General features: G+C 46.9%; 36 protein-coding genes, 4 long non-coding RNA genes, 8 other non-coding genes and 6 pseudogenes across 196 annotated transcripts; 25 read left to right on the top strand and 29 right to left on the bottom strand.

The window, feature by feature from the left end:
- Positions 1-23,649: 23,649 nt before the first annotated feature.
- On the bottom strand, positions 23,650-85,445 carry LOC101137046 (protein S100-A7). 2 transcript variants are annotated; one of them, XM_063695030.1, is made up of 3 exons: positions 85,353-85,445; positions 26,622-26,779; positions 23,650-25,721 (listed from the first exon to the last, which is right to left on the bottom strand). In XM_063695030.1, the coding sequence occupies exons 2-3, from the start codon at positions 26,760-26,762 to the stop codon at positions 25,557-25,559; spliced, it is 306 nt and encodes a 101-aa protein (XP_063551100.1). In that variant the 5' UTR covers positions 26,763-26,779; positions 85,353-85,445; the 3' UTR covers positions 23,650-25,556. The 2 variants fall into 2 exon arrangements, with proteins under 2 accessions (XP_063551100.1, XP_004026778.1); XM_004026729.5 differs by lacking the exon at positions 85,353-85,445 and adding an exon at positions 28,359-28,434.
- A 14,287-nt stretch (positions 85,446-99,732) lies between these two features.
- S100A6 (S100 calcium binding protein A6) lies at positions 99,733-101,411 on the bottom strand. 2 transcript variants are annotated; one of them, XM_004026740.4, is made up of 3 exons: positions 101,095-101,411; positions 100,348-100,506; positions 99,733-99,964 (listed from the first exon to the last, which is right to left on the bottom strand). In XM_004026740.4, the coding sequence occupies exons 2-3, from the start codon at positions 100,483-100,485 to the stop codon at positions 99,830-99,832; spliced, it is 273 nt and encodes a 90-aa protein (XP_004026789.1). In that variant the 5' UTR covers positions 100,486-100,506; positions 101,095-101,411; the 3' UTR covers positions 99,733-99,829. The 2 variants fall into 2 exon arrangements, with proteins under 2 accessions (XP_004026789.1, XP_055215730.1); XM_055359755.2 differs by having other exon boundaries at positions 100,348-100,521; positions 101,095-101,183.
- An 884-nt stretch (positions 101,412-102,295) lies between these two features.
- On the bottom strand, positions 102,296-108,073 carry S100A5 (S100 calcium binding protein A5). 2 transcript variants are annotated; one of them, XM_063695016.1, is made up of 3 exons: positions 108,009-108,073; positions 105,177-105,328; positions 102,296-102,585 (listed from the first exon to the last, which is right to left on the bottom strand). In XM_063695016.1, the coding sequence occupies exons 1-3, from the start codon at positions 108,016-108,018 to the stop codon at positions 102,445-102,447; spliced, it is 303 nt and encodes a 100-aa protein (XP_063551086.1). In that variant the 5' UTR covers positions 108,019-108,073; the 3' UTR covers positions 102,296-102,444. The 2 variants fall into 2 exon arrangements, with proteins under 2 accessions (XP_063551086.1, XP_004026788.1); XM_004026739.4 differs by lacking the exon at positions 108,009-108,073 and adding an exon at positions 106,507-106,753.
- A 669-nt stretch (positions 108,074-108,742) lies between these two features.
- Positions 108,743-111,046, bottom strand: S100A4 (S100 calcium binding protein A4). Of its 4 annotated transcripts, none has more exons than XM_004026732.4 (3): positions 110,892-111,046; positions 109,777-109,932; positions 108,743-109,046 (listed from the first exon to the last, which is right to left on the bottom strand). In XM_004026732.4, the coding sequence occupies exons 2-3, from the start codon at positions 109,915-109,917 to the stop codon at positions 108,882-108,884; spliced, it is 306 nt and encodes a 101-aa protein (XP_004026781.1). In that variant the 5' UTR covers positions 109,918-109,932; positions 110,892-111,046; the 3' UTR covers positions 108,743-108,881. The 4 variants fall into 4 exon arrangements, with proteins under 4 accessions (XP_004026781.1, XP_063551078.1, XP_055215747.1 ...); XM_063695008.1 differs by having other exon boundaries at positions 110,435-110,945; XM_055359772.2 differs by having other exon boundaries at positions 110,593-110,945.
- LOC109026036 (uncharacterized) lies at positions 110,862-116,963 on the top strand. The gene is made up of 3 exons (XR_010129629.1): positions 110,862-111,048; positions 113,434-114,260; positions 116,385-116,963. It is a non-coding gene; the product is annotated as an uncharacterized lncRNA (long non-coding RNA).
- On the bottom strand, positions 112,479-115,377 carry S100A3 (S100 calcium binding protein A3). Its single transcript, XM_004026735.4, has 3 exons — positions 115,209-115,377; positions 113,490-113,635; positions 112,479-112,990 (listed from the first exon to the last, which is right to left on the bottom strand). Exons 2-3 carry the CDS (start codon positions 113,628-113,630, stop codon positions 112,826-112,828), a joined length of 306 nt encoding a protein of 101 aa, XP_004026784.1. The 5' UTR covers positions 113,631-113,635; positions 115,209-115,377; the 3' UTR covers positions 112,479-112,825.
- Positions 116,964-126,489: 9,526 nt separating the features above from the next.
- S100A2 (S100 calcium binding protein A2) lies at positions 126,490-131,103 on the bottom strand. Of its 2 annotated transcripts, none has more exons than XM_004026742.5 (3): positions 130,659-131,103; positions 128,892-129,045; positions 126,490-126,741 (listed from the first exon to the last, which is right to left on the bottom strand). In XM_004026742.5, exons 2-3 carry the CDS (start codon positions 129,033-129,035, stop codon positions 126,589-126,591), a joined length of 297 nt encoding a protein of 98 aa, XP_004026791.1. In that variant the 5' UTR covers positions 129,036-129,045; positions 130,659-131,103; the 3' UTR covers positions 126,490-126,588. The 2 variants fall into 2 exon arrangements, with proteins under 2 accessions (XP_004026791.1, XP_055215763.1); XM_055359788.2 differs by lacking the exon at positions 130,659-131,103 and adding an exon at positions 130,157-130,279.
- A 39,259-nt stretch (positions 131,104-170,362) lies between these two features.
- S100A16 (S100 calcium binding protein A16) lies at positions 170,363-176,593 on the bottom strand. Of its 2 annotated transcripts, none has more exons than XM_004026755.5 (3): positions 176,428-176,593; positions 171,467-171,645; positions 170,363-171,160 (listed from the first exon to the last, which is right to left on the bottom strand). In XM_004026755.5, exons 2-3 carry the CDS (start codon positions 171,617-171,619, stop codon positions 171,002-171,004), a joined length of 312 nt encoding a protein of 103 aa, XP_004026804.1. In that variant the 5' UTR covers positions 171,620-171,645; positions 176,428-176,593; the 3' UTR covers positions 170,363-171,001. The 2 variants fall into 2 exon arrangements, with proteins under 2 accessions (XP_004026804.1, XP_004026805.1); XM_004026756.4 differs by lacking the exon at positions 176,428-176,593 and adding an exon at positions 172,354-172,809.
- Positions 176,594-178,271: 1,678 nt separating this feature from the next.
- On the bottom strand, positions 178,272-180,403 carry S100A14 (S100 calcium binding protein A14). Its single transcript, XM_055359797.2, has 5 exons — positions 180,317-180,403; positions 179,757-179,817; positions 179,291-179,398; positions 178,696-178,842; positions 178,272-178,484 (listed from the first exon to the last, which is right to left on the bottom strand). Exons 3-5 carry the CDS (start codon positions 179,318-179,320, stop codon positions 178,347-178,349), a joined length of 315 nt encoding a protein of 104 aa, XP_055215772.1. The 5' UTR covers positions 179,321-179,398; positions 179,757-179,817; positions 180,317-180,403; the 3' UTR covers positions 178,272-178,346.
- Positions 180,404-182,279: 1,876 nt separating this feature from the next.
- Positions 182,280-196,879, bottom strand: S100A13 (S100 calcium binding protein A13). Of its 7 annotated transcripts, XM_055359816.2 has the most exons (6): positions 195,688-195,889; positions 194,665-194,765; positions 191,780-191,896; positions 191,142-191,257; positions 189,979-190,192; positions 182,280-182,520 (listed from the first exon to the last, which is right to left on the bottom strand). In XM_055359816.2, exons 5-6 carry the CDS (start codon positions 190,129-190,131, stop codon positions 182,377-182,379), a joined length of 297 nt encoding a protein of 98 aa, XP_055215791.1. In that variant the 5' UTR covers positions 190,132-190,192; positions 191,142-191,257; positions 191,780-191,896; positions 194,665-194,765; positions 195,688-195,889; the 3' UTR covers positions 182,280-182,376. The 7 variants fall into 7 exon arrangements, with proteins under 7 accessions (XP_055215791.1, XP_055215815.1, XP_018878450.1 ...); XM_055359840.2 differs by lacking the exon at positions 195,688-195,889 and having other exon boundaries at positions 190,371-191,257; positions 194,665-194,760; XM_019022887.4 differs by lacking the exons at positions 182,280-182,520; positions 189,979-190,192 and having other exon boundaries at positions 191,143-191,257; positions 194,665-194,732; positions 195,688-196,879.
- Positions 192,041-195,691, top strand: S100A1 (S100 calcium binding protein A1). Its single transcript, XM_019022918.2, has 3 exons — positions 192,041-192,155; positions 194,163-194,316; positions 195,352-195,691. The coding sequence occupies exons 2-3, from the start codon at positions 194,176-194,178 to the stop codon at positions 195,493-195,495; spliced, it is 285 nt and encodes a 94-aa protein (XP_018878463.1). The 5' UTR covers positions 192,041-192,155; positions 194,163-194,175; the 3' UTR covers positions 195,496-195,691.
- Positions 196,880-196,931: 52 nt separating the features above from the next.
- CHTOP (chromatin target of PRMT1) lies at positions 196,932-209,992 on the top strand. 4 transcript variants are annotated; one of them, XM_019022924.3, is made up of 6 exons: positions 196,932-197,994; positions 200,226-200,307; positions 201,966-202,119; positions 205,926-206,109; positions 206,906-207,043; positions 208,746-209,992. In XM_019022924.3, the coding sequence occupies exons 2-6, from the start codon at positions 200,243-200,245 to the stop codon at positions 208,949-208,951; spliced, it is 747 nt and encodes a 248-aa protein (XP_018878469.1). In that variant the 5' UTR covers positions 196,932-197,994; positions 200,226-200,242; the 3' UTR covers positions 208,952-209,992. The 4 variants fall into 4 exon arrangements, with proteins under 4 accessions (XP_018878469.1, XP_004026795.1, XP_055215787.1 ...); XM_004026746.4 differs by having other exon boundaries at positions 197,174-197,994; positions 205,923-206,109; XM_055359812.2 differs by lacking the exon at positions 206,906-207,043 and having other exon boundaries at positions 197,302-197,994.
- Positions 209,993-222,260: 12,268 nt separating this feature from the next.
- SNAPIN (SNAP associated protein) lies at positions 222,261-227,477 on the top strand. Its single transcript, XM_019022928.3, has 4 exons — positions 222,261-222,463; positions 222,713-222,759; positions 223,023-223,141; positions 224,759-227,477. Exons 1-4 carry the CDS (start codon positions 222,321-222,323, stop codon positions 224,858-224,860), a joined length of 411 nt encoding a protein of 136 aa, XP_018878473.1. The 5' UTR covers positions 222,261-222,320; the 3' UTR covers positions 224,861-227,477.
- Positions 225,590-235,168, bottom strand: ILF2 (interleukin enhancer binding factor 2). Of its 2 annotated transcripts, none has more exons than XM_019022926.4 (14): positions 235,014-235,168; positions 234,262-234,321; positions 233,927-233,969; positions 232,591-232,695; positions 232,138-232,215; positions 231,693-231,795; positions 229,800-229,865; positions 229,357-229,473; positions 227,937-228,015; positions 227,584-227,671; positions 226,771-226,832; positions 226,575-226,689; positions 226,261-226,351; positions 225,590-226,112 (listed from the first exon to the last, which is right to left on the bottom strand). In XM_019022926.4, the coding sequence occupies exons 1-14, from the start codon at positions 235,016-235,018 to the stop codon at positions 225,952-225,954; spliced, it is 1,173 nt and encodes a 390-aa protein (XP_018878471.1). In that variant the 5' UTR covers positions 235,019-235,168; the 3' UTR covers positions 225,590-225,951. The 2 variants fall into 2 exon arrangements, with proteins under 2 accessions (XP_018878471.1, XP_055215850.1); XM_055359875.2 differs by having other exon boundaries at positions 234,630-235,028.
- A 177-nt stretch (positions 235,169-235,345) lies between these two features.
- Positions 235,346-235,417, top strand: TRNAM-CAU (transfer RNA methionine (anticodon CAU)). The gene has a single exon. It is a non-coding gene; the product is annotated as a tRNA-Met (tRNA).
- Positions 235,418-243,117: 7,700 nt separating this feature from the next.
- NPR1 (natriuretic peptide receptor 1) lies at positions 243,118-258,503 on the top strand. Of its 2 annotated transcripts, XM_031010368.3 has the most exons (22): positions 243,119-244,387; positions 245,061-245,260; positions 245,740-245,853; positions 246,264-246,399; positions 247,060-247,151; positions 247,939-248,074; positions 248,303-248,387; positions 249,517-249,637; positions 250,355-250,429; positions 250,672-250,749; positions 251,195-251,299; positions 251,565-251,636; positions 251,749-251,905; positions 252,182-252,337; positions 252,599-252,767; positions 253,500-253,646; positions 253,737-253,860; positions 254,015-254,083; positions 254,369-254,543; positions 254,809-254,907; positions 257,617-257,708; positions 257,863-258,503. In XM_031010368.3, the coding sequence occupies exons 1-22, from the start codon at positions 243,667-243,669 to the stop codon at positions 257,923-257,925; spliced, it is 3,186 nt and encodes a 1,061-aa protein (XP_030866228.2). In that variant the 5' UTR covers positions 243,119-243,666; the 3' UTR covers positions 257,926-258,503. The 2 variants fall into 2 exon arrangements, with proteins under 2 accessions (XP_055215875.1, XP_030866228.2); XM_055359900.2 differs by lacking the exon at positions 250,672-250,749 and having other exon boundaries at positions 243,118-244,387.
- Positions 258,504-262,162: 3,659 nt separating this feature from the next.
- Positions 262,163-280,651, bottom strand: LOC109028629 (gem-associated protein 2-like; annotated as a pseudogene).
- A 9,459-nt stretch (positions 280,652-290,110) lies between these two features.
- Positions 290,111-335,141, top strand: INTS3 (integrator complex subunit 3). 2 transcript variants are annotated; one of them, XM_004026758.5, is made up of 30 exons: positions 290,111-291,133; positions 301,710-301,793; positions 302,344-302,427; positions 308,008-308,121; positions 308,330-308,414; positions 309,741-309,807; positions 312,161-312,305; positions 313,347-313,476; positions 315,718-315,815; positions 318,648-318,839; positions 320,606-320,693; positions 321,377-321,456; positions 321,893-321,984; positions 322,636-322,742; positions 323,800-323,919; positions 324,305-324,434; positions 324,904-324,958; positions 325,190-325,293; positions 325,762-325,806; positions 326,016-326,135; positions 328,745-328,898; positions 329,964-330,032; positions 330,846-330,921; positions 331,278-331,391; positions 331,765-331,813; positions 332,882-333,049; positions 333,424-333,524; positions 333,723-333,795; positions 334,004-334,160; positions 334,272-335,141. In XM_004026758.5, the coding sequence occupies exons 1-30, from the start codon at positions 290,984-290,986 to the stop codon at positions 334,347-334,349; spliced, it is 3,129 nt and encodes a 1,042-aa protein (XP_004026807.1). In that variant the 5' UTR covers positions 290,111-290,983; the 3' UTR covers positions 334,350-335,141. The 2 variants fall into 2 exon arrangements, with proteins under 2 accessions (XP_004026807.1, XP_018878480.1); XM_019022935.4 differs by having other exon boundaries at positions 290,299-291,133; positions 333,424-333,795.
- LOC115932413 (small nucleolar RNA U13) lies at positions 315,200-315,303 on the bottom strand. The gene has a single exon (XR_004068697.1). It is a non-coding gene; the product is annotated as a small nucleolar RNA U13 (small nucleolar RNA).
- A 721-nt stretch (positions 335,142-335,862) lies between the features above and the next one.
- SLC27A3 (solute carrier family 27 member 3) lies at positions 335,863-341,228 on the top strand. Of its 2 annotated transcripts, XM_019022941.3 has the most exons (10): positions 335,863-337,225; positions 337,579-337,788; positions 338,123-338,281; positions 338,826-338,950; positions 339,226-339,420; positions 339,528-339,618; positions 339,752-339,950; positions 340,180-340,277; positions 340,409-340,539; positions 340,892-341,228. In XM_019022941.3, exons 1-10 carry the CDS (start codon positions 336,175-336,177, stop codon positions 341,066-341,068), a joined length of 2,436 nt encoding a protein of 811 aa, XP_018878486.1. In that variant the 5' UTR covers positions 335,863-336,174; the 3' UTR covers positions 341,069-341,228. The 2 variants fall into 2 exon arrangements, with proteins under 2 accessions (XP_018878486.1, XP_018878487.1); XM_019022942.4 differs by lacking the exon at positions 340,892-341,228 and having other exon boundaries at positions 340,180-340,327; positions 340,409-340,540.
- Positions 341,229-367,570: 26,342 nt separating this feature from the next.
- GATAD2B (GATA zinc finger domain containing 2B) lies at positions 367,571-483,252 on the bottom strand. 9 transcript variants are annotated; one of them, XM_063694873.1, is made up of 14 exons: positions 482,901-483,107; positions 461,379-461,497; positions 459,939-460,065; positions 454,407-454,540; positions 389,454-389,789; positions 381,083-381,212; positions 380,268-380,399; positions 379,525-379,656; positions 378,853-379,023; positions 377,766-378,081; positions 374,748-374,950; positions 373,523-373,633; positions 373,232-373,349; positions 367,571-371,810 (listed from the first exon to the last, which is right to left on the bottom strand). In XM_063694873.1, exons 5-14 carry the CDS (start codon positions 389,786-389,788, stop codon positions 371,677-371,679), a joined length of 1,782 nt encoding a protein of 593 aa, XP_063550943.1. In that variant the 5' UTR covers position 389,789; positions 454,407-454,540; positions 459,939-460,065; positions 461,379-461,497; positions 482,901-483,107; the 3' UTR covers positions 367,571-371,676. The 9 variants fall into 9 exon arrangements, with proteins under 9 accessions (XP_063550943.1, XP_063550961.1, XP_055215966.1 ...); XM_063694891.1 differs by lacking the exon at positions 459,939-460,065 and having other exon boundaries at positions 482,901-483,123; XM_055359991.2 differs by lacking the exon at positions 454,407-454,540.
- On the bottom strand, positions 406,244-420,210 carry LOC129526299 (perilipin-2-like; annotated as a pseudogene).
- Positions 483,253-483,502: 250 nt separating the features above from the next.
- On the top strand, positions 483,503-495,052 carry LOC109026112 (uncharacterized). Of its 2 annotated transcripts, none has more exons than XR_008670976.2 (3): positions 483,503-484,135; positions 488,800-488,935; positions 494,895-495,039. It is a non-coding gene; the product is annotated as an uncharacterized lncRNA (long non-coding RNA). The 2 variants fall into 2 exon arrangements; XR_002005078.4 differs by having other exon boundaries at positions 483,511-484,135; positions 494,908-495,052.
- Positions 489,664-506,584, bottom strand: DENND4B (DENN domain containing 4B). 7 transcript variants are annotated; one of them, XM_055359942.1, is made up of 29 exons: positions 506,449-506,554; positions 505,284-505,432; positions 504,207-504,546; positions 503,035-503,287; positions 502,713-502,782; positions 502,344-502,513; positions 502,026-502,270; positions 501,531-501,597; positions 501,388-501,446; positions 501,061-501,205; positions 500,588-500,763; positions 500,313-500,413; positions 499,746-499,961; positions 499,057-499,202; positions 497,878-498,017; positions 497,642-497,768; positions 496,688-496,894; positions 496,206-496,334; positions 494,919-495,111; positions 494,302-494,469; positions 493,650-494,038; positions 493,364-493,486; positions 493,028-493,197; positions 492,809-492,944; positions 492,371-492,607; positions 491,110-491,227; positions 490,855-491,020; positions 490,702-490,766; positions 489,664-490,605 (listed from the first exon to the last, which is right to left on the bottom strand). In XM_055359942.1, exons 2-29 carry the CDS (start codon positions 505,291-505,293, stop codon positions 490,460-490,462), a joined length of 4,512 nt encoding a protein of 1,503 aa, XP_055215917.1. In that variant the 5' UTR covers positions 505,294-505,432; positions 506,449-506,554; the 3' UTR covers positions 489,664-490,459. The 7 variants fall into 7 exon arrangements, with proteins under 7 accessions (XP_055215917.1, XP_018878513.1, XP_018878510.1 ...); XM_019022968.4 differs by lacking the exon at positions 505,284-505,432 and having other exon boundaries at positions 506,449-506,584; XM_019022965.3 differs by lacking the exon at positions 506,449-506,554 and having other exon boundaries at positions 505,284-506,295.
- A 1,246-nt stretch (positions 506,585-507,830) lies between these two features.
- SLC39A1 (solute carrier family 39 member 1) lies at positions 507,831-529,110 on the bottom strand. Of its 14 annotated transcripts, none has more exons than XM_063694801.1 (16): positions 529,015-529,110; positions 522,986-523,204; positions 522,677-522,807; positions 515,230-515,331; positions 515,041-515,154; positions 514,419-514,483; positions 513,702-513,770; positions 513,430-513,533; positions 512,969-512,998; positions 512,735-512,814; positions 512,561-512,610; positions 512,182-512,426; positions 511,424-511,830; positions 509,270-509,539; positions 508,613-508,799; positions 507,831-508,484 (listed from the first exon to the last, which is right to left on the bottom strand). In XM_063694801.1, exons 2-16 carry the CDS (start codon positions 523,170-523,172, stop codon positions 508,264-508,266), a joined length of 2,262 nt encoding a protein of 753 aa, XP_063550871.1. In that variant the 5' UTR covers positions 523,173-523,204; positions 529,015-529,110; the 3' UTR covers positions 507,831-508,263. The 14 variants fall into 14 exon arrangements, with proteins under 14 accessions (XP_063550871.1, XP_063550877.1, XP_063550860.1 ...); XM_063694807.1 differs by lacking the exon at positions 529,015-529,110 and adding an exon at positions 527,848-527,869; XM_063694790.1 differs by lacking the exon at positions 529,015-529,110 and adding an exon at positions 523,952-524,087.
- CREB3L4 (cAMP responsive element binding protein 3 like 4) lies at positions 527,923-534,833 on the top strand. 11 transcript variants are annotated; one of them, XM_055360062.2, is made up of 11 exons: positions 527,923-528,345; positions 528,473-528,625; positions 528,990-529,107; positions 529,405-529,651; positions 529,809-529,930; positions 533,213-533,305; positions 533,440-533,546; positions 533,663-533,731; positions 533,848-533,932; positions 534,089-534,185; positions 534,341-534,833. In XM_055360062.2, the coding sequence occupies exons 3-11, from the start codon at positions 528,994-528,996 to the stop codon at positions 534,532-534,534; spliced, it is 1,128 nt and encodes a 375-aa protein (XP_055216037.1). In that variant the 5' UTR covers positions 527,923-528,345; positions 528,473-528,625; positions 528,990-528,993; the 3' UTR covers positions 534,535-534,833. The 11 variants fall into 11 exon arrangements, with proteins under 11 accessions (XP_055216037.1, XP_055216034.1, XP_055216005.1 ...); XM_055360030.2 differs by having other exon boundaries at positions 527,944-528,345; positions 528,990-529,167; XM_055360059.2 differs by having other exon boundaries at positions 527,923-528,645.
- Positions 534,834-534,980: 147 nt separating this feature from the next.
- On the bottom strand, positions 534,981-539,378 carry JTB (jumping translocation breakpoint). Its single transcript, XM_004026786.5, has 5 exons — positions 537,650-539,378; positions 537,456-537,493; positions 537,173-537,255; positions 536,298-536,377; positions 534,981-535,304 (listed from the first exon to the last, which is right to left on the bottom strand). Exons 1-5 carry the CDS (start codon positions 537,730-537,732, stop codon positions 535,148-535,150), a joined length of 441 nt encoding a protein of 146 aa, XP_004026836.1. The 5' UTR covers positions 537,733-539,378; the 3' UTR covers positions 534,981-535,147.
- A 2,784-nt stretch (positions 539,379-542,162) lies between these two features.
- RAB13 (RAB13, member RAS oncogene family) lies at positions 542,163-547,400 on the bottom strand. 3 transcript variants are annotated; one of them, XM_004026808.3, is made up of 8 exons: positions 546,662-547,400; positions 545,268-545,328; positions 544,040-544,100; positions 543,738-543,815; positions 543,238-543,327; positions 543,051-543,116; positions 542,907-542,960; positions 542,163-542,688 (listed from the first exon to the last, which is right to left on the bottom strand). In XM_004026808.3, the coding sequence occupies exons 1-8, from the start codon at positions 546,783-546,785 to the stop codon at positions 542,611-542,613; spliced, it is 612 nt and encodes a 203-aa protein (XP_004026857.1). In that variant the 5' UTR covers positions 546,786-547,400; the 3' UTR covers positions 542,163-542,610. The 3 variants fall into 3 exon arrangements, with proteins under 3 accessions (XP_004026857.1, XP_055216071.1, XP_063550855.1); XM_055360096.2 differs by having other exon boundaries at positions 546,566-546,671; XM_063694785.1 differs by lacking the exon at positions 546,662-547,400 and adding an exon at positions 545,531-545,549.
- A 3,892-nt stretch (positions 547,401-551,292) lies between these two features.
- Positions 551,293-552,705, top strand: RPS27 (ribosomal protein S27). Its single transcript, XM_004026806.5, has 4 exons — positions 551,293-551,362; positions 551,675-551,783; positions 552,128-552,238; positions 552,620-552,705. The coding sequence occupies exons 1-4, from the start codon at positions 551,357-551,359 to the stop codon at positions 552,646-552,648; spliced, it is 255 nt and encodes an 84-aa protein (XP_004026855.1). The 5' UTR covers positions 551,293-551,356; the 3' UTR covers positions 552,649-552,705.
- Positions 552,706-553,263: 558 nt separating this feature from the next.
- Positions 553,264-719,411, bottom strand: NUP210L (nucleoporin 210 like). 5 transcript variants are annotated; one of them, XM_031010422.3, is made up of 40 exons: positions 719,026-719,410; positions 716,921-717,057; positions 707,632-707,763; positions 705,607-705,700; positions 703,974-704,124; positions 702,276-702,408; positions 699,952-700,110; positions 692,308-692,376; positions 690,334-690,440; positions 689,350-689,490; positions 682,934-683,071; positions 681,986-682,141; positions 668,126-668,324; positions 664,411-664,556; positions 659,344-659,565; positions 653,849-654,022; positions 631,966-632,158; positions 624,532-624,620; positions 623,879-623,983; positions 623,477-623,578; positions 621,497-621,625; positions 621,020-621,147; positions 619,752-619,884; positions 617,733-617,795; positions 617,181-617,360; positions 609,239-609,319; positions 609,019-609,150; positions 592,914-593,072; positions 590,532-590,623; positions 588,571-588,745; positions 586,145-586,320; positions 584,840-585,057; positions 581,666-581,802; positions 574,958-575,084; positions 572,709-572,858; positions 562,315-562,565; positions 561,431-561,635; positions 555,647-555,751; positions 553,589-553,663; positions 553,264-553,509 (listed from the first exon to the last, which is right to left on the bottom strand). In XM_031010422.3, the coding sequence occupies exons 1-40, from the start codon at positions 719,226-719,228 to the stop codon at positions 553,409-553,411; spliced, it is 5,667 nt and encodes a 1,888-aa protein (XP_030866282.1). In that variant the 5' UTR covers positions 719,229-719,410; the 3' UTR covers positions 553,264-553,408. The 5 variants fall into 5 exon arrangements, with proteins under 5 accessions (XP_030866282.1, XP_055216102.1, XP_055216088.1 ...); XM_055360127.2 differs by lacking the exon at positions 617,181-617,360 and having other exon boundaries at positions 719,026-719,411; XM_055360113.2 differs by lacking the exon at positions 617,733-617,795 and having other exon boundaries at positions 719,026-719,411.
- LOC134756639 (large ribosomal subunit protein eL34-like) lies at positions 556,153-556,543 on the top strand (annotated as a pseudogene).
- On the bottom strand, positions 558,644-558,721 carry LOC115932069 (uncharacterized; annotated as a pseudogene).
- On the bottom strand, positions 602,864-602,970 carry LOC115932150 (U6 spliceosomal RNA). Its single transcript, XR_004068473.1, has one exon. It is a non-coding gene; the product is annotated as a U6 spliceosomal RNA (small nuclear RNA).
- A 1,138-nt stretch (positions 719,412-720,549) lies between the features above and the next one.
- Positions 720,550-756,533, bottom strand: TPM3 (tropomyosin 3). Of its 19 annotated transcripts, none has more exons than XM_055360166.2 (10): positions 756,334-756,462; positions 755,608-755,733; positions 740,582-740,715; positions 737,559-737,676; positions 737,384-737,454; positions 736,506-736,581; positions 735,125-735,187; positions 734,876-734,945; positions 733,782-733,860; positions 720,550-721,909 (listed from the first exon to the last, which is right to left on the bottom strand). In XM_055360166.2, the coding sequence occupies exons 1-10, from the start codon at positions 756,448-756,450 to the stop codon at positions 721,906-721,908; spliced, it is 858 nt and encodes a 285-aa protein (XP_055216141.1). In that variant the 5' UTR covers positions 756,451-756,462; the 3' UTR covers positions 720,550-721,905. The 19 variants fall into 19 exon arrangements, with proteins under 19 accessions (XP_055216141.1, XP_004026819.1, XP_030866307.1 ...); XM_004026772.4 differs by lacking the exon at positions 720,550-721,909 and adding an exon at positions 721,918-723,238; XM_004026771.4 differs by lacking the exons at positions 720,550-721,909; positions 736,506-736,581 and adding exons at positions 721,918-723,238; positions 735,891-735,966.
- A 1,541-nt stretch (positions 756,534-758,074) lies between these two features.
- Positions 758,075-758,186, bottom strand: MIR190B (microRNA mir-190b). The gene has a single exon (NR_106483.1). It is a non-coding gene; the product is annotated as a microRNA mir-190b (primary transcript).
- Positions 758,187-763,512: 5,326 nt separating this feature from the next.
- On the bottom strand, positions 763,513-771,029 carry CFAP141 (cilia and flagella associated protein 141). The gene is made up of 4 exons (XM_004026812.4): positions 770,661-771,029; positions 769,988-770,028; positions 764,884-765,013; positions 763,513-763,956 (listed from the first exon to the last, which is right to left on the bottom strand). The coding sequence occupies exons 1-4, from the start codon at positions 770,676-770,678 to the stop codon at positions 763,855-763,857; spliced, it is 291 nt and encodes a 96-aa protein (XP_004026861.1). The 5' UTR covers positions 770,679-771,029; the 3' UTR covers positions 763,513-763,854.
- Positions 771,030-771,109: 80 nt separating this feature from the next.
- C1H1orf43 (chromosome 1 C1orf43 homolog) lies at positions 771,110-784,906 on the bottom strand. Of its 9 annotated transcripts, none has more exons than XM_004026779.3 (7): positions 784,446-784,906; positions 783,939-784,040; positions 778,860-778,977; positions 778,295-778,348; positions 776,857-777,023; positions 776,719-776,777; positions 771,110-772,042 (listed from the first exon to the last, which is right to left on the bottom strand). In XM_004026779.3, exons 1-7 carry the CDS (start codon positions 784,509-784,511, stop codon positions 771,847-771,849), a joined length of 762 nt encoding a protein of 253 aa, XP_004026828.1. In that variant the 5' UTR covers positions 784,512-784,906; the 3' UTR covers positions 771,110-771,846. The 9 variants fall into 9 exon arrangements, with proteins under 9 accessions (XP_004026828.1, XP_063550791.1, XP_063550797.1 ...); XM_063694721.1 differs by lacking the exon at positions 778,860-778,977 and adding an exon at positions 782,813-782,882 and having other exon boundaries at positions 784,446-784,843; XM_063694727.1 differs by having other exon boundaries at positions 784,523-784,825.
- UBAP2L (ubiquitin associated protein 2 like) lies at positions 784,248-835,558 on the top strand. 50 transcript variants are annotated; one of them, XM_063694680.1, is made up of 28 exons: positions 784,248-784,348; positions 789,172-789,301; positions 791,361-791,438; positions 792,718-792,828; positions 798,695-798,863; positions 799,300-799,395; positions 800,671-800,716; positions 801,133-801,245; positions 805,622-805,674; positions 807,322-807,407; positions 810,319-810,490; positions 813,360-813,558; positions 815,158-815,435; positions 815,598-815,770; positions 818,030-818,219; positions 818,972-819,026; positions 819,284-819,458; positions 819,815-819,887; positions 821,194-821,389; positions 821,477-821,565; positions 823,110-823,163; positions 823,983-824,064; positions 824,936-825,153; positions 825,636-825,741; positions 830,544-830,611; positions 832,802-832,999; positions 833,407-833,457; positions 834,245-834,898. In XM_063694680.1, the coding sequence occupies exons 2-28, from the start codon at positions 789,212-789,214 to the stop codon at positions 834,338-834,340; spliced, it is 3,315 nt and encodes a 1,104-aa protein (XP_063550750.1). In that variant the 5' UTR covers positions 784,248-784,348; positions 789,172-789,211; the 3' UTR covers positions 834,341-834,898. The 50 variants fall into 50 exon arrangements, with proteins under 50 accessions (XP_063550750.1, XP_063550764.1, XP_018878681.1 ...); XM_063694694.1 differs by lacking the exon at positions 834,245-834,898 and adding an exon at positions 834,932-835,558 and having other exon boundaries at positions 784,272-784,348; XM_019023140.4 differs by lacking the exons at positions 784,248-784,348; positions 834,245-834,898 and adding exons at positions 784,945-785,079; positions 834,932-835,558.
- LOC115932355 (small nucleolar RNA SNORA58) lies at positions 823,762-823,897 on the top strand. The gene has a single exon (XR_004068643.1). It is a non-coding gene; the product is annotated as a small nucleolar RNA SNORA58 (small nucleolar RNA).
- Positions 835,559-836,473: 915 nt separating the features above from the next.
- On the top strand, positions 836,474-839,908 carry HAX1 (HCLS1 associated protein X-1). 2 transcript variants are annotated; one of them, XM_004026783.4, is made up of 7 exons: positions 836,474-836,812; positions 837,368-837,630; positions 837,806-837,993; positions 838,980-839,031; positions 839,184-839,290; positions 839,423-839,513; positions 839,646-839,908. In XM_004026783.4, the coding sequence occupies exons 1-7, from the start codon at positions 836,760-836,762 to the stop codon at positions 839,729-839,731; spliced, it is 840 nt and encodes a 279-aa protein (XP_004026832.1). In that variant the 5' UTR covers positions 836,474-836,759; the 3' UTR covers positions 839,732-839,908. The 2 variants fall into 2 exon arrangements, with proteins under 2 accessions (XP_004026832.1, XP_055216422.1); XM_055360447.2 differs by having other exon boundaries at positions 836,650-836,812; positions 837,512-837,630.
- Positions 839,909-850,900: 10,992 nt separating this feature from the next.
- Positions 850,901-850,971, top strand: LOC115932331 (small nucleolar RNA SNORD59). The gene has a single exon (XR_004068620.1). It is a non-coding gene; the product is annotated as a small nucleolar RNA SNORD59 (small nucleolar RNA).
- Positions 850,972-858,069: 7,098 nt separating this feature from the next.
- On the top strand, positions 858,070-858,168 carry LOC115932217 (uncharacterized; annotated as a pseudogene).
- Positions 858,169-860,186: 2,018 nt separating this feature from the next.
- Positions 860,187-860,297, top strand: LOC115932224 (U6 spliceosomal RNA). Its single transcript, XR_004068542.1, has one exon. It is a non-coding gene; the product is annotated as a U6 spliceosomal RNA (small nuclear RNA).
- Positions 860,298-885,206: 24,909 nt separating this feature from the next.
- On the top strand, positions 885,207-889,455 carry AQP10 (aquaporin 10). The gene is made up of 6 exons (XM_031002374.2): positions 885,207-885,374; positions 886,047-886,173; positions 887,098-887,235; positions 887,357-887,475; positions 887,705-887,922; positions 888,398-889,455. Exons 1-6 carry the CDS (start codon positions 885,270-885,272, stop codon positions 888,594-888,596), a joined length of 906 nt encoding a protein of 301 aa, XP_030858234.1. The 5' UTR covers positions 885,207-885,269; the 3' UTR covers positions 888,597-889,455.
- A 213-nt stretch (positions 889,456-889,668) lies between these two features.
- LOC101129100 (phospholipid-transporting ATPase ID) lies at positions 889,669-906,596 on the top strand. Of its 2 annotated transcripts, XM_063694674.1 has the most exons (13): positions 892,885-893,207; positions 894,527-894,585; positions 894,946-895,059; positions 895,179-895,277; positions 895,575-895,636; positions 895,737-895,809; positions 896,085-896,155; positions 896,749-896,828; positions 898,223-898,381; positions 898,619-898,707; positions 901,454-901,650; positions 904,967-905,175; positions 906,018-906,596. In XM_063694674.1, the coding sequence occupies exons 1-13, from the start codon at positions 893,120-893,122 to the stop codon at positions 906,263-906,265; spliced, it is 1,548 nt and encodes a 515-aa protein (XP_063550744.1). In that variant the 5' UTR covers positions 892,885-893,119; the 3' UTR covers positions 906,266-906,596. The 2 variants fall into 2 exon arrangements, with proteins under 2 accessions (XP_018878702.2, XP_063550744.1); XM_019023157.4 differs by lacking the exons at positions 892,885-893,207; positions 904,967-905,175; positions 906,018-906,596 and adding exons at positions 889,669-889,833; positions 892,237-892,304 and having other exon boundaries at positions 901,454-904,960.
- On the top strand, positions 902,859-902,918 carry LOC115932270 (U7 small nuclear RNA). The gene has a single exon (XR_004068569.1). It is a non-coding gene; the product is annotated as a U7 small nuclear RNA (small nuclear RNA).
- Positions 906,597-908,303: 1,707 nt separating the features above from the next.
- Positions 908,304-915,439, top strand: LOC134756611 (phospholipid-transporting ATPase ID). The gene is made up of 10 exons (XM_063694675.1): positions 908,304-908,406; positions 908,525-908,652; positions 908,793-908,937; positions 909,125-909,308; positions 909,476-909,699; positions 909,958-910,041; positions 910,389-910,634; positions 910,778-910,916; positions 912,580-912,710; positions 912,972-915,439. The coding sequence occupies exons 2-10, from the start codon at positions 908,579-908,581 to the stop codon at positions 913,248-913,250; spliced, it is 1,506 nt and encodes a 501-aa protein (XP_063550745.1). The 5' UTR covers positions 908,304-908,406; positions 908,525-908,578; the 3' UTR covers positions 913,251-915,439.
- A 26,971-nt stretch (positions 915,440-942,410) lies between these two features.
- Positions 942,411-943,368, bottom strand: LOC101130686 (small ribosomal subunit protein uS2-like). Its single transcript, XM_004026819.5, has one exon. It carries the CDS (start codon positions 943,306-943,308, stop codon positions 942,421-942,423), a length of 888 nt encoding a protein of 295 aa, XP_004026868.1. The 5' UTR covers positions 943,309-943,368; the 3' UTR covers positions 942,411-942,420.
- A 22,968-nt stretch (positions 943,369-966,336) lies between these two features.
- Positions 966,337-970,613, bottom strand: LOC109026194 (uncharacterized). The gene is made up of 2 exons (XR_002005156.3): positions 970,488-970,613; positions 966,337-967,978 (listed from the first exon to the last, which is right to left on the bottom strand). It is a non-coding gene; the product is annotated as an uncharacterized lncRNA (long non-coding RNA).
- IL6R (interleukin 6 receptor) lies at positions 969,372-1,045,136 on the top strand. 5 transcript variants are annotated; one of them, XM_055360574.2, is made up of 11 exons: positions 969,372-969,763; positions 993,189-993,437; positions 994,484-994,607; positions 998,525-998,706; positions 998,995-999,161; positions 999,983-1,000,124; positions 1,012,164-1,012,210; positions 1,013,626-1,013,695; positions 1,017,770-1,017,868; positions 1,018,192-1,018,285; positions 1,028,784-1,033,102. In XM_055360574.2, the coding sequence occupies exons 1-11, from the start codon at positions 969,679-969,681 to the stop codon at positions 1,029,028-1,029,030; spliced, it is 1,506 nt and encodes a 501-aa protein (XP_055216549.2). In that variant the 5' UTR covers positions 969,372-969,678; the 3' UTR covers positions 1,029,031-1,033,102. The 5 variants fall into 5 exon arrangements, with proteins under 5 accessions (XP_055216549.2, XP_004026867.4, XP_063550742.1 ...); XM_004026818.5 differs by lacking the exon at positions 1,017,770-1,017,868 and having other exon boundaries at positions 969,373-969,763; XM_063694672.1 differs by lacking the exons at positions 1,017,770-1,017,868; positions 1,028,784-1,033,102 and adding an exon at positions 1,044,500-1,045,136 and having other exon boundaries at positions 969,374-969,763.
- On the bottom strand, positions 978,457-979,315 carry LOC109028213 (26S proteasome non-ATPase regulatory subunit 8-like; annotated as a pseudogene).
- On the bottom strand, positions 1,033,298-1,065,934 carry SHE (Src homology 2 domain containing E). 2 transcript variants are annotated; one of them, XM_055360587.2, is made up of 6 exons: positions 1,065,215-1,065,934; positions 1,062,890-1,063,016; positions 1,052,830-1,053,135; positions 1,050,299-1,050,455; positions 1,049,715-1,049,834; positions 1,033,298-1,034,014 (listed from the first exon to the last, which is right to left on the bottom strand). In XM_055360587.2, exons 1-6 carry the CDS (start codon positions 1,065,803-1,065,805, stop codon positions 1,033,993-1,033,995), a joined length of 1,323 nt encoding a protein of 440 aa, XP_055216562.1. In that variant the 5' UTR covers positions 1,065,806-1,065,934; the 3' UTR covers positions 1,033,298-1,033,992. The 2 variants fall into 2 exon arrangements, with proteins under 2 accessions (XP_055216562.1, XP_004026866.1); XM_004026817.5 differs by lacking the exon at positions 1,033,298-1,034,014 and adding an exon at positions 1,043,105-1,048,113.
- Positions 1,065,935-1,066,303: 369 nt separating this feature from the next.
- Positions 1,066,304-1,112,356, top strand: TDRD10 (tudor domain containing 10). Of its 2 annotated transcripts, XM_019023178.4 has the most exons (13): positions 1,066,304-1,066,810; positions 1,070,660-1,070,688; positions 1,071,026-1,071,105; positions 1,072,207-1,072,265; positions 1,084,103-1,084,173; positions 1,085,125-1,085,281; positions 1,105,898-1,105,940; positions 1,106,605-1,106,695; positions 1,107,812-1,107,959; positions 1,108,221-1,108,366; positions 1,108,643-1,108,797; positions 1,111,618-1,111,688; positions 1,111,887-1,112,356. In XM_019023178.4, the coding sequence occupies exons 1-13, from the start codon at positions 1,066,304-1,066,306 to the stop codon at positions 1,111,917-1,111,919; spliced, it is 1,590 nt and encodes a 529-aa protein (XP_018878723.2). In that variant the 3' UTR covers positions 1,111,920-1,112,356. The 2 variants fall into 2 exon arrangements, with proteins under 2 accessions (XP_018878723.2, XP_018878719.2); XM_019023174.4 differs by having other exon boundaries at positions 1,111,618-1,112,356.
- LOC129526422 (uncharacterized) lies at positions 1,096,974-1,105,864 on the top strand. The gene is made up of 4 exons (XR_008671103.2): positions 1,096,974-1,097,021; positions 1,098,249-1,098,375; positions 1,103,631-1,103,860; positions 1,105,724-1,105,864. It is a non-coding gene; the product is annotated as an uncharacterized lncRNA (long non-coding RNA).
- Positions 1,112,357-1,112,884: the final 528 nt, after the last annotated feature.

Here is a 1,112,884-nt window from a genome sequence, read left to right as displayed (position 1 = left end):
ACTCTTGCTGCATGATCTCAGGGCCCCACCAGGTTCCTGGACACACCGAGACAGCCATGGTCCATCCCCAACAGAAACCTCAGGGGCAGGGACAAGTCCTGCCAACTCACTGGGCTTACCATTGGCCTACTGTGTAATGCAAATTATTCCCCACTGGGAGAGGGGAGCCCGGATTACTCAGTGGACATCCACTCAGGTACCCTGGTGCTCCTCAAGGCTGCTTCTCATGCCTCCTTTGAATAGGGCCTGTTCTTGGAGCCCTTCATATTCCCCCTACACTGCTCCTCATGCTCCCAGGGTCTGTCAGGAGCACCAGTGGCCTTCCTGACATCAGGGCTCCCTGGCTCTGCTATTCTCTCGATTGCCCCTCATCACATGTGTGCACACATGCACACACACTTGCATCTGTGCACACGCACACACACACGTGCATCTGCACACACAAACACACACACGTGCACCTGTGCACATGCACACACAAGAACACGTGCATCTGCGCACACACACATGAACATCTGCATCTGTGCACACACACACAAACACGTGCATCTGCGCACACACACACACACGAACACGTGCATCTGTGCACACATGCCCACACACAAACACGTGCATCTGCGCACACACACACACACGTTGGCACTGAATACATCTGCACTGGTGCCTTGGAACTGTATCCTCTGCACAGCTTCCCATCCACCCTCCTCCAGCCAGGCCCTCTTTCTGCAGAGTTTTCAAATGTGTTTATTCCAAGATATTTTCAGGAATCAGAGATGTCAAACTGTAAAAAAGCACAAGAGCTTAGGGAAGGGATGGAGGTGAGGCTGTAGTCCCAAATCACCTCCAAAGCTTTCCGGTTAAAAGCACAGGTTCCAGACACAGGCTGCCATACAACTTATTATCTCTGTGTGTCAGTGTCCTCATCAGTAAAAGTGGTGACAAAGATAGTAGATTCCTCCTAGGTTGTTGTGAAAATTAAACGAGTTAATATATGTGAAGGACTTGAGAGGGTAATCAACAAGTGGTATTTGCTAAATATACTTACTATTATTATTATTCTGTCTATATTCAAGAAAGCAGCATAATGAGGTATTATTTGCACTACCTTTCCCCAGGGCAGGTGCAGGAGGGGGTACTTGGAAGATGGTTTCATCTTGAGCAGAAAGGGCAGAACCTCGCTGCTTGTCTCAGAAATGCCAAGTTTTCTACCATCACCTGAGGGTCCCAGAATGAAACTGTGTGTGCAGAAGACAGATCTGAGGATTAGCCAGCCTCTCTAGTGCTACCTATCCAGGTGTGACTCCCTTCAGTTAGTATGCAGAGCTGAGACCTTACCTGAGGCATAAGTACAATGCTTGCCCAACTAGTGGGGTTGGTTCCAGCCTGATCCCTGCAGGGAGTCTGTCTAAGATGGTGGTTTGCACAGTGTGCCATAGGGGCCCCCTTGGAAGAACACATGATGAAATGAAGCAACTGGGGCTCAGGCACCAGCCCAGGAGTTAGGAGCACTGAATTCTTGTCTGGGTGGCCGCGGGTGAGGCCCTTACCTCCTTCTGTAGAGTTGTCTCATCTACTGAAGGATGAAAAGAACTCATTGCACAGAATTCTCCTGAGGTTCACAAGAGATAATGGGGACAATGGTAATATATAAATATAAGGAGATGGCAGTTTTGTTTTTGTTGGGTTTTTTTTTTGGTAAACAATAGTGATTTTCTTTTCTTTTTTAATTTAATTTTTTGGTTTTTTTTAAGTTCCGGGATACATGCATAGGATGTGCAGGTTTGTTAGTTACATAGGTAAACATGTACCATGGTGGTTTGCTGCACCTATCAACCCATCACCTAGGTATTAAGCCCCACTTGCATTAACTATGTATCCTGATGCTCTTCCTCCCCCCGCCAAAGTGACAGGTCCCAGTGTGTGTTGTTCCCCTCCCTGTGTCCATGTATTCTCATTGTTCAGCTTCCACTTATAAGTGAGAACGTGCAGTGCTTGGGTTTCTGTTCCTGTGTTAGTTTGCTGATGATAATGGCTTCCGGAGATGGCAGTTTTGAGAGACTTAGGGCCGATGGGGTTAATTGGAGCCACGTCAGGTGGGGCAGCAAATTAAAACCAGCAAGAGAAAGTCCAACAAGGGGGTGACAGGTGCATCGAAATGAGAATCAGGCAACTTGCTCCTAACAAACCATGGGGCCAGCAGCGGGCACACCTCAGGCCTCTCTTTCTTCATCCATAAAATCGTATGAAATCCTGTGTCATGAGGGAGTGCTCCCATATCAGCAACACACTCCCCCACCACCATTATAATGCACTCTCCTTGATCCAGCACCCTCCAGGATCCCTTCTGAGACATACTCTCCTGGTTCTTCCTGCATCCTTTGAAGGCAGGGGTTGGCCATTGGAGATGCTGATACCGAACTAAGTACCCTGGCTTAAATGAGAGTGACTGGATCCTACAGCAGTAGAGGCAGGTGACAGAACTTAACCATTAGAAGCAAGGTGGCCTCACAACATACCAGGCAGCAAGATTAGGCTGGCCGCAGGGGAGTGTGTCCCGCAGGGATCTACAGAGTTGGCTAAAGAGCATGGTGCTGATAGGAACAAGATATACAGGCGTCTGTGTCAGAAGGAATTCAGCCTTGCCAACAGAGAGGCCTGGCCTCTGCCCTGGGATTCTGGAGGTCATGTCTAAGCCCTGGAAATATCATCCCCAAGAAGCATGTCCTTGTTTTCCTGGAAATTAGAACCACTCCAGAAAGCCTAACAATGTGATTGATGGTGGAGGCTTTGAGTCATGTCTTATCAGCTCAACTTCAGGAGGGCTGGAGACTGAGGTCAGTCACACATGCAGTGCACCAAACAGTCCTCATAAAAACCCTGGTCACCAAAGCTCAGATAAGGTTCCCTGGTTGGCAAAGCCACAAGCTGTTGCCAGGAGCAGCATTGCCCATGACTGCACAGGAAGAGGATGACTGGACGCTCCTGCTTGGAGCTTTCCTGGACTCTGCCCCATGTGTCTCTTTCTTACATATTATAGTCTGTATCTTCTCCCTATAATCAACCACAACTATGAGTATAACCACTTTCAGTGAATGCTGCAAGTTCTTCTGGAAAATTATCAAAACACAGGGTACTGCTAGAGACCCCTGAGCTTGTAATTGGTGTCAACAGTGAGGGCTGTCTTGTGGACTGTGCTCCCTCCAACTCTAAAACAGCCAACAGGGTACAGCTTAATATAATCAATAAAAAGAAACCAAGAATGGATGAGCAGAAGGCTGAGATCAGTCACCAGATAGAAAAGTATTATCCTTTGTCAGGTCTCCGCACCTGAGCCAGTTCTCAGACCCCAAACCCATCAATAGAAAGAGAAGCCAGGTCCCCATAGAGAGACCTTGTAATATCACAGCAAGTGCATATAACAGCGATTTCTTCACCTTCATCTAAGGTGCCTATGGCCAATTCCTCTGCTTGATCAGTTAGGCTCCTCGTGCCAGGACCCCAATTGCCCCCAAAAAGGTGTAACTTCACAGGAAGAGTAATTGATTCTGATCACCATGTAGGACTGCTCCTACATAATGGGGTAAGGAGCATATTTCTGGGACTCAGGTGATCCCCTGGGGTATCAATTATTATCCCTACATATAGTTTTAACAGTAAATGGGTAAGTACAGCAACCAAGGTCTGATAAGGGCATAGGAACCAGGAGCATGCAACCCTCAGTGATGAGAGTCTGCGTCACCCCACCAGGTAAGCCGCCTAGACCAGCAGAGGTGCCAGCCACCAGGAGGGAAATCTATAATAAATCATAGAGGGGGGAGAGAATGTGCATCAGTTGTGACCTCTAAAACAACTGCAGCAGGACAGCCTATAGTAGCCCCCAACCCTTCTTTTGTAAAATTACCCAGAAATCAAAACCAGCTAGAATTGGAGAAGCAATCGCTGTATGGAATGAATCTGATGTGAGAAGCAAATAGATCTGAGTGGGCATAAGGTGTGGACTGCAGTAGATACTGTGATGCCCACCCTCATCCTTGTTACCTGATCCGTGTGCCCGTCTCCAGCTTCTGTTAATGTTGGCCACTAATAGGGCACAACAGCACCCTTCTCCTAAGAGCAGCCCCTGATCCAATGGAGCTCCCAGCCCGGAAATGCCTAAAAGGCTCTGCCTCTCCCTGGGGGTGGCCTATAGCCAGTGACAAATGGTGCAGGGATACACAAGGTGGGCCTCTTTGCCTCCAGGTGGGGTAACTCCATTCAGGCTGCAGAGCTCCCTGTGGGATGAGAACAAAGCTAGACTGAAGCTGAGCCCCTGTCTCCAATGAGCTTTTTCCCCATCCATGCTGTCACCCCAATGTCCTCCCAGGTTTCCCCTGAGAGCACTCCCTGATAAACCATATCACTTGCAGGGGAATCCCCATCTTAGTCTCTACTTCTAGGAAATCTTACTGTGAACTTACCCCAAATAAGTTCTCCTGGTAAAATAGAAAGGGTAATGTCAGCCAAGTATTATCTGGTGGTGGGGCAGTATCAAGAGTGAGGAGAATGCAAGAATCCAATAAGAAAGGAGGATAAGCCAGGCAAGGTCGCGCGCCCTGTGGTCCCAGTTACTCGGGAGGATGAGGCCAGAGGATCGAGTCCACAGTGAGCTGTGATCACACCACTGCATTCCAGTCTGGGTGGCAGAGAAAGACCTCATCTACTTAAAAAAAATTTTTAATGGAGGGGGCCAAGCATGGTGGTTCTCATCTGTAATCCCAGCACTTTGGGAGGCTGAGGCAGGATTGCTTAAAGCCAGGAGTTTGAGACCAGCCTGGGCAACCCAGCAAGACCCATCTCTATAAAAATGAAAAATTTTAAAAATAGCCAGATGTAGTGTCCTGCACCTCTAGTCCTAGCTATTAGGAAGGCTGAGCCAAGAGGATCTCTTGAGCTCAGGAAGTTGAGGCTGCAATGATCTATGATGGCACCACTGCATTCTATCCTGGGAGACAGAGCAAGACCCTGTCTCAAAAAAAAAAAAAAAAAAGGAGGATAGGCCGGGCGCAGTGGCTCATGCCTGTAATCCCAGCACTTTGGGAGGTCAAGGTGGCAGATCACTTGAGGCCAGGAGTTCGAGACCAGCCTGGCCAACATGATGAAACCCCGCCTCTACTCAAAATACAAAACTTAGCCGGACGTGGTGGCTCACAGCTGTAATCCCAACTACTTGGGAGGCTGAAGCATGAGAATGGCTTGAACCAGGGAGGTGGAGGTTGCAGCAAGCTAAGGTTGAGCCACTGCACTCCAGCCTGGGTGACAGAGGGAGACTCCAAAAAAAAAAAAAAAAGAAGGAGGATAATCCTATGACATGAGGCTCAAAGATGGAGGAATTTACAGAGGTGTAAGGAATAATAGGGAAATTGGGGAAATGGTCTGAACATGGCCCTGGTGATTAAAATGAATGCTGATCCTACTGCCTGGCCCAAAGGGTTTGAAGGGCTTAAAACTGGGAAGAATTAGCAACACCCAGTGGAGAGGCCACAAGAAGATGGGCCCCTTGTGGGGAGGAACAGCCATTGCATCATTTTTATTTCTGCATCTTCATTGTCTGGCAGAGTACCAGGCTCAGAGATAAGCATCACTGTCTCCTCCCTGCCCTTCATCTGATGCTCCTTATCCAACAACGACCACCCCAAAAGCATGGACCTGAATCAGCTGGACTTGTAGCCAGTTTCATGTGTTTTGGAAAGATTCCCCCACTGGCCCAAAACTGACTGTCTTGCCTTTGCATCCCCAGTGCCCAGCTGGATGCTGGCATTCAGCAAACCACATTTCGTAGGAAGACAACAATATCCACTCACACTGATCCCAACAAGCAGACACAGGAGCAAGGCCAGAGCTGCAGGGGCCAGGCCAGAGGACAGGGGTCTAGTGCTCACTGCTGCTCCTTTCTACTCATGAGAGTGGTGCAGAGAGCAAGTGCCTATCTGGCCTCTGGCAAGGCCCCAGGCAAGGGTTCCAGTTTACACCCTGATCAAGGCTCACCAAGCTAGGTAGGTAGGATGCGTCCTCCCAGGTGTGTGAGCACAGGTGAATCTCAAAGCCCAACAACCAAAAAAGAAGAGTGACCAAATCAGGATTCAGGACACTGTGGGGAGCACTCTGGAAGCAGATATTTGCTGGGGAGCACTTCTGCACCTAGTGGAGCATCTACAAAGCAGTTAACCAACAACTTCCTGTTCTGTCTAAGATACACATGGACAAGGAAAAGGAGGAAGTATCTTGTGGGAGTAGATGCTTTATTGTTCATGGGGGTCTCCAGAGGCCCCTGGGTGGGGTGGGATCACTGGCTTCCCCCGGAACAGGGTGCCACTCCATGCATTATCTTGTGGTGGTCTATGGTTATATCCCCCAGCAAGGAAAGAAACTCAGAATAGTTAACCTTCTTATCCTTATTATCACCTTTTTTCTCAAGGGCATTGGACAAGTAATCCGTGTCGCTTTTTTCCTGCATGGAGAGAAACACGCAAGAAAGAAAAATGATATTTGAATTGGAAAAAGAGGAAAGAGGTATCCTGTGGTGTGAACATGACAAGTGGGTAAGTGGGACAGGAGTGGGTGGAAGAGAGAGAGAGGCATTGCTGGGTTGTTCCTGAGGAGTTCTCCATTGAGTGACTCCATGAGGAAAACACAGAGATTGGTGTCAGGCTCCGCCAGGAACCACACTGGTAAGGAGTGAGGGGCCTTCATTGGCCACAGACCCACAGACCCACCCACCTACCCACCTGTACAGGCGCTGTCTCCTTTCTCCCCAGGGGCCCAGCACAGGCTGACCACCTTCCTTCTCTTACATGTTGACTCTTCTCCCATTCCATTTCTTTCCCATTCAAACTGTTAAGTGCCAGGTTCCCTTTCTTTAGGACCCAGTGCTCTATTCTCTCTTGTTATATTTTACTAATAAGAGTGATGCATTCTAACAGCGAAATAAAACCCAGTATATGAATGAGCTCTGCCAAACGTAAAGGGTGGTGCTCATGTTATCAATATTCTTATTTCCATTGAGTTCCATCTTGACAAGGCTCCACTTGAACCTAGAGGAGTGACTCTCACAGAGGGACAAGGTTACGTTGGGCAGAAGAAATGAATGGCCAGAGCGTGTGTGTAACCTCTCCAGGTCACGCGGCAGGGGGCCCAGTGGCGGGACAGGAGCCCAGCATGTCTGATTCTCAGCTCCAGTCTCCATCTCTTGAATGGTTAGTCTCTCCACGGGGCTGGTCCTGCCTAAGGCTGGGACAGATGGATCAGTGAGGCATACCAGGCTCAGAATTACCCAATAAAAATAGTGAATTCAGCTCCCAGACATGAGTCCTCAGACATGTCACAATGCACAAGACCTGTCCAAGAATCACTACTCCATTGCCCCGCACAAATATAAAAGCTCTCCCAGCCAAGGGCGGGCAGAGTCCCCACTCACACAGCCACTGAGGAAGTTGGGGAAGTTCTCCTTCATCAAGTTCACCAGACCTGGCATGTCCATCCTACCATCATCTCCACTGTATTGGTGAAACATCGCAACTATGTCCAACATGACTTTCTCACCTAGAGGGATATTCATCTTTGCTTTCAAAAAGCCTTCAGGAAATAAAAACAATGATTGTTTTCCTTCTCTAGTGAATGACTGATATTAAGAAGATGAGAAGGGATTGAGGAGCAAATGAGGACGAGGCTAAGGTGGACCAGAGAAACCTGTGTTTCTCTGTGTGGTGGGATAAATTGCTTCCAAAGAGGAGGGTAGGGCCATACCTGGGATCTGGGCTCACACAGGCCGGGGTGCAACAGGAGAAGAGGAGACAAGCAGAAGCCCAGCTATGGGCCGTGCTTGTGAGAGGGAGAAGCAGGGAGAGATGGGGGCCAACAACACATGGAAGAACTAAACCCTGAGCAGGGACCCCCAGCCACAGTCAGCACATGGCAGACTCCACTCCTCAAACAGCACCAAATCCATCTCCTCCAGCTTCACAGTCGGGGTGACAGTCATGGGGGCAGGACAATGGCCTTGATGATCCGGTGTCTGACCCTCCTCGGCTGCTTCAGGAACAAGACACCGTGGGCCCCACCTTGACTCAAGTGCAAGCCCTGCATGACACGGTGCGTGCAGGCTCCAGGTGCACATGTGAACGTGGACATGAGTGTTAGCAGGAAACACAGCCCTGTCCTGAGCACAGGGGGCCCTTCCTAGACCCTCACAGGAATGTGAAAGAGGCACAGGTGACCATAGCTAGCCTCTGTTAAAAAGAACAGAAATAACTCTCTGGTTCTTAAGCTGCTGGATGGGGTGGGATTGAGGTGGGGGTCCCTTCATGTCTGCTCTTGGGAATTATCTGCGCCCTTTGAATCACCAAGGCTGGATGTTATTTAAATAAAAAGTTCTGACTTCCCAAAGCAGATCCTCCAGCCAATACTCAGTCTGGGCTGGCATGCACCCCAAGCCAGAAAAATAGGACAGTGCAGTTCCCACTTCCCACACTTTCCAAAGAACCAGAAAATGACATTTGCTCATGCCTGTGGGCATCTGACAATAAACCCCTATCACCTCCCAAAGGAGGAGAAAGCTCTGTGCTGGCAACTCACTAAAAGGAGCCATCTAAAGCCTTTTTGAGTCTGAGGCCAAGGCCAGGGGCTGAGCCCTGTGCCCAGAGGGTGACTGAGAGTTTGCAAGTTGTAGTAGGGAGTGAGGGAGCTTTGGTTGCTCAATACCTTACCCAGTTAGGGGCAGATCATCTCACCAGGGCTATGCTGTGTGGAGGTCCTAGGCCTGGGGTTCAGCAAGCCTCCAAAGTATTCTTAGGGGACTCTTAGCCCTCTGTAGGGGCAGACTTGGGGAAGGGATTCAGTACCCCAGACCCAAACAGGAGGATGAATCCAGGAAGAAGAAAGGGAGGGTCCTGTGCTCAGGTCCCACTGGGGACATTTCCACAGGAGTTGTCTCAGGAGATCCCAAAGGAGCAATGGACGGGTCTGGTTCAGCCACCTGGTTGTACAGATGTGGGCTCTCGGGCTCGAGTGAAGGTCACTCAGCCCGGCTGGTGGCAGAGCCGGGCCTAGACCTGGGCTCCTGAGTCATCATCCACAGCCCTCTTTCCTCCTATAGGAGAAAGTGAATGGCAGACCAGACACTGGGCACTGCTAGAAAAGGCAAAGAGGTAGGTGAGACTTACCGGAGCTGGGAAGCATCACGAGAAGAAGGATGAGTGAGATGTGTGTGTTTGGACAAAGAGCAGTCCCTTTATAAGGCTCAGCCTGGCTCTTCCCAGGGGCTGGAAGGCCTAGAGCCACCTCTCCCATCTGTTTTTTGGAGCTTTGTCCCACATCAGATGGGTGGGACACACCCAGGAGGCTGTGCTCAGGATCTGGCCAGAATCCCAGGTCACCTGGTCCTACACCAACCCCAGAGATCTCACCTGGAGCCTTCTCTGTTCCAACCTAATCCTGGTCTGGGGCAGCCAGTGGATGTGTCAGATTAGGACAAGGAATGGGGGAGAGAACACTGGGACTCTGGATCAAAAGAGGATGGGATTTCAGACTCTAGAAGGAAGCACGGTCTCTGTTCATACATTCAGTTCTTTTACCTTTGAGCTACCTAGAACTCTCACCACCACTTACCCAGCATTTTGATCTCCCCAGCCTCGAGATCCCTGCTGTACATGAGTTTCTCTTTAGTCCTCACAACCCTCTGAGGTAGGTGCTGCTATCCCCAATTAAGGAAAGAGGGAATTGAGATGTTAAGATTAAAGAAACATCCCAAGTTTACTCAGCTAGGTTCCCTCAGCCATCCTGAGCTGAGACATGGACCCATTCACAATGAAGAGTAAAGCACTCACTTTGCTTTATGTTGAAGATATAACACTACATTTTTTTAAAAAGGGGTGGGGGACTCAGCTCACCTCAGGATGCTCACACTTTAGAAGAAAAGAAGAAACAGAGGCTGAGCAGGGTGACTCATGACTGTGGTCCCAGCTACTTGTGAGGCTGAGGCAGGAGGATCACTTGAGCCAGGAGTTTAAGGCTACTGTGAGCTATAATCATGCCACTGCACTCCAGCCTCAAGGAAAGAATGACAACCTGTCTCAAAAAAAAAAGAAAGAAAGAAAAGAAAAAAGAAAGAAAAGAAAGAAAGAAAGAAAGAAAGAAAGAAAGAAAGAAAGAAAGAAAAAGAAAACATAGAAAAAGAATAAAATAGAATCTATAGCTGCTAAAAATGTACAGTGAGGCTGTGTTGACCCCAAGAAGAGAGCAGCAACTCTGGGGAGGAGAGGTGGACAGAGGAAAATCCAGCTGGAGGTGGTGCCTGAGTGTAGGCTGACACCTCCTGATCATCAGCCAAAGGAAGTGAAAACCAACCCAGATCCCAGCCATGAACAAACGCTCAAGGGCAGAAAAACACATAATGTCAGGACTGAGACAACTGTAACTAAAAAAGAAAAGAAAATCATAAAAATTTAAAACCCATATTTCGTGCCTGGGTATGAGGAGAAGGATGCGTGGGGCTGGCATTAATAATGTGGCCAACTCAGTACCCAGACCCTTTTCAGAGCTCAATGCTCCCCAGTTTTGCTTCAGTGTTTATAATGCCCAGGGCCAGGAGGTGAGTCCCACATGGTCAGAGCCACTCCTGACAGTCCTGTTCCTGCTCTGTCTGCCTCCCTGGCAACTAAGACTGATCGTGTGTCCCACTCAGTTCCAGCCAAGGAAACTAAGTTCTGCTGGGTAGGGCACCTGGGAACTCTGTTTTCCTGGCTGAAGGGGACTGGGGCAGTTGGGGACAGGGACAGCTGGCCTAGCCCTGTGCTCCTCCCCTGCCCCCTTGGCAGGGACCCCGGTGCTGGGCACAGAGCAGTCTATCAGATATTATTAGCTCTGATCAAGTCCCTGTGCAAGCCCTGCATGTCACACGTGCTCGCCCTGCATGTCACATGAGCCCTCCTCTGGCTCCTAGCCAAGAACAATAGCGTTCATCTGGCCTTCACCCTGTCCTCTGCTCTGTCACCTGCTCCATGCAAGGATTCTTATGGTCCCCCAGCCTGATGGCTCCTACCTCAGCTTTGGTGTGGAGCATCATTCTCCTGTCCCAGAACTGAGCAGGAGGCCAGGAACTAAGAGGTGCTCAGGCCATGAGAGGAGAAAACGAAGCCAAGGGAGAGGAACCCAATCGCGAGGGAGGGCCTGACCTGCCCTCCACCTCATCAGGACACAGCTCCAGGGACTGCCCCATAGTACGGAGGGGTGGTTCTCTCTTAACCTCTCACTTTCTAGGAGGACAAACAGCACAGGTGACCCTCAAATCCAGGGCACGTGTCTGACACCCTCTGGGTGGCCACACCTCGGTATAAAGAACCATCCTATGGTAGAAGAGTCCTAGATCACTTCTCCCATGGCCTGTGGAGACACTTGAGTGGGTCAAGTACAGCAGGAAGCTGCTGGGTCTCTGGTCCTCACTTCTCTTCGGTAATAAGCACTTTCCTGGAGATGGGAGAAGAAAGCACCTGCAGGTTACCCTTCCTCTCCAGGGGAAGGAGGATGGTGCAGCGGCCCATCCTCTGCATGTGGGCTGGAGAGTAGTGGTGGATCCCAAGTGTCAGCAGGGTACCTGGGTCATAGAAGCTCAGGACCTCAAGGAAGCCTCGATAGGAGGGAACGCAGATGGGCTAACCCCAGGCAGAGCAAATTGGCAAGGGAGCAAACCAAGAACTGGCTCTTCTCTTAAAGCTCACCTAACAGTTAAAAGGAGAGAGATTCCTGCAGTGAGCAGTGCTCTGACGTCCCAGAGCCCTGTGGCTCTGTCTATGGTTCCCCCCAGAGACATTGCCACCCATATGTCCCCAGTCTGCAGACTCAGAGAGTCTTCAAAATTCAGAGCTAAATGTGATGGGAGATCATCCAATCCTGACCCTCATTGTACACGTGGAGATGCTGAGGCCCAGAGAGGGGTGTGTCTCGTCCAAGGTGACACAGCTTAGGGTGGCACAGCTTGGTCTAGACCTGATTCCCAGCCCGTGACTGTTCCTCCTGCATGAGTGGGCAGTACAGCAGGCTGGACAGTGAGCACTACCCAGGAGGAAGTGAAGGCATGGACCCCAAATCGCTAGCCTGACTCAGAGCCGTGGAGGAGGCAGAGGAAGACCTGTGTAAAGAGTAGATCTGGGCAAAGGAACAGGACCTCCAGTGAGTCTCAGACCTGGCTAGGAGCCTCAGGCTGTGAAGCCTGGCCGTGTTCCACCACCCTCCCAGAGCATGGTGGCCCTGCCCAGCAATTCCCACCAGATCCCCAGGGCCTGAAGGATCTCCCCCACCCAGACAACTCATCTGAACCTTCTGTCCCATCGCCAGCCACATGAGGCTGTGCGGTAAAAGTGATAGGACCAGGGGTTAAAATTTCCCTTACAATTTCCACGACTTCCCCTCCTTCTCCTCAAACATTTATTCCCTCCTCTGGATTTCACCTGGACTGAAGGATTATCAGATTCCTTCTGCTCCATCTCAGGGCTGCCTCTCACCTTCCCTGAAGCCCCGGCCCTCACTCCATTCCCTTCCTATCCTGTCTCCTCTCATCCCTGTTCCCCATAGTCTCAGACGTTAGAAAGCAAGCCAGGTGACCAGCATCCTTTCCTGCAGCTTACTGGACACGGGAGCTGAGGAGCTGCTGAAGGGCTTGCTCAACCTATGACACAAATAAACCCGAGATTCAGATGCCATGGGCAGATCTGGCTGTCCAACATCATGCATTTCCCCCACCTTCCTATCGGCCTGTGTGAGCAGGGACCCAGCGGCTGGGTGGGAGTGAGGCAGGAGTGCACGGTACCCATGGCCCTGACTGGCCTGAGAACCAGCTCATGGAGAGGCACCAATGTGGCAGGCTGGCGAGCATCTCACACCTCCCCCCAGCCGCCTGCACCTCTACTCCTGAATGGAAGGTGTGCAGTAGACAGAGTCCAGGATGGGGTGAGAAGACCCAATTTCCTGCACAGCCCCTGCTGTTTACTTATTTTTCTGTTACAAATATGTAAACACCAACTCAGGGAGCTTTAGTTACCTTAGATGTAAAAATGAGGACAATGTCACTTATTTCCTGGGATTGTTATGAACATTTAAATGAGGTAAAACACATGCGATGCTTTGTAAGATGGGAAGAGGGATAGTGGTGTTAACGATTGTTATTAGGCAGTCAGCAGGCTGTGTGACTTGTGGGTCGGGAGAAGGTCTCCTGGCTTAAAGTATCTCTCTTCTGTCTGTAAAAAAATTTCCCCCTTTAGATTCAACTCTTTGGGTTCATCTGCTCCTTCTGGAAGCTTCTTTTCATGTACCCCTGGGAGCAGCAGTGACACCACAGAATCATAATGCCAAGTGAAATGAGGCAGCCCTAAAACCCTGGAGAGTTTTTGATTCCCACTCACTATAACATCTAACTTCACCATTAAACCATTAGCACCCACTGACCTCACTGGCACAAGTAATGCAACAGATTGAATCACAGAGAGTGAGCTCTGACAAGGAGGGGATTCAGAATTGGTGTATTTTGATGGAATGATAAGGAGAGGAGTGGAGGTAGTTTTTTTGTTTGTTTGTTTGTTTGTTTGTTTGCTTGCTTGCTTGCTTGCTTGCTTTTTTTAGATGGAGTCTCGCTCTGTCTCCCAGGCTGGAGTGTAAGGGTGCAATCTCAGCTCACTGCAACCTCTGCCTCCCAGGCTCAAGCAATTCGCCTGCCTCAGCCTCCCAAGTAGCTGGAATTAGAGGCACGTGCCACCACACCTAGCTAATTTTTGTATTTTTAGTAGTGATGGGGTTTCACCATGTTGGCCAGGCTGGTCTTGAATTCCTGACCTCAGGTGATCCACCTGCCTCGGCTTCCCAAAGTGCTGGGATTATAGGCGTGAGCCACCACACCCAGCCAAGTGGAGGTAGTTTTGAGACTGGGGTCCAAAGGGTGCTGGCCCATGTAGAATGAATATTGGGCATTTCAAGGAGCACAGGCAGACCCGGCCTCAGAATTTTGAGATCTCTTATGCATGCTCTCATTTGAGCCAAGAGTCACCAGTTAAAATGCCAGGGTCAGGGCTCCCCATCCAATCCATTATGGCTGTCCCAACCCCACCCTCCTGCAACCCCCACCTTACCCCCTACATATTTCCCCTTAGCCTCTGCCATCCCCTTCTCATCTTCCTAGTCCAGCCCCAGGTTGTAACCTTCCTTTTGTTTGATATCTTCTACTCAGAGGAAAAAAAAAAAGAGCCCGATTTCTTAGAAAAGTTGTTTAAGAAGGACAGGAATCATGATGAGGAGATCAGTTTTTTTGAGTTTCTCTTCAGTGTTGCTGCAGTTGCTAAGGAGTTACTCTATTAGTTCCATGGCCAGAAGCCTTGTTCTGAGGGTTACAGATGACCAAGCTCAAGCCCAGCCCAGCCCAGCCCATGGGCTCTCCACCCAGACCCCAGCATAGCAGACACCAAGAGCCAGTAAACTGGTCCCTTGCTCTGGTTGCTGTGTTATTTTCCTCTTTCTCTTTGGTCATGCATGTTGGCACTACAGTAGATTCTTGATTAGCTACTTTGTTTTATCTTTTTTTTCTTTTTTTTTTTTTTTTTTAGACAGTCTTACTCTGTCGCCCAGGCTGGAGTGCAGTGGCAGGATCTCAGCTCACTGTAACCTCTCCTTCCCGGGTTCAAGCAATTCTCCCGCCTCAGCCTCCTGAGTAGCTGAAATTACTTGTATGGTATGGTGCCCGCCACCATACCCGGCTAATTTTTGTATTTTTAGTAGAGGCAAGATTTCACTATGTTGACCAGGCTGGTCTCGAACTTCTGACCTCAAGTGATCCACCCACCTCAGCCTCCCAAAGTGCTGGGATTATAGGGGTGAACCATACTTATTTTTTTATGTGGTTTTTCCCCTCTTTTATAGGTTTGGACACACACGCACAAACGCACACACATAAGCACTCAATTTTTGTGGTTACCTTTGAAATTTTAACTTGCTTGCAACATAAACTAGACTAGAGTTAATCAATATCTCTTCTCTACACCTGAACAATCTAAATAATTCATTTCAAATTTAGAGACTTCCGTTCTGGCTTACATGCTATTTTTTTTTCAGCCTTTTAACGCTCCTTAAAAATTACATCCATGTGGTGTCAATTAACAGATTCCTCAGCCTCTCTCTTCCCTTTGTAACTCAGTAGATCTAGAGCCTTAAGCATATTCAGGGTTCAGGTTTTTTAAAGCAGATTACTTCAAATGCGGGGTTGTCTACTATCAAGAGTGCATGTCTGGATGTCTTTTTCTTATGTATCAGCTATGAATGATCATTGTCCCTTCTTTAGGAATGATTATTATTTGAGACAGTGTCTTGCTCTGTTCCTCAGGCTGGAGTGCTGTGGCAGGATCATGGCTCAATGCAGCCTTGACCTTCCTAGCTCAAGTAATCCTTCTGACTCACCCTCTTAAGTAGCTGGGATTGCTGGTGTGTGTTAGCATGCCTTGCTAATTTTTTATTTTTTGTAGAGATGGGCATCTCACTGTTGCCCTGGTTAGTCTGGAAGTCCTGGGTTCAAGGGATCCTTCCACCTTGGCATCCCAAAGTGCTGGGATTAGACATGTGAGCCACTGTGCAGGGCCAGGAATTATTATTTTTGATTTACACAAATATTTAACTATGATTACTCACTTGTTTGCTATTTCCATTATTTATCATTCTTTGTGCATTAGGGTAGTTTTCCCTTTACTTGCGGTACTGTACTTGCTTTTGAGGTTTCTTTAGTAAGGGTGTGGTGGGGGTTAAGTCGTCTTAGTTTTGTATATCTGAAAATGTCTTTATTTCATCCTTTTAAATTTTTTTAAATTATGAAGTAATTTTTCAGACACATTAAGAATAGAGAGAATAGTGTGATAACTCCATATGTATTCATTGCCCACTTTGATGATGGTCAATACATACCATCTTGTTCCACTTATAGTACCATCCACTCCTATCCTTCGTTTTTGTTGGGCAAATTCCAAACTTCATATAATTTCATCTCTAACCATTTCAATTTGTATTTCTAAAAGATAAGGACAACCTAAGAAGCCCATAATCACAATGTTACTATCATAACTAAAAATAATTAATAATATTTCTTTAATATAATCAAATATCCTGTCAATATTCACATTTTTCCAGTTGTGATGGATTTTTTTTAAGTTTACTTAACCAGAGATTAAATAAATTACATACGGTATATCTGATTGATACGGCTCTAAAACCTTTTCGTTGTTGTTTTCTTTCTTTTTTCTTTTTTTTTTTTTTTGGCTTTTTGTTTTTTGTCTTTTCTGGGTTTTTTTTTGTTTGTTTGTTTGTTTTTGTTGTTTTTCTTGTTTTTGTCGTTGTTGTCATTGCAAGACAGAGTTTTGCTTTGTTGCCCAGGGTGGAATGCAGTGGTGCAATCTTCGTTCGCTGCAACCTCCACCTCCCAGGTTCAAGTGATTCTCTTGCCTCAGCTTCTTGAGTAGCTGAGATTACAGGCATGTACCACCACACCCGGCTAATTTTTGTATCTTTAGTAGAAATGGTTTTTCATCATATTGCCCAGGCTGGTCTCAAACTCCTGGCCTCAAGTGATCTGCCCGCCCCGGTCTCCAAAAGTGTTGGGATTAGAGGCATGAGCCACAGCACCCGGCCAAGGCTTTTTAAATGTGCAGCTTCACTCTCAATTTCTTCTTTTTCTCCTCTCATTTTGTTGTTGTTGTTGTAGAAAGTGGGTCATTTTTCCTGCAGAATTTCCTACAGACTGGAGTTCCTGATTGCATCCATGTGGTGTCAATTAACAGATTACTCAGCCTCTCTCTTCCCTTTGTAACTCGGTAGATCTAGAGCCTTAAGTATATTCAGGGTTCAGGTTTTTTAAAGCAGATTGCTTCAAATGTGGGGTTGTCTACTATCAAGAGTACATGTCTGGGTGTCTTTTTCTTATGTATCAGCTATGAATGATCATTGCCAACACCGGGTAAATCCAACTCTGCCTACACTTCTGCAGATAAACCAGTCTGGATAAAAAATGTGCTTACCTTGTTGACTGGTCACACTTCAGATTCATGACCACTAATCCAACTGCATATTCAATACAAATAAGAGAGTATTTGCATATTTCAATGACCCCATCTACCTTCTTATCAGAATCAGTGGCCATACACTCTGCCTTCCCCCAACTACCATGAACTTTTTATGTTCCCAGCAGAGGTCCATCCGTCCTCTTTCACTACATCCCATTCCCCTTGCTTTTTTCACTCACTACAGAAATTCTCCTCTTTTTCTTATGCACCATCATTTTTTCTGTTTTCTGGTCTTTTCATTCTGTGCAAGTATACGGTTATTTGTCTGACCTTAAAGAATTATTTTGACTTCATTCTCCTCTGCGATCTTCTCAATTCTCTGCTTCCATTTACAGCAAACTTTTTTAAGAAAAGAATTTTTATGGATATAAAATATTTGTACGTACTTATGGGGTACATGTGTGACATTTCTATCACCTCAAGTATTTATCATTTTTATGTGGTGGGAATATTTGAAGTCCTCTCTTCTAGCTATTTTGAAATATACAATACACTGTTGTTAACTATAGTTGCCCTACTCTGCTATCAAACATTAGATCTTATTTCTTCTATACCGCTGTATGTTTCTCCCCATTTAGATAAAACAGAAGCAACAAATGGTGAGTCGATCACTCTAATTTTCTCCTTTTGAGGCATGCGTCTTTTCACAAGTTGTACAGGACAAGAGGTACAGCCCATCAGAATATTTTTGTTCAAAACCTAAATAGCTAATCAGAGCCTTTAGGAGATAAAAATCAGAGCTCAGAGTATTTCCAAGGTAGAGGTACCTTCTAAACATTCCAGGATTTCAGTTAGAACCCCTAAAGTGCTACTCCTAGGAATAAGTATATGGGTCCCTTCACCCCACCCACCCACTTTCCCAGCCTCTAGTAACCGTCATTATACTCTCTACCTCCATGAGATCAAATTTCTTAGCTCCCACAGATGAGTGAGAACATGTGATATTTATCTTTCTGTGCCTAGCTTATCATCTCTGGGTTTGTTATATCTTCTATTTTTCTCTTCTCTTTTTACCATTTTCTTTCTTTTTTTTTTTTTTTTTTTGTGCAGTGGTGAGATCTTGGCTCACTGCAACCTCTGCCTCCCAGGTTCAAGCGATTCTCCCACCTCAACCTCCCAAGTAGCTGGGATTACAGGCGCATGCCACCATGCCCAGCTAATATTTGTATTTTTTTTTTTTTTTTTGGTAGAGACAGGGTTTCACCATGTTGGCCAGGCTGGTCTTGAACTCCTAGCCTCAAGTGATCCACCTGCCTGGGCCTCCCAAATTGCTGGGATTACAGGAGGGAGCCACTGCACCCAGCTGATTTTCTATTTTTATCTTCTCTCATGGTGTACTTGAATATTTTGAATGCTAACACTGAAAATGAAAATTTTTCATTTCAGGATACGGATGATTTTCTCTCCCTCCAGAGAATTTTCTTTAGCTTCTGGAAAGCAATTAGAGTAGCAGATGATTTAAATCCAATCTGGGATAGAGTTAATTCAAAACTGAATTTTAGGATTTATATTTCTGGCCCATATACTTATTCCTAGGAGTAGCGCTTTAGGGGTTCTAACTGAAATCCTGGAATGTTTAGAAGGTACCTCTACCTTGGAAATACTCTGAGCTCTGATTTTTATCTCCTAAAGGCTCTGATTAGCTATTTAGGTTTTGAACAAAAATATTCTGATGGGCTGTACCTCTTGTCCTGTACAACTTGTGAAAAGACGAATGCCGCAAAAGGAGAAAATTAGAGTGATCGACTCATCATTTGTTGCTTCTCTTTTATCTAAATTCTTGGCTTTTCAAGTTCTGGCTGTGTTGGAAGTCCTCAACACTAGTTTTAATCTCACCAGCCCTGAATGACTATTAAAGTCGCAAACAATCTTCTTTGTCTCTTAGAAGTTACTTTCTGTTTGGTTTTTAACTTCTTTGTTCAAACTACTTGACAACTGATAAATTTCTCAGGAAGAGAAGCAGCTTTAATGTTCAGTGCATTGATCGAGTGTTCTTTCTCTTGGATAACCAGAGCCTTCAAGTCCTGGTTACTTTGGTAGCTTTCTGTTGCTTCGAAGCAGATAATTTTCTGATTTTTATTCATATTTTTATATGTTTTATTGGGATAATTAGTCTGCAACAAAAATATTCCAAAGCCAGAAACAGACATATTGGCAGTAATGCTGAGCTATAGGAGCTCTTGTTACTGTTGGTAAGAAAACAATAGTCAAGCCAAGAACACATAGAATCTGTGTCCCAGGTAGCCTATTTTTTTGGAATATATATATACTCCAAAAAATATTCACACAGATACATAAGGAAATATATATAATGACGTTCCTTATAGTATTGTTTGTGATGGTAAGGAGTGGGAGGCAATATGAGGGTCGGGAAGGTGTCCGTGGTGGAGTGGATAGGCAAAATACCGTGGCAGCACATTATAGAGTAAATGCAGCTCAGATGTTATAATTCTAACTGTGCATAGAGCAATGTGGATATGAGTTGGAGTTCCACTGTAAATTTCTTTAAAGTTACATTGTTGGATTGCATGAAATAAAGGCTCTCATGCTCTTCTATGTAATTCCCAAAGAAGCTGGTTGGTTCACATAAACTGCTTTAATTTAGTTTGAAACATGGTAAAGAATAATAAAAGATTTGAAAAATACTTAAATAGAAAAATGAACCTAAGAAACCAAAGACTCCACTAGAAATTAAGTTTTAATATAAAATTGAAAATAATGGTAAATAAATGATGCTCCTAGTGAAAAGCAGTAATTATTTAATCCAGTAATATTGAGGCCAAAGAAAGGAGAGCACTGAAGCTTATCTGGTGCTGGTCAGAACTCTTGTAAAATACAAGTTACAAAAACAATAAAATATTACCTCACACTTAGTTAAATATATAGACATATGTATTCTCTATGATGCATCAACCCCTTTTCTGGGCGTGAATACCAAAGAAACTACCTCACAGATCCATAAGGGGACATATACGAGTCTGCTGTCATGGTGTGGTTATAGTGACAACGTGGAAACAGTCTAGTTGTTTATCAAACACATGGTCTTCTATGATTTTCTGCTCCTTTTCACATTGTTCCCTTTGCCCTCTTTTCTTCCTGGAAAGTTAAGATCACTCTTCAGGAGCCTACTGAAAAACCACCTGCATGTGGGGGAATATAAGAGATTCCTGCAGAGAAGGTTGAATAAATGTCAGTCAGAAGAAAGCAACGAGAGGCAGGAGTAACGGCACAGTGAACTCAGCACCACGGACAGCTCACAACACTCTGGGTATATTTATGCAATGTACACAAGTTACTGGACCAGCCTGCCCAACATGGTGAAACTCTGTCTCTACTAAAAATACAAAAAAATTAGCCAGGCGTGGTGGCAGACGCCTGTAGTCCCAGCTACTCGGGAGGCTGAGGCAGGAGAATGGCGTGAACCCGGGAGGCGGAGATTGCAGTGAGCCAAGATCGTGCTACTGCACTCCAGCCTGGGCAAGAGAGCAAGAGTCCGTCTCCAAAAATAAATAAATAAATAAATAACAAAAAAATTCAAAAAGTAGTCGGATGTGGTGGCGCACATCTGTAATCCCAACTACTCGGGAGGCTGAGGCAAGAGAATTGCTTGAACCCGGGAGGCAGAAGTTGCCGTGAGCCAAAATTGCTCTATTGCACTACAGCCTGGGCGACAGTCAGACTTCGTCTGAAAAAAAAAAAATTATTGGAATGTTTTAATATCAGAATTTCTTGGGACCATTTGGAATTCCAGAATCTCTTTCACATCAGCTGTCATGTGAGTGTGGGCATACAGCTGTCAATTATTCTTTCTCTTTAGTACCAATATAACGTACAGTAGCTACTAATCACCCTAAATCAAGTAAATTCTTGCTCTAGTATGTGTTAGAACAAAGGTTGAATTTTTCTTTTTTTTATGCTTTAAGTTTTAGGGTACTTGTTCACAACGTGCAGGTTTGTTATATATCTATACATGTGCCATGTTGGTGTGCTGCACCCATTAACTCGTCATTTAACATTAGGTATATCACCTAATACTATCCCTCCCCCCTCCCCCCACCCCACAACAGGCCCCAGTGTGTGATGTTCCCCTTCCTGTGTCCATGTGTTCTCATTGTTCAATTCCCATCTATGAGTGAGAACACGCGGTGTTTGGTTTTTTGTCCTTGCGATAGTTTGCTGAAAATGATGATTTCCAGCTTCATCCATGTCCCTACAAAGGACATGAACTCATCCTTTTTTATGTCTGCATAGTATTCCATGGTGTATATGTGCCACATTTTCTCAATCCAGTCTATCATTGTTGGACAGTTGGATTCGTTCCAAGTCTTTGCTATTGTGAATAGTGCTGCAATAAATGTACGTGTGCATGTGTCTTTATAGCAGCATGTTTTATAATCCTTTGGGTATATACCCAGTAATGGGATGGCTGGGACAAATGGTATTTCTAGTTCTAGATCCCTGAGGAATCGCCACACTGACTTCCACAATGGTTGAACTAGTTTACAGTCCCACCAACAGTGTAAAAGTGTTCCTATTTCTCCACATCCTCTCCAGCACCTGTTGTTTCCAGACTTTTTAATGATCACCATTCTAACTGGTGTGAAATGGTATCTCATTGTGGTTTTGATTTGCATTTCTCTGATGGCCAGTGATGATGAGCATTTTTTCATGTGTCTGTTCACTGCATAAATGTCGTCTTTTGAGAAGTGTCTGTTCATATCCTTTGCCCACTTTTTGATGGGGTTGTTTGTTTTTTTCTTGTAAATTTGTTTGAGTTCATTGTAGATTCTTGATATTAGCCCTTTGTCAGATGAGTAGATTGCAAAAATTTTCTCCCATTCTGTAGGCTGCCTGGTCAGTCTGATGGTAGTTTCTTTTGTTGTGCAGAAGCTCTTTAGTTTAATTAGATCCCATTTGTCAATTTTGGCTTTTGTTGCCATTGCTTTTGCTGTTTTAGACATGAAGTCCTTGCCCACGCCTATGTCCTGAATGGTATTGCCTAGGTTTCCTTCTAGGGTTTTTATGGTTTTAGGTCTAACATTTAAGTCTTTAATCCATCTTGAATTAATTTTTGTATAAGGTGTAAGGAAGGGATCCAGCTTCAGCTTTCTACATATGGCTAGCCAGTTTTCCCAGCACCATTTATTAAATAGGGAATCCTTTCCCCATTTCTTGTTTTTGTCAGGTTTGTCAAAGATCAGATAGTTGTAGATATGCGGCATTATTTCTGAGGGCTCTGTTCTGTTCCATTGGTCTATATCTGTGTTTTGGTACCAGTACCATGCTGTTTTGGTCACTGTAGCCTTGTAGTATAGTTTGAAGTCAGGTAGTGTGATGCCTCCAACTTTGTTCTTTTGGCTTAGGAACAAAGGTTGAATTCTGATCAATATGACACTAATACCTGTGCCTTTAGGCCTTGCTCTAAAATGTCCTCCTTCCAATGCAGAATGACACATTGCCCCCACCCTATTCCTTGACACTCTTTCGAAGGAATATTGGATGAAATCAAATCAATTTTCTATCTGGTGATTGGAGCTCTGGGCTGTGGTTGTGGAGATGGCCTGGCCCCCTCTCCTCTTTATATCCATCTGCTTCTGTTCTATAAGCCACCTTGGTGAGTTTGGAATAACACAGTTCTCTTGACGACCTGCCACAGCAAATCAGCAATATCTCAGGATTTGGGATCTTAACTAGGAACTGTATGCCACACATGTGTCCCTGCTCTGTGATCACCTCTCTGGGATGACATGGGTGTGCAAACAGAATATCCAAATAGATGTGATGAGTCCTGCATTGACATAAGCATGGAGAGTGTGAAATAGTCTCAGGAACATTAGACAAGGCCCCCTTGAGAAGGTGATTTCTAATCCTAGACAAGAAGATGAAGAAGTATTTGTCCACACACTCCATCCTAATTTTTATGTGCCATTGCCATTGGACGGAATATTATCAGGTGAAATAAGAACTGGAAAAATAAAGGGAGAGCAGGCCCACATTAGGAGTGGCCAGTTGCCTTCTGGACTGTAGCGATGGATTGAAGGTCCAGCAACCCCACCCCAGGGAGACCCTGTCTTCTTTTGGGAGATCAGGACTTGAGTCAAGCTCTTCAGTCATTTGCATTATTCTTTTTGGCCTAGTTCCAGATTCTGGTTTCCAGAATCTCTCCTAAGCTTCACAACCTGCCTCCCAAACTGAAGTTTTTAGATTTTCCACTGCTGTTTACATGAGGTGGTATTGACCAGAATTTGCACAAGTGCATTTTATAATAAAAAATTATATAGAGTACTCATTATGAGCTGGGATCCAGTACTGCTATGTGCTGGGTAACCAGGAGATCTGAGTTAACAGTGTTTTCCTTCCATGATTCCAAGTCTGGATGGAAAGACATCAAAGAAATTTCAGGTAATGTAGCCACGACAGTAGGAGTGCGCTCAGGGTGAGGGACGTGCAAATGAGGCAGAGATCATTTCTTTGGGGTGAAGGGATAGTGGTTCACCATCTAAATGTCTAAGAGAAGTTGACATTAAAGCTCTGTCTTGAAATGTAATTTAATGAGACAGATGAATTATTAAATGACATCCAGCAGAGGCAGCATTTGAAAGACTGGTATTGAGGCACGAAATACTGAGATATATTGATGGGAGGAGGTGTTGCGCATTCTTGGAATAACAGCAGCTGGGTGAACAGGAGGGATTCAGAGAGTGCTGCGCAGAGAGGAAGTCAGGCACCCACACTTGGGACCCTGGCATGATGGTTCTGAGCAGTGACTAGCAGTCCTGATGGAGGAGAGAGGAGGACAACTGGGGAAGATGGTTCTGGTTTGGAGATCTGCAGGGAAGGTGTGGCCCAAAGAAAGTGGGCAACAGAGCTAAGAGAGGAAAGAGAGCAGTTCTGGGGTGGATGATGGGGACAGGCTACATAGAGAAGGCAGCAGGGGGCTGGTAAGAAAAAACGAAAGCCCAGGGACTGCAGGCCTCTGTGAGTTCCAAGAACAGGTGGAATGAGAATGAGAAAGGGAGAGAAGGAGAGAGAAGAAAACTAATGGTCAGACATTGGGATTTGGAGGTGAAAACTGCAGATCAGTCCTGAAGGCTGACAAGGTGCAGAATATATTCAGGAAGGAAGATTCTTGATGAGGAGAGGAGATGCTGGTCTGTGAATAGAGGTGTGAGTGTGGAGTGGAACAGTCATTCACAAGAACAAATAACTCATCCTACACATTTCTGCTGGGGGAATGGAATGAGAATTTTTGAGATGGTTGCCTGATTCCTCTAAGAAGAATGTTTGCCTGATTGAGAGGTTAGCTGGAGATTGACCAGGGTGGTAAGAATGATAGGGACAGATGATGTGAGCCTCTAGGGAGAATACTAAGAGCAGTTGCACAGAACATGGCCTGGAAGTGACACCAGGTGAACACTGACCCTGTGTTGTGGCCTGCATGGAGAGACCCGCCAGTGCTCTGCTAGGACAGCACTGTGCCCTGCTTGTTTCTGCATCCTCAGCCCATAGCACACTGCCTGGCCTGGAGTAGACTACCGATAACAAACTACTCCATTACCTGCCAGAGAGAGGTGCTGCAATTTCTCATCACAGTCAGCATGAGCTCTCTGTGTCAGTCCTTAGGGCATTTCCGTGGTGCTGCCTTATTCCGGCTAGACTCCTTATTTGGACCCCTGGACTACTTTGAGCTCCTCAAAATCTGGAATATTCATTCATCACCAGAAACCCAGTCCTGGCATTTAGCAAACCATCGAGGACAGCTCAGCTTCAAGATGACTCCCTCTCACTTCCACAGGGTCACCCACTTAGGCACATGCACACAAGTGCACAGCACAGAGAGAGGACACAGCCCCTGGAGCCCAGGCCACAGGACAAGGGAGCTCATCCTCAGGGAACTGCTGAGCATCCCATTCATAGCCACAAGGGCCCTGAGCCTGAAGCCATCCAGGAATCCCTATGTGAGTGGTTTCTGTTTCCCCAAGCCCTGGAGAACAGCTGGGGCAGGAGCGGGAGGGCAGGAGCACACTGAGAGATGCCAGCTCCTTCTCAGTGTGGTATCTGAATGTGTCTGAATGACCCTCTTCCATGCCTTGACAAGGAGGAGCATTGCTGTGATCTGGCAGGAGCTTTCCACTGACTTCCACCTGGAACCTGCCATGGTGGCTGCATTTAGGGAGCGGGGCAGAAGCAGACACCAGGACCTGTGTGAGAGGCAGCTCAGCTCTGCTGGAGGCCATAGGGGGAACGTTGTTGGAGGGACATTACTCCTGGGTGACCCACTGGATGGGGGTGGGGGAAGTTCTCCAACAAAGTTAACCTGGAATTGGTAGTTTTGACAACATAGGTCACCAAAGAGAAGAAGGAAATAAGACAAGTGTCTGGTGGGAGAAGACAGTTTTTTGTTCCTGGGGTCTCTGGAGGCCCCTTGGTGGGGATGGGTCACTGGCTTCCCCCGGAACATGGCGCCGCTCCATGGCTCTGCTTGTGGTAGTCTGTGGCTATGTCTCCCAGCAAGGACAGAAACTCAGAAAAATCAATCTTCTTATCCTCATTCTTGTCCTTTTTCTCAAAGACATTGGCGAGGTAATTTGTGCCCTTTTTGTCCTGTGAAGAGAAAAACATACAAAATAGAAAAATTCAATCACAAACAAGTTTTGGGCTGGGAGGGAGAGGAGGAGGCAGAGATACAGACAAGTACCTAGATCTGCACAGGCATGGTGGTGGGGCTGAGAGCACAGGGTGAGTGGGTGAAGTTGGGGTGAGGACGTGAGTGTTATCCCTGGAGTTCTCTAGGGAGACTTTTTGTCTCACACCTCAGGATGGGAGGCAGGTCCTGTCCCGAGGCGCTCTGTTAAGTGACCTTGGGGAGAGCAGTCCCCTGCCCCAGCCTCACTGTTTCCTGTCCCCAGCCTTTAAGGGCACTGCCTACCTTAGTTCTACCCCAGGACCTCAAAATTGGCCCTCATTCTTTGTTCTCTTCTTTCTCTGACCTCCTCTCGTTTCTTCTCCTTTTCCACCAAACTCATCTTCTGGGTATCCTCCTCTTGGTCATCTAGACCCTTTGGTACCTAGTAGCCCACAGTTTTTTTCAGATTTGCTAATGAGTCTTGTTTATTGCAAAGAGGGCTATTGATTTCTACTAACAATGGAACTTCTAGTGCTTTCCCAGTAATCTCAGGGATGTTGATGTGGGGCCTTTGGGAAGCAGGACCTGAGCATGTGAGTTTCAATCTCACAGAGAGAGGGTCACTGAGTGCTGGGAGGGGACTGTGCACTGCCCTCAAGCTGCATACTTTGCTGACCATCTAATAACCTCCTTTATATCTGTATAACTCTTTCCCATTTTCATACTTTTTCGCCTACCATCCTTAGATTCACATATGATCCAAGTAATAAAGCCCTATTTGCAAATGGGAAATTTTTAATCAGAGGGTGAGGGTGATCTGTCCAAGGCCACATAGCAAAATGTGTCCTCCAACATTGAGAAGCTAGACACCGACTCACACAGGCACTAAGGAAGTTGGGGAAGTTCTCCTTCATCATCGTCAGCAGGCTTGGCTTGTCAATCTTGTCATCACGTCTGGTGTATTTGTGAAACATGTCGATCATGCCTATTATGGACCTCTCAGCTTGAGTGTTGCTCATCTTTGCTTTCAAAAAGCCTTCAGGAAATAAAGACAATCATTTTTTTTCCCTTCATTTAAGTTAGGGTCTCTATTTGGGAGTGTTGGAAGGAGGGCTGAGGACAGAGTAAAAACACAGATAAGGTGTAGCAGAACGAACTCAATTTTTTTTTAATGTGATGGGATAAGTTGCTCAAAAATGAGAGGGTAGGACCAAGTCTGAGACCCGGCCCATCCTGGCCAGGGCCAAGAGGAGATGCAGGTGGATGGCGGAAGTCCATCTGTGGACAGTGCTTCAGAGAGGGAGAAGCGGGGAGAGTCGGGGGCCAGCAACACATGGAAGAACTAAGCTGGGACACCCCAGCCTCAGCCAGCACATGGCAGACCCCACTCTTGAAACAGCACCAAATCCATCTCCTCCAGCTTCACAGTCGGGGTGACAGTCATGGGGGCAGGACAATGGCCTTGGTGATCTGGTGTCTGACTCTCCTCGGCTGCTTCAGGAACCAGACACCGTGGGCCCCACCTTGACTCAAGTGCAAGCCCTGCATGACACGGTGTGTGCAGGCTCCAGGTGCACATGTGAGCGTGGACGTGAGTGTTAGCAGGAAACACAGTCCTGTCCCGAGCACAGGGGGCCCTTCTTGCATTCCCTTGGGAATGAGAAACAGGAACGGCCTCTGTTACAAGCAACAGAAATAACCCTCTGGTTCTTAAGCTGCTGGATGGGGTGGGAGTGAGGTGGGAGTCACTTCATGTCTGCTCTTGGGAATTATCTGCACCCTCTGAATTACCAAGGCTTGACTGTTTAAAAAAAAATGTCTGACTTCCCAAAGCAGATATTTCAGCCAGTAGTCAGTCTGGGCTGGCCTGCACCCCAAGCCTGAAAAATAGGACAATGCAGTTCTCACTTCCCACACTTTCCAAAGAACAAGGAAAGGACCTTGGCTTAACGCATATGGGTGTCTGACAATAAACCCCCAACACCTCTCAATGCAGGAGAAAGCTCCATGCCAGCAACTGACTAAGAGAAGCCACCCAAAGCTTTTTTGAATCTGAGGCCAAGGCCAGAGGGCAAGCCCTGTGCCCAGAGGGTGACTGAAAATTTGCAGGTTGTGGTAGAGAGTGACGGAGCGTTGGTTTCTCAATACCTTACCCAGATAGGGGCAAGCCATCTGGCCAGGGCTATGCTGTGTCAGGGTCCCAGGCCTGGGGGTTTGGAGAGCCTCCAAAGCATTCAGAGGGGACCTTTAGCCCTCCACCCTCTGTGGAGCGGGAGCTGGGGAGGGGATTTAGCAACCGGGACCCCAACAGGAGGATGAATCCAGGGAGGAAGAAGACAGGGAGGGTCCTGTGCTCAGGTCCCACTGGGGACATTTCCACAGGAGTTGCCTCAGGAGATCCCAAAGGAGCAATGGACAGGTCTGGTTCAGCCACCTGGTTGTACAGATGTGGGCTTTTGGGGTCAAGTGAAGGTCACACAGCCCAGCTAATGGCAGAGCTGGCCTAGAACCAGGCTTCTGAGTCTTTGTCCATAGCCCTTTCGCCTCCTGCAGGCAGCATGGCAGGCCGGGCACTGGGCACTTCTAGAAAATGCAAAGAGGCAGGTGAGACTTACCAGAGCTGGGAAGTGTCACGAGGAGAAGGATGAGTGAGATGTGTGTGTTTGGACAAAGAGCAGTCCTTTATAAGGCTCAGCCTGGCTCTTCCCACGGGCTGGGAGGCCTGGGGCCACCTCTGTCATCTGTTTCTTGGAGGCTTGCCCCACATCAGGTGGGTGGGACACACCCAGGAGGCTGTGCTCAGGATTTCTGGCCAGGGTCCCAGGTCACCAGGTCCCACCCCACCCCAGAGACCTCACCTGGAGTCTTCTCTGGCTCAACCTTGGTTTGAGGGTAAGGCAGTGGTACATGTGTAGTAGCAGGTCAGAAAATGGGAGAAAAGAGCACTGGGCCTCTGGACCCAAAGAGGATGGAGTTTCAGACTCCTGAAGGCAGCATGGTCTTGTTTGTTCCCTCCCCTTATCCTTCCACACATTTGTTATGACAGCCTGTTCTATGACCCCCACCGCTGACTGAGCATTTTAATGTCTAGATATCAAGATACCTGCTGCTCCTGCATCCTCCTCAACCCTCATAGTCCTAAGAGGTGCTGCAATCTCTATTTTAGGAAAGGAGAAGTTGAGATGTTCCCAAGTTTACTCAGCTAGTAAACACAACAAATCATCATATGGACTCAGAAAAGCCTGAATCAAATCCTTACCCTTATCCCCTGTGCTATAGGTCTTGGGTCACATCAGGGTCTGCCCTATGGGAACTCAAAGTCCAGGGAGGGAAACAGGGTTACTTCATTGCTAACCGTTGGTCAGCCCCTCACAGAAGCCCTGGATTTAGGTGGGGGGACTGGGGTCAGGGGCCTCACTATCTAGGTTGAGTGGTGGAGTGACCCCCCCATGGAATGAGCCTGGAGGCAGGGAGTGGGAAAAGTTCTTTCCTGCCCCATGGCACTAACTTCCCAGAAAGTCTTCAGTGTTTTTCCTCCTCCTATGCAAAACAGCCTGTGTAGGAGATGGGAGTTGTGCCCTTGGCTATAATGTGCCCTAACCTGCTCTGGAAAGGCTGACCCAGGTAGGGGCAAGACGGTTCGGAAGGCATGGGAATCCCTGGGGCATGGTGAGGAAAGGGAGATGATGAATCACTGAAACGGACTTTTTCTGCTACCCCCTTGCAATGTTCCTTTTAGGGTGCAAGAGAGTTCCAGGTTAATTTAGTGCCAGCCCTTTAAGCACTCTGGGGCTCCATAGAGCTGATGTGATGTCTTCCTAGGTGGGACCTATTTTCTCCACCCATCATCTTTCTTCAACTTCCTTCTCTGTCAGTTCTTACGTAACCAGGGGGACCTGTTTCTCCCTCTCCCAGTTCCCCATATGATGGCAATATTACTTTTAACGGCAAAAGATACACACACACACACAGTGGAATGCTACTCAGCTATAAAAAAAGAATGAAATCACGCTTTTTGCGGCAACATGGATGGAACTGGAGGCTATTATCTTAAGTGAAATTACTCAGAAAGTCAAATACTGTGCACCCTCATGTGTAAGTGGGAGCTACATCATGCATACAGATGGAGGTAGAGAGTAGAATCATAGACACTGGAGACTGTGAAGGGCAGGAGGTGAGGTGGTGGGTGAAGGAGGAGACATTTCTTAGTGGGTACAATGCATGCTATTTAGGATGGCTGCATTAAAAGCCCAGACTTCACCACTGTGCAATATATTCATATATATGTGTATGCAGGTTTTTGTGTGGACATAAGCTTTCAGTTCTTTTGGGTAAATCCCAAGGAGTGTGATTTCTGGATCCTATGGTAAGAATATGTTTAGTTTTTTAAGAAAGCACTAAACTGTCTTCCCAAGTGGCTGTACTATTTTGTGTTCCTGCCATCAGTGAATGAGAGTTCCTGTTGCTCCACATCCTTCCTCAGCATTTGCTGTTGTCCAGTGTTCCAGATTTTGGGCATTCTCATAAGTGTGTACTGGTATCTCATTGTTGTTTTAATTTGCATTTCCTTGAGGACATATGATGTGGAGTATCTTCTGATATGCTTATTTGTCACCTTCTGTATCTTCTTTGATGAGATGTCTGTTAAGGTCTTTGGCCCATTTTCTAATTGTTTGGTTTGTGTTCTTATCGTTGAGTTTTAAGAGTTCTTTGTTGTTTTGGATAACATACAAAGTCTGATATGTCTTTTGTAAACATTTTCTCCCAGTCTATGGCTTATCTTTTCATTCTCTTGACAATATCTTTCACAAGGCAGAAATGTTTAATTTTAAAGAAGTCCAGCTTATGAATTCTTTCTTTCATGGATTGTGCCTTGGTGTTGCATCTAAAAAGTCATCACCAAAACCAAGATGATCAAATTTCCTCTTATGCTACCATCTAGGAGTTTTGTAACATTGTGTTTTGCATGTAGGTCTATGATTCATTTTGAGTTATGTATCATCACTGTTTAGAAAAAAGGAACAGAGGAAAAGCAATACAAAAGGAATCAGGGACAACAATATTAATACAAGACAACAAAGAATTCTAAGAAAAGGGATTAAATGAAAAAGAAGAATATTTCTTATTGATTAGTGTGCAAGTCACCAAGATGCAGTAGTCTTATTCTTTTTTTTCTTTTTCTTTTTTTTGAGACAGAATTTCGCTCTTGTTACCCAGGTTAGAGTGCAGTGGTGTCATCTTGGCTCACTGCAGCCTCCTCCTCCTGGGTTCAAGCGATTCTCCTGCCTCAGCCTCCAGAGTAGCTGGGATTACAGGTGGACGCCACCACATCCAGCTAATTTTTGTATTTTTAGTAAAGATGGGGTTTCATCATGTTGGCCAGGATGGTCTTGAAGTCCTGACCTCAGGTAATCCACCCACCTCGGCCTCCCAAAGTGCTGGGATTACAGGTGTGAGCCACCAGGCCCAGCAATAATAGTCCTATCCTTATACACATAAGAACATAATTTTGAATTATATAAAGCAAACACTGAAAGAAATTAATGGAAACTGACAAACTTATATCACTTGGCAGGTTTTGGCAGAGTCTGCCCAGGAACTTCACAGAGTCATCAGATAACAAAACACCAATAATGGAACAGAGCAGGGCAGGCAGATGCTGCCACAGCCCAGAAGCAGCCCCAGACACAAGGCCCCGTGAATGATGACGGCTGTGTCCAATAAACACTAACCTCCAGAAACAGGTGGCCAGCTGGATTTGGCTTAAAGACCATAATTTGCTGATTCCTGATATAAACTATTTGAAGGACACACTTAAATTTATTTATACACACATACATTCATAAATTCATGCCCAACCATAGAGAATACACATAAATTTCAAACATATTTGAGACATCCAAAAAATTGATCATTTGTTTTTGCTAAAATGAAAATCTCAGCAAATTAGCTTTAATAGGGGCCTTATCTTTTGCACTTGCTGATCAGGTTGAACCCTGTGAGCCCTTCCCCTGTGTCATGTCTGGAACAAACACTTTCCATAAACCCACCCCACTCCATCACACATCCAACCTCTCAGCCACTGCTGATCCCCCAGGAGAGCTCACAACAGGCTGGTCGTGAACAGGAATTTGGCTGGTTGATATCTTCATCTCCTCCATCATTTTGGGGAGCTCGCCTCTCCCCAGTCTGAGGTAGAAGCAACATACTCCTGGGTCTCTAGAAGATCTCAAGTTGCTGGGGGAAGAGGACAGAAAGCAATTTGTTCTTTTTGCTGTATTTTATCCATTCATTTATGCTGTGAGTGCTGACTCTGTTCTGGGTGTGCAGGTGTCAGGGTGGCAGGGAGATGGAGTGGATGTGGACCGTGCTTTGAGCAATGCTCTGGCCCCAGGAGAGAACTCCAATGAGCCACTGGGTGGTAAGAGAGTGGAGTCGGGCAGAGCCCAGAAGCCCCCAGGTCCCCAGGCAGTTCAGTGGTCACTTTCTCTGTGAAGCCTTCTCCAGGCAGAGCCGTAATCCCAATGTCCCTGCGTGTCTCAGTGGCAGCCCTGGCCACACATATGCTATGTTTGCTGCCACCCAGCCATGTCTTATATTGTGCCCCCAGCCTCCAGTGCAGAGAACTCCATAAACATTGGCCAAACTAGCAAGTGAGGCAGGTGTCTTCAGAAAGGTTCAGATAAAGTGTGTGAGAATTTGGAAGAGGAGAAATCACTTTTCAGATGGGGGAACCAGGGGAAGCTTTGTAGGGGCGTCCTTTCAATAGGCCATAGAGCACTTCCAGGAGCCACGGTGAGAGGGACAGGGCAGAGGGAGCCACGGGAATGTTCCGAGACAGCCAGCTGTTCTGTTTGGGGTCCTTCTGGGTGGTGTTGGCCAGCTGCATCTCTGGACTCTTGCAGCAGTTGGGGGAGCGGGACAGAGAGACAGAGAGAGTTCCACAGCATTCACAAGAGATTATTAGGACTCAGTTCTGCTGTGAGCCATCCACACTGGAGGATGAGAACACCCAGCTGCAGCCCAGAGCCTGCGGTCCCACTGTTAGGTTTTGAAGGGAAGGCAAGGGTTAAAGAAAGACACAGAGAGAGTCAGTGGCTCTATGGAAATGCAGGTTTTATGTCCAGCACAAGACCTGAGGAGGTGGGGGACAAGCTTAATGCCAGAGCCCCCTGCTGCTTACAGGCTGGGGTAATTTATAGGTCTAGGTGGGGGTCTGGACAGTATGGCTAGCTCGCCGGGAGGATATTGATAAGATGTTCCTGTGATCAGGTGGTTTGGACCTTTTTCCAGTGGGATGTGATAGGCTGTTTCTTGGACCTTTGCCCCGCAGGATATGATGGGGATGTTCCTTCAGTTGCGCCTTTGCCCAGCAGGGTATGATAAGGATGCTCTTGTGCCTTGCGGTCAGGTGGTTAGGCAGGATGTTTCTCATGGCCTGAATCCACATGGAATGTTTCACTCTGACCAGGGTCTGCAAAATGGCAGGGGGCTTACAAAATGGTGCAGTTTGGACTAACACCCACCATCCTGTCGAATGGGTTTGCTGGGAGGATTTACTGTCAATTCTGTTAGCCTGATAAGGGAGGTTGCTTTCTCGGAGGCCACATACACAGACAGTGTTGGGAAGTGACCCATGCGTACCCTGAGAAATGTATCTGTTCAACCAAATTTCAAGTTGGCAATGATCATTCTTCGTCTCGCCCAATTTCAGGAGGAGGCTGGGCCCTGTAGGTTAAAACTGGAAAGCTGGAGAAAGCAGTGGAGGCCACTCCAGGAAGGCTCCCTGGCCAAGGAGGACTGTAGGATTCTGACTTACAGTCAGGGCTGTTTCCGTTACAGTTGGCCCCAGTCAGAGACCCAGGATGAAACTCTGGCCCTGAGCGCGGAGAATAGGTTTTCTGTTTCCCAAGCTTCCACACGGTGGCGCCACCGAGCACCCACCTCGCCAGAGTTGCGAGGCGGTTTCACGTGGCTGGGCGGTCCTTGCCGGTTCTCGCCCTTATTTAGGTTGTGTGTCCCACTTCGGGCAGCAGTCTTGCAGCTTTTTAAAAAAGAGATCTTCACCGAAAGCTCCTGAAGGGCAGAGGGCTTTTCTTATTTAATTTGCATTCTTCTCTCTCTGCAATGCCTACCAGAGGGCGCTGCACAAAATCATGTTTTGGGGATGCAATTGTTAATCGAGTTGGTAGAAACAAGAACAAATTAAAATAATTAAATTTTTAGTAATGGTGGGTTACGTAAATCTTGATGCCTATACACATGGAATCCCTGTGATGATACGAAATGGACATTTGGTCTTTGTCCCTGTTCCTGACACCGAGCGTCTGAAATCCTTGGAATCTCCTGAATGACAGGGGAGAGGGAGCACAATCGCCTTCCAGCCATACTGAGTGTGTGCTAATGAGGTGACTCTTGGTGAACCCCTAAATAGCTTCAGGATGGGGCTGGTTGCCAGAGGAAGCAACCATGTGATTAGAGGGCTGGAGCTTTCAGCCCCAGGCTGGGCCTCCAGGGAGCGGCTGGGGAAGGACTTCAATCACCAGTGGCCAATTATTTAATCAACCATGCCTAAATGAAGTGAATGCCATAGAAACCCCAAACGATGGGGCTCAGAGAGCTGTCGGGCTGCTGAGCGGGTGGGGTGCCAGAAGGGTGGGCTCCTGGGGTGAGCCTGGAAGCTCCGTGCTGCCCCTCATACATGGCCCTGTGTGTCTCTTCCACGTGGCTTTTCCTGAGTTGCATTCTTTGTAATAAACCAGTAATCATGAGTAAAGTGCCTCCCTGAGTCCCGTGAATTCTTGTAGCAGATTATCTAACCTGAGGAGGGGGTTTGTAGGAATCTCCAATTTTAGCCAGTCAGTCAGAAGTATGGGCAGTCAGGTGCTGCGACTGGCATCTGAAGTGGGAGCAGTGTTGTGGGGCTGAGCCTTCACCTTGTGGGGTCTGTGCTAACTCTGGGTAGTTAGGATCAGAACGGAATTGCATGATACCCGGATAGTGTTCAGACAGTTGGAGAACTGGTTGGTGTGGGGATTTTTAAAAAAGGAAATATAACCCCCACACATTTGGCATCAGAAGTGTTGTGAGTCAGAATGGTTCAGGAATTCCATATAATGTAGCTATCTAGAATCAAGCACTCAGAAAATATTTAAGAACTGGGGAAATGTTTTAAAAATAGTCTTAATTGAAAAAGCAGATGATAAAGCATCCGGGAAAGGGCAAGGCCATGCCACAGGGTGGATGTGGAGGGGGTTAATGGGACATGATTGCTCCACATGAGACAAGGCCCCAGAACTCAGGAAACAAAGCTTGTTTTGAGCAAGAGTCATGTCAGATTTTGGCAGGAGGCAGAGCAGAGAGAAGATGTCTTTACATAGGTGAAGCTAACAGTTCGTGATAAAGTGTTCTCAGCCTTCACATTCACAGTCAATTGATTTTCAACAAGCCCACCAAGCCAATTCAATGGAGAAAGAATAGTCTTTCCAACAAATGATGCTGGAACAAGTGGACAGCCACATGCAAAATAATGAAGCTGGACCCCTTCCTTCCTTCATACACACAAATTAACTCAGAATACATCACAGCCCTACACATAAGAGCTAAAACAAACTCTTAGAAGAAAATATAGAAGTAAATCTTCAAGACTGAGGTCTTGAATATCTTTGCATATGCTACTGAGGCTTTATGACTTTACTTTCCCCAGTTAGACCTATAATCCACTTGGAATTGTCATTTTGTCTACTTGTGAGGTCTAGTTTCATTCTCATTTTATGAGAATAAACTTCCAGTTGATCCAGTAAAATGTATTGAAAAGCTTGTGCTCAGCAGTGCCACTTTTGTCACAGAATAAATATACCATATGTGTGTGTCTTTTTCTCAGGCCTCTATTTAGTTCTGTTGATCTATGTGACTGTCATTGAACCAGCCCGGCAGTATCTGTTACCAGAGCTATTGTGATAAATCTTAACATCTAGTACTGTAGATCCTTCCATCTTTTTCATAATTGTCTTGGGTATTATTGGCCTTTCCATATATTTTTTAGAGTTAACTTGTCAATTTCTACAAAAATTCCAGAAGGACTTTGGGATTGGGATTGCACTGAATCTACAGGTTGTGTTTGGGAGAACTGACAGCTTTACAATAGCAGAGTGTTCCAGTCCATGAACGTGGTATATCCCTTACTAAAAACCTTTCAGTCATTTCCCATCCTGCTTAAAGTTCAAATTTTGCAAAGTCCTCATTGGCTTCTCCTCTGCCTGCCCCTCAGACCTCATTTCCTGTCTCTCTGAACTCCATTTACACCACTTCAGCCCTTCGTTCTGCCCCTCCATCAGCCCAGGCTGGCTCCTACCTGAGCACCTCTGTTCCAGCTCTTTCCTCTAACCATCAAGCCCTTCTCCTGCTCTCCCCAAGGTTGGATCCCCTGTTATTTATTCTGAGCCAAATATAAGTGACCGTGGCCCATGACACAGGCCGAGGAGGGTAGATCACCTGAGGTCAGGAGTTCGAGACCAGCCTGGCCAACATGGCAAAACCCCATCTCTTCTAAAAATACAAAAATTAGCCAGGTGTGGTGGTGGGTGCCTGTATTCCCAGCTACTCGGGAGGCTGAAGCAGGAGAATCACTTGAACCCAGGAGGCAGAGGTTACAGTGAGCCGAGATCGCACCACTGCACTCCAGCCAGGGAGATAGAGCGAGACTCGGTCTCAAAAAAAAAAAAGAAAGAAAGAAAGATTTAAAAGGTCTGTAAAGAAGAAAGTATAAATAGGCTAGTGAGAACTGGCAAAAATCCCAAAAGGAGCCTCAATATTTAATCAGTATAACCTGATTCATTGTCTTGAGTACTGTACTACATTTCTTTAATTTTTAAGATAATTGCTTTATCCTCTCCACCCCAACTCCACTGCCATCTTAGCCAGCAATTGAATATTATCCTTCTTGAGGTCTTTCTAATCCTTGAGTTGTCTAAAACCCTGGGTGGGAGCGGGCTTGGGGTCAGGGGTGCTTAAGGGTCAATTGTGGGTAAACTTCTGAAGACTAAATTATGATTTTTTTTTATCTTGCCCAAATTCCTATCTAAGGAATCTGAGGAGTCAACCCCTACAAACCATAAATTCTCATCAGATGGGTTTTATTTAACCCTATATATCATGACTTACTTTCCATCCTGACTCTGGTATAACATTACAAGGCAAGGAAGAAAATCAAAATATTTTACCCCAAAAACATGTTTCTTTGTCACAAGTTGAAATGGCCCTGCAAGCTTTGTCCTTTGTAGGGGAAAATTCACATCTGTAAAAAATCTCTATTAACATAGCTAGACCTTTTTCTTCCAGGCCCCTCCAATTCTGAATAGATTAACTAAGAGTCTAGCACCTTTTAAAGGGTCTGAATACTAAACATTTTGCCAACTATTGTTTCTAAGGGCAACCACTATGAGACTTCAAAAGATCATTGTTCTCCACAATCTTTTATCTTAACCTGAACATTTTCTTTCTATTTATCCCAGGTCCTTCCTCTCCATTAGCCTGCCCAGCATACCTGGAGACCCTGCAGATGGCAAGCTATGGGATGTAAAAGCTAGAAAGCATATCCTCTTCCCTAAAGGCAAGCACTTGCTAATCACAGGTCTTACCTGAGGGAAGGGAATGAGAAGTCTTGTCTTTGAATGAAGATTGAAGTGTCTTGAACAGCACAAAGGATATAACTGGAATGGCTGTGAGAGGCCATTCATGAGAGGCAAAGCAGGTGGGAGTTGGTAGTGGTGGGCCAGGACTTTGGGCAATTTATCTTAGCAATCACTTGACTCCAATGACACCAGGCATGGAAAAGCCAATGCTGAATAGAATAACACTGGAAAATGAGAGTGAGTGGTTCACTGTGGCCCCAATCCAAAAGAAATAGTCTAATAGGGGAATTTCAGTAACAAGCTGGAGGTGAGATACTTCGAGGTATAGGACCTTTTTCTTGTCCCTCAAATCCCCGTTTTTGACCAAATAATGGCAAATAAATATATATATATATATATATATATATATATATATATATATATATATATATATATATGCCACTTTGGGTTAGTTTGGATCCTCCAAGAAGAGGCCAAGACAAGATTAGGCATGCAAAAATGTTATTAGAGGAAACACCTGTGAAGGATGACTAGGGAGGAAGAAGACAGCAAGAGAAGGAAGGGAAAGCCTTCAGACTTCAATGCAAACCTGAAACCTGAGAAGGGACCCGGGAGGAAGGAGAATTGGGTAAGAAGAGTCTCAGACTACAGCATAGTTCCAAGAAAGGGTTGGCCATGCGTGTTGGGAGTCCCCAAGCCAGTCATCCATGGAGAACCCCCACATCTTTCAGTAACAGGCCCACCTTGGTATTCCTGCCATGCTCAGTCATTGCCTGAGAGAAGCCCCACAGGAAGTGTGGCCCAAGTGCAAAAGTTTTGGTGGACTTAGAGGGGCAGCTGCTGAGATTGTCAAGCCACTATGCTACCTCTAGCAGGAGAGCCCTGTAACAGGCATATTTTTATAACCTCTGTAGTCCACTTCTTGTCCATCACAGATCTGCTTTTCCACATTGGCTAGGGAAGAGCTCCTCCATGGTTACCATGGGCCTCTTTCCCCAAAGCATAACTCAAAAGACAGAGACTAGTGAGTGAATTACCACCCATCATTGTAGCTGGTCTCTGGGATGCAGCTGGTACTCCTCTCCCTCCTCTTCTATGCACTCTAAATTCCCCTCACCCTTCACTATCACCTTGGCAGATCTTAATGATTTTCCTAATGGTATAACCCAAACCTTTATTTCTGAAGAGGCTGAGTCCTTGACCATCATCTGATTCTCAGACCAGAGTTTCTGCACTTATCTATTCACAGTTACAACAGGGCAAGGGAGTAACAGGAAGTGGCCAAGTGAATCACTTGGGTTCTGCACATATTCCTCCCTGCCTCCATTGTGTAACAGCAGCCCTATCTCCTGTGAATCAACATCAATTATTCCTGCCCCAAGATTGACTCATCTTCTGCCCTGTTGATCCCCTCTCCCCAGTTGGTCTCCTTTTGACCTCCTCTACCCTGTTGGTGCCCTGGTAGCAGCTGTAGCTTGTAGTTCAATGTGGCCTTGTTGTGTCCCCTGGCAAGAATGTGCCTCATCTGGGGACAAAGGTCTTCAACCTTTCAGAACCAAGAGTTGTGGGGATAAAAAGTACAAACTCCCCAGATGGGTCCCTGAAGTGATTGTAAGTGGGGCCAACCATGAGTCTTCAGGAAGGAAAGGAAATAGTTAATGTATCTACTGCTTCCTGAAGGATAGAACCTCAGCCTTGCAAAGTGTTGCCTCTGAGCAGGTGCTTCAGCTGTGCCTTTTGAGGCAGTTCCAGGGCTCTGTGAGGCCAGCTCCTTCTGGGGGATGTGGTGTGTGATACCACCATGATCTGGATCCATCCCACACCCACTTCCCTATAAAACTGAGTCCCCTGGGTGCATTCCATGCCTGTGGATAGGCATTCTGTAAGCCCCTAGATAGTGGTGCTGGCCAAGGCTATGCAGACAGGAAGGGAAAATCCACACCTGTGAGAACAAACCATTGGCCCTTTCTGTATAAAAGGTGCCCAGTGTAGTACATTTGGCTCCAAGTGGCTGGTTGATCTCAGTGAGAAATAGTTCCATAGCTGGAGCTCAGCATTGGTCTCTGCTGCTGACAGGTTGGATATTCAGAGGCGACAGCTGTTGCAGGAAGTCAGGGACACCGAATGGAGGGACCAGCTGGAGCCACGGCAGAGGAACATAAATTGTGAAGATTTCGTGGACACTTACCAGTTCCCAAATAATACTGTCATAATTTCTTACATCTGTCTTACTTTAATCTCTTAATCCTGTTAGCTTCGTAAGCTGAGGATGTATGTCACCTCAGGGCCACTATGATAATTGTGTTAACTGTACAAATTGATCGTAAAACATGTAAATATTGACTGAACAATATGAAATCAGTGCACCTTGAAAAAGAACAGAATAACAGCAATTTTAGGGAACAAGGGAAGATAACCATAAGGTCTGACTGACTGTGGGGTCGGACAAAAAAAGCCATATTTTTCTTCTTGCAGAGAGCCTATAAATGGACGTGCAAGTAGGGAAGATTTCACTAAATTCTATTCCCAGCAAGGAATATTAATAATTAATACCCTGGGGAAGGAATGCATTCCTGGGGGGAGGTCTATAAACGGCCGCTCTGGGAGTGTCTGTCTTATGCAGTTGAGATAAGGACTGAAATAAGCCCTGGTCTCCTGCAGTACCCTCAGGCTTATTAGGATGGGGAAAAAACTTCTCCCTGGTAAATTTGAGGTCAGACTGGTCCTCTGCTCTCGAACCCTGTTTTCTATTGTTTGAGATGTTTATCAAGACGATACGTGCACCACTGAACATAGAACCTTATCAGTAATTTTGCTTTTGCCCTTTGCCTTGTGATCTTTGCTTTTGCCCTTTGCATTGTGATCTTTGTTGGACCCTTATCAGTAGTTCTCTTTTGCCTTTTGTCCTGTTTCCTCAGAAGCCTGTGATCTTTGTTCTCCTTTTTGCCCTTTGAAGTATGTGATCTTGTGACTTACTCCCTGTTCTTGCACCCCCTCCCCTTTTGAAATCCTTAATAAAGCTCGCTGGTTTTGCGGCTCAGGTGGGCATCACAGTCCTACCGATATGTGATGTCACCCCCGGAGGCCCAGCTGTAAAATTCCTCTCTTGGTACTCTTTCTCTTTATTTCTTAGCTGGCTGACACTTATGGAAAATTGAAAGAACCTATGTTGAAATATTGGGGGGGTTCCCCTGATAGACAGCAGCTAGGTCAGCCTTGGTAAAGGGAAGTCCATGTTCTTGGATTCACTTGTAACTTCCATGTCTGCCATTATGGCACTCCATTAGAGCACTCCAGTCATGCGCCCATTGAGCCAGTTCTGGGGTGGCCAATGACAAAGCTATCTAATGTCAACTGGCCAAATTGTCTGCTTGACTGTTCAGTGCCTCTCCCTTATGCTTTACGGTGGGTGATAAACTCTAACAAAAAAGATCTTCATGCTCTGTCCCCACCCCCATATGTTCAACCACATGCCTCTACCCCAACCTCCCTGTCTCTTATCTTCTGATCCTTTTCCACTCAGCCCTCTGACTACATGGCCAGGCCATTGGCTGCTGCAAAGAATCTGTATATATTCTCACCTCAGGCCAGTTCTTCTTCCAAAGTGGATGACAAGGTCCCTTGCTCACATGTGTTCCCATTCCCATGTACCTACATGTGAGCAAGGTACCTCTGACTGTCTTCAAAGTCACATTTAAACGTGGCTGTAATCCAGCTGCTGTCCACTTCTGGCTTTCACTCATGTACCAAGTTGACCATTCACAGACCAAGCTCAGGCCTTCTTCTGTTCCTTCAGCCTATCACATGAGAAATCACACATAGCTATAGGCTTGGGTTGGGGAAGAGACATGATGGAAACCTGGCAGATGACATGGTGTTCTAGGCTGCATCCCCTTGCAGCTTACTCATGCCCTCCAGCTGTGCTCAGGCTCAACTCCAAAGATGCCATTTCTATTTTATGACAGCCTGCTGTTGGGCCTATTTTATAACTCAGTAGGTCCAACAGAGGCCAGCTCACAGTGGACAGTTTCAGACGCATGATCACTTGATGCCCCAGGATCAAAGCAGGGTCCAATAATATGCCAGGGCCTGTTTCCTAAAAAATCATATACTTCCCTGCTGTGGATGGCATGGCCTTGCTCCAGAATCCCAGGGACCTGCATTGTAATTCTCCCAGTGGGGCTTTCCATAAACTCCTTAGTATATTTTTACCACCATCGACCCCTCCAACATCATAGGGTATACCAAATCATATGACCCAACTGGATGGCTCTGTGCACTATGATCTGGACCTGCTGAAGAGCCCTTTCCCACTCCTGGCCCCACCAGACCTGGCATCCTTCTATGCTACCCAGTTCATGCACCGAGCAGTATTCCTAGGTGTGGAACACGTTGCCTCCAGAATGCTGTGAGATCCATGTGCTTCCTTCTTCATGATAGGGCATGCAAGATGCAGCAATTTGTCTTTTATTCTGGGTGGGCTATTCCAGGCCACCTCTGACCAGAAACCTCACTGATGTAGTAGAGTCCCTGAATTTTCAAAGTATACATGCCTTACCAAGATCTCTAGAGTAGCAATCACCCCTTGCTCATCCTATCTGATCAACATGATACCACTCTGAGGGAGGTTAATGATAGAGGGAGGACCAAGTCCAGGATCAGCCCACCAGAGCCCTTCTGGCAGAACCTCTCATCTTACCTGGATTTTCAGCCACACCAGGGCCCAAGGATTCTTCCTCTCCTGACACCTCTCCCAGCCTCAGACCCAACAAGACCTCCACTCACAAAACCCACACAGATTGTAGGGAATTCTCCTTCATCACCTTTGACAGACCTGACTTATCTAGTGTATCATCTTCTTGGATGTTATTGTGAAATAGATCAATCATGGCATCATAGACTTCTCGGCATGGATATTACTCATCTTTGTTTTCAAAGGGCTGCTGGAAAAAAATAATAAGTGGTGTGTTTTGTTAGAAGGTCTGTGACAAAACAGACCTTGTGTATGGGTCTGTCCGGGAAGAAGGAAGCTGATGGATGATAAGATGTGTTGGAAAGGCTCTAAGGGAAGGAGGGTGTAATACGTGTGAGGGCTGTGCTAAAATAGAACTGGATTGTGATGATGCACAGAGACGGGAGAGAACTGAGCTTCCATGTGTGGTACAGGAGCCTGCCTGGCCCTGGGGGTCTGCTGGTTATCGGAAGATCCTGTGATGAACAACAAAGGAGCACCATATTTGTTGCAAGACTCCCCAGCCAAACACTGCATGTCTTCTCTGCCTCAACTCCAAGACTTAGCAGCAAACTCTTCCCAACAGCCTGGAGGGTCAGGGCTGGAGTCTGATGTCTTTGGCAGGACAACCATCCTAAAGAATATAACTGATTCACTCTGGACAGGCCCCCTCAGAGTACTGGACCTTCTCTCCTACACACATATGCATATGCACACACACACACACACACACACATGTGCACACAAAACAGCATGATGGCTCATGCTGTCCATAGATCACACTCTGGTGCAGCCTCCACTTTAACAAAACCAGCACTCACCACCTCTTGCTGATGAGTGTAAGTGTAAACAGGAATAAATATCCCAGGAACATAAAAAATATATATATATAGTAAGCAGTAAGCAAGTAAGCAGAGGTTGTAGCCCCCAGTTACTTCCAGGCTATAAATCAGAAGAAATGCATGCCAAACTTGATCTGATGGAGGGGTCAGAAGGTCCTCAGATTAGCCACAGTTGTGAGTTGTCTACTCCTGCTCCCTCTCAATCAACCAAATCAAAGACTTTAACTTTAAAAAAAAAAAAAAAAAAAGATTGGGTCTAGGATGTGCAACTGACCAGAGAAGGAAGGACACTGGGGCACAGAGAATGACTCATCCCAAGGTCACATAGTCTAGTTGGTGGCCGAGCTGGTGAACTGGATCAGGCTGATAACCGTTAAAGGCAGTTTCTCCTGCTCTTCAGGAATAGCACATGGGCTGTATACTTGTGTGCACCACCACGCTCAGCTATTTTTAAAATACTTTGTAGAGATGGGGTCTTGCTATGTTACCCAGGCTGGCCTCAAACTCCTGGCCTCAAGTGATCCTTTCGCATTGGCCTCCCAAGCCCTGGGATTACAGGTGTGAGCCACCACACCTGGAATCACAGAGGCTGACCTGAACCCTGTAGTGATTCACTGAAGAGAAGGACATGTTGGTAAGGAAGAGGTGCTTCTCTGGGACCAAGAACTGGCCCAGCACCAGTGTTCCACCAACCTCCAGGCCCAGTGCCCATGCTCAGCTACTTCCAGCACGGCCCCAGAGCTTATTAATGCACCAGAACCCTGTGCCTTCTGAGCCTTCTGATCCGCCCCAATCCCCAAGGCTGAGGCAGCGTAACAGGATATATTGGGTTGGAACAATGAAGAGAAGTTTGCTGAGCCCCACAAAAACTCCACTGTGCATCTGGGGATGGAAATATGGTCTCCACTGGTTCCCTTTCCAGTAATTCAAAGATAATAGCTATTAACAACTACCAATTGTTCAACACTCTGTGCCAGGCAAATACAATGTGTGATTTACACATATCCCTTTATTTAATCTGCAGGAAAATCGTGTTAGGTAAATACATCGTTCCATCATACAGGTAAAGAAACTGAGACTTAAAATGTTTACATTGCCGGGTGCGGTGGCTCACACCTGTAATCCCAGCACTTTGGAAGGCCAAGGCGGGCGGATCACGAGGTCAGGAGATCGAGACCATCCTGGCTAACACAGTGAGACACAGTCTCTACAAAAAATTAGCCGGGCGTGGTGGCAGGCACCTGGGAGGAAGAGGTTGCGGTGAGCCGAGATCACGCCACTGCACTCCAGCCTGGGCGACAGAGCAAAACTCCGTCTCAAAAGAAAAAAAAATGTTTACATAACATAGACAGGTCACCCAGTGGGTAGATGCACAACCAAAATTCAAACCCAGGCCAGCATGACTACTAAACCTGGCTCTTAACCCCTCTGCTATCCTAAGGAGTCCCTGCTTTGTCACACCAGGGCCTGCTACAGAGGAGCCCACTGTCCAGAGAGCAGACAGGCATGTACTTTCAGAGCAGAGTCTGCTGGGGTCTGACAGGCACAAGCCCAGAGACCTCAACCCAGGCAGTTGTGTGGACTTCAGGGCCCAGGGCAGCAGTGAGTGGAACCTCGGCAGGCTGCAGAGCCCTGGACCTCATATTCTTTCAGTCCACAGGCCACTCTGGAAAGAATTTGCTCTCCTAGAGTTTAACATCAAGATATAGCATCTTGGCCAGGTGTGGTGGCTCACACGTGGAATCCCAGGGCTTTGGGAGGCCAAGGTGAAAGAATCACTTGAGGCCTCGAGTTTGAGACCAGCCTGGGTAACATAGCAAGACCCCATCTCTACAAAGTATTTTAAAATTAGCTGAGCATGGTGGCACACACCTGTAGTCCCAGCTACTTGGGAAGCAGAGACAGGAGGATCAGTTAAGCCCAGGCATTTGAAGTTGCAGTGAGCTGTGATCTCACCACTGCACTCCAGCCTGGATGACAGAGTGATACCATGTCTCCAAATAAACTTTTAAAAATAAAAAGAAGTAAATTTCAAACCGAAATAATAATGATTCTCTTGGATTATGGAGGAAGTCACTGCCAGAGGCCCATTCACAGTAAACCAATATAGAACATCTTCAATTTTAAACTATTTAAGATTAAGTTTTGGCCAGGTGCAGTGGCACAAGCCTGTAATCCCAGCACTGTGGGAGGCCAAGGTGGACAGATCACTTGAGCCCAGGAGTTTAAGACCACCCTGGGCAACACGGTGAAACCCCATGTCTACTAAAAATACAAAAAAAAATAGCCAAGTGTGGTGGCACACACCTGAGGTCCCAGCTACTCAGGAGGCTGAGGTGGGAGGATCCCTGGAGCCCAGTGAGTCAAGGCTGCAGTGAGCCATGATCACACCCCCACCTGGGCAACAGAGTGAGACCCTATCTCAAAAAAGCAAAAAAGATTAAGTTTTATAAAAACTTGAGATGCCCTGAAATCTTATGGCTCATATGTGGAAAAAAAAAAAAAAAACTTGATAGAGGTTTTCCCAAGTTGGCCAATAATCCTAAAAATTTACATAGCATTATGTATAAAGATGTGAAGCTAAAAACAAAAACCTCTCTAAATTATCAGTAGGAATTCAATCAATAATATGAAAGACTGAATTGTCTTTCTAGTCTCATGTAAAAAAGGATTTTCCAAAATGGTAATCACGTGAAGCAAAAGCATAGAGCCAGGAAAGCATAGAAAAATAAAAACTATAGCTGTATCACCCAATTAATAAAAATATTGTCATTTTCTTAGCTTTGGCAATGTTTGTGGTATTTCTCAACTTTCTGAAATTTATAATTTGCTATAACTCTTTTCTCATTCTAAATGAATATTCACTTTCATGTTTAGTTTTGTACTGCTGATTTTTAATTATTTTTCTGAAAGGAAGTCCCCCCAAAAAGTGTCAGGGCCCACAACCCCTTTTTCCAGTCCTCAAACTCTTGCTGATTTTGTCCATGGTTTTGACTACACCACACCCTCGGTCTGGCATCCCCTTTCATATCTTCTCTGCCTAGAAAATTCCTAACCCTTCTTCAAGACCCTACTCAAAAGTCACCTCCTCTGTGAAGCCTTCCTTGACTAGCTCAAGAAAGTAGAATCTCCCTCCACTCCAGAACACCACAGCACTTTGTTAGCTCTCTCTCCTTGGCATCTCATGGCCCTGGAATCATGCCCTGCAGAAGCCTCCCCCACCAGCTAGGCAGCACGCTCCCAGGGCAGCCACAGCAGGAGCTCACGGAGAACATGTTTGCGAGGTGCAGTAAAGGCCCTGGGCATGGAGGGGTGGGACTGGGGCTAACACAAGGCCCCCGAGCCAAGAGTGCAAGGTTCTAACTCTCTTTGTGACCCTGGGCAAAACCTGTATTTCCTTTGTCTGAGAAGTCTGTGTCTTCTCATCTGTCAGAGGAGAAAGGAATTACTATTTCACAGAGATAACAGATGTGAAAGCCCGGGGAGAGGTAGAAAGTGCTATATCAATGTAGGGGGATTTGTATTATGATTGTTGGCAGATTCAGGTTTGCTGGCAGGAGACACTGAGTTAAATCCTGCGACTTAGAAGCCCAAATCTCTCACCAGGCACACCTCAGTTTATAAAAGTGGGTGGTGGCACTGCAGTTTCAGCTTCACAGGGTGTGACAGCCACCAGATTAAAAGATGAATGTCAACTGCACAGTGGGAAGGAGGCACCCTGACTCCCAAATGTCCCTGAGGCGAGAGCTCAGCCTTCAGGTGAACTCGACTTCCCAGATGGTTCTCAGCAGAGGGTACATGGAGTCCCTGGCTCAAGTCTGAGCCCCTTCCTCCTCCCTAGTCTCCAGCCCACTCATCAGCATGAACTCCAGGCATTAAGCTCAAACCTTAAAGCAGCTGGGGGCAAAAACAATAAAAATAATAAGTTATGCTTGTCTCCACACCAAACTCCACCCTGGAAATACTGCTGACATCAACATCTGCCATTGACTTCTTGCCCTCATCCAAAAAGACAAACTTTTATCAATACAAATCTTGCCTAAGATTGGCTTTTTTTGTCTTAAATGCATATGCTCATTTCCCCCAGCGCTGTGGAGGAGCAGGACCAAAGGTCAGTGTTTGATTTGTAGCAAGAGGTGTGTGCACATCTGTGTCTCCCTGCTATGGATCCAGGCCCCCAGAGACTCTAGAGTGACCAGCTGACGGGCCCAGCAATTCCCCCTCCCTGCCCAGCCATTCTCACTTTGCTTCCACCAGTTAGTGGACAGGCCCTCTCCCTGATGCAAGCCATGGCAGGGCAGAGTCTGTGCCTGGTTTGTCTTTAGAAACTCCCCCCATTCTCCTTTTTGGGAAGGAGAGTGAGCTTGCAAAAGCAGCATAGCATGGTGGTCAAGAGAGCCTTCACCCTGGAGCCCAAGTGTCCCAGTTCAGCTCCAGCCACGTGTTTATTAGCTGTGTGATCTTGAGAAAGTTACTTACCCTCTCTGTGACTCTGTTTCATCATCTGTAAATCAGGAAAAGTAATAGTATCTTCCCATCATGTTGTGCAGATTAAGCGAGTTAATATCATAATGTGTTTTGGAACAATGTCAAATGTGTGTATGTGCCTAGTTAATTCTCAGCTTCTTCCTTGAAAACATAACGCCACATGGGCAGGAATTTCTACCTGTTTTGTCATTGCTTTATCCTCAATCTCTGGAACGGTTCCTGGAACATAGTAAGTTTTAAATAAAATACTACTTAATGAATAGATCTCCTCTCTAAGCAAATCTTTATTCAGACAGAGAAGACAAGGGTATCCCAGTCTAACTGGAGAGGACTTCTGCAGCATCTGTGAGGATGCAATCATTTGTTCATTTACCCAACAAATATTTACTAAGCACCTATTATGTGGCAAGAACAGTTCTAGACCCCTCCTGATACATTTATGTGAGTGATTTTTAGGTTGGCTAGTGTGATCCGAAGCTCCCCACTCCCCACTCCCTCCTCCTGCACTTCTTGTATATCCTCTAGCTCCAGCCCAGTTCCCAGCCCCAGCCCTGCCACTCCAAACTTAGTCCCACCCCACTCCTCTCCTGTCTCCTAAGTTTTTCCCAGACCCATGGGTCCCTCCAGAATTGATTTTAATCAAGTCATATATGTACATAATTTTAAAGTCAAACAGTTCTCCAAGGTTAATTAGTGCTCCCCACGTGAGTCCTCCCCACCCTCAAGTCCCCACCCCTGAGGCAACCACTTTCCTCCCCTTTATGCATTTCTTCCTGTATTTACCTCTGTATTTCTAAATAATCGATTTGTATTGCTATTTGATTTTTTTTCTGTTTTTTATACTAGCTGTTAATGACATCCTACAACAACATCCTACAATGGAAAACAAAAATTTGGTTCTTTGGCAATACATATACACACAAATATGCACATACTTCCCCTCCCTGCAAAATTCCTCCAGTATAGTTACATGACTGTTTTTAGTTAGAACAGAATTAGGGTACAGAGTATTATGATCATGTAAGTACTATTCACAGATTAACAATGCAGTCTGCTTTGAGTGTATTTTCTTTCTTGTGCAACTTTTAAATTTTCTAAGAAGTTAATAATTGATCTTTTTTTCATTTGTTTAGTTTTCTCTTTTCCTGTCATTAACCCTCCCCAAACTCCCCACCACATAGTAAATTTCCTTTCAATTCAGTTAAACACGTTAGATGATCTATAACCTTTTTGTTACTTGGAGATGTCTCTCCTGGAGTTCCCCGTGATTCTACTCCAATTTGGACTGATTTATCTCTAGATCGGCCACAGGACCATCTTCTTGGCTCTTAACTGCTCCCTCATCCTAGGATTTCCTTTTGCCTTTCTCCCATGTGGCATCATCTATTGCCTGGACCTTATGCCTTCCTCTTTCTTGGCTTAATCCCCTGTTTTGGAAGAGCACATTCTCCAATAACTTCCTGAGAAAGGGTTCTTAGGAAGTAACGTTAAGACCTTGCATGTCTGGAAATATTTTTGCTGCTCTTATAATTGACAATTTGTCTGGGTATAGAAACCTAGACTGTAAATGGACATAGAAATCTAGATTACAAATTACCTTCCTTCAGAAGTTTAGAGACATCACATGATTTTCTTCTAGTTTCTAGAACTGTATTCTGTTTCATCCAGCTGGAAAGAATCTGTTTTTTGTCAGGATGTTCTAAAATTTCATAATTACATGCCTTGCTAAGAATCTTTGTTTTTAGCCATTGTGCTGGGCAATAAAGGGATTCTTTTACATGAAAACGTAGTTTTCTTTTACCATGCCTTTGATAATTTCTTTGTCTCCATTGTCTTGGTTCACTCTTCACTCCTGGACTTGATTCTCTAACATTCATTTCTTTTCTGTCCTATTTTCCATATTTTTTTTTTTAGGCGGAGTCTCCCTCTGTCACTGAGGCTGGAGAGCAGTGACACAATCTCGGCTCACTGCAAACTCTGCCTCCAGGTTCAAATGATTCTCCTGCCTCAGCCTCCCAAGTAGCTGGGATTACGGGTATGTGCCACCACACCCAGCTAATTTTTATATTTTTAGTAGAGATGGGGTTTCACCATGCTGGTCAGGCTGGTCTCAAACTTCTGATTTCAAGTGATTCGACCTCCTCAGCCTCCCAAAGTGCTGGGATTACAGGCTTGAGCCACTATGCCCAGCCTCCATATTTTTTTAATTGTGCTTTCTGTTCAACTTTATCTTTTAACACTTACATTGAATGTTTATTTCTGCCAACAATGGGGGGAAACACAGAAGCAAATCTATTTTATAATTTCAAAGATCTTTTTCTTTTCTGAAAATTCCTTTTAAAATTTCTTCCTGGCCAGGCACAGTGGCTCACACCTGTAATCCCAGCACTTTGGGAGGCCAAGGTGGGCAGATCACCTGAGGTCAGGAGTTCGAGACCAGCCTGGCCAACATGGTGAAACCCCGTCTCTACTAAAAACACAAAAATTAGCTGGGCGTGGTGGTGGGTGTCTGTAATCCCAGCTACTCAGGAGGCTAAGGCAGGAGAATCGCTTAAACCCGGGAGGCGGAGGTTGCAGTGAGCCGAGATCGCACCACTGCACTCCAGCTGGGCAACAAGAGTGAAACTCCGTCTCAAAAAAAAAAAAAAAAAAAAAAAAAGTCTTCCGGTTTCATAGATTCAATATATTCTCTTAGTTCTCTGAAGATATTGATCTTTTACATTTTTTTCTATTACCCGCATTGACTCTATTTTTTCCAAGTTCCTTTTATCTATTTATGGTCGGGGGAGTTCTTAGTCTCTCCTATATAAGGTCTTCCTTAAATATCTGGTGATTCTTGGCTTATCCGCTCCATTTTTTAAATGTTTCTTTTTTTAATTATAGAGATGGGGTCTCACTATATTACCCAGGCTGGAATGCAATGGCTATTCCTCCCACCTCAGACTCCTGAGTAGCTGAGTGGCGCATGCCACTGCACATAGCCTATCTGCTCCTTTTAAGAATGAGGCATTAAAAATTATCAAGAAGCTCTGTCTAAAAGGACAAGATTTGTCTACCCGTGATCTTCATTCCAGTGTAATCTCGCTGAGTTGTTTCATGGAGGCCTTACCGAGATGGTCAATTTTCCCAGAAAGGAATCTTCCGATCTCCTACTGGAGATGTAATAAACCTGGCTGGTAGTGTTCTTGAAAGTGAGTGGAGGAAGGGCTAAGATCCTTTCACAATTCAGTATGCAGACTTTTATCTAATTCTCTTGTTTAAGTGTAGCGTCTCTGCTCCTGGCTCCTTTTGGGGACCTCATTTAGAGTCAGCTCGGGTCACAAAATAAGAGTCACCTGTCTGCAGGGTGGGAAAGGAGACATGGAGTCTACCTGCTTTTTATACAGACTTTCCAACAGTCTTCTCTTCATCCACACAGACACAACAAACTCCCATGGCAGTTCAGTGTGGGGTCCAGCACCAAAGTCAGATTTCCAGGTTCAAATCCTGCTTTACCATTCATGAGATGTTTGACCCTTAAACAAATTATGTCACCTCTCTAAGCCTTTCCCCATTTGAAAAAAATTAAAATTAAAATAGTATGTAGGCCAGGCGTGGTGGCTTATGCCTGTAATCCCAGCACTCTGGGAGGCCAAGGCACGTGAATCACTTGAAGCTACGAGTTCAAGACCAGCCTGGCCAACATGGTGAAACCCCATCTCTACAAAAAAAAAATACAAAAATTAGCTGGGTATGGTGGCAGGTGCCTGTAATCCCAGCTACTCAGGAGGCTGAGGTGGGAGGATCACTTGAACCTGGGAGGCAGAGGCTGCAGTGAGCCAAGCTCGTGCCACTGCACTCCAGCCTGGGTGAGAGAGCAAGACTCCATCTCAAAAAAAAAAAAAAAAATAGTATCTAGTGTGGCATTGTTTTGGAGATTAAATAGAATAATGAATGTGAAGCATCTAGAATAGTGGCTGGTACATAGTAAACTTTCAATAAATATTAGATCATATTATTATTTGTACTACTTCTCTTTCCCAGCCTCCTAAATGTACTCCCTTATCCTCTCTTCCCCTTTCCAATCCCAGTATACATTCTTCCCTCAGAATGACCTTTTTAAAACATTAATCTAATCAATCAAGTCCATCTTTTTGCTTGGGACTAAGGGGTTTCCCAGACACAGGACTTTAGTGCTAAAACCTTCAGGTCAAACGTTCCAAGCAAACCGGGACTAGCTGGTCATCCTGCCAGTCCCCTATGTAAAAAAGCAGGTGAGGCTTCCCCTTTCTGTCTGAGTAAAGTACAAATCCCCTGCCACTCAAAGCCCGGGGCATCTGGCCCCTGCCTGCCGGGCTCCAGCCTCTCCTCCCTGCCCACTGCTCCACCTGCTCTGGCTGGTTCCGGCTCCGCCCTCACAGCCCCATGCTGTTCCACACACCCGTTTGCCTTCCCTTCTCCCCAGCTAACTTGTGCTTTAGGTATCTGGCAGGAAGACCTTTTCTGAACCCCCAGATACGGCCATGGGCCCTGCAATAAGGACTCCTCAAGAGAACCAAATGGAAGGGGTGTCTGTAAAAGAGTCTCTCCTGTTTCTTCACAGCTGCATACCTGGCAGCCAGCACAAGGCCTGCCCCACAGGAAGATCCAAGTGGCTTTCTGCTGAATGAATTACATCATTAAAATGTGAACAGCCCTTTATTATCTGGTGGCACTTGGTGGTGATCAGTTGGCACCCTGCTGGGAGAAAGGCGCTAGGAAAGATACACCAGATTTAGAAAGAATTTTCGAAGGGGGATGCCTTGCCTCTTCCTCAGCTCTGCTATACCTATACGGAAGGAAGCCTCCAGGGGAACCACCACCAGGCCTAGGCATTTCTTAAAACCCTCCTCACTCTGGGAATTAGGAACCTTGCCCTCCACGCCCCCGCTGTGAGCCCAGGGACTTGGCTACACCTGCCTTGCCATAGGCACAGCCCTAATTGGGATGGGTTCCAGCGAAGGGTTAGCACATGGACGCTGGCACCAACAGAAAGCAAATTTTGTGATCTTACTGCTTAAATTCACCTTGGAGCAATCTGCCACTGTGCAGCTCCGTCTCAGCCTCTCTCCCCTCTGCATTCCTTCTCCCACTCAGGCCTTGCTCAAGCCATCTCCATCTTGTTGATCCCCCCTCTCCCCATCCCAAACTCTGCCCCCTTGGGGAGCTCTTCCCCTGACTCAACTCCCACACCACTCCCATCTCAGAGAGCTGCTGCCTCGAGCAACACCCTAGATCTGCTGGCCAGGTTGTTTCCATGGGGTTCCATTCAAAGAGATTCTATTCAAAGGGGTTGCATCTTGCCCTGCATGGAGTGTCTGGTGAAAGAGATTTCAACAGCTATATCTGAATTTCTAAAGGGTTAAATCAGAAGTGGGGAGCAGGAGGTAAGGAAAAGAGAAAATAAATTTTAAAAAGAATTAAACCATCTCTTAGAAAATGGGGGTACTCGGTGACAATCTCTTAACTTGTGACTCCCCAGCCGGCAACCACATCACTCTGACCTTTACTTCTGCCATCACACTCCCGTATCTGGCTCTTCCTGCTCCCTCTTTCCCTGTCAGGGACCTCTGTAGCTCTCTTAGGTCCATCCCAATAATCCAGGGTGATCTTTCCATCTCAAAATCCTTAACTTCCTTTTCAGCAGAGGCTGTGTTTTCCTCACTGAGACTAGATCCCCTCTGAGGGCCAGAGCTTTCTCCCCTCACCTGGGTGGTCCTTAGAAGAAGGACTGTGTCCCTGCTCAGCTGGCAGCTTATTCAAGGCCGAGCCTCAGTCTCCCTGTGAAGGCTAGGGACCCCATGAGGGCCTCCCCACCTCTTTCCAGCCCAGGGGGTCTTGAGCATGCAGAGGGAAGGAGACCATGGTGTACCTCCATCCTAGCCCCTCAGGGATTGAAGGTTGGAAAGCAGGGCACAGCTTTAAAATGCTGCCAAGCTGGAAATTAAAAGGGGTTCCACTTGGCTTCTGATGTGGGGTTGGAACTGAGTTCCAACTCCCAAGGCTCTGGTGGAACCAAGAGCAGCCGTGGCCTCAGTGAGATCTGCTGTGGGTCCAGAGCTATCATGCCTGCCACAGCAAGCCTCCTCCAAAGCCATCCTTCTGGTTTCCTCTGCAGTGGCTCTCAAGGAAGCACAAGGGAGAAAATAGGAATTATTATATGTTTAGGGCTTCCTGCATGCTGGCCTTGCATCACTGCCTCACATTACCCAAATATTTACAGGCTACTTCTGGATATTCTGAAATGGTCTGGAAAGGAAGAGGTAAGCCAGCTCCCCATTTTCCAAGCCAAGGTCTAACAAACCCTGTCCACTAAGTGCAGCTCCCTCCGGGACTGTCTCTGGCAACCGCCCAAGAGCTAATGTGGATGTGATCATCCAATCAACAATTACTGGTGAGCTACTCAGTGCCACGTCTAATCCAATTAACATACTGGGACTCTCCCCTCCACCACCCTGCCACCTCACCTCATCAACTTGGCTTAGATTTGTGTGTAGTCACAGTCAAAGGATTCACAAATCTGACTACAGAGGTAGCTATAGGTTTTTTTAAAGGACTCAACCACAGGATTTAACCAAAGCACTGTACGGAAATCTTCCCAGAAATTTTCACCAGAGACATTTCCTCTCCCTAAACCCCCTGCCTCAACGCAAAAATCTCTCCAGCTCTCTCAACCAGTTCCCTTTCCAGTTCTCTCACTGCTACATCATTCTCCCTGTCCTCTTTGTCTTTCCTCGCATTGCCATTCCTAGCCAAAAGTAGCCACTCAGACATCCGTTCCTCCAGCCGTTGCCTTGCCACCTCAGAGAGCAGAGGCACTTAGCAGCTCCATGATCTGCCTCCTTCAAACTCAGCAGACGCAAGCGTGGCACCTGCAATGTTTAGGTCTACACAAGTCAGTTGTAGTCCTGTATACTAGCAACAGTTAGTAAAAAAGTTAACAATGCCATTTGTTGTAGAACAAACCATTGAAATATCTAGAAATCAACCCAGCAAGATACACCAGTTTTGAAATGTATCTGGAAGAGCCTAGATAATTTTGAAGTTGAACGAGATGGTGGATGTGGCCTACCAGAGAGAAGACTTATGTAAAGCAGTGATCACCAAGACATGAAAGTGAAGGCATAGAGATAGAAAAGCAGAACAAAGCAGACATCCTAGGATTAGGCCCGTACATAAATGGAAACATGATCTGTGAGACAGGTGGGCATTGCATGAGGCACTGAGGCACGGGGTGGGGAGATTGCAAATCAGTGGGAAATGACAGCCAAGTCAGTAAGTGACACTGGGATAATTAAGTATCCATATACAGAAAAAACAGATTTAGATTTCATTCTACATCACATAATATGCAAAAAAAAAAAAAAAGAGTTAAAAACTTAATTAAAAAAAAAAAAAACTTTAGGCCAGGCATGGTGGCTCATGCCTGTAATCCCAGCACTTTGGGAGGCCAACGCAGGCAGACCACCTGAGGTCAGGAGTTCAAGACCAGACTGGCCAACATGATGAAACCCCCTCTCTACTAAAAATACAAAAACTAGCCTGGCATAGTGGCGCATGCCTTTAATCCCAGCTACTCAGGAGGCTGAGATGGGAGAATAGCTTGAAACCCAGCAGGCGGATGTTGCAGTGAACCGAGAGCACACCATTGCACACCAGCCTGGGTGACAAGAGCGAAACTCCATCTCAAAAAAAAAGAAAAAAAAAAAAACTTAAAAATGGGCCAGGCATCCTAGCATTTTGAGAAGCTGAGCCAGGAGGATCGCTTAAGCCCAGGAGTTTGAAACCAGCCTGGGCAACATAGTGAGACTCCATCTCTACAAAAAAAAATAAATATATTTAGCCAGGTGTGGTGGTGTGCACCTGTGGTCCCAGTTGCTTGGGAAGCTGAGGTGGGAGGATCACCTGAGCCCAGGAGTTTGAAGCTATGGTGAGCCATGATCCTGCCACTGCACTCCAGCCTGGGCAGCAGAGTGGGACCCTGTTTCTGTTTCTTTTTCTCTTTTTTTTTTTTTTTTTTTTTGCAGTGGTGGGATCTCAGCTCACTGCAACCTCTGCCTACCAGGTTCGAGCAATCCTCCCACCATTATCCAAGAACTCATCGCCAAATCTAACATTGTTAAGCTTTTCCCCTGTTTTTAAAGAGTTTTATAGTTTTCGCTCTTACATTTAGGTCTTTGGTGATGGTTTCTATCTTAAGCTGGTGGGTAATCAAGCATTCCTTGTGTTATTTGTTACATTGCAGGGGATGTGGGGGAGTGTGGGTTCTCTTTTGCTGTGCCTGCTTTTCTTGCATTGCATGAAACACAAGTCCAGTCAAGTTCTCTCTGCCATGGTCACTAGTATTACTGCCTAGAAGATCATCTTGTGTATATCTTACTGAGGCCATTGTCTTCTTCTCTGTCTCTGAAATGGAGCAAGAAGCAAGTAAATCTCATCTAAAGAATGGGAGTCTTACCAGAGGCTGGGAAGGGAAGAGGGAGAGGGGAATAAAAAGAAATTGAACGGGAATTCAATTGCTGGGAAGGGGAGAAGGAGAGGGGAATGAAAAGAAATATATAAAGGGTTATCTAGAAGTAATACAGAATACAGTTATATAGAAGGAATAAGTTCTAGTATTTGATAAGTTCTAGATACTAAGTTCTAGTATTTGATAGTACTAGATAATACAATAGGGAAATTACAATAATTTATTGTAAATGTGAAAATAGCTAGAAAAGAAGAATTGTACTGTTTCTAACACAAAAGATAAGTATTTGAGGTTATGAATATTCCAATTACCCTGATTGGATCATTACATACTATATACATGTATCAAAATATTACATGTACCCCAAAAATATGTACAACTAGGATATATCAATCTTTTTTAATTCTTTGGTGAGCTGGTAGTGTTAGACAGCAATCTTTAACGACCAGTACTGCTCCTTGCAGAGCAGGGCTAACTCATAGGCAGCATGCCCAGAGTCAGCCACGATATATCCACTTTTTTAATACAAAAAAAAAAAAAGGATCTTTGCCCTTATCCAACTGCTAACCACCCAGAACACCAAAAGCTCTGAGCTAATGACTGGGAATGAGAGACCAAGCCGACATCTGTCTGGGTAGATGGCACTGCCCTCCAGCACCCTCCTCCCTGAGTCTCCTGCACTACTGCTTGCCCTGGAGTCACTAGGAAGGAAATCCTGATAGGGCTGGCTTCCTCATACAAGGGCTTGAACACAGTATGAAAAACACAAATTAGAAAGCTCTGGAAAGTGGGTACACCCTGGAAGGAAGCCCAGACATACCAGAGTCTTTATCACATTAAAATCACATGTGCCAAGTGCCAGGCTCACAAGGCAAGGCCTGTGTGTGCTGGAAAGATGTGTGAGACACTGCCCTTGTGCTAAAAAAAAACAATGCAGTTGTGGAGGCTGCAGTGTATAAACCCATAGTGAAGAGCACTAGCCTTGGGGGCCAAAAATCACAGGTTTGAACCTGGTTCCTCTGCTTCCTAGCTATGTGGATGTGACAAGTTACATCTCTGAGCCTCAGTTTCTCTGCCTGTAAAATGGAATAAAAAATATTCAGGTCAGGCGCGATGGCTCATGCCTGTAATCCCAGCACTTTGGGAGGCTGAGGTGGCGGATCACCTGAGGTCAGGAGTTCGAGACCAGCCTGGCCAACATGGTGAAACCCCATCTCTACTAAAAATACAAAAATTAGCCAGGCACAGTGGCGGGCGCCTGTAATTCCAGCTACTCGGAAGCCTGAGGCAGGAGAATCGCTTGAACCCGGGAGGCAGAGGTTGCAGTGAGCCAAGATCGCACCACTGCACTCCAGCCTGGGCAATAGAGTGAGACTCCATCTCAAAAAAAGGCTTTACATCTATGAATGTATTTAATCATTACAACACATTTAAGAGGTAGGAGCTATTATTATCACCCCCACTTTACAGATGTGAAAGCTGAGGCACTGTAGGATTATGTAATTTGCCCAAGATCACACAGGCAGTAAATGGTCACACCTGGATTTGAACTCAGGCAGTCTGGCTCTAGAATCCTTGCCCTTAATTGCTGGACTCTGACACCTAGTTTAAACCTGTTTATTTTTAGCTCTCGTGCTACCCACCTTGTGAGTTGTGACTCTACAATAGCAGAAGTGACGGTGGTAATGGCAGTGGAGTGGCAGTGGTAGTGGCGGTGGAGTGGCAGTGGTAGTGGCAGTGGAGTGGTGGGGACAACAGTGCGAATCACAATCAGGGAATTCAAGGGCACAAATGGGAACATTCAACCACTGCCATGAAACTGCAAAACTTGAAGGCTCTAACACTGAACCTTCAAATTTATTAAAGTTCTATCTTAATCCTAAAATTAAAGCCATATAGTGGCCTTTTCCTCCTGAACCCCAAGGTGGGGTGGTGCAGAACACTCCTGGACAAGTGGGATTGTCCGAGTTCACTGCAAAAGGAGGGATGAAAGTGGCTTTCCCGAATTCCTCACCCACCATCATTCCTCCCGTCTCAAACAGGAGGACGAGAGAGTCAAATACTGAGCAGGGTAAATGGAATCGCCACTTTGGGAACTCTGGATGCATGCCACTTCCTTTCCCCGGGAGGAAAGGCCCCTCCAGGCCTACCTGGTCCTGGAGCTGGACAGGGCCGATCCAAGAGTCCCACCCTGAGGGCGGGAGCCGCCACCTGTTGTCAAGTCTGAAAAGCCACCATCTGGGCTTCCTTCCCAGGGATTGATTCATCCTTACGTCTGTCCTGGCAGCCTTCGCAGATTACAAAACCCTCTTTATCCCATTTAGTTTTTATGACAGCAGTCAGAATGGTGACTTCATCTGAGCCCCAGCCAACCTCACAGTGTAATGTGAATCCCTCCTAATGACGAAACGAGACATTATCCCTTTTGCTTTGATTTTTCACTGTTGCTGCTGCTGCTTTTAGGCCCTGCACCTGGCAAAAGTAAGTGCAATACTCATCTGGAAGTGAGTGATTGAAAACTCTAGACAAAAACTCTGCAAGCAAACCAAAGAGGTTAATTTGTCTGAAGACACAGAGCTAACAGAGGCTAACAGAGGCTGAGCTGTGATTCACACAGCAGTCAATCTGACCCCACAGTGCTGCTGTTTCATAGATGACGAAAACAAGACTGGGAGAGGTGAAGTGGCTTGCCCAAGCCGCAGGGCTGGTGAAGAACTGAAGGAGACTTAACTCAGAGCTCCAGATCCCTAAGACAGGCACTCATGCTTTCTTTGAAGAAATGGGGGACTCCACTGACTTCTGAGAGAGGAAACACCTATGCAATCTGCTGACAGTCTTGGTTGGCAAGCCACAGAGTGTGACACACAAGATAGAAGAGGGAGGCACTGAAGCCTCCTCAGTTCTCTTGGGGTGGGAGGTCCAGGAAACGCCACCATCACCCCTCAGCATGTTTGAAGAACCCCATCTCCAGCCCAGGACCCCGTAAGCCTTTCACCGAATCCCTTCCCAGCCCCTCCCTGCCCCCCACTCAGCACTCATGATCCCTCCCCTCTGCCAAGCATCCCCACCCACAAAGCCCCTCACAGTCAGCCTCTGACTTCCAGCCTAGCCTGGTCAGAGCACTGCCCCTCACAAAGACAGGAACTCCCCAGCTGGGGCTGCTTCTTCCCCATCAGGCAGACATCTGCCGTTGCCCTTCTGCACCCCTCTCCTCCCACTGCTAAAGGCAGGGAGTTCAGACCTGGAAGTTCAAGAGAAAGAGATGAGTTCTTGTCTCTACCCCTCCCCAGGTCTTCATTTCTACCCACTCCCAGGAGTGTCTGGCCTCTGGGGAGTTTTTCCTCATAGACGAGGGAGGAATATGTTGCCCAGGAGACAATGCCAGCCTCCACTCTGTGAATTCAAGGTGAATCCTCGTGGTTGAAACTACAGGAGGAAAAACAGAGACTGAGGTGGCTTTGGTCTCGCCGTCTAAGTAAACTCTAGCACAGGTGCCGTGGGGTGTCCCTCACACAAAGCCAAAGCGCTCAATCTACAGTGCACCTTGAACCCACCACACAGGTATTCTTAAACACAAGAGTTTGCCTCCTCTTTCCCTGCAAACCCCAAGGACTTGGTCTTCTTGCCTCCCCTCTGCAGTAATTCTGCCACTCCTCTGTTCCTTGGGTTTGCAGTAGTCACTGCTGGTCACCAACCATCCACCAGTCCCCTCTCCTTCCTTCTTGCTGGCAGACCACACCTTCCACAACAAAGGCCAACAATGCCAAAGACTTGGTCTCCAAGCCTCCTGTGCCTCTAGAAGTGGCCTAGATGGGACCTAGTTCTGGCTGGTGATATGAAGGAGATGTCTTCTGGAGAGTTTATGAGAAAGATTTTCTGCCTTTCTCCAAAAAAAACAAAAAAAAAGTTTTGGGAGAAAAAAAAAGTTCGCTGCACTCCCTATTTACTTTGTTTTTGTTTTTGTTTTGGTTTGGTTTGGTTTGGTTTTTTTTGAGACAGAGTCTTGCTCTGTTGCCCAGGCTGGAGTGCAGTGGCGCCATCTTGGCTCACTGCAACCTCCTCCCCCCAAGTTCAAGCAATTCTTCTGCCTCAGCCCCCTGAGTAACTAGGACTACAGACATGCATCACCATGCCCAGCTAATTTTTTGTATTTTTAGTAGAGACAGGGTCTCACCCTGTTAGTCAGGCTGGTCTCGAACTCCTGATCTCAAGCAATCCACCCGGCTTGGCCTCCCAAAGTACTGGGATTACAGGCATGAACCACTGCACCCACCCCTATTTACTTTGGATGTTGTCATGGAAGGAGCTGTGCTTATTGCTTCTCAAGAAGAGAGAAAAGAATTACAGTGAAACTGGAATGGTTGAGCCGCAGGGATCTCTTATCTCTAGATTTCTTATTATATGAGATAATAAACATATTTATAATCCACTTTAAACCAGTTATTTTATTTGTTTACAACTGGAAGGATCTCAAATGGTACAAATTTCCTTTTCCAAAACTATTCCTATTCCAAGAATAATATTCTTGGAATTCCTATTCCAATATTCTTGGAATTTCCTATTCCAAGAATAATGAAGGGACACTCAATCTCCAGCCACCCTCTTTGTTGCCACCCAGAAATTGGACATAATCCGTAAGTCCCAACCAGACACTCTCTGGCCAAGGGGTCCACTTGGGCTGAACTCCTGCCTCCTGCCTGTATCACTAGGAAAAGAAGGGATTGAGCAAATATATGGAAAATGGAAGATGGAATCAGATAATGAAACCCCCATGAGAAGTTTGGGGGTGAGAAAAATGATGCTTGAGTTATTCCACTTGGCTTTTTCCACTGATGCAGCTTGGTGTGACACCTCTACTATTTTCTCTCTTTTTTTTTTTTCTTTTGAAATGGAGTTTTGCTATGTCGCCCAGGCTGGAGTGCAGTGGTGCAATCTCGGGTCACTGCAACTTCTGCTCCCCAGGTTCAAGCAATTCTCCTGCCTCAGCCTTCCCAGCAGCTGGGACTACAGGCACAGGCCACCACGCCCAGCTAATTTTTGTATTTTTAGTAGAGACAGGGTTTCATCACGTTGTTCAGGCTTCTCTGGAACTCCTGACCTCAGGTGATCTGCCCATCTTGGCCTAAAGTGCCGGGATTACAGGCGGGAGCCACCACGCCCAGCCCCCTCTAATATTTTCTAAATATCCAGGTATGTGACTTCTTCCTTCTGTGACTTCCTCCTCTTTATTAAATCAGCATACCAATTCTAACCCCTCCAGCCCTTGCGTGTGAGGCCCTCCACAGCCCATCCCAGGCCTGTTCCTCCCCAGGAGCTGTAGCACAGTCTGCTCCAGTCTGACAGGTCTCACGGTGGCCACCTTCCGAGCCCAGATCAAGTCCTGTCAAGTCCTGCTTGCTCTGTGAAGCCTCCCTAACCTCAACAACCCTTCTGCCCTCTTCCTTCCACAAATGCTTGAGATTGTATTTCCTCCATCACTTTATCCAGTCTTGTAATTACACAATCATCATCATTTGGCTACCATAAATGTTTGTTTCGTGTAACGAAAACCAGGACCCTACTCTTGAGGTCATGGCCCCAGAGCAAATAGCTGGTAAGGCCACCCTGGCTTGCAAATTTTCAGCCAATGGGAGCAGGCTCTGCCTGCCTCAATTCTGAATCAAAGAAGGACATGTTCACAAAGACTTTATTTGTGAACAACATGTTTTCCATTACCATGCCAACACAGGCCTAATCTTCCATCATCCAAAGCAGCACATCTCATAAACCACAGCTAACATCTTTAACAAACAAAGCGCAGCTTTTTGTGACTGCTTTCACAGGTCTTAGGGTATCATCTCTGCTATCTGCACCACAAACACTATCTCTGTCCACTTCAAGCTTTTCTACATCTACCTCCAAAATATAAATCTTTATATAGTCTTCTCTACTAGAATCTATAAATTAAAAATTCTGAACTGCATTTGATGCCTACATGTCAGCAGGGGCCTCTCTGTTCATAACTACCACCACCCTGCCCTGATTCCACCCTGCACCCCCCGAATATGTCCAAAGCCCTCGCCAAGATTCCCACAAATTACAGGAGTCTGTATATTCTGGTGCTCATTTCTGCCTATGGAACCTGTATTCATGCATGAAATATCTGGCCTATACCTTGAGCCACATGCAAAATTCAACCCTTACCTCAATTTCCACCCAACACAAAACAACACAGATGAAAAACATCAACACATTCATGAATGTAGATGATGTTGTTAAATATCAGGATGGGAGATTCTCAGTGAAGCATCATTTCCATCTAAAAAGGAAAGCCACTAGATTTTCCTGAGGTTAGAGAAAATTCAGAATGCAGCAGAGGAGGAGAGTCTTCCTCAAAACCAAGTGCCACTAAGGGGCATGGAGGCAAAGGAAAAGTCAACCCCCCCACCCCTAGGCAGGTAAGGTGAGGCTGAGCTTCTGGTGAGCAGAACCTTGGCATGGATGATGTCTGATTTCAGCAACAAAGAGGGGAGCTGGAGATTGAGTGTCCCTCCCTAATTAGTCTTGGAAAAGGAAATTTGCAACAGTTGGGAGCCTTTTGATTGCAAAAAAAAATGCATTAATTGATTTAAAGTGGATTATAAATAGAGGATTATTATTTCATATAATGAGAACCTAGACATAAGAGGTCCCTGGCTTGGTAAATTCTGCAGCTCAACCATTCCAGTATCTCTGTAATTATTTTCTCTCTCCTCAAGAAGACCATGTAGACCTCCCCTGCCAAAGCCAAGGTATGAAGCAGGATGGCACCTTCCCAGCTCCCACCAAGCCCCTCCCCACCTTCCTTCTGAGAGCCCTTTCCATCAGACCATCTCCTCCCTTTTCCCTCCTTCCTCTGCCTGCCCTCTCCTGCTAAGGTCTACTCCGCCCCCTGCTGGCCAACCTTGGCAATGGCCTAGGTCTACCCCGAGACCCTTCCCCTGGTCCCACCCACTTTCTAAATTAAGAGTACTGATGTCACCCCTCACCCAACCACTGCTCCCAGGAGGCCAGGGGACACATCATTGACTTCTTGCCATCAGACTGGAGGCGAAAGAGGGGGGATCAGTTTTGGGGTCACTCTGACCCACGCAGGGAGAAGCTATGTGATGCCCTATCCTTACCGTGAGACTAGGAGCTCCTGTGGTCATGAGTGGTCTTCCCCTGAAATGGGAGCTCCCTAGAGGTCACTCTGTGGTTAGGGCCACAGGCTCTCGTTCTGAGTCCCTCGGGCCAGCTGAGGGAAAGCTACTGGAGCAAAGCAACAACAAGCAAGGGCGAGCATGGTAGGTGAACACCCAACTGGGGAGGACAGGCTGGCCCCAGGGGACATTTGCTTGGGATCACACCTGCTCTGAACTGCCCTGAGACAAAGAGGATCCACTCCCAAAGTATGTTGGATTTTTCCCAGAGATTAATCCCATCCTTAAAATGCAGAACACATAAGGTTCTCTTTGCCTGCTGGCCTGGCTTCCCCACCCGCCTCTCAGAACAGCAGGCTGTGACCTCATCCCTCCCCAGGACCCATGGCAGGTATTACCCCAGTGGCCCGTGCCTCACCCCACGCCCACCCTATCACCTCATCCTACAACCTCTGGGCTCCCCAGACAACAGCAGGGGTGACAACACAGGCCAAGGCAGATGTGAACACTAGGAAACTTAGCAAGAACTAAGGCCCCAAACCCAGCTCAGACGATCCTTGGATCGTCGTCCAGAGCACTCTGGAGCGGGGAAGCTCTGAGAGGCCACCAGGGAAGGGGCAACACTCCAGTCAACTCAGATGAGGTGAAGCCCATCTCTGCCTCCCTTGCCCCCAAATGCTTCTCTCCCAGGGTCTATCTTCCTGCATTCAATCCACTTAGCACCTGCTGGGGCCAGGCTTCCCTGGGCACTGGAAAAACAAAGATAAGACAGACAGGATTCTTGCCCTGTTAGAGCTGATGGTCTGAGAATTAAGAAGTCGTTGTTAATTTTTCTTTTTCTTATCTTATTTTCATTTATTAATGATAAAAAGTAAACCATCCTCATTACAGAAAATGCGGACTATACAAAAGCATGTAAATTAGAAAATAAGAACTATCCATTATGTTCCAAATTATTTTGTTTTTTATGTTATAATGCATCTTCCATTATTTTTATATTTTTATCTAATTAATGCATGTACATAGCTTTTTTAAAGTCAAATAGTTCAAAAAAATTTATAATAAAAAATTGGTATTCCCACTATGCAGGCATAAAAAAGAATGAGTTCATGTCTTTGCAGGGACATGGATGAAGCTGGAAGCCATCAATCTCAGCAAGCTAACACAGGAATGGAAAACCAAACACTGCATGTTTTCACTCATAAATGGGAGTCAAACAATGAGAACACATGGACACAGGGAGGGGAACATCACACACCCGGGCCAGTCAGAGGGTAGAGGACAAGGGCAGGGAGAGCATTAGGACAAATACCTAATAGCATGTGGGGCTTAAAACCTAGATGACAGGTTGATAGGTGCAGCAAACCACCATGGCACATGTACACCTATGTAACAAACCTGCACACTCTGCACAGGTATCCCAGAACTTAAAGTAAAATAAAAAAATAAAAATAATAAATAATAATAATAACAATTTAAAAATAAAAATAATAAAATTAGTATTCCCTGCCCTACCTGCAGTCCCTCTCCTCAAAAGGAATCAATCGTTTTAACAATTTCTCATTCACTTATTGAGTGTACTCCCATTATTCTAATAACGTGGCTTACATTTCTATTACTTAATGCATTGCCTTTAGACATTATCTGTGGAATGCCTACAATGAAAGATAGGGATATAACTCTCTTTTGTTCTACTTCCCAACTCTTCTCTATTCTCGTCTCCAGTTTTGATAGTTATATTATAATTTTAGTTCTTCTCTTGACTACCTTTGTAACTTTTAATAATAAGCCTAAGCCTCCCTTTGTTTTCAGACAGTGCCTCTGAACTCCCCACACTAGAAGAGGATATGTGTGTCTCCCCGCTTCCCTCCAACCTCCCTCCTCACCTTCCTCCTCCCACCTTCTGTCAGTTACAACTTTACTTGTCATGTAAACACTGTCATGTAAAACACTGACATTCTGTTCTGGAATCATAATTAAGTCTTTGGGCTTTGTTTATAGATCTGTTAAAAATAATCAAAAACCAGAAAATAGTGTTTACATTATTATGGCAACATTATTATTGTTTATTACAAAGCTAAGATGACACTTCTTTCTGTAATGATCCAGAGTTACAACCTCTTGTCTCTTACAGAATAATATTCCTAGCATGTCAATAAAATTCTTTTTTTCTTTTTGCTATAGACTGAATGTTTGTGCCCCCAATATTCATATATGGAAACCTAATCCCCAATATGATAGCATTTGTAGGTGCGGTCTCTGGGAGGTGATTAGTTCATGAAGGTGAAGCCCTCATGAATGGGATTGGTGTCCATAAAAAGACATTGCAGAGAGCCCCTTTACTCCTTCCACTTTGAGGACACAGTGAAAAGACTGCTATCTATGAACCAGGAAGCCGACTCTCACCAGACACTGAATCTGCTGGCACCTTGATCTTGGACTTGGAGCATCAGGAGCTGTGAGAAGTACATTTCTGTTGTTAAGCTACCTAGCTTATGGTATTTTTTTATAGCAGCCCGAATGGACTAAAAGTGCTAAGACACTTTAACTGTCAATTGCTCAGTATCATGCCACACTTTTTTTTTTTTTTTTTTTTTGAGATGAGGTCTTGCTCTGTTGCCCAGGCTGGAGTGCAGTGGTGCAATCACAGCTCACCGCAGCCTCGACCTCCCAGACTCAAGTGATTCTCCCACCTCAGCCTAAAGTAGCTGGGACTACAGGCACATGCCACCACACCTGGCTAATATTTTTTATTTGTAGAGATGAGGTCTTGCTACATTGCCCAGGCTGCATGCCGTATTTTAGAGCGCTTTCTTCCTGAACCATTTTTTCTTTCATCTGAGGTCTCTAATTGCTTTGGGTTTTTTTTTCTTTTGTAAAAAAAGAAATCTATACTTTTGCGTTATATTACTAATGTCTTCTAGTTTCTTATTCTGTTACATGAATTCTATTACAAAGTCATTTTTCTGGAAACCCCCTTATTGAATCTCTTTGAAGATGCAGTTTTCTAGTCCTGCGTTTCTCCTTTTCTTCCAGGGCTATTGCTTATTCTGAATGTTATTTTGTCTTTTCTCTTTTGTGCTGGGAGTATTCTTCATATTTTGGTGATTCTACATCCTTAAGAATAAAAGGTTAAGTTAGTTTTTCTAAATAGCTCTTACATTGATGCAGGGTTTACTGTGCTATTGTGAATGTATATCTATTTTCCCAACTGGTTTCTCCTCTGCATAAGAAGGTTGCTTAGAAGTACCACTTATGGGACAGTCACGGTGGCTCAAATCTGTAATTCCAGCATTTTGGGAGGCCAAGGCAGCAGGATTGCTTGAGGCTGGGAGTTCAAGACCAGTCTGGGCAACATAGCAAGACCCCATCTCTACAAAATATTTTTTTTAATTGGCCAGGTGTGCTAGCACATGTCTGTAGTCCCAACTACTTGGGAAGCTAAGACAGGAGGATTGCTTGAACCCAGGAGCTTGAGGCTACAGTGGGCTATGATCACACCACTGCACTCTAGCCTGGGTGACAGTGAGATTCCGTCTTAAAAAAAAAAAAAAGACACCATTTATGGCCTGGCAAGCTTCACTTGAAGGTGAATTGACAGGAACCAGCTGTTTATGCTGGAACTGAGAAGGCTTTATTCTAGGAGGCCAAGGCAAACGAGCCAGAGTATGTGTTAATTTTTTTAAAGAAGAGCAGGACCTAGGCAGCTATTGCTCTGCAAGCAGATAAGAAAGAGAGGAAAAGGGTTTGACCGCCCTAGCTGGTGCCTGGACAGACTTTCAGTCAACCCTAGCATTGCCTGTCCCTTCTCATTTCCACCCTACATGGTCAACTCATCCCTAAGTCTCTCTGGGGCTCCAAAGTATAGGTCAGCCCCACCTCCTCCCCAGTCCTTTGCAGGCATCATATTCTGTTCTGAGGCTTCCTCCACTCTGTTTTATCCATCAGCACACCTCCTTTGCCTTTCCAGCTTGGGGAAATGTTTAAATCTCCTACCCACTGTCTGATCCACCTTATATCATCTCTGCTGTGATGGGTTTATAGTCGCCCTTTAATGGGATCTCTGAAGTGAGACACAAACACAAGTCCTCAACCCATTATTTGGAATAAAATATCCTTTATGCTTCATTTGTTGTATTTCCTCCCAGACTTTTTTATAGCCATAAGTTTATGTTTCGCACCATACTAATTTCACAGGAGATTCATAAGTTTTCAGAAAAGAAAAGGGAAAAAGTACAGACAAATAACTTTGGAAAATTTCTCCCTTTTAGAAATTCACAGTACACATTAGCATAATAATGCGTCAGTCAATATTCAGAAATGCGAGCAGCAGAAACTGCCTCAAAGTGATTTGAGCAGAACAAAATTTTACTTAAATAACACTAAATTCTAGTATTCTCAAAAAACTGAAATAATTCTAGATTCAAGAAGACTAGAGAACTAGGGTTTAGAAGGTGGGCAAGAACAAAGGAAAGTTACACAAAGAGAAATGCCAAAATCAAACCACCAAAACAGCCTGGTGAGGACCTTGGCATAGTCACTCTGAACACTGAATGGCATGGGCACTGAGGAATGTGGCTGGCCCCTGCCAGGAAGGGTTCCCCAGCACCCCTGCTTCCGGGGGTAACCAGCCCAGCTCCAACTCCCAGACAGGTGTATCTATCCGACTGGTGAAGCCACCAGGGAAGAGAAAAGGTAAGGAACTGGGATCATCCGCTTCTGCTGTAGGAGATGGACACTGCCTGATGAGACAAGAAAGTCCACACATGGAAGATGAGGGTCCAGGAGTTGGGTGGCCAAAAAGAAAAAATATCCAATAAGGCACTGAGAAGACTTGCCAAAATGAAATGGTTTTACATGGTTTTGCTTAGATTTTCCTAGCCTTGTTTTACCAGATCCCTTTTTCTGGAACAATTGTTCACAAACATCTCATAGAAAGTAGTGTTCTACAGAAAGCAATATGAGAAATGCTGTCATATAAGTTTAGAGAAATAGTTACCACTTTTACACAAAATTGGAATTACACTGTACATACAATTTTGCATCATTTAATGTGTAACAGCATATAACTTACCTGTATATCAGTTAACAGAGCATAGTTAATTTTCTTTTCTCTTTTTTTCCTTTTTTTTAAGAGACCAGGTCTTGGTCTATTGCCCAGGCTAGAGTGCAGTAGCTATTCACAGGAGTGATCCCAATACTGATCAGCACAGGAGTTTTGACCTGCTGCATTTCCGACCTGGGCCAGTTCACCCTCCTTAGGCAACCTGGTTGTCCCCTGCTCCCAGGAGGTCACCATATTGATGTCAAACTTAACGTGGACACCCAATTAATTGGCATAGTGCACTGCAGCCCAGGACTCATGGGCTCAAGAGATCCTCCTGCTTCAGTCTCCTGAGTAGCTGGAACTATAGGCACGCACCAGCACACCCAGCTAATTTTTTATTTTTTGTACAGACGGGGGTCTCCCTATGTTGGCCAGGCTGGTCTTGAACTCCTGGCCTCAAGCGACCCTCCCGCCTTGGCCTCCCAAAGTGCTGGGATTACAGGTGTGAGCCACTACACCCAGCCTGTTTTTCTTTTTAATACTTCCTCACCCTTTCCTTTGCTTTCTGCTTTCATTTTATGTGTCCTGTTTTGTTTTATCAGATGCTCTGGTTATTTGGAAAACACATTTTGCTCTCCATTTTCCTGCATGTACTTTAAAGATTTTCAAAAACATTTTTACAAATATTATTCTAATCTTGAAAATTAAGAATAAATGTATATCCTTTTATTCTCCTCATGTAAAATGAGGAAATTAATACACTTTTACTCTTTCTTAATCTACTTGCTGCTTACTGGTGTCCAGCAATATGGCTTGTGACTTAAACTCTGATTCTTGCTAATTCTTTTTTCTTTTTTGAGAGGGAGTCTTGCTCTGTCGCCCAGGCTGAAATGCAGTGGCACAATATCGGCTCACTGCAACCTCCACCTCCCAGGTTCAAGCGATTCTCCTGCCTCCGCCTCCCGAGTAGCTGGAATTACAGGTGCCCACCACCACACCCAGCTGATTTTTGTATTTTAGTAGAGACGCGGTTTCACCATGTTGGCCAGACTGGTCTCGAACTCCTGACCTCAGGTGATCCTACCACCTCGGCCTCCCAAAGTTCTGGGATTACAGGTGTGAGCCACAGGGCCCAGCCTGATTGTTGCTAATTAATTGTATTTTCATTTTATTTTTTCTTGAAATAATTATTTTTTAAGCTTACAGTAAATTTTATTATTATATTTCAATTATTTAGATCTAACAGTATGTTTAACTGGTTTTATTGGTTTACCATCAAGAATTCTAAGTCACCACTCCAGAATTCTTAAAATTTTTATTCATCTTTTAGGCAGTCTTGAAGTAATTTACTTCAAGAAGAGAACATGATTCTTTACTTCAAGAAGAGAATATTAGGGACCTTTGTATATCTAGGGATATTTTTCTGGTGTCCTCACAGATGGCTAGCTGCTTAATTATGTTTATGCAATTCTGAGGCACAACCTTTTCTTTCCTCAAAAACTGAAGATTTTGCTCATTTGTAACTTCTAAGAAATATGAGATTCACTTGAATTGCTCTTTTATAGGCAATCTTTTTATTTTCCTTTGAGCAATACTTTTGCCTGAGAGTGTCTAGGCATATCTGTGTTTTTATACATTTTGCCTGGGTTGCAGAGAGCCCTTTTGGTCTACACAAAATCTATGTGGTAGATGCTACAGCTCTAGAGAAAGTTGGGATTTGTTGTGGCTATTTACCTGTTGTCCATGCCTGTTGTGACTGACATCCAGCAATGCTGATGGACACTGTCAGGAGCTACTCTTATTGTAACAATGAGGGTGCCATGCACCACTCCCAGTATTCTCTTTCTTCTCTCTTATGTCTACTTTCCGCCCAACGATCCTTTATTCTCTTGTTAGATACAGAAATATTGGGAAGACCAAGGAAGAGCTCAGGGCTCTGGCTGCCTTATAGTGATAGGCAGATAGGAAGGCAAACACTAACATTAAATTAAATTAAATTAAATTAAATTAAATTAAATTAAATTATAAAATAAAATAAGCCCTACAAGGAGTTGTCTGTTTGGTAGTAACCCTATGTAGCCAGGAAGCTCCATCTTGCCCAAGTTGGGGCAGGGGATGGAAGACTACCCCTTCCATGCACCACCACCTCCCTCGGTTTCCAGGCCCCACCACCCGTGTGGGCCTTTGGTGGGTGGGATGGGAGGCTCAGTGAAGTGTCCAGGCCCTATGTTCCTCCTGCTGGCACTGATCAGTGCTGGGAGGGCCATCTCAGGGCTAGAACTGTTCTGCGAGCTCAGTGCTCTCAGCTCCTGCCCCCACCAGTCGTCCCATATGGATTGGCTGGGGTCACGGTAGGAAGCTTAGGGAACACTTACATATGCTTCCAAATCTTTATTATCTTGCACTTCTACCCTGGCTTTTTAAAATGCAAGCACCAGGACGGGCGCAGTGGCTCACATCTGTAATCTCAGCACTTTGGGAGGCTGAGGCAGGTGGATCATGAGGTCAGGAGTTCGAGACCAGACTGGCTAACATGGTGAAACCCCGTCTCTACTAAAAATACAAAAATTAGCTGGGCGTGGTGGTGCGCACCTGCAATCCCAGCTACTCAGGAGGTTGAGGAGAAGAATCGCTTGAAGCTGGGAAGCAGAGGTTGCAGTGAGCCGAGATCATGCCACTGAACACCAGCCTGGATGACAGAGTGAGACTCCATCTCAAAAATTTAAAAAAAAAAAAAAATTCAGGCACCAAAAGTGTGACACCTGTTTTTTCTGGTTCTTCACTAACCGCATTCACTAAAGCTGCCAGTGACGCTGGTCCAGCTGCCTGGATGCAGGACGGGCTCCAGAAACCATTCAGTGAAGCCTGGTTGGGAGAGAAAACACAAAGGGATCCCCACACCCTGTCTCTGGGCCCTCCCAGGGGCAGACCCTGTAGGACAGCAGTTCTCAAAATGTGGTCCCCAGAACAGCAGCAACAACGGCACCTGGGATCTTACTAGAAATACAGAGTCTCAGGCCACCACAGACCTGCTTGTGTTAGGACCTCTGGGATAGGGGCCCAGAGATCTGTGTTCTAACAAGCCCTCCAGTGATCCCAGTGCCCACTCAAGTGTGGAAATTACTGCGCAGTTACCAGGTGTCCTCCCACACTTTCACAGGCTATAGAAACTAGTCTAACAGAGAACGGAGCGCAGAGCACTGACCCAGGGTCTTTGTATTTCCTTGTGCTTGCTGTTTGTTGGGCTGGGTAGTGTAGACATTTTGCCTTACTCCCTACCTTCAGGAGCCATTTCACAAGAATATGATGGTGTCACGGTCTGTGGGCCAGGTGCCTTTTAAATTGAAAGCTCTCTTTTAAGACTCAAGACAGCTTTATAAGATAGATAATTGTATCCCATTGCTATGGCTTGAATATTTGGCCTCTCTAAAACTCACGGTGAATTTTAATCTTCAGTGTGGCAGTAATGAGGCCTGTAAAAGGTGATTGGGTCATGAGGTCCCTAGCCCCACGAATCCACTAATCCATTCATTCATGGATAAATGGATTAACGGATTAATGGGTGATCATGGGAGTGGGATTGGTGGCTTTATAAGAGGAGGAAGAGAGACCTGAGCCAGCGCACTCAGCCCCAGCACCACTTGATGCTCTGTGCTGCCTCAGAACTCTGCAGGGAGTCCCCGCCAGCAAGAAGACCCTCACCAGATGCAGCCCCTTGACCCTGGACTTCTCAGTCTCCAAAACTGTAAGAAATAAATTCCTTTTCTTTATAAATTACCCAGTTTCAGATATTCTGAAGAAACAAAAAACAGACTAAAACACTAGTTTTTCAGCTGATGAAACTAAGTCTCACAGAAGTTAGCTGCTCTTTCTAAGTCAAAGTCTAACTCCCTGCTGCCTTCTGCAATGCAATACTGCCTCACAGTGGCACTGCTATCTCAGCCTGGCACCAGATCACCTGGGTTTGCATCTCAGCCCTGGCACCAGCCCTGAGGCATGGGCACAGCTCTTCACTTCCCTGAGCCTCTGTTTCCTTACCTGAAAAATAGGGGTAAACCCAACCTACCCAACCCACCTACCTCCCAGAGTCATTTGCAGGGCCAAGTGGGAAAGATGATCTTAATACAGTATTAATCTTTCCATTTCCCCAGTTGTGTGTGTGTTGGTGGAAAGCGGTGGTACACGTGTGGGCAGAGGACAGTGACTCGAACAGTGAGGCAGGGGAGAGTCACCAAGGGTACATGTTGCTATGACATAGTGTCAACGTGGGGGCTTCTGAAGGGATGTCTTAGTATTTTAGATATTTTGAGAGGAAAAACTCCTCTACTAAGACTCACTTCGGAGAAAAAGAGAAGCTGACCAGGTGTGGTGGCTCACACCTGTAATCCCAGCACTTTGGGAGGCCGAGGTGGGTGGACATCACCTGAGGTCAGGACTTCAAGACCAGCCTGGCCAATATGGTGAAACCCCATCTCTACTAAAAATACAAAAATTAGCCAGGCGTGGTGGTGTGAGCCTGTAATCCCAGCTATTCAGGAGGCTGAGACAGGAGAATCATTTGAACCCAGGAGGCAGAGGTTGCAGTGAGCCAAGATTGCACCACTACAATCCAGCCTGGACGACAGAGTGAGACTCCATCCAAAAAAAAAAAAGAAAGAAAGAAAGAGAGAGAGAGGGAAGAGACAGAGAGGGAGAGAGAGAGGTAAGGAAGGAAGGAAGGAGAAAAAAGGAAAGAAAGGAAGAAAGAAAAAGAAAGAAAGGAAGAAAGGAAGAAAGAAAGAGAGAGAAAGAGAGAGAGAAAGAAAGAAAGAAGAAAGAGAGAGAGAAAGAAAGAAAGAAGAAAGAAAGAAAAGAAAGAGAAAGAGAGAGAAGCTGGGTGCAGTGATGCACACCTATAGTCCCAGCTTCTCAGGAGGCTGAGCTGGGAGGATCACCTGAGCATAAGAGTTCAAGACTGTATTGTGCTATGATCTCACCTATGGCTAGGCACTATACTTCAGCCTAGACAATACAGCAAGACCCTGTCCCTAAAAAAGAAAAATAAAATAAGAGAAAAGAGTTCACAGCACTGGATCATACAGGGGTAAATGCCAAGACTCATATAATGTCCCCTGGCCTCTAGATGCCATTGATGTTCCATCTCTCTTTCTTGGGAGATCTTGCACTCTCTTGCATGCTAGGAGGACTTCCGTGTGAGACACAACTTTGGTCATTCACTGGTAGCAATCCAAAGGAGAGAGGACATTCTTTCCCTCACATCCTTCCCCCAGGAAGGGGCCCTGATTGGCCTAATTTAGTGTAGTGCCCACCTCTTCAATAATCATTGTGGCCAGAGTGACATCATCACAAGAGCTAGATTTGAGGCTTGGAAAAAAGAGCCCTCTGATGCATCATTTGTGTAAAGTTGGTACTTGTTGCAAAAGACCCAGAGAATGCCATTTCCTCAGAACATTCCAGAGGATGTCAGCTTGGGGGATGTTTGCTGAACAGGCCCCCCAGTTTCCCCTCACGTTCTCAACTTTGTCTTATTGAAACTCCAGCATAGCTACCTGACATGGTGTATTAGTCCGTTTTCATGCTGCTGACAAAGACATACCCAAGACTGGTAAGAAAAAGAGGTTTAATTGGACTTACAGTTCCACATGGCTGGGGAGGCCTCAGAATCATGGTAGGAGGCCTAAGGCACTTCTTACATGGCAGCAGCAAGAGAAAAATGAGGAAGAAACGAAAGTGGAAACCCCTAATAAACCTATCAGATCTCGTGAGACTTATTCACTATCATGAGAATACCATGGGAAAGACCGGCCCCCACGATTCAATTACCTCCCCCTGGGTCCCTCCCACAACACATGGGAATTCTGGGAGATACAATTCAAGTTGAGATTTGGGTGGGTGCACAGACAAACCATATCACATGGTCTCTAAACTGTCTTTAGGAAACCACATCACCTGGATCCAACCTCTGAGTTCCAAATTCAATTTCTTCTCAGCTACAAAATCCTTCTTGTTACATCACCCCTGTATGCACAGCCACATGGCACCCAGGTCCACATGGGCAGTGAGCCACCACCTCTCATCTGCTTCCTCTGTCACAGGACTACAAGGGGCTGAGGAGGGTAGGCATGGTCAGGGTGCCAGGCATCAAGGGACAGGGCTGTCGGATCAGCCAGGCCTGTGCTGTGACAGGTAGGAGTGAGGCAGTATGATTGGGAGCACCACCAGAACCACTAAAAATGGGGAGAGAAAGTTCCGCTAGGAATGAGGTTATCAGAAATGGGAAGAGATGGTGGTCAGACCTGTGTGGGTGAAAATGAATGCAGGAATGACACCAAAGACCGGCTAGCTTCCACAGCCCTTTGCAGGATGCTCTGAACTTGCTGAGCCCTTTCACACTCACCACCTGGTCCCAGTTGACCCACCAGCTGTATGCAGCTGACTATCTTCACCAGCTCCTTGAACAAGAATTTCCATTTCCAAGGCCAGGGTAGGGGAGGCTGCAACATTTTTTGCCAGAGAATCCAAAGAGCACATGAGTCAGCTGCCTGGGTCAAAGCCCAGATCCCTGTGGTGGGTCAGCCAGAGAGCAGGAGCTGGCCCTGAAGAGGGGAAGGGGGAAGAAAGAAACCCAGAGGGCTCAGAGAGCACAGGACCCTGCCCACGAGGGCCACTCTGCAGAGGCCAGGCCCAAGGCTGAGTTGGGCCTCCCACACAGACATGGAATGAGAAGGCTGTCAGTGCAGGACAGAGTGAGGACACACTCAGTGGGCACGGCTTTCTCCCCTAACAGCCACTCCACCCGGGGCCAGAAACTGACTTCACCTCTGCACTGAATTCCTCCCCCCAAGTCTCCCTCCTCCCACCCAACCTCCTCCTGGTGCTTCCAGCAGAGCCAAGAAGGCTTCGCCCCACCTACTCCCCTCCTGCTGACACAGACCCCCCACACACACACCCAAGGAACAGGAATACCAAAAATGATACTACCAGAGTGAAGCATGTCCTGCAGACATTATCTCTTTAATCCTAACTATAATAGTCCCTATTTCAGAGATGAGGTAAATGTGAGAGAACAAGTAACTTTCCGAAGAACACACAACCAAGAAAAAAGAAAGCCAAGATTCAAGTGCAAGTCTGCCTGGGGGTCTGGAGCCGGCTCCCCTGCTACCCACTGCCATCCCTCCCTTCCACTCCCACAGCCCCATTTCCCACCCAGAAGCCCTCCTGGAAGCAACCCTCACCCCCAGGCCCCGTTATTCTAAGTCCAGTTGTTCACAATTCATTCTACAAGCCCTTAGGTAACGGAATGCTAAAATAGAACTTTGTCACCGGCTCCTTTGTTATGGTGGTCTCAAAGCTGAGGACAAAGGGCATTAAGTTTCTATATATTCTTAAGAGAGGCTTTTGACCAACTATGGTGGGAGGTGGGAGGTGAACCAAAAACACAGTTCAATGACTTTATCTACCCCTCACCTCAAGGAAAGGAAAGGCTGGGGACTGCTCAGAGAGGGCGGGGTGAGGGCGCCATGTGCTGCCCACCCTCACCTCCATGGAGGAGGGCAAGTTTCCTCCTTCCCCCTTCAACCAAGTGAGAGGAGCTGTAAGAGAACCCCTCAGAGAGCGTGAGCTGTGTCCTGTAGAATTGGGGGATACAGGAAATTCTTCCTGACTCACACCTATAAAAGTCCAAAGGCAAGAGGCTGCCTACCCCAAAGCAGATGAGGAGGGGCGTCTGTGAGAGGCGTGAAGCTGAAGCCGATTGATGTTGGAGCAACACTGGGGTCCTGTGGCCAGACAGGGATCCCCACAAAGGGAGCCTGCCTACAGGACAGGGCCACCCCGCCAGGAGTCTGTGTGGAGACTTCTCCTGGAAGCCAGGGGCAGGGGCCGGGAGGCCACCTGAAGAAGGCAGCACCTACATCAGGAGATCATGAGTTGGGGAGCCCACCCCAGGGGTCAGCATTCAAGCATCCACCACCCAAGGAGGCCACCAAGGCCAGATTGTAAACATGCCAGTGAGAGGACCTTTGTGACCGCTGCCTCTCCTCCTGCTTCCCCCGCTTAGAAGAGCCAGAGGACACATGGTGTGGGGAAGGAGAGCTGAAAGGACAGAGGGGAGACAGTGAAGAAGCTACCCACATGCCCTTCCCCGCTGCAGGGCAAAAGCCAGTCCAGGCAAGAGTGGGCCTTTGAAAACACAAGATTGAACTTCAGGCTGGACTTTTCACAGCCTGAAAATTGAGGCCTGGCCCGGCGCGGTGGCTCACGCCTGTAATCCCAGCACTTTGGGAGGCAGAGGGGGTTGGATCACTAGGTCAGAAGATCGAGACCATCCTGGCTAACACAGTGAAACCCCGTCTCTACTAAAAATACAAAAAAGAAAAAATGAGCCAGGTATGGTGGCACGCGCCTGTAGTCCCAGCTACTCGGGAGGCTAAGGCACAAGAATCACTTGAACTCGGGAGGCAGAGGTTGCAGTGAGCCAAGATCGTGCCACTGCACTCCAGCCTGGGCGACAGAGTAAGACTCTGTCTCAAAAAAAAAGAAAAGAAAAGAAAAAGAAAAGAAAATTGAGGCCTAAGATTGACTAGAAAGGCTATGGGACCTGTCAAGATTGCATCCAGGAATAAAAAAAAAATAAGAATGTGAGTTTATTGGCATGCATTTGAAGAGAATCGAGTTTTGTTTCCAATTGCACATCACCATGTCCTGAGCACTCAACAAGCCGGTAGTGATTACTAAGCACCTGCTGTCCTCCAGGCATGGAGCTGGGTGTGAGGGACACAGCAGCGAACCAGCACCCTGGCTTCCTCATCAGGACTGAGCCCTCATTGCCTTCCTGAGATCATGACTGGTGGACACCCTCTGCCCAGCACCTGCAGTCTGAGACCTGTCTGTTGGGCCTGATCTCAAGTATTCAATCCACCTCCTTGCCTCAGAGCTGAACTCATCTTCCAAGATTTGTGTGGGTCAGAATACAACGTAAAAACAGCTTGCACAGGAACTCTCTCCCCTGCCCTTATTCCACAACCCTCCACAATATGAAAGTATGTTCATCCATCCCGCAAAGATTTACTGAGTACCCACCATGTGGCAGGTCCTGTGCTAAATGAAGACGAGATGACACGGTCCCTCACACTGAATAGCCTTTGGTCTAGATAACAGGAGTGGGGTGAGTAGAAGAAAGGCGAAGTGGAGGGGGACAGGCTTGTACACTGATCCTTTCACTAGGGTGTGCTAAGGGCAACTGTAGAGGACTATATTGGGTACAATAGGAGAGAAGAACAGGGACCTGAGATGTCACCAAGGAGGTCCCATTTGAGCTAGGTATGGAAGGCTGGGGGCGGAGGAGGATACAAAGAGACAGAATAAATTGCATGAACAGATCATGGAGGTGCAAAAGGGCATGGCAAGATCAGGAGACCAGGCAAGTGTCTGGCATGTGTGCCATGCTCCCTCTTTCTGCCAGCAGGGGGTGTCCTTAGCAAACTGCAGGGAGGCCGGTGCATTTGGCGCCATAGAAATGGGGCTAGTGGATGTTTTATCCCCACTTTGGTGCTTGGCAAACAACACTCACCACAATAATCAGTATTTCTACACAAAGGAAGCACATCCCCCTATTAATACAACTTCAACATCCTCTTTGTAAAATATTAATACTGGCTTTATTATGCTTTGGTGCATTTTGTTTGTTTCCACTTTAATCTTTCAAACATCATAATCTGTTATTCCTCTGCCTGAGCCATCAGGCCAAATAACACCTTGTACTCACATGTTGTTATAACCCCAAACTTCTCTACGCATAACTGGAGCAAAGGTTTCTTTTGTCTCTAAAAATATCTCTGCCCAGGGCACAGATCCAGGCCTAGGGAAGGGGGCAAATTGATGAAAAAATAAACAGAAGAAAAGACTGAGGCAAAATTGAGAAGGGCCTTGGGTGCAAGCCTGAGGAGTTAGATCTTGTTCTATGGGTATTATAGGAAGTCAATATAGGATTTTAAGCTACAGACCAGTTTTATTAGCAAAAAAGGCAAATGTTTTCTTTTTGTTGTTTTTGTTGTTCGGTTGATTGGTGCTATTTGAGAGTGAGTCTCACTCTGTCGCCCAGGCTGGAGTGCAATGGTGCAATCTTGGCTCACTGCAACCTCCACCTCCCAGGTTCAAGCAATTCTTCCGCCTCAGCCTCCAGAGTAGCTGGGATTACAGGCATGCATCACTACACCCGGCTAATTTTTGTATTTTTAGAAGAGACAGGGTTTTGCCATGTTGGCCAGGCTGGTCTCGAACTCCCAACCTCAAGTGATCCACCCTCTTCAGCCTCCCAAAGTGCTGGGATTACACGTGTGAACCACCGCACCCAGCCCAAAGAGCCAAATGTAACAGCAATGTGGAAGACAAATTGGGACTGAGAAGTCTAGCTCAGTCTTTTCCTTACACGGCAGGGCTGCCCATCACTGGGGCAATGTGACTTGAGATTTGACCCTAAAGAAGAGCAGAGGGGTCTGGCTTCTGCTCCAGCCAGCTGTTGTTCAAACATCTGGCCAACAGTTTCTCCCTTGGCAATCCCAGCACTCTGCTAGACCCCGCAGGCCTCTCCGCAGGCAAGACCACGACGATTGGAGACTGGATGGTCGGCAGGGGGAGCCAAAGGACCGGTAGTGGCAGCCCAAGGCTGGCCCGGTCTCCTGCCACGTGGAGGAAAAGGTAGATGGCAGTGTCCAGGGCCCGGGGCAGCTGACCCTGTGGGCTCCATCATTCCCAGGCCCAAGCCCTGACCTCAAATGGGAGAACCAAAAAAAAAGGTGGGGGGAAAGTCTCATTTTTATTCCCAAATTTGAGGCAGGAGGCTGGGGAGATTGACACCCACACCCATAGATTTTTTTTTTTTTTTTTAAGGTTCTCAGTTTCTTGGAAAGTTTTTTTGTCTGTTTGTTGTTGTTTGAGGCAGAGTCTTGCTCTGTATTTTTTAATGGTGCTTTTTGATTAACACAAATTTTTCATTTAAATGCAGTAAAGCGTTTTCTGGGCTATGTTCTTTTTCTTCTTGCTTAAGGAAACCTTCACCACCCCAAGGTCATAACGATCTTTTTCTATATTTTCTTCTAAACATTTTAAAGTTGTTTCTTGTTTGTTTTGTTTGTTTTGTCTTGTTTTGTTTTGTTTTTTAGAAACAGGGTATCACTCTGTCACCCAGGCTGGAGTGCAGTCTCATGAACACGGCTCACTGCAACCTCGACCTCTGGGACTCAAGTGATCCTCTCATCTCAGCCTCCTTACTTGCTGGGACCACAGGAGCAACCTCACCAGGCTAATTTTTTTTTTTATTTTTTGTAGAGACAAAGTCTCACTATATTGCCCAAGCTGGTCTCAAACTCCTGGGCCCAAGTGATCCTCCCGCCTCAGCCTCCCAAAGTACTAGGATTCCAGGTGTGAGCCACAGTGCCTGGCCTCTGAGAGAGTTGTTACTCACCAAATTCAACAGTTTCCTGATCATTCATTGCATATGGTAGATTTGTATGTTCCTAAACTAACACTGTGGCTCTGAGCTGCACACAAAGGGCACCAGTCAAAACATAAAACATAGTCCAGCGCTGAGCTCCAGCCACAGAACAATCCGTAATAACTCACACTCTCAATAACTTCACAGCTAAAAGCGGTATTTATTAACATATTTGCACAAGCAATCTGTAAGTAGGGGGAGGAAAGGACACCCAGAATGTCAAGAAGTAAGGGACATTAGCAAAAGTTGAACATCAGCAGGAAGGATCTGTGTGTTGTCATCAAAATGGTAATTATGCCTTCATAGGAAAATTTGGTAGGAAAATAGTAATGCCTGTTTTGGGGGGAAAGGGAGGTGTGCACTAAAAGGAGTTTGGACCCATTCCTGGGAGTGGTTTCCTCAGGGCAGACTATTAGTAAGTCTCTTCCCTCACCTAAGAGACGAAGAGCAGGCACATGGGGCTTTTTGCTTGGCTGGAGATTTGAAATTTTTGTGTTTTATTTGATGTTTTGCAGTGTTTTTCTAATTTTTTTCAAAATATATTAAATACATAGTTCCAGTGTTTTTTAATGCAATAAATTCTGAAAACATTTACATATAAAACAGGTATTCACCCCAGTATTTTATTAATGCAGGAAACAAATACCAAGATACAGGTATTGACATTTTGCTCCCATAAAACAACCGCTAAGAATGAGCCCTCCTAATCTCAACCAGTTTTTCTGTTGCTACGAGGTTTTTTGTGTGTTTACTTTCCACTTTTATTTGAGATTCAGAGGGTACATGTGCAGGTTTGTTACAAGGGTATATTGTGTGATGCTGATATTTGGAGTATGCTAATTGTCCTATCACCCAGGTAGTGAGCAACCACTAAAGTTAACCAACTTTAACCAAAACAGCATGGTGTTTGTGCAAAAACAGACACATACACAAATGTTGCTATAATCGAAGCTGCAGTTAGGACAGGGCTTCTGGAGTGGAGGGATGAAAGCAGCGGGGTCGGAAGGGGGTGTATCCTGGGGGAGCCAGGAAAGTACAGAAGGAAAGGGGAGTCTGCAGTGGAGGACATGGGGCAAGCCAGACTTGGAGAATTGCCAGAGCATGGCATTTGTTGTCGGGTGTGCTGGCAACAGGGCAAGAGCAAGAGAAGGAACCAAGGCCTTGGTGGGTTCCCAGGAGACAGGGTAGAACTAGCCCTCATGGCTGACCCTTCAGCCTTCTCACCATCAGGACCTGAGGTCCCAGCTGGTCCCTGCTCAGGGCTTCCTGTGAATAGAAACTTGCTTCTCTGCTCCAAGCACCCACCAGCTGCCAGCCCAGTGAGCAGTGCCATCCAGTGGCAGTCAACACCCTAATACAGACAACACGTGCACACTAGGAGAAGTTTTCCATTGCATCCCTAGGATAACTATACAACCAAAGGGCACCCCGGACACCTAGTGGGGTGGTGGAGAGGACCTGCCTCTGATGCATATGGTGGAAGGGGCAGATTCATGCCATTGGGTCAAACAAAAGCAGTAGAATGACAAACGGTACACTCTCCATGAGTATAACAATGCAAAAGCCAGACACAAGGGAAGATAACATGAAAACCCAACTGGAAATCACCGTTAGGATGGTAGAATTTTGAATTTTTTGTGTTTTTATTTTTGTATCTGTCATGGCGTCTTTTCAAATTTTCTAAGTTTATTGCCCCACACAATAGATTTCCCTTCTCTCAAGAAAGGCCAAGCTGACTGCCCACCACAGAGGGCAAATCTGCTTGCACCCCAACCACCAGCCCCTTGTCCAGGAACACTCACGTCCTCCCCCAGGCGGCAGGCTTCACCGGGCGCCTTTCACTCCATGCCCGCCCTCCCAAACCCCACCCAGCTCCATCACTTCTCCCTCTGCCCAGATCCTCCTAGAAGTGTCCCAGGCAGCCTCTCTCCCTGACTGTTCCCTCGTCCCCAGGTGTTCAAGATGAACAGATGGTCCAAGGAGCAATGGATTCATTTCTCCACTATGCTGGGCTCAGCCGGCTCGACTCTATTGTTTTTCTTATTGTTTTCTTCAAAATAATAACCACACATGGTGACAAACTGAATTTTACATTCTCTTGTTCCACCCCTCCCTACCCACAGTCCCTGTGGCAAATTTTTTTTCTTTTTTTTCCATTGTTGAGGTCAGGTTTTAGGATACCACAGTGACAAGACTGACGGGGCCCTGCCCTTGCAAAGTCCACAGTCTAGATGGAATCTTTGTTGTTTTGTTGGTTTTTTGGTTTTGGGGGTTTTGTTTGTTTGTTTGTTTGTTTGTTTGTTTTTGTTTTTGTTTTGAGACAGGGTCTCTCTGTCACCCCGGCTGGAGTGCAGTGGTGCAATCACGACTCACTGCAGTCCCTAACTTGTGGGCCAAGCAATCTTCCCACCTCAGCCTCTGGAGTAGCTGGGACCACAGTTGCGTGCCACCACACCCAGCTAATATTTTTTATTTTTTGTAGAGGCGGGATCTTACTATGTTCCCTAGGCTGATCTTGAACTCCTGGGCTCAAGCAATCCTCCCAACTCAGCCTCCCAAAGTGCTGAGATTTACAGGTGTGAGTCACCAAGCCCAGCCAGTGTATCTTCACTTAAAGATGACAAAATTAAGGATCAGAGTGGTTAAGTAGCTTGCCCATGGTCATGTCTCTAGCAATGGCACAGGGAGGATTTGAACCTGGTTCCACCTTATTCCAAAATCTGAGCTCTAACCATTACGCTCTACTGCACCCCTAATACTGAGCCTGTGTGGATCACTGTGCCAGGGGAGGTTCCCATGCAGACAGACAGGTTCACATGCAGACAGACAGGTAAACAGGTGGTTATGATCAGGTGCTGTTGTAGAAGTATGACAACATGCCACATGCACAGTGAGCTATGTTCTAGATCCTGGCCCAGCTGACTGGACAGCTGGGTTTTCCAGGACAGCAACAGGTAAGTGAGATCTCCTCTACCCTTCTTTGCTCAGGGAGAGAGATGTGGGGATTGGAAAGAAGCTATTTGGAGCTTGAATCAAATAATTCAATGCTTCAAACAGAACTGCACAGAGCTAATGGAGTGACCCTTGTAAAGAAGCTCAGAGGCAGTTAAGAGCCACAGTAATGCCAGGATTGCTGGCATTGAGACAGGGTCTGTCTCTGTCACCTCCCTCCCAGGAGGAGGGAGGAATGAGAAGTGGGTGATAATGTGTAATAGGTTTCTTTGGGAGTGATAAAAATATGCTGACAGTAGATAGTGACGATGGTTATACAATTCTGGATACATTTAAAAACACTAAACTGTACACTTCCAAAGGGCCAGTTTTATGGTATGTGAATTATATCTCAATAAAACATTTTTTAAAAAGAAAGAAAGTCTGGGCTATTTTTCCTTAAGAAGAAACACCTCAGGCTAGGTGCGGTGGCTCACACCTGTAATCCCAGCACTTTGGGAGGCCGAGGCGGGCAGATCACGAGGTCAAGAGATGGAGACCATCCTGGCTAACAAGGTGAAACCCCGTCTCTACTAAAAATACAAAAATTAGCCGGGCGTGGTAGCGTGCACCTGTATTCCCAGCTACTCAGGAGGCTGAGGCAGGAGAATCGCTTGAACCAGGGAGGCGGAAGTTGCAGGGAGGCGGAAGTTGCAGGGAGGCGGAAGTTGCAGTGAGCCGAGATTGCACCACTGCACCCCAGCCTGGTGACAGAGCGAGACTCCATCTAAAAAAAAAGAACCACCTCCACCTCCTTCCCTCTGCACCCATCTGCCCTGTGGGGTGTGCCGGCCTCCAGGCAGGGTGGGCACCCATTGGGCACTGGAGGCGTAGCCCTGAGGGCCCAACAAAATGATTAATTTTTGTTTCTTTTACAAGCAGAGAAATTTGAACATAATCATAATGAATCTATCATAGTGAATTCATCTTGGCTTGTATTTGTCTTTATACCAATGCAGTCATGGCATGTTATTTTTAATATTTTTCTATGAAGGAAAACGCCCACAGAGCCAAAAGTGCTGGGGCCTGTGGAAGTCATAAGGCCCTAGGTAACCCATGAGGAACTCAGTCTCAGGCTTTGCATGCTGCAGAGAATGATCAGAATTGGAGGGCCCATCCCTCCCTTCTCCTGGGTGTAGGACTGTGCCACCACCTGAAGCCTTCAGAGCCACGCAGCCTGGCTCAGGAAAGCTGCATCTGCACTCTTCAGTGCCAGGGAACTAAAGGCTGGGGCTTCCTTTGCAAGGTGCAGAGCTCCCAGAGGAGCAGGCACACAGACCATGACAGGAGGCGGGGGAAGAGGCATTCATTGAGAGGGGCATCTGTGTAGGATTCTTCCTAGCTGAAAACCCTAAACTGAGCCTGGAGGCAGGAGAGGGGCTTTCTGATGCTGTGGCTCTTCCTTCCTGCGGAGGAGGACTGGAAAGGGGTCCCTTGGGGCCCTACCCAGCCTCCCTCATTCTTCTGGACAGAGGGCTGGGCTGCTGTCCCCTGGACTTGGGGAGGACACAGGCAGGGAAGATGGGTGCTCAGAGGACAGAGAAAAGATCTCCTTGGACAGCCCACTGAGCAATGGCCAGTGGCTCGCCAGGTTTCTCCTTCTCTGCTCCCTGCTCTCTTGCCACACCCTTCCTGGTATGAAGCAAGACAAGCTCCGGTAGTGAGCCCCTCCCTGACTCCCTCCCCCTAGGCACTGCCTATAATGGGGTGGGGCAAAACAGCTCCCCTCTCCCAGCTTCCTCTTCAGGCTCCACTGGGTCTGTCCCTGCTCACCACCTGGACTAGGTCCCTAGGTGTCAGGACAGCTGGAGCTGTCTCCAGGTGTGTCATCATCACTGGCATCCTGGCCACCCAGGAGCCATACCTAGGCATCCTAGACCCCCTCTCTAGGCTCCATCCTACCTCCTCCCACCCTGTTACCCTATAGCCAACAAACCCTGCGTGTTCATCCTTGGGCACACGTCTGCCCTCTTCCTGCTACCCCACTCCACCCCAGGTCACATCCTCATTCTTTCACCGACCCAGGGCACCAGCCTCCTGGCAGGGTGCTCTGCCTCCACTCCAGGACCCCTTCTCCAGGCTCCAGGTCTCCTTGAAGTCCAGGTTTTCATCACATCACCACTCTGTTCAACCTTCACCTACTTCACGGCTTAGAGATGAGGCTTTCAAACATCTGTTTATTCCTAGAACCTTTCTTTAAAATAAAAACTTATGAGGAAGCCTGATATATGAAAAATACAGGGCTCTGGCTAAAATGGGGTAAGGGACCAGGAGTCTCACCCACATGAGCCACCACCCCCTCATGAGGAAGCCCTTAAGTTGCCTCTGAAGATCCACTAGAGCTCTTGAAGTTCCTATTAGTATCCTATTATTAGTGGGGAAAAAACTAAAGTGATAGTGCCTGAGGCTGTTAGGGATGCCAGGAAAGGCTGCTCTCATTTACTACTAATGTGAAGTGTGAATTGCTATTGCTGTTTTGGAAAACAATGTAGCAATAGCTATTTAAATTAAATATACATATGCCCTGCAACCCAGCAGTTTCACTCCTGGGAATCTGTGCCATAGAAATAAAAGCATCAGGCCAGGCGCAGTGGCTCACCCCTGTAATCCCAGCACTTTAGGAGGCTCAGGGGGGCGGAACACAAGGTCAGCAGTTTGAGACCAGCCTGACCAACATGGTGAAACCCCGTCTCTACTAAAAATACAAAAATTAGCTAGGCGTGGTGGCACGCACCTGTAATCCCAGCTACTGGGGAAGCTGAGACAGGAGAATTGCTTGAACCCGGGAGGCAGAGGTTGCAGTGAGCTGAGATCGTGCCACGGCACTCCAGCCTGAAAAAAAAAAGAAAGAAAGAAAGTTTATTTTGCCAAGATTGAGGACACAGCCTCAGGAGGCACCCGTGACACAGCCTCATGACAGGTCCTGATGACATGTGCCCAAGGTGGTCAGGGCACAGCTTGGTTTTATACATTTTAGGGAGACATGCGACATCAATCAATATATTTAAAATGAACATTGGTTAGGTCCGGAAAGGTGGGACAGCTTGAAGCAAGAAGGGGGCTTCCAGGTCACAGGTAGATGAGAGACAAAGGTTGCATTCTTTTGAGTTTCTGATTAGCCTCTCCAAAGGAGGCAATCAGATATGCATTTATCTCAGTGAGCAGAGGGGTGACTTTGAGTAGAATGGGAGGCAGGTTTGCCCTGAGCAGTTCCTAGCTTGATTCTTCCTTTTAGCTTAGTGATCTGTGTCCAAGATATATTCCTCTCACTGAAAAAACCACACATATAATAGGTAAAAGTGAGTGTCCAAGCCAAAAGAGTCTAGGAAGAGGCCCCAGAGCCCTGGCCATAGGCATGCCCCTTACTCTGTTAGCTAAGTAACATCCCTGGGCCTGTTAAATCTACATGCTGCCTTTGTACAAATGAGAAAAAGGTGTCTCATCCTCTAGGCAGAGGTAGCCAGGCACCGAGGTGGTGGCTTAGAAAGCTCAGCACAGGCTGAATTTCAGCCCTCACTGATTCCTCTAGCATGAGCTTTTTGAGCGGGACACAGATTGGAGGGCTGTTCTCAGCAGCTCTGCCTAGGGTAACTCCAGGGAGCACAGCCTTAACACTATAGACTAGACCGTCTCTAACATCCCACCCAGCTCTGGTTTATCAGACTTCTTCAATTCCACAGCCTCACTCCTGAACAAAGCAGTTGGGCTATGTATTTTTGTGAGATACCTATCGCAGCTATTAAATCCATTAAAACCAAGTATCTTAAGTAAACTGAAATGACTTCTGAATTGCTGTGGTCAGGCAGTTCCCTCAGGGCGAAGCATGGATCTCAACCATCAGGGCAGCCCCAGCAATAAGGATAGCTCCTGCCACACAGAAGGCACTCTCTGAGTACACATGTATTGAATAAAACAATAAATAATGACAGGATAGGTATCTTGGCCAACCAGAAACATCTCAAAATGCAACATAAAATATGAAAACCTTTTTAAAGTGCATCAGGGAAACAATTTGGTAAGAAATATTCAGAGGCCAAATATAAACAAAAACAGAAATCCAGGAAAATTAGAATAGCTTTGAAGCTGGGTTTTGCTTTGAGGGCATTTGCCAATCTTGGTAAATTGAGTTTCTATTGTCATAGTGAGAGGTGACAGCGTGCTGGCAGTCCTCACAGCCCTGGCTGGGTCTCGGCGCCTCCTCTGCCTGGGCTCCCACTTTGGTGGCACTTGAGGAGCCCTTCAGCCCACCGCTGCACTGTGGGAGCCCCTTTCTGGGCTGGCCAAGGCCGGAGCCGGCTCCCTCAGCTTGCAGGGAGGTATGGAGGGAGAGGCGCAAGCGGGAACTGGGGCTGCGCGCGGCGCTTGCGGGCCAGCTGGAGTTCCGGTTGGGTGTGGGTTTGGCGGGCCCCGCACTCGGAGCAGCCGGCAGGCCCTGCCGGCCCCGGGCAATGAGGGACTTAGCACCAGGGCCAGCGGCTGCGGAAGGTGTACTGGGTCCCCCAACAGTGCCGGCCCACCAGCGCTGCGCTCCATTTCTCGCCGGGTCTCGCCGCCCCGCAGGGCTCGGGACCTGCAGCCCGCCATGCCTGAGCCTCCCACCCCCTCCGTGGGCTCCTGTGCGGCCGAGCCTCCCCGACGAGCGCCGCCCCCTGCTCCACGGCGCCCAGTCCCATTGACCACCCAAGGGCTGAGGAGTGCGGGCGCAAGGCGCAAGACTGGCAGGCAGCTCCACCTGCAGCCCTGGTGCAGGATCCACTGGGTGAAGCCAGCTGGGCTCCTGAGTCTGGTGGGGAGGTGGAGAACCTTTATGACTAGCTCAGGGATTGTAAATACACCAATCAGCACCCTGTGTCTAGCTCAGGGTTTGTGAATGCACCACTCGACACTCTGTATCTAGCTACTCTGGTGGGGACGTGGAGAACCTTTGTGTCTGGCTCAGGGATTGTAAATGCACCAATCAGCACCCTGTCAAAACAGACCACTCCCGTCTACCAATCAGCAGGATGTGGGTGGGGCCAGATAAGAGAATAAAAGCAGGCTGCCCTAGCCAGCAGCGGCAACCCGCTCGGGTCTCCTTCCACACTGTGGGAGCTTTGTTCTTTTGCTTTTTACAATAAATCTTGCTGCTGCTCACTCTTTGGGTCCACACTGCCTTTATGAGCTGTACCACTCACCGCAAAGGTCTGCAGCTTCACTCCTGAAGCCAATGAGACCAGGAACCCACCAGGGAGGAGGAACAAAGAACTCCAGATGCGCCACATTAAGAGCTGTAACACTCACCGCAAAGGTCTGCAGTTTCACTCCTGAGGCAACAAGACCACGAACCCCACCAAAAGGAAGAAACTCCGAGAACACATCCGAACATCAGAAGGAACAAACTCCAGACATGCCGCCTTTAAGAACTGTAACACTCACCGCGAGGGTCTGCGGCTTCATTCTTGAAGGCAGTGAGACCAAGAACCCACCAATTCCAGACACAATAGCCTCCCAGGCTGGGTGTGGTGGCTCACAGTTTGTAATCCCAGCACTTTGGGAGGCCAAGGCAGGTGGATCAGCTGAGGTCTGGAGTTCAAGATCAGCCTGGCCAACATGATGAAACCCCATCTCTACTAAAAATACAAAAATTAGCCAGGCATGGTTGTGGGAGCCTGTACTCCCAGGTACTGGGGAGGCTGAGGCAGGAGAATCACTTGAATCCGAAAGGTGGAGGTTGTGGTGAGCTGAGATCACACCACTGCACTCCAGCTTGGGCAATAGAGTGAAACTCTGTCTCAAAAAAATATATATATAATATAATATATACAGAGCATTATTAGAGAAAAATAATCACTATGTATTACTACAAATATTTCAGAAGACATTACAATTCTGAACTTGTTTGTATCTTTTAGTATAGCCTCAAAAAATATAAAGAAAATGACTGAATTGCTAAAATAAATTTATAAAATCACAGTCTTAGTGGGATATTTCAACATGCTTCTTTCAGTAATTGAGAGATCAAGCAGACAAAAAAAGAACCTCAATAGGAAAAAAAGAAAACACGACTACAGAACACGCATTCTTCTGAAGCACCCACACAACTTTTATGAAAATTGACTACATGCTAGAGCAAAACAAGTCTGAACATATTTTGTAAAATTATACAATAAATCCCCTGCTATCAAAACACAATGTAATTAAAAATCAGTAACAAAAGGATAACTAGAAAAAAAGTACATGTATGAAAGTTTAAAAATATACTTCTAAGAAATATTCATGGGAAGATAAGAAATCATAATGAAAATTTGAAAAACGACACTTTGGCCAATCAATAAAGAAAAGGAAACCTTAAAAATGTGGAAAAATCAGCCAGGTGAGGTGGCTCACACCTGTAATCCCAGCACTTTGGGAGGCCGAGGCGGGCAGATCACTTGAGGTCAAGAATTCAAGACCACTCTGGCCAACATAGTGAAACCCCGTCTCTACTAAAAGTACAAAAATTAGCAGGATGTGGTGGCAGCTACTGTAGTAATCCCAGCTACTGGGGAGGCTGAGGTGGAAGAATCACTAGAACCTGAGAGGTGGAGGTTGCAGTGAGCCGAGATCGCACCACTGCACTCCAGCCTGGGCAACAGAGCAAGACCCTGTCTCAAAAAAAAAAAAAAAACAAGAACACAAAATAGATGGTAGGAATAAGAACAAATATATCAGTAACATCAATACATATGAATGAATTAATTGTTCCAGTTAGAAAAGAGAAATCAACTGGTCAGATTTTTTAAATCCATATGTGCTATTTACATAAAAACAAATCTAAAGCAAAAGAATACAAAAGATTAACAGGAGAAGAATGAAAAAATATATAACATGTAAATATAACCAAACAAAAGCTGGTTAATATAACGTGTAGAACTAACCAATATATACATTGTTTAGGCTGGGCGTGGTGGCTCACACCTGTAATCCCAGCACTTTGGGATGCCAAGGCAGGTGGATCACCTGAGGTCAGGAGTTCGAGACTAGCCTGACCAACATGGCAAAACCCCATCTCTACTAAAAATACAAAAATTATTTGGGTGTAGTGGCGCGTGCCTGTAGTCCCAGCTACTCAGGAGGCTGAGACCAAAGAATAGCTTGAACCCAGGAGAAGGAGGTTGCAGTGAGCCAAGATCATGCCACTGCACTCTAGCCTGGGTGACAAAGCGAGACTCTGTCTCAAAGAAAAAAAAAATATATATATATATATATATGTAGAGAGAGAGAGAGTTTAGTAACTCCAGCTGGTTACATATTATGTACATTTATAAGACAATATAAAACTTATTGGGTAGCTAAAATAGTACTTAGATGAAGTGTATAGCCTTAAAGTTATATATTAGAAAAGACAAAAGTCTAAAAATAAATGAATCGGGCCAGGCGTAGTGGCTCACACCTGTAATTCCAGCACTTTGGGAGGCTGAGGCGGGAGGATCACTTGAGGTCAGGAGTTCTAGACCAGTGTGACCAACATGGCAAAACCTGGTCTCTACTAAAAATACAAAAATTAGCCAGGTGTGGTGGCGCATGCCTGTATTCTCAGCTACTCAGGAGGCTGAAGTAGGAGAAGCTCAAACCTGGGAGGTGGAGGCTGCAGTGAGCAGAGATCGTGCCACTGCACTCCAGCCTAGGGACAGAGTAAGACTGTCTCAAAAAAAAAAAAAAAAAGAAGAGAGAGTGACAGAGAGAGAGAGAAAGATCAGCCTGGGCAACATGGCAAAACCTTGTCTCTATTTAAAAAAAAGAAAAAGAAAGAAGGAAAGAAAGAAAGAGAGAGAGAGAAAGAAAGGAAGGAAGGAAGAAAGAAGAAAGAAAGAAAAGAAAAGAAAGAAAGTTTGTTCTCCCTATTCTTGGTTTTCTGAGATTTTTTCCCCCCAGCACAGCACAGCAGTTCTACAGAGAGGCCACCAGACTGCTTATTCATATGGACCTCTAGTCACCCCTGGCAGTGTTTTCCAGCCAGCAAAGGTTTCAAACCTCCCTGGATGGAGCTCAGAGAGGAAGGGATGAGCCACCATCTGTGCTGTTTGGCTGCTTTAGCCACTCTTGCCTTTGGGCTTTGAGGAGTCTGAGGCAACTGGGGGCTGGAGCGGACCCGCAGCATACCACAGCTGCTCTACAAAAACATAGCCAGACTGCTTTTTTAAGCAGGTCTCTGATCCTATTCCTCCTTGCTGGGCAGGAGGTTAATAAGCTGTTCTGCAGCTACCTCTGCCATTGTTTTCCAGCAGGCAGCAGTTCCAAACTTCCTTCAACCTGCCCAGGTCATTGTGCACAAGGGGTCGAAGGATGGAGCTGTCAGAGGTGTGGAGTCCTAATAGGAAAAAGGAGTCAGGCTGGTGGGACCAGGGAAAAGCAAAAAGAGAAAACAGATCAGCTATAAGTGGGCCTTTCTTCATGATCCAGGACTCATAGCACTCATGTACAAATAACTCACAATCTTCCTGTGCCCAACTGATAGAGGATTTTGCTCCTTAACTCAGCTAAATCCAGGTTCTTGTGTTACAACCAGGAAACATTAGGCATATGGATGCATTGAAGGATGAGGAGGGTGAAATTTATTGAGCAAAAGAGGGGTCCCCTCTCAGCAAATAGAGGGGTCCTGCAAACAAGTTTCCACCTCATAATTGAATACCAGGGCTCCCACATACGCACTGAAGAGTCAGGCTCCTTCCCTTGCATAAGGTGTGAATTCCTGGTGGCTCCACCCCGACCTTTCGGTGTGCATGGGGGCCCTTAGTCTGAGCCACTCCACATTGATTTATTTCCCTTACTGTGCATGTGTTAAGGGATGGAATTTTTCACCGTGCACATGTTTAGGCAAGCCCCTGTGCACAATGACCTGGGCGGGTTGGAAGTTCTCCAAGGACACTTCCCTATCTGCCTAGGCATTTGGCTGTCTGTTGCGTCTCTCACAACTATCACCAGACCCTCAGCTGATAGAAATTGGAAGTTAGCTCACTGCAACCTTGGCATTATCGGTACTGCTGTGCCGATGTAACCATCCGTACACAGAAAAGAGCTATCCTATAAAATCCCCAGCAAGCCTTTGTTTCTTTGCAGTCAGCTCCTCTCTTGCTGACTCTGCCAGTTGCTCTTTTGCAACATATTCATATTTTCTCTAATAAATCTGCCTATCTTTATCTACAACTATCTTGGTAAATTATTTTACCGTCCACACAATACCAGCCCCAGAGAGTTGCTGCTCACCTGTGACATTTTAGTTGCCCGTAGGGGAACTCTCTCTTCTTATGGGGAACTCTCTCACCTCTCTCTTTCTCTTTCCCAACTGGGGACCCTTGGTGGACAGCATCTAAGCATAAAAACAACTATAGGTCTCTGGCTGGAGCTACACTTTGGTGGAACTAAACGGTGTCCATGTGGAACTGTCTTACGGCTACCACCCATTTGGGTGAGAGGCCTAAGTTTATGTTATCTTTTCAGTCTCCCAGCAGCTGGCTTCTAGTATCCCTCTGGCAATTGACAGCAACTAGCCCAGGCCACTCTCCAGTGTTACCTGAAGGCCAGAGGGTGAATGGGGCTGGCCACCTTGCCCAGAAGAGAAGAAGGCTCTCTCCTGTATTTTCTGGTTGGAAGTCCGTAATCCCTATGCATGCAACTGGCCATGGATGCTCATTCAGAGCAAATTCACACACGTTTTGGGTGACTCAGACCCTCTCTTTCTTACTCTAAATTCTCCTGTGGAGTCAGCCAGGCATCCTGTCCCAGATGTTGCTAAATCAGGTGATCTCAGACAGCCTCGGAACAATGAGTCTTCCCCTACCTGCCCCCTCCGCTGGGCTAGCACAGGCAGTGCTCTCCCTTCACCTGTTTTCCTTGTACCTGGATTGGCCTTATGCGGGATGGCCAATGCAGGTACAAGGAAGCAGCCAAGTGGTCTTTTCTAATAGGTGGGACCCCCCTTTAGAAAGTGCACCCCCAAGTCCCTCAGCAGACACAGTGGAACCCTTTTTCATCTTGGAGGGACACCTCGAGAGAAAGTGTGGTTCATGCTCCAAAAAGAGTCCCGCCCCCAAGCACATGGTTCCCAGGCCCACCATGGGACAAACCCCGTCTGTTCCTTCAGACTCACCTCTAGGCTGCATCCTAAAGTATTGGGGCAAATTCAACCCCCAAACTCTCAAAAAAGAAGCATCTGGGTTTTCTTGTGTAATACAGCATGGCCGCTATGCAGGAAATCCTCAAATTAACCTCCTCAGTCTTTTATAATTGAGAGCAGAATAAGGATAACAGGACTAAAAAGAGAAAGAAAAATGCAGAGACAGGAGGCAGACTCAACTGTTGGCTGCTTCACAAGCCCTCAGCTCCCTCCAGGTTTCCCTAAAAGCACTCATCCAAGTAATTGCCATCAGTGCAGAAGGCCAGACCGATAAAAGACAAAGTGCCCTGATAAAATAAATGGGAAAAAGCCCTGTATGGCTTAGCACCTCTGCCACAAGCTCAGCCAGTGGAAACAGGACTGCCCTGGAAACCAAAGGGCCCCGGGGAAGGAATCCTAACCCCTGATGGCCGTGAGCTAAAGGGGCTCTCTTCTCCAGCTGAAAAGATCTCACCTTAACTGGTGAGTTGTGAAAGGGGATGAATTTGTCCCAAACTGTGTAGGTCTGGGGTGCTAAGGCTCTCCCTAATGGGAAATAAACAAGGGTGGTAGGGTGCTGCCACCACTCCGTGCAGTGGCTAGAAGGCTCACGCCTGTAATCCCAACATTTTGGGAGGCCAAGGCGGGCAGATCACTTGAGATCAGAAATTTAAGACCAGCCTGGCCAACATGGCGAAACCCTGTCTCTACTAAAAATACAAAAATTAGCCAGGTGACTAATTTTTGGTGACGGGCGCCTGTAATCCCAGCTACTTGGGAGGCTGAGGCAGGAGAATCACTTGAACCTAGGAGGTTGGAGGTTGTGGTGAGCTGAGATCAGGCCACTGTACTCCAGCCTGGGTGACAAAGTGAGAATCCATCTAAAATATATATATAGATATATAGATATAGATATATACCTCAATAAAATTGTTTTAAATTTTTTAAAGACATACAAATGGCCAAGAAGTATATGAAAAAATGTTCAGCATCACTAATCATCAGGAAAATGCAAATCAAAACCATAATGAGATATCTCATCTCAGTTAAAATAGGGTATCAATAAAATATCTATTATCAAAAAGACAGAAAATAACAGATGCTGGCAAGGATGTGCAGAAGGGAGAACACTAGTCTATTCTTTGTGGGAATGTAAATTAGTACAGTCACAATGGAGAACAGTATGGCGGTTCCTCAATAAAGTGAAAATAGATCTGTCATATGATTCAGCAATCCCACCGCTGGTAATATATCAAAAGGAAAGAAAATCAGTATATCAAAGGGATATCTACATCCTCATGTTTATTACAGCACTATTTATAATAGTCAAGATATGGAATCAGCCTAAGTGTCCATTAATGGATGAATGAATAAAGGAAATGCAGTATATATACACAATGGGATACTAGTCATTCACAAAAAAAGAATGAAATCCTTTCACTTGCAGCACGATACAGAAATACAAACATCAAATGTTCTCACTCATATATGGGAGATAAAAAAGTAAATCTCATAAAGTCAGAGAGTAGGATGGTGATTCCCACAGGCTGGGAAGGGTAGAGGAGGGGGGAGGATGAAGAGAAGTTGGTTAATAGGTACAAAAATACAGTTAAACAGAATGAACAAGTTCCAGTGTTCCATAACACAGCAAGGGAACTTTAGTTAACAAGAATGTATAGCAAATTTCAGAACAGCTAGAAAAAAAGATATGGAATGTTCCCAACACAAAGAAATGGTAAATGTTTGAGGTGATGGATACCCAATTACCCTGATTTGATCATTACATATGGTATGCTTGTATCAAAATATCACACGTACCCTATAAATATGTATAGCTATTATGCATCAATAAAAAATCATGTTGCACATGAAAAAAATAGAAGAGATTAGCTGAGAGTCTAGCACCTTTTAAACATCTGAATAGGAAATATTTGCCATCTATTGCCTCTAAGGGTGGCCGCCTATGAGACTTCATCTACATAATAAGAACTTTAGTCTCCACAATCCTTTATCTTAACCCAGACCTTCCTTTCTATTGATTCCGGGTCTTCAGGTAATAATTTAACTCTTTCAATCAATTGCCAATCAGAAATTATTTTAATTCACCTATGACGTGTAAGTGTTCACTTTGAGATGTCCCATCTTTCCAGACCAAATCAATGTATACCTTAATGTGTTGATGTTTGCCTGTAACTTCTGTCACCCTAAAATGTATAAAATCAAGCTATAACCCAACCACCTTGGTCACATGGTCTCAGGACCTCCTGAGGCTGTGTCATGGGTCATGGTCTTCACATGTGGCTCAGAATAAATATCTTTAAATATTTTATAAGCCAGGCATGGTGGCTCATGCCTGTAATCCCAGCACTTTGGGAGGCTGAGGTGGAAGGATTGCTTGAGCCCAAGAGTTCAAGACTAGCCTGGACAACACAGTGAGACCTCATCTCTTTTTAAAAATAATAATAATTAAAAATAAAATACAAAAAATATATACATATATGTTACAGAGGTTGGCTTTTTCATAAACAAAAATATGGCATTTGCAACAATGTCAGTAAATTGTACAATTAAGTATATACATGGTAAAAATGATAACATGTTATTCAAAGACATTTAAAAAATCCAAGTGGGGCAGGGTGGCTCACACCTGCAAGCTCAAAACTTTGGGAGGTTGAGATGTGAGGATCATTTGAGCCCAGGATTTTGAGACCAGCCTGGGCAACATAGTAAGACCTCATCTCTACAAAAAAATTTAAAAAAAATTAGGCAGGCATGGTGACATACACCTATAGTCCCAGCAACTCAGGAGGCTGAGGTGGGAGGATTGCTTGACCCTGGGAGGTGGAGGTTGCAGTGAGCCAAGATTGCACCACTGCATTCCAGCCTGGGCAACAGAGCAAGACCCTGTCTCAAAAAAAAAAAAAAAGAAAAAGAAAAAGAAAAAAAGCAAATTAATACCTTCTTAATTTTCAATCCTTAAAAGAGTGCAAAAACAAGCCACAAACTAGATGACATTTGCAACATATATAAGGACAAGAGCAAAAGTCTTGACCAGAAACTTCACAGAAAGAGAAACTTATGGCCAATAAACATATGAAAAAGTGCTTGGCCGGGCACAGTGGCTCACGCCTGTAATCCCAGCACTTTGGGAAGCCAAGGAGGGCGGATCATGAGGTCAGGAGATTGAGACCATGCTGGCTAAGACGGTGAAACCCTGTCTATACTTAAAAAAAAAAAAAAGAAAAAGAAAAGAAAAGATGCTCAGAATCATCAGTAATCCTGGAAATACAAATTTTAAAAATCAGTTAACGTTTCATACTGGGCACCAAAAAGCTTAGCCCAACAAAAAATAAGGATGTGGAATAAATGGAACATGCAAAGCTGTTATGAGTACAAATTAGTACAATAACCTTGAAAAACAAGGTGGCATTTTCTAGTAAAAATGAAAGTGAGTACTCTACACACCAGCAATTCCACTCATAGGTACAAACCTCCAACAACTCTGGTACGTATCCTAGGAGATATCTACAGGAATGGTCACAGAAGCACTGTTTGTAATGGGGAAAATAGAAATAACCCAAAATGATAATTAGCAATAGCCAGGATAAATAATGTTATAGTCATATGATGAACTCTTACATAGCAGTGAAAACTAGCAAACTAGAGCAACTTGGATAAATCGCAAACATAATGTTGAGTGAAAAACAGCCAGTAACAGAAGAATGCACATGGCACTATTCCATTTACATAAAACTCACAATAATGTAAACCCATATATTGTTTAGAGATGAAAATACATGTAGTAAAAATTATTAAGAAAGGAAATGACAAATAGTATTACCAGACAGCGGTCCCACTGAGAGGGAAGAAAATGGGATGGGGAAGACAAGTTAGGGAATTAGAAGGTGATGGTAATGTTCACTTGTTATACTGGGTGGATTTTGTGTCATTGTTCTTGTATCTTAGATTTAGTCTATAAACAGTTTTATATATTCCCAATATCTAATTAAAACATTTAAGAGAAAAAGATAAGGAAGAAATGGTCAAAGAATGTCATGAGACAGGCACTAATGAGCTGGCCTGGAATCAGGAGAACTCAGCTCTGCTCGCAGCTCCCTCTTAACTTACAGTCTGACCTGGGTAGAGGCAATGGCTTCCCTGTAGCTCCCTCTTGTCACTTGTCCAGTGGGGTTAATCATATATACTACACAGGCTGAGCACAGCGGCTCACATGGCTCACACCTTAATCCCAGCACTTTGGGAGGCCAAGTGGGGAGGATCACTTGAGGTCAGGAATTCAAGCCCAGCTTGAGCAAAACAGCAAGACCTCATCTCTACAAAAAACAAATTAGCCAGACATGTTGGTGTACACCTGTAGTCCTAGCTACTCGGGAGGCTGAGGTGAGAGGATCACTTGAGCCCAGGAGGTGGAGGCTGCAGTGAACTATGATAGTGTCACTGCACTCTATCCTGGGCAACAGAGAGAGACAGTCTCTAAAAAATTAAAATAAAATAATACATACTACACACAAATCTTCTAAGATGACAAGAGGCAATGGCTATGATAGGTGCCTCACAAAAATGAAGCTGCTGTAAAAACGTAGTCCTATACAAAGGTGGTGGCATTATTCTTGACAATTTCCTTTTTGCTTGGCAAAAAACAGAGAGCTACTTCCTGTGACTCAGTCCTAAACCCCCTCGCCTGGGGCCCGCCCCAGTTTACAGAGATGGTCTGTGGTGCTGCTGTTGCAGCTTCACCAGTGTTAGGGTGATTAGATTGTAGGATTAATGTCAGTAATGGGAGGACCTCAACTGAAGGAAGTGGAGAGACTAGAGCCACTCCCACTGCTCAACCTTCAGAGAAGCAAAGTGACCTCTCATGAAGCCCTCAGCTCACATCCTAACTTTTCCCCATCCTGTAAGCCCACACCATACTCAACAGTGATCTGAAAGGATTCAATTCCAACTTTAAATTGGTTGGAGCAATAAAACGTCCAGTCTATGCACCTCTCCACACCCAATTCCACCATTTGACTGCTGCACCTACCATATTCCATTGTAAATGTTGCTTCCCTCCCCTACCCTGCGAGAAAAAAAAAAAAAACCTACAAAATTATACCCTTAAAGATTTGCTGTTTGTTTTGTTTTTTGTTTTATTCTTGAAATTCATGTTCCCTTTCCCCTCCACCACTGTGGAGAAGCAGAAACGAAAGGACACGCCTGTTTACTTAGCAGATGGACTGTGCACCTGTGTTGATTCTCCTGCACCGGTGGCCTGCCCACCCACCAGAGCTCCCCAGGAACGCCCGGCAGACGGCCTTGCCTGAGCATCCCCTCCCCGCAGCAGCGGGCTTCCTGTCACTGAAACTCCTCTTCCCTCTCCTCAGGCAGCATTGATTTGTACGAAGGTCTTCTAGCCCTGCAGGTTGGGGAGGGGAGGCGCAGGGTTCCGATTCCATTTGTCTTTACAAAGGGACCGCCTTTCCCTCATGGACTTGCTTATGGTAGGTGTGTCAATTGTGAAGCTGAGTTGCTTAATTCTAGGGCTGATTGCCGGGAGCTAAAGGATCCCCCTACCCTAACATTCCCGGGGCGCCCTATTCTGTCTTCCTCTTCCTAAGGACTCCCCTGACTGCCAGGCCACAGCCCCACAGCGGGCCCCTGCCAGAGGCTCAAGAAAACCAACCCGACTGTCCCCGCAGCGCCCTGCTCTCTGCCCACAGGAGGGCGCTCGCTCCGAACCCCAAGTTGTCAGCCACTGGAAGGCGGGCGGAGAGGGACTGGAAGAAAGGGGGAGGAAAGGGGTGTAGGGCGGGAACCTAGAGGGGCGCGGGAGGGGTTGGGGAGCGCGTACTTTTCCAGAGGGAGCTGAATAGAGCCAAGGCTTGGGCACGGCTGTGCAGAGAGGGAATTCGGCCCCCGGTCTCTTGCAACCAACAGCGCGACTTCTCCCTGCAAGGCAGGGGAGGCAACAGAGAAGGAGGGCCTCCAAGAAGGTGCAGCTCCCAGCTGTACTGGGACAGAAGACAACTTAATTCCACAAAGTTGGACCCCCAAGGGAAGTGGGGAGGTGAGAGGGAAAGAAGGATGTGGTCTCCATCTAAAGTCAAGATCTCTTCCCCAGAAGCTAGAGGTAGACTTGCCCAGCTCGGACTAGGCCTAGAGAGGCTGAATGATGTGGCATCACCCGGAAACAGCGTTTACCCTCCTTATCCTCTTCCCTTCTGCCTGAAAACACTAATCCAGATGATGGACAATGATTCAATTAGTCATCTTCTCTGATGGGGGCTGAGATCCAGGCTGGGATCCCGTGGAAGTGCCGGGTGAGTCATTACGCTGAGGCTGCAGGGATACCCCGCCCCATTACTGAACACCCCGTGGTTCACGTGTTGGTGCAGCTGCCAGCTCCTCAGACCACCGTTCCAACAAAAAGCCCTCACCCTGAATGCGGGGACACACTCCTAGAGTGTGCCTCCCCCACTCCACCTGGGACCTGGGCAGCCACAGTAGACTCAGTCACACAGCGTCCTCACTGGTGTGGGAAACTCCCTGAGCCAAGCCTCAGGCATCTCAGATGTGCCCTATCTAACCCCTGCGCTGTGGTGAGAAAGGGGACTTGCCCCACCCCAGGGCCCCTCTTGCCACACCCAGAGCAAAACACATCTGGGAGCCTCCGGGACTATCTCTGCCCCACTTCCAGGCCCCCAAACCCCATCACATCCCGGCCCAGGGACCATTTCCATCTCCAAGCTCATCCCAGGACTCTCTCTACTGGAAACCACTTGAGCCTTTCCTTAGGATGGCGTTGCCAAGAGGGGCATCTCTCCTCATTCACATAAAGGCACCTTATGTGCTAGAGGCAGCCTTGTCAGGGTGGGTCCTCTGGCCTGGCGAGTCAATGAGTCATTTTCAGAGGTTGACCGTGAGCAAATCTTCCAATGGCTGGTGTCCCACTAAGCCAAGGAGGAACAGAAATCATTCGGAAGCCAGGACGCAAGGGTAAATTTGACCAAAAAAAATTTATTGTACAATTACCCACCACTGGATTTGACTCAGAGAGGACCCCCAGAGGGTGTCTCCATCTTCCCTATTTATTTTCAGCCCTTGAGGGCTTCATTGTAGATCAAAGCCAAGGCCCCCAGGAAGGTGACATACTCCTGGAAGTTCACCTCCTGGTCCTTGTTCCGATCCAAGTCTTCCATCAGCCTTGCAATTTCAGCATCCTGCAGCTTCTAATGTGTTAGAATGTGAAATCCATACTCAGTGGTGATGACAACCCTGGATTCTTCCCCTTCCCCCTCCCAGGCAACCCTCTCTGCATGTGGCTCTGTGCTCCCTCATCACCAAGGACCCATGTCCACCTTGGGTTTCACTTTGGCATTGCTTCTCCTCAGCTACTTCTCAGTTACTGGTCCTCATTTGGAGAGATGGATATCCGGCTGGGAGCATCCCCTACCCGCTGGGAGAGTGGGTCCACAGCTCAGTAAGACATGTGGACCAGGGCCTCAGAATGTGGGTAAATGTGAGTCAGATGCACCTGGCACCTCTCTCTCCCCTAATCCTGCTTCCAAAGGACAAGGGTGGGAAAAGGGGTCCTGGGGAGGAGGCCACTCACCGAGCCAATGGTGAGCTCCTTCTGGATCAGCTCCTTCAGCTCCTTCTTGCTCAGGGTGTGCTTGTCACCCTCCCTGCCGGAGTACTTGTGGAAGATGGCCACGAGGAGGCCAATGGCCTGATCCAGGGGGCATGCCATGGCTGAGGGCTGGGCTTGGAGCTGGCAGCAGAGGGCCTAGTCAGTGCCATGGGAGCAAGGACTTCTCACCCACACACCCCAATAATGCTGCCTGCACTAGCCCCGCCTCCTTTGGAACCACCCAGTCTCAGGCCACACACAATGGCATCAGGAGACAGCCCAGGGCTTGAAGGGGAAGGAGAGAGCAGACTAGGGCCAAGGCAAGAGAGGTGGCTTAAGGATTCTAAGAAGCATATAGGAACAGTAGCTTTGAGCACAGCTGAGAACTGTCCTTCAGGGGATCCAGAAGTTGAGGAGTATGGCTGGGCAGGGGAGGGGAATGGAGGCTGCAAAGGCAGCTTAAACACAGCTTCACAGGGCCACACATGGTGGCAATGACACACCCAGGGCACTCCCTTCCGCACCCCAAAAGAGCACACCCCATTGCGATCCCTTAGCCCAAGGCCTGCCTGGCACAGCACTGCTGCTCCTGACTATCCCTCCAGCGGGGGAGCGCCACAGACGGCCCCAGTCTGGATCCAGCGGCTGAACTGGGCAGGGGATGGCTGGACCCCCAGCGTGAGGGCAGCTGGCCCTGGAAAGTACCCAGGGCTCCTGGAGAGAACTCACCGGTAGGGAGGCGGCCAAATGCGACGCGAGCGGTCGAGGGGATGGGCTGTGTCGCAGTCCGACTGGCCTTATAGCGGTCGGTGCCCCGGAGGCCGGCTCGGCCAAGCCCACCCCGCCCGCCCAAGTCCCGCCCGCGCCCCACCCTGCGCCGTGGCTTACACAACGCACATTCGAGGTTTACCCGCTCGACTTTCCACGCCTCCTGCCCGGGGCTGTTCCGGGTTAGGACGGGATGGGGGAGCCCAGCAGTGCCCACTGCACGCCTGGTGACAACGAGTCTCCCCTCATCTGCGCAGCTCAGTTTGCTCAGTTTGCTCTTCGTGACACGTGACTCGGCAAGGGGAGAAGGAGGAGGACTGCGGCGGTCACCCCTGCTTCCTCTGCCAGACCGTGAATGTGACCCTCGAGCCAGCGCAGCGTCAATGTGGGCAAGGAGGGCGCCTCACAGGATGCCGGTGTCCCACAGAGGATACTCAGGGTCACCCCAGAGGAGATAGGGGGAGTAGCCAGTGGTGTAAAGGATATCTGTGGCACCCATCCCCCACCAGCAACAAGTTCTTACCAACACCTCCACGCCTTCCCCTCAGTGCCCCAAATTCCATTCACTACAGCACCTTTGGTGTTAACGTGCATGCACGTGGGAGCCCAGCCCTGTAAGCACCATTCGTTATTTACGGGGGAGTGAAGGCCTTTTCAGACCCTCCCCTGAGAAAAGATTTTGATGGAGGAGGCAGGGAGAGAAGAAAGCACTGTCCCCCATAGATGATGAGAGTGGTGCTATTGAAGGGGAAATGGTGAAGAGGGAGGGGGCTGGTGTGGAGGCCAGACATGCCCTTCCTACAGGTGCTGCCAAGGTGGCCTCCGGTGAGCTGTGGACAAGTCAGGCCTGCCTGCCTATCACCGCCCTCAGGAGCCACTCCCAACCCCTCCCAGTGTCCTCCTCTCAAAGCAACTTTCCCTCTTAACTTCCTCTGCATCCTTGCAGAGTTCCCGCCTGGCCTAACTTCCCCATTTTCCAGGCAGGCAAAACTAAGCCATGACAAAACCAATGACGTCCACACCAAAGAAGGAGAGGAATGCAGTGGGAGCCCAGGACCCTAACCCCCAGAGGCAGAAGCTGTCTCAACCCACCCAAGGAGAGACCCCTCCTGTGCTCCCCTCTCCCCAGGCCAAGGTAGACAAGACAGCTTCAAAACCAGACTCCCAGCACCTGCGATGGAAACTTTATTTCCTCCCATGGAAGGGTCCATCTGGGAGGGAGAGGAGGGCAGGGGGCCAAAGAGGGTCTGTGAGAGGAGCAGCCGAGGTCAGCAGCAAGGGGTGGAGGGTGAGGGTGGAGGGCAGCCCTGGTCACTTGTTGTCCTCTAGAAAGAAGTCATTGTAGGCCATGCACAGCGTGGTCAGGAACACCGAGTACTCCTTGAAGTCGATCTCCTGGTCGCTGTTCTTGTCCAGGCTCTTCATCAAGTCATCGATGCGGCTCTCCTTCATCTTTTGTGGACCCAGGTGGAGAGACAGCTCAGACCCCACTCCCAGCCCTGCCCTCGCACCACTGCATGGTGTCATCCCCACCCCAAAACTTCAGGGTGAGCCCCAGCTGAGTCAGTGACACTGTCAGCATCTCGACCCCCAGAGTCTGCCCACTGCCCACACCTAGGGAAGGGCCTGGCACGAGGTAGGGGGTCAGGGACCTGACTCCTGAATGGAAATAAATGACAGCAGGAATGCTAGCCTAGCCTGCCTTCCCGGCAATACTGTCCCCCAGCCAAAGAAACAATCATCTAGGTTTTATACCAACACCTGATAAAAACAGCTTGCTGGGTCAGGCGTGGTGGCTCACACCTGTAATCCTAGCACTTTGGGAGGCCGAGGCGGGTGGATCACCTGACATCAGGAGTTCGAGACTAGCCTGACCAACGTGGTGAAACCCTGTCTCTACTGAAAATACAAAATTAGCCAGGCATAGTGGTACATCCCTGTAATCCCAGCTATTTGGAAGGCTGAGGCAGGAGAATCGCTTGAACTTGAGAGGCGGAGGTTGCAGTAAGCAAGATCATGCCATTGCACTCCAGCCTGGGCAACAAGAATGAAACTCCTTCTCAAAAAAAAAAAGAACACCTTGCTGATTATGTGGCATTGAGTGTTATCCAAGTCTCTGAGTGACTCTCTCCCCATTCTAAGGACTAGGTGAGAATAAGCCCGGACAAAATGTCTCAATGAGAGCAGTGCACTGGGGCTGTGAAGCCACTGCATCCCTCCCCTGCTAGGAGAGCTGTGCAAGAGGCCTGCCTGGAGCCTGGTTGTGCACTGCTGTTCGGTCCCCTGATGTCCCAGCCTGGCTCCATTAGGACGATGGAGTCAGGGTCCTCTGGGTGGAACAGGAAGAAAATATAGACAAGCAGACCCTGATGTCTCCTCATCATTGCCGTCAGCTACAGGTTTTCACAGGAGACATTGGGACTTACAAAGGCGGAAACTGCTTGTCTGTCACGTGATCCTAGTCCCCAGCCTGGGCTCCTGTTATTGCCAGGCCCTCCTCTGGGCATCTCTCCTTCTGTAATTAATCCCTGCTGGACCTGTGGCCCCTCCCTCTGCCCTCATTAACTCCAGGATGCAGGCAGCCTGGCAGAAGGCCAGAGATCAGGCCTGGGGACGCCCATACCTGCTTCTGTCCCCTGCCCACGTGGCACACTGTGGACCTTCTTTCTGGGAGGGCCTACCAGGGCTCAAGGTGTGATAGATGGAGAGGCACCCAGGCTAAATTTTAAAGGAAACAGGGAGGATGATTCACAGGCCTCGCCCAGAACTCCAGCTCAGCCTCCCACTAGCGGATTGTCCTTAGGCAAGTTATTTGATGTATTTGAGCATTGATTTTTTTTAACTGTAAAAATAATAAGACTAGGCACAGTGGCTCATGCCTGTAATTTCAGCACTTTGGGAGGCTGAGGCGATAGGATCATTTGAGGCCAGGAGTTCAAGAACAGCCTGGGTAAAATAGTGAGACCCCATCTCTACAAAAAATTTTAAAAATTGTCTAAGCGTGGTGGTATTCGCTTGTAGTCCTAGCTTCTCAGGAGGCTGAGGTAAGAGGATCACTTGAGCCTGAAAGTTCAAGGCTACAGTGAGCCATGATCGCACCACTGCACTCAAACCTGGGTGACAGAGTGAGACTCTGTCTCAAAAATATTTATCCTTGGCCAGGCGCAGTGGATCACGCCTGTAATCCCAACACTTTGGGAGTCCGAGGCAGATGGATCACGAGGTCAGGTGTTCGAGACCAGCCTGACCAACATGGTGAAACCCCATCTCTACTAAAAATACAAAAATTAGCTGGGCGTGATGGTGCGTGCCTGTAATCCCAGCTACTCAAGAGGCTGAGGCAAGAGAATCGCTTGAACCTGAGAGGCGGAGGTTGCAGTGAGCCAAGATCATGTCACCGCATTCCAGCCTGGGTGACAGAGCGAGACTGTCTCAAAAAAAAATATATATATATATATATATTTATTTATTTATTTATTTATCCTCAGGGATATTGTATTATAATAACCTCATGGGCCTTCCCTTCTGTCAGTCACCTCCCTCCCACCACCTCCATCTGGTGAGAACCAGTTCTGTCTCCTCACTACCCTATGTTTACAAGTTAACCTTTCAGTTTGAGTGCCAGCACCATCGGAGAGCCCTGGCCATGCTGTGCACACAGAGAAGAATCAGGCAGAGTCCCTACACTTGAGTTGTACACAGCTGGACCTGGACACCCTGCATCCCTTCACCACCCATGACCCCTAGCACAGGTTCTGCCACTGCTGCGAGAGCCTGGCCCCACCATCGAAGGCTCCTCAATCTCCTTCTCTAAACCCTCCAGACTCAGCCCTTCCTCCTTCTCAGTGAAACCCTGACCCATCCTCCTTCACAGAGGGCTAGAGTTTTGCTGGCCCGAAATCCCCACCATCTTCCTTTGTCTCTGTCTGTAGCCCTTGGCCACCCTGCCCCTGGCTTAGGCTGGAGGATCCTGAGGGTAGGTATGTGTCCCCCAGAGGGAGTACTCAGACTTTGGGGTGGAGGATGAGGGAACAATCACCTACCTCCCCAAGACACAGCTCTTTCTTGACCAGCTCCTTGAGTTCCTTCCTACTCAGGGTCAGTTTGCTACCCTCTCTCCCTGAATATTTGTGAAACGTGGTCACCATAGTGGTCAGGGCCTTTTCCAGAGGGGTCTCCATCACAGTGTGCAGCTCTGTAGAGGGAGAGGGGAAGATCCCATTCCTCAGGAAGTCACCACCAGCAGCACTAGCCTACCTCTGAGGCCCCTCCCTCAAAGAACAAGAGACTGGAACCCAGGATGAGACTGAAATCCACTAACAAGAGCGCCCATCTATATCAGTACAGGTTACAATGAGACCCACAGCAAACTCTGGAGCAGCTGGTACAAGGAGAACAGCAAGCCCCCAAAGGAGACCGCAGACTCTCCTGCTGGGGAGTTGTTGAAAAGGAGGCCTGAGGCAGAAAGATGAGAAGACGACCTCCTCAAAAGGCCCTGGTGGCAGATGGTGGAGCAGATCAAAGGTCACGATTTTCTCTCTGCTCCTTCCAGCTTAGGAACTGGTTTTCCACAGGCAGTTCACCAGCCTTTTCCCCAGTGCCTGAATCACCTATATCAAGGAGAGTCCCATTATTAAAGTCGGGGACAGGGCAAAGAGAGAGTCCAGGGCTGAGAGGGGGCTGGGCTGGAACTGGGCGATGAGGTCTCAACAAGGAGCAGCAGGGAGGTGAGCTGAGCTGGCCCAGCTGGTCTCCAGACTCTGGCCCAGAGCAGTGCACACAGAGACGGGTCAGCGGGCAGGGAGGGCAGGGGGCCTCTTGAAATCTCCAGGATCATTCCAAAACCTGGATCCAGAGGCTACGCTTGAATAAGGGCCTGGATTCCAATAGCACAGCCACCCTCAGCCAAGGGAAGAGACAGATGGAGCTCAAGTGACTCAGACTCAAAAACCACTTCCCCCTCAGGGAGGAAGGAGGCAACACCCACAGAACTTGGGGGCTGCAGGTTAAATCTGTGGAGAGTCTTCACCTCCAGCCCAAAGCCCTCCCTGCCATTCTTGAACCAGACCCATCATTCCTCTCCCACCACAAAAACCTCAGCCTCTCCCACCTCAAGGAGACTCAGCTGGGACCACAGTTGAAGGCAAGGGCCTCTGTGCACCTGCAGGAGCATCCTGGCTAGTCCAGACCCCCACCTCCATCCCAGAGCCATTTCTCAAGAAATTCCAAAGGCTCTGCCCTCTCCTCCCTGAGCGCATGCCCGCTTGTGGGGCCAGGCCTCCTTGGTGGAGGTCACCACCACTTGTCACCTTCATCATCCAGCGTGACCCACCAGATATCAGATGAACAGAGACATAGGAAGGAAGGACTTACCACTGTGGGAGTGAGCCCAGAGAATCCAAGCAGCAGGCACAGCCTCCCTCTCACTGCCTTCTGCCTTTATTTCCCTGATCTCTGTCCCTAGGAAACCAGGGGAGAGAAAGGGCCCATGGGAAGTGGTTGGGGACTTGAGGATGCCCACGTCAGAGCCTCCCGGGATGGAGCTGGGGAGAAACCCCTTCTGCCAATCTCACCTTCCTTGTTTACAAACAAGGGCTGGGGACACACTGAGTTCCCATAGCACACACGTCCCCAATCCCAGAAACTTTATTCTTCTGACCAAAAATCAGAACTCAAAATCTGAAATCTGATGGAACAATAAGCCAAAGAAGGGAAACCAGGCTGTCCTGGAAAGAAAACCTCAGAAGTGTGGGCCAAACACAGGGCACCATCTCCCCGTGTCCTAGGAAGCTCTCCACATCGGGCCCCTCCCACCCATCCTGCCACCCACTCCAGGAGCAGAGAAGACAGCCCTTGAGATGGGGATCAGTGGAGGAAGATATTTTCTGCGAAGGATATGGTCAAGGTCATGAGCTAATATGGACCCAGAGGTTTTTAAAGGGCTTTTAAATGAACGATTTCTTCTAGGCCTCAGTGGTCTTCACAGGAAAGGCTCGTCAGAGACTCTTGGCACGGAGGACTGAGAATCAGGAATAGGGAAGGTGTCCAGCGAAGGGCTAAGGCCCAGCACTGGGGTGGAGGTTGTGGATTGGGGAGGGGGGTTCAGGTTCAGGATGCAGTCAAGGAGGAAGTAGGGGCCAGGGAGAGTTTCCTGTATCCCAGGAGACACTCAGACATCGTTCTACCACAGTAGAACAACGTACTTCTACCACCAGTCCAAGAACAGACCTGGGCTCAGGGTGTAGTACCTATCACTGCTGCAGTCCCACCCGAGCCTGGGGGGCCTCCCCACTGCTCCCCACTCCACCCCACCCCCAGTTGGCAAGGTTAGAGAGGCAGCAGGGATTGGTTGTTATGCAGTAGGCATCTCTGAAGGAGAGCGTGACCTGGGTGGAGGCCCCAGGGAGGGTGCTCCCAGGGTGGGTGGATGGAGAGAGCAGCGGAAGGCAGCAGACTTTCTCCTGAACGGAAATTCCTCCCAAGTCTCTGTAGTCAAACCCTGCGGGAACATCTGAGTCACCTGCCCCACTCCTCTGAAACCTGAGAGAAAAGCCCCATGTGATGAGAGGACAGAGGACCCTCAAGAGGAGGTCAGTGGGACAAAGCCCTCCAGCCTCTGCACCTGACCTCCACGCACCTCTTCCTAAAAGATCCCTGTGTCTCCCAGACATGGCCTTGAAGTCTAACCTCAACCCACCACTGCACCCTGGAGCCACTGGCCTTGAACCTACCTAAGGGGAAGCAATATCATGCCTCATATTTTCTGGGGGAAAATTAATCTCAATTTCATTTGTCAGATCATATATGTGGAATTTTGTCTCCAAAACTATGGTCACCTTCCCACCATTTGCCTCACTCCCACTCCAGCCACTGACCCCCACTCATCTCTTCTGAGGTCCCCTGTCCTTCTCTGAAGGAGCTTGATTCCTGACTGATAACAGATCTCATCCAGGGACCTTTGTGGCAGAGATGGTGGATTCGAGAATGCCTATATTCTCATGCTGCTGCAAACAGCGGGTCTCCCTCCACATTGCCCTCCCTGATCCTACCACGCACAGGAAAGGATTAATCCATCCCTGTGGTTTGAAGCCAATGATCTGGAAGTGGGTGGCAGGACAGGGCCTGGACTGTCAACGTCAGCACTGAGTGCCAGCCCTCCTCCCCATCCCACTCTCGCCTAAATACTTCCTCCCTGCAACTCAGCCTTATTCTTTTCCCTCCGACTTACTCCCAGGACACCCAAACTCCATTCCAGACCCCAACCAGGAACAGATATGACCTTCAATTCCAGCCTCGGTTCAAGATCCTGCCAGAGGCAAGGTTAGAGAGAGGGGGGAAGGGTAAGTGGGCTGGCTGAGATCCCACAGCTGGGACCTTCCAAACCTTGGCAGGGGGGTGGTGAGTGGTCCCCTTCTCGACTTTGACCACACCGAGTGAACTCTATTGCCTGTGCACACACACTGTTAGTCACCATGCATCCCTCCCCTAACTTCACTGGACTGCTGTCCATAAAACTTCAGCTCAACTCCCAGCTCTCCCCACCACCACCCTACAACATATCCCTCAGTCCCCAACCCACGCCTCCAGAGTCTCTCAAACCATCAGCCTCAAAACTTCCAAGAATCTTTATTGAACTTGCTCAGCATCAAGCACGTGTCTGAAGGAGCCAGGGTGGAAAAAAAAAATGTGCCCACTGGCGACAGGGAAGGCCCCAGCTGGCAGACCCCCCAACCACATCAGAGGAGTTTTCATTTCTTCCTGGGCTGCTTATCTGGGAAGCCTTCAAAGAATTCGTTACACATCATGGCGATGCAGGACAGGAAGACACAGTACTCTTGGAAGTCCACCTCGTTGTCCCTGTTGCTGTCCAAGTTGCTCATCAGCTTCTGGAAAGCAGCTTCATCTGTCCTTTTCTGGAGGGAGAAGAGGCTACAGATAGAAAACAGAAGCCCAGTGGGTGGAGCCAGGACCAGACCCAGTTTCTACTCCCAGACCAGAGTTCAGGGAGGCTCCTTTGGGAGGTCCAGTTTGGAACTCCAACCCTCAAGGCTAAGCTAGGGTAGAGAAGGTGCTCGTTGGATAAGGAAGTCTGAGTACCCGGTGCAATGGAAAAATGATGGGACCACTACATTTTCACCCAAGGTTATTCTAATAATCCCATGAGGTAGTAATAGTCATGAAAACAATATATAAACTGTGTTATGTTTGATACAAATATACATTGTTATTGTTTGAAGGGAACATCTGCAGGCCTGTGATCATCTCCACATCTGTGTCTTCACATCTACAAGCCAAATAGAAACTCAAACAGTGTCCACTGTTGGAGTGATGGCAAGAGTCAGACAGTCCCAGTCCGGATGGCAGTTGTGTACACTGACCACCTTGGGAAGTTACTTAGCACTCTGAGCTTAGTCTTCCCTTCAGTTAAGTTGTGCAAAGCACCTGGCGGTGTCTGACCCATTCATTCTCAGCCCTCTTTCAGCATGGGGTCAGGCAGTGAGTGGTGGTGTTCAATGTGTTTCCACCCCAGGCAGCCACCCCACTGATAGATGCCCTCTGTAGCTAATGCTCTAGAGCAAGACTGCTGCCCTCCTCTGTGGGAAATGCCTCACGTGGGGACACACTCAGGCACTACCCACTCACCCCCAAGAAGCTGGGCAGCTCCCGGGTCAGCAGCTCCTTTAGCTCTGACTTGTTGAGCTTGAACTTGTCACCCTCTTTGCCCGAGTACTTGTGGAAGGTGGACACCATCACATCCAGGGCCTTCTCCAGAGGGCACGCCATGACAGCAGTCAGGATCTGGGAGCAGGAGGCACAGAGACCATCTTATTTATCCCACCCCTCAGAGACGTGTTCAGAATGCCAGGCTTCACTCCCATCCCTCCAAGAGCACTTGGCAAGACTCTGCTCCCTCCCTGGAGGAGCCCTGAGCAGTGGGCCCCCGCTCCTGGCTGGGATGGTGTGCACAGTGGGGAACACATGCTCTGGGCAGTGAACATTTGCAGGATCCGCTGCGCAAGCTCTGGAGATTCAGGCAGCAAGCTCCCAGGGCCTCCCAGGCCTTGCCTCAACAACAGCATTTTTTCCACCCCTCACTCAGTCTATCCACTCCCACAGCTCAGCCACAAAGGCCCCGCCCTTGCCATTCTTCTCCCTCCCAGAACTGGGTGCGGCTGCTGGAGGCCTGCCCAGGGGCCTGCAGCGGAAAAAACCAGCACAGCCGCTTAGCTCTCAGCATGGGGAGGGGCAAAGTGAGGTGGCAGAGGCAAGGGTTGGAAGAGAAGCTGCAGAGGCCACGCACCTTCTCCAGCTGGGCTGCTGCGTGCAGGGCAGAGGCTCATGGGGCACACCACCAGACAAAGGCCCACAGTTGCCTTCTGCCTTTCCTTTGCTTCCTGCTCCCGAGTGCGCAACCCAGCAAACATGAGCCAGTGCAGATACCCACAGGCACATACATACCAACACGTACTATAGCAACAGCATGTGCAAGCCCACATCTCAGAAGCACCTGGAGAGCTCAAATCCAGTCACTTGCTCGCTTTTCTGTTTGTTTTTTCCTCCCTCTTACATGCATGTGTGTGTGTGCCATGCACACCCACGCACATGCACACCCACGCACACAATCTACCCAGAGTTCCACATCAGAATCTCACATCTGGATCTCTTTAGCATATCTGGCCCCCACCAGCCTCCCCTTCTCCTTCTCCAGCCCTGGCCTCTGACACCCCTTGCATGCCAGTCAGGCCAACACAACTCACCAAACCAAGAAAGAAGAAGCGCTGAGGAGAGAGGGTTGTAGAGAGGGGAAGAATGGGGACGGCCCAGAGGTCTGACCTATTTATACCCCAGCCAGGCCCTGCCCATAGCAGGGGACAGGGGAGAGCGGATACTGCCTTCCTGCTGTGGGCTGATGCGGTAAGTGCCACAGCACCCTCCACCAGCCCAGCCGTGGAACCAAGCCTCCTGTTCCCAGGTGGGCACCCGTGGGTAACGGGTAAGCCCTAGTGGTTACCAGCAGGGGACTGGATGAGATGGGCACCACCCAGTGTACATAGCTCAGCCTGAGTTTTAGAGAGGTGGAGGAAGGGGCACCCTGTGCCTGGAGCATGGGGGACAGGGAGGGAGTAGTCCCCATGGGGAGCTAGGAAAGGAGATGCAGGGGGTGGTGGGTGACAGGTGGGAGATTGCCCTGGAAATGTGGTGACACAAAAGCTAGTGGGGAGATGGGAGGATCGCCTGAGGCCAGGAGTTCAAGACCAGCCTAGGCAACACAGAGAGACTTCTGTCTCTATAAAAAGGAAAAACAATTTTTTTTTTAATTAGCTGGACAGCATGGCTGTAGCCTGTAGTCCCAGCTAGTCAGGAAGCTGAGACAGGAGGATCATTTGAGCCCAGGAGTTCAAGACTGCAGTTGGCTATGCTCAAGCCACTGCTCTCCAGCCTGAGCAACACAGAGGACCTTGTCTCCTAAAAAAATAAAGATTCAAAAACAAAAACTGGGGTGGGGATCCCCATGCCCGGTACTGTCTGCCATGCCAAGTAAGGCTCAGGGTCGGGGCGGGGGGATCTGGAGGGGAACAGGCTCACACCCAAAGGAGGCTCTGGGACCACCTCAGGAACGTCAGTGGGAAAGGTCCTGGGTGAGGTAGTGATGGAGTGGAGTGGCAGTGAGGCGTGGGGGCTCACGGATAGATCTCGGGTTCGGAGAGGGTATCAGGAGGGGCCATTTAAAGTTGGGATGAGTGTCAGGAATGAAGAATCCAGGTTGGGGTGGAGAGTTAGAGGTGAAATGGCATGAAATAGGGGAGTTATAATTCGGGTCAACCTCTCAGGGTGGGCTACAAACTCAGTGAGGGTTAGAAGTAGGGGGTTAAGGCCCTCAGGGGGTTGCGGCTTCAGGGATAGGGGCTAGCTCAAGTTATTCCCTTACCCCTCCATACAGAGCACCCCTTCCTGGCTGGGAGAAACACCTCAGACACCCTAATCCCATTAGTGCTGCTCTCTGGGCTCCCACAGCCCGAGGCAGGGAACAAACACCCCCACTGCACCCACAGCCCCACCCTCCTCCAACCATGAGCACTGAGTCCCAGGGGAAACTCAGGCAGTCCTCTCTCAAAGATCCCAAAGAAAGAGAGAGAGGAAGGGAGGACAGGGGTCCTTGTATTGTCCCCACGCCCTCCTGCTGGACCCTGGAGGCCACTGCATTTCTGCAGGGTCTGCAACTTCCCTCAGGGAGCACCCTGCCCCTGCCCTCAGCTGCCTTCCCGCAGTGGAAAAGGCCAGAGAGGAGCAAAAGAGCTCAGGAGACGCGTCCTCAGAGAAGAACCAAACAAAACCAAGCTGACGCCAGTTTTTTATTAGGAGTTAAATAGGCCCTTTCCCATCGTGGTCTCATTGGTGCACGCTCTGCTGAGCCTCGAGGGCCTCAGAGCAGATCCCGCCTCCTCCCATCCACAAGGGAGGCCACAGGGGTGCAGCAGGCAGGCTGGGCCCCAGAGTGGCTCTACCCCTCATTCGCTGGGCATCCTGATGAAGGTGTCATCACATCTCTGGGCCTCCTAGGTAAAATGGGTTAACTGATCGCAGAAGACCTGGGCAAGTCCAGATTGAAAGGGGTACAGGAGAGAGGGTAGGAGGGGGTGTGGGAGACATGCCCAGCCCCCGACAGCCAGCGTACCCCCTGGAGCAGAGGCTACTGGGAGCAGGGGGGCTCTGAGGGGCAGTCCTTGAAGTACTCGTGGCAGTAGAGACAGAGGCAGGCAAGTGAGCGCACATACTCCACAAAGTCCACCTCGCAGTCCTTGTTGGTGTCCAGAACACTCATGAATTTGTTGTAGTCACATTCCCGAAACTCAGTCTGTGCAAGGGAAGGGTTGGGAGAGGTAAGGGAGTAGGATGAGGAGGGCAGAACAGCTTCACACGCCACCTCCCTCCCTCCTCTCCCAAGTGGACCCACCCCACCCCAAACTACACCCTTCTGAGGGCCGACTTCAACCTCCCTGCTCTGATAATGCACTCGTTGCAATCCCCTCCCAAATCTGTCCTCTCAGATTATTAATCGAGCACCTACTATTTGCTACTGAGTGCCTACCAAGTGTTAGGCATTCTTCATGGTGCTCTCACTCAGTCCTCTCAACAGCTCTGCAAGGCAGCAGGGATGATTGTCATCCCATTTTACAGATGAGGAAGCTGAGGTTTCTGCTGTGTCAGTTCTCCCCCTCCCACTCCCTCCTCACAATCCAGCCCCCTCCCCTTGCTGTCCTGTGCTCATGCTTGTTGTCCCCACGTCTCTCTTTGCAGAGTCTAGGCAGTGCCTCCCACCGGACGAGGAGGGGACGGACACTCTGACTGCTCACCGGGGTCCAGGTGGCCAGCTCCTTCTGCAGCAGCTCCTTGAGCTCCGCCTGGCAGAGCTTGTATTTGTCCCCACAGCGCCCTGCATATTCCTGGAAGGTGCACACGATGGCAGCTACCGCCTGCTCCAGAGGCCTGGCCATCCTCACTGTCACAGAACAAGGGTGTGACTCACAGTAGAGTTCCAGGCCAGCCCCCCCGCTCACCTCTGCCCTCTGTGTTTCTCAGAGACTGTTCCCAGACCCATCTTAACCTCCATCAGGCTTCAGGCCCCGCAGTCTCCCCCTCCTCTGAGCAGCCCTCCCAGACCACACCAGCCCCTCCTAATTTATCCCCCTGCTGTCCTGTTGTTATTTCCCCATGTAGAGGTCTCATTGCCCCAACATCGCTGTAAACTCCTCAGAGAGACAGCATCCTACCCCACCACCCACACACCCCACTGTGGGGCTCCTTAAGCACTCTCAGATTATCTGCCACCTCTTCTTATCCCCAACACCCAGGGGTGGCTCGGTCCCAGTCTGCCCCAGCCCATGAGATGCCCTAGAAGCCTCCCTCCCTGCAGGAACTTGCACAAAGAGAACCTGGCCCTGTGCTTCTCTGCCCTCAGCCCTCGGAGAAGCTAGGCCTTAGCAGGGAGGGGCAGGTCTGAGAGGCGCCCCCACAGCCTCACCACCACCCCCCTAACCCTGCCTCCTGCCCTGAACTCAAGGAAGCTGCACCCAGAAGAAAAACTTGTGAGATCCTCTCTGCCTGTCGCCAGCTGTGCAACCTTGGTGAGCCATTTGTCTCTCTGGGTCTCGGGGGCGGGGCCTGATCTGTAAGTTGGGGTTCATCCCACCTCGCTGGCCTAGTCAGGAACCTGAACCAGATGGTCTCTTGAGAGTTGACCAGTTCGGGTGTTTACCAATCTGAGACTGGCCTCCCCTGAGGTTACCCTCCCGACCCCTGGGGGTTTTGAGCAGGGAGGTTCTGTATAGGGATACCCTGTTCTATTGGAGGGGAAGCCCTTCCTGGAATTGCTCACCTCCCCCCACTTCCACTGTCCCCTTCCACCGCCCTTCTGGGATGATGCCTCCAGCCTGGGAAAACCCGAAGGCGGCCAGGAAGGCAGAGTTTTTTCCATGCTAGCCCAGTGACTCACTCCTGATTCCCCCACGGGACAAGAGTCCTGCAGCACAGGGCGGCCAGGGCCAAGACTCTCCCTGAAGATTTGCCCACTGCTGGGCCCCCTGCTGGGAGCAAATGGCTGGCATGGTTGTGGCTGGCAGGAAAGTAGGGGAAGGGGAGTGGGGAGTGCCAAGCACTGCCAGGATTTAATTCATTGTAAACACCCCAGGATTAGAGCAAGGTGTCCAGGTTCCCAGGAGAGGAAAAGGCCATGATCCTCGGAAATGAGGAGACTCAGAGGTGAAGCAAGGAGGCAAGGAGCAGGTGAGGGGCCTGATCAAGGGAAAGACCAGAGCCTTGAGCCCAGTGCTCCCACCCCAAGGCAGACCTTAGCTCTACACACCTCCCTGCCCAAACTTCCCCGACAGCCCCTCGCTGTGCAAGGAAACCTCTGCGTCCTCTATATCTGACTTCCCTCCCCCTGTCAGGCCCGCCTGTGGTCATCTCTCTGCTTCCAATGCCAGACCCTGGGTCAAGAGTCAGGCTGGCTACTGGGGGTCCCCAAACTGCCCTGACACTCAACCCAGGGCAGGACCCAAGCAGCTGGCACTCACCACTGGTGCTGGCGTTTCAGCTGTAGGAGCTTAGAGACAGGGCGTCACTATTTGTAGCCTCCCAAGAAAGGAAGGAAGCAATTATGGAGGACACAAGTAGGTCAACACTGAGGATGCCCTCAGGGATCCCTCAGCAGCCCCATTACAGGCCCCACCTGCCCACCTATCCACGCACACATCAAAGGCCAGTCTGGGCTCAGACACCACTCCCCTTTCGTTCCCCATCTGCCCTCCCCCAGAGTTGGGAACTGGGACAGTCTCTTGCCAAGTCCTTCCAGCTCAGTAGGAGGAGACAGTCTGGCTTATCCATCACATCACAGCCCCATCTCTTCACTCTGCAGAGGCCCCCAGAATACCAAGTGGGGACGCACTTCTGCCTCGCTCAGGTTGCACCCCTACAAATCTCTATTCCGGGGAGAACTTGGAGAGCACGTGGCTAAGCCTCCCCTTTACAGACGAGAAGTCTGAACTTGCCTGACCAGATCCCAGCTTTTGGCTGTGAACTGCTTGCTTCCCAGGGGGGAAATCATCAGGTGGGATGTCTTTGAGGCACAGGAAGGAGGTGTGTTCCTCCCAGGGGCACTTCCAGAGTCTAAGCTTGAGTTTTCTGGCCCTTCCACCCCAGGTGATGGGAATGAATTTGGGCTAGAGTCACATGAAGGCTGGCCAGTGGCTGGAGCTCCTTAAGGGCTGTTTTCCTTCTTCTCCTGCTCTGCTCAGCACCAAAACAACTTTCCTTGAAGTCTTGTGGGTGGCAGGATGGGATTTCCTCTGGCTTTTAGCTTGAGTGTGTAGCCTTTTGGTGTCTCAGCATCATGGGAGGGTCATCCATTTGTGTCCCCTCTTGGGGTGAGCACTGGGCTTCCACTTCTGTCTTCCTCACTCCTCAAACCATCAGGATCAAAGCTCAGGTTCGGCTTGGCTTGGCCAATGACCTCAGGGCACCGGGGGCCCCAGTACAGATTCTGCTTTGACTTAGATTTTGACCTACTCATTTCTTACTGCCTGGTGGGCTCTTCAATGCTTTGAAAAGATTTAATTCTATGCAGCATTTTTTGTTGTTTTTAGCTGAAGTGGGCACAGACCACCATATTACCAGAAACAGACATACTTTCATGTAACTTCTCTATTCTCTCCCTCACACCAGAGCCTGAGAAACTCTTCCCTGTTTTATAGGAAGAGAACCCAAAACCTAGAAGAGCGTGAGAGGGAAAAGAGGAAGGAGATTGACTCCCAGGCCGGCAAAGAAGCCTTCCTGCCCATGCAGGCAGCCAGAGAGCCAGTGACACCTTCGACCTCGCCCTCGGCCCCCAGCACCCAAGCCTTGCCTGTGCCGTCCTCTCCTTGGAGACTCAGCCCTGTTGGAGAGGGGAGTGAGCAATAGAGGAGGGAAGGAAAAGAGGAGCTGTGATTAGCCCTGTTTTATAATGGGCTATATAGCCCTGTTTTATATGGGCTTTTTAATGGAAGTATGGGGAGCAGGGGGCAGAGAACAAGAGACAGTCACGCAGCAGAAGTGGGGGCCAGAGTGCACCAGCAATTAATTCAGCTCTAGGTCGAGCTTAATTATTCCCACCTATGATATCCCAGCTCTGCCCCCAGCCACCTCCCTTAAGCAGCCTACCTCTGCTCTCGGGGCTTCATTTTACTCATCTGTCAGTGATGGAGGGTGATAATAGTAACTACCTCATAGGTTTGTGCGGGGTTTAAATAAGCTAATACATATAAAGTTCATAGAATAAATAGTGACCAGCACATGGCAAGGGCTTGATAAATGTTAATCAAGAGATGGGTGAGGCCAGGTGTGGTGGCTCACGCCTATAATACCAGCAATTTGGGAGGCCAAGGCGAGCAGATCACCTGAGGTCAGGAGTTCGAGACCAGCCTGGCCAACATGGTGAAACCCCGTCTCTACTAAAAATACAAAAATTAGCTGGGCATGTTGGCACGTACCTGTAATCCCAGCTACTCAGGAGGCTGAGGCAGGAGAATTGCTTGAACCCAGGAGACGAAGGTTGCAGTGAGTTGAGATTGTGCCACTGCACTCCAGCCTGGGCAACAGAGCAAGACACTGTCTCAAAAAAAAAAAAAAAAAAAAGAGAGAGAGAGAGATGGGTAACTTGCCCAGGGTCACGTAATAGTGAGTGGCAGGCCTAGCAGGCATTCATTTTTCGTATAAATATTTAGATGCATTGGGGGTATAGCCATAAACAAAACAAAAGTCCCTGCTCTGTGGAGATGACAGTCTCTTGGGGAAAACAGACAATAACAAAATAGGTGCTTAACAGATTGCTGATATAAATACTATGAGGAAAAATAAAGCAGAGCTGGGAGAAAGAAGATGATGGTAGGGAGCGATGCACTTTATTAATATATGGGTGGTCAGGGAAGAGCCCAGCAGCCTGGCTCCTTGCCCTTGTCCTCATCCACCAGCCCCTGGCGTTTCTCAGCTTGGCAGACCTCTCCGGGTTGCAGCACCTTGGTTAGTCCACTGGGAGAGGACTGGGAGAGACTCAGACTGAGACTGCGGGGAGGGCGGGAGCTCATTCTGGGAGGTGAGGCCTGAGGGGTGGGGTAGGGGGACAGAGTGGTCAAGGTACAGGACTTTGGGGCTGGCGGACTGTCAGGGAAAGAACCTCTAGGCTCTACCTTCCTCTTGCCACCTGCCCTCAAGCATGTTACATTCTTTACCTTGTTAGAGCCTTAATTTCCTTACCTCCAAAATGGGTTTGGAAGATTCCTACTTTAAGAATCCAACATGAAAGCACTTTCTATCACTCGCTGTCACTGTGGACAATGTCAGGGCAGAGGCCTCTGAGTCCAATTCAACAAACATGCACTGAGTCACCTCAGTGGGGCTGCAGGGAGGGCGGGAGGGGAGGGAGAGAACCAGCCTCTCCCCAGCAGTTCACTTGGTCCTGCCTCCTCCATGCAGGTGGAGCGGAGAACTGTAACTTCCCTTCCCTTGCTTTCACAAACCCTTCTTGGGGTGATTGGACTCTCTGCCCTGCTGGAAGTTCTTCCCCAGCATCTCCCCTGAATCTCCCTTTCTGCAGTGGTTCCGAATGCATCCCACATGAACCACCCCTCCAAGGCCTGGAGAGGGACCGTCCTCCTCCCACACCCCGTCCAGTGTCCACACACTCAATTGTTCATGCTCGGGCTGAGCCCAGGACCCTTGCTGCTCACCTTCCAGAGCGCCCCCCTCTCCCCACTGCAGATGTGGAGCTGACCGCTGAGAAATGCACCATATTTGGAGGGCAAGGAGCTCTCTCCCCGTAGTGGCAGTGCGTGTGGGTGCATGAAGGGTGAGAGCTGACACTATCTGATCTGGCAGGACTTATTATAGCACTGACTCTCTCTCCCCTGCACCCATTCTCCCTGGCTCTGTCGCCCCAAGATCACCACTATCACCATACGCCCTTGGAAACTGCACCGCCTCCCTGAAGGTCAGTGTCTGGTTCTGAACCTCGGGGAAGAACAAGATAAATTGTCCTGAGCATCTGGATATTCCACATGCTTGTGCCAAAAGGGCCTGGGCCCAAGGGAGGGTGAACCCACCCCAATCCCATAGCCCCATGGGACCAATGAACCTTGTCAAAATGATTAGTTTCCTTTCTCATCATCTGAGCCAAATATAGGGAAGGTGTAGGAAGGGGTATTTGATGCCTGGGACTGGTGTGGAGCCAGGAAGGCCTTTGCTACAGAATTGGGGACTGGGCCTGGGGAGATGGGAAGATGATCTGAACTGAGATCAAAGAGGCCTGTGGACCTACTACTTAGACCTACTACTTCTTTTGACTGCCAAGTCAGTGACTGATTGTGACCAATTCATAGATGAGAGCAGTGAGTCAGTGGAGAGATCAAGTGACCTAAAGACAAGGGCATGGGGGCCCTATTTCAGCCAGTCCCTTGTCTCAGAGCCCAGCTTTGCCTTCATTCTGTCCTTTCTTGGAGGGTTAATAGGCTGCCAGGGATTAATGCGAAAAAGCAAATGCCAAAGTGACAGTAGGGCAGGATGCAGGGCGAGGTATGTGTTCCTGAGGCTCTCCTCCGGCAGCAGCTCTAGGAGGAAGTGGGAGACAACCGGCCCAACAAACTTTTGAACAGAGCTATTTCTAGACTCTCCTCCTCTGTGCCTCTGCACAGAGATTTGGGGAGAGGAAAGGGGATAAGGGAAGATTGCCGGAACCATCTGGGAAAGTGGTGTTTGTTAGTTTGTCAAACACCCAGAAGGAAAGGAAATCAGCCTCTTTCAGAACCTGCCCAGCTCCAAGGGCAACCAGCTGAGGCTAGTCTCCACCAGCCAAAACAGCCCCAGAACCTGAGCCAAGAGAAGCCAGGAATTGTTGTGAGCCTAAGGCCCAAAAGAAACCAGACTGCACTAATCCACCAGGAGCAAGTGGGCCTGCTTCCCCCGGTGACTCAGGATAGGGACACTGAGAGTCTGGATGCTGCTCATCCAGGTCCCCTTCACCTTACACAAAGCCCCAGGCTTTGGAGATGGCTGTGGGAAGGGGAGGAAGGCCCAGACTGCCACCCCAGTGTCCACAGGGATGAGGACCTTTCTTAAGACATGGGTCAAGTCCTGACGCTACTCCTTATTTAACCTCTCCCAGCCTCTGTTTCCTTGCCTATGACGTGCAGAAACTAATAGCATAGCTCTGCTCTCACCCAATTGCCCCAAGGATTAAATGAGATGACGCTTGAATAGGCCAGCAGAGTGCCTAGCTGGAGGGAGTGCTCCACGAATGACAGATGCTGCTCCCTCTCAGTTTCCTCATCTGTAAAAACGGCCTAATGATAGCTCCTCTCGGAGTTACCATGAGGCTGAAATGACAGTGTGCATGAAAGGAACTCTGAGAACTGCTACAGAAATGTTAATTACCATCATCATGATTCCCTGACCTATAGTTACTGGCTCCCTTTCCTACAGGATATTAGGAAGGTGGGCTTCTCTCTTTTTACTGCTATGAAAAGAGACCATGTATCATTGAGGGCCTGCTCCGCCTTGCCTCGCCAGCCCCAGATGTGCAGTCAAAGCAGAATCATAAGTGAGAACAAGCAATTGTCCCAGCGCCTTCTCACTTGGCCTTTTCTGTCTCTGGGGACCCTATCTGAGCTACTCTGGAAGTGGTTCTCAAAGATCGGTTTCCCAAGTAAGTAAAAAAACAATTCAGGCCAGGTATGGGGGGCTCATGCCTGTAATCCTAGCACTTTGGGAGGCCGAGGCGGGCGGATCACGAGGCCAGGAGATCGAGACCATCCTGTCTAACACGGTGAAGCCCCGTCTCTACTAAAATACAAAAAATTAGCCGGGCATGGTGGCGGGCGCCTGTAGTCCCAGCTACTCGGGAGGCTGAGGCAGGAGAATGGCATGAACCCTGGAGGCAGAGCTTGCAGTGAGCTGAGATCGCACCACTGCACTCCAGCCTGGGTGACAGAATAAGACTCCATCTCAGAAAAAAAAAAATTCAGGAAAACACTGTGCATTACTCATCCACTATCCATCCCCTCTTTCTTCATTATTAAGACCCATTTTTTTTCTTCTAAGATGTCAATGTGGTCAGCTAAAAACACTTGGTTACAGCTAAGACTAGCCAAATTACACAGTTAAGGCCAAAGATGTAAGTGGAAGTCTCTGGGGGAGGGCACTTCTATCATAATAAAAAGGCAAAGGCTCCTGTGGAAAAGGCATTTTGCACCTCACCCTTATTCTGTCTTCCAGCCTGCAACATGGACAGTGAGGCCTGGAGGTATAGCAGCCATAGTGTGATCACGAAACAACAAGCCATGAGGAAAATAGTAGATGTCCTATATATTAAAGGGCCAAAAAATGAAAAGACACTGGATCTCAGATGGCATCTCCAGAACCCTGAATCAGACCTGAACATCCTACTCCAGACTTCTTGTATTAAGACAATTGAAGCCGCTAGCATTAGTCAGGTTTTCTGTAACTTATAGTTGAAAAAAAACCCTAACTAGTAGAGAATTTGATATCTTAAAGTGGAATCCTCAAGTAAAAGAATCTAAAATGTGGGGACCAGGCGCGGTGGCTCATACCTGTCATCCCAGTACTTTGGGAGGCCGAGGTGGGTGGATCACGAGGTCAGGAGTTTGAGACCAGCCTGACCAACATGGTGAAACCCCATCTCTACTAAAAATACAAAAATTAGCCAGGCGTGGTGGCGGGTGCCTGTAATCCCAGCTACTCAGGAGGCTGAGGCATGAGAATCGCTTGAACCCAGGAGGTGGAGGTTGCAGTGAGCCAAGATCGCACCCCTGCACTCCAGCCTGGGCGACACAATGAGACACTGTCTCAAAAAAAAAAAAAAAAAAAAAAAAAGAATCTAAAATGTGAACTTGGCTAAGTAGAGGGAGGAAAGTAGTGAGATATGATGACCCAATATGTCAGGCTGGAAAGTCAGGACCTTTGTCGTGAAATGACAAAATATTTGGTCAGATCCTGGCATATCTTGGAACATGGACCAAATAGAAACCTAGGTATAGTGATAGAGGAAGTGGCAGAAAAAGTTTAGAAAGTTAGCATGAGCTTGTTCCTTGCATATTTCATCAAAGACCTACAAGAGTAGGGTGCTGCTATTACAAAAAAACTGAAACAGGTGTCATTGGCTTTGGGAGCAGGCAATGGGTGAAAGCCGGAAGGGTCTCTAGAAGATTATTAGTAATGATTTGAAGGACAGTGAGGAAATTGTTACTGGAGTCTAGAAAAGAGAGATCCTATTAGGTAATGCCAGGATGTCTGGCAACACTGTTGTCTGTGGTTACATGGAAAACAGAAAGGTACCTAATCAGTTTATGGATATGGGTAAGGAGATTTTTATGCAGAATACGAAAGTACCAATTGGCTTCTTCTGGCTGCCTATGATAAAATATGAGGCTAGAAAGTTGAACTAGGCCAGGTGCGGTAGCTCATGTCTGTAATTCCAGCACTTTGGGAGGCCAAGGTGTGCAGACCACAAGGTCAGGAGATCGAGACCATCCTGGCCAACATGGGGAAACTCCGTCTCTACTGAAAATACAAAAAATCAGCTGAGCATTGTGGTGCATGCCTGTAGTCCTAGCTACTAGGAAGGCTGAGGCAGGAGAACCACTTGAACCCCAGAGGCAGCGGTTGCAGTGAGTCAAGATCATGCCACTGCACTCCAGCCTGGCAACAGAGCGAGACTCCGTCTCAAAAAAAAATGTTGAACTAAAGAAGGAACTACTCACCAGGGAGGCAGAGGTTGCAGTGGGCCAAGATTGTGCCACTGCACAGCCTGGGCAACAGAGTGAGACTCCATTAAAAAAAAAAAAAAAACAGAAGGAACGAACTATTCAGCTTCTTAAAGAATTATAGAGGGCCCAGCACAGTCTTTCCACCAGCAAATGACTCTCAAACTAATAAATGGCCTTGGGGCAAACACCAAATCCAGATCCTTAATAGTAAAAAGGAACTCAGGATAAAGATGAAGTAAGTCAAAGGTAAGACATTGTAATGAGACCTCAAAAAGATTTAAGGGCAAGCTTCCTAGATCTTCTCAGATAAATAATACAATGTCTAATAATTCTAGAAGTGTGCCTCTTAGGCTCTTTCAGACTAGAAGGCTTTTAGGAATCTCAAGGGCATTTACTCCCAGCACCCTGACTCTCAGTCCAAGCTGGAGAGAGACCAATCTTAAAAAGATTTGTAGGTATGGCTTTGTCTATTAAGTGAATTATAAATTGATGCACACTGAGGCCACATTTTTACAGGAATTATATCATTTTAGACTAAAAGGGACCGAGATGGCTTAAAACCAAAAGAAGTTTCTGAGTCTTCAACTTCAAATGGGCAAGAACTAGGCTGAGAAAGCTACTTAGCTATCAACACAGTTACTTCTTTTGGAAAATAGAGAGTTAACTCAGAAAATGGAGTCAAGAACCTAGAGGCCAAGAGCCAAGAAGAACCACTTATAGAGAGCAGAACTGGGCCCTAGTCAAGATTCTGGTGACATATGTCTGGCTCAATTTCGGAATTGCTATGGACCAATGCACCAATTTGTGCCTCCAGTACACCACCACACCCTTAAGAATAGGAGTGTTTGTGGCAGTTATCTTTTAAAAAAAAAAAAAAAATAGAGTCTTACTCTGTCACCCAGGCTGGAGTGCAGTGGTATGATCTCAGCTCAGTGCAATCTCCACCTCCCAGGTTCAAGCGATCTTCCTGCCTCAGCCTCCCGAGTAGCTGGGATTACAGGTGCATGCCACCATACCAAGCTAATCTTTGTATTTTTAGCAGAGACTGGGTTTTGCCACTTTGGCCAGGCTGGTCTCAAACTCCTGAGCTCAAGTGATCTACCCACCTCAGCCTCCCAAAGCGCTGAGATTACAGGCGTGAGCCAACAAGCCTGGATGGCAGTTATCTAACTTTATCTCACCTGTGAACATCGACTATGTTCTTCACAGGACTTCAGGCCAAGAGGAACCACTTTTGAGGAGCCGTCCTGGAGGAACTGCACATGAGAAGCCTTGTTCATATCTCTGGGCCTGTCTCAGATAATAAGATCAGAGACATCAAATTGATGCCTTAAAGAGATGAGACTTTGTGGGTCTTGGGAAGGAGATTAATGTATTTTGCATATGGGAGGGATGTGAATTACGGTTGCTAGAAGACAGACTATGGTATTTAGTCTCCAAAGATGGTCACTGTCAATTTTATGCACGCTGCTCTTTACATTAAAAGATGTCTAGCCAGGCACGGTGGCTCACGCCTGTCATCCCAGGGCTTTGGGAGGCCGAGGCAGGCAGATCACGAGGTCAGGGGTTCAAGACCAGCCTGACCAGCATGGTGAAACCCTGTCTCTATTGAAAATACAAAAATTACCCGGGCGTGGTGGCGCATGCCTGTAATCCCAGCTACTCAGGAGGCTGAGGCAGGAGAATCACTTGAACCCAGGAAGTGGAGGTTGCAGTAAGCCAAGATCACACCTCTGCACTCCAGCCTGGGTGGTAGAGCAAGACTCCATCTCAAAAAAAAAAAGAGAGAGAAGTCTAATTCTCCTCCTCCCCTTAATCTGAGCCAGACTTAATGATTTTTTTTATCATTAGAATATAGCAGAAATGATGTCCTGGGATTTCTGAAATAAATCTTAAGAAATACCAGGCACAGTGTCTCATATCTGTATTCCCAGCACTTTGGGAGACCAAGGCAGGTGGGATCCTTGAGTCCAGGAATTTGAGACCAGCCTGGGCAACATGGTGAAACACTGTCTCTACAAAAAATGCAAAAATTAACCAGGTATGGTGGCGTGTACCTGTAGTCCCAGCCACTTGGGAGGCTGAGGCAGGAGGATTGCTTGACCCTGGGAGGTGGAGGCTGCAGTGAGCCATTATTGCACCACTGCACCCGGGCCTGGGTGACAGAATGAAACCTTGTCTCAAAAATAAATTAATTAATTTAATTAAAATTAAAATTAATAAATCTTAAGCCTACCAGCTTCCACATAGGCCTCATGCAATGCTCACTTTGGGATTTGTCCTCTCAGGACCCTACTGCCATGCTCTAAGAAGCCCAAGCCACATCGAGAGGCCATGGTAAGCACTCCGGCTGGCAGTCCTAGCTGAGGTCCCAGCTCACATTCAGTATCAATTGCCACGCATGTTAAGCAAGCTACCGTAGAAGTTGAGTTTGTTCAAACATTCAGATTACTCTAGCTCCGATTTCCACCTACATGGAAGACCCCACGTGAGAACCATCAACTAAGCCCAGTCTACCTGCAGAACCATAAGAGATAATAAATTTTTGCTCTTGGCTGGGCGTGATGGCTCACATCTGTAATCCCAGCACTTTAGAACCCGAGGCGGGCAGATCACCTGAGGTTAGGAGTTCAAGACCAGCCTGACCAGCATGGAGAAACCCGTCTCTACTAAAAATACAAAATTAGCTGGGCGTAGTGGCACATGCCTGTAATCCCAGCTACTCAGGAGGCTGAGATAGGAGAATCACTTGAACCCGGGAGGTGGAGGTTGGAGTGAGCAGAGATTATGACACCACTTCACTCCAGCCTGGGTGACAGAGCGAGACCCTGTCTCAAAAAAAAAAAAAAAAAAAAAAAAGAATGTACAATATAATATAGAATGTGTTGTATAGAATACAATACACTTGTTTTCTGAAAACAGGTGTACTGCCTGTCTTGGTCCATTTTGTATTGCTACAACAGAATACCACAGACTGGTATTCAAAACAAAACAGATATTTATTGGCTCACAATTCTGGAGGCCAGGAAGTCTAAGCTGGAGGGGGTAACACCTGGAGAAGGCCTTCTTGCTGCATCATCTCCTGGTGGAAGAGCAAAGAGAGGGAGAGAAATAAAAGGTGGGGGGGACAAATTCATCCTTCTATAAGGAACCCGCTCCTGTGATAACAGCACGAATCCATTCATTACAGCAGAGCCCTCATGGCCTAATCACCTGTTAATTACTGTTGCTTTGGAGATAAAGTTTCCAACACATGAACTTTGGGGAACACATTCAAACCATAGCACTGCCTATGGCCTGTATTCTTTTTTTTTTTTTTTTTTTTTTTTTGAGACACAGTCTTGCTCTGTTGCCCAGGCTGGAGTCCAGTGGCCCAATCTCAGCTCACTACAACCTCCATCTCCCAGGTTCAAGCAATTCTCCCGCGTCAGCCTCCCGAGTAGCTGGGAATACAGGCATGCACCACCACACCCAGCTAAATTTTTTGTATTTTTTGGTAGAGACGGGGTTTCACCATGTTGACCAGGCTGGTCTCGAACTCCTGGCCTCAAGGGATCTGCCTGCCTTGGCCTCCCAAAGTGCTGGAATTACAGGCATGAGCCACCGTGCTCGGTCTAACAAGGAATCCTTTAAATAAAGCTTTGCGGGGTCAATATGACTAATTCATATCTCTTGAGCAGATCCTGGTACAACTCATTACTTGCAGTATTGAATGTTAAGGTCTGTCCTTTATTCTGAAATTATACCTTTCCTCCTTTATTGGAATTGAAATTTTATCTTTTTATGAAATGATAGTGATGGTAGATGGTATTTGCCTTTTTTAATATCTTTATTTGACAAAATAAAAGTCAGCAACCTATCTCGATTTCCAATTTTTTGCTGGTGTTTGAAATTCCAAAATTGAGACCTAAAGCATAGCTCTGGCCTTGGAGAGATTTCCAGGAGAGTCAGAGCCCAGAAGGGAGCAGGATCCAGGAGGCCCTCATCTCCCAGCACTCCAGCTGAGCCAGCCAGGTTATGGAACATCACTGAGCAATTAAAATATTATCAACAGACAAAAAAAGTTTATTGAATACAAAACTCAAAGGCATTGAGAGTCCTGGGCCCAAGAGATCCATGGCAGGGAGTCAAGAGTTCTGCTTCAGGGTCGGTTTGGGCAGCCCTGGAAGAAGTCATTGCACATGACAGTGATGAGCGCCAGGAAAACAGCATACTCCTGGAAGTCCACCTGCTGGTCACTGTTCTCATCCAGGTTGCCCATCAGCTTCTTCAGCCCCTCCTCATCCACTTTCTCCTGAAAGTGACAGGAAATACACTCATCACCAAGCCAGCCCCAACCCCAGCTCCACCAAACACCCAGACCCTCACACATTCAGGTTGGTTCCCAGCTCTCCCTCCCCACTGGGCAGCTGGGTATAAGGTGGGCAGGAGGCCCTGGGAGCTACCAAGAGGGCCCAGTGAGTAAGGAGAGAGACAGATACTCATTGGTGAGCATCTCCAGTGTGCCCTCCTCCTGGACACAGGGAGGACACTGGATGCTCCTCTGAGCACGCATCAGCTCGAATCCCACAGGAGCCCAGTGAGGTGGGTATCATCACCCCATTCTACTGATGAGGAAACCGAAGGTTGCTGCTCCCCAACACCAGCCAGGTAGATTCAGAAAAGAACACTTTTTATTTTTTAAGACAAGGTCTTGCTCTGTTGCCCAGGCTGGAGTGCAGTGGCACAATCACAACTCACTGCAGCCTCAACCTCCTGGGCTCGAGCAATCCTCCCACCTCAGCCTCCCAAGTAGCTGGGACCACAGGCTCATGCCACCACACCCAGCTAATTGTTTATTTTTAGTAGAGACAAGGCCTTGCTATGTTGCCTAGGCTGGTCTTGGCAACCAGAGTGATCTCACTTTGTCACCCAGGCTGTATCATAGCTCACTGTAACCTTGAACTCCTGGGCTTAAGCAATCCACCCAAGTAGCTGGGACTACAAGCATATGCCACCATGCCTGGCCAATTTTTATTTTTATTTTTGTAGAGATGGAGTCTTGCTATGTTGCCCAGGCTGGTCGAACTCCTGGGCTTAAGAGATCCTCCTGCCTTAGCCTCCCACACTGTGGGGATTACAGGCATGGGCCACTGCACCCAGCGGAAAAACACTTTTTTAATACTAGCCAAAATAATCAGAAAAATTTAACCAGCCACAAAAACAAAATTAAAAAAAGGAAAGAAGGACCTGCCTCATGTGTTCAAAGCCTGACACCTAACTTTGGGAATTACCAATGAGTCAGTATAGGGAGGGTGAGGGACAAATTGAAGGTTGATGCATTTCTCCACAAAATGTCCCAGACTATATATCTTAGCTGGGCTTTTCTACCCCTACATACTTTCTTAGTTTGGCATATAAAAATGGAAAGAGGTCAAGCACAGTGCCTCACATCTGTAATTCCAATACTTTGGGAGGCCGAGGTGGGAGGATTGCTTGAACCCAGGAGTTCAAGCCCAGCCTGGACAACATATCAAGACTCCATCTCTACAAAAATAAAAATTGGCCAGGCATGGTAGCAATACTCCTGTAGTTCCAACTACTTGGGAGGATTGCTTGAGCCCAGGAGTTCGAGATTACAGTGAGCTATGATCCAGCCTGGGTGACAGAGTGAGATCTTGTCCCCCCAGCACAAAAAAAAAAAAAAAAAAAAAGGAGTCCGGGCACGGTGGCTCGCTCACGCCTGTAAGCCCAGCACTTTAGGAGGCCGAGGAGGGCAGATCACCTGAGGTCAGGAGTTCGAGACCAGCCTGTCCAATATGATGAAACCCCATCTCTACTAAAAATACAAAAATCACTTTGGGAAGCCGAGCAGGTAGATCACGAGGTCAGGAGTTCGAGACCAGCCTGGCCAATATGGTGAAACCCTGTCTCTACTAAAAATACAAAAATTAGCTGGGCGTAGTGGGATGCGCCTGTAGTCCCAGCTACTCAGGAGGCTGAGACAGGAGAATTGCTTGACCCCTGGAGGCAGAGGTTGCAGTTAGCCGAGATCGTGCCATTGCACTCCAGCCTGGGCAACAAGAGGCAAACTCCATCTCAAAAAAAAAAAAAAAAAGAAAAGAAAAGAGAGAGAGAGAACGTGCCAGTGCTGTGTGATCTTGGGACAATCACTTTTCCCTTCTGGGCTCTGGTTTCTCAAGTCTCCAATGACAGGATTAAACAGATGGACTCGGAAGGCCCTCACAGCACATGGTTCTCTGGAATGCTGCAGGAAACAGCCATTAATAAAGCACTCCCACTCGGGCCTCATTTCCACTCCAGTGGAGCCATGAAGCGAAAGTGGGGAGAGGGCTGGGCCCCACCCTGGCACCTGCATCGACAGGCACCCGGAACTGGGGGAGAGATTTAACCTGCACCCCCACACTCACACCAGGACTTCCCCCACAGGCCTGTGCCACTCACCCCCACAAAGCTGGGCAGCTCCTTGTGCAGAAGTTCCTTCATTTCCCCCTTACTCAGCTTGAACTTGTCGCCCTCTTGGCAGGAGTACTTGTGGAAGGTAGTGACCAGCACAGCCAGCGCCTGCTCCAGGGAACTGCACATCATGGATCTGTGGCTGCAGAGGTGCCAGGTGATGGGTACACTGCTGAGGCTCTTGGGACCTTAGCTCAGCCTGTAGGATCCACTTCTGCCCTATGCCCCCAAGCCACCTCACAAAACCCCTCTCTGAATGGGAAGGCAGGGGCTGCATCTCCCCCTCAGACTGTGGTTCCCTGAGGCCGGAGGCGATACCTCCACCTCACCCTGAGGGCAGATGCTAAAGCTTCCCTTGTGTCTGGGAGTCACCAAGCCTCCTCTGATGGCACTTGGGACACTCCCCTGAGGGCAGGGCTCCCCACTTTAGTGTCTGCCAGAAGGGAAATGACAGGGTGACCAGAGTCCCATTTTGATGGCAGCTGCGCAGGCTCTGGGGAGCAGGGCCACATGCACCGGCTGGCAGATGGGGGCTCCTGTGCAGTCTGGCAGGAGCCATGGCTACAGCCTAGGAGCAGGAAGCTCCCTGAAGGAGTCGTTTCCCTCCTTAGACTCGGGACTCCTGAAGCCAGAGGCGTCTCTCTCTGCCATCTAACTGGAAGCTCCCTTGGGCAGGAGTGTTTCCTCTCTCAGACTAGGAGCTCCCAGAGGGTGGGGAATGTGACTCCCCTCACCCTGAAGGCCCCTGAGCCTCTAGGCAGACAGGGGCATGGATAGGGTGGGGGCAACTTAACATTCTCTCCACCAGGAAGGATCCTGTTGGAATTAGAATTAAAGATATGAAATGTTCATTGCCTTGGGATCAGGATGGGACAGACCTCAGCGGCAAGGCCTCTGAGAATACTCAGACCAGCCTGGAAAGGTTAGGCAGGTTTCAGGGTGAGGCCAGAGGAGCTATGCCAGAGGCAGGGCATGCCCTGGGCCCATCATGCCAGCCCTGCCTTCACCGAGGCAGGGGGCAGAGCTTTGCTGCTTGGGGCTATGACCCAGGCAGAGTCTTGAGACCCCTGCCTCTTGCACCTTAGTCCTGCTAGAATCCAGGACTTTGCAAAAAAAAAAAAATCTCAGGATTCTTTTTGCAGCACCGCCCACATGCACACCTCCTGCTCCTAGGCCTAGACCCCCAAAGAAGGGCTCCTAGACTGAGATATCCAGGGGAGGGCCTCAGAGCAACCCCTGCACTGAGATCTCACAGAGGAACTGGAGAAAAACCCTTCAGTCGGCCGGGCGCGGTGGCTTACTCCTGTAATCCCAGCACTTTGGGAGGCCGAGACGGGTGGATCACGAGATCAGGAGATCGAGACCATCCTGGCTAACATGGTGAAACCCCATCTCTACTAAAAATACAAAAAAATTAGCCAGGCATGGTGGTGGGCGCCTGCAGTCCCAGCTACTCGGGAGGCTGAGGCAGGAGAATGGCGTGAACCTGGGAGGCGGAGTTTGCAGTGAGCTGAGATCGCACCACTGTACTCCAGCCTGGGCGACAGAGCGAGACTCCATCTCAAAAAAAAAAAAAAAAAAAAAACCCTTCAGTCAACACTTCAGCACTTCACAGAGAGTTCTTCCAAGGCGGAAGGCCCAGAGAGGCCCAGGTTGATCCCACCAGGGAAGCCGGAATGAGAGAACTGTGGAGACAAAGACAGAGACCCACGGGGATCCTCCCCACCCTGCCCTCAGCAGGACAGAGGTACTCACCAGACCAGGTGGCAGAGACAGACCCAGGAAGGAGAGCAAGGCAGCCAGGCTCCCAGGGTGAGGATTTATATGTGGGCCCCACTGGCCCCCAACTTGGCATTTTAAGGAAACCAAACCTGCCTCAACCTGATCCCACCAAACCCTGGCCTCTTGCCATTCCCACTCATTCCCTCCCAGCCCCCTCCCTCCCAGAGAGTGCCAGCTCCACCACCAGCTGGGGGAGGGCTCTAGGCCAGGTCAAGGGCAGCCCCTGAGCCCACCCAGGCCACAGTGGGAAGTGGGAGGTGTCATGGGGACTGGGCATCCTGGACCGGGGTGAGGGGAGGCAACCCCTGCTCTGGGGCCTGGCGACTGGTGCCAGGCCTCATTCTCATGACATGCCTGTGAGTCACAGCCCACTCCTGTGTGAGAGGCTGTGAGCACACGCTGAGACTTCATGGTCCAGTGCTCTTGTACATACATGCGCCTGTGTGTGTGAGAGAGAAGCAACCTGGGGCCACCCTCAGGAAGCTGGGGGCCAGAGGAGGCAGCTGGGGGACATCAGGAGAAGAAGGACAGGACTGACTTCAGGGCATGGATGAAGTGGAGTGACTTTTAATGGCCAGCACCGGAATACCTCTTAATGAGGTAATGAAGTAACTAAGTGTGCTTAGAAATACCTCGGAAGGTCCCTCTGTGTAGGAAGGTGTCTGGAAGGATGGGGAAGCAGTGAGAAATGGGGTTGCTCTACACACAGCCTCAGTTGGGCTGGGCAACAGTCTGTGGGGAGTGTAAGGAAGTCCCGAGTAGTTAAAGGGTGAACAGGAAAACTTTGGCCTCCTCTTCTCCAGCTTGAGGGCTGGGTGGGTGGGTAGAGGTACATCCCTACACAAGGCTGAAAACACCAGCTGGACAGCTTCCCAAGCCAGAGTCCAGGCCCGAAGCACAGCCCTCAGCCACAGCCCTCTCTCACTGCCCCCCACACACGTGTCCTCCCCAGACCCGGAGAAAGGCAAACACTGTGGCCATTCAGAGCCCAGCCCAAGGGAGGGCTGCCCCCTCCCAGGGCCCCTTCCTCTTTGGCCCTTTGTCTATCCCAGCCCGTCTGGGCATCAGGGCACCGCCCTTCCTGTGGCCCAGCTCCCCTCCTTGCTCCAGATGTCGAGCAGCTTCTTCCCCTCCCCCAGCCCCTCTACCTCAGCCCTACGTGACTCACTCGAGGTTCCAGGCCCAGATGCCCAGGCAGTGACTCAGCGGCACACCCTCCTCCCCCAGGGCCAGGGCAGCAGCAGTCCCAGAGCAGTAGGTGGAAGCCCCAGCCCAGCCTGGCAGGGAAAGCACTGGCACAGAGACCCCAAACAGGCCCTGCCAGGAGGAGCTTTGGATAATGACACGGCAGGAGGATCAGACTGAGAACAGGCTGGTCCCTTCCTGGCGGTCACCGTGTGACTTAGGGGCCAGCCTGAGCAGTGTACATGAAGTCAGGCCTTGGGGCCCCCAGTGTCCTCTTCTACACCTTGGCACAGCCACCGAGTGTCCCTTGCTCCCTTCAGTACTTGAACCCCTCATGCTACTTGTCTTCCCATCGAAGCCTACTTCAAGTAGAACTCGGAATAAAAACCCTTCACACTGAGGGTGAGGGACAAGGGAGCGCAATGCATCGATTTTCACAGCCATTCTTTCCTTTTAACTAAGGGCCTCCACAGGGCCTTCCCTGCTCAGAAACTGCAGTGCATCCCCATGGCTGTCCCTTAAAGCCAGGCGGTATGTTCTCACTCATAAGTGGGAGTTGAACAATGAGAACACATGGACACAGGGAAGGGAACACCATATACCAGGGCCTGTGGGCAGTTGCGGGGAGAAGGATGGGGGCAAGGGGAGGGAGAGCATTAGGACTAATACCTAATGCATGCGGGGCTTAAAACCTAGATGATGGGTTGATAGGTGCAGCAAACCACCACGGCACATGTATACCTATGTAACAAACCACATTCTGCACATGTATGCCAGAACTTAAAGTTCTGGCATAATAAAATTAAATTAAATTAAAATTAAAAAATTTTAAAAAGCCTGGCAGTGAGGCGCTCCAGACTCGGCCTGCTGCTGCGTGTCCCTTAAACACACCGGCACATGCAACTAGTGCGGCCAAGACCCTCAGCTCGCGCTGACCCCTCTGTTCAGAACGTGCCCACACATGCCCATGCCCTCTATCCTGCTGAAATCCAACCCACCCTTCAAAGGCCACTGCAGGGAGCCTTCCCAGGGCCCAACCGGCTTCAGTGTCTACCTGTTCTGTCCTGTACAAAGCGCCTCTTTTGCCCTTTTCGTGTGTACTTAGAGCATTCTGATTTTGACTGAATCACTTGTGTACTTATTTTCTCTCAGCCTCACCCCTACATGGTGAGCTCACCGGTCTTACTCATTTCTGCATGAGGTAAGGGTCTCGCCCACACCAGGTGCCAACCAGTGCTTACGGCTACCACATGGCAACAGGGGTCACTCACTGGAGGAGTGCTTAGGAGCAAGGGAGTCTTTCTCACCCCGTGAAATCACACCACTGACTATGCTACGAAATAATCACCTCTCCTCTGGATCCCAAGAGTGGAACCGAGACAACGGGTCAGAAAAGAGCTTCAGAGAGCTACAAATCCCTGAGGAGTGACAGCAGGAAACTGCGGCTCCCAGGACCCAGTGAGGGAGTTGAGCAAACCCCCCAGCGGGCAGAGACGGAGACAGGCAGGCAGACAAAGAAGACAAAGAGTCAGTCAGATGGAAAAGCCAGGGAGAAAAACAGAGACAGCAGCAGAGCCGCGGGTCACTAGGGTCAGCTCCTGAAGGCCTGTCCTTAAATCAGGTGTCTCTGTCTCAGGAACTGAGGCTGCGACTGCACCCATCAAATGGCCATATACCTGAGACTGGTGATAATCGTATTCATTTGCCACTAACTTGCTGCGTAACCTTGGGCAACTCCCTCCCCCACAGCAGGGCAGGAGAGTTGTACGCAATGGCCCCTAGAGTCCGATCCCAATCCCACTCTCACATTCTCCAGCTGTCTACAAAGGCAGAGTAGTCAAGACACAAGCAGGCCCTGCGGACATCCAAAGCAGTGACTCTGCCCCGGCCCAGCCTCAGGAAGCTGGGTCCTCACATTCCGTCCACCCCACCTCCGGGCTCCAGGTGCCAGAAATTTTCCACCAGCGGCCCCGCGGGATTTTGCCCAGCTGCTTCGTGCCCTCTGGTGGCTAAGGCGTGTCATTGCAGTGCCGGCCTCCTGTCATCCTCCCTTTCTTGTCCGCCAGACCCTCTGGCGCCCTGCTTACGACTCAAACAGGAGACAGTGCTGATTCATTTCCAAGCGGCCTTCCTACACCCACACCTGCTTCACATAGATGAGGTTTCCCGGACAGTCCCTGCCGAGAAGCCCAGGTGGATGTCTGAGACGGCAGCCAGATACCTGGAAGCCATTTTAAAAGCCTAGGGATATGGGTACTCGGGAGATAGGAGGCGGAAAGACCACTTGAGCCTAGGAGTTTGAGGCTGCAGTGAGCCATGATCGTGCCACTGCACTCCAGCCTGGACGACAGAGCAGACCCTGTCTCAATCAATCAATCAATGCAAGCCTAGAGATAAGGGCAGGAGAAAACCAGGGGACAGAAGTGAGGGATTGGCCACTGCCAAGTTCTGCCCACCCACCCCTTTCCTCAGGCCGTTCAGGGGAAAGAGAAATGGCCTCACTGTGGGGGCCACAGGTGTAGTTTAAGTCCTGACATTGCCTCTGGCTTACTGTGTGACTGTCGACCTTGGTTGAGTGGTGCCACGAACCTGAGCTTAAACGTTTTCAGCAGAAGGACCCCCTTTATTATGCCCCGCCCCACAAAATAAGTTCTGAGGTATTCTGTCTTAGCAAAATGCATTAAATAATTTATTTCCCCTGTTGTACTAATTGGATCCATAAGTGTCTCCCGGCAGCATGACCAGCATGCGAGGACCCACGTTATCACATTGGGTTCAGGTCATCCTGGATTTGTCACTCACAATGGGCATGTGCATATCCTTTGCTGGGGGGTGCAGACTGAAATTTTGAAGCACTCGCTGTGCGTCAGGTGCTCTCCGTACATTACCCCATTTAATTCACACAACAATCCCAGGAGTTGGAATAAGATGACCCCACTTCACAGAGGAGAACGCTGAGACTCAAAGTCTGCCAAATTCACACAATTAGTAAGGGGTGGGGAGGCATGACGAACACAGGTGGTCACAACGTTAAACCTTTTCTAGAAGCTCCAATTATCCCCCGATAACCCTGAGAGCCCTAACATTTCATTTCCATTCAGACCAGCCTCAGTCTCTCTGCCCATCCTCTCTCCACCCCACACTCAGCCTATCTGTCTCATTTCTCAACCTCAGCAGGCGCCAGAAGCCCATCTTTTCCCCATCTCTGATTCTGGCATCTTTTCCTCTTGCCTTCAAATGCCCTGTGGACTGGATTCTTTTTAATTTTTGTTTACTTACTTATTTGAGACATAGTCTCACTGTCGCCAAGGCTGGAGTACAGTGGCACCATCACAGCTCACTGCAGCCTCATGTGATCCTCCCACATTAACCTCCTCAGTAGCTGGGGCTATAGGTGTGCGCCACTGTGCGCATCTTTTTGCATCTTTTGTGGTGATGGAGTTTTTCGCTGTGCACCTATTTTTTGCATCTTTTGTGGTGATAGAGTTTTGCCATCTTGCCCAGACTGGTCTTGAACTCTTGAGCTCAAGCAATCCTCCTGCCTCGGCCTCCCAAAGTGCTGGGATACCAACGTGAGCCACCATGCCCAGCCTAGCCTGGATTAAATATAAATATAAAAGAGACTGAGCATGGTGGCTCACACCTGTAATCCCAGCACTTTGGGAGGCTGAGGCAGGCAGATCACCTGAAGCCAAGAGTTCGAGACCAGCCTGCCAGACATGGCAAAACCCCATCTCTACTAAAAATACAAAAATTAGCTGCGTGTGGTGGCGCACACCTGTAATCCCACCTACTCAGGAGGCTGAAGCACGAGAATCGCTTGAACCCGGGAGATGGAGGTTGCAGTGAGCTGAGTGACAGAGTGAGACCCTGTCTCAAAAAAATAATAATACAATCAAATAAGCTTAAAAGAACCATTTCTCATTGTCCCACCTCCTCTTGGCTTCCCCTTTGCCACAAATAACAACACCATCCACCCAATCACCCAAACCAGAAATGTGGCTGTCCTCCTGTCCTCTAGCCTCCTGCTTCCCCCGCTCTGCCTTCCAGATGTCGGTCAGTCAACCTATTGTTTCCACCTTCTAAATACCACCCAGCTTTCTCCACACTGCCTTAGGTCCCTCAGCATCATCTTGCTCCTGGACTACTGCAAACACATCCCAACTCCCCTCCCACCTCCATCCTCGCCCCCCAACTCTAACCCCTTCTCAGCTCTCCCACCAGAGTAATAACCTTTCTAAAATTCAAATCTGAGCATGTCAGCCCAGATTCAAATGCTTAGTGAACCCCCATAACTTTCAGAAGAGATGGCATGCCTTTGCTGGCACAGCAACTACACTGATGTGCATGCCACGCCCTTCTGTGCTTCCAAGCACTTCCCTATGCCTCACATTCTCTTGAAAAGCCTTTCCTCAGGGGGTCCGTCTGTCAATCCTAATCACCCTTTAAACTCAGCTCAAAGGTCATTGCCTCCATGCAGCATCCCAGAATCTACTTCCCAGCCTCACACCTGCTAGAGCAGAAGAGTGTGCACACACACATGCACACACACATGCACACACACAGCTAGTGTTCCTCCTGCAGCCGCTTGCCCATCGCTCTATCCCTTTTTTTCTTTTTTCTTTTTTCTTTTTTTTGAGATGGAGTCTTGCTCTGTCACCCAGGCTGGAGTGCAGTGGCATGATCTCGGCTCACTACAACCTCCGCCTCCCGGGTTCAAGTGATTCTCCTGCCTCAGCCTCCCGAGTAGCTAGGATTACAGGCAGGCACCACCACGCCCAGCTAATTTTGTATTTTTAGTAGAGGTGGGGTTTCTCCATGTTGGTCAGGCTGGTCTCGAACCCCGAACCTCAGGTGATGGGCCCGCCTCGGCCTCCCAAAGTCCTGGGATTACAGGCGTGAGCCACCACACCCAGCCCCCATTATTTCTTATGTTTAATTGTGACTATATATGTGTCCCTCCCACTAGACTGGGCTCCTAAGAAACAGGCACTGAGTATTGTCAATGCTCCATATCCCCAGTGCCTGACACAGAGGCACAAGTGCTGTCCGTCGTAACCACCATCCTCTCTCCTCCCTTCAACACCACTTCTCCAGATATGCTCTAAATCCTCCACCTCCACCCCCAGAACCTCCTGAAAACCGACTTGCTACCATTCTACGGAACCAGCTTTCTCCTACGTCACCAGAAACTCTTCTTGCCAATGCCAGTGTTTTGGGGAGGGAGCAATCTAACACCCTACTCTCAAAAGAGTTCTTCAGCAGGGAGGAGCCACCCACTTCTCTCTCCACCACTCTCTCCTTCTCCCAAAGGAAGAGGTGCGACTGGGGGATAGGCTCTGAGCAGGCTCAGCTCTGCCCTTCTCACTGCAGCTTCCTCTTCCCAGTCAGTCTGCCCCTCGGAAAGACGTGCCCTGCATCCTGTGCTCCCCACCTGCACTGATGACCCCACCGCCGCAAGGGTCGGCAGCTGGGCAGTTGCTATCTAGAATGAGCTACAAGGAAGGTCTGTTCAAGAAGCAGTGGGAGAGGAATAGAAAGATCTTTCCGGCCTCAGCTCCAAATTACATTCACTGGTCCACAGATAAGACTTGGAGCCCTGCTTGAGTACTTTTTCCCAGAACTCAAAAGAAAGAAGGATGTGGCCGGGCATTGTAGCTCACACCTGTAATCCCAGCATTTTGGGAGGCCAAGGTAGGTGGATCACCTGAGGTTGGGAGTTCAAGACCAGCCTGACCAATATGGAGAAACCCCATCTCTATTAAAAATACAAAATTAGCCAGGTGTGGTGGCGCATGCCTGTAATCCCAGCACTAGAAAGCTGAAGCAGGAGAATTGCTTGAGGCCAAGTGTGAGACCAGCCTGGTCAACAGAGTGAGCTAAACAAAATAATAATGATAATAATGTCAGTGTATCATAGTTCCTGAGTTCTCACGCCTGACACCTGGCTCGAGAACACAGGATATTTCCACCCTGGCCTGCCAGCTCCTCGTGGTTTCCCACAGCTAGAGGCCGCTGCTGTCCTGGCAAGGGCATAGGCCTGGGTATAAGGCAGGCTTGAGTCTGAAGCCAAGCTCCACTATTTGCCAGCATAGAGGGCCAAGAAGGAACAATGTCACTTGGTAAAACTGAAACTGGTGCTAACAGGGATCAACATAAATCAGGGTGATTCACAGTCTTCCCAGAAACACCCAACTTGAGAGATGCATTCTGTGTTCTGATAAATCCAAGTTACTTTCTAAATCTTAGAAAGGGACTAAGGGCAGCTTCAGAAAAAGAAAAGTGACTCAGGAGAGTGGGTGGTGATTTGTAATATTATAGTGTGTTGCTCATGAGGAAGTGGTTTAAAGAAAGACATTTTTGGAGATCAATATGTAATACTAGGAAATGGTTATTGCCAAGGAATTAAGACTTTGGATTCTGGATTTGAATCTTGACTCCACCATATTCTAATTCTGTCAATCAAGATCTTTCAGCTGAAAGAGACAGAAGTTTAATTCAAGCTCACCAAAGTAAAAAGGTGGTGTATTGTGTTACATCGCATTAAGGTCACTGTGATAATTCACAGGATCAGTAAACCACAGCCATGGGGACCAGAATGAGGAACTCAACACCATCCATCCATCCATTCTTCTCTCATGCTGTTTGTGTCTTTTTGCATGTGGGCATCACCCTTAGTATAGCATAGCAGAGCCTCTCCAAATAATGAGGAATGTGGCCACAGACTGCTCCAGCTTTGTAAACCCATTATCTATATATTAATCCAGAGAAGAGCGCTGATTGGCCCTGCTTGTCTCATATACTTAGCCATGGGCCAATTTCTGTTGCCAGGGAGACGGAGTGCTATGATTTGCCAGTGTGGTCAAGGGTCTTTTACTAAAAATAGGAAGCAAGTTACCACAGTTACTACACTCACCATGTAACCTTACAAACGTTACTTAACCTTTTCCTGAGCATCAGTTTCCTCTTCTGTAACATGGGAATTCTATTGCCCACTTCACCTATCAAATGAGATAACACATTTGTATGTATGTAAAGTATAGGGAGGACTCAGTGAGTGTTATTACATGTATCAATAGAAGAAGAAACTGTGGGCCGGGCGTGGTGGCTCACGCCTGTAATCCCAGCACTTTGGGAGGCCGAGGCGGGTGGATCACAAGGTCAGGAGTTTGAGACTAGTCTGGCCAACATGGTGAAACCCCAACTCTACTAAAAATACAAAAATTAGCCGGCATGGTAGCACACGCCTGCAATCCCAGCTACTCAGGAGGCTGAGGCAGAAGAATCACTTGAACCCAGGAGACGGAGGTTGCAGTGAGCAGAGATCATGCCACTGCACTCCAGCCTGGATGACAGAGCAAGACTCTGTCTTGGAAAAAAATGAAACTAACATATACTTAAAGCCAGTGTCATGGCCAAGATGGGGCCATCTGATGTATCAGCAACATAGAACCATGACCAAACCCCACATCCACTAAAATACAGGAATCATGATCTACTCCTGGTTTCCCTGTCAATATTTATTTATCCTTTGGGCCCACTTTTTGTCATCTGAAAGTATCAGGTGTTAGTTTAAGAAAAATAGTAAAGAAAACCTTAAAATTGAGAATAATCTGTTAATTTGCTACATTATTTCTCCTAGTTTGGAAATGCCCATATTTTTCTCATTATAATTGGTAAAACATCTAAGTCTAGCTTCAAAAGTAATGGACTTTGATGACAGCTTGCTTGATCCAGTTCAATGCTTCTCCCCATTTCAAAATAAGAAACTGGCTCTCCCCCTCCCCCTCCCCCTCCTTCTCCCTCTCCCCTTTCCACGGTCTCCCTCTGATGCCCAGCGGAAGCTGGACTGTACTGCCGCCATCTCTGCTCACTGCAACCTCCCTGCCTGATTCTCCTGCCTCAATCTGCCGAGTGCCTGCGATTGCAGGCGCGCGCTGCCACGCCTGACTGGTTTTCGTATTTTCTTGGTGGAGACGGGGTTTCGCTGTGTTGGCCGGGCTGGTCTCCAGCTCCTAACCGGGAGTGATCTGCCAGCCTCGGCTTCCCGAGGTGCCGGGATTGCAGATGGAGTCTCATTCACTCAGTACTCAATGTTGCCCAGGCTGGAGTGCAGTGGCATGATCTCGGCTCGCTACAACCTCCACCTCCCAGCCGCCTGCCTTGGCCTCCCAAAGTGCCCAGATTGCAGCCTCTGCCGGGCTGCCACCCCGTCTGGGAAGTGAGGAGCGTCTCTGCCCGGCTGCCCAGTCTGGGAAGTGAGGAGTTCCTCTTCCCGGCCGCCATCCCGCCTAGGAAGTGAGGAGCATCTCTGCCCGGCCGCCCATCGTCTGAGATGTGGGGAGCGCCACTGCCCCGCCGCCCCGTTTGGGATGTGAGGAGCGCCTCTGCCCGGCCGCCACCCCATCTGGGAGGTGAGGAGCGTCTCTCTCTGCCCGGCCGCCCAGTCTGAGAAGTGAGGAGACCCTCCGCCCAGCAGCCACCCCATCTGGGAAGTGAGGAGCGTCTCCGCCCGGCAGCCGCCCCGTCCGGGAGGTGGGGGGGCAGCCCCCGCCCGGCCAGCCGCCCCGTCCAGGAGGTGGGGGGTGCCTCTGCCCGGCCGCCCCTTCTGGGAAGTGAGGAGCCCCGCTGCCCGGCCGCCACCCCGTCTGGGAGGTGTACCCAACAGCTCATTGATGACGATGACGGTTTTGTCGAATAGAAAAGGGGGAAATGTGGGGAAAAGATAGAGAAATCAGATTGTTGCTGTGTCTGTGTAGAAAGAAGCAGACATAGGAGACTCCATTTTGTTCTGTACTAAGAAAAATTCTTCTGCCTTGGGATGCTGTTGATCTATGACCTTACCCCCAACCCCGTGCTCTCTGAAACATGTGCTGTGTCCACTCAGGGTTAAATGGATTAAGGGCTGCTCAAGATGTGCTTTGTTAAACAGATGCTTGAAGGCAGCATGCTCGTTAAGAGTCATCACCACTCCCTAATCTCAAGTACCCAGGGACACAAACACTGCAAGAAGGCCCCAGGGTCCTCTGCCTAGGAAAACCAGAGACCTTTGTTCACTTGTTTATCTGCTGACCTTCCCTCCACTATTGTCCTATGACCCTGCCAAATCCCCCTCTGCGAGAAACACCCAAGAATGATCAATAAAAAATTAAATAAAAATAAAAACAAAAAACAAAATAAGAAACTGGCTCCCTACAGGATGATAGACACACACATCATCAACCAGGCTTACTCAAGCAATCCTTTAAGCTCATCCACCTCCAGGCTCTCCATTCACCAACCAGCCTCTGGTTTGCATTTGGATTCTCAAAGGGACTTTACTTCTGGGAAGAAATTGAGCTAATTCCTGGAATGTTTGTGTTTATGTTGTGGTCATAAAGATGCACAATAATTAATCTCTCAGAACAAAAGCATCCCTCAGTGAAGTGATAAAGAATGACCTTCTGAACCTGCCCAGCTTCTGGCTAGATAAACATCTGTTCCTAAGAAGGAAAGAAGAGGCCAGGAGCAGAGGTGCACACCTGTAATCTTAGCACTTTGGGAGGTCGAAGCAGGAGGATTGCTTGAAGCTAGGAATTCCAGACCAGCCTGGACAACATAGCAAGAGCCCATCTCTATGTATAAAAATGAAAATTAAAATTTAGTAAACTGTATCTATATATAAAAATTAGCTGGGCATGGTGGCTCATGTCCATAGTCCCAGCTACTCAGGAAGCTGCATCGGGAGGATCACTTGAACCCAAGAAATCAAGGCTGCAGTGAGCCATAATTGCACCAATGCTCCCCAGCCTAGGCAACAGAAAAAGACCCTGTCAAAAAAAGAAAGAAAAGAAGACAGGAAAGAGGGAGGGAGGGAGGGAAGGAGGGAGAAAGAGAGAGAAAGAAGGAAAGAAGGAAAAGAAGGGAGGAAGGAAGGAAGGAAGGAAGGAAGGAAGGAAGGAAGGAAGGAAGGAAGGAAAGAAAGAAAGAAAAAAAGAAAGAAAGAAAGAAAGAAAGAAAGAAAGAAAGAAAGAAAGAAAGAAAGAAAGAAAGAAAGAAAGAAAGGCGGGCAGGCGGGCAGGTGCGGTGGCTCATGCCTATAATCCAAACATTTTGGGAGGCTAATGCAGGCAGATTGCTTGAGCCCAGGAGTTCAATACCATCCTGGGCAACAAAGTGAAACCCTATCTCCATAAAAAACACAGTTTACCCAGGCATGGTAGTATGCATCTGTGGTTCCAGCTACTCAGGAGGCTGAGGTGGAGGATCGCTTGAGCCCAGGGAGCAGAGGTTGCAGTGAGCCAAGATCACACCACTGCACTCCAGCCTGGGTGACACAGGGAGACCCTACCTCAAAAAAAAATAAAAAAGAAAAGAAGAAGGGAAAAAGAGAAGGCAAACAGGCAGGTAGGCAGGAAGAAACTAAAATTTGCTGAGTGCTTATACTGTGTAGGCATTACACTAAGTACTGTACATTTACTATCTAATTTACTCCTCTCAACCATTCTATAATGTGGGCAATGTCTGTGATTAATAGACCAGGAAACAGAAGCTCAGGGGATTAAGTGTAGAGCTGGGATTTGAACTCGGATTGGCATGACTGCAGAGTACCGCTCCACAATCACCCTGGCTCTGCCACTCCTTCACCCAGAGTTTCTTCTCCAGCCCCTTCCCCAGGTCCTCTTCCTCCCTCTACCCCAGCTGGTGGAGCTAACGTTGGTCCTCTAAGCTTTTCTCTCTTGCTCGCTTCCCTCTGTCTCCTTTCTCTTTCTTCCTCTTTCTCACAGCATCATCACCCCTCAGTTTATTTATTTATTTTAATAGAGATGGTTCTTGCTATGTTGCGCAGGCTGGTCTTGAATTCCTGGGCTCAAGTGATCCTCCCACCCCAACTCCCCCCAGTCCTCCACCCACCCACAATAGCTAAGACTATAGGCACTCACCACCACGCCTGGCCACACCCCTCGGTTTACACAGCTCCTAAAAGGCGTTTGAATCTCCACTCCACCAGCTCCGCCCTTCCAAGCCCAGGCTCTGCCTGTGAGCTCACTGCTCCCCCGTACCCCAGCTCCATCCCATCATCCAAGCCCCAATGTGTATCATCTCTGTCTTGCTCTGTAGAAACCCAGATCCAGCCAAGCAGCCACTGAGCACACACCAAGTGCTGCTGGGTTTTCCTTGGAAGCTCACCTGGCCGACCCGTTCTCTCTGTCCCCCGAGCTACTGCCTCACGCCAGCCTGTCCTGGGACAGCAACCTCCTGGCAACCTCCTGGCTAGCTTCTCCTTGGACTCCAGTCTCTCCCTTCTTCATCCATTGTGATTATAGCTCTTTGTTCTGTCACTCACTTGCTCAAAAACCTTTTGGGTCTCTCCACAGACCACCACATCGTTTAAACTCTTCAACACGGCTCTCAAGGATAAAACTCTCTAATTCATCCTCTGTTCATGTACCTGATAAATGGTTATTAAGAACTGACATTGGACTAGATAGAGCCTGCAGAGAGATTGGTGAATAAAACAGACATATTTCCTGCCCTGGTGGAGCATATAATCAACCGGGAGAAGAAAGGGGGAAAATATATAATTACAAGTAGTAGTAAGTACTATTAATACAAATAGGTGTGATGATGGAGAACCATGGGGGGCCCCATGCACCCACCTGGGTACAGTCAGGAAAGGGGCTTGCTAAGGAGGAGGGCTTTCATTTGAGACTGAAGGATGAGGAGTTACTCACTCAGGGAGCAGAGCCCATGAGCATTCCAGGCAGTGGCCCCGGGATGGTAAAGAGTTCGGTACATAAAGAAAGTAAAAGAAGGCCAGTGTGGCTGGAGCATGGATGGAAAGAGATAGAGAATGGCACAGGGTGGAACTGGAGAGATGAGCAGGGGTCAGATCATGCAGAGCCTTGTAGGCCGATGTAAGGAATTTAGGTTTTGTCCTAACTCCAACAAGAGGCCAGTGGAATGTCATTCCATTCAAACGATGGAATGACATTATCTGATTTAGGACTTAAAGATGACTCTAGGGAACTCCCAACAAAGGATGGAAGATTAGATTCTTTCTTCAACCTTGGGACATCGCTAAGAATAATCAAACAAAACAAATAGAGAAAGGGTAAAAAGCCATGTTTAATGAAACTGATACAACCCCAAGCTACAAATCACAAAAGGCATCTGCGGAATGTATCTCTGCAGGGAGCTAAGCAAGGACATTCAATGAGAGCAGAACATGCCACCCAAGCCCTTGGTGGAGCGCCCCGTGAAAGGAACCTACCTATTTGAGGTTGAGAAGAGGCTAAGGGAGAGGTCTCCCTGAGGAGACCGACTTTGACACCTCAAGACAGCAGGGAAGGGGGAGCTTAAGAAGAAACAATGCTGGCATGACATTCCTATTGCCTTGTCAGGGACACCACCAGAGATGAACTGGGATAAAGCAGGAGAGGAGACAGAGAGTGTCAGACCACATTCCACCAAGCTTTGCTGTGATTCAACCTGGGGAAGCTGATTGGAAAAAAAAGAAAAAAAAGTTTTGCTGTGAAGCAACCCTGTCTGCCAAAAACCAAAAATGAAGAAAAGATGTATTCCCCACCCTCTACCGCCAAGTACCATGAAAGCCCACTACACTTCACTCCACTCTACCACAACACCCTTCAGCAGATAACTATCCCCACTCCAAGTAAATAATAATCAGAAAGGAATTAACTTGGGAACTTTGCTTTTAAATGCTCTTTTAAAAATGAGAGAAATGGGGCAGGTGCGGTGGCTCACGCCTGTAATCCCAGCACTTTGGGAGGCCAAGGCAGGAGGATGGCTGGAGCCCAAGAGGTCGAGGATGCAGGGAGCCTTGACTGTACCACCGCATTCCAGCCTGGGCCACAGAGCAAGACCCTGTCTTAAAAAAAATAAGAGAGAGATAAATGGAGGAAAGAAACATAAGCAGCAAAAAATGAAGTATAATTATCAATATATCCAAATAAACTCAGGAAGAATTCTGATAAATACTTCTAAAGGAAAAAAAAAACTCATATAACATGACCTCTTCTTTAAAAAATAATTTTTAAAATAAACTCCTAGCCTTGAGCAATCCTCCCTTCTCGGCCACCAAAAGTACTGCGATTACAGGCATGAGCCACTGCACCCAGCCTTAAAAATAATTTTTAAAATGAGATACAAAATTTCAGAGAAAAGATTATATAGCAAAAGAAGGTGAAGAAGAGAAAATTAGCAGATTTTAGAAAATAAATAAAAGGGAAAAAGTAAAACATTTCAAAGTTGAAGTCCATATTATTTTCTTTTTTCTATTTTCTGGCTTCTATAACTAAGAAGGTCACTTTTTTATTTTTTTGAGACGGAGTCTCGCTCTGTCACCCAGGCTGGAGTGCAGGGGCATGATCTCGGCTCACGGCAACCTCCACCTGCCCAGTTCAAGCAATTCTCCTGCCTCAGCTTCCCACGTAGCTGGGACTACAGGCATGCACCACCACACCCACCTAATTTTTGTATTTTTAGTAGAGTCGGCGTTTCACCATGTTGGCCAGGCTGGTCTCGAACTCCTGACATCAGGTGATCTACCAGCGTCAGCCTCCCAAAGTGCTAGGATTACAGGCGTGAGCCACCGAGCCTGTCCAAGAAGGCCATATTTTAAAATAGAATAAAGGCAATGGAAAAAAAAGACTATAATGGATAAATTTCTGAAAATCATAAAAATGAAATGGAAGAACACAACAATGAAAATAGCATTATAGGAAGAATGAGAAATGTGGAAAACAGAAAAATCCAAATGATTTATAATTGATATTTTTGAAAAAGAGAACAAAGCATACGGTAATGAATAAAATAATCTAAAATAAATACTTTCAAACATAAAATAAATAAAATAAAATAAATACTTGACTCCAGATCTAATGGACACACCCACCTTTTTTTTTTTTTTTTTTTTTTTTTTGAGATGACCTCACTCTGTTGCCCAGGCTGGAGTGCAGTGGCACAATCATGGTTCACTGCAGCCTCGACCTCCCTGGGCTCAGGTGATCCTCTCACCTCAGCCTCCAAGTAGCTGGGACTACAGGTGTGCACTACCATGGCTGGCTAATTTTTTTTTTTTTTTAAGACTGAGTCTCACTCTGTTGCCCTAGTTGGAGTGCAGTGGCGCCATATCGGCTCACTGCAACCTCCGCCTACCGGGTTCAAGCGATTCTCCTGCCTCAGCTTCCCAAGTAGCTGGGATTATAGGCACAAGCCACCACGTCCAGCTAATTTTTTATTTTTAGTAGAGATGGGGTTTCACCATGTTGGCCAGGCTGGTCTCAAACTCCTGACCTCAGGTAATCCGCCTGCCTCGGCCTCCCAAAGTGCTGGGATTACAGGATTGAGCCACCACGCCCGGCTAATATTTTTTTGTAGAGACAGGGTTTCGTCATGTTGCCCAGACTGGTCTTGAACTCCAGGCTCAAGTGCACCACTGACCTTGGCCTCTCAAAGTGCTGGGATTACAGGTGTGAGCCACTGTTCCCAGCCAGGCACATCATGTTCTAAGAAAAGAAAATGATCCAGACTTATCAAAGCCAAGACATATTCTGATAAAGTTATTGCGTTAAGGAGAAATAGCTAGACTTCCATTTCTATCGATTATTTTTCTTTTCTTTCTTTTTTTCTTTTGTTTGTTTGGTTTTTTTTTTATTTTCAACAGGGGCTTCTGCAATAGAATCTATCTGGTTCAAACATGACAGTGATACTTTTTTATTTCACAGCTAAGTTCACATTAAAGTAAAGAAAACCCTTCTAGGCCCAAAGCGAAGGGGAAACTAAAAACCAATTAGGCGTGAGTTAATGCTACAGCTGTTCTTGGGAAGGGACGGTTTCTAGTCTCAGAAAACAAGGGGCTTCAGTTTTCAAGGACCAATCGTGAAGAGATGGGTCCTTATAACTGCAAGTGTCTGGGAATCTGAAAGCCACCTTACATGAAGCAAGGTGCCCCAAGTACCACTTTCTTGGTGAAAGAATGGGCTGAAAGAAAAAAACCTCTCATGAGCAAAATGAGATTTCGAGGAAGCTTGTACGTCTTCGCCTGGGCTCTGGATGGAGAAAGTTTTCTTAGAGAAATTTTAACTTTGGGCCTGTCTTCATGCAGATTTGGGATTTTAGTTTACATGGCTGGCATGGTTCAGAAAACCCCCAAGCCAAGAAATCAACATAAAAAGTAATACTAAACTGGTTTTGGCCTTGGGGCACTTGGGAAAAGCAAAACAAAATTACTTTGAAGACTTATACTCTTAAACCAGATTAACCAGGATTCCCCCAGTTAAAGCTGAGGTTGACATTTTTTAAATTAGATAAAATAGGCAGCTTTGCAGGAAAAAAAAATTATATATATGTAAATTTTATATATATGTAAGTTATTTATATGTAAAACTGACCAACATTGACTAAGAAGGAGAAAATCTGAAGAACTATAATCATTAAAGAAATTGATTAGTAGTATAAATCTACCTAACAAAGATAAAATTGATGGTTTTCATAGACAAGTTTACCAAATAAGAAAAAAAAACATACAAACTTAAATTTCCAGAAAATAGAAAAAGGAAATACTGCCCATATGTGGCATGTATAAAATAACCTTTATGGTAGAGACTGCTAATTGTCCTATTACCTATTCTCCCCTTGTCTTTCACAGCAAAAGAATCTTTGCTTTTAAGTTCAAATAAAGGCCACACTTCCCAGCCTTCCTTACAGCTGGGTGTAGCCATATGACTAAGTTCTGGCCAAGAGAAGTAGAAACGGTGTATGCAACTTTTGATTCATGCTCAAAAGTCAGAGACATGCCGTTTCTTCACCCTGCCATTTAGAAAGTAGATGAGCTATTTGGACCATACGAACTAGGGGTGGTTAAGCAGAACCACCAAACCAGCCCTGGACCACCAACCTCCAGACAATACAGGACAGAAAAAAAAAATTCCCTCTCATTCACGTCACCACTATTTTTGGTATCCGTTACATACAGCCAAACCCATGTACCAAGCAGATCATCCTACATACCAACACCAGAAATGTATCATATGAGAAAGGAAAATTGAGACCCAATCTCACTTATGATTATAGATGCAAAATCCTAAATAAACTGTTAGCAAATGGAATCAAGTATTATACTTAAGAAAAATTATGACTAAGTTGGGTTTATGCCATGATTGCAGGGATGACTTTAACATTAGAAAATACATTAATGTAAGTCTCCACATTAAGAGATTAAAAATTAAAACCATATGATGATGCCAGAATAAATTCAATACCCATTTATAATAATAACGCTTAATAATCTAGGAATAGAAAGGAACATCTTGACCAACAAGCAAAAACCTACTGCAATCTTATTTTTTTTTTTTTTTTAGTGGGGTTTCACCACGTTGCCCTCACTGGTCTCAAACTCCTGACCTCAAAGGATTCACCTACCTCGGCCTCCCAAAGTGCTGGAATTACAGGCATGAGCCACCACACCCAGCCTGCAATCTTATTCTTAACGTTAAATTATTCTTAACAGTAAATGAATGAACAGTAAATGCTTTAAAATTGTTCCTGTTAAAGTCAAACACAAGGAAAGGATTCTTGCTATTATCACTTTATTCAACATTAATTTGAAGGTTCTGACCATTACACTAAGGAAAACATTTTTTCAAGGTCTAAGGATTGGAAAAAAACAAGGATATGATACAATTGCCTCCAGAGAAGAAACAAGCAGGGCAAAACACAAGGCCTATCAGGATAAAAAGCTGATGCAAGTAAGTCGGGGGCTGATCTGAGGCAACAAGCTTCCTCCCACTGCAAATCCACAGAGCTGGAGGTTTAAATCCAGGGAGACTGCCTTTTCCCAGAGCTGCTTTTTATTTTTTTATTTTTTTTCCGCATGTATGAGTGAATATTTTATTTTTTTATTTTATATATACATAGATAGATTTTTATTATACTTTAAGTTCTAGGGTACATGTGCACAACATAAAGCTTAAAGGCAAATTCCCATCCAGGATGTTGCCCAGCGGAATGACCACAAACAAAATGGTGACACTAGTTCTCCGGTGCCTTTGGCTGTCCACACTGAGGATTTCCCCCAATACCTCCAGATGCAGTAGCTGAGAACAACCCCCACTCCAGCCCAGGAAACACAGGCTCACAAGCCAAAATCACCAGAACCTGAGATGTACAGAAATTGTAACAAAATACCCCCCAAAAAGACCAACATGAACCATTTGAAGCATAGTTATTGAAATTGGTAGATGAAAAAGTTAAATTAAGGTAATAAATATCCTCAAAAAGATAAAGGAGAGATTAGTGATAGAAATAAAAACAAGAAGTCATAAAAAAAGAACTGTCCAGGCTCAGTGGCTCATGCCTGTAATCCCTGCACTTTGGGAGGCAGAGGCGGGCAGATCACAAGGTCAAGAGATCAAGACCATTCTAGCCAACATGGTGAAACCCCGTCTCTACTAAAAATGCAAAAATTAGCCGGGTGTGGTGGTGTGCACCTGTAATCCCAGCTACTCAGGAGGCTGAGGCAGGAGAATTGCTTGAACCCAGGAGGCAGAGGTTGCAATGCACCAAGATCGTGCCACTGCACTCCAGCCTGGGTGACGGAGTGTCAAAAAAATAATAATAAAATAAAATAAAGAGCATAATAATTGGGAAAAATAAAAGATGGCTACAACTGGAGAATAAATGGATGAGCTAAATGATCAGACTGAGAAATTCTCCCAGAAGGCAGAAGTAGAGAATAAAGAGAATATTTTTAAAGGAGCTAAGTGCTATGGAGAATAGAAGTAGAGTGCTCATATCAGGATAACAGGATTCCCCAGACAGGGAATTAAAAAAAAAAAACAGAGAAGAGGAAATAATGAAGTAATAACATGGAAACACTTCTGAGAATTAGAGAAAAAGATTTCAGATAGAAAGGGCTCATAGAATGCTAAATAGGGTAACTGAGGAAAAAAACACATTTAGACTCATATTGAAGTGGAAGAAGATCAAATTCAATTAAAACTCTGAACATTTCCAAAAGCAATAGATTGCCTACAAAGAAATTGAGTTGGTCTGTTGTGCACTGGTTTCAACCTGTCTGAGTCAAGTTAAACAGACACACACATACACACTCAAGTTACATGAAGCAGGTTTATTACTTACAGATTGAAAGCAGGGGACAGGAATTGAGAAGTAGGTCATGTTACATGAAGCAGGTTTATTACTTACAGATTGAAAGCAGGGGACAACAGAAGCCTCAGATTCATGGCAGGCTGGTACCCCAAGGCTCAGAAAAGCTGCCCAGGAACTACCAGTCATACTGGATTAGAAAAAGAAGAAAAAAAGAAAAAAGAAAAGCTGCCCAGGGCAGATGGAGTCTCAGTTACATGTGCCCCACTTGCATCTCAGCTGAGGGACTCCAAAAAGCATCCTAAGGCTGGGCACGGTGGCTCACGCCTGTAATCCCAGCATTTTAAGAAGCTGAGGCAGGAGGATTGCTTGAGGCCAGCAGTTTGAGACCAGCCTGGGGAATATAATGAGACTCCATCTCTAGAAAATAAAAAACAGGCCAGGCGCGGTGGCTTATGCCTGTAATCCCTGTAATCCAACACTTTGGGAGGCCAAGGCAGGCGGATCACATGAAGTCAGGAGTTTGAGACCAGCCTGGCCAACATGGTGATACTCCCATCTCTATTAAAAATACAAAAAAATTAGCTCGATGTGGTGGTGGGCACCTGTAATCCCAGCTACTTGGGAGGCTGAGGCACAAGAATCGCTTGAACACGGGAGACAGAGGTTTTAGTGAGCAGAGATCGGGCCACTGCACTCCAGCCTGGGCAACAGAGTGAGACTCCGTCTCAAAAAAAAAAAGAAAAGAAAAAAGAAAAAAATCAGCTGGGCATGGTGGCACACACCTGTACCCCCAGCTACTTGGGGGGCTGAGGAGAGCAGATTTCTTGAGCCCAGGAGTTCAAGGCTGCATGAGCTGTGATTATGCCACTGCACTCCAGCCTGGACCACAGAGTGAGACCCTGTCTCAAAAAACAAAACAAAAAAAGCAGCATGCCCTGGATTTACACCCCTGGGGCAATGTGACATGCTTGGCTAATGAGTTGAAGGACATCCTGTTTCTAGGGGTTACTGGAACGGGGCCCAGGCTGTTCACCAGTCCCTCTTTATCTTGGGATGTTGTATCTCAGCACATTCTACAGTTATTCCTGAGAGCTCCAAGTGATAAAGGGGAGATACCTGCATAAGGCCAAGGCCATGGGGAGAACTGTCCTGCAGGAACATGAATCAAATTGACATCAGACTTTTCAATAGAAACACTGAATACAAGAAAGTGGCAAGGTTTGTAAGTATTGAAAGAAATTTTAGGCTAGGTGCAGTGGCTCACCCAGTTAATCCCAGCACTTTGGGAGGCTGAGGTGGGAGGTTCACCTGAGGTCCAGACCAGCCTAGCCAACACGTTGAAACCCCATCTGTACTAAAAATACAAAAATTAGCCGGGCGTGATGACATGCCCCTGTAATCCCTAACTACTCAGGAGGCTGAGGCACAAGAATTGCTTGAGCCTAGGAGCCTAAGGTTGCAGTGAGCCAAAATTGCGCCATTGCACTCCAGCCTGCAAGACTCTATCTCAAAAAAAAAAAAAAAGAGAGAGAGAGAGAGAAAGAAAGAAAAAAAAAATTCTGTGTAGCCAAATAGTCATTCGAATTTGAAAATATAATAAAAAATATTCTCGGCCAGGCGTGGTGGCTCATGCCTGTAATCTCAGCACTTTCAGAAGCCGAGGCAGGTGGATCACCTGAGGTCAGGAGTTACAGACTAGCCAGACTAGCCTGGCCAACATGATGAAACCCCGTCTCTACTAAAAATACAAAAATTAGTCGGGCATGGTGGCGCGTGCCTGTGGTCCCAGCTACTCAGAAGGCTGAGGCAGGAGAGTTGCTTGAACCCAGGGAGGCAGAGGCTGCAGTGAGCTGAGATTGTGCCACTGCATTCCAGCCTGGGTGACAGAGCAAGATTCTGTCTCAAAAAAAAAAAAAAAAAAAAAAATTATCACATTACAAAAGCCTCAGAATGTTTGTCACACAAAGACCTACATTTACAATTCTCAAAGTATCCAAATGAGAAGAGAAATAAGTTCAAGAGGATAGGATGATGCCTGCAATATAGGAAATAAACATGATTAAATGACATAATAAAATTGAATATCAACAAAAGCTAAAAGGGGGAGAGAGTCTGAGAAAGAAGAGGTGGAGGAGAGTGAGAGATAATCAGAATGGAATGATTGGTTGGAGAGTAGAGTCTCTAGTTACTGTGTCATATATTTGCAGCTGGACTCCATCCCATAGATGAGCTGAAGCAAAAGGACCTTCACACAGAACTTTTATCATCAGCCTGAGGAAAAAGTACTCGAAGGACAAGGCCATTGGTTGGGAACTTACACCAAAAAAAAAAAAAAAAAAAAAAACCTGAATTATAGGTACTATGAATATGATGAAAATAAGCAGAAGGGACCGGGTGCAGTGGCTCACGCCTCTAATCCCAGCACTTTGGGAGGCCGAGGCAGACAGATCACCCAAGGTCAGGAGTTCGAGACCAGCCTGGCCAACCATGGCCAATATGGTGAAACCCCGTCTCTACTAAAAATACAAAAATTAGCCAAGCACAGTGGCGCACACCTGTAATTGCAGCTACTCGAGAAGCTGAGACAGAATTGCTTGAACCCAGGAGGCAGAGGTTGCAATGAGCCAAGATCACACCACTGCACTTCAGCCTGGGAGACAGTGCAAGACCCCATCTCAAAAAAAAAAAAGAGGAAGGAAAAGACAAGACTGACGGGATAGGAGGGTGTGAAAGGAACTTTATTATTAGGAAGAATATAAATAATTAAAAATTATTCAATGAAGTAGCATAAAGTCAAATTAAAGCAACTACATTAACAAGAAAATAGAATGTATAGTTTTCAAAACGTGAGAAGAATGTTGGCTCTATGTAATGGAAAGTAACAAAGGTGGGGAAAGAAACAACAAAGAAGGCACGGTACATGAAAAATATAAAATTAAATGGCAGAATAAGTCCTAATATTATAGTAATTGTAATAAAGATGGGTAAAGTAAACACACTTCTTAAAAGACAAACATTCCTGGGTCGAGTTTCTTTCTTAAGTTTCAGCAATATGTTGCATACAAGAGAAACACTGAAAATAAAAAACTTTATCATGGGCTGGGCGCAGTGGCTTACGCCTATAATCCCACCACTTTGGGAAGCCAAGGCAGGCGGTTCACCTGAGGTCAGGAGTTCGAGACCAGCCTGACCAACATGAAGAAACCCCATTTCTACTAAAAATACAAAAAACTTAGCCAGGCATGGTAGCACTTGCCTATAATCCCAGCTGCTCGGGAGGCTGAGGCAGGAGAATCGCTTGAATCCGGTAGGCGGAGGTTGGAGTGAGCCAAGATCACACCATTGCACTCCAGCCTGGGCAACAAGAGTGAAACTCCATCTGAAAAAAAATAAAAATAAAAAAACTATTTCAAATATTTAAACAAGAGAATAGAAGGAATAAACAAAAGGAAGAAAATACATGAAGCAAATATGAACCAACAAAAAATCAGGGAAGTAATTTTAATATTTGACAAAAGAGGATACAAGAGGAAAAATATAAAAGACAAAGAATGAGGTAATACAAGAAAATACAAACACCAGGAACATAAAAGCACCTACTCATATAGCCTCAAAATATATAAAACAACAACTGATAAAATTTCTGAGGCTGGGTGTGGTGGCTCATGCCTATAATCCCAGCATTTAGAGAGGCCAGGGTGGGAGGACTGCTTGAGCCCAGGAGTTCCAAGACCAGCCTGGGCAGAATAGTGGGACCTCATCACTATTAAAAAATAATAATAATAAATTAAAAATTAAAAAGAAAAAATGTTTTTTGGAAGAAATAGATTAATTATGGTTAGAGATTTTTTACACACCTTTCTCTGAAACTGGTTGATCAAGGAGACAAAAATAAGCAGAGGTATAAAATAGCTGTATAATATCATTGGTAAATTCAAGCTATTGGGCTGGCCATGGTGGCTCACTCCTGTAATCCCAGAACTTTGGAGGGCCAAGATGGGTGGATCACCTGAGGTCAGGAGTTCCAGACCAGCCTGGCCAACATGGCAAAACCCCATCTCAACTAAAAATACAAAAATTAGTTGGGCATGGTGGTGGGCACCTGTAGTCCCAGCTACTAGGGAGTCTGAGGCAGGAGGATCACTTGAACCCAGGAGGCAGAGGTTGCAGTGAGCCGAGATCACACCACCACACTCCAGCCTGGGCAACAGAGCGAGACTCCACCTCAACAACAACAAAAAAAAATTTAAGCTATTGGTGTATGTAGAATTTCACACCCAACAAAGAGAAAATACATAATCTTTTCTAGCATGTATGTATCACGTAATATTGAATATGTTGGATGCTATAAAGAAAGCCTTGAAAAATTTCAGAGACTCACTATTATCAGATTAAGGCCAGATGTGTTGGCTCACACCTATAATCCCAGCACTTTGGGAAGCTGAAGCAGGAGGATCGCTTGAGCCCAGGAATTCGAGGCTGCAGTGAGTTATGATTGTGCCATTGCACTCCAGCCTGGGCAACAGAGCAAAAAAAAGGGGGGCCACCTGTAATCCCAGCACTTTGGGAGCCCAAGGAGGGCAGATCACAAGGTCAGGAGATCAAGACCATCCTGGCTAACACGGTGAAACCCTGTCTCTACTAAAATTAGCTGGGTGTGGTGGCAGGCGCCTGTAGTCCCACCTACTCAGGAGGCTGAGGCAGGAGAATGGCATAAACCTGGGAGGTGGAGCTTGCAGTGAGCTGAGATCACGCCACTGCATTCCAGCCTAGGCGACAGAGCGAGACTCCGTCTCAAAAAAAAAAAAAAAAGTTTGCAATATTATACAGATTATGTTTTTCTGACTGCAATGCAACAAAATTTTTAAATTAATAGATAATAACGGCCAGGTGTGGTGGCTCACGCCTGTAATCTCAGCACTTTGATAGGCCGAGGCTGGCAGATCACCTGAGGTCAGAAGTTCAAGACCAGCCTGGCCAACACGGTGAAACCCTGTCTCTACTAAATATACAAAAAATCAGCTGGGCATGGTGGTGAGCGCCAGCAATCCCAGCTACTCAGGAGGCTGAGGCAAGAGAATCGCTTGAACCTGGGAGGCAGAGGTAGCAGTGAGCCAAGATCGAGCCATTGCACTCCAGCCTGGGCAACAGGGCAAGAGTCCGTCTCAAACAAACAAAAATAGATAATAAAATAGTTTTAAAATAAATCACCCAAAAAAACTGAAAACAGCCCAATGTCCATCAATAGGACTATAGATAAATAGGGTATTTTCATACAATGAAATATGATAGAGTAATAAAAATGAATGAACTCCATCAATATAAATCTTAAAATAAATCTCTTATTTTATCTGGGCACGGTGGCTGACGCCTGTAATCCCAGCACTTTGGGAGGCCAAGGTGGGTGGATCACCTGAGGTCAGGAGTTCAAGACCAGCCTAACCAACATGGAGAAACCCCGTCTCTACTAAAAATACAAAATTAGCTGGGCGTGGTGGTGCAGGCCTGTAATCCCAGCTACTCAGGAGGCTTAGGCAGGAGAATCGCTTGAACCTAGGAGGCAGAGGTTGCAGTGAGCCAAGATCGAGCCATTGCACTCCAGCCTAGGCAACGAGAGTGAAACTCCATCTCAAATAAATAAATAAATAAATAAATAAAATCTTATTTTAAACAAGAGAGGAAGTTGCAGAAGAATTTATATGCTATGATACCATTTATGTAAAGTGCAAAAACGTGCAATACTAAATAAAATATTGTTTAAAAATTAGCTGGGCGTGGTGGCAGGCGCCTGTAATCCCAGCTACTTGGGAGGCTAAGGCAGGAGAATCACTTCAACCTGGGAGGCAGAGGTTACAGTGAGCCGAGATTGTGCCATTGCACTCCAGCCTGGGCAACACAACAAGACTCCATCTCAAAAATAATAATAATAATATATTGTTTAGAAATTTGTACACATGTGATCAAAAAATTTTTCAATCAAGGGGATCATAAATACACAGTTCAGGATAGTGACTACAGCTGTGGAAAGTGCAAGTACAATACGGAAGTGTACACAGAGGCCTTTAACTGGATCTGTAAGTTTTAGTTATTTATTTAAAGCAATCTAACACAAATATAGAAAAATGTCCAAATTCAACAAAGCTTATGATTAGATATTGTGTTATTTTCTGTACTTTTCTGCACCTTTGAAATACTTCATCATTAGAACAATAGGAAAAGAAAAAGAATCTTTAAAAAGGAAGAGCATCCATGAACAGAAAGCAAGCTGTGTATCAGGGAGGAGAGTCCAGTTCCCCTGAGATTTTCCCATGAAACACACAATGTCAGCAAACGGTAGAGCGAAGGTTACAGGGCTCAGAGAGAAAGAGTGACCCAAGAATTGTATTCCCTGCCAAGCTGCAACAGACTCGAGTTGAAAGAAACAACTCAGGGAATACATAAAACAAGGGCCCTTTGAAATTCAACCAACCGAATAATAAATCACATTAAGGATGCAGGAATTAAGAAACCAAGCTAAACGCTCTGTCCGTGAGCATCGCATTCAAAGAACTGAAGCTAAACTTACATGGAAATCATGGTTACAAGACAGAATGTAAATACTGTATACATAATATAACTGTCAGATAGTGCTACACTGGGGTACGGGAAATGGAAGTGTAAACGTATTATTTTCCTCATCCCCCTGGAAGAATTCATAAGTCACTGTCTAAAATGAAAACCTGTAGTAAGGGCCGGGCAAAGTGGCTCATGCCTGTAATCCCAGCACTTTGGGAGGCCGAGGTGAGCAGATCACCTGAGCTCAGGAGTTTGAGACCAGCCTGGCCAACATGGTGAAATCCTGTCTCTACTAAAAGTATTTTTAAAAAATTAGCTGGGCATGTATTAGCTGGGCATGTATTAGCAGACACGTGTAATCCCAGCTACTCAGGAGGCTGAGGCAAGAGGATTGCTTGAACCTGGGAGGCAGAGGTTGCAGTGAGCCGAGATCGGGCCACTGCACTCCAGCCTGAGCGACAGACTCCGTCTCAAAAAAAAAAAAATTACCTGAAGTTCAATATTTTGTTCATTTTCCCTTTGGCTAACTACAAGTAAAATAATTTAAATTGTACTTTTTTGATAAATAACATTTATTATGATCTACTTTCATAACTTTTTTTTTCCAGGATGGAGTCTTGCTCTGTCACCCAGGCTGGAGTGCAGTGGCATGATCTCGGCTCACTGCAACCTCCGCCTCCCAGGTTCAAGCAATTCTCCTGCCTCAGCCTCCAGAGTAGCTGGAATTACAGGCATGCCCACCACACCCAGCTAATTTTTGTTTTTGTAGAGACGGGATTTCACCATGTTGGCCAAGCTGGTCTTGAACTCCTGACCTCAAGTGATCCATCCACCTCGGCCTCCCTAAGTGCTGTGATTACAGTCGTAAGCCACTGCACCCAGCCTGAAGCACCTTTTTAAAGAATGATTCTGGCTGCTATATGAGTATATAAGGTGAGTATGTTCCTATAAAGGAACAAGGGGAGATGCTTGGAATGTCTAAGTAAGAGACAACCATGATTCTGATCAATATGGTAGCAGTAGAAGTGGAAAGAGGGATTAATTCTGGATATGTTTTGAAGGTGGAACTAGCAGGATTTCAAAACAGACAAGATGTGGGATGCGAAATATAGAAAGGAACAATGAATGGCTCCATGCTGAGAACAGAGCTGCCAGCGAACCAGAGCAGGAAGAGCAGGTTGAGGACAAAAGGGGCATATGGAGTCTGCATTTGGACGTGCCTTTTGGACAGACCCTCTTCTCACTCCATGCTTGCCATGGGCAAGCTCATCCGTGCCCAGTACTTAGGTTACCATCTAAATGTTTCTGACTCCCAAATTGCCAATCCAGCCCTCCCCCGTGAACTCTAGATGTGGATATCCAACTATCCTTCTTTTTTATTTTTTGAGATGGAGTCTCACTCTGTCATCCAGGCTGGAGTGCAGTGGCGTGATCTCAGCTCACTACAACCTCTGCCTCCTGGGTTCAAGCAATTTTCCCACCCCAACCTCCCGAGTAGCTGGGATTACTGGTGCATGCTTAGTAGAGATGTGGTTTCACCATGTTGCCAAGGCTGGTTTCGAACTCCTGGCCTCAAGTGATCCACCTGCCTCAGCCTCTCAAAGTGCTGGGATTACAGGCATGAGCCACCGCACCTGCCGTGCACCCCCCAACTACCATTTTGTCATCACCACATCACTATCCCAAAGGGATGTCTGAAACTAAACTTGCAGTGTCCACATGTCCTCCTTCCCCACTCACTCTGAAAAAGGGTTCTGGGCCTCTCCCAGCATTGCCTGTATCAATGAATGGCACTACCATTCTGGCTGCACAAGCCAGATATATGGAAGTTGCCTGGACACCTTCCTCTCTCTGGTCCATCAGATTCAGTTCATAATCAAGGCCTGACTTTTTTACCCCTTACATTTCTCCCAAATCCATCCCATTGTTACATCTCTCCACCAGCCCCATTCCTCAGGACTCACTGTCCTCTTTCTTGCTTTGTTTTTCTCCATATGCCATATGATTTTCTTGTCTGCTTACTGATTGTATATCTCCACCTGAGTGGACTGAGTTCTGTGACGGCAGAGACAGAACAGTGCCTGAGGCTGGGAGTGGTGGCCCATGCCTGTAGTCCCAGCACTTTGGGAGACCGAGGTGGGCAGATCGCTTGAGCCCAGGAGTTCAACACCAGCCTGGGAAACATGGCAAAACCCTGTCTCTACAAAAAAATAGTAAAAAATAAAAATTAGCCGGGTGTGGTGGCAGCACGCCTGTAGTCCCAGCTACTCAGGAGGCTGAGGTGGGAGGATCACCTGAATCTGAGAAGTTGAGACCTCAGTGAGCTGTAATTGGGCCACTGTACTACAGCCTGGTTTACAAAGAAAGACTCTGTCTTAAAAAAAAAAAAAAAAAAAAAGCTGGGCACGGTGGCTCACAACTGTAATCCCAGCACTTTGGGAGGCCAAGGTGGGTGGATCATCTGAGGTCAGGTGTTCAAGACAAGCCCGGTCAACATGGCGAGACACTGTCTCTACTAAAAATGTAAAAATTAGCCGAGCATGGTGGCAGGTGCCTGTAATCTCAGCTACTCCGGAGGCTGAGGCAGGAGAATCGCTTGAACCCAGGAGGCAGAGGTTGCAGTGAGCCAAGATCACGCCACTGCACTCCAGCCTGGGCAACAGAGTGAGAATCTGCCTCATAAAACAAAAAATAAAAAATAGAACAGTGCCTGGCACATAGTGACCACTGCATAAGTACATGTTGATTGAATGCATGATACATGAGTCCTCACTGTCGCCACCCTAGTGCTCAGGAGACAATCACAGTTAAGAACAGAAGCTCTGAAATCAGAGCGTCTGGGTTCCACCACTTATCAGTTCTATGATCTCCAGCAACTTATGTAACTTTTCTGCACCTTGGTTTCCTCATCTGTAAAATGAAAATAATGGAAGTCCTTACTTCATAAGATCATAAGGATTAGGGAGTTAATACATGCAAAATACTCAGAATAGCACTTGGTATAAAGTACTCAACAAATATTAGGTGTTATTTTTTGCCTCCTAGCTGGTCCTCCTGCATCTATTCTGCCCCTCTTGATCTTTTCCGTATTGCAGACTGAGTGAAATTTTCCAAAAGGCAAATCTATGTCACATGCACAAGCACACACACACACACACACACACACACACACACACACATTCTCACATCACTAGAAAAACCATTCCTTGGTTTTTGTGTCCCCCAAGGCCTTGCCTACTTCTCCAGCCTTGCCTACTTCTCCATCCTTGCCTGGTACCTCTCTCCTCCTTGCTCTTGAGCTTCAGCCATGCCTGCTCTCTCTCAGTTACAAACTCATCATGCTCCCTCCTGCCATAGGGCCTTTGCCCATGATGGACCCTCTATCTGGAAAGTCCTTTTCCTCCTCAACTCCACTCTCACCTGCTCCCTTTGCATGGATAACTTACGCTCATCTTTCAGATCTCAGCTCAAGTGTCCCTTCCACAAGGATCTTCCCACACAAACGCTAAGTCAAGTTTCTTTGTTAAAAATTCCTACAAATGTGATCCTTTAGAAGTTATCTCAATTTGTAATTATCCACTTGTTTATGTGACCATGTGGCTGTCTGCTGACTCTTCCTCCAAATTGTAAGCCCCATAAAATCAGAAAGCATGTCTGTTTCTACTCTTTTTGCTATAGCATCTACTGTGTCTGGCATGTACAAGGTACGTTATTCTTTTTGTTTCGTTTTTTTGTTTTTTTGAGATGGAGTCTCGCTCTGTCGCCCAGGCTGGAGTGCGGTGGGGCGATCTTGGCTCACTGCAGCCTCCGCCTCCTGGGTTCAAATGATTCTCCCACCTCAGCCTCCCAAGTAGCTGGGATTACAGGCGTGCACCACCACGCCTGGCTAATTTTTGGGGTTTTTTTTGTTTTTTGGTTTTTTTTAGTAGAGACGGCATTTCTCCATGTTGGCCAGGCTGGTCTCAAACTCCTGCCCTCATGGTTTGCCCACCTCTGCCTCCCAAAGTGCCAGGATTACAGGTGTGAGCCACCACGCCCGGCCTTAAAATACTCTATTCTTATTGAATAAATAAATGAGTCTGCAGCAGAAACAACACAGCCACTATACAGGGCCTCTGGGGGACACTCTTAGTCCTCCATAATTATTGGGGCCAAAACCGGACAAGAACCTCTGCCCTTTGGGCAGTCCACACAGAGTTAGTAAAAGATGGGGTCTGAGTCACAAGTCTCCTGATCATCAACAGTGAGTCCTTGGCTGAGTCACATCACCTCTCTGAACCTTGACATCTTCATGTGTAAAATGTGGGTCATGATTCTTATCTCACTGCAGTTGTCAAGAGGAACAAAAAAACCTTGAATGTGAAAGTGCTCATTAAAACTTTTGCCAGGCAGGGCGTGGTGGCTTACGTCTGTAATCCCAGCACTTTGGGAGGCCGAGGCGGGCAGCTCACAAGGTCAGGAGTTTGAGACCAGCCTGACCAATAATGGTAAAGTCCCATCTCTACTAAACAAAAACATCAGCCGGGCATGGTGGCAGGTACCTGTAATCCCAGCTACTCTGGAGGCTGAGGCAGGAGAATTGCTTGAACCCGGGAGGCGTAGATTGCAGTGAGCCAAGATTGCACCACTGCACTCCAGCCTGAGCCATAGAGAGAGACTCTGTCTCAAAAAAACTTGCCAGGTGCAGTGGCTCACACCTGTAATCCCAGCACTTTGGGAGGCTGAAGCAGGAGGATCGTTTGAACCAGGGAGTTTGAAGCTGCAGTGAGCTAGGATCATGCCACTGCACTGCAGCCTGGGTGAAAGAGTGAGACCTTGTCTCTAAAAAAAAAGAAAAGAAAGAAATCCACTGTGTGTGTGTGTGTGTGTGTGTGTGTGTGTGTGTGTGTAGTCTCACTGTGTTTTTCAGGCTGGTCTGGAACTCTTGGGCTCAAACAATCCTCCCTCCTCAGCCTCCCAAAGTGCTGGGATGGGAGCTCACAAGTGTGAGCCTCCATGCCGAGCCAAAAACAACACTTTTAACACTGGACAAAGAAAGTATGTTTAGTTTTTCAAAAGGGACTTTACTAGGAATCTAAATGTAAAATAAAACCAAATTTACAGAAAATACAAAAGTTGACACAGATAGTTTCAGGTTTCTTACCCTATGTGACAAAATGAGCTAGGCTCTCACCCTAAAGAATGATAGATCTGAGGCCAGGTGCGGTAGCTCACACCTATAATCCCAGCACTTCGGGAGGCCAAGGTGGGAAGATCACTTGAGCCCAGGAGTTCAAGACCAGCCTGGCCAACATAAAGAGACATCATCTCTACAGAAAACTTTTGAAAATTAGCCAGGCATGGTGACCCTGCACCTGTAGTCCTAGCCATTCAGGAGGCTGAGGTAGGAGGATTGCTTGAACTGGGGAGGTCGAGGCTGCAGTGAGCCGTAATCACACCCCTACTCCAGCCTGGGCAACAGAGCAAGACCCTGTCTCAAAAATAAAAAACAATGACAGGTCTGCTACAGATGGGTTTGACAGGCACAACTTATTGGGCACCCACCACTTCAGTCCCAAGAGGGTCAGACACTGGGCCAGGCCAGCGCTGGACCCCAGACAGAGGAAAGGCCTTCTCAGCTCCACTGTGAGGCCCCACAGAGACCTGCTTCTGGCTCTTCTCTCTCCTGATATGCTCAGGGAGGCACCTGGTTCACAGCTCCTGGGTAAGGGAGGCATGCCCTTCTCTTGCCCCAGCAGTCCCGAGGGAGGCCACAGGCTGAGCCCACTGACCCTCCAGTGGCTGCTTTTCCTCCTTTTGGATCTCTCTGGCTCCAGGCTCTGAAGCCAAAGCTCTGCCTGCTGTTACAGTCCTCTGACCTCCTCTGAAGTTCGGCTTCCTCCCCAGAGCCCTTAAACCCCCTAGCAACAGACTTCTAATTAGCATCACACACATACTCATTTCCTGCCAGCTGTCCTACAGTCTTGGTAGGGTGGAAGGGCTGGTTTCATCCAAGTACTGCAGGCAGTGAGGGGAGCAAAGCCCATCTTCTCTCAAGGAAGCAGAAGTGGTCCTGGGGACAGAGATGGGGCTGGCCCAAACAGCCTGCAGCTGTTCCCTCACCCCTCCTAAGAGAGTCTCTCTCTTGTCTCTGATACAGAGATAATATTGCCCTCTCTCCCCAGTTTCCAACTCCTTTTATTTATTATTTATTTATTTATTTATTTATTTATCGCCCAGGCTGGAGTGCAGTAGTGCAATCTTGGCTCACTGCAACCTCCAACTCCCAGGTTCAAGCGATTCTCCTGTCTTGGCCTCCTGAGTAGCTAGGACTACAGGTGTGCACCACCACGCCCAGCTAATTTTTTGTATTTTTATTAGAGACGGGGTTTCAACATCTTGGCCAGACTGATCTTGAACTCCTGACAACCTGCCTGCAATCTGCCTGCGTCGGCCTTCCAAAGTGCTGGAATTACAGGCGTGAGCAACCACATCTGGCCCCTTCTCCCTTTGGAAGGAAAGATGGGAATGCTGAGTGGGGTGAGAGGGAACAGGCACAGTATTGAGGACTGGAAAATGAGAGAGGAGGCAGGAAAGGCAGCTCTATCCTGAATTGCCTCCAGGATTTTCCAGGAGATTCCCCCATCCCCTGGGCTTCGAGGATCCAACTCCTTCACCACCACAAGGCCTTGGCACCATCATCCTTGCTCTGTCTTCTAGAAGGCTCTTTGCCTTTTTCCTCCTCACCCCCTCCAGGCCTGCCCCTCTCCTGCCTTCTGTTCCAGCCAGCTCATGCCTCCTCTAGGAAGCCTTCCTAGGTAGCACCTACTCTGCATTGCTGGTGACCCTGCTGTTCCCTAAAGCAGTAGTCTGTCTTCACAAGGTTTGTTTCTGTGCTCCCTAAAGGAATTGTTCTTTTCTTGAGCCCTAAAGGAATTTCGTAAACTATGTACTGGCTTGCACATTTTTCAGGTTGACAGCTAAGATTTTTCATCATGCTTAAATCATTGCCAAGTGTGCAGTTTCTGAAGTGTTTTACATATTGCAACGTTTTAGAATATAACTGCTAAGATTCTGTTCTAAATATATGTTCAATTAAATCTAAATATCAGGCCGGGCGCGGTGGCTCACGCCTGTAATCCCAGCACTTTGCGAGGCCGAGGTGGGCGGATCACGAGGTCAGGAGATCGAGACCATCCTGGCTAACACGGTGAAACCCCGTCTCTACTAAAAATACAAAAAATTAGCTGGGCGTGGTGGTGGATGCCTGTAATCCCAGCTACTTGGGAGGCTGGGGCAGAGAATTGCTTGAACCCAGGAGGCAGAGGTTGCAGTGAGCCGAGACCGTGCCACTGCACTCCAGCCTGGCAACAGAGTGAGACTCTGTCTTAAAATAAATAAATAAATTAATTAATTAATTAATCTAAATATTACAATGACTTGATACCCTCCACCATCCATTTATTTATTTAATTATTCATTTATTTTTTGAGACACAGTCTCACTCTTTTGCCCAGGCTGGAGTGCAGTGGCATGATCGCGGCTCACTACAACCTCTGCCTTCCAGGTTCAAGTGATTCTCATGTCTCAGCCTCCTGAGTAGCTGGAATTACAGGCATGTGCCACCACATCCAGCTAATATTTGTATTTTTTAGCAGAGACGGGGTTTCAACATGCTGGCCAGTCTGGTCTCAAACTCCTGACCTCAGGTGATCTGCCCACCTCAGCTTCCCAAAGTGCTGGGATTACAAGCATGAGCCACTGCACCCGGCCTCCATCATCCATTTAAAATATGTATGTATGATAGAACAACCATACAGGAGATCAATAAGGAAACAGAGAACCTAAACAACATTATAGACCAATTGTCCCTAAGAGTATATATAGAATACTCCACCTGATGGCCGGGCGTGATGGTTCACGCCTGTAATCCCAACACTCTGGGAGGCCGAGGCGGGTGGATCATGAGCTCAGGAGATCAAGACCATCCTGGCTAACACGGTGAAACCCTATCTCTACTAAGAAAAATACAAAAAAATTAGCCGGGCATGGTGGCGGGTGCTACTCAGGAGGCTGAGGCAGGAAAATGGCGTGAACCCAGGAGGCGGAGGTTGCAGTGAGCCGAGATCGCACCACTGCACTCCAAGCCTGGGTAACAGAGCGAGTCTCCATCTCAAAAAAAAGAAAAAAAGAAAAAAAAAGAATACTCCACCTGATAGCATCCGAATACACATTCTTCCTAAACACACACTGAATATTTTCCAGGAGAGAGCACATGTTAGGTCACACAGTAAACCTTAAATTTAAGAAGATTGAAATCATGCCAAGTATTTTTTATGATCACAATGAAATCAAACTAGAAATCAATAGCAGTAGGAAAACTAGAAAACTCACAAATATGTGGAAATTGCACAACACACTTTTGAACAACCAGTGGGTCAAAGAAGAAACCACAAGGGAAATTATAAAGTATCTTGAGAAAGGCCGGGCATGGTGGCTCATGCCTGTAATCCCAGCGCTTTGGGAGGCCGAGGCAGGTGGATCACGAGGTCAGGAGATCGAGACCATCCTGGCTAACACGGTGAAACCCCGTCTCTACTAAAAAAAAAATACAAAAAAATTAGCCGGGCGTGGTGGCGGGCACCTGTAGTCCCAGCTACTCGGAAGGCTGAGGCAGGAGAATGGTGTGAACCCGGAAGGCCCAGCTCGCAGTGAGCCGAGATCGCACCACTGCACTCCAGGCTGGGAGACGGAGCAAGACTCCATCTCAAAAAAAAAAAAAAAATTGAGAAAATAAAAGCAAAAACACAACATACCAACACTTATGAGATGCAGCAAAAGTAGTATAAAGAGGGAAGTTTATAGTGGTAATTGCTAAATTTAAATAAAAGAAAGATGGCCAGGTACAGTGGCTCACACCTATAATCCCAGCACTCTGGGAGGCTGAGTGGGCGGATCACCTGAGGTCAGGAGACCAGACTGGCAACATGGTAAAACCTTGTCTCTACTAAAAATACAAAAACTTAGCTGGGCCTTGTGGCATGTGCCTGTAATCCCAGCTACTCGGGAGGCTGAGGCACGAGAATTGCTTGAACCTGGGAGGCGGAGGTTGCAGTGAGCTGAGATCGTGCCACTGTTGTCCAACCTAGGCGACAGAGCAAGACTCCATCTCAAAAAACAAAACAAAAGAAAAAGAAAAAGAAGAAAGATCTCAAATTGACAACCTAACTTTACACTTTGAGGAACTAGAAAAAGAATAAACTAATCTCAAAGTTAGCAGAAGAAAGGAAATAATAAAGTTTAGAGCAGAAATAAGTAAAAGAGAATAGCTGGGCACGGTGGCTCACACCTGTAATCCCAACACTTTGGGAGGCCAAGACAGATGTATCACTTGAGGTCAGGAGTTCCAGACCAGGCTGGCCAACATGGTAAAACCCTATCCCTACTAAAAATACAAAAATCAGCTGGGCGTGGTGGCATACACCTATAGTCCCAGCTACTCGCGAGGCTAAGGCAGGAGGATCACTGGAACAAGGGAGGTCGAGATTGCAGTGAGCCAAGATTGTGCCACTGCGCTCCAGCCTGGGTGACAGAGCAAGATCTGCCTCAAAAAAAAAAAAAGAAAGAAAAAAGAAAGAAAAGAAAAGAAACAGAAAGTAACATTATATTCACTGTGGGGAGGGAGAAACAGTTGTTGTTCAAAGGGTATAGGGTTACAGTCGTGCAAGATGAAAAAGTTCTAGAGATCTGTTGTACAATGTATATACAGTTAAAAATACTGTAATGCACACTAAAAAAAGAGAGTAAATTTGTGTCTTTTTTACCAGTTGACAGATAGCAATAGATAGATAGATGATAGATAGATAGATAGATAGATAGATAGATAGATAGATAGACAGATAGATAGATAGATAGATAGATGATAGCAGATAGGTAGATAGGTAGGTAGATAAATAGATGATAGATTGATAGATACATAGATGGATGGATGGATAGATAGATAGATAGATAGATAGAACCACCCCCCTCCCCCCTGCCAACAAGACATGTTAACTCATTCTTTATCATTCTGTCAAGGTAGCATAGTAGGCCGGGCACGGCAGCTCATGCCTGTAATCCCAGCACTTTGGTAGGCTGAGGCAGGTGGATCTCTTGAAGCCAGGAGTTCGAGACCAGCCTGCCCAACATAGTGAAACCCCTTCTCTACTAAAAATTCAAAAATTAGCTGAGTGTGGTGGCGCCAGCCTATAATCCCAGCTACTGGGGGTGGGAAAGGAGGAACAGTACAACACCTTGAGTGCCACCCTGTTCCAGGGCAGATCAATTTTAGAAGGCTGAGGATCTGTAAGTGGATGCCAATAAAACTATTGTGCCTGTGCATCTTTTTGGAAAGTCTTAAGCTGTTCCCATTTAAAAACTGCTGATGCCCAGTTCTGCACGGTGGGTTTCCTACTGGGATCTCCCTCAGTGCAAGAGCAGGGGAGAAACCAAGGAACTGGCAATGTCCCCTCCAGCAGCTGCAAGTCATGGCTTCCATTCCACCTGGCCTCCCACACTCCTTCTTCCTTGCACCTCTACTTCTCCATCCCACAACTTCTCTCTGTATCGGGATAGTCTACTAATGAGAATTCAGAGCCTCAGTGCCACTCATGGCTCAAGACTAAGGGTCATGGGGGTTCCCTCTCTTGGCTTTGGAGCCCCCCTCCCTCTGTCTCTGTATAGGGGAGCTTCTTCCTTCTCCCTTCCTTCTTGTCCCTCTTGCCTATTAAACTCTCCGCTCCTTAAAACCACTCCACGTATGTCCATGTCGTTTTATCTAAACTGGCATGAGCACCAAGAACCCTGGTGTTCCTCCACTCATCAGAGCCGTATCATTTTAGTGCGTTGGCCAGGAAAGGAAATTCGTTCATGAGACTGAGTCAAGGAAACTTATTTTAAGCTATTTAGGGCCTTTAATAATTGAGTAAGGTGTACTCCTATGAACAAAATTTGGAGCATGTTTATTTCTCTGCCTAGTTCCTCTAGAATTTGGAAACTATCTGAATCAAGCTTGACAAGCAGAGCCAATAAAAGCTGCTTTGGGAGAACTGGCCTCATACCTTGTCTACACAGTCTCTGGACAGGGTTCCTAACCTGTGGTCAGTAAAGAATGTCATTTTTTAACATGTCTGGGAGCTCCGAGTTTATCTTGGGACCTCAAGAGGAGAGGATCACCCAACTAACAGGTATTTGAGGTTTGTATCCTCAAATACAAACTTTAGGCTTTAATAGTCTTATCTGAAATTCCTTGTGAAACAGAGTTTCATCAAAGCCAATCAAAAGGCCTGTGTACAAATAACCATTCTTGCTGCACTTTATGCAAATAATCAGGGCAAGTATAAGACTACAGTTTATTCATAATTTGTTTTTACCAAGAATGAGGACTAGAGAGAAAAATTGTGCTCCAAAGCTTATTATACATTTGTCATTAAGTCCTAGTCTCATTGTTTTCAAGCTTTTTGCCTACATTTTCGACTAACCCTGCTTATTCCTGTGAATCAAGCAGTGATCTCCTGCAGCTTGGAAGAAAAATTAAGGGATGGGTAATATAAAATCTGAATCAATATATTAGTTCTGGGCAATTATTCTGCAAATTCTACCAGGTAATAAAAGTGAGTAGGGTGCCCATAACCCAGAGGTTTCTTCGTTTAGGAAAATAAAACCAAGGAACTTCATAGACCCCCAAAGGGGAATTCTATATCTTGACAGGTAAAAGTTTAGATGGAAATTATCTACCAATAGAGTGAGTATCTAGCTATACTCACTCTATTATTTGCAATAGGATTATACATGGTAGCACCTTCTAACTGAAATATTAAACAGAGAGTTTCCATTGCTGTCATATTTTGCTTAATCATTATCCTTATAGCAGGGATAATAGTTACTAATGAAAAGGAAGCATAAAAGTTTTACTACCACTGAATCTGCTAGGACTTTTTATTGGGTTTAGTGATGCAGTTTTCAATGAAACATGCTGCTTTCGGATTAACGCCTCTAGTTAAAGTAAAGGAAAATCTACAAGTACTTAAAAATCAAATCAAAATTATTGATTCCTGAGTGGCTACAATCCCTCTTTAATAAATTCCAGTCTTCTTTATGGAATTGGTTAACCCCTTTATTAAGCCCTCTCTTGCTTATGTGTCTTGTATTGATATTTGGACCCTGTATACACAATACTATAACTCAGATTGTTTCTTCTCATCTAGAAGCAATCAAACTCCAAATGGTGCTGTAAACAGAACCACACGTGGACACACCATTCTTCTGAGGACCCTTAGATTGACCCCAGGAGGAGCCCTAGCTGCTCTTCCCCATTCGACGCCCTTTTGCAACAGGAAGTAGCCAGAAGGAGTCGTCGCCCAAAACTCCCTAACAGCAGTTAGTGTGGCATCTCTACAGGGGGGAATGTTGTAGGAGTTATTAAGAAATTATTTTAGGCAGATAGAGAGGAAAATGGGTCCTTGGGTCCTTGGGAAGTTTTTTGTTTTTGGTTTTTTTTTTCTTTTTTTTTTGAGACGGAGTTTTGCTCTTGTCGCCCAGGCTGGAGTGCAATGGTGCGATCTTGGCTCACCACAACCTCCGCCTTCTGGGTTCAAGCGATTCTCTGGCCTGAGCCTCCCGAGTAGCTGGGATTACAGGCATGCGCCACCACGCCCGGCTAATTTTGTATTTTTAGTAGAGACGGGGTTTCTCCATGTTGGTCAGGCTGGAGTTTTCATTTTTTTGAAGCATCTCCAGAAAAGTTTCTTGTAAAGCCCCGGCTCTTAGAGCCAGGTTGGCAACCTTTGATATGCAAATGCAAGCCCTTAGAAACTGGGTCCACCCAAACATGGTGATTCCCCCGGCCTTCTTGCCCTTTCCCCACATGTTCCTGGCAATGTGGCTACCCTCACATATCCGCAGGTGTGTAGACCTTCATTTGCATATTAAAAGGCTAGGGTGGGGCAAGGTGCGGTGGCTCACGCCTGTAATCCCAACATTTTGGGAGGCCGAGGCGGGCGGATCACCTGAGGTCAGGAGTTCCAGACCAGCCTGATCAACATGGAGAAACCCCGTCTCTACTAAAAATACAAAAAAAAAAATAGCGGGATATTGTGGCACATGCCTGTATTCTCAACTACTCGGGAGGCTGAGGCAGGAGAATTGCTTGTACCCAGGAGGCGGAGCTTGTGGTGAGCCGAGATTGCACGCCATTGCACTCCAGCCTGGGCAACAAGAGTGAAACTCCATCTCAAAAAAAAAAAAGGCTAGGGTGTGAGGGCCAGCTTTGTCAGAGGGCTACGTGAATGACACACATAGTCAAACCAATCCCCTGAGCCCTATACAAATCAGACTCCTCCTCCTCCAGCCTCTGTATATATACCTAGATGGTATCTGTGGCAGGTGGGGTTCCCTCTCTCAGCTTTGGGGCCTCCCTCCCTCTGTCTCTGTACAGGGGAGCTTCTTCCTTCTCCCTTCCTTCTTGCTCCTTCTTGCCTATTAAACTCTCTGCTCCAAAAAAAAAAAAAAAAAGACTAAGGGTCATGGTCCCTCTCTCGTAGAATTGCAGTGAGGACTAAACGGGACTTATAGTGTGCCTGGAAGTTGAATTTGAGTCTGAATCTGGGCTAAAAGGGCCCAGAGATGGTGACCTAAGGCCTTTGGCCCTTCATGGAGGAGGATGGAGGGAGCTGCTGGCCCACAGCTGACAGTGCCTGTTGGAATTCAGGAGTTCTGGCTCCTTTCTTGCTCTGCCTTTGAGGTTCTTCTGTGAGATTCTCTCTTGTCACAGGGCCCAAGGGCTAAGACCACCAAAGCATAAAATGTTTCCAAGGAGTGGGAAGGTTTTAATGAGCATTCCAGAGGGACCAGGGGATACAAACTCCAAATCCAGCCTTTATATCATCATTATTTCAAGCAACAGGAGGAGGCTCAGCCTTGCTTAGCTCATTCCCAGATGAAGAGGCAGCTGGAGGGAAGTCCCTGAAAGTGCCTCTCTACCCAGCAGAGGGGCTAAGGGAAAGTGGAGAGATCTCTGCTGCTGCTGCTGCTGCTGTTGCTGCTACCACTGCCACCAAGAGCAGGGAGACCTCAAGCACCAAGCTAACCTCTGGAGGTCAGGACGGACCCAGAATCAGGCAGGAATTTGGCAGGAACATCAGACGTTGGAAGGTTAGATGAGACTGAACAGGTGAGAAAACTCTTAGGGTCCCCAGACAGCATTGAGATCTCACAGAGGGGCCCCAAGGGCCTGCGACTCCAGGAGCTGAGACCCCCCAGGGAGGGAGGTACCCCTAGACTGAGACACTCACAAAGGGACCCCAGTTCAGCAAGGGTCAGAGGAAGATCTGGAGGGAGAAGAGAGTAAAGGGCCCTGGGTGGGCAGGAGGCTGAGGAGGGAGCCTGAGGAGAGCACCAGGGCGGAGCATCAGGCCCGTGCCTGGAAGGTGTGGCCAAAGGGGTCTCTAGCTGCTGCTCTGCTGCTCCTGCTCACGGATGAGTTTGGCGATGGGGCCGGTGATGCCGCCTATCAAGGTCCAGTACTCATCGAAGCTGATGCGCCCATCATGATTGGCATCCAGGTTCTGGATGAGCTTATCCGCAGCCTTCCGGTTCCCTGTGTCCTGGGGAGGAAGCAGGGGTCAGCAATGCTGATGGTGGAAGCCCCAGAGAGACTCCAGGCAGGACCCTAGGCAGAGACCCAGGATCTGGCCTGGACAGCTGCTTCCCTTGGGAAATGCAAATATAGCCCTCACTGGCTAGGCCTAAGCATCCTGAGAAGACAGAGGCCTGGGGGTGTAGGAGACCCTGGAGTTAGGGGGGCACTGGAAGGATAGAGGCCTCAGCAGGGAAAGACACCCTCAGAGGCCAGAGGCTTGCAGGGGAGGGAAGGGGAGAGGGAGGCAAGGCCCTTGGGTGAGAGGCCTTACCGACAGCATGTGGTTCAGCTCTTTCTGGAGCATCTCGCGGAAGCTGCTCTTGCTGATCTTGTTCTTGACCAGGCTGTACTTAGACACATATTTGTAGAAGTTTTCCACCAGGACAATGACTGCCTTCTCCAGCTCCGTGTAGCAGTCTGACATCTCCCTGCTTCGCCTGCTGGCGGGGCCTGGACACCAGGAGGAGGGGAGATGAGAAGAGACACCCACAGGCCATACCTCCTCCTCCACGCCCACCCTAGGCCCTGGGTCCCTCCTCCTCCCTTGCTTCTGGTCCCTGGAGAAGAAGGTGGCAGGAAAAGGGGAACAGAGTGGGTGGGGGAGAGTGAGCCCTGGAATGAGAACTATGCGGCTCCTCTAATCCAGGTGCTCCCCAGCTCAACCACCTCAACAGGTTCTCCAGGCCCTGCCCCAGCCCCAGGCACCAGGTTCCAGCCCTAGGGAGCAAGATCCCTAGTGTCAGAGCCCTACGGGGCAAGAGGCTCTCATGGGAAGAGAAGAATCCACCTGTTCTCCCACCCTGCTCCACAGCTGGCCCACCTCTCCCAGGGCCAAGCATGGCTGGGACAGCTGGGATGAGCCATGGAGGTTAGGGGCAGAGGCTACTGCCTCCCACTCTCAGGACTGGCTGAGACCCCAGCCCCAGGCAACAAAGCAGAAAGGAAGATGTAGGCCTTCCCCAATCCCTTGCCGGGCTCCAGGACAGTGAGTCCCGGATCTCAGAACCTGGCTGCCCCTTATGGGAAAGGACAAGGTCCAGATCAATTGGATCAGATTTTGTGCAGCTCTCCCAACACACCCCGCTAGCCTCTCCTCCCTTATTCCTATCCCTAAATACACAGCAGGACCCAAGAACACCCCCACCCACACCTCGTTACCTAAGGCAGGGCCAAGCCCAGTTACAGCCCAGCTGGAGTCGGACTCTGGACACAGCAGCAGACTGCCAGAGGGCACATGCGTCACCCTCTCACCCCAGGACAAAAGACACTTTCTAAGCGGATACAGCCTTCTGAATAACAGGATATGAGGGGAGCAGGCGGATCTGGATCTACTCTGTGAGTCACGGCCATGCCCAAAGCCCCCCCACATCAACCCCAGGCAAATCAGACTCCCTTCCCACCCCCAAGCCCAGGAATGTGCTCCAGTCACCCTCACCCGGCGGGTCCTGGTGAAAGGAGATGGACAAAACAGGGTCACAGCCACCATAGGGGCCTGAGCAAGCCACAGTCAGATTTGGAAGGAAAGGCTGCTTGGTCAGGCCCCACCACAGCCTCCTGTCCTGCCACCTGCTTTCCGTTGGCCACTTGTGGCCATTCCTACTCCCATGCCGGCTGCCCTGCCCTCTCCAGCCAGCCTGCCAATCACTCTCACCCCGCCCAAGCCACGCCTCCGAAGAAAGCCTGCCTTGACCCCTGCACTGGGTGCCATCCTCCCTGACTCCCACAGACATGTCTGTCATCACCACTCAGCTAGCACTGGCTGGGGCCCACTAACTGGTGAGGCCACAGTGTCTTTCTGGGTCCTGTCTTGCTCCTTGAGACAAGCATAGTTTTTCTTACACATGGCCAATGTATTTTCTGAACCAAGCGGCGGGACTCAGACTTTAGGACAGTTTTTTAAATCCTGGATATACACCACCCCCTGCTTTTAATCTCTGCATCTCTCCAGCCCACATTGCCTGGTCCAGTGCCTTGCTCAAGGTACACATTCTATAAATATTCCACCTCCTTCCAGCCCTGATAACAGGTATTGCACGTCCCTGACCACCTTTTAAGCTTTTTCTTTCATGAAGCCTCTTCTGAAGGAAGGGAGAGACCAGGAGGGAACAGGCCAGGAAGCAAGAAGGAAGGAGAGTTGAGAGGAAGAGTCAGGCTGCGGCTTCTCTGAAGGGAAATCCTGCCCTTGTCTCCCCTCCTCCGCCTGCCCAAACCCTCTGGTCCTTGGCTGGGAGGATGGAGCAGAGTACCAGGATGGCAGGAAGCCACACGCTTTTCCATATTCTTTTATTTAAGTGTGTAACTGCGTGGTTCCCTGTCTATACCGCTGTAAGACTTTCATACGAACACTTTAACATTTACAGTTGAAGAGGAAGACCATTGTTCAACCTGTGGTCTGTCTGCTGTGCTGCCCTTGGGTTGGAGGTGGCTCAGGTTCATGACCAGTATTCCAGGTGATTCTGAAAACCGTGCCCATTTCTGGAGGGACTGTGCCAAGTCCACTCCCAACCAAGACTTGGAAGTGGGAAGATAATTCAGAGAAACTCCCCACACTTAACCATCCCAATGCTTGTTCCCTAAATGAGGGATCTTGTGGGAAACGGTCAGGGAGAGGAAGAGGGAAGGAAATGGGTGGTGCACCTCCCTCTGCCACTCTCCCCACAAGCTAGCCCACCTCTCCCACCACCTGCCTCCTTGGAGTCATTTCTCTGAGCTGTCTCCTCCTGGCCTTCCTCAATACCATGACTCAACCCCTGCTTGGCCTCTGGCAGCAGCCAAGTGGCCAAGACACAGATGAGCCCCAGAGATGACTCTGCCACCTGCTCCCAGGAGTACTGGGAGACCCAGAGCGGGAGCTCCAGCGCCTCAGGGCTTCAGCTCCCAACCCCTCCTCCCAGGAATCCACCCGCTCCCCACCTTCGGTAAAATGGACAGTGCTGGAGATAACCATCTGACAAGCGCTTTTCTGGAGCTTTTTCTGAAGGAAGGATAGGGTAGCGGGCAGGCAGGGATCGTTATCCTCCTCTGCCTCCCTCCCCTGGAGGCCAGGAGACAGGATCTGCCACCCCACCCACCCCACAGGCCACCTGCTTCTCCCGCCTGCCCCATTCCCCCACCAGCCAGGCCCCAGGTCTCCTGGTTCAGGGGTGGGGCAGATGTTCTATCCCATCAGCCGCTTCCTAGAAAGGTCAAGCAGGAGGTCGTTCCTGCATTGGCCCTGCCACAGGTAGATCCTGGCCTGAGTGGACAGTGTACACAGGAGCCTTCCAGAAATGTGGGAATGGGAGGACCACGTGTCCTCCAATGGGCCCTCTCACCTCAGGCCTCCAGCCCTACCCCAGTGTTCTCATTGTCTTCCGCTTGGCTGATTCATCATTGAGCAACAAGCAGTCTCCCACCCCCACCCCACCCACCTCAGCCCAGCTTGCTGACTTCTCCAAAAGCCCAAATTGCCCTGACACCATGCCCCTGGATCCCAGCCACTCCAGCCCCACCCTCCCACCCCCAGGTTCTGGGCTCCACGCCCTCCAAATGCCTCCTAACCACCCCTAGCATCCCCAGGCTCCTTCCATCTAGAGCTCCAAACATCCACCACACCGTCCTAAGTCCACCTTCTCTTCTCACCCCACACACACCTCTGGAGTCTTCAGTTTTTTCCAAGTGTTGGGATGTGTCCCTAGACTCCTGTCCCTCCTGGTCACTGTTCTCTCCAGAGCCTAGCCCACTGTCAAGACTAAGTATGGATTCTCTGTGTCCCTTCCATCTACCTGGAATTCATTTGCTCACTTAGGCACCATGAGTTTGCTTACTCATTCATTTATTGGCTCATTTATTCACTCTCATTCATTCACTTGCTCATTCAATAATGCATTCACTCTCTTGCACATTCATTCATTCATTCCCTTTTTCATTTACTCATTTGTCCTCTCTAACTTCAATATATAGGGAAGGTGCCATCTGAACTGGGCTGACAATGCCACCTCTATCAGCAAGGCTGTTTCAAATGAAATCTCTCCAGCCTCAGCTGTTCCATTCTCTGCTCCTTCCTGTGTTCTTTCTCCAATTCCACAAGGCCCTCTCCAGGAACAGCTCCCAGAGCATAGTGGGGCCTGCTTGGGTTGTGAGGTAACCCCCCTGCCTCACCCCTCACCATCCTCACAGGGCTCTGCGTCTAACTCTCTCTCTCTCTCTCTCTCTCTCTCACACACACACACACACACACATACACACACACACGGAGCAAGGACCTCGGCCATTCCTGATGCCCTCTGCTTGGGTAACCCATCACCCTTCCACTCACTTCAGCTCTTGGAGCAAGAAACCAGCCTCTGAAATTTTTCCAGGCAAGTGAAGTTGGAGGAGTTCAGCGTGGATCTTGCCCCCGCCTCCCCCAACACACACACAGCTGCCCCAGCCTCACCAACACTTACTAGAATGTGGGGAAAGGCAGAGCCAGCTCCCCAGCACCCCTGCCCTCACCACCATCCCCACTGGGCTGGGCAGGGGAAGGCTCCCATAGTGCAGGTGGCTCTGCCAAGAAAAGCAGCTCAAGCCGGGGCCTGCCTGGGTCCTGAGGTGGAGAAGCTGCCGAGGTTCAGCCCCCCTCTCTCCATCTTTCCCTCTCCCAGGGAGCTCGCAGGCTCCCCACAGCCTCACTCGGGTTCCTCCCAGATCTCATCATCCCTCTCAAGGAACAGCTCCTGGAACACAGTGGGGCCTGCTTGGGTCGTGAGGTAGAGGGGACGCCACCTCAGCCCCCGCCTCCTCATCTCGGAATCTCAGGCTACCTGGAACCTGCCTGGTTCCCTCTGGACCCCATCACCTCCCCTAGGACACAGCTCCCAGAACCCAGCAAGGCCTGTGTCCAAGCTCTGACCACCCCCAACCCAGACCAACACGCATTTGTCCTCTCCTTTTGGGGAGGATCGAGTAGCTGTGGTCAAAGCTTCCAAATGCTCTGCCCCTGGAGAGGAGCTCCGTCAGCTGCTGCGGCAGGGAGGGGGTCTCACCACCCCATCCATCCCTCTAAAGGCCTCACCCAGCCCCCAACCCCCCAGGACTCCCCATTCCCAAACTGGCCTGTGGGAGAAAGTTAATAATTACCAAAATCTTCCTGCCTGGTCTCTGGCAGGCCCCTCTCCCCAGGCCCCCTTCACTTTCCCTTCTCCTGGCCTCCCAATACTGTGGGGCCCTCCGGCAGCCGCAGACCTCCCAGGCCGGGCCCAGGGTGCTCACCTGCTGCCTCAGGCTGCCTCCTCTCCAGCAGGGCTCTGGGGCCTGGGCTCTGGCACTGCCAAGCAGCTCCCTGCGCTCAGCCCAGCCGGGACTCCTCCCCGCTGCACTCCCAGAATCTGTCCCACTCCCTCCCAGCCCTGCCCGCTGAGCTGGCTCGGTGGGGAGATAGTGGCTGAGCTCCTTCTTGACTTGGCCCTGGGGTTGGGCCCTTGTTAAAGGGATACACACCTTTTTTCACACCCCTCTACCCCCATCCCAGAGGGAGTGGTGAAAACTGGCACTCCCCCAACCCCACCCTCCCAGCCCCGCAGGAGCTGAGCAGAACCTGACAGGGTAGAGAAAGGAAGGGAAGGACTATCACCTGCCTTTCTCACCTGGGTCACTGGGATCCCAGTTTCAGGGGCTCCCAACAGACAAGTTCAGTTAACATTCCAGGCCAGCCTAACTGGCCACAGAAACCTCCTTGCCACTGGGGTTTCAGGAGTAACGCCCGACTTCTGTGCTCCAATCAGAAGGCAGATGCCAGGGACCTGTCTGGCTCCCTGGTCTTCTGTCTCTAGTCTGACCCGTCAGCTCTCCTGAGACCCAGCCCTAAGATACCTCATGTACACCAGAAGACTCCTCTGGAAACTCCCCACACCCCACCGTTTCCCTAAGATACCCAAGGAAACTGGCCAGCTCGACCTCCCTACACTAGGGCAGCAGCTGAAACCAAAGAGGGGCCCACTTGCCCACTCCAGCGGGAATGATATTGGGTCACTGGGCACTCGCCATGTGATAAGTGCTTTACATGATGTGTGGCATTGTCCTCCTGGCAATCCTGTGGAAGTAATATTCATATCCCCCATTTTACAGATGAGGAAACTGATACTAAGAGCATGCCCAAAATTCCAATGATAAGTGGCAGATCTGAGATTCAAACTCAGGCCAGTAAGCCTGTTTCTAACCGCCCCCCACCCCCACCCACCCCATTTCCCTGGTTGTGTCAGCCAGGGCTCAGAACACCTGGACTAATATCCTTTTCCCCGTGTGCACACATACCCTCCTCTCCTATAAGAGGGCCCGCCCATTGGCAAAGAGGAGCCTGTCCCTCAGAGAGGACCATGTTGCCCTTTTGGACCTGGTACCACCCTCAACCCAAACCCATAGGGAAAAGTGAGTCCCCATTCACTTCCACAGCCAACCACTCCAGCCCCACGTGCCCCACCCTACCAATGACTTTGCCATTCACCCCCAAGCTCCTCTCACCCGTGGACCCTCAGGGAGTGGGTGTCCAGTCAAGACAACATGTTTCACTTTTTTCATTTTTTTTTATTAATCAAATGGTACAAAACAACCATCATTCTGTCAATGCCCAAGCACCCAGCTGGTCCTCTCCCCACATGTCACACCCTCCTCAGCCTCTCCCCCAACCCTGCTCTCCCTCCTCCCCTGCCCTAGCCCAGGGACAGAGTCTAGGAGGAGCCTGGGCAGAGCTGGAGGCAGGAAGAGAGCACTGGACAGACAGCTATGGTTTGGATTGGGGAAGAGATTAGGAAGTAGGTTCTTAAAGACCCTTTTTTAGTACCAGATATCCAGCCATATTCCCAGCTCCATTATTCAAATCATTTCCCATAGCCCAGCTCCTCTCTGTTCTCCCCCTACTACCAATTCTTTGGCTCTTACACAATTTTTATCCCTCAAATATTCATCCCTGGCCCAACCAGTCCCCTGAGCCTCCCTCTGGTGGAGACTCCTCCACCCATGAGCTCCACAGAGCATCCAAGACAGAGTGCACAGAGACCTGGGGAAGGAAGCTGAACTTTGCAGAGATGAGGAGAGGTGCAGGCTAGGGTACAGGGTGGTGGTAGAGGAGAGGAGTTTTATTTCCAGGCCCACAGTCTCTCCCCAACACCCCCCAAGAATTCCAGAGGGAGTTCTCAGCGCCCCCGGACAGGCCTCTCCAGCTTCACACTCTTGGCCGCTTCTCCAATCAGCTCCCAGAAACTCCTGAACTCCAGTTTAGAGTCATTGCAGCTGCCCAGGTTGGCAATTTTCTCTTCCAGGCCACAGTTGCTCTGAGGGGAGTGAAGAAACCATGGCTCAGGGATGCAGCACCTTCCAATCTTCCCACCCCACCCTGCCCATGGGCAGACAGCAGGAGCAGAGCCTACCTAGCACTGGCAAGGGGGAAGAGCTGGGGTTGCAAGTGCCAGTGTGGGTGGGGTCCCGGAGCACTTGCTTGGGAAGTCAGGGTACTGGCTGAGGTGGGGTGTGCTCCGTCCATACCGGCATGAGGTGGGGCAGCTGCTGGGTGACCAGGTCCCGTAGCTCAGAAGGGGTCAGCGTCTCCTTCCCACCCTCCACAGAGTACTGGTGGAAGTTCTTGATGAGGGTCTCAATGGCCCTCTCCACATCACTGAATTCCTGAGCATCCTGAGGGCAGGGGACATCACAAACATCAGTGAAGCTCCATGCACCCCAACTCCCTGCTTCTCCAGGAGCCTAGCAAAGCCCCCAGGGCAGAAGGCAGCTGGAAGGCACACAGCTCCCACCCACTCCAGAGCCCAGAATCTAGCCCCTCTCCCCCACCCCCTGCTCGGCCTCCAGGCCACAGCAGCTACAGGTTGGGGAAGGCTTCCCTCCCCACACCCCCCAGCTGCAGGCAGAGCAGGTCCCAGCATGCACCCAGGCATCCTATTCCCAGGAGGACTCCATCTGCATCACCCTGTGTGGGCCTCAGAAGAGGGTTCACATCTCACTCACAGGGTCTGGGGTGCAGGGCAAGGCCAAGGTGAAGGGCAGAAGTCAGTGGGGGGACATAGACCCTCAGGGTGAAGGAGAGGAGTGTGGGAGCAGAAAGGCCAGGAGTGAATGAGCCCACCTCTGCGTTGGCTGAGCGACACTGTCCCATGGTGCCCACTGTGTCTGGTCCTTTGGTGAGAGTTCTGTTGTCCTACAGCTGGCCCCAGAGGAGCTGATGGCTCATGATCTGCTTAGAGGAGGGGGTAGGCCTGAGCTGAGGGGAGAGTCTAGCATTTCTTTCTCAGCTGCCCCCTTTGGCTCCACCTCAGATATTCTGTGCCTCACCAGGGGTTCAAAACCAACACCACACAGGCCCAGGCCCCGCCTGGGCTTCAGGAGCCAAGGTCATATCCCCCAGGCCAACGCATCTAGGAGGAATCCCTTGGGACTCACCTTAGCTTAATTCTTTCCACCTCCTCCAACCACCCACCTCTGCTTGAAACACACACACCAACCTCCAGGATCTGATCCCCCAGCCCTTACCCTAAGTGTGCCCTCTGGACAGCAGGCAGTATATTTGGGTGAAAAGCCTTGGGTTTCCTTACCTGTTGGCAGCCGCTGAGACAAGACAGGAGGAGCCAGCTCACCTGAGCTCAGCTCTTATACCTGGGGGAAGGGAGGGGAGGCAGGGGGCTGGGCCTAAGCCACCCCTGCTATTGCAGCAGCCTGGGCTATGAGCCAGCTTTATGGGCCCCACCCTCCACTGGCCAGAGTTCCAGAGCCTACCATGACCCTGCCATGAGGAGGGAGCCACAGAGGGCTGGGGCTGGGAAACCCCTGGCCTCAGATCAGCATGCAGAGTCACAGAGAAAGAGAAGCGAGAAGGCTGGGGAGACAGAGAGGACTTGGAGACCTCATGGGGTCACCCTAGGAAGTGGAAGGGCCCTGGCGAACTGCAGGGCAGGGAAGGAGAGGGGGTCTGAATCTGTGACCAGGAAGGAGAAGCAGGAGCCTCTGTACCCTCCATGTGTGTCTGTCTGTCTCTCTCTCTCTCTCTCTCTCACACACACACACACACACACACACACACACACACTTCTCCCAGCCAGGCCCAGCTTGGATACTGACACTCAAGCCTGCCTGGATCCCAGAGCCCAGCCTTTACCAGTCCTGGAGGCAGAGAGATGAATGTAGAGAACTTGGATCAGGAGGAAGAAGCCAGAGAAGGGCAGCCTGGTGGAGGGAGGCAGATTGAGTGAGTGTTTGCCTGACCTCCCTTCAGCTCCCCTCAGTGGCCCAGAGTGCACAAATGCAAGGCCCACTTGAGCTGCTTGGCAGCTAACACCCACTCCAAACTGGTCGGGCCACGTGTTTCTCTCTCCCTCCCTCAGAGCCCCATGCCTTCCCTAAGCCAGCTGCAGAGCAACACCCCCCCATCCAGGACCCAGAATGACATCCCAGAGAGCCCAACCCCAGTGGCCCTCCTCACCTGCCCAGGCCCAGACACCTAGAACCTGAAGTCACTGGGAGGGGGTAGGAAGAAGGGCAGAGCAGTAGGCATGAGTCAGGGCAAGGATGGGGTGCGGCCCAGAGCCAAAGTTCCCAGGATCCTTTCCTAAACGCTGAGATCAGAGCACACCCCACTACATCCCTCCTCATGTCACCTTCTTAACCCGGGGCCCTGTGTGTCTCAATGGAGAGGACCTTCCAACAATGTCTCATTCTGAGAGTTCCTCTGAAGGGCTTCAACCTGCAGGTCCCTCTGAGGGTCTCTCAGCCTGTGGGTTCCTCTGAGAGTGACTTAGCCTGGGTTCCTCAGGAGGAGGCTCAGGCTAGGGGGTTCCTCACAGGGCTTCTCACGGTAAGGGAGCCCTTCAGTGCAGGAGCCCCTCTTGAATGTCTCTGCCAATGGCCCTTTGGATTCCCAGTCTGGGGGTCCCTCTGAGGTCTCAGTCTGGGACCCTCTCACAGAGGGTCAGGGAGCTCCCTCAGCCTAAAGGTTCCTCTGGACTCATAGCTGCCCTGCATGGATGCCTGCCAGTGAGGCAGTGACAGCCCTGGGAGGCTGGTCACCGAGATGCCCGCCCCTGCTCCCTCTGGTGGTGGCCGTGTACACCATATGCCCCTCAAGCCAGGAAGGCAAGGCAAGTTCTGCCTCCGGTGGCACCACCACACCCTCACCCCACAGTCCTTGAGCAGAACATCGGGCCCCTCCTTCTGGCTTCCCCACTGCTCCAGAGGGTAAGGGGAGGAGGCCCTAGTGTTCCTGAGCACCCAGCCAGAGAGGATCCTGGTTAATCAGAGCTCTGAAATCCACCTATTCTTGTCTTTATGACTTTAACTAAGATCTGTGTCCTGATCTTTAATACAGGAGTTAAAAATAGTGCCTTCCTCAAAGGACTGTGAGAATTAACTAAGACAATACAGACAAAATGTTTAGCACTGCACCTGGTACTTAGTAAGCCCTCCATACCTGTTCACCACTATCACTGTCATCCAACAGACAAACTCCAAGAAAAAAGAAGCAGAGCAGGACCATGCAGCTGAGCCCGAGTCACCTCTCCTGCCCCACATCTCTGCCTCTACTTTTCTTTTTTCTTTTTTCTTTTTTTTGTTTTGTTTTGTTTTGTTTTTGTTTTTGAGATGGAGTTTCGCTCCTATCCCCCAGGCTGGAGTGCAATGGTGCGATCTCGGCTCACTGCAAACTCCTCCTCCTGGGTTCAAGTGATTCTCCTGCCTCAGCCTCCTGAGTAGCTGGGATTACAGGCACCAGCCCAGCTAATTTTTGTATTTTTAGTAGAGATGAGGTTTCGCCATGTTGGCCAGGCTGGTCTCGAACTCCTGACCTCAAGTGATCCACCCACCTCAGCCTCCCAAAGTGCTAGGATTACAGGCGTGAGCCACTGTGCCCAGCCCTCTGCCTCTACTTTTCATATATTCATTCAACCATTTATTGGGCACCTGCTCTGTACGAGACCTGGTGCTAGATGCTGCGGAATTCAAAGATGAATAACATTCCCTGTCCTCAAGGGGCTCATAATTTTCAGATCCATCCTCAGGTCAAGAGAGAGCTTTACCACTCTCTGGTCTCAAGAAAAGAAATCAGGATGGGGTGTAAGTAAGAAACATTTGTGTTTCAAGGAGGAAGCTTTATTTGGGAAGAGTGCGGTTCTGCTCGGCCCTGACCAGCCCTGCCCTGCCCACCCCCATCTCAGCCAGGCGGCTTTACTTCTTCCTGATCTTCAGGTCTTTCTTCTTCCTGATTTCCTTGGCCAGCTCCCCAATCAATCTCCAGTACTCATTGAACTTGAGCTCCGAGTCCTGATTCACATCCAAGCTCTTCATCTTCTCATCAAGAGAGCCCACATCCTGAGGAGACACCAAAGGGAAGGGTAGAGTTAGAAACTGGGGTTCTTGAGAAAGTAGGGAGGGAAGAACTGTCAGCTGCTATTCTCTCAAGGCCCTTCCCTCAGAGAGCAGTGGCACCTGCCCCTTCTCTAAAGAATGAGGCTGCAGCCCCAAAACTGCACTGCCACGGGGTGCCTCTCCAAGGAGCACCAGCAGAGAAAGGTGGGGGGGGTCTGAGTCCTAGTGCTTGCCGTTGTGTAAATACTTCCACGATGGCCGCTTACAAACCACAAACAGGTTGTCGCTGAATACAAAGCTGGAAAGAAATCCACACAATCTTCTCTCACCAGCACACCACTGCAGCTGCTATGGGATCGGCCCAAGGAATGCCAGCATCTCAGGGAGATGCTGCAGGGTTGGACCCAGTCAGAGCCTTCTGGGGCCACCCTCCTCTTTCTCAGAAAGCTGGAGAAGCTCCCAGTACTTAGCTGCTCATTTGCACAACCCTTGTGTCTTTTCATTTATCCAGCTGGGTCACTAGATCAGGGGAATGGCAAGGACATGGAGTATCTGGGTTTTTAGAGGCCCTTGACAGGGTCTCTCTCATAGGCCTGTGAAATCAATGGCAACAGTAAACTGGATGTCCTGATCGAAGGACCTGTTGCCAGATAAACAAGCACAACCAAAAAGTTGACTGTTGAACAATAGTTCAACATCAAACCAGAGAAGGGTGCCTCAGGCAGGGTGTGATGCTCAAGGTTTGAACCAACATTTGGATGCAGACAGAGAAGACTCACTGAATCTCTAAAGGGAACAAAGCTGATTCACAGAAGAACTAAAAAAGACTTTTTTTTTTAAGTTACAACCACGTTTAATTATAAAATACTATAAGCACTGCCAGTGGAAGGCAAGGATGGCTACTGTAACATTATATTGGGGGTGCATTCAATTAGTAAAGAGAAATAAATAAGTATTAAGAAGGAAGAAGCAGGAAGGGTGCGGTGGCTTACGCCTGTAATCTCAATGCTTTGGGAGGCTGAGGCGGGAGGATCACTTGAGGTCAGGAGTTTGAGACCAGTCTGGCCAACAAAGCGAAACCCTGTCTCTACTAAAAATATAAAAATTAGGCAAGCTGGGCGTGGTGGCTCACGCCTGTAATCCCAGCACTTTGAGAGGCCGAGGCGGGCTGATAACCTGAGGTCAGGAGTTCAAGACCAGCCTGGCCAACATGGTGAAACCCTGCCTCTACTAAAAATACAAAAATTAGCCAGACATGGTGGTGGGAGCCTGTAATCCCAGCTACTCGGTAGGCTGAGACAGGAGAATTGCTTGAACCTGGGAGGCGGAGGTTGTGGTGAGCAGAGATCGCGCCATTGCACTCAAGTCTGGGCTACAGAGTGGGACTCTGTCTCAAAAAAAGAAAAAAATAAATACAAAAATTAGCTGGGTGTGATAGTGCACACCTGTAGTCCCAACTACTTGGGAGGCTGAATCAGAAGAATCGCTTGAGCGTGGGAGGCAGAGGCTGTAGTGAGCCGAGATCAAGCCACTGCCCTCCAGCCTGGGTGACAGAGCGAGACTATCTAAAAAAAAAAAAAAAAGAGCTGTGACAGAAACAAAACAAAGGCCAAATACCAAATACCATATCAGTATCAGTGGGTTCCACAGCCCTGGATTCAACCAACCTAGAACCAAAAATATTTGAAGAAAAAAATCCACGAAGTTCCAAAAAGCAAAACTTAAATTTTGCCCCATGCTAAGTACTAAGTTGAATCCATGTGAATGAAGTGATGAGTAGGCATTGCATTATGTATTACAAGTAACTCTAGGTTATGTAATACATACAAGTAACCTAGAGTTACTTGTAATTTAAAGTATACAGGAGGATGTGCATAGGTTATATGCAAGTACTATCTGATTTTATATAAGGGATTTGAGGCCAGGCATGGTGGCTCACACCTGTAATCTCAGCACTTTGGGGAGGCCAAGGTGAGAGGATCGCTTGAGCCCAGGAGTTCAAGACCAGCCAGGGCAACATTGTGAGACCCCCATCTCTACAAGAAAAGGACAAAAAAAGGTAACTGAGCATCCATGGATTTTGGCATCCAAGGGGGTCCTGGGAACAATTCCCATGGATACAAAATGACAACTATATATTTCATATTATACCACAGGGATATTAAAAAAAAAACTTGAATAAATAGAAAATGGAATAAACATATATTTTTCTTAAAGAGAAAGGCTCAATCAGCTAAAAATGTTGATTTTCCCTAAAATATATCTTTTATATGATCCCAATTAAACTATCTACAGGATTTTTTTTTTTTTTTTTTTTGAGATGGAGTCTCACTCTGTTGCCCAGGCTGGCATGCAGTAGTATGATCTCAGCTCACTGCAACCCCCACCTTCTGGGTTCAAGCAATTCTCCTGCCTCAGCCTCCCGAGGAGCTGGGATTATAGGCACCCACCACCACGCCTTGCTAATTTTTCTATTTTTAGTAGAGATGGGGTTTCACCATGTTTGCCAGGCTAGTCTCAAACTCCTGACCTCAGGTGATCCACCCACCTCAGCCTCCAAAAGGTCTGGGATTACAGGCATGAGCCACCACGCCCGGCCTACAGGATTCTTTTTAACATTATAAAATGTTACTGGCTGGGCATGGTGGCTCATGCCTGTAATCCCACAACTTTGGGAGGCCAAGGCGGGTGGATAACTCGAGGTCAGGCATTCAAGACCAGCCTGGCCAACATGATGAAACCCCATCTCGGGCAACCCGCTTGGGTCTCTCACACTGTGGAAGCTTTGTTCTTTCGCTCTTTGCAATAAATCTTGCTGCTGCTCAAAAAAAAAAAAAAAAGAAAGAAAGAAAGAAACCCCATCTCTACTAAAAATGCAAAAATTAGCCAGGCATGGTGATGCACGGTTCGAGAATTGCTCGAACCCAAGAGGTGGAGGTTGCAGTGAGCCGAGATCACACCACTGCACTCCAGCCCAGCCTGGGTGACACAGTGAGACCTCGTCTCAAAAAAATTTAAAAAAAAAAAAATTTAAGTTCCACTTCACTCAGAATTATATAAGCGTAAATCAGAAAAAGATACCATTTTCACGTCATAGATTAGCAAAAAGTAAAAGCTCAGTAACACCCAGTTTGGACAAGTACACAGGCATCGCATGAAGTATGGGTAGCCATATAAACTGGTACAACTTTTTTAGGAGGCAAATTGGTAATATTCACAAAAATTAAAAATGAAAGCTGGTCTCGGTGGCTCACCCCTGTAATCCCAGCACTTTGGGTGGCCGAGGCGGGCAGATCATCTGAAGTCAGGAGTTCGAGACCAGCCTGGCCAACACGGCGAAACCTCGTCTCCACTAAAAATACAAAAATTAGCCAGGCATGGTGGCACGAGCCTGTAGTCCCAGCTACTCAGGGAGGCTGAGCCAGGAAAATCGCTCGAACCTGGGAGGCAGAGGTTGCAGTGACCCGAGATCATGCCACTGCACTCCAGCCTGGGTGAAAGAGCAAGATCCTTTCTCAAAAAAAAAATTAAAAATGAACATGCCACTTAACCTAATATTTCTACTGCCAAACATTTACCTTATGTTGTTATTTTTCCACCAGTATGTAGGTATACAAACAGATATTTGCAACAAGGAAGAAATGGACATAAGAAAAATTTCCATCAATAAAGGATTGGGCTGGGCATAGTGGCTCATGCCTGTAATCCCAACACTTTGGGAGGCCAGGGCAGGAGGATCACTTAAGCCTAGGAGTTCAAGACCAGCATGGGCAATATAATGAGGCCCTGCCTCTACAAAAACATTTAAAAATTAGGCCTCAGTTTCCATATATGTGAAGTGAGGAATGCGGACTGTGTTTTCTCTTGGCCTCCTTCCAGCTGTGATGGTCTGTGAATCTCCTGGAAGCCAGCTCTGGGTCCAGTCCTGTCTTGGGGAAATTAGACCAGAAAAGCACAGAGCATACACAAGAACCCAACAGCATCATCTGATACAAGCCCATACTCCCACTGGCACACAGTATCTTTGCTTACCTAATTACATGCACGCACACATACAGAGGCCCTGTCTCTACAAAAAAATTAAAAAATTAGCCGGACATGGTGGCACATGCCTGTAGTCCCAGCTACTCAGAAGGCTGAGGTGGAAGGATCACTTGAGCATGGGAGGTAGAGGCTGCAGTGAACTGTAATCACGCCATTGCACTCTAGCCTGGGCAACAAAGTGAGACTCTGTCTCAGAAAAAAAAAGAGGTATCAGTTGTAAGCTGGTAAGAACAATACAGTGGAGAAGGAAAATTTGAGGACACAAGAAAGAGAGGAGTAATTTCAAGAGGAAAGTCTTTTTTTTTTGAGACGGAGTCTCGCTCTGTCGGTCACCCAGGCTGGAGTGCAGTGGGTGAGAGGGGATGGGATCCAGGGTACCACTGAAGTGTTGGCCTTAGGGGCAGCAACGTATCATTTGCATAACAGAAGACTGCTGATTTCGGGGAGGGAGCAAGTACAAGTTTCCTGATTGCTCCTATTTTCTTTTCCTTTTTTTTCCCCCTTTGAGACAGAGTCTCCCTCTGTTGCCCAGGCTGGAGTGCAGTGGTGCAATCTCGGCTCCCTGCAACCTCTGCCTCCCGGGTTCAAGCAATTTTCCTGCTTCAGCCTCCCAAGTAGCTGGGATTACAGGCACACACAACCATGACCAGCTAATTTTTTAAATATATTTTTAGTAGAGATGGGGTTTCATTATGTTGGCCAGCCTGGTCTCGAACTCCTGAACTTCTCAGTGAGTAAACTTCTCAGGAAAAGGGAGAACGTGGAAAGATGTATTGAGCTTTGAGGAGAGAAGACAAATTGTGAAATAATCATCTGAAAGAACTGGTAAATGAATCAACCAGGGAAACACAGAACCGCCAGGCACTGCCAAGGGTCCCTTTTGGGGTCTGTGGTTATAGATTTAAAGTGAGACAAGTCAACAAAGCTGTGCATTTTTCTCCAGCCAGATTCAGCTATCCAAGTGCAGGTGCAGAACAGTGGATTTAACTGGCAAATTACTATAGGTAAAATGGTGGATTAACTGGGTTGAGAACAGAGAGAGACAGAATCAATGGGGTTAAGGCAGTGATTACAATGAGAAGCCTTAGAACCTGAGGTGAGGAAGAAGGGCAATGAGGACCCGAGGGATGTTGATGGAAGATGCAAAAGTGAGAGGGTCGAGAGACTGAAGGTACCTGAGGAGTCAGGGAAGTGCTGAAGTGGAGAAGCTAGAGAGGGGAACAGAACTGGAATGACAGGAGGAGGTCAGCAGATAAAGGGAAACTTGAAATCAAGATTTTGGAAGTTGTGCGTTATTTTGTTAATGACACAGTCTAAAGCATGAACAGAGGAGTGGGATGCTGAGATGTAAGAAGACAAATCTTTTTGGAAATGAGGAGTTGAGAAAATTGAAAGGCCCAGATGTTGGATGAATTGTCTGTGCGGATGCTGAAGCCACTGAGAATAACAACAGAAGCAGTGATGAGAAGAAAACAGTGAGCCAGGAGCTGAAGAGCTGCAAGGAGTGCAATAAGAAGAATGGCAGGTGGCAGATGATCTTCCAAGGTGCTGGGAAGTCTTAGAAAGAAGAAGAAACTAAAATCTAGAGATAATGAAAAGCAGAGAGGTCACTTCCTCCATTTCCAGGCCCAGAGGAAGTTGAATTTAGGAGAAAAAAAAAAAAACCACAATCACTGCTTGACAAGGATATAAGGAATGCTGTCCCTTCAGGAGAGAACCTAAAGCTTCCAGTAAAAAGATGAAAGGAAACGTCTGGCTGGGCACAGTGGCTCACGACTGTAATCCCAACACTTTGGAAGGCCAATGCAGGAGGATCACTTGAGGCCTGGAGTTTGAGACCAGCTTGGGAAACACAGAGAGACCACATCTCTACAAATAACTTAAAAATTAGGCCAGGCGCGGTGGCTCACACCTGTAATTCCAGCACTTTGAGAGGCCGAGGTGGGCGGATCACCTGAGATCAGGAGTTCGAAACCAGCCTGGCCAACATAGTGAAACCCCGTCTCTACTAAAAATACAAAAATTATCCAGGCATGGTAGCGGTTACCTGTAATCCCAGCTACTCATGAGGCTGAGGTAAGAGAACCACTTGAACCCAGGAGGCAGAGGTTGCAGTGAGCCAAGATCACACCATTGCACTCCAGCCTCAGTGAGAGAGTGAGACTCTGTCACAAAAAAAGAAAAAATTAGCCAGGCAGTGTGGCATGCGCCTGTAGTCCCAGCTACTTGTGAGGCTGGGGCAGGAGGATAGCCTGAGCCCGGAAGGTCAAGGATGCATGAGCTGTGATCGCACAGTGGCCTGGGCAACAGAGTGAGAAACCCTGTCTCAAAAAAAAGTCTGAGAAGTTGGAAGTTGTAGGGGATTTTGCAGATGAAAGACCATGAGTTTCAGAGACTCATTGTGTTCAAGGAGTCCATATTCACACACTTCAATGTATCTGTGGATTTTCAGAAAGGATGTAAAACAAACTGTCAACAGCCAGAATGACCAGGCCTCTTCGAGGCCAGAGTCAATGAAATTTAAGACCTGACTCCAGCCTGTGAGTGGGAGAGAAGGAATGACTCTTACACCCTAGTAAGGGGATGCCCATAGCGGGTAGGGAGTCTACACAGATGCACCCACAGACCCCCTACACTGAGGTCTATGACTCCATGAATTTGGCTGTGTTTTCATTTTTGATAAGCCCCTTTCCACTGCTAGGCCTCAGTTTCCATATATGTGAAGTGAGGAATGCAGACTGTGTTTTCTCTTGGCCTCCTTCCAGCTGTGATGGTCTGTGAATCTCCTGGAAGCCATCCCTGGGTCCAGTCCTGTCTTGGGGAAATTAGACCAGAAAGGCACAGAGCATACACAAGAACCCAACAGCATCTTCTGACACAAGACCATACTCCCACTGGCACATAGTATCTTTGCTTACCTAATTATATGCATGGACACACAAACACACACACGTACATGCCAGGCAAGAAAACCCACAACTGGGTCAGGCACAGTGGCTTGCGCCTGTAACCCCAGCACTTTGGGAGGCCGAGGTGGGTGGATCACCTGAGGTCAGGAGTTCGAGACCAGCCTGGCCAACCTGGTGAAACCCTGTCTCTACTAAAAAATACAGAAGTAGGCTCGGCGTGGTGGCACACACCTGTAATCCCAGCTACTCAGGAGGCTAAGGCAGGAGAATCACTTGAACCCCGGAGATGGAGGTTGCAGTGAGCCAAGATCACACCACTACACTCCAGCCTGGGCAACAGAGTAAGACTTTGTCTCGAAAAAACAAAAGAAAACCTGCAACCATTGACACATGCAGCCACCCACACCCTTTCTTGTGGTCACATCACCGTACTCGGCACCATCACATCCTAAACACAGTGTCCCATAATCACCATCTCACAAAATCTCAGTCCCAGACTTCTGCCTACCTTGAGCAGATGGGGCAACTGCTGGGTAACCAGCTCTTTGAACTCATTGACGCTGAGGCTATCCTTCCGGCCCTCCTGCCTTGCAAAGGTGAAGAAGGTGGTGACCACGGTCTCAATGGACTCCTCTAGCTCTGTCAGTGGTTCTGCTGCCATTAGGACCCTGAGGCCAAAGCTGATGTCCTCAAGGGGCTAGCTGACCTTTGTCAGGGCTGACCTGTGGAACAGAGAAGGAGCAGAGAGGGAGAGTCAGGGAGCCCCAAGATGCAGGAATGGTTCAGAAGGTCCCTGCCTTGGTGTTACCACATCAGTCTCAGCCTGGAGGGGGCATATGGGGAAAGAGGGAGAGGACAGGGGTTGAGCTTGGGGCAGCAGACCAGGCAACGGCATCTCACTTTTGGTGGGGGCAGGAGATTCAGCTCCAGAAACCCCCTCTTCTGTAGGTCTCACAATCTGGGGTCCTTTTTAAATGTCTGTGGCTTAGGGACCCCTCTGTGGTGATCCCTCGATCTGGAGACCCCTCTACTTGAGAGGAGGTCTTCAGTTGAGGGTCCTTCTTGGAGTCCTTCGAGTCTGGTGGCCCCTCTGTGGCGTGTCTGTCTCAAGAATCCCTTCTTGTCTCACCCAGCCTCACAGGTCATAAGGTTGTTTGTCTCCAAAGCTTGTTTATGTTGGGCCCTGGTCTCTGGCCACTCGTATCCGCCCACACACACTCTAACCGCTCCTCCCAGCAGAGAAGCACAGGGTCTGGCAAATGTCCCCTTTGGTCAGAGCTGGCTCCGTCTGAACAGACCCATTTTCTCTGTCCCGCTCCACCCTTACCTCTCCTCAGCGGCAGCAGGGCAGAGTGCTGAACCCAGGACCCCACAGATCCTCCCCGCTCCTGTCTCCCGGTGACAAGGGTCCTGGAACGGGGCGTCTCTGACTCCCTGCTCCAGGACGGGTTTAGTACAGGCACTCACAACCCCCTGGGGTGCAGCGGGTGGGGCTGGAAGAGGCATTCTCTTTTCTGTCCACCCCGTCACGCACTCCTGCACGCACTGTTGCTCGATCATCCAAAGCTGCTTCCTGAATTCCTGTCTGAGCTGGCTCTGGGGGAGGGACCTAGGAGCCCAGGAAGAAAAAATGATCTCCAGCCTCCCTCCAGGGTCAGCCATGAGACTCACCAGGCAAGGAGATGGGGCAGAGTGAGCTGGAGCCTCAGGGCTGAGGTTTATAAGCAGCGGGGAAGGAGGAGAGAGCTGCTTCCAAGCCCGGAGGTGTCAAATTTCCGTGGTCGATTCTGAAGACCAGAGACAGCCCAATCAGGCCACTCGCCCTGAGCCCTCAGGCCTGGACCCGGGCTCCCTGCCAGCCACACGAGCGCCCCCACTTGGTCAGGGAGAGGAGCTGCCTGGACAGATCTCATTCGGCAGGGGTCCCAGGGTCCTAGTCCTCTCAATACTGGGGGCTGCTGCCACCATACCCATGTCTAATCAGGAGTGTGTATGCTGAGGGGGGAAGAGGGAGGCAACCAATCGAGGGAGCTCAACACTGAGAGGCCCAATCTGAGACACACACAGAGGCCCCTTGGAATGAGATCCCACAAAGGATGCTACAGACCTAGATCCCTCAGACAACCCCAGGCTGAGGCCCCACACACAGAGGGGGATCCAGGTTGAGACCCCCAGAGAAGAGTCCTGGATTGAAATGCCTCTGTGGGTTCTCAGACTCCCAAGACTAAGTTTCTCACTGAGGGTCCTCTCAGTGAGGCCCCATGGAGGAGCCACAGACTAAGACCCCCTCAGCAGAATTCCCCCCTTACCCGGCTCAACCAGCACAGCCAGCCACAGGTACTGCAAGGCCCAGCTTGGGGTAAGACATCCAGCGTCCCTCCCAGGACCTCCTTCCCACCTCTTTCCCCTGCACCATCCACTGCTGCCTGGAGAGAAAGGAACGGGGCAAGCAAGGCTGGGAAAGAGACAAGGGCCGCCTGTTCCAGCCCAGGAGACAGAGGGCGCCTCTGTCTGCTCCTGGCCCCTTGCCCCACAGGGTGTTCGTCTGTGAAGGGGTGGAGTCGGTGGGGGGGTCAGCGGGGGAGGGACTGTTGAAGACAGGTCTCCACACACAGCTCCAGCAGCCACATTTGCAGCCTTGGCCATCTGTCCAGAACCTGCTCCCACCTCAGGCCCAGGCCAACCGTGAGTACCCTGCCCCACTGGGCTAGTCCCTGGCCTGCCAGCTTCAGGGAGAGGGGTCTTCAGAAGGGCTCCAAGAGGCTGGGGACCATAGCACTGTGGAGCACTGAGGATCTGGGAGGAGTCAGTCAGGGTGAGGGCAGTTTGGGATTTGGGGGAGACAGGGTTTGGAAGGTGGTGATGAGAGACAAATGAACTGAAGGTCGGAGAGAGAGCTGGCAGCTCAGCAAAGGAGGAAGCCAGTGGGGAACCCACCATGAGCTTCCTGGCCGCCTGGCCCTCCCACAGGGAGCCCTCAAGTCCCTGCCAAGGCCCCCTCTGTCTCCCAGGTGTTGGGAAGGGCCCCAGCCCTCCCCTGCCTCACCTCCTGTGGGGTAAGAAGAGAGCAGATACAACAGCTGTTTCTGCCCCCACCTCTCCTGCCAGCCTTAGTCTCTGCCACCCCCACCCTGCCTTGCCAAGAGCTCAGGTCCCAGGGGAGTCCGGGGGTGGCAGGGCGAAGCTCCCATGATATGGGGAAGCAGAGATGTAGGGTGCTGTGCCCCTTCCCAACTCGACCTCCACAGGACCTCCCCTTTCTCCTTCTCCCCTTTTTGGCCCAGACCTCTTGACTCCTCTTTCCCCCCATTCTTACCTCTGTTTTCCCATCTCCCCTGCCCCCAAGTCCTCTCAGAACTGCCACCACGTAAAATCCCAGGCTGCTTTAGGGCTCCAGGTGACCTCCAGCTGCCCCTCTGGCATGGAGCAGGTAATCAAGCTACCAGCATCCCTCCCTCAAGCACCCCTTATCCCCTCATCAGCCACGGCTTGGGTTCCATCTCCCCCATGTCTCTGTGACAACTGCTTCTCAGGTCTGGAGTTCGGATGACACTCACAAGGGCCCCATTGAAGAACTGGGATGTCATTCGATCAGGGGCCATTGTCCAGCCCCCTAGGCCTGGGGAAGGATGGGGACATCTGATCCGAGACACCTGAGCTGCCCCCCCGGGGTTGTGGAAGGCCAGACTGTCCCAGGGCCAAGGGAAAGAGGCCCCCCGGCTTGGCAGTCTTCTCTCTCAACAGACCACTCCTTTCTCCTTTCTTCTCCTACTCTCTCCCAGCCCCTTGAACTCAAAGGACCACATGCTTTCAGCCCTTTATCTCCCCCAACACACAGCAGCCCCATTCCCCTTGCTCCCACTATCCCCGAATCAACCAGGAGTGAGCAGTCGCAGGGACAACGCCTGCAGGTCTCCTCTCCCACTCCCTGGGAACTCTGGCTCCAAGGAAAAGGCTCAGACATTCCTCTCTCCCTTCTGCCACCCACCAGATGGAAGGGATAATTTTGCAGAGGCAATGGGAGCATATCCCAAAGAAGCCAAAATGACATGTTCAGGAGAGAACAGAGTTGAAGGACCAAAAGGGGCCCCCAGCTGCTGACAGGAAACTCAGAGTCAGTGAGACCTCCCTCCCCCAGAAGGCTTAGGCCACCCACTGGGCTGCCATCGCCTCTACCAGGCTGACCGAGGGTACCAGACTGACTCCTTGCTAGGGGTGGGCAGCAGAAGGAAGGCTGTAGTGGACACCCCAGCCCACCACCCTCAACAGCAGAGCTTGGCTATGCTAGACAGGCAAGGTCCAGGGTAAAAATAGAGCCAGAGGAAGCATGGCCCAGTCCTGTGACCACCCCTGCCTGCCCCACCCTCCTCAATCCCTGCCTGGGCAGCCACTGCAGACATCTACCAAAGGCCTCTGGAGCCAGCCCAGCTCCAACTGCTCTCTCTCCATGCCCCAACCCTGATTCCCTCTGGCTGGGGTACAGACTGAGGGACACAGAGAACACGCCTGCACTTAGGTCTCTTGGGGTTTCCCTCACACTGTAAAATCTCAGGCAAAGATCAATTGCAGTAGGGCTCTAATCCCACAGCTATTTGAGCTGTCAGTCAGGGCCAGGCCTGAGGGTTCCCCTCACCTAGACCCCAGGTACTCCGGGCCTGGTCCTCAGCTCACTTCCATGATGGGGGTGGGTAGGTGCACTGCTGCAATGGGGTCTGAGCTGGAGACGGCGATGGAGACCCTCATCAACGTGTTCCACGCCCACTCGGGCAAAGAGGGGGACAAGTACAAGCTAAGCAAGAAGGAGCTGAAAGAGCTGCTGCAGACGGAGCTCTCTGGCTTCCTGGATGTGAGCATAGAGTGGTGGAGTGGGAGTGGAGTGGGTGAAGGTTGGGGGAATGGGGTGGGCACCCCCTTGCTATCTCCCCACCCCACCTCCAGCTCAGCCTAGCCTCTTTCTTTCCTTTCCCAGGCTTCTCTCCTGGGTTTTTCCAGGCTCCCCTACTCCTCCTGGGTCAAGTCAAAATGCCCTGGTTTATTGATCACCTGTTAAGTGTTAGGCCCTGTGTAGATTCATCAATAATAAGACTCACAGACTTAGAAGGGAAAGATTGACACTTAAAAGTAAACCATGAACTCCAGGAAGTACACAGAGCCTTAACAGATGTACCAGAAAGGGTTATGAGAGATTATTAACCTGATTGAAGTCAGATGGCTTTCCTGAAGAGGTGGCACTTGAACCATGGATTTCCATTGGAAGATTATCTGGGTAAATGCAGACATTTTAGGAGGAGGTAACTGAATGAACAAAAGCATGGGAGAAAGAAGAATGTGGAGCATGTCAGTAGTTTCATTCAACTGGCATGAAGGATGTAGAAAACTAGGCTGCAAAGGCTAACCAGGGCCCCAAAGTAAAGAAGCCTCAGGATACGGTAGAAAGTGCACCGGTTTTGAGGTTTTATTGGACTGGGTTCAAATTCCAGCCCTGCTACTTCCTAGCTGTGGGACTTTGGGCATATTTATTTAACCACCGATTACCAATTTGTTTCTTCTCTAGAATGGAAATAATGAAACATACCTCACATTATTTGTATTAGAATTAAATTAGACAGTGCTTGTAAAGCTCCTAGTGTAGTGCTTGCTTTATTATAGGCACTGAACATACGGTAACTGGTGTCATTATTATTCATTCTGCCAGGTGAAAGAGCTTATGCTGTAGGCAACAGGAGCCCTCAAGAGTTTTGAGGAGGCCTAGAAGAGTCCCATAATTCAATGCAGTTCCTCTCGCTCATCTTTGCCTCCTGCTCCTCAACCACCCCCTTGCCTCTGACTCAGTGCTGTACCCTTCCTTATACACCTCCCTCTTCCTCTCCTCCCACCACAGGCCCAGAAGGATGTGGATGCTGTGGACAAGGTGATGAAGGAGCTAGACGAGAATGGAGACGGGGAGGTGGACTTCCAGGAGTATGTGGTGCTTGTGGCTGCTCTCACAGTGGCCTGTAACAATTTCTTCTGGGAGAACAGTTGAGCAGACAGCCACATTGGGCAGCGCCCTTCCTCTCCACCCTCCTAGACCTGCCTCTTCCCCCTGCTTCCACCTCACCCCACTTATCCCTCTCCATAACCCCACCCCTGCCCACCCCACCTCCACACACACCAAGGGCGCAAGAGTAGAGGTCCAAGCCTGCAACTCATCTTTCATTAAAGGCTTCTCTCTCACCAGCCATCCGATGTCTGTCTCCTCTGGGATCTGGAAGTGGGTGGAGACGTGAAGACTGTTCACTCTCAACTCCCCTTATTTGGGGAAGTGTCTTATTTAGAAAGAGGTCAAGGTGCATTACATCTTCCTACTTGAGGAATGCTCAAGGTCCAGAAATGTGGGGGTTCAAGGTTCCAGTTGGAAGTCGAGGAGACATCAGCTTCTCAGCTATAAAACCAGAGGAAGAAATAATCTCCTTTTTTTTTTTTTTTTTTTTTGGAGACACAGTCTGGTTCTCTCACCCAGGCTGGAGGGCAGTGGCACGATCTCGGCTCACTGCAACCTCCGCCTCCCAGGTTCAAGCGATTCTCCTGCCTCAGCCTCCCGAGCAGCTGGGACTACAGGCGCCTGCCACCACGCCCGGCTAATTTTTTGTATTTTTAGTACAGACGGAAGTTTCACCATGTTGGCCAGGATGGTCTCGATCTCCTGACCTCGTGATCCCCCCGCCTCGGCCTCCCAAAGTGCTGAGATTACAGGCATGAGCCACCGCGCTAGGCCGAAAGAATCTTCTTTCAATCAACGAACATTTACTTAAGTGGTACTATGTGTAAACACTGTAGAAACTGAGGCTCCAGCATTAAGCAAAATAACCACGATCCTTACCCTCACATGGGTAAGGATGCTGGGCCATTACTTACACACAGACACACACAAACACATACACGCACACGCCCAAGTGCCAGGAAGGAAAATGAAAGGGTCTTGACGTGCCAGTGGAGCAGAGGAAGGGTTGCAGATGTGTCATTCTCTCATTCCTCAAACATATGTACACTGTATTGTGCACATAGTCATTAGAAAAATCCCTTATTGAGGCCGGGCACAGTGGCTCACGACTGTAGTCCCAGCACTTTGGGAGACAGAGGCGGGCAGATCACTTGAGGTCAGGAGTTGGAGACCAGCCTGGTGAAACCCCATCTCTACTAAAAATACAAAAATTAGCGGGGCATGGTGGTACGCGCCTGTAATTCCAGCTACTCAGGAGGCTGAGGCAGGAGAATCGCTTGAACCTGGGAGGCGGAGGTTGCAGTGAGCCGAGATGGTACCACTGCACTCCAGTCTGGGTGACACAGCAAGACTCCATCTGCAAAAAGAAAAAAAAAGAAAGAGAGAAAAATCCCTTATTGAGCAGCAAACATAGCTTATGCCCATAATCCTAGGAGTCGGGAGGCTGAGGTGAGAGGATCACCTGAGCCCAGGAGGTCAAGGCTGCAGTGATCCGTGATTCATTGCGCCACTGACTCCAGCCTGGACAACAGAGCCAGATCCCGTCTCAAAATAACGACAACAAATCAGAGAGAGAAAAGAGAAATCCCTATGTAGGTCTGCAACAAAATAAACACGGATGGCAGGTGTGGAGGGAGGACATGGAAACGCAATCGAGGACGCAAAGGTGCCCCACCCCAAGAAGGAGTAAACAGTATCTAGGCCAAGTTGGGGAGGGGAGGAAGTGAGGAGGAAAACATGGACGGGCGGTGGTGTTGGCCGGTGCAGGATGGGAGAGGAATTTGCTCCCAATACTGGCCTCCTGGGCCTTGGCTGGAGCATTTACGGCACTTCACAACTCTCAGACTGGGCGAGTGGCCATGAGGGGAAAACCAGTGCAAATTCCCCAGGCCCAACTGTCCGGAAGGAGACGAGGCAAGTCCGCGTAAAGATTTTTAGACGGTGTACCTTGGCTAGGGAACGGAGGGGCGAGGGAATTCGGGACCCAAATCCCCTCTAAGACCCACATTAATAACTACCCCAAGAGGTTGCAGCGCAACCACTACTGGAACGTAAAGTCCCCGGCACGCCCCAGCAACAGGACCATTGGCCACGCCCCTAGGGGCGGGGCACTGCATGGAAAGCCCCGCCTTCGCACTAAGGCTCCGCCTCTGATCTCTGCGCAGGCGTAGCTCAAATCTTTCCCGCCCTCTAGTCGTGCGCGGATCTGGCGCCTGACGTAATTGCGTAGACGCCATTTTAGCCGGTCAGACAAGCACTGGACGTGGCGGCCATTTTGTTTTGGACACCGAGCAGGAGCTGGCGGCTGCTGCAGACGAAAGGCAGGAAAGGGCAGGCCGGGTGAGCAGACGGATCGGCCGACTAGACAGCCAACCAGCAACAACGAACTGAGCTCGCATACTACCGCTTACGCATCTAACCAACCGCCCATCTAGCTAACCCGAGCCCCTCCACCGTCAACTCAGGTTCGGCCGGTCCCCGGCCCGCCTGCCGGAGCCGTGGTGGCAGCCCCGGGAGGAGCACTGGCGTCTGTTTCCTTCGGTGAGTTTCGGTAGTGAGAAGGAGCCGGGGGGGTGCGGTCTTGGGGAGCGGAAGGGGCCGGCAGACGCGGAAAGGGGGTGGTGGCATGTGGACATAGCTACGGTGTTGGAGCGTGGAGGCCCCGGGGAGGAGGCGGAGCCCCTGCGAAGGGGCGGGGGAGGGGCTGAACTGGAACCTGGTGGCGGGATTGATGGAGGTTGGGTTTTGATAGGATAAAAAGGAAACTTGGCGGGTAGAGCAGAAGTGGAAGTCTTGACAGGGCTTTGAGGATGGTAGGGAGATTAAGAAGTACAAGACTTTGAGGAATGTTGGAAATTAATGGCGGCTTTAGGGTTAAGTTTTGTGGAGGGCTCTTTGCGAGCTAATTCCCAGGTGAATTTAGAAAACCTTTCCTACTCCCCCAGATCGTCAGTTTCTTGTTAAAGTCCCTACTTGATTCTGGAGTTGAAAACCACTTTTGAAACTAGGCATGCCCATATATATATAGATAGATAGATAGATAGATGTATTTTTTTGGGGGGGGGGGACGGAGTTTCGCTCTTGTTGCCCAGGCTGGAGTGCAATGGCACGATCTCAGCTCACTACAACTTCCGCCTCCCGGGTTCAAGCGATTCTCCTGCCTCAGCCTCCGGAGTAGCTGGGATTACAGCCATGCGCCACCACGCCCGGCTAATTTTGTATTTTTAGTAGAGACATTTCTCCATGATGGTCAAGCTGGTCTCGAACTCCCAACCTCAGGTGATCCGCCCGCCTCGGCCTCCCAAAGTGCTGGGAAAACAGGCGTGAGCCACCGCGCCCGGCCCTGCCTGTATTTTCACTGTAGATCAGTGGTTCTCAACTTTAGCTGCACATTAGAAGCACCTAGGTAGCTTTCCCCCGACCCCACAATTGGTTCATTTTCAAACCTCGTTACCAGAGATTGTGGTTTAATTGATCTAGGCCCAGATGTCTGTATTTTCTATTTTTTTAATTAATTTATATTTTTATAGAAACGGGGTCTTATCATGTTGCCCAGGCTGGTCTCGAACTCCAGGGCTCAAGCATTCCTCCCGCCTTGGCCTCCCAAAGTGCTGAGATTACAGGCGTGAACCACCGCGCCCGGCCTGTCCGGCCCTATGTTTTAAAAGCTCCTTGGATAGGTCATATCTAGTCAAGGATGAAAATGACTGCTCTAGAGTAAAAGCCAAACTCGGCCCGGCGCGGTGGCTCACGCCTGTAATCCCAGCACTTTGGGAGGCCCAGGTGGGTGGATCAGGTGAGGTCAGGAGTTCAAGACCACCCTGGCCAACGTGAAGAAACCCCGTCTCTACTAAAAATAAAAAAAAATTAGCCGGGCATGGTGGCACGTGCCTGTAGTCCTAGCTACTCAGGAGGCTGAGGCAGGAGAATGGCTTGAACGGGGAGGCAGAGGTTGCAGTGAACCGAGACCGCGCCTCTGCACTCCAGCCTGGGCGACAGAGCCAGACTCTGTCTCAAAAAAAAAAAAAAAAAAGCCAGACTCCATACTTTGATTGCTAGATTGGCTTCTGCCGTTTTTGAGAAATTCCCGGGTATTTTGTGGGCCTTGAAGTTTGTTTGTTTGTTTGGGGTTGTTTGTTTGTTTTAAAGCGATGAGGTCTCAGGCCGGAGTGCAGTGGCGTGATCACGGCTCTTTGCAGCCTCCAACCCCTGGGCTGTAGCGATTCTCCCACCTCAGCTTCCCTGAGTAGCTAGGACAACAGGTGCTGGCCACCATGCACTGCTAATTTTTTTTTTTTTTTTTTCTTAGTAGAGACTGGGTCTCGCTTTGTTACCCAGGCTGGTCTCTAACTCCTGGCTTCAAACCATCCTGTGCCCTTGCCCTCCCAAAGTGTTAGGGTTACAGGCAGTGAACCACCGTACCCAGCCACCTTGAAGTTATAATAATCTGAGGTAATTGCCATAGAAACTTAAGAACTTTTGCTGGGCGTTGGGTCCCAGTGATCCCAACACTGGGAGGCCAAGGTGGGAAAATCCTTTGAGGCCAGGAGATTACGGCTGCAGTGGCCACTGCATTCCAGCCTGAGTGACAGAGCGAGACCCTGTCTCAAAAAAAAAAAAAAAAAAGAAATTTAAGCACTTGAAATGTGCCCTCGTGTGATCTTTAGTCATCAGTGATAAGGCCTTTTTATTTATTGTTGGCTTGGGCCTTGCCACTTATAGAAATGATGTCACTATTGTGATTTGTTCATTTTACGTATTGTCCTTTGTAGATTCTCGGGATTTGAAGATGGCTGCACAGTCAGCGCCGAAAGTTGTGCTAAAAAGCACCACCAAGATGTCTCTAAATGAGCGGTGAGGCAGCCAACAGCAACTTCAACTCCTTCCTAAGAAAACATTACTTAACTTGGCCCGGGGGTCCAATGCACAAAGCCAATTTTAAGCTAAATACCAACAGAAGGCTACAGACCTCTGTTCTTAGTTGCATCTCATGTGGTACACAAAACAAATTGGGCGGTTGTTTCAAAACCCCTTATCAGTAGACTTTTATGTTAAGCTGTCTGAAGTATTTATTTGGTGGGATGTATTTTAAAAGACTCCTAACACTCTTCCTTTTCACATTTTTTTACGTTGATACTGGGGTCGTGCAGCACGGTAGCATGGTACCCTGGCTACAGTAGGCTTGCTGCCCAGTCCAAGGCCAGCAGTGTTGTGTCTGGCCTGTAAGAGGCAGGTAGCAAGCCATGAATATGTCCAAAGGCCCTTGAATGTCATTCTTGGGCCTTGTAAGAGGCACTCGCTTTGCTCCATTTCACTTTCTTTCCATTCTGCTTTTAGTTTGGTTTTGTTTTGGATTCTTCTACAGTTAAGTGTTCTTCTCTTCCATTCCATTATACTTCCTTGACAGAAATAATGAGTCTCTTCACAGGCTCATAAATGATCAAACTGATCTAACTTTGAAAAGTAACTACTTGGAGTCAGAAAAAGTGATGATTCGAGACTAAGAAAAGTAAAGATATTTAAAGGCGGTTTCTATCTCTGACAACTTTGTTCATTAAGAGTGCCTTTGGTTAGGCGCGGTGGCTCATGCCTGTAATCCCAGCACTTTGGGAGGCCGAGGCGGGCGGATCACGAGGTCAGGAGTTCGAGATCAGCCTGCCCAACATGGTGAAACCCTGTCTCTCCTAAAAATAGAAAAATTAGCTGGGCATGGTGGCATGTGCCTGTAATCCCAGCTACTCGGGAGGCTGAGGTAGGAGAATCACTTGAACCCGTGAGGCGGAGGTTGCAGTGAGCCAAGATCCCGCCACTGCACTCCAGCCAGGGCAACAGAGGACAGAGTGAGGCTCTGTTTCAAAAAAAAGAATGCCTTTGGTCAGTGATTTCATTAAGTTGACTTTCGACCACTGAAATTTACTTAATGTCTATTTTTGCCTCTTCTGAGGCATATGTGCTTCTCTCCTTATCTCTTTGGCTATGATAAGCTAATTATTTATGTTTGCATAATATATATGTTTGCATAATATTTATGTTTGCATGTTAGTGACATATATTTTAAAATGTGATACACTCCTGTAATTTATGAGAATATGTTCATTGCTGTGAGCTTTGAAGGTGCTCTAATCCTTCCTCATATTTGGCCTTAGAATGCACCTCGGATCCCCCAAGGTTTAGGCTTTCTTCATTTGTCTTTGAAACTATAACTTCTGTCTCTTGTCATATCTGCTTACTGCGTGTTTTTCATACCTTCCACCTCTCTAAAAGCCGTTACCTGAGCCCTCGTTATCACTTTTGGTTGAATGTGCTGCACTTAGCTGCATTTCTAAGTTTCTGATTCTTGCAAGTTTGTGGAAACAGAGGAGTCTTTAACCCACATCAGCCTTGATCTAAGTGTACCACTTTACTTAAAAGTTCGTGGGATCTGGAGCTCCTGGTCTAGCAAGCCATGAAAATGCCAATAAATGTTTGTAATAAAGCTTTTATTTAAACATCCATTTTGTTCGACCTTGAAGCTTTACTAATATGCTGAAGAACAAACAGCCGACGCCAGTGAATATTCGGGCTTCGATGCAGCAACAACAGCAGCTAGCCAGTGCCAGAAACAGAAGACTGGCCCAGCAGATGGAGAATAGACCCTCTGTCCAGGCAGCATTAAAACTTAAGCAGGTGAGAGAATGGGTCTTAATGCTCCAGAAGCAGCTGGTGATCTCTGTGAGGCAGTCCACTGAGGCTGTCAGGACGTGATGGATGATTGCAAAGTGGCTCAGGGCAAAAAGCTGAAACTTCTCTGGAAGAAAGAGAAGTTCAGAGAATTCCAATTTTGGCAGGTACCAATAAGTAACTTTTTACTGTCTTTCTCTTTTAGGGAGTTTGCCATCTATGTGGCCTGTTTCTGTTACCAATGAGTATTAATCTTTTGTTTTCTGATCCGTAACCCTTAACATAGATTAATGGCTTATTCCACAAAGAAACCTTATTTCAGCTTTAGATAATCTCACAGCATCCTTTACTCTCTGTTAGATGATTTACCCAACAGGGAAATAATTTTATTCTTTTTCCCATAGTGCAGGGAGTTTGCATGGCCTTAGTCAAAGGTTTTCTTTTTTTTTTTTTTTTTTTTTTTTTTAAGACGGAGTCTTGCTCTGTCGCCCAGGCTGGAGTGCAGTGGCACGATCTCGGCTCACTGCAAGCTCCGCCTCCCGGGTTCATACCATTCTCCTGCCTCAGCCTCCCGAACAGCTGGGACTAAAGGTGCCCGCCACCACACCCGGCTAATTTTTTTGTATATTTAATAGAGACAGGGTTTCACCGTACTAGCCAGGATGGTCTCGATCGCCTGACCTCGTGATCCGCCCGCCTTGGCCTCCCAAAGTGCTGGGATTACAGGCTTGAGCCACCATGCCCGGCAGTCAAAGGTTTTCAATGCTAAAATATACAGAGTAGAGTGACCCTCATTTCCACAGCACCTAAAGTTTTACCAGTAAAGTAGAGCAAGAGTACTGAGTCATTTGAGTTAGGGGTTCTCTTTTTCAAATTTACAGTGAGAGATAATCCTATTCAGACCTGAAATAAAACCTGCTCTTTATTATTCATAGAATTTATATGCAAGTCCGGACAGTGGCTGTGGAAGGATATGTCCAAGCTGTGGCTGGGCGTCTGGAGGGCAGTGCCATGCAACTGTAAGGGCTTTGGTAGCATTGCATGGCTGTGCATAAATTCAGCAGTTAAATATAACACCCTTACACCCCCACCCTGAACCATTGGGCTCACTGACCAAAAATAAACAAGGCTGTCTGCTTCGGCTACCTTAAGCCTTGGAGTGACTGGATTCCTCCCTGACTCAGGAAAGCAGCAAAAGGCACCACCATTTTCCAAGAGTAAATGGAAATTGCTGAAGATGAATCTCTGACAGATCATTCCAAAGGACCTTTCAACAAGAAGCTTTAAGTATAGGCTCTGCAGGAAGTAGTCCCTATCCAGAGTAGTACTATTAAATAGAATTTTTTTGTGTTTTTGGTTTGGTTTGGTTTGGTTTGAGACAGAGTCTCGCTCTGTCACCCAGGCTGTAGTGCAGTGGCGCTCAATCTCAACTCACTGCAGCCTCCGCCTCCCAGGTTCAAGCGATTCTCCTGTCTCAGCTACAGGCGCCCGCCACCACGCCCGGCTAATTTTTGTATTTTTAGCAGAGACGGAGTTTTGTCATGTTGGCCAGACTGGTCTTGAACTCCTGACCTCAAGTGATCTGCCTGCCTCAGTATCCCAAAGTATTCAGATTACAGGCATGAGCTACCGTGCCCAGCCAGAACTTTCTACAATGATGGAAATGTTCTGTATTTGCTATCCGGTACAGTAGCCACTAGCCACATGTGGCTATTGAAAACTTTAAATGTGACTAGTGCAATTAAGGAGCTTAATTTTTTTTAATTTAATTTTAGGCCAGGCGTGTAATCCCAGCACTCTGGGAGGCCAAGGCGGGCGGATCACTTGAGGTCAGGAGTTCGAGACTAGCCTGGCCAATGTGGCAAAACCCCATCTCTACTAAAAAAAAAAAAAAGCCGGGCATGGTGGCGCGTACCTATAATCCCAGCTACTCGAGAGGCTGAGGAGAATCTCTTGAACCCAGGAAGTGGAGGTTGCAGTGAGTGGAGTTGGCACCACTGCATTCCAGCTTGGTTGACAGTGAGACTCCGTCTCAAGAAAATAAGTAAAATTTGCTTTTAATTTAGGCTGGGTATGGTGGCTCACACTTGTAATCCCAGCACTTTGGGAGGCCTGGGCAGGTGGATCACCTGAGGTCAGGAGTTCAAGACCAGCCTGGCCAACATGACAAGACCCCATCTCTACCAAAAATAAGCCAGGCGTGATGACAGCTCCTGTAATCCCAGCTACTCGGGAGGCTGAGGCAGGAGAATTGCTTGAACCTGGGAGACGAAGGTTGCAGTGAGCCAAGATCGTGTCACTGCGCTCCAGCCTGGGCAACAGAGCGAGACTGTATCACAAAATAAAAATAATTGAAATAGCCACATGTAGCTATAGAGGCTGCCTTACACAGCACAACTCTAGAAGGGAAACTAAGTGGTATAGTTGACATCCTTAACTTTCCTGTTAATATTAAAGGCTGGTATTGGTGGCACTTAAGGATTGGAATGGGTAAAGAACTTCCCAGCACTGTACAGTTCTCCTTTTAAAGCACAAAGCTTGGGAGAATTAATATATGCAGGATAACTGAACGCAAGAGACTTGTGGAATGCAGTTCTAACCTCATAATTGTGTGTTAATCAGGGGAGTAACAGGACAGGCCGTTACGGTTGGTTACACCTACTTATGCTAGATGCATAATGTTTGGAGCCTTCCCCACTGATGAGAAGCAATTTATGATCTTGTGCTAGAAAGTTAATAATAATGCTTCACAGCATCTTTTTGAGAGATTGATTAGAAAACACACACATACACATTGGTAGTCACTTGTGGGTGAAGCCTGAAGGGGCTATAGAATTTATTTTCTTTCATATTGACTGATGGCTTTATGGACAGCCAGGCTTGCTAGGACCTTGGTTGTGTTTAGGGCTATTGCTGTCCCTTTTTCCTTTGAAGGAATTCAGTTCTCTGAGATGTAGTCTTAATGGTTTTCTTTTGAGAACAGATTCTTAAAAATACTCTATCTCTGTAGTGTGTCCTTGTTCTTATATATGGCCCTGAGTTTTGTGATCACCTGAATAATTCTAACATACGTTTGGCTGGCTGACTGGAGATACATTTGAGTTACATGTTTATTTTTAATTTAAGGTCATCATATTGTTTTAAAGGAGCTGTTTGCAAGTGCAGGCATGGAATTAGGGATTTTTAAGAAATGTAAGGAAAGGAGATTTGACTTTCTTGTGTTTATTTACATCTTAAGGTAAAAAGTGGACCGTCTGGAAATAGATTCTCAGAGGAAAAATGGAGCACACGGGCCTTTCTGAGAAATCAATCTTGTTCTTAAGTCACAAGAACTCAAGTGAACTTGTAATTTAAGTTTTGCCCAGAGTGTGATGAACTTCCTATGGTGTTTGAGTAAGCCTTTGAAGACAGTGGTAGTCCATGGGCAGGTATGAATCAAGTCATATAATTGTCAACCTGTAGTTCAAAAGCAGTACAATCCAGGATTGAACTATAGAATGTTCTTACGAAAACTTAAGTTTCAACTGGCAGCGTATGACTTCTGTAGTGAGGTAATTTGTGGAGATGCCCATTTCATGGGACCACACTTGAGCTTCTTGGAGTTTCTGCTCTGGATCAAAATTCTGCTGCTTGTATAACATGTTCTGAGGCAAAGGCTTGCTTCTGGTTTGGGATCCTTTTGACACCCACAACAGGTTTATCTCCCTTCACACCAGCATCTCACCTGCTGCTTTTTCTCTGCACTTTGAGTTGCCAAATCCTGTTGGATTGCTTTTTTGATCTCAATCCCCTAACACCTTTTCTTCCAGAAGAGCTTAAAGCAGCGCCTGGGTAAGAGTAACATCCAGGCACGGTTAGGCCGACCCATAGGGGCCCTGGCCAGGGGAGCAATCGGAGGACGAGGCCTACCCATAATCCAGAGAGGCTTGCCCAGAGGAGGACTACGTGGGGGACGTGCCACCAGAACCCTACTTAGGGGCGGGATGTCGCTCCGAGGTCAGTGCTGTGTACCCTGATAATTGTCGGGCCCTACTCCCTTCCCTTTTCTCTTGGGCTGCTTATGGACACGTTTGTTTAACATCTTTAAGCCTGAATTTGTATTAATATAATAACTTCTGAAATCACATATTTTTAATAGTGCTGCATGTCTTTTATCAATACCATTCCTTTTCTGATAATGTGCAATGGTGAGAGGCTATGACCTGCGTAACAACAGGTAATTCATGTCATCTCCATTCCATTTTAAAACACCCTGCTGCTGCTTGAATCAAAGCACATTCAAGTTCTAGAAATAAGTCAAACATAAGAAATTTATAGGTCTTTTGGCCTATATCTCTTTGTTCCTGGTGCTAGTAAAACACTGATACAGCTGGAAAAAGAGGACAAGTTGACCCACAGCACTTACCTATATATGTTCATTTGGGGCACTCTTACTCTGTTCCCTGTATAGTTCTTGTTGCCTAGAAGAATCTGTTGAGATCAGGAACCATCGCATTTATTTTTAAATTTACCATAATGCTAGGCATCTATCTGATTATTCAGTAGATATGTATTAAATGTATGTACTTACTAATTGAATTAACTCCCAACTTCAAAAATGGATTTGTGGTCAGACTTGTTGAATTGATTGAATAAAGAGTAGCTTAATCTATTCACAGTATGCAGCTTGCCCCAGCCAACCTAAAAACTAACTGAATTACCCTCATTTAACCCTCACCGCCTTCCTTTGGTTAGAATCTACTTTGTGTTTCTTGGATTTACCTGCATATACATTGTATGCCTCCTCTCTAAGGTCAAAACCTGCTCCGAGGTGGACGAGCCGTAGCTCCCCGAATGGGCTTAAGAAGAGGTGGTGTTCGAGGTCGTGGAGGTCCTGGGAGAGGGGGCCTAGGGCGTGGAGCTATGGGTCGTGGCGGAATCGGTGGTAGAGGTTAGTCAGCTACCAACTTCAGAGAGTAGCTCCCCCTTACTTTCCTCCCTTAAAAACTCAGAGCCACCTTTCTGCACAGCTTCAAGTCATAGGCAGGCTTCTTTGTTTGTCTTGTTTTGTTATTTGAAACTGGCTTATTTTTCAAATTACCATGCTGGTAGTGCAAAAGTCTCATGATTTATCGAAGAATCAATCAAGTGCATATTATAGAGCCAGATTATATGCCATCTTCCTTCAAGCTCTTGCAAATTTAAATTGTATAGTTGAAAATACCCCCCAAAATGGTCAGTTTAGGGTTTTGCCTTTCTCTGCCCCTGCCCCACCACCATCACCACCACATACCACCCTGTAGCTCCAAATCCTGGTTTGAGTCACATGAGAATATAGAAAAGAGAGAGAGATACAAAGATGAAGTAGAGTTAAGAGGATGGTGAGACTTGGAGCTGGGCATTGGCTCTGAAACCAAATAAATTCAATGTCACATTTGGTGCCTGTGGAGAACCAGAGATGACTTTTTTTGCTCAAGGTAGAGAGCAAGATGGAATTATTATCAGTTAACTAACTGGCTCTTATTGATAATCTTGCCTTTGAAATTTATTGATGTTTGTCTTGTGACCTCATGACCCAGATTGGGAAAGAGTTTAATGATGTTGCTGCTGTTAATACTAAATCTCATGGGAGCCTTCTGGTTTAGAGCTTAGTGGAAAACTCCCAACAACACCTGTCCAGAAAAAAAACACTATTGAAGCCCCTGTGTATATTTGCTTTGGTTCTCTTAAAAGGTGTCTTGGGTCTTCCATAACTTACGACCTTGAAGTTGCCAAGGAATAATAACTTAGGAAAGAAAAGTTGATAACCAAGGGCTTGTTTTCTTCTCTCCCATTATATGATACTGAGTGAAGTGCAAGGTAGTTTGGGTTTCAGGATGAAATAACATGTTTCCAAATTATCTTGACTTGGATCCTGAGAGAGAGACATCACGAGGGTGGGAGAGACTAAAATAGCTTTTCAAAAAGCTGAGTTTGTTTTGTTAACTGAATTCAAACTGCTTCTCAGGTAACCACAATTGTCAGTTGTCATAAGGTAACTAGAATTAAAGGTAGAAATAGCTAGGACAACTCAAAATATTTTTTCAAATCTCCCCTACATTGTTCCTGTGTCAGAAAAACTCGGTGTCCTGACACATGAGGTCAACTAGCTCATTAGACTTGATAAGTTTAAGGAAAGATGAGATGACTTTCCAGAAGGGTCTCCAATAAACTTAATTTGAAAACTGTCTTATCTTCACACCCCTGATTCTCTGTGCTCTTGTTACCACCTCCCTATCTTACTAAATGGGGTTATCTATCATGTATTTTAATTATGAACTTAGTGAATCTCAAATGTTAGGTAATTTTATCTTAGGATTGATTAAGGTTTTTTAAAATTATAGTTGCCAGTTAATTATTTTCCTTTATTGATAGAATAAAATTTGTTAAAATAGCATTTAGAGATGATCATGTGATAGAGGATTCATTATGTGTGCTTTCCATGTGTTGCTTTCTACCCAGTGTGTTTCCTTTTTTTCCAGATTTCTCCTCTTTGCCCTGCCCTTCAGCTTTTCTCAGCTAGGCCCCACTGCTTTAAGGGGCATTTACTACAGCACCTATTAAACTTACTTGTAACTGTCTCTTTTTTTTTTTTTTCCCCCCCTTTGGGCCAGGTCGGGGTATGATAGGTCGGGGAAGAGGGGGCTTTGGAGGCCGAGGCCGAGGCCGTGGACGAGGGAGAGGTGCCCTTGCTCGCCCTGTATTGACCAAGGAGCAGCTGGACAACCAATTGGATGCATATATGTCGAAAACAAAAGGACACCTGGATGCTGAGTTGGATGCCTACATGGCGCAGACAGATCCCGAAACCAATGATTGAAGCCTGCCCACCCTCCCATGAGAGACTCTTGTTAGTCAGCACATCTGTAAATAACCTTGAGATAACAGATGAGAAGAAATCTGATTGATGCTGGATGGACCTATCACAATAGGCTGTGGACTTACTTGCCACCAGCTTGTGCATTTAGTGTGTTCCTTTTACTTTTTGATACTGTGTTGTATGAAACCCTTTTGTCCTTTGATTTGGTTTTTTGTTTTTGTTTTTTTAGGGGGGAGGGGGGGTTTCCCCTCCTTTGCCCAGACTTCTCTTTGAACACAAATGCATTAGCCTTGTGGCTAGAACACCCTCTTCCTACCTCTGTCTCCCCTCACTTGTCATATGCTCTGACACGCTAACATTTCTTTTGTTCATCTCTGTTGCCCCCACAGAAACATCCCAGAAAAACCGGTCAGTGTTCCTTCCTTCCTGATCCTTAGGTTTCTGAAATAGGGTTCTGTTACATCCTCTTCGATAGCCTGTTTAAAATGTTTAGAAGGTCTGGAACTCAAAAATGCATTCTTCCACATTGATAATTGAGTAAACTGAGAACATTGACATCACTGCAGGGCAGCATAAGAGGTTGCTTACATGTGGTAGCAGCTCTGGTTTGATTCAAGTTGCTACCATGTACATTGACACCACATATACCATAACCAGCGTGCTGGGTTGAATTGCACTTTCTACCCTTGTATGAGATTTACAGACTTAACTCCTGGGTTTGTATCATGACCAGAGGGGTACTATAGGGTTGGTTTATACTGCAGTATAGAGGATCAGAAGCCATTTGATTTGGTAGGTGTGTCAGAAGGGAGAATGATGGCAGACAAACTGCTGGAAGAGGTCAGAAGATACCCATGCTAAAATGCAATTATATCCTCATGTTTATCCCAAACTAATCTTGGACTTTTCCACTCATTAGCTTTGTTTTGCCCTTATTTCCCTTGAAGGTTTAATTAAGTTCAACCATATTCTGTCAACTGTTCAGTTTCAGTGGAATCTTGTATTTCTGGTTCATTATAACAAATTGTTCGCTTAAATCCACCCAGGACTCTCTTTATTTGAGGTGCCTCAAAATGCCATGGCTACTTTAATGATGTCTTTTTTTTCTTTCTTTCTTTCTTTTTTTTTTTTTTTCTTGTGACCAAGTCTCGCTCCTGTCGCCAGGCTGGAGTGCAGTGGCGCGATCTTGGCTCTGCAACCTCCAACTCTCTGGTTCAAGCGATTCTCCTGCCTCAGCCTCCCGAGTGGCTGTGACTACAGACACGCGCCACCACACCCAGCTAATTTTTGTATTTTTAGTAGGATGGGGTTTCACCATGTTGGCCAGGATGGTCTTGATCTCTTGACTTGGTGATCCACCTGCTTCAGCCTCCCAAAGTGCAGGGATTACAGGCGTGACCCACTGCACCCAGCCACGTTAATGATGTCTTGATATACCCCTTGTATGGTTGAGAGTTTCTTCCTACTTGTGTTAAAATTCTGGAGAGGCTGTGGCTTTGAACAGAAAGTGAAGAATTCCTCTGAGCTCTGCAGAAATAATACCATGCCCACAAAAACTCAAGGAAGATTGTCTTGGGCAACATTCTGGGCCCTTGGGCCCTGGCACATATTTCCCTTTTTCCCTATGTTGAGAGCTGAAGAGAAAAGAACCTGGTAGCGCCCAGCCAAGCCAGTTGTTATTGGGCTGCCTTTTCACCCTAAACTGCCAGGAGGTTGTACTTACTGGGGGCTGGGAAGGAAGTTTCGGTCAGGACAACCCAAACTTGAATCCTGTGATGTGGGGTGTCTGTAGGTCCCAAGGGAGATGGGCAGTGGGGGTCTAGCAGAAGGCTACAGGTTGGACGGTGACTGCAGAACTGAATTCCCAGTTCAGCTCCTTCTGCCTTTTCCAGTGCTAAAGCATGAGGACTTCGCTCCCAGCCAACCTCCCCGACAACCCAAACAAGTGCAAAATGCCAGGCTCCCTCCTACCCCAGAGGAGACTGATACTTAAGAGTTCTCTATAAAGGAGGTGACTGCCGTAGCCTAGGCTTCCTTCCTTCTACCTCCTCTATGTCCTTCCCACCTCATTGAAAGAATTTATCCCCAAATCCCTTATGTGGGGCACAGGGAACTCTCCTATCAGCCAAGGGTCCTCCAGCCCCACCTACTGCTCACTACAGTTCCCAGGGTCTCCTGAGGCCTGTGTCCCTGTCATCCTCAGTCACTGGTCGTGTGGGACAAGGTGAGTAAACCTGACCACCTCTGGGTCAGCCTTTCATTCAGCTGCCATGTGCTGAGGGCTTGCCATACCAACACAAGGCATCCTTTGTAAGGGTGACATTAGGAGCATAGGGAAGAGGTTGATGAGCTGGATCTTGTAAGACAAGGGAAAGTAGAGAAAATACACCAAGCAGAGGGAACCAAGTGTAAAGGTACACTGCTAAAAGAACACCTGAGGCTGGGCGCGGTGGCTTACGCCTGTAATCCCAGCACTTTGGGAGGCCGAGGCGGGCAGATCACCTGAGGTCGGGAGTTTGAGACCAGCCTGACCAATATGGAGAAACCCCGTATCTACTAAAAATACGAAATAAGCTGGGCGTGGTGGCACATGCCTGTAATCCCAGCTACTCGGGAGGCTGAGACAGAAGAACCACTTGAACCCGGGAGGAGGAGGTTGCAGTGAGCCGAGATGGCGCCATTGCACTCCAGCCTGGGCAACAAGAGCGAAACTCCATCTCAAGAAAAAAAAAAAGGTGGTCCTGCTGCTATGAATAGATAGCTCCATGGACCCAGCAGGGGTTAGGGTAGAGGCTCCCACTTATGCCTCGGTGGGCTCTCCCACCTGCATCACACCCTGGCTAGTGACCCAGTCAGACATGCTGGGGACCCTGGCTGACCACCTGTACCAGGGGCAAGGAAGGAAGGAGAGGGGAACATTGTGAAGCAGGGCAGGATGTCTCCTGAAGGTGGAGACTGAGGCCCTGGACAGCTCTGGGACCCTTAATGGTGGCAGCAGCCCCCAGTCATAGGCCTCATTGTGTGGGCAACCTGGGACAGCTAAGATCCCCATGAGGTCTCTTTAAAGGATTCACTAAATGCTCCATTTAGTCTTGGTTTGTTTTTTTGTTTTGTTTTTTGAGATGGAGTCTCGCTCTGTCACCCGGCTGGAATGCAGTGGTGCAGTCTTGGCTCACTGCAAACTCCAACTCCCTGGTTCAAGCAATTCTGCCTCAGCCTCCTGAGTAGCTGGGATTACAGGCATGCGCCACCACACCCAGCTAATTTTTGTATTTTTAGTAGAGATGAGGTTTCACCATGTTGGCCAGGATGGTATCGATCTCCTGACCTCGTGATCCATCTGCCTTGGCCTCCCAAAGTGCCGGGATTACAGGCGTGAGCCACCACGCCTGGCGATTTGGTTTCTTACCGTTTAGTGTAAGGTGATTATCAGCTGAAGATTTAAACACATCCATGAGGAGATGGGGGAAGGGGTTCCTTCAGAAAGTCCTAAAGCTTTCCTCTGGAATTTTTTTTTTTTTTGGAACAGAGTTTCACTCTTATTCCCCAGGCTGGAGTGCAATGGCACGATCTGGGCTCACCACAACCTCCACCTCCCAGGTTCAAGCGATTCTTCTGCCTCAGCCTCCCGAGTAGCTGGGATTACAGGCATGCACCACCACGCCCGGCTAATTTTGTATTTTTAGTAGTGATAGGGTTTCTCCATGTTGGTCAGGCTCGTCTCGAACTCCTGACCTCAGGTGATCTGCCCGCCTCGGCCTCCCAAAGTGCTGGGATTACAGGCATGAGCCACCGCACCCAACCTCCCCTTTGGATTTTAATTCAAAGCACATACTCTCAGGAGTTTAATTTCAAGAGGAAAGCCAGTTCAGATAACAGAGAAGAGAAAGGAGGTGGGGGAAAGGTAGACGGGAAAGATAAAAGAAGAAAGGCCCCTAATGTTTTCCTCAGCACTGCCAAGGCAGGACCTCACCCTCAGCCTCTGACCCCTTTGTGATAAGCAGGAGTCCTGGGGCCTGGCCAGATAATTTACCCATGGGGGATGTGGACAGATGGCAGCTCTCCAGAAGCACCAGTTAAGATAGCTTGAACCACAGACCTGACTACCTGCCCTAACCCCTCCCAGCTCCCACCTCTACTGCTGCCCCTCCAGTTCCTCCACTGAAGCATCATAAGGCTCCCCAAACAGAGGTTTGGCCTCCCAGAAAGCAGGATGAACCAGGAATATCCTCATCCCTATCCTTTGGAGCTCACAGAGGCCCAAAGAAGTCTGACTCTCAGGTCTTCCTCCCCAGTTAAAGGCATTACCAGACACCATTCTGTGAACCCTCTCTCCCACAAGAAAGGCCTTCTTCTAAGCCCCACCCAGGCTCTACAGAGGGTGCAGGTTGCAGGTGGCCTCCAGGCAGAGTGCACTATGTGTGCTGCCTGAGAGTATAGCGTGTTCCGGCAGAGCTTCCACATGGGCCTACCCCAGAACCCACCTTGAGGTAGCCAGCAAGGAGAAGGCAGTTCAACCTAAGCATGGGGAGAACAGAGTCAGAAGAGTCTGAGAGGCAGGGAAGAGCCAGTGCTTCCAGGAGATGAGAAGAGACCTAAAGTCTAGAACAGAAAGGCTTGCAGGCACTGAAATCTCAAAAGCACCCAACTCATCACCCCAAGAAAACAAGCTGCTCCAGGATTCTGGCAGGGATGAGGATTGGCAATGTGGACACAGCTGGGTTGGCAGTGTATCCTGACCACCAGCTTCCTGCCAAGTGTGTGTCTGTGCCAGTCAGCCTGTGGCAGACACAGCAGCAGGTGGCCCCAGTACATGCGCAGTGGCCATGGGGAGTGAGATCCCTAGGTCTGACTCTTTGGGGGACATTAGCCCTGCCATGGGTGAGTGGGGAGGAAGTCAATAGACTAAGATTATTGGGGGAATGTAGGGGCACCCAATCCCATGCAGCCCATAAAACTAGAGGGGTACAGGACGTGAGTATTATGAAGTTTTTCCTAGTGGAGATATGGGAGGGAGCAGGGAGACAGACTGGAAGTGGCCTAGGTAGGAAGTCTGACCTAGGTGATTCTTGAGTTGAAGACAGGGAGAAAGTGAGTTGTTATTTCCTAGCCATTACTAACCAGTAGTGGCCAGACACAGTGGCTCACACCTGTAATCCTACCACTTTGGGAGGCCAAGGTGGGAGGATCACTTGAGCCCAGGAGTTTGAGACCAACCTGGTCAACATGGTCAAACCCCATCTCTACAAAAAATACAAAAAAAAAAAAGTCAGTTGCTGTGGCTCACACCTATAATCCCAACACTTTGGGAGGCCAAGGCAGGAGGATCACCTGCAGTCAGGAGTTCAAGACCAGCCTGGTCAACATGGTGAAACTTCATCTCTATTTTAAAAATACAAAAATTAGCCGGGAGCAGTGGAGGGCACCTATAATCCCAGCTACTGGGGAGGCTGAGGCACAGGAGAACTGCTTGAACCCGGAAGGTGGAGGTTGCAGTGAGCAAAAATTGCGCCATTGCACTCCAGCAGGGCAACAGAGGGAGACTCCATCTCAAAAAAAAGAGATTTTGGCCAGGTGCGGTGGCTCACACCTGTAATTCCAGCATTTTGGGAGGCCAAGGCGAGTGGATCACTTGCGGCCAGGAATTCGAGACCAGCCTGGCCAACATGGTGAAACACTGTTTCTACTAAAAATACAAAAATTAGCCGGGCATGGGGGCAGGGGGCCTGTAATCCCAGCTACTCGGGAGGCTGAGGCAGGAGAATTGCTTGAACCCAGGAGGCGGAGGTTGCAGTGAGCCGAGATCACACCATTGCACTCCAGCCTGGGCAACAAGGGAAAAACTCCATCTCAAAACAAACAGATATATATATAGATATATATATATATAGAAGCTGGGTGTGGTGGCATGTACCTGTAGTCCCAGCTACTTGAGAGGCTGAAGTGGGAGGGTCACTGGAGCCCAAGAGGTCAAGGCTACAAGGCTACATTGAGCTGTGATCACACCACTGCAGTCCGACCTGGGTGACAGAGTGAGACTCTGTCTCAAACAACAACAACAAGCTGGGCGCGGTGGCTCATTCTTGTAATCCCAGCACTTTGGGAGGCCGAGGCAGGTGGATCACTTGAGGCCAGGAGTTTGAGACCAGCCTGGCCAACATGGTGAAACCCTGTCTCTACTAAAAATACAAAAATTAGCCGGGCATGGGGGCAGGGGGCCTGTAATCCCAGCTACTCAGTAGGCTGAGGCAGGAGAATCGCTTGAAACAGGGAGGCGGAGGTTGCAGTGAGCTGAGATTGCACCACTGCACTCCAGCCTGGGCGACAGAGCAAGACTCCGTCTCAAAAAAAACAAAAGAAACAAAAACACCCCAAAACAAACTAACCAGTAGAAAGCGAGATGTTTAGAGAGATGGTGGAAAGCTGTATAATACATCAAACTCAACCTGAGCTCCGTTTTCTCTGCCCACCCAGGGCTTGCAGAGGTTGCAGGCATTGTGATGGATGCCAGGCAGTAAATACCTATACATCTGCTGCCTAAGTTTTGTAATGGCTGGCAGCCAGACTAACTGCACCAGATCATCATCCACACCTCCTGCTGAATGGAGATGCAGCTGCACCAGGCACCACAGCTGCTGAATCCAGGTGCTATACACCATACCCAAGCTCAGCTGGGTCCCCAGCCCTAGCTGACCAGGCTGTGTGGCTGCAGGTCAGGGTGCCCCACCAAGCATCAGTCTGCTCAACTGTAAGTATCAAATGAGAGTTCAGACATAAAAATGCTTGTAAAATATAAGTCCACTATCAGCTGGGCATGGTGGCTCATGCCCATATCCCAGCATTTTGGGAGGCCAAGGCAGATGGATCACTTGAGGTCAGGAGTTCGAAACCAGCCTAGCCAACATGGTGAAACCCCATCTCTACTAAAAATACAAAAATTAACCAGGTGTGGTGGCATGCGACTGCAGTCCCAGCTACCTGGGAGGCTGAGGCAGGAGAATCACTTGAACCTGGGAGACAAGAGGTTGCAGTGAGCTGAGATCATGCAACTACACGCTGCACTCCAGCCTGGGTAACAGAGAGAAATTCTGTCTCAAAAAAAAATTATATATATATAATTTTTTACATACATAATTATATATATATAATTTTTATATATATAATACATATACATATATATACACACACACACACATATATGTATATAAGTCCCATATAAATAGCTGTAAATCCCCTATGCTGGACTACTGTGGGGAAGATAGAAACCCAACAGGCTCTCTGAGGCAGTCTGCAGAAAGTGGGCTTTGCTTGTGGAGAACCATAGGAGGCTGCTGGAATACAGGAGGATCATGGTCTCTGAATTTTCCTGCACAACGTCTCACTAATTCTGCCCCTCCCTGTCCTCTCCTCCTCCCTTTCTCCTCATATCTCGGTAGGTACCCTCTGCCCTTTTATTGCTCATACTTTTCCTTTATGATACAATTCCTCCTAAGAAAACCAAATACTTGGAACAGCAATGGGGAGGTTGGAAAACAAGACTCATTAGAGAAGCCTTCTGGGTGGTGGTCAGGCGTTGGAGGTGGGAACACCAACATTTCCCTGGGACTTGTGCCCAAGTGAATAAAATCGTACTTTAGATCTAGAGCTTCCTGTAGAGCAGACAAGTGAATTTTCCAGCTGTTGCACAACAGGAAGAACCTTGAAGCTCTAAATTAATCCTTTTTGCCAGCTCTGTGAAAATGATTCTGAATCCTTTAAATATTTTTCCTTTGCCAGCTGGCACAATGTTTGTCAATAGAGGACACTGGAGGAACATTTCAGGAGGAACCATTACTTCCTTGTTCTGGTGGGTCCCGGAACATGACTTCAGGACTCATCTCCGGCAGTGCATGGCAGCCAGTAGTACCCAGTGGGCAGCAGCTTCAGGCTGTTTCATAAGGGAATGCCTCCTGTGAGCCACCTCCCATACACAGCTTTCCCAGGCACTCTAGAGGGTAGAATTCCTGTAAGTTCTGGAAGGCAGATTTCTGGCACATTCCACCAACATGCCATCACAGCAACTTCTGAGTCATTCAGTGAGCCACAGCCATGCCCTTTTCTTTTTTTCTTTTTTTTTGAGACGGGGTCTCCTCTGTTACCTAGACTGGAGTGCCATGGCTTGGTCTCGGCTCACTGCAACCTCCACCTCCCAGGTTCAAGAGATTCTCCTGCCTCAGCCTCCCAAGTAGCTGGGCTTACAGGTGCTCACCACCACACTTGGCTAATTTTTGTATTTTTAGTAGAGACAGGGTTTCACCAAGTTGGCCAGGCTGGTCTCGAACTCCTCACCTCAAGTGATCCACCCGCTTTAGCCTCCTAAAGTGCTGGGATTACAGGCATGAGCCACCACACCCGGCCTTTTTGTGTGTGTGTGAAGCAGAGTCTCGCTCTGTCACTCAGGCTGAAGTGCAGTGGTGCCATCTTGGCTCAGTGCAACTTCCACCTCCTGGGTTCAAGCGATTCTCCTGCCTTAGCCTCCTGAGTAGCTGGGATTACAGGCGTGTGCCACCACACCCGTATTTTTAGTAGAGACAGGATATTGCCATGTTGGCCAGGCTGGTCTCAAACTCCTGACTTCAAGTGATCCACCTGCCTCAGCCTCCCAAAGTGCTGGGATTACAAGCATGAGCCACTGCACCCGGCCAAGCCATGCCCTTTTCAACAATGTCTGGATCTCAGACCTGGTGGCTAGAGCTCTTCCCTGTGTGCTCTAACTCTAGGAGTAACAGCTGCTCCTAACATCTGCTCTTCCTATGTGCTTTAGAGTTCTCTCTGCTTATTAGCCAATTCCTCATTACTCCAATCCCCCATCATCAAATAGAGTTGATAAATCTTTACAGTAAACTATCCCTGTTGATATTGTGTCATTTCTCTCTCTTCATTGGACCCTGACACACAAACAGCATGATGGTTGTATGTGCAGTAGTTGGATGGGAAGGGGCGTTCTTAGGACCTGCATTTTCAGTCTCTCTGGAAAAGCCAAGGCCTGGAGGAGGGCCACAGCTATATGATACAGGTGAAGGCAGGGAGGAAGGGGCTTTTGTGCTGAATACCTTGGGCCTAAAGTGTGATAAATGTTTAGAGAATGAAAAATTACACTAGCACTGGCCTTCAACCTATTATCAAACTTCAGGGATTCTTCAAGACCCTTGTCCAGTTTTCCTCACAAGTGTCCCAGGAACAAAGGACAGAGTCTAAAATTCCTTTCAGCACTACTTTTCTCTAAGCAGGGGTATTATGAAATCTGACTGGTATTTTAGAATGCAGACTGACCTGGAATATAGAGACTACAGGCAAGATCAGTCAGGAGGCCTTTGCAATAGACCCCATGAGAAATAAAGTTCAAGAAAAAGGAAAGCATAAAAACAAAACACATGCTTTTCCTCAGAGAACCAGCCTTTGAAGTCAGATTACTAGATAGATAACCATACTAAAAAATTATTTGTTGTTGCTGGGCACGGTGGCTTATGCTTGTAATCCCATCACTTTGGGAGGCCAAGGCGGGTGGATCACCTGAGGTCAGGAGTTTGAGACCAGCCTGGCCAACATGGTGAAACTCCGTCTCTACTAAAAATACAAAAATTAGCCAGGCGTGGTGGCAGGCACCTGTAAGCCCAGCTACTCAGGAGGCTGAGGCAGGAGAATTGCTTGAACTCGGGAGGCAGAGGTTGCAGTGAGCCGAGATCGCACGACTGCACTCCAGCCTGGGCAACAAGAGTGAAACTCCATCTAAAAAAAAAAAAAAAAAAAAAAAAAAAAGCCAGGCACGGTGGCGGGCGCATGTAATCCCACCTACTCGGGAAGTTGAGGCTGGATAATTGCTTGAACCCGGAGGTGGAGGTTGCAGTGAGCTGAGATCGTACCCCTGCACTTCAGCCCAGGCAACAAAGCAAGACTCTATCTCAAAAAAAAAAAAAAAAACTGTTGTTTATCTGAAATTCAAATTTACCTGGTGTCCCAAGTGTTTTGTTTATTCTGTTTGCTAAATCTGGCAATAGGGAGTATTTAATCTAAACAATTGAAGAGGCACCTGAAAGGACAGTGGCCTAACACACAAGGGCTTCTTGTGCAAACAGTGGGCCATCAACCTCCAAGGCCCTTTCCCGGCCCAGGTCAACACCTGTTCTCTCTTTGCAGTACAAGCCTCAGAGATTTCAACACTTTTCCATTCCTCTTCAACACTGTCACTACTTTCTCCCCTGGGCTTCTTTTTCCCAAGGCCTGACTGTGAAGCAGGTTGCAGTTGCCTTGCCACTTACTCCCAAAATCAGCTCCTAGCCTCTCGCAAGAGCTTTACCTCTAACCACCAGAGAGGAAGATACAGGGACACAAACGTAATCAACAACAAAAAGTGTATAAGGTGGGTTTTGGTGTGTGTGTGTGTGTGTGTTTGAGACAGAGTCTTGCTCTTTCACCCAGGCTGGAGTGCAGGGGTGTGATCACAGCTCACTGCAACCTCTACCTCCCAGGCTCAAGTGATCCTCCCACCTCAGCCTCTGGAGTAGCTGGAACTACAGGTGTGTGCCACCATTCCCAGTTATTTTTTTTAATTAATTTTTTTGTAGAGATAGGAGTCTCCCTATGTTGCACAGGCTGGTCTTGAACTCCTGGCTTCAAGCAATCCTCCCGCCTCAGCCTCCCAAAGTGCTGGGATTACAGGCATGAGCCACCCCACCCAGTGTAAGTGTATAAGGTTTTAAAAGTTATCACAGTTGGGGCTGGGCTTGGTGGCTCACGCCTGTAATCCCAGCACTTTGGGAGGCCGAGGTGGGAGGACTGCTTGATGCAGGAGTTCAAGACCAGCCTGGGCAACATAGGGAGGCCTCGTCTCTACAAAAAAATAATAATAATAAAAAAGTTATCACAGTTGGGGTCTTAGGTTTAGAGCTGCTGACCACCAAATCTCACAGTGATTCAAATGCCTTATCTTCCTTTATTACTGAAGATGAAGCTCAAAGCTGAACGTTCTGGTGCCCATTTATCACTATGGATGCCTTTGCCTGTCCTCCAGGAGCATTTCTGCTCATATATCCTTCCCCATGGCCTAGGGAATTGGGAGCCACGGGAACACATTAGAGCCTAGGAGACAGATGTAAATTATCTGGAAAGCCATGAAAAACCAAACTGAACTAAACTAAGGAAGGAATCATTGTCTTCATAATTCTCAGGGAAAAAGAAAACCATGGAAGGGTGTCTTGAGGCCAGGAGTTCGAGAACAGCCTGGGCAACATAGGGAGACCCTGCCTGTACCAAAAAAATTTACAAAATTAGCCAGGCATGGGGGCAGGTGACTGTAGTCCCAGTTACTTAGGAGGCTGAGGCAGGAGGATGGCTCGAGCCCAGAAGTTTGAGGTTACAGCGAGCTATGATAACATCACTGCACTTCAGCCTCAGCAACAGAGTGAGACCTTGTCTCTAAAAATGAAAGGAAAAATAAGTGAACTAAGGAAACTTTAAAATTTATTTTTACAGCCGGGCGCGGTGGCTCATGCCTGTAATCCTAGCACTTTGGAAGGCCGAGGCGGGTGGATCACGAGGTCAGGAGATCGAGACCATCCCGGCTAACGTGGTGAAACCGCGTCTCTACTAAAAATACAAAAAATTAGCCGGGCGTGGTGGTGGGCGCCTGTAGTCCCAGCTACTCGGGAGGCTGAGGCAGGAGAATGGGGTGAACCCGGGAGGCGGAGCTTGCAGTGAGCGAGATTGCACCACTGCACTCCAGCCTGGGTGACAGAGCAAGACTCGGTCTCAAAAAAAAATTTTTATTTTTATTTTTTGAGACAGGGTCTCGCCCTGTCACCCAGGCTGAAGTGCATGCAGTGCCCCGATCTTGGCTCACTGTAGCCTCAACTTCCTAGGCTCAAGGTCCTACTTCAGCCTCCCAAGTAGCGGGGACCACAGCTGTGAGCCACCATGCCTAATTTTTTTTTTTGAGATGGAGTCTCGCTCTGTCGCCCAGGCTGGAGTGCAGTGGCGCGATCAGGGCTCACTGCAAGCTCTGCCTCCCGGGTTCACGCCATTCTCCTGCCTCAGCCTCCCGAGTAGCTGGGACTACAGGAGTCCGCCACTGCGCCCGGCTAATTGTTTGTATTTTTAGTAGAGATGGGGTTTCACCATGGTCTCGATCTCCTGACCTCGTGATCCACCCGCCTCGGCCTCCCAAAGTGCTGGGATTACAGGCGTGAGCCACCGCGCCTGGCCGCCTGGCTAATTTTTTATTTCCTGTAGAGACAGAGTCTCACTAGGTTTGTTGCCCAGACTGATCTCGAACTCCTGGGCTCAGGTGATCCTCCCGCCTCAGCCTTCCGAAGTGCTGGGATTATAGGAGTGAGCCACCATGCCCTGCCTGCATGTTTATATTATTCAGCCTTAAAAAGGAATGAAATTCGGATACATGCAGTTTTTTACATATTTAATGCCATTAAAAATATACTCTTTAGAAATAGACCAGGCGTGGTGGCTCACGTCTGTAATCCCAGCACTTTAGGAGGCTGAGGTGGGAGGATCACCTGAGCCCAGGAGTTCGAGACCAGTCTGGGCAACAAACATAGTGGGACCTCTTCTCTACAGAAAATGAAAAATTAGTCAGGCATGGTGGCTAACACCTGTGGTCCCTGCTACTTGGGAGACTGAAGCAGGAGGACCTCTTGACCCCAGGAGGTGAAGGCTACAGTGAGCCAAGATGGTGGCACTGCACTCCAGCCTAGGCGACAGAGAGAGACCTTGTCTTAAAAACAACCAACCACAATAAACTCTTTAGAAATAGAAAACGATACTATGAATATAATGTGGCTATCTCATAAAGTGTTTTTGTATTTGGTTTGTTTTTGTTTGGTCTGGGTTGCTTTTTTTTTTTTTTTTTTTTTTGAGGCGGAGTCTCTCTGTTGCCCAGACTGGAGTGCAGTGGCGCGATCTCGGCTCACTGCAACCTCCGCCTCCCGGGTTCAAGCGGTTTTCCTGCCTCAGTCTCCCGAATAGCTGGGTGCCCGCCACCATGCCCGGCTACCTCATAAAGTTAACATGGGATGGCTATGGACAACTGCAGTATTCGCGTTTATTTTCACCTTTAGAGAAAACGAAAAGTATCCACTCCAAAAACTGGTTCCTTTCTACAACCTGAACTTTGGAGATTTTCAAGACCAGCCACAAGGCCTCTACTCCTACGGCCTGGCCCTCCTCCCCGCCCGGCTCGCTCTAGACTCCATTTCCCAGAAACCCCGCTGTCTTGGTGGAGACAGCATTTCCCGGGCGCCCCCTCACGGGGCAGTGCGGCGCGGCTCCGGTTCCCGGCGGCCCTCGCGGCAGGTTCCGGGCGTCAGGACAATTCGTGATGGCGGGGGCTGGTTCCGCCGCTGTATCGGGGGCAGGGACCCCGGTGGCGGGGCCCACAGGCCGCGACCTTTTCGCCGAAGGGCTGCTGGAGTTCCTGCGACCCGCTGTGCAGCAGCTCGACTCTCACGTACACGCCGTCAGGTGCCCTGGAGGGAATTTGGGGGCGGGGCCTGTCGCTCTGCCTTGTAGGGGCGGGGCCAAGAAAGTGTTCTGGCTGGGAGTGGGCATAAATTTAGGAAACTGATTCGAGGCGGGGAGGACAGGCGGAAGGCCGCAGGTGGAGGGTTCAGCGGAGGCCGGCTTCTCTCAGTACTTGGTAAATACGTAGGGGAGTTCGTTTCCTGAGCTCCGGTAACTGCCTGACCTTGTAGGCCTTGTACCTCTTTGCAGAGAGAGCCAGGTAGAGCTCCGGGAACAAATTGACAACCTAGCCACAGGTGAGTGAGCATCCCTGTGTACCCGGAATCCTTCAGCCCACTTTCAGGACATTAGGTTTTTGCCAACCCCTGGGCTGAGTTTCTGTCACTTGGTTCCAGGGCATCAGGGCTGCCAAAGGACTCCTCCTTTCAGGGATGTCTTAAATCTCTAATGGCTGTGGCCCGTTTGGGTGCAAGTGTTTTCCATCCCATTACCAGCCTGCTTTCCCTCAGAACAAGAGATGAGCCGTTAGATCTTAGCTGCACCTTACTTCCATCCCCAGAACTGTGCCGCATAAATGAGGATCAGAAGGTGGCCCTGGATCTTGACCCCTATGTTAAGAAGCTACTTAATGCCCGGCGACGCGTTGTCTTGGTTAACAACATTCTACAGAATGCTCAGGTAAAAGAATATCTTACCAACAGTTATTCTTTGCCCTTTTTTGTAAGTCCTCAACACAGTGAAAGCCACTGTAATTTTAAAACTCTTTGGGGAAAGGGAAATTCACTTCTCCCAGTACTTGAAAAATACCTAGGAGAATTCGTCTCATTCTCAGTATTCAGTTGCTGCCATTTACATTAGTGTGTGTGTGTGTGTGACAGTCTCCCTCTGTCACCCAGGCTGGAGTGCGGTGGCTCAGTCTCAGCTCACTGCAACCTCCGCCCCCTGGGCTCAAGCAATTCTGCCTCCGCCTCCCGAGTAACTAGGACTACAAGCGTGCACAACGCCCAGCTAATTTTTGTATTTTTTTCTAGAAGTAGGGTTTCGCCATGTTGCCCAGGCTGGTCTGGAACTCCTGGGCTCAAGTGAGCTTCCCACCTTGGCCACCCGAAGTGCTGGGACTACAGAAGTGAGCCACCACACCTGGCTATTTATTTTTATGATACAAGGTCTATCACCCAGGATGGAGTGCAGTGGCATGATAAAGGCTCACTGCAGCCTCTACCTCCCAGGCTCAAGCGATCCATCCACCTCAGCCTCCCGAGTAGCTGGGACTACAGGCATGCACCACCATGTCCAGCTAATTTTTGTATTTTTTCTAGAGACAGGGTTTCACCATGTTACCCAGGCTGGTCCCAAACTCCTGCATGCGAGTGATCCACCTGCCTGGGCCTCCCAAAACTCTGGGATTACAGGCGTGAGCCACTGCACCCGGCCTGCCTGGCCTTTTTTTCTTTTTCTAAATAAAAAGACAGGATCGGTTGGGCGAGGTGGCTCTTGCCTGTAATCCCAGCTGTTTGGGAGGCCGAGGCTGGCGGGTCACCTGAGGTTGGGAGTTGGAGACCAGCCTGACCAACATAGAGAAACCCGTCTCTACTAAAAATACAAAATTAGCTGGGCGTGGTAGCGCATGCCTGTAATCCCAGCTACTTGGGAGGCTGAGACAGAAGAATCACTTGAGCCCGGGGGACAGAGGTTGCGGTGAGCTGAGATCGCACCATTGCACTTCAGCCTGGGCAACAAGAGCGAAACTCCGTCTCAGGAAAAAAAAAAAAAAAAGGCTATCACTATGGTGCCCAGGCTGGTCTCAAATTGGGCTCAAGTGATCTTCCTGCCACTTCCTCCTAAATGGTGCTGGGATAGGCATGAGCACCATGCCTGGCCTACATTTTTTTTTTTTGAGATGGAGTTCTCCCTCTGTCACCCAGGCTAGAGTGCAGTGGCGCGATCTCATTTCATTGCAACTTCCACCTCCCGGTTTCAAGCGATTCTCCTGCCTCAGATTACAAGCGCCTGCCACCATGCCCAGCTAATTTTTTTGTATTTTTTAGTAGAGACGGGTTTTACCATGTTGGTCAGGCTGGTCTTGAACTCCTGACCTCAGGTAATCCACCCACCTCAGCCTCCCAAAGTGCTGGGATTACAAGTGTGAGCCACCACGCCCGGCCTACATTCTTGTATATACTTTAGAAGACTGACTTTGAGGTAGATCAAGCCCGGTATTTTTCAGCACCTAGTTCACTTACACTCTAAAGCCTTTCACAGTGGTTAAGATTCCAAACCTTCCTTGTCTTGTAGGAACGACTGAGACGGCTAAACCACAGTGTTGCCAAGGAAACAGCCCGCAGGAGAGCAATGCTGGATTCGGGAATTTACCCCCCTGGCTCCCCAGGCAAATAACAGATGAGCCTATGGACTCAGTAGCACAAGTACTGTTCCCCAGCTGCCTTGTTTCAACAGACATGCAAAGATCCTAGGAGACAGTCCCCATAGACCTTCAGACGTTAAAAAGGGAGCCGTACGGTTTGTTTGAAGCACTTCGTCTTACCCATTTATGTAGGGGCCCCAGGAAACCTACACACAGCCAGAATGAGGTTCCCAAAGGACTTACCTTAATTATGGCTCTTGCTTCCTTTCACAAATGAGCTGAGGCCTCTTTGTTTTTTTAAGCTGCATACTTGAGGCTTACCTTCTTCAGGACTAGTTAACCAGAGGGGCTTCCTTTGTATGTTACATGCCTGGTTACATGGGCCTGGACAGCATGTCCTCTACCTGTGACTTCTCATTTTCCTGTTTACACTGGGGATTTGGAGGGGGCAGGCAAAGTCAAAGTGAATGACCTGTCCACCCACTTTTTTATTGCACTGGCTTGAATACAGTAGCAGTGTTGATAGAATCATTTTATTCAATAAATACTTAAAATGATATTCTAGTTTACTCTGGTATATGGAAAGGTTCCAGGAGTTTGTCCTTTAATTCAAAGACAGCTTCAAATTGTGATCTGAGTATTTATAATTAAATGACTCAAGTATCATTTTCAACGAAAGAGTACACAAAGCAAAAAGCAAAAAAGGTTGCCACATGCAAAAAAAAAAAACAAACAAAAAACACCAACCAGAAAGACCAAGAGCCCTACTAGGAAGTACTTTAATAGTTTTTCTTAGAAAAAAAAATTTCCAGACACTTAACATTTCACAACATTTCAACAGCAAAGTATTAGTTGAGAGAGGGGTTTTCAGGAGTTGGAGATTATAGAATATTAGGAAGAAATGTTGGTATCCTCCATTATAGATGGATGGCATAGGTCACAAATGGGAGACTGGCAGCTAAGCCAATACCAAAACCCAGTGGAATGACACTTCTATGGAGTTTACTTTTCTTCCTGCTATCTTCCCTATCCCACGGAAATGTCTGTCACCATGTAAAGCCCAGTAGCAGGCAGCTTAGGCTCCAGTCTTCCCCCTTGGGTAGGAAAAGGAGTGAAGGGAATGTCACTCCTGAGTTTCCATGCTTTCTTCTTCCTCTCCTTGAGGTGGTTCTTCTGTATTCTCCTCTTCTTCCTCTCCTTCCTTCTTCTCTGGTGGCTTCTCATAAGCCTTTTCTGAAGGTGTTACTATCACTCCATCCCAGGTAGATATTTCAGAAGCAAGATCTAGGAAAGAGAAAAAGGTGATTTAGACGAGTAGCCCAGCATAAAAGTCATTACTTACACTGTGGAAATATTAAAGACATTTAAGTAGCGTACAGCTTCTCTGTACCAGATTACAATACAAAACCCCTGACCCACAGTGGTCACTCACAGCTGGCATCACCCTCCTGGCCAAGGATCTTCCTAAAGCCACCATGTGAGAGGATTCGGACGAGAGTCTGAGCTGTATAGCAGACCATGTCCTGAAGGAAAGCAAAGTGAGAGTAAGCAAGGAAAATCAAAGGACCTTATTTGAGTAATACCCTTGTGAAAACAGAGATTAAGACAGCTTTTTAAATCTCAGGACCAAAGTCTTTCAGAATCCCCAAATTCCTGACCCGTAAAGACCATATTCCACTTTGCCTGCTGAGCAGCAGTATTCAAAAGAGTGGGGCAAAACAACTCAGTTCATATCTGTCCCAATACCTGCTGTTCTAGGGTCATGACTGTGTGTACTCTGAAGTTGCCACTCTCACAGGGGTCAGTGATACCCACTGAACCTGGCAGGAACAGTCCTGCAGCCAGAATCTGCAAGCAGCGCCTAGAACACAGGGAGGTATGAGGTATTAAAGGAATGCACAAAATAGTTTACAACCAACCCTAAACCCAAAGCATGCTGTACCTGTATGCAACGTTGAGGGCCAAAGGCTGTCTGGTGGGGTTGTTCATCACAGCATAATGGCCCTGAAAAATAATAAATCCAGTAGGTGTGCCATCAAAATGGCACTTCTGATAACTAGAACTTTATTTTTTAGAGACAGGGCCTCACTTTGTCACCCAGACTGGAGTGCAGTGGCGCAATCATAGTTCACTGTAACCGCGAACTCCTGGGCTCAAGCAACCCTCCTGCCTCAGCCTCCTGAGAAGCTAGGACTGTAAGTTCAAGCCACTACAACTGGCTAATTTTTTTTTTCTCTTGTAGAGACAGAGTCTCGCTATTTTGCCCAGGCTGGTCTCAAACTCCTGGCTTCAAGTGATCCTCTGGCCTCAGCCTCCCAAAGTGCTGGGATTACAGGCATCAAACTAAAACCTTAAATGATCACGAGGAAAACTCGTCATTAAGGTCTAAGTCTAGCCAAAATTTTCATGTTCAGAAGCAATTCTGAAATGGCTGCTCACTCATTTCTCTCTACTACCATGATTAAATGGTAGCAGTCATGAGAAGAAAACGGGACACTATAACTCAGTAACTACTCATTTCATTGAATATACAAAAAAAAAAAACTTTGAATTTTTTTTTTTTTAAACAAATGTCTCTGAGTCATGTAAATGTTGAATTTTTATTGGATTACTTGTCTACCAATAAAATTTCTTTTAAGCTTCACCAAATTTCAGACTCTGGTGAATTTCAGAGTTACTACTACTACTACTACTACTACTACTACTACTAGTAAATAAGGATGATGAGGAACTCCAATTGCCCATCTTTACTTACTAGTAGGTCAAGGATCCAGGGTGTGAGGGGCTCAAAGCCAGGAAAACGAATCCTCAAGTCCTTCAGTAGTCTGATGAGAACTTTAACTCTGAAAGTAATAGTGACCCAAACATTAAAATCAATACGATCATGTATTTCCATGCCTAAGGTAGAATTGAAGCTGACTATGCTATTTCCAGAACTATACGTTCTCTGCTTTCTCTAAATCTTAATTTGCTTACTTAAGGTAAAAATAAAAATCCAGACAAGAGGTCACAGGCAAAATAGTTCTGTCAGAGGAAGTATGGGGGTATCCTGCTATTCACTGCAGTTAAAAAGTTTATCTTAATCCAAATGGTCAGGGAGGGACTCACGTGGACTGAGAAGCATTTTCCTCGAACCAGCGGGCATGTCGGATGGCTGCTAAGGCACTCTGCAATACTTTGATATCCACTAAAAAGACAAGCATGACATGCCAGGATGAAACATTTTCATTAAACAAGCTACTCATTACCACTGCTAGTCTAAAAACTTGGAAGGAGGGCAGGATAGACGGAGTCTCGCTCTGTTGTCCAGGCTGGATCGCGTACAGTGGCGCAATCTCAGCTCACTGCAACCTCCGCCTCCAGGGTTCAAGCAATTCTCCTGCCTCAGCCTCCTGAGTAGCTGGGATTACAGGTAACCGCCATCATGCTCCACTAATTTTTTATTTTAGTAGAGACGGGGTTTCATCATGTTGGCCAGGATGGTCTCCAACTCCTGACCTCAGGGGATCTGCCTGCCTCGGCCTCCCAAAGTGCTGGGATTACAGGCGTGAGCCACCGCACCCGACCAACTCTGCAATTCTTTTTTTTTTTTATTGATCATTCTTGGGTGTTTCTCGCAGAGGGGGATTTGGCAGGGTTACAGGACAATAGTGGAGGGAAGGTCAGCAGAAAAACAAGTGAACAAAGTTCTCTGGTTTTCCTAGGCAGAGGACCCTGCGGCCTTCCGCAGTGTTTGTGTCCCTGGGTACTTGAGATTAGGGAGTGGTGTGGTGATGGCTCTTAAAGAGCATGCTGCCTACAAGCATCTGTTTAACAAAGCACATCTTGCACCGCCCTTAATCCATTCAACCCTGAGTGGATACAGCACATGTTTCAGAGAGCACAGGGTTGGGGGTAAGGTCACAGATCAACAGGATCCCAAGGCAGGAGAATTTTTTCTTAGTACAGAACAAAATGAAAAGTCTCCCATGTCTACCTCTTTCTACACAGACACGGCAACCATCCGATTTCTCACTCTTTTCCCCACCTTTCCCCCCTTTCTATTCCACAAAACCGCCATTGTCATCATGGCCCGTTCTCAATGAGCTGTTGGGTATACCTCCCAGACGGGGTGGTGGCCGGGCAGAGGGGCTCCTCACTTCCCAGTAGGGGCGGCTGGGCAGAACTCTGCAATTCTTTAAGCCACCCCGTGTTTCTCATATCAGCAAATCACTTGTCTAAAAATCACTAGAAGCATGCAAGATCTGTTTTCTTCAAAAGCCTATCCCCCTCCATAAATATTTTCTCAGTCCCTTTTAAGTCCTCCAAATGCTTTCTTGGTCACCCCATCTGAAAATTCCACTAGCAAGCTGATAAAAAAACTATTTCCAAATTACAGAGGGAGAGAGCAAAGTTCAGAATAAACCTAAGTTCTTCAATTCCCAGAAAGCTGCATGTGGAATAGCAACAAGCTAAGTAAACTAAACAGCAACAATACCATGTTTTGAATATCCCCTAAATTTTCCAGCAATGGAAAAAAAGAACTAACAATGGAGTTCTGGATCCAGTTTTCGAAGATTGGGTGGCACTGTTGTAATGAGAATCTTCACTGTAGCATCAGAAGAACTGATTTCAAAGCCAGTTTCGTTGGTCAGCATGGTTAAAACTGAAAAAACAGAATAAACAAAAACTATAACTCACATTTCCATTAGATGACCAAAGTTAAATCCAGGGTGGGGGGGAACAGGTGGATTTTTTAAAACAGCACAAAGTCCAGAATGAGAATTTAGAATACAGAGCTTTAGAAGGGAGATCAAACAGATCTCCCTTGAACACCTTGAACACCTGAAGCCCCTGCCAAAAACTCCCACAACATAAAACTCTGCATTTACTCCTCCATCTGGTCTGACCTGATTTTGTTGAAAGTGTACTTACAATTACAAGACCTGGTTCCTATGGCTACTAAATACAGAATCAGCAACAAATGCAAACCTTCAGAAGGATCCTGTGCTCTTAGGCTTTCCACGACTTTGTTCCCCAGGGCAGCAACAGCTTCCACTAATTGACAGAAAATGACATAATGTTATAATAATTTATTTACTTAGACTTTCTATGTATCTCTAAGCTACTTTGCACTCTCATTTCTGTCCCATATCCAAGGCTGAAGCAAGGGTAAGTAATAGAATATATACTTTTATAAGAGAAAGCCAAGGCCTGGGCAGAAAAATTGGAAGACTCAGGGAACAGGACCCCTCCTGCACTCATATCCTCTTTCTACAGCAGGGTTTTTCAGGTCAGTGGCAGTTAATAACATTTTGGGCTAGACAAATCTTTGGGGTGATGGGGATGTAGGATGTTTAACAGCATCCATGGCCTCTATCCTTTTTCTTTTTTTGAGAAAGGGTCTCACTCTTGTCACCCAGGCTGCAGTGCAGTGGCACAATCACAGCTCACTGCAGCCTCAGCCTCCCGGGCTCAAGCAATCCTCTCACCTCAGGCTGCTGCTTTTTTTTTCTTTTTTTCTTATTTTTGAGACAGGGCCTCACTCTGTCACCCAAGCTGAAGTGCACTGGCACGATCTCTGCTAACTCCAACCTCTGCCTCCCAGGTTCAAGCAACTCTCCTGCCTCAGCCTCCCAAGTAGCGGGGATTACAGACGCCCACCACCACGCCTGGCTAATTTTTATATTTTTGGTAGAGACTGGGTTTTGCCACGTTGGCCAGGCTGGTCTTGAACTCCAGGCCTTGGCCTCCCTAAGTGTTGGGATTACAGGCGTGAGCCACTGCACCCGGCCCCACCTCAGGCTTCTGAGTAGCTGGGACCAAAGCATGCACCACCATGCCCAGCTAATTTTTTTCTTTTTGTAGGTACAGGGTCTCTCTATGTTATACAGGCTGGTCAAACTCCTGGGGTCAAGTGATCCTCTTGCCTCAGCCTCCCAAAGTGCTGGGAATACAGCCACCACACCTGGCTTCTACCCTTTTTTGATGCCAGTAGCACCCCCTTGTTTTAACAATCAAAAGTACCGCCAGATACTGCCAGATATCCCCTGGGTGGCAAAATTACCTCCAGTTGAGAAACATGGCCGTACAGTAACCTGCTATACATTCTTTCAGACACACACACTCCAGCGTTTGTCCCTTATCACTTATTAAAAAACATTTGTCAGGCAGGGTGCAGTGGCTCACGCCTGTAATCCCAACACTTTGGGAGGCCAAGGCGGGCGGATCACCTGAGGTCAGGAGTTTTGAGACCAGACTAGCTAACATGGTGAAACCCTGTCTCTACTAAAAATAGAAAAATTAGCCTGGCATGGTGGCACTTGCCTGTAATCCCAGCTACTTGGGAGGCCAAGGCAGGAAAACAGCTAGAACCCAGGAGGTGGAGGTTGCAGTGAACTGAGATCACGCCATTACACTCCAGCCAGGGCAACAGAGTGAGATCCGTCTCAAAAACAAAAACTAGAAACATTTGTCTTACAAACATCCTTTCTCACAAGAAATTTGAGCTTTCAAGATCCCTAAGGGCTGGGCACAGTGGCTCACGCCTGTAATCCCAGCACTTTGGGAGGCTGAGGTGGGCAGATTGCTTGAGCTCAGGAGTTTGAGACCAGCCCGAGCAACACGGTGAAACCCTGTATCTACAAAAAATACAAAAATTAGCTGGGTGTGGTGGCACACATCTGTAGTCCCAGCTACTTGGGAGGCTAAGGCGGGAAGAACACTTGCTGTAGTGGAGGTCAAGGCTGCAGTGAGCTACAATGGTACCAATGCACTCCAGCCTGGCCAACGGAGGGAGAATTTGTCTCAAAACAAAAAAAGATACCTAAACCCCTAATCCAAGTGCTATGTTCTGTTCCTATGACCAGAAACAGGCACACTCACACGTTGGCAGAATCTTGAGTATCACCACCAGGTCAGCCACATTGTGTCCTGTAGTCATTGTCCCCTTTTTATAGGATCCCACCTGTCGAACTTCTTCAATTTGCTGTTGGAAAAAGGATTTCGGGGAAAAACAGTTTAGAAGAAAAAAAGGTGCCTAGGTCCTCCCAGAACTGTTACAACACAGCTACCTGTTACCCAAATTAAGAAGTAGCAGAGGTGAAATCACCCCCAAAACCACCACATGAAAGCCTGATACATCACAGCTAGCATAACAATGATACAAGTCTTGTCCCCAAGATCAGTACTACAAAGAAATTCCACTGTACTTTCTCATTTTAGGCTTGGCTTTGGATAATAGACAACTGAAAATTAAAAGTCAAGAGCCAAGGCAATTTCCACACTACCAAAGGTGCCCTTTCCTAAAACTAAATCATCAAAAACTCACCACTTCAAATGTCCCTGGAGCCACAATCAGATTATCAATCACATTGTTTATTTTTGTCACCAGAGAAAGGATAGACGCCTGAAAAACAGTATGAAACAATACTTGAGGATGAAAAATTATAAGCAATTTCTTAGAATTTGAATATTTTCTCCTAATCCCTTCCATACAAGCTGACTCAATACTGACATAGGGCTTTAAAAACACTTCATTCTGGCCTTGAATATATGGGAAGAGAACAACTCTTTGTCCCCAGTAAAAATAAGAATGCGTATGTAATTTGTTTATATATCCACCTGGCTATCTCCACCCACAATGAGAAATAAGGAGAACAATTAAACCCTTTGTGGATTTCAGGCTCTGTTAACACCATTCTTAACCTTACCAACAGTTACTCTTTACCAATACTTTTAACTGCTTTAGAGACATTTCTGGAAGACAGCCAAAAGAACATACCTGTTCAGCAGAATTGGGAGCCAGGTCCTGATTCCTCTTCAGCAAGGCCTCACTGAAGGAAGTTTCATCAGGTGCTGGCTTGACCCGGGGAAAGGCCATTTCACACTAAACCAGAAGTAAACAACTACATTCTATTTGCCGAAGATAATATACAGGAGAGATTGTTTTTTCTATTACTACGACAGAAAAAGGTTAAAAACAGAAAATTCTACACTTGTTTCTACTGCTTAATTTGTTCAATTAGCTGGGCGTGGTGCCTCACGCCTGTAATCCCAGCTACTTGGGAGGCTGAGGTGAGAGAATCCCTTGAACACAGGAAGCGAGGTTGCAGTGAGCCAAGATCGTGCCATTGCAACTCCAGCCTGGGCAACAGAGTGAGGCCCTGCCTCAAAAAAAAAAATTTATTCAAAGGCCAGGCACAGTGGGTCACGCACACCTGTAATCCCAGCACCTTGGGAGGCTGAGGTGGGCAGATCACTTGAGGTCAGGAGTTCAAGATCAGCCTGGGCAACATGGTGAAACCCCGTCTCTACTAAACAGACATACAAAAATTAGCTGGGCATGGTGGCAGGTGCCTGTAATCCCAACTACTCAGGAGGCTGAGGCAGGAGAATCGTTTGAACCCTGGAGGCAGAGGTCCTGATTCCTCTGCCTCCCAGGTTCAGTGCAGTGAGCCAAGACTGCACCACTGCACTCCAGCCTGGGTGACAGAGTGAGACTCTGTCTCAAAAAAAAAAAAAAAAAAAAAGTTCAAACAAGGATAAAAGCTGGAATAGCCATAATTTAAGCTATCACTATCTTTATAGTAACAGATATACCATAAATACAATTACTTGTTCAGAACAAAGATTATAATCATGTTTAATGCCAACAGTAGCCAAGGAATTATTCTCCCCACCATGCTTACACTGTTTCTGTATGTAAAGCAACACACAGTTGACTCAAAACCCCAAATCTTTTCACAAATCACTTTCCCTCCCTATTTCAACCATCTTTTTTTTTTTGTAGTGGTGCCATCTTGGTTCACTGCAACCTCCGCTTCCCGGGTTCAAGCAATTCTCCTGCTTCAGCCTCCCAAGTAGCTGGGATTAGACACATGCCCAGCCAACTTTTTTATTTTTAGTAGAGATGGGGTTTCACCATATTGGCCAGGCTGGTCTCAAACTCCTGACCCTCAGGTAATCCGTCTGCCTCAGCCTCCCAAAGTGCTGAGATTACAGGCGTGAGGCACTGTGTCTGCCCTCTTCAACCACCATCTAACTTCATTAACTGGGAGATATTGGGCTCCATTTCAACAGTGACCAGAAAATGTGTATCATTAACCCAAGGTACTCACCAAATAGAAGTCAAATGGGATATGTGGTACAAAGGGCCTGAACCTAAAACATGAAAAACAGCCAAATTATTCCCTAGGTAGGAATCAAGCGAGATGTAAATAACACGCCAACAATTTTGAAAACATGTCAGTCCTCAGAATGAGTGGCAAAGTCTCCGGGGAGGGAAAGAATCATTCTTAGCATAGTGGGGCCAAATTCATTTAACAGGAGTGCAGGAAAAGACCACAGTTGGCTCTCGCAAAACCAAGTGACATTAGTCTACTCCAAAACTCCTATTTAGATGACAAGCAGAAACTAACAACCAAGTGCAGAGATGCTAAAAGCTGGTACTCACCCTCCTCCTGGGCCTCCTCTGGAACCAAAGCGCCCACCACGACCACGGCCTCTGTCACCCCTAGAAATGCAGATTTTATTTTGACCTCATTGAAGGAATACCCACCGGCCATATCATTTTAGGTTGGCTACTTTCATCCCTCGGAACCTCCCAACGGTAGGCAAGAGACCCCACTCACACTTACACTTCTCCCCATTCCAAATGGTGCCCAGTTACACCCCCATAACCTCCTCTAAGTTAATCACAACCCCCATCAAGTAATGATGGGGCTCAGACAGTGAGCCCTACACGAAATAACCCATAATCCTGGGCCACACGAATCCTAATACTTCGGAGGCTAAAGATTGCTCATTTCTTCATTAACGTACACATTTATCGGGCGTGTCCTATATGTCAAGGCCTTCGCACTGAGGATGAATGCGGCTCGCTCCAGCATTCTCAGCCCGGATGACGGGGGAGGTGAAAGGTGGAGAGTTCCTCCAGGGGCTTGAGGACACCCCCCTCATCGCAACCCTTCAGAGACAGAGGTGTCGAACCCGCCTCCCCACTCCTGGGCCCGAACCCCATCCCGGGCCCAAGTTTCCCCGCCTCTACCGGCCTCCATCTCTCCCACTATCCTAGACCAGGAGTTCTCAGGTTTTTGGCCACCCCCGGATACATGGCCCTTTCTGATACTCCGACTTCTTTCGGCCCACGTTCACAAAGTTTTCCGTCGAATACGTGAAACCTTTCGACCGCTTCGACCCACTTACCTCATGGCGCCTTAAAACACGAACAATGGAGGCCGCACCAACCGCCCCTTCCTCTGAGTAGCAGACAACTGAAGAGGCGTCTTGCCGGCGTGTCCCAATAAAACCCGGCACGATTGGCTCCCGCCTTACCCCATCGTTTATGCCTATTGGCTTACTTTGTCAAACCGGGCTTATGAACCAATAAAAAACGCCTACTGTGTCAGGAACTAGCCAATAAGAACTGGTTCTATAGTAATGACGAATTTTTGATCAGACATTAGGTGGCACTAAAGAAGTCAGGACAACGACTACGTAGTGTTCTATAACAATCATGAGAAAGTGTAGGTCCAGATAGCAGAGTGGCGCAGCGGAAGCGTGCTGGGCCCATAACCCAGAGGTCGATGGATCGAAACCATCCTCTGCTATCGACGTTTTTTTCATTGCCTTGTACGGCATACATAAACTACGTTTCTTTAGTGAAGGAAAATATCTTGCCAATTTTCCTACCTCAAAAATGCAACCAATATCAGCTATTTTTGCCACTAGCAGTTGAAGTTGATGGGGAAAAGGGAGTTTAGGCAACTATGAACACTGTACGTCTACAAACTCGAAGCAGAAGAAACAGGTTTTAGATAGGAGAGGAGTATATTGATTGAATTAGTGTGGAAAACATGGTTTTCCACGTCCATGGAAACAGGTGATCCACCCGCCTCAGCCTCCGAAAGTGTTGGGATTACCGGCGTGAGCCACAAGAGCCCAGCTTGGTTACATAAATTCTTTAGTGGTGATTTGTGAGATTTTGGTGCACTCATCACCCGAGCAGTATACGCTGAACCCAACTTGTAGACTTTTATCCCTCACCTACCTCCCTTCCATAAGTACTTTTTCGATATTTAATTTACTACAGCAGAACGTAAACATCTTAACTCTAAACGTATTCTGTCCACGAAACCACCATCCAGATTAAAATAAATATTATTAATTTTTAAAAAACAAGCAAACAAAAAGCGGACCGAGTGCGGTGGCTTGTGGCCACCCAGCACTGTGGGAGGCCGAGACGGGTGGATCACCCGAGGTCAGGAGTTCGAGATCAGCCTGGCCAACATGGTGAAACCCCGTCTCTACTAAAAATACAAAAATTAGCCGGCGTGCTGGCGGGCGCCTGTAATTCCAGTTACTCAGGAGGCTGAGGCAGGAGAATCTCTTGAATCCGGGAGGCGGAGGTTGCAGTGAGCTGAGATGGCGCCACTGCACCCCAGCCTGGGCGATAGATGGAGACTCCGTTTAAAAAAAAAAAAAATCTTGCTTGAGGTTTGTTGAGCTTCTTGAATCAATGGCTTGAGGTTTGTCGTCCATTTATTAAATTTATCAGCTATTATCTCTTCAAGTATTAGTTTTACCTATTATTTCCCTCCTTCCTGAACTCCAAATAAAGACGGGTTAGACTTTCCCCCCAGTAATCTCTTTGTCTCTTACCCTCTTTTCTATTATTTCATTTTATTTAGACACAGGGTCTCACTCTGTTGCCCAGGCTGGAGTGCAGTGGTGCACCATCATAGCTCACTGCAGCCTCAACCTCCTGGCCTCAAGAGATTCTCCCATTTCGGCCTCCCTAGTAGTTGGGACTACTCAAAGGCACAGGCCACACCACTCCGAGCTAATTTTTTTTTTTGAGATGGAGTCTCCCAGGCTGCAGTGCAGTGGCGCTATTTCAGCTCACTGCAACCTCCGCCTCCCCGGTTCAAGCGATTCTCCTGCCTCAGCCTCCCGAGTAGTTGGGACTACAGGCGCCCGCCACCATGCCCGGCTAATTTTTTTTTTTTTTTTTTGTATTTTTAGTAGAGACGGGGTTTCGCAGTGTTAGCGAGGATGGTCTCGATCTCTTGATCTTGTGATCTGCCCGCCTCGGCCTCCCAAAGTGCTGGGATTACAGGCGTGAGCCACCACGCCCGGCCCTGCCCAGCTAATTTTTGTATTTTTAGTAGACATGGGGTTTCACCATGTTGGCCAGACTGGTCTCGAACTCCTGACCTCAGGTGATCCTCCTGCCTCTGTCTCCCAAAGTGCTGGGATTACAGGTGTGAGCCACCTCCCTTGGCCCCGGGCTTACTTATTTATTTATTTTTGTAGAGATGGGGTACTTCATATGTTGTCAAGGCTAGTCTTTGTTTTTTTGTGTGTTTTTTGTTTTTTTTTGTTTTTGTTTTTTTTTGAGACAGAGTTTCGCTCTTGTTGCCCAGGCTGGAGTGCAATGCGCGATCTCAGCTCACAAACTCTGTCTCCCAGGTTCAAGTGATTCTCCTGCCTCAGCCTCCCGAGTAGCTGGGATTACAGGCATGCACCACCATGCCTGGATAATTTTGTATTTTTAGTAGAGACATTTCTCCATGATGGTCAGGCTAGTTTCGAACTCCCAACCTCAGGTGATCCACCCACCTCGGCCTCCCAAAGTGCTGGGATTACAGGCATGAGCCACTGCAAAGGCCTTTTACCCTCTCTTTTTATGTTTTTCATTCCTTTTTATCCATTCTTCATTTTAGGTAGTTTCTGCTGTCCTTTCTTCCAATTTATTACTTGCTCCTCAGTTTAGTTTAACATAGTATTAAATCTATCATTTGGTTCTTAATTTTGGTCTTTTAATATTTTGGGTCTGTATTATTATTATTTTTGAGACAGGGTCTCACTCCTGTTGCCCAGGCTGGAGTTCAGTGGCATAAACACAGCTCACTGAAGCCTCAACCTCTTGGGCTCAAGCAATCCTCCTGTGTCAACCTCCAGAGTAGCTCGGACTACAGGCATATGTCACCACACCCAACTAATTTTTTAATTTTTGGTAGAGATAAGGTCTCACTATGTTGCCTAAGCTGGTCTCCAACTCCTAGGCTCTAGTGATCCTCACCTCAGCCTCCCAAAGTTCTGGGATTACAGATGTGAGGCACCAAGAAGGACCTTAGATTTTCTATTTATTCTACTCCCAGGTTGCCCCTAGGAGTGCAGCCTTTTGAGATCCTAGCCCAAAACATGAAGGTGGTTTACCAAGGTTATCACCTTTGGGAACATTTGGACTCCTTTTTTTTTTTTTTTGAGAGTGAGTTTCCCCCTATTGCCCAGGCTGGAGTGCAGTGGCGCAATCTCAGCTCACTACAACCTCTGCCTCCTGGGTTCAAGTGATTCTCCTGCCTCAGCCTCCCAAGTAGCTGGGCTTACAGGCATGCACCACCACGCCTGGCTAATGTTTGTATTTTTCGTAGAGATGGGGGGTCTCACCATCTTGTGCAGGCTGGACTTGAACTCCTGATCTCATGATCCATCCATCTCGGCCTCCCAAAGTGCTGGGGTTACAGGCATGAGCGACAGTGCCTGGCCCTTTTTCTTTTTTTTTAATTTAAAAAAATTGAAATGGGGTCTCGCCCTGTTGCCCAGGCTGGTCTGAAACTCCTAAGCTCAAGCCATCCTCCCGCCTTGGCCTCCTAAAGTGCTGGGATTACAGGTGTGAGCCACCACACCCGGCCTGGACTTCATCAGCCCCACACAACCTATTTTCTGCCACTAATTCCGAATCAGCAAATGACCCCAGGGTAAAATCAGCCCTACTGCTGGGCTTACTTCTCTACTTTCCTGTACTTTCATGCTGTCACACCAATAATTTCTCACTATCTTATTTTTTTAATTATTATTATTTTTTGAGACGAAGTTTTGCTCGAAATGGAGTGAAATGGTACGATCTCAGCTCATTGCAACCTCTGCCCCCTGGGTTCAAGCAATTCTGCCTCCGCCTCCCAAGTAGCTGGGATTACAGGCACCTGCCACCACGCCCGGCTAATTTTTGTATTTTTAGTAGAGACGGGGTTTTGCCACGTTGGCCAGGCTGGTCTCGAAATCCTGACCTTAGGTGATCCACCTGCCTTGGCCTCCCAACGTGCTAGGACTATAGGCGTCAGCCACTGTGCCTGGCCTCACTATCTTATTAGTTCTTTTATTATTATTCATTTATTTATTTATTTATTTATTGTTTTTTTTGAGACAGGGTCTTGCTCTGTTGCCCAGGCTGGAGTGCAGTGGCGTGATCTCGGCTCACTGCAACCTCTGCCTCTGGGTTCAAATGATTCTTGTGCCTCAGCCTCCCGAGTAACTGGGATTACGGGTGTGCACCACCAAGCCCGGCTAATTTTTTTTTTTTTTTTTTTTTTGAGACAGAGTTTCACTCTTGTTGCCCAGGCTGGAGTGCAGTGGTGCGATCTCGGCTCACTGCAACCTCCACCCCCTGGGTTCAAGCAATTCTGCCTCAGCCTCCCGAGTAGCTGGGATTACAGGCACCTGCCACCACGCTTGGCTAAGTTTTTTTTTTTTTTTTTTTTTTTTTTGAAGAGACGGAGTCTTGCTCTGTCACCCAGGCTGGAGTGCAGTGGCGCGATCTCGGCTCACTGCAAGCTCCGCCTCCCAGGTTCACGCCATTCTCCTGCCTCAGTCTCTCGAGTAGCTGGGACTACAGGCACCCGCCACCACGCCCGGCTAATTTTTGTATTTTTAGTAGAGACGGGGTTTCACTGTGTTAGCCAGGATGGTCTCTATCTCCTGACCTCATGATCCGCCCACCTCGGCCTCCCAAAGTGCTGGGATTACAGGCGTGAGCCACCGCGCCCAGCCTTATTTTTGTATTTTTAGTAGAGACGGGGGTTTCACCATGTTGGCCAGGCTGATCTCGAACTCCTGACTTCAGGTGATCCACCTGCCTCGGCCTCCCAACGTGTTAGGATTACAGGCGTGAGCTGCTGTGCCTGGCCTCACTATCTTATTGGTTCTTTTTTTTTTTTTTTTGAGATGGAGTCTCGCTCTGTCGCCCAGGCTGGAGTGCAGTGGCGCGATCTCGGCTCACTGCAAGCTCCGCCTCCCGGGTTCACGTCATTCTCCTGCCTCAGCCTCCTGAGTAGCTGGGGCTACAGGCGCCCGCCACTGTGCCCAGCTAATTTTTTTGTATTTTTAGTAGAGACAGGGTTTCACCATGTTAGCCAGGATGGTCTCAATCTCCTGACCTTGTGATCCGCCCGTCTGGGCCTCCCAAAATGCTGGGATTACAGGCTTGAGCCACTGCGCCCGGCCCGGTTCTTTTATTTTTATTTTTATTTATTTATTATTTTTTGAAACAGGGTCTTGCTCTGCTGTCCAGGCTGGAATGCAGGTGCGCAATCTTGGCTCACTGAAACCTCTGCCTCCTGGGTTCAAGTGATTCTTGTGCCTCAGCCTCCCTAGTACCTGGGATTACAGGCATGCACCAGCAAGCCTGGCTAATTTTTTTTTTTCTTTGAGACAGAGTTTCACTCTTGTTGCCCAGGCTGGAGTGCAACGGCACGATCTCGGCTCACCGCAACCTCTGCCTCCCAGGTTCAAGCAATTCTCCTGCCTCAGCCTCCTGAGTAGCTGGGATTACAGGCATGCGCCACCATGCCCGGCTAATTTTTGTATTTTTAGTACAGACAGGGTTTCTCCGTGTTGGTCAGGCTAGTCTCGAATTCTCAACCTAAGGTGATCCACCCGCCTCAGCCTCCCAAAGTGCTAGGATTACAGGCATGAGCCACCGCACCTGGCCTACACCCAGCTAATTTTTGTATTTTTAGTAGAGACGGGGTTTCATCATGAAGGCCAGACTGGTCTTGAACTCCTGGCCTCAAGTGATCAGTCCACTTCCACCTCCCAAAGTGCTGGGACTACAGGTATGAGCCACCATGCCCAGCCAGTTCTTTGATTTTTAAAAAAGTATTTCACCCAACACTTTTAGTTGTCTGTAGCTTTAGGGCTAGTTCACCATTATTGAAAGGAGCTCAATTACTAAACTATATTTCTAGTCCAGTCATTTCTTCTGAGCTCCAGCTCCACTAGTCCGAGGCCTATCAGACACTTCCACTTGATTATCTATAGGCACCTCACATCCAATAAACTAAAAGTATCATCCTTCCAAAACCTTCTTCTTCAGCTTCTCAACTAATGGGGTCAACATCATCTAGATCTGTTATTTGCATAATGTCCTCACTTCCCAAAGTTCAACTGATTCTACTTACAAAACATCTCCCCATCTCCATCTGCTGTCTACCTCTACAATCTCTGGAATCCGCCATCTCCATTACAGGACAAGAACATTATGCCTGTCACACAAAAGCTTCATAATCTTCCCTCCACTGCCCTCTTCCCTGTCTCTCTTCCTCAGTCATCCTACATGCACACACCTTACATCCTAGATCAGGGCTGAAAACACAAACTCCTACTACAGCCAGGCAGGTAATGCACCTGAGTGAAGCAGGGTGCCTAGGAACCATAATGAACTAGACTCATTTCAAGGAGATAATGGATACTTGCTCTGGTTGATTGCTCATGGAGGGATGCAGGACAATATATTGCCAGGTCTTCCAATATTTTAAGGAAAGTCAGAAATCCAGGTTGGGCCTGGTGGCTCACACATGTTATCCAGGAATTTTGGGAGGCCAATGCAGGAGGATCGCTTGAGCCTAGGAGTTCAAGACCAGCCTGGGCAACATAGGGAGACCTCCATCTTTGAAGAAAAAAAAAAAAAAAGTCAGAAATCCAAATATTCATGTACCGTCTTTTTTTTTTTTTTTTTTTTTGGAGACAGAGTCTTGCTCTGTTGCCCAGGCTGGAGTGCAGTGGCGCAATCTCGGCTCATTGCAACCTCTGTCTCCCGGGTTCAAGCAATTCTCTACCTCAGCCTCCCAAGTAGCTGGGATTACAGGTGGCCGCCACCATGTCTGGCTAATTTTTGTATTTTTAGTAGAGACGGGGTTTCACCATCTTGGCCAGGCTGATCTTGAACTCCTGACCTCATGATCCACCCACCCTGACCTCCCAAAGTGCTGGGATTAGAGGCTTGAGCCACCTTGCCTGGCCCCATCTTATGATATTTAAGTGTGGGGAATTAAATACAATATACATAGACAGAATGCAAGCCAAAGCATGCCTGCCATCTCAAGTTGGCCTATCGACCACAATTTGCTCTAGATAATAAGAATATTCAAGTCTCCTAAAATTCCATATATAGGAAATATACTTCAACATTCTGCTCTGTCTACACAGAATACCTTTCTCATCCTTCTATCCTCTTGGATTATTTCTTTTTTGGAGATTTTCTGGCCCCAATCCAAGCAGAATGAATAGCCCTCATCTGAGTCCTTTAGCAATTTATCCATGTCTCCCCTGTAGTGCTTAATGCATGTTGCATTATGGTTATTTGTCCCAAATGGAGCTCCTCAAAGGCACGGACTATATATATTCATCTTTACGCCCTCGGCACCTAGTGGGTGCTTAACGCACCGAAGGTTCTCTGGAAATGTTTGCTGACCTGAAGTTTGGTGATCTTATGTCCTGCTTAGGCGCAGCGTTGGAGAGGTTGGCGCTGCAATGCCGTCAATGACCCCCGATGACCATTAGAGGGCACACTGATTCCACAGCAGTCTGCACCGGGGGCCCAGCTGTCAAGTGCTCCAAAACCCACTCCCCAATTTACGCCTCCAGTGGTCATCTCCCACAGCCTTCATTTTAACAACCCTCAACACAAAACAGTCATTTTCTTGGGGCGTCCCTGAGGTGTGAACCTCCTCCCTCCCAGACACCCACCCACTCTCCCCATCTTCCTACAATTTGGGCGCTAAAGATTTAATTCCGCCCTGACACCAGATCATTTTTCACAGCTAATCTGCACAGTCTGGAAGGTGGCAGGGAGGGAAAGAAAGGGAGATCATAGAAGGAATGGGTAACAAGCACTCTGGGCTCGCGTTCAACTTTAACGGACTTTCCAGAAACCCGTCACCTTCCACCCCACTCCCAAACACACACATCCACGCACTCACTCAGTTTCCTGCCAGGATCCCAAACCAGCACACCTTTCCCTCTTACCCCGAGGAGACCAGGTAGGAGGCGAGGGAAAAGGTGGGGCGCAAGTGGGCCCCGGTTGCTTCCACACACACCCTCCATTCAGCCGTCCTTTCCATCCCGGCGAGGGCGCACCTTCAGAGGGTCCTGTCCTCCAAAGAGGTAGGCGTGGGGCGGCCGAGACCGGGGAAGATGGTCCACGGGGAAGCGCGCGGGCTGGGCGGCGGGGAGGAAGGAGTTAAAGATCCAGGATTGGCTCTTCTGTCACTGAGTCTGGGAGGGGAAGCGGCTGGGAGGGAGGGTTCGGAGCTTGGCTCGGGTCCTCCACGGTTCCCTCCGGATAGCCGGAGACTTGGGCCGGCCGGACGCCCCTTCTGGCACACTCCCTGGGGCAGGCGCTCACGCACGCTACAAACACACACTCCTCTTTCCTCCCTCGCTCGCCCTCTCTCATCCTTCTTCACGAAGCGCTCACTCGCACCCTTTCTCGCTCTCTCTCTCTCTAACACGCACGCACACTCCCAGTTGTTCACACTCGGGTCCTCTCCAGCCCGACGTTCTCCTGGCACCCACCTGCTCCGCGGCGCCCTGCGCGCCCCCCTCGGTCGCGCCCCTTGCGCTCTCGGCCCAGACCGTCGCAGCTACAGGGGGCCTCGAGCCCCGGGGTGAGCGTCCCCGTCCCGCTCCTGCTCCTTCCCATAGGGACGCGCCTGATGCCTGGGACCGGCCGCTGAGCCCAAGGGGACCAAGGAGGCCATGGTAGGAGCGCTCGCCTGCTGCGGTGCCCGCTGAGGCCATGCCGGGGCCCCGGCGCCCCGCTGGCTCCCGCCTGCGCCTGCTCCTGCTCCTGCTGCTGCCGCCGCTGCTGCTGCTGCTCCGGGGCAGCCACGCGGGCAACCTGACGGTAGCCGTGGTACTGCCGCTGGCCAATACCTCGTACCCGTGGTCGTGGGCGCGCGTGGGACCCGCCGTGGAGCTGGCCCTGGCCCAGGTGAAGGCGCGCCCCGACTTGCTGCCTGGCTGGACGGTCCGCACGGTGCTGGGCAGCAGCGAAAACGCGCTGGGCGTCTGCTCCGACACCGCAGCGCCCCTGGCCGCGGTGGACCTCAAGTGGGAGCACAACCCCGCTGTGTTCCTGGGCCCCGGCTGCGTGTACGCCGCCGCCCCAGTGGGGCGCTTCACCGCGCACTGGCGGGTCCCGCTGCTGACCGCCGGCGCCCCGGCGCTGGGCTTCGGTGTGAAGGACGAGTATGCGCTGACCACCCGCGCGGGGCCCAGCTACGCCAAGCTGGGGGACTTCGTGGCGGCGCTGCACCGACGGCTGGGCTGGGAGCGCCAAGCGCTCATGCTCTACGCCTACCGGCCGGGTGACGAACAGCACTGCTTCTTCCTCGTGGAGGGGCTGTTCATGCGGGTCCGCGACCGCCTCAATATTACGGTGGACCACCTGGAGTTCGCCGAGGACGACCTCAGCCACTACACCAGGCTGCTGCGGACCATGCCGCGCAAAGGCCGAGGTGAGACGCTGGCACACCCCGTCCCGCCGCTTAGCCGCAGGGCCTCCCCTCTGACCTGCGGGAGGCATCGGGACTTCCTCTCTCGTCTGGGGGCACTCTTCTTTCTCCTCGCCGTTCTTCATTCTACTTTCAGCTCTCCGGCCCTTTCTACAGCTGAGTTTCTATTTCCCTCTCTTCTTCCGCCACCCCCACCACGTCTCTATCCTCTCACCTCCCCGACCCCCACTCATTCCCTCCCACCCTAGCACAGCTCGGTTCCGGTCCCTTTTTCCCTCCCACATTTTCTCTCTTCCCTATAGCCTTCTCCCCTCTTTCATCCTCTCCTCTCATTGCGCCTCATCCCCTCTCTTCTCCCCCTCCCTCTCGCTCCTCTCTCCCTCCTGGCCCCATCCTTCTCCACCTTCAGCTCCACTATCCCCCTCTCCCTACCTGTTCCTTCCTCCCTTCCGCCTCCCCCTTCCTCCTCCCCCCCCACCGCCTCGCACCCGCCCCGTTCCACCCTTCGTCTTTCTCCTGCTGTGGCCTAGGCTGAGCCGGGAGTTACCACTTAACTCTCACTGGGTCTCTCCTGCACCCTATCTCTAAACTTCCTCCCTTGGGTGCCCCAGCTTTCCTACTCCTGTCTCTCCCGCAGTACCTAGGCTTCTCTCTCTGACTCCCCGTCTTTCTCCAGTTATCTACATCTGCAGCTCCCCTGATGCCTTCAGAACCCTCATGCTCCTGGCCCTGGAAGCTGGCTTGTGTGGGGAGGACTACGTTTTCTTCCACCTGGATATCTTTGGGCAAAGCCTGCAAGGTGGACAGGGCTCTGCTCCCCGCAGGCCCTGGGAGAGAGGGGATGGGCAGGATGTCAGTGCCCGCCAGGCCTTTCAGGTGAGTACCTAGGTTTGAAGCCCAGGCTGTCTCAGCTTGTGGCACATCATTTCTGGGCACTGTGTCCCTCAGCGTCTGAAAGAATTCCAGAAAAGAGGTTTTTGTCTGTTTGTTTCTTTATGCACTCCTGGTAACTCACAGAACAGAAAAGAGGTTGGTGATGCTCACTGGGAATTAGGCAATGAAGGGCAGGGGACTGCCCAGGGGCGCTTCGCCACCAGCAGGCTAAAAAGATAAGAAAATGGGCTTGAGGCGGCAGGAGGATAGAGTCCCACAGCCTGGACAGGACTTGGAGAAGGCATCCCATTGGATCCCCTGCTTTGGAGTGGGCATCACTTCATGCAGGGCATAGGGTCCAGTTTGACCTTGAGCTAAGCAGAGATGCAGCTCTGGGAGGTGGGCTCCCAACTGTTGGGGCCCCACAGTACTAGGGAATAGTCAGCTCCCAACTCTCTGCTCTCCACTGACCCCTTTCTCAGGCTGCCAAAATCATTACGTATAAAGACCCAGATAATCCCGAGTACTTGGAATTCCTGAAGCAGTTAAAACACCTGGCCCATGAGCAGTTCAACTTCACCATGGAGGATGGCCTGGTAAGAAGGGGTCCCGGGACCCTCCAGCGTGGACCTCCAGCCCCCACTCCATGACCCTCTGCCAGCCTCCATCCTTCCCTATTCCCAGTTCTCCCCTTCCTTCCCTCCCTTCCCATTGTTCCATGTTTCTCGTGATGATGGAGGAGGACACTGGCAAGTTCAGCCTCTGAAACTCAGGTCATCATCAGTAATATGGAGACGATACATCCTGCCCTGTCTACCTAGTAGGATTCAGGAAGTGATGCTAATCCAAAGGCATCGTTTAAATAGTAAAATCTCCCTGTGATATAGGGGTGTTATTTTCTCCCATCCTCTTCCAAAATCCCAGTGCCTCTTGTTCCCTTCCCCACAGCTCCCACCTCCATGCCCTTCATATGCCCACCCCAGCCGACCTCTGTTTGCCCCTACAGGTGAACACCATCCCAGCATCCTTCCACGACGGGCTCCTGCTGTATATCCAGGCAGTGACGGAGACTCTGGCACATGGGGGAACTGTCACTGATGGGGAGAACATCACTCAGCGGATGTGGAACCGAAGCTTTCAAGGTCAGGGCCTGGAGGTGGCTGGAATGGGCTGCCTTGGGGGATGAATCCCAGGTGCCCAGTGTCAAGCCATGAGAAGCCTATTGTCCTGCAGCAGTTACCTATGCACACCAGCCTTTTCCTCCACAGCTTTTTTCGGGCCCATCCCTCAGAAGTCCTATGAAGTGTCCAATCTCAATCATCCCTGCTGGGCACTGAGTTCTTTTACCTTTCTTTTTCTTTTTTTTTTTTTTTTTGAGAAGGAGTCTCGCTCTGTCCCCAAGACTGGAGTGCAGTGGCGCCATCTCGGCTCACTTCAACCTCCGCCTCCCAGGTTCAAGCAATTCTCCTGCCTCAGCCTCCTGAGTAGCTGGGATTACAGGTGCCCTCCACCAACACTTGGCTAATTTTTTGTATTTTTTTTTTAGTAGAGACAGGGTTTCACCACGTTGGTCAGGCTGGTCTTGAACTCCTGACGTCAGGTGATCTGCCCGCCTCAGCCTCCCAAAGTGCTGGGATTACAAGCATGAGCCACAGTGCCCGGCTGTTTTACCATTTACTATCATTCTGTACACATGTATGTTTGGAAGGCAAGGCAAAAAAGATTAGAGGATGAAGAGATGAAGTGGGGCACCCCTGAACTTCTATTCTCTCAAACATAGTCATCTTCCCCCATGTCCTCAGGTGTGACAGGATACCTGAAAATTGATAGCAGTGGCGATCGGGAAACAGACTTCTCCCTCTGGGATATGGATCCCGAGAATGGTGACTTCAGGGTAAGTTTGTGCACCCAGAAAACAGTGCCAATTCCGAATGACATCTCACCCTCCTACTTCCCCCCCACAGCCCTGCCAGGGCACCTGTTTATCCTGTAGCCATTTCACCATGCCTGGACACTTACAACAGCCCTGGATAAAACTGACCCAGCTCCAGTCTGGGGAAGCCACCAGAACAATAGGGACTCACAGGCATCACACTTGGGGAGCCCCATGCCTGAGGAGGAAGCACAACCCTGCCCTCGGGGAGCTCCGAAGGGAGGCAGGCAGGACTGCCTCTCAGCAGAGACAGGGCCGTGAAAGACGGACATTACACAGCTCTGCAAGCGAGCAGGGACAGGAAGGCGCTGAGGCCAATGGCCACAAGGGACAGGTCCTCCAGACAAGGCTTCCTGGAAGAGGGGCACATGGACTGGGCCTGGGAATGTAGGCTAAGGTGAACATTACCGTCTCCTGTTTTCTACCAAGAAAATAAGTAGAGAAAAATCAATGCTTGGTTGGTACTTCAACCAAGATTATAAGCTCCCTGAGTGTAGAGATCGGGTTCTAAATGGAGTTTTCTTTATAAACCCCTTGATAGTTTTCAGGTGTTTCCACTTGAGTACTATGTGTGTGGTATGAGGTCCTGTATCCAGTTGCAGTGGGGGCTTGGTAAGCAGGTGACAACCCAGATATATATGTAGGCTCTGGAAGCAGAGCTGGGGTAGGTGGGAGGTGAGACTGCTGCACTGCACAGCATGCCTTCCCCGCAGGCCCTGGCCTAGCCACCAGTCCTGCTCTCCCTTAGATTGTACTGAACTACAATGGGACTTCCCAAGAGCTGGTGGCTGTGTCGGGGCGCAAACTGAACTGGCCCCTGGGGTACCCTCCTCCTGACATCCCCAAATGTGGCTTTGACAACGAAGACCCAGCATGCAACCAAGGTGACTGCCCCTTGCCTTCCAGGCCTCCATCCCAGAGATGCTGCATCCTTCCCCTAAGCACAGTCGAGTAGGTGCTCCTGTCCCATGCTGAGGGCTTTCTGGAGAATGACTCCTGCCTTTTTCTTCCCTTCATCCATCATCCCAGTTCACTGATGGACTATTAGAAAGTTCTTCCTCCTGCTGTCTAACCCAAATCTCTCTTGCTGCAATATGGACTCTCTCCTGCAGATCACCTTTCCACCCTGGAGGTGCTGGCTTTGGTGGGCAGCCTCTCCTTGCTCGGCATTCTGATTGTCTCCTTCTTCATATACAGGTGAGCTGTGATGTGGGGGGTTGAGTGAGGCTGGGGGACCCGGAGAACCAATAGCAGAGGAGGCGGTGGGGACCCAGAGGGAAGAGGGCAGGGGTGAAGGGGCAGCAGGGGAAAACCAAGGGAGATGAGGAACAAAGGAGGCTTAAAAGCCAGAGGAGAAAGAAAGAGAAGGGAATGGCAGGGCAAGGGGAGGAGACAAGGATAGGAATGGCCAAGGAGAGTCAGAAAGATCCAAGAAGCAGAGAAGTTGATGGGTGACATCATAGGGGCGTGGACTGGTTTTCCTTGCTACTCTTGCAGGCCAGATAGGAAGCAATTTTCTGAACCTTTGCAATCATGCCCATGTTAGTTGAGGAGGGTGAGCCCTGGTGTGTGCCAGGTGCCCAACCTAGAATGGAGAAGGGAGCTGAATGAGCCTTGTTCCTGCCATCCAGTGGAGGCTAAAATGAAGTACAAGAGGAGTTAATGATATACAAAAGCAAGGAGGGAGGGGAGAAAAATCACTGCTGGTTGAGCATATAATGTGTGCCAGGCACTTCCACGTACACTATTTCTTTCTTTCTTTTTTTTTTTTTTGAGACGGAGTCTCGCTCTGTTGCCAGACTGGAGTGCAGTGGCATGATCTCGGCTCACTGCAACCTCCGCCTCCCAGTTTCAAGCGATTCTCCTGCCTCAGCCTCCCATGTAGCTGGGACTACAGGCACATGCCACCACGCTCAGCTAATTTTTGTATTTTTAGTAGAGACAGGGTTTCACCATGTTGGCCAGGATGGTCTCGATCTCTTGACCTCATGATTCACCCGCCTTGGCCTCCCAAAGTGCTGGGATTACAGGCATGAGCCACTGTGCCTGGCCTCATGTACACTATTTCTTTTCATTCTTATAATAGTTAAGAATGAAATAGATATTGCGGCCTCATTCCCAAATAAGGACATTGAGGTGATTCCCCCAACGTCCCCAGTAAGGCAGAATTTCCCCCAGCCATCCTGATTCTCAGTCCAGAGAATAGAATTCCCCCTCCATCTCTGAGTGCATGGTGTGGTCCCACGGCTCTGAGGAGGGGCTGCTGAGCACCCTGCCCTGGGTCAGCGGCTCAGCCACAGGCTCAGCTGCAGCCTTCGTATCCCAGGAAGATGCAGCTGGAGAAGGAACTGGCCTCGGAGCTGTGGCGGGTGCGCTGGGAGGACGTTGAGCCCAGTAGCCTTGAGAGGCACCTGCGGAGTGCAGGCAGCCGGCTGACCCTGAGCGGGGTAAGAACGCTGGTGTTTGTGTTGGGGGGCAATAAAGGAGAGGTGGGTACAAGGGGCAGTGCCTGAGGGGTAGGGAAGGGAGCAGGATTCTAGTCCCAGCTCTGCTTTCACTTGCTGTGTGACGTTGAGCGACTCATAGTCCCTCTCCGAGACTGTCTCAGATGATGATTACAGCAGCAGAGCCTCCCTCACAGGGCTCTTTTAAAGGTCAGAGGAGATAGTACCTGTGAAAACATTAAAAAAAAAAAAGTAAATGAGGAGGAAATTTTATGATGTGGAACATAAAGCAGGGTAGGCCAGGCACAGTGGCTCACATCTGCAATCCCAGCACTTTGGGAGACCGAGGCAGGAGGATTGCTTGTGCCTGGGAGTTCAAGACCAGCCTGGGCAACAGAGCAAGACATCGTCTCTACAAAGAATACAAAGATTAGCAGGGCATGGTGGCGCATACCTGTAGTCCCAGCTACTCTGGAGGCTGAGGTGAAAGGATCATCTGAGCCCAGGAGTCTGAGGCGGCAGTGACCCAGGATAGCACCGCTGCACTCCAGCCTGGACGACACAATGATACTACATCTCAAAAAAAACCCAACAACAAAAAGGAAGGGCGACACAGAGATAAGGCAGGATAAGGCAGGGAAATAAAGACCAGAGCACAAGCAATCAGGATGCAGACTGGGCCCACCGGCTGACCATTCCTCCTGCTCTCCCTCCTTTCAGAGAGGCTCCAATTACGGCTCCCTGCTAACCACAGAGGGCCAGTTCCAAGTCTTTGCCAAGACAGCATATTATAAGGTAGGCCTGGGGAAACATCACTGGGCCTTGGGACTGGGGCAGGAGTGTACTCTAATGGAGGACTGGTGGGGGGTTCTGAGGGAAGGAGTAAGCTGGTGGGGAGCAGCAGATGGGGGCCCTGGGGGTGGGCTATTGGGAACAAGTGAGGGTCCTGAGGGCCGGGATGGGCTGTCGGGAGCAGCTGGAATTCCCAGGACATGGGACCATGCTCTTCACAGTGACAGTCTCCATTCCATGCCCAGGGCAACCTCGTGGCTGTGAAACGTGTGAACCGTAAACGCATTGAGCTGACACGAAAAGTCCTGTTTGAACTGAAGCATGTAATGTGGGGAGTGAGGCAGTGGCATGGAGAAGGGGCCCTCGGGGACGCAAGGGAGACTGGCCAACAGAACTAGTTATGGAGGGACCTCACGGTACCCCAAGAAAGGGGCAGGGACTGGAGCCCTGGGATGGACCTTCATCTTGTGGGTGGGAGTGGGGATATCCTAAGCTAGGAGAAGAGACCACTGGAGATAACCTGGAGGAATCTTGAGGGGCCATATGTGATGTCCCTGGGGGAGAGAGGGCTTAGGAGGCAGAGGGAGTAGGAGCAGACTCTGGGGAGGGTGGGCTAAAGGACATGGGTGGGAATCACCAGGGAAGATCTTAGTGATGGTTGCAGAAAATGAATAAGGAGTTAAGAAGAGTGAGGGTCCCTGAAGCTAGTGAGCAGCTTGGTGAGGAGCGAGGTCTCTGTCAAGCTCCTGATGCTGGTCCCACTTGCAGATGAGGGATGTGCAGAATGAACACCTGACCAGGTTTGTGGGAGCCTGCACCGACCCTCCCAATATCTGCATCCTCACAGAGTACTGTCCCCGTGGGAGCCTGCAGGTAAGGGGGACAAGGGGTGTCAAGAAACCTGGGTTCTAGCCCTGGCTCTGCCCCTGACTGGCCATAAGACCCCAGGCATGCCTCGCCCTCTTTCTGACCTTTCTGGCCCCATCTGTAAAAATGGGAGTTGGGGAAGGGCAGTGGCACTAGAGTCAATCCAAAGTTTTGTCCTGTTTTACCAGTTCACATCAGTAGGACCCTGCACCCTCCTCCAACTCCCAGGGGGATCTGCAGGGGATTGGTCTGACTCTTATTGCCCCAGCAGGACATTCTGGAGAATGAGAGCATCACCCTGGACTGGATGTTCCGGTACTCACTCACCAATGACATCGTCAAGGTATGCCCCTAAGCACCTATTGGATGTGTAGGGGAGGGGCCAGGCATGCTTCTCCTGGCCACGGGTGTAGGTCCCACTCCTGGCCAATACCTCTGCCCACTCACATTTCCAGGGCATGCTGTTTCTACACAATGGGGCTATCTGTTCCCATGGGAACCTCAAGTCATCCAACTGCGTGGTAGATGGGCGCTTTGTGCTCAAGATCACCGACTATGGGCTGGAGAGCTTCAGGGACCTGGACCCAGAGCAAGGACACACCGTTTATGCCAGTGAGCCTTGACTCTTGAACCTAACACCTGCCCCCAGCACCACCCAGTAGGGAGACTGATGCAAGGCCTCTGATGGGCTTGGGCATGCTTGTCCTGACTCCAGCCTCAATTCATTCACCCATGAAAAAGGGAAGGCCAGACGAAGTGGTTTCTAAGGCCTCCTCTAGCTCTAACACTCTGTGATACATCCAGATCAGTCTCGGCCACACCCTTGTTTCCCCTCACCCCTTAGCTTTGGGCTCCCTCACTCGGTGACTACCGACCTCTGACCCACAGAAAAGCTGTGGACGGCCCCTGAGCTCCTGCGAATGGCTTCACCCCCTGCGCGGGGCTCCCAGGCTGGTGACGTATACAGCTTTGGGATCATCCTTCAGGAGATTGCCCTGAGGAGTGGGGTCTTCCACGTGGAAGGTTTGGACCTGAGCCCCAAAGGTGAGAGGAGCACGCCTTCCTTAAACCCAGCCACAGTCTCAACGAACCCCAGCCCCAGGGAGAGGGTCCCCTGGCAGCACCACCACACCTTCCTTCTGTAATGGGCTCAGTCACCACCCTTTGACCCATTGCTGCCAGTGACCAGTCCCCCGCCCCCACGCCTTGGTCTTGGACTTCCCCTGCCATCTCAGCTGGTTGCCCCAGTCTCTCACTAGGCCCTTGGCTAGCCCCACCCCTCAGCTCCTCTACCCCCCAATACAGAGATCGTCGAGCGGGTGACTCGGGGTGAGCAGCCCCCCTTCCGGCCCTCCCTGGCCCTGCAGAGTCACCTGGAGGAGTTGGGGCTGCTGATGCAGCGGTGCTGGGCTGAGGACCCACAGGAGAGGCCACCATTCCAGCAGATCCGCCTGACGTTGCGCAAGTTTAACAGGTCCCTGGTGTTTGTCATGGATCCCCCAGGCCCTTCCTCCACAGCCACCATTTACCTAATGCTTCTGGCTCCGGCTTATCCCAGCAGTGGCAGAGGGAGACCACTCACCTCCTCTCTGTACATAGTCAGCTCCAGCCCAGCACAGCCTCACGACCCTCTTCGCAAATACAGCATGACTTAGCTGTCCCCACAGTCCCCTGCCATTCATGCCCCTTCCCTCCACCATCGACACCCCACACCCTTCCTGCCCACTCCCCTTGCTGGCCTCTAGACTTCTCAGCAGTGTGTAGAGTAGATGGGCCTCCCGCCTCCTGCCCTGTAGGCTCTTGGCCCTCCACAGGAGCTCCTGCCCCACCCCTTGATTTCCCTTCCCCAGCGTGCCCACCAGGCCCAGTTCCTCCAGACACACCCTCCTGTGGACATCACTTTGTCTGCAATTGACCCTTGTTATTCTCCACCTCCTTTACCTCCTTCTAACTCACTGGGTTCAATAAAGATGAACAAAATGTCCATATGTCTGAAGCTTCATACTTGACCTTGGGGTCTCAGAAAGGAATTGAACTTTCTTCCTTCTGTTTTCCCCTGCTCCCCGGTATCCTGCTATGCCCTCAACCCTGAGCGTCTCTAGAGACCTCACTGCAGCCTGGAGGGGGAAGTGCCTAGGGGCGGGCGCTCACGGGTAGGCTGTGCTGCTCCTCTCTCACCACCCCCACCGCCACCCTCTGCCCCCAGGGAGAACAGCAGCAACATCCTGGACAACCTGCTGTCCCGCATGGAGCAGTACGCGAACAATCTGGAGGAACTGGTGGAGGAGCGGACTCAGGCATACCTGGAGGAGAAGCGCAAGGCCGAGGCCCTGCTCTACCAGATCCTGCCTCAGTGAGTGCCTGAGTCTGGGGACCCCCCCTCCAACACAAAGCCCCTGTCCCGACCCCCCACTCTGATCCTGCACCTGCCCTGACCCGTTAGCTCAGTGGCTGAGCAGCTGAAGCGTGGGGAGACGGTGCAGGCCGAAGCCTTTGACAGCGTTACCATCTACTTCAGTGACATTGTGGGTTTCACAGCGCTGTCGGCGGAGAGCACACCCATGCAGGTAGGCCAGGGTTCAGCCGCAGGTGCCAGGCAAGCAGGCTGGCCTGGCTCAGCATCTGGATCCCACCAGACCTGCCTTCTGGTTCTGCTTTACCCACCTGACCCCAGGTGGGGTCCCCTATTTCCTGTCTCTCTTAGCTTCTCTTCCCTTCCAGGTGGTGACCCTGCTCAATGACCTGTACACTTGCTTTGATGCTGTCATAGACAACTTTGATGTGTACAAGGTGAGGGTGGGAGTGGGGATGGGAAGGGACAGACAGACATGGACAAGGTCAGAAAAAGATGAAGGGTAGGCAGAATGACGTGGAGTCTTAAGAGAGGAGATCAGGGGACACGGGCAGAGATAGTGACACAGGGAGACCCGGGAACAGGCAGAGAACCCATGTGGGATGGGGGATGAGCAAAGACAGATGAAGGTACAGAATGACAGACGCTGCACCCGGTGTGACGGTGTGGCAGGCCGCACAGTTGCAGCCGTCAAGTCCTGCACCCCCTCGCCTCTCCCACAGGTGGAGACAATTGGCGATGCCTACATGGTGGTGTCGGGGCTCCCTGTGCGGAACGGGCGGCTGCACGCCTGCGAGGTAGCCCGCATGGCCCTGGCACTGCTGGATGCTGTGCGCTCCTTCCGAATCCGCCACCGGCCCCAGGAGCAGCTGCGCTTGCGCATTGGCATCCACACAGGTAAGGCCCCTGAAGGTGCAGGCGGGCATCCAGAGGCCAAGGCTTCGCAAGGGAAACTTGTCCCCTGGCGCAGCCCCTCGCTTTTTCATCTCTCTCTCTCTCTCTCTCTCTCTCTCACACACACACACACACACACACACACACACACAGAGCTGGGACCTCAGATCCTGCCTCCTGCCTCTCTTGGATTGTCCACCTACCTCCCTTAACACCCCTCCCTCCCTCACTCGCTGATGGGCTCTGCTCCTTCCCTTGTTCCTCCCAGGACCTGTGTGTGCTGGAGTGGTGGGACTGAAGATGCCCCGTTACTGTCTCTTTGGGGATACAGTCAACACAGCCTCAAGAATGGAGTCTAATGGGGAAGGTACAGCGCCCCCTCCTAGAGGGAATGGGGAGGGCAGGGTGGCTGAAGGAAATGCCATCCTGGGGCAGCCTGTGCCTGCACAGCCCGTTTCAGCTCCTAGCCCTTTCGCCTCCCAAGTTCCCCTTCTCATAATATTAATAGCTCAACCTGGGCTCATCACCTTGACTGTAATCAGAGACTCAGGTTCCTGCTGCCCCTCTTGTCAAACGATGTAAAAGTATTTCCGGGCCAGTGCTGGAGAGTTCCCAGCTGGAATCCGATTTTAAGACCCTCTGTGGGCGGGGCGTGGTGACTCACACCTGTAATCCCAGCACTTTGGGAAGCTGAGGCAGGCGGATCACCTGAGGTCAGGGGTTCGAAACCAGCCTGACCAACATGATGAAATCCCGTCTCTACTAAAAATACAAAAAACTAGCCAGGTGTGGTGGCGGGCTCCTGTAATCCCAGCTACTCGGGAGGCTGAGGCAGGAGAATTGCTTGAACCCGGGAGGCAGAGGTTGCGGTGAGCCAAGATTAAGCCATGCACCCCAGCTTGGGCAATAAGAGTTAAACTCTGTCTCAAAAAAAAAAAAAAAAAAGACCCTCTGCTCCACCTTTGATGTGGTAAAGATGGCTTCAGAGCCAGCATACTTGGCTGTGAATCTCAGCTCCACAGCTGGCTGTGTGTCAGTTTGCTATACCTCTCTGAGCCATGGTTTTCCTCATCTGTAAAAAGAGAGAAAAAATCTACCTCACAGGGATTATGTGAGAAACCCATTAAAAATGTCTACCACATAATTGTCATTTAACTTTTCCGAGCCTTAGTGGATTATCTGTAAAATGATGTCTATCTCAGGATTGCAAGAAGCCTAGCACAAACCCTGGTACCCAGCAGGCACCTAATAAATTCTTGCTCCCACCTGCCCCTTGCTCTTGCCTCCTGTTTATCTTCTATCCTTCTGCTGTATTTGACACAATTCAATGCAGTAAACATTTATTGAGTGACTACTGAGTGCCAGGCCCTGGGATAGTAACATGGCCCAGATCCAGAATTAGCTGAGAAATTCATGTGGACCCCATCTAAACCTTATGGTGAAAGAAAGGCTGCTTGGGAGCCAGTCCTGGGAGCCCAGAGGGATCTAGTTTGGCAAATATTCCCTGGGCACTATTTTGGGGGCTGTCAGAGTACAGCCCCTTGTTGAGGGTCCAGTCCTCAAGGAGCACATTCCCAGAAATTGTTCAACATTCTGGGCGCTGGGGGTGCTTGTAATCCCAGCACTTTGGGAGGCCGAGGTGGGCAGATCACTTGAGGCCAGGAGTTGGAGACTAGCCTGGCCAACATGGTGAACCTCCTGTCTCTACTAAAAATACAAAAAATTAGCTGGGCGTGGTGGCACGTGCCCATAATCCCAGCTACTCAGGAGGCTGAGACATGAAAATCACTTGAACCCGGGAGGTGGATGTTGCAGTGAGCCGAGATTGCACCCCTGGGCAACAGAGCGAGACTCTGTCTCAAAAAAAAAAAGAGAGAAAGAAAGAAAAGAAAAGAAAGAAACTGTTAAACACAACAAGGCCACTGTGATTGATGCAAACCCCAGAAGTAGGGACATGAGTTCAGACAGTGGTCAAAGAGAGGGTGTGGCAATATTGGGCCCCACTCCATCACTGACCTCCTCAGCCACTTGGGCAGATCACCCTGGGCCTCAGTTCCTCGGCCACAAAATGAGGGTATAGCATGAAATCATGAAAGCAACAATTTACATAGTGCTTCCTAGGTAGCGCATTCCGTTTGAATACTTTATGGATGTTAAATTTAATCCTCACAACAAGGTTTTGAGATGGGTACTGACACTATCAGCATTTTACAGATTAGGAAAATGAAGCAGAGAGAATTTATTTTACATACCTAAGCAAGTATCCAAGCTGAGGTTCGTACTGAGGCAGTGCAGGATCCAAAGTGCCAGCTCCTAACCACCATGCTGTGTAGAGCCGGGTGACACTCCAGAGAGTGCTGTCCAACAGGATGTTCCATAGTCATGAAAATGTTCTGTATTCTGTGCTGTCCAATACAGTAGCCTCTAGGCACATGTGGCTACTTATCACTGGAAATGTGACGGGTGCAACTGAGGCCCTGATTTTTTTTTTTTTTTGGAGACAGAGTCTCACTCTGTTGCCCAGCCTGGATGGAGTGCAGTGGTGCAATCTCGGCTCACTGCAACCTCCGCCTCCCAGGTTCAAGCGATTCTCCTGCCTCAGCCTCCCAAGTAGCTGGAATTACAGGTGAGTGCCACCACACACAGCTAATTTTTGTATTTTTAGTAGAGACGGGGTTTCGCCATATTGACCAGGATGGTCTCGAACTCCTGGCCTCAAGTGATCCTCCTGCCTCAGCCTCTCAAAGTGCTGGGATTACAGGTGTGAGCCACAGCACCCAGCCTGAATTTTTAACTGTATTTAGTTTAAATTAATTTAAGTTGAAACAGGCACATGTGATTAGTGGCTACTGTATTGGATTACACAGCTCCAGAGTTCTAAATGAGAGGCTAATGTGGTCACGCACTACATTCAGGGGGTGGGGCCTCTCTGAGCTAGAGGGCTTCCCGGCCCAAAAGAGGGAGAGAGGGTACCTGTCCACCTGTCCACCCCCACAGTCCCTGGTCTCTTTTGCCTCTACTTTCCTGCTCTCCTCTCTCACATTGCTCACCTTCTCTTCTCCCCTGTCCTACCCAGCCCTGAAGATCCACTTGTCTTCTGAGACCAAGGCTGTCCTGGAGGAGTTTGGTGGTTTCGAGCTGGAGCTTCGAGGGGATGTAGAAATGAAGGTAGAGGGAGAAGCCTCTGCCCTCCCCACCTTTTGGGGTCCTAGAGGGAGTTACCCTTCTCAAGCAGCCAATGCCACTCCCATCCCTAAGGCTCTCATCTGACTGGGGAAAGGGCATGTGCCACTCCCCAGCCCATCCTCTTTTTTCCCTCCAGGGCAAAGGCAAGGTTCGGACCTACTGGCTCCTTGGGGAGCGGGGGAGTAGCACCCGAGGCTGACCTGCCTCCTCTCCTATCCCTCCACACCTCCCTACCCTGTGCCAGAAGCAACAGAGGTGCCAGGCCTCAGCCTCACCCACAGCAGCCCCATCACCAAAGGATGGAAGTAGTTTGAATAGCTCAGGTGTGCTGACCCCAGTGAAGACACCAGATAGGACCTCTGAGAGGGGACTGGCATGGGGGGATCTCAGAGCTTACAGGCTGAGCCAAGCCCACGGCCATGCACAGGGACACTCACACAGGCACACACACCTGCTCTCCACCTGGACTCAGGCCAGGCTGGGCTGTGGATTCCTGATCCCCTCCCCTCCCCATGCTCTCCTCCCTCAGCCTTGCTACCCTGTGACTTACCGGGAGGAGAAAGAGTCACCTGAAGGGGAACATGAAAAGAGACTAGGTGAAGAGAGGGCAGGGGAGCCCACATCTGGGCCTGACCCACAATACCTGCTCCCCCTACCCCCTCCACCCAGCAGTAGACACAGTGCACAGGGGAGAAGAGGGGTGGCGCAGAAGGGTTGGGGGCCTGTATGCCTTGCTTCTACCGTGAGCAGAGACAATTAAAATCTTTATTCCAGTGACAGTGTCTCTTCTTGAGGGAGAGAGGGTTGCCAGAAAACAGTCAGTTCTCCACTCTCTACTTCAAATAAGACTCACTTCTTGTTCTACAAGGGTCTAGAAGGAGAAGTAAAAAAAAAGACTCTCAATTCTTAAGCTGGGAATGCAGGCTCTGAGAGTAGTAACAGCCTATGAATTGCCCAGCAGTGCTGAAACTGGTTTAAGGACCCATTTACATCCTTAAGAATTATTATTATTGGCCGGGCACAGGGGCTCATGCCTGTAATCCCAGCACTTTGGGAGGCTGAGGTGGATGGATCACCTGAGGTCAAGAGTTCGAAACCAGCCTGGCCAACATGGTGAAACCCAGTCTCTACTAAAAATACAAAAATTAGCTGGGTATGGTGGCACGCGCCTGTAATCCCAGCTACTCAGGAGACTGAGGCAGGAGAATCTCTTTTTTTTTTTTTTGAGACGGAGTCTCGCTCCTTCGCCCAGGCTGGAGTGCAGTGGCGCCATCTCGGCTCACTGCAAACTCTGCCTCCCAGGTTCACCCCATTCTCCTGCCTCAGCCTCCAGAGTAGCTGGGACAGGCGCCCGCCACCTCGCCCGGCTAATTTTTTGTATTTTTAGTAGAGACGGGGTTTCACCATGTTAGCCAGGATGGTCTCGATCTCCCAACCTCATGATCCGCCCGCCTCGGCCTCCCAAAGTGCTGGGATTACAGGCGTAAGCCACCACACCCGGCTGAGAATCTCTTGAACCCAGGAGGCGGAGGTTGCAGTGAGCCGAGATGGCGCCACTGCACTCCAGCCTGGGCAACAGAGGGAGACTCTGTCTCAAAAAAAAAAAACCAGGCACACTCCTGTAATCTCAGTCCTTTGGGAGGCTGAGGTGGGCGAATCACATGAGATGAGGAGTTCGAGACCAGCCTGACCAACATGGAGAAACCCAGTCTCTACTAAAAATACAAAATTAGTTGCCAGACGTGGTGGCTCACACCTGTAATCCCAGCACTTTGAGAGGCTGAGGCAGGTGGATCATGAGGTCAGGAGTTCGAGACCATCCTGACCAATATAGGGAAACCCCGTCTTTACTAAAAACAGAAAAATTAGCCAGATATGGTGGCGCATGCCTGTAGTCCCAGCTACTCAGGAGGCTGAGGGAGGAGAATCGCTTGAACCTGGGAGGCAGAAGTTGTGGTGAGCTGAGATTGCACCACTGTACTCCAGCCTGGGCAACAAAGTGAGACTCTGTCTCAAAAAAAAAAAAAAAAAAAAATACAGAATTAGCCGGGCATAGCGATGCATACCTGTAATCCCAGCTACTCAGGTGACTGAGGCAGGAGAATTGCTTGAACTCAGGAGGTGGAGGCTTCAGTGAGCCAAGATCTCACCACTGCACTCCAGCCTGGGCCACAGAGCGAGACTATCTTAAAAAAAAAAAAAAAAAAAAAAAAGGCTAGGTATAGTGGCTCAACCCTGTAATCCCAGCAGCTTGGGAGGCCGAGGTGGGTGGATCACAAGGTCAGGAGTTTGAGATCAGCGTGGCCTACATGGTGAAACCCCATCTCTACTAAAAATACAATAATTAGCCAGGCACGGTGGCTCATGTCTGTAATCCCAGCACTTTGGGAGGCTGAGGCGGGTGGATCACCTAAGGTCAGGAGTTCGAGACCAGCCTGACCAACATGGAGAAACCCCATGTCTACTAAAAATACAAAATTAGCCGGGTGTGGTGGCACATGCCTGTAATCCTAGCTACTAGGGAGGCTGAGGCAGGAGAATCACTTGAACCTGGGAGGCAGAGGTTGCGGTGAGCCGAGATTGCGCCATTGCACTCCAGCCTGGGCAACAAGAGTGAAACTCCATCTCAAAAAAAAAAAGTACAATAATTAGCTGGGCGTGGTGGTGGGTGCCTGTAATCCCAGCTACTCAGGAGGCTGAGGCAGGAGAATTGCTTGAACCTGAGAGGCAGAAGTTGCAGTGAGCCGAGATCGTGCCATTGCACTCCAGTCTGGGCAACAAGAGCGAAACTCAATCACACACACAAAAAAGTATTAGGGACCTAAAGAGCTTTTGTTTATGTGGATATCTATTGATATTTACCATAGTAGATATTAAAACAAATCCTTATTTATTTATTTTTTAATTTTTTTTTTTGAGACAGAGTCTTGCTCTGTCACCCAGGCTGGAGAGCAGTGGCGCGATCTCGGCTCACTGCAAGCTCCACCTCCTGGGTTCACCCCATTCTCCTGCCTCAGCCTCCCGAGTAGCTGGGACTACAGGCGCCCGCCACCGTGCCCGGCTAATTTTTTTGTATTTTTAGTTGAGACGGAGTTTCACCATGTTAGCTAGGATGGTCTTGATCTCCTGACCTCGTGATCCGCCCATCTCAGCCTCCCAAAGTGCTGGGATTACAGGCGTGAGCCACCGCGCCCAGCCACAAATCCTTATTTATTAACTCATGTAAGATAACAATAATAAGCCTATTACATGTTAATAATTGTTGACTGCTTTATCAAGAACATTCTTATGTGAAACCAGCCTTTTCAGTGTGCAGTGGTGAAGAATGCATGCAATACTAATTGGGTGCCACTGCCTTGATTTATGTAAAGCCACAGCAGTTTTACCCCCATTGCTTTTGCACTTCGATGCAATGTGTCAACTCTGTCAAAAAGGCAAATAACGTATTAGAATTATTATGAAAATCGTTTGACCTCATCTATGCCCTGAAAAAATATTTGGGACTCCCAGGATTTGCGGACCACACCTTGAGAACTGTTATGTTACTCAATGGCTGGCATACAGTAGGAATCAGATAATTAGTATGGACTGAATGGAGAGGCCTGGGAGCTGGGGAGGAAGTGGGGGTCGGGTGGGAACATATGGATGCCTTTCAACCCAGGTGAAATTTGGGGATTGTCCACCTGCTCCTCCATTCCCCATGTCAGTGTAGACAAATGTTGAGTCATAGTTTGCAAAATGCCTCTCAGCTGAGCCAGGAGCCCTGGTTTCCCTGCTGGACCCACCGCTCACCCCTCCTTCCCAGGCAGGCAGGCAGGCAGGCAGGCAGGCAGGCAGGAATGCGGGGGAGAGGTGGCTGCAGCTCTACCGCCCTCATGGGGGAGGAAAGTGCCAGACATTTCTTCAGGACCATCCATCAAGTGCAGGCAGGCCTCTCCCCTGACCTCCCAGGCCTCTTCCTGGAGTCCACCCTGTAGGACCTGGACGTAGGGTGGCCACTGGGAGCTTGGAGGTCTGGCGTGGCACTGCTCCCTGGTACACGGCTGGCAGTTTGGGATAAAGAAAGGATAAATTGCTCCCCTCCTGTCCAGTGACTCTTCTTGTTTTGTGCTTCCCGCCCACCCTTTTTGGCACCAGTCAGGCTCAATTTATTGGGAGAGGGAGCAGACATGGTCCAGTCCTCTCACCAGTCAAGCCGGGGATGAACAGCACTGGGAAGGCCTAACCAAGAGTGGTTGTCCTGTCAACCACAGCTACTGAACTTCCTGATGGGCCCTGGTGGCCCTGTAGCCTCCCATGCCCCAGTTCCTCCCCACAAGGGTAGCAGACAGCCCCTGAAGAGACTGGCTATGATAAAGAGAGCTGTGAGGCCTAGGAAGTTAGATCAGGGTGGAGCTGGGACAGCTACGGGGACTTGGGCTCTGGGGAGAGGAGCCTTAAATGAGGTGGGGAAGAGGGGCAGGGAGTGGACGACTGAGGAGCTCCAGAAGCACAATTCTAGGAAATTGCCGGTCAGATCCTTCCGAGGCAGCCTGGCTCCACTGCGGGCACCGGGAGGGGAAGGGGCTGTGCGGCGGAGGTGAGGAGGGGCCTAAGGAGTCGATGATTTCAGCGGCCCGAGAACTTTCACTGGAACTAAGGAGATTTCCTTCCGGAGGAAGGCCCCTGAAGCCAGAAAGAACTGGGAAAGCCATTCCTAAGGGGGCACCAGGAGGGTAGCAATAAAGCCCTCCCCACAGGCTGGGGAGACCGTCTTGTGCCAGGAACCTCCGCCCACGTGGGAGGGGCAGTCTAGCCTCTCAGTTTCCCGGGCTGTCCCGCCTAGTACGTTTGGGAGGGGTGGGGGCCGCAGGGTTTCCCCAGAGTATGGTAAGAATAACAATAATAATTGGCATTCAATTGTGCCTTGCAGTTGACAAAGGCTTTCACATACATTATCTCATCAGCCCACGTGACGCCCCTGGAAGAGTGGGGCGGGCTGAGAAGGCAGCTCAGCAGGCGGGTGGAAGGGCCAGCTGGAGGCTGTGCAGAGGGAACCCCCGCCCAGCCAGCCCCGAACAAGGCCACGGCCTGGAACAAAAATGGAGCTGACAGAAACAGACAAATAACCTCCTCCCTCACCCGCTCTTTTCTCTACGTCAAAGGGTTTGAGTAATTTATTTATCATAGCAGTATATTTAGTAATAATTATTTTTAAAAAAGATTTATACCTTTCAGGACAGATCCGTGGAATCTAATTAAGCAGAGCCCAGTTTTGCAGACTGAAAGTCAATTTTTTAATTAAATTGCAGGAGCTATAAAAATAAATAAATTAACCATTAAAAAAAAAAAAGAAGAATGCTGTCCAGGAAGATTTAATCTCTTTGGGTTGGAACGCAAGTAAGATTCCAGGCGAGGTGTTTACCACCAAGATGAAGGGTCGGGATGCAGATGAATTTGGTGTTGCACAAAGACAGGAGAGGACGCTCTGGAGGAAGATGAGACCACGTCCCGTGCCTGCTCCCAGACTGCATTCTACCAGGAACAGGGGAGGTGGTGGCAAAAACCTGCTTGACTGTACCTCAAACCATGGTTAGAGAAGCAGTGAGAGAGTCCAGATAGGAAAAGACCCCAGCCATCCACTTTCATACCGCATACACTGGCACCAGTGAGTCAGAGGATAGGCTGGTTGCCCTTTAAGAACCTTTCCAAAGGGAAGATTCCATAATCAGGCACATCTGCTCATGACAGTGGCACCCTGTCTGAACTTGATGCAATCATCCCAGTATGACTATCTGTCTTTGGCTTCCAAATGTGGACTACATATGGTATGCCTTGGCTATTGCATGTCCGATGATCAGGTCAGCCCACTAAACTTCAGGCAGGGAAAAGCTAGGCCAAAATACCATGCAGATCTCAGTGTTCAAAACTGGCACAATTACACTCCTCTATCAAATGAGAGGCAGTGCAAAGTTGGGTAAGAGGCTGGACTCTGGAGATAGCCTGCCTGGATTTAGATCCCAGCTCTGTCACTCATAATCAATGTAACCTTATGCAAACTACTCAGCTTCTCTCTGCCCTGAGTTTTCTATTCTGTAACTCAGGAATGATCTTAAAACCTACTTCATAGGTTTGTTATGAGAATTACATGACTTAATAATTCCTGTTACATGCTCAGAACACTGGCAGGTAATAACAATTAGGTAAGTGTTTGTTGGTATGATTAAGAGTCAACATTATACAAATCATAACGCTAGATTTTTTTTTTTTTTAAATTGAGACAGAGTTTCACTTTGTCTCCTAGGCTGAGCAAGAGTGCAGTGGAGCAATTATAGCTCACTGCAACCTGGAACTCCTGGGGTGAAGTGATCCACCTACCTCAGCCTCCCGAGCAGCTAGGCCTACAGGAGCACACCACCCCCACCAGCTAATTCTTTTTTTTCTTTTTTGGAGATGAAGTCTCACTCCGTCGCCCACGCTGGAGTGCAATGGCATTATCTCAGCTCACTGCAGCCTCCACCTTCCAAGTTCAAGCGATTCTCCTGCCTCAGCCTCGCTGGGATTACAGGTGCCTGCCACCAAGCCTGGCTACTTTTTGTATTTTTAATTAATTAGTTTATTATTATTATTATTATTATTATTGAGACGGAGTCTCGTTCTGTCACCCAGGCTGGAGTGCAGTGGTGCAATCTCAGCTCACTGCAACCTCCACTTTCTGGGTTCAAGTGACTCTCCTACCTCAGCCTCCCCAATAGCTGTGATTACAGCACCTGCCCCCATGCCTGGCTAATTTTTGTATTTTTAGCAGAGATAGGGTTTCAGGCTGGTCTCGAACTCCTGACCTCAGGTGATCTGCCCACCTCTGCCTCCCAAAGTGCTGGTATTACAGGTATGAGCCACCAGGCCCAGCCAGGAAGGCACATCTTGTTGGATGGGAGATCCTTTGTTTTGTTGAGCTTGGAGATGAGTTTTTATATACGTCGTGAAAATCAGGATAAACTTAATCCACTTGTGTAATAATTGAGAGAAGAAGCAACGGTAGAGGTATTTCAGTAGCTGAATTAGAACTTTGGAGACCACATGTATCTAAAAGAGGTTTTTGTTTTTTTGTTTTTGTTTTTTTTTCTAAGACAGAGTCCCACTCTGTCACCCAGGCTGGAGTGCAGTGGCATGATCTCAGCTCACTGCAACCTCCGACTCCCGAGTTCAAGTGATTCTCTTGCCTCAGGCTCCTGAGCAGCTGGGATTACAGGCACACCACCGTGCCTGGCTAAATTTTTGGTATTTTTAGTAGAGACGGGGTTTTGCCACGTTGGTCAGGGTGGTCTTAAACTCCTGACCTCAGGTAATCTGCCCACCTCAGCCTCCCAAAGTGCTGGGATTACAGGTGTGAGCCACTGCGCCTGGTCGAGTTTTTTTTGTTTTTTTGTTTGTTTGTTTGAGATGGAGTCTCGCTCTGTTGCCCAGGCTGGAGTGCAGTGGCACAGTCTTGGCTTACTGCAACCTCCGCCTCCTGGTAAGCAATTCTCCTGCCTCAGCCTCCTGAGTAGCTGGGACTACAGGCTCGTGTCACCACACCTGGCTAATTTTTGTATTCTTAGTAGAGATGGGGTTTCGTCATGATGGCCAGGCTGGTCTCAAACTCTTGACCTCATGATCTGCCCGCCTTGGCCTCCCAAAGTGCTGGGATTACAGGCATGAGCCACCAGGCCCAGCCTCTTTTTTTTTTTTTTTTTTTAAGATTAATGACCTTGGGCAGGGTGAGGTGGCTCTCACCTGTAATCCTAGCACTTTGGGAGGCTGAGGTGGGTGGATCACGAGATCAAGAGCTCGAGACCAGCCTGGCCAACATGGCAAAACCCCGTCTCTACTAAGAATACAAAAATTAGCCAGGCATGGTGGCACGAGCCTGTAGTCCCAGCTACTCGGGAGGCTGAGGCAGGAGAATCGCTTGAACCCTGGAGGCAGAGGTTCCAGTGAGCCTAGATTGTGCCAATGCACTCCAGCCTATGCAACAGAGCAAGACCCCGTCTCAAAAAATAAAAAAAGATTAATGACCTTATTATTTCTAGAAATAACATACATTTAGAAAAAGAATTACAGAGAAGAAATAAAGAATCACCTAAGAGGCCAGGCATAGTGGCTCACACCCATAATCTCAACACTTTGAAGGCCCAGGCAAGAGGATCAATTGAGGACAGGAGTTCAAGACCAACCTGGTCAATATAACAAGACCTCATCTCTACAAAAGAAAAAAAAAAATTAGCCAGGTGTGGTGGCACATGCCTGTAGTCCTAGCTATTCAATAGGCTGAGGCAGGAGGATCCCTTGAACCCAGGAGTTCAAGGTTACAGTGAGCCGTGATGGTGCCACTGCACTCCAGCCTGAGTACAGAGTGAGATGCAGACTTACAAAAAAAAAAAAAATCACCTAAGATTCTGACATCAAAATAGTCATTATTGGCAGCGCATGGTGGCTTACATCTATAATCCCAGCTTGTTGGGAGGCCAAGGCAGGAGGATCACTTGAAGCCCAGGAGTTTGAGACGAGCCTAAGCAACATAGCAAGACCCTATCTCTACAATTATAAATATAGTATTTGTTAATATTTGGCCAGGCATGGTAGTACATGCCTGTAGGCCCAGCTACTTGGAGAGTGGAGGCAGGAGGATCACTTGAGGGCCGAAGTTCTGGGCTGTAGTGCACTATGCAATCAGGTGTCCCCACCACATTGGGCATAAATCTGGTGATTTCCTGGGAGCAGGAGACCACCAGGTTGCCTTACAAGGGGTAAACTGGCCCACATCGAAAACAGAGTAGGTCAACATTTCCATGCTAATCAGTAATGGGATCCAGCCTATGAATAACCACTACACTCCAGCTCGGGCAATACAGCAAGACCCTGAAATTTTTTTTTTTTTTTTTTTTTTTTTTTTTTTTTGAGACAGTCTTGCTCTGTGGCCCAGGATGGAGTGCAATGGTGTGATCTCAGATCACTACAACCTCCGCCTCTGGGATTCAAGCGATTCTTCTGCTTCAGCCTCCCAAGTAGCTGGGATTACAGGTGGGCACCACCACACCTGGCCGTACCCACATTTTTTAAAAATTAAAAAAATAAAAATAAGGCCAGGCACGGTGGCTCACCCTTGTAATCCCAGCACTTTGGGAGGCCAAGGTGGGCAGATCACCTGAGGTCAAAAGTTCGAGACCAGCCTGGCCAACATGGCAAAACCCCATCTCTAATAAAAATACAAAAATTAGCCAGGCGTGGTGGCGGGCACCTGTAATCCCAGCTACTCAGGAGGCTGAGACAGGAGAATTGCTTGAACCCAGGAACTGGAGGTTTCAGTGAGCCAAGATCGTGCCATTGCACTCCAGCCTGGGCAACAAGAGTGAAGCTCCATCTCAAAAAAAAAAAAAAAAAAATTTAGCCTGGCGTGGTGGCACGTGCCTGTAGTCCCAGCTACCAGGGAGTTTGGGGTTGGAGGATTGCTTGAGCCCGAGAAGCAGAGGTTGCAGTGAGCTGAGATCCTACCACCACACTCCAGCCTGGGCTACAGAGTGAGACTCTGTCTCAAAAAAATAAAAAATAAAAATAAAATGTAAAAAAATCTGATGAACATCATTCCAATGTGAATTATAAATTGTTTGATGTTAGGTATTTATTTATTTTATTTATTTTTTATTTTTATTTATTTATTTATTTATTTTGAGATGGAGTTTCACTCGTTGCCCAGGCTAGAGTGCAATGGTGCGATGTCAGCTCACCGCAACCTCCACCTCCCATGTTCAAGTGATTCTCCTGCCTCGGCCTCCTGAGTAGCTGGGATTACAGGCATGCGCCACCACGCCCAGCTAATTTTGTACTTTTAGTAGAGACGTGGTTTCTCCATGTTGGTCAGGCTGGTCTGGTTGGTCTCAAACTCCTGACCTCAAGTGATCCACCCGCCTTGGCCTCCCAAAGTGCTGGGATTACAGGTGTGAGCCACCACGCCTGGCCTATGTTAGGTATTTAGTATAAATGCCTTTCATATTTATAGAAAAGCCATTCCGGCTCCCCACCTCTTCCAATTGTCCTAGAGAGGTAGGGGGCAGGACTCAACTCAGGAGGTGGGGCTCAGAAATAGGACCAAGTTGACGACTAGCTAAAACAGGGACTGAAGAGAAGCAGCTTTCCATGACATGCCCAACAGTGTGCCCTGTCAGTTCACCATTGCCATGGCAACACTGGGATGTTTCCGCCCCTTTCCATTGCAACAACCTGATGGCCTGGAAATTACCAACCTTTTCCTAGAAATTTCTGCATAGCCCGCTTCTTAATTTGCATGTAATTAAAAGTGAGTTATAGGCTGGGCGAGTTGGCTCACGCCTGTAATCCCGGCACTTTGGGAGGCCGAGACAGGCGGATCACTTGAGGTCAGGAGTTCCAGACCAGCCTGGCCAACATGGTAAAACCCCATCTCTACGAAAAATATAAAAATTACCCAGGAGTGGTGGTGCACGCCTGTAATCCCAGCTACTCCAGAGGCTGAGTCAGGAGAATCGCTTGAACCCAGGAGGCAGTGAGCTAAGATCTCATCACTGCACTCCAGCCTAGGTGACAGAGCAAGACTCCATCTCAAAAAACAAAAACAACAACAACAACAACAAAAGTGAGTTATAAATATGACTGCAGGCTGGGCATGGTGGCTGATGCCTGTAATCCCAGCACTTTGGGAGGCCAAGGTGGGTGGATCATGAGGTCAGGAGATCAAGAGCATCCTGACTAACATGGTGAAGCCCCGTCTCTACTAAAAATACAAAAAATTAGCCAGGCATGGTGGCGGGTGGCTGTAGTCCCAGCTACTCGGGAGGCTGAGGCAGGAGAATGGCATGAACCCGGGAGGCGGAGCTTGCAGTGAGATCGCGCCACTGCACTCCAGCCTGGAGAGACAGCGAGACTCTGTCTCGAAAAAATAAAATAAAATAAAATAAAATAAAATAAAATAAAATAAAATAAAAATGACTGCAAATGGCCTTTGAGCTGCTACTCTGGGTACACTGCCGATGGGGTAGCTGTGCTCCCCAGAGAGCGGCACCTGTGCTGCTGCTGTACCCTGCTGCTTCAATTAAAAGTTGCAGTTTAACACCGCTGGCTCACTATTGAATTCTTTCCTGGGGGAGACCAAGAACACTCCCAGGCTAAGTGGGGCCCACCTGCCCTGCATAGCACTGGCTTTTTTTTTTTTTTTTTTTTTGAGACAGGGTTTCCTTCTGTCACTCAGGTGGGAGTGCAGTGGCTGGAGTGCAGGGATGACTTCTTGGCTCACTGCGACCTCCACTTCCTGGGCTCAAGTGATCCTCCCACCTCAGCCTCCCAAGTAGTTGAAACTACAGGCCCACACCACCACACCTGGCTAATTTTTGTGTTTTTTGTAGAGATAGGGTTTTGCCATGTTGGCCAGGCTGGTCTCCAACTACTGGGCTCAAGCTATTTGCTCACCTTGACCACCCAAAGTCCTGGGATTACAGGCATGAGCCACTGAGCCAGGCCCAGCGTTGTCTTTTCTAAGTAGGCAGAGGTCCCTTGTCTCTTCTAACAACGGTGCCCACCTCCTCCCACCCCTCCATTTGGAGTCTCAGCAGTACGACATCACTACAGATGCTCTTTGACTTATGGGGGATGGAGTTACATCCCAATATGTCCATCCTAAATTGAAAGTATTATAAATTGAAAATACATTTAATACAACTAGCAAGTATCCATAATAATTAAAAATTAAATATTAGCCAGGCACGGTTGCTCACACCTGTAATCACAGCACTTTGGGAGGCTGAGGTGGGCAGATCACGTGAGGTCGGGAATTCAAGACCAGCCTGACCAACATGGAGAAACCCCGTCTCTACTAAAAATACAAAATTAGCTAGGCGTGGTGGTGCATGCCTGTAATCCCAACTACTCGGGAGGCTGAGGCAGGAGAATCACTTGAACCGGGGAGGCAGAGGTTGTGGTGAGCTGAGATCGTGCCATTGCACTCCAGCCTGGGGAACAAGAGTGAAACTCCATCTCAAAAAAAAAAAAAAAAAGAAAAATAGTAAGTCAAAGACCATCTGTAGTTTCTTGAGACGCTTCTCCAAGATCTTGGCTAGGCATGTGGTTCAAACCTATAATCCCAGCACTTTGGGAAGCCAAGGCAGGAGGATTCCTTAAAGCCAATAGTTCAAGATCAGCCTGGGAAATATAGAGACTCTATCAAAAAAAAAAAAAAAAGAGAGAAAGAGGAAGGAAGGAAGAGAGGAAGGGAGGAAGGAAGGAAAGAAGGGAGGAAGGGAGGGAGGGAGGGAGGGAAAAGAAAAGAGAAATAAAGAAAAAGAAAGAAAGAAGAAAGAGAGAAAGAAAGAAGAAAGAGAAAGGGAGGGAGGGAAACAAAAGAAAAGGAAGGAAGGAAAGAAGGAAGGAAGAAGGAAGGAAGGAAGGAAGAAAAAGAAAGAAGGAAAGAAAAAGAAAGAAAGAAAAGAAAGAGAAAAAGAAAGAAAGAGAAAGAAAGAAAGAAAGAAAGAAAGAAAGAAAGAAAGAAAGAAAGAAAGAAAGAAAGAAAGAAAGAAAGAAAGAAAGAAAGAAAGAAAGAAAGAAAGAAAGAAAGAAAAAGAAAAAGAGAGAGAAAGAAATCTCCAGGCTCTGACTCCAAACTCTTTATCACTCTGGATGAGTGCCTGTGGGTTTGCCCTAGTCTTTCCATGTCCCTTTGACAACCTGCCTCCTTATCTGGGGCAGAATCTTCCAGGTGCAGCCTGAGGAGTGCAGACAGCAGGCAATTGTCACCTCCATACCTATTATGGAACTTGTGGCCACACATACACTCCTCCCTCTACCCCCACAGAATTTCTCACATTGCTCCTGCTAATCCAAGTCTCTTCCACCTGGTTCTGTTAAATTTTAAAGTTAAAAAATAGCTATTTTGCTAAAGATTTCATACAGGATTTGGGGGAAAGGAGGGATATGTCACATAGAGACCAGTTTTTGTTTTTGTTTTGTTTTATTTAAAAACTCCAGTGGACAGTTTTGCTGTCTCCTCAAAGTCCCTCTGCAGCTGGCCCAAGCCAGGGTGGATCCAGGTTTTGTGGGACCTGGAGTTTACACAGTTTGGTGGGTCCCCTTTAAAAAAAAGAATACAGGCCAGGTGCGGTGGCTCATGCCTGCAATCCCAGCACTTTGGGAGGCCGAGGCAGGCGGATCACGAGGTCAGGAGATTGAGACCATCCTGACCATCATGGTGAAACCCCGTCTCTACTAAAAATACAAAAATTATCTGGGTGTGGTGATGTGTGCCTGTGACCCTAGCTACTCGGGAGGCTGAGACACGAGAATCGCTTGAACACAGGAGATCGCGTCACTACATTCCAGCCTGGTGACAGAGCAAGAGTCTATCTCAAAAAAAAAAAAAAAAAAAAGGTTATGAAATAAATATTTAATTAGAAAGTGAAAAGAAATTACAAATTTCAAAAACCTGACAGAAATCAAAACATCTCACAATCTAGAAGGATATCTTTATTAGTAACTACCCATCTCACTTCTATAATATTAACTACTACTTTTCTCTTTTTTCCTTTTTAAAAAAATTTTTTTAAGTTTTTGTATTTTCTTTTTTTTTTTTTTTTTTTGAGACAGAGTCTCGCTCTGTTGCCCAGGCTGGAGTGCAGTGGCGTGATCTCAGCTCACTGCAACCTCCACCTCCCGGGTTCACGCCATTCTCCTGACTCCACCTCCCGAGTAGCTGGGACTACAGGCGCCTGCTACCACGCCCGGCTAATTTTTTTGTATTTTTAGTAGAGACGGGATTTCGCCGTGTTAAGCAGGGTGGTCTCGATCTCCTGACCTCATAATCCGCCTGTCTCGGCCTCCCAAAATGCTAGGATTACAGGCGTGAGCCACCGCGCCCGGCCTAAAGTTTTTTTATTTTCTGTCAGACACTCTATAGCTCAAACTCCTACTTTTCTCACTGCATACTCTGATTGTTATTTCATATAACAATGATTTTGTAATACTTCTTTCTTTTTCAGACACGATCTTGCTGTGTCACCCAGGCTGGAGTCCAGTGGCATAATCATAGCTCGCTGCAACCTCAATCACTCAGGCTCAAGCGATCTTCCCACCTCAGCCTCCTGAGTAGCTGGGACTGCAGGCACACACCCTGTCTAATTTTTAGAATTTTTTTTTTTTTGAGACGGGGTCTCACTCTGTCACCCAAGTTGGAGTGCGGTGGCGCGCTCTCGGCTCACTGCAACCTCTATCTCCCGGATTCAAGCGATTCTTCTGCCTCAGCCTCCAGAGTAGCTGGGATTACAGGCACCCACCACCACGCCCAGCTAATTTTTTTGTATTTTTAGTAGAGATGGGGTTTTTTCATGTTGCCCAGGCTGGTCTCAAACTCCTGGGCTCAAGTGATCTGCCCGCCTCAGCCTCCCAAAGTTCTGGGATTACAGGCATAAGCCACTGTGCCCAGCCCATGATATCATTTTTTTATGGAGGAAAAAGAAAGATAGTTCAATCTTTTCTCTAGCAAAATCAAATGAAGTTTGTTTATTGATTGATTGATTGATTGATTTTTATTTATTTATTTTGAGACGGAGTCTTGCTCTATTGCCCAGGCTGGAGTGCAGTGGTGCGATCTCGGCTCACTGCAAGCTCAGCCTCCCGGGTTCATGCCATTCTTCTGTCTCAGCCTCCCTAGTAGCAGGGACTACAGGCGCCTGCCACCACGCCCAGCTAATTTTTTTGTATTTTTAGTAGAGACAGGGTTTCACTGTGTTAGCCAGGATGGTCTCCATCTCCTGACCTCGTGATCCGCCTACCTCGGCCTCCCAAAGTGCTGGGATTACAGGTGTGAGCCACCGTGCCTGGCCCAAATGAAGTTTATTTTTATTTATTTTATTTCTTTTTCTTTTGAGACAGGTCTCACTCTGTCATCCAGGCTGAAGTGCAGTGGCATGATTACAGCACACTACAGCCTTGAACTTCTGGGCTCAAGAGGTCCTCCTGCCTCAGACTCCCAAGTAGCTGGGACTACAGGCATGTACCACCATGCCTGGCTAATTTTTTAATTTTTTTGTAGAGGCACTGTCTCATTATTTTGCCCAGGCTGGTCTTGAACTCCTGGCCTCAATCAATCCTCCTGCCTTGGCTTCCCAAAGTGCTGGGATTACAGGCGTGAGCCACTGTGCCTAGCCCATTTATATATTTTTAATCTTTCACTATTATAAATGCTATGTCTAATCCCATACCTATACCTAATGTGTTATCTCATATCTATGTTTCATTCAATATATCTGTAAGATAAACTCCTAGAAATGGGATTAGTGAGTCAAAAGATATAATATGCATTTGCAACTTTTATATCTATTCGAAATTGACCCTATATAGGGTTTAACAACTTGCACACCCGCCAGCAATGCATGATAGTGATGAATTCCCCAAAACTTTGACAACAGTATCAAACTAAAGTGGCTTCGTTGCCTGGGGTAAATATCCGAGGTTCGTCGTCTGGTACCAAGAAAATTTAGGACACATACACACAGGAGGAGTTTCGTGGTACCTCAGTTCAGCTTTATTTGGACTTGCAACCCGGGAGGCGGAGGTTGCAGAAAGAAAAAGGAGAACAGTTTTCTCTCTGGTGAGAAAGAGGGGCTTCCCAAAGGAAAAGACTGGCCGGCAGCAGAGTTCGCCGGATTTTATAGGCAGGCTTGAGAAGGCGATGTCTGATTTACGTAGGTAAATCAAATTGGTTCAATCAGGTGTGACGTTTATATAGCTTGAGGGGAAGGCTGACCACCCCACCCTAATCTTATTATGCAAATGAACTCTCCCCTTGCCAGGCGCCATATTATCTGCTCCTTACTGTACACTGTGGCTGACAAAGAGAAGGAAAGATGGAACTGCCATTTTGAACATGATTGGCACAACTGCTGGCATCTATGTCTGCAGCTCGATTTCACAGGCTGCTCTTTGTTAGAAAGAAAAATGATCTGGGGTTGCTTTTCATTAAAAGGAGAACCTCCTGGTGGCTCATGCCGGTAATCCCAGCACTTTGGGAGGCCGAGGCAGGTGCATCACGAGGTCAAGAGTTTGAGACCAGCCTGTCCAACATGGTGAAACCCCGTCTCTATTAAGAATACAAAAATTAGCTGGGTGTGATGGCACGTGCCTGTAACCCCAGCTACTCTGGAGGCTGAGGCAGGAGAATCACTTGAATCCGGGAGGCGGAGGTTTCAGTGAGCCGAGATCCTGCCACTGCACTCCAGCCTGGGTGACAGAGCAAGACTCCGTCTCGAAAATAAATAAATAGGCCGGGTGCGGTGGCTCACGCCTGTAATCCCAGCACTTTGGGAGGCCGAGGCAGGTGGATCACTTGAGGTCAGGAGTTCAAGACCAGCCCGACCAAAATGGTGAAACCCCGTCTCTACTAAAAATACAAAAATTAGCTGGGCTTGGTGGGGCACGCCTGTAACCCCAGCTACTCAGGAGGCTGAGGCAGGAGAATCACTTGAATCCAGAGGCAGAGGTTGCAGTGAGCCCAGATCGTCCACTGCACTCCAGCCTCAGCGAGAGAGAGAGATTCCATCTCAATAATAATAATAATGGCCAGGTGCAGTGACTCACACCTGTAATCTCAGCACTTTGGGAGGCCAAGGAGGGCAGATCACCTGAGGTCAGGAGTTTGAGACCAGCCTGACCAATATGATGAAACCCTGTCCGTATTAAAAAAATATAAAAATTAGCTGAGCGTGGTGGCATTCACCTGTAATCCCAGCTACTTGGGAGGCTGAGACAGGAAAATTGCTTGAACCCAGGAGGCGGAGGTTGCAGTGAGCTGAGATCGCACCATTGCACTCCAGCCTGGGCAACAAGAGTGAAACTCCATCTGAAAATAATAATCAATCAATCAATCAATAAAAATAAAAGGAGAACCTTACTAAGGACTCCCATATCCTATCTGCCTAAGTAGATTCTTTTTTTGTTTGTTTAATTTTAAGACAGAATCTTGCTCTGTTGCCAAGGCTGGAGTGCAGTAGCACAATCTCAGCTCACTGCAGCCTCCGCCTCCCAGCTTCCAGCGATTCTCCTGCCTCAGCCTCCCGGGTAGCTGGGATTACAGGCACGTGCCACCAGGCCCAGCTAATTTTTGTATTTTTAATAGAGATGGGGTTTCACCATGTTGGCCAGGCTAGTCTCAAACTCCTGACCTCAGATGATCCACCCACCTTGGTCTCCCAAAGTGCTGGGATTACAGGCGTGAGTCACTGCACCCTGCCATCTTCTTAACTCCTATATCAAAACTGGGATTTTTGTCAACCTGACAGATAAAAAGTGGTACCTCAGTTTAGCTTTATTTGCTCCATTTTAAAAAATTGAGGTAAGTCTGGTGCAGTGGCTCACGCCTGTAATCCCAGCACTTTGGGAGGCTGAGGCGGGTGGATCATCTGAGGTCAGGAGTTCAAGACTAGCCTGGCCAACATGGTGAAACCCCATCTCTACTAAAAATACAAAAATTAGCTGGGTGTGATGGCACATGCCCGTAATCCGAGCTACTTGGGAGGCTGAGACAGGAAAATCACTTGTACCTGGGAGGCGGAGGTTACAGTGAGCCGAAATCACACCATTGCACTCCAGCCTAGGCAACAAGAGTGAAACTCCACCTCAACAAAACAAAAACAAAAACGAAGCAACAAGCTGGGCACGGTGGCTCACGCCTGTAATCCCAGCACTTTGGGAGGCTGAGGCAGGCAAATCACAAGGTCAGGAGTTCGAGACCAGCCTGGCCAACATGGTGAACCCCGTCTCTACTAAAAATACAAAAAATTAGCTGGGCATAGTGGTGGGCACCTGTAATCTCAGCTACTCGTGAGGCTGAGGCAGGAGAATAGCTTGAACCTGGGATGCAGAGGTTGCAGTTAGCAGAGATCACGCCACTGCACTCCAGTCTGGGCAACAGAGCGAGACTCCATCTCAAAACACACACACACACACACACACACACACACACAAAATACATATAGTAAAGTGTACAGCTCAATAAAGTTTTACATGTGTATACATTGTGTATACATGTATACATGTGTATACATAACCATCACCCAGAAAAAGATAGGATTGTTCCCAGCACCTCAGAGGTTCTTTCTTGTCCCTCCTAATCAATACCTCCCCTGACCCTCAACCCCTTAGATGCAATCATTATTCTTACTTTTTTTTTTTAGATGGAGTCTCGCTCTGCCACCCGGCTGGAGTGCAGTGGCATGATCGCGGCTCACTGCAACCTCCGCCTCCCAGGTTCAAATGATTCTCCTGCCTCTGCCTCCCAAGTAGGTGGGACTACAGGCGTGTGCCACCACGCCCAGCTAATTTTTGTATTTTTAGTAGAGACGGGGTTTCACCATGTTGGCCAGGATTGTCTCGATCTCTTGACCTCGTGATCTGCCCACCTTGGCCTCCCAAAGTGCTGGGATTACAGGGTGAGCCACTGCGCCTGGCTTATTCTTACTTTTATTGACATAGATAACTTGTGTGTTTGTTTGTTTGTTTTTTAGAGAGATGGTGTCTGGCTATTGTCATTCCCCAGTTGGTTCTTCTGGCCACTGAACACACGAAACCAATCCACTGAGACCCTGTTATTGCAATAAAGAGTTCAATCAATGCAAGGCCAGCTGTGTAGTACAACTAGAGTTATCACTCAAATCAGCCTCTCTGAAGGCTAGAAGGTTAGGGTCTTTCTTTTTCTTCTTCTTTTTTTTTTTTTTTGATGGAGTTTCACTCTTGTCGCCCAGGCTGGAGTACAGTAGCGCAATCTCGACTCAGTGCAACCTCTGCCTCCCGGGTTCAAGTGATTCTCCTGCCTCAGCCTCCTGAGTAGCTGGGATTACAGGTGTTAGCCACCACGCCTGGCTAATTTTTGTACTTTTAGTAGAGACGGAGTTTCACCATGTTTGTCAGGCTGGTCTTGAACTCCTGACTTCAGGTGATCCGCCTGCCTCGGCCTCCCAAAGTGCTGGGATTACAGGCGTGAGCCACCATGCCCGGCTCCCTCCCTCCCTCCCTCCTTTCCTTCCTTTCTCTTTCTCTCTTTCTTTCTCCCTTCCCTTCTTTTTTCTTTCTCCCTTCCCTTCCTTTTTTCTTTCTCTTTCTTTCTCTTTCTTTCTTTTCTTTTCTTTCTTTCTTCTTTCTTTCTTTCTCTCTCTCTCTTTTTTTTTTCTTTTTGAGACTCTTTATGTCACTCAGGCTGGACTGCAGTGAAGCAATCTCGGCTCACTGCAACCTCCACCTCCTCGGTTTAAGCAATTCTCATGCCTCAGCATCCTGAGTAACTGGGACTAGAAGCTCATGCCACCACGCCCGATTAATTTTTTGTGTTTTTAGTAAAGATGGGGTTTTGCCATGTTGGTTAGGCTGGTCTCAAACTCCTGGCCTCAAGTGATCATCAAAGTTAGGGTTTTTCAAAGATAGTTTGGTAGGCAGGGAACTAGGGAATGCGTGCTGCTGTTTTGTTGGGGATATAATCATAGGGGTGTGGAAAAATGTCCTTGTGTGCTGAGTCGGCCTCTGGGTGGTGAGGGGCAGGCACAAGACCATTTGGTTATATCATGAGTCACAAGTCTGGGTAAGGTCAGTAAGTTGCCAGAATGTATTAGGTTGGTGCAAGAGTAATTGCAGTTTTGACTATTTCTTTTGCACCACCCTAATAGAAGTCTGACTTTTTTTTTTTTTTTTTTTTGAGACAGTCTTGCTCTTGTGGCCCAGGCTGAAGTACAGTGGTGCGATCTCAGCTCACTGCAACCTCCGCCTCCCGGGTTCAAATGATTCTTCTGTTTCAGCCTCCTGAGGAGCTGGGATTACAGGCATGCACCACCACACTCAGCTAATTTTTGTATTTTTAGTAGAGATGGGGTTTCACCATGTGGGCCAGGCTGGTCTCGAACTCCCGACCTCAGGTGATCTGCCCACCTAAGCCTCCTAAAGTATTGGAATTACAGGCGTGAGCCACCTCACCCACCCTGAAAAACATTTTAAAATACCAGTCTTAGGTTCTACAATACTGATGTTATCTGTAGGAGCAATTGGGGAAGTCACAAATCTTGAGACCACCGGCCACATGACTCCTGAGCAGTAAGGGATTATAGAAACTATGCCTATATTTTAGTAGAATTCACGTCCCTCCCATAATCCTAATCCTGTGGCCTTTCATTAGTCTTATAAAGGCAGTTTTCACTCCCTGAGCAAGAAGCGGGTTACTTTTAGGAAGGCACTATTATCATCCTTGCTTTTAAATTAAGCTATGCACTAAATTCCTCCTATGGGTAGCTTGGCCTATGCCTAGGAATAAGAGAAGATAGCTAGCCTGTGAGGCTAGAAGCAAGATAGAGTCAGCCATGCTAGATTTCTCTAAACGGGCATAATCTTTGCAAAGGCAGTTAAACTATGTTGTCCAGACTGGTCTCAAACTCCCGGCCTCAAGTAATCCTCCCGCCTCAGCCTCCCAAAGTGCTGGGATTACAGGTAGGAACCACCACACCCAGCCATTCTTATACATGCTTTTTATAGCCACAGGTACTCATTTCTCTCAGCTATATACTTATAAATGCTGTATCATGGGATAGGCAATTGTTTGGCTTTGGTAGATACAGCTCAACAATTTACCAACGTAGTGTTGGGGTTCAAAAAGTAATACCCCAAAGACTGGTGCTTTGACATGCTGTGGCCTTAAATGTGCTTTGATCCTCTGCAGGTGGATCACAAGGTCAGGAGTTAGAGGCCAGCCTGGCCAACATGGTCAAACCCCGTCTCTACTAAAAATACAAAATTAGCTGGGTGTGGTGGCACACACCTGTAGTCCCAGCTACTCAGGAGGCTGTGGTAGGAGAGTCATTTTACCTGGGAGGCGGGGGTTGCCATGAGCTGAGATCATGCCACTGCACTCCAGCCTGGACGACAGAGGGAGACTCTATCTAAAAAAAAAAAAAAAAGTCCAGGCTTGGTGACTCATACACATACTCGCCAACACTTAGTACTGTCAGTCTTTTCAATTGTAGCTCTTCTAGAAAGTGTTTAGTGATATCTCATAAGTTGCTTTTTGAAATTTTAAAAGTGTGTGCCAGACATGGTGGCTCATGCCTGTAATCCCAGCAATTTGAGAGGCCAAGGAGGGCACATCACCTGAGGCCAGGAGTTCGAGATCAGCCTGGCCTAATTTTTTTTGTTTAAGAGTTGGGGTGGCCAGGTGCAGTGGCTCATGCCTATAATCCCAACACTTCGGGAGGCCGAGGTGGGCAGATCACAAGGTCAGGAGTTTGAGACCAGCCTGGCCAACATGGTGAAACCCCGTCTCTACTAAAAGTACAAAAATTAGCTGGGCGTGGTGGCGAGTGCTTGTAATCCCAGCTACCGGGAAGCTGAGGCAGGAGAATCGCTTGAACCCAGGAGGTGGAGATTGCAGTGAGCTGAGATCACACCACTGCACTCCAGCCTGGGTAACAGAGAGAGACTCCGTCTCAAAAAAAAAAAAGAAAAGAAAGAGTTGGGGTGGCTGGGCATGGTGACTCACGCCTGTAATCCCAGCACTTTGGGAGGCTGAGGTGGGTGGATCACCTAAGGTCAGGAGTTTGAGACCAGCCTGGTCAACATGGTGAAACCCCATCTCTATTAAAAATTCAAAAATTAACCAGGGGTGGTGGTGCTTGCCTATAATCCCAGCTACTCGGGAGGCTGAGGCAAGAGAAAAACTTGAACCCAGAAGGCGGAGGTTGTGGTGTGCCAAGATTGCGCCATTGCACTCCAGCCTGGGCAACAAGAGCGAAACTCCGTCTCAAAAAAATAAAAAAATAAAATAAATAAATAAATAAATACATAAATACATAAATTCAAAGCAGGAACCCTCTCATCATCTTTGCTATCCATTAAGAGCCTCACACTTCAGAGCACCTTCTTGCAAGCTGCTGAATCAGTGAATGAACCTCATGTAATAAAGGTTTTTCAAGGCAAGCCAATAAGACATAAAGCCATCTTCTCAAATCCAAAGTAAAGTCTCTTTCTCCAAACCAATTACTCAGATATTCCAAGACAGTAGCTACTGTTGTCTGATTCATTCTGCTAGCAATACTAACCAAGGGAGGAAAACCAATTTGAACATAATTAATTCTAGGACTTTCATTTGTAGCTGTCAGTGACCACACCAGCATATAAACTTTCACTCAGACAAAATTTCTTCTAGCCTTCTTCATCTTTAGATTTTGGCATAGTCACATTACTATCCAACTGTCGTGGTTTCCAGTGACTTCTATGTTTGTGCACATTCTGTCTTACGTTGAAAACGGTGCCACTTTCTATTGCCACTGAAGTATTGGGGAATAACCTTCAGGGGCAGGTTGGCATCCTAAAAGAGAAACATTCACACCTTGCTTCCTTTTCAACTTCATTTTTTTTTTTTTTTTTTGAGATGGAGTTTTGCTCTTGTCGCCCAGGCTGGAGTGCAGTGGTGCGATATCAGCTCACTGCAACCTCCGCCTCCTGGGTTCAAGTGATTCTCCTGCCTCAGCCTCCCAAGTAGCTGGGATTACAGGCGCCTGCTACCACGCCCAGCTAATTATTGTATTCTTAGTAGAGATGGGGTTTCACTATGTTGCCTAGGCTGGTTTTGAACTCCTCACCTCAGGTGATCCACCCGCTTCGGCCTCCCAAAGTGTTGGGATTACAGGCGTGAGCCACCGTGCCCGTCCTTCCTTTTCAACTTATTTGGGTCAGTTTGAGGTACCACAGCATCTGGACGTTGAGCTGCTTTGGTATGGACATTCCTCAGGTATTCCTGAGGCATCCTCTGGGATAACGAGGGATTGAAACCTTCTGTCTGGTGGCAGAGGGCCAGGCATCAACTCCTCTTCCACTGCAGACTCTGCTGGTACCCATGCCATGATTTTCAACCCAGCCAGTTCCCCACAGAATCTTTTTCTACTCCCTTTCTCTTCCCAACTTCTGTATCCATTTAGTTTTATCTATATTTTTATTCCTTCTAATTGAAACAAACTTTAAGTAACTTGTAAAATAGACAAAATTATTTTTTCTCAATGCTTTTACATGCTTTTACAACTTTCCTTGCCAAAAATATATCTTGCTTTTATTTATACACTTTGTATACAGAATTGTTTCTTTTATATCTAGTAGGTTTTTTGTTTGTTTGTTTGTTTGTTTGTTTGTCTATTTTGAGATGGAGTCTCTGTCACCCAGGCTGGAGTGCAGTGGTGCCATCTCGGCTCACTGCAACCTCGGCCTGCCAAAGTGCTGGGATTACAGGCATGAGCCACCACACCTGGCCATATCTAGTAGTTTTAATTACATATACTAACTATAATTTTTTTTTTTTTTTGAGATGGAGTCTAGCTCTGTCACCAGGCTGAAGTTCAGTGGAGCAATCTTGGCTCACTGCAACCTCCACCTCCCAGATTCAAGCGGTTCTCCTGCCTCAGCCTCTCGAGTAGCTGGGATTGCAGGCATGCACCGCCACGCCCAGCTAATTTTTGTATTTTTAGTAGAGATGAGGTTTCACCTTTGTTGGCCAGGATGGTCTCGATCTCCTGACCTTGTGATCTGCCCACCTCGGCCTCTCAAAGTGCTGGGATTACAGGCGTGAGCTATCGTGCCCAGCCTATACTAACTATAATCTTAATTCTTAGTAATCCTAATTTCTAGTGAAAACCTAGGAAGTAAGCAATTTTTTTTAAGAGATAGGGTTTCGCTCTGTCACCCAAGCTGGAGTGCAGTGGCACAATCATAGCTCACTGCAGCCTCGACCTCCCAGGCTCAAATGACTCTCCCACCTCAGCCTCCAGAGTAGCTGGGACTAGAGACATGCACCACCACGCCTGGCTAATTTTTTTTAGTTTTGTTGTAGTGATAAGGTTGCACCATGTTGCCCAGGCTGGTTGAACTCCTGGGCTCCAGTTATTCACTTGCATTAGCCTCACAAAATTACAGGCGTGAGTCACCACAATCAGCCCAATTTTTGTTTATTAAAAGATCTATCTAAATATATTTAGGTTTTCTATATTGTATATAAATAAGATGCCACAGTATAAAACTTATGTTTAATAATTAATGTTTCAGTATTTTAACTTACTTATAAATGACTCAGACATTTTGTGATTATCTGTTACTTAATTTAACATAATACGACATAAGAATTTATTTTATTTTATTTTGTTTTATTTTATTTTGGCCAGGCACGGTGGCTCACGCCTATAATCCCACCACTTTGGGAGGCTGAGGCAAGCGGATCACTTGAGGTCGGGAGTTCAAGACCAGCCTGAACAACATAGAGAAACCCTGTCTCTACTAAAAATACAAAATTAGCCGAGTGTGGTGGTGCGTGCCTATAATCCCAGCTACTCGGGAGGCTGAGGCAGGAGAATTGCTTGAATCCATGAGGCGGAGGTTGCGGTGAGCCGAGATCACACCATTGCACTCCAGCCTGGGCAACAAGAGTGAAACTGCGTCTCAAAAAAAAAAAAAATCTCACTATGTTGCCCAGGCTGGTCTTAAACACCCGGACTCAAGTGATCCTCCTGCCTCAGCTTCCAAAAGTACTGGGATTACAGGATTACAGGCATGAGACACCACACACAGCCTTTATTTTACTAACAAATTTAAAGCTAGTTTTATTTATCAAAAATTGTCACATACACATAGCACATATAGGTATATAGACACACAAACAGAAGTACATCTTATAGCTTTCATTAAAAATTATAATTCGCTGGCTTTCAAATAGTTTTTTTTTGCCATGTGTGATGGTGCATGCCTGTAATCCCAGCTACACAGGAGACTGAGGTGACAGCATTTAAGCCCAGGACTTTGAGACCATTCTGGACAACATAGTGAGGTACTGCCTCAACAACAAAAAACATAAAACAAAAAACAAAAATAGACTGGGTACAGTGGCTCATGCCTGTAATCCCAGCACTTTGGGAGGCTGAGGCAGGCAGATCATTTGAGGTCAGGAGTTCAAGACCAGCCTGGCCACCACAGTGAAACCCCATCTCTACTAAAAATACAAAAATTAGCCGGGCATGATGGTGCAAACCTATAGTCCTAGCTACTCAGGTGGCTGAGGCAGGAGGCGGAGTTCGCCTGAACCCAGGAGGAGGAGATTGCAGTGAGCCAAGATTACGTCATTGCACTCCAGCCTGGGCGACAGAGCAAGACTCCATCTCAAAAAATAACAAAAATAAAATAAATAAATAAATAGTTTTTCTTCTTGCCATTCAGACTATCAATCTTCTAATTACCTGTTTTATTACCCTAAGCAACTGTTAGCTAGGCAGTCCTAAATTTGCATGTCTAAAGGGATGAATCTTAGGTAAAACAAGGTAGAAAATTTAGATCTCAAAGGCACAGAGCTTAAACCAGGCCCACATATTGTACCATCATTTGCCCAAACCGAGGAAGAGTGGGTAAAAGCCCAGTTAAGACAAGATGCCAACCTTGGCAACAGAATGAAACTCTGTCTCAAAAGAAAAAAAAAGACATGATGCCAAGGAAAAGCACCTTAAACAAAGTTATAACTTGTTATGTAATTCTTTTCTTTTTTTTTTTTTTTTTTTTTCACCTATAGTTCTAGCTACTTGGGAGGCTGAGGCAGGATCACTTCAGCCCAAGAGTTCAAGGCTGCAGTGATCTATGATTGCAGCACTAAACACCAGCCTGGGCAACAGAGTGAGACTCCAACTCTTCATTTTTCCATAAAATCCAGATCCTGCACAACACCAACTGTTTTGTTTTTTGTTTTTTTTTTCTGAGACACGGTCTTGTTCTGTCACCCAGGCTGGAGTGCAGTGGTATGATCATGGCTCACTGCAGCCTCGACATCACATTCTCCCACCTCAGCCTCCGAAGTAGCTGGGACTAAAGGCATGTACCACCATGCCAGGCCAATTTTTGTATTTTTTGTAGAGATAGGGTTTCACAATGGTGCCGACTCCTGGGCTCAAGTGATCTGCGCAACTTGGCCTCCCGAAGTGCTGGGATTACAGGTGTGACCCACCACACCTGGCCAACCCCAACCCCCCACCGCCTTTTTTTTTTTGAGACAGAATTTCGCTCTTTGATCCAGGCTGGTGGGAAGTGGCACGATCTTGGCTTACTGCAACCTCTGCCCCCTAAGTTCAAATGATTCTCCTGTCTCAGACTCCAGAGTAGCTGGGAGTAGCTAGGATTATAGGTGCCCGCCACCAGGCCTGGCTAATTTTTGTGTTTTTAGTAGAGATGGGATTTTGTCATGTTGCCAGGCTGGTCTTGAACTCCTTATCTCAAGTGATCCACCCACCTCGGCCTCTCAAAGTGCTAGGATTATGATGTGAGCCACTGCACCCAGCCAAACCCCAACTTTTTTTTTTTTTTTGAGACCGAGTTTCACTCTTGTTGCCCAGGCTGCAGTACAGTGGCACGATCTCTGCTCACTGCAACCTCTGCCTCCTGGGTTCAAGCAATTCTCCTGCCTCAGCCTCCCGAGCAGCTGGGATTATAGGCAAGCACCACCACACCTGGTTAATTTTTGAATTTTTAAAGAGATAGGGTTTCACCATGTTGACCAGGCTGGTCTCAAACTCCTGACCTTAGGTGATCCACCCACCTCGGCCTCCAAAAGTGCTGGGATTACAGGCGTGAGCCACCATGCTCGGCCACCCCAATTCTTTCTTTCTTTTTTTTTTTTTTTTGAGATGGAGTCTCTATCTGTTACCCAGGCTGGAGTGCAGTGGTGTGATCTCGGCTCACTGCAACCTCCACCTCCCGGGTTCAAGCGATTCTCCTGCCTCAGCTTCCCGGTAGCTGGGATTACAAGCACTCGCCACCACGCCCAGCTAATTTTTGTACTTTTAGTAGAGACGGGGTTTCACCATGTTGGCCAGGCTGGTCTCAAACTCCTGACCTTGTGATCTGCCCACCTCGGCCTCCTGAAGTTTTGGGATTATAGGCGTGAGCCACTGCACCTGGCCACCCCAACTCTTAAACAAAAAAAGTTAGTCCAGGCTGATCTCGAACTCCTGGCCTCAGGTGATGTGCCCCCCTTGGCCTCTCAAATTGCTGGGATTACAGGCATGAGCCACCATGCCTGGCCCACACGTTTAAAATTTAAAAAAGCGGCCGAGCCAGGCGGATCACCTGAGGTCAGGAGTTCAAGACCAGCCTGACCAACATGGAGAAACCCTGTCTCTACTAAAAATACAAAGTTAGCTGGGCATGGTGGCGCATGCCTGTAATCCCAGCTACTCTGGAGGCTGAGGCAGGAGAATGGCTTGAACCCGGGAGGCAGAGGTTGCTGTGAGCCGAGATCACGCCATTGCACTCCAGCCTGGGCAACAAGAGCGAAACTCCATCTCAAACAAACAAAAAATTTCAAAAAGCAACCTATGAAATATCAGTAAACACTTTCCAGAATAGCTACAATTCAAAAGACTGACTAAGTGTTGGCGAGTACGTGTAGTGACTGGAATGCTCAGGTTTTGCTGGACCTAGTGAAAATTTGTCTAAGTACTGTAGAGGTCAAGGGTATACTTTCCCTTCCCCCTCTGAAGGCACACTGAAAATCAACTGACAGTAGGACAGATTATTATTATTATTACTATTTTGAGACAAAGTCTCACTCTCTCACTCAGGCTGAAGTGCATTGGCATGATCTCAGCTCACTGCAACCTCCACCTCCCGGGTTCAAGCGATTCTCCCACCTCAGCCTCTCAAATAGCTAGGACTACAGGCGCCCACCACCACACTCAGCTAATTTTTGTATTTTTAGTAGAGACAGAGTTTCTCCATGTTGGTCAGGCTGGTCTTGAACTCCCGACCTCAGGTGATCCACCTGCCTCAGCCTCCCAAAGTGTTGGGATTACAGGTGTGAGCCACCATGCCTGGCCTGAATTTATTTATCTGCTTGGTTAGCAGGTATTTTGACCAACGTGATTTAGCTGATGAGCTATCTTGATGTAGCTGATCTCTCAGGGATAGAAGATATTTCTCAAAAAGGCAGCCTAACTATGAGGAAACACAATGTCAATTCAGGTACAGATTGCATCACATCCTTAATACTATGTGAAGGGTTCTCATCTTAACCTGTGCAACTCAAATTGATACTCAGAATATAGATTGTATTGATTAGATGTTTGAAATATCAATGGAAAATCCCACCCACTTTTTGATGAACAGTATGAACAGTTTTTTGTAATCACATGCATTTAAAACAAGTTGAGTGTCATTTATTGGTGAAGCAGCCTGCGCAGAAACTGCATGATGAACAGCTGGGCACAGTGGGTCACGCCTGTAATCCCTGCACTTTGAGAGGCTGAGGTCAACAGATCACTTTAGGCCAGGAGTTTGAGACCAGCTTGGTCAACATGGCAAAACCCCATCTTTACAAAAAATACAAAAATTAGCTGGGTGTGGTGGTGCACACCTGTGGTCCCAGGTACTTGGGAGGCTGAAGTATGAGAATCATTTGAACCCAGGAGGCCGAGGTTGCAGTGAGTGGAGATCATGTCACTGTATTCCAGACTGGGCAACACAGCAAGACCCTGTTTCTACTGCAAAATAGAAAAATCAGCCAGGTGTGGTGGTATGTACCTGTAGTTCCAGCTATTCTGTAGGCTGAGGTGGGAGGATCAACCGAGCGCAGGAGGTGGAGGCTGCAATGAGCTGAGATCATGCCGCTACACTCCAGCCTGGGTGACAGAGTGAGACCCTGTCTCAAAAAACAAACAAACAAAACAACTTACTTTGGGATGTTATAGAGGGCCCCTGTGGCATCCAAAAGAGAGATAATAAACAAGTTTTCTGATATGTTAAATTACATATCAGGTATTGTCAAAAAAGAAATTTCTGAGTAAGAAATGATGTTTAGGCCGGTCGCAGTGGCTCACGCCTGTAATCCCAGCACTTTGGGAGGCCGAGGCAGGTGGATCTTAAGGTCAGGAGATTGAGACCATCCTGGCTAACACGGTGAAACCCCGTCTCTACTAAAAATAGAGAAATATAGCTGGGCGCGGTGGCGGGCGCCTGTAGTCCCAGCTACTCGGGAGGCTGAGGCAGGAGAATGGCATGAACCCGGGAGGCAGAGCTTGCAGTGAGCCGAGATCACACCACTGCACTCCAGCCTGGGCAACAGAGCAAGACTTCATCTCAAAAAAAAACAAAGAAAAAGAAAAAGAAATGTTGTTTAACCAAGTTATATTTTTATGGATATGTTATTAATATGTATTCCAAAACTGTATGAGATTCCTAAAATTCTGATATATCTTGGTATGTTATTAGTTATATTTATGGTTATTATGTTAAATTATTGTAGAACACAGAAATAACCAAATTTTCTTGCCAATTTTGACTTTTGATTTTAACTTTTGACTTTATGATTTTAAGTGATTTTTTTTTTGAGATAGGGTCTTGCTCTGTTGCCCAGGCTGGACAGCAGTGATGCAATCTCAGCTCACTGCAGCCTCCACCTCCTGGGTTCAAGTAATTCTGGTGCTCAGCCTCCTGAGTAGCTGGGATGACAGGCATGCGCCACCACCCCCGGCTAATTTTGTATTTTTAGTAGAGACGGAGTTTCTCCATGTTGCTCAGGCTGTTCTCGAACTCCTGACCTCAAGTGATCTGCCTGCCTCAGCCTCCCAACGTGCTGGGATTACAGGCGTGAGCCACTGCACCTGGCCCAACTGTCATTTTATTAATACGTATATAAGAAGAACTATAGTTTATGCCCTGATAAATGTATATCCTACTAAAGAAGGGGAATTAAGCTTCTCTCTCTCTCTCTCTCTATATATATATGTATGTATATAGATGTATGTGTGTATATATATATGTGTGTGTGTGTGTATCAGAGACAGGGCCTCACTCTGTCACCTAGGCTGGTGTGCAGTGGTATGATCATAGCTCACTACAGCTTTGAACTCCTAAGCTGAAGTGATCCTCCTGACTCAGCCTCCTGAGTAGCTGGGACTACAGGTGCATGACACCTCACCCTGCCAATGTTTTTATTTTTTGTAGAGACAAGGTCTCACTTTGTTGCACAGGCTAGTCTGAAACTTCTGGCTTCAAGTGATCTTCCTGCCTCTGCCTCTTAAAGTGCGGGATTACAGTCTTGAGCCACTGCACCAGGCTCCCAGCTCCTACTGTAAAAAACCCACAAACAAATGGAAGCATAAAGTACAGTGTTCTACCCTTTACTCTTCTTTTTTCACCTATGTATTTCCAATTACATATATATGTATTTCCAATGACACACAGTAATGTTATTGTAATAACTTGAGTTTGCATTCTTTTAAAAAAAATTTTTTTTTGTAGAGACGGGGTCTTGCTATGTTGCCCAAGCTGGTCTCCAACTCCTGGGCTCAAGTGATCCCCCTGCCTTGTCCTCCCAAAGTGCTGGGATTACAGGCGTGAGCCACTGCACCCAAAGAGTTTGCATTCTTCAGCGGCTATGCAGTGTTTTGCACCTAGAAGAAATCCAAGGTATCCTCAATAGAACTATAGACTTTCAGTGCTAGAAAGGTATTTAGAGATCAGCAAGTCCACCTCTTATTTTACAGATAATTAATGTACAGAAAGTCAAAATGACTTCCCTAAGGTCTTACACCTACTAATAAAGAAAGGAATGAGTGAGCCAACTTAAAGGAACATTCACATACAGAGTTAAAATGTTAAGCCATTACAAGTGTAAAAGTAAATAGGATTGCCTGTAGTGGTAACTAGTATCTGTACAGTGTATTCCAGTTTAAAATGTGATCTCACATCCATTAGGTCACATAATGTTCCCAAAGCTCACAGGCAACCTTTGTCTCCATTTTACTGGAAGTAAAACAAGCAGGAATGTGGATTTTTTTTTAAAGGCTACCCAAGTTAAGCAGTGGGAGTGGAGAAGGAACAAAGAAATCTAACTGGTTGTGATCAATGAGTTGTAAACACTACTGCACTAGGACAAGCCTGTGGATTTTTTTTTTTTTTTTTTAAAGCAGGCTTTAAAAATAGCGAAATTTGGCTGGGCGCGGTGGCTTACGCCTGTAATCCCAGCACTTTGGGAATCCCCGGACGGGCGTATCACGAGGTCAAGAGATCGAGACCATCCTGGCTAACACGGTGAAACCTCGTCTCTACTAAAAATAGAAAAAAATTAGCCAGGCGTGGTGGCGGGTGCCTGTAGTCCCAGCTATTCGGGAGGCTGAGGCAGGAGAATAGCATGATCCCAGGCGGCTGAGCTTGCAGTGAGCTGAGATCGCGCCACTGCACTCCAGCATAGTCGACAGAGGGAGACTCCGTCTCAAAAGGAAAAACAAAACAAAACAAAACAAAACAAAATTAACCGGGCGTGGTGGTGGGTGTCTGTAATCCCAGCTACTCGGGAGGCTGAGGCAGGAGAATCGCTTGAACCCGGGAGGTGGAGGTTGCAGTGAGCCGAGATCACGCCATTGCACTCCAGCCTGGGCGAAAACAGTGAGACTCCGTCTCAGGAAAAAAAAAAAAAAAAAAGCGAAATTTGATCTGTCTTTGGGCCTGTGAAAGATAATCCTAAAGTGCTCTTGAAAAAAAAAATGCCACTGAGACACACAGATGGAAAACCAAGAAATACAAATGGACTTACAAAACAATCAAGGCCACATTGCATTCGTAACGCATCACAACACTGCATTGGGTGAAAGTACAGTGACTTCAGTGACATGGGTCAGTCCCAGATACTCAAAACAAAAATGAAGTTGGTTCTATCATTTGGAACATTTTTGCTGGAGGTAGTGCTGGCACGATTCGAACGACTTGTTTTGCACAAGTGGGTCAATGCACTTTTTTTTTTTGAGACGGAGTTTTTGCTCTTGTCGCCCAGGCTGGAGTGCAGTGGCGCGATCTCGGCTCACTGCAACCTCCGCCTCCCGGGTGCAAGCGATTCTTCTGCCTCAGCCTCCCATGTAGCTGGGACTACAGGCGCCCGCCACCACGCCTGGCTAATTTTTGTATTTTTAGTAGAGACGGGGTTTCACCACGTTGGCCAGGATCGTCCCAATCTCCTGACCTCGTGATCCGCCCGCCTCGGCCTCCCAAAGTGCTGGGATTACAGGCGTCAGCCATCGGACCCGGCCTAAGGGGCAATGCACTTTTTTTGCAAAGTCTGGTAATTGCACTTGTGTGAGTGCATACACGTGCCTGTGTGATGCACTCTTAGCTCTGGGAGCTGGCTTCATACCATCCGACGGCATTTGCTCTGTGACTGCCTACGGGTTGGGGTACCGTTCCCTCCCCCGCCCTGCCACTTCGTGGCAGGCTTCGTGTCTCTCAAAGCCACGCAGGGACATTGCCCAGGTTCCTGCACCCACCCAAATTCTAGGAGGAAGAGGGCGGAGGCTGACACCGCGCATGCGCCTCAGCGCACGCCGGCGCAGCCTCTCTCCTTCCTGATCGCCTCGCGCTCCCACCCCACCCGAGAGCAAAGGAGGGAAGCGATTGGGCACGCTAGTTGTCCATCAGACCAGGCTCTCTTCTCCCTCAACACAATTGGCAGACGGAGAAAAGGCCAGTCCGCCGAGGTCTTCCTACCCCTTGGAGACTCAGCGCCACCGCGGAAGCAGCTATTGGCGGAGGCCAGGGGCCGCGACCGCTCACTTCCGGCGCGGGCCTAGACGATTTCTCCCCCTCCCCCGCCCTCCGCCTTCCCACCCCCCGCTCTTCCACTATGGCCGCTTCTGTGTGGTGTGGGGAGACGCTGGTCCTCCCTGTCCTCCCATAGCGCTTATTGCCTCACCCTCATTCCCTAGGGGCCGGATCCAAAGGCGCTGCACTCCCCAAGCCTTGGGACATCAGCCAGGAAGGTTTCCTACCTCCTACTTCAGGGGCAGGACTCCTCTTTTCCCCCCACGGGGAAAAGAGGCAGAAACTTAGGGGTTTCCCTCCTTTCTTAGGGTCAGACGCTCTTAGGGTCCACTTCTTCAGGGGCGGAAGCCTCTCCTACCCTTCCCATAGGGGCACAGGCCTTTACCCCACTGTACTTCGGAGCCAACGCCTTTCCCTCAGCACTGCCATCCCAGAGTCAGGACCCAGAGGACTGTGCCTTCGCCCCCAACGCAGGCGCGGCCTTTTGGAGAGGAGGGAGGAGTGGAGCGGACAGGGGCCCTTGCTCTCCCCTCCCCAACTTGTTCCTCTTGCCCCCCAGTCCCTGGCAATCCAGAGATCCCGATATCTAGGACTGTCCATCCATCCACTCCCTGACCTTTTCCCGTCTCCTGGCTGCAGCCATGGAGTTGCAGAAGGGAAAAGGGGCGGCAGCAGCAGCAGCTGCTTCGGGAGCAGCGGGAGGTGGAGGAGGAGGAGCGGGAGCAGGAGCCCCAGGAGGGGGGAGGCTGCTACTTTCAACCAGTTTGGATGCCAAGGATGAGTTAGAGGAGGTAGGTGTGGGGGGAGGGAAGGGAGTTAAGAAATTGGGTTTTGGAGGGATACTGGAGCGGATACCGGGTGGGAGGACGAGGGGTGGGGGCGGGGGTGGAGGCTTTCAAGTTTTTTCTGAAGTAACACAAACACTGCTCCAGCTTCCTGCTCCTGAGGGAAGAAATGTGGGCCAACTTCCTGGACAGGTTGTCATAGTAACAGCAGCCACTAGTATGAAAATGGGTGGGGGGTGTTGGCGAAGGAAGGGATACAACATCCAGGTTTACCGAATTTATTTTTGACATTCCTTTCCACATACACACCCCAGCTATTTTTACTATCAACCCTGTTTCAGACTTAGGTCAATATATTGAGTTGAGATGTAATGTATGTCTGTGTAGATGTTTGGGGGCTGGTAAGAGCTGGCAGTAGACCTTGGACCCTCCTGTTAGATGCTATCATTGACTTCGTGTAGACACAACCAATTGCCAGTAATGTTAACTGGGCATCTATAATGAGTGAAGACTTAAGAAAAGTGAGTAGTGTTTAGTTTGGTGGCATCAGCCACTGTAGTGGGGTGAATGGTACCTAGGGGATTCTCCTTCAGAACCAGATAGCACACACAGAGGAGAGAACACATCGCTTCTGAAAAAGAAGGTGGAGCGAAGAAATGGAATGGACCTGAATGAGGACTTCAGGGGACCTGACAGTTGCCCCTCCTGTCCTCTTACCCAGCTTTCTCATTCTGCCATCTCAGAGTTGATCACGTATACCTTTCCACTCCTACAAACGAGAATATGTACTTAAGAATATGAGATCTAGGCTGGGTGCGGTGGCTCACGCCTGTAATCCCAGCACTTTGAGAGACCGAGGCAGGCGGATCACAAGGTCAAGAGATCGAGACCATCCTGGCCAACATGGTGAAACCCCGTCTCTACTAAAAATGCAAAAATTAGCTGGGCATGGTGGCTTTTGCCTGTAATCCCAGCTACTTGGGAGGCTGAGGCAGGAGAATCGCTTGAACCCATGGGCAGAAGTTGCAGTGAGCCAAGATTGCGCCACTGCACTCCAGCCTGACGACAGAGCGAGAGACCCCATCTCAAAAAAAAAAAAAAAAAGAATATGAGATCCAGAACTGAGACGTGATTGCTTAACTGTTTGTAAGGCCTAATATTCAACTCGGTGGTTATCCAGGGACAGGATGAGTACATTAACAGGCCTTGGCTCTTCACTGGCTGTTTCCCAGCTTCTAACTTTATCAGCTATTAGAGGGTGGGCAGGCAGACAGGTGAAATTCAGAATTTAGATTTGAAAAAATGGGTCAGATACAAGATGGTAGAACATACATGCCAAAATGAACTTTGTGAATCAAGAAGTGGCTGGATAGTAACTTTGTGGATTATCCACCAGCAAATGTCTACTTGCAGTCTGCCTTCCCATCATGCTTTTCCCTCATAATTCTGTGGGCATTCAGGTAAATCAGTTTGTTTTCTGCTGTCTGTAGTTATCAGCTAAGGTAGATATAATTATGAATATAAACAATGTATTCCCAAAACAGGTGAGAATGACTTTAGGACTGCCTGGCAATTGGAATTATCTACTTTTTAAGAAATGGCCACTGTCATTGTCAAAACATTTCTTGATCCCTGTGTACTAACACTGGAGCTCTAGAAGTATAGAAAGTCAATAATGGACTGCCTTTGATCCCTCCATCAGTTTGAGTGGAGGGCAAAAGACCCAGGGGTTGGAATCCCCACCCTGATTCTTAGAGGCGTCATTGTGTCTCTGCTTTAATTCAATTCACTGAATAGTACAGCATCCTGTTCTTCTGAGCAGTGACGTGTTTGCTACTAAATGAAATGATGCGGCAGGAGGGGACCATCGAAGAGGGGAAGCATGCATTTTCTGGCTTTTTTAATACTGAGAGTGAACTTCCAACTGTTTCCAGGGAAAAGGGGGAGGGAGGGTCTTTCTTTTTTTCTGATCTCCATAATGTGGATGTTTCCCAGTATGTCTCAAGCTCCCCCTTCTTTGCCCTTTGTGCTTTGCATTTGAATTTTCTAGCAAGACTTGCCACACTATTTTTTTCCCAATGTGTGTGGTTCGGTTATCCCCACTAGACCAGAGGGTCTCTAAGGGCAAGACTTACTGGCTTCTTCCTCTGGGTCTCCCCACAGATCTCTGCACACAGAAGTTATGAAAACTTGGTGTTGATCGACTGACCTCTGCTTGTTCTGGCTTGGTTATTTTCCCATCACAGACCTACCTATTGCCCAGGAACACAGAGGTAGTTTCCTGACCATATATGCTTACTCTGTGCTAGGTCTGATAGGAAAACAGGATGGAGGACATCCAAGGTCTGCCTTCCAAAGCTTATCATCTAATGGCTTGATTTAACACACCCACAAGAAGGTAAAAGAAACAAAAACAATAAAAGAAACTGGTTAGAGTAGTGAAGAGACAGGTCATTATAATTGGGTGTGATTAGGAAAGACCTTTAGAGATTTGGAGTAGGAAGCACTGGTCAAGAGCATCCCAGGCAGGAACTCTTAACTCTTCTACCCTAGGGAACATTTGGTGTATCCTTTCTTCTCTTTGGCCCTGTTTTTCCCTTTGAAGGCGGAAGTCTTCTTGCCCATTCCCATCCCAATTTGGGGAGGGAATGAGATAAAAATAGTGCCAGAGATTGAAGGAGTTTAGAACATGTAGTTCCTGATCTCATGAGCCTTGGTAGCTCCTGGTTTTTCTTCTTCCAAAGAGGGACCAATCACTTTTAAATCAGGCTGAAAGCGGGAGGCCCAAGAGCGTCCTCTTTTTTTTTTTTTTTTTTTTTTGAGATGGTGTCTCGCTCTGTCGCCCAGGCTGGAGTGGTGCAGTGGTGGGATCTTGGCTCACTGCAAGCTCTGCCTCCCGGGTTCACACCATTCTCCTGCCTCAACCTTCCGAGTAGCTGGGACTACAGGCGCCCGCCACCACGCCCGGCTAATTTTTTGCATTTTTAGTAGAGACGGGGTTTCACCATGTTAGCCAGGATGGTCTCTATCTCCTGACCTCATGATCCGCCCACCTCGGCCTCCCAAAGTGCTGGGATTACAGACTTGAGCCACCGCTCCTGGCCCCGCGTCTTTTTTTAACTTTTTTTTTTTTTTTTTTTTTTTTTTTTTTGAGACAGAGTCTCCCTCTGTCGCCCAGGCTGGAGTGCAGTGGCGCGATCTTGGCTCACTGCAACCTCCGCCCCCTGGGTTCAAGCGATTCTCCTGCCTCAGCCTCCCAAGTAGCTGGGACTGCAGGTGTGCACCACCACGCCCAGCTAATTTTTGTATTTTAGTAGAGATGGGGTTTCACCATATTGTCCAGGCTGCTCTCGAAGTCGTGACCTCGTGATCTTCCTGCCTCGGCTTCCCAAAGTGCTGGGATTACAGGTGTGAGCCACCGCACCCAGCTGTCCTTGGGGATTTTATGAGTTAGATTGTATCTTCCTTTTCTGAAGATGGGGAATTTGGTGTTTAAGGCCACTTCCCATAGGGAGCAGTATTTACTGTATGCTTTTTTTGGGGGGGAGATGGAATCTCGCTCCATCACCCAGGCTGGAGTGCAGCGGCGCGACAGCTCCCTGCAACCTTCGCCTCCTGGGTTCAAGCAATTCTCCTGCCTCAGCCTCCCGAGTAGCTGGGACTACAGGTGTGCGCCACCACACCCGGCTGATTCTTGTATTTTTAGTAGAGATGGGGTTTCACCATGTTGGCCAGGCTGCTCTCGATCTCCTAACCTCGTGATTCGCCCCCCTCAGCCTCCCAGAGTGTTGGGACTACAGGCGTGAGCCACCACACCCAGCCACTGTATGCTTTTTACCAGACTCTATATCCACCTGGCTGAGGGAGGGGAAATGGAAAGGTTAGAGGGGTTCCTCCAGCTTGAGTCTCCAGCTTTGGGTATATACTGGGAAAGAGAAAGGCCTTCCCCTCCCCCTCTTTCTCCCCCATTTCATCTGCTGCTGCTCTCATGGAAACCATGGTCAGGTAGTCTTAGTATTAGAAAAATTAGTTCAGGAGCTCCTAGAGATTGTAAATATTTACTCAGCTCTCTAAGGTACTGTCATGGAGGGCTTACTCTGAACAGAGCCATTCTGCCCGCAGTTGTTGGCATCTGAACCTATGATTCGATCTTTACTAAGAGCCTCTGGAGACTAGAGGAAAAGGGTTGCTATTACTTGATTGTAGGGATCTGGCTTCCTGTGGCTTTCTTTGAAGGGACATGGTCCTTTGTCACCCTGAATGATTTGTAATCAATTTTCCCATCCCTGTTTGGAAAAGTAATTTCTATAGTCCAGGAAGAGTAAAGTATCCTTTATACTTCTTGTTGCCTGTGAACAGAAAGGACTGGGCCTCTCATTTTTTCCTCATTGCAGTTATCCACCCATCCAAATTCTGGACTCTCACTTTCTACAACCTTAGCTGAGCCTCTCTGTTCCAAGAGGCCACTTTGCTCCTTCACTGAGCAGTGACCCATAGAATTGACTCAGGCCTCTGAGCAGAGCTCACGGGAGCTAGGGAAGGGGCCTAGAGAAACTGTTCAACCCAAGGTCTCTCAGCAATAGATCATTGCTGGAGGCTCAGCTAGCCCTTTGTGTAGCCAGCTTTGCAGGATCTGGTACAGGGTACATCATTCAGGCTCCTCCCTCTCCCCTACCTTTTCCTCTTGTCTCCTAGAAGGCAAAAGTTTACAGAGAGTAGATAGGAGAGGAAGCTTTTTAGCCTGGTCAGGAATTTATTCATGTCCTGTGGTAGGAGTTTTCAGGAATCTTTAAGGCCATCCCATTAGAATAGAAGTAGTGTCTGGGAGTGGAGAGGTTTTAGTTCTCTAAATTTAGTTGTGCAATTGCTGAGCTTCCCGCAAATTGAATAGTTTTTGTTTTGTTTTGTTTGAGACAAGGTCTTGCTCTATCACTCAGGCTGGAGTGCAGTGGCGTGATCATGGCACACTGCATCCTCAACCTCCTGGGCTCAAATGATCCACCCACTTCAGCCTCCCAAGTAGCTGGGACTATAGGCACGCCACCACACCCAGCTAATTTTTAACATTTTTTTTTGTAGAGACAGCGGCTTCACTATGTTGCCTAGGCTGGTTTTGAACTCCTGTCCTCAAGTGATTCTTCCCCACCTTGGCCTCCCAAAGCGCTGAGATTATAGGCATGAGCCACCATGCCTGGCCACAGATTGAATAGATTCTAATTTAAGTGAGGCTGTATGCTAGGTGCTTTCACATATGTCATTTTGTTTAATCCTTACAGCAACGTTGTGATAGAGGCATTATCTCTGTTTTGAGGGGTTTTGAGTGGCTAAATTACCCAAGATTAGCCTAAGGCTGGCAAGTGTGGAGGGTTCTTTCTATGTTATGCTTCCTGTCAGTTTGCTTATTAGCTAGCTGCTGTTTGATTTTGCTTGCCTTTCCTCTCCATTGATTCAGCAGAGATTTTTCCCTTTGGTAGGAAGGAATATCTAGAATTTTAGAATGCTGTGCCACTCCTTGTTCACCATCTCCTTCTCTGAAACCGTTAACCTAGGCTGTGTACAGGACTTCCCCCAGATCTCCTAGTAAGAGCAATCTGAACCTAGCAGCTGGATGTAATTGATTCCCCAGTCCGTGATAATTGTCTTGGGTAGAGAGGGATGATTTTTGAGACAGGGCCTTGCTTTGTCACCCAGGCTGGAGTACAGTGGTGCAATCACGGTTTATTGCAGCCTACAGCTCTTGGGCTCAAGTGATCCTCCTGCCTCAGCCTCCCAAGTACATGGGACTACAGGTGCACACGACCATGCCTGGCTGATTTATTTAGTTTTTGTAGAGATGGGGTTGGGGGGAGGGGGTCTCTTTCTGTTCCCCAGGCTAGTCTTGAACTCCTGGCCTCAAGTGATCTACCTGCCTCGACCTCCCAAAGTACTGGGATTACAGGCGTGAGCCACTGTGCCCGGCAAGTGGGATAAGATTTAAAAACAGAGGAAGCCCAGCTGGAGGGTTTTCCTTCCCTCCCCTTATCATATAGGAGGTGGACTAGGTAATACTGGATCTCAGAGCCTGTGGGAGAGGTGGGCTGTGAGAGTCATAGCTCAGCCTTCACGTGACCTCACGGCTCCTTTTCACAAGTACCCAGGTGCTTTTTATTCAGGCTGAGCTGCCAATCTGACCTAATTTGGAGCATAGTCAGACCTGATATTAAGTTGTAATAAGTGGCTTGGGGCTTATCTTAGCTTGAAGTTTTATAGCTATGGGAGCTACAAACACTTGCCTTGCCTTAACACTCAGTTCTACTCTGTGCCACCTTATGTTCTTACACAGGATAGACATAGGCAACCTGAGGATAACGGTAAAGGAGAAGCATGATTGTCTTTCATTCTTTTTTTTTTTTGAGATGGAGTCTTGCTTTGTCACCCAGGCTGGAGTGCAGTGGTGCAATCTTGGCTCACTGCAACCTCTGCCTCCCAGATTCAAGCAATTCTCCTGCCTCAGCCTCCCAAGTAGCTGGGATTACAGGCGCATGCCACCACACCCAGCTAATTTTTGTATTTTTAGTAGAGACGGGGTTTCACCATGTTGGTCAGGCTGGTCTCGAACTCCTAACCTCATAATCCACCCACCCTCTGCCTCCCAAAGTGCTGAGATTACAGGCGTGAGCCACCGCGCCCAGTCCAATTGTCTTTCATTCCTTTTTTTTTTTTTTTTTTTTTTTTTTTTTGAGACGGGGTCTCCCTCTGTTGCCCAGGCTGGAGTGCAGTGGCACAATCTCGGCTCACTGCAAGCTTCGCCGACCGGGTTCACGCCATTCTCCTGCCTCAGCTTCCTGAGTAGCTGGGACTACAGGCGCCTGCCACCATGCCCAGCTAGTTTTTTGTTTTTTTTTTAAGTAGAGGCGGGGTTTGACCGTGTTAGCCAGGATGGTCTCTATCTCCTGACCTCATAATCCGCCTACCTCGGCCTCCCAAAGTGCTGGGATTGCAGGCGTGAGCCACTGCGCCCGGCCGTCTTTCATTCTTAAACCTCTATTCTATTATCCATATTTGTCAGTTCTTCAAAATGCTGTGATAGAACCACTTCTCAATAAGATGTGTGGTGATGACCTCTAAGATCAGGTAGAAGTAAACCAGCCTTCCTTTGTCCTTCTTTTGCCAGAATCATTATCACTGGAAATTGGTTTTTCTTAAACAGTTTTTGGGTTAATCCTCAAGATAAAGTTTTAAAAGGACTCAGGAAATAGTTTAGGTGGTGATAATGGAGAGGTTCATTGACTTATGAGACACATTTTGTCAGTATCTTACCAATATTGCTTCTTCTGAACAGGGACCAGTGACTAAGGTTCCCTTAGAATGTTGAACACATGACATGGTGGAGTTGAAACCAGAATGACTGTTGGGTAGGCTTTAATGCAGCTATTTTCATCCTTGTTTAACTAGGGACCCTGGTACTTTTTTTTTGGACAGAGTCTCATTCTGTAGCCCAGGCTGGAGTGCAGAGGCACAATCTTGGCTCACTGCAACCTCTGACTCCCAGGTTCAAGCGATTCTTCTGCCTCAGCCTTCCAAGAGGCTAGGACTACAGGTGCGCACCACCACACCTGGCTAGTTTTTGTATTTTTAGTAGAGACGGGGTTTTGCCATGTTGGCCAGGCTGGTCTCAAACTCCTGACCTCAAGTGATCCTCCCGCCTCAGCCTCCAAAAGTGCTGGGATTACAGACGTGAGCCACTGCACCGGACCCCTGGTAGGTTTTCATTTGGCCTTTGGTGCTCTATTTTTCTTTCCTCACACTCTCATTGTTTTTAAAGTTTGTTTTTAACATTTTGGGGGGACATTTCAAATAAAAAAGTAGAATAGTAAAATCTTCATGTAGCCATCACTCTGCTTCAGTACTTAACAGTAGATAGCAATCTTGTTTTATCTTCTTTCAGCTACCTCTGTATTACTTTGAAGCAAATCCAAGATATGCAATTTTATCTGTAAACATTTTATATAAAGTCTATAAGAAAAGGACTTTTAAAAAACATAATCATAATATTTATATCATAACTAAAAACATTAACAATAATGTTCTGTTGCCCAGGCTGGAGTGTAGTGGTAGCATCATAGCTCACTATAGCCTTGCCCTCCTGGGCTCAAGTGATCGTCCCACCTCAGCCTCCTGAGTAACTGGGACCACAGGCATGCACAACCATGCTCAGCTAATTTTTTTGTTATTTATAGAGATGGGGTCTCCCTATATTGCCCAGGCTGGTCTCGAGCTCCTGGGCTCAAGCAGTCCTCTCGCCTCCCAAAGTGCTGGGATTACAGGTGTGAGCTACCGTGCCCAGCCCTTAAGCATTTTTGACAGGCCATTTGTTTTGTAGAGTATCCTTCAGTTTGGGTTGTCTGAAATTTCTTCATAATTGGACTGAGTTTATGCATTTTTGGCAAGAAAACCATAAAAGTGATGTTATATCCTCTCAGTGCATCCTGTTAGAGGCACAGAGTGTTAACATGTCTCATTATTTAGTGATATTAACTTTGATCACTTGGTTAAGGTAGTGTCCTCCAGGCTCTCCTACAGTGATTATTATATTCCTTTTGTAATTAATAAGTATTTTGAATCTATGTAAATATCTTCTTTCTCTGAAAAGTTTCACCTACTAGTTTTACCATCCATTGATGATGATATTTGCCTGAATCAGTTATTACTTTCACCATTTCATCTACATTTATTAGTTGGCATTGTACTGTAAGGAAGAGCTTTCCTTTCCTGTTTATTATATACGTATCTATCAAAATGGACTGATGGATTCTCATTTTATTCGATAGATGATAATATTAAGTGTCTTTTTTTTTTTTTTTTGAGACAGTGTCTCGCTCTTGTCATCCAGACTGGAGTGCAATGATGCCAACTCAGCTCACTGCAAACTCTGCCTCCCAGGTTCAAGCGATTCTCTTGCCTCAGCCTCCTGAGAAGCTGGGATTATAGGCGCCTGCCACCACGCCTGGCTAATTTTTTTTTCTTGTTTTTTTTGAGACGGAGTCTCACTCTGTCGCCCAGGCTGGAGTGAAGTGGCATGATCCCGGTTCACGGCAACCTCCACTTGCCGGGTTCAAGTGATTCTCCTGCCTCAGCCTCTCGAGTAGCTGGGACTACAGGCGTGTGCCACAATGCCCAGCTAATTTTTGTATTTTTAGTAGAGACAGGGTTTTTTCACCATGTTGGCTAGGATAGTCTTGATCTCTTGACCTCGTGATCCACCCGCCTCGACCTCCCAAAGTGCTGGGATTACAGGCGTGAGCCACCACGCCTAGCCGGAGTTTTGCTGTTGTTGCCCAGGCTGGAGGCAATGATGCAATCTCGGCTCACGTCGACCTCTGCCTCCCGGGTTTAAGCAATTCTCCTGCCTCAGCCTCCCGAGTAGCTGGAATTACAGGCATGTGCCACCATGCCAGGCTAATTTTTGTAGAGACGGGGTTTCTCCATGTTGGTCAGGCTGGTCTCGAACTCCCCACCTCTGGTGATCCAACCCCCTCGGCCTCTCAAAGTGCTGGGATTACAGGTGTGAACCACCACACCCGGCTAATTTTTGTATTTTTAGTAGAGACAGGGTTTCACCATGTTGGCCAGGCTGGTCTCGAACTCCTGACCTCGGGTGATCCGCCCACCTCAGCCTCCCAAAGTGCTGGGATTACAGGCGTGAGCCACTGCATCTGGCCTAAGTCCCTTTTATTTTATTTTCTTTATTAAAGTATATTTTTTTGAGACAGAGTCTCGCTCTGTCGCCCAGGCTGGAGTGCAGTGGCATGATGTCTGCTCACTGCAACCTCTGCCTCCCGGGTTCAAGCAATTCTCCTGCCTCAGCCTCCTCTTCCTGAGTAGCTGGGATTACAGGCGCACACCACCACGCCCGGCTAATTTTTTGTATTTTTAGTAGAGACGGAGTTTCACATGTTGTTCAGGCTGGTCTCGAACTCCTGACCTTGTGATCCGCCTGCCTCGGCCTCCCAAAGTGCTGGGATTACAGGTGTGAGCCATCGTGCCCGCCCTATTTTATTTTATTTTTTTGAGACAGGGTCTCGCTCTGTCACCCAGGCTGGAGTGCAATGGCGCGATCTCTGCTCACTGCTGCCTCTGCCTCCCGGGTTCCAGAGATTCTCCTGCCTCAGCCTCCCAGGTAGCTGGGATTACAGGTATGTGCCACTGCGCCTGGCTAATTTTTGTATTTTCTGTAGAGACGGGGTTTCACCATGTTGGCCAGGCTGGTCTTGAACTCCTGACCTCAGGTGATCTGCCCACCTCGGCCTCCTAAAGTGCTAGGATTAGAGGCATGAGCCACCACGCCTGGCCCTAAGTCTCTTAATATATGGGTTTCCCTCACTTTTTTCTTGCGATTTATGTGTTAAAGAAATCAGGTCACCTGTTTATGGTTTCCACATTTTAGATTTTGCTGGTTATACCCTCATGGTGACTTTATAAGTAAACTGGCAGTTAGATCAATGGGCATGATCAGGTTTGAATTGTTAAACTTTTAGGGGCCCAGAAGTATTTCCTAAGTGGTGTTATGACACACTGTTCATTTTTTCTCACCCCCTCCCAGAGATTGGAAAGGTGTATGAGCATTGTGACATCGATGACTGCTGGTGTCTCCGAGAGAGAAGCCAATGATGCCCTCAATGCGTATGTAAGTAGAATGCTGTCCCTGCAGCCACTGCTGCCGCTGTGAAAGTCTTGAAACATGGTCAAAAAGATGGAAAGACGAAGTGGTTGGGGGTAGGGGACTGAAATTCATCAAGTCTTGGCTCCCTGAATCAAATTTCTCAATTCTTCTCTCTTACTGTGGGAGCCTATCTCTTGGAGCCTTGGGCATCTTTCAGTACAGCTTTTTATTTTTATAGCAATGTGGTCTCGCTATGTTGCCCAGGCTGGAATGCAGTGATTGTTCACAGGCATGATTATAGTGCACTATAGCCTTGAACTTCTGGGCTCAAGCAATCCTTCTGCTTCAGCCTCTGGAGTAGTTGGGACTACAGGTGTGCACCACCACACCTGTCGTCCTTATTTCTCTTCTTTTTTTAAAAATCTCTTTTAAGAGAAGGAAATCATCAGATTTAAAAGTCGATTATTCTCCTTTGCATCTTCCTTAGGAGTCCCATGTTTTCTGGGAGAAACTGAGTTTGAGAACTTACTGCCTGTGAGTGACAACTAGTTTGTTTTCCTTTCTCACATTCCAGGTGTGCAAAGGCCTCCCCCAGCATGAAGAAATCTGCCTGGGCCTGTTTACTCTCATCCTCACTGAACCTGCCCAAGCCCAGAAGGTAAGGCACCCTGCTCTGGACCCATAAACCCTCCTCATATATGATCTGGGATATGGTGGAACTTACAGTTTAACTGGGGTAGTATGAGTCTTTCGACCAGAGCTGGATCACCTTGTTCTCCAAATATAGTTACAAGTCCCTTTTTACTCAGTGAATTGGTCATCCTCTGACTAAAGTCCTTTCTCTATCTCCAGATTCTGAAGCTAAATGGCAGTCATGAAAGTGAAAAAACAGAGTTTTAAATTTTAAATTTATGAGGCAAGGCTAAAAGGGTTGGGATTAAATCCAGGGAATAGAAGAGAACAATTGTAACCAAGTCCATGAGAGTTCTTATCCAGAAGAGCATGGCCTGTAGTTTGCAGATTCTGCCATTGGCAGGTGAATAGAAAGCAGGCTTAAAATTTTAGTAGGTAGGATTTAGATGAGGCAGCTTAATGTTACATGATTGATGCAGTAAATAATGTAGTGATTAGGAGAACACTGGAGTATACTGGAGTCAGACTTCCTGAGGAATATTGTATGAAAACTTGTCTGGGGTTCTTCACAAACTGAAGAGTCCCCTTTATGTGGAATGGTTCAAGTAGGTTCCCTCCTTGAGGTGAGGGACTAGGCAGGGTGATCTCTTTGAATTCTGTGAGATAACTTGGATGTCAGAGATGGTGTCATTTGTTCAAGGGGAACCAAAGGAAAATGATTTCCGGGGATAAGAACAGGATGCTCATGGTTCCTTGGCATAGCTGCTTGAATTAACCTCAAGGGAAGGATTTATGGGCATGGGAAACTGATCTGTTTGTACTTCTGATGCCAGCTGGAATAGGGTCTGGGGTGAGGATAGGCAGTGAGGCAGCAAGTATTCACAAATTCTTGGTTTCCCAGGAAAGCCAAGCCCATTCTGGGCTGGGACCTTGTCGAGTTAAATTGCTGTTTCATTTTTATACTGAATTTATCATCAAGATCCTTGAAGACAAATCAATGTTTCCAGTTGGGTGGTTTTAAAGAGTGATATGATCCAGTCCAGCACATCCATTTTAAAGAAATTGTTGGCAAAGATGAGAGTGGATGGGATGGAGTTAAAGTTTAACTTCCTCTTGTGTGGGTTTTTTAATCTTTGTGTGTGTGTGTGTGTGTGTGTGTGTGCGCGTGCCCATCATTGGCTGTGTGTGGGTTTTTATAAATACCATTCAAATTCCATTTAGTCATCTCAGTGCAAATTAGTCTTGCCTGCTGGGAAGTTTTGTTTGTTTGTTTCAGGTGATCTGAACCAACCTGGGTAAATCAGTAAACCTAAGTGAAGGGGGCAGAGTATGTGTGGTATTTCTAGCTCTTTGCCTGGCCTATCAGTAAGAGGCCACTGGGTTCTGCAGTGTAAATGCTTATTATGTCATGAATTTGGCCATCCAGACACAACAAGAGACTAGAGTATCTCCTCTTCTTTTTGCCCTATAACAGCCCCATGTGGGAGGCCCAGGCCCTCTGGGGAAGTGAAGCATTTGCCTCGGGTCTCATAGCTGGTTGACACCTTTGCTAGCATTCATGTTCACATGCTAAAAGTTTCCAAGTAAATCCCCTACCTGTGAGCCTTCCTGGGCCGAGCCTCCAGGTCAGGCCTCTTCAGACAAAGGCAGTAAAGACAGAATTAGGAGGACACAGTTTCAGGCGGGTGAGGAACTGTCAAGTAGTGACTCATTCAGAGACCTTGAGCCAGGTCAGAGCATGGTGGAAGAATTAGTGACGTATCTCCCTAGAGCTTTGCTCCTTCTCCCTAAAAAGGTGATTATTTTGTAAAAATACTTCTGTCCTACAGAAGTTTTAGGTGGGAGTTACTGATGAGGACTGATTGTAATGCATCATTTTAGGCTTCAGCTTAAAGCAATGGGACTGTTTTCTAAGGATTTGTATTTGGGGTTAATTCTGCCTTTGGAACAGAAACCTCAGGATGTATTTGAGATTTAGTTGTTCTTGAATCTCCATGGGCTGAGATGGGAAGTGGATATGGTGGAGAAGTGTGGAAACTGAGTCTTGAACAAATAGAATACTGCTATAAGGAAGGTTGAGCTGAGGAGCCTCTGTTAGTACTGGCAGGCAGGTTCAAGGAGTTAGGGCCAACTCTCTGGGACTTAGTGGGTGGGATTAGGATGGATTGAACAGGTGAACAAGAGAATTCAGTTAAGGAGAAAGCAGGTCAGTATTGGGAAAGAGTAGAGGATGCATGGGGTGGATTTTGTCTCACTTGTACCTTCTTGATTTGCATCAGCCCTCTTGGCAGCTCTTAGGAATGTTTATATCCTTTGAGTTTATTTATTTTCTATTTGGTGTCTGAACTAAACAGCTGGGAGCAGGCCTGGCTGGGGAACTGTGGCAAGGAGGGAGGCTAAGGTAGAGTCCTAAGCTGTGCAGGTGCTGGCAGTCAATAGATAAAGGTAATGGGAAAGGGTCTAATGTCAAGGTCTGTCTTCATCAAAGGGTCAAGGACTCAGGCCCAGGCAGCTCTTGGTCTAGGTATTTCTCCCAGCAGGCAGCTCTAGAAAGAAGCTTGGGGGCTCTGGGGCCTAGGCTGACACATCACTGCTCTTGACACATTCAGGATAGATGCCATCCAGTCACCAGTCACTTTTACTTTTCTTTGAGACTCTCCACTTCTCTTTTCCTCACTGAGGGTGTGCATGTGTGTGTGTGTGTGTGTGTGTGTGTGTGTGTGTGTGTGTGTGTTTCATCTGCTGCTTTTCCAAGCTGGTCAGCAAACCGACACAGAGGTCGGTAACACAACTGGCAGCCTTAGGTGTATGAAACTCTCGGTTCTCATTTGTTACCAGCAGTTGTGGTTAGTAAAGATCCCAGATGGAACATGGAACTAGGCAGACAGTATCTGCTGTCTTCATCTGACCCTGTATCTCCTGAGAGAACTTGTCCTGCTTCCCTGTCCTGAGTCTGTTCTGCATTCATTTGAACAACAAGGTTCTTCTCTAGTTAGTAATGTCTGTCTTTGGCCTGACACAGATTTTCCCTCTGCCTCTACTTGCTTTGTCCTCTGCCCATTCTGTGACTTATCTCCAGGGGAGGGTCCAGGACTTAACTATCAATATTTGACAGTAATTCACTGGGACGCTTCATCTCTTTCTTGTTTCCTTATTTGTTTTTTTGGTCTCCCAACCATCAACCATCCCCCAGAGGGAGTCCTTCTCTTTTGGGGATGAAGTTTATGGCACATGGAGGATCTCTAACTGTGGGTATTTTCATCATCAGTTGGTTTGACTTAACGACAATAGAGGCAGAAGGAAGTGACAATAGCTAATCTGTTAGGAGTCTCTCAAGGCCAGAGAGCAGATGGTACTGAGGGGTACATCTCTTTTGAATGCATAGGATGAAAGAGTTTAGAAATGTTGCTGCACGGAGTGGCTCATGCCTGTAATCCCAGTGTTTTGGGAGGTCAAGACAGGAGAAAGGTAGAGTCTCAAAACTATTACAAACTCATACCGCTATTCCCAGCAGCCTCTTCTGGTTATTTCTAACGTTGATACAAGAGGTGGTTAAGCATGTTATTATAGAATTGGAGTGCCTGGATTTGAATCCTGGTTCTTCCTCTAATCTCTTATGTCATCTGGGGCAAATAACTTTTAAGCTCTCCATGCCTATTTCCTCATCTGTAAAAATAATAATTATAATAAGTAGTACTATTTTAAAAGGTTATGTATATCAAATGTAGTAATATATATATATAATTGTTGTTGATGCCATCCTTGCTGTATTATTGCTTGCTATAGTATAACAACATCCTTGCTGTACTTTTTTTTTTTTTTTTGAGACAGGGTCTGTCTGTCACCCAGGCTGGAGTGCAGTGGTACGATCTTGGCTAACTGCAACCTCCACCTCCTGGGTTCAAGTGATCCTCCCGCCTCAGCCTCCGTTGTAGTTGGGACTACAGGCATGTGCCACCACACCTAGCTAATTTTTGTATTTTTAGTAGAGATGGAGTTTCACCATGTTGGCCAGGGTGGTCTCGAACTCCTGACCTCAGGTGATCCACCCACCTCGGCCTCCCAAATAGTGCTGGGATTACAAGCATGAGCCACCATACCCGGCCCTTGCTATACTATATGATTATTATTGTTGATGCCATCCTTGCTACTGGTCTTCAGAGGTTGTGGGAAGCTACCTGCCTAGTTTCTACTCTTTCTGATGAGATCCTGACAGGATAGAACTCAGCAGGCTAAGGAAGTTGCTAATGAGGCCCCCTAAGGTATTCCTCCCGGAGTCTGGTCTCACAATAGAGACAGAGTGAAAAAAAAAAAAAAAACTAAGGGGGGAAGGGAAGCAATAATCTCACAGAAGAAATTAGCATGCCCTCCCTTACCTCCCCCAGGATTTGGTATGCTGAAGCACCTTTCCTTTTTCAATAAGTGGCAGAAGGAAAGGGCATCGCAGATAAAAGAATAAAGATATTTAGTTCAACTGGGTATGGTGGCTCGTGCCTGTAATTCCAGCTACTGAGGAGGCCGAGGTGGGAGAATCACTTGAGGCCAAGAGTTTCAGCCTAGGGAACATAGTGAGACCTTGTCTCTAGAAAAAACTGTTTTAAAAATTATCTGGGCGTGGTGGTGCATGCCTGTAGTACCAGCTACTCAGAGGTTCGAAGCTGCAGTGAGCTATGATCATGCCACTGCACTCCAGCCCAGGCAACAGAGTAAGACCCCAAGTATAAAAAAACTAAAAATTCAAAAAAATTTCAGTTTTGGTTCTGTCCTTAACTGTCTAGGGCCCTGCCCTGGATCTTCTTCCCTTACTACTCCCTTTGCTGTATCTGACTGGGTCAGTACTGGTCTAAAAACCTCTTTGGGATCCTTTTTGGCTTGTTCAACCAAACCCATTTTGCAGTGACCTTTTACTGACTGGCAGATGAAAAGCAGATGGCCTCCACCTGGTTTTGCTCAGCCTGTGGCATCAAACAGTATGACAGTTCCTAAGAGGGGAAGTGGGGGGGACAGGGATAGTACTAGGAGCCTTGCCCAGCAGGCTTTTCTCTCCCCTGCCCCCGAGACAGAGTTTCGCTCTGTCGCCCAGGCTAGACACAGGCTAGAGTGCAGTGGCGCAATCTCCACTCACTGCAAACTCTGCCTCCCGGGCTCACGCCATTCTCCTGCCTCAGCCTCCCGAGCAGCAGGGACTACAGGTGCCCGCCACCGCGCCCGGCTAATTTTTTTGTATTTTTAGTAGAGACAGGGTTTCACCGTGTTAGCCAGGATGGTCTCGATCTCCTGACCTCGTGATCCACCCGCCTTGGCCTCCCAAAGTGCTGGGATTACAGGCGTGAGCCACTGCACCTGGCTGCCCAGCAGGCTTTTCTGCCTCATTAAAGGATAACCAGTATCTTTTCCCCACTCTGTGTAACAGAACAAGGGATAGGTTGGGAATGCAGGACCCCTGTGGAAAGAAAGTGTCCAGAATGAAAAGTATTTCATTGCTACTCGGTGTCTTATTGGTGTTATTTAAGTTTAAGGGATTAGAGGGCAAGGGGTCCACTGTGGGTGGGGTGAGGACCTTATCCTCGGCTTGCTGGCTGATCACAAACTTTACTTCTCACAGTGTTACCGGGACTTAGCTCTGGTGAGTCGTGATGGCATGAATATTGTCCTGAATAAAATCAACCAGATACTTATGGAGAAGTACCTGAAGCTGCAGGATACCTGCCGTACTCAGGTAAGGCCAGAAGGAAAAGACAAGATCCAGCTCAAAGACAGAGGATGGATCTTCTCTCTGTCAGGAATGGGAAAGAGGAATCAGGGCTAACACACCCCTATCATTGTGTGTCTAAATTGTAATGTGCTCCTTTCAGTTGTAATTGAATTAGCTCCCTTCTCAAACTCACAGTTCCTGCTCTTCATCTGTTTTTCCCTCTTTCCTTTAGTTGGTGTGGTTGGTACGGGAACTGGTGAAGAGTGGGGTTCTGGGAGCCGATGGTGTTTGTATGACGTTTATGAAGCAGATTGCAGGTGAGTTTGATGGCAGGAGCATAAAGAAGAAAGGAGGAGAGCCCAGAGACTAAATAGAGACAATGGAGAATGATTTAAGTGCCAAAGGGATGGAATTCTTGGATTGCTTAGACTGTTTCCTTCTGATACAGACATCTTCTGGCCACATATGTTGTAGAAATAAATTGATTGAAAAATCATGGGGGGCCTTTTAAAGCAGTAAGTCTTGCCTCATTTTCTTTCCTGCTAAACCCAGGGCTTGACAGAATATTTGGCCTATTTTAGCCAGTCCTCACTCTGAGATTTTATAGCATTTCAGAGCAGGAAGAAATGGGGAGAGAAGTGAGGGCAAATAATTTGTTCCCAAGTCCCTGTGCTTTCAGAAACCTAGACATCTTTCCTGGCTCCACCCCCATTATCTGAACGCTTGCTCCCTAATAATTAAGCCCTTTACTGGGGCCAGAATGAGGGACAAACTATGTCACAGAACAGACCCTGACATTTAGGTTTTATTCTCATCTTGGCATCGGTGACATCTGTCTGAGCCATCGCATATTCAAGCGGCTACTCCCAAGATTGCATGTGTTTGTTTAAAAGTGACCTGCTACTACCTCACCATTAGCCCACTGGGACTTGCTTCCTCTTTAAAATTTTATGTAACACTGATGCTCCTGTTTTGATGTGTATGAACCTTAATCTATGTGATATGTGACTTTGTGAACATTGAATTTTTTAATTGAGACCCGGGGCAAGGCATAGTTGTGGCTATTTTTATCCTCTTTCCTGGCACTTCTTCCCTGTTTGGCACTTCCAGCCCCTGCTTCTTATCCCAAGACTGGTATGGCATTGCTGTGTGTTAATTCTGCCCCACAAAGTTTCATAGCAAGCACTGAAGACTGTTACCTGGAAATAAGAAACTCTTGGCCTGTTGGGGGCCTCAGTGCAGGACTCAGGACATCCAGTTGCTAGACTGCAGCTGTTGTCAGCCACCTGTACTTCTCAGGCTCTATCTGAGATATCATCCTTTCTTTCCAACTGTGGGCTTCTTATATCTACTTCTCAGACGTTCATTTTCAAGGGCCAAAATGTTCCCACTCCAACTCACAATCTGTGGGAAAGTAGCAGCTCTGGTTTCTAGAAAAATTCAGAACCTTCCCTTTCCTTCTTTCTGGAGGCAAAGGGTGAAACTTTAAAGCCTGACAGAACAGAAGGCAGTTTATCTCAGCAGTGAAGGGATGGCAGTAATGGGATGGCAGTCAGGGTGGACCAGCAGAATGGGTGAAGAGATGTATTGGACTGGCTGACTTGCTAATCGGAGCTATTCTTTTTTTCCCCTTTTGAAATCAGGTGGAGATGTTACAGCCAAAAATATCTGGTTGGCAGAAAGTGTTCTGGATATCCTGACAGAGCAAAGGTAGCATCCACCACGAAGGGTGGGGTATAGGCCAGATAATGGCCATTAGGAGTGTGGGTGTGGGAAATGGGGATGAAAGGATTGTGTGGCCCAAGAACACCTTAAGTTAGAGAGGGGGAGGCAAGGAGAGGGAGAGACAAGTGTATTGTTGGCAAGTGAAGAAATTAATGCCCAAGGAATGAAGGAATGGGAAAGAGGTCTTTGCCAAAATATCGCATAGCCCAGAAAAACTGGCTTCATCTGATAAGGGTTTATTTTTTGATCCAGACCTCCTTGGAATGTTTATCTTAGGGGGAAGCTGGGGAGGAATGAGCTCAGTAGAATTGGGCCAGCCAAACAACCACGCCTGGCAGGTATCCTTTTCTCCCCTGCAAGCTTCTCCATCCAACCCATGCTCTTTTTGAAGTGGCACAGGGGCCAGTTGGGGTGGAGCAGGTAATAGAGATTAGTGAATCCTGCTGGAGTTTGCATATAGGGTTTGGAGGTTCCAGTGGTAGAGGGTGCATCAGGGGGTACATATTGGGCTTTCTGGCTGATTCTTTCCCTTATCCATCAAAATAAAGGGCCAGAAATTTTATGAGGGCTATTCCACATCTGAACTTGTTTGGAGGTGAGGCTTTCCCCTTGGTTTCAGTCTTCCTCTTGCTTGACTTCTAAGTCTCTTTTCTGATTGAGGACACCATAGTAGTCAAATGATTGAGAGGGCTAATAGTGTCCATACTATCTGTAGTTCAGAAGAATGGACCTCCTCCCACTGTTCACACTTGTGGAAGAGATGGCTGTGTGCTGTGCTCTGCCCAGGTCTGAGAGCCCTGCCCTGTCTGCTGTGCAGTGCCACCTAGTGCTCTGGGCACGGATGTGCAGCCACATCTGGGCCTGGAGCCACTTCTGTTATTGGTGTCATTGCACTAACACGTGGGATCCTAACAGTCTCTTCTTACCAGTTCTCTGCTTTTCCTAGGTCTTTGTTCCTTTTTACTGTCCTGGGTCAGGGGGCCTTTCAACTCTTTTTTTCTCTTTATTATGCCATTCCAGGATTCAGGTAATTTCGTTACCTTTGCTAGCAATCTTTCTAAAAAGTGATTTTTCTTATTTTATTCGTGGTACCAAATACGTCCTGTCCCCATACCTTAAAGCTGAATTTCCTGTACAGGCATCAGATAACAGCCAGATAACTGCCCTGTTTTCTACCCTCCAAAAAACTTACATCTTTAGGTGAAAGTCAATACCTAGAAATTTAAAACTGTGTCCTCTCCTACACCCTCCTTCTCACTCCCTTCCAAATGTTTCTAGGGCTGTGGAGTTAAAAGGTAGCAGGTAGGGGAGGAAATGTTCCCCAGTAACCTTGGCTAGTGTATCCATTCTGTGAAAAGAAAAGGCCACAGAGTCTTTTAATTAGGTGGCTTGAGTAGTTTTCCGGAATCAGGATGTGGCCTGCTTGGACTAATTAAACACCATGTCATCTTCCTGCAGTTCCCTGCCTTCCAACAGGGGTGCCAAAGCCATTACAAATTGTTTGCTGGGAGGAGACAGCGTCTCAATTTTGTCACTTAGAGACAGGATTAGAGTTTTAGGAATATCCCCACTGTGTCTTTCTCTCTACTCCTTTTAAAGCAACTGGGAACAAATCTTTCATTACCCCCTTTTTCCTCAGGGATATTCTGAAACTCATGGGAAAAGGAGTTTGCCACCCAAAATGGGGTTCTTTTTTTCAGGTTGTGATTTAGTTCAGGTGACTCATTGTGTGGGAGTGGGGACTTGTTGTGTATCAGTGACTAGATAGAGCCAGGGAAAGGTCTGTGGCATGGTGAGCTGCTAATGATAAGCAGACTGAGCTAGCACAGTATGTTCTCAAAACTCCAGGTCCTGAAAGGGTCTTGGCAGTCCCCACATGTTCTTGCACCACACTTAAGAACCGCTGACTTAGGGACACTTACCCAGCTTTTCCCCATAGTCTGACCTGGGTAGATACTGTGGTTAATTCTGTCCCTAGTACCTCACATGTTGCTTGGCACATGATAGGCACTCAGTAAATGTTTGAATGAATGAGTCAACAAAGAGAGTTATTTTCTTGGAAGCTAAGTAGTTAGGTGGTAAAAAGAGATTGCTTTCATTTGGCACTTATCTTTATAGGCACTTGGAAGAGAAAATTAGGATGTTGTCCGTAGCTTAGCCAGTTGATAGTCCAAGATAGATACTAGCATGAGTGAGCAAGCAAAAAATCAAAGCATCTACTCCCAGTGTCAAATCATCAATTATTTCTGAGGCACTGTAGCCAAGCCCAAGAAGGGTGAATTGGGAGGGTGAATAGTTCTAGGCAGAGCATAGGAGCCAGTGTGTTTCCTCCCTGCAGGGAGTGGGTCCTGAAGAGCAGCATCCTCATTGCCATGGCTGTTTACACGTACCTCCGCCTCATCGTGGACCACCATGGGACTGCCCAGCTCCAGGCCCTGCGACAGAAGGAAGTAGACTTCTGCATCTCACTGCTTCGGGAACGGGTGAGGGAACAGGACAAAAATAATGTGGGGAAGTGAGACTCAGGCTAAGATACCTCTGGAGGTTTATGCAGTGGAGTCAGAAATACCTTGTTAGAGATGAAGGTGCGTCAAGATCTGGTGTTTTCCATCATTCATCAACAGATGGGGGTAGAAAGGAGGGGGAGTTAGTGTAAAATAGCCCTAATTCCTAGAAATGCTACCTGTTAAGCTGGCATCTTTGGGATTTCCCTGGTCAGCTTCAAGGATACTGTTGTACACCACAGACATAAGCTGTCCTTGTGTGCCTACCATGACACAGTCCCCCACCTACTCTCCTGGGTAATTCCCATGGTCTAGTGGGATTATGAATTGTCCTCTATCAGACCTCCCATGTGGCAATTAAAATTTTTTTTTACTTTTTATTTTTGTAGATACTGGGCCTTGCTTTGTTGCACAGGCTGATCTCAAACTCCTGGCCTCAAGTGATCCTCCCACCTCAGTCTCCCAAAGTGTTGGGATTATAGGCGTGAGCCACTCTGCCCAGCCTAAAATTAATGTTAGATAAAAAGTTAAAATTCACTTCTCTAGTTGCATTAGCTACACGTTGCTAATGGGTTTCGTTTAGACTACACAGATACAGACATTTCTACCACAGAATCGGACCCACAGAATTAGATACTGCAGAATTTTGTTAGACAAAATGAGTTTGAGGTTAGGGTTTCTGGGGCTCAACTTGCCAGTCCCATCCTTTTGAAACTTTAATCTTCCTTGAACTGGACTGAAACAGTTCTGAGTGGAGAGGGAGGTAGATTAATGTGAAAGCCAGCAGGGCTTCAGCACTTCCCACTAACCTCTCATCCTTGATATCAGTCCCCAGCTTCCAGCTCTCTTCCCCCGAACAGCTAGGAGCCAATCCTTTGGTTCCAGAAGAAATCATATAGTTTCTTCAACCCTCTTTCCTTCCCTCCCTAGAACATGTTGTTCCTTTGTCCTCCCTCCAGCAGGTAAACAATCCATGTTTTTATTCTCTTTCCTGTCCCCCACTTCCTCTTCCCTGTCAAGTTCATGGAATGTCTGATGATTGGTCGGGATCTCGTAAGACTACTTCAGAATGTTGCTAGGATACCAGAATTTGAACTGCTTTGGAAAGATATTATCCATAATCCTCAGGCCTTGAGTCCTCAGTTCACAGGTAAGTAGGGTCTTAGGCATCCTGTCCTTGAGAGCTGGGAGTTCAATGTGTATGTCTTGCTTGAATCAAGAAGGTAGAGGTTGGTGGGTAGGAGAGTCTTTGGTGGTCAGATTTAGGAAGCTTGGGACAGGGCAAGCTTTGCCAAGTACAACTGCGAATGGCAGAGGTACAGAACAATTCATGTAGTTCCTAGACAGCCCCTACTTGGCAGACTCCAGCTGCCACATTACTACTAAGAAAAAAGTAAGACAGAGAACTGTAGTCCTCCTCCCCTCTTCCTGGCAGCTCCTTGGCTCAGGAGGTGAGCCAGTGGCCAGTGTTCAGCTTCACGGAGTCTAGCAGGGGAGTCAGAGGTCAACTCGTGAGACTGAGTCAGTAGAGGGCTGGAATTAGTCCTGTAAGAGAAGGCCCCTCCCTGGGAACAGTCTTGCCTTGAATTCCAAGGATCCAGCTTGGGCAAAATCCACTTTGGAGGAGGGAGTCTCCGTGTGCCTCCCCCCGACAAGGTCCTTTTTATATCCCTTTCCCCTTCCCAGGGTCCTGCTATGTTCTGAACAATAACTGTACAGCTTTGCTCCCCACCCCACCTCAACACACACGTGCTTGTGATCGTGCATGCACCCCCTCCCCTCCTACACACACACACACACACACACACACACACACACACACACTCACTCTGAAGGCAGTTGTCCAGGACCTGGGAAGTCAGGAAAGAAGAAAGTGCTGGAAATTGTAGTACTCTTATATTGAACATCTATTTCATTGCTTTAAGTGCCTCCACTGTGTTAGACAAACATGTGTTACCTCATTTAATCTTCTGGACAGCCCTATGAGTATTTTAGTTTCTACATTTATACATAAAGAAACTGAGGTTTGAGGCCAGGCGCGATGGCTCACACCTGTAATCCCAGCACTTTGGGAGGCCGAGGCGGGCGGATCACGGGGTCAAGAGATCAAGACCATCCTGGGCAACATGGTGAAACCCTGTCTATACTAAAAATGCAAAAATTAGCTGGGCATGGTGGCACGTGCCTGTATTCCCAGCTATTCGGGAGGCTGAGGCAAGAGAATCGCTTGAACCCAGGAGGTGGAGTTTGCAGTAAGCCGAGATCGTGCCACTGCACTCCACCCTGGCGACAGAGTAAGACTCTGTCCCAAAAAAAAAAAAAAAGAAAAGAAAAGAAACTGAGGTTTAAGGAGATGAAGTAATTTGCCCAAGGCTGTACAACTGGTAGGTTAGGTGACAGAGGCAGGTCTCTTTTTTTTTTTTTGAGACGGAGTCTTGCTGTGTCCCTCAGGCTGGAGTGCAATGGCGTGATCTCAGCTCACTGCAACCTCCGCCTCCTGGGTTCAAGCGGTTCTCCCGCCTCAGCCTCCCAGGTAGCTGGGATTACAGGCACCCGCCATCATGCCCAGGTAAATGTTGTATTTTTGTAGAGATGGAGTTTCACCATGTTGGCCAGGCTGGTCTTGAACTCCTGACCTCAAGCAATCCACCTGCCTTGGCCTCCCAAAGTGCTGAGATTACAGGCGTGAGCCACCGCACCTGGCCTCTTTTTTTTTTTTTTTTTCTGTTTTTTAAGATGGGGTGTCACCATGTTGCCAAGGCTGGTCTCGAACTCGTAGGCTCAAGGGAGCCACCTGCCTCGGCCTCCCAAGGTGCTAGGATTACAGGTGTGAGCCACCATGCCTGGTCTTTTAAATTATTTTTGTTCTCTCATGTCAGGCAGGTAATGTGGGGACATGGTAACAAGGTTTGAGGGAGGCACATCTCACGCATGAGTGTGAAAAACCAATAATCATGCTTATGAGCTACAATAGGATCTGGATCCACATGTTTCTGACTCCAGGGCTCATGCTCATGCCACAAATAACATTGATTCCAGGACCCAAGGATGGGATCATCAGGAGCAGGAAATGCAGCCAGGGTTTCCCATATTTTTCCCTTAACTTTCCCATCTGTTACCAGTGGGAATCATGTGAGTAGGAGGCTCTGGAAGACCAGCAGAAGACAGGAAATAATATAGCTGGGTCCTGGGGATAGTGGTTGTTTGGAGCAGAACACGTAAGTGCTGGCTGGAATCCCCACCTGTGCTTGACCTCCCTTGGTCTTGTCTTGGAATTTCTCCGTGAGCAAGACTACTGGCCATCAGTACCTGGCCCAGGTTCCCAACATGCCTTTCATTCTTTCTGGTCCTCAGGCTTCCTCTTTTCTCTTCCCTTCCACATTTGATTCAGGTATCCTACAGCTTCTTCAGTCAAGAACATCCCGAAAATTCCTAGCATGTCGTCTAACCCCGGACATGGAGACTAAACTCCTCTTCATGACATCCCGGGTAAGCTAAGGTGTTGCAGCAAGAGAAGAGGTCACACGCTGGCTGGGCTTCTTGCTTCGGTCTGTGGAGCTGTTACCATTGTTTACTAACCAGTAGAATGGTGGCTAAATGATCGTACCTGATCTACCTGGCTACTGGCTTCTTTGTCCTTTATTCATTCTGTGCCTACATATTGAGCATGGTGCTAAGGATTGGGGGTACACTGTCGAATAAGAGAGATACAGTTCCAGCTGTTGTGAAGCTTTTAGTTTATCGAAAGTAGTCACTAAACCAATAATTATATAGAAATACTAGTATCATTTACAAGTGTGAAATATTCTATAAAGGGGAGAGTGAAAGTGTTCACGCTAAGAAACCCACGATTGCTCCAGGAGAACCATGAGGTCTCAGGAAGAAAGCTATGTATGTTTCCAGACTTGACTGAATAATGGCAGAATTACTTGAGCATGTTTAAGATGCAGCTTCCTGGATCCCACTCTCCTAGATAATTTGATTGAGGAATTTGTGGGGTTTTTTTTTTGGTTTTGTTTGTTTGTATTTTGAGATGGAGTTTCGTTCTTGTTGCCCAGGCTAGAGTGCAGTGGCGCGATCTCGGCTCTCCGCAGCCTCCGCCTGTTGGGTTCAAGTGATTCTCCTGCCTCAACCTCCCGAGTAGCTAGGATTACAGGCATGCACCACACCTGGCAAATTTTGTATTTTTAATAGAGACGGGATTTTTCCATGTTGGTCAGGCTGGTCTCGAACTTCCGACCTCAGGTGATCCACCTGCCTCAGCCTCCCAAAGTGCTGGGATTACAGGCGTGAGCCACTGCACCCAGCCAGAATCTGTTTTTAGCAGACTTCCCAGGCCATTCCTCTGCGGCCAGTCTGGCTGTCAAGAACTGCTTTCCTAATCAGCTTTCCCAAGTCACCCAGAATAATTGTCCAGGTCTGTGTTCTACTGTGTGGTAGCCACCAGCCATGTGTTGCCATTTAAATGTAAGTTAGTCTGCAGGACTAGGTATGATAAAAATTCTTGGCCGGGCGCAGTGGCTTATGCCTGTAATCCCAGCACTTTGGGAGGCCAAGGTGGGCAGATCACTTGAGATCAGGAGTTTGGGACCAGCCTGGCCAACGTGGTGAAACCCCTTCTCTACTAAAAATACAAACATTTCACTGGGCGTGGTGGCACACGCCTGTAATCCCAGCTACTTGGGAGGCTGAGGCAGGAGAATCACTTGAACCCAGGAGGCAGAGGTTGCGGTAAGCCAAGATCGCGCCACTGCACTCCAGCCTGGGCAACAGAGTGAAACGCTGTCTCAAAAAATATATATATATTAAGTTAGTTAAAATGAGTTAAAATTAAAAATTCACAGCTGGGCGCTGTGGCTCACATCTACAATCCCAGCACTTTGGGAGGCTGAGGCTGGTGGGAACACTTGAGGTCAGGAGTTCAAGACTAGCTGGGCAACATGATGAAACCGTGTCTCTACAAAAAATACAAAAATTAGCTGGGTGTGGTGGTAGCTACTCAGGAGGCTGAGGCAGGAGAATCACTTGAACCCAGACGCAGGAGGCAGAGGTTACAGTGAGCTGAGATCGTGCCACTGCACTCCAGCCTGGGCAACAGAATGAGATTCCATCTCAAACAACAACAAAAAAATTCAGAGCCTGGTGCAGTGGCATGTGCCTGTAATCCCAGCTTCTCAGGAGGGTGTGGTGGGAGGATTGCTTGAACCCAGGAGTTAGAGACCAGCCTGGGCTCAAGCAATCCTCCCATCAATGAGACCCTGTCTCTTAAAAAATAATAATTGGGGCCAAGTGCGGTGGCTCACGCCTGTAATCTCAGTACTTTGGGAGGCCAAGGCGGGTGGATCACTTGAGAGCAGGAGTTCGAGACCAGCCTGACCAACATGGTGAAACCCCGTCTCTACTAAAAATACAAAAATTAGCCAGGCATGGTGGCATGTGCCTGTAATCCCAACTACTTGGGAGGCTGAGGCAGGAGAATCGCTTGAACCTGGGAGACAGAGGTCGTAGTGAACTGAGATTGCACCATTGCACTCCAGCCTGGGCAACAAGAGTGAAACTCTGTCTCAAAAAAAATAAAATAAATAATAACTCGATATCTCAGTTACAATAGCTGCATTTCACATGCATAATAGCAACCATCATTGCCGAAAGTTCTGTTGGATGGTGTTGGTCTGGAAGTATCTTTTTGTTTGTTTTTTTACCTTTTTGCTTTATCTTGGTTGATTTCTTCTGACAGTTGGGGGAATATAAGAAGAGGGAAACCAGATCCTTTTCCTTATTTAGTGTTACTATTTGTGATCACTTAGGGTCTGTTTGAGGAAAAACTTTCCACAAGAAGGTTTGGAGAGTCTAGGCTTTGGATAATGGTCCTGCTAGGTCAGCACCAGGAAATTCTCAGTTGATGTTGAGTGGTGAACAGACCCAGCTCTTACTCTTGAAGAACATTTCTTGCTGTTCACAAGTGGCTCAAGAAAATGAGAAAAGGTTATACTTCTGACTGGAGAGTCAGTGACCAGTACAAGGAGTAAAGAGCCAAAAACTGGACTGAAGTTGCAGTTGGGGGTAAATGTAGCCTGAGGTCAGTGGCAAGAATGACTGTAACATTAGAATGCAGGGCAAGCTAGAAATTTTCAGCATTTTTTTTTTAATCAAGAAGTTCTCCTAAAGGAGGGGAGACTTACGAGACAGTATGAGCTAATGAATGAATTGTGGAGAAATAGAGGTCTAGGGCAAACCTAGAGTTAAGTGGTGCTCGTTTTCCTCTGGCCAAGGACCCCACACTGTCTTCTAAGTTCTTTTTGTTGCTTCCCCTTTCCCCAGGTGCGATTTGGTCAACAAAAGCGATACCAAGATTGGTTCCAGCGCCAGTACCTGTCAACTCCAGATAGTCAGTCTCTGCGCTGTGACCTCATTCGCTACATCTGTGGGGTAGTCCACCCTTCTAATGAAGTACTGAGTTCAGATATCTTGCCCCGGTGGGCCATCATTGGTTGGCTCCTGACAACGTGCACGGTGAGGGCAAAAGATACTGGGTGGTGAGGGGTGCCTCTTCCATGGTGTTCCCATATTTCCATTCTTCTTCCTGACTCCAGGGCCACTTGACCCCTAAGGGCCCTTCTTTCACTCTGGTCTTCCAGAGTGTCTCAGCCTTCACTTCCCTTTGTGTCTCTAGAAATTTACTTACACTCATTATTTTCCATCTGGGTTTGAGATTTAACAGGTTCATCTCCCCCATTACTGCCAACCCCCAAAAGCCTGGGTTTCTGGAGCGTCCCTGCCTTTTTCATTTTTGCTTCCAGAAACCATATACAGCTATTCCTCTGAACTGTTTCTTTCTCAGATTCAGAGCTTGCACTCTTTAGACCCTCACCACCATGCCTTTTTGGCATCAGCTTTGTCTACTTCCCTTCTGTAAATGCAGCGAATCTGCAGTGGAGGCATTTCCTTTCAAATGTTTTCCTCTCTGTGCCTAGGGTGGGAAACTATCCATTCTCTGGCATCTGGCTGCCCCCTGACCTCTTCCAACAGGGTTCCTCCTCCCCCATTTGACTGGGTCCTTGGAATGTGCTGATTCAGATATGACAACAGGCTATTCCTGGAGGGGTGGGGGTCTCTTCTTCAGAAATGTGCCTGGAGAGCCCAGAAAGGCAGCCAAGGGGTGCTAGTCTGACTGTTGCCTCAGCTCAGGGGTGATGAGTGCACTTCTGAGTCCAAGCATTGTCCCCTATGGGAATCAGAGATATGAACTGCTGGATGTATCAAGAACCCAGGCCTGCCGAGCATGGTGGCTCACACCTGTAATCCCAGCACTTTGGGAGGTTGAGGTGGGCAGATTGCTTGAGCTCAGGAGTTTGAGACCAGCCTGGGCAACATGGCAAGACCCCCATCTCTACAAAAAAATACAAAAATTAGCCAAGTGTGTTGGTGTGCGGCTGTAGTCCCAGGCTGAGGTGATAGGACCGCTTGAGCCTGGGAGGTAGAGGTTGCAGTGAGCTGAGATCCTGCCACTGCACTCCAGCCTGGGTGACAGAGTCAGACCCTGTCTCAACAACAAAAAGAAAAGAACCCAGGCCTGGCCAGGCATGGTGGCTCTCACCTATAATCCCAACACTTTGGGAGGCTGAGGCGGGAGGATCACTTGAGCCCAGGAGTTCAAGACCAGCCTGGGCAATATGGCAAAACCCATCTCTACCAAAACAAAACAAAACAAAACATAAAGCCAGGCATGGTGGTGTGCTCCTGTAGTCCCAGCTACCCAGGAGGCTGAGGTTGGGAGGATCACCCGAGCCTAAGAGGTCAAGGCTGCAGTAAGCCGTGATCATGCCACTGTGCTCCAGCCTGGGTGATATGGCAAGACCCTCATCTCTACAAAAAAATAGAAAAATGAGCCAGGTGAGGTGGTGCGTGCCTGTAGTCCCAGGCTGAGGTGAGAGGATCTCTTGAGCCTGGGCGGTGGAGGTTGCAGTGAGCTGAGATCATGCCACTGCACTACAGCCTGGGCAACAGAGCAAGACCCTGTCTGGGAAAAAAAAAAAAGGTTGGAGGGGTACCTGGCCCAATCCCTGTCCTCTGTCCTCTGTCCTCTTGGTTAAGACCATAAGACCACAGAGTATTCACTCATACACAACACAAGGGGGTGAGCATTTCACCGTGTTTCACTAGGAACTGAATTTCATAGATGAAACAGCCAAGTGGGGCCTGGAATCTGTCTTGGGACTCTGAAATGGAGGGGGGTGATTGATGAAACTAGCCCTCTGTTTCTCCCCTCTCTTTTCCAGTCAAATGTCGCTGCCTCCAATGCCAAGCTGGCTCTGTTTTATGACTGGCTGTTCTTTAGTCCAGACAAGGATAGCATTATGAACATAGGTATGTGACCAAGACCAGGCGGCTCCACTTCCCCACCCCCCTAAGCCCCCACTGCCTTCCTTAGTGATAGCAGTCATAAATCTCAGGGTACCGTGGAGTGGAGGCAGTTTATCTGGGAACAGCTCTGTTGTTCCTCATCAGTTTTCCCTTGACCTAGAAAGAAAATTGCTTTGATAAGGCTAAGCCATCACTGTACCTCCTCCCCACAGTCTGATGCATGGTCTTCAGGAGGGGAGGGCATGGGCAAAGGAAAAGGCTGTACCATGTCCTGCTTCTCCTCACCTATTACTTCCCTTCTCCAAGCTGAATGCTGGGAACAAGAAGGGAAATGAGGGCTACAAGCTGTTTCGGGGCCTGTCTGCTCTTGGGTCTGCTCAGTGGAAATGGGAATAGACATAGCACTTCCCAGAGCCATTCATGTATATTGACATCCCCATTTTATGGAGATAGAAACAGACTGACTTTAGCCTGGCGTGGTGGCACACACCTGTAATTCCAGCTGCTGGGGAGGTTGAGGCATGAGATTCGCTTGAACCTGGGAGGCGGAGGCTTCAGTGAGCTGAGATCGTACCACTTGCACTCCAGCCTGGGTGACAGAGCAAGACTCTGTCTCAAAAAAAAAAAAAAAAAAAAGAGAGAGAGACTGACTGATGTGAGGGGCTCTTTAATTTCACATCCTCCAGAACCAGCCATCCTGGTCATGCACCACTCCATGAAGCCCCACCCAGCCATCACTGCCACACTCCTGGACTTCATGTGCCGCGTAAGTGTTAGAGCTCTCTTTTCTCCCCATGCCTGGATGAGCAGAATTCAGTGTATCTCCCCTAATCTCCCAGTGAATGGGTCTTCTCGGTATGCCTTGACTGAGAGCAGAAATGGTCATGGGTCCTATCCCCCAAGTTAATAAATGCTTCCCTTCCATATTCCACTGTCTGCACTTGGATCTTCCCATTTTCTGTGGGGTTTCTCAGTCACAAGGATGGTGACTCAAGGTAGAATCTGGTTTCCTTGGGGAGCAGCCAGGTCCAGTAAGAATTTCTCATTTGAGTGGCCTGGAGTGGTCAGGAAGTCCAGTTCTCTCTGCAGCCATACTCCCCAGTGTCCCCTGATCAAAACCAAAGCAGCTTTTCAGATCTAATTCAGCGGAAGCCTCTGGATGGAGTCCTGTGCTCATTTTTCCCCTCCTTCTTCACTTCCAGATCATCCCCAACTTCTATCCACCATTGGAGGGCCACGTGCGGCAGGGTGTCTTTTCCTCCCTCAACCACATTGTGGAGAAACGGGTCTTGGCGTAAGGAATTTGGTGGGGGAAGGAGGTTGTTTTCCCATTTTTAATTAGGTCCAGGTATATCCAAATGTTGCCATAGCACTGCTGGCCCTTTTCTCTGACAGGTGTAAAAAGTATTGGCTCTACCTCAGACTGCTGGGCATATGTCTTCTTGGCTCTTAGAGGAATTTCTCTCCTGCCATCGTATTACAAAGGTCTTCAAATGCCTTCATGTTCCCTGTTGACCCCCTTCAGGGATCTGAGTATGGTCCAGTTAGACTGATTGTGCTTAGACCTATCTCAACTCCATGTTGAGTTAGAAATGAGAAGCTCTGGCCAGACACAGTGGCTCATGCCTGTAATCCCAGCACTTTGGGAGGCCAAGGTGGGCAGATCACCTGAGGTTAGGAATTTGAGACCTGCCTGGCCAACATGGCAAAACCCGTGTCTACTAAAAATACAAAAATTAGCCAGGTGTGATGGTGCACACCTGTAATCCTAGCTACTTGAGAGGCTGAGGCACAAGAATCACTTGAATCCGGGAGGTGGAGGTTGCAGTGAGCCGAGATTGTGCCACTGCACTCCAGCCTAGGTGATGAGAGTGACACTCTGTCTCAAAAAAAAATAAAAATAAGAGAAGCTCTGATATTGACCTTCATCATGTTCCCCATTTAGACACCTAGCTCCCCTGTTTGACAACCCTAAGTTGGATAAGGAGCTGCGGGCAATGCTGAGGGAGAAGTTTCCTGAGTTCTGCAGCTCACCCTCCCCACCTGTGGAAGGTATGAGGCCCGCCCATTCCATCACCTGTGTCAAAAGAGGGGCAAGACAACCAGGCCTTCAGGCCAGAGCCCCTTTCAGGATGTCCCACACAGTTCTCCACTTCCGTGACACTGTCCATCACAGTTTTTCCTTCCTCAGTTTATCTTTTTTATTCATTTTTGTGTTGTCTGTCTTGATTCTCTTGCTTTATCTAATCTTATTTGACTTGCTCATCTTTCTTGTTCTCTTAACTCTTTTCTCCTAGTAACTCCTGCTCAGTAGTTAGAAGGCTTTCATGTAATATTTACAATATTTATCTCACTTTAACTTGCCCATCTCTTCTCTCTTCCTAGCTCTAGGCCCTGGCCTCTGATGACAGTTTGTCATGTTGGGCCTCAAACCTTACTGTCAATACAACTGCCATCTCCTTACCACACATACACACTTTGTTTTGGGATAAGGGTCTAAGTCAAGTAGTATTTTCCAACTTGGTTTTAAATTAAAGAGCACTTGGAGGCTGGGCATGGTGGCTCATGCCTGTAATCCCAGTACTTTGGGAGGCTGAGGCGGGTGGATCACTTGAGGTCAGGAGTTCAAGACCAGCCTGGCCAACATCATGAAACTCCGTCTCTACTAAAATACAAAAAAAATTTGTATTTGGCGGGCACCTGTAGTCCCAGCTACTCAGAAGGCTGAGACATGAGAATTACGTGAACCTGGGAGGGGGAGGTTGCAGTGAGCCAAGATGGCGCCACTGCACTCCAGCCTAGGCGACAAGAGTGAGACTAGCACTTCGGACTGTCCCTGATCTTACTCTAGTTACCAATCCTAATGAGCTGAGCATAGAGGAGTCATGTCCTGTGTTCCTCTTATTCCTGGCAACATCCCTCTGCAGGTCATGGAGGGTTGTGAGGACAAGAGGTTTGTCAAGAGGTTTGTCCTCCCAGGGTCAGTATTCCATTTAGATGATAAACTCCTTATTCTCTCACTTGCCCTCCATTCTCCCTTCCTAGAAGCATGGGGTATGTTAGAGGACCCAGGAGGCCATTAAATGCCTTATCTTTTTTTACTCCCAAGTCAAAATTGAGGAGCCAGTTTCCATGGAGATGGACAACCATATGTCGGATAAGGATGAGAGTTGCTATGACAATGCAGAGGCAGCCTTCAGTGACGATGAAGAGGATCTCAACAGCAAAGGTGAGGCCATCAGCAAGGGCTAGTTCAGGGTTGTGTCAGCCCTGAGAGGACCAGTTCCCAGAAGCAGCCTCTCTGTACTCTTCCTGTCACCCTTATTCCTGTGAGTTAAAGTTTTGTTCACAGGGTGTCTGGATGAGACTCCAGAATGCAGAGCCCTGTACTTAACACTCAAGGCAGGAAGGAAAAAAGAAGTGGTTCCTGCCCTTGTTTGCTTGTAAGAGCTAGTACATGTGCACAGTCAGGGAGATGCTTCAGGCACTCACACAGCATTGAGGAAACAGGTGCACACTTAGGGCATGTGAGGAAGAGGATAAGTCGTTGAGGGGACTGTCTCTGTTGCTGGCATCTGGGCAAACTGACTTCTTTCCCAAATCACTCCCTTTAGGAAAGAAGAGGGAGTTTCGCTTCCACCCTATCAAGGAGACAGTTGTGGAGGAGCCAGTTGATATCACCCCTTACCTTGACCAGTTGGATGAGTCCCTGAGGGACAAAGTACTCCAGCTACAGAAGGGGAGGTGGGTACAGACCTTGTTCTCAACTTCAGGAGGTTCAGCCCCAGGCTCTCTACCTGGTGCATAATGGGTATAGCAGGAGATGGGGGTTGGAGGCAAACATGATAGGAGTGTGTGGAGAGGTAGCTGAAGCTTCATGAGGGAGTTCTTCTGCAATTTACGTTAGGGAGTATGAGCTGGGAGTGGGGCAGCCTCATTCCGTAACACCTTGAGTTCCCATTCTGCAGATTCTTGGGAGAAGAACCTCTGAGAACCAAGGCAGGATTGGTGGGGATTTTCCTTTTCTTTGGGCCTCTGCCCAGAGAGCAGCCAATTCTGCCCTAAAGCCTCCCCATCCAAGCTGGGATTTTACACAGAGCTCCTTTGTTTTGTCTCTGTGCATGTGAGTGTGCTTGTGCACTGTTCTGGGTGTGTGTCCTGCCCTCTGCTATCATTTATGTCCCTGGGATTTCCTCTCATTTCTGTCCTGCAGTGATACGGAGGCCCAGTGTGAGGTCATGCAGGAAATTGTGGACCAGGTCCTGGAGGTGAGGAGGAACCCAACCCCTTAGGGAGGAAGCAGCCTAGCCTGCTTAGCTTACACGTCTCCCAGGGAAGACAACTCACTTTTTCCCTCCCCTAGATGAGTCCCTCTTATAGTGGGGAGGGGAGCTTGCTGATCCTGGAGGTGGAAGCAGATGAGTTCCAAGACTGGGATCGTGGGGGCAGGAGGGCTTGGGTGTAGGTAGTGACTCTCCCTCCCTTGTCTCATCACCCAGGAAGACTTTGACTCGGAGCAGCTGTCTGTCCTTGCTTCCTGCCTACAGGAGCTCTTCAAGGCCCACTTTCGAGGGGAGGTCCTGCCTGAGGAGATTACTGAGGAGTAAGGCTGATTTTCCCTCACTCCAGAGCCTCAGCAGCCAGAGGGTGCTCTTACAGCCTGAGTCCAAGAGACCCCTTACTGTAGACTTGAGAAAAATCTGTTCACTTGGTGTTTTTATTCTCACATGTACCAACTCATTTAAACAAGAGCTTATTTTTACCTGCTGAACACCGTGAGTACTGGGGAGGTTGACACCTCCTCATGCTTCCAGCCCTTGCTGCTGGGCCCAGTAACTCTAATCTGCTGAATTAGGTGTGATTGGACCTTGGCCTGGAGCCTGTCTCCAAAGGGCAAGAGCGTGGTCCCATGTTAGGAACCTGTTTTCTCTGTTACCAAGCCTGCGGAGCAGCAGGAAGTTTGCCTTTTGGGTAGGGAAGGAGCAGGCTGGCGTCTAGCCTCCAGCTGGTCCTCCATATGTGCCAGCAGCCCCCCTCACATGGATTCTCAAATATAACCCTCTTCTTGTAGGTCCCTGGAGGAGTCTGTAGGAAAGCCTCTGTACCTAATATTTAGGTAAGCACGCAGCTATAGGAGATACTGTTCTACCCTCCATCCTCCCTGACAGCACACACATGTGCTCCTGTCCTGGGGTAATGGGACTCGCTTTCCAGGGAGGAGGACATATGCTGTGGGCACAGACAGCCCATGCCACCTGAGAAACTCCATGGGAGAGTCTGCCCTGGGTAAAGTTCTGTTCCTCTCCTCCCATGCCCCACCTCCAGGAACCTATGTCAGATGCAGGAAGACAACAGCAGCTTCTCTCTACTTCTAGACCTTCTCTCCGAGCTATATCAGAAGCAGCCCAAGATTGGCTACCACCTGCTCTACTACCTGAGGGCCAGGTGGGTATGGTCCCCATGTTTCAAATGGTGTCAGGACACATCCTGGAGAGCCTCTCTTCCACACACTGACTCCCCAACCCTGGACTGTCATCACCAGGGCCTTCTTTGTGGGTCTGTTTGGTTGAGTTGGTTTGTTTTTAAGAGACAGCATCTCACTCTGTCACCTGATGACACTGCGGCTCAGTGCATGTCACTCACTGCAGCTTCAAACTCCTGGGCTCAAGCCATCCTCCCCGCTCAGCATCCTGAGTAGCTGGGACTACACAGGCATGCACTACCATGCCCAGATAATTTTTTAAAATTTTTTTGTAGAGACAGGGTCTTACTTTGTTGCCCAGGATGGTCTCAAACTCCTGGGCTCAAGTGATGGTCCTGCTTCAGCCTCCTGAGTAGCTAGGATTACATACAGGCATGCGCCACCACGCCCAGTTATTGGTTTTGGGTTTTTTTTTTCCCCCTACTCTCAAGCCTTGTGTACTCCTAAGGCTTTTTTTTAATTTAAATTTTTTTTTATTTATTTTTTGAGACAGGGTCTCACTCAGTCACCCAGGCTGGAGTACAGTGGTACAATCTCAGCTCACTGCAACTTCCACCTCCTGGGTTCAAGCAATTCTCCCACCTCAGCTTCCCAAGTAGCTAGGACTACAGGCACCCACCACCACGCCCAGCTAAGTTTTGTATTTTTAGTAGAGACAGGGTTTCTCTGTGTTGGTCAGGCTGGTCTCGAACTCCCGACCTCAGGTGATCCACCCACCTTGGCCTCCCAAAGTGCTGGGATTACAGGTGTGAGCCACTGTGCCCGGCCTCAATAATTTTTTAGTATATTCACAAAGTTATACAACTATAACTACTGTCTGATTTAGAAAGAACATTTTTATCACCCCAAAAAGAAATCTCATACTCATTAGCAATCACTTTGCCATTTTCTCCCCTTCACTCAGCTCTTGGCAACCACTGATCTGCTTTCTGCCTCTATGGATTATTTTGGACATTTTCAGATAAATGGAATCAAACCGTATGTGATCTTTTGTGACTTGCTTTTTTCTTTTTCTTTTTTTTTTTTTTTTTTTTGAGACAGAGTCTCGCTGTGTCGCCCAGGCTGGAGTACAGTGGTGCGATCTTGGCTCACTGCAACCTCCGCTTCCCAGGTTCAAGCGATTCTCCTGCCTCAGCCTCCCGAGTAGCTGGGATTACAGGCACAGATCTTCACACCCAGCTAATTTTTGTTTTGTTTATTTGTTTGTTTTGAGATGGATTCTTGCTCTGGCACCCAGGCTGGAGTACAGTGGTATGATCGCAGCTCATTGCAACCTCCGCCTCCTGGGTTCAAGCAATTCTCCTGCCTTAGCCTCCCGAGTAGCTGGGACTACAGGTGCACGCCACCACATCCAGTTAATTTTTGTATTTTTTTGTAGAGATGGGGTTTCACTGTGTTGGCCAGGCTGGTCTCGAACTCCTGACCTCAGGTGATCTGCCCACCTCGGCCTCTCAAAGTGCTGGGATTATAGACGTGAGCCACTGGGCCCAGCCATTTGTATATTTTCTTTGGAGAAATATCTATTCAAAAATTTTCCTATTTTTAATTGAGTTATTTGTCTTTTTATTATTGACTTTTAAGATTTTTTTTTTTTTTTTTTTTTTTTGAGGCAGAGTCTTGCTCTGCTGCCCAGACTGGAGTGCAGTGGCGCGAGCTCCACTCACTGCAACCTCCGCATACTAGGTTCCAGCGATTCTCCTGCCTCAGCCTGCTGAGTAGCTGAAATTACAGGCACACACCACCATGCCCGGCTAACTTTTTGTGTGTGTATTTTTAGTAGAGACAGGGTTTCACCCTGTTGGTCAGGCTGGTTGGCCAGGCTGGTCTTGAACTTCTGACCTCAGGTGATCCACCCTTCTCTGCCTCCCAAAGCGCTGGGATTACAGGCATGAGCCACCATACCCGGCCAACTTTTAAGAATCTTTTTAAGATTTTGTTGCATACCAAAAGTGTTCTTTATATATTCTGGATGCAAGTCTCAGACATAATGATTTGCAAATATTTTTTCTTCCATTCTGCGAGTTTTAACTTTTTTGATAGCATCTTTTGAACAAAAAGTGCTAACTTTTTATGAAGCTAAATTTGTCTGTTTTTTTCTTTTACCACTTGTGTTTTTGTTGTCATGAAGATTTACTCCTGTTTTCTCTTCTACAAGTTGTGTGGCTTTAATTGTTACATTTAGGCCTACAAGCCATTTTGAGCTAAGTTTGTATATGCTGTGAGGTGTCACTGCCCTCATGGTTAGAGCCCAGAAAGCAAGAGAGAAAGCCTTCTCCAGCCTGACCTGAGCCTTCCCTCTTCTGTTCCTGACTCTCATCCGGCAGTAGCTTCACTCACTGATCGTGGTTGGAGCCCTTTTGAGCTCTGGGGAAGGATGGACAGAAAGAAGAGTATCCCCTGGTTCCCCTGAGTTATCAAGCCCCTGTGGGAGGCAGTTGGGAGGGACATGAGGCAGATTAGCACAGGGCATCTGGAGCCAGCAAAGCAGTTTTAGAGCGGGAGCCTGCTTCGGGGATGCTTGAAGGTGGGCACTGGGGTCAGGCTGCTGGCTCAGGCCCAGCTGGTCTTGCAGCAAAGCCGCCGCAGGGAAAATGAACCTGTACGAGTCATTTGCCCAGGCTACCCAGCTGGGCGATCTGCACACCTGCCTGATGATGGACATGAAGGCCTGCCAGGAGGACGATGTGCGGCTCCTGTGCCACCTCACGCCCTCCATCTACACAGAGGTCAGTGCCTGCATCTGTATCTGTGCCGGGGGGCTCACAGGAACACACCTCAGTGAACACTCTGAGTACACACAACCCTGAACCCTCTTTTGTTCATCCCCACTAACCTAGGTGGGCCATTGCTTCCCACACTCCCAGCTGTCCCCTCCTTCCACTTCTCTTTATTAGTGGTTGAAACATTTCTAAAACTCCCTGAATTCCTATACTTCGGTGTAACTGATGTGCGTTGGGGTCTGAGCCTATATACTTGGCTTCTCAGATTGGGCCCCATCATCTGGACCCAGGACAGATCCCACAAACCAGATCCATGTTCATATGTCCCAGGCCCTCTTGTCCTCTGATGGCTCACCCTTGCTTGGATTCTCTCTGATAGTTCCTGATGACCAGGGCTTCTGTAGTGGAGACTCACTTTCATTTCCCCTGGTTCACTCACACTCTAGGAACTGGGACATAACAGGTATCGGCCCTTTCTCCTCTTGGTAGAAGTTCCCAGGAAGAGGGAAATGAGGACCCAGGGCATGACAGGAGGAACTGTGATCTCAGCCGAGTACTGGAGGGAGGAGGGGTGCAGATGCTGGACACAGGGTACTTTCCTCCCCCTTCTCTAGATGAGGCCCTGCCTACCCCACACACCTCCAGACATAAACTCTCTACACCACTTCTTTGGCCAAAGGTCAGCACAGGTTGGACTTCTTTGCTGACAGGGATGCAAATATTTATTCTACCACTGCTCCCACACAGAATCAGCCACCATGGCCAGTCCTCTCAGCTCTGGCTTTATCTCTAGTAGTTCCCCATTCCTTTCTGTACACACATGCTTTGGGAAGTATCAGAGAAAACCCACACCCCTGATGGTGTGCACACATAAATAACAAAACTTGGGGGCTTCAAGTTCTTGAAGTCTTCCAGCATCATAGCTGTTGGATCTCTGTTTAGGGGTTTATTTTAGGGCCTGTGTCTGGCTGACCCAGTCAAACCTTGAGATGTAATAAGGAAGGAGAGTGGGCTATGGGATGAAAGCTGAGGAGCCCACCCAGGACTTTTCCCCTCTCTTTTTCCATTTAGTTTCCAGATGAAACCTTGAGGAGCGGAGAGCTGCTGAACATGATCGTGGCTGTTATTGACTCTGCACAGGTGAACATTGAGCTCTGACCTCCCCAGAAGATCTGGGAGGCAGCATTAGGGACATAGGGCCACTGCTCTCCCTCCAGGCCTGCAGACAGGGAGCCCATGCCTCCCAGGCACCCTCCCTCCTGGCTACAGTGGTGTGCACTTTCAGCCATGGGGCCTGGGAAGGAAAAGTGGAACACAAGCAAGGCAGGCTGAGGTTAGGCCAATCCTGCCTGGAGTTCCCCTTATTCTCCATATTCTTTGGGCACTCCTGTTCCACAGCAAAAGCTGAGGGGGTTATGATTTTAGCTCTCAACTGTCCTTTCCTTTGGCTCGGAATGAAAATGGTCAGACCATTTCTACTTGACCTTTTTACCATGCATAGGTCCCCAAGAGGCTGTGTAGCTTTGCTCGGGTCCTTCTGAGGCCTGCACTGGGATCCCATTTCTCCTCCTCTCCACTTAGTTCTCATTCATAAAAGAGGAAGCTTAGCACCCAAGAATCCTCCTTCCTTTGTCTTTACCCTGCCCAACCTACATCCAGAACCCAGCCTCTCAGGGTCCTTTCCTCCTCAGGCTTAGACCAAGGCTGTAACTATTTTTGCCCAAAATAGTCCTAAGGTTCCCACTCAGGCCTGTGGCTACTTTATCAGCCCCTTCATCCTTCAGAGATGGCAGCATTCGTTGTGTGCCATCTCCTTCCCATTCCTTTAAACTGGGCCTTCACTTCCTCTAATTTTTTTTTTTCCCTTACGAGCCCTCCTGCGTCCCCCTCCATACTAGCTTCCTGGCCCCTTTCAGAGCTGATGGGTTCTGCCTCCTTCCTCCACCTCCTTAGCTCCAGGAGCTGGTCTGCCACGTGATGATGGGTAACCTGGTTATGTTTCGAAAAGACTCAGTTCTCAACATACTCAGTAAGTGATCAAATCTTTACGTGCCTGGGAGAGGAGAGGAGGGCAGGGTGTCAGTCCTGTGTATTTTACACTATCAGGAAAGCTGGTTCTGGGGCTGGGAAGTTAAGGGGAGAGAACTGTACTCCACCCTGGTGCGGTCTGGGGCAGTGTCTTTCTGGATCTGTCCTACCTCTGTAACATCCCTGCTTGGGGTGCTGGTAGTCAGTGGATTGGGGGGTGTGTGTGTGTGTGTGTGTGCACGCGCTGGTAGTCAGTGGACTGGTGTGTGTGTGTGTGTGTGTGTGTGTGTGTGTGTGTGTGTGTGTGTGTGTGTGTTCGTTCGTTCTTGAGAGAGATGTTTCTTTTGTCTCTTCCAGTTCAGAGCCTAGACTGGGAGACCTTTGAGCAGTATTGTGCCTGGCAGCTCTTTCTGGCCCACAATATTCCCCTGGAGACCATAATCCCCATCCTGCAGCACCTCAAATACAAGGGTGAGTAGGCTTTTGGGTAGGGAGCACATCAGATATGACACTTCCTATACAGTTAGGGCAAGGCTAAGGCCTCTAGGCTTCTAGGATGAGCCCAGATCCATTGTCCTCCTTCCCACCAAAGTGCACAAGGGCAGGCTCTCTGTCAGCCACTTTTGTTCTTTAGGTGAGTCCTGTGGGCCCACCATGAGCCAGGCTCTGGGCTGGGGCTCAGGTCGCTCAGGGACTGATAGGAGTGGGGTAGGGGATTCTTCCTGGCTCCTCATCAAAGACTGTCCTTATTCCCTCCAGTGGCTGTTGGGGGATGAGAGAGGTCCCCAGATTCCATCCTGGAATCATACCTTCCCCCTGAACAGCCTCTGCCCTTCCCTCACAGAGCACCCAGAGGCCCTGTCCTGCCTACTGCTTCAACTCCGAAGAGAAAAGTGAGTTCCACCTCTGGGGCTCTTTAGCCCTCAGTTTTAACATCCCAAGAGCTGCTGTGGTCTAAAGGGCTTCTGTCCTGCTCCTTATTGCCATATTTTTTCCTGTCGTTAACATCTGCTTATTCTGCCCTTCCCCCAACGTGACTTACAAATGAGCAGTTCCCCTGGGATCTGGGCTTCCTCTCGACTTTACCCCCCTGCCCACCAGGAGCTGCCCTCGGAGGTGGGGAGGTGGGGACCGGACATCCCTGTTTCCTGCTGCCACAGCAGTTCTAATCCCTGGTGGCTCCTGCTCCCCGCTGCGCCCCCCCCACCGCCCCCACCACCCCATGCTCCTGCTGGCCACCGCACAGCTAATCCAAGAGGAGGGAGGGTCAGGGTAGAGGGGTCACGCACCATCCTCTCCCTCACCCTGTGCAGAGCAGAGCCAGCTGGACCTACTGTGCCTTGACAGGGTGGGGCAGAGAGGGAGAGGGTGGCAGCCCCCTCTTCCCACAAAGCCCTTTAGCAACATCCCCCGATAAATGGGACAGCAGCTGTGTATCTTATCCTTCCTACCTTTCTGCCTTCCTTCCACCCTTTCTGCTCTCTTGCCTGAGAGACTATAAATGGTACAGAGTGTCCTAGAGGAAGTGGGAAGCTTGGAGGCTGTATGGGGCTGTGACTTCACAACACTCTCCTGCCCCCTTCCTCCAGCTGGAAGCCAGGTTGGCCCACAGCTTTAGCAGGGTAGGGGTAGGGGAGCATCCGCATGCCACATGCTTGTGCTTCTGCCTCCCAGGCCCACTCCCTGACTGTTCTAAGGGAGGAGGAGGAGAACTGAGGGTCCTCCTTCCCGACACACACACGCACACGCCTTCTCCTACCACAGCAAGTGAAGAATCTCACTTCTCTCCTGGCTTCCACAGAGGATGAAACCAGGCATTCCTTGGCCTAAGGAGAAGAGGGAGAGGGATGTGAGAGTAGTGGGTGGGTGGGGAGGCCAGGGCTTGGGAAATAAGTGGGAGAGACCCAGCATGCCCTGCGGCCACTGTGCAAGCAGCACCCAGTGCCCCCTTCCTCCCCCAGGCCCAGCGAGGAGATGGTGAAGATGGTGCTGAGCCGGCCCTGCCATCCTGACGACCAGTTCACCACCAGCATCCTGCGGCACTGGTGCATGAAACATGACGAGCTGCTGGCCGAGCACATCAAGTCCCTGCTCATCAAGAACAACAGCCTGCCTCGCAAGAGACAGAGGTGGGACACGGTCCCTGTCTACCCTCCAGGCCATGGCGGTCTGCAGTGATTGCTGTCCGGTGGTGGTGGTGGTGGTGGTGGTGGTGATGGGGGCCAGTGCTGTCCCAGCCTGGTTTGTGGGCGACATCTAGTGGTCCGAAGCCACATGGCATGCGAGACCACCGTGGCCCTTTCTCCCCATCTTCCAGTGCCCCTGTGGCCAGGATCCCCTGTTCTAGGCACACCTTTCTCACCCAACCCCAGCCCTCCCAGGCTGCCTATCCTGTTCCCCATGTAGGCTGCCTCTGTCTTAAAGGGGCCCTGGCGGGTGGAGGGTGTCTCGCACTCTGGAACCCTCCCACACTCAGACTCTGGCTCTGGTGATTCCTGCACAGCCTGAGGAGCTCTAGCAGCAAGCTGGCCCAGCTGACTCTGGAGCAGATCCTGGAGCACTTGGACAACCTGCGGCTCAACCTGACCAACACCAAGCAGAACTGTATGCCTTCCACCCTCAGCGTCCAGTGTAGACGGTGCTGCCCTGGCCTAGACTACGCCTGGAGCCAGGCTGGGGGCAGGGGCAGGACACCCGGGGCCACAACCCACATTCGGGATAAAACAACCTGTGGGTGCTGTTTAATAAGCTCCCAGACATCTGATTGTTTTTCCTTCCCTGCTCTCCCTTTTCTTTCTCTAGTTTTTAGCCAGACCCCAATTCTCCAGGCGCTGCAGCATGTCCAAGCGAGCTGTGACGAAGCCCACAAGATGAAGTGAGGCTCCTGCCACTTTGGGCCTTGGAAAGTAGTAGGGGAAAAGCCTAAGGGAGAGGAAGCCTGCTAGGGACATAAACGTAATGGCCAGCAAGACCTTAGGGTCCAGGGTTGAAGAAAGAGGCCTAGGCCTGGGGGCAGAGAAGAGGATGGAAGGTGCCGTAGGAGCAGCAGGCTCCCACTCAGAGCTACCGCTCCTTTTCCTTAGATTCAGTGATCTCTTCTCCCTGGCGGAGGAATATGAGGACTCTTCCACCAAGCCACCCAAGAGCCGGCGAAAAGCAGCTCTGTCCAGCCCTCGAAGTCGAAAGAATGCCACACAGCCCCCCAATGCCGAAGAAGAGTCAGGCTCCAGCAGTGCTTCAGTGAGAACCCAGCCAGTGCACAGGGGGAAAAGGAGCACTGGGTGCAGGTGGAGTCGGCACCAGCAGCTGCCCAGGCTGTTAACTTCCCATTTCCCCTCCCATCTCTTCCAGGAAGAGGAAGACACGAAACCGAAGCCTACCAAGCGGAAACGAAAAGGGTCCTCTGCAGTGGGCTCTGACAGTGACTGAGGCCCCTGCATTCCCCATCCCACCCCCGGCTGGACTGCCCTCTCCTTCTTGGTGATTCAAAGGTTAATAGAGGCTGAGGAGATTGCAGGGGAAACACCCTTGCTGCATCCCCAAGCTCCCCCGGTGGAAGGAGGAGCTTTCTCCTCTAGCTGAGTTTGAGAAGCTGCCATGCAGCCCCTAGCGCCTTCCCTCCTCCTGGGGCCTCCAGCCCCTCACACTGCTGTTCCCAGTGATATTTGGGATCTGACTGAAGCCAGAGGCTCTGTAAAATCAGACTATAGTGGAAGTCCTCAACCCCCTGGCCCCTTCCCCAATCTCCTCCCCCAGTCTCCCAAAGAGCCATTTCAACAGAGAAGGGAAATGACACAGGGGCAGCTGGCCAGATAAGCTAGGATGAGAGCAGAGACTCAGTGTGTGGGTGTCCCTTCCCGCTTCCCCTTCAGGTCTTGGTTTGTTCTGAAGGGACGTTTTATAGTCACTATCCACATGCCAGTGTGAAATGGGCATCTATGACGTGGTCAGGGTGTCCATTCCTAATCATGGGGCAGATGCCACAAGCATTCAGAATGGAGTCTGAAAGGGTGGCCACAGCCCCACGTGGTGTGCCCTGGAGGCTTAGGTTGGTCTGAGGTTGGCACCTCAATCTACATCACAGCCCAGGGAGTCCCAGAGGCAAGTTTCACAGAATTGTCAAATGATCCCATTTCCTTGAGTCTGTTTTTTTTTTTTTTGGCAGAGATAATCGTGTCTTAAAAGTTGTTTTTAAATGACAATAAAACAAGCCAGAATGTCTTTTGTGCTAGAGTGTCTGCTGGCATTTGCCCCGTGCATGTATAGCTTGGTCTTGATTTGATTGGCACCCCTACTTGTAACCGCAGAACATCCCCCTTTCCCTTCCTGTTCTGCCCCCACTTTTGTCTAGAGCAGAAGGGACTTGGCTTTGGCCGCTACCCATCCTTCCTGCTGCCACTGGAGGTGGGAGCCAGGCACTGATCTGTCTATGCAGAACCATCCCCCGTAGGATGAGGCCTGTCCTTACTCATTTCTCAAGAAACAAGATGCTTCCAAAAGGTCTGTCATCCTCCAGTTGAAGTGTGTGTGCCTACCAAGAATGGCCGGAGGACTCGCTGCTTGACAGGGGAGGGATGCTCCAGCTTGGTCTCCAGGGACAACTGTACCTGGAGATAAAGTCTGGATACCAGGGAGGGACAGAGATGCTCTTCCTTCCACAGTGTGGCCACTTGCTGGGCCATGTGAACGCAGAGGAGAGTTCCTTGGCTATGCTATTGTTCCCCCGCTGTCCAGGGAGAATGGAGGTGGACTGAGGAGTGAAGTTTGGGCGAACTGCACAGAGCTGCTCCTCTTCACCCCGAAAATTTGTCTTTTTACAGAATCCAGGTTCTCCCCTCCCTCATCACTGCTGTTGCTTCCTTTGAAAGTCTAAACCACTGGAGGCCTCTTTTTCCTTCCTCTCTCCTTCCCCAGTTTCCTCTGTCCCAATTAAAACCAGGATGGAGAGCATTTGCTGGCTGGCCCCAATTATTGTACCCTTGCCCAAAGGGAGGGGCCTCTGCGTGACCCCTCAGAAATCTAGCAGTCTGGGTTTCCACCTTTCCCCTATTTAACTCTCAGCCCCCACCCATCCCCTGGGGTTGCGGCCGGCAGGCCGGGACTTGCAGAACCAAATGGGCCAGGGGCCAAGTTCATTCTTTTGGGAGAGAGCAATGGTACCTTCCCTTAACGGGAAAACGAGAAATATTGAGGGGAAGATGGACTGCGATCCAAACGCCCTGGCTCTCAGGCCTGGACTCTAGGGCTTAGCCAGATGCCTAAACCGCCCAAGCCGAGAAAGAACTTAGAAGACAGACATAACCCTGGGATTGAGGGAAGGCGCGAGCACCGCCCAGGACCTGGTAGGGTGCGAGCCGCGAGCAGTCCGGGAGGGAGCGCGCCTAGGGCGGAGCGTAGGCTGTGGGGGGAGGGCTGGGAGTCCGGGGCCGCCCCACACCCGCACTCCTCCCGGGTTTCTGCTCTCCGCCCGTGTGGAGTGGTGGGGGCCTGGGTGGGAATGGGCGTGTGCCAGCGCACGCGCGCTCCCTGGAAGGAGAGGTCTCAGCTAGAACGAGCGGCCCTAGGTTTTCGGAAGGGAGGATCAGGGATGTTTGCGAGCGGCTGGAACCAGACGGTGCCGAGGGAGGAAGCGGGCTCCATGGCTGCCCTCCTGCTGCTGCCCCTGCTGCTGTTGCTACCGCTGCTGCTGCTGAAGCTACACCTCTGGCCGCAGTTGCGCTGGCTCCCGGCGGACTTGGCCTTTGCGGTGCGAGCCCTGTGCTGCAAAAGGGCTCTTCGAGCTCGCGCCCTGGCCGCGGCTGCCGCCGACCCGGAAGGTCCCGAGGGGGGCTGCAGCCTGGCCTGGCGCCTCGCGGAACTGGCCCAGCAGCGCCCCGCGCACACCTTTCTCATTCACGGCTCGCGGCGCTTTAGCTACTCGGAGGCGGAGCGCGAGAGTAACAGGGCTGCACGCGCCTTCCTACGTGCGCTAGGCTGGGACTGGGGACCCGACGGCGGCGACAGCGGCGAGGGGAGCGCTGGAGAAGGCGAGCGGGCAGCGCCGGGAGCCGGAGATGCAGCGGCCGGAAGCGGCGCGGAGTTTGCCGGAGGGGACGGTGCCGCCAGAGGTGGAGGAGCCGCCGCCCCTCTGTCACCTGGAGCAACTGTGGCGCTGCTCCTCCCCGCTGGCCCAGAGTTTCTGTGGCTCTGGTTCGGGCTGGCCAAGGCCGGCCTGCGCACGGCCTTTGTGCCCACCGCCCTGCGCCGGGGCCCCCTGCTGCACTGCCTCCGCAGCTGCGGCGCGCGCGCGCTGGTGCTGGCGCCAGGTAAGGCTGGAGCTCCGAACTGACTAAGGCGGGGCCAGCCACAGAAGGGGGCGTGTCGGGGACCACAGAAAGGCTTGGTCTCATCCCTGGGCCTGGGAAGAAGCCGACTATCCCTTGGGGTTCAAAAGTGAGTGGAGATAGGAGTCTCCGGGTTTGAGAAGGGATGAGGCTGAATCTTTGGTGCCCCAAGGATCCCCAAGGAGTCGAGTTCCAGGCCTCAGACCCAAGATGGAATGTCCATACCCTTCACCCTCATCCAAGAGCAGTGTGGGCTGGGATGGGGATGGGACATGGGTCATAGGCTCTTCTAGGTAGAGCCAGGGCCCCGGCGTTGTGCTTTCCCACCCTTCTAGAGTTTCTGGAGTCCCTGGAGCCGGACCTGCCCGCCCTGAGAGCCATGGGGCTCCACCTGTGGGCTGCAGGCCCAGGAACCCACCCTGCTGGAATTAGCGATTTGCTGGCTGAAGTGTCCGCTGAAGTGGATGGACCAGTGCCAGGATACCTCTCTTCCCCCCAGAGCATAACAGACACGTGCCTGTACATCTTCACCTCTGGCACCACGGGTGAGGGCCGGGCACCATACTTAGCTCCCCAAAACTAAGGCAGAGGAAGGCAGGGGTCTGCTCCCAGACCACGCCTTCAAAGCCCCCAGAGAGGATGCTGATTTCATTGGCACATCCTTTCTCTCCCCATCATTTCACTCCCCAGTCTCCTCACCTCCTACTCATTTCTCCACCTCCCCCAGACCACCCATATTTCCAGGACAGCCTGGTCTCGGTCCTCAGCTTCTGTCCTGCCTCTGCCTCTTTCTGTGGGAAACCCAGCAGGGTTGCAAACAGATAGGTAGAGCTTGGAGTTTGCCCTTCCCCTGATCGTCCCATAACTGCCACCCCACAGGCCTCCCCAAGGCTGCCCGGATCAGTCATCTGAAGATCCTGCAATGCCAGGGCTTCTATCAGCTGTGTGGTGTCCACCAGGAAGATGTGATCTACCTCGCCCTCCCACTCTACCACATGTCCGGCTCCCTGCTGGGCATTGTGGGCTGCATGGGCATTGGTCAGTCTCCCCAACCCCACCTTCATTAATTCATGCAGCAGACATTTATTAAGCACGTACTATGGTGTGAGTCCTCCAGGGTAGATAACCTAGAGGACGGATGAGGCAGAGCCCTACTCACCAGGAGCTCTGTACAACAGGGCAATGTCACCTGCCTAGACCTACAGACTGAGGAACGGTGAGGGGGGGCCATACAGCCACATAACTCCAGGCTGCAGGGTCAAAGGCAGGGAAGGACTGTGTCAGTCCAGGAACAGGCAAATCAGAGAAGAGGGACAGAGAGACAAGGAGGTGAGAGTGTGGAGGATGAGATCTTTGGGGCTGGGAAGTAGGGAAAGGGCATTCACCTCTTCTAAGGCTGGGGACAGGGGCCGGGGGAGGGGAAGGAAGGCCAGCACAGCTTCCTGACGGTGTGACTCCCACAGTGGGCCCTTCCCAGGGAAAGAGTACAGTGATGGCTGGGGTCTGGAAAGAGGGGCTTGGGCTCCCCACTCTGCTCCTAATCTTACCTCCTTCCTTCTTCCCCCCTGCCCACTTCTGGCAGGGGCCACAGTGGTGCTGAAGTCCAAGTTCTCGGCTGGTCAGTTCTGGGAAGATTGCCAGCAGCACAGGGTGACGGTGTTCCAGTACATTGGGGAGTTGTGCCGATACCTTGTCAACCAGCCCCCGGTGCGTGGGCACAGATCCTGGGCAGAGCTGCTGACACAGGGCTAGCTCACGGGGAGCAGGACAGTTGACAGGAGACAGGGAGTTGGAGGGAAAAGCAGCAAGAAGAAAATGGCAGTGTAAGATAAGGAGCCAGAGATGGCCTAGGCCATCTGATGCTTACGGCCTCTGAAGGAGGTCACAGTAGGAGGGGGTTCTGGGGAATGGGGAACAGGAATTCACTTCCGGGAGCGGGCATCTTGGTGCTGAAGCTCCGGCCCCTCTCCCACTCATCTCAGAGCAAGGCAGAACGTGGCCATAAGGTCCGGCTGGCAGTGGGCAGCGGGCTGCGCCCAGATACCTGGGAGCGTTTTGTGCGGCGCTTCGGGCCCCTGCAGGTGCTGGAGACATATGGACTGACAGAGGGCAACGTGGCCACCATCAACTACACAGGACAGCGGGGCGCTGTGGGGCGTGCTTCCTGGCTTTACAAGGTGAGGGGCAGAGAGGAAACTGAAAACCCATGGAACAGCAGAGGGCTGGCAGGAGAGGGGGCTCATGTGACTGCAATGATCCAGTACCCAGGTCTCCCTTTCCCCAGCATATCTTCCCCTTCTCCTTGATTCGCTATGATGTCACCACAGGAGAGCCAATTCGGGACCCCCAGGGGCACTGTATGGCCACATCTCCAGGTTGGTGGTGTTCTGGTGGGGTGGGCAGGGTGCTGAAGCTGACACAGGAGGACTGGAATTGGAGACTGGGGTGGATGGGGACAGGAAGCTCTGGGAAAGGTGACAGCACTCCTGACCCTGGTGACTCTGCCAGGTGAGCCAGGGCTGCTGGTGGCCCCCGTAAGCCAGCAGTCCCCATTCCTTGGCTATGCTGGCGGGCCAGAGCTGGCCCAGGGGAAGTTGCTAAAGGATGTCTTCCGGCCTGGGGATGTTTTCTTCAACACTGGGGACCTGCTGGTCTGCGATGACCAAGGTTTTCTTCGCTTCCATGATCGTACTGGAGACACCTTCAGGTATCTGTCCATAACTGGTTTTTCATCCTGGACATCTGATCTCTGTGATCCAAAGCTTCTGAACCTCAACTCTCTAATCTGCCACCTCAACCTGGATCCTCAGCTAATCTCTCATTCTCAGATCTCACCATTTCATCCCTGTGACACTGACCTCTGACCTCATCTCCCCACCAAGCCCATAAAGGCCCTGACCCCTGACTCCCAGTTTCAGATCTCTGCTCTCTGACAGGTGGAAGGGGGAGAATGTGGCCACAACCGAGGTGGCAGAGGTCTTTGAGGCCCTGGATTTTCTTCAGGAGGTGAACGTCTATGGAGTCACTGTGCCAGGTGCCTAGGCATGGAAGGTGGGGGAGGCACCCAGCCACCACCCCGAATTGGTAATACTTGGGCGCAGGGAGCACGAGGCCTTCGTGGTGGTCAGCCATGGAGGGGCTTACTCTGTCTCCCATACCCACCAGGGCATGAAGGCAGGGCTGGAATGGCAGCCCTAGTTCTGCGTCCCCCCCACTCTTTGGACCTTATGCAGCTCTACACCCACGTGTCTGAGAACTTGCCACCTTATGCCCGGCCCCGATTCCTCAGGCTCCAGGTAACCAGCCACTTCCCCCGCCGGCCCCTCACCCCATATATCTTCACCCCACATATCCACCCCGTGTATCAACTTGGGAGTTTGATGGCTCCCAAACTCCACAAAGGGACCCCCAACGTAATACACTCCGTGAAGAGAAAAAACACGGAGACACATGCTCTTCACCCCACTTCTTTCCTTATCCCTGCCTTCTTCTGGCCTGGCTCTTTCTCCTCCCTGTCACCTCCTCCCCTAAACCTTGACCTCACACTCCCTTTCCCAAGACTTGCTCCTTAACAAAATTCAGGCAACTCCCCTGAACCACGTGGGCAGAGTCCCCTTCCCTCCAAATCCCTGACCCTCCTGTCCCCAGGAGTCTTTGGCCACCACAGAGACCTTCAAACAGCAGAAAGTTCGGATGGCAAATGAGGGCTTCGACCCCAGCACGCTGTCTGACCCACTGTACGTTCTGGACCAGGCTGTAGGTGCCTACCTGCCCCTCACAACTGCCCGGTACAGCGCCCTCCTGGCAGGAAACCTTCGAATCTGAGAACTTCCACACCTGAGGCACCTGAGGGAGGGACTCTGTGGGGTAGGGGCCATTGCAGGTGTACTGGGCTGTCAGGGATCTTGTCTATACCAGAACTGCGGTCAGTGTTGTTTTCTAATAAATGTGGCTGGAGCTGATCCAGCTGTCTTTCTGACCTACAGTATCTGTCATTATCTCTCTGTGGAACTGCTTTTTCCTTGAGAGCTTTCTCCTGGCATGGAGCCACCGGCCCCACATTCCTGCCCTGACTGGCTGTGGGCCACAGCCCCGTATCTGGACCTTGGTGTTTTCCTCTCAGGAGACCCTGTGTGACCTTTGTCCTTGGAGAACCTCTGGTGACTGATGTTTGTCTGTGCTCCTGTGTAGCTCGCCCCAGTTTTACTCTCCAAGTGCCAGGCTCCCACTGCTCTGTCTTGGGAACTGGAGGACCCGAGGGGTCGGCTCAAAGGGCAGAGGTGGACAGAAGCACACAGAGATGCCGCCTCCGGCAGCCAGCCCAAACTGCTACTCCAGAATCAGGTGTGGCCGGGCCTGGGGAAGAGTCTTAACCAGCCCAAACAAGTGTTTGACTGTCGGGGAAAGGTTGCTCAAGATATCCCTCTGCCTCGCAGCTGTCTCTGAGAAGCCAATCTTTGAGGGGGAAGAGTGGGGTGCCCCTGCCTCCAGATGTTCCTACTCCTACCTGGTGACTGTCAGACATTCCCAGAAAGAGCAGTCCCCAGGGGGGACCCTCCGGTACTGCAGGAGAGTTTGACGGAAGCCCCTCCATGGAGTGAGGCTCAGAGTGCATGTGGTGGCAGGAGGGATGGTGGGAATCAAAAGGACAAAGGCCTCTCGATCTCCAAATGAGGTGTCCAGAAAGTTCATCATCTAAAAGCTTGAAATGATGAAGCTCCTGCTTCTCGGGTTTTTTTTTTTTTTTTTTTTTTTTTTTTTTTTTGAGATGGAGTCTCGCACTGTCACCCAGGCTAGAGCTCAGTGGCACGATCTCCGCTCATTGCAAGCTCTGCCTCCCGGGTTCACACCATTCTCCTGCCTCAGCCTCCCGAGTAGCTGGGACTACAGGCGCCTGCCACCACGCCCGGCTAATTTTTTTCTATTTTTAGTAGAGACGGGGTTTCACCATGTTAGCCAGGATAGTCTCGATCTCCTGACCTCATGATCCGCCCATCTCGGCCTCCCAAAGTGCTGGGATTACAGGCGTGAGCCACCGCGCCCGGCCAGAAGCTCCTGCTTCTCCTAGAAACTACAGTCCCCCTCTGTTTTGAGCTGTGGGTCCTTGAAATTTTATGCTACTTTGCCTTTCCCCTTCCAGCCCCTCTCCCCAACATGAGAGGTCAGGGGACATGCCCTACTGGCACACTTGGGTCTCTATTGCCGGCCCTCCTGTTCCAAAACTTTACAACTTGCCCCCTTCCACCAGCAAGCCCGGTGCAGCCTCATTGACAGACTAGGTAAGGCACACGCTAAGGTGCAGGGGAAAACTTCATGCGTAGGCCAATAAATGTGGAACTTAACTCATTCTGTGCACCTCTCCAATCTGCCCCAGGAGGAGTACAATAGTTTGGGTGTGCCTGGGGGTAGGGCGGGTAGGCAGCCTGTGTTGGCTGGCAGTGGGGCACCTCCTGCAGCTGCTCTCCCACACCTTAACTCAGCCCAGATTTCCCAGACCTGTGAGCTGAGTGGCCACCTCCCCCATCGCAGAACCTCACACCAAGCTTTTTTTTTTTTTTGGAGACGGAGCCTCGCCCTGTAGCCCAGGCTGGAGTGCAATGGTGCAATCTCAGCTCACTGCAACCTCTACCTCCCAGGTTTAAGCAATTCTCCTGCCTCAGCCTCCTGAGTAGCTGGGATTGCAGGCACACGCCACCACATCCGGCTAATTTTTTTTCTATCTTTAGTAGAGACCGGGTTTCACCATGTTGGCCAGGCTGGTCTCGAACTCCTGACCTCATGATCTGCCCGCCTCAGCCTCTCAAAGTACTGGGATTACAGGTGCCCGGCCTATTTTTGCTTTTTAAAGTGTAGCTACTAGACTATTTAGAATTACATGTGGCTCAGGTTATATTTCTTTTTTCTTTTTTTTTTTTTTGGAGATGGAGTCTCGCTGTGTTGCCCAGGCTGGAGTGCAGTGGTGCGATCTCTGCTCACTGCAAGCTCCACCTCCCGGGTTCACGCTATTCTCCTGCCTCAGCCTCCCGAGTAGCTAGGACTACACGCGCCCGCCACCACGCCTGGCTAATTTTTTGTATTTGTAGTAGAGACGGGGTTTCATCGTGTTAGCCAGGATGGTCTCAATCTCCTGACCTCATGATCTTCCCGCCTCGGCTTCCCAAAGTGCTGGGATTACAGGCGTGAGCCACCGCGCCCGGCCGGCTCAGGTTATATTTCTACTGAATAGTGCTGGCCTAAATCCTGACCCCACACTTCACTCTGCAAACCCACAAATGCCAAGTGTAACATGTCAGTTGCACCTGTGCCACTCCTCTCTTGAGTATCTGCACTTTAGCAAGGTAAGCTGGGAGAAGGGGAATTCTGGTAAAGTGGGCTGAGCCAGTCGCTGGGACGCTGGGACAGCATTCTGTCTTCTACTCCTATGTTGAGCTCACGGCTCGGCTCTTTGAACCAGCTTTGTCACAGAGGCTGTAATTAGTGATAGAAATGGAAAGCTGCAAGAAGGCCAACTTTTGATTCAAACGCATCAGGTTTTCTATTTGCTATAATAAAAATAAAATAAATTTTAAAAGAATTAGGTTTGACACCAGCCTGGGCAACATGGCCAGGCATGGTAGTGCGCATCTGCAATCCCAGCTACCAGGGCAGAGGGGTGATGCTGAGGTGGGAAGATCCCTTGAGTCTGGGAGGTCGGGGCTGCAGTGAGCAGTGATGGTGCTAACTGCACTACAGCCTGGGCGACAGAGTGAGACCCTGTCTCAAAAGAAAAAAAAAAATTAGGTTGCCCCACAAAAAGTTAATTGAAATAAAATTAAATGAGATTATGAGATAGTTTGCAAAGATGAACCAGGGGCCAGGCGCGGTGGCTCACGTCTGTAATTCCAGCACTTTGGGAGGCTGAGGTGGGAGGATCACTTGAGCCCAGGAGTTCAAGACCAGCCTGGGCAACATGGCGAAACCCCATCTCTACAAAAAACAAAAATTAGCCGGGCGTGGTGGTGCACACCTGTAGTCCCAGCTACTTGGGAGGCTGAGGTGGGAGGATCGCTTGTGCCCAGGAGGCCGAGATTGCACCACTGCAATCCAGCCTAGGCAACAGAGTGAGACCCTGTCTCAAAAACAAAAACAAAAAAACAGATGAACTAGGGTGGTCCTCAGGTGGTGAGTGCCCTTTCTCATCAGGTTGGATAGAGGAGGATGGTGGATGCAGAGAACCTAGTCCACAAATCGTAGCAATACTCTCAGCCTCGTTGTGTCTGCGGAACCTTCCCTTGGGGTAAAGGGGCCCCCTTCCCAAACCTGCCTCAAAGGCAGGAGTCAGCAAACTATGCTGCCTGTTTTTGTTACATACAGCACACTGAAAAATCGTTTTTATATTTTTACGTGGTTGAAAAAAAAAGACTATTTCATAACATGTAAAAATTACACGGGTTCAAATTTCAGTGTCCATAAATAGTTCTGCTGGCACACAGCCGCGCTCGTTCGTTATGATTGTCTATGTCCGCTCTCCTGCCACAACAGCAGGGCCGAGTGTTTATGAGACCCGATGGCCTGCAAAGCAGAAACTACTTCTCGTGCGGCCCTGGACTGAAAGAGTTTGCCGGCGCCTCTGTCTGCCCCATCCCTCCTGCGCCGCTGGGCTGCGGCTGCTTCCGTGAGCCCCGGGAAGGGGAGGGGAAGTGGAAGGAAGCCCGCGAGCTGCGAGGCACCCGGGGCGGCCGCGCGCGAACCCACAAGCGGGGAGATGGCTTGGCAGGGAGAGTCGGGAGGCACCCCTCGCCCGGAGACCCCCGTGGGGCTTGGCAAAAAAAAAAACAAACCCATCTCGGGCGCTGCTGGGGGCGGAAAGGCGTCAGGCGCATGGAGCCAACATACTCCCTGGCAGCCTCCGCCCGGCGGGCCCCTGCAGGGCGGTGCTTCGCGCCTACGAAAACCCGGCCTCGCTGCGCAAGCGCAAATCGGTGCCCCCCCCCCACCCCCCGGTCCCGGCGCGCGAGAGGGGCGGGGCAGGCTGGGGAGGCGGGCGGAGCCATTCTTATGGCGGTGCAGAAGCTCCTGACTTCCAGCCAAAAAGACAAACGGAGGGGCGAGGCCGGAGTACCTGGAGTTTTCCTCCCAGAGCCTCTTTAAAACTCACCCGTTTAAAGTGTAAAATTTAGTTTTTTTGGTATATTCGCAAAGTTGTGCATCCATGGCCACCACCTAATTTAGAACACTTTTGTCACCTCACAAGGAAATCCCTACTCATTAGCAGTCACTGTCCACTCACCCCTCACCCTAGGCCCTGGCAACCGCTAATCCTAGACATTTCATGTAAGTGGAAGTATAGAATATGTTCTTTTTTTTTTTTTTTTTGAGACGAAATCTCACTCTGTCGCCCAGGCTGGAGTGCAGTGGCCTGATCTCGGTTTACTACAACCTCCGCCTCCTGGGTTCAAGCGATTCTCCTGCCTCAGCCTCCTGAGTAGCTGGGACTACAGGCACATGCCACCATGCCTGGCTAATTTTTTGTATTTTTAGTAGAGACGGAGTTTCACTTGTTAGCCAGGATGGTCTCAACCTCCTGACCTCGTCATCCGCCCGCCTCAGCCTCCCAAAGTGCTGGGATTACAGGCGTGAGCCACCGCGCCCGGCCATATGTTCCCTTTTTGTAACCGGGCACCTTAACTTTAAAATGCATTTAAAATTTTTTTTCTACCTCCTGGGTTCAAGTGATCCTCCCACCTCAGCCTCCCCAGTAGCAGGGACCAAAGATGGGCACCACCACACCCGGCTAATTTTTGTATTTTTTGTACAGACGGGGTTTCACCATGTTGCCCAGGCTGGTCTCAAACTCCTGGACTTGAGTGATCCGCCAACTTCTCAGCCTTCCAAAGTGCTGGGATTAAGGTGTGAGCAACCGCGCCTGGCCTTGAACTTTTTTTTTTTTTTTTTTTTGAGACAGAGTCTCGCTCTTGTCACCCAGGATGAAGTGCAATGGCACGATCTCGGCTCACTGCAACCTCTGCCCCCTGGGTTCAAACAGTTATCCTCCCTCAGCCTCCCAAGTAGCTGGGATTACAGGCACCCGCTACCACGCCCGGCTAATTTTTATATTTTTAGTAAAGATGGGTTTCACCATTTTGGCCAGGCTAGTCTTGAACTCCTGACCTCAGGTGATCTACCTGCCTTGGTCTCCCAAAGTGGTGGGATTACAGGCGTGAGCCACCGCGCCCGGCCTTTTTTTTTAAAGTTAATTTATTATTATTATTATTTTTTTTTAAGACAGAGTTTCACTCTTGTTGCCCAGACTGGAGTGCAATGGCACGATCTCAGCTCACAGCAACCTCTGCCTCCTGCATTCAAGCGATTCTTCTGCCTCAGCCTCCTGTAAACTTTTTTTTTTCTCTTGGGTTTTAAGGTATAATCTTGAGAACTGCAGAAGCCTTCTGTCTTAGCCTTAAAATAGACTCCGCATCCCTCCCTTTCCTACGGTATATATTCCCTTCACATTTATCTAACTATATGCTAGTGTCTAATTATGTGCCTTCTTAGAGGTTCCAGGGGCTAATCTTGAGATAGATGAACCAAGTCTGGAGACCCAGCTGCAAAATTCCAGAGATTACTTCAAGGTTGCTAGTTAACAACCCAGCCATTGTTGAGATGACACCAGCCTGAGATCCAGGTGGACTGGGACCCGAGCTAGCCACCAGAACAAGACACAGCTCAATTCTTGCATGCCTTATCAATTTTTTTTTCTTTTTTCTTTCTTTCTTTCTTTTTTTTTTTTTTTTTAATCCCTGCCTTCCCCGCAAAAATCAAAGTGGTTGCTTTGGATGGGAATCCGGCCACTTCCCCTTTACTAGTTTTGGTTAATAAAATCATTTTCTTTAAAAAAAAATTTTTTTTTAAGACTAGTCAAATGAAGCAGTGGGAGTGGAGAAGGAACAAAGAAATCTGTAACTGGTTGTGATCAATGAGTTGTAAACACCACTGCACTCGGACCAGCCTAAAATCACTTTCTTTCTACCAGACCTTCCTCTTGTTTATTGGACTCTGCAAGCAGCAAGCATCCAGAGCCATATTCAGTTGCATTTTGTGTCTGTCTTCTTTTGCTTAGCAGAATGTTTTCTTTCTCTTTCTTTTTTTTTTTTTTAAGACAGGGTCTCACTCTGTCACCCAGGCTGGAGTGCAGTGACACAATATCAGCTCACTGCAACCTGCGCCTCCCAGGTTCAAGCAATCCTTCCACCTCAGCCTCCCCAGTAGCTGGTACTACAGGCGTGTGCCACCATGCCCAGCTAATTTTCTTTTTAATTTTTTGTAGAGATGGAGGTTCGCCATGTTGTTCAGGCTGATCAGAAACTCCTGAGCTCAAGTGATTCACCAGCCTTAGCCTCCCAAAGTGCTAGGATTACAGGTGTGAGCTACCACACCTGGCTTCATTCCTTTTTTATGGCTGTATAATATTCCAATGTATGGATCTATCACATTTTGTTAATCCATTCATCTGTTGATGGACACTGGGGCTATTTATGCCTTCTGGTTATTTAAATAATATGGCTATCAACATTCATGTACAAATTTTTGTGTGGACATATACATTCAATATTCTTGGGTAGATATCTAGGAATGGAATTGCTAGGTCAAACAGTAACTCTATGTTTAACTTTTTGAAGGAACTGCCAAACTGTTTTCCACAGTAGCTGCACCATTCTACATTCCCACCAGCAGTCTATAAGGGGTTCCAGTTTTTCCACATCCCCACCACTTGTTATTATCTGTCTTTTTTTACTATAGCCATCCTACTGGGTGCGATGTGGTATCTCATTGTGGCTTTGATTTGCATTTTCCCATGGCCAATGAAGTTGAGTTTCTTTTCATGTGTTTACTGGCCATTTGCATATCTTCTTTGGAGAGATGTTTATTCGTATTTTTTGCTCACTTTGTAACTGGGTTATTTGCCTTTTAATTATTGAGTTGTACAAGTTTTTCTTTTAATCTGGACATAAGTTTCCTATCAGATGTATAGTTTGCAAATATTTGATTCTGTTGTCTTTTCACTTTCTTGTCAAAAGCATCCTTTGAAGCACAAAGGTTTTAATTTTTTTTTCTTTTTTTGAGACAGGGTCTCACTCTGTCACCCAGGCTGAAATGCAGTAGCACAATCTTGGCTCACTGCAACCGCCACCTCCAGGGTTCAAGCGATCCTCCTGTCTCAGCCTCCCAAGTAGCTGGGATTATAGGTGTGTACCACCATGCCCAGCTAAATTTTTTTTTTTTTTTTTTTGAGACGGAGCCTCCCTCTGTCACCGAGGCTGGAGTGCAGTGGAGCGATCTCAGCTCACTGCAACCTCCATCTCCCGGGCTTTACCAATTCTCCTGCCTCAGCCTCCCGAGTAGCTGGGACTATAGGCACACGCTGCCATGCCCGGCTAATTTTGTTGTTGTTGTTGTTACCCAGGCTGGTCTCGAACTCCTGAGCTCAGGCAATCCACCTGCCTCAGCCACCTAAAGTGCTAGGATTACAAGCGTGAGCCACTGCGCCTGGCCGATTTTGTATATTTAGTAGAGACAGGGCTTTACCATGTTGGCTAGGCTGGTCTGGAACTCTAGAGCTCAGATGATCTGCCCGCCTTGGCCACCCAAGGTGCTGGGATTATAGGCGTGAGCCATCACGCCTGGCCCAGGCTTTACATTTTGATGAAGAACAGTTTATCTTTGTTTTTGTTTGTTTGTTTGTTTGTTTGTTTTGTACAGTGAGAATTTTGTAATACTTAGTTTTTCCCCAAGGAAAAATAAAGATATCTTATACTTCATTTGGTAATGTACTTGTTAAAGGTAATATGGGTGTTATTACTTGAAACTATTTAATGGCATATTGTATAACAGTGCACATATTAGGGGTCAATATTTCCAGAGAAAAAGTATTTTAGTATAAATAAAACTAATTGAATAAAAATCCTGTCACCCTTAGAGGAATGGTTGATCTCAGGTCTGGGGGAGAAAATACTCTGAATGAGCCTGGGGCAGATGGTTCCAGAAAGCAAAGATAACAAAGAACGGGGGAACAGCAAATGGACACTGAACTCCCACTGGCCTGAGATAGAGACAAATTGAACTTCAGAGAGATTGCAGCAGAAACATTGAATTAAAAAAAAAGTATCAGTGCAAACTCCCACTAAAGGGACTTCTACTAAAGGGAAGATGGATAAAGGGAGAGAGAAAAAGAAACACATTGGACAGAGTACCAACTCCTTACTCTGAAAATTGGCAAACAAAGGAAAAAACTAAGCACTCTCCCTTCTTTCCCATGTGAACTGAATTTCAGGGTTACCAAATTGTCCTAGTTGATGAGGGGACTTTCTTTACAGAAGAATTTCAGTTAATAAATGAGAAAGGAATGACAGAACTGGAAAATCAGCATTTTGCAACCCCTAATGAAATAACTGTCAGGCAATTATTACCAATAGCTATGACTATTGGATAAAAGGTTGATGAGGCTGGGTGTGGTAGCACATGCCTGTAGTCCCAGCCACTTGGAAGGCTGCAGAGGGAGAACATTTGAGCCCAGTGGTTTGAAGCTGCAGAGAACTATGATTGTGCCTGTGAATAGCCACTGCACTCCAACCTGGGCAACACAGGGAGACCTCATCTCTTAAAAAAAAGAAAGAAAGAAAAAAGGTTGATGAGGGGCCAGACATGGTGGCTCACGCCTGTGATCCCAGCACTTTGGAAGGCCAAGGCAGGCGGATCACCCGAGGTCAGGAGTTTGAGACCAGCCTGGCCAACACGGTGAAACCCCGTCTCTACTAAAAATACAAAATTAGCTGGGCGTGGTGGTATGCACCTGTAATCCCAGCTACTCAGGAGGCTGAGGCAGGAGAATCACTTGAACCCAGGAGGCCGGGGTTGCAGTGAGTTGAGATCGCACCATTGCACTCCAGCCTTGGCAAGAAGAGTGAAACTCCATCTCGAAGAAAAAAATTAAAAAAAGAAAAGATTGACAAGGAATCTTGGAGAGATCAGGTTATCAGCACCTGTAGCCCCTAATCAATTTTAGAATCACTAACAGTAAGACAACCAGATATTGTGCATCTCCTGAATGCAGTGTGCAGCATAAAATACCAACAATAAAGTCTTCTTGCCTAAAAGTGGAACCTGAATAAACCAAGCCTCTGAGCCAACATCCATTTATAGAGGAACGTATTCAATAGCACACACACACACACACAAATCAGACAGATCCAGAACATGCAAAATTTTACTGGAAAATTTACCCAGTCTCTTCAACAATTTAATGACATATAAGGGTGAGGGATGGGGGTGTTTGCCTTTGATAAGATCATTAAGAGACACAATAATCAAATGCAGTGTATAAACCTTGTTCTTGATTCAAAACAGAAAAACAGTAGAAAGACATTTTTCAGACAATCAGGGATATTTGGTTAAGGACTAAGTATTAGATGATATTAAGGAATTATTAAGGAATTTTGTCATATATGATAATGGCATTGTGGTTATGAAGAAAACGTTTGTAATTTTTTTTTTCTTTATTGAGACAAGGTCCTCACTCTGTCACCCAGGCTGGAGTGCAGGGCGCTTTCTTGGCTCACTGGAACCTCTGCCTCCCAGGCTCAAATGAACCTCCTGTCGCAGCCTCCCGAGTAGCTGGAACTACAGGTGCCCGGCTAATTTTTTGTAGAGATGGGGTTTTGCCCTGTTGCCCAGGCTGACCTCAAGTGATCACGTGCTGGGATTACAGGCGCGAGCCACCACGCCCGGCACCTCCTCCCCTTAACAAACATTAACTGAGAGCCCATCCTGTGCCAGACTCTGCTCTGGGCACATAGCTGGGACCACCACAAAGTCCCCGCCCTCCTGGAGCTCGCTCTGGGGTAGACCCGCATGAAAGCCGGTGTGAAATGCAGCGCCCTGGATTGAACAGCAGAGACGGAGCCCACAGGAGTCGTGCGTTTCCTGCGGGGGCTGTAACAGATTACCATAGACATAAGGGCTTCAAACATGAATGTCTGATCTGATAGCTTTACAGTCAGACGCCTGACAGGGCTTTCTGGCCTAAAATTAGCGTTGGAAGGCTACGTTTCCTTCTGGAGGCTCTAGGGGAGCACGAGCTTCCTCACCTTTTCCGGTTTCTAGAGGCCCGGCATCCTCGGCTGTGGCCCCTTCCTCCTGCACATCGCGTCTCTGGCTCTCCTCAGCGGCCACATCTCTCTCTCTCTCCTCTCCACCTTCCTCTTCCGCTTTTAAGGACCCTCATGATGACATTGGGCCCACCTGTATAATCCCGGAGCACCTCTTTAAGATCAGCTGTAGCAACCTTAATTCCTCCCCGCCAGGTAACTTAGCACATTCATAGGTTCCGGGGATGAGGACTTGGATCCCTCTAGGGCCCTATTCTGCGGACCACAGATGGGAAGGCCAATGGAGATGGACAGAGAAGGGAAGAGGCAGAAAAAGGCTCGGAGAGAGGCAGAGGACCAGGCTGACAGGAGAGAGGAGGTGGCTGAGAAAGGAGACAGTATCCTGGGAGTGCTTGGGGACTTTTCGGGGGATTCTGTCTGCCAGCTGAGACTTTCCAGGGACGTTATTCCAGGAAAGCCTGGGCAGCTGTGAAAACTCAAATGACGCCAGAGGACTGTTCGGAGTTGAGCCAATAGGCAATTGTTGGAAAGGGAGGGAAGGAGGGCAGCTCTCAGCAAGTCCATGTTGGCGGCATTTCCTGAGCTCCAAGGCTATTCCGGGCTCCATCCCTGGGATGGAGCTTCCTAGCCTGCGTCAGGACGGCGTTTGCCAGCGTTCCAGGGAGTGTGGGTCTATCCCCTTGGTGGCAGGGGGGAGGCTTTAATCAAATTCTCAAGGGGGCCTGGGACCAATAAAAGTTAACTCCTATCCTGAGTGTTATAAAAAGAAGTGCTTGGAACGTAAAAGGCTGCAGTCACTGTGGAAGACAGTTTGGCGGTTCCTCAAAATACAGTTACCATGTGACCCAGCAACTCCATTCCTAGGCGCATGCCCAGGAGAACAGAAGATGTCCGTCCACACAAAAACATTTCCACGGATGTTTGTAGCAGCATTGCTCATAATAGCCAAAAAGTGGAAACAACCCAAATGTCAGTCTCCTGATGAGCAGATAAACACAATGTAGTCTATCCGTGCAATGGAATCTTATTCAGGGATTAAAAAGGATGAAGTGCTGAGACAGGCTACAAGATGGATGAAACTTGAAGACATTACGCTAAGTGAAATAAGCCAGACACAAAAGGACAAATATCATATGATTCCACTGTATATGAGGTACCCAGAGTAGCCATATTCATAGAAACAGAAAGTAGAATGGTGATTGGCAGGGGCTGAGAGAGGGCAGATGGGGAGTGAATGTTAGTGGGTACTAAGTTTCTTTTCGGGGTGATGAAATGTTTTAAAATAGATTGTGGTAATGGTTGTGCAACTCTGAAAATATACAGAAAGCCACTGAATTCTTTAAATGGGTGATGGGTGAAATTTCTGCTATGTAAATTATATCTCAGTAAAGCTGTTCCTAGAAAAAAGAGGAAGTGGGCCAGGCACGGAAGCTCACGCCTATAATCCCAGCACTTTGGGAGGCTGAAGTGGGGAGATCACTTGAGTCCGGGAGTTCAAGACCAGCCTGGGCAATATAGTGAGACCCTATCTCTACATACCTACGAAAAATTTTTTAAAATAGCCTGGCATGGTAACACACACCTGCAGTCCCAGCTACTCGGGAGGCTGAGGTGGGAGAATCACTTGAGCCCAGGAGGTGGAGATTGCAGTGAGCTGTGATCTTGCCACTGCACTCCAGCTTGGGCAGCAGAGTAAGACCCTGTCTCAAGAAATAAATTTATCTCTTCTAAAAAAAGAGGAAGTGCTTGGCCCTTAGCACCACATTTCACTTCGTCCTTGCAACTGTGAAAGGCAGGCCTTGACCTTCTCCCCTCTTACAGGTGAGCAGATGGCAGAGAGGCGAGGATCACTAGGCTAAGATGGGATGGCTGTTTAGTGACAGGCCTTGGACCAGGTCTCCTGTATGGTTCATTCTTTGTCCTGCGAGCCATGCTGAGTGTGGATTTGGAGGCGACAGGCGAGTGGCGCAGTCAATGATGCATCTTCTCAGTAGCTGTTGGAGAGTGGGCAGTTCTGACAGCAGCGGGGGAAGCTGGCCGGGAGATGGGGCGTCTGAGTCAGCTCGGGCTGCCACAACACCAGACACTACATGGCTTAAACAACAGGACTTTATTTCTCACAGTACTGCAGGCTGGAAAGTCCAAGCTTGAAGGTGCTGGCCAATCCCGTTCCCGGCGATTGGGCCCCTCCCTGGCTTGCAGAGGCCTGAGTTCCCGTGGAGTCACCACGCGCCTTTCCTTGGTATGTGCACGTGGAGAGATCTCTCCTCCTCTTATAAGGTCACTAATCCAGCCGGGCATGGTGGCTCATGCCTGTAATCCCAGCACTTTGGGAGGCCAAGGTGGGCGGATCACCTGAAGTCAGGAGTTTAAGACCAGCCTGGCCAACATGGAGAAACCCCGCCTCTAATAAAAATACAAAACATTAGCCGGGCATGGTGGCGGGCACCTGTAATCCCAGCTAGTCGGGGGACTGAGACAGGAGAATCACTTGAACCCAGAGGCGGAGGTTGCAGTGAGCTGAGATCACGCCACTGCACTCCATCCCGGGCGACAGTGTGAGACTCTGTCTCAAAAAAAAAAAAGAAAAGAAAAAGAAAAAAAGAAAGGTAAATTTGCCTATGCAAGGACACGCAGCTAGTGATTTGTTCCACATCTGACCCCAGGGCCTATGCGCCTTTCCCTACCCAGGCCACCGCCATGACTCAGGAGGCCCCTCTGGGGAAGCAGCGGGAACCCTCATAGGAGGATCCGGGACAGAGAGATGCAGGGCTGGGACGAGGAGGCCCCAGGGGGAGGCTGCTCGCTCTCCTGTCGCATGGAGGTCTCTGCTAGGGGTAGCCCCGTCCTGGGACACAGACACCAAGGACTGCTGTCTGAGAGGAGGAGGCTGAGTTGGGAGGGACAATGGCCTGAGTTGATTCTGAAGCCTGTGAGCAAGGTGGGACAAGCCGGAGAGGCAGCTGAGCAAGCGGGGGCGAAGACTGAGGGTGAGAGTTTGTGCTGAAGAGGCAAGGGGCAGCCTCAAGTGGGCAGGGCAAGACCAGATGCAGAGGCTGACAGGAGCGGGCAAGGGGACCGGGATTCAGGGGGAGACTGAGTCAGGGGCCAGACAGGCTGGAGCTCCTAGGGTTGGAAGCTGGGTGATGGGGCCTCATTCTCTGCCACACGAGACTCCCCCAGCCCAGCCTTCCCTCTTATTGTCTCTCACAGATACTCCCATACATCCCTGGTACCCCTGTCATCTTTCCTAAGCTATGCTCTTTTTCAGGAGGGTGGCGTTTAGGGGAGGGTATCCTCCAGAAATAGCAAGTCTCAAAGTCAGCTCTTGCCTGAGTCCCAGGCTCCTTTGGTGGAAGGGTAGTCCCTCTTTTTGCATGTTTTAAGTGGTCAGCCTGGCAAGGGGCGGGAGGCCTGGGTTTCTTTCTTCTCTTTAGGATGGGGCTGGTCCTCCACCTCCCACTGGCTGGCAGCCTCCTGGCCCCTGGTGGCCCCAATCCATTGTCCCAATAAGAATAGAGAAAACAGCTTTGGAAATTGACACTATGAATGGTGCTGGGGCTGCTGGGGCTGGGACTGAACTAATGGGATGAGGTCCCCCAATTCAGGCCCAGGCTCAGCACCTGGGACGGTGACTCTACTAGGAGAGTGGGGGCTCTGCACCCCTCCCCAGGACCCCCAAATTAGACTTCAAGCCACCCCTGTCCAGGACGTGGATCCCCAGGGATGGGCTTGGGGGACCAGATGCCCCAACTCCTCCTAGAACTTCACTCTCATTCAGTCAAAGTTTGAGAGGGAGTAAGGGGTGGGTGATGGGCTGGGAGAGATTTCTGGAAGCTGAGAAAGGGGCGGGTCTGACTCCCCAACTTTGCCCCGTTCTCATTGGCCCTCGCCCCCTTTCCCCACCCCAATTGTCTCGGTGTCTGGGTCCTGGCCCTGGGAGGAGGGGACAGTGGGGATAGGAGTGGGGAGGGGGCTCAGGCTGAAAGCAGAGAGAGACCCAGCTCCAGGAACACGAAGGCAAGGACAGTAGCCTTCAGTCTTGACCCCAGAGCTTGGCACCCCAGAACCTGGGCTCCCCAAAGCAAGACCAGGGCCCCCACATTGTGCGCCAAAGTGCGGGGTGGAGAACGCCCACAGCCCAAGGGCCCCCAGGCTGAAGGCAGGAGACTGGGGCTGCTGGAGAAGTTGCCCAGGCTGAGGGGCCGGGCCTGGCAGGGACATGGGGCTGCAGCTGCTGCTGCTGCTGCTGCTCCCAGGCTGGGGTAAGAGGCTGAGCCATGGGGGCCACAGGGAAAGCCAGGGCAGAGGGACGGGGAAGAAAAAGAGGCAGGCATAGGGGTGGGAGAGTTGGGGGGCAAGGTTGGGGGAGCAGGGGGATGGAGGTGGCCGGAGTGGAGGTGGAGAAACCCTGAGGACAGCAGAGGAGAGGGGTGAGCAGGAGGGGCAGGCAGGGCTGCGGGAGAGCTGTGGGGGGTGCTCTAGGAGCCCAGGCTTTGGGGCACAGTGGCTAGAAGGGGACCTGGGGGCCACGTGAGGCAAGTGGCTGAGCAGACTGCGGGGCATGCAGAGGCAGGGCCCCAGAGGCTTCCCCACAGATGTCCCTGAGCCAACTGAGGCTGGCTGAGCCCCCTGCCCATGTGCCCCTCGGAGGCTCTGTCTGCCCGCCCATCCACCCCATCTGCTGGGGGTCCTGGCTCAGCCTTACAGGCTGAGTTATTGTATTTATGGGGGTGTGTGGGAAGGGAGGCTGTGGGTTCACAGCTCTGCTCATGCATTTCTGGGCCTGTGCTGTTAGTGTCTGTGGCCCTGTGCTTATGTATTTGTGACTTTTGAGTCTGTAGGGACATCTATGTGTGACCTGTGTTTGGGGCCTCCTTGAGTGTGTGTCTGGGATGGAATCTGTCTGTGTCTAGAAGACCTGGTGGCCAGTGAGGTTGTGATTTTTAATCCAAGTGTGTGTGTGTCCGTGAATGAGTGTGTGTGAGTGTAAGTGTGTTCCTTCCCTATTCAGAGGCCAGGGTCCTGGTGGCGGGAGGGGGAAGGGGGAGAGCCAGGAGTCCTGGAAAGCTGACCCTGCAGGCAGACAGGCAGATGGGCCGGTGGGGGAGGGAGGGGGCGATCCCATTGTCCCCTGGGGAGCACAATGCCCACGCCTCAGCCCCTGACCTCACCATTGTGCCCGCCCCGCCCCCTCCCCGTTGCCAGGGCCCAGCTGAAAGAGGCCATCAATCACAGCCGGCCCGCCAGGCCCACACTGCACCCGCCAGCCAGACAGTGGCCCACCCTGCTCCTCAGATGGCCAGGCCCTGCCCTCTCTTCCCTGTTCCTCCTTTGCTGACCCAAAGTCTCCCTAAAGTCAAGTCCTGTTCCTTGCCCCTTGCCAAGGCTGGGAGGGAATCAAAGCCGTGGGGGAGGTGGTGGACAGAGGGTGGGCCTCAGGGGGCCGCCATGTTCAGGCTGTGCTGGCTGTCCCTACAGGCCGTGCTGCAGGCTCCGAGCTGGCCTTTGTGCAGGAGCTGGGGGACACAGTGGCTGTGCGGTAGCACCCGCTGGTGCTGCCCTGCCAGGTGGAGGGTGAGCCGCCTGTGTCCATTTCCTGGCAGCGGGATGGGCTGGCCTTAGCCAATGAGAGTGGTGTCACCCTGATGCCAGATGGCTCCCTGCACCTGGCCGCCCTGCCTTCCCGCCGGAGCCTCCCTTCCCGTGCCCACGAGTACCACTGCGTGGCCCAGAACCGCTACGGGCGGCTGGTGAGCCGACGGGCCCGGGTACAGCTGGCAAATAAGTGACAGGGCTGCTCCTGGGATTGGGGGATGAGAGTTGGTGGGGCACCCACAGAAGGCACCCATGGGGCCCAGAGTCGCTGAGAGTGGGCCTGAGCAGGGCCAGCCCAGCCATTAGACACAGTGTACACACTGGTAGAGCCTCTGATTCTTTTAGGGGCCCACAAAAATGTTTTAACTTCTTCAAAACCAGAAGAAAAAAATGAATATAATAATAAATATGTAAAAATGAGTCCAGACTGGATTATATTTGTCTATATTCCAATGCCATTGTAAACTATGATTTAAAATTTTTGTAATGGAGGAAGGCAAAGTGCTTATAGCCCACAGAAGTCCTAGACATGAGGCTGCAGGGCTCTATACTGAAGAGGATGTGGCAGATGTGGGCATAGAGGTGGGGCCCAGCCCTGGGACTTGGTTGTGGGGGGATAGCCCAGGGCCAGCTTTGCAGGTGCCCAAGTGGCCCCCCCATCCTCTAGGTCTGTCCCGCTTCCACCAACATCCAGAATCCATTGAGGTGGAGCGGGGTGGAGCTGCTCGCTTCCAGTGCCTGATCCAGGGTGTGCCTGAGCTATCCATTTCCTGGGAGCACAATGGCACAGCCCTGAATACTGCCAACCACCGGTGAGCACCTGCCAGGAGTGCAATGGGACGGCGGGCTGTGGGCCAGGGCACAGGCCATGGAGCCCTGACCTCTGCATCCTCAGGGTCACACTGCTGCCTAGTGGCATCCTCCACATCACCAGTGTGAGCCAGACTGACGTGGGAACTTACCGCTGCGTGGCACGGAATGTGGCCAGTACCCGCCACAGCCAGGATACCCAGCTGACCCTGAGTGGTAAGCCAGGCCCAGTGTGGGCACTGGGCAGAGAGGAGGGTATGGTTGCTGTGGTTGTACATGGGACAGGCAGGCATTTTGAGCACCTATGACATGTTAAGCACTGTGCCAGGTGTGGGAGGGCAGCAGGCTTGAGCCATCCCTGGCTTCCTGGAGCTCACAACCGGAGAGAGAAGGTGGTGCTGCGGGAACCCAGGGTTGGGCTGTGGGCAAGGATTGTCAGGGGCTTCTGGAGTAAGCTACCCCAAGCTGGGTGTTGAAGGGTGAGTGGAGAGAGGCAAGCCAAGGTCAGGAGGGAAGGGCGGGGGCATTTCCTTGGACAAATGCACAAGGGTGAGGACAACAAAGTTCACACAGGCAGTTCTGTGTTGCTGGACCACAGAATGGGCAGAATTCAGGGTAGCAAAGTTAATGTTGGCGAGTAGGCAAGGCATACCATGAAAGGAGTTTGGACTTGATCCAGAGGGTAGTGGGAGCTCTGGAGGGTCTAGCGTTGGGGCTGAGTCAGCCTGTGTTTTGAACACGTGGCCCCCATACACATGGCGTGTAGATGTGCATGTGTTCGTGTATGTGTCTGTGCTTGCATGTACATGTGCATGTGTGCATGGACACTTGCACGTCTCCTTCTTGGGTTGAGGATGAAAATAGCTTTGTACCTGAGAAGAAACACCCAGGATGACCCCACTTGCAGGCCAAATGGGGTGGGAGAGTTTTGTGCCCAAAGTGAAGGCCACAGCAGAGCCTATGAGGAGCTGGTGCCTAGCAGGAGAGGCAGGTTAGACCCTGCCTAAACCAGAGATGCCGCAGTGTTTGTGAGGGAAAGTCATGCCTGAATCAGCCACTAGGGGGCTCCAGGGTATAAATAAGCAAGTGTACCACGGGACACCACTGCCGCACCTGGGCGAACTTTCAAAACATCTCTGACAAAATTTCACCGAAGGCTATATCTATTTTTTTGTTTTTAGACGGGGTCTCGCTCTGTCGCCAGGCTGGAGTGCAGTGGCGCCATCTCGGCTCACTGCAACCTCCGCCTCCCGGGTTCAAGCGATTCTTTTGCCTCAGCCTCCCGCGTAGCTGGGACTACAGGCGCCCGCCACCGCACCCGGCTAATTTTTGTATTTTTAGTAGAGATGGGGTTTCACCATGTTGGCTAGGATGGTCTCCATCTTTCGACCTCGTGATCTGCCCGCCTCAGCCTCCCAAAGTGCTGAGATTACAGGCGTGAGCCACTGCGCCCGGCCGGTATATAATTTTTAAACTTAAGACTGGCAGGGGAAGGGGGAACGGTTGTGTTTCTGATCTGTAACTGACTTAGAAACTCAAAGCGAGGGTGAGGGTCAGCGGCTCCTCTGCAGGAGCAGAGAGGAGCCCGGTGGGGTCCCTCTGGCCTGTGGCTTTCCGTTCCTATCCACAGTCTGGGGCAGGAGGGCAGGGCAGGAGGCTATGTCTCTCAAGGCTATCGAGCAGACATAGGATTCTGCTGCCCGCGGAGCAGGGAGACGAATGGCCAGAGAGCGACAGGAGGTTAGCAGGAGGAGCAGGCGCCTGTTGGGGGCAGAGGACCAACCAGAAACCGAAGGCTCAAGGGTTGCCTAAAGGAGCTGATGTCAAGAGTAGTCTTCCCCAGGGGCAGGAGCTGGGGACCAAGGCCCCAAGCCATTCACCCCTAATGCACTCAACTGCACACACCTGGACAGGCACTTACCCTGGGCGTGCACCAGGGTGAGACAGAATTTCCCAGACTTCAAGGAGCTCACAGCAGCTAAAGAGGGGATCCTCTTTGTCAGCTGTTCAGTGCTACCAAGATCCAGGGAGTCCCCCAGTTCTGCCAGTGCCTCTGTCATTGGGCAAGTTACTTAACCTCTCTGATCCTTGATCTTCTCATGTAAATGGGGGAAATAACAGTACTCCGCACACAGGCTGTGGTGAGGGCAAAATGGGACAATCTGTGGGGGCTCGCAGCCAATGTCTGGCATGGGGAAGGGGTCGGCCCGGGTGGCCCAGCCTCCCCTCACTGAACTGTCTGGCCAGGCAGGACACAGCCTCTTTGAATGAGGCCAGGAGATTCCAGGGCAGCCCACAGCCTGTACTGCAGCTTGCAAGAGGCAAATGGAGAAGGGCTGGGCCCAAAGTAGGCCTTCAATCTATAGTTGCTGAATAAATGAATGAACAAAACACAATCCTACACCTTGAAGGATAAAGATGTGTAAGACTTTAGACCAGCCCTTGAGAAACTTTCATTTTAGAAACATTTTATCTGAGACATTCTTAATAAAGGGCATTTATGAAAGGAAAGACACGTTAAGTTCTCACATGACACAAGGTAGTAAAGAAAATGAGGATGATGGCCTACGGGAAAGCAGAGCTCTGTTTCACACGATGTTGTTCACAACTGTGCTCCCAGTGTGAGGGTGCTGCCTGGCACATGGGAGCCCCCAGTGATGACCTGTTGAATAAACTAATGAAACGGGGGAGCATGGCATAAAATGAAGATGTGATTTAGACCCAAAACAAGAGTTACTTTGGGAAAACACATCCTTCCTAAGCAGCTAAGCAGGCTGAGGTCTTAGAAGGCTGGTCATGCTTTCTGAGGGAGCGCCTCCTACTAACTTTGTGGGTGCCTCTACCTGCCCCTCAGGGTGAGGCGCCCAGGGAAGGTGGGGCCACCCACAGGGTTTGTAGGAGGAGAATGCTCACTCTCCTCTCTCTCCGCACCCCCAGTCTACCAGACCTTCAGCCTGATAGCTACTCCCATGGGACTTTGGGCAGGTCGTTTTTAAAATCTGTAAATTGGGGATGGAATAGCAGCTGCAAAGCACACCTCTGAGGTCTGGTGACATTTGTGGGCTGGAAGAGTGTGCTTGGAGTAGAAGTTGAGTATTGGAAGGAGGTTCTCCTTTCCTGATCCAATTTGCTTGTTTCCACCACACAGTGGGACCCCTGAGGCTGCTGCAGGAGCCAGAGAACCTGTCTGGGCCTCAGAACCTGAACCTCACAGTGCACCAGACGGCAGTGCTGGAGTGCATTGCCACCAGTCACCCTTGGCCGCTTGTCTCCTGGAGCTGCCTGGGTGCGCAGCCGCCCACCACCCCCCCCCCCCCCGCCGCTGTCTCTCAGAGCCCTGTGCCCTCGTCCTATCCCAGCCTGACCCCCCAACGCCTTCTTGCAGATGGCCGCTCCATCGGCGTAGAGGGCATCCAAGTTCTGGGCACAGGGAATCTCATGATCTCCGACGTCTCAGTCCAGCACTCAGGTGTCTATGTCTGCGCCGCCAATCGGCCAGGCACCCGTGTCCGGCGCACAGCGCAGGGCGTCCTGCTCGTGCAGGGTGAGCCCCAAGGGCCCAACTGGGTGGGGAGAGTGCTGGAGCACCCCAGCTCCCTGACAGGAGCCTGGATCTGGAGAGGGTCCAGGGCAGGAGGCAAGAGGCTGGGTCTCACGGCGCCTTCCTCCATGCTATTGCCTGCCCAGCTCCCCGAGTTTGTCCAGTGGCCACAGTCCTTGTCCAAGCCTCCGGGCAGCAGTGCCATCTTCACCTGCGTGGCCCAGGGCGTCCCTGAGCCCCGTCTGGTCTGGCTGAAGAATGGGAAGATGTTGAGTCCTGGGAATAACATCAGGCTGACTCACAACAATAGGTACTCGTGTCTCACCACTCCCCACTGCCCACTGGCAATGGTAGGTCCCCCTACCCACCCTGGGCGTCCACCCCCACCTACATGCAACACTCACTACCTAAATCTCAAAAATCCACACCCATCCACAAACCCCCAGAAAGTTACATTCTACTTCCAGCAATTCCCCCCTCCCCCAGGAGGCTTTGCCCTGACTGCTCCATTACAGGTAATGTCCCCACACAGCCTCCTCCTCTAGGGCCACTCCACTAAGGCTTGGTGGGAAAGGGGGGCTCCCAGTAGCTGAGTTTGTCTTTCTCTAGTACGTTGATGCTGGCAGGGGTTTCAGTTGAGGATGAGGCCATCTATCAATGCGTGGCAGAGAACAGCAAGGGCACCAACCAGGCCAGTGCCCGCCTGGTTGTGACAGGGGGCCCAGAGCCACCCCGTCCCCAGGGGCCTGCATGCCATGGCTCTCTCTACTTCTGCCATTCGAGTGTCCTGGGAGCCACCCCCCCCCCCCCCCCCAGCAGGGACATCATTGGCTACGTGCTGCACCTCCAGCCTGTGGGAGGTGGGTGTGGGTGGGTGGAGAGGGCTTTGAGCTCAGAGCAGGGCCAGGGGCCAGGAGTCCCTGGCACCAGCCCACCTCTGCTCCTGACTGCTGATGTCCTGGGTGAGTCCCTCTCACTCTCTGAGCCCCAGTCTCCTCCATGACCCCAGACCCTTCTGGATTCTTCCCAGGCCTCTGGGCCTGTGGTTCTCTGGGCTGGCTGCCTCTGTACATGGTCTTTTGGTGCTTCCTTACTGCTTTTCAGCTTGACTCTAGGCCCTTTCCTCATCCTCATCCTCATCCTTTCTCAGCTTAGCTCCAACTTCTGTAGCTCCCTTCCCTGCTCTCCTTGGAGGCTTGGCTGGCCCAGCCAGGCACCAAGAGGGGCTTCATCCCCAGTTTGTGAAGGTGTGGGGACGTGGCTAGTGAGAAGATGCTGCTTTGCTCCTCAGAGCCATCTGGCCCGGAGCTCCAAGAGGCCGTAAGCAAAGGCACTTCTGAGCACGTCTTCTCCAACCTGGAGCCTGCCACAGCCTACGCCATCCATTTGCGGGCCTACTCAGCAGAGGGTGCCAGTCAGGACTCTGCTCCCATCTTTGCCTCCACCATGGACAGCAGTGAGTGACAGCCTCTCCAGCCCTGGGAAGTCCCTGGCCTCAGGTGGGCAGGGACTGCCAACTAGTTTGCTTGTTTTCCTCTGCAGCCCCTGCTGCCCTGGGCTTCTCCACCAAAGTGCTGAATGCCACCTCTGTGCAGGCCTCCTGGGAGCTGCCACCCCAGCTGGGGCCCATCCAAGGCTTCAAACTTTCACCGCAAGCTGCCTGCTGCCCATTTTGAGGGGCCTCTGCTCCTGGCCAGCAGTGTCAGCTCCTTCCTCTACACAGACCTGGGTGAGGCTCTGAACCTTCCTGTGCCACTCAAGGCCTGCCATTCTCAGTGTGATCTTGCCCCAGGTACTGAGCTTCCTGGCCCAGAAATGCCCGTCCCCTTCACATTCCCCTGCTCCCTGCAGAACCGGCTGCTCTCTATGAGATCAAGCTGCAGGCGTTCAATGGCAATGGGGATGGAAATAGCAGTGCCCGCTTTGTCTCATTGCGTGATGTGCCCCTGGCCACTCCTGGTAAGTGGGGTCTGGTAGGAGGGTAGTAGGGCTGGGGTCAGAGCAGGCCCCTCTGATAGGACCCATGGCTGCCAGTCTTCAGGGAGGAAGAGGGCTGGGCTTCACCTCCAACCCTGGTCCTCTCTCTGACAGATGGCACAGTGTCCACAGAGTCCAAGACTGGGTGCTCTTGCAGCCAGGGTGAGAGCAGCCCACTGCCTGGGGTTGTGGTGGGCATCCACGTGGGCCTGGCTGCCCTCATCGTTTGCCTCCTCTGCCTCTTCCTGGGCTGGAGACATAGCTAAGGGCCAGGTAAGGGCTAATGTGGGAAATCTGCCAGGGAGACAGTCTGTATCACTGTGGCACAGGGCCAAAGAGAGCAAAAAAGCCCCAATCTACAACCAATCAATTTTACCAATGAGGAGACTCAGGCAGAGAGAGGAAGCCAATTCTTTTCAGAGCTGTGTGGTACCAGGGGCAGGAGAAGGCCTGCCATGAGCCGGGAAGAGAGAACTGGGGCTCCCAAAGCAAAGAACAAGGGCAGGAGAAATGAGCTAGAGCCAGTTCCCTGCCATCCAGCAGCATGAAGAGGGGTCCACCCTCTCCATCTCTGGGGAGCATGGAGCAGGAGGGGTTGGGAGCCATGCGAGGCAGAGGGAGGCACCAGACAGACCACACTGCTGACCCTTCCTACCCGGGCAGCCTCCTCTGCAAACAGGAGTCCCAGGAATGCTGGGCAGTGCCTCGGACTGCCTCGGACAGAACTGGGGGCCATCAAGGCCAGACTCAGAGTGGAGGGAAGGTGGGGGAGAAGACTGAACTCGCCACCCAGGTGAGGCGGATTCAGTGATGGGGAATGAGTGGGGGAAACTGGAGTGTTTGAGGCCTTGGTCCAGAGGCCTGACCTCCTTCACCCTCAGGTGACTGTGGAACAGCTGGCCTTGGCCTAGGGCCCTCCAAGTTGGCTCCCTCCAAGATGCCACTAACTCCAGATACACCAAAGAATCTACCTCACCTGTCCCTGTCACCCCAGAGTCAGGAAAGAACCAAAAGTCCCTCAGCTCCTCTCCGGGGAGGGGCAGGACTGGCTATAGCGGGAGAGAAGAGGGTGTGGTTTCTCTGTTCCTCCCAGACCTCAAGAAATGGGAGAATCTGCATCCCTTCCCCCAACACACCAAATAACCTCAAACTAAACCAAGCCCAGCTGGGAGTTACCCCCAACCCAGTTACTCCTGCCTCATAACCCCATCCAGTATATTCACCTCTTCTTGATCCAAATATGAACCTGCCCAAAGACACATAGCTTTAAGGGTTCCCCACAAAATGGCGGCAGGGGAAGAGGCTCTGTCATCACCTCCATCTCACAACCTGAAGCCCTGCAGTCTAAAATCTGTCTCTGTCTCCTCGTGCCCAAGCTGAGCTCTGCCCAGGGACAGGCGACCTGCATTCCTTGTGGTCCGAGTGGGCAGGTGGGCAAAGGGGGTGCAGAGTTTCTTGCCCCCCTTCTCCCTACAACATGAGTCTTAAATATCTGAGCTCATATGAGCTTCTCTGAGCAACCAAATACCCATTTCCCCCTTCCCAGATCCAAAGCACTGGCTCCTCCGCAGGGGGTCCTCCTTACCCATTTGATTTTTATTTTTTAAAGAGATTAGTTTGAGTCAGGGTTTTGGCAGTCTTGAATCGCCTGTAGAATGAGCACAGAGGCTGGGGAGCACTCCCCATCTCCCCTCCCTCAACTCTTGGGGTCCAAAGAGCACCTCTTTCCCACTTCTCCCTCTACCAGCCTATGGCATCCAGAGCACCACAGTCCCTCCTTATCCAGCTCTGCCATGCTCTAAAGCCAAAGCCCCAGCCACTCCCTCAATCACTCTCTCTCCAAGGCTGCCCAGTATTGTGCCAAAAAGGGAAGGGTCTTGGGGGAAGGAAAGCCCATGACTTAGAGGACCCCAAAACTGTCTCCTGTGCTCTTATAGAGTAATCCTAGTACCAATGACAAGACTCCAGAAAGGCTGGGCTCTGGCCCTCCACAATAGTGCCCTCTGCACAAGGCACAGCAGCAGCTGTAACTAAAAAACGTGGCTCAGGAGCAAGAGGGCTAAGAATAGCCCCAAACATCAAGTCCTTGAGGAAATGACATCCTCTTCTCTGGTTGGGCCTGGTCTAACTGCTTTGTTGGAAATAAATAACCAAAACGGAAAAAATAAATTAGGATCTGGTCAATGCTTTGGGCTGAAAGGAAAACTTGGGGGAGGGGAGTGATGAGATGGTGAGAAAGTGTAGTTCCAGATCTTTCAGGGGATGCTGCATTCAGATTGTTAAAGAACTATATTCGGTAGTTTACTAGAAAACAGCAATGTGAACCCCTGCTGGTAAATAAGGCAACCGTCTAGAGGAACAAGCATGTTACAAAAGATTATTTATTTTCTTTTATAGAGATAGGGTCTCACTACATTGCCCAGGCTGATCTCCTGGCTCAAGTGATCCTCCCACCTTAGCCTCCTGAGTAGCTATAGGCATGCAGCACTGTGCCTGGCTAAAGGATTCTGTCACTAGAGACCAGAGCAGTGTGGTGGGAAGGGCCAAGCACTGCTAGGGGACACCTTTCCCTAGGAGAGAATGGAGACCCAGCCCCCTCCCCATGATACCATTAGACCTAAAGTCATCAGATAACTAAAGTGGGGTTGGTGGCTTCCAGAATACTGGCTCCAGCTAGAGTTGGAGGGGAACAAGAACACAGAAGTAGGTCAGGGCTTTAAACAATCATCACAATCAAAGAGAAGGATACAAACCAAAGGTACTCAGTCCATGGCTGGACTGACTAGGGAAGACAGCCATAGCTCATCTCCCAATTACCCCGAAAATTCTCCCGCCAAACTGCCACCCCCAGCCCCATAACTAAAGCACAAGCCACAGGAAAGTTTTAGAAACCATTCCTTTCTTTATTAAACATAGCTTGCAAGTGATAAATATTACAAAGTTTTTTTTTCTTTTAATCCTTTCTCCAAAAATTAGCTTATTATTTGAATCTGTCACTGCTGAAATGCTCAGCAGCATCTGAAACAGATGGGAGTGTATTTGCCTTTTTGAAAACCAGTTTCTATTGGTCTTAGTTTTTTCATTTTATTTCCCAAACACAATGCAGAAAATCAGAATGAGTTAAAAAAGAAATAAAGGAAACTTAAAGAGAGTTGTGCAAAAGGGTCTTGTTCCCCTCCCACCCACCCTATTCAGGGAAGGCCATTCCCCATCCCACCTCCCTGCTCCCCACCCCCCAACCCCAATCTATCCTTCCACCTTCACCAGGGCTTCACCCATCACCCTGTACCCTCTCCAGGCTTTATCAGCCCAGAACCTAAAGAAGAGAGTAGGAGTACTCAGCCCAGGCTGTGGGGAAATTGGGCCCCTGAAGGAGACAGACTGTGAAACAGCTGCCTTTAGGGGGGTTCAGATGAAATCTGAGGAAAGGAGACAAAATGTGGGCTGTGTCTGCGCTCTCCTATTTTATCACCAAGATGGGGGAAAAGTTACACATCCTGTAGCTCACAAAGGGAGTAAATTTAAATAACTAAAGCACCAACCTGGGGCATTCAATTGTCAACCACCCTTAAGGGCTCTGTGGTTGGCTGTGAGATGGGGCTTGAGGCCTAGTCCCCGCCCTCAGATGACTAGAGGCATAAAGGCAAAGATGTCACTGGTCTGATGCCCTGGACATGACTCTGCTGCCTCTCCCAAATCAAGGGTAACCATAGAGGACTGGCAGTTCTCCAAGAGCATTGTCATACACATAACCACTTCAACGCGAGTCACTTTCAGTTCCTCCCTGGTTTCTGGGCCCAACACTTTCCTCACCTCAAGTTGTTTTTTGGTTTTGGCAGGTGAGAAGTATAGAATTTTAAACTTGGTGGCCAGATGATCTCCCTCTTCACTTCACAGATAAGAAAACTGATACCCAGAAAATTAACTCTACCAAAGATCATATAGCAAGTTAGTAGGAGACCCCAGGTCTCCAGATTGTAGCCCCCTCAACCCCTTTTGTGTTGGTGGTTCTTTTTACTCTACAAAGTCCTGGACCAGGAGGTCTTGGCTTTCACAGGAGCTCAGCCTCACCTCGGTTCACGCAGCCTAAGGCTGTGCAGATGGATGTGGCTCTCACTATTTCCTCAGGATGACTTATTAAAATCCTTTCTATCATCCCCTGACAATCCACCCTCAAAGGCCCATAAGACTAGGTTCTTTCTTTTTTGAGGAGGTGGGGTGGGGGAAATCCCTTGCATAAGAAAGCTTGACACTGAATTTTGTTATATAGGTATATTGTATATATGCTGATGCAATCAGAGGAAAAAAACAGTGCAAATACAATTACAATTCATAATAATACTTGGTTTCGATGCCCCCGGGAACTGCCCCATTCCTCGGCTACCTCCCAGCCCCCAGCACTTCCCCACAGTATCAACCTAATGCTGGGGGATAGGGAGGGTGGGCAGGTTAGGGTAGGGAGTGGGCTCTGCCAAGGCAGTGCTGGTGACCCGGAGGGACTACTCCAGGGTGGGGAGGCAAGGCACAAATTAGGGGTGGGTGGTGGGGGAGGTGGCATCTCTAAGGAGGGATGGGGTTGGAGCAGCTGCCAGTCTCAGTGTGCTGGGCCCGGCCCACTCCCCTACCCACCCTCCACAGCCCTGCCTCCCTACCCCCTCCCCTTCCCCAGAAACCCTTTTGCACGGATCATACACAAACGGGCACATTACAAAATGACATAACACAGTTTCACAATATCCATGGCTAGGGCTTTTTTTTCTCTTTTTCAGGTTTTTTTTTTTTCTACACAATGTACAATTCCTTTTAAATGGATCAAGAAATAGCTTATATACATGAACGAGTCCTTGTTATAACATCTCGGCAGCAAATATCATAAGCTAATGAAGGTCTTGATGGAAAGGATGGGAGCCTAGGACGGGGGTGGGGGTAGGGGGTGTGGAGAGAAGGGTTATGCCTTCTGGAGGAGTGGGGAGAAAAGGGAATGATTAGGGAAAAGGAACAAAAGTAAAATATCAAGAAGCATCTTTACAAAGCAGTTCTATAGCTAATTCCTTTTAAAGGGGAAAGGAAAGGTAACCAAAGCAGGAAAACATTTATCTCTGTGTCTTAAAAAAAAATTGTCTACCATACATATATCCAAAAATGTGGGATAAATACATATATCCAAAAATGTGGGAAAAATACTTATTCCAGGGAGAGAGGGAGTCCAGATGCTGTGGTCAAATTATAAAATAAAATCGACAAATAAGAACCTCTGTCCCCTAGTTTTACCCAAGCCTTACCGCTATTCCACCCATTTCAGGCTTCTAGGGAGTAAGACACCAACCTTAAAATACTGCTTTTAGTGCCTCTGGGGATGGAGGAAGCCAGGCAGAACTGGTGGGATCCTCACTCTACTAATAATGCTCCAAACAGAGGGTCTTTCCTCCTGTCCTTAGGGCATGAGGTTTAGTGTCTACACGGCCCAGAGCCTGGAGATGGATATTAACAAGTAGACTTGGAGGGACACAAGGCAATCAGTGATGAAAAAGAGACAGAGAATTGAGGAAGACAGAAGGATGAGGAAGGAGGAGGGAAGGGAGGAGGTGGAAGGTTAACACTTTACCATGATTAGGGAGACCTCACCTCCATCACTAATCCCTGGGAAGAGTATGAAAATGGGGAGAAGAAAGGGTAAGAAATCAAACCTCAGCGGTTGAACAAAGGGTCACCGAGCTATACTAGTCAAGAAGCAGCTTCTATGTAACTGACCCTGAGGGGATAAAAACAGGGAAGATTCCACCATCTCCCCTGTGACCTCAGCACCTAAGCAGGCACTCGACTATAGGCTTTCCTTCTCCATGATTCCCCAACTCTATACATCTTACTTCCAAACCCCATTCTAAGGTGGCCTGGCTCCCAGGGAAAGGACTCAGCTCAGGGCAGGGCAGGGACAGCCCCCAGCCAGACGGTATTGCACATTCTCTGTTCCTTACTTTTAATCTCAACTGACAAACTTGGGCATCTCGTACCTCTGAGCACCTCTGAGCTTGGGGAGAGGGAGACGTAACAGAAATGGCACTTCATCATGAGGGAGGGAGGAAGAGGCTAGACAGACATGCCACAAGGCAAGATGACTTGTGGGGAAAATATTTTTAAAAAAAGCTTCCAATTTTGTGGAAGAGAGAAAAGCAAAACCAAACAATTTATCCAGTGCTTTCAAAGCACAGAGGGCAAAGAAAAGATGTAAGAATATATCTTTATATATATATATATAATTTTAAAATAATCCCAGACCCAGTTCCATTAACCCCCCTCCCTCTCCCACCACTTACAGTCAGGGGTACCACATTCCCCGGAAAAATACTCAAAAAACCCAATCACTACCTGTTACTAGCATCTAGCTTCCAGATCATTTCACCACTGGGGGAGCCCAGACACTGGCTGCATCTCTGCTCCTTTAAGTGCTCAATGAATTTTGGGGGAAGGGAGGAAAGAAAAAAGCCAGGAAGGCCCGTAGGGCCAGTATAGTCACCCACAGTGGCATTGGGGTGTGGGGAGTAGAGGCCAGAGTAGGGGAACTGAGCCTGATTTTAGCTCTTTCTCCCACCCCACCTCCAAATTTTATGGGGAAGGTGTGCAGTTCATGTGTGTGTTAATTTTAAAAGTGCCTTCTTTAAAAAATTACTTAATTTTAAAAAATAAAAGTGGGGAAACTTCCTCAGGTGACTTTCAAGGGCAAAATATTAAACTTCTCCTCATTCTTCTCTGCTGAGAACATTCCCCCCAGTGCACTCTGGCAGCTTCTGGAGCCAGAGAGGCAGGTGGGTGTACACTATGAGAAGAGCAGAAACCCGTACCTTTAAGGGGCTTCCCTTACTTCAAAAACAGCCTGGTCCACTCCGTCTTCCCACAGTGTGGGCAAATGGGATGCTAATCTCCCCAGTCCCCAGAACAGCAACATTGCACAATTCAATTCATTCTCTACATTAGTAGCGCTTTAAAAAAAAAAAAAAAAAAAAAGGCAAAATTAATATCATTCTGGGGGCGGGCGGGGGGCGGTGGGAAGCAACTATTTGTACAGCAGAGGTCCTAAGCTGGTTTTGCCATGAGCTGCTTGGCTTTGAGCAGTTGGTTCTGCAGCTGGTGCAGCAGAGTAAGGACAGGACTCCAACCTGATTGTGTACCCCCAGCCTCTCATCTCCTGGCACTCAGAGGGTGAAAGAATAGGCAAATATGCGAATCTCAACTGTTGGAAGAGAAATCCTTTCTTTCCTCTAAGTCTGTTTCCTCCTGTTGTCACTTGACTCATTTATGTCCACCCAACTTGTGGGACACCCAGCAAACAGCCTTGGAACAGCCGTTCCTCTGTATTATAGATGGGGCTATGGTTAGAGGGGATAGATTAGAATTTTTAAAAGCAGGGTGGGGTGAGGGAGAATTTTACAAAGAATACAAGATGAAATAATTTTGGGCTGGTTGGCCTGGAATAGACTTCCGTGTTCCCAATGGGGTCAGGAGATCGGTCTTATTTCCCCAAGATACAGAAAGGCAGGACCTAGTTTCAATCCTCCCTGGCTCATAATTGAGCCCATCTTCATACCTCTTTCTTCCCGTCTTCTATGGGTAAATTCCAGAGTGGTTGAGTTTTAAGCTCCTCCCCAGGCTCTTTCCCCTCATTCTTAGAGCCCAACTTCAGTACTAAACACTGCCACCCAAACTGTCCAGCCCCCAAACACCCACAGGTAGGGTGCTATTCGTCCTTCTTTGATACCCCCCACCCTGCGCCCTCCTCCGGTTAAGTGCATTCAAAACTTCTGCCCCTAACACTCCTAGTCATGTCCTACTTGGTAGCTGGGACCCCTACTGCAATCTGCAATGCTCGTATCATTGAACTGAATGTCATTTGTGTTTACAAAAAAAAAAAAAAAAAAAAAAGGAAGAAAAGGAAAAAGAAAAAGATTGGTTGAGTGGGGGAAGGTTTAACCGTCCACTGAACAAAGGGAGGACACACAACATCATTAAAAATGGTAATAATTATAGCATAAAACAACTTTAGAAACACACATCGGAGGGCTTAGATTCTCCCCAGGACCTCATTCTGACCTCTATCAGAGGTAAAGATCCACCTCACTGTTAAAGAAAATTGAAGAGAGAAGACAGAGCGGCAGAAGAACAGATCGCAGCAGTGTGAAATAAAGGGGAGGTGGCAGGGCAGGGCGTGTGTTTTCTTGCTGATCTCTATTTTTTGTCTTCTGTTTTTCTGTTTTGCTTTCCGTGTATGGTAGGCACCAGTACAGGCACTGCATGCGACAGAAGTTGGGGGAATGAAAGAGGAAAGGGATAAAGGATTCAAGGATGGGGCAGTACAAGTGGAACAGGCGTTATTTCTGTCCACTGATGGACTGCGATATAGACCGGGGAGGGATCATGTCTAAAAGGTATTCACGCTGTCGGTCTGCCAAACTGGGGCCTTTGTGTCCTCCGATGCCAGTATTCAAGTATGCAATGTTGACACCTGGACCCAGGAGACAAAAGTGGAGGGCAGGTATTAAAAGAGGAAATAACATTCCCTTCCCACTCTACCCTCAGGCTGCAGAGTTGGAGATGGAAAGGAAGCAGAATTTACCAGTATCTGGCCACACCTGGTTAGCTTTATTTCAACAGCAACTTTCTTTTTCTTTTTTGAGACGCAGTCTCATTCTGTCACCCAGGCTGGAGTGCAGTGGTGTGATCTCGGCTCACCTCTGCCTCCCAGACTCAAGCAATTCTCCTGCCTCAGCCTCCAGAGTAGCTGGAATTATAGGCGCGTGCCACTACTGCCCGGCTATTTTTTGTATTTTTAGTAGAGATGGGGTTTCACCATGTTGGCCAGGCTAGTCTTGAACTCCTGACCTCAAATGATCCAACGGCCTCAGCCTCCCAAAGAGCTGGGATTACAGGCATGACCCACTGCACCCAGCCAATTAATTTTGTTTGCTTATTTATCTGAGACAGAATTTCGCTTGTTGCCCAGGCTGGAGGTGCAGTGGCACAATCTCAGCTCACTGCAAGCCCCACCTCCCAAGTTCAAGCGATTCTCCTGCCTCAGCCTCCCGAGTAGCTGGGATTACAGGCACCGGCCACCACGCCGGGCTAATTTTTTGTATTTTCAGTAGAGATGGGGTTTCATCATGTTGGCCAGGGTGGTCTTGAACTCCTGACCTCAGGTAATCCACTCGCTTTGGCCTCCCAAAGTGCTGGGATTATAGGCATGAGCCACCACGCCCAGCCAATTTTTTGTATTTTTAGTAGAGACAGGGTTTCACCATGTTGGTCAGCCTGGTCTTGAACTCCTGATCTCAAGTGATTCGCCTGCCTCGGCCTCTCAAAGTGCTGGGATTACAGGTGTGAGCCACCGCCCCCTGCACAGCAACTTTATTTCAATCCCCACTCATATTCCTAAGCTTTAGGAAAAGGGGACTTCCTGAAATTTCGGTCCTACCAAGAATAATGAACATGCTTCTGATGGTATAGGAGAGACAAGTGAAACAGTGGTGAGAGGAAGATGAATAAGACAGAGAGAATCATTAAATCAGCTTTGATTTTGAGGCTGCAGATTGTGCAGAAGCATCCCTGGATCATTCAAACAGAACAGTTAACCCTGCTGTCCCGGCCAAAAGAGATCAATAACCACATGTCTACTGAAGGGATATTAAAAGTTAAATTTATAATGGTAGGATCTGGGTCATTTTCACCACCAAAACCCTAGTGCATTGTGGGTGGCACTTAATATGAATTTAGCAAACATTTGCTGAGTAACAGAAGAGTGAGAGTGTATGCCCTAAAGAAAGAACAGAAAGTAAAGGAAGGAACAATTCCCCTAAAGGGGCTGCTACAGAACTGTATACTAACTAACAGTTGATCCATGAGAAACATTTTCAGATTAATCCTTCTTACCTGGCATACCAAGGAGGCCACCTGGCACAGACAACTGGGGTGCCTGTGCAAAGTTTGAAAGCATGGAGCGGGCAGATGTGGGTATGCCACGCTGGAGGCTGCTCTGGGGCTGTGGAGCCTGCAATGATGAGGAGACAGTGGATACAACTTTGATATGATAGAATGTTAAGCGAGGGCAAAGATAAGGGAGTACAGAAGAAGACTATGATTTCCCACAATAGAAAGGACAAATTGTGATAAATGGCTGATAAATCTTCTAAAGAAATCAGGATCAGGCAAAAAGTTCCTTACCTGCCGAAGCGTATGATGTCTCATGATGGTCTCTTGTTTACTGACACTGGACACAGCTGGAGCCGTAGTGGGGGAGAGGGCTGCCTGCTGCTGTAATCGCTGTTCAATTTCCTGTTGGGAGTCATCACATCAGGTGACAGCAGGACAGCACCCAATACCCAATTTCCTTTTTTTTTTTTTTTAAAAACAGAGACACAATCTGACTTTGTTGCCCAGGCTGGTCTTGCACTCCTGGGCTCAAGCAATCCTCTCACCTTAGCCTCCCCAAAGTGCTGGGATTACAGGCATGAATCACCGCACCTGGCCCACCCAATTTCCTAACCAGAAAACCTAGAGGTGTTCTTACCTCTAATGTTGTTGGCTAGTTGGTGGAATATGGAAAAGGCAAAAGAGTTTGGTGGGGGTGGTACACTGAGATTTCTGGGTATAAGCAGCTAACTTGCTTCATTGATCAAGGGATCCTCCTCTCTTTCTCCAGGAAAGCTGGCTCTAAGAAGTTGGCTGGAGGTGATGAACCAACTGATATAATTAAGGCTGATGAATTACTGGGGTTTTATTTTATCACTTTTTCTTTTCTCTTTTTAAAAATTTTTATTTATTTATTTTTTACCACCAGTCCTAGAGCATAAATGGGGTTTTATTTTTGACTCCTGCCTACCCGATCTTCCAAAAAGTCCATGATGCTACTCAAACAAGGGACTCTGATGGGTGGAGTGGGAAATAGGAAGAAAAGGATCTGAGTTTCCCAACACATTTTTCCTTCTCTAAGATATTCTCATCCTATAACTGCTACATGAGATGTTCGCATACTCTAGAACCACTACTCTTCACTGGGCTACTTCATAATTCACTCTTTCCTTCGTCATTTCTTATCAAACATGCACTGCAAATAACTGTTTCAAAGAGATTTATAGCACAAATATAAATTCATCCCACCAAAATCTATTATTTGTTTTAGGAGAAAATGAAGATGAGAATAGAGTGCTATGGAAAAGCCAAGAGTCCCAAGCTTTCTGTCCCTTTCTGTTAACCTCAGCCATTATATTTTACCATGTTCTTAATCAGAATACTCGCTCAAATGGAAATAGGACAGAATGATAAGGAGACAAAAAGGGAACCTGTGGACCTGTAGGAATCACATGAACCACTCCTGCAAACTAGAAGGCGCGACCCTTTGGAAAAAACAAACTGGGACAGGTGGCCAGTGAGCAGTCAGAATTCTTACCTGTTCCTGCTGTAGGGCTTTCACAAATGCATTTTTCAGCCGGTTGGTGTGTTCAGCTTTTAGAGCCTTCTTCTGGTTGGAGGTCATACACTGCTCACATAGAATCTTACCATTCTTTTCTTGCTTCCAGTGAGGGGTGAAATCTGTGCGGCACTGGGCACATACAAAGGGTTCAACCCGCAGAAGTGAGGCACAGCTTTTGCCTAGATACCAACAAAAATAGTCAGTGGCTTTACATTTCCTATCTCCTCTGTTTCTCTTAATCAAATAGATCTTTTCCAGGAGTTTATTCTGTTGAATTAAAGAAAGAGACTTTACAAAAAGGATATTCTATAATTTACAAAATACTTTTACTTCATCTGATTATAACAGTATCACTTTAGGGAATTCAGACAGTACCATCCTCATTTACAAATGAGGACAGAAGTCGAAGAAATGTAGCTTCTGGCTGGGTGCGGTGGCTCACCCCTACAATCCCAGCACTTTGGGAGGCTGAGGTGGACGGCTAATGAGGTCAGGAGTTCAAGAACAGCCTGACCAACATAGTGAAAACCCATCTTTACTAAAAATACAAAAAAATTAGGTGGGCATGGTGGCACGCGCCTGTAATCCCAGCTACTCAGGAGGCTGAGGCAGGAGAATCGCTTGAACCTGGGAAGTAGAGGTTGCAGTGAGCCAAAATTGTGCCAGTGCACTCCAGCCTGGGTAACAGAACAAGACTCAGTCTCAAACAACAACAACAACAAAGGTAGCTTCTAACTGATAAAGCTGGGATGTTTCCTGATTTTCTACTGTATCACACTGAGAAGAAAATACTGTGTCAATTCAAAGTCAAAGGACTCTAACTCAACCAATACTTTTGCTTCTTAATATCTCCTTACCAAAGACTGTACTTATCCCTGTCATATACATTTATAGTTTTAAATAGTTATCAGTGTCTGAATTATTCACTTTGTGATCTATTTATAGCTAATACTGACTCCTCTGGGCACTTTCCTTTACTGGCAGGCTTTCCCAGAAGTCTACCTGTTTAGAAATTCAAGTTTAATAACTTCAGTTAGTCTAGACTGTATGTTGTTAATACTCTATAGTATGGTTTAGTATTGGTTTACAGCTTTTTATATGGTCTTTCTTAGTTATCTATGTAAGTGTGTCTAGTTTCTCAACTGTAAGCATTCACAGAAGACTAAACACAGTAATTCAGTACAATGTTGCAAAAACACTCACATTAAAAACAGAAGTTCCAGGCCAGGCATGGTGGCTCACACCTGTGATCCCAACACTTTGGGAGACTGAGGCAGGCAGATCACTTGAGGCCAGGAGTTTGAGACCAGCCTGGCCCACATAGCAAAACCCTATCTCTACTAAAAACAGAAAAAATTAGCTAGGTGTGATGGCACACATCTGTAATTCCAGCTACTTTGGAAGCTGAGACAAAAGAATTGCTTGCGCTGGGCACAGTGGCTCATGCCTGTAACCACAGCACTTTGGGAAGCCGAGGCAGGTGGATCACCTGAGGTCAGGAGTTCGAGACCAGCCTGACCAACATTGTGAAACCCCGTCTCTACTAAAAACACAAAAATTGGCCAGGGGTGGTGGCAGGCACCTGTAATCCCAGCTACTCGGGAGGCTGAGGCAGGAATATTGCTTGAACCCAGGAGGTGGAGGCTGCAGTGAGCTGAGATCATGCCATTGCACTCTCTAGCCTGGGCAACAGAGCAAGATTCCATCTCAAAAAAAAAAAAAAGAATTGCTTGAAACCGAGAGGCAGAGGTAGTGAGCCAGCTAAGATCATGCCACTGTACTCCAGCCTGGGTGACAGAGTAAGACTCTGTCTCAAAAAAAAAAAAAAACCCAACAAAGAAAAAAACTGGCATGGTGGTGCATACCAGTGGTCCCAGTTACTCAGGAGGCTGAAATGGGAGGATGGCTTGAACCTGGGAGGTCAAGGCTGCAGAGAGCTGAGATCACACCACTGCACTCAAGCCTGAACAGGGTCAGACCCTGTCTCAAAAAAACAAAAAAACAAACAACAAAAAAAAAAAAGAAAAGAGAAAGAAGTTCTATTTATCAAATTATGCAAGCATCATGCTAGCCACCATTTAAAAGAACTAAACAAAATACAGTCAGTCCTCAATGTTGTTGACAGGTTCTCAGAGACTATGATTTAAGTGAAACAACATACAACAAAAACAATCTTTTTTTCTTACTAATGTTATAATAAAATGATGTTATTTGAGGACCCCCTTCACCGTAGTTGTTTCACTTAAGTCACAGTTTCTAAGAAACTATTGATGATGTTAAGTGAGAACTTACTGTCCTACAAAAAACACACAAGATAGATAAAATCCAAATAAAAATATCAAGCCTCAATGATAGCTGACCTGCTGAAGGGAAAAAAAAAACAAGCTGAAAGATAGATGATAGGTTAGATAGAATAGAATAGATAGATTAGATAGATGATAGATTAGATAGATAGATAGATAGATACATAGGCAGGCTGGCCCCGGCCGGCTGACGGGGTACAGTGGCTCATGCCTGTAATCCTAGCACTTTAGGAAGCCGAGGTGGGCAGATCACCTGATGTCAGGAGTTCGAGACCAGCCTGGCCAACATGATGAAACCCCGTCTCTACTAAAAATACAAAAATTAACCGGGTGTGGTGCCACGTGCCTGTAGTCCCAGCTACGTGGGAGGCTGAGGCAGGAGAATTGCTTGAACTCAGGAGGCAGAGGTTGCAGTGAACTGAGATTGTGCCACTGCACTCCAGCCTGGGCAACAGAGCAAGACTGCATCTCAAACAAAACACACACACACACACACACACACACACACACAAACACACACTCCACTTCTAACATGTTGCTCCCAAACAGCTGTAAAGAAGGGAGGGAGGTGGTTTGGTAACAGGAAGGAGAAGTTATTTAATATTGTACAGTACCCTCTGATACTCTGCCTATGCCAATCAGGCTTGGCAACCACTTGCTTAAATAGATTGATTAGAAGAAACAGCCTTACCTTGGCTGTCAATGACACTCTGTACGACTTCTTCCAAGCCTACCATGTAGATGAACTCGCTATTGGCTGCACTAGGCAAGAAATGAAGTAAGGGAGCAGGAGGTTTAGGGGGTGGGATCTCCAGGAGTGTCTTTTCCAGCTGTTTGCGAAGAGCCAATTTGGCTGCAGCCTGTGAGTTGGCAGCATCAGTCATGGCGCTGGGGCTAGGAAGTGGCGAGGACACTCTGTTCACCGTCCCTGGCTGGATATGAGAAGCGAGGTTCATATAGATGGCAGAGGATGTTGTACGCTGACATGGAACAGAAGAACTTGACTGCTGAAATAGATTGAGAATGCGGTCAATCATGGTATGTAGGAGAAAGGGCCAATTCTTACGTTCTTGGCAGAGGACACTGTCTGATCCTGGTTTGGACTACTTAGCTTCTCCAAAAATAGGAGGTGGTCAACTTATTTATTGAAAAAGAACTCTGACACATAGGAAAGGAGAATGATGATGATCATGAGCTAAAATTGCTAAGAGAGAAATAAAGGCCACGCGTGGTGGCTCACGCCTATAATCTCAGCACTTTGGGAGGCCGAGGCAGGCAGATCACTTGAGGTCAGGAGTTTGAGACCAGCCTGGCCAACACGGTCAAACTCTGTCTCTACGAAAAATACACAAAATTAGCTGGAAGTTCCTTGAACCCAGGAGGCAGAGGTTGCAGTGAGCCACAATCATGCCACTGCACTCTAGCCTGGGCAACAGAGTGAGATTCCAGCTCAAAACAAACAAACAAACAAAAAAGAGACAGAAATAAGATTTTGCTTTCTGTCACACATCCTTGTGCTTCTTATTCCCTAGATCACTCTCTTCTAGGCAGATTTTTAGCTTACTACTGCTCTGCTATATAACCTCTCTCCTCTATTTTAATATAATTCCTCAAAGTTTCGACTTTTGGGACTGCTCTCAATTAAATCCCTACCAAAATAACCATTTTTTTCCTAGAGTTTATCTATGTATAAAAACTTAAAACCTATGGCCCTTTCAACAAGCAAAGCAAATAAAGGGATTTCTCTGTTTCCACATTAGGGCTCAGCTCTCTCTTACCGGTTGATAATTGATGGCGGGATTCATGTTGGGTGTTGTGGTGCGTACAAGGCCAGGCTTAGGTGGGCCCCGCTGACCCTGTAGCTGGGCTGGGTTTGGTGCAATAACACGTTGAGACATCAACATGTGTGGAAGGGTGGTATTGGTAGCTGAACGGATGACACTGTGACCCTGGAGGGGAAGAAGAGGAAAAGAACTAATCACAGGTTGTACGCTGTGTATAATACAGCACAAAATGCAAAAGGGAAAACACTGCCTATAATACATAGCTAAGTAGAAACACAGGAACACAGCCAGACTTGGTAATTTCATTTAATGGTCTATGGGATAAATCTACCATCATTGTAAACCCTGATTAGTGGCTGGGAAGTCCTTGGCTTTTTTTGGTATAAACTATCTAATCCTATAGGGTTAGATAGAAAACTATCTACCCCTTCTCTAGAGAAGCTGGAAGCATTCTCTAGACAAGAAAAACTACAGTGGAAAGATGAAAGTTACTCATCCTTCTACTGAAGACTAAATCATGCCATAATGGGCCAACAGAACAATCAGTAGTAATAACACCTCTATCTATCATGGCCAGGTTCTTCTATAATCTTCACAAAAGCCCAAAAACAGAGACAGGATTAGACACGGCCCTCCAACACTAAGATCCCACTACGGGTCACATACCTGTAATGTTCTCAAATTTTGAGGTTCAACCCCTTGGGCCCCAGGCCGGGAGGGAAGCTTAGATAGGCCCTGCTGTCCCACATGGGCAGGAGATGGCTGAACAATAGATGCTGCATTCTGTACAACTGGAGTCTGGGAGAGGGAAGAGAAAATAAGACTGTGGCCAATAATCACAGGTGGAAATCTGGTACATTTCTAGACTTTAAAAATTCCTGGTCAGTGTGAGGTTCTTGTCAATCAGGAGGAAAAACCAGAAAAAGGGAGTCAAGGTTTTCTTTTTTTTGAGACGGAGTCTTGCTCTGTCGCCCAGGCTGGAGTGCAGTGGCCTGATCTCGGCTCACTGCAAGCTCCACCTCCCGGGTTCACGCCATTCTCCTGCCTCAGCCTCCCGAGTAGCTGGGACTACAGGTGCCCGCCACCACGACCGGCTAATTTTTTGTATTTTTAGTAGAGACGGGGTTTCACCATGTTAGCCAGGATGCTCTCGATCTCCTGACCTCGTGATCCACCCGCCTCGGCCTCCCAAAGTGCTGGAATTACAGGCGTGAGCCACCACACCTGGCTGGGAGTCAAGGTTTTCTTAAGGCCTAAGATTAAAAAAAAAAAATCACTACTACTACAGACTAAAAAACTATGGACCCAGAGAAGAAATGAGCCACCCAACTGAACCTACCTGGGGGAACCTACTCTCAAACCAGTTTTTCTTTCCTTTCCCTTACTCCCTTATTTCTAGGGCACATTACCTTCTGGACCACATTCTCTTTCTGTAGCTGACTCTGTCTCAGTTTCTTTAACAGGACCAGTCGGGCTTCTTCCAATCGTAGCTCATCCCTCAGCTGCTTTATAAGCTGCTGCCGTTCCTCAATGCCTTTCCCCTAAGGAAACAAGAAGACTTTCAGCTATGGCAGCAAGGTACCCAGAATTCCTTCCTGCAAGAGACAATCTTTACTTCTTAGCTCTGAAACCTTCATCTTCCACAAGAAGCAGAAGTGGCAATAGGATTATCTTTGTATCACTGGGGTCTGGCACAGTGCCTGGCATTCAGTAGGTACTCAAAGAAATGCTTACAGAATTAAAAGACAGACCACGTATAAATGCTAATCAGCCAGATTCCTGGCAAAAAGAAGAATGACTAAAGAGAAACATTGTTTTCTTTTAAAATAATGTTCCTAAATCTCTTAAAGCCACATTTCCTCTAGATATACATAAAAACTTAGGAATCCCTTCATATTCAGTTACTTAGGTTAGAGTGCAGAAAGTATCCTTCCAGCCAAGAGTTTACTTTATATGACTTAATTATGAACTTTTGTTTTCATTTTCCAAAGATAAATAACACTGAGTATAATGGCCTATATATATGCTTTTCAAACTATCGTCTCCACTTGCTTCTAATAGTTCCTTTTGAAAGCCCTTGAAGTCAAGAGTTACTATAAAGTTTTCATCAATGGGTATTTATATCCAAAGAGTAAATAGTCAAAAAACAGAACTAAAACTCTTGAGGAATTAAATAAAATAGAAGGAGCATAACAAGAAGAAGGAAATTTTTCTTTCTTTTTACCTTAAACATCTCTAAGTTGGCTGCTTTGAGTCTTTCTTCCATTCTGGAACTGGAACGGGGACTGGAAGCCTCATTGTCAGACAAAACAATGATGTCTGGTGAGGGAGTTAGCCTTCCTCGCTCTGGGTCACTAGACAAGAAAGGGAAAAAATAAGCTATTTCCAACAAAAGTTAAGAAAACTTCTATGCTGAATTAAAAAATCCAAGGGGGGCCGGGTGCGGTGGCTCACTCCTGTAATCCTAGCACTTTGGGAGGCCGAGGCGGGTGGAACACCTGGGGTCAGGAGTTCGAGACCAGCCTGACCAACATGGTGAAACCCCGTCTCTACTAAAAATAAAAAATTAGCTGCGCATGGTGGCGCGCGCCTGTAGTCCCAGCTACTCAGGAAGCTGAGGCAGGAGAATCTCTTGAACCTGGGAGGCAGAGGTTGCAGTGAGCCAAGATCGCACCACTGCACTCCAGCCTGGGCAACAGAGCGAGACTCCCGTCTCAAAAAAAAAAAAAAAAAGAATAGTCTATCCCGTCAAGAGTAGGTACTGAAGAGTACACAAAAGAAGGAAGTATTAATAATTTGAGGGAATAGTGCCAAGAATATTGTCTACAGCCTTACAGAAAAGGATTAAACCTCCAGAACCAAATATATTGAACTTGCATCTACTTACCAGAGTTTTATCCAGCATCTTACCTCAAAAAGAGTCTAGAAATTACTTTGAAATCTAAATCTCCCACACTGACTCCTCTTACTCCTAATCCTATTTACTAGGTAACTCTCATTTAGGTCATTCTGGGTTTAGCCTTAAAAGCATCATGCTTATTTGTGTAAGATGATAAAAAATGGCACATACTGCTTAAGACCTAGGTAACAGGAATTCCGGAAACTCTAACTGCCTCAGGTTCCCAAATCCGTGAGTGTATCTTCTAATTCTCCTCTAATTTCAAAGATACATTCCCAGATCCTACTTTCCTTGAGACTGTCAGCGTAGTTGGTAGTATATAGGTCAAGGGCAATTGTTCTTTGGTCCTTTTTTTTTTCCCTCTTGAGACAGGGTCTCACTCTGTCACCCAGGCTGGAGTCCAGCGGCCCGATCACAGCTCACTGCAGCCTTGACCTCCTGGGCTCAAGTGATCCTCCCACCTCAGCCTCCTGAGTAACTGGGATTATAGGCATGTGCCGCCATGCCCGGCTAATTTTTGTACTTTTTGTAGAGACAGGGTCTTACTATGTTGCCCAAGCTGGTCTTAAGCGACCCTCCCGCCTTGGCCTCCCCTTTGGCCTTAAACAATCAACTTAAACCCTTAATAATCACAGATCGCTAGCTGTCCACTTCTCAGGGTTTCTTGTCCTAGTTGCTGTTGGCACATGGAATTTTTTTTTTTTTCGAGACAGGGTCTCACTCTATTGCCCAGGCTGGAGTGTAGTGGTGCTTGCTACATTCTCAAACTCCTGGCCCCAAGAGATTCCCCCTGCCTCAGCCTCCTGAGTAGCTGGGACTACAGGTGCACACCACTGTGCCTGGCTAATTTTTGATTTTTTTGTAAGGGGTGGGGGTCTTGCTATGCTGCCCAGGCTAGTCTTGAATTCCTGGGTTCAAGTGATCCTGCTGCCTCAGCCACCCAAAGTGTTGGAATTACAGGTGTGAGCCACCATGCCCAGCCAGGACATGGATACTTTTGAACAGGGAACCCCGATCACTGGAATAAGCAATTTCTCAACAGGGTAAATCTGAGTTGCTAAAATCAACCAAACTTAGGTAAGGAAATAGAATAGGGGGATAGAAAGGTAAGAATGACTATCTTGTGAACTATTAAATTTGTCTAGATTGCTGACCACAGACACAGCAAGCTGAGAAGGTAGAAATACAGAAAAAGAAGCCACTAGAGGGAGAAAAGAGCCTTTCATTCTCTAACCCCAAATATGAGGAGTAACAGGCCTGAATAAAGTGTCCGCATTCTTTTTTTTGAGATGGAGTCTGGCTCTGTCGCCCAGGCTGGAGTGCAATGGCGCGATCTCGGCTCACTGGAACCTCCGTCTCCTGGGTTCAAGTGATTCTCCTGCCTCAGCCTCAGTAGCTGGGATTACAGGTACCCGGCACCACGCCTGGCTAATTTTTTTTTGTATTTTTAGTAGAGACGGGGTTTCACCGTTTTGGCCAGGCTGGTCTCAAACTCCTGACCTCGTGATCCGCCTGCCTTGGCCTCCCAAAGTGTTGGGATTACAGGCGTGAGCGACTGCGCCCGGCCTGAATTCATTTTTAAAGTGTGATTTACTTCTCATTTCTATATTCCTTTATACTCCCCCTCTATGATTAACATGGGTCATTTTGGGTGGGCAGATCACTTGAGGCCAAAAGTTTGAGACCAGCCTGGCCAATGTGGAGAAACCCTGTCTCTACTAAAAATACAAAAATTAGCCGGGCGTGGTAGTATACACCTGTAATCCCAGCTACTCAGGAGGCTGAAGCACAAGAATCACATGAACCTGGGAGGTGGAGGTTGCAATGAGCTGAGATTGCACCACTACACTCCAGCCTGGGTGACAGAGCAAGACTCTGTCTCAAAAAAATTAAAAATAAATAAAAAATAAAACACTGGTAATTTTGGAATCTGGAAGATTTTTCATTTAGAAGCTCTTTCTATTCTGGTCCTGGCTGGATATATACATTACAGATTATTTCTAAGGTAAGGAATTCTTCCTTGCTCAAATGAGTGCCACTTAACTGCTTAGGAACTGCCCAGTACCAAGACAGAGATACTACTGGATGGAGATTTGGGAACTGTATGCCATTTATCAGGAAGTTATATCTGAGAACAACTTTAAATGATTATTTTATTCCCAGATATAAACACACCGGTATTAGGTAGATAGCACAGATAAGGCAAAGCCAAAGCCTCTCTCTTTTTCTTTTGAGTCGGAGTCTTGCGCTGTCACCGGGGCTGGAGGGCAATGGTGCAATCTCGGCGCACTGCAACCTCCTCTCAGGTTTAAGTGATTCTCCTGCCTCCTGAGTTGCTGGGATTACATGTGCCCGCCACCACACCCGGCTAATTTTTGTATTTAGAGATGGGGTTTCACTATGTTGGCCAGACTGGTCTCAAACTCCTGACCTCGTGATCCACCCACCTCAGCCTCCCAAAGAGCTGGGATTACAGGCATGAGCCACCGCGTCCAGCCTCTTTTCTTGTATTTATTTATTTTTTCTTTTGTTTTTTGAGACAGGGTCTCACTCTGTCACCCAGGAAGGAGTGCAGTGGTGCAATCATTTGTGGCTCACTGCAGTCTCAATCTCCTAGGCCCAAGCGATCCTCCCACCTCAGCCTCCTGAGTAGCTAGTTTTTAAATTTTTTGTAGAGAAGGGGTCTCCTTATGTTACTAAGGCTGGTCTTAAACTTCTAGGCTCAAGTGATTCTCCTGCCTTGGCCTCCCAAAGTGCTGAGATTACAGGCATGAGCCACCATGCCCTACCTCATTTCTTAATTTTAAAAAATTAATGAACTAGGATTCTGGCCTCATTTGTTAAACATTCCAAGAGAGAAATTATTTTGCTCTTTTCCTAAACATATATATAATTTACAATATTTGGGGTAGTTAAGTATGAACTCCTACCTATTAGAGAGATATTATTAAAAGACCCACTTGCTGTGACATCACTTGTGACTTAGTCTGGCATATTCTCAGAAGCTATAAAGCTCCTAATCCTTATCCCAGTAGTAAAAACAACTAAGCAGAGAACTGCTGTGTCTCTCTAGAATTCTAAAACATTAGTAGTGTTGGTTTCATACATACCTTATTTCACAGGTATCGTAACTTGCCCAACTGATGGCAAAATAAGATATTTAGGCTATTATGACATGGCTATTATGTTAAGAACTTCTCTTGCCTTCTGCTTTCAAATTCTTTCATTTTTTCTTGGTAGAGATGAGGTACCACTATGTTGCCCAGACAGAGCTCAAATTCTTGCCCTCAAGCAATTCTCCCACTTTGGCCTCCCAAAGTGCTGGGAATACAGGCATGCACCACTGCACCCAGCCCTTTCCTCTTTTTATCACTATCAAAGAAACTATGGTTCTCCTTGCTGGGAATCTATCGGTTTTGCTTTTTTTTTTGTTTTTTTTTTTTGAGACAAGGTCTTGGTCTGTCACCCAGGCTGGAGTACAGTGGTGCAATCTCTGCTCACTACAACTCTGCCTCCTGGGTTCAAGCGATTCTCCTGCCTCAGCCTTCCAAGTAGCTAGGATTACAGGCACCCGCCACCACGCCTGGCTAATTTTTGTATTTTTAGTAGTGACAGGGTTTCACCATGTTGGCCAGGCTGGTCTCGAACTCCTGACCTCAGATGATCCTCCCGCCTCGGCCTCCCAAAGTGCTGGGATTACAGGCATGAGCCACTGTGCCCAGCAGTTTTGTTCATTCTTATACATCTCGGGGCTAAGTGGAAATAGCTGTCAGTATATCTGGAGTCCCAAGCTTCCAGAGGATTGTGTTTCAAAAGATCACCCCATGTTGGGTACAGCGGCCCATGCCTAATAGTCCCAGCTACTCAGGAAGCCAAGTGGGGAGGACTGCTTGAGCCCAGGAATTTGAGGAAATAGTGCACTATGACAGTGCTTGTGAACAGCCAATGCACGTCAGCCTGGGCAACACAGCAACACCTCATCTCTTTAAATGATTTTTAAAAATCACCCCGAAATAACATTTTTAAAAAAATTGTTGGGTTTGGCTAGGTGTGGTGGCTCACGCCCATAATCCCGGCACTTTGGGAGGCCAAGGCAGGTGAATCACAAGGTCAGCAGATCGAGACCATCTGGCCAACATGGCGAAACCCCATCTCTACTAAAAATACAAAAATTAGCCAGCATGTAGTCCCAGCTACTCAGGAGGCTGAGGCAGGAGAATCGCTTGAACCCAGGAGACGGAGGCTGCAGCGAGCCGAAATTGCACCACTTTACTCCAGCCTGGGCAACAGAGCGAGACTCCACCTTAAAAAAAAAAAAAAAAAAAAGTTGGGTTTTCAGGAAGTCTGACTTTTTAACATATACTGTATCTATCTGCAATATAATACAATTCCAATACCACTAATAAGATCTTACCAAAATGTCTACAGGAGCAGGACTGAAAACAGGAAAAAAAAAAAGTGTTAACAAAGTTTCTATGAAAAATGTTGGGCCCGGCATGGTGGCTCATGCCTGTATTCCCAGCACTTTAGGAGGCAAAGGCGGGCAGATCACTTGAGTCCAGGAGTTAGAGACCAGCCTGGGTGACACAGCGAAACCTCATCTCCACTAAAAATACAAAACAATTAGCTGGGTACAGGGGCACACACCTATAGTCCCAGCTACTTGGGAGGCTGAGGAGGGAGGATTGCTTGAGCCTGGGAGGTGGAGGTTGCAGTGAGCGGAGATCATGCCACACTGCACTCCAGCCAGGGCAACAGAGTGAGACCTTGTCAGGAAAGGGAAAGAGAAGGAAAGGAAAGAAAAATGCATTTAAAGGTTCCAATTTGGGATGTGAAGAATCCACCTAACATTTCTTTAACTCCTTCTCCCCAATGAAGTGGGATAAGTTACTTGCTCCAGAAGGGTAAGAGAGATTATAAAAGCAAGTAGGTTGCTCAGGTTCATGATCTCATTCACCCATATCCTTTTCTTTCAAACAATCTAAAAATGAACCTACTTATGTAATATTCTGCTGGCACTACCTACAACTTACAAGTATTTTTCTCCTCTTCCAGGAGCTCTAGGGAATCTGCCTGAGGTTTCCTAAGAGGTTTTTTTGTGGTTGTTTTTGCTTTTTTTTAAAATGGAAACAAGAGTCTCACTCTGTTGCCCAGGTTGGAGTGCAGTGGCACGATCTCAGCTCACTGCAACCTCTACCATCCGGGTTCAAGCAATTCTCACGCTTCAGCCTCTCAAGTAGCTAGGAACACAGGTGTGTGCCACCACACCTGGCTAATTTTTTCATATTTTTAGTAGAGACAAGGTTTCACCATGTTGGCCAGGCTGGTCTCAAACTCCTGACCTCAGGTGATCCACCCACCTCGGCCTCAAAGTGCTGGGATTACAGGTGTGAGCCACCGCTTACTAAGAGTTTTTAATGTTACTACCAAGAATAATGTTTGCTTATGGAGCATGGTTTTAAAAAATAATCCTGGGACAAGACCAGTAAGTAGACATCAAAAGGTAGAGAAAGTAACATGTGTAAAGTTATAACCATTTCTTTCTTCTTCATTCTCCACCAGTCCAGCTTCTTAGAGATTCTGCTTTGGATGAGTCCTACAACAAACTCAGCAAGGTCATTTGGAGGGCAACTCAACACTGAAGACTAATTCTCACAGCTATCAGCTGTTTCTGAACTATTTATAAACTGACTTTTTTTTTTTTTTTCAGACGGAGTCTCGCTCTGTCGCCCAGGCTGGAGTGCAGTGGAGCAATCTCGGCTCACTGCAACCTCCACTTCCCGGGTTCACACCATTCTCCTGCCTCAGCCTCCCAAGTAGCGGGAACTACAGGCACCTGCCACCATGCCTGGTGAATTTTTTGTATTTTTAGTAGAGATGGGGTTTCACGGTGTTAGCCAGGATGGTCTCGATCTCCTGACCTCGTGATCCACCCGCCTCATGATCCACCCGCCTCAGCCTCTCAAAGTGCTGGGATTACAGGCGTGAGCCACCGCACCCAGCCTAAACTGAATGTTTTAAAAGCTAGGGTTGGCTGGGCGTGATGGCTCATGCCTATAATCCCAGCACTTTGGGAGGCAGAGGTGGGCAGATCACCTGAGGTCAGGAGTTCGAGACCAGCCGGGCTACCATGGTGAAACCCCATCTCTACTAAAAATACAAAACTAGCTGGGTGTGCTGGCACGCACCTGTAATCTCAGCTACTTAGGGGAGTAGAGAGGCAAGAGAATCACTTGAACCCAGGAGGTGGAGGGTGCAGTGAGCCTAGAACGTACCATTGCACTCAGCCTGGGCAAAAAGAGTGAAACTCCATCACACACACACACACACACACACACACACACACACACACACACAACTTGGGTTATAAGCTGGGTGTGGTGGCACACAACAGTAGTCCCAGCACTTTGGGAGGCCAATGTGGGAAGATCACTTGAGGCTGAGAGTTTGAGACCAGCCTGGGCAACATAGTGAGACTCTGTCTCTACAATAGTATTCAAAAATTAGCTGGGTGTGATGATGCACACCTGTAGTCCCAGCTACTTGGGAGGCTAGGGCGGGAAGATAACTTGAGCCCAGGAGTTGGTGGTTACGATGAGCTATGATCATGCTACTGCACTCAAGACTGTGTGACAAAGTGAGACCCTATCAAAAAAACTGGCTGGATGCTGTGGTGCATGTCCATAATCCGGCACTTTAGGAGGCTGAGGAGGGAGGACCACTTGAGCTCAGGAATTCGAGACCAGCCTGGGTAATATGGCAAAAACCTGTTTCTATAAAAATACAAAAATTAGACGGGCATGGTGGGATGTGCCTGTAGTCCCAGCTACTCAGGGGGGTGGGGTGTGGGTTGGGGTTGAGGTGGGAAGATCGATTGAATCCAGGGGATCACGCCACTCACTACACGCCAGCCTAGGCAACAGAGCGAGACCTTGCCTCAAAAAACAAAGCACCAAAAAAACTCATAAAAAACAAAAAGAAAAAAAAAAAACCCCAACTAGGGTTATCTATACTATGATTCACTGCACAGGGAGACTCAACCATTGGCCAGTTCCAGGTACCTCTCCTTACTGTGTGCTCTACAGTTTCAAGTACTCAACCTTGAAAGACACCAGAAAAAAAGGCCTGGGAAAACATGTTGCATGTGTGAGTAAAAGAGAGAGTAACATACATGTACAAATGAATGTATATGTATATGGGGGAGCTGGGGGAAGTGGTACAGATACAGCAAGAATGCAGAGACTTACCACATGAAGATAATTTGCTTTCTGACACAAGAAAAGCTAGGCCCACGTTTTTGGATGTAATAAAAGCTGGGACTCCACAATAAATACATCCTAAAACTCCTGGAATTATCTGACAAAAAGACTATTTTTCTCCTCCTAAGACGGCCATGAAGATTAGAATGAAGGTATATATTAACTCACTTCCATTTGGCCTATCAGCTCTCTAGTGCCCCCTTTATCTAGAAATGACCATTTTTTCTCTTAAGAACTACGATTCTCTGTAGGCTAAGCAGTTTTTGAGGCACCTGGTTTCATTTGGAAATAAAATGAATTTATGGTCAAACTCGATGATATATCTTCTTTTAAGAATCTTTAGGATGAAAAACACCCTCCTCTCATTGGAATTCATTCCATTTTCACAGGCTTTATGAGACGACCCTATCCCTGGAGGCAGCTGAACTGAGCCATACCTCCGTCTAGCACTCATATCCACAGGCTCATCATTGATGTTTTCTTTGCCTGGCCTTCCAGCAGTCCTGTTGTCTCCATGAGGCCTGAGATTCCCATTAAGTTTTTCTTCATAGCCCTTGACACCACTGCCATCCTGTTTGGTGGGTAACTCATGTGGCACCTCAAGATTTGCCAAATCCTTCCTTTTGAGCAATGCCAACATTTTCAGACGTTCCATGGCCTCATGCCCCTCCATTTTGAGTCGCTTTGCCAGGACATCATCTCGCTCATCTGCTGGGTCCAAGCTCCGCTTCAACAGATTCAAGCGAAGAGCGTCTTCTGTCATTCTATCCATCCTATGGAAAGAAAGATCAGAATAAAGTCCCTTAAATAGTCCATTTTTTAAAAGGTGGAATGGTGAAGTTATTAACAAGAATATCTCTCTCACACATACATACACACACACACACACACAAAGTTCAAAGTTAACTAAGCTATGTCCTACCTGATATTGTCCTAGAACATTTATATTAAAGGAGATTTCTGGGCATTCAACCCAGCAATTCAAGTAAACTTAAATCTACATAAGCAAGGCCTGTTGACATGTGCCCTTAATTCTACATGGATACAGATTGAAAATCTTTTTTTTTTTTTGGCTTTTATTTTATGTTCAAGGGTACATGTGCAGGTTTGTTATATAGGTAAACTGCATGTCACCAGGGTTAGCAGATTCAAAATCTGAAGACACTTAAGATGCTTTTTAAAATGAAGAACTCAGGTGCTTAGCCTGATAAGCACTATTTTTTTCTTTACTCATGAAGAAAAAGTGTTCACGACAAGCTAATTAATCATTATCTTCCCTTTTCACTTTGATTTTTTTTTACACTAACAAAATCTAAATGTAGGCCGGACATGGTGGCTCAACTTGTATTCCCAGCTCCTCCAGAGGCTGAGGTGGGAGGACGGCTGGAGCCCAGGAGTTCAAGACCAGCCTGGGCAAAATGGTGAGACCCCATCTCTACAAAAAAATTAAAAATTTGTCAGGCATGGTGGCACATGCCTGTAGTCCCAGCTACTTGGGAGGCTAAGGTGGGAGGATTGCTTGAGCCCAGGAGGTTGAGGCTGCACTGAGCCTGATTGTACCACTGAACTCCAGCTAGGGCGACACAGCGAGGCTCTGTCTCCAAGAAACAACAACAAAAAAATCTAAATGCAAATTCAGATTTAGATTTTCTCCAACACTTTCAAATCCAGGTTTGTTGTCCTGGTAGGAAACAGCAAAGATAAAATAGTAAGAAAATCTTTTAAGTCAAAGAAACACAGTTTAAAATTGCTACTTATGTTAACCAGGTCAAATATTTAGTAAGTTATTTTACCTTCCCAAGTTTCAATTTCATTTGTAAAAATGGAGTACTTAAAATTTTTTTCTATTCCAGGGCTGGGCGTGGTGGCTCACACCTATAATCCCAGCATTTTGGGAGGCTGAGGAGGGTGGATCACGAGGTCAGGAGTTCAAGACCAGCCTGGCTAAGATGGTGAAACCCCATCTCTACTAAAAATATAAAAACTTAGCTGGGCATGGTGGCGGGCGCCTGTAATCCCTGCTACTTGGGAAGCTGAGGCAAAGAATTGCTTGAACCCAGGAGGCAGAGGCTGCAGTGAGCTGAGATCTCGCCACTGCACTCCAGCCTGGGCGACAGAGTGAGACTCCGTCTCAAAGAATCAACGAATGAATGAATGAATGAATGAATGAATGAATGAATGAATGAATGAAATTAAAAAGATTCTTTTCCAGTTGCAATGAAAAATAAATAAAACAAAACAGGGGCCGGGTGCAGTGGCTCACGCTTGTAATCCCAGCACTTTGGGAGGCTGAAGTGGGTAGATCACTTGAGATCAGGAGTTCGAGACCAGCCTGGCCAACATTGTGAAACCCTGTCTGCACTAAAAATACCAAAATTAGGTATGGTGGTGCTTTCATGTAGTCCCAGCTACCTGAGAGGCTGAGGCATGAGAATCACTTGAACCTGCAAGGTGGAGGTTGCAGTGTGCCAAGATCGCACCACTGCATTCCAGCCTGGGTGACAGAGTGAAACTGTCTCAAAACAAAAACAAAACAAGACCAAAAAATGAAACACACACCCTTTATTATATTTGTATTTATGTATTTATTTATTTATTTGAGATGGACTCTTGTTCTGTTGCCAGGCTGGAGTGGAGTGGTGAGATCTCAGCTCACTGCAACCTCTGCCTCCCAGGTTCAAAGCAATTCTCCTGCCTCAGCCTCCCAAGTAGCTGGGACTATGGGTGTGTGCCACCACGTCCAGCTAATTTTTGTATTTTTAGTAGAGACGGGGTTTCACCATGTTGGCCAGGATGGTCTCAATCTCTTGACCTTGTGATCTGTCTGCCTCGGCCTCCTAAAGTGCTGGGATCACAGGCATTAGCCACTGTGCCCGGCCTGTTTTTATTTTTATTTTTGAGAGATAGGGTGTCACTCTATCACCCAGGCTAGGGTGCAAGTGGCACAATCATAGCTTATTGCAGCTTCAAACTCTAGGGCTCCAACAATCCTCCACACCTCAGCCTCCTGAGTAGCTAGAGACGCGTGCCACCACACTGGGCTAATTTTTTAGTTTTTTGTAGGACAAGGTCTCACTATGTTGCCCAGGCTGGTCTGGAACTCCTGGGCTCAAATGATCCTCCTCCCTCAGCCTCTCAAAGCGCTTGGGATTATAGGCAGAAATACACCTTTTAGAGATAAAAGTCACAACCCAAACTTCTGAATTTTGGATTAATGCTTCTTAATTCTCTCTCTTTTTAAAGAATAGCTTTAGCAGCCATAAAAAAAGAATGAGTTCATGTCCTTTGCAGTTTAAATGGATGAAGCTGGAACCCATCAATCTCAGCAAACTAACAAAGGAACAGAAAACCAAACACTGCATGTTTTCACTCGTAAGTGGGAGTTGAACAATGAGAACACATGGACACAGGAAGGGGGAACATCACACACCTGGGTCTGTTGGGGGGTAGGAGGCAAAAGGAAGGAGAGCATTAGGACAAATATCTAATGCATGTGGGGCTTAAAACCTAGATGACGGGTTGATAGCTGCTGCAAACCACCATGGCACATGTATACCTATGTAATAAACCTTCAGGTTCTGTGCATGTATCCCAGAACTTAAAGTAAAATAATAAAAAAAAAGAATAGCTTTACTGAGATATAATTCACATATCATACAATTCACCTATGTAAAGTGTACAATTCAATGATGTTTAGTATATTCAGAGCTGTGCAACTATCATTATAATCAACTTTAGAACATTTTTATTACACTTCACCTCCCAATTTACCTCTGAAAAATATCTTCAGATGGAGGGACCAGAAAGTGGAGTGCTACAGACCACTACCCTACCTCTATAGTTAACAATGTCTTTAGTAGTTCAATCAACACTATATAAGTGAGAGCAGTAACTGGACATACCATGGTAAGTTGGGCAGAGTAGGAAAAGTCTGCCACTCAACTGATTATACGCCTAGATGCAAAAAGTACAGCCATGCCTCATTTTATTGCATTTCACTTTATTGTGCTTTGCAGATACTTTGTTAAAGGAAAACAAGGCCAGGCACAGTGGCTCACGCCTGTAATCTCAGCACTTTGGGAAGCCAAGGCGGGTGGATCACTTGAGGTCAGGAGTTCGAGACCAGCCTGGCCAACATGGTGAAACCCCGTCTCTACTAAAAATACAAAAATTAGTCGGGTGTTGTGGCACATGCCTGTAATCCCAGCTATTTGGGAGGCTGAGGCAGGAGGATCGCTTGAACCCGGGAGGCAGAGGTTTCAGTGAGCCAAGATCGCACCACTGCACTCCAGCCTAGGCGACAAGAGCAAGACTCCATCTCAAAAAAAAAAAAGTTAGCCAAGTTGTGAATGCAAAGGAAAAGTTCCTGAAGGAAATTAAAAGTGCTACTCCAATGCACACACAAATAATGGCAAAGTGCAAAGGCCTTACTAGCAATATGGAGAAAGTTTTAGTGCACTGGCAAGATCAAACCAGCCACAGCATTCCTTTAAGCCAAAGCCTAATTCAGAATCAGGCCCTAACTCTCTTCAATTCTGTGAAGGCTGGGAGAAATGAGGAAGCTGCAAAAGAAAAGCTGGAAACTAGCAGAGGCTGGTTCATGAGGTTTAAGAAGTCACGCCATAACACAAAAGTACAAGGTACAGCAGTAGCCAAGTCCTGATGTAGAAGCTAACACAAGTTATCCATAAGATCTAGCTGAGATAACCCACAAAGGTGACACATTAACAGTACATTTTTTTCCCTTTTTAAAATTTTCTAATTTTTATTTTAGATTTAAGGGATACATGTGTAGATTTATTAAATGGATATACTGCATAATGCTGGGGTTTGGGCTTCTACTGAACTCATCACCCAAATAGCTAACATAGTACCCAATGGGTAGTTTTTCAACCCTTATCTCCCACTCCATTCCTCCCCTTTTTGGAGCACTCAGTGTCTACTGTTTTCATCTACAAGCCCATGTGAACAGTACATTTTCAGTGTAGATAAAACAGCCTTCTACTAGAAGACTTTCATAGAGAGATGTCAATACCAGGCTCCAAAGCTTCAAAAGACAGGCTGACTCTCTTGTTAGAGGCTAATATGGCTGGTGACTTTAAATTGAAGTCAGTGATCATTTACCATTCCAACAATTCTAGGGCCCTTAAGAATTATGTTAAATAAACTGGGCATAGTAGTGCACACCAGTAGTCTCGGCTATGTGGGAGGCTAAGGCAGCAGAGTTGCCTGAGCTCAGGATTTTGAGGCTGTAGAGCACTATGATTGCACCTGTGAATAGCCACTGCACTCCAGCCTGGACAACATAGCAAGACTCCATCACTTAGAAAAAAGGTAAGAACTAGGCTAAATCTACTCTGCCTGCACTCTCTCAATGGAACAACGACGTCTGGATGACAGCACATCTGTTTACAGTATGGTTTACTGAGTATTTTAAGCTCATGGCTGAGATCTACTGCTCAGAAAAAAGATCCCTTTCAAAATATTACTGCTCATTGACAATGCACCCAGTCACCAAGAGCTCTGATGGAGATGAACAAGGAGATTAATGTTGTTTTCATGTGGCTAACACATCCACTCTACAGACCATGAATCAAGGAGTAATTTTAACTTTCAAGTCTTACTATGTAAGAAATATTGCTGGGCATGGGGGCTCACGCCTGTAATCCCAGCACTTTGGGAAGCCGAGGCAGGTGGATCACCTAAGGTCAAGAGTTCGAGACCAGTCTGACCAACATGGTGAAACCCCGTCTCTACTAAAAATACAAAATTAGGCTTGGCAGCACATGCCTGTAATCTCAGCTATGTGGGAGGGTGAGGCAGGACAATAGCCTGAACCTGGGAGGGGGAGGTGGCAGTGAGCCAAGATCATGCCACTGCACTCCAGCCTGGGCAACAAGAGCAAAACTCAGTCTCAAAAAAAAAAAAAAAAAAAAGGAAAAAAGAAATATTAATATATTTCAGGCCAAGCATGGTGGCTCACAAAAGTAATTCCAGTGCTTTCGAGGCCAACGTGGGAGGATCACTTGAGCCCAGGAGTTTGAGACTGGCCTGGGCAACACAGTAAGACCCTGTCTCTCTCCCTTTTTTTTTTTATGTTTTTTTTTGGTTGTTTTTTGTTTGTTTGTTTTTGAGACAGAGTCTCGCTCCATTGCCCAGTCTGGAGTGCAGTGGCACAACCTCAGTTCACTGCAACCTCCACCTCCTGGGTTCATGCCATTCTCCTGCCTCAGCCTCCCGTGCAGCTGGGATTACAAACGCCCACCACCATGCCCAGCTAATTTTTTGTATTTTTGCTATAGAGATGGGGTTTCACCGTGTCAGCCAGGATGGTCTCAAACTCCTGACCTCGTGATCCGCCCACCTCAGCCTCCCAAAGTGCTGGGATTACAGGCATGACCACCACGCCCAGCCAAGACCCTGTCTCTATAAAAATAAAAATTTAAAAAACCTCCTGGAAATTATTTACCATTGCAGGAGGAAGTAAAACTATTAACATTTTTCTTTTCTTTTTCTTTTTTTTTAGACGGAGTTTTGCTCTTGTTGCCCAGGCTGGAGTGCAATGGTGCAGTCTCGGCTCACCTCCACCTTCCAGGTTCAAGCAATTCTCCTGCCTCAGCCTCCCGAGTAGCTGGGATTACAGGCATGTGCCACCCCAGGCCCAGCTAATTTTGTATTTTTAGTAGAGAAAGGGTTTCTCCATGTTGGTCAGGCTGGTCTCGCACTCCTGACCTCAGGTGATCTGCCTGCCTCGGCTTCCCAAATTGCTGGGATTACAGGCGTGAGCCACCACGCCCGGCCTAAAACTATCAACACTAACAGGAATTTGAAAGAAGTTGATTATAACTTTCATACAAGATCTTTGACAGGTTCAAGGTTTCAATGGAGGAAATGACTGCAAAAGTGGTAGAAACAGCAAGAAAACTACAATTAGAAGGGAGCCTGGGCAAGGCACAGCTGGGATCCCAGCACTGTAATCCCAGCACTTTGGGAGGCTGAGACAGGAGGATCACTTGAGCCCAGGAGTTCGAGACCAACCTGGACAACAAAGTGAGACCCTATCTCTACAGAAAATAAAAAAAAATTAGTTGGGCACGGTGGCATGCACCTCACTCAGGAGGGTGAGGTTGAGGGTGAGGTGAGGGGATCGCATGAGCCCAGGAGTTTGAGGCTACAATGAGCTACGATCATGCCACTGCACTCCAGCTTGGGTGACAGACCACAACTGAGTCTCTTTAAAAAACAAACAAAAAACAAAAATTTGAATGGATAAGGAGTTGCTTCTTATGGATGAGCAAAGAAAGTGGTTTCTTGAGATGGAATCTACTCCTGGTAAGATGCTGTGAACACTGTTGAAATGACATCAGAAGATTTAGAATATTCCATAAACTTGAGTTGACAAAGCAGCAGCAGGGTTTGAAAGAAATGACACCGATGTTGAAAGTAGTTCTACTGTGGATAAAATGGTATTAAACAGTACCTCATGCTATATGAAAATCTTTCATGAAAAGAGAGTCAATCCATGTGGCAAACTTCATCATCTTATTTTAAGAAACTGCCAGGTTGTGCAGGCGCAGTGGCTCACGCCTGTAATCTCAAAAAAAAAAAAAAAAAAAAAAAATTGCCAGGTTACCCCAACCTTCAGCAACCACCACACTAATGGGTGAGCAGTCATCCACATGGAGGCAAGACACTCTACCAGCTAAAAGATAATGACTTGCTGAAGGCTCAGGTTAGCACTTTTTAGCAAGAAAGTGTTTTTTATTTAAGATGTATTCATTGTTTTCTTAGACATAATCCTATTGCACTTAATAGACTACAGCATAATGTAAACATAACTTTTATTTTATTATTATTATTTTTATATATTTTATTATTTTATATTTTATTATATTTTATATATTTTACATATTTTATTATTATTATTATTTTTTTTTTTTGAGACAGAGTCTTGCTCTGTCGTCCAGGCTGGAGTTGAGTGGCGTGATATCGGTTCATTACAACCTCTGCCTCCTGAGTTCAAGCGATTCTACTGCTTCAGCCTCCCGAGTAGCTGGGATTACAGGCGCGTACCACCATGCCCAGCTACTTTTTGTATTTTTAGTAGAGACAAGGTTTCACCATGTTGACCAGGCTGGTCTCAAACTCCTGACTTCAAGCAATCCTCCTGCCTCAGCCTCCCAGAGTGCTCGGATTACAGGCGTGAGCCACTGCGTCTGGCCTAAACATAACTTTTATATACACTGGGAAACCAAAAAATTTGTGTGACTTGCTTTATTGCAATATTTGCTTTATTGTGGTGGTCTGGAATGGAACATACAAAATCTCTGAGGTATGTCTATACTTTAGAAAAGTACACAGTAAGGCAGTGGCTTGTGTGTGTAATCCCAGTGACACAAGAGGATCATTGGAGGCTGAGAGTTTGAGACCATCCTGGGAGACTCATCTCTAAAAAAAAATTTGTTTTTTTTTTTTTTGAGACAGTCTGTCACCCAGGCTGGAGTGCAGTGGCACAACCTCGGCTCACTGCAAGCCTCCCAGGTTCAAGTGATTCTCATGCCTCAGCCTTCCAAGTAGCTGAGATTACAGGTGTTCGCCACCATACTCGGCTAATTTTTGTATTTTTAGTAAGAGACGAGGTTTCACCATGTTGGCCAAGCTAGTCTTGAACTCCTGACCTCAAGTGATCCCCCCACCTTGGCCTCCCAAAGTGCTGGGATTACAGGCGTGAGCCACTGCACCCAGCCTAAAAAAGTTAAAAAAAAAAAAAAAATTAGCCTGGCATGGTGACTGAAGTGGGAAGATCATTTGAGCCCAGGAGTTTGAGGCTGCAGTGAGCTATGATTGCGCCACTCTACTCCAGCCTGGGTGACAGAGCAAGACCCTGTCTCTTAAGTACACATAGCAAGATATACACATTTAAGTTAATATACTACAGTATTCTAAGTTTTGAGATATATTCACGTGCACTGATAGTATATGACAAAACAACAAAATTCAATAACCTAGAGCTAGAGTTTGGGGTGCCATCATTACCTTGGCTCCTTGAATTGACAATTATACAAACAGCTGAAAGTAAGTCACATAATTTCCCCTTACTATACATTAATGATTCAGGAAAGAAACTGACCCATCAGAGGTTGCGGGAAACCAGAACCCAGATACCTGAATGTCTGAGGTAAGTCTTTCCTAATAGATAGCTTGAGAATTCTGACCAATCTATCCACGGCTACTCTTTGTCTTTACTAATCTATAAACCTCAACTTTATGCACTCACAACCATGCCTCCCTCAAAATCCAATGTAAAATGGACAAACTTTGAAAACATTATGCGAGTAAAATAAACCAGACACAAAAGGATAAATATTGTATGGTTCCACATATATGAGGTACCTAGAGACAGAAAGTATAATAGAGGGCTGAGCATGGTGGCAAGTGCCTATAATTCTAGCTACTTGGGAGGCTGGTGTGGGAGGAATGCTTGAGTGTCAGGAGTTGAAGACTAGCCTAGGCAACAGAGTAAGATGCCCTTATCTCAAAAACAACAACAACAAAAACAAACAAAGAACCCCAAAAACAAAACAAACCAAAAAAAACAGTAGAATAGAGGTTTCCAGCTAAGGTAGGGGTGGGGAGTGAGGGGTGATTGTTTAATGGGAACAGAGTCTCTGGGATGAAGAAAAAGTTCTGCAAGTAGATAGTGGTGATGGTTGCAAAACAATGTGAATGTACTTAAATCCACTGAATTATATACTTACAAATGGTTAAGATGGTAAATTTTATGTTACATATATTTTACCACAATAAAATTGCAAAAACAAAATCCAACATAACTGATTACGGAAGGGTACACGTGATCTTTTTAGGGTGATTGGAAATGTTCTTCTAAAACAGACTGTTGTGATGGTTGCACAACTTTGTAAATATACTTAAAAAAAATTCTACAGTTAAATTATGTCCCCTATTATAAAACTGTAAAAATAATATTCACTGAAAACTTATCACATAAATATTCCTCTGCAAAAAAAGAAAATTTTGTAAAATGAATGTTGCATATTGCCTTTTAATGCCTAACCAATGTTTTTTTGTTTCTTCTGTGATCCTAATAATAACAAATACTATTTCTTAACCACCCACTTAAATCCAAACATGCTATTGGACACTTTATCACATATTCTTACTTATATATTTTTTTTCTCCATTCCAGTTGGAGAAGAAACTTACTTAAATCTTTTCGACAAGCTACTAAGTAGGTAGTATTGTTTCTACTTCACAGGTGGGAAGAGGTGTATCCCAACTGCAAAGCTTTAGAAAGTAAATCTGGAATTACAACACAGGTCTAGCTCATTTCCAAAATCTATTACACAGTACAACACCCTTCTCAGAGCCAGACATCTTAAGAAGCAAGTACTGTGTATTCATGTATCTGCACATCTATCCATCCATCCACCCCACAAATATTAATCATATACTGTGTATCAAAGTCAGACATTAGGAGTAAAGATTTTTGGAAAACGACTAGGTTACTGTTTTCCAGAATTTCATTCCAATAGAAAGATGTGCATATAACAAAAATACATCATTGGATGTTTACATGAACTCATTTTCTCTGCCTTTTTTTTTGTTTTGAGATGGAGTTTTTGCTCTGTTGCCCAGGCTGGAGTGCAATGGCACAATCTCAGCTCACTGCAAAGAGACGCACCCTGCCTCTTTTTTTTTCCCCCTTTTTCAAGTCTCACTCTGTCATCCAGTCTGGAGTACAGTGGTGCAATCATGGCTCACTGAAGCCTGGGCCCCCGGGTTCAAGCGACTCTCATGCCTCGGCCTCCTGAGTAGCTCGAACTACAGATGCGAGCCACCATGTGCATATTTTCTCTTTTACATTCAGAGGAAGAAAATAGAATTGATAGGAGTTGGTGACTTAGATTTGGGGTCAGAGAAAAGGATTATTTCTTGGCTTCAGCTTTTGCCTTTGGGTGAATTTTCTCTTTACTGAAATGTGAGGATGAAAAGCAGTATATAAGAAGGCAGAGGCTGGATACAGTGGCTCACGCCTGTAATCCTAACACTTTGGGAGGCCGAGGATGGCAGATCACTTGAGGCCGGGAGTTCGAGACCAGCCTGGCCAGCATGGCAAAAGCTTGTCTCTACTAAAAATACAAAAATTGCCGGGTGTGGTGGTGCATGCCTGTAATCCCAGCTACTCAGGTGGCTGAGGCATGAGAATCACTTGAACCTGGGAGGCAGAGGTTGCAGTGAACTGAGATCAGGTCACTTCACTCCAGCCTGGGTGACAGAACGAGACCCTGTCTCAAAAAAAAAAAAAAAAAGAAAGTTTAAGGAAGAGAGTAGTTGTGTCAAACAACTATAGCAGAAAAAGAAAAATGTCCAACTTTAAACTTGCTGTTGGACTCCTATAAGAAACAAGAATGCCAAATGAAATAGCTCTACATTCATGCTTGTAAAGTTTCTGACAACATTAAACCAAAACCTGGATTTGCAGCAAAGACTTAAGAGGATCCTGAGAGGCAGACAGAGGATAGGGGAATGAAGAGGGCGAACAAAATAAATTAACATATACAGGAGTACCTGGTCTTCACAAGGCAATGTACAAGGCCCTTTATATTTGTTCTTTGTTCTTCCATCACATCAGAGAACAGAAAAATCTAAATTGTTAGCTAGGTTGGAAAACCTCTAATTCTCAAAAATGATGAAAGTGAAGCCTATAGTTATATAATGTAACTTAAAAGTTTAAAGTAGCAATAGTCTAAAAGATCATAAGATGGTTATGTTACTTATGAAAAGTTATCAGTATTTATAATGAAGGAGACAACAGTCCTTACAAAACAATAGTATTTAACACATAAAAAGTAAGTTTAAAAAACTGTTTTGAAGGCTGGGTGCAGTGGCTCACACCTGTAATCCCAGCATTTTGGGAGGCCAAAGCAGGCAGATCACTTGAGGTTAGGAGTTTGAAACCAGCCTGACTAACATGGTGAGACCCCGTCTCTACTAAAAACACAAAAAATTAGCTGGGCTGGTGGCAGGTGCGTGCCTGTAATCCCAGCTGGTTGGGAGGCTGAGGCAGGAGAATCACTTGAACCTGGGAGGCAGAGGTTGCAGTGAGCTGAGATCATGCCATTGCACCCTAGACCTGGCGACAAAGCGAGATTCTGTCTCAAACAAAAAGCTGTTTTGGTTTAAAAATCCTAAGTAGAAATGAAAATACTTTCTTTTTTTTCTTTTCTTTTTTTTTTTTGAGACAGAGTCTCACTCTTGTTGCCCAGGCTGGAGTGCAATGGCACGATCTTGTCTCACTGCTACCTCCGCCTCCCGGGTTCAAGCAATTCTCCTGCCTCAGCCTCCCGAGTAGCTGGGATTACAGGCACCTGCCATCACGCCCGGCTAATTTTTTGTATTTTTAGTAGAGACGGGGTTTCACCATGTTGTCCAGGCTGGTCTTGAACTCCTGACCTCAGGTGATCCACCTGCCTCGGCCTCCCAAAGTGCTGGGGTTACAGGCATGAGCCACTGCGCCCTGCTGAAAATACTTATTTTTTTTTTAGGTGGAGTTTTGCTCTTGTTGCCCAGGCTGGAGTGCAATGGCGCGATCTCAGCTCACCGCAACCTCCGCCTCCTGGGTTCAAGCAATTCTCCTGCCTCAGCCTCCCGAGTAGCTAGGATTACAGGCATGCGCCACCACGCCTGGCTAATTTTGTATTTTTAGTAGAGACAGGGTTTCTCTGTGTTGGTGAAGCTGGTCTCGAACTCCCGACCTCAGGTGATCCACCCGCCTCAGCCTCCCAAAGTGCTGGGACTACAGGCGTGAGCCACTGTGCCCAGCCGAAAATACATTCTTAAAAAAATACTTTCATAAGTTCTAATTTATCTTTTTAAAATCTAAAAACTGTGAAGTCAATATTAATAAGCAGAAAATTTTCATTTTTATGTTTCCACTATTTTTTCTGATTTGTCTCAAATGGTCACAGAGAATTTTACTGTGCACACTAAAGAGATTGTTCTTATTATAAAATATTTCAAAGATGGAGATAGGCCAGGCACGGTGGCTCACGCCTGTAATCCCAGCACTCTGGGAGGCCGAGGAGGGCGGATCATGAGGTCAGGCAATCAAGACCATCCTGGCTAACACGGTGAAACCCCGTCTCTACTAAAAATAGAAAAAGTTAGCTGGGCGTGGTGGCATGTGCCTGTAGTCTGAGGTACTCAGGAAGCTGAGGCAGGAGAATGGCGTGAACCCAGGAGGCCGAGGTTGCAGTGAACCGAGACCAGGCCACTGCACTCCAGCCTGGGTGACAGAGGAAGACTCCGTCTCAAAAAAAAAGAAAAAAAAAGATGGAGATAAAGAAGATCTCATGTACCCTTTATCTAGTTTCCCCCAATGGTAACATCTTGCAAAACTATAGTACCATATCACCAGCAGGATATCAACATTGATACAATAAGCAGATCTTCAGATTTCCCATTTTATTAGTATTCATTTGTATGTACTTAGTTCTACACAATTTTGTCACATTTGTAAGTTCATGTATCCATCATCACAGTTAAGAAACAGCACCGTTCCATCACCTCAAGGAGCCCTCGTGTTAACTGTTTTATAACAACATCTACCCTATCCCCTCCCATCTCCTGCCACATTCATTCCTAACTCCTAGAAGCCACTAATCTGTTCTCCATTTCTAAAATGTTGGCTTTTCAAACTATTATAAAGTTGGAATCATAGAGTATTTAACTTTTAGGACTGGCCTTTTTCACTTAGGATAATTTCGTTGAGATTCATCGAAGTGGCTGCAAGTACCAACAGTTTATTCCTTTTTATTGCTGAGTAGTATTCCATGGTATGGATGTACCATGGTTTATTTACTCACTGAAGGACATCTGAGTTGTTTTCAGTTTTTGGCTATTAGGAATAAAGCTGCTATGAACATTCATGGGAAAGTTTTTGTAGAAAAGTTTTCATTTATCTGGGATAAATGCCCAAGTGTGCAACTGCTGAGTCATATGGTAAGTGAATGTTTGGTTTTATAAGAAACTGCCAATCTGTTTTCCAGAGTAGCTATACCATCATATATTCCCAGATGCAATGTATGAGAAATCCAGGTTTTTCACACCCTCACCAGCATTTGGTGGTGTCATTTTTATTACTGTTATTTAATAGATGGGGTCTCACTATGTTACCCAGGCTGGAGTGCAGTGGTTATTCATAGGCACCATCTTAACAATCTGCAGCCTCAAATTCCTGGCCTCATTCCATCCTCCTACCTCAGCCACTAGAGGAGAAGCGACTTGAAATGTGTGCCACTGCACCTGGCTGGTGTCATTATTTCTTACTTAAGCCATTTGGATAGGTGTGTGGTAATATTTCGTTGTGGTTTCAATTTTCATTTCCCTAATGGCTAATGATGTTCTTTTTACATGTTTATTTGCCATCTGTAATTCTCTTCTATGAAACTTCTGTTCATGTCTTTTGCTCATTTCCTAACCGAGCTCTTTGCTGTTCCTTTTTACTGTTGAGTTTTGAGAGTTCTTTATGTATTTTAGATACTAGTTGTTAGTCATCTATGTGGTCTCCTATTTCTAGTGAGACAAAACATTAGATAAATCTGAAGCACTGTGTAACTTCACTCTCAACCCTTTCTCGCCCTCTCTCCTCCTTCAGATGTTGTTTCCATTCTCATAAATATTAAATAAGTTTATTGCATATACATGTAATCATTAATAATATATAGCATAGTTTGTATATTTTTAGAAATTATCACTTCTGTACTATTCTTCATTTTTCTTTCCAATATTGTTTTTGCTTTTGTTTTTTAAAATTTCATGTATGTATGTATGTATGTATGTATGAGATGGAGTTTCACTCGTTGCCCAGGCTGGAGTGCAATGGCACGATCTCAGCTCACTGCAGCCTCCGCCTCCCGGGTTCAAGCAATTCTCCTACCTCAACCTCTGGAGTAGCTGGGATTACAGGCGCCTACCACCACTCCTGGCTAATTTTTTTGTATTTTTAGTAGAGACAGGGTTTCACCATGTTGGTCAAGATGGTCTTAAACTCCTGACCTCAGGTGATCCGCCCGCCTCAGCCTCCCAAAGTGCTGGGATTACAGGCGTGAGCCACCTCGCCCAGCCTTATTATTTTTTTTTTTTTTTGAGACAGAGTCTCGCTGTCGCCCAGGCTGGAGTGCAGTGGACCATGTCGGCTCACTGCAACCTCCGCTTCCTGGGCTCAAGTGATCCTCCCACCTCAGCCTCCCAAGTAGCTAGGATTATAGGCTCACGCTGCCATGCCAGGCTAATTTTTGCCACTGTGCCTGGCTTTTTTTTTTTTTTAAGAGACAGTATCTCACTCTGTTGCCCAGGCTGGAATGCAGTGGTGTGATCATGTCTCACTGTAACCTTGACCTCCTGGGCTCAAGCAATCCTCCCACCTCAGCCTCCCAAGCAGCTAGGACTACAGGTGCACACCACCACACCTGGCTAATATATGGGGTCTCACTATGTTACCCAGGCTGGAGTGCAGTGGCTATTCACAGGCACCATCTTAGCAATCTGCAGCCTCAAATTCCTGGCCTCACTGCATCCTCCTACCTCAGCCACTAGAGGAGAAGCGACATTTACAAAAAAAAGTTATTTGTAAAGATGGGGTTTTGTTATGTTGCCCAGGTTAGTCTTGAACTCCTGGCCTCACACGATCCTCCTGCCTTGGCTTCCCAAAGCACCAGGATTACAGGTATGAGGCACCATGCCCAGCCTTCAATTTTTTTATATTTAAAATTTGTCCAAGTAACTGCATAAAGCTCTACTTCATTTGCTTTAACTGCTGTGTAGAATCCCACAGCAGGAATATACAATTAGTTATCCATTCTCCACCTCAACATTTAGGGATCAATTTGTTGATGTTAAAACCAATGCTGCAATTTCCACTTCTGGTCAAGATGATTCAACAGAGACCAGAGATTTACCCTCTCACCTAAAAGAACCACCACCACCAAAAAAAAAAAAAAAAAAAACCCAAACAAAAACCATAAAAACAAGGGTTTTGAAAACAATGGACAACAATGGACAAACATCAGGCAACAATGGACAGTGACCCCAGAGTGACAAGAAGCAAATGAAGTGAGCTCTACAACTGGCCTGGCTTATTGCCTTAAGAGAGTTTCCAGGACATGATGCAGGAGGGGAGGGAGATTGAGGCACAGCCTGAGAAACTCCTGAGTTGAAGAGATGGAGCAGAGAATATAATGAGATAATGGCAGCCAGATTTCAAAGGACAGAGTATCACAGCAGAGAAAGCTGCACAGAAAGTCTCAGAAGCCCAGAGATCTGCAAAATGATCCCCTCAAATACTGAGGAGATCAGAGTGCTGATCAGCACATGTAACTGAGGAAACTATCCAAGACTGGGGGAAAAAAAAACATATGAAAGGAATGGAGCAAGCACTACCCAGAACTCACATGGGGCCAGGAATAGCGCCTGTTCTTAGTAGCCAGATTAGAAAAACTCAATTTATGGGGTATCGGGTAGAGTGCACAGGAAAGTCCTACCTTAGCACTAGGGAATTTTTAGCCCTAAGCTAAGTACTGCTTAGTTTAAGTACTGGCCTAACAAATTATAAAAAAAAAAAAAAAAAGCAAAGTTGACAAATACAATAACTGAATTGCAAATCAACCCTCAAGATTTATAGGAATAAAAATAATCCAGCACCCAAAAATATAAAATTCACAATATCTGGAATTTGATTAAAGATTAACAGGCTTGCAAACAGGCAAGAAAACATGACCCATAATGAGAAGAATAATCAATCAGAAGAAATCTATTTACCCAGAACTAATTCTGTTAGAATTAAAATGACTTTAAAACAGATATTAATATTGTAACTGCATTCCATATTTTCAAAAAGTTACGCAGAGAAATGGAAGATGTACAAAAAAGACTCAAATCAAACTTCTAGAGATGAAAACCAGTGTCTGAGATGAAAACTACAATGGATATAACAATAGTGTGGTACTGGCATAAAGACAGATATGTGATCAATGGAAAAAAACTCAGAAATACACCCTAATATTTACGGTCAATTGATTTTTCAACAAGGGTGCCAAGACAGTCAATGAGAATTGCTCAAGCACAGGAGGGTGAGGCTGCAGTGAGCCTGATCAAGCTACTGAACTCCTGCCTGGACAACAGAGCCAGACGCTGTATCAGTAAAAAAAAAAAAAAAAAGTTCCAGCCTATGCAAAATAGTGATAGCCTGTCTCTACCATTAATTTAAAACATTAGGCTGGGCGTGGTGGTGGCTCACACCTGTAATCCCAGCACTTTGGGAGGCTGAGATGGGTGGATCCCATGAGCTCAGGAGTTCAAGACCAGCCTGGGCAACATGACAAAACCCCACATTTATAAAATATAAAAAATTAGCCAGGTGTGGTAGTGCACGCCTACAGTTCCAGCTACTTTGGCGGGGGGCTGCAAGGGGGGGTGAGGTGGGAGGACTGCTTGAGCCTGGGAGGTTGAGGCTGCAGTGAGCAATTGCACCACTGCACTCAAGCCTGGGTGACAGAGCAAGACTCTATCTCAAAAAAATAAATAAATAAATAAATAAAAATTACCAGGCATGGTGGCATGCGTCCACAGTTCCAGCTACTCAGGAAGCTGAGGTGGAAGGATTGTTTAAGCTCTGGTGTTTGAGACTGCAGTTTACCATGATTGCACCATTGTACTCCACTGGATAACAAAGCAAGACACTATCTCTATAAACCATCCCCCACCCCGCCCCAAAACTGTTCCCATAATAACTTTTTTGCCTTAAACTTTGTCTTATATTAGTATGGTGACATTAACTTTCTGGTTAATATTTACCTACAACATTTTTTTCGTTGTTAACTTCAATTTCTACACCTTTATGTTTTCGACAGTATTTATCTGAATTTGTTTTTCCATTAAACCATTTCTAAAAAACTGACTAGTTTACACTTCTCATGATCACTAATATATTTAGTTTTATTTCTACCATCTTATGTTCTATTTACCTTGCTTGTTCTGTGCTTCCTTCTTGCTATGTTTGTTTTGAGACAGTCTCACTCTGTCACCCAGGCTGGGGTGCAGTGGCGTGAACCTGGCTCACTGCAACCTCTGCCTCCGAGGTTCAAGTGATTCTTCTGCCTCAGCCTCCAAAGTAGCTGGGATTACAGGTGTGTGCCACCAGTGCCCAGCTAATCTTTTTGTATTTTTTTTGTAGAGATGGGGTTTCACCATATTGGCCACGCTGGACTCGAACTCCTGGCCTCAAGTGATCCGCCCATCTCAGCCTCCTAAAGTGCTAGGATTACAGGCATTAGCCACCGTGTCCAACCCCTTCTTGTTCTTTGCGTTTTTTTGTTTTTTTTTTTTTGAGACAGAGTCTCACTCTGTCGCCCAGGCTGGAATGCAGTCGCGCGATCTCAGCTCACTGCAATCTCCGCCTCCTGGGTTCAAGCAATTCTCTGCCTCAGCCTCCCGAGTAGCTGGGATTACAGGCATCCACCACCACTCCTGGCTAATTTTTGTATTTTTAGTAGAGACAGGGTTTCACCATGTTGGCCAGGCTGGTCTCGAACTTCTGACCTCGTGATCCACCTGCTGCGGCCTCCCCAAGTGCTGGGATTACAGGCGTGAGCCACCGCACCTGGCCCTTCTTGCTCTTTTATGCCTTCTATTAAATTCTTATTTTTTATTTCAGTCCTATCTCATTTTTAGTTCCAACGATATTAGTCATGATTAGTGTGTTACATACAGTCAAAGCTATTTTATTTTATTTTGATGGAGTATTGCTCTGTCACCCAGGTTGGAGTGCAATGGCACAATCTCCTGGCTCACTGCAACCTCTGCTTCCTGGTTTTAAGTGATTCTGGTGCCTCAGCCTCCCAAATAACTGAGCCTACAGACGTGCACCACCACGCCTGGCTAGTTTTTGTATTTTTAGTGGAGACAGGGTTTCGCCATGTTGGCCCGGCTGGTCTTGAACTCCCGGCCTCAAGTGATCCGCCTGCCTCAGCCTCCCAAAGTGCTGGGATTACAGGTCTGACCTACTGTGCCTGGCCTGGAACTTCTATTTTTAATGTCAGTATTTTTGCAACATTGTACTTAATTATTGTATTTAGTCCCTGACCTCTGAATGCTTACAGCTGAGAAACTAGACACACTTCTGTAGATAAGTAAAAAAGACCACATCTTTTTGAGATGGAGTCTCCCTCTATCACCCAGCCTGAAGCGCACTGGTAAAATCATAGCTTACTGCAGCCTCACTCCTGAACTCAAGTGATCCTCCTCTTTAGGCCTCCCAAAGCACTGAGATTACAGGCATGAATCACTGAGCCCGGCCTAATTTTCATTCCTTCACAGTAATCTATTTGGCTGCTTTCATAAGATCTTTGTCTTTAGTGTTATTCTTTCAGGATTCACTATTTTTTTTTTCCTTGAAGATTCATATACTTAGAAATTCTGTGAAATTTTCTGCTATTATCTCTTTGAATGTTGCTACTCTCCATTTTCTCTACCCTTCCCTAGAACTCCTATGAGATATATCTTGGACCATCTCATTCTGCTCTCCATGTCTCATCTCTTTTTTTCATATTTTCCATTTTTAATATATCTATGCTGCATTCTGTGTAATTTCTATTGTTCCTAATTTTCAACTGTGTTGGATATACTGTTTAACTTATATAACGAGTTAATTTGACTGATCTGCTCCAAAGCAGATCAACTTTAGATGCATATTAGAATCATCTGAGTAACTGTAAAACAAACAAACATACTGATACCATGGTCCAATTCCCAAAGATTTGATTTAATCAGTCTGCCATTGAACTCATGCAGCTATCCTTTAATAAATTCCCCAGTTAGTTCTATTATTTAGCCAGTGTTGAGAATCATCCCCTCACCATACCAACTTGGTATAGTATTTCTTACACCTTAGAAAATTTTTCCCATGACTTCCTGTCGTATTCCAGTCACTGCCCCATGTCCCTGAACCCTTCTACAGCAAAATTCCTCAAGAGTTACCTATACTCATTGTCTCTTTCTTCTGGCTTAAAACCACTTCAGTTCAGGTTTTATTCCCTCAATATAAAGAGATTACTTTTTCCAGGTCACTAATTACCTTCATGTTGCCAAGTCCAATAATTATTTACCAATCCTTATTTGAACTTTCAGCAGCATTTTATCAACTCAATCTTCCTTCCTTCTTGAACTGCTTTCTTCACTTGGCTTTTGGGACTTCACATCTCTGGGTCTTATTCTACACTCATGATCCTTTATTCTTAGTCTTCACTAGTTTCTATTCATCTTTCTACCTTCTAACTGTAAAAATGAAGTGTTCCCATGGTTTTAAATAGCATTTATATACTAATTCTCAAATTGATATTCCTAGCTGTCATTCTCCTCCGAAACTCTCTTCATATAGTCAATTGCCTAACATCTCCATTTGGGTGTTGTTTTAGTCCATTTTGCATGGTGGCTAACGCCTGTACTTCAAGCACTTTGGGAGGCCGAGGCGGGTGCATCATGAGGTCAGGAGTTCAAGAACAGCCTGGCCAAGATGGTGAATCCCCGTCCCTACTAAAAATACAAAAAAATTAGCCAGGTGTGGTGGTGGGTGCCTGTAATCCCAGCTACTCAGAAGGCTGAGGCAGAGAACTGCTTGAACCCGGGAGGCAGAGGTTGCAGTGAGCCAATATCGCGCCACTGCACTCTGGCCTGGGCAACAGCGAGACTCATCTCAAAACAAAGCAAAAAAACAAACAAAAACCCACCACAGACTGGGTAATTTATATAGGGGTATGTGGGTGTGTGTGTTCTGTTTTGTTTTATTTAGAGATGGAGTCTCTCCATGTTGCCAAACTCCTTGAGCTCAAATGATCCTCCCACCTCAGCATCCCAGGTAGCTGGGGCTATGGGTGTATGTCACCGTACCCAGCTTTGGGCACTTTATAATGACCAGAAGTTTATTGGCTATTTATTGGCACACAGTTCCAGAAGTTGGGAAGCCTAACATCAAGGTACTGGCATGTGGTGAAGACCTTCTTGCCGTCTAATAACATAGCAGATGGCAAAGAGAGGGTGCCCTTTTATAACAACATTAATCCCACCCATGAGGGTAAAGCCCTAACAACTTAATCACTTCTTAAAGGTCCCACTTCTTAATATTATTACAACGTCAATTAAATTTCAACATAAATTTTGGAGGGACAAACATTCAAAAGATAGCAGATATCTAACAGGCATTTTATAATCTTATGTCCAAAATTGTTTCTTCCCCTACTGTTACACATCTTAGCAAATGACACCACTATTCAAACCAAACACTTGGAGTCATTCTTAGTTCCTCTTTCTCATACCCACACGCATTCTATCTGTAAACTCTATCAGCATTACCTTCCAAATATATTTTAAATTTGACCCTGTTTTCTTTTTTTGAGACAGTTTCACTCTTTCACCCAGGCTGCAGTACAGTGGCGTGATCTTGGCTCACTGCAACCCCCGCCTTCCAGTTTCAAGCGATTCTCCTGCCTCAGCCTCCTGAGTAGCTGGGATTACAGACATGTGCCACCTCACCCAGCTAACGTTTTGTATTTTTAGCAGAGGCGAGATCTCACCATGTTGGCCAGGCTGGTCTTGAACTCCTGACCTCAGGTGATCCGCCTGGCATGGCCTCCCAAAGTGCTGGGATTACAGGCATGAGCTACCATGCCTGGCTGTATTTAATCCTTTTAAATGCACTTATTCTATGGTCTATAGTCAATGAACTGGAGATCTAGTCCTGAGAGGTAGTGTATCTGTGACTCTTATTCATGGTAAATGAGCTGTTTTCTTATTTTTTGTCACTTTTGATTATGAGCCTTGTCACAATCAAGTGGGTTATTCAGTGGGATTTTATCTGTTAGAATCCTGTGTGGCTTAAATTGTGGATCTGTTCCTCCAGAGTAGCTTTACATATGCTTCTGCTGGTTACCCCAAGGGTATTATACAGGGTCCTGAATAATTTTTTTATATTCATTTCCCAGTTTGGGGATCTCAGACCAAGCTGGTGATAATAATTTAAACCCACACAAATAAGCCCATACTTAATTATTTTTCCTTTTTAGGACAGAGTCTCACTCTGTCGCCCAGGCTGCAATGCAGTGGCACAAACTTGGCTCACTGCAGCCTTTGCCTCCCGGGTTCAAGTGATCCTCCTGCCTCAGCCTCCTGAGTAGCTAAGATTACAGGTATCCGCCACCATACCCAGCTAATTTTTGTATTCTCAGTAGAGACCAGATATCACTATGTTGGCGAGGGTGGTCTCGAACTCCTGACCTCAAGTGATCCGCCCACATCAGCCTCCCAAAATGCTGGGATTACAGGTGTGAGCCACTGCGCTCAGCCTAATAAGCCCATACTTAATTTTTAAAAAATTGTTTGTTGGCCAGGTGCGGTGGCTCACACCTGTAATCCCAGCACTTTGGGAGGCCTACGCAGGCGGACTGCTTGCGGTCAAGGAGTTTGAGACCAGCCTGGCCAACATAGTGAAACTTCGTCTCTACTAAATAAACAAAAATTAGCCAGGCGTGGTGGTGTGCGCCTATAATCCCAGCTACTCAGGAGGCTGCGGCAGGAGAATCGCTTGAACCTAGGAGGCGGAGGTTGCAGTGAGCCGGGAACACGCCACTACACTACAGCCTGGGTGACAGAGCAAGACTCCACCTCAAAAAAAAAATTTTTTTTTATTGTGGTAAAAACACTTAACACAAGATCCACCCTCTTAACAAATTTTCAAGTGTACAATACATTAATGTTGACTATAGGTACAGTGTTGTATGGCAGATCTCTAGAGCTTTTTCCTGTTTGACATTAATTTTACATACATTGTTTAGCAACTCCCCAATTTCTCCTCCCCCTCAGCCTTTGGCAACCACCATTTGACTCTGTCAACCTATGAATCTGACTAGATACCTCACATAAGTAGACTCACATAGTTATTTATCTTTCTGTGACTATTATTTCCCTTAGCATAATGTCCTCAAGCTTCATCCATGTTGTCACATGTGAGAGTGCTAATGTCTCTTTGGGGTCCTGATTTTATTTTGGATAAATATCTAGAAGCATGATTGCTAGACCATCTGGTAGTTCTATATTTAATATGTCAAGGAACCTCCATACTGTTTTCCATAGTGGCCGCTTGTACCATTTTGCATTCCCACCAACAGTGTGCAAGGGTTCCAATTTCTTCACTCCCTTGCCAATTAAAAAAAATAGCCATCTTGACATTGACAGGAGTGAAGTGATGATATTTCATTGTGGTTTTGATGTGTACTTCTCTGATGATTAGCAATGTTGAGCAATTTTTCATATACTTGGCCACTTTTATGTCTTCTTTGGAGAATGTCTATTCAGGTCCTTTGTCCATTTTTTTTTTAATCTTACAGTGAATTATACTGAATTCAAAGGTAGTATTCCTATTTGAGAAATAAAAAACTAAAATCAAGTTGTACAAGCAATCATCATGAGATAAATCAGTAAAGAGGCCTGCTCAGATCATACCAGAGCAGACACCAGTTTCTACCCCAGCCCGCATGAAGATGTTTTTATTCAACAAAAACAGTAACAGAGGGTAACACAATGGCCACAGAATGAGAACATAAGTGCACTTGAATTTTTTGTGAGTTCTGGCTAGGCTCTAAGAAGCCTAGCATTCTTTTCTTACCAGGTGAACAGAAATCATCTGCTAAAGCCAGAAACTTTAAAGCTCTTAATCCAGCTGGAAATAACTATAATTGAGGGCCTTTTTACTAGCTACTTGCTTCCCAATTTAGGGTTGCCTAGCAGGGTTAATTTCAACATAACAAAAGGTGTTAACTGGCTGGCCACATCATGCACTGGTGACAGGGGCAAGTTTAATGAGTTTTGTGCTCAGATCGCTGGGCCTCCTGGCTGCTCTTGTCCATCTCTGAACTTTGGTCCTAAGCATTCTGAGACTCAGTCAGCTGAGGGTGAAAGGGACCTACCAACCAGTTGAGGGGCATGTTGTTAACAAGAAATCCATCAAGTCATCTAAAGATTCCTTCATTTTCTGCAGCTGCCCCTTGCTAGAAGTGAGGAGGCTGTCAGACACTTCCTTAAAGGAGGCAGCATTGCAGAACACTGAGTAGATGTCGCCTGCCATCACCCTCATATGCTTGGCCTGACCTTGGATGTTCTGTGGTAATCATGGATGTTGGACAGAAGGCTGTGGCATGTGGTCTGGAGCTGCTAAGTCAGGTTGCAGGCAATAGCAAGAGTACGTGACTTGATGTGCTCTGCACAGTGGGATTCATCAGTATCATCGTATCCAATATTCCTTTTCCACTCCACCCATGAGAGCTAGAGCTTATCCTGAGCATCCTGAATTTTCTGACTGGCACTATGCACACTCTTCCTGGCAAATTCAATCAAGTGAACGAAGAACGGAGCTGAGAAATGGTCTCTTGGCTTTTTTGCTTAGCTTCTTTAACCCTGCTGAGAGCCTGCTCATAGAAAGTGAAGCTTGGTAGACAGGGAGTGAAGCTTGGTAGACAGGGATCCCAGTCTAACATAACAACTTGGCTTCTGAACCATATCATATCCTTCAACTTTTTTTGCTTCTTTTTCTAGTTCTTCCCCAGTGAGAGGGAGGTACTGTCCTACCAAGAGCTCTGATTTGGTGAGCGCATTTTCTAAGCCACTGCTCACGAGCTGCATTATCTGACTTCCTAAGCTTGTGTTAATGCTGCCACTGACACAGACTTGGGTCTTCTCCACAGTGCCAGTCACTACCCCTTTTCTTGTCCATCAACCCTGTGATGAATCCTTGGCCCCAGTCACAGTAGTCATCACAGCATCTTTTGCCCCAGTCACAGCACCTTTGGCATTGGCAACAACCTGAGTTGATGGCTGATTCAGAATAGGCAGTCTCTCCTCAATCCTGTCTAGCCCCTTACAGGCACGGATATTGGCAACTGCAATTTGCAGCTCTAGCTTCTGGATGATGGGCAGAGCACACTGGTCATGGCCACCGAGGTGATGGTCTTCACACCCTTCCCTGCCATCTCACACACAGACTTCAAGTAGGACACTGGTCCTTTGTAGTGACATGGGCTGAGGACATGGGGTCATATGTGGAGCTCATCAAGGGCAGGTTGACCACCTGAGTCACCACACTCGGTTGTGGATCAACTGCAACAGATGCCATTTTTCTTCCTGGAGAAATAAATTGACGGACGGCAGCGAAGCGCCTATTTTTTAATATACATATATTTTTTGCTACTGAGTTGTATGAGTTCCTTATGTATGTTGGAGATTAACCCCTTATCAAATATATGGTTCACAAACATTTCCTCACATTTTGTAGATTGCCTTTCCATTCTGCTGTTTGCTGTGCAGAAGCTTTTTAGGTTGATGCAGTTCCACTTGCTTTTGTTGCCTGTGTTTTTGATGTCATATCCACGAAATCATTGCCAAGACCAATGTCATAATGCTTTTTCTCTGTTTTCTTCTTATGAGTTTTATAGTTTCAGGTCTTATGTTTAACTCTTTAATCCATTTTGGGTTGATTTTTGTGTACAGTACAAGATAATTTCATTATTTTGCTGTGGATATCCACTTTTCCCAACAACATTTGTTGGAGGGACTATCCTTGCCCTATTGATCCTTTCCTTATTGTATATTCTTGAGTCCAAACATAAATTTTCAGGAGACATTCCCATCTACCCCCAGCCAGAGCCCAAGCTGAGACACAGAAGTTTCCTTGTTTCCTCAAACTAGTAGATGGAATTTTCTGTGGCCCCTTCCTTTCTCTTGAGTATGAACCTTCAAGGCTCCCTGCTTTATATAGAGATTTGCATTTCTAACTCTGTTCCATACAGGCCTAAGGCTCATGGACATTAAAACGAAGCCTTTAGGCCAGGCACGGTGGCTCACACCGGTAATCCCAGCACTTTGGGAGGCCGAAACGGGCGGATCGTGAGGTCAGGAGATCGAGACCGTCCTGGCTAACATGGTGAAACCCCGTCTCTACTAAAAATACAAAAAAATTAGCTGGGCTTGGTGGTGGGCACCTGTAGTCCCAGCTACTCGGGAGGCTGAGGGAGGAGAATGGTGTGAACCTGGGAGGTGGAGCTTGCAGTGAGCCGAGATCTTGCCACTGCACTCCAGCCTGGGCGACAGAGCAAGACTCCGTCTCAAAAAACAAACAAACAAACAAAAACCAAGCCTTTCAGTAACTGAGACTAGGCAAAGCACCCAGAAATACGACAGCATTGAGTCACATGCATACTGCTCATTTTCAGTTCCTCTTTCATTTGCAGTCCCTGAGAATTTTCCTTAATTCTTTCAGGCTCAACTAGCTATACATTTTTAAAAGTTTGTTTAAAAATTAAAAAATAGTTGTTACATTTCATCCAGCATTACTAGGTGTTTTGTAATGAAATAGCAGAAGTGTTTTAGGTTATATAGTCTATTATACTGCCATTATAAAATATGCTGGTCTGGAAATTTAACATTTATTTTCATAAGAACTAGTTCAGTTCATATAAACAAAATAACTCCACAGACGACTAATTGCAAAAGGAAAAACACATCTTAACAATGGAACAATCTTGCTGTTACCTTACCGTAGGGATCAAACTTTTCACTGCAGGCATTGAGACAATTAACATGGAAACAATCTGACAAATCTACAATGTGGAACATATTTCAAATCAATGAGCATGGTCTCTTCAAAAAAGATGATATTAAAAAAAAAGAGGTGGTGATACAGACTGTTCTAGGTTAAGAGAGACTTACAGACATAATCAAATATAATGTATAATCTTTGATTGAATCTTGGTTTAAACACAGCTACAAAAGATACTATGGGGAACTGGGTAAATTTTCAAATGGACTAAGTATTAAATAATATTAGGGAATTATTATTAATCTTGTTGGTTATAATGGTATTGTGGTTGAATAGGAGATTGTCCGTATTTTTTTGAAACGTAACTGTAGCATTAGCTTTTTTTTTTTTTTTTTTTTTTTTTTTTTTTTTTTGAGACAGAGTCTTGCTCTGTTGCCCAGACTGGAGTGCAAGATGTCAGCTCACTGTAACTTCTGCCTCCTGGGTTCAAGTGATTCTCTCACCTCAGCCTCCCGAGTAGCTGGGATTACAGACAGGTGTCCCCACGCCCGGCTAATTTTTGTATTTTTAGTAGAGACAGGGTTTTCCTACGTTGGCCAGGCAGGTCTCAAACTCCTGACCTCTAGTGATCCACCCACCTTCCCTCTCCCAAAGTGCTGGGATTACAGGCGTGAGCCCAGCCTACTATTAGTTTTCTATGGCTGCTATAATAAATTACCACAAATTTAGTGGCTTAAACACAATACAAATTGTATTACCTTTCACTCAGAAAGTCATTAAGTCTAAAATGGGTCTCATTAGGCTAAATTCAAGGTATGGGTATGGCTCCTACTTATTTTATATATTTTTTTTTACACAGGGTCTGGCTCTGTCACCTGGGCTGGAATACAGTGGCATGATCTCGGTTCACTGCAACCTCTGCCTCCTGCAGCTCAAGCGATTCTCCCACCTCAGCCTCTGGGACTGGGAGTAGCTGGGACTACAGGTGCGCATCACCACGCCCAGCTAATTTTTGTATTTTTTGTAAAGATGGGTTTTTGCCATGTTGCCCAGGCTGGTCTCGAATTCCTGGCCTCAACTGATTCATCTGCCTTGGCCTCCCAAAGTGCTGGGATTACAGGCATGAGTCACCGCGCCCAGTCAGCTCCTACATTTCTTCTGGAGTCTCTAGAGGAAAATCCATTGTCCTGCTGTTCCCTGCTACAGACAATCTACTCTGCTGGGTTCATGGCCACTTTCTTCATCTTCAAGTATCAGGCCTACTCCTCTGACTGCCAACTCTCTGACACTCTTCTGCCTCCTTTAGGACCCTTATGATTATATTGGCCCACCTGGATAATCTAGAATAATTTCCACATTTTAAGGTCAACTGATTAGCAACCTTAATTCCATCTGCCATCTTAATTCTCTGTTGCCATGAAACAGAACATATTCACAGGTTATGGGGGCTGGAGTATAAACATCTTGGGAGAAGGGGCATTATTTTGCCTACCACAGCAATCTTAAGTATTTAGAGGTGAAAGTCTAAAACTTACTTTGAAGTGGTTTAGAAAAAATGTTTATGCTATATATCAACAGCATATTGATATGTGCCAAGCAAATATGGCAAAATATTCACTGCTGAACAAGATGGTAGTTACACAGCTGTTGCTCGTACTACTCTATTTTTCTATATGCTTAAATATTTTCAATTTAAAATTTAAAAACTAAAAACATTTAAAACTTTAAGATTAAAAAAATTAAAACAAATAAGCTGAACACAATGGATTCCTTTTTCTAAAAATGTCTACTGAGCACGGTAGCACACACCTGTAATCCCAGCACTTTGGGAAACTGAGGTGGAAGGATCACTTGAGGCCAAGAGTTCAAGATCTGGGCAACATAGCGAGACCCCCATCTCTAATAAATAAACCAACTAACCAAAAAAAAGAAAGAAAGAAAAAAGAATGCCTTTAACTTGACCACTCAGAACTGGAAAGTAATGTGGCAGAACATGGACAGTCCATGACATTTAATTGAGCAGTATGAAATGCAAGTAGCCTAGCCCTCCAGATACTATGGATATGGTTACTTGTTGGCTTGTAAGGGATTAAATTCCTTTTTGCATGCAGATGACAGGGTTTCATCTGAAGACTGAAATGATTCTTTATGTTAATCATCACAGCCCTATTTGCCTTGGGGAAAAAACGTATCAGATAAGAAACCTGGACTACTATGTCTTCCTTTTGTATGTAAAAAGGAATAAACAGTATGCTTTATAATTCCTTATAAAGCATAACTTAAATATACATATGCATATGCATATATATATATAAAAATTGGCCGGGCGCAGTGGCTCACACCCGCAATGCCCAGCACTTTAGGAGGCCAAGGCGGGCAGATCACCTGAGGTCAGGAGTTTGAGACCAGCCTGGCCAACATAGTGAAACCCTGTCTCCACTAAAAATACAAAATTTAGCTGGGTGTGGTGGTGCGCACTTGTAGTCCCAGCTACTCGGGAGGCTGAGGCAGGAAAATCGCTTGAACCTAGGAGGCGGAGGTTGCAGTGAGCCAAGATCACGCCACTGCACTCTAGCCTGGGCGACAGGGGGAGACTCTCAAATGTGTGTGTGTGTAATTATAACTTGCCTTTGATATAGTGTCCCTTCATAGAAAACGGATGCCCTTTTCTACTGTAGGCACTAATTAAATTAGTGGCATCTGATAAACTTTTCACATTGATAAAATATGTAAAACTTAGTCACTATATTCACTATAGTCCCCTTATCAAGTCAGAAAGTGGGAGGTAAAAAAGGAGAGAGAGATGTCTCTGGAATGGTCCTGGAACATGAGTCCTTAAGATATTTATAATCAAGAAGCGCTGAAATCATCATCCATTCTTACATGTGAAGAGCTCCTTTGTAGTTTGCCTTCTGCCACAGGAGACATCAATCAGCCAGAGGTCCAAGACCTGTTCACCCCTACGTAATGTTTTTTAAAACTCTGAATTAGATAATCCAACAAGACAGAAAGAAGGCTGAAAGCAATAAGAATTTCCATCTCATTGAAGAGGTCAGTGAAGATTCTTTCGAAATCATTCAATTTTGAAGCACCTACCTAGTATTGTAAGAAATACAAATAATTTGACAGTGAATTCAAGGATAATATAGTAACTGGAGAAATCTGGAGATGCAATTGCTCTCAAATAGAGAAGAGGCCCAGTAACAAGAATGTTAAAATGTGGCTGACTTCAAGAATAGGATCAAGGTCTCAAACTAGATAGTTCTGAATTCTTCCCCCTTCCTATAAGGTTGTTCTTTCTTCTGCCTGGTGAGTTATGGGAGAGTGACGGGATATCCTTCCTTCCAATCTAACTTATTTCTCTTCTTATAGTCCATATTTATAATAAAGACATCATCATTCCCTTTATTGAGTTAAAAATCCAGAAATCAGGCTGGGGGCATGGTGGCTCACATCTGTAATCCCAGCACTTTGGGAGGCCAAGGTGGGCAAGAGTTCAAGATCAGCCTGGGCAACATGGCAAAACCCCATGTCTACAAAAAAACACGAGTTCAAGACCAGCCTAGGCAACATGGCAAAGCCCCATCTCTACAAAAAATACAAAAATTAGCCCAGGATGGTGGCGTGCACCTGCGGTCCCAGCTACCCAAGAGGCTGAGGTGGGAGGATCGCTTGAGCTCAGGAGGTCAAGGCTGCAGTGAGCCGAGATCATGCCACTGCATTCCAGCCTGGGGAACAGAGCAAGACCATGTCTCATACACAAACAAAGCCCCGGCTACTCGGGAGGCTGAGACGTGAGCATCACTTGGGTCTATGTAAAGGCTGAAGTGAGCCATGACTGTATCACTACACTCCAGCCTAGGTGACAAGGCAAGACCCTATCTCCAAAAAAGAAAAAAGAAAGAAACAATCAAATTGCATATGTATGTGGGTATATATGTATGTTATGTATTTGTAAGTATCATTTAAAAAATTAGACATGAAAAGGGGTCAGAGAGTGGTATTAGGGTAGGGGAAGAGACTATTCTTAAAAGTATGGTCAGGAAAGTCCTGTCAGAAAAAATAACATTTGAGCAAGTCCTGAATTAAGGGCAGAAGTGAACTGTGCAAATATCTGGGAGAGGAGGTAACAAGTAGAGGTCACAGCAAGGATGTTGCTTGAGACAGGATAGCATTTAGCCTGTGCAAGCAACAGTAAAAACGTACAGATGAAGTGCTAAATCCAAGACGGAGGGTGGTACTTTAAGACTATATAGGGTGCAGTGGCTCCCAGCATTTTGGGAGGCCGAGATATGTAGGATGATTGAGCTCAGGAGTCCAAAACCAGCCTGGGCAACATAGCAAGATTCCATTTCCACTAAAAATACAAATAGAAATCAGGCAGGTGTGGTGGAGTGTGCCTGTTGTTCCAGCTACTCAGGAGGCTGGGGTGGGAGGATTGCTTGAGCCTGGGGGATCTAGTCTGTAGTGAGCCATGATTCCACCACTGCACTCCAGCCTGGGTGGCTGCAAGACTTCATCTCAAAAAAAAAAAAAAAAAAAAGACCATGCAAGGCGAGGCGAGGTGGCTCATGCCTATAACCCTGGCACTTTGGGAGACCAAGGTGGGTGGATCACCTGAGGTCAGGAGTTCGAGACCAGCCTGGCCAACACGGTGAAACCCTGTCTCTACTAAAAATACAAAAATTAGCCAGGTGTAGTAGCACGAGCCTGTAATCCCAGCTGCTCGGGAGGCTGAGACAGGAGAATCGCTTGAACCCAGGAGGTGGAGGCTGCAGTGAGCTGAGACTGCACCACTCCACTCCAGCCTGGGTAACAGAGTGAGACTCCATCTCAAAAAAAAAATTATAAAAAAAAAAAAAGACCATAGACATTACTTTTATGAATAGAGTAATAATATGTCCTAGTTTGTACAGAACATGTCCCAGTTTATTCTTTCATGATGATTAACAATGTTACTTTCACCTTTAATAGCGTCCTAGTTTGGAGGGTAAATTATATGGTCATCCCTATCTCCATTCCTCCAGGCAATTTTTCCTTTCTTTGTGCTGTCAAGGAATTTTCTTTTCTTTTTTTTTTTTCCTTTTTTTTTTTTTTTTTGAGACAGAGCCTTGCTCTGTTGCCCAGACTGGAGTGCACTGGTGCGATCTCAGCTCACTGGAACCTCTGCCCCAGGTTCAAGCGATTCTCCTGCCTCAGCCTCCCAAGTAGCTGGGATTACAGGTGTGGCCACCATGCCCAGCTAATTTTTGTATTTTCAGTAGAGACAAGGTTCCACCACGTTGGCCAGACTGGTCTCGAACTCCTGACCTCAAGTAATCCACCTGCCTTGGCCTCCCAAAGTGCTGGGATTACAGGTGTGAGCCACTTGCACTCAGCCTGTCAAGGAATTTTGGAAACATGTCATTTTCTGTGTCTTATTACTGAATTACTTGTCCATTTCCCTTAGAAAACTGTGAGCACCCAGAAGTCAGGAATGGTATGTAGTTAAACTATTTTCTTTCCTTTTTCTTCCAAAAGACAGGGCCTCACTCTGTCACCTAGGCTGGAGTGCAGTGGTGCAATCAAAACTTCCTGTAACCTTGAACTCCTAGGGTTAGGCAATCCTCCCACCTTAGCTTCCCGAAGAGCTAGGACTACAGGTGTGTGCCACCTCAACCAGCTAACTTTAAAATTTTTTGCAGAGATTGGGTCTTGCTATGTTGCCCAGGCTGGTCTCAAACTCCCAGCTTCAGGTGATCCTCCCACCTTGGCCTCCCAAAACATTAAGATTCCAGGCACGACTCACTGCCTCTGGTAGTTAAAATTCATTTTCTTATCTACTTAAAAAAATTTTTTTTTAAGAGACAGGGTCTCTTTCTGTCACCCAGGCTGGAGTGCCGTGGCACAATCATAGTTCACTGCAATCTCCAACTCCTGGACTCAAGTGATCCTCTGGCCTCAGCCTCCCAAGTAGCTGGTACTACAGGTGCATGCTACCACACATGGCTAATTTTTGGTAGAGACAGGTCTTGCTATGTTGCTGAGGCTGCTCTTGAACTCCTGACCTTAAGTGATCCTCCCATCGTGGCCTCCAAGTCATAAACCATGGGGCCCAGCCCATTTTCTTAACTTTTTCACCTAACCAGTATATAACAGGCACTCAAAACATTTCTTGATGAATGAACTGGCTTTAAAGGTCTCTGTCTCCTGCAAACATACTCTAAAAAAAGGAGCTAGGCAGAGGAGAGAAGTGTGTGGAGTTACTTCAGGCAGCAAACTTCAAGCTGAGAGGAAGCTGGAAAAAAGGGTAACCTAAGATTAACAGAAACGGATCCATATACAAGGAGTCTCAGAACTTTAACTGAGAAGGACGCCTGCCTCCAAATTGCTTCTAATCCATTAAAAATATATATATTATAACCTTCAAGAAGTTATCAGAAAAGTAAAAATAGGCCCAGGTTGGTGGCTCATGCCTGTAACCCTAGCACTCTGGAAGGCCAATGCAGGAGGCTCACTTAAGGCTAGGAGTTCAAGACCAGCCTGGGCAACATAGTGAGCCACTGTGCCTCCCACCCCGGGCCATCTCTTTATTTTAAAAATCAGAAATATATACATAAAAAAAGAGGAAAAAAAGGTTCTCAGACATTTCAAAGAAACATCATTAAGTTATATATTTAAAAAATACAGCCGGACATAGTGGCTCATGCCTGTAATCTCAACACTTTGGGATTGATGGGAGGATCACGAGGTTAGGAGTTCGAGACTAGCCTGGCCAATATGGTGAAACTCCATCTCTACTAAAAAAAAAAAAAAAAAAAAAAAAAAAAAAAATTAGCCGGGCGTGGTGGTGCACGCCTGTAGTCCCAGCTACTTGGAGGTCGAGGCAGAAGAATTGCTTGAACCCAGGAGGCAGAGGTTTCAGTGAGCTGAGATCACGCCACTGCACTCCAGCCTGGGCAACAGAGCGAGACTCCATTTCAAAAAATAAATAAATAAATAAATAAATAAATATATATATATATACACACACATATATATATATGCATATTACTAAAGTTTACAGAAGGACTGCACAAGTCTAGGAAAATTTTTAGGAAACAGAAACTTAATTCTGCATACTGCAACCTTGTGGCTAATATATATGTGAATAATAAGCTCCCTGCCATGTATCTCTATATACCTAGTTGCTAAAAGAGTTCCTGCTCAAGAAATGTGAAGAATATAACTTACATTAGTTTTTCAGTTTACAACGTATTTTACATACATTATATCCTTTTTTTTTTTTTTAAGACTGAGTCTTGCTCTGTCACCCAGGATGGAGTGCAGCGGCGTGATCTCAGCTCACTGCAAACTCCACCTCCCAGGTTCAAGCAATTCTCCTGCCTCAGCCTTCTGAGTACCTGACATTACAGGCTCATGCCGTCACACCCAGCTAATTTTTTTATTTTTAGTAGAGACGGGGTTTCACCATGTCGGCCAGACTGGTCTCGAACTTCTGACCTCAGGTGATCCGCCCGCCTCAACCTCCCAAAGTGCCAGGATTACAGGCATGAGCCATCACTCCCAGCCTTTACATACATTATATCTTATGTGATCCTCATAACATCCCTATAAAGATGAGCAAAGCAGTAAAATTGTCTCAATTTTATGGACAAAAAAATCAGTCTTCTTGGGGCTTGTAGAAGAAACTAGCTTCCAGCTTGCCAGTTTCCACACACAATCATTTTCATTTTTTGAAGAGCAATGTTACTCAAAGTGTGGGCCACTGACCACTGCAGTTCCATGAACTGCAAAAAGATAAGCACAGAAATTGAGAGTATTTAGAAAAAGCGTTAATTTGCCACTGTGCCTGGCCAATCTCTACTTTTTTTTATTTCTTTTTTTTTGAAACGGAGTTTTGCTCTTGTTGCCCAGGCTGGAGTGCAATGGTGCAATCTCAGCTCACCACAACCTCCACCTCCCGGGTTCAAGCAATTCTCCTGCCTTAGCCTCCCAAGTAGCTGGGATTACAGGCATGCGCCACCATACCCGGCTAATTCTGTATTTTTAGTAGAGACAGGGTTTCTTCATGTTGGTCAGGCTGATCTCAAACTCCCGACCTCAGGTGATCTGCCCACCTCGGCCTCCCAAAGTGCTGGGATTATAGGCATGAGGCACTGCGCCTGGCATACTTTTTTTAAGAGAAAAAAATAAATTAAAATGCAGCTTCCCAGGCCCTATTTCATGGCATTAAATTTATTTGGGTGGGGCTAAGGAATTGGCATTTTTACTACTCTCTCCTGGTTATTACTAGGCACTGTAAGAATGACTGCTCCAAACTTTCACAAAGAAAAACAGGAAAGTGGCCGAGCACGGTGGCTCACGCCTGTGACCCCAACACTTTGGGAGGCCAAGGCGGGTGGATCACCTGAGGTCAGGAGTTCAAGACCAGCCTGGCAAAATGGTGAAACCCTGTCTCTACTAAAAATGCAAAATTCTAAAAATACAAAAATTAGCTGGGCGTGGTGGTGCATGCCTGTAATCCAAGCTAATTGGGAGGCTGAGGCAGGAGAATCACTTGAACCCGGGAGGTGGAGGTTGCAGTGAGCCAAGATCGCACCAATGCACTCCAGCCTAGGTGACGACAGTGAACCTCCATCGCAAAAGAAAGAAAGAAGAAAAAAAAAACAAAACAGGAAAGTAAGCAATCTAAGTACATAATTAAATAAAGGAATAGGAGTTAGCTATATTTTTCCAACCTTCTCCAGTACTCATCTATAAAAATTCTGTTTTTCTTTTTTTTTTCCAAGACAGAGTCTCGCTCTGTCTTCAGGCTGGAGTGCAGCTGCGCGATCTTGGCTCAGTGCAACCTCCGCCTCCCAAGTTCAAGCAATTCTCCTGCCTCAGCCTCCTGAGTAGCTGGGACTACAGGCACGTGCCACAATGCCTGGGTAATTTTTTTGTATTTTTAGTAGAGACAAGGTTTCACCACGTTGGCCAGGATGGTCTTGATCTCTTGACCTTGTGATCCACCCGCCTCGATCTCCCAAAGTGCTGGGATTACAGGTTATGAGCCACCACGCCCAGCCTAAAAATCCTGTTTTTCTTCATGCAAAGTAGAACGGATGTAGGCTTTCCTTAGGAATATTTTTTATATGAAAGAAAAACAAAAAATTCTTTTTATCCTTTATACCATGGAAGTAATAATAATAGGCACTAGGGGAGCAGAGTTTTGAACAGAGATCCTTCACAATGCTCTGAAAAGCATGATCTCAAATTTGTACACACACACATACTTGAGAGCCTCTTCTTCCCAGACAAAACATGTTGTAAGTGATACATTCATCACACAAGTCTGAGGACAGTTGGGGCAAAGTGCACTCCAAAAGGAAGACAAGTAACAAGGTATGTATTGGGGGCTTGGTGAGAGGGGATACAGGAGAAGGATTAACATCTGAATGAATGCTGATTATCAGAATGGTGAGAGCTAAGAACCAAAAAAACAGTATTTAGGTTCACATGTGTAATTTCAGCACTTTGGGAGGTGGAGGCGGGAGGAGAGCCTAAGCTCAGGAATGCTAGACCAACCTGGGCAATATAGGGAGACCTTGTCTCTACAAAAAATTTAAAAATTAGCTGAGTACAATGGCGCATGCCTATAGTCCCAGCTACTTGGAATGCTGAGACAGGAGGATCAATTAAACGTAGGAGGTCGAGGCTTCAGTGAGCTACGATTGTGCCACTGCAGTCTAGCTTGGGTGACAAAGCAAAACCCTGTGAAAGAAAGAAAGAAAGAGAAGAAGAAAAGAAAGAGATGAAAGAGAGGGAGGGAGGAAAAGGAAAGAAAGAAAGCAACAATAAAAAACCAAGCATCTAATTCTCAGAACATTCCTATGAAGTCCATATTATACCCATTCTATGAATGAAAAAACTGAGACTCAGAAATACTAAATACAGCCAGGCACAGTGGCTCATGCCTGTAATCCCAACACTTTGGGTGGCTGAGGTGGGCAGATCACTTGAGATCAGGAGTTCGAGACCAGCCAGGTCAACATAGTGAAACCCTGTCTCCACTAAAAACACAAAAAATCAGCTGGGCACAGTGGCGTGTGCCTGTAGTCCCAGCTATTTGGGAGGCTGTGACAGGAGAATTGCTTGAACCTGGGAGGTGGAGGCTGCGGTAAGCCGAGATCCCGCCACTGCACTCCAGCCTGGGTGACAGAGAGACACTCCATTTCAAAAAAAATAGTATTATTTAGTATACTACATGATTTCTTATTTAGTATAAACCTGTCCAAGAAACACAACAAATAGGAAAGTCATGATTAAAATCTACGTCTAATTCTGGCCAGGCACAGTGGCTCACGCCTATAATCCCAGCACTATGGTAGGCCAAGGCGGGTGGATCACCTGAAGTCAGGAGTTCGAGACCAGCCTGGCCAACATGGTGAAACCCCGTCTCTACTAAAAAATACAAAAATTTGCTGGACGTGGTAGCACGTGCCTGTAGTCCCACCTACTTAGGAGGCTGAGGCAGGAGAATCGCTTGAACCTGGGAGGCGGAGGTTGCAGTGAGCTGAGATCGTGCCACTGCACTCCAGCCTAGGTGACAGAGTGACACTCCATCTCAAAAACAAATAATTTTAAAAAAATCTACATAATTCTAATGACCAGGACACTCCCCTTCTACCACACCAAGGATGGTAAGTGGGTTTCAATTCCAATGCCAACTACATTTTACCGATGGTGATGACGTGGAACATTCTGTTACATAAGTAAAGACTTTTAATCAATTATTGTCTGCCATAAGAATAACATATAAAAACACTAGCACATATATAAACCAAGTATTTACCAGATTATTCTCATAATCAGACTAAAAATACCAGAGGCAATTTGAATTCAGCAGCCTATAAGGGTAACCACATTTTGCTCTTTAGAGAAACAAGAGCTGAGAGGTGGACATGACAGGGAAAGAGCAATGATTTAAACCTTAGAACAGTCTCAACGGGGTGCAGTGGCTCACACTTGTAACCCCAGCATTTAGGGAAGCTGAGGTGGGTAGATCGCTTGAGCCCAGAAGTTTGAGGCCGGGCACAGTGGCTCAGCCTGTAATCCCATCACTTTGGGAGGCTGAGGCGGACGGATCATCTGAAGTCAGGAGTTCAAGACCAGCCTGGCCAACATGGTCAAACCCTGTCTATACAAAAATACAAAAATTAGCCATGTGTGGTGGCACACAGCTGTAATCCCAGCTACTCAGGAGGCAGAGGCAGAACAATCGCCTGAACTTGGGAGGCGGAGGTTGCAGTGAGCTGAGATGGTACCACTGCACTCCAGCCTGGCAACAGAGTGACACTAGGTCTCAAAAAAAATTCATAGCTCTGTACACTAAATTAGTCATAATAGAGAGGTGAGAATGTTATAAGTATAGCTAATCCAGGAGCAGCCTAGCTATATTCTCTAATGACAATTCATGTATTTTAAAAGAGCAAATAATGATCCAAATAAATTATTTCCCAACCAAGCTTCTGAGATTAGTGGGCCTGTGTCCTCTACTTACAACTGTACAGGTGAATGAAAGACGATTTGTCTTCTAAACTGTAAACAAAATGCACTTTCAGTTTCTGGCAAAAATCACATAGCAATGGTCTTGCACCATCTCCAACCCGCCCTAATGCAAACCAGATGGCTGAGCTCGTTCCAAGCTATCTAATGCTTCCTATTATCAATCAATCCCAGTAATTATTCTGCACTTCCCAAGGATATAACCTCTCCATTTCAGTTTCCTAATGAATTTATACACACACACAAACCAAACTGCAAATTCCTCAAATGGGGGTAAAAGGCCCTGAAGAAAAGCAGAATGGGTACAGAAAAGGTTTCATTTTTGATGCTACAAAGAAGTGAAATTATTTCCAATGTACCTTGTTTTGTTTTGTTTTGTTTTGAGACGGAGTCTTGCTCTGTCACCAGGCTGGAGTGCAGTGGCACAATCTCAGCCACTGCAATCTCCACCTCCCGGGTTCAATAGATTCTCCTGCCTCAGCCTCCTAAGTAGCTGGGATTATAGGCGCACACCACCACACCAGCTGATTTTTGTACTTTTAGTAGAAACGAGGTTTCACCATGTTGGTCAGGATGGTCTTGATCTCCTAATCTACCTGCCTCAGTCTCCCAAAGTGCTGGGATTACAGACTCGAGCCACCGCCACCTGGCCTCCAATATACCATTTTATAGGATTACCTTAGAGGTCGGAATTAACTTTCAGAATGGAAAAGGGTATGGACAAGGGCTTGAGAAGAGCACACCTCGGTGTGGTATGGGAACGCTACTATTTCTAAGAGGAGACTTAGATAACATAGAACCAAAAGAAACCACACTGATCTCCTTACATGACAGAAACAAACAGAACATATCAGACCCCAAACTGCTTATTATACTACAATATATCTGGCAAGGTTAGCAACCAGGAGGTTAGAAATAAATTTGGCAAATCAGAGAAAATAATCTGACATGAATGACTATGGAAGACACCCGCCTGGGAGGCTGAGGCAAGAGGAGTGTCTGGACTCAGGAGTTTGAGGTCACAGTGAGCTATGATTGCACCACTGTACTCCAGCTTGGGTGACAGAGCAAGACCCTGTCTCTAAATAAATAAATAAATAAATAAATAAAATCAAGGACCCCAAAGAGAGCAATAACTAAAAGAGTCACATAAGAGGCCAGGCGCAGTGGCTCACGTGAGCCTGTAATCCCAGCACTTCGGGAGGCTGAGGCGGGTGGATCACCTGAGGTCAGGAGTTCAAGACCACCATGGCCAACATGGTGAAACCCCGTTTCTACTAAAAATATAAATACAAGCCGGGCATGGTGGTGAGCATCTGTAATCTTAACTACTCAGGAGGCTGAGGCAGGAGAATTGCTTGAACCCAGGAGACAGAGGTTGCAGTGAGCCAACACGGTGCCACTGCACTCCATCCTTGGCGACAGAGTGAGACTCCGTCTCAAAAAACAACAAAAAAAAGAGTCACCATATTAGAAACAGAATTAAAATAAAATTTTAGGCCAGGCACAGTGGCTCACGCCTATAATCCCAGCACTCTGGGAGGCCGAGGTGGGCAGATCACCTGAGGTCAGGAGTTCAAGACCAGCCTGGCCAATATGGCGAAACCCCGTCTTTACTTAAAAAGTACAAAAATTAGCCAGGCGTGGTGGTGCACACCTGTAGTCCCAGCTACTCAGGAGGCTGAGGCAGAAGAACTGCTCGAACCCGGGAGGGAGGAGGTTGCATTGAGCTGAGATCGTGCCACTGCACTCTAGACTGGGTGGACAGAGGCAGACTCCATCTCAAAAAAAAATAAATAAATAAAAATAAAAAATTTAAAATTATTAATGCATTTAAAAATAAACCCATTCCATGTTAACATAACTTCTTTATGAAAAATATTTTCCAAAATAACAGAACAATTTAGTGAGAAAAGTGGCTTTGTTTTATATTTTTACAAATCTCTTTAATGTCTGGCTTAATAGCAGACAGCTGGATTCTCATAGCTGCCTCTGCATTCAATGTGCAGTGATGTTGTTCTAGTTAACAGCATGGGGGACGGGGTGGGGGTGGATGTGGTCTCACACAGATACACAGGAAGGTAGGAATTCTTTTTTAAAAAATGTAAAGTCTTTAATAAACTTATGTTCTAAAACTAAGTTCTGAAATAATTTTAGACTTACAGAAGTTTCAAATATTCTTCACCCTGCTCCCCTAAATGTTAACATATAAACACAGTACAATTATTGAAACCAGGAAACAATAGTGTTTATTAACTACTCTACAGATCTTATTCACATGTCACCAGTTTTCCCACTAATATATATACTATATACTTTTTTTTTTTTTTTTTGAGAGATTCTTGCTCCGTCACCCAGGGTGGAGTGCAGTGGCACCATCTTGGCTCACTGCAGCCTCCCCTCCTGGGTTCAAGCCATTCTCCTGCCTCAGCCTCCCGAGTAGCTAGGACTACAGGCACGCACCACCACACCTGGCTAGTTTCGTATTTTTAGTAGAGACGGGTTGCACCACACTGGCCAGGCTAGTCTCGAACTCCTGACCTCAGATGATCCACCTGCCTTGGCCTCCCAATGTGCTAGGATTACAGGCGTAAGCAACCATGCCCAGCCCCTACTAATATCCTTTTCAGATCCAGGACACAATCCACAACCCCACATTTAGTTGTCATGTGTCCTTCCTTGGTCTCCTCCCAATCTGTGAGTTTCTTAGTCTGTCTTCACCTTGATACTTTTGAAGAACAGTGACCAGTTCTTTTGAAAAGTGCCCCTTAATTTGGGTCTGTCTGATGTTTTCTCATAATCAGACTGAGGTTATGTGTTTTTAGTGAGAATATCACAGAAGTAATATGCCTTTTTCAGTGTATCGTTTCAGGAAGTACATGATGTCAGTATGCTGTATTACTAGAAACGTTAACTCACAATCACTTGATTAAGGTGGTATCTGATAGATTTCTCCACTGATATGTTATGACGGAGAGATACTTAGAAGCCACTATGTAAATATCCCATCTCCAATCAAAATTCCACATATTAATTTTAGCATACAAAGACAATTCTTGCTGGGCACAGTGGCTCACGCCTGTAATCCCAGCACTTTGGGAGGTCAAGGCAGGCAGATCACCTGAGGTCAAGAGTTCAAGACCAGCCTGACCAACATAGTGAAACCCCCTCTCTACAAAAATACAAAAGTTAGCCAGGCATGGTGGTGGGTGCCTGTAGTCCCAACTACTTGAGAGGCTGAGCCGGGAAGAATCACTTGAACCCGGGAGGCAGAGGTTGCAGTGAGCCAAGATAGTGCCACTGCACTACAGCCCAGGCAACAGAGCAAGACTCCATCTCAAAAAAAAAAAAGACAACTCTTGCCTGCAACAAATACTGTAGTATTTGCCTAATGTTTCCATTATTCCTTTTCTATTTATCAACTTGAGTTTCACTGCAGAAAACAATTGTTTTCTTTCCCATATTTATTTATAGCAGCATAAACTTATGGATATTTATTTTACCCCATGGGTTATAATCTATTTATCATTATTTGTTTTTCAAACTGTCCCAGATCTGGCCATTGAAAGCTCCTTCAAGCTGGTTCTCTATCACTTTTTTGGCAATTTATTAGCTTCTGGTATCCACACGATGTTCCAGGTTCATCATCTTTTTTTATCTGCCCTAGCCATTTCTCCAAGCAGCTCTGGTTCCTCTTATTGGAGAATGGTGTTGCGAAACCAAGATCTGGTGTCAGGTGTGCTCACTGCTAGGTGGTGTCACTACTTCCAGGCCCTTTCAGAAAAGGAAATAAAATGCATGCATACACACATAACATCCATATCTTTTTCTATATCTATATTTGCATATGTGTGTACCGCTTAAAGATCCCTCATCAGAAAATCCAAATTGGGTCAGGTGTGGTGACTCACACCTATAATCCCAGCACTTTGGGAGGCTGAGGCGGCAGATGCCTTGAGCCCAGGAGTTCAAGACCAGCTGGGGCAACATGGCAAAACCCTGTCTCTACATTTTTCTTTTTTTTGAGATGAAGTCTGGCTCTGTCATCCAGGCACAATCTCGGCTCACTGCAACCTCTGCCTCCCAGATTCCAGCAGCAATTCTCCTGCCTCAGCCTTCTGAGTAGCTGGGATTACACGCGCCTGCCACTATGCCCAGCGCTAATGTTTTGTATTTTTAGTAGAGATAGGGTTTCATCATGTTGGCCAGGCTGGTCTCGAACTCCTGGCCTCAAAAGATCCACCTGCCTCAGCCTCCAAAGTGCTGGGATTGCAAGCATGAGCCACTGTACCTGGTCACCCTGTCTCTACTTTTTACTAAAAAAAGGAAAAAATCCGGCCAGGCACAGTGGCTCACGCCTGTAATTCCAGCACTATGGGAGGCCAAGGCGGGCAGATCACGAGGTCAGGCGATCGAAACCATCCTGGCTAACACAGTGAAACCCCGTCTCTACTAAAAAAATTTTAAAAATTAGCCGGACCTGGTGGCGGGAACCTATAGTCTCAGCTACTCGGGAGGCTGAGGCAGGAGAATGGCGTGAACCCAGGAGGCAGAGCTTGCAGTGAGCAGAGATCGCGTCACTGCACTCCAGCCTGGGTGACAGAGCGAGACTCTGTCTCAAAAAAAAGGAAAAAATCCAAAGTACTTCAAAATGTGAAAAAAATTCCACATCAAAATGCCGTCAAATGCAGTCAAAACTTTGCTTTATGCACAAAATGTTGTTATAAAATGACCTTCAAGCTATATGTTTAAGGTATATATGAAACAAATCAATTTTGTGTTTAGGCTTGAGTCTCACCCCCATGATACCTCACCATGTATACAGAAATATCCCAAAATCCAAAAAAATCCAACATTGGAAACACTTCTGGTTTCAGGCATTTTAGATAAGGGATACTCAAACCTGTGTATATGTGTATATATAAGAACCCATTATTTCATACTGATTCACTAGAGAGAGGTTTTTTTTGTTTTTCCCCAAGACGGAGTCTTGCTCTGTCGCCCAGGCTGGAGTGCAGTGGCACGATCTTGGCTCACTGCAACCTCTCCCTCCCCTCTTGCCTCAGCCTCTGGAGTAGCTGGGATTACAGATGGGTGCTACCACGCCTGGTGTTTTTTGTTTGTTTGTTTTTTTTTGAGACAGTCTCGCTCTGTTGCCCAGGCTGGAGTGCAGTGGTGTGATCTCGGCTCACCACAACCTCTGCCTCCCGGGTTCAAGTGATTCTCTTGCCTCAGCCTCCCAAGTAGCTGGGACTACAGGTGAGCACCACCATGCCTGGCTAATTTTTGTATTTTTAATAGAGACAGGGTTTCACTATGTCAGGCAGGCTGGTCTCAAACTCCTGACCTTGTGATCTGCCCACCTCAGTCTCCCAAAGTGCTGGGATTACAGGCGTGAGCGACCACACCCGGCCACTTGTTTTTTTGTATTTTTAGTAGAGATGGGGTTTGCCATGTTGGCCAGGCTGGTCTCGAACTCCTGACCTAGTGATCCATCTGCCTTGGCCTCCCAAAGTGCTGGGATTACAGGTGTAAGCCACCGTACCCAGCCAGAGAGAGAGGCATTTTTAACAGCCTCTTAAATTTATTAGAATCGTGGATATTTTCCTTGATATTACTCAAGCAATTCTCCTGCCTCAGCCTCCCGAGCAGCTGCGACTACAGGTATGCACTGCTAAGTCTGGCTAGTTTTTGTACTTTTAGTAGAGACAGGTTTTACCATGTTGGGCAGGCTGGTCTCGACCTCCTGGACTCAAGTGATCCGCCCACTTCAGCCTCCCAAGGTGCTGGGATTACAGGCATGAGACACCGTGCCCAGCCTGAATTGTACACTTTTAAATGGTTAATTCTTTAGCAGGGCATGGTGGCCCGTGCCTGTAGTCCCAACTACTTGAGGGGCTGAGGCAGGAGGATCACTTGAACCCAGTAGGTCAAGGCTGCAGTGAGCTGAGATCGTGTCACTGCACTCCAGCCTGGGTGAGAAAGTGAGACCCTGTCTCAAAAAATAAATTAATTAGTAAATTAATAAATAAAAGTTAATTTGATGTTTATGTGAAATTTAACTTAATTTTTAAAAAGCAACCTAGGCTAGGCGCGGTGGCTCATGCCTGTAATCCCAGCACTTTGAGAGGCTGTGGTAGGAGGATCACTTGAGGCCAAGAGTTCTAGACCAGCCTGGACAACATGGTGAAACCCCATCTCTACTAAACACATGAAAAAGTAGCTGGGTGTGGTAGTGTGCGCCTGTAATCCCAGCTATTTGGGAAGCTGAGGCAGGAGAATCACTTGAACCCAGGAGGCAGAGGTTGCAGTGAGCTCAGATCCCGCCTCTGCACTCCAACCTGGGTGACAGAGGACTCTGTCTCCAAAAAAAAAAAAAAAGCAACCCAGTAATTTCTAAAGGTTAGCAGCAAATGTGAACTCTGAAACCCTATCAATGAACTTTTGTATTATTACATTAAAATACACTGGTCTACTTTATACTTTGAGTGGATCTCTCACCAAATCTGATTTTGTCACATCATATATTGGTCATGTGAAAACTTCTAGTTCACTAAGTCATGCAGCTCTTTCGAAGGTTGACATATTACATAATATCAAAAAAAAAAAAAAACACAAAACTAACTGGGAAGTGGACCGTCTCATGGTAGAGTATATAAACTTTCCAAAATTCTCATTTTTGCTTTAATTTTATCACTGGGCAAAAATAGTTGTTTTCCTTGAAAATTTTCAAGAAAGCATCTGCCAAATACCCAAGTCTAAATAACGTACTTTGTTGGTTATTCTTTCAAGTAAAAATGCTGTTCTATGAAGAAGACAACTAGTTAGCTGGAAACCCAAATAACTGTACAAGTACTTTTCCTTAGACAACCACAGTACTTCAATATATAACAGAAGTGCTTTTTGAGTACTTCCCATTTTATCACACAAAATATTCAAAAGCCAAGTACTAAAAGGTCAAGATTAAATAAAATTAATTTTTACTGCTTCATCAAGAACATTCTTAAATGAAACTTTTTTTTTTTTTTTTTTTTTTTTTTTTACTGCAAATTTAAACTGCATGACAATAAAGAACACAATGCCTGCTACTAGTTTGGTGCTATTGCTCAGGGTTATGCTAACGTTTTAATCAGCACTGCTTTTGGATATCACTGCAAATGTTAACACAGGGAAGAAGGCAAATAATGACTTGGTATTATTATGAAACTATTCTGATCTCACAGACTCCATGAAAGGAGTCTATTCTCTAGGATTCCACAGACTACACTTTGAAAACTGCTAGGCTACTCTAACACACTTGTTTAATAGGTAACCTACCAATTCATATTTATTTCCAAGTTTAATGAAAACTACTTGACAGCAAATCTCTCTTCTTTGTACTTCGCTTTAACACCCCGCAATGATTTGAATGTGTCCCCCAGAAGTTCATCTGTTGGATACTTGGTGCCCAATGCACCTAAAGGCGAGACCTTTAGGAAGTGCTTGAGCCATTCTCAGATTAATGGGTTATTCAGAGAAGGAGCTAGTTAGCACAAGAGTGGGTCTGTAATAAAAGCCAATGTGGCTGTCTCTCGTGAGTCCCCTCACCATGTGATGCCCTGTGCCACTCTGGAACTCTGCAAGGTCCCCACCAGCAAGAAGGCCCTCAGCAGATATGGCCCCTTGACCCTGGACTTTCCAGCCTCCAGAGCCGTGAGAAATAAATTTCTTGGGGCTGGTCATGGTGGCTCATGCCTGTAATCCCAGCACTTTTGAGAGGCCAAGGTGGATATATTGCTTGAGTACAGGAGCTCCACTCCAGCCTAGGCAACATAGTGAGACCCCATCCCTACAAAACATTTTTAAAGCAATTTAGCTGGGTGCAGAGGCACATGCCTGTAGTCCTACCTACTTGAGAGGCTGAGGCAGGAGGACTGCTTGAGCCTAGGAGTTCAAGGGTACAATAAGCTATGACTGCACAACTGCACTCCAGCCTGGGTGACAGAGAATAAATAAAAAGGAAAGAGGAAAGGAAGAAAGGTAGGGAGGGGACCGGGTGCGGTGGCTCATGCCTATAATCTCAGCACTTTGGGAGGCCGAGGCAGGTGGATCGTGAGGTCAAGAGATCGTCTGAGACCATCCTGGCCAACATGGTGAAATCCCATCTCTACTAAAAATACAAAAATTAGCTGGGTGTGGTGGCGCGTGCCTGTAGTCCCAGCTACTCGGGAGGCTGAGGCAGGAGAATCGCTTGAACCCAGGAGGCAGAGGTTGCAATGAGCTGAGATAGTGCCACTGCACTCCAGCCTGGGAGACAAAGCAACACTCCGTCTCAAAAGAAAAAAAAAAAAAAAGAGAGCGAAAGAAATTTATTTATTTTCTTTATAAATTACCCAGTCTCAGGTGATAGCAACAGAAAGTGGACTAAGACAACACACTACTATGAAGTGCCCCTAAGAGATTAAAAATAAGTGCTGCTACTGCCTAACCAACTTCAAATGGTACTTTCCTTCACCTAATGCTTATTAGCCATGTCAATGGACCCTCCCTTCTTCAAAATCCTATTCCTAAAAATCTGAAATGATTAATTCCTTCTAGTCCATGTAAGTCTAGTCTATTTTTAAATTTTTATTTATTTATTTTTGGGGTTTTTTTTGTTGTTTTTGTTTTTGAGACGGAGTTTCTCTCTGTCACCCAGGCTGGAGTGCAGTGGCACGATCTCGGCTTACTGCAACCTCCACCTCCCAGGTTCAAGCAATTCTCCTGTCTCAGTCTCCCAGGTAGCTGGGACTATAGGTGCATGCCATCATGCCCAGCTAATTTTTGTATTTTTAGTAGAGACAGGGTTTCATCATATTGCTCAGACTGGTCTTGAACTCCAGACATCAGGTGATCCACTCGCCTTGGCCCCCCAAAGTGCTGAGATTACAGGTGTGAGCCACCACATCCAGCCTATTTATTTATTTTTGAAACAGCGTCATTTATTTTTGAAACAGGGTCTTGTTCTGTCACCCAGGCTGCAGCACAGTGGCTCCATCACAGCTCATGGTTCACTGCAGCCTCAAACTCCCAGGCTCAATCAATCTTCCCACCTCAGCCTCCCAACTAACTGGGACTACAGGGACATGCCACCATGCCCAGCATTTTTTCTTGTAAGCAAAGATGGGGTCTTGCTGTGTTGCCCAGGCTGGTCTCAAGCTCCTGGGCTCAAGTGATCCTCTTGCCTAGGCCTCCCAAAGTGCTGGAATTACAGGTGTAAGCCATCACGCCCAGCCAAATTTAGTCTCATTATTTCTCTTCTGATTTCTAGAACTTGCTTCATAGGTCACTTTTCTAGGAAAAAAAGACTCTTGATTAGACCAGGGGCATCCAATCTTTTGGCTTCCCTGGGCCACATGGAAGAAGAACTGTCTTGGGCCACACATAAAATACACTAACACTAAAGATAGCTGATGAGCTGGAAGAAAAAAAAAATCTCATGCTTTAAGGAAGTTTTTGAATTTGTACTGAGCTGCATTCAAAGCTGTCCTGGGCCGCATGCAGCCCAAGAGTTGCAGGTTGGACAAGCTTGATCTATACCATGCGATTCTTACAAACTTCTTCTGTAAAGGACCAGATAATAACATTTTAGACTTTGTGGGGCAAGTACTAAACTCTGCTTTTGTAAGCAAGTGGGTGTGGCTGTGTTTCAACAAAATTTCATTTACCAAAACAAGCAGCAGCTATAGTTTGCTGACTCCTGATCTTGATACAGGTCAATAGACCTACCACGAGTTTGGAGGAGGAAAAAAAAAAAAAAAAAAAAGGGTAGCCACAAGCTGGCTAAAATAAACTAGTAAGAACAATGAAAACAGTATAAACGAACCCAACAGACAGGAATATCTATCTTGCTAACATTCACTGAGCTCTTACTATGTGCTAGGCATTGTGCTAAAGTGCTTCACAATGCATTATCTCATTTAGAACCTCTGGAGATACAATTATCCTCCTGTTAGAGAGAAAAGAAAAACAGATAAACTGAGTAACTTCATACGATTTCACAGTCCAGGCCAGGCACAGTGGCTCATGCCTGTAATCCCAGCACTTTGAGAGGCCAAGGCAGGCGGATCATGAGGTCAGGAGTTCGAGATCAGCCTGGCCAATATGGTGAAACCCCGCCTCTACTAAAAAATACAAAAATTAGCTGGGTGTGGTGGCGCATGCCTGTAGTCCCAGCTACTCAGTAGGCTAAGGCAGGAGAATCGCTTGAACCCGGGAGGCGGAGACTGCAGTGAGCTGAGATCGCACCACTACACTCCAGCCTGGGCAACAGAGTGAGACTTCGTCTCAAAAAAAAAAAAAAAAAAGATTTCACAGTCCTTAAATGGCTGGGCGTGGTTAAAACACAGGACTGTCTTACCTGAGTCAATGTCCTTAACCATCGTACTATGCTATCTATATTGTCATTTTTGGTTTCCGATCCAACCAGACTGGTAAGAGAGTAATTCTTATGAAAGACTATTACTGTTTACATGCTCTTACAGTGTCTTTTCTGTATCACTGAGTTTACTACACAAACCTTTGGCTCACATTCTTGAAAGAAAGAGCCTAGATGACCTTGCAGTGGGTAACATACTGCTCAGTAATATGCACCAAGGATTGTAAAGGTCGCTATGCTTAAATGTGACAAGTTAGAGTGTGCTGCCTAGAGGTAATGAACAGGAGGTAAACAGCTTTCTCCTACTGTCACCTTACAAATCAGCACAGAAGTTCTGACATACACGAAAGCAAATGTGCCAGAAAATCATTTAGAAAAGGTGATATTAGAGGTCAGGGCGGTGGCTCATGCCTATAATCCCAATACTTTGGGAGGCCAAGGCGGGCAGATCACCTGAGGTCAGGAGTTCGAGACCAGCCTGGCCAACATGGTGAAACCCCGTCTCTACTAAAAATACAAAAATCAGCTGGGCATGGTGGCAGGCACCTGTAATTTCAGCTACTCGGGAGGCTGAGGCAGGAGAATCACTTGAACCTGGTGAGGGGAGGGCGGCGGGTGGAGGTTACAGTGAGCCAAGATCGTGCCACTTCACTCCAGCCTGGGTGAAAGGCGAGACTCCACCTCAAAAAAGAAAAAAAGAACAGGCAGTATTAGAGTGAAAGGTTCTTTGCATTGGCCCATGCCTATAATCCCAGCACTTCAGGGGGCTAAGGCAGAAGGACTGCTTAAGGCCAGGAGTTTGAGACCAGCCTGGGCAAAACAGTGAGCCTCTGTCTCTACCAATAATAATAATAATGAAATTAGCCAGGCATGGTGACATGCCTATAGTCAGTCCTAGCTACTTGGGAGGCTGGGGCAAGAGGATCACTTGAGCCCAGGAGTTCAAGGCTGCAGTGTGCTATGATCACACTACTGCACTCCAGCCTGGGCAACAGAGTGAGACCCTGTCTCTAATAAATAAATAGAATTAAAGGGACAGACGTGGCCAAAGGGCAGATTTCACATACACTTCAAAACTACTCTTCAGCAACTCCAAAACAGCAATTAATGCCTATGAGAGTTAAGAAAAAAAAAAAAATTTTTCATCTATCCATTAAGAGAAGGTACTGGTTTGTGCCTTGCTGATTATGACTACATAATCACTAAGATTATCCTCACTAATCTGGCTCCTAACATCAAGAGAAAAGGTAAAAATAAAGGATATAGCTGGGCATGGTGGCTCATGCCTGTAATCCCAGCACTTTGGGAGGCTGAGGTGGGGCAACTGCTTGAGCTCAAGAGTTCCAGACCAGCCTGACCAACATGGTGAAACCTCGTCTCTACTAAAAATACGAAAATTAGCCAGGTGTGGTGGCACATGCTTATAATCCCAGCTACTTGGGAGGCTGAGGTGGGAGGATCACTTGAATCCAGAAGGCAGAGGCTGCAGTGAGCTGAGATCACGCCACTGCACTCCAGCCTGGGCAACAGAGTGAGACTCCATCTCAAAAAAACTTAAAAAAAAAAAAAAAAAGGGTAATTATTACTTCTAAGAACTAGGTAATCCCACAACAACAATGAATGAATCTTTACCTAGCCTCTAGGTTGTAGCAAGTTTGGTCTGTTGCTATTTTGTCTTTCAGTACTCAACAGACTAGGAAATAATACTCCTTAGTTTACTTATAAAGGGACTTAGAAAAGTAGGCTCCAGCTCCTTGGGGTGGGGAAATAATTGCAGGCAACCTGGGGAATAAGCAGAACAACCATTGTGGTAGGTCCCATCCTGCAATCTTTTTTTTTTTTCTTTTTTTTTTTTTTGAGACAGGGTCTCACTTTGTTTTCCAGGCTAGAGTGCAGTGGTGCAATCATGGCTCACTGCAGCCTCCCACCCCAGCCTCCCGAGTAGCTAGGACCACAGGCACATGCCACGACTAATTTTTTGTAAAGATGGAATCTCCCTATGTTGCCCAGGCTGGTCTCAAACTCCTGAGCTCAAGCAATTCTGCGATGGTCTCCCAGGGTGCTGGGATTACGGCTGTGAGCCACTGTGACCAGCTCATCCTACAATCCTTAAAGAAAGTAATAACCTCATATTCACTTCCTAACAAAAGGAAAAAAAGCACAGATATTAACACCAAAAAATACAGACATTCAAAGACTATTGCTTGTAAAGATGTGGCAACAAGAGAAATTTACAGGCGTTAACAAAAATATACAAGTTCCCAATCAAATTAAGGAATTTCCTCTAGACTGCAACCTGATAAAAACTCTTACTACAGGATTAACGAGTTTGAAAGTTCCCTCTCATTCCCAACTCTCCCCATCAGTGCTGTTATTCTGAATGGTCAGAAGCAAAAATAAACTCACATAAAACCAACTGTAACAGTGTGACCCATACTTTATTCCTTTTTTTTTTGAGACAGAGTATTGCTGTGTCGCCCAGGCTGGAGTGCAGTGGTGCAATCTCGGCTCACTGCAACCTCCACCTCCCAGGTTCAAGAAATTCTTCTGCCTCAGGCTCCCGAGTAGTTGGGATTACAGGTGCCCACCACCATGCCTGGCTAATTTTTTTTTTTTTCTTGAGACAGTCTTGCTCTGTCGCCCAGGCTGAAAGTGCAGTGGTGCGATCTTGGCTCACTGCAACCTCCGCCTCCCGGGTTCAAGCGATTCTCCTGCCTCAGCCTCCCGAGTAGCTGGGACTACAGGCTCAAGCCACCACGCCCGGCTAATTTTTTGTATTTTCAGTAAAGACAGGGTTTCACTGTCTTAGCCAGGATCGTCTCTTATCTCCTGACCTCGTGATCCGCCCGCCTCAGCCTCCCAAAGTGCTGGGATTACAGGCATGAGCCACCACACCTGGCCAATTTTTGTATTTTTAGTAGAGATGGGGTTTCACCTTGTTGGCCAGGCTGATCTCAAACTCCTGACGTCATGCGATCCACCCACCTCAGCCTCCCAAAGCGCTGAGATTACAGGCATGAGCCACCGCTCTCGGCCCCATACTTTATTCTTTAATATACTTTCTCATTTTCACCTAACACAAAAGCTGCTTCATAAATATCACACCTAGGAGGCACATAAAGAGAATTTAAGAAAAGACATCAGGCCGGGTGCAGTGGCTCACGCCTGTAATCCCATAACTATGGGAAGTCAAGACGGGAGGATTATGAGGTCAGGAGATCGAGACCATCCTGGCCAACATGGTAAAAACCCCGTCTCTACTAAAAATACAAAAATTAGCTGGGCATGGTGGCGCAGGCCTGTAGTCCCAACTACTCAGGAGGCTGAGGCAGGAGAATCGCTTGAACCCAGGAGTCGGAGGTTGCAGCGAGCCAACAATGCGCCACTGCACTCCAGCCTGGCAACAGAGCGAGACACTGTCTCCAAAAAAAAAAAAAAAAAAAAAGACATCATACTAAACTGAGCAGAATTATAATTTCTAAATGAATGCTGATCCCCTAATTGCCAATGAAAGACACAATCACTACAACTGAACCCCAAAATTGTAACACTTGCAATGCATGGACACTTAGAACAATCTCTAATTTTTCCTTCCTTCCATGTGCTGTTTGACTGTCCTTTTGTACAATTCTAACTCTGGCAGATGGCAGGGAAAGAATACTGCATTTTGATAATATCATACTAAACAGAAAAGAAGAAATAAAAAAGAAGGGGGAGTCTCGAATGAGTAGTTAATAGATACTATTATCTGGCTTTTTGCTTCTCCTTAAGAACAACCCCTCTCCCCCACCCACCCTTGTACCCTTGGCAATTCTGAATGATTAGAAACAGTCGGCCAAGCGCAGTGGCTCACGCCTGTAATTCCAGCACCGTGGGAGGCCGAGGCGGGCGGATGACTTGAGGTCAGGAGATCGAGACCAGCCTGACCAACATGGTGAAACCCTGTCTCTACTAAAAAAAAAAATTACAAAAATTAGCCGGGTGTGGTGGTGGGCACCTGTAATCTCAGCTTCTCGGGAGGCAGAGGCACAAAAATCACTTGAACCTGGGAGGCAGGGGTTGCAATGAGCAAAGATCACACCACTGCACTCCAGCCTGGGCTACCAAGTGAGACTGTCAAAAACAAAAACAAAAACAAAAAACAAAAAAGCCACACAATGTGGCCTGTCCCCTGCCTCCTTGATCCTCACTCCTAAGTATCTTAACAAACTACAGCTGTAAAATCCAGGAGGCATTTCTCTTTTAATCATTCTTTTCTCAAGCACATACACCTTTGAATGGGAACAGAAAGAAGAGACCCACCAGCCTGGACAACACAGGAAGACCAAATTTCAATAAAAAATACAAAAATTAGCCAGGTGTGGTGGTACACGCCTGCAGTCCCAGCTACTCAAGAGGCTGAGTTGGGAGGATAGCTTGAACCCAGGAGGTCAAGGTTGCAGTGAGCCGTGATCACATCACTGCACTCCAGCTTGGGTGACAGAGACCCTGTCTCAAAAAAATAAAAAAATAAAAAAGGAGATCCAGGACAGTTACCACTTCTACTAGGAACATGGTCAATAACACTTGCACACAGAAGCTCTCTCGTTTTGCCACAACACAAATACCTTTTTCTTTCTAAGACAGCAAGGAAAAAAGTGTATGTGTGGGTGTGTCAAAAGGGTATTTTTCTTGCTCTAAGCCTCCCCCCTCCCTCTCCTTGTCCATCAGCCCAAGCAAGCAGAGATGACGCAGACTTCCTTATATAATGGCCTGTGATTTCCTAGACTGCAGGCCTTTCCCTTTGTGTTCTGTATACACTTACACACACGAGCGCGCGCACATTCTCATTGCTTTGCAGCCCCTGGCATGATGCCAACACTCAGTCAGCTGGTTGACTCCATTCACAGAGCAGGGTTGGAGCTGACATGGAAAAGGGGAGGGGTAGAGAGGGTAAGGGGGAGGCTAGAACCATCACTGCTACAGACAAAAGAAATTTTAAAAAGGGGAGGAAGGAGAAAGAGAAAACCTTAATATAACACTCTCCTTATTGGTTCAGCTTGAAGACAACTAGAAGCCAGAGACCCTTACCATTATAGCAAATGGATGAAGCAGAGGGAAAGAAGATCCAAACCGAAAGGAGCTTTGTATGAGAAACAATAATTCTGCAACAAAAATTTTTAAAGCAACAGTGTTTATTACTTCAATCCCATTAGAAACCTCAGCATATTACCTTCTACACATAGCCAAAAACTACTAGAAAGAACTCAAAGAGATTTCGAGTTTCTGCTTTTAGCAAAGAAAAATAAGGATTGGGGAGGGCAAGACAGTTAAAACTACTTAGAGGTATACATTTTTCCGTTCCTTCCTCTAGCTTCCAGAAAAGTGAGAGAGAGAAGAAGTAGAGAAAGAGAACAGAAAAAGGAGGAAAATAATGAGATGGGTTTAGGTTTTTTTCATGTATGTGTGTGTGTGTGTGTGTGTGTGTGTGGAGGGTCGTGTGTGTGTGGAGGGTCCCCTTTCTTTCTCTTTTCTATCATCTCTTTTCTACCGTAAGAGAAGCTCTTTCTGTAGCACAGACGTGGCCCCCATGCGTGCCAGCCCCCTTGAGAGCCCTGCACAAACCCGGTCTCCAAGCGGGCACTGCCCTGCCAATCACATGGTGTACTGTTATATTAAACAAAAGAAACAGGGGGATGCTTACTTTTACCCATGATGCCTAGCGGGGGCAGGAGGGAGGGAGAGAAAAACCAGTTGTAGCCGGTTTATAACCTCAGGACATGGAATTATCTCTTAATTTTTAAAAGTCATTTGTGGTACAAAAAAGTCTGTTAGTCTCCCCACCCTAACTATCCCCCCATCATTGTGGCCTAGTGCCAAACTTTGTCTTCATGAATGAGAGCTAGTTTCCTCTCAAATCATGATGCTTTAACTGTTTAGTTTCCAAAGCCAACATCCAAGATAGGAAATCGCAGCATCAATACCAAAGCACACCCCAAATTACAACAAAATGAAGACATACTGCCCACCAAACTTCTTTTCTTTATCCCTATTGCTAGTGCTAGGGAACAGGTACTAATAAGACAGCAGGTGTATTCACTAATTTTTCTTTTTTCCTGAAGCTGTCCCACAGATAGGACATCTGATTTAACCCGATCCATTGACACCGTTCAGGGCAGCTGAATCCGCACCTAACACAAAGCATAGCAAGGTTTCACAGCAAAGTAGTCAAGACAGTACCCATGCATTCTTTAAAAACAGCTTAGGCCTTTGTTATGTATATTTTACTGCAATTTAAAAAAAAATTTTTTAATGCTTTAAGCCCAGCCATAGTATGACTGCAATATTATTCCACTTTCCTGTGTCATAGCTACAACACTTTACTCTTTGCATTCTAGCACCTCCTCACCTACCACATCCCACTTACCACACACACATCCCTATGTCATTCTATAGACAAATCCAGATGCTAGACATACCTAAGCCTGGTCTCTGATTAACTTTCCCTTTTCTGTTTTAGAGCAACTTGTTCCAATCATTTTATAAGGACTTTTCACTTCCCCAAAGTGCTGATATGGGGTCAGAAAATAGTGGGGAAGAAATCTAAGCAAACCAAAGAGGAAGAAGGGCAATGGTAATTGTTTTCTTGGAGATCTATTGGCTGAGGACCTTTGCTCTAGGATCTTTCTCTATCTGATCAACTAGTTATAAATTGTAACAAGGAATAACAAGGGGGGAGGGATTTTCTTACTTTTCAACTGATATCTCCCACGAATATGTCATTCCAAATGCTTGCCTCATTTGGACCTCTGAAATTCACATCATAATTACTGCCTCCATCAGAGTCTCTCACAAAGCCCTTGTTCTCAAATATTAAAGTTTCTAGCAAATATGGAGAAAAATAATCTTCACCCTACGCAAAAATATTATTTCTAAATAAAAGTTTTCCTGAGCCATATAATATTAACTTCAATTTTCAGAAAACTAACACCGAGCTAAATCGAAACTAAGTACTACTGGCCACTGGCATAACAAATTCAACAATTTACAAACTACAAAGGAAAACCCTTTATCTACAACACAAGCTGAGCTTCAAGTGGTTGATACCGTACTATCTCAGTCACAATAAGGTCCTCTTAATAGGAGACCATCAGAGGTATCCAGATCTAGACACTGCTATCATTTTACAACATAAAGGAAAACATGATAAATGTCGCAAGCAAAATAGATTATTTCTTCTCATTCATCACATTTCCACAGGAAACCAATTATGAATTTTAAACTGAAGCTCACTAGTTCCATGTTGATGATGGTAAGTATGATTGTCTATTTTTTAACAACCTATTCAAAGATAATTCCCACGTAAGTCTGCTGAATACATCTGACTGCACTGGTCTTTTTTTTTTTCTATCAGTTTTTAATATAAAAAGCTTAGATATAATTAAGCTGTCTGTAGCAATTACCATTGATTGCCATGAGTTAAATCTTCAACATTGTAGAGGCTGAGGCAGTACTCTACGTTTACTATATCTCCCTCTATATGTTGGATTGATTAGTAGTCCAGAGGTACTACAGATGCTCTCAAGCCAAGAGGTATCTTCAGAGCCTTGGAAAATTAAGAACTATACAGTAGGCAGAGACCCTACTCTTTTCAGCTAAATCATACTCACCCAAAACCGAAGTACTTAATTGTGTGAGGTGAAAACTAAATTTAAAAATACTTCCTCTTTGCCAGGCGTGGTGGCTCACGCCTACAATCCCAGCACTTTGGGAGGCTGAGGCGGGCAGACCACCTGAGGTCCGGAGTTCGACACCAGCCTGGCCAACACGGTGAAACCCCATCTCTACTAAAAATACAAAAATTAGCCGCCGGGCACAGTGGCTCATGCCTATAATCCCAGCACTTTGGGAGGCCGAGGCGGGCAGATCACGAGGTCAGGAGATCGAGACCATTCTGGCTAACACGATGAAACCCCATCTCTACTAAAAATACAAAAAAATTAGCCGGGCGTGGTGGTGGCGGGTGCCTGTAGTCCCAGCTACTCCGGAGGCTGAGGCGGGAGAATGGCCTGAACCTGGGAGGATGACGCTGCAGTGAGCCGAGATCGTGCCACTGCACTCCAGCCTGGGGGACAAGAGTGAGACTTCATCTCAAAAACAAAAACAAAAAAACTTCCTCTTGGTAAATATTACTCAAGTTGTGATACCCTAAAGAATACCAAATTATCTAAAGTTAAGAAAAAGATCTACATTCACTGAGTATTTAATGCACTAAGCCAGGAAGGTAGGATCTTTTCCCCATTTTCTTTTTATTTATTTCTTTTTTTCGAGACGGTCTCGCTCCGTTGCCCAGCTGGAGAGCAATGGTGCGATCTCAGCTCACTGCAACCTCTGCCTCCCGGACTGAAGCAATTCTCCTGCCTCAGCCTCCCAAGCAGCTGGGATTACATGGGCCTGCCACCACACCCAGCTAATTTTTGTATTTTTAGTAGAGACAGGGTTTCACCATGTTGACCAGGCTGGTCTCAAACTACTGGCCTGAAGAGATCCTCCCACTTCAGCCTCCCAAAGTGCTGAGATTACAGGTGTGAGCCAATGTGCCCGGCCCTGTTCTCCATCTTCTGGATATGGAAATTAATTCAGTGAAATTTTAAAAAGCTTAAATGAAGTCACTCATACAGCTCACAATTAGAGGCTGGCTCCAAAGCCCATATGCTTTCCACTATACCATGATGCCTTGAGCATTTCTCAGCACTCAAGAGCCCAGTTCTCCAGGGTAACCATGCTTGCCTTGCCAATCTCCACTTTACCCACTGGATTAAAGAAAATATTAGCCAAATATGATGGAAGTAAAAACATATAAACTCTCTGACAGACATGTATGATCTCCACTCATAGATGATTTCACCCAGGACTACTTCTGAAAAGCTAAGGACATGAGCTTCAAGTCAGTGCCAAGTAAAGGAAAAATATTTAAATTTTAAAAAAGGGGCTGGGCATGGTGGCTCACGCTTGCAATCCTAGCACTTTGGGAGGCAGAGGCGGGTGGATCATCTGAGGTTAGGAGTTCGAGACCAGCCTGGCCAACATGGTGAAACCCCGTCTCTACTAAAAATACAAAAACTAGCTGAGTGTGGGCTGGGCGCGGTGGCTCATGCCTGTAATCCCAGCACTTTAGGAGGCCAAGGTGGGTGGATCACGAGGAGATCGAGACCATCCTGGCTAACATGGTGAAACCCCATCTCTACTAAAAAGACAAAAAAATTAGCCGGGCGTGGTGGCGGGCACCTGTAGTCCCAGCTACTCGGGAGGCTGAGGCAGGAGAATGGTGTGAACCCAGGAGGCGGAGCTTGCAGTGAGCCAAGACGGCGCCACTGCTCTCCAGCCTGGATGACAGAGCAAGACTCTATCTCCAAAAAAAAAAAAAAGGAAGACTAAAGATCTAAAGATGTACAACCTAGATACAAAAAGAATTTGATAAATGCTGTCTGGGAGGATCAAATCACAAAGAATAGCATAAGAAAAGAGGTGATATCCAGGCTTAGGCAACAGAGTTCAAATTGATTGCAACTGAATGCTTAAATGTACTCCTACAAAAGAAATATAAACTTCATAGAACCACTTAACAAAAACTCAGTAATATCATAAACTGGCAAAAACAGTCATTATCTTTGCCCTTTACAAATTTTATAAATAACTTGTTAAATCTTTGTCCCCATTTTAACATACAGTTATGTGTTGCTTAACAACAGGGATACATTCTGAAAAATACATGATTAGGTGATTTCACTGTTGTGTGAACATTGTAAAGTGTATTTAAACAAACCTAGATGGTATAGCCTATTGCTCCTAGGCTATAAACCTATATAGTATAGTCTGTTACTATACTGGCAATTATAACACAATAGTAAGTATTTGTTTAAACATATCTAAACATAGAAAATGTATGGCAAAAGTATCATGTTACAACCTTATGGGACTACCATTACGTGAGGCATGACTGTATATCCTTGGACTCAGCAATCAGATCAGTATTAGAACCATTACAAACGCTGAAAAATAGCTTTTTTCCTTTTTTTTTTTTTTTTTTTTGAGACGGAGTCTCGCTCTGTCGCCCAGGCTGGAGTGCAGTGGCGCTATCTCAGCTTAGTGCAAGCTCCGCCTCCCGGGTTCACGCCATTCTCCTGTCTGAGCTTCCCGACTAGCTGGGACCTCAGCCTCTCGACTAGCTGGGACTACAGGCGCCTGCCAGCACGCCCAGCTAATTTTTTTTTTTTCGTATTTTTAGTAGAGACGGGGTTTCACTGTGTTAGCGAGGATGGTCTCAATCTTCTGACCTCATGATCCGCCCGCCTCAGCCTCCCAAAGCGCTGGGATTACAGGCATGAGCCACTGCGCCTGGCCGAAAAAGCTAACATAATGCTGAAACATGGCTAAATGGTTAACTTACACTTAAAATTATTCACTGGTGTCCAATAATACAAGCCAAAATTTTTTTATCTAGCTGTTAGTCCTCTCCTACTTCCTTATAGTCCTGTCTGCTTTCAGTCGGTCCAGTCTATTTGGAGAAATCAGATCACAATGCTTCAAAATTACTATTACAACAACAAATCAGATCACAGAACAGCCAAACCCCATTCATATGGTCAAAAAGTTACATTTTTTCTTCATTAAACAGAAAATAGCTCAACTGGTCAAAAGAAAACATCAGTTCTTTGGAGATGAGGATTCCTCTCCACATGTTTAGAAATAGCACACCAGGCAATCAAGCACTAATACAAAGAAAACCATTTGCTTTCCCAATCCCTGATACACAAATTGGGAATTACACCCAAGCTAATGTGCACTGCTGAGTTCTCTGGAAAAAGGCAGTTTAGTCTAACAAGGGAAGTCAGTTTTCAATCACTTGGGAGTTACAAATCAATGACTGATTGATTGACAAGTGAAGTAAGTGTCTACCACTATTTGGGAAGATGTATTTATCAAAATTTTGGCTAAAGTAAAAACTAGGTACACTACCTTATAATGCAGAATATGGACTGGGTCTTAACACAGACACAAGAAATGAGAACAAGACTTCGAGTCCTGAGACAGCATTTAAATTAGGGAGTACTGTTCTCAAAGTAGTACTCCTATTTTATTTTTTTTAAAGAGGCAAGGTTTCGCTGTGTTGTCCCAGTGGCTGGGACTAAGGTGTGTGCCACTGTACACAGTCAAAGCATATTCCTTAATGTGTTAACTCATTATGGGTTTACAGGAAGTAAGATAACTGTAGAGGCCTTCAAGACTTCTATTGACTCAAGTATTGCAAATAAGCATAAAAAATTACTGCAGGCTGGGTGTGGTGGTTTATGCCTGTAACCCCAGTACTCTGTCTGGGAGGCCAAGGCGGCTGGATCACTTGAGGACAGGAGTTGGAAACCACCGTGGCCAACATGGTGAAACCCTGTCTCTACTAAAAATACAAAAATTAGCCGGGCATGGTGGCAGGCACCTGTAATCCCAGCTATTCAGGAGGTTAAGGCAGGAGAATCACTTGAACCTGGGAGGCGGATGTTGCAGTGAGCTGAGATCGCGCCACTGCACTCCACCCTGGGCAACACACTGAGGCTCTGTCTCAAAAAAAAAAAAAAAATACTGCCATACACTACTCAATGACTTAATCATCATACAGGAACAGAGAAAGTAAACAGATCAACTTTTTCATTTATCATACAGCACAAGATGTGTCTAGGCCAATCTCTTCTGTAAGGGTGGTATACATTTTCCTAAGGCAACTGGGGGATTCCACTGCCTGTCCTTGGAAAAAAAAAAACATGAAAATCATATGGAGCATTATATTAGTATTTAATACCTACAGAATAATTTCTGTCTTCCAAAAGACAAAGTATCTCTAGTAGTGTCTATAAGATAGTACCTAACTAGAATAGTCCTAAATCCCTAACTTATTCTCATCCTGTATCAGCAGCATGCTATTGATTCCCAGTGATAAGGTGTGCAAATACTTCATTTCTTAATACTTGATTGCTGATTATTTTCATTCACTCCGATCTGTACCTTCCCTCTATCTTTGCAGGGGGACCAAGTTCTTTTTAGGCAAGTCACAAATGTTCATACTTTTCTGACAATAAAAATTAAACTTGAACATCTAAATGTGCTAACAACTGTTATCAACTAAGTGCCACAGACGAAAGAGAAAGTAGTTTTAGTAGTCACCTTTATCTCTTTTGCCACAGAGTTTCTAAGCACTTGAGTTCTACTTTTTGGCCTGGCTTTTTGCTGTTACTAAGTATCTAAGTGTCTCTTCCTCTCTAGCGTTCCAAGAGTAGAAATCCCAGCTTATCAACAGTTTCACTTAGAGCTTCAGACATTTTACTCTACATTAAGCTTCTCATCTTTCACTTCTGTTGTGAAGGTTGCTCTTATCTTTATCCTCTGAAATCATAAACAATGCAAAAAAGAAAAAATATATAGCTACCCTCTATATAGTGACGTTCTACTCAATCTCTGACTTAAGAGCCCCAAACCATGAGGAGTAATAATAGAAAACCTAAGATTAAAATGTAAGTTATCACAGCCATACAGTCAGTGACTTCCATAAATCTTTTAATTTGCCCTCCACTTTAATAATCACCTCACTGAACTGCTATGTTCAACAGGCTATGCTAGAACTAGATCTAATTATTGAATAAAAACAGAATGTATCAGGCTGGGTGTGGTGGCTCACCTGAGGTCGGGAGTTCGAGACAAGCCTGACCAACATGGAAAAAACCTATCTCTACTAAAAATACAAAATTAGCAGGGCTTGGTGGCACATCCCTGTAATCCCAGCTACTCGGCGGGCTGAGGCAGGAGAATTGCTTGAACCCAGGAGGCGGACGTTCTGGTGAACCGAGATCGTGCCATTGCACTCTAGCCTGGGCAACAAGAGCGAAACCCCGTCTCCAAAAAAAAAAAAAAAAAAAACACAAAAAACAAAGAATGTACCATGTATATTTATAAATCACTCTGGGCGGGCAAGTTCAGAATTTACTTCACTCAAACTTGGTAGACTTGTGAGCCATCCAATTATTGGAATTTCAAGACAATCACACAATTAACCCCCCTCATAATTACACTAATGAGAAAGATGGAGACAACATAAAAGGAAACAGCTGGCAAGAGGAAAGTTGTAGATGCGTGAACGTCAAATTTAAAATACACTCACATGTTACTTATTTTCATATGTTCTCTGTATTTTCAACATTAAAATTAACTGTAAAGAATAGCAAAATGTTAGTAATTTTTGAAGCTTGTGGTGGGCACATGAAAGTTAATTACTTTGTACTCTATTTGGGTATGTAAGTTCTTCAGAATACAAAATAAAAAAAGTCACAGGAAATTTACAAACATCTACATTATCAATAGAAAGATAAGAGGCCAGTGGGGCGCGGTGGCTCACGCCTGTAATCTCAGCACTTTGGGAGGCCAAGGTGGGCAGATCACCTGAGGTCGGGAGTTGGAGACCAGCCTGACTAACATGGAGAAACTTGTCTTTACTAAAGATACAAAAAATTAGCCAGGCATGGGGGCATGCCTGCAATCCCAGCCACTCGAGAGGCTGAGGCAGGAGAATCACTTAAACCCAGGAGGCAGAGGTTGCAGTGAGCCAAGATCACGCCATTGCACTCCAGCCTGGGCAACAAGAGCGAAACTCTGTTTCAAAAAAAAAAAAAGAAAGAAAGAAAGATAAGAGGCCTGGTGTGGTGGCTCACGCCTGTAATCCCAACACTATGGGAGGCCGAGGCGAGTGATCACAAAGTCAAGAGATCAAGACCATCCTGGCTAACACAGTGAGACCCCGTCTCTCCTGAAAATACAAAAAATTAGCCGGGCGTGGTGGCACGCACCTGTAGTCCCAGCTACTCAGGAGGCTGAGGCAGGAGAATCGCATAAACCCAGGAGGCAGAGGTTGCAGTGAGCCAAGATCACACCACTGCACTCCAGCCTAGGCGAAAGAACAAGACTCCGTCTCAAAAAAAAAAAAAAAAAGAACAAGAAACAGGCTTTCTTGCTTCCCAGCCAGCCTGGCAGCTGCTCTTGGTTGGGGGCCATCCTGAACCTAAGACAGAAAGCTGGTGGCCGCAGAGGATGAAAAAGCGGCTGGAGTTGATCAACTCTAGGCTCCAACTTATTTAAAGTGAAACTGGTCATCCTCACCAACTGCCCATCTTTAAGGAAATCCAAAATAGAGTACTAAACACCATGTTGGCCAAAACTGGCATCCATCATTACAGTGACAATAACCGTTAAGGCATGTAGAAAATACTACAGAGTTTGTACACTGGCTATCGTTAAGCCAGGTGATTCTGGTATCATTAAACGCATGCCAGAACAGACTGGCAAAAAGTAAACCAGGCAAAATTTTTCTTTAATAAAATGTGCCGACAGGTGCGGTGGCTCACACCTATAATCCCAGCACTTTGGGAGGCCGAGGTGGGAGGATCACCTGAGGTCGGGAGTTCAAGACCAGCCTGACCAACATGGCAAAACCCCATCTCTACTAAAAATACAAAAATTAGCCAGGTGTGGTGGTGGGCACCTGTAATCCCAACTACTCAGGAGGCTGAGGAAGGAGAACTGCTTGAACCTGGGAGGCGGAGTTTGCAGTGAGCTGAGATCGCACCATTGCACTCCAGCCTGGGCGACAGCGAGATTCCGCCTCAAAGAAACACACAAATGAAAAAGGAAAAGAAAGGAAAGGAAAAAGGGAAGGGAAAGGAAAGAAAAAGGTGAAAAAAAAAGGAAAGGGAAGAAAAAAGGGAAGGCAGCCGGGAGTGGTGGTTCATGCCAGTAATCCCAGCATTTTGGGAGGCCAAGGTGGGTGGGTCACCTGAGGTCAGCAGTTCAAGACCAGCCTGGCCAGCATGGTGAAACCCCATCCCTACTCAAAATATAAAAAATTAGCTAGGTGTGGTGGCGGGCACCTGTAATCCCAGCTACTTGGGAGGTTGAGGCAGGAGAACTGCTTGAGCCCAGGAGGCAGAGTTTGTAGTGAGCTGAGATCGTGCCACTGCACTCCAGCCTGGGCAACAAGAGTGAAACTCTGTCTCATTAAAAAAAAAAAAAAAAAAAAAAGAGGTAGGGGGGAGAGGCAAAGGGAAGGAAAAAGGAGCGGGGAAGGGTAAGAGGAGGGAAGTATGAGGGGGGAGGGGAGGGAAAAGAAGTAGATTAAGTTCTGTCTCCAAAGAAAGAGATGTCCTTTTTTACTGTAAACTTTTTCCAATTGTGAATTCTGTACCATGTGCATATATCACCTATCCAAAAACTGACTAAAATTTAAAAATAAAAGGAATGGCTAGATTTAACATAATTACTAAAAGACATAAGCACAATGAAAATTAGGGACAGAGTTTATGGCTGGGTGCAGTGGCTCATGCCTGTAATCCCAGCACTTTAGGAGGCTGAGGCGGGCTGATCATGAGGTCAAGAGATCGAGACCATCCTGGCCAACATGGTGAAACCCCATATCTACTAAAAACACAAAAATTAGTCAGGCATGGCTGGGAAGACGCCTGTAGTCCCAGCTACTCGGGAGGCTGAGGCAGGAGAATTGCTTAAACCCAGGAGGCGGAGGTTGCAGTGAGCCGAGATCATGTCACTGCACTCTAGCCTGGCAACAGAGTGAGACTCCGTCTCAAAAAAAAAAAAAAAAAAAAAAAAGAAAAGAAAAGACAGTTAGGGACAGAATCCCCAGGCCTAGCTAGAAGCAGCATAAGTCACTCACAAAACTCAAGAGTAAAACAGGTAACAAGACTATTATAGTATATAGAACACTACCACTAGTTAAGATAAGACACACTAAAGGCTAAAGATCAGATATCTAGGAAAAAAGATCTAGCTGACCAAATATTAAACATACTAATAAGTATTCCCTCCTATTGAATTCAAGAGAAAAATAAATAAACTGATAAGTAAAGGGGTCTTTCAGGGTCAAAGCATCATCACTCACCTAGAACTCTCTAGACTGTAGAGGGATACATGAATACATAGCTGCTCATAACAATTGACTAGTAAATGGTCAAGGAGTTTAAAATCAGAATTGATGGATAAGATATGCCAATGTGAAATTCTGGACATTCATCGCTTCTGTCCAACAATATTATAAAATAATTTTGTCATCAAAATGGGCCCAACATTAGACAGTATCCAGTAGACTTGTAAGAAATCTTTTTTTTTTTTTTTTTTTTTTTTTTTGAGACAGTCTCCCTGTGTCACCCAAGCTGGAGTGCAGTTGTGCCATCTTGGCTTACTGCAACCTCTGCCTCCTGGGTTCAGGCAATTATCCTACCTCCGCCTCCCAAGTAGCTGGGACTACAGGCACGTGCCACCACGCCTGGCTAATTTTTGTATTTTTAGTAGAGACGGGGTTTCACAATGTTGGCCAAGCTGATCTTGAACTCCTGACCTCGTGATCCACCCACCTCGGCCTCCCAAAGTGCTGGGATTATAGGCGTGAGCCACTGCGCCCGGCCAAGAAATCTTCTTTATTGAAATGAGGGAAGAAAATATTCATGCAGAGGAGTGGATCAAGTTCTGTGAAGCTGTACCTAAACACAGTACAAGAGGAAAAACCTGTCTGGTCTGGATTTTACCTAGAGGAAACTTCTAGCAGTCTATTAGCTGAGATTTGCCCATTAGCATTGATGAGCACATGGAACCTACAGGAAAAACAGTGACACTTTTCTTCAATTCAGTGACATAAAGATTTGTCAAAATTCTGACTGTTGTTACGAGGATTTGGTATAGTAGGCAGGTTTATCATTTTACAGGGCAGTAAATATTCACCTTAAAAAGTTTATCCCAGCTGGGCACGGGCCGGCTCACATCTGTAATCCCAGCACTTTGGGAGACTGAGGCAGGCAGATCACTTGAGCCCAGAAGTTTCACACCAGCCTGGGTGACATGCCGAAACCCACTCTCTACAAAAAAAGACAAAAAGTTAGCTAGGCAGGGTGGCGCATGCCTGTAGTCCCAGCTACTCAAGAGGCTGAAGTGGGAGGATTGCTTGAGCTGCAGGAGGTAGAGGTTGCAGTGAGCCGAGATCACAACACTGCACTCCAGCCTGGGCAACAGAGCAAGACTCTCTCTCAAAAAAAAAAATAAAATAAGTTTATCCCTTCCCCTAAGTAAATCTGAACTTTTAGAAAAGTTTATTCTTGGCCAGGCACACTGGCTCATGCCTGTAATCCCAGCACTTTGGAGGCCAAGGTGGGTGGATCACAGCGTCAGGAGTTCGAGACCAGCCTGGTCAACATGGTGAAACCCCATCTCTACTGAAAATATAAAAATTAACCAGGCATGGTGGCAGGTGCCCGTAATCCCAGCTACTCAGGAGGCTGAGACGAGAGAATCGCTTGAACCTGGGAGGCGGGGGCTGCAGTGAGCCGAGATCACACCACTGCACTTGGCCTGGGCGACAGAACAAGACTCCATCTAAAAAAAAAAAAAAAAAAAAAACAAAAAAAAAACCCCAAAAAATGTCCCCATACTAACTGGAACCACTATATTAAACACCACCAACATGACTTTATCTTCAAGGAGGTTTGTGGCAATTATTACCAAGTCTCAAGCTTGTAGTTGAACACAAATACTACCAGAGGAAGTCAGAATAGTGGCTACCTGTTGGAGTGGAGGAGGGTAATGACTAGGAGAGAACATAAAACAGACTTCTGGGACTGGGCGCGTGGCTTACGCTTGTAATCCCAGCACTTTGGGAGGTTGAGGCGGGCAGATCACTTGAGGTCAGGAGTTCAAAACCAGCCTGGCCAACATGGTGAAACCTCATCTCTACTAAAAATACAAAAATTAGCCAGGTGTGGTGGCACACGCCTGCAGTTCCAGCTACTCAGGAGGCTGAGGCAAGAAAATCGCTTCAACCCAGAAGGCAGAGGTTGCAGTGAGCTGAATTCGTGCCACCGCACTCCAGCATGGGCGACAGAGCAAGATTCTGTCTCAAAAAACAAAAAAAGACTTCTGGGTCTTCTATATCTCTATCTGGGTGGTCACCTTATAATGAAACTACTTTTCTGTATGTACATTATACCTCAGGTAAAAAAAAAGTTTACGGGCCAGGTACAGTGGCTCACGCCTGTAATCCTAGCACTTTGGGAGGCCGAGACAGGCAAATCACGAGGTCAGAAGATTGAGACCATCCTGGCTAACATGGGGAAACCCCGTCTCTACTAAAATACAAAAAATTAGCCAGGCATGGTGGCACGCGCCTGCAGTCCCAGCTACTTGGCAGGCTGAGGCAGGAGAATCGCTTGAACCCGAGAGGCAGAGGTCGCAGTAAGTCGAGATTGCTCCACTGCACTCCAGCCTGGGTGACAGGTCGAGACTACGTCTCAAAAAAACAAACAAAAGCTGGGCGAGGTGGCTCACACCTGTAATCCCAGCACTTTGGGGGGCCAAGGCAGGTGGATCACCTGAGGTCAGGAGCTCAAGACCAGCCTGACCAACATGGAGAAACCCCATCTCTACTAAAAATACAAAATTAGTCAGGCATGGTGGCACATGCCTGTAATCCCAGCTACTTGGGAGGCTGAGGCAGGAGAATCCCTTGAATCCAGGAGGCAGATGTTGCGGTGAACCAAGATCGCATCATTGCACTCCAGCCTGGGCAACAAGAGCGAAGCTCCGTCTCAAAAACAAACAAACAAACAAAAAGTTAGCTGGGTGTGGTGGAACGTGCCTGTAGTCCCAGCTACTTGGGAGGCTGAAGCATGAGAGAATCAGGTGAACCTGGGAGGCAGAGGGTGCAGTGAGCCAAGATCGCGCCACTGCACTGCAGCCTGGGTGACAGAGCGAGACTCCGTCTCAAAAAAAAAAAAAAGTTTACAGAAACTGATAAACAAGAGATTGGCAGTATTTCCTTGGCTTAATGCTGATGACAGTCAGGTACAAGAGGTACAGAACCAACCAGTCGTGGTGGCACATGCATGTAGTCCCAGTTACTTGGGAGGCTGATATGGGAGGATCACTTAAGCCCAAGAGATTGGGGCTGCAGTGAGCCACGATCGTGCCACTGCACTCTAGCCTGGGCAACAGAGTGAGACCCCATCTCCCACAAAAATAAAAATAAAAAAAAAAGAAGAAAAAATAAAAAGAACGGAGACATCTGAGGGGCAAAGGAGACATGTTACTAAAAATTTATTGACAATATAATGATGTACTCTTGAATCTAAGATATGCAGTATTTGGGTCCTTCCTTTATCCATATAGCTTCAGTTACCTGTTTCTCTTTATCTACAAAGATGTCTAAGTCTGATGCTCACAGCTAAGGTTAGGGCTGAGTATGCTGTTCATTGAGACTTTTATACCTCTGACTTTGGAAATAAGAAAGACTTTTCAAAAATCCATCTGGGCTGGGTGTAGTGGCTCATGCCTATAATCCCAGCACTCTGGGAGGCTGAGGTGGGAGGATCACCTGAACCCAGGAGTTCAAGACCAGCCTGGGCAACATAGCAAGACTCTGTCTTTAAAAAAAAAAAAAAAAAAAAAAAAGAATTAGCTAGGTGCTGTGGCATGCGCCTGTAGTCCCAGCTCCTCAGGAGGAAGTGGGAGGATCACTTGAGCCCAGTAGTTCTAGGCTGTAGTAAGCTATGATACAGCCACTGCACTCCAGCCTGGGCAACAGAATGAGATTCTGTCTCTTAAAAATATATTTAAAAAAAAATCCATCTAACAAGGAAGTCTCTAAATAGCATTAAAGAAAGCTGCATGACATGAGGCACAAAACAGATCCTGGCTCCTAATATTAAGATAGTTGCCTATCCTGAATCAAAAGCACCACTCAAAGAAGAACTGGATTCTCCACTCCAACAAATAGGTCAGATAAAGGGGATAATCTGAAACAAAAGGGAAAGTAGGAGGGACCATAAAAACAGAATGGCTTGAGGGCCTGTAAGAGTGAACAGTAAAATTTTCTTTTCTTTTTTTGGAAATGGAGTTTTGCTCCTGTTGCCCAGGCTGGAGTGCAATGGCATGATCTCTGCTCACCACAACCTCCGCCTCCCGGGTTCAAGCAATTCTCCTGCCTCAGCCTCCTGAGTAGCTGGGATTACAAGCATGCACCACCACACCCAGCTAATTTTGTATTTTTAGTAGACATGGGGTTTCTCCATGTTGGTCAGGCTGGACTCGAATTCCCAACCTCAGGTGATCCACCTGCCTCGGCCTCCCAAAGTGCTGGGATTACAGGCATGAGTCACTGTGCCCAACCATGAACAAGAAAATTTTCAAGGTCAATGAAGCAACTCCTAATACTGACTGAAATATTAACTACAGAGAGTTCAGGAGATCATGCTATATTCTGCTAACACATCCATAAATTTCTTAAGGGAAAAAATGTCATCAAACTACAGATTTTATACTCATTGCTTTTTATATCCAAGGCAACATTAGTAAGACCCATTTTTGAAGGATCTTTTCAAAAAGAGAAGTTGGTTAAACAAATACTTCCAGTTAATTAAAAAATACTGTGGTTATGGCTTTGGGAACTAAAATAGCTCTTAAAACACTTTTTTTTTTTTTTTTTTTTTTTGAGACGGAGTGTTGCTCTCGCCCAGGCTGGAGTGCAGTGGCACGATCTCGGCTCACTGCAGGCTCCACCCCCCGGGGTTCACACCATTCTCCTGCCTCAGCCTCCCGAGTAGCTGGGATTACAGGTGCCCGCCACCTCACCCAGCTAATTTTTTGTATTTTTAGTAGAGACGGGGTTTCACTGTGTTAGCCAGGATGGTCTCGATCTCCTGACCTCGTGATCCTCCCACCTCGGCCTCCTAAAGTGCTGGGATTACAGGCGTGAGCCACCGCGCCTGGCCAAAACACCTGTTTTTTAAAAATAAGAAGAAAAGATGAAAAGCACTCAAATCATCTGATTTTGGCTTTTCTGTTTCTTCTAATACGATGAGAACAGAATGATCTTATGCAAGATTGGGATATGTGAACAAAAGAAAGTTACCTCAAATAGGATTACTTGACTTTTGGTGCTAAGTATCTCAGACTACCCAATGTGGGTGCAAGAGAAAGATGAGTGCTTCTCAGGAAAATAACTGATGAGAGACTAAGTACATATTTTCTACAAAAAGTCAAAACTACATTATATTGCTCTAAAGTGTAAGTTTCTGCTTAAGAAAAATTTCTTCTATAGGGACCCAGAATTTATGTCTTCTAAAAATATCAACTATATTGTAATAGATTCAAATCACCACTCCTGCTATATAGGTTAAGGTCTCAAAGCTAGACAGTTGGCCAATATATTAAAAAAATTTTTTTTAAAGAACTGCTGAAAACGATGCACTTCCTCAGTAATTATGTTTCTATATTCAAATATTTCGTTCCCTGGGCCTGGCACGGTGGCTCACACCTGTAATCCCGACACTTTGGAAGACCTCGACGAACGGATGGCTTGAAGCTGAGAGTTCTAGACTGGCTCAAGCAACATAATGAGACCCTGTCTCAAAAAACAGACAGAAAAAAAAAAAAAAAAAAACCCCAGGCCAGGCACGGTGGCTAAAGCCTATAATTCTAGCACTCTGGGAGGCTGAGGCAGGCCAATCGCTTGAGTCCAGGAGTCTGAGACCAGCCTATGCAACACGGTAAAACCCCATCTCTACAAAAAGTACAAAAAAATTAGCCAGGTATAGCAGCACATGCCTGTAGTCCCAGCTACTAGAGAGGCTAAGGAGAGAGAGGATTGCTAGAACCCAAAGTTCAAGCCTGTAGTGAGCTATGACTGCACCACTGCATTCCGGCCTGGGCAACAGAGTAACAGCCTGTCTCAAAAAAAAAAAAAAAAAGAAAAACAAAAACAAAAAGAAAAGAAAAAAGAAATTATAATAAACTACAAAAATACCAATCCCAAATCACATAGCTCTGGTAGGTATTTAAAAGATTCCAATCTTGGCTGGGCACAGTGGCTCACGCCTGTAATCCCAGCACTTCGGGAGGCCAAGGTGGGAAGATTGCTTGAAGCCAGAAGTTGGAGACCAGCCTGGCCAATACGGTGAAACCCCATCTCTACTAAACATACAAAAAAAAAATTAGCCAGGTGTGCTGGTGCACGCCTGTAGTCCCAGCTACTCAGGAGGCTGAGGCACCAACAAAGATAACCTTCCTACTCTGACCCTATTCTGAGCAAGTGAAAGCCTCCTAGTAAGTTCTAAATTCACTGAACAAAACCTAAATCTACTGAATAAAATAATCACCTTCACTGTAAAAGCAGAAAAATGAGATGAGGAGAAAGACAAGTGACCTATTAGAGCAAGAAAATCAGTCAGCAAAGTAATCTAACTTTTATTAGGAATTTGCCCTTACCTGCCTTAACATCTCCATTCCCTGAAAACAGTATGACCCTGCTGATGTAGCTGTGTTTGGCTCTCTGCCTCTGCCAATTAGAAGCTCAACTAGGAACCATACATGCTCCTTACTCCTGAAGTTGCCCCTGATTTTAAAAGATTGTGAGGACAAGAAATCAGATTATCAAAACTTTTACACTTAGACTAAAAGTTGAGACATTTGAGGAACATTTCAAAGAAGACAATTTTTATCTTAAAATGTATACTCCAGCTGGGTGCGATGGTGCACACACCTGTAATTCCAGCTACTTGGGGAACTGAGGCTAGAGGACTGCTTGACCCAGAAGTTCGAAGCTGCAGTGACCATGCCTGTGAATAGCCACTGCATTCCAGCCTGGGCAACATGGCGAGATCTTGTCTCTTAAAATAAAAATTTTAAAAAGCCTCCTTTGCCAGGCACACTGGTTCACACCTGTAATCCCAGCACTTTGGGAGGCCAAGGTGGGCAGATTACCTGAGGTCAGGAGCTCGAGACCAGCGTGGCCAACATAGTGAAACCCCATTTCTACTAAAAATACAAAATAGCCAGGCGTGGTTGCACATGCCTGTAATCCCAGCAACTTGGGAGGCTGAGGCAGGAAAATTGCTTGAACCCAGGAGGTGGAGGTTGCAGTGAGCCCAAGATTGCGCCATTGCACTCCAGCCTGGGTAACAACGACGAAACTCCATCTCAAAAAGAAAAAAAAAAAAAAAAGCCTCCTTCTTCTCTTTCCAATAATTGGGCTGTAGTCACATGCCTGACAATCAAAATCCAAAGACAACTGTTTTTTTGAAAGGAAATGCTAATAAGGTATATAAGTGTTCCCAAAGGCACTTGAAGACAGACAGTTCTCATTGCTGGCCAGCCACACTACTTCTCTCAAGTTTAGATTTCAATTGAGTTGTTTCAGAAACTCTTAATAGCCTGTTGGTGCGGTTGTAAACTGGTACAAATTTTTGGAGAATAACTTAAAGTCTAACAAAATTGTAAAGGGGCATACCATTTGGTTCATTAATTACACTTCTAGAACTTTTACCTACAAATATACTTAAATGTGTAAAGATCTATGTAAGATGTTTCACTGGAAGGCTGGTTATCATAGCACACGTATACACAAATTGCAAACACCCTAACTGTTCCTCAGAAGTGGACAGATTAGGTAAATTAAGGTATATCCATACAATGAAATATTATACAGTCACTAAAACAATGAGCTGCAAATGTCATATATATATTCTATTAAAAATTTCTTTTTCTTACTGGGCGCAGTGAGTGGCTCATGCCTGTAATCCCAGCACTTTGGGAGGCCGAGGCAGGCGGATCACAAGGTCAGGAATTCGAGACAAATCTGGCCAATATGGTGAAACCCCATCCCTACTTAAAAAAATACAAAAATTAGCCAGACGTGGTGGCACGCACCTGTAATCCCAGCTACTCAGGAGGCTTGAGGCAGGAGAATCACTTGAACCAGGGAGGCGGAGGTTACAGTGAGCCGAGATCATGCCATTGCACTCCAGCCTGGGCAATAGAGACTCCGTCTCAAAAAAAAAAAAGAAAAGAATAGCTTGAGTATCCAGTAATATGACCATTAATCTGGGACCAGAATTCACCTACATCACAGACTGGCAAGCTTATTTTCTTTTTCTTTATTTTTTTGAGACAGGGTCTTGCTCTGTCACCCAGGCTAGAGTACAGTGGTGAGATCACAGCTCACTGCAGCCTCAACCTCTTGGGTTCAAGCAACCCTTCCACCTTAGCCTCTCCCAAGTAGTTGCAACTACAGGCGTGTGCCATCAAGCCAGGCCCAGCAAGCCTTTTCTTTAGCCAGATAGTAAATATTTTAGGTTTTGGAGGCCTTAACATCTTTGTTGTGACTAGTAACTCTGACATTGTAGCAGCATGAAAACAACAAAAGACAATATGGAAAAAAAATGAGCATAGTTATTTCCAATAAAACTTTACTTATAAACACTGAAATCTGAATTTCATGTAATTTTCACATGTCACAAAATAATCTCTTGATTTTTTTTCAATCATTTAAAAATCATAAAAACTGGCCAGGCGTGGTGGTTTACACCTGTAATCCCAGAACTTTGGGAGGCCAAGGTGGGTGGATCACTTGAGGTCACGAGTTCGAGACCAGCCTGGCCAACTTGGCAAAACCCCATCTCTACTAAAAATACAAAAATTAGCCAGGTGTGGTGGACTGTGCCTGTAATCCAAGCTACTCAGGAGGCTGAGGCAGAAGAATCCCTTGAACCCGGAAGGCAGAGGTTGCAGTAAGCCGCCATAGTGCCACTGAACTCCAGCCTGGGCAACAGAGCAAAATTCTACCTCAAAAAAAAAAAAAATTTATATGTTTGTATGTTAAGGCTGAGGCACAAGAATCGTTGGAACCCAGGTGGAGAGGTTGCAGTGAGCCAAGATCATGCCACTGCACTTCAGCCTGGGTGACAAAGCAAGGCTCTGTCCCTAAATAAATAAATAAAACTATCACATCTCCAAGGCAAAATGAGAATCAGGAACTTTAATAACGAGAGTGATGGCGTAGAGGGGAAGTGCATTACAGTTAAATTTATTCAAGATGAGACTTCAATGGACAACACCATTTTGATACTTCCATGAAAGTTAACTAGCTGATTGATTTTTCTTTGGTTAAAATGTCCAACTGCGCCCGGTGGCTCACACCTGTAATCCCAGCACTTTGAGAGGCCGAGGCAGGTGGATCATCTGAGGTCAGGAATTTGAGACCAGCCTGGCTAACATGGTGAAACCCATCTCTACTAAAAGTACAAAAATTAGCCGGGCATGGTGGCGTGTACCTGTAATCCCAGCTATTTGAGAGACTGAGGCAGGAGAATCACTTGAACCCAGGAGGTGGAGGCTGCAGTGAGCCGCGATCGTGCCACTGCACTCCAGCCTGGGAGACAGAGCAAAACTCTTGCTAAAAATAAATAAATAAATAAATAAATAAATAAATAAATAAAAATAAATAAATAAAATAAAATGGCCCTGGGGTCTACAGCCATACCACCCTGAACGTGCCCGGTCCCGTCTAAAATGGCCTTGGGGCAACAGGGACAATCAGGAGGAGAGCAGGGGCCAATCAGACTCCGTCTCAAAAAAAAAAAAAAAAAAAAAAAAAAAGCCGGGCACGGTGGTTCACACCTGTAATCCCAGCACTTTGGGAGGCTGAGGCAGGCGGATCACCTGAGGTCAGGAGTTCGAGACCAGCCTGACCAACATGGAGAAACCCCATCTCTACTAAACATACAAAATTAGCTGGGCATGGTGGCACATGCCTACAATCTCAGCTACTCAGCAAGGCTGAGGCAGGAGAATCACTTGAACCCAGGAGGCGGAGGTTGCGGTGAGCCAAGATTGTGCCACTGCACTCCAGCCTGGGCAACAAGAGCGAAACTCCATCTCAAAAAAAAAGAAAAAAAGAAAAAAAAAAGAATTTTCAGGATTTGGTAAGCCTATCATACTTACAGCCAAGGTGTAAAGAGTGCTGAATGAGGGTATAATTCCTACTTAAGGGGCACTTGTTCCTAATATGCAAGTTACTTAATTTATAAACATATTATACCTAGTATTATAATTATTGTACTCCTTTTTGAGACAGGGTCTCACTCTTGTCACCCAGGCTCGAGTGAAGTGGCTCGAACATGCCTCAATGCAGCCTCGACCTCCCGGGCTCAAGGGATTCTCTTACCTCAGCCTCCTGTGTAGCTGGGACCACAGGCACATACCACCATACCCTGCTAATTTTTCTTATATTTTTTGTAAATGGGGTCTCACTTTGTTGCCCACTCTGGTCTCGAACTCCTGGGCTCAAGCAGTCCTCCCACCTCAGCCTCCCAAAGTGTTAGGATTACATGTGTGAGACACCAAGCCCAGCTGCAGTCTTTTAATACACGTAGTCTTTAGTCTACTGACTGCATCTTCTTGTAATTTATCTTCATATCCTCTAACGTACCTATGTTTATATCTTTTTCATACTACTTTACATAGTAGGCATACAAGAAATGTTATGTGGAGGCCTTTGCAGTTTCCCACAACCAGCAGATTTAAGTGGTTACAGCCGGCCGCGGTGGCTCACGCCTATAATCCCAGGACTTGGGGAGGCCGAGGCGGAGGGATCACGAGGTCAGGAGATCGAGACCATCCTGGCTAACACGGTGAAACCCGATCTCTACTAAAAATACAAAAAAATTAGCCGGGCGTGGTGGCGGGCACCTGTGGTCCCAGCTACTCGGGAGGCTGAGGCAGGAGAATGGAGTGAAACCAGGAGGCGGAGCTTGCAGTGAACCGAGATCGCTCCACTGCACTCCAGCCTGGGCGACAGAGCGAGACTCCGTCTCAAAAAAAAAAAAAGTGGTTACAAAGTAAGCAGCTCTGACAGGCAGGACAAGAGACCAGACCCAAGTTTTCTCTCTATCAGAACAATTAACTATCATTTTTCAAGACAATAGGTCTAAGACAGAGAAAAGCATCTGGAATCTTCACTCCAGAAATTGGAAAAATAAACTCATATCATTGCTCAGAGCCCTGGATTTTCTGCCATAGTTTGAGATTCAGGATTACAGATGAAATTATAAAATAAGACTTCATGAACTAGGCAATCAGCATTCCTAAACTAAGTTTAAATACTTTAAAGTACTTTTGAGTACTAGTAGTATTCAAATTGTTCAATGTTAACAAAATAATAGCGATGAAAATCATTAAATAGCAGAATTGCAAGCAACAGGAAAAGTACAGAATTTCCGTTAACAGGACATATTACAATATACCTAAATACTGTACCATATGCCTAAATATTCTTTCCCAATAAAGTTCTAACATTGGCCAAGTGTGGGGCTCACACCTGTAATCCCAGCACTTCGAGAGGCTGAGGCGGGCAGACAGCTTGAGCCTAGGAGTTGAAAATCAGCATGGGCAATATGGCAAAATCCCCTCTCTACAAAAAATACAAAAAATTAGCTAGGTATGGTGGCACGCACATGTGGTCCCAGGTACTTGAGAGGTTAAAGTGGTACAACCACCTGAGTTTGGGAAGTGAAGGCTGCAGTGAGCCGTGACTGCACCACTGCACTCCAGCCTGGGCAACAGCATGAGACCTTGTCTTAAAAATAAATAGATATGCCAGGCCCGGTGGCTCACGCCTGTAATCCCAGCACTTCGGGAAGGTAAGGCGGGCGGATCACGAGGTCAGGAGTTCGAGACCAGTCTGGCCAACATGAAGAAACCTCAGTCTCTACTAAAAATACAAATATTAGCCGGGCGTGGTGGCAGGCATCTGTAATCCCAGCTACTTGGAAGGCTGACACAGGAAAATCATTTGAAACTGGAAGGCAGAGGGTTCAGTGAGCCAAGATTGCGCCACTACACTCCAGCCTGGGTGAAACACTGAAACTCCATCTCAAAATAAATAAATAAATAAATAAATAAATATTAGCTTGTATATGTATAAAGAAACTCTAATACGATAGAAATGAAAAAACAGTGATGCGGTTTAAAACTAGGAAGTTAAAAGACAATGACAAGAAACTTTTCACTCTATATCTTAATTTTTTAAAATGTGAAAACAAACTTTAAAACAAGAAGAAAGTGCTCCAACCATAACAAAATGATTCACTTATAAGAGCAAAGATGTATTTTTCTTTTTCTTTTTTTCTTTGAGAGACAGAGTCTCGCTCTGTCACTCAGGCTGGAGTACAGTGGCATGACCTCGTCTCACTGCAACCTCCACCTCCTGGGTTCAAGCAATTCTCCTGTCTCAGTTTCCCAAGAAGCTGGGACTACAGGCGTGTGCCACCAGGCCCAGCTAATTTTTTTTTTTTTTTCTCAGACAGAGTCTCTTGCTCTGTCGCCCAGGCTGGAGTGCAGTGGCACATCTCGGCTCACTGCAATCTCCGCCTCCCTGCTTCAAGCAATTCTCCTGCCTCAGCCTCCCGAGTAGGTGGGATTACAGGCGCCTGCCACCACACCTGGCTAATTTTTCTATTTTTAGTAGAGACGGGGTTTCATCATATTGGTCAGGCTGGTCTCGAACTCCTGACCTCAGGTGATCTGCCTGCCTTGGCCTCCCGAAGTGCTGGGATTACATGCATGAGCCACCGCCCTGGCCCTAATTTTTGTCTTCTTTAGTAGAGACGGGGTTTCACTATATGTTGGCCAGGCTGGTCTCGAACTCCTGACCTCAGGTGATCTGCCTGCCACAGCTTCCCAAAGTGCTGGGGTTACAGGCATGAGCCACTGCACCCGGCCAAGAGCAACACAATTTCTAACACATAAAGAAAAATACCCAGCCTGACCAATATGGTGAAACTCCGTCTCTAATAAAAATACAATTAGCCGGGCGTGGTGGCAGGCGCCCTGTAGTCTCAGCTACTTGGGAGGCTGAGACAGGGAGAATCTCTTGGACCCGGGAGGCGGAGGTTGCAGTGAGCAGAGATCATGCCACCGCACTCCAGCCTGGGTGACAGAGCCTGACTCCGTCTCAAAAAAAATAAGAAAAATACAGTGATCCAAGGGCCCAGGTGAAATAAAAACTATCTATAACTGAGCAGAATCCCATTCAGATTTTTAGCCCAAAGTAAAAAACTATGTGAAAAGAAAAACCCATCCTAAAATTCATATGGCATCTCAAGGAAGCCCAAACAGCCAAAACAATTTTGAAAAAAAAAAAAAAAAAAAGAACAAAGTCAGACGACTCATTCTTCCTGATTCCAAAACTTACTATGTAACTACAGCAATCAAAACAGTGTGGTAGCCCGGCATAGTGGCACCTGCCTGTAATCCCAGCTACTCAGGAGGCTGAAGCAGGAAAACTGCTTGAGCCCAGGAGTTTGAAACCATGCCTGGGCAACACAGCAAGAACCAGTCTCTCAAAAAAAAAAAAAAAAAAAGCCGGGTGCGGTGGCTCACGCCTGTAATCCCAGCACTTTGGGAGGCCGAGGTGGGCAGATCACCTGAGGTCAAGAGTTCGAGACCAGCCTGGCCAACATGGTGAAACCCTATCTCTACTAAAAATACAAAAATTAGCTGGGTGTGGTGGCATACATCTGTAATCTCAGCTACTAGGGAGGCTGAGACAGGAGAATCGCTTGAAACTGGGAGTTGGAGGTTGCACTGGGCTGAGATTGCGCCACTGCACTCCAGCCTGGTGACAGAGGGAGGTTCCCTCTCAAACAAAAAAAAAAAGCTCCCCTCCCCCCCACCCCACACACACATATACACAAAACAGTGTGGGGCCAGGCGTGGTGGCTCATACCTGTAGTCTCAGCACTTGGAGAGCCAAAGGCTCTCTTGATCTCACTTGATTTGAGTTCAGGAGTTCAAGACCAGCCTGGCCAATATGGTGAAACCCCATCTCTACTAAAAAATACAAAAATTAGCCAGGTGTGGTGGCGTGTGCCTGTAGTTCCAGCTACTCGGGAGGCTGAAGCAGGAGAATCACTTGAATCTGGGAGGCAGAGGTTGCAGTGAACCAAGATTGTGCCACTGCACTCCAGCCTGGGCGACAGAGCCAGACTCTGTCTTAACAACAAAAAATTAACACAAAATATTGTTCTTTTACAAGTTGCTGTAACACATTTACAGCAATACAAAAATGATACAATACAAAAAGTAAATTTAAAAAAATGAGAAAAAACACAAAATAAATGAAAGACTAAACAGAAGAGCTAAAACTCTTAGATGCTTCATGATGTTGGACTCGACAATGATTTATTAGACACCAAAAGCACAGGCAAAAAAGGAAAAAAAAACAGATAAACTGGACTTCATCGAAATTAAATTTTTTGTGCATCAAAGGACACTACAGAGTGAAAGGGCAACCCACTGAATGAGAATCATATATGTGGATAATGGATTAAAATCCAGAATATACAAAGAACTCCTACAACTTAGAAACAAAAACAACAACAAAAACCCAATTAAAAACTAAGCAAAGAATCTGAATAGACATGTCTCCAAAGGAAATATACAAATAGCCAATAAGCACCTGAAAAGATGATCAACATCACTAATCTTAGGGAATTACAAATCAAAACCACAACGAGACAGCACCTCACATCCACTAGAATTCCTATTCAAAAACAAACAAACAAAAAATAATAACAAGTGTTGGCAGGGACGTGGAGGGACTGGAATCTTTGTGCATTGCTGACAGAAATGTAAATGATACAGTTACTGTGGAAAACTGTAACAATTACTCAAAAACAGAATTATCATGATCTAACAATTCCAATTCTGGATATATATCCTATATGCAAAACAGTCGAAAGCAGGGACTCAAGCAGATATCTGCCCAGTCATGTTCACAGCAGCCTTGTTTGCAACAGCCGAAGGCGGAAACAATCCAGATATCCACCAACCGATGAATGGATAAACAAAATGAGATATTTACATACAAAGGAATATTATTCAGCCTTAAAAAATGAAATTCTGATACATGCTACAACATGGATAAATCATGAAGATATTTTCAGTGTAATAAGCCAGACACAAAAGGACAAATGTGGTATGATTGCATTTATATGAAGTACCTGAAGTAGTCAAATTTATAGAAACAAAGTAGAATGGTGACTGCCAGGAACTGCTGAGAGGGGAGAATGGGAGTTATAGTTCAATATATACAAAGTTTCAGTTTGGGAAGATGAAAAAGTTCTGGAGATTAATGCTGGTGTTGGTTACACAACATCAATGTATTTAATGCCACTAAACTGTATACTTTAAAAGGGTATTTTTTTTTTTTTTTTTGAGATGGAGTCTCGCTCTGTCACCCAGGTTGGGATGCAGTGGCGCGAGCTCGGCTCACTGCAACCTCTGCCTCCCAGGTACAAGCAATTCTCCTGTCTCAGCCTCCTGAGTAGCTGGGACTACAAATGCCTGCCACCACACCCAGCTAATTTTTTGTGTGTTGTTTGAGATGGAGTTTTGCTCTGTCACCCAGGCTGGAGTGCAGTGGCGTGATCTCGGCTCATTGCAACCTCCGCCTCCTGGGTTCAAGCGATTCTTCTGCCTCAGCCTCCCGAGTAGCTGGGATTACAGGCATGCGCCACCACGTTCAGCTAATTTTTGTATTTTTAGTAGAGACCGGGTTTCACCATGTTGCTAAGGCTGATCTTGAACTCCTGACCCCATGATCTGCCCGCCTTGGCCTCCCAAAGTGCTGGGACTACAGGCGTGAGCCATCACGCCCAGCCTAAGATGGTAAATTTTATGTTATGTACATTTTAACACAAACACACACTCACGCACGCACACATCTATGTGCCAGGTTTACCATTATCTTTTTTACAAGAATGACTAACAGGCTGGGTGCCATGGCTCATGCCTGTAATCTCACCACTTTGGGAGGCTGAGGTGGGAGGACTGCTTGAGCCTACGAGTTTGAGACTAGCCTGGGCTACACAGCAAGACCCCATCGCTATAAAATTTTAGAAAATGAAAAGTAAAACATGACTAACATTTACTGGATATTTACTATCTGCCAGGCACAGAGAAGTTAAGTAAAAGATCTTACAACTAACTAAACGGTGGAGCAGAAATTTGAACCCAGGACTTTTTGACTCCAGAAACATACTTTTTTTTTTTTTTGAGACGGAGTTTCACTCGTTGCCCAGGCTGGAATCCAATGTCGCAATCTCGCAACCTCCGCCTCCCGGGTTCCAGCGATTCTCCCGCCTCAGCCTTCCCAGTAGCTGGGATTAGAAGCATGTGCCACCACACCCAGCTAATTTTATGCTTTTAGTAGAGACAGGGATTCTCCATATTGATCAGGCTGGTCTTGAACTCCTGACCTCAGGTGATCCGCCCGCCTGGCCCTCCCAAAGTGCTGGGATTACAGGTGTGAGCCACCGCACCTGGCCTAGAAACATACTTGAAAAAAAAAAAAAGAAAGAAAGAAAGAAAGAAACAAGATTGTGTTTTATCCCCAAGGCTGGAACGCAGTGGTGCAATCCTAGGTCACTGCAGCCTCTAACTCCTAAGCTTAAGCAATTCTCCTGCCTCGGCCTCCCAAAGTGCTCTGGAACACGGATTACATCTCAGCACTTTAGGAGGCCGAGGTAGGAGGACTGCTTGAGCCCAAGAGTTCGAGACCTGCCTGGACAACACAGCGAGATTCCCATCCCCACAAAATTTATTTTAAAAATTAGCTGGGTATGGTGGCATGTGCCTGTGGTCTCAGCTACTTGGGAGACTGACGCGCAAGAATCACTTGAGCCCAGGAAGTGAGGGCTATAGTGAGCCATGATCACACAACTGCATTCCAGCCTGGGCAAGAGAGCAAAATCTTGTCTCATTAAAAATAATTTTTTTTTTCTTTTTTGAGACGGAGTCTTGCTCTGTCGCCCAGGCTGGAGTGCAGTGGCGCAATCTGGGCTCACTGCAACCTCCGCCTCCTGGGTTCACGCCATTCTCCTGCCTCAGCCTCCCAAGTAGCTGGGACTACAGGCGCCCACCACCATGACGACTAATTTTTTGTATTTTTAGTAGAGATGGGGTTTCACTGTGGTCTCGATCTCCTGACCTCATGATCCACCCGCCTTGGCCTCCTAAAATGCTGGGATTACAGGCGTGAGCCACCATGCCCAGCCACATTAAAAATAATTTTTAAGGCCAGGCACGATGGCTCATGCCTGTAATCACAGCACTTTGGGAAGCCACAGCAGGCAGATCACAAGTCAAAAGATCAAGACCATCCTGGCCAACATGGTGAAACCTGTCTCTATTAAAAATACAAAATTTGGCCAGGCGTGGTAGCTCAAGCCTATAATCCCAGCACTTTGGGAGACTGAGGGGGCGGGGCGGGGCGGGGGGGGGGGGGGGGGCAGATCACAAGGTCAGGAGTTCGAGACCAGCCTGGCCAACGTGGTTAAACCCCACCTTTACTAAAAATACAAAAAAAAAAAAATTAGCTGGGTGTGGTGGCACGCGCCTGTAATCCCAGTTATTTGGGAGGCTGAGGCAGGAGAATCGCCTGAACCTGGGAGGCAGAGGTTGCAGTCAGCCGAGATGATGCCACTGCACTCCAGCCTGGGCAACAGAGCAAGACTCCATCTCAAAAAAAAATAGCTGGGCATGGTGGCGCATGCCTGTAGTTCCAGCCACTCAGGAGGCTGAGGCAGGCGAATTGCTTGAACCTAAGAGGCAGAGGTTGCAGTGAGCCAAGACTGCGCCACTGTACTCCAGCCTGGCAACAGAGTGAGACTCTGTCTCAAAATAATAATAATAATAATAATAATAACAATTTTTTAAAAAGTAATGTTATATGTATAGATATGTAAGCTTTCTAAAATACTGCCTAAAAATAAACAAGGAATTCATGGTGAATTGGTAAGCTACTAGTGATTTTCACACACAGATTAGAAGACCACTTGCCAAGCATGTACATTCCCCAACTTACAATGGCTCAACTTAAAATTTTTCGACTTTACGATGGTGTGAAGGTGATACATATTCAGTAGAAACTGTACTTCAAGTACACATACAACCATTCTGTTTACACCTTCGGTATAATATTCAATAAATTACATAAGATATCCAATACTTTATTACAAAATAGGCTTTGGGCTGGGCGCAGTGGCTCATCCCTATAATCCCAGCACTTTGGGAGGCCAAGGTGGGTGGATCACCTGAGGTCAGGAGTTCAAGACCAGCCTGGCCGACATGGTGAATCCCCATTTCTACTAAAAATACAAAAATTAGCCAGACGTGGTGGCGAGCACCTGTAATTCCAGCTACTCAGGAGGCTGAGGCAGAAGAATCACTTGAACCCAGGAGGCAGAGGTTGCAGTGAGCCAAGATTGCGCCACTGTGCTCTAGCCTGGGTGACAGAGCAAGACTCTGTGTCAAAATAAATAAATAAATACAATAAATAAATAAATAAAATAGGCTTTATATTAAATAATTTTGTCCAACTGTAAGCTAATGTAAGCATTTCGAACACATTTAAGGTAAGCTAGGCTAAGCTATGATGTTTAGTAGGTTAGCTGTATTAAATGCATTTCTGACTTAGGCTATTTTCAACTTACAATAAGTTTACAGGGACATAACCTCATCGTAAATCAAAGAGCATCTGTATATAGTACAATAAAAGGTGTTCCCTACAGGTGAGAAGGTAGAGAAATATATCTCTAAAATATTTCGATTCACAGAAGCTTTAAGAGTATCAGTGAGAAATTCAAGCATATTCTCTGGAACACAGATGTTCCAGGGAATAAAGTGAAAAAAGAGCAAAAGCTATTCTAGTTTAACCAAAGGAGGAAAGCTTTCAAGAAATTAAATGAAAAATATCCACTAAAAGTACCACCAATACTATTTGCTCATATCCAGCCACAAAAATTCAATTTATACACAACATTGAGAATGGTTGGTTTTTTTAAAGAAAGAGAGCAAGAAGAGAGAATGAGAGAGATACACATACACACAAATCAACAAAGTCTTCACAATAACCAACAAAAGAAAGAGCTAATGTGACACAGTTTAGGCAGCTCATTAAAGATTTACTAAGCAGTGCATCAACAAAATTAACAACAGAATTAAAAATACACAACTTCCAGGCCAAGTGTGGTGGCTCACGCCTGTAATCCCAGCACTTTGGGAGGCCGAGGCAGGTGGATCGCCTGAGGTCAGGAGTTCGCGACCAGCCTGACAAACATGGTGAAACCCTGTCTCTACCAAAAATACAAAAAATCAGCCGGGCATGGTGGTAGGCGCCTGTAATCCCAGCTACTCGGGAGGCTGAGGCAGGAGATTCACCTGAACTCGGGAGGCGGAGGTTGCAGTGAGCAGAGATCGCGCCATTGCACTCCAGCCTGGGCAACAAGAGTGAAACTCCATCTCAAAAAAACAAACAAACAAACAAACAAAACAAAGCCAACTTCCAAAGCCTTCTTCACTTAATTTATAAACCTATAAAATAATGAGTAAAAATCTCACTGTCCTCCTCTAATACCTCCGTGCACCATAACAGTATCTTTTATTCATCAGTCCTTTTATACCCTCAACACAACTGAATCTAGAACACAACACAAAAGTCACACATAAACTACATTTTAATTTTTCTATTTTGATAAAACTTTATCATATTCTATTTTACTCTCCCTGTAATTATCAAGTATTTGCGGAGCCAGAATAGAAAGTTTAATTTGGAAATTAAAAATGCCCAGATTCTAACCTTAGTTATACTCTTCGGTGATATCTACCCAATATATTTGACAAAGTTAGGAACTTAACAGTATAATAGTAGGTAGATTTAAAGGCTTTCATAGTACAAAGTCATGCAACAATCAAAATGTTCATAAAGGCGGTACCTATATATGTAAATTCATGAGTTCTCAAAAGAAATTGAAGAAATTTTTTTTCTTCACCAGCTCAGTTACAACTATCTTCCTGGGAATGCACTGAAGGTGAAGGCTAAGTTGGTTGACACAGCAAGAATCCGTCTCAAAATAAATAAATAAGCAAAACTTTCAAATTCTCTATACACTCAGGTGAGAAACTGAGAATTAATTACTATCTGAATTATAAAATAAGAGAATGACACAGTAACACATAAATTTATGCATGGACACTTATTAAAGGCCAAACTGTAGTGCACAGAAAGAATGTCATGCTATTCACACCAAATTTCACAGAACCTAACGGTGCAATACTTCAAAGGTCTTCTGGCCAACCTGTCCACAGCAGTAGCAACACATGTGACCAACTGTTTCAATCTTTTTGATGGCAACACATCAATCTAGCCATGTAAATGTTAAAGAGTGATTGGAAAACCACCCCTCCTTACAAAATGTTACCCTATTGAGCAAATTTTTTCAATTTCTTTACTGGTAGATTAAAATTTCACACTGCTAAAGTTTGGAATCTAGGAGTGAACATCATTCAGATAACCTTTACACCTTTATAAGACAGGACAGGCTGGGCACAGTGGCTCACACCTCTAATCCCAGCACTTTGGGAGGTCGAGGCAGGCGGATCATCTGAAGTCAGGAGTTCAAGACCAGCCTGGCCAACATGGTGAAACCCTGTCTCTACTAAAAACACAAAAATTAGCCAGGCGTGGTGGAGGCCACCTCCCAGCTATACAGGAGACTGAGGCAGGAGAATTGCTTGAACCCGGGAGGTAGAGGTTGCAGTGAGCCAAGATCACAATACTGCACTCCAGCCTGGGCAACAAGAGTGAGACTCCGTCTCTAAAAAAAAAAATTGTATTTTTAGTAGAGACAGGGTTTCACCACGCTGGCCAGGCTGGTCTGGAACTGCTGACCTCAGGCGATCCACCCGCCTCAGCCTCCCAAAGTGCTGGGATTACAGGTGTGAGCCACCACACCCAGCCAGGACAAATTTCTTAAAGTTTTGATTTAATTTCAAGACTCAACCAAGTCTTGACTCAACCAAGGTCACACAGATGGTAAATGGCAGAACCAAGGCTCCAACCCTTGTTCTGTTCCCAGAACATAAACTTTTAAAGGACTAGAAAAAAAATAATCAAAGGTATTCCTTTTCTCCTCTGATCCCCAGGCCTGTCTGCATGCCTCACAGAAGAGAAATAATGGTGAGTTTTACAGCTTTCTTAGTGTGATACTGCCATCTTTACAGAAAGCAAGGGTTTCTGCTCATTAACAAAATTGAAACCTTACTCTCCTGTTTCTAGCCTGTTAGATGAAAGGCAGGGGCACCAGCTCAGTTACAACTATCCTCCTGGGAATGCACTGAAGGTGAAGGCTAAGCTGGTTGAACTGCAATATTTGCCTTCGAATTCATGGAGGAAAAATGGCAGCCCTCATACCACTGATGTTTCTAAAAAATATCTGGCCTAAGCCGGGTGCTGTGGCTCACACCTGTAATCTCAGCACTTTGGGAGGCCAAGGCAGGCAGATCACGAGGTCAGGAGATCGAGACCATCCTGGCTAACATGGTAAAACCCTGTCTTTATTAAAAATACAAAAAAAATTAGCCAGGCATGGTGGCGGGCACCTGTAGTCTCAGCTACTCGGGAGGCTGAGGCAAGAGAATGGCGTGAACCCGGGAGGCAGAGCTTGCAGTGAGCCGAGATCGTGCCACTGCACTCCAGCCTGGATGACAGAGCAAGACTCTGTCAAAAAAAAAAAAAAGAAAAAATTTAGTCAAGAGTTACTAGGGGCCGGGCACAGTGGCTCACGCCTGTAATCCCATCACTCTGGGAGGCCAAGGCAGGCGGATCACAAGGTCAGGAGTTCGAGACCAGCCTGGCCAACACAGTGAAACCCCGTGTCTACTAAAAATACAAAAATTAGCTGGGCATGGTGGCAGGCGCCTGTAATCCCAGCTACTCAGGAAGCTGAGGCGGGAGGATCACTTGAACCCGGGAGGCGGTGGCTCACGCCTGTAATCCTAGCACTTTGGGAGGCTGAGTCAGGCGGATCACAAGGTCAAGAGATCAAGACCAGCCTGGCCAACGTGGTGAAACCCCGTTTCTACTAAAAATACAAAAATTAGCTGGGCGCGGTGGCATGCTTGTAGTCCCAGCTACTCGGGAGGCTGCGGCAGGAGAATCACTTGAACCTGGGAGGCGGAGGTTGCAGTGAGCCAAGATTGCACCATTGCACTCCAGCCTGGGTGACAGAGCGAGACTCTATCCCAAAAAATAAATAAATAAAAATAAACTTAATAAAAATTATGAGGGCAAAGAAGAAAGTGTATCTAACTCTCTTTGGGCAAGTCAAGGAAGGTTTCCCAGAAGAAGTAGCATTCTTTATGAGATTCAGAAGCTACCTGTAATTAAAAAGAACTGTATTTCAAAAATTAGCTGGGCAAAGTGGCACAGGCCTATAGACCCAGCTACTGAGGAGGCTGAGGTAAGAGGATCACTTGAACTCAGGAGGTGGAGGTTGCAGTGAGCCGAGATCGTGCCACTGTGCTCCATGGAGCCTGGGCAACAGAGCCAGACCTTGTCTATATAAAAACAAACAAACAAACAAACAAAAAACCCACTGTATTTGCTCATACATTAACTATAAGGTACAGAAGTAGGGCTGGATAGGAAGGCAAATGCCAACAACATAAAGGGCCTTGAATACCACTCAAAGTTTACATTTTAATCTTTTAATAACTGGAAACTACTAAATACTTTTAAGATGAGGAAAGTAGAATAATCAGTAAGTGTCAGACTATTTTGAAGGCACGATGATAGATAGTTTATAAGAGAATAAGACAGCCGGGTGCGGTGGCTCACGCCTGTAATCCCAGTACTTTGGGAGGCCCAGGTGGGCGGATCACTTGAGGTCAGGAGTTTGAGACCAGCCTGGGGCAACATGGTGAGACCTCGTCTCCACTAAAAATACAAAAATTATCTGGGTGTAGTGGCAGACACCTGTAATCCCAGCTACTCAGGAGGCTGAAGCAGAACAATCACTTGAATCCAGGAGGTGGAGGTTGCAGTGAGCTAAGATTGCACCACTGCACTCCCATGACAGAGTGAGACTCCACCTCAAGAACAAAAAAAAAAAAGGAAAAGAGAGTAAGACTATAAACAGATGTGTAAGCGATCAAGGCAATATCCCAAAATAAGAGCTGTTGACTGAGAACAGCAATGGAGACACAGAAGAAGCTAGATTCAGAAATATTTAGAAAGTAATAGGTAAGAGAAGTGACAATGATGCTCACATTTCTGGTTTAGATGACTCAATGAATCACAGGGAAGAGATGATGTTGGAAATGTTGAGTTTGAGTACCAACTTGATACAAAGGTAGATACGTCTAGCTCACAGTAGACAACCGGAAACAAAGGGCTGGAGTTTAGGAGAGAAATGATAATATATTGAATATATATGAAGTTTTTTTCAATAATCAAGTGTATTTTACCATTTTAACGGGAAGGCAATAATTTCATCATTATTTGCATTATGCTTTAAAGTTCACAAAACATTTTATGCTTGTATTTCATACTTTTGTTACATACAAACATGAGATTAGTATGACAGGTTATTTTTATTCCTATTGGATCAACAAACTTTTATTTGTTTCTTTATTTATTTTTGAGAGAGAGTCTCACTCTGTTGACCAGGCTAGAGCACAGTGGCACAATCTCAGCTCACTGCAACCTCTGCCTCCCGGGTTCAAGCTATTCTCTGCCTCAGCCCCCTGAGTAGCTGGGATTACAGGCGCCCACCACCATGTCTGGCTAATTTTTGTATTATTAGTAGAGATGGGGTTTCACCATTTTGGCCAGGCTGGTCTTGAACTCCTGACCTCGTGATCTACCCACCTCGGCCTCCCAAAGTACTAGGAATACAGGTGTAAGCCACCGCACCCGGCCTATTTTTTTTTTGAAACTGAGTCACACGCTGTCACCCAGGGTGGAGTGCAATGGCGCAATCTCAGCTCACTGCAACCTCCACCTCCTGGGTTCAAGCAATTCGCTGCCTCAGCCTCCCGAGTAGCTGGGATTACAGGCAACTGCCACCATGTCTGGCTAATTTTTGTATTTTTAGTAGAGATGGGGTTTCACCATCTCGGCCAGGCTGGTCTTGAACTCCTGACCTCATGATACACCCGCCTCGGCCTCCCAAAGTGCTGGGATTTCAGGTGTGAGCCACCATGCCCCACATATCTTTTTTTTTTTTTTTGAAACTGAGTTTCACGCTATCACCCAGGCTGGAGTGCAATGGTGCAATCTCGACTCACTGCAACCTCCACCTCCCAGGTTCAAGCTATTCTCCTGCCTCGGCCTCTCAAGTAGCTGGGATTATAGGTGCCCACCGCCATGCCCAGCTAATTTTTGTATTTTTAGTAGACACGGGGTTTCACCATGTTGGCTAGGCTGGTCTCGAACTCCTGACCTCACGTGATCCGCCCGCCTCAGCCTCCCAAAGTGCTGGGATTACAGGCATGAGCCACCAACCCCGGCCAACAAACATTTATTATTAACTACATGCCAGGCACTGTACTAGGCACTAAACAAATTACCAAAACAAATCCATGCCTTCTAAGACCTACATCATAGAAAGAGAACCAATAGGCAATAAATGTAACAAATAAATATATTATAAAACTGTAAGTCCTACGAAAAAGAAAATAGAGCAGGCAAGGATAAGCATGAGGGATGGGAACTGACAATACAATTTTAAAGAAAGGAAGGATAAGACAATTAAAAAGGTGACATTTAAGCAAAGACGTTAAGGAGGTGAGGCAATCAGCCATTCTCTGTGGGGAAACCTAGCTGTTTTCCCACTAGAAGGAATCACTTGGTCTTAAGAACCTGCCAAGGTTCTAAGATAGAGTGTGACTGATCAGCATTCAAGGAGCAAGTCAGCGTGGCTGGAATGGAGAGAGCAAGAGGGAAGATGACAGCCGATCAAAAATGGAAGAGGTTGGGGAGGGCAAACCATGTAAAGCCTTAAAGGCTATTGCAAGGACTGGCATTACTCTGTCTGCAAGAAATGAGAATTCAAAACTTAGTAGCATTACCCAAAATCAGTTAGCTAATAAATCGCAAAGCTAGAATTCAACCCAGGACTTCGAGGCTCTCCACAACCTGTGTTCCACTAGTCCAATCTGCCACATATTAGTTCATCCCCTCTCTTTCAGCAAGTTTGAGTTTAAATACTCTCAAAATGCTAACATTATAAAAATCCTCTGGGTAAGAGATGCACAAGTCTTTCAGTTAACATTTGCAATCCTTCACAATTATAATGAGAATTTATTAATCCTGGTGTCTAATCTAAATCCTACTAACACTCCAGCATATATTTTTAAAGATTATAAATTCCACCCTCCCTTGAAATGAGACAAGCCGAAGAAAGCTTTGATCAAAAGATTTAAAGTACGACTCTCAGCTTTAGGTAACAGTAACCTGAATTATTTTTTTAAATGTATACTAAGGCCGGGCACAATGGCTCCATGCCTGTAATCCCAGCACTTTGGGAGGCTGAGGTGGGCAGATCACCTGAGGTCAGGAGTTCGAGACCAGCCTGGCCAACATGGTGAAACCCTGTCTCTACTAAAAATACAAAAATTAGCCAGGCATGGTGACAGGTGACTGTAATCCCAGCTACTTGGGAGGCTGAGGCAGGAGAATCACTTGAACCAGCAAGGCGGAAGTTGCAGTGAGTGCACGCCACTGTACTCCAGCCTGGGCGACAAGAGCAAAACTCCATCTCAAAAAATATAAAATAAAATAAAATAAAGTGGAACTAGCCAGGTGTGAAAAACAGTAAGAGAATGGCTCAGGAATATGGAATTGCTATAATTTCCCTTAATTTCTTTAGCAGTTTACTAGTTATTATTAATAACAAGTTCACACATTGTCAAAGATGCTTCTGCAGTTACTATGATTCTTTGAGGTCTGGATCTGACCACTTCATATCTCAAAAGTAACGAATGATATGTTCTTAGTAATCTGCTGCTTTTTGTACTATAACCCAAAACTGTTGATAGTTTCTTGCCAGCTGATGGCAACTTAGGTAAATGGCAAAGGTAAGGGGGTTTTGTGAGAGACAGCAAACATTACCAAGCCACCATCTAAATACCTCAGACAGGTTAAGCCCTAATGACCCTGGGACACTCCCTTCTTACTGGATGAATTCAAGCTATACAGGAATATTTCATACATCCACAAGGGAGAAGGTAAAAGATGGAACATGAGGAGGGGTCTGTTTCAAATCAGACCTATTCTTCAGAAGCTTTCACCACTGCTACACAAAGAAAGGAGGTTGCTGCTTCAAGGATTCTGGAGCCACCAAAATCCCCAAACAGGACCTACAGAAAAAGCTTCACAGAGATTACTGAGGATAAACCAAATAATATGGCTAATAGAAGATACACCACAAAATCCAGTCATTGTAACATAAACTGAACTTCCTTATACATCTTTTCCTAGGCTTAGCCAAAAGCAGGAGAACTGCAACTCTATGTGGTATTGTCTGATAGATTGGATTTTTTCCCCAAGCAAGAGGGGGACAGCTTTATGCCAGGACTAGATTTACAGTCAATCTGGGTGTGTGTCTTTACTTTTTCTTTCCCTCCAAACTACCTCAGAAAATGTCTGGCTATTGTGCCTTGATATGTAATAATGCAGGGCTTTAAGTACTGCAAAGGTCTGGAAAAGAAAGTCCCTCAGTCCCAGTTATGGCTCAAATCTTACGATTTCTCTAGCAGTTGTTTTAATCAACCAAAGCTGGTTGGCTTTTCTCAATGAGCCAAGCAACATGAGCCTTCTAAGTTAAGCGCAGAGGGGCTGCTTGTCAGCATGACTCCCAATGGGGTGGCTAACATGGAATATGCTCCAGAGTCTAGAAATCAGGACAGCACAGCTGCTGTTTTCCTCCACATGCACCTCCAGCTTGGTGGGTGGGGGAGGAAAGGAAGAAGAATCAGTAAATTGAAACAGGAGGAATGCTCTACATGCAACACACAAGACTCACTGCTTACAGGTGAGGTGAATTCAGAGGTCTCAACACATGATTAGGATACCTTCACTGACACAATGGTCCCCAAAATTCAACCTGGAGGTCCAGCCTTGCCCGTCTGGCAAAAAAAAAGGGGAGAAGGGGGCAAAACCCCAAAATGGGGGACAGCATACAAGCTTTTGAAAGTACTTTAAGGTTGTGAGGCTCAGAACAAATTCCTCACACTTCCCTCTGCCACCACCCTGTGGCCCTATGCTAAGCACAGCAGTAAAAGTTACTGCCAGAATTTAGATTTGAAGGGCTGATCACGGAACCTGGTTAACACTGTTCCTAGAAAAGTATTTGAATGCAGCCTATATTCAGACCCTACTGGGACTGCCTCTAAACAGGAAGTTAACAGACATCACATACGGTCAGGGAAGGCAAAACAAACCACAGTGTCATAAAGATGGATGCTGCTGTCAACTACAAATCACTCTCACCTCATGGAGAATGTTCTCAAGTAAGGAATAATAGGCAGGACAAAAGTCTGTAAGCCTCACCTCTACTCAAACTGGGTCACTCAGCCTATAGATTCAGCCTTCTGATTCCTGCTGATTAGTACTTTTCTACCTTGTTCCATGATGACTATCACTGCCACTGGACTAAAAAAACTCTATTCCCCTAAAAAGTGAAGACAGCCTTACCATCAACTAGTTATTCATATAAGCTATCTGCTTATATGAATCCGATCCTTGACCCAGTCCATTCCCAAATAGCCAGGGACTAGATATCCGTCACAAAAAAAGCAGCACGATCCAACAAGTGTGGGCCTTCCCTCAAAATATACTGAACTCCTCCATAGCACCTCCAGAAGTGGCCTCCTTCCCAACTAAGTACTGACAGAAATACTACTCTAGGACAATACTTGAAAGACTGCTCCAGCACCAAAATAAGAATCCAAGTTATCAGACTGCAAAGAAGAGTTCAGGTCAGCATACCAAATAAAGAGCAATAAAGTTAGCACTAAACTCCCAAACAGGATAATCACCAACAACATACAGGCTCCATGCTGCTGCCAGAAAACATCAAAGTCATCTGTGCTAGGAGGGGAAGGAGACTAGATGGCTGGAGGACAGAGATGGGAGGGAAGCTTACTTTTCACTTTGTACAACCACATGCATGCTTTTCTACTCAAAATACAAATTTTTAGAAAAAATGTCCTAAAAACTACAAAAGCATCAGCTCTTCTCCAACACAGATCTGTTAAACCTGTTTTAATTCCATCAGCTACAAATCTAAATCCCTCTTTTGCAGTCTGGCCTGAAAACACTGCTCTTGCCCTTTGCTGAAATATATTAAGTATCCTTCGCCTCTGCTGAAATATATTAAGTATCCCCCCATCTCTCTCTCTCTCTCTTACACACACACACACGCACACACACACGCCCCCCAAATAAGCATTTATCAGAAATGAGAAAACTGGTTCTCAGGAGGCTACCTGATTTTCCAGGAGACAACAGAGAAAAGGTTGCTAGCTAGCTCAGTTAGCATCCACATGCCACCCACCACCAAGCCTCCATCTCCACCTCACTGCCAGCCCTATGAGCTAACATCTTGTGTTTGGAAGTTGATGCTGGGGAAGAATCCAAAAAGGCTACCATACCTTTATGAAACGGGAAAGCTGTACCGGGCGCGCGAATGGCACCTGAACCTCTGCACTCGCAGGAGTGGCTCGCTCCTCAATGTAATTGAGAGCAGGGAGGCCAAAAGTACTCTAAGTCCCGGTTTGGTTAGGGAAGGGTAAGTTCCACCGACCCTCAGGAACTGAACTGGAAGACAGATCCAGTGTGTCCCACAAGCCCAGTCGCTGTAGAAGCTAAGTGCCCACATAGCCTGAGACAATTCTCTTCCCCTACGGGAGGGCGAGGGAACGGTGGACGACGAAATAAAGGGGTAAGGTTCTGCGCTCCTGATCCCTTTCCCTAAATAAAGATAATTATCTGGTGCTTCCTTTACCCTTAGATTCCCCATTCGTCCCATCCGCCCGCAAACACAAGACTGAGCAGGGAGCGGCCCCCGCACCCTGAGGGCACCACTGGGGGTGGAGAGAGTTAAAAAAAAAAAGGGGGGGGCGCGCTAGAGAGGAAAGGAGGGGAGCATGGCGGGCATGAGGCAGGGAGTGAAAGCGGGGATGGCGGGGGAAACGGGGCGTGAGGGAGGGGAGAAAGAGTACAAGGAGACGAAATGAAGGGACACGAGCTGGGGGCGCGCGAGGCCGAAGTGAAAGACCGGGTCGCGCGCGCGAAAGGGGGAGAGGATGAGGTGAAGAAGGAGCGCGAGGCGGGGGCGCGCCGTGCCGGGGTGGGGGGAGGGGGACGCAAGGCGGGGGCGCGCGGGCGGGCGTCGGCTCGCGGGCGCTTCCCCTCCCCCCGCCCCTCCACCTTTCCCTTCCCCCACCTCCGCCACCACTGCCTCCTCCCAGCCTCCTTCCCTTCCTCGCTCCTCACCGCCCCCGGGCGGGCGGGCGGCCAGGCTGGCCTAGGCCAAAGCTCCTCACCTGGCGGTGGCGGTGTAACTCCCGGCTAGCTCGCCTCCTCAGGCTGCGGCGGAGGCGTCGAAAAAGGAAGAGGCGACGGCACAGGGGATCCAGACCCTGCTGACGGGACTAGGGACGGGGGTAGGGGAGGGGGGCGGGCCGGACCGGGGCGGGCGGGCGGAGCAGACACTGCGGTACAGACGGGGGCAGCGGCGGCGGCGGCGGCTGCACCGGCGGCGGCGGCACCACACAAACAAGGACGCTGATTGGGCAGCTGCCAAGCGCCTCGGCTCCGCCTTACCCACACGCCACGACGCCCATTGGGCGACCTAAGCCGGCCACCCCGCCCTCATCTTCTCGGCCATGCCAGTAGAAGACTAGATGCCGGGACTTCACCCCACCCTTGAAGAATGAGTGGCCGGAGAAGTGATGATTGGCGTGCTTAAAACCCAATCATAAACGGAGGAGGGGGGGATGGTCTAGCGGGGGCGCGTTAATGGGTACCTCGGCCAGTCCCAGACACATCCGGGTCTTCGACAGCCCATTAAGTGTCGGGGGTCAAAAAATCGCTTCAGGCTGCAACTTTACCTTAGAGACGTTTTGGTCCCCAGGCAGCCGCCGTACCTCAGTCTCTCCAAACCGGGATTCCCCTTTGGCCATCTCTCATTCTTTCAATTCTAAAGATGGAGACTGGTGAACGGCGGTGGGGTCTGCGGTGGGCGGTGTTTCGTCGCGACAGACTCTAGGAAATTTCACGATAGAACTAGCTTTAGGCGCTTGAGCCTTGCCGTCTTCTTGGGGTGTGGCCTGTCTCCGTCTGCCAAAGGCTTTGAGCTTCCTGGTGTTCATCGTACCTCCGCTTGGTCCTGTCGTGACTAAACCACGACAGCAGGAAAAAAAAAAAAAAAAGCAGCTAGCCAAGTTGCTGAGGAATTACGGTGTGCAGAGCCCTCGCAGCTCCTTCTCTTGGGAACTCCTGGTCTGGTTAGGTTCTCAGCGAGGAAACAGCCTCCCACCCCGCCCGATTCCACCTAATCAACTCAAGGGCCAGCTCCTTTTGCTGGCCTCCCTGCTTCCACGGAGCAGTTAGGCCCGCCTAAACTCAGCGAGCGTTTCTGGAGCACCTTGAGGATAGGGACCAAGTAACAGAGTCCGGGTGTTGAGGTTATGATAGTAGTTAACGTTTTCGGAAAGAGACTGTGTCAGGCTCTGTGCTAAGAACTTTACATGAAGTATTTATTCCTCATGACTGTGAGGTAGGTACTGTTATCCCTACTTTACAAATGAGGAAAATTAGGATCAAAAAATTTGTCCAGTTACACGTTAAGTGGTAGAGCTGAAATTTGAACCCAAGTAGATGAGGAAACTAAGGCTCAGAGAGGTTAAGTAACTTGCCAAAGGTCAGACCGCTAGTTAGTGACTAAGCAGTGGTTTAAACCCAGAAACAACTGGTTCCACAGGCATTTTGTTATTGTTGTTTTCTCACTGTGTCTCCCAGGCTGGAGTGCAGTGGTACAATCTCAGTTCCTGCAACCTTCGCCTCCCAGGTTCAAACGATCCTCCTGCCTCAACAGCCTCCCGAGTAGCTGGGATTACAGGCGCGCGGCTAATTTTTGTGTTTTAAGTAGAGACGGGGTTTCGCCATGTTGGCCAGGCTGGTCTCGAACTCCTGACCTCAGGTGATCCTCCTGCCTCAGCCTCCCAAAGTGCTGGGATTACAGGTGTGTGAGCCACCACGCCAGCCTCCACAGGTATTTGAACATGTTTTTCAAATTATTTAAAAGTCATGCTGTGCAATGGAAATGAAATTATAATGGAGGACATGGCAACTTAAAGCCGTAGGTAGATCCTACACAAACACACACGCACCCATTTTTTTCTTTTTTTTCTTTGAGACAGTCTCCCTCTGTCGCACAGGCTGGAGTGCAGTGGCGTGATCTCAGCTGCCTGCAATCTCCACCACCCAGGCTCAAGCCATCTTTCCACCTCAGCCTCCCAAGTAGCTGGCATTACAGGCGCACGTGACCACGCCCGGCTGATTTTTGTATTTTTGGTAAAGACAGGGTTTCACTATGTTCCCTAGGCTGGTCTCATAAATTCCTGGCCTCAAGTGATCCACCCGTCTTGGCGTCCCAAAGTGGTGGGATTACAGGCGTGAACAACTGCGCCCACTGCAGCCCCCACTTTATTTATTTTTTAAATTAGCGATGAGGTCTTGCTATGTTACCCAGGCTGCTCTGAAACTCCTGGGCTCAAGAGATCCTCCCGGCCGGGCGCGGTGGCTCAGGCCTGTAATCCCAGCACTTCGGGAGGCCGAGGCGAGTAGATCACGAGGTCAGGAGATTGAGACCATCCTGGCTAACACAGTGAAACCCCGTCTCTACTAAAAATACAAAAAAGTAGCCGGTCATGGTGGCGGGCGCCTGTAGTCCCAGCTACTTGGGAGGCTGAGGCAGGAGAATGGCATGAACCCGGGAGGCGGAGTTTGCAGTGAGCCAAGATCTTGCCACTGCATTCCAGCCTGGGCGACAGAGCGAGACTCTGTCTCAAAAAAAAAAAAAAAAAAAAGGAAAGAAAGAGATCCTCCCACTTCAGCCTCCCAAATAGCTGGGACTACAGGTGTACATCACTGCAAGCAGCATTCAACTTTTTTTTTTTTTTTTTTTTTTTTTTTTTTTTTTTTTTGAGACAGAGTCTCCCTCTATTGCCCAGGCTAAAGTGCAGTGGCACAATCTCGGCTCACTACAACCTCCGCCTCCTGGGTTCAAGCAATTCTCCTGCCTCAGCCTCCTGAGTAGCTGGGATTACAGGTGCCCACCACCACACCCAGCTAAATTTTGTATTTTTAATAGAGATGTTGGCCAGGCTGGTATCAAACTCCTGGCCTCAAGTGATCTACCCGCTTTGGCCTCCCAAAGTGCTGGGATTTACAGGTGTGAGCCACCACACCTGGCCTAATTCTTATTTTAAATAGATTAAAACTTGTTTTTATGCTAGTATGGTGTCCAGGTAAAGAATATGGTCTCAAGAGTCAGACTGCCTGAGTTTGGATCTTGGCTCTCCCTCTCACCAGTTGTGTGATTTGGCCGAAAGTTACTTATCTCTATTCTCTATCCCCTAGTTTCCCCATCTATAAAATGGGAATAAGAGTACCCAGCTCACCAGGTAATTATGAGAATTACAAAATAATACCTTCAAAATACTCAGGGCACTGTCAAGAATATAATTAAAGCATTCAACATAATATATAGTAACTATTTTGAGAACTTTCCTTGCTTTTTCAACAATTTCACTCTCTTACCTCTAAATTCAGCTTCTGTTGGTATTCTACCCATGGTACTGGTCTTATACTGTACTGAAAATTATTTCTCTACTAACTGCAATATTTTAACGCTTTCAGACTCCTTTCAGTCATTGAACACACATGATAGAGCCCCTATTAGGTTATCAGACACTCATCCATGTGCTCAGGATATAGCAGTGAATTAGACAAAGTCATTGCCCTCTTTGAGGGTGCATTCATCTTTCCCTAACCTACTTCTTTATCCATTATCAGTCCATTGCATTATTTGCTGTCTGAAATGCCACCCTTCAAGGGCTTTGAGGAGATATGAAAAACATGGTAGTATATACCAGCCCAAGGAAGATAAAAGTAAGACCCGAGAAAATACTTTTCAACAAGACCAAAATTTAGGCCATGGAGGGGGACTTTCAATCTGGAACGATCGAGCTTTAAGGAAGACAAGTACATGAGGTCAGTACTGTGGTAGACATGACCTGTGCCTAATGCAGGCTCTACCTGTTTGTTCCCTTTCTGAAACTATGGATTATATAGTTAATCTTTAAATGACCCCCAATTTGCAGATGAGGAAGAACTGAGGCACAGCAGTAAAGTAACTTGTATGACATCATAAAATTATTAAGTGGCAGGCACAATATTTTCCTCAATTTTTAAAAAAATTTATGGAGACAGATGGGGTTTTGTCATCATTTAGCCCAGGCTGATCTCGACTTCCTGAAGTCAAGCAGTCTGCCTGCCTCAGCCTCCCCAAGTGCTGGATTACAAGTGCTGGGATTACAGGCGTGAGCCCTCACATCCAGCCAAATTTTTTTTTTTTTTTTTTTTTTGAGATGGAGTCCCTCTCTCTCACCCAGGCTGGAGTGGAGTGGAGTGATCTCAGCTCACTGCAAACTCCACCTTCCAAGTTCAAGCGATTCTCATGCCTCAGCCTCCTGAGTAGCTGGGATTATAGGCCCCTGCCACCACACCCATCTAATTTTTTGTATATTTTTTTATTTTTTTGAGACGGAGGAGTATCACTCTGTCACCCAGGCTGGAGTGCAATGGCGTAGTCTCAGCATAGTCTTGGCTCACTGCAACCTCTGCCTCCTGGGTTCAAGCGATTCTCCTGCCTCAGCACCCCAAGTAACTGGGATTACAGGCACGTGCCACCACACTTGGCTAATCTTTGTATTTTTAGTAGAGTTGGGGTTTCACTATGTTGGCCAGGCTGGTCTTGAACTCCTGACCTCATGATCCGCCTCCCTTGGCCTCCCCTGGGATTACAGGCGTGAGCCACCGTGCCCAGCCGTAATTTTTTGTATTTTGAATAGAGATGGGGTTTCACCATGTTGGCCAGGCTGGTCTCGAACTCCTGGCCTCAAGTAATCCACCCTCCTCGGCCTCCCAAAGTGCTGATACTACAGGAATGAGCCACTGCACCTGGCCCCAGCCGACCTTTTTTTTTTTTTTTTTTTTGAGACGGAGTCTCACTCTGTCACCCAAGTTGGAGTGCAATGGTGCAATCTCGGCTCACTGCAACTTCTGCCTCTGGGGTTCAAGCGATTCTCCTGCCTCAGCCTCCCAATTAGCTGGGACTACAGGCGGGTGCCACCACGCCCAGCTAATTTGTGTGTGTGTGTGTGTTTAGGAGAGACGGGGTTTCACTGTGTCAGCCAGGTTGGTCTCGATCTCCTGACCTCGTGATCTGCCCACCTCGGCCTCCCGAAGTGCTGGGATTACAGGCGTGAGCCACCGCGCCCAGCCCAAATTTTTTATACTTGAGCCTATACACTCCAAAGCCTGGGAAGAGAAATTGGGCCGGATAACTTGGGCATATCCTTCCTCTAATACAGCTCCGTAGGCCATAGGACACACAGATGTGTCAGATATCATGTTGAATACTTTGCTATTAAAATTCCCAGATTTTTGTGTTTTTTTTTTCTAAGACAGGGTGCCGCTCTGTCACCCAGGCTAGAGTGCAGTGGCATGATCTTGGCTCATGGCAACCTCCACTTCCTGGGTTCAAGCAAGCCTCAGCCTCCCGAGTAGCTGGGATTACAGGCATAAGCCACCACGCCCGGCTAATTTTTGTATTTTTAGTAGAGATGGCGTTTCGCCATGTTGGCCAGGCTGATCTCAAATTCCTGGCCTGAAGTGATCTGCCCGCCTTGGCCCCCAAAAGTGTTGGGATTACAGGTGTTAACCACTGTGCCCAGCCTAGATATTCTTATGGTTAAAGAATTCTGTAGTTCTTCCATCTGACTGCAAGTCTGTAGGAGGCCCAAAAGTGAGAAGCATAAGCTGGGAGAGAGAGTTCATTATTGTTATTGTTTGTGAACAAAGGGGCCCTCCAGACCAGTAAGACTGTATGCTCCATTATGGTAGGGACTGAGCCCTGAAATTCTCTCTATAGTTCAGTGCAGTGCTGAGCTCACTACACTCAACAGAAACTTCATTTTAAAAGGCCAGGTCCTCCCTTGAAAAGGTCTTTGGGGGATGAAACAGGGAGAGGTTTATTCTGGGGACTGCAGTCTGATGAGAAACTGGGGTGGCGTGAGAATTTCCCTCTGAAGAAAGCATCTCCTAGTAAGACAAATAAATGGCATTTCCTGAGCCCCTTGGTTCTCTTCTGTGCAGCTCCTCTAGGACACTGAAAAAGCATCCTAACATGCTCAAGACAGGATAGGAAATGGTCCTCTGGCTTGAAAGACTCAGCATCCAGAAGTAGTACCTCACTCTCCATCCAGTGATCACCCCCCAGAAATGTGCTCTCGTAAGTTATTTCCTCTATTGATATGCCTGCTGTCCTTCCCCAAGGCATTTGTTTTGTTGGCTAATTCCCTTTGGTAATTGGTTTGCCGCTCTTTTAGGAGTCATTTCCTGTGTTTATTTCATTATAGAAGAAAAAAAGAGCTCTTAAGTGGACCAAAGGGATAAGGAAAATGATGCATGTTTTCCTGATGTCCACATGCAGCAAGTCCCTTAATCTTTGCCCCTGCCTTCCTGGTGCTGTTGCCAGGCTGAGACCCTGGTTGGAGGAATAGTGCCTGCAGCTACAGCAACTAAGGCAGCCTAGGATGACTGCCAGGATGCATGAGGGTTGCCAATACCAACTACTGGGGAGATGATTGTCATCCCTGAGGAGGTACTGGAGAAGGTTGGTGGGGGAAGGTGGAAGAGAGGAAATAAGGCAGAGATGAGCTCAGGGTCCCCAGAGAATGGAGCCTTTGTGTGGGGTACAGATGAGGGACAAGGGGGTGATTGTGTGGGAGGGCCGGAAGTGCCACACGGACTGGCACCACCATAGCCAGCACCAGATTCACCCTTCTCCTGCTCTGAGAACTCCCTGTGCCTCAAGGAGCCGGTACCAGACATGGTCAGGGGAAGCAGGGTATGCCTGAACACTATAAAGGATGGGAAGGTAGAAAAGCAGATGTATAGCCTGGGGAAAATGAAAGGTATCCCCGCATTACCCCAGACCCAGGGAACAGGAGGCCGAAGGAAAAAGACAGAAGCAGCTTTTACTATATTTACATCCAACAAAACTTCGCAGGAAACAATACTTATTGCACAGGTCAGGACCTGGGTGGGTGAGGCATTCCCCAAGGCGGGGCGGGCAAGAAAAATTAGGACTGGAGGGGGCACCAGTTCTTCCTAAGGGGACCTTGAGATTCCTCTAGCTCCCAGTGCCTGACTTTGAAGGAACTACAAACCACCGGACCATGGTGCCCTATTTCCCTTCCCTTTCTCACTCTCCATAAGAACCTCATAAGCAAGGGGGCTGTGGCTCCAGAATAAATAACTTAAAATAAAATACAAACACTTAGGTAGAAAGGCATGGAGAGCCTTGGGCTCCTTCAGCAACGTCACGGAAGAGGGACCATTACTGGTGGAGAATGACATCCCTACCTCCCATTCAGGGCAAAGGCTCAGTAGCTCTGCATCTTTCCAGTTGTTTTTTAAAACAAAAACTTCTAAAATGACCAGGGCAATGCAGATCTGTGGGTACCCTGGAGGGGAGTTCCCGGTATAGGACAAGGGAAGAACAGAGCTGTACCAACTCCCCCCAGATCTCCCCCAACATCAGCACGAACAAACTGGGTAGGTTGGTGATGGGGGAATCAGGACTTTTGGTAACAGTGGATCCCTCTTCCTGTTGTCCTCGCTTGGAGCCTTTGACTGGGCATCCTTCCCAGCCTGTTCCCAACTCCATGAAGGCAACAGGGAAGCAGGTTAACTCTAGAATCCCTTCTTCCTCACTTCCCCACCCCAGGCTGGAGAGGGAAGCTTAAGGTCTCTAGCATTCTGGAGGTGCTCCAAAACATTTTCGGCAGTCAATGGCCTTGGGAGTGGGCATCTGCGCCCGCCGGTGCCTCAGCTCCTCCTTGCCCATGCTGCTGGCCAGCTTGTTAAAGGCAGACTTGTACTTCTTATCGAAGGCCACTAGGGAAGAAGGTGGAAGTCAACATGTTAGGACCGCAGCCTCCCACACCTGGCCCCAGATCCCTAAACTCCTCAGCCCCTTGCCTGCAATCTCACCTATGTCCACGTGGTCCTTGCCCAGAGCAGCCATTGTCAGGAATAATATCTCACGGTAGATTCCCCTTTAGTGGAGGCAGAAGTGTATGAGCGAGAGAAAAGGGGTGTGGAGCCCCGGACAGACCAGGGATCACCCAGATGGTAGCACCATACCTCTGCAGGTGCAGGCCAGTGGGTGGGGGCCCTAGAGTTTCCAGCAGGAGCCCCACAGCCTTGTGCACTTCATTGAGTCCAACATGGCGCAGCACTGACTCCAACAGTGCCAAACTAAGGGATGCAGGTACCGGGCCTGGCCATACCACCCGCTGGGGGATCTGGCCTGGATGAAAGGAAAGAAGGCCACCAGAATCACTGAGCCCTCTGGGTATGGGACCCACCCTCCCCACCCAGGCCAAATACCAGACTCACTGTGGACCCTCCAGAGCACATAGAGAGGTGGGCAGCTATTGGGGTCAGGGGTCAGTACATCCCACAGCAGCCGTACCTGAACAGAGGCTGGATCAGGGGTTAGCCAAGGAGATGGGGCCTGGGGGAGCCAAGATAGTGTAGACAGTTAGGCTCAAAGAATGGGAGGCAGAGGACAAGAAACGGACAGGTGATGCCAAAGAGACAGAGGGCCATTACAGGACACAGCCAAAGAGAAGTGGGAAAGGAATTCTTATCCCCCACAAGAATGTTAGCTCTTGAGAGCAGGGACTGTTTTGTAATCTGCTACATACCTAGTGCCTAAAACCATGCCTGGAACATAAAAAGCACTCAATGCTGGTGGAACGAATAGACAAATATGAATGAATCATTTGTTTAGGTACCAGGCTCTACACAAGGTTGTCCACACACCAGCCCAGTGAGATAGGTGCTTATGCCATTTTACAGATGACCAAATTGAGGCTCAGAGTGGTAAAGTGAAACGGCAAGGATCCGAACCAGGTGCAGCAGACTCCAAAGTCTATGCTCTTTCTTTTTTTTTTTTTTTTTGAGACAGAGTCTCGCTCTGTCATCCAGGCTGGAGTGCAGTGGCGCGATCTCAGCTCACCGCAAGCTTCGCCTCCTGGGTTCACGCCATTCTCCTGCCTCAGCCTCCCGAGTAGCTGGGACTACAGGCGCCCGCCACCATGCCCGGCAAATTTTTTGTATTTTTAGTAACATGGGGTTTCACCATGTTAGCCACGATGGTCTCGATCTCCTGACCTCATGATCCACCCACCTTGGCCTCCCAAAATGCTGGGATTACAGGCGCGAGCCACCACACCCAGCCAGTCTGTGGTCTTTCTTTTTTTTTTTTTCTTGAGACAGAGTTTTGCTCTTGTTGCCCAGGCTGGAGGGCAATGGCGCGATCTCGGCTCACCACAACCTCCGCCTCCCAGGTTCAAGCAATTCTCCCACCTCAGCCTCCCGAGTAGCTGGGATTACAGGCATGCACCACCAAGCCTGGCTAATTTTTTTTGTATTTTTAGTAGAGACAGGGTTTCTCCATGTTGGTCAGGCTGGTCTCGAACTCCTGACCTCAGGTGATTCGCCCACCTCGGCCTCCCAAAGTGCTGGGATTACAGGCATGAGCCACCGCACCCGGCCAGTCTATGCTCTTTCTACAGTGCCAAGGACACAGTGGACAAATGGCTGAGAGATGAGGGAGGCACTTAGGAAACAGGGGCCACATGGGGGCACTGACCTGGGAATGCGAAGGCCCATCACAGGAGGCCAGCACCAGGCCTGGCAGAATACTGGGCAGGCGTAGCCGTTGGAAATACCACAAAAGGTTCCAGAAGATGATGGGGTGGGCAGAGGGCAGTTCAGGCAACGCCAGCACCTCACTGCCCTCGTTCTCTACCAGCGACTCCAGCTCCTTACGCAGCACCAGGGGGCTCAGGTATGCCCATGCCCCACTCTCAACCCGCCGGGAGGCTCCCTATCAGGCACAAAGGGGGAGGGCAGTAGAGGGCATGTACATCCCCAGAGCCTTGCCTCCCACTGAGCCACCACATCCAACAGCTTCTGGGATGCCCCTTGCCCTCAAGGGCAAGAGATGTGCCCATCTCTCCCTGGCACCCCACAGGCCCCACACAGGGCAACATTCCCGTTCCTCATGCCCCTTTGGCCCAGCCCTTACCCCCATGTGCCCGTTGCAGAGCTGGGGCTCATCCAGAGCAAGGCAGAGCCTGCGGTCACTGAGCACAGGGCCAGGACCACCAGGGACAGGAGCATCTTTACTGCCACTGGCACCAGCAGACTTGGGGCTGGGGACACTGCAGGGGGACAGCAGCAGGGGTCAGCTTTTGGACCTTCACCTCCCTATTCCCACCCACAGCACTTGCCCTGCCTTGGGCACCTGGGCCGGGAATCAAGGGTCTGGACACTGAGCAGGGGCACAAAGGGGCAGGCGCAGAAGGGGCAGGTTGTGTTGAGGTTAGAGTCATCAGGTGCCCAGCCAGCCATGATTTCCTCATCGTACACCAGTGAATCACAGGCACGGCACAGGGAGCAGCTGGACAGCAGAATCTGTGGGCAGGGAGAGTCGGGAAGTAGGTCCTGTCTGGCCGCCAGCACTCTGGAGCCCATGCCCCTTCCCCAGCCCCTCCCACCTCCTCCCTATCTCCTGCCTTGGACAGGGTGAGTGTGTGCTATGTGTGTTCAAGCACATCTGTGTGGGAGGGGTTATCCTCACTTCCAGGGAAGGTGACTGGAAGGATCCAGGGGTGTCACTGAGGCGCTCTGAGGAACGGCGAAGACTCAGGTTGCTGAGAGAAGATTCTGAGAGGTCCCACTCACTGCCCAGAGAGGCTGAGCTCTACCATGACATGAGAAACCATGGTCAGCCAACCCCATGCTCTTCCACCCAGGATATGTGTTTCAAGCACCCCTCAGAGCCCCCTTTTTGGGCATTCTTCCAGTCGTAGCCCCTCCCCAAGCCCACTAATGCTAAGGCGTCTGGACCCTCCTTCGCTGGCTACCTCAGAGGCAGTGGATCCAGGGCGCTCCCGGGGGTGCAGAAGACTGTCCATGGGGCTGCGGCGGGCTGGGGGAGGCAGGTCAGGAGGCAGCTCAGGTGGGGGAATGCGGGAGCCAGGGGAGTGGCGGGAAGGAGTGAGCAGCTGTTGGAGGCGGGCACCCAGCCCTCGTCGGGGGGTGCCTGCCTCATCCTGTCGCCCACCAGCCTTGGGTCCCCGCCCACTTAGCCCTTCCAGGGCCTCAGTGGACTGGGCACTCAGGGCTGAGCCTGAGCCCCCTGGGCTGCCTCCAGGGACCGGCTCCTCCCCCGTCAGGCTCAGGTCTGAGAGACTTCCATCGTGCCAGGGCACAGGTGATCCCCGGGGTTCCAGGACCCCCAAGGCCTCTATCACTGCAGCACAGAAAAGAATGAGGGAAGATGGACCCCAGCCTCTGCACCAGCTTCCCCTTTCCTGAATAAACACAATTCCTGGCTGCACAAACTCTGGTGCCACAACCCCCACCGTGATGATATTCTGGGCAAGATTCCCTCAGAATCTACAGCACCCACCACAGAGGGCCGCCTTCCACTCTGTTTCTGGTCTTCCCCACCTCACTAGCAAGTGGTTAGAAAAGCTGACTGGGGGAGTGAGGGAGCCAGACAAGGGCACTCACTGTGGGCCACACCGGCCTCCACAGTGGGCTGTGCCCCTCGGGCACTGCCCAGGCTACCACTCTTCACCAGGCGTCCAGGGGGTGAGGCTGGGTCTCTCAGACTTCGCCCAGCCCAAGTAGTCTGGCGCTGAAGAGGGCGAGTAGGGGAAGGGCGCTCCAAATAGGGCTCTGTAAAAGACGAGAAGGGGTTTAGAGGCGGCCAGCTAGGAACCCAGTCCCCTGTTCCAAAATAGAGCTCCTTAGATGGACCAGGGTTTTCAGGGTTCCTCCCAGGCAAAACTTTATCCCTTTTGTGTTTGTTTGTTTTGTTTTGTTTTTTGAGATGGAGTCTTGCTCTGTAGCTAGGCAGAGTGCAGTGGCGCCATCTCAGCTCACTGCAACCTCTGCCTCCTGGGTTCAAGTGATTCTCCTGCCTCAGTCTCCCAAGTAGCTGGGACTACAGGTGCGCGCCACCACGCCCAGCTAATTTTTTTATCCCTTTTGTTACCAGTCAAGTGTAATTTATCAATCCCCAGAAACCCAGTGCCAACCATTAGACCAGCCCCAACTCTCTATGCCTTTCCCTGCCTGAGCCCAGCTACTCCATCCCCAAGCCTGTCTCACCAGGCCCTACCCACCTGCCTGGGAGCTGCCTGCCTCTTGATGTGCTGACACCTGCTCCTGCTGCTGCTGCTGTTGCTGCTGCTGCTGCTGTTGCCGTTCTCTCAAGGGCTGGCGGAACTGAGCAGCCCCCAGGACAACATTCCGGAGCTTGGCCCAGCGCAGACGCCCACCTGGTGTGCCAGACGGCCACTTGCTTTCCAACACAGCCTACCAAGCACAGTGCCCATCAGGATGGCCTACCTCGACACCCTAACCCTGCCTCATACCCACTCCCTGTCCTGGAGCCCCAGGGACCGCCCTTCCCCCGCAGACATCCTGTCTAGGACTGTCCGGCCAATGGCTCAGCCAGGAACAAGAGCCAGAAGAGACAGTAGGCAGCAGCTGCCTCCCAAGGGGCCTAGAAGAAGCCAGAGGCAGTGGAGAAAATTTGTACCCAGACCTTGCTGCTTAGAAATATAAAATATATGGCTCTGAAGAAATCATTTCATTTATTTGGTCATTAGTCTCCTCATCTAAAAGACAGGAGGCAGTTTAGTATCATGGCTAAGGGCCTGAATTCGGGAGATATGGATATGCCTCTGCCCATATTCTTTTTTCTTTTTTTTCGAGACGGAGTCTTGCTCTGTTGCCCAGGCTGGAGTGCAGTGGCGCAATCTTGGCTCACTGCAACCTCCGCCTTCTGGGTTCAAGTGATTCTCTTGCCTCAGCCTCCCAAGTAGCTGGGACTACAGGCACCCACCACCACACCAAGCTAATTTCTGTATTTTTAATAGAGACAGGGTTTCACCATGTTGGCCAGGCTGGTCTCGAACTCCTGATCTTAGGTGATCTGCCTGCCTCAGCCTCCCAAAGTGCTGAGATTACAGGCATGAGCCACTGCACCCAGCCCTGTGCCCATATTCTAACTCCTTAACTTCTTTGCTGCGGGACCTTGGACAAGTTACTAACTCTCTACAACCTCATCTCCTCTTCTATAAGATGGGGATAATGATCATCCCACCTCATAGGGCTGTCGTGAAGGTAAAATGATGTAAAATGTGTGATGCGTATGGACCCGTGCCTGGCTTAGCGGCTAACACTATTAGTTGTAGGCAGGGCTGTCATGAGTGGGAATCAAAGCAGCCTCGTCTGAGAAACTGTAGGTGCTAAGGCACCACAGGAGTGCAGTGTGGATGACAGTGGTTCCAGGACCTAGGCAAACAGTACCAGCCCAATCTCCAAGGAGCGAGGGGAGCAGCAGCAGCCTCCCCTCACACACCCTGGCACAGCTGCCATCCCACCCCTCACCCCAAAGTAGGTACCTTATTATAGTAGCCATAGGTGATGGTGTTGGGCACAATGCCTGCCTGACGCATCTCCAGCATGACCCGCACAGACAGCACAGGCTGCCCATAGTGTGAGCAGAGCTGCATCAGTACCCGGTAACACACCTGGGCCAGGAGAGGCACAGGACAATGGGAGACTCACTCTCAACCAAAACCAAAGTCTCAGCAAGCACCCTCTTCCAGCCTCCCCAATTCTCACAGACATCACTGGCCCCTGGCAGGTCCTGGGGCTACCTCAGAGCCACCCACCCTTTCTACTGACCCTGCCACCCTACAGTCTCCACTGCTAAACCCTGAACATGCTTATTCACTCGACGAATGTTTATAGATAATCTGCCCAGCTCTGGGGCTCTGCAACTTCTTTCCTTAGTCTCCACCAAGTTTCCTTCTCACAGCCCTCTCCGGCTGCACAAGGCTCACTGGGCCTGGGTGTGAGCATGGTCACATAGATTGCCTACCTCATCAGGGAGCACCACCTTGCCGCTCTCCATCTGGCGCAGCACATGGTAGGCTGTGTGCAGTGCCTGCACTCGGGAGGGTGCCGACCGCACATAGGCAGGCAGACACAGGAACCACAGCCCATAGCAGTGCCCCAGCAGGCACCGGGCCCACAGCTCGGGCACGGCTGCTGACTTCTGTGCCATCCGCTGTGCAACTTTCATCTCCTAGGTAGGACAGGGGACACATCAGGGTGAGTACAATGCCAGGTCTTTCTTACTTATCTATCTATCTATTTATTTATTTATTTATGACGGTCTCGCTCTGTCACCCAGGCTGGAGTGCAGTGGTGCAATCCTGGCTCACTGCAGACTCGGCCTCCTGGGCTCAAGCGATTCTCCCACCTCAGTCTCAAGTAGCTGGGACGCACCACCAAGCCCGACTGATTGTTTTGTACTTTTTGTAAAGACAAGGTTTTGCCACATTGCCCAGGCTAGTCACAAACTCCTGGGCGCAAGTGATCTGCCTGCCTCAGCCTCCCAAAATGCTGGGATTAAAGGCATGAGCCAGCAGGACAGACCCTAAAGTGGTGTGGGAAGAAGTAGCACCTTCTCTGAGGAAGAGTCTGTGCTCTAAGGAGGAGAAGGGATGCTGTACTTCACAGGCTGCAGCCCTGCCTGGAGCCCCGTGCAGAGAGGCTGGCCCTTGAGCATGGGCAGGTGCCCTAGAAGACATGGCCAGCCCATGGATTCCCAGAGTGCTCAGAAGACGGAGGTGATGATGATGATGATAATGACAGTGATAATAGCAACTAATGTTTATACAGGGTTGCTTATGTGCCAAGCACATTTAAACTCCTAACAACCTCATGGGTTAAATATTATTGTTATACCCATTTTATAGATGAGGAAACTGAAGCAGCAGCAGCCTTCAGCCTGATCCAGGTCCCTCCGTGCGGTCCACCCACTGCTTACCTGTTTGGTACGGCGAGGAGCAGGACTGCTGGGGGCGCTACGGGAAGGGCCTGGCACAGGCAGGGCCCCAGGTTGTTCTTGAAGAGACTCAAACAACTCAGCCCGTAGCTCTGGGAATCCATCGTAGCTGGAGGGGCAGAGAGAAGCAACATCGGGGCAGTCAGCACAGGGCGAAGCGAGTTGGACTGGACCAGTCTATGGGGCCCTGGAACATGTGAAAGCCAAGAGACTCTCACCAGTACTGGGGAGTGGATTCACTGCCCTCTGGTAAGGGAGGCTCCTCGGGAGGTGTGATAAAGACAGTGAGCTCACTTCCTGACAGCTCCTCTAGCTCCACTAAGGGTGTCGGCTCAGGCTTCTCCTGCTCTGGGTGGACCTGGAGAAGGATTTTAAGACAGCAAGTGTTGAGATGGTGGGCATGGAGCAGAGCCAGGGTGTCTAGACGATGGCATCTCCCAGGAAAGCTCATCCACAGGGAAAGAGACACAGCCTGGAAAGATGGCGTCAGGAACGGGAGGACAGTACATTACATGTACGGGGCCAGCTGTGTGTGGCTGCACAGGTTGTGCACTGTATAACTCCAGGAGTGCCATCCCAGTCACAGTTAAGATATAGAGTTGTGTTTACAATGGCCCTGGGGGCCAGACACAGTGGCTCACGCCTGTAATCCCAGCACTTTGGGAGGCTGAGGTGGGCGGATTACTTGAGGCCAGGAGTTCGAGACCAGCCTGGCCAACATGGTGAAACCGTGTCTCTACTAAAAATACAAAAATTAGCCAGGCATATTGGTGCACACCTGTAATCCCAGCTACTCAGGAGACTGAGGCAGGAGAATCACTTGAACCTGGGAGGTGGAGGTTGCAGTGAGCCGATATCACGCCACTGCACTCCAGCCTGGGAGACAGAGCAAAACTATCTCAAAAAAAAAAAAAGCCGGGCGCGGTGGCTCACGCTTGTAATCCCAGCACATTGGGAGGCCAAGGCAGGTGGATCACGAGGTCAGGAGATCAAGACCATCCTGGCTAACACAGTGAAACCCTGTCTCTACTAAAAATACAAAAAATTAGCCAGGCGTGGTGGCGGGCGCCTGTAGTCCCAGCTACTTGGGAGGCTGAGGCAGGAGAATGGCGTGAACCCGGGAGGCAGAGCTTGTAGTGAGCCGAGATCACGCCCCTGCACTCCAGCCTGGGCGACAGAGCAAGACTTCGTCTCAAAAAAAAAAACCAAAATGGAAAAAAAGAAAACTTTAAAAAAAATTAAAAATTAAAATAAATAAATAAATAAAATAAAATGGCCCTGGGGTCTACAGCCATACCACCCTGAACATGCCCGATTCTGTCTAAAATGGCCTTGGGGCAACAGAGACAATGAGGGAGACAGCAGAGGCCAATGAGCACATAGAGAAGGGATGATACCTTTTCAACACAAGAGTCAAAGAATTCAAGGGCAGCATGGCGAGCAGAGCCAAAAGAGCACTCCTCAATGAACTGTGAGAACATCTGTGTGTGCAGCAGCTGAGAGTAAAGTTTGTGGCTGGAGCGTTCCCGGGATTTGAGGAAGCCTAAGGGGTATGAGAATGGGGCAGAGGAGGGGTGTGACCAGGGCTCTCCACCACAGCCATAGCTTTTTTGAATCTCTTCTTGGCTCCCTGCCCACTCAGGCCCAAAGCCATAATCTCTTGGACCCTCTGGCACAACTACCCTAATACCAAGCTGACCAGCTCAGCACCCCCAGCACAATGGCCCTAGAGAATCCCTCCCTTTGTCTGCCTGTACCCACTGCCTCAGACTGGGGGGGGTCTCCAAGGGCAGGGTCCCTGCACAGAGCTTTGCCCGTGGGGGCTGCTCACTACAGGGATTACTGTGGCTACCCCAAGCCTGGGGCTCCAGAGGGCAGGACCACAGCTGGTTTCATCTTTGTACCCTGATTCCCCCCAAGACCAGAAGAGTTAAATGGCTCAAAGCGGGTGCCCATAAAAACATTTGCCTAGTGAAGGAATAAACAATGGAGTGGCTCCCAGTCCCCTCCGCCTTTCTGACAGAACCCAGCCCCTCGCCACCTCCTCCCATGATACCATCTCCAAGCAGAGACAGGCCCTCTATACCCTGCAGGAAGAAAAGGTTGTCAACATCACGAGCTCCCTCGGAGGGGGCCTGGGTGAGTGGGCGCAGGAAGACCCGGTAGCCCTTGAGCAGACAGGCCATGAAGCGGAGGAAGGCTCCTTGGACTTCGCGCTCCAGCCGGGCCCTGCGGCCACACACTGCCTCGTAGTCTGTCAGTAGGAACTCCAGGGATGCTTCCTCCTCAGGTCCAGTGTATGCTGGAGGCCAGAGCAGCCTAAGAATCAGGGCTGGCTCCCATAGTGTTACCCTCAACTCTGCTCTCATGCCTCCATCTCCACCTCCAGCCTCTGGCAGACCTTGCACCAGTAGCAACTAAAGTATTACCTTCAACTAACAGGTTCAAGCTTGATATTTCCCACATGTTCAGGAATACTGTCTGCCCTTCCTTCTAGCTTCAGTTGGAATTGGAATCTCCCTCAGTTCCACCAAATGCAATCCTAACTTCACTCACCTCCTCAAGAAATGTCTAGCTCCCCACAGACCTCTGCAAACTGGAGGTTTGAGGCCAATGACAGTTCCCAGCCTCCCTCCCCACCCAGGCTTCTCACTCTGGTCCAGCTGCTGGTACAGGTTTGTCAGTGTGGCCAGCAGAACCTTGTAGGGTCTGCGGGGCAGGGTCCGAGGGGAGAGGAGCTTCTTTTCCTCAGTCCTGTAAGAAAAGCATAAGGGGAAGGAGTGGCGAGGCTCTGGGATAGGGTGACGGGGCTCCTTGCCAGCCTCCGTCACTTTGTGCCTGAAGCTCTTTTTGAGCCCGTAGCACTCCACACACTAGCCCATTCCTGCCCACCACCCTACAGCCCCCAAATGAGACCCAGCCTCTTACTGGAAGAGCGTGTTGGTATCAAGGTCTACACAGATGACATCAGCAGGCGGGTCATGCAGATCAAAGTAGCTGGAGTGGATACCCACAATGAAGGGCACTGGGGCACTCAGCACATCTGCCAGCACCAGCGGGCACAGAGGAATGTAGGGGCACTGCCAGTGCAGTGGGAAGATCATCTGAAGCACCAGGCAGTGAGAACCAGTGAACAGGGGGTTGAGGCAGCAGTGGGAGGCACAGGAGAGAGAAAGAGAGGGCATTGGCCTTGGGGAGTTGGTGCCTGTTGAGAGAGGCTGTTGGAAGTAGGCTCTAGAGAAGAGCTCCTGATGGAAGCTATGTGTTCCTGCAGGCTGTGCCCAGGGAAAGGGGCTGAGGATCCTCCACAAGGAAGGAAAAGGGAAGAGTCCAGGCAGGGATAGGGGCACCAGAAAGAACCATGGTTCTGGGGAACATGGGCCAGGCAGGGCGGCACTCACCGAGACAAGGGCCTCGCAGACGCTGGTGAGCAGGTCTGGCCGCAGCGAGTGGACTAGCAGCTTGTGCTCTGTGAGCACAGCCAGCAGCAGTGTGATAGCCAGCTCAGGGCCCAGGCTCTGCAGCAGCTGCAGGAAGCTGGCACCACTGCAGGCAATGCCGAGGTGGGGAAAGGGTCACCAGGATACCCTGGGGACCCTTCCCCAGGTGCCAGGCACAGCCACCACCTGGACCGAGCCTGCATAAACCTCAACAGCTGCACCCACCTGCCCAGCACCTACCATGTCCTTGGTCATTAAAGCTCCCCTCCCCACAATCTGAGCACATACCTGAGGGGCAGGGGTGAGGATACAGGCTGACAGAGGAGCAAGTTGTCATAGGGAGACATCTGGGAGGGAAGAAGAGCCACGGCTCAGGGTAATGATGCCAACTCCCCTCCTTCCATCAGCCCGGCCCTAGCCTCAGCTCTCACCTGCACTAGGATGCGGGGTCTCTGTGGGGAAGGGAAGGGAACGTTGTGAATGAAGTGGGAGATATGCCTGGGGGACAGAGAAACAGGTCAGAGCATACTCCCCCATCCATCCCTGTCCTCCCTCCACATTTTCTCAGCTCTTTCACTTGTTCTCAAGAACCTTATTCCTTCCTGAACCCCACTTTGAGACCTGTTATCAGCCAACAGAGCCTCCATTATGCATATAATTTGTGCAGATCAGAAAAGAAATCCTCCCTGTGCATACACAGCCCTTTGCCAGGACCTAACTAGCAAGTTTAGACTGGATTTCAGGCCCTGCTCCCCTCCTCAGCCCGTGGCGTTTTTACAGTGGATAAACTGTATAACCACACACTGCAGCCCTGTCCCTTACCCTGTGCCCAGCCCTCCCCCAACCCACATCTGAATCTCTCCCATCTCTCCTGGCCCCCTTATCCCTTCCTAACCCCTTCCCAATGGCAGAGGAGCCATGCTCACGCTTCCAAGGGCAGGCGGTGGGGGCCTGAGACGGAGTAGCGGTAAAGGAAGGTGAGGAAGGCGCGGAAGGCAGGGAAGGCAGGCCAGCGGGACAGCACAGCGATGGCACGCCGGCTGCGCACAGCTCTGCCCCCCAGTGCCCGACCCCGCTCCACAGCGCTCAGCAGGCCCAGTGCCCGTGCCTGTCGCTCTGATAGCCTGGCCCTTGGGAACGCCTCGTAGAACTGCAGGGCGGCACCATACACCTGGCAGGGGGCAGAAGGGTAGTCAGGCAGGCCCTGCATAGCCTGGACCCCTTGCCACACTCCACACACCCACCTTATCACCAGCTGCACCCGTGAGCACAAAGGTGGAGAAGACGGGCACGGGGTACTTGGTCTGGGCAGGCCAGCACTCGATAGTGGCCCCCATGGGCAGGCAGAAGACGGGCACTGACTCGGGCAGCGGGAACGCCTCATTGTCCTCCTCCGGGTAGCGGCCCAGCAGCTCTGCACCCCCAGCATAGTTGGGGGTACCCAAAAGGAGCAGGGTCCATCAGACTCCAAGGGAAAGGAACCAAGGGATCCCAGAGAAGGCCCGAGTAGCAAAGAGAAAGTAAACTCCAGGGACACTTAAGGTGCCTGCCAAGAGGCACCAGGGCAAAGGGATGTAGGGTCACAGGATTGGAGGGATAAAGGGGCCACTCACCTGCCTCGTACACCAGCGTGTTGGCCTTCGCCAGGCCCACCTTATAGCACAGGTACACTGCTGGGCCCCACTACCCCAGAAATGGCAAGAGACAAGCAGATACATAGCTAACAAAGGTTTCTGGGGTCCACTTTCTCTCTACCACCCCTAAATGTTCTTTTGTCTTTAAAGCTCCCATTAATCCCAGTGCCCCAAGACCAGAGTTACCCCTCTGGACTCACCCCTGTGGTCAGAGCCTTGGTCCTGGGATGCCCTTTGTTCCCAGTGTCCACACCCACTCTTATACCAAGAGGACCAGGTGTCAGCTCTTGGCCCCACTCACCATGCCAGGGTTGAGGTTGCGGGGCAGCCGGCAGTAAGTATGAGGAGTGCCCTCGCCCTTACTGGGCAGCACCAGGCAGAGGTCAGTGATGCCCAGGGCATGCAGCCCTGCCCCCTCTGCTGCCCGCCGGTAAGTGAGGTAGGTGCGGGGGTGCCCGGGGCCTGGAGGGGCCAGGTTTGCTGAGTGGCTGTAGGGTGTCGTGTCAAGCACTTGGAAGCCAGGCTTGGGACGTTCCTTCCCCTCATACAACACCCTTAGCACAGAGAGCAAAGATAGATGTTGAGAGGTCAGGGTAGAGGACAAAGACCCAATCCTGCCAGATCTGCCTATCTAATCCCCTGAGCTTGCCTTGTACCCACAGCCTTGTCAAACTCTAACACTAGGGCCCACCTCTTCTTGCTGAACTCTGCCCTCCAGAATCCTGTGCCCTTTCTTTGGCCTTTGGCCTTATTTTGTGGTCAGCAACAATCCTGCATGCCTTCTATGGCTCTCATACTCATTAATAAACACTAAGAGTCAGCTGGGCACGGTGGCTCATGCCTATAATCCCAGCACTTTGGGAGGCCAAGGCAGGTGGATCACCTGAGGTCAGGGGTTCAGGACCAGCCTGGCCAACATGGTCAAACGCCATCTCTACTAAAAATTCAAAAATTAGCTGGACGTGGTGGCACATGCCTATAGTCTCAGCTACTCAGGAAGCTGAGGCAGGAGAATTGCCTGAACCCAGGAGGCGAAGGTTGCAGTGAGCCAAGATCACACCACTGCACTCCAGCCTGAGTGACAGAGAGAGACTGTCTAAAAAAAAAAAAAAAAAAATTGTAATACAAGCTACCACTGACTGACTCTGTTAAGTCTGTCACATGGGTTATCTCATTTAATCTCAACCATCCTATGAGGATGAATTATTTTCTCCATTTGACAGATGAGGAAAACAGGCCCAGAGGAGCTCAAAAACCTGCCTAAGCTCTCAGAGCTAGCAAGGAGCGGCACTAGCACATGAAATCGCATCTGTAAGGACTAAGTACATACAACTTCAGTCCTTCCTTCCTGGCCCCTGGCCCACCAGGCTCCCATCCCCATTGCCCTTCCCTTGTTCCATAGTCCTACCTCTCCCTGTCTCACTGGAGTCCCTCCCAGCCTCCCCTGGTGCCAGCATGGGTAGGGGCACACACCCCAGCTCAACGAGGGGGGGCTTGTCACGGCCCCTGCGGTAGCAGATGACGGGTTGAGTTCCACCCAGAAGCCCAGCACTGAGTTCCAAGGGGTGGCCCCCAGCAGAAGCCTGGATGCATGTGTAGCCCTGGGGCACTTCCTCGCCCAGTGCCCTAGCGATGACTGCCACATCTGTGATGGGCTCAGCTGGCCGGGGAGGGCGCAGGGGCCCACTGGGTTCAGGAACCCACGTTTCCTCAGGGATGGGTGCTCCGTTCCCTGCAAGCCCAGCTACCACGAAGTAATCCACCAGCCGGGGGGGCCGCTCCTCCGCCATGGCCCCCCCCTCACTCACTGCATCTGGAATGGTCAAGTGAGAGAGAGATGAAGCAAGGAAGGCTGGGGATGCCATGGCAACCAGGGTACACTCTTGCTCCCCTCCTCTTCCTAGTCCTTCCAAAGAAAGGCAGGATAAGGGGTCGGCCAATCCTGAACTCTTCCCCCTGTGACATCACTGCCCACCACAGCTTCTTAAAGAGACCAGATCCCTCCCACTTAATGGTCCTGGCACTCCCCTCAAAGAACCTAAACTCCACCACACACAGCTAACCTGAGCTATGACATTCACATTGTCCATGTGTCCCTTTTAAAGGCTCACCAGTTATAACATCACAGAGATCACAATCTTTTTTGTAATAGCCTTCCATGACATCATTCATGCTGGCCATGACATCATACCAACCTTACAGTCTTTTTAAGGGTTTCTGACCTTCCTACTCTAGTTATGACACCATAAGAACCTTGTGATCCTGCCATTGTTCTTAAAGAGCCCACTCCTAGGTTTTTAAGGGGACCCCAGGGGTTTCTGAGAAAGCCCACAAAACCCAAGCTTTAAGAGTCTTTTCAACGAACCCAGGTGTCCTTTCTCCTAGCTTAACTCCACCAATCTGGCCCAAAATCCAGTGTTCTCACACCTCCAGTATCCTTAGGTAGCTCGTTAGATCCAAAGCAGTTGTGGGAGACAAGTCCCGGCCATCCCACACCCTCCACCATGGAGCCCAGAGACAGAAACAGGCCCACAACAGCCTAGTTCTCACCTGCCTCCATGGCCCAACCCCGGGGAGTAGGAGCCCCAAGGGTCCTGAGGCGCCCCAGGGTGCAGAAGCTGGGAAAAAGCCTGGTGGGTAGCTCGCAGCAGGGGCCCGGAAGCGTGGGGGGTGCTTCAGAGGGGAAGGGAGGTTACTTCCTGAAACAGTGGAGGGGAAGCTGCAACTCAGAGGAAGTCAGCCTATGGGTGTGTGTGGTGGCGGTGGTGGTGGCGGTGGTGGTGGTGGGGTTACCACTGAAGGTGCCAGCACAGCATTACGCCAAGTTGGAACCTCAGACTATAGGATCCTGAGCAAGGCAGAGGAGGCTCAGAATGGTTCCAGGATGTGCAGTCCTGCTAACCTCCTGCTGTTCCCCAGAGAACAGGGAATAAGGAATCTCATAGAGCCAGGCTGGCTTTCTTCATCACCTGGCCTCTGGACACACACACACACACACACACACACGCACACACATACACACACCAACCCCAGCTAAATTTAGACTCCACTTCTGGGAGGTAAAGCCAGGAGTCAGCGTCATCCTCTTGATTTAATTCTGGGGCACAGACCTGTCCCTCATCCACTGAGGGCGAATGGGAGCCCTATGCCCAAGGCAGCAGGCAGAGGCCATTAGGTGGGACCTTCTGAGGGGCAAGTGGGTGGCACCCATCCGCAGGACCTGCGCACCGGGGCCTCCCCTCACCAAGCCAGGGAAGAGTCCTGCAGAAAGCAGCCCTTTCTCCCTAGGGAAGACAATGGGCACAGGGCCCACTCCGGGTCCCCACGCCCGCGTGCCGGGTGACGGGAAGTTCGGGTTGGGGCAGAGGGCGCGCCGAGGGGGAGGAGGCTGAGGAAGGAGCAGGAGGGCAGAGAAGCAGGCGCGCCGGCGGCCGAGGACGTGACGGCAGCAGCGCCGCCCGCCGCGTGACCCAGGCGGGAGGGAGGGCGGCTCCGACTCCGGCACCCACGGGAGCAGAAGGGGGTGCAGGAGGCCGGGCACGGCGAGCTAATTGCGGGAGGTGCCCTCCCCTCCACTTTCACTTCCCCAGGAGAGAGGAACCGGAACCAGATGTGCAGTGAGGGACAGCAGCTGGGGGCCATCCCCCACCCCGCCTGCCGCCCGCGCTCCCTCCTGCCCGTCCCCGCCTGCCGCCCAGCCCGGTCCAGCCCCTACCTGCCTGTCCCGCGCTTCCCGGCCGGCCGGCCCGCTGGCGGGTGGCTCGGAGGGCGAGCTGGCGGGCCGGCGGGCGGCGGGGCTACCCGGCCCCAGACATGGCGCACCCGACTTGGGCGCCGCTCCCGCCCGGGCAGTGAGTGAAGGAAGAAGAGGCGGCCGAGGACAGCGGAGCGCGGGGCGCAGTGGAAGGAGATCCGGGCGGTCCCCGCGTCCCCGCCGCGCTGCGCCACGCGGGGACTGTGCTGCCGCGCTGCTCGCTCGGCCGGCTCGGTCCTCCCAGCTCCCGCGGCGCCGGGGACCCAGTGTTCCTCCGCGCGCCCCGCTTTCTCTACTCCCCCAACCCCCGCTCCGGGCCGCGGGCGCCGCCACCCCCACCCCTCCTCGGCCGGCGGCCGTGACCCTGGCAAGCGTCTGCCCAGAGCCCAGCCGCCTGCAGCCCGACCCCTGGCGGCTGGGAGGGCCCCCTACACCCAGGTAGCTTCCCACCATCCAGCCCGTGCCTCAGGACACTGACCCCAGGCGACCCAGAGGTCCGCGGCGCGCTCCCTTCCCGCCTGGGTCCTGCAGTCAGATGTGGCAAGCATGATGTGGGCGCAGGTGAAGCCCCGAAGGTCTAGTCTACGGGGACCCAGGTGGCTCCCCCTACTTCCAGGTTTAGGGCACAGGGCATTCCCTTTGGACCAGAACCAGAAGCTCTCAGTTCTCTTTTTTGAAAATGACAAGAGCTTTGGAAAGAGGAAGAGAGGCCAGGACTGCAGGGTGTGGAATAGAGCAGTGGAGGTGGGGGTAAGGTAACTGCGGGGCTCTACTTTTCTCACTATGCGGGTTGGGGGAGTGAGGGGTGCGGAGGCCCACACGGCTGGTCCAAGGGCTAGCAACCCAATCCAGAAAGAGAAAACCTTCAGAACATGCATGGCACTGAAGGATCTGTTTAATTAAAACTAAAATGAATGAGTGGTGAAGAGTGGAGAGGGTGAAGTGAATTCATGCATAGTGAGGGAGTGAGGATGAAGACCTCACTTCCCTGAGGCTTCCCTGAGACCTAGGAGCACTTCAGACCTGTGGGCTCAGCCAGCAATCACCTCCTTACCCCGACTCACTGCCAGACCTAGGGTTGAGGAAGAGGAATAACTTGTCTGATCAGTCAAAGCCCCCATCTGATGCTGCAGCAGGGCCCTGGACAGACAGGAGGGCACATGAAGTGATTTCCTGCTGCCGTGGAAGCCTACATCCAGCTGGGTACAAATTCCGAGGCTGTGGGGCCCTTCCACAAAGCACAGTGGTGCTAAGATGCAAAAAGCCTAATAGATAAAAAGACCCATGGCCCTATAACTCCCTAGATCCCCAGCCATGCCCCAAATAACTAACCACACCAAGGGTTTGATATGATTTTTTTATTAACATATAATAATATATTTAATAAAAAATAGTATCCACTCTGGCTCTCTCCTCCACTGCAAGGGGAAGAGTGGTGAGGAGGGGCTGGCACTGCCCACCCCTAGGCATCCGGAAAAGCCCTGCTTCCAGGGCTCCCCTCTACCCCTGCTTTCCAACAGGCTCTGACCTCCAGACAGACGGTTCAAAGTTACAAGTGCTTTAGGCCCTCCCTTGAGTTCCCCCAGGCCCATCCCTTGCGCAGAATTCAGGGGCCACCTGGACAAACCCCTTGCTTTTTCTCATTCTTGGCATCCTTCATTCATGCTAGAAAGAGGATCTGGGGACAGAGAGTAGAGTCTCTACCTGCCGGGGGAAGGGAGGAAAGGAACGGTGGTGGGGGATGGGGCCAAGAAGAGGGATGGTGATGAGGTCCCCTCATTGGAGCCGGTCACTGCGGAATGAATCCTCCACAGCAGGATCAGGCAGCAGGGCACAGGGGTCACTCAGCATGTTTAGCCCTTCCAGGCCCAGTGGCTCCATGCGCAGCTCATCTTCTAGCCCAAGCCCTAGCTCCAATCCAGCTGCTGACACCTCAAAGCCAGGCACTCCGGCCAGGGCTGCTGCAATCTCCTTAGAGAAACCTGGAGAGGAGTCCCCTGTGGGTAGAAGAGACAGGTGAGGACCCCATGTCCTGTAAACTTTTCCAAGAGCCCTCAATCTCCTACTCATTAGCGAATGTGTCACTTCCTCCTTCCATTTCCCATCACCACCCACCCCCATTCACCTGTGAGGATGATGTTAGGCCCTGAGCCATGGCGGGAACAGTGGGTCAAGTTCTGGTGGTTGAAGGTGTGGGGATCCTGGGGGCCACCCATTGGCCCCTCACCCCCTAAAAATCCAGGCCCTTCAGAAAAGCCAGGGGGATCCAGCACCAGGCTGGCTGATGGGCTCTCCATGCTGAACTGCTCCAGCTACAGACATACAGACAAATCTTGAGGAAGTAGGATTTAGAACTGGTGTCCTGCCTAGCCCTGCTAACATATTGCCTTTGCCCAGCAACCTTCATCCACCCCAGGAACAGAGGCAATGACAGAGGGAGGTGGCAGCAAGCAGAGCGACAGAAGCGAGCACGGGGCCCGAAGTAAGTATGGGCACCGTACCTGCTGGGCCAGAGCATGTGCATGCCAGGAAGAGAACGGGTCAAGGCAGAAGTCATCAAAGAGCAAGCTGAGCAGAAATAGAGGGGCAGGAGTAGGGTCAAACGCAGGAAGAGAGGAGCCCCAAGCTGGCAGTGCTATGTTACCTCCGGGGAGAGGAGATCTCCCCACCACCCACCCCACCTAGATCTCCCCATTCACAGTGCACCAGCCATGCCATTCAGGCCCCATTGACCCACCCTCACCCACTCCCCTGCTTTTGAGCAAGGAGCCTGAGTACTCACATTCCCCAGGTTGAAGTCACTCATTGGCCGGTGGTAAGACTGTTGTCCATGCCCACTGGGCCCAGGTGGGTACGGTGTCCCATAATGAGACTGCCTGCCTGGGGGCTGCCCACCTGAGGACTGCACTGAACAAGACTGAGAGGGCAGCCCTGGCTGCTGTAGAGACTTTGGGGTGTGGGGCTGGGTAGGCAGAACCAGACTTGGGGAGCTGTATGGGTATGGGGGTAACCGCTGGTCAGTGGACAGTTTACTGGTATCCAGGGGGACGCCCTGAAAAGAAGTAAAAAGAGGGAAGCTTACCGCTCAGTGTATACCCCAAGAACTCTCAGTCAGAGCTTCCCACCTTCTTTAGCTACAACCATTCCCAAAACAAACATGACAACATTCCACATTCTCACGGGCATCCCTGGGGTTGAGTGCAGTTACTCAACCCCAGGGATGTGTATTAGTTGGCAGGGTGTGGTGGCTCATGCCTGTAATCCCAGCACTTTGGGAGGCCCAAGGCGGGTGGATCACCTGAGGTCAGGAGTTCGAGACCAGCCTGGCCAACATGGTGAAACCCCGTCTCTACTAAAAATAAAAAAATTAGCTGGGCATGGTAGCAGGCATCTGTAGTCCCAGCTATTCGGGTGGCTGAGACAGGAGAATTGCTTGAACCCAGGAAGTGGGAGGTTGCAGTGAGCCAAGATCACACCACTGCACTTCAGCCTGGGCAACAGAGCGAGCCTCCGTCTCCAAAAAAAAAAAAAAAAAAAGTGCCTATCAGAACGAAAGTGATATAGTGAGGCTAACACAGGGGTAATTTTAAATCTACTCCAGAAGTAAACTATTCTCTTTTTTTGAGACAGGGCCTCACTCTGTTGCCCAGGCTGGAGTACAGTGGTGCAATCATAGTTGGAACTGTAGCATCAACCTTCCTGGTTCAAGTGATCCTCCCATCTCAGCCTCCCCAGTAGCCAGGACTACAAGCGTGCGCGACTGCACCTGGGTAATTTTTTATTTGTTGTAAAGACTGGGTCTCACCATATTGACCAGGCTAGTTTTGAACTCCCGCCTTGGCCTCCCAAAGTGCTGGGATTACAGGCATAAGCCACTGTGCCTAGCCTTAGAAGTAAACCATTCTTAAACCTTGATACTTGAACTATTTATTGTTAGTAAATAAGGAACTAATGTTGAGAACTGCTGTTCTACAGCCTTGAAGAGGCCAGAGGGGGTGGGAAAAGAAGGAAAGAAAAGGAGAAAGAAAGGAAGGGAAGTCAAGCTCACTCCACACTCTGGGAACAGAGCTGTTGCTAATCTGGCCTCAGTCTTTCCTACAAAAGAGGGGACCTGAGTAAAGATGGAACACAGAACACACATTCCAGGGATAGCAATGGAGGAGGAAAAGTTGGGCAGAGGAGAGGGAAAAGAGCATTTGGATGAAAGAAAAGAGGAGTAGAGATAGCGAACAAGAAGAAAAGGACAGGAAGGGAGACAAGGGCTAAGAATTTCATCTCTGTGGAAAAAGCCCTAAACTAAGAGTTTCGAGTTCTAGTCTCAACTCTTCCTAACTTGCTGGGTAAACTTGGAAAAGTCACTTTCCCTCTAGGTCCCACTTTCCTCATCTATTAAGTGAAGGGATTGGGCTCCACAGTAGGAAATTCACTGATTCTACGAATTCTATGAAATTAGGAGGGGATACAGGGGAGGAGATGAGACAAGATAGAGGCATGAGATAAAAGACAGATATAAAACAGACAGGAACAGAGGAGGCAAATAAAAGGAAAGGGTAAGCTACTATTTGTCAAGCATATACCTGGGCTATGTGTGGTGCTAAGTATTTTATGTATGTTACTTCATTTGATCCTTATGAACCATCCTTGTTTTAGAAATGAAAATACTGAGGCTTATAGAAATTAAATAACTTGTCCAAGGTGACTGCTACTAAGAGGTGGAGCCAGGGTTTGAAGCTAAAAAAGCTTAACCACAGCGTTTGGGTTTGCACTGTGAAGCAAGAGGAGACAAGACGGATAAAAGATGGGGCAGGTGGAGGACAGAGGAATGGAAGGGGATGAGTATAGAGTAGGTATTTCAGGAAAGGAGGGTGGGAGGGAAACAACATGGCAGGAGAAAAGGGAAGGGAGACAGACATGCAGGGAAGGCAGCCACGCATACCTGAGTGATGGAAGACAAGGTGGGTGACATTGTTGGCGAAAACTGTTTGGGCAGCTGCTGTTGGGACCTTCTGGCGTCGGCTGGGCCCGCGAGCAAACTCAGGGGGCTGAGGGGCACACGGTGGTGGTGGGGGGAGGCCCCAGGGGTAGAAGCAGGGTAAGAGGGGGCGCCCAAAACACGAGATGAAGTGGAGGAGGAGGAAGAGGAGGAGGAGAGAGCCGGAGCACTGAGTGAGGGGTGGCCCAGGGAGGTGGTGGGCAGTGCATGGCGGGCCAAGGAGGAGGCAGGCAGAGAAGGGTGGCTGTGGGAGCCCTGAAGCTGGGGCTGAGGACTGCTCAGGGAAGCCTGGAGGTTGGGATTGCTTAGGGAGGACTGCAGGGATGGGTGGCTGAGAGGTGAATGAAGTCCTGCAGGCACAGACAAAAAACCAGAGATGCCAACATTACTGATGGGAACTGAGCCCCTTTCCACCCAGAATGGGTGGCAGTGACCAGACTATGAAAGCGGCAACACAACGTCCTCCCTACTCTATCCCTGACAGCACTGCCCATCTGGGGACTGCCCTTCCTCTTCTTTCTAGGAAACACCACACCTACCAGTTATCACTGGCTGAGAACTGCCGTGAGGGAATCCTGGGGTGCAGAGGTGACAGGCGGTGTGGGTGATCACAGCAGGATCTCAGGTGCTCAAACCTACCTCCCCTTCACCCCTCCAGTCAGGCAGCACCCAGTGGGCACATGGCCAGGACAGTCACTCACCTGGTGCATCATAGCCTGGGCCCAGGCCCATGCCCCTGCTGATGCCCAGGTGAGTCATGGTGTGGGTCAAATTGGAGGTACTGTTGCCCCCACTCAGGCTAGGGTAGGCTGTCTCTTCAGGGTCCAGGGGGGTGGGCAGTGGTGGGGGAAAGTGCAGGTTGGTGAGGTCAGGTAGGGAGCCCCCCGTGTTCATGGCAGGTGGGAGGACAGGCACATTGGCAGGCTGGTCAGGAGATGGAAAGATGCTAGGGGAAGGAGAGAAAAAGAAAGATGTAAATAGGAGGGGGCGTGCAGTGGTCAGGGAAGAGCAGAGATCAGTCTCCTACATCTCCCTGTACTTCCTTCCCCCACCTCTCAGCCAACCTCAGGGAGTACTTACTTAATTCCAGGGACTTCACAGGACCGAGGTCGGGAAGAGGATGAGGATAGCTGAGGAGAGAAGGGAGAATATGGAAAATGAGGACAGTGCTCAGTGGAGAACCCTGGAAGGCCTGCCCCATGGCAAGGGGATAGCAGAGAGACTAGTGGGTGACACCTGGTGGCCTCCTCCTACCTTCTTAGCATCCCATGGCTTCAGCAAATGCTTGTCATCTAGCAAGTTCTCCTCAATAGCAGGTACTTGAAAGAGAAAGACTGGTGATGGGAGAGTTGGAGAAAGAGCCAGTAAGGCAGGACAGGAAGCAGAAGCAGGTGGGAAGGAGTCCTGCTCCCTGAACTTGCACACAATCCCAACACCAGCCCAGAAATTATTTGGCATTCAGTACCCACAGCAGTGAGGAACACATACCTTTGGGGTCCATTTCACCATCCAGAATACCTGCAAGGGATACAGTGGCATTGGCTGCAGTGCTCACTTGCCTACCTGCTTTAAATAGCTCCATGGAGGCCGGGCATGGTGGCTCACGCCTGTAATCCCAGCACTTTGGGAGGCCAAGGCAGGTGGATCACGAGGTCAGGAGTTCAAGACCAGCCTGGCCAAGATGGTGAAACCCCATCTCTACTAAAAACACAAAAAATTAGCCAGGCACAGTGGCAGATGCCTGTAATCCCAGCTACTCAGGAGGCTGAGGCAGGAGAATCGCTTGAACTCGGAGGGCGGAGGTTGCAGTGAGCCGAGATCATGCCACTGCACTACAGCCTGGGCGACAGAGTGAGACTCCGTCTCAAAAAAGAAAGAAATAATAAATAAATAAATTAATAAATAAATAGTTCCATGGTTACTCCCAACCCTGGGACAGGGCCACTTACCCCCACGTCGGCTGGGCAGGATGCTGGGAGGTGTGGGGCCTGGGTAGGTATCCTGGGGACTGGGGTTCATCACACTTGTATGAAGGGCAGAGTCAGAGCTTGTCCTATGGGGGGAGCAGGAATGAGCTGACACCAGTGACAGTCTTCCTGGTCCCTAAGCCCTGCCCAGCAAGGGAAAACACTAGCTGGTCTGGAACAGGGTGGGGGTGAGGGAGCAGGGCCCCAGAAACTACAGATAAGAGATCTGGCCTAAAGAAGGCAAAGGCCATCACCTGTTAAGTGCAGATGGTAGTCGAAACAACTGCCCCTTCTCTGCAGGGAAATTGCCCCAGGCCATCGTCCTGGGGTAGAAAAACAAAGTCATGAGGAGGAAGGCTGGCAGTGGACAAGAAGGTGGGCATAGGGGTTGGAAAATGTGGGGCAGCTAATGTGGAAGTAAAGATGGCTGAGCACCCAGATCATCCCCTTTTCTTTCTGGTTCTTTTCCTGCCTATGATTGACCCCTCCCCCAGTCAATCTAAGAGAGCTGGAAACTTCTCTCTGCCAGGACCAGCTGAATGGGAATCTTGGAGCCCAGCAGCATTCCTGGGTATGAGCATTGAAAGTGAGATGGACAAGGGGAGAGTTTAAGAAATCTAAAAGTGCCAGAACACTACATCTTGCACCCACCCTTGACAGAAAGTTGCCATTTTCACCTGCCCCTCTGCCATTCTCCCCTCCCCCTTACACACACACCCCCACCTGGCTATGGTTCCCATTGGTTCTGCTCTGGCTGGACTGGGAGGCTTGACCACTAGTGTCAACATGGCCAAGGCTGGACTCTGACCCACCTACTCCAACTGCCTCCACCTCTCTCAGCCCTGGCGTTATAGGAAGAGGTACTGTTGAAACCTTAGCCCAGTAATCCCAGCCCTAACCCAGAAGGGGCAACTCCTTCCAGAAACACGTCAGAGAGTAGGTAGGAGCTTCTGCCCGCCCTGGACACTTACCTTCGCCAGCTAGACTCTGGGGGAGGAGATAAGTAGGCAGGACTATAGGGAGAGCTGTCAATGTGAACAGCACCAGTTAAGGAAAAAAGTAGAGAGGACAGATGAGAGAGGCCAAATGAGGAAAGAACAATGAAGGCAGCAGATAAGTTGTTTCAAGAAACTCATACCTTTCTCCTCTTCTATAAGGGACAACAATAGGATCAAAGAATGGAAGAGAAAAAGGGAATCAGGTCTAAAGGGGCTGAAAAAATCCAGGAGAATGTTCAGGCAGGGCTTGGAGGAGACAGTTATGCAGGTCTTTGAGACTGAAAACTTAGAAATGTGAGAAGAGACCCAATCTCCTTTAGCAGGAGACAAGGAAGGCTTGCCTCTGGCAGCAAGCTGATGTGAAGACAGCCAGAGCCAGCCAGAGACAGGGGGCACAGCCTCAGGAGCAAAACTCCTTGTTACAGGAGCAGGTGCTGACGCAGGGGCTATGGTCGCTTTTCAGGGAAGCTGGGTAAAGAAGAGCTCCAAGAGAAGGATGGGACTGCACAACACTTCAAGTGCTTCCTATGAGTCCCTGAGGAACCCCATCCCACTACCTTTCAGACACTCCCAAGTCCCCTGTGAAGGATATGTGGCGGGGGTATCGGCGAAGTGGGGACACCATTCTTCGAGGATCTCGCTGCACCCGTTCCACCAGCCCATGGTGCCGAGTGCTCCGAGATGAATCCAAAGGTGAGTGGAGGGGGCTCTGCCAAAAAGGACAGAAGTCAGTAGAGGAAGCAGCCTAAGAAACTCCACTCCTCCCTGGCTGGGGTCTACTCACCTGGAACTCGGCCAGGCCAGAGCCAATCTGGTTAACATTGGGCAGAGACCCACCATAATGAGAGCTCCTTGTGTATGCCAGTCGCAGTTTTTGGGCCTGTAACTGAGACATGGGGAACAAGTGGGAATGTCAGGAGGGTCCTGAGCACTATTTCCTTCAGCCATCCTTGCCATCTCTGTCACCAGGATATGCTGCTGCCGCCACTGCTTTTAAAATATCTAGGCCAGGCACAGTAGCTCACACCTGTAATCCCAGCACTTTGGGAGGCCGAGGCAGGCGGATCACAAGGTCAGGAGATCGACACCATCCTGGCCAACATGGTGAAACCCCATCTCTACTAAAAATACAAAAAATTAGCTGGGCGTGGTGGCGGGCGCCTGTAGTCCCAGCTACTGGGGAGGGTGAGGCAGGAGAATGGCGTGAACGTGGGAGGCGGAGCTTGCAGTAAGCCAAGATCGTGCCACTGCACTCCAGCCTGGGCGACAGAGCGAGACTCCGTCTCAAAAAAAAAAAAAAAAAAATCTAGGCCAGGCACAGTAGCTCACACCTGTAATCCCAGCACTTTGGGAGGCCGACGCAGGTGGATCACGAGGTCAGGAGATCGAGACCATGCTGGCTAACACCGTGAAACCCTGTCTCTACTAAAAATACAAAAAATTAGCCGGGCGTGGTGGCGGGCGCCTGTAGTCCCAGCTACTCGGGAGGCTGAGGCAGGAGAATGGCGTGAACCTGGGAGGTGGAGGTTGCAGTAAGCCGAGACTGTGCCACTGCACTCCAGCCTGGGCAACAGAGAGAGACTCTGTCTCAAAAAAAAAAAAAAAAAAAAAAAAGGATCACTTCAGCCCAGGAAGTAGAGGCTGCAGTGAGACATGTTTATGTCACTCCACTCTAGCCGCCTGGGTGACAGACTGAGATCCTGTCTCCAAAAAAAAAAAGTAAAAAAAAAAAAAATAAATTATCTGCCAGAAAAAAGGCCAGTGTTGGGGTTTGAAAGGTCCACTGAGATTTGGTGCAAATAACCCACCAGAGCCCATCTGCAGACTGCCCTCATCAATGATATCACTACTGCTTGACATCATCCTGCCAGGCAGAGACAGATACTCTGCTGAGGGCCTGTCTCATTTGGCATCACTCTAAGCAGAGTTCCTGAGGGGCTGCCAGGAGCCCCCGGGCTACTCACAAGGAGGAGTGCCTATTAGGAACCTCTGCTTTCTTTCCAGATGTGTCCAGGACTAATTGAGAGATTAAGAGGAAGGCCACAGGTGGATGTCACAGAGCCATTACTGCCAGCCTCTTTCCTTCCCACTCTGGAGAGCACAGGCTTCTGGGCTCTGCCACTTGCCCAGCCTCAGGAAGGCTACACAAAGCCTGCACCTCCCAAACTAGAACATCCAAGGAATGGCAGCTCTCCTAGCTGGAAAAACAGCACCAAAACCAACGGACATTCTTCCACTGAATCCTAAGGCTCTTGAATTGGCAGGGAAGCCTGGAGAAGGAGGGTGGAGAGAGAGCAGCAGCCCACTCCAGCATGGGCCAGGGCCATCTTCCTGGTCTCATCCTCACTTTGGGGAGATATGTCTGGCATAGGCGTAAGACAGCCTGGCATGGGTTTAGCCTGTGTACAGACATCCTATCTCTGTGAGAGGTGACCATCTATTTCCAAGGCTCAGCCCCTGCGACCAGCCAAATAAACAGGCCCAGGGCAAGGCCATGGGGAGGAGGGCAGCTGAGGAGAGGCAAGTTCTAAGAGCTTCCAGGGTCACACTCTTGTACAGAAGCCAACATCAGAACTGACATTCTGTTCCAGGAGGTCAGCCTAGTGAGCACGGTGCTGACCTCTGGACCACTTCAAGACCACTTGAGGTCTCACATATGGCAACCCCAGTATAGCCTCCCATGGCCATCTCTGTCTCAAATGAGCCCTCCCACCTGGCCAGATAACAGGCTGAGTCCCAGATCTCTTGTCCCTAGCTCTAGACTTTTGGGTCCCCTGGCCATGTATGCCCACTAGACTTTTCTGTGTAGCTGAGAAATTAACCAATAGGAGCAAGGTGGGTAGAAGGGGCCTTTTAAGAGATCGAGGCACCGTAAAGAGAAGCCCCAGCTTTTGAGTTTCGCACAGCCTTTCTTTGCACATACGAGCCCTAAGATCCCACCATGCCTCTGCTAGAATCACAGTCCTGAGGGCAGGGCCTCACGCTATCAAGATCAGCCTCCCATCTTCCTGTCTCTGTCCCCAACATGATGAAAAAGCTCCTAAAGGGGAGCAGTCTACAGTTAGATAATAATCCTCACAGTGGTTAGTGGGTTATGCACACACATGTATTTAAGTGTGCACATGCGTGCACAGACACCCTCCCAGATTTGCCTCCCCACCTAACTCCTGACTCCCACAAACTAGGGCACATAGTCCCTAGAGACTCAAAGGGGAAAGGACGAGAAAAAAAAAAAAAGTAATAGAGTCAAAGGGGATACACACAAAAATACAACCAGAGTCACAGTCATAAATGCAACCACAGTCAGACCAGCAGAAAAAGGCTAGAGATGTTGTAGTCATGTTCCACCATCAATCCTTAAATTCCTTCTAGCTCTCTGCCATGAGGAATCATTGCAATATCCTTACCTACTGTTGTTTTAGAAGAATGTGTCCCTAAATTAAGACTGCATACCACCTAGGCGGACTCCCACCCCTTGGTCCCTCTGACATCCAGCCTTGGAAAGCAAGAAACCAAGCCAGGGGGGCTTCAGAGGCAGCCTGGCAGAGGCCTGAAAGTTCTTTCAAGAACTCCTAGGAATGAATATTCCCTACACATAGAAGACCCTCCAAGGCACCCTACACACTAACCCACAAAGCAGCCAACTCCCTAGAAAGCTCAGCAAACCATAGAGTTCCACACAACTTATGGTCGGACGGTTACCCAGTTGTAGGATTCAAAACCCTACCTCTCCTCCAAGGAGGCCAGGACAAAACACCAAGCAATGGACCTCACCTTCATTCACGTCAGGAAACCACAAGAAGTATTTGAAAAAGGAAGCAAAAGGACGGGACGCAGGAGGGGACTTCCTGCCCCACTATACACAGCACCGCTCGTTCAAACCACTTAAGGGGCCCTTTCCCGGGGGCACCAAAGTGCAGAAGGCAGAGGGACCAGTTTGGAGGAGATCACAAACTCACGGGAGCCAGGTTACAGACAAGCAGCCCTCCTCCCAGGCCATACCCCAATACCAGGCATGCTTCAGTAGCGTCCTCGAGGGGACTCCGTCAGGGATGCACAAGGACCACTCACCTCCTACCTCCGCCGGACTTCATCTCCCCTCTCCGCCCACTCCCACCTCACGTACTCGGCCCCCAGTCGCCTCTACACCCCAAACCTCTCCGGTGTTTCGGTCTCCCCCGGCAAAATCCTTCTTCCTGCCCCTCGGCCCTCAACCTGCGCCTCCCAAACGGCGGCGCCCGCGTCCCCTGCTCTGTTCCGCCTCCTTCGCTGCGGCGCCCGCCCCCGCCCCGCCTCTCCGGTCTCCGCTCCGTAACTGCTCAGCTCTGCTCCGGCTCCCCGGCGCGGCCCCTCACCCGGGTGGAGCCGATGTCCATCATCACCTCCTCGAAGGCCGCCGTCTCCTCGGCCTGACGCTGCTTCTGCAGCGCGATCTTCTCACTAAATTTGCGCGGATTGGAAGCCGAGGCCGTGGCCGAACCAGGCCCGTTCGCCCCCGACGTCGCCATCTTCCTTCCCCGTACCTCCCTGCCACCCTCCCAGTACCAGCCGCGGCCTCCGCCGCGGCCCCGGCCCGGCTCCTCCAGCCGTAGCCACCGCCGCCTCAGCGAGCACCGCAAACCCGGCCCCAGCCTAGCCCTGACCTGTTGCGCGCGGGGGCCGCCGGGAATTGTAGTTTGTTTACGAGACTCCTTCACACCCCCAGTCACGCAGCACTGGGAGGAAACGGACTCCACTTCCCAGCAGCCCTGCTAACACCGGAAACTGGGGACTTCGCTCCACCCTCTCGGCTACTCCCTGAGAGGTGCAAGCTGGGAAGAGTAGTTCTAAATTAGCCCTGAGACTACGAAAGGAAAGGAGGGAGGGATTAAAGAGAGAAGAAAGGAAGAGGGAGGGGAGGGAAGAGAAGGGAAGCGGAGGGGTGGAGACCGGGAAAGAAGTACCAAGACACAAAGGAGGAAAAATTAGGTCATCTTCAGGGAAGGGGACTATCGGGTCCTGAGTGAAAACAGTGAGACCAAGAATCTTAAAACAGCTGTAAACATCTGGGACTCAGGCCCTCTCAGGCTGGCCACATGCCCACCCCTTTCCCAAAACAAACGAATCAGATACTGTACAGATGTCTAGAAACATCTTTTATTTGGGTAACAGGTCCCAAAACAGGTCAGTTAATAAAATAGATTCTAAAGAATATGTCCCTATGCACAGCCCTCCCTCCCCAAAAATAACGCTGGGGGTAGGCATTGCCCTTCCCCCTTGGGCTCCTCGGGTGTATTTAAAAAAATGTTTTGGCAGCTCAGTGTTTATCATCTGGGCATGGGACACCATGTCCATGTCCCCATATTCCTAGGGTACAGCAGCAGTAGATGGCTGCAACAACCTTCCTCCTACCCCAGCCCAGAAAATATTTCTGCCCCACCCCAGGATCCGGGACCAAAATAAAGAGCAAGCAGGCCCCCTTCACTGAGGTGCTGGGTAGGGCTCAGTGCCACATTACTGTGCTTTGAGAAAGAGGAAGGGGATTTGTTTGGCACTTTAAAAATAGAGGAGTAAGCAGGACTGGAGAGGCCAGAGAAGATACCAAAATTGGCAGGGAGAGACCATTTGGCGCTAGTCCCCTAGGAGATGGGAAGAGGGAGATAGGTAGGAGGGTAGGCGCTAAGAAAAGTAGGAGGGGTCCACTCCAAGTGGCAGGGTGCTGAAATGGGCTAGGACCAACAGGACACTGACTCTAGGTTTATGACCTCTCCATACCCGTTCCACAGCAGCTGGGTACCCACCTCCAGCCTCCCATGTGAGCCTGTCCTTATGTATAGTGTCCAACCTCTGATTCTAGCAGTCAAGTGTCTTCCCCAATCCTAATGTCCCCTGATCATGTCTCTAGCGACTTGACCATCTCTTGTTCCTTGGGACTGGGGCCAGCCTCTTGTCTGCCCACTTCCCTCTCATTAGTCAGATAGCCCCAAAGGCTCTATCTTTAGCTCCCAGAGAACTTTTTGGTCCTCAGTATTTCCCTTCCCCATTCCTTCCTATTCCCCACAACTGGGGGAGGGAAGGGAGAACAGGGGCACCTGATCATCAATCTCCCCTGCCCCTCTCTTGAAGCCCCCTAGATTTGGATGAAGAGCAGGCCAGTGAGCAGGGCAAAGCCTGCTAGGAGCAGAATGACCTTGAGGATCCTTTGCTCAGAACTGGCCAGCTCCTGGGGCAGGATTTCCAGAAAGGTGATATAGAGAAACGTGCCAGCTGCCATGCCCTCTAGCACAGACTGGGCCAGCTGGTGCAGAGGTCCTGCCGACTCTGCCAGAGCTGCACCCAGCCCGATGCCTAGAGGTGTCATGCATGAGAAGAGGATCCCACAGCCAGCCACCACCTGTGCCCTAAGGTGGCTCTGCAACAGCCGCAGGGACAGGCTGACAGCCAGGATGCCCTTGTGGAGCAGCAAAGCCAGGCACAGCTCCATGGCCCGAGCCCGGTCTCGCTGCAGCCCTACCGCCAGCCCCTCGAACACGGAGTGGAGGGCCAGGGAGAACACCAGTACACAGGCACGCAAGGCTGAGGGGGTTGCTGGGGCTCCACTCGCCTGTGGGACCCCTGGCCCATCATGCCAATGCTGCAGCCCACCATTCACTGTTCCCAGCAGAGCCCTTGTTTCCTCCAGAGGTGACGGCCCTGACTGCTCCTTGTAAGCCAGTGTGATCTGCTCCATCACCAGGACCAGGAAGAAGCCCATGGCCAGGATGAACTCTTGCAGTGGGAACTGGAGCTGTGGGCAGAAGCAGCAGCAAAATGTTCAGGGAAGGAAGAGTGAGATGCAAAATCTGGTGAAAGCCCAGTTACACAGACCTAGGGTCTGACACAGACACAGGGCTACTCTCAGTCACACAAAGATAGAGTGAATTGGTAACACTGACACAGAATGATACGTACACACAGATTATGGTGTCACTCACAGTGTTACATGTAGACCAAAGTTTCTCAGCTTTGGAACTATTAACATTTTGGGGTCAGGGGCAGTGGCTCATGCCTATAATCCCAGCACTTTGGAAGACCAAAGTGGGAAGATCACTTGAGGTCAGGAGTTTGAGACCAGCCTGGCCAACATGGTGAAACCCTGTCTCTACTAAAAATACAAAAATTAGCAGGGTGTGGTGGTGGATGCCTGTAATCCCAGCTAATCGGGAGTCTGAGCCAGGAGAATCACTTGAACCCAGGAGCCAGAGGTTGCAGTGAGTCGAGATTGTGCCACTGCACTCCAGCCTGGGCAACACAGCAAGACTCTTTCTCAAAAACAAAACAAAACAAAAACAAACAAACAAAAACATTTTGGGCCAGATAATTCTTTGTCATGGGAGCTGTCTTGTGCACTGTAGATTGTTTAACAGCATTTCTGATCTCTACTTACCAGATGCCAATAGCAGGCACAATGTTCCCTCCATCCCCCTCCCCATTGTAACAACTAAAAATATCCCCAGACATTACCAAATGTTTCCTGAGGGGCAAAGCCACACTCCTAGTTGAGAGTCACTGATGTAGACATACATGAAAAGGTCACACATTGCCCATCTCCCCAAATACTCATACATAGAGCCACATATCACAGGACGTTCAGGCTTATACGCAGTCATACGGAAACACAGGTCACTCAGTCACAGACACACAAAGGGATACATCCAGTGTTACTTCCTCAGTTTTAGAAGAAAAAAGGAAAGAGCCCAGGATGACTTTCCTGCCCCACTATCCAACGGCCTCAGTTTTTCCTATAATAAACCAAGTCCTATGCCGTGGACTTGATCATTCCTCACAGCCCACTTCCTTGGGCCAAAGCCTAAAAAGGTCAGCAACACCAAGACCCAGGGAATCGCTTCCTATCCTTCTCAGGCCTACAGAGACCTCTATCTCCAGCCCTTTAGGAAAGTGGTGAGAGAGTGAAGATGATTCTTGGAGCACTTGCTGGTAGCTAGAACTGAGAACCCATAGAGCAAGTCACACACCTGAGAAAAAGTGTCTTACTGTCTCAACGGGAATGTAGGGGTCACACAGGGAATGGGGAAGGGGGAGGGAACACATAGAAAGAATTATGCCCCATAACCAAAAATCACAATTCATACCACATGCCAAAAGCCTTCCACACAGTCATGGAATGGCACATGAATCAATCTCCACAAACCAACACTCCCAGAGGTGTGTGATTCCCCTCCCGCAAGTCACATGCCCAGGTCAGTGCTCACCGTCACGTGCAAGGCTGCCAGGGCCTCATCTATGGCAGCCAGGTAGTCAGGCAGCAGGTCCAGGAGACAGGTGGCCAAAAAGACACCCCCTGCGAAACAGCTTACTAGGCTCAGGGCTTTCTGGCGGGAAGCTGGGTAGGGGTGAAGCACAGAGGGGAATAAGCAAACAAACCCCCTCCAGGGCCGACCACCCCAACCCAAACAATGGCTACCCTTGCCTTTCCCTCCTCCTTTGGTCACTCCCCGCCAGCCCCAGAGCCCTCCCTAAGCCAAGCATTCATAGCAGTGTGGGGAAAAGGAGAGGCTTACCTGAGCCTTCATGGTTAGCTCCTGGCCGGCGCAGCACACAGATGGGCACCAGGCTGCAGAGGAGGGTGAGCACCAGCAGCAGCACCAGGGCCCCCAACTTCACCTCCAGCCCCACAGGCACTGGAGGCTCTGAAGCTACCGCCTCGGGGCGCCACACCAGGAGCTCTGGCTCTCCCCAGGGCCCCATGGTGCTTCTGGTAGCTCCAGTGACTCTCAGACCTAGGAAGACAGACCAGAGTGGTTGGGAAAAATCATGCAAGGGAAGATAGGGCAAGGAATGGGGAAGCTTGGTCAGCAGAGTGCAGCTCCCTGGCCCCAGCCACTTTGTGACCTTCCCCTACCCAGGGTGACTCATCTACTCCTGTACCAGGAACATTCCTCTCTTCTCACACTTTCTTTCCCAAGTGACTTATTCAGGAAGACTGCAAGGGGGAAACCGAGGCATGAGAAAGGCTGTATGGATATCTCATCACCCTTTCACCTGGTGCCCCCAGAAAACTAGGAAACTAGGAGCCGCCTCCAAATAGGACCTGGAGCTGGAGTTCTCCTAAGGAATGTAGAGGCCAGGTCCCCAACTCCCGAACGGAGTGGGTGAAGCCAAAAAGGCTAGGGCTGTGCAGAGCTGTCTTGGGTAGCTTCGTGGGCCACCTGGACAGGGTAAGTTTGGGTGCTGGATCGCTCCATCGTTCCCCTTTTCCCAGCGCAGAGAACAAGCGCTTCAGGCCCCAGGATGGGACCTAGAGGCAGATGGCCAAGGAGAGGGGCCCTAAGAGTCTGCGGTCCCGGGACGGACTGAGGCGACACTGAGGGCGGTGCCTGAAAGTCCGGGCTCCGGGAGGCGGGGTGCGAGGCCGCCAAGCGTCGCGGGAAGCAGATGAAGAACGCGTGAGCTGGGACTCCTGCTCCCGGGCCCGGGGAGGCCTGGGCAGCAGACATGGACCCCGCTGCCAGACAGCCCGCACTCACCTCGCGAGGGTCTCACTACATGGTCTCCGCGCGCTTCCGGCCTAGAGTCGGGAATTCCCGCCCCCTCCCATAGCTCCCCCTCCCCCACAGGAGCCGCGTACCCACGACCGACTGCCAATGGCAGCACCGAGTGGGCGGGGACAGACCGGGAGTGACGTCTGTTAGGAGCAATCAGAGATCGGGAGCGGGAGCGGGCGGAACAGGCGACCGGAGGAGAGTGAGAGAGAGCAAGGGCGGATATTAGGAAAAGGACCTCGGGGCTGGGGCCCTGGGGCGCATATGTGGAGGACTGAGGGGCCGGAGCGGGCCAGTCAACAAAGGCTTTGATTATATGGATATTTTTAAAAGAGGGAGACCCCGCATTGTCAAGTCTTCCGGCCCACATCTGAGAACATCTTCCTGGCCTTGGGCCAAAGTCTCATCTGTCCCTCAGAAGGCTCTGACACCTCGTCAGTGCCTCTTGGCGCCCAAGGGAAAGCATTCCCCTCTTGGGACCAACTTCCTTGACTGCTTTCCCTCGCCAGCACCCACAACAAGGAAAAAGACAAGGCAGAATTGGAAAGGGGGGAAGGCAAAGAGAGGGTATGCCTTGAAAATCATCCCTTCTCGACTACTTCTGGCACTCAGTGCAGCCTCCGCCTTCTCCAGGTGGGTGGGGACGTGGTGGGACCGGAATGCGGGGTGCTGAAGCCGCGCCCAGGGAAGAGCCCCCAGCGCATTCCAGGATATCTGCGTACCGCGCCTGCGGGCGTCTGGCCGGTTCTCCCACCTGATTTCCAGCCCAGCTCCCGCCACCCCCGCCGGTCGGTTTGCTGTTTGCTGTTCCTTGAATGCCCCAAGGTAGTTGTTTCAGCTCAGGACTTTCACCGTTTCCTCAACCTGGATTCTTGTGGCCCACAACTCTGTGCCTTGAGAATCCTCTTCTAGCCTCAAGGGACGGTAAGGACAAAAGAAAATTTAAAAAGGGGGCTCAGCTGTTCTTTTATGCAAAGGTGAAAAAAGCTTCATTGCCTAAAGAAGGGACAGATGGGATCTTGCTTCCTACAGGAAAATTAATTTTAAAAAAGAAAAAAAAAGGGGGGACAGTGTAATGCTTCTCACAAGGCTCCAGAAACGAAGCCCAGTAATTCCTTAAGTAAAAGAGGAATGTGAAGACTTCTTAAGGGCCGGGCGCGGTGGTTCACGCCTGTAATCCCAGCACTTTGGAAGGCCGAGGATGAATCACCTGAGGACAGAAGTTCAAGACCAGCCTGGTCAACATGGTGAAACCCCGTCTCTACTAAATATACAAAAATTAGCCGGGCGTGGTGGCGGGGGCCTGTAATCCCAGCTACTCGGGAGGCCGAGGCAGGAGAATCGCTTGAACCCGGGAGCCGGAAATTGCAGTGAGCCGAGATCGCGCCATTGCGCTCCAGCCTGGGCAACAACAGCGAAACTTCGTCTCAAAAAAAAAAATTATTCGTAATTGGTAACATTAACAAGGAATTATGACTGACTGGGGGGGTCAGGAAACCTGGATTCTGGTCCAAGTTCTACCTTTATAGTTGTCAAATATATATATTTGTTTATACACATACATATGTCATATATGATTAATAATTGTATATATTTATGGTGTACAACATGATGTTTTGAAATATATGTACATTGGGCTGGGCGCGGTGGCTCACGCCTGTAATCCCAGCACTTTGGGAAGCCGAGGCGGGCAGATGACGAGGTCAGGAGTTGGAGACCAGCCTGGTCAACATGGTGAAACCCTGTCTCTACTAAAAATACAAAAATTAGCCAGGCATGGTGGCGCATGCCTATGATCCCAGCTACTCAGGAGGCTGAGGCAGGAGAATCGCTTGAACCGGGGAGGCGGAGGTTGCAGTGAGCCAAGATCACACCTCTGCACTCCAGCCTGGACGACACAGCGAGACTCCGTCTCAAAAAAAAAGAAAAAAGAAAAGAAATATATGTACATTGCAGAATGGCTAAATCAAGCTAATTAACATATGCATTACTTCACATATTTATTTGTGATGAGACCATTTAAAATCTCTTGGCAACTTTCTTTTCTTTTTCCTTCCTTCCTTTCTTCTTTCCTCCTTTCTTTCTTGACAGAGTCTTGCTGTGTTGCCCAGGCTGGAATGCAGTGGCATGCTCTTGGCTCACTACAACCTCTGCCTCCCAGGTTTCAAGCAATTCTCCCGCCTCGGCCTCCCGAGTAGCTGGGATTACAGGCGCCCGCCACCACGCCCGGCTAATTTTTGTATTTTTAGTAGAGACGGGGTTTCACCATGTTGACCAGGCTGGTCTTGAACTCCTGACCTCAGGTGATCCACCCGCTTCAGCCTCCCAAAGTGCTGGGACTGCAGGTGTGAGCCACCACACCCGGCCCAATAGATCTCTTCAATTTTACCATACCTTGATGTATGATTTTAGGCAAGTCAGTTTTCCTCACCAGAGTTTGATAAATCAGGGGCAAGGAGGAAGTTAAACAAGCAGATGACTGCAGAGGGTCCTTCCAGTTCTAACATCAACGGAAGCTAACTACATTCCCCACTCAAATCATCTCTGCACATACAGCCCGCAGGAAGCCCTTTGAAATGTATTTAACCACCTTTCTCGCTCAGAATGATCTCAACAAGAACAGCTTTGCTTTCCTTGGAGCTCTGCATCAATCTAGGAAGGCTGCTTTGTCTCTTCACTACTTGAGCAGGATGGAGAGATATGAGCGGGAAAGACAGATAAGAAATCTGAGAAAGCCCCACAAGGTGGGTTGATAGTGTGAAGAACATGGGCTGAAGCATCCAAATCTTGGTTCAGCTACTTACAGGGTAACCTTGAGAAAGTTACTTAAACTTGTCAGCTCGGACGGGCGTGGTGGCTCACACCTGTAATCCCAGCACATTGGGAGGCCGAGGTGGACGGATCAGGAGGTCAGATCGAGACCATCCTGGCTAACACGGTGAAACCCTGTCTCTACTAAAAATACAAAAAATTAGCTGGGCGCCTGTAGTCCCAGCTACTAGGGAAGCTGAGGCAGGAGAATGGCGTGAACCCGGGAGGCGGAGCTTGCAGTGAGCCGAGATCGAGCCTCTGCACTCCAGCCTGGGCCACAGAGCAAGACTCCGTCTCAAAAGAAAAACAAACAAACAAACTTGTCAGCTCCATTTGCTGTAAGAATTATATGAGTAACATGGAAATGCCTGACTAGACCCTGTTCCTGTTTTTACCCTTAGCCCGTTCAAATCTTCATAAGGATAATTAGTAGCAGTTTGAGTTCTGGGATTCACACTCCAAACTACTGTTTTACTCACCCAGCTACCCTTTTCTGAAATACTGCTGAAAACCATACCTGTATCAGTTTAGCTCCATTGTTTTACTTGAAGTGAATTCCTGGACCATCATTCATTAGACCAAGGCAAAAAAATAAAAATAATCAATCAACCCTGAGTTTTGGTATTACTACTTTCTAGTCATGGATCTGCCTCCTCATAGGTAAAATTTGCAAAATATTACCCGCCGTGTGTGCCTCAGAACTGTTATGGATTAAGGAAGAGAACAATGTTTATGAAAACGTTTTGTAAATTATACAAGTGTGGGACATAATGTTCCCGGTAACTGTATGCAAACAACAAGACAACAAACCAAACGCAAAAGGCTTTTTAACTTGTTGCAGTTTTCCTGCCCCGTGTCCCTCCGTGAATGAGCAGCGTGCAGCGAGCGTGTGCGCACAGCTGCTGTTCTCCATTAACGCCACACTGCTCGGCTTGCGGACGGGGAAACCCGCCATCGCGCTCCTGCCGCCTGCCGAGCGAGGCTCACCGCTCCACTGGGGTCGGCGGGCTGTTGACTCCCCGCCTGGGTGAAACCGGAGCTTCCGAGTCACGTGGCGCGCAAAGACAAACCTGGCTGCTCAGGGTTTCCCGGAGCTTTCTCCGAGCTTCCCGGCGATTCATATTCTGGCGCTTACCCCTCCCTTTAGGCTGGCGGGACCCAATCCCCGCCTGACAAATAAGTCCCGCCGGCTGGACGCAGTGGCTCGCGCCTGTGGTCCTAGCTGCTCGCGGTGCTGAGGCGGGAGAATCACCTGAGCCCGGGAGGTCGGGGGCTGCATGGAACCGTGATCGCACCACCGCACTCCAGCCTGGGCAACAGAACGAGACCCTGCCTCCAAAAATAAGAATAAAGAAAAAAAAAGAAAGAACTGCGGCCCCATTGGCCTGACTCTCCTGAACAGCCTAACTGTCTCCGACCAGTTACGGAAGAGGCGGCCTTGAGAGGGTAGTGTGCCATTGGCTCGATGTCCTGCCCCTCCGAAACCTAAGTCTTCAGCTTCCAATCAGGACTCAGCTTTGGGAAGAGCGCCACGCGGTGGGCGAGGGGATGCCCTAGTAAATTCGCAGGTCTCTTGACTTTTTCCGCCTTTGTTTACAACCCTGCCATGATCTCCCTCTTGCAAAAGCGAGGGCTACAGAACAGGCATTCAAGAGTCCTGTGCTCCAGTCACAGCCTTTTCTGTTCTTCCGCTAGGAGACACCAAACCCTCAGGAAGATTTACTATAGCTAAGAGAAAACTGCAGCAGAAAGGGCGCGGCTACCTACTTCTTAAATTCCGTTTGTGGACCCTCAGACTCTTAGTCCCCTACTCCCAGATACAGCGGCCCTACCGTGGCTCCTGGCAAGGTGGCACCCACTTTTGTAGTGTAAGGCTGGGGGCGGGGTTTGGCTGGCAGGTCCAGGATACGAGATCCTGGAAGAAAGAAAAGGTGTAGTGTTTGGGGCGGTCAACGGGCTATGCTGGCTTGACAGGGCTGGGCTCTTCAGAACAGGTAATGCTTGGGGGGGGGGGGCCTCTTTGTCTGAACCTGAGGGATAGGGCTGAAGGTGAAATATCGAGGGGACAGGTGAGGGGGCTTGCTAGTGAGGAAGGAGTGGGGGGGGGGCGGGGATAATGGAAAAGGGAGCAGAGGAGCCCAGAAACTGCAGGGGGTAGTAAGCAGCCATCATTCCCTTTCTGCAACCCTCCGTCCCACACGCCTTCCTGCAGAAGCATGGATCTCGGAATCCCTGACCTGCTGGACGCGTGGCTGGAGCCCCCAGAGGATATCTTCTCGACAGGATCCGTCCTGGAGCTGGGACTCCACTGCCCCCCTCCAGAGGTTCCGGTAACTAGGCTACAGGAACAGGGACTGCAAGGCTGGAAGTCCGGTGGGGACGGTGGCTGTGTGAGTGTGACGAGTGAGAGTGGGGGTGGGGTTGAGACACAACTCTGTGATAAGAGGCTTCAGCTCCCACTTGGAGACAGGTCTGAAAACAGACCACCCCCAAAATAGACGTAAGTTGTATAATAACTGTCTCCATGCCCAAGAAGTGAAAGGACTGAAAATGAAGCATAAGGCTGATGTCAGGTAGGACTTCCAAAATTCTTCCCTGCACATATATATAATCTTTTCCTACTGTAGGGCCTTCAAGAGAGTGAGCCTGAAGATTTCTTGAAGCTTTTCATTGATCCCAATGAGGTGTACTGCTCAGAAGCATCTCCTGGCAGTGACAGTGGCATCTCTGAGGACCCCTGCCATCCAGACAGTCCCCCTGCCCCCAGGGCAACCAGTTCTCCTACGCTCTATGAGGTTGTCTATGAGGCAGGGGCCCTGGAGAGGATGCAGGGGGAAACTGGGCCAAATGTAGGCCTTATCTCCATCCAGCTAGGTCAGTGTTCTTTGTGGGAAGGGGGAAACGGCCCTTCGGGACCGGCCCTAACCATGGGGTTAAAGGGGTTTACCCAACCTGTGCCACTACCCAGGCTCTGCGGCTGTCAGGGTGTTCCTAAGTCTCCTTTCTCCCAGCTACCTGTTTTCTACTCCAGATCAGTGGAGCCCAGCATTTATGGTGCCTGATTCCTGCATGGTCAGTGAGCTGCCCTTTGATGCTCATGCCCACATCCTGCCCAGAGCAGGCACCGTAGCCCCAGTGCCCTGTACAACCCTGGTGAGTCTTGGTGTCAGCCAGAATCACTACTCCTTGATACATATATAATCACACAGACAGAGCAAAGGGATGAGGGAATGGAAACTGATGATGAACTGCCTTTGCCCCGGTTTTTGTGGCATTGGGCCTGAAGACCAAGGAGACATGAACAGTTGAACTATTTTTTATTTTTTGAGCCAGGGTCTTACTCTGTCGTCCAGGCTGGAGTGCAGTGGTGCAATCACGGCTCACTGCATCCTCAACATCTTGGGCTCAAGCAGTCCTCCTGCCTCAGCCTCCTGAGTAGCTAGGACTACAGGTGTGTGCCACCACGTCTGGCTAATTTTTGTAGAGACGGGGTTTTGGGGTTTTGCCATGTTGCCCAGGCTCAGGCTGGTCTTAATCTCCTGAGTTCAAGTGATCTGCCTGCCTCAGCCTCCCAGGGTGGTGGGATTACAGGCATGAGCCACTGTGCCCGACTAACGTGAACAATTTTTTTTTTTTTTTTTTTTGAGACAGAGTCTCACTCTGTCACCCAGGCTGGAGTGCGGTGGCACCATCTCAGCTCACTGCAACCTCTGCCTCCCGGGTTCAAGCGATTCTCCTGCCTCAGCCTCCCAAGTAGCTGGGACTACAGGTGCCTGCCACCACGCCCGGCTAATTTTTGTATTTTTAGTAGAGACGGGGTTTCACCATATTGGCCAGGCTGGTCTTGAACTCCTGACCTTGTGATCCGCCTGCCTCTGCCTCCCAAAGTGCTGGGATTACAGGTGTGAGCCACCACGCCTGGCCCAACATGAACAATTTTAAAAGCAGGAAAGGACAAGGGAGAAAGAACTCTTGGGGGTAAGGTAGCAAAAACTCAGTTAAGGTGGGGTGAGGGAATCTGGGGACAGGGCTCAGGAGAAAGCCCAGACTTTGCGTGCATTGTATTCTTAGCCAGAGCCATTATCTCAGCCTTGGGTCAGGACACAGAAATGGGACAGGCCACCTGGGAATCCCAACTGGTTATAGGTACAGGAAGAAAGAAAAGCAATAGCAGCAGTGTTTCCACTGGAACAGTTGCCCAGGAGGCACCCACTGGCTAGTGCTACAGTGTAGCAGAGGTATCACATTAGATGCCTTCTCAAGGCTGTCTGGGCAGCGTCCAAGGCTGGGTAAAGAGGGGGCTATGCTCAGATCACTGTTCCTCCCTTTCCTCTGAAAATTACTCCTTGTACCCAAAAGGCAGGGACCAGGTCCTAGCCTCTCTTCAAATCTGCAGTTGAAGCTGGGACCAGAAGCCAAGCTAAGCATCTTAGAATCTTTTTTTTTTTTTTTTTTTTAGACAGAGTCTCGCTCTGTCACCAGACTGGAGTGCAGTGGCACCATCTCAGCTCAATGCAACCTCTGCCTTCCAGGTTCAAGCGATTCTCCTGCCTCAGCCTCCTGAGTAGCTGGGACAACAAGTGTGCGCCTCCAAGCCTGGCTAATTTTTGTATTTTTAGTAGAGATGGGGTTTCACCATGTTGGCCAGGATGGTCTTGATCTCTTGACCTTGTGATCCGCCCGTCTCGGCCTCCCAAAGTCCTGGGATTACAGGCATGAGCCACCGCGCCCGGCCAACATCTTAGAATCTTGAGCTGAGGAACCTTTAAAAGTCTGATGCCGGCCGGGCGCCGTGCCTCATGCCTGTAATCCCAGCACTTTGGGAGGCCAAGGTGGGCGGATCACGAGGTCAGGAGTTCGAGACCAGCCTGGCCAACGTACCCCATCTCTACTAAAAATACAAAAATTAGCTGGGCATGGTGGCGGGTGCCTTTAATCCCAGCTACTCGAGAGGCTGAGGCAGGAGAATCGCTTGAACCCGGGAGGCAGAGGTTGCAGTGAGTGGAGATTGCGCCATTGCACCCAGCCTGGGCGACAGGGCAAGACTCCATCTCAAAAAAAAAAAAGTCTGATGCCCCTAAGTTTGGGTATACATTAGAAGCACCATGGTGTTTGTAAATGCTTTGTTATTTCTTTATTGTAGAGACAGTCTCACTATGTTGCCCAGGTTGGTCTCGAACTCCTGGCCTCAAGCAATCCTCCTGTCTTGACCTCCCAAAGTGCTGAAATTACAGGCGTGAGCCACCTTGGCCACTCTGTTTTCTTTTTCTTTTTCTTTTTTCTTTTTTTTTTGTTGTTTGTTTGTTTTAAATGAAACCCTCTAGGCCTCATTCTCAGTGATTTTGATTAGGTGGACTGGAAGAGACACTCCTCTAATAGTTCCACCAAACAGTCACAGGAACAAGAAAGGCACATCAGGAAAAGCCATACAGGAAATGGTTTTGCCAAAAGCCAAAAACCATGAGCAGGCAAAAACCAAAGTAAATTCTCTGTAAGTCACAAAATGAAGCATACATCTTTTTTTTCTTTGAGATGGAGTTTCGCTCTTGTTGCCCAGGCTGGAGTGCAGTGGTGCAATCTCGGCTCACTGCAACCTCCACTTCCCGGGTTCAAGTGATTCTCCTGCCTCAGCCTCCCAAGTAGCTGGGATTACAAGCACCCACCACCACGCCCCGCTAATTTTTATATTTTTGATAGACATTGGGTTTTGCCATGTTGGCCAGGCTGGTCTTGAACTTCTGACCTCAGGTGATCTGCCCACCTTTGCCTCCTAAAGTGCTGGGATTACAGGCGTGAGCCACTGTGCCCGGCCACATACATCTTTCAAAAAGAAATACTAGTGAGAAGGGCCATCCACTCTCCGTACATCCTCTCCTGTGATTTGCTGTGAGACGTATGGCTGCCTTTGGGAAGCTCCTTGTATGAGAGGGGACAGAACCTGAGTCTGAGAAGCAGAGCTCAGACCCTAAGGGAGAATGGGCCACTGCCCCAGGGAGCTCCCTGTGGTTGATGGGCAACTGGATAACACACTCTGCTAAATGGAAGTTAATGACTGAAAGTGAATCATGTGCTTGCTGTAAGGAAATTATGCAAACTTCACTGTAGTGAGTTCTTTCAGGTTCTCTTGGGTATGGGGAGACATGGACCAGAATAAGCCTTCCCTAGCTTGCTCAGAGTGCCAAGGTCCTCAGTCTCTGGGTGAAGGATATGACAATACCCTCCTCTCTCCCTTCTTGGCCTCAGGATGTCCCTTTGGCTTGATCTAGAGCCTGTCTGAATTAAGGTCTCTGCCCCTCACCTCACCTCTAGATTAAAGTTGTCTCCCAGTACAAATAGGAAACACTCTCCAGAAGGCATGTAGGGGGAGTAGCCTGGGTGCTGCAAATGGGATGACCCCCTCACTCCTATTGCATCTTCTCTTGCCCCTACCCCCAGCTGCCCTGTCAAACCCTGTTCCTGACCGATGAGGAGAAGCGTCTGCTGGGGCAGGAAGGGGTTTCCCTGCCCTCTCACCTGCCCCTCACCAAGGTAACATGCTTCCCCTAAGGGTATCCCAACCCAGGGGCCTCACCATGACCTCTGAGGGGCCAATATCCCAGGAGAAGCATTGGGGAGTTGGGGGCAGGTGAAGGACCCAGGACTCACACATCCTGGGCCTCCAGGCAGAGGAGAGGGTCCTCAAGAAGGTCAGGAGGAAAATCCGTAACAAGCAGTCAGCTCAGGACAGTCGGCGGCGGAAGAAGGAGTACATTGATGGGCTGGAGAGCAGGTACGCCTGGGTTATTTCTGGCTTCTTGTGGGCCATTTCTGGGCCCCTTCCTCACCATGGCAGGCAAGGTAAGGGACTCAGGTTGCTGAGCCTTGTCCTACCTCCCTACACTCTAGGGTGGCAGCCTGTTCTGCACAGAACCAAGAATTACAGAAAAAAGTCCAGGAGCTGGAGAGGCACAACATGTGAGTGAAAGCATTGTGTGTGTATGTGTGTTTTGAAGGCAGGTACAGCACACAGGGGTGCCATTCTTGGCCCCTGGTACCCAGATGATACTAACTCTTCATTCCTCCTTTCCCAGCTCCTTGGTAGCTCAGCTCCGCCAGCTGCAGACGCTAATTGCTCAAACTTCCAACAAAGCTGCCCAGACCAGCACTTGTGTTTTGGTACCATTTAGTCTATCTACTCCCATCTCCCCCCACGCTTCTATCCTTATACCCCGACTACCCGGCCAGATCTACTTCCCACATCCGATAACCCCAGCTGGCCTCCGTTCACTCTACCCCCTACTCCCTTCATCTGTTCCTCTTGCTTCCTCCCAGATTCTTCTTTTTTCCCTGGCTCTCATCATCCTGCCCAGCTTCAGTCCATTCCAGAGTCGACCAGAAGCTGGGTCTGAGGATTACCAGCCTCACGGAGGTGAGAGGCAAGGGCAGGGAGCAACCCCTGGCTGAGCAAGGGAGGGGGACTCTGTTCTCCAAGGTCGTCAAGAAGCAAGAGGGAGGTCCTGTCCTGTCTAGGGTCTCCCACCCAGGGGAGCACTCTACTACTGCCCTCTTGCCTTCACCTCACAGTGACTTCCAGAAATATCCTGACCCACAAGGACGTAACAGAAAATCTGGAGACCCAAGTGGTAGAGTCCAGACTGAGGGAGCCACCTGGAGCCAAGGATGCAAATGGCTCAACAAGGACACTGCTTGAGAAGATGGGAGGGAAGCCAAGACCCAGTGGGCACATCCGGACCGTGCTGCATGCAGATGAGATGTGAGCTGGAACAGACCTTCCTGGCCCACTTCCTGATCACAAGGAATCCTGGGCTTCCTTATGGGTTTGCTTCCCACTGGGATTCCTACTTAGGTGTCTGCCCTCAGGGGTCCAAATCACTTCAGGACACCCCAAGAGATGTCCTTTAGTCTCTGCCTGAGGCCTAGTCTGCATTTGTTTGCATATATGAGAGGGTACCTCAAATACTTCTGTTATGTATCTGTGATTTTATTTCTTCTTTGGGGATAGGGTTGAGGGGAAATAAGTTTTGAGTGAGAAATAAACGTTTTAGCTGAAATTGTATCCCAGAAGTTTGAAATAAGTAGTAGAAGAGGGGGAAAACAAGGGAGAAGTGGTGGGGAAGACTTGGTAGATTAGGGCCTTAAGTAACCACCTCCTTTCCCTCTCTGCCCCCATGACTTCCTGCTCCAAGTTACAGAAGGGAAGGAAACCATTTTACTCTTTTTATTCTGCTCATTAATGATCTGAAAGAAGAAGATGGGGAAAAGGGGATTCCACCACAAGGCTCCAAAGAACCAAGAGTGCAAATCAGTCCATTTCACTTTCACTGTCTGAGATAGGGTCTCTAAGACCCAGGATACAAGGGTGGAATGTAGCTATATGGACTCGATTTGCTTCCGGACCTTTTCCAGAGCCTTTCTGTCCAATTGTCGCTGACGAATGATGACAAGACAAGCGAAGATCAGGGCCACACACACGACAGCCCCTTCGAACTTCCAAAATAAGCGTTGTTCCATCAAAGCTGAGCGGCAGCTGAGGGCAGGAAGGAATAGTTATTCCCAAGGAAGGCCAGACAGCTTCTCCCTCTAATTTCCCTCCTACTTCAGCCTAGCCAGGATATATTCAAGAGGAAATCAGAGCCAGGCTTCTATTGTGTGTATAGTACATAAATCCCTCTCAAATAGATCATTTAATTTATTCTCTGGATAAGCAGAGCTAGTATTAACCAATTTTACTGATGAGAAAATATGGCCAATAACATAGTGCTGAGGAGTAGAGCTGGGACTTGGGTTCAAGTAATTTGGCTCCAAATCCCGTCTTCTTTCTTATTATTTTTGAGATGGTGTCTCGCTCTGTCACCCAGACTGGAATGCAGTGGCGTGACCTTGGCTCACTGCAACCTCCACCTCCCTGGTTTAAGCAGTTTTCTGCTTCAGCCTCCCAAGTAGCTGGGATTACAGGTGCCCGCCATCATGCCCGGCTAATTTTTGTATTTTTAAGAGAGATGAGGTTTCACCATCTTGGCCAGGCTGGTCTTGAACTTCTAACCTCGTGATCCACCCGCCTCGGCCTCCCAAAGTGCTGGGATTACAGGCGTGAGCCACCCCTCCCAGCCTCTTTTTTTTTTTTTTTTTTTTTTTGAGACACAGTCTCGCTCCATTGCCCAGGCTGGAGTGCAGTGGCATGATCTTGGCTCACTCTAACCTCTGCCTCCTGGGTTCAAGCGATTCTCCCTGCCTCAGCCTCCCAAGTAGCTGGGATTATGGGCACCCACCACACCGGCTAATTTTTGTATTTTTAGTAGAGATGGGGTTTCACCACGTTGGCCAGGCTGATCTCGAACTCCTGACCTCAGGTGATCTGTTAGCCTCAGCCTCCCTAAGTACTGGGATTATAGGTGTGAGCCCGGCCCCCTCTTCTTTCAGATATTCCATGCTACCCCCAGACCAGGGGAAAAGGTGGGACCATCCATCTAAAGTCATAGGAGCAAAGGAGGTGATCTCAGAGAAGAGAAACAGCACTCACCTTTTGAACTCATTTCTCTTAGATGAGCTGCATGTGATTTTCTCTACATATCCTGTGGGACCACACTCAGGGGTAGTTTTCTGCCAGGAGAAAAGGAGCAAAGTACATGTTAGGAAGGGGCAACAGGATAAACAAAAAGGCTGCCATTCAGAAGGTGCAGGTGCCCAACTGCTATGGTTTGGAGTGGTAGGCAACAGAGAGCTAATGAAAGAGTTCTGATGCGGATGGTGGAGGTGGTGGTTGCATGATTACGAATGTATGTTAGAACACTTCAGGGGCAACAGTCTAGGAGTGGCAAGGATACATTCCATTCCAGAGCCTACTATACTAAAAGTGAATAAAACATAGTTATTTGAGGCCGGGTGTGGCGGCTCACGCCTATAATCCCAGCACTTTGGGAGGCCGAGACGGGCAGATCACGAGGTAAGGAGTTAGAGACTAGCCTGGCCAACACAGTGAAACCCGAGTCTACTAAAAATACAAAAATTAGCCAGGCATGGTGCAACACGCCTTTAGTCCCAGCTACTCAGGAGGCTGAGGAGGCTGAGGCAGGAGAATCGCTTGAACCCGGGAGGCGGAGATTGTGGTGAGCCGAGATCTCGCCACTGCACTCCAGCCTGGGCAACAGAGTGAGACTCCGTCTCAAAAACAAACAAAAAAACCATAGTTATCAGTTGAATACTGCCATTAGCTTGGAAAGAAAGGGGCACATTTTCAGGGGAAAGACAAGTACAGATTTGGACATACACTGAGACTGCAAGAAGAAAGAAAAAAAGATGATGCAAAGGCAGCTTAATAAGACTTGGATGTTAAGATGTTGCTTAAGTGTTTGCTTAGATGTTTAAAAAAAAAAGGGTAGAGAAATAGATACTCACAGCCCGGAAATTAGAGCATGGAGAGCACTCTTCTGCTACCACAAACTCTTCCACCAGCCAGCATGGCAAATTTGAGGTGCTTGCTGAAAGAAAAGATAAATGCCAGCCCCAGGCCATTCAGAAAACATTTCTCCCAGGCTCTGCCCATCCAACTTCCCGGCACAGCGCTTGCCCTCATTCCATGTGGTGCCGCCCTTTTCCACCTGTGCTCTTGGTATATGGGGAATATACTAAAACCAAAAACAAACGACGGGAAGTGTCGGGTTCCCAGACAATCACCCACCTGACAGCTTCTCTTCCTGCACGGGAGCCTCTGCTTGGCTGCAGCGGAGTTGGGGGAAGGGACAAAAGTCAAAACCCAAAAAATAGGGCACCCCCTCCTGCGCTGTCCATGGATAAGATCTCCCCCAACCCCGAGGCCGGGAACGATCCTGTCCTCCAGTGACCTCCTTTTCCCTCCCCTTACCTCCTCCTTACCAGAGCTTTAAGGTGAAAGCACAGAGCAACCAGCAGAGGTGGCGGCCCTGGGGGAGGCCAGGCCTCCCCGCGCCCGCAAGCATGGAGCGCCAAGTGTCGCACCTGTCGGAACAGAGGGACCTACTCCACAGGCCTCGTGCCTCCGTCGGAGCGCAGAGGCGGCACTTACTCTGCAGCCCTCCCAGAGGTTCCAGGTCAGGGCAGGGAAGGCCGGAGTTGCCTATTGGAGCAGAGGATCTATCAGGACGTCCCCGTTGCCACAGCGAGAAAAATCGATATGCTTTTGCGGGCTAGGGAGGCGAGCGCCTTCTGCGGGGTACGCAGGGCGCTGGAGGAAGGGCCGGCGGGGGCTCGCGGCCCTAGCGCCCGCTCACCTCCGCTCCCGCCCCCGACGCAGCCATCTAGCCCCGTGGAGGATCCTCGGGCGCGGGACCGAGCTCGGGGCCCGGTGTTCCCGGGCGCGTTCGGTCGTCGCCCGCTGGGGCTTGTAGTCTTCCGCGTCGGTGGCCCCTCGCCTGCTGCTCACTGGGAATTAGCTCGGCGCCCCGTTGCATTGTGGTCTTGGTAGTCTTTGCGAGAACGGCAAATGGCGGTTGCAGAGGCTCGTCCGGATTCTCGGCTCGCTGCTCCCTGGCTGGCGCGTGTTTGTTCATTCTGGGCTAGGTGAGCAGGGACAATACGTCGCCCTCTCAGGACTTTGCTCTCTCCTTAAAACCCGAGGATTCACCGTCAAGCTTCTGGTTTCTCTGACATCCTTCCCCAGCCGCCCCTTCATCGCCACCGATGGTCCAGTGGAGAAGCTGTGTTGGAGGTCAAGGGATGGAGGCGAAACTGCGCGTTCTCCTCCCTGCAGAAACCGGAATATCCGACACACATGGCGAACATGAAACTTTCTCCTTGTCTCTTGACTCCCACTCCGCTACACAGATGAACGGTGTTACCTTCCCTCATGTTAGTTTGCTAAGCCTACTCCTCAGAGCTGGTCCTTTGCATAACCTCTTCAAATGTTCTCAACTCTCCCTTGCTCCTACATAATGGAGTAATCACAAGTGCAATGAGAAAAGCATGAGATTTGAAGTTCCATAAGTATTGAGTCTAGGTTCTGGTGGTTAGTAACTCCATGATCTTAGGAAAGTATCTGTCAGTGTTCTGTGTAAAACGGAAATGCTAATGTGTATTCACCAGGACTTTTTCTTGCGAGAGGCAGATGAAATGTATCTCCGTTTCATGAGTAAGTTCAGAGAATATAAGTGACTTGTCCAAGGTCAGCAAGCTAGTGAGTGGGAAAGCTGAGGCTTAAGCCTAGACTGTCAACACCCAGGCCAAAGATTCATTGCCTGCCTTTCATCTTATAGAGTTAAACCTTGATGCACACTCAGACCTGCAGTGACTTGACCAGCACTGTGGGTTCATGCTTCACTGTCTGATAACGAATTTTCATTTAATTTTATTTTTTTTCTTAGACAGGGTATAGCTCTGTCACCTAAACCTGATGAGGGCTGAACCTTCATTTCGCCCTTTTTTGTTTGTTTGTTTTTGGTTTTGAACGAGATGGACTCTGGCTATGTTGCCAGACTGGAGTGCAGTGGCAAGTCACAGGAGCCATCATAGTGCATTACAGCCTGGAACTTCTCGTCTTCAGGGATCCTCCCAAGTAGCTGGGATTTCAGGCATGTGCCACCATACCTGGCTCTAATTTTGAATTTGTTTCTTTAAATTATTATTTGTGTTTGCTGAAATTGTGTGTGTGTGTGTATTATTTTTGTGTATGTGTGTGAGTAGTTATATGTTACATAAAGTAGGTTGCGGGGTTTTTTCCAGTAATGTTTAGCTATAATTGAAGTTTGGGCCGAAATCTGCTAGTATTTGTTACTCCTCACCAAATCCTACCTTATCTCACAACAAACTGTAAGATCTTGTGATATTTCACTTCCAATAACCTTACCAGGCATCAGAGTGGGGTCTCTACTCTGAAATTAAATATCTGCCATAAGGTATGTTGAAGACGTTAGTCTCTTTCCCAGGAGGCACAAAGTGCAAGTCTTTTCCTCATCGCTTGAGCAAATTAAACCTACTGGACAGTTTACTACAGAACTCAAACACAGCTGGGCGCAGTGGCTCACGCCTGTAATCCCAGCAATTTGGGAGGCCGAGGTGGGCGGATCACCTGAGGTCAGGAGTTTGAGACCAGCCTGACCAAAATGGAGAAACCCCGTCTCCACTAAAAATACAAAATTAGCTGGGCATGGTGCCGTATGCCTGTAATCCCAGCTACTCGTGAGGCTGAGGCAGGAGAATCACTTGAACCCGGGAGGTAGAGGTTGCGGTGAGCCGAGATCACACCATTGTACTCCAGCCTGGGCAACAAGAGCAAGAATTCATCTCAAAAGAAAAAAAAAAGAACTTAAACATAAGCCACAAATAAGGCTTATCATTACCTCATCAATGCTTGGATACTTACATTTATCAAGTTATTACATTTTGCTGTGTAAAAAATATTATGTATGGTGAAAGGGGGATATATATATTATGTATTAAAATATGTATTATATATTATATATTAAACATATAATATAATTATATATAATTATATATTATACATAATATATATTAAATATATAATTATATTATATATTTAATATATATGTATAATTATATGTATATATTATATATAATTATATGTTATATATAATATATGTTTATAAACATACATGTTATATGTTTATTATATATTTCATATATATTTAATATATAATATATATAATTATACATTGTAATATATAATATATAATATAATATATATATACTTAAGGATGCTGTGCATCAAGCCTGAATTTTTTTTTTTTTTTTTTTTGAGATGGAGTTTCGCTCTGTCTCCAGGCTGGAGTGTAGTGGTGCGAACTCTGCTCACAGCAACCTCTGCCTCCTAGGTTCAAGCGATTCTCCTCCCTCAGCCTCCCAAGTAGCTGGGATTACAGGCACCCGCCACCACGCCCAGCTAATTTTTTTTGTATTTTTAGTAGAGACGGGGTTTCGCCATGTTGGCCAGGCTGGTCTCAAACTCCCAAACTGAAGTGATCCACCCACCTCGGCCTCCCAAAGTGCTGGGACTACAGGCATGAAACAACGTGCTCAGCCCAAGCCTGAATTTTCTTTTGCATTTCCAGTAGTTTTGCCATCTTTGTTATTCAGTAAAGAGATGTTTTTGTTTTCGTTTTTGTTTTTTTGAGACAGAGTCTGGCTGTGTCGCCCAGGCTGGAGTGCAGTGGCGTGATCTCAACTCACTGCAACCTCCGCCTCCCAGGTTCAAGTGAGTCTCCTGCCTCAGCCTCCCAAGTAGCTGGGACTACAGGCACCCTCCACCACTCCTGGCTAATTTTTTTTTTTTGTATTTTTAGTAGAGACGGGGTTTCACTATGCTGGCCAGGCTGGTCTTGAACTCCTGTTGTGATCCACCACACCCAGCCAAAGAGCTGTTTTTGTTAAAATTTGCTTGTCCCAGGCTGGGCGCAGTGGCTCACGCCTGTAACCCCGGCACTTTGGGAGACTGAGGCAGACTGATCACTCGAGCCCAGGCGTTCAAGACCAGCCTGGCCAACATGACAAAACCCTGTCTCCACTAAAAACACAAAAGTTAGCCAGGTGTGGTGGCACGTGCCTGTAATCCCAGCTACTCGGGAGGCTGAGGCAGGAGAATCGCTTGAACCCGGGAGGCAGAGGTTGCAGTGAGCTGGGATAGTGCCACTGCACTCCAGTCTGGGCGACAGAGCCAGACTCGGTCTTAAAAAAAAAAAAAAAGTCCTTGTCCCTCTGCTTATAAGTACCACCAAAGGGCTATATTAACTGACTACTGTGGCCAGGCATGGTGGCTCATGCCTGTAATCCCAGCTACTTGAGAGTCTGAGGCAGGAGGCAGAGGTTGCAGTGAGCTGAGATCACACTATTGCACTCCAGCCTTGGAGACAGAGCAAGACTCTGTCTCTAAAAATAAATGAATAAATAAATAAAATAACTGACCATTGTGCCTGGCACTTAGTAGATGCTCTATATATATTTAAATTGCTCAATATACATATATGAATAAATGAACTTCTCATTTTCCTCACGAATAAAAGCAGATACTAATGCCTATCAAATAACTAAATGGATTGCTGGCAGAATCAAAGAAGCTTGCACAAATCACTGGATAAATCACTAGGTGCAGTTATTTCCCTGAGGCTAGGACTGTTAGAGTTCTTCTTGCTGGGAATTTCCTGTGCTCAGGACAAGGCTGTGCCCACAAGGGCATCCGGACCCCATGGCGGAAAGAGGATATCCAGACCTTCAGATCACTCTACCTCCTGCTCTTTGCTATTTTCCTTACCAACAGAACAGCTAGGGAAGAGACAGCAGTAGGATTAGTCCTGGTTCCACAGAAACCCAGCCTGATTCGGGTAAATCAATCACTTTGAAGACACAGTAATTGGATTTGAGTGGAGAACAATTCTGACAATAATCCAAGTTACCCAAAACATTTGTGCAAATGGTGGCCTTTAATACCAAGAAAGACCATGACAAGTGACAGAACAGGAGCAAATTCCCTAGTGTAGTGCCGAGCTAGCCCTTTGCAGGACCCTAAAACCTGATCTAGTAACAGAATAAATCAGTGTATTTACATTTATGTTTGCCCTGAAAACCCAGGTAAGGTCTGAAGCCTGAGGCATCTCTCCTTCCTTTCCTCCTCCCTCTCTTCCTACCTCCTTGCCTTCTTTCACTTCCTCAATTCATTCCTCTCCCTTCTCCCTTCCTCTCTCTTCCTTCTTTTCCTTTCTGCTTTTCCCTTTTCTCCTTTTTCTCCTCATTCTCTTTACCATCTACCTATGTGTCCCTCCAAGCCCCTCTGCTATTTCTCCCCTGCTCACTCCCTCTGCCATTGTCTCCCTCAGGTTCAGCTTCCGGGGTGGGGAGGCAAGAAAGGGTCCTCAGCCCAGGGAGCATTTGTTGGTGTTCTTCTTGTCACAAGTTTTCAGGTCAGTACTGGGAGGCTTGTTGCCGTTTCCCTAGAGGGAGAAGGGCACAGGGGTCATGGTGTGAATGGATGGTTAGGGTAGGAAGGTATAAACTGTTTAAAGTAAATCCACCCTCATGAGAAATCTTAGCATTGCTCCCCGTTTTTATCAACACCAACACACACACACACACACACACACACACACACACACACATACATACACACACACACCCCAGAGTTGTACCTAGTCCAGCAAAACCAACTTACTGATCTCCGGCCTCCTGACTTGAGCAAGATGTCCCGGGCCAGGGAACTAAAAGCCTAAAGTGGGGAACAGAGTCAGTTTGGAGGGAGGAGAATCTACCTTCTAATACTTCCTCTCTTGGTCGGGGATGGGGGTGTGGATCTCACCTCATCCACATTCATACTGGATTTAGCACTAGTTTCGAAAAATCGGATTCCGTGCTCTCGAGCCAACTATAAGGGGTGAAGTGGGAAGAAGAGAATTGAATTAAGGACAGCAGCCAAGTCCTCTGCAATGCAACCTATCTTGGCCCTCCCAGCCCAGTTCTAGAACATTGCTCAGCCTGGCCCTCACCTTATCGGCCTGCTCCTTCTGCACCTTCCTCTTGGCCTCCATGTCACATTTGTTCCCCAGCAAGAGGCGCTCCACCCCAGCCGAGGCATTCTGGGGGCAAAAGACAAGTAAAAGTTAGGTCCTGCCGGCCGGGAGCGGTGGCTCACGCCTGTAATCCCAGCACGTTGGGAGGCCAAGGCGGGTGGATCACCTGATGCAGGAGTTCAAGATCAGCCTGACCAACACGGAGAAACCCCGTCTCTACTAAAAATGCAAAATTAGCCGAGCATGGTGGTGCATGCCTGTAATCCCAGCTACTTGGGAGGCTGAGGCAGGAAAATCGTTTGAACCCGGGAGGCAGAGGTTGCAGTGAGCCGAGATCCTGCCATTGCACTCCAGCCCGGGCAACAAGAGCAAAACTTCATCTCAAAAAAAAAAAAGTTAGGTCTTGCCTATCCTGATGGACCCCTTCATTCTCCAGGTTCTAACCAGTTTCCCCATCTCTTTTGGAGGGTCCTCACCTCCTTGATGCTTTTCATCCAGTTCTGAATATTCTCGAAAGATTTCTCATCCGTGATGTCGTATACTAGGATAATGCCCTGGGAGATGACAAAATTCACCTTGGACCATGTTCCCATTGAGGCTTCCCACTGCCCTGTAAGTGACCCCGCATCCATGGCTCTAAACACTAGACCATGTTGGGCCATCTGCAACCCACACTGCACCCCTCCCATTTTTACCTGCCCCAACCCCTGACCCTTTGTATTCATAATATATTCTGTAGCCTCATCCTTCATCCTTTGTTCAGACCCACACTTCATACCATGGCTCCACGGTAGTAGGCAGTAGTTATTGTCTTGAACCGCTCTTGGCCAGCTGTGTCCCTAAAGAAGGAGAAGGTTTCATGGGATGGAATAGAGGGAAGAATTCTCCAATGGAATAATTCTTCCTCTCTCACAAGAATTTAGCTTTTGTAACATGGTGGGGCAACAGAATAAGGAAACAGTAAAGGGGAACGGGATTAAAGACAGTTGAGCTGATTTCCAGAGATGGTAGTGGCCCAAGAAACAAGATGTCTTTGCTTATTCATTGAATGTTTGCTATGTGTCAAGCACTGTGTATGTATCATTTTATCTAATCCTTACTCTTTCCTTGTAAGACATGTATTATTGTCTCTATTTTAAAAATGAGGAAACACGCCAGGTGCCGTGGCTTGCGTCTATAATCCCAACACTTTGGGAGGCTGAGGCGGGTGGATCACCTGAGGTCAGGAGTTCGAGACCAGCCTGGCCAACATGGTGAAACCTTGTCTCTACTAAAAATACAAAAATTAGCCTGGCCTGGTGGCGGGCGCCTGTAATCCCAGCTACTTGGGAGGCTGAGGTCGGAGAATCACTTGAACTCAGGAGGCGGAGGTTAAAGTGAGCCTAGATTGTGCCATTGCACTCCAGCCTGGGTGACAAGAGCAAAACACTCCAGCCTGGGTGACAAGAGCAAAACTCTGTCTCAAAAAAAAAAAAAAAAAAAAAAGAGGAAACAGATTTGGATAGGCTGAATAATTAATGAAGGTCAGGCAGGAGATAACTAAAAGAACCAGATTTGCGCACCAGTCTGCTCTTATATGTCATAGCATAATGCCTCCACTAAGCTTCATACCACTAAAACACCTTCAGGGTCTATATTTGGCTCTCTGGGCTCACCATATTTTGGAGAAAACACTAGACTTAGAGTCAAGTCTTAATTCTGCCTTTGCCATTTAACTGCTCACAGCCTGTTTCCATGTTATGACTGAACAGTTGTTTGTTGTCAAATTAAGAGGATGCTCTGCAGCCAGAGGAGGCAAGAGTTACAAAAGAGTTGGAACTAGTTGGGAGAGCAGGAAGAGAGATGGAAGGACAGCTGAGTGCATCCGGAGAAATGCCAGAAGTGCTCCTTCTAGCACTTCTAGAAGGAGCAATGGGGAAAGGAAGAGAAATGAAACAAAATAGAAGGAAAAACGTGTAGGAGGTAAATGGGGAAGTCTGGCGAGGCATCCCAGAGGACTGACTTACCAGACTTGTAGTTTGATCTTCTTCCCCTCTATATCCACAGTGCGGATCTTGAAATCAATTCCTAGGGGTGGAAGGTATGCACTGAAGTTGAGACATGCATGCACACATGTAAAACTGTGTGATGGGAGGGACAGGAACGGAGCAGTGCTGGCACCAGAAATTCTGCAGGGGAGGCACTTGGGGAGCAATCTTGTTGGAAATGCCAAGCTAGGAGAATTTTCCCAAAGCTGTATTTGTATAGCAAGAATACTATTTTTACATACATTTTATGGATTTTGGGAGGGAAAAGGTGATGAAAATTCTGCATGGAGGCTTAAAATCCTTAGGCCGCCTCTTGGGTCCATTCAGTTATACCAGCTGACAACTCTCTGAATTCAGTCTCTGTCTCCCCCCAGATACTACTTTCACATTCCTCTTCTCTGTTTTCTTAGAGCCCTCTACTCTTGGTATCCCACCCACCCTCCTAGTAGAGAGTAAGGAAAAAAGTAGCTGAAGCCAGTCTATGTGAATTAACTAGTGGGCCAAACTTGGCACTAGGAAAGTCTGAGGCTAAACAGGATTACTTTTGAGACAATTAGGAAAGAGGGGCATTTTTCCTTTTCCTTTGTAACCAGAATTGTTGTGAGACTCTTCCTGTCTATTTCCCAAGCCAGAGGAGATGAAGAAAGAAGAGAAGGGAGGAGGGGAGACAATGTTCTTCTTAGTAGAAACTTGGGCACCTCCCCCAAGCCTACTGGGGGCCCCTGGGAGGAGGATGAGTCACCAGGCTGACTCAGAGACCCCAAAAGTCCCCTCATTTCCACGTTCCTCACCAAGCTGGCTGCATATTCATGATCACAGTCCTTGGGCCACCCTCCAGCACACCCAGCCACCTTGTTCCACCCTTCCCAAACCCTTGTTCAGCTGAGGTGCAGGGAGACTGGGGCAGGGAACCTGGGAAGTAGATGGTGAGGTGGGGACACAGTGGGAGAGTTTGAAGCTCAGCAAGACAGAAAGAGCCTAGCGGATCGGATCGGGAGAAAAAGATGTGGCGGACAGGGATACAGGAAACATGGAGAGTGGATCGAGAGAGTTCTAGGTGGTGGGGGTAGGGGAAGAGGGGCACAGAGAAAAATAGAGAAGAGTTCTTGTGGATTTGGGGAGACTAAGGCGATGGTACCAAGAAAATGAGGAGCTGGCAGCAGTTGAAGAGTTACCTGAAGGCCTCAGAGAGGTGAGAGTTTTGGTTACTATACAGAGACATGCATGGGGGAAGGGTCAGAGCCAGGGGTTGAGGGACTAGAATTTAGGAGCCTTACTCTAAGGGGACTGAAAAGTGGGGTCACTAGTAATCCAGGAGCCGGAGAAGGAGGTCACAGGAGAGTCGGGGTCTGGGACATGGCCAGCGGGCTCACCGATGGTGGAGATGTAAGTGTTGTTGAAGTTGTCCTCTGCAAAGCGAATGATCAGACAAGTCTTGCCCACCCCCGAGTCCCCGATCAGCAGCAACTTGAAGAGGTGGTCGTAGGCTTTGGCCATGGCGGACACCGGGGGAGCCGGGGGAGGGGAGGGGAGCGCCCGGCACTGGTAGGCGGGACTGGACGGTTGGCAAACAGAGCGGCACGGAGCCCAGGCCAGGAAGAAGTTTTCCTGCCTCTCCGCCCAGGCTCCGGGAAAGAGGAGAGGCGGCACCCCTCCGGGCTCCACCCCCTGCCCGCCCACCCTTTTGAGCAGGACAAGGCTGCCAGCCCGGCCTCTGTTCTCTCGGTTTTCCCTTCCTAGCTTAGGCCGGCCTGTCTCTCTCGCTATTTTCCACAGCCTTTCGGTAATTGTAGCTCCCCTCTTAGGACCTTACTCTTCCATTCTGAGGCCAGAGAGGCTGGGGTGAAGGGAAGTAGAGGTTTAACCACGACGACCAGAAATTTTAGAAGAGAAATTTTAGAGGGATTAGGGGAAGAGAACCAAGAGTTTTGGGAATAAGGGTGAAGGTAGGGAGAGCACTAGAAATTGAAAAAAAAAATGGGGCTGAGTTTTGGAGATGCTATTCAACGAAGCTAGAAGATGAGTTATCATCGGTTTCTGGGGCTGAGTAAAAGGCAGTCCTAGAATTTTACTGTTAGTTGTCCAAGCCCTTAGTTCTATGGGTCCCAATTCACTTTGAAAAAAGTGGGATGCGCAGAAGTAGGTTATTTATTGAGTCAGTCTGCCCCCTGGTGGAACAGGGTGAAAACGTAAATTAGTTATACAAAATCGGCCCCACCACCCCAACACACACAGCCTACCTAGACACATCCTGGGGCTTCAGTTGGAACGATCTCTCTTATAGGGACCCATGTGTGATTTCTCTGACCAAATAGCTTAGGAAAACAGAGATTTGAACTAACAATATCATTCTTCACGTGGATCTTTTAATATGGCCCACTTAAGGTGCAGTACTCCTGAAATCTCACTCAATAGGCCATGAATGTGTAGCCTTGGTAACCAGGAAGCTGAAATATGAACAGCACGGGTATAAAGAAACAAGTTTGCCGGGCGCGGTGGCTCACGCCTGTAATGCCAGCACTTTGGGAGGCCGAGGCGGGCGGATCACGAGGTCAGGAGATCGAGACCATCCTGGCTAACACGGTGAAACCCCATCTCTACTAAAAATACACACACACACACACAAAATTAGCCGGGCGTGGTGGCAGGCGCCTGTAGTCCCAGCTACTTGGGAGGCTGAGGCAGGAGAATGGCGTGAACCCGGGAGGCAGAGCTTGCAGTGAGCCGAGATTGCGCCACTGCACTCCAGCCTGGGCGACAGAGCCAGACTCCGTCTCAAAAAAAAAAAAAAAAAAAAAGAAAGAAAGAAAGAAAGAAAGAGAGTAAAAGAGAAACAAGTTTATCTCTGCCTTTAGAAAAAAATTATTCTTGCTATATGTGTGCTGGGGGTGGAAAAAAATACGAAACACGAAAGAAAGAAAATATTATCTAAGACCTGTTGCGGTGGCTCACACTTGTAGTCCCAGCACTTTGGGAGGCCAACGTGAGAGGATCCCTTAAGCCCAGGAGTTCAAGACCAGCTTGGGCAACATAGTGAGACTGCTTCAACAAAAAAAAAAAAAAAAAAAAAAAAAATTAGCCATACATGGTGGTGTGGCCTGTAGTCCCAGCCGCAGCTACTTGGGGGACAGAAGTGGGCAGATCACTTGAGCCCAAGAGTCCAAGGCTGTAGTGAGCCACGATTATGCCACTGCACTCCAGCCTCGGTGATACAGTAAGATCCTGTCTCAAAAAATTTTTTTCTTATTTATTTTTTAATTAATTTTTTTGAGACAGAGTCTTGCTCTGTCGCCAGGCTGGAGTGCAGTGGCTCAATCTCGGCTCACTGCAACCTCCGCCTCCCGAATTCAAGCGATTCTTGTGCCTCAGCCTCCGGAGTACCTGTAATCCTCTGGGATTACAGGTGCCCGACACCACGCCCAGCTAATTTTTGTATTTTTAGTAGAGATGGGGTTTCACCATGTTGGCCAGATGGTCTCGATCTCTTGACCTTCTGATCCGCCCGCCTCAGCCTCCCAAAGTGCTGGGATTACAGTCGTGAGCCACCACGCCCGGCCCTATTTTTTTTTTTTTTTTTTTTTTTGAGACGGAGTCTTGCTCTGTCGGCCTAGGCTGGGGTGCAGTGGCGCGATCTCGGTTCACTGCAAGCTCCGCCTCCTGGGTTCACGCCATTCTCCCGCCTCAGCCTCCTGAGTAGCTGGGACTACAGGCGCCCGCCACCACCCGGCTAATTTTTTGTATTTTAGGTAGAGACGGGGTTTCACCGTGTTAGCCAGGATGGTTTTGATCTCCTGACCTCGTGATCTGCCCGCCTTGGACTCCCAAAGTGCTGGGTTTACAGGCGTAAGCCACCGCGCCCGGCCTATTTTTATTTTTATTTTTTAATTTTTATTATTTATTTTGAGGTGGAGTTTCGCTCTTGTTGCATAGGCTGGAGTGCAATGGTGTGATCTGGGCTAACCGCAGCTTCCGCCTCCCTGGTTCAAGCGATTCTCCTGCGTCAGCCTCGCGAGTAGCTGAAATTACAGGCACCCGCACTACCCCCTGCTAATTTTGTATTTTTAGTAGAGACGAGGTTTCTCCATGTTGGTCAGGCTGCTCTCGAACTCCCGACCTCAGGTGATCCACCCGCCTCTGCCTCCCAAAGGCCTGGGATTACAGGCGTGAGCCACTGCGCCCAACCTTTATTTTTATTTTTATTTTATTTTTTGAGACAAAGTTTTGCTCGTCACCCAGGCAGAAGTGCAATGGCTCAATCTCTGGTCACTGCAACCTCCGCCTCTTGGGTTCAAGCGATTCTCCAGCCTCAGCTTCCCAAGTAGCTGGGATTACAGGCGCCTGCCACGACGCCCAGCTAAATTTTTTTTTTTTTTTAGTAGAGACGGGGTTTCACCATGTTGGCCACGCTGGTCTCGAACTCCCGACGTCACGTGATCCGCCCGCCTCAGCCTCCCAAAGTGCTGGGATTACAGGCCTGAGCCACCGCGACCGGCAAAGAAAAAATTATTATTATTATTATTATTATTAATTTGAGACGGAGTCTCGCTCTGTTGCCCAGGCTGCAGTGCAGCGGCGCGATCTCCGCTCACTGCAAGCTCCGCCTCCCGGGTTCACGCCATTCTCCTGCCTCAGCCTCCCGAGTAGCTGGGACTACAGGCGCCCGCCACCGCGCCCGGCTAATTTTTTGTATTTTTAGTAGAGGCGGGGTTTCACCGTACTAGCCAGGATGGTCTCGATCTCCTAACCTCGTGATCCACCCGCCTCGGCCTCCCAAAGTGCTGGGATTACAGGCGTGAGCCACCGCACCCGGGCAGGAAAAAATTATTCAAGGGAGTCTCTCTCGAGCCTATTCTGGCTGCCTATAAAAAATTAAAGGCCGGACGCGGTGTCTCACGCCTGTAATCTCAGCACTTTGGGAGACCGAGGCAGGTGGATCACGTGAGGTCGGGAGTTCAATACCAGCTTGGCCAACATGGTGAAACCCCGTCTCTACTAAAAATACAAAATTAGCCGGGCATGGTGCCGCATGCCTGTAATCCCAGCTACTGGGGAGGCTGAGGCAGGAGAATCGCTTGAACGCGGGAGGCGGAGGTTGTGGTGAGCCGAGATGGCGCCATCGCACTACAGCCTGGGCAACAAGAGCAAAACTGCGTCTAAAAAAAATAAAAAATAAATAAAAAAAAAAAGAAGGCATCTTTCACTTATCCCCATCACCTTCTGTGTCCATGCTTGTCCCTTCTCAAGCTAAACTATTCAATCTCTTTTTGTCTATTCTCTCACCTCTCATTATCTCCTTGAGTCTTCCCTATTTCTTTTCACTGACCAAACTATGTCTCCCCTGTTTATTTATTTATTTATTTATTTAAGACGGAGTCTTGCTCTGTCACCCAGGCTGGAGTGGATCTCGGCTCACTGTAACTTCCGCCTCCCAGGTTCATGTGATTCTCCTGCCTCAGCCTCCAGAGTAGCTGTGATTACAGGCACACGCCACCACGCCTGGCTAATTTTCGTATTTTTAGTAGAGACTGGGTTTCACTATGTTGGCCAGGCTGGTCTTGAACTGCTGACCTCAGGTGATCCACCCGCCTTGGCCTCCCTAAGTGCTGGGATTACAGGCATGAGCCACTGCGCCCGGCCTAAACTGTTAAATTAAGCCAATAGAAAAAGAGTTAAGAATATAGGTATTTAAAAAATAGGACGGAAGTCCTGGATATGGCTCCTTCTCCTTGGTGTTTTCCTCAACCTTTCCTATTTATTAGGCTCCAACTGTCAAGGTATGGCACAAAATTTTAAAAGTGTCCATTTATCCCTGGATAGTGATCAGACGCTGACCTCAAATTAGCAAGGTAACCCTCTCAACATGGTGACGCATATGTGTCACAACTAACAGTTAAAGACCTTCCGAAAATGGTAACTCCCTTGTCTCCCCACTGCGGCGGATCAAAGTAAGACCTTCCAAACATGGTGGCACAAGAGCGTTGCGTCATTTCCTGTCGTGTGCTCAATATAAGGGGCAGGATTTCCGCTTTCGCTCCTTTCCGGCGGTGACGACCTACGCACCCGAGAACATGCCTGTGAGTGCTTTGGTCCAGGTTTCGGCGGAGATCTCGCTGTTCTGTCCGAACTCTCCCCTCACGCTGATTTCGGATCGTAGAGGGTCCTCATTTACCCTCTGCACTTCTTAGGACATTAACTCCAGGGACCGCAGCGGCCCACGGGCCACCCGCATAGACGGGAGCGGAGAGGAGATAAGATGGCGGCCCAGCTGCGCAGACACCAGGGGCGGCGAGGGGCGAGCTCTCCCCGGTGTGTGACAGTGGGGGCTATTTTCTACCATCCCATTTTCGCTGTTGGTTTCTAAATCTCTGCATTTCTGTCCCTCTTAGCTCGCAAAGGATCTCCTTCATCCCTCTCCAGAAGAGGAGAAGAGGAAACACAAGAAGAAACGCCTGGTGCAGAGCCCCAATTCCTACTTCATGGATGTGAAATGCCCAGGTGAGGAGACGGCTTGCTGTAGTGGGGAAAGCACTGGACCTCAACAGTTGGAAAATGTTGTAGTGTTAGCTGTCTCGTATCCTTGAAGCTGTGCAGCAGCTTCAGTTTCTTCGCCTGTGGAAAATATTTTCCCTGATACTCTTAAAATTTGAATGTATGAGACTGGCAAAGTTTTGCATTTTAGGAGGAGTGATTCATTTCACCGTGATCTCCCATCACATTTCACATACAACCCCTACGTTTTTTTGTGTTGGGAAACAATGTAATGGATGATGAGTTGGGCATAAGTGCCGGAAAGAGACGGGTGTAATAGAGGAAAAAAATGTTATCTGCTTTTCTTTCAGGATGCTATAAAATCACCACGGTCTTTAGCCATGCACAAACGGTAGTTTTGTGTGTTGGCTGCTCCACTGTCCTCTGCCAGCCTACAGGAGGAAAAGCAAGGCTTACAGAAGGTAAATGGTTTACTAATGTGATTTGGGGCTTTGAGTTTGCTTTTTAGAAATGGAAACATTTCTCAGGATTTTTCGGTCTTACAGTGACAGGGATCATCTATAATGTAAATTTTTAGACAAGAAGTGTTGGATTTGGTTGTTTAACTAGATACTACCAAAAGCTATGTATTAATCTCAAAGCACTACTGTCTAAAGCGGGGGTAAATGGGCTTAAGTTGATAGGAAGTAACCAAAGTGATACAAATGCGCAGGTAGCTAAGAGTTGAGAAAAATAAAAGATGTAGCTTTCTGTGGGTGGATCATCATGCATCTGCTTTTGTGGGAGAGGTGGGCAGAATACCTGTACTGATGACAGCTAATCTCTGAATCTTTTTCCTCCAGGATGTTCCTTCAGGAGGAAGCAGCACTAAAAGCACTCTGAGTCAAGATGAGTGGGAAACCATCTCAATAAACACATTTTGGATAAATCCTGTTTATTGTCTTGTTTAAGTGTTAGGAAGTTCCTGTCTCAAGTATTCTGGGGCAACCAGGAAGAGGAGAATATTAGAGTCATTTGGGGCACGTAAGTGGCCAAGTACTTTAAAAGTCCCTTTGGGGGCATTTTTAACCACCTAGGCTCATTGGATAAATTTGTTTTTGGTTTTTTTTTTAAACTGTGATACTATCTCAAGTGTTGTGTTTGGTGTTTTTTTTTTTTTTTTTTTTTTTTTTTTATAAGAGAGATGGAGCCTTGCTCTGTTGCCCAGGCTGGAGTGCAGTGGCGCGATCTCAGTTCACTGCAACCTCTGCCTCCCGGGTTCAGGCAGTTCTCTGTCTCAGCCTCCCAAGTAGCTGGGATTACAGGTATCTGCCACCATACCTGGCTAATTTTTGTATTTTTAGTAGAGACGGGTTTTCACCATGTTGGTCAGGCTGGTCTCAAACTCCTGACGTGGTGATCCGCCTGCTTAAGTGCTGGGATTACAGGCGTGAGCCACCGCGCCCGGCCGACAGTTAACTCTTTACAATACAGTCTGACATACCAGTTTTAAGAAACAGCTTAGGATGCTTTATTTATAGTTCTCAGAAGCCTTATGTGGAAACTTAATGTAGAAGTTGCTGTTAGGCTTCTTGTCCAGGACTAGAAATCTTCATTCCCCTGCAGTTAAGAGGAACTTGTGCAAGCAGAGATTAGTGCCTTATACTCCATAACCAATGTTGCAGCCGACTTTGGGCCAATGGAGGTTGTAGACTCATGAAGTGAGGGGGAGAACTTGTGGAGTTAAAAAAAGCTAGAAGAAGAGGGAAAAGTTGAGTGAATTAAACGTGTGTATCTGAGCTTTTCAAAGATGAGGACAGAGGCTTTTTTACCTGGCTGTGGTGTTCCTAGAGTTGGTACATACACAACTGGAACTGTTTGTATCTTGTTTAGGAAGGCATTGTATGCTGGAAAAAGGACAAAGGAAATGTCACAAGGCATATCTGAGGAAGGCCTTAAAGGGCAAAGTCAACTCTAGAATGAGAATATTGCTAAAAATAATTCTTAAAAATAAGTAATAGTAATGGCACTATTACAGGAAGTTTTTATCCCAATTTAACCCATTTTAGAGTTACTTTCAGCTTTTGGCTGAAAGGGGGAAAATGGCCGGGCACGGTGGCTCATGCCTGTAATCACACCACTTTGGGAGGCTGAGGTGGGCGGATCACGAGGTCAGGAGATTGAGACCATCCTGGCTAACACAGTGAAACCCCGTCTCTACTAAAAATACAAAAATTTAGCTGGGCGTGTTGGCGGGTGCCTGTAGTCCCAGCTACTCAGGAGGCTGAGGCAGGAGAATGGTGTGAACCTGGGAGGCGGAGCTTGTAGTGAGCTGAGGTCTTGCCACTGCACTCCAGCCTTGGCGACAGAGCCAGACTCTGTCTCAGAAAAAAAAAAAGTGGGGAAATGGAGTAGACAATAGTGGTGTGTTAATTTTTTTTTTTTTAGGCTGTGTGTGGTGGCTCACACCTGTAATCCCAGCACTTTGGGAGGCTTAGGTGGGCAGACCACCTGAGGTCAGGCATTCAAGACCAGCCTGGCCAACATGCCGCTAAAAATAAAAAATTAGGTGTGGTGGCGAGTGTCTGTAATTCCAGCTACTCGAGAGGCTGAGGCAGGAGAATCGCTTGAAACTGGGTGATGGAGGTTGCAGTGAGCCAAGATTGCACCACTTCACACCAGCGTGGGTGACAATGGGACTCCATCTCAAAAAAATTTTTTTTTAGACACACCGTATCACGAGTACAGTGGCACAATCATGGCTTACTGCCACCTTGAATTCCCTGTCTCAAGCAATCCTCCTGCCTCAGCTTCCCTAGTAGCTCGGACTAGATGTGTGCCACCACCACACCCAGCTAATTTTAGTTTTTTTGTAGAGATGGAGTCTCACTGTGTTGCTCAGGCTGGTCTTAAATTCCTAGACTCAAGCCATCCTCCCACTTTGGCCTCCCAAAGTGCTAGGATTACAGGTGTGAACCATTGCACCCAGTCTGTTGTGTTACTTGAATTATCCCTAACTATGAATTTCAGCAAAAGTAGCTGTTATACCTCAAGATTTAGTAGTGGTTTCCACTTCTGAGTGGTGTGTGTTTGCCAAATCCAGTTTGTTGCTTCTTGGTAGTAAGTTGAGGACTTTTTTTTTTTTGAAACGGAGTCTTGCTCTGTCACCCAGGCTGAAGTGCAGTGGCACGATCTTGGCTCACTACAACCTCTGTCTCCCAGGTTCAAGCACTTCTGCCTCAGCCTCCCGAGTAGCTGGGATTACAGGCATGTGCCACTACACTGACTAATTTTTGTTATTTTTAGTAGAGATGGATTTTCACCATGTTGGCCAGGCTGGTCTCGAACTCCTGAACTTAGGTGACCCACCCGCCTTGGCCTCCCAAAGTGCTGGGATTACAGGCATAAGCCACCATGCCCGGCTGAGGGGGACCTTTAATCCACCACGTTACTAGGACTAGCAAGGCTTAGTTTACACTGCTTGTTAAAATTATATGTGATAAGTGGCTAATTTTCATCCTTATTTGTGAAATAAGGCAGTTTCATCTGGGCGCGGTGGCTCACGCCTGTAATCCCAGCACTTTGGGAGGCCGAGGCGGGTGGATCACGAGGTCAGGAGTTCAAGACCAGCCTGGCCAAGATGGTGAAACCCCGTCTCTACTAAAAATACAAAAATTAGTCGGGAGCAGTGGCCGGCGCCTGTAATCCCAGCTACTCGGGAGGCTGAGGCAGGAGAATTGCTTGAACTCGGGCAGCAGAGGTTGCTGTAAGCCAAGATTGCGCCACTGCAGTCCAGCGTGGGCAACAGACTTAAACTCCATCTCAAAAAAAAAAAAAAAAAGGCAGTTTTCATGTCAAAGTCTATGTTATTGAATATAAGGACTCTTTACCTAGGAAGATGGAAGCTGTTGATGCCAGCACTGCAAAGAGGGTCAAGAGCAGGATCTGGTAAGAGCCAGTGAACCGCTTGAGGATGGTGGAATCTTCACAGTGATCTATACGTTGGCCATAACAAAACAAGATAATAGTTAATAGCAACCATGGGCAGATGCTGCATTTTTTAAATTTAATTTTTTTTGAGACAGAGTTTTGCTCTCACTCTGTCCCCCAGGCTGGAGGGCAGTGGTGCGATCTCAGCTCACTGCAACCTCCAGCAGATGCTGCATTTTAAAACTTATGACTAAAAATAGTAAGAGTATCTGCCAGAAGTATTCAAAACCCAGCCTTCTTAGTAAGAGAGAAGAGAGCTTCAGGTGTGAACTATACTTGGCTCAACCGCGTCTTTTTGACTTCTTCCTATCTCCAGAGTAATACAACTCTCTAATTCTTGAGCTTGTTATTTCTTCCTCTTAGATTTCAAAGGATGCTTTAAATCCTCTGCTGCTTTAAAATGCTGGTTACCACTTCTTCCTCTTCCAGGGACATTGTCTGCAGGCACTCAGAATGGTCCAGTGTTTGACATACCAACGTAGGCTTTCCTACAATACAGCCTCTAACAAAACTAGGCTGTCCCAAACCCTTGGTAATAGAATTGTTTACCTTTATACCAAGAGGGATGGGAAAGCACCAAAATCTGCATGTGGCATGTGCCCAGGCAGACTTCAAGGGATTCATGCCATAAAACCTGAAGTTCTTACGAGATTGTCCAAAACAACATGTCGGGTTCCATGTGTGCTAAATGTGTTCGTGACTGGATCAAGCGTGCTTTCCTTATCGAGGAGCAGAAAATTGTTGTGAAAGTGTCGAAGGCACAAGCACAGTCAGCTAAATAAAAAATGAAACTTTTGAGTAATAAAAATGAGAAGACTTAAAAAAAAAATGTGGCCTGGCGTGGTGGCTTACACCTGTAATCCCAGCATTTTGGGAGGCCAAGGCGGGTGGATCACAAGGTCAGGAGATCAAGACCATCCTGGCTAACACGGTGAAACCCCGTCTCTACTAAAAATAGAAAAAATTAGCTGGGTGTGGTGGCATGCACCTGTAGTCCCAGCTACTTGGGAGGCTGAGGCAGGAGAAATGGCGTGAACCCGGGAGGCGGAGCTAGCAGTGAACCGAGATATCTCCACTGCACTCCAGCCTGGGTGACAGAGCGAGACTATTTCAAACAAAACAAAACAAAAACATGCTGTTTACCTTTCCCGTGCACTTTAACCCCAGGTAACGTGCTTCTCTTCACTAAACTTGTGATAGTATGCTGATTCCATTTATAATTGTAATCTCTATCTTGAAACATTTTATTTTCTTTCTTTTTTTTGAGAGGGAGTCTCTGTTGCCCAGGCTGGAGTGCAGTGGCGCCATCTCAGCTCCCTGCAACCTCGGCCTCCTGGGTTCAAGCAATTCTTTTGTCTCAGCCTCCCTAGTAGCTGGCATTACAGGTGCCCACCACCATGCCTGGCTAATTTTCGTATTTTTAGTAGGGATGAGTGTCACCATTTTGGCCAGGCTGGTCTCAAACTCCTGACCTCAGGTGATCCACCCGCCTTGGCCTCCCAAAGTGCTGGAATTACAGGCATGAGCCATTGCACCCAGCCAAAACTTTTTTTTTAGATCATCAGTGACCACTTAAATCCACAATACCTTTGTCCTACTCAGGATGTCATTTTTTGGGAGCACTGTGATTTGTATCTAACCTTATCCTCAATAAAACTGTAGACTTGCCTTTTTTTTTTTTTTTTTTTGAGACAAGGTCTTAGGCTGGAGTGCAGTGGTGCAGTCATGGCTTACTGCAGCCTCCTAAGTAACTAGGACTACAGGTGCACACCATCATGTCCGACTTTTTTTTTGTTTTTGAGATGGAGTTTCACTCTTGTTGCCCAGGCTGCAGTGCAATGGCATGATCTCGGCTCACCGCAACCTCTGCCTCCCAGATTCAAGCAATTCTGCTGCCTCAGCATCTTGCGTAACTGGGATTACAGGGGCCCGCCACCACGCCCAGATAATTTTTGTATTTTTAGTAGAGATGGGTTTTCACCATGTTGGCCAGGATGGTCTCGAACTCCTGACCTCAGGTGATCCAACCACTTCGGCCTCCCAAAGTGGTGGGATTACAGGCATGAGCCATCGCGCTGGCCTTTTTTTTTTTTTTTTTTTTTAACACCTGGATAATTTAAATGTTTTTCTTTAACTTTTAATTTTTGTTAGAGATGAGGTCTTTCTATGTTGCACAGGCTTGCCTTGAACACCTGACCTCAGGTGATCTGCCCGCCTCAGCTTCCCAAAGTGTTGGGATTACAAGCGTGAGCTACCGCACCTGGCCTTTTGGCTGTTTTTCTTTTCTTTTCTTTCTTTCTTTCTTTTTTTCCTGAAACAGCCTTTCTTTCTCACCCAGGCTGCAGTGCAGTGGTGAGATCTCAGCTCACTCCATCTCTGCCTCCCAGGCTCAAGAGATCCTCCCACTTCAGCTTCCAGAGTAGCTAGGACTGCAGGCCATCACACCTGGCTAATTATTTTGTATTTTTTGTAGAGATGGGGTTTTGCCATGTTGCCCAGGCTGGTGATTACTGTATCTGTTTTTTTTTTTTTTGAGACAGAGTCTTGCTCTGTCCCAGGCTGGAGTGCAGTGGCGCGATCTCGACTCACTGCAACCTCCACCTCCCTGTTCAAGCTATTCTCCTGCCTCAGCCTCCCGAGTAGCTGGGATTACAGGTGCATGACACTACACCTGGCTATTTTAATTTATTTTTATTTTATTTTTTATTTTTAGTAGAGACGGGGTTTCACCATGTTGGCCAGGCTGGTCTCGAACCCCTGACCTTGTGATCCACCCGCCTCGGCCATCCGAAGTGCTGGGATTACAGGCATGAGCCACTGCACCTGGCCAATTACTGTAATTTTTAAGTGAGAAATATTTTTTAAATCTGGCAGTAGGAACATGAATATATCTGTGTATTCTTTTTTTTCTCTATACATTCTGAGAAACTTCTCTAGTAATGAACTACAGAAATGATCCCTGAAAGTATAGTCAATGAATTCTGTTGGTGACAAAAGCACACAATACTGCTGATATTATGATGGTTTGCTGCCTATATTAATAATCAGTGAAAGTGCTAACTTTAAGTTAGTGGTCAATTGAAAATAAAGATGCACGGCCAGGCGCAGTAACTCACACCTGTAATCCCATCATTTTGGGAGGCCAAGGTGGGTGGATCATTTGAGATCAGGAGTTCGAGACCAGCCTGGCCAACATGGTGAAACCTTGCCTCTACTAAAAATACAAAAATTAGCCGGGCGTGGTGGCGGGCACCTGCAATCCCAGCTACTTGGGAGGCTGAGGGAGGAGAATTGCTTGAACCTGGGAGTGGAGGTTGCAGTGAGCTGAGATGGCGCCACTGCACTCCAGACTGGGCGACAGAGCGAGGTTCTGTCTCAAAAAAAAAAAAAAAAAAAAAGGAAAGAAAAAGATGCAATTTTTCTCCATTTGGGTAATGGACACCTTGAATTCTATCTATGGACCTTTGTGGGGATCCATGGTCTCTAGATTTAAAAACTCTGTTCCAATACATTCTGTGATAGTATCTAGAGATCCTTTTTTTTTTTTTTTTTTTTTAATTCCTGAGACAGGGTCTCGTTCTGTCACCCAGGCTGGAGTGCAGTGGTGTGATCATGCCTCACTGCAACTTCAACCTCCTGGGCTTAGGCAATCCTCCCACCTCAACCTCCTGCTAGGACTTCAGGTGCATGCCACCATGCCTGGCTAATTCTTTTTATTTTTAGTAGAGATAAGGTCTTGCTGTGTTGCTTAGCCTGGTCTTGAACTCCTGAGCTCAAGTGATCCTCCAGTCTTAGCCTCCCAAAGTGCTAGGATTACAGGTGTGAGCCACTGCGCCAGCATCTCAGTTTCCTCAGCTCTTGGGGAAAAATACCTACCTCCTAGAGTTATGAGAATTAAACCAAAAGCATATAAATGTGCTTAGGATAATGATCAATACAAACCAGATGCTCACATAAACATCAGCAAAAACCTATTTCCCATTAGGAGATATACTATAATTTAGCTTAGATCGTTCCCAGTAATTAAGTAGCTTCCCTTGAGGAGTGGGGAAGCGGGCGTGACAAATACAATATAAGGAGACTGATGGTTCTCTAGCTTTTCTAACACCTTTTCGTAACTATTCCCATCCTATCCAATGTGGCATTATTCCTAAACTAGGTAATGCCTGGAATCAGGATTTGGGAAAGCTAAGTCTTGGTTCTAGGGTTAACATTGGCCCATTGCCTGATGCAAAAAGATTTAAATACTTTTGAAGACAACAAAACATTTATCAATAAGATTGGCCAGGTGCGGTGGCTCATGCCTGTAATCCCAGCACTTTGGGAGGCCAAGGCGGGTGGATCACCTGAGGTCAGGAGTTCAAGACCAGCCTGGCCAACATGGTGAAACCCCATTTCTACAAAAATACAAAAATTAGCAGGGCATTGGTGGTGTGTGCCTGTAATCCCAGCTACTCAGGAGTCTGAGGCGGGAGAATCGCTTGAACTTGGGAGGTGGAGGTTGCAGTGAGCCGAGATCACGACATTGCACTCCAGCCTGGGTGACAGAGCAAGACTCTGTCAAAAAAAAAAAAAAAAAAAAAAGTTTAAAATAGGGCAAATAGTATACTTACAAAGCTGGCAAACTCGTGTTAAACTGACAACTATTCTTTTTCCTTTTTTTTTTTTTTTTGAGACAGGGTCTTGCTCTGTCACCAGGCTGGAGTGCAGTGGCACAATCACAGTTCACTGCAGCCTTGAACTCCTGGTCTCAAGCAATCCTCCTGCCTCAGCCTCCCGAGTAGCTGGGACCACAGGTCCATGCCACCATGCCCAGGTAATTTTTTTTTTGTACTTTTTTGTTGATACAGAGTTTTGCCTTGTTCCCCAGGCTGGTCTTGAACTCCTGAGCTCAAGGGATCTGCCCACCTTGTCCTCCCAAAGTGCTGGAATTACAAGGCATGGGCCATCACACCTGGCTGACAACTATTCTTAAATATATAAGTTAAATATAAAATTTAGGTAGTGTTAAGAAAGCTACCTAAAGGTTGTATTTTGGGTAGGTTTGGAAGATTCATGCCTCAACTAGTTTGAGTAATCTTGGTCAAGTGGCTAAATGTTTCCCATTAACTAAACTGTGATAACATCTGTCCCCCCATATCTGTGGGGAATATGTTCCAAGACCCTCAGTGGATGCCACAGATAATATTGAACCCTCTACGTACTATGTTTTCCTTACTGAGTTGAGAACTTTCACTTTTTCACTTAAAGGAAGCACTTTCCAGCTTCTTTTTGGCATACCCGAATTGCAGGCATCACCACTGTTGTGCTTTGGAGCCATTATTAAGTAAAATAAGGGTTACTTGAAACAAGCACTGCACTGTGATACCTTGATACCAGTTGATTTGATAGCAGAGACTGCTACTAAGTGACTAAAGGGCTGATAGTGTATACGGTGTGAACATGCTGGACAAAGAGATGATTCATGGTTGGGGACCAGAGCAGGACAGTGTGAGATTTCCTCATGCTCTTTGGAACAGTGCACAATTTAAACTGTTTATTTCAGGAGTTTTTCATTTATTTTTGGACCATGGTTGACAGTTAAGTGAAATGCGGAAAGCAAAACTGCAGATGGGGGGTACTAATGTAATACATTCTTTCTTCTTTTCCTCTCTAGATTATAAATAGGAATCTCTGATGCTTACCTGCACCCAACTTATCTTTCATAGCCCTCACTACCACTGCCTCACTTTGACTGGTGAGTACACAGGAAATATTGATGAAAACAGGTGATGCCATTTGCTGGAAGGAAGTGAAGTTGACCACTCTTACAGAGTAGATGGCCAGGCCAGGAGTGAGGGGAGAGTGGCTATGGCCAGCGACCACTAGAACTGGGGAGCTGGAGATGACCTTGGAGAAAAGATAAAACCTTTTATTTAAAAGAAGAAAAATCAACTTTGTATCAGTATGTTCCAATCTGAAACATATACAGTACAATAATTGTCAAGATCTGGATTTCTAGCTAGCTAGCCGACAATCAAATCATTTACTTTTTTGTTGTTGTTGTTTTGAGAGGGAGTCTCGCTCTGTCACCCAGGCTGGAGTGCAGTGGCGCGATCTCAGCTCCCTGCAACCTCTGCCTCCCGGGTTCAAGCGATTTTCCTGCCTCAGCCTCCCGAGTAGCTGGGACTACAGGTGCCCGCCACCATGTCCAGCTAATTTTTGTACTTTTAGTAGAGAAGAGGTTTCACCATGTTGGCCAGGATGGTCTTGATCTGTTGACCTTGTGATCCACCCACTTTGGCCTCCCAAAGTGCTGGGATTACAGGCATGAGCCACCGCGCTTGGCCAATCATTTACTTTTTTTACTCCTTTAGGTATGTTGACAAAGCTCATGACCTAGATTTTGGACTCTGGGAGCCTGCCTGGCATTATGAAGGAGATGGGTTTTCTTCATTTGATTTTGTCATTTCCTATGGTAATTTTTATTAGGTCACTCAGTAACTTCTTTTGCCCTTGAAGTGAGAATGAAAACTATCTTTTCAAATTCCTGATCTCTTGTTCTGTTTTGGTTCAGTTCTTAACATACCTCTAGCTTCCTAAGAACTCTGTCCACTCCCAGTACTCTTATCTCCCCGATATCTTGTTTGTGGCTAAGAACCAATTCTGACTGGTTAGTATAAAAGGCTGGGATGAAAGGAATGAGGATTCGTTGCATTCCATTCTTGCTACGTTCACTGACCAGTGTAGCCCACCCATAGACTGAGGTGTCAGCCACACTGAGGGCCTGTAGCAGCTCCTCTGACTGCGGTCGAACCTTGATTATGCAGACATAAACCCCTGGAAAAAAAAAGAGGAAAAACTGAGCAGGAAGGTTCAGAAGCTCTATTGAGCCAACTGAATTAGGATAGGAAGGGAAAATTGTGACATGCAAATTCAGCAAAAGAGAAAATGTGAATTTAGTTTTGAGTATTCAATATCAGCACAATATTGGCCACTATGAGGAGGATGCCAAATAAAAAGAAAAATACTCCTAGAGAAACCACAACTGAACTTGTTTACTGAGAATACCATTCTTTCTTTTTTTTGGAGACAGGGTCTCGCTCTGTCGTGCAGGCTAGAGCACAGTGGCGTGATCATGGCATTCTGCAGCCCGACCTCCCAGGCTCTGGCGATCCTCCCACCTCAGCCTCCCGAGTAGCTGGGACTACAGGCATGAGCCACTGTGCCTGGCTAATTTTTGTATTTTTTAGCTGAGGTGGGTGGATCACAAGGTCAAGAGTTCGAGACCAGCCTGGCCAACATGGTGAAACCCCCATCTCTACTAAAAATACGAGGATTAGCCGGGTGTGATGGTGGGTACCTGTAATCCCAGCTACTTGGGAGACTGAGGCAGGGAAATTGCTTGAGATGGAGGTTGCAGTGAGCTGAGATCACACCACTGCATTCCAGCTTGGGGACAGAGCAAGACTCCGTCTCAAAAAAAAAATTATATTTTTTATAGAGATGGGGCTTCATTATGTTGCCCAGGCTGGTCTCAAACTCCTGGGCTCAAGCGATCCTCCTGCCTTGGCCTCCCAAAGTGCTGGGTTTACAGGCGTGAGAAACTGCTCCCTGGCTAAGAATGGTATTCTTATTCAACATGTCAGGGAGTATTAAATGATATAACACAAGCAGGGCAATTAAGAGCTGGGGATATAGAATGAAGTAGTCAGTGCTGGTGAACTCAGGAAAGGGTTTGTGAAAGACAGACAAGCTTTGAGCATCATTAATAACTTATGTATCAGACCACCTCTTGGTGTCATTATTTTTATCATGGTAGGAACTGTTTTTCCAGTTACCCATGATTAATCCTTAGCTGTCTTTTTTTTTTTTTTTCTAAAGAGACAGAATTTCACACTGTTGCCCAGGCTGGAGTGCAGTGGTGCAATTCTACCTCACTGCAGCCTTAAACTCCTGGGCTCAAGTAATCCTCCCACCTCAGCCTCCCAGGCAGCTAGGACTCCAGGCATGTGCCACCATGCCTGGCTAATTTTTAATTTTTATTTATTGCTATTATTATTTTATATATATTTTTGAGACAGAGTCTCGCCCTGTTGCCCAGGCTAGAGTGCAGTGGCGCAGTCTCAGCTCACTGCAAGCTCTGCCTCCCGGGTTCACGCCATTCTCCTGCCTCAGCCTCCCAAGTAGCTGGGACTACAGGCGCCTGCCAGCACATCCGGCTAATTTTTGTATTTTTAGTAGAGACGAGGTTTTACCTTGTTAGCCAGGATGGTCTCGATCTCCTGACCTCGTGATCCTCCCACCTCAGCCTCCCAAAGTGCTGGGATTACAGGCGTGAGCCACCATGCCTGGACTATTTATTATTTTTGTAGAGACAGAGTCTTGCTCTTGCCCAGGCCGGACTGCAGTGGCACAATCACAACTCACTGAAACCTTGAATTCTTGGGCTCAAGCAATCTTCCTGCCTCAGAGCTAGGGCTACAGGTGCGCGCCACCATGCCTGGCTATTTTATTTTTTGAGAGACAAGGTCTTGCTATGTTGCCCAGGCTGGTTTCAAACTCCTGGGCTCAAGTGATCCTCCCGCTTCAGCCTCCTAAAACATTGGGATTATAGGCATGAGCCACTGCACCTGGCCTTAGTTGTCTTTACATCCTTTCCTTCATCCCTATATCCAATCATTTCCAAATCTTGCTAACTCCTCTGAAATGTCTCTGACATCTGCCCCTTCTTAGTATTTCTCTATTAGTCTGGTCTAGACCCTTATCAATGCATGCTTGGATTATTGCAATTGGATAATTATGGATAATTAGTCTGGTCTAGACCCTTATTAGTCTGGTCCAGACCCATTAGTCTGGTCTAGACCCTTATCAATTCATGCTTGCATTATTGCCCCTTCACAGGTATCCTTGCCTGTTTTTTTTTTTTTTCTTTCTTTCTTTTTTTTTTTTTTTTTTTGAGATGGAGTCTCACTCTGTTGCCCAGGCTGTAGTGCAGTGGCGCGATCTTGGCTCACTGCAAACTCCGCCTCCTGGGTTCACGCCATTCTTCTGCCTCAGCCTCCCGAGTAGCTGGGACTACAGGCGCCCACCACCACGCCCGGCTAATTTTTTTGTATTTTTAGTAGAGACAGGGTTTCACCATGTTAGCCAAGATGGTCTCGATCTCCTGACCTCGTGATCCACCTGCCTCAGCCTCCCAAAATGCCGGGATTACAGGCGTGAGCCACTGCGCCCGGCTTTCTTTTTTTTTCTTTTGAGACGAAGTCTCGTTCTGTCGCCCAAGCTGGAGTGCAGTGGTGCGATCTCAGCTCACTTCAAGCTCTGCCTCCCTGGTTCAAGTGATTCTCCTGCCTCAGCCTCCCACGTAGCTGGGATTACAGGTGCCCTACTAATTTTTTTTTTTTTTTTTTTTTTTTTTATTGATCATTCTTGGGTGTTTCTCGCAGAGGGGGATTTGGTAGGGTTACAGGACAATAGTGGAGGGAAGGTCAGCAGATAAGCAAGTGAACAAAGTTCTCTGGTTTCCCTAGGCAGAGGAACCTGCGGCCTTCCGCAGTGTTTGTGTCCCTGGGTACTTGAGATTAGGGAGTGGTGATGGCTCTTAACGAGCATGCTGCCTTCAAGCATCTGTTTAACAAAGCACATCTTGCACCGCCCTTAATCCATTCAACCCTGAGTGGATACAGCACATGTTTCAGAGAGCACAGGGTTGGGGGTAGGGTCACAGATCAACAGGATCCCAAGGCAGAAGAATTTTTTCTTAGTACAGAACAAAATGAAAAGTCTCCCATGTCTACCTCTTTCTACACAGACACGGCAACCATCCGATTTCTCAATCTTTTCCCCACCTTTCCCCCCTTTCCATTCCACAAAACCGCCATTGTCATCATGACCCGTTCTCAATGAGCTGTTGGGTACACCTCCAAGCCGGGGTGGTGGCCGGGCAGAGGGGCTCCTCACTTCCCAGTAGGGGCGGCCGGGCAGAGGTGCCCCTCACCTCCCGGACGGGGCGGCTGGCCGGGCAGGGGGCTGACCCCCCCCCACCTCCCTCCTGGTCGGGGCGGCTGGCCGGGCAGAGGCGCCCCTCACCTCCCGGATGGGGCGGCTGGCCAGGCGGGGGGCCGAACCCCCACCTCCCTCCCGGACAGGGCGGCAGGCTGGGCAGTGGGCTGACCCCCCCACCTCCCTCCCGGACGGGGCGGCTGGCCAGGCGGGGGGCTGACCCCCCACCTCCCTCCCGGACAGGGTGGCAGGCTGGGCGGTGGGCTGACCCCCCCACCTCCCTCCCGGACGGGGCGGCTGGCCGGGCGGGGGGGCTCCTCACTTCCCAGTAGGGGCGGCCGGGCAGAGGTGCCCCTCACCTCCCGGACGGGGCGGCTGGCCAGGCGGGGAGTTGACCCCCCCACCTCCCTTCCGGACGGGGTGGCTGGCCGGGCGGGGGGCTGACCCCCCCACCTCCCTCCCGGACAGAGCGGCTGGCCGGGCAGAGGGGCTCCTCACTTCCCAGTAGGGGCGGCCGGGCAGAGGCGCCCCTCACCTCTCGGACTGGGTGGCCGGCCAGGCGGGGGGCCGAACCCCCACCTCCCTCCCGGACAGGGCGGCAGGCTGGGCGGTGGGCTAACCCCCCCACCTCCCTCCCGGACGGGGCGGCTGGCCGGGCGGGGGGCTGACCCCCCCACCTCCCTTCCGGACGGGACGGCTCGCCGGGCGGGGGGCTGGCCCCCCCACCTCCCTCCCGGACGGGGCGGCTGGCCGGGCGGGGGACTGACCCCCCCCCACCTCCCTCCTGGACGGGTTGGCTGGCCGGGCGGGGGGGCTGACCCCCCCACCTCCCTCCCGGACGGAGCGGCTGGCCGGGCAGAGGGGCTCCTCACTTCCCAGTAGGGGTGGTCGGGCAGAGGCGCCCCTCACCTCCCGGACAGGGTGGCTGGCCGGGCGGGGGGCTGATCCCTCCACCTCCCTCCCGGACGGGGTGGCTGGCCGGGTGGGGGGCTGACCCCCCCACCTCCCTCCCGGACGAGGTGGCTGCTGGGCGGAGACACTCCTCACTTCCCAGACGGGGTGGCTGCTGGGCGGAGGGGCTCCTCACTTCTCGGGCGGGGCGGCTGCCAGGCAGAGGGTCTCCTCACTTCTCAGACGGGGCGGCCGGGCAGAGACGCTCCTCACATCCCGGACTGGGCGGCAGGGCAGAGGTGCTCCCCACATCTCAGACGATGGGCGGCCGGGCAGAGAGGCTCCTCACTTCCCAGATGTGATGGCGGCTGGGAAGAGGCGCTCCTTGTTTCCTAGATGGGATGGCGGCCGGGCAGAGACGCTCCTCACTTTCCAGACTGGGCAGCCAGGCAGAGGGGCTCCTCACATCCCGGACGATGGGCGGCCAGGCGGAGACGCTCCTCACTTCCCAGACGGGGCGGCAGCCGGGCAGAGGCTGCAATCTCGGCACTTTGGGAGGCCAAGGCAGGCGGCTGGGAGGTGGTTGTAGCGGGCCGAGATCACGCCACTGCACTCCAGCCTGGGCACCATTGAGCACTGAGTTAACCAGACTCTGTCTGCAATCCCGGCACCTCGGGAGGCCGAGGCTGGCAGATCACTCGCGGTTAGGAGCTGGAGACCAGCCCGGCCAACACAGCGAAACCCCGTCTCCACCAAAAAAATACGAAAACCAGTCAGGCGGGGCGGTGCGCGCCTGCAATCGCAGGCACTCGGCAGGCTGAGGCAGGAGAATCAGGCAGGGAGGTTGCAGTGAGCTGAGATGGCAGCAGTACCGTCCAGCTTCGGCTCGGCATCAGAGGGAGACCGTGGAAAGAGGGGAGAGGGAGAGGGAGAGGGAGAGGGAGAGGGAGAGGGACCACAATTTTTAAAAAATAAAAATTTAGGCCAGATGTGGTGGCTCATGCCTGTAATCCCAACACTTTGGGAGGCCAAGGTGGGCAGATCACGATATCAGGAGATCGAGACCATCCTGGCTAACATAGTGAAACCCTGTCTCTACTCACTAATTTTTGTATTTTTAGTAGAGGCAGAGTTTCACCATGTTGGCCGGGCTGGTCTTGAACTCCTGACCTCAAATGATCTGCCCACCTCAGCCTCCCAAAGTGCTGGGATTACCATGCCCTGCCGTTATTCCTCTTTTCTTTCTTTGAGACAGGTTCTCCATCTGTTGCCCAGGCTGTAGTGCAGTGGTGTGATCACGGCTCACTGCAGCCTTGAACTCTTGGGCTCAAGGGATTCCCCCACCTTGGCCTCCTGAGTAGCTGGGATTATAGGCATGAGCCACTGTGGCCAGGCTATTCCCCTTTTCTTTTTTTCTTTTCTTTTCTTTCTTTCTTTCTTTTCTTTTTTTTTTTTTTTGAGATGGAATCTCACTCTATCGCCCAGGCTGGAGTGTAGTGGCGTAATTTTGGCTCACTGCAACCTCCACCTCCTGGGTTCAAGCAGTTCTCCTGCCTCAGCCTCCTGAGTAGCTGGGATTACAGGCGTGTGCCACCACGCCCAGTTAATTTTTGTATTTTTAGTAGAGACAGGGTTTCACCATGTTGGTCAGGCTGGTCTCAACTCCTGACCTTGTGATCCACCCTCCTCGGCCTCCCAAAGTGCTGGGATTACAGGCATGAGCCACCGTGCCCGGCCTCCTCTTTTCTTTTTCTTATCCATTCTACATACTGCCACTAAATCCTTAAAAACTGCCTTCATTCTTTCTTTCTTTATTTATTTTTTTGAGATGGAGTCTTGTCTGTCGCCCAGGCAAAATGGAGTGCAGTGGTGCGATCTCAGCTCACTGCAACCTCCGTCTCCCGGGTTCAAGCAATTCTCCTGCCTCAGCCTCCCGAGTAGCTGGGACTACAGGCGTGAGCTGTAGTCCAGGCCTGGCTAATTTTTGTATTTTTTGTAGATTCAGGGTTTCACCACGTTGGCCAGGCTGGTCTTGAACTCCTGACCTCAGGTGATCCACCGCCTTGGCCTCCCAAAGTGCTTGGATTACAGGCGTGAGCCACCGCGCCCAGTGTTTGTTTGTTTGTTTGTTTGTTTTTTGAGATGGAGTTTTGCTCCTGTTGCCTAGGCTGGAGTGCAATGGTGTGATTTCAGCTCACCACAACCTCTGCCTCCCGGGTTCAAGTGATTCTCCTGCCTCAGCCTCCCGAGTAGCTGGGATTACAGGCATGCACCACCACGTCTGGCTAATTTTGTATTTTTGTATTTTTTTTTCTTTTTTTTTTTTTGAGACAGAGTTTTGCTCTTGTTGCCCAGGCTGGAGTGCAATGGCGTGATCTCAGCTCACTGCAATCTCCGCCTCCCGGGTTCAAGTGATTCTCCTGCCTGAGCCTCCTGAGTGGCTGGGATTACAGGCATGCGCCACCACACCTGGCTAATTTTGTATTTTTAGTAGAGACAGGTTTCTCCACATTGGTAAGGCTGGTCTCGAACTCCCGACCTCAGGTAATCTGCCCACCTCAGTCTCCCAAAGTGCTGGGATTACAGGCATGAGCCATTGCGCCCCGCCCTAATTTTGTATTTTTAGTAGAGATGGGGTTTCTCCATGTTGATCATGCTGGTCTTGAACTCCCAACCTCAGGTAATCCACCTGCCTCAGCCTCCCAAAGTGTTGGGATTACAGGCGTGAGCCACCGCACCTGGCCAAAAACTGCCTTCATTTTTATTTTATTTATCTATTTAGTTAGACAGAGTCTTGCTCTGTCACCAAGGCTAGGGTGTAGTAGCATTATCATGGCTCACTGCAGCCTCAACCTCCTGGGCCCAAGTGATTTCATCTTATTTTTGGAAAAAAAACCAAACTAAACCAAAACTAAAACAAACTTCTCTAGGGCCCTATATTGCCCTGTTCTCTTCACATCTAGTTCACTCTTAGTCATACTTCTAAAGGTCATTCCCTCTGTAAAACCTTACTTATTTTTGCCTCTAGGTTTCATGTAGATACTCCTCCTTTCTTTCTGCTTTATTTTTATTTATTTATTTATTTTTCTGAGATGGAGTCTCACTCTTACCGCCCAGGCTGGAGTGAAGTGGCACGATCTCGGCTCACCGCAACCTCCGCCTCCTGGGTTCAAGTAATTCTTCTGCCTCAGCCTCCCGAGTAGCTGGGACTACAGGCATGTGCCACCACGCCCGGCTAATTTTTGTATTTTTTAGTAGAGATGGGGTTTCACCATGTTGGCCAGGCTGGTCTCGAACTCCTGACCTCAAGTGATCTGCCCCCCTTGGCCTCCCAAAATGCTGGATTACAGGCGTTAGCTACTGCGCCAGGCCTATATATATATTTTTTTGAGACAGATTTTCGCTCTTGTTGCCCAGGTTGGAGTGCAATGGTGCCATCTTGGCTCACCGCAACCTCCACTTCCTGGGTTCAAGTGATTCTCCTGCCTCAGCCTCCCTAGTAGCTGGGATTACAGGCATGTGCCACCATGCCTGACTAATTTTGTATTTTTAGTAGAGGCCGGGTTTCTCCATGTTGGTGAGGCTGGTCGTGAACTCCCGACCTCAGGTGATCCACCCGCCTCAGCCTCCCAAAGTGCTGGGATTACAGGCGTGAGTCATCGCACCTGGCCTATATATTTTTTCTATTTATTTATTTATTTATTTATTTATTTATTGAAACAGAGTCTCACTCTGTTGCCCAGGCTGGAGTGCAGTGGCGCGATCTCGGCTCACTGCAAGCTCCACCTCCCGGGTTCACGCCATTCTCCTGCCTCAGCCTCCTGAGTAGCTGGGACTACAGGTGCCTGCCAACACGCCTGGCTAATTTTTTGTATTTTTTTAGTGGAGACGGGGTATCACCGTGTTAGCCAGGATGGTCTCGGTCTCCTGACCTCGTGATCCGCCTGCCTCGGCCTCCCAAAGTGCTGGGACTACAGGCATGAGCCACCGCGCCCAGCCTTATTTATTTATTTTTGAGACGGAGTCTTGCTCTGTTGCCTAGGCTGGAGTGCAGTGGCACGATTTTGGCTCACTGTAACATCTGCCTCCTGGATTCAAGTGATTCTCCTGCCTCAGCCTCCCGAGTAGCTGGGGCTACAGGTGCCTGCCACCATGCCTGGCTAATTTTTGTATTTTTAGCAGAGATGGGGTTTCACCATGTCGGCCAGGCTGGTCTCAAACTCCTGACCTCAAGTGATTTGTCCGCCACGGCCTCCCAAAGTGCTGGGATTATGAGCGTGAGCCACTGCACCCGGCCTGATTTATTTTTTCATCAATAAATTGAAGTCACAAACATATATGCGTCTACCCTGTAACTCATCACCTGGTAGGGTAACACTAAAAGTTAAAAGCTTTAGGCTGGACATGGTGGTTCATGCCTATAATCCCAGCACTTTGGGAGGCCGAGGTGGATCACTTGAGGCTAAGAGTTTGAGACCAGCCTGAGCAGCATAGGGAGACCCTGTCCCTACACAAACAAACAAACAAGCAAACAAAATAAAGAAACAAAAATGGCTGGGCACGTTGTCTAACGCCTGTAATCCCAACACTTTGGGATGCTGAGGCAGGCGGATCACGAGGTCAGGAGTTCGAGACCAGCCTGACCAACATTGTGAAACTCCATCTCTATTAAAAATACAAAAATTATCTGGGCGTGGTGACACGCGCCTGTAATCCCAGCTACTCAGGAGGCTGAGGCAGGAGAATACCTTGTAACCAGGAGGCAGAAGTGTAGTGAGCTGAAATTGTGCCACTGCACTCCAGCCTGGGAGACAGAGTGAGGCTCTGTCTCAAAAACAAAACAAAACAAAAAAACAAACCAAAAATTACTTTGCTTTTCTTTGTAACTCCACATCTTCTCCTGCTATCAGGTATTATAAACAGTTTGCTGAATGAACCTTGCTTCAGTGGTTGCTCATGACCCAAACCATTCAGACTGCCTGATCTAGCATTAGAGGTTCTCTCATGATGAAGCACTACCTTATTTATACCTTACTTTTTTTTTTTTTTTTTGAGATGAAGTCTTGCTCTTTCGCCCAGTCTGGAGTGCAGTGGTGTGATTTTGGCTCATTGCAACTTCCATCTCCTGGTTCAGGCAATTCTCCCTGCCTCAGTCTCTCCAATAGTTGGGATTACAGGTGCCTCCCACCACGCCTGGCTAATTTTTGTATTTTTAGTAGAGATGGGGTTTCATCATGTTGGCCAGGCTGGTCTCCGAAGCCCTGACCTCAGGTGATCCACCTGCCTCGGCCTCCCAAAGTACTGGGATTACAGGTGTGAGCCACTGTGCCTGGCCCTATACCTTACATTTGATATGAATCCTTTCATTTTTAGATAAGCTGATTTACATAAAGTCATCCTAACATCATGCCTATTTCCACTTTCCACTTGTTAATCCTATTCTTTTATTTGGAATATCTTTCAATTCAACAAAACATCCAAACACTGTGCTACATGCTGGGAATGAAAGATAAATGAGACACAATGCAGAGCCTCACAGAGTGAATGGGGACTAGCAAGAAAATAGTAAATTATAATAGAAAAGCACAGGATATTCTAGGAGGCATGTGTTAAAACTTATTTGAATAGGGCTGGGGGCAGTGGCTTAACACCTGTAATTCCAGCACTTTGGGAGGCTGAGGCAGGAGGATTGCTTGAGGCCAGGAGTTTGAGACCAGCCTGGGCAATATAGGAAGATCATGTTGCTCTTAAAAAAAAAAAAAAAAAAGCATGATGGCATGTGCCTGTAGTCCTAGCTACTCAGGAGGCTGAGGCAGGGGGATTGCTTGAGTCTAGGAGTTTAAGGTTACAGTGAGCTATGATCACACCATTTCACTCCAGCCTTAGGCAACACAGCAAGACCCTGTCTCAAAAAAAAAAAAAAAAAAAAAAAGAGTTGAACGGGTTGAACAAAAATGTTGCCTGATAAAGATTCCACAGTTATATATCAGATGAAACTACAGATATAAATGCAATCCAATAAGAATGGGACAATTATACAAATACATAAACAGAATGGGGAAACCAGATTCAACTGATGTAACTTACCTTTCTCCATACTGAAATCTGAATGGACCTGAAAGACTTTACTTGCTGGAATGTCTAGCAAAGTATTACTGAACTGTACATGGCACAGCATGAGGGTCGCTGGAAGAAGTACTTTTGTAATGGCCAAGGCCTGGTTTGAGGTACAGAATCCTGAAAAGCAGAAAAGAGGTAAATAGCTTTGTCGCTAACAAGAATTTGTAAAAAGAGAGACCATTATATGGAGGCAATTTTGAAGCATAAAAAAATAAGCAAGAAAGAGGGTCAGTTATGGCTGGTTTGCCCACCTCTGCTTCAATCAAGGTGAAAGAATAGTGTGAGACCCTTGCATTCTAATTTGTGAATGACTACAGTGGGGCTTCCATTATCAATGTCATACATAGGTAGTGTCTTTTTTCAAAGATTTTTTTTGAAAAATCTTTGAGATGAAGTCTTGCTCTGTCGCCCAGTCTGGAGTGCAGTGGTGTGATTTTGGCTCATTGCAACTTCCATCTCCCGGTTCAGGCAATTCTTCCTGCCTCAGTCTCCCCAGTAGTTGGGATTACAGGTGCCTCCCACCACGCCTGGTGTCACTGGGAGTAAGATAGATTACAGGGAAGTTAGAAATCTATTAAAAATAGGCCAGGCGCGGTGGCTCACACCTGTAATCCCAGCACTTTGGGAGGCCGAGGCAGGCGAATCACCTGAGGTTGGGAGTTCGAGACCAGCCTGACCAACATGGAAAAACCCCGTCTCTACTAAAAATACAAAATTAGCTGGGGGTGGTGGCACATGCCTGTAATCCCAGCTACTCGGAAGGCTGAGGCAGGAGAATTGCTTGAACTCAGGAGGCAGAAGTTGCAGTGAGCCGAGATTGCGCCATTGCACTCCAGCCTTGGCAACAAGAGCGAAACTCCGTCTCAAATAAATAAATAAATAAATAAAAATAAAGCAGTACAGTTGGGAGGTAGCTTTTAGGTCTAGGAGAATTTGTTTTTCATATACAATGTTGTAATACAATTACAATATAATTCAAGCCCCAAATCCCTAGAAGTTCATCACAAGTGGTGCCTTAAGAGGAATCATATAGACAGCAAGAAGTGGACTGTTGTTATCATTGGGTCAGCTGCAATGAGTGGCATTCTTGAAAAATCTTCAGCAAAATCAAAGGGACTGATGCATGAGGTTTCTCAATAAAATAAGTAGTGATTTTAGAAAGATTCTGGGGAATAAAACGTCAGTCTGTTGGCCAGGCACGGTGGCTGGATTTTTTTTTTTTTTTTTTTGAGATGGAGTCTTGCTCTGTCGCCCAGGCCAGAGTGCAGTGGCACAATCTCAGCTCACTGCAATCTGTGTCTCCCGGGTTCAAGCAATTCTCCTGCCTCAGCCTCCCGAGTAGCTGGGATTACAGGCACCCGCCACTGCACCCGGCTAATTTTTGTGTTTTTAGTAGAGACAGGGTTTCACCATCTTAGCCAGGCCGGTCTCGAACTCCTGACCTCATGATCCATCCGCCTCGGCTTCCCAAAGTGCTGGGATTACAGGTGTGAGCCACTGTGCCTGGCCATCTCTATTTTTTTTTTTTTTTGAGAGATGGGGTCTTGCTTTGTTGCCCAGGCTGGTCTCAAACTCCTGGCCTCAAGCAATCCTCCCACCACAGCCTCCTAAATAATTGGGATTACAGGCATGAGCCACCACTCCAGAGTCCTAAAATTATCTTAAGTTTTTTTTTTTTTGAGATGGAGTCTCACTCTGCCGCCCAGGCTGGAGTCCAGTGGTGCGATCTCGGCTCACTCTAACCTCCGCTTCCCGGGTTCAAGCAATTATCTTGCCTCAGCCTCCAAGTAGCTGGGATACAGGCACACGCCACCACACCCAGCTAGTTTTTGTATTTTTAGTAGAGATGGGGTTTCACCATGTTGGTCAGGCTGGTCTTGAACTCCTGGTCAGGCTGGTCTTGAACTCCCGACCTCAGGTGATCTGCCTGCCTTGGCCTCCCAAAGTGCTGGGATTATAGGTGTGAGCCACCGCGCCCGGCCTAAAATTTGTATTTTTAAAACTAGAAAGACAATAGTGACTAGGATGAGCCTATTTTAAAACCTTAGTCTAGTCATAATTTCTGAGGTCTCATAGAGCTCTATGATTTATTTGTCAAGATGGAGTCAGTTTTGAAATAAAAAGAAAATCTGGATTACTAATCCAAAGGGATAAATGAATTGAGGGAAAATGAGAAAGATAGGAACAATCACTGAAACCATGAAGAGATTCCTGACCTTTAAGATTGACACCATTTCTGCCAGTGGTGATGAAGAGCTTGAATACAGTTGAATTGAGGGTATTGGTGAGATAAGTCTTGAGGTCATAACTGAGCATTAATCTTGATGATGCATTGACCACCACCTGTCAGCAAATCAAAGGAAAATCTGCACCTAAGTTCCTAGAGAATCTGACTCCTTCCAGATCCACCCCTCATAACTTATTTAACCAAAAGTATCTGTTTCACACAAGTACAAATTCCATCTCATGACCACATATTTGAGAACAACAAACTGTTTGCCTTTGAAGACAAAATAACTTTTTTTTTTTTTAATCAGGGTCTTGCTCTGTCACCCAGGCTGGAGTGCAGTGGCATGATCATGGCTGACTGAAGCCTCAAATTCCTAGGCTCAAGCAATCCTCCTGCCTCAGCCTCTAGAGAAGCTGGGACTACACGTATGTGTCACCATGCCTAACCAACAAAAGACGGGGTTGGCCGCGCGCGGTGGCTCACGTCTGTAATCCCAGCACTGGGAGGCCGAGGCGGGCGGCTCACCTGAGGTCAGGAGTTCCAGACTGGCCTGACCAACATGGAGAAACCCCGCCTCTGCTAAAAAAAACACAAAATTAGCTGGGCTTGGTGGTGCATGCCTGTGATCCCAGCTACTCAGGAGGCTGACGCAGGAGAATCGCTTGAACCTGGGAGGCAGAGGTTGCAGTGAGCCGACATTGCGCCATTACACTCCAGCCTGGGCAACAAGAGTGAAACTCTGAATCAAAAAAAAAAAAAAAAAAAAAAAGACGGGGTCTCGGCCAGGCACGGTGGCTCAGAGCGAGACTCCGAAAAAAAAAAGACGGGGTCTCACTATGTTGCCCCAGGTGGTCTAGAACTCCTGGCCGCAAGCCATCCTTCCACCTTGGCCTCCCAAAGTGCTGAGATTACAAGCATAAACTACCATGCCTAGCCCAAAATAACATTTTTTCTAGAAGGAAGTCTTGGGTCCAATTATTCCTTCAGACATATCTTCCCTTTGTATGACTCCCTATTAAAATGCCTTTGAGGCCAGGTGCGGTGGCTCATGCCTGTAATCCCAGCACTCTGGGAGGCTGAGGCGGGTGGATCACTTGAGGTCAGGAGTTTGAGACCAGCCTGGCCAGCATGGCGAAACCCCACCTCTACTAAAAATACAAAAATTAGCCAGGCATGTTGGAGCGTGCCTGTAATCCCAGCTACCAGGGAGGCTGAGGCAGGAGAATTGCTTGAACTCGGGAGGCGGAGTCTGCAGTGAGCTGAGATTGTGCCATTGTACTCCAGCCTGGGCGACAGAGTGAGACTCCATCTCAAAAAAAACAAAACAAACAAACAAAAACAAAAAAACACACAAAAAAACAAAACAACTGTAACTTTCTTTAGGACATTTTCTCTTTGTCTCTAGTTGCACATAATCTCAATCTTTTCTGAAACTTCAAAGTACATTGTTTTTTCTCAAGAATACTTGTACTATTCTGCCTTATATTGTAAGTTTTTTTGTTTGTTTGTTTGTTTTGAGATGGAGTCTTGCTCTGTCACTCAGGCTACAATGCACTGGCGCAATTTCGGCTCACTGCAGCCTCTGCCTCCTGGGTTCCAGCAGTTCTCCTGCTTCAGCCTCCCAAGTAGTTGGGATTACAGTCACATGCCACCATGCCTGGCTGATTTTTGTATCTTTAGTAGAGACGGGATTTCACCATGTTGGTCTCGAACTCCTGACCTCAAGGGATCCACTGACCTCGGCCTCTAAAAGTGCTGGGATTACAGGTGTGAGCCACCATGCCCAGCCCTTAATATTTTAAATTTAAATGCAATATACTCTACATTCTCCTTAGTATAACCACAGGTTTTTTAAATTCAAGAACCTTAAAACCCAAGTTAGTTACATTAATGGCTTAATAAAGAAAGGAATTTTGTCTTTTTCATATTTGTATTTCTGGAGGCCAGCACAATGCCTGACACTTAATAGGCTTTACTGAGTATCTGCTAATTAGTGAATATTAAATGAGGATTCTATGAAGTACACAAATTAGAATAGGAATGACCTTTTGACTTCCCTGTAGCATCTAACACCACAACCATTTCCTCCTTTGCCTTCTATGACACTGTTTCTCTTTGCTTTTCTGGTTCCTAATCCCTTCTCAGTCTCTTTTTCTAGTACTCTTTTCATGCTACCTCTGTCCTTGAACCTCTTATCTGCTTATAATACAAGTTCTTTTTGGATGTTATCCAAATTTTCCCTCTCTACCCTTATTAATTTTGTATTGAAGTTGCCCTGATTTACTCATTAGTCTTCAAACACAACATGTACTTTTATTTGCCTATTATAATTATTTGTGCCATGTATGTAATTGTTTATGTCACCACTAGACTATGAGCTCCTCAAAAGAAGGCACCAGATACCATGTGCACACATATTGAGTAACTTACTCATCTATAAAGTTGGGGCCGGGTGCAGTGACTCACATCTGTAATCCCAGCACTTTGGGAGGCTGAGGCAGGCAGATCATTTGAGGCCAGGAGTTTGACACCACCTGGCCAACATGGCAAAACCCTGCCTCTACTAAAAATACAAAAATTAGCTGGGTGTGGTGGCACACACCTGTAGTCCTAGCTACTTGGGAGGCTGAGGCACGAGAATTGCTTGAACCTGGAAGGTGGAGGTTGCAGTTACCAGAGATTGTGCCACTGCACTCCAGCCTGGGCAACAGAGTGAGATTCTGTTATAAAAATAAATAAAATAAAACAAAGTTGGGAAAATACTTTTTTTTCTTCAACTTTTATTTTAAGTTCCAGGGTACATGTGCAGGATGTGCAGGTTTGTTACATAGGTTAATGTGTGCCATGGTGGTTTGCTGCATAGATCAACCTATCACCCAGGTATTAAGCCCAGCATCCATTAGTATTCTTTCTGATGCTCTCCCTCCCTCCATGCCCCACATATTTATTTTGCAGAGTTAAAAGTGATACAATTAAAAGTGATAGGTGTACTGGATGTTAAAAAAAAAAAAAAAGACTGGGCTAGATGTGGTGGCAAACACCTGTAATCCCAGCACTTCAGGAGGCTGAGGCAGGTAGAACACTTGAGCCCAGGAGTTCGAGATCAGCCTGGGCAACAGGGTGAAACCCCATCTATCCAAAAATACAAAAAATTGGCTGGGCACAGTGGCTCATGCCTCTAATCTCAGCACTTTGGGAGGCTGAGGTGGGCAGCTCACTTGAGGTCAGGAGTTCGAGACAAGCCTGGCCAACATGGTGAAACCCTGTCACTACTAAAATACAAAAATTAGCTGGGTGTGGTGGCAGGTGTCTGTAATCCCAGCTACTTGGGAGGCTGAGGTAGGAAAATTGCTTGAATCCAGGAGGCAAAAGTTGCAGTGAGCTGAGATTCAGCCACTACATTCCAGCTTGGGCGACAGAGTGAGACTCTGTCTCAAAACACACACACACACACACACACACACACACACACACACCACAAAATTAGCCGAGTGTGGTGGTGTGCACCTGTGGTCCCAGCTACTCAGGAGACTGAGGTGGGAGGATCACTTGAGCCTAGGAGGTGGAGGCTGCAGTGATCTGAGATCACACCACTGCACTCCAGCCTGGGTGACACAGCAGGACCCTGTCTCAATAAATAAATAAATAAAAATAAAAAAAATAGATGGCCAGGTGCAGTGGCTCATGCCTATAATCCTAGCACTTTGGGAGGCTGAGGCAGAAAGATCACCTGAATCTAGGAGTTTGAGACCAGCCTGGACAACATAGCGAGACCCTGTGTCTTCAAAAAAATAAAAATAATTAGCCAGGTATGCTGGCACACACTTGTGGTCCTGCTACTTTGGAGGCTGAGGCAGGAGGATGGCTTGAAACCAGGAGTTTGAGGCTGCAGTGAGCCATGATTGCATCATTGTATTCCAGCCTGGGTAACAGTGAGACACTGTCTCTTAAAAAAAAAAAAAAAAAAAAAAAGATGAGAAGTGCCAAGCCCATAGTAGATACACAAAAAGTTGTAGCTACCATGTTTGAGGAATGAAAAAAGAGGAACAAAGAAGTGCTTTGGGCAAAGAAGAAGGAGACATTACATATATTTAAGAAGGGAATAGAAAATATTTCATTAAAAAAATCCCTTTATTGTTTACCTATCTCACCTACTCAAGAATATTACTCCCTCCAGCAATCCTCTGACTTACATCAAATTTTCTGTTTCCAATGAATCATTCCCAATCCACTATTTCTCTCATAAAAAAAAAAAATCCACAAAACAAACTCTTAACCCCAACTCCTTAAAAGAGCTTTCTATATTCACTGTCTCCAAGTCCTTTTCTCCAATTCTCCAATCAAACATTCATTCAGGTCACTCTGTCTGGGCGCAGTGGCTCACGCCTGTAATCCCAGCACTTTGGGAGGCCGAGGCAGGCCTATCACTTGGGCTCAGGAGTTCGAGACCAGCATGGGCAACATGGTGAAATGCCATCTCTATCAAAAATACAAAACAAAACAAAACAAAAAAATTAGCTGGGCATGGCGGCATGCACCTGTAGTCCCAGCTACCAGGGAGGCTGCAGTGGCAGGATAGCTTGAGCCCAGGAAGCAGAGGTTGCAGTGAGCTGAGATCACACCACTGCATTTCAGCCTGGGCAACAGGGTGATACTCCATCTCGAAAAAAACACAAAAAAACACACACAAAAAAGCCTGGGTGCAGTAGCAGCTCATGCCTATAATCCCAGCAATCTGGGAGGCCGAGGCGAGCAGATCACATGAGGCCAGTAGTTCGAGACCAGCCTGGCCAACATGGTGAAACCCTGTCTCTACTAAAAATACAAAAATTAGCCGGGGGTAGTGGCATGTGCCTGTAATCCCAGCTACTCAGGAGGCTGAGGCATGAGAATTGCTTGAACTCAGGAGGCAGATGTTGCAGTGAGCCAAGATTAAACCATTGCTCTCCAGCCTGGGCGACAGAGCAAGATTCTGTCTCCAACAAAAAAAAAAAAAAAGGGGGGCTCAGGTCACTTTGCTGAAGCTACTCAACAAAGTCACTAGCACCAGTCTCCATACTGCAAAAACCATCAGTCATTTCTCAATTTTCAGCTTAACCCATTAATAGTAATGATGGTTGATCACTCCCTCTTTCCTTGAAATACTTTCTTCATTTGCCTTCCAGGATACACATATCTCTAGATTTTCCTCCCATTTCACTGGTTGTTTCTTTCTTTCTTTCTTTCTTTCTTTCTTTCTTTCTTTCTTTCTTTCTTTCTTTCTTTCTTTCTTTCTTCCTTCCTTCCTTCCTTCCTTCCTTTTTTTTTTTGAGAGAGTCTCACTCTGTTGCCCCGGCTGGAGTGCAGTGGCGTGATCTTGGCTCACTGCAACCTCTGCCTCCTGGGTTCAAGCGATTCTCCTACCTCAGCCTCCCGAGTAGCTGGGATTACAGGTGTGTGCCACCACGCCCAGCTAATTTTTGTATTTTTAGTAGAGACGGGGTTTCACCATGTTGGTCAGGCTAGGTCTCGAACTTCTGACCTTGTGATCCACCTGCCTTGGCCTCCCAAGGTGCTGGGATTAGAGGCGTGAGCCACGGCACTAAGCCTGGTTGTTTCTTATAAGTCTTTCTTATTGGTTCTTCTCTCAGAGCTCCCTTTTTCCCTTTTGTTTCTTTCTTTTTCCATTTGCCACTAATCAAAAGGCAATCAGAACTCTTAAGATTGAAGTGCTCCCAGAACTTAGTACTTAGGTCTTTTTTCTCTTTTTTTGAGAGTGACTCTCACTCTGTTGCCCAGGCTGGAGTACAGTGGCTTGATGTCAGTTCACTGCAACCTCCACCTCCCAGGTTCAAGAGATTCTCGTGCTTCAGCCTCCTGAGTAGCTGGGACTACAGATGTGAGCCACCAGGCCTGGCTAATTTTTGTATTTTTAGTAGTGATGAGGTTTCACCATGTTGGCCAGGCTGGTCTCGAACTCCTGACCTCAGGTGATCCTCCCACTTTGGCTTCCCAAAGTGCTGGAATTACAGATGTGAGCCACCGCGCCTGGCCTTTTTTCTATTTTACATTCATTCTTTGGTGATCTAATGGCCTTAAATATCTCTATTCCAATGACTCCCAGACTTTTATATCCAGCAACCTCAACATACCCAGTTGACATTTAATAGACATACCCAATTTTACATATCCAAAGCTGACTGCTTTTCCCTCCAAGACTGTTCCACCTACAGTCTTCCCCATTTCAGTTGACGGTAATGCTGTCCTTTCAGCTGTTCAACCAAAAACCTGAATCATTCTGGATTTTCTTATGTTCTAGATATAATCTGTGAGGAAACTCTATTGGCTCTACCTATAAAATATACCTAGAATCTGATCAACTTCTTATCACCTCCTCTGTCACCACCCTGATCTGCCAACATATGTCACCTGGATTACCGCAGTAGACTCCCAAATGGCCTTTCAACTTCTACCCTGGTGTCTACTGTCTAGTGCCAACCAGTACCCACTGTGATCTCTTAAAACACAGGTAGTCATTCTGCTGGTTAAGAATCCTGAGCACTGTTTAGCTTTGTGTTCCAGTAAAGTTTGCTGGCTGGCTTTATATCTGTTTTATGAGTGTATTTCCTTTCCTAGGATGTATTTTCTCTATGCATATCCTCATATGTGGCAATAGTCACCCTAGTCTCTTAAACTCTGATACAGTTATGTTTACCTCTCGATATGTTTTCACTACTCCTGGGATGTCATGAAAAATCATTGCAGTCCCCGGACTCCTGGCCACTCCTACTCCAGTGACAATGTCTGTCTGTAGAATATTGTTGGCAGAAATCATCCATATCCCAGGTTCACCTAGGAAAAGACAAGAGAAAACACTTGGCTGAAGCCTTTGATATAAATCACTCTGGACTTATTCATACTCCAAATCAGTAAATTTTTCAAGCATGCAGATATCTCTTCCCAGGAGAAACAGCCAGCTTTGAAGATAACTGTTTTCTCAGTGTCAGGTTCCTCTTCGTATATCATGCCAGCAAAATAAAGAATCATAAGAAGAGCTACATAGTTGGAGAATGTAACTGTTCTCCTTAGGAAAAAGAAAAGCTCTTTTTACATACAGGGATAATTTTCTGAATAAATTTTGTTTAGAAGCTGCTAAGGACAAATTTGCTTTGAGCTACTGATTGATGACAGCAAGAAGACTGCAAAAAAGTGACCATGGCAAGAGAAAGGATTTGTTTATTTTGGCTTAAGTCTAAAGATGGCCGAGGAATGCCAAATACTGGGTTAGAGTTTGTACTTAGCCTGCAGGATTACTGATCCTGGCATATGGCTCTTTCCTTCATCACATGATGAAGCCTCCCAAAATTCCAGATTGGAAGACTATGGGACAATCCTGTCAAAAATCTAGCTAAAAAGAATAAAAAATAGGCCGGGCACGGTGGCTCACGTCTGTAATCCCAGCACTTTGAGAGGCCGAGGCTGGAGGATCACCTGAGGTCAGGAGTTCGAGACCAGCCTGCCAACATGGTGAAACCCCATCCCACTAAAAATACAAAAATTAGCCAGGCATGGTGGCGCATGCCTCTAGTTCCAGCTACTTGAGAGGCTGAGGCAGTAGAACCACTTGAACCCAGAAGGCGGAGGTTGAAGTGAGCCGAGATCACACCATTGCACTCCAGCCTGGGTGATAAGAGTGAAACTCTGTCTCAAAAAAACAAACAAACAGACAAAAAAAGAGAGGGTAAAAAATACTCTGCTTCATTGACAAGGGATTTATAATCAGGGGATTGTAACTCTCATTGCCAACCTTAAAGTAGGTTTAGCTCATTGGTCCTGGATTGCATGTTGGTAGTGGTTGTTTGCAAATCAGCTGTTATAGCATTGGGGGATTCAGCTGTATAGAGCCCCTTTGTATCAAGGTTCAAAATACGTATTAATGTTAAAGTCAGGTCCAACATTTACATCACTTTACCTAAACATATGTATCCATAGTTACCAGAAGAGGCTGCAAAGCCAAAGCCATACATTACTACAAGCAGGTCTTACTTGGATGTATACATCCAGGCAGTGTACACCACTTTGGGATATGATATTTGGAAACCCAAAGAATTCACACTCATTTCCTAACCAAAGAATGATTTCCTTTTCTTTTTTTTGAGACACAGCCTGTCATCCAGGCTGGAGTGCAGTAGTGCGATCATAGCTTAACTGCAGCCTTGATCTCCTGGGCTCATGCAATCTTCCCACCTCAGCCTCCCAATAGTTGGGACCAGAGGCATATGCCACCACACCGGGATAATTTAATTATTACTATTATTATTATTTTTGAGACAGAGTCTCGCTCCATCACCCAGGCTGGAGTGCAGTGGTGTGATCTTGGCTCATTGCAACCTGTGCCTCCTGGGTTCAAGCAATTCTTCTGCCTTGGCCTCCCAAGTAGCTGGGACTACAGGCACGTGCCACCATGCCCAGCTAATTTTTGTATTTTTAGTAGAGACGGGGTTTCACCATGCTGGCCAGGATGGTCTTGAACTCCTGACCTTGTGATTCGCCTGCTTCAGCCTCCCAAAGTGCTGGGGTTACAGGCGTGAGTCACTACACCCGGCCTTAATTTTTGTATTTTTAATAGAAACAGGATTTCACCATGTTGGCCAGGCTGGTCTCAAACTCCTGACTTCAGGTGGTCTGCCTGCCTCGGCCTCCCAAATGTTTTCTATGATTTTATTTTATTTATTTATTTTTTGAGATGGAGTCTCACTCTGTTGCCAGGCTGGAGTGCAGTGGCACGATCTCGGCTCACTGCAACCTCCAACTCCCAGGTTCAAGCGATTCTCCTGCCTCAGCCTCCCGAGTAGCTGGGACTACAGGCGTGTGCCACCATGCACAGCTAATTTTTGTATTTTTAGTAGAGATGGGGTTTCACCATGTTGGCCAGGATGGTCTCGATCTCTTGACCTTGTGATCCCGCCACCTCAGCCTCCCAAAGTGCTGGGATTACAGGCATGGGCCACCGCACCTGGCTTATGATTTTATTTTTAACTCAGTACTTAGGACAGAAATGCTTTGTTTTCAAGAGTATAGTTGGCCAGGGGCCAACCCCTTGTATAAAAAATATAAAAATTAGCCAGGTGTGGTGTTGTGTGCCTGTAGTCCCAGCTACTTGGGAGGCTAAGGCAGGAGACTCGCTTGAACCCAGGAGTCAGAGGTTGCAGTGAGCTGAGATCATGCCACTGCCCTCCAGCCTGAATGACAGAGTGAGACTCTGTCTCTAAAAAAAAAGTATAGTTTATCCGGGTAAAAGAAAAAACCTTATTACAATGATGATATGTTAGGACTTAGGCCTTCAAATGTGCCTCACAAAATAGCATACACATAACTAGTTCTTAGAACTAAAGCCTTATTGCCCTTTCCTTCCTGTTGTCCTTTACTGTCCTTCAATATAGTAATTACCCTCCTTCAAAAGCTGGGAATGGAGGAGAAGACACAGTACCCTGCACTATCTACATAATATAAAATAGAGCTATGTATCCAATAGACTCTTGATAAATATTACTGGCTGGCTTCTAATTGGCTGGCTATTGAGTGAAACAGGCATTAAGCTAAAAATTATCAGTAACATTACAAATAATAAAATACTCAAAATTATTTTCTTTCTCAGAGAGTCCCTCAGATTTTAGATAATTTGGAAAAAAATATTCTAGGGGATTAATTGCTTTCTTGAACTTCTGGCCTTAAGTGACCTCTCCAGCTTGGCCTCCCAAAGGGCTGAGATTATGGGTATAAACCACTACACCAGTCCAAGGGATTAATAACTGCTTTTTTTTTAATAACTGCTTTTTAATCCCCACAACTATCAATTGTAAGTTTGAGAAAGGGAATGTATACATACCATGCTGGCTGACAAGGTGAGTACTGAAGCAGATGATATCTCCAACAAAGGTAAACTTGGTGTCTGGCTCAATGGCATGCTCTACAGCAACAGGAATATAATCTGCCATGCCTGGATGTCTCCGGTCCCAAAGCCCCACAAGTGTCAGCCCTCTGTTCACAGCCTGGGCCATGTAAGTATAGTTCTTATTCCCTGGTCCAATAAGCAGCAAGTCATCTCTGCAAGTAGACATTAAAGGTAGAAATCTTTAAAAAGAGACAATAGTTAGAAAATAGTTCTGGGGAACACCCTACCACATTTTATATTCAACAGCTCAGAAGTTCAGAAGGAATTCCACAATAAAGAGTAAGTAAGTATGGGCCAAGGATCAGTCTATTACCTTCATACGTATAGTTCCCAGGAAGGCTTTTTTTTTTTCCAGTAAAGCCTTTTGATAATAATACTCCAGTTAGCTCCCTGTGGATCTTTTAGTGAATTAGAACTTGACAGATTTAAGATATCCTGCATTTTTTCTTAAGTGACAACTAATACCATTGCCTAAGTCTGGTCTTTTTTTTTTTTTTTTTAAGACAGTCTTTTTTTTTTTTTTTTTTTTTTTGAGACGGAGTCTTGCTTTGTCGCCCAGGCTGGAGTGCAGTGGCGCGATCTCGGCTCACTGCAAGCTCCACCTCCCGGGTTCACGCCATTCTCCTGCCTCAGCCTCCCGAGTAGCTGGGACTACAGGCGCCCACTACCACGCCCGGCTAATTTTTTGTATTTTTAGTAGAGACGGGGTTTCACCGTGTTAGCCAGGATGGTCTCGATCTCCTGACCTCGTGATCCGCCCGCCTCGGCCTCCCAAAGTGCTGGGATTACAGGCGTGAGCCACCGCGCCCGGCCTTAAGACAGTCTTAATTGGTCACCCAGGCTGGGGTGCAGTGGCGCAATCTCTGCTCACTGCAACCTCTGCCTCCTGGGCTCAAGTGATCCTCCCACCTCAGCCTCCCTAGTAGCTGGGACTACAGGCACACGCTACCACACCCAGCTAATTTTTGTATTTTTGTAGAGATGGGGTTTCACCATGTTGTCCAGGCTGGTCTCGAACTCCTGGGCCCAAGTGATCCTCCCTCCTCAGCCTCCCAAAGTGCTGGGGTTACAGGTGTGAGCCACCCACCTGGCCTCACTTAAAAAAATTTTTTTTAACAAAAGAAAGATCAACTTCCAAATTCAGAATGTGAGAGGAATTTACTGGAGCTGCTATATAATACTAGCCTAATATGCAAGATTTCTACCATAGTGTCAATACCATTCCTTTGACTTCCATACCTGTTCAGAGCCAGATAAAGCTGGGTATTGTGTGTGTGGAATTTCTCTCCGATACTATTATAAAACTGAACAGTGAAGGTAAGAGACATGCCCAAGGGAAATGCTGACAGGGTCCTTCCTTGGGCTGTGTATAGCTTGGGTTGGCTGCTCACTCGCAGGTATGTCACCGGTGCTACCTGTGGGAGACAAAACCTACTGGTACAGAGAAAGATGCACTGGAGAAGTGCTGCAACCATATTCTGAGACTTATAATCAATGATAAAGAGTGATGTTTCTTTTCCATAGGAAATAGCTTTTGATGTGAGATGACTTAAGTCAGAGTGAAAAGAAATATGACAGCATAGCAGCATAGGAAATTCTTTTCTTTTTTTTTTTTTGAGACAGAATCTCACTCCGTCACCCAGGCTGGAGTGCAGCAGCATGATTTTGACTCACTGCAACCTCTGCCTCCTGCATTCAAGCAATTCTCCTACCTCAGCCTCCCAGGTAGCTGTGATTACAGGCATCTGCCACCACGCCTGGTTAATTTTTGTATTTTTTGTAGAGACAGGGTTTCACCATGTTGGCCAGGCTGGTCTCAAACTCCTGATCTCAAGTGATCTGCCCGCCTTGGCCTCCCAAAGTGTTGGAATTATAGGCGTGAGCCACTGTGCCCAGCTTGAAATGGGTTTTTAATTTTTTTTTTTTTTTTTTGAGACGGAATTTTGCTCTCTCGCCCAGGCTGGAGTGCAGTGGTGCAATCTCAACTTACTGCAACCTCCGCCTCCTGGGTTCAAGCAATTCTCTGCCTCAGCCTCCTGAGTAGCTGAGATTACAGGCGCCTGCCACAATGCCCGGCTAATTTTTTGTATTTTTAGTAGAGACGGGGGTTTCACCATCTTGGCCAGGTTGGTCTTGAACTCCTGACCTCGTGATCCACCCGGCTCGGCCTCCCAAAGTGCTGGGATTGGCATGAGCCACTGTGCCCAGCCGGGTTTTTAATTTTTAAAGCTGTGGGAATGTGAAGAGAAGCTGGAGCTTTATGAGGAAAGGACTATAATTCATCCATTTCATGCAGAGTGCTCAATATTTATGGTTAAATAATCAATTACTTATCAGGAACACAATCTATATTGTGTTTTCACACTGTAAGAGAGCTGCGATACAGTAAGTGAAGCCCGCGTTTGAATCATAGCTTTATCATTTCATAGCCTCATGTAACTTTTCTGAGTCTCAGGTTTCTTATCAGTTAACAGTTAGATGGGGATAATAATGCCTACCTCATAGGGCTTTTGTGGTAGTTAAAAGAGATAATATACATACAATGACCAATATAGTATATAGTAGATGTTTAATGTCTAAAATTTTTTTTCGTGTTAAGACTAACTTATCTCTGAGGTCTTTTCTCAATTTTTTAATTCTTGTAGCAAAGCTTAATTTTTTTTAAAAAGAAACAGATTGTTGCTTTGTTTTCCAGGCTGCAGTGCAGCAGTTCAATCGCAGCACACTGCAGCCTCGAACTCCTAGGTTCGTGTGATCCTCCACCTCAGCCTCCCAAGCAGCTAGGACTGCAGACATGTGCCACCAAGCCTGGCTATTTTTTTTTCTTTCATTTTTTGTAGAGATAGGGGTCTCATTATGTTGCTCAGGCTGGTCTCAAACTCTTAGCCTCAAGTGATTCTCCTGCCTCAGCCTTCCAAAGTGCTGGGCTTACAGGCGTGAGTCACCCAGCCCAGCCAATTTTGATAGCAATCATTCTACACTCTTCCGATACCAACTCTTTTGCCAAAGCTGCTAGGAAGACAATCATATAAATTTAGGCTGATCTGTTTTTGTTTTTTTTGTTTTTGTTTTTTTTTGAGATGGAGTCTCGCTGTCGCCCAGGTTGGAGTGCAGTGGCGTGATCTTGGCTCACTGCAGGCTCCGCCCCCCGGGGTTCACGGCATTCTCCTGCCTCAGCCTCCCGAGTAGCTGGGACTACAGACGCCCGCCACCTCGCCCGGCTAATTTTTTGTATTTTTAGTAGAGAAGGGGTTTCACCGTGTTAGCCAGGATGGTCTCGATCTCCTGACCTCGTGATCCGCCCGCCTCAGCCTCCCAAAGTGCTGGGATTACAGGCGTGAGCCACCGCGCCCGGCCAGGCTGATCTGTTTTATAACAAGAGCTCTAAAGTTCATTTTAATTTTATGGCTTATAACCATGTCAAGACTGGCCTCTTATAGGTTCATTTCTGACTCCCAGAGAGTTTCTTCTTCTTCTTCTCCTTTTTTTTTTTTTCTGGTTCATGTTCTCTCATGATACAGAAGTTTCTAATTCTTTTCTTTTTCTTTTTTTCTTTAATGGCATGATAAGAAAATTTCTAGTTTTTTAAAAAAGGAACTCTGCTTTTTAAGGCCAGGGTATGACTTTTATTTATTTGGTTTTTTTTAGTAAGTCCATGAACTCACCTGGACCCCAGTTATGGTTGTTTGGTTGACTCCAAAAGGTTCTATAGAAGTGACTTCCAATACAGCAGTACCTGCAATGGAACCAGCTTTCAGGAGCCCTTCACCATCCTCCTCAATGACGGATGAATTAGGGAAACACTTGAGAACACGAGAACTCAGGAAGGCAGCTCCTTCCCTAGGGAACAAGGAAAGGAAGTGGCATCTTTTGGGGGTCCTGTCTGACCAGAGAGAAAAGAGTAAAAATTTCCAGGATTACTGTTAGGGGATGTACTCGAGAAAACTGCTTGCCATTCTCCACGTGTGTAATTATTTGTTCCTCAGGTAAAAGTCTGCCTTTGGATTATGCTTATTTCTTTAAAATCAAATCTTATTACATATTTATAATTAAAAAATTATTTAGGCCGGGTGTGGTGGCTCATGTCTGTAATCCCAGCACTTTGGGCGGCCAAGGTGGGAGGATCACCTGAGGTCAGGAGTTCAAGACCAGCTTGGCCAACATGGTGAAACCCCGTCTTTACTAAAAATACAAAAAAAAAAAAATTTTTTTAGCTGGACATGATGGCGGGTGCCTGTAATCCCAGCTTCTCGGGAGGCTGAGGCAGGAGAATGGCTTGAACCTGGGAGGGTGAGGTTGCAGTGAGCCGAGATGACACCATTTGCACTGCAGCCTGGGGGACAAGAGCAAAACTCCGTTTCAAAAAAATAATTATTCAGCCAAAACAATTGAAAGCAGGTATTCAGGTAAATACTTGCAAATGAATATTCATAGCAGCACTATTCACAATAGCCAAAAGGTGAAAACAACCCAAATTTCTTTTCTTTTTTGAGACAGAGTTTCGCTCTTGTTGCCCAGGCTGGAGTTCAATGGCGTGATCTCGGCTCACTGCAGCCTCCGCCTCCCGGGTTCAAGTGATTCCCCTGCCTCAGCCTCCTGAGTAGCTGGGATTACAGGCATGTGCAACCACCCCTGGCTAATTTAGTATTTTTAGTAGAGTTGGGGTTTCTCCATGTTGATCAGGCTGGTCTCGAACTCCCAACCTCAGGTGATCCACCTGCATTGGCCTCCCAGAGGCCTGGGATTATAGGCATGAGCCACTGTGCCCAGCCCCAAATTTCTATTAGGAGATGAAATTATAAACTAAATGTGGTATTTCCATATAATGGAATACTATTCAGTCATAAAAAGGAAGAAGTACTGATACATGCTACAACATGGATGAACCTCAGAAACATTATGCTAACTTAAAGAAGCCAACACAAGGCTGGGTGTGGTGGCTCACACCTGTAATCCCAGCACTTTGGGAGGCCGAGCTGGGCGGATCGCACGAGGTCAGGAGTTCAAGACCAGCCTGGACAACATAGTGAAACCCCATCTCTACTAAAAATACGAAAATTAGCCAGGTGTGGTGGCAGGCACCTGTAATCCCAGCTACTCAGGAGGCTGAGGCAGGAGAATTGCCTGAACCTGGGAGGTGGAGGCTGCAGTGAGCTGAGATTGTGCCACTGTGCACTGGCCTGGGCAACAGAGCGAGACTGTCTCAAAAAAAAAAAAAAAAAAAAAAAAAGAAGCCAACACAAAACGTTGCATACTGTATGATTCCATTTATATGAAATACATTCAGGATAGCTAATACCGTACACAGAAAGCAGATTAGTGATTGCCAGGGGCTGCGAGGAGGAAAGAAAGAAGAGTGACTGCTTCACAGGTATGGGATCTCCTTTGGTGGTGATAAAAATATTTGGAACTAGATAGAGATGCTGAATACACAATATTGTGAATGTACTAAATGCCACTGAATTTTACACTTTACAATAGTTTTACATTATGGGAATTTCACCTCACACAAAAAATTATTTGGGAAAAACCTCCTAGAAGGCAAAAGTGTTCTTTCTATGTCAATGTTTTACTGAAAATACTTAAGCTTAGATCCTGGCACTTCCTTATTCTCCCTTTTCCTTACCTGTTGGTATGGAGTTTGAGCTGAGAATTTATAGGCATCAGAATCTGCTCTGGTTGGCACTCTGGATAGAAGAGTTGGAGTTTTTCAAACACCTATAATGAGAAAATGTTTTCCTCATTTTTGGCAAAGACAAATTATGACTTTTACTTACATATAGACTTCAGTATAATCCCCAAGAGATTACATGCAAATAAATGACAACTACGAATCAACAATCTGCCTAACTTCTAATTAGTCTAAAATCGTCCACAATACTCCTCTCCAAAATGAACCAGGCACTCAAAACGTAACTAGATATTCTGGAAGATATAACCTAATGTTAGCCCTGTTTCTGACTCTGAGGGACTCAGCATGTAGCAAAGTTTACACTTACCACATATTCCATATTGCTTAGATATTAGGTATAAAAATACTTTGAAATTTCTAATTTTGGCTCGGGTAAAATGACATGAAGTTTGGGGAAAAGAACTTATAATATTAAATTAGCATGAAACAACATCCAGGTCTTCCACCTTCTAGTAAAGTGCTCTTTCCTCTACTTCACATGGAATCAGAGAACCAAAGCCAAAATAAAGGAAAAAATAAAACAGGAAAAGAAAAAAAAAGTCTCAAAATCAGAGGCAGTGAAACTTACTCAACCCATATAAGTGATAATTTGTTTTTTGAATTCTAAAAACAACAGAGCCATTTAGCTTTTAGCCCAAGAATATCTGTAGAAACTATTCATACTCTTACACCTTATCAAAAGTTAGAATTATGTTTTATCCTAACAGTGAATATATTTAAATGGACTTATATTGGCTGGACGCGGTGGCTCATACCTGTAATCCCAGCACTTTGGGAGACCAAGACTGGCAGATTACCTGAGGTTAGGAGTTTGAGACCAGCCTGGTCAACATAATGAAACTCCATCTCCACTAAAAATACAAAAAGTAGCCGGGCATGGTGGCGCATGCCTGTAATCTCAGGTACTCAGGAGGCTGAGGCAGGAGAATCACTTGTACTTGGGAGGTGGAGGTTGCAGTGAGTCGAGATCATGCTACTGCACTCCAGCCTAAGCAACAGAGTGAAACTCTGTCTCAAAATAAATAAATAATTAAATAAAAATTGTTAATGGACTTATAATATCTATGTCAGGTGGAGTGGATCAGAAATGAATCCCTCTCTAGTTACTATGGTGTTCATATCCTCTGTTCCTGATATGGGGAGTTGAAGGGAGTGTGTGTGCTACAGTTTCTTTTCTTTTTTTTCCAGACTACTTACCTGCAAGTACTAATAGTTTCTAATGTCAATAGTATATAAAAGCGGCTGGGCGTGGTGGCTCACGTCTGTAATCCTAGCACTTTGGGAGGCCAAGGCGGGTGGATCACTTGAGGTTAGGAGTTTGAGACCAGCCTGGACAACGTGGCAAAACCCCGTCTCTACTAAAAATACAAAAATTAGCCGGGCATGGTGGTGCACGCCTGTAATCCCAGCTACTCGGGAGGCTGAGGCAGGGAGAATTACCTGAACCCTGCAGTGAGTGGAGATTGTGCCACTGCACTCTAGCCTGGGCGACAGAGTGAGACTCTGTCTCAAAAACAAAAAACAAGCCGGGCATGGTGGCTCACACCTGTAATCCCAGCACTTTGGGAGGCTGAGGCGGGCGGATCATGAGGTCAGGAGATCGAGACCATCCTGGCTAACACAGTGAAACCCTGTCTCTACTAAAAATACAAAAAATTAGCCGGGCATGGTGGCAGGCACCTGTAGTCCCAGCTACTTGAGAGAATGAGGCAGGAGAATGGTGTGAACCTGGGAGAAGGAGCTTGCAGTGAGCCAAGATCACACCACTGCACTCCAGCCTGGGCAACAGAGCAAGACTGTCTCAAAAAAAAAAAAAAACACAAAAAAACAAAAAACAGGCCAGGCACAGTGGCTCACGCCTGTAATCCCAGCACTTTGGGAGGCCGAGGCAGGAGGATCACTTGAGGTCAGGAGTTTGAGACCAGCCTGACCAACATGGAGAAACCCCGTCTCTACTAAAATTAACAAAATTAGCTGGGCTTGGTGGTACATGCTACTCGGGAGGCTGAGGCAGGAGAATTACTTGAACCCGGGAGATGGAGGTTGTGGTGAGCCGAGATTGTGCCATTGCACTCCAGCCTGGGCAACAAGAGCGAAACTCCATCTCAAACAAAACAAAACAAAACAAAAACAAAAAACAAAACTATATACAAGCAATTAGCAGGAATGATAAAGATCTAGGAAGTACAAACCTGTTCCAGGAATCGCTCTAACAATTATCTGTCTCTATCCAGACTAAGCTCTTTGTTGATGGTAAGAGAATATAACTTTCTTATCCTTAATATACGAAAATAAGATTTAGATTTGGAAGCTTACCAGGATCTGTACTTCATCAGAGAGTTCCAACAAATTCCCCTCAAACTGCCCAGAGGAAATGTTCATGCAGTGAACAGTGACCTTGATACTGGTCCTGCCTGCTGCTTTTGTATGGACAACCATGGCAAAGTTATGCTCTACTGGGAGCTGTAGAAAAACCTAGACAGTGAAGGGATAGATTAAGAAATATTCATCAATAAACATGGTGTCCTTCCTTTTTTTTTCCACTTTTTTAATATTAAATTTTTTTAAAATTAAAAATAAAAAGTCAGGAAAGGGTGGGAGGGGGGCGAGGGATAGAAGACTACAAATAGGGAGCAGTGTATACTGCTTGGGTGATGGGTGCACCAAAATCTCACAAATCACCACTAAAGGGCTTACTCATGTAACCAAATACCACCTGTATCCCAATAACTTATGGAAAAATTTAAATTAAAATTTAAAATTCACTCAGCCTGGAGTGCAGTGGAACAATCTCAGCTCACTGCAGCCTCGACCTCCCGGGCTCCAGTGATCCTCCCACCTCAGTCTCCCTAGTAGCTGGGACTACAGGGACACACCACCACACTCAGCTAATTTTTGTATTTTTTGTAGACATGGGGTTTTGCCATGTTGCTCAGGCTGGTCTTCAACTCCTGGCCTCAAGCGATCTGCCCACCTCAGCCTCCCAAAGTGCTGGGATTACAGTTAATTTTTTGTTTTTATTTTTAATCTTTGTGGCTACATTGTAGGTATACATATTTATGGGGTACATGAGATACTTTGATACAGGCATAGAACCTGTAATAATCACATCAGGGTAAATGGGGTATGCATCACCTCAAGCACACTTTAAGTTGAAACCTTTTTTGGTTTTTTTTTGAGACAGGGTCTTGTCCTGTTGCCAAGGCTGGAGTGCAGTGGTGAAATCATGGCTTCCTGTGGCCTCGACCTCCTGGGCTCAAGCAATCCTCCCACCTCAGCCTCTCAAGTAGCCGGGACCACAAGCATGTGCCACCATGTGCCAATTAGCCCAGCTAATTAAAAAAAATTCTTTTTTCTAAAAACAGGGTCTCCCTACGTTGCCCAGGCTGGTCTCAAACTCCTGGGCTCAAGTGATCCTCCTGCCTCAGTCTCCTAAAGTGTTGCAATTACAGGAGTGAGCCACTGTGCCCAGCTGCATTTATCCTTTCTGTGTTACAGACACAATTATACTCTTTTAGTTATTTTAGTTTATTTTGAGATGGAGTCTTGTTCTGTTGACCAGTTTGGAGTGCAATGGCATGATTTCAGCTCACTGCAACCTCCGCCTCCCGGGTTCAAGCAATTCTCCCTGTCTCAGCCCCCCAAATAGCTGGGATTACAGGCCCCTGCCACTATGCCCGACTAATTTTTGTATTTTTAGTAGAGACAGGGTTTCACCATGTTGGCTAGGCTGGTCTCGAACTCCTGACCTCAGATGATCCACCCACCTTGGCCTCCCAAAGTGCTGGAATTACAGGTGTGAGCCATTGCACCTGGCCTAGTTATTTTAAAATATACAATAAGTTATTGTTGACTGTATTCACCCTGTTGTGCTATCATATACTAGATCTTATTCATTTAATCATTTAATCTAACTATATTTTTGTACTAATTAAGCATCCCCACTTCCCTCCCACCCACCCACTACGCTTTCCAGCCTCCAGTAACCATCATTCTACTCTGTCTCCATGAGTTCAATTGTTTTCATTTTTAGCTCCCACAAATAAGTGAGAACATGCGAAGTTTGTCTATCTATACTTGGCTTATTTCACTTAACATAGTGTCTCCAATTCCATCATCCATGTTGTTGCACATGACAGGATCACATTCCTTTTTTTTTTTTTTTTTTAGACAGGGTTTCGTTCTGTTGCCCAGGTTGAGTGAGTATAGTGGCACAATCGTGGCTCATTGCCACCTCAGTCACCAGGGCTCAAGTGTTTCTCCTGCCTCAGCCTCTCAAGTAGCAGGGACTACAGGCATGCACCACTGCGCCTGGTTAAATTTTTTAAAATTTATTTTTTTGTAGAGACCGAGTCTCACTATGTTGCCTAGGTTGGCCGCAAACTCCTGGGCTCAAGCCCTCCTCCCACCTTGGCCTTCCAAAGTGCTGGGATTACAGGTGTGAGTTATGGCGCCCAGCCATCTCATTCCTTTTTTATGGCTAAGTTGTACTCCATTGTGTATATACACCTCATTTTCTTTATCCATTCATCTGTTGATGGACACAAGTTGCTTCCAAATCTTGGCCATTGTGAATAGTGCTGCAATAAATATGAGAGAGCAGATACCTCCTTGATATAATGATTTCCTTTCTTTTGGGTATATGTCTAGCAGTGGGATTGTTGGGATCATATGGTAGTTTTATATTTAGTTTTTTGAAAACCTCCAAACTATGCTCCATAGTGATTGTACTAATTTACATTCCCATCAACAATATATGAGGGTTCCCTTTTCTCTACATCCTTGCCAGGATTCATTGTTGCCTGTCTTTCAGATATAAGCCATTTTAACTGGGGTGAGATATCTCACTGTAGTTTTGATTTGCATTTCTCTGATGATCAATGATGTTGAGCACCTTTTCATATACCTGTTTGCCATTTGTATGTCTTTTTTTTTTTTTGGCGGGGGTGGAACACAGTCTCCCTCTGTCACCCAGGCTGGAGTGCAGTGGTGTGATCTTGGCTCACTGCAACCTCTGCCTCCCAGGTTCAAATGACTCTCCTGCTTCAGCCTCCTGAGACATACAGGCCAGGTGTGGTGGCTCATGCCTGTAATCCCAGCACTTTGGGAGGCCGAGGCAGGTGGATCACCTGGTTAGGAGTTCGAGACCAGCCTAGCCAACATGGCAAAATCCCGTCTCTACAAAAAAATACAAAAATTAGCCAGGTGTGGTGGCATGTGCCTGTAGTCCCAGCTACTCCAGAGGCTGGGACAGGAGAATGGTGTGAACCTGGGAGGTGGAGCTTGCAGTGAGGCGAGATCACACCACTGCACTCCAGATTGCACCACTGCACTCCAGCCTGGGCGACAGAGCAAGACTACATCTCAAAGGAAAGAAAGAAGAAAAGAAAAGAAAAAAGAAAAGAAAGAAAGAAAGAAAGAGAAAGAAAGAAAAAGAAGGAAGGAAGGAAGGGAAGGGAAGGAAGGAAATATCTATTCTGATCTTTTGCCCATTTTAAAATCTGATTGTTATATTTTTTTCCTGTTGAGTTGTTTGAGCTGCTTATATAATAGATGTTAATCCTTTGTTAGATGGATAGTTTGCAAGTATTTTCTCCCATTCTGTGGGTTGTCTCTTCACTTGGCTGATTGTTTCTTTTGCTGTGCAGAAGCTTTTTAATTTTATATGATCCCATTTGTCAATTTTTGTTTTGGTTGCCCATGTTTGTGGGGTATTACTCAAGAAATCTTTGCCCAGTCCAGTGTTCTGGAGAGTCTCCCCAATGTTTTCTTGTAATATTTTCATACTTTGAGGTCTCAGATTTAAGTCTTTAATACATTTTGATTTGATTTTTGCATATGGCGAGAGATGGGGTGTAGTTTCATTCTTTTGCATGTGGATATCCAGTTTTCCCAGCACCACTGACTGAAGAGACTGTTTTTTCCCCAATGTATATTCTTGGCACCTTTGTTAAAAGTGAGTTTCCTGCAGGTGTATGAATTTGTTTCTGGGTTCTCTATTCTGTTCCATTGGTCTATATGTTTGTTTTTATGCAAGTGTCATGCTGTTTTGGTTACTATAGCTCTGTCGTATAATTTGAAGTCAGGTAATATGAGTCTTCCAGTTTTATTCTTTTTGCTGAGGACGGCTTTGACTATTCTGTGTCTTTTGTGGTTCCATATAAATTTTAGAATTATTTTTTCTATTTCTGTGAAGATAGGGACTGCACTGAATCTGTAGATTACTCTGGGTAGTATGGGTATTTTAACAATATTGATTCTTCCAATCCATGAACATGGGATATCTTTCCATTTTTTGTGTGTCTTCTTCATTTATTTTATTTATTTATTTTTTTGAGATGGTGTCTAGCTCTGTCCCCCATGCTGGAATTCAATGGCATGATCTCAGCTCCCTGCAACCTCTGCCTCCTGGGTTCAAGCAATTTTCATGCCTGGCCATGAATAATCTTTTTAATGTGTTGTTAAATTCGGTTTGCTAGTATTTTGATGAGGGTTTTTGCATCAATGTTCATCAGAGATCTTAGCCTTTAGTTTTCTTTTTTTGATAGGTCTTTGCCTGTTTTTGTTATCAGGGTAATACTGGCCTCATAGAATGAGTTTAGTTGTATTCTCTCCTCCTCTATTTTTCAGAATAGTTTGAGTAGGATTGGTATTAGTTCTTCTTTAAATGTTTGGTAAAATACAGCAATGAGACCATTAGGTCCTGGGCTTTGCCTTGGTGGGAGACTTTTTTCTTTTTTTGAGATGGAGTCTCACTCTGTCACCCAGGCTGGAGTGCAGTGGCATGATCTCAGCTCACTGCAACCTCTGCCTCCTGGTTCAAGTGATTCTCCTGCTTCAGCCTCCCGAGTAGCTGGAATTAGAGGTGCCCACCACCATGCCCAGCTAATTTTTGTATTTTTAGTAGAGATGGGGTTTCTTCATGTTGGCCAGGCTGGTCTGGAACTCCTGACCTCAAGTGATCCACCTGCCTTGGCCTCCCAAAGTGCTGGGATTACAGGAGTGAGCCACTGTGCCCAGCCTGCTTTGCTGGGAGACTTTTCATCATGGCGTTGATCTCATTACTTGTTATTGGTCTGTTCAGGTTTTGGATTTCTTCATGGTTAAATCTTGGTAGATTGTATGTATCTAGGAATTTATCCATTTCTTCTAGGTTTTCCAATTTATTGGCTCATAGCAGCCTTAATGATCCTTTGAATTTCTGTGGTATTGGTTGTAATGTCTCTCTCTCTCTTTTTTTTTTTTTTTTTTTTTGAGATGGAATCTTGCTCTGTTGCCCAGGCTGGAGTGCAGTGGCACAATCTTGACTCATTGCAACCTCTGCCTCCCAGGTTCAAGTGATTCTCCTGCCTCAGCCTCCTGAGTAGCTAGGATTACAGGTGTGTACCACCATGCCTGGCTAATTTTTGTATTTTTAGTAGAGACGGGGTTTCACCATGTTGGTCAGGCTGGTCTCAAACTCCTGACCTTGTGATCTACCCGCCTCGGCCTCCCAAAGTGCTGGGATTACAGGCGTGAGCCACCACGCCTGGCCAATGTCTCTTTTTCCACCGCTGATTTTATTTATTTTGGTCTTCTCTTTTTCTTAGTCTGTCTAAAGGTTTGTCAATTTTGTTTATCTTTTAAAAAAATGACTTTTTGTTTTGTTGATCTTTTGTATTCTTTTTCATTTCAATTTCATTTATTTGTTCTGATATTTATTATTTCTTTTCCTCTACTAATTCTGGGTATGGTTTGCTCTTGCTTTTCTCATTCTTTAAGATGCTTCATTAGGCTTTTTATTTTAATTTTTTCTACTTTTTTTTTTTTTTTTGAGATGGAGTTTCACTCTTGCTGCCCAGGCTGGAGTGCAATGGCACGATCTTGGATCACTGCAACCTCCACCTCCCGGGTTCAAGCGATTCTCCTGCCTCAGCCTCCCGAGTGTCTGGGATTACAGGCACTTGCCACCACGCCCAGATAATTTTTTGTATTTTTAGTGGAGACGGGGTTTCACCATGTTGGCCACACTGGTCTCTAACTCCTGACTTCAAGTGATCTGCCCACCTGGGCCTCCTAAAGTGCTGGGATTACAGGTGACCGGCCTCTACTTTTTTTTGATGTAGGCACTCATTGCTATCAACTTTTTTCTTCCTTTTTTTTTGGGGGGGGGATGGAGTCTTACTTTGTCACCCAGGCTGGAGTGCAGTGGCATGATCTCAGCTCATTGCAACCTCCGCCTTTCAAGTTCAAGCAATTCTCCTGCCTCAGCCTCCCAAGTAGCTGAGATTACAGGTACCTGCCACCGCGCCTGGCTAATTTTTTGTATTTTTAGTAGAGACGGGGTTTCACCATCTTGGCCAGGCTGGTCTTGAACTCCTGACCTCGTGATCCACCGGCCTCGGCCTCCCAAAGTGCTGGGATTACAGGCGTGAGCCACCGCGCCTGGCCTGTAAACTTTTTTCTTAGTACTGCTTTCACTGTATCTCATAGGTTTTATTGTGTTTCCATTTTCATTTGTTTCAAGAAATTTAAATTCTTAATTTATTCATTGACCCGCTGGTCATTCAGGAGCATATTGTTTAATTACCCTGTGTTTGTATAGTTTCCAAAATTCCTCGTTACTAATTTCTAGTTTTATTCCATTGTGGTCAGAAAAAATACTTGATATAATTTCAGTGTTTTTAATTAATTAAAAAATTTATTTATTTAATGTATAGGACAGTTGGAACATGTGTGTGTGTGTGTGTATGTGTATAACTTTTTTTTTTTTTTTTTTTTGGAGTTTCACTCTTGTTGCCCAGGCTGCAGTGCAATGGTGCGATCTTGGCTCACTGCAACCTCTGCTTCCTGGATTCAAGCAAGTCTCCTACCTCAGCCTCCTGAGTAGCTGGGATTACAGGTGCCCAGCTAATTTTTGTATTTTTAGTAGACATGGGGTTTCACCATGTTGGCCAAGCTGGTCTCAAACTCCTGACCTCAAGTGATCCACCCGCCTTGGCCTCCCAAAGTGCTGGGATTACAGGCATGAGCCACCGTGCCCAGCCAGAACATATATATTTTTAAGAGACAGGGTCTCGCTTTGTTGCTCAGGCTGGAGTGCAGGGGCGCCATTATAGCTCACTGCTGGCTTGAATTTTTTGGACTTTTTTTTCTTTTGAGACAGGGTCTCACTCTGTCATCTAGGCTAGAGTGCAGTGGTGCGATCTTGGCTCACTGCAACACCCTCTGCCTCCTGGGGTCAAGACATCCTCCCACCTCAGCCTCCTGAGTAGCTTGGACTACAGGTGCATGCCACCACACCCAGCTAATTTTTGTACTTTTTGAAGAAATGCGGTTTTGACATGTTGCCCAGGCTGGTCTCAAACTACTGAGCTCAAACAATCTGCCCACCCTGGCCTCCCAAAGTGCTGGGAATTACAAGCAAGAGCCACAGTGACTGGCCAAAATTTTTTTAACTTTTAAAAACTTGTTTTGTGGCCTGTCATATTGTCTATTCTTGAGAATGAGCCACATGCTGAGGAGATGAATGTGTATTCTGCAGCTGTTGAATAAAAGTTCTGTAAATATCTATTAGATCCATTTGGTCTATAGTGCAGAGTAAGTCCGAAGTTTCTTTGTTGATTTTCTGTCTGGATGACCTGTCCAATGCTGAAAGTGGGTTACTGAAGTCTCCAGTTAATGTTGTGGGGTCTGCCTCTCTCTTAAACTCTAATATTATTTGCTTTATATATCTAGGTACTCCAGTATTGGGTGCATATATATTTATAATTGTTATGTCCTCTTGCTGAACTGACCCCTTTATCATTATATAATGACCTTCATCTCTTTCTATAGTTTTTGTCTTGAAATCTATTTTGTCTAATGTAAATATAACCATTCCTGCCCTTTTTTGGTGCCCATTAACATGAAATATCTTTTTCCATCTCTTTATTTTCAGTCTACGTGTGTCTTTATAGGTGAAGTGTGTTTATTGTAGGCAACAGATTGTTGGATCTTATTTATTTATTTTTTAAATCCTTTCAGCCACTCTATGTCTTTTATTTTATTTTATTTTATTTTATTTTTTGAGATGGAGACTTGCTCCCAGTGGCGTGATCTCAGCTCAATGCAGCCTCCACCTCCTGGGTTCAAGTGATTTCCAGCTAATTGTTGTATTTTTAGTGAAGACAGGGTTTCACCATGTTGGCGAGGCTGGTCTCGAACTCCTGGACTCAAGTGATCCACCCAACTCGGCCTTCCCAAAGTGCTGGGATTACAGGCATGAGCCACCATGCCCAACCACTCTATGTCTTTTAAATTGCAGCACTTAGTCCATTTACATGCAATGTTATTATTGATGAATAAGAACTTTTCCTGCCATTTTGTTATTCATTTTCTGGTTGTTTTGTGGTCTTCTCTTCCTTCTTTCCTTCCTTCCTGTTTTCCTTTTTGTGAAGGTGATTTTCTCCAGTGGTATGTTTTAATTTCTTGCATTTTATTTTTGTTTATCTGTTTTGGTTTATTTTATCTTTTGAGACAGGGTCTTGCTATGTTGCCCATGTTGGATTACAGTCGTGCAATCTGGGCTCACTGTGACTTCTGCCTCCCAGGCTCAAGAGATCCTCCCACCTCAGCCTCCTGAGTAGCTGGGACTAGAAGTGCACACCACCATGCCCAGTCAATTTTTGTATTTTTGTAGAGACAGGATTTTTTCTTTCTTTTTTTTTTTTTTTTTCTTTTTGAGATGGAGTTTCGCTTTTGTTGCCCAGGCCGGAATGCAATGGCACATTTCAGCTCACTGCAACCTCCGCCTCCCAGGTTCAAGCGATTCTCCTGCTTCAGCCTCCTAAGTAGCTGGGATTACAGGAATGCACCACCATGCCTGGCTAAGTTTTGTACTTTTTTAGTAGAGACGGGGTTTCACCATGTTGGTCAGGCTGGTCTCAAACTCCTGACCTCAGATGACCTGCCTGCCTTGGCCTCCCAAAGTACTAGGGTTACAGGCGTAAGCCACCATGCCCAGCAGAGACAGGGTTTTTTCATGTTGCCTAGCCTGGACTTGAACTCCTGAGCTCAAGCAATCCACCTGCCTCAACCTCCCAAAGTGCTGGGATTATAGGTGTGAGCCAACGTGCCTGGCTTGTTGTAGGTTTTTTTGATTTGAGGTTACCATAATGCTTGCAAATAACATCTTATAACCTGTTACTTTAAACTGATGACACTTAACACTGGTTGCGTAAACACACAAACTAACAAACAGGAAAGAGAAAACTAATAAAAACTCTGCACTTTATCTCTCCTGTTTTTTAACTTTTTGTCATTTCTATTATATCTTATTATATTGTCTTTGTCTTGAAAGTTGTAGTTATTTTTAGTAGGTTCATCTTTTAGTCTTTCTACTCAAGATACGAGTAGTTTATACGCCACAATTACAGCGTTATAATATTCTGTGGTTTTCTGTGTACTTACTATTACCAGTGAGTTTTGTATCTTCAGATGATTTCTTACTGCCCATTAATGTCCTTTTCTTTCAGATTGTAGTATTCCCACTAGCATTTCTTGTAGGACAGGTCTGGTATTGATGAAATCCCTCAGCTTTTGTTTTTCTGGGAAACTTTTTTTTTTTTTTTTTTTTAGATGGAGTCTTGCCCTGTTGCCCAGGCTGGAGTGCAATAGTGTGATCTCAGCTCACTACAACCTCCGCCTCCCGAGTTCAAGCGATTCTCCTGCCTCGCCCTCCTGACTAGCTGGGATTACGGGTGCCTGCCACCACACCCAGCTAATTTTTGTAGTTTTAGTAGAGACGGGGGTTTCACCATGTTGGCTAGGCTGGTGGTCTCGAACTCCTGACCTCAGACAATCCACCTGCCTCGGCCTCCCAAAGTGCTGGGATTACAGGCGTGAGCCACCGCACCTGGCCTGGAAACTGTTTATTTCTCCTTTGAAGGATAACTTCACTGGATATATTATTCTAGAATAAAAGTTTTTTCCTTCAGCACTTTAAATATGTCATGCCACTCTCTCTTGGCCTATCAGATTCCCACTGAGAAGTCATCTGCCAGACATATTTGAGCTCCTTTGTATATTGTTTCTTTTCTTCTGCTTTAGGATCCTTTCTTTATACTTGACCTTTGGGAGTTTGATTATTGAATGTCTTGAGGTAGCCTTACTTGGGTTAAATCTGCTTGGAGTTCTATAACCTTCTTACATTGGAATATTGATATCTTTCTCTAGGTTTGGGAAGTTCTCTGTTATTATCCCTTTGAATAAACTTTCTACCCTGATTTCTCTATCTCTACCTCTTAAAAAATATAGAACACTTCACGAATTTGCAGGTCATCCTTGCACAAGGGACATGCTAATCTTCTCTGTATCATTCCAATTTTAGTAGGTATGTTGCCAAAGTGAGCACTACTATTTTTTTTAGAAATGGGATCTCGCTCTATCTATCACTCAGGCTGAAGTGCAGTGGTACAGTCATAGGTCACTGCAGCCTGGAACTCCTAGTCTCAAATGATCCTCCTGCCTTAGCTTCCCAAGTAGCTGGAACAACAGGCACGCGCCATGATGCCTGGCTAATCTTTCCTTGTTTGTTGTAACAATAAGGAAAATGTATGTTGGAAATAGCTTTCTAGAAGAACTAGAGGAGCTGGGTGTAGTGGTACACCCTGTAATCCCAGCTGCTCGTGATGCTGAGGCAGGAGGATCGCTTGAGCCTAGAAGTTTGAGATCATCCTGGGCAATATAATAAGACCTTGTATCAAAAAAAAAAAGAAGAAAAGAAGAAAAAAGAAAGAATAAAGGAGAAAGAAGGAAGAAGAAGGAGGAGGAGCAGAAGAGGAGGAGGAGGAGAAATAGTGTACAAGAGATTGTTTTCGTAGTGATTTCTTTTCATAGTCCCAGCAGCATAATTACCCCTAAAGTAACCTCTGTTTGTAGTGTTCAGTTAATTCTGGCAAGCCTCCCTAAGATTCTTTCTTTCTTTTTTTTTTGAGATGGAGTCTCACTCTGTCGCCCAGGCTGGAGTGCAGTGGCGTGATCTTGGCTCACTGCAAGCTCTGCCTCCCAGGTTCACGCCATTCTCTTGCCTCAGCCTCCCGAGTAGCTGGGACTACAGGTGCCCGCCACCACGCCCGGCTAAATTTTTTTTAATTGTTTTTACTAGAGATGGGGTTTCACCATGTTAGCCAAGATGGTCTTGATCTCCTGACCTCGTGATCCGCCCGCCTTGGCCTCCCAAAGTGCTGGGATTACAGGCGTGAGCCACCGTGCCCAGCCAGATTCTTTCTTATGTTACCTCAAAGTCAAATTTTTTTATGAAAGAAGAATGGAAATGGTGGAAGCAGTTTCCTTTTTGTGCCTTTTTTTGAGAGACAGGGTCTCACTTTGTCTTCCAGGCTGGAGTGCCGTGGTGCAAACGCAGCTTACTGCAAACTCAACCTCCTGGGCTCAAGTGATCCTCCTGCCTCAGCGTCCCAAGTAGCTGAGACTACAGGTGTGTGCCACCACACCTACCTAATTTTAAAACTTTTTTAACAGATGGGGTCTCACTGTGTTATCCAGGCTGGTCTCAAACTCGTGGGCTCAAGTGATCCTCTCACCTCAGCCTCCCAAAATGCTGGGGTAACAGGCGTGAGCCACCGAGCCTGGCCTCTGCCCTACTTCTCTCCTATCCCAGTTTCTACTGTCTGAACCAATTTTGCTTGTTTGTTTGTTTGTTTGTTTGTTTGTTTATTTATTTTGTGTGACAGAGTCTCTGTCACTCAGGCTGGAGTACAGTGGTGCAATCTCAGCCCACTACAACCTCTGTCTACCAAGTTCAAGTGATTCTCATGCCTCAGCCACCTGAGTAGCTGGAATTACAAGCATGTGCCACCGCACCTGGTTAATTTTTTTATTTGTAGTAGAGATGGCGTTTCACCATGTTGGCCAGGCTGGTCTAGAATTCCTGACCTCAAGTGATCCACCTGCCTTGGCCTCCAGGTGTGAACCACTGCGCCCAGCCCACACAGAAATATATTAAATGAAAACTGAAAAAAAGGAAGAAAAGAAAAGAAAAGAAAAAAAAACTGGCTGACCATCTTCCCACTTGCCTCTCTTATCATTACAGGCTAGACTGGATAGCGAGGATTAGAACTTGATAGACTTCTGATAATAGGGAAGGCAGGACCACCACTAAGGCAAATATTGAAGTAGGCATTTCAGGTCCTGTGTTCCCTGCCTTCTTGCTGTTCACAACCCTCAAAACTTTCCTTCTAGTGCTCTAGAATTATGACAAAGTCCCATGTTCCAAAATCACCTTTCCCCTGTCCCCTACACACACAAAAAAATCCCATTTCCTTTGTGCAGATTTCAATCAGTTATCTGGAAGAGTCTCATGCTAAAAAATGAGTGGTTTATAATTGTTTAATCCAAGTGAACCTCTCAATGTTGGCATTTCCGCAGTGTAGGAAATCTACCCATTGGAGCAAGAAGGCCTTTCCCTCTCTCTCTCTCTCTTTTTTTTTTTTTCTGAGACAGGGTCTCACTCTGTTACCCAGGCTGGAGTGGAGTGGTGCAATCACAGCTCACTGCAGCCTTCACCTCCCAGGCTCAGGTGATTCTCCCACCTCAACCTCCCTAGTAGCTGGGACTACAGGTGCATGCCACTATGCCTGGCTAATCTCATGTGTGTTTTTTGTAGAGACAGGGTTTCACTATGTTGCCCAGGCTGGTCTTGAACTCCTGAGCTCATGCGATCCACTCACCTCGGCCTCCCAAAGTGCTGGGATTATAGCTGTGAGCCACCGCACCCAGCCCATGAAGGCCTTTTTTGTTGTTGTTGTTGTTGAGACGGAGTCTTGCTCTGTCGCCCAGGCTGGAGTGCAGTGGCGCAATCTCGCCTCCCTGCAAGCTCCGCCTCCTGGGTTCATGCCATTCTCCTGCCTCAGCCTCCTCAGTAGCTGGGATTACAGGTGCCCACCACCATGCCCGGCTAATGTTTTTGTATTTTTTAGTAGAGACGGGGTTTCACCATGTTAGCCAGGATGGTCTTGATCTCCTGACCTCCTGATCCACCCGCCTCGGCCTCCCAAAGTGCTGGGATTACAGGCGTGAGCCACCGCGCCTGGCCTTTTTTTTCTTGAGACAAGGTCTCGCTCTGTTGCCCAGGCTGGAGTCCAGTGGTGCAATCTCGGCTCACTGCCTCTTGGGTTCAAGTAATCCTCTTGCCTCAGCCTCCTGAGTAGCTGGGATTACAGGTGCATGCCACTATGCCCAGCTAATTTTTGTATTTTTGGTAGAGACGGGGTTTCGCCATGTTGCTCAGGCTGGTCTTGAACTCCTGGGCTCAAGTGATGCACCCACCTTGGCCTCCCAAATTGCTGGAATTACAGCTGTGAGCCACCACACCCAGCCCATGAAGGCCTTTTTTTTTTTTTTTTTTTTTTTTTGAGACAGGGTCTTGCTCTGTTGCCCAGGCAGGAATCAAGTGGCACAATCTCAGTTCACTGCAACTTCTGCCTCCCGGGTTCAAGGAATCCTCCTGCCTCAGCCTCCTGAGTAGCTGGGATTACAGGTGTGCGCCACTATGCCCAGCTAATTTTTGTATTTTTGGTAGAGATGGGGTTTTGCCATGTTGCTCAGGCTGGTCTTGAACTCCTGGGCTCAAGTGATCCACGCGCCTCGGCCTCCCAAAGTGCTGGGATTACAGGCGTGAGCCACTGCACTTCGCCTTTTTTTTTTTTTTTTTTTGAGATGGAGTTTCACTCTTGTTGCCCAGGCTGGAGTGCAATGGCGTGATCTCAGTTCACCACAACCTCCACCTCCCGGGTTCAAGCGATTCTCCTGCCTCAGCCACCCGCGTAGCTGAGATTACAGGCATGCGCCACCACACCCGGCTAATTTTGTATTTTTAGTAGAGATGGGGTTTCTTCATGTTGGTCAGGCTGGTCTCGAACTCCCAAACTCCCGACCTCAGGTGATTCACCTGCCTTGGCCTCCCAAAGTGAGCCACTATGTAATTACAGGCGTGAACCACTGCACCTGGCTTTTTTTTTTTTTTTTTTTTTTTGAGATAGAATCTCACTTTGTCGCCCAGGCTGGAGTGCAGTGGTGTGATCTCGGCTCACTGCAACCTGCACCTCCTGAGTTCAAGCCATTCTTCTGCTTCCGCCTCTCAAGTAGCTGGGATTACAGGTGTGTGCCACCACACCCAGCTAAATTTTGTATTTTTAGTAGAGACGGGGTTACACCATGTTGGCCAGGCTGGTCTCAAACTCCTGATCCCAAGTCTGCCTCGGCGTCCCAAAGTGCTGGGATTACAGGCCCCATGAAGGCCTTTCTATTGCCCATTTCATTACCCACTTTGTCTATGCTAGATCTGAGGCAGGAAAAGAAAAAATCTGTGTGGCTCTCAATTATTTCTTCTGCTAGAGAAAAGAGTGATGCTTTACGTAAAAAAAATTAAAGAAAGGGAGAAGTAGAATAGAGGCCAAGGCCTAGGCCATTCCCTCCTTTCACACACTCCTGTCTGTTATTCAAGAAAAAAGCCCGCTGGGCGTGGTGGCTCATGCCTGTAATCTCAGCACTTTGGGAGGCCGAGGTGGGTGGATCACTTGAGGTCAGGAGTTCGAGACCAGCCTTGCCAACATGGTGAAACCCCCGTCTCTACTAAAAATACAAAAAATTAGCCGGGCCTGGTGGCGGGCGCCTGTAATCCCAGCTACTCAGTAGGCTGAGGCACAAGAATCGCTTGAACCCAGGAGGCGGAGGTTGCAGTGAGCCGAGATCGTACCATTGTACTCCAGCCTGGGCAACAAGAGGGAAACTCTGTCTCAAAAAAAAAAAAAAAAGAAAAGAAAAGAAAAAGAAAAAAGCCAAATCCTTACATTAAATTGCATCAAACTAAGTACAGTTCCATTCTTCCACAATTCCAGTATAACTAGACTCTAGGAAGTCACAGACACAAGATCTAACCACTAGAGTTTCCTTAAATTATAGGTTAAGGATATTTTTAGAAAGATTACAAATTTTTTTTTTTACTTTTTCCAAAGTTCTCTTTTCTTTTTAGCTGGCTACCGAAATATCCTCCTAATTCTAGCTCCTGTAACCCCTCTATTATCTCCCAAGATATAACTCTAATTCTTTGTTCTCATGAGCACTGAATTGTGACCTACTGGGTATCACGGCCCCATGTCCTTTTTCGTAAGGTAAAACCCAGACCTAGCTGGTTGCCACTGTACTCAGACCACCTTGGGTGAAATTTGTTGGCAGCAAACTTTACATAGTTTCTGCCAAACTTGCTTTTTTTTTGTCTTTTTCAGGTTTCAGTGTGAGGTTTAATACTATATGCATCAAAACATCAAAGCTTTTTTTCAGAGAAATATACTCTCAAGTTGAACTGTGGATATCCTAGATGCCTATCCTGAGGACTTCTATGGTTCCAGACACAGCAGGTAGTGAATTGGGAGGAGCCAATACCACCAGATACCAAAGGGAACCACAGAGGGGCAGTTTAATTAATCACTGTTCTTAAATTTGTCGTTGATATAAGACACCCAGTCCAGAATCAGCTGCCCAGTTGATAGGCGACTACAGCTCCGTGGTACCCATGGTGCCTGACATGGGAATCCAATTCTTCCCCAATTCCAAGTAGGGTGGGCTGGGAGCATGCTAAACAAAGCAATGCCACCTACAGCCCTCTACATTTGCTTTTCTTACTATTAATGTAATCACCCAGCATGTAGCACAACCATGATTATGAATATAATCAAATGTGTGTCTGAACATGATAAAAAATAAAAATTGTATATTTAAACTCTATGCATATACTTTATATTCATAGTGTTACTCATCTAACATAGTCATCTGCTCACAAATACATTACAACAACATTAATAAATACAATATTAAAAGAAAGATCACTTTTGAGAGCTCTTTCCAGCAAAAAATAAAAATAAATAATCATACAGTATTATCTGCATACTCACATTTGGATTCTTTATTGCTTTGCAGGTTTCCAGAGTTCAGAGTTCAGAGAACAGTAGGAAAAGTAAATAAGTAATAATATTGTGTAGTTTAGGGAGTGAGTAATCAGTCTAAAACTTATGATAGGGTGAGCATGGTGGCTCACGCCTGTAATCCCAGCACTTTGGGAGGTCACGGTAGGTGGATCACCTAAGCTCAGGAGCTCAAGAACAGCCTGGGCAACAAGGCAAAACCCCATCTCAACAAAAAAATACAAAAAATTAGCCAGGCATGATGGCATGTGCCTGTGGTCCCAGCTACTCGGGAGGCTGAGGTGGGAGGATCACTTTAGCCTAGGAGGTGGAGGTTGCAGTGAGCTGAGATTGCACCACTGCACTCCAGCCTGGGGGACAGAGTGAGACCTCATCTCAAAACAAAAAGAGACTTACGATAAATTAAAATAAATTTAATATCAAGATCCCTAAGATAACACAATAAACAGGTAAATTCTTACCTCTGAATGCCTGGGCACTAGATCCAATACATCCCTTTTGCTCATAGACCAGTGGAATGTGAGCCCAGGATTAGCATTGCTGAAGGAGAAAGGGGTCTGGGTACTGGTTACTCCCATGACATAAACTGGCATCTGAAAATAAATAGCAGCATTGTGCTATATATTCTGCCCAGTTGCAATTATCAGAATAATGAGCCCTGAACAGAGCCATCATACTGACCTTGGTAGCTGTGATGAGCCGAGTTGCAGCTGCAAGGATCCTAACAGCCCTTAGCTGAACAACTTCAATCTGTACTTCATCCTGCTCAACAGGGTGGAGAGCAAGCTTAGGCTAAGAGGGAGTTTCTGTGGGGTGGACAGAGATGCTTTTGATAACTAGTTTGCTATTGTTTTTAACATTCTGTAAAAAACCTTGCCCATGCTTATTGCAGCACTATTCACAATAGCCAATATTTGGAGCCAACCTAAATGTCCATCAACAAACAAATGGATAAAGAAAATGTGGTACATATGTACAACAGTACTATTCAGCCATAAAAAGAATGAGATCCTGTCATTTGCAACAATATGGATGGAACTAGAGATCATTATGTCAAGTGAAATAAGCCAGGCATAGAAAGACAAAGACAAACTTCACATGTTCTCACTTATATATTTATGGGAGCTAAAAATTAAAACAGTTGAACTCATGGAGATAAAGAATAGAATGACGGGCTGTGCATGGTGGCTCACGCCTGTAATCCCAGCACTTTGGGAGGCCGGGTGGATCACTTGAGGTTAGGAGTTCAAGACCAGCCTGACCAACATGGTGAAACACATTTCTACTGAAAATACAAAATTAGCTGGGTGTGGTGGCACGTGCCTATAGTCTTAGCTACTTGGGAGGCTGAGGCAGGAGAGTCGTTTGAATCCGGGAGGCGGAGGTTGCAGTGAGCCTAGATCACACCATCACACTCCAGCCTGGGCAACAAGAGTGAAACTCTGACTCAAAACAAACAAAAAAGTAGAACAATGGTTACCAGAGGCTGGGAAGGGCAGTGGGTGGGTAGGGGGGCTATGGGGATGATTAATGGGCACAAAAATATAGTTAGATAGAATGAAAAAGGGCTAGTATTTGATAGCACAGCAGGGTGACTACAGTCAACAATAACTTATTGTTTATTTAAAAATAACTAAAAGAGTATAATTGGATTGTCTGTAACATAGAAAGGATAAATGCTTGAGGTGGTGGATACCCCATTTACCCTGATGTAGTTAATATGCATTGTATGCCTATATCAAAATAACTCATATACTGTTGGGAATAGGCCCCCAAATCTGGCCATAAACTGGCCCCCAAAATGGCCATAAACAAAATCTCTGCAGCACTGTGACACATTTGTGATGGCCATGATGCCCATGCTGAAGGTTGTGGGTTTACCAGAATGAGGACAAGGAATACCTGGCCCACTCAGGGTGGAAAACTGCTTAAGGCGTTCCTAAGCCACAAACAACAGCATGAGCAATCTGTGCCTTAAGGACATGTTCCTGCTGCAGATAACTAGCCAAAGCCCATCCCTTTGTTTCACATAAGGAATGCTTTCAGTTAATCTATAATCTATAGAACCAATGCTTATCACTGGCTTGCTGTCAATAAATATGTGGGTAAATCTCTGTTCATGGCTCTCAGCTCTGAAGGCTGTGAGCCCCCTGATTTCCCACTCCACACTCTATATTTCTGTGTGTATGTCTTTAATTCCTCTAGTGCCACTGGGTTAGGGTCTCCACAACCAAGCTGATCTCGGTAAGTGGTGCCCATATGTGGGGCTCCAACCTGGGTCAAAGGGTCATTGGAGCGACTGTTGGAGAACGTGGAACTAAGCTGGAGGACACCTGAGTACTCTTAAGCAATCCCTGTGGTGAGTAAGAAGGGGAGCTTGGAAGCATCAGCATCAGGGTAACAATGGAACAAGTGTGGGCTCTAGTTTGTTCCACCTTGGAACATTTTCACACTGATGATGTGGAGGAAGGAAAGTATATCGAAATAACAGAAGAGGTGAAAGAGCAGGTTTGTTTGCCAGCTAAAGCTAAAGTAGCAAAGAGGAAGAGGTTCATCCCTACCCTTCTGCACCCCCTCCTTATTTTGAAGAAAAAGAGTGGCCTGACCCTCCAGATCTTTCTTTTCCGGAGGACACTGGGCAAAAAGTAGTTGCCCCAGTGACTGTTCAAGTAGCGCCTCAAGCAACCACTCTCAGTTCTATTCAGGCAGGAATCCAGCAAGCTAGAAGAGAGGGTGATATAGAGGCTTGGCAGTTCCCTGTTAGGATACACCCCCCAGATCAACAAGGAAATATTATAGCTATGTTTGAGCTTTTTCCTTTTAAAATACTTAAAGAGTTTAAACAGGCTATTAATCAGTATGAGCCAGGTGTATGCCTGAAGTGCAAAAAAGGAAAACATTGGGTTAATCAGTGTCACTCTAAGTTTGATAAAGATGGGAAACCGATTTTGGGAAATGCCATGAGGGGCCTGTCCCAGGCCCCGTTCCAAACCAGGGCATTTCTGGCTCAGGCCACTCCCTCAACCCTGTACAATGTCTGTCTGTCCCCCGCCACAGCTGGTAATGCTGCAGTAGATTTATGCTGCACAAAAGCTGTGAGTCTTCTGCTTGGGGAGCCCCAGCAAAAAGTACCTACGGAAGTCTGTGGACCCTTGCCAGCGGGGATGATAGGATTACTTCTAGGTAGATCTAGTTTAAATTTAAAAGGAGTGCAAGTACATACAGGAGTCCTTGATTCATATTACAGTGGGGAAATTCAAATTGTTATATCTACTTCTGTTCCCTGGAAAACAGAGCCAGGAGAGCGTATAGCACGGCTCCTGATTGTGCTGTATGTGGAAATGGGGAAAAGTGAAAAACAAGAGGATTTGGGAGCACAAATAAACAAAGCAAAGCAGCTTACTGGGTGAATCAAACTACTGATAAACATCCTCCCTGTGAAATAACTATTCAGGGAAAGAAATTTAAAGGTTTAGTAGATACAGGAGTGGACATTTCAATCATTTCTCTACAGCACTGGCCATCTGTGTGGCCAATTCAACCAGCTCAACTTAACATAGTTGGAGTTGGTAAAGCCCCTGAAGTATATCAAAGTAGTTATATCTTGCATTGTGAAGGGCCCAATGGACAACCTGGGACTATTCAACCAATTATAACTTCTGTACCTATAAATTTATGGAGAAGAGATTTATTACAACAATGGGGAGCACAAGTTCTAATTCCAGAGCAATTATATAGCCCTCAAAGTCAACATATGATGCATGAAATAGGGTATGTCCCTAGTATGGGACTAGAAAAATATTTGCAGGGTTTGAAGGAACCGCTTCAAACAGAAAGAAAAGTTCCTGCCAAGGCTTTAGGATATCATTTTTGATGGCAGCCATTGTTAAGCCTCCAGAATCTATACCTTTAAAATGGTTAACAGACAAGCCAATTTGGATAGAACAATGGCCGTTAAGTAAAGAGAAACTGGAGGCTTTAGAGGACTTAGTTACTGAACAATTAGAAAAAGGACACAGCTCCAACATTTTCCCCTTGGAATTCTCCAGTCTTTGTTATTAAGAAAAAATCAGGTAAATGGAGAATGCTGACAGATCTTAGAGTCATTAATTCAGTTATACAACCTATGGGGGCATTACAGCCAGGACTGCCTTCTCCTGCTATGATTCCAAAAAACTGGCCTTTAATGTCATAGATTTAAAAGACTGTTTCTTTACTATCCCCTTAGCTTAGCAAGACTGTGAATGGTTTGCATTTACAATTCCTGCAGTAAACAACCTGCAGCCTGCTAAGCGTTTTCATCGGAAAGTGTTGCCAGAAGGCATGTTAAACAGTCCAGCAATTTGCCAGAAGTATGTAGGGCAAGCAACTGAACCTACTCATAAAAAATTTTCACAGTATTACATTATTTATTATACGGACGATATACTTTGTGCTGCCCCCACTCGAGAAATATTACCCCAATATTATGATCATTTACAAAATTCGATTTCTTGCACTGGTTTAATTATAGCTCCTGACAAAATTCAGACTACTACTCCTTACTCCTACTTAGGGACCTTAGTAAATGACACTACAATAGTGCCACAGAAAGTAACCATATGTAGGGATCAATTGAAAACATTAAATGACTTTCAAAAATTACTAGGGGACATTAATTGGATATGACCTGCTCTAGGCATTCCTACCTTGCCATGAGTAATCTATTTTCTATCCTTAGAGGAGATCCTAGTCTCACTAGCCCTCGACAATTAACAAAGGAGGCTGAGGCAGAGTTACAGCTGATTGAAAAGCAAGTCCATAAAGCTCAAATAAATAGAATAGATCCAGAGAAGCCTCTAGATTTGCTAATGTTTTCAGCTCAGCATTCACCTACTGGTGTTATTGTCCAAGAACAGGACTTAGTAGAATGTTTTTTTCTTCCACATACTAATTCACAGACTCTAACTCCTTATTTGGATCAAATTGCTACCTATGATAGGAAATGGGAGAACTCAGATTGTCAGATTACATGGATATGATCCCAGAAAAATTACTGTCCCTCTCACGAAGGCATAAATACAGCAAGCTTTTATAAATAGTCTTTCTTGGCAAACCCATTTAGCTGATTTTGTGGGTATTCTCAATAATCATTTTCCTGAAACAAAATTATTTCAATTTTTGAAATTAACTAATTGGATTCTCCCTAAAATAACTAAATTTAAACCAATTGAAGGTGCTGAAAATGTCTTCACAGATGGGTCTAATAATGGTAAAGCTTATTCTGGCTCAAAAGGTAAAGTTTTTCAGATGCCCTATACTTCAGCTCAAAAAGCAGAGCTTGTAGCTGTAATTGAGGTATTGACTGCTTTTGATATGCCTATTAATGTGAGTTCCAATTCTTCATATGGGGTACATTCTACACAGTTAGTTGAAAATGCTCAGCTACAATTCCACACTGATGAGCAACTGATGACTTTATTTACCCAATTGCAAATAGCAGTTAGGAGTAGAATGCACCCTTTTTACATCACTCACATTAGGGCTCATGTAACTCTTCCAGGACCTTTAACTGAAGGGAATCAAATGGCTGATTGCCTAGTTGCTACTACAATATATAATGCTAGACATTTTCACAATTTTTTTTTGAGATGGAGTCTTGCTCTGTTGCCCAGGCTGGAGTGCAGTGGCGTGATCTTGGCTCACTGTAAGCTCTGCCTCCTGGGTTCACGCCATTCTCCTGCCTCAGCCTCCCAAGTAGCTGGGACTACAGGCACCCACTACCGCACCCAGCTAATTTTTTTATTTTTATTTTTAGTAGAGATGGGGTTTCACTGGGTTAGCCACGATGGTCTCGATCTCCTGACCTCATTATCCAACTGCCTCAGCCTCCCAAAGTGCCGGGATTACAGGTGTGAGCCACTGTGCCTGGCCGACACTTTCACAATTTAACCCATGTTAATGTCTCTGGTCACAAAGCGCAGATACAGCACTACCTGGAAAGAAGCTAAAACTATTATCCAGCGATGCCCAACTTGCCAAATGGTACATTTCTAATCTTTTACAGCAGGAGTTAATCCTTAAGGATTGAAAACTAATTCTCTTTGGAAAATGGATGTCACACATGTTCCCTCATTTGGGAGACTAGTTTATGTACATGTATGTGTGGACACCTTTTCTCACTTTGTCTGGGCTACAGGCCAATCAAGAGAGTCTTCTGCCTCTGTTAAACATCACCTTTTGCAGTGTTTCCTGGTGATGGGCATTCCAGCTTCTATTAAAACAGATAATGCCCCAGGCTATAGTAGCCAAGCTCTAGCTACATTTTTCTCTGTATGGAATATTAAACACATTACTGGTATCCCATATAATTCTCAAGGACAAGCCATAGTGGAAAGAATGAACCTCTCCCTAAAATAGCAGTTGCAAAAGCAAAAGGGGAGAAACAGGGACTACGGAACCCCCGTATGCAACTAAATCTAGCATTATCGACTTTAAATTTTTTGAGCCTGCCTAAAGGCCAGATGCTATCAGCAGCTGAACAGCATCTACAGAAACCAGCTGCAAAGACAGAAGCAGAACAATTGGTTTGGTAGAGAGATCCGTTAGCAAAAAGTTGGGAAATAGGTAAAATAATAACTTGGGGTAGAGGTTATGCTTGTGTTTCTCCTGGACCAAATCAACAGCCGATTTGGATACCATCACGACACCTGAAACCTTATCATGAGCCAGACGCTGAAGAAGAGATTCTGGGAGAAACCCGAGGATCCCCTGGTTGCAGCCATGTCAAGACTGATGCTGAGGAGGACCCCAACTGTCATGAGCAACACCCGTGAAACACAGCCACCTACCCGGGGACAGATCAAGAAGCTGTCAAAGATGGAGGAAGAAAACCTGAGGAAAGTGGGACAACCAGTCACAATGAGTAATTTAACAATAGCTATGATAGTGGTGATCACCGTTGCTGTGAGTATTCCTTCAACAAGGGCTGACACAGAAAACAATTATACTTATTGGGCATATTTATCAATCTTGGCTGGCAATAATGCCTGGATGTAATCACTCTATGACGCAGTTACACATGCTTTCTGATCTCAGTATTTACCATAATAAATCTGCTCCTCTAATTGAGGCATACCACCCTCAAAAACCTATTTGTAAACAGAACTGAATCTGGCCAGAAATAATGAATGTACTTGTTTGGGAAGATTGCACTGCAGAACAGGCAGAGATGCTGCACAATCATTATTGATTGGTCCCCAAAGGGGATGTTTAGCATGAATTGCACCTCCCAGTCTGTGTGCCATAGCCACACTATGTTCAGCTGGTCTGAACAAAATGGTCAGATGGTAGAAATGATAAGAAGTATGGCAAGAGTTCCTACTATCTGGAAACATGGCAGTATAGTGGCACTTCAACCTCAAATGATATGGCCCGCTCTAGGGGCTAAACAAAAGGATTTGTGGAAACTATTAATGGCTCTTAATAAGATCCAAATTTGGGAAAGAATAAAAAAGCATCTAGAAGGACACTCCGCAAACTTGTCTTTGGATATTGCAAAATTAAAAGAACAAATATTTAAAGCATCCCAGGTACACCTGACCTTAATGCCAGGAACTGGAGTGCTTGAAGGAGCTGCAGACAGATTAGCAGCTAGTAACCAGTTAACATAAAAACACTTGGAGGCTCTGTGATTTCGATGATGATTGTGCTTTTAATCTGTGTTGTTTGTCTTTGTATAGTCTGCAGATGCAGATCCTGACTTCTGCGAGAAGTAGCTCACCATGATAAAGCCGCCTTTGCTTTTATTGTCTTGCAAAAATAAAAAGGGGGAACATGTTGGGAACAGGCCCCCAAATCTGGCCATAAACTGGCCCCAAAAATGGCCATAAACAAAATCTCTGCAGCACTGTGACATGTTCGTGATGGCCATGACGCCCATGCTGAAGGTTGTGGCTTTACCAGAATGAGGGCAAGGAATACCTGGCCCACCCAGGGCAGAAAACCACTTAAGGCATTCCTAAGCCACAAACAATAGCATGAGCAATCTGTGCCTTAAGGACATGTTCCTGCTGCAGATAACTAGCCAAAGCCCATCCCTTTGTTTCCTGTAAGGAATGCTTTTAGTTAATCTATAATCTATAGAAACAATGCTTATCACTGGCTTGCTGTCTATAAATATGTGGGTTAATCTCTGTTCAAGGCTCTCAGCTCTGAAGGCTGTGAGCCCCCTGATTTCCCACTCCACACTCTATATTTCTGTGTGTGGGTCTTTAGTTCCTCTAGTGCTGCTGGGTTAGGGTCTCCACAACCAAGCTGGTCTTGGCAATGTACCCCATAAATACATATATTGTTATGTATTACAAACATTTGGAAAAAACTTATTAGATAGACATATTTGTTTTTCTCTTCTTCAAAGCATTCTTTAAGGATGGGGACCATATCTTATAACAGTGCCAAGTACTCTGTGGGGTTTTCACTAAAGATGACATTTTCCATGCCTGGTTGACAGAATGCCAGGTGGGGGCACTATAAGGCTTTTCCTGGGCTGCTGACACCCTCCTCATTACCACTGCCTCCCTATCTCCCCCAGTATGGTTCCTCAATAGAAGAATAGAAGCAGAGCAGAGCAAATAACCAATACCTGAGAAAACACAATGACTTTGCCAGTATCTTCATTTACTGTCTGGATGGTGCCATGAACCACAGCTGTGCCAACCATCTTCCCTGTAACTTGCCCCCTCCTATTAACAACAGCCACGGTCTGATTACTGATGGAGAAGTGAATGATGGATTGGGGCTGGGGGCCACCTTCAGACATTACCTGGAATTTAAATATACCATTGAATGCCTAGAACATGAGGGAGAAATCATGTCTCTTTTCCCAACATTTTGTCCAAGCAACTTGACTTCTTCATCTTCCCCCATTTCTTGAACAACATATCCCATATCAACTCAAATGCAGAAGAAAGGGAAGTACTGCAAATGATCCATGGGATTCCAAGAGAGTTTTTATATGATGTACATCATAGGTCAGGGAAAATACTAATCTTGTTCTTTATCAGATCCACTAGTACTTGGGTGAGAGTAAATAAGAGATCAATAGGAAGAGAGGTGTGTGTGTGTGTGTGTGTGAGAGAGAGAGAGAGAGGTAAGGAGAAAAGGTAAATCTTATTTTTTCTGCCTGTAAGTTCACCTGCATCATATTCATTGGAATCAGTGTCATTTTCTCTGGAAGAAGTCTGAATGGAGGAAACACCTTGAAGGAGAAAACCAAAAGGACAACAGTAACTAACTAGAGTCAATTTTATAACATATCATGGTCATTTAAAATTTTTTTTTTTTTTTTTTAGACAGAGTCTTGCTCTGTTGCCCATGCTGAAGTGCAGTGGCATGATCACAGCTCACTGCAGCCTTGAACTCCTGGGCTCAAGCAATCCTCCAGCTTTGGCCTCCTGAGTGGTTGGGACCAGAAGTGTGCACCACCACGCCTGACTAATTTCTTTCTTTCCTTTCCTTCCTTTCCTTCTCTTTCTTTCTCTCTTTCTTTCTTTCTTCCTTCCTTCCTTCCTTCTTTCTTTCTTTCTTTCTTTCTTTCTTTCTTTCTTTCTTTCTTTCTTTCTTCTTTCTTTCTTTCTTTCCTTCTCTCTCTCTCTCTTTCTTTCTTTCTTTCTTTGTCTCTCTCTCTCTCTCTTTTTTTTGAGAAGGAGTTTCGCTCTGTCACCCAGGCTGGAGTGCAGTGGCGAGACCTCAGCTCACTGCAAACTCCGCCTCCCAGGTTCAAGCGATTCTCCTGCCTCAGCCTCCCAAGTAGCTGGGATTACAGGCACCTGCCACCATGCCCAGCTAATATTTTGTATCTTAGTAGAGACAGGGTTTCACCATGTTGGCCAGGCTGGTCTCAAACTCCTAACCTCAGGTGATCCACCTGCCTCAGCCTCCCAAAGTGCTGGGACTACAGGCGTGACCTACCACGCCTGTCCATGCCTGACTAATTTCTTAATTTTTTGCAGAGATGGGGTCTCCCTATGTTACCCAGGGTGGTCTCAAACTCCTAGGCTCAAGTCATGCTCCTGCATCAACCTCTCAAAGTGCTGGGATTACAGGCATGAGCCACCAAACCCAGCCCATCATGATCTTATTCTAAGGAAAACTCTTAATTATCTACAAAAAAGTTACACACAAAGATATGTAATTTTATGTGTAATAGCAAAAAATTTAAAAGTATTTAAGTAGGAATACTTAAATAAGTTATATATCCACTCACTAGAGTAAAAGTGATCATTAAAATTATGTTTACAGTTAACTTTCCTTTTTCTGAACACATATAAAAGTAGAACAGCTGGGCTGGCGCAGTGTCTCACACCTGTAATCTCAGCTACTCAGGAGGCTGAGGCAGGAGAATCGCTTGAACCCAGAAGGCAGAGGTTGCACTGAGCCAAGATCGCGCCATTGCACTTCAGCCTGGGCAACAGAGAGAGACTCTGTCTCAAACGAACAAAAAAACAATGGTTGCCTCTAAGTAGTGAAATTACAGGTGATTTTCATTTAACACCTTTAAAATTTGTGCTTTCCAAATTTTCTTTTCTGTCACCCAGACTGAAGTGCAGTGGCACAATCATGGCTTATTTCAGCCTGGAACTCCTCCTGGGCTCAAGTGACACTCCTGTTTCAGTCTCCCAAGTAGCTGGGACCACAGGCATGCACCACTACACATGTTTTTCCAAATTTTCTATAAGAACTGTTTTATACAGAGAGACAAAACCCAAAAATACTGCATGTTGTGCAAGAGTTAGACACTATCCTTTTTTTCAGTCAAATGATTTTTTTTCTTGAGACAGGGTCTCTCTCTGTCACTCAGGCTGGAGTGCAATGGCACATCACAGCTCACTGCAGCCTCAACCTCCAGGGCTCAAGTGATCCTCCTACTTTAGCCTCTTGAGTAGCTGGAACTACAGGCACACCATGTCTGGCTAATTTATTTTATTTTATTTTTATTTTTGTAGAGACAGAGTCTCACTATGTTGCCCAGGGTGGTTTCATACTCCTGGGTTTAAGTGATGTTCCCACCTCAGCCTCCCAAAGTGCTCACATGGTTGTGTGAGCCACTGTGCCCAGCCAGTCAAATGATTTTTAACTTGTATAAACTAACAGAAAAAGACAAATGATGTTAAGCAAGAAAAAGTACAAATTTTGGATGAGATAATTTCCTTACTTCAATGTGCCGAGGAGTTGATGTGTATTTTCTTCCCATCTTGTCCTTGGCAATAGCCACAAGTGTGGTTTGCCCAATAGTGGTAGCTCGAAGAATATAATTTTCAGAGTATTCGTCCTGTTGCTCCATTGGTCTGCAAAAACCCATGTATTTTCAGGTGAGAAAGATTTTTGTTTTGTTTCAAGACAGGGTCTTACTCTGTCGCCCAAGCTGGAGTGCAGTGGCATGATCTCAGCTCATTGCAGCCTCAAACTCCCAGACTCAATGTATCCTCCCACCTCAGCTTCCTGAGTAACTGGGACTACAGGCACATACCACCACTCCTGGCTAATTCTCTTATTTTTTGTAGAGCCGGGGTCTCACTGTGTTGCCCAGGCTGGTCTTGAATTTTGGATTCAAGCAATCCTCCTGTCACAGCCTCCCATCATGCTGGGATTGCAGCATGAGTCACCACGCTTGGCCAAGATTAGGTTCTGAAAGTGGCCAGTGGTGCATCTTTCCAAGGTGCTTAACATTTTCTGCTCATTTTAACTCTGGTTAGGGGGAATTGCAAGAAAATAAATTTCCAGAGTGAAGACAAATTTCAAGGGAATGGTGGAAGGCTCCTGAGAGGCAAAAATTTGTTCTAAGGCTCCAGAGGAATAAGGGCAATATAAAAATAGACTGGTAAAATTGCAAATACTAAATTGCCTGAAATTCCTGAATTTCTCCTTTCTCAGACGGGAATACCAGTATGTCTGCCTCTAAATATATTTTTAAAGGGTCCTCTATCCTGAAGCACCCCCAAAAGATATCATCCAAGGAGAGGTTTCAGAAAATGGAAATATTAATGACATGTGACCTTAGCCCCCAAACAAGGCATCTGAGGACCTCGAATGTGTGTGTGTGTGTGTGTGTGTGTGTGTGTGTGTGTGTGTATTTTAAGAGATGTAGGCCTTGCTATGTTGCCCAGGCTGGAGCGCAGTGGCTATTCACAGGCACAATTATGTTATAGTGTGCTAGAGCCTCCAACTCCTAGGCTCAAGTGAATCTCCTGCCCTAGCCTCCTGAGTAGCTGGGACTACAGGCATGTACCCTCACGCCAGGCTCAAATGGATATTTTGTAGAGAGCTGAATATGGGAAGAGAGTATGGGCTGAAATGCAATCTAACAGAAAAGGAATGGAGAAAATCTGAAATAATCTAAGGTAAGGGAAAGCTGACCAGGTTACCAGGAGGGAGAGTCTTATGATATGCATAGTGGGAAGGAAGTATTGAAATGGTACTTACGTCAGGGTGACAATGGCAGAAGCCAACTGAAGTTTGAGTTCCATGTTTCTGAAGTATTTATTTTGGAATGGGCGTTTGGAAGAGCCAAGAACCCTCACAGTCACTAACACAGTTTTGTCTATTTCAACCTAGTAGTTAAAAAGAAAAAGATTTTAGCAAAGGTGTCTCATTCACCAATGGCAGTCTAACTCTTAGAGGGCAGTGTACTTTTTTTTTTCTTTCATGCTAAATGATCCTGGTCAGCCTTCAATCAAATAAGCTTAATCTATGTGTATTGTTTTAAGTTGTTTTTTAACAGTCTATTTATCTTCATCTGTTTAATGTTGAAATGTTGTTCTTTAAGGGCAGGTATTTCCATTAACATTACCAGAAGTCCTGGTATACACACACAGTAGCTGAGCACAGACTATATTAAGGAATGCTGGGGAGTGAGAATAAGGCTTGCTTAATTTCTGAAATAAAACAAACATGTCTCACCTTATCAATCAGATCAAGCTCCAGCTCTTGTATGTCTGACACCCTGAGGTGGGCTGTTGCTGGACCCAAGAAAGCCAAACAAAGATCATAGACCTCCAAGGTAAAAAATCCAGGATGTAATGGAACTAACTGGAAGTAAGAAGATGGTAGCTGGATAAAGAAGCAAACATGCTCCAAGCATAATCAAAGCAACTATTTTCACCCAAAGCAGAATAGAAAACATCTTGCTTTCTTTGAACTGGGGACTCTCAGACGTCACGTAACATTATTCAGGCATAGCATAATATGTACACTTAATGTGATGTTTCCGATTATGGCAAAATCTGTACTTTAACAAATATAGGTTGGGCGCAGTGGCTCACGCCTATAATCCCAGCACTTTGGGAGGCCGAGGCAGGAGGATCACTTGAGCCCAGGAGTTCAAGAACAGCCTGGGGAACAAAGCAAAATCCTGGTCTCTATAAAAACTTTTTTTAAAAAATTAGCAAGGCTGGGCGTGGTGGCACATGCCTGTAATCCCAGCACTTTGAGAGGCTGAGGCAAGAGGATTGCTTGAGCCCTGGTGTTTGAGACAAGCCTGGGCAACATGGTGAAACCCTGTCTTTACCCAAAACAAAACAAAAATTAGCTGGGCACGGTGGTCCGTGCCTGTAGTCCCAGTTACTCAGGAGGCTGAGGGAGGATCACTTGAACTTGGGAGGTTGAGGATGCAGGGAGTTGAGATTGTACCACTGCACTTCAGCCTGGGAAACAGAGTGAGACCTTGTCTCGAAAAAAAAAAAAAAATTAGCTGGGCATGGTGGCACATACCTATAATCCCAGCTACTCAGAAGGCTGAGGTGGGAGGATCACTTGAATCTAAGAGTTCAAGGCTACAGTGAGCTATGATCATGCCACGCACTCCAGCCTGAGCAACAGAGTGAGACCCTATTTCTACTGAACAAAACGAAACAAAAACAAATAGTAAAGAGCAGAATTTATGTTGATTGAATTCAAGCAGAATCCAACATACGTATTCAGCTTCTCAATTATAAATAGGGAAAGGATGTCATGAAGAAAAATCGTGTGCATTTATGGCACAATCACTAGTAGGCGGAGAAAGCATTAGGCCAACTAACACTGTTTTTTCTTTCTTTGTGCTACAGTTCCTGCACAATAGCATGTTTTTTTCACATCATTTGTACCTTAGTCTTCCCTTTTTAAAACATATATTATGACTAGGGTAAGTTAAATTACTTTAAGCTGTTAGAAAGGAACTATATACATATATTAATATATGGTATTATTTTTATTACTATAAATCAACTAAAAACAAATCCTTTGGCATACTGACTATGGAGTTAGGTTAATGTTTTGAGTTGTCATGTCCTGGCTGAAAACATCATATATTCATGCTATAAAGTCAACAGTGGCCTGGCGCAGTGGCTCACACCTGCAATCCTAGCACTTTGGGCAGATCACTTGAGGTCAAGAGTTCAAGACCAGCCTGGCCAACATGGTAAAACCCTATCTCTACTAAAAATACAAAAATTAGCCAGACATGGTGGTGGGCTCCTGTAATCCCAGCTACTCAGGAGGCTGAGGCAGAAGAATTATTTGAACCTGGGAGGTGGAGGTTGCAGTGAGCCGAGATCGCACCACTGCACTCCAGCCCAGGCAACAGAGCGAGACTCTATCTCAATAAATAAAGTCAATAGTATATTTAAATATTTAAGTATCTACACAGATGTGTGCTTTGAAACTTATAAAAATGAAACTTCTTTTAACGGAAATCTTCTAACGGAGATCTCTTATACTGTCTCTGTTCAACCAGAAGCAAAAAAAGCACTCCCTTTTGGTTGAAGAATCTATATAGGTTAAAGAAAGAAAGGAAAATGTTACTTCTGTAACAAGTTTTAGACACAAAATGGAATTTTTCCAATCTCCTCAGAATGAGTTTTGGCCTGAGACCATCAATCTGGGACTGTCTCTAGAGCTCACCTCAACAGAGCTTTCTGCTTCCATGTAAGTGATGGTGACAACACCCTGCTCACTGCTGTTGACTAAAAAATAACCAGATCCTTCCACAAGGCTAAATGTTTCCTATGGAAAAATCAGACAAACAATATTTTGTTTGCTTCAGTTTATAAATAGCTCAAAGGAAATAATTTCTACCTACCTAAGAAAGAATATGGGATAAAAAGATTAAAGTGAATAGACAAAAGACAAAATATAATTATTAAAGTACAATTTTTAAGCACAGTGCAACTATTATATATGTGTTTTACATATATGTATCAATTATTTTCAACACATAAGTAAGTTTTTTAATTGTTATGCTATTAATTTTAATAACTTCCCCTCCAATATGATTCCATTTAACTAGACTCATACAGCTTCTACCTTTACATCAGGGTGGTTATAGATGGTGGCATTCTCAGGCACTACAGTTACATCATCTACCAGGAGCAGTTCCACATCTACAGATCTGGGCAAGTTGGAAATTTCCTAGAAATATAATAAGAACCACAAAAGTGAATATAAACATCTAATTCTTGGCCGGCCACGGTGGCTTACGCTTGTAATCCCAGCACTTTGGGAGGGTAAGGCTGGTGGATCACCTGAGGCCAGGAGTTTGAGACCAGCTTGGCTAACATGGTGAAACCCCATCTCCACTAAAAATACAAAAATTAGCCAGGCACGGTGGTGGGTGTCTGTAATCCCAGCTAGTTGGGAGGATGAGGCAGGAGAATCGCTTGAACCCGGGAGGCAGAGGTTGCAGTGAGCCAAGATCATGTCACTGCACTCCATCCTGGGTGACAGAGTGAGACTTCATCTCAAATAATAATAATAATAATAATAATAATAATAATAATAATGTCAATGTCTAATTCTTCAGCTCTATGGGAGAAGTTTCCAGGACTCTCTCAAGTGCCAAAATAACAGAATTACAGAGGTATATAGTCTCAGCTTTATGTAAGTTGTACAACTTTCAAAGAAGAGCTTTACATTCCAATTATTTAATTTATATTTCTTATATTATAATCTCCACTCACTTTCGGGCTTTTCTTCTCTGAATAGCCCACAAAATTGACTCCAATCAGTACAGTCCCTTTTATCTGATGTACTTTAAGGATCTGATGACCTGGAAACATGCAGAAAAATACCCTGTGAGAAACAATAACATGTAGAATACGCAAGTGTTTCTAGAAAACCACATTCTGCCACAGTTTTTCCAAATGGTGCTTTATTGCAGGGGAGGAAAAACTCTCAATGGGGAAATACATAAGAAAAAACTGTTTTTTGTTTTTGTTTTTGTTTTGAGATGGAGTGTCGCTGTGTTGCCGAGGCTGAAGTGCAGTGATGTGATCTCGGCTTACCACAACCTCCCGGGTTCAAGCAATTCTCCTGCCTCAGCCTCCCAAGTAGCTGGGACTGCAGGCGCATGCCACCATGCCTGGCTAATTTTTGTATTTTTAGTAGAGTGGGGTTTCACTATGTTGGCCAGGCTGGTCTCGAATTCCTGACCTCGTGATCTGCCCGCCTCGGCCTCCCAAAGTGCTGGGATTACAGACACGAGCCACCATGCCCGGCCTGAAAACTGGGTTTTTGTGCTGACCATGCCAATATGTACCCATATGACCCTGAGCAAACAGTTTATCTCTTAGTTCCTTTATTAAATGAGGGACTGGGCCAGGCAAAATCTAAAATTCTTTCTAGCTTTGATGGTCTATGAGTCCAAAAATAGGCTGACAAGTGTAATTTTTTGTCCAATTTACAAATGGAAGTGAGAAAGGGATAGTCCTTTGGGATCTTTCATCTTTCATTCTCCCAAATTGTCCTCTACATTTACATGTCATGTAAGTCACTTAGCAAAGTGTTTAAATGGCTAACTGTTCTTAATTAGATCAATCCAAACTCCTTAAACTTGTATTTGAAGGCTTCCATATTCTGACTCTGCTTTAATCATTCATTTTTCTTTCTCTTTCTTTTCTTTCCTCTTTCACTCTTCACCTTTCTCTCTCTTTTCTTTTTCCTTTGTGTGTGTGTGTGTGTGTGTGTGTGTGTGTGTGTGTGACAGGTTCTCACTCTTCACCCAGGCTGAAGTGCAGTGGTGCAATCACAATTTACTGCAACCTCTACCTACCCGGCTCAAGCAGTCCTCCCACCTCAGCCTCCCAAGTATCTGGGACCACAGGTGCACGTCAACATGCCTGGCTAATGTTTTGTAGAGACAGGGTCTTGCTATGTTAACCAGGCTGGTCTTGAACTCCCGAGCTCAAGTGATCCTCCTGCCTCAGCCTCCTAAAGTGCTGGGATTACAGGTGTGAGCTACTGCACATGGCCTTTTTTTCTTTTTTTAATTTAACAAACATGAATCTGCCACTTCACTTAGGTCAGTTTTAATTTTGTCCTCAATATATAATCATGCCTAAATCTGTGAGGCAGTTTCTTGTGATGCCACATTCATTCAACAAATATTTATTGAGGGTCTACTACATGCCAGGTGCTATGTTAGGTAATTAGAATACAGAAATTAAGAAGAAAACACAATCCTTGCCTTCGAAGAAACCCATAGTTTAGTGAGGGGAGACTGAGTAGTAAACCAATCAATGCAATACAGTGTGATAAGTGCTATTATAGAAGTACATACAGAGCACATATAGTATATAAGAGCACAAAGAAGGAATATTTATTTTAGACTGGGAATATAGAGGGACAGAAAACTCCTAGGTTCCCTAGAGGAAGATTTCAGCCCAGTGAAGATGCGAGAAAAGCATGTTTTAAGAAAATAGAACATATGCAATATATGCAAAGGAAAGAAGAATGACAAGCTTTGTCATAGTTAGGGATCTAAAGTTGTCGAGGGTGAGAAAAATATAGGATATGTGTGGATAGTAATAACAGGTGAAACCAAAGAAGTAAACAGGGTCAGTCTGTTAAGCTACAACATACAAATTTTACCCTGAAAGAATGGGGAATCTCTGAAGACAATATGGTGACAGTATAGTCAGCGGTCAGGACTACGGGCTTTGATGGCAGGGAGTTTGCTGCTTCATCTATTTACCTTTGTAATCTTAGGTCCTAAAACTGAGCCAATTATAGTAAGAACTAAATAAATGTTTGATAAATCAATAAATTCACAAAATGGGGATAATAATACCAATCTCTCATGGTGGTTAGAAGATTATGTGAAAAAGTGTATAAAGTAGTGCAGTGCCTGGCATGTCATGAGAGCTCAGTAAATAGCAACCAAAAAAGGATTTTAAGAGAGATATTCAGACTTGTATTGTGAAGAAGAATCATCTTCCAGTGTAGAAGAAAGTGGTACAAAAGCTAACTTTTAGATTTCCGGGATGAGCATTTGGGTAGATGTAGAACCATTCAATGGAATAGGGAGCACTAAAGTACATATATTATATATATGTATGATATGGTATATTATACATAATATGTATATATTATATATAAATTATATAATATGTCTACATATTTTATATGCATATATTAAATAATATTTTATTATTTTTTAATAGAGGTGGTGGGGGGTCTCACTACGTTGCCCAAGCTGGTCTTGCACTCTTGGGCTTAAGTGATTCTCTTGCCTCAGTTTCCCAAAGTGCTGGGATTACAGGCATGAGCCACTGCACCTGGCCTAAATAGTTATATTAATGGTCCACAGTGAATCATGCCTGCTGGTATCCATGCCTTTGTATAGTCCCACCCACCTTGACTCTGGTTTTTGTCAGGTGACTTACATTAGTGAATGGTACATCAGCGAATGGGACATCAGCAAATATGACACAAGCAGAAGCTTAATAAGCACTTGGGCATGAGGGCTTGTTGCCTTTTTAGAACCTCATCTATGCCTCGTGCCTCTCTGACTTAGTCTCACTCGCCTTCTTAAGCTCATTCTTGCTATTTCCTCTTCCTGTCACCACTCCAGGTCTCAGCATAAATGTCACTTTCTCAGGGTAGCCTTCCCTGTTCAAGACGAGGTTAGGTCTCCCTGAAGCTCTCAAGTCTTCCTGTATTTGCACTTAACACAGTTGTAATGTTTAAAGTCTGGCTTCTCCAGCTATAGTCTGCCTTAGACTGTAAGTATATGAGGGAAAAGCCATGTCAATCTCATTCATCATCTCCAGTGCCTAGCAGAGGACCTTACATGTAGCCTTTCAATAAATATTTACTAACAAATAAATAATATTAGGAAAATAGTAGGCAGTCAATACATTTTAAAATTGAGTCAGGCACTGGGCGCGGTGGCTCATGCCTGTAATCCCAGCACTTTGGAAGGCCGAGGCAGGCAGATCACTTGAGGTCAAGAGTTCGAGACCAGCCTGGCCAACACAGTGAAACCCTGTCTCTACTAAAAATACAAAAAATTAGCCAGGTGAGGTGGTGCAGGCCTGTAAGCCCAGCTACTCGGGAGGCTGAGGCAGGAGAATCGCTTGAAACCGGGAGGTAGGGGTTGCAATGAGCCGAGATCGCGCCACTGCATTCCAGCCTGGGAGACAGAGCGAGATTCCATCTCAGTAAATAAATAAAATAAAATAAAATAAAATAAAATAAAATAAAATAAAATCAGGCACAATGGCTCATGCCTGTAATCCCAGCACTTTGAGAGGCTGAGGTGGGAGGATCACTTCAGGCCAGGAGTTTGAGACCAGCTTGGGCAGCATAGTGAGAACCCGTCTCTACAAAAAATTAAAAAATTAGCTGGTCTTGGTGGCATGCACCTACAGTCCTAGCTACTAGGGCGGCTGAGGCAGGAGGATCACTTCAGTCCAAGAGTTTGAGGTTATAGTAAGCTATGATCTGCTCTACTGCTCTCCAGCCTGGGAGACAGAATAATATCCTGTCTCTAAAGAAAAAGAAATATATTTTAAAAATAATTTAATTTTATGTTCTTGTAAGAAATGTTGGCCCCTCAGCCCTAGCTTTGTAAACAAGGAAAACTACCTTCACATTTTCTAAAAAATACAAAAGTCAAAGATAAAAGGTGATACGTGATAAAATCTAAAATAAAACTCTTGCCCATAAGAAAATATTTAGGGCTGGGTGTGGCAGCTCATGCCTGTAATCCTAGCACTTTGGGAGGCCGAGGCAGGTGGATTGCCTGAGCTCAGGAGCTCGAGACCATCTTGGGCAACATGGTGAAACTCGGTCTCTACTAAAATACAAAAAATTAGCTGGGCATGGTGGCACATGCCTATAGCCCCAGCTACTCAGGAGGCTGAGGCACAAGAATTGCTTGAATCCCGGAGGCAGAGGTTGCAGTAAGCCGAGATAGCACCATTGCACCCCAGCCTGGGCAACACAGTGAGACTCTGTCTCAAAAAGAAAAAAAAAAAAAAAGAAAGAAAGAAAATAAGTGTAGAAACACTCAGATATACGATTAAGAAACTCACTCAAAATCGCACAACTACATGATGGAAACTGAACAACCTACTCCTGAATGACTACCGGGTAAACAACGAAATGAAGGCAGAAATAAAGATGTTCTTTGAAATCAATGAGAACAAAGACACAACATACCAGAATCTCTGGGACACATTTAAAGTAGTGGGTAGAGGGAAATTTATAGCACTAAATACCCACAAGAGAAAGCAGGAAAGATCTAAAATTGACACCCTAACATCACAATTGAAAGAACTAAAGAAGCAAGAGCAAACAAACTCAAAAGCTAGCAGAAGGCAAGAAATAACTAAGAGCAGAGCAGAACTGAAGGAGATAGAGACACAAAAAACCCTTCAAGAAATCAATGAATCGCTGGGCGCGGTGGCTCACGCCTGTAATCCCAGCACTTTGGAGGCCGAGGCGGGCGGATCACCAAGTCAGGAGATTGAGAACATCCTGGCTAACACGGTGAAACCCTGTCTCTACTAAAAATACAAAAAATTAGCCGGGTGCGGTGGCAGGCGCCTGTAGTCCCAGCTACTCAGGAGGCTGAAGCAGGAGAATGGTATGAACCCGGGAGGCGAAGCTTGCAGTGAGCTGAGATAGTGCCCCTGCACTCCGGCTTGGGCGAAAGAGCGAGACTCCGTCTCAAAAAAACAAACAAACAAACAAAAAATCAATGAATCCAGGAGCTGGTTTTTTTGAAAAGATCAACAAAATTGATAGACCACTAGAAAAACTAATAAAGAAGAAAAGAGAGAGGAATCAAATAGACGCAATAAAAAATGATAAAGGGGATATCACCACCAATCCCACAGAAATACAAACTACCATCAGAGAATACTATAAACACCTCTACGCAAATAAACTAGAAAATCTAGAAGAAATGGATAAATTTCTGGACACATACACCCTCCCAAGACTAAACCAGGAAGAAGCTGAATCACTGAATAGACCAATAACAGGCTCTGAAATTGAGGCAATAATTAATAGTCTACCAACCAAAAAAAGTCCAGGACCAGACGGATTCACAGCTGAATTCTACCAGAGGTACAAGAGGAGCTGGTACCATTTCTTCTGAAACTTTTTTCCAGTCAATAGAAAAAGAGGGAATCCTCCCTAACTCATTTTATGAGGCCAGCATCATCCTGATACCAAAGCCTGGCAGAGACACAACAAAAAAAGAGAATTTTAGACCAATATCCCTGATGGACATTGATGAGAAAATCCTCAATAAAATACTGGCAAACCGAATCCAGCAGCACATCAAAAAGCTTATCCACCAAGATCAAGTTGGCTTCATCCCTGGGATGCAAGGCTGGTTCAACATACACAAATCAATAAACATAATCCATCACATAAACAGAACCAAAGACAAAAACCACATGATTATCTCAATAGTTGCAGAAAAGGCCTTCAACAAAATTCAACGGTCCTTCATGCTAAAAACTCTTATTAAACTAGGTATTGATGGGACGTATCTCAAAATAATAAGAGCTATTTATGACAAACCCACAGCCAATATCATACTGAAATGCGCAAAAACTGGAAGTATTCCCTTTGAAAACTGGCACAAGACAGGGATGCCCTCTCTCACCACTCCTATTCAACATAGTGTTGGAAGTTCTGGCCAGGACAATCAGGCAAGAGAAAGAAATAAAGGGTATTCAATTAGGAAAAGAGGAAGTCAAATTGTCACTGTTTGCAGATGACATGATTGTATATTTAGAAAAACCCATCATCTCAGCCCCAAATCTCCTTAAGCTGATAAGCAACTTCAGCAAAGTCTCAGGATATAAAATCAATGTGCAAAAATCACAAGCATTCTTGTACACCAATAACAGACAAACAGAGAGCCAAATCATGAGTGAACTCCCATTCACAATTGCTACAAAGACAATAAAATACCTAGGAATCCAATTTACAAGGGATGTGAAGGACCTCTTCAAGGAGAACTACAAACCACTGCTTAAGGAAATAAGAGGACACAAACAAATGGAAGAACATTCCATGCTCATGGATAGGAAGAATCAATATCATGAAAATGGCCATACTGCCCAAGGTAATTTATAGATTCAATGCCATCCCCATCAAGCTACCAATGACTTTTTTCACAGAATTGGAAAAGTTCATATAGAACCAAAAAAGAGCCCACATTGCCAAGACAATCCTAAGCAAAAAGAAGAAAGCTGGAGGCATCACACTACCTGACTTCCAACTATATTACAAGGCTACAGTAACCAAAACAGCATGGTACTGGTACCAAAACAGAGATATAGACCAATGGAACAGACCAGAGACCTCAGAAATAACACCACACATCTACAACCATCTGATCTTTGACAAACCTGACAAAAAAAAGAAATGGGGAAAAGATTCCCTATTTAATAAATGGTGCTGGGAAAACTGGCTAGCCATATGTAGAAAGCTGAAACTGGGTGGGGTGCAGTGGCTCATGCCTGTAATCCCAGCACTTTGGGAGGCCGAGGCGGGTAGATCATGAGGTCAGGAGATCGAGACCATCCTGGCTAACATGGTGAAACCTCGTCTCTACTAAAAATACAAAAATTAGCTGGGTGTGGTGGTGGGCGCCTGTAGTCCCAGCTACTCGGGAGGCTGAGGCAGGAGACTGGCGTGAACCTGGGAGGTGGAGCTTGCAGTGAGCCAAGATCATGCCACTGCACTCCAGCCTGGGTGACAGAGCAAGACTCCATCTCATGGATGAAATTGGAAATCATCATTCTCAGTAAACTATCGCAAGAACAAAAAACCAAACACTGCATATTCTCACTCATAGGTGGGAATTGAACAATGAGAACACATGGACACAGGAAGGGGAACATCACACTCTGGGGACTGTTGTGGGCTGGGGGGAGGGGGGAGGGATAGCATCAGGAGATATACCTAATGCCAAATGACGAATTAATGGGTGCAGCACACCAGCATGGCACATGTATACATATGTAACTAACCTGCACATTGTGCACATGTACCCTAGAACTTAAAGCAAAAAACAAAACAAAACAAAACAAACAAACAAACAAAAAAACACGCAGGTATATGAAAAGACTTGTATATTTTCACAATACCATGTAACCGGGTCTGCCCACTGCCATCATCTTTTGCTACCATTTCCACTGATTTATAATCTTCGAAATGGGCTAGTGTTTCATTGGAAGATTTCCATTCTAGCATTAGTGAACTGAAATTATCAAACTTTCTCCTATGTTGATCAAACACTGCTAGTTCCAGGACTGTGTCCCTCAGTCTTGATACAGGAATCTGCATTAAAACAAAAAGTAATAAAACAACAATTTAAAAATCAATAGCCTAAGTGGTAGTAAGATATCTCTAAAGCTAGGAATCGAGTTTTCTCTCAATATTTTTACCTTAAAAATTTGCAAACTTATAGCTATTGAAAGAACAATATAATAAATACCTATATACATACACTTCACCTGGATTCACCAGTTCTTAATATTTAGTTACATTGCCTTTTCTCTCTCTCCCTCTCCTTCCTCACCTTCCATATATGGCTGTTATTTTGTTTTGTTGATGTAGGCATCATTGCACTTCACCCCTAACTATTTCAGCATGTATCCTAAGAATACGAGAACATTCTGCTATGTAAGAAACAGGATATCACACACAATAATATTAACACTAATTCAATGTCAGCAAATGTATAGTCAATATTTTCATTCCCCAAAATGTCGCCCCAAAATATTTTTATATGTTTTTTAGTTTAGATCTAGAAGTTAATCAAGGTGTATGTATGCATTGTATTTGATTGTTTACCTTTTTGGTATATTTTAATCTAGAAAAGGCACATTTGCCCTTTTTTGTTATTGTTTTTCATGATATTGAATTTTTTGTAAAGTCCAGGCCAGTTTTTGTTTCTGTTTTTTTTTTTTGAGACAGGGTATCTCTCAGTTGCATGGGCTGGAGCATAGCATTGTGACCATGGCTCATTACAGCCTCAACCTTCCAGGCTCAAGCCATCCTCCCAATTCAGTTGCCTGAGTAGCTAGGACTACAGGTGCGTGCCACCACACCTGGATAATTTTTTAAAAATTTTTATTAATTTTAATTTTTAAATTTTTTTATTTCCATAAGTTTTTGGGGAACAGGTGGTATTTGGTTACAAGAGTAAGTTCTTTAGTGATGATTTGTGAGATTCTGGTGCACTCATCACCCAAGAAGTATACAGTGGACCCAACTTGTAGTCTTTTATCTCTTACCCCCCTCCACCTTTCCCCCTGAGTCCCCAAAGTCTATTGTGCCATTCTTTTGCCTTTGCATCCTCATAGTTTAGTTCCTACTTATGAGTAAGAGCACACGATGTTTGGTTTTCCATTCCTGAGCTACTTCACTTTGAATAATAGTCTCCAATCCCATCCAGGTTGCTGCAAATACCATCAATTCATTCCTTTTTTTTTTTTTTTTTTTTTTTTTTTGAGATAGAGTCTTGCTCTGTCACCCAGGCTGGAGTGCAGTGGCACAATTTCGGCTCACTGCAACCTCCGCCTCCTGGGTTCAAGCGATTCTCCTGCCTCAGCCTTCCAAGTAGCTGGGATTACAGGTACGTGCCACTATGCCTGGCTAATTTTTTTGTATTTTTAGTAGAGACAGGATTTCACCATGTTAGCCAGGATGGTCTCAATCTCCTGACCTCGTGATCTGCCCACCTCGGCCTCCCAAAGTGCTGAGATTACAGGCGTGAGCCACCACGCCCGGCCCTAATTCATTCCTTTATATGGCTGAGTAGTATTCCATCGTGTGTGTGTGTGTGTGTGTGTGTGTGTGTGTGTGTGTATCACACTTTCTTTATCCACTCGTTAATTGATGGGCATCTCAGTTGGTTCCACATTTTTGCAATTGCAAAGTGTGCTGCTATAAACATGTGTGCAAGTATCTTTTTCATATAATGACTTCTTTTCCTCTGGGTAGCTACCCAGTAGTGGGATTGCTGGATGAAATGGTAGCTTTACTTTTAGGTCTTTAAGGAATCTCCACACTGTTTTCCATAGTGGCTGTACTAGTTTACATTTTCACCAGCAGCATAGAAGTGTTCCCTGTTCACCATATTTACACCAACATCTATTATTTTTTGTATTTTTTTATTTTAATTATGGTCATTCCTTTTTTTTTTTTTTTTTTTGAGACGGAGTCTCGCTCTGTTGCCCAGGCTAGAGTGCAGTGGTGAGATCTCGGCTCACTGCAAGCTCCACCTCCCAGGTTCATGCCATTCTCCTGCTTCAGCCTCCCGAGTAGCTGGGACTACAGGCGCCCGCCACAACGACCGGCTAATTTTTTGTAGTTTTAGTAGAGACGGGGTCTCACCGTATTAGCCAGGATGGTCTTGATCTCCTGACCTCATGATCCGCCCGCCTTGACCTCCCAAAGTGCTGGGATTACAGGCGTGAGCCACCGCGCCTGGCAATTATGGCCATTCTTGCAAACAAAAGCATAATGTGGGGAAATGACACCCTATTTAACGAATGGTACTGGGATAACTGGCAAGCCACATGTAGGAGAATGAAACTGGGTCCTCATCCCTCACCTTATACAAAAATCAATTCGAGATGGATCAAGGACTAAAATCTAAGACTTGAAACTATAAAAATTCTAGAAGACAACATTGGAAAAACCCTTCTAGACTTTGGCTTAGGCAAGGATTTCATGACCGAGAACCCAAAAGCAAATGCAATTAAAACAAAGATAAATAGCTGGAACTTAATTAAACTAAAGAGCTTTTGTGCAGCAAAAGGAACAGTCAGTAGAGTAAACAGACAACCCACAGAGTGGGAGAAAATCTTCATGATCTATACATCTGACAAAGAACTAATATCCGGAATCTACAATGAACTCCAACAAATTAGCAAGGAAAAAACAAACAACCTCATCAAAAAGTGGGCTAAGGACGTGAACAGACAATTCTCAAAAGAAAATATACAAATGGACAACAAACATATGAAAAAATGCTCAGCATCACTAACGATCAGGGAAATGCAAATCAAAACCACAATGTGATATCACCTTACTGCTGCAAGAATTTTTTTATTTTTTGTAGAGACGGGGTCTCACTGTGTTGCCAGGGCTGGTCTTGAACTCCTGGGCTCAAGCAGTCCTCCCACCTCGGCCTCCCAAAGTATGAAACCCACATCCCTACAAAAAATAAAAAAGATTAGTCACATATGATGGTGTGCACCTGTAGTCGCAGCTACTTGAGAAACTGAGGTGGAAGGATCGCTTGAGCCCAAGTTCAAGGTTACAGTGAGTTATGATCGCACCACTGCCCACTACCCTAGGTGACAGAGTGAGACCATCTCAAATAAATAAATAAATAAGGGTCAGGCATCGTGGTTTACATCTGTAATCTCAGCACTTTGGGATGCCAAGGCGAGCGGATCACTTGAGGTCAGGAGTTCGAGACCAGCCTGGCTAACACGGGGAAACCCTGTCTCTATTAAAAATACAAAAATTAGCCGGGCATGGTGGTGCATGCCTGTAGTCCCAGCTACTCAGGAGGCTGAGGCACGAGAATCGCTTGAACCTGGGAGGTGGGGGTTGCAGTGAGCCGAGAATGGACCACTGCACTCCAGCCTGGGCGACACAGTGAGACTCTGTCTAAATAAATAAATAAATAAATAAATAAATAAATAAATAAATTCAATGGTATACTGGAGCAGGCTCATAGGTAAGCTGATTGTTAGCATCTCTTGACAACGCTGAATAGTGATATCATATTGGTAACCTGAAATCGGCCATGATGGGAGTATTAACACCATAGAATTTGGCACATGTTACAAATTGGGTCCCCCTCAGTTTTTTTTTTTTTTTGTCGTTGTTTTTTGTTTTGGAGAGTCTGTTAAAAATTTACTTGCACATAATATCAGGTTGTACCACTATTAGTGATGCCAAATTTGATTATCTGCTGAAGGAGGTGACTGCCACTGGAGATCTCTCCAGTATAAAGGTATGGTTTCCCCTCTGTGGGTGATAATTTGAAATCTTGAGACTATCCCATTTCCCAAAAAGCTTTCACCTACTAGTCTTAATATCCATTGATGATCTTTGCCAGGATCGATTATTACAAGGAGGATTACAAAATCATAAATTTCTAATTCTATGATTCATTTTATATAAGCTGGTATTTTCCTGGAAAAGAGCATCCTTTTTTCTCTTCCATCCCTCCTTCTCTTCCTTCCTCAATTTATTTTTCTTCTCTTTCTCCCTCCTTCTGTCTCTTTCTTCCTTCATTTTTCTCTTATAACCTTGAGCATCACTATGGGATCACGATTTTTTTTTTTTTTTGAGACGGAGTCTCACTCTGTCACCAAGGATGGAGTGCAGTGGCATGATCTCGGCTCACTGCAACCCCTGCCTCCCCAGTTCAAGTGATTCTCCTGCCTCAACCTCCCTAGTAGCTGGGACTACAGGCGCCCGCCACTACGCCTGGCTAATTTTTTGTGTACTTTTAGTAGAGACGGGGTTTCACTATGTTGGCCAGGCTGGTCTCGAACTCCTGACCTTGTGATCCACCTGCTTCGGCCTCCCAAAGTGCTGAGATTACAGGCGTGAGCCACCGCACCCCGCTGGGATCATGAATTTTAGGTTGATATTTCTGTCATTATTTTTTAAAAGATATATTTAAGGGGTACAAGTGCAGATTTCTTACATGCATGTATGACACAATGGTGAAGTCTGGGCTTTTACTGTAGTAAACATTGTACTCAATAGGTAATTTTTCAACCCTCTGCCATTATTTTTTGGATGCTCAAATTATCTACAATTTGGAGAGTAGGGGTCCCTTCAAGCCAGCTTCTTTTTGAGAAGTCACCATTACTCTTTGAGCACTTCTTTGCTTTCTAACGCAAGTTGTTTGAGACTCATTGTTCACTTTCCCTACTGAGCTGGAATCAACTAGTTCTCCAAGAGGCTCTGATTCCTTTAAATGGGGACTAGTATTTAGAAACCCAGATGTTTGTACATTACTATTGGGTTATAGGCCCTTTCAATGAACAGAGCTTGTAAATAAAATTTGTTTTAAAAAAGTATGAGTTGTACAGCAATTTAAAAACATGTCTCTAAGCTCCCATATATATGTGAGACATACCCACATATACATATATATACACACACATATACACATTCTTTCTTTGACAAGATGACTCAATGACTCAACATCATAAATATTCCACTTACTCCAAGTTAATAAATAAATTTAACATAATCTCAATAAAAATACCAGGAACACAAATAAATATTTGCCAATAATTAGCTGACCATGAAGCTAACTAAGCAGAGACTTTTAGTGGCCACATAGGTCAAAGAGTACAGATGTTACAGAACTAGTTCAGAAAAGACACTAAATAAATGTTCTCAGCAAAAACAAAAAACAAAAGCAGCCACAAAACCAGGGGAGGAGAAGAATCTGATTTCAGAGTTGCTACATTATATTATATAAAATGTTGAGTTTTTAACAAAAGATTATTAGAAATGTAAAGAAATAAGTATGGTCCATACATGAGAATAAAAGCAGTTTCCATAGAAACTGCCTTGAGAATGCCCAGACATTGAGCTTACAAGACAAATACTTTTTTTTTTTTTTCTTTTTTGAGATGGAGTCTTACTTCATTGCCCAGGCTGGAATGCAGTGATGCAATCATAGCTCACTGCATCCTCTGCCTCCTGGACTCAAGCAATCCTCCCACCTCAGCCTCCCAAGTAGCTGAGACTACAGGCATGCACCACCATGCATGGCTAATTTTTGTATTTTTGCAGAGGTGGGGTTTTGCCATGTCACTCAGGCTGGTCTCGAATTCCTGGACTCAAAGGATCCGTCCACCTCAGGCTTCCAGAGTGCTGGAATTACAGGTAAGGGCCACCATGCCTGGGCCAGACAAAGACTTCTTTTTTTTTTTTGAAACAGAGTCTCACTCTGTTGCCAGGCTGGAGTGCAGTGGCACGATCTCAGCTCACTGCAACCTCCACCTCCCAGGTTCAAGCGATTCTCCTGCCTCAGCCTCCCTAGTAGCTGGGACTACAGGCGTGTGCCACCACGCCTGGCTAATTTTTGTATTTCTAGTAGAGACAGGGTTTCATCAGATTGTCCAGGATGGTCTTGAACTCCTGACCTCGTGATACACCCACCTCAGCCTCCCAAAGTGCTGGGATTACAAACGTGAGCCACTGTGCCCGGCCAGACTTCTAATTAACTTTAATGTCCAAAGAACTAAAGGTATTCATGTTTGAATAACTAAAGGAAAATACAAAAGTGCTATCACATTACACAGAGAATACCAATAAAGAGATAGGAGTTATAACAAAAAAGACCCAAAAAGAAATTCTGAAGTTGAAAAGTACAATAATTGAAATGAAAAATTAACTAGAGGAATTCAACAGCAGATTTGAACAGGCTGAAGAAAGAACTGGAGAACTTGAAGCTAGGTCAACTGAGATTATCCAGTCTGATGAATAAAAAGAAAAAAGAATGAAAAAAAAGAACAAACATCAGAGACCTGTATATGCATCATACGTACCAGTATATGCAAAAACGGAGTGCTAGAAGGAGAGGAGATAGAAGAATAGAGGAAGAAAGAATATTTGAAGAAATAATGGCCAAAACTTACCAAATTGATGAAAAACATTAAACATTCAAGAAGCTCAAACAACATCAATCCATCAACATCAAGCAGAATAAATTCAAAAAGATCTACATCTAGACACATCATAATCAATCTGTCCAGAGTCAAAGACAGAATCATAAAAACAGAAAGGGAAGGGATTCACCCCTCATAAGGGATCTTCCATGGGATTAATAGCTGATCTTTCATCAGAAACCACGAGGACCAGAAGGCAGTGAGATGACACATTCAAAGTAAAAGAAAAAGGGCCAGGTGCAGTGGCTCACGCTTGTAATCCTAGCACTTTGGGGGGCCGACACAGGTGGATTGCCTGAGCTCAGGAGTTTGAGACCAGCCTGGGCAGCATGGTGAAACCCCGTCTTTACTAAAAATCCAAAAAATTAGCCAGGCGTGGTGGTGTGGGCCTGTAGTCTCAGCTACTCAGGAGGCTGAGGCACAAGATTTGCTTGAATCCAGGAGGCGGAGGTTGCAATGAGCCGAGATCATTCCAGCCTGGGTGACACAGCGATACTCTGTCTCAAAAAAATAAATAAAAATAAAATAAAATAAAATAAAAAGACTGCCAGCCAACAATTCTATATTGGGCAGAATAATCCTTCAAAAATGGAGAAATTAAGACATTCTAAGATCCAACAAAAATAGAGAGAATTTATTGCTAGCAGACCTGTCTTACAAGAGATACTAAAGGGAGTTCTTCAGGCTGCAATGAAAGGTCACTAGACAATAGCTTGAATCACCATGAAGAAATAATCTGGAAAAGATAATTACATAGGTAAATATAAAGGACAGTATAAATGTATTTTCAGTTGTAATTATTCTTTTTTTCTATCTGATTTAAAAGAAAAATATATGGCCGGGTGCAGTGGTCCACGCCTATAATCTCAGCAGTTAGGGAGGCTGAGGCGGGTGGATCACCTGAGGTCAGAAGTTTGAGACCAGCCTGACCAATATGGTAAAACCCTGTCTCTACTAAAAATACAAAAATTAGCCAGTCATGGTGGCATGCATCTGCAGTCCCAGCTACTTGGGAGGCTGAGACAGGAGAATTGCTTGAACCCAGGAGGCGGAGGTTGCAGTGAGCCAAGATCACGCCATTGCACTCTAACCTGGGCAACAGAGTGAGACTCAGTCTCAAAAAAAAAAGAAAAAATATATATATAAAGTAATAATTATAGGCTGTGTGGTGGCTCAAGCCTGTAATCTCAGCACTTTGGGAGGTCGAGGTGAGCGGATCGCTTGAGCCCAGGAGTTCAAGACCAGCCTGGGCAACACAGCGAGACCTCATCTTCACAAAAAAAAAAAAATTACAAAAATTAGCTAGGCACAGTGGCGTGCGTGTACCTGTAGTCCCAGCTACTAGGGAGGCTGGGGTGGGAGGATCCTTTGAGCCGGGGAGGTGGAGGTTGCGGTGAACCATGAATCAGCCAGGAAAACAGAGGAAGATCCTATCTCCAAAAAAAAAAAGCCAGGTACAGTGGCTCATGTCTGTAATCCCAACACTTTGGAAGGCCGAGGTGGGTGGATCATTTGAGGTCAGGAGTTCAAGACCAGCCTGGCCAACATGGTGAAACCCTGTCTCTACTAAAAATACAAAAATTAGCTGGATGTGGTGGCACACACCTGTAATCCCAGCTACTAAGGAGGCTGAAGCAGGAGAATCATTTGAGCCTGGGAGGCAGAGAATGCAGTGAACTATGATCACATCACTGCACTCCAGCCTGGGCAATGAAGTGAGAATCTGTCTCAAAAAAAAAAAAAAAAAAGAAAACAATATATATATTTACTGGTTTGATGGGCATAGTATATAAAAATGTAATTTATATGACAAAAACAGCACAAACAAGGGACAGGAAATGGGTCTATATGGGAGCAAAGGTTTTATACACTACTGAAATTAAGTTGGTATGATGCCAAACTAGGTTACTAAAGATTAAGATGTTAATTGTAATCCATAGGGCAATAATTAATAAAATCACTCAAAACAACACAGCTCCCTAAGCCAACACTAAACAAGAAGGCCATGCAGTTCATCATGAAGCCCAGTGATGAAAAGCTGACCTCTCCCTCTCCCTCTCCCTCTCCCTCTCCCTCTCCCTCTCCCTCTCCCTCTCCCTCTCCCTCTCCCTCTCCCTCTCCCTCTCCCCTCTTTCCACGGTCTCCCTCTGATGCCGAGCCGAAGCTGGACGGTACTGCTGCCATCTCAGCTCACTGCAACCTCCCTGCCTGATTCTCCTGCCTCAGCCTGCCGAGTGCCTGCGATTGCAGGCGCGCACCGCCCCGCCTGACTGGTTTTCGTATTTTTTTGGTGGAGACGGGGTTTCGCTGTGTTGGCCGGGCTGGTCTCCAGCTCCTAACCGCGAGTGATCTGCCAGCCTCGGCCTCCCGAGGTGCCGGGATTGCAGACAGAGTCTGGTTAACTCAGTGCTCAATGGTGCCCAGGCTGGAGTGCAGTGGCGTGATCTCGGCCCGCTACAACCACCTCCCAGCCGCCTGCCTTGGCCTCCCAAAGTGCCGAGATTGCAGCCTCTGCCCGGCTGCCGCCCCGTCTGGGAAGTGAGGAGCGTCTCCGCCTGGCCGCCCATCGTCCGGGATGTGAGGAGCCCCTCTGCCTGGCTGCCCAGTCTGGAAAGTGAGGAGCGTCTCTGCCCGGCCGCCATCCCATCTAGGAAACAAGGAGCGCCTCTTCCCAGCCGCCATCACATCTGGGAAGTGAGGAGCCTCTCTGCCCGGCCGCCCATCGTCTGAGATGTGGGGAGCACCTCTGCCCTGCCGCCCAGTCCGGGATGTGAGGAGCGTCTCTGCCCGGCCGCCCCGTCTGAGAAGTGAGGAGACCCTCTGCCTGGCAACCGCCCCGTCTGAGAAGTGAGGAGCCCCTCCGCCCGGCAGCCGCCCCGCCCGAGAAGTGAGGAGCCCCTCCGCCCAGCGGCCACCCCGTCTGGGAAGTGAGGAGCGTCTCCGCCCGGCAGCCACCCCGTCCGGGAGGGAGGTGGAGGGATCAGCCCCCCGCCCGGCCAGCCACCCTGTCCGGGAGGTGAGGGGCGCCTCTGCCCGGCCACCCCTACTGGGAAGTGAGGAGCCCCTCTGCCCGGCCAGCCGCTCCGTCCGGGAGGGAGGTGGGGGGGTCAGCCCCCCGCCCGGCCAGCCAACCCGTCCAGGAGGGAGGTGGGGGGGGGTCAGTCCCCCGCCCGGCCAGCCGCCCCGTCCAGGAGGGAGGTGGGGGGGCCAGCCCCCCGCCCGGCGAGCCGCCCCGTCCGGAAGGGAGGTGGGGGGGTTAGCCCACCGCCCAGCCTGCCGCCCTTTTCAGGAGGGAGGTGGGGGTTCGGCCCCCCGCCTGGCCGGCCACCCGGTCCGAGAGGTGAGGGGCGCCTCTGCCCGGCCGCCCCTACTGGGAAGTGAGGAGCCCCTCTGCCCGGCCAGCTGCTCTGTCCGGGAGGGAGGTGGGGGGGTCAGCCCCCCGCCCGGCCAGCCACCCCGTCCGGAAGGGAGGTGGGGGGGTCAACCCCCCGCCTGGCCAGCCGCCCCGTCCGGGAGGTGAGGGGCACCTCTGCCCGGCCGCCCCTACTGGGAAGTGAGGAGCCCCCCCCAGCCCGGCCAGCCGCCCCGTCCGGGAGGGAGGTGGGGGGGTCAGCCCCCCGCCAAGCAAGCCGCCCCGTCCGGGAGGTGAGGGGCGCCTCTGCCCGGCCGCCCCTACTGGGAAGTGAGGAGCCCCTCAGCCCGGCCAGCCGCCCCGTCCGGGAGGGAGGTGGAGGGGTCAGCCCACCGCCCAGCCTGCCACCCTGTCCGGGAGGGAGGTGGGGGGGTCAGCCCCCCGCCCGGCCAGCCAACCCGTCCAGGAGGGAGGTGGGGGGGGGTCAGTCCCCCGCCCGGCCAGCCGCCCCGTCCGGGAGGGAGGTGGGGGGGCCAGCCCCCCGCCCGGCGAGCCGCCCCGTCCGGAAGGGAGGTGGGGGGGTTAGCCCACCGCCCAGCCTGCCGCCCTGTCCAGGAGGGAGGTGGGGGTTCGGCCCCCCGCCTGGCCAGCCGCCCCATCCGGGAGGTGAGGGGCGCCTCTGCCCGGCCGCCCCTACTGGGAAGTGAGGAGCCCCTCTGCCCGGCCAGCCGCCCCGACCAGGAGGGAGGTGGGGGGGGTCAGCCCCCTGCCCGGCCAGCCACCCCGTCCGGGAGGTGAGGGGCACCTCTGCCCGGCCGCCCCTACTGGGAAGTGAGGAGCCCCTCTGCCCGGCCACCACCCCGGCTTGGAGGTGTACCCAACAGCTCATTGAGAGCGGGTCATGATGACAATGGCGGTTTTGTGGAATGGAAAGGGGGGAAAGGTGGGGAAAAGATTGAGAAATCGGATGGTTGCCGTGTCTGTGTAGAAAGAGGTAGACATGGGAGACTTTTCATTTTGTTCTGTACTGAGAGAAAATTCTTCTGCCTTGGGATCCTGTTGATCTGTGACCCTACCCCCAACCCTGTGCTCTCTGAAACATGTGCTGTATCCACTCAGGGTTGAATGGATTAAGGGCGGTGCAAGATGTGCTTTGTTAAACAGATGCTTGAAGGCAGCATGCTCGTTGGGAGCCATCACCACTCCCTAATCTCAAGTACCCAGGGACACAAACAGTGCGGAAGGCCGCAGGGTCCTCTGCCTAGGGAAACCAGAGAACTTTGTTCACTTGCTTATCTGCTGACCTTCCCTCCACTATTGTCCTGTAACCCTACCAAATCCCCCTCTGCGAGAAACACCCAAGAATGATCAATAAAAAAAAAAAAAAAAAAAAAAAAAAAAAAAAAAAAAGAAAAGCTGAATAAGTTTGAGGCTGGCATTGCTCAGGCTTTTCTTATTTATTTATTTTGTAAGGAAAGAACTTTGGAGTACTTCCTTTCTTTCCTTTAAACAAAAATTTTGGCTGAGCATGGTGGCTCATGTCTGTAATCCCAGAACTTTGGGAGGCCAAGGTGGGAGGATTGCTTGAGGCCAGGAGCTCAAAACCAGCCTGGGCAAAAAATAAAAATTAGTCAGGCATGGTGCCTCATGCCTATAGTCCTAGCTACTCAGGAGGCTGAGGTGGGAGGATCACTTGAGCCAAAGAGTTCAAGGCTGCAGTGAGCTATGACTGCACCACTGCACTACAGTCTGGGTGATAGAGTGAAAACCTATCTCAAAAAAAAATTAAATAAAATAATAAAAATTTTACATTAAAAATTTTTTTGAGATGGGGTCTTGCTATATTGCCCAGGCTAGGAGCAAACTCCTGGGCTCAAGCAAGCTCCCACCTCACCTTCCAACTAGCTGGGACTACAGGTGTCTGACACCACACCTGGCTTCTCAGGCTCTTCTTTAACCTGGAAATAAACTGGGACCTTAAGGCTCAGCTAAGGGAGTTGAATAGAACAGCAGCCAAAGAAATTGAAGTTGGTGGTAGTCACGAACTATCATAATGTTTGTCCCCATATCTCAACTGAAATCTTTACAGGAAATCTAAGTTCTAGCTAGCATGTGAATGGGAGAAAAAGTTCAATGAGAAGCATATTATCTTTATTTGTTAGAGAAGAATTCTGCCTAAGCCAATTCAAAAAAGCCATACAAAAAAAAAGCAAAAATGTTCCAGGAGGTGCATTCTAATAGCTGTACACAATGACCATTGATCTTGGTCAACGTCAAGATCACTTGGTCTTCCCATGTGAAACTATGGGCAAGAGAATATGAGCAGCGGGCTCATAAAGGTTCATCTGGACAAAGCATAGCAGGACAATGTGGAACACAAGGCTGAAACATTTTTGGTATTTATAAGGAAAGCTCACAGGCAAGGATGCTAATTTTAAATTCCTAGAGTTTCAGTTGTAAACAAAAGTGGCTAAGTAAAATATCATTCACATATACACAAAAATATAGTAAAAGAAAAAATAAAGCAGTTAAAATAGTACACTAGAAAATGTCTAACACAGAAGAAGGAAGAGGCTGGTAATGGTGGCTCACACCTGTAATCCCAGCACTTTGGGAGGCCGAGATGGGTGGATTACCTGAGGTCAGGAGTTTGAGACCAGCCTGGCCAACATGGCAAAACCCCATCTCTACTAAAAATACAAAAATGAGCCAGGCATTGTGGCGCATGCCTGTAATCCCAGCTACTCGGGAGGCTGAGGCAGGACAAATCGTTTGAACCTGGGAGGCGGAGGTTGTAGTGAACCAAGATCATGCCATTGCACTCCAACCTGGGCGACAGAGCAAGACTCCATCTCAAAAAAAAAAAAGGAAGAAGAAGGAGAAAGAAATGACTGGGCGCAGTGGCTCACACCTGTAATCCCAGCACTTTGGGAGGCCAAGGTGGGCGGGTCACTTGAGGTCAGGAATTCAGGAATTTGAGACCAGCCTGACCAATATGATGAAACCCTGTCTCTACTAAAAATCCCAAAAAACTTCCCAAGCACGGTGGCGTGCACCTGTAGTCCCAACTACTTGGGAGGAGATTCTGAGGAGAATCGCTTGAACCCAGGAGGCAGAGGTTGCAGGGAGCAGAGATGGCACCACTGCACTCCAGCCTAAGCGACAGAGCAAGACCATCTCAAATAAATAAATAAATAACAACAACAAAAACACCCAGCACTTTGGGAGGCAAGGCAGGTAAATCAGTCAAAGTCAGGAGTTTGAGACCAGCCTGACCAATATGATGAAACCTCGTCTCTACTAAAAATACAAAAATTAGCTGGGCATGGTGGCATGTGCTCTTGGATTCCCAGCTACTCAGGAGGGTGAGACAGGAGAATTGCTTGAACCTGGGAGGTATAAGTTGCAGTGAGTCGAGATAGTGCCACCATACTCCAACCTGGGCAACAGAGCAAGACTGTGCTTCCGAAAAAAACAAAAAAAAGAAAAGAAAAAAAAAAGAAAACAAAAAGAAGGAAGAAATGGAAGAAGAGGAACAGAAAAGACATGTGACATATAGAAAACAAATAGCAAAATGGCAGACATAATGCCTGCCTTATCAGTAATTACATTAAGTGTAAATAAATTTTATGTTCCATGAAAAGTCTGATTAGCATAATGAAATTTTTAAATGGCCCAGCTATATGTTGTCTGCAAGAGACACTCATGGGTCACAAGTATAAGGATGGAAAAAAAAAAAAAGATGTATCATGCAAACAATAGCCAAAAGAGAGCTGAAGTAGTTACACTAACATCAGACAAAATAGACTTTAATACAAAAATTGTTACTAAAGAAAAGGTCATTTTATAATGATAAAATAATAATCTATAATAAAGAGGTTGTCCTCAGTTCCTGGGAGGTAACCCCTAAACCTTTGGAATTTCTTGAGTAATAGGATTGTGTCTGTTATTTATGGTGGCCCCCTTGGATAACATATGAGTTTATGCTAATGAGATAACTCAGGATGGAGTTGGATAAGGACAGAAAGACCAATCATGTGATTAGAAGGATGAGGTTTTGGGTCAGGTGATAGCAGCCCCACCTCCAGGGAAAAGAGGAGGGCTGGTGATGGAGTTTAACCACGTGGCCAATTATTCAATTAATCATGTTTACATAATTAATCATGTTTACATAATAATATCCCAATAAAACGCTGGAGCTGGGCATGGTGGTTCACACCTACAATCCCAGCACATTGGGAGGCCGAGACAGGAAGGCTGCCTGAGCCCAGGAGTTCAAGACCAGCCTGGGCAACCCAGTGAGACCCTGATTCTACAGAAAAATTTTAAAATTAGCTGAGTGTAATGGCACAGACCTGTGGTCCCAGCTCCTCTAGAGGCTGAGGTGGGAGGATCACTTAAGCCCAGGAAGTGAGGCTGCAGCAAGCCATAATCACGCCATTGCACTCAGCCTGGGCAAGAGAGTGAGACCCTGTCTCAAAAAACAAAAAACACTGGACACCAAAACTCAGTGGAATTTCCTGTTTGGTAAACACATTGATGTGTTCCACCTGTTATGTTTTCACCAGATCCTAATCCCATGGAGAGGGCATGGAGGCTGCGTGTCTGGGACTCTCTGAACATTTTTCTCAAAAGGATACAAAATGATTTGTATCCTTTATAACGAAACTGTGAGTCATTCTAACAAATTACCAAACTTGTTGGTCATAAGAGTGGGTAGCCTGTGAGTCCCCCAATTTGCAACTATCATTTGAAGTGAGAGCAGTCTTGTTGGGAACTGTGCCTTTAAAACCGTGGAGTCTGAGCTAACCTGCATATTGGTGTAAGAAGTGCATTGTGGTATTGCCAAAGGTCAATCTATTAAAAAGATGTAACAATTGTAAATGCGTATGTACCTAATAACAGAGCCTCAAAATACATGAAGCAAAACCTGACAGAATTGAGGAAGAAATAGACAATTCAATAATAGTTAGAGTTTGTAGAGAGTTGAACAGGTGGAGATTCCCAGAGGATGGCATGCTCAGTGAGGGCATGGAAGCTCCACGCCCCATCCCTATATCTCACCCTATGTATCTCTTCATTTGTATCCTTTACAATATCCTTTATAATAAACTGGTAAACATAAGTAAATATTTCCCTGAGTTCTATGAGTCACTCTGCTTCCGTAATTGGTTCCTTCCGTTGGGTTCTTGACCAATTACGGAACTGGTCAGAAACAGAGTTTGTTCCTTCAGATGTTCAGATGGGTCCAGAGTTTCTTCCTTCTGGTGGGTTCGTGGTCTCGCTGAGTTCAGGAGTGAAGCTGTAGACCTTCGCCTTGAGTGTTACAGCTCTTAAAGGTGGCATGTCTGGACTTGTTCATTCCTCCCAGTGGGTTCATCATCTCACTGACTTCAGGAGTAAAGCTGCAGACCTTCACAGTTAGTGTTACAGCTCTTAAAGGTGGCGCATCAGAAGTTCTTCATTCCTCCTGGTGGGTTCGTGGTCTCACTGGCTCCAGGAGTGGAGCTGCAGACCTTCATGGTGAGTGTTACAGCTCATGAAGGTAGTGTGGACCCAAAGAGTAAGCAGCAGCAAGGTTTACTGTGAAGACCAAAAGAGCAAATATTCCACAGCACAGAAAAGCAACCAAGCAGGTTGCCACTGTCGGCTTGGTGGCCAGCTTTTATTCCCTTATTTGGCCCTGCCCACATCCTGCTGATTGGTCCATTTTACAGAGCACTGATTGGTCCATTTTACAGAGTGCTGATTGGTCCATTTTACAGAGTGCTGATTGGTCCGTTTTTACAGTGTGCTGACTGGTGCATTTACAAAGCTTTAGCTAGACACAAAGCGCTGATTGGTGTGTTTTTACAGAGTGCTGATTGGTGTGTTTACAATCCTTTAGCTAGACAGTAAAGTTCTCCAAGTCCCCACCAGACCCAGAAGCCCAGCTGGCTTCACCTCTCAACTTCAGCAAATTAATTGAACCCAAAGAGGTCAGGGGAACCCCAACTAGAGGCCAGTTGGTCAGAAGTTCTGGAGGCCTGGATTTGCAACTTGTGTCTTAGGTGTGGGCAGTCTTGGTGACTGAGCCCTCAACCTGTGAGATCTGACAGTAACTCCAGGTAGATAGTGTCAGAATTGAATTGGAGAACACCCAGCTGGTGTCTGCTGCTTGATGTGTGGGGAAAAAACCCATACGTTTGGTTACAGAAGTCTTCTTTTTTCTTCTTCCCTCTCTCATATTTTTCATGAAACAGAAATCTTCTGTGTTAATGATTGTTGTGGTGGTGTGAGGGCAGAGGAAAAACACAGTTTGAGAGTTTTTCCTGAACAATTGGTGTGATTGAGGTGGGATTTGATAGAATGGCACTGTGGCACAGAAACGGTGGTTTGGGACGAGAAAGGATGAAAGGGTGGGGGATGAGGAACCTTTAATTCCTGGGTGGCTACCTTGTCATGCATGGTATGAAACTGCAGCTGTGCTGTGTTCAGTTACTAAGGGTAAAAGTTAACCAGTGCAATTTAGAGATGGTGGTAGACTCAACAGGGTGGTCAACCCTGTTGTTTTTTCTTTCCTTTTCCTTTCTTTTTTTTTTTTTTTTTGAGACAGAGTCTCACTCTGTCACCCAGGCTGGAGTGCAGTGGCGCAGTCTTGGCTCACTGGAGCTTCCACTTACCTGGCTCAAGCAATCCTCCCACCTCAGCCTCCCCAGTAGCTGGGACTACAGGAGCACATTACCATGCTTGGCTAATTTTTTATTTTTTATTTTTTTTTGAGACAGAGTCATGCTTTGTTGCCCAAACTGGAGTGCAGTGGTGTGATCTCGGTTCACTGCAACCTCCATCTCCTGGGTTCAAGCAATTCTCATACCTCAGCCCCCTGAGTAGCTGGACTCACAGGCATATGCCACCACATCTGATTAATTTTTGTATTTTTAGTAAAGATGGGGTTTCACCGTCTTGGCCAGGCTGGTCTTGAACTTCTGACCTCAAGTGATCCTCCCACGTCAGCCTGCCAAAGTGCTGGGATTAGAGGCATGAGCCACTGCACCCGGCCTTAAATTTTTTGTACAGACAAGGTCTCACTATATTGTCCAGGCTGGTTGAGACCCTGCTTTATTTTTAAAAAATTTTTGTCTATTTATTTATTTATTTATTTATTTATTTTGAGACCAGGTTACAAGACTGGCTAATTTTTGTATTTTTGGTAGAGATGGGGTTTTGCCATGTTGCCCAGGCTGGTCTCCAACTCCTGGGCTCAAGTGATCCACCTGCCTTGGCCTTCCAAAGTGCTGGGATTACAGGCATGAGCCACTGCATCCAGCTGGGACCCATATTTCTTTAAAAAAAAAAAAGGCTGGGGTTGGGGGGAGGATTTAAATTTAAAAATATGTTCTCTAATCACAGTGGAGTGAAATTAGAAATCAGTAACAGGAAATCTGGAATATTCACAAATGTGTGGAAATTAAAAACACTCCTAAATAACCAATGAGTTACCAGCCACAGTGGCCAGGCTGGTCTTGAACTCCTGACCTTAGATGATCCACCCAATTCGGCCTCCCAAAGTGCTGGGATTACAGGCGTGAGCCACAGCACCTGGCCTAAAAATAAAACTAAAGGCCAGGTGCAGTGGCTCACGCCTGTAATCCCAGCACTTTGGGAGGCTGAGGTGGGTGAATCATGAGATCAGGAGCTTGAGACCATCCTGGCTAACAAGGTGAAGAAACCCTGTCTCTACTAAAAATACAAAAAAAAATAGCCAGGCTTGGTAGTGGGCACCTGTAGTCCCAGCTACTCGGGAGGCTGAGGCAGGAGAATGGTGTGAACTCAGGAGGCAGAGCTTGCAGTGAGCCGAGATTGTACCACTGCACTCCAGCCTCAGTGACAGAGCAAGACTCCGTCTCAAAAAAAAAAAATAAATAAAATAACACAAAGAAAAAATTCCAATTATGATAGCATCAAAAAAGCAAAATATTTAGGAATAAATCTAATGAGTGTAAAACTTGTATACTCTAAACAGGAAACATTGTTGAAAGAAATTAAAGATACCAATAAACAGAAAGACATCCATGTTCATAAATCAAAAGGCAATATTATCAAAATGGCAATACTCCTCAAACTGATCTACAGATTCAATGCAATCCCTATCAAAATCTCTGCTGGCTTTGACAAGCTGACCCTAAAAATTTATGTGGAAATGCAAGGGACCCAGAATAGCCAAAATAATATTGCAAAAGAACAAAGTTGCAAAATTCATACTTCCCAACCTCAAAACTTACTACAAAACTACAGTGATCAAGACAGTGTGGTACTGACATAAAGATGTATAGATTAATAGAATAGATTTTAGAGTCCAAAAATAAACTCTCATGTTTATGGTTAACAGATTTGCAACAAGAGTGCCAAGACAACTCAAGGTATAAGAAATAATATTTTTAACAAATGGTGCTGTGTCAAGTGGATACCAACATGTAAAAAAAATGAAGTGAGGCTGGGCACAGTGGCTCATGCCTGTAATCCCAGCACTTTGGGAGGCCAAGGCGGGCAGATCATTTGAGATCAGGAGTTTCAGACCAGCCTGGCCAATATGGTGAAACCCTGTCTCTACTAAAAATACAAAAATTAGCCAGGCATGGTGGCGGGCACCTGTAATTCCAGCTACTGGGGAGGCTGAGGCATGAGAATAACTTGAACCCAGGAGGCAGAGATTGCAGTGAGCCAAGATCACACCACTGCACTCCAGCCTGGGCAACAGAGTGAGACTCAGTCTCAAAAAAAAAAAGAAAAGAAAAAGAAAAAAACAAAACAAAACCAAAACACAATAATGAAGTTAGATCCCTACCTCACACCATAAAAATGAACTCAAAGTGGATCAGAGAGCTAAATATAAGAGTTAAAACTATAAAACTCATAGAATAAATCAAAGGCATAAATCTTCATGCCCTTGGATTAGGCAATGGTTTCTTAGATTAGATATGACACCAAAAGTACAAACAACAACCATCGTAACAAAATTGATAAATTGGAATTCATCAAAGTTAAAAACTTTTGTGCTTCAAAAGATGTCATTAGAAAAGTGAGGCCAAGCATGGTGGCTTATGCCTGTAATCCCAGCACTTTGGGAGGCCAAGGCCGGAGTATCATTTGAGGCCAGGAGTTTGAGACCAGCCTGGGCAATATAGTGAGACCTCATCTCTACAGAAAAAAAAAAAATTAGCTGGGTACGGTGGCATGTGACTGTAGTCCCAGCCACTTAGGAGGCTGAGGTGAGAGGATAGTTAGCTTGAGCCCAGGAGTTGGAGGTTACAGTGACCTATGATCATGTCACTGCACTGCAGCTTGAGTGAAAAGTGAGACCCTGTGTCTTAAAAAAAAAAAAGTAAAAGATAACCCATGTGATGAGAGAATATTTTTGCAAATCATATATCTGAAAAGAGACTTGTATGTAGAATATATGAAATGAAGAACTCTTGCAACTCAATAAAAAGACATATAGTTCAATTAAAAATTGGCAAAGGATCTGAATATACATTTGTCAAAAGAAGATATACAAATGGCCAATAAGCACATAAAAAGATACACAACATAGGCCAGGCATGGTGGCTCACGCCTGTAATCCCAGCACTTTAGGAGGCCGAGGCAGGTGGATCAGCTGAGGTCAGGAGTTTGAGACCAGCCTGGCCAACATGGTGAAACCCCATTTCTACTAAAAGTACAAAAATTAGCCAGGCGTGGTAGTGCATACCTATAATCCTAGCTACTCAGGAGGATGAGGCAAGAGAATCACTTGAACCCGGGGGCTGGAGGTTGCAGTGAGCTGAGATTGCACCACTTCACTCCAGCCTGGGCGAAAAGAATGAAGCTCCATCTCAAAAAAAAAAAAAAAAAAAACGCAACATAATTAGACAGTGGAAAATACAAATCAAAACCACAATGAGATACCACTTTACACCCACTAGGAAGGCTATAATCAAAATGACAAATAATAGTAATTGTTGGCAAGGATATGGAGAACCTGGAAGCCTCACACAACTGCTAGTGGAAATGTAAAATGGTGCAGCCACTTTGGAAACAGCTGGAAGTTCTTCAAAAGGCTAAGCATGGAATTAACATACAAACCACCAATTCCACTCTTAGCTATATACTCAAGAGAAATGAAAACATATACTCACAAAAAAACTTGTACATGAATGTTCATGGCAGCATTATTCATAATAGCCAAAGGTGGAAACAACACATATATCCATCAACTGATGGCTGGATAAACAAAATGTAGTATATCTACACAATGGAATATTACTTAGCCATAAAAAATGCACTACTGATACAGGCTACCATATGAATGAAACTTGAAAACATGCTAAATGAAAGAAGCTAGGCACAAAGGACACATAATTGTATTATTCCATTCATATGAAACGTCAGAATAGGCAAATCCATAGAGACAGAAAGTCTATCAGTGGGGTTGCCGGGGCTAGGAAATGGAGGAAATAAGGAGTGACTGCTAATGGGTATGGAGTTTCTTCCGGAGAAGATGAAAATGACCTGAAGTTAGACAGCACCGATGGTTGCACAACTTTGATTTGAACACTTTAAAAGGGTGATCTGCTGGGCGCGGTAGCTCACGCCTCTAATCCCAGCACTTTGTGAGACTGAGGTGGGTGGATCCCTTGAGCCCAGGAGTTCGAGACCAGCCTGGGCAACATGGCAAAACCCCATCGCTACTAAAAATACAAAAAATTAGCCAGCATGGTGGCACACACCTATAATCCCAGCTAACTGGGGGGTTGAGTTGGGAAAATCACCTGACTGGGGAAAGTTGAGGTGGCAGATGATGCCATGTGCTCCAGCCTGGATGACTGGAGTGAGACCCTGTCTCAAAAAAAAAAAAGGGTGAATATATGCTAGTGTATGTCAATAGGGTGATGGAGAATCATGTCTGTAACTCACTCTCAAATAGTTCAGGGAAAAAAGTTCTTTTCTTGCAACTTGCCTGTAAATTTGAATTATTTCAAATGAAAAGAAAAATGCCATTGAATGACAATGATGTTATAGGGGTAACTTTTATTCTACTCCACTCAGAGTGCTTTAAAAAAATAGTAACTCCTTCATAAACTTCAAATAATATTTAATGTGAAGTCTGACTCAAAAAAATGGGTTCACAACCTGTAACATCCCATACTGTTGTTCTTCATAATAAAAGGCAGTATGGCATAAATAACATGTACTTTGGAGTCAGACAGAATGTGTTCCTTTCTAGCTTTATGACTGGGAAAATTAATCGACTTTTAGGAGGCTCGGTTTTCTCATCCAGAAAATGGGAATAACTAATTGTTCTGTATAGGTTAAGTAATGACTTCTATGCTCCCAAGCTTGGACCTGTACTCAACATTGTTTATTATATAATATGATGTTTTACTTTCTAGGATAGATAACTCATTTATTTTTCATACTCTGTTGCCTACTTAGTAGCTACATTATTGTTTATCACTATTCTTCATGATTGGTTTGGAGAAGAGGTAAATTTTATTATTTATTAATATTGTTAATAAAAGATTTGGTAGCGAAGGATATCAGCAAAATTTGGAAGTTATGTAGTCAGATCTCAAGTGTCTATTGCCATTATCACAAGCTGATTATGTACTTAAGTATAGTAAACAAGTGTAGCCAATTCTAATCAGTTTAATCACCTCTCCTCAGACACTATCAAAAAATGAGTAATGAGTAAAATAGTTCATTCAATGTTGATAAGTGGAGAAATGGGAACCCTTGTGCACTGTTGGTAAGAATGTAAAATGGTACAGCTGCTGTGGAAAACTGTATGGCAGTTCCTCAAAAAATTAAAAATAGAATTACCATATGATCTGGCAATTCTACTTCTGGATATATACCCCAAAGAATTCCAGACTCTATCTCTAAAGCACGGAAGATAAAAGTGCCAACTTAGTTGGAAACATACTCTGTACTTACCAGCCATTTGTTGTGCTGTGGCAGAGGACATGGCTGGGCACCAGCTGGCACCTTGTATACTGGAGTTACTGACAAACTGGCAGGGTGGGCACAAATGAAGCGAACCTGCAAAACCTCTACAGCTGGACTAGGGTTCAGGACACCTGGATGATTTCCAATTCGGAATGTGAGAACCTTTAAGGAAGTAACAGAGCAAGAGATAATTGTGGGTAGATACTTGATGTCAGTCATGCCAATATAAATGTGTTAGAATTATTCAAATTCCAGTATAGAGAGTCCCTTTCACATTATAATCCGGCAGATCCCTTAAAGACATTATAGTTCTTAATTATCTATGCAAAGGGCATTAATAATATCATGAAAATTTGAAAACAACTGGAACATTAAAAAAATCTAGGTCAGGCACAGTGGCTCATGCCTATAATCCCAGCACTTTGGGAGGATCACTTGAGCCTAGGAGTTCAAGACCATCACATAGTAAGACCCCATCTCTACAAAAAATCTAAAAATTAGCCAGGCATGGTGGTGCACACCTGTAGTCTCAGTTACTTGGGAGACTGAAGCAGGAGGATCGCTTGAACCCAGGAGGTCAAGGCTACAGTGAGCCATGTTCATGCCATTGCACTTCAGCCTGGGCAACAGAGTGAGACCCTGTCTAAAAAAAAAAAAAATCTAACTTTGATGGGTGTGGTGGTGTGTACCTGTAATCTCAGCTGCTTGGAAGTCTGAGGCAGGAGGATTGCTTGCGCCTAGGAGTTCAAGACCAGCCTGAGCAACATAGTGAGACCCTGTCTCAGGAAAAAAAAAAAAAATCTAACTTTGACCAATTATTTCAGTCTTTTCCTCCACCAAATATTTTGTTACAAGTTGATAAAAAGTGAAAAAACTAATTTGTGTTTCCACTCATCTCTAGTAGAAGTAGTAATGAATAACGGAATGTGGAAACAAAAAGAAGTTAGGAAACTTCAAATGAGGGTTAATCAGACCTGAAATTACTAAATAGCTCACTCAACAAACTAGGAAATGAAGGAAACTATCTCAACATGATAAAAGCCTTATCACAGTTAACATCATACTCAATAGTAAAAGACTGATTCAAAAAATGGGCAAAGGCCCAGCGCGGTGGCTCACACCTGTAATCCCAGCATTTTGGGAGGCTGAGGTGGGCAGATCACCTGAGGTCAGGAGTTCGACACCAGCCTGGCCGATATGGTGAAACCCCGTCTCTACTAAAAACACAAAAATTAGCCAGGCATGGTGCCACACGCCTGTAGTCCCAGCTACTTGGGAGACTGAGGCAAGAGAATCACTTGAACCCGGGAGGCGGAGGTTGCAGTGAGCCAAGATCATACCATTGCACTCCAGCCTGGGTGACAAGAGTCAAACTACATCTAAAAAAAAAAAAAAAGAAAGAAACTGAAAATAACAAGTGTTGGTGAGGTTCTGGAGAAATGGGAACCCTTGTGCGCTGTTGGTAGGAAAGTAAAATGGTACAGCTGCTGTGGAAAATAGTACGGTGGTTCCTCAAGAAATTAAAAATAGAATTACCATATGATCAAGCAATTCCACTTCTGGGTATATATACCCAAAACAATTAAAAAGCAGGATCTTGACAGATAGCTGTATTTGTTGACAGCATTATTATTATTATTGCTGTTGTTATTATTATTATTATTATTATTTGAGAAAAAGTCTCACTCTGTTGCCCAGGCTGGAGTGCAGTGGCATGATCTTGGCTCACTGTAACCTCCGCCTCATGGGTTCCAGAGATTCTTGTGACTCATCCTCCTGAGTAGCTAAGACTACAGGCACGTGCAACCACACCCGGCTAATTTTTGTATTTTCAGTAGAGACAGGGCTTTGCCATGTTGGCCAGGCTGATCTCGAACTCCTGGCCTCAATTAATCCACCTGCCTCAACCTCCCAAGATGCTGGGATTACAGGTGTGAGCCACTGTGCCTGCTCAACAGCAGCATTATTCATGATCACTAAAACCTTACTCTAAGCAACCCAAGTGTCCATCAATGGATGAGTGGATAAGCAAAATTTCTTTTCTTTTGTTTTCTTTTCTTTTTTTTTTTTTTTGAGAGTGACTCTTGCTCTATTGCCCAGGCTGGAGTGCAATGGCATGATCTCGGCTCACTGCAATCTCCACCTCCCAGGTTCAAGTGATTCTCCTGTCTCAGCCTCCCAAGTAGCTGAGATTACAGGTGCCCACCACCACGCCCAGCTAATTTTTGTATTTTTAGTAGAGATGGGGTTTCACCATATTGGCCAGGCTGGTCTCGAACTCCTGACCTCAAATGATCTGCCCACTTCGGTCTCCCAAAGTGCTGGAATTATAGGCGTGAGCCACTGCGCCCGGCCACAAAATTTCATATATACATATATATGTATATAATTTTATATGTACATTTTTATATATACATATGCAGCCTTAAAAGGAAGGAAATTCTGACATATACTACAGTGTGAATAAACCTTGAGAACATTATGTTAAGTGAAATAGGCCAGTCATAAAAAGAAAAATACTACATGATTCCATTTATGTGACGTACTTAGAGTTGCCAAAATTACAGAGACAGAAAGTAGATTGGTGGTTGCGAGGGACTGGGGTGAAACAGAAATGGGGAGCTATTTTTTTTTTTTTTTTTTTTTTGAGACGGAGTCTCGCTCTGTCGCCCAGGCTGGAGTGCAGTGGCATGACCTCAGCTCACTGTAAGCTCCGCCTTCCGGATTCACGCCATTCTCCTGCCTCAGCCTCCTGAGTAGCTGGGACTATAGGCACGCGCCACCACGCCTGGCTAATTTTTTTTTTATTTTTAGTAGAGATGGGGTTTCACCGTGTTACCCAGGATGGTCTCGATCTCCTGACCTCGTGATCCGCCCGCCTCGTCCTCCCAAAGTGCTAGGATTACAGGCGTTAGCCACCGCGCCCGGCCTTTTTTTTTTTTTTTTACGCAGTCTCACTCTGTCGCCCAGGCTGGAGTGCAGTGGCGCGATCTCAGCTCACCGCAACCTCTGCCTCCCGGGTTCAAGCAGTTCTTCTGCCTGAGCCTCCTGAGTAGCTGAGACCACAGGCACATGCCACCATACCTGGCTAGTTTTTTTGTTTTTGTTTTTGTTTTTAGCAGAGATGGGGTTTCATCATGTTGGCTAGGCTGGTCTCATACTCCTGACCTCAAGTGATCCACCTGCCTCAGCCTCCCAAAGTGCTAGAATTACAGGCATAAGCCACCACACCCAGCCAAGAGTTATTCTTTAATGGGTATAGAGTTTCTATATGTTTTGTTTGTTTGTTTTTTGAGACGGGATCTTGCACTGTCACCCAGGCTGGAGTGCAGTGACTAGATCATAGCCCACTGTAAACTCAAACTACTGGGCTCAAGTGATCCTCCTGCCTCAGCCTCCCAAGTAGCTAGGACTACAGGTGTCTGCCATGACACCCAGCTAATTTTTTCTTTTTTAGTAGGGACAGGGTCTCACTATGTTGTCCAGGCTGGCCTTGAATTCCTGGCCTCAAGTGATCCTCCTGCCTTGATTCCCCAAAGTGCTGGGATTACAGGCGTGAGCCACTGTGCCCAGCCTTAGAGTTTCAGTTGTATAAGATGAAAAGAGATGGATGGTAGTGATGGCTGCACAAGATTATGAATGTACATAATACTATTGAACTGTACATTTTAAAAAAATGATTAAGATGGTAATTTTAGGCTGGGTGCGGTGCCTCATGCCTGTAATCCCAGCACTTTGGGAGGCCGAGGTGGGCAGATCACCTGAGGTCAGGAGTTTGAGATCAGCCTGACCAACATGAAGAAACCCCATCTCTACTAAAAATACAAAATTAGCCAGGTGTGGTGGTGCATGCCTGTAATCCCAGTTACTCAGGAGGCTGAGGCAGGAGAATCACTTGAACCCAGGAGGTGGAGGTTATGGTGAGCCAAGATTGTGCCATTGCACTCCCACCTGGGCAACAAGAGCGAAACTCCATCTCAAAAAAAAAAAGATGGTAATTTTACCACAATAAAAGATTGAGGACCAAAATAAGTAATTAGCCCTGAAATTACTAATAGCTAGTTATATATACAGTAAAGTTCACTACAAATATTAGAAAGAAACCTATCTAGTGAGCTACGATCGTTCCACTACACTCTAGCCTGGGCAGCAGTGTGAGAACCTGTCTCTAAAAAATAAAAATAAATAAATAAAATAAAATAGAATGAAGTTCAATGGATTACAGCACAGTTCTTATCAAGTTAAAATCTTACATTGATTCCCTTATGTGCTGGTTAGCTGTGCTGTTTCACAGTCATACCTTGAATTCTCAAGCCCAGTAAAACTGCAAATCTTTGTTACTGATTTTGATAGAAGTACAGCACAGCTGTGAATGAAAACTATGCAAATCCATCAGTACCTCTAAAAATAATTAAAACTCAGCTGGGTGTGGTGCGTCATGCCTATAATCCCAGCACTTTGGGAGGCCACGGTGGGTGGATCACTTGATTCCAGCAACTTGAGACCAGACTGGCCAACACAGTGAAACCCTGTCTATAGAAAAAAACAAAAATGGCTGGGCATGGTTGCTCACGCCTGTAATCCTAGCACTTTGGGAGGCCGAGTTGGGCAGATCACAAGGTCAGGAGTCTGAGACCAGCCTGACCAACATGGTAAAACCCCGTCTCTACTAAAAATACAAAAAATTAGCCAGGCGTGGTGGCATGCACCTGTCATCCCAGCTACTCAGGAGGCCGAAACAGGAGAATCTCTTGAACCCGGAAGGCGGAGGTTGCAGTGAGCTGAGATTGCACCACTGCACTCTAGCCTGGGCAACAGAGCAAGACTCCATCTCAAAAACAACAACAACAACAAAAATTAGCTGGGCATGGTGGTGTGTGCCTGTAATCCCAGCTACTCAGGAGGCTGAGGCATAAGAATTGCTTGAACCCAGGAGGCAGAGGGTGCAGTGAGCAGAGATCGTGCCACTGCACTCCAGCTTGGGCAACAGAGTGAGACCCTGTCTCTAAATAAATAAATAAAAATAATTAAAAATAATTCAACTGATAGAGATAAAATACATTTATTATTCGTATCAGTGTAGCTCTAATTAGTTCCTCAAAATTGCTAACCATAGATGATACTTCAAAGTTTCCCTTCCTTGAATTCTTAAAGTTGGGAAACCAAATATCCTAAAGTCTACAAAACAAGGAAGTGAATTATAATGATAATGTGATTGCAGATAATGTGAAATAAGCTCATTACTACAAAAAGATCTTGTTTAGTTCGTGAACTGCTGGAATTCTTGGATGAGCAAATTGAAACCTCTGGGTATATTTTAAGGATAATAAGGTTTTAGAAAAAACAATCATTTGATCAATAATTAGAATTTTCCTATTTAGTCCATAAACTAAATTCAGCAGAATCTGAAAAGGAATGGCTGGAAGTACAAAGGATTTGGAGTATTATACTAAAGAAAATGTTATAAAAAACTGTTTTCCTACTTGTTCCCCTAAATCCAGGCATTGGATCCGGTAGATGTACTGGTTCTGTTTTCTCTTAGATGGCAGCCACACTTGTGCTATTCCAATCTTCTCTGTCTTCTCCGCATTCAGTTCCAAAAAAAATCGGGAGGGCTCCAAGATCCATGGACGAGGACCCCCTTCAAATACCATTTCCTTCACAGACTGCCATGTCACCAATGCCACTTCCACAGGATTTAAAGCCTGATGATATTTAAAGAAATTAATTCCTGATAGGTTAGGGAATTCAATAATTTTCTAAAGTGAAACACTAGTTATCTGAATATGCTGCAAATGACGTTAAACTTAATTCCCAAATTAAGAGATGTGTATGCCATGCCTCTCACTTGGAATGCTTCTCAACCTAATTTGGATCCTACCTATCATTTGAACCTAACTATTATGTTACTTTATCCATTAATTTGTGTCCAGTCATTCTAGACCACACCACTTCTGCATCCTCTAAGCTCTTACAGTATTTATCTGTACCATTCATTTGTACCCTGTTCATTTCCTAATATTATATGTGTGTCAAATGCTATGTATAAATCTAATAATTTTTGTTGTTTTCTCTAGTTATATAAACTCCTTAAGAGGAGTCAGTATCTTATACCTAATTTGTTTTAGTATTTCTCTTCTTCACTGGGATTTAGTACAATGTTGTGCGCAGAAAAGGTATTGTATAAATAACTGCATAAGCATTTTTTTTCAGGCTAAAGAATGAAAGATAAGATGCATAAGCATTTTAAACTGATATTTTACTAATGTATCAAAGAACTTCTGCCATAAAAATATAAAAATAATACATCTATACACTTCACCATATTTCTCCAAGAACTTTATAAGCTAAGAAGTAGACAAGATAGGTATTACTCAATTCAGTATAGAGAAGTTGTATCCCATTCACAGATGAGGAAACTGGCATTAGGGGAATGAAGTATTCTCAAAGTGTAGGTTATTTTTGTATGGCACACAATGTCCACAACAGTGACCAATTTTTTTTTATTTTACTTTAAGTTCTGGGATACATGTGCAGAATGTGCAGGTTTGTTACCTAGGTATACATGTGCCATGGTGGTTTGCTGCACCCATCAACCCATCATGTACGTTAGGTATTTCTCCTAATGCTATCCATTCCCGAGGCCCCACCCCTTTACAGGCCACAGTGTGTGATGTTCCCCTCCCTGTGTCCATGTGTTCTCATTGTTCAACTCCCACTACAGTGACTAAGTTTTAAAATGAAGTAGAGAGTTGAAGCAATTATTCTAAAAATGTAAGCAAACTATGCTTTCTTTTCAGAACTGTTCAGTCATATTTATTATTGAGTACTATTAAAACTGAAAATTTCTATCCCTGATGGTAGTATTCTCTTAAATAATGTATATATAATTCAATAAATATTCACTTATGAGGATACAGTAATAGAAATCCAAATAAAGTCTTGTCTCACAGGGGAGCCCACAATCTGGGAGAGACAGACTTAGAGTAGGTAAAGAGTATAATAAGTGTTACAAAGAGACATGTGGCCAGGTGCGGTAGCTCATGCCTGTAATCCCAGCACTTTGGGAGGCTGAGGTGGGTGGATCACTTAAGGTCAGGAGTTTGAAATCAGCCTGGCCAACATGGTGAAATCCCATCTCTACTAAAAATACAAAATTAGCTGAGCATGGTGGTGCATGCCTGTAATCCCAGCTACTTGGGAGGCTGAGGCAGGAGAATCAGTTGGAGGCAGAGGTTGCAGTGAGCCAAGATTGCGCCATTGCACTTCAGCCTGGGCAACAAGATCAAAACTTGGTCTCAGGAAAAAAAAAAAAAGACATGTTACACAGTGCCATACAAGTTTTTGGCCAGGTGTGGTGGCTCATGCCTGTAATGCAAGCACTTTGGGAGGCCAAGGCAGGCGGATCCCTTGAGCCCAGGAATTCAAGACCAGCCTGGCCATCATGGCAAAACCCCATATCTACTAAAAATACAAAAATTAGCTGGGCATCATGGTGTGCACTTGTAATCCCACCCACTTGGGAGGCTGAGGCACAAGAATCACTTGAACCTAGGGGGTGGAGGTTGCCGAGATTGCACCACTGCATTCCAGCTGGGGCAACAGAGTGAGACTCTGTCTCAAAAAAAAAAAAAGTTTTTGACAGAAGAAATAAATGGAAAAAATAAACACAGAGGTCTCATAGATGGCCTTTCTGAAAAAGCAAAACAAATGATTCCTTTTTCTTAGATGTATAGTCAAAAACTAACCAGATGAACCGAATTGAGCTGATAATATAAAAGGACAAATTGAGAACTGTACCATGTACTGAAACATAGTAATGATAACAAGGGTAGAACACACATATTTTTAAACAATTTGTTTTTCAGCAGGCAAGGGGAAAGACACGTGACTAACATACTAGGTAGAAAAAGAAAATCATCATCACTTCCTTTCCTTTAAGGACGACTTTCATTCAGGGGAGATCTGATTTGTGGACACTCAATATATATATAAAATAAGCCTAAGGACAATGATAAAAGTAAGAAAAAACCTAATGGAACTTTACAATGAGCCACAGCCAAGCACTTGCATTTAATTAGGCAAGAAGGAGGATTCACCCACCCAGAGAACTAGTGAAATATACTTGAACCATATATTTAATATATATGCTACACAATGTACAATGAGGCCAACTTAAAATGCAAATTTGAATGAATAATTTATCTTTTTTCTTTTACCTTACTTTACTTCTTTCATTAGTGTTAATATTTTTCCCTGTGGGTGCTCCTTATTCCAAGAGGCATTGAGTCAGGATTTGTCAGTATCTATCAGCAAGAACTTGTAGATACCAATTTTAGCTACTGCTGGAATCAAATAGGATGTAGAAACCATGCCAGTCTCTATCTACTTTTATTTTGAACTGTTGCAGGATCCTTAGGGTGTCGCTTTTCTGGCTGGAAACCTCTGTGGCTGGTGGCACCTTTGCCCAAGTTTTGTTTGGGCCCACTGGGCTCATTCCATCCACTCGGCCTGGCAGGCTGTGCTTGGCTCATGCTACCAGCCTGGATCTCACACCTGCCAAGGGTGAGCCAGGCATGGAGTGGCAACAGGTGTGTGAGTGAGTAAGCATGGGGTCCAGCCACTGCAGTCAGGCACACCAGTTGCTGCAGTGGGACAGGCAGCTCCAGGTGCCGGCATGGGCACTGGCTCTCTGCAAGCCTGTGGCTAGATCAGGTGCACTGCAAGCAGCTTCCACGCTGCCACTGGGGAACACAGTGGTGCCTGGAAGCTTAAAGACTCCAGGAACCACAGGGCCCCAAAGTGGGAGTCACAGCCCTGGCTTGGGGAGCTCCCAGGTCTCGGCTCCCTGAAGAGTCACAGTTCTTCTCTCCTTCTCTTCACCCACAACGTGGTGAGCAAGGGGCATGTTTCAGCCCTGTTTGTGTTATAGCTCTTTCAGCCCTGCCATTGGGCAGGTCCCAAGTTCTTGTCCTGCATCCAGGAAGAATAAGATATGCAGAACAAGTGGAGGGTGAGCAAGGTGAAGAAGAGCTTTACTGAGTAACAGAATAGCTCAGAGAAGGCCCTGGAGTGGGTAGTACCTCTCTGCTGCTGGTCATCCCAGTGTCTGCAGCTCTCAGCAGAGAGGAGGCCCTGGAGTTGGTAGCTCCTCTCTGCAGCTGGTTGCCCAATGTCTTCTGCCCAGCTCCGGCTGAGCCTGGAGCTTTTATGGGCATCAGAGGGGAGGAAGTCCACACTGATTGGTCCATGGGCAGCCATGGGTGGGTCTGGAAAAGGCATCACAAGTTCCCACTCTGGTCTGCGGGACTGGCAGCCTGGACCCCAGGCTTCAGGCCCTACCTGGCCTGAAGGTAGGGCCTCACCAGGGACTGCACCTTCTGCCCAGGAACTTGTCTGCCTCCTGCCGCTGTTCATGGCACCGAGGCTGTAGGTGCCAAGGGGCACCTGTGGGCCAGTGCCGAGCTGCCCTCAGCTCCTCTTTGGCTTCCCTCCTATGCTTGTTGGTGCCCAGAGTCTGGAGGGGGCCAAGGCAGCAGGGGCCTGGCATGTTAAAATTGCCCCAAGCATGTGCTCATCTGGCCAGATTGTGACAGCTCCCAGGATTGGCCCAACTTTGTTCTGAGATTGGAGTTGGTGCTGACAGCAGGAAGAAGCCAGGCAGCGGGAGTGTGCAGAAGGGGCCTTCCTGGGTTCCCAAGAGTACAAGGATGCCTGGGTCCGCAGCTGCCATTTGGGTAGCTGCAGTTGCATGGCAAGGGGGTAGTGGGGCTGGGGCAGGGGTGCATCTCCTGCCTGCTCGGTGGAGCAGGAGGCCTGGGTCCGCAGTCATGACTTGGGCAGCCAAAGCTGCACCCAGGGAACTCCCGCCCCACCAGCTCAGAAGGAGTGGGGCTCCTGGGGCTCCCACTTGGCATCGGTTCCAAACGGCTCCACGGAGTGTGCAGCCCCAGCTGCATCTCCCTGCTGCAGCTGGCGTGATGGCAGCAGCTGCTCCAGACAGGCTGCCACTGCCATCAGAACCACTTATCATACTATCTCCATTATAATGAACCAGTCCTTAGGGCTCAATATAATGGCTTCTGTGCTTAAAATCCTTAAGTATATAGGGTAAAAGATGATTGACTTCCTTCCATAGGACAGAAATTATCTTTCAGGGTTCTTCAAAAGAGAGTACACTAATATACTAATTTTGGTATTTACAGAGATATATGCACATGTAGAAATTCAGATAGCACCTTAAGATTAGTGTACTTTATGAACTTTTCTGTACATATTTTATACCTCAGTAAAAAAGAAGAAAGGAGAACATCTAAAACTTTCTGATACAACTTAAAGATATTCCTGTGACAGAAGCATGAGGGAGTAAACTCCCTGGAGACTTAGGTTTGAGGAGAGAGCTGTAGATCTAAAAACAAAAAAGTGGCAAGTAAAGAGAACATAAATGTCATTGATCCTTAGTAGGGACCACAGATAGCTAGTAAGCCCATAAGCAGACATAGTTGAGTCCATTAAAAGAAATGCCAGTTCCTTACCATGAAATATCTTACCTTTAGGGGTTCATAAGCAGCAAATGTAGCACTGCTCTCCAAGTACTTGTCACATTCATTCACACTTACTGTTACCAGCGTATGGCCGAGAGATTTAGCTGCGATATGTGTACTGGAACAATGCATTGGTCCAGGTCTTTGAATACCTGTGAATCAAAAACCATGATTTTGGCAGGGCGTGGTGGCTCAGGCTTGTAATCCCAGCACTTTGGGAGGCCAAGGCAGGCAGATTGCTTGAGCTCTGAAGTTTAAGACCCGCCTGAAAAACATGGTGAAACCCCGTCTCTACAAAATATTAAAAAAATTAGCCAGGCATGGTGGCGTGCACCTGTAGTCCCAGTTACTCAGGAGGCTAAGGAAGGAGGATCACTTGAGCCCAGGAGGTCAAGGCTGCAGTGAGTCATGATTGCACCACTACACCCCAGTCTGGGCAAGAGTAAGACCTTACCTAAAAAAAAAAAAAAAACCCCAAAACAAATATGATTTCAGTGGGGTAACAAGCAGTTAGTTTTTTTGTTTGTTTGTTTGTTTGTTTGTTTGTTTTTTGAGATGGAGTCTCGCTCTTGTTGCCCAAGCTGGAGTGCAATGGTGCAATCTTGGCTCACTGCAACCTCAGCCTCCTGGGTTCAAGCAATTCTCCTGCCTCAGCCTCCTGAGTAACTGGGATTACAGGCACCTGCCACCATGTCTGGCTAATTTTTTGTATTTTTAGTAGAGACAGGGTTTCACTGTGTTGGCCACGCTGGTCTCGAACTCCTGACCCTGTGATCCACCCACCTAAGCCTCCCAAAATGCTGGGATTACAAGCATGAGCCACCGCACCCAGCCACAAGCAGTTAGTTTTAAAGGAGATTAAGCTACGAAAATATAAGAATTTTAATATATTAAAAATACCATCTTGGGCCAGGCACAGTGGCTCATGCCTATAATCCCAACACTTTGGAAGGCCGAGGCGGGTGGATCACCTGAGCTCGGGAGTTCGAGACCAGCCTGACCAACATGGAGAAACCCCGTCTCTACTAAAAATTCAAAATTAGCCAGGCGTGGCGGTGCATACCTGTAATCCCAGCTACTCAGGAGGCTGAGGCAGGAGAATCGCTTGAACCCAGAAGGCAGAGGTTGCCGTGAGCCGAGATTGTGCCATTGCACTCCAGCCTGAGCAACAAGAGTGAAATTCTGTCTCAAAAAAAAAAAAAAAAAAAAAATTTGGCTGGGGGCGGTGGCTCATGCCTGTAATCCCAGCACTTTGGGAGGCTAAAGCAGGTGGATCACCTGAGGTCAGTTCGAGACCAGCCTGGCCAATATGGTGAAACCCTGTCTCTACTAAAAATACAAAAATTAGCCAGGCTTGGTGGCAGGCACCTGTAATCTCAGCTACTTGGGAGGCTGAGGCAGGGAGAATTGCTTGAACCCCGGAGGCGGAGGTTGCAGTGAGCCAAGATGTGCCATTGCACTCCAGCCTGGTGACAGTGAGACTGTTAAAAACAAACAAACAAACAAAACCCATCTTGATCTCTTACATTAACAATTAGGCCCTTTATATCAAGTTGATATCTGTTCTTTCTATTGAGAGACATATATAAGACACAGTTGTATATACAGTGGTAATATATATATATGAGCAAAGATCATGACCTCAAGCATTCATAGTTTCAAGGGGAAAGTGAACATGTAAATAATTCACTGAAAACATTAACAGAAAGTGGTAAGTATTATAGAAGTCTAGAAAATAGAAAGATTATTTCAAGCTGGAGAGATCAAGGAAAGTTTAAAGTATCTTAGGCTGAGAAAACAGAATGAACAAAGAAATACAAATGAGATATAAATGAGAATATGAGAGATATATATAAGAGAATTTAAAGTAGTTGATTTAGCCGGGCATGGTGGCTCATGCCTGTAACCCCAGCACTTTGGGAGGTCGAGGCAGGTGGATTACCTGAGGTCAGGAGTTCCACACCAGCCTGGCCAACATGGTGAAACCCGGTCTCTACTAAAAAATTCAAAAATTAGCCAGGTGTAGTGCCATGTGCATGTAGTCCCAGCTACTCAGGAGGCTGAGGGACAAGAATCACTTGAACCTGGGAGGTAGAGGTTGCAGTGAGCCGAGACTGCACCACTGCACTCCAGCCTGGGCAATGGAGTGAGATTCCATCTCAAAAAAACAAAACAAAAATTAAATAAAAATAAAGAAAGAAATAAAGTAGTTAATTTAGCTAGAACCACATATGAAGCAAAAGTATGAAATCATGAAAAGTAGGTTGGGTTATACCGTACAGTGGTCTTGAATACCAAACTAAAAGGATTTTGGCTCCATTCCACTGACAATGAGAAGTCTCTCAAAATTTTTGAGCAGAAAAAGTAATACCAAAGTTGAGTTCATGAAGCGCCATCTGATAGCCATGATGACCAGAGGTAAGAATAGTCAGGAGGATTTTGTTGTCCTACATGGGAAATAAGGGGCTAAAAATTAAAATACTCTGAGAGGAGGGGAAAGATCACTTGAACCTGGGAGTGAGGGTGTGTCTTGTCTGTATGTATGTATGTATGTAGTATAATGAGCAAGGGCAAAGCAAAAGTCCAACTTGATACCAAGCTTATAGATATAAGAATTAAATAGTTAATGTATAAAAAGTATTCAGAACAGAGCTTGGCAAAGAGTAAATGCTAAGCAAATCTTAGATGCTACTATTGTCATTATATTGATGAAAAAACAATGGGGATCAGGATCAAATAAGAAGTTCAATAGCAGGAAAGGATGTTGACCGTTATTCATATTTTCTGTTTTATTAGAAAGAGATATTTTATCCTTTTTCAATAAATTGAATGTATGCATATATTAAATGGCTCTACATTCCTCTTAAAAGACATGTGGTATATATATAAGGGGAAGAAAGAAGAAAAGAGCTTGAGGCTAGAAATGGAAAACCTTACTGTGAACTAAAATCTGATATTGACCTTGCACTTGTAATCCCAGCTACTTGGGAGGCTGAGATAGCAGGATAGCTTGGGCCCAGGAGTTCAAGGTTACAATGTTCTATGATTGCACCACTGCACTCCAGCCTGGGTGACACGGTGGTGAGACCCTGTCTCTAATAATAATAATAATAATAATAATAATAATAATAATAATAAATAAAAACTGGCTGGGCGCAGTGGCTCACGCCTGTAATCCCAGCACTTTGGGAGGCTGAGGCGGGCAGATCACCTGAGGTCACGAGTTCAAGACCAGCCTGGCCAACATGGCAAAACCCCATATTTACTAAAAATACAAAAATTAGCCGGGCATGGTGGTGGACATCTGTAATCCCAGGTACTTGGGAGGCTGAGGCAGGAAAATCGCTTGAACCCGGGAGGTGGAGGTTGCAGTGAGCCGAGATCGTGCCACTGCACTCCAGCCTGGGCAACAAAAGCGAGACACTGTCTCAAAAAACAAAAACAAACAAACAAAAAACTGATATTGGCCAGCTGCAATGTTATTCAGTTTCTGTGCCTGTGTTTCTACATCTGTAAAATGAGGAGTATAACACTTACTACAAGGCATTTGACAAAATAAAGTATTATAAAGAAAAGTAATATGTGAACTTAGACTATAATTGGTAGTTTCTGAATTGTTGATTGCTTCCTTAAAGACAAAGAAAGTAATCTGTCACAGTGGTAGAGTTAAAGATAAATAAATAAAGACAAAGGAAGGAGAAGATAAAAAGGCTACTTTTACCTTCTTTGAGAAGAGTAAAGACTCCTTGTTTATCCATGTTCAGATCCAAGGATAAATGAGAGCAGTCTGTGAATGCCATGGCTTCTTTGGTCTCTTTATTTATGTGATACATTGCAATGGGGATTTCTATAATCTGGCCAATCTCCACATCAGCATGAAATGGTAACAGTTCCATTTTGTTCAGTTTCAGGACATGTATCTGGAGGGGAAAAATTCATCTTTCAAGAAAGTTATGTTAAAAAAAAGTCTTAGGAGGAGGAGAAGCAAGATGGCCAAATAGAACCCTCCAGTGATTGTCCTCCCTGCAGGAACACCAAATTGAATGACTATCCATACAAGAAATCACCTTCATAAGAATCAAAAATCAGGTGAGCAATCACAGTACCTGGTTTTAACATCATATCAAGGAAGGAGCCACTGAAGGGGCAAGAAAAGAGTCTAGAATTGCCAACATCACCTCTCTTCCTTTCCCAGGCAGTGGCAGCAGCCACATGGGGCAGAGAGAGAATCTGTGCACCTGGGGGAGTACAGTGATTGTGGGACTTTGCATTCCACAATCACTGCACTCCCCCAGGTGCACATATTTGGAACTCAGTGCTGCCTACTACAGTGGAAAGCAACACAGGGCAGAATTCAGTCAGTGCCTGTGGAAGGAGCATTTAGACCAGCGCTGTGGAAGGTGCATTTAGACCAGCGCTAGCCAAAGGGGAATTTCCCATCCCAGTGGTCTGAACCTGAGTTCCAGCTAACCCCGACACTGTGGGCTAAAGCACTCTGGGGTCCTAAATAAACTTGAAAGGCTGTGTAGGCCACAAAGACTGCAATTCTTGGGCAAGTTCTGGTGCTGTGCTGGGCTTGAAGCCAGTGGACCTGGGATGCATATGACCTAGTGAGACACCTGCTGGGGTGGCCAAGAGAGTGCTTGTACCACTCCTCCCCACACCCCAGGTGCACAGCTCATAACTCTGGGAGAGTTACTCCTTCTTCGGACTAGAGGAGAGGAGAGGAGAGGGGAGAGTAAAAAGGACTTTGTTTTGCAACTCGGATAATAGCTCAGCCACAATAGAGCATGAGGCAGAGTCACAAGGCCCCCATTTCAGACACTAACTCCCTGAAAACATTTCTATACACACCCTGGGGCAGAAGGGAACCTGCTGTCTTGAAAGGAAGGACACTGTCCTGGCAGGATTCAACACTTGCTGATTAAAGAGCCCTTGGGCCTTGGCCGGGTGCAGTGGCTCACACACGTAATCTCAGCACTTTGGGAGGCTGAGGTGGACAAATCACCTGAGGTCAGGAGTTCAAAACCAGTCTGGCCAACATGGTGAAACCCTGTCTCTACTAAAAATACAAAAATTAGCTGGGCGTGGTGGCAGGCGCCTGTAATCCCAGCTATCAGGAGGCTGAGGCATGAGAATTGCTTGAACCCGGGAGGTGGAGGTTGCAGTGAGCCGAGATCACGCCACCGCACTCCAGCCTAGGCGACAGAGCAAAAATACGTTAAAAAAAAAAAAGAGCCCTTGGGCCTTGAATAAACATTTGGTGGTTGCCAGTATTTGATACAGGCCTTAGGTGACATTCAGTGCCATGCTGGCTTCAGGTGTGACCCAGTACATTCCCAGCTGTGATGACCATGAGCAGAGACTTCTGCTTAAGAAAAGGAAATGGAAAAGTAAAGGGGACTTTGTCTTACAGCTTGGGTACCAGCTCAGCCATAGTGAGGTAGAGCACCAAGTGGGCTTCAGGGGTCCCCAATTTCAGGCCTTGGCTCCTGGATGGCATTTTTGGACCTGCCCTAGGCCAGAGGGGAGCCCACTTCACTGAAGGGAGAGACCCAGGCCTGGTAGCATTCACAAGCTGACTGAAGAGCCTTTGGACCTTTAATGAACATTGGTAGTAGCTAGTCAGTATTTGCCACGGGTCTGGGGCAGTTGTGGCCACAAAGAGAGACTCCTTCAGTTTGAACAAAGGAGAGTCAAGAACGAGAAGGGGGCCAGGTGCGGTGGCTTACACCTGTAATCCCAACACTTTGGGAGGCCGAGATGGGTGGATCACTTGAGGCCAGGTGTTCGAGACCAGCCTGGCCAATATGGTGAAACCCCATCTCTACTAAAAATACAAAAATTACCTGGGTGCGGTGGTGCATGCCTGTACTCCCAGCTACTCGGAAGGCTGAGGCAGGGGAATCGCTTGAACCCAGGAGGCAGAGGTTGCAGTCAGCTGAGATCATGCCACTGCACTCCAGCCTGGGTGACAGAGTGAGACTCCATTCCAGAAAAATAAATAAATAAATAAATAAATAAATAAATAAATAAATAAATAAATAAAAAGATTGGGAAGGGCTTTGTCTTGCAGCTTGGGTGCCAGCTTAGTCGCAGTAGAATAGAGCATCAGGTAGATTTCTAAGGTTCCTGACTCCAGGCCCTGGCTCCTGAATAGAATTTCTGAACCTGCCCTGGGCTGGTGAGGAGCTTCCCATCCTGAAACGAAGGCCACAAGCCTGGCTGAATTTGCTACCCACTAACTGTACAGTCCTTGGGCCTTGAGTGAACACTGGCAGTAACCAGGCAGTGGTCACTGAAGGACTTGGGCAGGACCCAGTGCTATGCTAGCTTTGGGTCTGACCCAGTGCAGTCCTAGTGGTGGTGGCCACAGAGGGGCTTGTGTAACCCCACCCCCAGCTCCAGACAGCTTAGCAGGGAGAGAGAGAGACTCTGTTTGTTTGGGCAAAAGAAAGAGAAGGAACAAGAGTCTGCCTGGTAATCCAGGGAATTCTCCCGGATCTTACCTAAGACCACCAAAGCAGTACCTCTACAAGTCTGCAAGAGTCACAGCTTTACTGGGCTTGGGGTGCCGCCCAATGCAGATATGTACTGCAGTGACCAAAGACTTAGATCACAACACTCAATTCTCTTTGAATACTTGGAAAGCCTTCCCAAGAAGGATGGGTACAAACAAGCACATTGTTCAAAGACTACAATTAATACCTAACTTTTCAATGCCCAGACATCAATGAACATCCACAAAGATCAAGACCATACAGGAAAACATGGCCTAAATAAGGCACCAGTGACCAATCCTGGAGTAACAGAGCTATATGACCTTACAGACAAAGAGTTCAAAACAGCTGTTTTGCATAAGTTCAATGAAATTTAAGAGAAGGATTTCAGAATCCTATCAGACAAATATAACAAAGATATTGAAATAATTTTAAAAAGCAGAAATCCTGGAGCTGAAAAATTCAATTAACATACTAAAGAAATCCCAGCATTTTGGGAGGCCAATGCAAGCAGATCATGAGATCAGGAGATCGAGACCATCCTGGCTAACATGGTGAAACCCCGTCTCTACTAAAAATACAAAAATTAGCTGGGCGTGTTGGCGGGCGCCTGTAGTCCCAGCTACTTGGGAGGCTGAGGCAGGAGAATGGCGTGAACCTGGGAGGCAGAGCTTGCAGTGAGCTGAGATTGCACCACTGCACTCCAGCCTGGACAACAGAGTGAGACTCCGTCTCAAAAAAAAAAAAAAAAAACTAAAGAATGCATCAGTCTCTCAACAGCAGAACTAATGAAGCAAAAGAAAGAATCAGTGAGCTTGAGGACAGGTTATTTGAAAATACAGTCATGGGCCAAGTGCAGTGGCTCACACCTGTAATCCCAGCACTTTGGGAGGCCAAGGTGGGTGGATTACTTGAGGCCAGGAGTTTGAGACCAGCCTGGCCAACACAGTGAAAGCCTGTCTCTACTAAAAATAGAAAGAATAAGCTGGGCATGGTGGCGCATGCTATAATCCCAGCTACTTGGGAGGCTGAGGCATGAAAATCACTTGAACCTAGGAGGTGGAGGTTGCTGTGAGCAGAGATCATGCCACTGCACTCCAGCCTGGGTGACAGAGTGACATGTGGCCTCAAAAAAATAGAAAAGAAAGAAAATACAGTTAGCGGAGACTAAAGAAAAAATAATAGAAAAGAATGAAGATCTAGAAAATGGCCACAAAATGGCAAATCTAAGAGCTACTGGCCTTAAAGAGGAGGTAAAGAGAGAGATTCAAACTACTGATACCTTGAGTAGAAAGACTAAAAGAAGAACCTATAAAAAGGAAAAACTACAACAACTATTCAAGACATAGACAGTATAAGATATAAATAGAAACAACGCAAAGTTAAAAAGCAGGGGAATGAAATTAAAGTGTAGAAGTTTTTGTTTTTGTTTTTGTTTTGAGATGGAGTCTTGCTCTGTCACTCAGGCTGGAGTGCAGTGGCGTAATCTCAGCTCACTGCAACCTCGACCTCCTATGTTCAAGCAATTCTCCTGCCTCAGCCTCATGAGTAGCTGGGATCACAGGCATGCACCACCACACCCGGCTAATTTTTGTATTTTTAGTAGAGACAGGGTTTCACCATGTTGGCCAGGCTGGTCTCGAACTCCTGATCTTAGGTGATCTAAGGTCATCCACCCACCTCGGCATCCCAAAGTGCTGGGATTACAGGCATGAGCCACTGCAACCAGCCTAGAGTTTTGATTAGTTTTCTCTTTGCTAATTTGTTAGTTTGTTTATGCAATCAGTGTTAAGATGTCATCAGTTTAAAATAATGAGTTATAAGATCTTATTTGCAAGCGTCATGGTAACCTGACAAAAATAAAACACAAGAAATTAAAACATACCACCGGAGAAAATCACCTTCACAAAAAGGAAGAAGGCAGGAAGGAAGGACAGAAGGAAGAGAAGACCACAAAACAACCAGAAAACAAATTAAAAATGGCAGGAGTAAGTTCTTATTTATCAATAATAACATTGAATTTAAATGGACAAACTCTCCAATCAAAAAAGATAGAGTGACTGAATAGATTTTTTTTGAAAAGGCTGAGCACAGTGGCTCACGCCTATAATCCCAGCACTTTGGGAGGCCAAGGCAGGCAGATCACCTGAGATTGGCAGTTCGAGACCAGCCTGACCAACATGGAGAAACCCCGTCTCTACTAAAAATATAAAATTAGCTGGGCGTAGTAGCACATGCCTGTAATCCCAGCTACTCGGGAGGCTGAGGCAGGAGAACTGCTTGAACCTGGGAGGCAGAGGTTACGGTGAGCCGAGATCATGCCATCGCACTCCAGCCTGGGCAACAAGAGTGAAACTCCATCTCAAAAACAAAAACAAAAACAAAAACCCAACAATCTGTTGCCTACAAGAAACACGCTTCACCTATAAAGACACACGTAGACTGAAAATAAAGAGATGGAAAAAGATTCCATGCCAATGGAAACCAAAAAAGAGCAAGAATAGCTATGCTTATATCAGACAAAATAGATTTCAGGACAAACTATAAAAAGAGAAAAAGAAGGCCATTATGTAATGATAAAGGGGTCAATTCAGCAAGAGGATATAACAATTATAAATATATATACACCCAATACTGGAGGATCCAGATGTATAAGGCAAATATTATTAGAGCTTAAGAGAGCTATAGACCTCACTACATTAATAGCTGGAGACTTCAACACCCTACTTTCAACAATGAACAGATTATCCAGACAGATAATCAACAAAGAAACATCAAACTTAGTCTACAATGTACACCAAAAGGATTTAATAGATATTTACAGAACTTTTCATTCAATGGCTGCAGAATACACACTCATCTCCTCAGCAAGAATGAGTATTCTTGATCATATTCAAGAATAGACTACATTAGGCCCAAAACAATTGTTCAAAAATTCAAAAAAATTGAAACTATGTCAAATATCCTCTCTGACTACAGTGTACTAAAACTAGAAATCAGTAACAAGAGGAATTTTGGAAACTATACAAACACATTGAAATTAAACAACTTGCTCCTGAATGACCAGCATATCAATGAAGAAATTAAGAAGATTTTAAAATTTCTTGAAAAAAACAAAAATGAAAACACAACATAACAAAACCTATGAGATACAGTGAAAGCAGTACTAAGAGGAAAGTTTATAGTAATGAATGCCTACATCAAAAAAGTAGAGGCCAGGTGCGGTGGCTCACACCTATAATCCCTGCACTTTGGGAGGCTGAGGCAGGTGGATCACCTGAGGTCAGGAGTTTCAGATCAGCCTGGCCAACGTGATGAAACCCCATCTCTAATAAAAATACAAAAAATTAGCAGGGCATGGAAATGTGCACCTGTAATCCCAGCTACTCAGGAGGCTGAGGCAGGAGAATCACTTGAACCCAGGAGGCACAGGTTGCAGTGAGCCAAGATCACGCCACTGCACTCCAGCCTGGGAAACAAGAGCAAAACTCTGTCTCAAAAAAAAAAGGTAGAAAAACTTGAAAAAAACAACCCAATGTTGTATTTTTTTTTTTTTTGACGGAGTCTTGCTCTGTTGCCAGGCCAGAGTGCTGTGGTGCAATCTCAGCTCACTGCAACCTCCGCCTCCTGGGTTCAAGCAATTCTCCTGCCTCAGCCTCCTGAGTAGCTGGGATTACAGGGGCACACCACCATGCCTGGCTAATTTTTGTATTTTTAGTAGAGACAGGGTTTCACCATGTTGGTCAGGATGGTCTCAATCTCTTGATCTTGTGATCCACCTGCCTCGGCCTCCCAAATTGCTGGGATTACAGGTGTGAGCCACCGCACCCAGCCGAAGTATCTTAAAGAACTGGAAAAGTTGGCTGGACACAGTGGTTCATGCCTGTAATCCCAATACTTTTGGAGGCTGAAGCAGGTGGATTGCTGGAGCCCAGGAGTTCAAGACCAGCCTGAACAACATGGTGAAACCTTGTCTCTACAAAAAATACAAAAATCAGCTGGCGTGGTGGTGTTCACCTGTATTCCCAGCTACTTGGGAGACTGCGGCAGGAAGATAACTTGGGCCTGGGAGGTAGTGGCTGCAGTAAGCTGTGATCTCACCGCTGTACTGCAGCCTGGGCAACAGAGCAAGACCTTGCCTGAAAAAAAAGAAAAACAAAACTGCAAAAGCAAGAGCAAACCAAAGCCAAAATTAGTAGAATAAATAATAAAAATCAGAGCAGAAATAAATGAAATAAAAAAATACAAAAGATCAACAAAATGAAGAGTTGGTTTTTTGAAAAGATAAACAAAATCGACAAACCTTTAGCCAGACTAAAAAAAAAAAAAAAAGAGAGAGAGAGAGATGACCCAAATAAGTAAAATCTGGCTGGGCACGGTGGCTCATGCCTGTAATCCCACCACTTTGGGAGGCCAAGGCCGGGAGATCACCTGAGGTCAGGAGTTTGAGACCAGCCCGGCCAACATGGTGAAACCCTATCTCTACTAAAAATACGAAAATTAGCCAGGCGTGGTAGCAGGCGCCTATAATCCCAGCTACTCGGGAGGCTGAGGCATGAGAATCACTTGAACCCAGGAGGCAGAGGTTGCAGTGAGCCCAGATCGCACCACTGCACTCCAGCCTGGGCGACAGAGTGAGATTCAGTCTCAAAAACTAGATAAATAAATAAAATATATAAATAATAAATAATAAAAGTAAAATCTGAGATGAAAAAGAAGATATTATAACCAATACCACAGAAATTTAAAGGATCATTAGGGGCTACTATGAGCAATTATATGTCAATAAATTGGAAAACCTACAAGAAATGGATAAATTCCTAGACATATACAACCTACCAAGATTGAACTATGAAGAAATCCAAAGCCTGAAAAGACTAATAACAAGTAATGAGATCGAAGCTGCAATAAAAGTCTCCCAGCAAAACAAAGCCCAGGACTTGATGGATTCATGGCTAAATTTTACTAAACATTTAAAAAAGAACTAATTCTAATCCTACTCAAAGTATTTTGAAAAATAGAGAAGAGAATACGTCCAAACTTATTCTATGTGGTCAGTATTACCCTGATACAAAAACCAGACAAAGACTTATTAAAAAAAAAAAAAACACTACAGGCCAATATCCCTGATGAACATGATGGAAAAACTCTTGACAAAATATTAGTAAACCAAATTCAACAACACTTTTTTTTTGTTTTGTTTTGTTTTTTCAGATGGAGTCTCATTCTGTTGCCCAGGCTGGAGTGCAATGGCGCGATCTCAGCTCACTGCAACCTCTGCCTCCCAGGTTTAAGCAATTCTCCTGCCTCAACCTCCCGAGTAGCTGGGACTATAGGTGCGTACCACCATGCCTGACTAATTTTTTGTATTTTTAGTAGAGAAGGGGTTTCACCATGTTGGCCAGGATGGTCTTGATCTCTTGACCTTGTGATCTGCCTGCCTCGGCCTCTCAAAGTGCTAGGATTACAGGCTTGAGCCACTGCGCCTGGCCTCAACAACACATTTTTTTAAAAAATCATTAATGGCCAGACACAGTTGCTCACTCCTGTAATCCTAACACTTCGGGAGGCTGAGGTGGGAGGATTGCTTGAGCCCCGGAGGCCAAGGCTGCAGTGAGTCATGTTCCTGCCACTGCATTCAAGCCTGGGTGACAGAGCAAGAACTTGTCTCTAAAAACACATTGCTAAAATAACTAAAATAGTATAACTGGAATGTTTGTAACACAAAGAAAGGATAAATTCTTGAGGTGATGTGATGGATACTCTGTTTACCCTGATGTGACTATTATGCATTGTATGGCCATATCAAAATATCTCATGTATCCCATAAATATATACACCTACCACGTACACCTGAAGATTAAAAATTACAGCACTTTGGGAGGCCAAGGCAGGAAGATCGCTTGAGCCCAGGAGTTCAAGTCCACCCTGGGCAATATAGGGAGACCCTGTCTCTAAAAAAAGTTTAAAAAAAAAAAGCTGAGCATGGTGGTATACATCTGTAGTCCCAGCTACTTGAAAAGCTCAGGTGGGAAGATTGGATGAGACCAGGAGGTGGAGGTTGCAGTGAGCTGAGGTTGCATCACTGCACTCCAGCATGGGCAACAGAATGAGACCCTGTCTGGGGAAAAAAAAAAAAAAAAAAAAGGCCAGGTGCAGTGGCTCATGGCTATAATCCTAGCGCTTTGGGAGGACAAAGCAGGTGGATCACCTGAGGTCAGGAGTTTGAGGCAAGCCTGGCCAACATGGTGAAACCCTGTCTGTATTAAAAATACAAAAATTGACTGGGCTTGGTGATGCATGCCTGTAGTTTCAGCTACTTGGGAGGCTGAGGCAGGAGGATTGCTTGAGCCCAGGAGATGGAGGTTGTAATGAGCTGAGAGTGTACCACTGCACTCCAGCCGGGGTGATGGGAGAGAAACCCTGTCTTAAAAAAAAAAAAAAAGGTATATATATACATATATATATATATATACACACACATATATATATGTATATATATGTATATATATACATATATATACGTGTATATATATGTATATATATATACGTATATATATATAAAATTTAAAACTGTTAAGAAAAAGAAGAAATCATTCCTTAAATATTTACATACACATGAACATATATAAATACATTATATATATATATGTTATTTACTATTATACACAATGTAACGGTCCAGGTCTCTTTTATATACGCACACACACATAAACACACCCACAAGGTGCTAAACATGTCACTCTACATTTTTAAATTTATTGATCTCTTTAAAGCATCTAACTCCATGTAGGAGGGGTCTGGCAAACTACGGCCTGTATACAACCTGTTTTTGTACAATGAGCTAAGAACAGTTTTTACATTTTTAAAAGGTTGTAAAATAAAACAATAACAACCACAAAAAAGAATATGAGATAGTGACTATATGTGGCCTGTAAAGACTAATGTATTAGGCCAGGCGTGGTGGCTCACGCCTGTAATCCCAGCATTTTGGGAGGCCAAGGCGGGCAGATCACAAGGTCAGGAGTTCAACACCAGCCTGGCCAATATGGTGAAACCCCGTCTCTACTAAAAATACAAAAATTAGCCAGGCGTGGTGGCACGTGCCTGTAATTCCAGCTACTCAGGAGGCTGAAGCAGGAGAATCGCTTGAACCTGGGAGGTGGAGGTTGCAGTGAGCTGAGATCTGGCCACGGCACTCCAGCTTGGACAACAGAGCAAGACTCCATCTCAAAAAAAAAAAAAAAAGCCGAGTGTGGTGGCTCACACCTGTAATCCCAGCACTTTGGGAGGCCGAGTTCAGAAGTTCAAGACCAGCCTGGCTAACATGGTGAAACCCCGTCTCTACTAAAAATACAAAAATTAGCTGGGTGCGGTAGTGGGCGCCTGTAACCCCAGCTACTCGGGAGGCTGAGGCAGGAGAATTGCTTGAACTCGAGAGGCGGAGGTTGCAATGAGCCAAGATCGCACCACTGCACTCCAGCCTGGGCAACAGCGCAAGACTCCATCTCAAAAAAAAAAAAAAAATTGCCAGGCGTAGTGGTACACGCCTGTAGTCCCAGCTACTTGGAAGGCTGAGGTGGGAGGATTGCTTGAGGTCAAGGCTGGAGTAGGCCACGATCGTGCCACTGCATTGAACCTGGGCAATAGAAACCCCATCTCAAAAAAATTAATAAATAAAATAAAATAAAATATCTTTTATTTTGTCATTTTTGCCACTTTCTGTGTTTCTTCTGCTAGTTCCTCTTCCTATGTTTCTTAAAGTGACATTTACATTACACAGGATCCATATGTTCTTCCTGGGAAAACTTATCCAGTCCCAAAGCTTCAGTGACTAACCATATGCAAACTCTCCAGCCCTAATCTTTCAGTTGAACTTCAGACCCCTATTTCCAATTAAAAACATCTACTTAGATGCTCCACAGGTGCATTACGCTAAATGTATCCAAAACTAAATTCATCATCTTTTCCATTTTTTTGTATTTTCTTTTCTTTTTTTAAAGACAGGGTCTCACTCTTGCCTAAGCTAGAGTGCAGAGGCGTGATCATAGTTCACCGCAACCTCAAACTCCTGGCCTCAAGCGATCCTCCTGCCTCAGTAGCTAGCTACAGGCATGTGCCACTATGCCTGGTTAATTTTTTTTTTAAGAGATGGGGGGGGTCTTGCTTTGTTGTCCAGGCTGGTCTCAAACTCCTGGCCTCAAGCCACCCTCCTGCCTTGGCCACTCAAAGGTGTTGGGATTACATGTGTGAGCCACCACTCCCAGCCTCTTGTATTTTCTATCCACCCCGCTGGCAAAGTGAGAAACCTCCACATCATCTCTGTGGCTTCCCTGCTCAATCAAATCTGATTGATTTACCTGTTAAAAAAGATTCTCATTTGGTCCATTTCCTGCTATTCTCAATACCATCTCACTAGTTCAAACTTAACTGAAGTTTTTGCCTTCACTTTCTCCCTTCAATCCATTCTAATCTACTAGTCTATAGCACCAGCAAGTATCTTTTGTTTTTTAGTATGATGGCTGTTATTGTCTGATTATAAAAATAATTAGATATCTTTCAGAACAGAGACCTTACCATACCATTGACCTGTTAAAAGCCTGTATTGGTTCCCTACAGCAAGGATTGGCAAAGCTTTCTGTAAAGAGCTAGATAGTAAACATTTTAGACTTATTGAGGCTACACAGTCTCCGTGGTAACTACTAACTCAGCAGTGTGGCTTGAAAGCAGCCACAGACAATATGTAAATGAATGGGAGTAGCTGTGTTCTGAAAAAAGTTTATTTACCAAATAAGGAAGCACTCTAAATTTGACCCTTGGGCCTTACTTTTATTCCATCCTCCAAAAGTCTTATTCAAGTTACAACCTCTTTCATAATAGTCTCTGATAATCCCATACACAAGGATTTCTCTTTTACAAACTAATAGCACTTACTGTACAATTCAAGTAGTTCTCAGTCATACAGGGCTTTAAATATCTCACATATCATTTTCTTAAAATGTTATTTGACTTTTTTCATGTCAATATATCTTCCTAGTTATACTTTAAATACTTTAAGATAGGGATCATGTGTTATGTATCTCTGAATGTCCAATAATACCTACGAGATAATAAATGTTCACTGAGTGATGGCAAACTATTAAGTCCTATAGAGAACAGCAACATATATTAAAAATGGGGCTGGGGCTGGGCGCAGTGGCTCATGCCTGTAATCCCACCACTTTGGAAGGCCGGGGTGGGCGGATCACTTGAGGTCAGGAGTTCGAGATCAGCCTGGCCATAATGGTGAAACCCCGTCTCTACTGAAAATACAAAAAATTAGGCCAGGCGCGGTGACTCATGCCTGTAATCCCAGCACTTTGGGAGGCCGAGGCAGGTGGATCACGAGGTCAGGAGATAGAGACCAGCCTGGCTAGCACGGTGAAACCCCATCTCTACTAAAAATACAAAAAATTGGCCGGGCATGGTGGCACATGCCTGTAGTCCCAGCTACTCGGGAGGCTGAGGCAGGAGAATGGGGTGAACCTGGGAGGCAGAGCTTGCAGTGAGCCAAGATCGCATCACTGCACTCCAGCCTTGGCGACAGAGAGAGACTCCATCTCAAAAAAAAAAAAAAAAAAAAAAAAAAATTAGTTGGGTGTGTTGGCGAGTGCCTGTAGTCCCAGCTACTCAGGAGGCTGAGGCAGGAGAATTGCTTGAACCTGAAAGGCGGAGGTTGCAGTGAGCTGAGATCACGCCACTGCACTCCAGCCTGGGCAACAGAGTGAGACTCCATCTCAGGGAAAAAAAAAAAAAAAAACTGGGGCTGGGTACAGTGGCTCACACCTGTAATCCTTGCACTTTGGAAGGCCAAGACAGGAGGATCACTTGAGGCCAGGAGTTTGGGACCAGCCTGGGCAACACAGTGAGACCCTGTCTCTACAAAAATAATAAATTAACTGTGTGGGGTGGTGCATATCTGTAGTCCTAGCTACTTGGGAGGCCAAGGCGGGAGAACTGCTTGAGTCCTAGGAGTTTGAGGCTGCAGTGAGCTATGATCATGCCATTGCCCTCCAGTCTGGGCAACAGAGCAAGACTCAGTCTCAAAAAAAGAAAAAATAAAGGAGAAAAATAGGAAAATGGTTACATAATATACTAAAAAAGAGTTTTCAATCTTTTAGTAACAGATTGACAAACCAAAATATGACACTAGAGATAAAGTTACTATAAAGGCCATTTAAAAATCATATGTATAACTATAACAAAAAAGTTAACGTTAATTAAATATTAAATATATGCCAAGCACTGGAGTAAACACTATCTCATTTAATCCTGACAACAAAGACTATACTTTCAGTGATCATGTCTATAGTTCATTACAAGGGAAGTTTCTCTGAACTTGTAGAGCACTGTAACAAATGCTCAAAATGTTACCTATTACTGTTTTCAGTTTTACATGTGTTTTTATAATTAGTATAATAAATACAGAATGCATTTCATCATTTTTTTCCTCAAATTTTCCAGTTAAAAACATTTTTCAATAATTCTGATAATAACCTTCGAGGTGGATACTAACATCATCCTATGAGGAAACAAACATAGATGTTAAATAAGTGACTATTAAGTGAAGCAAGATTCAACCTAGTTATAGAAATATTTTTAAAATAAGTATTTCTGGCTGGGTGCAGTGACTTACGCCTGTAATCCCAGCACTTTGGGAGGCCGAGGCAGGCGGATCACCTGAGGTCAGGAGTTTGACACCAGCCTGGCCAACATGGAGAAACCCCACCTCTACTAAAAATACAAAAATTAGCCAGGTGTGGTAGTGGGCACCTGTAATCCCAGCTACTCAGGAGGCTGAGGCAGGAGAATTACTGGAACCGGGGAGGCAGAGGTTGCAGTGAGTGAGCTGAGATCTTGCCACTGCACTGCAGCCTGGGAAACAGAGCAACATCTGTCTCCAAAAAAAAAAGTATTTCTTGACTGAATGTGAGTAATATTTTTAAATAGCCATGTTGGGCTCTTTTTTTAAAGTGTGTTAATTACTTAAATTTAGACAGTAGTGTTGTAGGGGTAATAAGAATATCTGGAGAGTCATTTACCTTAATTTCTCCATATCGAAAGGGATTTTGTACATCTCGGGCCAAAACAGTACTATTCCCCCTGACCTGACCTGCAGTCACCACTCCTTTCGTGGTTACTATGACCACTGTTTCATTAGAAGAAGTCCAGGTAAAGTTGCCACTGCCACCCTCTACCTGTGAAAACGCACATTACATTTAATTACAATCGGAAGAAAATAAAATTTAAGTGAAAATGTAAAACTTGACTGGTGAAATAAAGTTTACAAAATAATAACATAATGTAATAAATTATTTTTGGACACATTAGAAACTGTGACACTAGGCTGGGCATGGTGCCTCACACCTGTAATCCCAGCACTTTGGAAGGCCAAGGTGGGTGGATTACCTGACGTCAGGAGTTCGAGACCAGCCTGGCCAACATGGTGAAACCCTGTCTCTACTAAAAATACAAAATTAGCCGGGAGTGGTGGCACATGCCTGTAATCCCAGCTACTCCGGAGGCTGAGGCAGGAGAATCGCTTCAACCTGGGAGACAGAGGTTGCAGTGAGCCAAGATTGTGCCATTACACTCCAGCCTGGCCAACAAGAGCAAAACTCTGTCTCAGAAAAAAAAAAAGAAAGAAAGAAAGAAAAGAAACTGTGACACTATAGTAAAGTACCTTAACAGGCAAGAGAAATACTAAAGGGAGGCAAAGTAATGGTAGTGTCACAAAATGTCAAAAAAAGACACAACAGAACTTTATAAAACTCACAAGGAAAGGATATTGGGAAGAGAGACAGAAAGCATCTGTAACCAAGTCTTGTCATAGATGACATTTTTCAAGAGTATAATTTTGGTTGTCACCAAAACCCAAGTTATACTTTTAGGATTGGGAGGAAATAAATGTAACATTAATCAAATTTCAATAAATTAAGCTATTAGAGAAACCGGCTTATGTCCTTGTGAAGCCTTATAGGACACCATACCTGTACTTTATAACGATATAACATTCCCATAGGATGATGAGGAAATGCCAGAAATTTGGGTGTAAGCATGATGGGAAAATAAATCTTCACTTCTTGTTGGTGTTTGATTAGAAATTTTATAGGCTGAATATCTTTATTCTATAAGAGCAGGAAAAAAGGAGCAAAATATATTTTATAAGGACTATTCTTATAATACACATTCATATACTCAAAACATCAGCAAAATGGTATGCTCATAAATTACTCAACCAGTTTCTATCTACAAAAGAAATAAATAAATATTTCTCTTCATTAAATAAGCATAGCTACTATGGTTCAATAATAATGAAAATGAAATAATAATGAAAAGGGTTGTGCTAGACCTAAACTAATTATCAGAATCAGGGAAAATAGCTTAAAATTCCCTGAAATAAAAGAGGTTTTTAAAAAAATCAACATAGTAAGGGAAACCATACTTTCAGAAGAAAGAACCCTGGACATCCATAAACTGTAAAGGCAAAGGGATACTATAAGCTATTCAGAAGAAAATGAGAACATTTAAAGGTGCTAAGGTAAGAAATTCACCTCATACTTAAAAACAAGCAAAACCCACCCATATATAGAGGGCCAACTTTTTGTGTAAGGTTCTACAGGGCTGGCTGGGAGAGGTGGCTCATGTCTATAATCCCAGCACTTTGGGAGGACGAGGTGGGTGGATCACCTGAGGTCAGGAGTTCAAAACCAGCCTGGCCAACATGGTGAAACCCCATCTCTACTAAAAACACAAAAAATTAGCTGAGCGTGTGGTGCATGCCTGTAACTCCAGCTACTTGGGAGGCTGAGACAGGAGAATTGCTTGAACTTGGGAGGCGTAGGTTGCAGTAAGCTGAGATCACACCATTGCACTCCAGCCTGGGCAACAATAGGGAAACCTGGTCTCAACAAACAAACAAACAAAAAACCAAATAAATAAATAAATAATAAGGTTCTACAGGGCCGAATGTAGGACTTGAGTATGTGTGGATTTTGGTATATGTGGGGTCCTGAAACCAGTTCCCCCCATATACTAAGGGACAACTGTATTTAGAAGTGCATTATCCATGGTGTATATGTGCCACATTTTCTTAATCCAGTCTATCACTAATGGACATTTGGGTTGGTTCCAAGTCTTTGCTATTGTGAATAGTGCCACAATAAAAATACGTGTGCATGTGTCTTTATAGCAGCATGACTTATAATCCTTTGGGTATATACCCAGTAATGGGATGGCTGGGTCAAGTGGTATTTCTAGTTCTAGATCCTTGAGGAATCGCCACACTGTCTTCCACAATGGTTGAACTAGTTTACGGTCCCACCAACAGTGTAAAAGCGTTCCTATTTCTCCACATCCTCTCCAGCACCTGTTGTTTCCTGACTTTTTAATGATTGCCATTCTAACTGTTGTGAGATGGTATCTCATTGTGGTTTTGATTTGCATTTCTCTGACGGCCAGTGATGAGGAGCATTTTTTCATGTGTCTGTTGGCTGCATAAATGTCTTCTTTTGAGAAGTGTCTGTTCATATCCTTTGCCCACTTTTTGATGGGGTTGTTTTTTTCTTGTAAATTTGTTTGAGTTCTTTGTAGATTCTGGATACTATGCAGCCATAAAAAAGGATGAGTTCATGTCCTTTGTAGGGACATGGATGAAGCTGGAAACCATAATTCTCAGCAAACTATCGCAAGGACAAAAAACCAAACACCGTATGTTCTCACTCATAGGTGGGAATTGAACAATGAGAGCACTTGGACACAGAAAGGGGAACATCACACCCCAGGGCCTGTCGTGGGGTTGGGGGAGGGGGGAAGGATAGCATTAGGAGATATACCTAAAGTAAATGATGAGTTAATGGGTGCAGCACACCAACATGGCACATGTATACATACGTAACAAACCTGCACATTGTGCACATGTACCCTAGAACTTAAAGTATAATAATTAAAAAAAAAAAAAAGAAATGCATTATCCGAGGCGGGCAGATCACGAGGTCAGGAGTTCGAGAACAGCCTGGCCAACATGGTGAAACCCCGTCTCTACCTAAAGATACAAAAAATTAGCCAGGCATGGTGGCACGCACCTGTAATCCCAGCTACACACGAGGCTGAGGCAGGATAATCACTTGAACCCATGAGGCGGAGGTCGCAGTGAGCTGACATCACACCATTGCACACCAGCCTGGGAGACAGGGCGAGACTCCGTCTCAAAAAAAAAAAGTAGTGCATTATTAAATTTATAAATATGTACTTTAAAAATCCCTTTATTGTTGATTTTAATCACATGATTGCAGACAAGGTATAATAATCTGGTAGTGAGATCTTCTTCAAGGATAGTCAGAGAAACTTTTAGATCTCTTATGGGGATCTCGTGCTGGGAATTTAAAGCCCTGATGTAACCATTTTCTTTCCCCACACTATCCAGCACATTTAGCAACAATGATCAATCATATTAAATCCCTTACTTTCACTGTAATGTTTTATGGGAGCAACCAGTTGGTTACCTAAAGCTTTGCCTTCTCTATGCACTTGACTGGAGTGTGTCTACAGGTAATAATTTAAACAGCTGTTTTGCTATTGCATGCCATGGAATACCAGCGCTCACTTTATTACTGGAAACAGGTTCATTAAATCATTTAAGTCTAATATCAGGGAACCCAGAACGAATTTGGAGCACCTATCTATGATAACTAGACTAAAAGATGGCCCCCAAAGATTTCTGACTCCTGGTATTCATCCCCTTGTGTAGTCCCCATTATGTAGTATACATTGTTTTAGGATTGGTCTGAATAACCAATAGAATATGGCAGAAGTGCTTATATTGAAAAAGAAGAAGGATATAACCCAATGATCCATCATAAAGTTCTTCCACCATAAGAAACTTTAAAGGCTGAAAGCGGTGGCTCACGCCTGTAATCCTAGCACTTTGGGAGGCCAAGGCGGGTGGATCACCTGAGATCAGGAGTTTGAGACCAGTCTGGCCAACATAGTGAAACCCCGTCTCTACTAAAAATACAAAAATTAGCTGGGCATGGTGGCGGGCACCTGTAATCCCAGCTGCTCGGGAGGCTGAGGCAGGAGAATCACTTGAACCCCGGAGGCGGAGGTTGCAGTGGGCCAAGATCGTTCCACTGCTCTCCAGCCTGGGCAACAGTAAGACTCCATCTCAAAAAAAAAAAACAAGAAAAAGAAACTTTAAAAAGAAAAGCAAACTAAATCCAAACGAAGCAAAAGAAAGAGAATAATACAAAAGCATAAATGAATGAAATAGAAAACAGACAAATAGAGAAAAGTCAATGAAACCAACAGTTGTTCTTTGAAAAACTCAATAACATTTATAAACCTCTAGCCAGACTCAGAAAGAAAACAAGAGAGACATAAATGACCAATATCAGGAATTAATAAGGGGACATCACTACAGATTTTATAGACAACAAAAGACTAGTAAAACAATATTTTGAACAACTTTATGTGATAAATTCAACCACTTAGATAAAATGGACAAATTCCTTCAAAGATACAAACTACCAAATAACATGAATGGCTGTATATATATTTTTAAAATTGAATTCATAGTTTAAAAACTTCCCATACACTAATCATTAGGAAAAGGAAAATGAAAACCACAATTAGATACTACTTATTACCCATTAGGATGGCTATTATTTAAAAACAAAACAGGCCCGGCGCGGTGGCTCACGCCTGTAATCCCAGCACTTTGGGAGGCCGAGGCAGGCAGATCACGAGGTCAGGAGATCAAGACCATCCTGGCTAACACAGTGAAACCCCGTTTCTACTAAAAATACAAAAAATTAGCCGGGCATGGTGGCAGGCGTCTGTAGTCCCAGCTACTCAGAGGCTGAGGCAGGAGAATGGTGTGAACTCAGGAGGTGGAGGTTGCAGTGAGCCGAGATTGCGCCACTGCACTCTAGTCTGGGCAACAGAGCAAAACTCCATCTCAAAGAAAACAAAACAGAAAATAACAAGTGTTGACAAGGTTGTGGAGAAATAGGAACACTTATACATTGCTGGTGGAATGTAACATGGTGCAGCCACTGTAGAAAACAGTATGGCAGTTCCAGGGCCAGGTGCAGTGGCTCACACCTCTAATCCCAGCACCTTGGGAGGCTGAGGTGGGTGGATCACCTGAGTTCAGGAGTTTGAGACCAGCCAGGGCAACATGGTGAAACTCATCTCTACAAAAAAATTAGCTGGGAGTGGTGGAATGCACCTGTAGTCCCAGCTACTCAGGAGGCTGAGGTAGGAGGATCACTTGGGCCCAGGAGGTCAAGGCTGCAGTAAACCGTGATGGTGCCACTGCAGTCCAGCCTGGGTGACAGAGTGAGACCCTGTCTCAATTAAAAAAAAAAAAGAGAGAGAGAGCCTGGGCGCGGTGGTTCACGCCTGTAATCCTAGCACTTTGGGAGTCCAAGGTGGGCGGTTCACAAGGTCAGGAGTTCAAGACCAGCCTGGCCAATATGGTGAAACCCCATCTCTACTAAAAATATTACAAAAATTAGCCGGGCGTGGTGGCACACGCCTGTAGTCCTAGCTACTTGGGAGGCTGAGGCAGGAGAATCGAATGAACACAGGAGGCGGAGGTTGCAGTGAGCTGAGATCGCGCCACTGCACTCCAGCCTGGGCAACAGAGTGAGACTCCATCTCAAAAAGAAAAAAAAAAAAAGAGAGAGAGAGAGAGCACAATGGGGATGGTAAAAAAAAAAATAGATTTGACGGGCATTTAGAAGAATTGACATGGCACTTAATAATGTATTGAATACAGAAGCTGAGGGAGAAGGCAGAGTCAAGGGTGACTTTGGATTTTGTCTAAACTGAGTGAAAGGAGCATTGGAGAAAAAGTAGGTTTGGGAGAGGAAAGCGGGTTTGGCAGGCTAGTAAAAATCAGGATACTTATGTATTTTGGAGGCATTAGAAACAGATTCATTCCTTATCCCTTTACTCAATAACCATTTCTGTTGTTACACAGTATGGAAATAATCCAAAATGAAAAAAAATATACAAAGATACTCAGTTATGCCATTTACAACAGTAAAAAAAAAATGGAAAAAATGCAAACATTCAATGTTTGGGGCATGGGTAAATAAATTGGCATATTAAACCTTTGGATTTTTAGAATTAATAGTACTCTATGCACCTGGTAGTGGTGGCTCACACCTGTAATCCCAACACTTTGGGAGGCCAAGGCAGGAGGAACACTTGGGCCTAGGAGTTTGAGACCATTGTGGGCAACATAGCAAGAACCTGTCTCTACAAAAAATATAAAAATTAGCTGGGTGTGGTGGCACACGCCTGTAGTCCCAGCTACTTGGAAGGCTAAGGCAGGAGAATCACTTGAGCCCAGGAGGTCGAGGCTGCAGGTGAGCTATGATGATGCCATTGCACTCCAGCCTGGGTGACAGAGTGAGACTTGTCTCCAAAAAAAGAAAAATAAAGTACGCTCTGTGGACATGATGACACATGGAAATGTGCATATGAAATACATTATGGCTGAGTGTAGTGGCTCACACCTATAATCCCAGCACTTTGGGAGGCTGACATGGAAGGATCACTTGAGACTTGAGCCTAAGAGTTCAAGACCAGCCTGTGCCACACAGTGAAATGCCTTCTTTACAAAAAATTTAAAAATTAGCCAGGTGTGGCCGGTTGTGGTGGCTCATGCCTGTAATCCCAGCACTTTGGGAGGCTGAGGCGGGTGAATCACTTGAGGCCAGGAGTTCAAGGCCAGCCTGGCCAACATGGTGAAACCCTGTCTCTACTAAAAATACAAAAATTTGCCAGGCATGGTGGTGGATGCCTATAACCCCAGCTACACAGGAGGCTGAGGCAGGAGAATCGCTTGAACCCAGGAAGCAGAGGTTGCAGTGAGCCAAGACCACGCCACTGCACTCCAGCCTGGGCAACAGAGTGAGACTCTGACTCAAAAAACTAAACAAAAACAAAAATTAGCCAGGTGTGGTGGCATGTTCCTGTAGTCCCAGCTACTTGGGGGGCTAAGGTGGGAGGATTGCTTGAGCCTGGGAGGTCCAGGCTGCAGTGAGCCATGAGTGCACCACTGCACTCCATCCTGGCTGATGAAATGAGGCCCTCTCTGAAAGAAAGGAAGGAAGGAAGAAAGAAAGGAAGGGAGAGAAATGTTTTTAATGAAACCTGAAACCCCAAATGATATATACACAATGACAGCAAATGCAGATATTTTAATGTACAATAACATAGATTAGAACAGAAAATTTGTAGAGGTATACACTTACGAGTTTGCTGTTTATCTGTTTATTTATTTTTCTGAAAGATAAAGGTGGTATATGCTATATATCTGCTTGCAAATCAACAAGTCAGCCAAGCTTCTTCAGTGTTCTTAGAATACAAACACTGTCTGTTTAATTCCTACCTGGTAAATGATGGAGGTCAGGGATGCATTTATTACCACAACACCATCTTTCAGGGCTTTTACTATATGGTAAGATCCATTCACGGTAGTTAGTTGCTCTTCAAAGTACTCCTTAGGAAAGTCGTGTGTAATCCTGAGATTCTGAAAATCAGCCCCACAGTAACACAAACCTGAAGATATGTTCTTTCCCTGAAGTCATCTTAATCCCAAAGCATCTATAAAACTGTAGCTATGCATTCATGGAATAAAGAGATAAAAACAAAACTTTTGCTCTCCCTCATAGAAATTAAAAGTTGGGGAGATATAATTTTAAAATGGTACTAGTTTTTGAAAGATCTATCAATGGCAAACATCAGGAATAGCAAGACTCAAAGCTTATGCAAATTTTAGTGTAATTTTTACCATTTTATAAATTGACAGTTCTCAGGATTAAATAAGGACCCTAGAGAGTGAGTACAATACTTCACATCTGATATTCATATTACTACTCTCACCACTACAAAACTCTGGTAACCATCTAGGATGTGAAGTTGTAGAATGAGGACACCCTCCAAAGTGTTATCACTGGTACTCATTTCACCTCTTTTCTATAATTCTGACCAAATTATATCTTTTACTTCTGATTTAGCATTCCTCAAGAACAGAACTAGCTGGGCATGGTTGCTTATGCCTTTAATCCCAGCTGAGGCAGGAGGATTGCTTGAGCCCAGAAGTTGGAGGCTGCAGTGAGCTATGATCACACCACTGTACTCCAGTCTGGGTGACAGAGCGAGACTGTGTCTCTTTAAAAAAAAAAAAAAAGAAGAAAAAGTAGAAGAAGAAGAGAATTAATGATAATAATAAATTAGCAACTTGCTTTTCCAAAGGTAAAAATCTAGAATCAAAGAAAGAAAGAGGGCTTTCTAGCCAGGAAGATGGTCCACTTTACATCTTATGTATCTTATCCCCACAAGGAGCTCAGAAAAATAAAAAAGACTGACTCACATCTGAAATATAGACCTTTGTGCTGCTTTTATCAAAGACGTCTACTGTAATGACATATACCTGTCCCACCTCTAGACTCCATCGGTTTCCAGGTTGGACAGTGAAACCTATACACAAATCAAGAAACAAAAATATTAGAAGAGGCTAACATTTTTCTACACAATGAATTTAAAAATACAATCTTTATAAAGCTGTTCAAACAGCAAAATTTACTAATAGATGGAGATGGTTTCCAAAGTAGGTTCTTTTTTTTTTTTTTTTTTTTTTGAGAGTCTTGCTTTGTCACCCAGGCTGGAGTGCAGTGATGTTTTCAGCTCACTGCAACCTCTGCCTCCTGGGTTCAACTGATTCTTGTGCCTCAGCCTCCCAAGTAACTGGGATTATCAGTGTGCGTTACCATGCATGCTCAGCTAATTTTTGTATTTTTAGTAGAGATGAGGTTTTGCCATGTTGGCCAGGCTGGTCTCAAACTCCTGGCCTCAAGTGATCTGCCTGCCTCAGCCTCCCAAAGTGCTGGAATTACAGGCCTGAGCCACTGTGCCTGGTCTAAAGTAGATTTTTTTGTTGTTATTTTTTGAAACAGGGTCTCACTGTCACAGATGCTGGAGTGCAGTGGTGTCATCATGACCCACTGCAGCCTCGACCTCCTGGGCTCAGGTGATCCTTCCACCTTAGTCTTCTGAGTAGCTGGGACTACAGGCTTAGAACACTGCGCCTGGCTAATTCTTCCATTTATAGTAGAGACAGGGTTTCATCATGTTGCCCACACTGGTCTCGAACTCCTCGGCTCAAGCGATGTACCAGCCTCAGCCTCCCAAAGTGCTGGAATTAGACATGAACCACTGCACCCAGCTCTCCAAAGTAGATCTTTTAGTTCCTTCTCTCAAATTGTATAAGGCTTGGCCTGGTGGCTCACGCCTATAATCCTAGCACTTTGGGAGGCCAAGAAGGGAGAATTGCTTGAACCCAGGAGTTTGAGACCAGCCTGGGCAACACGGCAAGATCCCATCTCTACAAAAAAATTAAAAATTAGCTGAACGTGGTGGCTCGCGGCTATAGTTCCATTACTCAGGAGACTGAGGTGGAAGGATCATTTGACCCCAGGAATTGGAGGCTACAGTGGGCTGTAGCCCATTGCATTCCAGCCTGGGCAACAGAGCCAGACACTGACTCAGACCAAAAAGAAAAAATTGTATAATAATTTAGGGTTCCAAAAATCCTGGTTTAATTTAGCTCATCTCAGGTATAAAGAAACACTTTAGGCTGGGCATGGTGGTTCACACCTCTAATTCTGGCACTTTGGGAGGCCGAGGAGAGCAGATTGCTTGAGCTCAGGAGTTTGAGACCAGCCTGGGCAATGTGGCAAAATCCCATCTTTACAGAAAACAAAAATTAGCCAGGCATGGTGGCGCACCTGTAGTCCTAGCTACTTGGGAGGCTAAGGTGTGAAGATTGCTTGAGCCTGAGAGGCAGAGGTTGCAGTCAGCCAAGATCATGCCACTGCATTCCAGCCTGGGTGACAGAGCAAGACCCTGTCTCAAACAAAAACAAAAACAAACACAAACACAAACAAAAAAAAGAAACACTTTCACTTATATCTGTAGACAAGAAGAAACCATACTTTCAGCTCATTCCTAATGTGTCAGGCAATATTTCAGCTTCATTCAGTCAGATTCATTGTTTCATATGGCCTATGAGCATTAAGATTCTTTTTTCCTTGTATAAAGTTTCTTTTCCTAACCTCAAAATTGTATTATACGGATTTTCATATTTTTTTCACAATCTGTTTCAACATGCTTCACTCTTGTGATAGCATTTAATCAGAACAATTTGATAAAACATGTCAAAGTAAGGTTGAATTTGAAATTAAGTCCCAGAATGAAAGTTGAAAGTTGAAGAAATGCTGTATAATGCACTCATTTTAGTGAAATCATTTAAGCTATCCATCTTTCTGAAAAGTATGATCTAAAATACCTAAAAATCCAGGCTCAACAACATATATGGTGCAATTTGGGAGTCCAGACACAGATCGCATATGAACATCTTAATTTTTGCTTAAGGAAATCATGTGAGCCAGAGTTGGGTGAAAAGGTGAGGTACCAAAGGAGAAAAACAAACAAACAACAAACAAACAAACAAATGCACAAATGAAAACAAACAAAAATCCTATCTTTTATTATCCTTTGGAAAGCCAAAACTTAAATGTGTATACTTCTACAAAAAGTCTGAGGGACTCTTAGTCATCTTATGAGTCAGATATTCTTGAATTTCAAATTTGAGGAAGATAGGGAGAAAAAAGATCATGCTTTGTGCTTTTAATATTAATGTAGCTGCAGATCCCTTTCTCCAAATAAATACCTACATAGGAGCCCAGTATGGAAGCAGGACAAAGTGGCTCCATTCTGGAGGAAGAGACCTTCTGGCTGAAGGGATGAACTGTTGATGGAGGCAGAGGGAGAGGCATGACTTGCCATCCAGCAACATGCCTAATGCCCAGAACTCCACAGATAGTTTCAAAATTACTAGTTGATTTTCTGTTATTTGCAGTAAATGTTTAATACCAAAATGTTCTCTGCTTGCCATCAAAGATACTTCTGGGTCACTTATACCTCATTCTACCACTACCATTTCAGATAATCCTGGCAGAAATATAAATTTATTCCAGTATCAGTCTATATACAATCTAATTAAGAATATGCTTTGTTCTCAAAAATATACTACATCCAAAAGCTAAGAATAAATTACTTCTGCTCTGAGAAACACATAACTGGCCAGGCACGGTGGCTCATGCCTGTAATCACAGCACTTTGGGAGGCCGAGGCAGGTGGATCACTTCAGGTCAGGAGTTCAAGACCAGCCTAGCCAACATGGTGAAACCCCGTCTCTACTAAAAACACAAAAATAAGCAGGTTTGTGGTGCGCTCCTGTAATCTCAGCGACTCGGGAGGCTGAGGCAGAAAAATCACTTGAACCTGGGAGGCAGAGGTTGCAGTGAGCTGAGATGGCACCACTGCACACCAGCCTAGGCAACAGCAAGACTCCATCTCAAAAAAAAAAAAAAGCCGGTCATGGTGGCTCACGCCTGTAATCCTAGCACTTTGGGAGGCCGAGGGGGGCGGATCACAAGGTCAGGAGTTCGAGACCAGACTAGCCAACATGATGAAACCCCGTCTCTACTAAAAATACAAAAATTAGCTGAGCGTGGTGGCAGACACCTGTAATCCCAGCTACTCAGGAGGCTGAGACAGGAGAATCACTTGAACCCAGGAGGCAGAGGTTGCAGTGAGCCGAGATCCCACCATTGCACTCCAGCCTGGGCAACAGAGCGAGACTCCATCTCAAAACAAACAAACAAACAAAGACATAACTGACATGGCTGAACAGAAAACACTCAAACTGAAATACACTAATTTAGACTGGGCACAGTAGCTCATGCCTGTAATCCCAACATTTTGGGAGGCTGAGATGAGAGGATCACTTGAGCCCAGGAATTCAAGACCTGCCTGGCCAACATAGTGAGACCCCATCTCTAAAAATAATTTAAAAATTGGCTGGGCACGGTGGCTTGCGCCTGTAATACCAGCACTTTGGGAGGCCGAGGTGGGTGGATTGCCTGAGGTCAGGAGTTCAAGACCAGCCTGACCAACATGGTGAAACCCTGTCTTTACTAAAAATACAAAAATTAGCCAGGTGTGGTGGCAGGCACCCGTAATCTCAGCTACTCAGGAGGCTGAGGCAGAAGAATTGCTTGAACCCAGGAGGCAGAGGTTGCAGTGAGCTGAGATTGCGCCATTGCACTCTGTCACCCAGGCTAGAGTGCAACAGCATGATCTTGGCTCACTGTAACCACTGCCTCCCATGTTCAAGCGATTCTTCTACCTCAGCCTCCCAAGTAGCTGGGACTATAGGCGTGCGCCGCCTCGCCCAGCTAATTATTGTATTTTTAGTAGAGACAGTGTTTGCCATGTTGGCCAGGCTGGTCTCGAACTCCTGACCTCAGGTGATCCACCCGCCTCAGCCTCCCAAAGCGTTGGGATTACAGGCGTGAGCCACTGCGCCTGGCCCCAGTTTTTTTTTTTTTTTTTTTTTTTTTTTTTGAGACAGGGTCTCACTCTGTCACCCAGGCTGAGTGCAGTGGTACAATCACAGCTCACTGCAGCCTCTCTAACTCCTGGACTCAAGCGATTCTCCTACCCTCAGGCCTCTGAGTAACTGGGACTATAGGTCTGCACCACCACATCTGGCTAACCTTTTACTCTTTGTAGAGACAGGGGTCTCACTATGTTGCCTAGACTGGTCTTAAACTCCTGGACTCAAGCGGTCCTCCTGCCTCAGCCTCTCAAAGTGCTAGGGTTACATGCATGAGCCACTGTGCCTGGCCTAAAGCAAATCTTCTAAATACTTTATGGTAACTCTGTGCCAAACTTAGGTTTAGTTCTGATATGTACTTTACCATAATATTCATAAAATATAACAGCTAGGGCCGGGCGCGGTGGCTCACGCCTGTAATCCCAGCACTTTGGGAGGCCGAGACGTGTGGATCACGAGGTCAGGAGATTGAGACCATCCTGGCTAACACGGTGAAATCCCGTCTCTACCAAAAAAAAAATACAAAAAATTAGCCAGGCGTGGTGGCAGGCGCCTGTAATCCCAGCTACTTGGGAGGCTGAGGCAGGAGAATGGCGTGAACCCGGGAGGTGGAGCTTGCAGTGAGCCAAGATGGCGCCACTGCACTCCAGCCCGGGCAACAAAGCGAGACTCCATCTCAAAAAAAAAAAAAAAAAAAAAAAAACCTAGAAGGAAAGTCAGCAATAACAACATTCACTTCATTTTACAAATGAGGAAACATCTCAGCAGATCTCTAAAACAATTCATTCTTCTGATACCGGAATAAGATATCAGAATAAGATCTAAGCCTTCCATCTGCATTCCAAATCTCATTTTCTGTTGCCTCTCAGAAAACATGCTCCATCAACTGGCTCTCCTTTCTCCCTTATCTCTGCCATATTTCTCTCTTTAATTAAGAGAAATATTAAGAGAAATGTTCAAGTTTTTCCAACCTTAAAAAAAAAAAGTATTCCTTGTGTCTTTTTCAAACTTCTTTGTTTTTGTCCTTATGAAAGCCAAGCTGTTTTTACTGACAAAGTGACCTAAGACCTCCTAGTTACTACAACCTTTCAGTCTTTATCTTGACATCACTACAAGATTTGACCTGTTGAACAGTTTTCTCCTCTTTGTAAATTCCTAATTTGGTTATCAGGAAACTCCTCTCTCTGGTTTTTCTTTCTTTTTTTCTTTTTTTTTTTTTTTAGTTGAGACTCAGTTTCACTCTGTCGCCCAGGCTGGAGCGCAGTGGTGCCATCTCGGCTCACTGCAACTTCTGCCTCCTAGGTTCATGTGATTCTCCTGCCTCAGGAGTTCCTCCTGAGTAGCTGGGATTACAGGTGTGCACCACCATGCCCTGCTAATTTTTATATTATTAGTAGAGACAGGGTTTCTCCATGTTGACCAGGCTGGTCTCAAACTCGTGACCAGTGATCCACCTGCCTCAGCCTCCCAAAGTGCTGGGATTATAGGCATGAGCCACTGCGCCCATCCTTGGTTTTTCTATAATACTACATTTTAAGCATTCCTTCAGATCCTCCTCACATGTCCTCTTTTCCCATACGAACCTTAAAAGCTAGCATTACACAATTTTGTCTTTGGCCAAATTCTCTCACTGTATATAATTTCCCTAGGTGATTTTGTCTACAATAGCTCCAACTATCACCTATCTATAAACTAACTTTCAAATATCTATCTTGATCCTCAATCTTTCTTGATCCTTGAGGATCTATCTTGATCCTCAATCTTTCTCCTCCGGAGGCATAATGAAAATTTCTGCTTGGATATCTATCCCACAGTTTCGATGTTTTAATTTAACATGTGAAAAACTGAACTCGCTATCTTTTTCCTTAAAACTGCTCTTTCTCTTATATTCTCCATCTCCATGAACAGTTCCACCAGCTACTCTATGCCAGGTGCTGGGACACATTATGAATAGTCACCATCCATGTCCTCAAAAAAGATATATAAATAGACAAATACAATGTATTTTAATATTTGATACTTTGGAAAAAAATAACAATATGAACTGAAAATATGGGGGAAAAAAAGAACATTTAAGTTCACCTGGGGAATTCAGGGAAGTTCCTGACACACAGTTGGGGCTCAATAAATATTGAATAACTTAATTTATTTTGTAGGTATGATTGTATTTGTTGAAAAATGTCCTAGGTACCTTAAAATGACTAAAAAGCAAACAACATTGGATCAATAACTCTCCTTAATGTGTGTTAGACAAATAATATAGGCTGCTAACTAACAATATTATACAAGAAATACTGTACCTTTCAAGTCTGATAGAATTTTTTTGGTGTTAGCAACTTTTCTTGAAGTGGAGTAGCAGAGGTACTGCTCCTTTTGGAGCAGGGCTACGCTACAGACAGTGTGCCCAAAGTAGAGACATTCTTATGCAGAGTAAGCCTACTAGGCCCTACCTAATCTGCCCCTCCCCTACTCTATTACTTCTACTATTTCCTGATTCACTGCACTTTAGCTTCACTGTCTTCCTTACCCTTCTTTAATCATGCCAAATATGTTCCTACTTCAGAACCTTTGCCATTGCTCTTTCCTTTCCCTAGAAGTCTTTCACCAATTATCCACATGGCTTATTGTGCCAGTGTCGCCTCATCAGAGAGGACTTTTCTAACTATGCTAGGTAAAGACTGGGTGTGGTGGATCACACCTGTAATCCAAGCACTTTGGGAGGCCTAGGCAGGAGGTTCATTTAAGGCCAGTAGTTCATCCAGCCTACTCAGCCTAGCAAGACATCTCTACAAAAAAAGACACAATTAGTATGGCACGGTGGTGTATGCCTATAGTCCCAGCTACTCAGAAGGCTGAGGTGGGAGGATTGCTCAAGGCTACTGTGAGTTATGATCATGCCTCTGCACTCTAACCTGGGCATCAGAGTGAGACTCTATCTCTAAAAAAAAAAAAAAAAAAAAATCTGGCTGGGTGTGGTGGCTCATGCCTGGAATCCTAGCACTTTGGGAGGCCAAGGCAGGTGAATCGCTTGAGTCCAGGAGTTCAAGAGCAGTGTGGGCAACATGGCGAGACCTTGTGTCTACAAAAAAATACAAAAATTAGCTGGGCGTGGTGGCACGTGCCTGTGGTCCCAGCTACTTGAGGCTGAGCTGGGAGGATCACTTGAGCCTGGGAGTTTACAGGTTGCAGTGAGCCAAGAGCCAAGATTGCACCACTGCACTCCAGCCTGGGCAACAGAGTGAGACCCTGTCTCTACAAAAATAATAATTTTTTGGCCAGGCACAGTGGCTCATGCCTGTAATCCCAGCACTGTGGAAGGCCGAAGTGGGTGGATCATCTGAGGTCAGGAGTTCAAGACCAGCCTGGCCAACATGGTGAAACCCCGTCTCTACTAAAAATACAAAAATTAGCCGGGCATGGTGGTGCACACTTGTAATCCCAGCTGCTTAGGAGGCCGAGGCAGGAGAATAACTCGAACCCGGGAGGCGGAGGCGGGAGTGAGCAGAAATCGCGCCACTGCACTCCAGCTTGGGCAACAAGAGCAAAACTCCACCTCAAAAAAAATAATAAATAATAATAATAATAATATTTTAAGAATCTAACTATACTGGACAAAATGGCAATTTGTATACCCAGAGCTTAGAACAATGTTGAGCATATAGTAGAAATATAATAGATATTTGCTGAATGAATTTCTTTCAGATTAAAATATTCAAAAAAAATACCAAATAAAACACAGAGAGATGGAGTCCAAATCATGTTTCAATTTTCTGAGAATTTAAATCTTCATTCTCTTCTGTTTTCATTGACTATTACAGATCTCCGTGTACCTTTTTTTTTTTTTTGAGATGGAGTTTCAGGCCGGGCGCGGTGGCTCACGCCTGTAATCCCAGCACTTTGGGAGGCCGAGGCGGGCGGATCACGAGGTCAGGAGATCGAGACCATCCTGGCTAACACAGTGAAACCCCGTCTCTACTAAAAATACAAAAAATTAGCTGGGTGAGGTGGCGGGCGCCTGTAGTCCCAGCTACTAGGGAGGCTGAGGCAGGAGAATGCCGTGAACCCCGGGGGCGGAGCCTGCAGTGAGCCAAGATCGCGCCACTGCACTCCGGCCTGGGCGACAGCGAGACTCCGTCTCAAAAAAAAAAAAAAAGATGGAGTTTTGCTCTTGTTGCCCAGGCTGGAGTGCAGTGGTGTGATCTTGGCTCACCGCAACCTCCACTTCCCAGGGGTTCAAGCGATTCTCCTGCCTCAGCCTCCCGAGTAGCTGGGATTACAGGCATGCGCCACCACGCCCGGCTAATTTTTGTATTTTTAGTAGAGACGGGGTTTCTTCATGTTGGTCAAGCTGTTCTCGAACTCCCGACCTCAGGTGATCAGCCGGCCTCGGCCTCCCAAAGTGCTGGGATTACATGCGTGAGCCACCACGCCCGGCCTCTGTGTACCTTTCTTTGTTCAATCCTTGCATAGCAGGTTTGGTGAATTTTTAAAAATTGCTCTCAACACAATAAAAATATTAGTTAAACATCTACTGGAGACAACAGCATATTTTCTCAATTATCATGTACAAATAGAAAAGAGAATTAAATAAAATTCTCACATGTTCTTCCAAACTCCGTTTTCCCCATTCCCCTAACTACAGTGTTTTTATTTCCCTAATTACAATTTGATTGAGGTTGCAAATAAGCATTGAAGTTAGTAGATCCCAAGTTCCAGCTATACTCCTTTTCTCTACTTACTCTGCTAGAAATTATGACAGTAATAACTTATAATTCTTTTTTTTTTTTTTTTTTTTTTGAGACGGAGTCTTGCTTTGTCGCCCAGGCTGGAGTGCAGTGGCGCGATCTCGGCTCACTGCAAGCTCCACCTCCCGGGTTCACGCCATTCTCCTGCCTCAGCCTCCCGAGTAGCTGGGACTACAGGCGCCCACTACCACGCCCGGCTAATTTTTTGTATTTTTAGTAGAGACGGGGTTTCACCGTGTTAGCCAGGATGGTCTCAATCTCCTGACCTCGTGATCCGCCCGCCTCGGCCTCCCAAAGTGCTGGGATTACAGGCGTGAGCCACCGCGCCCGGCCGATAACTTATAATTCTTTATTAAAAATAAAACCTATAGGAAAACACTGTAGTAGTATTATAATCATTTTTTTTTTTTGAGACGGAGTCTCGCTGTGCTGCCCAGGTTGGAGTGCAGTGGCACGATTTTGGCTCACTACAACCTCTGCCTCCCGGGTTCACACCATTCTCCTGCCTCAGCCTCCCGAGTAGCTGGGACTACAGGCGCCCGCCACCACGCCTGGCTAATTTTTAGTATTTTTAGTAGAGTCAGGGTTTCACCGTGTTAGCCAAGATGGTCTCGATCTCCTGAACTTGTGATCAGCCCGCCTCGGCCTCCCAAAGTGCTGGAATTACAGGCGTGAGCCACCGCGCCCGGCCATAATCATTCTTAATAAATTATTTTACCAAAGAACATGTCTAGGATGCTCAAGGAAGTGTAGACTGGCAGCTAAAACTTGAACAAAAGGATACTTTTATGGACAAAGACAAGATTAGTCTGGCCCAGTTGTGAGGCAGTCACCATGGCTGTTTTGTCATCCAGTATAGCCACTTTCTCAGAATGAGACCCATTAAGTGCAACTCTATGGTCTTGCAATTCCAGTATATAATGTTCCAGGGGAAATTTCACCTCTGTAAGACATGAAAGATACATAAATGTAATGACAGCAGCCATTCCAGTAGATAATGATGTATTCTTGATCATAAAGGAATGATCAGGAAGCAGACATAAAATAAGAGTATGATCTGCTTCTAATGTTTTTCCTGCTATGATGAATTTCTACATGTAACCATCTGGGGGGTGCATATGAGTTAAAATATATTGCTGGAGGCTGGGTGTGGTGGCTCCGCCTGTAATCCCAGCACTTTGGGAGGCCAAGGCGGGCAGATCACCTGAAGTCAGGAGTTCGAGACCAGCCTGGCCAACATGGTGAAACCCCGTCTCTACTAAAGATACCAAAATTAGCCGGGTGTGATGGCGTGTGCCTGTAATCCCAGCTACTCGGGAGGCTGATGCAGGAGAATCGCTTGAACCTGGGAGGTGGAGGTTGCAGTGAGCTGAGATCAAACCATTGCACTCTAACCTGGGCGACAAAGCATAACTCCGTCTCAAAATAAATAAATAAATAAAAATTTAAAAAATATATATAGAGAGAGAGAGAAAGAAAGAATTGATTTGCTTGTATTCTTAAAAACTAGTGAACTGAGTAGCAGGAGGGGTCATCATCAGTAAGAAAAAGATTAATGTTAATGGAGCCAATACATACTTTAAAAGCTCAATGTAACTTTTAGGCCAGGTGCGATGGTTCACGCCTGTAATCCCAGCACTTTGGGAAGCCGAGGTGGGTGAACCACGAGGTCAGGAGTTCGAGACCAGCCTGGGCAACAGGTGAAACCCCATCTCTACTAAAAATGCAAAAAATTAGCTGGGCGTAGTGGCGGGCTCCTGTAATCCCAGCTACTCGGGAGGCTGCGGCAGGAGAATCGCTTGAACCTGGGAGGCAGAGGTTGCAGTGAGCCGAGATCATGCCACTACACTCCAGCCTGGGCGACAGAGTGAGAATACATCTCAAAAAAAAAAAAAAAAAAAAAAAAAAAAAAAAAAAAAAAAAAAAAAAGCTCAATGTAACTTTTAGTATCAACAGAATATTAAGCTTTCAGTCAATGAATTGAGTTTCTCAAGAAACAACTTTTGCAAAGATCATTGCAATGATCATTCAGGTCCCTTCTGGTAAAGTGTCTTAACTTTCCCTTCAAAAGCTAGTAAAGCTTTAATTGTTTTATTTATTTAGTTATTTTTAGAGATGAGGTCTCAGCTTGGCACAGTAGCTCACACCTATAATCTCAGCCCTTTGGGAGGGAGGCCAAGGTGGGAGAATCACTTGGGACAAGGAGTTCAAGACCAGCCTGGGTAACATAATGAGATCCCATCTCTAACAAAAAAAAAAAAAAAAAAAAAAGAGGCCGGGAGTGATGGCTCATGCCTGTAATCCCAGCACTTTGGGAGGCTGAGGCAGATGGATCATGAGGCCAGGAGTTTGAGACCAGCCTGGCCAGCATGGTGAAACCCCATCTCTACTAAAAATACAAAAAATTAGCTGGGCATGGTGGCGCACACCTGTAATCCCAGCTACTCGGGAGGCTGAGGCAGGAGAATTGCTTGAACCCAGAGGTGGAGGTTGCAGTGAGCCGAGATCATGCCACTGCACTCCAGCCTAGGTGACAGAGAGAGACTACATCTAGAAAAAAAAAAAAAAAGAGCTTGATATGGTGGCAGGAACCTGTAGTTCCAGCCATTCAGGAGGCTGAGGTGGGAGGATCACTTGAGCACAGGAGTTCAATGTTGCAATGAGCCATGATCATGCCACTGTATTACAACCTGGGCAACAGAGTGAGACCCCCATCTCAAAAAAATAAAAATAAAAAAATAATAAAGATATGGGGATCTTGCTCTGTTGCCTAGATTGGTCTCCAACTTCTGGCCTCAAGCAATCTTCCTGCCTCAGCTTCCAGAGTAGCTGGAATTACAAGTGAGAGCCACCATGCCTGGCTAGTTGTTGTTTTAATAGAGAATTCAGATGCCTATTGGCACCGAAGCTAAGCAGCCTAACTATGCCATTAATATATTCAAGATATGGGGCTATTTCTGTCTAATATTAGTTAAGTACAGCAATTAACACTTTACCACAAAATCTAAAAACACAAGTATTTTTCATATGTAATGTGGAGTTGCTGATCTTGTCAGCAGAAAAGATTTGGGAAATGTGAGTCATAGGAGAAAAAATAAATCACCTTACCTGTCACTCTCCCTTGAACCATTTTTGCAACTTGGTATTTAATATATGTTCCTACTAAGAGATAAATATCATGGGATGGTATAAGAAATATATTCTCCAAAACAAGCAGACGTATTAAGGCTGCTGCCACTTTCTAAAAGAGGGAGGGAAAGAAAAAAAAAACAGTTTCCATGGACGGAATCTTCACAGTCATCTTTCTTGTTAAAAGCTTACTTCTTTTAAACTTCTTTTAAATTTTTTTATAAAGATTTTTTTAAAAGCTTTCCTAATCACAAGTCATAATTTCAGCTAGCCTTAAAAAGTGATTATGAATCTTAATACCTTATTAACTTTCTAAGGTACTCAGACTTAGAACAAGAAAGTCTTCTAAAAGAAAAAAAGTCGGTAAATAAAAAGTCAAGTATGCTGAAATGAGAAAAGGTAAGACTCAATTGTAGAACACAGAAATTCTTTTAGCCAACCTCCAATTGACTGACTTGCCAGATTAAGTTACTTTCCACTCTCTGTTGAACACATTGATTTTTATGAAGATTTACCCAATGCAAGGTTGGTAGGCTTCTCTCTGGGAGGTCCACACACTCATGTTCTTGCCATTGAATTAAATGCTTACCAAAAAACATTTGTTTTTCCCAAACCTATTTATGCAAGTTGTGCTTGTAATTATAATCACATTAAAACAAAAACTATAGATGTGAAAAGAGAACTGTTATTTCTATTAAAAATTTAAATGTGTCAAAAAAAGTTAAAGGCAAGCTGCTAATATATACTATCAATTAGGTATAAGTGAGAAATGTAAAATATTAGGGAAAATCCTTTAAAATATAAATTTCTGCACTCAAATTCTTCCTGCATCTAAATTTTTACTTGACTAGAAATTAGGGCCGGGCGTGGTGGCTCACGCCTGTAATCCTAGCACTTTAGGAGTCCGAGACAGGTGGATCACTTGAGGCCAGAAGTTTGAAACCAGCCTGGCCATCATGGTGAAACTCTGTTTCTACTAAAAATACAAAAATTAGTTGGGCACGGTGACACACACCTGTAATCCCAGATATTTGGGAGGCTGAGGCACAAGGATCACTTGAAACCCCCCCACCCCAAAAAAGGAAGAAATTAGAAACTGTAGTTTATTGGAGAAAGTGTATGTAGATTTCAAATCAGTGAACTCATGGTCAAAGAAAGGCCTTGCACCTACATCAAGGATTGGTGAATGAAATGTAGTTATATATTTTAAGAGAAAATGCCAGTCACATTTGTAATTGTAATCAGGCAATAAAATGTTTAAGATAATTGTTTAATGCTTACCTACTTCAAATAACTTTTTCAATTAAATGACCAACTATTGGCCCAAATCACATCAGACTAGAGGGCTTCTACTATAGATAAACATAAAAAACTATATTTTCCATAGGCAAGACTATTAAATGAAAAATTTATAACACTGGCCAGTTGTGTGGGCTCACGCCTGTAATCCCAGCACTTTAGGAGACTGGGGCAGGCAGACTGCTTGAGCTCAGAAGTTTGAGACCAGCCTGGGCAACCTGGTGAAACCCTGTCTGTCTCTACAAACAAACAAACAAACAAACAAAACAAAAAAAAAAAACAGGGCGGGTAGTGCATTCTTGTAGTACCTGGGCAACAGAGTAAGACCATATCTTGAAAAAACAAGTAAGGAAAATTTATAGCACACAAACTTTTTACCTTATAGAATGGTTCATGAATTCGAACTTTTACAACAGCAGCACCAGTTCTAATCCCAGACACTAAAATCACATCTCCTTGTTTCTCCTCTTTTTCCATCTCAGCTATATATATTGGGGGAGCATATTCTGCTTCGGAGTATTTAAGAATCCTAAAGACATAAAATAAAATGTGTTTCTAGCAGAATTAAACGAAGTGTTCTTCCAAAAGTCCCTAAGAGACTTTAAACATAGTTTCTTCAATGTCTATAGAATGTAAAACACTTTTGGCTGGGCATGGTAGCTCACGCCTGTAATCCTAGCACTTTGGGAGGCCAAGGCGGGCACATCACTTGAGGTCAGGAATTTGAGACCAGCCAGGCCAACATGGCAAAACTCCATCTCTACTAAAAATACAAAAATTAGCCGGGCGTGGTGGCATGCGCCTGTAATTCCAGTTACTTGGGAAGCTGAGACAGGAGAATCACTTGAACCCAGGAGATGGAGGTTGCAGTGAGCCAAGATTGTGCCACTGCACTCCAGCCTGGGTGACAGAGCAAGACTCTGTCTCAAAAAAAAAAAAAAAAAAAAAAAAGAATAAGAAAAAGATAAAGGCAAGGCGCAGTGGCTCACGCCTATAATCCCAGCACTTTGGGAGGCAGAGGCGGGTGGATCACTTGAGGTCAGGAGTTTGAGACCACCCTGGCCAATATGGCGAAACCCCGTCTCCACTAAAAATACAAAAATTAGCTGGGCGTGGTGGCAGGCGCCTGTAGTCCCAGCTACTCAGGAGACTGAGGCAGGAGAATCGCTTGAACCCAGGAGGTGGAGGCTGCAGTGAGCCGAGATCGTGTCACTGCACTCCAGCTAGAGTGACAGAGCAAGACTCCATCTCAAAAAAAAAAAAAGAAAGAAAAAAGAAAAAGAAAAGGCCAGACACGGTGGCTCACGCCGTAATCCCAGCACTTTGGGAGGCCAAAGTGAGCAGATCAGGAGGTCAGGAGATTGAGAACATCCTGGCTAACACAGTGAAACCCTGTTCTCTACTAAAAATACAACAACAACAAAAAAAATTAGCCGGGCGTGGTGGCGGGCTCCTGTAGTCCTAGCTACTTAGGAGGCTGAGGCAGGAGAATGGCGTGAACCCGGGAGGCAGAGGTTGCAGTGAGCCAAGATCACGCCAATGCACTCCAGCCTGGGAGACAGAACAAGACTCCATCTCGAAAAAAAAAAAAAAAAAGAAAGGGATTTATGAGCCTCTGGATAAAATTGTGGTGGGAGTAAAACTTGGATCTGAGATCTACTCCTTGGTACTGAAGACAAAATTTCATACTATCATCCTTCTCCCTCTACTCCAGCATGTGCAGGTAGCTTGAACAAAAAGAATTTCCAGAAGATATACCTGGCTCAAATAATTGTGTAGTACTTAGCCCATGAACTCCTCCATAATAACTCAGATTAAGCGATCATAAAGGTACCTACATCTATGTCATATTGCATTCTATCAAAGACATTTCCCTCAGTAATTTATCAGTTTCAAAAAAGTAGACAGCAGGATCATCAAAGTCCACACAAATGGTTGCTTGTTCAGCATGCCGCTTAATGGCATATGTCTTCTTCATAGTCAGATGATTTATGTTTGGTTTCAAGTTTACCTAATTTTGCTAGACAGTTCTTCTCTTGCTGACTCGTTGTCCTGGGCAATGCTCCACTCAAACATCATCCCTGCCAAACTACTAAAAGTATTTCCTGTAGAGCAAGCCAAAAGCAGACAAGATAGGATCACGTATTTAAAAATATTCAGGTATTTACAACAAGAAAGGGAAACCTAACTAGAAAATTACTTTGAAGACTCTTTCATTAAGAAATAGAAAGCACTATCATCAATGAATTAAAACATATATATGAGAAAGTTCCCTACACAAACAATAAATGATGTTGCTGCACAAGCTGTCTGAAAGTAAAAAGGGCTCAAGCTGATTAACTTCTGGTTGACAATAATTATGCCATACTCCTTCTGTTCCTTTCTACATAAAGGCCACCTCATGGTTGACAAGGCATCCTTAATCCTGGTCCCCTCCACACAAATTTTTGTAAAAACTTTCCAGGCCAGGTGCAATAGCTTGTACCTGTACTCCCAGCACTTTGGGAGGCCAAGGCAGGAGGATCGCTGGAACCCAGGAGTTTGAGACCAACCTGGGCAACATAGTGACACCTGGTCTGTAAAATAAAAACTTAGCCAGGCATGGTGGCCTGCACCTGTAGTCCTAGCTACTCAGGAGGTTGAGGTAGGAGGATTGCTTGAGCCTGGGAGGTCAAGGCTGCAGTGAGCCATGCTTGTGTCACCGCACTCCAGCCTGAGTGACAGACTCTGTATCCAAAAAAAAAAAAAAAAGCTTCCAGAATTCCAGAATAGTTCATTTTTCAGATTAAAAAAACAAATCACTCAAGTAAGTAACAAAGAAAGTGGCAATACATTATAATTTTTTTTTAATTAACCATGGGAAACTTGGCCTCACAGGATACTTCAACCTCGGCCTCCCAAAGTGCTAGAATTAGAAGCATGAGCCACCACGTCCCACCTAAATTTTTTTTTTTTACCACCTAAGTGTTTTTTAATACCTCATTATAGCATTAATATAGTATACAGTATTAAAAGCATTAAAGATTAGATCAAGATTGTAACTTTTTTACAGATTTACATTTAATTATCCTGGTCTATAGAAAGTGGATTGATCAAACAGAGCTAGCAATAAATTCCAAAAAGTGTTCTTAATTGTTGATCTAGGGCCCATCAACAGAAGCTCAGTGGTAGATTTGGGTATCTAAGAAAAGTTCGGAGGCCAGTGCGGTGGCTCATGCCTGTAATCCCAACACTTTGGGAGGCCGAGGAAGGCAGATCACTTGAGGCCAGGAGTTCGAGACCAGCCTGGTCAACATGGTGAAACCCGTCTCTATTAAAAATACAAACATTAACGGGTGTGGTGGCGCGTGCCTGTATTCCCAGCTACTTGGGAGGCTGAGGCACAAGAATCGCCTGAACCGGGAGGGCAGAGGTTGCAGTGAGCCAAGATCGCACCACTGCACTTGAGCCTAGGCAACAGAGTGAGACTCCATCTCAAAAAAAAAAAAAAGAAAGTGGCCAGGCACGGTGGCTCACGCCTGTAATCCCAGCACTTTGGGAGGCCAAGGCGGGTGGATCACCTGAGGTCAGGAGTTCAAGACCAGCTTGACCAACATGGTGAAACCCCATCTCTACTAAAAATACAAAATTAGCCGGGAGTGGTGGCGCAGGCCTGTAATCCCAGCTACCCAGGAGGCTGAAGCAGGAGAACTGCTTGAACTCAGGAGGCAGAGGTTGCAGTGAGCCAAGATCATGCCATTGTACTCCAGCCTGGGCAACAAAAGCAAAACTCTGTCCCCCTCCCCCTGCCCAAAAAAAAAAAAAAAGAAAGGAAAAGTTCTGAGATAACTAACAATAGCAGGAATATTTTATGAAAATGTGTAGTTAATACATTAAATTATACTCAGAATTATTATTCATCTATGAGCTCCAAATGAGAAAATAGATATTATTTCTAATCTACTTTTGCCACTCAAGTTTTTGTTTCCAAGTGCTAAACATAAACAGATATTACTTTATTTTAGGCAATTTTGTTGAATCCTCTGAAGTTCTTTACCTTCAGCATCCAATGCCCTCACCATCAGTTCCAGTGGCGAATCATCTACATAAAGTTCCCGGGCCCGAGATACAATTTCAATGCTGTTTATCACATCAACCTTAACATCACAGCGTAGCTCATGGTCAGTCACTACAATGAACCCAAAAACTGAGTATTTAATTCAATAGGTCATGAATCTATTAAATGTCTCAAATACTCAAAACTGTATTCTAAAGATTATGAAAAAGAAAGACTATGACTGCTGCTTTTACCTATGGAAGAAAATAGCATAATAACAAGATATAAGAGCCTTTCTTTATAACAAGAGGCACTAGACCAGAGATTCCAAAACACTGATCTATGATGTTTCTACTCATCCATGGAAAAATAAGAAAAATAAAAATTTTAGTATTTTTCTCCAAATTCTTCAAGATCCTGATAACAAATAAAAATTTTAAAATAGCGAATAATAGGCCATGCACGGTGGCTCATGCCTGTAATCCCAGCACTTTGGGAGGCTGAGGTGGGCAGATCACAAGGTCAGGAGATCAAGACCATCCTGGCTAACATGGTGAAACCCCGTCTCTACTAAAAATACAAAAAAATTATCCTGGCGTGGTGGCGGGCACCTGTAGTCCCAGCTACTCGGAAGGTTGAGGCAGGAGAAGGTGTGAACCCAGGAGACAGAGGTTGTAGGGAGTCGAGATCACGCCACTGCACTCAAACCTGTGCGACAGAGTGAGACTCCGTCTCAAAAATAAATAAATAAATAAAAAATAAAAAAGTGAATAATAAGATAAAGTTGTAGTCATATTAAAGGATTATACTTTATTCTACGTCTTTTAAAATGGTAAAAAATTTTCTTTTATGAAATAATGGTGTTAGTAGATTTTTTTAAATGTATTTATTTAGGAAAGTAAAACGGTGGCAACTGTAAGTCAGTCCTATCAATAAACTTCTCTGTCTCTTTCTGTCTTCCTTTCTTTCAGTTATTTTTTCTTGTGGGCCATGAGATTAAAAAGCCTGGGAACCACCGTATTAGATCTAGCTAGAGTCCCAGTCCAACCAGAGTTCTAGTCAATATACCCATAATGAAATTCAGAAACACTAATTGAAACAGTACAGAATAAAATGAGAATGAAATAAAAATTGTTTTGTACCACTATATTTTAACAGCACTCTTTCCTACCACATTTGCCATGTATTTGAGAACTGTCTATATAGCTGTTCCATTCTACTATTGTAACATTTTTAGTTTTAGCTTCATCCAAAAAAACCAAAAAGCAAAGTTACGACCACTTTCCAATGACCCCAAATTACCAGTAAACATCAGGGATAAACTCTGTCCCTAACCATAGATCTGCTTTTAAGGAATTTTAAAATCAAAGGAGAGGCCGGGTGCAGTGGCTCACGCCTCTAATCCCAGCATGTTGGGAGGCTGAGGCAGGGTAGGTGGATCACCTGAGGTCAGGAGTTTGAGACCAGCCTGGCCAACATGGGGAAACTCCGTCTCTATTAAAATACAAAAATTAGCCGGGCATGGTGGTGCACGCCTGTAGTTCCAGCTACTCAGGAGGCTGAGGCAAAAGAATTGCTTGAACCCGGGAGGCAGAGGTTACAGTGAGCTGAGATCATGCCACTGCACTCCAGCCTGGGTGACAGAGTGAGACTCTGTCTCAAAAAAAACAAAAAATTAAAAATTAAACATTGGCTGGGCATGATGGCTCACGCCTGTAATCCCAGCACTTTGGGAGGCCAACGCGGTCAGACTGCCTGAGGTCAGGAGTTCAAGACCAGTCTGGCCAACATGATGAAACACCATCTCTACTAAAAATACAAAAATTAGCCGGGCGTGGTGGTGCACGCCTGTAGTCCCAGCTACTCGGGAGGCTGAGGCAGGAGAATTGCTTGAACCTGGGAGGCAGAGGTTGCAGTAAGCCAAGACTGTGCCACTGCACTCCAGCCTGGGTGACAGAGCGAGATTCCGTCTACAAAACAAAAAATTAAACATTGAAAAAAAAATCAAAGGAGAATGTTAATAGGATAATACAGGTAAGTGGCCCTCAACAAGGGCTAAGATGCAATAAAGTATGCTTATTTCAGGAAATGGCATGCTTCCTTTCAACAGAAACATTAAAAATTGAATTACTCATCCTGAAATTACTTTATATAGACAACAGAATTGAACAAATAAGTAAATACGTCATAGATAATGAAAGTCACTTTTCTCCCTGTCAGAGAAAGAAGTTACAATAAGCAAGGTGGGAAGGCTAGAATAAACCCTAAGGTGCAAGATTAGAATTGAAGATATCAGTATGAGCTCATGTTTATTTTAATATCTATGCAGATAGATATAGAAATAAGTGTAGATATATGTGTATACATGAGTTAGCATATATACATATATTTCCTAGTTATGTTGCTGAGAGGGCCTAGAAGCAGTGGATACACCAGTAGCAACAAGCACACTGGCACCCAGATATTGGTTTCTAAATATAATTCTTGTTGTTGTTGAGATGGAGTCTTGCTACGTTACCCAGGCTAGTCTAGAACATCTGGCCTCAAGCGATCCTCCTACCTCAGCCTCCCAAACCGCTGAGATTACAGGCACTAAATATAATTCTTCAATATAAAGAACCAGGACTCCTTGAAGAAATGGCTAAGATGACCCTGGCCCATCTCATAGAACTAAAAAGTAAGAAAGTACAATCAATCAATCAATCACAAAAATTAAAGAAAAGATAAGGACAAAGGACATAGGAGCCAACCTGAAAGAGCCCCCAGTGGCCAAAGCTGGAAAAACCGGAATAACAGAATAAATTATAACATTGAAATATAGCCCCCAAATTAAATAAATACTCATGAACCCATACTGACATAAATAATTGAATAAATTAACTGGGAAGAAGTTGTTTGTAAGACGTAAGACATCTTTCTTTCAGAAGAATACTAGTTAATAAGTATGGAATGTATGAAGGAAATCCCTTGAGCCCAGGAGTTCAAGATCAGCCTGGGCAACATAGTGAGACCTCGTATCTACAAATAATAAAAAGAATCTAGCCAGGTATGGTGGCACACATCTATGGTTCCAGCTACGTGGGAGGCTGAGGTGGAAGAATCGCTTGAGCCTGGGTGGTCAAGGCTGCAGTGAGCTGAGTCCATGCCACTGCAAGAGCAAGATCCCATCCCCCCTCCCCCCCCCCAAAAAAAGAGCATCACAGTACTAAGATTCATGGATAAACACTAAAATCAGTGGGTAAAGCTTCAAGGAGAAACAGGATACATGAAAGTATCTCCCTCAAATATTTATTAGTTATTGCAGTGGTTAATACATGTGCACAAATCCTTTGGCACTCCTCCTTCCAAGAGGCAAAGGTCAGTTCTCCTTCATTTTTGTTTTGCTGTTTTAAAAACAGGGTCTCACTCTGTCACCGAGGCTGGAGAGCAGTGGCACAATCATAGCTCACTGCAGCCTCGAACTCCTGGGCTCAAGTGATCCTCCCACCTCAGCCTCCTGAGTGGTTGGGATTATAGGCGCATGCCACCGCACCTGGCTAATTTTTTTTTAGTTTTTTGTAGAGACAGGGTCTCACTTTGTTGTCCAGGCCAATTCCCCTTCCTTTAAATTGTGGGCTAGGCTTCATGACCCCTTTTAATGAATAGCATATACAAAGGGGAAAATGGTAGCTTTACAGTGGAGAAACCTGACAGATACCACCACCTTAACCAAGTGATCAAGGTTACCACCACCAGTGATAAATCATGCTGATATCATGAACCCCATGAAATAATGCAATGGGAAGGGCCCTTCAATTCTATGTGGGTTTTTTCCCTGAAAATCATAACCCCAGGCTAATCATGAGAAAACATTAGACAAACCCAAATTGAGAAACATTCTATATACAACATCTGACCAGTACTTTTTTTTTTCCTTTAAACAAGGTCTCTGGAGTGCAGCAGTTTGATCATGGCTCACTGCAGCCTCAAACTCCTGGACTCAAGCAATCCTCCAGCCTTGGCCTCCTGAGTAGCTGGGGTTACAGGCACGTACCATCATGCCTGGCTAATTTTTTCTTTTTTTTTTTTAGTAGAGACTTGGTCTTGCTAATGTTGCTCAGGCTGGTCTTGAACTCCTGGGCTCAAGTGTTCCTCCTGCCTCAGCCTCTCAGAGTGCTGGGATTACAGGCCTCCGGAGCTACTGCCCTTGGCCCAACACTGTTTGTTTGTTTGTCTTTGAGACAAAGTCTCTCTCTGTCGCAATGCAGTGGTGCAATCCAGCTCACTGCAACCTCTGCCTCTGGGGTTCCGGGGTTCAAGCAATCCTCGTGCCTCAACCTCCAGAGTAGCTGGGATTACAGGCACACACCACCATGCCTGGCTAATTTTTTGTATTTTTAGTAGAGATGGGGTTTCACCATGTTGGCAAGCCTGGTCTCAAACTCCTGACCTCGTGATCCACCCGCCTCGGCCTCCCAAAGTGCTGGGATTACAGAGGTGAGCCACCGTGCCTGGCCACCCAACACTCTTTAAGTGTCAAGGCCAGGCACGGTGGCTCACACTTGTAATCCCAGCACTCTGGGGGGCCGAGGTGGGTGGATCACTAGGTCAGGAGTTCGAGACCAGCCCGGCCAACATGGCCAACATGGTGAAACCCTGTCTCTATTAAAATACAAAAAATTAGCCAGGCATGGTGGCGCGCGCCTGTAATCCCAGCTACTCAGGAGGCTGAGGCAGGAGAATCGCTTGAACCCAGGAGACGGAGGTTGCAGTTAGCCGAGATTGCACCATTGCACTCCAGCCTGGGCGACAGAGCAAGACTCGGTCTCAGAAAAAAAAAAAGCATCAAAAGTGACTAAAAGGCTGAACATGGTGACACCCCATCTTTACAAAACTTAGCTGGGCATGGTGGCGTGTGCCTGCAGTCCCAGCTACTGGGGAGGTTAGGATGGGCAGATCACTTGATACCGGGAAGCAAAGGTTGCAGTGAGCCCAGATAGTGCCAGTGCACTCCAGCCTTGGTGACAGAGAGAGACTCTGTCTCAAGAGAAAAAAGTGACTGAGAAACTCACAGATTGAAGGAGACAAAGGAAACATGACAACTTAGTTTAGCAATGTGTATCTTTAATTGAATCCTAGAGAAGATTAGTGAAACATTAGAGCAAACTAGGTAAAGGGTATATGGGAACTTTCTGTATTATCTTTACATCTTTTGTAAATCTAAAATCATTTTTAAATTAAAAAGTTTTAAAATTAAGTTAGCCTTCTACTTGATTAACATTTAACTGACAAACAGAACCCCAAGTTAAAATAATTAAAGACAAAGACATGGGGGTCTATGAACAAAAAACAACAAGGTAAGTTGAAATCTCACAGGATCTGCTGGTAGAATTACCACTAAGGAAGTGTTCCAGGATGGTGAAGGAAGGAAGGAAGGGAGGGAGGGTAATCTTAGGTAATCCGTAACTTGATAATCAGGCACTGAGTAATCTAGCACTTGTCAAATGAGAAATTAAAGCCCCCTTTTCAGTAGAGAAATGTGTAGCACAATGGCAAACAGAAGCAGCTGTGACCTTACATAAAAAAGGAAAAGCCTTGTGCACACAATGCTTACTCATCTGACTACTTCAACAGCAGAAAACTTTTCTTTTCTTTCTTTTTTTTTTTTTTTCCTGAGAAGGAATTTTTGCTCTTGTCGCCCAGGCTGGAGTGCAATGATGCCATTTAGGCTCACTGCAACCTCCACCTCCCGGGTTCAAGTGATTCTCCTGCCTCAGCCTCCCAAGTAGCTGGAATTACAGGTGCCCATCACCACGCCCAGCTAATTTTTGTATTTTTAGTAGAGACGGGGTTTCACCATGTTGGCCAGGCTGGTCTCGACCTCCTGACCTCAGGTGATCCACCCGCCTTGGCCTCTCAAAGTGCTGGGATTACAGGTGTGAGCCACCATGCCCAGCCTAGAAAACTTTTCAATATAAGGCCATTGACCATAAAGAAAAAAAACTGCCCAGTACAATGGCCCAAGCCTATAAGCTCAACACTTTGGGAAGCCGAGGCAGGATTGCTTGAGCCCAGGAGTTCAAGACCAGCCTGAGCAACCCCACTACCATAGTCTTACAAAAAATAAAAAAACTAGCCAGGCCTGGTGGTGCCCCCATGTAGTCCCAGCTACTCAGGAGGCTGAAGTAGGGGGATCACTTGAGCCCAGGAGGTCATAGCTGCAATGAGCCATGTTTGTGCCACTGAACTCCAGCCTGGGTGACAGAGTGAAACCCTGTCCCAAAAAATAAAAATAAATAATAAATAAATGAAATTACTTTGGATGATTTACAAGTAAATTTAGAATGATTAGGAGAAATATCAAACATTTAACTTTTAAAGTGAAGAGAATACAACTTTATTAAATAATATAACATATTTTTATTTACAGGTCCACATTACTACAGGTACACTTCAGTTGTCCAAACCAGTTCTTCATCTGCCCTGTGAACTTTTTCACCTAAAATTATGCTCTCAGCCGGGTGTGGTGGCTCATGGCTATAATCCCAGCACTTTGAGAGGCCAAGGTGGGTGGACTGCTTAACTCCAGGAGTTTGAGACCAGCCTAGGCAACATGGCGAAACCCCCACCTCTACAAAAATTACAAAAATTTAGCGGTGCAAGGCCAGGTGCGGTGGCTTACGCCTGTAATCCCAGCACTTTGGGAGGCTGAGGCGGGCAGATCACCTGAGGTTGGGAGTTCGAGATGAGCCTGACCAACATGGAGAAACCACGTCTCTACTAAAAATACAAAATTAGCTGGGAATGGTGGCACATGTCTGTAATCCCAACTACTCAGGAGGCTGAGGCAGGATAATCGCTTGAACCCGGGAGGCAGAGGTTGCGGTGAGCGGAGATCGCGTCATTGCACTTAAGTCTCTCACCTCAAGTCTATCCATCATCTTTGTCATGACCACTTTCTTTACTACACTATCACCAAAACCATCATAAACAAAATTTTATAATAAGCACTTAAGGCCGGGTGCGGTGGCTCATGCCTGTAATCCCAGCACTTTGGGGGGCCGAGGCAGGTGGATCACTTAAGGTCAGGAGTTCAAGACTAGCCTGGCCAACATGATGAAACACCATCTCCACTAAAAATACAAAAATTAGCCAGGTGTGGTGGCGCATGCCTGTAGTCCCAGCTACTCAGGAGGCTGAGGCAGGAGAATTGCTTGAACCCAGGAGGTGGAGGTTGCAGCGAGCCAAGATCGCGCCATTGCACTCCAGCCTGGATAACACAGCAAGACTCCATCTCAAAAAAAAAAAAAAAAAAAAAGGACTTAAATGCCAATGGCAAGCTTACATCTTTTTACCTTTATATATGCCTTATAAAGTAGGCAACTCAATAAATATCTGTCCAAGGAATTAATGAACAATTTCTCTTAGGCATGCACTTCTCTTTCAAAATGCCCAATCCCACCCCTTTCCTACTACTTGCTCCCATTCAGATGCTCCTAGTAGGACACCAAGACTGGCCCTTACCACTGGGAATCTCATCTATGTACACAATTGTATTAATAGTAAAATTGGGAAAGTTGATTTAAGGATACTTAACTTTGGAAAATTGGTCACAAGTCAGACGAAGTTAAGCTGAGAGCAAGATTTGACATTTTTCCTAGTACTTCTGTGAATTTTTTTATATCAGAATGAATTTGTGTAGTTAAAAATGATTACATTTTAAAAATCGCATATGTGACCAAATCAATGTTTTTTGTTTTTTCTGACTTTCGTATCCTTCTCTATCCTTTTTGGCTACCCTGCATGACATGGTCTTCAAAGATTCTTATGTTTGAGAATATCATACCATATTTCATTGATTCTTAGACACTTGTTTTTTATCTTTTAACATCTCTGCAATTGGGATTTATCTTATAATTGATGACATCTTACAAGTCCTCTCAGCCAGGCGGCAGTTAAGATATAGTTGTCACTGAATGCACATGTGAGAACATTAAGAGGGCCAGTAACAGAATTTGTAGAATAGGTGTTAGTAGTTGGAAAAAAATCTGGTGAACAATAGTAGAGGACTCTTATTCCCTAGGAACCAAAAGGTTAAAGGGAGTGGGGGAAAAGTGATGACTCAGATGTACTAGGAAATTTTCCAAAGTTTTTGTCTGGAAACAAAAACAGATTAGTTCTATCTAATTGCAAAGTCCACTTAAGAATAGGTTTTAGGTGGTTTTTAAAAATTCTTTAATTTATTTATTATTATTGTTTTGTAGAGATGGAGTCTCACTGTGTTGCGCAGGCCAGGCAGGATGCAGTGAGCTACTGTCGTGCCATTGCACTACAACCTGTGCAACAAAGCAAGACCCTGTCTCTAAAAAAAGAGAAAATGCTGTCCGGGCACGGTGGCTCACACCTATAATCCCAGCACTTTGGGAGGCTGAGGCAGGTAGATCACCTGAGGTCGGGAGTTTGAGACCAGCCTGACCAACATGGAGAAACCCCCTCTCTACTAAAAATACAAAAATTAGCCAGGCGTGGTGGCAGTGCGCCTGTAATCCCGGCTACTCAGGAGGCTGAGCCAGGAGAATCGCTTGAACCTGGGAGGCAGAGGTTACAGTGAGCCAAGATCGTGCCACTGCACTCCAGCCTGGGCAACAAAAGCGAAACTCCGTCTCAAAAAAAAAAAAAAAAGAAAGAAACAAAGAAAAAATGAAAATCCTGCCTAACACTCTTCATTTTTATTTTATTTTGTTTTATTAAGATGGAGGCTCCCTCTGTCACCCACGCTGGAGTGCAGTGGCACAATCTTGGCTCACTGCAACCTGTGTCTCCCAGGTTCAAGCAATTCTCCTGCCTCAGCCTCCCTGAGTAGCTGGGACTACAGGTGTGCACCACCACGCCCGGCTAATTTTTTTGTATTTTTAGTAGAGACGAGGTTTCACCATGTTGGCCAGGCTGGTCTCAAACTCCCCACCTCAGGTGATCCACCCACCTCGGCCTCCCAAAGTGGGGGGATTACAGGCGCGAGCCACTGCCCCCAGCCATAATTTTTTTTTTTTTTTTTTTTTTTTTTTTTTGTAGAGATAGGTCTCACTATGTTACCCAGACTGTTCTTAAACTCCTGAGCTCAAGCAATCTTTCCGCCTCAGCCTCCCAAAGTGCTGGGATTAAAGGCGTGAGCCACTGCAGCCAGCCAGGAATCATTTATTCTCCCTTTTATCATTTGAAGCCAACACCATTTATGTTAACTATCTATAGAAAATACCAGATTATTCTACCCCAGAAGAAGTGATACATAGTGTTTTTGCTCTCAACATACCTATTTCTCGAGCAAGAATAATACTGCTGAGGCGTATCGGTTGCGTAGATTCAGCAATGAGTACAGCTTTTTGGGAACACAAGGTGCCATTTTCATATAAAGGCTCAACAGTAACTGCATCATGATGGGTGGAATGCCTGCCAGAACAAAATTCTTAAGAGTATGAAATAGGTGAGTTAAAATTAACTTTTAGTGGAACATAGATTCTCACACTTCTTCCATGTTACATACTACCAGGTATATGTAAATCACACTTTTTAAAGCAGGAACATTGCTTAGGGATGCGATAATTAAACTGAGAGATTGATGAGAACTTTCCCAATGATCCCTTGAGCAAAGTCTCAGGAATATCCCTCCCTCAATTTTTTTTTAAAAAGATTTTTATATTCTTCCCTCAGTATGCAGAAATACGACTGATGTGTTTCTAGTAATGAGACGGGACTTTCTCATACTCTGAGGAAAGTTTCCTTCAATCCTAGAAACCAGGCTGCTGATATCCAGGATGGAAAAGTTGCCTAAATTATGAGGTGTGAGTCCAACTCAGAATACCAAAAACATTCATAAATGTTTTTATTCTTATTTATTATGTTTTTGAGACCAAGTCACTTTGTCGCCCAAGCTGAAGTGCAGCAGGGCGATCTCAGCTCACTGCAACATTCGCCTCCAGGGTTCAAGCAATTCTCCTGCCTCAGCCTCTCGAGTAGCTGAGATTACAGGTTTCTGCCACTATGCCCGGCTAATTTTTGTATTTTTAGTAGGGATGGGCTTTCATCATGTTGGCAAGGCTGGTCTTGAACTCCTGACTTCAAGTGATCTGCCTGCCCCGGCCTCCCAAAGTGCTGGGATTACAGGCGTGAGCCACTGCACCTGGCCGAATGTTTTTATTTTAAATAGAGACGGGGTCTCACTATGTTGATCCGGCTGGTCTCAAACTCCTGGCCTCAAGTAATCCTCCTGCCTTGGCCTCCCAAAGTGCTGGGATTACAGGCGTGAGCCACCATGCCTGGCCTCATTAATATTTTTGGAGTGATAGAAGAAATGGCTTTCAATGCTGGAAAGATGCCTTGCATCACCCTCACAGTCAGGAAACACACACGTCACACTGGATCATCTTACAAGCTCACTTTCCTTATCCTTCCTCATAAAATGAGAGGTGAATTTATACTCGGAACAAACCTCATTGCTTCTCCTAGGAGATGGCAAAGGGGTATCTACTCCATCTAGGATGAATGCACTGGCATCCTGAAGCTCACTTCGGTTAGGTTCTCTCATACCTTAGGCAACCACATAACCCATCATTGGGTCCTCTCACACCAGAAAATCATGTCTCTTCATCTTCAGTCAGGAAGTCATTATCCCGGAGTTGTGTGTACCCCCTGTCCTCACACTTCAAGCGGGTACCCTTTTATAAATGGGGCAATTTTGATAATACAGACAGATCTCATCTCCACCCACGATGAATCTTCTCATATTCCCAGAAGTTTACACTTCATAGTCTCTGGGCCTCACTTTCCTCGTCTGTGAAATGGGAGTAATAGTACTTACTTCATAAAACTGCAAAAAGCGAATGAGTTAACACATGTAAAGTGCTTAGTTAACCCCCAATACTTGGCTGTTGTGTTTTAAGTCCTTCTCACATTGAATAGCTCATCTATAGTTAGTGGGGACCCTCGCACCCCAAGTTTTCCTGTTCCTACAGAAATTTCCTCAGATATGGGGAACTTCCTCTTACTCTAGTTGTTTACATTGGAAGTCATCAGTACCTGTGGCCTCCAACACAGGGCTTCCCTTTACCCTGACGGCTGCTCATAGTGACCACCCCTTCCCAACACACACAGAGAAGAGGCCAGTCCCACATCCCGAGAATTCCTCACACGTCTGGAAGATCGTCACACAGCTGGAGGATATACCACATGAGTAGGACACGCCACACCCAAGCGTCTGCTCCTCGCCACCTTCACTGACACCACACTCTCCTCCCCTACCGGCTAGGCCCCTTCACGCGGCCCCACACGGTATTCCTGTGGGATCTTACAGAGGGAACCCCCCTCACCCTTACTGGATGGTAGTGAGGGTGCATATCCTTGTCACCCACCACCCCTCACCAAGTGTAGCAGCCCCGCTGCGCCTCCAGCAGGAAAGGCACCCGGCCTGGCTCTCGGCCGAAGGGTAGCAACACCTGTGGCACGTTAAGTTTGTTGGCCAGGGTCCCAAGCAAAACCAGAAACAACAACAGGAGGCGGTGTAGACGAAAGAAGAAAAAGAGCCCGAAGCCTCGGCGTCTTGATGACGCCGGACAGCCAGTCATGGCGACTGCCAGGTCTCGGGTTCCCGCTCAACTACAGCCGGCTCACAGCTCCATCAGCCAATCCACAGGCGTGACGTCAGCAGAGGGGGATGGGACGTGCTTCTTGCTCGGATGTGTGGGCATTTTTAAATGCAGTCCTTCAGCAAGCCAATATAATGGAAACTTTTGGCACAAACCCAGCTAAAACACCTCAAACTCTCTTAAAGGGCTTTCCTAAATACTGGATGGCAGACCTTTTTAACAGTAAGGAACAAGCAGAAAAGTCTAAAAAAAAACCTTTAATTTCTTCCAGTTTAATTTCTTCTGTTGCACACTGTTTATCTTAACACCACACCCTCCGCCCGACAAAAAAACTTTTTGCAATGATTTCCAGTTAGCATTGGTCCATGCCTATAAACGGAAAATTGTGCAGTCTCTGGGATAAACAGCTCGACTTTGTCAAGGGAACCGTGTATTTTTACTAGAAGTCAGATTCACGTCCGGCCTCCAGGCCAGAATGCAGGAAATGCCAGACACTGGCGTCTCAAAAGCAGCTTTCAAAGTTATCCACTCACACAGCCGGCCTCTAAGCAAATACTCTGAGAGCACTTCTTGTTGTTTTCTCCAAATATCCAAACAGAATATAAACTCAAAGCTGTTTCAGTAGAGTTGGTTAAAACCACACATTTATAGTAGTGATCAGCATTATATATTGTTTTAAGGAGCATAAATCCATAGTTTATAAGGATTGATATGGTTGTGAAGGAAAATGTATATAGTTCAGCCTGAGATGTCAGTGTTAACCTACAAAAGGCCCAGCACATTAAGTGTTCTTTCTAATCTTCATGTTTACTCTGACAATACTTATCTCCATTTTACAGATGATAAAACTAAACATTTGCTCTATATTAAATCCTGTTGCTCCAGCTGGGTGCGGTGGCTCACGCCCGTAATCCCAGCATTTTGGGAAGCCAAGGCAGGTGGATCACCTGAAGGTCAGGAGTTCGAGACCAGCCTGGCCAACATGGTGAAACCCTGTCTCTACTTAAAATATAAAAAATTACCCGGGCATGGTAGCAGGTGCCTGTAATCCCAGCTACTCGGGAGGCTGAGGCAGGAGAATCTCTTGAACCCAGGAGGCGGAGGTTGCAGTGAGCCGAGATCGAGCCATTACACTCCAGCCCGGGCAACAAGAATGAAACTTCATCTCAAAAATAATAATAATAAAGAGTAAATCCTGTTGCTACCACCCACAAAGATGCTATTTTCAATCCAAACCTCATAGCTTCTGTGGAGAAAGCACATTTAGTTTTAATAAATAAAAGTCAAATAGGTCTGAGGGTTGGAGGGACTGGTTCTTTATTTCAAAAAGACACTTATCAATATTCAGTATCAAAACAGTTGCACTATTGATTTCTCTTTCTCCCAATCGGCCCCAAAGAGACCACATAAAAGGAGAGTACATTTTAAGCCAATAAGCTGCAGGATGTACACCTAACAGACCTCCTAGAAACCTTACCAGAAAATGGGGACTGGGTAGGGAAAGAAACTTTAAAAGATCAACAAACTGCCAGCCCACGGACTGCAGAGGCTGTCACAGCCAGATGGGGTGGCCAGGGTGCCACAAACCCAAAGAAGCAAAGTTTCAAAATAATATAAAATTTAAAAAGTTTTGTACATAAGCTATTCAAGATTTCTCCAGCACTGACTGATACAAAGCACAATTGAGATGGCACTTCTAGAGACAGCAGCTTCAAACCCAGAAAAGGGTAATGAGATGAGTTTCACATGGCTAAATCAGTGGCAAAAACACAATCTTCTTTCTTTCTTTCTTTCAAGGAGGCAGGAAAGCAATTAAGTGGTCACCTCAACATAAGGGGGACATGATCCATTCTGTAAGCAGTTGGGAGGGGGTAGGATGGGACAAAATTTTGGTCTCAGAGGTCTTACCATCTTAATTTGGTAACTTCTAATGAAAAAAATTAAAAATAGAAATAACATTATCCAAAGATATCTTAAAGCTGAAAACTTGAACAGCACGTTTTTTGTTTTTGTTGTTGTTTGGCTAACTCCTCCTGGAATCACCTTTCTGGTTTAGCTAGTACTTTGTACAGAGCAATGAGGTTTCCCACAGTGGAGTCTCCCTGGGCTCTGTTTGGCTCTCAGTAAGGCAGGCCTACACCTTTTCCTCTCCTCTATGGAGAGGGGAATATGCATTAAGGTGAAAGTCACCTTCCAAAAGTGAGAAAGGGATTCGATTGCTGCTTCAGGGCTGTGGAATTATTTGGAATGTTTTACAAATGGTTGCTACAAAACAACAAAAAAGGTAATTACAAAATGTGTACATCACAACATGCTTTTTAAAGACATTATGCATTGTGCTCACATTCCCTTAAATGTTGTTTCCAAAGGTGCTCAGCCTCTAGCCCAGCTGGATTCTCCGGGAAGAGGCAGAGACAGTTTGGCGAAAAAGACACAGGGAAGGAGGGGGTGGCGAAAGGAGAAAGCAGCCTTCCAGTTAAAGATCAGCCCTCAGTTAAAGGTCAGCTTCCCGCAGGCTGGCCTCAGGCGGAGTCTGGGTCAGAGGGAGGAGCAGCAGCAGGGTGGGACTGGGGCGTTCTACATCTCATTCAGGTCAAGCAGGGTCTGGTCCAGCATCCTTTGTGTACAGAGGTGCTCCTCTTTGGTGCATTTCAGTTTATCTAATGGGGGTAAAGGAGAGAAGTTACAAAAACTAGAAGTAAATTTCAAGGTCTACCCGCTCTTTGAGACTTGCTCCTGTTGCAGAGAAGCTGCAGACTGATAAAGCAGCTGCCTTCTCAGCCACAGAAGTGAGCTATTACATCACCCAGTTTTGTAGGGCCTTTGGCTTGCCTACTGAAGTTGTAGGTGTTGCTGCACTTCCTGGGTGAGGGAGTTAGGGCCCTTATCAGCCATTTCCTCTCCCTCCCACATCCAACCAACACTTTCAGCTTTCAGTCAATGAAAGAGCAAGCCTGAAGCATCAGCCATCCACTTTTCTAGGTTTTGCCCACATAACAATACCCTCTTGAAATGGCTCACTGGAGTTTGAACATTGCAAACAATAGAAACATCAGAATCTCAGATTATAAAGAGCACAGGAAGATCCTCATGCACTACATGTTTTTTGCGAAAAAGTAGAGGCCAAAGTAATAACTGATGGGATAAATAAAAGGGCGCTCACAGTTAAGTCAAATAATCTCTAAAGAAAACAAAGCCAAGAATACTACTGAAACAAGTAGTTGTAAGCAAACCTTGAGATTGCTGCAGAGCTATTGAACAGAACTAGCTTGTGACAGTTACTTGAAATTAAACATAAAACCAGAAAAAGGACGCAAAAGTCAGAAAGAAAATCAGCAGCTGAACATTAAGGAGAATCTAATCTGTCTAGCAAGCAAACCACTCTGACTGCTCTAAAGAGGTGAGGAAAATACTCAAATCTTCAACTCAGAGAAGGTGATGGCAACACAGACCCATATTCATATCCCACAACTTTTCTTTCACTTCCCTTTTTTCCACCCAGTCAGAAGGACCCATCCCTGGGCCTGCCGATGAAGCAGTTACAACAACTTGTCAAGTCAGTCCTTTTATTGTTAAAAACATCCATGCAAGGGAACATATCCTACAGTCAGTGCACAAGTGAAAGAGCAGCAAATAAGGGTGGAAAACAAAATTCTCGCAAGTTTTCTCACTATAATCTCTCAGGCCCCTCCCTTCTTCACCCATAATCTCTTCTAAAGGGACAGAAACTTCACAATGGTCAACTTCACAATGCTGTTAGGAAATCAACATTCTAAATGCCCCAATTAAAATGCAATTTGCTCAGGGCAAAATAATAACTTTTAAAAAGACAATCAGCTTTTTGTTGGGGTCCAGGTCAGTGGTGTGAGCAGTAAGCTCAGTTTAATGGGCATCATTGAGCCCTGCCCATCAGTCACACAGATCATGCAGCGTTAGCTTCAGCTCATTAGAAAGCAGGCGGTTTCGCTCAAGTTGGCTGTAGAGACGCTCTGCAGCAGCAACGGAGAGGAGGGGAACACAAGAGAAGGAGAGGAAAAAGAGGAGGAGAAAGAGAAAAAGGGAAAGTTAGTAGAGTACCAGAAGTAAATTATGAGTCTTTCAACTAGCTGGTATATATAACATGCATCTGTAAGGCAGGGTGGATGCAAGGAGGATTCAGATAGAGGGCAATAAGAGTCAGTCAGTTGGTGGAAAGACCAACAGAGGAAATTCAGACTGACGAGTTGGTAGGACAACATTTTGAGGGAGAAAAAATGCTTCCTTCACAATATTTATTCCCTGGGTTGAGAAACTGAAACAAGGGAAATGGCAAAGGAAGGAATACAGTTGGCTTCGAAGAAATGTGTTCACAATAATCAGGGTTTGAAAGGAATGGAAGTGAAAAGCTGAACATTTTTCTGTGAAAGCATTCAAAACAGCATTATAAACAGTAGACTGGGATAAATATCCCCACACTCATTCACTCCTATACTTTCTAATGCTTTGTGTTACAGATATTGTGTGATAGACCCGTTTCAGTGGCCTAGCCAATAAATATTCAATTTCTTCTTCTTCTTTAAAAGAACCCCAAACCTGTTAGAGTCAACAAATAGTGTGCCTAGTCCCAGGGAAGGCAAATTACTGGTATAAGCTACTCAAGACTATCCTGTTGTTTTTCAGCCTCCCTTGCAGCTAGGGGTGATCATATGATCCAGTTTTAACCAATGAGATGCAGAAAGATAGTCTGCTGGGGGCTTCTGGGAAAACTTTAGCTTTCCCTCTTGCCTTCAACATGGATGTGATGACCAGAGTTGCATATTTCAATCTTAAGAGAAAAGACCAACAGAATCACGGAAAGCCCAGCTACAACAGGCCACAGTTGCTCATGGCTAGATATATGTGATTAAAAAACAAATCCCATATTTATTTAAGCTACTAGTAAGTTATTTCCTTTTTTTTTTTTTTTTTTTTTTTTTTTACAAATCAGGCTAAAGGACAATTTAGCAAGCATTCCTGATACAAGCAGCTAAGTGCTCAAATCTAATAGGTTTATCTGGATTTTCTATTTGAAGCACACTTTAAAGAGATAGTGGGATATGGAAGATTCAAATCCACCTGACTAGCACAGGGATAATACAAGTTTGGGGACAGGAAAACCAAACTCTTCCTGGTATACTCCTAGTATCAACCTCTGAAATTCACAAATAAGTTTCTCCCTATATTTTACAGCCCGTTTCAAAATGGTCTCAGGATCTCAATATGAAAAAGATACTTTTCTGTCCTAAAATCATCTGCATATGTGAGCATTGCTCAGGCACCCTGTCTTGTGGGCTGAGGCTCTCCCCAGATTGACTGGGAAGCTAGAGACCAGTATGGTCCCAGTAATACTTGCCACTTTATGTACACTATCAAAACAGAAAACATATATGTATAAAAAGCCTGGGAGGGAATGACTAAAAATAATAGCTGTATTAAACAGTAGAATCAGGGTGAACCTTTAACTTGCACTTCCCATTAAACCAATGGTTCTCAATAGGGGTGGTATTGTGCACTCTTCTCTCCGAGGGGAGATTTTGAGTATGTATGGGAGGTTTTGATATCACAGTGACTAGAAGGCCCATACAGGTATCTGTTGGGCAGGGGACAGCAATACACAGGATTGTTCTGTACATCAACAGAACTGTCCTACTCTAAATGACAAACGTTCACCATTGACAAACACTATATACAGGCTGAGAACCCAAATCTGAAAGTCCAAAATCCAAAATGCTCCAAAATCTGAAACTTTTTGAATGCCAACATGATGCTCAAAGAAAATGCTCATCGGAGGATTTTGGATTTTACATACACATACGGATGTGTGTGTGTGTGTGTGTGTATTAGAGACAGGGTCTTACTGTGTTGTCCAGGCTACAGTGTGGTGACTATTCATAGGCCTAATCATAGTGCACAACAGCCCTGAACTCCTAGGGCTCAAGCAAACCTCTTGCTTCAGCCTCCTGAGTAGCAGGAACTATAGGTGTGCATCACCATGCCTGGTATAAATTTCTGATTTTCGAATTTGGGATGCTCAACTGGTAAGTATAATGCAAATATTAAAAAAAAAAAAAAAAAAAAGCAAAAATCCGAAACACTTCTGGTCCCAAGCATTTTGAATAAGGAATACTCACAACTGTACTAATGGCATATAAGCTTCATGAGGCCTGAGATTGGACCTGTCTTATTCACTGGGGCATCCTTGTCAAAATAACAGGTGTTGAAATTTGTGAACTAATCTCTCAAACTTCCTGTGATGTTACATTACATATAAATCTCGTGAACAGCCTGAACTTAGATAATACCTATAACTAAGTTAGTTTGTGTGATTCTCACTTGGGAAAGAAGGATGTTATCAGGATCCTTTTTTTTTTTTTTTTTTTTTTTGAGTTTCACTCTTGTTGCCCAGGTTGGAGTGCAATGGTACGATTTTGGTTCACTGTAACCTCCACCTCCCAGGTTCAAGCGATTCTCCTGCCTCAGCCTCCTGAGTAGCTGGGATTACAGGCGCCCACCACCACGCCCAGGTAATTTTTGCATTTTCTTTTTAGTAGAGATGGGGTTTCACCATATTGGCCAGGCTGGTCTTGAACTCCTGACCTCAGGTGATCTGCCCGCCTCCCAAAGTGCTGGGATTACAGGCATGAGCCACCGCACCCAGCCACGTTATCAGGATCTTTATCCCTCAAAGCAGCCTGGTCAATGAGAGTTCTTTTCCATTTAGGGAAGAAATAAAGAGACAGAGAAGAAGTGGGAGCATTTTATTGCCTGACTAAATCACAGAACACAGAGTTTCCTAGGAATTGCATGAGGTCAGAAAGACAAATGCAGCTGTTCTCTCACTTTGAACTTAGTTTCTAACTCTGCTATCTCTAGTTATTAAAAATTAAGACCAGTACTAGCTCCTTAAAGTTTTTGGTTCCCTGATAATAGCTAAAACAAAACAAACGAAAAGGCAAGGCAGAGAACCTATTTGGTCCAGCGTTCTTTTCAGCTATATCTAATTAAGAAACAACCCCATGGCCAGGTGCAGTGGCTCAAGTCTGTAACCCCAGCACTTTGGAAGGCCGAGGCGGGCAGATCACGAGGTCAGGAGTTTGAGATCAGCCTGACTAACATGTTGAAACCTAGTCTCTACTAAAAACACAAAAATTAGCCGGGCTTGGTGGCACGCGCCTGTAATCCCAGCTATTCAGGAGGCTGAGGCAGGAGGATCACTTAAACCCAGGAGGCGGAGCTTGCAGTGAGCCAAGATTACGCCACCGCACTCCAGCCTGGGCAACACAGCAAGACTCCGTCTCAAAAAAAAAACAGAAACAAAAACAAAACAAAACACAAACCAACCCCATGGAGTTGGATAGTATTCAACCAATACCATGTGAAAGGAAGAGATTTGGTTGGGGCTAAGATAAAGCTGCCAAACAGAATAGGTCAGTTGTACCTATCAGATAACATGGGGTTACTACACCTTATTCCTCATCTCAATGATGGTAACAAGTAAGGGCAAAATAGGCCTGTGGTTCTCAGAAATTAAGAGGAGGGGGTAACATTAAGGGGACAAATGTTTTACTCTGATGCTTGACTTCACCCCAGTACTAGTCCAGGCTCAAGTAACACAGGATGGCTTCTGCAAGAATATTAAGCCTTAAACAAAGGAATGAATTTAGCATTAGCACTAATTACATAGTACTTCATTGTCCACTTTGCTACCCCAGTTTGTTGGTCTCTATCCTTGCTCACACTAGTCATACCACAAGGAAAACAGGAGATACCACAGATCAGAGCTATAACACCTTACTTTTCTCCCAATCTCCCTCTTATTTCCTTCTTTTTTTTCTCTCCTGCCTCAGCCTCTCGAGTAGTTGGGACTACAGGCATGTGCCACCACGCCCAGCTAATTTTTGTATTTTTAGTAGAGACAGGTTTTCACCACGTTGGCCAGGATGGTCTTGATCTCTTGACCTTGTGATCCACCTGCCTCGGCTTCCCAAAGTGTTGGGATTACAGGCGTGAGCCACCATGCCCGGTCTACTTCCTTCCTTTCTAAGAAGTCTTTCTTCATGTCAAAGCCAACTTCTGCCCAGGATCTGAATATTTAGAAATGCGTTGTCCAATATAATAGCCACTAGCCACAGGTAGCCAAATTTAAATGAACTACAATGAAATACAATTAAATTTTAGCCCCTCAGCCACACTAGCCATGTTTTGAGTGCTTGACTGCCACATGTGGCTAATGTACTAGACATCATTACCAAAAGTTCTGTTGGAAAGCCCTGCTCTAAATTAAATTATATTGCCTATATAATCTTCCTACCAATACACTCTTTTGCCCCTGAAAATGACTCCTCCTCTTCACTTCTTTAACACTCAAAATGTACCCTCAAATTAATAAAGTATCAATGCATGTCCCATTTTCAGTTATCTTTCTTCTTAGCCTCTCTGTTGAAAAACCACTAGAAAGCATCCAACCCAGAACTTTTTAAAGAACTACTCAACCGTCTTCTTTCCCTCCAATCAGTTCCATTTGGTTCCTCCTCTTACATAACGTTTTCCTCATTGTTTAATTTTTTTTTTTTTTTTTTTTTGAGACAGAGTCTTGCTCTGTCACCCAGGCTGGAGTGCAGTGGCACAATCTGGGCTCACTACAAGCTCCACCTCCCGGGTTCACGCCATTCTCCTGCCTCAGCCTCCCAAGTAGCTGGGACTACAGGTGCCCGCAACCACGCCCAGCTAATTTTTTGTATTTTTAGTAGAGACGGGGTTTCAACGTGTCAGCCAGGATGGTCTTGATCTCCTGACCTCGTGATCCGCCCACCTTGGCCTCCCAAAGTGCTGGGATTACAGGCGTGAGCCACCACGCCTGGCCTCTTTTTTTTGTATTTGCAATTGTCCTTCATGGTTCTAATTTACCTCCATGGCATAAACTACCTGTACCCCATATGGATTCCCAACTCTCTTATGTCAACCTCTCTGCCTCAAGCCCTAGAATTTTGTTTTCACCCAGATACCTGCCAGATTGTCAGCCGTATCTTCTTTCCCTTCCCCCAGCTCCCCAAACCAGGACAACATGATCTCCCTACATCTTTAACCCCACCACTTTCCTACTCTTTTTTTTGGGGGGGTCTCATTCTGTCACCCAGGATGGAGTGCAGCAGTGTGATCACAGCTCGCTGCAGCCTCAGACTCCTGGGCTCAAAGGATCCTCTGGCTTCGGCCCTCCAAGTAGATAGGACTGCAGACACGCACCACCATGTTTGGCTAAGTTTTTATATTTTGTAGAGACAGGTTCTCACTTTATTGCCAGGCTGGTCTCGAACTCCTGGATTCAAGAAATCCTCTCACCTCAGCCTCCTAAAGTGCAGGGATTACAGGCATGAGCCACTGCACCCGGCTAATTCTCCTACTCTAAAAACCAGTCATCCCTGTCTTTCCTCCTCACATCAAGTGGCCAGGCCTTTCACAATGCCTGTCTTTATTTAGTGCTATCTCTCCTGCCACTACTCTAGCTCAGACCCTGATTATTCTCTCCTAGAAAACTAAATTAACCTAACCCAATTTTTTCCAAAGTGTGGTGTATTCACTGCTATAGTTACTTTAATGTGATTAGGAAAAAACACTAACACATCAAACCTTTGATTTCAAAATAGAATTGTGTCAAATAAGAACAAAATAAATCTGGAAATGAGTAGATCTGAAGAAAACAATGTAGGCAGCAATGAATATGGAAAAAGCCATCAAAAATGGTAACGTAAATGGCTGAAATGTGAGAAACACCATGTTAGTGAATGTTACCAAATTAATTCTTCTTATATGTTATTCAGATCACAACATATCCTGTTCAAAATCTCCAGTGGCATCCCCATTAACTCCCAAGTAAAATTATAACTCCTCAGCCTCATTTTAAGACACAACCCAGGCCGGGCGCGGTGGCTCACGCCTGTAATCCCAGCACTTTGGGAGGCCGAGGCGGGCGGATCATGAGGTCAGGAGATCGAGACCATCCTGGCTAACACAGTGAAACCCATCTCTACTAAAAATACAAAAAATTCTCCGGACGTGGTGGCGGGCGCCTGTAGTCCCAGCTACTCCGGAGCCTGAGGCAGGAGAATGGCGTGAGCCCGGGAGGCGGAGCTTGCAGTGAGCGGAGAGTGCGCCACTGCACTCCAGCCTGGGGGACAGAGCGAGACTCCGTCTCAAAAAAAAAAAAAAAAAAAAAAGACACAACCTGTTCCCTACTCTGTCTAAATCTACCTTTAGAGCTATTGTGGCCTTCTCATCTCTATCAATGCCTTTATTATTTTGTTTCTCTTTAAATGGAATGCTCAGGCCAGGTGCAGTGGCTCATGCCTGTAATCCTAACACTTTGGGAGGCTGAGGCGGGTGGATCACTTGAGGTCAGGAGTTCGCGACCAGCCTGGCCAACATGCTGAAACCCCGTCCGTACTAAAAATACAAAAATCAGCTGGGCATGGTGGTAGGTATCTGTAATCACAGCTCCTCGGGAAGCTGACACAGGAGAATCGCTTGAACTCAAGAAGCGGAGGTTGCAGTGAGCCATGATCTCACCACTGCACTCCATCCAGCCTGGGTGACAGAGCGAGACTCCGTCTCAAAAAGAGAAAAATAAATAAATAATGGAATGCTCAATATTCACTATCCCACAACCCAACTCTGCTTGTCAAAAATCCACTTTTGGAACCCAATAAAAATGAATATGCAAGTTTAACATGTTGGCCGGGCGCAGTGGCTCAAGCCTGTAATCCCATCACTTTGGGAGGCTGAGGTGGGTGGATCACTTGAGGTCAGGAGTTCCAGACCAGCCTGGCCAACATGGTGAAACCTCACCTCTACTAATAATACAAAAATTAGCTGGGTGTGGTGGCAGGCGCCTGTAATCTCAGCTACTCGGGAGGCTGAGGTGGGAGAACTGCTTGAACCCAGGAGGCAGAGGTTGCAGTGAGCTGAGATCAGGCCACTGAACTCCAGCCTAGGTGACAAGAGTCAAACTCCGTCTCAAAAAAAAAAAAAAGAAAGAAAAAAGTTTTAACATGTTTATGAAGTACCTATTACATGCCTTATTCCATGAGTTTTTCCAATTCATCCCCACTAGGATCAATCTCGTCCCCTCTACTCAATTCCCATAACACTATTATTTGTGGCATTCATCACACAGTATCTGTAGCTTTATGTATGTTTTCTCTCCTAGTAGATTCTAAACAACTTGAGAGTAGGAATGGTGCCTCCATCTTTATTTCTGTCTCCATCTTAATATCCTATACCTAGAAGATACCAGAAGTGTCAGCTGAATAAATGAATCTGAACCTTAATCTCAAAGGCTATGCGGCAGTAAGAAATGGAATGGACAAAAGGAAACCTGAATTTGATATGACTTAAAGTTTTAGATTAAGGAAAACTTCCCTACCTGATTATATCTGTTTAAAAGAAGAGCAAAAGTGTTTTTAACAGATGGAATCTTGCTGTGTTGCCCAGGCTGGAGTACTACAGTGGCTATTTACAGGTGCAATCCCACTACTGATCAGCACAGGAATTTTGACCTGCTCCATTTCCGACCTGGGCCAGTTCACCCCTTCTTAGGCAACCTTGTTGTTCTCCACTCCCAGGAGGTCACCATACTGACGCCAAATTTAGTGAGGACATCTGACCTGCATAGCACACTACAGTGCAGAACTCCTTGGCTCAAGCAATCCTCCTGCCTCAGCCTCCCAAGGAGCTACAGGCACTACAGGCAAGTGCCATTGCACCCAGCTAAAAGAAAAGCAAATTTTAAATACATACCCTGCTGGGAAACTAAAGTACTAAGTGAACAACACTTACGTGCTTGGATTAGTATAATTCACAGCTATACTATTAAGAAATCTCTGCTGTGTAAATTGGAATGCGAATTCCTTTTTTTTTTTTTTCGAGATGGAGTCTCTCTGTTGCCCAGGCTGGAATGCAGTGGCGCGATCTCCGCTCACTGCAACCTCCGCCTCCCAGGTGCAAGCGATTCTCCTTGCCTCAGCCTCCCGAGTAGCTGGGATTACAGGCACCCACCCACCATGCCCAGCTAATTTTTGTATTTTTAGTAGAGACGGGGTTTCACCATGTTGGCCGAGCTGGTCTTGAACTCATGACCTCAGGTGATCCACCTGCCCCGGCCTCCCAAAGTGCTGGGATTATAGGTGTGAGCCACCACGCCCGGCCTATAATGGGAATTTCTAAAATGTTGATATTTAATTCCACAATATGAACCAAGGAAAATTTTACTAGCAGAAATTTATGTATGTAATAAATCATTAGCCTCATATGCACATTATTTGAAATATGCATGATTGGTCATTTTAGTTTTCCCAATAATAATTTATCACTTGTCTTATATCCCACTAGTCACACACTAGCAGGCAAATGGTAGCAAGTCTCAAATATGTAAGAAAGGTTTAAAGAAGAAAAAGTAAAAAAAACTGTCGAGAATTCTATCCATTGTGTATTTTTCTGTGACTGGGGTTGACATAATTAGTCAATCTTAGCAATAATATATTGGGTTCACTGGGTGTTCTGAGGATGCACCATTTGAACCACGGGTAAAAGGGTACAGAATGTGTATTGAGAGTCACTTCAATGGCTTCTCAATGACACCACACCACAGGAGGAATACCTGAAGAGAGAATGGAAACACTGCAGGCAGGATGATTTAAGAACCTGGAAATAAGGAATTTAATCTTGTTCAGCTTGAGGAGTATAACTAAAATTACTATCCTGAGTAACCTGTACTAAATCCATCACTCTGGTAGAATCAGATCAGCTGAGTTTAAATGTCAAGAAAAAATAGACACACACAAAAGTGGCTTTGATTACATAAGTCAGAGGAGGGGGAGCCTACAATAGCTCTTCCCCACATCACACCCCCAAGGCTCCTTCTTAGGGACAGCAGCAGCTTTGTCAATGACACAAATGCAGGGTGGCATGAGGTTTCCAGCAGCTTAACATTTTAATTTGGGGTGGGGGTGGAAGAAAATACATAAGTTGCTTTTTGCTCCCCCATCGTAATGCCTTGGGGACCAGCCAGGCTGACCCAAATGGAATCCAGAGCGAGAGTGGGGCCTTGGGTTCCCCGAGGAGTAAAGGGGGCAGATCCAGAACAGAGCAGAAACGGTGATAATTATCTGTATGAAAAAGTAAGGATACTCTAGGTGAGAAGGACTAGCATCAATCTAGATAGCAAATTGGGAGAAAGGAAGAGGAAAAAAAGGAAGAGGTGGCAGCAGGAATAATAAAAGAGAGCCAGACACTTCAGCCTGAGAAATGTGGCTTCTTTTCAGGGTTAGTGGGAAAGATACAAAGAGGCAGATTAGCATCAAGGATCAGGGATCCACAGCAAACAGATGAAGCTCCAACAACTCTTTTTGGTGCTGTTTATCACTTGGCTTGCTTCTGGGACTCAGCTCAATTCTTAGGTGAATTTGGTATTTCCCATCTTGGGTAGTTCCCTGAACTTTAATATCAGGGAACCAATTAAACACACCCAGGAGGCCTGAATTTTGTCTTAATGTGTCAGGGCCCAAGTTACTGGCTCTGTGGGCCCTATTTCCTTAGTTGTATGGATTCTACCTCTAGCAGTATCCCTTCTGAGAAGACTAAATTTGAGAAGCAAATAGAAAAATCACAGTGTAATGAAACTATGAATACAAAATATAAAAATTACAAGTCAGGGTTCTCCTTCTGATCCAAGATTAATTGCCTCCAGAGCTTTTTTTTCTTAGATAGTCTTGCTCTTTAACCCAGACTGGAGTGCAGTGGCATTATCTCGGCTCACTGCAACCTCCATCTCCTGGTTTCAAGCGATTCTCCTGCCTTAGCCTCCCGAGTAGTTGGGATTATAGACATGCGCCACCAAGCCCAACTAGTTTTTTAAATATTTTTTAGTAGAGACAGGGTTTGCCATGTTGGCCAGGCTGGTCTTGAACTCCTGGCCTCAAGTCATCCGCCCACCTCGGCCTCCCAAAGTGCTGGGATTACAGGTGTGAGCCACTATGCCTGGCCTTTAATGTTTTTCTTTTTTTTTTTTTTAAGATGGGGTCTCACTCTGTTGCTCAGGCTGAAGTGCAGTGGCGCATCTTGGCTCACTGTAACCTCTGCCTCCCAGATTCAAGCGATTCTCCTGGCTCAGCCTCCTGAGTAGCTGGGATTACAGGCGCACTGCCACCATGCCTGGCTACTTTTTGTATTTTTAGTAGAGACGGGGTTTCACCATGTTGGCCAGGCTGGTCTCCAACTCCTGACCTCACGTGATCCACCTGCCTCAGCCTCCCAAAGTGCTGGGATTACAGGCGTGAGCCACCGCGCCCGGCCATGCCTCCAAAGCTTTTGCCAAACAAATAACCAGCACCAATGTTTCAAAGATAAGGGTGGAGATTCTAGTTTCCAAAGGATAAAACCAAAGCACACCCTATGCATAGCTTGTACCCCCATCCACCCACAAGCCAAGATCCCAGCCCCACTCTACTGTCAGATAGTTACATAGAGGTCATGTCATTGAGGGCGTGGTCCAGCTCCTCGCTAATGGCCTTGTACTTCAGTTTCTGGGCATAGAGCTCATCTGGACAGGCACAGGAACCACAGGGAGGAATGAGGGGACAGAGTGAAAGGTTTCAGAAGCAGATGAAGAGAGGGAATCGTTAGAAATTAGGAAAGTGTGACTGTGGGTCTAATACCAGTTAGGAAAATATCTACTCTGGCAACAATGACTGGACATTTTCAGATCTACTCTCTCCTATGACCAACTTCCTTTCTTGATACTCCAAATCGACTGCAGCAAGGGCTGAGAACCTGGGCAGAGTCATAACTAGAAATTCCTATTACCAAAAGCACTCAAGAGGACACCACTCCCATCCAGGTACCCAATTCCTAGCAGTGATAACACTTAACTGAACAAAAACAGCAAAGGGAGAGAGTATATATCCATATTCAGACACTTCTCTGCCTACAAAATGTGAACCTATTAGTGGCCCCTCTGCTCCACAGGCTGCCCCTGCAACTCTGCCAAGAGAGTGTACCAAAGGAGCATACATCAGAGTTCTCAAAGCAAAGAGTACGTTCCCTTGTCAGGGTGGATGGCAGTTACCAACTTGCAGGGACAGAAAGTATTTAGAAAGCTCCTGACATTGGTCAGTGTTCAGATATGGTTATTCCACAACTTCATTTATTGGATAAATACCCGACAACTTGAGTGGCAAAAAGAACTGTGGAAAGTAGCCATGAAATGACATACATCTTGCCCTTCTGAAATCATGGCTTCCATTTAAACCCACAGACGAAAGGTTTAAGACTAATAAATTGGAGGTAAATGCAGCCATTATCATTCTCCTCAAAGGGAAGGGTACAAATTGCAGACTATTTGGTAAAGTCTTCTTAAAGGAAAAGATTAAATTTAAAAAACCAATTCTAGGGTTTGACCCACTTTGCCTAGCTGTGGCATAGGACAGTGCACATGATATTAATACATGCCAAGTCACTACCAACTTCCTTTGGTGTACAGAAAAAGAGATTAATGGTTAATGGGCAAAGTCCTCCTCTATATTTCTCTATTTCAATCCCTACTCCAGGTTCCATACCTTCCAAGTCATCAATTGTCTTTTCCAGCTTGGCTACTGATCTCTCAGCAAACTCAGCACGGGTCTCTGCCTGGGGGAAATATGAAATTAGTCAGAACCAGAGATGAAGACAAAGAAGAACAATCTCTATTTCTTCCACCTTCTACTTCTGGACCTTTCAGAACCCAAACCAGCCAGTCTAAGTCCATATTAATGCCTTATATACCTCTAAATGTTTTGGGTTCTGCCCTATAAATCCCCTCAGCTCACCTCCTTGAGTTTATCAGTAAGAATCTTGATTTCTTCCTCATATTTATCTTCTTTTTGAGAGTACTGTAAGATAAGTAGATTAAAAATTTCAGAGTAGAAATTAGTCACACAGGCAATAACCCCCTCCCTACACTTAACTCTTACATTGAATATCCTCTTGCACTAAATGTGCTGAATGGTCCAAGAGTAAGAGCAAGGCCTGGCTCTGGACAATAGGTCCTTGAAATTCAGAAATCTATGTCTTTAGAGCCATGAGATCCTCAGGTTAAAATTCTCCATGACTTTTTAAGACGGATCTAAGCTTTGATATTATTCAGATCAACCCAAGGAGGTGTTTTTCCTTTCCCCTGCTTAATGAGCAAGAGTAGTAGCACCCCAAGGTCACATGACTGAAACACACCCACATGATGGCAAAGTGAAGTCACCTGTCTTGATTGCTCATTAGGTCTCAGAGCTGATTCTGTCTGTTGCCCCCATCTGTCTGCTAGAAAGCCTGTTAGGGCCCCTGATTATTGCTTTTCAGCACAGCAGTATCAGCCTAAGGAGCACATGACTCCAGTAACCTGAGACCATGAAGTTATTTTAATTAAAGCAATCAAAGTGCACAGAAAGTAGCATTAAACCCAGAACCTGAATACATGGTAAGGAGGTAGGAAGAGGACACGCCTCACTGGATTATATATGGAATGCGTGTCTCCAGTCTTTCATCAAGGGCAGGGCTGGGCCCAGGCCCCAAAGCCTGTCACTTTCACAAACCAGCCCCTACCTTCTCCGCCTGAGCCTCAAGAGACTTGAGGTTGTTGGTGACATTCTTCAGCTCCTCCTCCAGCTCAGAACACTTACTGTGAATATTTTAAATACCACAGGAGAGGAAAAGGGAAAAGGAAGAGAATAAAAAAAGGGAGAGAGACACATAGACGTGAATTGAACCTATATGTAGAGAGAGTTGGAAGGCATACTGGGGAAGAGATGTTCCCAAGTAACCTGAGCAAGCATCAACCCTCCTCCCTCTACCATAGAACGTGTCAGGAGCTAGACCTTCCTGGGCTCAAAATGTTTGAATACTAATAAAGCACTTGAGAGAAATCCACTACCAGGAACAAGTCATAACTGCTACCTGGGGTGGAGGTGGGAACAAATGCCCAACCCAAACAGTCCCCCAAATCACCCAAAGGAAGGAGACCCTGTGGAGAGGCAGTGAAGCAACTAGGAAAGAAGAGATGAAAGATGCCAAGTAAGTGGAAAAGAATGGAGCATTCCATGAAGAGATGAGACAGCACTCAACAAAATCAAGTGGAGGGGAGGCAGCTGCAAAACAAAAACAAAACAAAACAAAACCACACCATATATATAACCTTGCTGTGGGCTTAATGGTTAGTACCTTTTCTTCAGCAGCACTCAGACACTTCAGGTTCTGGTCCATCAGTCTAATCTGCTCATCCATCTCTCGGCAACGGCTGTTAGTGATAGTCACGGGGATGGCACAAGCCAGGTTGTGGGGAGGGAGAAAGGTCAAAAAGGAACACAGCAAGAAAACAAGCAGCAAAACGGAAAAAAAAATTCAAAAAATGGGAAGAGAACACCACCATGGTCATGATATGTTATGTCTGGCAGACGGGAATGTAAGAGGGAAGCACAAATACATATGCATTCAGCACTGACTTTGTTAATCAAGGCCCAGAAGGTACCGACGGGAGAGCAGTTAATATCTACCCTTGCCCTAAGGTTCCCTAGCAGATTGGCAAAGTGGCCAAAACAGACACCAGATTTTTTTTTTTAATTTATTTGTTTTAGGGACAGGGTCTCCCTATGACGCCCAGGCTGGCCTCCAACTCCTGGGTTCAAGCAACCCTCCTGCCTTGGCATACTAAGTAGCTGGGACTACAGGTTTGAGCCACCACACCCAGCCAGACACTAGATCTTAAATCAGGATAGCCACTTTGATGTCTTCCACCCCAGGTGGAAGGACCCAGTAGGATCTTCCAGTTAACTGTTCACCATGTATTAGTCCTTATTTGCTCTCAATTTGTAAACCCTACCAACAAAAAATAAGAAAGCCTCTTTTGTCACTTGTCACTAGTCAGGAGAATAAGGAAGCCTAAAACCATTCTTGGGCCTAAAAAAGCATTATAGATGACTCCCATTCCCTAGGCCCTGTTTAACAAGGTTGAAGGAATGCTAATTTATTCATATTAGTGCCCAAGCCAAAGGGGAAGGGACAAATTGGTAATGACAAGATTTGGGGAGCTAGATACTCACGACTCTGCCAGCTCAGCTCGTTCCTCTGTGCGTTCCAAGTCTCCTTCAATGATCACCAACTTACGAGCCACCTACAGGAAAAGATCCCAGTATAGCTTAGTGAAGCAAAGGAGCCATTTACTGCATTATGCTTGTAAAAGGCTGATACGAGAGGGACTAACAGAAGGTCACTTACCTCTTCATACTTCCTATCTGCCTCTTCTGCAATGTGCTTAGCTTCTTTGAGTTGGATTTCCTGGAGTTCCATCTTTTCTTCATCTTTTAAGGCCCGGTTTTCAATAACCTTCATACCTCTGCCAGAAATAGGACAAAAGCAATACTGACACCCTGAGGAGTATGTCGTCAGCTCCACTCCAAGGGTCTCAGAACGGTACTTTTAAAAGCCCACTCCTCTCTGTCTGCCGCTCAAGTGGAAATTCCATGTTACTACTCCCACACCTTAGTTTAATTATTTCATTTAAAATTTTTTGTTATGGCTGGGCACAGTGGCTCACGTCTATAATCCCAGCACTTTGGGAGGCTGAGGCGGGCAGATCACCTGAGGTCGGGAGTTCAAGACCAGCCTGACCAACATGGAGAAACCCCATCTCTACTAAAAATACAAAATTAGCTGGGCGTAGTGGCACATGCCTGTAATTCCAGCTACTTGGGAGGCTCAGGCAGGAGAATCACTTGAACTCAGGAGGTGGAGGTTGCGGTGAGCCGAGATCGAGCCATTGCACTCCAGCCTGGGCAATAAGAGCGAAACTCCGTCTCAAAAAAAAAAAAACAACTTTTTGTTATAAAGGTAATACATCCTGGCCAAGCGCAGTGGCTCACGCCTGTAATCCCAGTACTTTGAGAGGTCAAGTCAGGTGGATCACTTGAGGTCAGGAGTTCGAGACCAGCTGGCAAACATGGTGAAACCCTGTCCCTACTAAAAATACAAAAATTAGCCAGGCGTGGTGGCAAGCACCTGTAATCCCATCTACTGAGGCAAGATAATCACTTGAACCTGGGAGGCAGAGGTTGCAGTAAGCCAAGATCGCACTGCTGCACTCCATCCTGGGCGACAGAGTGAGACACCGTCTCCTCCACCGCCCCCAAAAAAACTTATTAAGAAATTAAATACTAAAATATTAAATAAAAATATGGATATATGCGGCTGGGCGTGGCGGCTCACGCCTGTAATCCCAGCACTTTGGGAGGCCGAAGCCGGCAGATCACCTGAGGTCAGGAGTTTGAGACCAGCCTCATCAACATGGCAAAACCCTGTCTGTACTAGAAATACAAAAATTAGTCAGGCGTGGTGGCAGGCGCCTGTAATCCCAGCTACTTGAGGGAAGCTGAAGCATGAGAATGGCTTGAACCCGGGAGGTGGAGGTTGCAGTGAGCCGAGATTGCGCCACTGCACTCCAGCCTGGGGGACAGAGTGAGACTCTGTCTCAAAAAAATACATAAATATTATTTAAATATATGTATATGTATATATATATATATATATATACACACACAAAAAATCCCATCCCAGCTTCCCCAAAGTAATAATATACTAGACGGTTCTGCAACTTGTTTTCCACACTCTTTTTTTTCCCCCCTGGTATTCAGCATGCAGCTATCCTCACTTTCTTTCTTTTTTTTTTTTTGAGACCAAAAAAAAGAGGGAGGCTCACTGCAACCTCCGCCTCTTGGGTTCCAGTGCTTCTCGTGCCTTAGCCTCCTGAGTAGCTGGGATTACAGGCACGCCCCACCCATGCCTGGCTAATTTTTGTACTTTTACCAGAGACTGGATTTTGCTGTGTTGGCTGGGGTGATCTTGAACTCCTGGCCTCAAGTGATCGTCCACCTCAGGCTCCCAAAGTGCTGGGATTACAGGTGTGAGCCACTGCGCCCGGCCCTCACTTTCTGTAATTTGCATGCTACTCTAATAGTATACACATAGCTGCCTCTTTCATTTTCACAGCTGCACAGTAGTAACGTACCCTTAGAAAGGCACTATTTATTCTGAAAACCCTTAGTTGTCAAGCACCTCTGTTCTAGTTTAACTCACATGTGGCAAGGAGACAACTGGCTATTTTCAAAAACATGAGTTATAATTTGTTTCAAGGGCCATGGTTCTCAACCCTAGGAACACATTAAAATTAGATGGGGAAGGCCGGGCGCAGTGGCTCACGCCTGTAATCCCAGCACACTGGGAGGCCGAGGCGGGAGGATCACAAAGGCAGGAGATCAAGACCATCCTGGCTAATACGGTGAAACCCTGTCTCTACTAAAAATACAAAAAATTAGCCAGGCGTGGTGGCGGACACCTGTAGTCCCAGCTACTTGGGAGGCTGAGGCAGGAGAATGGCGTGAACCTGGGAGGCGGAGCTTGCAGTGAGCCCAGATTGCGCCACTGCACTCCAGCCTGGGCTACAGAGCAAGACTCTGTCTCAAAAAAAAAAAAAAAAAAAAATTAGCTGGAGAACTTTAAAAACATCAATGCCCAGACCCCTCTTGCAACTGATTCTAATGGAACTGGGATGAGATCTAAGCATCCACAGTTTTAAATTCCCCAGTGATTTCCCCCCTCACCCCTACCTATGATTCTAATAATGCAACCAGCGTTGAGAAGGCTTACTAAAAACAGATTGCCAGGCCCCACATCCAAAGTTTCTGATTCAGCAGATCAGCATAGGAGCTGAGAATGTGAATTTTTACCAAGTTCCCAAGTATTGCTGATGCTGCTGGTCTGAGACCTTACTTAGAGAACCTCTGTTTTAGAGAAATTAATCTCACAAATAGAAGCTTATGATCCAGAAAGTAGAAGTCATACTGGTGATCCCATTTTAAGGATCATTAGGCCAATTTGTAAGGAAATACCAATTACAAAAGGGTCACAACATCTAAGTTACCCTTACTGTCTTCAAGGGGACAGAATATGCAGAATAGAAAGGAGATCCTGTGTGACGGAGTTAGTATTTTATTTTTATTGACTGATTGACACAGGGTCTTGCTCTGTCACCCAGGAGTGCAGTGGCGCAATCACAGCTCACTGTAGCCCCAACTTCCTGGGCTTCAGCCACCCTCCTGCCTCAGCGTCCCAAAGTGCTGGGATTACAGGCGTGAGCCATCACACGCAGCCAGAATTGCTATTTAGAAAACAGGTCTATAAGGAAATCTTGATCAGAACTATTATGAACTTTTAAAATCCACACTCCATCAGGCTTCCCTACACACCTCTCACTCTCATCAGCAGCTTTTTCCGCTTCTTCCAGCTTTTGCAGGGCAGTGGCCAGGCGCTCCTGAGCACGGTCCAGCTCTTCTTCAACCAGCTGGATCCTACGGTTCAAGGAGGCCACCTCAGCCTCAGCCTGCATTTGAAGGAAAGAATGGACAAGGGAAGCAGAGGCATGGTGAAAAGAAGAAATAACTATGACATTAAGATCAGGGTTGACTACCATGAAAAAGCCAGAGTCTCGCAGGGTAGAACTTGTCTTAGCTCAGCTGTTAAAAGATCTAGCAGACATAACTTTATATATATATATTTCCTCCCTTTCCCATCAACGAACTCCCATATGTTCCACAGGAAGAGTGTTTTAAAACTCAGTTCCTTGCCCAGCCCAGTGAGTTAGTACCACCCACTTCCTGGACTCAGTTCAAATTCCTCAACACACTGGAGTCAGAAAAGAAAGTCAATGAAGGGTTCCTTCTGCCTGAGCTCTGGCTTGGAGGCATGTCTCATCCTCAGTAACCTTTCAAGTGTCTCATAAAGCAGAAAAAAAAAAAAAAAAAGCAAGGTTTCTTAAAGAGGGTATCCTGACTGGGTGTGGTGGCTCATGCCTGTAATCCCAGTATTCTGGGAGGCTGGGGCGGGCGGATCATGAGGTCAGGAATTTGAGACCAGCCTGGCCAATATGGTGAAACCCTGTCTCTAATAAAAAATACAAAAATTAGCCAGGTGTGGTGGCGCGTACCTCTAGTCCCAGCTACTCGGGAGGCTGAGGCAGAAGAATCCCTTGAACCCAGGAGGCAGAGGTTGTACTGAGCTGAGATTGAGCCACTACACTCCAGCCTGGGCAACACGGTGAAATTCCATTTCAAAAAAAAAAAAAAAAAAAAGAGGGAATCCTGGATTACCTATTAATTGCTGCTTAACTCAAACTGTTATTCCTATGATCACTTTACCCTAACACATCAGAAGAATAACTAGCCAAGGGAATGTCTTCCAGAATAGCCTTCCAGACTGGAAAGCAAAAGAATGGAACATTGTTGGGATGCCTACTCACCAGCCCTTCAACTTGTGCCCCCGTACTCCTTTTTTAAGTTGGCTACAAGGAGCTGCTTCTGGCTAAAATTATCTGCTTTGATAGCTTTACAAAAAAGAAAGAACATTTCCACCACACCCACTACCATTCCTCCAAATTTCTGAATTGTCTCCTTTCTATTCCTCCAGCCATCCCCTTAGCTTCACCCTCTAATACAGCTTATGACAATCTTCCCCCTGGCCTCCATCTCACAATGAAGTATAGGCTAGAGTCCAAGTAAACCCATCCTGGATGGGTTTTCCCTAAGAAACAAGGAAAGAAGGAGGCAGCCTGCAGGTGGATGGATAAATTCTAAGGGTAGGAAAACCTCTTTCCATGACTGCCTCCCCACTACCTTTACTGGTGGGAGGTACCCTGACTGCAACAGTATACAAGAATTTAATATGCCCCGCACACCACCCAGTTCAGATGCTTATCCAAGTGCCTGGTAAACACGATCTCTCTTCTATAGCCCAGATTGTGCCTGAATTCTATTACCCTGATTTCTTCCTGGCAGGCAGGAGTTGGTGCAGCTATAGAAACAGCCTGGGCCACTAGCTCCAATGAGGAAGAATATAGACCAAAAGACTCCTTTTTAACCATCAGGACTGGCACAAAAACTTCCACATACAAACATGAGAAGCTGAAGAGACTAGGAAGGGAAGCAGAGGGCTGGGGCTACAACCTAGCCACCAGGCAAAGAAAATTGAGAAGTCAACATAAGCTGAAATTATTAAGAAACCATTTGTGCCTCTAACTACACTATTCAAAACACCACAAAGACAAGTATTCTCTGCTTCTGCCTCTTCCAGAAAAATAGATGTTCTCTGTAACAACACACATTTCTCCTCACAAACCCAACAAGGCCATGGATCAAGAGCAAGTCAGGCTATCAGGCAAGACCTAGGAGACACTGCTAGTAAAATGACTTACCCCCCTCAGACGAAAAATACAACTAGATTTAGAGGAAGCTCATGAAATGTAAGACATCATGCAGCTCACCAGTAGTTACCCAAACTGGAGTAGAAGATAACAGGCTATGGGGCGGGGGTGTACAGTTGCCATGACAGCAAGCTGGCTCTGGCAGTTTCTCCCACAAATCAGCATTTACAATAGAATTCTTAGCAAGGCTGAAAAGGGAGAGGGGGAAAACACATCTTGGTGCCCTCCTAAGAGCATGCACACATGAACAAGCCTGTATCAAAAGCAGAACCCGAGATGGGCGTCCTAGAAAAAGCTTCAGAGACCCCCTCCGGGGTGGAGTGGTAGGGAATGGGACCTTGCCTTTCTCTTTTCTCCTAGCACAGAGGATCAGTTCTCTTTACAATGAAACAAAAGCCTGCAGAATCAAGATCTGATACTTTGTTTAAAGGAACAAGGAAGACAAGCTGACTTTTCCCTCATGAGTCTATGCACAGTGCCTGTCCCTTTCAGGTCAAATAATACCAATGGGTACCAAGAGATTGAACAGGCCTACTTTTTGCAGACCAGGCTACCTGTGGCCCTGGGAAACATTAAGCTCTGCACTTTCCTAATCATCTTAGGTTTTAGCATGCCCATCCAGATGTGGTTTTGGTGTTTCAGCTGACCTATCTCTGCCCAGTGTGGAGGATATACAGTACTCTGTGGTTCTTCCCTTCAAGTAATAATAGGATTCTCCACTGCCCAGGAAGCAAAGATCCTGGGTGAGGGATTGGGGAAAGAGTAGAATGCAGCAGCAACTCAGTCACATTACAAGATGGCTGACAACAGCTTCGGCTATCCTCCACTCCAAAGAGATTTCCCAAATATGTCAACCCCTCCAGGCAAGAAACTGACAGTGTGATGGTACTCTCAGGCAGAACAGGGCCAAGGACAGAAGGGGATTAGCCTAAATCTGGCTTTCTGCCACACTGGGGTTTCTCTTATTAGATAAAAGCCACAGATAAAATTCAAATGAAAGAGTATTAGAAAGTTAGGCTTGAGCCCTGTGAGTAAAGGACTATTTGAGTTCACTGTGCTCACAAATGCATTACCCAGGGAGATACCGTGTCCTTGGGGAATTTAAACTTCACCAAAGGGGAGGCAAGTTGGAAGGGAGTAGAGCTATCTGCCCCACAGTAAACAAAGGCGGAGCCTAAGCAGGGGTAAAGGGCTATCTGCCTCTCCCCTGTGAGTGTGTGTTCTAGTACTGGGGAAAGAGAAAGGAAAGCAAAGCAACCAAAGAAAGGTTGCTTAGTCCACCAGGCCCACGAATGGAAGAGAACCACACAACAGTCAAGCATTCTAACCTCTCCAGAGACTAGGAATTTAGGATTAAGGCCAGAATCAAAGCCCACTCCCTTGGTAGTACTCTTAAGGTTTTTATTATTAATTTTTTTTTCTTTTTGAGGCAGAGGTAGTGTGCTGACCTTACACTCCCGCAGTTGACCCCTCACTCCCCCAGTGCCGATACTTGCCCAGGCTGGAGTACAGTGGCATGATCCAATCCTGGTTCACTGCCACCTCCGCCTCCAGGGTTGAAGCAATTCTTGTGCCTCAGCCTCCCAAGTAGCTAGGATTACAGGCATGCGCCACCATGCCCAGCTAATTTTTTGTATTTTTAGTAGAGATGGGGTTTCATCAGATCCACAGGTGGACCTCAGATCCACCCGCCTAGGCCTCCCAAAGGGCTGGGATTACAGGTGTGAGCCACCGCACCCAGCCTCTTAAATTTTTTAGACTATAAAAAAACTAAAAAGAGAAAAATATCAGGGACAATTAGGAGAGAGGTATTAAAAACAGATAAGGTGAACTGTACATTTATAAATGGTTACAATGGTAAATTTTACATGTATTTTTACCACCACTACCACAAAAAAAAAAGAGATAAGGAAAAAGACTGCATTTAAACATTATGTTGCCATCTGTTTCCATTTAGACAGAAGTACAAAGGAAATGCAGAACTGAAAGTAAATTTGACAAGGTGCTACATTATAAAAGACCAATTTCCAGGCCGAGAGCAGAAAAGAAAGATGGATCCTAGAACACCAGTGTCTCAGTTTTAGACTCATCTAGCTTCCCAACAAGGGTGGCTTGGATGTTCACACAAAGTAACCAGGAAAATAATTAAGTGACAATCCCACTAACAGCATGAGATACCATCAGAGAGTGCAGTTTCCCGCTCCAGAGGAGGGAGGAGTCTGCAAAACCCACATTCCAGAATGCCTTAAGAGGATAACATGTAGCCCAAGCAACCCCCCTCCCTTCCCACAGGTGTCTCCTCCTCAGTAGGGGTTCAAAGTTCAGCAGAGCAGAAAGTCAAAAGATTAAGCTTCTTCAGGCTGGGGAGTAGAAGAAATGATTTCATCAATATTTAACTATAACTCTACTTCCCCATTCTGAGGACTTCCTCACTAGACCTCAGTTCAATAAGCAAATTTGGCAGGCTCTGAGTGAAAGTAGCTTAAGAAACATCACCCCAGGACGGGTGCAGTGGCTCATGCCTGTAATCTCAGCACTTTGGGAGGCTGAAGCAGGCAGATCACTTGAGGTCAGGAGTTTGAAACCAGCCTGGCCAACATGGTGAAACCCCATCTCTACTAAAAATACAAAAAAAAAAAAAAAAAAAATCGCCCAGTGTGGTGGTGGTGGATGCCTGTAATCCCAGCCACTCGGGAGGCTAAGGCAGGAGAATCACTTGAGCCTGGGAGGTGGAGGTTGCAGTGAGCAGAGATCATGCAACTGCATTCCAGGCTGGGCTACAGAGCAATTCTCCATCTAAAAAAAAAAAGAGGGGGGATGGGAGGCAGAAATCACCCACCTTAGAACTACTCCTAGAATGTCCATATTTAAATACTGAGCCTAAGATTCTGCAGCTCAACACATGGCCAGTTCCTCTGTCTTCCCCTTTAAAGCTATCTGGTCTCCAGAACAAAGGAGATGAGAAAGTGCCACTGGCCATAGAGTCACCCAGCCAGTCCATCTCACTTGCACAGATAATAAGTTGTTGGCAAACTGAACAGAGGAAAAAAATCTACGTAGAAAAAGGTGTCTGAGGAAGACAACAAGCTCCCATCCCAGCATCTCCATGCCCACTTATAAAAATAAGTGAGTATTCCAACAATCTTTAAGTATTTAACCTGGAGGGCAGCTGTCCCCCAGTTACCATCCTTTTCTGAAATCCACCCCTCCCCCTCCCAAAAACATTCTCAGTTATTTCCCAGAGGAGCAGCCAAAAAGAAAAACAAAAACAAAAACTTACCAAGGGAAAGAACAAAGAACAAAGAATAAACCACATGAGTACTTTCACTGGATCTTAAATTTTAGCAACAGTTACTTTACTCTCTCAAGATCCTCCAAAACAAAGCCTCAACTCGTATGAGCTCCATCTATTAGACTGCATCCTAGACCTTGGAAAATCTTATGGCTTACACTAAAACTAATCAGCCACTTTTAAACAGAAAGACGTTTAAAGAAATCACTAGAATAGGCTGGGCACGGTGGATCACACCTGTAATCCCAGCACTTTGGGAGGCAGAGGTGGGTGGATCACCTGAGGTCAGGAGTTCGAGACCAGCCTGGCCAACATGGCGAAACCCCGTCTCTACTAAAAATACAAAAAATTAGCCAGACGTGGTGGCGGGCACCTGTAATCCCAGCTACTCAGGAGGCTGAGGCAGGAGAATCACTTGAACCCGGGAGGCGGAGGTTGCAATGAGCCGAGATCCTGCCATTGCACTCCAGCATGAGCGACAGAGACTGTCTCAAAAAAAAGAAAGGAAGAAAGGAATCACTAGAATCACCGTTCACTCCACCAACATTTTGTTTCCACTTTCAGTTGAACAAATATTCCACTAGAGTCACCTGGAATTCATTATTGTCTCCACCAAATTGCCCAAGTCAATCAGAAACCTTGAGACTGGCACACCATCTGATTCTCTGCCATACACTCGCTTATCAGCTCTGCTCGGAAGAAATGTTCTTAACCAGTTCGGCTTGCACTGATCACACTTCAGCAATAAAGGCCTGAATCTGACAGAAGTTCCTGCCTTCCAGGTCATTGTGGGTAGGGCCAGGCAAGTTTGGTTGGCTCCTACATTTGCACTAACGTTGAGAGAAGTACTATCCCCTCCCCTGCCGTTTCACGTAGATTCAGAGAGTGGGTGTAGCAGCTGCAAGAGCACCCCGTAAGAGGAAAGGGCCCCTGGCCAGAGGATGAGAGGCGGTCCTGTGGCCTCGAGCTCCTCCAGGGAGGGAGGGCACCGCGCTTCCTCTCAGCCAACTGCTGCCTCATTTCCTGAGCAGGAGGAGGGAGCGGAAAAGCTGCCAGCAGGCAGGCCGGGGTCTTTCCGATGGTTCCCACCCCACAACCCTCACCATTTCACAGAAGGTTCAGTACTGCCTCTCCCCGAACAGAAAAGCACCCACCCACTCTTACCCATTGGGCAGGAAACCTCAAGCCAGAGCAAAGTTCTCCCACCCTCCATGGGGAAGTGGGGGAGGGAGAAGCCGCTGAGCCCCTCCCACGGCCGCGCCCGGATCGGAGGCACTGAATGAATGAGGTGGAGAAAAAAAGAGGAGGAAAGCCACACCCCAAACCCCGTAAGGCTCAATTTCTTCAAAGGTCAAGCCTGCTCGCCCGAGCACTGTTTCCCCCTCGTCCGCTTGCTGTCCTACTGGTGCTGAGCCCCACCCATCCTCCGAGATCCCAACTTCATCTCCGAGCCCGCCGGCCTTCAGAGGACCGTGCTCCACGGCAAAAGGGACCTTATTCCGCTTGCCGGATACTCCAGCGCCCGCCCCTCCCTCATGAGCCTCACCATCTCCGTACCTGTTCCCGGGCCCGCCTTTCTCCCTCAACTTCTCGCTGGAGGCGCTCAGCTCGCTCCTCTGCATCATCTGCCTGCTGCTGCAGAACCTGGATCTTGCGCTTCACCGCCTCGATGGTGGTGATCCCAGCCATGGTGCCCACCCAGCTACTGCTCGCGCTCCGGTTCCTGCCTCCTCCGCTCGGCGTTGCAGCCTCCTCTCACCCTTACTTCCGCCTGCTACGCCCTGAAATACCGGAACTCACCAACCCGCCCGGATGTGACGTCCCTCTGCCGCGCCCTCCCACCGCCAGGCAGGCGGGAAGGCAGTCCACTGGAGGGAGAGCTGCGGCGGGGAGTGGATCCTCCCAGTCGCCCTGGGGTACGGCTCCCGGCCTTAACTTGGGCCAGTAAACTGGGACGGGGTTGGGACGAGGGAGTGTTACCATGGTAACTGGGTGGCGCTTCGTGCCCTAGCCTCTCCCGCCAGGCTGGCTGCCCACAATGGTTGGCCCCTTTGCAGGTAGCCGGCTGACCTTACACTCCCGCAATTGACCCCTCACTCCCCCAGTGCTGATACCCGTCACCCCTCACTGTATTTGCTCCACAATATAAACATCCTACAAGTCTCTGCTTCCACTCACCCCACGACAAACTCCAAAACCAAGTTATAAGAAAAGTCTAAAAGACTTTCTGGGCCTCAGGTTCAAAAGAGCCCCACTCAGTCTCCTTTCAAAGTCGGCTCAGGTAGGTAGGTTCTCTCTCCCGTCTCCTGGAAGTCAATGAATGGAACTGTCGGAGTGGAAGGGATGGGCAAGATGGCACAAATTCTCATTCTATTTGGCATGGTATGAACTTAAGTGTTCTATTTAGAACAGACTTTTCTCCTCTTTTTTTTTTTTTTTTTTTTTTTTTTAAGAGACAAGATCTCGCTCTGTTGCTGGAGTGCAGGCAGTGGCGAGATCACAACTCACTACAGCTTCGAACTCCTGGGCTCAAGCGAGCCTCCTACCTCAGCCTCCGGTGTAGCTGGGACTACAGGTGCACGCCACCCCGTCAGGCTCCCTGTTATTTTATTTATTTTTGTTTTGTTTTTTATTTTTTGGGACGGAGTCTCCTCTGTCGCCCAGGTTGGAGTGCAGTGGTGCGAACTCGGCTCACTGTAAGCTCCGCCTCCCGGGTTCAAGCGATTCTCCTGCCTCAGCCTCCCAAGTAGCGCCCTCCACCACGCCCGGCTAATTTTTTTTTTGTAGTTTTAGTAGAGACGGGGTTTCACCGTGTTAGCCAGGATGGTCTCGATCTCCTGACCTCGTGATCTGCCGGCCTCGGCCTCCCAAAGTGCTGGGATTACAGGTCCCTGTTACTTTTGAAAGTCATCATGCACCAAATTAACCAACCTTCCAGCCCCGCCAAACCTTGGAATGATTCAGGACTTGGCAATTTAATCATCAGCTGGGCGTGGTAGCTCATGTCTGTAAGTCTAGGATTTTGGGAGGCTGAGGTGGGAGGATGGCTTGAGCCCAGGAGTTCAAAACCAGCCTGGGCAATATAGCAAGACCTCATCTCTAAAAATAAATAAATAATTTAATAATCACTTACAATTCCTTTTGTAGATAAGAAAGATATGCCCCCATTTTATCAGGAAGAAATCCTCTATTACAGACCACTGTCAGCCGGGCAGGGTGACTCATGCCTGTGATCCCAACATTTGGGAGGCCAACGCGAGAAGATCACTTCAGCCCAGAGTTTGAGACCAGCCTGGGCAGTATAGTGAGACCTCGTCTCTACAAACAATTAAAAAATTAGCCAGGCTTGGTGGCAGCACGTCTGTAGTCCCAGCTACTTGGGAGGCTGAGGTGGGAAGATTTCTTGAGCCGGGAAGGCAGAGGTTGCAGTGAGCCAAGATTGTACCACTGCCTCCAGTCTGGGTGACAGATTGAGAGCCTGTCTCAAAAAAATAAAAAACAGACGACTGTTACTAGATCCTTCATCAACAGCCAGACATGAGTGCCTGTAAACTGTACTATAGAATTGAGCCTCCGTTCTGTTACAACTTTTACCAATTTCAGTGCCACTGTACTTCCAAGTACCCCCAAGGAACTGTTTATGAGTTAGAAACTTCCCTTTGGCCAGATGTGGTGGTTCATGCCTGTAATCCCAGCACTTTGGGAGGCCACGGCGGGCAGATCACCTGAGGTCAGGAGTTTGAGACCAGCCTGGCCAACATGGCAAAACCCCGTCTCTACTAAAAATGCAAAAATTAGCTGGGCGTGGTGATGCACACCTGTAGTTCCAGCTACTCAGGGAGGCTGAGGCAAGAGAATTGCTTAAACCCGGGAGGCAGAGGTTGCAGTGAGCTGAGATGGTGCCACTGTACTCCAGCCCGGGTGACAGAGTGAGACTCTGTATCAAAAAAAAAAAAAAAAAGGCAAAACAGACCAGGCGCAGTGGCTCACGCCTGTAATCCCAGCACTTTGGGAGGCTGAGGTGGGTGGATCACGAGGTCAGGAGTTCAAGACCAGTCTGGCCAAGATGGTGAAACCCTATCTCTACTAAAAACCACAAAAACAAGCAAACAAACAAACAAACAAAAAACTAGCCAGGTGCAGTAGCAGGCGCCTGTAATCCCAGCCACTTGGGAGGCTGAGGCAGGAGAATTGCTTGAACCCGGGTGGCAGAAGTTGCAGTGAGCCGAGATTGCGCCACTGCACTCCAGCCTGGGTGACAGAGTGAGACACAGTCTGAAAAAAAAAAAGAAAAACAACAAAAAAAGAAACTTTCCCTACAGGCACTGCCATGCAGGATTTCTGAAAGCACAATAGTAAAGAGACTTGAGAATGTTATCTTCCCTTTTATTTCTTTGTATTCCTCCCACCTTCCCAGTAGGTAATCGTGATAAATTTTTCTTCTGGGACAGCTCTCTTTTCTCCTAGAAAATTAGGACATGGAACAGGACTTATAATGAAGAGTCCTAATCCCTGAAAGGGATAGTAGGCAAGACAGTTGCTGCCCTCAATGTCTAGTTCTAAGAATGCTCCCTGCAGAGCCTCTGTTTTCCTATCACCTTTTGGAAATACCGAGCAATGAGACTATTCAGAAGAAACAACTTGGATAGATGATAATTTTCTCAATAGAGTAACCTGCACACTGATTTTTCCCCCAGAAATTAGGAAGGAAGATCAGGGTTCTGACTCTTAATAGACTCTATCCTGATGGCCTAAGAATTTTTCTAACTTGCTTTGTAGAAGTCTGATCAAGATGTGGCAGAAGTGACACTTTGTCATCTGGGTGCTGCTCAGCAGGGGGCACTATTGTACCTCCCTGTGCCCTGGTAAAGCAGCAGAAGACCTCATCCTAGCCAAACCAAAAGGGTGTTGAGAGCACCACTGCATTTCTGAGACTGGTAGATTTGAGCAGATAATCTCCTCTTAATGCAGGGAAACAGATGGACTGACTCATGATAGCTTTTAGAAGCACAATGGATAGACAGCAAGAGGCCCAGTGCTATTGTGTTCCTAGTAACCAGCAATACAATATATCAACAGGTGTATATGTCCATCGTTGTCCCTTCTCTCCCCATCCTTCCTGCCACCTGTCCCTAAAAAATGGTGTTACGACTCTATGTCCTAACAATGCACTCCTCTTTCCCTTTGTTTCTCCCTAAACAGCATCTGATTTCATCTTGGATTAAAATAATCTTAGATGTGGTTGCACAACAATGTAAATATGCTACTACTGAATTAGACATTTAAAAATGGTTAAAAAGGTAAGTTTTATGTATGCGTATTTTACCACAACTTAGAAAACAAAGTTAGACAAATTTAGGGAGGAAAAAAACAAAAGTTTGGACTCGCCTTGCCATACCCTTGCCCTTTCTTTATTCAAGCAGTCCTAGTAAATCCTGCACTTTTCAGAAAGGCTTCTCAGATAACCAGAACTGCTTGTGTAAACACGTAGTTATTGACTCCCTCCTCCTTCTCTACTGCTTATATCTACTTCAAGATAATATGCTCTGTTTACTTATTTATTAACCTCAAGGACAGAAGCTGAGCTGTTAACTTCCTTTGTATTGGACAGAGTATACTCCCTCCAAAGATGCATATATTATGCTGCTGATGACTCTTACCTTTGCTTTCTGCTTTTAACCTTGTTGCTCCTTATTCAGCACGTCTCCCAGTTCCTATAAACACTGTCCTTCTTTGACCCTTTGAGGCAGGGGTCATCCAACTTTTAGGGTCTTGTGGCCAGAGAGATAAGAAAGCCAGTAGACAGTATGTACATGAATGAGCATGACTGTGTTCCGATAAAACTTTATTTACAAAACCAGGCTGTTGCAAGATTTAACCCACAGGTGGTAGTTTGCTGACTCTAGCTTTGAGGAAAGAAACCTTTCTTCTTGCTTGCTCCTGGCCACAACCTTCCCTCTCCTGTTTCTTGTTCTTATGCATATCTCTGAGGGTACTTTCTGACTTGGGAAAGCTAACAAAGGGGAGAGGGGTTGAATGAGTATTTTTAACCCTCACTTTACATATTTAAATGGGTTTTGGTGGATTCCTATGTAAATATGAAGAAACTTCTTTCAAATGAATATACTGAGTAGACCATATCTAGGTGAGGGGTGCTATGTGTGTGTATGTGTATGTCTGTACATGTGTAAAACAGATTAAGATAGACAGAATTCATCCCCAGGAAATCCTTTTATATTCCTAATGATTTTGATGGATTGCGTACAGCCTCTATGTTATTCTCCTTCTCATGATCTCAGGTTAGACTTGTTCTTTTTCTTGCTCCTGGAAACACCTCCTCAAGCCCACATACTAGCTGTTTCAGCCTAAGAACAGACCCAGATTGATGTTACCCAATTTCTCACAAAACTGTTATTAACCTGACATTGTGCTAGTTTGTGAAAACTTCTATCTTCATGCCCATATGTTAGAAACAGAGAGATCCATCCAAATATACCAGGAACCTAGGCTATACAACTCCAGCCGGCCATCCACTTGCCCAAAGCCCAGGGGTAACCTGTAGATTTCGTACAGTTGTTTGTTTGTTTGTTTGTTTGTTTTGTTTTGTTTTTTGAATTTTCTGAGAAGGGAGAATTTTTATTATTTTAAATAGAGACAGGGTCTTGCTCTGTCACCTAGGCTGGAGTGCAGTAGCATTATCATACCTCACTGCAAGCGTGAACTCCTGGCTTCAAGCGATCCTCCCATCTCAGCCTCCCGAGTACGCGGGACTATAGGCACGTGCCACCACACCTGGCTAATTTTTAAATTTTTTGTAAAGATAGGGCCTCACTATGTTCCCCAGGCTGGTCTTCAACTTCTGGCCTCAGGCGATTCTCCTGCCCTGGCCTCTCAAAGCAAAGTGCTGGAATTACAGGTCTGAGTCACCACACTGGGCACAAGAAGGGAGAATTAATAGTTTGTGGCAGCCTGGCCGGGCACGGTGGCTCACATCTGTAATCCCAGCACTTTGGGAGGCCGAGGTGGGCGGATCACAAGGTGAGGAGATCGAGACCATCCTGGCTAACACGGTGAAACCCCATCTCTACTAAAAATACAAAAAATTAGCTGGGCGCGGTGGCGGGCACCTGTAGTCCCAGCTACTCGGGAGGCTGAGGCAGGAGAATGGCGTGAACCCGAGAGGCGGAGCTTGCGGTGAGCCAAGATCGTACCACTGCACTCCAGCCTGGGTGACAGAGCAAGACTCCGTCTCAAAAAAAAAAGCCTGTGCTGGCCTTAACTTTTGGAAGAATGAGTTTAAATGATGTATACTCAGTTTGTGTTTCTAACCTCTGGCGTAATATATTCAATTCTTACCACTTTCCTTGGCCACTGAAAGTGGTGGAAAACAAAACACATCAGAAACCTAATGGCAGAGGCCGGGCATGGTGGCTCACATCTGTAATCCCAGCATTTTGAGAGGCCAAGGTGGGTGGATCACTTGAGGTCAGGAGTTGGAGACCAGCCTGGCCAACATGGTGAAACACTGTCTCTACTAAAAATACAAAAAATTACCTGGGCATGGTGGCGGGTGCCTGTAATCCCAGCTACTCAGGAGACTGAGGCAGGAGAATCACTTGAACCCGGGAGGTGGAGGTTGGAGTGAGTCGAGATCTTGCCACTGCATTCTAGCCTTGGTGATAGAACAAGACTCTGTCTCAAAAAAAAAAAAAAAAAAAAAAAGCCCAGGCGCAGTGGCTTAGGCTGGGCGCAGTGACTCACGCCTGTAATCCCAGTACTTTGGGACACTGAGGCAGGCGGATCACTTGAGGTTAGGAGTTCAAGACCAGCATGGCCAACATGGTGAAACCCCATCTTTACTAAAAAAAAAAATACAAAAATTAGTTGGGTATGGTGGCACACACCTGCAACCCCAGCTACTCGGAAGGCTGAGGCAGGAGAATGGCTTGAATCCAGGAGGCACAGCTTGCAGTGAGCCTAGATTGTGCCACTGCACTCCAGCCTGGGCAAGAGCGAGACTCCATCTCAACAACAACAATAAAAAGAAACCTGGCTGGGCGGGGTGGCTCACGCCTGTAATCCCAGCACTTTGGGAGGCCGAGGCAGGCGGATCACCTGAGGTCAGGAGTTCAAGACAAGCCTGACCAATATGATGAAACCCCGTCTCTAGTAAAAATATGAAAATTAGCCAGCCAGGCATGGTGGCACGTGCCTGTAATCCCAGTTACTCAGGAGGCTGAGATAGGAGAATCGCTTCAACCTGGGAGGTGGAGGTGGCAGTGAGCCGAGATAGTACCATTTCATTACAGCGTGGGCAACAAGAGTGAAACCCTGTCTCAAAAAAAAAAAAAAAAAAAAAAAGGAAAAGAAAAGGAAAGAAACCTGATGGCAGAGAGACCAAATATGAGGATCCGAAAGCATTTATGAATGGTTCACTCTGTCTGTCCTTCTAGCTATTTTCCAAAACCAAATGTGATTTTATTTTATTGATTTATTTTTTGAGACAGAGTCTCTCTCTGTTGCCCAGGCTAGAGTGCAGTGGTACGATCTCGGCTCCGTGCAGCCTCCGCCTCCTGGGTTCAAGAGATTCTCCTGCCTCAGCCTCCCGAGTAGCTGGGATTACAGGCACCCGCCACCACACCTGGCTAATTTTTGTATTTTTAGTAGAGAAAGGGTTTCACCATGTTGGCCAGGCTGGTCTCAAACTCTTGACCTCAGGTGATCCACCCGCCTCGGCCTTCCAAAGTGGTGGGATTACAGGCGTGAGCCACCGCACCCAGCCCAAATATGATTTTAAATATTACATGCTCCTTTTTTCCTATTAACTCAGTTCACTGAGAAACTTGTTTCCACCAATACTGGGACATTTCTGTTGTTGTTGGTAAGATTCCTATGGTACTTTTCTTCTAAAAAACTTTTCAATCTACTCTCTCATTTATCTTTGCAGCAAACTTCAAGGTTAAAGATGAAGGAAAGTAGGTGATGATGGGATAATATGAGATGGAAAAGAGAATTTATTTTATTTTAGAATGGGAAAATTCAGCCCTAGACAAGCTGAGTAATTACTCACGGTCATAGAGTGAAGTCTGGTGGTGATACCTTTACCCCCTAAGATTCTTTCTTAGTTTCTATTATAGTCTGTCACTGTAGGGATTTCTCTGCTGCCCTAGGAGCAATGCTTCATATGGCATCTCCATGGCATAAAGGCAAATGCCTGCATTGGCCAAGATAAATAAACCCATATATGGCCAGGGTCAGTGTGACCTCCATTTCCCATTGTGAAATCTGAGCTGGTTTTGTTGGACAGTTGAGAGATGAGAGGTTCCCTATTAATACACATATCCACATGCCAAGACTTGGACATAAAAGCTAAGAATGTGGCATGGGGGAGGAGGTAGGATAAGTGACAGCATTCTGAACTTAGAGTCCCCTCTCTTTGTCCAGGTCCTGGGAAAGATAATTAAATTCCTGGGTTGGTGATAGGAGATAAATGAGACTTTTACATGTATTTAAAAAAAAAACTTTTAACATGTTGGAGATGTCTTTAAGAAAGAAAATACATGCCATTATGAGAATATACCAGCATGTGGTTATATGCAAAAATGTATGTGAGTATATATGTCTGTGTTCCATGAACCCACAAGTGTGTTTGGAATTTCATCATACATTAACATAAAGATCTATATGTGTAGATTAAACCCATCCTCCATCTCTCTAATACTCACATCAGCAGCCTTCTTCTCTGCCAGTTCCAGCTTCTCCTGGGCATCCTTCAAAGCTTCAGAATACTTGTCCAGCTCATCCTCTGTCCCTTTCAGCTTCTTCTGCATGGCTGCCAGCTCATCCTCCAGCTATAGGAGCCCAGAGAGTCACACACAAAAACACACAAACACAACAATGCAGGGTTGGACCCTGGGCTCTTGGAGCCCTGAGTGTAACCTCCATGTTACCATCCCTAGTGAGACACACTTTCTCCCCAGCCACTTCCAGCCCACTGCCTCAGGAGTTATGCCGTAGCTTGGCCTGTGACCCTGTAATCTCTGATCCTAAGATGACCAAGTCATCCTGGGTTTTCATCCAAGACCCTTGGATGATAAATTTCTAAAGTGTAGATGCCCGTGATGCTATTTGAGTGAAAAGAGATGGTCTTTCCCTCTAGAACTCTTACCTTTTCCTCTAGAAGTCAAGGGTTCTTCCAAAACATGGTCCATTTCTACTTAAATTCAGCAGACATACTGTGGCTCAGAAGAGGCCACTGACTTTCCCAAGGTCACAAAGGCAGTCTGAGACAGATATGTTAGATGTCCTCTGCTCCTCCAGTGAGGCTGGGGAGTCCATCCCACCCCCAAAAAGGAGGTGACACCAGTAGTCACTGTCTTTCCCATGAAAACTCCCTTCCATTTCACAGTCTTGTTCACTAGCAGATGAGAGAGATCAATGCCAGTGCCTACCTGTTTACTTCTTTCTTCTGCCTGCTTCTGCTCAGCTTCAGCTTGCTCTGCCCGATCCAGAGCATTCTCCTTGTCTAACTTCAGCATCTGCATCTTTTTCTTGATGGCCTCCATCATGAGCAGTGGCTGTTGGTAGGCTCACCTGTGAACACTGGAGAACTGGAGACTGGGGCAAGAAAGAAGGGGCTGCTGCCTGAGTGACCAGGAGGTCCCCAGACTTGAGTCTTTATCTGTGCTCATAGCTCCACCTTTTGTTCCTAATATGGTCTTTCCAGCTCCCTCCACCCCATCATTGTTCTCCTGGGGGAACACAGGGTGAGACGCTTTGATGAACTGACATCACCAGCAAAAAAATATCTAGCAACAGCTGAGGCTGATTTTAGACAATGGAAAGTGGGGGAGGGAAGAGGTTCTCCCTGACCCTGAAACTTTCCACTTATTCTGGGCAGCTCTATGGATGTTTTAAAAGAGCAGGAAGAGGGGTGGGAAGAACATTGAAATAGAGAAGTGTACTTTGGCAATTCTAGGTTGGCAGTTTGCATCCAGGGGGTCCTGGTTGCCTTTCAGCTTCCCGTTTCACTCTCCCCCAGACTGTGTTGAATGCTGGTCAAACTCCATTAGTTGAGTTTTAGCTTTTGGTTCCTGGTATTCAAGGAGCTTGGGCACAGGGAAGAGGGGAGGTCACTCATGATCCTTAACAATTCTCCCAGATCCCCAGATCAAATTGCTGTGCTATTTTGGGAGTCTCCGATTGGCAGGGAGACGTTTTTCCTCCCCACCAAGAGCCACAAGAGTAGAGTAAGAGGTAGGGTTGGAATCTCCAACCCTATCCTTGAAGGCTATCCCAGAGCTTAAAGTGGGGTGGGGAGAGAAACAGGGGAGGGTCAGAACAATCCAGACAGGATCATACCCTTTGTTTTCCCACAGTAATCTTAAAATAGAACTGTTGTACCCACACAGACTTTGGTCTGTGTGGCTCTCTCCTCTTCTTCCCTTTATCTTCTCCCTTCTTAATTCTCCCCAGCGCTGCCACTCACCACATCATCGTAATCATCATTATCAGCTCTATTCTTTCCAGTTTAGTTCCAGACCATGTTTATTCTTCCATTGGGAGCCTTGTTACTAACAGGTGGCAAGGATACCAGTCCACTGGCACCATACACCTGAAAATATGCCAAGGGAGAGGTGGGCACTGTTCAAGGTGACCAGATATATTGGACAAATATAAATGGCTCTAGTTAGTCATTTATGTCAAGGATACTGAGAGTTAATGCTAAGCCCCAGCAATGGGGGAACTGAGACACCCACCAGGCCAGTGGGTAGAGCAGAGCTGGAGTCCACTATTGAGAGCTTCCAGTCACTAGAGGTAGATAGGCAGATAGACCATCAGCTGACTCTCGACAGAGAGAGGAGAAACCAAGTCTCCTTTCTCTGGAGATTAGCCAGGGAAAGGGGTTAGGGAACAGGGAGAGGAAGGAGTGGAAAATGGGGGGTGGGGTGGGCAAGTGAATAAGGGGGAGAAAAATACGAGGACAAGAAGAGACAAAGAAATGTCCCTTCTAGTATAAGGGGACAAGAAATAGAAAGATTCTATCCTCAAATTCCAACTCTCTCCCATTCCCACACCAGCCCTCTTAGGTTAAGATTGAAATCCACATAGGTTGCAGCTACTGGACTTTTGGGGGGGTCCTGGAGAGAAGAGGTTCAGTAAAAGAGACAGGAGCCCCAGAGATTGAAGTATGAAAGAGGGTGGTGCTGAATCACCTGCTGCTGTAAGAATATGTTTGACATTTAGTTGGTTCCTAATTAAACAACCCAATATCAAACATATCACACAGAAGCAGGCAGGAGAGCTTTGGGGGTCATCTGCCTTCCTTCCAATTGCAAAGAAAGAATAGAGCAGACACCAGGCACCAATCATGTCTAGGTGGAGAGCCATCTCCTTGAGGAAGGGTACTGGCCCCTGCTCTTCACCTCCCAAGACAGCCAGCTCTTGCTTATTGCCCTACGTGTCATCCCTGCCTCAGCTCCTCCTCTACAAGCTCCTGGCCTTTGCTGGATCACGTTGGCCTAAACCAGAAGAATACCTGGCAGGGCTCCACATCCGGGCAACTATCGTTCCCTAGAGCTCCCACACAGAGCTTCTCACCCTGATGTCACGGCCCCAGCGCCCAGGGATCAGCCGTGTCAGCAGCTCCTCATCAAAATTGCCACCTGCTCTCTTCAATGCCATTCCAGCTGCCCTGAGGCTTTCCGGGGTGGGGGCAGAGGACTTGTACATCCTGCTTTACCTTTCCAACAGAACTCCTAACCTTCCCAGATCACCCCCACAAGACTACTGAGGTCCGTTCAGGAGGCACCATCCTGGCACCGTCCTGCTCTTAAGTGCTGCAGATGCTTGGCTTCCCCTTTCTGCCAGCTTAACCCTTCTCACCTTCTCCCCATGTCCTCCAGGCATCCTCCTTATAAAGTCACCCTTGGATGTCCAGAACAGAAGAATAACTTGTCTCCCTGGCAGGCTCCATCGTGGGCTCCAGAAGAGAAGACTTATAGTTCCCCACCTCGCCTGGCAGAATTGAAACTAAGGCTTTAGATTGAGGGTAAGAGAGGAAACTTCTGCCAGGAAGCAGCCTGCAGTCCACAGGAGTCCTCTCCTCTTCTAGGGCTTTTTACCAGAACTCCAGGCTGCGTTCTCCAAGGGTCTTCCCTCACAGGGATCCAGCCAGATTCCCACATGGGGGATTTCTCTTTTGGAGAGAATCAGGTCTGTTGAATGTCATGTGGCAGGCAGATGCTTCTCTCCACTGTGGCAGAAAAGAGCCCAAGTTATAGCTGCATTGGGGGCTGGGGGGCTTGAGTGGAAGTGTGGGGGTGGGAGAAGGACACTCTGCTTCAGCCCCTAGGCCTGTTCCATGTGTCCTTGTTCCCATTCCAGACACCCACCCCAACCCCCAGCATATACCAACTCCACAGTGTCCTTGATCTAGATCGATAGCTTGTCCCAAGCCCCAGTCAATTCCTGTTGTGTGGCACTTGCCTTTCAGGGGAAGACTAACAAATCGGCATATACAGGCCCCAAGGTAGGCATCTGTGATGTTATCTTCTTTGTTCCTTTTTGGCTCCTAAAGGGGATGTGTATGTAATTTGTACTTTCTTGCTCTCCCTTCTTACCCTTAACCCCTCAAGTTCTAGTTCCCTTCTCTGAGAAGCTTACCCACATTCAAGAATCAGAAGCTGGAGGAAGAGAGGCTGGGAAAGAGACTAGCAGGAATGAAAGGACTTTAATGTTTGGGGCACTAGAGGAACAGAGAGGCAGACTGGGAATATGGATGCAGGGGAGAAGCAGCTGTCTTGGAAGGAGAGTTTGTATGGCATACCTAGGCAGAAACATCAGATGGCCTTTGATAAAAGCCGTTTAGCTCTCCTGGAAATATCTACTATGCAGCCATTTCAAACAGGACTGAGCCCCTCTGAGCCAGAGGAGCTGGTTATAGCATTCACCACAGAGGGAAGAGGGGCTGAATGGGTATGATGGGGTGATGTTATGAGAGCAGACAGAATAGATAGAGAGGATCAGAAGAGATGGGCTCTGTAGGGGGCCAACTTGCCAATACTGGAGCCAGCCTGGCACTGACAAGCCCTGGGGGAAGAGGCCAAGGTCAGGGATCAAGGCAGAGGGGATGGGACATTCTGTGGGTTCAGATGAACAGAGGAAAGAAGAATAGAAAAATAGAAGGAGTTGGTGAGGGAGTCTGGTTGGAGGTAAGGGGAGCCCAGGTAATGGAAAGGAATGAAGGAAAAAAACTATCATAGGAGCAAGAAAACATCATTATGGGTTACCATTTATTGGACATTTTGTGCTACTTGCTGCTAAGTGCTTTATTTAATCCCCACAACAACCCAATGAATTAGGCATTATCTCCCTTTTTACATACAGCATAAGGAACCGTAACCCAGAAAATTAAAATAATTTGCACAAGGCCACACAGTCAGTGACAGAGCCAGCACTGAAACCCAGATCTGTCCAGTGTTAAAGCCTGTTCTCCTAACGCCAAAATATACTGCCTGTGTAAAAGAAGCAATAAGCGGCCTGGGAGATAAATATGGGGGAAGATTTAAAAAGTGAAGGTGCAGGCCGGGTGCGGTGGCTCACGCCTGTAATCCCAGCACTTTGGGAGGCCGAGGCAGGCAGATCATGAGGTCAGGAGTTTGAGACCAGCCTGGCCAACATAGTGAAACCCTGTCTCTACTAAAAATACAAAAAAATTAGCCAGGTGTGGTGGCAGGCGCCTGTAGTTCCAGCTACTTGGGAGGCTGAGGCAGAAGAATCACTTGAACCCGGGAGGCAGAGGTCGCAGTGAGTCAAGATCGCGCCACTGCACTCCAGCCTGGGTGACAAGAGAGATTCTGTCTAAAAAAAAAAAAAAAAGTGAAGGAGCAGCTGGCTATTTGGCTCATGCCTATAATCCTAGCACTTTGGGAGGCCAAGGCAGAGGACTGCTTAAGCCCAAGGGTTCGAGACCAGCCTGAGCAACACAGCGAGACCCCCATCTCTACAAAAAAAAAAAAAAAAAAAAAAAAAAAAAAGCCAGATATGGTGGCATGTGCCTGTGGTCCCAGCTACTCAGGAGGCTGAGGAGGGGGTATTGCTTGAGCCCAGGAGGTCGAAGCTGCAGTGAGCCATGATTGTACCAGTGCACTCCAGCCTGGGCAATGGAGCGAGACTGTCTCAAAAAAAAAAAAAAAAAGGCTGAGTGCGGTGACTCATCCCTGTAATCCCAGCACTCTGGGAGACTGAGGTGAGCGGATCACAATGTCAGAAATTCAAGACCAGCCTGGCCAATATGCTGAAACCCCATCTCTACTAAAAATACAAAAATTAGCCGAGCGTGGTGGTGGGCACCTATAGTCCTAGCTACCCAGGAGGCTGAGACAGGAGAATCGCTTGAACCCGGGAGGGGGAGGTTGCAGTGAGCCGAGATTGCACCACTGCACTCCAGCCTGGGTGACAGAGCGAGACTCCGTCTCAAAAAAAAAAAAAAAAAAAAAAAGCAAAGGTGAGATGAAGCTTCAGAAAATAGAGGGTAGGGGAGGACACAGGCAGACAGAAGGAATGAGCGACTCAGTCTCAGGTTTCTGGGTCAGATCCAGGTCACATGTTTTGTCTCCTATAAAACTTACACCATACTTGTCGTTACTTGTTCAGTGCCTGCCTCTCCATCTAGGCTGTGAATTCCACGTCATCTGGTGTGTAAGCACTCATGAGTAGTTATTGACTAAAGATAAGAGGGTTTGGGAAGCAGAGGTGATGGGAGTTGGGGGTTGAATATCAGATATATAGCACAGACAGAAGAATGGGCATGGGTGGAGAATGATATTTGATTGGATAAGAGGGCTGGCCTAGAGGTCAGCAAGCAACCTCTGGAGGACCTGGGTCACAGAGAAATCTCCTGAGGGAGAACATGGAGGATACCTACTGTGTGCCAAGCACTGGGCTTATACATTATCTTACTTAATTCTTCAAATGAGCCTATGAGATGGGTATTGTCCTAATTTTCAAAAGAGGAAATTTTTTTTTTTTTTTTTTTGAGATGGAATCTTGCTCTGCCACCCAGGCTGGAGTGCAATGGCACAATCTCGGCTCACTGCAACCTCCGCCTTCTGGGTTTAAGCAATTCCCCTGCCTCAGCCTCCGAAGTAGCTGGGATTACAGGGGCCTGCCACCACACCTGGCTACTTTTTGTATTTTCAGTAGAGCCAGGGTTTCACCACATTGGGCAGGCTGGTCTTGAATACCTGGCCTCAGGTGATCCACCTGCCTCGGCCTCCCAAAGTGCTGGGATTATAGGCATGAGCCACCACGCCCAGCCCAGAAGAGGAAATTGAGGCCAGTTAAGCTAAACCACTTCCATATGATGACACAAGAATTAAAGAGGTGAAACCAGAATTTGAACCCACACCTGACTTCAAAGCCTGTGCTCTTATTTTTGTACTCTACTGCCTCTTGATCAGTGGGATGTGTAGGGGCAGAGGAAGAAGCTCTGACAGCTAGAAGAAAAATGGGGGATTCAGTAGGAGACTGAAGGATGGAGACAGACTTGGTTGGAGGGAAGGGTATGAGTTTTTCAGTGGAGACAAAGGCACATAGAGTTGAGGTCAGGAAAATATCATGTGGACAGGATGAGTGACCAGTGAGGATGCCAACGGCAAGGTGAGAGCACAGGGCAAAGTAATGTATAATGGCATTTACATCAGGGAGCGATGGTGTGTTCAGGGAGTGTATTCAGGGACTCATGGTGTATTCCTACAGCTGTCACTGGCTGTGAAATGGGGGTCTCGCTGGCTTGGGATGTCATTCACATGTAAAGTGGACCCTTTTTATTTTTGAGACGGAGTCTTGCTGTCACCCAGGCTAGAGTTCAATGACATGATCTCAGCTCACTGCAATCTCTGCCTCCTGGGTTCAAGCAATTCTCCTGCCTCAGCCTCCTGAGTAGCTGGGATTACAAGTGCCTGCCACCATGCCAGGCTAATTTTTTGTATTTTTAGTAGAGATGGGGTTTCACCATTTTGGCCATGGTTGGCCAGGCTGGTCTTGAACTCCTGACCTCAAGTGATCCACCTGTCTCAGCCTCCCAAAGTGCTGGGATTACAGGTGTGAGCCACCTCACCCAGCCTGTAAAGTGAACCCTTGTAAGTAAAGTTGTCTATGGCCTTCATATGATGCACATGGTCAATCAGTACTTTTCAGTATTTTTCAGAATTTTGAGTGCCTTTATTTTGACTGCTCTTTCCAGCCCCCTACAAATCCCACCACTCCTTATTTCCTTACAACTGTAACATTACCTGCCTGACCCCTGGAGACATTTAAGTTTGGAATCCTCTCTCTTGGCATAGGTGGGAATTCAGGCCCAGTGGAAAGAGACTTGTCCAAAGTTTCACAATAACTAGCTGACTCAAAACCCAAAATGCAGGCCTCCTCACTCAAGCACTATGGTGTCTGTAGATTAATAGCCACATTCAGAACAATTTGTCCAAATATAAATAAAAGATAAGTGAAAGTGGTATCTGAGAGGTGGCAAGTGAAATCCAGGAGGTTAAGATTACAGTGGCTGAAAAATAAGCACTTTTGAAACAAATCAAGATTTAGACATGAAAGAATGAGCCCAGTGGTCTAAGTTTGAGCCTTTAGGAAGTAAATTTATTTGTTATACCAAATCAGGATTCTCAACTCTCATTGTCCACTCCTCCCCACCCCTGCCCCCTTACATCAACATAGTAAATCCCACTATGACCACAAGGCGTCACTCTTGTTGTTACTGTTGTTTCATAGATTGTTTCCCAAATAGCGGCAAAGGATTAACGAGAGAGTGGAGAAGTGAGAGTGGAAGTGCTGTCTTAAGTCCCTGGCAGATAGCAAGATCCAGATATGTTTTGGGAAGGAGGTTCAAGGTGGTAGAGGTTCTAGAAGGCTAGGTTAGCAGGCATGTTGAGAATGGAAGAGCAGTGTTTTGGATGCCATCAGAATCTCTCTACATAAAAAGCTTTGCCCATCTGATTTAGTTCCTGCTGGTATTGCTGATGCTCCTTTTCAAACAACTGGTGCAGGGCAGCTTGACGGACCTGGTGGAGAGGGCAGAATAGAGTGTGTTGTTTGCCTCTGTTTACCACCCTTTCTTATTCTTTCTTCCTAGTTGCTTTCCCATTATTTGTGTTCTCTTGGAGCTGGACTTAGCTGTGACATAAAGCTGGGTGGTAGCAGAGAGGCTGAACCAGCGGAGGGAAGCCTATCCAATTTTTTTCTACACAGGCAAAGCCCTATGTTCAGCAAATATTTGCTGAGAACAGACCATGAAACAGGAACTCTACTAAGTAACTGGGATACAAAGATGGTTACATGGCACCAAGTGGGGATCCCGGGAGAGAGAGAGGTACCGAGAGGCAAGTGATACGCACTAAGAGGCAGTTTTTTCTGTTTTTTGTTTTTTTGAGACCAAGTCTTACGTTGTAGCCCAGGCTGGAGTGAAGTGGCACAATTTCAGCTCACTGCAACCTCTGCCTCGTTTCAAGTGATTCTCGTGCGTCGGCCTCCCAAGTAGCTGGGATTGTAGGCAAGTGCCACCATGCCCGGCCAATTTTTGTGTTTTTAGTAGAGACGTGGTTTTGGCATGTTGGTCAAGCTGTTCTTGAACTCCTGGGCTCAAGCGATCTGCCCGTCTTGGCCCCCCAAAGTGCTGGGATTACAGGCCTAAGCCACCACACCCGATCTAAGAGGCAGTTTTGAGTTTCACCAAGATGAAAGGAGCAGTAACTAGAGTATACTTTGGGACTTTAACGTGCCTGCCACCTGTAAGGTGGATGCAAAGAATCACTTAATGAAAAAGAGTTTTGGCAATGGAGTTAGAGTTGTGTTGCTCTGGTGTAATGCTGAAAACCTAGAGGCAAACAAGATAAATGTGCAATGACACACACTAAGAGCTTGGAAAACTCAGTGGGCAAAGGCACACAGCAGTAGTGAATGAGACTTCAGGTTGCCCTGATAGAACTCACCATTAGTAGTTGCTTTTTGGCCAGTGCCAATTCCTGTACCATGGTGTCCTGCATCCTTAGGGTGGCATATGGGTTTCTTCTCTGGCCCAATGTCATTTGCCACAGACAGTGAGTATGTGAATTTCGCCACCTGCTCCAGGTACAGAGGTGGGGGTTGAATGGGTGGGTTAGAGTTAGGAGTAGAGACAAAAAACCCATAGAGTGAGGCTGTTTCTTTTTTCTTTTTCTTTTCTTTTTTTTTGAGACAGAGTTTCACTCTTGTTGCCCAGGCTGGTGTACAGTGGTGCAATCTTGGCTCACTGCAACCTCTGCCTCCCAGGTTCAAGTGATTCTCCTGCCTTAGCTTCCCAAGTAGCTGGGATTACAGGTGCCTGGCACCATGCCCAGCTAATTTTTTGTATCTTTAGTAGAGATAGGGTTTCACCATGTTGGTCAGGCTGGTCTCGAACTCCTGACCTCTGGTGATCCACCTGCCTCGGCTTCCCAGAGTGCTGGGATTATAGGTGTGAGCCACCACGCCTGGCCCAAGACTGTTTCTTCACCTGGAACTTCTGCCCCACTGTTAGAAGACTGTAAAATCCTTAAAAAGGTAATTTAGAACCTAGTATGTATTAAGTACATAATATCATTTAATCATTACAATAACTATGTGGCATAGGTGTTATTTTATTTATTTATTTATTTATTTATTTATTTATTTATTTTGAGACAGAGTTTTGCTCTTGTTGCCCAGGCTGGAGTGCAATGGTGTGATCTCGGCTCACTGCAACCTCCACTTCCCGGGTTCAAGCGATTCTCCCGCCTCAGCCTCTCGAGTAGCTGGGATTACAGGCATGCGCCACCGCGCCTGGCCCATAGGCATTAATTTTTACATGATACAGGTAAGGAAACTAAAAGTTGTGAGATGCCCAAGGTCACTTAATGGCAGACCTGGGACTCAAATCCAGCTTTTTTTTTTTTTTTTTTAGACAGAGTCTCACTCTGTCACCCAGGCTGGAGTGCAGTGAGGCAATCTTGGCTCACTGCAATCTCTGCCTCCAGGGTTCAAGTGATCCTCCTGCCTCAGCCTCCTGAGTCGCTGGGACTACAGACATGTGCCACCACACCTGGCTAATTTTTGTATTTTTAGTAGAGACGAGGTTTCACCGTGTTGGCCACGCTGGTGTCGAACTCCTGACCTCAGGTGATCTGCCTGACTCACCATCCCAAAGTGCTGGGATTACAGGTATGAACCACCGCGCCTGGCCCCAAATCCAATTTCTCTAAAGCTAATATCCCTTCCCTCATACCAGTGATTCTCAGCCCTGGCTAGACTGGAATCTTCATTGAAGTTTTAATTTTTTTTTTTGAGAAATAGTCTCGCTCAGTCGCCCAGGCCAGAGTGCAATGGCCTGATCTTGGCTCACTGCAACCTCTGCCTCCCAGGTTCAAGCAATTCTCATGCCTCATCCTCCTGAGTAGCTGGGATTACAGGCGCCCGCCACCACACCCAGGTAATTTTTTTTTTTTTTTTTTTGGAGACAGAGTCTCGCTGTGTCAGCCAGGCTGGAGTGCAGTGGCGCAATCTCGGTTCATTACAGCCTCTGTCTGCTGGGCTCAAGCAATTCTCCTGCCTCAGACTCCCGAGTAGCTGGGATTATGGGTGCATGCCACCACGCCCAGCTAATTTTCGTATTTTTAGTAGAGACAGAGGTTTCACCATGTTGGCCAGGCTGGTCTTGAACTCCTGACCTCATGTAATCCACCTGTCTCAGTCTCCCAAAGTGCTGGGATTACAGGCGTAAGCCACCACGACTGGCTGCTAATTTTTAAATTTTTAGTAGAGGTGGGGTTTTGCCATGTTGGCCAGGCTGGTCTCGAACTCCAGACCTCAAGTGATCAGCCTGCCTCAGCCTCCCAAAGTGCTGGGATTACAGGAGTGAGCCACCATGCCAGGCCAGTTTTAAGTTTTTTAATATATAGAAAGAATATAAATATACATCATGCATGTACATATATCTACTGTTGGCATTTTTAAAAAATCAAAAGTACATTTTCCACATGTTGAAAAAATTGAATCCACACAGAAATACATTAAGTGAGGCTGGCCGCGGTGACTCACGCCTGTAATCTCAGCACTTTGGGAGGCCGAGGCGGGCGGATCACGAGGTCAGGAGATCAAGACCATCCTCACTAACACGGTGAAACTCCGTCTCTACTAAAAATATTAAAAAATTAGCTGGGCGCAGTGGCGGGTGCCTGTAGTCCCAGCTACTCGGGAGGCTGAGGCAGGAGAATGGCGTGAACCCAGGAGGTGGAGCTTGCAGTGAGCCAAGATCGTGCCACTGCACTCCAGCCTGGGCGACACAGCAAGACTCCGTCCCAAAAAAATAAAAAAAAGAAAAAAGAAATACATTAAGTGAAAAGTAAAAACTTTCTGGGTGCAATGGCTCATGCCTGTAATCCCAGCACTTCGGGAGGCTGAGGCGGGCGGATCACTTGAGGCCAGGAGTTCAAGACCAGTCTGGCCAACGTGGTGAAACCCCATCTCTACTAAAAATACAAAAATTAGCCGAGCGTGGTGCCACACACCTGTAATCCCAGCTCCCCAGGAGGCTGAGGCACGAGAATCACTTGAACCCAGGCGGTGGAGGCTGCAGTGAGCCGAGATTGCACCACTGCACTCTAGCCTGGGTGGTGGAGTAAGACTCTGTCTTAGACTCTGCCTCAAAAAAAAAAAAGTTGTTATCTCTGACTGGGCAAATATATATATATACTTTGTTGGGAATGACTGTAGTTTTTACTTTTTTTTTTCTGAGTCAGAGTCTTGCTCTGTTGCCCAGGCTGGAGTGCAGTGGTGCGATCTCTGGTTACTGCAACCTCTGCCTCCCAGGTTCAAGCAATTCTTCTACCTCAGCCTCCTGGGTAGCTGGGATTACAGGCGTGTGCCACCACGCCCAGGTAACTTTTGCATATATATTTTTTTGAGACAGGGTCTCATTCTGTTGCCTAGGCTGGAGTGCAGTGTGTGATTATGGATCACTACAATGTCAACCTCTTAGGCTCAAGCAATCCTTCTACCTCAGCTGTCTAAATAACCGGGACAACAGGTGTGTGCCTGGCTAATTTTTATTTTTTTGTAGAGACGGAGTCTCACTATGTTACCCAGGCTGGTCTCAAACTCCTGTGCTCAAGTGATCCTCTGCCTTGGTCTCCCAAAGTGCTGGGATTACAAGTATGAGCCACCACACCCAACTACTTATGAATGTTTTCAGAAAATGTTTCTATCATAAACTGGGAAGTACATCTTCTTTTTTAAAAAACATGTAATCAGGCCGGGCGTGGTGGCTCACGCCTATAATTCCAGCACTTTGGGAGGCCAAGGCAGGCCGATTACTTGAGGTCTGGGGTTCGAGAACAGCCTGGCCAATATGGCGAACCCCCAACGTGGTGAAACTCCGACTCTACTGAAAATACAAAAATTAGCCAGGTGTGGTGGCGGGCACCTGTAATCCCAACTACTCAAGAGGCTGAGGCAGGAGAATTGCTCAGACCCGGGAGGCGGAGGTTGCAGCGAGCTGAGATCGTGCTACTGCACTCCAGCATGGACAACAAGAGCGAAACTCCATCTCAATAAATAAATAAATAAAAGCAATAGTCATGAACATTCTTGTGTATGTACCTTCTAGTGCTTTTCCAAGTATGTATATTTAAGATAAATTCCTATTTTTGCCAGTTCAATGGATATGTAAATTTAAATTTTGATAGATTTTATCAAACTGCCTTTGTAAACATGGCTGTATCAACCTAGACTCCTATTAAAATCATATGTGGTGTTTCTTCACATCCTTGCTAGCTCTGGATATAACCCGTGAAACCTTAAAAAAAGGCTTCTCCTATCCCATTTCAGACCACTTTTATCAGAATCTCCTAGGGTTAAGAACTAGGCATCAGTGCTTATTTATTTATTTAAATTAAGTTTTTTGGTAGAGATGGGGGTCTTGCCATGTTGCCCAGGCTGGTCTCGAACTCCTGAGCTCAAGCAATCCACCTGCCTTGGCCTCCCAAAGTGCTGGGATTACAGGCATGAGCCAATGTGCCCAGCCCATTTTGTTTTGTTTTGAGACAGGGTTTTTTCCTCTCTCACCCAGGCTGGAATGCAGTGGTGGCATCACTTGACCTGAGCTCAACTGATCATCCTGCTTCAGTCTCCTGAGTGGCTGAGACTACAGGCATGCACCACCACACCTGGCTAATTTTAATTTTTTTGGTAGAGACAGGGTTTTCCTATGTTGCCCAGGCTGGTCTCGAGCTCCTGGGCTCAAGCAATGCCCCTGCCTCGGCCTCCCAAGGTGCTGGGATTATAGGTGTGAACCACCATGTCAGGCTTGCATCAGTGTTTGTTTGTTTTTTTTTGTAGAGACGGAGTCTTGCTCTGTCAGCCAGGCTGGAGTGCTGGAGTGCAGTGGTGCGATCTTGGCTCACTGCACCCTCCGCATCGTAACTTCAAGCAATTCTCCTGCCTCAGCCTCCCGAGTAGCTGGGACTACAGGCGCACACTACCATGCCTGGCTAACTTCTTTTGTATTTTAGTAGAGACAGGGTTTCACCATGTTGCCTAGGCTGGTCTTGAACTCCTGAGCTCAGGCAATCCTCCTGCCTCGGCCTCCCAAAGTGCTAGGATTACAGGCGTGAGCCACCGCGCCCGGCTGCATCAGTTTTTTCAAAAGCTCATCAGGGTGAAAAGGATACGTAGCCCAGTCTTGTGAATCTTCTCATTCACTGGTTCAACAAATACTGCACTACCAACCACATAATTAGTACAAGGCCAGGCAACAAATACTTGAATTCTTGATAAAAAAAGAAAATAAAAACATGCTTCAATTTTTCTCCAGAGAATGAGGCAGGGGACAATAAAAACCAATCTATATCACCTAACCTAGTAGGCACTAAGAGGCTGATCTCATTTGCTTTGAGGACAAAGCTGCTTCTCACCCCTTCCACATCTGTTTTCCTCTTGATGAGCCCCTAAAGAGATGCAGCAGAGTTGGGAGGTGGCTCAGGGAAGACAGCAGAGTGGAAAGGTCAAGCTCAAAGGTAAAGGGAGGGGATAGAAGCAGATTACCTGTCAACCGTCTTCTGAAGTCCCATGGCCTTTTGAAAACTCTGCAAGAAAAGGTAGTTCTGTTGATCTGCCTCAGTCTCCAGAACCTCTATTCTAATGAGAGACATAGACTTTTTTTTTGCGACAGAGTTTTGCTCTTGTTGCCCAGGCCAGAGTGCAGTGGCGCGATCTCGGCTCACCGCAATCTCTGCCTCCCGGGTTCAAGCGATTCTCCTGCCTCAGCCTCCGAGTAGCTGAGATTACAGGAATGCACCACCACGCCGGGCTAATTTTGTATTTTTACTAGAGATGGGGTTTCTCCATGTTGGTCAGGCTGGTCTCGAACTCCTGACCTCAGGTGATCCGCCCGCCTCAGCCTCCCAAAGTGATGGGATTACAGGCGTGAGTCACCGCGCCCAGCCACATAGACCTTTTTGAGAAAGCAATTTCCTAGGGGGAAATAGGGAGAGGAAAGCTCTACTTTCAGAATGGATCAAAGAAAACATGCAGGGGTTGGATAGAACACATATTTGAATACCTACTGTGTACTAGACATAGCCTCCCACTCCTGTTACTAACTACATTATACCCTTGTTACATCAAAAGCCTTTCCCAGTAAAAGATGCACTTATAGTAAATTGATCTGGAAACTTCACCAAACTTCAACCCAGCCCCTCCTTCCAACTCTGCATACCTCTTCTACTTTTGTCATCTTTTTCACAGACGTGTCTATAGATTTGCTTGATACAGTCTGAGGAGACTGACAGGCTCTTCTTTCTGTTTAGTTCAGTAACCAAGGTTTCAGTAGTCATAGTAACATTTACACCTCCAACAATAACCCTGGGCCTTGGAGTTGATTGGCCACCTGGCCTGTTGCCCCAGAAACCTTGAGAGAATCCTTGTTCTGCAGCCTTCTGTTGGTGACACAGGGATCTATGAGCAAGGGCCAAAGTCCTGATTTTAGGATTTCTTGTGCTAGGGTCCCAAGGAGTATCTGTATGGTCGTAGGTCCAGGGTATGCACACAGTCCTACCAATTCTCTGGAGGCAAATCCTCATGCCCTATACCCTGTTAGAAATGTGCAGATAACATTATCAAATGCCTGTTTTATTAAAAGACAACTATAAAGGACTGATTCATACGTTTCATTTGATAATAGTTCATTTTATTAAATAATTTATAAAGTCAGACCAGTGCATTGGCTTGTTAGGGGAAACCATTCCTTCCTACTGTCATGTCACATAGCCTGGCAGATTATATCAGGTGCCAAAACATTCCCTTTTATTCAATTTATTCATGAGAGTGTGGAATTAAAGTAGATCCTTGCATGTCAGGAAAGCTGCAACACATCTGGTTTAAGTGGAGCACAAAGGTAAGTTATTCCACATTCACCAACTTCCCCACTTGACCTCCCACCAGTTCCTGTCTGCTTTTTCCATCAATCAACTCTAAGATGCCCTAAACCCAAACAGTTCCCATTCAACTGTGCACAAAGGTATAGATATGGAAGACATCTCACTCCAACTCTCACCTTTGGAATTAAATAAACCTGGAACAGGGAAGGTGAACTACGGATGAAACCAAGTGAAGATTTTTAAGAAGCTCTGACAGAAACATTAAGAATAACACCTGAATGCAAATCCAGAAAAAAGCGCTACTGGGGGAAGACAGTCTTAGCCAATGTTCTAAAAATGCTCATAAAGAAGGGTTGGGGAATTACCCTTTAGACACAAGCTCTAAGAACTCTGGATACAACGGGAACTTGGATGGATACAGTCTGGGCCTGCTGAGCCAGATGTTCCGAGGGCGGCCCGGCAAGCAGCCTGTCTTGCACATTGCAACTGACTGGCTTAATCTACGGCAAGAGTCCTTCAGCTCCATCACAGAGTACTCTCCAATGTGTTATAGTTATCCTTAAAGCTCTTCAATTCAAGGAAGTGCTTGGCACGTTTACTCTTCTGACTGGAGGGGAGGTATGTCACCTGGATGGTTGTTGGGGAGACCTCAGGGGACTGAGTTAGGTCTTTGGCTGCTGACTGGTGATGTCGCTGAGAGCTCCCAATTCGTGCTTTAACCCTGAAGAACAGAGAGGGGAGGTCATTGACAGAATGAGGACTAATCAAAGAAATCAGGGCTTATCCCAGGCCATAAATGCAGCAATAGTCACAAATAGTTATTTGTGTCCTATCTGTCCTATTTTGTAAACTAGTTACTAAAACCCCATCTAGTAGCTTAGAAATAGAAGAGGCTGAGCGCGGTGGCTCACGCCTGCAATCCCAGCACTTTGGGAGGCCCAGGCAGGTGGATTGCTTGAGGTCAGGAGTTCGAGACCAGCCTAGCCAACATGGCGAAACCCCGTCTCTACTAAAAATACAAAAATTAGCTGGGCGTGGTGGCGGGTGCCTGTAATCCCAGCTACTCGGGAGGCTGAGGCAAGAGAATCACTTGAACCCAAGAGGCAGAGGTTGCAAGCCAAGATTGCGCCACTGCACTTCAGCCTGGGTGACAGAGCAAGACTCCATCTCAAAAAAAAAAAAAAAAAAAGTAGCAGAGAGGCTGGGCATGGTCACTTATACCTGTAATCCCAGCACTTCAGGAGGCAGAGGCCAGAGACTGCTTGAGCCCAGGAGAGTTTGAGACCAGTCTGGGAAACAAAGTGAGACCCTATCTCTGCAAAAAATTAGCCAGGTATGGTGGCAAGCACCTGTAGTCCTGGTTCCTCAGGAGGCTGAGGCAGGAGGATCGCTTGAACCCAGAATTCGAGGCTGCAGTGAGCCATGAATGTGCCACTGCACTCCAGTCTGGGCGACAGACTGAGACCCTGTCTCTCTCTCTCACACACACCCTAAAAAAGTAGCAGCACTCCAGCCTGGGTGACAGAATAAAGGCCCTGTTTGGGTACCCTGACACACACCTACTCATACCAAAAACAACTAGCAGCAGAGAAACCAATTTCCCAGAGTTCTTGCCTCTGGCTCAAGCTTTTTTTTCAGAGACAGGTATCCCCAATATAGGTTATCACCTTGTTTTGCAGATTAGGAAACTAAGGGTCCAATAATTAGCTTGTATGAGGTCACAAAACTAGTTAAGTGACAGACCTGGGATTCAAACCTAAGTCTGTCAGATTTCAAAGCCTATACTCTTCACTATACCCAATGAACATTCCTAGAAACCACAAATCAAACATAATTTTTTGTTTTTGAGATGGAGTCTTTCTCTGTTGCCCAGGCTGGAGCGCAGTGGCACAATCTTGGCTCACTGCAACCTCTGCCTCCTAGGTTGAAGCGACCTGTCTCAGCCTCCCGAGTAGCTGGGGATTGCAGGTGCATACCACAATGCCCAGCTAATTTTTCTATTTTTAGTAGAGACAGGGTTTCACCATGTTGGCCAGGCTGGTCTTGAACTCCTGACCTCAGGTGATCCACCCGCCTCAGCCTCCCAAAGTGCTGGGATTACAGCCGTGAGCCACCATGCCTGGCCTTCAGAAATAATTTTAAAAAAGATTGTGGTAAAATACATGTAACATAAAATTTACCATCTTAAGAATTTTTAAATGTATGGTTCAGTAGTGTTAAGTATATTCACAGTGTTGTGCAACCAACCTCCACAACATTTTCATCTAGCAAAACTGAAACTATACCCAGTGAACAACTCCCTATTTTCCCCACTCTCCAGCCCCTGCAACCATCATTCTACTTTCTGTTTCTGAGTTTGACTACCTAGGTATCTCATATAACTGGAACCATCTAGTATTTATCTTTCAAAGAAAGTGAATTTTCAACAGGCTTCTGCTGACTTCTAGACCAAATGCCCTTTTCCAGCCTTTCTACATGTTCATTTTCATTAGTGCTCTAAGCAGTTTTTTTTTTTTTTTTTTTTTTTTGAGACAGTGTCTCACTCTGTTGCCCAGGTTAGAGTGCAGTGGCATGATCTTGGCTCACTGCAACCTCTGCCTCCCAGGCACAAGTGGTACACGCACCTCAGCTCCTGAGTAGCTGGGACTACAGGTGGTCGCCACCACTCCCAGCTAATTTTTTTTTCGAGATGGAGTCTCGCTCTGTTGCCCAGGCTGGAGTGCAGTGGCGCGATCTTGGCTCACTGCAAGCTCCGCCTCCTGGGTTCATGCCATTCTCCCGCCCCAGCCTCCCACGTAGCTGGGACTACAGGAACCCGCCACCACGCCCGGCTAATTTTTTTTTTTTTTGTATTTTTAGTAGAGACTGGTTTTCACCATGTTAGCCAGGATGTTCTCGCTCTCCTGATTTCATGAACCGCCCGCCTCGGCCTCTCCAAGTGTTGGGATTACAGGCGTGAGCCACCACACCTGGCCTAATTTTTTTATTTTTAGTAGAGACAGGGTTACACTATGATGCCCAGGTTGGTCTCAATCTCCTGGGCTCAAGTAATCCACCCATCTCTGACTCCCAAAGTGTTGGGATTACAAGTACAAACCACTGCAGCTGGCCTTCTAAGCAGTTTTTACTAGGACCTTTCATCTTTTCGAGACAGACTCTTGCTCTGTCACCCACGCTGGAGTGGCACAATCTCGGCTCACTGCAACCTCTGCTTCCTGGGTTCAAGCAATTCTCCTGCCTCAGCCTCTGGAATAGCTGGGATTACAGGCACGTGCCACCACACCAGGCTAATTTTTATATTTTTAGTATGAGGTTTTGTCATGTTGGCCAGGCTGGTCTCCAACTCCTGGCCTCAAGTGATCCGCCCACCTTGGCCTCCCAAAGTGCTGGGATTATAGACGTGAGCCACTGCTCCAGGCCTTGGACCTTTCATCTTTTAAGACAAGGTAGCTCATTTTTAGGGACAGAGAGAAGATAGGAGAGACATACCCCTTAAGCTCTTGAAAAAGAGCAATATTCAACATAGCAGAAAACAGATTATTTTTATGGCTGGTAACTTTTTATTATTATTTTGAGATGGAGTCTCGCTCTGTCGCCCAGGCTGGAGTGGAATGGCACGATCTTGGCTCACTGCAACCTCCACCTCCCAGGTTCAAGCGATTCTCCTGCCTCACCTTCCTGAGTGGCTGGCATTACAGGTGCGCACATCATCATGCCCGGCTAATTTTTGTATTTTTGTAGAGATGGGGTTTCACCATGTTGGTTAAGCTGGTCTTGAACTCCTGACCTCAGATGATCCACCTGCCTCGGCCTCCCAGTGTTGGGATTACAGGTGTGAGCCACTGAGCCCGGCCTAAGTTTTTACTCTAGATTGGCTTTCCTTTCTCGCCAAGAACTTTGATTTTAACATTTGCATGAAAATACGAGACTATGTTTAGTGTGTATTAAAAACATTCCCAAACAAAAGCCATGAATCCTCTCCTGTGACACAAATGCTCAACAGCTGACTCTATAGCGATAGCCTTTGTTTCAGACACGGTTACTAATGCTTTAAGTGGTAGTAAAAATAGATTTTTTTAATTTTTTATTTTTATTTTTATTTTTGAGACAGTCTTGCTCTTGTCACCCCAGCTGAAGTGCAATGGCATGATATGGGCTCATTGCAACCTCCACCTCCCGGGTTCAAGTGATTCCTGTCTCAGCCTCCCGAGTAGCTGGTATTACAGGAGCCCGCCAGCATGCCCAGCTAATTTTTGTATTTTCAGTAAAGATGAGGTTTCACCATGTTGGCTGGGCTGGTCTTGAACTCCTGACCTTGTGATCCACCCTCCTCGGCCTCCCAAAGTGCTGGGATTACAGGCGTGAGCCACTGCGCCCGGCCAAAAATAGATGTTATTTAATTCTTTTTTTTTTCTTTTTCTTTTTTTTTTTTTGAGATGGAGTCTTGCTCTGTCACCAAGCTGGAGTGCAGTGGCGTGATCTCAGCTCACTGCAACCTCTGCCTCCTGGGGTCAAGCAATTCTCCTGCCTCAGCCACCCGAGTAGCTGAGATTACAGGCACGCACCACCAAGCCCAGCTAATTTTTGTATTTTTAGTAGAGACAGGGTTTCCACCTTGTTGGCTAGTATGGTCTTGTTCTCTTGACCTCATGATTCGCCTGCCTCGGCCTCCCAAAGTGCTGGGATTACAGGCGTGAGCCACCGCGCCTGGCCCAATGTTATTTAATTCTTACTTTTATTGGGCCAAGACACAAAAGGGACACTGAGACTCTGAAGAGAAGGAATCCCTGTGTGCGCTGAAAAACTATTCCCTTTGCTAGGCTACACCAATTTTAACATTTTATTGGGCTAAACAAAAGACAAGAAAAATGCACACAAGAAAAATGCTAGTAAAAACTTCTTTTACTAGCTTGTATAGTTGCATCTGCTTTCTTTTCTTTTTTTTTTTTTTGAGACAGAGTTTCACTTTTGTTGCCCAGGCTGGAGTATAATGGCACGATCTTGGCTTACCGCAACCTCCGCCTCCCAGGTTCAAGAGATTCTCCTGCCTCAGCCTCCCGAGAAGCTAGGATTACAGGCATGCGCCACCATGCCCGGCTAATTTTGTATTTTTAGTAGAGACGGGGTTTCTCCATGTTGGTCAGGCTGGTCTCGGATTCCCGACCTCAGATGATCCTCCCGCCTCGGCCTCCCAAAGTGCTGGGATTATAGGCGTGAACCACTGTGCCCGGCCACATCTGCTTTCTAATGTAAGAGACTGATCTAATAGTCTAGAACCTGACAACTCTTACGGTATCATGGATTTTGTTTATATTGCTTTATGAAGGTCACTGCACTGTGGGAACAGTCCAACACTACTGTACCAGCTCCCTCTGACACGTTCCCCTCCAAACTCACGCAGTGGCCAGCTCACTCAGGGCCTCCTGATAGCGTAGGTACTCATTCTGGCCAAAGACCTTAGGAAAGAGAAAGGAAGAGTGAGGATCTCTCAGTCTGAGGGATCTCTTTAGTGCCCTGAAGAAAAAACTGGCTTACCCCTGTCCCATAGCGGGCTGTCTCATAGCCATCCAAAAGGGTATCAATGAGGGCTTTGCGTACACCCTTGAAAGGCGTACTAGTGTTTCGCAGATCCAGCAGGTAGGAGCGGAAATTCTTGCCCATTAAGGAACGGGGATGCCGGCCTTCAGAATGAAATGGGATCTCTGTGGAGAAAACAGCACAATGATATCCCTTCTCTCATTCTTTAGTCTTTTATTTTTGAGATGGAGTCTCGCTCTGTCACCCAGGCTGGAGTGCAGTGGCGGTGATCTTGGCTCACTGCAACCTCCACCTCCTAGGTTTGAGCAATTCTCTAGTCTCAGCCTCCTGATTAGCTGGGATTACAGATGTGCACCACCATGCCAGGCTTATTTTTGTATTTTTAGTAGAGACGAAAATACAAAAGGGTTTCACCTTGTTGGCTAGGTTGGTCTTGAACTCCTGGCCTCATGTGATCTGTCTGCCTCGCCCTCCCAAAGCGTTGGGATTACAGGCATGAGCCACTGCGCCTGCCCCATTCTTTAGTCTTTCTAGTTAATTCCCCAAACTTAGAAGTAGGTCTAATGAAGCTGGGCGCAGTGGCTCACGCCTGTAATTCCAGCAATTTGGGAGGCCGGGGCAGGCAGATCACCTGAGGTCAGGAGTTTGAGACCAGCCTGGCCAACGTGGTGAAACCCTGTCCCTACTAAAAATACAAAAATTAACCAGGCATGGTGGTAGGTACCTGTAATCCCAGCTACTCGGGAGGCTGAGGCAGGAGAACCGCTTGAACCCAGGAGGTGGAGGTTGTGGTGAGCCAAGATCGTGCTACTGCACTCCAGCCTGGGCAACAGAGCAAGACTCCATCTCAAAAATAAAAAGAAATAGGTCTAATGAAATGAGCAAGTTGAGTTAGAGGGAGATTCTGATTGAGACCAAAGGTATAAAGCTGTGCCTGAGTGGTCATTTGGTGGTAACACCACAGTTGTAAGCTACATCTATGACACATGATAGTGTCATCACACATTTTACCATCCTGCTTACTCACCCATCCTAGGTTTAAGATATAAACTGTTTTCATAGAGATAAAGCATATACGACAAGTGTTGACAGAATGGAAAAAATTCAAGAACAATCTATCTTGGGCTTAGTGAAAAAGCAGGTGCCACCTGTCCTTTGTGGAAAAACAAGCAAATTACCATCATCTACTTCATGAAACTAAAGGTCTCAAGAGAAGAACTTTAAAAAACAAAACACCCAGACTCTTTGGAGAATAACCTGCTTATATCATTTCCTTCAGCAAAATCTCTAATCTAGTACTTTCAAAACTTTAGAATTTCCTACTAGCCAGGGATGTGCAGAAAGGACAAATCCTAACATACAAAGTGGGTTCATTACTCTGTTCCCTAGGTGGGCTTTCAGGATCCTAGAATGGACCCTGTCAGGTAGCCCTTACCAGAGGTACGAATGGCATCCAGAGCTTTCATCCTATACAGATAGTTGTAGCAACCTGTTGAGGAAAAGACTGGTGTTAGGCATAAACCTAAAAAGATTCCCCAGGCTGGGTGTGGTGGCTCATGCCTGTAATCCCAACACTTTGGGAGGCTGAGGTGGGCGGATCACCTGAGCTCAGGAGTTTGAGACCAGCCTGACCAACATGGAGAAACCCTGTCTCTAGTAAAAACACAAAATTAGCCAGGCGTAGTGGCGTATGCCTGTAATCCCAGCTACTCAGGAGGCTGAGGCAGAAGAATTGCTTGAACAAGGGGGTGGAGGTTGCAGTGAGCCGAGATTGCACCATTGCACTCCAGCCTGGGCAACAAGAGCGAAACACCATCTCAAAAAAGAAAAAAAAAAATTCCCCAAACTCCAGCAAGCTAATAAATGGGCTCTGCATCTAACATATATCCAATAACAGGAATAACTAAGGCTTTGCCAGCAGCTTTTGACAACTCTGAGAGAAAAGGAATTCTGGACTTGTGGGAGTCCTCACTGAAGCATTCCAAGAGCTTGCCACATACTTTGATTTCCCTGGGTTTCCAGTTGTAGTAGTCTAGCATCATCATCTGCAAGGAGCTGGGGCTCATACTTGATATCCTGAACCCTGGAGAGTCGAATATCAATCTCCTCTTTCAAGTCCTGTTCACATAAAAAAAGAATACACAATCATTTACCCTGCACTCTGCTTTCCACCAATGTGAAAATGGGGCAGAGTTAATGAATAACTAAGACAACAGAAATAGAGACCATGCTCATGTAGTTAATAAAATTACCAGATAAGAGGTAAGAATTTAGGAAAGAATGGGATTGGGTTTTCCAATAACCTCTCCAAGCTGCACATCTCTAAGCTAGAACTTTTAACTTGTGCCAGAAATCCTTCAAGCTATACAGCATCAACATTATTTCCAATTTTTTTTTTTTTTTGAGACAGAGTCTTGCTCTATCACCCAGGCTGGAGTGCAGTGGCGCAATCTCAGTTCACTGCAACCTCCGCCTCCCAGGTTCAAGCAATTCTCCTGCCTCAGCCTCCAGAGTAGCTGGGATTACAGGCGCGTACCACCATGTCTGGCTAATTTTTGTATTCTTACTAGAGATGGGGTTTCACCATGTTGGCCAGGCTGGTCTCAAACTCCTGACCTCAAGTGATCCGCCTGCCTTGGCCTCCCAAAGTGCTGGGATCACAGGTGTGAGCGACTGCGCCCAGCCTCTCTTGCCTCAGCCTTCTGAGCAGCTAGGATTACAGGTATGCACCTAGCTAGAGGCTACTTCAAAAAAAAAATTAACACATATTTAACTTTTAAAATAGCCAAGTCAAATTCATGGTATACAAATTTTAAAGATAGTAAAGGGGCCGGGTGCTGTGGCTCACGCCTGTAATCCCAACACTTTGGGAGGCCGAGGCGGGTGGATCACAAGGTCAGGAGATCGAGACCATCCTGGCTAACACGGTGAAACCCCATCTCTACTAAAAATACAAAAAATTAGCCGGGCGTTGTGGCGGGGTCCTATAGTCCCAGCTACTCGGGAGGCCGAGGCAGGAGAATGGCGTGAACCCAGGAGGCGGAGCTTGCAGTGAGCCGAGACTGCGCCACTGCACTCCAGCCTACGTGACAGAGTGAGACGTCTCCAAAAAAAAAAAAAGATACTAAAGGTAGCACATCTCAGTTACCCAGCAGCAACTACTATTTTCAGTTTCACATTAATCTCTCTTACCTAAGAGGGTTACCAGAGCCCCAGGAAATAAATTTTTTGTTGTAACTTTTTACAAACTCCCATTGTGAAACATAAGATACACAAAATACAGGTAACATAGATGTATATTTTAAATAATTATAAAAAGCATAATAATGAACACCTATAAACAATATCCAGTTTATGCAATGGAACATTACTACTAACTTTCAAGTCTTGTGTGCCCATCCCTCATTGAATGCTCCGCACCCCAAACCTTAACTCGTCAATAGTCCTCATACACTTCTTCGCTGTTTTATCGTGTCACCCTAAAAAAGACGCTTAGCTTTGCCTGGTTTTCAACTTGATACAAATGGAAAAATACTTTAAGAATCCCTCTGCAACTTGTTTAAAAAAAAATTTTTTTTTTTTTTGAGACAGGGTCACACTCTGTCACCCAGGCTGGAGTGCAATGGCACAATCTCAGCTCACTATAACCTCCACCTCCTGAGCTCAGATGATCCTCCTGCCTTAGCCTCCTGAGTAGCTGGGGTTACAGGGACACACCACCATGCATGGGTAATTATTAAACATTTTTTTTTTTTGAGATGGAGTCTTGCTCTGTCACCCAGACTGGAGTGCAGTGGCATGATCTTGGCTCATTGCAACCTCTGCCTGCTGGGTTCAAGCAATTCTCCTTGCCCTCCTGCCTCAGCCTCCCAAGTAGCTGGGACTACAGGCGCGTGCCACCATGCCCAGCTAATTTTTTGTATTTTTCGTAGAGATGGGGTCTCACCATGCTCGCCAGGCTGGTCTCGAACTCCTGGCCTTGTGATCTTCTCATCTGGGCCTCCCAAAGTGCTGGGATTACAGGCGTGAACCACCGCGCCTGGCCCATTTCTAAACTTTTTATGGAGACAGGGTTTCCCCATATTGCCTAGGCTGGTCTCGAACTCCTGAGCTGACGTGATCAGCCTGCCTTGGCCTCCCAAAGTGCTAGGATTACAGGTGTAAACCACCTTGCCTGGCCTTAAATTTTTTTTTTTTTTTTTTGATACAGAGACTCACTCTGTCATCCAGGCTGGAGTGCAATGGTGTGATCTCTGCTCACTGCAACCTCCGCCCGGGCTCAAGTGATTCTCCTGCCTCAGCCTCCTGAGTAGCTGGGATTACAGGCACACACCGCCACGCCCAGCTAATTTTTTTGCATTTTTAGTTCAGTCGGGGTTTCACCGTGTTGGCCAGGCTGGTCTTGAACTCCTGACCTCAGGTGACCCACCTGCCTCAGCCTCCCAAAGTGCTGGGATTACAGGCGTGAGCCACCGCACCCAGCAAAATTTTTCAAATATACTTTATTGAGGTTGAATTTACATACAATAAATGCATTCATTTTATGTATATAAATTGATGAGTTTGACAAATGAACATACCCCCTTCACCACCGCGTCAATCAAAGTAAAGAATATTTTCATCACCTGGAAATCTCCCCTCTCCCAGCCCAGGCAACATGATGTACTACTCTCTTTTACAGTTCTGCCTGTTCTAGAATTTCATATAAATGGGGTGGAAGCACATGGTACATATTCTCTTGTGAACGGCATTTTGGCTTTCTTCACTCAGCATGGTTTTTTTGTTTTTGGTGAGACAGAGTCTCGCTCTGTCACCCAGGCTGGAGTGCAGTGGTTTGATCTCAGCTTACTACAACCTCTGCCACCTGGGTTCAAGAGATTCTCCTGCCTCAGCGTCCCGAGTAGTTGGGATTTTTTTCTTGTATTTTTAGTAGAGATTGGGTTTCACCATGTTGGCTGGTCTGGTCTCGAACTCCTGACCTCAAGTGTTACCTGCCCAACTCGGCCTCCCTAAGTGCTGGGATTACCGGCATGAGCTACCATGCCTGGCCCACTCAGCATGTTTTTGAGATTCATGTTTGCATTTTTTTCATTCAAAAGTATTTTGAGGACTTGTCTTCATATATTTATCTTCAGTTTTTCATTTTTTACACTATTCCAGAATATGAATATACCACTACCTATTTTTTAGAAACAAGGTCTTGCTCTTGCCCATGCTGGAGTGCATCAGTGCAATCATAGCTCACTGCAGTCTGTAACTCCTGGGCTCACATGATCTTCTGGCCTCAGCCTCCCAAAGTGCTAGGACTACAGGTATGAGCCACTGCACTCAGCCTATACAATAACTGAAAAGTGGACATTTGAATTAAGTTCCTTCTTCAAATATTATGAACAATGCTGCTATAAATGATCTTGCACGTTTCTTGGTACACATGAGCAAAACTTAATTTCTCTATGGTAGGAGAGAAACTGCTAGACCATGGATTAGGTACATGTGTAATCTTACCAGACAATGACCAGTTATTTTCCAAAGTGGTTTTACTAATTTATACTTTCACTAGCAATGGTTGAGAATTTAGAAAAAATTTTTAAGCAAAAGGAATATTGCTCTGAACTAGACCAAGGGACCCCTGAATAGCCAAAGTATTGATTGGTTCATGATGTGCTAGAAACTAACCCTATGTCTTTCTCATGAGGCAGGCAGGACTGTTAAGGTTTCAAGCCAGGACATCCTCCTAGAGCCTTTCCATGTACTATGTCAGCAAAGAACAAAGAGGGGAAGGTTAATAGCACTGGTTAATGAAAGTACAGTGCTCTAGGAGTTGAGGGAGTCATGAGCTCTAGCTCTACAACTAACCTGTTTTTCATTCAGCAACAAATTACAGAGTACCTGCTATGTGTAGGCCCTGGCACTAACCTGTTTTTCATTCAACAAGAAATTACTGAGTACCTACTATGTGTAGGTCCTGGCTTCGTAGTCGTGAACAAAACTGGCATGATGCCTGCATTCTTGAAGCTTACGGTCTAGCGGAAGAAAGAGGCATGTTTTAAACAAATGGACAAACATAAAAAGAAAAATTATGGTAAATGCTATGAAGGAAAAATCAGGGTACCATGTGAAAATAAAGAGAGGGGGAACCTACTTTAAAATAGGTAATAAGCATTCCTTTTTTGGAAGTAACATTTAAGCTAAGATCAAAAGAATGAATGAGCTAGCCAAGTGAAGACCATTCCAGATCACAGGAGCAAAAACGGTGGAAAATTCAGCCAGTGGAGCTGGGTCCCAGTGATCTCGGCAGAGCCACACAAAAGGGGGTTGGTAAGGGAAGCAGGTGTCTTTTACTTAGAAGCGAAAGACTAAAGAAGCAGAATGAGGGTGGCAGTGGGGTATCAATAATTCTGATTCACATATGTTGGGTTTGAGATGTCTACTAGAAATCTAAGTGGAAATGTCAGGTAGTCAGTTGGCAATATATGTAAGGAACTCAGGAAAGAGTTCTAGAATAGAGATCAAATTTCATCTGTAGCTAAAGCCAAGGAAAGGAAGACAGTCACCTAAGGAGAAAGTACAGACAAAGATAAAAGACCACTGGGTTATTCACTTCCTATACGTCTTCTGGTAAACTGCTTCCTTTTCTTGGGCTTCTTGGTAAAATGAATGGTGGAATTAGATGATTTATGGAGCTCCTGTTAAGTCTAAAATTATGTAAAGGTAACCCTTCTCATTGCTCTTGGGTTAACCTTAATGATCTCAACCCCATCCTAATCAAACAAAAAACACTGGGTAGTTTAAGATGAGCTGGGAAATATTTTACTACAAACAGTTGGGAACTTCGACCCAAGCCCTTCATTCTACAGATACAAAAACAGAAGTTTCAGGGTGAGCCACATGCTTGCCACAGCACTGAGCAGGTAAGCCAAGTTCCAAAGCGCACAGTGCCTGCTCAACTTAGTAAGTACAAGGACAAGTGCACGCAAAGAAACATGAGAATTAAAGTCATCACTAAAGGCAGACGAAATCTCATTCTTGACCCTAAAAGATCTGGAGAAGTATGTTTAACTTGTGCCCTAAGGACCTACCTTGGGGGCATTGTGTCCCACAGGGACATGAGGTCCCCTTCGAGATTTCATTGCAAAGCGCATGATTTGCCTCTTCACAAAAATAAATAGCAGTACAAACACCTGTCCAAAAAGATGTAAAAATCCTTTAATAAAAAGACAGTTTTTTTTTTTTTTTTTTTTTTAAAAAGCATGCCTTCATTCCAAATCCCCAGATTCCGGCTCTCAGCAATGTTTCAGGGTAAAACTTGGGGCAAAGCAAGGCCGTTATGATGGGGGTGGATCTAAGAAGCCAGTAGCAGGGAGGCGTGGGGTCTGTGCTCTAGCGTTAAAGGGAGGGTTCTAGGCTAACGAGGGCGGGTCGGCCCGACTAGGTGACTTAAACTCCCACCTACTCCTGGAATAAGGAGTCAAAGCCCGGATAGGCGCAGGTGAGTGGGTGGAGAATGCAGACGGGGTACAGCTCAAAAGGAGGGTCTCTACTGGGTAAGATGCGACAGCAGGAATGGGGTGGGGTAATCTCCTCACCAGGCTCCCGTAGGCCATCACCAGCACGACATTCACCCCGGATAGCCAGTTACTGCCGGACGCCATGGCCTCCCTACCTCGCGCAGAATTGTTCGGGTTTACCCCGCTGTCCTGGCTGGTCAGCCCAGGCTCCGCCGAAGCGACGGCGCCTGGGTCCCCTGGAGCTCCCCGGCCATTTCCTTATGGGGGAAGACCAAGCCAGACCCGGCCTGAAAACATGGCGGACAGGCAGGGGGGCTGGGAAAGGAGAACGACGCCTTCCAGCTTCCCCCTGACACGTGACTCAGGCAGGCAATGGCACCCAGGAGCGTCGAGCGCTCAGACGCGGAACTACGACAGTAAGAGGAAGCGGCGGCCATCCATGCGTCACGTGGTGGAGGCAGGGCCGCCGTGAATGAGGCGGGGTGGACTCGCGGAGCCGGAAAGAGGTGTCTCGTGGCGAGGCGGCACGCGCACGCTTGCGTGCGCGCCCCTTTTAGCGTCACGCGCTGGGGGACGCAGGAAGGCAAGTGGGCGGGGGAAGGCGCGAGAGCGAGCGCGAGAGGGAAAAGGAGGGAGGGGGTGGGGAAGAGGGAATCTTATATCACGTGACAGGGGCGGCGCGGCCCGGGGTGTCAGTGTGGAGGAGACTGAGGTAAAGTTGGGAGCGCAGCGGCGTTGGCGGCGGCGGCGGCGGCAGCGGCAGCGCGGCGGGGCCGGGTATTGTCCGCGGCCCCTTTAAATCCGCGATCCCCCTTTTACCCTCCCTCTTTTCTCCCCTGCCCCCGCCGTATCCCCTCCCTCGGTAGGCCCCCCCGCACCGTGTGTTCCCCCACTGTACACCCCCGCCCCGAGTCATGCGAGCCCTGGCGCCCCCCCCCTCGAGTCGGCCGCCGGAGGTTTTGTTTATGGTTGGGTTCGCGGCCTAGTGGGCCGCGCCAGAGCCGGGGCCTCGATTTGGGAGCGTGGCCGGGGCGGGGCTTGGAGCAGCCGTAGGAAGGGGGGGCCATGCGGCTAGAGCCTGAGAGGGGAGAGCGAGAGAGAGCGCGAGCGAGCGAGGCCTGGGCCTTGCCTGAGGTAGGGCTCTCTCTTCACCCCGGCCGGTACCTGCGGAGGAGAGGGCCTCCTCCCTTTCCACCCACTGCGGGCCTCCTCTGATCCGGATCCGGCCTGGTTTGGGGGTGGCGTGGGGGAGGGAGGGCGATGGGGTGGAGCTCCCCCAAACTCCCCCATGTGGCCCTCAGTTTGGTGTGCGAAGGATTAATTTGTTCCGGCTGGGAGGTAGGGAGGAGATTGGCCCCGTGGGCTCTCGATGTGGCGCTGAGGGGGGTGAGCCTCCCATCCTCCACGCGTGGGCTTGCGTCCCCTCTCCGTTTCCAGGCTCTTTGTCAGCTCTTCTTATTACCCTCCCTTCTTTCTCACCAACCCAGTTCTTGGAATATGTTTTTGCTGCTGTCTTTAGCTTCCTGTTTATACTGTAGTTTGGGTACCCCAAACAATTGTGTTATTTGGGAAGCTGGACATGGAGGCCCCCATAGAGTGTATTTACGCTTAAGGGACGTCACTAGAGCACTGGGGTATTTGTTCACTCTTCTCATAATGGGACAGGAATGCCCAGTTTCTTCAAACCCTTAACCTTGTGGACAGCCCTTAAATTGCTTTGCAAACTGATGTCACAAACTGGAGACTGCTCCTTTTCCACCATTCTTGAAATGTAGCCACCTCTGGTGTAGGATGTTGTGGAAAGAAAAACACCACAGTAACAGGCGTTTTTGTTATTATTGTTAACGTTTTTGCCTTTGACTCTCCCTGATTATTAAATGGAGAAATCCTTTTTTTTGTCTTCTCTCCCATCCTACCTTCCTCCGCCGCATATCCTGTTTTGGGGATACCTGATGTGACTTGCTGGGAGGTGATGGACATTACTAGTAACCAGCATTTCTAGAGAATTAAAACATTTTGGCTGTGTATCAGTTGATAAAACTGCTTTGAGATCTGTCTCCATTGTACTTAAAGATTAGACTATCCCAATGATTATAGAGAATTAAAACATTTTGGCTGTGTATCAGTTGATAAAACTGCTTTGAGATCTGACACCATTGTCCTTAAAGATTAGACTATCTCAGTGATTGTTTCCTTTGTGAATGGGAAATATTGCTGGCACATAAACTAGTGATGAAAGGCCTAAAAATGTCCTGTTTTGTTTTTCATCTTTAAAGCTCCTCCTTGCTATGTCCTAACTGGGAAGTACTCTTACTAACTAGATATCAAGGTGGTGGGGAAGGGGATGCAGGGGCCATTTCAACAAAGCGTCTACAGAAATTAGTTGTTCTGTTAGAGGTAGCAAATTTTACCCAACTCAGTCTAGCTTCAGTTTCTGAATTGTTTCTTAAATTAGATTGTAAGCTCCCTGAGGGCAGCTACTAAGTCATACTGCTTTTGTATTTTCCTGAAGTATTGGACACATAGTAGATTCTCAATAAATATTTGTTATTTAGTTTTTTCAGTGAAATTTCTCTGGCTATTTTTTTAAGTAGCTGGTTTTCAAAAAAGAGTCAAGGGCACTCCTGTGTTGAAACCTCTGTTTACTCTCGCACGATTTCCTTGGTCTCCAATACTTCTCACCCTACTTCCTTTAAATCTTTTTATTTTCTAAGAAAGAGCAAGTAAGTAACAAGATTCTTCATCTCCAGTGTGATGGCTGGGAATGGGTCTGCTTGCTACTAATTCTGTGCCCTCAAGTGATCCATTCCAGATCACTTACTTTTGACCTGTTGCTCAGTGTTGTCACTACTAGGTGGTAAAATTAGTCACATTTCGAAGCACTTGTAAGAGGGAAATGTTACTAGCAAGAGTGATTAGGAGGATTTTTTTCTTTCTTGGTTAATTATATCTTTCAAGATGACTTTTTAATATGTTTACATCCGACTGGTACAGTATATGCAATAATATATAGCTAGTCATGCAGTTTATACCTGCAATATAACTTATCTTCACAAATTGATACCACATGTGGAGTAGAAAACAGTCAATATTTGTAAGTTACAGTAGTGGGTTGGAAATGACTATGCCATATTAGAAACTTCATCTTAGAGCCAATTTTAAAACAAAATAGTTTTCCTCTTGTCTTGATATATATACGTATATATGTGTATATGTAGTCTTGTTGATTTGGATTCGGGGTACTTGGTTAAACATTTTTTTTTTGTAAAGTTGAAACGACTATAATGCTAACCTGGGAAAATGGGCTACTGTGTAGCAAATAATCCTTTCTAGCTTGAAATATTTATGGGCTTTTGTGTGCCAATATGTGTAGGGGGAAGAGGTAATGGGTTAAAAATTAGCTGAGAAGCTACCTTAAAAAAATCTTTCTTGATACAAAGACCTATGCAACCTATTGACGCAACTTGGTGAAGAATTTATGCACAGAAAAAGTCAGCTTTCTCTGTGACATCCAAGAAAGTCAGATGAAATTCACTTCCCTAATAGTTAATCCTTGCATATTTCTTTAGAAGTCCTTCCTCCCACTCAAATCCAGTAATATCTCTGGGCAGTCTAGAATTACGTTGTATAAGGTTTCATTAACAAGAAAAATTAAATATAGAGCAGAAAAGTATAAACTTACCCTCTTTGGAAGGGAATAAATGCAGAGTAACCTATTATTTTGAACACTCTGTCATATGATTAATGTTTTCTTTTTTACTAAATGCAACAGCTGAGATTGTATTATAAAACAAAGTATGAACTAAAGGAACTTGAATTCAGTAGAATCCTTCCTTGTTAGAAGTCTTGTAACAATTATATTCTGGTTTGGGGAAGGCCCTGTGTGTTCTGTGTCTCTTTAAAGATTCAACTAAGTCATCTTGCCAGCATTAAGGTCTCAAGTTTAAAATGATTTCCTAGAAGCACTTTCTTCCAAATAAAACTTTGTGCTAGATGCTTTTGGTTTGAGACAAATTTGAGATTCCCTGTATATTAAGGTGAGTGGTGGAGGGTAATTGCCATTCTGGTTTCTTGAAAATGTGGACTAGGAGACCAAGAGAAGCACCTGTAAAAGCAGTGTGTTGGAATTATTTTCCAGAGAACAGAAATTCTGGACAAAGTCATTGGGGCTAATACGTACCCTGTTGAAGGCTGTGGTTTAAAAAAACAAAAAACCCCCACAAACACAAAACAAACCCATAGCATACTGAGAGAGATGAAACTTGAGGGACAAAGAAGAGTCTAGACTTGAACTTGTCCTTTCCCAAGCAATGGAGGTCACATGCAGCTTACATAAAAAAGGTTGTAAGGCAGGTAAGGCTGTTTTCTTAGGTGATTGAATACAGTATTTAAAATTATTTCTCTGGAGTGTAGACTAATCTCCTTCCTGGAAGGTTTTTGTTTCCAGACTTTACTGATTATCTTTCCTTCTGTCAAAGGTACTTCAGATACTTGCATCTATGTAAAAGGCTTTTGATTATTAATGTAAAGTCTGCTTATGGGGGACTAGTAACCAAACTGCTGTAACTTCTTAAAAAAATCCATCACTTACACATGCTTTATACATTTCTTGTTACATAAAAATGGATTAACAGCCATAGCTCCTTAAGGAATTTGTCAAGCTAATTATGTTGTCAGAATAAATGAATCTTCTTGATTTGTTCCTTTGAAGAAGTGAAAGTGTTTGGTGGTGAAGGTGCTGATGAGAGAGTTAAAAACATATTTTGCCCACATTTAATACCTAATTTTCTTTTAAATCTTTCAGTATTCTACCTTGTAAATACTGTTATTTGTATATACTGTAAATGATGACGTCGGTGGGCACTAACCGAGCCCGGGGAAACTGGGAACAACCTCAAAACCAAAACCAGACACAGCACAAGCAGCGGCCACAGGTAAATAATCCAAGGCATACGGATTCATGGATAGTGTTGCCTGCTGATACTGGTTTCTATGCAGTACAGCATCATTCTGTGCTTTGAACTGTTGGTTTAGGTTCCTTATTTTTGTTTTCTAGTCTTTGGCTCTTTTTTTACTTAGGTCCTGATAACTGTTCATGACATGCTGTAAGGCAAGATGCTTACTTTTTTGTTGTTTAATACTGTATTATGAGGCTTAGCACTTTATTATGGGTCCTGTGCTTTTTATCTTTTTTTTTTTAAGATAGGATCTCCCTTTGCCTAGGTCAAAGTGCAGTGGCACAGTCACCATTCATTTGTAGCCTCAACCTCTGGGGCTTAAGTGATCCTCCCGCCTCAGCCTCCCGAGTAGCTGGGACTACCAGTGCACACTACCATGCCAGGCTAATTTTAAAATTCTTGTAGAGATGGTAGTCTTGCTGCATTGCCCAGGCTGGTCTTGAACTCCTGGGATTATAGGTGTGAGTCACTGCCCGGCTCTATAACTCTTAAGATAGCATTTCCCTTCTCTTACCTGGGCCATTTTAGCAATACCTTTCTATTTCTTAGACCTTCCACCTTGATATCTCTCTCTTTTGTTTTTGAGACGGAGTCTCGCTCTGTTGCCCAGGCTTGAGTGCAATGGCGCCACCTTGGCTCACTGCAACCTCTGCCTCCCAGGTTCAAGCAATTCTCCTGCCTCAGCTTCCTGAGTAGCTGGGATTACAGGAGTGTGCTACCACGCCCAGCTAATTTTTGTATTTTTAGTAGAGACAGGGTTTCACCGTGTTGGTCAGGCTGGTCTCGAACTCCTGCCCTCAGGTGATCCACCTGCCTCGGCCTCCCAGAGTACTGGGATTATAGGCATGAGCCGCTGTGCCCTGCCCCACCTTGATACCTCTCTAGCCAGCCTTTTCCATTCCAGATTTTATCCTTTGCTCCTCTTTTCCCCAACTTGTCTTTTATTTTCCTCTCTGTTCCCATTGAGACCTTACCCGATTATTCCTTTCCCATGAGGAGCTGGCAACTTCACTATGTTTCTTCAAAATTAAATGAAACACCTTAGAGCATTGCTCAATTTTAAGTTTTAAAGAGTAAATTAACCTCTTGGATATTAACTTTGATGTAGATATATTCTGTTTCTCATACCAGGTTGATGTTAGTTGGTATGTAATGTGAATGAATTACTTAAATTTGATTATGGTCAGATAAATCGAATATGTAAGATTAGGACTTCCCCCTTACGCATTTTTCTTTCATCTGTGTTTTCAAGTGGATTTCTAGTAGAATTATAATACTTAGTTGGGGCAGTAAAATTCCTAGTATCTGAACATACACTGGATATACAGAAGATGTGTTGAGTCTATTGTCAGACTTGTATTCTAAGCTCTAGGAATAAGAGGATGGCGTTGGTTATTACAGAAATAAGAATAGAGTTTACACATGGCTTTGTGACTTAATATGAATTAAGGGGCAGATGTTTCAGAGCGGTTCTGTGATTCTAAGATGGAAGTCCCTTTAACTGTGAAGATTGGTGAATGAGTTCCTTACTCTTTCTGTAACAGTTTCACTCAATTTTTTGTCATTTTACTGATTTAAGCATCTTTTTTTTGAGGTGGAGTCTTGCTCTATCGCTTAGGCTGGAGTGCAGTGCCACTATCTCAGTTCACTGCAACCTCCTCCTCCCAGATTCAAGCAATTCTCCTGCCTCAGCCTCCCGAGTAGCTGGACCTACACGTGTGCACCACCACCACACCCGGCTAATTTTTGTATTTTTAGTAGAGACGGGGTTTTGCCATGTTGGCCAGGCTGGTCTCAAACTACTCACATCAGGTGATCTGCCTGCCTTGGGCTCCCAAAGTGTGGAATTACAGGTGTGAGCCACCACCCGCACCTATCCCTGATCCCCCATTGTGCGTCCTAAATGGTGCTTTATTACTTGCTTATTTGTTACAAGGAAAAGAAAATTGGGGCAGTGGAGGCTGACGAAATAGGTTCCTGTTCTCTAAACTGTTGCCTCATGATTATGCTTTCTTGATCTCATCTCAATTCCTAGGCCACTGCAGAACAAATTAGACTTGCACAGATGATTTCGGACCATAATGATGCTGACTTTGAGGAGAAGGTGAAACAAGTGAGTGTATCACTAATTTACTATGTAAATTAGTGTATCTCATAGTGTATCACTATGAGAAAAGATACCAGGATTAAGGCATAATCAAATATCATAGATGGATGCCACGATACTTTCTACTATAGGTATTGAAAGAATTTTGACCTGAAATATAATAGGTCAGGCCAATAAATAAGTGCTTTCATTCTCTAATTTTTTGTAGCCCTTTGTTTTGTTTTTTGTTTTTTTTTTCAGATGAAGTCTCACTCTTTCACCCAGGCTGGAGTGCAGTGGCATGATCTTGGCTCGTTGCAGCTTCTGCCTCCCGAGTTCAAGTGATTCTCGTGCTTCAGCCTCCCGAGTAGTTGGGATTACAGGCGCTCGCCACCATGCCTGGCTAATTTTTTGTATTTTCAGTAGAGATGGGGTTTCACCATGTTGGCCAGGCTGGTCTCGAACTCCTGACCTCAAGTGATCTGCCTGCCTCAGCCTCCCAAAGTGCTGGGATTACAGGTGTGAGCCACTGCACCCAGCCTATTGTAGCCCTTTGGATAGATACTTTGTTTGGAAATTTTATCTTAATTTTAACCTCTTGCCTGTTGCTGATGCCATTTTGTAGAAACTGAGCAGTTGTGGGTATAGGAAATGTGGAAATTCATGCTGAAGCCTGTGTGTTTCAGAGTTTGATTCTGTATTTGATGCTTAATTGCTTTGTAAATACTTTTGACCTCATCCCTGAACCACAGATGTTAATATTTGGCTTTTGGAAATAGAATACCAAAATTCTACATGTTTTCCTTTTTGGCGGGGGTTGGGGGGTGGTTCTGGAAAACCTGCTAGGCAAATTCTACATCGTTTTTCTTTCTTTCTGTTTTGTTTTTTTTCTATTTTGAGACGGAGTCTTGCTCTGTGGCCCAGGCTAGAGTGCAGTGGCGCAATCTCAGCTCACTGCAACCTCCGCCTCCTGGCTTCAAGCAATTCTTCTGCCCCAGCCTCCCAAGTAGCTAGGATTACAGGCGCCCGCCACCACGCCCAGCTAATTTTTGTATTTTTAGTAGAGACAGGTTTCATCATTTTGGTCAGGCTGGTCTCAAACTCCTGACCTCAGGTGATCCGCTCACCTCAGCCTCGCAAAGTGCTGGGATTATAGGCGTGAGCCACCGTGCCCAGCCCTCATCTTTTGCTTTTTAAACTTGTTTTTTTCAAACTCAACTGACAGCGTTTCCCTTCACCTAGTTTCCTTTCATTGGGAGTGTGAGCATAAGCCTGTTCATGATGGTTGCTGTTTTTTCTCTTTCAGTTGATTGATATTACAGGCAAGAACCAGGATGAATGTGTGATTGCTTTGCATGACTGCAATGGAGATGTCAACAGAGCTATCAATGTTCTTCTGGAAGGAAACCCAGACACGGTAGAGTGCTTATAGAGTGTTCTAGGACATGGGTCCTTAATTGGGAGGCTAGTAATGTTCTAAAAGTAGCAAATGGCAACATACCTTAAAGCAGAGCACCTTTTTCTTGAAGTAAAGTTGGGAACTTTCTTGGAGATTGTTCACCACAGGTTATAAATACTTAAAATTTATGTGTACTACATCCTTTTTATGAGGATAATGCTCATAGGAGAAAACAGTGAAATCAGTCTCTGCTAATTGGCCTGGAATAAATTATTTATTCCAGGCTAGTGACTGTTTTCAGGCTGTGGGGTTAGGCTGAATTAGAGGTGCGATTTGATAGCCTTGGATATTGCTGTTGAACAAAGTCACACGCTATATTTGATTCTGTTTTTTTTCTCTTTTATTTTATTTTATTTTATTTTACATATTTGATTCTGAATTCAGGACATTCCCCTCAATATCAGCTTCACATTGCACACTACTGTTTCATTGCCTGAACTTACTTCTGTTGAGGTAGCAGAGAAACAAGCTTTGTAGCCTGCTGACCATCCCTGGAGATGATAGGGGATATCTTGGAGGATCTCTTGCCCTGGAATTTAGACAAGTCGCTTTTACTTCTCCTTCCCACTTCATGAGAATTCTGTTTTTGTGCTTGTCTTATGTTTGTACCAAATTGTAATCCTCTGACTGCCTTATTGATCTTCAGAATGTTCCTGCAGTGCTTACTAGAGAAATTTTGTTTTTTTAATGAGCAGTGTATTATTATTATTATTATTATTTTGAGCCAGGGTCTTACTCTGTGGCCCTGGCTGGAGTACACTGACATGCTGCAACCTCCTCGTCCTGGGCTTAGGTGATCCTCCCACTTCAGCCTCCTGAGTAGCTGGGACCACAGGCATGGGCCACCATGTCCAGCTGATTTTCCTATTTTTAGTAGAGCCAGGGTTTCTCCATGTTGCTCAGGCTGATTTCAAACTCCTGGGCTCAAGCTAGCTGCCCGCCTCGTCCTCCCAAAATGCTGGGATTATGGGCATGAGCCACCGCACCTGGCCCGGTGTATTATTTTGAAATCATTTTCATTTATTGGGTCTTATACCGGGGCTCTTTGGTTGGAATAGATATCAAAATTCATCCTTACAGATAACAACTTGTTTTTTTTCTTGAGTCAGAGTCTTGCTCTTGTTGCCCAGGCTGGAGTGCAGTGGCGCGAACCTGCTCTCTGCAACCTCCACCTCCCAGGTTCAAGCGATCCTGTGCCTCAGCCTCCAGAGTAGCTGGGATTACAGGCATTCACCACCCTACCCGGCTAATTTTTTTTTTTGAGACAGAGTCTCTCTCTGTCTCGCAGGCCGGAGTACATCTCGGCTCACTGCAAACTCCGCCTCCTGGGTTCAAGCAATTCTCATGCCTCAGCTTCCCGAGTAGCTGGGACTACAGGCATGCACCACCATGCCTGGCTAATTTTTTGTATTTTAGTGGAGACAGTGTTTCACTATGTTGCCCAGGGTGGTCTTGAACTCCTGAGCTCAGGCAATCCTCCTGCCTCGGCCTTCCAAAATGTTAGGATTACAGGCGTGAGCCATGAAACCTGGCCTCAGATACAACAGCTTTCTGATACTACAGAGTCACTCCAGCTAAATGCAGGAGGTTTGTCAATTTCTTTGAGACAATGGGAAATAATAATGGAAAACTTTTAAAAACAATTGAATTTAAATTGGTGGGTTTTTTCTTCAAAAGTGTTATCCTGGATTAAATTTTACACTGTTGACCTTATTTGAATATTTACTGTCTGGCCAATCAAGATATGCTTTTGATTTGTTTTGGGTTTAATCTAGAATAATTGTCTCCAGATTTTATGGGGGGAATCAGATGGGGCTATTTATGTTTTTTTAAAAGTCTGAATGTTTTTTCGCAAATCACATTTTATCTTACCTTCCAGCATCTTCTGTCTAGTGCTATAAGGCTGATGTTACACAGTATCAAAAAGGAAAATAAGCTGGAGAATATAGGTTTATGTTACGAATAAACTAGCTACTAGTGAAACCAATGGGAAGCAAAGTCAGCTACTAGGGATGTTGGATGTATTTGGGTGGGTGAGATCATTTCAGAAAACTGAAGTCGCCTTTGGGAAGATAATAGTAATTCTTTCTCCTGACCCATCTTGTGCCAGCAACAGATGTGCATACAGAGGAGGGAGAAAGGTTACAGTTTCCTGAAACTTGCCAGGTTTTGAGACAGCAGCATAAATTCTAAAAGCTGTTTTGAGTCTAGCTTCCAGAGTGTTCCTGGTGTATATTTAGCTACAGGGTTGTTCTAACTTACTGTGAGCATAAAATGACCCACTAACTGTAATGTGTAATAGGCTTGGGTTGGAAGAGTAGGCAGCAACAAACTACCAAGTCTTGGGTAGGTAATCTTTTTAAAACAAATGAATTAAGAGATGGGGTCTTGCCCTGTCACCCAGGCTGGAGTGCAGTAGCATGATCACTGCAGCCATGGACACCTGGGCTCAAGCAATCCTCCCACCTCAGCCTCTTTAGTAGCTGGGACAACAGGTGTGCACCACCACACTTGGCTTTTTTTTTTTTTTCTTTTTTCTTTTTTTTGAGATGGAATCTTGCTCTGTTGCCCAGGCTGGAGTGCAATGGTGAGATCTTGGCTCACTGCAGCCTCTGCCTCCTGGGCTCAAGCATTTTTCCCACCTCAGCCTCCCAAGCAGCTAGGGCCACAGGTGTGTGCCACCGCACCTGGCTGATTTTGGTATGTTTAGTAGAGACAGGGTTTTGCCATGTTGCCTAGGATGGTCTCAAACTCCTGGCCTCAAGTGATCCACCCTCCTTGGCCTCGGAAAGTGCTGGGATTATAGGGGTGAGCCACCATCCCTGGCCCTGTTTTCTATTTCTATGAATTTGCCTGTTTTAGAGATCTCATGTAAGTGAAATCATATAATATTTGACCTTGTGTGTCTAACTTACTTCACTTAGTGTAATGTTTCAAGGTTCATCCATATTGTGGCATGGGTCAGAATTTCATTCCTTTTTAAGGCTAATATTCCGTTGTACATATATGTGGCATTTTGTTTACTCATCAGTGGACACTTGGAATTATCTGGAAGTTGTAGACATAATACTTGATACCCTTAAGTTCTTCAACATGCTTCCCTTAAAGGAGGATACTCTTACATTACCATAATACTATTAATCCTGATAAGGTTAATAATTTTATATTATCTAATACTCAGCCCATATTCTGAAAGTGATTAGATATTAGGTAGCTGTTACTGAGCACTAGGGCCATGATTGAGTTTGATGGTAAGATAATAAAGATCTGAGGCTGCACACGGTGGCTCACGCCTGTAATCCCAGCACTTTGGGAGGCCATGGCGGGCGGATCACGAGGTCAAGAGATCAAGACCATCCTGGCCAACATGGTGAAACCCCATCTCTACTAAAAATGCAAAAATTAGCTGGGCCTGGTGGTGCCCTGTAGTCCCAGTTGCTTGGGAGGCTGAGGCAGGAGAATCACTTCAACCCGGGAGGCAGAGGTTGCAGTGAGCCGAGATTGCACCACTCCACTCCAGCATGGTGACAAAGTGAGACTAAGTTTCCAAAAAAAAAAAAAAAAGAAAGAAATCTGATAGTGTTGGTGTTTGTCCTGGAAGTTCCATTTGTACAGGTTTTTTACAAAAATATGTGTAAATCAAGGTATGCATTTTTTTTTTAAACTTTTAAGTTTACAATGCTCATTTTCCTGAGGAAGAGTGTTTTGCAAGGGTGTTAAGCTTATTTTCCTTACCACAGACTTTCTCTCTTGCAGTTAGGAATGTATCATAGATATGTATTTTTCACTGGGGAAAGTTAAATTGGCTGATAACAATTTAGGAAATATAGGGAGAACACTGCAAGTAAAACCTGGATGGAAGGCTTTCTATAATCAGTATCTCTTGGGGTCAGGGCTGCGACTGTCGTTTGGTCTTCTTTTATTTTTATTTTTATATACTTTTTGAGACAGGGTCTTACTCTGTCACCTAGACTGAGTACAGTCACATAACCATGACTCACCGCAGCCTCAATCTCCTGGGCTCAACTGATCATTCTGCCTCAGCCTTCAAGTAGTTTGGGTGACAGGAGTGTACCACCATACTTGGCTAATTTTTAAATTTTTAGTAGAAACCAGAGTCTCATTTGGTTGCCTAGGCTGGTCTCAGACTCCTGGCCTGAAATGATCCACCTGCCTTGACCTCCCAACCTCCCAAAGTGCTGAGGTTATAGGTGTGAGCCACCACACCCAGCCTTACCTTTTTTTCTTTTTTCTTTTTCTTTTTTTTGAGATGGAGACTCCTCTGTCGCCCAGGCTGGAGTGCAATGGCAGGATCTCAGCTTACTGCAACCTCCGACTCCTGGGTTCAAGCGATTCTCCTGCCCCAGTCTCCCGAGTAGCGGGGATTACAGGCACCTGCCACCACGCCCAGCTAATTTTTTGTATTTTTGGTAGAGACAGGGTTTCACTAAGTTGGCCAGGCTGTTCTCAAACTCTTGACCTCAGGCAATCCACCCTCCTCGGCCTCCCAAAGTGCTGGGATTACAGGCGTGAGTCACTGCGCCTGGCCCTTTTTTTTCTTTTTTTTTTCTTTGAGACGGAATCTTGCTCTGTGGCCCAGGCTAGAGTGCAGTGGTGTGGTGCGATCTTGCATCGTTGCAACCTCCACCTCCCAGGTTCAAGCAGTTCTCCTGCTTCAGCCTCCTGAGTAGCTGGGATTACAGGTACGCACCACCACACCTGGCTGATTTTTGTATTTTTAGTAGAGACGGGGTTTCACCGTGTTGGCTAGGCTGGTCTCAAGCTCCTGCCCTCGTGATCTGCCTGCCTTGGCCTCCCAAAGTGCTGGGATTACAGGTGTGAGCCACCGCACCTGGCCACCCAGCCTGATCTTTTAAATGAAATTGCTGTATGTGTGTGTTTGTGTGTGTGTCTGTAGGTAGGTAGCTCTAGTTGTTTTCCTCCTAAATTTATGGGTGAGATTAGAGAATGTGCCCGAGTAGAATGCTGCTCATTCATTCTGAATTCATAGGTAACTTTTAGAAACATTTTCTTTTTTGCTTTATTTGGTATGAATGATGCTATAAAAAGTTGTGGGTCACTGACTCCGAAGGAAATTAGTTTTTTTTTTTTTTTTAAGCCCAGGAAATAACACTTGAAAGATAGGGACCAATAACTCGGTCCTTTGACTAATATGCTAAGTGACTGAATTAGATAGAGGTCTTTGTAATCCTCTTGGAAGTGATCCCTGCAATCTGTTTCCTATAAGTACCTTCCCCACAAAAAAGACCTTATGGCTGGGCTTGGTGGCTCACGTCTGTAATCCCAGCACTTTGGGTGCAGTGGCTCACATCTGTAATCCCAGCACTTTAAGAGGCCGAGGTGGGTGGACCACCTGCGGTCAGGAGTTTGAGAGACCAGCCTGGCCAATGTGGTGAAACCCTGTCTTTACTAAAAATACAAAAATTAGCCAGGCATGGTGTCGCATGCCTGTAATCCCAGTTACTTGAGAGACTGAGGCACGAGAATCACTTGAACCTGGGAGGTGGAGGTTGCAGTGAGCCAAGATCACACCACTGCACTCCAGCCTGGGCAACAGAGCGAGACTCTGTCTCAAAAAAAAAAATAAATAAATAAATAAAAATAAATAAAAAATAAAGGACTTTACTTTTGGTAGTGATATGTATAAAATATTTAAACAGAAGTAAAAGCAAACTAATGGAAGTGTTTTAGACATGGATGCTGAGTGGAGAATGGTTAAGTCAATCAGTCGTCCCAGCTTTCATCTCTAGTGTCCTGATAGCACTCCATATTGATTAGATATGAATGCTCTACCCTTCTATAGCATTCCTGGGAGATGGTCGGGAAGAAGAAGGGAGTCTCAGGCCAGAAGGATGGTGGCCAGACGGAATCCAATGAGGAAGGCAAAGAAAATCGAGACCGGGACAGAGACTATAGTCGGCGACGTGGTGGGCCACCAAGACGGGGGAGAGGTGCCAGCCGTGGACGAGAGTGTATGCATGGGGCTTTATCAAAACCAGCTGTGGGTCAGTAATGTCTAGACTCTAGGGATGTGCCAGGGCCCTGCTAGTCAGGACCCAGGAACCATTATATTATCCTTTTGCTTTTCTTGCCGTCATCTGTTCTGAGACCTTGACATCTCTTGCATGTGGCCTTTTCTACCAACTGCCACCAGTCTGGCATGAGATTACCCTGTAGTCATTTATAAAGTTAAATTTGACTTGCAGCTCTCCATTAAGGCACATTACCATTCCCTGAGAAACATGTTCCCATCCTTCCAGCTCATTTTCTCTTCGTTGTTTTTTTAATTCCCAATACCATATTACATACCATTGATATATTTGTATATATCCTGTTGACTGTGCTCTGGCCATCTGTGGTTTGGTTTTTTTGTTGTTGTTGTTGTTTTAATTTTTATTTTTATTTCAGTTCGAGGTCAGGAAAATGGATTGGATGGCACCAAGAGTGGAGGGCCCTCAGGAAGAGGAACAGAAAGAGGCAGAAGGGGCCGTGGCCGAGGCAGAGGTGATCAGTTTGTTGGGGGATGGATATTGGGGGCAGGGTACTCTTTATTCATTAATGGTCTGCTTTATTTTTTTTTTTATTAGAGGTAGTCTCATTCTCACCCAGGCCGGAGTGCAGTGGCACAGTCATAGCTCACTGCAGCCTCAGACTCCTGGGCTCAAGTGATCCTCCTGCCTCAGCCTCCCTAGTAGCTAAGACTACAGGTGGCCGCCAGTATGCCTGGCTAATTTTTTTTGAGATGGTGTCTCGCACTGTCACCCAGGCTGGAGTGCAGTGGCGCGATCTTGGCTCACTGCAACCTCTGCCTCCCAGGTTCAAGCGATTTTTCTGCCTCAGTCTCCCAAGTAGCTGGGATTACAAGCGTGCGCCACTACGCCCAGCTAATTTTTGTATTTTTAGTAGAGACGGGCTTTCACTACATTGGCCAGGCTGGTCTCGAACTCCTGACCTCAAGTGATGCGCCCGCCTCGCTAATTTTTAAATGCTTTTGTAGAGATGGAGTCTCAGTATGTTGCCCAGGGTGGTCTCAAACTCCTGGCTTCAAGAGATCTTCCTGCTTGGCCTCTCAAAGTGCTGAGGTTATAGGTGCGAGAGACAGCACTTGGCTCCAGGGTCTACTTTGTTTAAAAACAAGTTAACATGAAGTCTAGTAAGTTAATTCCTGAGGTGTCATGCATATACTAGGGATTGCAGAAGGGGAGAGTGAGAAAGAAGGTAGATGTCATTTCCTCTAGTCTTTATTCCTAGTATTGTATTTGCTTGAGGACATGGTAGTCTGAGCAGCAAAAGAAAAATCTCTCAACAGTAATGATTGTCCTACTCTATTACTGATGTGTAACATGGGACAGAGAGAAAGAACATCTGATAGTATCAACCACTTTTTATTCCAGAGCTGCCTCAGCTGGCAGGGTAGTTTTTTGTTATTTTTGAGGCAAGGTTTCACTGTCACCCAGGCTGGAGTGCAGTAGTGCGGTCTCAGCTCACTGCAGCCTCTGCCTCCTGGACTCAAGTGATCCTCCTGCCTCAGCCCCCCAAGGAGCTGGGACTATAGGTGTGTGCCACCACACTCAGCAAATTTTTGTACTTTTTATAGAGATAGGGTTTTGCTCTATTGCCTAGGCTGGTCGTGAACTTCTGGATGCAACCAATCCGCCAGCCCTCAGCCTTTCAAAGTGCTGGGATTACCACCGGGAGCCACTGTGCCTGCCTGGCAAGGAAGTTTTATATCAACTTCTAAAATACATCTCTCTTCTCTTTTTCTCATTCTTTCTTTAGGTGGCTCTGGTAGGCGAGGAGGAAGGTTTTCTGCTCAAGGAATGGGGTAAGTTTCATTGATCTAGTGTCTTAATTTTTTTTCCCTTAAAAATTACTGTAGGCAGCCTTAACCAAAATGATCAGAATGATTTCTAGACTGTATGGTCAGAAAGACGTGGGGACTTAGGGCTCATTTCTTAGGGATAAACCTTTACCACCTGGATCATTACCTATATTTTATATATCTTTATTTGAATCAATATACCTGTTCTTTTCTCAGAATATCTTAGATATATGTTGAGATTATACCATGAAATTTTGGGTAGAGTGATAAGTGAGAAAAAGTAGATAACACACAGGATTATAGAATGGGGCCATGATAGATTTGTACTAGAAAGGATGCAGTCAAGATTTTGATTCTTTGAGTTAATATTTGCCAAAGCTGCTTAGAGGTCAGAGACTCTTAAGTTTTATTTTTTCCAGAACCTTTAACCCAGCTGATTATGCAGAGCCAGCCAATACTGATGATAACTATGGCAATAGCAGCGGCAATACGTGGAACAACACTGGCCACTTTGAACCAGATGATGGGACGAGTGAGTGACCATTTATCATTCATTTCTTGTCTCTGGGAATCTAAGGAAATAGTTTTTGCTGATTATACTTACATTAAAATGTGGAGGATAGTGTTTGGTTATGGAGATAGGGTGAGAAAGGGCTGGCAGTTGTATTACTGTGTGTACTGTTTATGTAACATGCATATGGGCACATTACACATGTTATTTCGCTTAATGCTGCTTGATATTGTATGAAATAATCATTATTTATCATCACTTTCCAGATGACAAAACTAGGCCGAAAGAGAGGTTATAAATTTGCTAGTATTTGAACTCAGCATTGTTTGACCCTGAAAGTCCATGCCCTTTCAACTATGCTATGTCACTGCTATTAGGTCCAAGTGTATTTTCTAGTGTTTATGTTAGGGTAGTGTTGCCTTTTGAAAAGATAGCCAGAATTAATCAAGCCACTGCTTGTAAAGATGAACAAGGCCTAGAATCAAAGTCCACACTATCCATTTATTTGTTTTCTGTTACTGAGATAAGAATATCCTTTTTTTCCCTTTATTTTTGGGACACGTCAGTATCTGAACAAGAAGATTTCAAAATCTCTTTAGCCTTTCTGGTGCCCCGTTGAACAGCCTTCTTGGTGTGATGGAGTATTCAGGGTTTGAATAAGATTACTTTTTTGTTAACTGACTTTGGTGCCTGCGTCTGGGCTGGATATAAATGTTTAAGGATATGTTAAGCTGTGGTATACACCTAAGATGTGTTTGGGGGTGGATACGTGTGCCACTTTCAATAAGAGCAGTTCATTTTAGTAAGAAAACTCTGGAGTGCTTTCTTGAACAGCTGCCTCATTCTGGCTGAGCTAACACATGAGAGCCTAAGGCTTTTGTTCCTCTTACAAAGGGGGATGAGTAGGGCCTGAAATGTTTGACTCCTTACCTGTTTAAATTTGCCTTGTCACCTTTCACAGATACGTGATCTCTGGGCCTTTAGGAGAGTCTTTGGCACAAATAGTTTTTCACCTTTTTCCTACAATATATTATTCCTGAGGCTCTGAATGTTGTCTGCTTTTTGTTCGCCAAGTTGCTATCTTATAAATTCATTTTTAACACATTTCATGGGTGGAGGCTGAAGTTGAGTTACAAGATAGGTATCTTTGAATTTCTGCATTGTTTAGTTACGAAATGTCCTGTTATAGTTTAACTTACTATACTTCGGAGGCATTAGAACTGTTCTTCATTCATCTCTTGATGGCTTTGTAGAGGCAGTGGTAGCAGTCTCAATAACAAATAAGTTACTGTTTTTGAGCTGTAGCTTATTCATGGGTATTTGGCTTTTTATCTTTGGCAGGTAAGATGGCGGAAGTTGAAAAGTTTGTTTTTAGTTGTGAATAGAAATTCAGGCATGGGGTCCCAGTCCTTAGCCTTAGCTGTCTTCAGTAAGGATCTGGTTGGGAAAACAGCGAAAGGTAGTGTGTGTGTTAATTTCTACTGAGTAGAAAAGGGAGCAGATGTGGAAGGCTGGAATTGGAAATCTGATTTGTGGCTGAATGTGATGCCACTATCGTGTTGTTAGTGCAAAAGTGTTGGTTATAGCTTCATGAATTCCCATTGTCATTAATTTTTTTTTTCTTTTTTTCTTTTTTGAGACATCGAGTCTTGCTCTGTCACTCAGGCTGGAGTGCAGTGGTGCGATCTTGGCTCACTACAGCCTCCGCCTCCTGAGTTCAAGCTATTCTCATGTCTCAGCCTCCTGAGTAGCTGGGGCTACAGGTGCACGCCACCACGCCTGGCTAATTTTTGTATTTTTAGTAGAGATGGGGTTTCACTATGTTGGCCAGGCTGGTCTCAAACTCCTGACCTCAAGTGATCCACCTGCCTTGGCCTCCCAAAGTGCTGGGATTACAGGTGTGAGCCACCACGCCTGGTCGTTGTTGATTTCATGATATGAACGTACCTTCATGCATGGTTTCTTTTTGTGTTTTCCTGATAGCAAACTTCAGTTTCCCCTTTAAATTAAAAAAATAAATCCAAACCTACCTTTAAAATATCCACAGGTACAATGGGGATTATGTATTGGGGCAGACTTTCTCATTTACAAGCAAAATTTCACTTGTTGTTTTTTCTTTTCTTTTTTTTTTTTTTTTTTTTTGTTTCAGGACTTGATTTCATTGGGGTTGAGGGGTCAAATTATCCCCCAAAATTTGAGACTGCTCCTGGTATGATACATCCAGGTGCCTAACTGCCCCGGATATTTTTGTAGATTTTTATGAGCTGAAATATCTGTGGATATGTCATTTTTATATCTTTCTGCTTTTTCTCTTTCTGCCTTTTTCTCTCATTTTTCTGTGTCCACTTACTTTTCTGTTCATTTAATGAATATTTGACAGTTACACTGATTGCTTTCTGCTAATGGAATGGAAACCCTAGTCTGTTGTTTAGAGCATTTCCATCTATTCTGTTCCTTAATGCTTCCTCAGCTCTCTCTTCCTCAGCCATGACCGTATATCCTGAATAGGAACATATCAGTTAGGTATCTACGTTCCTCCTTTCCATCCCAGTTGAAGTCATCAGTGTGCAGAAAAAAATTCTTGCATCAAGAGCCTAGATTAAATAACCTGTTAGATCATGTCTAACTCTAGGATTGTGTATAAGTGCTAACGCAACTTGGATTCCATCGAGCCAGGATAAGATGGATGTCAATGAGAAGAAAGTGTGGTATCAATGAAGAAGGAGAAAAGAATGTGGTTTGTAACTTGTCTGTACTGAGATTGGACTTTGGTTTTGAGAATATTGTCATTATTAAGTGGTTTAGGATTTCCCCGGTGCAATTTTAATATTTTTCTGGGAAAGTCTTTACAATGAATATATTTTCCTCTAAGAAAGAAGATTTTTGCATTATTAAATGTTTAGAAGAATTTTAGATGGGCTTTGTATTAGAATACTTCTAATGTGGTGTTAGAATACTTCTCTTCAGTGGCACAGCATCTGAATGTCAGACTTTTCATTTCATTCTTAAAAGCTTTTTTCCAGTAGGAGGGAAGGATTGAAGAGTTATTTAATATATATTATTCTAGCAAGAAAATAAGGGTGCTCTTGTCCCTTCTTCAGACAGGTTCTTGTTTTTACTGTGCCTTTGGCTGAAGGGAAGAATCCTGGTTCTCGTTAGAAATTCTCACCCTTATTTTTTAAGAAAGGGCATTTTTTTTTCCTGAAAATATATGTATACATGAAGCACAAAAAAGGAATGTGGAAGGTGGTTTGATTGCTTTTGGATTTCTCCAGTAGAAACTGTATCCCAGCTTCGGTATTACCAACAAACACAAGGACAGTGTATACTCCCATTGTCTGTGCCATGACCATAGCAGGTCAGATTTCAAGTTCTATATGAGTAAGGTTAGGACAGTAACTATCATTCATACCTGATTTTTCAGTCTTGTTCATTGTCTTTTGAAGAGAACAGCTCTATAGGGGCTTTTCTTATATAGTTAAACCAATAAGATCTATAAACTTGACTTCTGCTGAGTATGCATTTTTAATCTAATTCTCATAGCAGATAGTTTTCAATGCCCTCAGTTCGGGTTTCAAACCCACCCTTCTTCACTGCTCTTTCACTAACCATTATGTGGTAACCATTTGTGTTTCTCTATCAGTGCTACTATCCTTCTTCAGACTGCCTACAGTATTTTTTGTCTTATACTAGATAAATAGGTGTAGTTTGCATGTTATGGTTTAAATTGGCTGCTGCCATTTCACTGAATTGACCACTAAATCAACCTGAGGACCTTAAAGATATTGCTTCGAGCATTGGGTGGTTGTCTGTTTGTCCCCCCCCACCCCCATCCCTGCTTTGTAACAAAAACTGAAAGTAGCTATGAAATCATAATCTTATTAAAACCCTGGTACTCTGAGGTATCCCTTTCTAAAGAGCGTTTCCTTACCTTTGAAGCCCAAGAATTTCTTTTGTTTTGTTTTGTTTTGTTTTTTGTTTTTGTTTGTTTTGAGACAGAGTTTCACTCTTGTTGTCCAGGCTGGAGTGCAATGCCGCGATCTCAGCTCACCGCAACCTCCACCTCCCAGGTTCAAGCCATTCTTCTGCCTCAGCCTCCCGAGTAGCTGGGATTACAGGCATGCGCCACCACGCCCAGCTAATTTTGTGTTTTTAGTAGAGACGGTTTCTCCATGTTGGTCAGGCTGGTCTCGAACTCCCAACCTCAAGTGATCCACCCACCTCGGCCTCTCAAAGTATTAGGATTATAGGTGTGAGCCACCACACCTGGCCTTCTGATTACTAAATTTTAGTCATACTTTTGGCTGCCTAAAAAATTAATACATTGATGTTTTCTACACATGCTTAGTACTGGCATTTAATAGTGAAGTTACTTCACTATTTTTCTTTATTCTCAGGTGCATGGAGGACTGCAACAGAGGAGTGGGGGACTGAAGATTGGAATGAAGATGTAGGTATTCCCAGGTCATTCCTCACTAATGCCTTCTATCCCTAAGTGTTGTTTAGGGATAGAAAATGGGTATGTTTCTACCCCTCAAAATTCACCCTTAAGATTCTGACCCAAAACTTTTACATCCAAAATAGTGTTCTGAGCCAGAACATTTCACATATGTTATATGAAGGAGACTGGGCATGAACAGGACTCTGTGGAACCACACTATGGAAAGGGCAAGTGCACTTGTGTAAGTCCAATATCTGATTGTCGGATTTATCCCAGGAAGAGATTGGTGGTTGGGTAGGGCACCAGAAGTGGAGTTAGGCAGGTAGTGCATTGAGTAACAGCTGCTGGTGGTACATGACTACTTGGTGCATTTAAGTATTTGCTATAAGGTCCTGTAATGGATTGGCAGTGGATCCAAAGCAAGTGTTGTGGTACCAAATCCTCAAACTTGTAATCTGGTTGACTCTGGAACCCTTGTATTTATTTGAAGCCCAACTGTATAATTGTGATTGAGATGAATATCTGTAGAATTGGCTATCTGCCAGCTTGACTTAACTTGGAAACCTCATAGATGGGTGGCACGTAAACAAGCTCTGTGAATTCATTTGAGTACTACCTGAGTAAGAATTTTGCTGATTCCTGGTCACAGTCAAGCTTCTGCTGTGAATTATGGTTTTCAGTGATCATGGATAAACTCTTGTTTTAACATTTTTAATCTATGTACTTTTCTATACTTTCATGTAGTTAGGCAAGACAGCTTTTGTGATAAGAGGAAATGACATGTGAAGACTGTTTTGGTTGCCAATTCTGGGTTTTTTAAATTTCAGAGGCATCAGCATCACAGGGTGATTATTTTCTATTGTATAATCAATGAAGTAGACTGCTTTGTGAAAATGGGCAAATTATGTTCCTTTCTGAGATTTGGCTTGTCCGCTTAAGCAACTTTCAGAGAATGATACATGGTGTTGGGCATTGAGGGGAGAGTGGATTTTCTGTGCTTTAGCGATTTTAATCAAGAAATAAAACTGAAACCCAAATCAACTTTTGAATAGTAGGAAAAGTTAATCCCTGCATTTGCTTACCTAAGTTTGATGCCTTAATAGTGGAAGGACTGGATGTCACAAAGTCAAATATTAAGGCAAAAATAGCATCTAGTTAAAACGATCTCCCATAAAAACCTTAATTCACCAGCACTTGGGCCCTTACTGCTCAAAAGCTAAAAATGAACTTCTTTTATTTATTTCTTCATCTTGGTTATGATCTTTCTTTGGGAGGGGTGGGGCTGTGAAGGGAGTAGTAGAAGACAAATGTGGTTTGGGAAGAGGTGGGAGTTGGGAACTGTAATGGGAAAATATAGAGGGATTTTCTTTCTTTTTTTTTTTTTTATGTCTAGCATGCCTGTAAGTTCAGTATGCATATGATCATGTGACTCCACTGTATTTTATTGGGTTCCTTGGTTCTACTCTTTCTTTGGCTAAAACTATTGAGCATATATTGAAGGGCTTGAAAGTCAATCCATTCAGGATTCCTCAGGGTAGATAGTTTTCTCTTTATAGGGCTTTCACTTTTTCTTGATGTTGAATTCCCCTTACCTATGCCAAGTTTCTGACTGTAGCATCCCTGACACCAAGAGTGACTAATCCCTCTGTTTTCCAGCTTTCTGAGACCAAGATCTTCACTGCGTCTAATGTGTCTTCAGTGCCTCTGCCTGCGGAGAATGTGACAATCACTGCTGGTCAGAGGCAAGTGTGCAGTAAAATTTAGTACCATTTCTTAAACACATCTGCTGAGATTACTGTAAAGAGGAGTGGCACTGGCCTTTGTAAACTCCCATGGTGTCAATAATAATAATAACCAAATTGCATTACATCATTACATTCCTCTTAAGTTGATGGAGAGACTTCTTTTTTTTTTTTTTTTTTTGAGGCAGAGTCTCACTGTGTCGGCCAGGCTGGAGTGCAGTGGCACGATTTCGGCTCACTGCAACCTCTGCCTCCTGGGCTCAAGCAATTCTCCTGCCTCAATCTCCTGAGTAGCTGGGATTACAGGCGTGTGCCACCACGCCTGGCTAATTTTTGTATTTTTAGTAGAGACGGTGTTTCACCATGTTGGCCAGGCTGGTCTCGAACTCCTGACCTCGGGTAATCCACCCACCTCTGCCTCCCAAAGTGCTGGGATTACAGGCATGAACCACCGCGCTAGTTGATGGAGAGACTTCTAAGAGTTAGTACTAGTTAATCTACTGAATGGAAGTTTATTTGTTACAATTTTAAAGTTGATTCTCCCTGCAAATAGCACTTTAGTTACAAAGATCAGCCTTTCATATCACCAGCATTGAGTATATAACTTGTCTTGAAGTAAGTCAGGGAAAGAAGAGCCAAAAGTGGAAATGTTTTCATTTATTTCTGAATCTTTTAGAACTGTTCAGTAGTTTCTTCTCCTGTTCTCTGAGCCCACTGAGTATAACAGTCGTTTTTTTCCTTTGGATCAGCAGGATCCAGCTAATAAACATTTTAGAATTTAAATCTCTAGGGATCAGTGGTAGGAGATACACTCTTCAGGGAATATTTTTAATTCCCTGGAAACCTCTTGGATTTTTTCTAGACCTGAGCCTGATAGCTCAAAAATTCAGTTCTGACGTTAACTACCCAGAGTTAATGCAGACCCCACAAGTTGAAAGCTCAGTTCTACAAGAGTGCCCCAACTTCAGAGGTTCTGCCAGCCAGCTACAAATTTGGAGGTTCCCATGACCCCCTTATCAAGTTTGATAACTCACTAGAATGACTCTGAACTCAGGAGTTTTACTTGCCATTACTGTTTTTTGTTTTTGTTTTTGAGACGAGAAGGAGTCTTGTTCTGTCACCCAGGCTGGAGTGCAGTGGTGTGATCTTGGCTCACTGCAACCTTCTCCTCCTGGGTTCAAGCTATTCTTCTGCCTCAGCCTCCCTAGTATCTGGGATTACAGGCATGCACCACTATACCCAGCTAATTTTTTATTTTTAGTAGAGGCAGCGTTTCACCATGTTTTCCAGCCTGACCTCAGGTGATCCACCCACCTCAGCCTCCCAAAGTGCTGGGATTACAGGTGTGAGCCACCACACCTGGCCCATTACTGGTTTATTATAAAGGTACAACTCAGGAACAGCTAAACGGAAGAAATGAGTAGGGCAAGGTATGAATGGGTATGTGGGTAGGGCACACACATCTTCCTTGTCTTCTGCAGGTATCCTGAAGCTCTCCAAATCTTATTGTTATGAGCTTTATTACCTAGGCATGATTGATTAAATCATTGGCCATTGGTGATTGGACTTAATAGCCACCTCCCCTACACCCCTGGAATTTGGTGGGATTGGGAGGGGCTTCTGAAAGTTCCAACACTCTTACCTGGTCTCTTTTTTTGAGACAGAGTCTCACTCTGTTGCCCAGGCTGGAGGGCAATGGCACAATCTTGGCTCACTGCAACCTCTGCCTCCCAGGTTCAAGCGATTCTCCTGCCTCAGCCTCCCGAGTAGCTGGGATAGTAGGCACCCGCCACCACGCCAGGCTAAGTTTTGTATTTTTAGTAGGGTTTTACCATGTTGGCCAGGCTGGTCTCAAACTCCTGACTTCAAGTATCCGCCTGCTTTGGCCTCCCAAAGTGCCGAGTTACAGGTGTGAGCCACTGCATCCAGCCTTATCTGGTCTTTCTAGTGACCAACCCTCATCCTGAAACTATCTGGGGCCCCACCCTGGGCTACCTCATTAGCATTCAAGTATGGTTGAAAGAAGTGTGTTATGAGTAACAAAGGACACTATCACTTAGGAAATTCTAAATGTTTTAGGAGCTCCATGCCAGGAACAAGGCAAAGCTCAAGTATATATTATACCACAGGTAACTTCTGAAATTTTACGAAAATTGTGGGAAAAAATATCGCCCAAACTGCCCCTGTTCTAAAGCCATTTGGAGATTCCAGTGTTCTGGTATATGATTTTCTGTTTTAGGAATTGGTAATGACAGGTATTCAGTATTAAAATCATGGATAAGTACTTGTAAGTTTTGGCTGAGTTATTGAGCTGCCATGTTAAAACTAGCATTTGAGGCCTGGTGCGGTGCGGTGGCTCACGCCTGTAATCCCAGCACTTTGGGAGGCCAAGGCGGGCGGATCACGAGGTCAGGAGATTGAGACCATCCTGGCTAACACGTGAAACCCCTTCTCTATTAAAAATACAAAACAAAAAAATTAGCCGGGCGTGGTGGCAGGCACCTGTAGTCCCAGCTACAGGCTGAGGCAGGAGAAAGGCGTGAACCCAGGAGGCGGAGCTTGCAGTGAGCCGAGATCGCACCACTGCACTCCAGCCTGGGTGACAGAGCGAGACTTTCTCGAAACAAACAAACAAACAAAAACTAGCATTTGATATTTTATTAAATTAATAACTTCACTTAAAAAATTAACCATTATTATTGGCAACATCAGTGGAATTCAGCTATATACTGTAGTGACTCTTATGCATCAGTTATTTTGGGAAATTTAAGCATTTCAAGGCTTTGTGTTTGAACCCTTTTAGAAGAAGCCCCAGCAAGTGGCTTCATTTTGATCTAATCTGACTTGAGTGTTGGGGAATGTTAGCGTGTTCAGTCATTATTCATGAAGATCCCTTTCCCTTCCCCATTAGAATTGACCTTGCTGTTCTGCTGGGGAAGACACCATCTACAATGGAGAATGATTCATCTAATCTGGATCCGTCTCAGGCTCCTTCTCTGGCCCAGCCTCTGGTGTTCAGTAATTCGAAGCAGACTGCCATATCACAGCCTGCTTCAGGGAACACATTTTCTCATCACAGTATGGTGAGTAGGAAACGTGGTTTATCCTAATCAAACCTTCCTGCTAATCCTAGCACACATACACAGTTCCTTCCAAAGACAGTCAGGTTTTTGGCAGGTGAAGCATCCTCTTTGTCTTCTTAAGCAGACTTGGTTGTAGAAATGTTTGAGTTGGGTAATAGGGGGTAGCTCTAAGAGAGGACTTAGTTCTGGACAGACTGAATATTCTTATGAGAATAAGTTAACATTATTTATTGACTACTCATTGTGCTGAATGAACACCATTTGCCATTACTCTTGAGAGAAAATCAATGACATAAACTTGTCAATACATTTTAATCCTTTTGCAGCCCTCATTAAACTATGATGGGAGATTGTAGCAGTTCCCCATTTCTTGATGGATCAGAATTGTCTTGTATATTTACTTAAACCAGGTATTTGTAGACAAGGCCTCCAGAAACCTATGGTCTTCCCATTTCTGCCACTTACTAGCTGTGTCTCCATTTCTATGTAAATAGGGATAAAAGTGCTAGTCCTTCCCATCTTCCCAAAGGTGGCTATACAAGTGTGGTTTCAGTAGTGATGTTATACATAACTTAGAACTTATGACATATTACTTGTTGACTCAGAGCATTTAAAACATCCAAGGTCATTAACTACATCAAAGGAATCATTTAAACTAAACAAAGATGCTACAAGTACCAGTTTTCTCATAGTCAGTGAGTCCTAAGAAGTACTGCTTTTTCTTTTTTTCTCTTTTTCTCTCCTATTTTTTGATGGAGGGATACTAAAGTTGTAAGAGGTAAGCAGACCATGTGTGTGCATATAATTTTATTTTTCCAGTTAGAGTAATTAGTTTAACTAGAAAACTGCCAAGCTAGCTACTAATTCAGAACTCGGTCAGTTTTTAATTGTTGTCTTAAAATGTTTTTTGTGTGTGTTAAGTTAGTAATTTGGTGGTCGATGTCCTGCCACATAGGAAAGGTAACAGGTGAGAAGAGGTGGGAGGAGAAGGGAAATGGAGAGAAGTGTTGGGATTAAATAGAAAAAGAAGAAAGAAAATAGGACAAAGGTTGTAAGAAGGTGTAATGAAGATCAAGAAGTAACTACCAACCCTTAAAGATAAATGACTGGAAAATGTGATTATGTGATCTATGTCTCTTAATTGCCCTCTTAATGTCTGGAATTGTGAAAATTTACAACGAAATCAGACTTTTGATACCAAAAAGGTGTTTTCAGCTGGGGACAGTGACACGTTCCTGTAGTCTCAGCTACTCTGGAGGCTGAAATGGGAGGATTGCTTGAGACTAGGAGTTCAAGACTATAGTGAGCTTTGAGCTCACCACTGTACTCCAGCCTGGGTGACAGAATGAAACCCTTTCTCTAAAAAAAAATTTTTTTTAATAAAAATGTGAAAACTAAATATAAATACTATTCTGTTTTTTTGTTGCCTGTACTAATCAATATATTAGATAATGTAATTTCCTTTCTATTGAGAATAAATGTTAGAGGATTAATTTCACTTAAAATTTAGTAGAGCTAAATAACATGGGAGTTTCTTTATATTTTTATGTATAATACAGTGAACACTAGGTAATTTTCATTGTTTTTATTTATTATTTATTTTTTATTTTTTTTTGAGACAGAGTTTCACTCTTGTTGCCTAGGCTGGAGTGCAATGGCGCGATCTTGGCTCACCGCAACCTCCACCTCCTGGGTTCAAGCAATTCTCCTGCCTCAGCCTCCTGAGTAGCTGGGGTTACAGGCGCCCACCACCATGCTTGGCTAATTTTGTATTTTTAGTAGAGACAGGGTTTCACCATGTTGGTCAGGCTGGTTTAGGACTCCTGACCTAAGGTGAGCTGCCCGCCTCAGCCTCCCAAAGCGCTGGGATTACAGGCGTGAGCCACCGCATTCGGCCCAGTGATTACCCTATAGAACTTGTATATACATGGAGAAAACAATCAAATCATACTGACTTGCTACTTGATTGTCTAGTGCAGAAGTTGGGATGCCCTTTAACTTTTCCTTTTTGCCTCTGTGCTAGTTATTAGCAGCATCAAGATGAGGCTCCAGTTAATTGTTGTTTCTTTTGAGTTTTTTTAATGAGAAGGGCAAGGACCTTAATGGCAAAAGTAAAATCTTATATTACATTTATGTTAATTGTATTGGTTGATTTAAAAATTCTCGGCTGGGTGTGATGGCTCACGCCTCTAATCCCAGCACTTTGGGAGGCCAAGGCGGGCGGATCACGAGGTCAGGAGATCGAGACCATCCTGGCTAACACAGTGAAACGCCATCTCTACTAAAAATACAAAAAATTAGCCGGGTGTGGTGGCGGGTGCCTGTAGTCCCAGCTACTCGGGAGGCTGAGGCAGGAGAATGGTGTGAACCCGGGAGGCGGAGCTTGCAGTGAGCCGAGATAGCACCACTGCACTCCAGCCTGGGCGACAGAGCGAGACTCTGTCTCAAAAACAAAAACAAAAACAAAAATTCTTCAGTCAGCTGAATTTTATCCCTGAGAAGCAGGGAGAAGGAAGTAATGATGATATGAAGTTTTAATGGCTCTGTTTTTTGAGTGATTACTATGTGCCATACATGTATTAAGTGCTTTAATTTATTTAATCCTCCTACAGCTTTACTTTTATTCCTATTTCCAGATGAGGAAAGAGAGATTAAAAAATAGTTTTTCCACGCTTACATAGCCAGGATTTCAATCTAAGACAGTCTGACTCTAGGTCCTATACTCCAGTGGACTATGCTGTATACTCAGTGTGACAGTATTCTTTACTTGCCTGATCTGTACTGGCTCTCGGTCTGGATAAGTGTCTTTATGAGTAGCTGAACAAGGTTACTGGCTGTAGGTTTCTCTCATCTCTTTGTTGATCTGCAGGTGAGCATGTTAGGGAAAGGATTTGGTGATGTCGGTGAAGCTAAAGGCGGCAGTACTACGGGCTCCCAGTTCTTGGAGCAATTCAAGACTGCCCAAGCCCTGGCTCAGTTGGCAGCTCAGCATTCTCAGTCTGGAAGCACCACCACCTCCTCTTGGGACATGGGCTCGACGACACAATCCCCATCACTGGTGCAGTATGGTGAGAAGATGGAAAGTGACTTGAATCTTTAAAGCATTGGAGCATTACTGTCAAGAGGCTAGCAGGGGGAGGGGGTGGAGAATGTGTCCTGAAGTGAAGAAAAGGGGCAGCTAGTTGGTTACCTTCCCACATGTATTTCCCCTAATCAAATAAGCTGAATTCAAGAAGTTGGGGAATAATAAAATTTGAGGCTATATATTTCTCATCACATTTAGAGGCTGGGCATGGTAGCTTATACCTGTAATCCTAGCACTTTGGGAGGTTGAAGTGGGAGGACAGCCTGAGCCTTAGGAGTTCAAGAACAGCCTGAGCAACATACCAAGACTCCATTTCTAAAAAAATTGTTTTCAATTAGCTGAGTGCGGTGGTGTGCACCTGTGGTCCCAGCCCCTAAGGAGGGTGAGCTAGTGTGAAGCTAGCTTTCCGCAAAAAAAAAAAAAAAAATTTTTTAACCATATACATAGTTGCAGTCTTCTGTTGATTGGGGTTTTAATTATTATTATTATTCTCCTTAGATTTATCTTCAGTGTTTGAAAATAACATATTGCCTTCAGGTTCTTAGGCTTAGCCATCTTAAGACCTTATACAGTAAGTCTTCACTTAATGTCATTGATAGGTTCTTGCGACTTTATGCGAAACATAAGACAAGGTCTAGTTCTGTCATCCAGACCAGAGTACAGTGGCACTATCTTGGCTCACTCATCTTCCTGGGCTCAAGCAATCCTCCCACCTGAGCCTCCTGAGTAGCTGGGACCACAGGCTTGTACCACCATGCCTGGCTAATTTTTAATTTTTTGTAGAGATGGGTTTTCACCGTGTTGCCCAGGTGTGTCTCTTGGGCTCAAGCAATCTGCTGGTCTTGGCCTCCCAAAGTGATGGGATTGCAGGCGTGAGCCATTGCAGCTGGCCATTTTTTTTTCCTCATCAACATTATAATGAAATCATGTTGAAGGAAACAACGTTATGCAAAGATGTGCCATGTCTTGTTTTTGCTTAAAGCCAGTTTCCAAGCACCTATGGATGTTAAATGAGAACTTGCGGTACTTTAAACTTGGACGATTTGTGCATTCCTGTCTTACACAGACAGGGTAATGTTGTTGATTTAATTAGGCTTTATTTAAGGATGGTTGTAGGCCAGGTGCGGCGGCTCATGCCTGTAATCCCAGCACTTCGAGAAGCCGTGGCGGACGGATCACTTGAGGTCAGGAGTTCGAGACCAGCCTGGCCAACATGACAAAACCCCGTGTCTACTAAAAACACAAAAATTAGCCAGGCGTGGTGGCGCGCGCCTGTAGTCCCAGCTACTCTGAGGCAAGAGAATCGCTTTAACCCAGGAGTCGGATGTTGAAGTGAGCTGAGATTGCGCCATTGCATTCCAGCCTGGGTGACAGAGCGAGACTCCCATCTCAAAAAAAAAAAAAAAAAAGATGTAATCCAGTGATTGTCACCTATAGAAATGAGATTAAGCCCCAAAAGAGGGCCTGCTTATATGAGTTTCTGATTTTTACAGTCCTCATTCATGGTGCTAGTGCAGGACAATAGCATTTCCTTGAGATTCATTAGCATCTCTGGCTTCATATACTGGGTTTCCTCTTGCAGATTTGAAGAACCCAAGTGATTCAACAGTGCACAGCCCCTTTACAAAGCGCCAGGCTTTTACCCCATCTTCAACCATGATGGAGGTGTTCCTTCAGGAGAAGTCACCTGCAGTGGCTACCTCCACAGCTGCACCTCCACCTCCGTCTTCTCCTCTGCCAAGCAAATCCACGTCGGCTCCACAGATGTCGCCTGGATCTTCAGACAACCAGTCCTCTAGCCCTCAGCCGGCTCAGCAGAAACTGAAACAGCAGAAGAAAAAAGCCTCCTTGACTTCTAAGGTACTTAAACTTTTAGGTAGATACCATTTTATGGCAAGGGGTGTGGGGCTTGAGAATTGAGATTAAAAGGGTAAGTTTGGAAATTTAAAGGGAGGGGTTTTTTTTAGTCTTTAGTAAGGTTGTATTAAAGCCATTACTTTCTCTTCTCCTTCAACTTTATAGATTCCTGTTCTGGCTGTGGAGATGCCTGGCTCAGCAGATATCTCAGGGCTAAACCTGCAGTTTGGGGCATTGCAGTTTGGGTCAGAGCCTGTCCTTTCTGATTATGAGTCCACCCCCACCACGAGCGCCTCTTCAAGCCAGGCTCCAAGTAGCCTGTATACCAGCACGGCCAGGTAGAGGAAACATTAGCCATAAGACCTCTCTTATTAACCTTTTACTACTTTTTTAATCTGTGGGAAATTTCTAGAACTCTGGAGAGGAAATTTCTAGAACTCTGCATGGCTGAGGGGGAAAGTAGTCAGTCATAGCATTTTTAGTGCTTTAAAATATTGTTATTAGGGTTATCTGTAACTAAACAGGTAGAAATATGCCCCTTAGGGGCTGGGTGTGATGGCTGACCCTGATAATCCCAGCACTTTGGGTGGCCAAGGCAGCAGGATTGCTTGAGGCCAGGAGTTCAAGACCAGCCTGGGCAACATAATGAGTCCCTGTCTCTACAAAAAAATTTTTTTTTTAAACACAGAGTTTCACTCTGTTGCCTAGGCTGGAATGCAGTGGTGCGATCTTGGCTCACTGCAACCTCTGCCACCCGGGTGCAAGCGATTCTCCTGCCTCAGCCTCCCGAGTAGCTGGGATTATAGGGGCCCACCACCATAACCAGCAAATTTTTGTATTTTTTAGTAGAGATGGTGTTTTACCATGTTGGCCAGGCTGGTCTAGAACTCATGACCTCGAGCGATCTACCCACCTCGGCCCCCCAAAGTGCTGGGATTACAGGGGTGAGCAACCGTGCCCGGCCCAGATTTTTTTTTTTTTTTTTGAGATGGAGTTTCGCTCTGTTGCCAGGCTGGAGTGCAGTGGTGTGATCTCGGCTCACTGTAACCTCTGCCTCCCAGGTTCAAGCAATTCTCCTGCCTCAGCTTCCTGAGTAGCTGAGATTACTGGCATGTGCCACCACATCCGGCTAATTTTTGTGTTTTTAGTAGAGACAGGGTTTCACCATGTTGGCCAGGCTGGTCTTGAACTCCTGACCTCGGGTGATCTGCCCTCCTCGGCCTCCCAAAGCACTGGGATTACAGTCATGAGCCACCACGCCTGGCTCAAGAGTTTTGCTCTTGTTGCCCAGGCTGAAGTGCAATGGTGCAATCTCCGCTCACTGCAACCTCTGCCTCCCAGGTTTAAGCAATTCTCCTGCCTCAGCCTCCCTAGTAGCTGGAATTACAGGCATGCACCACCATGCCCAGCTAATTTTGTATTTTTAGTAGAGATGGGGTTTCACCATGTTGTTCAGGCCAGTCTTGAACTCCTGAATGGAGATGATCTGCCCACCTTGGCCTCCAAAAGTGCTGGGATTACAGGCGTGAGCCACCACACCTGGCCCAAATCTTATATGGTTCTTGAGGGAGCCTAGAATTCAGAATTCTCTAAAATGAGTGTGAACAAAAGATGGCTTTTCCTGTGCTTAGGGTCCATGTTATAATGTATAGAAGGGGCCAAGAGTAATGTATCCTGTATACTGACATTTAGCTACTTTTTTATTTTGAGACAGAGTCTTGCTCTTGTCACACAGGTTGGAGTGCAATGGCACGATCTCAGCTCACTGCAACCTCTGCCTCCCAGGTTCAAGTGATTCTCCTGCCTCAGCCTCCTGAGTAGCTGGGATTACAGGCGCCTACCACCATGCCTGGCTATTTTTTGTATTTTTAGTAGAGACAAGGTTTCGCCATGTTGGCCAGGCTGGTCTCGATCTCCTGACCTTGTAATCTGCCCACCTTGGCTTCCCAAAGTGCTGGGATTACAGGCATGAGCCACGGCTTCCGGGTCCAATTTTTCTTATAACAGCAAAACGTAGGGGGGAACCAAGGGACTTTTCTCTTCCTTGAAGACTTGAAGATGTTTTTAATTTTTTTTTTTTTTTTTTTTTTGAGATGGAGTCTCGCTCTGTCACCCAGGCTGGAGTGCAGTGGCTTGATCTCGGCTCACTGCAAGCTGCGCCTCCCGGGTTCATGCCAGTCTCCTGCCTACTCCCAAGTAGCTGGGACTACAGGCGCCCGCCACCATGCCCGGCTAATTTTTTTGTATTTTTAGTAGAGACGGGGTTTCACCATGTTAGCCAGGATGGTCTTGATCTCCTGACCTCGTGATCCGCCTGCCTTGGCCTTCCAAAGTGCTGGGATTACAGGCGTGAGCCACTGCGCCTGGCCTAGATGTTTTTTTAAGATTAATTCTTAATTCAGATCTCTGGCGCTGTAGAAGGTAGGGATTCCTAGTGTTATCAGGAGGAAATTTTGGTAGATTCTTCTATTTGTTGCTGAAAAATTTCTTCTTGATTCAAATCAAGTTATTCCACTAGTAGATCTCCACGATTTCCTTAGTATGAGTAGATATGCTCTATTTTGTTTCTCTGAGATTTTTCTCTTCATTACTCACAGTGAATCATCCTCTACAATTTCATCTAACCAGAGTCAGGAGTCTGGTTATCAGAGCGGCCCAATTCAGTCGACAACCTATACCTCCCAAAATAATGCTCAGGGCCCTCTTTATGAACAGAGATCCACACAGACTCGGCGGTACCCCAGCTCCATCTCTTCATCACCCCAAAAGGACCTGACTCAGGCAAAGGTAGTGGCTTCATGAACCCTTGGGAATTGGTTAGGAGAATAGTGGGCAAAAATTCCTTAAATATTAGTGTTTTACTTTTCAGCAAATGGTGCTAAGAAACTTTGGAAGTAGTGATTGAGAATTTGAAAAAGGCACACATCTGTGGCTAGTGAATTAAAAGTTCTTATCAGCAAACCCGGAGACTGAAGAGCCAGGAAACCATTCTCTTTGTACTAAAAATTCATTGCCTCTAGTAGAATCAGTCTCAAGTGCCTGTCCTGTCTTCTGGGAAGATGTGATTGCCAGATTTCTGGGTGCGTGTCAGTAGACCTCACCTTGCTAAGTCCTGGCATGGTGAGGGAGACAGCATGTGCCAGAGGTGACGTGGAGTGAGTGTCAGATGCAGCCAGCGGAATAGGTGGTGTGGCTGAACTGTTTGTTGTACTTACCCTTCCCCAAAAATCACTGGATGTGGACTTTGGGCCTTTCCTCTATCTGTTTTAGGTTTGGGGTGTCTTCAACAATTTGTAGGGTTTCCTTCTTTTGCTTTTGGTCACACAGTGTTGGTATATCTCAATTTTGTTGTTTAATTTTTGTTCCTATTTTGGTTTTTTGGATAGTCTGCATTGTATTAATATTAATCCTTTTGGTTAATTTACAGAGTTTCTCCTAAAGATTTGTTGACCAAAATAAAGCTGAATCAGTGCTAACTTTCCTCATTCACATGAGTTTGTCTGTTTCTTGCTCTTCTGTTTTTTTTTTTTTTTTACCAGAATGGCTTCAGTTCTGTGCAGGCCACGCAGTTACAGACCACACAATCTGTTGAAGGTGAGTGTTCTTCAGGCTTTTCCCCTCCTAAGTTTCCGGTTTTCTATCTTAAAATGGTGATAATCCATTAGTTCCCTTCACTGGACAAATGAGACCCATGCTGTGTAATTCTCAGCATTAAAGAAAAAAGATTCTACCTAATATAGTCCACTGTTAAATAACTCATCCTTTTGTCTTTGGAGCTGCCTTGGACTGTGGTCACCTCTCTATAGACATCCCTTTTTTTCTGATGAGAGGAATTCCTTCTAAATTTCTAGGTGCTACAGGCTCTGCAGTGAAATCTGATTCACCTTCCACTTCTAGCATCCCCCCTCTCAATGAAACGGTATCTGCAGCTTCCTTACTGACGACAACCAATCAGCATTCATCCTCCTTGGGTGGCTTGAGCCACAGTGAGGAGATTCCAAATACTACCACCACACAACACAGCAGGTGATTTGGGGTGAGGATGGAGGTTGGGGTTGGTGAATAGCAATCACAGAGCTCTCTGGTTCTTATTATTCCCTTGACCTGGCAGAGACCACATTAGCCCTGCTTTTGTGGTAAGTGGGTGACCTAAGAACTGTGGGAAGTGAAGACAGAGGAGGCTTGTTTTAATTTTCCCCTTTCAACATCCACTTTTGCTTTAACTGCTCTCTACCCCTGGCTGGCCATTGTGCTTAACGTATGATCTCAGACCTCCTTGGTGTCCCATATTATGTCTTATTTCCTTGTTATGTTCTTGACTGAAGCTCCAGGTCACGTAATTATAGCACTATGGCTGATGGCAGCCTCTTTTTTTCTGACAGCACGTTATCTACGCAGCAGAATACCCTTTCATCATCAACATCTTCTGGGCGCACTTCGACATCCACTCTTTTGGTAAGTGTGATGCTGAGAGGGATGTGTGGTTTTCTTACACTTAGAACTGTCCAACCCTAAGATTGTCCCAAGAGAGAATTATTGAAAATTTCTTCATGAGGTGGCAAAATAATTGATTTGAGGTTGCAGGAAAAGGAGTAAAGGGATGTTAGGAAGCCAAGAGAGGCAGAAGAATCCCTAAACATTGAGCTCTGGGTCATTCCTAAAAGCCCTGAAAGTGACTTTCTGACTTTTTTCCCTACTGAATATATAGTTGGGCTTTGTATGCTTTAATAAATTCTGGAAGAACATACCTTTCCAACTGGTAGAGCTGTTCTCTTTCCTTGGTCTTGGGTATGCCCAAGTTCTGAAAAGAATCAGTGCAAGGCTGGACATTTTTGTGAAAGTAGATGCCAGGTGAGAGCTTTTGGTCCAAGAGTCAATTTTATTGTTTTGATTTGTAACAACTATTAATAGAATTAAGCTGAGCCTGTAAAGGGAAGGACCCATTTTGGACAAAAGTATCAGATTTGCCGGAAGCCTGGGGAGATATGAGGGCTAAGGCTCCTTTAGGAGTCTCTATTCAAATACACAGTTTCAGATTTAAAGTCAGAATTGTGGACAGGTGCAGTGGCTCACCTCTGTAATCCCAACACTTTGGGAGGCCAAGGCAGGAGGATTGCTTGAGCCCAGGAGTTTGAGACCAACCTGAGCAATATTGTGAGACCTCATCTCCACAAAAATTTTTTGAAGATTGGCCAAGCATGGTGGTACATTCATAGAGTCCTAGCTACTCGGGAGGCTGAAGTGGAAGGATTGTTTGAGCCCAGGAGGCCAAGGTTGCAGTGAGCCAAGATTGCACCACTGCACCCCAGCCTGGGCAACAGGATGGGACCCTGTCTCAAAAAAAATGTAAAATCAGAATTTTTGCTTTTTCCTAGTCCACAAACTGGTCTCAACTAGTAAAGAAAAGTTGGGGAGAGAAATCTGTGATATATTTTTTACATCTCAACTCTCTCTGTTCCTTTATCAGCCAGTGTTAGTCTCTGGGGAATCTGTCTCCATTTGCTTTACTGTCTTTCTGAACAGGATGATGATGTGCAGTGAGTCTGTTACCATTCTTGCCAGATGAGTCTTGAGGAATATGTAGCTGGAGATTATTTCTAACTACTTTAGCAGGGTGTACTTTGGTACCTTGCCTACTTGGCCTCTTTAATTAGGAAGTTGACATAATAATATATTCAGCAGGAGGGATTGTCTTATTTTTCCTGACCTATGATGCTGATCTCTTTTCTTCTTCTCTTTTCCACTGCTCCCCCTTTTGAAGCACACAAGTGTGGAGAGTGAGGCGAATCTCCATTCTTCCTCCAGCACTTTTTCCACCACATCCAGCACAGTCTCTGCACCTCCCCCAGTGGTCAGTGTCTCCTCCAGTCTCAATAGTGGCAGTAGCCTGGGCCTCAGCCTAGGCAGCAACTCCACTGTCACAGCCTCGACTCGAAGCTCAGTTGCTACGACTTCAGGTAGCCTTGCATAAGCAGATGGCATTCCTCTGGGATGGAGGAGGTAAGTAATTGTGTGATGGGATAAAAATGTAATTTCTCTTTTAGGAAAAGCTCCTCCCAACCTCCCTCCTGGGGTCCCGCCGTTGTTGCCTAATCCGTATATTATGGCTCCAGGGCTGTTACATGCCTACCCGGTAAGTGGGACTAAAGGATCTTCTTCAAAAGGTGAGGATGTTGTGGCTACTCTTTTTATAGCTCTGGCTTCAGATGGACCCCTGTGAATACCAAAACTTGCACATACTCAAGCCCTGCAGTTGACTCTGTGGAATCCATGTATATGGGTTTTGCATTCTGTAAATGTGGCCGTATTTTTGATCTGTGTGTCTGGTTGGAAAAAATTCATACATAAACAGCGTGCAGTTCAAACCTGTGTTAAGGGTCAGCTGTAATTAAAATATAAAATAAATGAGGGATTGCCACATGTAATCAAACTGGTTTTTAATCTTTGCAGTTTTGGAAAAAATACTAAACTGAGGCCAACCCATCTATTGTGTATCTGCTTTGGTTTATGGTGCACACATGTATGCATGTGTGTGTGTGTGTGTACAATGTGTATGTATACGTGTGATGAGAATATCTGCCCTGTTTGAAACACAATTTCTGGGCCTCAGAAGCCAAAGGCCAGAATGTTCATCTGGAATCCTTTTTGGTTTCTTAGATAATTATGACTATTATTTTATTTTTTGAGGCAGATCTTGCTCTTTTACCCAGGCTGGAGTACAGTGGAACAATCATAGGTAGCTCACTGCAGCCTTGAACTCCTGGGCTCAAGCAATCCTCTCACCTCAGACTCCCCAAGTAGCTAGGACTACAGGTGTGCATCCCCATGCCTGGCTAAGTTTTAAAAATTTTTTTAGAGACAGGGTCTTCCTATGTTGCCTAGGCTGGTCTCAAAATCCCAGGTTCAGACAGTCCTCCTGCCTCAGCCTCTCAAATAACTGGGGTTATATATAGGCCTGAGCCACTACTCCTGGCCCCAAGAATTATTTTCTCTGATTTGATTAAATCCCTAACTCTGAGTGTGTTTGCTGGTCTGGCCTGGTTAGAGGAAAGTTTCCTGACTCAATCTGGGACTTTGAGAATAAGTGGCTGACATTAGTAGCTTTTTGCCCTAGTGTATCTTCTGTGACCTTCAAGTATTTGGTACCTATTAAGATGAAGGATATATGAAAACGTCTTAGAAGATACCTGTTCCTGCCCTCATAGACAAAGTCTAGATAAATTTCATACCGATGACACATCCAAATAACACAGTTACACATTTTTAATTTGTGGTCACTACCTTAAAACCCTGAAATTGGAGAAAAGTGAAATATTCTTTCCAGAGGAGATTATTTTTAAGCCAGATTTTGAAGAGTATAAGAGACAGAGACTTGTAGAATAGAGAGTAAAACTGGTTGTTCGTGTATATTTTGTGTCTACTCTATTGGTATCAAGAAGCCAGCCTACTAGAATCAGTAGTATTTAGCTCAAGGAAAGCTTCAAGACCTTTCATGAATCATTTAATCTCTGTGTACTTTACTGCTTTTTCCTTAAATAAAATTGAAGGAAATAATCCGTGTCCTGTTCTAACCCAGAATGAGGATGAACTTTCTGTTGAATTAGCTTGTCTCTTGGCTCCTTGTTTTGCTAACATCATGACCAGTTCCTGTTATTGCTATATGTCTGTATCTTTCAGCCACAAGTATATGGTTATGATGACTTGCAGATGCTTCAGACAAGATTTCCATTGGTGAGTATGTGGGATAGAGCTTTGGAAAAGAAAGTAGTCTTAAAATTAGTGTTGGGAGTTGGAAGATAACTTTTTTTTTTGAGACAGAGTCTCACTCTGTCGCTCAAGCTGGAGTGCAGTGGTGTGATCTTGGCTCATTGCAACCTCTGCCACCTGGGTTAAAGCAATTGTCTGCCTCAGCCTCTGGAGTAGCTGGGATTAAAGGTGCCCACCACCACCCCCAGCTAATTTTTTTTGTATTTTTAGTAGAGGCGGGGTTTCACCATCTTGGCCAGGCTGGTCTTGAACTCCTGACCTCATGGTCCACCCGCCTCTGCCTCCCTAAGTGCTGAGCTTACAGGCATGAGCCGCCGCACCCAGCCTTTTTTTTTTTCTTTTTTTAAATCAGAGTTGTGGCATCTTAGTAAATATATTTTAACCTAATCTATAGCCCAGTAAAGTACTCTGGAGCACTCAGGGTGCTTTCTGTTTGTCCCAGACACTTTAAATTATTGAATGATCTGTTTTCTCAGTAGAATAAGCTTGGTATAAACTGATAGGGATGACACCTAGAGGGTTGAAAATATTGGTCCTCATGGACTTTGATGTATTCTCAAGTGGGCATACCCGTAGACCTTGCCTGACTGTGCTCATGGCCAGGCAGGGGGGACAGTGTATGCAAGAGTAATGTGGAGTTTGTGCTAACTCTAGCCAGCTTAATTAGTGACTGGATAAATTGCACAACTCTCACATTCTTCTGTTTTTTCCTCCGTGGAAATAATACTCATGCTGGGGAATGAGTGACATTGAATTTCTGCTCTTTTTTTCCCTCTTTTCTAGGATTACTACAGCATCCCATTTCCCACACCCACTACTCCGCTGACTGGGAGGGATGGTAGCCTGGCCAGCAACCCTTATTCTGGTAGGATTGGGATGGGACTAAATAAATAAAAAGGGAGATAGTGTTGGGATTGATGGCAGACACCTGATTGGTAGCAAGAAGGGATGTGATAAATCAGGATTGGTAGATTCAAAATCCTGCTAAAGTTGGGCATGTCATGGCTTTTCCTATTCATCCCACTTTGTGTTGTCTCCCTGTGATTTCTAGATGATATCTTAGCCAGGCATGGTAGCACACACCTGTAGTCTCAGCTACTTGGGATGCCAAGGTGGGAGAATTGCTTGAGCCCAGGAGTTCAAGACCAGCCTGGGCAACATAGCAAGACCCCATCTCCAAAAAAGTGATATCTTGACTTAGTTTCAAGCCATTTGCTAGCTTTTTCCAGGAAATACAGTGGTTGAGGTGGTCTTCTCTGCTCATCTCTGCCCCTTTATGCTACTACTCACAGTGGCAATCTCACTGCCTTGCTAGGCCTGGGGCCTCCTTCTTTTACCTGACCTATCATTGTCCTCATTGACTTACCATTTTCCCTGATCCATCATTGTCCTTCAAGTCCAGCATGGGGTATTCCCCATGGAGGAGAAGAGGGGAGGGAAGAAGGGGGAAGATGAAAGAGAACACAAGTGGGCAGAGAAATTGTGCAGGTGCCTTATTCCAAGAGCCTCCTGCCATAGCATTGCACAGTTATTCAACATTAGTCCTTGACTTGCAGCAACTGTGCTAAGTGTATGCTGAGCAACAATAATTGGAGCCACTAAGAAATGTAATTCAAGGAATTGAACTTTAATAGTCTTTGAACAGGATCTCCTAGAATCATGTGAAATCAGAAGAGGTAATTCTGTATTGGTATTGGGGTGAAAGAGGCAGGTACATTTAGCTTCTCCTGTCACAGGTGACCTCACAAAGTTCGGCCGTGGGGATGCCTCCTCCCCAGCCCCGGCCACAACCTTGGCCCAACCCCAACAGAACCAGACGCAGACTCACCATACCACGCAGCAGACATTCCTGAACCCGGCGCTGCCTCCTGGCTACAGTTACACCAGCCTGCCATACTATACAGGGGTCCCGGGCCTCCCCAGCACCTTCCAGTATGGGCCTGCTGTGTTCCCTGTGAGTACCTGGCTTTGGTCACTCCTTGTGATGAAGGATCCTAGCCCTGGACACTATCCTAGCTGCTTTTAAGCGTCAATGACTTTAATAATGTATGAGGAGGAACAGTTTCCACCTCTGGCCTGTTTTTGGCCTGGTGCAGGGTGGTGGGGGAATGGGGCTGGAATTGGTGGAATTCGGATAGGGATTGCCTAGTCTTAGAATTTGCCAAAGGGAGAATATGATACCATACAGCTTTGCTTCACTCAGATTCATTCATTCCCTGCTGCCATTGTCCCTTTTTCTTCCTCCAAACTACCATTTCTTGACTTAATTAGTAGATTCTAGAACAGTTAGTAAGGAGCTAATTTCACTAAGCAAACTGTAGTCAACTTGCATCAGGATAGGTAGCCATCTGAATGGCCAATACCTGGAGCAGGACAAGTGGGACAGATAGTATTCTGCTGCCAAGTCACTGCAAATCTGGCCTTTTTGCTCTTTAGGTGGCTCCTACCTCTTCCAAGCAGCATGGTGTGAATGTCAGTGTGAATGCATCGGCCACCCCTTTCCAACAGCCGAGTGGATATGGGTCTCATGGATACAACACTGGTAAGCTGACCTTGTCTCTGGCTCGGTGGTATCTGTGGGGTGTTATTGGATAAATTTCAGGGAGGAAGACTTGGTGCTTGAGAAAATGGGGTTGGTGAGGGTGTGCTGCTGCCCCGGGTATGATTGTTAATGCTTGGCTGACTTGGGTATCTGTGGGAGCAGCACCAACGGAGGAGCTTGATACTAGGACATGTGTCCACTATATGTGACGGGAATGCCCAAGAGTATGTGTTGGTTTTTAGAATATGTTGGTTGGCCAAAAGTGTGGGTGGAAGTAGGGCAAGGAGCCCCAAGATTTTGCTGAAATGTCAGTGGAGGCAAGTGTTAATAGTATGTATGGCACTGATAGTACAAAAGGGGGGTGTATTCACTGAGTAGAAGGATTAAATGGGTTCATAGCTAGCAGCCTACGATAGGTTTGGCTTAAATCACTTTGTAGCACTACTTTTCTTATGTGTCCTTTTTTATTCCCTAGCTAGAAGACCTAAACTGTGGAGAAAAAGGAGTAGGCGTGACCATACTTAATAGAGTGGGAATTGGACTGGGAGAGTTGGGCCTTTAGGTTCCTTCATTTGTATGGCTGGTCTCTTTGCAAGTCTTTTTGCATATGTGATGGCAGGGAGGGAATTGTAGGAATCCTCTGGATGGGTACTTACCTAAAAGATACTCAGCCTCTCCCTTGCTTCCATACCTGACATCTGTGCTCTACTTTTGGAGGACAGGGAGCGAGAAGGAATCTTTGAATAATATAATTGTACCTTTTCAGCGACTTGTAGATGAATAGGGGAGGAGCAGGTTTCTCTGATTGCTTAGGGTTGGGGATGGGGGTTGTCCTTCAAAGCTGTCAGCTCAGATACAGTTTCATGGTGATTTGGATAGAGCAGCATGTGTTTTTCACCCTTATGTGGGCTCTGGGTGGGTCAGTTGCCCACAGTTTTCAATAATTGGGAAGAGCACAGAAGGCAGTAAGGGCTAGGAACTGATAGCCAAGTGGAGCTTTGAACTGTGCTGTATGAGTTAGAGTGGGTCATGAGTTAAATTAAATAAATCCTGAGAAGCCCCATTGAGATTTAATACATAGACTCGTGGCCACCCCTGTCATCGAGCAAGGTTCACCCTAAATCTTGGTGGGGAGGATTATAAGCTTTTTGACTTGGAGTGGTGGCCCCTTTCTGAGGACATTAGGTTGAAGTCTTAGTTGGACCAGGTTCACGAGTTTTAAGAGGTAGGTGATGGATAATATAAGAGAATTGGCATACTTGATTCTAGAAATCCCACCTTCTTGCCTCCCTTCAGAATTCAGAAACGTATTATATCAGCCCTTGAGAACCCCCAGTTCCCAACCCCACAAAGGGCTTTTGTCATTCCATTCATTTATTTTTATGTATTTGATTCCTTTTAGGAAGAAAATATCCACCCCCTTACAAGCATTTCTGGACGGCTGAGAGCTAATTTGGCCCAAGGCTGGGGGCTGTGTTTTGTGTGTGTGTATAAATTTGCACTGAAGTCTTGTTTCAGAAACCAGACCACTGAGGAGAGCCTGCTGAGCTGAGGCCATGGCCTGCGTGGCTTGGGGAAATGAGTTGGTGGATACCTTCTGGGCTTTTGAACTTGCCCCTCCCCCATTTCCCTCTCCCCCATGTGTCTGACCCTGTCTTACCCATTTCAAGTTCAAGCGGTGCAGCACCTTCGAAGCATCAATGCACACACCTGCTGTTGCTTTTGATTTCTGGAAGGCATGTAGTTTCAACTTGTAACAAAAATATTTGTAGTCTTCAATAAACTGTGGTATTTCTTTAGCTAACTCTGGCGTTCTTTCCGTGCATGTCTTTCTGGACACTAGGAACCAATGCTGTGCTGTGGATGAAGGGTGGAGGGTGGCCTTTTTAATCAAACCCCAGCATAGCCAAAGAACTATTAATTTTTCAGTATGGTGGTTTTATGAAGGTGGGGGGAGGGGAAACAGCCTCAGTTTCCCACCTGTTGATTAGTTGGTAAAGGAAACTATTTGTAGAAATACCTGATTCTCCATGCTTATGTTGCTTCATTTTTCCATTTAGATCTTTCCTTTGCCTCTTACATAAGCAGTGGGGGAAAGGACAAAAAAGTTTGGAGTGTCATGTCATGGTGAAAGGCAAAAGAGATAGTTTTCAAAGCTGTTAGAGAAGTATCTTTCAAGGCTTAATTCCCACATCTATTTGGTTCCTAAAGGCCAAGTGGCTAAGATCTGATAAAGTCATTAGTGATAAGCTAGTTGATGACTCAGGCTCTGTGGAGACTGTGCTATCCTGGAACATTGTTCTTAGTCCCTTGATGGCTTTTCAGAGATCGTGGATTATCAGTTTTGCATTTGTGGGTATAAGCTAAGGATGTGCAGGAGCGGTTTGGTCAGATATCTCCTTGACTATGGAAATTCTAATTCCCTCCCAGTCCAGCTAGCATACAACATTAGCCCTTTGTTTATAAAGTTAACGTGGACAGTGAGATCACCACCCTGGGTTAATTAGAAACCAAAGTATTTGGCTTTCCTTGTATTTGTTCCCAGCCCTTTGGAGTAATTTTGCTCTGTGGAGTGTGACCACCTTTCCCAGGGGCTGCCATGGTGGGAGAGATAGATTCATGTGTCTCTGCCCTGCTGCCCACGTGATTCTGGTATTGTCACTGTTTGGGGATAAGTAGGGGGTGTTGATGTTGGAAGGAAAGCAAGAGAACTCTGTAGTCTGAAGATCTTCGTAATAACTGGTGAGGGGTAGTGAAATCAGTACCCATTATTTTCTAGGTCTCTAATACTGTAATTGAGATTATTATGGCTACTACATAGTATTATGTTTCCTGCATTCTCAGTCCCTTCAACCTCATATCCAAGATAAGGCCTCTGGACTAGAAGCTGTTTTTAGCCTAAACTCTGGAAAGAATGAGATCAGGTAGGGACACACTGGAGCTGAATTCCTCCCTACCACTCGGCTTGAGAATCCAGTTAGTCATTTCTTCCATCTAATATAGGCAGCCTAGCCTCACTGCAGAAGGTGACCAAGTATGCTATTTTTTATTTTTTATTTTTATTTTTGCCTTTGCAGTAAAGATAAATTGTCTCTTTTGGTTTGACTTAAAAATGTTCTACTTATATCCTGTTTATTCCACCTTTACTCTCAACCCTTCCACACGAACTTACTAGCTTAAGCCTTTTCCGTAACTGAACTTCCTGTTCTTAAAAGTTATGCCTGTTACCCAGTGATTTGCCAGATGGGCACCTCGGGTTTGAAAAGGGAATGGAAAAAATACCCCATTAGCCCCTTAAGATACTCCTGTATCGTTCCCTTCTTTTACTTCAGTGTCTTTAGACAGTTGATGCTTTGGAGATGAGGAAGTATTTTCTCTTGCTTGGTTTTCTGTAGTTCCGTTATTTTTCCTAGTTAGTGTTTGCCCCTCCCAGGAACTATCTGGACTTAGGATGTTGGGAAGGTTTTCCAGATTAAGATACCACTTCAAAAGTGACTGTTCAAGGTGGGCTTAACTTTGGAAGGCTGCCTTTGTCTGAGGCATTGGGAGGATTTGGGTTCTAGAGTTTGAATTGTGGGTGAATGGAGGATTCCTTATTTGTGATTTGGCCACTCTAGTACACTGCTTCTAAAACTCTTTTCCATCAGTGTTCCTGACAGCAGAGGAGAAGGAAATGTGTACCTCTGATGGGAAGGATCCAAGGGCATAGACAGGCAAAGTTTTTCTGAAGCTTCGTTTTATTTTTATAAAAACTAATATATCTTTTTAAAATCATGCTTTATATTCCTAGTTAGATTACTTACTTTTCTTCACATCTTTGTTTCAAAATGGAAAGTATAAAAGATGTTAGGTTATTTATTTCATGGCTTTTCCTATCTTCTTGACCCGATGCCTTATACCCCAGGTGATGGAATATAGTATGAGTATTTATTTGTTTGAGGAGTACAAATTAGAATGACATGTTGTACTACTCTGGTTTCTTTAAAGTTGTAGTGGTTAGTAGGGAGTTTTTTTCAATAGGAAATATGAGAGTTGGGGTATGAGAGCTTTTATCTTATGGAGAAGCTGAAGTTGTATACTGAAAATGACATGTGGTTTTTGTGTTCCACCTAGGCTATAGGAGATGGCCTACTCCTGTCTACCTATCCCTCCCCACCCCGCTACACTTAGGCTTAAATTTTGTACATGGAAATTGATCTTGATGCTAGGCCTTTATATCTTAAGTTTGAAGATTTAGCCTAGATGCTCCAAGACTAAAGAAGCTGGACTAATTGAGCTGAGGCTCTGAGAATGAGAGTGCCCTTGGGGATTAAAGTGGACTGCTCCTCTAGTACTTATGCAGTGGAGGCATGGATTTTGAGCCCAGAAATGTCACTTCAGGAAGAGAGAGGGCCAGACTGCCCCAGTCTCCAGGAATAAAACTGAGTGGCGTTTGGGTGGATCGATTTGAAATGGACATTAAAATTAAAAGTTTATTATATTCCTGCTAGACTTTGGCACAGAAGTGTTTTGAAAACAGTATATGCTAGTGAGGTTTGGTCATATCCCCTTGCCCACCAAAAAACAACTTACCTCACTCTCTCTCACGTATACTCAACACACACCTGGGAAGGGCCAAAGAACCCTTAGGGAGCTTTTGTTTCATGAACTCTTACCTCTCAGGACTAACTTGAAGCTGGAAAACCGACCAAAATTCCCTTGCATTGGTATAGCTAGAAAGGCTACAGATATCACCTCGTCTCAGGAATAAGGGCCAGGTAGCTAGCTGAGCTAATCCTCCTGTCTGTTTCCTCCTCCCCCAGGTGTTTCAGTCACCTCCAGTAACACGGGCGTGCCAGATATCTCGGGTTCTGTGTACTCCAAAACCCAGGTAGGTGCCTGGCTCTGGATAGAAGTGGAAAAGAGATAGACATAGAGAAGGTGGAGTTGCAATGGTAGAAATAACAGTGGACAAGAAGAACCCTAGGAGAGGTGGCAGGAAACCCATCCTACTTTTTCTAAATGAAAGGTCTTCTCTAGACTTCACTTCCTCTAAGAAGTTAAAATTTAGCCCTCTGAGAAAAAAAACGAGAAACGTAATAGGAAGGTAAAGCGTGGCAAATTGTTTAACGTGTCATGTAATTTACTGTGCAACTCTCCTGGCCCCTTTTCCTACCTACTCCCAACCTTTTTCGTAACTTTTCAAGAGAATAAGTATGAGAGTGACAGGAAACTAGTTCATTCCATTCTTTGAGTAAATCTATAACAGTGGGAGTGGGAAAGGAGACGACCTGGTAACTAATGAAGCATTTGAGTGATCCACAGGTTTGTTATGTTGCTTTTATCCCCCATCACCATAAATACTTAAAGTTTGCTATAAAGCACTGGGGGTCTGGGGGGGCACTTCATGCACAAGACCTTCAACACTTCAAATATCTCAGTATGTGTTTATTTCTTTTGAAATATCCAACGAGTTTTTTTTTTTTTTTGAGACGGAGTCTTGCCTTGTCACCCAGGCTAGAGTGCAGTGGTGTGATCTCGGCTCACTACAAACTCTGCCTCCTGGGTTTAAGCGGTTCTCCTGCCTCAGCCTCCTGAGTAGCTGGGATTACAGGTGCCCACCACCGCGCCTGCTAATTTTTGTATTTTTTAGTAGAGACGGGGTTTCACCATCTTGGCTAGGCTGGTCTCGAACTCCTGACATCATGATCCGCCCACCTTGGCCTCCCAAAGTGCTGGATTACAGGCGTGAGCCACTGCACCCAGCGGAGTTATTATTTTTGTAAGGAATATTGGAAGGGGTGGGGACACTATTGGTTTGCCTTTTTTTTTTTTTTTTTTTTTTTTTGGAGACAATCTCAAGAAGTCACCCAGGCTGGAGTGCAGTGGTGGAATCTCAGCCTTCTGAGTAGCTGGGGCTATAGGTGTACACCCCCAGGCCTGGCTAATTTTTGTATTTTTGTTTTTTGTTTGTTTTGTATTTTGTATTTTTGTTTTTTGGTAGATACAGGGTTTTGCCATGTTGCCCAGGCTCGTCTTGAACTCCTGGGCTCAAGCAATCCACCCGCCTTAGCTTCCCAAAAGTGCTGGGATTACAGATGTGAGCCATCATGCCCAGCCTGGAGTTCTAAGTTCGGATTTCATGATGTTCACATATGACATTCAGTTTTACAAAGTGCTTCCACATTTCATCCTCTTATTTGGTCTTTTTTTTTTTTTTTTTTTTTTTTTTTGAGACGGAGTTTCATTCTTGTTGCCCAGGCTGGAGTGCAATGGTGCGATCTGGGCTCACCATAACCTCCGCCTCTCGGGTTCAAGTGATTCTCCTGCCTCAGCCTCCCGAGTAGCTGGGATTACAGGCATGTGCCACTATGCCCGGGTAATTTTGTGTTTTTAGTAGAGACGGGGTTTCTTCATGTTTGTCAGGCTGGTCTCAAACTCCTGACCTCAGGTGATCCGCCTGCATTGGCCTCCCAAAATGCTGGGATTACAGGCGTGGGCCACTGCACCCAGCCTTTTTTTTTTTTTTTTCTTGAGATGGAGTCTCCCTCTGTCTCCCAGGCTGGAGTGCAGTGGCACAGTCTTGACTCACTGCAACCTCCACCTCCCAGGTTCAAGTGATTCTCCTGCCTCAGACTCCCAAGTAGCTGGATTACAGGTGCCCGCCACCATGCATGGCTAATTTTTGTATTTTTAGTAGAGACGGGGTTTCACCATATTGGCCAGACTGGTCTTAAACTCCTGACCTTGTGTGATCCACCCATCTTGGCCTCCCAAAGTGCTGGGATTACAGATGTGAGCCACCATGCCCAGCCTATTTGGTCTTTACAACAGGTTTGTAGCATCCCTGTTTTATATCTGAGGAAACTGAGGCTAAGAGATTGAGTAGTATGCCCAGGTTCACACAGTTCTTAAATAAGAGCAGAGCTGAGACTGAGACCTGAATATGTGACTTCAAGTGTACTGTGCCTTCTGTGACACCATGCTGCTTTCTGAGGGTCAGGGAGCTTGAGCTCAGGAAAAATCCCAAGACTAGTTTGCTGATCCCTTTTACTCTGTCTCCTCCTGGCCTCCTGGATAGCAGTCCTTTGAGAAACAAGGTTTTCATTCCGGTACTCCTGCTGCTTCCTTCAACCTGCCTTCAGCCCTAGGAAGTGGGGGCCCCATCAATCCGGCCACAGCTGCTGCCTACCCACCTGCCCCCTTTATGCACATTCTGACCCCCCATCAGCAGCCGCATTCTCAGATCCTTCACCATCACCTGCAGCAGGATGGCCAGGTAATAGCCCTTCCCCTTCTCTCCTTTCCCTTCCTCTTCCTTCCTATCCCTTAAAACTGCCTTCCCTTTCCTTTTCTTACCCTTCCTCACCACCACCTTCACCCAATCCCTCCCCAGCGCCAGTCATGGGCACACAGCACATACAGACACAAGCGCACATAACACGAGCGGCCGGCAAAGGAAATCTCAGAGAAGGGCCGGGTTGAAACCTTTTTTGCCCAATTCCTTTGGTGCCCTTCTCCTCCTGTGCCACAGTTGTCCTCATCCCATCAGACCTGGGTCACACCTTCCCTCTTTCCTCTCCCAGCCTTCCCTCTTCCCTGACATTTTAGCTTTCCCTTCTAATGGTGGAGTTCTATTGTCAAAGTTTGTCCCTTTATTTTCCATATATCCTGGTTCTGCCTCAGCTACCATATTTGCAGATGATTCTCTGTTGCCAGCGCCAGCAGGAGGAGCAGGTAATGAAATTGAATGATCATATGCTTGAACCCACTCCTTTTCAGTCCCCATTTCACCTTCACAGCCTCAGGGAACTTGAAAAGACTGCGCGGTCACAAATCGGGATACACAAACACAAACACCTTGCTGAGCTCTCTGGCCTCCCCTTCCTCTCTCCTCCTCCCCTCCCCAACACCCTCTTTATCTTTGTACCCTTCCCCAGCTGTGGAAAACATTCAGTTACCAAAATGGAAAAGATTCTTGGGGCAGCATCTGGAGCCTGAGGCCTCAGACTGCCTCTCATACCTGCCTGAAATGGGCTCACAGATGTGATGTGTGGTAGGGGTGGGGATCTGTGGGGCGATGCAAGTGGCCTCTTGAGAGCTCCATTATAGGTGGCTGGAGCTAGAATAAGGGCTTCCTTCCTCAAAGACAGCTTTCCAAATTGAGGCATTAATGGGGATCAATGGAAATGAAATTGCCTTGTGATCACCCATCTCCAAGAGCAGGGGAGAGAGGGGGTAGTGCAAGAATGTAGAATTGAAAATGAGTAGAACTAACTCACTACCTTGTCTCTAAAGGTATCTTGCCCTCTTCATCTTTTCCCTATTTAAAAGTCAAAAATGCCTTCCTGCTTGTAAGAAAGGGGCTTTAGCAGCTATGCAGACCAAATTTTCTATGGTTCTAATAGTAGTGAGGGGAATGGGAGAGCAACACAGTTTGCACATCTCCACCTGAAGATGTTACAAATTTGTACCACTAACTAGACACCTTTTTCCTCCTCATGATCCTCCCATTCCCCTGCAGACGGGCAGCGGGCAACGTAGCCAGACCAGCTCCATCCCGCAGAAGCCCCAGACCAACAAGTCTGCCTACAACAGCTACAGCTGGGGGGCCAACTGAGGCCCTGACCCTCTTCTCCCGGTCCCATCTTCTGAGAGGGCTTCTCAGCCTGGAAACTATGGAAACAGCATCAAAGAGAAAGGAATGTGGGGGGTTTCCGCTGCCCCCCACCCCCAGCGGCCCACCCCATGCCTCAGCTTCATGTCTGTCCCATTCCTATACCATCCCCACCCTGTTGTATGTATTATAGGATTTGTATTTTCTCCTTTTTTTCCCCCCTTCCATTCCTTCTCCCCTCTTGCATTCAAGATTATGAAACTTTGCTATGGGCCCTGCACTTCCTTTGCTTCCTCCTGTTCACCCTGGTGGTGTACAGATGAGGTGGGGAGGTGGGACCCCCAAATATATATCAGCCCAACAGCCCTAAGTCTCCTTCTTTATTATTAGGAAAACAACAACAACAACAACAAACAAAAAAATGGCGTCATGAATATGAACAGCATTGTCAGATGAATTAGTTGAAGTGGTTTTTTTTTTGTTTGTTTTTTTTTTTTTTTGTACTGTGTCCTCAAATTTAATGGATTAATGTGTCTTGTATATATAAAAAGAAAACCTCTACCTTCAGCCTCTGCCTATTCTTGCTCCGTCTAGGACATCCTCAATTTCGTCGATGACCAGCTTGGTGAATAAGTATTACTGTACCAACTGGGCCTCCTCTAGCAGGCCCCTGAAGGCAGTGGAATAAAATGAAATCTTCGCCCTTTAAGAACTCCTGACCTTAATGTGGTAGTAGTATCTTGTCCTTGAGGGGATTTCCTTCCCCTCACCCCTAAGACTTTCACAACCTGGTGACTGGAAAGAACCACCACAAATCTTCATTTCCTCCAGAAACTGCTACATCTACAGCCGATTTCAGGCAGTAAAGGGAGAGGGATAGAGGAGATTGGGTGGAAAATGGAGAGGATCAAGAAGGAGCTGAGACCATTTCAAAGAAAAAAAAAAAAATGCTTTATAGAGTTTTAAGTATGACTTAGATGGGTCCAGGCAAATAAACTAAAAAGAAGTGAAGGCAACATGTATCGTCTGGCAGAACTAAATTTTGGAGTGGGGTGAGGGATGAAAGACTACATATTGGGTACAGTGTACACTGCTCGGGTGATGGGTGCACTAAAGTCGCAGAAATCACTAAAGAACTCATCCATGTAACCAAACACCACCTGTACCCCAAAAACGAAATAAAAAAACAAAACCTTGGGGCCCATTCCCCCTAGGAATGGACTACTGTAGTAGTTGCTTCTTGGATGCTTCTCTGTAACATAGCTATACCCAATTCTTTGAAAAAGAATCTAGAGCAAGGTCTGGCTTGGGGATGGGGTACAAGGAGAGACAGGTCTTGGAGAGGTTTTGAACAAAACAAAAAAAGGAATGAGGACAGGCGCTTTGGGAGGCTGAGTTGGGCGGATCACCTTAGGTCAGGAGTTCGAGACCAGCCTGGTCAACATGGTGAAACCCCGTCTCTACAAAAAAAAGAAAAGTAGCCGGGCGTGGAGGCGCATGACTAATCCCAGGTACTCGGGAGGCTGAGACAGGAGAGAACCTGGGAGGCGAAGGTTGCAGTGAGCCGACATGGTGCCACAGCACTCCAGCCTGGGAAACGTGAGAGAGAACTTTCTCAAAAAAAAAAAAAAAAAAAAGATACCAAAGGGATACTTCTTTATAGCCCCCAATTTGTTCCTTCTCAGGACTCAACTAGCTTCCCTTCCCTTGCTTTCTTAAAAATCCTTTGTCTTGCTGGTTGCAGAGCCTGCTTAGAAAAAAGAATCCTATATGGTTATAACAAACTCCCTATTAGCTAGAGAGGTGGAGGAAGTTAAGTCCATGCGTCTCTTATGTCTTGATCTCTTCTCTGGGGAATTCAATACTAGAAGGAGCTTGGAAAAGCATTTTGTTCATCCCTCTAACAGCAGACATCACCCAGGTCAGTTACAAAGAACGCCCGAGTAAGGGGCGAGGTGGCTTCTGTGAGGCTGGCCAGCCCCGCGGGTGGGGAGGTTGAGGGACGCCCTCAAGTCGGTCCATTTGTGCGGCTGGGCTGCCCTCTGGCGGCTTTATCCGGGTGCCATCCAGAGTCAAACCCTCGAAATCGCTTTTCGGACTGAGTTGGTCTGCAGAAAGAAGAACAGATTTAGGAGGAAGGCGGTCATAGGAAACTGAAAGTGCGTCACGCCCACTCCCGTCACGGAAACTGGTCTCTGAAAGGTGGGGTAAAGATAAAGCCTTTCAAATTTGAGGAAGACCTTCGGTCCCGCCTCCATTTCACGTCCGGCTTACCGTCGTTTACGACAGTGTCAGGATCGCGGGCTTGCTTTCCGGTAGCGTGGGCTGACGCCTCGCTCAATTTCTCACAGGGCTGCGCAGGTTTCCCCCTTCTGCGAATGGACCACTGGAGGGGTTCAAAGGTTCGCGTCCCAGTACGGGAATGAGCCTCTTTGATCTCTTCCGGGGCTTTTTCGGCTTTCCTGGACCTCGGAGGTGAGAGTAGGTCCGGCTCGGACAAGGGTGGGGGTCGTCTGAGGGGAGCTTGACCCCTACGTCTTATTTTTGGAAAAACATCCTCTGTCCCACTCCTTCAACTCCTGCAGAGAGGACAGAAGTCGCAACATTGAACACTCACCCCGCCACAGTAACCAAGGCGGTCATTAAGAGGAGAAACAGCAAACTAAGCCTTTCTCCAACCTGGGGTGATGCAACAGGGACCCGGGCGGGGAAGACAATGAGGGTCTGGGGAATAGGACAGTGAGCAAGTGAGCAGGACCTTGGGAGAGAGAGGAGGGACTGGGGCACACTGAAGAAAAACTGGGGGAAGGTGTATGAAGGGAGCTGCGAGCTGAGGTCTGACTTTGATTAAAAAAAAAAAAAAAAAGAACTGTCAGCCATTGTATTAATGTTTTGATGTGGCAGCCAGTCCTCCGACCCTCTCCCTAGCTTCCCAGACCCCTTGCTCTTGTCTCACTTTGCCACCCATGAGTTGATTTAATGGTTTAAATCGTGCTGAAATATTGGTGGCCAATCTGCCTCCACTCTCAGCCACAGAGATCCCTTTTTTGGAGGGATGACTCGAGATGAAGATGATGATGAGGAAGAAGAGGAAGAAGGGGGCTCATGGGGCCGTGGGAACCCAAGGTTCCATAGTCCTCAGCAACCCCCTGAGGAATTTGGCTTCGGCTTCAGCTTCAGCCCAGGAGGAGGGATACGTTTCCACGATAACTTCGGCTTTGATGACCTAGTACGAGATTTCAATAGCATCTTCAGCGATATGGGGGCCTGGACCTTGCCTTCCCATCCTCCTGGTGTGTGGCTTTCCCTAAGGGGCAACCTGTGGTTTCTGGTGGGTTGGTGGGTGAAATAAAGAGCCTGCAGGGAGTAGCTGGGGGATGGGAAGTGTGAGAAGACTGACGATTTCAGGGAGATTAATAGAGCCCAAGTCCTTTCCCATCCCAGCAAACACCTGCCACCTTTCTGCAGAACTTCCAGGTCCTGAGTCAGAGACACCTGGTGAGAGACTACGGGAGGGACAGACACTTCGGGACTCAATGCTTAAGTATCCAGATAGTCACCAGCCCAGGATCTTTGGGGGGGTCTTGGAGAGTGATGCAAGAAGTGAATCCCCCCAACCAGCACCAGACTGGGGCTCCCAGAGGCCATTTCATAGGGTGAGTATCCCATCTGGTCCTGAAGTGAGAGCTTGTGAGAGACCACTAATAAAGTGCAAAGACTGGCTGGGTGCAGTGGCTCACGCCTGTAATCCCAGCACTTTGGGAGGCCGAGGTGGGCATATCACCAGAGGTCAGGAGTTGGAGACCAGCCTAGTCAACATGGTGAAACCCCGTCTCTACTAAAAATACAAAAAATTAGCCGGGCATGGTGGCAGGTTCCTGTAATGCCAGTTACTCAGGAGGCTGAGGCAGGAGAATTGGTTGAACCCAGGAGGTGGAGACTCCATCTCAAAAATTGTTTGAGACCCAGCCTTGCTCTGTTGCCCAGGCTGTAGTGCAGTGGCACAATCTCAGCTCACTGCAACCTCCAATTCCCAGGTTCAAGTGATTCTCCTGTCTCAGCCTCCTGAGTAGCTGGGATTACAGTCGCCTGCCAAACGCCCAGCTAATTTTTGTTTTTAGTAGAGACGGCGTTTCACCATGTTGGCCAGGCTGCTTTTGAGCTCCTGACCTCAGGTGATCCACCCACCTCGGCCTCCCAAAGTGCTGGAATTACAAGTGTGAGCCATCATGCCTGGCCAAAGATTGCAATTCTTGTTTGAATCTGATAGCCTTGGGTTGGAATCCTAAGCCCTCCATTTAGTGTTTTCTGTTTTCTATATTAAGCTTGTGGGATTTTCTTTGGGGGGAGATGGGTGTTCTGTTTCTTTTAAAAAACAAAAACAAAAAAACACCACTGGTCTAGATAATTCTTGGATAAGGCAGGATTGTGCACAGAGGATAGGAATATATCAGTTCAGGAAGTCTTTCTGGTAGAAGAATACATAAAACAGCCAGGAAGGAGTGTGTAAATAAGGCTATTCTGAATGGAATTATCTCTCCTGCGGAAGGGGGTTTTGGAGCTCGGGAGTAGTTTGAGGTCTATGACCTTTCAAGTTTCAGATTGGAAGGTGTCTTTTCACTTACTATGGTTTCTTCTGCAGTTTGATGATGTATGGCCTACGGACCCCCATCCTAGAACCAGAGAGGACAATGGTAAGTCTGGAGGAAGGGGAAGTTTACCAGCCTTTTGTTATTCTTCTGAAGTTCTGTGTGTTCTCCCTCCCTGAAGTTTCTTCCTGTACACTTGTCTCCTTTTTTCCTTTGGACTCTTTCTCTCCTGCTTCTTCATCTCTCTGCTCTTCCAGATCTTGATTCCCAGGTTTCCCAGGAGGGTCTTGGCCCGGTTCTACAGCCCCAGCCCAAATCCTATTTCAAGAGTATCTCTGTGACCAAGATCACTAAACCAGATGGGGTGAGTTGAAAGAAAGAGGTAAAGGAAAGTATGGCCAGGGAACGAATGCCCTGAAACAGGGATCTGTGTAAAGAAACTGCTGAGCATAACCTTTAGTGACGTTCGGAATATGGTGGGGACTTCTCTTTGTAGATAGTGGAGGAGCGCCGGACTGTGGTGGACAGTGAGGGCCGGACAGAGACTACAGTAACCCGACATGAAGCAGATAGCAGTCCTAGGGGTGGTAAGTTAAAAGACAAAGGGGTTCATCTCAAGATTCCTTGGGGAAGGGAAATCTTACTCTTCTACCCTTGTCCTTTGCTTCTGCCTAGTCTCTTTCATTTAGCCTATTTACATGTATGACTTTCTTCCTTAGATCCAGAATCACCAAGACCTCCAGCCCTGGATGATGCCTTTTCCATCCTGGACTTACTCCTAGGACGTTGGTTCCGGTCCCGGTAGCCTTGTTAACCCTCAGAGGCCTTCAAGTCCTTTCCACCTCTCACCCATTGCCCACCATTAATAAGCTTAGCTTCTCCTCTTGCCACCTCAGGGGCTTGGATATGTGGAATAGTGAATTGGGGGCATGTCAGTTTGTCACTCACCCAAACTGACCAATAAAACCTTTATTTATGCTAATTCTTTGTCTTGGTTTTGTCAAGGCTATTTCAGTTTCTAGAACCATCCAACACTTCCGAAATTATCTTGGTCCTCTACCTTCTCCTTATTCCTTAATTTTTTATTCTGCATCTAAAACCTGATTTCATAAGTAAGGGTCAGGCACAAGTAGAAAATGATTTTTCTTTCTCAAGCAAGAAAAAGAAAAAAAAGAGGCCGGGCTCGTTGGCTCATGCCTGTAATCCCAGCACTTTGGGAGGCTGAGGTGGGCAGATCACTTGAGGTAAGGAGTTCAAGACCAGCCTGGCCAATGTGGTGAAACTCCGTCTCTACTAAAAATACAAAAATTAGCTGGGCATGGTGGCGGGTGCCTGTAATCCCAGGCTAGGGCAGGAGAACCGCTTGAACCTGGTAGGAGGAGGTTGCAGTGAGCCGAGATCACGCCATTGCACTCCAGTGTGGGCGACAAGAGCGAAGCTCCATCCCAAAAAAAAAAAAAAAGAAAAGAAAAAGAAAAATGATTTTTCTTACTGAGGAGATGACTAGAAATAATTTCAGGAAAATTTCTAGAGAGGGATACATCAGATTCCCAAAAAAAGGGTGTGGGTGTGGAAGTAGGGGTTAACTGCTTCCCTGAGTGTGGGATCACTGACTGGAGAATTCATGAAGTAACTGAGGAAGCACATGGGTAAATTTTCATTACTTTACTGGCCTTAAAAAGTTGTTATGTGGCTGGGCGTGGTGGCTCACGCCTGTAATCCCAGCACTTGGGAGGCCGAGGCAGATGGATCACATGAAGTCAGGAGTTCGAGATTAGCCTGACCAATACTAAAAATACAAAAATTAGCCAGATGTGGTGGCACATGTTTGTAATCCCAGCTACTTGGGAGGCTGAGGTAGGAGAATTGCTGGAACTCAGGAGGTGGAGGTTGCAGTGAGCCATGATCATGCCATTGCACTCCAGCTTGAGCAACAAGAACGAAATTCCATCTCAAAAAATTGTTATGTATGTTAGAGAAAATAACACCTGGCACAAACGTTACTAGGTCCTTTTTTCTTTTTGAGGCAGGGTCTCATTCTGTCACACAGGCTGGAGTGTAGGGGGCGATGTTGGCCCACTGTAGCCTCGACCTGGGCTCAGTCCTCCCACCTCAGCCTCCTGAGTAGCTGGGACTACAGGCATACACCACCATGCCTAGCTAATTTTTTTTTCTCAGTTTTTGTCCTTTTATTATTATTTTTATTTTGTATTTTTTATAGAGATGGAGTTTTGCCATGTTGCCCAGGCTTCCTTTTCTCATTATAAAAGTTTTTAACCAGGTGTGTTAGACTGTACCTATCATCCTAGCTACTTGGGAGGCTGAGATAGGAGGATTACTTGAGCCCAGGAGGCAGAGGCAACATAGCAAGATCCTATTTCTAAAAAAAAAATATATATATATATATATATTTTGAGATGGACTCTCGCTTTGTCACCCAGGCTGGAGTGCAGTGGCGCAATCTCAGCTCACTGCAACCTCTGCCTCCCGCGTTCAAGCGATTCTGCTGCCTCAGCCTCCCGAGTAGCTGGGACTACAGGCACGTGCTACCACACCCAGCTAATTTTTGTATTTTTAGTAGAGACAGGGTTTCACCATGTTGGCCAGGCTGGTCTCGATCTCTTGACCTTGTGATCCGCCTGCCTCAGCCTCCCAAAGTGCTGGGATTACAGGCGTGAGCCACCACGCCCTGCAAAATATTTTTAAAAAATTAGCTGAGCAGGCTTGGCATCGTTGCTCACACCTATAATCCCAGCACTTTGGGAGGCTGAGGCGGGCGGATCACTTGAGGTCAGGAGTTCAAGCAGGCTGGGCACTGTGGTTCACACTTGTAATCCCAACACTTTGGGAGGCCAAGGTGGGCAGATCACTTGACGTCAGGAGTTCGAGACCAGCCTGGCCAACATGGTGAAACCCCAACTCTACTAAAAATACAAAAATTAGCTGGGTGGGGTGGTGCACACTTGTAATCCCAGCTACTTAGGAGGCTGAGGCGGGAGGATCATTTTAACCCAGGAGGTGGAAGTTGCAGTGAGCTGAGATTGTGCTGCTGCACTCCAGCCTGGTTGACAGAGCGAGACTCCATCTCAAAAAACATAAATAAATAAATTAGCTGAGCATGGTGGCCCACATCTGTAGTCTCAGCTATTCAGGAGGCTAAAACAGGAGGATCCCTGGAGGCTGGAGTTCGAGGCTGCAGTGATCTATGATCACACCACTGCATTCCAGCCTGGATGACAGAGTGAGACCCGATCACAACAACAAAAGTTTTTAGTACTATGGTTAAGAGGGGCAAATCTGGGGCCAGTCACAGTGGCTCACACCTGTAATCTCAACACTTTGGGAGGCTGAGCGGAGAGGATCAATTGAGACCAGCCTGGGCAACATAGGGAAACCCTGTCTCTACAAAAAAAATTTAAAATTAGCTGGGCATGGTGGTGCATGCCTGTAGTCCCAGCTACCCAGGGGTCTGAGGTGGGACAATGTCGAGCCCATGAGGTCAAGGATGCAGTGAGCCATGACCATGCTGCTGCACTCCAGCCTGGGCAACAAAGTGAGACTGTCTGAAAAAAAAAGGCCGAGAGTGGTGGCTCGCACCTGTAATCCCAGTACTTTGGGAGGCCAAGATGGGCGGATAACTTGCTGTCTCTGCTAAAAATACAAAAATTAGCCAGGCAAGGTAGTACGGGCCTGTAATCTCAGCTACTCGGAAGGCTGAGGCACGAGAATCACTTGAACCCGGGAGGCAGAGGTTGCAGTGAGCCGAGATTGCACCATACACTCCAGCCTGGGTAACAGAGCAAGACTCCGTCTCAAAATATAAAATAAAAAATAAATATTAAAAAAAAAAAAAGAGTGGTGGCCGGGTGTGGTGGCTCACGCCTGTAATCCCAGCACTTTGGGAGGCTGAGGTGGGTGGATCGCCTGAGGTGAGGAGTTCGAGGCCAGCCTGGCCAATATAGTGAAATCCTGTCTCTACTAAAAATACAAAAAATTAGCTGGGTGTGGGGGCGGGCGCCTGTAATCCCAGCTACTAGGGAGGCTAAGGCAGGAGACCCTCTTGAACCCAGGAGATGGAGGTTGCAGTGAGCAGAGATTGTGCCACTGCACTTCAGCCTGGGCGACAAGAGTGAAATTCCATCTCAAAAAAAAAAAAAAAGAGAGTGGTAAATCTTACATATTTATTTACTTCTGTTTCCTCTGGAAATCCCACTAAATTATGACAAAGGGATTTCTCTAAAGAGGTATATCACAAGAACAAAGGACAGGAGATGATAGTAATGAAGCTCTGTCTTTTAATTCTCTATTGTATCTTTTGGTGAACAGAAGTTGATTTATTGTAGCCTAATTTATCTTTATAAGTTTGTGTTTTACGTTTAGGTTTTTAGACCTACCTGGAATTTTTGTTTGTATATGGTATTAATTTGGGTCCAATCTGGAAAAAATACGCACAAATTTATAAATATTTGTTTTTAAAAAACAAGGTTGGGCACTGTGTCTCCCGCTGGTAATTCCAGCACTTTGGGAGGGATAGGTGGGAGGACTGCTTGAGCACAGGAGTTTAAGACCAGCCTGGGCAACAAAGTGAGACCCCCCCCCCCCATCTGTACAAAATAAAAATTAAAAAATTAGTGGGGCATGCTGGCATGTGCCTGTAATCCCAGCCACTGGGGAGGCTAGGGCAGGAGAATCACTTGAGCCCAGGAGTTTGAGGCTGCAGTGAGCCATGATCACGCCACTGCACTCCAGGGTGTCAGAGCAAGACCCTATCTCAAAAAATAAATAGGCTGGGTGCAGTGGCTCATGCCTGTAATCCCAGCACTTTCGGAGGCCAAGGCGGGTGGATCACGAGGTCAGGAGTTCAAGACCAGCCTGACCAACATAGTGAAACCTCGTCTCTACTAAAAATACAAAAATTAGCTAGGTGTGGTGGCGCACACCTGTAATCCCAGCTACTCAGGAGGCTGAGGCAGGAGAATCACTTGAACCCAGGAGGCAGAGGTTGCAGTAAGCAGAGATCATGCCACTGCACTCCAGCCTGGGCGAGAGAGTGAGACTCTGCCTCAAAAAATAAATAAATAAATAAATAAATAAATAAATAAATAAGTAAATAAATAAATAGGCCGGGTACAGTGGGTCACGCCTGTAATCTCAGCCCTTTGGGAGGCTGAGGCAGGTGGATTACCTGAGGTCAGGAGTTCAAAACCAGCCTGGCCAGCACGGTGAAACCCCATCTCTACTAAAAATACAAAATTAGCCGGGCATGGTGGTGGGCACCTGTGATCCCAGGTAAAAATAAATAAATAAATAAAACAGCCCCAAAACAATAGCAACAACAACACACACACATGCACACACACAACTGTACTGGGTCTTTCTATTCTATTAATCTATTTGTCTATATTTGTGCCTATATCATCCCTTAAAATACTATAGTTTTATTTAGTAAAACCAGTCTTCCTGTCTTTTTATTATTTTTTAACCCATCTAGTGTATAAAAATACAATTGGTTTTTCTAATCAGCTTTTTAGAGTTCCATCACAAATATAAATGGAGCTAAAAATCACCAGATATGTGAAGAAAGCATTTAACATGAGTGGTAGAGACGAACGAAACAACTTGAAAGAAACAGAGACTATGCAGAGAGATTAAAAACTTTAAATGTACACAATTTTTTTTTAGATGGAGTCTTGCTCCGTTTCCCAGGCTGGAGTGCAGTGGTACAATCTCATCTCACTGCAACCTCCACCTCTAGGTGGAGGCTCAGGCGATTCTCCTGCCTGAGCCTCCTGAGTAGCTGGGACTACAGGCTCAAGCCACCACACCCGGCAATTTGTTTTTTTTTTTTTTTTGAGACAGTCTCATTCTGTTGCCCAAGCTGGAGTGTAATGGCACGATCTTGGCTCACTGCAACCTCCACCTCCCGAGTTCAAGTCATTCTCCTGCCTCAGCTTCTCAAGTAGCTGGGATTACAGGTGCATGCCACCACGCCTGGGTAATTTTTGTATTTTTAGTAGAGACGGGGTTTCACCATGTTGGCCAGGCTCTCGAATTCCTGACCTCAGATGCCCGCTTCGGCCTCCCAAAATGCTGGGATTACAGGCATGTGCCACCGCGTCCAGCCTACATTTCTGAGTTTTTAATGGAGACAGGCTTTCACCATGTTGGCCAGGCTGGTCTTGAACTCCTGACCTCAAGAAATCCACCCACCTCGGCCTCCCAAAGTGCTGGGATTACAGGCATGAGCCACAGCACCTAGCCTATTGCTTCATATTTCTAAGCACTATAAAGATTTATGTACTTGACCGGGTGCAGTGGCTCATGCCTGTAATCCCAACAGTTTGGAAGGCTGAAGGGAGAGAATGGCTTTAGCCCAGGAGTTGGAGACAGTCTGGGCAACATAGTGAGACCCGTCTCTACAAAAAATTAAAGATTAGCCAGGCAGGGTGGTGCACACTGTAGTCCCTGCTACTGGGAAGGGTGAGGTAGGAGGATCGCTTGAGTCCAGGAGTTCAAAACTGCAATGAGCTATGACTGTGCCACTGCACTCCAGCCTGGGTGACAGAGTGAGACTCTGTCTCTAAAAACAGAAATAAAACCCACAAATGTGATAGAGTTCAACTCTCCAAAGTTGAACTCTCCAAAAAGTAAACAAAATAACTGATCAGAAAATAAGAGAAAAAAGGCTGGACGCAGTGGCTCACGCCTATAATCCCAGCACTTTGGGAGGCAGAGGCGGGCGGATCATGAGGTCAGGAGATCGAGACCATCCTGGATAACACGGTGAAACCCCATCTCTACTAAATATACAAAAAATTAGCCGGGCGTGGGGGCGAGTGCCTGTAGTCCCAGCTACTTGGGAGGCTGAAGCAGGAGAATGGCGTGAACCCAGGAGGTGGAGTTTGCAGTGAGCCGAGATCACGCCACTGCACTCCAGCCTGGGAGACAGAGTGAGACTCCATCTCAAAAAAAAAAAAAAAAAAAAAAGAAAAGAAAAGAAAAGAAAGAAAAACATAAAACTAGAACGGCATAAATTATCAATGAAATAAGTCATGAAAATATTCCAGAATTGAAGAATATTACTTAATTTTTTTTGAGACAGAATCTCACTCTGTCACCCAGATTGGAGTGCAGTGGCACAATCATAGCTCATTGCAGCCTCGAATTCCTGGGCTCAAGCAATCCTCCTGCCTCAGCCTGAGTGGCTGGGACTATAGGTGTGCACCACCACACCCGACTAATTTTTGTTTTTTGTTTTGTTTTGTTTTGTTTTTGGTAGAGATGGTGGTCTTGCCATGTTGCCCTGGCTGGTCTCCAACTCCTGGGCTGAAGTTATCCTCCCACCTCGACCTCTCAAAGTGCTGGCATTACAGGAATGAGCCACTGTGCCCGGCCTGAAGGATATTACTTTCTAACCTGAAAGGACTTGCCACATGCCAGACACCAAGGGTGAAAATAAACCCACTCTAAGGCATGCCATATGAAATTTTAGAACACTGGAGACAACAGAGTTTAAAAGACTCTAGAGGGAGAGAGAAAGAAAAATGGGGCACATGTTCTCAGGATCTCCTGAGGGCTGTGTCAGTGGATAACAAAATAACCTAAAGGATCAAGAATCATAATGTTCTCAAACTTTATCAGCAACACAAAGTATAAGACAATGGAAATCCAGCAATCCAGCTACTAGGTATATATTCAAGGCGACTGAAATCAGTATGTTGAAGAGATACCTGACTGCCATGTTCACTGCAGTACTGTTCACAATAGCCAAGAGTAGGAATCAACCCAAGTCTCCTTCAGTGGATTAATGGATAAAGAAAATGTGGCATATATACACAATGCAGTACTATTCAGCCTTACAAAGGAATGAAGCCTGGCTCGGTAGCATGCTCATGTTGTCTCAGCTACTCAGGAGGCTGAGGCAGGAAGATTGCTTGAGCCAGGGAGTTCAAGGTCAGCCTGGGCAACATAGCGAGACGTCATCTCTAAAATAAAGACATTCTTTACAGAAAAAATAGAAAACAAAGAATGAAATCCTGTCATTTACAACATCGATGAACCTAGAGCGCATTACGTTAAGTGAAGTAAGCCAGGCACAGAAAGACAAATACCACATGATCCCACTTATATATGGAATCTTAAAAAAACCTCATGCAGGTAGAGAGTAGAATGGTGGCTACCAGAGACTAGGGGGTGGTGAATGCTGGGGAGACATTGGTCAATGGATACCAAATTTCAGTTGGACAGGAGGAATAAGTTCAAGAGATCTATTGTACATCATGGTGACTACAGTTAATAACAATGTAGTTGGCTGGGCACAGTGGCTCATGCCTGTAATTCCAACACTTTGGGAGGCCCAGGCAGGAGGATCACCTGAGGTCAGGAGTTTGAAACCAGCCTGGCCAACAAGGTGAAACCCCATCTCTACAAAAAAATACAAAAATTAGCCAGGCGTGGTGGCACGTGCCTGTAATCCCAGCTACTTGGGAGGTTGAGGCAGGAGAATCACTTGAACCCGGGAGTTGGAGGTTGCAGTGAGCCGAGATTGCAACACTGCACTCCAGCCTTGGCGACACAGTGAGACTCCGTCTCAAAAAAAATAAATAAATAAAATAAAATAACATAAAATAAAAATAAAAAGTACTTGTCTACGTTGGGAAGATGGAGGAACAAATGCATATATTTGTTGCGGGCAGTGCAATATGTAACTAAATCCTTATCTTCCATACTGTAAACACAATAATTAGTTTCTTTTTTTCTTTTTTTTTTTTGAGATGGAGTCTCATGCTCTGTCCCCCAGGCTGGAGTGCAGTGGCACAATCTTGGCTCACTGCAAGCTCCGCCTCCCAGGTTCATGCCATTCTCCTGCCTCAGCCTCCAGGATAGCTGGGACTACAGGCACCCGCCACCACGCCTGGCTAATTTTTTGTATTTTTAGTAGAGACGGGGTTTCACCATGTTAGCCAGGATGGTCTCGATCTCCTGACCTCGTGATCCGCCCGCCTCGGCCTCCCAAAGTGCTGGGATTACAGGCGTGAGCCACTGCGCCTGGCCAATAGTTAGTTTCTAAAACAAAAAATAAGTATCACTGTAAGCATATTTAGGTATATAATGGTAAATATTAAAGAAAACATTTTAAAAGTTGGTAATGGTTGGCCAGGCCTGGTGGCTTACGCCTGTAATCCCAGCACTTTGGGAGGCCAAGGCAGATGGGTCACCTGAGGCCAGGAGTTCAAGACAAGTCTGGCCAACATGAAGAAACCCCATCTCTACTAAAAATACAAAAATTAGCCAGGTGTGGTGGTGCACACCTGGAGTCCCAGTTATTCAGGAGGCTGAGGCACGAGAATCAATTGAACCCAGGAAATGGAGGTTGCAGTGAGCCGAGATCACACCACTGCACTTCAGCCCAGGCCACCGAAGGAGACTCTGTCTCAAAAAAAAAAAAAAAAGTTGGTAATAGTTGCCTCTGGGGATTGGAAAAGGATGGACCGTATTGATACTGAAGTCAGGAAGCTGCTATTTTTCATGTGTTGTAGAATTATTTGACTTTGTCCTGGTACAGTGGCTCATGATTATAATCCCAGCCCTTTTAGAGCCCTGTCTAAACAAAAAATATTAGCTGGGCGTGGTGGCATATGCCTGTAGTTCCAGCTACTGGGGAGGCTGAAGCAAGAGGATCACTTGATCCCAGGAGACTGAGGCTGCAGTGAGCTATTACTAGACCACTGTACTGCAGCCTGGATGACAGAGCAAGATCCTGTCCCCCCTCCAAAAAAAAAGAAAGAAATAAATAAAAAAACAGAAAAGAAAAATGTTTAATTATTTCACTCTTGATATATCCATGTAGCCGGGCACACTGGCTTACACCTGTAATCCCAGCACTTTGGGAGGCCAAGGCAGGTGGATCACCTGAGGTTAGGAGTTTGAGACCAGCTTGGCCAACATGGCGAAACCCTGTCTCTACTAAAAATACAAAAAATTAGCCAGGCACAGTGGCGCAAGCCTGTAGTCCCAGCTACTTGGGAGGCTGAGGCTGGGAAACTGTTGAACCCGGCAGGCGGAGGTTGCAGTGAGCAGAGATTGTGCCATTGTACTATAGCCTGGGTGAGAGAGCGAGACTCCATCTCAAAAAAAAAAAAAAATCCATATATTAGCAATAAGTTAAAAATTTAAATTTATAAATGTAATGCAAAAAAAGTGAGTTAATGTAAAGAAAATACATTTATAGCAGTCTTGACATTTGACAGGGTTGATACAACAGACCAGTGGAGGAAGAATGGATTGTTTTTTTTTCTTTTCGAGACAGAATCTTGCTCTGTCGCCCAGGCTGGAGTGCAGTGGTGCAATCTCGGCTCACTGCAACCTCTGCCTCCCGAATTCAAGCAATTCTTCTGCCTCAGCCTCTTGAGAAGCTGGGATCGCAGGTGTGTGCCACCATGCCCGGCTAATATATATATATATATATATATTTTGTATTTTTAGTAGAGATGAAGTTTCACCGTGTTGGCCAGGCTGGTCTCAAACTCCTTCCCTTGTGATCCACCCATCTTGGCCTCCCAAAGTGCTGGGATTACAGGCGTGAGCCACCGTGCCCAGCCTGGATGGATTGTTTTAAGAGATGATTTTGGAAAAACTGGAAGAAAAGAAAATTACATGTATGCCAGTTCAGATGGATTGGAAATACAAAGCTGATAGGTGAAACTGTTAATGGTGGAGGGTGTCCAGGTTCTTGGCGTCTTGAAAGAAGAATTGGACTAAATGCACAAACAAAGCAAGGAAGGAATGAAGGGGTTTATTGAAAATGAAAGTACACTCCACAGTGTGGGAGCAGGCCCGAGCATAGGGGCTCAAAGGCCCTGTTACAAAATATTTGGGAGTTTAAATACCACTCTAGAGGATTCCATTGGTTATGTGGTGTACACCCTGTGTAAATGGAGAGGATGAAGTAAAGTTATAAAGTCATTTACTTGGCCTAGGCCCTATGGAGAGGTTATTTCCTGTCATAGCTGAAGTGTGAATTGGCCTTATGTTCCCTGCCTCCAGACCCTATTTTCCTGCCTCAAATCTATAGTGGTAATAGAAGAACCTGTGTTCTTTCCGACTTTGAGGCAAAGGAGGGCTTCTTAAATAAGACCCCAAAATACAAACCATAAGTCAGACAATGGGTTAATTTTTTATATCAAAATTAAGGGGCCAGGCATGGTGGCTCATACCTGTAATCCCAGCCGTTTGGGAGGCCTAGGCGGGTAGATGACCTGAGGTCAGGAGTTCGAGACCAGCCTGACCAACATGGTGAAACCCCGTCTCTACTAAAAATACAAAAATTAGCCAGGCATGGTGGCGCATGCCTGTAATCCCAGCTACTCGGGAGGCTGAGGCAAGAGAATCGCTTGAACCTGGGAGGTGGAGGTTGTGGTGAACCGAGATTGCACCTTTGCACTCTAGCCTGGAAAACAAGAGCGGAACTCTGACTCAAAAAAAAAAAAAAAAAAAAAAAATTAAGGGCTGAGTGTGGTGGCTCACGCCTGTAATCCCAGCATTTTGGGAGGCTGAAGTGGGCAGACTGCTTAAGCTCAGGAGTTTGAGACCAGCCTGGGCAACATGGTGAAACCCCATCTCTACCAAAAATACAAAAAATTAGCTGGGCATGGTGGCACATGCCTGTGGTCCCAGCTACTTCGGAGGCTGAGGCGGGAGGATCACTTGAGCCAGGGAGGTGGACGTTGCAGTGAGCCAAGAACGTACCATTGCACTCCAGCCTGGGTGACGAAACCCTGTATATATATATAAAATTAAATAATCCTGCTCAATAATGGAAACTATAATCAAAGGTAATAGTGAATAGACCTAGGGGGGAATTTGCAAAATTTAAAGCAAGCAATTGGTTAATATCTAGACCACACAACCCACTCCTCAAATCAATAAGGCAGTAAACTAAAAGCAAGAAAATAGGTAAAAAACATGATTAAGCACTCACTGATGAGTAGCTTCTGACTTTCATTCTTCTGAGCTTGCTGAACCCAGATGCCATTCCTGGGAAGGAAAAAAATAAACATGGTAAGCAATCACAGAAGGGGAAATCTGAATACCAACAGTATAAATTAATCCTCTACCTTGAACGCAATCAGAAAAATGCACATTAAAATAATAATAAGATACCACTTTACACCCATCAGGTAGGCAAAAATTAGTCTGGTAATACCAAATATTAGCAAGATCCAAGATGTGAGGAAACAAATCCCTGCTGTACTCCTGGAGTGTGAGACATGCAGCCGTTTCCATTTTTGTAGTAAAGAATCTGGCAGAGCTTTGTGAAATTAAATATGCACATGCTCTATGACCCAGCAATTCTACTCTGTCGACCAGAAGAGTGGAACTCTGTAAAATATTTGAAGAGATTTATTCTGACTCAAAGATGACTGACCATGGCCTGTGACACAACCCTCAGGAAGTCCTGAGAACCCGTGCACAAGGTGGTTGGAGTGCAGCTTGGTTTTATACACTTTAGAGAGGAATGACACATCAATTAAATACATTTAAGACATACATTGGTTTGGTCTAGAAAGGTGGAACAACTCAAAGTGGGGGCTTCGAGGCTATAGGTGAATTTAAATGTTTTCTGGTTGACAATTGGTTAAGTTTGTCTAAAAAGCTGGGATAGATAGAAAGGGAATGTTCAGGTTAAGATAAAGATTGTGGAGACCAAAGCTCTTTTGAAGTCTCATAATGGCTGCCTTGGAGACAATAGGTGACAAATGTTTCCTATTCAGATCTTAGTTAGTCTCTTTAGGATTGGGAGAATCTGGAAGAAAAAGATGTATATATATATATACATCTATATTTATATAGATGTATATATACATCTATATTTATATAGATGTATATATACATCTATATTTATATAGATGTATATATACATCTATATTTATATAGATGTATATGTATTTTTTATATATATGTATTTATATATATAAAAATATATATATATATATTTTTTTTTTGAGATGGAGCCTCGCTCTGTCTCCCAAGCTGGAGTGCAATGGCGTGATCTCCACTCACTGCAGCCTCCAACTCTTGGGTTCAAGTGATTTTCCTGCCTCAGCCTCCCGAAGTGCTGGGATTACAAGCGTGAGACACCGCCCCCAGCCCTGGCTATGTTAATAGAGATTCTTTATGGATGTAGATTTTCCCCACAAAGAACAGCTTTGCAGGGGCATTTTAAAATATGACAAAGAAACATGTTTTGGGGTAAAATATTTTGATTTTCTTCTTTGTTTCATAATGTTATACCAGAGTCAGGTTGGAAAGTAAATCATGATATATAGGGTTAAATAAAACCTATCTGACGAGAATTTATGATTTGTAGGTCATGACTCCCCAGATCCCTTAGATAGGAATTTGGGCAAGATAAAAAAAATCAGAGTTTAGTCCTCAACTCCTTCATATATGTTACAGAGAAACTTGTGTCTAGATTCATAAGGGGTCACATGCAAGAATATTTATCACAGCATTATTTGTGGAAGCTCAATGTTAGAACTCAGTTTTGGGTGACTTTCATTAGCAAAGTAGAAAGGTTAAATATAGGCCTGGTGCAGTGGCTCACGCCTGTAATCCCAGCACTTTGGGAGGCTAAGGAGAGCAGGTCACCTGAGGTCCGGAGTGCGAGACCAGCCTGGTCAACATGGTGAAACCCTCTGCCTACTAAAAATACAAAAATTAGCTGGGCATGGTGGCAGGCGCCTGTAGTCCCAGCTACTTGGGAGGCTGAGGCAAGAGAATCGCTAGAACCTGGGAGATGGAGGTTGCAGTGAGCTGAGATTGCGCCATTGCACTCCAGCCTGGGCAATAGAGCGAGACTCCACCTCAAAAAAAAAAAAAAAAAAGAAAGAAAGAAAAAGAAAGGTTAAATATGGGAGTTGCATAGTATAGAATGCTACTCAGCAGATATCCAAAATATTCAAAAGACAACATGGAGAGATCTTAAAAATAGTAATGAGTGAAAAAACAAAACCATATTGTTGGCACAGTAACACTCATGTCAATTTAAAACTACACCAAGGACCGTGTGCGGTGGCTCATGCCTGTAATCCCAGCACTTTGGGAGGCCAAGGCAGCAGATCACCTGAGGTCCGGAGTTTGAGACCAGCCTGGCCAACATGGTGAAACCCCATCTCTACTAAAAATACAAAATTACCTGGGCATGGTGGCAGGCACCTGTAATCCTAGCTACTTGGGAGGCTGAGGCAGGAGAATCGCTTGAACCTTGAAGGAAGAGGTTGCGGTGAGCCAAGATCACACCACTGCACTCCAGCCTGGGCAACACAGCGAGACTCTGTCTCAAAAAAAAAAAAAATAAAAATAAATAAGATACATTAAAATAAATAAATAAATAAATAAATAAAAACTACACCAAGGAACTTCTGGCTATAGCAGTGTAAAGGGATCTGTGAATCTTCACAAAAAAAAAAAAAACTACGAAATTAAATAAAATTGCCCCAAACAATGATTTCAAGTCTCTGGAAACTGAGCAAGGCAGAAAACAAATTGAGGAGCTTTTATTCTTGAAAAACTGCTACAGCTTCAAGCAAAAGCAATGTGAGTTTGCAGCCTTCTTGCCTGAGGCTGCTCCCATCCAACTTCCTTGGTGGCTGGGAACTGTAGTTTTACCAGTATGGAACTGGCTGTGAAAACCAGCAATGTTTGCTGTCACAGTGGGTAGACTGAAATTGTAGGAGTTAGTTAGGTGGAGGCGGACAAAAGCCTACAATGTTCTCAGCTGAATGATATGAAGTTGGTAGGAAATAACAGGCAAAAAACCCTCTAGCTGTACTAACTCAAAGTAGCACTCCTAGTTGTGTTCAGTGGTGGAAAAGCCAGAAATTTAGCTGGAAAATAGGAAACTACAAAAGGGCTGAGATAAGCTCTCCCACATCCCTGGCTCACTGGGAAACTATCATATGCATGGAGAATAGCTCAGAGAGCTCCCTGAAAAATAAAAGACAAGGAAGACTTGAACACCGCTGCACATTTTAATACACTTCTCATCCTTCAAACAGATATATTGGCAGAAGTGGATGCTATATGGGCTTGAGGTATTGGAACACAATGCTTATTCTAATCATTGGCTGAACACTGTGCTATGTAATCATAGGGGTGTTACTGCTGCGGGATAATTAAGGAATCAGAGAGACTGAGGGATTGAGGAGGAGTTATTTAATTATTTAGGTTCACTGACCCAGTTGGATTAACATCCAAAGGACTGAGCCCGGAACAAAGAGTCAAGCTACCTTTTAAGCATTTCGTGGGGTGGGGGGGGATCTGTGCAGGGGGAAGCGTATTATAGAAGCGAGAGACAAAGACAGTTATTCAATTAAGGCATGCATTACATTATTTCTTACTGTTCAAGGAACAACATGTTTTATGACTTGAGATTATCTGTCTAGTGACCTTGCAGCTGCACAGCTAGAGAAACAGAGTCTTCACAATGCCTGGTAAATGGAGAGATAAGGCTCACTAGCCACAGAGAGAAAAACAGGCAGTTAATTTTAAAGGACTCCAGCCCTTTCTCTTCCTCAAGGGGGAATTGGGTTTTCTTACATACAACTGAGTTTTTGCTTACACAGTCTTTAATTTTTTTTTTTTTTTTGAGATGGAGTCTCACTCTGTTGCCCAGGCTGGAGGGCAGTGGCGCCATCTTGGCTCACTGCAAGCCCCGCTTCCCAGGTTCACGCCATTCTCCTGCCTCAGCCTCCCGAGTAGCTGGGACTACAGGTGCCTGCCACCATGCCTGGCTAATTTTTTTGTATTTTTAGTAGAGATGGAGTTTCACCGTGTTAGCCAGGCTGGTCTCAAACTCCTGACCTTGTGATCCACCCACCTCGGCCTCCCAAAATGCTGAGATTATAGGCATGAGCCACTGCGCCCGGCCTACAGTCTTTAATTTCTTTTAATTCCTGTTCTAATCCCTGAGGGAACATTTTTTTTTGAGACAGAGTCTAACTCTGTCGCCCAGGCTGGAGTGCAATGGCTCGATCTTGGCTCACTGAAACCTCCACTTCCCAGGATCAAGCAATTCTCCTACCTCAGCTTCCCGAGTAGCTGAGAGTATAGCTGGGTGCCACCATGCCTGGCTAAATTTTGTATTTTTAGTAGAGATGGGGTATCGCCATGTTTGCCAGGATGGCCTCAAACTCCTGACCTCAGGTGATCCATCCACCTCAGCCTCCCAAAGTGCGGGGATTACAGACATGAGCCACTGCACCTGGCTGGAAAAATTTATTATTATTATTATTTGAGATAGGGTCTCACTCTGTCACCCAGGCTGAAGTATAGTGGCATGATCTCGGTTCACTGCAACCTCTGCCTCCCGGTCGCAAGCAATCTTCCTACTTCAGCTCTTGAGTAGCTGGGACCACAGGTATATGCCACCATTACCTGCTAAGTTTTTGTATTTTTAGTAGAGGTGGGGTCTTGGTATGTTGCCCAGGCTGGTCTCAAACTGCTGAGCTCAAGCCACTTTGGCCTCCCAAAAGTGCTGGGATTAAAGGTGAGCCACCATGCCTGACCCCTGTGGGAAAATTTTAAAAACAAGAATAAATGGCCGGGCATGGTGGCTCATGCCTGTAATCCCAGCACTTTCGGAGGCCGAGGTGGGAAGATCACCTGAGGTCAGGAGTTGAAGACCAGCCTGACCAACGTGGAGAAACCCTGTCTCTACTAAAAATACAGAATTAGCCAGGCATAGTAGCACATGCCTGTAATCCCAGCTACTCACTACTCAGGAGGCCGAGGCAGGAGAATCACTTGACCCCTGGAGGCAGAGGTTGCAGTGAGCCAAGATCATGCCATTGCACTCCAGCCTGGGCAACAAGAGCAAAACTCCATCTCAAACAAAACAAAACAAAACAAACAAACAAACAAAAAAACAAGAATAAAAAACTGAGCAGACACATTAGCAGCTGCACACTGTGGAATGATAGACTCTACAGTTTAACTCCAGACAAATGACACACACACACACACACACATCAGCATCACCAGCATCACCACCATTCAGAAAAATACAATAGAATCCAGACTCTACAGTTTAACTCCAAATTACACACACACACACACACACACACACACACACACACACCCCATCAGCATCACCAGCATCACCACCATTCGGAAAAATACAACAGAATCCAGAGTTATTACAGTCTATTATCTAAAATGACCAGTTTTTTAGAGGAGGAAGAGGATAAAATGATCAGTTTTTAAGAAAAAATTATGACACATGCGAAGAAACCTAAAAAACAGTAACTCATATCCTGATTTTAAAAGTCAGTGAAAACTAGCCAGGCACAGTGGCTCACGCCCGTAATCCCAGCACTTTGAGAGGCCGAGGCGGGTGGATCACCTGAGGTCAGGTGTTTGAGACCAGCCTGGCCAACATGATGAAACCCCGTCACTACTAAAAATACAAAAATTAGTCAGGCATGGTGGTGGGCGCCTATAATCCTAGCTACTGGGGAGGCTGAGGCAGGAGAATTGCTTGAACCTGGGAGGCAGAGGTTGCAGTGAGCTGAGATCATTCCACTGCACTCCAGCCTGGGTGACAGAGCAACACTCTGTTTCCAAAAAAAAAAAATAAACAAAAAACAAAATAAAAACTGAGTCCAGGTGCAGTAGCTCACACCTGTAATCCCAGCACTTTGGGAGGCCGAGGCTGGCAGATCACGAGCTCAGGAGATCAAGACCATCCTGGCTAACATGGTGAAACCCCCTCTCTACTAAAAATACAAAAAAATTAGCCGGGCATTGTGGCGGGCACCTGTAGTCCCAGCTACTTGGGAGGCTGAGGCAGGAGAATGGTGTGAACCTGGGAAGCGGGGCTTGCAGTGAGCCGAGATGGCACCACTGCACTCCAGCCTGGGAGATAGAGTGAGACTCTGTCTCAAAAAAATAAATAAATAAATAAAAATAAAAACTGACTCTGAGTAGGCCCAGAAGTTGAATTTGGCAGACAAAGACTTTAAAGCACATATTATACATGTGTTCAAGGAATTAAATAAAAATGTTTAATAATGACTCAATAAATATGGAATCTCAATAGAGAAATAGAAGCTATAAAAAAAGAATCAAACAGAAATTCTAGAATTATAAAGTAAAATAACTGAAATGAAAATTTTACTAAATGAACCCAATAGCAGATTTAAGATAGCAGAGGAAAAATTTAATAAACTTGAAGATAGATCAATAATAATAATCTAGTCTGAATGATAGAGACAAAAATGATTGCAGGAAAGTGAACAGCTGGGTACAGTGGCTCACACCTGTAATCCCAGCACTTTGGGAGGCTGAGGCAGATGGATTGCTTGAGCCCAGGAGTTCAAGACCAGCCTGGGCAACATGATGAAACCCTATCTCAACAAAACATACAAAAGTAAGCTGGATATGGTGGTGTGCCCCTGTAGTCCCAACTACTTGGGAGGCTGAGGCAGAAGAATTGCTTGAGCCTGGGTGGTCAAGGCTGCAGTGACCATGTTCATGTCACTGCACTCCAGCCTGGGTGACAAAGCAAGACATTCTCAAAAAAAGAAACAAAAAAAACAAAAAACAAAAACAAAAAAACACCAAAAACAAAAAGCCTCAGAGGCCAGTGTTACATCAAGCATGCCGATATACATGTAATACATGTCCGAAGGAGAGGAGACAAAGGGTCAGAAAAAAGTAGTTGAAAAAATAATAGCCAAAGGCCAGGTGCGTAGCTCACACCTGTAATCCCAGTACTTTGGGAGGCCGAGGCAGGCAGATCACAAGGTCAAGAGATTGAGACCATCCTGGCCAACATGGTGAAACCCCATCTCTACTAAAAATACAAAAATTAGCCAGGTGTAGTGGTGCATGCCTGTAGTCCCAGCTACTCGGGAGGCTGAGGCAGGAGAATCACTTGAACCTGGGAGGCAGAGACTGCAGTGAACCGAGATCTTGCCACTGAACTCCAGCCTAGCGACAGAGTGAGACTCCATCTCAAAAAACAACAAATAATAATAATAGCCAAAAACTTTTCAAATTTGATGAAAAACATTACATATCTAAGAATCTCAATAAACCTCAAATACCTAGACACATCACGGTCAACTTCTTTAAAGACAATTGGCTACCACATATACTAAAATTTGAACAATTCAGAGAAGATTAGCCAGTCTCCTGTACAAGAATGGCATGCAAATTTGTGAAGCATTCCATATTTTTACATGTAAATAAAAGAAAAAAGCAAATGTACTACATATAGAGAGTAATACTACTGTGTTAAATGCACAGATGAATATAAAAAAGTCTGAGCATGGAAGAATGAATTTAAAAATAAGTGATTACAATAAAAAGACAAAAAAGATCTTTCAGGCAGCAAGAAAAAAAGACTCATCAAATATGGGGGAAGAAGTACACAATTAACGGCAGACTTCTCATCAGAAACAATGGAGACCAGGAGGCAATGGAATGAGATATTTTAAGAGCTGAAAGAAAATTACGGCCATGTGTGGTGGCTCATGCCTGTAATCTCGGCACTTTGGGAAGCCAAGGCAGGTGGACCACTTGAGCTCAGGAGACTAGCCTGGACAACATGGCAAGGCACCATCACTACATAAAAATTTTTAAAAATTAACTAGTTCCAGCCTGGCCAACATGGCAAAACCCTGACTGTAATAAAAATACAAAAAAAATTAGTCGGGCATGGTGGCTAACACCAGTAATCCCAGCACGTTGGGAGGCCGAGGCGAGTGGATCACTTGAAGTCAGGAGTTTGAGACCAGCCTGGCCAACATGGCAAAACCCCGTCTCTACTAAAACTACAAAAGAATTAGCTGGGTGTGGTGGCAGGCGCCTGTAATGCCAGCTACTCGGGAGGCTGAGGTGGGAGAATCACTTGAAGCTGGGAGGCAGAGGTTGCAGTGAGCCAAGATCACACCACTGCACTCCAGCCTGGGCAACAGAGCAAGACTCCATGTCAAAATAAATAACAAGGCTGGGCACGGTGGCTCACGCCTGTAATCCCAGCACTTTGGGAGGCAGAGGCAGGCAGATCATGAGGTCAGGAGATCAAGACCATCCTGGCTAACATGGTGAAAACCTGTCTCTACTAAAAATACAAAAAATTAGCCAGATGTGGTGGCAGGCGCCTGTAGTCCCAGCTACTTGGGAGGCTGAGGCAGGAGAATGGCATGAACCTGGGAGGCAGAGCTTGCAGTGAGCCGAGATCTTGCCACTGCACTCCAGCCTGGGCGACAGAGTGAGACTCTGTCTCTAAATAAATAAATAAATAACAAAATACAAAAAATTAGCTGGGCATGATGGTGCATACCTGTAGTCCCAGCTACTCGGGAGCCGGAGGTATGAGAATCACTTGAACCCGGGAGGCAGAGGTTGCAGTGAGCCAAATTGGCACCACTGCACTCTAGCCTCCAGCCTGGGTGACAGACTGAGACTCTGTCTCAAAAAAAAAAAAAAAAAAAGAAAAGAAAAGAAAGCTTTAAGGGATAAAGCTAAAGCAATGCTTAGAAGAAGATTTGTAGCTTAAATGCCTTTAGTAGAAAGAAAGAAAGGTCTACAATCAATAATCTAGGCTGGGCATGGTGGCTCATGCCTGTAGTCCCAGCACTTTGGGAGGCCGAGGCGGGTGGATCACCTGAGGTCAGGGGTTTGAGACCAGCCAGGCCAACATGACGAAACCCCATCTCTACTAAAAATACAAAAACTAGCTGGGTGTGGTGGCACATGCCTGTAATCCCAGCTACTTGGGAGGCTGAGACAGAGAATCGCTTGAACCTGGGAGGCAGAGGTTGTAGCTGGCCGACATTGTACCACTGCACTCCAGCCTGAGTGACAGAGCAAGACTCTACCTCAAAAAAATAAAAAACAAAATAAAATAAAATCAATAATCCAATCTTTCACTTCAAGAAGCTGGAAAAATAAAAGTAAATCAAACATAAAGTAAATAGAAGAAAGAACATAATAAACGCCAGACTGAAAAATCAACGAAATAGAAAACAAAAATTTTAGAGGCAGGAGAATCGCTTGAACCTGGGAGGCAGAGATTGCAGTGAACCGAGATCTTGCCACTGAACTCCAGCCTGGAGACAGAGTGAGACTCCATCTCAAAAAACAAACAAAAATAATAATAATAGCCAAAAACTTTTCAAATTTGATGAAAAACATTACACATCTAAGAATCTCAATAAACCTCAAATACTTAGACACATCACGGTCAACTTGTTTAAAGACAATTGGCTACCACATATACTAAAATTCGAACAATTCAGAGAAGATTAGCCAGTCTCCTGTACAAGAATGGCATGCAAATTTGTGAAGCACTCCATATTTTTACATGTAAATAAAAGAAAAAAATAAAAGCAAATGTACTATATATAGAGAGTAATACTACTGGTTCTTTGGAAAGATCAACAAAACAGACATATCTTTAGCTAGATTGCCCAAGACAAGAGGAAAGAACATACACATTACCAAAATCAAGAATGAAAGAAGGGACATCTTGTCCAAGTGTGGTGGCTCATGCCTGTAATCCCAGCAGTTTGGGAGGCCGAGGCAGGAGAATTGCCTGAATCCAGGAGGTGGAGGCTGCAGTGAGCCAAGATCATGCCACTGCACTCCAGCCTGGGCGGCAGAGTGAGACTCCGTCAAAAAAAAAAAAAAAAGAAAGAAAGAAGGAAGGAAGGAAGGAATTGTAGGGAATTTAAATGATATGGAGAAAACCCTAGAAAGAGACAAATTAACAAAGCTAACTAAAGAAAGAAAAAAAGAAAATCCAAATAGACCTATACCAAGTAAAAGGAAAAGAATTTGGATTTAAAATCGTCCCACAAGAAAATGCCCAGGTCCAGATGCTTTATTGCTAAATTATGTCAACACTTAAAGAACAGGCCAGGCACAGTGGCTCACGCCTGTAATCCCAGCACTTTGGGAGGTGGAGGCGGGTGGATCACCTGAGGTCAGGAGTTCAAGACCAGCCTGGCCAACATGGTGAAACCCTGTCTCTACTAAAAATACAAAAATTAGCCAGGCATGGTGGTGCACACCTGTAATCCCAGCTACTTGGGAGCCTGGGGCAGGAGAATCACTTGAACCCGGGAGGCAGAGGTTGCAGTGAGCCAAGATCGCACCACTGCACTCCAGCCTGGGCAACAGAGCAAGACTCTGTCTCAAAACAAACAAACAAACAAACAAACAAAAAAAAAGCAAAATAAGAGGATAAAGAGAGGCCAGGCGTGGTGGCTTATGCCTGTAATCCCAGAACTTTGGGAGGCTGAGGTGGGCGGATCACTTGAGCTCAGAAGTTCAAGACTAGCTTGGACAACATAAGGAGACCCCCATCTCCTCAAAAAAATTTTAAAATTAGGGCCAGGCAAGGTGGCTCACGCCTATAATCCCAGCACTTTGGGAGGCAGAAGCAAGCAGATCACCTGAGGTCAGGAGTTCAAGACCAGGCTGGCCAACATGGTGAAACCCTGTCTCTACTAAAAATACAAAAATTAGCCAGGCATGGTGGCGGGCACCTGTAATTCCAGCTACTCAGGAGGCTGAGGCAGGATAATCGCTTGAACCCGTGAGGCAGAGGTTGCAGTGAGCTGAGATCGCACCACTGCACTCCAACCTGGGTGACAGAGTGAGACTCCATCTCAAAAAAAAAGGAAAAAAAAATCTGCTAAAATTACTTTGTATTTATATACAAAAAAGAGTCACATTCTGAGATCATATAATTATAAACAAGTTTTTCACCTATATGCACTATGGTAGGACATTCTAAAGTCATGTAGGACATACATAGAACAAGTCTTTGTTGCGTGTCTTGCAGAATGTTTAGAATATCTGGACTCTGACTACTAAATGTAAGAATTACTGCCCCTTTCCCACCCATTGTGAAACAACATTGACAAAAATTCTGACTACAATTTTTTTTTTTTTGAGACAGGGTCTCTGTTGCCCAGGCTGGAGTGTAGCAGCGTGATCTCAGCTCACTGCAGCCTCAACCTTCTGGGTTCAAGCAATTCTCCCATCTCAGCCTCCTGAGTAGCTGGGACCACAGGCATGCACCACCATGCCTGGCTAATTTTCGTATTTTTTGTAGAAAAGGGCTTTTGCCATGTTGCCCAGGCTGGTCTCAAACTCCTGGGCTCAAGCAATTTGCCCACCTCAGCTTCCCAAAGTGCTGGATTTACAGGTGTGTACTCACACACCTGGCCTTACAAATTTTCAAAATTCTCCCTATGAGATAGTAGTATTCCTGGTTTTAAAAACTGGTCTAGGCCAGGCACAGTGGCTCATGCCTGTAATCTCTGCACTCTGGGAGGCCGAGGCGGGTGGATCTCCTGAGGTCAGGAGTTTGAGACCAGCCTGGCCAACATGGTGAGACCCCGTCTCTACTAAAAATACAAAAAAATTAGCTGGGAATGGTGGTGGGTGCCTGTAATCCCAGCTACTTGGGAGGCTGAGGCAGAAGAACTGCTTGAACCTGGGAAGCAGAGGTTGTAGTGAACTGAGATCACGCCATTGCACTCCAGTTTGGATGACACAGAGCAAGACTCTGTCTCAAAAAAAAAAAAAAAAAAAAAAGGTCTAATAGAAGTTCTTCTACCTGGAAACATGAGTATGTGGTATAAGAATAATGAGCACATATTACTTTAGAAACTATGAAAATAAAACCAATTTTTTCTTCTTTTTCAAAGTGACAGGGGAGAGATCTCGATGGAGGATATGGTGACTTTTTTTTTTTTTTTTTTGAGACAGGCTCTCACTTTGTTACTCAGGCTGGAGTGCAGTGGCCGAGATCTTGGCTCACTGCATCCTCGACCTCCTGGGCTCAAGTGATCCTCCCACCTCAGCTCCCCAGGTAGCTGGAACTACAGGCATGCTCCACCATGCCTGGCTAATTTTTTGTATTTTTTGTAAAGACGTGGTTTCATCATGTTGCCCAGGCTGGTCTCAAACTTCTGAGTTCAAGCAATCCACCCACCTTGGCTTCCCAAAATGCTAGGATTATAGGCGTGAGCCACAGCACCCAGCCATATATGGTGACTTTTGATATTCTTTTCTTTCCTTTTGATTTTTTTTCTTTTTTTTTTTTTTGTAGTGATGGGGGTCTTAGTATGCTGTCCAGGCGACTGGTCTTGAACTCCTGGCCTCAAGTGATCCTCCCACTTCAGCCTCCCAAAGTGTGGAGATTACAGGCTTGAGCCACCGCACTCAGCCCTAAATGTGTTTGTTGTTTTTTGTTAAAGAGCCGGGGCTGCTCTGCTTATGGAGTAGCCATTCTTTTATTCCTTTACCAGAAAAAGAAGAATAAAAGAGCCAGGCCTGAATGGGGGTATGTCTCACTATGTTGACCAGGCTGGTCTCGAATTCCTGGGCTCAAGTGATTCTCACGCCCGGGATGGAAGGCATGAACCACCGCGCCCAGCCACTTTACTTCTTCACAAGTGTATCTCTGAAGATCACTGCCACATAAACCTTCTACATGGAACTCTCCATATCAGGGCCTGTTTCCAGGGAGAACCACTCTAAGACATTTAGTTTTTCCAACCCACACACTTTGTGCCATTAGCCACCCTCCTTGAGTCTTTCAGGTTAAAGAATATCAAAAGTCAGACTGGGTGTGGCAGCTCCTGCCTGTAATCCCAATACTTTGAGAGGCTGAGGTGGGATGATCGCTTGAGATCAGGAGTTCAAGACCAGCTTGGGCAACATAGTGAGACCCCCATATCTACCAAATAAATAAATAAAAACATTCAGAACAGGGATCTCTGAGGGAAGAAAATATTTTGAAAAACAATTTTGGTGGCGGGGGACAGTCATGCTCTGTCACCCAGGCTGGAGTGCAGTGGTGCGATCTCGGCTCAGTGCAACCTCTGCCTCCTGAGTTCAAGTGATTCTCCTGCCTCAGCCTCCTGAGTAGTTGGGATTACAGGTGTATGCGCCAACACACCTGGCTAATTTTGTATTTTTACTAGAGACAGAGTTTCACTATGTTGGTCAGGCTGGTCTCGAACTCCTGACCTCAAATGATCCACCCACTTCACCCTCCCAAAGTGCTGGGATTACGGGCGTGAGACACCACACCCAGCAGAAAAAAAAAATTTTTTTTAAGTTAAGAAGGCAGAATTGAGCAGAGGGAGTAGCTGACACACAATGTGGTTGCAGCAGAACCTTAACTGATCCTTGGATTTTACAGACAGCCCTGGAATGAAGATAATTTTTCAGAGCTGTCCCAAATGAAGGCAAAGGGACCATGATTTTGTGTCACTGCATTAGCCAATCATTGGCTGCAGGAAAGAAAGGTCAAAACAATTTCCTGTGGCTGATGGTAATCTCCAGTGAGGGAGGCAGCGGTGGGCCATCAGTGGCTGATATTCCTAGCAGCTGGGGAGTAGGCTCATGATCCTAGAAAGGGAATCTGGGTGAAACACCGGTGTTTTCTACAGTTTACCACTTGCACTACTCAGATCCTTTTTTTTTTTTTTTGTGAGACAGAGTCTCGCTCTGTCGCCCAGGCTGGAGTGCAGTGGGGCGATCTTGGCTCACTGCAACTTTGCTTCCTGGGTTCAAGCAATTCTCTACCTCAGCCTCCCAAGTAGCTGGGATTACAGGCGCCTGCCACCACACCCGGCTAAATTTTTTTGTATTTTTAGTAGAGATGGGGTTTCACCATCTTGGCCAGGCTGGTCTTGAACTCCTGACCTCGTGATCCACCCGCCTCAGTTTCCCAAAGTGCTGGGATTACAGGCGTGAGCCACCGCATGATTCACTCTTCTTTTTGTTGTTGTTGTTTTTTGCTTTTTGAGACAGCGTTTCACTCTGCCGTCCAGGCTGGAGTGCAGTGGCACAATCTCTGCTCACTGAAACTTTTGCCTTCCGGGTTCAAGCGATTCTCCTGCCTCAGCTTCCGGAGTAGCTGGGATTACAGGCGTGCACCACCATGCCCAGCTAAATTTTCTTTTTTTTTTTTTGAGACGGAGTTTCGCTCTTGTTGCCCAGGCTGGAGTGCAGTGGTGCAATCTCGGCTCACCGCAACTTCTGCCTCCCGGGTTGAAGCGATTCTCCTGCCTCAACCTCCTGAGTAGCTGGGATTACAGGCATAAGCCACAATGCCCAGCTAATTTTTTTTTGTATTTTTAGTAGAGATGTTGTTTCACCATGTTGGCCAGGCTGGTCTTGAACTCCTGACCTCAGGTGATCCACCTGCCTCAGCCTCCCAAAGTGCTGGGATTACAGGCGTGAGCCATCACGCCCGACCCAATTCATTCTTCTTATAGTTAGTTTGCCCTGTTGGGGAAAAGCATCTGTAGCGTTCTGATTGGTTTCATTTCCTGGGGGAACTTTGAGAGAAGGATTAAGTGGAAAAGTTTATAGCCTTTTTACTGCTGCAATTAGTTTTGAGGTTCTAAGAACTTCTCATTATCCCCTCCTGTACCACTAATGCCAGATTCTCCTCACCTTTGGCTAGCACTTCTGCTGATCTAGAGAGCTGGGTAGCAGGGTGACCCAGACCCTAAATCCTGAGAGTGCCTTTGGTTACCATGTGGCTGCTATACTTTTCTATTTACTGTTAGAATTGATCACAGTAGCGCCAAGAGGCATCCCAGTGGATGACCTGAATGCCAAAGTATTCTTTCTGGCCAGGCATGGAGGCTCACGCCTGTAATCCCAGCACTTTAGGAGACTGAGACAGGAGGATTGCTTGAGCCCAAGAGGTTGAGCTTGCAGTGAGCTATGATCACGCCACTGCAGTCTAGCCTGGCTGACAGAGCAAGACTGTCTTTAATTTAAAAAACAAGGCTGGGCGCAGTGGCTCATGCCTGTAATCCTTGCACTTTGGGAGGCCGAGGTGGGTGGACCATTTGAGGTCAGGAGTTTGAGACCAGCCTGGCCAGCATGATGAAACCCCATCTCTACCAAAAATACAAAACATTAGCTGTGCACGGTGGCGTGCACCTGTAATCCCACCTACTCAGGAGGCTGAGGCAGGAGAATCACTTGAACCCAGGAGGTGGAGATTGTAGTGTGCCAAGTTCGCGCCACTGCACTCCAGCCTGGGCAACAAGAGCAAAACTCCATCTAAAAAAAAAAGGCCAGGCGCAGTGGCTCACACCTGTAATCCCAACATTTTGGGAGGCCGAGGCAGGTGGATCACTTTAGGTCAGGAGTTCGAGACCAGCCTGGCCAACATGGCAAAACACCGTCTCTATTAAAAATACAAAAATTAGCCAAGCTTGGTGGCATGCGCCTGTTATCTCACCTACTCGGAAGGGTGAGGCAGAAGAATCGCTTGAACCTAGGAGGTGGAGTGTGCAGTGAGCCAAGATCGCGCCATTGCACTCCAGCCTGGGTGACAGAGTGAGACTCCGTCTCAAAAGAAAAAAAAAAAAAAGAACTTGGCTGGGCACAGTGGCTCATGCCTGTAATCCCAGCATTTTGGGGGCAGGCAGATCACCTGAGGTCAAGAGTTCAAGACTAGCCTGGCCAACATAGTGAAACCCTGTCTCTACTAAAAATACAAAAATTAGCCAGGCGTGGTGGCGGGTGCCTGTAATCCCAGCTACTTGAGAGGCTGAGGCAGGAGAATTGTTTGAACCTGGGAGGTGGAGGTAGCAGGCCAGCTGAGATTGTGCCACTGCACTCCAGCCTGGGCAACAGAGTGAGACTCCATCTCAAAAAAAAGAAAGATCAGTAGATCCTTTTGTCACATGCCCACTGCCATACCCCCACTGCTGTAATGTTGATCTTTTAGAGTAAAGTAATGTAATTCAGATTTCATTGTTTTCCATGTTGTTTTTTTTTTTTTTTTTTTTGGTTATTGTTGTTGGAGTCTCACTGTGTGGCCCTGGATGGAGTGCATTGGCATGATCTTGGCTCACTGCAACCTCTGCCTCTCAAGTTCAAGCAAATCTCCTGCCTCAGTCTCCCAAGTAGCTGGGATTATAAGTGCGCACCACCATGCCCTGCTAATTTTTGAATTTTTAGTAGGGACGGGGTTTCACCACATTGGCCAGGCTGATCTCAAACTCTTAGCCTCAAGTGATCCAACCGCCTCAGCCTCCCAAAGTGCTGGGATTACAGGTGTGAGCCATCGTGCCCGGCCAGATTTCATGTTGATGGATCAAACACTCTGTAAGTCCTTGGAGAGTGGTACTAGTTACGGGCAGACCCTATAGGCAGGAAAGGCAAACCTATATTCAGAATACGTGTCAATTTCAGTCAAAGGTGGTGGGGTGTAATGTCATCAACTTGTCCCTGAACGGCTGCTTGTTCTTCTCGTGGGATAGAGCCATATGGGGGCTTAGCCCTGGCGTTTATTAATGGCAGATTGAACACTGGCAGCAGCCATAGCTATTTCAGCCTTGGTGAGTAGGAGTTTGTATTAGTCAGGGTTCTCCAGAGAGACAGAACCAATAGGATATACTGGAGGGAGAGAGAGAGAGAGAGAGAAGAAGAGGGGATTTTAAAGCTCAGTCTACTGACTCATATGTCAATCTCCCCTGGAAACACCCTCATAGACATATCCAGAAACAATGCTTCACCAGCCATGGAGGCGTCCCTCAATCCAGTCAAGTTGACACCTAAAATTAGTCATCACAGAGCTCATGCTGGTGGGCCCATGCATCACCTCCATCTCTACGACCAGTTACTCCATTCATCGTACCCATTGTTCAGAGCTGGGGTGGCTGATGACAATGGCTGAGTCTTTCTGTCTACTTATCTGTTCAATGCTTCCTTTGTAATGGGTGCTCTCTGGTGGGCATAACATGTTGCACTTCAAGACCACTCCCATCGTTACAGAGTCTCACTCTGTTGCCCAGACTGGAGTGCAGGGCTGCAATCATAGCTCACTGAAGCCTTGAATTCCTGGGCTCAAGCAATCCTCTTACCTCAGCCTCCCAAGCTGGACCACAGGCGTGTGCCACCATGCCCTGGCTCTCAGACCTTTTTGTCCTTGTTCTTTCACTCTTTCTTCTCAAGCCCCTGACGAACCAACCGGGGCATTTGCCACTGACTATGTGACTGTGTGAATATTCTGCCCATGTGAATATTCTCATGTAGGGCTACTTCTCTTTCCACACAAAGGGGATGACCAGATATACTGTCCAAATCTTTGTCCCTGGAAGGATTTCCCCTCACCACTATCTTCCAGAGCTGCTCTGAGTGAGGCTGCAATGCAGCAGGATTCTCTTTTTTAGCTTTTCCCCATTTACCATGTCAATCCATCTGTGAGTGAAGCTTGGGCTTTTGCCTTCCCTGTCAGCAAGTCACAGGGATCCCTGACAGGGCCATAGGTGAGAGCTGAAGAGAGATGTCAGTGCAACACTGCTGAGTGATCTGGGAGTCTGGGCCACTTGCTTTGAAGCTTGCTTTGCCCTCTGATCCTGCTTATGCCTGATATCAAAGATGCCACCTCTATGTTACAATGTTTTTGTTGTTGTTGTTTTGTTTTTTGAGACAGCGTCTCACTCTGTCGCCACAATATGTTCTTGCTGGGCCCACTCTTCCTAATGACGTGGAGGATCTGACAGAGCCCAGCTTTTGATGGTTAGTTCTGGCCACTTGGTTACTTGATGTCCTATAGTCAGGTTCTGTGTCTCTACCGGAGCCCAGGAGCATTTCAAGAGCTGCTTTTCAAGTGGTGGATATTTTCCTGCTGCAGATGGCATGGATTTGCTCCAGAGCTTCAGGGGCCTACATTATGATTCTCCTCTGAGAGCTTGTCAAACCAAAACCAACATCTTCTCCAACCACAGACATTCCAGTCTCTTACGTTCTGCTAGGTCACAAGGCTGCAGAGGCCTTTTCTGCTTTTGGCCCCACTCAAAGTTGATGTCTTTCAGTGTCAGCTAGTAAATTGGTCAGAGTTGTATTCCTAACTGTGAAATATTGCTCCAGAGTCCTAAGAAGATTGGCATTGCACTTCTTTTTTTCTTAGTGGTGGGAGGCATGAGATGCAATATCTGACCTTGACTTTGGATAGATATCCCAGCATGTCTCAGACCACTGGACCTCTAAAAACTTAACCAATGTAGAAATTTCCTGAAACTTTGCAGGGTTTTATTTCCCACTCTCTGAATACATGTATCTTTCCAAGGCCTCCAATATACTTCTTGCTCTTCCCGTATGATTAGCATGATGTTATACATATACAGTAGACTGGGCCACTTGCTTTGAAGCTTGCTTTGGAGCTAATATGATGTTCTTCAGAATGTTCATATAGTCAAGATGCCTTCAGAGTATATTATGACAGAGGGCCAGAGAGTTAACATAATCCTGGAGTCAGGCATGGTGGCTCACGCCTGTAATCCCAGCACTTTGGGAGGCCGAGGCAGGCAGATCATTTGAGGTCAGGAGTTCGAGACCAGCCTGACTAACATGGTGAAACCTTGTCTCTACTAAAAATACAAAATTAGCTGGGCATGGTGGTATACACCTGTAATCCCAGCTACTTGGGGGGCTGAGGCAGGAGAACTGCTTGAACCTGGGAGGCGGAGGTTGCAGTGAGCCGAGATTGCGCCATTGCACTCCAGCCTGGGCAACAAGAGCAAAACTCCGTCTCAAAAACAAAAAACAAAAAATGTTAAGAAGGCAGAACTGGCCAGACATGGTGGCTCATGCCTGTAATCCCAACACTTTGGGAGGCCAAGGTGGGCAGATCACTTGAGGTTAGGAGTTCGAGACCAGCCTGGCCAACATGACTAAACCCCATCTCTACTAAAATTACAAAAATTAGCTGGACATGGTGGCGTACACCTGTTATCCTCCTACTCAAGAGGCTGAGGCAGGAGAATTGCTTGAACACAGGAAGCGGAGGTTGCAGTGAGCTGAGATTGTGCCACTGCCCTCCAGGCTGGGCGACAGAGTGAGACTATCTCAAAAACAAAACAAAACAAAAAAACATAATCTTGGGACAAGCCCATAAATAAACATTGTTGTCCTTCCCATGTGGATGCAAATGATCCTGCTTCTGATTCTCCTTCTGATCTATTTGGGATGGAAAATAACATTCACCAACCAAATTAATGGCGTACACCAACACCCCGGGGCTATATTAAACTGTTTTACAAAGTTACCATGTGGGACACAGCAACTGCAATTGGGGTTGTTGTTTGGTTAAGTTTGGGGTACACTGCTGCCATCTGCCATGATCTAATCGATTTTTACAGGAGGTGAGGCAGGAGAATCACTTGAACCCAATAGGTGGAGGTTGCATTGAGCTGAGATTGCCCCACTACACTCCAGCCTGGGTGACAGAGCAAGACAAAAAAAAAAAAAAGATTAGCAATTATGGTTCAGGAGTCATGCAGCTGGAACCTACAAGATTCTGACCCTCTCTAAACTGCTCCTAAGATCAGTGCTTGGGATATTTTGCAGACTCTGCACTTGATGGATCAGCTAGCACCACCCAGATCGATTAACTGGCTCATCTGATCTTGTGGCCCCCATCCAGGAACTGACTCAGCACAAGAAGACAGCTTCGACTCCCTATGATTTCATCTCTGACCTGACCTATCAGCACTCCTGGCTCACTGACTTCCCCCACTCACTAAGATGCCCTTAAAAACTCTGATCCCCTCACGTTTGGGGAGACGGATTTGAGTAATAATAAAACTCTGGTCTCCTGCACAGCCAGCTCTGTATGAATTACTCTTTCTCTTTTGGAATTCCCCTGCCTTGATAAATCATCTCTGTCTAGGCAGTGGGCAAGGTGAACCCAGTGGGTGGTTACACCAGGGTGTTAAATCCTATGTCACAGGCGAGTGTTCCCATATCAATAAATTCTTCCATATCTATACCTTCCACATCTAACTTTATGTTCCACCTCCCTTGATCCAACATTCTCAGTATCCAGTTCCATGTGTCTCTCCCAAATTCTGCAGGTACATATTAACAAGATCCTGAAGTTCCTTTACCATATATTTTCTCCCTTCTCTTAGTAGGCCAGAACATTCTCTTTGGGTCTTTGCTAGAATTCAATCCTTGTTATTTGTCTTGTTGCCAGGAGAGGAGGTGGCGATAGATCCTGGAGAGGATGAGTATCATCTTGTAAAGCACCTGCTTCCTTTGAAGCCTTTGTATGATCATTTTGCAAGTGAAGAGTGAGCCAACTGGGCATGGTGGCACATGCCTGTAGTCCCAGCTACTCTGGAGGTTGAGGCACGAGAATTGTTTGAGCCCAGGAGATGGAGGTTGCAGTGAGCTAAGATTGCACTACTGCACTCCGGCCTGGGCAACAGAGTGAGACCTTGATATGGTTTGACTGTGTCGCCACCCAAATCTCATCTTGAATTCCCTCGTGTTGTGGGAGTGACCTGGTGGGAGGTAATTAAATCATGGGGGTAGGTCTTTCCCATACTGTTCTTGTGATAGTGAGTAAGTCTCATGAGATCTGACAGTTTTGTTGTTATTGTTGTTGTTGTTGTTTGAGACAGAGTTTTGGTCTTGTTGCCTAGGCTGGAGTGCAATGGTGCCATCTAGGCTTGCTGCAGCCTCTGCCTCCCGGGTTCAAGAGATCCTCCTGCCTCAGCCTCCCAAGTAGCTGGAACTACAGGTGCCTGCCACCATGCCTGGCTAATTTTTTGTATTTTTAGTAGAGACAAGTTTTCGCCATGTTCGTCAGGCTGGTCTTGAACTCCTGACCTCAGGTGATCTGCCCGCCTACGCCTCCCAAAATGCTGCGATTACAGGCATGAGCCACTGCGCCTGGCCAGAGATCTGATGGTTTTATAAGAAGGAGTTTCCCTGGGCAAGCTCTCTTTGCCTGCTGCCATCCATGTAAGATGTGACTTGCTCCTCCTTGCCTTCTGCCATGATTGTGAGGCATCCCCAGCCATGTGGAACTGTGAGTCCATTAAACCTTTTTCCTGTAATAAATTACCCAGTCTCGGTATGTTTTTACTAGCAGCATGAAAATGGACTAACACAGACGCTGTCTCAAAACACACACACACATACACACACACACACACACACACACACACACACATATATAGTGAGCTAACTCTGCAGGCTTGGACAGAGGTTTCAGAGGAATCTGGGGACTCAAGATTCTGTTGTATCTACTTAGATGTCTCTATCCCGTCTCAAGATCCTACAGTTTTTCTTTTTGACCCTAACCTTGGCATAGGAGATCTACAGGGGCTGAGAATTCAACCTTCTCTAAAGATCTACTACTTATATAATTAACACTTGAGCTGCTCCTTCACTCAATGCCCAACGGATACAAGGGATTAGGTTTTCCTTAAATGCTGTCAAAAAGGCCTGATGGCTTTTATAGTCTGCCTTGATGTGGTGTTTAGTTTTTTTGTTTGTTTGTTTTTGTTTTTTTTTGAGGGAGTCTTGCTCTTGTCACCTAGGCTGGAGTGTAGTGGCACGATCTCTGCTCACTGCAACCTCTGCCTCCTGGATTTGAGTGATTCTCCTGCCTCAGCCTCCAGAGTAGCCAGGCTGACTAAAAATGATCCACCTGCCTCAGCCTCCCAAAGTGCTAGATTTATAGGCTTGAGCCACCTCACCTGGCCTGTATATGGTATTTTTTAAAACTGCATATTGGCTGGGTGCAGTGGCTCACACCTGTAATCCCAGCACTTTGGGAGGTCGAGGCTGGCGGATCACCTGAGGTTGGGAGTTCTAGACCAGCCTGACCAACATGGAGAAACCCCATCTCTAATAAATACAAAATTAACCGAGCTTCGTGGCACATGCCTGTAATCCCAGTTACTCGGGAGGCTGAGGCAGGAGAATCACTTGAACCCGGGTGGCAGAGGTTGCGGTGAGCCGAGATCGCATCACTGCACTCCAGCCTGGGCAACAAGAGCGAAACTCCGTCTCAAGAGAAAAAAAAAACTGCATATTGTCTGTTTCCACCTACTAGAACGTAAGCTCTAGGAGGGCAGAGACTATGTTTTGTTCACCACTGTTTCTCCAGTGTCTAGAAGTAGATACTTTGAATGCATTTAATCGGAGGCTTGAGATATGAAGAAGTAGGATGCAGTTATTTCATGCAGAGCAAGAGTGGCATGCACCCAGAGAAGGCCAGGTGGAGCTCAGCATGAGTGTGAAGGCTTCATGTCAAGCCACGTCAGGGGACACAAAGATGGAGTATTCTCTTTTTTTTTTGTTAGAGTCTCATTCCGTCGCCCAGGCTGGAGTGCAGTGGCGCGATCTCAGCTCACTGCAACTTCCGCCTCCCGGGTTCAAGCGATTCTCCTGCCTCAGCCTCCCGAGTACCTGGGACTACAGGCACCCGCCACCATGCCCCACTAATTTTTGTATTTTTAGTAGAGACGGGGTTTCACCAAGTTAGCCAGGATGGTCTCAATCTCCTGACCACGTGATCGGCCCGCCTCGGCCTCCCAAAGTGTTGGGATTACAGCCTGAGCCACCGTGCCCGGCCAAAGATGGAGTATTCTCTAACCTATGTGACACTCGGCATAAGGGAAGTACAAGCACTCAATGTGTGAGTTTCATTCCCACAGTCTATGGTCTTTAGCCCAGTCTCTCCAGATGCCTATTGAGTTCTTCAAGCATCCAAATGGTTTGGGGAAAGGCTTCAGGTTCTAAATGAGAGGCTTTGTGGGTTACCAGCTGGAGAGTCAGAAGATCTGGATTTGAATTCACTCAGCCATGAAATAATTATGTGATCTTGGGCCAGACATGGTGGCTCACGCTTGTAATCCCAGCACTTTGGGAGGCCAAGGAAGGTGGATCACTAGAGGTCAGGAGTTTGAGACCAGTCTGGCCAACATGGTGAAACCCCATTTTTACTAAAAAATATAAAAATTAGCTGGGCATGCTGGTGCACACCAGTAGTCCCAGCTACTTGGGAGGCTGAGGCAGGAGAATCGCTTGAACCTGGGAGGTGGAGGTTGTAGTGAGCTAAGATGGTGCCACTGCACTCTTGCCTGGGCGACAGAGCAAGACTGTCTGAAAAAAAAAACAAAAACCAGAAACAAAAAATTGTATGATCTTGGGGAGTTCTAAGGCCCACTAGCCTCATCTGTAGAATGGAAGCAATAGTACTATTTTGCAGAGCTGACTTCAGGACCAAGAGATCTAACGTATATGAAGCAGGGTACTTCCTTCGATTTGTCAGGATGGGGGAGGCTAGTCCTGTGATGAATGGGAACGAAGGATAGAAGAGACAGAGATTGGGCAAACTTCAGGCTCTGTGCTCATAGCCTGCTCCCAGACATTCTCCTGTTATCTCTCTGTTTCCTAGCCTACACATGTGCACAGACAGTAGATGCTGTTCAGGAATCGAGCTAATGGTTTTTGTTTGTTTGTTTGTTTTGAGATGGAGTCTCGTTCTGTCACCTAGGCTGGAGTGCAATGGCGCTATCTCAGCTCACTGCAACCTCGGCCTCCTAGGTTCAAGAGATTCTCCTGCCTCAGCCTGCTGAGTAGCTGGGATTACAGGTGCCTACCACCATGCCCAGCTAATTTTTGTATTTTTAGTAGATACGGGGTTTCAGCATGTTAGTCAGGCTGGGCTCAAACTCCTGACCTCAAGTGATCCGCCCACCTCGGCCTCCCAAAGTGCTGGGATTATAGGTGTGAACCAATGTGCAAAATCTTCACAATTTATATTTAAATATTACAGTAAAGACAGGCATAACAAATTATAAAAGTATTAATTTGGGGAACTAATAAATGTCCATAAAATCTTCACAATCCACGTTCTTCTGCCATGGCTTCAGTCGGTCCCTCCGTTTGGGGTCCCTAACTTCCCGCAAAAGTCTCTTCCTTATCTTTGCTGGGGGCAGGCAGTAGCTGCGCAGTGGCAGTGTGCCTATGCAGACAGAGGGAGCAGTGAACAGCAATAGGGTGTTTCCACCACAGTCTTCACTCAGGCCCTGGCTGAAATCATGGGCCACCTCCGGATATGCAGCCTCCTGGCCCGGCAGTGCCTGGCAGAGTTTCTGGGTGTGTTTGTACTCATGGTAGGTAGGGTCACTGGGGGAAGGAAAGAAGGGGGGTGGGCAAAAGTTCCTGGCTCCTTCTGGTGTCCTCATCTCTTTCTCTTGGTGTCCCCCTTCCTGTCAACTCCCTATCAGTTTTCATTTTCATCCTCTCGTCTCTCCTAATCTCCTTTCCACTCCTACTTCATCATTTATATTCTTGTCACTTTTCTTCCTTTTTTCCCACATTCTTTCCCTTTCTTCTTCCTCCACTTTCCCCATTTCTTTTCCCTTCCCTCCTTCTGCTTTTCTCCTTCCCTTGCTTGTCTTCCGTGCTCATTCGTCTCCTTGGCTGCTCCCCTGGCCTTCCCAACCTTTCTCCCTGTTGGTCTCCTGGGCTCCCTGTTCCTCATCTCTCCTCTTCTCAGCAGCTCCTCACCCAAGGAGCTGTGGCCCAGGCTGTCACCAGTGGAGAAACCAAAGGCAACTTCTTTACCATGTTTCTGGCTGGCTCTCTGGCCGTTACGATAGCCATCTACGTGGGTGGTAACGTCTCAGGTGAGGAGGGTGGGGTCTGGTCATCAGAGCAGGTGGGACGTGCATGTGAGCGTGTCGGTCTGGCGATGGTGGAAACGCAAATCCTGCTGTGACTCATGGACATTATCTCCTTGAGCTTGACCAGTGCCCTGGACTGAGATAAGCCTTTGGCCACACCAGCCCGTCCCCTTTCTGTATCTCTCCATCCCGCTTCCTCACACTAATACTTGGCTCACCTAGACAGAAATCAATGGCAGGGCATGAAGGGCAGGTGCTATCCTCTTGTATACCCCACCTGAAGTCTTCTGGGGGCTCATCTCCACTCAGGACCTCTCCTGCTTTTCCCCTAGACATCAGTGTGCCTGGCTGGAGCCTTGAGACATAGTGTGTTGCTGTGGAAAAAGCAGACAGACTTAGGGTGTTTGCTTGTTCGTTTGTTTTTTTGAGATGGAGTCTTGCTCTGTTTCCCAGGCTGGAGTGCAGTGGCACTATCTTGGCTCACTGCAACCTCTGCCTCCCGGGTTCAAGCTGATTCTCCTGCCTCAGCCTCCTAAGTAGCTGGAATTACAGATGCGTGTCACCACACCCGGCTGATTTTTTGTATTTTTAGTGGAGATGGGGTTTCACCATGTTGGCCAGGCTGGTCTCGAACTCTTGACCTCAGGTGATCCACCTGCCTCGGCCTCCCAAAGTGCTGGGGTTAAAGGCGTGAGCCACCGTGCCTGGCCCAGACCTAGATCCTAACCTTGGATTCACAGTGTGACTTTGATAAGTTGCCTAACATCCTGGAGCCTCAATTTCCTAAGCTGTGTGATGGGAATAATACTATCTGCCTTAAGAGCTATAGGAAGAACAGCTGGGTGTGATGGCTCACCCCTGTAACCCCAGCACTTTGGGAGGCTGAGGCAGATGGATCACCTGAGGTCAGGAGTTAGAGACCAGCCTGGCCAACATGGCGAAACCCCGTCTCTACTAAAAATACAAAAACTAGCTGGGCATGGTGACATGTGCCTATAGTCCCAGCTACTCGATAGTCTCAGACAGGAGAATTGCTTGGACCCAGGAGACGGAGGTTGCAGTGAGCCAAGATTGCACCACTGCATTCCCACCTGGGTGAGAGAGCGAGACTCCATCTCAAGAAAAAAAGAAAGTCATAGGATTAAGTAGGAGGTTGTCACAAGATACAGGTCATAAAGACCTTGCTGATAAAAAAGGTTGCAGTAAAGAGCCGGCGAAAACTCACCAAGACCAAGACGACCACACTGACCCCTGGTCTTCCTCACTGCTACACTCCCACCAGTGCCATGACAGTTTACAAATGCCGTGGCAACAACAGGAATTTATGCTATATGGTCTAAAAGGGGGAGGCATGAATAATCCACCCCTTGTTTAACATGTAATCAAGATACAACCATAAAAATAGGCAACCAGTGGCCCTCGGGGCTGCTCTGTCTATGGAATAGCCATTCTTTTATTCCTTTACTTTCCTAATAAACTTGCTTTCACTTTACTGTATGGACTCGCCCTGAATTCTTTCTTGCATGAGCTCCAAATGCTTTCACATTTCATCCTATTTGTTTTTGTTGTTTTTTTTTTTTTTGAGACACAGTTTCGCTCTTGTTGCCCAGGCTGGAGTGCAATGGCGCAATCTCAGCTCACTGCCACTTCCGCCTCCCAGTTCAAGCGATTCTCCTGCCTTAGCCTCCTGAGTAGCTGGGACTACAGGCATGCGCCACCACGCCCGGCTAATTTTGTATTTTTAGCAGAGATGAGGTTTCTCCATGTTGGTCAGACTGGTCTCGAACTCCCGACCTCAGGTGATCCGCCCACCTCAGCCTCCCAAAGTGCTGGGATTACAGGCATGAGCCACCATGCCCGGCCTCCTTCTTGTCTTGTATGTCCTTAGCAGCTTGACCTTGTAACCATGTGGCCATGCTTTCTCTTTTCACAATGGCAGCCCTGGTTTAAAGTCAAATTCCCAGTTTAGGGGATGATCCTTATCTTCTGTCTGTCTGTGTATTTATAAGTATTATGTGTGTAATGTTTATATATGAAAAAGCTTTAAATAATTGGTTTAACAATAAGAATTGCTTAAATCAAACATTTTATCAGAAAAGTAAAAAGTGGAATGCCCTTTAGTTCATGTGACTTAAGTAATCTTTGGGAAATAAATACAGTTTTTTTTTTTTTTTTTAAGTCCATATTGACATTTAATTTATATGGTAAGGGAATACATGCATTTGCCCTTATAATGAAAAGGGCTCTTGTAAGTCATTTCACAAAACGCAGTTCCACGCCCATAAACATGAGCTCCTCCACAGGTTTTAGTAATTCGTTGAGGGGAAGAAAGCAATCTTATTCAGTACCTCATTCAGTGTGCACTTACATGTTTTTTTTTTTTTTTTTTTTTTTTTTTTTTTTTTTTTAGCTTGCAAAGGCTTTAACATCTTAAGATTTTTTTTTTTTAATTTTTTTATTGATCATTCTTGGGTGTTTCTCGCAGAGGGGGATTTGGCAGGGTCACAGGACAATAGTGGAGGGAAGGTCAGCAGATAAACAAGTGAACAAAGTTCTCTGGTTTTCCTAGGCAGAGGACCCTGCGGCCTTCCGCAGTGTTTGTGTCCCTGGGTACTTGAGATTAGGGAGTGGTGATGGCTCTTAACGAGCATGCTGCCTTCAAGCATCTGTTTAACAAAGCACATCTTGCACCGCCCTTAATCCATTCAACCCTGAGTGGATACAGCACATGTTTCAGAGAGCACAGGGTTGGGGGTAAGGTCACAGATCAACAGGATCCCAAGGCAGAAGAATTTTTCTTAGTACAGAACAAAGGGAAAAGTCTCCCATGTCTACCTCTTTCTACACAGACACGGCAACCATCCGATTTCTCAATCTTTTCCCCACCTTTCCCCCCTTTCTATTCCACAAAACCGCCATTGTCTTCATGGCTCGTTCTCAATGAGCTGTTGGGTACACCTCCCAGATGGGGTGGTGGCCGGGCAGAGGGGCTCCTCACTTCCCAATAGGGGCGGCTGGGCAGAGGCGCCCCTCACCTCCCGGACGGGGCGGCTGGCCGGGCGGGGGGCTGACCCCCCCACCTCCCTCCCGGACGGGGCGGCTGGCCGGGCGGGGGGCTGACCCCCCCACCTCCCTCCCGGACGGAGCGGCTGGCCGGGCAGAGGGGCTCCTCACTTCCCAGTAGGGGCGGCCGGGCAGAGGCGCCCCTCACCTCCCGGACAGGGCGGCTGGCCGGGCGGGGGGCTGATCCCCCCACCTCCCTCCCGGACGGGGCGGCTGGCCGGGTGGGGGGCTGACCCCCCCACCTCCCTCCCGGACGAGGTGGCTGCCGGGCGGAGACGCTCCTCACTTCCCAGACGGGGTGGCTGCTGGGCAGAGGGTCTCCTCACTTCTCAGACGGGGTGGCTGGGCAGAGACGCTCCTCACTTCCCAGACGGGGTGGCGGCCAGGCAGAGGCTGCAATCTCGGCACTTTGGGAGGCCAAGGCAGGCAGCTGGGAGGTGGTTGTAGCGAGCCGAGATCACGCCACTGCACTCCAGCCTGGGCGCCATTGAGCACTGAGTTAACGAGACTCCGTCTGCAATCCCGGCACCTCGGGAGGCCGAGGCTGGCAGATCACTCGCGGTTAGGAGCTGGAGACCAGCCCGGCCGACACCGCGAAACCCCGTCTCCACCAAAAAATACGAAAACCAGTCAGGCGTGGCGGCGCGCGCCTGCAATCGCAGGCACTCGGCAGGCTGAGGCAGGAGAATCAGGCAGGGAGGTTGCAGCGAGCTGAGATGGCAGCAGTACCGTCCAGCTTCGGCTGGGCATCAGAGGGAGACCGTGGAAAGAGAGGGAGAGGGAGACTGTGGGGAGAGGGAGAGGGAGAGGGAGAGGGAGAGGGAGAGGGAGAGGGAGAGGGAGAGGGAGGGGGAGAGGGAGGGGGAGAGGGAGATAAATACAGTTTTAAAGATTATTGGTAAAATAAAAAATCTTAAAAAATGCAAACATTTTGTCCGGGTGCGGTGGCTCATGCTTGTAATCCCAGCACTTTGGGAGGCCAAGGCGGGCAGATCATTTGAGCTCAGGATTTCGAGACCAGCCTGGCCAACATGGTGAAACCCCGTCTCTACTAAAAATACAAAAATTAGGTGTAGTGGTGCAAGCCTGTAGTCCCAGCTACTTGGGAGGCTGAGGGAGGTGAATTGCTTGAACCCAGGAGGCAGAGGCTGCAGTGAGCCGAGATTGAGCGACTGCACTCCAGCCTGGGTGACGGAGCGAGACTCTGACTAAAAAGAAACAAACAAAAAAACAAATAAAAAATGTAAACATTTGGTCTAAATTATACAGGTCAGATATTAAGTTTGCTAAATTCTTTAAGGTCATAAGCTGCTTCTTTGACTATTAAAAATTGTTCAATTTTAGGCTGGGTGCAGTAGCTCACGCCTATAATTCCAGCACTTTGGGAGGCTGAGGCAGGCAGATCACGAGGTCAGGAGTTCAAGACTAACCTGGCCAACATGGTGAAACCCCCATCTCTACTAAAAATACCAAAAAATTAGCCAGGCATGGTGGTGCGCGCCTGTAATTCCAGCTACTCAGGAGGCTGAGGCAGTAGAATCACTTGAACCCAGGAGGCAGAGGTTGCAGTGAGCCGAGATCATGCCATTGCACTCCAGCCTGGGCAACAGAGGGAGACTCTGTCTTAAAAAAACAAAAAAACCCAAAAAACAAAAAACAACAACAACAAAAAAAAATTGTTCAGTTTATCTACTTTGGAGCATTAGATTAAATGTGTTATTGGTACATGTTCCAAAATTATGAGAAATTCCTATAATTCTAATATGACTTAGCGTATGTTATTAATAATTGTTACATAAAATTTTGTATGTGACAGAAGTAACCAAAATTTTCTAGTTAATTGTGGCTTTACTAGTGGCTGTCCTAAGACTTTTTTTTTTTTTTTTTTTTGAGACAGATTCTTGCTCTGTCACCTAGGCTGGAGTGCAGTGGCACGATCTCAGCTCACTGCAACCTCTGCCTCCTGGGTTCAAGCACTTCCTCTGCTTCAGCCTCCTGAGTAGCTGGGATTATGGGCACCTGCCCTATGCCTGGCTAATTTTTGGATTTTTGGTGGTGACGGGGTTTCACCATGTTGGCCAGGCTGGTCTCAAACTCCTGACCTCAAATGTTCCACCTGCCTCCGCCTCCCAAAGTGCTGGGATTACAGATGTGAACCACTGTGGCACCTGGCCCTAAGACTTTTTATCATCCACAGACAATTGTTGTCTTGTTTTGATCTTCTTTAGAAGGTAGTTTATAATCAGCCATAGGACTTTAACAGGTGCACTTAAATGCAGGTTTCTGATAACTTTGGAGATTGTGACATTAGAATAGAGGAAACAACTTTCAGAACTCTCATGGGGAGCTGAAATGTTCATAGATATCAAACAAAAGTTAACTGCATAAACTAAAGAAGACTAAAGCAATCTTTTTGCCTTTGCTTAAAACATTGCTGATCCTTTGTTTTATTTTTTAGAGTCAAGGCAACTTTTCTTTTCAGATATTTACAGCTTTTAACAATCGAGTAAAGTATATTCCTGTGAACAAAATTTGGAGTATATGCATCTCTCTACTTGACTTCTCCAGAATTTGGAAATTATTTGTGTGTATTCTTAATTTATGGCAATGCAGTTATTTGCATAAGGGTAATAAGAATCTGTTTTCTTTTGCAACAGGACACAATTGGAGAAATTGGTTATTTTATGAAGGGTTTGACTGGAATGGTGTGCTTTCCATTAAGGAATCAAACTTGACTTGTAAAGCCTATAAAAGCCACTTAGCGACCTGGGCTCATAACCTTGCCTACACAGTCCCTGTACAGGGTTTCTGACCTGTGGTAAGTAAAGAGTGTCACCTTCTAAAAGGTCCAGGAGCCCCAAGTTATCTGGGGACCTCAAAAGGAGAGGAAGAATTTACCCAACTCAAAGGTATTTGAGAGCACAAACCCATGGCAGGGCTCAGCTTTAAAAAAGTCTTATCCAAGATTCTTTCTATGGAACAGAGTTACATCAAAGCCAATTTTAAAAGCCTATGTGAAAAATAATTATTCTTGCTGCACTTTATACAATCATCAGGCCAAGTATAATAAAGCACATTGGTCTTACCATAAAAATGGTCTTTCATAAAAATGGGAAACTGGAGAGAGTAAAATTATGTTTCAAGAACTATGATACACTTGTTATTAAATTCCAGTCTCATCAGTTGTCTTTAAGTTTGTTTCTGCAATTTAGGCTAACCCTGCTTAGTCCTGTGAACCAACCAGTGGCCTCTGACTGCTGCTCAGAAGAAACAAGAGGGATGGGTAATGTAAAAATCTGCATCAATATTCTAATTCTGGGCATGTACTGGAATCATCTAGCAACCTCATATCAGCGTGGTTCCAACAGTTCCTCAGTTCATGGAAAGCCTTCTAGTTTAGTTTACTTGGGATAATTTTACTTATTTTGCTTTACGGTTGTGGAATGTATAGCTGTTGTAATCTTTGTATAGGAATGGAGGACAAGCTTACTGAATGTTTCCTTAAACTGAACACTTATGAATCTTCCAGAGTATCACCTTTTGTCAGAACTCATGAGTTATGAATGACCCTCAAGATACCAATGCTTTTTCTTCCCTTCCCTTCCCTTCTTTTCTTTTCTTTCAGATGGAGTTTCATTCTTTCAGGCTGGAGTGCAATGGTACAGTCTTGGCTCACTGCAACCTCCGCCTCCCAGGTTCAAGAGATTCTCCTGCCTCAGCCTCCTGAGTAGCTAGGGTTACAGGCACCTGCCACCACACCTGGCTATTTTTTTTGTATTTTTTAGTAGAGACAGGGTTGCACCATGTTGGCCAGGCTGATCTGAACTCCTGACCTCAGGTGATCCACCTGCCTCAGCCTCCCAAAGTGTTGGGATTACAGGCATGAGCCATCCTGCCTGGCCCATACCAACACTTTCCAACTGAGCTCCTCTCTACCACGAATATGAGAGATTCTAAGAGTTAGGCAAAAATATCATCGCCCCTATTCACCCTGAAGAACTTACAGAAGATGGACCTTCGTCCCTCTGCAACCCTTAGGATTAGTGCTTCTCTTATAAAAGGAAGGGGGGAAATGTCAGAGGCACGTGAACCAGAGCAAGTCTATTTTGAACAAGAGCTGAGTAAAATGAGACTGAGACTTACTGGGCTGCATTCCCAGATGGTTAAAGCATTCTAAGTTACAGAATGAGATAGGAGGTTGCCATAAGATACAGGTCATGGCCGGGCATGGTGGCTCATGCCATGACAGTTTATAAATGCCATGACAATGACAGGAAGTTACCCTATATGGTCTAAAAAGGGGAGGCATGAATAATCCACCTCTTGTTTAGCATATCATCAAGAAACAACCATAAACATGGGCAACCAGCAGCCCTCGGGGCTGCTCTGTCTATGGAGTAGCCATTCTTTTATTCCTTTACTTTCCTAATAAACTTGCTTTCCCTTTACTCTATGGACTTGCCCTGAATTCTTTTTTTTTTTTTTTTTTTTTTTTTTTGAGGCGGAGTCTCGTCCTGTCACCCAGGCTGGAGTGTAGTGGTGCGATCTCGGCTCACTGCAACCTCCACCTCCCGGGTTCATGCCATTCTCCTGCCTCAGCCTCCCAAGTAGCTGGGACTACAGGCGCCCACCACCATGCCCGGCTAATTTTTTTGTATTTTTAATGGAGACGGGGTTTCACTATGTTAGCCAGGATGGTCTCAATCTCCTGACCTTGTGATCCCGCCTTGGCCTCCCAAAGTGCTAGGATTACAGGCGTGAGCCACCGCACTCAGCCTGAATTATTTCTAGTGTGAGATCCAAGAACCCTCTCTTGGGATCTGGATTCAGACCCCTTTCCTGTAACAAGATTAGGCATCAGGAGAAATTGACACACATGGATGATATAACAGATGCCTAAATGGATCCTATGGGGGAACTGGAGCTGGAACAGCCCTTTAGAGTTGTCACAAAGTGAGGCAAAGAGGCTAGACTTTTATATCCCTCCATCAATCAGTGTTTGACATGGGCCCCATAGGAGGGCATGTAACCTTCGGTGAGGCATCTTTCTGACTTGAAGGGCATTGCCCAATGAGGGAGGTAGCTATGTGGTATCAGCAGCTGGTATTTCCTACATGTAGCGAATGGGCATATTGGCTCCCAAGGGGAAATCTGGGTGGAGCACTATAGTATCCATTAAACCTAGTAAAGAAATGCTATTTCTTTACTAGTCACACAGATGTGCCCAGCACAGTGGTAGAGCCCACAGGGTTACATAAATCATAATGGTAGCCCTCAAGAACTTCATAAACTGTATATGGTATTTTAAAAAGTTGCATATTGTTTGTTTCCACTTACTGGAACATAAGCTCTAGAAGGACAGAGACTATGTTTTGTTCACCACTGTTTCTCCAGTGTCTAGACGTAGATTCTTTGAATGCATTTAATTGGAGCCTTGAGATATGAAGAAGTAGGATGCGGTTACTTCATGCAGAGCAAGAGTAGCATGCACCCAGAGAAGGCCAGGTGGAGCTCAGCATGAGTGTGAAGGCCTCATGTCAAGCCATGTCAGGGGCCACAAAGATGGAGTATTCTCTAACCTATGTGACACTCGGCATAAGGGAAGTACAAGCACTCAATGTGTGAGTTTCATTCCCACAGTCTATGGTCTTTAGCCCAGTCTCTCCAGATGCCTATTGAGTTCTTCAAGCATCCAAATGGTTTGGGGAAAGGCTTCAGGTTCTAAATGAGAGGCTTTGTGGGTTACCAGCTGGAGAGTCAGAAGATCTGGATTTGAATTCACTCAGCCATGAAATAATTATGTGATCTTGGGCCGGGCACGGTGGCTCACGCTTGTAATCCCAGCACTTTGGGAGGCCAAGGAAGGTGGATCACTAGAGGTCAGGAGTTTGAAACCAGCCTGGCCAACATGGTGAAACCCCCCCTTTTTTTTTTTTTTTTGAGACAAAGTCTCGCTCTGTTGCCAGGCTGGAGTGCAGTGGCACAATCTCGGCTCACTGCAACCTCCGCCTCCCTGGTTCAAGTGATTCCCCTGCCTCAGCCTCCCGAGTAGCTGGGACTATAGGCGCGCACCACCACGCTAATTTTTTTGTATTTTAGTAGAGATGGAGTTTCACCATGTTGGCCAGGATAGTCTCGATCTCCTGACCTCGTGATCTGCCTGCCTCGGCCTCCCGAGAAACCAAGTCTTTACTAAAAAATATCAAAATTAGCCAGGTGTGATGGACCTGTAGTCCCATCTACTCGGGAGGCTGAGGCAGGAGAATTGCTTGAACCTGGGAGGTGGAGGTTGCAGTGAGCTGAGATGGTGCCACTGCACTCCAGCCTGGGGGACAGAGCAAGACTCTCTCTCAAAAAAAAAAAAAAAAGTTTTATCTTGGGGAGTTCTAAGGCCCACTAGCCTCATCTGTAGAATGGAAGCAAGAGTACTACTTTGCAGAGCTGACTTCAGGACCAAGAGATCTAATGTATATGAAGCGGGGTACTTCCTTCTATTCGTCAGGATGGGGGAGGCTAGTCCTGTGATGACTGGGAATGAAGGGTAAAAGAGACAGAGGTTGGGTAAACTCCAGGCTCTGCATTCATAGCCTGCTCCCAGACATTCTCTTGTTATCTCTCTGTTTCCTAGCCTACACACGTGCACAGACACGTAGCTGCTGTTCAGGAACTGAGCTAATGGTTTTAAAGTCTGTTCCTTATCTTTGCTGGAGGCAGGCAGTAGCTGTGCAGTGACAGTGTGCCTATGCAGACAGAGGGAGCAGTGAATAGCAATAAGGTGTTTCCACCATGGTCTTCACTCAGGCCCCGGCTGAAATCATGGGCCACCTCCGGATACGCAGCCTCCTGGCCCGGCAGTGCCTGGCAGAGTTTCTGGGTGTGTTTGTACTCATGGTAGGTAGGGTCACTGGGGGAAGGAAAGAAGGGGGGTGGGCAAAAGTTCCTGGCTCCTTCTGGTGTCCTTATCTCTTTCTCTTGGTGTCCCCCTTCCTCTCAACTCCCTATCACTTTTCGTTTTTATCCTCTCGTCTCTCCTAATCTCCTTTCCTCTCCTACTTTATCATTTTTATTCTTGTCATTTTTTTTCTTTCTTTAATAACAAGTGTATCATAGTTCTTGAAACATAATTTTTCTCTCTCCAGTTTCCCATTTTTATGAAAGACCATTTTCATGGTAAGATCAATGTGCTTTATTATACTTGGCTTGATGATTGTATAAAGTGCAGCAAGAATAATTATTTTTCACATAGGCTTTTAAAATTGGCTTTGATGGAACTCTTCCATAGAAAGAATCTTAGATAAGACTTTTTAAAGCTGAGCCCTGCCATGGGTTTGTACCCTCAAATACCTATGAGTTGGGTAAATTCTTTTCTTTTTTCCCACATTCTTTCCCTTTCTTCTTCCTCCACTTTCCCCATTTCTTTTCCCTTCCCTCCTTCTGCTTTTCTCCTTCCCTTGCTTGTCTTCCGTGCTCATTCGTCTCCTTGGCTGCTCCCCTGGCCTTCCCAACCTTTCTCCCTGTTGGTCTCCTGGGCTCCCTGTTCCTCATCTCTCCTCTTCTCAGCAGCTCCTCACCCAAGGAGCTGTGGCCCAGGCTGTCACCAGTGGAGAAACCAAAGGCAACTTCTTCACCATGTTTCTGGCTGGCTCTCTGGCCGTTACGATAGCCATCTACGTGGGTGGTAACGTCTCAGGTGAGGAGGGTGGGGTCTGGTCATCAGAGCAGGTGGGATGTGCATGCCAGTTTGTCTGTCTGGCGATGGTGGAAATGCAAATCCTTCTGTGACTCGTGGACATTATCCCCTTGAACAGTGCCCCAGACTAAAATAAGCCTTTGGCCCCACCAGCCCCTCCTCTTTCTGTATCTCTCCATCCCGCTTCCTCACACTAATGCTTGGCTCACCTAGACAGAAATCAATGGCAGGGCATGAAGGGCAGCTGCTATCCTCTTGTATCCCCCATCCGAAGTCCTCTGGGGACTCATCTCCGCTCAGGACCTCTCCTGTTTGTACCCCAGATACACACTGCATCGGTGTGCTTGGCTGGAGCCTTGAGACATAGTGTGTTGCTGTGGAAAAAGCAGACAGACCTAGGTTCCAACTTTGGATTCACAGTGTCTTCTTCTTCTTCTTCTTTTTTTTTTTTTTTTTTTTGAGATGGAGTTTCACTCTGTTGCCCAGGCTGGAGAGCAGTGGTGTGATGTCTGTTCACTGCAACCTCTGCCCCCTGGGTTCACGCGATTCTCCTGCCTCAGCGTCCCGAATAGCTGATTTTACAGGCACCTGCCACCACGCCTGGCTAATATTTGTGTTTTTAGTGGAAATGGGGTTTCACCATGTTGGCCAGGCTGGTCTGGAATTCCTGACCTCAAGTGATCCACTGCCTTGGCCTCCCAAAGTGCTGGGATTACAGGCGTGAGCCACTGTGCCTGGCCCACAGTGTGACTTTGCTAAGTCACTTAACATCTGTAACATCTGGAGCCTCAATTTCCTAAGCTGTGTGATGGGAATTACACTATCTGCCTTAAGAGCTATAGGAAGGAGCAGTAGTGTTGTCTGGTGACAATGCCTGGCAGTGACACTTAATAGATGCTCTTTTTCTTTCCTTGATCCTTGAAGGGGCCCACCTGAATCCAGCCTTCTCCCTGGCCATGTGCATCGTTGGACGCCTCCCCTGGGTCAAGCTCCCCATTTACATCTTGGTGCAGTTGCTGTCTGCTTTCTGTGCTTCGGGAGCCACCTATGTTCTCTACTATGGTGACAGAGGGAACAGAGGGAGCCGTGCCTTGAGAGCACCTGTGGGTGGGCAGGGGTGCCTCAGAATGGTTTTGGATGAATGAGCAAAGAGGGAAATCCTGGGTGTTCCCTTCCTCCACAGATGCCCTACAGAACTATACAGGTGGGAACCTGACAGTGACTGGCCCCAAGGAGACAGCCTCCATTTTTGCCACCTATCCTGCCCCCTATCTGTCCCTGAACAATGGCTTCCTGGATCAGGTAAGTGTGAGGGGGAGACCTGGGGACACAACTTTTGTCCTGTTCGTCGGCACCCCAGCCTATTGTTCAGTCTCTGGGTGGAGTGTGGGTTGGGTCTATCTTGGCACCCCCCACCATCCCCAACTGCCTGTGTTGCACAAAGCCAGATGACATGGAATATTTGGATGAGAGAGGGCAGATGGAGCACCTGGCAGCTGACAGGGAACCCTCTGCCTCTGTTGACTCCAAGGTTCTGGGCACCGGGATGCTGATTGTGGGGCTCTTGGCCATCCTGGACAGACGGAACAAGGGAGTCCCTGCGGGTCTGGAGCCTGTGGTGGTGGGGATGCTGATCCTGGCCCTCGGGTTGTCCATGGGTGCCAACTGCGGGATTCCACTCAACCCTGCCCGGGACCTGGGCCCACGTCTCTTCACCTATGTGGCTGGCTGGGGTCCTGAAGTCTTCAGGTGGGAGACAGACTCTCCTGGTGCTGGCCTCCACTCACCTTCCTCTGCTAAGGGCTCTGTCCCTGGGTCCACAGCACTCTGCCTTTAAAATAGCTCTCTTGGCCTCTTAGGACAGTGTTCTTTCTCCAAGTCATATTCTCCCCCTTTCTCCCTTGTTTCCCTCCCAACTTTTCACCGAAACAGTAAGATTTAGAGGTTGTGTTCTTAGGCATGCCACATTACCTCCATGCACATTAGTGACTTCATCAGCAAAATTAATATATTCAGATAATTCCCTAAGGCAAGAGGCTGGACCAAGCTCTCCTGGGGTTCCCTCTTCTAAATACTATGCTTTGGTGACAAGGCAATCCTCTTCCTGGTGTCTACCACCCTGGGAACAACTTTAGGACACTCTCTTGTTACTGCCCCCCGTCCTTGGAGAGGGGAAGGCTAAGGGAGTCACTCCTGATACCTTCCCACTGTCCTTCTTTTGCAGTGCTGGTAATGGCTGGTGGTGGGTGCCTGTGGTGGCCCCTCTGGTGGGGGCCACCGTTGGCACAGCCACTTACCAGCTGTTGGTGGCTCTGCACCACCCTGAGGACCCAGAGCCAGCTCAGGATCTGGTGTCTGCTCAACACAAAGCCTCAGAGTTGGAAACTCCTGCCTCAGCTCAGATGCTGGAGTGTAAGCTATGATTAGGACAACCCTCACTTCACTCATGGACCCTGGAGCCAGCCACTGACCCCGCCTGGGAACAACAGTCATTCTTCCTCTTCGTTAATGTGCCAGAACCTGGGGGGCTTCTCTGTTTATCCGTTTGGCATCCCTTCCTCCTAAACTAAGAAGGATCCTGGACAGGGAGAAGTGGAGGAGGATAAGGTACCAGGACTCAGGCTTCTCATCCCCTCCTCCCGCAAAGCGGTTTTCTGACCCTCAGGGCCTCTCGGAATGTAGTTGCTCGAGGTAACCGCTAGAGGGTGCGCACCTGGATGCTGGATGGGGACGGCTGCGGGCATCTGCAGGGTGGAGGGGGCCACCATCCAGTGTAGGGCACAACCCTGGGGACTGCCCTCCATAGCCTGTCCCGACTGCCGACTCCTAGCTCTCATCACCTCGGCGCCTCCCACCTTCACCCTCTCGGGGATGCCTCCCCAAGAGGGTAGTTAGGGGTGGGGAAGCCGCCTCCATCCAGGGGGCGTGGTGGGGGCGGAGGGAGGGGGGGCGGAGGGAAGGAGGGCGGCGGGGCACAGAGACAGAGAGCAAGGCTGGTAAACTGAGGCACCGTTCCTAGACATCTCGGTGCTGTGTCGTTCATTCAATGAGAGTTGAGATACAGTGAAATGAGCCAGGGCGAGGAGGGAGGGTGAAGGAACGGAGGGCGGACGGCTCCGAGGAGCGAGAGTCGGGCTGAGGGCAACCTGGCACCAGGGAAAATTCTGGTTATTCACCACTTCTACAGCTCTCCTGCCGCTCCCTGCAGAGGATGCTCGTTTTGCAGAGAAGGCAGTGTTCCTCTATTCCCTTCTTCCGAATTAAAAATACCCCTCAGAGCGATCTAGCCTCCCGAATTGTTTTTTCTTTTAAGATGCGGATGGACGTACGTGTGGGGGTATCCCAGCCCAGCCACGCCGAGGCTCGGAAGGGCTAAGACCCTCCCACTGCCCCGCACAAAGATGGCTGCTCCCTCCTCCCTGCTCCTTCTCCCCTCCCCAAAACCCCCTCCCGCCCCCCGGCCCCCGCCGCCGGCTCCGTCACTTCCGCCCCGCCGTGGCCGAAACTGACACAAAGTAGCGGGCCGAGGCCCCGGGGGAGCGGGGCCGCAGCTGGGGGGGGCGGGAGCCCGTGGGGAGCCGAGCCGAGCGCCCCCCGCCCCAGCCCCCGGCATGGGCAGTACGGGGCCGCCGGGGCGGGCGCCGAGCGCTGAGCGCTGAGGTGAGGCGAGGCGAGGCGGGGGCGCCCGGGAGCGCGGGGCCGGGAGGGCAGAGGGAGATGCGGCCGCAGCCGTGGGGCTGGAGGGGCCGGGAAGCGGGTGTAGACTGGGGAGCACCGGAGGCCAAGATTTGGGAGCTGCGGCCAGACGGGGCGGGGATGGCGGCCGACTGGAGAGGAGGGGCTGTCGGGTGCCCGGGGACGGGGCAGAGCTGGGGGGCTGTGTGCAGGATGGGAGGATGGGGTGCCGAAGGGGCGCGTGGAGAGCAGGAGAGCGGCGCGAGTGCCAAGGAGAAGCTCGTGCAGCCTTGGCCAGGGGAGACCCGCCCAGAGAGTTGTTGGGCGAGAGGAGTAACCGGGACCCGAGGGTTTGGTGCCTGGAGAAGGGAGTTTGGGCTGGTAGGCTTTGTCTCAGTAAGGTGGAGGTCTATGCCTGAGGAAAACTGAGGGTGTCAGGAAGGGGCAGTGGCTCTGGGAGATGATAGCTGTGCCGGGAGCCCTGAGTTCTGTCCTTGGTGAGGGAAGGTGGCCCGAGCTCGTGTTGGTGGCCAGTGAGCTGGAGGTCTCGAGTTCCATTTCCTCCTGTTTCCCTGACCTGCCATCCTCCTCTGAAAGAAGTGGCCAGCCTTTGGGGCTCTTGCTTGTAAGGGAGCAGGGACCGGACCTATAGGAGGAGCTGTTTTCCTCCATGGAGCATTGCCTGCTTGCCGGGGCTGGCTATTTTTATCCCAAATGTGGCCGAGAGGGGGCTGGGGCTGGGTGACGGGGCAGGGCAACGTGGCTGATGGGCCTGACCTGCTCAGAAAACCCAGGCTGTGTGAGACTAAGAAGGAAAAGTGAGAGGGGATCCCAGTTCCCAAGTCTCTCCTCTCTTCCCCTTGGAATGATGGCCCCCCCCAGAGGGGATGAGGTCTGGGGCCAAGCCTGCTTCCAGTCTCCCCAGGGTCTCAGAGGTAGAACAACTTTCCTGGTCCATATCCAGACTCCTGACTCCTGATGGCGTGTGCAGCTCCTACATTAACTCTTTCATGGGACTCAAACTCAGATCTTTAGGCTGATAGTGTTTCTTGATCCCTTCCTCCCCAAGGGCGGGGCTGCCTGTAGAACTTGTGATGCCCACTCTTGCATCCTTTAACCTCTCCCTGTGCTCCCCACCCTCCCGTGACTCATACTCAGACTGGGTGGAGACCCTGGCTGGGGGCCCTGGAGGAGGGCTTGGCATCTCTAAAATATGGATGAGGTTTTTCTTCCTGAGCCAGGCACCCTGGACTGCCATAGTTGGAGAAGGTCAGGGATGAAAAGGACTTCTGGCTTTCAGGATTGCCTGACTTGGTGTAAGGGCGGGATCTGAGCTAGCGAAGGGAGAACTGGTGTGGGTGACTGGGTCGTGGCCAGAGTCTGTAATTATAGAGGTTGGCCAGACAGGCAATTAGTATCTCTTGGGGCTGACAGGTTGGTGGGGTGTGCCTGGTAGGCTAAAGGCAGAGGGAACCAAAGAGGATGAGGAGGTGAAAGGCCTTCCACCCAGACAAGGAAAGAGGAGGTGACTGACTGGCAGTTTCCTTTGGGCCAGGCTGGGGGGTAAGGATGAGGCTCTGCCTTGTAAGGCCAGGCCTTGAACCTTTTAGGAGAAAGAAAGGACATGGGAAGGCGGAAGCAGGCAGAGGCTTGTCTCACTGGTGCTCCCTAAGCCTGCATCCTGTGCCATACTGACTGGACTAGGCTTGGGGTGGGAGGGAGGGAGGGGCAAACTCCCTACCAGGGTTGGGAAGACCCCTCTGCCAGCCCAGAAGGGTGGCTGACCCAGGCTGAGGGGAAGCTGTTTAGGGACTGTCTGTGCAGAAAGTGAGGGCCATGCCTCTAATATGAGCTCCCCTGGAGGAGGTGATAATGGAAGCCCTAGTAATGGGGGGTGGGGATGGCAGGGAACTTATAAGCCTTTCGAGAAGGGTGGAGCCTGCCTACCCTGTTTCCTGATGCCCTGCCAGGTGTTTCCTGGCTTATGTTCCCTCCACCCCACCCTTTGGGGAAACTGCTTTCTAGTAAGCACAAGCACTACCCATTGCCGCCAGAACACATGAGAGCCTCCATTGTCCCTGGGATGGATACCTTGAGAGCTGTTCCCCTTTTTTCAATATCTGGCCTCTTCTCCTTTCCCTACAGGCATGGGCTTCTGTAAAGTCTCAGCCCCCCATGTCACCCAAGGCAGGGGCATGATGGGAGGTGGTGGGGAAGTCCCCTCTTTCCCAGGGACCCATCATGGCAGTAAGAGGAGAGACTGGGAGGAGGGGGCTGGGGGAGGGGCAGGGTCAGAGCTGGAGAAGAGGGTCTTCAAAAGAGGTCTCATGAGGGGAGGGAAGGGTTATCCTCAGCTTCCTGACCTCATTCGTCTGTCACTTCTTGCAGGGTCTCCCATGGGATTGCTGGGACCTTGCTGGGTGAGATGGCACTGTGTGCAAAAAAGCGCCCCCCAGGTAAGACAGGCAAGGAGGGGAGATTCCGGGAACCATCAAGAGTGGGTGTTGTTATGGCTCAGGGAGCAAAAGGAAAAGGGACAACTGGTATGGGTCTGAGGGAGGGTAGCTTACAGCAGCCCCTACCCAGCTTGGGGGCAGCCTAGGAAACCGAATTCTTCCGCTTGATCCCAAAGCTGGGTTATCTGCCAGGACAGCGCTGAGCACCAGCCCCACGCCCCGAAACACCTGCAGTCTTATCTTGGGGCACCTGCAGCTCCTGCTTTCTGGCCGAGGGAGCTGTGTTCTCATCTCTGCTTGGTCCTCTCACCCCTTCCCTGCTCCCCTCGTTTTTCCATCTATCGGTCCTCCTGGTTTTTCCGCGGGCGGGGGTGTGTGTGCGTGAAAGCGGTTGCCCCCGACAACGCCGGCAGTCCGCTCACCCGCATTGGCCCGGCCCGGGGGTGGGAGGGGAGGCGGGGCTCGCGCGCGAGCTTTCGCCTACGCGGCGCGCTGGCAGGCTGCGGCTCCTGCAGTCGGGGAGCGGGCGGGGGCGGAACCCTGGGCGTGCTCGGCGTGTCCGGGGCCACTCAGCGCACGCTGGCATCCGCCGGGGGGAATGGGGGGCGGCGGCGGCAGCGCAGCTGAGCTCGCGGTGTCCCCGAGCGCCGGCGGCCGGGAGGATGGCCTGGGCTGCGGGTGGGGCGCGCGCCCGACGGCCGGGGCTCCCCTCTGAGCGGCCGCGGCTCCTGCACCTCCCCGGGGAGCCGCCCCGTCGATGCCACTAAGGCCAAGGACATATAGACGGTCTGCCCTCCCCCACTCAAACCGGGATCATGACGGTCCCCAAGGAGATGCCCGAGAAGTGGGCCCGGGCCCAGGCGCCTCCCTCTTGGAGCCGAAAGAAGCCCTCTTGGGGGACAGGTAACGGGAGGCAGCGCCTGGCAGCTCTCCCGCACCCATTATTTCCCCCCTCCAATCCCTACATTCACTTGTCCCCAGCCTCCCCCTACCTCCCCTGATCCTCTTTCCAGACCCAGAGATCCTGGCTCCGAAGGATCCAGTCCCTACCTTCTTCGTTTGCATGGTCTTTGGTGATTGCGCAGGGGACTTGGCCCAAGGGAGCCCCTCTAGGGAAGTTTATGGGAGTGAAATGGCTTGGTAGGCAGGGGGCACTGTGGCCTGGGTTTTGTTACTGCAGTGTGCTCTGCAGGGGTCCTGGGGTGTGTAGAAAGGGTTCTGGAATGCTGTCTTTGGCTCCTGGACAGGCTTAAGGCATTAGGTTTGCTGCCTAACAAGTTACCCCTTTTTGCAGCATGAAGTCATGGTGACCCCCGGGGAGATGGGCTGGGGAATCTATTATAGGACAGCTCCTTGTTCTGGGACATGAATTTGATGCCTGCAGTCCCAGACCTGCAGAGGTTTCAGATAGGTTTAGCTAGATAGGTGTCACTAACTGAGTGACAAATGAGCCCTTTAAAGCTAAATGTGTGCAGATGGTACAAGGAAGGTCCAGTTAGAGAGCAACTGTTTCAATTACATTTCATTCCTCCCTCCTCTGTCTCTATCTCAGTCTGCATGACCCATATCCCTGAAACGCACCCCCCCACACCTTTTTCTACTTGAAGATGAGCTTTGAAATAAGGTGATGTCACTTCGGGCCAGTCAGAAGCAGTTGCTGGTGACATGTGACAACCAGAGGCTCCTGTAGGGGGGACTGCACATGGGGCTGGGATGCTCCCGCAGAGCAGCTCCAGGGCACAGGGAGCCTCCTTCTTGCCACCTACCCCACCCTCTAAATAAGGGAGAGAGCAGTACCGCGACTAGATCTGCAGTGGTCCCCAGGGGGAAGGAAGCTTTGCGTTTTCAGCGCTACTCCTTGATTATGACAATGTATGCATTAATAATAGCAGCAAAAGGGGCTGGGGAATCCCAGGACTGTCAGTGGCTCAGATTCCTCTGGAGTGGGGGTGGGGGAGACAACTGGGTGCTTCCAGTGGAAGACCTTGAAGGTTGGTGGTGAGGAAAAGAGAACATGTCCTGTCCTGTGAATGTAACCTGGAGAGCCGTGTGGTCAGGCTGCTGGTGAGAGGTGGACTGGAGGGAAGAATTTGATGACCCCCTCAGTTGTGGAGCTAACTCCTTAAAATGATATTCTGTGGAAAAAAACAGGGAACCCCCCAGCAAAGTGTTGGTCCAGACCTCAGTTTGCTCCTCCTGACTGCAGCATCATTTTGTTGCAGAAGAAGAAAGGAGGGCGCGGGCTAATGACCGAGAATACAATGAGAAATTCCAGTATGCGGTAAGCGACTCTAGACCACCTGTTCCCTCTCTCTGTTTGGAGAGGGGAATGGGGCAAGGACAACCTACCGTTGGGACTGAGGGCTGCCTGGGAAGAGTGCTTGGGGGAGGGGAAGCAACCTCCTCAGCCACTCTCCATCTGCTATCGTGCTGAATTTTTCATGCCTTCACCTGTCAGTGAAGCAGAATACATTGACCCCCTTGAGACTCCCTTCTCTCCTCCTCTTTCCCCCTCCCACACCTGTGTTTGCTGGCTTTTGGGGTAGAGGTCTGGGGAAGTATAAAGATGGGGGAGGCAGCCTCAGTCTGGTTCTGGGTTGGGACTGGAGACTGCTCATTATCTTCTCTCCTACTGCCATAGAGTAACTGCATCAAGACCTCCAAGTACAATATTCTCACCTTCCTGCCTGTCAACCTCTTTGAGCAGTTCCAGGAAGTTGCCAACACTTACTTCCTGTTCCTCCTCATTCTGCAGGTAGGTGACCCATAGTAGATTTTTTGCAGCTCCCCAAACTGAATAAAGCCAAGGAAGAGGAAAGGGAATGAAGGCATCAGATGGGGCCTTAGAGGCATACTTCTCTTTCTTTTTTTCAGTTGATCCCACAGATCTCTTCCCTGTCCTGGTTCACCACCATTGTGCCTTTGGTTCTTGTCCTCACCATCACAGCTGTTAAAGATGCCACTGATGACTATGTGAGTGGTTTTCATTCCTCTATTTTGTCCCAGTCACCCACCCCTACTCCCAGCCCCACCCCCAACTCACGGCCACCTTCATCCAGCACAATTTCTTGGTGACCTTGACATCCCTTACCCGGTCCAGCTAGATCCATGATGTCTTTTTGCTGAGCGTGGGGAGAGGGAATCAGGGAGTGAAGTGGTTTGTGATGGGGTGTGTATGAGGCGTTAACCAGCATGCTCTGAGTTCTACTGATCAACGAATTCCTTTGAGGCGGGGGAAGGTGTCTTACCTTTCAGTTTTCTTCTTTTCAGTTCCGCCACAAGAGCGATAACCAGGTGAATAACCGCCAGTCTCAGGTGCTGATCAATGGAATGTGAGTGCCTGTTGGAGACAAGAGCTCTGGGGACGAAGGGGGTCCCTTAGGAACCTCTTTAGCTCCTGACAGCCTCTTCACTGTCTTCTCGTTGCCTCAGCCTCCAGCAGGAGCAGTGGATGAATGTCTGTGTTGGTGATATTATCAAGCTAGAAAATAACCAGTTTGTGGCGGTAAGGGACAGGGTACCCCTCTAGGCCTGTAGGTTCTTCCTCTTCTTTGTGAGAAAAGGATGAATCTTTCCTGATTTACTGTTGCCTCTTAAACACCCGTGGCAGGAAACTTTCTCACACCAGGGGCTTCTGTGTCATGCTGATATGCCTGGGACTAGCCATTTATGCACCTGGAACTAAGCAAACCAAGAATGCTTAGTGGAAGGAGCCACCATTACAGCCCACTGGGGGTGGAGGTTTGCATATTCGGACTTCTCATTAGTTTTTCTCTCTAGGCGGATCTCCTCCTCCTTTCCAGCAGTGAGCCCCATGGGCTGTGTTACATAGAGACAGCAGAACTTGATGGGTAAGTGGCATGCTCAGTGTCAGCCCTCTCCTTCTGTCTCTTTGGAGGTAAAAAGATTGTCTTTGAATGAGGTTCTCAGGCCTGGGCTCTTTCTGAATTTGGAAAAATTAGGGGTAAGAAAGGCTTTGGATGGGATGTGTGAAGTGTTATTCAACCAGTATTTGCTGGGCTGAGCAGTTATGCACCATGCTTAGGTGTCACCAGGTAGAATTTAGAGGATGGGGAGAGGTGGGCATGGTGACTCACTCCTGTAAATCCCAGCACTTTGGGAGGCCAGTGTGGGAGGATTGCTTGAGGCCAGGAGTTTGAGACCAGCCTGGGCAAGATGGTGAGACTTCATCTCTACAAAACAAACAAACAAAAAATTTAAAAAGTTTAAAAATTAGCTGGGTATGGTGGTTTTAACGCCTATAATCCCAGCCACTTGGGAGGCTGAGGCGGGAGGATTGTTTGAGCCCAGGAGTTCGAGGCTTTAGTGAGCTATGATTGTGCGACTGCACTCCAGCCTGGGCAGCAGAGCGAGACCCCATCTGTGAAAAAAAACATTTAGAGGATGAGGAGGGAGCGGGGACTCAGAGATACTGTCCTTCCAGCGAGACCAACATGAAAGTACGTCAGGCGATTCCAGTCACCTCAGAATTGGGAGACATCAGTAAGCTTGCCAAGTTTGACGGTGAGTAATTTTGGAGGAGCAGCCTGAAGGTAGAGGAGGGGGGTTGGGTTTTGTTTGGGGGCGTTAAATTATACATTTTCCTTTGGGCTTTTTGTTGTTACTATGCAACTCCCTGGACTGTTTTGGGGAGGGGAGTGTTCATAATGTCATGTGGCTCCCTCTTGGTTTTGAGTTGATAATTATTTCAAGGGGACTTTGTGGCTGATAGCTCCCCACTTGCTATGCATGTTGAGAGAAATTCAGCTTATTCTTTTAGCATATTAGCTCAGAATAATAATATGTGTTCCTTATAAGACAAACCATACAGAGTGTATAAGAAAAAGTGAATAGAGGTCGGTACCATGGCTCACGCCTGTAATCCCAGCACTTTGGGAGGCCGAGGTGGGCGGATTGCTTGAGGCCAGGAGTTCAAGACCAGTCTGGTCAACATGGTGAAACCCTGTCTCTATTAAAAATACAAAAATTATTAGCTGGGCATGGTGCTGCATGCCTGTAATCCCAGCTATTCAGGAAGCTAAGGCAGGTGAATCGCTTGAACCTGGGAGGCGGAGGTTGCAGTGAGCTAAGATCGTGCCACTGCACTCCAGCCTGGGTGACAAGAGCGAAACTCTGTCTCAAAAAGAAAAAAAAAATACAAAATTTAGCCAGGCGTCATGGTGTGCATCTGTAGTCCCAGCTACTTGAGAGGCTGAGGCATGAGAGTTGCTTGAACCTGGGAGGTGGAGGTTGCAGTGAGCCGAGATCGGGCCACTGCACTCCAACGTGGGCAACACAGTGAGACTCTGTCTCAAAAAAAAAAAAAAAAGAAGAAAATAGCTCTTCCTTCCTCTTCTACCCTGCTGAAGTAGCCACATTAATTGACAGTCAGTGTGTGCTCATCCACACTTTTCATACGTTTGTACAAACAAATATTACGTCATGCTGCTGCTTTTTTTTTTTTTTTTTTTTTTTAAATACTCTTGCCCAGGTTGGAGTGTAGTGGTGCGATCTCGGCTCACTGCATCCTCTACCTCCCAGGTTCAAGCGATCCTCGTGCCTCAGCCTCCCGATTAGCTAGAATTACAGGCGCCCGCCACCACACCCGGCTAATTTTTGTATTTTTAGTAGAGACAGGGTTTCACCATGTTGGCCAGGCTGGTCTCAAACTCCTGACCTCAGCTGATCCACCCGCCTTAGCCTCCCAAAGTGCTGGGATTACAGGCATGAGCTGCCGCGCCCGGCCTGCTTCATTATTTTCCTGAAGAGTTGCATCAGCTCACACTCCTCCCAGCAGCATATGGATGGGCCCTTGCCCTTGCATCCTCTTCGCTCAGCTCATTTTCTCTTTGTTTTATTGTCTTGTGGTTAGGCTGTAGACTGGACCTTAAGCAGTGGAATTCTTGTCTCCCGTTCAGGTGAAGTGATCTGTGAACCTCCCAACAACAAACTGGACAAATTCAGCGGAACCCTCTACTGGAAGGAAAACAAGTTCCCTCTGAGCAACCAGAACATGCTGCTGCGGGGCTGTGTGCTGCGAAACACCGAGTGGTGCTTCGGGCTGGTCATCTTTGCAGGTGAGCCTCCTAGCATCCAAAGAAAGAAGGGTAAGAGTGACTCAGCCAGCCCTCACTCAGGAGTATGGGATGAGGTGGGAGAATACCTAAGGTAAAAAACCTCCAGCTGTGTATACAGGCTTCTTATCCAGCCAGTATCTCTATTCCACCCTGGTGTCCTGCAGTCTGGGGATCAGGGCAGAAGCCCAGAGGCAGATGTGTTATTTGGCTTTCCCAGCCCTTCCCATTCTTTTCCAGGTCCCGACACTAAGCTGATGCAAAACAGCGGCAGAACAAAGTTCAAAAGAACGAGTATCGATCGCCTAATGAATACCCTGGTGCTCTGGGTGAGGCGCCCCACGTCTGGCTCCCTGCCCCTGCCCTCTCTTCTCCTTGGGTGCTCCTTTTCCTTTCCTCTCTCTTCTTTGGTCAGTAGACTTCAGGTTTGGCTTTAAAGCTGCTAGCAGGTCAGCTACACAAAGGCAGTGTTTATTTTAGGCTCCTTTTAGTTGGAAGATGTTATTTAAAAAAACTTCAGGAACGTGCATGAATCAACAACTTAAAGCTAAAACAAATCATCCCTTCTCTGATTCCAGTTATGATGATGACTTTGTGAAGCATGTGACCTTCTGTTTGCTTTTGCCAGGGACAAGGAGGCCTTCATTGGGATTGAGAGGGAATTAAAAGAAAAATTTCCATTTGGAAGAGGTTGGCAGGGTCTTTTCCCCCCAACTTCTAAGAACGAAGGATCCCAAAGGAGAAGTTCCTGTTTTAGTTTTTGGCAGTTCCTGAATCCTTCTCTTGTTTAGCTAGAAATCTGAACTCCTTGTTGGGCTCTCCTCCCCTTCCTGTGCCCCGACTGTCTGCTGCCTGCCCGCCACATGCCAGCTTGTGAAGGCTGGGGCTAGCCTCTGGTGAGCTTGTTTCCGCCCTGGCTTTAAAGGGTGTGTGGAAACCCAGCCTGGTGGGCGAGGTTGTCTATCACATAAGGGCTCCAGTCGCCCCCTGGTGGCCATTGGGCACCAATTTCCTATTTTGTTTCAAAGCCTAAACAGTGGAGGCAGCTTTGGAAATAGATGTAGGAAATTGGACAGTGGCCTGGTTTTTCACCAGTCTCTCCAGAGACTCCAAAATTTATAAGATTTTTGACTAATCAAGAAATCTAGACCAGGAGTGGTGGCTCACACCTGTAATCCCAGCACTTTGGGAGACCAAGGTGGGAGGATCATTTGAGCCTAGGAGTTCGAAAACAGCCTGGACACCATAGTGAGACCCTGTCTTTACAAAAAACTGAAAAATTAGCCAGGTTTGGTGGCATGCACCTGTGGTCCCAGTTACTCTGGAGGCTGAGGCGGGGGGGTTGCTTGGCCTGGGAGATTGAGGCTGCGTTGAGCTAGGATCATGCCACTGCACTCCAGCCTGGGCAACAAAGCAAGACCCTGTTTCAAAAAAGAAATCTACGTTTATGAAGATAAGTTTGTTTCCCAAGTTTAAAAAAAAAAAAGGCAATCTTGGCCAGGCGCAGTGGCTCACACCTGTAATCCCAGCACTTTGGGAGACCGAGGTGGGTGGATCACGAGGTCAAGAGATCAAGACCATCCTGACCAACATGGTGAAACCCCGTCTCTACTAAAAATACAAAAAAATAGCTGGGCCTGGTGGCAGACACCTGTAGTCCCAGCTACTCGGGAGGTTGAGGCAGGAAAATGGTGTGAACCCGGGAGGTGGAGCTTGCAGTGAGCCGAGGTCACGCCACTGCACTCCCGCCTGGGCGACAGAGCAAGACTTCATCTCAAAAAAAAAAAAAAAAAGGCCATGTATGTGAGATAGTGAACATTACCGTGGCTTGGCATTTTTGTTGGCTTGTGGAGGCCTAGCCCAGGTGAATAGATTATTTACAGTAAGTTTTCTGGTATGTTAAAAGTAGCTCGTCCCCACTCTTACCAACTTTGAGGACTCTGGAAGGTTTCAAGGTGCCAGACTGAGAGCTAATCAACTATTTCAGTTTCTTCATCATATAGATGAAATAATGGTCAGACAGAAGGCCACATGATAATTGGTGACAGACTAGAACCTGTCACCAGTTCTGAGCTTTTTCCACTAGAGCAGTGGTGTCCAATATTTTGGCATCCCTGGGCCACATTGGAAGAAGAATTGTCTTGGGCCACACATAAAATACACTAACATTAACAATAGCTGATAAGCTTAGAAAAAAAAATTGCAAAAAAAACATAATTTTTTTTTTTTTTTGAGACGGAGTCTCACTCTGTCGCTAGGCTGGAGTGTAGTGCAATGGCATGATCTCGGCTCACTGCAACCTCCGCCTCTCGGGTTCACGTGATTCTCCTGCCTCAGCCTCCCTAGTAGCTGGGATTATAGGTGCCCGCCACCACACCCAGCTAATTTTTTTGTATTTTTAGTAGAGATGAGAGACAGGGTTTCACCATGTTGGCCAGACTGGTCTCGAACTCCTGACCTCATGATCTGCCTACCTTGGCCTCCCAAAGTGCTGGGATTATAGGCGTGAGTCACTGCACCTGGGCTTTTTTTTTTTTTTTTTTTGAGACAGGTTCTTGCTCTGTTGCCCAGGCTGGGATGCAGTGGCATGATCTTGGCTCACTGCAACGTCTGCCTCCCGGGTTCAAGCAATTCTCATGCCTTGGACTCCTGAGTAGCTGAGACTACAGGCAAGTGCCACCAGGACTGGCTAATTTTTTTGATGTTTTTAGTAGAGACAAGGTTTCACCATGTTGGCCTGGCTGGTCTCAAACTCCTGACCTCAGGTGATCCATCCGCCTCAACCTCCCAAAATGCTGGGATTACAGGCTTGAGCCACTGCGCCCAGCCCATAATAGTTTTTTTTTTTAAATTATTTTTCATTTAACATTCAGCTGTTACCAAAATCTCATAGTGTTTTAAGAAAGTTTATGAATCTGTGTTGGGCCACATGTGGCCCAGAGACCATGGGTTGGACAAGCTTGCACTAGAGCATCTGAGCTTTTGAGGGCTCAAGGGATGAATACATCACAGATGCACTTGGTTTTGAGGGCTTCCTACATGTCAGCCTCACCTGTGCTTCTCATTCCTCCCCAGATTTTTGGATTCCTGGTTTGCATGGGGGTGATCCTGGCCATTGGCAATGCCATCTGGGAGCACGAGGTGGGGATGCGTTTCCAGGTCTACCTGCCGTGGGATGAGGCAGTGGACAGTGCCTTCTTCTCTGGCTTCCTCTCCTTCTGGTCCTACATCATCATCCTCAACACCGTTGTGCCCATTTCACTCTATGTCAGGTATGTGCCTTCTCTGACCTGGGGTCTCTCCAGGGAGTCAGGCGGTCCCATAGAACTTTTCTTTTCTATGAAGTTGAAGTCCTTGAGAAGTAACTTGAAGTCCTCTTCTTCCTGTACTGTAAACATTTGATGTTATCTGTTTATCTTTGTGGGCAGAGCAAACTTTTTACCACAGTTTCCTGGTACTTGGGACTGTATTAGAGAAAAAAAAATATTGATTTATTCAGCACCTATTTATTACATGCCTACTGTGTACAAAGAAGTGTGCTAGGTGCCATGACAAATAAAAGACGAATTAGGAATGGATCTCCTTCCTTCTAGGAGCTTATGTCTAGTAAAGGAAGGAAAATCTAAACACATTATAAAACAAAATAGGAACCAGTGCTGTAGAATTCGACCTAGAGTCTTCTGTGTGAAGCTTGGGGATACAGAGATGTATAAGGTGGCCTCTGCCTTTAGCAGCAGCAGACGGATAGGTCGAGGAGGGGAGATCTGGACAGTGTCAGACTGAGATACCATGTGGGAGGCACAGGGTGCCCGGGGACTGGGAGAGTGTCGCTCCCTAAGCAGGTAGGCAGAGAGGGAGAGATGGCATTTGCTCTGGGCTTTGAGTGGTGACTGGGCTGGGTGAAGGTGGAGCCACAATGGAGAGGAGGATGAGAGGGCTGGAAGCAAAGGTGTGGAGATGGGAGCCTGGGAGATGGCCTATGGAAATAGTTGGCCAGGGTCTCGGGCCAAGAGCAAGAGCTGGAAACATAGCTTGCTCCTGATTGTGGAGGCTTTTGAATATTTGCCTGTGGACTTTGTACTTACTAACCATTAAAAGTTATTGAAAAGACTGGGCACGGTGGCTCACACCTGTAATCCCAGCACTTTGGGAAGCCAAGGTGGGCGGATAACGAGGTCCGGAATTCGAGACCAGCCTGGCCAACATGTTGAAACCCCATCTCTACTAAAAATACAAAAATTAGCCAGGTGTGGTGGCGGTTGCCTGTAATCCCAGCTACTCGGGAGGCTAAGGTAGGAGAATCGCTTGAAACCAGAAGGTGGAGGTAGCAGTGAGCCAAGATCACGCCACTGCACTCTAGCCTGGGCAACAAGAGCGAAACTCTGTCTCAAAAAACAAAACAAAAAAAACAAATAAACAAACAAATAAAGTTTTTGAAGAAAGTCAAAAGAACGTATTCTGTATTCTAAAAATGCATTCTAAGTGTTACAGCTCTTTTAGAATTTGTCTAGCAGGTTTTCCGGTTTTCACCGGAACCCCTCCCCCACAAAAAGAAAAAAATGCATTCTAAAAAAAAATCTAAAGAATGCTTTAGGAAGTATTGACTGGCAGTAGTGTACAGCATGAATAGGATCAAGGCAACATGTAGGATGTTTGAGGTAAAGAGAATGTTAGCAGGGACAGGCCAGTGAGAATGAAGGAGAGGAGGAGGAAGAGGAGGCAGGAGGAATGGCCAGGGGAAAGGAACTTTCTTGCTTAGTGCCTTGCACTTGAGATAAGGGAACCTGTGACATTTTTAAGGAAATGTTTTATGGAGGTGCTGAAAACTTGTCCTGTCTCCCATCTTTTGTTCATACAGATTCCCCAAATAGCCCTCAACTCTCTCCCAGCCCCCAGTCTTACTGCTGGTGATAATAAATAGAAGATACAGCATTTCTGTGCTGAGAGAATATAGTTTAGGCTTTTCCAGGGTGTGAAGAGGAGAGTTGGAAGGTTCTGGGTTTAGTCCTGCCTTCTCACTGGCCATGTGACCTCAGGAAAATCCATGGTCACTCAGGGCCTCACTTGATCTTAGTTTTCCCACGTGAAACAGGAACAGGAGTACTTGTCTCACCTTTTAATAGGATGTCTTGATATAAGATATTGGCTTAGAAGATACATTTTAAACTTAAATGACTGTACAGTTACTGGGTGGTAGCCTGCTCATCGTGACTGTTGCCACTCCCTTCTGCATTACTATTTAAATGCCTTTGTGCTTACAACCTAATTTTGTTTTCCCACCTATGGGCTTTGCTATCTGTGTTTTGTATCTCAGTTCACTTGAAGCCCTTGGGAGCAGCTAAAGCAGTTTTCTTTCTGAGTCTCATCAGGTCACAGTGTGTATGTTTGGGGGAGGCTAAGAGGGGGTTGAAGAGCTGTGTGAGGAAAAGGCCCTTTGGAATGTGAAGACATTCCCATTTGCTGGGTAATGGGATCCTGATAGGAGCCTTAGTCAGGTGGGAAGCAGGGCTCTGGATAGGGCCCCATTGCTTGGCTGCACTGGACCTAAACATGGCCCTTTCTGGAAATGCTAACAGTGCATATGATTAGCAAAGAAGAGGATACGAACAGACCTGGAGATGTTAAAGGCACTATAGGGGCCGGGCATGGTGGCTGTCGCCTGTAATCCCAGCACTTTGGGCGGTGGAGGCGGGAGGATCTCTTGAGTTCAGGAATTCAAGACCAGTGTGGGCAACACAGCGAGATCCCATCTCTACAAAAAATGAAAATTAGCCAGGTGTGGTGGTGTGCACCTGTAGTCCCAGCTACTAGGGAGGCTGAGGTGGGAGGATTGCTTGAGCCCAGGAGTTTGAGGCTACAGTGAGCTATGATTACACTACTGCACTCCAGCTTGGGTGACAGAGACCCTAGCTCAAAAAACAAACAAGCAAACAACAACCACCACAATGCACTGTGCCATTGTGAAGTGGTGGTGTTCTGCAGATGCCCAGGGCCCTCTCCCTCTGGAGTCAGCACCTCAGCCCTGCCCGGTGTTCAGAATCAGGAATGTAGTGCCCCAAGCCCAGGGTGGAAGGAGCGCACCCCGCCTGTGGTGGGACAGTGACAAGTGGGCTTCAAGCCTTCTCCATTTACCCTCCCCAGTGCCACCCCTCTTTGAGGTGGCGTCTGTGTTGCTGTGGCATGCACAGCACCCTCATTATTTCTCTCTCTCTTTTCTCTCCCCTCCCTCTGGCACTTTTTGTTTTTCTCTGCATGGTTTCTGTATTATTAGTCCTGAGGTAAGAACTGGCCGAGTGCCTTGTCTACAGCCCCTTTTCCTCCTTTGCTGTCTGTCCTGCCCACCCAGGCCCTTTGCACCTTCTTGTCTGGAGAGCATCAGGAGGGTCGGGTTGGGGCGTTCCTCTGCTGGCTGTGTGCGGCCGGCTCCACCTTCAGGCTCTCCTTGCCCTTTCCCACCCAGGTTTCTGTGCCCAGGTGTCTTCTCCGTTCTCGTCTCTCCCCAGGTGGAGGGCCTGCAGCGAAGGCCCATGTGGGTGGGGCACCTCCTCTTCTTCCCGACCCAAGCCTCACCTCTTGTCCCCTGTGCAGTGTGGAGGTCATCCGTCTGGGCCACAGCTACTTCATCAACTGGGATAAGAAGATGTTCTGCATGAAGAAGCGGACGCCTGCAGAAGCCCGCACCACCACCCTAAATGAGGAGCTGGGCCAGGTGGAGTACATCTTCTCCGACAAGACGGGCACCCTCACCCAGAACATCATGGTTTTCAACAAGTGCTCCATCAATGGCCACAGCTATGGTATGGTGGCACCACTGGGGACTGGGGGCTTGCATCTCGCCTGGAAGGACAGTGGAACTGGGGCCCCACAGTTTCCTTAACATTGGTTTTTTCTTCCTTCCTAGTTGGGTCTGAGGGGCCTAGAAAGGGTCCATCCTGGCCAGGCACGGTGGCTCATGCCTATAGTCATAGCACTTTGGGAGGCTGAGGTGGGAGGATTGATCGAGCCCAGGAGTGCGAGACCAGCCTGGGCAACATAGTGAGACCACATCCCTACAAAAAATTTAAAAATTAGCCAGGTATGGTGGCATGCACCTGTGGTCTCAGCTGGCCAGTGACTCAGGAGGCTGAGATGGGAGGATCACTTGAGCCTGGGAGGTCAAGGCTGCAGTGAGCCATGATCTTCCACTGCACTCCAGCCTGGGCGACAGAATGAGGCCCTGTCTCTCGAGAAAAGTCCACACACAAAGAAGAGGTCCATTCTGTGTCCCATGTCAAGAAGCAGATCCTGGCTGGGCACAGTAGCTCACGCCTGTAATCCCAGCACTTTGGGAGGCTGAGGCGAGTGGATCACCTGAGGTCAAGCGTTCGAGACCAGCTTGGCCAACATGGTGAAACTCCGTCTCTACTAAAAATACAAAAATTAGCTGGGCGTGGTGGCAGGCGCCTGTTTTCCCAGCTACTCGGGGGGGCCGAGGCAGGAGAATTGCTTGAATCCAGGAGGTGGAGGTTACAGTGAGCCGAGTTTGCGCCATTGTACTCCAGCCTGGGCAACAAGAGTGAAATTCTATCAAAAAAAAAAAAAAATTAGATTCTGAGAGTCCTCCCCTTGTCCTCTCCTGATGCCCTAACCCTGGTCTCAGCTCCAGGAATTAGGGGAGCTCCTTGGCTGTTTGAAGTGAGACACTGGCCTCTGGGCATCCTGGCCAGGCGGAACCCTGCTAGACTCTCCCCTGTTGCTGCTCAGGGTCCTTGTGAGTCTGTGGAATGTGGCTGTGGTTGGACTTCCCAGTGTGGCCCGTGGCTGTGCTGCTGGGATGGCCTGGGGCAGCATGTGGGGCTGACTTTTATGCAGAGTGTGGACCCCTCTTGTAACTGCTTTCTGTACTGACTGATGCCTTTCGGTCAGTGTCTGAGCCTTGTCTGCTGCTCAGGTCTAATGGGTGCAAGGAGGCCTGGGAGGTGTGGAATTGGAGCTGCCCTGAGGGGGGTGCTGCCTAGGGTGGAGACAGGGATGGTGAGCAGTGGGTGCCGGGGCTCTTTCATGGCCAGGCCTTGGGGTTCTGGAATCTAGGGTGCCTGATGCCTCCTATCCCACGAGTCAGCAATGTGACTGAGTGACTCACACTGTGACAGCTGCTCAGCGATTAGGGTTGAGGGGCTCAGTGCCTACGGGGATTCTGCATTGGAGATGTTTTTCCATGCTCTGGAGCTCTCTGGCTCTGACATTGCTTCTTTTTCTGCCCTGGCTGTATGTAGGTGATGTGTTTGACGTCCTGGGACACAAAGCTGAATTGGGAGAGGTAAGATTCAGTCTCCCTAATTCTATGTGCCAGTGAAACAGGGTGCCTGGCCAGTAACAGTGTAGTCAGGAGTGATGTGTGGTCTGGATAGGAAATGGAAGCTGCTTGGAGAAATGGGTGTTTTAAGGCAGAACTGGTGATGACGGAAGTGGAAATTTTGAGGTCCACCGTGGACAGGAGCCTACTGAGAGTTGGGAGGGCAGGGATGAACCCTTCCCTGGGATGCAGCCTGGCACTCTAGCCTTTCCTAAGAGCCTTCTTATGTGTTTCAGAGGCCTGAACCTGTCGACTTCTCCTTCAATCCTCTGGCTGACAAGAAGTTCTTATTTTGGGACCCCAGCCTGCTGGAGGCTGTCAAGATCGGGGACCCCCACACGCATGAGTTCTTCCGCCTCCTTTCCCTGTGTCATACTGTCATGTCAGAAGAAAAGAACGAAGGTGGGCCGAGGAGCCGGCTCGCACTCTCCTGACCTGACTCTGCCCTTGGGCTCTGCTCTGCTCTGCAATGCGGCTGGGCTGGGGCTTCCTGGGTGGGGCACGTGGCTGAGGGAAGCCACTTATATCACGTGTATTCTTCCTCCCCACCCAGGAGAGCTGTACTACAAAGCTCAGTCCCCAGATGAGGGGGCCCTGGTCACCGCAGCCAGGAACTTTGGTTTTGTTTTCCGCTCTCGCACCCCCAAAACGATCACTGTCCATGAGATGGGCACAGCCATCACCTACCAGCTGCTGGCCATCCTGGACTTCAACAACATCCGCAAGCGGATGTCGGTCATAGGTGAGGCCAGGCCTGGGGTGCTGGGGCGTTTGGGGACAGCATTCAGGCCTGGAATGGGTGAAGTGTGCCGGGTGACTCTTGATGTGTTTATGTTGGGGGTCTTTGCCTGTCTGAATTTTTCTGGCACTTTCTTCACCTGCCCCATTCATAGTGCGGAATCCAGAGGGGAAGATCCGACTCTACTGCAAAGGGGCTGACACTATCCTACTTGACAGACTGCACCACTCCACTCAAGAGCTGCTCAACACCACCATGGACCACCTTAATGTGGGTGTGAGGAGAGGAGGGGCCAGCCTGGGGGGTTCTACTCTTAGTGTGGGGGAGGCGACTTGTTTGTTTTATTGTGTAAATTTAGGGTCTACAACGTGATGTTTTGATGTGTATATATAGTGAAGTGATTACTACAGTCAGACAAGTTAACACATCAGCCAGCTCCCATGGTTACCTCTTTTTGTGTATGTGGTGACAGTCCCTAACTGTGGAATGTGGCACACGCCCAGTCTACAGTGCAGGATTATTCATTGTCGCCCTCATGCTGTCCATTAGCTCTCCAGACTTACCCAGGTATGCCTTTCCACTCTGCCTCCAGGAGTACGCAGGGGAAGGGCTGAGGACCCTGGTGCTGGCCTACAAGGATCTGGATGAAGAGTACTACGAGGAGTGGGCTGAGCGACGCCTCCAGGCCAGCCTGGCCCCGGACAGCCGGGAGGACAGGCTGGCTAGCATCTATGAGGAGGTTGAGAACAACATGATGGTACGGGCTGCGGGACGGGCCAAGGATGGGCATGGAGGGCTCATGCCTGCGATTCTTGTGCCAGGAATCCTTGTGGTATTTTCAGCTGCTGGGTGCAACGGCCATTGAGGACAAACTTCAGCAAGGGGTTCCAGAGACCATTGCCCTCCTGACACTGGCCAACATCAAGATTTGGGTGCTAACCGGAGACAAGCAAGGTGAGAGCCCAGCAGGGCAGAGGCAGTTGCAACTGACAGTAGCCCTGTTGGACCCTTGCATGGAGCCAAGGACATCAGGCAGGCGAGTGTGCTGACCTTGTTGGGTGCCTGTCCGTAGCTCCTGCGTTCTCTCTTGGTAGAGACGGCTGTGAACATCGGCTATTCCTGCAAGATGCTGACGGATGACATGACCGAGGTTTTCATAGTCACTGGCCATACTGTCCTGGAGGTGCGGGAGGAGCTCAGGTAAACAAGAAGCCCAGGGGAGGCGGTGCTGTGCGTTGTGCCCAGGGCTCAGGCGGGGGTTTCTGGACCGTTTAGACTTGAATCCCTGCTCCCCACTGCCGTTCTGGAAGACCACAACCGTATCATTTCCACCTCGACAGGAAAGCCCGGGAGAAGATGATGGACTCATCCCGCTCCGTAGGCAACGGCTTCACCTACCAGGACAAGCTTTCTTCTTCCAAGCTAACTTCTGTCCTGGAGGCCGTTGCTGGGGAGTACGCCCTGGTCATCAATGGTCACAGCCTGGTAGGCATCGCTATCCTTAGCTTGGGCAGTATCTTTCCAGTGAGCACTTCTGTCCAGGGCTTTTATATCTTGTTCTAATTTCCCCTGATTTCAGAGAAGACTCTGGTCTCAAAGGGGACTGGGAGGAGCTGAGACTCCCAGGTGTCTCCTGGAAAGACTGGCTCTCTCAGGTTTCTCTGTGCTCCAGGCCCACGCACTGGAGGCAGACATGGAGCTGGAGTTTCTGGAGACGGCGTGTGCCTGCAGAGCTGTCATCTGCTGCCGGGTGACCCCCTTGCAGAAGGCACAGGTGGTAGAACTGGTCAAGAAGTACAAGAAGGCTGTGACGCTTGCCATTGGAGACGGAGCCAATGATGTCAGCATGATCAAAAGTGAGTGTGGGCTGTGCAGGTGTGTAGGCTGGGCTTGAGGCTGGGGAGGGGCCCACTGAGGTCTCTGGACTGCAGAAGAATGACGGGAAGGGGGTTGTAACTTGGTAGGCTCTAAAGTGTGTGGCCGGTGGCCATCTTCACCCTCTTGTCATCTCTTGTCTCTGCAGCTGCTCACATTGGTGTGGGGATCAGTGGGCAGGAAGGGATCCAGGCTGTCTTGGCCTCCGATTACTCCTTCTCCCAGTTCAAGTTCCTGCAGCGCCTCCTGCTGGTGCATGGGCGCTGGTCCTACCTGCGAATGTGCAAGTTTCTTTGCTATTTCTTCTACAAAAACTTTGCTTTCACCATGGTCCACTTCTGGTTTGGCTTCTTCTGTGGCTTCTCAGCCCAGGTAATAAATGTTCCCAGTCCACTGTTGTGCAAATCTGTAAACCTGAGGGCAGAGGTTCTATCTGTCTTGTTTATCACTCAGTCCCCCAGGGCCTAGCTATTTTCTGGTACATACTCTTAAAAAATGCTTATTGAAGGAGGAGAGAAGGAGCCTCAGAAAATTTCTTAGGGTTCTCTGTATGTGACATCAGCTGTCTTCCTGTGCCTGATGTGTAGCAAAGAAAGGTTGCATGCTCCCTTGCTCCCTGTTCTCTTCCAGACCGTCTATGACCAGTATTTCATCACCCTGTATAACATCGTGTACACCTCCCTGCCAGTCCTGGCTATGGGGGTCTTTGATCAGGTATGGGGGAGTTTGATGATCAGATGGGATGCGGGGAAGGTCACTGCTTGAAGGAGTCACATAGACGTGGTGTGTGACACTTGTGCCCATTTCCTGTGGCCACTGGGAAGGCAGTTCTTTCAGCTGGGGAAGGTGTGGCTGGTTCTCCCTCCTGGCTGCAGCTGATCTAGAACTCTCTTGGGTTGCTGAACTAAGTTAGTCTGGGGGTAGCTGGCTTGAGGTTGGTTCTAGCTGCCAAAGACTTTGGAAAGGAGGAGGCAGGGACAGAGTCAGAGTCTGCCCTTGGTCATCCAGGGTCAAAACGGCAACCTCTGAGGCCCCCTATGCTACATGGTCCTCCCACACAGGATGTCCCCGAGCAGCGGAGCATGGAGTACCCTAAGCTGTATGAGCCAGGCCAGCTGAACCTTCTCTTCAACAAGCGGGAGTTCTTCATCTGCATCGCCCAGGGCATCTACACCTCCGTGCTCATGTTCTTCATTCCCTACGGGGTGTTTGCCGATGCCACCCGGGATGATGGCACTCAGCTGGCTGACTACCAGTCCTTTGCAGTCACTGTGGCCACATCCTTGGTCATTGTGGTTAGCGTGCAGGTATGAGGCCATCCAGGAACTCCCCTCTTCTCTGGAAGGAGTGAGGCTTCTGTCCCTGGGGCTGCCCTGGGCACCACAGTTCTGTTTCTGGGGGAAGGGGCTTTTAGGGCATGCGCCTGCCTGACTATGCCTACTTTCTGCAGATTGGGCTGGACACAGGCTACTGGACGGCCATTAACCACTTCTTCATCTGGGGAAGCCTTGCTGTTTACTTTGCCATCCTCTTTGCCATGCACAGCAATGGGCTCTTCGACATGTTTCCCAACCAGTTCCGGTTTGTGGGTAAGTCCCCGTGGCCTCCTTGAATCGGTGAGGAATCACAGCTGTTCCGGGACTAACAGGACCGTCAGCTAATCTGCACATTCAACATTTCTTATGTGCCAAGTATTCTGTTTATTTTATTTATTTATTTATTTATTTTCGAGAAGGAGTCTTGCCCAGGCTGGAGTGCAGTGGTGCGATCTCGGCTCACTGCAGCCTTCGACTCACTGCAGCCTCTGCCTCCTGGGTTCAAGCGATTCTCATGCCTCAGCCTCCTGAGTAGCTGGGATTACAGGCACACGCCACCAAGCCTGGCTAATTTTTGTATTTTTAGTAGAGATAGGGTTTCACCATGTTGGCCAGGCTGGTCTTGAACTCCTGACCTCAGGTGATCCACTCACCTCGGCCTCCCAAAGTGCTGGGATTACAGGTGTGAGCCACCGTGCCCTGCTAGCACAGAGAAATCTGAATAAAGGGAAAGGAAGCCTGCCATGTTGCTCTCTGGGAACTGTCAATCCAGGAAGAGGAAACAGCAATATAAAGGCCTTCAGCCCTGGCCTGGGAGGAGGTCTTCTGCACGTGGAGCTGGGGAGGAGTGGAGGAAATGAGTTGGAGGGTGGGGGTGTGGAATGAGTCAGGATTATTTAAGCCCTTATGGGTCAGAGGAAGAACTTTGAGTTTTTGAATTTTAATCTAAATGTGAGAGGAAGCCATTGGAGGGCTTTGAGCAGAGAAATACCAGAAGCTTACTTACGTTTTTAAAGGGCCGCTCTTACAGTTTCGTGGATAATAAAGTGTAGGGGGCAAGGGTGGAAATGGGAGACTAGTTAGGAGGTGAGAGCAGTCACCAGGTGAGCCTAATGAGGGCTCGGAATAGAGTAAAAGGCCGTGGGATTCCAGAGATGTTTTGAAAATGGAACCAACAGGCCGGGCGCGGTGGCTGAAGCCTATAATCCCAGCACTTTGGGAGGCCAAGGTAGGCGGATCACCTGAGGTTGGGAGTTCGAGAACAGCCTGACCCACATGGAGAAACCCCATCTCTACTAAAAATACAAAATTAGCCGGACTTGGTGGCACATGCCTGTAATCCCAGCTACTTGGGAAGGCTGAGGCAGGAGAATCGCTTGAACCTGGGAGGTGGAGGTTGTGGTGAGCCGAGATCGTGCCATTGCACTCCAGCCTGGGCAAGAGCAAAACTCTGTCTCAAAAAAAAAAAAAAAAAATGGAACCAACAGATTGAATGTGGGGTCCAAAGAAGAGAGAGAAATGAATTAAGATAAAAAACAACAACAAAAAAAACAGAAATTAAAAAAAAATTTTTACAGAAATGAATCAAGAAGATCCATTGCAGGGTTTTTAGTTGGAGCAACTGAATGGGTTATGGCATTTCCTGAGTTGAGAAAGACCAGGATCAGATTTGGGGAAAGGAAACAATAGTTGAGTTTGGGCCACGGGAAATTCAAGATGCCTGGTATGTCAAGTGTGGCAGTTGAAGCAGCAGGTCTGGAGCTTTGGGGGAGTTTGGAGCTAAATTTGGAGATTTACATTTGGAGGGTGAGCCTGGAGAAGCGGGAAGCCAGAGGTGACTTAGGCTTTGAGAGTAGGGAAGTGGAGCTGCCAGAAATGGGAACGGGGAATGTCTGCCTCGTGACTCCCAAGGCCACTGACTCCTCTTCATCCCCAGGGAATGCCCAGAACACCTTGGCCCAGCCCACGGTGTGGCTGACCATTGTGCTCACCACGGTCGTCTGCATCATGCCCGTGGTTGCCTTCCGATTCCTCAGGCTCAACCTGAAGCCGGATCTCTCCGACACGGTGAGAAGCCGGGCTACCTGCTGTGGGAGGCAGAGATGGGGTGGCTGGAAAGGCCTCGTGTGAACACTGGGGGGCTCTGTGGGGCCATGTGGCTGTTCGGTGTGTTGGTGCTTATCTGTTCTTCCTGGGGACAGACACCCTGTGCAGCTGGCCACAGAGGCCTCTGCGTCAGCCTGGTCCCAGGTGCTGTGGGTCCCTTCTCCTTGGCGATATCTGACACCTCCACGCTGACAGAGGGCTCTTCCCTGTGCCCCTCTGCAGGTCCGCTACACACAGCTCGTGAGGAAGAAGCAGAAGGCCCAGCACCGCTGCATGCGGCGGGTTGGCCGCACTGGCTCCCGGCGCTCCGGCTATGCCTTCTCCCATCAGGAGGGCTTCGGGGAGCTCATCATGTCTGGCAAGAACATGCGGCTGAGCTCTCTCGCGCTCTCCAGCTTCACCACCCGCTCCAGCTCCAGCTGGATTGAGAGCCTGCGCAGGAAGAAGAGTGACAGTGCCAGTAGCCCCAGTGGCGGGGCCGACAAGCCCCTCAAGGGCTGAAGGCCGAGGATGGATGCCCTGTGCCAGTGACCAGAGCACCCAGGGCTGGCCAGTCACTGAGGGAACAGCGTCTCGGAACTGCTGGTCCTCATTCCTTGCCTCCCGTCCCCCCGGTAGACTCTGTCCTGCTGGTCCCACCATACATGGCTGGGACATCTGTTCCCAGCTGTAGGCCCTTCCACCAGCTGGGGAGCTAGAGGGAGCAGGCCCAAGGGCAGAGCAGAGGCTGAGGCACGGGGAGCCAGCCCCACTCGGGGACCAGAAGTGGAACCAAAAACAAGAAAAAACTGTGAGAGATTGCGTCTGCCCCTGCCCTGCCTGGGACCCACAGGGAGACTATAATCTTATTTTTTTACTCCTACTCCCCAGAGGGGCCCTAGTGCCTCTGTTCCTGAATTACATAAGAATGTACCATGCCGGGAAGCCAGAGACCTGCAGGGGCCTCGGCCCCTCACATCGTGTATGTCTCTCCTTGATTTGTGTTGTGTCCAGTTTGGTTTTGTCTTTTTTTATTTGGCAAGTGGAGGAGGCTTTTATGTGACGTTTATGTTGTGGTTGGTGTCTTAACTCTCCTGGGAAAAGGAGGCTGGCACACACTGGGATGCCACAGCCTGGCCGGCTGTGGGGTGGTTTGGGAGGATCCATGTCGGCTCTGCCTGCAGTGACCAGTGCTCTGTGGGACAGAGGAGCTGACCAGGGAGGGAGGTACCCATGAGCAGAGGGTAGTGGGAGAGTGTAAAGGAGGGTTTGGTCCTGTCTGCTTCCTCACCTTGAGAGTAAAGTGCTGCCCTCTGCCCCCAACACACACACATATCAATTCCTGGATTCCTTAGTCCTGCTGGCCTTGGGCTGGAGCCTAGGAAAGTGGCCCCCAAATCCTTAGTGAGCTAAAGCTGGGTCTGAAATTTGGTCAGTGGGGAGGAGTAGTTTTCTTTTCTTTTTTCTTTTTCTTTTTTTCTTTTTTTTTTTTTTTTGAGATGGAGTCTCACTCTTGTCACCTAAGCAAGAGTGCAATGGCACAATCTCAGCTCACTGCAACCTCCACCTCCTGGGTTCAAGCGATTCTCCTGCCTCAGCCTCCTGAGTAGCTGGGATTACAGGCACACACCACCACGCTTGGTTAATTTTTGTATTTTTAGTAGAGATGTTTCACCATGTTGGCCAGGCTAGTCTCGAACTCCTGACCTCGTGACCTGCCCACCTCAACCTCCCAAAGTGCTGAGATTACAGGCGTGAGCCACCGCACCCAGCTCAGGGAGGGGTAGTTTTCTTTAATTTTAAATTTAAACCCAAGTTTATTGGCAGACTCCCTTTTGACCTCCCTTTGCCTCCCCATCTGGTGCTTTCTTGCGTCTACACCCCAGGGCCCTGTGGTGGGGCTGCAGGGGGAAGCTGTGCACCTGAGATGAGGCTGGAACGGGAATCGGCCTCTCTGCTCCCTTCTTCAGTAAGCAAGGAGCCCCGCCCCTCAGGCCCAGCCTCTGGCAAGAGGTGGTGGAGTCCTTGTGCCGGGTAGTAGAGGAGGAGAAGGGCAAAACCAGGCCCAGGCCAGTGCCTGGCTTGGTCTGGATGGGACACTGTCGGAGTTTGGCCACAGCCTGTCCTTTACTTCATCCACACCTATGAAGCTATTCCCTAAATAAGGCATTTCCCAAGTTAGTCGCTACCTAATCAGCCTTGAGAAGAATCCTTTCCTCTTCTTTGATAGTGGGTCGGGGGATACTTCAGGAATGGTGTGGAGCTGGGAGTGTGTAGGGGGATTTTAAATGTTCCATGTGGGAGCCCCAAAGGAACTGGATGGGCTGCAGTGAGGTGGGGGCGGGTGGGCAGGGAATGGGAGAGGGGAAGTCTTGGCAGGGAAATCCCTTTTGGCCACACAGTTTACAAACCCAGTATCATGTCTGTCTGTGTGTCTCTCAAGGTGAGAGTCTGATTTTTATACCAAAGAGGAAATGATTTTTTTTCATATTTTGTTTGTCTATATTATATAAATATATATATACAGTTATATATATATATTATTTTTTGGTTCTCTCTCATTTTTTAGGGAGGGAAGAAAGTACCAAGTTGCATTGAGCTGTAATTAAGGAACATTATAATTTATGACACATTTCTATACTTGCAAAAATTATATCATTTTATGGATATAAGAGAAAAATGCCTTTTTATAAAATTTCAATTTCTGAGAAGTGTGTAATTTGTCTCTTTTCTGATGTTTAACCAAGACTGGTGGTGAAAGTAAAGACAGAAACTGTCTCTTAAATGTAATTGAGTGGGTAGATCTGGGATCTCTTGGACAAATTGGAATCTGACTGGTGTGGGATAGCACCTCATCCATTTGCAGACCTCCCGGGATCTGAGTTTCAGCTGAAGATGAAGACGGGGCAGTGGGTGGTACTGAGCGGCATATCGTATGGACTTTGGCTGGGTGCCTAGGACCTTGAGCTGTTTACCTTTCTCCAAACGCAGGCCAACCTGTCATCCCTAACACACGCCAGATGGATGTGTGTGTAGGGAAAGTACCTGGTAAATATTGTAAGGTTTTGTTTTTTAACTCTGCGCTTTTCCGCATGCCTCACATCTTCCTGGCTTCTCAAGTGAGTATCAAGGAAGCTAAAGTCTTATATTAAAGGGAGCTTTCCTCCAGGGAAGGGAGGGCGGATGAGGATGGGGTCCTAGGAGTCAGGGCCAGGGTTAGTGCTGGCCCTGAGAAAGAAGTATAGCTTCCTCCGCCGATGGCCAATATCAGCATGATCCAGCCCCACCCGCAGGCTGATTTCCCCCTGACCCAGCCAGTCTTCAGTTATGGAACAATCCTTACTTCTCAAAAACGTAGACTGGGTGTGGTGGCTCAATGCCTGTAATCCCAGCATTTTGGGAGGCTGAGGCAGGAGGATCACTTGAGCCCAGCCCAGGAATTCAAGACCAGCCTGGGCAACATGGGGAGACCCCGCCTGTATTTTTTTTTAAAAAAAAAAGGGTTGGGGAGCGGAGGGTGTATGGGGGGAAGATGTGAAGATAAGATCTGTTTCCCTCTTCAGGAGAAACGGCCCCCGGCGGGAATCCCGCCACAGACCGCCAGGAACACCACCTGACACCCACCTCCACCCAGGGAGAGGCTGTCCAGTCCACACAAGCCTTTCTTTGAGGTCTGTCTGGAACCCTGAGCTTCGGGCAGCAAGTGGCATCTGGCTTCAGTGCCCCCACCCCCGAAACACAGAAAGAAGCCTTAATCCCTTGAGGCTGGTGAGGCCCCCAAGTCCACCCCTCCCACAAGACAGGTCTTCAGCACTGCGCTGGCCTCCCGCTGGGGGTCTGTTCAGCCACTGGGAATGTCTTCCCTGGCTCCTCTCGCTGACCCTGGCTCCTCTCGCTGACCCTGGCTCTCCTGCACCCAGGATCCTACTAGGTGTGTCTGAGGGGCAGGGCCAATGTCATTTTAACTTTCATTGCCTCTTGGGGACGCGTTTTCTCCGTCGCGATATAGACACACGCCTCCACGGAGGCTCCGGGCACTCGGGCTCCCCGTTTTCTCCCCTCTGCCGCAGGCATCTCTGGTCTTCCTTCCCTGCGCTGACTGAGCACCTGGGCTCCTGTGGGAGTGGCTTCCAGCCCCTAGGTCCCCATCGTCCTAGTGCCTTTTCTGAGTGCGTGGAGGTGAAGTCTGTCCGATACCGCAGCTTTGTTCCACTGAGCCTGCTTATCTCCAAGGGCGTTCCTCTCCACTCCGCTAAAGCAGCACACACCCATGGGCGCCCACTGCCGTCGGGAGGAGCTCCACCTCTGAACTCTCCCAATTCATTCAGCATTTGGCCATCCATATTCTTCAGTTCTTCCCCCTTCCATCTGTGCTCCCAGCGAAAACTACGGCCCCTCCCTTTCCTCCTGGTCGCTTGCTTCCATATGTGGACCCTTACTTGCTTCCCAATCCAGCCCGGAGCACGTGGTCTGGTACTCGTCGCTTTGCCCTGGAACATTCCAGCCTTAGGTCAGGCCAGCGTCTCCCAGGGTGAGCTGTGGAATGCTGAAGGGCAGCACACAACCACGGAGCAAGAGGAGCGGCAGCTGCCCGGGCTCCCTCCGCAGGCGCCTCTGCACGGCGAGGAGACGCGGGGAACCTCATTCTCCTGCCCCTCCCTCAACTCCTGCCACCGCCTCCCACCCTGCCCTCAGCAGATGGTGCTGCCTCCTACTTCACGGAGCAAATAACTTCTGCGGCTTTCCTCTCACCTACAAATCTCACTGCGCACAGGCACGCGGCCTTCCCGTTTCCTTTCCCCTGCCTAGGGAGGCTGGACCCTCCTGTCCTGCTCCCTGTGGCCCCGCCCCTCCCCTCCTCCCACCACTGCACCTTCCATTGTCCTTCACCAGGACCTTCTCTTGACCCTGCCTTCATTTCCCTCTCCGTTGATTCTTTCCTTCCCCAAATTAGCCTGCTCAGTTTTCTTCCCCCTCACCCGACCCCTAACCCCTATCAACTCTGTTGTGGTCTGTGTCCCTCCCATTAGCCTCTCTGTTATCTCTTCCACTGCCTGTAATCTGGCATCTCCTTCACCAGTCCCTGAAATGCTTTCACTAAAATCACCTTTGACCTTCATGTTGGCCAAGTCCAGAAGGCATTTCCAGGTCTGATCTGACTTGCAATCTCTTAGTCATTTGACTGTGTTGGCTGCCTTCTCCTTGAAACTCTGCCCTCTGCTGACTTTGTTCCACTTTCTCTTGGTTTAACTGCTGCCTCTCTGGTTGATCCTTCTGTCTCCTTCCTTGGAGCTCCTTCCTCTGTTCTTCTTCCCACCATGCCCCAGGACTCCATACTTGGCTCTGAGCTTTTCTCGTCTGTGCAGGGTCCTTGAAGGTCCCCATGCAAACCCATGGTTTAAATAAGATTTGTTTAAACAAATAAGATTTAACAATTAAATGGAGAGTCACCATTGTTCACCTCTAGATTGGACTTCTTCCTTCCACTCCACGCTCCAGACCCTTGTATTCAATTATCCATTGGACCTCTCCACTAGGACGACCCGCCACCACCTGTTATTCAACATACCCCACACTGAACATTGTTTTTCCCAACACCTGTTGCTCCTCCCGCATCCTCTATTTCAGTGAGCAGCACGCGATCTCACCAGTCACCAAAGCCAGACACACATGTCCTGGAGAAAACCCTACAACCTCTGCTCTGGGGCCACCACACTGTAAATCATATATTTCATCTTCTTTGATGTGGAGCATGAAATGGTTAAGCTGCAATGTCCTGAGCCACTGTTTCCCAGTGATTGTGACCCAGGCAGGGTCACGACAGCCATATTTCTGTCCCCAAAGCGGGGCCATCTAGGTTGGGACTCAAAACACAAAGAAATTCTGCCACAAAGGTTCAATATCACTTTCCTTGGCCCCAAAAGAGAAACTGGAGAGACCAGAGTGCTCAGATTAGGTAGGCAGCTGCAGCCTCCCACTGTAGCCACCCTGCAGAGCATGAGGGAGGGACTCACTGATAAAGCACCAGGACTACCCACTGCAGTCTCTACTTCAGAGGAAGCAAGCCATTGATGGAGATGCACTAAACACTGGGCTCTGCGGCTGAAGGAAGGAGCTGAGTTCTCCCGCTTATCTCTGCTCCAGTGTCCTATCTTGAAGGACTGTGTCCTGACCCCAGTGAGAAACATGACCTGTCTGACCCTTCCAACCCTTCCTGGAAACTTTCCAGTTCTCAGTGAGTTGCTGGGAGCTGCCCTGCTGGACACCCGCCTGGGGAGGGTGTAGACTTATCTTGCCGGGCTGAGAGAGGGAAGTCTTTCCCAATACTAGTCTATTAAAACACACACTGGGCTGGGCGCAGTGGCTCACGCCTGTAATCCCAGCACTTTGGGAGGCCAAGGCGGGTGGATCATCTGAGGTCAGGAGTTCAAGACCAGCCTGACTAAAATGGCTTCACCCTGTCTATACGAAAAATACAACAAATTAGCTGGGCATGGGGGCAGACGCCTGTAATCCCAGCTACTCAGGAGGCTGAGGCAGGAGAATTACTTGAACCTGGGAGGCGGAGGTTGCATTGAGCTGAGATCAGGCCGTTGCACTCTAGCCTGGGCAACAAGAGTGAAACTCCATCTAAAAAAACCAAAAAACAAAACACACACACACACACACACACACACACACACACACACACACAGTGGCCCGGCATGGTGGCTCATGCCTGTAACCCCAGCACTTTGGGAGGCCAAGGTGGGCAGATCGCCTGAGGCCAGGAGTTCGAGACCAGTCTGGCCAACATAGTGAAACCCTGTCTCTACTAAAAATACAAAAATTAGCCGGGTGTCCTGGCGCGCCCCTGTAATCTCAGCTACTCAGGAGGCTGAGGCAGGAGAATGGCTTGAACCCAGGAGGCAGAGGTTGCAGTGAGCAGAGATCGCGCCACTATACTCCAGCCTGGGCGACAGAGTGAGTCTCCTTCTAAAAAAATAAAATAACAAAACAAAACACACACACACTTTCCCTCTCTCTCTCTCTCTCTCTCTCTCTCTCTCTCTCTCTCTCCAAAACGTGATGGAGTGTCTCCTCTTAAGAAAGGAGTGTTTTTGGACACAGAAAGAGGGAGTTCCTCCAGCCTAGCCTGAGTTTGGCCTGGGCTGGAAATTCTGCAGAAATCTTCCATCCTGCCACTGGGAATAGGACAGGGAAGCCTAAGCCGGGTTTTCGGCCCCCCGGGGCCCAGCAGGGACATGTGTGGGCTCCAGGACTGGGGCAAGGAGGAGAGGATGCCCAGGTTTACTCAAGGGCAGGCAGGAGGTGAGGAGGGGGTGACAGGTGGAAGGAAAGGACCATGTCCCACTCTCCACTCCTTCCTCATGGGCCACTCTTCATTTCACTCGCAGCCCCTCAGTGCACAGCTACAAGCTGGGGGTGCACCTCTTCCTGGTCCCCCACTACCTTGGGTGCAGCACTTCTGCCAGAACCTTCTGGGCGCCTGCTGCTGTGCCTGGGCTCCCCACGCAGGGAGGGACAGCCCCGGGGCGGAAGGCAGGCAGCTGCACAGCTGAGTGGCTGCTTCTACAACACCTGGAGAACCGCTGGGGCTGGAAGCAAACATGCAGCAGTTTGGGCCTGGGGGTTGATTCTCCTCTGCAGGGGAAGGGAAGATTTCTAGAAACGCAGAAAGTCTATTCTGTGGAGGTACAAAGGATACCAGAAGACTATAGGCGACATCCTTAGTACCCCCAGATGCTGGCTGTTCTCTAGGTCTACCCTCACACAAAGAAGTGGGTGAGACAACCTTGGACCCCGGCTTTGGATCCAGCATAGTAGAACCGGCCAGCTTGCCCTGTCATGTTTTCTGCAATGTCTGGGACTGCGGTTCTTCATACTTTTGGCTCAGGTTCACCTCTGAAAATCCAGTGAAGCCATGTGATGAAATGCTTATGTGCTTTTACAAAGTGCATGCAGTTTAATAGGCTCCTCAGCTGTTCACCTAGGGATGCTTCAGGCAGCCCTGCCGTGAATGTTCATGGGACTCAGGGCAAGTAGCAAATGGAGGCCCACGTACCACGTGTCTGAGTACAGAGGAGTTATGAGATCAAAGTAGGCTGTGTCTTCCTACCTTGACAGATATATCTTCCTAACAACTTGGAATGTCAGGTTTAAATTTAGAACCTGCCCCTTTGGCCTCCCAGCCCCCAGCCTGCCCCTCCTCTTCCCACTTCCCTCCCTGTCCCATTCTACACTGTGAGGGTCCTTGCTTCTGCAGCGCACCCCAGCACACAAGTCCAAGTTCCACCTGCACCCCTGCAAACAGCTGTTCCTGGCCACTTACTGGAGCCAGGTGTGCACACTGGCAGATGGGTCTGCTTGCCAGAGAATACCTGAAGCAGAAGGCTGCAGAGACCTTGGAAATGAACTCAACACCATTTGGATAGAAAAATGCCAGAGTCTAGAACAGTGCTTCAGGTGAATAACCAGCTTTTAAAGTTTCCAATCTGTTAAATTTCTTTCCTTTTTTTTTTTTTTGAGATGGAGTCTCACTCTGTCACCCAGGCTGGAGTGTAGTGGCGCTATCTTGGCTCACTGCAACCTCCGCCTCCTGGATTCAAACAATTCTCCTGCCTTAGCCTCCTAGGTAGCTGGGATTACAGGTGTGTGCCACTACACCAAGCTAATTTTTGTATTTTTAGTAGAGATGGGGTTTTGCCATGTTTGCCAGGCTGGTTTCAAACTCCTGACCTCAAGTGATCTGCCCACCTCAGCCTCCCAAAGTGCTGGGATTACAGGTGTGAGCCACCGTGCCCAGCCTTTCTTTCCCTTCTTGAAAAGTAAATAAATAAATAAAATTTCCAATCTGTGATAGGCTGGCTGATACTTTTATAAAATACAATGAAAACAAATTCCTGGAAAATGGAAAATGATCAGGAGCTTGGATGTTGCAGCAAAGTAAAATTGTGATAAAAGTTTCTAAATGCTTGGTTTTTCATTTCATTTCATTTCATTTTTTTTTTTTTTTTTTTGAGACGGAGTCTCCCTCTTGCACCCAGGCTGGAGTGCAGTGGCACAATCTCGGCTCACTGCAACCTCCACCTCCTGGGTTCAAGCGATTCTCCTGCCTCAGCCTCCCGAGTAGCTGGGACTACAGGCGCCCACCAACACACCCGGGTAATTTTTTGTATTTTTAGTAGAGATGGGGTTTCACTGTGTTAGTCAGGATGGTCTCGATCTCCTGATTTTGTGATCCGCCCGCCTCAGCCTCCCAAAGTGCTGTGATTACAGGTGTGAGCCACCGCACCTGGCCTAATTTTTGTATTTTTAATAGAGACGGGGTTTTGCCATGTTGGCCAGGCTGGTCTCGAACTCCTGATCTCATGTGATCCACCTGCCTCAGCCTCCCAGAGTGCTGGGATTACAGGCGTGAGCCACTGCACCCTGCTGCTTTTCTTTTCTTTCTTTTTTTTTGAGATGGAGTTTCACTCTTGTTACCCAGGCTGGAGAGCAATGGTGCGATCTCTGCTCACTGCAACCTCTGCCTCTCGGGTTCAAGCGATTCTCCTGCCTCAGCCTCCTGAATAGCTGGGATTACAAGCATGGGCCACCGTGGCCGGCTAAGTTTTTTGTATTTTTAGTAGAGAAGAGATTTCTCCATGTTGGTCAGGCTGGTCTTGAACTCCCAACCTCAGGTGATCTGCATGCCTCAGCCTCCCAAAGTGCTGGCATTACAGGAGTGAGCCACTGTGCCCAGTGCCCTACTGCTTTTCATTTCTTTCTTTTTTTTTGTTTTTTGAGACGGAGTTTTGCTCTTGTTGCCCAGGCTGGAGTGCAATGGCACTATCTCAGCTCACTGCAACCTCCGCCTCCCGGGTTCAAGAAATTCTCCAGCCTCAGCCTCCCGGGTAGCTGCGATTACAGGCATGTGCCACCATGCCTGGCTAATTTTGCATTTTTAATAGAGACAGGGTTTCTACTGGTCAGTCTGGTCTCAAACTCCCGACCTCAGGCGATCCGCCAGCCTCGGCCTCCCAAAGTGCTGGGATTACAGGCGTGAGCCACAGCGCCTAGCCTCTGCTGCTTTTCATTTCTATACTTGGCTCATTGTGGTCCAGTAACAAGCCATCTGTTGAATGGCAGCAGTTCAAGGGCCACAATTTGAGTGTGCTGGTCTAGAAGAAGGCAGTGTGGGCTCCAGCTGGGCAAGTCCAGTCGGCCCCTTTGACTCATCATTTTATGGGAGGGGTATGGCCAGAAGAGGGCTCATGGTGGTGGTGGTGAGGGGAGCTCCCTAGATCAGCCTGCATCAGTAGCCTTTCTTGTCTGAGTTTGGGTGGTATTGTCAGAGGCATTTGAACCAGAGCAACTCCATCTTGAATAGGGTCTGGGTAACATAAGGCTGAGACCTACTGGGCTGCATTTCCAGGAGATCAGACATTCTTAGTTATAGGATGAGCTAGGAGGTCAGCACAAGATACAGGTCACAAAGACCTTGCTGATAAAATAGGATGCAGTAAAGAAGCCAGCCAAAAGCCACCAAAACCAAGATGGTGACACAAGTGATCTCCGGTTGTCCTCACTGCTCATTATGTGCTAATTATTAGCATGCTAAAAGACATTCCCACCTGCGCCATGACAGTTTACAAATGCCATGGCAATGTCTGGAAGTTACCCTATATGGTAAAAAAAGGGGAGGAACACTCCCCTCAGTCCCAGGAATTGCCCACCCTTTCCCGGAAAACTCATGAATAATCCACCCCCTGTTTAGCACATAACCAAGAAGTAACTATAAGTATAATCAATTGTTACTTGATTAGTCTGTTCTCATGTTGCTAATAAAGACATACCCAGGACTGGGTAATTTATAAAGGAAAGAGGTTTAATTGACCCACAGTTCAGCATGGCTGGGGAGGCCTCAGAAAACTTACAATCATTGCAGATGGGGAAGCAAACATGTCCTTCTTCACATGGTGGCAGCCAGGGCAAGAATGAGAGCCCAGCGAAGGGGGAAGCCCCTTATAAAACCATCAGATCTTGTGAGTACTTACTATCATGAGAATAGAATAGGGGAAACTGCCTCCATGATCAATTACCTCCCACCAGGTCCCTCCCATAACAAGTGGAGATTATGGGAACTACAAGATGAGATTTGGGTGGGGACACAGCCAAATCATATTATCAGTTGAGCAGCCCATGCCACTGCTCTACCTATGGAATAGCCATTCTTTTATTCTTTTACTTTCTTTTTTTTTTTTTTTGAAACAGAGTCTCACTCTGTCACCCAGGCTGGAGTGCAGTGGTGTCATCTCACTGCAACCCCTTACTGCAACCTCTGCCTTCTGGGTTCAAGCGATTCTTGTGTGTCAGCCTCCCAAGTAAATGGGATTATAGGAATGAACCATTATACCTGGGTAATTTTTGTATTTTTACTAGAGTCAGGGTTTCGCCATGTTGCCCAGGCTGGTCTCAAGCTCCTGAGCTCGAATGATCAGCCCTCCTCAGCCTCCCAAAGTGCTGGGATAACAGGCATGAGCCATGGTGCCTGGCCTATTCCTTTACTTTCTTAATAAACTTGCTTTCACTTTACTCTATTGATTTGCCTCAAAATCTTTCTTTCTCGAGATCTAAGAACCCTCTGTTGGGGTCCGGATTGGGACCCCTTTCTGGTAATAGCATAAGGGAGGGACGTAGTGGGATGTAGACCCTTGAACCGCGTGGGAATTCTAGCATGATTTATCAAGAAGTCTGAAGTATCATCTCATATCATGGTGCTAAGTCTCCACTGGGCCAGTGGCCAATGACAGGCAAGGGAATCAAAGGCAGGGTATGTATTCATAAATGAGGAAACCTGTTATATGACAGAATAGCTTAATTCTTATTCTTCTAATTTAAAAAGTTGTTTTTTTTTCAGGATGGGGTCTTGCTATGTTGCCCAGTCTGTTCTCCAACTCCTGGCCTCAAGCAATCCTCCCACCTCATCATCCTAAGTAGCTAGGATTACAGGTTTGTACTACCATGCTGGGCTGAAAACTTTTTGATATCAAAATTTTGATTTGGTTTTTAATATTTGATGTATAGATACAGAAGAATGCTACAAGCATCAAAGTTCAAGTAAGCTAGGTGTGTCAAAATAAATCTTTAGATAAATAAGGCTGTGCTATGAAATAAATTGTATCCCCCCCCAATTCATATGTTGAAGTCATAACCCCTATGTGACTGTATTTGTTTTTGTTTGTTTATTTTGTTTTGATTTTGAGACAGTATCACTCTATCACCCAGGCTGGAGTATAGTGGCATACATAGTCTCAGCTGACTGCAATCTCTGCCTCCGGGGCTCAAACCATCCTCCTGCATCCGCCTCCTGAGTAGCTGGAACTACAGGCATGCACCACCATGCCTAGATAATTTTTGTAGAGACAGGGTCTTGCCATGTTGCCCAGTCTTGTCTCAAATTCCTGAACTCAAGAGATCTGCCTGCTTTGGCCTCCCAAAGTGTTGGGATTGCAGGTATGAACCACTGTGCCTGGCCAGTATTTTGTTACAGCAGCTGGAGTTGACTAGTACAGACTGACTGGATAGCTTTAGTTCATCCTAGAGGACAGGTCTTGAGCTGGGCATGGTGGTGCACATCTGTGGTCCCAGCTACTTGAGAGGTTGAGGCAGGAGAATTGCTTGAACCTGGGAGGCAGAGGTTGCAGTGAGCTGAGGTCGCGCCACTGCACTCCAGCCTGGGCGACATGAGCAAAACAACTCCATCTCAAAAAAAGAAAGAAAAGAGAAGAAGAAGAAGAAAAAAGACAGCTTTGCTTTTTACCTTCTTCTAATTTTATTACCATGTGGAAAGTATTGTTTGCATAATATTAGTTTATCCAAGACTTTATTTTTGCAAAGTTTAATTAATCTGAGCTTTCTAAATTTCCTTTGTTGGCTTTACTGCTCAGATAAGCTACTTTACTTCCACTAAATATTTCAGAAGGAGAGTATAAACAACTGTACTCACCTAAATGGAATGATAACTACTAATAAATGTTTTTATAAAAAGACATTCTGGCCAGTCATGGTGGCTCATCCCTGTAATCCCAGCATTTTCGGAGCCTGAGGCGGGAGGATCACTTGAACCCAGGAGTTCAAGACCAGCCTGGACAACATGGTGAGACCCCGTCTCTGGAAAAAATACAAAGATTAGCCGGGTATGGTGGCACTCGCCGGTAGTCCCAGCTACTGGAGGGTGCAGGGCCGGGGGTGGGGGCTGAGTTGGGAGGATTGCTTGAACCCAGGAGGTCAAGGTTGCAGTGATTGCGCCGCTGCACTTCAGCCTGGTGACAGAGCAAGACCCTGTCTCAAAAAATAAAAAATTAAAAGACCTTCTGATGTTTTCAGACACTGTGACCCATCAATCTGTGAAAGGAAGATAAATCTCAGGACCCCAAAATCACTAAGCCAAGGGAAAAGTCAAGCTAGGAATTGCATCAGGCAGAACATTTTATTGCTAAATGAGATAGCTACAAAGATAAAAGAGCTACATACCTCCCTCACAATTTGTCCACAAGGAAATTCCTTGCGGGCCTCAAAATCTTTATCCTAAAATAGTTCTGTTGAATTTCACCCTGGCAATGTAAACCGTTAGCTTATTTTCACAGGTACAGGACAGAAAGTCATCCCTCTGCTGACTTGAGACAAATGCTTATCTTATTGCTCCCTCTGCCCTATTGTTAATGTAAAAATGCAGATTCACTGAGCCAGAATAAATTGTGTATTCAGTGAAAGGCTGATCAAAGACTGAAAAGAATATAACCTTTTTTGTCTTATCTACCTATGACCTGGAAGCGCTCCCCCACTTCGATTTGTCCCTCTTTACCAGACAGAACCAATGTACATCTTGCACATATTGATTGATGTCTCGTGGCTCCCTAAAATGTGTAAAAGCCGGCTATACCCCGACCACCTTGGGACCACCTTGTCCTCAGGACCTCCGGAGGCTGTGTCATGGGTGTGTCCTTAACCTTGGCAAAATAAACTTTCTTTTTTCTTTTTTTTTTTTTTTGAGACAGAGTCTTGCTCTGTCGCCCAGGCTGGAGTGCAGTGGCGCAATCTCGGCTCACTGCAACCTCCACCTCCTGGGTTCACACCATTCTCCTGCCTCAGCCTCCCGAGTAGCTGGGACTACAGGCGCCCACCACCACACTCGGCTAATCTTTTGTATTTTTAGTAGAGACGGGGTTTCACCATGTTAGCCAAGGTGGTCTCGATCTCCTGACCTCATGATCCACTTGCCTTGGCCTCCCAAAGTGCTGGGATTACAGGCGTGAGCCACCGCACCCGGCCAGCAAAATAAATGTCCTAAATTGGTTGAGGCCTGTCTCAGATATTTTGGGTTTACAAATCTAAATCATTCCGGATGTCATCAGCTGATAGTTTTCACTGTCCTCTCACACAAGCCTCAGGGCCCTTGCTGTATGCTACAGACCCCATTAGGGTCTTCTGGAAGAAACATCCAAGAAAGATAACCTTAGGAACATAGAGGAAAGAATGAAACAAAGGACCGGAGACTCAGAATTCCTAGGATCATTTCAGTTCCACAGTAGGTGACCTCATGACATCAGGCTACTGACGCAAAACCACTAGAATGAAAATTAATTCCACGAGACTCAGACTGTTGAGCACATTTACTTGAACTGTATTCACCATTATTACTTGGCTACCAGTATGTAAAAGACTTTTGATGAGAATGATGGTATTAACAAATATGATTTTTTTGACATTGTATGATGAATTATGTCAATAATCTTTATAACTTAGTGACCCAGTATTTTCCAAATAACCAATGCATGATGTTACAAAATTTTGTATAGTTAAAAAAAAACACTTAATGTGCAAGATAGAACAATGGATTTTAATGAACAAAAAAATATGAAAACTTAGCTGGGTGCAGTGGCTCACACCTGTAATCCCAGCAGTTTGGGAGGCCAAGGTGGGTGGATCATGAGGTCAGGAGTTCGAGACCAGCCTGGCCAATATGGTGAAACCGTCTCTACTAAAAAAAATTTAAAGATTAGCTGGGTGTGGTGACGTGCACCTGTAATCCCAGCTACTCGGGAGGCTGAAGCAGGAGAATCGCTTGAACCCAGGAGGCGGAGGTTGCAGTGAGCCAAGATCACGCCACTGGACTCCAGCCTGGGTGACAGAGGAGACTCTGTCTCAAAAAAACAAAAAAAAAAAGAAAACTTTATGAATTCAAAATTTGGTTTCAGATTCCATACTGCAACTAGTCCTTAAGGAAATACCACTTGTTGGCCAGGTGCAGGAGCTCATGCCTGTAATCCTAGCACTTTGGGAGTCCGAGGTGGGTGGATTGCTTGAGGCCAAGAGTTCGAGACCAGAGTGGGCAACAAAGTGACAGCACTGTCGCTACAAAAAAATAAAACAATTAGGCCAAGGGAGGTGGCTTATGCCTGTAATCCTAGTACTATGAAAGGCCAAGGCAGACAGATCTCTTGAGCCTAGGAGTTTGAGGCCAGCCTGGGCAACATGACAAAAGCCAGTCTCATACAAAAATTAGCTGGGTGTAGTGGTGCACACCTGTATTCCCAGTTATTAATACTTGGGGGGTGCTGAGGCAGGAGGATTGCTTGAGCCTGGGAGGCAGAGTTTGCAGTGAGCCAAGATCAGCCATTGCACTTCAGCCTGAGCAAAAGAGACCCTGTCTCAAAAAAAAAAAAAATTAGTTGGGCGTGGTGGTGCATACCTGGAGCCTTTGCCACTTGGAGGCTAAGGCAGGCAGAACACGTGAGTCCAGGAGATGGAGGCTACAGCGAATCATGATCATACAACTGCACTCCAGCCTGGAAGATAGAGTGAGACCTTTGTTAAAAATAAATAAAATGAAATAAAATAAACTACCACTTGTTGAGTTTTACATCAAAAAAAATCCACAATTATCTGAAAAGGCTATTAAAATTCTCCATTTTCCAACTACATATCTATGTAGGGCCAAACTTTCTTCGTATACTTCACCTAAAACATCATATAGGAACAGATTGAATATAGAAGCCAAAATTAGATTCATATTGTCTTTTATAAGTCAGACATTAAAGTAAAAGCAAAAACTGTAAAACAATGTCTCTTATTTCTCTTTATTTTAAACAAAAATTTGGCGGGGCACAGTGGCTCATGCCTGTAATCCCAGCATTTTGGGAGGCCGAGGTGGGCAGATCATCTGAGGTTGGGAGTTCAAGAGCAGCCTGGCCAACATGGCAAAACCCTGTCTCTACTAAAAAACTAGCCAGGCATGGTGGCATGCACCTGTAATTCCAGCTACTTGGGAGGCTGAGGCAGCTGAGGTAGGAGAATCGTTTGAACCCAGGAGTCAGAGGTTGCAGTGAGCCGAGATCACACCTCGGCACTCCAGCCTGGGTGACAGAGTGAGACTCTGTCTCAAAAAAAAAAAAAACACCAAAAACGACAAAATTTAAAAATATACATTTGTAGTGGTTTAATTGTTATTATTTCAGATTTCATAAAAATATTAATGAATTAATATTTTAAATTCTCAATTTTAATATCTTTTTGTTTTGTTTTGATTTTTGAGACAGAATCTCACTCTGTCGCCCAGGTTGGAGTGCAGTGGTGCAATCTCGGCTCATTGCAACTTCCGTTTCCCAGATTCAAGTGATTCTCGTGACTCAGCCCCCCAAGTAGTTGTGACTACAGGTGTGTACCACCACACCCAGCCAATTTTTGTATTTTTAGTAGAGATAGGGTTTCACCATGTTGGCCAGGCTAGTCTTGAACTCCCGGCCTCAAGTGATCTGCCCTCCTCGGCCATCCAAAGTGCTGGGATTATAGGCGTGTGCCACTGCGCCCACACAATTTTTTTTTTTTTTTTTTTGAGACAGAGTCTCTGTCACCCAGGCTGGAGTGCAGTGGTGAGATCTTGGCTCACTGCAACCTCCACCTCCCAGGCTCAAGTGATTCTCCCACTTTAGCCTCCTGAGTAGCTGGTTCTACAGGCGCACGTTACCACGTCGGGCTAATTTTTGCATTTTTCGTAGAGACAAGGTTTCACCATGTTGGCCAGGCTGGTCTCGAACTCCTGATCACCTTGACCTCCCAAAGTGCTGGGATTACAGATGTGAGCCACCAGTCCTGGCCTGTGCCTGGACACTTTTAATTTCTAATATGGTAAATATTCTTAGACATAACTCACATAAACAAAGGCTCGTTGGAGTCCTCAATATTTTTAAAATTGTGGTAAAATAGATAACATAAATTTACCATTGTAACCATTTCAAAGTGTACAACCCAGTGGCTTTGTTCAACCGTTACCTTTTTTTTTTTGTTATGAAGTCTTGCTCTGTCACCCAGGCTGGAGTGCAGTGGTGTGATCTCGGCTCACTGCAACCTCTGCCTCCTGGGTTCAAGCAATTATTCTGCCTCAGTCTCCCAAGTAGCTGGTACTACAGGCGTCCACCACCATGCCCGGCTAATTTTTGTATTTTGAGTAGAGACGGGGTTTCACCATGTTGGCCAGGCTAGTCTCAAACTCCTGAACTTGTGATTCACCCGCTCCAGCCTCCCAAAGTGCTGGGATTACAGGCGTGAGCCACTGCATCTGGCCTCAACCGTTACCATTATCTAAGTCCCAGGTCTCTCATTACCCCAAGTAGGAACTTCATACCTAGAAAATAGCCACTCCCACGTCTCTCTGCCGCCCCAGATCTCGGCAACTACTCATCTGCTTTCTGTTTCTATGGGTTATTTCTATTATGGAAATTTCATACAAATGGAAATATAATATGTGACCTTTTGTGTCTCTGGCTTCTTTTACTTAGCATAATGTTTTCAAAGTTCATCCATGTACTATTACTTAATCCTTTCTATGGCCAAATAATATTCCATTGTATGAATATGCCCCATTTTGATTATCCATTCCTCTGATGGACATCTTACGTTGTTTCTACCTTAAAAAAATATTTTTTTTTAGGCTGAGGATGGTGCCTCAAGTTTGTATTCCTGGAATTTGGGAGGCTAAGACAGGAGGATCTCTTGAGCCCCAGAGTTTGAGAGCACCCTGGACAACATGGCAAACCTTGTCTCTATAAAAATTTTTAAAAGACAGGGCGTGGTGGCTCATGCCTCTAATCCCAGCATTTTGGAAGGCCGAGGCAGGTGGATCACCTGAGATCGGGAGACCAGCCTAGCCAACATGGCGAAACCCTGTCTCTACTAAAAATACAAAAATTAGCTGGGTGTGGTGGCGGGCACCTGTAATCCCAGCTACTCAGGAGGCTGAGGCAGGAGAATTATATTTCCATTTGTATGAAATTTCCATAACAGGCATAACCCAGAGAAACAGAAAGCAGATTAGCGGTTGCCCAGATCTGGGGTGGGAGAGGGACATGGGAGTGGCTACTTACTAGGTATGAAGTTTCTACTTGGGGTAATGAAAGAGCCCTGGGACTTAGATAATGGTAATGGTTGAGGCCAGGCGCGGTGGCTCATGCCTGTAATCCCAGCACTTTGGGAGGCTGAGGCGGGCGAATCGTGAGGTCAGGAGTTCGAGACCAGCCTGGCCAATATGGTGAAACTCTGTCTCTGTCTCTACCAAAAATACAATTCTCCTGCCTCAGACTCCTGAGTAGGCGGAGGCAGGGTTGCAGTGAGCCGAGATTGCGCCATTGCACTCCAGCCTGGGAAACAACCATAAAACTCCATCTCAAAAAAAAAAAAAAAAAAAACAGAAAGAAATTGAAAAATTAGCTGTGCATGGTGATGCATGCTTGTAGTCCCAGCTACTCAGGACGCTATTAAGCAGGAGGATCACTTGAACCCAGGAGTTCCAGGCTGTTGTGAGTGTGTTCACACCACTGCACTCCAGCCTGGGCGACAGAGACAGATCCTATGCCAAAAAAAAACCCCCTTTCTCTTTCTTTTCTTTTCTTTTTTTTTTTTTTTTTGAGACAAAGTATTGCTCTATTGCCCAGGCTGGGGTACAGTGGCGCAATCTCAGCTCACTGCAACCTCTGCTTCCTGGGTTCAAGTGATTCTCCTGACTCAGCCTCCCGAATAGCTGGGATTACAGGCGCGTACCACCATGCCCTGCTAATTTTTTGTAATTTTAGTAAAGACGGGGTTTCACCATTGCTGGCCAGGCTGGTCTCAAACTCCTGACCTCGTGATCCACCCACCTCGGCCTCCCAAAGGCCTGCTGGGATTACAGGTGTAAGCCACCGTGCCTGGCCAAAAAACCATTTTGTTTAGAGACAGCGTCTTGCTATGTTGCCCAGGCTGAGTGCAGTGGCTATTCACAGGCATGATCATACCATACCACACAGCCTGAAACTACTGGGCTCAAGCGATCCTCCCTCCTCAAACTCCTAAGTAGTTGGGACTACAGGCGCACCACTGCTCTTGGTTTTGTTTCCACCTTTGGCTAGTGTGAATAGGGCTGCTATAAACATTTTTGTGCGGCTGGGTGCGAAGACTCACGCCTATAATCACAGCACTCTGGGAGGCCGAGGCAGGTGGATCACTTGAGGTCTGGAGTTCGAGCCCAGCCTGGCCAACATGGTGAAACCCCATTTCTACTAAAAGTACAAAACTTAGCTGGGCGTGGTGGCGGGTGCCTGTAATTCCGCTACTTGGGAGGCTGAGGCAGGAGAATCTCTTGAACCCAGGGGGCGGAGATTGCAGCGAGCTGAGATCACGCCATTGTACTCTAGCCTGGGCTACAAGTACAAAATTCTGTCTCAAAAAAAAAATTTTTTTTGTGCAAGTTTTGATTTGAACACCTGTTATCAATTATTTTGGTTATATACTAGGAGTAAAATTGCTGGTCATATGGCAATCCTATGTTTAACTTGTTGAGAAACTGCCAAATTGTTTTCCACAGCAGCTGTACCATTTCATATTCATTTTCCATTCCCCGGCTTACTTTCCTTTTTAAAATAATTATTGCCGGGTGTGGTGGTTCACACCCATAATCCTAGCACTTTTGGAGGCCGAGGTGGGTGGATCACCTGAGGTCAGGAATTCGAGACCAGCCTGACCAATGTGGCGAAACCCCGTCTCTATTAAAAATACAAAAATTGGGCCAGGCGCGGTGGCTCACACCTGTAATCCCAACACTTTGGGAGACTGAGGAGGGCGGATCACCTGAGGTCGGGAGTTTGGGACCAGTCTGACCAATATGGAGAAACCCCATCTCTACTAAAAAATACAAAAAAATTAGTCAGCTGTGGTGGTGCATGTATGTAATCCAGGCTACTCGGGAGGCTGAGGCAGGAGAATCGCTTGAACCCAGGAGACAGAGGTTGCAGAGAGCCGAGATCGCCCACTGCACTCCAGCCTGGGCAACAAGAGCGAAACTCCGTCTCAAAACAAAAACAAAAACAAAAATTAGCCAGGCGTGATGGTGGGTGCCTGTAATCCCAGCTACTAGGGAGGCTGAGGAATGAGAATCACTTGAACTCGGGAGGCAGAGGTTGCAGTGAGCTGAGATCATGCCACTGCGCTCCAGCCCGGGCAATAGAGCGAGACTCCGTCTCAAAATAAATAAAATAAAATAATATAATTATTATGGGCTGGGTATGGTAGCTCACACCTGTAATCCCAGCACTTTGGGAGGCCAAGGCTGGTGGATCACTTGAGGTCAGGGTTTGAGACCAGCCTGGCTAACATGGTGAAATCCTGTCTCTACTAAAAATAGAAAAATTAGCCGGGCGTGGTGGCAAACGCCTGTAGTCCCAGCTACTTGAGAGCTTGAAGCAGGAGAATCATTTGAACGCAGAAGGCAGAAGTTGCAATGAGCGGAGATCTGGGCAACAGAGTGAGATTCTGTCTCTAAATAAATAAATAAATAATTAGCCAGGCGTTGTGATGCCTGCTTGTGGTCCCAGTTACTCAGAAGGCTGAGGTGGGAGGATCGCTTGAACCTGGGAGGTCAAGATTACAGTGAACTATGACTTTGCCCCTGAACTCCAGCTTGAGTGACAGAAAGATACTGTCTCAAAAAAAAAAAAAAAATATATATATATATATTTAATTTTAGCTCACTATGGTCTCAAACTCCTAGGCTCAAGTAGTCATCCTGCCTCAGCCTCCCGAGTAGCTGGGATTACAGGCGTGAATTACTCCACGCCCTGCTAATTTTTGTATTTTTTGTAGAAATATAAAAATTCACTGTTTTGGCCAGGCTGGTCTTGAACTCCTGACCTCAAGTGATCGCCTGCCTTGGCCTCCCAAAGTGCTGGGATTACAGGCGTGAGCCACCGTGCCCAGCCCCAACTTCATTCTTTTACATGTAGATATCCAATTGTGTTCTCAACAATCTTTGATTTTAGTATAATTATGTTGCCTTTTTAATTTTTTTTTTTTTTTTTTTGAGACAGAGTCTCACTCTGTCACCCAGGCTGGAGTGCAGTGGTGTGATCTCGGTTCATTGCAAGCTCCGCCTCCCGGGTTCACGCCATTCTCCTGCCTCAGCCTGCTGAGTAGCTGGGACTACAGGCGCCCGCCAACATGCCCGGTTAATTTTTTGTATTTTTAGTAGAGACGGGGTTTCATCGTGTTAGCCAGGATGGTCTCGATCCCCTGACCTCGTGATCTTCCTGCCTCGGCCTCCCAAAGTGCTGGGATTATAGGCATGAGCCACCGCGCCTGGCCAGAGAAGTTTTTAATTATTTCATTCTCAGCCTACACCCTAAATATATACAATTTTTATTTGTCAATTTAAAAAATAATTAAGGCACAGGGAGCAGTGGCTCACGCCTGTAATCTCAGCACTTTGGTAGGCCGAGGTGGGTGGATCACCTGAGGTCAGGAGTTTGAGACCAGCCTGACCAACATGGCAAAACCCCGTCTCTACTAAAAATACAAAAATTAGCCGGGCGTGGTGGCGCATGCCTGTAATCCCAGCTACTTGGGAAGCTGAGGCAAGAGAATGGCTTGAACCCAGGAGGTGGAGGTTGCAGTGAGCTGAGATAGCACCATTGTACTCCAGCCTGGGAGACAAGAGTGAAACTACGTCTCAAAAAAACAAAACAAAACAAAAATAATAATTAAGCCTGGCTGGCGTAGTGGCTCATGCCTGTACCCCAGCATGTTGGGAGGCTGAGGCAGACGGATCACCTGAGGTCAGGAGTTTAAGACCAGTCTGGGTATCATGGGAAAACTGCATCTCTACAAAAAAATACAAAAATTAGTTGGGTGTAGTGGCGTGCACCTGTAGTCCCAGCTACTTGGGAGGCTAGGGTGGGAGGATCGCTTGAACTGGGGAGGTTGAGGCTGTGGTGAGTCAAGATTGCACCACCGCACTGCAGCCTGGGTGACAGAGCAAGATCTTGTCTCAAAAAATAGTAATAATAATAATAATAAAATTGCTGCTCTAGGATAATCAATAAAAATAGTAAAATAATGTATAATTGGGCTGGGTGCAGTGGCTCACGCCTGTAATCCCAGCACTTTGGGAGGTCAAGGTGGGCAGATCACGAGGAGGAGTTCGAGACCAGCCTGGCCAATATGCTGAAACCCCATCTGTAATTAAAAAACAAAAACAAAAACAAAAAATTAGTCAGGCGTGTTGGCACGCGCCTGTAATCCCAGTTACTTGGGAGGCTGAGGCAGGAGAATCAATTGAACCTGGGAGGTGGAGGTTGTAGAGAGCCAAGATCGCGCCACTGCGCTCCAGTCTGGCGACAGAGCGAGACTCTGTCTCAAAAAAAAAAAAAAAAAAAAGACTTTAGTTTGCATGGGAAGTGAATGCGTTGCCAGCATGGTACCTACTGACTGTAGTTTCAGTAGCTCTCTCTTATTTTCCTAGCTGGGTGTTTGCATTACACCATGGTACCCAAAGGCAAAGTGGGCCCAGGAAAGAAGAAGCAGATATTTGAAGAGAACAGAGAGACCCTGAATTTCTACCCGTAGATTTTACTGGGGGCCAAGGCCATTTTTCTCCTTTATTTCTAAGGGAGGAGACCACCCCTTATATTGTCTTATGCCTAATTTCTGCCTCCACAGAAAGAAAAAGTGAAAACTAAAAGGCAGAAATGGAATCCACAGGCAGATAGCCAAGCACCGCGCCCTGGGCCTGATAGTTAAAAATCAACCCCTGACCTAACTGCTTGTGTTATCTATAGATTTCAGACATTGTATAGAAAAGCATCGTGAAAATCCCTGTCCTGTTCGTTCAGTTCTGATTACCGGTGCATGAAGCCCCCAGTCATGTACCCACTGCTTGCTCGATAAATCACGACCCTCTCACGTGGACCTCCTTAGAGTTGTAAGCCCTTAAAAGGGACAGGAATTGCTCACTCGGGGAGCTCGGTTTTTGGAGACGTGAGTCCGTCGATGCTCCCAGCTGAATAAAGCCCTTTCCTTCTACAACTCGGTCTCTGAGGGGTTCTTGTCTGTGGCTCATCCTGGTACATTTCTACTAATACTGCTTGTCTTAATACTCTCTTGTGACCTTAATACTCTCTTGTGACCTTAATACTCTCTTGTGACCTTGTGACCTTGATACTCTCTTATGACCTTGGTCTTCTCCTCAACTGCTTCATTTTGGGCCTGGTTGGCCCTGAGCTTTAGTCTTTAGTGGGCGGATCACGAGGTCAGGAGTTCGAGACCAGCTTGGCCAATATAGTGAAATCCTGTCTCTACTAAAAATACAAAAAAAATTAGCCAGGCATGGTGGCGGGTGCCTGTAAATCCAGCTACTTGGGAGGCTGAGGCAGGAGAATCGCTTGAACCTGGGAGGCGGAGGTTGCAGCGAAGCAAGATCTCTCCATTGCAGTCCAGCCTGGTGACAGTGCGAGACTCCATCTCAAAAAAAAAAAAAAATACATAAAATAAAATAAAATAAAATAACACATACGGGGCAGGTATGGTGGCTCACGCCACCTCAGTCTCCCAGCATGCTGGGATACAGGCATGAGCCACCATGCCTGGCCAGCCTTAATTATTATTTTTGTTTTGTTTTGTTTGAGACGGAGTTTCACTCTTGTATTCCCAGCACTTTGGGAGGCTGAGGCGGTGGGTGGATTACTTGAGGCCAGGAGTTCAAGACCAGCCTGGCCAACATAGCAACATCCCGTCTCTACTAAAAATATAAAAATTAGCCGGGCTTGGTGGCACATGCCTGAAATCCAAGCTACTAGGGAGGCTGAGGCAGGAGAATGGCTTGAACCTGAGAGGTGGAGGTTGCAGTGAGCTAAGATCATGGCACTGCACTCCAGCCTGGGCCACAGAGCGAGACCCCGTCTCAAAAACTAAATAAATAAATAAAATAAAATAAAAAACACATAGGGCCGGGTGCGGTGGCTCACTCCTGTAATCCTAGCACTTTGGGAGATGGATCCCCTGAAGTCAGAAGTTCGAGACCAGCCTGGCTAACATGGCAAAACATGTTAAAACCATGCCTGGCTAACACGGCAAAACCCCGTCTCTACTAAAAATACAAAAACAAAAATTAGCCGGGGGTGGTGGTGCATGCCTATAGTCCCAGCTACCCAGGAGGCTGAGGCCGGAGAATCGCTTGAACCCAGGAGGCATAGATTTCAGTGAGCCGAGATGGTGCCACTGCACTCTAGCCTGGGAGACAGAGACTCTGTTTAAAAAAAAAAAAAAAAAGGAAGAAGGAAATAATAAATCTAAGAACAGAAACTAATGAAACAAAAACCAAACATAGCCCAGTATAAATCAACAAAGCAAAAAGTTGGTTTGTTTGAAAGAACTAAGATTAATAAACTTTTTTTTTTTTTTTTGAGACGGAGTCTCACTCTGTCGCCCAGGCTGGAGTGCAGTGGTACAATCTCAGCTCACTGCAAGCTCCGCCTCTCGGGTTCAAGCCATTCTTGTGCCTCAGCCTCCCGAGTAGCTGGGACTACAGGCGCCTGCCACCACGCCCGGCTAATTTTTTGTATTTTTAGTAGAGACGGGGTTTTACCGTATTAGCCAGGAAGGTCTCAATCTCCTGACCTCGTGGTCCGCCCACCTTGGCCTCCCAAAGTGCTAGGATTACAGGTGTGAGCCACCGCGCCCAGCCATAAATATTTTTTTTTTTTTTGAGACGGAATCTCACTCTGTAGCTCAGGCTGGAGTGCAGTGGCACGATCTCGGTTCACTGCAAGCTCCACCTCCCGGGTTCACGCCATTCTCCTGCCTTAGCCTCCCCAGCAGCTGGGACTACAGGCGCCCGCCAGCACGCCCGGCTAATTTTTTTGTATTTTTAGTAGAGATGGGGTTTCACCGTGTTAACCAGAATGGTCTCGATCTCCTGACCTTGTGATCCGCTTGCCTCGGCCTCCCAAAGTGCTGGGATTACAGGCATGAGCCACCACGCCCGGCCTCATAAACATTTTTCAAAGGCACAAAGTGCCAATATCAGGAATGAAAAGGGGCTGGGCATGGTAGCTCATACCTCTAATCTAAAACTTTTCGGGGTTGAGGCAGGAGGATCGTTTCAGGACAGGAGATTGAGACCAGCCTGGGCAACATAGCAAGACCCTCATCTATAAGAGCAACAAAAAAATTAGGCCAGTGTGGTGATATGTACCTATAGTCCTAACTACTTGAGCCCAGGAGTTCAAGGCTATAGTGAGCTATGATTGTGCCACTGCACTCTAGCTTGGGGGACAGAGTGAGACTCTGTCTCAACCACCACGACCACCACCACCACCGGAAACAAGAAGTAGGAAATATGGGCTGGGTGCGGTGGCTCATGCCTGTAATCCCAGCACTGTGGGAGGCTGAGGTGGGTGGATCATCTGAGGTCAGGAGTTTGAGACCAGCCAGGCCAACAAAGTGAAACCCGTCTCTACTAAAAATACAAAAATTAGCCGGTGTTAGTGGCAGGTGCTTGTAATCCCAGCTACTCGGGAGGCTGATGCAGGAGAATCACTTGAACCCAGAAGGGAGAGAGGTTGCAGTGAGCCGAGATCACACCACTGCACTCCAGCCTGGGTGACAAGAGCGAAACTCCACCCCCAGCCCCCCAAAAAAGAAGTAGAAAATATGAATCTGAAGAGTCCTATATCTGTTAAAGAAATTGGATCTAAAATTTAAAACCTTTCAGTAAAGAAAACTCCAAGCACTAATGACTTCACCAGAGAATCTCCAAACATCTAAGAAAGGAGTCACATTAATCTTACTCAAATTCTTCCAATTCACTTTGGGAGATCAGCAGAACCTTCATAACAGCAACAGAAAAAAAATTACAGGCTAATCTCTCTTATGAACATAAATATAAAAATTCTGAACAAAGTAGTAGTAACTACACATTAGATTCTAACCATGTACTATATTATAATATTAATCTAAGTCTAATAATATTAGATTCCAACTGCATATAAAGAGCTTACTCATTACAATAAACTTGAATTTATTCTAGGAAAGCAAGATTTGTGTAAGGGTTAAAAATTTATGATTTTTGGCTGGGTACGGTGGCTCACAACTGTAATCCCAGTACTTTGGGACGCCAAGGCGGGTGGATCACGAGGTCAGGAGTTCAATTCAGAGCAGCCTGGCCAACATGGTGAAACCCCGTCTCTACTAAAAATACAAAAATTAGCCGGGTGTGGTGGTGAGTCCCTGTAATCCCAGCTACTTGGGAGGTTGAGGCAGGAGAATTGCTTGAACCAAGGAGGTGGAGGTTGCAGTGAGCCAAGATTGTGCCATTGCACTCCAGCTCTGGGCGACAGAGCAAGACTCCATCTCAGAAAAAAAAAAAAATTATGAGTTTTGATTCTGACATTGATGATTCATCATGATAACAGAATAAATGAGAAAAACACATGGCTCTCTCACTGTCTCAATAGATACAGGAAAAGTGTTTGATAAAATGCTATGCCACCTTTAAAAAAAAAAAGCTCCCACCCGGTGCTGTGGCTCATGCCTGTAATCCCAGCACTTTGGGAGGCCAAGTGGGGGCGGACCACTTGAGGGCAGGAGTTCGAGACCAGCCTGGCCAGCATGGTGAAACCCCGTCTCTACTAAAAATACAAAAATTAGCTGGTTGTGGTGGTGGGCACCTGTAATTCCAGCTACTTGAAAGGCTGGGGCAGAAGAATGGCTTGAACCCTGGAGATGGAGTTTGCAGTGAGCCAAGATTGCTCCACTGCCCTCCAGCCTGGGCGACGGAGCAAGACTCCATCTCAAAAACAAAACAAAACAAAACTACAGAGTCTATAGATAAACTATTAACATTAATAAATGCATTTGTAAGATTATGGATACAAGGGTGAATAAAAATTCATCATATTTATTTATTTATTTGAGATGGAGTCTCGCTCTGTCACCCAGGCTGGAGTTCAGTGGCGTGATCTTGGCTCACTGCAACCTCCCCCTCCCGGGTTCAAGCCATTCTGCTTCCCTAGCCTCCAGAGTAGCTGGGACTACAGGCAAGTGCCAGCACGCCTGGCTAATTTTTTGTATTTTTAGTAGAGACAGGGTTTCACCGTGTTAGCCAGGATGGTCTCGATCTTCTGACCTTGTGATCCGCCTGCCTCGGCCTCCCAAAGTGCTGGGATTACAGGCGTGAGCCACCGTGCCCGGCCTATATATATATATATTTTTTTTAGTGTACTCATTTCATTAGAAAATTAGGTAAACCTCGGAACAGAAAGCCAAAGCAAAATAATTTTGCATGGTTAGAATGCGGTCAAGAAACCAGCTACAATTTAACTGGATTAGACTTCAACAAAGTGTTCCCTAAATAACCTTCATTTAGGAATATTACATTCCTCCAGTATCTGGACAGACAATAAATACACTTCCTTTTTTATTTTATGATTGTGATTATTATTTTTTTTTGAGACAGAGTCTCACTGTGTCCCCCAGGCTGGAGTGCAATGGTGCCATCTCAGCTCACTGCAACTTGTCTCCTGGGTTCAAGTAATTCTTGTGCCTCAGGCTCCCGAGTAATTGGAATTATAGGAGTGTGCCACCATGCCTGGCTAATTTTTGTATTTTTAGTAGAGACAGGGTTTTCATCATGTTGGCCAAGCTGGTTTCAAACTCCTGATCTCAGGTGATCCGTCTGCCTCGGCCTCCCAAAGTGCTGGGATTACAGGCATGAGCCACTACGCCTGGCTAATAAATACACTTTTTTCTGTCACTGAGGAGGAAATTTTCCCTCTTGATGGGCCGACACTATTTCGTTTTTGCTGCTCTTTATTTTATTTTATTTTTTTTGAGAGGGAGTCTAGCTCTGTCGCCCAGGCTGGAGCGCAGTGGCGCAATCTCGGCTCACTGCAAGCTCCGCCTCCTGGGTTCACGCCATTCTCCTGCCTCAGCCTCCTGAGTAGCTGGGACTACAGGTGCCCACCACCATGCCCGGCTAATTTTTTTTTATTTTTAGTAGAGATGGGGTTTCACCGTCTTAGCCAGGATGGTCTTGATCTCCTGACCTCGAGATTCACCCGCCTCGGCCTCCCAAAGTGCTGGGATTACAGGTGTGAGCCACCACGCCCGGCCCACTGCTCTTTTCCCTTTTCCTTTACTTGGTTTCCCCCTTCCATGGAGCTTCTTTTATTTATTTATTTTCTTTTTTCTTTACAGAGGCAATCAAGTTACACAGAGCTTCTTTAATTTCCCATTTAAAAAAAAAGTGCAGTTCACTACCAGCACTCATTTAATTTTACATAAACAGGCTCTTTGAGGCTGAAGCAAATCTGACTGATTTTCAATATGAAAATAAAATATCGAAACTGTTCTTGGAGTTATTTCTGAACAGAGCTAACATCAGAATTGCCTGAATCATCAGAATCATCTATTTAGGAAAAATCCGATTCATCAAATGAATCCTCAGCCAGCAACTGTTCCAGAATGATGTTAACATCACATGTAGGAATGCTACATTTTCTAGCATTTGACATTTTCAGTGATCGAGAATTACTATATTTTGTAAATGGAAATACCACTACTAGAAACAGAATGCTATGAATAGAATGATGCCTTTTGTTTCCAAAGATGTGATATACTAGAGCGATGTGAAATAATAATAAAAACGAGATATCTCCTGGCAAAGTTATCTCGAGGTAAACACTGCAACCACAAGCACTGCTGGCAAATATTCCTGGGGCAGACAGGAAAAGTGTTAAATACATTTGTTTATCCTTAATTTTTTTTTTTTTTGAGAGATGTGGTCTTTTTGTTGGCCAGATTGGTCTCTCTCTCTCTCTTTTTTTTTTGAGACGGAGTTTTGCTCTTATCACCCAGGCTGGAGTGCTGTGGTGCTATCTTGACTCACTGCCACCTCTGCCTCCCGGGTTCAAGCAATTCTCCTGCCTTAGACTCCCAAGTAGCTGGGATTACAGATTCCTGCCACCACGCCCGGCTAATTTTTATATTTTGAGTAGAGACGGGGATTCACCATGTTGGCCAGGCTGGTCTTGAACTCCTGACTTCAGGTGATCCACCCACCTTGGCCTTCAAAAGTGCTGGGATTACAGGCATGAGCCACCGTGCCTGGCTCATCCTTAAAATCTTGATGCTCATCTCTGTAGAGGCCAAGGCATAAGAATGTCCCCATGAGTACAAAATAAGTATTGTAATCTGGATACCAGTCATAAGTCTTCTTATTGGCCAAAGGCTGTTCACTAAACAGTTTCACCACTTTCTTTCTTTCTTTTTTTTTTTAGAAACTGATGTTTATTTATTTTCCATCAACCATTTTTCCATGTTGCTTAAGAGCCCATGCAAGAACAGCTTAAGACCATTCGGTGGTTGCTCCTACCCATTCAGTGGCCTGAGCAGTGGGAGCTGCAGACCAGTCTTCCGTGGCAGGCTGAGCGCTCCAGTCTTCAGTAGGGAACTGCTGAATAGACACAGAGGGCACCTGCAGACCTTCAGACCAGTCTGCAACCTCAGGCTGAGTAGCAGTGAACTCAGGAGCTGGAGCAGTCCATTCACCCTGAAATTCCTCCTTGGTCACTGCCTCTTCAGCAGCAGCCTGCTCTTCTTTTTCAATCTCTTCAGGATCTCTGTAGAAGCAGAGATCAGGCATGACCTCCCATGGGTGTTCACGGGAAATGGTGCCACGCATGCGCAGAACTTCCCGAGCCAGCATCCACCACATCAAACCCACTGAGTGAGCTCCCTTACTGTTGCATGGGATGGCAATGTCCACATAGCACAGAGGAGAATCTGTGTTACACAGCGCAATGGTAGGTAGGTTAACATAAGATACCTCCGTGAGAGGCTGGTGGTCAGCCCTGGGGTCAGTAACCACAAGAAGCCGTGGCTCCCGGAAGGCTGCCTGGATCCGGTTAGTGAAGGTTCCAGGAGTGAAGTGGCCAGCAATTGGAGTGGCTCCAGTGGCAGCAGCACACTTCAGCATGGCCCTCTGGCCAGTATTCCTGGAGGATATAACACTGACATCAGCAGGGTTTTCAATGGCAACAATGGCACGAGCTGCCAGCAGAAGCTTCTCCCAGGTCCTCTTCAGATTTATGATGTAGATGCCATCACTTTTCCTTTTATAGATGTACTGTTCCATGTGGAAGTCAAGATTAGTGCCACCTAAGTGGGTTCCTGCTGCAAGGAACTTAAGGACATCCTCCTCCTTCATTTGCAGGACATCAAGGGCTCTGGACATTGTGAAAGTTTCCCTTTAAGTTACGACGGGAATCCAGAACAACGCAGTATGGACCCCTCTGTAGGTAGCGTGGAAAAAGCAGTTTCACCACTTTCATAGACTAGGAATCAGCAGGCCAGGCAACTTCACCAAATAGCCAGGCATTCAGAAGAGCACGTGTGCAAGGCACATTCTGAAAGGGAAGACATTTCTTTTTTTTTAAATTTCTTTTTTTAATTAAAAAGTAAACTTTAATGTCAAACATGCAAACTTGGGGAAGACAGAAAAGATCACACACAAGGTTGTCACTTCACACTTGGAAGGTTGCACAGAGGCTGGGCAGAGGCGCTCCTCACTTCCCAGACGGTGGGGTGGCCGGGCAGTGGTGTTCTTCACTTGCCAGATGGGGCAGAAGCCCGGCAGAGGCGCTCCTCACTTCCCGGACAGTTGGCGGCCAAGCGGAGGCGCTCCTCACTTCCCAGATGGGGCAGCAGCCAGGCAAAGGCACTCCTCACTTCCCAGACGGTTGGCAGCCGAGCAGAGGCGCTCCTCACTTCCTGGACGGTTGGCAGCCAGGCAGAGGCCCTCCTCACTTCCCAGACAGTTGGCAGCTGGGCAGAGACGCTCCTTACTTCCCAGATGGTTGGCAGCCAGGCAGAGGCGCTCCTCACTTCTCAGATGGTTGGCGGCCAGGCAAAGGCACTCCTCACTTCCCAGACGGTTGGTAGCCGGGCAGAGGCACTCCTAACTTCCCAGACGGTTGGCGGCCAGGCAGAGGCACTCCTCACTTCCCAGACAGTTGGCGGCCAAGCAGAGGCACTCCTCACTTCCCAGACAGTTGGCGGCCAAGCAGAGGCACTTCTTACTTCCCAGATGGGGCAGGAGCCAGGCAAAGGTGATCCTCACTTCCCAGACAGTTGGCGGCTGGGCAGAGGCGCTCCTTACTTCCCAGACTGTGGGGAGCTGGGCAGAGGCGCTCCTCACTTCCCAGATGGGGCGGCAGCCAGGCAGAGGCGCTCCTCACATCCCAGACGGTGCGGCGGCCGGGCAGAGGCCCTCATCACTTCCCAGATAGTTGGCGGCCAGGCAGAGGCGCTCCTCACTAAGGGAAGACATTTCTTAAGCAGCAAGGTGCCAGAGTCCCTGGACCTGACCTTGTTCACCCATGCCAATTAATTGTATTCCCTTTTTTTTTTTCTTTTGACACAGAGTTTTGCTCTATCACCCAGGCTAAAGTGCACTGGCACAATCTTGGCTCACTGTAACCTCAGCCTCCTGAGCTCAAGCTATCCTCCCCACCTCAGCCTCCCAAGCAACTGGGACTATAGGCAGGTGCCACCACTCCTGGCTAATTTTTGTATTTTTTGTAGAGATGGGGTTTCCCCGTGTTGCCCAGGCTGATCTCAAACTCCTGGACTCAAGTAATCTACCCACCTTGGCCTCCCAAAGAGCTAGGATTACAGATGTGAACCACTGAGACTAGCCAATTAATTCTGTTTCTATATACTATAAACAATTAGATGTTCTTTTGAATAAATAGTGGTGGAGTTGTTGGATATATATGGAAAAAATAAATATTGACCCTTACCTCACATCATGTACCAAGAAAAATTAATTCAAAACAAATCATAGGCCAAAATGGTCAAGGTAAAACAATATATCTCCTAGAAGAAAACAAGACTATTTTTATGACTTGAAGTAGAGAAAGATTTAAAGAAGACACAAAAGTATTAACCATAAAATTAAAATACCAACAGAAAGAAATTTTACTAAAATGAAGAACTTCTGTTTCCTTTTTTAAAAATGTATTTTTATGTATCTATTTTTTACTGCTCCTTGTAGAGTAGGGCTAACTCATAGGCAGTGCACCCAGTCAGCCAAGAAGTGATCTTTCTTTCTTTCTTTCTTTCTTTCTTTCTTTCTTTCTTTCTTTCTTTCTTTCTTTCTTTCTCTCTCTCTCTCTCTCTCTCTCTCTCTCTCTCTCTCTCTCTCTCTCTCTTTCTTTCTTTCTTTCTTTCTTTCTTTCTTTCTTTCTTTCATTCTTTTTGAGATGCAATCTCACTGTGTCACCCAGGCTGGAGTGCAGTGGCGCAATCTCGGCTCACTGCAACCTCTGCCTCCTGGGTTCAAGTGATTCTCCTGCCTCAGCCTCCCAAGTCACTGGGACTACTGCTGCGTGCCACCACGCCTAGCTAAATTTTTGTATTTTTAGTAGAGACGGGGTTTCACCACGTTAGCCAGGCTGGTCTTGATCTCCTGACCTCATGATCCGCCCGCCTCGGCCTCCCAAAGTGCTGGGATTACAGGCGTGAGCCACCGTGCCAGCCCCAGTACTGCTGTTTCTTGTTTTTCTTTTCTTTTTTTTTTTTGAGACGAGTCTCGCTCTGTTGCCCAGGCTGGAGTGCAGTGGCACGATCTCAGCTCACTGCAAGCTCTGCCTCCCAGGTTCACGCCATTCTCCTGCCTCAGCCTCCCGAGTAGCTGGGAATACAGGCACCCACCACCACGCCTGGCTAGATTTTTTTGTATTTTTAATAGAGATGGGGTTTCACCGTGTTAGCCAGGATGGTCTTGATCTCCTGAACTCGTGACCTGCCCGCCTTGGCCTCCCAAAGTGCTGGGATTATAGGCGTGAGCCACCGTGCCCAGCCACTGCTGTTTCTTAAAAGTCATCAATGGCCAAGCACGGTGGCTTGCGCCTGTAATCCCAGCACTTTGGGAGGCCAAGGAGGGCGGATCACCTGAGGTCAGGAGTTCGAGATCAGTCTGACCAACGTGGAGAAACCTCGTCACTACTAAAAATACAAAATTAGCAGGCCGTGGTGGTGCATTCCTGTAATCCCAGCTATTCAGGAGGCTGAGGCAGAAGAATCGCCTGAACCTGGGAGGCAGAGGTTGCAGTGAGCTGAGATCGCGCCACTGCACTCCAGCCTGGGCAACAAGAGCTAAACTCTGTTTCAAAAAGAAAAAAAAAAAAAGTCATCACTGAGTGAAGATGCAGCTTCACTGGCAGAAGATATTTGAATTACACATACCCAAACAATTTACATTGGAATATATAAATAACTACAAATAAATAAATAAAAGACAAGTAATCCATCTAAAAAATGGGCATGATATTTTAATGGGCATTTCAAAAAAAGATGATATCCAAAGGGACAATAAATATGAAATGTATTTAACCACAGGGAAATGTACATTAAAACCACAAGTAGACACTACTACATAACTAGAAGAACTAAAATAGAATGGCAATACCAAGTGTTGACAAGAATGTGAAGCAACTATGACTTTTATATTTTGCTGGTGGGATTGTAAATTGGTTCATGCACTTTTTAAAAACTTGTTTTAAATATTTTTTTAAAGCCGGTCAAATTTAGCAGTGTTTTTGTTTTTTTAAGAGACAGGGTCTCATTATGTTGTCCAGGCTGGTCTTGAACTCCTGGGCTCAAGCCATCCTCCCCCCTTGTACTCCCAAAGTGCTAGGATTACAGACGTGATCACTGACCATGCCTGGTGGGTTCATACACTTTGGAAAACAGTGTGGCAGCATCTACCACTGTATTAGCTAACTACTAAATCTAAAAGTATGCCCACCCTATGACCAGAAAATTCACTTCTTAGGTGAGAGAAGGACGTGCATATGTCCATCAAAAGACAAGTTCAAGATTGTTTACAGCAACATTACTCCCAGCAGCCAAAATGTCAAAATAGCTCAAGAGTATCACCTGGAGAATAAACACATTTTATATTCATATAATGAGGTAATATATGGCAATAGAAAGAATGAGCAATAGATAACCCAACAGCATGAATTAATCTCACATTCATTCTGCTGAACAAAATAAGCCAGACACAAAAGGCAACTGTGTGTGACTTCATTTATGCTAGAATCAAGAGAGAGGCAAAACAAATCCATGGTTAACCTTTCAGGGGGTGGAAGGGTGGGGGTAGGGAGGAACAATCTGTGATGTCTTTATTAGATACAGAAATGTTCTATATCTTGCCAGGCTCAGTGGCCCACACCTGTAATCCCAGCACTTTGGGAAGCCAAGGTGGGCGGATCACCTGAGGTCAGGAGTTAAAGACCAGCCTGACCAACATGGAGAAACCCTGTCTCTACTAAAAATACAAAAATTAGCTGTGCGTGGTGGCACATGCCTGTAATCCCAGCTACTCCGGAGGCTGAGGCAAGAGAATCGCCTGAACCCAGGAGGTGGAAGTTGCGGTGAGCCAAGACTGTGCCATTGCACTCGAGCCTGGGCAACAAGAGTGAAACTCCATCTGAAAAAAAAAAAAAAAAAAAAGTTCTATATCTTAATCTGGGTGGTGCTTTCCTGGATGTATTCCTATGCAAAGCTTTATTGAACTATGCACTTCACATTAATGCACTTCACAGCTACATATAATATATTTTAATAAAAAGATATATAAAAATACTATTTGGCCGGGCGCCGTGGCTCATGCCTGTAATCCCAGCTCTTTGGGAGGGCAAGGCAGGTGGATCACCTGAGGTCAGGAGTTCAAGACCAGCCTGATAAACATGGTGAAACCCCGTCTCTACTAAAATACAAAAATTAGTCAGGCGTGGTGGTGCACGCTTGTAATCCCAGCTACTCGGGAGTCTGAGGCAGTAGAATCGCTTGAATTTGGGAGATGGAGATTGCAGTGAGTCAAGATGGCACCACTGCACTCCAGCCTGGGTTACAGAGCAAGACTCCATCTCAAAAACAAACAAACAAACAAACATCCCTTTGTGTCCTGTCTCAGACACTATTCCCCATCTCCCCAAAGGTAGCCTGTATCCTGATCCCCAACACTATAGATCATTTTTGCACCTTATATAAATGGAATCATGTAGTATGTACTATTTTGTAACGTGTGCCTGTGCGTCTTTTATGTTCATGAGATTTACCATCACATGCTGTACAAAAATAGGTAGTAGGCCAGATATGACCTGAGGGCAATGGTTTTCTTTTCCTTTTTCTTTCTTTTTTTTTTTTTTGGAGACAGAGTCTTGCTCTGTCATCCAGGCTGGAGTACAATGGCGTGATCTCGGCTCACTGCGTTTTCTGCCTCCCAGGTTCAAGCGATTCTCATGACTCAGCCTCCCGAGTTGCTAGGAATACAGGCGTGAGCTACTACACCTGGCTAATTTTTGTATTTTTAGTAGAGATGGGGTTTCACAATGTTGGCCAGGTTGGTCTCGAACTCCTGACCTCAGATGATCTGCCCGCCTCGGCCTCCCAAAGTGCTGGGATTACAGAAGTGAGCCACTGCACCTGGCCCTTTTTTAAGACAAAGTCTCCCTCTATCGCCCAGACTGGAGTGCAGTGGCACTGTGGCTCATGCCTGTAATTCCAGCACTTTTGGAGGCCAAGGTAGGCAGATCACTTGAGGTCAGGAGTTCAAGACCAGCCTGGGCAACATGGTGAAACTCCATCTCTACTAAAAATACAAACATCAGCTGGGCATGGTGGTGCACGCCTGTAATCCCAGCTACTGGGGAGGCTGAGGCAGGAGAATCGCTTGAAACCGAGAGGCAGAGGTTGCAGCGAGCCGAGATCATGCCACTGCATTCCAGCCCAGGTGACAGAGACCCTGTCTCAAAACAAACAAACAAACAAACAAACGAACCAACCAACCTCCAAATGGCGATGCTTGAGCTTTAGCTCAGCTATCTCCAGTTGTCTTTGGGTAATGGGGGTGTCAAGTGGCAATGTTCCAAGTCTGGCTTATCTTGGGGGAATTAAATGGCTGTTATCATTCCCAGGCCTCACATCTACACTCTGCCTGATTCAGAGCAAGGGAGGGGGGTGTCTCCTGTGCCATCCACTGCTCTGTCCTCAATCGAACCAAGCCCTTTGACCAGGGAAGTGCTGTGCCCTGTTTGTGCATGCTTGTAGGTACAGGGAAGAGACAGGTGGAGGGAGCTCCCCTGACTAGCTTACATCAACCTGGCTCATCTCTGGAATTTGGGATGGAGTTAAACCCAACAACCCCTGGGCCTGCTCCAATGAAGACAGGGAGTGTTTATCAATGAGCAGTGACAATTACTACCTCTCCTGAGAGCAGATGAGTAGGTTTCAGGCATGGGGTTTCTCTAGGTCAGCAAAAAGCACCCGATCCCAAATGACAGAGGAGCAGTGTGTGTTAAATGTGTGTGTGCACATGTGTGAATAATTCAGGGCCCTCTAACCATGAGGCCCGGGACAAGAGCCACACTTGCCCACATCAAGTCAATGCTCTTGTCTGCAAGAACATTGTTTATTGTGGCTAGAGCCCAGATAACAAGGAGAAAGTGGCAAGAGATGAGGTAGGAGAGAAAAGCAGGGGGACTTCTGGAGAACCCTTTTCTCAGTGAAGGGATTTCAGCCTTATTCTGGGAATAAGCCAGAGCCCTGAGGGGTTTTAAGTGGAGGAGAGCCAGCCCCACCCCAACTCAGTGGCTTTAGGGGTCATTCTTCCCATGCTACCATTTCCCATGGTTCAAAGATTAACAATAGGGCTAACTTCCAATTTATTCAATTCTCAGGTTATTTATTCAATAATCTAGTGTTCTTCCTCTCTACTTCCTCCTCTTCAGTACCTTGTTGTGGGTGGAGCTCCAGGAAGAGGATGGGGCGTGGTGCCTGGAGGCGGAAGTGTGTATCTTGATTGTTTAACCTGGGAACCCTGAGGGCAGAGGGCGTAGGGGTTGGGAGAGGAAAGGAAGGCGCTAGGAAGACACTGGAAAGACCCCATAAGCGTAGCATCTCCTAAACCACAGCTAAGCATGTCTGGAGGAGAAGCCTGAATCCGAAAGCAATGAGGAAATGATTAGTGGTTTCATAGTAGGTTGTCTGTAGCTGCAGACACACAGGCGTTTTTGTACACAGGTAAATACAGGCCTGTTCTGTTATTGACCACACGTTTGTATGAAGCTCCAAACTCATGTGTCCTCCTGTTCTCCTGTTTTTTTTTTTTTTTTTTGAGACGGAGTTTCGCTGTTGTTGTCCAGGCTAGAGTGCAATGGCACGATCTTGGCTCACGGCAAACTCCACCTCCCAGGTTCAAGCGATTCTCCTGCCTCAGCCTCCTGAGTAGCTGGGATTACAGGCACGTGCCACCATGCCTGGGTAATTTTTGTATTTTTAGTAGAGACGAGGCTTCACTATGTTGACCAGGCTGGTCTCGAACTCCTGACCTTAGGTGATCCACCTGCCTCAGCCTCCCAAAGTGCTGGAATTACAGGTGTGAGCAACTGTGCCCGGCCTCTCTGAAGTATTATTTGATATTTTTCTTTTGAAGTTTTCTTCTTCCTGCGTAGAAACTATTTCTGCAAATTGCTTTTCAGTCTGCTTTTTGCTCATTTGTTTTTATCTTCCATGTCTGAGGTTTTTTTCAGCTGTCTGGTGATCTTTGACTGATTATTTATAAGACAGGCAAATATCAGTTAAGTCCTTACAGTAAACATATGGTTTACTCAAGTTAGGATTATTTTAGGAGGATTTCTTTACAAAATGGCCATTTACAAAGACAGAGTGTAGGAGAGCTATAACCTTTGGTTGAGAGACACAGGCAGCCTAAGAGAGGAACCCTCTAAGAGAAGAACCAGAGGAACAGATACCTTGATCTCACGCTCCTCCTCCCTCTGGTCTTCCGGGTTCTGCGTTGTCTAGACCAACTGCTAGTCAGAGGGTGTGGGGTATTGCTCATGTGGTCTCTTCCTGGAATACCCCCAGTGCAGAGGGCCAGGCAGCGTGGGTGGGAAGTAGCAAAGAGAAAGCTCTGACATGGGAACGAAGGCGCTGATTGGAAGCTCACGTGGTGGGCATCTGGACAGGACTGTTTGCTGGGGGAGTCCCCACATGTCTGGATCTTTAGGTCTTTCGTCTGGGGCCAGTCAGGTTACCCAGAGAAGAATCTCCTAGGAGGGAACAGGCCAGGCTGCCAGTGTTCTGGCCCCCAAAAGGAGGCAGAGGGCTGTGGGTCTCAGCCTGGGGCATTCGGCATACGCAGTCCCTTAGTTCCCTAGTTTACAAGCCATAGCCATGCTGTCAAATGTGCCTGGTATTACCCAGTTCAGAGACCCTCTGTTTTATCCTGTACAGAGAACAAGCTTGCAGATTTCTGTGGGAGGGAGGGAGGGGTAGTTACTCAGTAATGAAGGGTGCTTCTCAAACAGCTTTCAACCAGTCCTCCTTGCTTACACACTCACACACTCAGAGACACACAAACTCAGTTCCAGAGGTACTTGGAGCTGCCAGTTCATGAGCGTTTTGAGGATTTTATGAATAGATGGGTTGCTTCTCAGTTTTCTCTGCTGGTCATTTAGGATTTGGCCTTTTTTGTTTTTTTTTGGTTTTTTGGTTTTTTTTGAGACAATAGTCTCGCTCTGTCGCCCAGGCTGGAGTGCAGTGGCATGATCTTGGCTCGCTACAACCTCCACCTCCCGGGTTCAAGAGATTTTCCTGCCTCAGCTTCCCGAGTAGCTGTGGCTGGAGGTGTGCACCACCCCACCCAGCTAATTTTTGTATTTTTAGTAGCGAGGGAGTTTCACCATGTTGGCTAGGCTGGTCTTGAACTCCTGACTTCAAATGATTCACCGCCTCAGCCTCCTAGAGTGCTGGGATTATAGGCGTGAGCCACTGTACCTGGCCAGGATTTGGATATTTCAAGTTGGCTACATCAGTTGTCACCTAAACCCAGAGGGTTTTCTGGTTCCTGGGGTACATCTGGAATTTTCAAATCTTCTTTGGCTGAAACACAGTATATTTGAGAGAGGACTCAGAAGAAAGAGGAAGAAAAGGCATCCTGGGGCCAGACTGATAAGTGTTTGAGTAGATTGTACTTTTTTCTTTTTTTGAGACGGAGTTTTGCTCTTGTTGCCCAGGATGGAGTGCAATGGTGCAATCTTGGCTCACTGTAACCTCCGCCTCCCAGGTTCAAGCGATACTCCTGCCTCAGCCTCCTGAGTAGCTGGGATTACAGGTATGTGCCACCACGCCGGGCTAATTTTGTATTTTTAGTAGAGACGGGGTTTCACCATGTTGGTCAGGCTGGTCTCGAACTGCTGACCTCAGGTGATCTGCCCGCCTCAGCTTCCCAAAGTGCTGGGATTACAGGCGTGAGCCCCCGCACCCGGCTGAGTAGATTGTACTTAACTCTAGAGACCATGGGCTTAGGGGTGGGAAATAGCAACTGAGGTCTAGGTACATGGGTCCTTTGAGAAGTTTATTATCTATTAGGTCCCAATTTTCTTTTTTCTTTTTTTTTTGAGACAGAGCCTCGCTCTGTCGCCCAGGCTGGAGTGCAGTGGCATAATCTTGGCCAAATCCGTCTGAGTCCCAATTTTTATTGCTTCCTATGTGATGCCTCAATAGGGTGTGTGGAAACAGTAAACTATAAAGTGCTGTACTAATGTAATGCTTTATTTTTTGAATGCAGCCAGAATTTTCCTGTCTTTGTCTTTGCTCATACTGTTGCTTCTGCTTGGAGTTTTCTCTATCTTCTCCCTCACCTCTCCAATCCATCCATCTCTACTTATAGAAATGATATCTTTGGCCGGGTGCGGTGGCTCATGCCTGTAATCCCAGCACTTTGGGAGGCTGAGGCGGGTGGATCACAAGGTCAGAAGTTCAAGACCAGCCTGGCCAAGATGGTGAAACCCCGTCTCTACTTAAAATACAAAAACTTAGCTGGGCGTGGTGGCACCTGTAATCCCAGCTACTTGGGAGGCTGAGGCAGAGAATTGCTTGAACCTGGGAGGTGGAGGTTGCCGTGAGCCGAGATCACGCCACTGGACTCCAGCCTGGGCGACAGAGTGAGACTCCATCTAAACAAACAAAAAAAAGAAATGATACCTTTAAGGCCCAGCTGAAGGTCAACTCTACTATGAGTCTGCTGCCCTCAAACTAAATGAGAACTTTCAAACTTTAATGATGGCCATTTTTTTCTCACCTCCATTCCTGCCCACCTGTATTAGTAAAGGTTCTCCAGAGAAATAGAATATATATTTATCTTCTATATATACGTATGAATATACAGAATATATATCTTCTGTATATATAGAATATACATCTTATATATAAATACATATCTATATATGTTATAGATACATATCTTCTGTATATATAGAATATATATCTTCTCTCTATATACTATATAAACATATTATATTAATAGGTATATATTACATATAAATATGTTAATATATTATATAATATATATTAATATTTTATATATATATAAAGGAATTGGTTTGTGCAATTACGGAGGCTTTTTTTACTGGTAAATCCCAAGATCTGTAGGGTGAGTCTGCAAGCTGGAAACCTAGGAGAGCTGATGGTGGAGTTCCAGCCTGAAGGGTGAAAGTCTTGACACTCAGGAAGAGCTGATGTTCAGTTCAAAGGTAGGAAAAAGCCAATGTTCTCTGTTTCAAAGGCAGTCAGGCAGGAAGAATTCTTACTTGGGGAAGAGTCAGACTTTATGCTCTATTCAGGCCTTCAACTGATTGGATGAGAACTATCCACATTAGGGAGGACAATCTGCTTTACTCAGTTTAATTATTTTAAAAAAATTTGAATTATTTATTAATTTATTTATTTGGGACAGGGTCTCACTCTGTTGACCAGGTTAGAGTGCAATGGCACGATCTCAGCTCACTGTAACCTCCACCTCCTGGGTTCAAGTGATTCTCCTGCCTCAGCCTCCCAAGTAGCTGGGATTACAGGCGCACACCACCACTCCCAGCTAATTTTGTATTTTTAGTAGAAATGTGGTTTCACCGGCCAGGCGTGGTAGCTCACAGCTGTAATCCCAGCACTTTGGGGGGCCAAGGCAGGCAGATCATGAGGTCAGGAGTTTGAGACCAGCCTGACCAACATGGTGAAACCCCATCTCTACTAAAAATACAAAAATTAGCTGGGCGTGGTGGTACACACCTGTAATCCCAGCTACTCAGGAGGCAGAGGCAGGAGAATTGCTTGAACCCGGGAGGCGGAGGTTACAGTGAGCCAGGATCTTGCCATTGCACTCCAGCCTGGGCAACAGAGTGAGACTCCATCTCAAAAAAAAAAAAAAAAGAAAGAAAGACATCTTTCACCATGTTGGCCAGGCTGGTATGGAACTCCTGACTTCAGGTGATCCGCCTGCCTTGGCCTCCCAACATGCTGGGATTACAGGCATGAACCACTGCGCCCAGCTTTTTTTTCTTATTTTTTTTTTGAGATAGGGACTCTGTCACCCAGGCTGGAGTGCAGTGGCATGATCTCAGCTCACTGCAACCTCCACATCCCAGGCTCAGGTGTTCCTCCCACCTCAGCCTCCTGGGTAGCTGAAACCACAGGTGCATACCACCGTGCCTGGCCAATTGTTGTATTTTTTTGTAGAGATGTGGTTTTGCCATTTTGCCCAGGCTGGTCTCGAGATCTTGAACTCCTGGGCTCAAGGGATCCACCTACCTCAGCCTCCCAAACTGCTGGGATTACAGGTGTAAACCACCACACCTGGCCTAAATGTTAACCTCATCCAAAAACACATTATAGGCTGGGTGCGGTGATTTATGCCTGTAATCCCAGCAGTTTGGGAGGCAGAGGTGGGTGGATTACTTGAGGTCAGGAGTTTGAGACCAGCCTGGTCAACATGGTGAAACCCCGTCTCTACTAATAATACAAAAATTAGCCAGGCATGGTGGCGAACGCTAGTAATCCCAGCTACTTGGGAGGCTGAGACAGGAGAATGGCTTGAACCCAGGAGGCGGCAGTTGCAGTGAGCCAAGATGGTGCCACTGCACTCCAGCCTGGGTGACAAAGCGAGACCCTGTCTCAAAAAAAAAAAAAAAGCTACCCTTAAAACATCCTTACAGAAACTCTCATAATAATGTTTGAGGTATGCCATGGCCCAGTGAAATTCACACATTTTTTTTTTTTTGAGACAAGATCTCACTCTGTCACCCAGGCTGGGGTGCAATGAATTGATCATAGCCTTGAACTCCTGGGCTCAAGCGATTCTCCCACCTCAGCCTTTTGAGTAGGTGTGCCACCACGCCTGGCTAATTTTTTTTTTTTTTTTTTAGACAGAGTGTTGTTCCATTGCCCAGGCTGGAATGCAGTGACAACACTCCACCTTCTGGGTTCGAGAGATTCTTGTGCCTCAGCCTCCAGAGTAGCTGAGATTACAGGCACGTACCACCACGCCTGGCTAATTGTTTAGTAGAGACAGGTCTCGCTATCTTGCCCAGGCTTGTCATGAACTCTTGGGCTTAAACAACCTTCCCACGTGGGTCTCCCAAAGTGCTGGGATTACAGTTGTGAGACATCACACCCAGCAATTTAAAATTTTTTGTAGAAATGGGGTCTTGCCACATTGCCCAGCCTTTTCTCAAACTCCTAGCTTCAAGCAATCATCTTGCCTCTGCCTCCCAGAGTGCTAGGATTACAGGCATGGATCACCATGCCAGCAACACGTAAAATTAACCATCACACTGCACTTCCTTGCTTTGGTTGTATTGTAAGGAACTGGGAACCTGCAAGCTACTTTCCTCTGACTCTCTTTCCAGCTGACTTCTGGCTAGGTTCTGCAATGGGTTACCCTGGTGAAAGATTAGAAGGGAAGCTAAAGGAAGAGGTCTTCTTGTTCTCTTCTTTTGGCAGTTCCTCTGACAGTGGCAGCAGCAGGTGGATGTAGGCTCCTAGATTCCTTGCTTCACCAGCACAGTGATTGTGGCCACAGCAGCACAGTGATTGTGGACTCTGGGGCTGGAGGAGGCAGCAACAGTGGTGTGACTTTGGGCTTTTGTAACAACAGCAGGAATGCACTCCTTCCCTGCAAGGTGATATGTGCAGCGATTCCAATGAGAATCATAGCAGCAGTGGAGGCTCCAGCAGCCTTGATGGTGCAGTCATCACGGGCTTTAACACTTTCTGGCTGGGTGTGGTGGCTCACGCCTATAATCCCAGCACTTTGGGAGGCCAAGGAGGGCAGATCACCTGAGGCCAGGAGTTCGAGACCAGCTGGCCAACATGGTGAAACCCCGTCTCTACAAAAATTACAAAAATTAGCCAGGCGTGGTGGCAGGGGCCTGTGGTCCCAGCTGCTCGGGAGTCTGAGGCAGGAGAATCGCATGAACCCAGGAGGTGGAGTCTGCAGTGAGCCGAGATCGTGCCACTGCACTCCAGCCTGGGCGACAGAGCAAGACTCTGTCTCAAAAAAAATAAAAAATAAAAATAAAAAAATACAAAAAAAATACAAAAAAATTAGCTGGGCGTGGTGGCACGCACCTGTAATCCTAGCTATTCGGGAAGCTGAGGCAGGAGAATTGCTTGAACCTGGGAGGCAGAGGTTGCAGTGAGCTGAGATCGCACCACTGCACTCCAGCCTGGGCAACAGAGCAAGACCCCATCTCAAAAAAAAAAAAAAAAAGAAAGAAAGAGAGAAAATTAGACTTGTCTGGGTTCTTTAAATTTTTTTATTTTTATTTTTATTATTTATTTATTTATTTATTTATTTATTTATGTTGAGACGGAGTTTCGCTTTTGTTGCCCAGGCTGGAGTGCAATGGCGTGACCTCAGTTCACCACAACGTCTGCCTCCTGGGTTCAAGCGATTCTCCTGCCTCAGCCTCCCCAGTAGCTGGGATTACAGGCAGGCGCCACCATGCCCAGCTAATTTTTGTGTTTTTAGTAGAGATGAGGTTTCTCCACATTGGTCAGGCTGGTCTTGAACTCCTGACCTCAGCCTTGGCCTCCCAAGGTGCTGGGATTACAGGTGCGAGCCACCACACTGGGCTTTTTTTATTTTTTAGAGACAGGATCTTGTTATGTTGCCCAGGCTGGACTGGAACTCCTTGGCTCAAGCAAGGCTCATGTAGCCTCCTGAGTAGCTAGGACTATAGGTGCACACTATTGTGCTGGGCCATATGGTAATTCTACTTTTAATTTTTAAGGAACCACCAAACATTTCCCCAGATGCTGCACCACTTTACACTCCCACCAGCAATGCACAAGGATTCCAGTTTCTCCACGTCCTCACCAAGAGTTGTCATTTTCCTGTTTCTTTGAATAGCAGCCATCATCCTAATGGCTATGGTCTCATTATAGTTTTGATTTGCATTTCCTTGATGGCTAATGATGTTGATTGAACATATTTTTATGTGCTTGTTGGTCATTTGTGTATCTTCTTTGGGGAAATGTCTATTTTAGTCTTTTGCCTCCACCCCTTTTTTTTTAAGGCAGGGTCTTGCTCTGTCACCCAGGCTGGAGTGCAGTAGTGCCATCTTGGCTCACTGCAACCTTCGCCTCTAGGGTTCAAGTGATCCTCTTACCTCAGCCTCCCAAGTAGCTGGGACTATAGGTGTGCGCCACCATACCTAGCTAATTTTTGTATTTTTAGTAGAGATGGGGTTTTGCCATGTTGGCCAGACTGGTTTTGCCCATTTTTTAATTGGGTTGTTTCTTTCTTTCTTTCTTTTTTTTTTGAGGCGGAGTCTCACTCTATTGCCCAGGCTGAAGTGCAGTGGCACGTTCTTTGCTCACTGCAACCTCCGCCTCCGGGGTTCAAGCAATTTCTGGCTAATTTTTGTATTTTTAGTAGAGACAGGGTTTCACCATGTTGGCCAGGCTGCTCTCTAACTCCTGACCTCAGGTGATCCACCTGCCTTGGCCTCCCAGAGTGCTAGGATTACAGGCATGAGCCACTGCACCCGGCCAAATTGGGTTGTTTCTTTTTGTTGTTGAGTTGTGGGAGTTCTCTATATATTCTGGATATTAATCCCTTTACCAGATATATGATTTGCAAATACTTTCTCCCGATCTGTAGGTTGTCTTTTGTTTTGTTTTGTTTTTTTGAGACAGAGTCTTGCTCTGTCGCCCAGGCTGGAGTGCAGTGGTGTGATCTCGGTTCACTGCAACCTCCGCTTCCTGGGTTCAAGCAATTCTCCTGCCTCAGCATCCTAAGTAACTGGGATTACAGGTGCCCACCACCATGCCTGGGTAATTTTTGTATTTTGAGTAGACAAGTTTTCACCATGTTGGCCAGGCTGGTCTCAAACTCCCAGCCTCAAGTGATCTGCCCACCTTGGCCTCCCAAAATGGTGGGATTACAAGCATGAGCCACCTTGCCCAGCCTCCCGTATTGTTTTGAGTACTGTAGCTTTATAGTGAGTTTTAAAATTAGAAAATGTTAAGCTCTCCAACTTTGCTCCTTTTTCCCAGGATTGTTTTGGCTATTTAGGATTTTTTGAGATTTTAGGATTTTTTCTATTTCTGCAAAAATTGCTGTTGAGATTTTTTTTTTCTTTTCCATAGTCTCTCTCTTGTTGCCCCAACTGGAATGCAGTGGCACAATCAGAGTTCACTGTAGCTTTGAACTCCTGGGCTCAAGTGATCCACCTTAGTCTCCTGAGCTGGTGGACTACAGGTGTGCATCACCATGCCTTGCTAATTGCTATTGGGATTTTGATAGGAATTACATTGAGTCTGTAGGTTATTTGGGGTAGTATTGTTGTCTTAACCATATTAAGTCTTCCAATCCATGAACATGAGATGTCTTTCTATTTATTTGGGTCTTCTTATTTATTTCAGCAATGTTTTGCAGTATTCTATGTACAAGTCTTTTACCTCCTTGGTAAAATATATTCTCAAGTATTTTACTTTTTTTGATGCTATTGTAAATGAAAAAAAATTTTAATTTCTTTTTCTGATTGTTCATTGCTAGTGTATGGAAATGCAACTAACTTTTATGAGTTAATCTTGTTTTCTTTTAATTTTTAAAATTTAATTAAAAAAAAATTACCATCAGGAAGTCATATGTGTTGATTTTGTGTCCTGCAACTTTACTGAATTCATTTATTAGCTGTTTATTTGTATTTGTGTGTGTGTGTGTGTAATCTTTAGCAATTTCTTTTTCTTTTTTGGATGGAGTCTCGCTCTTTTGCCAGGCTGGAGTGCAGAGGTGCAATCTCGGCTCTCTGCAACCTCCGCCTCCTGGGTTCAAGTGATTCTTGTGCCTCAGCCTCCCGAGTAGCTGGGACTGCAGGCGCCTGCCATCACATCCGGTTAATTTTTGTATTTTTAGTAGAGATGGGGTTTCACCATGTTGGCCAAGATGGTCTCGATCTCCTGACCTCGTGATCCTCCTGCCTCGGCCCCCGCAAAGTGCTGGGATTACAGACTTGAGCCACCGCGCCCGGCCTAGAGTTTTCTACATATCAGATCATGACATCTGTGAGCAGAGATAATTCTACTTCTTTCTGGCCCAGTGCGGTGGCTCGCGCCTGTAATCCCAGCACTTTGGGAGGCCAAGGCAGGTGGATCACGAGGTCAGGAGATTGAGACCACGGTGAAACCCCATCTCTACTAACAATACAGAAAATTAGCCAGGTGTGGTGGCGGGCACCTGTAGTCCCAGCTACTCGGGAGGCTGAGGCAGGAGAATGGCGTGAACCCGGGAGGCAGAGCTTGCAGTGAGCTGAGATCGCAACACTGTACTCCAGCCTGGGTGACAGAGCGAGACTCTGTCTCAAAAAAAAAAAATTTTTTTTTTTTTACTTCTTTCTTTCCAATTTGGATGCCTTTAATTTGTTTTTCTTGCCTTATTGCTCTGGCTACAAATTGTTATATTATGTTGAACAGAAGTGGCAAAAGTGGGCATACTTGTCTTGTTTCAGATCTTAGAGAGAAAAGCTTTTATTCCTTCACCATGAAATATGTTTGCTGTGGGTTTTTAAAAATACGGCCTTCATTCTTACTTCCACATTTATTAAATAAGACCTTGAATAAAGTCATGAATATAACTTTTTATTCATAAAACAATTATTTATTGAGTGCCTACTCTGTGCCTAGTATTGTTTTATGCACTGAAGATAAAGCAATGGCTAGACAGACACAATGCCCATGGGAATGTGTAGAAGGATTTTAAGCAGAAAAATAACATGATCTAATTTACATGTTTTTAAAGCATCCTGGCTGAAATGTGGAGAATAGATTGAAGTGGAAATACTTAATGGGAGAAATCAGTGGTTAATACTTTAGAAGTCTGAGAGAGATGATAGTTAACTTGGACATGTATGGTAGCAGTGAATGTGGAGAGAGGCAGATGGATTTGAAATCTCTTCTCGAGGTTGAAGCGACATTGTAAGAACTGGATGACAGAGGAGAGGAAGAAGGAGTTAAGGATGATTCTTAGGTTTCTGACATGAGCAAATGGTGGGGCAAGTCCCTTAGATAGAGAATATAAGGGGAGAGCAAGTAGTGACAGGAAGATGAGGCTCAGGTTTGGATATGTTGAGTTTGAGATGTGTATGAGATCTCCAGCTGCAGATGTCAGGCAGGTAGTGGTAGCACAGGGAAAGTTGCTTCTTAAGATGGGAGAGACTATAGCATGTTAAATGCTGATCAGTAGGATTCACTGGAGAGGGAGAGGTTTAACACAGGAGAAGAGAGGGATAACTCACGGCTTAAGGTTCTAGAGAAGGGGGGTAGGAGTAATCCTTGGAGATATTAACATTAGATGAGAAGGGCAAAATCTGTGCCTTATTTATCTTTGCATTTGTTGTAGTGGGGAGAGGGGCAAAAAAAGTCTGGCACATGGCTGTCATCTAATGAATAATTATCAGGCTGGATGCAGTGGCTCACGTCTGTAATCACAGCACTTTGGGAGGCCGAGGAGTGTGGATCACCTGAGGTCAGGAGTTTGAGGCCAGCCTGGCCAACATGGTGAAACCCCATCTCTACTAAACATACAAAAATTAAATTAGCTTGCCCACCAACACTTGTTATTATATGACTTTTTGATTATAGCAAGTTCAAATACTTTATTTATTTGAGATGGAGTCTTGCTCTGTCATCCAGGCTGGAGTGCGGTGGCATGATCTTGGCTCACTGCAACCTTGGCCTCCTGGGTTCAAGAGATTCTCATGCCTCAGCCTCCAGAGTAGCTGGGATTACAGACATGCATCACCACGCCCCACCAATTTTTGTATTTGTATATATTTTTTTGAGATGGAGTCTCACTCTGTGGCCCAGATTGGAGTGTAGTGGCGGTGGGGGATCTCAGCTCACTGCAACCCCCGCCTCCCAAGTTCAAGTGATTCTCCTGCCTCAGCTTCCCAAGTAGCTGAGATTACAGGTGTGCGCCACCACATCCGGCCAATTTTTGTATTTTGTATTCACCATGTTGGCCAGGCTGGTCTTGAACTCCTGACCTCAAGTGACCTGCCCACCTCAGCCTCCCAAAGTGCTAGGATTACAGGTGTGAGACACCGCGCCCGACCTAATTTTTGTAATTTTAGTAGCAATGAGGTTTTTCCCTGTTGGCCAGGCTGCTCTCAAACTCCTGCCCTCAGGTGATCCGCTTGCCTTGGCCTCTCAAAGTTTTGGGATTACAGGCGTGAGCCACTGCGCCCAGCCTTATTTTTATTTTGTTTTTTATCTTTCCTATGGTGCTGAAAAAACTTTTAATCTTTATGCTGTATTGCTTCAAATTTATTAAAATTATGGTCAGCCTAATCCATTTTATGGGCCAGAAAATTGTACAGCATGTTTAGAAAAAAAGATTTATGTAATGGTTAATATAAATAAGGTTTTTTCCTTGGAGGGAAATTTCACTTAACAGAAAAAAATCGATTCTAACTAATATCCACCTTCTTCCTCTTCTCCCTGGAATGGATGATGTTACCATATGTACAGATTATTGTCATTATCAGGCTGAGCATTTACTGGGTGCCAGGATTGTATTAAGTACTGTAGGTAGTTTTCTCAGTTAATCCTCACTATAACCCTGTGCAGTAGACACTCTTAATATTCCCATTTTATAGAAAAGGACAGTGAAGTTTAGATAAAATTACAGCATCCAAGGTCCCAGCTGGTCAATGGCAGAGCTAGATTTGAACTCAGGCAGTTTGGCTCAGGAATCTGCTTACATGTCTGTGTCTACATAAATAGCTCGGCATAGACAAATGATTGCTAAAGAGCATGCTAATAATGAATGCAAATGGAACACATGATTGGCAAGTGAAGGGTAATTATTACTCAACCCTCATTCTGCACAAATCCACAGCGTAATGTAGCCTCTGCTGGGAAGTGTAAGAGCAAACAGCTCACGCATACGTGTGAAGTCCAAGTTTAGACTATCTTCCAGGAAAGGTACAATGGCAGGCAGAGGTAGTAACTGCAGGGCCCTAGCTCTGACAAGAGATTACTGTTAACAGCAGAAGCAAACCCGACTGAAACTGTTAAGTCAGCTAGTACAGTAAGTCCTCACTTAACCTTGTTAACAGGTTCTCGAAAACTGCGACTTTAAGCAAAACAACGTATAATGAAACCAATTTTACCATAGGCCAATTGATACGAACTAGAGTTAAGTTTCTACGACATTTCTGGTCACAAAGATGTAACCAAACTTCTAAATAAAGACCCCAAACACTTCTAATATCAAACATTGAAATAAACGTGAGCTACATACACATTTAAGAAAGATTAATAAAAGCAATGAAGAAAATTATGTACCCAGTTATTTCAGTTTAGTGTCTCTGTTGTGGGTGGCGGAGCCTGGAGCCTATCACAGCAACTTGGTGCAAGGCAAGAAACAGCCCCAGACAGGACGCTATCCCATCACAGGGTACACACTATCCCATCACAGGGTACACACACACACACACACACACTCTCTCTCTCTCTCTGTCTCTCTCAGACTGGGACAGTTTAGACATGCTAATTAACATAACTGGTACATCCCAGAGTACCAGAAGAAAACCCACACAGACATGGGGGAAGCATGCAAACTCCACACAGACAGGGGCCCAGGCTGGGAATCTATTTTTTTTCCTTATTAAAATTATCACTTAGCCTGGTGTGGTTGGTGTGCACCTGTAGTCCCAGCTACTCGGGAGGCTAAGGCAGGAGAATCGCTTGAATCCAGAAGGCAGAGGTTGCAGTGAGCCAAGATGGCGCCACTGCACCAGCCTGGGCGGCAACAGAGCAAGACGTCGTCTCAAAAAAATATTATTTCGGCCGGGCACAGTGGCTCACGCCTGTAATCCCAGCACTTTGGGAGGCCCAGGCGGCTGGATTACCTGAGGTCAGGAGTTGGAGACCAGCCTGACCAACGTGGTGAAACCCCATCTCTACTAAAAATACAAAAATTAGCCAGGCATGGTGGCACATTCCTGTAATCCCAGCTACTTGGGAGGCTGAGGCAGGAGAATCGCTTGAACTCAGGAGGCGGAGGTTGCAGTGGGCCGAGATTGTGCCATTGCACTCCAGCCTGGGCAACAAGAGTGAAACTCTGTCTCAAAAAAAAAAAAAAAAAAAAAAATATATATATATATATATATATATATATATATATATATATATATATATAATTTCAAAACATTGACCTAAACGATGTCATTGGAAGACCTGCTACCAATGGCCTTCCATTTTAAATCCGTGCAGCTTCTGAGAAGGGGCCTCACAGAGCAGCTAATGACCAAATTCTACTTCAACATCTTCATTTTATGGGTGATAAAATGAATTATATTTTAAAAAACATTTGGATGAACTTCTGTGTCTAGAAAGAATATGTTTTGGGAAAGTTTACTTATTTACATTTATTTAACAAACCCTCATATAGAGTTTAGCATGTATTGTCATTGTTATAAATGTTTTACATATGTTAACTAATTTAATTCCCATTAGAATTCTATGAGGGTACTTCCCCCCTATTTTTAGATGACAACATTGAGACACAGAGAAGTTGAGTGACTTGTTCAGAGACAAACAGCTGATAAGTGGCAGAGCTAAGATTTGAACCCAGGCACTTTGGCTCCAGAGTTTGTGTTCATAGAATTATATTGTATAGTGCACCAAAAAAAGTCCACTATCTTAAAGGAATCTCGTTATATATTCTTTAAAAATATGAGTTATCTTCCCTTCCCCATCAACTCAATAATGCAATCTGTTTTCTGGATTTCCAAGCATCTAGCTTATTTAATTTTATAATTGCGATGCTTTATTAAAAATGTGGTAAAATATACAAAACATGAAATTTCCCATTTTAACTTTTTATTTATTTATTTAAGATAAGGAAGGTCTTTTTCTGTCCCCCAGGCTGGAGTACAGTGGCGCCGTCATAGCTTGCTGCATCCTCAAACTCCTTGCCTCAAGCTATCTTTCCAAGTAGCTGGGACTACAGATGTGGGTCACCATGTCCGGCTAATTTTTAAATTTTTTGTAGAGATAGGGTCTTGCTATGCTGACCAGGCTAGCCTTGAACTCCTGGCCTCAAGCAATCCCCCTCATTTGGGCATTTTAACCATTTTTTAAATGGTTCAGTGGCATTAAGCACATTCACATTATTGTGAAACTATAACCACTATCCATCTCCAGAACTCTTTTCATCTTGCAAAAATGGAAACTCTGTACCCATTAAACAATAACTTCCCGCTCTCCTCCTACTAACCCCTGGCAGCTACCACTCTGCTTCCTATATCTATTAATTTGGCTACTCTAGGTACCTCATATAAATGAAATCATATAATATTTGTCCTTTTGTGTCTGGTTTATTTCACTTAGCATAATGTCTTCAAGGTTTATCATGTTGTAGCATATGTCAGAATTTCCTTCCTTTTTAAGACTGAGTAATATTTCATTATATGTACATACCACATTTTTTTATCCATTCATCTCTTGATGGACTTTTGAATTGTTTCTACTTTTTGGCTATTGTAAATAATGCTGCTAAAAATATGGGTGTACAAATATCTGTTTGAGTCCCTGCTTTCAATTTTTTTGTGAATATATCCAGAAGTGGAACTGCTGGATTATATGACAATTCTACATTTAATTTTAATTGTGATGCTATTTATTTATTTATTTATTTATTTATTGAGACAGAGTCTCGCTCTGTTGCCCAGGCTGGAGTGCAGTGGCACAGTCTTGGCTCACTGTAACCTCCGCCTCCTGGGTTCAAGAGATTCTTGTGCCTCAGCCTCCCAAGTAGCTGGGATTACAGGAATGCGCCACCAGGCCAGGCTAATTTTTGTATTTTTAGTAAAGATGGGGTTTCACCATGATGGCCAGGCTGATCTCAAACTCCTGACCTCAGATGATCTGCCCGCCTTGGCCTCCCAGTGTTGGGATTACAGGCGTCAGGCATTGTGCCTGGCCTTATTTTTATTATTTTTTTTAAGACAGGGTCTTGCTCGGTGGCCCAGGCTAGAGTGCCAAAGGTGTAATCATAGGTCACTGCAGCCTTGACCTCCTGGGCTCATGCAGTTCTCCTGCCTCAATCTCCCAAGCAGCTGGGACTACAGGCATGTGCCACTATGCCCAGCTATAACTGTGATGCTTTTTAGCAGTTAAAAATCATAACATTCTCTAGATATTACAAGAAGGGGATAAACTTTTATGAACCCTTTCTGAGAATGGTGCTAAACAAATCCCTTTTCTGGGTGTAAACTCACCTGGTGAGGCAATGGGGAGCCAGACTGTCATGCTGCCGGAGCCAGGGATGCTGCATTCCTCCCCTGTGAAAGCGAGGGTCTCCACAGCAGGCTGAGGCCCTCAGTGGGCCCTGGCTGGGGCCTGACTCTGAGGGATGCCACTGGCCAGACACTGAGTTCTGTTATTAGACCTCTGTCTGCCCACGTAACCTCCTCCCAGGCTGATGAGAAAGCAGGAGGGGAAGGTTTCAGAGAATAAGGAGCACCTTCCTGTAATTATTGATTAACCAGGGGCTGGCTCCAGGGCCAGAGGCCAGGGAGGGGTCTGCAGGTCAGTTCAGCCCTACCCCACTGCACTTCTCAGAATAATCGTTGTCCCTAAAGATGGATTCACATGGTGAATAGAGAATAAAGTGCATAGTTTTAAACTCTCACAGTTGAGAATGGCCCCAACACATCAGCCCAGACCTGGAGGTTGGGGGCAGGGTAGGAATTTAAAAAGATCACTTTGAGTCAGGGTATCTGGGATCTTGACCAGCTCTGTCACCAACTGCCTGTGCCATCTTTACCAAGCAACTTCTCTTCTTGAGGCCTAGCTCCTTATCTGAAAAGTGAGGGAGGAGAAGCAATGATGACCAAGTCCCTTTTGGTTTCAAAATAACCTTACATATTTATTCCGTGGGTCTCCTGTAGACTTCTGCTTTAGGCAAACTTTAAGATGCTTCATCGCTTCAGGTGAAAGGTGAGAGAGGACTTGCTTGCTGGGAGTCAGCCTAGGGCTTCCCCCTTTATGGGAGACGGAGGGTCCCTGCAGGAACACCGGTGAAGGAGAGGGTGTCCCACACACCAGGTTCTGCTCTCTGCTCTCCCCTCACAGACTACAGAACACCAAGTGCCTGCTGCCATGGTCTGCAGTGTCTTTGGTCCTGCAGTGTCTTTGGGCCCACCGAGCCCTTGCTCAGTGAGAGTCCTGGGCCAGGAGCCAGACCTCACCCTAGAGCTGCCAGTTACTGGTAGTGCAGTTTTGAACAAGCCACTTTACCTCTGTTAGCCTCAGTCTACTCATCTGAAATTGGGGGCAATGCCTCCCAGCATTCAGGGTTGAGAATTTTAGAGGAGATTGTGTATGTGAAGCAATTCGTAAGCAGCACAGTTATCTGAGAAGTGTTCTGGCTCAGACAACTAAAGTCTTCATTGTTCCTTCTGTTGTCTGGGTGAGGGCAGGTCAGGCTGAATTGTGCAGGTATGCTTTCTTCTCTTTCATTTTGCTTTTTCTTTTCTTTTTTTTGAGAGGGAGTTTCGTTCTTCTTGCCTAGGCTGGAGTGCAGTGGTGCCATCTCGGCTCACTGCAACCTCCGCCTCCTGGGTTCAAGTGATTCTCCTGCCTCAGCCTCCTGAGTAGCTGGGACTACCGACACGCACCACCATGCCCGGCTAATTTTTGTATTTTTAGTAGAGATGCGGTTTTACCATGTTGGTCAGGCTGGTCTTGAACTCCTGACCTCGTGATCTGCCCACCTTGGCCTCCCAAAGTGCTGGGATTACAGGTGTGAGGCACCGCGTCCGGCCTGGCCAGATTAAATTTTTTCATGTGAACCACAACACTAAAAATTTGTATATTGCTGCTCTTATCTTACAAATCAGGAAATAGGGGCTCAGAGAGGTTAAATAACTTGCTTAAGTCACACAGCCAGCAAGTGGTAAAGCTGGGATCTGCATGACTACAGAGCACACAGGCTCCCCACCAGTAGATTAGACAGGGGGAGGTCTGCTTTGGTGCAGAGACAGGTGGCATCTGTGATGCCCGTTCTTGGTTTCAACATTCTTTTAAACTCTCCTATCTGAGCCTAGGACTTTCTGCAGCCTTCCTGTTTTAGGCTGGCAGCTCGCAGTCCCTCTCTGGTTATTTTCAGGTCTGTGTGTGCCACAGAGAGGAAGGGGGCAACCACAGTGGGAACCGCTTTCCAGCCCTGCTGCAACCTCTTTCGAAATAGCAGGCAAGAGGGCTGGTGGCTTCCACTGTGCTCTTCTGTTCCTGTCTGTGGGCATGGCTAAAGCAAACAAGCCCACCCACACCAGCTCCCATCGTACGGTGGATCAGTGCATGTGCTTGGTTCCGTCTGGCACTGCTGATGGGTGGTTCCTACAGAAAGATCCAGATGCACGGGGTCTGAGGACTGTTTCAGAAGCTCTGTCCCTCCATGCCTGGCCCTGTCCACTTGGGAGTTCCATTAGGCCATGCCTGTTCCAGCTGTCCCAGGATCTTTGATCTGGATTAGGATCGGCCTGAAACCAAAGGTAGAAAAACACATTCTAATGAGCAGTTGCTGGTCTAGAAGCTTCTCAGCCTAAACTTTATTTCAGCATTTTTCTTTCCCTCCAGATCAGCTATGAGGCCATCCTATCAGCTTTAGGCTCTGTGGGGATCCTTGAGAGAGTTCCCCTCTAAGGGACGGACAGATGGTCCCCTTCAAGGTTCTTGTGGTTGCTCAAAAGCCAAGTGCTTGTTTCTTTCTTTTTTTCTCTCCTTCCTTTCCTTCCTTCCCCTCCATCCCTCCTGCCTCCCTCCCTCCTCCCTTCCTTTTCTTTCTTTCTTTTCTTTTCTTTTCTTTTTTTTTTCCAGACAGGGTCTCACTGTCATCTAGGCTGGAGTAGCAGCTCTCAATCACGGCTCACTGTACCCTGGATCTCCCGGACTCAAGCGATTTTCCCTATTTCACCAAATAGGGAAAATTTCCCTATTTCCCAAATTTCACCTCAGCTTCCCTAGTAGCTGGGACTCTAGGTGTGCACCACCACACCCAGCTAATTTTTAAATTTTTTAGAGAAATGGGGGTCTCACTTTGTTACCCAGGCTGGTCTAGAATTCCTGGACTGAAGCAATCCACCAACCCGGGTCTCCCAAAGTGTTGGGGTTACAGGCGTGAGTCACTGCCCCTGGTGTTAGTGTCTGTCTGTCAAGTCAGGAGGGCAGCCATGCACGTTCTGATATCTACTGAGCACGTGTGGCCCAGACCGTGTGTCAGGTGTTTAGGTGCCATCCACAGAACCTTCCTAATAACCCTGTGCAGCATAGGCTTTCTTATCTCTGACAGATGAGGAAATGGAGACTCAGATTCTGAACCGAAGTCACAGACACAGTAGGTGGTAGGTCTAAATGGGGACCCAGGTCTATCTGACTGCAAAGTCCAAAACGTTTCCTTGCCTCTGCTGCAGCCTGCGAGGAGCAGCTGGGCAGAAAGACTGTGCCTTTACGGTGGTGAGTCTTCCGATGCCCAAGCCTCATCCCAGACCGATGAAATCAGAATCTCTGGAGACCCGACCCAGACATTGGTGGGTTTTAGGGCTCCTGGCTGATTCCAGTGGGCAACCGGGCTACCAAGCACTGCTTTACCCAACGGGTAAGAGGAACATCGCCTCCTCGAGGGCTCTCCAGGTGTGCCTTTCACAGCGTAATCCTGTTCACGAAACCAAAAATCAAAACTAGGCCACTGCCAACTGGTGGCTGATACGCCCTTTTCTCATCAACAGAAACGGGAGGAAGGGCTCTGGTGGGGCTGGCGGTCCCCTGTTCTCCCCGCTCAGGTGCGGCGCTGCGGCAGGAAGCCACCCCCTTGGTCGGCCGGTGCGCGGGGCTGTTGCGCCATCCGCTCCGGCTTTCGTAACCGCACCCTGGGACGGCCCAGAGACGCTCCAGCGCGAGTTCCTCAAATGTTTTCCTGCGTTGCCAGGACCGTCCGCCGCTCTGAGTCATGTGCGAGTGGGAAGTCGCACTGACACTGAGCCGGGCCAGAGGGAGAGGAGCCGAGCGCGGCGCGGGGCCGACGGACTCGCAGTGTGTGTAGAGAGCCGGGCTCCTGCGGATGGGGGCTGCCCCCGGGGCCTGAGCCCGCCTGCCCGCCCACCGCCCCGCCCCGCCCCTGCCGCCCGTTCCCATTAGCCTGTCCGCCTCTGCGGGACCATGGAGCGGTAGCCGAGGAGGAAGCATGCTGGCCGTCGGCTGCGCGCTGCTGGCTGCCCTGCTGGCCGCGCCGGGAGCGGCGCTGGCCCCAAGGCGCTGCCCTGCGCAGGGTAAGGGCTTCGGGTGCACCTGGAGGGCTGGGGCAGCTGGCGGCTGGGGGAAACCGCCTTGGCCACCGCAGTCTGTGGGAGGCTGGAGGGAGGAAAGGAGGTGCGACGGATCCCCTTTTCTGTGGCTGCCTTGAGGCCCCGCGGGCACCTAGCTGTGTGGTCGCGGGTAGTGGCTCTTGCGCCCCCTGCTGCGCTTGCTCCCTTGTCCCGGAGCGCTCCCCGGAATGCCCGGTGAAGCTGTGCGGGAACCCTGCGGTCTGTGTACAGGACTGTGTCCTTGCAAACCTGACTCTCGAGCTTCCTTCCCAGTGCCCCCAGGAGCCTTTACACAACCGCGTCCCAGGTTACTCTAAGGGGAGACGGCCCGAGAGGGCGCGCCCCAGCGGGGTGATGTACCCGCCTGGGGAGTCCTTTGTACCAGCGCCCCTCTTCTCCCTCTGCATTGGGGGTCCACCTCGCCTGGTCCTCCCCCCACCCCCGCGGGTGCATGTGTGGATGACAGTGCCCTGACTATGAAGGGACTGACATCACGGGCGCTGAGTCACGGATCTTCCCGCTGCACGGAGTCACTTTGGCAGCCACCAACTCTGGGAAGCCAAGTGCCCCAGTCCTGGGAATTGAGTCGGGAGGCTGGCAAGGGAGTGAGACCTCCTGGGGCTGGCACGTGCTGGACTCCCCTCTAGAAAAGAGAAGGAGCCGTGAGGGAGAGGGCAGAGGCACTTACTGCTCCCGTTGACTGTAATCTGCCCCTGGCAAACCAGGCTTTTCTTGGGCTCTGGCCGCATGCCCAGCTGCGTGTCTAGTCTCTCTTCTGGAAGAGCTGGGCAACTGGCTCTCCAGAGGTTTATTTTAGGGTCCAAGTGCTTCTTTGAGGACACAGCAGAAAACTAAGGGGCAGCTGACAGGCTTCTGGAACAGCTGACGAGGCTGGGGAGGCTGAAGGCTAAGACTTTCAACCACTAGATCACACTGAGTTCCAGTCCTAGGTGAACACCGATCTCTCCCTTTGAGGAGGTGACTTTCTGCAACTAGAGGCTGAGCTGGAGTGTCTGAGGCTCTCTTTGCTTTTTGGACGGTTGTGGTCCTTATGATTGGAAGAAAAAAAGAAGGGATTCCATTTTCAATACACATTTATAACTCCTGCCAGTAACAGACACTGTTGATTGGGGCACCCATTCAATGTTTTCTAATCCTCCGCTGTATCTACATATAACTTTGTTTGAAAGAGGAGACTGAGGTTCAGGGAGGTTGGGATGGCGGGATGGCAGGTTGTCAGGCCCCGGTGATGGAGGCCAACCCCTCCCGTGGCTCTGTGCTCCAGTGTGGTAGATGTCTAAGACTCTCAAATATAGAACTAGATCAGCAGGCAGAGCTGGGGGCATTGGGGCAAGCTGAGAGTCACTCTTGTCTGGCTGAGTGCTGGGACAGAAAAGGCTGAGGGAGGGAAGTGGAGGCCCAGGCTTGCCCACGGTGGTGTTAGAGGGATGCAAGACAGGTTCCAGGACTCGGATGGCCTCAGGAGCAAGCAGGGCTCCCTTGGCTGCCTCTGCTGCTGTCACGCCAGCCCAAGGCTCCTGCCCCAGGGAGGTTACTGTTACTGCTGTAGTTGCCACCACCTGTTGCTCCTGAGTGGATGCTAGGCCCTTCCAGGGCAGCCAGTTACAGTCAGTTTTCCATTTCCCTGGTGCTCAGGAAGGATAGGAGAGGTGGTCTCATGGCCTGAACAGCCCATGAAAGGCAGAACTGAGAGACTGGGGAGGAAGTGAAAGTCCTCCCAGCTCAGAAGGAAAATGCAGAGAAGTAGAAATACCCAGCCCCTCTCCCACACCCACACAGACTCAGCCCACAAACTGGAGAGTAAAAATAAAGAAATCATACAGGAAGCATGGAGCAAATGACTGTGAGATGTTTCGCTTTAGAGAAGTGAGGAGCAGAGGGGGAGCAGAGGCTGGAGTTGGCTGAGAGGGGAAATCCACAGGTACAGCCTGTGGGGCTCTTAGAGCCCAGAGGTTTGTTTTCCTCGGGATCAGCTGCCGCCCACACACCCTGGAGCTGCCAGGACTTCTCAGGTGTACTCGTTGTCTAAGGGCCTGGACTAGCTGGGACTTAGGCTTCTGCCGGTTCCAACACTCTGGTGCTGGAAGGCTGGACTTGGGTGACTCAAGTTCCCTCTTCCTACTGCAATGCAAGAAAATACACAAAAGAAGTATGTATACCTTTAAGTATCTCAAAGACCTATCTCAGCTTCTGAATTTCCTTCTAGGGCAACCTCTTCCTGCCCCCAATACCCACACACATGCCTAGCCTCACCCTAAATCAGTATTTCTCAAAAGCTTAGTTCTGAGCCTAGCATCAGATTTGGTGTGTGTGTTGGGTGGGAGGGCTTTGGTAAACATGATGATTTTTGAACCCTAACCCAGATTTATTAAATAAGAACACCTGGGAGTGAGGCCTGGGGCATGTCCTTTTAAACAAACTGCCCCTTGTGATTCTTAGGCACTGTCAGGTTTGAGGACGGCTGCCTAAATGGTGTCATTGAGGAACTGAATGAAGGCCCTCCCCCTTCGGGTTCTCTGTTGCCAGAAATCTTTCCTTGCTTTGGCTTGCTGCTTGTTTATTCATTGCAGCAAACATTTCTTGAGTCCGTGTAAAGCCTGTGAGGCCTGTATAGGATCAGCTATGCAGACTCCACCCTAAAAGGAGCCTGAAAACGGTCATGGGTAAATCCTGAGAAGGACTGAGAAACCCCAGACTCTGACCGGGCCACTGGGTACCAACTACCCGTGAACAGATTGTCTGGCTTGGGGTAGGGGGTGGTTAGAGAGAGGAAGTTCCTCTGACTGAGGACCAAGATCCCAAGGCAGCAGGCACACTGATCCTGACCCTGACCCTCATCTCCAGCCCTCAGCAGCCGGGGTAAACAAATACTCCCCTCACTGGGTATTTGTAGATTACACAAAGTAACCTAGGTGCTGACTGCTGAAAATATACACTCCATTCCCCTCTCTCCTGAATCCTGGTCCCACCAGGCCTGGAAGCCACAGACCCAGCAAGCAAAAGAGTTTCCAGTCAATGAATCTAGTCTGGATTGAAGCTGTGCTCTGTAATACGGTAGCCACTAGCCACGTGTACCTATTTAAATTTAAATTATGCCAGCGCAGTGACTCACGCCTGTAATCCCAGTACTTTGGGAGGCTGAGGCAGGAGGATTTCTTGAGATCAGGAGTTGGAGACCAGCCTGGGCAACAGGGTGAGATGCCGTCTCTACAAAAAGATTTAAAAAATTAACTGGGCACAGTGACATGAGCCTGTAGTCCCTGCTACTCAGAAGGCTGAGGTGGGAGAATCACTTGAGTCCAGTCTGCATGGAGCCATGTTTGCACTACCGAATTCCAGTCTGGGCGACAGGAGACCCTGTCTCCAAAAAATTAATTTAAATGAGATCAAATAAAAACTTAGTTTCTTAGTTGCACTAGTCACATTTTAAGTGCTCAACAGTCACATTGCTAGTGGCTACTGTACTGAACAGTGCAGATACAGATCTCTTCCATCATCGTGGAAAGTCCTACCGGACAGTGCTGGGCTAGAGTGCTAACCAGTTTCTTCCAGAGGTTTTCTGTTCTCTTTTCCTTTATCCGCCTCTGCCTTCTGCTCTCCTCCACCTGAACATAGCTCATTTTGCATAGGTGATGGCTAAGGTCTTCAAGCCAGACACATCTCTGCCCTGCACTGGCAAGTAAAAATGATAACACCTTGGGCAAGTGATTTAACTTCTCTGACAGCCAGTGTTCTAGAAAATAGAAATAATTGTATTACCTCGAAGGGTGGTTATGAAGATGAGATGAGCTAAGTAAGGTATTAAATAGAGTGTTTACAGAAGTCCCTAACACACAGCAAGTGCTTAAATAAGTGTAGGTGATCATTCATTCACTCCAAAAATATATTTTTGGAGTGAACAGCTCCTACTCTGTTCCAGGCACTATTCTAAGAGCTGGAGATACACCGTGAATAAAAGAGACGAAAACCCCAGGCTTAGTTGAGTTTCATTCTAGTGTGGGAGACTATTAACAGGATGTAAATTAAGTATGTGGTATGCTAGCGACTAGTGCTAAGGAGAAAAACTAAAGCCGAGAGGGAGACAGACCTCATGTGTGTTTGTGGCAGGGTGGGGTGGCATGGTGCCTTGGATGGGAGGCCAGGGAATGCCTTGCTGAGAACATAATATTTGAGTGAAGACCTGAAGGAAATATACAAATCTCTAGAGATTCCCTATATGTCCATCTTGGGCAGGAAAATTCTTGCCTCTTCTTTAACAATGTGTACTACCTGAGGGTGTGTTATGTTCTGGAGCAGAGAGCTCTGTGGGGACACATGGATGCTCCCTGCCCTGGAGAAGTATCTCTGGGGTAACAAGTCCTCAGCCCTTTAGCTCCTTGAAGTCTAGCAGAGGGAAGTGCTAAATGCCAGGTCATAACTGCAAGTCTGCAGGTGGGATCCTTGAGGGCTGGAGTGGCAATGGGAAGGTGGCAAAGAAAAGGCCTTTTTTTTTTTTTTTTTTTTAATACAGGATCTTACTCCCATAGCCCAGGTTGGAGTGCAGTGGCACAATCACTGCTCACTGCAGCCTCGACTTCCTGGTCTCAGGTGATCCTCCCACCTCAGCTTCCGGAATAGCTGGGACTACAGGCGTGCACCACCACGTCTGGCTAATTTTTTGTATTTCTTGTAGAGACAGGATTTCGCCATGTTGCAGGCTGCTCTGGAACACCTAGGCTCAAGCAGTTCACCCGCCTTGGCCTCCCAAAGTGCTGGGATTACAGGCGTGAGCCTTTGTGTCCAGCTGGGAGGTTTTTTTGTGTAGTTAATCTGTGTTCTTTACCCTCTCCTCTTGCCTGGGATCTGAAGAGGTCAAAAGTCCCTGGCAAAGGCAGAGGCTTTTCTGCCACTGGGTTCAGGCTTGACGTTAGCTGGACCTCAGCAGCCTCCCCCACTCCTGCTCATCCCTTGCCAGCTCTGTCGGGTGCTTTCTACTCTTAGGAGTATGTCCCTGAGGCCCTGCATCCAGCCTGTTCTCCCCAGCACCTGTTCTCTGAATCAGTTCCCACTCCACTTCCCAACCGCTTTCCCGAAAAGCATCCTTTGGTCTTCCCTCTCTATATGATGGTTACAATAACTGTTACCATTTATGGTGTGTCAACTGTGTGCAAGTAGCTGTGCTAGGCCCTTGGCATCTGTGATCTCATGTAATCTTCAAAACAGCCTCAGGTGAGAGAAGTGCTGGCCCCATTGCATAGTTGGTGGGCTGCAGGACAAGATGAGAGGCCAGTTTTGCACATATGGAAACAAATGTCTTTTGTTATCATTTTTGTTTTGAGACAGAGTCTCTGTCTCCCAGGCTGGAGTGCAGTGGTGCAATCTTGGCTCACTGCAACCTCTGCCTCCCGGGTTCAAGCGATTCTCCTGCCTCTGCCTCCAGAGTAGCTGGCATTACAGGTGCACACCACCACACCTGGCTAATTTTTGTATTTTTAGTAGAGATGGGGTTTCACCAAGTTGCCAGTCTGGTCTCGAACTCCTGACCTCAAGTGATCTGCCTGCCTCAGCCTCCCGAAGTGCTATAGGATTGCAGGCATGAGCCACCGCGCCTGGCCGCAACGAGACAATCAAGAGAGGATGCTGATAAGGAGTTGGATATGGGAGTTAGAAATTTGGGAATGAGGACTGAGCTTGAGATGTAAATGTGGGAGTCGTGTGCTGGCAGATATTATTTCAAGCCCTGAGAGTGGCTGAGGTCCCCCACATCTATTCATATGCCTTTTGGTCAGTGGAATGTTTTGCAATCCACATCACTATAAATGAATTTCCTCTGTCTCTGAGAGAGGCAGCTGAGGTAGCAGAGAGAAAACAGCTTTGGGGGCAGGCAGTCCAGGCCTGTCTCCCCATTAACTGCTTCACCAGCTAGGGGACCTTTGGGCAAGTCACTACAAGCTTTAAAGTATAAAATACTTTTTTGAGGCCGGGTGTGGTGTATCATGTCTGTCATCTCAGTGCTTTAGGAGGCCAAGGCAGGAGGATCACTTGAGCCCAGGAGTTCCAGGCTGCAGTGAACCGTGACAGCAACACTGCACTCCAACCTGGGTGACAAAGCAAGACCCTGTCTCAACAACAACAACAACAAAAGTATAAAATACTGTAACAGACAAAAATGCATGCTTGATAAATGTTATTGATCCTAAGAGCCTTTCTTTTTTTTTTTTTGAGATGGAGTCTTGCTCTGTCGCCCAGGCTGGAGTGCAGTGGCGCGATCTCAGCTCACTGCAACATCCGCCTCCCAGGTTCACGCAGTTCTCCTGCCTCAGCCTCCCGAGTAGCTGGGACTACAGGCATCCGCCATGACGCCTGGCTAATTTTTTGTATTTTTAGTAGAGACGGGGTTTCACCGTGTTAGCCAGGAGAGTCTTGATCTCCTGACCTTGTGATCTGCCCACCTCGTCCTCCCAAAGTGCTGGGATTACAGCTGTGAACCACCGTGCCCGGTGAGCCTTTTTTGTTTTGTTTTGTTTTGAGACAGAGTCTCACTCTGTTGCCCAGGCTGGAGTGCAGTGGCACAATCTCAGCTCACTGCAACCTCTGCCTCCCAGGTTCAAGCAATTCTCCTGCCTCAGCCTCCTGACCTCAGCTAGGATTACTGGCACCTGCCACCACACCCGGCTAATTTTTTTGTATTTTTAGTAGAGATGAGGTTTCACCATGTTGGCCAGGCTGGTCTCGAACTCATGACCTCAGGTGATCCACCCACCTTGGCCTCCCAAAGTGCTGGGATTACAGACGCGAGCTACCGCACCCGGCCTTTAAAAGCCTATTTTGATGGGAGGAGGGGGATGCTATAATGTGAGGACTTTCTCCCAGAAAAGGAGAGAGGCACTAATGCAGTGGGGATAATAATTACAATCGCTCACATTTTTTTTGAAAGATTAAGTATGTTCTGAAAATAGTGCTGAGGTTTTTGCATTAATTATCTAATGTAATCCTGACAACATTTGAAGTACCTATGGTTATTATTTCTATTTTATGGATGAGAAAAGTGAGGCCTAGAGAGGTTGAGAAACAAGCCCAAAGTCACACAGCTAGTGAGTGACTGAGATAGGGTTGGAACTTGGGTATATCTGAATCCTGGGCTTGACCTGTAGACCTCTGCTCCTGTGGACTAGGAAAGAGTTTACTTATTTTTATTAAACAAAGAACTTCCTCTTTTTTTTTTTTTTTGTATTTCATTATATGGATGTACTGAGTTTATTTACCTGGTTCCCCCCTTTTTTTTTTTTTGAGACAGAGTCTTGCTCTGTCGCCCAGGCTTGAGTGCAGTGGCACGATGTTGGCTCACTGCAACCTCTGCCTCCCGGGTTCAAGCAATTCTCCTGCCTCAGCCTCCCGAGTAGCTGGGATTACAGGCATGCACCACCAAGCCAGGCTAATTTTTGTATTTTTAGTAGAGATGGGGTTTCACCATGTTGGCCAGGCTGGTCTCAAACTCCTGACCTCGTGATCCACCCACCTTGGCCTCCCAAAGTGCTGGGATTACAGGCGTGGGCCACTGTGTCCGGCCACCCGGTTACCTTTTGATGGATATTTAGTTGTTCCCTTCTTGCTCTTACGGCCCCTGCTGTGGGGAATAACTTTGCATATGCCTCTTGTTGTGTGAGTGCAAGTACACCTGCAGGATATATTCCCCGAAGGGGAATTGATGGGCAAAGGCCATGAGATTTGTCATTGTGAGACAGAATAGAAGTTGCACCAATTTATACTTCCAGCAGCATTGTGAGAATGCTTGTGTCCCTATGCCCTTGCCAAAAGTGTACTATTAACCTGGTATCTACACAGACAGTGGCTTCTGTGTGGAATTAATTTGCATTTATCTTATCTGAATAAGATTGTATGGGTTTTTTAATGTATAACTGACATTTGCATAATCTACTATGACCTGCCTGTTCATATTCAATGCTAATTTTATTTTGATTGGGTCATTTATCTTATTGTTTACAGGAGCTCTTGACATATTAACATGTCATACATGAGTTGTATATTTTTCCAATTTTTCTTTGACTTTTTTTTTTTTTTTTGGTGGTGGGGGTGGTTTTTGCCAAGAAATTTCTTTCTTTCCCTCTCTCTCTCTCTCTCTTTCTTTCTCAGGGTCTCACGGTGTCACCCAGGCTGGAGTGCAGTGACATGCTCATGGCTCACTGCAGCCTCAATTTCCTGGGACTCAAGCGATCCTCCTGTCTCAGACTTCTGAGTCTGAGGCTCAGACTCAAAAGATTGGGGCTTTTACAGGTGCACACCACCACACTTGACTAGCCTTTGTATTTTTTGTAGAGACGGGATTTTGCCATGTTGCTCAGACTGGTCTCAAACTCTGGGTTCAAGTGATCCTCCCTCCTTGGCCTCCCAAAGTGCTGGGATTACAGGTGTGAACCACTGCGCCTGGCTGCAAATTTTTTTTCCAACTAGTTGAATTTACCAGTCTCTTTTATAGCTTCTAGGTTTTGTGTCATACTTAATAACATCCTTCCCATTCCAATATTTTATTTTTATTTATTTTTTGAGAGAATGTCAATCCACCTTTATTGGAGGAAACCTTGTACTGTAACTGTTTTAAATAATGTGTGCCCTGCCCCACCCTGTGCCTGGTGGGCTCAGACGATCATCTCCAGCTGCCGGGCATACTCGGTGACCTGTTTGGCCAGTTCTGTGGAGGGAATGGTAGTGTCTTCTGGCTCCTGCTGCTGGCTGGCAAAGCTATATTAGTTGTTGGGGCCCGGGACCCACCCTCACTTCTTGGTGTAGTCGGTCATCTTTTTGGGTGTGTTGAAGAAGAGGATCTGGTGGCCTCGGTAAAAGGGATTTTCTCATAGGCTTTCTTGATGCACCCGGCGATCTCATCCCTGATAGTGTCAAGCAGGATGTCGATGAAGACTGTGTAGCTCTTGGCGAGGATGTTACCTTTGGCCAGGAACACTTTGTTGTAGCTGCCCTCCATTAGGTATTGCTCCAGGGACACAGGGTTTTTGGTGTAGACATTGGTCTGGATGTCCTTGGCAGGCAGCCACTCCAGCTCCATGTGGAACTCAGCCACCCGCTTCTGAGACAGCAGGAAGAGGAGGTTGAGGCCCAAGAGCTGGTGCACGTAGGCTGACTGGGGAAGCTGTTCCTTGTAATCAAAGTAGCAGCATTTGAGCTGGGTCATGTGGCACTGGAAGGAGGGGATGTCCTTGCATAGGATGCTCCACTGGCCCCGATCTTCAGTATGTCACGGGCCAGGATGAGCTGCTGTTTGGTCAGCTTGGTTCCTGTGGTTGGCAAGAAGTTGAGCTCCAGAAGAACTAGCTTGAGGCAGCCCAGCTCTTCCCTGCACTTGCTAAGATTGGGGCTTTTACGGTTCCACTTGCCCTTGAGTTGCTTGTACTTGCCGTCCTCAGCCTGCAGGACAGGGCCCTAGGTCGCCAGGGGCCCGGAGCTCAAGGCGCCGGCTGCAGTGTTCACCTCCACCCCCATTCCAATATTTTAAAAGATTCTCCTTTTCTGGTATTGTTAAAAGTTTTAAAAGTTTAAATATTTGATCCATTTTGAATTTATTAATATTATGGATGAGGTATGAAGTCTGAATCCAGCTTTTTCTTTCCAGTTGTCACCTGACATCCCTTTACAGTTTATTGAATCCATCTTTCCCCCACCAATTTTCAAAGTTACATTTTAAATCTACCAAATTCCTGTATACTTGGGTTTATACGCCTCTTGGCATAGCGAGTAGTTAAAAGCACAAATTCTGAGGCCCAATTGTCTGGACTTGAATTCAGGTCACCCCTAATTAGCTATATAACCTTAGTCTCTTCTTCTGTCAAATAGACTATTGAGAAGATCAAGTTAGTTAGTCTATGTAGCACACTTAGAAACTGCCTGTATGTGTAGCAAGCACTTAGACTAAGTTATTTTTTTAATGTGGTAAAAACACATAATATAAAATGTATCAGCCGGGTGCAGTGGCTCACACCTGTAATCCCAGCACTTTGGGAGGCCAAGGCAGGTGGATCATTTGAGGTCAGGAGTTTGAAACTAGCATGACCAACATGGTGAAACCCCATCTCTGCTAAAAATACAAAAAGTAGCCAGCTGTGGTGACGGGCACCTGTAATCCCAGCTACTCCGGAGGCTGAGGCAAGAGGGGAGGCAGAGGTTGCACTGAGCCACAATTGTGCCACTGCACTCCAGCCTGGGCGACAAGAGTAAGACTCCATCTCAAAAAAAAAAAACAAAAAACAAAAAAACAACCATTTTAAAGTATACAGATCAGTAGTGCAGACTAAACTATTTTTTATTTTTATTAGTTCTGAACTTTCTAGTCTCTTCCATAATTTGGTCTCCCTATCCATGTGCCAGTATCGCACTGTTTTAATTATGTAGTTTTATTTTTTCCTTCCTATTTTTTTAGAGGAAGGGTCTCACTCTGTTGCCAAGGCTGGAGTGCAGTGTCTCGATCATAGCTCACTGCAACCTTGAACTCCTGGACTCACGCAATCCTCTTGCCTTGGCTTTCTGAGTAGCCAGGACCACAGGTGCATGACACCATGACTGGCTAATTAAAAAAATTTTTTTTTTTTTTTTTTTTTAGAGATGGAGTTTTGCTATGTTGCCTAGGCTGGTCTTGAGCTCCTGGTCTCAAGAGATCCTCCCGCCTCAGCCTCCCAAAGTGTTGGCATTACAGGCATGAGCCACTGCACCTGGCCAAGTAAACTTTAGAGATTAATTAGGGAACACTGATGTGTTTTTAATGCCGAGTCTTCCTATCTCTTGGTAGGCCTGATGGCGCTTATGATGAGGGAGGAGGAGCTGGGGCAGGAGAGCCCGACATTCAGGTCTCACTGAGGGGAGATGTGCCCAGGACACTTCCATTGGAACTGCTTCCTTGACGGTGATGTGGATTGAGCTGGACCAGTGTGTGCGTGCATGTGTGTACCCAAGCTCATGGCACATGGGGGAGCAGAGGGGGTGGGGATGGCTCAGCAGTGATTGGAATGCAAGAGTGGGGACTTTGGGGCCTGTATGAAAAAGTGTTATGGCAGAGTGACACACCTACAAAAGAGTGTGGTCAGCATAGGTCTCACACTGGGTGGGTTTTTACAAACTGAACACGTGCATGGAACCACCACTCAGAATAAGAACTGAACAGAAGCATCCTCAGGGGAGCCCTGAAATCCCCCTATGCACACCCCTCAAACCTCCCCTTATCCCTCCCAGCTTCTCCATCCACACCTCCACGTGACTTCTTAAATCTTCAGCTTTGCTGCCTCATAGCTAAGGGGGTCAGGGAGGGGAAGCTGGGGGGTCTGTAGATATGGAATGGGGGTGCGTACATCAGGTCCCTCCCTCTCCCTGCCCTCCTGCCACCTTCCAGAAGCACATAAAAAATAATCTGACTGAGGGCCAGCCTCCTTGTCATACTCTGAGACTGTGCTCAGAGATAGAAGACAAGACCCCTAGGCCATGCTTCTGGGAAGGCAGAGGGCTGCGTGTTAAGCCTGGACCGAGAGTCCCAGAGCCCAGCTTCAGTCCTGACACCATGCACTGCTGTGTGACTTCTGGGCCCTGGTTCTCCTCATCCACCAAAATGAGCAGGTTGGGCTAAGTCGTCCTTAAGAGTCCTGTATAGCCTTAAAACAGCGCTCCTTATCTCAGCACCCTACACACTGGCTGTAGCTTCTCCTCACTGTCCCTTTCAGGACCAAAATACTGGGTGTATCCATCTGCAGGTACCAATGGCTTTCTTCTAAGGCCCTGCTGCGTCCTGCTTTTAATCTCTTTATTTCTCTATCTGCTCCTGGGGTTAGGTTTGGGCCAGGGAGTGGATTGTTTGCCCTCCTTAGATATCCTTTCTTTTTTTGAGACAGGGTCGCCCAGGGTGGAGTGCAGTGGTGCGATCTCGGCTCACTGCAAACTCTATCTCCGGGGTTCAAGTGATTCTCCTACCTCAGCCTCCCGAGTAGCTGGGATTACAGGCATGCACCACTATGCCCAGCTAATTTTTTTTTTTTTGAGATGGAGTTTCACTCTTGTTGCCCAGGCTGGAGTGCAGTGGCATGATCTCAGCTCACTGCAACCTTCTGGTTTCAAGCGATTCTTCTGCCTCAGCCTCCCAAGTAGCTGGGATTACAGGCACCCACCACCATACCCGGCTAATTTTTGTATTTTTACTAGAGACAGGATTTCACCATGTTGGCCAAGCTGATCTCAAACTCCTGACCTTGTGATCCGACCTTCTCTGTCTCCCAAAGTGCTGGGATTACAGGCGTGAGCCACTTCACCCAGCCTAATTTTTGTATTTTTTGGTATGGATGGGGTTTTACCATGTTGGCTAGGCTGGTCTTGAACTCCTGATCTCAGGTGATCCGCCAGCCTCAGCCTCCCAAAGTGCTGAGATTACAGATGTGAGCTGCCGCACATGGCCTTAGATATCTTTTCCTCTAATTAGTTTATAATCTCTGAGAGTTGACCCAGGTTGTACCTTCTTGGACTGGAGCCAGGTGGTTATCTCTGATGCTGCCAGGGGAGGATTAGATGTTTTATCTCCTGAGTTGGTCACACGCGCACGTGGGTCTCTGAGTCAGCATTGAGCATTACCTGTTTATGGGTCCAAAGGAGCCTCCCTCCCAGACCCTCTCTCCAGCAGTATACAGTCCATCGTGTGGATGGGAGGAAGGCAAGGCCAAGGTAAATACTGACTCAGACAAATACAAGCAGGTACAAGAAGTACAAATACATATGTGGGGGAGGAGGGAGCAGGGGCCTGCCAGCCAAAGCTAGTCATCTGAGGAGAGAGGGTTGCGGACAGGTGGGGCTGGGAGCTGAGTCAGAGAAGGTTGCTGGGCCTCCCGTTAGAGCCTGGGAGCCTTGACTTGCCGTAGCCTGCGGCCTTGCCTCTTCCTGGACAGTGGCCGAGGGTGCCCTCTGAAACGTTAAGGAGAAATGAATGGGCCCAGATGGTGGGGTGACTTGGGGAGGACGCGAGATTTGGAGTCCAAGGGGAGGCAGTTTTAGGCTCTAACTCATCCTATACACGCTGCGGCTGTGGGGGAAGGGAGAGAAAGGCCAAGGGCACGACTCCTGGCTCCTGAGAGTCCCCAGTGCCCCATTAGGTTGGCAGCTGCAGTGATGGCGCTAACCCCCCCTTGTGCACACCCCTCAAGCCTCAGCATTCCCTTCCCTGGGCCTCTGAAGGGTGGAAAGATGTGAGAAGAGCAGGGAAGAGGAGAGGAAATTGGGAGAGGGGGAGAGAGAGGGTGGTGGGGAGCCCAGAGAAGGGAGCTGGGGGTGGAGCATGGAGAGGTACCTGCCAAGGAGAGAGAGGCTTTGGCCAGGCTCATCTGGGTCCAGCATGGATTCCCTCATGCATGAGCTGTGTGAATTTGGGCAAGTTCCCTAACTTCTCTGATCTCTTGTTGCCTCAACAATGAAATGGGGACAAGACTTCCTCCCTGGCAGACTTTTTGTGAGTAGTGTGCTCTTAGGGAAAGCCCAGGGCGCAGGGTAAGTGTCCCAGTTGCTAATGATTGTTATGGTTATTATCACATCAAAGCCAAGAGCCAGTCTCAGTCCAAAGATGGAGAATGCAAGAACAGGTGACCAAGAGCACTGGGACCTGTCCTAGCCCTCGTGGGACCAAATTCTATACTTGTTTCCATGTGGACACAAGGTGTCCACAGGCTTCTCCTGGAGGCTTTTCAGCACCCACCTACTTTTAGTTCAAGACCATTATTGCTGACAGGGGACCTTTGTTTCCTCTGTAGCCCCTTCTGAAATCCTATGCCTTTGCAACCCAAGAAGCTGGGTTAGGCTGGGGGCCTCCTGTGCTGCCAGCTGGCCTGGGCAGCGGGGACCTGCGTCTCTGCTCAGAAACGGGGGTGGTGGGATGGGATTAGCAGGCACGAGCCAAGCCTGTGTCCTCGGTGGCAGGCCAGGCAGCTGGTTCACCGCTTACATAAACGGGGCCAGGAAGCTGAACTTGTTTTTGCTGGCAAGAGCTGCGGCAAGCTGCAAGAGAGTTGAGAAATATGTGTCTCCGTGTGCGTGTTTTTCTCTGGTTATTGACATTTGCAAGTTTACTTGAAGAGGGGGAAAAAGTAGAAAAACAACAAAGCTGTTTGGATTCCTGGCACCCAAACTTAGGTCCAACTGGGGAGGAACCCCACTTTCCCAGAGCTGTGCTGCAGGGTCCCCAGACCAAAGGGTGTCTGGGCCATGATGGGGGTCCCAGTGTCCCTGGGAGGGGGATTCCTAGGCCACCGGGGCAGGGAGATATGGGCTTGCTTGTTGGGAGTTACTAGGACCTAAAGTCTCTTTCCCTTGAGGAATGGGAGGCAAGGGAGGTTGTGGGAATTTTCCCTCCCCTAGAGCTCTCCAGGGAGAAAGAAGCATTTTTCTGAGGGCACTGGGATGATCTGGTCATCATCCTTCTCCCAAAGCCATCAACTATTAAAATAATAAATCCATAGATTAATTATGTGTTTTCAAGCTGAGTATTGTTTGCTTCCTGCCCTCTGAGAGCTAATGATTGGGCGCCATGGGATGCTAGACCACAGGAGTGGGGGCCTGTGGGGGACCTACAGGTCACAGTCTGAATCCTCATTTCACAGAGAAGGCCAGTGGGCTCTGCCAGGGGCGGTGACGTGCCCATGGCTGCCTGTGAGTCATCACAAGACTAGGAATAGAACTCAGGTCACCTGACAGCACAGAGCTGTTTCCTCTACACCAAGGGGCCTCCTGCTTGTGGAGATGTACTTTATTTTATTTATTTATTTATTTATTTTCAAGAAGGAGTCTCGCCCAGGCTGGAGTGCAGTGGTGCGATCTCAGCTCACTGCAGCCTTCGACTCACTGCAGCCTCTGCCTCCCGGGTTCAAGCGATTCTCATGCCTCAGCCTCCTGAGTAGCTGGGATTACAGGCACACGCCACCAAGCCTGGCTAATTTTTGTATTTTTAGTAGAGACAGGGTTTCACCATGTTGGCCAGGCTGGTCTCGAACTCCTGACCTCAAGTGATCCACCCGTCTCGGCCTCCCAAAGTGCTGAGATTGCAGGCGTGAGCCACTGCACCCTACTGAGATGTACTTTATATTAAAGAACAAATCAAGGCAGACTGTAAGTTTGTGTCAGCCCAACCCCACACAATTAATAGTCAGTGATTAAACTGACCAGACCAGACCAGACACCAACACTGACTGTTGAGGAGGAGCTTGGGGGTTTGTTTTCTGGAAGCAATACTGCCTCCTTTTGTGATCTTAGTCCCAGGTGAGGTGCTTCCTTGTCCTCTCCGCAGAATCCCATTCCTTCTTAGCCTGGGCTGAAGCTGCTCCCTCCCTGTATGTGACCCTGGCCTTGGTGCAGTCCTTGGGTGCTCTTCCTCCCTCCTGCCTCTGCGCTGCTTCATGATGCACAGGAGCCAAGGAGGGGAAGGGGACAGTCGGTTTTTTTCTCAGGGAGATTGGAAGAGAACAGAAACAAGAAGCAATGGAATGCTCCTGTCCTGGAGGTTGGTGGGGCAGCGGGGAGAGGTGGGGAAGCCATTGAGCCTGCACATACTTTTGACAGGCTTGGCTCATGCCTGCCAGTCCCATCCCACCGCCTGGGTTTCTGAGCAGGGACATGGGTCCCCACTGCCCAGGCCAGCTGGCAGCACAGGATGGCCTCCAACCTAACCCAGGCTCTTGGGTTGCAAAGGCATAGCATTTCAGAAGGGGCCACAGAGGAACCAAAAGTCCCCCTGCCTGTGGAGTCAGGCCTGATCTCCTTGAGGGTGCTCACACCCTCCATGTTCCCCTGTAGGTCTTCCTTCCCTCCTTACTGCATTTCAGATACTCCAGACACCAGCCCTCCCCAGAACTCTCACTGTTTTTTGTTTTTTTGAGACACAGTCTTGCTTTGGGTCCCAGGCTGGAGTGCAGTGGCACAATCACAGCTCACTTCAGCCTTGACCTCCTGGGCTCAAGTGATCCTTCTGCCACAGCCTCCCAGATAGCTGGGACCGCAGACATGTGTCACCATGCCCAGCTAATTTTAGAGTTTTTTGGTAGAGATGGAGTTTTGCCATGTTGCCCAGGCTGGTCTCAGCCTCCTGGGCGCAAATGATCCTCCCATCTCAGCCTCCCAATGTGCTGGGATGACAGGCGTAAGCCACGATGCCTGGTGACTCTCAATTCTTTTTTTTTTTTAATTATTATTATTATTATTTTGGAGATAGAGTTTCACTTTTGTGGCCCAGCCTGGAGTGCAATGGTGCAATCTCAGCTCACTGCAATCTCTGCCTCCTGGGTTCAAGTGATTCTCCTGCCTCAGCCTCCTGAGTAGCTGGGATTACAGGTGTGTGCCACCACGCCCGGCTAATTTTGTATTTTTAGTATGGGGTTTCTCCTTGTTGGTCAGGCTGCTCTCAAACTCCCGACCTCAGGTGATCTGCCCGTCTCGGCCTCCCACAGTGCTGGGATTACAGGCGTGAGCCACGGCGCCTGGTGACTCAGTTCTTAATGCCTTGCATATACTGTTCTCTCTTTATGGAAAGTAACTCCCTGTGGCTCCACTTATCAAACCCCCACTCATTTATCAAGGCCCCAATAAAATCTCTCTTCCCCCTTTAGAATAATTGATCCCTCTTCTCAGTTCCCTCAGTATGTTGGAGACATTTATATCAGGTTGGCCTGTATTACAGATAGTTTTAAGTTCTAGGGCTTTGTGGGGTTTAAAGAAGATTACGATATGGAAATGATAGGAAGGAGTGCCAGTGCATTGTAGATGCTCAGTAACTTCAATATGGAGTTTTTTTTCCTGGATTAGGAACTTCTGAACTTGCACATCATGGGTGCACAAAAATTATTGAATTCTTGAAGAAGGGACAGGCATAGGCTTGCAATCCTGGCTCTAAATGCTGAGCACTTGCTCACGGACAAATGCTCCGTTGATTGTGTGCTCTTTGCTAAATTTCAGTGTGTGCACCAGCCACGCCTTCGCCCCCGCGTGCCCCGTCTCCTAGGGCCTACTATGCAAGGCCTGTGTCAGGCCGGGGTGGGAGCATGAGAATGACTGGGCATATCTCCCAGGACCAGGAAGGACTGCTCTCAGGAGCCCCCTCCTCACCTGGTTCCTCATCGTGTCTCTTCCTTTTGGCCCTCCTCTTTGGTAGGGCCTACTTAGGGAGGGCCCCAGCAGATTCCCAGGGAACAGAAAAACAGACAGATGGGAGGAATCAAGGCTGAGCCCAGGGATGGTGTCTTGTGTCCACCAGGGAATCAGGCCTACAGGGGAAAGCTGGGCTATGGGTGCAGAATTCAGTGACAGTGACAGTGAGAGAACTCAGCAGTGCAAGGGCAAAGTGGCACTGTCTGGCCTGAAGGTGCTCGGAAGCTGCTTGTATTGAAAAATCCACCCTCACCCCCCGACATCCCTCAGTGCCCACTGCGCTCTGCCGTGCCCTCTCCCTCCTTCCTAGAAATCCTAACTCACACAGACCCAGGCTATGTAGCTTGCTTAATTAAATATATATATATATATATATATATATTCATTATAAGAGCAATATAGGCAACTTATAGAAAATTCAAAAACTACAGAAAGATGCAGGGAAGAGAAAGAAATCACCTCTAGCACCATCATTTGGAGAGGAGGGCAGAGGTAGGGAGAGGACACTTCTATGAATGTTACTTGTTCTGAGAGTCACCCATGAGGCTTCCCCACTGCCACCCGGCTGTCAGGGGTACTGAGTCAGAGATTTGGGTCAGGAGGCAGAGGGCTGAGTGGGTGGGAGGGAAGGGGCGGTGCTGCCCACTCTGACTTTAGCAAGTATATTTTCTTATGGTCTTTATGAGTATTTATTTGATCATTCTGCATACAGTGCTTTTAAAAGCGTAGTTAACACAGTGTTGTTCGCAGGTTCTAGAGGAAATATATTTTGAAGCAGGGCTGTGACAGGCAATACTTGCCAATGGGTGGTTTATAATTAATCATTCCCTGTTTTAAAAAATAGTGACTCAGTTTTTAAGATTCAGAAAGCCATTACTCAAGTTCCTTGGCAGAGGAAGTGGCCATTATGTTGCTCCCTGCAGCTCTGCTTTTGTGGAAGAGGGAAAAAAAAGTATTTTTATTTGGTGTTTCTCTGAGCTGCTCTGATACTTTGGCCATTGTTAGTGAGTGCAGGAGCAGAACAGCCCCTGCTATTGTTCAGGCTGGCCGCTAAACATGGCAAGAGCTTCCCGCTGAACTGGGGTAGGGGAAATGACCAGAAAGACATTTACTGGATTTGGCAAAGGCAGAAGCAGAAAAGAGAGCTTCCTCTGGCTCCAGGAGTCTATTTCTTGCCTCAGCGGGCTCCTCTGCCCCCCAGCCTGGGGCCTGCCCATCACACAACACGAGAGGGCACCACTTAGACCCCTTCACCTGCAAACCGTGCGCCTGGGAGTTTTTGGTGCCGAGACCCTGTCCCTGTGGGCACCCCTAACATGCCCTATATTCAACAAACATGCATGAAGCACCTACTAAGTTCTCTGATGAGTGATGACCAGGAGCTTCCAGTGTTGTCACCATGGTCGGGGAAGGGACCTTTATATAGTTGAGGACTGTGCCATGTGAAAAGTGCCAGTGATTGGATGAGCTGCAGTGGTCCTTGACCCTAGCCTACCTTAGACCTTCATGCATCCTGCACTTGTGTCTGTTGCATGCCATGTGAATTCTGATTTCTGCTAATCAGCTAATCAGCTGAGGAAGGGATATTGCAAGCATTGCACTGGGAGCAGTTCTCTTTGGGCACTGTTTCCATCTTTGCTCCTACAAGTTTGTCATTTGTGCAGGAACTTGAAATCCGTGTTAGGTTTTATCTTGACAGCTGCTTTATCCAGTGGAAAATGGAAAAGTGGAAATATTGATGCACCGATTAGAAGTGTCGTTGCATCTTCCATACGTAACCGCATTCAGGCACTGATGGACTTCAAGATGTAGACTGGATGTGGTAAACTGCTGCCTCCATCAGGTGCTCATTGGAGTTCAATGCACTGGACCGTGTGTGCAGTTGTGATGTAGCAGGACAAGCCACAGACAAAACCCCTTAGACACCGAGTTAAAGAAGGAAGGGCTTCATTCGGCCGGGAGCTTCGGCAAGACTCATGTCTCCAACAACCGAGCTCCCCGAGTGAGCAATTCCTGTCCCTTTTAAGGGCTCACAACTCCAAAGGGGTCCGCATGAGAGGGTTGTGATTGATTGAGCAAGCAGGGGGTACGTGACTGGGGGCTGCATGCACCGGTAATTAGAATGGAATAGAACAGGACAGGGATTTTCACAGTGCTTTTCTATACAATGTCTGTAATCTATAGATAACATAACCAATTAGGTCAGGGGTCGATCTTTAACTACCAGGCGCAGGGTGTGGCGCCGGGCTGTCTGCTTGTGGATTTCATTTCTGCCTTTTAGTTTTTACTACTTCTTTCTTTGGAGGCAGAAATTGGGCATAAGACAATATGAGGGGTGGTCTCCTCCCTTAGTGAAGGAAAAGGACACGGGTCACACACGCCAATACCAGCAGTTTCACTCTTAGGGAAGTTCTTGGGCAAGTGCACTGAGTCATGAGAAAGTTGATAGCCACCCTCTTTGATATGGCAAAACAATGGGAATGACCGCAAACCTCCCTCAGTGAGAGAATGATAGGGTCACACAACGAAATATTACATAGCAGTGAGACTGAATGAACTATGTGTCAGTGAATCAGAGAAACATATAAATGAGGCCGGGCCAGGTGGTCATCCCTCTAATCCGAACATTTTGGAGGCCCAGGTAGGAGGATTGCTTGAGGCCAAGAGTTTGAGACCAGCCTGGGCAATATAGTGAAACCTCATCTCTCAAAAAAAAAAAAAAAAAATAGCCAGGCATGGTAGCATGTACCTGTAGTCTCAGCTACTTGGGAAGCTGAGGTGGGAGGATCAGTTGAGCCCAGGAATTAGAAGTTGCAGTGAGCCATGATTGTGCCACTGTACTTCAGCCTGAGTGACAGAGTGAGACCCTGTCTGAAGAAAAAGAAAAAAAAAAAAGCAGCCGGGCACAGAGCCTCATGCCTGTAATCTCAGCACTTTGGGAGGCTAAGGCAGGAGGATGGCTTGAGGCCAGGAGTTGAAGACCAGCCTGGGCAATATATTGAGAACTTGTCTCTAGAGTAAGAATTAAAAAATTAGCCGGGCATGGTGGTGTGCACCTCCCAGTTACTCAGGAGGCTAAGGTGGGAGGATCGCTTGAGCCCAGGAGTTTGAGGTTGCAAAAAGCTATGATTGTGCCACTGCACTCCAGCCTGGGCAGCAGACTGAGACCCTGTATCAGACACACACACACACACACACACACACACACACACACACAAAGGAAGTTCGAGAAAAGCACAGCTGGGCGTGGTGGCTCACGCCTGTAATCCCAGCACTTTGGGAGGCCAAGGCGGGTGGATCACCTGAGGTCAGGAGTTCAAGACCAGCCTGACTAATATGGTGAAACCCCATCTCTACTAAAAATACAAAAAAAGGAAAAAATTAGCCGGGCATGGTGGTGTGTGCCTGTAGTCCCAACTACTCGGGAGGCTGAGACAGGAGAATTGCTTGAACCCGGGAGGTTGAGGATGCAGTGAGCCAAGATCGCGCCATTGCACTCCAGCCTGGGTGATAGAGCGAGATTCTGTCTCAAAAAAAAAAAAAAGAAAGAAAAGAGAAAAGCATATCACAGCAGAAGACTATATTCAAACCATTTATATGAAGCTCAAAAATGAAGCAAAGTTAAGAAAAATGTAGGGATGCATGGGTAGTGAAAGTTAGGTTGGTGGGCTTTCCTGGGTATTTTATGCTTCATAAATTAACTTTTATGTATGTAGCTTTTACATACATTATATATATGAATTTGCATGTATTCAATATTATGTAATACATTAAAAACAATGTTCGCAATGCTAAAAATATATTGTTGAAGATTCTGTGTGAAAGCTATACTGTAGTTGTGGCTTTTTATAACCCTTTCAAGCCCTCTGGGCAGTAGCAGTCTACCCCTTATTGCCCTCAGTGAACTTCACCTTCTAGGGACTCAGAATTTTTTTTTTTTTTTGAGACGGACTTTCGCTCTTTTTGCCCAGGCTGGAGTGCAGTGGCGTGATCTCGGCTCACTGCAAGCTCTGCCTCCCTGGTTCAAGCAATTCTCCTGCCTCAGCCTCCCAAGTAGCTGGGATTATAGGAGCCTGCCGCCACGCCCAGCAAATTTTTTGTATTTTTAGTAGAGACAGGGTTTCACCATGTTGGCCAGGATGGTCTCGATCTCTTGACTTGTGATCCGTCTCGCCTCGGCCTCCCAAAGTGCTGGGATTACAGGTGTGAGGCCCAGCTGGGACTCAGATTTTGCTGAGGACCAGGAGAGTACTGTGTGCTGTGTCCTGGCCTTGCAGCAGTGAATGTGTCTCCCGTTTCTCAAGGGCAGGTCTCTGGGATGCCTGATTGTGTCTTCCTTGCCAGTGCCTGGCTGCTGCAGCCTCCTCAAATGTTTATCAAACACAGGACTTGCCCACCATGGGAGAAAGTAAGGCCATAGGTGTCTCAGGAAGCTGCCCAAACTCGCCTGGCTGCACGGTGACAATTCAACCAGCTTTCTTACCCAAGGTCTGTTGGTGACCAGAGAAAACCTTAGATGACCGGCTGCCATGATGGCCTTATATCTGTCCCTTTTCTGCCAGCCTCGAGGTAGAGGGTGCCAGGGAGGAGGACTCTGGCTCCAGGTGTTAAAGTGAGAGGGAAGTGTGAAGGGTATCTGTATAGCTAGACAGGGCCCAATGCCAGGCAGAGCTGTCTCCGCCCCTTTGATGTCTATGTCTCTGTCCCTGGACTGTGGCCAGTAGCCAGTGTGGACTCCAACCTCACCAGCTTTAGGGGTGTTGTCTGCCTGGGAGTCACTGATCGTTACTCCCTCCTCTGACAGCCACCTTGGATGGGGTGAAAGGAAGGACAGCCTGCCAAGTATGAGATAAAAACGCCTCATAAACAAGAAGGGATTTGCAGGCCAGGCAGAGAGCCTTGTGCTGCTTCTGAGTCCCAGGAGCATGGGCGAGGAGGTGAGGTCAGGCACTCAGCAGCTGCTGGTCCTCTCTGAAATCTTTGGCCAGATTTATTGCTACTGCTTGCTAATAAATGGTTATGCATTTGGTTCGAAGGACCAAGTGTGCTTACATGAAAACTGGCTGTGTTCCCTGGCCTCTGTTTCCTTAGCTGGTTGGACTAATTTGATTGATTGGTTAATAAATGAGTCCAAGGTGGTTGGGCTAATTTTTATCTTAGATTCTATGACTCTATAACTGCTACTCAAGAAAAGTGTACTTGTTCCTTTAATCTTTAATCTTATTTTTCTTGAGTAGTAGAATACACCCAATTTTTTTCAAGGGGTAGAGAATGCATTTTTTTTTAACCTTCCTGTTTGGTCCCTAGAGTAAACACAGCATTGCTGTAGTAGACATAGGGTACTGGAGGGAGCATGGAACAGGGAACCAGAAGCCCTGGTTCCTACCCCAGCTGTGCAGCTGGGCCAGTCTCCTGATTCCTCTGTGCCTCAGTTACCAACTATATAACGGGCATTCTGCCATGAATACCCTGCGATTTGGAAACCTCCTCTGTACGTGTGCACTTGGGTGCCTGGCATTCATTCCTAACGGCATCCATTCATTCACACATTCATCCAGTACTCAGCAGACTCCTGCCATGGGCCAGGCAACGTCCCGGGCACTGGAATATAACGGAGAACAAAGCAGGGTGCCTACTCCTGTGGTGCTTGGAGTCTTGAGGGGAAGAGAGACACGGAATTTGTAATTACATGGCAGCGTGTGGGTGACGTATTGCAGAATGAGGGCCTAGTGGAGCTGGGGGACCGGAAACGATGTTTAGGCCGAGACCTGGAATAGGAGGAGTTGTCGTGGGGATGATGTAGGAAGAATGAGTGTGAGGAGGAGAGTGAGGGGAGCTGAGGGGAGGGCTCCACACCTTCTAAGGAGTGGGGAGAGATGAGGCCTCCAAGGACAGAAGGGCCCTGCAGGCCACGCTGAGGAGCTCGGACTTCATCCTGTGGATGGTGGCAGGCCCTTGAAGGGTTTTCTAATCCAGGGAGTGGAGCGGCTGGATCGTGGCTTCAGAAGGCTCTCCCAGGCAGCTGGATGGTGAAGACCAGGTTGGGGAGGTCACCAGAAGAATGCTGCCCTAATCCAGGCAGAGGTGACGGTAGCCTGGGCCACTTCATGATTATCACTGAGGCCTCTCGTGGCTTCCTCAGACCAGAATGAAGCCCCCTTCTTCAGTGGCTATGGGCTCACCAAGTGTCTTCTCCCTCCTCCAGAGGTGGCGAGAGGTGTGCTGACCAGTCTGCCAGGAGACAGCGTGACTCTGACCTGCCCAGGGGTAGAGCCGGAAGACAATGCCACTGTTCACTGGGTGCTCAGGAAGCCGGCTGCAGGCTCCCACCCCAGCAGATGGGCTGGCATGGGAAGGAGGCTGCTGCTGAGGTCGGTGCAGCTCCACGACTCTGGAAACTATTCATGCTACCGGGCCGGCCACCCAGCTGGGACTGTGCACTTGCTGGTGGATGGTGAGTTGTGCCTCAGAGCTCCCGGAGATAGTTCCCGTAAGAAATGAGGCTCTGTGCATTCCAGACAGTCCCTGTCTGAGCCTTCAAACTCCCGCCATTTCCTTGGCGCAAGAATTTTGGGGAGGGCTCACCAATGTCTGCCATCCAGATGCTGGCAAAGACTGCTGCTGGGTGGGAGTGGGAGCGTCTGACTGGTGGGGAACATTGGCTTTGGGAGTTAGGACTTCTGGTGAACTGGTGAATAGCCTGGGGCCCGGAATCAGGCAGCCTGGGTTTGAATCCTGCTCCTTCACATACAGCTTAACTTCTCCACCCTTCAGTTTCATCTTTGGCAAAATAAGGTTAATTTTATTACCTTACCTTAGAGTTGTTGCAAAGGGGGTGTATGTGAATTTGCGTATGTGTGTGTGTGTATGTGTGTATATCACACACATATGCTGCTAAAAAGTCTGCATAGCCCATCCTAAGCTCTCAAATTAGCTATTCTTATTTTTTTAGAATTAGCAAGTTCTTAGCTCCCTCATACCTAGATAAAGACTTCCTGGAACCAGTGCCCTGTGTGCCGAGCCCTATGCCAAGGCACTTTCTTCCTTGTATCTCTTGTAATCCTTCAGCAGCCTTGTCAGGGAAAGCAGGCTTATCATCATTTCCATCATCATTACATTATCATCAGTTTATTTTATACATGAGGAAACTGAAGAGCAGCTAGGACTTGCCCAAGGCCGCACAGCCAGGTCTGTGTGACTCCAAAGCCCTTTTTTTCGATCATCCTCTCTCCCCTTCAGACAAGTTGGCCCTGAGGTTCTTCCCTTCCCCTGTCCCGGATCCGTGTCTCAGACTGAAAGGAGGACTTTGGTGTCCTTTAATTTCCCAGCTGCGATTCCATTCATGTGTGGCTGAGTGTGGCCAGGGTCCTGACTGGCTCCAGGGCTGGGGCCGAGGGGCCTAGCCACGTGCTTCCCTCAAGGGAGGCTGCCCTGTCTGCGAGGTCAGTGTGCCCCAGGATCCCCGCCCGCCTGCTGACACCTGCAATGCTTTCCTTTCAGTTCCCCCCGAGGAGCCCCAGCTCTCCTGCTTCCGGAAGAGCCCCCTCAGCAACGTTGTTTGTGAGTGGGGTCCTCGGAGCACCCCATCCCTGACGACCAAGGCTGTGCTCTTGGTGAGGAAGTTGTAAGTATCTTGGGCTGAGCTATGTGCATGTTGGCTCCCTCCTTCCCGAGGCCCCCCAGAGAGGGGCTGGTTCAGGTGATTTCAAAACATTATCATTAGGAATTAATTCCTTCAGGCTGAGGAAGAGGAGATGAGAGGGAACTGAGATTTACATTTGACTGCCCCCCCTGAGCTAGGCACTGTGCTTGTGCTTGGAACCTTGTCCTATTCACTTGACCTTGGTTATCACAACAGCTATGGGAAGTGGGCGTTATTTTTCTCACTTAACCGATGGAGAGACTGAGGCCCAGAGACTGATTAACAGGTTTGGTTCACTTAGCTAGTAAGTGGCTCTGCTGGGAATTCAATCCCAGTCTGTCTGATTTCATTCAAAGTCCGAAGATTATGGGCGTTGCTCTGAAAAACATGCAAATGCCCCTGGGAGGGGGTGTAGCACAGCCAGACCATTATCAGTGTCTGGGCCCTTGTGGGCGTATCAGGCTATTTCCATGATAAAGGCACGAGAGAGAAAGCGGTGATGGGCGGGGGAGAGGGAGCTTGGGGCCGTGGAGGGAGAAGTCACGCCTGCCTGGGGGCTCTGCATCATCACCGGAAGACGGCTTAATGTGGGAAGACCTGGGATGGGTTCAGGCATGGATGTAGAGGAGGTGGAAGATGCTGAAAACAAATCTGCCTCTGCAGTTTTGCTGGTCTCCATCCCAGAGCCACAGTCTCCCTAGTCCAGAGGTTTACAATTGAGTTTGAGCTGTCAGTCATCAGAATACAGGGCAAGGAGGACGCATTCCAAGACCCCTAGTGGATGCCTGAAATCGCAAATGGTGCTGAACCCTATATATAGTATGTTTTTCTATAGATATGTACTTATGATAGTTTAATTTATAAATTAGGTGCAGTAAGAGGTTAGCAATAACTAAAAATAGCATAGAACAGTGATAACAATATACTGTAATAACAGTTATGTGAATGTGGTCTCTCTGTTTCTCAAAATGTCTTATTACTGTACTCACCCTTCTTGTGATGATATGAGGTTGTGAAATGCCTGCATGATGGGATGAAGTGAGGTGAATGATGTAGCCATTGTGACTCAGTGTTAGGCTACTAGGACTTTCTGACCATGTGTTAGAAGGAGGATCAGCTGTTTTGGGTGACTCTGGGTCACCGAGCCATGATGATGGCGGTGGATGTCAGGACGAGTGATGGGTAGCATGCACAGCGCGGGAATGCTGAACAAAGTGATGATTCACGTCCTGGGCGGGACGGCGTGAAATCTCGTCACACTTCTCAGAACAGTGGGCAGTTTAAAATTTCTGAAGTGATTATTTCTGGAATTTTCCATTTAATATTTTTGGACCGCAGTTGACCACAGGTAGCCGAAATCTTGGAAAGCAAAACCTCAGATAAGGCAGGACTACTGTATCAGAAAGCCAGAGCAGTGACTTCAACAGGGTGGTTCAGCTCCCACTTGGGTCTGTTTCCATAGAGTTACTGGGCCGCCTGGCAGTCATATTTTTGTTCTGTCCTCTATGATGAAAAGTGCAGATTACCATCTGTGAATGATGCAGCTGCCATTAGCACTGTCAGCTCATGCCCCAAGCCTGGATAGCTTCACAGCCCAGCGAAGGATACACCTTGTTGGTACCTCAAAGGCTTGTACCATAGATAGGATTAGGCAGGATAGAGACAGTGGCTGGCAGCTTCCCAGGCCAGCCTGTGGAAAGCTCTGTCATTTCTGACACTTCAACTGAAATACTTTTGTTTTTTTGTTTTTTTGAGATGGAGTTTCGCTCTGTCGCCCAGGCTGGAGTGCAGTGGTGGGATCTCGGCTCACTGCAATCTCCGCCTCCCGGGCTCAAGCGATTCTCCTGCCTCAGCCTCCTGAGTAGCTGGGATTACAGGCGCACGCCACCACGCCTGGCTAATCTTTGTATTTTTAGTAGAGATGAGGTTTCACCATGTTAGTGGGGCTGGTCTCGAACTTCTGACCTAGGGTGATCCGCCTGTCTCGGCCTCCCAAAGTGCTGGGATTACAGGCGTGAGCCACCGCGCCCGGCTTGACTGGAATACTTTCCATGTTGACAGCGGGAGTGGGAGAGAGTACAGTGCTTGTCCTCCTGAGCAGCCTCGTGCCTTTGCTTCCATCTGCTTTGAAGAGTCAGCATGGCCACTGGGCGCCTTTGAAGTGAGGAAAGAGCAGGGGAAGTGGCTTCGAGAGCCTCAGGGGCCCCAGCCCCCACTGAGGCCCCACCCAGACCTCAGGCCACTGCAGGGCCTGGAAGAGACAGGCCCCTGGAAAGGGATTACTGGGAGCTCTGCTTTTTCTCTTGTGTGTCTGCTTTCATACCCTTGCCCAACTGCAGCACTGCTCCCTCCTTCTTCCACAGGCATGGGTGAGCTCAGCCTCTGCCTTGGACCAGGTGCGGTGCTGGGGCAGTGGGAGGAAGCGGGCCAAAAAGACTGAGCCCCGGCCCTCTGACCCCACCTGGGCACACACGTAAAGCAGTCGGTGACCCTGCCTTCGTGGCTGGGTGGAAGCCTGGGTGGTGTTGGGGGAAGGAGGAAAGGGGCTTTAACTCAGCCTGGAAAGGTTGGGTTTGTCCCATGTGCTGGATTCAGCAGGAGCCCAGGGTTCGAACCCAAGTCAGAGGTGGCAGACTCGTCACCCCAGCCGGAGGGTGAGTGGTTGACGTGGCCTCACATGCCCACATGTGTCATAAGAGGGTGAAGCCTCAGGTTTCCAGGCCAGGTGGGATGGTGGCTGACTCACCTCGAATGTCTTCAGTCACCCAGAATTCTTTTCTGGACTCACCTGCCAGAACCCCTCTAGCACTTTTTGTGTCTCTGGAGTGGCATTTCTGCTGGGTGTCTAGTCATCTGAGGACAGATCTTTTTTGTTAGTGCCTTGAAGGCAGGGTGGGGCCTCTCTTGATTCATTTCTATATCCCCTACAGTGCCAAGAGCACAGGCCCAGCGGGAGACCAGAGCTGGCCAGCCGACCAATGCCTGAGTGACTAGCTGAGCCCTCCAGCCTAGCTCCCCTCACCCCTCGTGCCAGGCGCTAGGCTACATGTTTATATATATTTGTAAATCCAGCTAGTTTCCTCATCTCTAGATTTTACATTTATTGCTCAATTTTTTTTTTTTTTTTTTTTGAGATGGAGTCTCTGTCGCCCAGGCTGGAGTGCAGTCTCTGTCACTGCAACATCTGCCTCCTGGGTTCAAGTGATTCTTCTGCTTCAGCCTCCTGAGTAACTGGGACTACAGGCATGTGCCACCACGCCAGGCTAATTTTTTTTTTTTTTTTTTTTTTTTGTATTTTTAGTAGAGACCATATTGGCTAGGCTGGTCTCGAACTCCTGACCTCATGATCTGCCTGCGTTGCCCTCCCAAAGTGCTAGAATTACAGGTGTGAGCCACCGCGCCCGGCCTTATTTCTCAGTCTTAACAGAACCAGCCAGGTGTGATGGTTCATGCCTGTAATCCCAGCACTTTGGGAGGCTGAGGCGGGCAGATCACCTGAGGTCAGCAGTTCGAGACCAGCCTGGGCAACATGGTGAAACCCCATCTCTATTAAAAATACAAAAATTTGCTGGGCACGCTCGGGAGGCTGAGGCAGGAGAATCTCTTGAACCTGGGAGGGAGGCGGAGGTTGCAGTGAGCCGAGATTGCGCCACTGCACTCCAGCCTGGGCGACACAGTGAGACTCTATCACAAAAACAAAACAAAACAAAAACTTAACCCCTACTAGGTAAGTAGTATTAATATTCCTATTTTCAAATGAGAAAAGGAGACTTAGAGGCACAGGGCTCATAAGTCTGGAGCTGGGATTCAAACCCCGGGATTCCACTTCCCCCTTCTCTCCCGTCTTGAGTCTGTGCGAAACTGACAGGCGAGCCCTGCCCTTGTTTTGTGTCTAACAGTCAGAACAGTCCAGCCGAAGACTTCCAGGAGCCGTGCCAGTATTCCCAGGAGTCCCAGAAGTTCTCCTGCCAGTTGGCAGTCCCGGAGGGAGACAGCTCTTTCTACATAGTGTCCATGTGCGTCGCCAGTAGTGTCGGGAGCAAGTTCAGCAAAACTCAAACCTTTCAGGGTTGTGGAATCTGTACGTACGCTCTTCCCCCTCTCCAGCAGTTTCCTTCTCTTTTGATTTAATACTCCTTATCGACTTCTCAGAGTGGCAGGGAAGGGGTGGTTGAGGGGTTTGGTGAGTTGGTGCCTTTTGGGCGTTGCTTGCCGGGAGGTGTGGCAATGATAAAGCAGGCCCTTGTGGAGCTGTGCATGGGGACTGAACGGGGCTGGGTGGGGCCCTGCCTGCTGGGATCTCAGCCTACATGGGCTTCTCTACACTATATTTGGTGCTGCAAAGGAGTCATGCTCCCTTTTCCCACAGTGCAGCCTGATCCGCCTGCCAACATCACAGTCACTGCCGTGGCCAGAAACCCCCGCTGGCTCAGTGTCACCTGGCAAGACCCCCACTCCTGGAACTCATCTTTCTACAGACTACGGTTTGAGCTCAGATATCGGGCTGAACGGTCAAAGACATTCACAACTTGGATGGTAAATTTATGTTTTACTTCTGGTCAGAGAGGCGCCCCTAGATGCTTAGGCGTAGTAGAAAGGGTACTAGAGGCCAGGCGTGGTGGCTCACGCCTGTAATCCCAGCCCTTTGGGAGGCCAAGGGGGGCGGATCACTTGAGGTCAGGAGTTCGAGACCATCCTGGCCAACATGGTGAAATACCAGCTCTACTAAAATTACAAAAAATGAGCTGGGTGTGGTGGCACACGCCTGTATCCCAGCTATTTGGGGGCTGAGACAGGAGAATCCCTTGAACCCGGGAGGTGGACGTTGCGGTGAGCAGAGATCACACCACTGCACTCCAGCCTGGGTGACAGAGTTAGACTCCATGTCAAAAAAAAAAAAAAAAAAAAAAAATAGAAAGGGTACTAAAAAGAAAACCATAGGCTCTAGTTCCTGCTTCACAATTGGCTACCTTCGCTGCTTTGGATAAATGTTTTAAGCTTTCTGAGCCTTGGTGGTATATCATTTATTAAATGAAAAGGATAATGCCAGGCCAGTCTCCTCTTCCCAGGCTTGTCTGTGAGGAGAGCAATGTGGGAAGAGATTTGGGCTGTAGACATGTCAAGGGTTGTGGCTTGCAGGATTCTATAGTGCATGGGTGGGGCAGGGACTTTCTGCTTCAGCTTCCGTGGGCCCTGAGGGCAACCCCCTCTCTAGCAGAGCCTCTGGGGTTGTGGGAGCCTCTAGAGGCCTCCGCCAGCTGAAGCACAGGGCTGGCCAAGGCACCAACCCACTGGGGTGCTACCTGCCCAGCACCATCCTGGATCCCTCCCCAGAGTCACCGTGCCCCCGCCCTCAGGTCAAGGACCTCCAGCATCACTGTGTCATCCACGACGCCTGGAGCGGCCTGAGGCACGTGGTGCAGCTTCGTGCCCAGGAGGAGTTCGGGCAAGGCGAGTGGAGCGAGTGGAGCCCGGAGGCCATGGGCACGCCTTGGACAGGTACTGCGGTGGGCACTGAGAAAGGAAGGGATGTTTCAACTGTCATTGCATCAGGTATCCATTGCTATGTGACAAGTTGCCTCAAAACTAGTGGCTTAGGCCAGGTGTGGTGGCTCACACCTGTAATCCCAGCACTTTGGGAGGCTGAGGCGGGTGGATTGCCTGAGGTCAGCCTGGCCAACATGGTGAAACCCTGTCTCTACGAAAAATACAAAAAATTAGCTGGACGTGGTGGCAGGTGCCTGTAATTCCAGCTACTCAGGAGGCTGAGGCAGGAGAATCTCTTGAACCCAGGAGGCGGAGGTTGCAGTGAGTCGAAATCGCGCCACTGCACTCCAGCCTGGGTGACAAGAACGAAACTCCGTCTCAAAACAAACAACTAGTGGCTTAAAAACGACAATCATTTATCGGCTTGAAATTTCAAAAATACAGTCAGTTAGGCAGCTCTTCTGCTGGTCTTGCCTGAATCAGGAATGCAGCTGCCATCAGATTGGGATGGTCTGAGGTGGCCTCGGTCACATGTCTGACGATGGTGCTGGCTGGTGGCCGAGGCCCTGGGTTCTCCCTGTGGCTTCTCATCCTCAGCTGCCAGCCCAGACTCAGGGCAGGCGGGTGGGAATCCCACCACAGCTGGAGGGATGCACTGCAGAGAAGTTAGCCGTATTTAATCTAGGGCTTTTTGTTTTTTTCAAATGTTAAAGGTAGTAATAATTGCCATTGGGGATTGTTGAAATTAGAGCATGAAAAATTCCAGAAAGATATGAAGAATAATTATCACCAGTATTTTTACTCCCTAGAGAAAACCAGTGAGAACATGTTAGTATGCTGCTTTCCTTTTTCTAGGTACATGTATGTGTGTGTGTATTTATATATATAAATGTAATATTCCCCATGTTGTCAATTACTTTTGGAAACTTATTATTTAGTAACTGCCTGATTAATATATATATTTTAAAACTCCATGGAAATTTGTTGTTGTTGTTGTTGTTGTTTTGTTTGTTTGTTTGGAGACAGAGTCTCGCTCTGTCACCCAGGCTGGAGTGCAGTGGCATGATCTTGGCTCACTGCAAGCTCTGCCTTCCAGGTTCATGCCATTCTCCTGCCTCAGCCTGCCGAGGAGCCAGGACTACAGGCACCTGCCACCACACCCAGCTAATTTTTTCTATTTTTTAGTAGAGACGGGGTTTCACCGTGTTAGCCAGGATGGTCTCAATCTCCTGACCTTGTGATCCGCCCGCCTCAGCCTCCCAAAGTGCTGGGATTATAGGCATGAGCCACTGTGCCCGGTCGGAAATTTTTTTTAACTTAAATTTTTTTTTTTTTTTTGAAGACAGGGTTTCTCCTCGTTGCCCAGGATGGAGTACAGCAGTGCAATCACAGCTCACGGCAACTTCTGTCTCCTGGGTTCAAGCAATCCTCCCGCCTCAGCCTCCTAAGTAGCTGGGACCACAGGCGTGTGCCACAATGCTAATTTTTTTTAAATGTTTTGTAGAGACAGGGTTTCACCATGCTGCCCAGGCTGGTCTCGAACTCCTGGCCTCAAGTGATCCACCAGCCTCAGACTCCCAGAGTGCTGGGATTACTGGTGTGAGCCACTGCACCTGACTAAACTTTAAATTTTTTTTTTTTTTAGACGGAGTCTCGCTCTGTCGCCCAGGCTGGAGTGCAGTGGCACGATATTGGCTCACTGCAAGCTCTGCCTCTTGGGTTCACGCCATTCTCCTGCCTCAGCGTCCTGAGTAGCTGGGACTACAGGTGCACACCACCACGCCAGGCTAATTTTTTTTTTTTTTTTTTAGTAGAGACGGGGTTTCACTGTGTTGGCCAGGCTGGTCTTGAACTCCTGACCTCGTGATCCACCCACCTCGCCCTCCCAAAATGCTGGGATTACAGGTGTGAGCCACCGTGCCTGGCCTAAACTTTTAAAATTTTAATCAAATTAATACATGCACATGGCAAAGAAGTAATAAACAGCTTATAACACTGAGCAGTGGTCCCTTGTCCCATGCCTTCCATTTCTAGTCCTGCTTTCTAAGGAAGCTGCTTGACTCTTTCTGTTTCTAGTTCCTCTGTTGGTGCCCTCCTTAACTCTAAACAACAAGCTTATATGGCTTTTTTTTTTCCTGATAAAACCACTTGAGACATTATCTATCAACACCCTGCTATGAAAGGTTAGGATTTAGCAGACCTAGAATGCAAGAATCTCCCCGACCACAACCCAGAGAGTGGTCAGCCAGCCTCTGCTTAAATGCTTCCAGAGACAGAGAGCTTACTACCCCTTGCAGCAATCTCTTTTATTGTTCCCAGCGTTTTTGTTGTAGAATGGCTTCATGGCTCACTTTGGGGTCAAATGTTTCTAGCCCTGTGGCGTAGTTGAACCAAATTAATCATTCTTAAATACTTGGCAGTTAGGAAAAAAAAAGAATAAGATACCCATTTATTTGAGTAAGTATGGATAAAAAAGAAAAGGTAGAATTGACATCAGTCCCATCCCTACCCCTGCCACTTTCTCCCAGCCCTGGCCCCAGGGAGAGAAGGCTTTTATCTATGGGCTGCACATTCTTCCCCCAGATTGGGTGGTGTGGGGCGATGGCTCTTCCTCCTGAATGGCTTTGTACTGTGGGGTCCTTGTCCCTTGTCTTTCCTGTCCTGGGGAGAGCCAGAGGAGTATGCTGGGGCTTAGGGTGTAATCCTAGTTGGATGCAATAATATGAAGTGCCGGCTTCCATCTTTGTTGGCACTTTCCTCGTTCATCAAGGACAGGAGGCAGCTTTCTATTGGGCCCTCTCCTCAAAAGCTTTTTTCCTGCTCAGACCTGGACAAGGAGTGGGGCCTAACTACTATATCTTACTTAGGGAGACCATTTTAATAAATCAGTGCATCCTTCAGGGTAGATCGTATTGACCTGTCCATGGTTTTCTTTGATTTATGTATACTTTGAGCCAAACACACTCATTTATCTGAATGCTGAGCATCAGTATGGCTTTGGGGGCCTTTTTAAGGGGGGAAAAATCAGCTCTAACATCGTGCAGAGGAATAGGAATTCCAAATATAGGCTGACCCCTATTTTACCGTTTATTCCAACCACTTAGTTCAGATAGTCGCAAGCAGCTTAAAGCTTGTGACAAGCAGCTTAAAAGCAATCTTGTTTTTTTATAAAGTTTCTTCTAAAAATTTTCAAATTGTAAAATGTACATAAGATTTACCATTTATATTATTATTATTATTTTTTGAGACGGAGTCTCGCTCTGTCGCCCAGGCTAGAGTGCAGTGGCGTGATCTCAGCTCAATGCAACCTCTGCCTCCCGGGTTCAAGCAATTCTATCTCAGCCTCCCGAGTAGCTGGGACTACAGGCACCTGGCCACCATGCCTGGCTAATTTTTGTATTTTTAGTGGAGATGGGGTTTCACCATATTGGTCAGGCTGGTCTTGAACCCCTGACCTCAGGTGATTCACCCACCTCAGCCTCCCAAAGTGCTGGGATTACAGGCGTGAGCCACCGCGCCCTGCCCATTTATATTATTTTTAAGTGCACAGCTCTGTGGCATTAAGTATTGTTGTGCAACCATCACCACTTTACTTCTCCAGGACTTTTTTCATCTTGTAAAACTGAAACTCAGAATCTGTTAAACAGTAACTTTCCTTTCACCCACTCCTTCCCCCAGCTCGTGGCAACCACCAGTCTACTTGCTTTTTCTGTGAGTTTGACTACTCTAGTACTTCATTTGCTTGCTTGCTTGCTTGCATGCCTGCCTACCTGCCTGCCTTCCTTCCTTTGTCTCTTTCTCTCTCTCTCTTTTTCTCTTTTTTTTTTTTTTTTTTGAGACGGAGTCTCACTCTGTCACCCACCCAGGCTGGAGTGCACTGTCGTGACCTTGGCTCACTGCAACCTCTGCCTCCCGGGTTCAAGCAATTCTCCAGCCTCAGCCTCCTGAGTAGCTGGCATTACAGGCGCCTGCCACCATGCCTGGCTAATTTTTGTATTTTTTGTAGAGACAAGGTTTCACCATGTTGCCCAGGCTGCACTCTAGGTACTTCAAATAAGTGGAATCAGAGAGTATTTGTCCTTTGGTGACTGACTTATTTCACTTAGCATAATGTCCTCAAGGTTTATTCATGTGGTATAACATGTGTCAGACTTTCCTCCCTTTTTAAGGCTGAATAATATTCCATTGTGTAGAGTTACCACATTGTGTTGATTCATTCATTTGTCAGGGGACACTGGGTTTGCTTCCCCATTTTGGTTGTGCATAATGCTGCTATGAACACGGGTGTAAAATATCTGTTTAGATTCCTGCTTTCAGTTCTTTTGTGTATATACTCAGAATTATAATTGTGGCATTATATGGTAATTCTATTTTTAAATTTTCATGGAAATGCCATGCCGTTTTCCACAGTGGCTGCACCATTTTACACTTATACCAGAGTGTATAAGGGTTCCAGTTTCTCCACATCCTTGCCAACACTTGTTATTTTTCATTTTGCTGCAATAGTCCTCCTTATGGATGTGAAGTGTTATCTCACTGTGGTTTTGATTTGCATTTCCCTAATGATTAATGTCTTTTTTTTTTTTTTTTTTGAGACAGAGTCTCACCCTGTCACCCAGTCTGGAGTGCAGTGGGGCGATCTTAGCTCACTGCAAACTCCACCTCCTGGGGTTCAAGTGATTCTCGTGCCTCAGCCTCCCGAGTAGTTGAGATTGGCATGCACCACCACACCCAGCTAATTTTTGTATTTTTAGCAGAGATGGGGTTTTGCCATGTTGGCGAGGCTGCTCTTGAACTCCTGACCTCAAGTGATCTGCCCATCTATGCCTCCCAAAGTACTGGGATTACAGGCGTGAGCCACCACACCCAGGCTGAGGATCTTTTCATGTGCTTCTTGGCCATTCATATATCTTTGGAGAAATATCTATTCAAATAGAAAGTTCTTTCTTATGTGAACCTAACTCTGGCCTCACTGGCCCTTGCTCTGTTCTCAGGGATAACCAATGACAAATTTCCTAGTCTACTCTCTCTGAATTCTTTTGGAGTTCCCAGACCTGCATCTGCTTGGGCTCCTCTTCTCAGGCTGTTACATGATATGGTCTGTGAATTCTTCACCTTTCTGGCCCCCTTCCCCTGAATCTGGTCTCATTTTTGGATGTCCCTCTTTAAGTTGCTGACACTCTCCTTCTATTGGAAGATGGTGTGGTGGGGGCTGTCTGGCCAGCACTGGGTACGGTCTCCACTTTCCAGCCTCAGGTGGATATGCTTCTTTGGCATAGACACAGCTTCTGTGGGAGCTCAGATAGAACAGTCGGTTTCTTCTCATATAAGGAGCGGAAGACTTTGAGCCCTCCACCCTATGCATGTGTGGTTTGAGGCAGGGGAAGTCTTCAAAACCCAGTGGTGAATATATCCAAGAAAGAAACCTGCTGCTCCCCTCTCTGCTAAGGGAAGAGCAAGAGGAACTTGGATGATTTTGACGCAAGAGGGGGATTCAGGTTGGAAATTGTCGGGCAGTTCTGAAAAATAAGGGGAAGGTTAGAGCACTAGGTGAGGTGTGTGTTATGGACCACGGTTATTTGGCTGTTAGGGACACATCAGTGTACTAAACACTGTATCACCGTGTGGGGTGAGCTTACCCACCCCAAGGACCTTCAGCTCTTAAGGCCCAGACAGACAGGATGCACCTGCCTCCCAGCCTAGGTGTGGGAGTGGTGGCCTTTGGGAGACACGGAGGTCCTGGGAAGCACCTGGGAGTCAGGTTGTATGACATTGGTAAAGTTAGTTCAGCTCTCAGAGCCTCAGTCTTGTCATCTGTAAAGTAGGGATGATAGCACCAATCTTGTTCCCTTCAGAGAGTTTTTGTGAGTCTGATGAAAAAATATTCTTTAGAAATGCTAAAGCATACTGCATTTGTAAGGGGATCAGCAATTACAGGACAGTGCTGGTTCTTGGGAGGAGAGTGGGACCAGGGGCATCCCAGAATCACTATCCTGGATGCCATCGTGAACTCACTGCATTGGAATCTGGAGGAGGAAGTAGAGTGGGTGGTTTGAGAAAGCTTTCCTGGTGGTTTTAGTATGTGCTTGAGGGGGCTGGAGGAGGGTGCGTGCCCCACTGTAGTATGTCTAATATGTAATAGATGGTGTTCACATCACGATAAGGCCGTAAGCAGACTGTTCTGTTGGGGCAGTTTAGAGATGGCAGGAAAAGCTTCATGGAGGAGGTGACAATTGAATTATGTCTTGAAGGATGTGTAGGAGGGTCCCAGACAGAAAATGGGGATTGTAGGCAGAGTACAAAGGCACGGAGCTGTGAGCAAGGGGAGGGTGGCAGAGAGCTGCTTGGTGAGGCCAACACGTGTGTGGGTGGGTGGTCTGAGTGGGACAGGTGGAGGCCGGCCTTGGTGGGCCCCTGTAGGAGTGGAAGTGGAATGCCATAGAGGGGGGCTCTGGAGCCTGGACTTCAGCAGGTGCTGCCCCCTTGAGGCTGGGGCCTGGCCCCCGCACAGACTGTAGCCCAGGATAGCCTTTTGTATGAAGTTGGGGGTCCCAGGGTCACTCTGTCTTAGTCCTGCTTTGGCCAGCAAGGCCAGGTCACGTCTGTCAGCACCTGCAGCAGCGGCTCATGGAAATTGTGCAGGGCAGGAAAAACAGGCTGGTACCTGTGGACAGGGCGCATGGTCGGCAGCTTTCTCTCAAGCGGGAGTTCTGAATTTATCCTCTCCTGATGGGAGTTCTCCCTGTCACATCAACATTGAGTCTGGGGGAATCACAAAATCATTTTCTTCTTTTTTTTTTTTTTTTTTCAGAGATGGTATCTCATTCTGTTGCCCAAGCCGGAATGCAGTGGCATAATCATAGCTCACTCCAGCCTTGAACTCCTGCCTCAGCCTCTGAGTAGCTAGGACTATAGGCATGCATCATGATGCCAGGCTAATTTTTTAAAAAATATTTTACAGAGATGAGGTCACCCTATGTTGCACAGGCCTTGAGTGATCCTCCTGCCTCAGCCTCCCAAAGCTCTGGGATTTATAGCCATGAGCCACTGTGCCAGGCTGGAGCCCCTTTTCAAAGAGGGCGTGGGGCAAAATGCCTGGGAAAAGCCCATTAGGTATAAGGGGGTTTCCTTGCTTCTCACAAATAATCCCTTTAACTCCCTCTCCTATTCCCCAAGAATGGGAATCACACCTGTTGGAGGAGGTGATACCAAAGGTTTGCATTTGCACATGAGGGGGTGCCCTGAAGCCAGGACTGGGCGGTCAGTGCCTCCAGCTACATATTATCTTCTCAAACTCTTTGGCCATCCATTCTGGAGGAGTTTGTTTTGTTCCTCTCTGCAGCACTCCCAAGTGGGGCATTCTGGGGTTAAAGAGCCTTGGTTACACATTTCCGGAGAGATTTTGCCGTGTTCACTTATCCATGTGGCATCCCTGAATTCCCTCTCTGCCCTGTTTTCTGGAACATTCCACTGGGGGCCCTGCCCACTTCCACTGCATCACCTGCCACTTTGTGCAGAGCACTGGCTCTGGAGTCAGGCAGCACTGGGTCTAGTTGCTGCACTTGCCCTTGACTAGCACGACCCTGGGGAAGTAGTACCTCACTGAGACTCAGTTTGCTTATTTGTCAAATGGGAATAATAATGCCTGCCTCAAAAAACCCAAACCCCAGCCTTGCTGGGTTGTGAGGCTTCAGTGAGGTGAGAAGCAATTAGCACAGAGCCTGGCACATGACAAGGGTGCAATAAATGCCAGCATGACTGCCTTTCACCCATATCTCCTGCCAAACCTGTCTCTTGAGCTTTGGATTCATGTCTTCAACTTGGCCCAGACTTCTGGCCAGATCCTCCCTCCTGTGCCAGGTGCTCCGCATGACCCAAACCAAACATATCACACCCTTCACAGATCTCCTTGCCCTGCTTGTCCAGGGGACACCCCACCCACCCAGCTACCCAGCCAGGAGCTTGCACATCGCACCAAATGTCTCTGCCTTGGTTTGGGTTCTTGCCACATCTCAATAGCATCTAGCAGTCAGCCATTCTGTTGCACTCCACTGTTTGTGCCCCTCTCCACGACACTCCTCCCTCATCCTCCCATTGCCTATCCGCCTGACATCCTTGTGCACAACTGGGCGATTCCTAAATGTTGGGATTTCACGGGTCTGTAAAATTTCAAAAACAATTCTGGGGACTAATTAAAGTTGCTAGCTTTTTTTTTTTTTTTTTGAAATGGAGTTTCGCTCTTTTTGCCCAGGCTGGAGTGCAATGGCGTGATCTCAGCTCACCGCAACCTCCACCTCCTGAGTTCAAGCGATTCCCCTGCATCAGCCTCCCGAGTAGCTGGGATTACAGGCATGCGCCATCATGCCCGGCTAATTTTGTATTTTTAGTAGAGACGGGGTTTCTCCATGTTGGTCAGGCTGGTCTTAACTCTTGACCTCAGGTGATCCACCCACCTCGGCCTCCCAAAGTGCTGGGATTACAGGCATGAGCCACCGTGCCCAGCTGGTTGCCAGCTTTTAATTTTGCTAAGTAAGGACATAAAATGTAACAAGTAAGTGATAAATAGCTATTAGCATTTACCATCACCATAATTTCATAAAAGAAAGGATGCTTGGTCAGGCGTGGTGGCTCAGGCCTATAATTCCGGCACTTTACGAGGCTGATGGGGGAGGATTGCCTGAGCCCAGGAGATAGAGACCAGCCGGGCATGATAAGGAGACCCTGTCTTTACAAAAAAAAGTTAAAAAAAAATTAGTCGGGCATAGCAGTGCACACCTGTAGTCCTAGCTAAGTGGGAGGCTGAGGTGGAAGGATCACCTGAGCCCAGCAGTTGGAGGCTGCAATGAGCTATGATTGCACTACTGCACTCCAGCCTGGGCAACAGAGGGAGACCCTGTCTTAACAACAAAAAGACTCCTTAACTGCCCCCCACACCCGCCCCCCCCCAAATGAGGAAGGGTGAAACCTCAAAATGAGGGGCGTTTTTGGCACCCAGACACTGTGGAGATTTGTACACACAGCCTTTTCTGTACTTGTCTCCACTAGGCTTCTCTCCACAGACTATCCCAGGTGGCATTTGGGACCCAGCTGGAGGTGAGTCATTTCTCCTCAGGAGGCTCCTCAGTGAGGTTTATTTATTTGTTTCTACACGAATAGAGGAGCAGTGATGAGCTGTCTGTTGGGTGGTTTAAAGGCTGCGAGGAAAGGTGTGAAGTAGGGTCCCCTTGCTCAGCATGGAGGAGCTGCCTGGCGCTACTGAGCCTGTGGGTCCCACGGTCTCTCCTCCCCTCTTCCTGTGGCTTTGTGGTTCATTCCCACTTTAACCCCAGAAACCTGAGCCGCCAGAGGTTACTGGGCATTCTCTGGGCCACAGGCTGTGTTGGGGGTCAGGACTGAGGGTAGAAACTTTCTTCCTGAAGCATCTGTCTTGAGTATAGTATGGGGAGCCTTTAAAAAACCCTAATGACAGCTGGGCGCGGTGGCTCACACCTGTAATCCCAGTACTTTGGGAGGCTGAGGCGGGCGGATCACCAGGTCAGGAGATCGAGACCATCCTGGCTAACATGGTGAAACCCCGTCTCTACTAAAAATACAAAAAATTAGGCGGGTGCGGTGCTGGGCGCCTGTAGTCCCAGCTACTCAGGAGGCTGAGGCAGGAGAATGGCTTGAACCCAGGAGGCGGAGCTTGCAGTGAGCTGAGTTCGCGCCACAGCACTCCAGCCCAGTCGACAGAGCGAGACTTGGTCTCAAAAAAAAAAAAAAAAGCCCTAATGACTGGGTCCCATTTCCATGGTTCTGAGGCAACAAGCAAGGTGGAGCCTTCAAGGCTCCAGACGAAGCTGACTCTGGCTGGGTTTGGAAAACTGCTGAACTGCACGAGCATCCATGGGCAGCCATATTTTCTGTTTAGGGCTGCCCCATCTTCTTCTTGTTTTCTTCTTCTTTTTTTTTAGAGATGCGGTCTCACTATGTTACCCAGGCTGGTCTCAAACTCCTGGCCTCATGGAATTCTCCAGCCTCAGTCTCCCAAAGTGCTGGGATTACAGGTGTGAGTCCGGCCTGCCCCCGTCTTCTTTGTCTTCTGATTTTAGCTTTCATTCTAGTGCCTCCATGCCCTCAGGTCATCCTTTAGATACCCTGGGCTATGAGTGTGTAACTGTCCTCTGCTGGGCTGGGAAGAATGCAAAGGAACAATAAACTGGGTCCCTCCCATGAATTCTAGGTTCAATTCAGGTCGCACTTGCTGTGCGGCCTTGAACAAGTCGCTTTCCCTCTCTGGGCCTCTGTTTCCCCTCTGTACAATGGGAAGAGTGGATGCATTCTTATACTTCCTCTGGTGCTGCTGGTGTGTGGTTTCCCCCTTACTGGTGACGGCATACTCCAGGAATTCTGGAAACCCTCCCTGACGCCGAAGCAGGGTCACCCTCTCCCTGCCTCCTTGCTAGTCCTTACTCCTGGCCCAGCGAGGCTCGTGATTTTTGTCTAAACCATTCTGTGGAATTTTAGAATTCTTGATGGAAAAATGATGAGCTGACAAGAAAATGTTTTGAAATCCAGAGCATTCCACTCACTGCCTGTTACGGTTAAGGCCCAGGCTTTCGCTTGGATACTTAGCCTCGTCTTGCCTCGGGGTTTCCGCAGAAACACTGTTCCCGTGCAGGGGGAGGGAGCCGTGAGGGTGCCTGGTCCACATCCCTGCTGCTGCAATGCGTACTAAACCCATACAGGCCGATGAATATTTGTTTGTTATATATTTTTTATTGCAAAAAGGTGCATAGAAGGAAATTGAAATAGTGCTTATCTCTGGTGATGTGTATCTTTCCATTTTCTTCTCCCTGTGTGCAAATATATAGTATTATGATATATACTGTGTTACACAATAATCATAAAAATATATTTCTTTAGAAAGTTTGAATCAAAATACATAGAATTTTTCTTGTCTTGCATTCTTCATACAGCATTATGTCATGTCTTCAATGTTTTTCTAAAATATTTTTGGCCAGACGTGGTGGCACACGCCTGTAGTCCCAGATACTTGGGAAGCTGAGATGGGAGGATCACTAATGCCCAGAAGTTAAAGCTACAGTGAGCCATCATCATGCCACTGCACTCCAGCCTGGCGACGGAGCGAGACCCTGTCTCAAAAAATATATAATAATTGGCCAGGCACGGTAGCTCATGCCTGTAATCCTAGCACTTTGGGAGGCCAAAGCGGATAGATCACCTGAGGTCAGGAGTTCGAGACCAGCCTGGCCAATATGGTGAAACCCTGTCTCTACTAAAAATACAAAAATTAGCTGGGTGTGGTGGTGGGCGCCTATAATCCCAACTACTTGGGAGGCTGAGGAAGAAGAATCGCTTGAACCCAGTGGGTGGAGGTTGCAGTGAGCCGAGATTATGCCACTTCACTCCAGCCTGGGCAAAAGAGTGAAACTCCATCTCAAAAAAAAAAAAAAAAAAAAAAATATATATATATATATATATATATACATATATATATACATACATATATATATATAACAAATTTTAAAAGTTTCTGCATTATGTAGTTATGTCATAATTTCTACAGCTAGTCCCTTATGGTTGGATATTTGGTTATTTCCAGCATGCTGTGTTTTGTTTTGTTTTGTTTGTTTTGTTTTGTTTTGTTTTGTTTTTGAGACGGAGTTTTGCTCTTATTGCCCATGCTGGAGTGCAATGGCATGATCTCGGCTCACTGCAACCGCCGCCTCCCGGGTTCAAACGATTCTCCTGCCTCAGCCTCCCGAGTAGCTGGGATTACAGGCATGTGCCAGCACACCCAGCTAATTTTGTATTTTTAGTAGAGACGGGGTTTCTCCATGTTGGTCAGGCTGGTCTCGAACTCCCAACCTCAGGTGATCTACCCAGCCTCCCAAAGTGCTGGGATGACAGGCGTGAGCCACCGTGCCCAGCCCATGCTGTTCTTTTAAATAACATTGAGATGAACTTTTTTTTTCTGATGCTGAAGCCCCTGAGACAGGACTCCAGGGCCCATGAATCACTAATAATGAGCCTTTCTTCTGTCCGCAGAATCCAGGAGTCCTCCAGCTGAGAACGAGGTGTCCACCCCCACGCAGGTGAGCTCCTGTTCTTGTAAAAGGGTCAGGGCTGCAGCACCTCGTGTTTAGGAGTGTGGGCTGATGCCAGACCGAATTTGGTTTAAATCCAGTTCTGTCACTTAGTAGAAATGTGGTCGTGGTGAGTTACCTGTGCTTTTCAAACCTCTGTGAAAGGGAATCATAGAAATTATCTTGTCCCAGGACTGTAAGGAGTGGAGCAGCGCTGGCCTGGCATGCAGAACTGCTCTGCGTCTAGCGGCTGCTATTTCATCTCTGAGCTTTTTGGACAACGCTAGTGGCTTAGCTTGAGATTGGATTCTGTTTATCTGTGTCCTTCCCCTGTGGACTCTTGGTGTCATAATTTGCTGGAAAGAGGATTACCTCTGAAGCTGCTTAACAAATTCCTTGAGTAATCCAATTTCCTATCCAACTATATCTCCTCCTGTGGCCCTTAATTCCCTAAATGCTAAGCTGGGAGGCATAGCCACTTCTGGAGCTGTGCAGCACAGGGAAGGAGCCTGGGGCTCTTGAACCTTATCTGTGTTCCATGTAGGAACAACTGCAGGTGAAGCCCATACCCATGGGGCTAGAGTGCTCCCAACACGGGTTCTGGGGAAACTGACACCGACTGAGGACTGGCCACATCCTGCTAAACTGTGAGCCTTGCATTTGCTGTTTCATTGGCTCCTTATGTTAACATTACAAGGGAGTGCTTGTAAGGGCTTCTTAACGTGAGTTAAGAAGTCTGAGGCCAGGGCCGGGCACAGGGGCTCACACCTGTAATCCCAGCACTTTGGGAGGCCGAGGCAGGCAGATCACCTGAGGTCAGGAGTTCAAGACCAGCCTGACCAACATGGAGAAACCCTTTCTCTACTGAAATACAAAATTAGCTGGGTGTGGTGGCACATGCCTGTAATCCTAGCTATTTGATAGGCTGAGGCAGGAGAATCGCTTGAACCTGGGAGGCGGAGGTTGCAGTGAGCCGAGATCATGCCATTGCACTCCAGCTTGGGCGACAAGAGTGAAACTCCATTTCACAAAAAAACAAACAAAAAAAAAGAAGTCTGTCCAAGGTGACATAGCTCGTAAGTGGTGGAACCAGCATTCCAGTCACGGTAGTACCTGCATCCTTGCATCGGACCTCTGAGGACAACAGCTGCTTCAGTGTATCCACTGAGCATCTTCTCTGTGCAGCTTTAAGCTTTTGGTGGAGAGGCAGGTGGAAAGAAAGCCCCACCTTTAGCAGGCATGGTGTGGATAGAAAAAATGCAAATAATAGTATTATTGATTTTTCCACTGTTGTGAATGAAACGGAGAAAGGAATGCTTTGGGTGGATCAGGGAGGGCTCTGAGGAGGAGGTAACTGCTGAACTGGTTCTGAATGATGGTGCAATCTGCAGAAACAGGCTGATGGTGAGGAATGTCTCTTTTAGGCACTTGCTACTAATAAAGATGATGATAATATTCTCTTCAGAGATTCTGCAAATGCGACAAGCCTCCCAGGTAAGGACTGGGTATTTTCATATTCCCAGGGTCTGAGGGACAGAAGATTTGTCTCTGCAGAAAGTCCTTTCTTATTTGGACATGTCGTCAGAGGATCAATCACAGATAAATCGCAGAAATGTTCTTTTGTGTGTGTGTGTGTGTGTTGGAGACAGAGTCTTGCTTGGTCACCCAGGCTGGAGTGCCGTGGCATGATCTCGGCTCACCACAACCTCTGTCTCCCGAGTTCAAGCGATTCTCCTGCCTCAGCCTCCCAAGTAGCTGGGATTACAGGCGCATGCCACCATGCCCAGCTAGTTTTTGTATTTTTACTAGAGACAGGGTTTCACTATGTTGACCAGGCTGGTCTTGAACTCCTGACGTTGTGATCCACCCACTTCGGCCTCCCAAAGTGCTGAGATTACAGGCATGAGCCACCGTGCCTGGCCAGAAATGTTCTTTTATTACTTTATATGTTGAACTTTGATATTGTTAGCTAAGATATAATGAGGAGACCATAAGAAAAGTGGGACAAATCACTTTGAGATATTTGAAAAGCGAGATATTTCACAGTTGGCCCACAATACAAATGAATGTGCTGCAAACAAGATTATTGGAGTCTGAAATGGAATACCTGTTGAGGGAAATCTTTATTTTGGGAGCCCTTGATTTCAATGCTTTTGATTCCCTATCCCTGCAAGACCAGGAAAGCTTACCAGTATTTGAATCAAGAAAGATCACAAGTCTGTGTTTGACTAGGTATATGGGACTTATGGAATCCAGACTCCAGTGGTTCAGTAGTTGAGCAGCTCCCCTGATGACTCTTGGGCTTTGTGAGGCAGTCCTTGCCCTCGTTCCCCATCCCTGGGTGGATTCCTGCCTGCACTGATGCTGGCTGCCTCTGCTACAACAACCCAGGTACAAAGCCCTACCATGGTGCAGTGCACCTGTGGAGGACCTGCTAAATACCTGGGGCTGAGCTCTGCACAGCTGGGGACTTGGAGAGGATTAGAGCCATCCCTGTTCTCAAGGAGGCTACAGTCCAGGCTCTGACAAAGAGTAAACTGGTAACTGACAAAGACCAGAATGTGAGATGGGCCAAAAGGGAGGCACAGATAAAGCAAAGTGGAATTTAGAGATTTGAAACAGTGTATCAAGCTGAGCAGTCACAGAAAGCTCATGGAGGAGGTGCCATTTGAAATGGGCTTTGAATGGTATGGGTGGGATGCAAGAGGTTGGGTGTTCAAAGGTTGCTATGGGCCGGGCGCGGTGGCTTACCCCTGTAATCCCAGCACTTTGGGAGGCTGAGGCAGGAGAATCACCTGAGGTCAGGAGTTCAAGACTAGCCTGGCCAACATGGTGAAACCCCATCTCTACTAAAAATACAAAAATTAGCCAGGCGTGATGGCAGGTGCCTATAATCCCAGCTACTTGGGAGGCTAAGGCAAGAGAATCGCTTGAACCCGGGAGGCAGAGGTTGCAGTGAGCTGAGATCGAGCCACTGCACTCTAGCCTGGGCCACAGAGTGAGACTCCATGTCAAAAAAACAAAACAACAACAACAAAAACAAAAGCTGCTATGGAGGAGGGGACCCTCCAGTCCTCTTTGTCCACCCTCACTGATGATTTTTTTTTCTTTTTTTTGAGACGGAGTCTCGTCAAGTGATTCTCCTGCCTCAGCCTCCCGAGTAGCTGAGATTACAGGCATGCACCACCACGCCTGGCTAATTTTGTATTTTTAGTAGAAACGGGGTTTCTCCATGTTAGTCAGGCTGGACTCGAACTCCCCACCTCAGGTGATCTGCCTGCCTTTGTCTCCCAAAGTGCTGGGATTACAGGTGTGAGCCACCGCGCCTGGCCAGCATTCTCAAATTTAACATGTCTAAAAGAGAACACCTGACGCCTCCCCACCTCTTCAACCCAGATCTGTTCTTCTCCATCTTCCCTATCTCAGTAACTGGTACTGCATTTGCTCAGGTGCGGGGGATCGGGCATGCTTCCTCCCTACTCCTCATCCTGTGTCCAGTCCCTCAGCAAGCGTTGTCCTTGTGCTTTGAGACGTATCTAGGAGTTGACCACTCCTCACCATCTCCAGTGCCAACACTCAGTCCAGCCCCTGCCGCCTTTCATCCAGCAGGGCTTCCTGGGCTGCCAACTGGTCTACCAAATTCTAGTCTTAACCCCTAACCAACTCTTTTCCAACCAGCACTTAGAGTATCCCTTAAAACACAAATCCAAGCTCTCTCTGGCTCAGTACCATCTCCCCCAGAGTAAAAGTCAAAGTCTTGACAAAGTCCCCAGTTTCTACGGGGAGTCCCAGCGAAGCCATGTGGTCCCCTATCTTTAGACGTTGCCTCTCCATTCTCCCTTTCCTCGCTCTGCCCAGCCACACTGCCCTCCTTGCTCCTCCACACATGCTCTACCTCAGGGCCTTTGCACTTGCTGTGTGCTCTGCCTGGACACGCTTCCTCTGACATTCACTTTGCCAGCTCCTTCCTATTACTCAAGTCTCTGCTCAGATGCACTCTTCTCCGAGAGGCTTTTCCTGATAATTTTTTTAAAAAACATTTGTTTGGCTGGGCGCAGTGGCTCACGCCTGTAATCCCAGCACTTTGGGAGCCGAGGCAGGTGGATCACGAGGTCAGGAGATCAGGACCATCCTGGCTAACACGGTGAAACCCCGTCTCTACTAAAAATACAAAAAATTAGCTGGGTGTGGTGGCGGGTGCCTGTAGTCCCAGCTCCTCGGGAGGCTGAGGCAGGAGAATAGGGTGAACCCAGGAGGCGGAGGTTGCAGCGAGCCGAGACAGCACCACTGAGCAAGACTCCGTCTCAAAAAAAAAAAAAATTCGTTTGTCTGTCCCCCTTGATTGGATGTAAGATCCATTTAGACACATGATAGGCACTCAAAGAATATTTGTTGGATGAAAGAAGGAACAAATATATGGCCAGGCGCCGTGGCTCATGCCTGTAATCCCAGCACTTTGGGAGGCCGAGGTGGGTGGATCACCTAAGGTCAGGAGTTGGAGACCAGCTTGGGCAACATGGCAAAACCTCATCTCTACAAAAAATACAAAAATTAGCCGGGTGTGGTGGCATGTGCCTATTGTCCCAGGTACTTGGGAGGCTAAGGTAGGAGAATTGCTTGAACCCGGGAGGCGGAGGCTGCAGTGAGCAGAGATCACACCACTGCACTCCAGCCTGGGTGACAAGAGCGAGACTCCATTTCAAAAAAAAAGAAGGAACAAATATAAAAGATGATGAAATCTTAATAAATGAGCAAGCCAAGCATACTGCTTTCATTACACAGCTGCATCTCTCAAGAGACATGGGACATGCTTGGAGAAACTTGTCTTTGCAGCCAGTGCCCACTCACCAGTCTGGGCTCTCTGCGCTGCCTGACTCTAGTAGGCATCTGAAGTGATGGCTGGCAGGCAGCCTCTTCGTCAGCAGTGGATTGCATTTTGGGTAGAAGAGCCTGAATGCTGGGTCCATACAACTGTGACTGCATTCCCAGCAGAAGGAGATGGTTTTGTTTAGATGCGCCCTCTGTCTAGTCCAGGGACTCTGGCAGTGGTAGGAAGAGCCTTTCTGTGGGAAGACATGGCTGCTTGCAAAGCTGGTTTGTTCTTTCCTTCATTCAAAGAAATATTTTGGCGATCCTACTTTGTATTCGGCACTGTGTAAGCTGCTGGCAGTGTTACAGTGAAAAAGACACATGTGGTCCCTGCCTTCAGGGAACTCAGTCTAGAGGTGGAAATGGAGAAATACTGGGAGGGGCACTTGCTCAGCTTGGAGTGGGGTCAATTCTCAAAGGAAATGACATCACCTCATCTGAGATCCAAAGGCCAAGTAGGGACTAGACCGCAAAAGGGTGCAGCAAAGGTAGAGAAAACAGACAGGAGAGAAGAGGGAACGTGTGTGGAGAGCCCTGGAGGAAAAAGATCATGGCTTGTTGGAGAACTGAATGAAGTTCATATGGCTGGGGCTTGAGTACCAAATGCAGGCACAGGCAAGAGATGACACCCCCATGGAGAAAACTGCTTCCAAATACTTGATTTAAAGCATCCAATCCTCTCTGACATTGTCCTCAAAGGAACTGCCATCAAGGAGGTCCCCAAAGCCTTCTGTTTGTTGTACCCTCTTTGTGCCTTGTGGGAGCAGGTGGAATGCCACCAGAAAAGCCACTCTGAAAGTGAGTAGGAGTCTGTGGCTAGCCACAGGCACTCAGAAACCCTGAGCTTGAGGTGTCTCTCTTGCCAAGTGGTGGAATCCTGGAATCTAGAGTGGGCTTTGTTAAGAAACAAACAAACAAACAAACAAACAAAAAACAGTTAAGCTTGTCAAATGGCCTGTTGGTTGGCAGAGCTGTTTCATTTTCTGGGAGGGGGGTTGGAGGGGAAGGTTCCTTTGAGGCTTTTGACAGCACCAGCTAAGTGGTTTTCTTCTCCTCCTCCAATTCCTTTTTCTCCATATTCTCCTCTTCCTCCTCTATCTTCAATTTTTTTTTTAACCTAGTGCAAGATTCTTCTTCAGTACCACTGCCCACATTCCTGGTTGCTGGAGGGAGCCTGGCCTTCGGAACGCTCCTCTGCATTGCCATTGTTCTGAGGTGAGATGGGTCCCAGGGGATGGCCCTGTGGTGTTCTCATATTTCTTATCTATCTTTCCTTTGCCCATTCTGAAATTTACGGTGCATTTATTCATTCATTTATCCATTCATCAAATGAATGCACACACCACAACACACACAACACCTACTATTATGCCAAGCCTTGTTTTAGGTGCTGCAGGAGACAATGCTGGGCAGGACAGATACAGTCTCAGGAAGAAGTCAGACACGAAGAGGTAATCACTACTGTGGTAAGAGCTACAAAAAGCATACCATGGTGAGGAGAACTGACCTGGCATTAAGGAGGAAGAGGAATTGGTCTGAGAAAGAAGAGGGTTCTTTTTTTTTGAGTCAGCATCTCACTCTGTCACCCAGGCTGGAGTACTGTGGTGCAATCTCGCCTCACAGGACAACCTCTGCCTCCTAGGTTCAAGTGATCCTCCCACCTCAGCCTCTGGAATAGCTGGGACTGCGGGTGCACACCACCCTGCCTAGCTAATTTTTCTATTTTTTGTTGAGATGAGGTTTCATGTTGCCCAGGCTGGTCTCAAACTCCCAGGGTCAAGTGATCCGCCTGCCTTGGCCTCCCAACTTGTTGGGATTACAGGTGTGAACTACCATGCCCGGCCCAAAGAGGGTTCTTAGGAGAGAAGCCCAGGATGTAATATGGTTGACAGTGTGTGCATGCACGTGTCTGTGACGGGGGCGCAGCATGGTTGGGGCAATATGGGGCGGGAAGAGTGGAGAGGTATGCTGGCACCAGGTCATAAAAGGCCTTGAAAGAGGTGGGAGGATTTTAGGCCTTCTCTTGAGGCTAAGGAGTATCTGTTGGAGTTTTTTTCTTTTTCTTTTTCTTTCTCTTTCTTTTCTTTTTTTTTTTTTTTTTTTGAGACAGAGTCTTGCTCTGTCGCCCAGGCTGGAGCACAGTGGTGCGATCTCAGCTCACTGCAACCTCCACCTCCTGGGTTCACACCATTCTCCTGCCTTAGCCTCCCGAGTAGCTGGGACCACAGGTGCCCGCTACCATGCCCGGCTAATATTTTGTGTTTTTAGTAGAGACAGGGTTTCACCGTGTCAGCCAGGATGGTCTCAATCTCCTGACCTCGTGATCTGCCCACCTCAGTCTCCCAAAGTGCTGGGATTACAGGCATGAGCCACCGCGCCCAGCCTGTTGGAGTTTTAAGAAGAACCTGGGCCAGGCGCTGTGGCTCACGCCTGTAATTCCATCACTTTGGGAGGCTGAAGCAGGTGGATCACCTGAGGTCAGGAGTTCGAGACCAGCCTGGCCAAAATGATAAAACCCTGTCTCTACTAAAAATACAAAAATTTGCTGGGCATGGCAGTGCGTGACTGTAATCCCAGCTACTCGGGAGACTGAGGCAGGAGAATCACTTGAACCTGGGAAGCGGAGGTTGCAGTGAGCCGAGATTGCACCACTGCAATCCAGCCTGGGTGACAGAATGAGACTCATCTCAAAGAAAACCAAAAAGTCACTCTCAATGCAGTTTGGAGACTGGATGGGGTGAGTGAAAATGGATGCAGTAGCCCAGGGTCTGGGCAAGAGATAATAATAAACTGTTTTAGGATGGTGGCAATGGGTTGGAGAGCCATGAATAGATTCTTTTTTTTTTTTCGAGATGGAGTTTCGCTTTTGTTGCCCAGGCTGGAGTGCAGTGGTGCAATCTCAGCTCACTGCAACTTCCGCCTCCCGGGTTCAAGCGATTCTTGTGCCTCAGCCTCCTGAGTAGCTGGGATTGCAGGTGAAATGTCACTACGCCTGGCTAATTTTTTGTATTTTCAGTAGAAATGGGATTTCATCATGTTGGCCAGGCTGGTCTCGATCTCCTGACCTCAGATGATCCGCCTGCCTCCGCCTCCCAAAGTGCTGGGATTACAGGCGTGAGCCACTGCACCCGGCCTCAAGATATATTTTAGAGGTAGAATTGACAAGGCTTGACAACAGATTAGATGAGGAGGATGAAGGAGAGGGAGGAGTCCAGGATGACCCTCCCATTTCTGGCTTCAGCAGTTGGGCAGATGGTACTGTCATTCACTAAGACTGGAAACACCTGAGGATAGACAAGTCTCAGTGAAAAGTGGTGATTCCACTTTGGGACCCACTTGAGTTTGAGATGCCCCGAGAACCTCAAGCGGACACGCTTGGCAGGCAACAAAGATCGTCACCAGCATGTAGATGGCAATAAGAGTCATTGGGTGGGGGTTGGGGATAGGGCTGAACCCTGTGGGGATCCAAGGTGAAAAGTTCTGTAGAGAAGGAAGTGTTGGGAAAGGGGCTGAGAGGAACCACGAGATTTTGGTGTTGTAAGAACGAGAGGGAGGGAGTGTGCATTAGACACTGAAGAAACACAGTAGGTGCTGGAATTACAACATGAATATGACCTTTCCTCCCTTCTGAGAACCACATACTCAAATGATGAAAATACCATGTGAAGGTATTTTCATGGTAGCTAACGCCTGTAATCCCAACACTTTGGGAGGCCGAGGCAGGTGGATCACCTCATGTCAGGAGTTCAAGACCAGCCTGACCAACATGGTGAAACTCCGTCTCTACTAAAAACACAAAAATTAGCTGGGCATAGTGGCACATGCCTGTAATCTCAGCTACTTGGGAGGCTGAAGCAGGAGAATTGCTTGAACCCAGGAGGCAGAGGTTGCAGTGAGCCAAGATTGCACCACTGCACTCCAGCCTGGGCGACAGAGCAAGACTCCGTCTCAAAAAAAAAAGAAAAGAAAAGAAAAAAGAAAGTAACATTGGAGAAGCACCACACAGTTAAATCCAAGGTGCCCAAGCAGGACCTCCTTAGGAATATTCCATGTATCAATCCAGGAACTTAAAGGTCACCTTTAAATGCTCTGCCCTAGTGTTCTTTTCCAGCCATGGTTAGGAAATACTCATTCAGGCTGAGTTGCACCCTGGCTGCTGTCTCATCATGCCCATTTCATCCCAATCATCTTCGTTCCATTTGGTCATTGGGTTTGTCATTCATTTCCAAGTTTGCAGAAAAGTCAGCCAATAGTGCCTTCAATGAACAAGCAATAATGAAATTTTTCGGTGTTCACAATTTTACTGCAGGAACCAGCTTTTTTTTTCATAAGCTGAAACCCTAAAAGAAGTCAGGCTGGGTCAGGCTAGGCAGTGGTTAATCGTGATGATCTACAAGTGGAGGAGACATTGCACTCTGTCCTTTCTACATGTAGAGAGCTTTCTACACGTTAGCTCATCAGACCCTGCCATAGCCCTGACCTAGCTTGACTACCAAGTGTGGTGTGGGTTGAAAGATTAGCAAGATGACTACTCAAATTGGGTTCAGGGTTGTTTTCACTTTTTTTCTTTTTCCTTTTTTTTTTTTTTGAGACAGAGTCTCGCTTTGTCACCCAGGCTGGAGTGCAGTGGCGCTATCTCGGCTCACTGCAACCTCCGCCTGCTGGGTTCACGCCGTTCTCCTGCCTCAGCCTCCCGAGTAGGTGGGACTACAGGCACCCGCCACCACGCCTGGCTAATTTTTTGTTTTTTTTTTTAGTAGAGACGGGGTTTCACCATGTTAGCCAGGATGGTTTCGATCTCCTGACCTCATGATCCACCCGCCTTGGCCTCCCAAAGTGCTGGGATTACAGGCGTGAGCCACCGTGCCCGGCCTTCACTTTGCTTTTTCAATGAAGTAGATTACAAGCCGTCTGAAGGGTGCGTGGAAGATAAGATTCTTAATGAGTAGAGGTAGCTCCTTGGAGGATGCAAAGCCTGTTATATTTTTTGGCCAGTGAGGGGCCATGTCAGCATCCACGGGTCCACCTCCTGCCTACCAAAGGATTCCTTGCCTCACCCTAGGTATACCCTCCTGTGTTCTGGCTCTGTGTCTACGTTAGGGCTTCAACAGACTTTTCTCATAACCCACCACAGGCCCTATAGAGTAGAGTAGATATGATATACATTTGACAGGGGAGGAAACTGAAGCTAAAAGAGATTGTGCGATAACAGCTAGTAAGAATAGGCCAGGCGCGGTGGCTCACGCCTGTAATCCCAGCACTTTGGGAGGCCAAGGCAAGTGGATCACCTGAGGTCAGGAGTTCGAGACCAGCCTGGCCAACGTGGAGAAACCCTGTCTCTACTAAAAATACAAAAATTAGCTGGGCATGGTGGTGCACACCTGTAATCCCAGCTACTTGGGAGGCTGAGGTAGGAGAATCGCTTGAACCCGGGAGGCAGAGGTTGCAGTGAGCCGAGATCGCGCCACTGCACTCCAGCCTGGGCAGCAGAAGGAGACTCCATCCCCCCCCAAAAAAAAAAGATGAAGAAGAAGGCCAAGAATCAAACCAAAAACTCCTGCTATTTCTATAGGGCCTTAAGGGTCATCTAGTCAAACTCTTTCATTTTATAAATGAGGAAACAGCCCCCAAAGGTAAAATGACTTGCCCAAGGACAAGCAAGAACACACACCCTGAGAGTCCCTGCCCATGGTCCCCGCCTGCTATTGGCTAAGAGCTGGGCCCAGCTGGTCCCATTGGCCCACCACTGGCCCTTAACATGCAGCACCATCTTGGTGTGTTGTAATGGCTAATAGAGGAGCATTAGGTTGGGAACAGACCTGGTTTGCTATTCTGCTGATGATGCTTGGACACTGGCTGGTTGCTAAACAACCAGAGTCCCTGCAGGCACAGACAGGGCCAGTGCCCTGTGCTGAGAACATGCCAGGAATTTATTTTCTAGCCTAGTGAGTTTCCATTTTCTTCTGCATAAGGCAAATTTGTTTGGAAAGAGGCCAGTTATTTCAAGTGATGAAGAAGCCTTCTATTCCCCAAATCCCCTCTGTCTAGCAAAGAGTATAAACTTAGAAATACTGTGGGGCTCTGGGCTGCCAAAATGGCTGAACCATGGTTACCATGGGATGGCCACATTTACAGTAGGTGAAGTGTGAGAGGTTGACTTCATCCTGCCAGTCTATACTATATTTTTTTGTATGGCCCTAAATATTTTTCCAGCATTATCAGTGATTTTTTTCTTTGTTTTTTATTACTCATTCTTTTTTTCTGAATCATAGATGATTTTTTAAAATTTAAATATGCTATCAAAAAGGCTCGCCATCTTACAGGGGCCAATTCCTCCCACCCTATTCTCTGTGCCCCACTGATTCTCTGTATTTTAGGTTATCAGGCACTGGGAAAATAGAATTCTCCTAGTAGAGAATTATTTTTCTGCATATTTATCTAGAATGAGCTTACATCATTAAGTGAGGACTTGCTATGTGTATGCCTATGACTTAAACATCATTTCGTTTTGAATGTAGTGTATCATTCTGGTATTTTAAAATCAGAGCTTCTGCTACCTCTACAGCTGGGGGATGGGCAGAGGGACTTTCATGGTGTTCTGGGCCATGGAGGTGGCTGGGTGCAGTGGGCACTGTCTGTGGCCTTTGGGGTAAAAGGGGTGGCACCTTGGTTTCTACATATCTTTCTAAAAAAGAGTGAGAGTTTTGAGCATTTTCAAAAACTTCTTTTAGCTACAGAATCTTTTCTTTAAACAAAACTTTTTGAAGCCCAACTATGTAAAATAGATAAAAGGTGGAGGTCAAGGTGCAAAAGAAGGCAGCAGAGAGCTCATCTGTTTCTTCTTTCTGCCCACCCCGTGTCCTCTCCAGCCCCCAGGGCCTGCTCACACCCATCCAGGCCAGCTCTGGACACCCTCAGGTTGGCTGGTTTCAAAGTCCTCTTTGAGTTTAGTGATTTTCAGAAAAGAATTCATACTCACCTTAGAATATTTCAAAAGGAAAGCTCACCTTTCTTTGTTACCCATTCAGTTACTTTGAAAAAAAAACTGAGGACAGAGATTGCTTCCATATTAGGTCAATAGGGACTTAAAAAATATATACATACACACATACATATGTATGTGATATGTGATTATTACTGGTGATTTGCTAAATAATGACAAATGGAAAAAAATATATGTCATCCAAAGAGAGCCACTGTTAATTTTCAAAATGTAAATGTGATTGAAGTCTAACAAACATACAGAAAAGTTCCCACATCATGTGTACAGTGCCATGAAGTGTAGACACCCATGTCATAATTATAATGAGATGCACGTGGCAAGTCAAGATGCCAAGACACCAGGTTGCAGCAGAGAAAGAGGTTTAATCAGAGGGTCACCAAAGGAGGAGATGGGAGGAAACCTCTGTAGGGTCCAGCCGTACGGAGCTTAGCGGGTGTTCTCCCCGTGTGCGGAGACGAGAGACTGTAATAAATAAAGACACAAGACAAAGAGATAAAGAGAAAGCACCTGGGCCTGCGGGACCACTACTATCAAGATGCGGAGACCGGTAGTGGCCCCGAACGTCTGGGCTCGCTGATATTTATTGCATACAAGACAAGGGGGCAGGGTAAGGAGGGTAAATCTTCTAAGTGATTGACAAGGTGAAGCAAGTCATGTGATTACAGGATAGGGGGCCCTTCCCTTTTAGGTAGCTGAAGCAGAGAGCAGGCAGCATATGTCAGGGTTTTCTTCTCTGCACTTATAAGAAAGATCAAAGACTTTTAAGACTTTCACTATTTCTTCTACTGCTATCTACTACGAACTTTGAAGAGGAACCAGGAGTGCGGGAGGAGCATGAAAGTGGACAAGGAGCATGACCCTTGAAGCACAGCACCACAGGGAGGGGTTTAGGCCTCTGGATGACTGCGGGCAGGCCTGGATAATATCCAGCCTTCCACAAGAAGCTGGTGGAGGACAGTGTTCCCTGACTCCTCCAAGGAAAGGAGACTCCCTTTTGCGGTCTGCTAAGTAACAGGTGCCTTCCCAGATACTGGCGTTACCGTTTGACCAAGGAGCCCTCCAGCGGCCCTTATGCGGGCATGACAGAGGGCTCACCTCTTGCCTTCTAGGTCACTTCTCACAATGTCCCTTCAGCACCTGACCCTATACCCGCCGGTTATTCCTAGGTTATATTAGTAATGCAACAAAGAGTAATATTAAAAGCTAATGATTAATAATGTTTATAATAATGATTGATAATTGTTCATGATCATCTCTGTATCTAATTTGTATTATGACTATTCTTTTTCTATTTTCTTTATTATACTGAAACAGTTTGTGCCTTCAGTGTCTTGCCTCGGCACCTAGGTAATCCTCTGCCCACACCTCAAATCCATCTCCCCAAGGAATTTGGGGCTAGGGTTGTAAAAATGTTGGACTGGGCCGAAGTGGGGAGATGGTTGACTGGTTGCAGGGTGTAGGGTGAGGTCCTGGGACAAGGAGATGAAGAAGCTGTCTTCTCATGCCAATCCCGTTCCTCTGTGAGGGTCTTCAAACTGGTTGCCGGAATTAGGGGTCTGTAAAACATCTTAAGTGATCCTTCAACAAAAGTCTTAGGATCCTAATGTCAGAAATCCTATCTACAGAAACAACGGGGATGCAGATGGTCAGTGTCTAGGGCTACGTGACTTTTTGCAATAAGGAAATGGGCCAAAGTGCAGCCTGATTACTGCTTCATTATAACTATTAATATATTTCTGTCCAGAACCCAGCATGCAATTTTTGTCAACCCTGTGGAGATGGTTTCACAATCAACACCCAGATCAAGAACACTTAATATTTAGACAAATCTCCTGAGTCTTTTTCCTCTGCCTAGTTTCTTGTTTGTTTTTACACAGCCATGATTATTCTGTATCCTCAGCTCTGCATCCTGCCTTTCACACTTATCACTATAACATAGGCATTCTTTCACATTAGTACAAATTCTTTGTAAATCTCACTTTTTTTTTTTTTTGAGACGGAGTTTCATTCTTATTGCCCAGGCTGGAATGCAATGGTGCGATCTCAGCTCACTGCAGCCTCCGCCTCCTGGGTTCAAGCAGTTCTCCTGCCTCAGTCTCCTGAGTAGCTGGGATTACAGGCGCCTGCTACCATGCCTGGCTAATTTTTGTATTTTTTAATAGAGATAGGGTTTCACAATGTTGGTCAGGCTGGTCTCGAACTCCTGACCTCGTTATCTGCCCGCCTCGGCCTCCCAAAGTGCTGGGATTACAGGCGTAAGCCACCGTGCCTGGCCATAAATCTCACTTTCATTAGCTGTAGTATTAGGTGGATATACCAATTTCTCTTAATCAACCTCCTATTACTCCTAATTGGTGGCACCCAAACATTACCAATTATTTGGGTGTTATTTTGCTTTTATTTTATTTATTTATTTATTTATTTATTGAGACACATCACTCTGTCACCCAGGCTGGAGTGCAGTGGCACAGTCTCAGCACACTGCAACCTCTGCTTCCTGGGTTCAAGCAATTCTCCTGCTTCAGCCTCCCAAGTAGCTGGGATTGCAGGCATGCGCCACGACACCCGGCTAATTCTTTTTTAGTAGAGACAGGGTTTTGCCACATTGGCCAGGCTGGTCTTGAACTCCTGACCTCAAGTAATCCACCCACCTTGGCCTCCCAAAGTGCTGGGATTACAGGCATGAGCCACCACACCCAGCCTTATTTTGCTTTTATAAAAAACACTGTGTTGAACATCTTTGTGCATAAAGGGCTTTTTTTTTTTTTATAGCTATGTTCTTTCTTTTCCCAGAAGTAGAATTCCTGGGTCAGAGAGTCTGAATTCTTTGAAATCCAGAGTGTAATGATTCTCTCCTCAGTCCTTTCCTACAGGAGAACTCCATTCAATGACTCAGCATAGCTCCAGTCAGCAGCCCTGCTGGGCTCTCTTCCTGTGTGGTGTCCACATGGTGAAGCCCTAAATAACATTCTGCAGATTGTTTATTTCATTTGGATACCAAGCTAAAAGCCAGTGGCAGATTTGGAGCCAACTATTAATTATTTATCATAACAAGGACAGGAATAACCTGTCGATATAAAAAGAAACCCAAGGAAAATCCCCAAATCTTGTTTTTGACATTGGTTTCCCCTCCTCTTTCCCAGCCCTTCCTGGAGTAACTGATCTTCCATGGAATTGAGGGAGGCCACCTTGTTCCCACTTTGGGGTTAGGAGGCATGTCAGTCACAAAGTGGGAAGCAAGAGGGAGGGGCTGAGGCTTGGGGCACTGGCCACCCTGGCACAGTTGAAGGGTCCCTTTAGGAAGGGGACGTGACTGTGCTTTTGAAGATCCATGTCACCATTTCATCTTTCTTTGAGCTGTCAAGTGACTTTTCTCAGTTACTGAGCCCTGGCTTTGGGCCCAGAGTGGAGCACTGTGAACCAAGCTGTGATCAGAAAGATGTCTATCTCCTTCCTGTGTAGCATTGACTTTCCTGTCAGATGAGTCAAATTGTGCCCAGTGGTGCCCACAGTTGAGTCTGTGGGAACTCACCAGCATGGTGGGAGTGGACCCAGAGGCGTAGGGAGAACTGGGGAGGTCAGCAACATTAGGAACAAGAGGAACAGGAAGGCAGTTGAGGGAGCAGTGGGACCCTTTTCCTGCTATTACATAGCGGTTGCAAATTATCTGCCTCCTGCCCGCCTTACTTTGACCGAGAGGCCCATTTTCTTTCCCTACTAAAAGAATACTTTCTTTTTCTTTTCTTTTTTTTTTTTTGAGACAGAATTTCACTCTTGTTGCCCAGGCTGAAGTACAATGGCACGATCTCAGCTCACTGCAACCCCCACCTCCCGGGTTCAAGCGATTCTCCTGCCTCAGCCTCCCAAGTAGCTGGGATTACAGGTGCCTGCTACTATGCCTGGCTAATTTTTGTATTTTTAGTAGAGACGGGGTTTCACCACGTTGGCCAGGCTGGTCTTGAACTCCTGACCTCAGGTGATCTGTCCACCTCGGCCTCCCAATGTGTGGGGATTACAGGCGTGAGCCACTGCGCCTGGCCTATTTTTCTTTTTTTTAAGTAAATGGATTTAGGACTGATGATGTGTACCTAATGAACAGCCTCTGGAATGGGACAATTAAGGGACTGTTAAGTGACTTTTTGGTGCCTCAGTTTCCTCACTTGTAAATTGGACCAACAATACACATCTATTTCCTTGGGAGTGTTTTGGAAACTCACCAACTCTTCAGAGTTCCCTGGTGATAAAAACAGTCGGGTCGGGTGTGCCGGCTCATACCTGTAATCCCAGCACTTTGGGAGGCCGAGGTGGGTGGATTGCTCCAGCCCAGGAATTCAAGACCAGCCTGAGCAACATGGCAAAACCCTGTCTCTATGAGAAATACAAAAATCAGCCGGATGTAGTGGCACACACCTGTAGCCCCAGCTACTCAGGAGGCTGAAGTGGAAGAATCACCTGAGCCCAAGGAGGTTGAGGCTGCTGTGAGCTGAGATCACGCCATAGCACTCCAGCCTGGGTAACAGAGCAAGATCCTGTCTCAAAACAAACAAATGAACAAAAAACAAAAAGACAGCTGATAGTTATTGCTCCTTTGAGCTGAAACCTGGGAGCGCCAGGCCACCAGGGCAGCCAGCTGTTGGTGTTTTCCACTGTGGGCTTGTCACAGGGGGAGCTAAACATCTGTGTGGTTTGTCTTTGTGTGTTTGTATGAAGGTTCAAGAAGACATGGAAGCTGCGGGCTCTGAAGGAAGGCAAGACAAGCATGCATCCACCGTACTCTTTGGGGCAGCTGGTCCCGGAGAGGCCTCGACCCACCCCAGTGCTTGTTCCTCTCATCTCCCCACCGGTGTCCCCCAGCAGCCTGGGGTCTGACAATACCTCGAGCCACAACCGACCAGATGCCAGGGACCCACGGAGCCCTTATGACATCAGCAATACAGACTACTTCTTCCCCAGATAGCTGGCTGGGTGGCACCAGCAGCCTGGACCCTGTGGATGACAAAACACAAACGGGCTCAGCAAAAAATGCTTCTCACTGCCATGCCAGCTTATCTCAGGGGTGTGCGGCCTTTGGCTTCACGGAAGAGCCTTGCGGAAGGTTCTACGCCAGGGGAAAATCAGCCTGCTCCAGCTGTTCAGCTGGTTGAGGTTTCAAACCTCCCTTTCCAAATGCCCAGCTTAAAGGGGTTAGAGTGAACTTGGGCCACTGTGAAGAGAACCATATCAAGACTCTTTGGACACTCACACGGACACTCAAAAGCTGGGCAGGTTGGTGGGGGCCTCGGTGTGGAGAAGCGGCTGGCAGCCCACCCCTCAACACCTCTGCACAAGCTGCACCCTCAGGCAGGTGGGATGGATTTCCAGCCAAAGCCTCCTCCAGCCGCCATGCTCCTGGCCCACTGCATCGTTTCATCTTCCAACTCAAACTCTTAAAACCCAAGTGCCTTCGCAAATTCTGTTTTTCTAGGCCTGGGGACGGCTTTTACTTAAACCGCCAAGGCTGGGGGAAGAAGCTCTCTCCTCCCTTTCTTCCCCACAGTTGAAAAACAGCTGAGGGTGAGTGGGTGAATAATACAGTATCTCAGGGCCTGGTCGTTTTCAACAGAATTATAATTAGTTCCTCATTAGCATTCTGCTAAATGTGAATGATGATCCTAGGCATTTGCTGAATACAGAGGCAACTGCATTGGCTTCGGGTTGCAGGACCTCAGGTGAGAAGCAGAGGAAGGAGAGGAGAGGGGCACAGGGTCTCTACCATCCCCTGTAGAGTGGGAGCTGAGTGGGGGATCACAGCCTCTGAAAACCAATGTTCTCTTTTCTCCACCTCCCACAAAGGAGAGCTAGCAGCAGGGAGGGCTTCTGCCATTGCTGAGATCAAAACGGTTTTACTGCAGCTTTGTTTGTTGTCAGCCGAACCTGGGTAACTAGGGAAGATAATATTAAGGAAGACAATGTGAAAAGAAAAATGAGCCTGGCAAGAATGCATTTAAACTTGGTTTTTTAAAAAACTGCTGACTGTTTTCTCTTGAGAGGGTGGAATATCCAATATTCGCTGTGTCAGCATAGAAATAACTTACTTAGGTGTGGGGGAAGCACCATAACTTTGTTCAGCCCAAAACCAAGTCAAGTGAAAAAGGAGGAAGAGAAAAAATATTTTCCTGCCAGGCATGGTGGCCCACGCACTTCAGGAGGTCGAGGCGGGAGGATCACTTGAGTCCAGGAGTTTGAGATCAGCCTGGGCAATGTGGTAAAACCCCATCTCTACAAAAAGCATAAAAATTAGCCAAGTGTGGTAGAGTGTGCCTGAAGTCCCAGATACTTGGGGGGCTGAGGTGGGAGGATCTCTTGAGCCTGGGAGGTCAAGGCTGCAGTGAGCCGAGATTGCACCACTGCATTCTAGCCTGGGTGACAGAGCAAGTGAGACCCTGTCTCAAAAAAAAAAAAAAAAGAAAGAAAAAGAAAAAATATTTTCCCTATTAGAGAAGAGATTGTGGTTTCATTCTGTATTTTGTTTTTGTCTTAAAAAGTGGAAAAATAGCCTGCCTCTTCTCTACTCTAGGGAAAAACCAGCGTGTGACTACTCCCCCAGGCAGTTATGGAGAGGGTGTCCGGTCCCTGTCCCAGTGCCGAGAAGGAAGCCTCCCACGACTACCCGGCAGGGTCCTAGAAATTCCCCACCCTGAAAGCCCTGAGCTTTCTGCTATCAAAGAGGTTTTAAAAAAATCCCTTACCTCGGTGCCTTCCTCTTTTTATTTAGTTCCTTGAGTTGATTCAGCTCTGCAAGAATTGAAGCAGGACTAAATGTCTAGTTGTAACACCATGATTAACCACTTCAGCTGACTTTTCTGTTCGAGCTTTGAAAATTCAGTGGTGTTAGTGGTTACCCAGTTAGCTCTCAAGTTATCAGGGTATTCCAGAGTGGGGATATGATTTAAGTCAGCCGTGTAACCATGGACCCAAAATTTACCAGACCACAAAACTTTTCTAATACTCTACCCTCTTAGAAAAACCACCACCATCACCAGACAGGTGCGAAAGGATGAAAGTGACCATGTTTTGTTTACGGTTTTCCAGGTTTAAGCTGTTACTGTCTTCAGTAAGCCTTGATTTTCATTGCTGGGCTTGTCTGTAGATTTTAGACCCTATTGCTGCTTGAGGCAACTCATCTTAGGTTGGCAAAAAGGCAGGATGGCCGGGCGCGGTGGCTCACGCCTGTAATCCTAGCACTTTGGGAGGCCAAGGTGGGAGGATTGCTTGAGCTCAGGAGTTTGAGACCAACCTGGGTAACATAGTGAGACACCATCTCTATTATGAACAATAACATTTAAGAAAAAAAAAGGCAGGCAGGCGGTTATGGTGGTTCCCTCCCATCCCACCATGTAAAGTTTCTGAGACTTGAGAACAGCAAAAATGCTGTTAAAGGGAAATATTAAGAATGAGAATCTGCAGTAAGGGTGCTTCTGTGCCCACAGTTCTTCAATTCTTTATACCGTTTTACCCACATGTGGTGTTACCAAAGCCGGGCAGAACCATGCTAGCAGAAGATGTGAAATCCAGATAGCTCATTATTGCCAAGAGCTAGGCAGCTTTGATCTCCAAATTGTTATTGCTTTCATTTTTATTGTAATGGAATTGCTTTGTTTTGTTTTGTTTTTTTGTTTTTGTATTGAAGGGGGTTATTTTCCCTTTATTTTTCATAAGCTAATGTAAATGAAGAAAAAATGTCTTCTCTGGGCTGTAGGCCTGGCTCAGTGTACACAGGTATACATCCTAAGCTCTCTATGTTCTCTAATCTGTGGTGACTGAACATGGGTCTCAATCCACGGGGCATTTCTACCTGTGTTTCTGCAGCACCCCCACTGCCTTGAGTCCCCAGCAGTGCTGTTATTTGCCTAACACCTGTAGCCATCTGCCACGCAGCCAGACGTGAAACGCTGAGACAGAGACCATTTAGGTTAAATACGACAGCTTATCCTGCTGGGTGGGGAAAGTAAAAAATATGCTGGTTCAAGGCCTAAAGTAAAATGATCAATAATGTTTGTAGCATTAATGAAATATTTTCAAGAAATGTGTCCAGGGGTAGCACTGGCTATGTTGACGAGGCCTTTGGTAACTCAGAGAGCTCTTGGCCCTGATGGGGACTTGCCCTTGCGCTTTCTTTATCAGGCTCTGAGCTCACACGGAGCCTCTGGCACTTCCCTGCTGTCTTGGGAGAAAGGAAACTGGTTGCCGCGGCAGGTTGTGGAATCTGTTGCTGGAACCAGGCTGGAAGCCCACCTGGTAGTGAACAGGGCCCAGTGGGGCAGGCTGGGCATGTTGTGGTCTATGGGTTTGTTTCCTGGAGAATGTTCAGGAATGTCTTCCCGGCTGCTTTGGTGCTGAGCTCCATTATCTCACAGCACGTCCTGAAGGCTAACCCAGGTGGGGAGGATGCTGACACCAGCTCCAGGTGGAGTTGGTGGTCTTAATTTGGAGATGCAGGGGCAACCTGTGACCCTTTGAGGCAAGAGCCCTGCACCTGGCTGTCCCGTGCAGCCATGGGCAGGGGCTGCACACGGAGGGGCAGGCGGGCCAGTTCAGGGTCCGTGCCAGGCCCTCCTCAGTGCCCTGTGAAGGCCTCCTGTCCTCCATGCGGCTGGGCGCCAGCACCAGGGAGTTTCTATGGCAACCTTAGTGATTATTAAGGAACACTGTCAGTTTTATGAACATATGCTCAAATGAAATTCTACTTTAGGAGGAAAGGATTGGAACAGCATGTCGCAAGGCTGTTAATTAACAGAGAGACCTTATTGGATGGAGATCACATCTGTTAAATAGAATACCTCAACTCTACGTTGTTTTCTTGGAGATAAATAATAGTTTCAAGTTTTTGTTTGTTTGTTTTACCTAATTACCTGAAAGCAAATACCAAAGGCTGATGTCTGTATATGGGGCAAAGGGTCAGTATATTTTTCAGTGTTTTTTTTTCTTTTTACCAGCTATTTTGCATTTAAAGTGAACATTGTGTTTGGAATAAATACTTTTAAAAAATACCCTTGAAATGTAATTATTGCTTTGGGCATCTGGGTCATCTAAAAAAAAAAGGCTTGCCTGATTCATGAGGAGAAAGGAGTGAGGAAGGGGGGATAATTAAGTAGAACCATTTTTTGGGGGGTATCCCCTTAATGCAGGATTAAAGGACCACTCAAAAGTAGGTAAGTTCAAGGAAGAAGCAGCAATTTCTCAGAAGGCTTTAATTATGAAAGTATTTCCCACACGAGTCCTGGGATTTCTGGAAGGGGTGTGTGGGATTTTGCCACGCTTACATCACATTACCAGGTGGTGGACAGGTGGGGAAGGAAAAGGAAGGGCCATTATTTGTCAGAAGACTGTTTATTGGACCTGGGAGAGGGTGTAACACTATCACAAAGGCCACCCTGAACTCTTGATCATCAGATAGACCAAATCCATCCCCTACTGAAAAGGATCTTAGGTAGGAAAAACTTGGGACACAGCCATCCACATCTTCCAAACAGAGGAAAAGCCATCATGCGGACTCTTTGTGGGTGAGAGCTACTGTGTAAACAGTTCAGGGATGGGGAGGAGAGAACTGCAGGGAAGCCTGGAAATTATGTAACTCCACTCAAAGCTGGACTGAGAGGCGCCGCCTCTGGGCCCCCACCTGGGCAGTCAGAGGAAAGCCACAGGACAGGTGATGGCGGCGGCCATCTCCTTCAGGACACCATGCTCTCCTCTTTGAGGCTGGTCCTCGTCTTGCAGAAAGTGACACAGGGACCAGATGTCACCCAGGTGGCCAGGCTGCGTGGGCCATGGAGGGGGCACGGGAGTGGGCACTGGAGCGAGGACGTGGAGGGAGCTGCCTCCCTTTCTTCATGGCATTGCTGTTAGGATGACATGGTTATGGTGCTCTTTCCAGAAGAACTTAGGAGAGCAGATGGTGATTTCTGTAGAGGATGGCAAGGAACATGCAGTTACTGGAGCAGCCTTCTAAGAAAGCATTTTTCTTATTTACTGAGGCACAGGGCAACCAAACCTTTCTGAATATCTGTGAGAATTACAGGGCAGGGGCAGGAAACAGTGTTTGCCATCCTCCATCCTCCAGTAGCAGAGGTGTGCTGGCGAGGTGAAAGGCCTTTAAGGCCAGGTGCGGTGGCTCACTCCTATAATCCTAGCACTTTGGGAGGCCGAGGTGGCTGGATCACTTGAGGTCAGGAGTTCGAGACCAGCCTGGCCAACATGGCAAAACCCCGTCTCTACTAAAAATACAAAAATTAGCTGGATGTGGTGGCGGGCACCTGTAATCCCAGCTATTCTGGAGGCTGAGGCAGGAGAATCGCTTGAACCTGGGAGACAGAGGTTGCAGTGAGATGAGATCGTGCCATTGCACTCCAGCCTGGGCAACAGAGCCAGACTCTGTCTCAAAAATAAAAAATAAAAAAAATTTGCCTGGCATGGTGGCGGTCACCTGTGATTCCAGCTACTAGGGAGGCTGAGGCAGGAGGACTGCTTGAACCCGGGAGGCGGAGGTTTCAGTGAGCTGAGATCACACCACTGCACTCCAGCCTGGGTGACAAAGAGTGAGTGAGACTCCATCTCAAAAAAAAAAAAAAAACACAAACAAAATAAAAGAAAGGTTCAAATGCAGCACTGCTGTGTACAAGGGCTGGGGCGAGAGCTCAGAGCAACTCCTTAGGCGGAGTGGTGAGCCCGCGGGCCACAGGGTGAGGGGCCTGTTGCACCATCTTTCAAACACTACCCAATCTCTAATGTCTTTATGGAAGTTCCCATCTTCTGCAGGTGTATGTCACTTAAAAAACAAAACAGGCCAGGCGCAGTGGCTCATTCCTGTAATCCCAGCACTTTGAGATGCTGAGGTGGGAGGATTGCTCGAGGCCATTAAGTTCAAGACCAGCCTGGTGCACATAGCATGACCCTATCTCTAAATAAGAAAAAATAAAAATGAGAAAAGAGGAAGAAGTACATTTCCCTATATCTACAAAAAAGAAAAAAAAATTAACCAGGTGTGGTGGCACCTGCCTGTAGTCCCAGCTACTCCAGAGGCTGAGGCGGGAGGATTGCTTGAGCCCAGAGTTCAAGGTTATAGTGAGCCATAATTGTGCTACTGCGCTCCACCCTGGGTGACAGCAAGACCTTGTCTCAAAAAAGAAAGAAACAAGCAAACAAAACACCATCAGTTCAGCCATGTCCTACTTCATACCCAGTTTTTGATGACAATCCACAACTTGAATAAAGTTAAGTTTTTCAGTACTCTGTGTGTGTGTGTGTGTGTGTGTGTGTGTGTAAGCATTCACACTATAGGTGTATGCATTATTAAATTAAGGGTGTTCTTTCTTCTAACTTCAAATTGCTTAATAAAGCTGCCCAATGTCCTGGAAAAAAATAGCTCACTGCATCATGGGAAGCTGCATTTTGATATGTCAGTATGATTTTTTAAAGAATGAAATGTATCAGGAAGCCAGGTACAGTGGCTCACGCCTGTAATCCCAGCACTTTGGGAGGCCAAGGCAGGTGGATCACTTGAGGTCAGGAGTTCAAGACCAGCCTGGCCAACATGGTGAAACCCCATCTCTACTCAAAATACAAAAATTAGCTGGGCATGGTGGTGAGCGCCTGTAGTCCCAGCTACTCAGGAGGCTGAGGCATGAGAATCGCTTGAACCTGGGAGGTAGAGGTTGCAGTGAGCACTCTGTCTCAACAAGAGCAACTTTATTCTATTTTGGTTTTTAAATTTGTGTGCTGCTCTATAAGAGTTTTTAAATGATGGAGACAGGTACGGCATGGTAAAGTCTGTTACCAGAGATAGATGAAGAGAGAAGTAAAAAGCAGAGGAAGCCAGCACCTGCACGCACCACTCACGCAGGCAGCGTGTTTTCCTGCAGAACATAAATGCACCTCAGCATGTAATGCGGCCAGCTTGTTAGAACCCCATTCCCGGCTTCACCCTCAGGGATTCCAGTTCAATAGGTCTGAGCTGGACCCCCAGAAAGCTATATAAGCTGCCCAGATGGTTCTGATGAAGGTGGTGATCCATCCTGAGAGTGGCTGGACCGTGAGTTCCACAATGAGGTGGATGCTGGGGGTTCCTCATACTTCCGGACCTGGTGGGCTTCAGTGGATTCCTTCTGTGGGTGGGCCTGTGCATCAGAAGGAGGCCAGGTGCCAACCTTCGACCCGGGCAATCACAGTAGCATGAGTGTAAGTTACACAGGTGATGCTGCTGTACAGCCAGCTTTGAAGATCTCTGTGCTGGGGACCGCAGGGCTAGAGGTAAGAGTCACAGCAACATGTTTCAGTGGGTGTTAACTAAAAAACAAAAATCTATGGCAGCAAAGCAGTACACCAACTGGCCTTACTGGTTACCTAGAAGTTCACAGGCCCTTTGTGGTAGAGATATCTACTAAAATTACCTAATAATAATGGCTACTGGCTGGGCGCAGTGGCTCACACCTGCAATTCCAGCATTTTGGGAGGCCAAGGCAGGGGGATGGCTTGAGGCCAGGAGTTCAAGACGAGCCTGGGCAACATAGTGAGACCCATCTCTACAAAATAATTTTTTTTTTTGAGATGGAGTTTTGCTGTTGTTGCCAAGGCTGGAGTGCAATGGCACAATCTCGGCTCACCACAACCTCTGCCTCCCAGGTTCAAGCGATTCTCCTGCCTCAGCCTCCTGAGTAGCTGGGATTACAGGGTGCCACCATGCTCGGCTAATTTTTTGTATTTTTAGTAGAGACGGGGTTTCTCCGTGTTGGTCAGGCTGGTCTCAAACTCCCAACCTTAGGTGATCCGCCCGTCTCAGCCTCCCAAAGTGCTGGGATTACAGGTGTGAGCCACTGCGCCCAGCTCTACAAAATAATTAAAAAAAAACCAATTAACCGAGCATGGTGGTGCATGCCTGTAGTCCCAGCTACTTGGGAGGCTGAAGCAGGAGAATCCCTTTAGCCCAGGAGTTGGAGGCTGCAGTGAGCCGTGATAGTACCACTGTACTCCAGCCCGGGCAACAGGTTGAGACACTGTGTGTCGGGGGCACAGGGGTGGAAGGGGAAGAAAGAAAAAAAAGAATGGCAGCTGGGCGCTGTGGCTCATGCTTGTAATCCCGGCACTTTGGGAGGCTGAAGTGGATGGATTGCTTGAGCCCAGGAGTTCGAGACCAGTCTGGCCAACATGGCAAAACCCTGTCTCTACTAAAAATACAAAAAACTAGCTGGGCATGCTGGCACATGCCTGTAGTCGTAGCTCCTCGGGAGGCTGAGGTGGGAGGATCACCTGAGCCTGGGAGTGTGAGGCTGCAGTGGGCTGTGATCACACCACTGCCCTCCAACCTGGGTGACGAGTGAGACCCTGCCTCAAAAAATAAAAAAATAAAAAAGTAAATAACGGCTACCATTTACTGCCTCTCCACCATGTGCTTTATAAACAGGATATTCTTCCTTAATGTGGCTGCCATGTAAGTATTCTCACCTGTTTACAGATGAGGCAACTGAGGCTTATATTGAAGATGGTGGTCCAAGATGCCCACGCTAGTTAAGAGGCTGAACTAGACTCCAAACCTGGGCCTGCTGGACTGGAAGGCTGGTGCTCTTTGCTTTTGCCATGGGGCTCCGGCCCCCAGCCACTGGTGACCACCTCATGGGCTTCTCTTACCAAGCCCTTTCTCAGGCCAGGTGCCCTCACCCTGTGTGGGGTGGGGCCTGACCCACTCGCCCCGGGAGGAGATGGACCTGGTATCCTCATGTGGTTTGTCACGTTTATCAGTGTGAGCTGGGGCTGGAGGCTGACCCATGGGAGTCTGAGCGCACATACAAAGGCATGGCTTGGGGGCTCCCATAGGTGATCCTAAGGCAGCGGCAGCCAGAGATGGGTCTCAAAGGAGAGGGGCAAAACTAGTTCCTGACATAGTTAACTTTCTCTGATCAGGGACCAAATCAAGCCACTTCCCCTCCATCTATACCTAGCCACACCTCTGCACTGCACGAATGGTTTGGTTTTCTCCTGTTGGTTCCTTGGTATAAACTTTGATGAACTTCCTGAAAATTCTCAAATTGTGCTTTATTTATTTATTTATTATTTTTTAGACAGAGTCTCGTTCTGTTGCCCAGACTGGAGTGCAGTGGTGCCATCTTGGCTCACCACAACTGCCTCCCAGGTTCAAGCGATTCTCCTGCCTCAGCCTCCTAAGTAGCTGAGATTACAGGCACACACCACCATGCCTGGATAATTTTTGTATTTTTAGTAGAGATGGGGTTTTGCTATGTTGGCCAGGCTGGTCTTGAACTCCTGAACTCAAGTGATCTGCCCACCTCGGCCTCCCAAAGTGCTATTACAGGCGTGAGCCACCACGCCCAGCCAAATTGTGCTTTACTGATGGTATGGAAGCCTTATTACATCCACTCCCTCTGAAAGGATGAATGGTCACCACTCTGAGTGGAGCTGCTCTCCGGGTGCAAGAATTCATTCAAGGAATGTTTACTAGGCCACTGTGCTGGGTGTGGGGTACAAGAGGAACCAATGTCCTCCTCCAGGAGTTGGCAGTATGCCTGGTCAGCCACACAATTGACAAGCAAATGCTGTGTCTGGGAGCAAATGACTAATCTGGTCTAGGGAGTGAGGAGGGTCTGGGGAGCGGGAGGCCTGCCGGGGGTACAGGGGAGGGCTGAGGGCAGGGGCCAGGTGGGAGGGAGGCCGCCTTGGATGTCTACTATGTTGAGCACCTCTGCAATGTTCTTTTTTCTTTTTTTGACAGAGTTTCACTCTTTTTGCCCAGGGTGGAGTGCAATGGTGCGATCTTGGCTCACCGAAACCTCCGCCTCCCAGGTTCAAGAGATTCTCCTGCCTCAGCCTCCCGAGTAGCTGGGATTACAGGCATGCGCCACCATGCCTGGCTAATTTTGTATTTTTTAGTAGAGACAGGGTTTCCCCATGTCGGCCAGGCTGGTCCTGAACTCCCGACCTCAGGTGATCCACCCGCCTCGGCCTCCCAAAATGCTGGGATTACAGGTGTGAGCCACCATGCCCAGCCAAACCTCTGCAATGTTCTAAGTGCATTTAGGAAGTCACTGAAGACTGGATTTGCTCTTTTTTCTTGTGTAAAATATTTAATTTTTTTAAATGAGCATTGTTTTTAGAATTAAAGATAGCTTTATTAAACAATTATAACCCCTCTATTTTGGAATAGTCCAATCATATTATACTGCCTATGAAAAATTGTTTATTAAAATGTACAAGAAGTAGGTGGGGATCACAGACAAAACAAAATTGGCTGTAAGACAATAATTGTTGATGCTGGGTGATGGGACAGGGTGGTTCATTGTATTCGTTTCTTTTTTTGAGACAGTGTCTCACTCTGTTGCCCAGGCTGGAGTGTAGTGGCACAATCTCAGCTAACTGCAACCTCCACCTCCCGGTTGGAGGTGGATCACTCCCGACCTCAAGTGATCTGCCTGCATTGGCCTCTCAAAGTGCTGGGATTACAGGCGTGAGCCACTGTGCCCAGCCCATTGTATTAGTTTCTAAAAAAGCTTGAGATTCTCCATTTTAAAACGTGCAAGGGTTTTAGAAAGAATGTTTCACTTGCAAGTACACCATCTGAAGCAGTCCAGGATGGTGCAGTGGCTCATACCTATAATCCTTGTACTTTGGGAGGCTGAGTCAGGATGATTGCTTCAGCCCAGGAGTTCGAGATCAGCCTAAGCAATATAGTGAGACCTTGTCGCCACAAAAATTCAAAACATTAGCCAGGTATGGTGGCGCACACCTGTGGTCCCAGCCACTTGGGAAGTTGAGGTGGGAGAATTGCTTGAGCCCAGAAGGTCAAGGTTGTGGTGAGCCATGATAACGCCATTGCACTCCTGCCTGGGAAACAGAGAAGACCCTGTCTCAAAAATAAAGTAAAATCAGGCCGAGCATGGTGGTTCATGCCTGTAATCCCAGCACTTTGGGAGGTCAAGGCAGGCAGATCACAAGGTCAGGAGTTTGAGATCAGCCTGGCCAACATAGTGAAACCCCGTCTCTACTAAAAATACAAAAATTAGCCAGGTGTGGTGGTGGGCACCTACAATCCCAGCTACTCAGGAGGCTGAGGCTTGGACCCGGGAAGCAGAGGTTGCAGTGAGCCAAGATTGCATCACTACACTCCAGCCTAGGCGACAGAGTGAGACTCTGTCTCAAAAAAAAAGTAAAGCAATCCAAAATAATCCACACCGTCTCAGAAAAAAAAAAAAGTAAAATAAAGCAATCTGAAATAATCCACACCTTTTTTATCTTTTAAGTAAAATATGTTTCTTGCCAACAACATGCTGGTTGATAGCTTGATCAACAAATTGGCTTTTATGTGCTCATCAAGTAATAATTTATCTTTCCCTCAATCCAAATTAGTAAACCTGTTTATTTATGCACATAAATTAGAAGGCAATCATTTAAAAATGTCATGTAGGAAGTATTTTAAATTTGAATCAAGATATTACAGTGATTCATACTACATGATTCACAAAGGGGAAGTAATTCTGGTGCTACCTGTGGATTCTGGAAATGATAACCTCATGCCTCACACTGAATCTCCTCAAGGTATGTTTATCAGAGCTTAAATGACCTTCAGGACTTCACACTACCCAGTTCTACAGGCAGAGCCTCTCCCAAGCAGGGGAAAGGCTGCCTAGGCCCATGGACACAACTTGCCAGACCCAGCAGAGGATTGTCCTGGAGGTGGAGGTGGAGGTGGATACCGAAAACCCAATTCCTATTTCCCTTGCTCTGAGTCCACGTGCCCCTCTATGGGTAGAGAGCACATTGATCACACAGGTGACCTGAATGTCCAGTCTGCTAGATGCATTTCCATTGTAAGATAATAGACTGGCATTTTTGTGTGTGTGGTAAGAAATGCATTAACATAAAATTTACCAGCTTAACCACCTATTTTAATTTTTTTTATAAGAGACGGGGTTTCACCACGTTGCCCGGGCTGGTCTCGAACTCCTTCGCTCAAGTGGTCCGCCTACTTTGGCCTCCCAAAGCCCTGGGATTACAGGCATGAGCCACTACGCTTGGCCTATGTTAACCATTTCTAAGTGTGCAGTTCAGCAGTGTTAACTACATTCATATTGTTGTGCAACCAATCTCCAGGACTTTTCATTATCTCATGCAGAAACTCTGGGCTGGGAATGGTGGGTCATGCCTATAATCTCAGCACTTTGGGATGCCAAGGCTGGTGGATCACATGAGGTCAGGAGTTTGAGACCAGCCTGGCCAACATGGTGAAACCCCGTTTCTACTAACAATACAAAAATTAGCTGGGCGTTGTGGCGCATGTCTGTAGTCCCAGCTACTTGGGAGGCTGAGGCAGGAGAATTGCTTGAACCTGGGAGGTGGAGGTTGCAGTGAGTTGAGATTGCACCACTGCACTCCAGCCTGGGCGACAGAGCAAGACACTGTCTCAAAAAAAAAAAAAAGAAAAGAAAACTCTGCACTCATTAAACAACTCCCCATTTCCTCTTTCCCCAGCCCCTGGCAACTACCATTCTTTCTATGAATTTGACTACTCTGGGTACCTCATGTAAGTGGAATCACACAGTATTTGTCTTTTTGTGACTGACGGGTTTCACTCAGCGTTAATGGTCTGTGTCAGGATTCCCTTCCTTGTTGAGGCTGAATGATACTCCCCTGTATTGCCAGCGTCAGTTATGGGAGTAGCAAGATAATGAAGCACACCCTGCCCAGTGGCTTCCAGAATTTCCTGGTCTACAAGGTCAAGGAGCTGGAATGAAGCGCTGCTGATGTGCAACAAATTATACTGAGCTGAGATTGCTCACAATGTTTCCTCCAGAACCACAAGGCCATTGTGGAGCGAGCAGCCCCGTGGGCCATCAGTCACCACTCCCAAGGCCAGGCTGTGCAGCGAACAAAATGAACAGACAACTCAGTCTATGTTTTGTTTTTAAATGAAATCATAAAAAGTGCAAAAAAAAAAAAAAAAAAAAAACAACAAAAGCCACTCTAGAGTGAGACCTGGGCCGCAATCTGGGCTCTACCACTTACTATGACTGACCCAAGACAAGTTATTTCATCATTCTAAGCACCCGTGTTTTTATCTGAAAAACGAGGTTCCCACCTGGCTGAGTTGTGGCAGATTAAAATGAGACGCTGTATGATGAAAAGCATTTGTTCAGCAGCACACCTGGTGCGGAGAAAGAGTCTATTCTCACTACTTACATCTTGGCCTTTCACAGGGTCAGAATCCAACATTCAACACTCAAACCCTGGGTGCTTGTAAACACGTGTTCAATTTGAATTCTGAAAACCATTACTCTAATTGCTTGGGTGGTGGGTGGCGGGAGCATTTCTTAACGCAAACTTCCTCTTCTCTTAAACACAGACGGGGAAAAACAATAGGCAATTGTTCCACCTGGTGGCAACTTACATAAATGTTTAATGGAAGTTAAAAACTTGAAACCATGTTAAACAGGAATTTTGGAGGGGAAAACTTTTTGATAGCAGACTCAACAGTATGCCCTTCTAGGACCTCACGTGAATTTATTTGTGCATTTCCAAATAGGAGCTTCCAACAGGGCTTCTCCACCGTTGGCTGTGTATCCAAATCACCTGGTACAATTTTTTTTTAAAATAGGTTTTTGAACTTTGCAACAGACTTAGGGCATCCCACAGATCGCATGGGACATTTGTATTAATAACAAACTGATAAAAACAGAAGCAGAGCCCAAATCTTCTATCTAGTGAGGGATGAGAACCAGTGCACTAACTTTCGACTCAGGAAGAGATGGGCCAGGAAATGGCAGTAAAACGTCACTGTATTACTATTTTACTTGGGAAGAAAAACGTAATAGAAGGACTCTAAATGTGAACAGAGGAAATAAAAGATAGAATCTGCTGGTTATGTTCCATCATGGTGTTTCTATATTTCATTAATGGTGACTGCAAATGAAACTCTGCTGTAGCTCTTACCATGGGAAGTATTTTTCTGAAGGAAGATGATTCTCAGAGCTAACTGAATTAAGCAAAACCACTGTAGTTTTCTTGGAATAATGTTTATTTAAAGTTACATTTCAGAGGAAACCATCTTCAGGAGGGCATGAAGCCTATATTGGCTACTGCAAAACAACCAGAAATTTTATAAAATATTTCTGATTTAAATTACTAAGGCACTATAGATAGGCACCTATATCACATACAATCTTCAAATATTTTTAAAAGTTGAAACTATGTATTAGTTGATATCTAAAATATTAAAGCCCCTGACAAACTGAACGGCTAAGAACTTGACAAAATGAGATGCCTGTCTCAATGATTCTGTTGCCAGCATATTAATTAAAATACAATTTGAGATTCTAAATTACACGATCCAGCCTTAGTCCAGGGACCTTGTGATGATAAGTTGTATTAGACTTCAAAACACCCTTTCCGCAGGAAAGGGCATTTTTCAAGATGGCAACTGCTGTGTCATCATTTTCCCTTTTCTGGACTGTATCAGAAATCCTTCAGAAAGCCCTACCCTTAAATGCACAGCTGCTTTTCCCAACTGCAGTTTTCTCTTTTTCCATTAGATGGCAGTAACGCACCATCTTTCTTCACACAGGGTCAGCGTTGGAGGGTAAGTTGAACAGAAGGCCCACTGCACAGCAGGCCAAGTTTCTCTAAGTCCACGTTAGTGGGGTACAAAAATTGGAAATGAGAATACAGAAGAGTGATTCTAACCAGGTCAAAAGGCCAAACTAGTGCTGTTTATGGAAAAATAGGAGACAACTAGTGAACGAGAGATCTGAGAAGGGTTTCAGTGCAATCCTGCTGAGTGTCAAGGGGTGCGGAGAAGGGAAATGAAATCGACATCACTGCACTCCCTAAACCCTGGAAGGAGGGAGAAACATAGGGGCTAACCTTTGACTGAAAAAGGGCATCTGATAGAACAGAAACTAACCCCACTTAACCAGCAACTGAAGAATGCCTCACAGTTATTCTTCTGAATATCAAGATGCATCCAGTAACAACAGCCAATAACAGACTAGTAACAGAGTTACATAATCCAATTAACAAATTAGGACAATTTCCCACCACCTGCCTCAAAAACTCCTGGCTGCCCCTATCAACTACCTGCCCACCTCCCCATCCTGTGGCAGAGGCTAGTACACAAATACCAATTCTGCAAAGTACGGAGACTTCCAACAGCAAAGAATAAAGGCTTTCTAAAATGCTTAAGAAAGTGCTTTGAATAACTTAAAATGACACTTCTGCCCCCAACAGAGAGTAGGTATATCAATATTTACCTTTTTGTATACATATTAACACTTCTCCATTATTTTATTCCTAGCTTAAATACACACAAGGCCAGTGGTTTGCAGGCCATCCTGAGATACAACTATGGTATCAAAGTAAATAGCAAGGTCCTTTACTCTCTCTTCTTATAGGCCTGAAACTAACCAACTGAACTTGTCCAGTCATCGCAAGCAGACTATTTTTTTAAAGAAGGTGTGATCAAGAAGAACACTGACACAGCTCTATGGATGCTAAATTCAAGGCAAATTCACTAAAAGACATTCTTCTCATCAGAGAATATCCTGGGAGATGGAATAACTCAAAGGAATGAGGACTACAGGAAAATACTTGTCTCAAGACAAAATGACAAAAAGCCAGAGCATTCAGAGCTCAGAGAACATGTCACAGAGCTTCAGATCAGCTGGCCATGGAGGTTTAACAAGGAAGCCATTAGGGACACCCTGCTGGGCCTAATTGTTTTTAGAACATATGGAACTTTGTGCCACCACACAGCTGTGAACTCCCTGGCTTTTGTCAGCTTGTGTCACAACCTCAAGAAGAAAATAGTAGCTCACTAACGCCCCCACCTCTGACTTCCCACTAATTTACTATATTTCTTCTTATAACCTCCTGTACAACTGTAAAGCAACTGGACAATATATAAACTCTGCCTCTCCTCTACTTTTAATTCTATAAAGAATATAGTATGACTTGTCACAGAGAAACAGTATAGAAGAAGCACAATACTGGGCATATGACAGAAGCTCAATAAATACTTAATGTATCTGGCCTGTTTTCAAGATGTTATTTCATTATACATTCATCACAGTTGCTGGGTATGGGCCAAAAATCATTTAGTGCACAAAGAAAAATTGTATAAAGCTTTTAGCATTTATTAAAATTAGAATAACTGCTGTATTCCCTTTGTAGAATAAGGTTAAGTAAAAACGTTTCATTTCTAGAATGTTAAACTAAAAAGTTTAACACAATGAATAATTTGTATAAAGATAATAAATATTTGTTGAATGGATGCTGAAAAAACCTTTTAAAATCTTACACTAAAGATATAGTAAATGAACCAATACACACTGAAAACATTCTATCAGTATCTGAAAAAAACATTCCTTTTGGTTTTTTGTTTGTTTGCTTGTTGAGACAGGGTTTCACTCTGTCACTCAGGCTGGAGTGCAGTGGTGCGATCATGGCTCGCTGCAGCCTTGACCTGAGCAGAGGTGATCCACCTACCTCATTCTCCCGAATAGCTGGAACCACAGGCATCCATCACCAGGCCAGGCTTTTTTTTTTTTTTTTTTGAGATGGAGTTTCGCTCTTGTCACCCAGGATGGAGTGCAGTGACATAATCTTGGCTCACTGCAACCTCCACCTCCTGGGCTCAAGTGATTCTTGTGCCTCAGCCTCCCAAGTAGCTGGAACTACAGGTGCCCGCCACCGTGCCCAGCTAATTTTTGTATTTTTACTAGAGACGGGGTTTCACCATGTTGGCCAGGCTGGTCTCAAACTCCTGACCTCAAATGATCTGACTGCCTGGGCCTCCCAAAGTGCTGGGACTACAGGCGTGAGCCACCGCACCTGGCCTAATTTTGTACTTTTTGTATAGAGTTGGGGTTTCGCCATGTTGGCCAGACTGGCGTCAGAACCCCTGACCTCACGTGATCTGCCTGCCTCAGCCTCCCAAATTGTTGGGATTATGTGCATGAGCCACCGCACCCAGCCTACATTCTTTATTAATAAAATCATTGTGTTCCAGTGAGGAAAAGTTCCTCTTAAATTTTTAAAATCAAAGATCACACAACCTTTTGGCTGAGATCTTATCTGAATAAAGAAGCAAAAATTTACTAACCTCTAAATCTTATAGTCAAATGTAACTAGTAACTAGAAAGGTATACTTTCGTAAAAAATTAACCAAATCAACATTTTGTGTGTATTTATAAGCTACAAAGGTTAACTTTTCATTGATGACAGTCAGTACATTTGCATATGGGGCAGTTCTGAGACCCAAATGACCAACCCCAGAATACAGACACATCTGCTGAATTTTAATTCTGGAGCCACTCACCATAGTACTCTTCTCACAGTATGCCATTCCCATGGTTTTTTTCACAGTAAATAAACTGGTGATATAAGTTCATGATAAATCATAAAGATCCTAATACTATGAATCTTAAGTAATGGTATTTAAAAGAAAACCTCTAGGTCTACTTTTCAAACACTTCTGTATAGTACAAGGCAGTCTGCTTGGTACAGAACGAGAGAATCTTTGTGGGCTTTAGAGACCCAGTTCATATAATCAGATCTTAGGGTTGCATTTTAAAAAAATTTACTACAAACACAAAGCAAATCTAATTTTAGAGACAAAAATTAAAAATTATCCCATAGCAACTAAAATGCCCAATGATGATGAAACAAAAGACATCGAAGTTCTATGTAATTAATTCAGTAAAAAAACAGTTGTGGAGCTTTGCAAATTTCCAGAATTTTAAAATTCAGAAATGAAATCTTTGTTGTACCTTTTATTCTATAATTCAGAATTCTAATAATGATGCCAATGCCTAATGATATCGGTGATTCTTAAACCTGGGGTATCTTCCTTCCTATTTATGCTTATCTCACTGATTTGCTAAAAAATGAGAAAATCCACAGAGATTGAGAGAACACACACTTTCTTGGAAAGGCTGACCAACAAAATAATCCTTAGGCCACACTCTGAAGTTGCGGATTTCCATGAACTCCAGAGCTGAATTAGGACTTCTGAGGGAGAAAGACAACTTTCTTGCCCGTCATTCACATTTTCTCCTGCTCATTCACTTCCCCAATAACGAGTCCAATATAACATCCTCTTCCAGTCTGCACCATCATGTGGAAAAGCCACGTGGATTTTTTGTTGGTTTGTTTAGAGACCAGGTATTCCAGGTAACAAGTAGGCACATTTCTAGAGAACTCTGATGCTCCTGAACTCCTGACTTAACTTTCCTGAGGGTCACACCATAAAAAGAACACCCTACCCCAGAGCTGGAGGCAACAGCTAAATCATGATTTCTTATTGTAGAACTACTTAGCAAGGAAACAAGGGACAGGCCACAAACAAAGTGTCGTGGAATCACTTTAAGACCAAAGACTCGGCCGGGTGCAGTGGCTCATGCCTGTAATCCAGGCACTCTGGGAGACTGAGGTGGGCGGATCATTTGAGGTCAGGAGTTTGAGACCAGCCTGACCAACACAGCGAAACCCCATCTCTACTAAAAATACAAAAAAAAAAAATTAGCCGGGAGTGGTGGCGCGAACCTATAGTCCCAGCTACTTGGGAGGCTGAGGGGGAAGAACTGCTTGAACCCAGGAGTCAGATGTTGCAGTGAGCCAAGATTGCACCATTGCACTCCAGCCTGGGCAACACAGCGAGACTTCGTCTCAAACAAAACAAAACAAATCACTCTCTGACTTTTCAAGGAAGACTCCCATTTTCTAGCAGTTGCTAGTCCAGCCTTGTCCTTTGAGATGCTGGTTGTGCGCTGATGATGCCCTTGCAGGTGCCAGAGGCCCAGGGCTTGCAGTGGCTGAATCTTAGTGAAGCTTGCTGTGCACCGGGTAGAGTAAAGTCATGTGTTCTGCCCCTTTGAAAGGCAACTTTTCATTGGAATAATAGTGTACCACTTCAGGGATGCTGTCAAACACAGCGCTTGTCTGATTCAGTGTATATTTGTTGTCTTTGGTCTGAGCCACTATGATGTGGACACATCCTTGACTAGTCCTGGAATGAAAATCAAGGAGGAGACATGAATGAGTGGGCAGAGGATCCCTCCCCACTGAAAACAATTGCAGCCAGATTCACACTAGGTTGATAGGTTCTCATCCATCCCGTAATGGGTCTACACACACAGAAATGCATTCCACACTCTAGTGGTACTCTCAGAAATTTCACAGTCTAAATGCATGTAATCCTTGAGTGGTTTATCCTTATCACATATGAGTCATCAGGTACTGGAACAAAGAAAACAATTAAAAAGAATGCCAAGTCCCTTCTAGCTCTCAAATTGCAAAACCAGTGCTTACGCCCAAGCACGAGGCTACTAAGGTGAGGTAGAAACTCATCCTCGGCTGGGCACGGTGGCTCATGCCTGTAATCCCAGCACTGTGGGAGGCCGAAGTGGGCGGATCACTTGAGGTCAGGAGTTCAAGACCAGCCTGGCCAACATGGTAAAACCCCATCTCTACTAAAAAATACAAAAAAATTAGCCGGGCATGGTGGCAGGCACCTGTAATCCCAGCTACTTGGGAGGCTGAGGCAGGAGAATCACTTGAACCCAGGAGGCGAAGGTTGTAGTGAGCCGAGATTATGCCACTGAACTCTAGCCTAGGCAACAGAGACTCCATCTCAAAAAAAAAAAAAAAAGAAAAAGAAAAGAAACCCCAAAAAAACTCATCCTCCTCACCACAGCTAAAAGGACGTAAGGGTTCTTCTTCTTTTTTTCCAAAAAGAACACATAAATAATAATAATAAAAACCATTTCCTCCCCTCGCATCTGGAAAGACCATTCCTGGTTGTATAAAATGAAAGCTGGCACCAAAAGCTCAAAGATTTAATCCACAAGCACCAATTTCAGGAACACAGTCGAGCTATTCCTGGTATTGTATATCTGGTGGCCTATCCCATTTTCTGAGCCATATTGCTCAACTCCCCCGCCCGACTCTGTTCTCCTCCAGCCTGATTGTTTCAGCTGCAGGGGCTCAGCTTCCTCAGGAAGGAAATGCTGTTAGGGCTCTTGACAATGATCCTCCAATACAGGGCCACTGAACTCACGGAGCAGTGAGAATTTCCATGATACACACTCCACCAGGCCTACCAGGCAAAAGTGAATTTTCTGTGTACAATCAGACGGAGGGAGCAACAGGCAAGTCAGCATTTCCTTCTTTACCAGAAGAAACTGGTGTCAAAATGGCAGTTGGCATTTCGACAATCAGGGGGATCTTGATTTATTAAAGTCCCCAATACTACGGAATAAAAGAAGAATGACTGTACTACCCTGTTAGAAATAATTCTTTTCATCAGGAATTATTTCTCTACTGAGAGGGCCTAATCCAGATTAGGTAATGTAAGGTAGAAATTGACTAATGCACAAAGATAATGCAATAAGACCTTCATTATCATAATAGATAATGGAGGCATTTACCCAATACCAATTTTGCATTCTCATCCAAGTGTCTCATGTTCCATTGTCCAAACAAATGCCTCTTATTTTCTGCAATGCACACCCCTGTGAACCACCTTCACAGTATGTTTTTTTTGACTAGAAGACTGTTACACAGTGTTCCTTCCCCTTGGAGATGAGGAAAGCCATGGGGCTTACTTACTTTAGGGCAATGGAGTACCTGCTGTTCCCTGACTCACTATTTCGAACCAGGTAACCAGCTTCTTTGCAGGGCTGTAGTCGACTCTCAGCCTCAGCACGGCTGATGGCACCATGATACCAGCTGAAAAATGGGGGTGGAAGAGGGGAAAGCACCATGAGTGTCAAAATACAAATCCAGACTGGGCATTGTTCCATAAAGTGTTGTTTGAAATGAACTTCTGGCAGAGACGCAACAGCCTGAACTAGATCCTGCTTCACATTCAGAACAGACAAAATGCAGATCTGGGTGATCCCAGATCACAAAGCCTATCAATCATACAAGAGTGAGTTAATGGTGCTAGTGTCATTTGAACAGTTTTCACTCTCTACAGAAGAATAAGACTTACAATGAGCTTGTTGAGATGCAGTGCACTTTCCATTTTGCACAATGCACTGGGCTTTGAAGATGGGTTTTCATTAAAAGCCCCATCCAGGCAAGTATTCATTAACAAAAATAATCATGTGAAATGGGCCAATGTGCCCCCTGATACAAAGCTGTAAGGTCCCAGCTGTTGTCTGTTACAAGGATCTGAGGAGGAGACTCACGGCTGCTTCTCCAGGGGCAGGCCCGGGTCCACTTTCTCTCCCTCACTGTGGTCCGAGAGGGCTGGCTTCAGGATCTTCTGGGTCCAGCTCTTCTGCCGGTGGTGCTGCCTCACTGTCTCCTCCCTGACGGAAGGTCGCTCAGCTCCTTCAAACTGGACTGGAAGGAAGACTCCATTTAACATCACAGGCCACTGGGGTGATCCATGTAAACTTCAAAGGGAAAAAACCTCCTTGCCTGCCTTGGCTCAGGAAAGAAGCATTTTCCCGCTTTAACATTAACTATAATATACTGCAGAATACCCTGGCTAGCTGAGCTCCTGCTGTCTTTGATATCTGATCACACTGCTAGCATCCCACAGACAATTTTTCTGTAAAATATTCATCAGTATAAAACAGTTTTAGATTATGAGAGGAAACCACTTTAATATATTTCAACATGGACTTTTAAAAAACTTGTCGTTTTGTGGCCGGGCACAGTGGCTCATGCCTGTAATCCCACCACTTTGGGAGGCCAAGGCAGGCAGATCACAAGGTCAAGAGATCAAGACCATCCTGGCTAACCTGGTGAAACCCCGTCTCTACTAAAAATACAAAAAGTAGCTGGGCGTCGTGGCTCGTGCTTGTAGTCCCAGCTACTTGGGAGGCTGAGGCAGGAGAATGACTTGAACCCGGGAGGCAGAGGCTGCAGTGAGCCAAGATTGCACCACTGCACTCCACCCTGGCGACAGGGCAAGACTCCGTCTCAAAAAAAAAAAAAAAAAAAAAGCCAAACTACTTGTAGTTCTGCTATTTTTAGGATAAAAGATTAAACATAGTTACAGGTAATGAATCCTTGCAAGAATGTGTATCATCCTATAAAACCAAACCAATAGTTTTTAGTATGAAATAATAAAACAAAAAGAAAAGACAACTCAGAAACAGAAAGACTACCAAATAATACGAGATGCCATGACACCTAGGCTGGAGAGAAGGAGATGAAACGGCAGCACCTGGCACAGGACTCAGCAGGTACCCGAGATGACAACTCAAATCAAACGAAACTGACTCCAGGCTGGGTATGTAGCTCTTGCCTGTAATCCCAGCACTTTGGGAGGCTGAGGTGAGAGGATCACTTGAGCTCAGGAGTTTAAGACCCACCTGGGCAGCACAGTGAGACCCCATCTCTAAAAAATTAAAGAATAATCCGGGAGTGGTGGTGCACGCCTGTAGTCCCAGCTCTTCGGGGGGCTGAGGTGAGAGGACTGCCTGAGCTCAGGAGGCTGAGGATGCAGTGAGCCATGATCACACCAACGCACTCCAGCCTGGGTGACAGAGTGAGACCCTGTCTCAAAAAACAAAAAAAAAAAAAGAAAAAAACTGACTCAAATGCTTGCCATCAAATATATTACCTTCTCCTTTCACCCTTTACATTGGTTATACTTTTTTTTTTCTTTTTGAGACGGAGTCTCGCTCTGTCACCCAGGTTGCAGTTCAGTGGGGAGATCTTGGCTCACTGCAACCTCCGCCTCCTGGGTTCAAGCAATTCTCCTGTCTTAGCTTCTCGAGCTGTAGCTGGGACTACAGGTGCGTGCCACAACACCCAGGTATTTTTTGTATTTTTAGTAAAGACGGCGTTTCACCCTGTTGGCCAGGATGGTCTCCAGCTCTTGACCTCATGATCTGCCCGCCTCGGCCTCCCAAAGTGCTAGGATTACAGGCATGAGCCACCACACCCGGCATGGTTATACTTTTGTATAATTATTATTATTATTTTTGAGCCAGAGTCTTGCTCTGTCGCCCAGGCTGGAGTGCAGTGGCATGATCTCGGCTCACTGCAGCCTCCACCTCCCAGGTTCAAGCTATTCTTCTGCCTCAGCCTCTTGAGTAGCTGGGACTACAGGTGTACGCCACCACGTCCAGCTAATTTTTGTATTTTTAGTAGAGACAGGGTTTTACCATGTTGGCCAGGCCGGTCTTGAACTCCTGACCTCAAGTGATCCACCTGCCTCGGCTTCCAAAGTGCAGGGATTACAGGTGTGAGCCACTGTGCCCGGCTTGGTTATACTTTTATTTATTTATGTATTTAGTTACTTATTATTTTTTGAGACAGAGTCTCACTCTGTCACCCAGGCTGAAATGCAGTGGCACGATCTCGACTCACTGCAACCTCCGCCTCTTGGGTTCAAGCGATTCTTCTGTCTCAGGCTGCCCAGTAGCTGGGATTACACGCGCCCAGCATCAGACCCAGCTCATTTTTGTACTTTTAGTAGAGATGGAGTTTTGCCATGTTGACCAGGCTGGTCTTGAACTCCTGGGGTCAAGTGATCCGCCTGCCTTGCCCTCCTAAAGTGACTTGGATTACAGGCGCAAGCCACCGTGCCCAGCCAGGTGGTCATTCTTTCAATGGTCATTTCAGGCATTTCCAAAACAGTTGCACATTGAGAAGAGAAAGGAATATAAAGGTACCCACAAGGAAAAAAACAAATGTGGGGCTGATGCGGTGGCCAGAAAACTGAAGTCACACTGGGGCGGGCCTGGCCTGGCGCCCTCACCTGACAGAGCCCGCACGATCTGCTCCTTCTTCCACTCCCATGGCTGCTCGTACTCTGCCGCGGGCCGCTCGTCGTTCTCGGGCAGCCGGCTGTCTGGGGGCCGCGCCTTCCCCTCTGCCCTGGGCCCCCCTTCTGCAGGCTCGTAGGGAGTGTCGTATAGCTGTGGCGGCTTCCCCAGGAGGTCCTTGGAACTCCGTCTTTTGGCCAAGGTCTCTGACTTCAGGCCACCGTCTGCGGGTTCACAGGGACTGTCAAGCAGCTGGAGAGCCTTCACCAGGGGATCTTTGGAACCCCGTCGTCTAATTTCTGAAAAACACATACCATTTCTGAAAAACACACACCATACACAATGTCTTGAAAGCAAAGATGCCATAAAAGCCTGGTCATTAACCCAATTGCCTCAGCACCTCTGTCTGTCTGGGTGAAGGTGGCAGATAACTCCAAGATTGCTCCCTGATAGGTTGATTACTTCTCAGCTGTTACAAAAGCAAAATGAAGGTGCCTACAACTTCTTCCCTCCAGTTGCCTGAGTCAGATAATGGGATCCACATTTAAGGTGGGAGATTACATCTGAAGACAAGCACACCTCCAGGGTGCCACTTGCAGTTTGTAAGTAGTGGCCTCAGGGTAACCTGCTTCATTTCCAGGTTCTGGTGTCTGCTCTGAGTATAGCTCATCTTCAAAGTTTTTACATCTTGTCAGGAAGCCCAGATAAAAGAATTGTAATAAAATCGACTGCAAGTCAAAAATGCATTTAATACATGTAACTTACTCAGTATCATGGTTTAGCCTAGCCCACCTTAAATGAACACATTAGCCCACAGCTGGACACGATCATCTGACACAAAGCCCATTTTGTAATAAAGTTTTGAACATCTCATGTGATCTACTGAATGCTGAAAGTAAAAACCAGAATGGTTGTATGTGACTTGAAGTACAATTTCTACTGAATGCATATCACTTTTGCACCACTGTAAAGGTTGAAAATTATAGTCAAACCACAGTAAGTCAGGGACTGTCTGGATATTCAAAGCATTGCTGCATATACACTAAGGGAAAGCATTTATGTGCATTAGTCAGAGTTCTTGACTCCTATGCAGTTTCAATAAACTGGGGGAAGACAGACACATTCACGAATAATATGTATTGGGCTAATAACTCCAGGATAAATCAAAGTAAAAGAAGTGTTATAGGGAAAACCAGTAATAACAACTCAGCAGCTAACATTTATCGATGGCTTACCATGTGTGAAGCACTATTCTAAGTGTCTAGTAACTTTCACAATCACTCTAAGATTATAGGATATCATTATTTCCCCATTATTACAGAAGAGAAAACTGAAGCACAAAGAGTTTAAGGAAATTGTCTAAACCAGTAAGTGCCAAAGCCTGGATTCAGAAGCAGGAAGTTGGGCTCTAGAAGCTATACTCTTAGCCACTACACTTGGATTGACTCCAAGTGGAAGAGAGATGGAAGATGAGTTGACTTTGATAGAGAAGGTCATTTCCAGTAGAGGAAGCTGCATGAGTGAAGATACGGAGGTGGGAACGATAGAGGGCTTGTTCCATAATGGGGAGCTGAGAGATGAGTCTAAAGGCCAGAAGGCCACAAAGGAGAGAGGCAATGGGTAATGGGAGAAGCAGCTGGAAGCATAGGCAAGCCAGGTGCCAAGGTGTAGACATTTTAAAAGTAAGGACACAAAGTTTAGATGGTTGTGTATGTAAAACAAAACCATTACAAGGTTTTTTTTTTTTTTCAGTGGGAAATAACAATTATATTTGTGTTTCACTGGAAGGTAACTCTAACCATGGTGTACAGGATAGAGTAAATCAAAAAGGTATAGTCTGAAATGGGGCACAAAAATAGATGGAAAAAACCATATGCAAACCAACCAACCACTAGCTACCTAACCAGCCAACCAGCCACAGTGAGAAGGAACTAGCAGTACAGGGTGGTGAGCAGCCTGGGGTCAAGGAGCCTTGCCAGAGTTAGAGATGGCTGGAGTCTGGACAACCAGAGCTGGTGATATAGAGTCTATATTATAGACCAACAGAAACGTCATTTTGTGGCTCTTCTAAATGCCCATCAGGAAGCCTTCAAACCATCCTCTACCTGGTCATAGCCAAGGAGGAACTTTCTATATGCAGATACCTCATCTCTTAACACCTCATAAGCTCCCGACTGTTTACTTAAGAAGTGAAGAACACTGAGAACGGCATGGGAGGCTTACATGAGTAGGTCACTGTCTTTCTCCCCAATTTCTCAACACTATCCTGCCCCATCTCCCCATAATCCAATTCTTTGCTCTGACCAAGTGGAATTTCTGCAGTTCCCTGCATACTACACAGTCTTGAGCCCACCGGTGTCCTGGCGATCTTGCAATCCTTTACAATCTAACTCAGCATCTTCTCCTCTCCGGAGAAGGCTTTCCTGCCCACCTTCTTCTCTGATACCCCACAGAGTTAAACAGGTGCCACGGCTGGACCAACGCACTCTCACCCTGCTCTTCTCCCACTGCATCCATTTATATGTTGATGTGTCTGTATTTTCAATTTGGTGGAGTCTGCCAGGGCAGAGACCACCATATCTTGTTTATTACTGTAGGACATATCATTGTGCTAAATAATGACTGGATGGATGGATGGGAGGAGAGAGGGAGGGGAGGGAACTCAAGAATGTCTCCAAGCAGGTGACAGTGTGGATCTGGAGGAATATGTCAAGGGGTTAACAAACGGATCGTTGTGAATACTGTGAGAATGAAAGCAATCACAAGAGAAAAGGATGGCAGGTTGAAAACGAGAGAGGATCAAAGGCAGAATCTGGGACTCCTTCAGTTATGGGTGGCTGGAAGGAGGTGCCAGCAAAGAAGGCTGAGGGGTCAGGTGAGGACGAAGAGGCTCAGGAGACCACAGGGCCGCAGACACAAAGGGTGGAAAGACTTTCTATCTGTAACTTCAAAACAGGTGTGGGGATGGTCCGTGGAGAAATGCCACTGACTCATTAAGACCTCTATAACAAAAACAGGGCAACAAATGAGGGAAACGTTATTAAAATCAGGACACCAAATTCAAAAGTGCAAAACTTAGGTATAGGCTGAGGTTATAGTTCTCTGCTGACTAGGGGCTGTCAGCAGCTGTCTCAAATTCTGTGCAGGGACAGCTCATTGAAATCACCCGCGGGCTTTAACACACACTGCTTTAACCACCAGAGGTTCAGATTGGATTAGTCTGGGGTGCAGTGTGGGAGTCAAGAGTGTAAAAATCCCCCAGGTGATTCTAAAGAGCAGCTAAACCTGAGAACCACTTCCACACCTCCTGGGTGCCCACAGTCCCCATCTTGGTTCCTCGTGCTCCGGAGCCTGTCATTGCTAGTCCCATCCTGAGGAGAAAGGTACTGCCTGTGTCTACCACTTCCACATCAGAATGTAAGAGTCGGAAGAACTGTCCCTGGCCCCCACCCCCAGGCCAGGCCAGGTATCTGGGGTTGTCTGAGGTCAGAGCTGCATCTCCTGAGTCCCTGGACTCTCAATCCTACAGCTTTTCTTCTTCATTGCTTACTCCAAACAGAGCTATGGAAAACAAGAAACAAAAACATACTCTGTTCTTGGTTCAATTAAGACAAGGCTGTAATTTTTTTAAAAGGAACTTTTCTAAAGAACTAAGAAAAGGGAAGCAGAAAACACAAAGGAGTTCAAAGGATGAATATAGAATACAATTTTTAGGTTTCTAATCATAGTTTACACTCAGTTGAGACCATCTGGCACAGGCTGGGGAAACCCTTTCCCAAGGTCCTCACTGCAATTCTGCCCCAGCTAAACTAAAAGGAAAAAGAGGTGATTCTAACATTAAGACAGAAGGAGCCCTGCTCACAAGGACATTTCAATACATTTGGATTAAAATGTACAGGGTGGATGGGCAGTGTTCCTACCGGGCCTTCCAGCTCACCTCCCCTAAAATAAAATAAAATGATGTATAGTGATTAGAATCTTGAGTTCTTATTACACATGCGTTTGAGTTTTTACTTTTGCAATGAGGTCCTTCTATTTAGACAGTCTCCCCACACTTAGAGTTCTGGGAGATACACAAAGCATGGAGTTGAGAATGCTTTCTTGCAGGGTCCTGGGATTAGGCAAAATCTGCAAACTGCTATCATCTTTTGAAACAATGTTTAATTAGGGGAAGAAAGGGCTTGAGCACAGGCCTCCCCTCCCCACACCACCCCCCTCTTCAAGGGGAGTAACCTTCCAGTCCATTCCAACACCTGGCTGCCCCCAAACCTGAGGCGCCATAGAAACAGAAACAATCGTGGGGCTGCAAGCCGACCCTTCCTGCAGGGAGAATAGCCCCTGACGTGCAGAGCTGGCTCCAAGAGGAAACGAGCCTGAGAAGGAGGAAATGGCAAGAGGAAGCTACACCCTGGCTGCCGATAGAGGCCATTTACCACAGCAGACAACAGAATGCAGGGGACGGGCAGCAGATAAACACTCATTTGCAGCCTGGGGCTGAAGCTCAGCACTGACCTGCACCTACTAAAAACATGCAGTTGGTTGGTGTGAAACATTATAGGGGCCAAAAATTTTCCCTTCTCAATCCCCAACTCACTGCAGGTAATTATGTCATTCACATGAAAACACAAAAACAAGAAAGTCTTAGCAGAAGACTAAGATTTTCTTTTACTAAATTAATTGTAGTTAGCAATAAGTATTGCCCTATATGGTCCAGAATGCTCTTTGGAAATATAATTGTCTCTGGAGTGTCTAACTCACGGCTGTATTGACTAGGTATACACCTGCTAGGTGTATTATGCCCAGAATCTCACTGATGCCTCAGTAAGGCAGTGACAGATGTGTTACCCCATTTTCACAGGTGAATACACGGAAGCCACAGTCATGCAGCAGTTATGGTGAGGCGAATTATTACCAACTCCAGAGTCCATGCTTTATGCTCAAATGATTTCACGTAAAATGTTAATTCCAATTTCCAAATAATGTGCCTTTTCCCCTAATCCATTTTAACCCATTTCATGTTTCCAAAACATTAAACTTGGAGCCTCTTAAGACTCTATTTTCCTCCTGGAATCAGAAACAGGGCTGTCCGGCAATTTTTTACTCACATCTTTGATCACTGCTCAAGCTTTTAAAATTACTTTAATATTTTCTTATTGAATAAATCTAAACATCTGAACAAAAGCAGGTACAATTCAGAAACCCTGAAATTTAGCGAGGAGAATAAAGACAAATTAAATCAAAACCAGTCTTCATTTGCACTTTTTTCCATAAGAGGTTTTTTCTGTTTAAATCACAGGCAAAGACAGACATAACAGTTTTTTTTTTTTTTTTTTTTTTAGAGATGGGGTCTCACTATATTGGCAAGGTTGGCCTTGAACTTCTGGCCTCAACTGATCCTCCCACCTTGGCCTCCCAGAGTGCTAGGATTACAGGCATGAGCCACCGGGCCCGGCAGATGGAGTTCATAGTTTTTTTTTTTTTTTAATGGAGACTCGAACAGTGAGGTTCTCTTTTAGATTTGACTATTTAAACAAACCAACAAAATCATTTGGAAGTAAAAATACAATTTTAAAAATAATCTTTGACTGGAGCTCAAAAGCTAAAACCACAGCTTGCTGAATGACATGGTATTTTCAGTTGTGTAATTTGAACAAATTATTTAATCTTTCTGAACCTAGGTTTCCTCAACTGTATAAAGAAACCCGCTTGCACGGTGGCTCACTTTGTGGCTGGCAATCCCAGCACTTTGGGAGGCCAAGGCAGGAGGATCACTTGAGGCCAGGAGTTCGAGACCAGTCTGACCAACATGGTGAAACCCCGTCTCTACTAAAAATACGAAAATTAGCCAGGTGTGGTGGCAGGTGCCTGTAATCCCAGTTACTTGGGAGGCTGAGGCAGGAGAATCACTTGAACCTGGGAGGTAGAGATTGCAGTGAGCTGAGATTGCACCACTGCACTCCAGCCTGGGCGACACAGCGAGACTCCGTCTCAAAAAAACAAACAAACAAAACACTTTACAGGGTTGCTGCAAGATTTAGTGAGGTAATTTGGCCAGGCTGGTACCTAGTAAGCTCTCAATTTACAGCTGTATGACATCAACTGCAGAAAGAATCCTCATGCTAGCTAGCCAATGGGAACTTTTAAAGACCTGTCCGATGCTAACATTTCAAAGCGGTGGCTAAAACTCCTAATGCTAGATTATGTAGAATATTTCTGCCAAATATTTAGCTAAATATCTTAGCTAGAATATTTAGTTAAAATGTTCCTGTGAATTTAGCAGAAAAACAACAGAGGTTTATATTAATATTGCCTTGTATTCAGTCATATCTTTTTATGAACAATCCTTTGGATAAATCTCAGTGATAATTTACTCATAAACTCATAAATTCTTAACTTCTAAAAGTTAAGAGCAAAGTTTTGGGGGGACCCAGGCTTCCTGGGTCCCATAGCGATTTGGCCACAGGAAAGCCATGGGCTTTCTCTCAGTTTCCTCTGCCCCTGAGGTAGATGCTGGCTCCTATTCTCAACTTCATGGCACTTATCATGCTTTTCAATGACTTATCTTCTTTGCTGGTGTTAGGTCTGTTTCCCCCTTAGGCTGTGAGGTCCAAGGGCAGAAATCATGTGGGTCTTGTTTCCTGTATGCTCAGAGCTCAGGACAGGGCCTAGTACATAATAAAACCCCCAAGAAATATTTGTTGGGTATTCTAAAACAACATATGGGCAGTATTCTACACGCCCAAGATATTGTTAAAACCAGGCCTGTAATTCCCATTTCACCGGTAGAAAAAAGGCAATGCAAAGAATGGCAACACAGATTTAACGACTCCACAGTTCAACTGTGTTCATTAAAATCCTTTCCATCTTCAGAAATGCTGAAACAAGTAAAAAAAACTCTCATTTCTCAAGAAAGATGGGAAATTTCCGAACTTGGACTTGACAATCAGGTACACAAGGAGCAAACTGAATAAAAAAGTAAAAGGTTTAAAAAACAAAAAACAAAAGCCCAGCAGCAAATCTTTTATTTCTAGCTTCCGATAAACTCACTTCCTGTTATTCTGTCCAGCTTGTAACCTACGGGTAGAATAAGAGGTAGAGTCTCTACACTGATTGAGAAGGTGCTTTGTGATATATATTCTAAATGAAGAAACTTTAAAATCCACGAATACAACTTTTTTAAAGTTAAGACCAAAGTATACTTAGATCACTAGAAAGTTAGTAATTTGGATTTTTAATAAATTTGAATTTATTTGCCAACTGAATATATTAATTTTGTATTCCTAAATGAATTTATTTTCAGAAATTGTTTAAAACAGAGCATGGAACTTAATACACACTCAAATATTAAATGCTAGCGATTATTATTACATTTATTCCATGTTGGACAATTCTGACTTCTGAAGACAACATTCTTGGTTGAGTGGAAAGGTGCCTCACTTACGGGTGAAGTTTACAGTGGTTTTGCATACGGCATTTCAAGTGTGTCCTGAACGCCATGTGGTGTCAGGGGCAGACCACTCAATGTAGAGTGGGAGATCCGGGTGCTAATTCCTGCTCTGTCTCTTAAAATGTCTTCTTAACACAGGCAAGCCCCAATCCCTTTGATCTTGTTTTTTGTCACCCTGTCACAAGGGGGACAGCATTGTAGTCCCCTAGCTTATAGAGCTCTTGTGGGAATTACATGAAAAAAAAAAAAAACAAAAAAAACCCCCAAAATTATATTCATTTTTATAAAAGCACAGCATATTTCCTCTTATCAGTGCAGCTCTCCAAATAAACAGATGTACGGTATAAACTACCTACTTTAGTTAAAGAGAAAGATAAGAATAAAAACCCAAGGACAAAGAAAGGTGAATCACAATTAAGCATAAAACTTTTTTTTTTTAAGAAAATCCTTTTCCTCAATTTTATGTAAAAGTAAATTCTTTTCCCTATTCCTTTCAAGGCTCTGATGTTTTTTAAAACTCTGACAGTTCATTTTCACTTCCTTTCATTCACAGATTTCATTAGGGGTCACAGTCCAGTGACCTTCAGGGTCACAGCCTGGCCAGGGTACACCCTCCCCACACGGAGGGCCTTATCTCTGTAAGCAGAGAAGCAGGAAGCGGAGCCAGGCTTTCCTGTTCCAGCTCGTTTTCATTCTGAAGACTGTCTTGGCCCTTCCAGTGTGCTGCTGCTACTCTCTGCTCAACTCTTCTGAGACTATAATTACAGAACCTGAGCTTGACAGCTCTTCAATCTGTTCTAAACAGAAGAGACAAAGTCTTTCATGTGGGACCAGTTACTCTTCCCAGGCATGAAACCCACAAGAGTCAAATAAGGCTCCCTTGAGTCAGCATTCAGCAATTACATTTCTCATTATGGATGGAAGACTGTTTAAGGAAAACTAGGTGAAGACATAAAGTTCACAAATAAATCTATATTATTTTTATTTAAGTATCATTTACATCAACTTAAGAGAATTACGACTAAAAGGGAAAAGTTTGACACTAAGAATGACAAAGTGACTGCTTAGCTCACAAACTGGAATTGTTCTGACTTGAAAAGTTACAAGATTAGTCTTTGGTTTTAGGTGGTTTGCCTTGAATGGCTTGGTTTACAGCAATGATTTTTTTTTCTTTTCTTTCTTTTTTTTTTTTTTTGAGACAGAGTTTCCCTCTTGTTGGCCAGGCTGGAGTGCAATGGCACGATCTTGGCTCACCACAACCTCTGCCTCCCGAGTTCCAGTGATTCTCCTGCCTCAGCCTCCTTAGCATCTGAATTACAGGCATGCACCATCATGCCCGGCTAATTTTTTATGTTTTTAGTAGAGACGGGTTTCTCCATGTTGGTCAGGCTGATCTTGAACTCCCGACCTCAGGTGATCTGCCCACCTCGGCCTCTCAAAGTGCTGGGATTACAGGTGTAAGCCACCGCACCCAGCCAGCAGTAATTTATACTTACTGCTTAGTAATTAAATTTTTGGCTCCAATATTGTAGAACTTGTTGAGAAAGTCTTCTACTACAAAATACAGAATCACATCATGTTTGCAGTTTTTGTTTGTTTTTTTTGAGACAGAGTTCCACTCTTGTTGCCCAGGCTGGAGTGCAATGGCTCAATCTTGGCTCACTGCAACCTCCGCCTCCCAGGTTCAAGCAATTCTCCTACCTCAGCCTCCCAAGTAGCTGGGATTACAGGCATGCGCCACCATGCCTGGCTAATTTTGTATTTTTTTTTAGTAGAGACAGGGTTTCTCCATGTTGGTCAGGCTGGTCTTGAACTCCTGACCTCAGGTGATCCGCCCACCTCGACCTCCCAAAGTGCTGGGATTATAGGCGTGAGCCACTGCGCCTGGCCTTTTTTTTTTTTTTTTTCCTTTTTGAGACAGGGTCTTGCTTTGCTGCGCAGGCTGGAGTACAGTGGCGCAATCTTGGCTTGTTGCAACCTCCTCCTCCCTAGTTCAAGTGATTCTCGTGCCTCAGCTTCCCAAATAGCTGGGATTACAGGTGTGCACCACCACACCCGGCTAATTTTTGTATTTTTAGTAGAGATGGGGTTTCACTATGTTGGCCAGGCTGGTCTCAAACTCCTGGCCTCATATGATCTGCCCGCCTCTCTCCCAAAGTGCTGGGATTATAGGCACGAGCCACTGCGCCTGGCCATCCTTGCATTTTTTAATAGATTAAAATCCCTTAAGTATGTATTTGCTTCTTGGTAAGATGTATGACTCCCATTATGAATGTTAAAGCTTCTGAAAGTGGCCCCAAAATGTATATAATCATGTTAAAACTGAACATCATATTCTGAGCAGATCTGCCCTCATAAATGTCATCTTGCATAGAACTAGAAAAACTTTGAAGACTCCTGTAAATTCTAAAACTCTGAAGGATACTAAATCATACAGGAAGTTACCTAGATAGTCCGACATTAGTTTGGGGTCTAATTTCTGTTTCTTCAAGTCAGCAGGATCTGGTTAAATTGCTTTATCCCTCTTCCCCAATAGACACCGGTTACTATATTACAACACTCACTGAGTGTGAGATTTCTCTATTCTGTAGAGCCTGCTTACAAACCTGTTATCATTTGCTGTGCATCATATGGTTCCATATAACCGTCGTTCTCTCCGACTCTCTCTGCATCCCTTTGACCCTTTGTCCGTTTGGCATCATAAGGGTCAGCATAGTCTTCTAAAATGATGACCTGTAAAAGAACAAGAGAGGACAGTTGCTAAGGGCCACCATATACCAAAATGGCAATGGTATCAAAATGGCTACTGACATCTCCTGCATATCCAAGGAGGTCAAAATCTCTATAACCAGTTCCAGATAGCTTTTGCACTTGATCATGTGTCCCAGTTAGACAAACACCTGTTTTTTTTGGTTGTACAGTTGATTTGCAACAATTCATCTAACTCTTTCACTTATCCCCAAGGCTCTTTATACCTCCCTTTACTTCTCCAAGCAATAAAACATTTTCTGGGTTAGAGGGTGGCAGGGGTGGATGTGGGGAGTGAAGGCTACCTGTGGCTTTAGAGCATAAAGGGTATGTGGCTTTACCACATACCCTTTATGAATTGAGTTTTTTAAACTCCAATCAGCTGAGCAGTACAGTCATAATGAGTCAGTCAGTCATCCACCAGCACTGGCTAGGCACTGTGAGGGAGTCAAAATAAACCCAAGACATGCTTCCTGTCCTCAAGGAGTGGATCACAGCTCCAAAGACACAGGCTTCATAGATGAGAAATAGGTCAGTACTAAACAGTATTGTAGGTGTTCTACGTTCAATAATTCACAGGCAAACTGACTGTCACAGGCTACAGACCAGATAGGGTTTTGATCCCTATCTGGGATCCCCTATTTTGTGTCAGAAAGCATCCGTCTTTCCAAAAATAGAAGGCACCTGAGGAGGTGGTGTGTGACAACATGGGTGACAACACCAGAGGTTAGGGGACCCTTCTCAGGAAGGAAGCTCCAGGCCTTGCTCCACAACCTCCGTTACATTCTCCAAAGAGTTTAGAAGTAACACTGGAGTTGGTGAGAATTCAGATACATGAGGAGAAGCGAAGAGTAGGAAACAGCCTGGAAATAGCCTCAGAAACCTCAGACATCCAGAAGTGACAACCATAAAAATAACCAGACAACCACTGCAAGGGACTGTGACTGCGACTGCCATTCACTTAATCCATTTTTCTTGACTACCCACCATGTGTACCGCATTTGCAAGATACAGTGAGCCCTTGGCTTCAAGGTGCTTGTGATCTAGTCACACAGTCAGGTGGACCACTGAATAACATATGAGCTGGGTCCCCGTCGATCTTTACACAGCTCTCCACTCAGTGCCTGGTTCAGGGTGGGCATCCTGTATTTACAGCATGAAAAAATGAATGGAAGAATGAACAGAAGTGCCCAATGCAGACATACACAGCATGTGTTATGGGCTCTTGACTTCAACCAGGGAGGTAGCATGTTTGAAGCCTGGGCAAGAGAAAATTAAAGCTCCCATGCATGTTAGGAAGTGATCGCCTGGACCGGAGTCTGAAATCTCGATTTGAGCTCTTCTCTCTCCCCCTTTCACATCGGAGAGAAGATAAAAACAACCAGATCAGACCAACTCATCTCAGCAAGAATGGAGGGAGTCCCTTCCTATGTTCACACTCCTTTTCTTAACTTTTCCACATTGGACAGCACCCAGAAAACCTCCAGTGTGTCCGTCGCAGGAAACACCCTCTCTTCTCATCTGTAATTTCCTTGAGAGCATTTCCTTGTCATATTCTGTATCCTCCACAGCCCTTAATGCCCTGTGCTCCTTTCCTCATATGGCTGCTGCACAACAAATGCCCATGGAATGAATGAAAGGGCAGCAGTCTTGGAGATTTGCTGAACCTCCGAGGAGCCCCTTTACTCGGTGGAACCGCAGAAAATGATGGAACTTCCAAATGAGTGGAGAAGACTATTGGTTAAACCATTTCCTGAAGCTTTGAAATGCGTATCTACACACTTGAGAGGTTGCCATTCCTTATGCTCAAGAAGCATAAAAGTCATACACAAGTCCAGCTTTGCAATTCCCCTGAATATCAAAATTAAAATGAACCACATCTATAAAGGGGTCAAATGTAACCAAACAGGAATATCTCATTCAACGACTCTTCTAAACTGCTAACAAAATTCAATGGCTAGTACATTTCTGCAAAACTCCCCACCTCTAGAATAAGAATTTTTCAAGAATTAGAAAACAGTCTAAGAATTTTAAATGGTCAGGAATTCCCAAATGGTGGAGGGAGAAAGGGCCTTAGGAAACCTATCCTCACTGCCTCTTAGGTCTAAAGAAGCCTAGGGCTTAGCAGGCGCCCAGGGCTCCCCTTCGACTGAGAGGTGGTCCAAGGGAGGCTGTATTCTTACCGTGTCTTGCTGCTTAATAATCTTGCCCTTGTCCAGCTCGGGCCCCAGGGAGGAAGGGGAAGAGGACGCGGAGGAAGAGGAGCTGGAGCTGGAGCTACTGCTGCTGGGGTAGCTGCTCTTCCCGTTCTTCTCCTGAGTGTCCACCTTGATGAGCCTGTTGATGTAGGTGCTGCAGCCCGAGCTCTTGGTTGCACCCCGGTGGGGCTCCTCCTCCGTGGCCCGGGAGTTTTTGCGGCCCTTGCCCGCGGCGGCCTGAATCAGACCCTGCAGGCTGTCGCGGGACAGCCGGCTGTCCTTGGGGCCGACGCCGGCCCTGCCGCTCCCCAGCTCGGCCGCCGAGTTCTTGCGGCCCTTGCCAGGACCCGGCCCAGCGCCGCCCGCCTCCGAGTTCTTGCGCAATTTGCCGCCGCCGCCCCCGGGCTTGGCCCGCTCCGACACGGTCTTCAGGTTCAGGGGGAACTCCTTGAACCACTTGGCCGCCATGAGGGGGCCCCGGCCGGCTCGGCCCAGGAGCGTCGGGGCCGTGGAGCAGGCGAGCGAGGAAGCCCAGCCCAGACACGCAGAGGCGCCAGGGGTCGGGGACCACTGCATTCCCCGTGACTGGGGCGCTGGAGGCCGCGGCGAGGCCCCGCGACGGCTGCTCCGCGCGCCCCCGGCCGGCCGTCGCCCACGCCCGGCAGGGTGGGGTTCTCACGGCTCGGGGCGCCGAGCGGGCGGGCGCTAGCCTCTGCTCCGGACACGGCAGGCGACAGGCACGACGCGCGGGGGGCCCCGCCCGGGCTCGTCTTCAACGCCTGCCCGGCCCGAGGACACCGTGGCTCTCGGAGGCGGCGGGCGCCCGGGGCTTCCCCCTGCTCTTTCCTCCTGCGGTGGGAGAGGCCAGGCCCACGGAAGCCCCCTGCGGCCCAGCCCACGCTCCCAGGGACCAGAGAGGACCGAGCGGAGGCGGCGGGAGTGTCCCTGGCGCAGCGACAGACGGTGGACGGACGGCGAGCGGCCCATCAACTCCGCGCGCCCCTCCCCTCCGCGGCTGGCGCCTCCCAGCCCCGCCACCTCCTGCCCAGAGCTGGGGGCGGCGGGGTGAGCGCCATGGCAGAGGCGGGTCCGGGGCTGCGAGCTCTGGAGAAAGGGGCGGCGGCCGCACGTGCGGATCGGCCGCGCCCCACTGAGCAGAGAGCCCCCTTCTGCCGCCGACAGCCCGCGTCCGCACGGAGCCGGTCTCGGCTGGGCGCTGCCTTCACACGCGCCCAGGAGTGTCACGTGCGCCGCTCACCCCCGGGAAGGAAGCCCCTCGCCCACCCACTCCGCTCTACTCCACTCTTTCTGCAGACGTTATTTTTGGCGGTAGGGCAGAGGTTGCGGCCCGAGGTCCGGGCGCAGGGACAACGGTCGCCAGCTCCTGCGCTAGTTCCGTTACTCTTCGGTGGCACACGGTCTTGGGCTGCGCGAGGCTCTTCCCGCCGTGGCCGCCGGGGATTGGCTGCCGGCAAGCCCCGCCCCGTGCCCCCGGGCTCTGAGGGGGCGGAGCGCGGAGGGAGAAGGCGCGAAGGCTGGGCGTCGCGATCGCAGGTGCACGCGCGTGGCCCGCGAGACGAGGTATGGCTTGTCGGCCCCAGGTCCCGGGATGCCAGGCGAGGGTTGGGAGGGAGGGGCGTCGGCAGGCAGCCATGGGAAACAACCTCGTCCCGACTGATGGGGGAAAGGGGTCGCTGTTCCCGCGGGGCCGTCGCTCGCTCGCGCCGGTTGGGAGCGGCCCTCCTAGTCTGGATTTGTGCAGGCGGGGAGTGCCGTGTGCCGAACTGTGGCCACTTTATGGGAAAAGACGCCTCTGCCATTCCTCCCTACCTTCGAAGCCCTTTAAAAACTTTCTGAGGCCGGGCGCGGTGGCTCACGACTGTAATCCCAGGACTCTGGGAGGCCGAGGCGGGCAGATCACCTGAGATCAAGAGTTCGAGACCAGCCTGGCCAACATGGTGAAACCTGGTCTCTACTAAAAATACAAAAATTAGCCGGGCGTGGTGGTGCGCGCCTATGGTTGCAGCTACTCAGGAGGCTGAGGCAGGAGAATCGCTTGAACCCGGGAGGCGCAGGTTGCAGTGAGCTGAGATCAAGTCACTGCACTCCAGCCTGGGCGACAGAGCGAGACTCCGTCTCAAAAAGACAAAAAACAAACAAACAAAAAAACACCTTTCTGGTTTAAAAAAAGAAATTTAAACTTAGTTTACTGAACGGAGATCTTTTAGTTTAGCAAACTAAATGTGCTGAAGGGGCTGACCAACACTGAATCCTTATATACAATGGAAACAGAATGATGGCGACTGTGGACGGCCTCATTTGTGTGGGTGGTGGTTTGTGAGGTGGGAAAGCTAAAATGAAGAAATGCGTGCTCATACTGACGTTCTTGAAAATGCGTATTGACTTTTTTTAAAGCTTTATTGAGATGTAATTCACATACCATAAAATTCACCTGTTTTAAGTGTGCACCTCAAGTGTTTTCAGTATATTTGGTGTGTTTACAGTACAACCATCGCAACAATCTAATTTTAGAACATCTCCATCACCCCCAAAAGAAATCTCCCGTCAATTAGCAGTCACTCCTCATTTCCCTCTCCGCCTCCCCAGTCCTAGACAGCCACTAATCTACTTTCTGTCTATATAGATTTGTCTAGTCAGGACTTTTCAGAGAAGTGGAATCATGCAATATGTGGCCTTCTTTCCCTTAGCATCATTTTTCAGATTCACCCAGGTCGTATAGCATGTATTACTACTTCATTCGTTTTATATTGCCAAATAATATTCTGTTGTATTGCTATACAGCACTTTATTCATTCATCAGTTGATGGATATTTGGATTGTTTTCACTTTTTGGCTATTATAAGCAACACTACTATGAATATTTGTGGAAAAGTCTTTGTGTGGACACATATTTGAATTTCTCTTGAATAGTTACCCAGGAGTGGACTTGCTGGGTCATATCGTAATTCCCTGTCTAACTTTTTGAGAGCCTGCCAAACTTTTCCAAAGTGGCTGCACCATTTTACATTCCTACCAGCAATATGAGGGCCCCTGTTTCTTCATGTCCTCAATACTTGTTAGAGATAGAGGATGTTATCTGTATCTCTTGCTTTTAGCCACCCTGATTGATATGAAGTGTTATCATTGTGGTTTTGATTTGCATTTTCCTAGTGGCCAAAGTTGCAGAGCATCTTTTCATGTGCTTATTGGCCATTTGTATATCTCCAGAGAAATGTCTAGCAGATCCTTTGCTCACTTTTTAATCGGTTTATTTGTTGTCTTTGTTGGTGAGTTGTAAGAGCTCCTTATGTATTCTTTAGGTCTTTTTAAAAACACAAATAAAGCCTGGCCAACATGGTGAAACCTCATCTCTAGTAAAAACACAAAAATTAGCCATCGTGGTAGCGTGTGCCTGTAGTCCCAGCTATCTGGGAGGCTGAGGTGGGAGAATCGCTTGAATGTGGGAGGCAGAGGTTGCAGTGAGCCGAGATCGTACCACTGCACTCCAGCCTGGGCGACAGAGTGAGACCCTGTCTCAAAAACAAAAAACAACAACAACAAAAAACTACACAAATAGGTTACTTCTCCAGACCAAACAATAGATTGGAAGGAAACTCAGGACTTTGGAATCATGTGGTCATATGGTTTGGATTCACAACAAAAACAGGCTTCTCCCATTTGTGAGCATGGATGCTAAGTGATCTTGGCCAAATGCTAGATTATCATCTCTGCATCTCCGGGACTTCATCTGTAAAACGGGTTAACAATGTCTCCCTCTTAGAATTTGAGTGAGGATTAAATGAGAATGTGTGTTAGCTGCTTAGCATAGTACCTGGCAGGCCTTAAAGGCATCTTGCACGGATTTATGCTGGCCCTTGGCTTGGGAGGTCTCAGTGCCTGTTCTGTTTCAGAAGCCCATAGGCTTTTCCAGAGATTACCAGGAACTGGGACTAACATTCTGTATCTCTGATTTTGCCCATAAACCTCTCTCTCCATTTTTATCCATCCATACCTGTCTTTTAATTATCTGAACTACTTTTAGTTCTATTTAGAATTGGTTGTAGCTAAAATGGTTGTTCCCTCCTACAGCTGGGAATAATTTAGAGAAAAGAGTTACTGTTTTATTTTAAAATTTAATGTTTTAATTTATGTTTTCCCTAAAGTACAGGAAAAAAAATCCCTTTAAAATGACTTTGACAGCCTTGTTATCTGTAGAAAGAGAACCAATGCTTTGGAATCACAGGACTGAGTTACCTCAGTGTCTTTTATAATTTTATAAAATCACCTCATATCCTTGAGCTTTGGTTTTCTCATCTGTAAAATGGGAAGATAATACTCACGGAATTGTAGAAAAGTGCCCATAAAAACCATAAAAATAAACACAATAGCTACCATTTATTGAGTTCTTGACACATGGCAAATACTTTAAGTGCGGTATCTCACTTCACTGCCATGATCTATGACATGGGTGTTTTGATTCTGACTTGACAGATGAAATTTGCCCAGGGTCTCTGGGCTGGACTCATAGATGCATCTAACTCCAAAAGTTCTGTTCTTTCCACAGGCCAGCCACTGTGCAGAGTGGTGTGTGGTTTTAAAGTTGCCCATGCTATCTGTATTAGTTTTCGATTTGCTTTCATAGCAAAATACTACAACCTTAGTGGGTTAAACAACACAAATACTATCCCATAGCTCTGTAAGTCACAAGTCTGACACATGTCTCAGTGGGCTAAAATCAAGGTTTCAACAAGGCTGTGTTCATTCTGGAGGCTTTAGTTGGAGAATCCATTTCCCTGCATTTTCCAGCTTCTAGAGGCTGCCAGCATTCCATGGCTTGCGGCCCCTTCCTCCATCTTCAAAGCTAACAACAGTAGTAGAGTCCTTCTTATATCACATCACTTTAACTTTGTTTCTGTTGTCACGTCTCTCTCTTTTTTTTTTTTTTTTGAGATGTTGTTTCACTCTGTTGCCCAGGCTGGAGTGCAGTGGCCCAATCTCAGCTCACTGCAACCTCTGCCTCCCGAGTTCAAGCAATTCTCCTGCCTCAGCCTCCTGAGTAGCTGGGATTACAGGTGCCTGTCACCACACCCAGCTAATTTTTGTATTTTTGGTAGAGACAGGGTTTCACCATGTTGGCCAGGCTGGTCTCGAACTCCTGACCTCAGGTGATCCACCCGCCTCGGCCTCCCAAAGTGTTGGGGTTACAGGCGTGAGCCACAGTGCCAGGCCTGTTTTGTCAGTTGATGGGCAACCTTAACTCCATCTGCAACCTTGCCATGAAATCTAATACATTCATAGGTTCTAGGGATTAGGATGTGGACCACTTTTGGTTGGGGAGGCATTATTCTGCTTACCACAGTACTTATTCGGTGGTTATATGATGGTGAACTATCCTGGCATTCCTCTAACTGTGGCCGGTTGGCTTTGCAGGAGATCCTGTTGGAAAGCAACTGCAGCATGTAAGTCCCTTCCTTTTGCTGATGAGCAAGACTCGCTCCATCCCCCAGCCTTCTCTTTCTCCCATTCCTGTCTCACCATGCCCTGGTCTTAAGAGTCACCCCTGGCATCTCTTGCCAGTTGATCCTAACCCTAAGTATACTTTAACTTTTAGTGATTTAAAAGGTCCAGTGGAGGGCTTCCTGGCTTGGAACCTGATTCTGGGAGGAGGAAGGGAAGCCTTTGGTCAGGAAGGGGAATGGAGGTTTATGCAAGGCCCCTCTGCTTATGCCTGACACATGTTTCCTTTTGTCGGAGTCTGAGCTTGGGAGGTTCGATGCTGACACCTGTGTTTGACAGGTCCTGGAACATTAGTCACCCCCAACTCTCTGATAAACTGTTTGGGAAGAATGGAGTGTTGGAGGAGCAGAAATCTCCAGGTAAGTTAGGCTGGGGGATTCGATGGTGCTGGGACTCTCATCCTACAACTTGGATTCCAGTTAATGGTTCCCAGTCTGCCCAGTTTCTGTTCAGTGTGAAACTTGGGATCTGCCTAGATTCTGCTCTTCCTCCAGTCAGCCACCATGTTTCCTGTCTCATAGTGGATGTGGCGCCTGCCACTGCTGCGATGCAGACCCTTACTCCCTGGTGCACCCGCTGCTCCTAACCCCGTGCTTCTGTTTCATTTGTGCCTTCTTCCAATTTTCCCTCTACCGTCTCCAAAGTGATCTTTCTGAAACCCAGGTCTATTGACACCCCCCCAACCGGTTACAGCCCTCACCTGTATCACCCAGCCAGTGGAATAAACTGTGACTGCTGTGGTACAGCCTTTCATTATTTCATAGTTTGGCCTCACCTCCTTTTCTAGCCTCCTCTCTCACCACTCACTGCATGCAGTGTGCAATCCACCTGGCACCTAGTCCTGGCTATGAGCAATTTCCCAAATGTGCTCAGCTTTTTCGTATCTCCATGTCCTGGCATGGGCTGTTCCCTCCGCCTGGATTCCCTTCAGCCTCCCTCCTGCATTCCCCTGGGCCCCTGCATGCTCCCCACTCTCAGCTTAGTGTTAACTCGGGAAGCACAACCCCGTGGGTCCCGAAACACTTCATAATACCTCTTGTTGAAAGCGCTGGATTCCTGGTGTGCCCATGGCTCTAGGTCCCTGCAGAGTGATCCCCTGCTGGGAAGGCAGGGGTATGCATGGCCAGCACTTCCCATGGACCACTTCTTAATATTGATAAGTATTGCTGAATGATTGGGTACAGTATAGCCATTCAGTGTTCATGGGGGTGGGAGGATGTTTGTAGGAGTGTATGTACATGGGAATATTTTAACATTGAAGAAAAAGTGAAGCCAGGTACAGTGGCTCATGCCTGTAATCCCAGGACTTTGGGAGACTGAGGTAGGAGGATTGCTTGAGCCCAGGAATTTGAGACCAGACTGGGCAACATAGAGAGACCCTGTCTCTACCCTGTATTCTGACTCCTCTGAATCCTCTAACCGTATGTATGCCTGCCATTTAATGCTGTTTTTCTTCTTAGGATTCAAGAAAAGAGAGACAGAGGTGTATGTTGGCAATCTTCCACTGGATATTTCTAAGGTATTTATTCTTCACAATAGGCTGCTTATCTTCCTTGGGCTTCCCATATGACTTAGTAACCTGCTAGTAACTTAATTTCCCCAGTTTTTAAAGACGTTTGAGAGCTATGATAGTGCAGACAGTCACTCGTTGGTGACTAGGGTAACCAATGCATCACAGTTTGCCTTGGACTTTCCCAGTTTTAGCACTGAAATTCTAATCTGACATCCTAGACAGTTAGTCCCACTCTTTATCCCTGTATACCTGGATGGTTGGTCAGCCTTCTTGTCATTTTGGGTTGAGGTAGCTTCTTTTTAGGAAGGGACCTTGTTAGGGCTCAGCTGCTGATCCTTTGGTAATGGGGAGCAGTTGGTTTCAGCCAAAAAAAATGACACCTATTTGACTGTGAAATGAGCTGGTTCAGTCAGTGCTGTGTTAGTGGGACTTAGAGAGTAGAATGTAAGCAATCGTATTTTTGACCCCAGGCACCTTACTGTCTATTTGGAGAGGCCAGACCAACAAACCTGAAATAATTATAAAACAATATAAGTGCTTAAATTTTTTAGTAAGTGTATTTGAAATACAGATGAAAGGAGAATGAAAGTGTGATCTATTGAATTGAAGCACCTCCTGACTTTTTTTTTTTTGGCATCTACTACATGCAAAATATTGTGCCTGCAGTTTGGCATGCTTAAAGATAAACAACCTAGTCCTTGCCCTCAAGGAGCTCAATCCTGGAAGAAGGATGAGAGAAACTAACCTTTGTGGAACCCCTGCAGCATGCCAGACATTTTTCAAAATTTTCTTGTCTCCATTTTCCCTTGCTAGCCAGTTCCACTCAATCATCTCTGCCCAGTTGTACCTTATTCCTTTACACTATTTAGTATATTTTAACTGTCAGGCATGCTCTAGGAAATAAGCTAAATGCTTTATTCATGTGGTTTTATTAAATTATTATTGTAACTCTGGGTGGTGGTAATGCCCCCATCTTGGAGATGAGGCAGCCAAGGCTCTGAGAGGTCACGTCCCTCAGCTAAGTACACAGACCTAGTGAGTGGTCAGCCAGGAGTGGAATCCAGGCTCAGTTGCTCCCAAGTCCCATGTTCTTTGCTTTGTGCCAAATCATGTAACCGATAAGATATGGAAATAACTCACCAAATAAAAGATGGACCATTATGTTTTGTCTGACAGAGAGAAGAAAATGGTATTGGAGCATAGTAAATCATTGTGATCCAATAAATGAAATCATATTCAATCAAAAGGGCAGGTTGGGGGATTCCTGGCACCTGATAGACGAGCCTACTGGGGCTGGTTTTCCTTCCCCATTTTGGCAGGCTGGTCCAACCTGTTACTTGACAGTGAAGTGGGCAGAGGAGCCCTACATGTGGTTCCTGCAGTGGTCTGGGGAGGTAAGATGCTGAGCAGTTCTGCCACCTCTCTCTTCCTCCCTCCCCAGTAGACCCCATTCCAGAGCCCAGCACCTGGGGCTTGCTTGGCCATACTGTCCCACACCATGGTAAGGGAACGTTTCATCCTTGTCCCCTTCACAGAAAGCAGCAGCCCCTACCCATAGTGCCTTCTTTCGACTCAAACTCGGACCAGCCTCATAGGAAAGATTTGAGCTGTGCTTTAGAGAAGGAGTAGGGTTTTAAAAAGAAATTTCTAGACCAGGCATGGTAGTTTACAGCTATAATCCCAGTACTTTGGGAGGCTGAGGCAGAAGGATCACTTAAGTCTAAGGAGTTCAAGACCAGCCTAGGCAACATAGCGAGACCGCATCTCTTAAAAAAAAAAAAAAAAAAAGACATTTTGAATGGTAACATTAATGCCCTGTCAAGAACTGTGAAATGGGCTGGGTGCGGTCATTCATGCCTGTAATCCCAGCACTTTGGGAGGCCGAGGCGGGCAAATCACAAGGTCAGGAGATCGAGACCATCCTGGCTAACATGGTGAAACCCCGTCTCTACTACTAAAAATACAAAAAATTAGACGGGTATGGTGGTGGGCACCTGTAGTCCCAGCTACTCGGGAGGCTGAGGCAGGAGAATGGCGTGAACCTGGGAGGTGGAGCTTGCAGTGAGCCAAGATCGTGCCACTGCACTCCAGCCTGGGCGACAGAGCGAGACTCCATCTCAAAAAAACAAAAACAAAAACAAAAAAACTGAAACGTCTAAGATTTTACCCTGATTACAAACTAACAAATTGGCCCGCAGCAGTTTCCAGGTTTCTGGTAGAAGACACGAGAATCTTGGGTCAGAGTTGAAAGATCATCTACTACAGTAGCCAGTATTTTAAAAAAACTTTTCAGGCCAGGCGCGGTGGCTCACGCCTGTAATCCCAGCGCTTTGGGAGGCTGAGACTGGTGGATCACGAGTTCAGGAGATCGAGATCATCCTGGCTAACACGGTGAAACCCCATCTCTGTTAAAAATACAAAAAATTAGTGGGGCGTGGTGGTGGGCGCCTGTAGTCCCAGCTACTTGGGAGGCTGAGGCAGGAGAATGGCGTGAACCTGGGAGGCGGAGCTTGCAGTGAGCTGAGATTGCGCCACTGCACTCCAGCCTGGGAGATAGAGCGAGACCCTGTTTCAAAAAAAAAAAATTTAAAATATATATAATATTTACATATCTTAAAATTTACCATTAACTTTTTTGTTTGTTTGTTTGAGACAGGGTCTCATTTTGTCACCCAGGCTGGAATGCAGTGATGCGATCTCAGCTCACTGCAGCCTCTGCCCTCAAGGCTCAAGCAATCCTCCCACCTCAGCCTCCTATGTAGCTGGGACCACAGGTGTGCACCACCACGCCTGGCTATTTTTTTGTGTTTTTAGTAGAGATGGGGTCTCACCATGTTGCCCAGTCTGGAAAATTTATTATTTAAAAATGTACAATTCAGGCCGGGCGTGGTGGCTCATGCCTGTAATCCCAGCACTTTGGGAGGCCGAGGTGGCCGGATCACTTGATGTCAGGAGTTTGAGACCAGCCTGGTCAACATGGTGAAACTAATAATACTAATAATACAAATATTACTAATAATACAAATTATTACTAATAATACTAAATACTAAAAATTACTAATAATACAAATAATACTAATAATACAAAAATTGGCCGGGTGCAGTGGCTCACACCTGTAATCCCAGCACTTTGGGAGGCTGAGGTGGGCAGATCACAAGGTCAGGAGTTCGAGACCAGCCTGGCCAATGTGGTGAAACCCCATCTCTACTAAAATACAAAAAATTAGCTGGGAGTGGTGGTGCGTGCCTGTAATCCCAGCTACTCGAGAGGCTGAGGCAGGGGAATCACTTCAACCCAGGAGCTGGAGGTTGCAATGAGCCGAGATTGCACCATTGGACTCCAGCCTGGCAACAGAGCAAGACTCCATCTCAAACAACAACAGCAATGACAACAAAAAACAAAAATTAGCCAGGCGTGGTGGCACACACCTGTAATCCTAGCTACTCAGGAGGCTGAGGCACAAGAATCGCTTGAACCCAGGAGACAGAGGGTGCAAGTGAGACGAGATCATGCCACTGCACTCCAGCCTAGGTGACAGAGTGAAACTGTGTCTCAAAAAAAAAAGTACAATTAAATTATTAATATATTCACAAGATTGTGCAGCTATTAATCCTAATTCCTGAATATTTTCATCACCCCCAAAATAAACCTCATACTCATTAGCAGTCCTTTGCCTTCCCCCTTCCTCCCAGCCCCTGGTAACCACGAATCTACTTTCTGTCTCTTAAGGATTTCCTATTCTGGACATTTTATATCAATAGAATCATACAATGTGGAATTTTGTGTTTTCTTTCACTAAGCATGTTTTCAGGGTTCATTTGTGTTAGAGTGTGTCTTAGTACTTTGTTCCTTTTTTGTTGTTGTTGTTTGTTTTTGTTTTTAAGACGGAGTTTCACTCTTGTTGCCCAGGCTGGAGTGCAATGGCTTGATCTTGGCTCACTGCAACCTCCGTCTCCCAGGTTCAAGAAATTCTCCTGCTTCAGTCTCCCGAGTAGCTGGGATTACAGGCATGCGCCACCATGCCTGGCTAAATTTGTATTTTTGGTAGAGATGGGGTTTCTCCATGATGGTCAGGCTGGTCTCGAACCCCTGACCTCAGATGTTCCGCCTGCCTCAGCCTCCCAAAGTGCGGGGATTACAGGCGTGAGGTACTGCGCCCGGTGACTTTTTCCTCTTTTAAGGTGCATATCTTCTAGCTGTGTCTACTGAGAGACATTGGAGCTCTGATTACCCAGTAGCAGTAACACTCCTGGCCCATAGATTGTGTTCTTTCCTGCTAAAGAGAACCAGGCCTTCTTAGAGAAATGGCTGATTCCAGATCTGGAGCTGTTATGCCAGAAAGCTATCAAAGACTATTGAAGTTTGAATGAAAAGACAGAGGAGGTTTTATTCAGGGGTGGTTTATTTAGAGGTAGTGTTCTTAATTCTTGGAGTTTGTGCTGAAGTGTTTGCATGTGAAGCAATGTGGTGTTTGAGATTTGTTTCAGAATAGCCTAGTGGCCGGGAGAGATGTTATGATGAAATGGGAATGGCCATGAATTGAGAATTGCTGAGGCTGCTGAGTGATAGGCATATAGGGATTTGTAATACTATTTTATCTATTTTTGTTCTGATTTGAAAGTTTCCAAAAAAAAGACACAAGAGCAAGCAAAGAGGGTGTCCCATGCACCAAAGACGGAGCAATTTGAGCATCACGTACTACATTTGATTAAAATTCACCAATGATTTTAAAAAGCATTAATTTGTAGTGGTGTCTAAAGAAAAATAACACTGGACACAACTGAAAATGGAAAGATAATGGTTCATTAACATAAAACTTGATAATTAAAGAGAAGGAAGAAGTATTTATCTTGCTTTTCCAACACCAATGTAATAGCATTTTCAGAGCAAACAACCCTAGTGAATGAGAGAAAGTTCTTTACAGAAGAACTCTAGCTCATAAATGCAGAAGAAATGATAGAATTAGAAAATGACCATTGTGCAAACCCCAGTAAGATACCTGTTTCAGACAGTGGTTATCTGAGCTTGCTTAATTCATTAGGTAAAGTATTGATGGGCAGTTTTACAATGGATGGATTAGGATGTTACCATTTGAACTTGCTGACTAATTTTAGCCTCACTAAAAATGAGATAACCAGATATGAGCCCCCTAAAAAGTGATGCAAGATAAAGGCGACCACAGCATTTTAAAGTATTCCTATACTTTAAAAAGCACCTATACTTTAAAAAACACCTATACTAGTCAAGCTCTATAGCAGATTTGTAGTCAAAAGGAAATATAGGGAATAGAAGACCAAAATAATGCTGCCATAAAGCAGCAGCACTCTTGTCTATAGAACAGCTGACCTGATTTCTAGAACAATTCAGTCACGGAAAAATTAAAGTAGATCTGATAGAGATTTAAGGAGATTTGGAAGAGACTTAGGGGCTGGGTTTGGTGGGCTCACGCCTGTAATCCTAGCAGTTTGGGAGGCCAAGGCGTGTGGATCACCTGAGGTCAGGAGTTTGAGACCACCCTGGCCAGTGTGGTGAAACCTCGTCTCTACTAAAAATACAAAAATTAGCCAGACATGGTGGTGGGTGCCTGTAATCCCAGCTACTCAGGAGGCTGAGACAGGAGAATTGTTTGAACTGGGGAGGCGGAGGTTGCAGCGAGCTGAGGTCACGCCACTGCATTCCAGCCTGGGTGACAGAGCAAGACTCTGTCTCAAAAATAAAATAAAATAGAAGAGACTTAGAAATGATAACGAAATACAATGGTAGCCTTTGTCTTGATCCCGTTTTGGACAAAACAACCACAAAAAGACATTTCTGAGACAATTGGTGAGGTTTACCTGTTGATAGTAAGACATTATTGTTTTTCTTAGTTTGATAATGGTCTAGTGAGAAAATGCCTCTTTGAGGAGTAGGCTAAAGTATTTAAGGGTGAGATGACAGAATGCCCAGGATTCTGTAAGACACTGGTGAACAAGGGGTGGAGAGACAGGGGAAACACACGGAATGGGGGTGCTGGTTGAAGCATGGTGATGGGCTTGTGGGAGTTCATTGTACTCTCTACTTCTCTGTATGTTTGGAATTATTTTATAACAAAAAGTTACCTCCATCCAGAACCTGGCACCTATTGTCATGCCACTGCTCGCACCCTGGCCAACCCACTGCTGTCCCACCTGTATTACTGCCAGGGATCTTAGTTCATTTGTTTTTTTGTTTGTTTGTTTGTTTTTTGAGACAGGGTCTTGCTCTGTCACCCAAGCTGGAGTGCAGTGGTGCAGTTATGGCTCACTGCAGCCTCGACCTCCCAGGCCCAAGTAAGCCCCCTATCTCAGCTTCCCATGTAGCTGGGACCACAGGAACACATCACCATACCCAGCTTATTTATTTATTTATTTATTTATTTATTTATTTATTTATTTTTTTTTTTGAGACGGAGCCTTACTCTGTTGTCCAGGCTAGAGTGCAGTGGCGTGATCTCGACACACTGCAGCCTCCGCCTCTTGGGTTCAAGCGATTCTCCTGCCTCAGCCTCCTGTGTAGCTGAGGTTACAGACGTGCACTACCACACCTGGCTAATTTTTGTATTTTTAGTAGAGACGGGGCTTCACCGTATTGGCCATGCTGGTCTCGAACACCTGACCTCAAATGATCCACCCACCTCAGCTTCCCAGAGTGCTGGGATTATAGGAGTGAGCCACCACGTTCAGCCTCTGGCTAATTTTTATGACAGGATTTCGCCATGTTGCTCAGGCTGGTCTCAAACTCCTGGGCTCAAGTGATCTGCCTGCCTCGGCCCCCCAAAGTGCTGGGATTACAGGTATGAGCCACCGCACCCAGCCAGCTCTTCTTGCTTCTTCCCTGCTCCCCTGCAGTCTAATCTTAACATAGCAGCCAGAGTGACCCCATAAAGTGGCAAGTAGGTCTTGGCCCCCCTCCACTCAGAAGCCTCCAGTGGCTTCCCTTCTTATTTAGGAAGAGCAGAATCCCTTGCGGCCCTGTGTGAACCGCTCCCTGTGCCCGCCTCACTCCTGCCTTCTTCCTTGTTTGCTCCACAGCACGCTCTCTGGCCTCCTTGTTCAGCCCAGAACCTGCCGTAGGGCCTTGCACCTATGGCACTGCTCTGCTTCGGAGGTGGCCTTCTCAGAGGCCCTCCCCGGCTCTTCTCCCTCAGTTGCAGCCGCCATTCTTCCTGTCCTTCCTGCTCTGTGTCTCCTTAATACTTTCCACCATCGAACTCACCACACCTGCTGCTTACTCCTCTTTTTTATTTTTTGAGATGGAATTTCGCTCTCGTCACCCTGGCTGGAGTGCAATGGCATGATCTTTGCTCACTACCACCTCTGCCTCCTGGGTTCAAGCGATTCTCCTGCCTCAGTCTCCTAAGTAGGTGGGATTACAGGCACCTGTCACCACACCCAGTTAATTTTTGTATTTTTTTAGTAGAGGCGGGGTTTCACCATGTTGGCCAGGCTGATCTCAAACTCCTGACCTCAGGTGATCTGCCTGCCTCGGCCTCCAGAAGTGCTGGGATTACAGGCGTGAGGCACCGTGCCTGGCCACCTGCTACTTACTCCCCTTAGTGATGATCTCTTCCCCATAAAAGATGAGCCCAGCAGGGCTCTGCTTTCTGCACCTAACACATTTCTAGCACAGAGTGGGCACCTAATAAGTATCTATTGAATGAAAGAGTGAGAGGAAGTGAAGATAGCATAGATGACTTTTTCAAGGATTTTAGTCAAAAAGAAGAGTAGGAAGATGAAGTGGTAGCAGGAGGGGTGTATGGGGTCCAAGGCGTTATGTGTAATAAGTATTAACATGGCGAGTTTGTATGCTCATCCAGTGGAGAGGGAAACTGGTGCTGGAAAGAGAGGAGCTGATTTAGCGGCAGAGGCTTCGAGAAGGTGGGAAGGAAGGGATCGGGGCAGGGACAAGTCTTCCACATAGAGGGATGAGTACAGATACGGGGGTGGTGGGAGAATGGAAGTTCTCCTTTGGTTGCTTCTCTTTTCTCAGTGAAGTAAAAATCAGGGTTCTCTGCTGAATAGAAAGGATGTGCAAAGTGTGTGCGGTAGTTTTTTCTGGGAGACTGGGGGGCTGATGATGAGGAATAGGTAGTAGGAATGCCATGAAGTACTGGACATCAGGTAGTGATTGCAGTGATAGACCCTGGCACCTAAGCTGGTTAACGAGCACAGCAGGGGCCAGGAGCATTGCACGGTAGCTCACGCCTGTCATCCCAGCCCTTTGGGAGGCCCAGGTGGGTGGATTGCTTGAGCTTAGGAGTTTCAGATTAGCCTGGGCAACATGACAAAACCCCATCTCTACGAAAAATACAGAAGTGAGCCAGCCATGGTGGCACATGCCTGTAATCCCAGCTACTTGGGAGGCTGAGGTGGGAGGTTGGCTTGAGCCTGGGAGGCAGTGGCTGTAGTGAGCCAAGATCATGCCACTGCACTCCAGCCTGAGCAACAGAGCCAGACCCTGACTCAAAAAAAAAAAAAAAGGCACAGCAAGGACATTGTAGGTTCGGGTGGGGCAGGACGGCTAGGAGAAAAGGGTCAGAGTCAGGAGTTTGCAGGAGGGTGGAAAGTGGTGGAGTCTGAAGGGTCACAGTACTGGGGAGTGTAGTTGGAGAACCAGAGGTGTGAGCGGGAAAGATAGGAGGGGGTCAGAGAGCGTGGGGTTCAAAGCTGTCATTTGGGGGTAGGCATTGGGAATGACCATGTCTGGGGTATGCCCTGGAAAGCAGGGAGCTGAGGTGCTGGGCAGGTGGTTGTTGATCCCTTACCTTCTGTCTGCATATTTGTCTGTGGCTTGCTTTGATCATGTCCATGTTGGCATGTGCAGCTCTAGGCAGTAATTTCGGCTGTTACAATATTCTTTTGTATGAACCTACCACAGTGTGTTTACCTGCAAATAGACATTCCAGTTCTTAGGTTGTACCATATGAAATAGCTGGTATTGGACCTTTTTTTTTTTTTTGAGACGGAGTCTCGTTCTTGTTGCCCAGGCTGGAGCGCAATGGTGCGATCTCGGCTCACTGCAACCTCCGCCCCCTGGGGTTTAAGGGATTCTCCTGCCTCAGCCTCCCAAGTAGCTGGGATTACAGGCATCCGCCACCACGCCTGGCTAATTTTGTATTTTTAGTAGAGAGGGGGTTTCACCATGTTGGTCAGGCTAGTCTCAAACTCCTGATCTCAGGTGATCTGCCCACCTCAGCCTTCCAAAGTGCTGGGATTACAGGCGTGAGCCACCGCACCTGGCTTGGACCATTTTTTTAATCTGCAAAATCATCAATTTCACATGGCTCACACTAATATTTTCCTAGTTTTTGCTTCCTCAAGCAGAGCTTCATTGAACCGGCTTGTACGCATATTGGTGTGCGAGGTGCGAGTGCCTCTGGGACCTGTACCTAGGTGTAGGGCATCAGGGCCACACGGTCCTCACAGCTGGACCAGGAAGGGGACTGACTTGCACTCCCACCAGCAGCACAGGGTTCCTCTATCATGAATGTTTGGTGTTGTCCAGCTGTTAAATTGCTGCCAGTTGGACGGGCATGAAATTACTTAGCACATAGGTGAGTGCAGTAACCTCCTGCCTGTCTGGCACAAAGTCAGTGGTCCATAAATGCTGATGCCTTAACTAATAGCAGGCTATCGATCCCTTAAACCATGTGGTTGGCGGTGATTGACTGGAAGGGATGTGTCTTTAAGTGAAATAGGTTAAAAGCAGAAGGTGCAGTATGATTTCATGATATTTATAGTAGATGATGTGCAGTGTTCATATTTTGGTGGCAGAATTATGGACAATACTTCTAGTTTGCTTATCTGTGTTTTTAAAAATATTCTACAACAAACATTCAATGTCTTTGTAATTTAAAAAATCCTAATAAGTTACTTTTATGATTTAAAATGAGATATGCATGAGGCAATTTTAGCTTAATGTACCAAGCCTCCTTTCAAATCTATAATTGATCAAAACTTTTTTTTTTTGAGACGGAGTCTTGCTCTGTCACCCAGGCTGGAGTGCAGTGGTGCGATCTCGGTTCACTGCAAGCTCCACCTCCCGGGTTCACGCCATTCTCCTGCCTCCGCCTTCTGAGTAGCTGGGACTATAGGTGCCCGCCACCACGCCCGGCTAATTTTTTTTGTATTTGTAGTAGAGACGGGGTTTCACCGTGTTAGCCAGGATGGTCTCGATCTCCTGACCTCGTGATCTGCCTGCCTCAGCCTCCCAAAGTGCTGGGATTACAGGCAGGTGAGCCACTGTGCCCAGCCACATAGTAAGTACTTCATGCGTTGAAGGCCACTGTAGCCTGAAAGCAGCTGTAAACAATGAGTGAATGGATGTGCATGGCTGTGTTCCAGTAAAACTTTATTTACAAAAAAAGGTGGTGGACTGGATTTGGCCCAAGGTTATGGTTTCCTGATAACGGCCAAAATACTAGTTTTCTATTTTATCTTAGTAATGGTAAAACCTGAGAAGAAAACTATGGCTTTGCACAATATAATGGAAAAAAAATGTAGGATTTGAAGAGTCTGGAGTTCAAGTCCTAATTCTAAATTGGCTATATAGCCATAGAGACGTCATTTAACCTCTCTGATCCTTATTTTATGCCTCTGTGCAATGAGTATAGTAATAATATGTACTTTATAGGGTGGTTGTGAAAACCAAATGGAATAAAGGATATGAAAGTGCTTGGTAAACTGAAAATGCTAAGCACACATTGCTCGTTCTCACGAATTGCTTGTTCAGCATCTTTTAGATTCATGTGTAATAAACATTAAATATTTAAGAGTAAAGCAAATTAGAAAATTTGCATGTAAATGTAATATAAACATGAAGACTGAGAAAAATGAGTTATACATAATGCATTTCTATTTTCCTAAGCCAACAAAGTGACTTTGGAAGATGGTATAAATATCATTTTTTTCCAAAATAGGGTTTTCCAGAGAAAAATTGGTTTTCATCATGGTTGTGAAATTTTATAATCATTAACACTCTTGTGGGGAAGCCAAGGAAGGAGGAAGTATTGAGGGGTGCAGGCAGGAGGTGAAAGAGCTGAACCTGAAGTGAAGCCATCACAGTGGGCAGCGAGTGCATGTCTGTGACCTGCAAGAAAGCATTTCAGTAGGGCTGGAACCAGCCTAGCGCAGGCAGTCAGGAGGGAGTGGGCAGGGAGGAAACGGAGGCATTAGGTGGAGACGGCTCTTTCTACAAGTTTGGCAGAAAAGAGAAAAAATAGGGTGTAGTTCAAAAAGGCCTCAGGGTGGCATAGACCTTATCATAAAGCGGGGGAGGTTGGTGCCTCTGTGGAGACACCAACCCAAGCCCGCGGAGCAGGATGGGGAGGAGGGGATGGGGTGAGGAAGACGGCTTGAGGGCAGACTAGGAGAGGAGAAGGGTGTGGGGAAATGTTCCGGGAAGAGGAAGGGAACCATATCCCTGGGCAGAGGCCAGGCAGTGTTGAGAAGCAGTGAGGAGGAGGTACTCGCAAAGCTGCGGAAGTCACTTCTTCCTGGGAGCATACCCTGACCACCTCCTTTCCCTCCAAATCTGGATTAAATGACAGGCCGTGTGTGCCCATAGCCAGCTGTATGTGCAGTGATGAAACGGTGTGTTTACTTAATTGTCTTGTCTGCATCGCTGCTTGACTGGTGAGCTTCACTGAAGACAGGGCTGTGGCCTTTCTTGCCTATCCTACAAAACATGGCACATACAGCATATAATAGATCCTCATTAAGTATGAGTTACATTGGGTCCAGACTAGCTGGCTGGGGATCTGAAACCTTGAGAAGTGGTTGTAAGTTATGTCTCTGGGTCTCTCTTTTAAACCCTGCTGTTGTAGGAGGAAATTCTGTACCTTCTAAAGGACTTCAACCCTCTTGATGTCCACAAAATCCAGAATGGCTGCAAATGGTAATGACTGTTCTTTCTTTGTTTTTTTGGGAAGCAGCTCCTTTCCTCCCTGTCCATTTTGCTGATGCACTCATGTTGCAGACTAGCCCAGCAACCGCCACGTCCACACCCACTCTGACTTGGCAAAGGAACATTTGGGAAACCCCCTTTCCATATTTAACCCTGTGACCCAGCAGCGAATACTGTCTTATCAACACAACCCTGGCTTAGAAGTCCAGAGACCTGGGTATATTTTTGGTCATGTCCTTGCTGTATTTTCTGACTTGAGATAAGTTACTATACCACCCTAAGCCTTAGTTGTTCCTGAAAACCAAACCTACTTATATTTTCCCTTTCTTATTTTCAAGGCAGTAAAAAGTGCTTTGAACGTTTGTTTGTTTGAGACAGGGTCTTGCTCTGTCGCTCAGGCCGGAGTGCTGTGGTGCAGTCTCGGCTCACTGCAACTTCCACCTCCCAGGCTTAAGCAGTCCTCCCACCTCAGCCTCCGAAGTAGCTGGGACTACAGGTGTACACCACCACATCCGGCTAATTTTTGTATTTTTTTGTAGAGATGGGGCTTTGCTATGTTGCCCAGACTGGTCTGGAACTCCTGGGCTCAAGCGATCCGCCTGTCTTGGCCTCCCAAAGTGCTGGGATTGCAGATATGAGCCACCACACCTGGCTTGCTTTGAACTTTTGGGGCAGTAGTATTAAAGAAACTCAAAGTCATAGACATACGACGCATAGTGAAAGTCAGCTCATTTCTTCTGCTCCTTAGAGGCCCATGACAGTATCTCACACTGGCCCAGCCCCAAGTCTGGACATACTTGTAGCTTGCTTGTGAACAGTTCATCTTCCATCACTGCAGAGAGAAAGGACACTGCCCTTCCAGCTCGGGCTTGGTGCCTCCCTGCAGCTCTGGGCTTCTCTGGAGATGTGCTCAAAGCCGCCCTCTCTCTCTTCCCTTTTCAGCTTTGCATTTGTAGATCTGGGCTCCATGCAGAAAGTGACACTTGCAATCCGGGAGCTGAATGGTAAACTCTTCCACAAGCGAAAACTGTTCGTGAATACAAGCAAAAGGCCCCCCAAGAGGACCCCTGATATGATCCAGCAGCCTCGGGCCCCGCTGGTATGTCTTCTGGCCTTTCTGCTCTGGGGCGTTCCATTTTCACCCTTTAGAGTGTGGCTGACTTTGCTTTCAGTGCTTTCATCCTCCTCCAGTCCAGTCTGACTGTGGAGAAGAAGGCAGGGTCTTGGGTGAAGTCAGGGAACTTTTATGACCTTTAACAGTCAGAGGTAAGGTCAGATGTGGAAAACTTGGAATTTGTAAATTAAGGAGACTATATTTTTGGCAAGGATAAAAAGGGCCATTAGGCAATTCAGTCAGGGCTTTTTCAACCTGGAATATTGAAACTTAGGTTTTCATTGTTAATGTAGCAGACATTGAGTGTCTACTGTTTGTACAGCCTTGTTCTGGCTGCTGGTGTGAAGTGTAAGACAAAAGTCAATAAAATCCAGCTCTTCCTGGCAGGAAGATAAACATTGCCAAATATGAGGTATGGGGGGCAGTTAATGGTGGAGGCTGCCTCTGCAGGCAGAGAAGATAAGGTCCATAACTAACCCCTGGGAGCTTCCCTCAAAAGGAGGAGGGCCCATTCTCCGTATGCAGAGGTGAACCAGGAGGAAAAGATCCCATTCCAGAGCCTGAAGTGTTAGTGCTAGAAGCCGACTTGGCTGCACATACGAGGAAATCTGAACAATAGTAGCTTAAACAAGTTAGCGATTTGTTTTTCTTTCCTATAGAAGTCAGGAGGTAGGGAGTCCAGGGTTGCTATATGGTGGTATCAGGGTTCTAGGCAGGAAGAAGGGGAGAAGCAGACGGCACAAGGGGCCTGTGTCCTCTTAAAAGGTGCATTTTCCAGAAGCCCTGACCACAGTTCTGCTTGTGTTTCACTGGATGTCCGTAACTCATGGCCTTAAGTGCACAGATGCTGAGAGATGTAGTTTTAAAAGATAGACACATTGTTGCTAAACTTGGGGTTCTGTCAGCAAGGAAGCAGAGCATGCATATGGCTGGCAGTTAACAAGGTCAGCCACAAAGCTGGAGAGGTTGGAGGTGGAAGCCGAGAGATGAGTTGGAATTATTGACTACAGTCAGATTTTCAGAGGTGGCCCAGGCGCAATGGCTCACACCTGTAATCCCAATGCTTTGGGAGACCGAGGCAGGAGGATGGCTTAAAGCTAGGACTTTGAGACCAACCTAGCCAACATAGCAAGACCCCATCTCTATAAACAGGAAAAAAAAGATTGTCAGAGGTGACTCCCTTTGCTAATTTCAAACTCTTTCTCTTCCTTTCTCTCTTAAGCCCTCTTTGAAAGGGCAGACTGTCAGACTATACTGCTTAGGAACCTTCCTGGCAGCAGTTGTCTGCTCTTCTCTGTGTTATGCCCTTCACTGAAAACTTCAGCTTCTGGCTCATTATCTTTCTGTCTTATTATCATGCAAATTTAGCATCCATGTGGATGATTCGACTAAGAGTCCAGTCACTTACTTCCTGGACCATTGTATCTTTTTTTTTTGAGACAGGGTCTCATTCTGTTGCCCAGGCTGGAGTGCAGTGGAGTGATCTCAGCTCACTGCAACCTCTGCCTCCTGGGTTCAAGGGATTCTCCCACCTCAGCTGGGACTACAGGTGTGAACCACCATGCCTGGCTAATTTTTATATTTTTTCGATAGAGACAGGGTTTCAGCACGTTGACCAGGCTGATCTCGAACTCCTGACCTCAAATGATCCGTCCACCTCAACCTCCCAAAGTGCTGGGATTACAGGCATGAGCCACTGCACCCCACCTGGATTGTTGTGTCTTTAATGATTTTTTCTTCCACTTGGTCACAGTTTCTCATCCCCCTAGCTGTATTTCAGACCTTGTCATTGCTGTAACCATTTCAAGCATCCCACTCTGCGCTGTCCCCCAGTCTTTGCAGCTCTCTTACTCTGGAAGAATGGTTCTCAAGCTTTAACAAGCATCAGAATCAACAAAAGGGTTTGTGAACACAGTTTTCTGAGCCCTAGCCCCAGCGATTCTGACTCAGTACATGTAGGGTAGGGCCTGGGAATTAGCACAAGCTTCAGGTGGTGCTGATGCTCCTGGCCCTGGGACCACATTTTAGTAGCAAGGCTCTACAGCCTCAGTCCAACAGTTGATGCATTGGCTCATGTAGGCACACAAAGTCTGCTGACCCCACCATTTCTTCATTATTCAATATTCTCTTTGTTCTCTCATTTCCCTCTTAGCCTAGATTCTATAGTCAATAACTACCTTAGTTCAAACATCTTTAACTCCATTGCCCTTTTCTCACTAGGTTATAGCTTGCAGAACACTAATCCTAGTTGGACCCAGCCCTCTGCCTGTTCTGAACTCACCCTCTGAGCCCCTGAAGACATTCACACAACCTTGCTAACTGGTCTCAGTATATGTGCATGGTCACAGGCTTTCCCACTCTTCCAAACTGACCTGTTTTGGAATTCTCTGATCTTTTCTCCTCCTATGTCCAATCTGCTCTTAAGCCCATCTAATGAATTTTCTATTTTAGATATTTTTCAACTTCCATTTTATTCTTTTTTCCCATTTCTCTGCTGGACTTTTTCATCTTTTCACCTATTTTGTCTCTTTTTTAAGATTAACATTTTTATAATAGTTATTATAAAATCATTTTCTGCTAATTCCAACATTTGAGTCATTTGTGGATCTGCTTCTGTTGACATTTATCCCTTGATTATGGGTAAAATTTTCAGGCCCCTTTACAAATAGTTTTCTGTTTTTTCTTGAGACAGGGTGTTGCTTTGTTACCCAGGCTGGAGTGCAGTGGCTCAGTCATAGCTCACTGCAACCTCCACCTCTTGGGCTCAAGCCATCCTCCCACCTTAGCCTCCCTAGTAGCTGGGACTACAGGCATGCACCACTATGCCTGACTAATTTTTGTATTTTTTGTAGAAATGGGGTTTCGCCATGTTGCCCAGGCTGGTCTCGAACTCCTGGGCTTAAGTGATCTGCCCACCTTGGCCTCTCAAAGTGCTGGGATTATAGCCATGAGCTGAGCCACTGCACCCAGCCTATAGTAATTTTTTATTGTATGTTGGATATTATGGATGCTATATCGTGGAGACTTCTGTTACTGTCCTCTAAATGGTGTTGAAATTTTTCTAGCAAAGATTAAATTACTAGCAGATCTTTTATCCTATTAAGGGTTTTTGTGTGTGTGTCATAGTTAGGATTGGAATGTTCCATTGTGAGTCTTTTTCTTGGGTAACATCATTTTTCCTAAGACTTGGCTTTTGTAGGGTCTCAGGTGAGTGCTCCGGGTGCTTGCCAAGGTCTGTCCCCCTTGCTGGGTTGGAACTCCATTGTCTCCAGCACTGTGAGACCTCCGGCATCTGTGTCTCTCTCAGAGCCCTCTCCCCCACCTTCACAGCGACTGTTCTCTTTAAGGCCTCCCGGTACTTGTCCCACACCACGGACAGCTTAGGCCTCAACCAAGGACCTGAGGCAGACACCTAGATTCCTTGGACTTCTGTGTGGCTCCTTCCTCTCTGGTCCTCTGTCCCCAAATTCCTGTCACCTAAACTCTGTTGCTGCCCAATGAGACTGCCACTTTCTGCTTGGGCTCCATTTCCCTTTGCTGTGGTTTGGGAAAATGCCCCCAGGCAGAAGGTCAGGGTGAATGTGGTGCTCACATGCTTTCCTTTGCTCAGGAAACAGCCCTCTGCCATTCACTCTCATTAGTCCTGTGCTGGAAATGGTGAGTTCCTGTATTTTGTCTAGTTTTAGAGTTGTTTGGGGTGAGAGTTAAGTTGTGTCATGCCAGAACCAGATACTGGGAAAGAGAATCATGGCTCTCACCTTTTTTTCTCTTGGGATAAAGATGATTTCCCAGTATTCCCACTGCTTTTAAATTAGAAATAAGTACACAAAAGCTGAACATAAAATCCCCATAAATGTGGACATTTAAAAGCATTCCTATGTAAACAACACATGGGTCAAAGAAGAATTTATAAAGAAACTTAAAAACACTTAGAACTGAATAATGAGGAAAATACTACCCCTGAAAAGTTTTGGGATATAGTGAAGGCAATATTTAGAGGTTCATCCAATCTTAGATGAGCAAAGAAGAAAGGTTGAATATTAATGAGCTAAGAGTTGATTGAAGAAGTAGGTAACAACATTTTAAAATCCAAATAGGAAGTAGACATTAATGGCCAGGCACGGTGGCTAACACCTGTAATCCCAGCTCTTTAGAAGGCCAAGGTGGGCAGATAATCTGAGGTCAGGAGTTCAAGACCAGCCTAGCCAACATGGCGAAACCCCATCTCTACTAAAAAATACAAAAATTAGCCGAGCATGGTGGCGGGTGCCTTTAATCCCAGCTACTTGGGAGGCTGAGGCAGGGAGAATTGCTTGAACCCCGGAGGCGGAGGTTACAGTGAGCTGAGATTGCGCCACTGCACTCCAGCCTGGGCAACAGAACAAGATTCCGTCTCAAAAAAAAAAAAAAAAAAGAGGCTGGGCGCGGTGGCTTACGCCGGTAATCCTAGCACTTTGGGAGGCTGAGGCAGGTGGATCACAAGGTCAGGAGTTTGAGACCACCCTGGCCAATATGGTGAAACCCTGTCTCTAATAAAAAAAATACAAAAATTAGCCAGGCGTGGTGGCGTGCACCTGTAGTCCCAGCTACTCGGGAGGCTGAGGCAGGAAAATTGCTTGAACCTGGGAGGTGGAGGTTGCAGTGAGCCAAGATTGCGCCACTGCACTCTGGCCTGGTGACAGAGTGAGACTTCATCTCAAAAAAAAAAAAAAGAAACTTGACATTATTGAAATAAAAAAAAAAATCTAGCCAGGCCTACAGGCACTTTGGCAGGCTGAGGTGGTAGGATCACTGGAGCCTGGGAGGTGTAGTGAGTTATGATAATGCCACTTCACTCCAGCCTGGGCAACAGAGTGAGACCCTTTCTCTAAAAACAAACAAACAAACAAAACCCAAAACAACTTTCACAGATTTTTTTTTTTTTTTTTTTTTTTTTTGAGACAAAGTCTTGCTCTGTCACTTGGCTGGAGTGCAGAGGCGCGATCTGAGCTTACTGCAACCTCTGCCTCCTGGGTTCAAACGAGAGCTTACTGCAACCTCTGCCTCCTGGGTTCAAACGATTCTCTTGCCTCAGTCTCTCGAGCAGCTGGGATTACAGCCACACGCCACCACGCCCAGCTAATTTTTGTATTTTTGTAGAGACAGGGTTTCACCATGTCGGCCAGGCTGATCTCAAACTCCTGACCTTGTGATCCGCCCTTCTTGGTCTCCCAAAGTGCTGGGATTACAGGCGTGAGCCACTGCGCCTGGCCTAATTTTTGTATTTTTTGGTATGGATGGGGTTTCACCATGTTGGGCAGGCTGGTCTGCAACTCCTGACCTCAAGTAATTACCCACCTCGGCCTCCCAAAGTGCTGGGATTACAGGCGTGAGCCACCGCACCTGGCCTGAATTTTTTTTTTTTTTAGACAGAGTCTCGCTCTTGTCACCCAGGCTGGAGTGCAGTGGCACAGTCTTGGCTCACTGCAACGTCCGCCTTCTGGGTTCAAGCAATTCTCCCTGCCTCAGCCTCCCAAGTAGCTGGGATTACAGGCACCTGCCACCACGCCCGCCTAGTTTTTGTATTTTTAGTATGGACAGGATTTCGCCATGTTGGGCAGGCTGGTCTAGAACTCCTGACCTTAGGTGATCCGCCTGCCTCTGCCTCCCAAAGTGCTGGGATTACAGGCATGAGCCACTGCGCCTGGCCCTGAATTTTTTTAAATATTTGTTGAGTCTGTGGATGCAGAAACCACAGATACGGAAGACCAATTGTATTGGCTTAAGGCCAGACAGTTTGACCAATAAAATATAATTGAGAACTCAAAAAGAGGCTCATTCGTACGCAGAAACTATTATTCAGGTAGAGTGGTAGATCTCTGGGGAAAGGATACACACTTCAGTAAACTGAACTGGGACAATTGCTTATTCGTGTAGAAAACTGTGAAATTGTATCCCTACCTTATCCCACGCACAAAAATACTAGGTGGATTATAAACTTGGCAGTGAAAGGCAAAACTTAAAAACTTTTAGAAGAAACGTAGCAGAATATCTTTACGATCTCAGTGAGGATGATCTTATCAGATGTCCTACTGGATATGATCTCAGATAGGATGAGATTTGTCAAGGCATAAAGCATCAGGTGAAAAAAAAAGATGGATAAGTTAAAATAAAGACTACCTCTTTGAAAGTTGATGTATAAAGAAAGATAAATTCAAGCCAAGAACTGGGAGAAGATATTTGCAATAATATAACTAACAAAGGATCAGGAAAGGTGTCATAGACTTTGGCCAGTGATTCAAATATGGCCTACTGCCCATTTTTATACTGCTGGCAAGCTAAAAATGTTTTTTTAATTACACTTTTTATTTTGAGATTAATAGCAGATTCACATACAATTGTAACAACGATACAGAAAGATCTGGTATACTCTTTATCCAGTTTCTCCCCAGTGGTAACATCTTACAAAAACTACCACAACCAGGATAGTAACATTGACCCAGTCCAGATACAGAACATTTTACTTTTTGTCTTTTGTTTGTTCTATAGTTTTTGTTTCTTTGTTTTCCTGAGGCTTACTTGAACATTTTTTAGAATTCCATTTCTTGGCTGAGTGCAGTGGCTTCATGCCTGTAATCCCAGCACTTTGGGAGGCCAAGGTGAGGCCAGAAGTTCGAGAACAACCTGGTCAACATAGGGAAACCTCGTTTCTTAAAAAAAAAAAAAAAAAAAAAAATTTTTTTTGACATGGAGTCTTGCTCTGTTGCCCAGGCTGGAGTGCAGTGGCGTGATCTTCATTCACTGGACAACCTCTGCCTCCTGGGTTCGAGATTCTCCTTCCTCAGCCTCCCTAGTAGCTGGGACTACAGGCGTGCACCACCACGCGCAGCAAATTTTTTTGTGTTTTTAGTAGAGACGGGGTCTCACCATGTTGATCACGCTGGTCTAGAACTCCTGACCTCAGGTGATCCGCCCACCTCAGCCTCCCAAAGTGCAGGATTACAGGTGTGAGATGCTGCACCCTGCCAAAAAAAATTTTTTTAACATAAAAATAATAAATAGACCAGGGACAATGGCTCACGCCTGTAATCCCAGCACTTTGGGAGGCTGAGGCAGGCGGAGACCAGCCTGGCCAACATGGTGAAACCCTGTCTCTACTAAAAATACAAAAATTAGCCTGGTGTGGTGGTGCATGCCTGTAATCCCAGCTACTCGGGAAGCTGAGGCAGGAGAATCACTTGAACCCGGGAGGCAGAGGTTGCAGTGAGCTGAGATTGCACCACTGCACGTCAGCTTGGGCTACAGAGTGAGACTCTGTCTCAAAAAAAAGTAATAATAAAGATAAATAGAATTCCATTTTTATTTACAGTGTTAAGTGCATCTCTTTGTATACCTTTTTAAATAGTTGTGCTAGATGTTACATTATTACATTATATACACATAACTTATAGCCTACTCTTGTTGGTTTTATCAGTTTGAGTACATCTATTTACTTCCCTTTACCTTTCCCTGTTAATAATGCAGTTGTATTTGAAATTAAGTATTTACTCTATATACATTTAGATCCAAGTTGGAAAGAATTATAATGTTGTTTTTTTTTTGAGACGGAGTTCTGCTCTTGTTACCCAGGCTGGAGTGCAGTGGCACAATCTCAGCTCGCTGCAACCTCCACCTTCCAGGTTCAAGCAATTCTCCTGGCTCAGCCTCCCAAGTAGCTGGGATTACAGGCATGTGCCACCACACCCAGCTACTTTTGTATTTTTAGTAGAGACCTTGCCATGTTGACCAGGCAGGTCTCGAACTCCTGACCTCAGGTGATCCACCCATCTCAGCCTCCCAAAGTGCTGGGATTAGTGAGCCACCATGCCTGGCTGGAAAACATTATAATTTTTGCTTCAACTGTCAAATATAACATCGAAAACTCAAGAGGAGATGGAAGATGTATTGTATTGGTTGGTGCAAAAGTGTGGTTTTTGCCATTAAAAGTAATAGCAGAAACCGCAATAATTTTTGCACCAGCCTAATATTTACCCATATTTTTTCTGTGTTCATTTTTTTTTTTTTTTTGAGACGGAGTTTTGCTCCTGTTGACCAGGCTGAAGTGCAATGGCATGGTCTCGGCTCACTGCAACCTCCGCCTCCCAGGTTCAAGTGATTCTCCTGCCTCAGCCTCCCAAGTAGCTGAGATTATAGGCGCCCACCACCACACCGGCTAATTTTTGTATTTTTAGTAGATACGGGGTTTCACTATGTTGGCCAGGCTGGTCTTGAACTCCTGACCTCAGGTGATCCGCCTGTCTTGGCCTCCCAAAGTGCCGGGATTACAGGTGTGAGCTACTGCGCCCAGCTTCTTTCTTACTTTGTAATGTCCCAAAGTTCTACCTTTTATCATTTCTTTCCTGTTTAGAGAACTTCCTTTGGCTGTTCTCTTAGGGTAGGTCTGCTAGTAACAAATTCTTTTCCTTCATCTGAGAATGTCTTAATTTCCCCTTCATTCCTAAAGAATATTTTTTTTCTTTTCTTTTTTTTTCTGAGACAGAGTCTTCGCTCTTGTTGCCCAGGCTGGTTGGAGTGCAATGACACGATCTGGGCTCACTGCAACCTCCGCCTCCCGGGTTCAAGTGATTCTCCTGCCTCAGCCTCCCGAGGAGCTGGAATTACAGGCACCTGCCACCATGCCCAGCTAATTTTTGTGTTTTTCGTAGAGACAGGGTTTCACCGTGTTGGCCAGGCTGGTCTTGAACTCCTGACCTCAGGTGATCTGCCCGCCTCGGTCTCCCAGAGTGCTGGGATTAGAGGCATGAAGTGTCTGGCCTAAAAACATTTTCATTAGATAAGCAGTTTTTTTTTTCAACACTGGAAACATAATTGTACCACTTTCTTCTGGCTTCCATGGTTTCCTTCTTTTTTTTTTTTTTTTTTTAAGTTTTTTTCATTAAAATTTTTTTTTTCTTTTGAAACAGAGGTGGGGTTTCACCATGTTGCTCAGGCTGGTCTTGAACCCCTGGACTTAAGTGATTCACCTGCCTCAGCCTCCCACAGTGCTGAGATTACCGAGCTGAGCCTCCATGGTTTCTGATGAAAAATCTGTTGTCATTCAAATGGTTTTTCTCTGCATTCAAGATTTTTGCTTGGTTTTTAGTTTTCAGAGTTTAATTGTGATATGTCTTGGCATTTCTTTGTATTTTTACTGTTGTGGGTTCACTTGCCTGTTTGAATCTAGGTTTTCTCGGTCTACTGTCTTTCTGTTGCTCAGACTGCATAATTTTTATTGCTGTGCCTTTCAGTCACCGGTTCTTTCTTCTGGGCCTCCAGTCTGTTGTAGAGTTTACCCACTGAGCTTTTTATTTTGGTTATGGTATTTTTCAGTTTAAATTTTTTTTTTTTTTTTGAGACGAGTCTCACTCTGTCACCCAGGCTGGAGTGCATTGGCACGGTCTTGGCTCAAGCGGTTCTCCTGCCTCTGCCTCCCAAGTAGCTGGGATTACAGGGACCTGCCACCACGCCCAACTAATTTTTTTGTATTTTTAGTAGAGATGGGGTTTCACCATGTTGGCCAGGCTGGTTTTGAACTCCTGACCTCAAGTGATCCGCCTGCCTCAGTCTCCCAAAGTGCTAGGATTACAGGTGCGAGCCACCATGCCTGGCCTAAAATTTCTATTTTTAAATACTGTTTTTGGCTGAGACTTGGTTCATTTGTTTTAAGGGTGCTTGTCATTGCTCCTTGAAGCATTTTGTCGTGGCTGCTTTAAAATGTTTGTCAGGTAATGCCAGCACCAGTGTCGTCTTGGCATTGGCAGGTATTGTCTTTTTATGTCTGGAATTGGTGGGTTCTTGGTCTCACTGACTTCAAGAATGAAGCCGCGGACCCTTGCGGTAAGTGTTACAGTTCTTAAAGGCAGTGTGTCCAGAGTTTTTTCCTTCTGATGTTCGGATGTGTTCAGAGTTTCTTACTTCTGGTGGGTTCGTGGTCTCGCTGGCTCACGAGTGAAGCTGCAGACCTTCGCAGTGAGTGTTACAGCTTTTAAGGCGGCACATCTGGAGTTGTTCATTCCTCCCAGTGGGTTCACGGTCTCGCTGGCTTCAGGAGTGAAGCTTCAGACCTTCGGGGTGAGTGTTACAGCTCATAAAGGCAGTGTGGACCCGAAGAGTGAGCAGCACCAAGATTTATTGCAAAGAGCGAAACAACAAAGCTTCCACAGTGTGTAAGGGGACCCGAGTGGGTTGCCACTGCTGGCTCGGGCAGCCTGCTTTTTATTCCTTTATCTGGCCCCACCCACATCCTGCTGATTGGTCCATTTTACAGAGAGCTGATTAGTCTGTTTTGACAGGGTGCTGATTGGTGCGTTTACAATCCCTGAGCTAGACACACAAGTTCTCCACCTCACCACTAGATTAGCTAGATACAGAGTGTTGATTGGTGTATTCACAAACCCTGAGCTAGACACAGAGCGCTGATTGGTGTATTTACAATCCCTTAGCTAGTCATAAAGGTTCTCCAAGTCCCCACTAGACTCAGGAACCCAGCTGGCTTCACCCAGTGGATCTCACACCGGGGCCGCAGGTGGAGCTGCCTGCCAGGCGGGTGCTGTGCGCCCACACTCCTCAGCCCTTGGGCGGTTGATAGGACCAGGCGCTGTGGAGCAGGGGGCGTCGCTCGTCGGGGAGGCTCAGGCAGCTCAGGAGCCCATGGCGGGGTGGTGGGGAGACTCAGGCATGGCGGGCTGCAGGTCCCGAGCCCTGCCCTGCGGGGAGGCAGCTAAGGCCTGGTGAGAAATCAAGCACAGCACCAGTGGGCCAGCACTGCTGGGGGACCTGGCGCACCCTCCGCAGCTGCTGGCCCGGGTGCTAAGCCCCTCACTGCCCGGGGCCGCTCCGAGTGCGGCCCGCAAAGCCCACGCCCACCCAGAACTCTAGCTGGCCTGTAAGCACTGCGCCCAGCCCTGGTTCCCACCTGTGCCTCTCCCTCCACACCTGCCTGCAAGCCGAGGGAGCCAGCTCCGGCCTCGGCCAGCCCAGAGAAGGGCTCCCACGGTGCAGCGGCGGGCTGAAGGGCTCCTCAAGCGCGGCCAGAATGGGTGCCGAGGCTGAGGAGGCACCAAGAGCGAGCGAGGGCTGCGAGGGCTGCCAGCACGCTGTTGCCTCTCATTTTTTTCATTCCATGTGAAATTTTCCTGGTTCTTGGTATGATGAGTGAGTTTCACTGGAAACTTGGACATTTTCTTGTTACGTTGCTAGACTAGATTTTGTGTACACCTTGTGTTTTAACTGGCTTCCTCTGACGCTGCTCCCACAGGGGAACACATTACTGCCTCGCTGCTGCCAGGTGAGGCTGGAAGTCAGGCTCCCTACTCAGCCTCTAAGGCGGCAGCGAGCCCCTTGTTACTGCCAGTTCTAGTTTGTGGTCTCCACTGACATCTTGGCGTGGATGGCTTCATTACCGCTGAGGAAAGTCTTGACTCTCCACTACGCCTCTTCTGACACCCCCCCCAATAGGGAGAGAGAGGGGGCTTTCTCTCTGTGAGGTGGGTATGGAAGTCCAGGATTCCCAAGTGGTTTCTATTGACACCCAGGCAGGGTGGTGGTAGGGAGAGACTGGTTTCTTTATTGGGTAGGGGATGAAATTCCTGGCTGCCTGCTTGGCCCTTTGTGACACCATCAGGGTGGGGGTATTGGGCGACTCATCCCAGCCCCATGAGGGCAGAAGTCTGGGCCCTGCATGCTGTCTTTGTTGGCGTGCGTGGAGGTGGGCTCGCCTTGTTGGTGGCATTTAGCTGGAGTAAAGGAGTTATTATCTACAAGCTTTCTGTCCTTCCTAGCCTGTCTCTTCTGGTGCTTTGGCTAGAAAGAGCAGGCTTTTGTAGGGGCTTTTTTTTTTCTCTGGACCTATTGGTGTTTCTGGGTTGCTGGCCTCTTCAGTTCTAAGTTTGGAATATATAAAGCAAAAGGAAAACCCAGAGAAGTCATCACCACGTTGTACCCTGGGTTCCAAGGTCTCTGGTCAGCCTGTTCCCTTCTCTCCATCTTTCAGAGTCTTCTTATGTTTGTTTTACATGTAATGTCCTGGGCTCTTAGTTGTGTTTAACAAAACTAAGATGAAGTATGTATATTTCATCTTCTCAGAGTGGAGGTTCTAAGAATGGTTTTTATTTATTTATATTTTTAGAGCAGGGTCTTGCTCTGTTGCCCAGACTGGAGTGCAGTGGTGTGATCTGAACTTACTGCAGCCTCGAACTCCTGGGCTCAAGCAGTCCTGCCTCAGCCTCGTGAGTAGCTGGGACTACAGGCGTGTACCACCATGCCCAGCTGATTTGGCCTCCAGCAATCCTCCTGCTTTAGCCTCCCAAAGTGCTGGGATTGCAGGGCAGCCACTGTGCCCAGCCATATATATATATATAAATTTTCTATTGTTTGTAGAGATGGGGTCCCACTATGTTGCCCAAGCTGGTCTTGAACTCCTGGCAAGCAATCCTCGTGTCTCCACTTCCCAAACTGCTGGGATTATAGGCGTGAGACCCCCCAGCCGTATTTTTAAATGGGGAAAAAAATGAAGAATATTTCATGACACATGAAAATTGTATGAAATTCAGTTTGTGTCCATGAAACATTCCTGGCATGCAGCCTCAGCCATTTGTTTACAGATTGCCTGTGGCTCCTTCCTCACTACAGCAGCAGAGTGGACTCATGACAGACAGTAAGGCCCCCAAAATCTAAAATATTTACTATCTGGCCCTTTGCAGAAAAAGTTTGCCAGTTCCTGGGTTAAGATCTAGGCTATTTTTTAAAAAACAAAAATAAACAGGATGAAAATGCCTGGAAATCAATGCAAGAAAGAAACAACCTAATAGAAAAATGGGCAAGAGCTAGGAATAGGCACCTTTTGTAGGTGAAGATGCATAAAAGCCAGGCTGCAACTTTCCCGTTGCTTACCACGAGGTGGCAGTTTCTGACAACACCTGGTGGTTTTCCATAGCCTGCTCCGATCAAGTCAGCCACCTTTGATGTTCCTGGTTTCCATGGCTTTGCCCATCCTGGTAGAACTATCCGCTGAAGGAGTGGGGAGTGGGGAAGCCCCAGATGCTCACTGTTTTCGTACAAAGGTCAGTCATTGTTGTTGTTACTGTTTTCTTTTTAATAGATGTTTTCAATTTCTTGTATGCTTCAGTCAATTTCCAGAGTCCTGAAGTGATTGTTTTTGACAATTTGTCAAGATTTGTTATTACTTTTTGGGGAGAGGATTTGTTGATTGAAATATTTTGTAGTGAAATTGTTTTAAAGAAAAGAAAAGGTAAAATTAGAAGATAAGCTTACGTGGCACAACACACATCCAGGCAGTGTTCAGGTCAGCGTGGGGGAGAGATTATCAAATGATATAAGATAATTTCCCATGGGGGAAGGATGTGAGTTTTCAGATACAAAGCAGCCAATGAGTGCCCAGGATAATGAATGGGAAAATAAAAACCTACATGAAGGCACTTTACAGAAGTATTTTAGAATACTAGGGATAAAGCTTTAGGAAGAGAATCCACATTGAAGGATATGGAATCAGGTGGTGTGATTGAATTCTTCAGGAAAATAATATCCAAGCCCAAACAAGTCAGTCAAGAATAAGGGTAGCACTTTGGGAGGCCGAGGTGGGCGGATCACTTGAAGTCAGGAGTTTGAGACCAGCCTGGCTAACATGGTGAAACCCCATCTCTATTAAAAATACAAAAATTAGCCAAGTGTGGTGGTGCACACCTGTAATTCCAGCTACTCGGGAGGCTGAGGCAGGAGAATCCCTGGAACCCAGGAGGCAGAGGTTGCAGTGAGCTGAGATCATGCCACTGCACTCCAGCCTGGGCATCAGAGTGAGACTCCATCTCAAGAAAAAAAAAAAAGAGAGAGAGAATATAAGGGTAAGCCATCTGCAGTGGTGTGCACCTGTAATCCCAGTGCTTTGGGATTTGGGATTTGGGAAGCTGAGGTGGGAGGATTGCTTCAGGCCAGGAGTTTGAGAACATCCTGGGCAACCCTATCGACAAAAAATGTGCCGGGTGTGGTGGCACACACATGTAGTCCCAGCTACTGGTGAGGCTGAGATAGGAGGATCACTTGAGCTGAGGGAGTTTGAGGTTGCAGTGAGCTATGATTGTGCCAGCACTCCAGCCTGGGTAACAAAGTAAGACACTGTCACTTTTAAAAAAAGGTTGAAAAAGACTTGCTCAGAAAGATAGGGTCTCAAAAAATGTGTGCCCCATGTATCTGTTCTCAGAAAGCTACGAAGGAGTGTGTTCCAACAAAAATGAATCAGTAAGCCAAAACAAGACGGGATCTGGTATCCAACCCAGATCCAAGAGGAGAGAGATGAGAGGCTTCCCAGATTGGCCAAAGGCAGTCCTGGAACAGTTGCTGTGCAGCAGGCAGTCCAGGGCAGAGCAGGACGGGGTGAGACTCCAGCGGTGACGATGGCAGGAAGAAAAATGTAAAATTGAGAGGAGCGGTATTATGAAGAGCCACTGGAGGTTATAGGAAAACTTAGCCAAAGATTCAAGGAAATCCAAGTAAATGGACTGGGGAAAAAGCAGCAGTTAATTCCTAAGAAAAGGTTGCAGGCCGGGCGCAGTGGCTCACGCCTGTAATCCCAGCACTTTGGGAGGCCGAGGTGGGTGGATCACGAGGTCAGGTGTTTGAGACTAGCCTGGCCAACATGGTGAAACCCCGTCTCTACTAAAAATACAAAAATTAGCTGGGCGTGGTGGCACATGCCTGTAATCCTAGCTACTCAGGAGGGTGAGGCAGGAGAATTGCTTGAACTTGGGAGGCAGAGGTTGTAGTGAGCTGAGATTGTGCTGTTGCACTCTAGCCTGGACAACAAGAGCGAAACTCCATCTTAACAAAGTTGCTTAAGAATAAAAATAACACATAACTTGATTCAATAGGATTTGCAGTCACATAATAATGAGAACACTGGAGGCTTTGAGCAGGGGGTGACATAGCCAGATAGAACCCATTCACATATTTTAGAAAATCAGCTTTGTTGAAGTATTCGATATACTTACTGAAGTATAATTTACTTAAAGTGAACCCATTTAAGTGTACAGCTTGACGAATTTTGACCAGTGCGTGCAGCATGTAACCACTGTCACAATCAAGATAGATAACATTTCAGTCGCCCAAAAGATTCCCCCTTCAGGGCCCCCAGCAGCCCTCAGCTGTTGTCCATCCTTTCGATGAGATGGAGCTTTTCCAGCATGTCCTGTAAATGGCATCAGGCTGTGCGTGCTTCTTTGTGTCTGGCTTCTTTCATTCAGTGGAATGTTATTGAGATGCATCCATGTGGTTGCACCATCAGCAGTTCTTTTTTTATTGCTAAGTGATATTCTGTTGTATCATGTGCCACCATTTATTCGTCCTTGCACCTAGATTTAACTTTTAAAGGGACCCTTTAGAACCCACTGGAGGAGGCCAGAATGGAGGCAGGAAGACCTGTTTCTGGCATTCCGGGGAAGAGATGAAAATATCTTGTCACACCAGCCCTGGGGCGGCCCCCCAAACAAGCCAAGTACATCCCCACCTTAGGGCCTCTGGACCTACTATTGTCAGCCCAGAAGGCTCTTCTCCCAGGTGTCTATAGGGTTTGCTGTCTCCCTTCATTCCGGGCTCTGCTCAGCAGTCACCACCTCAGGAGGACTTTCCATGAGACAGCACCCACCCCTGGCACCCTTCATCCCCTGTCTCTGACTTTTGTCTCTTCATCCCTCTTACTGCCAGCCAAAGACATTATTCCTCTTTGTATACTTATTTAGTGTCTGTTGCCCCCACCAGAACGTGAGCTTTGTGGTGGCGTTTTATATTTGTGGGTGACTAAAGGAGGGCTCCCTGAGGAGCCCACGCAGAGGTCTTTGTCTTTCATCTTTGTCTTTTTGTGTCTGGCACATAGAAGTGCAAGTGATTAAAGAATGAGAAGGAAGCAGTTGAGGTTGAAGTTGCACATGCAAAATTTCCACCAGGATGGGCCCCTCAGGTGTTCCCAGGTGCAGTTCCCCAGGTTGGTGGAGGTGAGGGTGGGTGTAGACAGCGCTTAAAGAGAGATGGCCCAGGGTTGTGGCAGCGAGCAGACTTGGAGGCTGCAGGTTGGGACGCTGCCTGTGTTCTGGGTGTCATGAGGCTGTACCCTGCTGAGTGTATGCAAGAACTTCTCCCTGGTGTGTGGAGGGGACTGGATGGATGGTCCCACCTCCAAGCCTTCTGGCCACCAACTTTTGTGTTTTTGTTTCTCCTCTCCCACTGCACAGACTCCCCAGCATCACTCTGGAGCAGGCGCACCTCTTAGAACACTTGACCACCTGGTAGAAATGTCCCAGAACAAAGTAAAGGGATAATTAACAGCTGTTGATTGATCTGGGCATGAGGGTGACCATGCTTGTAGCAACAATGGAACTTAATTAAAATTAGCTGCTCTTGCAGGTATTGAGGTGCTGCCTTGATGTCTGTGGCTTCCGTGTGGCCACCTTTGTATTACAGACACATCGGAAATTGGAGGTCTGTGTTTAGGTGACGTGCCTGCTGTGGCTGTTGGATGATAATTATGTAGATTTTCCTCTGGAACTTAATTTTACAAACTGTCAAAACGGGCTTGTTATATTTATCACTTAAATCATTAGGGAATAATAATTAGACCAAAAATGATGTGAAATGCTTCTGTATTAATAATCATTTTTAGCTTGAAACCACTAGTGATAATTGGTTTGTGGGGTTGGTATTTAGAACTGCCTTAGGAGAGGCCAGGCACCGTGGCTCACGCCTGTAATCCCAGCACTTTGGGAGGCCGAGGTGGGTGGATCACCTGAAGTCAGGAGTTCGAGATCAGCCTGACAACCAAGGGGAAACCCCGTCTCTACTAAATACACAAAAAATTAGCTGAGTATGGTGGCGCATGCCTGTAATCCCAGCTACTCAGGAGGCTGAGATAGAAGAATTGCTTGAACCTGGGAGGTAGAGGTTGCGGTGAGCCGAGATCATGCCATTGCACTCCAGCCTGGGCAACAAGAGCGAAACTCTATCTCAAAAAAAAAAAAAAAAAAAAAAAAGGCCAGGCGTGGTGGCTCATGCCTGTAATCCCAGCACTTTGGGAGGCTGAGGCGGGTGGATCATGAGGTCAGGAGATGGAGACCATCCTGACTAACACGGTGAAACCCCATCTCTACTAAAAATACAAAAAATTAGCCGGGTATAGTGGTGGGCACCTGTAGTCTGAGCTACTCGGGAGGCTGAGGCAGGAGAATGGTATGAACCTGGGAGGCAGAGCTTGCAGTGAGCCTAGATTGCATCACTGGACTCCAGCCTGGGTGACGGAGCAAGACTCCATCTCAAAAAAAAAAAAAACTGCCTTAGGAGATTCTGAATAAAAAGGCACCTTATGTGCTTGCCTACAGGGGACCAATTTTTAGCACCGTGGCTTGGCTTTGTTATGGGTAAAGAAGAGAGGCAGAACGTGGTTGGTTTAGCGAGGAAAGGTTCAATTTGGGTCTCATTGATTGACAGCAGTAGTTAACTTGCACTGAGGACTCACTCTCTAATTGTTTTACTGTATGAACTCATTTAATTATAGCAGTAGGTGCTGTTAACTCTCCTGTTCTGCAGATGTGAACACCAAGTAACTCACCCAGACTTAAGCAGCCAATCTCCCAACCAGGATTGGGGTCCAGACAGCCTGACTCTTGAATCTGCACTTGTAACTGTTGTGTTGTGCTGCTTCTGTTTCTTAGTACCAACTGCATGTCATTGTCCTGAGCCCAACTAAATCCTCACATCAAGACAGGTGGGATTCCTGGTGTGGAAGAGGAAACCAAGATTTAGAGAGTGAAGAATTTGCCCTAGGTCATTTCTTTCTTTCTTGTCTCTTTTTTCTTTTTTCTTTTTTTTAAACAGAGCCTCACTTTGTCACCCAGGCTGGAGTGCAATGGCACAATCTCGGCTCACTGCAACCTCCGCCTCCCCGGGTTCAAGCAATCCTCCTGTCTCAGCCTCCCTAGTAGCTGGGATTACAGGCACCTGCCACCACGGCCAGCTAATTTTTTGTATTTTTAGTAGAGACAGAGTTTTTCCATGTTAGCCAGGCTGGTCAGGCTGGTCTCGAACTCCTGGCCTCATGTGATCTGCCCACCTAGGCCTCCCAAAGTGTTGGGATTACAGGCGTGAGCCGCGGTACCCAGCCCCTAGGTCATTTCTTATTTGATTCTTTCATTCAGCACATATTTACTGAGAGCTTAATATGCACCAGGCATTTCCTAGGCCCTGGTGTTACCTCCATGATCAAGGTAATTGTTGAAAGACACTTGTCATTCTTGTTCTTGTGATGTTTACATTCCAGTGGTAAAAGAGACAAACAAGAAAATACCAGATAATGAGTAGCAGCCGGAGAACTAAAATATGATGATGTGATGAAGAGTGAGAGGTCACTTCTTTAGATGGTTCTTAGGGGGGCCCCTTTTGTGGGGTAGTGACATCTCTACTGAGATCTGAATGCCAGCTCAGAGCCAGCCACTTGGAAGACCAGACTAAGAACATTCCAGGCAGAGGGAGGCCTGCAAGTGGCCCAAGGTATGAGCCTGGTGGGTGAAGGGGAGGGGAGTAGGCAGAGAGGTCACTGGGAAGGGGCATCCACTGGTACAGCCTTGAGAGCCAAGGTCAAGACTTTGGGTTTTATTTGTAAGCATGAGGGGGAGATGTTGGAAGATTTTAACCAGTGATGTCATGTGATCTACTTTTTGTTTGAAAAAGATCACAGTCCTCAGGTGATTGGATTGTGGGGGCAGGTGCCACAGCAGAGCTCCCTGTTTGCTGTCACTGTTATTCTGGTAAGAGATGGCGAGTACTGGGGTGGTGGGTATGGACACAGAGAAAAATGTTCATGGGCTCGGGTGTGTCTTGGAGGAGGAGGTAGCTTGGCTTGCTGATGAATTTGACGTAGGGAGCTTGGGAGAGAGAACTTGGGTGAACTGCTCTGTAGATAGTGATGCGGTAGGCTGAGCACAGTGGCTCATGCCTGGAATCCCAGCACTCTGGAAGGCTGAGGGAGGCGGATTGCTTGAGCCCAGGAGTTCAAGACCAGCCTGGGCAACATGGTGAAACCCCATCTCTACAAAAAAAAAAAAAAAAAAGATGCCGTTCACTCAAATGGAGAAAGCTAGGCTGGGGAGGGTCTGCTTTATTTGTTCATGATTGCAGGCTCCTTGGGCGGGTCTGTTGCAGACATGCTAAGTCTGTGTACCTCTTCACTGTCCTGTCAAGTGGACATCACATGTGAGGGAATTCCAGAGAATGATGAGGGCTGGGGCTGCAGCTTTGAGAGTCCGTGGTACATTGTTGATACCTAAAACCGTTGCACTGGAGATGGCCTTGGAGAGAAGGTGGATGGGGAGAGGACAAGTCCTGGGATGTGCTAGTGTTGAGCGGTTGAACTGAGAAGGCCAGCCAGGGAAAGAGAAGGAGAACCAGATACATGTGATGCCAAGAGATGCGTTTCTGCAAAGAGGGAGCAGAGGGAATACTGCAGGTGGATTCAGAACAGGGAAGTGACCATTGGATTTGGCAGCATGACTGTTCATGCTGACTTTGTGCAGGGCCATTTTGGGGAAGCCTGAGAGGAGATGTGAGTGTGGAGGTAAACAGCACAGAGACCGTGAAACTGTGGAGTTGCAGTGAGAGGAGCACAGAAGCAGGAATTGGGGGAGCTGTGAGGTCAGTCAGAGTCTTTCCAAATGGGTGTCAGAGCCTGCTTGTTTCCTGTGGAAAAGGCTCACACGGGAGGGAGACAGTGCTGGAGGAGCAGCAGGGTGGGTCTGCAGGGTGAGGGCTTGAGCCAGAGCGGGAGGGAGCAGGTCCATGCAGGGGAGGGATGGCGGGAAGGGCAGGAGCGGGAGAGGGGTTGGTGGTGGGGGTGGGGAGAAGAGGGCGTCCTGCCTCATTGCTTCCCGTTTGCCCTCTGATGAAGAGGCAAGTTAATGGGCAGGGGTTGTGGGCGTTTTGAAGAAAGGAGAGGACGTGAGGTCCTTTGGAGAGAAGGAAAGTCAAGGTGCGTGGGTGGTGGTGGTAGGATGGAAAGGCCTGGATGCAGGGCAGTGGGAAGGGGGATAGATACTTGGGTTTCCCCAGGGTTGGGGGTTTTTCGGGTGAGAACAGTGGAGAGAGGGAGACCAGCATGGGTTGGGGGCTGCAGGGCACCCAGGCCTTTCTGTCCCCACCCAGCCCTGCATCAGGTGACCGCTACTACTTCTTTTCCTCCCTGCAGGTAGTGCCAGCAGGGCACCAGGATAAGCGTTCTGGTGGTGCTTTCTGCCCCTGTCTGGGGAAGGCTGCTGGGCAGCTCATTCTGCGACTGTAGCTCCAGATGAGTGCTCCCTGGCAGCAGCCCTGCTCCCTGCCTTCCCTGCTTCTGATCGTCTTTTCTTTGGGTTGGCTCAGGATGCCGTGAGGATGGAGAGAGTGGACGGATGTCTCAAAAGTCAGCTCTAAAGTCGGAGTCAGAACAGGGGCTGCCGATGCTCTGTCTCGCAGTCTACCTGGAGTGATTCAACATAGAAATCAATAAAACAAATGCCACCATGGCTGAGTGAGACCTTTCATTTTTCTTCCCAGGTGTTGGAGAAGGCTTCTGGTGAAGGATTTGGCAAAACCGCCGGTGAGATTCTGCGCTGCCATCCTTTCCCAGGATGTGGCTTTGCAGCTCCTAATGGACCTCTTCCAGCCCCTTCTGCAGCCTCCCTTCCAGCTCAGTCCCCTGATGACCCTTAGTGTAGAAATATCCCTTTTCCCTTTCTTCCTCTAGGATGCTTGCTTGCTTGCTTTCATTTTTTCTTTGAGACAGGATCTTCCTCTGTCACCCAGGTTATAGTGCAGTGGCATGGTCATAGCTCACTGCAGCCTCAAACTCCTGGGCTCAAGCCATCCTCCCTCCTCAGCCTCCACAGTAGCTAGGACTATAGGTGTGCATCGCCATGCCTGGCTAATTGTTAAAATTTTTTGTGAGATGGAGTCTTGCTGTGTTGCCTAGGCTGGTCTTAAACTCCTTGCCTTAAGTGATCCTTCCACCTCAGCCTCCCAAAGTGCTGGGATTACAGGTGCAAGCCACCATACCCAGCCCTAGGATGCTTTCTTAAAGAATATCATCCGACTGACCCTTCCCGCCCAGATGAGAATCTAGAGACTGAGAAGTGGGAGGGTGCAGCTTCTTGGCCCATTTTATGCTTCCTTGGAGGGCAGGGCCAAGGCCTCTTGTGGGTTAGGGGAGCAGTTCCTCTCTGGGTAGTTCTGGTGCCTCCAGGACTTAGTCTTCTGCTTTCTAGCTATTATACAGCTCGCTCCTAAAGCTCCTGTTGACCTGTGTGAGACAGAGAAACTGAGGGCAGCCTTCTTTGCAGTCCCCTTGGAAATGAGGTGAGCAAGGTATAGAAAGACCACCAGGGCAAATGGCGATTACAGACATCCTCTGTCCCCCAGAGAGTGGGGACAAGGATAGTACTGGGGTGGGGGATAGTTTTCGGGAACTCCTGTGTCAGACCCAGGCTGTAAGGCTGTGACCCACACTGACTTATAAAATCAGCTTCCCAGCCGGGGGCAGTGACTCATGCCTGTAATCCCAGCACTTTGGGAGGCCAAAGTGGGTGGATCACTTGAGGTCAGGAGTTCAAGACCAGCCTGGCTAACATGGCAAAACCCCATCTCTACTAAAAATACAAAAATTAGCCGGGCATGGTGGTGGGCATCTGTAGTCCCAGCTACTTGGGAGGCTGAGGCAGGAGAATCGCTTGAACCCAGGAGGCAGAGGTTGCAGTGAGCCGAGATTGTGCCACTGCAGTCCAGCCTGAGCGACAGAGTGAGACTCCATCTCAAAATAAATAAATAAATAAAACAAAATGATAAAATCAGCTTCCACTTATGTACAGCAAAGGCCTGTGACCGTCCCCTGCCCTGGATGCCATGAGATCATCATGCCCACCATGTCCCCTGCTTTGCTTTAACAGCGGATACCGTTCTTAATGTCAGGAGTGCCAGAATACTCAGTTTGAATTGAAATGCTGTAGGGTGTCATTAGCCCCATGTGGTTTAGGCAGGTGATTGAGTTAGTGGAGCAGCAGGGTGACATTTGGAATGTGCGTAGACGCAGGGGAGGAGCATCTTTGGGATGGAAGGCATATCCTGCATGGTGGACAGTCCACACCTGCATCATTTAGGGGCTCGTGAATCACTTAGGAGGCCCCAAATCTACCCATTGAGGACTTTTGTCCACCTCTCTCGGAGTTTCTCAGTGTGTTTTTGTTTCCCTCTGCTGCTTCCTTTTCCTGAACTCTTCAACCCCTACGCCCCCAGAATGGCCCTTCCTTTCCTCTGCCGTCGACTGGGATTACTTGGAAACTGGCTTTAGCTCCCACCCTAGAGGGGGTGGGCACAGCCCTTCTGCTTGGGGGACTCATCCCCCAGGCAGTTCAGCCTCCTGCAGGACAGGCGTTGGTCCAGTCGTTCCTTTCCTTGCTCCCCTTGCTTTTCCCGCAGAGGGTCCTTCCTGGTGCTGCTCCTGAGGGAATGCTTCCGAGACCTGAGCTGGCTGGCACTCATCCATAGCGTCCGTGGGGAGGCGGGGCTGCTGGTGACGAGTATTGTCCCGAAGACCCCGTTTTTCTGGGCCATGCACATCACTGAGGTACGAACTGGTTGTTGGCCCCCTCAGGCTCCTGTGCCTTCCTGCGTGGCCTTCCTAGGGTGGGCATGGCGACGGGGCCGGTCAGTGGTGGAGATGCAGGGTAACTACGGTCTGATCCTGGGTTCAGTCTCGTTCTCTCTCCCACCTCATACCTGATGGCCTTGGGATGGATTAGCGGTGCTAACATAACAGGTGACGTCTACAGAGGCAGATTTGTAATGCAGTGCAGGCAGTGGGGCCATTGCGTTTTGCACACCACAGGCTCTGCATCAGAACATGCAGGCTCTGTTTAGCACCCTGGCTCAGGCGGAGGAGCAGCAGCCCTACCTGGAGGGCTCCACCGTTACGCGCGGGACTCGCTGTCTGGCAGAGTACCACCTGGGGAATTATGGACACGCCTGGAACAGGTGTGTGCCTGGGCAGGGGTAGAGTCTGGGAGAGGTGTGCAGGGAAAATGCTCCCTTCTTGCATTCTCTTCCTTTGGGCTCTGGTTTTTTTTTCCTGTGGCTTCTTCTCTCAAAATCATCTTTATCATTATTTCCTCACTCAAAGATTGGGGAGAAACAGAGCAAACTCACTCTTCCTCCCTCCTACCTCCACTTTCACATCCGCTTTGTTGAGGACTGCTGTGCATGGCACTAGGCGGAATGATTGTCGTCTGTCTTTCTCTTTTCCTCTGCCAGGTGTTGGGTGCTGGACAGGGTGGACACCTGGGCTGTGGTCATGTTCATTGATTTTGGACAGTTGGCCACCATCCCTGTGCAGTCTCTGCGCAGCCTGGACAGCGACGACTTCTGGACCATCCCACCCCTGACTCAGCCATTCATGCTGGAGAAAGGTGAGACATCTTCTATCTTCCTCCCAAGGGTTTCAGGGACAGGAGAAGCCATGGTTGCTTCTGGGACCTGAACAGGAAACAGCATAGTGGGCGGCCAAGGTGCTTCAGTCTCTCTTTCCACCCAACCCCAGTTTTCAGCATATGACCCCGGCAAAGCTGCCTCTCAAGTGTTGGTTTTCATGCCTGGGATCTGGAGCCCAAGATCCCAACAGGGACCTCAGATGCTGCCCAAAGGCTGAGTTCTCTGGAAGGGGAGGGAAGAGGGCAGATTTCCCACCCCTGCTTCCACCAGAGCTGCTCAGCTTTCATCTGTTTTACATACTTGGCGTGTTGCTTCAGATTTCACTGGAAAAAGATTCTGCCATAGAAGAAAACTAGCAGCACTCGAATGCCAGTGCTAGACGCCAGAGCACAGCACTTAGCACTGCACTCTCCTAATGTGATTCATTTAGCCTCAGACACCTGTGGGTTTCTCCATAGGTGGAAATGAAGAGGCCCCTTCTCAAGATCGAAGTTAGGTGAAATGTAAAAGGATGAAAGAATGTTTTAGGGGGCATTCAGGAGAAGTGGAGATGAAGAAGCATACATACACATACACAGGAAGTAAGATGGAAAAGTTTTATTTAAAAAATTTCTTTTTTTTTCAGAGGCAGGGTCTCACTCTGTTGCCCATGCTGGAATGCAGTGGCATAATCATAACTCATTGCAGCCTCAAACTCCTGGGCTCAAGCGATCCTTCCACCTTGGTCTCTCAAAGTGTTGGGATGACAGGCATGAGCTGCCGCGCTTAGCTGAGATGGAAACGTTTTACAGACAAACTAAGTCTTTTTTTTTTTTTTGAGATGGAGTCTCGTTCTGTCGCCCAGGCTGGAGTGCAGAGGCGCAATCTCAGCTCACTGCAACCTCCGCCTCCCAAGTTCACACAATTCTCCCGCCTCAGCTTCCCGATTACAGGCACGCACCACCACACCTGGCTAATTTTTTTTTTTTTTTTTTTTTAGTAGAGATGGGGTTTCACTATGTTGGCCAGACTGGTCTCGAACTCCTGACCTCGTGATCCGCCCGCCTTGGCCTCCCAAAGTGCTGGGATTACAGCTGTGAGCCACCGTGCCCGGCCCTCAGACAAACTAAGTCTTGAGATGGAGTCTCGCTCTGTCGCCCAGGCTGGAGTGCAGCGGCGTGATCTCAGCTCACTGCAACCTCTGCCTCCCGGGATCAAGCGATTCTCCTGCCTCAGCCTCCTGGGTAGCTGAGATTACAGGCATGTGCTACTATGCCCAGCTAATTTTTATATTTTTAATAGCGATGGGGTTTCACTGTGTTGGTCAGGCTGGTCTCGAACTCCTGACCTCGTGATCTGCCCGCCTCGGCCTCCCAAAGTGTTGAGATTACAGGTGCGAGCCACTGCACCCGGCCAAAATATATATATATATAATATATATATTTTATATATATAATATATATATTTTATATATATAATATATATATTTTATATATATAATATATATATTATATATATATATTATATATATATAATATATATATTATATATATATATATTATATATAATATATATAATATATATTATATATATTATATATTTTATATATTTTATATATAATATATTATATATAATATATATATTATATATATTTTATATATATAATATATTATATATAATATATATTATATATATTTTATATATATAATATATTATATATAATATATATTATATATATTATATATATAACATATATATATAACATATATAACATATATTATATAATATATAATATATATTTTATATATATTATATAATATATAATATATATTTTATATATAATATATAATATATATAATATATAATATATAATATGTAATATATATAATATATAATATGTAATATATATAATATATATATTTAAAGATGGAAAGGCATCTCCCAATTGTGCAGGGCCAAGGCTTCCTGGGAGGCTGGTGGGGCTTGTGCCCAGTGGGCAGGGAGCACCACCCAGAGGTTGTCTTGGGTCATTGCATGAAGAGGGTCCCTGCTGCCCAGGCTGGGAACAGCCAGGCATCAGGAGCTTCTTCAGGTGACCCAGGGAAGAGGAGCTTCCTGTTTCAAAGTGCAGCTCCCAGCCTGTCAGAAGGGCCAGAGTCCCCAACCCAGAGATAAGTCAGACAAGCGTCAGTTTTCCTCCCTTTATGGATGAGGAAAATACAGCTCAGAAAAGTGAAATGAACTCATACTTAATAGCAAGAAAATGGCATAGCTGGGGATGAGACCTAGGTCTGACTCTTAGTGATTCAGTGTAATACATACAAACAGTCCCAGAGTTTGGGGACTCTGGTGGGATGGTGGGAGTTGCGTGAGGGACGACATCCTGGGGAAAGGTGGGTTTTTGATGAGCTCCCTGCCTGGTTCCAGCATGTAAGAGTGCTTGCGTCTCATGGTGAAAACCTCTCTGGTTTTAACCTTCTATCCAGCTGGAACTCTCAGAGCAGAGTTCAGTGAACATGATTTTCTGTCCCCAGTAGAATTTCTCATTAAAAATCCCAGATCCCTGTAATTATTTTAACAAGTGCCTCCTCCCTTTATCTGCTGTTATTTTGCCCTCCCCCTATGCTACCTTTTCAGCATTTATCATCTCATTTGATCCTGGCAGCAGGGATTTAGCAGGAACTAGCAGAGACTTGCTGGTTGGAGCTGGTTGGCGGCCAGAGCACTTTCCCTGCAGCCCCCGCCTTTTGCTTCCCTCCTTTGCTCCTCCTGCCCAACCCCGTGCCACTGAGGTTTTGTTGTTGTGTCTTGTTTTGCAGACATTTTGAGTTCGTATGAAGTTGTCCATCGAATCCTCAAAGGGAAAATCACTGGTGCTTTGAACTCGGCGGTAACTGCTCCTGCATCTAACTTGGCTGTTGTCCCTCCACTCCTGCCCTTGGGGTGTCTGCAGCAGGCTGCTGCCTAGGCCTGGACACAGTATTTACCTGGCATTCTTTTAGATCAAACAAACTGGTTATCTGAGGGGTTGGGTGAACTGGCTGGGGTGGGCCTTCCTTCCCACCAAGGCTTTGTCTTTCTCTTCCAGTCGCACATCCTAAAGTTTGAAGAGTCTAAATAACGGGGCTTCCCTCAGCATGTTCCCTCTCCTGTTTGCCACGGATCCAGAGGCCACCTGCCCTGTCTTCTCGTACCCCTTTCACTCTTGAGGCCTGGGAGGTGAAAAAGGCCAGACTGTGCCCAGGATTGATTCAATTTTGCTTTTACTCCCAGCTTCCCTCTCAAAAGAGAGTGAAGTCTCATTTGTCATGTGTCTTCAGTTCCCCAACTTGGCATGAACATTTGAACCAAACATAGGAAACTACCATTAGGTTGAAAGCCTGAGGCAGCCGGGATGGTCTTTCTTGTGTCTCTTCTTTGAACCCCAGAGCATGATATAAGTGGTCCTAACAGATTCTGGATAATGGAGAAGCCCTCTGCTGGTTTTCCTGGCATTCCATGTAGAATAGGTAGAGAATATTTAACCAATGAGCAAATAAATGTTGGCATGTTTCATGAGTTTGGAGTGATTGATACTTCTTTCCAGCCACCCTTCCACTGCCCTGCCGTGCCCTCTAAAACTGCTGCAGTGAGATTAGAGCCTGCCAGTGTGGGCTCTGGGCCATGCAAACCCTGCCTGCGATATAGATACATGTTTGAAGTGTAGGGGAACAACCTAAGAGTTAGTTTCATTTCTCCTTGCCTTCTAAGTGGAGAGAAGAAAATTGTTTCATGATGATATGGCCTTGTTTCTTTTTTATACTTTGTACTTTATTAGAACCCTAAACTTAAGGTCATAAAAGGGAGTGCTGGGTTTGACAAGAAAGATGGAGGATTCTCTTAGAGTTGGTGTTATGCAACTCACAGGGGCAGGCATTTCCCTCTATGTCAAGTGAACAGGAACCCCACCGTTTCTTCAAATAATTTTATTAGAGCCAAACTATTTAAATAATTTTATTTGTTTCATCCTTTGGTAGATGAGAAAAATACATTACAAAATACATTATACAGAAGACAGCTCACAGTACACATTACTAAAAACACAAT

Source organism: Gorilla gorilla, chromosome 1, assembly GCF_029281585.2.
Source record: "Gorilla gorilla gorilla isolate KB3781 chromosome 1, NHGRI_mGorGor1-v2.1_pri, whole genome shotgun sequence".
Taxonomy (NCBI): Eukaryota; Metazoa; Chordata; class Mammalia; order Primates; family Hominidae; genus Gorilla; species Gorilla gorilla.
Note: the sequence above shows the minus strand (reverse complement) of the source record. Positions and strands in the feature narration are given on the sequence as shown.

What these genes read in the sequence shown, in the direction of transcription:
- CFAP141 (XM_004026812.4), bottom strand. An exon ending in CTTCAGAAGACGGTTGACAG is followed by an intron (nt 765,014 to 769,987) that starts GTAATCTGCTTC and finishes TACCTGGAGCAG; the next exon opens with GTGGCGAAATTCACATACTC. An exon ending in CCAAAAAGCAACTACTAATG is followed by an intron (nt 763,957 to 764,883) that starts GTGAGTTCTATC and finishes CCTCTCCACCAG; the next exon opens with GTCCGTCAAGCTGCCCTGCA.
- UBAP2L (XM_063694676.1), top strand. Translation starts at nt 789,212, where the DNA reads ATGATGACGTCGGTGGGCACTAACCGAGCCCGGGGAAACTGGGAACAA. An exon ending in CATTTTCTCATCACAGTATG is followed by an intron (nt 810,491 to 813,359) that starts GTGAGTAGGAAA and finishes GTTGATCTGCAG; the next exon opens with GTGAGCATGTTAGGGAAAGG. An exon ending in GTCTCATGGATACAACACTG is followed by an intron (nt 825,742 to 830,543) that starts GTAAGCTGACCT and finishes CTCCTCCCCCAG; the next exon opens with GTGTTTCAGTCACCTCCAGT.
- NPR1 (XM_031010368.3), top strand. Translation starts at nt 243,667, where the DNA reads ATGCCGGGGCCCCGGCGCCCCGCTGGCTCCCGCCTGCGCCTGCTCCTG. An exon ending in CCGAGAATGGTGACTTCAGG is followed by an intron (nt 247,152 to 247,938) that starts GTAAGTTTGTGC and finishes GCTCTCCCTTAG; the next exon opens with ATTGTACTGAACTACAATGG. An exon ending in CTCTACCAGATCCTGCCTCA is followed by an intron (nt 253,647 to 253,736) that starts GTGAGTGCCTGA and finishes CTGACCCGTTAG; the next exon opens with CTCAGTGGCTGAGCAGCTGA.
- CHTOP (XM_004026746.4), top strand. Translation starts at nt 200,243, where the DNA reads ATGGCTGCACAGTCAGCGCCGAAAGTTGTGCTAAAAAGCACCACCAAG. An exon ending in AAGATGTCTCTAAATGAGCG is followed by an intron (nt 200,308 to 201,965) that starts GTGAGGCAGCCA and finishes TCGACCTTGAAG; the next exon opens with CTTTACTAATATGCTGAAGA. An exon ending in TGGCGGAATCGGTGGTAGAG is followed by an intron (nt 207,044 to 208,745) that starts GTTAGTCAGCTA and finishes CCTTTGGGCCAG; the next exon opens with GTCGGGGTATGATAGGTCGG.
- LOC134756611 (XM_063694675.1), top strand. Translation starts at nt 908,579, where the DNA reads ATGCTGACGGATGACATGACCGAGGTTTTCATAGTCACTGGCCATACT. An exon ending in TCATCAATGGTCACAGCCTG is followed by an intron (nt 908,938 to 909,124) that starts GTAGGCATCGCT and finishes TCTGTGCTCCAG; the next exon opens with GCCCACGCACTGGAGGCAGA. An exon ending in TCTGTGGCTTCTCAGCCCAG is followed by an intron (nt 909,700 to 909,957) that starts GTAATAAATGTT and finishes GTTCTCTTCCAG; the next exon opens with ACCGTCTATGACCAGTATTT.
- CREB3L4 (XM_055360048.2), top strand. Translation starts at nt 528,994, where the DNA reads ATGGATCTCGGAATCCCTGACCTGCTGGACGCGTGGCTGGAGCCCCCA. An exon ending in CAGTGCCCTGTACAACCCTG is followed by an intron (nt 529,931 to 533,212) that starts GTGAGTCTTGGT and finishes CCCTACCCCCAG; the next exon opens with CTGCCCTGTCAAACCCTGTT. An exon ending in ATTGATGGGCTGGAGAGCAG is followed by an intron (nt 533,547 to 533,662) that starts GTACGCCTGGGT and finishes CCTACACTCTAG; the next exon opens with GGTGGCAGCCTGTTCTGCAC.
- LOC101130686 (XM_004026819.5), bottom strand. Translation starts at nt 943,308, where the DNA reads ATGTCCAGAGCCCTTGATGTCCTGCAAATGAAGGAGGAGGATGTCCTT.
- JTB (XM_004026786.5), bottom strand. Translation starts at nt 537,732, where the DNA reads ATGCTTGCGGGCGCGGGGAGGCCTGGCCTCCCCCAGGGCCGCCACCTC. An exon ending in GCAGGAAGAGAAGCTGTCAG is followed by an intron (nt 537,256 to 537,455) that starts GTGGGTGATTGT and finishes CTTTTCTTTCAG; the next exon opens with CAAGCACCTCAAATTTGCCA. An exon ending in AAGAGAAATGAGTTCAAAAG is followed by an intron (nt 535,305 to 536,297) that starts GTGAGTGCTGTT and finishes TCCTGCCCTCAG; the next exon opens with CTGCCGCTCAGCTTTGATGG.
- TPM3 (XM_004026772.4), bottom strand. Translation starts at nt 756,450, where the DNA reads ATGATGGAGGCCATCAAGAAAAAGATGCAGATGCTGAAGTTAGACAAG. An exon ending in GCTGCTGATGAGAGTGAGAG is followed by an intron (nt 737,677 to 740,581) that starts GTGTGTAGGGAA and finishes TATTTCTGGCAG; the next exon opens with AGGTATGAAGGTTATTGAAA. An exon ending in TTACTGATAAACTCAAGGAG is followed by an intron (nt 734,946 to 735,124) that starts GTGAGCTGAGGG and finishes TATTTCCCCCAG; the next exon opens with GCAGAGACCCGTGCTGAGTT.
- SLC39A1 (XM_063694801.1), bottom strand. Translation starts at nt 523,172, where the DNA reads ATGGGGCCCTGGGGAGAGCCAGAGCTCCTGGTGTGGCGCCCCGAGGCG. An exon ending in CTACCATCTGCACTTAACAG is followed by an intron (nt 513,534 to 513,701) that starts GTGATGGCCTTT and finishes CTCCCCCCATAG; the next exon opens with GACAAGCTCTGACTCTGCCC. An exon ending in GCCTAACATCATCCTCACAG is followed by an intron (nt 508,485 to 508,612) that starts GTGAATGGGGGT and finishes TTCTACCCACAG; the next exon opens with GGGACTCCTCTCCAGGTTTC.
- S100A4 (XM_004026732.4), bottom strand. Translation starts at nt 109,917, where the DNA reads ATGGCGTGCCCTCTGGAGAAGGCCCTGGATGTGATGGTGTCCACCTTC. An exon ending in AGCTGCCCAGCTTCTTGGGG is followed by an intron (nt 109,047 to 109,776) that starts GTGAGTGGGTAG and finishes TTCTCCCTCCAG; the next exon opens with AAAAGGACAGATGAAGCTGC.
- HAX1 (XM_004026783.4), top strand. Translation starts at nt 836,760, where the DNA reads ATGAGCCTCTTTGATCTCTTCCGGGGCTTTTTCGGCTTTCCTGGACCT. An exon ending in TAGAACCAGAGAGGACAATG is followed by an intron (nt 839,032 to 839,183) that starts GTAAGTCTGGAG and finishes CTGCTCTTCCAG; the next exon opens with ATCTTGATTCCCAGGTTTCC. An exon ending in AGATCACTAAACCAGATGGG is followed by an intron (nt 839,291 to 839,422) that starts GTGAGTTGAAAG and finishes TTCTCTTTGTAG; the next exon opens with ATAGTGGAGGAGCGCCGGAC.
- S100A1 (XM_019022918.2), top strand. Translation starts at nt 194,176, where the DNA reads ATGGGGTCTGAGCTGGAGACGGCGATGGAGACCCTCATCAACGTGTTC. An exon ending in AGCTCTCTGGCTTCCTGGAT is followed by an intron (nt 194,317 to 195,351) that starts GTGAGCATAGAG and finishes CTCCCACCACAG; the next exon opens with GCCCAGAAGGATGTGGATGC.
- SLC27A3 (XM_019022941.3), top strand. Translation starts at nt 336,175, where the DNA reads ATGCCTAAACCGCCCAAGCCGAGAAAGAACTTAGAAGACAGACATAAC. An exon ending in CTATGGAGTCACTGTGCCAG is followed by an intron (nt 340,278 to 340,408) that starts GTGCCTAGGCAT and finishes CATACCCACCAG; the next exon opens with GGCATGAAGGCAGGGCTGGA. An exon ending in CCCGATTCCTCAGGCTCCAG is followed by an intron (nt 340,540 to 340,891) that starts GTAACCAGCCAC and finishes TCCTGTCCCCAG; the next exon opens with GAGTCTTTGGCCACCACAGA.
- SHE (XM_004026817.5), bottom strand. Translation starts at nt 1,065,805, where the DNA reads ATGCAGTGGTCCCCGACCCCTGGCGCCTCTGCGTGTCTGGGCTGGGCT. An exon ending in TGCACAGCAAATGATAACAG is followed by an intron (nt 1,053,136 to 1,062,889) that starts GTTTGTAAGCAG and finishes TGTGTTTTTCAG; the next exon opens with AAATTAGACGACGGGGTTCC. An exon ending in AGGTACTCCATTGCCCTAAA is followed by an intron (nt 1,048,114 to 1,049,714) that starts GTAAGTAAGCCC and finishes TTTTCATTCCAG; the next exon opens with GACTAGTCAAGGATGTGTCC.
- S100A5 (XM_063695016.1), bottom strand. An exon ending in AAGAGCTGTGTCTTGGGGAG is followed by an intron (nt 102,586 to 105,176) that starts GTAGGTGATTGT and finishes GGTCCACAAAAG; the next exon opens with ATGAAGGAGAGCCGCATCGA.
- LOC101137046 (XM_063695030.1), bottom strand. Translation starts at nt 26,762, where the DNA reads ATGAGCAACACTCAAGCTGAGAGGTCCATAATAGGCATGATCGACATG. An exon ending in CCAACTTCCTTAGTGCCTGT is followed by an intron (nt 25,722 to 26,621) that starts GTGAGTCGGTGT and finishes TTCTCTTCACAG; the next exon opens with GACAAAAAGGGCACAAATTA.
- S100A16 (XM_004026756.4), bottom strand. Translation starts at nt 172,681, where the DNA reads ATGGTGGCTGTGACCCTGTTTTGTCCATCTCCTTTCACCAGGACCCGC. An exon ending in TGGGCTTGGCCCTGCCTTAG is followed by an intron (nt 171,646 to 172,353) that starts GTAACGAGGTGT and finishes CCTGGTGTCCAG; the next exon opens with GCCCCGCCAGCAGGCGAAGC. An exon ending in AGCTGAACCACATGCTGTCG is followed by an intron (nt 171,161 to 171,466) that starts GTAAGGCCTCTC and finishes CTTCCTCCCCAG; the next exon opens with GACACAGGGAACCGGAAGGC.
- S100A6 (XM_004026740.4), bottom strand. Translation starts at nt 100,485, where the DNA reads ATGGCATGCCCCCTGGATCAGGCCATTGGCCTCCTCGTGGCCATCTTC. An exon ending in AGGAGCTCACCATTGGCTCG is followed by an intron (nt 99,965 to 100,347) that starts GTGAGTGGCCTC and finishes CTAACACATTAG; the next exon opens with AAGCTGCAGGATGCTGAAAT.
- S100A13 (XM_019022887.4), bottom strand. Translation starts at nt 195,805, where the DNA reads ATGCACCTTGACCTCTTTCTAAATAAGACACTTCCCCAAATAAGGGGA. An exon ending in AGACAGACATCGGATGGCTG is followed by an intron (nt 194,733 to 195,687) that starts GTGAGAGAGAAG and finishes GCATTTACCCAG; the next exon opens with ATAATCTTCCAATGGAAATC. An exon ending in AGCCATCTGACTTCAATCAG is followed by an intron (nt 191,897 to 194,664) that starts GTTAATAATCTC and finishes CTTTCTCTCCAG; the next exon opens with GCAGCAGTGGATGGTGCAGG.
- AQP10 (XM_031002374.2), top strand. Translation starts at nt 885,270, where the DNA reads ATGGTCTTCACTCAGGCCCCGGCTGAAATCATGGGCCACCTCCGGATA. An exon ending in CGTGGGTGGTAACGTCTCAG is followed by an intron (nt 886,174 to 887,097) that starts GTGAGGAGGGTG and finishes TGATCCTTGAAG; the next exon opens with GGGCCCACCTGAATCCAGCC. An exon ending in ACAATGGCTTCCTGGATCAG is followed by an intron (nt 887,476 to 887,704) that starts GTAAGTGTGAGG and finishes GTTGACTCCAAG; the next exon opens with GTTCTGGGCACCGGGATGCT.
- C1H1orf43 (XM_004026779.3), bottom strand. Translation starts at nt 784,511, where the DNA reads ATGGCGTCCGGCAGTAACTGGCTATCCGGGGTGAATGTCGTGCTGGTG. An exon ending in TGATGGCCTACGGGAGCCTG is followed by an intron (nt 784,041 to 784,445) that starts GTGAGGAGATTA and finishes CTTTTTGGACAG; the next exon opens with GTGTTTGTACTGCTATTTAT. An exon ending in GGAAACCCAGGGAAATCAAA is followed by an intron (nt 778,349 to 778,859) that starts GTATGTGGCAAG and finishes TTTCCTCAACAG; the next exon opens with GTTGCTACAACTATCTGTAT.
- INTS3 (XM_019022935.4), top strand. Translation starts at nt 290,984, where the DNA reads ATGGAGTTGCAGAAGGGAAAAGGGGCGGCAGCAGCAGCAGCTGCTTCG. An exon ending in CCTGAGGAGATTACTGAGGA is followed by an intron (nt 325,294 to 325,761) that starts GTAAGGCTGATT and finishes CTCTTCTTGTAG; the next exon opens with GTCCCTGGAGGAGTCTGTAG. An exon ending in GACGAAGCCCACAAGATGAA is followed by an intron (nt 333,796 to 334,003) that starts GTGAGGCTCCTG and finishes CCTTTTCCTTAG; the next exon opens with ATTCAGTGATCTCTTCTCCC.
- S100A2 (XM_004026742.5), bottom strand. Translation starts at nt 129,035, where the DNA reads ATGATGTGCAGTTCCCTGGAGCAGGCGCTGGCTGTGCTGGTCACTACC. An exon ending in AGCTGCCCAGCTTTGTGGGG is followed by an intron (nt 126,742 to 128,891) that starts GTGAGTGGCACA and finishes TGTCACTTTCAG; the next exon opens with GAGAAAGTGGATGAGGAGGG.
- RAB13 (XM_004026808.3), bottom strand. Translation starts at nt 546,785, where the DNA reads ATGGCCAAAGCCTACGACCACCTCTTCAAGTTGCTGCTGATCGGGGAC. An exon ending in CCAGTATGAATGTGGATGAG is followed by an intron (nt 542,961 to 543,050) that starts GTGAGATCCACA and finishes TCCCCACTTTAG; the next exon opens with GCTTTTAGTTCCCTGGCCCG. An exon ending in AGTCAGGAGGCCGGAGATCA is followed by an intron (nt 542,689 to 542,906) that starts GTAAGTTGGTTT and finishes TTCTCCCTCTAG; the next exon opens with GGAAACGGCAACAAGCCTCC.
- NUP210L (XM_031010422.3), bottom strand. Translation starts at nt 719,228, where the DNA reads ATGACTGGCTGTCCGGCGTCATCAAGACGCCGAGGCTTCGGGCTCTTT. An exon ending in TATTCTTGCTCGAGAAATAG is followed by an intron (nt 707,764 to 716,920) that starts GTATGTTGAGAG and finishes GGTTCATTGTAG; the next exon opens with TGACTGACCATGAGCTACGC. An exon ending in CTTTATCTGGCTCTGAACAG is followed by an intron (nt 585,058 to 586,144) that starts GTATGGAAGTCA and finishes GTCTACTTGCAG; the next exon opens with AGATGACTTGCTGCTTATTG.
- S100A3 (XM_004026735.4), bottom strand. Translation starts at nt 113,630, where the DNA reads ATGGCCAGGCCTCTGGAGCAGGCGGTAGCTGCCATCGTGTGCACCTTC. An exon ending in AGCTGGCCACCTGGACCCCG is followed by an intron (nt 112,991 to 113,489) that starts GTGAGCAGTCAG and finishes TCCCTTGCACAG; the next exon opens with ACTGAGTTTCGGGAATGTGA.
- IL6R (XM_055360574.2), top strand. Translation starts at nt 969,679, where the DNA reads ATGCTGGCCGTCGGCTGCGCGCTGCTGGCTGCCCTGCTGGCCGCGCCG. An exon ending in AAGGCGCTGCCCTGCGCAGG is followed by an intron (nt 969,764 to 993,188) that starts GTAAGGGCTTCG and finishes TCCCTCCTCCAG; the next exon opens with AGGTGGCGAGAGGTGTGCTG. An exon ending in AGGTGTCCACCCCCACGCAG is followed by an intron (nt 1,012,211 to 1,013,625) that starts GTGAGCTCCTGT and finishes TGTCTCTTTTAG; the next exon opens with GCACTTGCTACTAATAAAGA.
- ILF2 (XM_055359875.2), bottom strand. Translation starts at nt 234,697, where the DNA reads ATGCTGGAGCGAGCCGCATTCATCCTCAGTGCGAAGGCCTTGACATAT. An exon ending in GCCCTCAACGTTGCATACAG is followed by an intron (nt 226,690 to 226,770) that starts GTACAGCATGCT and finishes CCTGTGTTCTAG; the next exon opens with GCGCTGCTTGCAGATTCTGG. An exon ending in CCAGGAGGGTGATGCCAGCT is followed by an intron (nt 226,113 to 226,260) that starts GTGAGTGACCAC and finishes TCTCTTTCCTAG; the next exon opens with ATCTTGCTTCTGAAATATCT.
- GATAD2B (XM_055359961.2), bottom strand. Translation starts at nt 461,461, where the DNA reads ATGATCTCGGCTCACTGTAACCTCCGCCTCCCTGGTTCAAGTGATTCT. An exon ending in CCAACTTAGAGATGTTTAAG is followed by an intron (nt 380,400 to 381,082) that starts GTAAAAAGAAAG and finishes TTGTTTCCTTAG; the next exon opens with GGGAAAGGCATTGAGGAACG. An exon ending in GAGTGTCATTGACAGCCAAG is followed by an intron (nt 374,951 to 377,765) that starts GTAAGGCTGTTT and finishes GTTGGTATCTAG; the next exon opens with GCAAAAGCTGTGCCTCACTT.
- DENND4B (XM_019022962.3), bottom strand. Translation starts at nt 504,598, where the DNA reads ATGGCATCCCCAGCCTTCCTTGCTTCATCTCTCTCTCACTTGACCATT. An exon ending in CACCGCCTGCCCTTGGAAGC is followed by an intron (nt 501,598 to 502,025) that starts GTGAGCATGGCT and finishes TCTGTCCCCCAG; the next exon opens with GCATATCTCCCACTTCATTC. An exon ending in CAACCTTTTCTTCCTGCAGG is followed by an intron (nt 499,203 to 499,745) that starts GTATAGAGGGCC and finishes CATACCCCTTAG; the next exon opens with GCTTCCTCAAATCCCGGGAA.
- TDRD10 (XM_019023174.4), top strand. Translation starts at nt 1,066,304, where the DNA reads ATGGCAGAGGCGGGTCCGGGGCTGCGAGCTCTGGAGAAAGGGGCGGCG. An exon ending in TTGGAAAGCAACTGCAGCAT is followed by an intron (nt 1,070,689 to 1,071,025) that starts GTAAGTCCCTTC and finishes TGTGTTTGACAG; the next exon opens with GTCCTGGAACATTAGTCACC. An exon ending in GGGCCATGCACATCACTGAG is followed by an intron (nt 1,107,960 to 1,108,220) that starts GTACGAACTGGT and finishes TGCACACCACAG; the next exon opens with GCTCTGCATCAGAACATGCA.
- LOC101129100 (XM_063694674.1), top strand. Translation starts at nt 893,120, where the DNA reads ATGACGGTCCCCAAGGAGATGCCCGAGAAGTGGGCCCGGGCCCAGGCG. An exon ending in AAGATGCCACTGATGACTAT is followed by an intron (nt 895,278 to 895,574) that starts GTGAGTGGTTTT and finishes TCTTCTTTTCAG; the next exon opens with TTCCGCCACAAGAGCGATAA. An exon ending in CCCATTTCACTCTATGTCAG is followed by an intron (nt 901,651 to 904,966) that starts GTATGTGCCTTC and finishes TCCCCTGTGCAG; the next exon opens with TGTGGAGGTCATCCGTCTGG.
- RPS27 (XM_004026806.5), top strand. An exon ending in CATGGATGTGAAATGCCCAG is followed by an intron (nt 551,784 to 552,127) that starts GTGAGGAGACGG and finishes CTTTTCTTTCAG; the next exon opens with GATGCTATAAAATCACCACG. An exon ending in AAAAGCAAGGCTTACAGAAG is followed by an intron (nt 552,239 to 552,619) that starts GTAAATGGTTTA and finishes TTTTTCCTCCAG; the next exon opens with GATGTTCCTTCAGGAGGAAG.
- SNAPIN (XM_019022928.3), top strand. Translation starts at nt 222,321, where the DNA reads ATGGCGGGGGCTGGTTCCGCCGCTGTATCGGGGGCAGGGACCCCGGTG. An exon ending in AATTGACAACCTAGCCACAG is followed by an intron (nt 222,760 to 223,022) that starts GTGAGTGAGCAT and finishes TTCCATCCCCAG; the next exon opens with AACTGTGCCGCATAAATGAG. An exon ending in ACATTCTACAGAATGCTCAG is followed by an intron (nt 223,142 to 224,758) that starts GTAAAAGAATAT and finishes CTTGTCTTGTAG; the next exon opens with GAACGACTGAGACGGCTAAA.
- S100A14 (XM_055359797.2), bottom strand. Translation starts at nt 179,320, where the DNA reads ATGGGACAGTGTCGCTCAGCCAACGCAGAG. An exon ending in GTCGCTCAGCCAACGCAGAG is followed by an intron (nt 178,843 to 179,290) that starts GTGGGCTCATTC and finishes CCCTGCCCTCAG; the next exon opens with GATGCTCAGGAATTCAGTGA. An exon ending in AGCTGCCCCACCTCATGCCG is followed by an intron (nt 178,485 to 178,695) that starts GTATGGACGGAG and finishes CACTCCCCTCAG; the next exon opens with AGCAACTGTGGCCTGGAAGA.